The sequence below is a fragment of the Aspergillus pseudoviridinutans genome (assembly GCF_018340605.1).
Source record: "Aspergillus pseudoviridinutans IFM 55266 DNA, scaffold_6, whole genome shotgun sequence".
In the NCBI taxonomy this organism is placed as follows: domain Eukaryota; kingdom Fungi; phylum Ascomycota; class Eurotiomycetes; order Eurotiales; family Aspergillaceae; genus Aspergillus; species Aspergillus pseudoviridinutans.
In genome coordinates, this window is record NW_025091286.1 from 1,055,519 (window position 1) to 2,140,813 (window position 1,085,295).

At 48.1% G+C, this 1,085,295-nt stretch overlaps 360 protein-coding genes and 10 non-coding genes across 370 annotated transcripts in view; 179 read left to right on the forward strand and 191 right to left on the reverse strand.

Annotated features, from left to right (window-relative positions):
- Positions 1-44,625: 44,625 nt before the first annotated feature.
- On the reverse strand, positions 44,626-46,249 carry Asppvi_008810 (pepsin-like aspartic protease; the record flags this gene model as incomplete). Its single annotated transcript, XM_043304675.1, has 3 exons — positions 44,626-45,572; positions 45,669-45,987; positions 46,055-46,249. The coding sequence occupies 3 exons, from the start codon at positions 46,247-46,249 to the stop codon at positions 44,626-44,628; spliced, it is 1,461 nt and encodes a 486-aa protein (XP_043160610.1).
- A 1,507-nt stretch (positions 46,250-47,756) lies between these two features.
- Asppvi_008811 (tryptophan--tRNA ligase MSW1) lies at positions 47,757-49,158 on the reverse strand (the record flags this gene model as incomplete). Its single annotated transcript, XM_043304676.1, has 5 exons — positions 47,757-48,208; positions 48,270-48,388; positions 48,438-48,553; positions 48,622-48,702; positions 48,751-49,158. The coding sequence occupies 5 exons, from the start codon at positions 49,156-49,158 to the stop codon at positions 47,757-47,759; spliced, it is 1,176 nt and encodes a 391-aa protein (XP_043160611.1).
- A 333-nt stretch (positions 49,159-49,491) lies between these two features.
- Asppvi_008812 (mitochondrial 37S ribosomal protein uS10m) lies at positions 49,492-50,281 on the reverse strand (the record flags this gene model as incomplete). The annotated part of the gene is made up of 3 exons (XM_043304677.1): positions 49,492-49,667; positions 49,746-50,170; positions 50,229-50,281. 3 exons carry the CDS (start codon positions 50,279-50,281, stop codon positions 49,492-49,494), a joined length of 654 nt encoding a protein of 217 aa, XP_043160612.1.
- A 1,324-nt stretch (positions 50,282-51,605) lies between these two features.
- On the forward strand, positions 51,606-52,941 carry Asppvi_008813 (purine-nucleoside phosphorylase; the record flags this gene model as incomplete). Its single annotated transcript, XM_043304678.1, has 7 exons — positions 51,606-51,816; positions 51,874-51,952; positions 52,026-52,105; positions 52,167-52,231; positions 52,298-52,500; positions 52,561-52,840; positions 52,897-52,941. 7 exons carry the CDS (start codon positions 51,606-51,608, stop codon positions 52,939-52,941), a joined length of 963 nt encoding a protein of 320 aa, XP_043160613.1.
- Positions 52,942-53,152: 211 nt separating this feature from the next.
- Asppvi_008814 (Fcf2 domain-containing protein) lies at positions 53,153-54,145 on the reverse strand (the record flags this gene model as incomplete). Its single annotated transcript, XM_043304679.1, has 3 exons — positions 53,153-53,527; positions 53,740-53,911; positions 53,973-54,145. 3 exons carry the CDS (start codon positions 54,143-54,145, stop codon positions 53,153-53,155), a joined length of 720 nt encoding a protein of 239 aa, XP_043160614.1.
- Positions 54,146-55,368: 1,223 nt separating this feature from the next.
- hapE (CCAAT-binding factor complex subunit HapE) lies at positions 55,369-56,383 on the forward strand (the record flags this gene model as incomplete). Its single annotated transcript, XM_043304680.1, has 4 exons — positions 55,369-55,450; positions 55,526-55,539; positions 55,608-55,664; positions 55,712-56,383. 4 exons carry the CDS (start codon positions 55,369-55,371, stop codon positions 56,381-56,383), a joined length of 825 nt encoding a protein of 274 aa, XP_043160615.1.
- Positions 56,384-56,715: 332 nt separating this feature from the next.
- Asppvi_008816 (Rab GTPase-binding exocyst subunit SEC15) lies at positions 56,716-59,467 on the reverse strand (the record flags this gene model as incomplete). The annotated part of the gene is made up of 9 exons (XM_043304681.1): positions 56,716-56,794; positions 56,851-57,101; positions 57,158-57,607; positions 57,660-57,795; positions 57,850-57,959; positions 58,009-58,110; positions 58,182-58,313; positions 58,371-59,363; positions 59,417-59,467. 9 exons carry the CDS (start codon positions 59,465-59,467, stop codon positions 56,716-56,718), a joined length of 2,304 nt encoding a protein of 767 aa, XP_043160616.1.
- Positions 59,468-60,876: 1,409 nt separating this feature from the next.
- Positions 60,877-63,659, forward strand: Asppvi_008817 (putative meiosis protein MEI2; the record flags this gene model as incomplete). Its single annotated transcript, XM_043304682.1, has 13 exons — positions 60,877-61,064; positions 61,112-61,487; positions 61,539-61,973; positions 62,083-62,445; positions 62,502-62,537; positions 62,588-62,730; positions 62,796-62,826; positions 62,889-62,906; positions 62,959-62,987; positions 63,038-63,081; positions 63,135-63,214; positions 63,270-63,375; positions 63,433-63,659. The coding sequence occupies 13 exons, from the start codon at positions 60,877-60,879 to the stop codon at positions 63,657-63,659; spliced, it is 2,076 nt and encodes a 691-aa protein (XP_043160617.1).
- A 2,405-nt stretch (positions 63,660-66,064) lies between these two features.
- Positions 66,065-68,021, reverse strand: las21 (mannose-ethanolamine phosphotransferase LAS21; the record flags this gene model as incomplete). The annotated part of the gene is made up of 5 exons (XM_043304683.1): positions 66,065-66,486; positions 66,544-67,110; positions 67,156-67,547; positions 67,599-67,726; positions 67,794-68,021. The coding sequence occupies 5 exons, from the start codon at positions 68,019-68,021 to the stop codon at positions 66,065-66,067; spliced, it is 1,737 nt and encodes a 578-aa protein (XP_043160618.1).
- A 1,553-nt stretch (positions 68,022-69,574) lies between these two features.
- Positions 69,575-70,119, reverse strand: Asppvi_008819 (DUF2423 domain-containing protein; the record flags this gene model as incomplete). Its single annotated transcript, XM_043304684.1, has 3 exons — positions 69,575-69,720; positions 69,805-69,852; positions 69,936-70,119. 3 exons carry the CDS (start codon positions 70,117-70,119, stop codon positions 69,575-69,577), a joined length of 378 nt encoding a protein of 125 aa, XP_043160619.1.
- An 883-nt stretch (positions 70,120-71,002) lies between these two features.
- On the forward strand, positions 71,003-72,555 carry Asppvi_008820 (Siz/PIAS RING finger protein; the record flags this gene model as incomplete). The annotated part of the gene is made up of 6 exons (XM_043304685.1): positions 71,003-71,027; positions 71,083-71,154; positions 71,211-71,527; positions 71,614-71,719; positions 71,772-71,997; positions 72,048-72,555. The coding sequence occupies 6 exons, from the start codon at positions 71,003-71,005 to the stop codon at positions 72,553-72,555; spliced, it is 1,254 nt and encodes a 417-aa protein (XP_043160620.1).
- Positions 72,556-73,251: 696 nt separating this feature from the next.
- Positions 73,252-74,013, forward strand: Asppvi_008821 (trafficking protein particle complex subunit; the record flags this gene model as incomplete). The annotated part of the gene is made up of 4 exons (XM_043304686.1): positions 73,252-73,379; positions 73,527-73,644; positions 73,732-73,821; positions 73,882-74,013. The coding sequence occupies 4 exons, from the start codon at positions 73,252-73,254 to the stop codon at positions 74,011-74,013; spliced, it is 468 nt and encodes a 155-aa protein (XP_043160621.1).
- A 404-nt stretch (positions 74,014-74,417) lies between these two features.
- On the reverse strand, positions 74,418-75,871 carry Asppvi_008822 (malate dehydrogenase; the record flags this gene model as incomplete). Its single annotated transcript, XM_043304687.1, has 8 exons — positions 74,418-74,558; positions 74,623-74,767; positions 74,820-74,904; positions 74,962-75,339; positions 75,420-75,507; positions 75,576-75,686; positions 75,763-75,794; positions 75,859-75,871. 8 exons carry the CDS (start codon positions 75,869-75,871, stop codon positions 74,418-74,420), a joined length of 993 nt encoding a protein of 330 aa, XP_043160622.1.
- Positions 75,872-77,478: 1,607 nt separating this feature from the next.
- On the reverse strand, positions 77,479-78,307 carry Asppvi_008823 (60S ribosomal protein L28; the record flags this gene model as incomplete). Its single annotated transcript, XM_043304688.1, has 5 exons — positions 77,479-77,656; positions 77,745-77,869; positions 77,941-77,964; positions 78,032-78,126; positions 78,256-78,307. 5 exons carry the CDS (start codon positions 78,305-78,307, stop codon positions 77,479-77,481), a joined length of 474 nt encoding a protein of 157 aa, XP_043160623.1.
- A 627-nt stretch (positions 78,308-78,934) lies between these two features.
- Asppvi_008824 (DUF2015 domain-containing protein) lies at positions 78,935-79,368 on the forward strand (the record flags this gene model as incomplete). The annotated part of the gene is made up of 2 exons (XM_043304689.1): positions 78,935-78,989; positions 79,049-79,368. The coding sequence occupies 2 exons, from the start codon at positions 78,935-78,937 to the stop codon at positions 79,366-79,368; spliced, it is 375 nt and encodes a 124-aa protein (XP_043160624.1).
- A 700-nt stretch (positions 79,369-80,068) lies between these two features.
- On the reverse strand, positions 80,069-81,266 carry Asppvi_008825 (U2 snRNP complex subunit HSH49; the record flags this gene model as incomplete). Its single annotated transcript, XM_043304690.1, has 3 exons — positions 80,069-80,731; positions 80,800-81,175; positions 81,247-81,266. The coding sequence occupies 3 exons, from the start codon at positions 81,264-81,266 to the stop codon at positions 80,069-80,071; spliced, it is 1,059 nt and encodes a 352-aa protein (XP_043160625.1).
- Positions 81,267-82,682: 1,416 nt separating this feature from the next.
- On the forward strand, positions 82,683-83,775 carry Asppvi_008826 (putative mitochondrial folate carrier protein Flx1; the record flags this gene model as incomplete). The annotated part of the gene is made up of 3 exons (XM_043304691.1): positions 82,683-82,800; positions 82,886-83,128; positions 83,210-83,775. 3 exons carry the CDS (start codon positions 82,683-82,685, stop codon positions 83,773-83,775), a joined length of 927 nt encoding a protein of 308 aa, XP_043160626.1.
- Positions 83,776-84,301: 526 nt separating this feature from the next.
- Asppvi_008827 (uncharacterized protein) lies at positions 84,302-85,832 on the reverse strand (the record flags this gene model as incomplete). Its single annotated transcript, XM_043304692.1, has 4 exons — positions 84,302-84,655; positions 84,721-84,894; positions 84,966-85,019; positions 85,080-85,832. 4 exons carry the CDS (start codon positions 85,830-85,832, stop codon positions 84,302-84,304), a joined length of 1,335 nt encoding a protein of 444 aa, XP_043160627.1.
- Positions 85,833-93,166: 7,334 nt separating this feature from the next.
- On the reverse strand, positions 93,167-95,614 carry rcoA (putative transcriptional repressor TupA/RocA; the record flags this gene model as incomplete). Its single annotated transcript, XM_043304693.1, has 8 exons — positions 93,167-93,191; positions 93,277-93,352; positions 93,435-93,567; positions 93,637-94,104; positions 94,159-94,697; positions 94,769-95,091; positions 95,184-95,265; positions 95,494-95,614. The coding sequence occupies 8 exons, from the start codon at positions 95,612-95,614 to the stop codon at positions 93,167-93,169; spliced, it is 1,767 nt and encodes a 588-aa protein (XP_043160628.1).
- Positions 95,615-97,234: 1,620 nt separating this feature from the next.
- Asppvi_008829 (sterol desaturase family protein) lies at positions 97,235-98,367 on the forward strand (the record flags this gene model as incomplete). The annotated part of the gene is made up of 2 exons (XM_043304694.1): positions 97,235-97,503; positions 97,578-98,367. 2 exons carry the CDS (start codon positions 97,235-97,237, stop codon positions 98,365-98,367), a joined length of 1,059 nt encoding a protein of 352 aa, XP_043160629.1.
- An 824-nt stretch (positions 98,368-99,191) lies between these two features.
- Positions 99,192-102,142, reverse strand: Asppvi_008830 (NCBP1 family protein; the record flags this gene model as incomplete). The annotated part of the gene is made up of 7 exons (XM_043304695.1): positions 99,192-100,087; positions 100,160-100,341; positions 100,394-101,280; positions 101,348-101,615; positions 101,693-101,799; positions 101,878-101,972; positions 102,079-102,142. The coding sequence occupies 7 exons, from the start codon at positions 102,140-102,142 to the stop codon at positions 99,192-99,194; spliced, it is 2,499 nt and encodes an 832-aa protein (XP_043160630.1).
- A 1,641-nt stretch (positions 102,143-103,783) lies between these two features.
- Asppvi_008831 (GSK family serine/threonine-protein kinase) lies at positions 103,784-105,386 on the reverse strand (the record flags this gene model as incomplete). Its single annotated transcript, XM_043304696.1, has 7 exons — positions 103,784-103,917; positions 103,985-104,189; positions 104,246-104,439; positions 104,499-104,847; positions 104,922-105,005; positions 105,077-105,249; positions 105,341-105,386. The coding sequence occupies 7 exons, from the start codon at positions 105,384-105,386 to the stop codon at positions 103,784-103,786; spliced, it is 1,185 nt and encodes a 394-aa protein (XP_043160631.1).
- Positions 105,387-111,831: 6,445 nt separating this feature from the next.
- Positions 111,832-113,049, reverse strand: tom40 (TOM complex pore protein TOM40; the record flags this gene model as incomplete). The annotated part of the gene is made up of 3 exons (XM_043304697.1): positions 111,832-111,939; positions 112,012-112,659; positions 112,738-113,049. 3 exons carry the CDS (start codon positions 113,047-113,049, stop codon positions 111,832-111,834), a joined length of 1,068 nt encoding a protein of 355 aa, XP_043160632.1.
- A 1,392-nt stretch (positions 113,050-114,441) lies between these two features.
- Asppvi_008833 (bifunctional fructose-2,6-bisphosphate 2-phosphatase/6-phosphofructo-2-kinase) lies at positions 114,442-116,389 on the forward strand (the record flags this gene model as incomplete). Its single annotated transcript, XM_043304698.1, has 9 exons — positions 114,442-114,491; positions 114,543-114,640; positions 114,767-114,936; positions 115,015-115,095; positions 115,155-115,262; positions 115,312-115,431; positions 115,482-115,856; positions 115,915-116,091; positions 116,150-116,389. 9 exons carry the CDS (start codon positions 114,442-114,444, stop codon positions 116,387-116,389), a joined length of 1,419 nt encoding a protein of 472 aa, XP_043160633.1.
- An 877-nt stretch (positions 116,390-117,266) lies between these two features.
- On the forward strand, positions 117,267-119,770 carry Asppvi_008834 (Elongator subunit ELP2; the record flags this gene model as incomplete). Its single annotated transcript, XM_043304699.1, has 2 exons — positions 117,267-117,395; positions 117,464-119,770. 2 exons carry the CDS (start codon positions 117,267-117,269, stop codon positions 119,768-119,770), a joined length of 2,436 nt encoding a protein of 811 aa, XP_043160634.1.
- Positions 119,771-120,009: 239 nt separating this feature from the next.
- Positions 120,010-120,999, reverse strand: Asppvi_008835 (putative ABC transporter; the record flags this gene model as incomplete). Its single annotated transcript, XM_043304700.1, has 3 exons — positions 120,010-120,716; positions 120,774-120,926; positions 120,978-120,999. The coding sequence occupies 3 exons, from the start codon at positions 120,997-120,999 to the stop codon at positions 120,010-120,012; spliced, it is 882 nt and encodes a 293-aa protein (XP_043160635.1).
- Positions 121,000-121,304: 305 nt separating this feature from the next.
- Positions 121,305-121,424, reverse strand: Asppvi_r0027. Its single transcript, XR_006253315.1, has one exon. It is a non-coding gene; the product is annotated as a 5S ribosomal RNA (ribosomal RNA).
- A 418-nt stretch (positions 121,425-121,842) lies between these two features.
- Positions 121,843-123,323, forward strand: Asppvi_008836 (tRNA dimethylallyltransferase; the record flags this gene model as incomplete). Its single annotated transcript, XM_043304701.1, has 2 exons — positions 121,843-121,893; positions 121,956-123,323. The coding sequence occupies 2 exons, from the start codon at positions 121,843-121,845 to the stop codon at positions 123,321-123,323; spliced, it is 1,419 nt and encodes a 472-aa protein (XP_043160636.1).
- A 646-nt stretch (positions 123,324-123,969) lies between these two features.
- Positions 123,970-125,560, reverse strand: Asppvi_008837 (DXO/RAI1 family decapping nuclease; the record flags this gene model as incomplete). The annotated part of the gene is made up of 9 exons (XM_043304702.1): positions 123,970-124,115; positions 124,178-124,477; positions 124,562-124,732; positions 124,786-124,889; positions 124,942-124,949; positions 125,008-125,035; positions 125,089-125,120; positions 125,188-125,430; positions 125,486-125,560. 9 exons carry the CDS (start codon positions 125,558-125,560, stop codon positions 123,970-123,972), a joined length of 1,107 nt encoding a protein of 368 aa, XP_043160637.1.
- A 516-nt stretch (positions 125,561-126,076) lies between these two features.
- Positions 126,077-127,422, forward strand: Asppvi_008838 (protein GET4; the record flags this gene model as incomplete). Its single annotated transcript, XM_043304703.1, has 4 exons — positions 126,077-126,120; positions 126,220-126,476; positions 126,631-126,783; positions 126,836-127,422. The coding sequence occupies 4 exons, from the start codon at positions 126,077-126,079 to the stop codon at positions 127,420-127,422; spliced, it is 1,041 nt and encodes a 346-aa protein (XP_043160638.1).
- Positions 127,423-127,550: 128 nt separating this feature from the next.
- Asppvi_008839 (uncharacterized protein) lies at positions 127,551-128,252 on the reverse strand (the record flags this gene model as incomplete). The annotated part of the gene is made up of 3 exons (XM_043304704.1): positions 127,551-127,648; positions 127,738-127,806; positions 127,883-128,252. The coding sequence occupies 3 exons, from the start codon at positions 128,250-128,252 to the stop codon at positions 127,551-127,553; spliced, it is 537 nt and encodes a 178-aa protein (XP_043160639.1).
- A 465-nt stretch (positions 128,253-128,717) lies between these two features.
- On the forward strand, positions 128,718-129,999 carry Asppvi_008840 (replication factor C subunit 4; the record flags this gene model as incomplete). Its single annotated transcript, XM_043304705.1, has 5 exons — positions 128,718-128,806; positions 128,863-129,083; positions 129,135-129,234; positions 129,288-129,710; positions 129,774-129,999. The coding sequence occupies 5 exons, from the start codon at positions 128,718-128,720 to the stop codon at positions 129,997-129,999; spliced, it is 1,059 nt and encodes a 352-aa protein (XP_043160640.1).
- Positions 130,000-130,321: 322 nt separating this feature from the next.
- On the reverse strand, positions 130,322-131,427 carry Asppvi_008841 (polysaccharide deacetylase family protein; the record flags this gene model as incomplete). The annotated part of the gene is made up of 4 exons (XM_043304706.1): positions 130,322-130,451; positions 130,509-130,612; positions 130,685-131,262; positions 131,322-131,427. The coding sequence occupies 4 exons, from the start codon at positions 131,425-131,427 to the stop codon at positions 130,322-130,324; spliced, it is 918 nt and encodes a 305-aa protein (XP_043160641.1).
- Positions 131,428-132,072: 645 nt separating this feature from the next.
- On the reverse strand, positions 132,073-133,947 carry Asppvi_008842 (amidase; the record flags this gene model as incomplete). Its single annotated transcript, XM_043304707.1, has 5 exons — positions 132,073-132,972; positions 133,028-133,222; positions 133,280-133,552; positions 133,612-133,633; positions 133,694-133,947. 5 exons carry the CDS (start codon positions 133,945-133,947, stop codon positions 132,073-132,075), a joined length of 1,644 nt encoding a protein of 547 aa, XP_043160642.1.
- A 1,118-nt stretch (positions 133,948-135,065) lies between these two features.
- On the forward strand, positions 135,066-137,520 carry Asppvi_008843 (CeGAL family transcription factor; the record flags this gene model as incomplete). The annotated part of the gene is made up of 5 exons (XM_043304708.1): positions 135,066-135,146; positions 135,267-135,358; positions 135,461-136,480; positions 136,543-137,140; positions 137,206-137,520. The coding sequence occupies 5 exons, from the start codon at positions 135,066-135,068 to the stop codon at positions 137,518-137,520; spliced, it is 2,106 nt and encodes a 701-aa protein (XP_043160643.1).
- Positions 137,521-138,782: 1,262 nt separating this feature from the next.
- On the forward strand, positions 138,783-140,721 carry Asppvi_008844 (glycoside hydrolase family 32 protein; the record flags this gene model as incomplete). The annotated part of the gene is made up of 2 exons (XM_043304709.1): positions 138,783-140,271; positions 140,330-140,721. The coding sequence occupies 2 exons, from the start codon at positions 138,783-138,785 to the stop codon at positions 140,719-140,721; spliced, it is 1,881 nt and encodes a 626-aa protein (XP_043160644.1).
- A 280-nt stretch (positions 140,722-141,001) lies between these two features.
- On the reverse strand, positions 141,002-142,901 carry Asppvi_008845 (putative amino acid transporter; the record flags this gene model as incomplete). Its single annotated transcript, XM_043304710.1, has 2 exons — positions 141,002-141,811; positions 141,867-142,901. The coding sequence occupies 2 exons, from the start codon at positions 142,899-142,901 to the stop codon at positions 141,002-141,004; spliced, it is 1,845 nt and encodes a 614-aa protein (XP_043160645.1).
- A 389-nt stretch (positions 142,902-143,290) lies between these two features.
- Positions 143,291-144,442, forward strand: Asppvi_008846 (cytochrome b5 reductase family protein; the record flags this gene model as incomplete). Its single annotated transcript, XM_043304711.1, has 1 exon — positions 143,291-144,442. The coding sequence occupies one exon, from the start codon at positions 143,291-143,293 to the stop codon at positions 144,440-144,442; it is 1,152 nt and encodes a 383-aa protein (XP_043160646.1).
- A 186-nt stretch (positions 144,443-144,628) lies between these two features.
- Positions 144,629-145,974, reverse strand: Asppvi_008847 (O-phospho-L-serine:2-oxoglutarate transaminase; the record flags this gene model as incomplete). Its single annotated transcript, XM_043304712.1, has 2 exons — positions 144,629-145,201; positions 145,261-145,974. 2 exons carry the CDS (start codon positions 145,972-145,974, stop codon positions 144,629-144,631), a joined length of 1,287 nt encoding a protein of 428 aa, XP_043160647.1.
- Positions 145,975-147,242: 1,268 nt separating this feature from the next.
- Positions 147,243-151,503, forward strand: Asppvi_008848 (ankyrin repeat protein; the record flags this gene model as incomplete). The annotated part of the gene is made up of 4 exons (XM_043304713.1): positions 147,243-147,688; positions 147,740-150,378; positions 150,718-151,103; positions 151,159-151,503. 4 exons carry the CDS (start codon positions 147,243-147,245, stop codon positions 151,501-151,503), a joined length of 3,816 nt encoding a protein of 1,271 aa, XP_043160648.1.
- A 751-nt stretch (positions 151,504-152,254) lies between these two features.
- Positions 152,255-156,413, reverse strand: Asppvi_008849 (tRNA modification GTPase; the record flags this gene model as incomplete). The annotated part of the gene is made up of 4 exons (XM_043304714.1): positions 152,255-152,764; positions 153,974-154,210; positions 154,299-156,029; positions 156,141-156,413. 4 exons carry the CDS (start codon positions 156,411-156,413, stop codon positions 152,255-152,257), a joined length of 2,751 nt encoding a protein of 916 aa, XP_043160649.1.
- Positions 156,414-157,342: 929 nt separating this feature from the next.
- On the reverse strand, positions 157,343-162,909 carry Asppvi_008850 (formin sepA; the record flags this gene model as incomplete). Its single annotated transcript, XM_043304715.1, has 3 exons — positions 157,343-158,182; positions 158,247-161,658; positions 161,714-162,909. 3 exons carry the CDS (start codon positions 162,907-162,909, stop codon positions 157,343-157,345), a joined length of 5,448 nt encoding a protein of 1,815 aa, XP_043160650.1.
- Positions 162,910-163,683: 774 nt separating this feature from the next.
- Asppvi_008851 (uncharacterized protein) lies at positions 163,684-164,188 on the forward strand (the record flags this gene model as incomplete). Its single annotated transcript, XM_043304716.1, has 2 exons — positions 163,684-163,710; positions 163,772-164,188. The coding sequence occupies 2 exons, from the start codon at positions 163,684-163,686 to the stop codon at positions 164,186-164,188; spliced, it is 444 nt and encodes a 147-aa protein (XP_043160651.1).
- A 1,147-nt stretch (positions 164,189-165,335) lies between these two features.
- On the reverse strand, positions 165,336-166,781 carry fdh (formate dehydrogenase (NAD+) FDH1; the record flags this gene model as incomplete). Its single annotated transcript, XM_043304717.1, has 4 exons — positions 165,336-165,679; positions 165,737-166,281; positions 166,342-166,517; positions 166,590-166,781. 4 exons carry the CDS (start codon positions 166,779-166,781, stop codon positions 165,336-165,338), a joined length of 1,257 nt encoding a protein of 418 aa, XP_043160652.1.
- Positions 166,782-168,857: 2,076 nt separating this feature from the next.
- Positions 168,858-171,952, reverse strand: Asppvi_008853 (leucine--tRNA ligase NAM2; the record flags this gene model as incomplete). The annotated part of the gene is made up of 3 exons (XM_043304718.1): positions 168,858-171,179; positions 171,232-171,372; positions 171,440-171,952. The coding sequence occupies 3 exons, from the start codon at positions 171,950-171,952 to the stop codon at positions 168,858-168,860; spliced, it is 2,976 nt and encodes a 991-aa protein (XP_043160653.1).
- Positions 171,953-172,331: 379 nt separating this feature from the next.
- On the reverse strand, positions 172,332-173,457 carry Asppvi_008854 (sucrase/ferredoxin-like domain-containing protein; the record flags this gene model as incomplete). Its single annotated transcript, XM_043304719.1, has 2 exons — positions 172,332-173,015; positions 173,074-173,457. The coding sequence occupies 2 exons, from the start codon at positions 173,455-173,457 to the stop codon at positions 172,332-172,334; spliced, it is 1,068 nt and encodes a 355-aa protein (XP_043160654.1).
- A 471-nt stretch (positions 173,458-173,928) lies between these two features.
- On the reverse strand, positions 173,929-175,222 carry Asppvi_008855 (CAAX prenyl protease RCE1; the record flags this gene model as incomplete). The annotated part of the gene is made up of 4 exons (XM_043304720.1): positions 173,929-174,465; positions 174,523-174,903; positions 175,074-175,114; positions 175,168-175,222. 4 exons carry the CDS (start codon positions 175,220-175,222, stop codon positions 173,929-173,931), a joined length of 1,014 nt encoding a protein of 337 aa, XP_043160655.1.
- A 2,595-nt stretch (positions 175,223-177,817) lies between these two features.
- Asppvi_008856 (putative serine-rich protein) lies at positions 177,818-180,042 on the forward strand (the record flags this gene model as incomplete). The annotated part of the gene is made up of 3 exons (XM_043304721.1): positions 177,818-179,693; positions 179,755-179,948; positions 180,004-180,042. 3 exons carry the CDS (start codon positions 177,818-177,820, stop codon positions 180,040-180,042), a joined length of 2,109 nt encoding a protein of 702 aa, XP_043160656.1.
- Positions 180,043-181,026: 984 nt separating this feature from the next.
- Asppvi_008857 (lysophospholipid acyltransferase) lies at positions 181,027-182,926 on the reverse strand (the record flags this gene model as incomplete). Its single annotated transcript, XM_043304722.1, has 4 exons — positions 181,027-181,508; positions 181,570-182,688; positions 182,763-182,807; positions 182,905-182,926. 4 exons carry the CDS (start codon positions 182,924-182,926, stop codon positions 181,027-181,029), a joined length of 1,668 nt encoding a protein of 555 aa, XP_043160657.1.
- Positions 182,927-183,364: 438 nt separating this feature from the next.
- On the forward strand, positions 183,365-185,284 carry Asppvi_008858 (Sec1 family protein; the record flags this gene model as incomplete). Its single annotated transcript, XM_043304723.1, has 3 exons — positions 183,365-183,487; positions 183,558-184,583; positions 184,646-185,284. The coding sequence occupies 3 exons, from the start codon at positions 183,365-183,367 to the stop codon at positions 185,282-185,284; spliced, it is 1,788 nt and encodes a 595-aa protein (XP_043160658.1).
- A 306-nt stretch (positions 185,285-185,590) lies between these two features.
- On the forward strand, positions 185,591-186,834 carry Asppvi_008859 (SDR family oxidoreductase; the record flags this gene model as incomplete). The annotated part of the gene is made up of 2 exons (XM_043304724.1): positions 185,591-185,788; positions 185,866-186,834. The coding sequence occupies 2 exons, from the start codon at positions 185,591-185,593 to the stop codon at positions 186,832-186,834; spliced, it is 1,167 nt and encodes a 388-aa protein (XP_043160659.1).
- Positions 186,835-187,530: 696 nt separating this feature from the next.
- Positions 187,531-192,123, reverse strand: Asppvi_008860 (TRAPPII-specific subunit TRS120; the record flags this gene model as incomplete). The annotated part of the gene is made up of 3 exons (XM_043304725.1): positions 187,531-190,815; positions 190,882-191,870; positions 191,958-192,123. The coding sequence occupies 3 exons, from the start codon at positions 192,121-192,123 to the stop codon at positions 187,531-187,533; spliced, it is 4,440 nt and encodes a 1,479-aa protein (XP_043160660.1).
- Positions 192,124-192,868: 745 nt separating this feature from the next.
- Asppvi_008861 (histidine kinase-like ATPase domain-containing protein) lies at positions 192,869-198,216 on the forward strand (the record flags this gene model as incomplete). Its single annotated transcript, XM_043304726.1, has 3 exons — positions 192,869-192,996; positions 193,060-198,078; positions 198,132-198,216. The coding sequence occupies 3 exons, from the start codon at positions 192,869-192,871 to the stop codon at positions 198,214-198,216; spliced, it is 5,232 nt and encodes a 1,743-aa protein (XP_043160661.1).
- A 790-nt stretch (positions 198,217-199,006) lies between these two features.
- Positions 199,007-201,475, forward strand: pabA (aminodeoxychorismate synthase pabA; the record flags this gene model as incomplete). The annotated part of the gene is made up of 1 exon (XM_043304727.1): positions 199,007-201,475. The coding sequence occupies one exon, from the start codon at positions 199,007-199,009 to the stop codon at positions 201,473-201,475; it is 2,469 nt and encodes an 822-aa protein (XP_043160662.1).
- Positions 201,476-201,958: 483 nt separating this feature from the next.
- Positions 201,959-203,073, forward strand: med6 (mediator complex subunit MED6; the record flags this gene model as incomplete). The annotated part of the gene is made up of 3 exons (XM_043304728.1): positions 201,959-202,052; positions 202,129-202,490; positions 202,555-203,073. 3 exons carry the CDS (start codon positions 201,959-201,961, stop codon positions 203,071-203,073), a joined length of 975 nt encoding a protein of 324 aa, XP_043160663.1.
- A 513-nt stretch (positions 203,074-203,586) lies between these two features.
- Positions 203,587-204,430, forward strand: Asppvi_008864 (LOG family protein; the record flags this gene model as incomplete). The annotated part of the gene is made up of 2 exons (XM_043304729.1): positions 203,587-203,630; positions 203,746-204,430. 2 exons carry the CDS (start codon positions 203,587-203,589, stop codon positions 204,428-204,430), a joined length of 729 nt encoding a protein of 242 aa, XP_043160664.1.
- A 302-nt stretch (positions 204,431-204,732) lies between these two features.
- On the reverse strand, positions 204,733-205,673 carry pre5 (proteasome core particle subunit alpha 6; the record flags this gene model as incomplete). Its single annotated transcript, XM_043304730.1, has 3 exons — positions 204,733-205,371; positions 205,453-205,564; positions 205,636-205,673. The coding sequence occupies 3 exons, from the start codon at positions 205,671-205,673 to the stop codon at positions 204,733-204,735; spliced, it is 789 nt and encodes a 262-aa protein (XP_043160665.1).
- Positions 205,674-206,150: 477 nt separating this feature from the next.
- Asppvi_008866 (Vps55 family protein) lies at positions 206,151-206,729 on the forward strand (the record flags this gene model as incomplete). The annotated part of the gene is made up of 3 exons (XM_043304731.1): positions 206,151-206,189; positions 206,258-206,471; positions 206,596-206,729. 3 exons carry the CDS (start codon positions 206,151-206,153, stop codon positions 206,727-206,729), a joined length of 387 nt encoding a protein of 128 aa, XP_043160666.1.
- A 558-nt stretch (positions 206,730-207,287) lies between these two features.
- Positions 207,288-208,717, forward strand: Asppvi_008867 (uncharacterized protein; the record flags this gene model as incomplete). Its single annotated transcript, XM_043304732.1, has 2 exons — positions 207,288-207,339; positions 207,399-208,717. The coding sequence occupies 2 exons, from the start codon at positions 207,288-207,290 to the stop codon at positions 208,715-208,717; spliced, it is 1,371 nt and encodes a 456-aa protein (XP_043160667.1).
- A 430-nt stretch (positions 208,718-209,147) lies between these two features.
- Asppvi_008868 (UPF0220 family protein) lies at positions 209,148-209,871 on the forward strand (the record flags this gene model as incomplete). The annotated part of the gene is made up of 4 exons (XM_043304733.1): positions 209,148-209,246; positions 209,319-209,579; positions 209,649-209,746; positions 209,808-209,871. 4 exons carry the CDS (start codon positions 209,148-209,150, stop codon positions 209,869-209,871), a joined length of 522 nt encoding a protein of 173 aa, XP_043160668.1.
- An 804-nt stretch (positions 209,872-210,675) lies between these two features.
- Positions 210,676-211,394, reverse strand: fes1 (Hsp70 nucleotide exchange factor FES1; the record flags this gene model as incomplete). The annotated part of the gene is made up of 2 exons (XM_043304734.1): positions 210,676-210,924; positions 210,993-211,394. The coding sequence occupies 2 exons, from the start codon at positions 211,392-211,394 to the stop codon at positions 210,676-210,678; spliced, it is 651 nt and encodes a 216-aa protein (XP_043160669.1).
- Positions 211,395-213,589: 2,195 nt separating this feature from the next.
- Positions 213,590-215,487, forward strand: act1 (actin ACT1; the record flags this gene model as incomplete). Its single annotated transcript, XM_043304735.1, has 6 exons — positions 213,590-213,596; positions 213,743-213,773; positions 214,034-214,089; positions 214,303-214,333; positions 214,409-215,180; positions 215,257-215,487. The coding sequence occupies 6 exons, from the start codon at positions 213,590-213,592 to the stop codon at positions 215,485-215,487; spliced, it is 1,128 nt and encodes a 375-aa protein (XP_043160670.1).
- Positions 215,488-216,372: 885 nt separating this feature from the next.
- ade1 (bifunctional aminoimidazole ribotide synthase/glycinamide ribotide synthase) lies at positions 216,373-218,973 on the reverse strand (the record flags this gene model as incomplete). The annotated part of the gene is made up of 3 exons (XM_043304736.1): positions 216,373-218,024; positions 218,090-218,617; positions 218,694-218,973. The coding sequence occupies 3 exons, from the start codon at positions 218,971-218,973 to the stop codon at positions 216,373-216,375; spliced, it is 2,460 nt and encodes an 819-aa protein (XP_043160671.1).
- A 1,016-nt stretch (positions 218,974-219,989) lies between these two features.
- On the forward strand, positions 219,990-222,679 carry Asppvi_008872 (Pet127 family protein; the record flags this gene model as incomplete). The annotated part of the gene is made up of 5 exons (XM_043304737.1): positions 219,990-220,196; positions 220,260-220,601; positions 220,656-220,827; positions 220,886-220,949; positions 221,011-222,679. 5 exons carry the CDS (start codon positions 219,990-219,992, stop codon positions 222,677-222,679), a joined length of 2,454 nt encoding a protein of 817 aa, XP_043160672.1.
- Positions 222,680-223,961: 1,282 nt separating this feature from the next.
- Positions 223,962-227,954, reverse strand: Asppvi_008873 (uncharacterized protein; the record flags this gene model as incomplete). The annotated part of the gene is made up of 1 exon (XM_043304738.1): positions 223,962-227,954. The coding sequence occupies one exon, from the start codon at positions 227,952-227,954 to the stop codon at positions 223,962-223,964; it is 3,993 nt and encodes a 1,330-aa protein (XP_043160673.1).
- Positions 227,955-230,675: 2,721 nt separating this feature from the next.
- On the reverse strand, positions 230,676-231,323 carry Asppvi_008874 (uncharacterized protein; the record flags this gene model as incomplete). The annotated part of the gene is made up of 2 exons (XM_043304739.1): positions 230,676-231,062; positions 231,234-231,323. The coding sequence occupies 2 exons, from the start codon at positions 231,321-231,323 to the stop codon at positions 230,676-230,678; spliced, it is 477 nt and encodes a 158-aa protein (XP_043160674.1).
- A 369-nt stretch (positions 231,324-231,692) lies between these two features.
- On the forward strand, positions 231,693-232,482 carry his3 (imidazoleglycerol-phosphate dehydratase HIS3; the record flags this gene model as incomplete). Its single annotated transcript, XM_043304740.1, has 2 exons — positions 231,693-232,011; positions 232,067-232,482. The coding sequence occupies 2 exons, from the start codon at positions 231,693-231,695 to the stop codon at positions 232,480-232,482; spliced, it is 735 nt and encodes a 244-aa protein (XP_043160675.1).
- A 180-nt stretch (positions 232,483-232,662) lies between these two features.
- Positions 232,663-233,400, reverse strand: Asppvi_008876 (uncharacterized protein; the record flags this gene model as incomplete). Its single annotated transcript, XM_043304741.1, has 2 exons — positions 232,663-232,970; positions 233,055-233,400. The coding sequence occupies 2 exons, from the start codon at positions 233,398-233,400 to the stop codon at positions 232,663-232,665; spliced, it is 654 nt and encodes a 217-aa protein (XP_043160676.1).
- A 1,298-nt stretch (positions 233,401-234,698) lies between these two features.
- Positions 234,699-235,898, reverse strand: Asppvi_008877 (glycosyltransferase family 32 protein; the record flags this gene model as incomplete). The annotated part of the gene is made up of 3 exons (XM_043304742.1): positions 234,699-235,337; positions 235,405-235,560; positions 235,620-235,898. The coding sequence occupies 3 exons, from the start codon at positions 235,896-235,898 to the stop codon at positions 234,699-234,701; spliced, it is 1,074 nt and encodes a 357-aa protein (XP_043160677.1).
- A 4,562-nt stretch (positions 235,899-240,460) lies between these two features.
- On the reverse strand, positions 240,461-241,282 carry derA (putative ER-associated proteolytic system protein Der1; the record flags this gene model as incomplete). Its single annotated transcript, XM_043304743.1, has 2 exons — positions 240,461-241,021; positions 241,094-241,282. The coding sequence occupies 2 exons, from the start codon at positions 241,280-241,282 to the stop codon at positions 240,461-240,463; spliced, it is 750 nt and encodes a 249-aa protein (XP_043160678.1).
- Positions 241,283-242,035: 753 nt separating this feature from the next.
- On the forward strand, positions 242,036-242,648 carry Asppvi_008879 (centromeric DNA-binding histone H3-like protein cse4; the record flags this gene model as incomplete). The annotated part of the gene is made up of 2 exons (XM_043304744.1): positions 242,036-242,228; positions 242,302-242,648. The coding sequence occupies 2 exons, from the start codon at positions 242,036-242,038 to the stop codon at positions 242,646-242,648; spliced, it is 540 nt and encodes a 179-aa protein (XP_043160679.1).
- A 784-nt stretch (positions 242,649-243,432) lies between these two features.
- On the reverse strand, positions 243,433-248,388 carry Asppvi_008880 (uncharacterized protein; the record flags this gene model as incomplete). Its single annotated transcript, XM_043304745.1, has 8 exons — positions 243,433-244,274; positions 244,328-244,980; positions 245,029-245,144; positions 245,301-245,411; positions 245,495-246,633; positions 247,213-247,327; positions 247,413-247,953; positions 248,021-248,388. 8 exons carry the CDS (start codon positions 248,386-248,388, stop codon positions 243,433-243,435), a joined length of 3,885 nt encoding a protein of 1,294 aa, XP_043160680.1.
- Positions 248,389-249,449: 1,061 nt separating this feature from the next.
- Asppvi_008881 (putative hydrolase, alpha/beta fold family) lies at positions 249,450-251,112 on the forward strand (the record flags this gene model as incomplete). Its single annotated transcript, XM_043304746.1, has 6 exons — positions 249,450-250,154; positions 250,208-250,368; positions 250,426-250,506; positions 250,572-250,695; positions 250,748-250,876; positions 250,927-251,112. The coding sequence occupies 6 exons, from the start codon at positions 249,450-249,452 to the stop codon at positions 251,110-251,112; spliced, it is 1,386 nt and encodes a 461-aa protein (XP_043160681.1).
- A 170-nt stretch (positions 251,113-251,282) lies between these two features.
- Positions 251,283-252,027, reverse strand: loc1 (the record flags this gene model as incomplete). Its single annotated transcript, XM_043304747.1, has 3 exons — positions 251,283-251,417; positions 251,518-251,667; positions 251,740-252,027. The coding sequence occupies 3 exons, from the start codon at positions 252,025-252,027 to the stop codon at positions 251,283-251,285; spliced, it is 573 nt and encodes a 190-aa protein (XP_043160682.1).
- A 410-nt stretch (positions 252,028-252,437) lies between these two features.
- Positions 252,438-253,195, forward strand: Asppvi_008883 (putative NADH-ubiquinone oxidoreductase B14 subunit; the record flags this gene model as incomplete). The annotated part of the gene is made up of 4 exons (XM_043304748.1): positions 252,438-252,480; positions 252,595-252,656; positions 252,801-252,947; positions 253,076-253,195. 4 exons carry the CDS (start codon positions 252,438-252,440, stop codon positions 253,193-253,195), a joined length of 372 nt encoding a protein of 123 aa, XP_043160683.1.
- Positions 253,196-253,588: 393 nt separating this feature from the next.
- Positions 253,589-254,216, reverse strand: Asppvi_008884 (DNA-directed RNA polymerase core subunit RPC19; the record flags this gene model as incomplete). The annotated part of the gene is made up of 4 exons (XM_043304749.1): positions 253,589-253,722; positions 253,778-253,854; positions 253,916-254,007; positions 254,091-254,216. The coding sequence occupies 4 exons, from the start codon at positions 254,214-254,216 to the stop codon at positions 253,589-253,591; spliced, it is 429 nt and encodes a 142-aa protein (XP_043160684.1).
- Positions 254,217-259,829: 5,613 nt separating this feature from the next.
- On the forward strand, positions 259,830-261,358 carry Asppvi_008885 (uncharacterized protein; the record flags this gene model as incomplete). The annotated part of the gene is made up of 2 exons (XM_043304750.1): positions 259,830-260,035; positions 260,134-261,358. The coding sequence occupies 2 exons, from the start codon at positions 259,830-259,832 to the stop codon at positions 261,356-261,358; spliced, it is 1,431 nt and encodes a 476-aa protein (XP_043160685.1).
- An 863-nt stretch (positions 261,359-262,221) lies between these two features.
- rrp36 (putative pre-rRNA processing protein) lies at positions 262,222-263,344 on the reverse strand (the record flags this gene model as incomplete). The annotated part of the gene is made up of 2 exons (XM_043304751.1): positions 262,222-263,121; positions 263,177-263,344. 2 exons carry the CDS (start codon positions 263,342-263,344, stop codon positions 262,222-262,224), a joined length of 1,068 nt encoding a protein of 355 aa, XP_043160686.1.
- A 395-nt stretch (positions 263,345-263,739) lies between these two features.
- Positions 263,740-265,818, forward strand: Asppvi_008887 (NIF domain protein; the record flags this gene model as incomplete). Its single annotated transcript, XM_043304752.1, has 2 exons — positions 263,740-263,766; positions 263,836-265,818. The coding sequence occupies 2 exons, from the start codon at positions 263,740-263,742 to the stop codon at positions 265,816-265,818; spliced, it is 2,010 nt and encodes a 669-aa protein (XP_043160687.1).
- Positions 265,819-266,427: 609 nt separating this feature from the next.
- Positions 266,428-268,091, reverse strand: Asppvi_008888 (putative translation elongation factor eEF-1 subunit gamma; the record flags this gene model as incomplete). Its single annotated transcript, XM_043304753.1, has 4 exons — positions 266,428-266,714; positions 266,773-267,495; positions 267,741-267,942; positions 268,062-268,091. 4 exons carry the CDS (start codon positions 268,089-268,091, stop codon positions 266,428-266,430), a joined length of 1,242 nt encoding a protein of 413 aa, XP_043160688.1.
- A 358-nt stretch (positions 268,092-268,449) lies between these two features.
- On the forward strand, positions 268,450-269,462 carry Asppvi_008889 (mitochondrial 37S ribosomal protein uS9m; the record flags this gene model as incomplete). The annotated part of the gene is made up of 2 exons (XM_043304754.1): positions 268,450-269,305; positions 269,371-269,462. 2 exons carry the CDS (start codon positions 268,450-268,452, stop codon positions 269,460-269,462), a joined length of 948 nt encoding a protein of 315 aa, XP_043160689.1.
- Positions 269,463-273,595: 4,133 nt separating this feature from the next.
- Asppvi_008890 (uncharacterized protein) lies at positions 273,596-275,020 on the forward strand (the record flags this gene model as incomplete). The annotated part of the gene is made up of 2 exons (XM_043304755.1): positions 273,596-274,481; positions 274,725-275,020. 2 exons carry the CDS (start codon positions 273,596-273,598, stop codon positions 275,018-275,020), a joined length of 1,182 nt encoding a protein of 393 aa, XP_043160690.1.
- Positions 275,021-277,395: 2,375 nt separating this feature from the next.
- On the reverse strand, positions 277,396-278,229 carry cnaB (calcineurin regulatory subunit B; the record flags this gene model as incomplete). The annotated part of the gene is made up of 5 exons (XM_043304756.1): positions 277,396-277,406; positions 277,466-277,800; positions 277,878-277,951; positions 278,006-278,058; positions 278,121-278,229. 5 exons carry the CDS (start codon positions 278,227-278,229, stop codon positions 277,396-277,398), a joined length of 582 nt encoding a protein of 193 aa, XP_043160691.1.
- A 555-nt stretch (positions 278,230-278,784) lies between these two features.
- On the forward strand, positions 278,785-280,769 carry Asppvi_008892 (enhancer of polycomb-like protein 1; the record flags this gene model as incomplete). Its single annotated transcript, XM_043304757.1, has 4 exons — positions 278,785-278,943; positions 279,082-279,564; positions 279,618-279,914; positions 279,969-280,769. The coding sequence occupies 4 exons, from the start codon at positions 278,785-278,787 to the stop codon at positions 280,767-280,769; spliced, it is 1,740 nt and encodes a 579-aa protein (XP_043160692.1).
- A 485-nt stretch (positions 280,770-281,254) lies between these two features.
- On the reverse strand, positions 281,255-282,981 carry Asppvi_008893 (ribosomal lysine N-methyltransferase; the record flags this gene model as incomplete). The annotated part of the gene is made up of 4 exons (XM_043304758.1): positions 281,255-281,755; positions 281,827-282,054; positions 282,122-282,720; positions 282,831-282,981. 4 exons carry the CDS (start codon positions 282,979-282,981, stop codon positions 281,255-281,257), a joined length of 1,479 nt encoding a protein of 492 aa, XP_043160693.1.
- Positions 282,982-283,474: 493 nt separating this feature from the next.
- Positions 283,475-284,632, forward strand: kae1 (O-sialoglycoprotein endopeptidase; the record flags this gene model as incomplete). Its single annotated transcript, XM_043304759.1, has 2 exons — positions 283,475-283,826; positions 283,926-284,632. The coding sequence occupies 2 exons, from the start codon at positions 283,475-283,477 to the stop codon at positions 284,630-284,632; spliced, it is 1,059 nt and encodes a 352-aa protein (XP_043160694.1).
- Positions 284,633-285,333: 701 nt separating this feature from the next.
- On the reverse strand, positions 285,334-287,006 carry Asppvi_008895 (putative Snf1 kinase complex beta-subunit Gal83; the record flags this gene model as incomplete). Its single annotated transcript, XM_043304760.1, has 3 exons — positions 285,334-285,381; positions 285,440-286,040; positions 286,252-287,006. 3 exons carry the CDS (start codon positions 287,004-287,006, stop codon positions 285,334-285,336), a joined length of 1,404 nt encoding a protein of 467 aa, XP_043160695.1.
- Positions 287,007-300,971: 13,965 nt separating this feature from the next.
- On the forward strand, positions 300,972-302,414 carry Asppvi_008896 (camp independent regulatory protein; the record flags this gene model as incomplete). The annotated part of the gene is made up of 1 exon (XM_043304761.1): positions 300,972-302,414. One exon carries the CDS (start codon positions 300,972-300,974, stop codon positions 302,412-302,414), a length of 1,443 nt encoding a protein of 480 aa, XP_043160696.1.
- Positions 302,415-303,914: 1,500 nt separating this feature from the next.
- Positions 303,915-305,480, reverse strand: Asppvi_008897 (uncharacterized protein; the record flags this gene model as incomplete). The annotated part of the gene is made up of 2 exons (XM_043304762.1): positions 303,915-304,442; positions 304,497-305,480. The coding sequence occupies 2 exons, from the start codon at positions 305,478-305,480 to the stop codon at positions 303,915-303,917; spliced, it is 1,512 nt and encodes a 503-aa protein (XP_043160697.1).
- Positions 305,481-307,330: 1,850 nt separating this feature from the next.
- Positions 307,331-308,615, forward strand: Asppvi_008898 (cardiolipin synthase; the record flags this gene model as incomplete). Its single annotated transcript, XM_043304763.1, has 4 exons — positions 307,331-307,350; positions 307,441-307,760; positions 307,863-308,127; positions 308,486-308,615. 4 exons carry the CDS (start codon positions 307,331-307,333, stop codon positions 308,613-308,615), a joined length of 735 nt encoding a protein of 244 aa, XP_043160698.1.
- On the forward strand, positions 308,248-308,367 carry Asppvi_r0028. Its single transcript, XR_006253316.1, has one exon. It is a non-coding gene; the product is annotated as a 5S ribosomal RNA (ribosomal RNA).
- A 618-nt stretch (positions 308,616-309,233) lies between the features above and the next one.
- Positions 309,234-310,715, reverse strand: Asppvi_008899 (alpha-mannosyltransferase; the record flags this gene model as incomplete). The annotated part of the gene is made up of 1 exon (XM_043304764.1): positions 309,234-310,715. The coding sequence occupies one exon, from the start codon at positions 310,713-310,715 to the stop codon at positions 309,234-309,236; it is 1,482 nt and encodes a 493-aa protein (XP_043160699.1).
- Positions 310,716-311,602: 887 nt separating this feature from the next.
- Asppvi_008900 (tRNA modification protein MTO1) lies at positions 311,603-313,745 on the reverse strand (the record flags this gene model as incomplete). Its single annotated transcript, XM_043304765.1, has 2 exons — positions 311,603-313,574; positions 313,639-313,745. The coding sequence occupies 2 exons, from the start codon at positions 313,743-313,745 to the stop codon at positions 311,603-311,605; spliced, it is 2,079 nt and encodes a 692-aa protein (XP_043160700.1).
- A 355-nt stretch (positions 313,746-314,100) lies between these two features.
- On the forward strand, positions 314,101-314,760 carry Asppvi_008901 (acireductone dioxygenase (Ni2+-requiring); the record flags this gene model as incomplete). Its single annotated transcript, XM_043304766.1, has 3 exons — positions 314,101-314,130; positions 314,195-314,566; positions 314,632-314,760. 3 exons carry the CDS (start codon positions 314,101-314,103, stop codon positions 314,758-314,760), a joined length of 531 nt encoding a protein of 176 aa, XP_043160701.1.
- A 249-nt stretch (positions 314,761-315,009) lies between these two features.
- Positions 315,010-316,617, reverse strand: mmm1 (ERMES complex subunit MMM1; the record flags this gene model as incomplete). The annotated part of the gene is made up of 3 exons (XM_043304767.1): positions 315,010-316,450; positions 316,513-316,543; positions 316,602-316,617. The coding sequence occupies 3 exons, from the start codon at positions 316,615-316,617 to the stop codon at positions 315,010-315,012; spliced, it is 1,488 nt and encodes a 495-aa protein (XP_043160702.1).
- Positions 316,618-317,023: 406 nt separating this feature from the next.
- On the forward strand, positions 317,024-318,008 carry Asppvi_008903 (DUF1183 domain protein; the record flags this gene model as incomplete). Its single annotated transcript, XM_043304768.1, has 2 exons — positions 317,024-317,602; positions 317,658-318,008. The coding sequence occupies 2 exons, from the start codon at positions 317,024-317,026 to the stop codon at positions 318,006-318,008; spliced, it is 930 nt and encodes a 309-aa protein (XP_043160703.1).
- A 286-nt stretch (positions 318,009-318,294) lies between these two features.
- Asppvi_008904 (transcription factor TFIIIB subunit BDP1) lies at positions 318,295-320,116 on the reverse strand (the record flags this gene model as incomplete). The annotated part of the gene is made up of 2 exons (XM_043304769.1): positions 318,295-320,027; positions 320,089-320,116. 2 exons carry the CDS (start codon positions 320,114-320,116, stop codon positions 318,295-318,297), a joined length of 1,761 nt encoding a protein of 586 aa, XP_043160704.1.
- Positions 320,117-320,497: 381 nt separating this feature from the next.
- On the forward strand, positions 320,498-322,927 carry Asppvi_008905 (E3 ubiquitin-protein ligase BRE1; the record flags this gene model as incomplete). The annotated part of the gene is made up of 6 exons (XM_043304770.1): positions 320,498-320,686; positions 320,810-320,953; positions 321,011-321,059; positions 321,118-321,665; positions 321,720-322,793; positions 322,880-322,927. The coding sequence occupies 6 exons, from the start codon at positions 320,498-320,500 to the stop codon at positions 322,925-322,927; spliced, it is 2,052 nt and encodes a 683-aa protein (XP_043160705.1).
- A 649-nt stretch (positions 322,928-323,576) lies between these two features.
- Positions 323,577-324,535, reverse strand: Asppvi_008906 (urease accessory protein UreF; the record flags this gene model as incomplete). Its single annotated transcript, XM_043304771.1, has 2 exons — positions 323,577-324,346; positions 324,409-324,535. 2 exons carry the CDS (start codon positions 324,533-324,535, stop codon positions 323,577-323,579), a joined length of 897 nt encoding a protein of 298 aa, XP_043160706.1.
- A 331-nt stretch (positions 324,536-324,866) lies between these two features.
- On the forward strand, positions 324,867-327,170 carry Asppvi_008907 (protein kinase COQ8; the record flags this gene model as incomplete). The annotated part of the gene is made up of 3 exons (XM_043304772.1): positions 324,867-325,661; positions 325,716-325,998; positions 326,056-327,170. 3 exons carry the CDS (start codon positions 324,867-324,869, stop codon positions 327,168-327,170), a joined length of 2,193 nt encoding a protein of 730 aa, XP_043160707.1.
- Positions 327,171-330,073: 2,903 nt separating this feature from the next.
- atrF (ABC drug exporter AtrF) lies at positions 330,074-334,939 on the forward strand (the record flags this gene model as incomplete). The annotated part of the gene is made up of 5 exons (XM_043304773.1): positions 330,074-331,389; positions 331,447-331,667; positions 331,721-333,326; positions 333,389-334,346; positions 334,406-334,939. The coding sequence occupies 5 exons, from the start codon at positions 330,074-330,076 to the stop codon at positions 334,937-334,939; spliced, it is 4,635 nt and encodes a 1,544-aa protein (XP_043160708.1).
- Positions 334,940-335,157: 218 nt separating this feature from the next.
- Positions 335,158-337,558, reverse strand: Asppvi_008909 (uncharacterized protein; the record flags this gene model as incomplete). Its single annotated transcript, XM_043304774.1, has 8 exons — positions 335,158-335,401; positions 335,465-335,565; positions 335,620-335,903; positions 335,954-336,014; positions 336,062-336,173; positions 336,220-336,398; positions 336,448-336,639; positions 336,701-337,558. 8 exons carry the CDS (start codon positions 337,556-337,558, stop codon positions 335,158-335,160), a joined length of 2,031 nt encoding a protein of 676 aa, XP_043160709.1.
- An 890-nt stretch (positions 337,559-338,448) lies between these two features.
- Positions 338,449-339,429, forward strand: Asppvi_008910 (uncharacterized protein; the record flags this gene model as incomplete). Its single annotated transcript, XM_043304775.1, has 2 exons — positions 338,449-338,549; positions 338,634-339,429. The coding sequence occupies 2 exons, from the start codon at positions 338,449-338,451 to the stop codon at positions 339,427-339,429; spliced, it is 897 nt and encodes a 298-aa protein (XP_043160710.1).
- Positions 339,430-340,391: 962 nt separating this feature from the next.
- Positions 340,392-344,092, forward strand: Asppvi_008911 (ATP-dependent RNA helicase ECM16; the record flags this gene model as incomplete). The annotated part of the gene is made up of 2 exons (XM_043304776.1): positions 340,392-340,595; positions 340,664-344,092. The coding sequence occupies 2 exons, from the start codon at positions 340,392-340,394 to the stop codon at positions 344,090-344,092; spliced, it is 3,633 nt and encodes a 1,210-aa protein (XP_043160711.1).
- A 175-nt stretch (positions 344,093-344,267) lies between these two features.
- Positions 344,268-344,915, reverse strand: cwc21 (U2-type spliceosomal complex subunit CWC21; the record flags this gene model as incomplete). The annotated part of the gene is made up of 1 exon (XM_043304777.1): positions 344,268-344,915. The coding sequence occupies one exon, from the start codon at positions 344,913-344,915 to the stop codon at positions 344,268-344,270; it is 648 nt and encodes a 215-aa protein (XP_043160712.1).
- A 1,129-nt stretch (positions 344,916-346,044) lies between these two features.
- Positions 346,045-349,147, reverse strand: Asppvi_008913 (mRNA-binding protein PUF3; the record flags this gene model as incomplete). Its single annotated transcript, XM_043304778.1, has 6 exons — positions 346,045-346,466; positions 346,522-347,077; positions 347,140-347,418; positions 347,483-348,816; positions 348,895-349,051; positions 349,106-349,147. 6 exons carry the CDS (start codon positions 349,145-349,147, stop codon positions 346,045-346,047), a joined length of 2,790 nt encoding a protein of 929 aa, XP_043160713.1.
- Positions 349,148-355,655: 6,508 nt separating this feature from the next.
- Positions 355,656-356,195, forward strand: Asppvi_008914 (uncharacterized protein; the record flags this gene model as incomplete). Its single annotated transcript, XM_043304779.1, has 1 exon — positions 355,656-356,195. The coding sequence occupies one exon, from the start codon at positions 355,656-355,658 to the stop codon at positions 356,193-356,195; it is 540 nt and encodes a 179-aa protein (XP_043160714.1).
- A 1,473-nt stretch (positions 356,196-357,668) lies between these two features.
- Asppvi_008915 (mannose-ethanolamine phosphotransferase GPI13) lies at positions 357,669-360,953 on the forward strand (the record flags this gene model as incomplete). The annotated part of the gene is made up of 2 exons (XM_043304780.1): positions 357,669-357,913; positions 357,992-360,953. 2 exons carry the CDS (start codon positions 357,669-357,671, stop codon positions 360,951-360,953), a joined length of 3,207 nt encoding a protein of 1,068 aa, XP_043160715.1.
- A 1,330-nt stretch (positions 360,954-362,283) lies between these two features.
- Positions 362,284-363,587, forward strand: Asppvi_008916 (uncharacterized protein; the record flags this gene model as incomplete). The annotated part of the gene is made up of 4 exons (XM_043304781.1): positions 362,284-362,439; positions 362,492-362,864; positions 362,918-363,035; positions 363,104-363,587. 4 exons carry the CDS (start codon positions 362,284-362,286, stop codon positions 363,585-363,587), a joined length of 1,131 nt encoding a protein of 376 aa, XP_043160716.1.
- A 481-nt stretch (positions 363,588-364,068) lies between these two features.
- Positions 364,069-365,785, reverse strand: Asppvi_008917 (putative MFS sugar transporter; the record flags this gene model as incomplete). Its single annotated transcript, XM_043304782.1, has 2 exons — positions 364,069-365,168; positions 365,230-365,785. 2 exons carry the CDS (start codon positions 365,783-365,785, stop codon positions 364,069-364,071), a joined length of 1,656 nt encoding a protein of 551 aa, XP_043160717.1.
- Positions 365,786-367,370: 1,585 nt separating this feature from the next.
- Positions 367,371-368,114, reverse strand: Asppvi_008918 (uncharacterized protein; the record flags this gene model as incomplete). The annotated part of the gene is made up of 1 exon (XM_043304783.1): positions 367,371-368,114. One exon carries the CDS (start codon positions 368,112-368,114, stop codon positions 367,371-367,373), a length of 744 nt encoding a protein of 247 aa, XP_043160718.1.
- Positions 368,115-368,748: 634 nt separating this feature from the next.
- On the reverse strand, positions 368,749-369,818 carry Asppvi_008919 (ribosome biosynthesis protein MAK16; the record flags this gene model as incomplete). Its single annotated transcript, XM_043304784.1, has 2 exons — positions 368,749-369,658; positions 369,757-369,818. 2 exons carry the CDS (start codon positions 369,816-369,818, stop codon positions 368,749-368,751), a joined length of 972 nt encoding a protein of 323 aa, XP_043160719.1.
- Positions 369,819-370,134: 316 nt separating this feature from the next.
- On the reverse strand, positions 370,135-373,519 carry Asppvi_008920 (FAR11/STRIP family protein; the record flags this gene model as incomplete). The annotated part of the gene is made up of 5 exons (XM_043304785.1): positions 370,135-370,966; positions 371,017-371,146; positions 371,197-371,366; positions 371,431-371,543; positions 371,594-373,519. The coding sequence occupies 5 exons, from the start codon at positions 373,517-373,519 to the stop codon at positions 370,135-370,137; spliced, it is 3,171 nt and encodes a 1,056-aa protein (XP_043160720.1).
- A 686-nt stretch (positions 373,520-374,205) lies between these two features.
- Positions 374,206-375,054, reverse strand: Asppvi_008921 (phosphatase PAP2 family protein; the record flags this gene model as incomplete). Its single annotated transcript, XM_043304786.1, has 3 exons — positions 374,206-374,672; positions 374,733-374,922; positions 375,007-375,054. 3 exons carry the CDS (start codon positions 375,052-375,054, stop codon positions 374,206-374,208), a joined length of 705 nt encoding a protein of 234 aa, XP_043160721.1.
- Positions 375,055-376,426: 1,372 nt separating this feature from the next.
- Asppvi_008922 (RBR-type E3 ubiquitin transferase) lies at positions 376,427-378,307 on the forward strand (the record flags this gene model as incomplete). Its single annotated transcript, XM_043304787.1, has 1 exon — positions 376,427-378,307. One exon carries the CDS (start codon positions 376,427-376,429, stop codon positions 378,305-378,307), a length of 1,881 nt encoding a protein of 626 aa, XP_043160722.1.
- Positions 378,308-379,269: 962 nt separating this feature from the next.
- On the reverse strand, positions 379,270-382,094 carry Asppvi_008923 (uncharacterized protein; the record flags this gene model as incomplete). The annotated part of the gene is made up of 4 exons (XM_043304788.1): positions 379,270-380,051; positions 380,125-380,903; positions 380,957-381,768; positions 381,990-382,094. 4 exons carry the CDS (start codon positions 382,092-382,094, stop codon positions 379,270-379,272), a joined length of 2,478 nt encoding a protein of 825 aa, XP_043160723.1.
- A 462-nt stretch (positions 382,095-382,556) lies between these two features.
- On the forward strand, positions 382,557-383,200 carry Asppvi_008924 (MMtag domain-containing protein; the record flags this gene model as incomplete). The annotated part of the gene is made up of 3 exons (XM_043304789.1): positions 382,557-382,594; positions 382,656-383,023; positions 383,049-383,200. 3 exons carry the CDS (start codon positions 382,557-382,559, stop codon positions 383,198-383,200), a joined length of 558 nt encoding a protein of 185 aa, XP_043160724.1.
- Positions 383,201-383,419: 219 nt separating this feature from the next.
- On the reverse strand, positions 383,420-386,269 carry cwh41 (mannosyl-oligosaccharide glucosidase; the record flags this gene model as incomplete). The annotated part of the gene is made up of 7 exons (XM_043304790.1): positions 383,420-383,668; positions 383,727-384,636; positions 384,717-385,095; positions 385,161-385,206; positions 385,253-385,410; positions 385,472-385,948; positions 386,020-386,269. The coding sequence occupies 7 exons, from the start codon at positions 386,267-386,269 to the stop codon at positions 383,420-383,422; spliced, it is 2,469 nt and encodes an 822-aa protein (XP_043160725.1).
- Positions 386,270-386,558: 289 nt separating this feature from the next.
- Positions 386,559-387,869, reverse strand: Asppvi_008926 (NAD(P)/FAD-dependent oxidoreductase; the record flags this gene model as incomplete). The annotated part of the gene is made up of 2 exons (XM_043304791.1): positions 386,559-387,751; positions 387,830-387,869. 2 exons carry the CDS (start codon positions 387,867-387,869, stop codon positions 386,559-386,561), a joined length of 1,233 nt encoding a protein of 410 aa, XP_043160726.1.
- A 2,240-nt stretch (positions 387,870-390,109) lies between these two features.
- Asppvi_008927 (SNUT3/LISCH7 family protein) lies at positions 390,110-390,892 on the reverse strand (the record flags this gene model as incomplete). Its single annotated transcript, XM_043304792.1, has 2 exons — positions 390,110-390,489; positions 390,544-390,892. 2 exons carry the CDS (start codon positions 390,890-390,892, stop codon positions 390,110-390,112), a joined length of 729 nt encoding a protein of 242 aa, XP_043160727.1.
- Positions 390,893-392,213: 1,321 nt separating this feature from the next.
- On the forward strand, positions 392,214-393,448 carry Asppvi_008928 (Elongator subunit IKI1; the record flags this gene model as incomplete). The annotated part of the gene is made up of 3 exons (XM_043304793.1): positions 392,214-392,372; positions 392,500-392,653; positions 392,718-393,448. 3 exons carry the CDS (start codon positions 392,214-392,216, stop codon positions 393,446-393,448), a joined length of 1,044 nt encoding a protein of 347 aa, XP_043160728.1.
- A 283-nt stretch (positions 393,449-393,731) lies between these two features.
- Positions 393,732-394,614, reverse strand: Asppvi_008929 (SNAP receptor SEC22; the record flags this gene model as incomplete). Its single annotated transcript, XM_043304794.1, has 5 exons — positions 393,732-393,794; positions 393,855-394,260; positions 394,316-394,425; positions 394,488-394,522; positions 394,581-394,614. The coding sequence occupies 5 exons, from the start codon at positions 394,612-394,614 to the stop codon at positions 393,732-393,734; spliced, it is 648 nt and encodes a 215-aa protein (XP_043160729.1).
- A 107-nt stretch (positions 394,615-394,721) lies between these two features.
- On the forward strand, positions 394,722-396,440 carry Asppvi_008930 (uncharacterized protein; the record flags this gene model as incomplete). The annotated part of the gene is made up of 4 exons (XM_043304795.1): positions 394,722-394,777; positions 394,891-395,068; positions 395,146-395,628; positions 395,703-396,440. 4 exons carry the CDS (start codon positions 394,722-394,724, stop codon positions 396,438-396,440), a joined length of 1,455 nt encoding a protein of 484 aa, XP_043160730.1.
- A 212-nt stretch (positions 396,441-396,652) lies between these two features.
- Asppvi_008931 (short chain dehydrogenase/reductase family protein) lies at positions 396,653-398,028 on the reverse strand (the record flags this gene model as incomplete). Its single annotated transcript, XM_043304796.1, has 5 exons — positions 396,653-397,201; positions 397,261-397,331; positions 397,384-397,551; positions 397,607-397,692; positions 397,748-398,028. 5 exons carry the CDS (start codon positions 398,026-398,028, stop codon positions 396,653-396,655), a joined length of 1,155 nt encoding a protein of 384 aa, XP_043160731.1.
- A 369-nt stretch (positions 398,029-398,397) lies between these two features.
- On the forward strand, positions 398,398-400,496 carry Asppvi_008932 (CLPTM1 family protein; the record flags this gene model as incomplete). Its single annotated transcript, XM_043304797.1, has 4 exons — positions 398,398-398,442; positions 398,507-399,571; positions 399,630-400,115; positions 400,167-400,496. The coding sequence occupies 4 exons, from the start codon at positions 398,398-398,400 to the stop codon at positions 400,494-400,496; spliced, it is 1,926 nt and encodes a 641-aa protein (XP_043160732.1).
- Positions 400,497-401,102: 606 nt separating this feature from the next.
- Positions 401,103-403,489, forward strand: Asppvi_008933 (Mis6 domain protein; the record flags this gene model as incomplete). The annotated part of the gene is made up of 4 exons (XM_043304798.1): positions 401,103-401,124; positions 401,178-401,240; positions 401,310-402,337; positions 402,392-403,489. 4 exons carry the CDS (start codon positions 401,103-401,105, stop codon positions 403,487-403,489), a joined length of 2,211 nt encoding a protein of 736 aa, XP_043160733.1.
- Positions 403,490-403,772: 283 nt separating this feature from the next.
- Positions 403,773-404,667, reverse strand: Asppvi_008934 (post-initiation translation factor DPC29; the record flags this gene model as incomplete). The annotated part of the gene is made up of 2 exons (XM_043304799.1): positions 403,773-404,398; positions 404,454-404,667. 2 exons carry the CDS (start codon positions 404,665-404,667, stop codon positions 403,773-403,775), a joined length of 840 nt encoding a protein of 279 aa, XP_043160734.1.
- Positions 404,668-404,937: 270 nt separating this feature from the next.
- Asppvi_008935 (AP-1 complex accessory protein LAA1) lies at positions 404,938-411,390 on the forward strand (the record flags this gene model as incomplete). Its single annotated transcript, XM_043304800.1, has 6 exons — positions 404,938-407,385; positions 407,438-407,797; positions 407,850-409,127; positions 409,180-409,411; positions 409,467-409,768; positions 409,825-411,390. 6 exons carry the CDS (start codon positions 404,938-404,940, stop codon positions 411,388-411,390), a joined length of 6,186 nt encoding a protein of 2,061 aa, XP_043160735.1.
- Positions 411,391-411,861: 471 nt separating this feature from the next.
- Positions 411,862-413,214, reverse strand: Asppvi_008936 (CCDC90 family protein; the record flags this gene model as incomplete). The annotated part of the gene is made up of 2 exons (XM_043304801.1): positions 411,862-412,037; positions 412,107-413,214. The coding sequence occupies 2 exons, from the start codon at positions 413,212-413,214 to the stop codon at positions 411,862-411,864; spliced, it is 1,284 nt and encodes a 427-aa protein (XP_043160736.1).
- A 316-nt stretch (positions 413,215-413,530) lies between these two features.
- Positions 413,531-416,005, reverse strand: Asppvi_008937 (uncharacterized protein; the record flags this gene model as incomplete). The annotated part of the gene is made up of 2 exons (XM_043304802.1): positions 413,531-415,805; positions 415,863-416,005. The coding sequence occupies 2 exons, from the start codon at positions 416,003-416,005 to the stop codon at positions 413,531-413,533; spliced, it is 2,418 nt and encodes an 805-aa protein (XP_043160737.1).
- Positions 416,006-416,333: 328 nt separating this feature from the next.
- Positions 416,334-417,653, forward strand: cdc123 (cell proliferation protein CDC123; the record flags this gene model as incomplete). Its single annotated transcript, XM_043304803.1, has 2 exons — positions 416,334-416,461; positions 416,525-417,653. 2 exons carry the CDS (start codon positions 416,334-416,336, stop codon positions 417,651-417,653), a joined length of 1,257 nt encoding a protein of 418 aa, XP_043160738.1.
- A 284-nt stretch (positions 417,654-417,937) lies between these two features.
- Positions 417,938-418,820, reverse strand: Asppvi_008939 (dodecenoyl-CoA isomerase; the record flags this gene model as incomplete). Its single annotated transcript, XM_043304804.1, has 2 exons — positions 417,938-418,574; positions 418,630-418,820. 2 exons carry the CDS (start codon positions 418,818-418,820, stop codon positions 417,938-417,940), a joined length of 828 nt encoding a protein of 275 aa, XP_043160739.1.
- A 598-nt stretch (positions 418,821-419,418) lies between these two features.
- Asppvi_008940 (uncharacterized protein) lies at positions 419,419-419,820 on the forward strand (the record flags this gene model as incomplete). Its single annotated transcript, XM_043304805.1, has 2 exons — positions 419,419-419,469; positions 419,563-419,820. 2 exons carry the CDS (start codon positions 419,419-419,421, stop codon positions 419,818-419,820), a joined length of 309 nt encoding a protein of 102 aa, XP_043160740.1.
- Positions 419,821-420,594: 774 nt separating this feature from the next.
- Positions 420,595-421,088, reverse strand: Asppvi_008941 (serine palmitoyltransferase small subunit family protein; the record flags this gene model as incomplete). The annotated part of the gene is made up of 2 exons (XM_043304806.1): positions 420,595-420,839; positions 420,971-421,088. 2 exons carry the CDS (start codon positions 421,086-421,088, stop codon positions 420,595-420,597), a joined length of 363 nt encoding a protein of 120 aa, XP_043160741.1.
- Positions 421,089-422,765: 1,677 nt separating this feature from the next.
- Asppvi_008942 (peptide chain release factor family protein) lies at positions 422,766-423,442 on the forward strand (the record flags this gene model as incomplete). The annotated part of the gene is made up of 2 exons (XM_043304807.1): positions 422,766-422,984; positions 423,041-423,442. 2 exons carry the CDS (start codon positions 422,766-422,768, stop codon positions 423,440-423,442), a joined length of 621 nt encoding a protein of 206 aa, XP_043160742.1.
- A 331-nt stretch (positions 423,443-423,773) lies between these two features.
- Positions 423,774-427,097, reverse strand: Asppvi_008943 (putative chromosome segregation protein Cse1; the record flags this gene model as incomplete). Its single annotated transcript, XM_043304808.1, has 8 exons — positions 423,774-424,218; positions 424,275-424,454; positions 424,512-424,815; positions 424,880-424,962; positions 425,016-426,340; positions 426,423-426,593; positions 426,649-426,959; positions 427,028-427,097. 8 exons carry the CDS (start codon positions 427,095-427,097, stop codon positions 423,774-423,776), a joined length of 2,889 nt encoding a protein of 962 aa, XP_043160743.1.
- Positions 427,098-427,882: 785 nt separating this feature from the next.
- On the forward strand, positions 427,883-432,649 carry Asppvi_008944 (putative GTPase activating protein (Tsc2); the record flags this gene model as incomplete). Its single annotated transcript, XM_043304809.1, has 1 exon — positions 427,883-432,649. The coding sequence occupies one exon, from the start codon at positions 427,883-427,885 to the stop codon at positions 432,647-432,649; it is 4,767 nt and encodes a 1,588-aa protein (XP_043160744.1).
- Positions 432,650-433,834: 1,185 nt separating this feature from the next.
- Positions 433,835-438,370, reverse strand: Asppvi_008945 (GAS2 domain protein; the record flags this gene model as incomplete). The annotated part of the gene is made up of 1 exon (XM_043304810.1): positions 433,835-438,370. One exon carries the CDS (start codon positions 438,368-438,370, stop codon positions 433,835-433,837), a length of 4,536 nt encoding a protein of 1,511 aa, XP_043160745.1.
- A 1,268-nt stretch (positions 438,371-439,638) lies between these two features.
- hxkB (putative hexokinase) lies at positions 439,639-441,317 on the forward strand (the record flags this gene model as incomplete). Its single annotated transcript, XM_043304811.1, has 4 exons — positions 439,639-439,789; positions 439,886-439,911; positions 439,989-440,399; positions 440,475-441,317. The coding sequence occupies 4 exons, from the start codon at positions 439,639-439,641 to the stop codon at positions 441,315-441,317; spliced, it is 1,431 nt and encodes a 476-aa protein (XP_043160746.1).
- A 328-nt stretch (positions 441,318-441,645) lies between these two features.
- Positions 441,646-443,350, forward strand: Asppvi_008947 (checkpoint protein HUS1 family protein; the record flags this gene model as incomplete). The annotated part of the gene is made up of 5 exons (XM_043304812.1): positions 441,646-441,688; positions 441,742-441,860; positions 441,917-442,694; positions 442,762-442,838; positions 443,162-443,350. 5 exons carry the CDS (start codon positions 441,646-441,648, stop codon positions 443,348-443,350), a joined length of 1,206 nt encoding a protein of 401 aa, XP_043160747.1.
- A 90-nt stretch (positions 443,351-443,440) lies between these two features.
- On the reverse strand, positions 443,441-449,006 carry sec16 (COPII coat assembly protein SEC16; the record flags this gene model as incomplete). Its single annotated transcript, XM_043304813.1, has 2 exons — positions 443,441-444,015; positions 444,068-449,006. 2 exons carry the CDS (start codon positions 449,004-449,006, stop codon positions 443,441-443,443), a joined length of 5,514 nt encoding a protein of 1,837 aa, XP_043160748.1.
- Positions 449,007-450,060: 1,054 nt separating this feature from the next.
- Positions 450,061-453,944, forward strand: Asppvi_008949 (aminophospholipid-translocating P4-type ATPase NEO1; the record flags this gene model as incomplete). The annotated part of the gene is made up of 2 exons (XM_043304814.1): positions 450,061-451,924; positions 451,975-453,944. The coding sequence occupies 2 exons, from the start codon at positions 450,061-450,063 to the stop codon at positions 453,942-453,944; spliced, it is 3,834 nt and encodes a 1,277-aa protein (XP_043160749.1).
- A 486-nt stretch (positions 453,945-454,430) lies between these two features.
- Positions 454,431-454,565, reverse strand: Asppvi_008950. Its single transcript has one exon. It is a non-coding gene; the product is annotated as a tRNA-Ser (tRNA).
- A 326-nt stretch (positions 454,566-454,891) lies between these two features.
- Positions 454,892-457,602, reverse strand: Asppvi_008951 (GTPase-activating protein GYP7; the record flags this gene model as incomplete). The annotated part of the gene is made up of 5 exons (XM_043304815.1): positions 454,892-455,232; positions 455,291-455,609; positions 455,660-455,922; positions 455,981-457,370; positions 457,450-457,602. 5 exons carry the CDS (start codon positions 457,600-457,602, stop codon positions 454,892-454,894), a joined length of 2,466 nt encoding a protein of 821 aa, XP_043160750.1.
- A 1,808-nt stretch (positions 457,603-459,410) lies between these two features.
- Asppvi_008952 (uncharacterized protein) lies at positions 459,411-459,716 on the forward strand (the record flags this gene model as incomplete). The annotated part of the gene is made up of 2 exons (XM_043304816.1): positions 459,411-459,585; positions 459,652-459,716. The coding sequence occupies 2 exons, from the start codon at positions 459,411-459,413 to the stop codon at positions 459,714-459,716; spliced, it is 240 nt and encodes a 79-aa protein (XP_043160751.1).
- Positions 459,717-460,115: 399 nt separating this feature from the next.
- On the forward strand, positions 460,116-461,707 carry Asppvi_008953 (putative iron-sulfur cluster-binding protein; the record flags this gene model as incomplete). The annotated part of the gene is made up of 5 exons (XM_043304817.1): positions 460,116-460,364; positions 460,427-460,898; positions 460,958-461,389; positions 461,454-461,579; positions 461,655-461,707. The coding sequence occupies 5 exons, from the start codon at positions 460,116-460,118 to the stop codon at positions 461,705-461,707; spliced, it is 1,332 nt and encodes a 443-aa protein (XP_043160752.1).
- A 910-nt stretch (positions 461,708-462,617) lies between these two features.
- On the forward strand, positions 462,618-463,399 carry Asppvi_008954 (Mpv17/PMP22 family protein; the record flags this gene model as incomplete). Its single annotated transcript, XM_043304818.1, has 3 exons — positions 462,618-462,716; positions 462,843-463,160; positions 463,250-463,399. 3 exons carry the CDS (start codon positions 462,618-462,620, stop codon positions 463,397-463,399), a joined length of 567 nt encoding a protein of 188 aa, XP_043160753.1.
- A 2,535-nt stretch (positions 463,400-465,934) lies between these two features.
- Asppvi_008955 (F-box protein) lies at positions 465,935-469,189 on the forward strand (the record flags this gene model as incomplete). Its single annotated transcript, XM_043304819.1, has 2 exons — positions 465,935-468,242; positions 468,303-469,189. 2 exons carry the CDS (start codon positions 465,935-465,937, stop codon positions 469,187-469,189), a joined length of 3,195 nt encoding a protein of 1,064 aa, XP_043160754.1.
- A 450-nt stretch (positions 469,190-469,639) lies between these two features.
- catA (catalase catA) lies at positions 469,640-472,004 on the reverse strand (the record flags this gene model as incomplete). The annotated part of the gene is made up of 3 exons (XM_043304820.1): positions 469,640-471,333; positions 471,401-471,713; positions 471,771-472,004. 3 exons carry the CDS (start codon positions 472,002-472,004, stop codon positions 469,640-469,642), a joined length of 2,241 nt encoding a protein of 746 aa, XP_043160755.1.
- Positions 472,005-474,194: 2,190 nt separating this feature from the next.
- Asppvi_008957 (tetratricopeptide repeat protein) lies at positions 474,195-478,079 on the forward strand (the record flags this gene model as incomplete). Its single annotated transcript, XM_043304821.1, has 11 exons — positions 474,195-474,372; positions 474,446-474,584; positions 474,641-474,718; positions 474,770-474,903; positions 474,957-475,008; positions 475,070-475,275; positions 475,324-475,392; positions 475,440-475,526; positions 475,594-475,785; positions 475,837-477,348; positions 477,409-478,079. The coding sequence occupies 11 exons, from the start codon at positions 474,195-474,197 to the stop codon at positions 478,077-478,079; spliced, it is 3,318 nt and encodes a 1,105-aa protein (XP_043160756.1).
- Positions 478,080-478,531: 452 nt separating this feature from the next.
- Positions 478,532-480,301, reverse strand: Asppvi_008958 (MFS transporter; the record flags this gene model as incomplete). The annotated part of the gene is made up of 2 exons (XM_043304822.1): positions 478,532-478,825; positions 478,883-480,301. 2 exons carry the CDS (start codon positions 480,299-480,301, stop codon positions 478,532-478,534), a joined length of 1,713 nt encoding a protein of 570 aa, XP_043160757.1.
- An 843-nt stretch (positions 480,302-481,144) lies between these two features.
- Asppvi_008959 lies at positions 481,145-481,216 on the forward strand. Its single transcript has one exon. It is a non-coding gene; the product is annotated as a tRNA-Arg (tRNA).
- A 175-nt stretch (positions 481,217-481,391) lies between these two features.
- Asppvi_008960 (signal recognition particle receptor subunit alpha) lies at positions 481,392-483,450 on the reverse strand (the record flags this gene model as incomplete). The annotated part of the gene is made up of 3 exons (XM_043304823.1): positions 481,392-482,830; positions 482,889-483,174; positions 483,226-483,450. 3 exons carry the CDS (start codon positions 483,448-483,450, stop codon positions 481,392-481,394), a joined length of 1,950 nt encoding a protein of 649 aa, XP_043160758.1.
- A 302-nt stretch (positions 483,451-483,752) lies between these two features.
- On the forward strand, positions 483,753-484,946 carry Asppvi_008961 (protein transporter YIF1; the record flags this gene model as incomplete). Its single annotated transcript, XM_043304824.1, has 3 exons — positions 483,753-484,040; positions 484,106-484,669; positions 484,725-484,946. The coding sequence occupies 3 exons, from the start codon at positions 483,753-483,755 to the stop codon at positions 484,944-484,946; spliced, it is 1,074 nt and encodes a 357-aa protein (XP_043160759.1).
- A 1,308-nt stretch (positions 484,947-486,254) lies between these two features.
- Asppvi_008962 (60S ribosomal protein eL14) lies at positions 486,255-486,936 on the forward strand (the record flags this gene model as incomplete). Its single annotated transcript, XM_043304825.1, has 3 exons — positions 486,255-486,380; positions 486,463-486,726; positions 486,877-486,936. The coding sequence occupies 3 exons, from the start codon at positions 486,255-486,257 to the stop codon at positions 486,934-486,936; spliced, it is 450 nt and encodes a 149-aa protein (XP_043160760.1).
- Positions 486,937-487,620: 684 nt separating this feature from the next.
- Positions 487,621-488,401, forward strand: Asppvi_008963 (nascent polypeptide-associated complex subunit alpha; the record flags this gene model as incomplete). Its single annotated transcript, XM_043304826.1, has 3 exons — positions 487,621-487,851; positions 487,958-488,016; positions 488,077-488,401. 3 exons carry the CDS (start codon positions 487,621-487,623, stop codon positions 488,399-488,401), a joined length of 615 nt encoding a protein of 204 aa, XP_043160761.1.
- A 455-nt stretch (positions 488,402-488,856) lies between these two features.
- On the forward strand, positions 488,857-489,588 carry Asppvi_008964 (F1F0 ATP synthase subunit d; the record flags this gene model as incomplete). The annotated part of the gene is made up of 4 exons (XM_043304827.1): positions 488,857-488,865; positions 488,943-489,338; positions 489,404-489,490; positions 489,559-489,588. 4 exons carry the CDS (start codon positions 488,857-488,859, stop codon positions 489,586-489,588), a joined length of 522 nt encoding a protein of 173 aa, XP_043160762.1.
- A 973-nt stretch (positions 489,589-490,561) lies between these two features.
- Asppvi_008965 (uncharacterized protein) lies at positions 490,562-491,638 on the forward strand (the record flags this gene model as incomplete). Its single annotated transcript, XM_043304828.1, has 1 exon — positions 490,562-491,638. The coding sequence occupies one exon, from the start codon at positions 490,562-490,564 to the stop codon at positions 491,636-491,638; it is 1,077 nt and encodes a 358-aa protein (XP_043160763.1).
- A 1,484-nt stretch (positions 491,639-493,122) lies between these two features.
- On the forward strand, positions 493,123-494,520 carry Asppvi_008966 (uncharacterized protein; the record flags this gene model as incomplete). The annotated part of the gene is made up of 1 exon (XM_043304829.1): positions 493,123-494,520. The coding sequence occupies one exon, from the start codon at positions 493,123-493,125 to the stop codon at positions 494,518-494,520; it is 1,398 nt and encodes a 465-aa protein (XP_043160764.1).
- Positions 494,521-494,675: 155 nt separating this feature from the next.
- On the reverse strand, positions 494,676-496,736 carry Asppvi_008967 (aldehyde dehydrogenase family protein; the record flags this gene model as incomplete). Its single annotated transcript, XM_043304830.1, has 3 exons — positions 494,676-496,143; positions 496,215-496,396; positions 496,476-496,736. The coding sequence occupies 3 exons, from the start codon at positions 496,734-496,736 to the stop codon at positions 494,676-494,678; spliced, it is 1,911 nt and encodes a 636-aa protein (XP_043160765.1).
- Positions 496,737-497,124: 388 nt separating this feature from the next.
- Asppvi_008968 (endonuclease III domain-containing protein) lies at positions 497,125-498,543 on the reverse strand (the record flags this gene model as incomplete). The annotated part of the gene is made up of 1 exon (XM_043304831.1): positions 497,125-498,543. The coding sequence occupies one exon, from the start codon at positions 498,541-498,543 to the stop codon at positions 497,125-497,127; it is 1,419 nt and encodes a 472-aa protein (XP_043160766.1).
- Positions 498,544-499,119: 576 nt separating this feature from the next.
- On the reverse strand, positions 499,120-501,056 carry Asppvi_008969 (amidophosphoribosyltransferase; the record flags this gene model as incomplete). The annotated part of the gene is made up of 4 exons (XM_043304832.1): positions 499,120-499,645; positions 499,704-500,391; positions 500,451-500,903; positions 500,972-501,056. The coding sequence occupies 4 exons, from the start codon at positions 501,054-501,056 to the stop codon at positions 499,120-499,122; spliced, it is 1,752 nt and encodes a 583-aa protein (XP_043160767.1).
- Positions 501,057-502,290: 1,234 nt separating this feature from the next.
- Asppvi_008970 (DNA cytosine methyltransferase) lies at positions 502,291-504,260 on the forward strand (the record flags this gene model as incomplete). Its single annotated transcript, XM_043304833.1, has 2 exons — positions 502,291-503,750; positions 503,831-504,260. The coding sequence occupies 2 exons, from the start codon at positions 502,291-502,293 to the stop codon at positions 504,258-504,260; spliced, it is 1,890 nt and encodes a 629-aa protein (XP_043160768.1).
- Positions 504,261-505,102: 842 nt separating this feature from the next.
- On the forward strand, positions 505,103-507,020 carry Asppvi_008971 (putative 2-methylcitrate dehydratase; the record flags this gene model as incomplete). Its single annotated transcript, XM_043304834.1, has 4 exons — positions 505,103-505,381; positions 505,519-506,296; positions 506,348-506,532; positions 506,586-507,020. 4 exons carry the CDS (start codon positions 505,103-505,105, stop codon positions 507,018-507,020), a joined length of 1,677 nt encoding a protein of 558 aa, XP_043160769.1.
- Positions 507,021-507,135: 115 nt separating this feature from the next.
- On the reverse strand, positions 507,136-507,574 carry Asppvi_008972 (uncharacterized protein; the record flags this gene model as incomplete). Its single annotated transcript, XM_043304835.1, has 2 exons — positions 507,136-507,324; positions 507,377-507,574. 2 exons carry the CDS (start codon positions 507,572-507,574, stop codon positions 507,136-507,138), a joined length of 387 nt encoding a protein of 128 aa, XP_043160770.1.
- A 364-nt stretch (positions 507,575-507,938) lies between these two features.
- Asppvi_008973 (putative MFS allantoate transporter) lies at positions 507,939-509,007 on the reverse strand (the record flags this gene model as incomplete). Its single annotated transcript, XM_043304836.1, has 4 exons — positions 507,939-508,208; positions 508,270-508,528; positions 508,578-508,796; positions 508,853-509,007. The coding sequence occupies 4 exons, from the start codon at positions 509,005-509,007 to the stop codon at positions 507,939-507,941; spliced, it is 903 nt and encodes a 300-aa protein (XP_043160771.1).
- A 589-nt stretch (positions 509,008-509,596) lies between these two features.
- Positions 509,597-510,991, reverse strand: Asppvi_008974 (M20 family metallopeptidase; the record flags this gene model as incomplete). The annotated part of the gene is made up of 4 exons (XM_043304837.1): positions 509,597-509,814; positions 509,867-510,006; positions 510,056-510,852; positions 510,899-510,991. 4 exons carry the CDS (start codon positions 510,989-510,991, stop codon positions 509,597-509,599), a joined length of 1,248 nt encoding a protein of 415 aa, XP_043160772.1.
- Positions 510,992-511,468: 477 nt separating this feature from the next.
- On the forward strand, positions 511,469-513,332 carry Asppvi_008975 (uncharacterized protein; the record flags this gene model as incomplete). The annotated part of the gene is made up of 3 exons (XM_043304838.1): positions 511,469-511,505; positions 511,555-512,825; positions 512,877-513,332. 3 exons carry the CDS (start codon positions 511,469-511,471, stop codon positions 513,330-513,332), a joined length of 1,764 nt encoding a protein of 587 aa, XP_043160773.1.
- Positions 513,333-515,682: 2,350 nt separating this feature from the next.
- On the forward strand, positions 515,683-519,019 carry Asppvi_008976 (cation-translocating P-type ATPase; the record flags this gene model as incomplete). The annotated part of the gene is made up of 4 exons (XM_043304839.1): positions 515,683-515,916; positions 515,968-516,233; positions 516,286-518,341; positions 518,393-519,019. The coding sequence occupies 4 exons, from the start codon at positions 515,683-515,685 to the stop codon at positions 519,017-519,019; spliced, it is 3,183 nt and encodes a 1,060-aa protein (XP_043160774.1).
- A 3,421-nt stretch (positions 519,020-522,440) lies between these two features.
- On the forward strand, positions 522,441-522,519 carry Asppvi_008977. Its single transcript has one exon. It is a non-coding gene; the product is annotated as a tRNA-Leu (tRNA).
- Positions 522,520-523,518: 999 nt separating this feature from the next.
- On the forward strand, positions 523,519-524,457 carry Asppvi_008978 (uncharacterized protein; the record flags this gene model as incomplete). Its single annotated transcript, XM_043304840.1, has 1 exon — positions 523,519-524,457. One exon carries the CDS (start codon positions 523,519-523,521, stop codon positions 524,455-524,457), a length of 939 nt encoding a protein of 312 aa, XP_043160775.1.
- A 5,060-nt stretch (positions 524,458-529,517) lies between these two features.
- Asppvi_008979 (biotin synthase) lies at positions 529,518-530,756 on the reverse strand (the record flags this gene model as incomplete). Its single annotated transcript, XM_043304841.1, has 2 exons — positions 529,518-530,486; positions 530,541-530,756. The coding sequence occupies 2 exons, from the start codon at positions 530,754-530,756 to the stop codon at positions 529,518-529,520; spliced, it is 1,185 nt and encodes a 394-aa protein (XP_043160776.1).
- A 1,022-nt stretch (positions 530,757-531,778) lies between these two features.
- Positions 531,779-534,279, reverse strand: bioDA (adenosylmethionine-8-amino-7-oxononanoate aminotransferase; the record flags this gene model as incomplete). Its single annotated transcript, XM_043304842.1, has 3 exons — positions 531,779-531,951; positions 532,033-533,947; positions 533,995-534,279. 3 exons carry the CDS (start codon positions 534,277-534,279, stop codon positions 531,779-531,781), a joined length of 2,373 nt encoding a protein of 790 aa, XP_043160777.1.
- Positions 534,280-534,937: 658 nt separating this feature from the next.
- Positions 534,938-536,230, forward strand: Asppvi_008981 (aminotransferase class I/II-fold pyridoxal phosphate-dependent enzyme; the record flags this gene model as incomplete). Its single annotated transcript, XM_043304843.1, has 2 exons — positions 534,938-535,709; positions 535,758-536,230. 2 exons carry the CDS (start codon positions 534,938-534,940, stop codon positions 536,228-536,230), a joined length of 1,245 nt encoding a protein of 414 aa, XP_043160778.1.
- A 1,203-nt stretch (positions 536,231-537,433) lies between these two features.
- Asppvi_008982 (uncharacterized protein) lies at positions 537,434-538,130 on the forward strand (the record flags this gene model as incomplete). Its single annotated transcript, XM_043304844.1, has 3 exons — positions 537,434-537,439; positions 537,484-537,576; positions 537,648-538,130. 3 exons carry the CDS (start codon positions 537,434-537,436, stop codon positions 538,128-538,130), a joined length of 582 nt encoding a protein of 193 aa, XP_043160779.1.
- A 444-nt stretch (positions 538,131-538,574) lies between these two features.
- Asppvi_008983 (putative very-long-chain acyl-CoA synthetase family protein (CefD1)) lies at positions 538,575-540,621 on the forward strand (the record flags this gene model as incomplete). Its single annotated transcript, XM_043304845.1, has 4 exons — positions 538,575-538,584; positions 538,637-538,765; positions 538,814-540,155; positions 540,207-540,621. 4 exons carry the CDS (start codon positions 538,575-538,577, stop codon positions 540,619-540,621), a joined length of 1,896 nt encoding a protein of 631 aa, XP_043160780.1.
- A 424-nt stretch (positions 540,622-541,045) lies between these two features.
- Asppvi_008984 (FAD-dependent oxidoreductase) lies at positions 541,046-542,815 on the forward strand (the record flags this gene model as incomplete). The annotated part of the gene is made up of 2 exons (XM_043304846.1): positions 541,046-541,317; positions 541,369-542,815. The coding sequence occupies 2 exons, from the start codon at positions 541,046-541,048 to the stop codon at positions 542,813-542,815; spliced, it is 1,719 nt and encodes a 572-aa protein (XP_043160781.1).
- Positions 542,816-544,157: 1,342 nt separating this feature from the next.
- On the forward strand, positions 544,158-545,681 carry Asppvi_008985 (putative integral membrane protein (Pth11); the record flags this gene model as incomplete). The annotated part of the gene is made up of 6 exons (XM_043304847.1): positions 544,158-544,371; positions 544,426-544,493; positions 544,543-544,792; positions 544,840-544,848; positions 544,907-545,130; positions 545,226-545,681. 6 exons carry the CDS (start codon positions 544,158-544,160, stop codon positions 545,679-545,681), a joined length of 1,221 nt encoding a protein of 406 aa, XP_043160782.1.
- A 178-nt stretch (positions 545,682-545,859) lies between these two features.
- Positions 545,860-547,367, reverse strand: mcsA (putative citrate synthase Cit1; the record flags this gene model as incomplete). Its single annotated transcript, XM_043304848.1, has 3 exons — positions 545,860-546,060; positions 546,114-547,262; positions 547,320-547,367. 3 exons carry the CDS (start codon positions 547,365-547,367, stop codon positions 545,860-545,862), a joined length of 1,398 nt encoding a protein of 465 aa, XP_043160783.1.
- Positions 547,368-548,558: 1,191 nt separating this feature from the next.
- Asppvi_008987 (putative mRNA-nucleus export ATPase (Elf1)) lies at positions 548,559-551,957 on the forward strand (the record flags this gene model as incomplete). Its single annotated transcript, XM_043304849.1, has 1 exon — positions 548,559-551,957. One exon carries the CDS (start codon positions 548,559-548,561, stop codon positions 551,955-551,957), a length of 3,399 nt encoding a protein of 1,132 aa, XP_043160784.1.
- An 835-nt stretch (positions 551,958-552,792) lies between these two features.
- Positions 552,793-556,075, forward strand: Asppvi_008988 (beta-glucosidase; the record flags this gene model as incomplete). The annotated part of the gene is made up of 3 exons (XM_043304850.1): positions 552,793-553,365; positions 553,415-553,586; positions 553,632-556,075. The coding sequence occupies 3 exons, from the start codon at positions 552,793-552,795 to the stop codon at positions 556,073-556,075; spliced, it is 3,189 nt and encodes a 1,062-aa protein (XP_043160785.1).
- A 770-nt stretch (positions 556,076-556,845) lies between these two features.
- Positions 556,846-557,504, forward strand: Asppvi_008989 (putative IgE-binding protein; the record flags this gene model as incomplete). Its single annotated transcript, XM_043304851.1, has 2 exons — positions 556,846-557,130; positions 557,181-557,504. The coding sequence occupies 2 exons, from the start codon at positions 556,846-556,848 to the stop codon at positions 557,502-557,504; spliced, it is 609 nt and encodes a 202-aa protein (XP_043160786.1).
- An 872-nt stretch (positions 557,505-558,376) lies between these two features.
- Positions 558,377-558,859, reverse strand: Asppvi_008990 (uncharacterized protein; the record flags this gene model as incomplete). The annotated part of the gene is made up of 2 exons (XM_043304852.1): positions 558,377-558,419; positions 558,468-558,859. 2 exons carry the CDS (start codon positions 558,857-558,859, stop codon positions 558,377-558,379), a joined length of 435 nt encoding a protein of 144 aa, XP_043160787.1.
- A 930-nt stretch (positions 558,860-559,789) lies between these two features.
- Positions 559,790-561,620, reverse strand: Asppvi_008991 (malate synthase; the record flags this gene model as incomplete). Its single annotated transcript, XM_043304853.1, has 5 exons — positions 559,790-560,068; positions 560,126-560,479; positions 560,528-560,728; positions 560,785-561,209; positions 561,260-561,620. The coding sequence occupies 5 exons, from the start codon at positions 561,618-561,620 to the stop codon at positions 559,790-559,792; spliced, it is 1,620 nt and encodes a 539-aa protein (XP_043160788.1).
- Positions 561,621-562,999: 1,379 nt separating this feature from the next.
- Asppvi_008992 (glutamine synthetase family protein) lies at positions 563,000-564,680 on the reverse strand (the record flags this gene model as incomplete). The annotated part of the gene is made up of 5 exons (XM_043304854.1): positions 563,000-563,030; positions 563,084-563,773; positions 563,826-563,878; positions 563,925-564,181; positions 564,245-564,680. The coding sequence occupies 5 exons, from the start codon at positions 564,678-564,680 to the stop codon at positions 563,000-563,002; spliced, it is 1,467 nt and encodes a 488-aa protein (XP_043160789.1).
- A 641-nt stretch (positions 564,681-565,321) lies between these two features.
- On the forward strand, positions 565,322-566,307 carry Asppvi_008993 (putative short-chain dehydrogenase/reductase family protein; the record flags this gene model as incomplete). Its single annotated transcript, XM_043304855.1, has 4 exons — positions 565,322-565,383; positions 565,430-565,969; positions 566,019-566,202; positions 566,251-566,307. The coding sequence occupies 4 exons, from the start codon at positions 565,322-565,324 to the stop codon at positions 566,305-566,307; spliced, it is 843 nt and encodes a 280-aa protein (XP_043160790.1).
- Positions 566,308-566,415: 108 nt separating this feature from the next.
- Positions 566,416-567,222, reverse strand: Asppvi_008994 (uncharacterized protein; the record flags this gene model as incomplete). Its single annotated transcript, XM_043304856.1, has 1 exon — positions 566,416-567,222. The coding sequence occupies one exon, from the start codon at positions 567,220-567,222 to the stop codon at positions 566,416-566,418; it is 807 nt and encodes a 268-aa protein (XP_043160791.1).
- A 1,412-nt stretch (positions 567,223-568,634) lies between these two features.
- Positions 568,635-569,333, reverse strand: Asppvi_008995 (uncharacterized protein; the record flags this gene model as incomplete). Its single annotated transcript, XM_043304857.1, has 1 exon — positions 568,635-569,333. The coding sequence occupies one exon, from the start codon at positions 569,331-569,333 to the stop codon at positions 568,635-568,637; it is 699 nt and encodes a 232-aa protein (XP_043160792.1).
- A 3,991-nt stretch (positions 569,334-573,324) lies between these two features.
- Positions 573,325-575,216, reverse strand: Asppvi_008996 (putative flavin containing polyamine oxidase; the record flags this gene model as incomplete). The annotated part of the gene is made up of 7 exons (XM_043304858.1): positions 573,325-574,337; positions 574,388-574,640; positions 574,684-574,703; positions 574,749-574,776; positions 574,826-574,963; positions 575,011-575,041; positions 575,086-575,216. The coding sequence occupies 7 exons, from the start codon at positions 575,214-575,216 to the stop codon at positions 573,325-573,327; spliced, it is 1,614 nt and encodes a 537-aa protein (XP_043160793.1).
- Positions 575,217-575,852: 636 nt separating this feature from the next.
- On the reverse strand, positions 575,853-577,324 carry Asppvi_008997 (uncharacterized protein; the record flags this gene model as incomplete). The annotated part of the gene is made up of 2 exons (XM_043304859.1): positions 575,853-576,813; positions 576,864-577,324. 2 exons carry the CDS (start codon positions 577,322-577,324, stop codon positions 575,853-575,855), a joined length of 1,422 nt encoding a protein of 473 aa, XP_043160794.1.
- A 708-nt stretch (positions 577,325-578,032) lies between these two features.
- Asppvi_008998 (uncharacterized protein) lies at positions 578,033-580,155 on the forward strand (the record flags this gene model as incomplete). Its single annotated transcript, XM_043304860.1, has 3 exons — positions 578,033-578,146; positions 578,193-578,584; positions 578,631-580,155. The coding sequence occupies 3 exons, from the start codon at positions 578,033-578,035 to the stop codon at positions 580,153-580,155; spliced, it is 2,031 nt and encodes a 676-aa protein (XP_043160795.1).
- Positions 580,156-581,399: 1,244 nt separating this feature from the next.
- Asppvi_008999 (uncharacterized protein) lies at positions 581,400-581,632 on the forward strand (the record flags this gene model as incomplete). Its single annotated transcript, XM_043304861.1, has 2 exons — positions 581,400-581,418; positions 581,466-581,632. 2 exons carry the CDS (start codon positions 581,400-581,402, stop codon positions 581,630-581,632), a joined length of 186 nt encoding a protein of 61 aa, XP_043160796.1.
- Positions 581,633-582,153: 521 nt separating this feature from the next.
- Asppvi_009000 (uncharacterized protein) lies at positions 582,154-582,649 on the forward strand (the record flags this gene model as incomplete). The annotated part of the gene is made up of 3 exons (XM_043304862.1): positions 582,154-582,189; positions 582,244-582,327; positions 582,374-582,649. 3 exons carry the CDS (start codon positions 582,154-582,156, stop codon positions 582,647-582,649), a joined length of 396 nt encoding a protein of 131 aa, XP_043160797.1.
- A 146-nt stretch (positions 582,650-582,795) lies between these two features.
- On the reverse strand, positions 582,796-583,116 carry Asppvi_009001 (uncharacterized protein; the record flags this gene model as incomplete). Its single annotated transcript, XM_043304863.1, has 1 exon — positions 582,796-583,116. The coding sequence occupies one exon, from the start codon at positions 583,114-583,116 to the stop codon at positions 582,796-582,798; it is 321 nt and encodes a 106-aa protein (XP_043160798.1).
- Positions 583,117-591,806: 8,690 nt separating this feature from the next.
- Positions 591,807-592,403, forward strand: Asppvi_009002 (uncharacterized protein; the record flags this gene model as incomplete). Its single annotated transcript, XM_043304864.1, has 1 exon — positions 591,807-592,403. The coding sequence occupies one exon, from the start codon at positions 591,807-591,809 to the stop codon at positions 592,401-592,403; it is 597 nt and encodes a 198-aa protein (XP_043160799.1).
- A 274-nt stretch (positions 592,404-592,677) lies between these two features.
- Positions 592,678-593,056, reverse strand: Asppvi_009003 (uncharacterized protein; the record flags this gene model as incomplete). Its single annotated transcript, XM_043304865.1, has 2 exons — positions 592,678-592,932; positions 592,994-593,056. 2 exons carry the CDS (start codon positions 593,054-593,056, stop codon positions 592,678-592,680), a joined length of 318 nt encoding a protein of 105 aa, XP_043160800.1.
- Positions 593,057-595,301: 2,245 nt separating this feature from the next.
- Asppvi_009004 (class I SAM-dependent methyltransferase) lies at positions 595,302-596,141 on the reverse strand (the record flags this gene model as incomplete). Its single annotated transcript, XM_043304866.1, has 1 exon — positions 595,302-596,141. The coding sequence occupies one exon, from the start codon at positions 596,139-596,141 to the stop codon at positions 595,302-595,304; it is 840 nt and encodes a 279-aa protein (XP_043160801.1).
- Positions 596,142-597,207: 1,066 nt separating this feature from the next.
- On the reverse strand, positions 597,208-598,933 carry Asppvi_009005 (uncharacterized protein; the record flags this gene model as incomplete). The annotated part of the gene is made up of 3 exons (XM_043304867.1): positions 597,208-598,486; positions 598,565-598,715; positions 598,768-598,933. The coding sequence occupies 3 exons, from the start codon at positions 598,931-598,933 to the stop codon at positions 597,208-597,210; spliced, it is 1,596 nt and encodes a 531-aa protein (XP_043160802.1).
- Positions 598,934-599,432: 499 nt separating this feature from the next.
- On the forward strand, positions 599,433-601,106 carry Asppvi_009006 (Zn(II)2Cys6 transcription factor; the record flags this gene model as incomplete). The annotated part of the gene is made up of 4 exons (XM_043304868.1): positions 599,433-599,718; positions 599,772-600,055; positions 600,121-600,245; positions 600,305-601,106. 4 exons carry the CDS (start codon positions 599,433-599,435, stop codon positions 601,104-601,106), a joined length of 1,497 nt encoding a protein of 498 aa, XP_043160803.1.
- A 1,366-nt stretch (positions 601,107-602,472) lies between these two features.
- On the reverse strand, positions 602,473-603,648 carry Asppvi_009007 (P1 family peptidase; the record flags this gene model as incomplete). The annotated part of the gene is made up of 1 exon (XM_043304869.1): positions 602,473-603,648. The coding sequence occupies one exon, from the start codon at positions 603,646-603,648 to the stop codon at positions 602,473-602,475; it is 1,176 nt and encodes a 391-aa protein (XP_043160804.1).
- Positions 603,649-622,976: 19,328 nt separating this feature from the next.
- On the reverse strand, positions 622,977-624,095 carry Asppvi_009008 (uncharacterized protein; the record flags this gene model as incomplete). The annotated part of the gene is made up of 1 exon (XM_043304870.1): positions 622,977-624,095. One exon carries the CDS (start codon positions 624,093-624,095, stop codon positions 622,977-622,979), a length of 1,119 nt encoding a protein of 372 aa, XP_043160805.1.
- A 396-nt stretch (positions 624,096-624,491) lies between these two features.
- Positions 624,492-625,785, forward strand: Asppvi_009009 (uncharacterized protein; the record flags this gene model as incomplete). The annotated part of the gene is made up of 2 exons (XM_043304871.1): positions 624,492-625,291; positions 625,359-625,785. The coding sequence occupies 2 exons, from the start codon at positions 624,492-624,494 to the stop codon at positions 625,783-625,785; spliced, it is 1,227 nt and encodes a 408-aa protein (XP_043160806.1).
- Positions 625,786-627,100: 1,315 nt separating this feature from the next.
- Asppvi_009010 (uncharacterized protein) lies at positions 627,101-628,156 on the reverse strand (the record flags this gene model as incomplete). The annotated part of the gene is made up of 1 exon (XM_043304872.1): positions 627,101-628,156. The coding sequence occupies one exon, from the start codon at positions 628,154-628,156 to the stop codon at positions 627,101-627,103; it is 1,056 nt and encodes a 351-aa protein (XP_043160807.1).
- A 12,676-nt stretch (positions 628,157-640,832) lies between these two features.
- Asppvi_009011 (uncharacterized protein) lies at positions 640,833-642,101 on the reverse strand (the record flags this gene model as incomplete). The annotated part of the gene is made up of 1 exon (XM_043304873.1): positions 640,833-642,101. One exon carries the CDS (start codon positions 642,099-642,101, stop codon positions 640,833-640,835), a length of 1,269 nt encoding a protein of 422 aa, XP_043160808.1.
- A 6,024-nt stretch (positions 642,102-648,125) lies between these two features.
- Asppvi_009012 (shikimate dehydrogenase family protein) lies at positions 648,126-648,965 on the forward strand (the record flags this gene model as incomplete). The annotated part of the gene is made up of 1 exon (XM_043304874.1): positions 648,126-648,965. One exon carries the CDS (start codon positions 648,126-648,128, stop codon positions 648,963-648,965), a length of 840 nt encoding a protein of 279 aa, XP_043160809.1.
- Positions 648,966-649,163: 198 nt separating this feature from the next.
- Positions 649,164-649,607, reverse strand: Asppvi_009013 (type II 3-dehydroquinate dehydratase; the record flags this gene model as incomplete). The annotated part of the gene is made up of 1 exon (XM_043304875.1): positions 649,164-649,607. The coding sequence occupies one exon, from the start codon at positions 649,605-649,607 to the stop codon at positions 649,164-649,166; it is 444 nt and encodes a 147-aa protein (XP_043160810.1).
- Positions 649,608-649,892: 285 nt separating this feature from the next.
- On the reverse strand, positions 649,893-650,636 carry Asppvi_009014 (putative pathogenesis associated protein Pep2; the record flags this gene model as incomplete). Its single annotated transcript, XM_043304876.1, has 1 exon — positions 649,893-650,636. The coding sequence occupies one exon, from the start codon at positions 650,634-650,636 to the stop codon at positions 649,893-649,895; it is 744 nt and encodes a 247-aa protein (XP_043160811.1).
- Positions 650,637-650,919: 283 nt separating this feature from the next.
- Positions 650,920-651,816, forward strand: Asppvi_009015 (shikimate dehydrogenase family protein; the record flags this gene model as incomplete). Its single annotated transcript, XM_043304877.1, has 1 exon — positions 650,920-651,816. The coding sequence occupies one exon, from the start codon at positions 650,920-650,922 to the stop codon at positions 651,814-651,816; it is 897 nt and encodes a 298-aa protein (XP_043160812.1).
- Positions 651,817-651,986: 170 nt separating this feature from the next.
- Asppvi_009016 (sugar phosphate isomerase/epimerase family protein) lies at positions 651,987-652,994 on the forward strand (the record flags this gene model as incomplete). The annotated part of the gene is made up of 1 exon (XM_043304878.1): positions 651,987-652,994. One exon carries the CDS (start codon positions 651,987-651,989, stop codon positions 652,992-652,994), a length of 1,008 nt encoding a protein of 335 aa, XP_043160813.1.
- A 127-nt stretch (positions 652,995-653,121) lies between these two features.
- Asppvi_009017 (uncharacterized protein) lies at positions 653,122-655,186 on the reverse strand (the record flags this gene model as incomplete). The annotated part of the gene is made up of 2 exons (XM_043304879.1): positions 653,122-655,080; positions 655,148-655,186. 2 exons carry the CDS (start codon positions 655,184-655,186, stop codon positions 653,122-653,124), a joined length of 1,998 nt encoding a protein of 665 aa, XP_043160814.1.
- A 150-nt stretch (positions 655,187-655,336) lies between these two features.
- Positions 655,337-657,651, forward strand: Asppvi_009018 (putative pentafunctional AROM polypeptide; the record flags this gene model as incomplete). The annotated part of the gene is made up of 2 exons (XM_043304880.1): positions 655,337-657,397; positions 657,460-657,651. 2 exons carry the CDS (start codon positions 655,337-655,339, stop codon positions 657,649-657,651), a joined length of 2,253 nt encoding a protein of 750 aa, XP_043160815.1.
- A 2,140-nt stretch (positions 657,652-659,791) lies between these two features.
- Positions 659,792-660,678, forward strand: Asppvi_009019 (SDR family NAD(P)-dependent oxidoreductase; the record flags this gene model as incomplete). The annotated part of the gene is made up of 3 exons (XM_043304881.1): positions 659,792-659,847; positions 659,923-660,353; positions 660,407-660,678. 3 exons carry the CDS (start codon positions 659,792-659,794, stop codon positions 660,676-660,678), a joined length of 759 nt encoding a protein of 252 aa, XP_043160816.1.
- Positions 660,679-661,347: 669 nt separating this feature from the next.
- Positions 661,348-661,788, forward strand: Asppvi_009020 (tetratricopeptide repeat protein; the record flags this gene model as incomplete). Its single annotated transcript, XM_043304882.1, has 1 exon — positions 661,348-661,788. One exon carries the CDS (start codon positions 661,348-661,350, stop codon positions 661,786-661,788), a length of 441 nt encoding a protein of 146 aa, XP_043160817.1.
- Positions 661,789-662,306: 518 nt separating this feature from the next.
- Asppvi_009021 (uncharacterized protein) lies at positions 662,307-662,670 on the reverse strand (the record flags this gene model as incomplete). The annotated part of the gene is made up of 2 exons (XM_043304883.1): positions 662,307-662,349; positions 662,375-662,670. The coding sequence occupies 2 exons, from the start codon at positions 662,668-662,670 to the stop codon at positions 662,307-662,309; spliced, it is 339 nt and encodes a 112-aa protein (XP_043160818.1).
- A 1,926-nt stretch (positions 662,671-664,596) lies between these two features.
- Asppvi_009022 (C2H2-type zinc finger protein) lies at positions 664,597-666,519 on the forward strand (the record flags this gene model as incomplete). The annotated part of the gene is made up of 1 exon (XM_043304884.1): positions 664,597-666,519. The coding sequence occupies one exon, from the start codon at positions 664,597-664,599 to the stop codon at positions 666,517-666,519; it is 1,923 nt and encodes a 640-aa protein (XP_043160819.1).
- Positions 666,520-666,575: 56 nt separating this feature from the next.
- Asppvi_009023 (HpcH/HpaI aldolase family protein) lies at positions 666,576-667,376 on the reverse strand (the record flags this gene model as incomplete). The annotated part of the gene is made up of 1 exon (XM_043304885.1): positions 666,576-667,376. The coding sequence occupies one exon, from the start codon at positions 667,374-667,376 to the stop codon at positions 666,576-666,578; it is 801 nt and encodes a 266-aa protein (XP_043160820.1).
- Positions 667,377-667,831: 455 nt separating this feature from the next.
- Asppvi_009024 (uncharacterized protein) lies at positions 667,832-669,343 on the forward strand (the record flags this gene model as incomplete). Its single annotated transcript, XM_043304886.1, has 1 exon — positions 667,832-669,343. The coding sequence occupies one exon, from the start codon at positions 667,832-667,834 to the stop codon at positions 669,341-669,343; it is 1,512 nt and encodes a 503-aa protein (XP_043160821.1).
- Positions 669,344-669,717: 374 nt separating this feature from the next.
- On the reverse strand, positions 669,718-670,187 carry Asppvi_009025 (RidA family protein; the record flags this gene model as incomplete). Its single annotated transcript, XM_043304887.1, has 3 exons — positions 669,718-669,942; positions 670,006-670,079; positions 670,136-670,187. 3 exons carry the CDS (start codon positions 670,185-670,187, stop codon positions 669,718-669,720), a joined length of 351 nt encoding a protein of 116 aa, XP_043160822.1.
- A 544-nt stretch (positions 670,188-670,731) lies between these two features.
- Asppvi_009026 (uncharacterized protein) lies at positions 670,732-672,105 on the forward strand (the record flags this gene model as incomplete). The annotated part of the gene is made up of 4 exons (XM_043304888.1): positions 670,732-670,971; positions 671,039-671,164; positions 671,219-671,807; positions 671,861-672,105. 4 exons carry the CDS (start codon positions 670,732-670,734, stop codon positions 672,103-672,105), a joined length of 1,200 nt encoding a protein of 399 aa, XP_043160823.1.
- Positions 672,106-672,395: 290 nt separating this feature from the next.
- Asppvi_009027 (uncharacterized protein) lies at positions 672,396-673,198 on the reverse strand (the record flags this gene model as incomplete). Its single annotated transcript, XM_043304889.1, has 3 exons — positions 672,396-672,435; positions 672,492-672,608; positions 672,798-673,198. 3 exons carry the CDS (start codon positions 673,196-673,198, stop codon positions 672,396-672,398), a joined length of 558 nt encoding a protein of 185 aa, XP_043160824.1.
- Positions 673,199-673,521: 323 nt separating this feature from the next.
- On the reverse strand, positions 673,522-674,869 carry Asppvi_009028 (bZIP transcription factor; the record flags this gene model as incomplete). The annotated part of the gene is made up of 2 exons (XM_043304890.1): positions 673,522-674,727; positions 674,771-674,869. 2 exons carry the CDS (start codon positions 674,867-674,869, stop codon positions 673,522-673,524), a joined length of 1,305 nt encoding a protein of 434 aa, XP_043160825.1.
- Positions 674,870-676,548: 1,679 nt separating this feature from the next.
- Asppvi_009029 (uncharacterized protein) lies at positions 676,549-681,005 on the forward strand (the record flags this gene model as incomplete). The annotated part of the gene is made up of 4 exons (XM_043304891.1): positions 676,549-679,373; positions 679,474-680,335; positions 680,401-680,564; positions 680,627-681,005. The coding sequence occupies 4 exons, from the start codon at positions 676,549-676,551 to the stop codon at positions 681,003-681,005; spliced, it is 4,230 nt and encodes a 1,409-aa protein (XP_043160826.1).
- A 2,884-nt stretch (positions 681,006-683,889) lies between these two features.
- Asppvi_009030 (SDR family oxidoreductase) lies at positions 683,890-684,899 on the forward strand (the record flags this gene model as incomplete). The annotated part of the gene is made up of 3 exons (XM_043304892.1): positions 683,890-684,148; positions 684,211-684,743; positions 684,798-684,899. 3 exons carry the CDS (start codon positions 683,890-683,892, stop codon positions 684,897-684,899), a joined length of 894 nt encoding a protein of 297 aa, XP_043160827.1.
- Positions 684,900-687,138: 2,239 nt separating this feature from the next.
- Asppvi_009031 (zinc-binding alcohol dehydrogenase family protein) lies at positions 687,139-688,215 on the forward strand (the record flags this gene model as incomplete). Its single annotated transcript, XM_043304893.1, has 1 exon — positions 687,139-688,215. The coding sequence occupies one exon, from the start codon at positions 687,139-687,141 to the stop codon at positions 688,213-688,215; it is 1,077 nt and encodes a 358-aa protein (XP_043160828.1).
- A 1,590-nt stretch (positions 688,216-689,805) lies between these two features.
- Positions 689,806-691,402, reverse strand: Asppvi_009032 (uncharacterized protein; the record flags this gene model as incomplete). Its single annotated transcript, XM_043304894.1, has 2 exons — positions 689,806-690,841; positions 690,900-691,402. The coding sequence occupies 2 exons, from the start codon at positions 691,400-691,402 to the stop codon at positions 689,806-689,808; spliced, it is 1,539 nt and encodes a 512-aa protein (XP_043160829.1).
- A 2,686-nt stretch (positions 691,403-694,088) lies between these two features.
- On the forward strand, positions 694,089-694,160 carry Asppvi_009033. Its single transcript has one exon. It is a non-coding gene; the product is annotated as a tRNA-Arg (tRNA).
- A 156-nt stretch (positions 694,161-694,316) lies between these two features.
- On the reverse strand, positions 694,317-694,856 carry Asppvi_009034 (GNAT family N-acetyltransferase; the record flags this gene model as incomplete). Its single annotated transcript, XM_043304895.1, has 1 exon — positions 694,317-694,856. The coding sequence occupies one exon, from the start codon at positions 694,854-694,856 to the stop codon at positions 694,317-694,319; it is 540 nt and encodes a 179-aa protein (XP_043160830.1).
- A 385-nt stretch (positions 694,857-695,241) lies between these two features.
- On the reverse strand, positions 695,242-695,580 carry Asppvi_009035 (uncharacterized protein; the record flags this gene model as incomplete). Its single annotated transcript, XM_043304896.1, has 1 exon — positions 695,242-695,580. One exon carries the CDS (start codon positions 695,578-695,580, stop codon positions 695,242-695,244), a length of 339 nt encoding a protein of 112 aa, XP_043160831.1.
- A 1,173-nt stretch (positions 695,581-696,753) lies between these two features.
- On the reverse strand, positions 696,754-698,189 carry Asppvi_009036 (serine hydrolase domain-containing protein; the record flags this gene model as incomplete). The annotated part of the gene is made up of 5 exons (XM_043304897.1): positions 696,754-696,888; positions 696,953-697,459; positions 697,518-697,598; positions 697,666-697,817; positions 697,883-698,189. 5 exons carry the CDS (start codon positions 698,187-698,189, stop codon positions 696,754-696,756), a joined length of 1,182 nt encoding a protein of 393 aa, XP_043160832.1.
- Positions 698,190-698,842: 653 nt separating this feature from the next.
- Asppvi_009037 (MFS transporter) lies at positions 698,843-700,446 on the reverse strand (the record flags this gene model as incomplete). Its single annotated transcript, XM_043304898.1, has 4 exons — positions 698,843-699,673; positions 699,728-699,805; positions 699,874-700,252; positions 700,316-700,446. 4 exons carry the CDS (start codon positions 700,444-700,446, stop codon positions 698,843-698,845), a joined length of 1,419 nt encoding a protein of 472 aa, XP_043160833.1.
- Positions 700,447-701,410: 964 nt separating this feature from the next.
- Positions 701,411-703,534, forward strand: Asppvi_009038 (fungal specific transcription factor domain-containing protein; the record flags this gene model as incomplete). The annotated part of the gene is made up of 4 exons (XM_043304899.1): positions 701,411-701,771; positions 702,011-703,213; positions 703,275-703,412; positions 703,464-703,534. The coding sequence occupies 4 exons, from the start codon at positions 701,411-701,413 to the stop codon at positions 703,532-703,534; spliced, it is 1,773 nt and encodes a 590-aa protein (XP_043160834.1).
- Positions 703,535-704,600: 1,066 nt separating this feature from the next.
- On the reverse strand, positions 704,601-705,376 carry Asppvi_009039 (SGNH/GDSL hydrolase family protein; the record flags this gene model as incomplete). Its single annotated transcript, XM_043304900.1, has 4 exons — positions 704,601-704,766; positions 704,817-705,005; positions 705,059-705,104; positions 705,154-705,376. The coding sequence occupies 4 exons, from the start codon at positions 705,374-705,376 to the stop codon at positions 704,601-704,603; spliced, it is 624 nt and encodes a 207-aa protein (XP_043160835.1).
- Positions 705,377-705,754: 378 nt separating this feature from the next.
- Positions 705,755-706,459, reverse strand: Asppvi_009040 (peroxiredoxin-like family protein; the record flags this gene model as incomplete). Its single annotated transcript, XM_043304901.1, has 2 exons — positions 705,755-706,242; positions 706,300-706,459. The coding sequence occupies 2 exons, from the start codon at positions 706,457-706,459 to the stop codon at positions 705,755-705,757; spliced, it is 648 nt and encodes a 215-aa protein (XP_043160836.1).
- Positions 706,460-707,790: 1,331 nt separating this feature from the next.
- Positions 707,791-709,125, reverse strand: Asppvi_009041 (putative lipase; the record flags this gene model as incomplete). The annotated part of the gene is made up of 1 exon (XM_043304902.1): positions 707,791-709,125. One exon carries the CDS (start codon positions 709,123-709,125, stop codon positions 707,791-707,793), a length of 1,335 nt encoding a protein of 444 aa, XP_043160837.1.
- Positions 709,126-712,786: 3,661 nt separating this feature from the next.
- Asppvi_009042 (uncharacterized protein) lies at positions 712,787-713,527 on the forward strand (the record flags this gene model as incomplete). Its single annotated transcript, XM_043304903.1, has 3 exons — positions 712,787-712,959; positions 713,018-713,324; positions 713,393-713,527. 3 exons carry the CDS (start codon positions 712,787-712,789, stop codon positions 713,525-713,527), a joined length of 615 nt encoding a protein of 204 aa, XP_043160838.1.
- Positions 713,528-718,718: 5,191 nt separating this feature from the next.
- On the reverse strand, positions 718,719-720,423 carry swo1 (putative swollenin; the record flags this gene model as incomplete). Its single annotated transcript, XM_043304904.1, has 7 exons — positions 718,719-719,248; positions 719,298-719,481; positions 719,526-719,741; positions 719,787-719,833; positions 719,880-720,150; positions 720,200-720,305; positions 720,350-720,423. The coding sequence occupies 7 exons, from the start codon at positions 720,421-720,423 to the stop codon at positions 718,719-718,721; spliced, it is 1,428 nt and encodes a 475-aa protein (XP_043160839.1).
- A 960-nt stretch (positions 720,424-721,383) lies between these two features.
- On the reverse strand, positions 721,384-721,995 carry Asppvi_009044 (uncharacterized protein; the record flags this gene model as incomplete). Its single annotated transcript, XM_043304905.1, has 1 exon — positions 721,384-721,995. The coding sequence occupies one exon, from the start codon at positions 721,993-721,995 to the stop codon at positions 721,384-721,386; it is 612 nt and encodes a 203-aa protein (XP_043160840.1).
- A 381-nt stretch (positions 721,996-722,376) lies between these two features.
- Asppvi_009045 (pepsin-like aspartic protease) lies at positions 722,377-723,778 on the reverse strand (the record flags this gene model as incomplete). Its single annotated transcript, XM_043304906.1, has 3 exons — positions 722,377-722,454; positions 722,501-723,373; positions 723,422-723,778. The coding sequence occupies 3 exons, from the start codon at positions 723,776-723,778 to the stop codon at positions 722,377-722,379; spliced, it is 1,308 nt and encodes a 435-aa protein (XP_043160841.1).
- A 307-nt stretch (positions 723,779-724,085) lies between these two features.
- On the reverse strand, positions 724,086-728,012 carry Asppvi_009046 (ankyrin repeat and protein kinase domain-containing protein; the record flags this gene model as incomplete). The annotated part of the gene is made up of 3 exons (XM_043304907.1): positions 724,086-725,811; positions 725,856-726,776; positions 726,823-728,012. The coding sequence occupies 3 exons, from the start codon at positions 728,010-728,012 to the stop codon at positions 724,086-724,088; spliced, it is 3,837 nt and encodes a 1,278-aa protein (XP_043160842.1).
- Positions 728,013-728,181: 169 nt separating this feature from the next.
- On the forward strand, positions 728,182-729,849 carry Asppvi_009047 (uncharacterized protein; the record flags this gene model as incomplete). The annotated part of the gene is made up of 1 exon (XM_043304908.1): positions 728,182-729,849. The coding sequence occupies one exon, from the start codon at positions 728,182-728,184 to the stop codon at positions 729,847-729,849; it is 1,668 nt and encodes a 555-aa protein (XP_043160843.1).
- A 64-nt stretch (positions 729,850-729,913) lies between these two features.
- On the reverse strand, positions 729,914-731,127 carry Asppvi_009048 (glycoside hydrolase family 16 protein; the record flags this gene model as incomplete). The annotated part of the gene is made up of 3 exons (XM_043304909.1): positions 729,914-730,675; positions 730,724-730,977; positions 731,046-731,127. 3 exons carry the CDS (start codon positions 731,125-731,127, stop codon positions 729,914-729,916), a joined length of 1,098 nt encoding a protein of 365 aa, XP_043160844.1.
- A 1,600-nt stretch (positions 731,128-732,727) lies between these two features.
- Asppvi_009049 (uncharacterized protein) lies at positions 732,728-734,089 on the reverse strand (the record flags this gene model as incomplete). Its single annotated transcript, XM_043304910.1, has 1 exon — positions 732,728-734,089. One exon carries the CDS (start codon positions 734,087-734,089, stop codon positions 732,728-732,730), a length of 1,362 nt encoding a protein of 453 aa, XP_043160845.1.
- Positions 734,090-735,237: 1,148 nt separating this feature from the next.
- Positions 735,238-736,301, forward strand: Asppvi_009050 (uncharacterized protein; the record flags this gene model as incomplete). Its single annotated transcript, XM_043304911.1, has 2 exons — positions 735,238-735,397; positions 735,451-736,301. The coding sequence occupies 2 exons, from the start codon at positions 735,238-735,240 to the stop codon at positions 736,299-736,301; spliced, it is 1,011 nt and encodes a 336-aa protein (XP_043160846.1).
- Positions 736,302-736,693: 392 nt separating this feature from the next.
- Positions 736,694-737,216, reverse strand: Asppvi_009051 (uncharacterized protein; the record flags this gene model as incomplete). Its single annotated transcript, XM_043304912.1, has 3 exons — positions 736,694-736,920; positions 736,965-737,126; positions 737,192-737,216. The coding sequence occupies 3 exons, from the start codon at positions 737,214-737,216 to the stop codon at positions 736,694-736,696; spliced, it is 414 nt and encodes a 137-aa protein (XP_043160847.1).
- Positions 737,217-738,301: 1,085 nt separating this feature from the next.
- Asppvi_009052 (uncharacterized protein) lies at positions 738,302-740,975 on the reverse strand (the record flags this gene model as incomplete). Its single annotated transcript, XM_043304913.1, has 2 exons — positions 738,302-740,138; positions 740,215-740,975. 2 exons carry the CDS (start codon positions 740,973-740,975, stop codon positions 738,302-738,304), a joined length of 2,598 nt encoding a protein of 865 aa, XP_043160848.1.
- Positions 740,976-742,400: 1,425 nt separating this feature from the next.
- Positions 742,401-744,581, forward strand: Asppvi_009053 (tryptophan synthetase; the record flags this gene model as incomplete). The annotated part of the gene is made up of 3 exons (XM_043304914.1): positions 742,401-742,536; positions 742,586-742,892; positions 742,949-744,581. 3 exons carry the CDS (start codon positions 742,401-742,403, stop codon positions 744,579-744,581), a joined length of 2,076 nt encoding a protein of 691 aa, XP_043160849.1.
- A 1,260-nt stretch (positions 744,582-745,841) lies between these two features.
- On the forward strand, positions 745,842-746,159 carry Asppvi_009054 (general stress protein; the record flags this gene model as incomplete). The annotated part of the gene is made up of 2 exons (XM_043304915.1): positions 745,842-745,967; positions 746,031-746,159. 2 exons carry the CDS (start codon positions 745,842-745,844, stop codon positions 746,157-746,159), a joined length of 255 nt encoding a protein of 84 aa, XP_043160850.1.
- A 7,056-nt stretch (positions 746,160-753,215) lies between these two features.
- Asppvi_009055 (HET domain-containing protein) lies at positions 753,216-754,748 on the reverse strand (the record flags this gene model as incomplete). The annotated part of the gene is made up of 1 exon (XM_043304916.1): positions 753,216-754,748. The coding sequence occupies one exon, from the start codon at positions 754,746-754,748 to the stop codon at positions 753,216-753,218; it is 1,533 nt and encodes a 510-aa protein (XP_043160851.1).
- A 245-nt stretch (positions 754,749-754,993) lies between these two features.
- Asppvi_009056 (uncharacterized protein) lies at positions 754,994-755,305 on the reverse strand (the record flags this gene model as incomplete). Its single annotated transcript, XM_043304917.1, has 1 exon — positions 754,994-755,305. One exon carries the CDS (start codon positions 755,303-755,305, stop codon positions 754,994-754,996), a length of 312 nt encoding a protein of 103 aa, XP_043160852.1.
- An 884-nt stretch (positions 755,306-756,189) lies between these two features.
- Positions 756,190-758,022, forward strand: Asppvi_009057 (putative MFS transporter; the record flags this gene model as incomplete). Its single annotated transcript, XM_043304918.1, has 7 exons — positions 756,190-756,390; positions 756,435-756,540; positions 756,671-756,872; positions 756,937-757,252; positions 757,321-757,751; positions 757,798-757,933; positions 757,978-758,022. The coding sequence occupies 7 exons, from the start codon at positions 756,190-756,192 to the stop codon at positions 758,020-758,022; spliced, it is 1,437 nt and encodes a 478-aa protein (XP_043160853.1).
- Positions 758,023-758,790: 768 nt separating this feature from the next.
- Asppvi_009058 (sodium:solute symporter family protein) lies at positions 758,791-760,881 on the forward strand (the record flags this gene model as incomplete). The annotated part of the gene is made up of 2 exons (XM_043304919.1): positions 758,791-759,697; positions 759,746-760,881. The coding sequence occupies 2 exons, from the start codon at positions 758,791-758,793 to the stop codon at positions 760,879-760,881; spliced, it is 2,043 nt and encodes a 680-aa protein (XP_043160854.1).
- Positions 760,882-760,911: 30 nt separating this feature from the next.
- Asppvi_009059 (type 1 glutamine amidotransferase) lies at positions 760,912-761,808 on the reverse strand (the record flags this gene model as incomplete). Its single annotated transcript, XM_043304920.1, has 1 exon — positions 760,912-761,808. One exon carries the CDS (start codon positions 761,806-761,808, stop codon positions 760,912-760,914), a length of 897 nt encoding a protein of 298 aa, XP_043160855.1.
- A 2,811-nt stretch (positions 761,809-764,619) lies between these two features.
- Asppvi_009060 (uncharacterized protein) lies at positions 764,620-765,606 on the forward strand (the record flags this gene model as incomplete). The annotated part of the gene is made up of 1 exon (XM_043304921.1): positions 764,620-765,606. The coding sequence occupies one exon, from the start codon at positions 764,620-764,622 to the stop codon at positions 765,604-765,606; it is 987 nt and encodes a 328-aa protein (XP_043160856.1).
- Positions 765,607-766,325: 719 nt separating this feature from the next.
- Asppvi_009061 (NACHT domain protein) lies at positions 766,326-770,255 on the reverse strand (the record flags this gene model as incomplete). The annotated part of the gene is given in 3 exon segments (XM_043304922.1): positions 766,326-767,888; positions 767,905-768,697; positions 768,766-770,255. 3 exon segments carry the CDS (start codon positions 770,253-770,255, stop codon positions 766,326-766,328), a joined length of 3,846 nt encoding a protein of 1,281 aa, XP_043160857.1.
- A 619-nt stretch (positions 770,256-770,874) lies between these two features.
- On the reverse strand, positions 770,875-772,413 carry Asppvi_009062 (glycoside hydrolase family 39 protein; the record flags this gene model as incomplete). Its single annotated transcript, XM_043304923.1, has 4 exons — positions 770,875-771,682; positions 771,733-772,040; positions 772,089-772,190; positions 772,237-772,413. The coding sequence occupies 4 exons, from the start codon at positions 772,411-772,413 to the stop codon at positions 770,875-770,877; spliced, it is 1,395 nt and encodes a 464-aa protein (XP_043160858.1).
- Positions 772,414-774,335: 1,922 nt separating this feature from the next.
- On the reverse strand, positions 774,336-775,982 carry Asppvi_009063 (uncharacterized protein; the record flags this gene model as incomplete). The annotated part of the gene is made up of 1 exon (XM_043304924.1): positions 774,336-775,982. One exon carries the CDS (start codon positions 775,980-775,982, stop codon positions 774,336-774,338), a length of 1,647 nt encoding a protein of 548 aa, XP_043160859.1.
- Positions 775,983-777,732: 1,750 nt separating this feature from the next.
- Asppvi_009064 (DUF4246 domain-containing protein) lies at positions 777,733-779,867 on the reverse strand (the record flags this gene model as incomplete). Its single annotated transcript, XM_043304925.1, has 2 exons — positions 777,733-779,459; positions 779,501-779,867. The coding sequence occupies 2 exons, from the start codon at positions 779,865-779,867 to the stop codon at positions 777,733-777,735; spliced, it is 2,094 nt and encodes a 697-aa protein (XP_043160860.1).
- A 394-nt stretch (positions 779,868-780,261) lies between these two features.
- Asppvi_009065 (OPT family oligopeptide transporter) lies at positions 780,262-782,625 on the reverse strand (the record flags this gene model as incomplete). The annotated part of the gene is made up of 1 exon (XM_043304926.1): positions 780,262-782,625. One exon carries the CDS (start codon positions 782,623-782,625, stop codon positions 780,262-780,264), a length of 2,364 nt encoding a protein of 787 aa, XP_043160861.1.
- Positions 782,626-783,290: 665 nt separating this feature from the next.
- Positions 783,291-783,701, reverse strand: Asppvi_009066 (nuclear transport factor 2 family protein; the record flags this gene model as incomplete). The annotated part of the gene is made up of 1 exon (XM_043304927.1): positions 783,291-783,701. One exon carries the CDS (start codon positions 783,699-783,701, stop codon positions 783,291-783,293), a length of 411 nt encoding a protein of 136 aa, XP_043160862.1.
- Positions 783,702-794,632: 10,931 nt separating this feature from the next.
- On the forward strand, positions 794,633-795,003 carry Asppvi_009067 (uncharacterized protein; the record flags this gene model as incomplete). The annotated part of the gene is made up of 2 exons (XM_043304928.1): positions 794,633-794,773; positions 794,833-795,003. 2 exons carry the CDS (start codon positions 794,633-794,635, stop codon positions 795,001-795,003), a joined length of 312 nt encoding a protein of 103 aa, XP_043160863.1.
- Positions 795,004-797,193: 2,190 nt separating this feature from the next.
- On the reverse strand, positions 797,194-799,053 carry Asppvi_009068 (Zn(II)2Cys6 transcription factor; the record flags this gene model as incomplete). Its single annotated transcript, XM_043304929.1, has 2 exons — positions 797,194-798,183; positions 798,229-799,053. The coding sequence occupies 2 exons, from the start codon at positions 799,051-799,053 to the stop codon at positions 797,194-797,196; spliced, it is 1,815 nt and encodes a 604-aa protein (XP_043160864.1).
- A 429-nt stretch (positions 799,054-799,482) lies between these two features.
- Positions 799,483-800,202, forward strand: Asppvi_009069 (uncharacterized protein; the record flags this gene model as incomplete). The annotated part of the gene is made up of 1 exon (XM_043304930.1): positions 799,483-800,202. The coding sequence occupies one exon, from the start codon at positions 799,483-799,485 to the stop codon at positions 800,200-800,202; it is 720 nt and encodes a 239-aa protein (XP_043160865.1).
- A 674-nt stretch (positions 800,203-800,876) lies between these two features.
- On the forward strand, positions 800,877-802,448 carry Asppvi_009070 (cytochrome P450; the record flags this gene model as incomplete). The annotated part of the gene is made up of 2 exons (XM_043304931.1): positions 800,877-801,978; positions 802,024-802,448. The coding sequence occupies 2 exons, from the start codon at positions 800,877-800,879 to the stop codon at positions 802,446-802,448; spliced, it is 1,527 nt and encodes a 508-aa protein (XP_043160866.1).
- Positions 802,449-802,573: 125 nt separating this feature from the next.
- On the reverse strand, positions 802,574-806,603 carry Asppvi_009071 (ABC transporter ATP-binding protein; the record flags this gene model as incomplete). Its single annotated transcript, XM_043304932.1, has 5 exons — positions 802,574-804,100; positions 804,162-804,337; positions 804,386-805,578; positions 805,626-806,282; positions 806,332-806,603. The coding sequence occupies 5 exons, from the start codon at positions 806,601-806,603 to the stop codon at positions 802,574-802,576; spliced, it is 3,825 nt and encodes a 1,274-aa protein (XP_043160867.1).
- A 1,075-nt stretch (positions 806,604-807,678) lies between these two features.
- Asppvi_009072 (uncharacterized protein) lies at positions 807,679-808,404 on the forward strand (the record flags this gene model as incomplete). Its single annotated transcript, XM_043304933.1, has 1 exon — positions 807,679-808,404. One exon carries the CDS (start codon positions 807,679-807,681, stop codon positions 808,402-808,404), a length of 726 nt encoding a protein of 241 aa, XP_043160868.1.
- Positions 808,405-811,282: 2,878 nt separating this feature from the next.
- Positions 811,283-812,956, forward strand: Asppvi_009073 (uncharacterized protein; the record flags this gene model as incomplete). Its single annotated transcript, XM_043304934.1, has 1 exon — positions 811,283-812,956. The coding sequence occupies one exon, from the start codon at positions 811,283-811,285 to the stop codon at positions 812,954-812,956; it is 1,674 nt and encodes a 557-aa protein (XP_043160869.1).
- Positions 812,957-813,440: 484 nt separating this feature from the next.
- Asppvi_009074 (uncharacterized protein) lies at positions 813,441-817,781 on the reverse strand (the record flags this gene model as incomplete). The annotated part of the gene is made up of 5 exons (XM_043304935.1): positions 813,441-813,896; positions 813,955-814,196; positions 814,250-815,219; positions 815,638-817,426; positions 817,474-817,781. The coding sequence occupies 5 exons, from the start codon at positions 817,779-817,781 to the stop codon at positions 813,441-813,443; spliced, it is 3,765 nt and encodes a 1,254-aa protein (XP_043160870.1).
- Positions 817,782-818,285: 504 nt separating this feature from the next.
- Positions 818,286-819,627, reverse strand: Asppvi_009075 (intradiol ring-cleavage dioxygenase; the record flags this gene model as incomplete). Its single annotated transcript, XM_043304936.1, has 5 exons — positions 818,286-818,710; positions 818,765-818,930; positions 818,979-819,121; positions 819,174-819,323; positions 819,381-819,627. 5 exons carry the CDS (start codon positions 819,625-819,627, stop codon positions 818,286-818,288), a joined length of 1,131 nt encoding a protein of 376 aa, XP_043160871.1.
- Positions 819,628-821,571: 1,944 nt separating this feature from the next.
- Asppvi_009076 (sugar porter family MFS transporter) lies at positions 821,572-823,360 on the reverse strand (the record flags this gene model as incomplete). The annotated part of the gene is made up of 4 exons (XM_043304937.1): positions 821,572-821,859; positions 821,919-822,321; positions 822,382-823,118; positions 823,193-823,360. 4 exons carry the CDS (start codon positions 823,358-823,360, stop codon positions 821,572-821,574), a joined length of 1,596 nt encoding a protein of 531 aa, XP_043160872.1.
- Positions 823,361-827,222: 3,862 nt separating this feature from the next.
- Positions 827,223-827,985, reverse strand: Asppvi_009077 (uncharacterized protein; the record flags this gene model as incomplete). The annotated part of the gene is made up of 2 exons (XM_043304938.1): positions 827,223-827,328; positions 827,471-827,985. 2 exons carry the CDS (start codon positions 827,983-827,985, stop codon positions 827,223-827,225), a joined length of 621 nt encoding a protein of 206 aa, XP_043160873.1.
- A 569-nt stretch (positions 827,986-828,554) lies between these two features.
- On the reverse strand, positions 828,555-829,016 carry Asppvi_009078 (CVNH domain-containing protein; the record flags this gene model as incomplete). The annotated part of the gene is made up of 3 exons (XM_043304939.1): positions 828,555-828,563; positions 828,626-828,807; positions 828,875-829,016. 3 exons carry the CDS (start codon positions 829,014-829,016, stop codon positions 828,555-828,557), a joined length of 333 nt encoding a protein of 110 aa, XP_043160874.1.
- A 968-nt stretch (positions 829,017-829,984) lies between these two features.
- Positions 829,985-831,273, reverse strand: Asppvi_009079 (oleate delta-12 desaturase; the record flags this gene model as incomplete). Its single annotated transcript, XM_043304940.1, has 3 exons — positions 829,985-830,352; positions 830,406-831,183; positions 831,232-831,273. The coding sequence occupies 3 exons, from the start codon at positions 831,271-831,273 to the stop codon at positions 829,985-829,987; spliced, it is 1,188 nt and encodes a 395-aa protein (XP_043160875.1).
- Positions 831,274-832,420: 1,147 nt separating this feature from the next.
- On the reverse strand, positions 832,421-835,907 carry Asppvi_009080 (uncharacterized protein; the record flags this gene model as incomplete). Its single annotated transcript, XM_043304941.1, has 5 exons — positions 832,421-833,422; positions 833,477-833,866; positions 833,928-834,156; positions 835,010-835,379; positions 835,436-835,907. 5 exons carry the CDS (start codon positions 835,905-835,907, stop codon positions 832,421-832,423), a joined length of 2,463 nt encoding a protein of 820 aa, XP_043160876.1.
- Positions 835,908-836,023: 116 nt separating this feature from the next.
- Asppvi_009081 (putative phenol monooxygenase) lies at positions 836,024-837,145 on the reverse strand (the record flags this gene model as incomplete). Its single annotated transcript, XM_043304942.1, has 1 exon — positions 836,024-837,145. The coding sequence occupies one exon, from the start codon at positions 837,143-837,145 to the stop codon at positions 836,024-836,026; it is 1,122 nt and encodes a 373-aa protein (XP_043160877.1).
- Positions 837,146-837,727: 582 nt separating this feature from the next.
- Positions 837,728-838,336, reverse strand: Asppvi_009082 (uncharacterized protein; the record flags this gene model as incomplete). Its single annotated transcript, XM_043304943.1, has 1 exon — positions 837,728-838,336. The coding sequence occupies one exon, from the start codon at positions 838,334-838,336 to the stop codon at positions 837,728-837,730; it is 609 nt and encodes a 202-aa protein (XP_043160878.1).
- Positions 838,337-840,100: 1,764 nt separating this feature from the next.
- Positions 840,101-842,175, forward strand: Asppvi_009083 (flavin-containing monooxygenase; the record flags this gene model as incomplete). The annotated part of the gene is made up of 7 exons (XM_043304944.1): positions 840,101-840,356; positions 840,426-840,619; positions 840,671-840,835; positions 840,886-841,054; positions 841,109-841,177; positions 841,231-841,923; positions 841,979-842,175. 7 exons carry the CDS (start codon positions 840,101-840,103, stop codon positions 842,173-842,175), a joined length of 1,743 nt encoding a protein of 580 aa, XP_043160879.1.
- A 1,070-nt stretch (positions 842,176-843,245) lies between these two features.
- On the forward strand, positions 843,246-845,581 carry Asppvi_009084 (fungal specific transcription factor domain-containing protein; the record flags this gene model as incomplete). The annotated part of the gene is made up of 7 exons (XM_043304945.1): positions 843,246-843,264; positions 843,396-843,495; positions 843,599-843,672; positions 843,728-844,662; positions 844,717-844,808; positions 844,863-845,149; positions 845,202-845,581. 7 exons carry the CDS (start codon positions 843,246-843,248, stop codon positions 845,579-845,581), a joined length of 1,887 nt encoding a protein of 628 aa, XP_043160880.1.
- A 202-nt stretch (positions 845,582-845,783) lies between these two features.
- Positions 845,784-846,811, reverse strand: Asppvi_009085 (putative short chain dehydrogenase/reductase; the record flags this gene model as incomplete). Its single annotated transcript, XM_043304946.1, has 4 exons — positions 845,784-846,004; positions 846,071-846,301; positions 846,362-846,703; positions 846,775-846,811. The coding sequence occupies 4 exons, from the start codon at positions 846,809-846,811 to the stop codon at positions 845,784-845,786; spliced, it is 831 nt and encodes a 276-aa protein (XP_043160881.1).
- A 380-nt stretch (positions 846,812-847,191) lies between these two features.
- On the reverse strand, positions 847,192-848,858 carry Asppvi_009086 (putative extracellular exo-polygalacturonase; the record flags this gene model as incomplete). The annotated part of the gene is made up of 7 exons (XM_043304947.1): positions 847,192-847,227; positions 847,278-847,352; positions 847,402-847,503; positions 847,557-847,745; positions 847,800-848,070; positions 848,123-848,489; positions 848,549-848,858. The coding sequence occupies 7 exons, from the start codon at positions 848,856-848,858 to the stop codon at positions 847,192-847,194; spliced, it is 1,350 nt and encodes a 449-aa protein (XP_043160882.1).
- A 1,833-nt stretch (positions 848,859-850,691) lies between these two features.
- Positions 850,692-850,789, reverse strand: Asppvi_009087. The gene has a single exon. It is a non-coding gene; the product is annotated as a tRNA-Thr (tRNA).
- Positions 850,790-851,316: 527 nt separating this feature from the next.
- Positions 851,317-852,137, reverse strand: Asppvi_009088 (mitochondrial pyruvate carrier family protein; the record flags this gene model as incomplete). Its single annotated transcript, XM_043304948.1, has 4 exons — positions 851,317-851,503; positions 851,563-851,699; positions 851,833-851,848; positions 851,938-852,137. 4 exons carry the CDS (start codon positions 852,135-852,137, stop codon positions 851,317-851,319), a joined length of 540 nt encoding a protein of 179 aa, XP_043160883.1.
- Positions 852,138-852,620: 483 nt separating this feature from the next.
- Positions 852,621-853,102, forward strand: Asppvi_009089 (L51/S25/CI-B8 domain-containing protein; the record flags this gene model as incomplete). The annotated part of the gene is made up of 4 exons (XM_043304949.1): positions 852,621-852,706; positions 852,774-852,880; positions 852,950-852,982; positions 853,044-853,102. The coding sequence occupies 4 exons, from the start codon at positions 852,621-852,623 to the stop codon at positions 853,100-853,102; spliced, it is 285 nt and encodes a 94-aa protein (XP_043160884.1).
- Positions 853,103-853,246: 144 nt separating this feature from the next.
- Positions 853,247-854,523, reverse strand: Asppvi_009090 (DODA-type extradiol aromatic ring-opening family dioxygenase; the record flags this gene model as incomplete). Its single annotated transcript, XM_043304950.1, has 4 exons — positions 853,247-853,707; positions 853,785-853,945; positions 854,001-854,173; positions 854,236-854,523. 4 exons carry the CDS (start codon positions 854,521-854,523, stop codon positions 853,247-853,249), a joined length of 1,083 nt encoding a protein of 360 aa, XP_043160885.1.
- A 933-nt stretch (positions 854,524-855,456) lies between these two features.
- On the reverse strand, positions 855,457-858,276 carry Asppvi_009091 (putative chitin synthase activator (Chs3); the record flags this gene model as incomplete). The annotated part of the gene is made up of 3 exons (XM_043304951.1): positions 855,457-855,587; positions 855,658-857,832; positions 857,895-858,276. The coding sequence occupies 3 exons, from the start codon at positions 858,274-858,276 to the stop codon at positions 855,457-855,459; spliced, it is 2,688 nt and encodes an 895-aa protein (XP_043160886.1).
- Positions 858,277-860,541: 2,265 nt separating this feature from the next.
- On the forward strand, positions 860,542-861,032 carry Asppvi_009092 (uncharacterized protein; the record flags this gene model as incomplete). The annotated part of the gene is made up of 3 exons (XM_043304952.1): positions 860,542-860,579; positions 860,657-860,841; positions 860,905-861,032. The coding sequence occupies 3 exons, from the start codon at positions 860,542-860,544 to the stop codon at positions 861,030-861,032; spliced, it is 351 nt and encodes a 116-aa protein (XP_043160887.1).
- Positions 861,033-862,783: 1,751 nt separating this feature from the next.
- Positions 862,784-863,416, forward strand: Asppvi_009093 (SNAP receptor SNC2; the record flags this gene model as incomplete). The annotated part of the gene is made up of 3 exons (XM_043304953.1): positions 862,784-862,894; positions 863,092-863,323; positions 863,394-863,416. The coding sequence occupies 3 exons, from the start codon at positions 862,784-862,786 to the stop codon at positions 863,414-863,416; spliced, it is 366 nt and encodes a 121-aa protein (XP_043160888.1).
- Positions 863,417-864,855: 1,439 nt separating this feature from the next.
- Positions 864,856-867,696, forward strand: argEF (bifunctional acetylglutamate kinase/N-acetyl-gamma-glutamyl-phosphate reductase; the record flags this gene model as incomplete). Its single annotated transcript, XM_043304954.1, has 3 exons — positions 864,856-867,264; positions 867,341-867,581; positions 867,641-867,696. 3 exons carry the CDS (start codon positions 864,856-864,858, stop codon positions 867,694-867,696), a joined length of 2,706 nt encoding a protein of 901 aa, XP_043160889.1.
- A 1,076-nt stretch (positions 867,697-868,772) lies between these two features.
- Asppvi_009095 (Rad21/Rec8 N terminal domain protein) lies at positions 868,773-871,368 on the forward strand (the record flags this gene model as incomplete). Its single annotated transcript, XM_043304955.1, has 7 exons — positions 868,773-868,791; positions 868,891-868,927; positions 868,985-869,125; positions 869,187-869,321; positions 869,404-869,899; positions 869,951-870,526; positions 870,601-871,368. The coding sequence occupies 7 exons, from the start codon at positions 868,773-868,775 to the stop codon at positions 871,366-871,368; spliced, it is 2,172 nt and encodes a 723-aa protein (XP_043160890.1).
- Positions 871,369-871,970: 602 nt separating this feature from the next.
- Asppvi_009096 lies at positions 871,971-872,042 on the forward strand. Its single transcript has one exon. It is a non-coding gene; the product is annotated as a tRNA-Arg (tRNA).
- A 1,461-nt stretch (positions 872,043-873,503) lies between these two features.
- On the forward strand, positions 873,504-874,948 carry Asppvi_009097 (DUF3237 domain-containing protein; the record flags this gene model as incomplete). The annotated part of the gene is made up of 5 exons (XM_043304956.1): positions 873,504-873,572; positions 873,662-874,144; positions 874,203-874,523; positions 874,574-874,868; positions 874,920-874,948. 5 exons carry the CDS (start codon positions 873,504-873,506, stop codon positions 874,946-874,948), a joined length of 1,197 nt encoding a protein of 398 aa, XP_043160891.1.
- A 1,119-nt stretch (positions 874,949-876,067) lies between these two features.
- Asppvi_009098 (methylisocitrate lyase ICL2) lies at positions 876,068-878,153 on the reverse strand (the record flags this gene model as incomplete). Its single annotated transcript, XM_043304957.1, has 6 exons — positions 876,068-876,075; positions 876,131-876,384; positions 876,440-876,863; positions 876,920-877,332; positions 877,393-877,681; positions 877,733-878,153. The coding sequence occupies 6 exons, from the start codon at positions 878,151-878,153 to the stop codon at positions 876,068-876,070; spliced, it is 1,809 nt and encodes a 602-aa protein (XP_043160892.1).
- A 2,863-nt stretch (positions 878,154-881,016) lies between these two features.
- Positions 881,017-883,261, forward strand: Asppvi_009099 (Zn(II)2Cys6 transcription factor; the record flags this gene model as incomplete). The annotated part of the gene is made up of 2 exons (XM_043304958.1): positions 881,017-881,263; positions 881,319-883,261. 2 exons carry the CDS (start codon positions 881,017-881,019, stop codon positions 883,259-883,261), a joined length of 2,190 nt encoding a protein of 729 aa, XP_043160893.1.
- Positions 883,262-883,375: 114 nt separating this feature from the next.
- Positions 883,376-883,792, reverse strand: Asppvi_009100 (uncharacterized protein; the record flags this gene model as incomplete). Its single annotated transcript, XM_043304959.1, has 1 exon — positions 883,376-883,792. The coding sequence occupies one exon, from the start codon at positions 883,790-883,792 to the stop codon at positions 883,376-883,378; it is 417 nt and encodes a 138-aa protein (XP_043160894.1).
- A 1,628-nt stretch (positions 883,793-885,420) lies between these two features.
- Positions 885,421-885,894, forward strand: Asppvi_009101 (cupin domain-containing protein; the record flags this gene model as incomplete). Its single annotated transcript, XM_043304960.1, has 3 exons — positions 885,421-885,518; positions 885,571-885,802; positions 885,865-885,894. 3 exons carry the CDS (start codon positions 885,421-885,423, stop codon positions 885,892-885,894), a joined length of 360 nt encoding a protein of 119 aa, XP_043160895.1.
- Positions 885,895-887,562: 1,668 nt separating this feature from the next.
- Asppvi_009102 (serine/threonine-protein kinase) lies at positions 887,563-889,685 on the forward strand (the record flags this gene model as incomplete). Its single annotated transcript, XM_043304961.1, has 3 exons — positions 887,563-888,142; positions 888,225-889,539; positions 889,598-889,685. The coding sequence occupies 3 exons, from the start codon at positions 887,563-887,565 to the stop codon at positions 889,683-889,685; spliced, it is 1,983 nt and encodes a 660-aa protein (XP_043160896.1).
- A 303-nt stretch (positions 889,686-889,988) lies between these two features.
- On the reverse strand, positions 889,989-890,564 carry Asppvi_009103 (uncharacterized protein; the record flags this gene model as incomplete). The annotated part of the gene is made up of 3 exons (XM_043304962.1): positions 889,989-890,075; positions 890,160-890,489; positions 890,550-890,564. The coding sequence occupies 3 exons, from the start codon at positions 890,562-890,564 to the stop codon at positions 889,989-889,991; spliced, it is 432 nt and encodes a 143-aa protein (XP_043160897.1).
- A 296-nt stretch (positions 890,565-890,860) lies between these two features.
- Positions 890,861-893,024, reverse strand: Asppvi_009104 (ferric reductase family protein; the record flags this gene model as incomplete). Its single annotated transcript, XM_043304963.1, has 2 exons — positions 890,861-892,808; positions 892,867-893,024. The coding sequence occupies 2 exons, from the start codon at positions 893,022-893,024 to the stop codon at positions 890,861-890,863; spliced, it is 2,106 nt and encodes a 701-aa protein (XP_043160898.1).
- Positions 893,025-893,823: 799 nt separating this feature from the next.
- Asppvi_009105 (copper transporter family protein) lies at positions 893,824-894,442 on the forward strand (the record flags this gene model as incomplete). Its single annotated transcript, XM_043304964.1, has 2 exons — positions 893,824-894,266; positions 894,328-894,442. 2 exons carry the CDS (start codon positions 893,824-893,826, stop codon positions 894,440-894,442), a joined length of 558 nt encoding a protein of 185 aa, XP_043160899.1.
- A 1,051-nt stretch (positions 894,443-895,493) lies between these two features.
- Positions 895,494-896,261, forward strand: Asppvi_009106 (putative GPI anchored protein; the record flags this gene model as incomplete). The annotated part of the gene is made up of 2 exons (XM_043304965.1): positions 895,494-895,910; positions 895,971-896,261. 2 exons carry the CDS (start codon positions 895,494-895,496, stop codon positions 896,259-896,261), a joined length of 708 nt encoding a protein of 235 aa, XP_043160900.1.
- A 362-nt stretch (positions 896,262-896,623) lies between these two features.
- Asppvi_009107 (uncharacterized protein) lies at positions 896,624-898,053 on the forward strand (the record flags this gene model as incomplete). The annotated part of the gene is made up of 2 exons (XM_043304966.1): positions 896,624-896,654; positions 896,708-898,053. 2 exons carry the CDS (start codon positions 896,624-896,626, stop codon positions 898,051-898,053), a joined length of 1,377 nt encoding a protein of 458 aa, XP_043160901.1.
- Positions 898,054-898,784: 731 nt separating this feature from the next.
- On the forward strand, positions 898,785-899,839 carry Asppvi_009108 (palmitoyl-(protein) hydrolase; the record flags this gene model as incomplete). Its single annotated transcript, XM_043304967.1, has 5 exons — positions 898,785-898,867; positions 899,008-899,098; positions 899,167-899,220; positions 899,289-899,677; positions 899,734-899,839. The coding sequence occupies 5 exons, from the start codon at positions 898,785-898,787 to the stop codon at positions 899,837-899,839; spliced, it is 723 nt and encodes a 240-aa protein (XP_043160902.1).
- A 310-nt stretch (positions 899,840-900,149) lies between these two features.
- On the reverse strand, positions 900,150-900,698 carry Asppvi_009109 (uncharacterized protein; the record flags this gene model as incomplete). Its single annotated transcript, XM_043304968.1, has 1 exon — positions 900,150-900,698. One exon carries the CDS (start codon positions 900,696-900,698, stop codon positions 900,150-900,152), a length of 549 nt encoding a protein of 182 aa, XP_043160903.1.
- An 823-nt stretch (positions 900,699-901,521) lies between these two features.
- On the forward strand, positions 901,522-902,635 carry Asppvi_009110 (putative short-chain dehydrogenase/reductase family protein; the record flags this gene model as incomplete). Its single annotated transcript, XM_043304969.1, has 2 exons — positions 901,522-901,705; positions 901,782-902,635. 2 exons carry the CDS (start codon positions 901,522-901,524, stop codon positions 902,633-902,635), a joined length of 1,038 nt encoding a protein of 345 aa, XP_043160904.1.
- Positions 902,636-903,015: 380 nt separating this feature from the next.
- On the forward strand, positions 903,016-903,927 carry Asppvi_009111 (NAD-dependent epimerase/dehydratase family protein; the record flags this gene model as incomplete). Its single annotated transcript, XM_043304970.1, has 1 exon — positions 903,016-903,927. One exon carries the CDS (start codon positions 903,016-903,018, stop codon positions 903,925-903,927), a length of 912 nt encoding a protein of 303 aa, XP_043160905.1.
- Positions 903,928-904,830: 903 nt separating this feature from the next.
- On the forward strand, positions 904,831-905,697 carry Asppvi_009112 (nascent polypeptide-associated complex subunit family protein; the record flags this gene model as incomplete). Its single annotated transcript, XM_043304971.1, has 3 exons — positions 904,831-904,876; positions 905,202-905,372; positions 905,453-905,697. The coding sequence occupies 3 exons, from the start codon at positions 904,831-904,833 to the stop codon at positions 905,695-905,697; spliced, it is 462 nt and encodes a 153-aa protein (XP_043160906.1).
- An 808-nt stretch (positions 905,698-906,505) lies between these two features.
- Positions 906,506-907,822, reverse strand: Asppvi_009113 (uncharacterized protein; the record flags this gene model as incomplete). Its single annotated transcript, XM_043304972.1, has 2 exons — positions 906,506-907,658; positions 907,740-907,822. 2 exons carry the CDS (start codon positions 907,820-907,822, stop codon positions 906,506-906,508), a joined length of 1,236 nt encoding a protein of 411 aa, XP_043160907.1.
- Positions 907,823-908,328: 506 nt separating this feature from the next.
- Positions 908,329-909,686, reverse strand: Asppvi_009114 (histidine phosphatase family protein; the record flags this gene model as incomplete). The annotated part of the gene is made up of 3 exons (XM_043304973.1): positions 908,329-908,725; positions 908,821-909,556; positions 909,641-909,686. The coding sequence occupies 3 exons, from the start codon at positions 909,684-909,686 to the stop codon at positions 908,329-908,331; spliced, it is 1,179 nt and encodes a 392-aa protein (XP_043160908.1).
- A 756-nt stretch (positions 909,687-910,442) lies between these two features.
- Positions 910,443-912,093, reverse strand: Asppvi_009115 (putative MFS transporter; the record flags this gene model as incomplete). Its single annotated transcript, XM_043304974.1, has 4 exons — positions 910,443-911,488; positions 911,547-911,694; positions 911,760-911,860; positions 911,916-912,093. The coding sequence occupies 4 exons, from the start codon at positions 912,091-912,093 to the stop codon at positions 910,443-910,445; spliced, it is 1,473 nt and encodes a 490-aa protein (XP_043160909.1).
- A 1,165-nt stretch (positions 912,094-913,258) lies between these two features.
- On the forward strand, positions 913,259-914,688 carry Asppvi_009116 (lactate 2-monooxygenase; the record flags this gene model as incomplete). Its single annotated transcript, XM_043304975.1, has 4 exons — positions 913,259-913,467; positions 913,554-913,575; positions 913,638-914,280; positions 914,351-914,688. 4 exons carry the CDS (start codon positions 913,259-913,261, stop codon positions 914,686-914,688), a joined length of 1,212 nt encoding a protein of 403 aa, XP_043160910.1.
- Positions 914,689-915,264: 576 nt separating this feature from the next.
- Asppvi_009117 (lipase family protein) lies at positions 915,265-918,932 on the forward strand (the record flags this gene model as incomplete). The annotated part of the gene is made up of 2 exons (XM_043304976.1): positions 915,265-915,627; positions 915,684-918,932. 2 exons carry the CDS (start codon positions 915,265-915,267, stop codon positions 918,930-918,932), a joined length of 3,612 nt encoding a protein of 1,203 aa, XP_043160911.1.
- Positions 918,933-919,560: 628 nt separating this feature from the next.
- Positions 919,561-919,925, reverse strand: Asppvi_009118 (uncharacterized protein; the record flags this gene model as incomplete). The annotated part of the gene is made up of 2 exons (XM_043304977.1): positions 919,561-919,746; positions 919,812-919,925. 2 exons carry the CDS (start codon positions 919,923-919,925, stop codon positions 919,561-919,563), a joined length of 300 nt encoding a protein of 99 aa, XP_043160912.1.
- A 264-nt stretch (positions 919,926-920,189) lies between these two features.
- Asppvi_009119 (DNA repair ATPase SMC5) lies at positions 920,190-924,078 on the forward strand (the record flags this gene model as incomplete). The annotated part of the gene is made up of 6 exons (XM_043304978.1): positions 920,190-920,666; positions 920,738-921,649; positions 921,699-922,589; positions 922,644-922,716; positions 922,782-922,909; positions 922,981-924,078. The coding sequence occupies 6 exons, from the start codon at positions 920,190-920,192 to the stop codon at positions 924,076-924,078; spliced, it is 3,579 nt and encodes a 1,192-aa protein (XP_043160913.1).
- An 824-nt stretch (positions 924,079-924,902) lies between these two features.
- On the reverse strand, positions 924,903-925,986 carry Asppvi_009120 (uncharacterized protein; the record flags this gene model as incomplete). The annotated part of the gene is made up of 2 exons (XM_043304979.1): positions 924,903-925,648; positions 925,713-925,986. The coding sequence occupies 2 exons, from the start codon at positions 925,984-925,986 to the stop codon at positions 924,903-924,905; spliced, it is 1,020 nt and encodes a 339-aa protein (XP_043160914.1).
- A 13,514-nt stretch (positions 925,987-939,500) lies between these two features.
- Asppvi_009121 (ankyrin repeat and BTB/POZ domain protein) lies at positions 939,501-941,568 on the reverse strand (the record flags this gene model as incomplete). The annotated part of the gene is made up of 3 exons (XM_043304980.1): positions 939,501-941,067; positions 941,138-941,223; positions 941,332-941,568. The coding sequence occupies 3 exons, from the start codon at positions 941,566-941,568 to the stop codon at positions 939,501-939,503; spliced, it is 1,890 nt and encodes a 629-aa protein (XP_043160915.1).
- A 689-nt stretch (positions 941,569-942,257) lies between these two features.
- Positions 942,258-944,481, forward strand: nimA (serine/threonine protein kinase nimA; the record flags this gene model as incomplete). The annotated part of the gene is made up of 3 exons (XM_043304981.1): positions 942,258-942,309; positions 942,374-942,426; positions 942,481-944,481. The coding sequence occupies 3 exons, from the start codon at positions 942,258-942,260 to the stop codon at positions 944,479-944,481; spliced, it is 2,106 nt and encodes a 701-aa protein (XP_043160916.1).
- A 782-nt stretch (positions 944,482-945,263) lies between these two features.
- Asppvi_009123 (WW domain binding protein 11) lies at positions 945,264-946,136 on the reverse strand (the record flags this gene model as incomplete). The annotated part of the gene is made up of 1 exon (XM_043304982.1): positions 945,264-946,136. The coding sequence occupies one exon, from the start codon at positions 946,134-946,136 to the stop codon at positions 945,264-945,266; it is 873 nt and encodes a 290-aa protein (XP_043160917.1).
- Positions 946,137-947,744: 1,608 nt separating this feature from the next.
- Positions 947,745-948,424, forward strand: Asppvi_009124 (uncharacterized protein; the record flags this gene model as incomplete). The annotated part of the gene is made up of 2 exons (XM_043304983.1): positions 947,745-948,020; positions 948,194-948,424. The coding sequence occupies 2 exons, from the start codon at positions 947,745-947,747 to the stop codon at positions 948,422-948,424; spliced, it is 507 nt and encodes a 168-aa protein (XP_043160918.1).
- Positions 948,425-949,872: 1,448 nt separating this feature from the next.
- Positions 949,873-950,442, reverse strand: Asppvi_009125 (ribonuclease P Rpr2/Rpp21/SNM1 subunit; the record flags this gene model as incomplete). Its single annotated transcript, XM_043304984.1, has 1 exon — positions 949,873-950,442. One exon carries the CDS (start codon positions 950,440-950,442, stop codon positions 949,873-949,875), a length of 570 nt encoding a protein of 189 aa, XP_043160919.1.
- Positions 950,443-950,899: 457 nt separating this feature from the next.
- Asppvi_009126 (ATP-dependent RNA helicase SUB2) lies at positions 950,900-952,947 on the forward strand (the record flags this gene model as incomplete). The annotated part of the gene is made up of 5 exons (XM_043304985.1): positions 950,900-951,149; positions 951,705-952,115; positions 952,169-952,529; positions 952,582-952,839; positions 952,902-952,947. The coding sequence occupies 5 exons, from the start codon at positions 950,900-950,902 to the stop codon at positions 952,945-952,947; spliced, it is 1,326 nt and encodes a 441-aa protein (XP_043160920.1).
- Positions 952,948-959,025: 6,078 nt separating this feature from the next.
- On the forward strand, positions 959,026-961,473 carry Asppvi_009127 (ketopantoate reductase family protein; the record flags this gene model as incomplete). Its single annotated transcript, XM_043304986.1, has 4 exons — positions 959,026-959,177; positions 959,243-959,283; positions 959,356-959,785; positions 959,859-961,473. 4 exons carry the CDS (start codon positions 959,026-959,028, stop codon positions 961,471-961,473), a joined length of 2,238 nt encoding a protein of 745 aa, XP_043160921.1.
- Positions 961,474-962,728: 1,255 nt separating this feature from the next.
- Asppvi_009128 (DASH complex subunit HSK3 family protein) lies at positions 962,729-963,130 on the forward strand (the record flags this gene model as incomplete). The annotated part of the gene is made up of 1 exon (XM_043304987.1): positions 962,729-963,130. One exon carries the CDS (start codon positions 962,729-962,731, stop codon positions 963,128-963,130), a length of 402 nt encoding a protein of 133 aa, XP_043160922.1.
- A 181-nt stretch (positions 963,131-963,311) lies between these two features.
- On the reverse strand, positions 963,312-964,305 carry Asppvi_009129 (histidine phosphatase family protein; the record flags this gene model as incomplete). Its single annotated transcript, XM_043304988.1, has 4 exons — positions 963,312-963,381; positions 963,433-963,648; positions 963,740-964,003; positions 964,130-964,305. 4 exons carry the CDS (start codon positions 964,303-964,305, stop codon positions 963,312-963,314), a joined length of 726 nt encoding a protein of 241 aa, XP_043160923.1.
- A 2,690-nt stretch (positions 964,306-966,995) lies between these two features.
- Positions 966,996-967,387, forward strand: Asppvi_009130 (uncharacterized protein; the record flags this gene model as incomplete). Its single annotated transcript, XM_043304989.1, has 2 exons — positions 966,996-967,027; positions 967,051-967,387. The coding sequence occupies 2 exons, from the start codon at positions 966,996-966,998 to the stop codon at positions 967,385-967,387; spliced, it is 369 nt and encodes a 122-aa protein (XP_043160924.1).
- Positions 967,388-969,294: 1,907 nt separating this feature from the next.
- On the reverse strand, positions 969,295-970,057 carry Asppvi_009131 (putative nucleoside-diphosphate-sugar epimerase; the record flags this gene model as incomplete). Its single annotated transcript, XM_043304990.1, has 2 exons — positions 969,295-969,537; positions 969,602-970,057. 2 exons carry the CDS (start codon positions 970,055-970,057, stop codon positions 969,295-969,297), a joined length of 699 nt encoding a protein of 232 aa, XP_043160925.1.
- Positions 970,058-970,680: 623 nt separating this feature from the next.
- Positions 970,681-970,768, forward strand: Asppvi_009132. Its single transcript has one exon. It is a non-coding gene; the product is annotated as a tRNA-Asp (tRNA).
- A 463-nt stretch (positions 970,769-971,231) lies between these two features.
- On the forward strand, positions 971,232-973,190 carry trm44 (tRNA (uracil) methyltransferase; the record flags this gene model as incomplete). Its single annotated transcript, XM_043304991.1, has 1 exon — positions 971,232-973,190. The coding sequence occupies one exon, from the start codon at positions 971,232-971,234 to the stop codon at positions 973,188-973,190; it is 1,959 nt and encodes a 652-aa protein (XP_043160926.1).
- Positions 973,191-973,822: 632 nt separating this feature from the next.
- On the forward strand, positions 973,823-975,458 carry Asppvi_009134 (glycoside hydrolase family 27 protein; the record flags this gene model as incomplete). Its single annotated transcript, XM_043304992.1, has 4 exons — positions 973,823-973,918; positions 973,990-974,313; positions 974,375-974,744; positions 974,803-975,458. 4 exons carry the CDS (start codon positions 973,823-973,825, stop codon positions 975,456-975,458), a joined length of 1,446 nt encoding a protein of 481 aa, XP_043160927.1.
- Positions 975,459-975,767: 309 nt separating this feature from the next.
- Asppvi_009135 (CorA family magnesium transporter) lies at positions 975,768-977,682 on the reverse strand (the record flags this gene model as incomplete). Its single annotated transcript, XM_043304993.1, has 3 exons — positions 975,768-976,329; positions 976,388-977,016; positions 977,077-977,682. The coding sequence occupies 3 exons, from the start codon at positions 977,680-977,682 to the stop codon at positions 975,768-975,770; spliced, it is 1,797 nt and encodes a 598-aa protein (XP_043160928.1).
- Positions 977,683-978,310: 628 nt separating this feature from the next.
- Asppvi_009136 (WASP family protein) lies at positions 978,311-980,364 on the reverse strand (the record flags this gene model as incomplete). Its single annotated transcript, XM_043304994.1, has 3 exons — positions 978,311-978,342; positions 978,400-980,080; positions 980,155-980,364. The coding sequence occupies 3 exons, from the start codon at positions 980,362-980,364 to the stop codon at positions 978,311-978,313; spliced, it is 1,923 nt and encodes a 640-aa protein (XP_043160929.1).
- Positions 980,365-981,448: 1,084 nt separating this feature from the next.
- Positions 981,449-981,711, forward strand: Asppvi_009137 (uncharacterized protein; the record flags this gene model as incomplete). Its single annotated transcript, XM_043304995.1, has 2 exons — positions 981,449-981,596; positions 981,650-981,711. 2 exons carry the CDS (start codon positions 981,449-981,451, stop codon positions 981,709-981,711), a joined length of 210 nt encoding a protein of 69 aa, XP_043160930.1.
- A 994-nt stretch (positions 981,712-982,705) lies between these two features.
- Asppvi_009138 (ssDNA endodeoxyribonuclease RAD1) lies at positions 982,706-986,623 on the forward strand (the record flags this gene model as incomplete). The annotated part of the gene is made up of 9 exons (XM_043304996.1): positions 982,706-982,753; positions 982,825-983,002; positions 983,068-983,155; positions 983,206-983,276; positions 983,330-983,381; positions 983,434-983,910; positions 983,975-985,046; positions 985,104-985,991; positions 986,372-986,623. 9 exons carry the CDS (start codon positions 982,706-982,708, stop codon positions 986,621-986,623), a joined length of 3,126 nt encoding a protein of 1,041 aa, XP_043160931.1.
- A 21-nt stretch (positions 986,624-986,644) lies between these two features.
- On the reverse strand, positions 986,645-987,304 carry Asppvi_009139 (translation initiation complex factor eIF1A; the record flags this gene model as incomplete). Its single annotated transcript, XM_043304997.1, has 2 exons — positions 986,645-987,073; positions 987,284-987,304. 2 exons carry the CDS (start codon positions 987,302-987,304, stop codon positions 986,645-986,647), a joined length of 450 nt encoding a protein of 149 aa, XP_043160932.1.
- A 538-nt stretch (positions 987,305-987,842) lies between these two features.
- On the forward strand, positions 987,843-988,379 carry Asppvi_009140 (uncharacterized protein; the record flags this gene model as incomplete). The annotated part of the gene is made up of 1 exon (XM_043304998.1): positions 987,843-988,379. The coding sequence occupies one exon, from the start codon at positions 987,843-987,845 to the stop codon at positions 988,377-988,379; it is 537 nt and encodes a 178-aa protein (XP_043160933.1).
- A 427-nt stretch (positions 988,380-988,806) lies between these two features.
- Positions 988,807-990,271, forward strand: Asppvi_009141 (putative chitin biosynthesis protein (Chs5); the record flags this gene model as incomplete). Its single annotated transcript, XM_043304999.1, has 2 exons — positions 988,807-988,878; positions 989,033-990,271. 2 exons carry the CDS (start codon positions 988,807-988,809, stop codon positions 990,269-990,271), a joined length of 1,311 nt encoding a protein of 436 aa, XP_043160934.1.
- A 507-nt stretch (positions 990,272-990,778) lies between these two features.
- On the reverse strand, positions 990,779-992,159 carry Asppvi_009142 (putative aspartate transaminase; the record flags this gene model as incomplete). Its single annotated transcript, XM_043305000.1, has 3 exons — positions 990,779-990,840; positions 990,905-991,010; positions 991,089-992,159. The coding sequence occupies 3 exons, from the start codon at positions 992,157-992,159 to the stop codon at positions 990,779-990,781; spliced, it is 1,239 nt and encodes a 412-aa protein (XP_043160935.1).
- A 777-nt stretch (positions 992,160-992,936) lies between these two features.
- On the forward strand, positions 992,937-994,174 carry Asppvi_009143 (alpha/beta hydrolase; the record flags this gene model as incomplete). The annotated part of the gene is made up of 3 exons (XM_043305001.1): positions 992,937-993,470; positions 993,546-993,863; positions 993,917-994,174. 3 exons carry the CDS (start codon positions 992,937-992,939, stop codon positions 994,172-994,174), a joined length of 1,110 nt encoding a protein of 369 aa, XP_043160936.1.
- A 421-nt stretch (positions 994,175-994,595) lies between these two features.
- Positions 994,596-996,642, forward strand: Asppvi_009144 (class II fumarate hydratase; the record flags this gene model as incomplete). Its single annotated transcript, XM_043305002.1, has 6 exons — positions 994,596-994,853; positions 994,983-995,027; positions 995,084-995,121; positions 995,207-995,322; positions 995,384-996,401; positions 996,456-996,642. 6 exons carry the CDS (start codon positions 994,596-994,598, stop codon positions 996,640-996,642), a joined length of 1,662 nt encoding a protein of 553 aa, XP_043160937.1.
- A 768-nt stretch (positions 996,643-997,410) lies between these two features.
- On the forward strand, positions 997,411-998,050 carry gup1 (glucosamine 6-phosphate N-acetyltransferase; the record flags this gene model as incomplete). The annotated part of the gene is made up of 2 exons (XM_043305003.1): positions 997,411-997,893; positions 997,961-998,050. 2 exons carry the CDS (start codon positions 997,411-997,413, stop codon positions 998,048-998,050), a joined length of 573 nt encoding a protein of 190 aa, XP_043160938.1.
- Positions 998,051-999,295: 1,245 nt separating this feature from the next.
- Asppvi_009146 (40S ribosomal protein eS30) lies at positions 999,296-999,699 on the reverse strand (the record flags this gene model as incomplete). Its single annotated transcript, XM_043305004.1, has 2 exons — positions 999,296-999,409; positions 999,640-999,699. The coding sequence occupies 2 exons, from the start codon at positions 999,697-999,699 to the stop codon at positions 999,296-999,298; spliced, it is 174 nt and encodes a 57-aa protein (XP_043160939.1).
- A 1,034-nt stretch (positions 999,700-1,000,733) lies between these two features.
- Positions 1,000,734-1,001,572, reverse strand: Asppvi_009147 (60S ribosomal protein eL24; the record flags this gene model as incomplete). Its single annotated transcript, XM_043305005.1, has 3 exons — positions 1,000,734-1,001,021; positions 1,001,233-1,001,376; positions 1,001,522-1,001,572. The coding sequence occupies 3 exons, from the start codon at positions 1,001,570-1,001,572 to the stop codon at positions 1,000,734-1,000,736; spliced, it is 483 nt and encodes a 160-aa protein (XP_043160940.1).
- Positions 1,001,573-1,002,071: 499 nt separating this feature from the next.
- Asppvi_009148 (uncharacterized protein) lies at positions 1,002,072-1,003,752 on the reverse strand (the record flags this gene model as incomplete). Its single annotated transcript, XM_043305006.1, has 7 exons — positions 1,002,072-1,002,119; positions 1,002,197-1,002,580; positions 1,002,642-1,002,688; positions 1,002,739-1,002,873; positions 1,002,939-1,003,272; positions 1,003,383-1,003,524; positions 1,003,583-1,003,752. The coding sequence occupies 7 exons, from the start codon at positions 1,003,750-1,003,752 to the stop codon at positions 1,002,072-1,002,074; spliced, it is 1,260 nt and encodes a 419-aa protein (XP_043160941.1).
- A 1,002-nt stretch (positions 1,003,753-1,004,754) lies between these two features.
- Positions 1,004,755-1,005,375, reverse strand: Asppvi_009149 (E2 ubiquitin-conjugating protein UBC13; the record flags this gene model as incomplete). Its single annotated transcript, XM_043305007.1, has 4 exons — positions 1,004,755-1,004,930; positions 1,004,983-1,005,114; positions 1,005,173-1,005,261; positions 1,005,323-1,005,375. The coding sequence occupies 4 exons, from the start codon at positions 1,005,373-1,005,375 to the stop codon at positions 1,004,755-1,004,757; spliced, it is 450 nt and encodes a 149-aa protein (XP_043160942.1).
- An 899-nt stretch (positions 1,005,376-1,006,274) lies between these two features.
- Positions 1,006,275-1,010,573, forward strand: Asppvi_009150 (Mtc5p; the record flags this gene model as incomplete). Its single annotated transcript, XM_043305008.1, has 1 exon — positions 1,006,275-1,010,573. The coding sequence occupies one exon, from the start codon at positions 1,006,275-1,006,277 to the stop codon at positions 1,010,571-1,010,573; it is 4,299 nt and encodes a 1,432-aa protein (XP_043160943.1).
- A 329-nt stretch (positions 1,010,574-1,010,902) lies between these two features.
- Asppvi_009151 (putative MFS drug efflux pump) lies at positions 1,010,903-1,013,094 on the reverse strand (the record flags this gene model as incomplete). The annotated part of the gene is made up of 8 exons (XM_043305009.1): positions 1,010,903-1,011,328; positions 1,011,377-1,011,507; positions 1,011,577-1,011,949; positions 1,012,023-1,012,402; positions 1,012,458-1,012,614; positions 1,012,674-1,012,732; positions 1,012,793-1,012,871; positions 1,012,939-1,013,094. The coding sequence occupies 8 exons, from the start codon at positions 1,013,092-1,013,094 to the stop codon at positions 1,010,903-1,010,905; spliced, it is 1,761 nt and encodes a 586-aa protein (XP_043160944.1).
- Positions 1,013,095-1,014,209: 1,115 nt separating this feature from the next.
- Asppvi_009152 (PaaI family thioesterase) lies at positions 1,014,210-1,015,375 on the reverse strand (the record flags this gene model as incomplete). The annotated part of the gene is made up of 2 exons (XM_043305010.1): positions 1,014,210-1,014,587; positions 1,014,767-1,015,375. The coding sequence occupies 2 exons, from the start codon at positions 1,015,373-1,015,375 to the stop codon at positions 1,014,210-1,014,212; spliced, it is 987 nt and encodes a 328-aa protein (XP_043160945.1).
- A 287-nt stretch (positions 1,015,376-1,015,662) lies between these two features.
- On the reverse strand, positions 1,015,663-1,017,513 carry Asppvi_009153 (ubiquitin-specific protease UBP6; the record flags this gene model as incomplete). Its single annotated transcript, XM_043305011.1, has 3 exons — positions 1,015,663-1,015,724; positions 1,015,782-1,017,425; positions 1,017,498-1,017,513. 3 exons carry the CDS (start codon positions 1,017,511-1,017,513, stop codon positions 1,015,663-1,015,665), a joined length of 1,722 nt encoding a protein of 573 aa, XP_043160946.1.
- A 408-nt stretch (positions 1,017,514-1,017,921) lies between these two features.
- On the forward strand, positions 1,017,922-1,018,660 carry Asppvi_009154 (actin-related protein 2/3 complex subunit 4 family protein; the record flags this gene model as incomplete). The annotated part of the gene is made up of 5 exons (XM_043305012.1): positions 1,017,922-1,017,924; positions 1,017,979-1,018,305; positions 1,018,364-1,018,489; positions 1,018,548-1,018,592; positions 1,018,652-1,018,660. 5 exons carry the CDS (start codon positions 1,017,922-1,017,924, stop codon positions 1,018,658-1,018,660), a joined length of 510 nt encoding a protein of 169 aa, XP_043160947.1.
- Positions 1,018,661-1,019,648: 988 nt separating this feature from the next.
- Positions 1,019,649-1,021,845, forward strand: Asppvi_009155 (uncharacterized protein; the record flags this gene model as incomplete). Its single annotated transcript, XM_043305013.1, has 5 exons — positions 1,019,649-1,020,185; positions 1,020,273-1,020,689; positions 1,020,761-1,020,823; positions 1,020,908-1,021,216; positions 1,021,303-1,021,845. 5 exons carry the CDS (start codon positions 1,019,649-1,019,651, stop codon positions 1,021,843-1,021,845), a joined length of 1,869 nt encoding a protein of 622 aa, XP_043160948.1.
- A 496-nt stretch (positions 1,021,846-1,022,341) lies between these two features.
- On the reverse strand, positions 1,022,342-1,023,543 carry Asppvi_009156 (tRNA wybutosine-synthesizing 3 family protein; the record flags this gene model as incomplete). Its single annotated transcript, XM_043305014.1, has 2 exons — positions 1,022,342-1,022,884; positions 1,023,055-1,023,543. The coding sequence occupies 2 exons, from the start codon at positions 1,023,541-1,023,543 to the stop codon at positions 1,022,342-1,022,344; spliced, it is 1,032 nt and encodes a 343-aa protein (XP_043160949.1).
- A 656-nt stretch (positions 1,023,544-1,024,199) lies between these two features.
- On the forward strand, positions 1,024,200-1,027,114 carry Asppvi_009157 (DUF2461 domain-containing protein; the record flags this gene model as incomplete). The annotated part of the gene is made up of 9 exons (XM_043305015.1): positions 1,024,200-1,024,848; positions 1,024,913-1,025,028; positions 1,025,136-1,025,189; positions 1,025,283-1,025,302; positions 1,025,360-1,025,430; positions 1,025,690-1,025,892; positions 1,026,262-1,026,531; positions 1,026,605-1,026,745; positions 1,027,040-1,027,114. 9 exons carry the CDS (start codon positions 1,024,200-1,024,202, stop codon positions 1,027,112-1,027,114), a joined length of 1,599 nt encoding a protein of 532 aa, XP_043160950.1.
- An 11,866-nt stretch (positions 1,027,115-1,038,980) lies between these two features.
- Positions 1,038,981-1,040,461, forward strand: Asppvi_009158 (Zn(II)2Cys6 transcription factor domain-containing protein; the record flags this gene model as incomplete). The annotated part of the gene is made up of 4 exons (XM_043305016.1): positions 1,038,981-1,039,112; positions 1,039,304-1,039,576; positions 1,039,665-1,039,988; positions 1,040,057-1,040,461. The coding sequence occupies 4 exons, from the start codon at positions 1,038,981-1,038,983 to the stop codon at positions 1,040,459-1,040,461; spliced, it is 1,134 nt and encodes a 377-aa protein (XP_043160951.1).
- Positions 1,040,462-1,043,012: 2,551 nt separating this feature from the next.
- Asppvi_r0029 lies at positions 1,043,013-1,043,132 on the forward strand. The gene has a single exon (XR_006253317.1). It is a non-coding gene; the product is annotated as a 5S ribosomal RNA (ribosomal RNA).
- Positions 1,043,133-1,043,255: 123 nt separating this feature from the next.
- On the forward strand, positions 1,043,256-1,043,778 carry Asppvi_009159 (uncharacterized protein; the record flags this gene model as incomplete). Its single annotated transcript, XM_043305017.1, has 2 exons — positions 1,043,256-1,043,719; positions 1,043,775-1,043,778. 2 exons carry the CDS (start codon positions 1,043,256-1,043,258, stop codon positions 1,043,776-1,043,778), a joined length of 468 nt encoding a protein of 155 aa, XP_043160952.1.
- Positions 1,043,779-1,044,360: 582 nt separating this feature from the next.
- Positions 1,044,361-1,048,362, reverse strand: Asppvi_009160 (serine/threonine-protein kinase; the record flags this gene model as incomplete). Its single annotated transcript, XM_043305018.1, has 5 exons — positions 1,044,361-1,044,593; positions 1,044,643-1,044,948; positions 1,045,005-1,046,935; positions 1,046,999-1,047,727; positions 1,047,779-1,048,362. 5 exons carry the CDS (start codon positions 1,048,360-1,048,362, stop codon positions 1,044,361-1,044,363), a joined length of 3,783 nt encoding a protein of 1,260 aa, XP_043160953.1.
- Positions 1,048,363-1,049,899: 1,537 nt separating this feature from the next.
- On the reverse strand, positions 1,049,900-1,050,727 carry Asppvi_009161 (nuclear transport factor 2 family protein; the record flags this gene model as incomplete). The annotated part of the gene is made up of 2 exons (XM_043305019.1): positions 1,049,900-1,050,293; positions 1,050,648-1,050,727. The coding sequence occupies 2 exons, from the start codon at positions 1,050,725-1,050,727 to the stop codon at positions 1,049,900-1,049,902; spliced, it is 474 nt and encodes a 157-aa protein (XP_043160954.1).
- A 1,794-nt stretch (positions 1,050,728-1,052,521) lies between these two features.
- On the forward strand, positions 1,052,522-1,053,249 carry Asppvi_009162 (peroxiredoxin family protein; the record flags this gene model as incomplete). The annotated part of the gene is made up of 4 exons (XM_043305020.1): positions 1,052,522-1,052,571; positions 1,052,665-1,052,941; positions 1,053,004-1,053,147; positions 1,053,214-1,053,249. 4 exons carry the CDS (start codon positions 1,052,522-1,052,524, stop codon positions 1,053,247-1,053,249), a joined length of 507 nt encoding a protein of 168 aa, XP_043160955.1.
- Positions 1,053,250-1,053,788: 539 nt separating this feature from the next.
- Asppvi_009163 (ribonuclease P/MRP protein subunit POP1) lies at positions 1,053,789-1,056,545 on the forward strand (the record flags this gene model as incomplete). Its single annotated transcript, XM_043305021.1, has 2 exons — positions 1,053,789-1,054,124; positions 1,054,218-1,056,545. The coding sequence occupies 2 exons, from the start codon at positions 1,053,789-1,053,791 to the stop codon at positions 1,056,543-1,056,545; spliced, it is 2,664 nt and encodes an 887-aa protein (XP_043160956.1).
- A 325-nt stretch (positions 1,056,546-1,056,870) lies between these two features.
- Positions 1,056,871-1,057,819, reverse strand: Asppvi_009164 (Mic19 family protein; the record flags this gene model as incomplete). The annotated part of the gene is made up of 3 exons (XM_043305022.1): positions 1,056,871-1,057,383; positions 1,057,491-1,057,548; positions 1,057,761-1,057,819. 3 exons carry the CDS (start codon positions 1,057,817-1,057,819, stop codon positions 1,056,871-1,056,873), a joined length of 630 nt encoding a protein of 209 aa, XP_043160957.1.
- Positions 1,057,820-1,059,636: 1,817 nt separating this feature from the next.
- glkA (glucokinase glkA) lies at positions 1,059,637-1,061,184 on the forward strand (the record flags this gene model as incomplete). Its single annotated transcript, XM_043305023.1, has 2 exons — positions 1,059,637-1,059,819; positions 1,059,886-1,061,184. 2 exons carry the CDS (start codon positions 1,059,637-1,059,639, stop codon positions 1,061,182-1,061,184), a joined length of 1,482 nt encoding a protein of 493 aa, XP_043160958.1.
- A 2,238-nt stretch (positions 1,061,185-1,063,422) lies between these two features.
- On the forward strand, positions 1,063,423-1,065,327 carry Asppvi_009166 (MDR family MFS transporter; the record flags this gene model as incomplete). The annotated part of the gene is made up of 3 exons (XM_043305024.1): positions 1,063,423-1,063,734; positions 1,063,811-1,064,617; positions 1,064,680-1,065,327. 3 exons carry the CDS (start codon positions 1,063,423-1,063,425, stop codon positions 1,065,325-1,065,327), a joined length of 1,767 nt encoding a protein of 588 aa, XP_043160959.1.
- Positions 1,065,328-1,065,563: 236 nt separating this feature from the next.
- On the reverse strand, positions 1,065,564-1,066,343 carry Asppvi_009167 (uncharacterized protein; the record flags this gene model as incomplete). Its single annotated transcript, XM_043305025.1, has 3 exons — positions 1,065,564-1,065,716; positions 1,065,767-1,066,192; positions 1,066,248-1,066,343. The coding sequence occupies 3 exons, from the start codon at positions 1,066,341-1,066,343 to the stop codon at positions 1,065,564-1,065,566; spliced, it is 675 nt and encodes a 224-aa protein (XP_043160960.1).
- A 346-nt stretch (positions 1,066,344-1,066,689) lies between these two features.
- On the reverse strand, positions 1,066,690-1,068,404 carry Asppvi_009168 (cytochrome P450; the record flags this gene model as incomplete). The annotated part of the gene is made up of 2 exons (XM_043305026.1): positions 1,066,690-1,068,240; positions 1,068,327-1,068,404. 2 exons carry the CDS (start codon positions 1,068,402-1,068,404, stop codon positions 1,066,690-1,066,692), a joined length of 1,629 nt encoding a protein of 542 aa, XP_043160961.1.
- Positions 1,068,405-1,069,374: 970 nt separating this feature from the next.
- Positions 1,069,375-1,071,000, reverse strand: Asppvi_009169 (C2HC5-type zinc finger protein; the record flags this gene model as incomplete). Its single annotated transcript, XM_043305027.1, has 1 exon — positions 1,069,375-1,071,000. The coding sequence occupies one exon, from the start codon at positions 1,070,998-1,071,000 to the stop codon at positions 1,069,375-1,069,377; it is 1,626 nt and encodes a 541-aa protein (XP_043160962.1).
- Positions 1,071,001-1,071,722: 722 nt separating this feature from the next.
- Positions 1,071,723-1,072,845, reverse strand: Asppvi_009170 (SGF11 family protein; the record flags this gene model as incomplete). Its single annotated transcript, XM_043305028.1, has 2 exons — positions 1,071,723-1,072,631; positions 1,072,708-1,072,845. 2 exons carry the CDS (start codon positions 1,072,843-1,072,845, stop codon positions 1,071,723-1,071,725), a joined length of 1,047 nt encoding a protein of 348 aa, XP_043160963.1.
- A 993-nt stretch (positions 1,072,846-1,073,838) lies between these two features.
- Positions 1,073,839-1,074,981, forward strand: Asppvi_009171 (uncharacterized protein; the record flags this gene model as incomplete). Its single annotated transcript, XM_043305029.1, has 1 exon — positions 1,073,839-1,074,981. One exon carries the CDS (start codon positions 1,073,839-1,073,841, stop codon positions 1,074,979-1,074,981), a length of 1,143 nt encoding a protein of 380 aa, XP_043160964.1.
- Positions 1,074,982-1,075,407: 426 nt separating this feature from the next.
- Positions 1,075,408-1,077,615, reverse strand: Asppvi_009172 (putative metalloreductase transmembrane component; the record flags this gene model as incomplete). The annotated part of the gene is made up of 1 exon (XM_043305030.1): positions 1,075,408-1,077,615. The coding sequence occupies one exon, from the start codon at positions 1,077,613-1,077,615 to the stop codon at positions 1,075,408-1,075,410; it is 2,208 nt and encodes a 735-aa protein (XP_043160965.1).
- A 1,120-nt stretch (positions 1,077,616-1,078,735) lies between these two features.
- Positions 1,078,736-1,079,941, reverse strand: Asppvi_009173 (E3 ubiquitin-protein ligase; the record flags this gene model as incomplete). The annotated part of the gene is made up of 1 exon (XM_043305031.1): positions 1,078,736-1,079,941. One exon carries the CDS (start codon positions 1,079,939-1,079,941, stop codon positions 1,078,736-1,078,738), a length of 1,206 nt encoding a protein of 401 aa, XP_043160966.1.
- Positions 1,079,942-1,081,292: 1,351 nt separating this feature from the next.
- Positions 1,081,293-1,082,534, forward strand: Asppvi_009174 (3' exoribonuclease family protein; the record flags this gene model as incomplete). Its single annotated transcript, XM_043305032.1, has 1 exon — positions 1,081,293-1,082,534. The coding sequence occupies one exon, from the start codon at positions 1,081,293-1,081,295 to the stop codon at positions 1,082,532-1,082,534; it is 1,242 nt and encodes a 413-aa protein (XP_043160967.1).
- A 223-nt stretch (positions 1,082,535-1,082,757) lies between these two features.
- Asppvi_009175 (aspartic endopeptidase) lies at positions 1,082,758-1,084,638 on the reverse strand (the record flags this gene model as incomplete). The annotated part of the gene is made up of 1 exon (XM_043305033.1): positions 1,082,758-1,084,638. One exon carries the CDS (start codon positions 1,084,636-1,084,638, stop codon positions 1,082,758-1,082,760), a length of 1,881 nt encoding a protein of 626 aa, XP_043160968.1.
- Positions 1,084,639-1,084,939: 301 nt separating this feature from the next.
- cyp1 (putative peptidyl prolyl cis-trans isomerase (CypC)) overlaps positions 1,084,940-1,085,295 on the forward strand; it is a gene marked incomplete at both ends in the record, with an annotated part of 601 nt that continues 245 nt past the window's right edge. Inside the window, 3 exons of the mRNA XM_043305034.1 lie at positions 1,084,940-1,084,972; positions 1,085,025-1,085,066; positions 1,085,130-1,085,295. The exon at positions 1,085,130-1,085,295 is cut by the window's right edge and continues 245 nt beyond it. Coding sequence (XP_043160969.1) covers positions 1,084,940-1,084,972; positions 1,085,025-1,085,066; positions 1,085,130-1,085,295 — 241 coding nt within the window. The remainder of the gene's footprint in view (positions 1,084,973-1,085,024; positions 1,085,067-1,085,129) is intronic.

Here is a 1,085,295-nt window from a genome sequence, read left to right on the forward strand (position 1 = left end):
TATAACCCTAGATCTAACTATTACTAAGATATATTATATTACCTAATCTAGTATTAGAATATTACTATTCTTTATTAATAATCTATAGAATTAACTAAATTATTCTTTATACCTTTACTTTGAAATTAAGGTAGTAGTCACTTAGTATATTCTTTATTTAATATATAAGAGGTATAATTAGATTAATTTTAGTAATATTAATAAGTAAATTACCTAAGTAATTAGTAAGCATTAAGTAGTATATAAAGAATTATAGTAAATATTATTATTTATAGTATATATAAATAATTAAATTAATAAAGGTAGAATTAGCTAATAAATATAGGTAAATAAGTAAGCTCTTACTATTAGTACTTATTTTATAAGTATAAATACCCCTAACTTTTCTTAATATATAAGAACTTTATAAATAAGCCTTAATAGAATATCCCCTAGCTTATTTATTATTTATTTAGATTAAGTAATTATTATAATCTCTCCTCTTTATAAATTATATTTATCTTATTTAGTTTTTAGGGTATTATACTAATTTATTTAATTCTATCATAGTAAATATCCTAGATAGATTAGATACTATTTATACTATAGAGATTAAACTTAGGTAGTCCCTTACTTATATATAGTAATCTTATATAACTCTCCTAGATCCTATTTATCCCCTTAACTAGTTAATATAGAATAGCAAAGAGGTAAAGAAATTAATTAAATTTACTAGTTATTAAGATATTATTATCCTCTAAATTTATAATAAGAAAAGTTCTCTCTATATTTAGTATAATAATAGCTAGACTATCTTTTAAATTTATATTTTATCTCCTAAGTATATTAATAAATAGCTAAAGTTATAAGTATTATATACTAATATATATATAAATTATATCTAGTATAGAAAGGGTTTATAATATAGTTATTATCTTAGAAAAGTAAATAGCTAAAATAGTAAGCTAGATATATATTTCTTCTTCTAATCTTTTTTTAGCTATTATTAATTTATATAGTCCTATTTTATAGTATAGTAGTCTAATAGTAATTAATAGTAGTAAAGCTATATATAACTAGCTAGTTTTTATTAGTTAAGGTTCTCCTAATTATCTATAGTTTCTTTAATAACTCTAGTAAAAGAGAATAACCCTAGTACTAATAAATCTACCTCTATTAGTAATAAAGTTAATCTATCTAGTCTAAGTAATACTTCTATTATTAATAAAGTTATTTTATCTAGTACTCCTATTATTAATAATATTACTCTATCTAGCCTAAATACTAATCTAAAATATTAAATAAGAGTAAGTTACTAAAGTAGCTCTAAGAATCTTATTTCTACTTCTAGTTCTTATTAGTATTCTACTATTAAAAAGGTATAGGTAAAAGAAGCTATAAATAATAAATCTCTTTTTCTAGAGAAGATTATATTCCCTAGAATAAATAATCCTTTTATAATAAGTATTATATTACTAAATAAAGTAGATACTATTAGCTCCTTTTTAAATCTATTTTATACTACTTCTATTACTTCTTCTTCTATTAGTAATTTAAAGGATAAGTATTATCTTAATTTAGTTAGTATATCTTCTACTCCTACTAAGAAGTATTATTATTACTCTATAGATAGTAAGGTACTTACCTAGCTAGTTTCTACTATTAATTTTAAAGATCTTAAAGACTTATATCTTATTTATAATAATCTTTTAAAATTTAATATAGTTATTAGATACTAATTAGTATTCTTAAGTTAATTATAGCTAAGAATAAAGATAATAAGGAGGAGATAGATAAGGCTAATAAGTATAAAAGAATATATTAGAAATAGGTTTATATAGATATAGGTAATCCTTAGATAGAGGTAAAGACTAAGATAGTTAAGTATAGCTTCTATTAAAGATATTAATAAAGTTAAGGAAGCCTAGATTAGCCTTAATATATAAATAATATTAATAAATAAATAAATATCTATAATTTCCTTTTATAACTAGCTATTCTAGAGTATTTAGTTTTTAAATAAATAGATAATAACTCTTCTATCTTAATATTCTTATAATAGTAGATAATTTATCTTTCTTTAATTACTCCTAATAAGCTAGAATTACTACTATAAAAGATCCATTAAAGTTTATATCTTTTCTATTAGTATCTCTTTAAATTTAATTATTCTTTAATAGATTATATATTATTCCTTTACTTAGCTTATTATTTAAAGAAGTTAAGTTAATTTTACTCTAGTTACTTTTTAGAGTTAGCTTCTTTTAATAGTATATAGATTAGCTAATTCTTATTAGTATATTACTAATATATTCTTAAAATCTTATTTATTAAGTATATTATTTTATTAAGATATTCTCTTCTATCTACTTTAAATATACATCTAAATATTTAGTAGATTCCTAATCCTTTTATCTTTAAAAGTTTATTATATAAGAATAAGGGGTTATTAACCTCTTTAAGTACTTTATATACTTAATAGATATATAGATTAATAATCCTACTTTCTATAATTATTAAGTTAGTGTAGCTAATATCTATAATTTCTCTAGTTTATTATTAATATTAGTTTTTACTAATTATTATCTATTAATAAGGTTCTTTACTATATATCTATTAGGCTTTAAGTAAGTATAATTATTTAATTTAATATAGATTAAACTATTTACTTTAGAACTTCTAAGGAGATTTATTTTAAATAAGAACCTATTAGTTAGATATAAGTTAAGATTCTTTTATATTACTATCTTAAATTAGATTCTATTTAATTATATATACTAATAACTTTTTATTAGCTAGGGATTATATATAATTAATATATTATAATTATATTTTAGTATATTAGACTATTAGTTAATTAAATTATAGATAACTAGGTAATAATAAGTATATACTATAGAGAAGATAGAATAGTAATAGCTTTATCTATATATATATATATATACTTATATTATAAAAATAGCTAGAGGTAGATACTTATCCTATAAATATATTAGTTTATCTATAAGATATTTTATTAATATCTTCTCTAATAAGCTATTTATATTTTTATTCTTACTATTAGTTCTAGAATAATTTAGAGTTATTATTTAATACTTTAAGGATTTTAATATAGATTACTATAACTTAGGATAGAAAGTTAGTATTATTATCTAAGAGTAGTTCTTTAAATACTCTATAATTAATAAAGATATCTTTATAGAGAAAATAGGCTAATATTTTATCTTTAGTATTAGATACTACTTTAGCTACTATCTAACTAATTATATAGTTAATAGCTATAATAATCTATTAGTTACTATTTAAAGTTATTAAAAGATATCTAATAAGATTAATTCTCTATTATTTAAATAGATAGATATCTTTCTTTACTAAGTACTATATTACTTTATATTTAAGATTTAGTCTTAAGAATTTTATAATTTAATAATTTAGATAGTTCTTAGTAATATCTTAAATATCTTTTTATATTATTAACTATTAGGTATAGATATAAATTACTCTAAGGCTAGGTAGCTAAGATAACTAAACTAATTATATAATTAAGATATAAAGTCCTTTTAAAAGAGAATTTTAAGGTATAGTATTTTAATAGAATTATTAAGATAGTATAGTCTATTAGTAGGTTAGTAATTAATATATTCTATTTTAAATTAAAAGCTTAGTACTAATATTTTAATTTTTATTTTAGTATTATTTAATATGCTTAGATCCTTGGTTTAAGAATAAAATAATTAATAAATATTATTCTAATTTAGAGAGGTTAAGTAGAGTATAAAGGTATTCTTTACTAGTTATCTCCTATAATTATATTATAGATAGACTAAATATAAGTATATATACTTTATTCACTAGACCTTCCTTAATAAAGTTAGGTTAATAATTTATTATATTGGGGATAACTGCTTTAGCTCCTTTATAATATTATATAACTATTATTAGAGTACTTCCTTAATTATAAGAAGTTCCTTCTTATATATAGGGTAGTTCTTTTTAGTATTATTAAGCTTTTACCTATTGAATACTATAAGATGTTATTATTCTTTTTTATTTTACTATAATAATATTATACTAAGAGCCTATTTAGATATATAAGTTTTAATTTAATATAATTATATAGGATTAGTAATCTTAAGAATAGGTATATAAACTATTATATTCTTAAGTATTATAAATACTTACTAATATTAAGTATTCTAGACTATAAAATAAAACTTCTTTTTATAAAGTAAAGTATATAATTTCTTTAAGAGTTTATAAAGAGGAGCTATAATTCTTATAAACTTATATATAAATTAGTAATAGTATATAGCTAGTTCTAGAAATTAAAAAACTTTATAAATATTTATTAATTTTAATTATATCTTTATAATCTTAATCTTTATAGATACTAGTTATATAAATTTATTACTAATAATATAATTATAGAATTCTAGTTCTCTCTTAGTAAATATATACTTAGAGAGTTTTATATATAATTAATATTCTTAGAGTTAGTTAAATATCTATTAAATATATTTCTAATATTCCTTATCTAAGTCTAAAAAGATTAAGATATTATTAAGATATACTATTATAAAGTTAAGATCTTATATAATACAATTTATTATTATTTAGAATATTATAGATATATTATAAAGTCTAAAAGGTATTATTAAGAATTTAAATTTACTAAATAATATATTAAAAGCTATCTTTAAAATTAATAATTTACCTATTTATAACTACTAATATCTAGAGAGGAGATTAAGCTTTAAAAGATACTTAGCTTAATCTATTTAATTTAGGAGTTCTTAAATTTATAGTAGTAGATAGATATTTTTAATAATTACCTTATTAAATAAGTAATAGTTAATATATATTTACTATTTTCTATTTAGTTTTAGAATAATTATAATAAAAAAGCCCTATATACTAGCTAAAGAATAAATAACTACTTTCTTTAATAGTTCTTTAACTTATATTTTTATCTTATAAAACTTCTTAGATAATTATAGATAAGAGTTTATATTAAGTAGCAGGGAATCTCCTATATTAATATAATACTATATTAATTATTCTAGAGATATCCCTAGATATAATTCTTCTCTAAATATATCTTTATACTAGGTAAGTAAGGGACTTAGCTATTATAGATCTATTAGTACCTTTATACTCTCCTTTAATTCTTAAATAATAAATAACTAGGCTTCTTATTAATCTTTTTAAAGAGTATACTAAAGTTATTTAGTAGATATAAGATTAATAGATACTTCTAGATTAGATTTATCTAAATCTAGCCTAATCTAGTTCCTAAGATTAGTAAGGTAGATAGTAGTATATTTTATTCTATACCTATTTATAACTATCTATCCCATAACCTAATTAATATTAGGATTAAAGTATTTTAGCTAATCTTAATCTAGGATAATATTATATTCTATAATTTTAAGAGCCTAGGGAGTAATAATATAGTATTATTTACCTAGCTTAAGTAGGATTTAAACTTAATATAATATATATATAAATTTATTATTTAGTAGATAAATCTATAATTACTTAGATATTTATTAAAATTAAAACTATAAAGGAGGTAATAAATTAGCTAGATATTTTAATATAGATATATAACTAGAACTATAATCTAATAATATATAGTAATAGACTAGTATTTAAAAGGCTTTAAGTATAGTAGAGAAATAAAGAATATTAGATCTAAGAGTATTTAAATAAATATTAATATAATTATAATCTTTTAATTCTAAGTTAACTTCTATATTATTAAGTAGTCCCTCTTATAGTAGTTAATTCTCTTTATTATTATTATTATTATTAGAATTATTATAATTCTTTAGGGGTTTAAGATTATTAAATACTTTATAGTCCTTAATAATAAAAGCCTTTAATAATTACCTAATTAGTACTTTCTTATCTAGTAGTTCTTTATATTTCCTAACTACTTCTTACTATTAGATTTTAATTAGTTTAGGGTTATATAAACTTAAATATTATAATCTTTCTATCTATAATTAAAATAAGCTTAATTACTTTAATACTAAGCTTTTTATTTATATATCTTTTTTCTTAGGTAATTAGGAGACACAGTAATAGTATTTAAGTTAATATTTATTAGATCTATTTAGTAATTACTAGTTTTACTAAAAGATTAAAGCTATATCTAAGTATATAAGATAACTCTCTACTTATACTTAATAAAATAATAAACTATATTATTAAAGATAATTAGTTTATTATAATCTTCTACCTAGTAAGTATATAGAATAGATTATAAATTAGTAATAAACTTCTATATTAATATATTAATTAGGAATTCTAGATTTAATATATTTAGTAATTTTAACTAGGGAAGTAGTATAAGATTATATAGTTTAACTATCTTATATATATATCTTTTATACTCTTCCTATTATTTATACTCCCCTCCTATCTCTCTAAAATTATCTTAGATCTACTATTTAAAAGTATCTAGGGTAGTAATAGTAACTATTAGGTTATAATTAACCTTCTATTTATAAATATTTTATTACTCTTTAGCTTAGCCTATAAAATAATATTTAACTACTATAACCTTTTTAAGTTTAGTAGCATTCTTCTAAGTAAGAGTTTACTTATTATAAAAGTAATTATTAACTTACTAGAGCTACTTCACTATAGCATCCTTACTATACTTACTATTATATATAGGGATAGGCTCTAGATTAGATATCTTTTAATATAGTTTAAGTACTATAGAAAGAATAGAAGAGAGAGGATTAGAGTTAAGAATAGTAGCTATAGCTTCTCTAACTCTAGCTAGATAAGTATAATTATAGTAATAGTACTTATCCTAGAAAAGTTTAACTAAGTAATTATATAGCTAGACTAACTTAGCCTAAGTACTATTACTAGCCATGCCCTAGATAGTAAGATTAAAATACTACTAAAGTTAAATATAGTCTGCCTTAAAGCTATTTCTATTATTAGTAGACTAAGTTTAAGGGATCTCTATACTAGAAGATATAGATTTAATATTATTTATTTTATTATATAAAGAATAATAATTAATTTAAGAATAAAATTAGAATTATAGTTATTAATAGATTTTAATACTATTAAAATAATTTTAATAACTTAATTTTATCTTATTCTTTATAATTAGATTATTAATTATATTATTAGTTACTTTTTAGAAAACTTAGTATAATCTATAATATCTATAGCTATAATATTATATTAGGGAAGAGTAAAAGAATATCTTATATAGTAAATTATTACTATTATAAGTATCTAGATCAGCCTAAGGAGGTTAAAAATAGTTAATCTAGAGTAGTTTTACTAGCTAGAAAGTAATTAATATAAAGTAATAGTTAAGTCTATATTATTATAAATACCTTTAATAGTTATAAGACTGCATCTTCTAGAATTACCTAAATTAGATTAAATCTTTACTAAGGTCTTTAAACCTTCTTAGGAATTAAATATCATGTATTTACTTAATTCAGATATAATACTAGATAGGATATTTATTATTATAGTAGGAAGGGAGTCTTTAAATTATATAAGGGTAGGGGGTAGGCTAGCAGCCACCCTATATATCCCTTATTAATATTAAGGAATTCCCATCCCTTTTATATTTCAACCTAAACTATAAGGAATGGAGAGGCCTAAACACTAGATATATAATTAATAATAACTAGTAGATATCATTATACATCTCATAGATATCATCAAAATCATATACATACAGTCAATATTGCAATATTTAAATAGTATTTAAATTTATATTATTAATAATCTATAAAATATTAATCTATAGTTATAGTCTAAGGCTTATAAGTACTTATATAGATAGAACATCTAGTAAAAAATAGAATTATTATAGATAAACTATATAAATCTAAAGTAGCTATTATATCTAGTTATCTTAATAGTAATTAATGTAGGCATAGAGATAAATACTCTAGTATGAGCTTTAGATAATTTCATATAATTATCTCTAAAATATCTAGAATATCTATATTATTATTAGTATAGCTTTTATATATATTAACTATAAGTCTACTTTTAGCTCCTAATTCTATATAAGTATACTAATATTTATAAATTTTATTTTATTAAGTAGTACACCCTCCTATATTTTAGCTTAAAGCTTCTCTAGGAGTAAATTAGTAGTATATTTATTAGGGTTAATAGTATAGTCTAAATAATAACTAAATATATCTATAAGGTTATTCTTCTTAGAGTAGGATTTAATTTAATATTAAATATATATAAGAATTCTACCTATCTTATATAATATCTATTAAGCATATTTATTATTAAAAAATCCTGTAGATTAATATAGTTAATAAGAATAGTATTACTATTCCCTTTAATATAGTACTACTATTATTTAATATATTCTATTATAGCTAATATTTTTCTATTATATATATTTATAATAGATTTCTATATTTATATTTTCTATAACTAGTATATTACTAGGTACTATTATCTATTATTTTATAGTTAAAAATACTAGCAATTATAATCTTTAAAGTATTAGACATTAAAGCTTTTTCTTCAAGAATTAAAATAGTATAATATAAAAATAAAGATAAATTATTATTTTAGTACTCTAAATATATCTTTAACTTTCTTAATACGGAATTTATTCTCTCTTTAGAGATAATTAAAAAATATTATTTTTAACTTTAAGTAGTATATCTCTTTATTAAATTAATTAGAGGTATTATAATTCTAGAGTAATACTTGATAAATTTTTAGTATATACTTATAACATCTTAATATTACTATATATTATAGATATTTTAAGGCTCTAGCTATTCTATAATAGTAATAATATAGTATAATCTAATTATACTATTTTTTATACTAATATTAAACCCTAGGAAATTAATTTCCTTATTATAGAATATATATTTATAATCTTAGGGGTTTACTACATTAATTTATATATAAGTATATAAGTACTATAGCTTCTTTTTATAAGCTTCTAAAGAATATACTTTATAAAAAGAATTTTAATTTATAATTTAGAATACTTAATATTAGTAAATATTTATAATACTAAAGAATATAATATTTTATATATCTTTTTTAATAGTACTATACTATATTAATATATATAAATAGGCTCTTAATATAATATAGTACTATTATAATAAGATAATAAAAAATAGTAGTATTTAACATAATAAAAATAATTAATTATCTTGTATAAAATATAAGTAGGAAATAGTTATAATTAAGAAAATACTTAAGTAATAGGATTATTATAATAAAAATAGTAAATCTATTAAAGTATTAAAAATTATATAAGTCTTTGATACCTAACTAATATAAAGATATATTTAAAATATCTTATATATTAGACTAAAGAATTTTAAATATATAAGCTTATTATCTAATATTATAAGAGAACTAAGATAGTTATGCCTAATATAATAAATTATTAATCTAGCTTTACTTTATTAGAGAAGGTTTAGTAAATAAGATATAAATATCTAACTCTTAGTTTCTCTATATAGTTATAATAAATAATTAGTAAAGAATTTCTTTATATCTTAGTATATACATATAAGCCTAGTCCTGCCTAGTAGTGCTAGCTAACTATCTATCTCTATATATATAGTCTATTACTTACTATAGAAGAATATATATATAACTAGTACTTAACCTCTCTAAATTAGAATAGTACTTATTAATAATTTATTCTTAATAATAATAACAATATAAATATAATTATTATACTTTAGCTAAAGATGAGATATATTAATTATTATCCTACTAATAGATTATATCATATTAATAGAGTATTAAGATATCATACTTAAATTATTTAAAAATAGTCTTTATATTATAGCTTTATAACTAGTTTAGTTATTTTATATATCTTGCCTTGAAGTAATTTATATTAATATATAATATTTAAGTATAAAAAGTGATATATAAGTTATTACTAAAAATTATCTAAATTATTATTTAAGACTAAATCTAAGATATATAATAATTATAATATCTAGTAAAGAAGAGTATCTATCTACATAAATAATGAAAATTAATTATATTAAATGCATACTAATAAATATAATTAATAATTAATATATTATTATAGTAATTAATTATATAACTATTAGAAATTATAAAAATAGTACTTAATATAAAGATAGAATATTAGTATATTTCCCTATAAGAGATCTTTATTAACTATAAAATATTTAAAGAACTATTTTTAGATAATAATATTAATCTGCTATCCTGAGTTATAATATAGTATATCTGAATCTAAGTAAGATATTATATAATAACTCTAAATTACTTTAAATCTAATAGTAAGAATAGTAGTATAAATAGCTAATTAGAAAAAATATTTAATAGATTATCTTATAAGTAAATAAATATATCTCTAGAATATATATCTATCTTAAGCTATTTTTATTAGAAATATATATTTATATCTAGCTAAAGCTATTATTATTCTACCTTCTCTATAATATATATCTGTAGTTATCTAATTTCTTATAACTTAATTATCTAACTACTTAAGATATTAAGAGTTATAATATATTAACTATATATAATCTCTAGCTTATATAAAGCTATTAATTAATATATTTAATTAAATAAAATCTATTCTAAGATTATACTATAAAAAATCTTAAACTAAATCTAATTAATAGATTACTATTTAAAATAAATCTACTTAGAAGTTAGTTCTAAAGTAAATTATAAAAGACCTATAGGACAGGGTAAATAAGCCTATTAACTTGGTAGGGATTAGTAATAATTAGGGATAAAATATTAGACTAGTATAAGGATATAATAGGATAGTTATTATGTACTAGCAGTTTGCTGAGATAGTCATGTAATCTTATGCCTACTTCTTAGCTTAGCTTAGTCTTAACTTATAAGTAGCATCATCTTCCCTAATACACAGCATTAACTACTTTAGGCATACTAAATTTATAATACTTACCTGATATTAAAATTTAGTAATGTCTAGTCCCTATCCTAGTTTATAGAATAGTAAATAGATTTATAAGTACCTGGTTTATCTTATTCTTATTATTCCTCCCAGCTAAACAGGGTATAAGGAGATATATAGTTAAATTATATATTAAAGTTTATCTTACTAAGGGTTTAAAAGCTAATCTACTTATTAGTACTAATATATTTAGAAAATATAGATTTACTATTAATTTTATATAGTATAGAGTAATAATAGTATCTTATAAGAATATTAAACTTATATTAATAATATTACTAAAGCTATATTATATAGATTTATAGCCTATTTATATATAGTTAAAGATTATAATACTACCTTATTTAATAGCTAAGATATTAGTTAAATAGACTTAATACCTTATAAATAATTATAATTATATTTTTTAAAGCCTTATAATATAAATAGATTACTCTCTTCTTATATAGCTAAAATACTAATTATAGTTATATAATTATAATATACTAAATAGATTAATTAATTATACTTTAGCACTATAAAAGATTAGGAACCTTATTAGAATTTAAAATAATAAATATTTATTATATTACTACCCTAAATATATATAACTTAGCTATTATATATAGCTATTATTCTAGATATCTATCCTATATTATTATAGACAGAAATTATAGTAGAATATACTAGCTATATATATATCTCTATTATAGATATAATAGCTATATTTTACTAATAGCTATTATACCTAGACTTATAATAATTTATAGATATAATCATATATTAAGGATAAGAATACTTTTATATATTTTTAATAGGATTTATAAATAGTATTCCTTATATATAATAGTAAGTTATTTTAATATTTAAAGTATAAAGTATTTCTTATATATCTATATTAATAATTTAATCCTATATAGTAAAACTTTTAATAACTATAAATAATATTTATTAGAATTTCTATATAAATATATAGAGATAAGGATTACCCTATCCCCTTAGAAGATATTTAGTATATTCCTATTAATATAATTATTAGGCTAAAATATATCATCCCTAGGTATAATAATTACTATAAATAAAAAAACTAAAGGCTATATTAGAATTAGAGTTCCTTATTACCTTATCTAATCTTAATACTTATATTAATTTATCTAGATAGCTATAGTTATATATTCCCTTCTACTTAGTAATTATCTAGCTATTATAAGATAGAAAAACTTAGCTACTAAATAGAGGACTATTTCAAGAGAAAGCTAGGAGATTTTATACTCAGTAAACCCTATTTAATAATATTACTAATAATAAATAAGAATTCTTTAAGAGCATCTAAGACTATCTAAAAGATAGGATAATACTTATATACTAAAACACTAATCTACTATTATATACTAATATTAATTTATCTAAATACTAAGGGTATATATAGAGCTATGGTTTTCTATATTTAATATAATATATATAATAATAATCTATTATTTAATACTCTATAGGACTATACTAAAGAACTATTATTAGAAGCTATACTACTAATTATATTCCTTAGTTATATTTTAATTATATTTTATCTATAAACTATTATAAGTTTAGGTATAATAGCTATTAGTAAAATATAACTATTATATCTATAATAAAGAACTACTAGCCTACTAAGCTAGGGATTTCTAGTCTTACATAGCTACTATATAAGATCTAATACATAGTTAAGTTTAGTAAAGCTAGCTTTTATATTTATATAGATTATATAGCTACAGTAGATATTATTAAATAGATAAGTCTAATAATATCCTTAATAGATTAATTAAACCTATAGCTAGTATAGACTCTATAATACTACTAACTATTTCTAAATATAATACTATTTTATAAGCTAGATAAGAAATATATTATTCTAGATATACTATCTTAATTACCTTCTTTTATAAGGGATAATCCTAATCTAACTATATTTAATATAGACCCTTTACTATATCTTATTTAGCTATACTTCCTATAGTAAAGAATTATAATTACTATTAAAGATAGTTATTAATTTAGTACTCTTAGAGGAGTTTAAATAAAATATTATTAGTAGATATCTAAAAGACTAGAGATAGTCTAAGGTGCTATAAATACTCTAAAAAAATATAACCTCTTAATATTAGTTATTCTGCTATATAAAATCTATAATAGTCTATTATATATAAATAATAGCTATCTATATATACTATATATCTTTATAAAATACTATAAATAGCTCATGATAGTAATAGTTATCTAGATATTAATAGGATACTAGAATTTAGGGTTGTTATTTTCATAGATTAGGCTGGGTTTAGGCCCTTTAAGAACCTAACCTATAGATTTTAGGCCCTAAAATCTAGAGCCTAAAACCCAGCCTATAACCCATGGGTTCTAGGGTAGTAAACCTATTAAGCCCCTAAATTCTTCACCACCTGCCTAATATAGTTAAGTATATAATCAATTTTTTAATACTATACTAGGCACTAATATCTATATATATATATTATATACTAGCATAGAAATCTAACCTAGGTTAGATATAATCTAATTACTAGGTATAGTAATGAAAACCTATTTTTAGAACCTAAATCTAGCCTATAGGCCCTAGACCTAGGCCTAAACCCAGCCCAAGCTGGGTTTGGGCTGGGTTAAGTTTAGGTTTTTAGATTAGGTTTAACTAGTCTACTAGAATTACTTAATAGTCTAGTATTTAACTAAATAAAGTACTAAATTAAAGAGTATATCTACTACTACCCTAAGTATTAGAAAAAGTAGATATAGTAGTACTAATCTTATAGAATTAGTTATTCCTTTCTATATAATTATAATTAATATTATTATTAGTCTACTAGATACTAGAACTTTTAATATAGTAATATTAGTTACTAATAAATTTATAAAGATAATAGCTCTACTAGGATATATAATATAGAATACTTAAAAATAGATAGTTACTTTACTATCTAAACTTAATAAAGGGGACTAGGGAATCCCTAAGATTATTTATCTTAGATAGAGATCTAAAATTTATATCTAAAGTCTAGTAGTAATTCCCTAAAATATTAAAGATTGAATAAAGATACTCTATAGCTTACTATATCTAAACTAATAGATAAAGTAAATAAATAAACTAAATAATTAAAATCTATCTCTAGTATATAATTATCTTACTTAATAAGATTATAGACTAGTTAATAATCTTAGCTAGTATATAATAAATATTTAACTCTATAAAGAATATATTAATTAAAGCTACTCTATATAAGCTTATATATAGTTTTATCTCCCTATAATACTAAATATTAGATTTTAAAATCCTACTATAATAGATAGGTTATTTATATATTATATAATAGTAATAGAGGCTTTATACTTTATAGTACTTATAATAAAAGAATAATATAATAGAAGCTATATATTATTTTTCTTTAATAAGAATAATAAGGTCCTATCCAAGCTTTATACTAGTTATATTATATAATTAACTCCAGGCTAAAAGTTAGGAAATTAGTATATAGGCCTCTTTAAAGTATTAGACTATATAGATCTACTAGTATATAAATTAGATTTCCTAAAGGACTAGAGGTTATACCCTATTATCTCTATTATATATCTTAAGAAATATAATAATAAAAATCTATTTAACTATAAACTAGAAGAACCCAGCCTTATTAATATTAAAGGAGATATTATAGCTAAAGGTAAAAGAAAAATAAAGATAATATAATATCTTATTAGATAGAAAGATTCTAGTAATAAATAGAACTAATAGTTATCTATATATTAACTACGTAATATCTAAGAGCTTATTAAAGAATTTAAGATAAAACCCTAATAATATAGCTTTTTATTCTTTATCTATATTTAGTTTTTATATTTAGTTAATTTATTTAATTATATTATATTTCTTTTATAATTATATTATCTATTAATCTTTTCTTCTAATTCTATTAATTTTATTAAACTCTATATAGATATTCTTTTATATTATCTAAACTTATTATTTTACTCTATTTACTACTTATCCCTATTTTATATATTTACTACTATAGCTACTATATAAGTAATAATTTATCTTTAATATCTATATAATATTCCTATCTTTATCTTCTATTTTATTAAACCTTAATATCTTCTTCCCTTATATAATTAATAAGATCTTATTTATTATCTCTAGATAAGATTATTAAGTTAAACTATTATTTCCTAGTAAACTTTTCTATTACCTAGGCTCTACTATTTACTATTTTCTAAGGACTACTATATTTCTTCTAAGTTTAATTCTAAGGAGTACTACCTCTTACCTAAGTTTAAGCTTATTCTAGAGTTAGAGAAATAGCTATATCTCTATAAAAAAGTAGAATAATCTCTAAGGCTAGATAGATAAGTTAGTTATCCCTCTTATTAATATCTTATAGTAGGACGTAGAAAAGGAGTATATAGCTAAGATATAAAGGCTTATAATTTAAAACTTTCTTTAAGAAAGTATAATAAGGATACTATAAAATAGATAATAAGAAAGATAATAATATAGTAAATACTCCTACTTAAATTAAGAAAGACTATATAGTAGTTAAGAAAGAAAAATATATAATAGCTACTACTACTAAGAAGGAAAATTAATTCTAAAAAGTATAATCTCTTATCTAATATATTATTTATATCTCTTTTACTTTTCTCCTGCATAGTCTTTAATATTAATTTTATAATAATTCTAGTTAATATACCTCCTATTATACTAAGGTTTAAAATATCTAATATATAAATATCTATTATTAGATTAATTACTAATTAACCTAACTCCTTTTCTAGCTAAAGAAATTACTTTATCTACCTTATATATATATCTATTTTTCTTAAGTATAAGATGAGTAAACCCTTCTATAAATTCTATAACTTAGCTAACTAGATATTATAAGCTATAGATTACTATATTACATCTAACTAGTAGGATAAAATTTTTAGGTTAAAGGCTATAAAAGAATACCTTCTTAACCTAGAAAATATATTTACTAATACTATTTTAGCTTATACTATAAAGATAGTAGAGTAATACTATAATAGAAGAAACTAAGAAGCTAATATTTTTAAATAAGTTATTAAGAAATATAAGGTAATAAAAGATAAGATAAGGAAGGCTATCTAATAATAGATTAAATAATAAAACTATACTAATAATAATAGTAAGTTTAAAATCTTTAATATAGGTATTAGGTAATTTATAAGCTCTAGATAATAATAATAGAGATATCTACCTATAGTAATAGATATAGAGGGAGACTATAATCTTAGTATAGGCTATTTAATAAGATAAGAAATATAATATAGCTAATAAGAAAATTAATAAAATAATTACTAAGGAGATTAAGCTAACTATAAGCTAAAAAAGATTACTTAACTATATAAAATTAGATAATAAAGAAGAAGTATATTAATAGAAGCTACCTAATAATCTTATATTATATAATAACTAGGTAGTATTCTACTATATAAGCTAGGCTAAGATTAAATCTAAGTATACAGAGAATATTCTCTCTCTATATAATATTCTATCTAATATCTCTTTTAATTAGGCTAAATAGCCCTGATAATTATTTAAGAATAATAAAGATTTTATTAAATATCTCTAGGGAAGACTAGCCTATACCTTATAAGTTATATTAGCTAAAGCTTCTATATATACTAAGGATTTACTATTTATCTTAGATACTAATAATACTCTTAGATATTTAGAGAGCTAGTTCTTTAATCTTAGTAAACTAATAGTAAATAAGCTTAATCTCTCTATAGTTAAATAGTAGCTATTAATAATAAAGATTTATAACCTAATTATTAATATCTTAAAGAATCTAAAGGCAGATATAATAATATATCCTATATTTTTTAAGGAATAGATTAGCTTATAATATAAACTAAGCTTACCTAGAGCCTACTATTTTACTATTTTTAATAATTTTATAGTCTTTATTATATAATATAGATTTTTTTCTTTTTCCTTCATCTTACCTACTAAAACTATTTCTTTTTCTCTTTTTTCTTTATAATCCTAGGATACTATTATATACTAATAGTTTACTAAGATATATATTCTTATGCCTACTTCTTAGCTTAGCTTAGTCTTAACTTATAAGTAGCATCATCTTCCTTAATATACAGTATTAACCACCTTAGGCATACCAATAGTAGTAAATAAGGATTAATAGATAATAAGACTAATCTTTATCTTAGGACTAATCCTTATCTTCCTAAATCTTAGATAGGGAGGGATTTATTTATCTTTACTAAGTATTCATAATGCATATAGTAGTAATATAAAAATAAAGTAAGGTATATAAATAAATAATTAAAAATAATTAGAGTTAGGGGTTGCGGTATAGTATAATCTAATCTACTATTTTAATTTAATTTTACCTACTTAGTACCTATACTATTATAGAATTTAAAAATATATAATAAAAAATCTTATTAATAGCTAATAATTAGTAGATATTAGAATAATCTAGAGAAACTATAAATATTAGCTATGTTAATATAATTATTATAGAAGATAGAATTATTATATTAATATATTTATTAAACTATATAATGTACTTAAGTTAATAAACACTTATTCCTATATACTAGACTTTTAGAAATAACTTAAAAGAATTAGGGATCTACTAAATACTAAAAATATATTAAGTAGTTAGAGGCAAGTCTTTTAATAGAATAATATAGTTAATAAATAAAGATTTAAGAATATATTAGTAATATATTAATAATTATTAATAGAGAATAGTTAATTTATATAATATTAAAAGAAGTTAACTTTGAAAAGTAATTAAAATAAAATTAACTTAATTTTTTAAAATAATAAGCTAAATAGATAGTAATATATAATTTATTAAAGAATAATTAAATATAAAGAGATTAGTAAGAGAGATATAAATTTTAATAAACTATTTAAAATAATAATTTTAGCTTACTAGGAATAATTAAAGAATAATAAATTATCTAGTATTATAAGTAAGATATTTAATAAAAGAAAATATATCTATTTAGTTAATAACTAATTACTTAAGTATAAATTAGATTAGAAAAAATAACAAACTAAAACTTAAATAACTACTATATTTTTTTAGTAAGTTAATTATAATATACTACTATAGATGTTAAAAAAGTAGCTTAAGCTAAATTCTATACTAATCTCTATATATAGTATATCTAGAAATATAAATAAAATATATAAACTTCTCTTTATTTACTACTACCTCCAGACCTCTAAGCAGGCGAGTAAAAGGAACTAAATATAGATAAAGAAATAATAAGAAGCTTAAGTATTAATAGTACTATTAAGATCCTTATTACCATCTATTTTAGCTACTTCAGACTTTATAATTTTATCCTAATATAATAGCCTCAGGATTAGTAATCTATTTTTATTATAATAAGTATAGTAAGGATACTATGGTAAGTAGCTTTAATAAATTAATAACTACTTTTATAATAAGTAAACTCTTACTTAGAAGAATAATACTAAACTTAAATAAATTATAGTAATTATTATTTATAGGCTAGGCTAAATAGTAATAAGATACTTATAAAGAGAAGGCTAAATATAATTGAATAATTATTATTATTACTCTTGTGGTGATACTCATGTGAGGCACCACCTTATCTTCTGCAGAGTCTGTATGTATCTTAGAGAATTATCAATTAATTATCATAATACCATGCCTCAAGGTGCTGCCAAGACAAAAATTTCCGAATTTCGGGTCTCGATCTGATATGATTCGTTTGGGGGAGCCCCAATCACCCTCTGCTAATCTGGCAAGCAGGATGTCAGCCCATTGTGGCGCGGACCATGTATTCCGACCTGGGATAGCCATGTTTCGCTTAGTGAATTTGTCAGTAACGGACATAATGGCGTTGTACGTGCCCGTGTCAGGTAGGCCGACGATGAAGTCTATGGTTATTGTATGGAATGGAATGGGGGGTTCAAGTATTGGTTGCAACGCGCTGTACGGCTTATGATGTGGCGTGTGCTTTTTGAGGCAGGTGGCGCAGTACTTTATGTATTCAGTGACTGCCTTGGTGATTCGTGGTATGGCCATACCCTGCAGGTTCGACGAGCGGCTGATGTGCGGACATTGAGGTTTGGCCTTGCCGGCCTGCAAGGGGACCCTTGCGTTTGGTTGTGGCAGTTAGATGAGGGTATGGTGGGTTCGAAAAAAAAAAAGTTTCAGGGGAAGAGGTCTTGATCTTGAGGTCTCAGATTGTAAGTAGACATGCTACCATTTTGTCATGGCAGCACCTTGAGGCATGGTATTGTAATAATTAATTGATAATCTCTAAGATACATACAGACTCTGCAGAAGATAAGGTGGTGCCTCACGTGAGTGTCACCACAACTCTAGATACTTTAAATAGTAAATCTAAGATAACTTAAGAGAGATAAAAGGATAGAATAAATAATAAAAAGAATTAAAAGATATATATAAGATAATGAAATTATAGAATATTATATATATTTTATTTTCGACAGCTAAAACTACTAAATATATTAAATCTAGAATTTTAAATGATATATTAATTTAGGAGTTTATTATTATGATAAAATCTATTCTATATACTTACTAGATAGAAGATCAATAAACTAACTATTTTTAATAATATAATTTATTATTTTATTAAGCATGAATAAGAAGTTATTTTATATATTTAAATATAGTTTTAATTCTTTAGTAAAGTTAATAATTATTAAATATATTTAATAGATATTAAATACTATTATTATATCTCTTAATTATTTAAGAAAGGAATATATAAATAAAAAGTTTAGTATTAAATTAAATTTATTTAATTATAAGGAGAAGTTAGAAAATAAAAAAAATATAAAATAAGAAAATACTAGTTAATTAATTATTAAAGACTTCTAATATTAAGGATTATAAAGTATTTAAAATTTTTAAATTTTTAAAGAATTATAAATTTATATTAATTCTAATTATAATAATAATAAGAAAAATTAGCTACTATAAAAGATATTTAATACTATAAAAATTAATTTATAACTAGAAGATTATAACTATATTAATATATATTTAAATACCTTCAGATTTAATATTCTCTACTTTCTTACTATATTTAAAGCTAGATAATAATCTATCTTTATATACTATATTACTATTAGATTATAGCTCTAATTATATATTAATATTAAAATACTTAGTTAATTTATTACCTTCCTTCTAGTTTTAATTTTAATAAATATCTAAATAATTATAAATTTATCTACTAAATAGTAGATTTATATATATTATGTTAAATTTAAATCCTACTTAAGCTAGGTAAATAGTGCTATATTATTATTCTATAGACTCAAAATAGTTAAATATAATATTATTCTAGATTAAGATTAGCTAGAATATTTTTAATCCTAATATTAATTAGGTTATAGGGCAGATAGTTATTAAAGAATATAGAATAAAATATACTATTATCTATTCTATTAATCTTAGAAGCTAGATTAGATCTAATTTAGAAGTATTTATTAATTTTATTTTTACTAAGTAGTCTTAGTATACTCTTTAAAAGGATTAATAAGAAGTCTAGCTATATATTATTTAAGAATTAAAAGAAAGTATAGAAGCACTAATAAATTTATAAGCATTTTCTTTACCTAGTATAAAGATATATTAGGGGGAAGAATTATACCTAGAAATATCCTTAAAATAATTAATATAGTACTATATTAATATAGAAGATTCTTTACTAATAAATATAAACTATTATCTATAGTTAGCTAAAAAGTTTTATAAGATAAAAATATAGACTTAAAGAAGTATTAAAGAAGATAATTATTTATTATTTAACTAGTACTTAGGGCTTTTTTATTATAATTATACCTAAATCTAATAGAAAATAATAAATATATATTAACTATTACTTATTTAATAAGGTAACTAACTATTAAGAATATCTGTCTACTATTATAAATTTAAGAACTTCTAGATTAATTAAATTGAAATATTTTTTAGAGTTTAATCTTCTCTCTAGATACTAGTAATTATAAATAAGTAATATATTAATCTAAAGATAGCTTAAATATATAATTTAATAAGTTTAAATTCTTAGTAATACCTTTTAGACTATATAATATATCTATAGTATTCTAAATATTAATAAATAGTATTATATAAGGTTTTAACTTTATAGTTATATATCTTAATAATATCTTAATCTTTTTAGACTTAGATAAGAAATACTAAGAGTATATTCAATAAATACATAATTTTAAAAATATTAATTATATATAAAACTCTTTAATAGGAGAAAACTATAATTTTATAATTATATTACAAGTAATAGATTTATTTAACTAATATCTATAAAGATTAAGGTTATAAAGATATAACTAAAACTAATAATTAGATATTTATAAAGTTAATAATTCTTGATAAATTATATATTACTAATTTATATATAAGTTTATAAGAATTATAGCTTCTCTTTATAAATTTTAAAGAAAATAAATATTTACTTTATAAAGTTCTAACCTATAATCTAGAATATTTCATATTAGTTAGTATATATAATATTTAAAATATAATAATTTATATACTTATTCTTAAGATTATTAATCCCTTACTACTATATTAAATTAAGATTAATATATCTAAATAGGGTCTTAATATACTATATTATTATAATAAAATAAAAAAGATAGTAGTTAGTATCCAGTACTATTTAACAGATAAAATCTTAATAAGACTAAAAAGAATATTCTATATATAGAAAGAAACTTCTTATAATTAAAAAAAAATTTATGACTATTATAATTATAATATATTATAAAAGTCTTTAATATCCTACTAATATAGATATATATTTTAAAACAGGTTATATATTTTAAATATATAATCTAGTTATTTAATATTATAAGGGAACTAAGGTAGTATTTCTCAGATATAAATATCTTTAACTTTTCTTAATGTATAAGAAATTTATAACTAAGTCTTAAGAAAATATCCCCTAGCATATTATTTATTTAAATTAATAAATTATTATAGTTACTCCCTTTTACTACTTATATTTATTTTATCTAATTATTAGGATACTATGCTAGTTTATTTAATTTTATTATAGTGAATATTATTAATAAATTAGAAATAAATTATAATATTACAAATTAAAATTAGTCTTTTATATATAAGATATATATAATAGTCAGCCTTATAATAATTCTCTTGGATTTTATCTATCCTCTTAATTAGTCTATATAGAATAGAAAAGAGAAGATTAAAATCCTCTAATAATTAAAATAGTCTTCTTTAAGTTTACAGTAATGAGAGTTTATATATAATATAAAGATTACTAATCTATATTTTAGGCTTATATCTTAGCTGTTAAATATATTAATACCTAAATAAAATATAAGCTCTGTATACTAGTATATATATAAATTATATTTAATATAGAAAAGAATTATAATATAGTTTTTATCTTAGTAAGATAAATAAATAAAATAAAACTAAATATATATATCTCTCTTTTTAATCTTCTTTTAATTATAATTAATTTATATAGTCTTATATTATAATATATAGCCTTAGACTATTAATAATAAAGAATATATTTATAATTAACTAATAAAATTTATTTAAGGTACTTCTAAATAGCTTATAATAGTTTTAATAACTTTAATAAAGATAATAATCTTATTATTTATATATCTTTCTTTATTATTAGTAAAGCTATTTTATTTATACTAAGTATTAATCTAAAATATACAACTAGGGTAAATTACTAAAATAGTTTTAAAATTTTAACTCTAGCTTTTAGTACATATTATTAATATTCTACTATTAAGAAGATATAGATAAGAGAAGCTATAAATAATAAACTATTTTTTCTAGAAAAAAATTATATTTTTTAGATAGAACCCTAATCCTTTTATACTATATTATTAATAGTGGTAGTTACCCCTAATTTCTTTTTAAATTTATTTTATATTATTTTTATTAGTCTCTTTTCTATAAATAATACAAAAGAATAAATATTATCTTACTTTAGTTAGATATCTCTAACCTTTATTAAGAAATACTACTATTACTCTTTTAATAATAAAATATATTCTCTAGTATAACGTTAGTATAGCTAATTTTAAAGATCTTAATTATCTATATTTAACTTATTCTAATCTATCTTATTTCAAGTTATTAATAATATGATTACTGTACTAAAGGTATTACTTATTAAGGCTAAGAAGAAAAAAATTAAGAATATTAATATTAAGAAAAAAGTCTATTAGGATTAAGTAATGATATCTTTATAAAGAAAATAGGCTAATATTTTTTTATCTTTTATATTAGATACTACTTTAGCTACTATCTAATTAATTATATAATTAATAGCTATAACAATCTATTAATTACTATTTAGAGTTATTAATATCTAATATAATAAATCCTCTATTATTTAAATAGATATTTATCTTTCTTTACTATTATACTACTTTATATTTTTAAAGTTTAGTCGTTAAAGACTTTATAACTTAATAATTCAAATAGTTTTTAGTAATATCCTATATATCTCTTTATATTATTAGCTATTAAATATAGGTATAAATTACTATAAGTAAAGCTAGGTAGCTTTAAGATAACTAAACTAGTTATATAATTAAGATAAAGTTTATTTAAAAGGAAATTTTAACCTATGGTATTTTAATAATATTGTTAAGATAGTATAACCTATTAGTAGATTAATAATTAATATATTTTATATTAAGTTAAAAGCTTAGTGCTAATAATTTATTTTTATTCTAGTCTTATTATAAATATATTTTAGATTTTTGCCCTTTGGGAATGAAATAATTAAGAAATATTATTCTGATTTAGAGAGATTAAATAGAGTATAAAAGTATTCTTACTATTTATCTACTATAATTATATTATAGATAAAGTAAAAATAGATATTTATACTTTATTTACTAGACCTTCTTTAATAAGGTTAGATTAATAACTTATTATATTAGAGATAGATACTAGTAATAAAGCTTATTTATAGTTATTTAATTAATTTTGCCTTTATTACTTATTTATGTATACTATAAGTAGTAAGTAATATTTACTATAATTCTTTATATAATAATAATTTAAGGGTTATTAATTACTTAGGTAACTTACTTATTAATATTACTAAATAAATTAATCTTATTATATTTCTTATATATTAGATAAAGAATATACTAAGCTACTATATTTTAATTTTAAAATAAAAGTACTTATAAAGATAATATTGAAATACTAGATTAGATAATTTAATATATCTTTGTAATAGTTGGATCTAGAGTTAAAAAGATACTAAGTTCTATAGGGGGTTACTAACTAAGAACTTTATAGATAGAGTTTACTCTAAGTAAGAGAGGATATAATATTAATAGATATAATTTTATAAAATTTGTAAAATATATACATTATGTATTATCATATATATAGTATTTAGACCCTTATATTCTTTCCCAGCTTAGGTTAAAATATAAAAGGGATAGGAACCTCTTAATATTAGTAAGATATATATAGGGCAGCTAGTGCTACTAGCCTACCCCTACCCTTATATAATTTAGAGGCTCCCTTCCCTACTGTAATGAACTAATCAGCAAATATCCCATTATATAACCTAACATGGCTAAAACCACTGTACCAACAGTATTATTAATTATGTGTTGCATAGCAGCATCATGGCCCCCATAGCCCTTAACAATATGGCTAAATTATAGTACATCTTTTAGCCTAGTCAGAACTTCAGAAGGATAGTGGGGGCCTAGCATATATCTTTTATGAAGTCTACTGTCTCAGTCTGTCTGCAAATGTTAGATATCATAAGTTTGAGGGACGGAATCACTTATGGCATGTGTGTCATATAATAGATTATAGTGATTATTACTGTTGCCCACTTCCTGTTCATTACTTAGGTCATGACATGAAAATATAGCAAAAGGAACATTCCATGAAAGAATACCACACCCTACATTCAATTTTGTAATATTTTAATACCTATTAGTTCTTGACAGGAATTAAGCGCCCCGTGCCTAKAGGAGCTTAGTGCCACTTTTAAGTACTACCCGGCTGCGAACACCCCTTAGTATACACACTAACAACAGAAAATTTCCTATAAAAGACATGATTTTCTGACACTTCATGCGCAGTGACTCACTCATGCCTCGAATTTCGACTCGATTAATACTCAATGCACATAAAGAGAACCCGCTTCTCCCATTGCTCTTACGGGAATGCCGCACGTTGCTGTCTGCACGCAATGAACTTCGCTGGCTAAGGGAAAAAGCTATTGGCATTGCTACCAAAAGGGGAAGGCTTCGAAGGCCAACCCCGTTTGGCTGGAGAAGCACCCTGAGGTCGATGTGCCGCGAGCGATCAAAGGGATTGCCACTCCAATACATTCTGGGGGACCAGCCATTTGGAGATCTCGAGATACTTTGCGAGAGAGGGGTGTTGATTCCCAGGTGAGTTTGACCAGCCGAGCAACGTACTGTATTGTTCTGATTTCTACATTTCCAATTGCTGGACGATACACGTTTTCCTCCTTGTTCCGTCCTTCGCCCACATTTATCTCTCCATGCTAATTGGCAAGTCGTGGCACAGGCCAGAAACTGAGTCGTTGACATTTCATGCTGCCACTGTGATTCTGCGAGAATTTCGTAGTTGCAGAGACCTAGATGGGTCAATGACTGCATCCTCTCTCCGGATACTAGATCTTTGCTCCGGCACCGGCTGCATATCACTTCTCCTGCATGCTCTCCTTTCCCCTTACTATGATCGGCTATCCATCCTGGGCGTAGATATCAGCACCAGAGCCGTTGATTTGGCCAGGAGAAATCTTTACTACAATGCTAGGTTGGGGCATTTGCCTGGTCGCGCTTTTAAAGAAGTGCAGTTCCTCCAGGGTGATGTACTTTGTTGCAACGAACATGAGCATTCGGACATATACGAGATCCTACGGGAGTGCACTCATTCACGGGTAATTACGCTCGGGTGTGATGAGAATCTTCGATGGGATGTGTTGGTTTCAAACCCACCTTATATATCAGCTGAGTCATTTCAAGATGGGACTACAGCGCGTAGTGTCCGAACTTTTGAGCCTACTATTGCGTTAGTCCCACCTCATGGGATGCATACTTCAATGATTGGGCTGCATAAGGAGGATTTGTTCTACCAGAGATTAATTTTGCTATCATTTGATCTTCGAGTAGGATTGACTGTGCTGGAGTGCGGCGATCGACTGCAGGCGGAACGAGTAAGAGCTGCTTGCAGTGAAATTGCAGCAAACCGCAACGCAGCAGATACATTATCCATATGGATCTGGTCTCTAAGCACAGGGGTTGCAGCAGATGCGCCCACTTCAGATCATGATCCATGTGCAGTTTTCTTATATAGAAGGCCGCAGCTTTAAGACAGTCGCATTATCCTGGGCACTTCTACGGAGTAAACGAGTTCTATTACTTTTTTTAATAGTTGACCAGGCCAGTGACTGGCATGTGTAAAATTATGCCCACATATAACCTAATATTGATACAGAGTTGCATGTACCAAAGTTGTATACCACTGGTGAACAATTTAAGACTGGGGTTTGTGCTTGAGATTGATGGTTTCTTTCATTATACCTTCAAACCATCAAAATCTAACTATGGACAAGGATTAGAAAATATAAATGACCTCTAGGAGAGAAAGCCCTTGTTAGCGAGTTATTTGTTGAGGGCTATGGCAGGCTGAAGGGCCACTATATGTAACTAAAGCTGATAGTTATAGAGGGTTCAGATACACTATATTATATAATAGTAAGTACCCTATATCTTAGTATTTAGTTTTCCCTCCTTAGAAGACTTAGATAATGTAACTATATCTTACTAGTTAACCTTTTAGACCTTAATAGCTATCTTATTTTATAGTTCTAATTACTCTAAAAATCTAAATTGGTGTATAGGAATATAGAAATCTATAAAAACAATCATTAAATCTTTATCTAGAGCTCTAACAATATAATAAATTAACCTTGGTTATAATAACGGTAGTAATAATACCTTACTAATATTAAGTTATATATTTTAACCTAAACTATAAGGAATATAGAGGTCTGAATACTCTATATATAATTAATAATAACCACTAGATGTATTATATACCTTATAGATTTTATTAAAAGTATATATATATCTATTAATATCATATCCTCCCTGCTTAAATTAACTTTATAGAGTTCTTAGTTAGCTACTCCTAGTAGAACTTAGTTAGTACCTACTAGTATAACCCTAAATTTAACTATTACTAAAATATATTAAGTTACCTAATCTAGTAATTAGATTATTATTATTTCTTTATTAACTATTTATAGAATTAACTAAATTACTCTTTATACTTCTATTTGAAAAATTAGAATAGTAATAGCTTAGTATATTCTTTATTTAATATATAAGAGGTATGTATAATTATATTAATTTACTTAATAATATTAATAAGTAAACTACCTAAGTAATTAGTAATTATTAAGTCATATATAAAGAATTATAGTAAATATTATTAAAGTAGATATAAATAAATAAATTAATAAAGGTGAAATTAACTAAGAAGTATAAATAAATAAACTTTTACCATTAGTATCTATCTCTTAGATATAAATATTTACTCTTAACTATTTTTCATATTTTATAAATAATACTTTATAGTTTTTAGCCTTGATATTATATCCCTTAGTAAAACTTCTTCTTATATAGATTAATAACCCTCTTTTATTACTTTCTAGTACTAATTATATTAGGATTTATATATACTACACTATATTTATTCTAGTAACTTTAAAATTATATTTAATATTTCTAGATATACTAGAGCTTTGCAGGCTACTAAGAGAGAAATTAATTATAGACCTCCCTATATTCTATACCTTTAGATAAAATCTATAACCCCTAATAGTACTACTAAAACTATTATATAGCTAGTAGCTATACATAGAAGTCTTACTAGTACTATCTACTAAGTATAAATATATTTATATAAGTATCTCTTTCTTCTATACTATTACTAATCTAGTTATATTTTATTAGTATTTAATATATTTATAGTCTTTTATTATAGATTTCTTTTATATTATAGTTATATCTTATAGATTTTAATCAAATTAGCTCTTTCTTTAGTAGTTTTAGATTTAATTTAGCTATTTTTTTAGATTTTAAGGTTATATTTCTTCTTCTTCTATAGATTTTACTAATAGTTTATAGGTGCTAAAGAGGAAAAGATATTATACTTATATAGTATTTACTATATAACCCCCTCTCTAGAAACTAGGGATTACTAATATTATTAACTATATTAAAGTAATATTAGCTATATAGATTATATTAGTAATCTAGATTATTATATATATAGCCCTAGCCTCTACTTTATCTTCTTTAGTCCTAGCATCTTTACTATCTCCTTTTCTAAAGTAGTTTATTACTCTACCTTTATAGGCTATATTACCTTTCTCTACTCTAGGATCCTCTATAGTTTACTATATAATTAGTTAGCTTAGTTTTTAAGTAGTATATAGGCTAGATAGATAGGAGGGTATATATATAGTCTATATACTACTTTTTCCTATATATAGGTAATATATAATTATCTTACTCCCTCTATACTAATCTTATTAGTAACCTTAGACCTTAATAGCTAACCTTATAGTTCTAATGTTATGGACCAACAGTTTGCGGACTCAGTCATGTGATCTTATGCCTACTACTTCTTAGCTCAGCTTAGTCTTGACTTATGAATGGCATCATCTTCCCCGAAATACGGCATCGACCACCATAACCATACCAGAAGACTAGTTATATACTTAAAGATACTACTATAATTTAGATTAATTAGCTTCCTTTTATAGTTATTACCTAGGAGATACTTATTATACTCCTTTTATATCTAGCTAATAGTATAATAAGATATTAGACTAAATATATTAAAATAGACTTAATTTTATTCTTATTAAATAGTTTACCTTATTATCTTTATAGGCCTAAATTACCTTATAATACTAGGTCTAGATAGTCTATTCAAATAATTATATAGTGTAGTATCAACAGGTATATATATAATTTAGATGATATCTATGAGATTGTAATGAAATCTAGTAGTTATTATTAATTATATATCTAATATTTAGACCTCTCTATTCCTTATAGTTTAGATTAAATATAAGAGGGGATAAGAACCCTTTAATATTAATAAGGTATATATAGGGCGGCCAATGGCCTACCCCCTATCCTTGCATGATTCAAAGGCTCCCTCCCTACCGTAATAATGAATATCCCAATAGTTACTAGATAATTATTTATTAAAGTTCTAAGATTATATTTAAGAATCTAGTAAGCTAATTTATTCTATAATATAATTATCTATTTAAAATAGATATAATCTTTTATATAGTATTATAGGAATACTTAAGAAATATTCTTATTAAGCTATGAATTTTTAATATAATTAAGAACTAGTATCTAAATCTTACTACTATACTTACTATAAAGTAAATACTATACTATCTTTCTCTTCTTATATATATATATAGATAACCCTACTAAATATCCTTTTTAGAGCTCTTTATCTCTCTTATATCTTAATTCTAAACTCTAGATTTTAGGCTACGTCTATAGTATTAAGATACTCTATTTAGATAATTAAGGTTATAAGGTTAATTTATATTTAGTAAGAATATTCTAAAAGATATACTATATATAAAGCATATAATCTAATATTAAGAATATAGATTTAATAGTATTAATTAATATAATATCTTTATTAGTTAGGATACTACATAGATAGACTTCTAGATATTCTATAATAGTATATAAGCTACTAAGAATAAATATATATATTTCTTACTTCTTATTACTAATAAAACTAAATCTAATATAGAATATCTTGAGGGAAGTGAACTATGAAGCTGCTTGGATTCTCTGTTGCTATCTAGAAGAGAGAGATGCTACTGAAGCAATCTAACCGAGGCAGATAGTGTAAAGGCTCGGCTATAGCCCAGCCACCCAGCTATGCAGCTACCCCTTGCTTCCTAATTGTTTTCAGCCTCCTATTTTCATACCTTGAACTGTTTTCGAATCATCGCCGCAAGCATCTAGGATGGGCAGCGAAGATAAATAGTATCTCCCTTGTCTGATGTTCGAGAAGACAAGGATTAGTTTTGTTCTCATATGATCTACTACTCTCTATCATTCTCCTCTATTGATTATCGTCACCAATTCTTACCTAGTCAACAGGCTATCTACCCTGATATGTAGATCCTTACAGATAGCCCTCGGATTATCGTAGGGCCGTCTGCTCGCCGGCAGAACCTCTGAGAGAATATTATATTAAATTTAATATATCTAATAATATTAAGAAGCAGCATCTTATACTTATTAGTTTTATATATAATATCTATAAAGAGAATAAAGGGATTTATTTATAGTAGCTCTAGAGAGGTTTTATATATTATAAAGACTACTATAATAATATCTTTCTTATCTCTTTAATAGTTTACTATCTAGTCCTCTAAATCTAAAAGACTAGATAGAAGATCTAGATAGGTATTTTACTATTTATAAATTTCTTCTATAAATCTTAATAGAAATTATAAGTATTATAAACTTTAATACCTTCTACCCACTCCTACTCTAGTAATATAATAATCTAATATAATAGAACGCTAATTCTTAATTATAATTTAATTTAGGAGGTATTCTACTAAATGAAATAATAATAATAGATTAGCTATATTAAGATTAGTACTAGCTTATAGTCATAATAAGACTTTACTATTTTAATATAGAATTAACTATTATCTCTAAGCTTTAAGCTAATCTTAAAGGAATAATCTATTTTGTATAATATTTCTACTTATATTTCTCCAGAAGAATAAATCTTTATACTTACCTTTAAAACTATATTTTATCTAGAACTTCTATATCTTCCTTCTTAGTTAGCTTTAAATATTATTTATAAACTAAATAGCTATACTAGTATATAAAGGTATTATAAAATTTAATAACTTCTTTAGTAATTATAAAAGTCTTTTCTGTAATAGATAGAGAAGGCATCTAATTATCTTCCTAAAGATTAGAAGCTTTAATATTAGTATTATTAGGTTTACTACTCTCTAAGCTCTTATAATCTTAAAGATAGATATTAAGAGTTATTATAATAGTTAGTTATAAGCCTCTTTAGCCTTATATAGGATTATTAATATTATAGTAATATAATATCCCTAATTAAATTATAATACCCTAATACTAAGCCTAAAGTATAGATTATATATAAGGGAGAATCTAGTTCTATAGTAATTATATAATAATACTAACCTAATTAGGTAAGAGTGGTGTCTCTATATCTAAGATGGTGTCCTGTTATCCCTAGGGGGTGTTGCTATATCACTACCCTATTTTTATCTTATAAAACTTCTTAGGTAACTACAGATAAGAGTTTATATTTATTAGTAAAGAGTCTCCTATATTAATATTATTAATACTATATTAATTATTTTAGAGGTATCCCTAGATAGAACTCTTCCCTAAATATATCTTTATACTAGGCAAGTAAGGGACTTAAGCTATTATAGATCTATTAATATTTCTATATCTTTCTTTAATTTGTAAATAATGAATAGCTAAGCTCCTTATTAATCTTTTTAAAGAATATATTAAAGCTATTTAGTAGATATAAGATTAATAGCTACTTCTAGATTAGATTCTTCTAAATCTAGCTTAATCTAGTTCCTAGGGTTAATAGGGTATAAAAGTAGTATACTTTAGTCTATATCGATTAATAATTATCTATCCTATAATCTAATTAATATTAGATCTAAAAGTATTTAAATAAGTATTAATATAATTATAATCTTCTAGTTCTAAATTACCTTTATAGTACTAAGTAGTCCTTTTTATAATAGTTAATTCTTCTTCTTATTATTATTATTAAGATTATCCTAATTCCTTAAAGATTTAAGATTATTAAATATTTTATAGTCCTTAACTTTAGAAGTTTTTAATAATTAATTAATTAGTACTTTCTTATCTAGTAGTCCTTTACATTTCCTAATTATTTTTTATTATTAGATTTTAACTAGTTTAGAGCTATATAAGCTTAAATATTATAATCTTTCTATCTATAATTAAAATAAGCTTAATTAGTTTAATACTAGGCCTTTTATTTATATATTTCTTTTTTTTAGATAATTAGGAGATACAGTAATAGTATTTAAGTTAATATCTATTAGATTTATTTAATAAATATTAACTTTATTAAAGAATTAAAGCTATATCTAAGTATATAAAGTAACTCCTTACATATACTTAGTAAAATAATAAACTATACTACTTTATTATAATCTTACCTAGTAAGTATATAGAATAGGTTTTAAATTAGTAATAAACTTCTAACTTAATATATTATTAGGAATTCTAGATTTCATATATTTAGTAGTTTTAACTAATCAAGTAATATAAGATTATATAGTTTAATTACCTTATACATATCTTTTATATTCTTTTTATTATTTATTCTCTCCTTCTGTCTCTCTAAAATTATCTTAGATCTATTATATAAAAGTATCTAGGGTAGTAATAGTAATTATTAGATTATATTTAACTCTCTATTTATAAGTATTTTATTATAATAATAGTACTTACCCTAGAGAAGTTTAACTAAATGATTATATTTTAAACTAACTTAGCTTAAGTATCTTTATTAGCTATACTCTAGATAATAAAAATAAATTATTATTAAAGTTAAATATAGTCTATCCTAGAGCTATTACTATTATTAGTAAACTAGATTTAAGGGATATCTATACTAGAAATATAGATTTATAATTATTTATTTTAATATATAAAGAATAATAATTAATTTAAGAGTAGAATTAGGGTTATAATTATTAGTAGAATGTAAAATTATTAAAATAATTTTAATAACTTAAATTTATCTTATTCTTTATGATTAGATAGTTAATTATATTATTAGTTACTTTTTAGAAGACTTAGTATAGTCTATAATATTTGTAACTATAATATTATAAGGAAGAGCTAAAGAATATTCTATAATAAAATTATTACTATTATAGATATCTAGATTAGTCTTAGAAGGCTAAAAATAGTTAATTTAAAATAGTTTTACTAGTTTAAAAATAATTAATATAAGGTAATTATTAAATCTATATTATTGCTAGAGCTTTTAATAGTTACTAGATGATATCTTCTAGAATTATCCTAACAAGATTAAATCTTTACTAAGATCTTTAAACCTTTTTAAGAAGTAAATATATTTAATCCAGATACTACTAGATAGGATATTTATTTATTATAGTAGGGAAGCCTCTAAATTATATAAGGTTAGAAGGTAGGATAATAGGTACCCTATATATATCTTATAAGAATTAGGAGGTTCTTGGTTCCCCTTTTATAATGAACCTAAACTATAAGGAATATAGAGGTCTAAATACTATATATATAATTAATAATAAGTGCTAGATATTATTATATATCTCAGAGATATCATTAAAATTAGATACATACCTGATGCTATCATAATAGAATATATTAAGTAATAGTAGTACTATATTATAGATAATAGTAATACTATTAAAATTCTTACTAACTATACTAATCTATTGGCTTTTCTAATAATAAAAATACTTAATAGATATTTTTTTAGATAGGTAGAATTCTTATTTATATTTAATATTAAGATTAAATACTACGTTAAGAAAAAAAATCATATAGATATATCTAGCTATTATTTACACTATACTATCAATCCTAATAAATATGCTATTAACTTATTTGTAGAGAGCTTCAAGCTAAAATATAGAATAGTTTATTACTTAATAAGTAAAAACTAAAAAAATAATATATTAATACAGAATTAGGAGCTAAATATAGATCTAATAATTAATATACCTAAGAGCTATACTAATAATAATAATATAAATATTTTAGATATTTTAATATTATATATTATAGCTAAAGCTACTATATAGTATAAGACTACTTATATTTTAGAATTAAGACTAACTATAGTAGACTAACTATACTAGATATAATTAAAATATCTAAAATATATTAAGGTTATATAAGATAATAGAAATAATCCTAGAATAGTAAGCTAGCTTATATTAATTAAGATCTAAAGATAAACTTATTAGATTCAGAAATTATCTCTTCATACTAAAGATACCTATAGTTTATTAAGAGATTCTCTATTAAAATTATAATAATCTATAAGATAGATATTTTAGGGAGAATTATATCTTAAATACTATCTAAAGCTAATACTAGTAATAAAGTATTACTATAGATATTAAGGAATATATTTACTAGTATATAGTATACTAGTAAATTATAATATATAGATATAAGCTACATAGACTTATATAACTTCTATTAGTTCTAGAAAAGCTAATAGAATAGGGTAGTATAGACTTTATTATATATTTACTATTATCTAGATAGGAAAATAAGATTTATCATTAATTCTTATTTATAGTATATATATATACTAAATTTATAGTCTATTATCTAGATAGAAAAGATATAACTATAGAAAACTTAATAGAATTAATTTATATAAAGTTTTATATTTTAGAATACTATAGAACCTTATTAATAATTAAGAATCTCTCTTTATATTAGTATTTTAGTCTAGTTTATATTTTCTACTAGTAACTGAATCTCTCTTTATATTAGTATTTTAGTCTAGTTTATATTTNTATTAGTATTTTAGTCTAGTTTATATTTTCTACTAGTAACTGAATCTCTCTTTATATTAGTATTTTAGTCTAGTTTATATTTTCTACTAGTAACTAAATACTACTTATTAATAGTATTTTATTTATAGATAGTTAAGTTAGAAAGATAAAAATTAATATTAGATTATTTATCTCTATACCTATATTAACTATTATTAAGATAACTAGATAAGATAATTACTATATACCTAGGTTATCTATAGTATAATAATGCTAATTATTTTATACTGGGTATTTTATCTATATAAATATTTATAGGCTTTAGATTAGAATTATAGATTAATATAGATACTATTAATAACCTTAACCTAAATACTATAAAATATATATAAGATCTCTAGGTTATAAGGGAATTCCTATCTAGCTAATTAGAAGTAGTAAAAGAAGCTATAAAGTAGTTTTATAATTAGAATTATCTAGATATAACTTTCTATATTAGTAATTAGATTATACTCTATATAAAGAATATTAATATAGAAAGATTAAGTAAGAAGCTTAACTACTAGTAAATAAAGTTATCTTAAATCATTAATTTTATAGATTAGTAAGCTTATAAGTTAAAACTTTACTATATTTCTATAAATTATATCTAATATTCTATACTTTACTACTAGAACTATTCTAAAAGGATATTAATATAGATTTAAAGCTTAGATTAGTAAAGTAGATAGATATTAAAAATAGAAAGTAGAAAAGATTCTAGATAATTAATTATATTATAGAAAAAGTTAATATTTAGTTAAATAGATAGGATAGCCAGATTCTAATAATATATAGAAAGCTAAAGAGTATATCACAAACATAAAAATAATATAAAAACTTTTAAATACTATCTTATATCTAAAGCTCTATAATCTAAGTACTATAAAGAAGTAATCTAAAAGATATAAGAAAAATCTTAATTTAACTACTATATATAAGAAAAATAAAAAAGTAGTATATAAAATATATAAATATACTCTCCTACCCATCTAGCCTATATATTATTTAAAAATTTAGCTAATTTATTATATAGTAAACTGTAGAGGACCCTAGAGTAAAGAGAGGTAATATAATCTATAAAGATAGAGTAATAAATTACTCTAGAGAAGGAGATAATAAGGAAGCTAATACTAAAGAAGATAAAATAAAGACTAGAGCTATAGATATAATAATCTAGATTACTAGTATAGTCTATTTTTCTAGTATTACTAAGATATAGTCTAAAGTATTAATAATTACCCTCTTTTAAAGAGAGGGATAGATATAAAATATTATATAAATATAATATTATTTATCTAAAGGTATCTATAAGCTATTAATAGAATCTATAAAAGAAGAAATTATATAATTTTAAAAACTAAAAATAAGCTAAATTTAATTTTAAGTTACTAAAGAACTCTGAATTTAATTAAAATTTATAAAATATATTTATAATATAAAGAAATCTATGATATAAGACTATAAATATATTAAATACTAATAGAATATAGCTAAATTAGTAGTAGTATAAAAAAGAGATATTTATATAGATTCTTATTTTTTTAATATAGTACTAATAGGACTTCTATATATAGCTATTACCTATATAATAGTTATAGAGTAGTGCTAGAGATTATAAAGCTTTATCTAAAGATATAAAATATAAGAAACTCTATAAGATATTATTAGTATATAATTCTTCAAAGCTAGAGTCATTAATATTAATAATATTAATTCTCTTCTCTCTCTTTATAGACTTCCTCCCTTTTATAATAAGAAAGAGAAATATATTAATAAGTAAAATTAGACATAATATAAAGAATCTATATTTAATAAATATTAGATAATTTTAATTATAAGATAATAGAATTACAAAATAAGGAGATAATAAAGCTTAAGAAATATTAGAATTATAAAGATAAAGAAAATAATAAGCTATAAAATAATAAAATTATAAAATAAAGAAAATACTAAATTATAAGGATAATAAAATTATAAATAAAAGGAGATATTAATAAGATAACTATTTAATTTAAATAAAGAATTATTAAATATATATAAGAAATTATTTAATTTAAATAAAATATTATTAAATAAGAGAAGTAAGACCTATAAAATCTATGAATTTATTTATATTATAGGAAATATAACATATCTTTATAGCTCTACAATAATTATTATTAATTATTTATCTATAATAAAGCTAGAATAAATACTATATCCTATAATAATAGAATATATTATTTTAAATATTAAAAAATTTACTCCTATATTATAAATAATTATAGAGAGGTAATATTAATTTAAAATAATAGAACCCTTTATATTTCTAAATTAGAAAGTATAATAGTTTTAAGGGTAAAGCCTATAGAGAAGAGAGATAATTATTAAAGACTATAGTAAACTATAAAGCTACTATATATAACTAATATAAATAGTATAGACTGTTTGATTATATAATATACTATAGATATCTCTATAAGGTACTATTTTATAACTTAGTAATTAGTTCTCCTTACTTAGGTAATACATAGTTATCTTGCTCCCTTTATGCTAATCTTACTAATCAATATTAACTCTTGGTAGCCAATAATATAATTAGAGAATTAGATTATATATCTAATATTATTTAATCTAATATATAAGATATTTGAAATATGTCTTTATATTAGTAAGATATTAGAGAGATTTATAATCTCTATAATTATGGTGGATTTATTATTATTAATATAGTAGTCCTATTATTAAAATATTTTCTTTATTCTAAGAAGTTACTTTTTATAAAAAGTTCTTTTTAATTATTTTTTCTATTAAATATTGTAGGATACTGCTATTCCTTATTAAAGTAGGACTACACTAAGAGCCTAATATAGTAATAAAGAATTAGTAATCTAAATAATCAATATATAAAACTATTATATTCTTTAATATTATGAATACCAATATTAAGTATTATACATTATTAATTAGAACTCTCTTTTATAAATAAAGTATTTGATTTTTTTTGAGAGTTATTAAAAAAGAGCTATAAGTCTTATAAAATTATATATAAATTAATAGTAATACATATATAGCTAGTTATAAGAACTATTAACTGTATAAATATTGATTAGATTTAGCTATATATTATAATCTTAACCTTTACAGATATTAGTTAAATAAGTTTATTATTAATGGTATAAATAGATATAGAAGTCTAACTCTCTCAAAGTGAATAAGAGAATTTTATATATAATATTATTAATATTCCGAAGAATAATTATATTGAATATATTTTTGATATTCCTCGTCTAATTTAAATAATTAAGATATTATTAAGATAAACTACTATATAAAGTCAAGATCTTATATAATATTAATTATTATTATCTAGAATATTATTAGGACTACTCGGGTTAACCCCAGTGGTTTTGTTAGTACAGTAGACTCAGAGCTATCCTGTAATAGTTAATAACATTCTTTTAAATGGATGACCACCTGCTCTGATAGTTAGAAGCCTTAACTACTAAGATAACCAGGAGCAAGATATTAGCCAGAATCCAATACACCGAGTATATGATCCCTTATGGTGTGTGAATAAAAAACATACTAATAAAATCACCAGGGTCAACCAGTGTCTTATAGAGTCTAAAAATATTAAGTACTTAAATTTAGTAAATAATATAATATATTAAAGGCTATCCTTAGAATTAAATAATTTACTTAGAACTACTAGTATCTAGTGAGGAGGTTAACCAATCCTCAGGCTCTAAATTTATCTTAATAATATTAAATATTTCTTTTTATGAATATTGTTTCTCCCTATTATTAATATTTTTAGAACTATTATAATCTCAGAGATTTGAAATTATTACATATATTATATTTCTTAATGTGAAAAGTTTTTAATAATTAATTAGTAAGTATTTTGTTATTTAGTAGTCTCTTATATTTCCTAACTACTTTTAATGCTAAGCTTTTTATTTATATATTGTTGTCTATAGAAGGTAATATTATAAAAGTATTTAAGTTAATATTTATTAGGTCTATTTAATATTTATTAGTTTTACTAAAGGATTAGAGCTATACCTAAGTATATAGAGTAACTTCTTATTTATTCTTATAAAATAATATACTATATTAAAAATAGCTAGTTCATAATCTTCTACCTACTATCTAATAAACTTCTATACTAATATATTATTGGGTTCTAGACTTAATATATTTAGTAATTTTAACTAGGGAAGTAGTATAAGATTATACTATTTAATTTCCTTAAGTATATCACTTATATTCTTCTAAATATCTATTCTCTTCTTTAATCTCTCTAAAGTTATCTTAGATCTATAGAAAGAATAGATGGGGAAACATTAGGATTAAGAGTAATAATTCTAATATAGGGCCCTATCTAAATAAGTATAACTATAATAACTACACTTATCCTAGAAATTTTAAATACTTATCTAGCTGGATTAGTTAGTCTAGATATCTATGTTAGTTATTCCTAAGTAGTAGGATAGACTAGTATTAGAGTTAAATATACTTACTCTTGAAGTATTATTATTGTTAACAAATTAAGTTTAAGGAGTCTCTCTTATTCTAGAAATATATAAAGCTAAGATTATCTATTTTATTAAAGAATAATAATTAAGAACAGAAAATAAGATTATAATTATGAATAGTATTTTAAAATTATAATTTAAATTTAGCTTATTCTTTATAGTTAGACCATTAATTGTATATATTATCAGTTACTTTTTAGAAGGCTTGGAGTGATATATAGTATCTATAACTTTAATATTACTATATGGAAGTGCTAAAGGATATCCTATAATAAAATTATTATTATTATAGATATCTAAATTAGACTGAAGTTAAATAGTTAATCTAAAATAATTTACTAGTTTAGGAATATTAACATAAGGTACTTATTAAAATTAGATTATTTATAATATTTTTACATCTTTAAATCATATCTTCTAGTTCTACCATAATCTAGATTAAATTCTTAATAGGGGTTTAAACCTTCCTAAAAATTATATATTATATAATTGCCTAGTCTAGATAAACTACTAAATATATTAATATTTATTATAGAAGAAGTAGAGCTTTTAAATTATATAGGAATAGGTGTTAGGCTAGTAATAACCCTGCATATATCTTATTAGTATTAAAGAATCCTAACTCCTTTTTTATACTATATCCAAGCTATAAAGAAATATAAGGGTCTGAATAATCTTATATATAGTAGATCTCTGTATAGTTTATAGGCTCCCTCCAAGCTATATATATACCTGTTAATATCTCACTATTTTAGGGGAATTAAATAAATATAGAGAAATAGTCCTTATTTAATTACTATAGTCATATTTACGATAATTCTGAAATATACCTTTATACCCTATTTACTCTACCATTAGTAAAGTTAAGTTACTAATTGATTATATTAGACATAACTATCTTAGATTCTTTATAATATTAGATGACTAATTATATATTTAAGTTCTTTAATCTAATATATATACATATTAGTAAGATATTAAAGACTTTTAATAGAAATCCCATAATTATAAAAGTCCTTTCTTATATATCAGACGGGTCTTTTTTTTATATCCCATTGAGAGCCTAATTAGATATATTAGTTATGTATATATATATTTAAACAGCTTTATACAAAGTTAATATTCTTAGGGTTAATTAAAATATTATTAGAGTATTATAAAATCCAAGAGTTATTACTAACAATTTAAACTTATTAAATAATATCTTAAAAGCTGTCTTAAAAATAATAATTTATAACTACTAACATCTAGAGAGATTGAGAGAAGATTAATAATAGTAAAGTACTTTAAGCTAAAAGCTCTTAAATTTTTACAATAAATATCCTTATTAGTTATCTTATATGTAGTAATTAATATATATCTATTATTTTGTATTAGCCCTAGGAATTATTATTATAGGAAAGCTCTCTAAGTACTAATTAAATGATAAATAATAATCCTATATACTAATGTTTTAACTTACCTCTTTAAATTTCTTTAGATAACTATAATAAGAGTTTATATTAATAAGAAATCTTTATTATTAATATAATACTGCATTAAGTCATCTAGAGGTATCACTAGATATACCTTTCTAAAAGATATCTTTATAATTGATAATAAGAGGGTTTATCTACTATAAATTTAGGTAATCATTAGGGACACACTCCTGCCTGCTATAATTAGTTAAAGTTAACTATATGGCCTCTACATTATATAAGTATCAGTATTAGGTGGGGCTAGTGGATAACTAAGGGCATAACTATAGGATATCTAGGGATAGTAATAAAATAGCTTTATAGATTATGATTACTTATAGTCATAGCATGATTATAGAGGTATCCTAACTAGAAACTAGTAGTTGCAAGGCCTCTATCCTGGTTTTCCTATCTCTAAATCTTATATATGAATTAAAAATTTAGGATTGCAGCGACCAGTAGGGTTATATATAGTTAATTCTAACTATTTATAGCAGGGGGTATGCCTCTAATAATTTCCTAAATTTATTAATATTTCTATATTTTACTTAAATTCTTAACTAAAAATAATTAAGATTTTTATTACCCATTTTAAAGGATATAATAAAGTTATTTCAAAATGATAAAATTAGTAAATCCTCTTAACTCTAATTTAATTTAAAGCTAAAAAATTAATTAACTCAATAGTATAATACTCTATCTGTTATTTCTTAATAATTATTTAATCTATCATCTAATTAACATTAAGATAAGTATACCTTAGCTAGTCTTAGTCTAAAATAGTATTATACTTTATTATTATCTTAAGTATTTTTATTGTGATATAATACTATCTCTTAACTTTAAGAGGAATCTAAATTAATGAATAATATATAAAACTATTAGTGAATAAATTTATTATCTTTAAATATAACTAGAAAATTAAAAAAGATATAAATCAGTTAGGTTTCCCTATATAAATATATTATTAAAATTATAATCTAATAATACTTAAGAGATAAATTTACTAGCTTAAAGGCTTTAAATCTAATAAGAAAATAAAGAATATTAAATCTAAAAGTATTTAGATAAATAATAATATAATTATTATCTAATTCTAAAACTGTCTTTGTAATATTAGATATTCTTTTAAAGATAGTTGATTTTTTTCTTATTATATATATTCTTTAAGATTTTCATAATTCAGTAGAGATTTAATATTATTAGATATCTTGTAATTCTTACATTAAAGACATCTAAGTAATGAATTAACAATTGTTTATTTAATAATTCTATTCTCTATCTTTTTAAGACTAGATTTCAACTAATTTCCTAAGTTATAAGTTTAAATATTAAACCCTGTTGCCTACACTTAAGGTAAGTTTGATTAATTTAATATTACATATATATTATTCCTTGGTTAATTAGGAGATATAATAGTAGTATTTATAATAATGTATAAGATCTATTTAATACTTAAAAGTTGTTAGTTTATTATAATTTTTTATTAAATAAGTATATGAAACTAGCTTTTAGTAAGAAATTTCTAAATTAATATGTTATTAGGGATTCTAACCTTACTATAGAGGCTTTTATAAAGGAGATAATATAAAATTATATTATTTAATATTTTTTGTTGAATTTATTTATTCTTCTTATCTAACCTAGCTGTTATTTTAAATTTATTATTTAAAAGTATTTAGAGTAATAACAGTTGCTACTACATTATATTTAATCCTTTATAGTATTTTATTAATTCTTCTTAGCTTAGTTAATAAGATAATATTTAATTATTATAGTGTAATTTTAATAATATTCTTCTAAGAGATTAATTATTATAAGAGATTTATTAATTTATTTAAGCTATGTTACTACTACATTCTTCCTATATTTATTATTAATTAAAGTAGACTTGGATTAGATTTATATATATATATATATATATAACTTAAGTATCATAAAAGAAAGAAAAATATGCAGAAATTAAGAGTTATAATTATAATTTTAATACATATATTTTTTAAAAAAAATAACTATATAAAGAAATTTAACTAATTATATAGTTAGATTAAGTTAGTCTAGATATTTTTATTAATCATATCCTAGGTAGTAAGGTTAAATTATTATTATAGTTAAATATATTTTAGTCTTGAAGCTAGTACTATTATTAATAGATTAAATCAAAAAGTTACTATATCAGAAGATATTTATTTAATATTGTTTATATTATTATAAAGAATAATTAATAATTAAGTTAATTATTAATAATATTATTTTATCATTTCTTTAAATATAACTAATCCTATTTTTATTACTTCTCATCGGATTTTAAAGGCTTATAACTTCTATAGCTATAATATTATATTAAGAATAAGTCAAATATACCCTATAATAAAATAAAGTAGTGGTATCTAAATTAATCTAAAAAATTTAAAAATACTTAAGGCTATTTTTATTAAAGATAAATTATTAATAATAACTCTTATAACTTGAGACTATATTCTTTAAATCAATGTAATTACAATTAGGTCCTTATAGATAAATTATTCTAGGAGTTAAGTACTATGTAATTAACTGGGATATACTACTAAATAGGATAATTGTTAAGGCCTAATGGCCTATAGTGAAGCATAAAGCCACCATATGCAGCCAACGCTGATAGTGTAGACTACTGGATTACGTAATATATTGTAGATATCTCTGCAAGTTGCTGAGTATTCTGTAACTCAGTGATTAGTTCTCCTTGCTTAGGCAATATACGATTATCCTACTCCCTTTACATTGATCTTGCCAGTTGACCTTGGACCTTCCAACAGCCGCGGCACCTTACAATAATATTTATTTTATAAGATATAGAGCCTTTAAATTACCTAATAGTAAAGAATAGGCCAGTAGCTATCTTATATATATCTTATTAATATTAAGAGATAGTATATATAATATAACTTTACATACTTCTACAKACATGCTTAAAGCTATATAGAATTATAGATACATATTATGATATTAATATTATATTATAGGTACTTTATTTATTTATCTTATAGGGTTCTATTTATTTACTTTTTATTTTTTTAATATACTAAATGGTAAAAACTTAAAACTTTAGTTACTTCATATTTTTATATATATTTTTCTTTTCCTTAATATAAGGATATTAATATAATTGCATTATATAATAGTATTGTTATATTATAAAATTAAAACTAGCAAGTCTTAAGAATATTAATCATCTTCCCCTGCTTCATATCTAATTATCTATTACTAGTTTACTAGAGAGGTTACAGAGGTATAAGTAGTAGTACTAATATAATACCTATCGTCCTATCTTATAGTTTTCCTGTCTCCTAATTTGTACATTAAAAAGATAGAGATTTATGTAGATTATGTAATATTAATCTAGTTAATTACAGACAGCAGGTGCGCTGGTAAGGTAAAAGGGCGAGTCTTTAGAGTATGGGGTGTGCTATAAAGGCGGGTGCGTGTTTCTATGACACTTGGCTATTTAGCTTATCATAGGACAGGAATTCCCATATACAATACTGATTAGGCTAGGATCTTTATTATAAAATTTAATATACAGAAGGGAATTTCATATAGAAAGAAAGATAAAAGGGAATCAGGGAGGAAATCTAGAGACTACTATAGTACCTAGATATTAGGCGATTCATACAACTAAAAAGAAGATAGAAGGTTAAGGAGTGGTGGGATTTCCGACTCCCATCCTATCCCTTCCCAATGACCAGCCTACCGTAGACCATATAGTTGCATGGGCGGGTGGACGGAGGCTAACTAATTGGAGACAAGCAATATCAGGATTGGGGAGAAAGGTGTGCCTACTATCAAAGAAGATAATGAGAAATTGATTTGCGGGGGTATCTACAATCAGCTGGAACAGGGGGCAAATAGAATGGCTATCTGACGTCGACGAAAGTAGAAAGAGTTACCACAAATTCAGCACACTCCAAACAGCTGTCAAGACCATGGCCAGGTGCTGCTTCTGGGCTCTTGCAACTCCTGCTGATAAAGCGCCCGCTGAGCTTACTGACGGCAGTGTCGTTGAAGATGCACCTGTCGGCGCCCCAATTCTGGCCCCAGAGCCATTAGCTACAACCGATGTAACTGGATGAGAAACCTGGGTGGCACTGGGAACAGAATCAGTTCCAACGCCAATTTCCAGTATGTTGTCCTTCGTCGAKTTGAAATTTGTGTTGGCGATAGATATCTCGTTGTTGGCTATGTCATATACGACATATGCACTGCGCAAGAATGTGTCACCGAGAACCGCAGTACTGTCCCCGGCGGGGACAATCCCAAATATACAAGCACGTGCACCATCTCGGAATCGAAGGTCGCCCGCGTCCAGAAGAAGTTCGTCAATCATAACCGTGATATTCGGGGATGAAAAAGTATATGTTATATTCATATTTCTTTCCGCCAAACTGCATGGCAGGTAACCGACCCCGCTCGAAGGTTCATATGAGACGTTGAGGTCACTATAAATGTTCTCGACGATGGAGTCAGGAAGATAGGTCAAAGAGCTGCCGGAGTCGAGCAGTACCGCCGCTGGTAAGACATCTGATGAGTAAGCTTTATGATGCGACTCCGAGTCTAACGCAAGTCCAGTCAATGCGATCACAAACTCCGAATATCGCCCGTTGACCTTTTGTATGGGCAAAGTCTGCAGCTCTCCGAGATACTTTTCTGTATTGACACCCCCGAATAATATTGATCCTGTGTTCGATTCAAGATCATTTAACCAAAGGCTGTAGGCGTTGGATTTGATCAATCCCTGGTCGACCATTGCTTGCGGAAGGTTTGGGTAAGCGTCTTTGCCGTACCGACCCACCTGAACCTCATTCGACGGGTAGCCAATTCCTAGCACGCCTTCTATATGAAGGGAAGCAGCATTAGTTCCCTACACTGAAGCACTGCAGGTACATGCAGAGCGGAAATTCGTCCAATCCCAGGCTGGGGTCGACTTACCCGAAGAACTAGATGAGTATCCTATTCCAAATTGCAGGTTCTTTAGTGCTGACCCTCCAATATGGAGTATATCAGTTGCATAATCGCCAACGGCGCCGGTTCCATCAGCGTATGATATGTTGAAATCGGATGAAACATAGGCATATGTTGATGAGGAAGCAGGGTCATAAGAACCGGATATGTTGCAGGAATCGCTCGAAGCCGAGCACAGTGTTGAATTAGCCGCGTTGCACCATACATCGCTACTCCCAGTGTCGAGAACAAGGCGCAAGGCTTGCTCAGGGGTGCCGAGAGTGACGTTGCAAAAGTACAGAGTTTCCTGGTTGAATGTAAATATGATCCGACCGATGAACCGAAAAGTCAACTTCTGGGGGGACATCACTCACCTCGTTATCAAGCGTTTGGCCGACTGTCTTGTCTCGTTTTCGCCGAACTCGGTCCCTCGCCACAGGGTCTGAAATAATGCTACGCCTGATGTCCAGTGAGACCACAGCAGGAACATCCCTCTGATGCAGTGTTAAGCAGGCACCACGTTTCATCGTCAGACACGCAATAAAAAGGAGAGATAATATATGCCGCATGATGGTCCTGCTATGATGCTATCTCGTACAACTAGCAGAGTCGCTAGTGAAGTGGCCCAGACTGTATAAAGCCGCAGAAGCTGTCGAAACTCATTCATCAGCAGGTATTGAGAGAATAGCGCATCAGCTGAAGATAGTCTGGATGTTTTCAAAGCCTAGGACACCCTTGGCACATACGCCTGTATTGCGCCCCTAGGATGAACTATTCGCTATAACAGAAGACCTACTCTTGTGTGATATGGTATTGCCGGTATTGCTCGCAAACAAATACAATGGGTCAATCACCTTCGTGTACCGACACAATAAAGGTGAACAGCAGATCATACATCGCTTTGCCCAGCTTTTCAGGCTAGAGTTACCCGGGGATAGTAGGCTCGGTCAACCCAGCACAGTCGGAGGGGCGGATAGGTGCCAATTTCAAGCATCATAAATATCATGGTGTGTCGGCTGCGTCGTCATCAGTGGTGGGCCCTTGATCGCTTTCAGACTTTCAGTAAGTTTATGGTTCCAATGGGTGTGGGGGGCGCTGCTAATATTCCGGATGATCATCGGGTGAATAAGCAATATTGTAAATCMGTAGTGCTAATCCAGTCCCACTTGAGAATTTAGTGTACTCCGAAAGGATTGAGAAAGAATCTGGAAGCCTAGCCACGAGGCCTGGGGCTTTAGCCATCGCCGCAAACAGCCACTATCGGAGAATGCGGAAACTGATTTTCAGATATTGCTCAGTCAAGTTATTCAATGTTCCAAGGAGCGCCTAAATATTCTACCGTATCCTGACTGGGATTTTAAAAGTACTCCTGATGACGCACAACCCTGCTCGTAATTTATAATGATATGTAACATGTCCAGTTGCTGCATTTTTGACTAATAATACCCATTGGTGGTGGTTACTGGGAGCCTAGGTCCTCTCAAAGTAATCCAGTATGTTTGATGAAGTTTGCTAACATAAGGCACTCGCTTCTACACTGCATGCTCCTGGTAATGCTCTCACTTCCGTCACTCATCTTTGTCTGCTTCTCTGGGCTCCATTTCCCTTGGGCTTTTTCAGTGCTTGCCACGCAATGAACCTACCTACCAGCCTGGGCTCTGTTAGGCAGCAGCCATTGTCTAATATGGATGACGTATACCTGCCCAGGTAGATGACGTACAGTACACTGCCTGCGATCTGAAGTGAATTCAATCCCGGCACAGGGTGTTCTCTAAGCCATAGTTCCCACTTCTTTCACTTATCCAAGTGAGATCCAATCAGCTATACACATACTATATATACATATATACTCAGCTATACACATACTATATATACATATATATACATACACACACACACACACACACACACATGATATGATATGTATTTTATTGCATAATCAGCAGCTGAGAAATAGTCAGGTGATAGTGTTGGGTAATTTTTGATAGTGGCCATTAATATGAATCGACCCTCAGAGTATGTCTACCAAATCTATATACGTGCCCAGCAAAGCACAATGACAACATATATTAAGGGCTAAATCAAGCCCATGGCGACTTTGACTTGCTCCATTGTCAATTCAGCGTTGAGCCGCGCGGCTTCACAACCCTGTTCTGCTATAGAATCAAGGTAGCCAGTCTGATCTCCTATAAGTGAGAGATACTTCTCCCTTATTCCCTCAAGGTGATTGGACAACGTGCTGGCCAAATGTTCCTTCAAAGCGCGAAGACTGGCTGAACGGTATTCCATGGCTATCTCATGGCAAGTTCGACCGTCGAAGTGACTCAAGATCTCTATTAAATTCGCCACCCCTGGCCGACGCACTGGGTCATATGTTATGGTCAATTCCGAGTCTGTGAGCGCAGCATTGATCTTCTTGGAGATATCTGCAGGCGAATCCGTAAGAATGATCCTTGAGCGTCTGTCGGCATGGGACTTGGACATTTTCAACGTCGGTTCTTTGAGGGACATAACCCGCTTAGCAGGCGCTATTGATAGTCGTCAATTTCCTATCACAGGGCCCTTCCGCAAGAACCAAAACCCACTTACATATAATTGCCTCTGGTGACGGGAAAATGGGCCCATATACATGATTAAAACTGTTCGCAGTGTTCCTTGAAAATTCAAGGTGCTGCCTTTGATCGTCTCCCACAGGAACATGGGTAGCTCTGATCTACATCAGTAACGTGAGAATGCGCCAATGACTGACCAGCGTACCTATGAACTAGAATATCCGCCGCTTGTAGAACAGGGTATGAGAACAATCCCAATCGCAACCTTGACCTCGCCGCCGAGTCTTCCAAATTTGCGTTATCAGGCAACTGAAGCTTGCTCTGGACGACGTCAGCTAGCGGTTCCTTCTCACCATTAAACCATGTTGGCAGTTGGTCTGGATATTAACCTTCCACTGTGTCATTCGGGAGAGATATCCCATAGAGGCTATTGTACACAAAATCCAAAACAGTTCGGCATGCGCATGGACCTAATGATATGGTCAGTAGACTTTACAACGCAGATTAATACTGCATACAGCGGACTGGTAGAAAATTGTTGAGCGATTCGGGTCTAAGCCAACGGCGATGAGTGTTGCAAAGGTCTCTTTCCTCCAATTTCGTAACTGGGAGGCATCTTGTGGCACTGTCAACGCATGCAAGTCGACGATAGAGAAAAACAATCTTGTCCCCTCCTTCGCAGCATTCTGTAGCCGTACCCATTCGCGCAGAGCCCCGAGATAATTTCCAAGGTGCGGTACACCAGTTGGTTGAATCCCGGAGAATATGGTCTGATTGGCAGCTGAAAATGATTTCGCCGTGTCTGAGCTACTCCATCTGCGGAAAGCTTCTCTCGACGTCACAGGTTTTCCTGCATGAATGCGAGGTCTCCTTGCTCCACGCAGAACTCCGAGAACTTGAGTGTTGTGGCAATTAGATCCCTGCATATCCGATCTGTTGACTGAGAAGGGAATTTTGGTGCAAACCGCATTTGTGTGGAATTCTGTTCTGAAAGGATATAATGCTTAGCACTCCAACAAAATATTTAAACCACGTGATACTTCATGATGCTAAAAACTCAACCACTAATACTTCAAGTACTACACAGAAGCCGGATCCTGAGGAGAAGTATACTGATACTGCCTTACAGATTTGAGTATCTCATTGATGACTAAATGAAATTACTGCGTGTGTTGATGGGCCCCAGAATAAAGTTGGTTGATTACCGAGATGCTAAGAGAATTATAAGCAGTAAAACCAACCCAACCACAAGCACGAGGTCAATCCTTGCGAATGTCTGTCAAGGGACTCTTGTTATGAGTGAAACGCTCATTTTCTAAAAGATCAAATACTGCGCTCTGATCTGATCCGTCACTCCGATGACCGAAATGTGAGAGGTAAGGTTCAAGCGACTTCTCGATATCGGGCAGTGCTTCATCCATGTTCCGGGCCACGTCTAGATTCAACACTCCATAAGCATATAGTCTTAAAACGATTCCAGCCTGGCAGTAATTATAGAGGGAGGAGACCATACCAAGGCTTTCGTGATCCCACACATTTGCTTTCATACCAACGCCATAAAACGCGTGTTTACGTAAAAAAGCCAGCCATGCCTGTACAGCTTGGGGATGCCCATCTTTGATCTGAATCAACCGGCGGAGTGTTATTCGCTCGAAGTTCTCCTGACTTTTCTTGTGAACGAAATTGCTCCGCGGGAAAGTCCAGCGCTCGACGATCCGTGGCAGAGGAACCGGCCCCGAAACAGGAAGTTCCAGGTAATATGCAGCGCGTACAGCAAAGTCGGCAAAAAACTCCAAGTTGCGAACGCTATAAGACCTGAGTTGAAGATCGCAGACTGGCAGACCAAATTCAGGTTTCCTCCGAAGTGGCCGAAGATACAACGCTTGTACGCTCCGCGGGAGTCGGGCCTTCTGAGCAACACTGTCCAAGCGCTCTGACCTAATTACCAATGAGCATGGCGCATCACAGAATGCTCGCAGGGATCTAGATTACCGACCATTCTTTGACGCGTGGCTCTGACGAAGGCGCTGGATCTCTTGATCTGAGCATGGTTTGTTAGTCCAGGAACTTTACCAACAGAAAACGAATCCAACAGGTGAAAAAGGCATTTCTAACAATTCTGAGCTTGTGACTGGATCGCTGCGAGACTCAGACGACCTAGAGTTTGCGATGTCCAGCTCGGCTGAAGAGGCGATGCTGCGAGAGGCGGATATGGCGAACTTTTTCAGTAAGATCAGCTTTACAGGCCACACTGCGAAATAGGAATTTACTTCTGAATACCTTCAGATGCCTAGCAGCTCGTAAAGGAAAACGTGGACCGAGGGAAATTGACATAGTGTGTCTGGGCAGGTCGACTGATAGGTGGTTTACAGACACACAATCCTGTCAACTCTTGCGAAGATGCTGAGATACCTTGGCTTTTTTCTGCCGGACACAACTAGAGCAGAAGATCCGGTCAATTAGATATTCTGCTGACCGCCTTGTCTACCTTCAGGTAACACTGCCCCCCATCCATCCATCCACATAGTAGTCCTTAAGTGACAAGTCAACGGCTTAATATTATTGTTCCGGAACATTTACATGTTGCTATACTTAAAATTCACCCATCATTATTGTTTCCAGAGTGCTCACCAGGCAATTCAAAATTTATAAGTCCATTACGTCCATCCCTTCCGCTGGTGGATGTCCTCACACTGTCTTCCACATAATCGTTCCTGCCCCATGCCAACAGATATTTTACACCATTGCACGGGTCAGCTGCAGTCGATCATTGTATCCTACGTTTTATGACATAGTCTGTGATCCTTGAAGAACTACCAGCTCTGCTTAACAAAATCTCGAATTTGGAGGAGATGTCTGGTTGCGCTCATGTACCTAGTGCATGTAGAGTAGTGAAACTGTGCAGCAATAAGACCACGCCTACGTATAGACGAGCTAGGCTGTACTCAAGTCAGTAGGGCTGAAGAAAAACACATGTTGGTGAAGCAGATTAATATTACCAATGCCTAAGAAGCACCTATTATTCTGAATTCCATTCTGTTCAAATGATGGATTATCAGCGCCTGAGGCAAGTTATTGGCGTTTGATTGGAGCTTAGACCGTAAGCTGATTTAACACAGTAGTCATGGAGAAATGAGCATGTACACGGCACACCCTCATCTCACGGGTGAAACAGACTGTCGTGTTCGTGGAGAGACTGAATACCCTAGCCCTTTGGGATCCACTTTACCTCTGGGAGTGGCGCTTACCTCTTCATAGTTAGGGTAAGCTAGAAAATGCTTTAGAGCATTCATTCAATAATACACCTAAATCGAAAAACGGAACTTCATTTCCTCGCCTCACTTTCCCACTGATTAGTCTATTGCAGAGCAGAATGTCGCCAGAAGCACCAAAAAAAAAGTCACTATTCGAAGAGGCGGTTGAAGCTTTCTCTTACTTGAAGGAACGTCTACCTGAAACTCTACAACACCCTCGTGTTGCAGTTGTTTGTGGCTCTGGTTTGGGAGAACTTGCAAATACCATCCATGATGAGCCGCGAGCAGAATTTGAATATTCTTCCATACCCCATTTCCCTCGTTTGACAGGTAAAAAATGAAGTATTGAAACTCACTATCAACCTGCTGTTTTCTGACCTCTTGAAGTGCCCGGACATGCGGGGAAACTTGTCTTTGGACTACTTGCCCACCATATCCCAGTCGTTCTCATGGTGGGCCGTGCACAGTGAGAGCCCTCAACTCATTCCCGGTTTGAATATTAGTATTGAAAATTGTTAACATTTTTATTTCGCATGCAGCTACTATGAGGGTCACTCGATACATCAAGTGACATTTCCAATCCGGGTTTTTAAGCTTCTTGGAATTGAGACTATTGTTTGTGAGAACCCCGCGCTTTCTCCGGCACGAGACACTTTTAGTAATCGTGCACAAATATATAGTAACAAACGCCGCCGGAGGCCTCAACACCGAATATGCGGTAGGAGATATCGTTATCATCAACGATGTATGTTTAATATAACACGTGCGGATGCTGCAAGCTAGGCTTACTGACACTGTCGAAAAATCGCAGCACATCTTCCCTGCAGGATTTGCAGGAACACATCCCCTGCGAGGGCCAAACCCGGAGGAATTCGGACCCAGATTCCCTGCGCTGTCTGATGCATACGATCTCGAGCTCCGTCGCCATGCACACCAGGCATGGAAAGCAGTGACAAGCGAAAACAGTAAACGAAGACTACACGAGGGTGTATATGCCTTTGTTGGGGGTCCCAGGTGAGTAACTATTTCTCCACGAGCATAAACTCGTATGCAGTATGCCCTAATCATTCACAGTTACGAAACTCGAGCTGAGTGCCGTATGCTTCGCCAAGTTGGTGCTGATCTGGTGGGCATGTCAACCGTACCAGAAATAATCGTCGCGAGGCATTGCGGCATTAGGGTACTGGCGTTCAGCTTGGTAACCAATAATGCGGTCCTCTCTCCAGTTCCCCGAGGAGATGATCATCTTCTTCAAGCCAAGGACGTGAAGGAGCTGGATTCCATATTGCAAGAAGGGAAAGCAAACCACGAAGAAGTCCTCGAGGCTGGCCGCACAGCAGCCATCGATATGCAGGTAAGCCTCCGCATTGAGCGCTTTATCTATGTGAATTGGTATTGATACGGCAGCAGAAACTCGTCGTGAGGGCCATATCAAACGTCTATGAGCGCCGATAGCGTCCAGTCCGTGAGTTGATCATGATTCGGGCTGCCTCACCAAGCAAATGCCACGATTGGAGGAGGAGCGCACAAGAGCAATTTTCTGAGACGACCATGATGACGAGACCTCTTCACAAGTGGCTAGGAAATGGCAAGTCAGCAGAATAACTCGACCGTTGTATCGAAGCCCTCATTGGAATTATGTCCTTCAACATCTGCGGAATTCGTCTCATTTTCTTTGACGGTTTCTTTTCGCACGAAGGTTTTTGTAGAAAGATCTTTTGCCGCTTTGCTTCGATGACTGGATCTCCCTGTATTTAGATGCAAAGCGTTTGGTTTCCCGCTCCAAAGCCAAAGCATCTTCAACGAAGGTCTTCTTGCGGTCTTTCTTGACAATGCGACCGCTGAAGAATTCCGTTGGACCCTCAATAATTGTTCCCAACTGAGAGTATTTTGGAGGCTGTGCCTTGCCGCCTTCTTTCTTGTAATGCCGCTTGGGATCTAATACAGAACGCATCCTGACGAGTTGAAGATCTCTTTTGAGCTCTGTTGTCAATTCTGTCTTTGGAAGATGGAACCAATCGGCACCAGCGGTCGGCTTTTCCTGTAAAAGATATTAGCAAAGAACTATCAATAGGTCACAAGACGAGCTGGATGTGGACAGATTATGCTCAGAGTAACTATGAAAATTTTGCTCTCATTGGCGCAGCGCAGGCCAATACGGACTGTTGAAGCTGCATCAAGGGCTTACGCAGTGGGAAATTTTCCTCATAGCACGGATGGGGAAAGGCGAGACAAGATAATCACGAATCTTACCTTATGTGTTGAGTGGTTGACAGAAGACTGCTGGGTTTTAAGGGCGGACAGGCTCTTATTTGATAAAGTCATTTGCAAGGGATCAATGATGCGTTTTGTATCAGCTGAGGCAACATCGTCTCGCTGCGCAATATAAGATTGTAATGAGGAGTCAGTTGTTAACTTCGGAATGCTATAATAACCACACCATCAGCAACAACTCAATTGACCTTGAGTATAAGGAAGACGCTTACTTCGAGAAGGGCTTTTCCGAACGGCCAATGGCTTGGCCCGGCGAAGTGCTCGTTGGCTGATCTTTACATGTTTGCAGTCGAGATTCAGCTTCAAGAAGCAGCTGTTCTATATCTTGATCATTCAGGCCACCCTCTTCAAGAGAATGAACTCTACCACATGCTTCTAGTTGCATATTCGTGGGAGCTTGGTGAAGAGGAGGTAAAGCAAAGCAGCGAGGAAAGATTTGAAAGAAAGAATTTATGGTGGAAAATCCAAGTCCCGTTTAGCTGTGTTGGGGATAGTTAAATCCCGTGATGCCAGTCTATTAGTCATCATCCTATGCATAGCCAATCTGAGTAATGATCCGGGCACCATCACTCAATGTCAGTATCTCAGGCAACTGCTCTTTTAGATATGGATCTAGTGCGTATGGATCATCATTCAAATATCATACAATTTGGTTTCGTTCTTAATCCATTAGTAGGAAGCAGTCCCTCTCAACTATTCCAGCAATAGAGACGCAAACTCTACTCGTATCTAAGGTACTAAATATACATTCAAGAGTGTGTAAACTCATTACGTATTACATAAGGTAGCTTTGCCGTCATTTCAATTAACAATGTACTTACCGGGACCCAATGTAATGTTATTACCTTCGATCCTGGCGGAACTCCCTTTGACAGCTGCATTAGCTGTAGGTGGTTGGGCAAACCAGGAAGAGGGGGATATAATAGGACGGAAGAACATAGGGTTTGTATCAGATCTCATCCTCAAAGTGTAATGCAAATATATTGGATCAGAACCGTAAACGCATCAATGAGAAAGATATGAGACTAGGGGTAACCACCTCGTCTCCATCACCTGTTGCCTTTGAGCGAAGATACCGCTTACCCCTCAGTTCCATCTGGCGGAAGTGTTTTAAATTTGCTCGAAATTGAAATTTTATCGCAGTATTCTTGCACGGTGATATGTGTACTTTACCATGTTCAATTTGTTAGTGTCCCATCGAGGTCCTAATGTACTTAGTGGAGTGCGGACCCTGCTAGGCTGTAGAGTAAGACAGCACACATAATAGTACAATAGGTAGGTATCGTAATGCTTGGCGCCTGTTTCACCGCGCTCCTTTGACGTCGACATCTCCGTAGTAACCCAAGTAGTTACATTTCGACAGTTCGCAACATATTGCAATCTTATTCTGCATCCTGAAGAGGGAGAAGAAACTTGGCGATTGTTATTTTTGATCTATTATATTCACAGAAATCGGAACCTCCTACCGGGTCGTACCGTCAGTCACCTAGCAACGCCTTGGGGAGCAACATATCTCGATACTACCACTGTTATCCTAACGTCTTGAAGTGCTTCATTCCCTTGTATTTGACGCCTCTTATAGTTCGTCGCTGCCAGAGCATCTCGGATATGGAACAGTCTTCGCAGAGTACCGGACAGCAGCAAGGTAGACAGCAGCCAGTGTATGACACCAGGAACGGCGGACATTATGGTGAGTAGTATCTGTTCAACTAGATCCTATGTTCCCAACATCTCATCAAATATGGAAATTAATACGTTCTTGTAGGTGCCAGTGCTGCGGTATGGTGGACTCGAATCAGCGCAACCATTATCTAGCTTGCGATAAAAACTGACTTGCAATATGACAGCTTTCAGCCCAGGGGTATGCCCCCGTTGCCGAGCTTTATACGGGGACATGGGCGAATGCAAGTAACCAAACCTAGTGATTTTCATTATGCTGATGATAGAAAAGGTCAATCAAGGGCTACAAGGCACAGCCCGCGACATACTAACGACCTACTGGCAACACATTATCAACCATCTCGAATCGGACAATCATGACTACAAAATTCACCAATTGCCACTGGCCCGTATAAAAAAGGTCATGAAGGCAGATCCCGAGGTCAAGATGATCTCCGCAGAGGCCCCTATATTATTTGCGAAAGGCTGCGATATTTTCATTACAGAACTCACTATGCGGGCTTGGATACATGCTGAAGATAACAAGCGACGCACGTTGCAAAGATCAGATATCGCAGCAGCCTTATCCAAATCTGATATGTTTGATTTCCTCATTGACATAGTACCTCGTGAAGAGGCAACATCCCATGCGAAACGGTCGAGCCAGGCAACCGCAGGTGCTGCAGGTTCCTCCACTGCAACAGGTGCCCAACTGCCACCTTCTCAACATGGTGTCCAACATCCCCCGCACCATATGGGTCCCCCAGATTACGGTTCTCTGGGACAGCATGGCATTGGACAAGACCAAGAATATCGGCAGCCAACGATGTACGGGGGAGCCGTTCAGTCGGATCCAACGGCCGCGTATGGACAGCCGCAATCCCAAATCTTTGAAGGAATGTACAATCCTTACCCACATCTTCCGCCACAGCAGGTATGCCAAAACTCTGCTCAACATATTTGAAGTCCGCAATGCGGCATTTCGGTACGCAATTCAGCTAACCATGTTCATTCTGAAAGTGATTATTTGCAGAGGTTCAAGTCTCCATGGGCAGGTTAACGAGTATATTGGAAGTTCATTGTCACGGCGCCGTGCTAATAGTTTTGTTGCTAGTATTATGATGGATTTTGTGCCTATCACTACAATGGAATTTCCAATGGAATCAGACAGTGTGGTTCGCAGTATGCTTAACATCGACTCCGGGCGCTAATTTTATTTAAGCTAGCAGTAGGGGATTGGTCGGGGGCTTGCTGAGGTCAGTGAGAGAAATCTTGAGACATCCAATTTTGAACGTTTCAAGACTTCTTGCCGAACCTTGAGGAAAGTGTTGTGAACTTATCAGTCTTTCCCGAATTGTGAACAGTGCGTGTAAGTCTGTAATACAATCAGTAATCGGCCCCTCCCGGATATTTGGCCATATGGAGACGCACTTTTCTAAGAGGATAGGGCCATTGATAGCATCCACGCGGCCATACTTCTTATTTCTTGTAGAAATATCGTAAAACTCGTCCGTATTATCCGCCTGCATGAGATGCACAGTCTGTTGCAATTCGTCGAGGTTCTCCCGAAGAATGGGCACACCCAAGCTGTCAACAAACTGAAACAGATATTCAACATCTTTCGCAAGGGCCATCACTCCGTTGGGATTGATGCTTTTTACGTCTGAGGAGAGCGGCTGTGCCTGTGGAGGGAGCAGGGATTAGCCAGTTTTTATATCAAGGAATTGTATGGTATTACCAAGATCATATTCGCCGCGTGGCTGAGAGCATCGAAGTATATGAGTTCCTTGATTTCTGTTGGGAGACCGAGCAATGTTGAGTTCATTATGTTGGACAAAAATCGGGTCAGTGTTTGCATGTAATTGCTGGGCTCTGTCGGAGGCGTGAGTGCCATCCAGTCATACTCTGCAGTTTCAATGAGATCATCAATTTTGGAATTGACGACCTCAAAGATTCGCTTCTCTGCTGACTTTTTGTTGCTTCTGAATTTCTCTGTCGCTCTTAAGGATATCGGACCGCCCGCAGCACCTTGGGATCGAGCCGCGGCGAGAAGCTCCTCAAGCTCACGGCACGCTGATTCAAAATGCTCCAGATTGATCAAGATCTGAACAATCTGGCCCAAATATTGCGAAGAAAGACGCTCAACGAGAGTATCGCAAACTTGGTTTGAAAGAAGCTCATCCAAAGCCTGTAACCGTCAGAATGTACTTTCTATGTTTTCGAACTCATGTGTGACTGACATCTTTGAGAGTATCATCAATCGTATGCGGATGCGAGAAATCTTCATTGGCGAAGAAATAAAACTGGTTTAAGAAGTTGCGGATGTCAATGCAACACAAGGGATACATTTGAGAAAAAGGCAGAACACATGGAAACCTAGTCAAGTTAGTGAAGAGGACGCAATTCTCACAATGGAGACTGTGGATGTACACTTGTTCCTCCCTTGGCTTCTCAGGATTGTACCAGCTGACATTGAGGACCTTGTCATACTCATCCAACGATTGTATCGGCATGGGCATATAATCGTCCGTGGACACGATCTTAGGGTTCAATTAGCAAGGACAAGTCGATCATGATACAGCAGCATACCTCCTGGAAGTCATCACTGAATCTTTTCTTGAGAAGTTCGGCATATCTCTTGAACAAAGTCAAGAGCAATTCATCAAATTTCCCCACGGAGAACTCCCATGTCTGTGTCCGCAGTGGTCAGTAACTGGGGAGGGGCAAGAACATCAGGGACAGCTCCGAAATCATGGACCAACATTCATTGTTTGCATAAATAATGCAACGAGATTTTTGATTTTGAGCAAACTCTCAGCATTATCAACTTCAGGAAGCGCTTTTGAAATGAGGCCCATGGCAGTCTGGCACATTGAATCCCAGAGCTCATCAACCTAGTCACAAGCATTAGGCTTCATGCTGAGCAAATGGTCAGGAGGGGGGGACTCTACGTCGACAGATGACCTCAAGTCTGGCACTCTCTTCATGGTAGCACGCTCTACGATGGCAAAGCCTGCCATTTCTTCTAGAAGGTTGTGTAGACAAGCCCCGTCCTCATCAATCAAAGTTATTGAAGAGGGAATTAGAAGCTCTTTTTGTCGGCGACGGGTATTAGCGTATTCCGTCCGAAACTTGTCCATCTGCCCCAGTGATTGATGGATGTGTAAACATTCGAACAGGGGCGTGAAGTCAACTTGCAGTTCTTCATTCTGTAATAAATCATATTCTTCGTGCTCATCCGAAACCAGCTCAATAGCAGAGTTCAGTTTGAAATGTCTGAGGTATGGTAGCTTCTGTGCCCTCTCCTTTTGTCTTGTCTTCCGGCATTCTGTGTGGTAAAGAGCTATTTCTCCGAGAAACTGAGACATCTCGCGGATTCTGTAAAGCCAAGTATTCAGGTCAGATAGCACGGCCTCCGCTATCGCTCGCTGGGTCGCCGGTACTGAGCGCTGTATCATGTCGGCAATTTTATATTGGGTCACGTCCTTGAGGTGCACATTTTGGAGTTCCTCGAGCGCCCGTAAAGCCGCATAGTGGTTTTTCTTGGCTAGCAGATCATGAACTTGATTAGCTAGACGTAGCACCTCCAAGCAGTCCTGGATGGCGCGAGATGTCTCATCAATATTCTGTCGGTGACTGCGCGATTCTACCAGAGCCTTCTTTTGTTCGGCGAGACGTTCGGTGCTAGCTTGAATAGATTGGTTCAGGTCAAGGATCTCCGCGGTCAAGCTCACTGTTCCTTCTCTGATACGCAGAAGGTGATTGATTGAAGACACAAATTCCTGATGGTTTGTGTTGCATATCGTTTCTATCTCGGCTTCTTTATCGCTGGCGAACTTTGACAAGGACTGCAATAATTGAGACGTTCGATTGCCGACGCTATACTCCCTGATTGAGGGAATCAATTGATCAATATAATCCGTGTCCGATGGAGAGATGATGATCTATGATGCATTGAATTAGCTTAGATATGGGACGCCTGCTGCTTTGAACTCACTGAATTCAGCACATTTGATGGTTCACTACGCGAAGGAACCATTGACGGCATATTCAATGCACTAATCTCCCTGTCTGCGCAACCTTGATTGTCAAGTGAGGTTGTGTAAGGATAGTCAACTTCCTAGGTTGCTAATACAGGGAAGCAGCACAGGTGCCCTGTATCATGTATACTTTCTAGAAGCTAGAAAGGATGAAAATGCAGAGTTATGCTGGAGTTCTGAAGTCGCGTGCAGGCGTGTAGAGATGACCTAGATATTTAGTGCATGTACTATGAACTTTTGTATCTTATCTTTATGTCTCTAGAAAGCCGGCTGAAGGGCCTACGTCAGGATAAAGTATAAGAGCTCCATTTTTATTATGGTCCGTGCGTTTGCCTTTTTTAAGATATTAAGCACTAACTATTACTCCCTGGATTAAGTTACTTTAACCCTAAACCAACAACAATGATCATGGTGCATATGAATATGTTGAAAGTATGGGGCGAACATCCTCAATGTAGAAACTAGCTATGAACCTCACTATCCCTGGTCCTATCTGTAGGACCTTGGTCTCCAAACTTATTTTACTGGAGTGCAAAGAAAGAGGACATCATTCGAGACAGATGGCTTTAAGAGGGTCAAAGGAGGAAAATGAAAACCAGCCTACCTTGGACAAGTGCACCAGCATAATGTATAGCCAGGTAGGTCTCTTGGAAAAGATCTAAGTCCTACATATAACTAATTAGCTTCATTAGTTGGGTTGGGTTGACATACCATGAAATACAAGTTAGAATTACTTTCTATAAGAACAGTAAGAAGGCGCCAACATGACCCTCCCCCCTTTTACTTACTCTTTGTCTAGGCTATATCATGTCCTATAGACCCTGAAAGAGACGCAGATCCTGCGACATAGTGTTTCTCGTGCATCTATTAACCTACTTAAAGGGTGTGATACTAGCTTATAACCTGTGAGGTCCCTATTGCCTTTAAGAAATGCTTTAACACTGACCTAGGATAACAGCATCTCTGTCATAAATGGTGAGGCCTAGAAGACAATAGTATGATGGTCTTTTTCTTTTGGAAATTGATATAGTTAGGGCCTATTTACCCTGGCGATTGTTATCATATCACTCATTTGCGATGACAAATTGTACACATAGTAGCCCCGTTGATGTCGCCGGGGCGTTGCTCTTCATCTTCTCAAGCTGTCTCTGTTAACTATTTTATTTTTGTTCTGTGCCATCTCTCCTTTTCCAACACTCTTGAAATCTTTCAAAGTCAGGCCATTTCCCCATGCTCCTCTAATGGTTAAGACAAGTGCCACTTCCCTCGAAATTCCTACCCCTTCTTTTCTTGAGCTGTAATCGCAAGCATCTTTAATACTCTTCGCAAATTGCTCATCGTTCTCAGAAACGGCTGTCACATATTACTGAAGGCTCAGTAACTTGACATTGTTCCCACACCAGTTCGTTCTCTTGTAATGAGGGCCAACAATTCCTCTCGTGGGTTGAGCAGTCCCTGTTCGACGAACGATGGAATCTCGCCCAATGGATCCCCCGATACCAAGCTTACAGCCTTCTCACCCGAGGATGTACGATCTAAAGGTCGTCCTGAAACCGATGTTGCTAGCTCCCTCGGCGACGCCGGATTCCGCACGCTGTACACAGTGTAAGTGCACTACGAAACGAATATACTTCTCTGTTAACACTGCTTAGGCACCCAGCCGATCCATTTTTGGTGCCTCTAAACACCTCTAATCGCGTGCAGCTGTCCCCAACCGCAGCAAGCTTCACCCCTATTGGGCTAGCCGGCAGTGCTGCGAGTGACATCCAAGTTCGCGGCCGTTCGAATATCGGCTCCTTGAACGCTCAAGCTAATGTTGAAATCCGCGGAGCCAGAAGCGGACCCGGGGAAGTATATGAGCAGGGCCTACCGAATTATGGGCCTATTGGTCGTGCTCCAATCGCTCAAAAAGGCTGTCCAGCTGGCATTTTCGCTGGAAAATTTGACAACGACAAACGCAGCCGCGCATTTGTTATCGAAAATGTTCCGGCTAGTCTTAACTTCATGTCTTTGGCCGGTTTCTTCAATGTACGTTTCCAGATTAGCTGCTCATGTACTAGAATGCTAACTCTGCAAAAGCGTCGGGAGTTTGCAACTCTCAGAGGACCGGTTCTTAATGAACTCAGCTCTTTGGGCAAAGTGTATGTTGCATTTGCAGATAGTCGTGAGGCGAAGAAGGCAATTGAGAAGATTCGCCTTCTTAGGCCTGAATGGCGCGTTTTCCCACTTACTGCGAAGGAATATGTGCAGCATTCCGAGCCATCTCTTCTCCAGCAGACATCGGATTATGAAGGGCATTTGCTTGTGTCTGTGTACTACGACAGCCGAAATCCCACTTTCAACTCACATGCTGTAGCGCGCTCCTTACAAACACTTGCGACGACGTTTGGGGACCTTAAGGCATTCGATCTACTTCCCAGGGGACAGGACAATGTCAGCGAGTTCCACCTCGAGTTCTATAACACGCGTGATGCTGACAATGCAATGGTGACACTAAATGGCACCACAGTTGATGTAAGTGAAACCTTTTTTTAAGCTGTTGCTTTTCATATTCCGCGATATCCCCGCAGTCCGCTTAGTATTGTAAAAGTGTCAGAACTTGCTGATGCATCATTTGGTAAAGGATTGTATTCTGGAGATTGCTCTGTTCAAGCCCGACGTTACCGAAGACAAACCATTCAACGTTCTGCCTACCCCATGTCCAGTGAAGGATGGAGGTTCACGCTATGGTACTTCATACCAAAGAAGCTCGCCGTCTGCCCCAACACGCCCGTTCAGAACGCCTTATATGGAGCTTAGCCCCACTGGCCGCTCTACTGTGCCTTCAGGAGAGCACGCCGGCCTTATGGATTGGATGTCCAGTGCAGGAGAGAAAACCTTGCACTCTCCTCGGCGCGAGATCAGTCGTTATCCTGATGCCCGTGTTATTAGCCAGAATGCCGTTGATATCGAAAGGATCCGTCTCGGCTTAGATGTCAGAACAACTGTATGTATGATTGGTTATGCCGTCATCATCTAGGGACTGACCTACTAAATTTTCAGATCATGCTCCGCAATATCCCGAATAAAATCGATCAAGTAAGTCCAACGCTTGTCAACGGGAGCGGCACGGCATCTGACATGCTTAGACTATGCTCAAGACGATCGTTGACGAGACCAGCCACGGGAAGTACGACTTCATGTATTTGCGTATTGGTAAGAAGGAGCACTCTTGGTTTAATTTCAAGATGAAGCTAACTCTCAGCCTTCTAGACTTTGCGAACAACTGCAAGTGAGTTGATTACTCTACCCATGCGCAGATCCTTGTTGACCTGATCATACTCACATTATTGTCAGCGTCGGATATGCTTTTATCAATTTCGAAGACGTAAGTCATATGGGACCGTTTGTCCCCTATCCATGTTCGAAAAATGGCTAACAAATTGCCAGCCCATTGATATAATCGATGTCAGACCCCCTTGTCCCCTTCTTGCCACCAATTTTACTGAATTAACAATAGTTTGTGAAAACGCGAGCTGGGCGTTCCTGGTACGAGACGCTCGTACCCTCTCTGTTAAAATACGCTGACAATCAACTAGGAACTGCTTTAACAGTGACAAAGTCGCGGAAGTATCGTATGCTAGTAGGTGCCACCTGCTGAACGACGAGATTGGACATTCTGACACCTGGATACAGCGATTCAAGGCAAAGATTGCCTTATACAGAAATTCCGAAATAGTTCGGTCATGTTGGAACATCCATCGTTTCGTCCAAAGGTCGGTGCGGCATAATCAAGATGAGACTAGATAACACGAAAACTAATGAGTGTAGATTTTCCACACCGGCACTGGGCCTCTTGCTGGCACAGAAGACCGTTTTCCCGGACCGGACAATCCTTCAAAGATGCGTCGCAGCATCGAAAATGCTGAACACATTGGTAAGTTCATATTTCTCTAGGACAACATGAGGGTTTGCTAACAAACCATGTCATCAGGATTATTCGCACCCCGTGTCGGACAGCAATATCGGGACGAACAACGTCGACGCCGTTCACAATTCGATCGTGGGACTACCGCTGCTGAACGAGAGATTGTATATGTCCAGACAATTGCTTCACATCCCTTTGGTGTTAATAATGGCCTGAGAAGTGCTCCCTGCACTTATCCTACAACCATATGGTACGATCCGATGATCTCTGCACGCGGTCCAAGAACGTCCTAGTGCCAATATCACCCCAGAAACAACCCTTCTCCGAACGTGGCTCCGGCTCCTGAAGTTCAGGAAAATAGATTAATTGAAATTGCGAGAAACTACTTGCGAAAAAAATGTCGATTGGGACTTGACCTCGCTGGCGATGCAGTACCTTTCACGAACTCGCCTTACCCCACTAACTTCTTGTTCCCGAGTACAGCAGACACTCGGAGAGAGGAGAGATATGACCGACTTTCTGATTCAGAGGAGAGAACCATTCAATGCCCTGGTTGGCACGCATATGGGTTTCAGTTTGAGTCCAATGTTGGGTTCATCTCCATTTGGAAGCCCATCTCTGTGAGATTTAGGTGTCTTTCCTCCTGGTGTCTATTCTGAAATAATGATCGAAATTATGTCTCCTCCTTTACTCTCTTTTCTTTTCTCCATTTTTAGGAGATTAAAGTGATCAATTCATGACTTACCTTTTCCCCTGATTGTCTTCATTCGTAGACTGTCTCTATCTGAAAGCGCAAAAATTTCTTTGTAGCCGACCTGACCGCCTTCAGTTGCTTGCATGAGCGGCATCAATTTCTCCGCAAACCGTATGCGTGCTATTTGCTCGACGTCGCCGATCAACTTCGTGATGAGATAACGATTTTCCGGGTGTGGTTGGAGTACTATTTCTTATCTAGCTACGTAGCAGTTTGACTGCAGAAAATAAAATACCGAGCCAGGCTACAAAGGGCATCGAACCACGGCGTAGATTTTCTCTTTCATCAGTATTCTATTTTCTAATAAATTTTTATTTTTTTTTTTTTTATTATATATTTCTTTTATTTTTCTTTCTTGCTTGCTTGCTTTCATTCTCTTTCTTTTGTTCTTTACCTGCGTCACGCCCATTGCTGGCATCATCTCATTCCTAATGAGAAGCCCTCGCGCAATGGATTTGAAAAGCTTGTTATAGTTTGTTCCACCCGAGAGCTTTTTTAGTTTAACATTTTTCTTCAAGATTCATGAGCAGCTCGTTGCCATCAGCTTACTTTAAAGAAGTAATGGATGTCAAAGAAATCATAGCTTTACATTCACTGCTTCATTTAGTTTTCCACCGAAATAAGAATCAGCACGGAAACACGAAATGGTGGAAGTGGTTGTCTATCTTAAAACGCATCACTCTGAAACTCACTAAGTCGTTGGAGATCGGCGCATTCCATACTGTTGGCCTATATAAGGAGCATCTGGCTTTGCATGTCATTCCACATTGTTACCTGTAAGTCACGCTATCATACCCTATCACCCTACCATTGCTTTCTAATAGCTCGGCCCTTTAATTTTTTTAATAACTAAACATGTATCAGAGCATTCTCGACGGTCATAGCCGATGGCCAGTTTTCTACAATAGGCACAGTACTGGTAGCTGCGCTTGCTCGTTTAACCAAAGCGACAGGAATAGACCAGGAGATGAACTCCTTGCGTCGAAAGAAAATGGTATTCCGGCCGTCAAATTGTCTTAAGAATTTGCAACAGGAAGATGTGGGAGAAGTTGTTTCTCGGTTGAACGAGTCTTTTACTCCTGTTTTAGACTCTCAGTCTGACAAGCAAAGTGGTTTAGAAAAACCGAATGGCCACCAGAGGGAAGCAAGAGATACTGCGACTATCGCTGTGAAACCTTCGGGGCAGAGGAAGAGGAAGAAGAACGCCATCGATGATCTTTTCAACGGCGTCCTGTGATCATGCTGGCAGCTTACAGTCACATTTTCTTCAACGATTTGCAGACCATCCAAATTCGGAATGTACCAGTTAAAAATGACGTATGCCCAGTTTGTATCCTCGTAGCAAGTCGGGTAACGACGAGCAACTGAATGAAACGCATTATTGCCAGTTCAAAACTTGCGACACGTTCGCTGTAGCCGGTAAATTGATAAACAGATGGTTGAGAATAGTCCACGCCAACGTGTAGAGATATTTTGGTGAAAAGACTGTCCAGATGAAAAGGTGTGTCCTTAACATTGTACATGCCGCCATGACAGACATCAAAGACGTTGCAGCATGGAACGTTAAGATGGTTCTATGGCTGTATTTCTCCGCAAAATTTGGATTTGAGTAGAGAAGCCGAGCAGCGGATGCCCACCATATGGGCCCAGCCCAGTTGCTTATGAATGTCAAGACTCCCACCAATACCACACTATAACTGCCAATCCCGTTATATGCGTTGGAAAGATCGACAGAAGATATTGCATTCGAACCCCCAAATGCAAAAAAGGTCATATGCTGTGAAAGCAAGGACGTAATGGTCACTTCAATAGCGTTCATTCTCAGAGAATCAAGAATTATAGCCTGTAGTCGAAATACCAAAAAGATCGGGATATTGACCGCTTTTGACTGTGTTATCAAAAAAAGGGTCAGGCTTTCATGAAATATAGTGCCCAGCGGGATCACTAATGTTTGTCAGTAAACCCCAACGCGGTAGTAATTAGTCTATACTTGCCTCCTGCTAAAGAAGATCGTTTCTGTGTGACATTCATCGTACAGAACGAAGTCACCAACAGTAGGAAAATTCCACAGAAGACGAGTCTTGCGGGTAGAATCAATGGCACCCCTTCAAGTCTTTTCTGTAGGGGTGATAATAGGGACTCGTCAAGAAGCTCGGGTGAGTCGGCCACCACGAAAACCAGCTTGAAAAAGAAGGCCGCTATTGTCGTCAGTATAGCTGCGGAACGCCAGATATTACTCGAGGGTGAATTGAGACAAAGACGCATGCATGTATCAAAGTAAGTCAGTATAATCAAGGCCCACAAGATGTTCTGATGGCGAGGAAAGAAATTTCGCGCAATATCTGGCTCAGCAGCAAATTTTTGGCCTGTTTGATTCCAGCGTCTGAGAATCCGATAAGAGATGGCCAGCACAACTGTCATACATCTTGCAAATCGTGAGAACGAAAATCGAGGATCTTTCGAGCCATGCCATGGGCGGAGTGATTTTATGTGCAAATAGACAGTCCATGCCGTGACGACCCAATACCAGAATTGTTGCTCTTCCTCCACGTAGCTGCTGGCAAACATCATACCACCGTAGCTTATAATGCTTAACATGAGAAACATCACAGCATTGCTGGACTTCAAGACCAATCCATATGCTGGGAAAAACGTGAGTAAAACAGCAAGAGCCGCGACGATCAAGCCCAAATAAAGTCTTGTTGTATTGTATTTACTGGCAGTGCTGCTCATCACCTCCTGGGCGGATCGTAGAACCCTTAGCAGAGCCGGTTCGACATCTGGCAGAGTTGTTCTATTACGCTCCGGTCCGTGGACTAATTGTAGTGCTTGAAACCAGGCACACTGAACTTTGGCAGGGCCTGTTGGCAATTGCCTGTCGCAGCCTTGAGGAGTAGTAGTTGCTTCAACATCTATATCGGGAAAGGTCCCCTTCATTGCGTTAAGCATCTGCTTGGCGTTTCGAAGCAGGAGATCAATTCTGTGAGCATCTAGAGCCAAGGGGCAACATGTCAGTTTTAAAATATGTCACATACGAAAGAAACTGACGACGTTACCATTGTCCCACATCATTAGAAACTCTGGTATGAAGATGCCCAGACTATTCAGCGGAATAGGTAAACCCAGAAGTCCCGCCAGAGTTGGCGTGATGTCCATCTGCTCAACAGTCCGATAGTATTGCAAGTCGCTAAATGCTTCAACCGGACTGTCTTTAGGAGTCTTTTTAGTCTGGAACTTCGGTGAAATGAAAAGCAAAGCGGGCGAAGTTTCTCCCGGTGACGAGCCACCATGATTCCCAGCATCGTTCATCCCATGATCTCCGCACAGAACAAACAGGGTCGATTGAAGATGGTCCTGTTCCTCCATGGCGGCATAAATTAGAGCAACGATCGAGTCCATCTCTCGTTGTTTTGTCATCATATGTCGACTACGATATTAGGACACAACTCGGAGAGCGAAGTGAAAGTCGAATGCTCACCTCTTCGGGCCAGCTTTGTGACCAATATGGTCCAATCCCAAAAAGTGCATTATGAAGGCCGACCAATCATGCTGTGATAGCTCCCGCGGGACATGACGGGTAACATTGTGATCTACTTCAGTGAAATCCTGTAGGTGGCTATTAATTATTTGACCCATTTGTGTGTCTTCTGTTGGCCCATTGGTTACAACTGACCGATACGAAGAAACTCGTAGTCCCATCAGACCTATCAAAGACTCCCGGAAATAGCTTGATCCAAGTGTCATCCCCGTACATGACAAGCTGACCTCCCTGCGCCTTTAACTGCGCTAGCCATGTATCTTGATATGCGAGGGTAGAAGAGGTATCAGACTCTGCGATGTTCAATATCACGTCCAAGAAGGATGGCACGGAGCCAGTTGTCATGGCCTTGAGCCGCGGCATCGTGACCGTTGGAGAGCTGGCATGGGCCGTGAAAGGTAGAGCCGCTCCAGAACGGATTAGGCTGTTGATCTCGAAACGCCTCAGTCAGCAGCAGATTCTATGGCAAAATCATTATGTGGCTTCTGGTTGACCTTTGGGTGAAAGAGAATCCGGAAGCCTTCGAGTAAACGAAATCACTAGCATAGAGGCTCAGCTAGGGATACAGAGTTGAGCATTTAGATACAATTAGTCGTACCTGCGCAAAGCATCAATCACCATGAAAATCACTCTATCAAAGACTTTTGGTGCCACAGTGTCAATATTGGTTTCATCAAATGTAGCCAGTCCTGGAAGCAAAGACTTGTAAGGGAAAAATCCGGATGAAAATATTGAAATGGCTACAACAATGAGCATATTGGCGATTAGAATTGCCCGATTCTCCCATTTGAGAGCCATCTTGCAGGCTTCGATAGTCTTTAGACCCGAGCGCCAGGAAACTCAATAGAGTATTGAAACCTGTCGCATATCAGCCGCGACTTGCTTAGGATTATCGAGGTCTCATAAGCTGCCAGGTGTGTGAAGTCTCCAAAGCCTGTGAAAGGAGGTACAGTCTAAAACTATGGACAACATGCTAACCAAGTATGGCATTCAAGCGGCAGAATAATTGATCACCTCCGCAACGTCAATGTATCCTACTCTCTGATTATCGTTGTAAACGTTGATAATAGAACTCCAGCATATCAGCTAAGTTTTCTGCGCATTTAAAGCTAGACATACAAATTTGAAAGCCAGGTTGTCTGAGGTGATGAATTGACGTTGGTGGGGTAAGAAAGCTGCGATTCGGGGAGGTTATCAAATTCAGGCTTGTCAAAAAGTCAAAATCCACACGCATTTAATGGACATTGGTCACTGCGGGCAATAACAGCATAAGATAATATTGTGCTACGATAATATAGTGTTATTTACAAAGCAACTGATCTCAACTTGTAAATATAGGACTTGTGTAAAAGGTGATTTTGTATGTAATCAACCGATTTGAGATTCTAGAGAGGTACTCTGTACGGAGTACCACTTATTATATCTGAGGGATGTCAGGGGGGGAAACTAACCCCTGGAGCACCGCCTCCCTCCCATATGGGGTTAGCATATTGTGTACAGCGAACAGTCCAGCTGTGTAATAATAATAGCAGTTGCTAAATTATATGACTTTAGAGAGGTATATGCAGGCATTAAGGACACTGCCTTGTTATAAAGATCCCCAGAGTATGCACCATTAACACAGGTAGGTGGAAACTTGATAGCCGTAATAAAAATAACGAATGGCCTTAAGCCAAAAATATTAATCCTCGATGGTTTGATAATAAGCACCTGTTCCTTCTAGTACCGCTGTAGGCAAACTCAAAAAGTTCCAATCTGGATTATCGCCCAGAAATGATTGTGCTTGGTAGTTTTGTACCATGAAAACTCCCACATGTTTGACGCAGTGGAGCTGGAAAAATGCAAGTACCTTTTGCAAGCTAAAACTCCAAACGCCGCTTTTCAGATGTMATTTGTCCGCTTTCGAGATTTATTAATCACTTCCTTTGAGATCCCTTTCTTGTTTTCGAAGAATGCGAATGGAAGACAATGGACGAACGGGCCTTCTTGCGTTTTTGAACACGTCCTAACTTCTGAGAGCGACTTTGGGTGTGCTTAACGGACATTGTGTCGACGTCCATGTCTAAAGGGAAGCGGTATCAGCAATGTGATTTTTTAACGAAGATTGGTCCTCTAGGGATGAGGTGAAGGTGAAGGTGAGGCTCACCTTCATTTATAACTGATGGTTTGCTGTCTGTAGATTTGACTTGGCTACCTGTACAGCGGGAATGAGACCGTTAGTTGTAGAACGAACATGCAGATGAACTATATTGAGCACTGATTGTGGGAGTAACGAACCAGTACCTGTAGGATCCAACTCCATACTTGAAGTTTTGTGTTCTCTGATTATCGGCTGAGAGGCCAGCTCTTTTAACTTTGCAGACAGCCTCTCTGTCCGCGCATCAGCAGCAGGGCCAAAGACGGTGGCCCGGAGTTTCGCCCTGTTGCGCTTGGAAACGCTGGCTCGAACACTCTTTGCCATGTTGTTTGTTTCGAGGAATATTTAGCAGAACCTTAGCAGTTGTGAGAAAAAATATGAGAGACGTGGGTATCAGAAAGGTGGTGAACAATAGGAGGAAAGGTCGGAGTCGCGATATGGGTACAAGATATTTTTTTCCGAACTTCACTCTAGTCTCGCTCTGGCCATCTTATGTCATCACTTTGGAAACCTTAACTGGGTATTCGCTGTGTTGCACCTCAGATGCAACAGGAGTTTCGGTCACAAATGTATACAGCTTCCTTTTGTTTTTCTTTTTTCCCTTTCTTTTTTGTTATTCTACTAATTATCTGATCTCCCTGCCGAGAATCGAAATTGCCAATAAGATAAGAGTTGAAATGTTTTTCAATAGAGCTGACAATCTAAGCGCATTTGCCTCTAACCACACTTCTTGAGTTAATTTATACCCTGCCATTCGCATATCAGCTCGGAATCATGGCCTCTGCCGTTCACTCGTCTGAGCTCCAGAGCGTTGTTGCTTTGGTAAAGACACTTACGAATGCACAGCTTAAAGATATCTTGAGGAGTGAGGGGCTTGCTGTTTCTGGTGTTAAAGCTTCGCTACAACTCCGGATAATTGACTGTTCGTTCTCCCTTTATTTGCTATCTTGCTTTCATTTCAATTGGTGTCCAAGAACACTGAGACTGGCTAGAGCTATGTTGACTCAATTATATAGATATTGAGAGACTCAACCAAGGAGGACATACTGAGCGTTATGATAATTTAAGGAGATTCATTTATGCTACCGCACATCGCGCGATGCCTGGGCCGTCAACGACACAACCTCTCCCAAGTCAGCCATATCACGCATCACCTAATACCCAGTCAATACAAACACAGCATAGGCCAACGCCATTGACTATACCGATGTCTTCGCATGGATTCACGCCCGGTAACCTGTGCACGCTTCATTTGTCTATCTATGATCGTAGCTCATGTGTTGTCAGGCCGCATTACTTTCAAAGACAGCCCGTTCTACACGATCTTGGAGCAGCTTACTCCTACTGTAGAATGCAAAAGTGAGCATTGATCCTATCAGCTGAGATGAACCACCAGCCAAGTCTAACTTCTTAAGTACGCGAGCAAACCAGGGACAATGTCGAGCTGAAAGTCGTCCTCACCCCAACTGTAGCTTCAAGATTGCAAGCTGATCCCAATCTTCGGGTAATGGTTTATTGCGCAGCGGACAGTGGCCTCAATCAGTACACTAAGTCCGATATTGCTTTCCCTCACCAAGTTGAGCTCAAAGCAAATTTGGACGAGGTCAAGGCTAACCTGAAAGGCCTCAAGAATAAGCCTGGTACAACGAGGCCCGCGGATGTGACAAATTATATTCGCAAAAAGCCAGGGTATCCCAATCATATTGTTATGACTTATGCGCTTACGCAAAAGGCAAGCCGTCCCTTTCAGCCCCACCCATGCTAATTCCATTCCATCTTGTCAATGCCCTTTATGTATTCTTTCTGACTATCTTATAGAGATTTTTCGTTCTTGTGAACCTAGTTCAGCGCCATCCCGTTGAGGATCTTGTCTTGGAATTGAAGAGGAGGAAAACGATCACAAAAGAGCAAGTATTACGAGAAAGTATAGACCCGTCTATCCTTCTCATGCATTGAATTCCTCTAATGGTTTGCAGTGAAGAATAGAGCGGAGGATTCTGACATTGTTGCCACCTCCACTGTCATGTCCTTGAAATGTCCTCTGTCCACGCTGCGGATCGAAGTCCCTTGTCGCACTGTCGTCTGCACGCATAACCAGTGCTTTGATGCATCGTCGTTCTTGCAGTTGCAGGAACAAGCGCCTACATGGTCGTGTCCGGTTTGTTCCAAGGCCACCAGCTATGAATCATTGCAAGTTGATCAGTAAGTTGCGCGAATTCGCAACTGTCACGTAAAATATGCTAACTGTGAAGATATGTTGATGATATACTCCATTCCACATCGCCGGATGTGGAACAGGTCATTATTGAACCGGACGGGAAGTGGTCGAGCCCAAAGGAAGACGAGCTCAAAGGTGCTGGGGGCGTCACTCCGGCGACAGAGGACGAGGACGAGCTGATCGAGATCAAAGAACCTGGAATTGTGCATGTGAAGCAGGAGTCACTCTCAGCATCAGGCCTCTCCCTAGAGCGGACACCGGCTCAATCCCGGGAGCCGTCAGCGACATCGTCTGCAGCTCGTCTGTCCACTAACAAACGCTCGGCAGCCCAAGTGATCGATCTGACTGGTAGTGATGATGATGGCGATCTTTCCCCAGTCAGACCAGCTAAGCGTCTGGCGTCAAATGCTCCCCACCGGGCTTATGCTCGACCAGCATTTCGTAACTCGTTTAGCAGCGGTCTTGTAAATGGGGGAAATTTCTCTTTCACGAACCAGACTAGTTCGGAGTCCCCTAGACATATGGGTGGTTTTGATGCGTAATGACATCTAGCGAGGCATATTTGCATGGGGGCATGGCGCAATTGGGTTTAGGCGTTATTGCTGGGCATAGGTTCGTTGGGCGAGTTTCGATGAGGATGAGCAACATTAGACGTGGTCCAGAGAACCATGTTAGTCGGTGCGGAAAACAATAGCTCACTACTATTAGATTTGGCTCATCCCCCACAAACGCGCTCATGGCTCTGAACACGTTCTCTGAAATGCAGATGCTACAGATGATCCAATCTGCATGCAGATATCACTTTAAAGATTTGTAGTAAGTCGAATTTGTCAGTGTAGTAGGATGAAGTTGATAGGTCTTGGATTATTTGAGAGTTGTAATCACAGAAGTTGCGCGGCAGAAGTTAGGAATAAGCGTACGGAGTATGTCAAGGAGGTCCGAACTCCAAGCATTACCCTTATCAAAAAGGTCCAAACCACGTTGCGGAGTCCTGAGTCCACCTCCGCAAATCCTCACGATCACGGATATGGAAAACGAAGTTTATCCGACTTGAAGTTTAACGTTATCCTGCAATTTTCAGATTGGGAATAACGTATTGTATATCTCGCAGACAACTTCCACACGGACTCATCGAGATGTCGTTTGATGCATCTGTCTCATCTATCAATAGCTCTGATCCTCATGCTCGCTTCCTGAGTACTTCATGCCTAGACTTTCTTCTAATAGAGCTCGTTCCCATGGCCGAACGCTTAGCGAGGGAATTGGCACTCAATGAGAAAGCTTCAGATGATGACGAAATCAGGGAGTCGACATTCTTTCGACTAGAGTCTATAGGCTACCGAGTTGGTCAAGGACTTGCGGAACGGTAAGCTAGCGACACATTCTGTCTAGTACTCGAGGGATGGAACCTGTGTTCGGATGAACATAAAAGGCAGAGGGGATCTCCCTGAACGGAGCTTGACTGAACGCAAATGCAGCTGACATATGCCTCTCGCATCTTCTCACCGGGCAGATTTTCTCGCGATCGCCCTCGTTTCACAGACAATCTCGACGTTATCAAATTTTTGTGCAAAGATCTGTGGATGATACTTTTCAGGAAACAAGTGGATAATTTGAAAACAAATCACCGGGTTAGTACACGGAAGCGACTTTACACCAGACTCGTGCGCTTGAGTCTTCACGGATAGAAGCTGATAGTGGTATATCGTCTCTTTCAGGGTGTCTACGTCCTCACAGATAACTCGTTTCGACCATTTGCAAGAATGAGCACGGCTTCTCGAAGCGAGGCGACTGCTATGGCACAAGTGGTGGGCAAGACCCCGTATTCCTACTTTCAACCTCATTCTGACATTTGGACACGACCCCAGTTTCTCTGGTTTCCATGCGGCGTCATTCGTGGTGCTTTATCGAACATGGGCATTGCCACCACTGTACAAGCTGAAACCTCTGAGCTTCCCGGGGCGACGTTCCAAATCAAAACGGTTCAGCCAAGGCCCTGAACGCTTGGGACGGAGAAATTGCCTAGAAGGCACCAGTATGAAATAACAACCAAGACCCCTTTTGTCTCTGTCCGGATGGCAGACTCAATTATCTCTTTTACACTCAACAGGGCTCACATTAAAAAACAAAAGTAAAAAAGGGTTTATTCGTTTCTGCACGCATGTCTCTAGGGCCCTGCATTTCAAGAACCTAATGATCAGCCCCACGGCGACCTCCTCTACCCTTCTTCATCAACCTTATAGTTTAAAGCCTATCTTTCCGGGATAGCTTTGATTAGCGACGTCCTTTTCAATTCTCGTGAGCTCTTCGGGGAGGGGAAAATGCCACCGACAAGTGCTCTTCAGGGAAGACAACGGTGCGGCTGGCCAATGGGGGTGAGCTTGTTTGACGGGGGTAGGCGCGTTTACTTTGGTGGGGTATTCTTGGCGAATTCGATGCCCTTTTCGATGTTGCCCTTAAGGCCCTTGGTGCAAGCCTCGAGGAGCTTCTTTTCCTGCTCGGTGACGCCCTGGAGAATGTTGATGGCTTTCTCCGCGCCATTACGCTTTTTGGCATTTAGCATATACTATCTGAGAAATGGTTTGTGCTCAAGACGTGAAAACACTTACTCCGAGTTCGACAAGGGTCGAGAAGAACTCAACACCGGTCTCGTTGGCGATTTCCTCACCACCAGTGACGCCTCGCAAGTAAATGAAAGTGGGCTCGACAATGCCTGACTGGCCCTGCGAAGCCCTGATAATCCTTTCGGCAAATCTACCTGGAATTAGCAGAGAGACAAATTCAAGCTTTGGAGAAAGTGGCAGACCTGAAGCCAGCATAAGCCATGGACAAAGTGGCGGAGCCGGCGCCATCTTTAGCCTTGACTACCTCATCTCCGCCGAACTGGACACCTACGGACGAGTCAGTCGCCAGTTTCAAATACTTGTAGATACAGTGCAGACACTCACGGTTCACGAGAGCGTCATACTTGTCTGCAGGAATATTCAAAGCTGGGGAGGCCTTGCTGAAGAGGGGAACGATGGTCTCCCCAGAGTGCCCGCCAACAACCGGGATTTGGACCTTGGATGGATCCTTCTGGCCTGAATATTCTTGAGTGAAGGTCTCTGCACGGACAACATCCAGAGTGGTGACTCCAAAGAGGCGTTTGGGGTCGAAGACACCCTGTTTCTTAAGCACCTCAGCGGCGATTGGGACGGTGGAGTTTACAGGATTCGAGATGATGAGTACAAAAGCCTTGGGGCAGTACTGTGCGATTCCCGTCACCAAGTCGCGGACGATACCAGCATTCACCTTGAAAAGATCGTCACGACTCATGCCAGGCTTGCCTGTTGGGAAGAATTCGAGTCAGAAGAGCAGCAGTTTTTTTTTTTTTTTTTTGAGATCTCTGGCGAGTAGGAGTACTAACGAGGGATTCCAGCAGGAATGACGACAACATCAGTGCCAGTCAAAGCATTCTTCAGACCATCGTCTTTGGGAAGGTAGCCGGAGACTTTCTGCAAGTGCGAGTCAGGAACGAGGATTGAGTCACTTGAGTTGATGGGTCTAGGAAGTTGTCACATACAGCGACGGAAGAGATGTGCGACAGATCCGTAGCGACGCCCGGAGTGTTGACGACATCGTAGAGAGCAAGCTCATCAACCAGAGGGCATGCCTTCAACAGAAGAGATAGAGGCTAGGAACGCGACAAGGATGAATATCAGTACGTGACTATGTGACGAGCGGTGACGCAGAAGTCAGAGATTACACACCTGGCCAATGCCACCGGAGGCTCCGAGAACAGCTGTAGGGATGAATTAGTAGGATGACTCTCGGTGGTTTCTGGAGGAAGTCGATCAGATGCTTACCTGCCTTGACCATGATGAGAGATTAGAGCTTATGCTTGGTAGCTGCTGATTAAGAACAAGAAAGCAACGTATCTGTATCGCGTGTGAGTATGACGGACAGACAGAACCGAATCAACGCAAGATTGGGAAATTGTGGATGGAAGAACAACGACCGAGGGTGAAAGAAAGCACTTGAGGTTTGAGCGGGGGTGGAGCAGGAGGGATAGAGGGAGCTACGGAGGGGCATGCAGGGAGCCTGTAGGGAGGGGTAAACGGTAAACCAAACGGGAACAAACAACGCGCCATATTCGGGGAAGGAACAAACAACAGTGGGAATAGTAGAAACCAGAGCTATATTTTGGTGGATAGATCGCACTGGACCTACATTTCTTGAGGGATTGATGATGACCTGGCAATGTCTTTAGAGATGGAGATCTGGAATAGCAAGACAAGAGCCACAACTTCTCTGCACAATCATAATAATAATGGCAATTAACTAGTTCTTATAGATACAGGAACCCGGCGACGGCCAGGTACGTAAGCCAGGTATGCTACCCATCACTACTGTCTCGGGTAGGTAAGGAAGTAATGTATGTATGTCCAACCATTATTCAGTTTTTATTAAGACTAATTATTATGATTATAGCTCTGTTGCTCTCATACAGACCTGCGTTGCGGAGGGGTAGACGGACAACGGAGATCACATGGAGAGCCTCCCACAGTTCTAGTCCGATGTTTGGGTATCTAGGTACAGAGTAATCATTGATCTTACCGGAAACTTCCTACCTTAAGACACCTAATTACCCAAGGAAGATCAACCGCGAACTTATCCATCGGTATTAACCGCTACCTATACTCTTGTCATCAGATGTTATGGTAGGCTTATAAAGAAGAATGAACTTGGGATATCCTTCTCGCATCATCTATTAGTTTCACCTTGCTGAGACTGTTTACCTAGTCTATAGAGCACCGGACGTACATATCTATATCCTACATCCAGTTCACAGTGTACCTATGTCCATGTTCCCGACGGTACTGTCATGATACAGGCCGAGAAACTTCCTCTTGTGTCTTGGTCCATAAACGTACGTCAGAGTCGACTTGATCCAATCCGAAGCGCCCCAGGTTCCGGCAATTTTCGTGTTCCACGATATGCAACACCGAGGAACCTACCGAGTTTGTGAGTTGATACAATTTATCCATCATGAATTCGGGAAAAGGCGGATGTTAAGTGTTACTCCGGCAAAAGCTGAAAGCTCCAAGTTTTGTCCCAACAGGTTCTAGAATACGTTTCGGCCCGACAAGCGGCCGCAGTCGTTCAAAATCCGGGAACATGTGCCAACTGCAAGTAATGTCCATGTAGGAAATCTAACAGAGAAAATTAGGCGAGCTACATTACGAAACTTTTATCCTATTGCACGGCAAACCTAATCTGGACCCAATCAACCTGCACGGCATTTGATTCTCGCTTTCTTTTTATGGTGCTGAGATTGCTGATGGCCTCGGAAAGACAATACCGAATAATGATATTGCTAAATTACAGGGACGCTTTCGCCCTTGACCAGCACGGCTCTATTTCAGTCGACGCGCCCGTTCCTTGACCTCTCGTCTTCGGCATTTTCGTTGCTCTGAGATTTGTATTTACTCCGACTTCTGCTCCGCAGCCTTTCTGGCCTGAGTGCCTCTGAGCTTCTTGGGGGGAGCGTCCTTCTTGGGCTTCTGGGAGCGACGGATGGCGCTCACACGAGCAACGGCGTCTTCACGGAGGTCGGCGCGGTAGCCGTTCTTGGCGGTCTTGCTTGCTACAGCCTTGTAGATCCTGCGCCATAGAACAATGTCCCTGATTAGCAAAACCGGTCTGATACAATGCCATCCGGCCATCGATGAGAAATAGTTGTTCTGCTTACTTGCGGGTGGCAGCGTTAGGGCCCCAGCTGACGCTGACCACGTTCTTTGCGGGCTGCTGAGGGTTGCCAGGCTTCTTGGTGATGACAACAACACCGCCGTTCTCAGTAGCCTGAACACCGACCGCCTGTTCATAAGAGTTCAGATACGATTCTTCTTTATTATTGAAAGTCTGCAAGTTGATGATGTATGAAATACCTTGGTGTTGGCATAGCCAGCATACTATATAAAGTGTTGAAGTCAGCGTTTCTATTGCCATTGAAATCATGATGAATCTTCAGGATCGTACCTTGAAAGAGTGCTTGTTTTGCAGGTTCAGGGGATCGCGGGAGAACTGGGAGCCACCACCGGTCCTCCGCTTGACCAGAAAAGCATTCTGGCTGCCTGTTCAGAGCATATGAATCAGTAAGAATTAAGGAGCTGAACGGATAGTATGGACAGAGCAAAAAACACAGAAAACTCCGTTACTCTGGAGCAGAAAGTTTAGGCAACGGCAAAATCAGATAAACGTACGAGTGATCTGCCAGACAAGGTCGCTGGAAACGTTTGTTCTTTCGGCGGCCATTGTGAAATGTCTCTTTCAAGCTGATTGAATTGGAACAGATCGAACTCGACGCGAGGCTGGTATACTTTAATTACCCGGGATCGTTATTGTGCGCGCCCGTGCCAAGAACAGCAGCCAACGACCTCGCTAAGGCGACCATTTTCGGCATAGTCTGACCTTCAAGGTTAGGCCATTCAGGAAGAGCCCCAAAGAAGCGCACCTTCCCCCTCGTCCCCACACAGGCCAGGCTGCTTCCAATCATATCTTGATGCTGATGAGCTAGTTACCTTATCCGTACCTTACGTGCTAGCCAAGGTACCGACTCCATCCAAACCTGCCTATCTCAGCTTGATATTGATCTGGCTTCAACACTGTTGGACACGATATTTTGAGTGCCAATTATATTTCACCATCTTTCTGCTCAGATGCTTACTTTGTAGCTGGTTGTGGCAGTATCCTGCCCAGCCAGCATCACACGTTACTGGCTTCTACCTGGATGAATCCTTGAGGAATTGCCACACATCACGAATCCCTTCTGCCTTTCCGCCAATATTCCGGTACATCCGCAGTAGGAAGTCATATTAACTAACATAGCAACATCAATATTTACTTGCTGAAGTCCGTGTAATTGCATATACGCGGTTCACTATGGCATACTATACTCTTTATTTCCTCACCTTTGCTGTCGTGATTTGCGGGACCGGTATGTCTGATCCACAAGCTGTATATCTCGGTTGTAACCAATCTGACGCCCGTTGGCAGCGCTTTACCTCACCCGGTCCCGGTGGTTGCCGTTAATCCCAGTCCCGGATCATCTTTATACTCGCCTTCCCTCCAGCTTTGCGGGTGATCTGGAGGCGGGCCTCTCCTCATCACAATTTGATATATCGTCCAACATCGCAGATGGCGACACAAGAGCCGGTTTAGACAACAAAGCAAAACGCGAGGTGCAGAAGATTATGAAGACGCAGAATGTTAACTTCGATGAAGCTCGACGCATCTACACAGAACGACGGTTTGCTACCCACAATATCGGTCCCGACGGTCGGCCAAGGGACCCCAAGTTCGTGTCATTCTCTTAACCACTACTCCTGCTCCAATTTCTAATTCTCTATACGCTGTTCCTGTCGCCTATCGTTTGTGCTCTCATTTGGAAATCTGCCTTCGAAGCACCAGTTGCTCTTCTTCGCTGACCCAGCTTTCTTTTGCCCTTTCTCTCATTTCCTTACGTTCATCGTGCTTGTCCTTATTCTCCTTCCAATTTTGCGAACACGCAGAAGGAAACAGCTATGAAGGAATTATTTGATGCTATGGAATGACACTTCTTCTATCGTAATCAGAACATGCTGGCCATTTTCGTAGTTTGGTCTGTATAGCTAGATGCCAAGACCGGTTCACTTGCCAAGTCTCACGTGAATCAAGCACAATCGCAATATATACCCATCGGTGAATGATACCACTTTGGGTAATAACGTGCTGCCTGACAGCAAGACTACCTAATGGAAGGAATATATAAGCCCTGATCAATCATGTAATTTCCACCCAAACTTTTATCTCATTACCAACGGATTAGTTAGGTCAATAGTGTTCCTGGAGAACAGATGATCTGCCATGTAGTGGTGTGCTTTAATACCATAGTTAGGGAATCACCTGAACTACATGCTCTCTTCGGCTCGTAACGCGGCGAAACTCTGGGAAAAGACCATTTTCGTCAAAAGTGATGCATGAGATATATTTCTGCATCAATGCACGTTTAAAAGGCGAATGCAACCGACCCAAAGCTCAGCGGCCGCCGCCATAACCAGGTTGCTGGAAGCCCGGTGGTAATGGTGGAGGGTTGGGGGTTCCTGATGGAGGACCGAAACCCGGTGGCGCGAACCCCGGCGGCGGTGCTGCTTGCTGTGTGAAGGGTGGCTGTTGACCAGCAGTATTGAAAGCAGGGGGGAGAAACGTCTGGGGGCCACCGTAACCAGCTTGCGAGGGCGGAGGTCTTGCTGGTAAACCGGGAGGTGGGTTTGCCAAGGGAGCAATAGGAGGGAGTTGTCGATTAGCTTGTGGCGGAGGTGCGTTCTGAAAGCCCAAGTTAGGCGGCGGTACGCCTCTTCCCGTCGCTAATTCCGGTGGAGCGGCGCTCAACGCTTGTGTGCCGTCTCCATTAGCCATCCCAGCGGCCGCCATAGGAGTGCCTGGGTTGGTGAATTGCGGAGGAAGCGGCTGCGTTGGCGGACGAACATTATGCTTGCGAGCCTGCGCAGCCAGCATTCGTTCTGCCTGATCACCATGCCGTTCGCCTTTGCCGTCTTTTTTATAGGCGTACTGCACGGAAACTTGTTTGTTCATTAGATATTGCCCGTTCATGTTGGCGATAGCAGCATCTGAGGACTCGAAGTCGGCAAATGATACGAATCCATAGCCCTTGGAAAGGTTGTTATCATCGCGTGCAACCTACAGTTTGTTAGCTTGTCGCAGAAGAGGACAAATCCTTTATTAGGTGGGATTTATCGTAGCCTTACCTTTGGAATATTGACGAGCGTTCCGAAGCGACTGAACGTGTCATAGAGGACCTGCTCCGTGACCAAAGGATCAAGGTTTCCAACGAAGAGCTCTGCTCCGATTTCCACGGCTTTTTGTTTATCGGCAGATGCCTTGTTGACTCGTATTGGTTTCCCATAAAGCCGAATCCCGTTCATTATTCGCGAAGCATATTCAGCATCCTCCTCGCTTATGAATTCAACAAAGCCGTAACCCTGGTGTGACTGCGTCACTCGATCTTTGGGAAGGTGAACATTAACGATGCGCCCAGCCTGCAGCATCAGCTCCCATACCAGGCTATCGGTAACACGCTCATCGAGATTACCAATGTAAACGGTGGCCTCCTTATCTTGCTCCCTAGAAATTTGAGAACCTTCTGGTCAATCTTTTTGGTAGCGTTGTGTCGTAAGTAAAAAGCGCTTACTCACCAATGCCTCGCGCCGGACATGTTGCCGACTCTCAATTTAAGGTATCTGACTTTTGTCTTGGAATCAAATTCTCGTTGAGGGATAGTGGAAGATAGACAACAGTCTGGACAAAATTGATGTGTGTCAGACGTGACAATGGTTGTAAGTCCAGAACGAGCGCGGGACGTGTTGGATGTGGTTTGCAAGAACGGGTATCTTGCGGACTTTGGGGGGTAGCTTTTTTTGTATTGAAAGTTCCCGGAAAACTCTTGAGCTTCACTTGCTCGTCTCTAACTCCGCCCAAGCACTCCGCATACCATAACTTCCTGCGCTGTCTCTGCTCGCCTTTCCTGACTCCAAAGTCTGAGTATTGATATATTTATTTCCCGTTCATTCGCCGAAATGGTTCAGTTTTCCGAGGAGACTAAGGTTGGATCTTCCGTCAATGGAAATGTTCTTCGCCTATATGTCCCCTGCTAACCAGACGTTTTGATATCCAGGAGCGAATCTCCAAGGTCATTGACGTCTCCAGAGTCGCTATCCACTAGTAATACCCCCTTTTGCCCAGGTTTTTTCTTTCTGGCTACGGTATTGACGGTCCTTTTTACACAGTGGCTATCTGCCTCTGATCATCTATCTGGGTATGCAACTCGCCCCCAGATCTTAATCATATCAGAAATACTGACGACGAGAAACAGGCTACACATACAGCGAACCCAGACCCTCGCTCTTCAAGTAATACCTCAGCGAAATCTTACTCGTTCGATCCCAGGCAGCTGATTCTCCCGACAGGTTGTTTTCGCCCCTCGCTTAAAGAAGACGATGACAGGAATCGGGAATTATGAAAATTGGTTTTCAGACTGGAGTCGCATTCTCATTATCATCCTCGGCACCTGACTCTCTCCCGGACACAAAGGCTAAGAGGAGGTAATGAAGATCTCGAGCCCTCTTTCATACTTCATGTCGATGTTTTGGAGATCTCGAGCCGTCTTTCATACTTCATGTCGATGTTTTGGAGATCACATTGACACTCATGTATTCTAAATTGTTTAATGTTTGCGAACTGTTCTGGACTTTTAATAGACTGATGAATTTCTTCGAGAAATGCAATGCCGTCCTAACATTCATTTGGCCAAACCAATATCTCGCGGCAAATGGGCTCATCCTCGCAGGAATGCGGTTCATTTATCGAGAAAGATTCGTATGTGTATATAGGTTTGTCGAATCGTTCTGCCCTTCGCTCACCTGTAGGATGTCATTTAGCGGCCATCACCTCAACCTGAACAATTGCGCGGAGTTAAACCGCCTCACCGGATTGCTACGCTTATTGCCGAGAAGCAAGAAAAGCAGACCCGCAAGTTTGCGCAAACTTTCATGCACGCCGTTTCAAAAATTGGCTCTCCCGAAAGTCCGTTCACGCGCTCCCAAAAGATTCCGAAGAATCACACACGAGTTTCATGACTATTAAGGATGGCCTGTCGTCATCCTTTGTGGAGACCATAGCAGGATTTACAGCGGGAATAGTCTCTACGCTCTGCCTCCATCCGCTAGATTTATTAAAGACAAGGCTACAGGGTACGTGACTCGATGCGTATACTACTTTCCGAGTAGGTGGGAAGACATCTTCATGGAGCTTACACATGCGCAAAATGAGACTTAGTCGACCGATCCTCGCCTTCTCAACTTGGTGGATCGCTCCGTGTCATCCGTGATATTGCACGCCGTGAGGGCGGAATCACCGCATTCTACCGAGGGTTAACACCAAACATCATCGGCAATTCCACAAGCTGGGGGCTGTACTTTCTTTGCTATGGGAAGACCAAAGATCTGATGCGGAGGCTGCGCGGCTCTCGAGTGCTGGAGCTCACCTCGACTGACTACTTTGTTGCGTCAGGACTGGCAGGTACGATCTCTGGCCCATCTGCGTTTCATTAGACTCCAATGCTCACGAAATCACATTTGCTAATTGCATTATATTTTTTAGGTCTTGCCACATCAGTTTTGACGAATCCTATATGGGTTATCAAAACCCGTATGTTATCCACCGGTTCCAACACCCCCGGAGCCTATGCGTCTTTCACCACCGGCGTAGCACAGATCTATCGCTCAGAGGGTATCCCTGGCTTCTATCGGGGCCTTTTACCCGCTTTATTCGGAGTCAGTCATGGAGCTTTTCAGTTCATGGCGTATGAGAAGTTGAAAGCGTATCGTACAAGGATGAATTCGGCATCGCGTACCAGTGGCGATAGCATAGGCTCAGGGGCGACACCAGCACGGCAATTGGGGAACTTCGACTTCTTTCTCACCTCAAGCCTTTCAAAGATCTTCGCAGGCTGTGTCACCTATCCATACCAAGTGCTGAGATCTCGTTTGCAGACATATGACGCCCACCTTGTGTATCGTGGTGTTGGTGATGCAATGGCGCAGATTTGGGCTCAAGAAGGTTTTGCTGGTTTCTACAAGGGCTTGGGCCCGAACCTCCTCCGCGTGCTACCAAGCACATGGGTAACCTTTCTGGTATATGAGAATACCAAGTCATGTCTAGTTTAACATCGCGTCGGTAGAGGCCGTTATTCACTTGGCAAAGCCCATATTGTTAGCACAGTTCTTCGGGTTCTGGCAGGTGGGACTCTTTGCAGAGATAATCTAAGCAATGGACATAGCCATGAGAGCGAAAACTCCGTCTGGGGACTATTGTCCACCTAAGCTTGATGCTTCAATTCGTGTCAGCCAATTGGCAACAATTAGTAGATCGAGCCACAAGTGAGCCTATATACTGAAACATGTCTGCTGATGTTGGTTTTTGTACAAGATTGACGCTCTCCTTCGTGCAACCCAGCGCTGTCCTCTGATGCTAACCCTCGAGAAACCCCGTATCACACTATCACCCGCAAACTCCAGAAAACATATGAGCCTGAAAGCAAATGAAGGTAAGAAGTACATCAATAAACTGAGCGGACGAAGCGCAAGTCCAAGACAGACAAAACTTGGTATCTCAAAGAAAAAGAAAAGAAATAAAAAGAAAGCCCAAGGGGCACAAAATGAACGCGAAGCTGAATGACTGGAATAACACTGGTCAATGACCTCTTCTATCGGTGTAATAGGTTTCGGGGTCTTCTTCTTCTCCGCTGGAGCTGCCAGTATAGGCAGACGAGGCTTCACGACTGCCGCGTGACACCTTGACGTCCTCATCACTTTCGAAAGATTGCATTCGCGTGCACGCAGCAGAACCGTCATTGGACTTGGACGTGGGGGAGATCCTCCGATCCTTGCCACGACCCTTGATGCCTTTGTTGCTGTTTTTATAGAGGGTGGCAAAGTATTCCCAAAGCTGGCGATCCTGGGGGTTCATGAGATGTGCCTCGGACATTTGAGAAAACTTGAGAGTCAAGGTCCTTAGCGTAGCGGCGTGGAACTTGTTTTGGTGCGACTGTTCAATCCGTTAGCTCGGAAAGTCTCTAGGAAGAGAGCCACGTGTTTCTTGAGACACTATACCTTGAGGTTACCCAGCTGAGTGAACTGTTTCCCACAGTCATCGAGTAGACAAGTGAAGGGCTTAGCATGTTGGTGAGTGATCTTGTGGGCACGAACATTGCCTCTTTGGGCGAATCGCTTCTGGCAGATATCACATGAGAAGGGCTTTTCGCCCGTATGGCGTCGTTGGTGTGTCTAGTTATGAGCATTATATGTCAGGATGCGATTTCTTCTTCATTGGCATGGGGGTTCTCTCGGTGCGTTACCTTGAGATTGCCCAGTTGGGAGAAACGCTGTCCGCACGAAGGCTCTTTGCATACCTTACGACCAAACGCAATGTCAGAAAGAGAGGTTCCGAGAGTATTGTTGGGAGCACTTACAAAGGGCTTATCCCCTGTGTGGGCCCTCATGTGGATATCCAAATGAGTCTTCTGGGCAAAGCTCTTCCCACAGTTGGGAATTCGGCATATGTATTTGCGTTTCTTTCCCGGCCGGGAAGCGAGCTCCTCAACCGCCATGTTGCATCGCGAAGTCGACGAGGCCATGGCAAAGGTCTGAGAGAAGCCATTCTCACCGCTGTGTGTCAACTGTTGGAGCGGCGGTAACGACTGTAGAGCCGACTGTTGGGGGACAGCTTTTGCTTGAATAGCTTTCATAAGGATGTCTACCTCAGTTGAGAACTCAATCTCAGCCGAGCCAGGGCCCTTCTCCTGGGTATCCCCAGTGGCAGGCAGTTGAGCCGCTGCAACAGGTTGCGATGATACGCTCTGTTCCAACTTTGCTAATGGCTTTCTCACAGTGCGACTGATGGCGTTCTTCGCGGGGCGGATGTCGGGAATCTGTTGAACGGTTGGCGGTTCAGACGAGAGACGTACTGGCTGCGAACTGAGCGATGGGTGACCGGTAAGATAGAAGTGTTGATAGCCCGGGAGTTGATGAGGGTGCTGGTTTATCGTATGACTGAAACCATACGGCGCGGAAGACGATTGGTGATAGGGCAAAGGAAAGGAGGAAGTCGGGTTATTGTAATAAGAGAAGTTTGACCCAAGGCCCGCGTGCAGTAACCGACGAGGAGCCATTGAACCCATTGTATGGCCGGTGAACTCGTATGAAACTGGTTCTGCTGTTTCCATTGTGTCGCGAGCAAGGTGAGATAACCTTAGATGTCGTGGGACCCCCGACCCTCTGGATTCCAAAATCTATCTCTCTCGGTTTCTCTTGGCAGAAGGACGGCGAGGATCCAAAAATCCCATAGAGGTCTCCTCGACAGCCCCTACTACGTGAGGAGGCACAGTTGGGCTCTCGAAGGCTTTTGAGGTTTAAATTGCTGTGCCAGGTCTTCGGTAAGGTAGTTTTCGATCCCCCAATGCCAGCTTCCAGAAAAGCAAAGAGATACCAGTATACTCGTGTGGATGAGATAGGTCAGAGACGCAGAAGATCTTAGGAACGAGCCTTTGAAGGTAAGCAAGGCAATGTCATAAGTTGGATGGTCAAAGTACCCACAATAGAGACTGCAGGTATTTGTGTACTGGTGCACTGGCAAGACCTGGCCTTCCTGGGTAGTGAGAGTGGGAAGACTGAGCAAAGGCAAATCAATATATGACAATGTGAACAATGAGAAATTGAAAGATATGGGGTAATTGAATAAGAAGGAGATCGAGGTTATCAGCGACTGTCCACTTTAAGTGTCTTTTTTGCTTATCCAACTCAGTGTGAGATCTCTTTTATATTGGCCGGTGAATAGTGACCAGTCAGTACATTTGTTTCCGCCCCCCTCTTGGGGGTGCGTGTGGTGGTGATCTAGAACTACATATACCTACATGATCCTCATAACTGAATTGTTCTTCCCTGTGTCCCAGAACAGTGGAAGCAGTGGGGGTGGTCAGTGACAAGGATCTAGCTTGCTAATTTAGTTAGCTGAAGGCTTATAGACCACAATCAGAAGAGACACAACACAAAGCATTAAGGAGATTAACCTAAAGGATGACACTTACCTACTTAGAGTACAGTAGTATGTACGTTTGTATGAGTGAACCTGCATATATAATTACCAAAATAGGTAGAGAGGAAGGGCAAAAAAGTTTAAAATTAAATTAAAAAAGAAGATAGAATACAAAAAATAAAATTAAATTAAATAAATAAAATAATAAAATAAAATAAAATTATAAAAATACAAATAAAATAAAAATACAAGCATTAATATAGCGGAAGCAAAGAAAATGGAAATGAACACAAGGATTGGGCGGAAAAACAATAAGCTTGAAGAGAGTACTGTGGGAATTGGAGAATTCCCAACCTTCAAAACCATGCATAATTTAGCAAAATGAACATTAATAAGGAATATAAACTCAAGGAAAATACTAGTAGTACTACTTCACAGGCCACAGAATGATTGGTGCCTTAGTAATTATTATTATTGTTGTCAATTCATATTTATTTTTTATTTGGTCATGATGGACATTGGGAGGTACGGAGTAGCCTTCTATACAATTGCGGGACCCTCCCCCCACTAAGCATCTAGTGTCTTAGGCATGATGTGCCAATTCCCAAGGTTGAGTTGATACCTTTAATAATGAAGATTGCCCTAGTTAAGTACTAGTAAGCTGCCAATTAGATGACATGATTGCCCAAGGTTATTTCACTGGTTGCGAAACAGAAATGAGTAAGGTACACCCAGTTGGCCCCAGTGAGCTGAAGTGACAACCAGGAAGTATTGGTCTTGAATAATAATGATGAAATTTATAAGATAGCCAAGTATTTCACAGTAAAGACGTCACCCTTCCACTCATGTTCTTAAAAATTGGGCACATAGGTGAAGCTACTGGTATTCCTTATTCTTGACTGGGAGCGAATGGTATTGAAATGCTTATTGTAATTAGGTGATCTAGATCTTTCGTCTTCCCTCAGCCGCTCGTCACCACTTCACCGGTATCTAGTCTTGACATGACAATTTTAGTTGCCGCCGGAAGTCAATAAATAGTTGATGATGGCCTTGAGGACCATTTTTTTTAGGCCCTATTGCCCAATCGCGGAAACCATGTTGAAATTCCGATCGGGGACTTCAGGGCAAATCACTGTAACTCTGTACCATTGTGTCACGCTGTCATAGCTCATGCATTGACCTAATGGTATGGCTAGCATTCCCAGATATCATGAACCCGAATCTTTATTCCAGCGGACTCCGATCTCTCTAATGATTATTTTACGGGGGATTCTGGGTCGATGTGTCTTAAGGCATTTTAGTAACAAATGGTAGGTATGCACTGTTTTGAAATAATTTTACGAGTCCACAGGATGAATTTGCCAAGTACCTGACTCTTGATTGATTTCAATTTCAGAACGAATGACCTTTGTTAGAAGACAAGGCAACCAGGCATTTGTCACAATTTCCGCGATACGCACTTATGCCACGAAAACTGTTTAAAAAATCGTGGATATGTATCATCTGACCCGCCAGAGTGGACCGGCTCAATTGCCTGTCATTTGAAACGCCAAACGGGACGGATTCTTCTTGTTCTTCATGAAATCGATAATTCGAGCCTCCAGTGATCCAGTCAGGCTGGCTGGATGCCATTATTATCGGTCCCCCAATAAGAACAATACTCGTATTCCAGTAGGTGTGTCATTGGGAAGAACAGGGATACCCTCGTCACCCACGCAGGTAGGCACCTGAACACTTGGAATATTCGTTAATCTATTCAAAAGACGCTGACTGGCATGGCGCTGAATTAACTACGTACTGATCTCCAGCCGTCACCTGGATGTCGATCCTGAAACGGTGGCTCATGCCTGCATCAATGAGACCGACCCAGTGTCTCCAATATCCATCTGGAGTTTACTCAGGGAGGCAAGGTAGGTAGGTAGATAAGTGCTTCTTCGCTCCACTCCATATCTTTCAGTTTCCTGTACCTCTATTTGAAACGTTGCTTAATGCTTCGTCAGCAACTCAGTTTGTTGCAGCTCGCCATCTGATTCCGAGATCTTCCCTTTGTTCGATCCAAAGGGCCTGATGGACGAGGATTCTTAGCTTCGTTCGGGCCAAGGTCACTAGCTGAAGTTTGCGATTCAGGCGGCAGCTTCGGATTGAAAAGTCAATTTCTTACTGGTTGCAGTCGCAGACCTGCTGCAGGGCGGCCGGAAGTTCCGTGGGGTGAAGCTGAAAGCTAGATAACTCAAGGTTCAGGAGTGTATGGAGTATGCACAAGATTGTCAGTTGGATATATTATTTTATCCCTTTTCCGACTCCAGCACAGACGGACTCTTGTTCTCCCCTCATGGCGCACTGCGGTAAGACTTATCTACTGACCAAATATTGTTTGTATTTCAATCCTCTCTCATAATCAGCCTTGGTGTTGTGTGGCCTGTACAGCACTTAAGTCGATTGTTCCTCAGAATAATGAGGATAAAATCGAACAACAGGGTCGCCCAGCAGAGTGGCAGAGCTACTGAACGGACCGCTCGCAGGCGATCAATAGTGCTGAAATTCCTCATTTGATTTGCTAGAAACCCTCCACTAGTTTCTCCTTGGCCAGATGACTGGAACTCTCGACTAGTCCTAGTGTCTACCCACTCCATATCTAGTCTAACAAAGTTTGGCCCACAGGTTACTGTAGGACAGACGGAGTACTAGTTTAGTCTCCTCTGTGGGCCGTGGAGCAGACCGTGTACTAATACCCAGACTAAGGTACAATTGGTTCTTGGTAGCCTCACCAGGCTCCAGAGTCCAGTTTTAGCCTCATGTCTTGCGATGCATTAGTTTTCAATAGCCGCGACTGCCGACAAATGTCCATTCAATCATTCATCTGTCTTATTTCGCGCCCCCTTTTCCGGTCTTTTGAATTTTGGCCCCCCAGAAGTTCTCAAGGTCTGAACTGACTGCTCTTGTTTTACAAAACCCAAGTGACATCATCCCAGTCATTCAGCCCATGCAGATCTTTGTGCACAGGATTTACGTAAGACTAAGCATTTATAGATGGTCAGTTATAAGGTATAATTTGACCGAAATCAAAGCTCCCAAATAAACCTGCACGCTTGCTCTTACTTTACTCGGAATGCTGAAATATGTATCTACAAAAGGGAACGATCAAGATCTCATGGTATGATTGCAATGGCCAGCAATAAATATGCTATCAAGCCGATACAGTGACGAAGCAAGGGCCAAAATGCTGGCAGCACAGAGTACACTTATATTTCGCGCAGTGAGATCTTCAGTAGACCTATCTCTCCTCATCTTTCTGTATCTATGGAGGTACTTAAATGATGCGCACGAAGCGTCATTGGTCTTCGTATTTGACGCTGAGACAGGAGAAAGTCACCTGCAGCTCAAAATAGTTACGACGCACATTTCAGCCCCTTTTCCTCCCTTCCATCGCTTAACATAAGTCATTTCCATGTCTGTCAGCAGTCAGCACAGTACAGATTGACTAGATAGTTAACTATGAGCATGAAGGATGCTAAGTCATCACAGTGTCAGTCAGTCACATCCAGGAGTCATGAGGAATCAAGTTTGTGACTGTCACACTCAAAGCCCGAGGACTTCTTGCAATAAGACCGACATAATTAATATTGTACATTCCCTTTGTGTTGAACAGAGACAAGACCTCTCTGCCTGTGAGAGAAGGGAAGGGGGAAAAAAAGCAAGCAAGTTACCATCTGAATAGACTTAACTATTCGGTGGTTCCCCGTTCTCCCGTCTTCATATACTTCTCGTTGCGGGCCGGGCCTTCTTCGACTCGGGACGGCGGAGAGTCGTCCACCCACAGTTAGCGTTCCTTAGATGACTGTCAAAACATCCATGGTCGTTCGCCGACTCTGCGGCATAGTCGGTCCCAGAGTTTGGGGTCCATAGGTTGGAGAAGTGCCTCTCGTGGGTGATCCGCATAAATTCGTCAAGGCTTCTCCATACTGGCAAGGACGGAGTACCTGTCAGGGTATCAAGACCTGCTGGAAGCGTTCGGTATCATCGGCGAAGGAAACCCGATTCCAAAGGTTTCATGAACTTATGAATATTGTTTTGGGATCCATCCGCTTATTGGAGTGGCAATAGTCTGATGCTTCGTATTTTCTAGTGTTGTGTGACCGTGAAGCCTAGAGTAGTGCTCAAGGTGTCCTGAAACAACTTCACTGGATCTATCTATCTCGAGCCAAGATCCGAATCGAGCATCCATGCCAAGGACATGGCATTTTTACTCCATACAAAAAGGAGCACTTGAGCAGTTGCTGATGAGTTTCATTCTCAGGGGTTCCGACGAACCACCTGTCGATCTTTGACCTGATCTGGTATACCATGAGGTGGACAGGCGTCATGTTCAAAAGAAAGCCCCCCATGTAATATATATCTACTACTGAATTTTTAGGTAGAGAGACGCGAGAAGCTCGCATCACCGATACGGTACTCCGCATACGCTGATGACAGTGATGAGAAATCTATTCAAGGACAGTCTGTGCATTCATACTGTAGACAAACTTTACGGAGTTCGCACTTCAGCTCTGGGGCCGTGTTCGAAATGTTGATCTTTCCCCTTCACCGTCATATACAAAGTACAAGGAGCAAGGCTGTATTGCACCAGCCACCAGCTCTGACTTGATACTTTCACCCTTCTTAGGTTAAGGCTACTAATCCTAGGTACGTTTCCCAACCATCCACAATATCACTTCACCAATGGTTTTCTTCCATAGCCGAGAATTATCAATTTCCGTCGCTCGATCAGCCATTCCACCGGAACGTCCACTCAGTTCCCAACTATTTCCCATTTCATGTTAACTTTGAACCAACTGGTCGCAGCAAGACCCTCTGAATATGATAGGTCAAGTATTATGTTGGCGATTTACTAATTATCAATATTGGATAGCCTCGATGCACTGAGACATACTACAAAGGTACCAAGCTAGCAATAAGTCATAACCCTATTTGTACCTTCTGGATCATGGGTGACAAACCCGGCCTGTGAGATAATTCCCAGCTTGCCGCCAATGGCTGCGGAAATTCAGCGACTAACAACTATATCCGATTTGATTATGTGCGGCTAGTAATAATATTGCTGAGTTATCGTTCCGCCCTCCTATCCAGTATCCAAAGGGAAAAAAAACTAGGTGATATGCTGTGCTGAATGTGACAAAGTAATTCAGTTGACTGTACTTACATGGACTCTGTGGATATCTTCACATCTCGCGGTGAGCAAGTAGTCCCTAGTGGATATAGGTTGCCCTCGTGATCAACAGGGCTTTTCCGCTGCAAGTAAATTGACAGGTCTGCGGCTGGCCTTGCACAATCAATCAACTTAGTACATCCTTTCTTTGGCAAGGGTAAATTGTAATCTCAGGCTGACTACATAACTATGGAAGATCCACTCCACTACACCACTGGCGTGGAACTCAAGATGTCAATGGCTCCGTCAGCAACAATGATATGTTAGTATATTCCCGTGGTCCTCCCATCTCGTGACCCTGTCTCATGCAACTGTGACCTCTGCCATCACTCGCATTTGCCAATGCTCCTTGTACCTAGACAATAGCATCCCAATTCTCCTCCCTAGACGTGGGAAGCCGTTCATTCTCGTTATTTTCTGTCAGCAAACCCCTTCTCTTGAGTGTCAATCGCGATGATTATCACTCAATGAACCAAGAATCAATGCATACCCAAAGGTAGTTCTGTACCTGAGACAGGACCAGAACCAGACATTGGCACCTGATCTGCATCATGTTCTTACCGGCATTGATAGATCCTGGGATACCACTGTCGTCGACCTGTTTGATATATGTTTCTAATCCTCCGTGAGTGAGATATCTTATCCCGCAGTAGGCGATATGTGAGATCCAATCGCCCAGCCTGGGATCATGGGGCTGGTCCGAGCTGATATCGAGGTCTCGGGCTGATTCTGGTGCCTCAGCATCATATCCATCTCACACGGCCCTTGGCCATGTACCAAGCAAGGATATCCGTAACAGACATTGCCTATAACTGGACAAAAAGATGTAATCTTCCCATTAACCCTAGAACCCTGTCGAGCTGCCAGGAGGCAAACGGGTTCATGGATCAGATCACCGTGAAACCACTTGCTTCCGGGTATCTGGCACGTACGTCAGCTTCAGGGCATATGTATACGCTCATGCCGAATAATGCTCGGCACTGTTGCGACCGGTCCAGGATAACCTGCTGCACCTCAATTGACACATCCGCGAAGGCGCATATTCATCGCAAGCCGAAGTAGAAGACTCTCGTTTCAGTCAATATATCAGTTTAGCTGCTATCCGTACATGGAAAGATTTGTCATTTTTAAAACGTGTAATTCAACAAGTAACGTCACCGAGGAAATGAAAATCTGAAGTTGCGATGTGACGGGGATGGACCCTTCCAAAGGTCGAACGCATAAACAAACCCAGGCCATGTTCAAAGAGGCTACGACATTGTGGATTAAACAAACAAAAGAAGTCACATTTGCGCCGAAGCTTCCTATCATCAAGCCCATCACCGTCCGGTATAAGTGGAGTATCTGCCAAGGACCAACGCGTTAGTTTCGCCTGAACAAATGCGCTGGACTCAATTTCAGCGATAAGAATTGAACGTGTAAAACGTACCTCCAGATTCTTGCCCGCATGTCGCCACTGCCAGTGGCGAACAAGTTGCCTGTAGGGCTGGGGGCAACCGAGATGACTGTAAAAGACAGTTAGATCCTGGAAAATTTTCGAGATCCACCAGCGAACAAAGCAAGACAATTTGGGGAAGAGGTGCTGACCGGAGTTCTTGTGTCCCTGAAGCATCATCTGTGCATTTCCAGTGATGGGGTCCCAGAATTGAACACCCCGGTCCTTGGAGCCGCTCATAACCCAGTGCCCATCGGGAGTGAGACACACGCTCAAAACAAAATCCTATCCAGTAAAATTAGCATCGACCGAGTATACTTCTTCCGAACGCAAGCAGCGTCATATTGGATATACCTTGTGGCCCTCAAATGTGCGCACACATTTACCGCCCTTCACGGCATTTGTATAGCCGGCCCGGGGGACGCTTAGCTCCCAGAGCTTGATCGTCTTGTCAAGACTGCCACTGACCAGATCCCGACCATTGGGAGCAAATGCGACTGAGTAAACGCTATCCTTATGCCCGTCAGGGCTCTCCAAACGCTCCACAAGATATCCAGTGGTGGTGTCCCAAACACGGACACTCTTATCCAAGGAGCCGGCCGCAACGTAGTGGCCGTCGGGAGACATGGCTACAGTGGTGACGCCGTCCTCGATGCTGAGAGTGTAAACGAGTTTACCGTCGAGGATATCCCAGAGACGTACGGTTTTGTCTCCGCTGCCTGAGGCAATGTATCGACCATTGCCGGCGAAGTCGAGCGAGTAAATGTCTTGCTCGTGGCCGGTGAAGATATGTTTAATGGTACGCGCCGCAATGTCCCACACCTAGATGCATTTGTATTAGCCCCAGTCTTCCAAAAGGAGAACAACTCGACATACCCTGATTTGCTTGTCTTCGGCCCCGGTGGCGAGGTACTTGCCGTCGGGACTGAAGCAGACGCTGCGGATATAAAGGTCCCCATCCTTGTCTACGCTCTCGTCTTGCAGGGTAGCGACGATCTGGCCGGTGGTCACGTCGAAGATCTGAGCGGAGCGGTTGCAGCCCGTGGCGAGGTATTTGCCGTCGCGACTGAAACGGACGCAGCAGACAACGCTGTCATGGACAAGGTGATGGACGAGGTCCACATCAAGCACTCGCTGAACTTCGGGGTTAAAGATCGCATACCAATCGGCCCCCTCGCGCTTCTGCGAAGCGGGCAAGTCATCGGGGTTCCAGTTAGCCAGCATGTTCCCGGGACGTTCGCCACGAGACGTCACGAGGGCCTGGCTAGGAGGGGTGGGACGGGCAATTTGAGGGGACACGCGCGGGTCGGGGTACGCTAGCTGATGAGTCTGTTGAGGAGTTGCAGGCCCAGGCGGGGCGCGAGGCCGCTTGCCGGGGCCAGGAGAAGCGGTCGGAGGCGGTGCTGGTCCGTAGCCTGAATAGAAAACGAAAAACATCGCATGGTCAGACGTCAGAGAACCAAAAGTAAATACAGTCAGAACATACCGTTCACAGCAGCACCAGGCTGATATCCTCCAAAGGAGCTCTGCGGCGGTTGGGGAGCTGATTGCTGAGCCGCGGGAGCAGGCTGTTGAAGGGTATGCTGGGGAGGCTGCTGATCCTGGGGAGGGGGAGGGGCAAGACCGGGACCACTACCTCCTTGGTTGGTCATGATTCCACCGAACAAATTGCTGGGGCCATGGCCCAGGGCCGGTGGAGGCGCCTGAGAGGGGCCAGCATGCTGCGCAGGGCCAGCAATATGAGACGAGACGGGCTGAACGCCGCGCGATTCGAGCTCGTGCCGCAGGACTCGGATTTCTGCTTCGTAGCTATTTTATAGGAAAGAGAGATTATGTGTTAGCAGCCAACTATGCGTTTCCTGCGTCCAATTCCCTCAAGGTTGGGGATTGAAGGTACGAACTCTTGCTTCATCTTGATCTGTGCCTGCTCCAGCTGATATACCTTCTGACGAATCATCTCCATCTCCTGGAGTTGACCGGTTACTGGAGGAGATAGTTAGCGCGGTTCGTCGATAACTTTGTGAGCAATGGCAAGTCTTGTGCGGCACCGCGGTCCAGTCTACATCTCAATCGGGCGAAGATTGAAAGACCACGGTGTGCTTCCCCTCCCCCGATGTCCTGAGAGAACAGATGGACAAATGGCGATACGGTCGCACATAGAAGTGAAAGCGTCGACATGACCAAAGAATTATGAAAGGACATTAAACATACACTGGTGCTCGAACTCTCCGGTGCTTCTAGACTGGTTCTCAAACTCCTGGCGCAGCTGGTCCAGCAACTCTGTAAGACGGGAGTTGGGAGCGGGAACCATCCCACGGTGTGTGTTGTACATTTTGCGCGTCAAAATTTGATATCAGTCGCTTCGAGAAAATCAAGATCGGAGTGCGATTTAGTCCAGTTGCAAGGATGAATGTAACAGAAACGTGTCGCGACAGAGCGATGCTGACGATTGAAGGAAGAGGGGGGTTTCGGGTTGAAATTGGATGACACTCTCAAGGCACTGCAGAAACGCAAGTCAAACCTGTCGCATCACAGCGCGACAGGGACAAGCCGCTGCAATGATGCAGGAGAAGGAAAAAGCGGGTCGAAAGGGTGAGGATAGTTAGAGGATGGAGTGTAAGTGTGCGTGAAGAAGAGCAACGGAACGAGTAGGAAGAGGAGGCCACCAGAGTTGAGTAGTAGGTAAGGTTGGTAAGGTAGGTAGGCGGATAGGTTGTCGAGCTGGGACTTTGGGGCTTCCAAGACTCAGCAGCCAGTGGGCCAGTAGTAGTACCTTAGTAAGCGTGCACTGACACTCCGGACGCATATATTATTATATAAGGTAGGTAGCATAAGGCGAAGGCCCGCTGTAGGGTAGAGGAGGAAAAAGTCAGCTGGGGCAGGCGGCTAACGTTTGCCGCCAAGTCTCCAGAAGCTGGTTTTGGATCGTTACCTAAATCAGTTAGTGTTCACGCTAACCTTTCAAGGTAAAGGTCGTGCCTGACTTGCTATTTGTGTATTAGTACTAGTGGGGCACGGCTAAGTTGGTAAAGAAACGTGCGATGGGAGAACCGTTTGCAGACAACCATGACCAAGGTCAAGCAGTCAATGACACAGACTCAAGACAAGTCTATTCAGGCAAGGCATAAAGAGCATAGGATTCATACCTTATGTCATGTTTATTGATCATCGATTTTAACCTATGGCAACGGTATCTGGCAGATACGTCAAGATTCCATATCAATCGTATCCTGTTGGACAAACCGTACTATATACCTTAGCTCCTTCATCAACAATTATTCTGCGGTTACTTGGGTACAGACTTGGGTCCCGTGTAAACATTTTTTTTGACATTTGATTATACGCCTATACGCCTATACGTCTATGTCTTGTCACTGCATTCAATTGAAATGAGGTTCGATCCCACTCGATGCTCCTTACCTAAACAACATCAGTGCAGACAAAGGAGTACGAGCTTAGTTCCGCCCCAGACTTCCCAGAAGGCATCCTGTACCTACAGGGGATTTTTATTAGTATTAAGTGATCGTTGTCTTCACCTACAAGTCATTACTGGACTCATCGAGGCAACCCAGACCACGGAGTAGATACTATCTCTAGACACTTCCTTACTCTACGAGCCGAATCCACCGGACGGATCGGCTGTGCCTGTTCCGCCCTGGTGTGATAACCACACTACTGCAGGGTCGATTTTCCGTGGTTCTCCTGATTCGAAGTCTTCAAAACATTATTATTATTATTATTGTTACTTTTTATTAAACCTCCTCCATCCACCTCCTCCTCTGCTCTCTTGCTATCCTCCCCTCCCTCCACTGATGTCTTATCTTTCATCTTGTCTCTGAATTCATAACTTTGTCATTGTATCGCACTTGACCCTCCACTGACTGACTGGGCTGCGCTCAACCCCTGCCAATTTTCATCTCTGGCGCAAAAATAGTTCTCGTTTCCCAGCACCATGGATATCGTTCTTGAGGTCTGGGATACCATCATCGGGGACCGTGTGTATTCGGCCCTGCTCCCCGTATCACTTTCCTCGACGGTCTCGTTACCAGGCTTGACCAATGCTGCCAATAGCTCTTTGTCCTTGTTTGGTGCCTCCAAGCCGTTTGTGTACGAACCCGCCACTCAACTGTTCCATCTGGAGCCGTCTAAGTACGCCTACCTGAGCGCATGGCCCAGAAACAATATCTACCGCCAGTTCCTGAGTTTCTTTCTGATCGTTTGGTATGCAAAACCCTCTTTGAGCCCAACCTCTCCAAAAGACGGTTAGCTAATGATTCGATTTTCTTTCGAAATAGGATTTTCGGCATTATCGTTTACTTTATATCCGCGACCCTTTCCTACATCTTCATTTGGGACAAGACGACGGTCAAGCACCCAAAATTCCTCAAAAACCAAATTACCATGGAGATTGCGCAGACCATGCGATCGATGCCCGTCATGTCTTTCCTGACCGCTCCTTTCTTGGTCGCCGAGGTTAGGGGATACGCCAAGTTGTACGACTCCTTCGACGAGGAGCCATTCCCGTACTATAGCGTTCTACAGTTCCCTCTGTTTATCGCCTTCACCGATTTCTGCATCTACTGGATTCATCGTGGCTTGCACCACCCGCTGATCTACAAGTCCCTCCACAAGCCCCATCACAAGTGGATCATGCCTAGTCCCTTCGCGTCGCATGCCTTCCATCCCTTGGATGGTTGGTCGCAGAGTGTTCCTTACCACGTTTTCCCATTCATCTTTCCCCTACAGAAGCTGGCCTATGTTTTTCTCTTCGGCTTCATCAACCTGTGGACGGTAATGATTCACGACGGAGAATATGTTGCCAACAGCCCAATCATCAACGGGGCTGCTTGCCACACAATGCACCACCTCTACTTCAACTACAATTATGGACAATTCACGACGCTGTGGGACCGCCTCGGTGGCAGCTACCGGAAGCCCAACGAGGAACTCTTCCGGCGCGAGACGAAAATGGACGAAGCTGAGTGGAAGAGACAGACCAAGGAAATGGAGACAATTCTCAAAACAGTCGAAGGCGAAGACGACCGCAAGTATCTGTCTCAAGAAGAGACTAAAAAGGATCTTTGATCGAGATCATCGCGCCATGAAGTACGCCAAAAGTCCTCCATTTATGACAGACTGCGTTCGCGGAGAATATGTCCGAATCGCGTTCCGTTGTGAATAGATCGACTACTCATGTGGGTGCAAACAGACAAAAACAAAAAAACCCGTCGAAATGGAAAAGAGGAGGCCCTGACATAACTCCCTTGAACCATTGGACACGTTCACAACCTTGACGTGAATTATGACTGTCATGTCTTCCTTGACAACTGACCATACCCTAATCATCATTGTACAACACTGATCGTTCCCTATCTTCCTTCATGGTCATTCTTATTGTATCATTTTAATCATCTGGTGACTTGGTTTATACGTGGAGGTCTGGAATCTTCTCTTCCCTCCTTGCTTTGTGGCGGGACCTCTGCAAGTTTGCTGTATATAATTTCATAAATTGTTAGAAACACATACCAACATCGCATCAATGAATCTACTGGATACTCATGTGCCTACAAGCGAAATATTACAACGTCAACTAGATCCATAATGGTCTCTCATGGTCGAGGACTTTGGGAGATTCCACAAGCGTCAGACATTATTAAGGGTGGCTCAAATGCAGGCATAGCAGACAAAATGACCGTGGTTGAATGTATATCAAACAAGGACCGGAAAGAATGCTGAAGATGAATCAATAAATAAGGAGGACAGAGGCATTTTGTTTTCGTTGCGTTTAACTTAATCCCACAATGACCTATCAATACATAGCTTCAAGGAAACTCAACAGATGAAGTGACTCAGTCAAGCAAATCGGCAGCCACCGAGACCGATGGGCCGTTTGGGTCCAGAGGGGCTCCCTACGAAATCTCCACCGCTTCATCTGCGCCAGAAACGTCCATGTCTCCATCTGCCGCTGCATTCGCGGCCGCCCCAGTCTCAGAGGCAGCAGCTTGGGGCGCAGGGGCGACCGTCCCGACCGGTGTGGCATCAGCCATGGCTTCGGTGATGAATGATTCTTCCACACCAGCCTTGCGTCTGAATACCCTGAGCCATCGGCGACCCCACTGACGGATGATTTCGTCCTCTGGCAGGTTCCCACTTCCATCACCTCTCTCMATCAGTTCATCGTTACTACCGCCAGCGACAGACACAATGGAGTCTTCGATTACTCTGAAAAGAGCTTGCATATCGGCCTTTTCGCGGCTCAAGGTCTCATCCAAGACACTCAATTGGGGTTCATACAGACCCGGCTGGGTGCGTGCAGCCACAATCTGCCGCAGACGGTTGGTGACCTTGCCAACCGTAGCAGAAATCATCTCAAAGATATGTGTTCTGCTAAGAATTGTTCCTGCTTCCAACCTCTCCACCAGGGCCCATTCGATGACGGATAGGGGTGTCAGAATCGTATAGTTCAACAGCTTGTCGATAATATTGATCGCGACACCTGGTTGATCCACCCAGTACTCCATCACCGAGGTGATGATCTGACAACGGGCACGAGCTGATTTGGGCCCAATCGCCAACAGCCTTTCCTTGTTCCGCTCAATGCATGACAAGACGTGAGAAAGAGACTTGGAGCCAACGAAGCAGATAGACGTGACAAAGGCATCGGTAGAGGGCAACATAGGATCGTCGACTCCTAGAGCCTGCGCTTGCTCCTCGATGGCGGTGATCAGTGGCTGAAGCTCCTCATCGCCCGCTTTTTTGCGAATGAGTTGCATGATCTCTCTGCCTTCTTTGGCGTACGGAGTAGCTGTAGGAATAACGATATTAGATAACCCTATCGAGTAGGCAGAACGATGATGACATATGAGGTAAGGCTCACTATCTGAGGAATATTTGAAATCAGGAGTATCCTTCTCCTTTCCTTCGGTTATCAAATCCTGGTACGGATCTGGCAGAGTTCCTCTGATGCGTTGGGCAAAGCTCAATCGAATCTCTTTGTCGATAGCGCCCGTAATGAACGCCATTCTTGGATGGACAAGCGGAAGCTCGAGGTCTTCGATCCTGAGACCCAATGTTAGCATACAGTAAATGATCCCGGATCAAGATCACCAACCATTCGCTCCATTTCCACGTGAATCCAAAGTTGCTCAGGTGATGAGCGAACCAATCCAAGAATCGGTGTATGAGCTCCAAATCAATTGTGTCAAGGCTTCGATACAGGAAGCGAATAGCCCTACCCAAACTGGGAGCAATTGCAGCGGGCGCGATCTTGCAACATTCAGTGAGTACCGAGTGATAATAAACCAGCTTGTGTTCTGGGGAAGGAAGCTGGAATAGCTGGGAGAAGACGGCGTCGACGGCAACATCCTCAGGCTTCCACGTAGGGCGATCCCCAGGGAAATCGCGCAGCCTGTCAAATGGCGTAGCACGCTTCACAAAAGTGTTTGGCGTGAAATAGCAATCCACATCTATCAAAAACTTAGCAGTAGCGATGCGGTTGAAGTCGAGGATGTTGATTGTATCGACGAGTGCTTCTCTCAACAAAGACGATGCAATGTCTGACGTCGGAGGGACTGTCTCCAAGTCTTGGTTCGCGTATACAGAGAGGTAGATTTCGGGAAAAATCGCCCTGGTCCCTTTTCGAACAGGATTTGGGACGGTGACTTGAGGGAAGGCATGCTTAGCACCGGCTTCTATAGGACCATCTTCTTCGCCTTCGGACCTCTTCCAGGGCCGAGGAAGGCAAGCAAGCTCCCATCCGCGGTTTGCTTCGGCTTGGAGTTGGTTCTGAAGCAAGCTGATAACACTCTGCACAGCAGTTGGTTCACCATCCTGTAAAGCGAATGGATTCACCAAGTCAACTAGAGCATGCGGCGTTGAGGCGATGATATCTGTTTTTTCCAAGAGTGCACTTGCTTGTGCTTCAAACCCGGTGGCTGGAGACGCCATAGTGTATGGAATCGTGAAGAGAATGATTTTGACGAGCTCGAGTCCCAGCAACTATAGGGAAGACATCAGTACCCAGCAAGGGATATATTTGAGGAAATGTTGAGGATAGTCCACTGACATCTTCAGATGACGCGGTTTGGAGATCAACCGCACGTGCAAAAAGTTCCTCCAAGATTGGAAAGACGCCGTCTTCTTCGAAAATTGATTGAAGGCAACCCAGGAATCGAAGAAGCAGCTTGACCTCGCGCCAGGCTCCGGCATCAATGTACTGTTGCAGTGATTCGCGTGCTTGTTTGAGAACATCTTCTACAAGCTCTGATTTATAGTTATTGGCGACCAGAACTGTAGCGGCGATAAAAGGAATCTTCAACGGTTGCTCTATGACTCTACCAGAAAGCCAAAAGGTCAGCCCTGGACCGCGCACGGGAGATTGGATTTGAACTGAGAGTTTATTCTCACATACAGATCAATGGCTATATCGACATAGCTCTTTCTCAGCTCTTCGTCCTCATAGTTCTCCGCGACACTTTTTGCGATGACCACAACGTCGTCCTCTGCTTTTCGAGCAGCCTAGAGCGCAATTACATGTAAGCTTCACGAATTGCGATCGGTAAAATTCAGGACTTATGGGGTTAAGGGAGCTCATACAGACTCGGCAAGTGTTAGCAGCTGTCGTCGGACCTTGACCACAAGTGGCTCTTCGTATCTGCGCCTCTGCGGACGCCGGTCATAATCCTCATCATCTATGCACCACCAGCGCAAAGTTAGTCCAATCTAGATCAGCAAGGGAAAGGACCTTCTACTCAGCAAAAGGCAGAGCAGTCAGGATCTCAGTTATCGTAGACAGACCTCTATAACGCCTCTTGCGCCCTCCCCTTGAGTGGCCCTGTGGTCGGCGTTCGTAGTCGGCCATGTTACGATTGCACAACAGAACTCAACTCGCGAACAACGATTGACTCCAACAGAGTATCTATCTGGCGGATACCCAAGCTGAAGCTGTCTGTGACACTTAAAATAGGATCACGGCCCCTTTCGTTGGCAAAGACCAGGTAGTTCACTTGGAGCCAAGTACCGCGTGCCAGAACAACAGCTTCGGCCGCCGCAAAGCTGGAACATTGGATGTTCCGTTCCATGGCTTATATAACACCCACTGATAACTACTGAGGCTTTGGCCCTGATAACGGAAGGTAAGCGGATTCATCTTCCTTTTGAAGATAGGCATATAACAAGTCAGCTTCCGAAGTCAGGTGAAAGCAGATTAGTATCTACCAGCTTCAGTGGTCACTGATTCTTGTGAAACCCTATACCAGCTTAATCTTGCTGTGTCCATCAGAGGAAGAGCGCCTGTAACGATCATTTATGGTCAGGATGATGAGAAGGCTATGGAAATGACTTTCTTTCTGGAAATAAGGCGACCTCTAGTTCCGAGTCTCAATTCTCTCCTTCTATGACGGAGATCAACCAGAGCTTGCAGAAGTGCCAACGAATTAGGAGGTTCTGGGTTACCAAGTCCACAGCACAACTTTCAGGCAGATCCCATGTACTTGATCATATGAAAATAGAGGACAGGCAAGCACGAAGAAATGATACACGTGTCTGTGTTTATACATACTAGCGAACGAGAAGTCCCCAGACATACAGCTTGAGAATCTCTGAATGTATATGGAGGTGTAGAAGCAGGTTATCCTCTTGGCATTAAAAAACAGCTGTGATCACCGTTGGCCAAGCCGAAGTTCACGTAGTCATCGAAGCCAAACAGGTGAAATCGGACGTTAGAACAAACAAGAGTTCAGAGAAAATCAGAGGGAAAGAGAGATGGAAAGAGCTAAGGACACAAAAATCGAAAATGAAGTGTGAACACATGGAAGGGGCTTCTAAAGCTGCAAGTTGAGCGGGCCATGGGATCTCCAATACCGGTACCCGGAGCACACAGACTAACGGAAAAGACACAATTGTTAGGTAGCTCCAGGCTGAGGAATCCCTCACAGTATCTGTAGCCATCCCAGGGTATGGATCACTTCGCATTTCTCAGTAGGACTTGCGGCATTGGAGTGGTCATGACCTCCTTCAAACGAGAATGAAGCTATGCAAACTTAAATCCCCGAAGGCAGACTCGCACACTAAAGGGTATCACTTTTTTTCCTTTCCCAAGAGCTGTCTCAGACACCTCGAAAACTCCAGACTATGACAATCCCTCAACCCCGTTGCATGAAACTGTCATGATGCACCACCGCCTCAGGGAAACCGCGTATGTTGTCACCAGAATGCGATGTTTCTGTATTTCCCATCTTTTTTTTTCTTCTGTTTTCTCCTTTTTCAGCTTTTCATTTGACTATGGGCTTTGCCTTATATCCTCATACGCTCAGAAGAGATGCCAACTTCCGGGTGCCTAGCCAGCGACTTTGGTCGACAAGTCCAATAAAAGCCACTCCTGGTCCAAAGACATCCCAGTGCACAAAGTGGATTGCATGGCATGACATCATATCCTCGCGCAGTTGTGCAAATAGAAGCACTATCGAACGGGCGTTTCATTCGTAACGAGAAACGTATCGACTCAGTCGAGGCGTGCGATCATCTCCTCCTTTGTGAGTGGAGTGAAGTTGTCAATATCTAGCCCCTGGGCCTCGAGAGCGGCGCGTGCATGAGGGGGAACCAGCCGGCTGTTCAATGCAGGTGCAATAGAAAGTTCTACAGAAAGAACCGTCAGAATCAACCATCTGGAAGAATGAGGTTAGGACCTCAAGTGATAACGAACCATGTCTGGAGAAATCGAAGAGATTGGGGAGGTCCCTAGCAGCGCCACCAGGGTGCCGAGAGTCGGGCAGTCGGGTATTGGGATCTCTGAGTTCGTCGAAGAATGGGTGACACATCGCCTCGATAGCGGAGAGACGTTGTGTCGGCGTGTATTCCAGCAAAGCCGAGATCAGATCAATGGCCTCGTGAGGAGCTCTCCGGAATACCTGCGTGTCATCGAGTTAGTACACATTCGCAAGAAGTTCCTTCAGAGCGTGTTCACCTTATTGAATGGGTGTGGCTTAATTTGAGGAAATTTATGCTCCATATAGTTTGGGTTCATGGTGCGGATCTGCTCCCGAGTAGGTGTACCAAGGACTTTGATGATTTCCACCAGTTGATCAATTCCCGACTCCCCAGGGAACAATGGCTGGCCAAGCATAAGTTCAGCCATCACACAACCAGTGGACCACACGTCTTGACAATCGTCAGCAATGACAGTGTCAGAGTTGAAGCAGGAATCAGTGAGGACTTACCGATCTTCGTTGTGTAATTAGTGGCGCCGAAGATCAATTCCGGCGCACGATAGTAGCGGGAACAGATATAGGAAACGTTGGGCTCATTCTCTACCAGAATCTTGGCCGAACCAAAGTCGCAAAGCTTGAGGATGCCGGTGGTTGGATCGAGTAAGAGATTCTGGGGCTTGATGTCACGGTGGCAGATGCCTTGTGAGTGGATGTATGCAAGGGAACGGAACAATTGATAGATATACAGCTTGACTTCCAACATCGGCATAGTCGTTTTCAGTTTGTTGAAGTACCGCGACGCCCGATAGACGGTTTCTGGTACGTATTCGAGAACGAGGTTTAGGTACACTTCGTCCTTCTGTTAAAGACAATGGTAGGGTAGTCAGCCAAAGGCAACTTAGGACGGAAGGGAAACACAGGAGAGCTGCATACCCTCTCGCCGTTCGAGTAGTAGAAGGCTTTCAATTCTACGATGTTAGGATGGCGAACAATCCGCATGATCTGCAATTCTCGATTCTGGTATCTCGTCAGCGACAGTACCTTGGGGTTGGGCAGCGAGGGCAATTGCCCTGATAATATACACATACTTTGAAGCGTTTGTCTTGGAGGACCCTCTTGATGGCAGCATCCTCGCCGCTTGGCATCATTTTCGTTTGAAAGACGACACCAAACGATCCATTGCCGACGATTTTACATTGTGAGTACGAAATCTCTTTGGTTTCCCCTGTCAGTCCATCCTGGACCTTCTCGCGGACGACTTCTGCATGGTCGGACAAGCGAAGCAGTCAGTTCCACAGGCTCCTGGGTAATGTTTTCTGAACAATTGAACTCAGCACTTGGAAGTTTCTTACCGCCCATGCGCAGATTCGAGAACACCCCAGGTCGATTTTGTGACATCACGGGAAACTTGTGGGGTTGGCAACAAGAGGGGGGTTGGGCAGTGCTATCGAGAGTATGGAGGGCTGCACTTCAACAGTGAATGGCGGAAAATAGCGTAGAAGGGAGTTCTGAAGTCCGTTTTGGGCAGACTGCAATCGATGGTGGAGCAGGAGGAGGGGTGTTCGCTTTGGATGGGCGGAATATCCGAATGGTGGATGTTGAGTGGAGGTGCGCGTGAGATGGAAAGGTTGAGAGAGGCGGACTTATGGGCGGGCGAATCGCAGGTGGTAGGCTCAGAGCAAGGACCAATGGACTTGGCAACAGTGCAGACACAAGACCACAGCAGGAAACCTCCAAGGGAAAGAAATAATAGTGGATTCGGTTGGAAAACAGAAACAAAGATAATAAATGAAAAAGATAAAATTGGAAAAAGATAAAAAAAGAGGCAGGCGTCAAAATACTTGAAAGGCGAGGCAATTTGCAATCTGACGTCTACAGTTCAGAAATTATATTGATTGATGTCCTCGAAAGGGGAGTGAGGTCGGAAAGGAGAGGAGAAAGGGAGCACGAGTGAAAGCGAGAGGAAGAGAGATTAAGGTAGTAGGTTAGAGAGAGAGAGGGAGAGGGTGGGAGAACACTGAGGGAGAGCAGGTGACGTTGATGGAGCGACGAAGCCCGAACACGCGAGGTCTGCAGGAACGCGGGAATAAAGAACCGGGAGATCAGGAAGAAAAAGCAAGGAACACTCGGGCTATCTTCAGTCAAGTAGGAGCGTTCTAAAGACTGATGCAAAGAAGATATGAATTGTCAAAGAATCATTCGAGCGAGGAAATGTCTTGATCTTGAGCCGGGGGGAAGAGAAATAATAATAGATCGTAGTGAGATCGAAGTTCAATATGGCGCTGGAGGAGGCAATAATTTGGGGCAGAGAGGAGGGGGCGGGACTACTAGAGACTACCACTACTGCTGTTGCTATTTAGCTGCGGTAGCCAACCCACAAGTTCACCAACTGAACGATCCTGAGGTAGGGCATGCGGCCTAATTGTAGATTCTTAATGAATTATGAATAATAATGAGCTACAGAATGGCAGTAGTAGTAGCTAGATAGTAGTACCTGCTGCATGGGCAGTTGTCGCAGTGTGTAGATGAGGCAAAGGATAATGTCTAGGAATGTCTTTTATTGGCGCATTCTAGCTTTCTGTTTATGGCCGCAGACATGATGTGCTGATGCTCAAGTTGAATACTCCATACCCTGGTTTCCTCTCTTTCTCCTTTTCTCCTTTCTCCTTTTTAATTCAATTCAGTTCAATCTTATACGCCAAAAGCTAACAGCTCATAGGCAAAAATAAGTGCTAGAGTAATTTACGACAGTACGTATGAGCCAGAAAGCGGAGAGCCAGATGGATTTGCTTGCCAGGGGCCCCAGAAGAGCCACAGAAAAGGAGGGGCATATGCTAACTTCCTTACCTTTTACCCTAAGTCCCTAACTACTAACCTACCTTAGGTATCCAATGGTCAATCTGATTTTAGGTATATGTATGTATGTATGTACGGATACAGTACCGTACAACGGTACAGGACCTGTGGGTACCTCCAGCTATCCATCATGACGCTATATTTCCCTTGCAGGAATTGAAGTAAGGTGCCTGTTTAGTGCCCTTTTGGGTGCACAGGCATAAGTGGACACCAGGGCAGTTTCATTGGACATGGCATCATCTAGTTACTATTCGAAATTGAGTCAGCAAGAAGTGAACGATGTCAAGTAGAAAAATCGTCCATCACAGCCAGTAAGTATCTTTCTAGGCATTGTCCAACCTTAGATAACTACTGAACTTATTATTATTTAAATGATCATGTCTCAAGCCTTTGGAACAAACTAGGTACGAGTCTCTACAGACTATCTACGGCAAAATCTTGTGCTCCTACCAAATGTCCAATAACGACGGCGGCTTATGTGGGACCTTCAAGCTTGGATGGTAGGTACAGAGTGCCTATGTAAATAAATAATAATGCTAGGAAAATAATGCACCTTAAAAGTAGTCCATATGGAATTCCTATTGGCAAAGCCAGGTGACCAACTGCTATGAGGCCCATGAGCACTCACGAAGGGAAGTTGATCGGAGCCTGGTTATGTAGTTGGTGCCCTAACATGTCCCCCATCACCATGTTTAAATATGATTTGATTGTCCTTCTCTTCTATACAGAAACTGGACTTTAGAAAGAACGATTGCGTTCCTATAAACCAGATTCGATTATTCATGCATCGGAAAGGGTATTCCATATAAAACTGGATCAACTGGTCATGGATCACTATCATGCTTCCGTAGAAGCTAATCAGATGGACAAAGTCTGATCACATGGCACACTATGGAATTTTAGGCGTAGATCCCCTGTCATTGATTTAGACTCTCAAGTGTCCTGTATTTCTAGGTGTCACTCCTTGTTGACTATAAATAAATGCAATGGCTAAGAGCAAAGAAGGGGAGGAAACAACTTTACAAACGCTATGGTACTTGGATGGTATATCACATCGCACCATAACAACGCAATTACGATGATAGATTTCAGATGTGAAGTGTATCACTGGAGCATCTAAAGAGAAAACGCGACATTCATGAAACCAGAGCAACTTTGGCTACTCAACTTAGTGGGTATGCTGGTCATAATTTGAGATTATCACTTTAGGACTCTGTGTACGGAGTCTGGTATCTTACGGAGTACTAGGTAATAATTTCAAAGTACCTTACCAAGCTGTACCTTAGTTACTTAGTTACTTACCGGGAGCTTAGGTAACGGAGAGGCACCAGGCGCCATGTGTCTGGTCCGCTGGTGTCAAGTGACCAGCCATGATTTTCACTGGAATGCACCTGATTGGCTACCTATCCTGCTGCCCACTCACCCGACGTGTGCAAGTAACAGAATTGGTACAATCTCGAGCCGCCGCATACTTGCGCCGTCCATGATCTAGATCTCTACTTACCATATTAGCTACCTTAATGAATTCAGACCATCTGCTGACTCGAGAGGTACTGACAGGTCCCATACGAAGGCAGCTTGCGATCATTCCCCCGTCCACGGTGAAATTATTTGCTTGTCAAGTGACCAAAACTCCTCGGAGTCGGGAATTAGCCTACAAAGCAAGCTTAACGAACTGCGCCATCCTTCTTTGGTCTTGAAGCACGACTGTGGCACGCGTTGCCTGTATATACACGGCATAGATAGACACTTGTCAGAATTAGATAGTCCGAAGCGATAAGCCAAGACCGGTGTGGTTTTATCGTTTTTCGGCCTCCCGTGACATAAATCAGGACAATCCGCCGCTGGCACCGAAATGCCACCGATCGTGATGAATCACCCGGTTCATGACAGCAGCTCTTGTAACCCCCTTATGACGTGGGATTTGTAGACTGGAGCCGGCATGATGAACTGCGTCTCTTGCAATGAAGAAGCGATGGAGCCAAGGGCCATCCACGATTGACCTAGACAACAAATGACAGCAGCATGCGCAAGGCTTCTCCATGGGCATTTGGGACTCTGTTGAGTCCTTTGGAGATATGAGAATACGAAATGTGCTCGGCTTTTCCCCATGAATGTCACTAATCCTGGATTGGATCTGCGAACGGACTGGACATGTCATTGATGCTTCTAGTACTTCTAATAGTGCTATTCCGGTCCGTGGTTTCGGATCTATGGTTTTCGGCCTGTTGTATATGTGGCATACTGGTCATTATTATTGAATTGTCATGCTTGAATTATTGAGTATATCCCTCGGGAATTCCGACGGTTTTTGGTTAGGTGACCTGCTTCGCCTCAAGCATGGTGGACATCACAACGTCCCATCTAAGACCACTTGATATCAACAGGCAGGAAATCAGTACGCCGCAGTCTCGGTTGTTACAAATAGAGATCAAACGGTAGGCAAGCTTTAAGGAGAATGTCTCTGGAGGGAGATTGGCATATACTTCAAACAACACGGATAGGCGAGCAGTGCACTGGGTATCGTGGTGTGAGTGCTCGGAGAATTACCAATACGATATCGGTTGCAAAGTACCTTACCTACCTTAGGTAGGTACTTACCTGTACCCTCCCTAAATACCTCCGAGGTTTCAGCCCACAGATGATAGACCCTTTGTCGGTGCCGGTCATGTATGTTGATAATTTCCTATTCCATGGTACCAGGCACCTCCTTCCAGCACTTGAACCGGACTGTGGGTACTGAGAAGGTCATGTAAGTACTAGCGCCTTACCTAGGTAGGTAGGTCTCTTGGTGCCGGTCAGCAGATCATGGCGCGTTGGGTCAATTTTCCGATTCCGAATTTGTTCTCAGGTGACTGAGGCTTGCATGGCACTAACTTCTTGGGTGGTAGGGGCTTCGATCTTGGGAGAAGACGATGCATATCATGAACTCAGGTTGCTAGGAATCGAATCAATGCTACAAATTCCCTCTTGAGAATAGTTTGTATTCTCTAGGAGTTCGTGATAATGCGAACAGTGTGAAAAAAGTGGATGAACCAGTCAGACACAAGTGGCATGGCCCTAAATCAGTCCATATAGAGAGATACTGGCAAATCAAATCGTCCTGGTTGAAGTATATCTGAGACCAGGAGGGACATTTCTACATTTGACGGGCAGCTGCCCTTTACCCTGAACCATCCATATTTGAAAAGCCTCGGACGGACAACGTTCGACTCTCAAATCTTTTCTGTCTTGACTACGTTCTCAAACACCTATCTTATTATTGCTGCAGGAAGAAGTCGTGGACCTCATCGACAACAAGTATTGCTTGGTCGAATCCACAGTGCTTCTTAGTATCCCGTATCCGAGTATCTGCTCTATTTCACGGTCTAGTACACTAAGGATTTCTTAGCTGTTGACATATACAATATTCATGATATACCAATGCAAAACAGTAAAGATACCTACCTCCCTGATTCTGTCCTCTGCCTACCTCTCCGCCACTCCAGAAGTTCGAGAGATAATTTGACCGGGGGAAAGTGATGTCACGGTGGGGCTGAAACAATTTACTTGGGCACTAGGACCGTGGATATACCGCAAATCAGAATAATAGGTATCTGCAGGGATTCAGACTCTTAAAAGACTCGAAATTAACCTCCAGTCTTCACCATCACCCAACCTCGCGACTGCGAGATGTGAGTGGCCCAAAAGTTGCCACAGACAATGCCTAATCACGCTCTCGAAGCTCAACCTAACTACTACTACTATCGAGCATTTTGCCTCTCTAACAATCCGTATACTAGATACTCCCAAGATGGGAGCTTGATACCAATGTGTAATTAAGGTAACAGACGTGGGGCCTGGGAAAGAGTGACTGTCAAGCCTCTGAACAAACGGCCTTTTTAGCGAGCATAAGTGGACCAGCAAGATCACCTATAAGGCCGGAGTTAGGTACGTCAGGAGCTGAGCTCTCACGATACCATCCATTGTGTACCTATTTCCCGGGCATCTGGGTAAATCAGTAGTCAGCGTTCTGCACGAGCCAGTGACGAGCCTAGTGATCGGTATGTATGTATTATGCTCGATACCATGCGTGGGTTGTCCTTGAGGGAGTACTTTTTAGAGTTTCAGAGGGAAGTGAGTTGAACAATTGAAGGACTGCATTGGACAACACGCTGCATTGCTGACCCGTGCTTCCTCATTATTCCAATGTTATAAAAAGTACACGGCGCCACAGTTAAGAGCTCAACTCCCGATCTTGGCTTGTGTAGACTCGAATAACTCAACCCATCTGAAAGATAGAGCTTCAGGGACCGATATTAAAATAGGCTGTTGCAGTTTCTTTGAACGCACCGTGCTTTTCTGAGGTTGACTTGACATCAGATCTTGAATGTCAATTGGTGCGGGCATGGCCTCTATTCTGAGCGACTGGATGCTCTCTTGTTCCTCTCGAGAACTGCCTATGTGGCTTGATATCCAATAACAACTGCGGTGTTCGTTGATTTAGTGTCCACCTACCCGTCTCCAAAAGTCCAAATGCTAGGAGATTTAAATTGTTTTACATTGACCCCTCTAAGATGTCATGAACATAACAGCTTCCTGCCATCGCTTCCATGCATTCCATGCTCTGCAGACCCGTCGACAAGCCCGCATCGCCATCACAATAAACGTGGGTTGGACAAGAAAAAGGAACAACAGTCTCATAGATGAAGCCATGACGCGGAAGTCGGAAGAGAAATAAAGGAGACTCCCCAATAAATCGAAGATGGATCTATACAAAAATTTGTTCCCCTGGCGCCAAATGACCGCCTTCCTGCACCAGCAAATCGCGTTCAAGGGCATAACCGAGGTGATACACCATCTTCCAGACGTACACGTGGAGAGAGAAGATCTAATAAGACAGATAGTGGAAGAATAATTTAAGCTGGATGGCGGAGCAGCCAAAAAGAGCCCCAGTTTCCCACAAGCAAGCGGGCATGATTAGCTCCAGCTATGCTTTAGAAAGGGTTTAGAAAGGAGGAGGGATCATGCCCTGAGCCTCAATCTTCTCCTGCTGCTCCATCAATTCCTCGCCAGCGATCTCGAGGGACACAGCAAGACCAAGCTTGGCCGATTGCTACAATGCAACACGAATCAGTAACCATTTACTCATTGTACACACAAGGTTGTATAAAGACAAACAACTAACCTTAGCCTGGTCAATTTCGCCGGCAAAAGTAAGAGAGATGGGCATGGCTATCCGCTTCTCCAGCAAGCAGCTAACCTTACCAGCGCTGTCAACCTGGGCACGGAATGTCGAAGCCCGGAAGTCGTACTTGGCTCCAATAGAGGTGGTTCCGTCTCTGCTAGGCCCCCCCATCAAAGCAGCTGCTGCATTAGGAGCAAACTGAAGGTTCATGTCAACACCAGCCTCAACACGCTCAGAGAGCTTTCTCCAATAGGAGGCAGTGAAAACGCCCTGAGCCTGCAGCTGAGCACTGGCAATCCAGTCGTTTGCCTTGTATCTCGCACAGTACGAAAGGGCAGTCTCTGGGCGGGCGTTCATAGCTTGACGCTGCCAGATCGCTTCGAATCCAAGGGCAAGGCTGGGAGTGATGGACTGAAGATAGCTTCCGACAAAGATTCCAGTAAGGCCACCGTCCAGACAGGATGGGTTGAAGGCCTTAATAGATGCGGAGAAGTCATCACCGGTATAGTCGTTATCGATTTGCAGGAGGCCCTGGCTAGCACCGGCCATGATCTGAGTGTTGGTCTTGGTGACCAACTTGGGGTTCCATCGGTAGTTGCAAACAGCGGCGAGAGCGCCATCACTTCCGAAGTTACCTTGCATGAAAACCTGACGAGACGACATTTTAGTAACTGAATTTGGTAAAATCTAAGGAGACGATTTCATCGATTAAGCGATGATGCATACCTTAGGAGTTCCATACATGGCCGAGAAGGCATATGGAGGCAGGTTGCCAGAACCGCCCATGGAGAAGGCGTGCGAGACACGGAACAGGGGAGACATGCCGAAAACCTTTGTCAAGTCTGCACGGAGACCACTGAACATAAAGTTAGACAGCAGGACCTCCTTCTGCACTTCCCTGGCAATGTTATCCACAGTTCCTGGGTTGGACAGGCCGAGGGCCGCCCTTCGCTCGGAGAACGAGTTGTATGCATCTTTGAGGGCAACGGCAGCGGAATTCTCCACGAGGAAAGAAGGAAGGGCTAAAAAGTCGGCCATTGTGATTGTCTGTGTAGAAGTGAACTGGCGTGAAGATGATGATCAGGTAATGAGGTCGACCGTCACGCGAACTCGAGGGACGTCTTTCCTTCTCGCTGTCGATGGGATGAGGAAAGACGAGATCTGAGACCAGCCCCGAGATTGCACTTAGAATGTGACGAAGGCAACTTCGTTAGTAGTTGCCGAGTAATTGAAATAATAGCAGGCTGCGTCTAACCAGCTCTAGGGGATTGAGATGGTAAGTGGAAGAGTCGCAGCGCAACAATTGTTGATCTTCCCAAGCAGCCTCTGACGGGAAAAAAAGCGACATTTGCTTTTCCGCCCCGGCTTGCGTCTTTGGCACATACAGAGTCCCGAAGTCACAGGACTTGACACTATGCCGCTTCGGGCGGAACATCGGGGCTTAATGATGGCGATGATATAATTGCAGATTGGTAGATGAAGGGCCACTGTTGGCTACAATAACCTCTATTATTGGCAGAAGACCGTCTTCTTACCTTTAGCTTGCGAGAAAGATTCGAAAAGTTGTATGCGAAATTTCTAAGAAGCGCCGTCGAAAGTTCATCAAGTGTACGGCGCAAGGTACATTAGGCACAGAGACTGCTTCACCAAAGCCAGCATTGGGCTGTTATATTGAACGCCAGCTATAGGCACATTCGCTATCGCCGACAAGACATCTTTTACCAACTCTAATCATTACTGGAGCTCGCAGGAACCTATTGCAATATATTTTCCTTTCTTTGCTTTTTATCTCGTTATTATTATTATTCTTCTCTCTTTTTTTTCTTATCAATTTTACCTTTTCCTTTGCCTTGTCGTCATCTGTCCGGAGCTCCCATCGCTGGAAGTTCCTTGGCACTTAGCCTCGGTGAATATCTCCTGTCTGAAGGATACTATTCTCGCCTGCAATTTGTTCTTGAGATCTTTCTATTGGATCGCTTTTACAGCCAAAGTTCGGTGTCTGAAATCTTTCTTTTAAGATGGATACGCTACTGTAAGGATTGTTATTATTCCCTTATATTGATGCATTGAATAGTCCGGGCCGCCAAAGGAGTCCGGTTCAAGATTGGTCCAGCAACGAATGATATCCCCTTCCTTTGGGCATACCTTTGTTTTTGCTGTATAAGCCTATTCAAATCTAACGTGTTCAGAACTGCTGAAATCGTGGCCAATTCCCCACGTTTCCGAAGGAAATCATCGACATTCGTTGATGCAATTCATGATTTGCCTGAAAAGGCCGATTTGGCACCAGCTCAGCTGTATAGCACGGAGTCTGGTCGACTTTTCCATTCTGGGAGGATTGTGATTATCACTGTAGGGTTACCAGCGAGGGGCAAGACGTTCGTTTCACCAACTTGGGGAGAATCGAGCTAGTCAAATGACTGACTCTTCATGTTGTATTTCAGACATATTTCTGTAGCATTGGCGCGCTACCTTCGTTGGTTAGTATCCTTGTCGAATCGGTCAGGCTGTCTTCGCTAAGAGAATTGCAGGCTAGGTGTAAAAACTAGGATCTTCCACCTTGGGGATTACAGACGAGCCACGATTCCTGTTGGTCAAGACATCCCAGATGACTACTTTTTTGTCAATGGTCAGTATCAAGATTCTCTACCATCTTTGTTTCCGTTCTTCTTACTACAGAGCGCGTTCCATACTACACTCGGACCAGCGGATGCTTGTATCCTTGACGTCGTTTCGTCCCGCTAATTGAATACAGCATCTGCATCATCTGTTCTATTGAGGCAAAAGATCATGAAAAGGTGTCGCGAAGACATATACCAGTACTTGAATTTCGAAAATGGCCAAATTGCGATTTATGATGCTGTCAATCCTTTAGCTTCTGGCCGACGTTCGCTTGCAAAGGAGTTTGCCAAACAAGATATTGAGGTATGAAAGTATCAAAACATCTCATCTCAGCCATGCGACTTGTATGTTTGATTGTTCTGACGGTCAAAACACGTGCAGACTCTTTTCATCGAATCGTGGTGCGATGACGAGCGCATCATCGAGGAGAATGTTCGCAGAGTCAAGATCTCATCCCCCGACGTAAGTAGTCACCCCCCCCCCCTTAGCTGTTTCCGATCAAGATGACTTAAATCTTTCAGTACGTTGGCTGGTCATCAGAGGATGCAGTGAAGCACTACTTGACCAGGATATCTGCCAGAATCCCTCAATTTCAAACAATGGAGGAGAAAGATTTGAATTATATCAAGGTATCATTGGCGGAGAGACATGCCAGCTTCAATACTAATCGAAGTACAGATGATAAACGCGGGAGAAAGACTCATCGTCAACAATAGAAGTTTCGGTTATCTGTCTAACCGAATTGTTTTCTATCTTCTGAACCTTCACATCAAGTCCAGGCATACGTACTTTGCACGGGTAAGTCGAGCTCTGGGTGAATGGGCTCTCAGGCACTAAACCTTCATTAGGCCGGTGTTTCGCTGGAGGCAGATTCCTATAAAGCTGATGCCTCTCTGTCTGAGCGGGGAGAGGACTACGCAAAGAAAATGACCGAACGTCTCCTGCAGCATAGGGAATCTGAAAAACAGGCCATGATTGACCGAGGGGAGACCGATTATGAACTCAAACCACTGACAGTTTGGACATCGACGAGACGCAGGACCGTTGAGACAGCGAAATACTTATATGAAAAGGGGTACAAAGTCCGGCAACGCTCACAAATGAGCCAACTGAACCCTGGTGTTTGCGAGAAGATGTCTGAGAGAAGAATTCGTGAAGAGTATCCGGACGAGGTGGCTAAGCATGAGCTCGATCCTTACCACCATCGGTACCCTCGAGCTGAGGTAAGCTCAATTCCAGCTTCAAATCTGACGTTGTCCCCAGAGCTTACGTCTATGACAGTCCTACCACGACCTTGCTGTGCGACTCGAACCCATTATCTTGGAACTTGAGCGGGAGCAGAACGATCTTCTCATCATAGCACACGAAAGCGTGCTAAGAGTCCTCTATGGTTACCTCATGGCGTGCAATGCTGCTGATATTCCGTTCTTGGAGTTTCCACGTGACGAAATCATCGAAGTAAGGATACATATAACACCTCAAGCCTAAAGAGCACCCGACTAATCACTTCGTACAGATTATCCCGGAAAGCTACCAAAACGAGGCGCGCAGAATACATATCCCTGATTTGCCAAAAGAAATTATACCTGGCTCTCCGCAAGATATCAAAATTCCGGTACCTCCCAGTGGGGTGCCTTCTCCCATGGTTGGAGGGATAGGCAGCCCCAAGGATGGATTCTCAACACCACAAAGCGGCCTTCGAACTCCTCGGGAGCCTGAGAGGATATCGCAACAGCACGTGGACGATGTTGTCTGATTGTATGTTCGCTCTGGACTAAATGCTGCGTGGTGTGCAATGGACCCTAGATCATGTCGAGTCCATGGAAACGATGATCCTGATAGAGCTCATGTAGGTGCTTCTAGGCGGATTTATCCTCCGTGAAGTGTTGAGACGAATACAATATTGTCCCCTGATTGGAGCTCGTATTTCTCCTCGCCTTCGAGTTCCCAGTCGGCATCGTTGATAAGGACGAGGATACCAGGTCGACTATCATTTGCTGTCAACATTTGCCACTGATTCACGGGGTTCCGTTCGCGACATACACATTGTCTTCCATTATAAATAATTCTTTCCTTTGATCTTTCATAACATTGTCAACCAGATATCGTAGTAAGTAAGCGATGGTTGGCCGGCCGCCGTCGTCCACTTGAGCAGGTAGTGTGATATGATGTTTTCGCTCATTAGAGAAGAGGATCTCCAGACCACCACTATACGAATCGGAGTCAGCAGGCATTGAGGTGAAACTGCGCATTCAAAGTTGGTCTAACGTGAACTCAACAGTAATGGTGATGTTATCGGCACCACCTTTCACAGTAGAAGAGTCAGCCATGACCACTTCAGAATGAGCCCACAGCCGGAGAAAATATGGTTCTCAGATACGAATTCAGGAATAGTCGACGAGTCGTGTCTAACCGAAGACATGAGTGAGAGGAAAATGCAAACGAAGAGGGGCTGCTCTGCGATGGCCGCGCTTATCGATAAGCTTAAATTCCGAGCACAAAAAGTGGTCATCGATCCATTCTGTGTCTCAGCAATCGAAAGATAGCGCCTCCCTGTCCGTGTCCATAGCTGGAATTTGTCGCTGGACTTCTATACCTAGATCACCAATTGACAATCATTGTTAGGCGCATTCATGGTGTCAATTACGACGGAATACATCAGTGTTGGGGGGAACAGGCATCCGGCCGCCGCAGACTGGGATGTGCAGTTAGGCGTGCTCGCCTTTGGTGCAGATAACAATGTGGCCTTATGGGATCCAAGGGTATAAACTCTTTCAGTGGCCCAATTGGTCTCGACGCAACCGGACTAATACTGCTTTTGCCTGTCTAGGATACCTCTCAGCGCGGGGTTTATGCCCTCCTCGTTGGCCATACCGACAAAGTCAGTGCGATCAGATTCTACACATGTCCCGCCACGGGTACGAAGCTGCTTCTTACCGGCTCCATTGACCAAACGATTCGGATATGGCGAGCTGATGCAGTCGACCCCGCCAAATTCACCCATGCACACACTCTTACGGGTCATACAGGCTCAGTGAATACAATTGCCGTTGCCGATGGCGTCGCTATCGTCGCATCTGGAGCCGCAGATGGTAGCGTCAAGATCTGGAGGGTCGACACACAGGAAACCGTAATAAAGGCGGATCTATTTCAGGATCTTACGATGAAACCTCGCTTCTTCCCGCTGGCATTATCATTGAAGCTGCTGTCAACAGAATCGAAAGACAAACCCGTGGTATTGGCAGTCGCGGGCACGATGAATAATGTTCAGATTTATGTTTCTGAGAACATATTCACTGGTGCAAGCTTCAGACTATCTGCGACTCTTTCAGGCCATGAGGCATGGGTACGTTCCCTCTCCTTCACCGAGGATAAACAAAGCAAGTCAGGGGACCTATTGCTCGCCTCAGCCAGTCAAGATAAATATATCCGGTTGTGGAGGCTTCAACGAGGCGAGGCCACCAAGACTGCACTAGCAGATGATGCAGATCCTATGCTTGGTGGACTTGAGACGACCTTATCCAACAAAGCTCATCAATTCGAAGCAGCCGGGTCCAAATATTCGGTCACTTTCGAAGCTCTTCTGTTTGGAAATGAGGATTGGATTTACACGACATGTTGGAACCCAAGCACTGAACGCCAGCAGCTTCTTTCGGCTTCTGCAGATAATACGTTGACAATCTGGGAGCAGGATCCAGTGTCCGGAGTATGGCTCTCAGCAGAGAGGATGGGAGAAATTAGCGTCCAAAAGGGATCTACCACAGCTACAGGAAGCACTGGCGGCTTCTGGATTGGTCTTTGGTCTCCGGACGGAAGACAAGTCGTGAGTCTGGGCCGAACAGGTAGCTGGAGGGCATGGAGGTATGATGCCGATTCGGATATGTGGCTGCAGGCACTGGGGATTACCGGCCATGTGAGGTCTGTGAACGGTGTGCAGTGGGAACCAACCGGAGGGTATTTGCTTTCCACCAGCGCAGACCAGACTACTCGCCTGCATGCAGAGTGGTCGCGTGAGGGACTGAAGTCGTGGCATGAGTTTTCAAGACCTCAGATTCATGGTTACGATCTGAATTGCATCGATACCTTGGGACCCTCGCGCTTTGTGTCAGGCGCTGACGAAAAGCTTTTACGAGTGTTCAACGAGCCGAAACCCGTCGCACAACTACTGGAGAAGCTGGCCGGATTTAAACCAGTAACGGACGAAGAGCTTCCAGATACAGCACAGATTCCAGTTCTCGGCTTGTCTAACCAGGCCGTGGGCGATGAAATCCCAGTGGAGGTAGACGAAGAGAGTGCTGCGGGGGCGCGGCAAGTCCAAGCAAACCAGGCAATGATATCGAACCTGTGCCATCCACCGCTGGAAGACCAGTTGGCTCGCTATACACTATGGCCCGAGCATGAGAAGCTCTATGGTCATGGTTACGAGATATCAGCCGTGGCCGTGAATCATGATCGCACCTTAGTTGCGACTGCTTGTAAAGCAAGCTCAATAGACCATGCGGTGATACGGCTCTACGACACTTCTGATTGGCGTGAAATCCGGCCTTCCCTGAAAGCGCATTCTTTGACTATTACAAGTCTGCGTTTTTCGAGTGATGACCAATACCTCCTAAGTGTTGGGCGAGATCGGCAGTGGGCTGTGTTTCTACGAAGTGGGCAAGACCCTTCTTCATTCTCACTTCTGACATCGAACCCCAAGGGCCATTCTAGAATGATTCTAGATGCGGCATGGGCTCCCCAAGCGGCAAACCCTGTCTTCGCGACGGCTGGTCGAGACAAATCCGTAAAACTTTGGGAGAAGGTCGATGATTCGTTCGCTTGCAAGACGACTATCTCTCTAGAAAACTCAGTCACAGCTGTTTCGATCCTTCCAAGTGTACTTGACGCCTCCTTCTTCCTTGCAACGGGCGAAGAAAGTGGCAAATTATCGATCTACCAGGTGAAGGTTGAAAGTCTCGAAGCGAGACACGTTGCTTCTGTTGATAGATTGGTATCCCCCTCTAGGGCGATCACCCAATTATCATGGCGTCCGTCCCATCAGAAGGATGTTAGAGATACTGAGGGCAGATATGAGCTTGCCGTAGCAAGTGAGGATTCCTCAGTGCGTGTATATGCTATCTCTAACATGCTTTCGTGAACTGCTATGTATATACACAACGAAAGAAGTACAAAAAAAAGCAATCATGAGCTCATGTCATGGGTGTTGAATAGCTCTAGAATGTTGAATGATGCCTGACCTTTATCGCCCATAAACCAAGCCGTAAACCGCCCGCCATGCTATTGTGGTTGAACAGAATGTTTGTTGAAGCAAAAGTAATATTCTAAGAAATTGGACAACCAAGAGAATCAGCCGCTCCGGATGAAGAGAGAAGCTGGTCAGATTGGCTTCTCCAGCCCATATCCCCCGAGACCGTCCAGTGACCCGTAGGTCTTGCTCTGGCTGGATTGCCCGTTTCTCGGTCCTCTGGCCGACAAGTCCTCCTTGAGCCACTTGAGCACAAGCTCACCGAGTTGACTGTTCTCTGATGTCTCGGTGACCTCGCTCTTGAATTTTTCCATGGGGCCCCATTGCCTGACGTTTCCGAGGTGCATATGCACCAGATGGGTGGGCCACTGCGACAAATTATCCAGGATGTGCGTGGCATAGACGATCGTGCAGGGTCTTGTCTCTGTCTCCCGCTTGAGGAAGGAGAGGAAGTTACTCCTAGAAAGCAAGTCGAGGTCCACCGTGATTTCGTCGAGAAGAAGCACCTGCCATGGGCGCAGCAGACCCATCGCCAGCTGCACACGGCGGCGCTCACCGTCCGACACGGCGTGCATACGCCATCGGAGGTCAATGTCGAGAATCTCAACCAGCTCATCCCTACGCTCGGGATAGGCGTCTCCACCCACAGATGCTAGAAGCGTGGGGACGTCGATGTCCGTACGGACAATGCTGTTCAGAACCCACTCGACACCCAGGTAAGTCACCCCTTCGAGGCCGTGCTTGAAGGGGTCCTTGCCACCAATAGAAATAGTGTCTGTCGGGGCCAAGCGCTTGCCTGCCAACAAGCGAAGGAGCGTGGTCTTGCCCGCACCATTTGCTATAATGGCGTTAACAATCGATCATGACTCATCTAGTCAGCAGGGGACCAAATCACCTCCAATGAGCAATGTCCGACTCCCTGCTGGAAGACTGAGAGTCACATTCGTCAAGCCTGAAGAACCATCTTGGAACTTATAATTCAGACCGTTCACATTGATTGAAGGACCCGTCTGATTGCCTGAGTCTGCCATGTCTAGACGATGAGTAACTACGCTGTTGGTTAATGCAGTGCTATCCTGACGTGAAGAACACTTACTACTTCTAAATGGCAAGGGATTCATAAACCTATTTCGCTTATTAATTGTGAATAAGAGAGTGACCACAACAGCTTGTAAAGGACTTGTTCTAGAAACGTGCTTGTGACTCGATTGCCACTAGTCCGTGAGGGAGCATCGGGGGGAAGACGTATGTCATGTGATCTCCTACTTACGCCATTCTGCCTGGAAATGAAGTTTGACTTAAGTCGCGCGGACTGCCGCCAAACTAGTTGGAGTCTTAGAGACTATCGACTCCTTCCTTATGTTCTTTAATTTTGATGAAAGCCGCAAGCATACAAGGAAGCAAGATTAAGAAAATAAAAAGCAAAAACATACAACAGCCGGGATTCGCTGGTGGTCACCCACCCAACTACTAACCGGCCGGCGTGTGGCTTAAGTACGKCTGAGCGKACGGGAAGCCCTGTTTTCCACACCCTATGGTCGTATGTGCTTGGTAAGGGAAGAACCAAGGCTTATATAGGGAGTAAGTGCACATACTATGTAAGCATTATTGGATATTAAGGCTAGACTGATTGACTATTGAAGAGAAATAATGAGATAGAGCCATTAGTTTTACATAAAGTCTCTCACAATTGAGTTATATTAGTGTATATCAAGTACCAAGGTATGAGTAGCTGAATCTCACGTTGAAGCGGAGGCCGATGAGGTAATGTCGGCTTGGATATACTTGGGAGCAAACTTTTTTCCGTGCTTGATTAAGAACTACGACGCCTTTCGACGGCTAAAGCTTCTGCTTTGTACTCTTTAGCCAGAGGGAAATGGATTCGTAACGACGAAATTCTTCCATGTGGCTCTCCCATGCTCAACTTTCTCCGCTCTTTCTGGCGCATCAAACGCCCATTGACCATGGAGCCCCTCATTGCCGTCGTCGGTTCAACAGGCACCGGCAAATCCAAGGTGAGGGAGGAGAGGAAAGAGAAGAATCACAAGAGAAGTCCTTTGCTAATGACTGTAGATAGCTTGCAGTGGATTTAGCCACCCGTTTCAACGGCGAAATCATAAATGGCGACGCTATGCAAATGTACCGTGGCCTACCCATCATCACGAATCAGATACCAAGCGAGGAACGTAACGGCATCCCACATCACTTGATCAGTTGTGTCGATTTGGAAGAGGAGCCCTGGCGCATAGGTCATTTCAAAAGGGAATGCCTGCGACTTATAAAGGACATACACTCCCGAGGGAAGCTCCCCATTCTGGTCGGAGGAACGCACTACTACACACAAACTGTACTCTTCCAGGATCAGCTGGTCGAGGAGAGCCTCTTTTCAGGCGACAGTGATGACGCACATTTCCATGACGAGACTGAGCCTACGTCCGCAAAGTGGCCCATCCTTGACGCGCCGCCAGAGGTGGTCTTTCAGAAATTAAAGGAAGTCGATCCCGTTATCGCCAGTCGATGGCATCCAAACGACGTGCGCAAAATCCGACGATCTCTGGAGATTTACTTTCAGACTGGCAAGCCGGCCTCCGAGATATACGCGGAGCAGAAGCGTCAGAAATATGCAATGGAGACAAATGGAGAGTCTTCCCTGGGTATAGGACAGCTCCGTTACCCGACACTGATATTCTGGGTGCATTCAGAGAAGGAGACATTGAACTGCCGACTTGCCAAACGTGTAGATTCTATGGTGGAGCAAGGGTTGATGGCAGAGGCCCAGAGAATGTGGGCTTATCTTCGGGAGAAAAAAAAGCAAGGCATTACTGTTGATCAAACTAGAGGCGTCTGGGTCTCCATCGGGTTCAAGGAATTAGCACCCTACTTTGACGCCTTGGATAATGGTGCTTTGAGCGAAGGGGAGCTTGAAGCGCTCAAACAGTCGTCGATCGAGTTGGTGAAAATCGCAACACGTCAATATGCGACGTCCCAGATCAAATGGATACGGAACAAGCTTTGGAAGGCGCTAGCTGACGCCAGTGCGACAGATAATTTGTATCTTCTTGACAGTACAATCGTTGAAGACTGGCAGAAGTGTGTCACCGAACCATCTGAGCGCCTGACTCGGGCGCTGCTCAACGACGGACCCAGACCAGATCCTAAATCTATCTCTGACCTGGCAAGAGAAACACTGGGCGCACGGGAGGCTCAGGCGCAGACACAGCGCAGCGACCTGCTTCAGACTTTTACATGTGAGGTCTGCAGTAGAACAATGGCGACAGAAGACCAGTGGAATATTCACCTGAACGGGCGTGCCCACAAGAGGGCAATCAAGAATGCAGCGAAAAGAGCAGAGCGCGAGGAATATTTGCGCAACCAGCAGACCTTAGGTGTTGTTCAAAACCGTGACGATCCAACTCCTACTGAGCAGCCTTCGACACCGCAGTAGAAAGTAGATGTGCTTTGAAAAAATATCACATTGGCTGCTTTCCCTCTGGCAGGCAGAGCCACCATCTTCAACTTTACATTTCCAGTATCCATTCTATGAGAAATTATACATGATGGACCGTGTCGTAAAGAGGTTGAATACCAACCTTGCCCAACGTTCCAAGTCTCCTGTATCATCGTAGCTGAATATGGCGACGTCCAGAATAGCGTAGACCACGTCGCTGTCACCTTGCCGATACACTGGCATAGGCAAAATAGAGCGTCTCAACTTGGTACAAGATGGCGATGATTTTCACCTTTTCGCGTTGATCCCCGAGCATGCTGTAGTCGTGTTATATTCTGTCCGGCCTGGCAATATTCGCCCATCAAATGGAACAGCACGACAGGTCTCTCAAGACCCGGATACGGGCTTCAAAAGCAGTGCTGTGGTCAGGCTGCTCACGTTGAGTGCTTACCACGATATCAGGCTGCTCAAATACATTACTTCCATCATAGCCTGACCCGAAGCCGGCGAGTCCACTCACATTGCATTGGTCGAATCGGCAGCCAGATTCGCGCACCTGCCGCAGTTTGTTGTGTTTCGAATCATTAAATGAAGTGCAAGGTTCCCCCCAGTCAAACAGTTTGTAGGCGCCGACACCACCTTATCATGAGCGTGATCGCCAATCCAGAAACGACGTGGAGATGATGTCGCCTGTCCCAGTCTCCTCAATCTTGAACACCTGAATAAGCGAAGACTTCTCCAGCTTACGGATTCGCCACGTTCCTCCCTCCTTGATTGTGGCTTTGAGCCCTTTGAACCCATTAGCTGAACGGACATGGAAGGGGCATTTCAGTGCATATGCTGAGACTTACATTCGAGGAATGCAGCAGCGAAGTTGATGCAAATGTTACCATCCCACGTACCCCGTCCTATCTTCTTTACCTTGTTTGGTATACTGGCTGTTTCAAGCTCTTCCAAACGATGAACTATACCGTGATGGTCGCGAAAACCAACAATGATCTTGGGGACGCCAAGGAGGAACGACTGTGCCCAGAACTTCAGAAGTTTTCGCTCATACTTTATCATGTCACGGTCGTTCCGGATCTCTGCCGAAGTCTTCAGCTCTACCCAGTTGATGGGATCTTCCTTGCGGTCGGGTTTGCAGTCCCACACTAGCACAACAGAATCAGCACAGGCTTTAACCCCACCCCCTCAAAAATGGCCGTAAGCATGCATCTAGAGTGAGAAGAGCATACCAGCATCGACTTCACCACCAATGATCAAACGTGAACTCCCTATCCCTGTTCGAACAACCGAGCAGTATTGTGCATTGTTGTTGACCACGAGATCTTCGCGACATTCGATCTCAGCCCGAGGGGTTGGATCCCATGGCTGCTGAAGCAAACATAGGGTTTCAAATTTGTAGCCTGGCCTTGCAATTTCAGCTTCTTGTAATCAGTTCATGGAGCGGTAACCGTACCCCAGTATGCCATCAGATCCTGGGAGGCCATTCCCGGGGGCATTCTTTGATTCTGCTGGATTCGTTTTTGCTGGTTTTTATAGACGTTGTTCTCCTCAACGAAACTACTCCCCATCAGCATCGTAGAATTAGCGGAGTTTAGAAGGATATACAAACATGGTACCCTGCATCTTCACTGTTAAAATGTAAACAGCGTATCAACGAGCTTAAAACAGCCCTTACCTGGAAACAAGTCGCATTCATTTCGAAACTAACGTTTCAGATCAGTAAGATGAAGGCATTTCATTAATCCGGTCTGCATACCCGTTGAGATTGTCGAAAGGAGCAGTCAAAATCTTCAAGAAGGAGCTAGTATCAGTAATAGCCACTTTCCAGATGAAACGAGAGACTTGAGCGGCTTACCTTCGTCATCATGCCTCTCCATGTGATGATGTCGGCTTCGCATCTCTTCCCAGTCTCCTTTTCCAGAGCTATAATGGTCTCTAGCAAAGCGTCTAGATGCTCATCGGCGGTATCATCTAGCTTCTGGAAAGTGTCGAAGCCACGATTCAAATCCGCAGGGAGGCGCGGCGTATAATAGTACCGCAGGGACGAATCCCCGAGCTGGAACTTATGCTCATCATCATATGAGAAGCAAGTGATCTCCTGTTTCCGGGTTATTTTCAAGTTTTTGTCTTGTATGGACACGGAAACGACATACCCTTGGACGTCGGATTGTGGTATTGGCGCCATAGAAGCGGCCAATTGGCTGGATGTCAAATGCACCACCATCCATAGCTTCTTCGACCGAGGTGTATCGGGCGTATATTGTGCCTATTGTGAAAGAAAATCAAATGATGCTTGCAGGCAAAGCTATTTCAAGCTGTGGCATCTATATAGGCTTCTTGCGACCAGTACGATTGTTAGGTAGAGCAAGACGCCAGTACATATATGATCTTCTAGGTGCACTGACAGATGCTCAAACGAGGAGCAATTACACCTCACTTGGATCGATGCACGTCAAACTTGCTGGGTTGGAATATTTTCCGCCGAAGTAACAAGGGGCCTGTATCTGGAGGAGCTCCGCGGTTCTGGAAGACACCAGGGAAGTTCCCCACCAAAAGTTCTCGACACTCGTCCATCCGCTCTCAGCTGTCGCTGATCTTGTTATCCACCTAGGCTGGAATCGCTCTACAAACTTATTTGTTCACGATAATTTGAAAATCTTAGCTTCTTTACACCCTCGACGCAACTCCCCCTGAATTTGTGGTCCCCTCCGTCAGTCCCCTGTCACTTGTGGGCACATTCCGAGATGACCTCACGCATCGACAAGACGATTGCTCGGCAACGCGAGAAGTAAGTTTGCCTTGAGCTTTGACATACGACAATAAATTTTTCAATTTTCGACCTCTCAAGAAGAGGATGATGGATATTAACTTTGGTTCTCATCTGCAGAATCGCCTCCGGTGCTTACTACGAAGCTCATCAACAACTCCGTGTTATCGCTGCGCGATACATCAAACAATCGAATTATGAAGCCGCTGCTGAAATATTGGCTGGCGGTGCGACTGCTCTGCTGAGAGCTGGATCTCAGCAGGGCGCTTCTGCGAGTGGGGGAGACTTGGCTATTATGTTGGTAGACGAGGTGTACACCAAGGCGGGGTGGGGGATTACTGGAGGAGATAACGATGCGGAGGGTCGAGCCCGAAAGAGTGAGTTTGCTCTCGTCTATTGAACATCACACGCTATCTCTTTATGGATGGAAGTCTTTCTGAGTGAATCTATATGGAACCAGCGGCTAGCTGGTGGGCTAAGGATATTGCACTTTCTGAGATCGAAATCGGCTAACGATGCTTCTGCATATAGAGCGCTTAATCGAGCTTCTGCGCGAATTCCCGTCGGAAGAGCCCACGAGGAAGAGATTCATTCAAGAGATGATCGGCTGGAGCGGACGGTTCGGTCCTGTGGAGAGAGGAGATGCGGAGTTGCACCATGCGGCTGGTTCAGTATACGCTGAAGGTTCGTTGGCCATATGTGACGGTGAATTTACGACGCATTGACGATCTTGCAGACAATGAGCCATATGATGCCGAGAAGCATCTCATCCTTGGAACCTCCGAATCCGCCGAGACACTCGCGAAGCTCGAGTACKAGTGGTACACGAACGACGAGCCTCATACGGCGGCTATTTACGCCTCGCGTGCAGTCTTTCCTTACCTGTTAGTCGGCAACCTCCGGAACGCCAACAAAGCCTTTCTCATCTTCACCTCACGGCTCTCTTCCTCAAATGTGTCCCTCGGCGTACAAGAAGTCAGCAGCGCCAGCTCCGATGTTCGAGTTTTCCCATCTCTGCCTTTGCTGAACTTCATAAGCATGCTGCTTCTCACTATTCAGCGAGGTAGCGCAGACCTTTTCAAGCAGTTAACTGCCCATTACGCATCGCAGATCCAGGAAGTGGGGATCTGGGATGATGCTTTGTCACAGATAGGCGAGCAATACTTCGCGATCAAAATTCCGAGACAAGGTAACCCACTTCTGGATATGATGGGCAGTATGCTGTTCGGAGGTCAGAACCAAGGCGGAAGTAGGAGAACACCCCAGGGACGGAGTCAGTCGAAGACCGTGGAGGCGCCGCCGGCCAGCATGGAGCTCGATTAGATGATCCAGGCCACGACCGCTGCGTGATATATGTATCTTGAACATATTAACCAAGTAGATACCAGATAGATAATTGAAGCGTGATTGTCCAGTGGTACTTGGCTTGTCCCGGACGCTGCAAGCTGGCTTTAGGCATGTGAATCTACTTCTGGCTCGTACATCCAGTTGTCTTCCTCGAGCGCCGCTACTCTACTTCGGAGACTTTGATGGATGAGATTGAGGATTTCTGTCGAATATTAGTGTTTTGATTGCAAACAGTATGAGAGCAGAGGATCACGTAGGGCCACGTTAGACCCACTGTACGCATGCACTTACCGGCTGGTTCGTTGCTCATTTGTCTGTTTCTGTTTCGATACATCATTTCTGCTAGGCTTGCCTCGATCTCTTCGACAGGCCAGTCACGTCAGCTTCTGCATTCAGACCACCAACCGTTTCTCCAGCCTGCGGCCTGCCAACCTACTTTCTTTTTCTCGCCCGCTGATCTCAGTTTGGCTAGCTGAATCGACAGCCGTAGCTCCTGCTCCCCCGCCAGTTCCACCCTCGTCCAAACCATCCATACCGTCGCCATTTTCGCCGGTAATGGCAGGCGGGAGAACAGGAATGTCAAGCTTGTAACCACCGTTCTTGTCCCTGACCACGATATCTCCGTTGTCCAAGGCACCAGAAGTCAGAGACGGGCCCATTGACTCGGAAGAGGACTGTAGCGTGTGAGAGGCAGGACCCGAAATCCCATTGCTCCTGCCACTTTGCATCGACCCAGGCGTAGTAGAGACCGGGCGTCTGCTGAGGTTATGGTGGAAGAGATTGCGTCTGACAGATGTTGTGCCCATCCTAGCAGGCAATTTGCAGGAATAGGTCCTGGATTATTGAGAAAGTTCCTAGCAGGAAGGACTGCCAGAAGCCGAGGAGAAACTGTGATGCTTGTTGACTACTTTTTGGGGCAAGAATAGATGCTTGTAAGGTGACGTGATTGAGCCATACGCGGTTCTGAAATGAGTGTCAAGACAATTCAAGCTAGTTGAGGCTGTAACAAAAGAATTAGCCTAGAAGAATAAAACGAATGCTGAGGCATAACAATAAACAGCCAATGCTGGGGGCAGTGGGTGGAGATGAAAGGGCGGAATTGATCCGGAGTCCCAATTAAGCCAAATTTGGTTCCGTCCCGACGCGTCTCCAACCTTCGCGTCTTCCGAAAGCCAGGTCAGTTAACTGATAATCTGCCTGTTGTTTCACATTACAAGGAACTGCAGAAATTCCTAGTACAGCTCACCAATTCCTGCATTCAGCTCTTCACAATGGTGCAAGCGGAATCCTCAGCAAGTGCTTCTCGAAATAGCCTCAAGGCTGTTACTGCTGGAGCTCCCTCCGATTATGAACTACCCTGGTTTGTACAAGATCACGATGTTCTACTTGACAATTTCTAATAGATGACCTTTTTAGGGTGGAGAAATATCGTCCCATCTTCCTCGATGATATCGTCGGCAATACAGAAACAATTGAGCGACTGAAGATTATAGCCAAAGATGGCAATATGCCCCACGTTATCATCTCGGGCATGCCTGGTATCGGAAAGACCACCTCGATTCTGTGCTTGGCGAGGCAACTGCTAGGAGAGGCTTATAAGGAGGCGGTCTTGGAACTGAATGCTAGTGACGAACGAGGTATATTGCTTTGAGTCAGTCCGTTCGGATCCATTCTGACGATCTGCTCAGGTATCGATGTTGTCAGGAGTCGAATCAAAGGCTTTGCCCAGAAGAAGGTGACGCTCCCACCGGGCCGTCACAAGATTGTTATTCTTGATGAAGCGGATAGGTGTGATACCTGAGAATTAAAATTATGTACGGATAGTCGCTGACCATTCACAGCATGACCCCTGGCGCGCAGCAGGCATTACGACGAACGATGGAAATCTACTCTTCTACAACACGGTTTGCATTTGCTTGCAACCAGTCAAATAAGATCATTGAGCCCATTCAGTCTCGATGCGCTATACTGCGCTACGCTCGATTGACAGACGCGCAGGTGGTGAAACGGTTGAAACAGATATGCGATGCTGAGAAGGTGGATCACACAGAAGATGGGATCGCTGCGCTGGTTTTCAGTGCTGAGGGAGATATGCGTCAGGCTATCAATAACCTGCAGAGCACATGGTCCGGTTTTGGTCTGGTCAGTGGAGACAATGTTTTTCGTGTGGTCGACAGCCCACATCCGATCAAGGTTCAAGCTATGATCAAGGCATGCTGGGAAGGAAAGGTCGATGCTGCGCTAGAAACGCTGAACGAGTTATGGTATGCGCACGTGATTGCGTTCGATTATTGCTTCTCAACCGATATACTGATAACTGCGCTTAGGGATCTCGGATACTCATCTCATGATATCATCAGCACCATGTTTCGAGTCACCAAGACAATTCCGACTTTGTCAGAGCATTCAAAGCTGGAATTTATCAGAGAGATTGGGTTCACACATATGCGCATTCTCGACGGTGTGCAATCGCTCCTTCAACTGAGTGGGTGCGTATCCAAGCTTTGCAAAATCAACATGAAGCCCCAACTCTTTGAGCCTCCGAAGGCCTAGATATTCCCGCCAAAAGCATTTTCATAGGGCATGTACATGGTGTTACGGCGTTCCAACGGCCGAGTGAAGTCTGAGCCTCTTTTCTTACTGCAACGAGCTGAATTGGTGTATTTCGAATTATGCATCCACAAGAAGCTTCATATGGTATCTATTTTTCTACAATTTGAATCTAATTAGATCTTCGTATGCGTTCCAATTGAGCACAGCTTGCTGAATACACTAGCAGTTTTCAACCCAGGCAGGTGGGTTATGGATACGCCAGCTTATATAACGGATCCCTTATGGGGACTACGAGCATAAAGTAGCTCGGCCGGATCGCAGGCTACTCCAGAACCGGTGTGACCGGCATTTTGGCACCCTCAGGTGGCCTGTGGTTCTTCTTAAACTCATCGCACATTTGCTCAAACGTCACCCATTCCACACCCTCGTGTTTGTTGATATACTCGATGATCCTGTACTCTAGTCGGCCTGAGAAATCTCGCAGAGACCTGCGCAAGCAACAGACTTACCTCTCATGCATGAGAAGGACATGGGGCCGGCCTGAAACATCGGGGTGGATCGTCATCGGAAAGACAAAGCTGTCGTACTCGCGATAGAAGTAGTCAAAATGGTCCTGGAACAGGTATCAGTTCAGCCCGCGTGGACAGTAACAACCTAGCCTGGGCCCGGTCACGGGTAAACGGACCTTCCAAATATCCTCGATGTCCCTCGGATTCACCCATCCATGGCTGTTAGGCGCGTTCTTGATGAACATCATCGGCGGCAAGTCGTCAATATACCAATTTCCGGGGATTTCCACGAGTCCAGTATCCTGGCCGCGGACCAGCGGCTTCATCCAGGCCTCCGCCTTCTGGCTATAGTCGATCTTGGTCCAAGTGTCCCCTGTCCGAAGCCAGTACATCTGGCAGTCATGATGGGACATGGAGTGGTCGTATTCGATTCCGTACGCAAGCAGGAGATCCGCCATCTCCTTGCTCGTCTCCCACCAGGGCGCCACGATGCCCCGAGGCGGTTTGCCGCAGAAGTCTGTCAGCATGCGGTACGTTTTGTCCAAAACGTCCTTTTGCTGCTCGGGAGTCATGTCGCTGGGATTCTCATGGCTGTAGCCGTGTAGGCCGATCTCGTGTCCTGCGTCTCTCACTTGGGCGCATTCTTCAGGGAATGTCTCCAGGGAGTGGCCGGGGATGAACCATGTGGCTTTGATGTTATATTTCTCAAAGAGCTTCAAAAGACGTGGGGTACCCACATGACCAGCCCAGAGTCCTGTGAGAAGATGCGGTAAGAACTAGTTGCCTTGTTCGAGTGCATGCGCAGTGTCTCACCTCGACTGATATCGTTCGAGCTGTCCTCACCACCGTAGGACCCCAACCAACCCGCGACAGCATCAATATCCACCCCGTAGGCGACCAAGATGCGTTTTTTGCCCATAATTCTGATTCGTCCGGTGGGTTTTACAAGAAGGCGTTTATGATGGAGACGGCTTGGACGGTCAAGTTGTGCCGGTTTATATATGCGAGCCTGCTCCACCTGGCTTGATATCAGGTCAGCCACATTGGAGAAACAGTCAGAACTATGATAAGACGAGATAAGGAATCAATTTATGTCTCTGTATCTTCGTGTTTATCAGTCTATTGACCCTGCAGTTATGACCTACCCTTTTTTGGCAGAAATTCAATTGAGGGATAGGTGAGGCCCCTGGCTTCGAGTTACATGGATCGTTACGTGCATTCTATGTAGCTTGAAATGGGAAATGCGGGACAGGTCATTTCCCCTCTTGATTCGGATATGCAGGCGCAGGTAGCCAAGGGTGGGGTGGCCTGGCTGTAAGCAGACGACACTCGCCCAGCTGTCATGAGGGGAAGAGTTGGAGACGGGAGCAGCACAACCCCAAATTTGAAGGTCGTGGGAGTCAAAAGCACAGGTCTGAGCGAGTTTTAAGGAATTCGTCCGCTCTACAGCTGAGATACGTTTGTAAAAGTACTGAGGGGATGATGCTACAAGAGGTGCATATTTATCCAGTCGCCATTTGAGTCAGAAACATCACGTCCTACGGATATAAGCTAGATAAGATCGCTACGCTTTGGCTGCCCTCCAGAGCTTCTCAATGGCTGTTGCCGCCCCCAATACCTTCTCTTCTTCAAGTTTTTTACCAACGATCTGAAGGTTTATCGGGTGGCCGTCCATCGTCAGCGGGTCGTAGAGGCCCCAGTTCCACTCGTCCAGCTCGTTTCTGGGGCGATAGAGTTCGCCTGGCAATCTGTCTTTCTCTGCTCTCACTTGATCCACAGGGAAGGTGACTGCAGGGTAGTCGAGCAGATTCCAGATCTTAGTGTAACCTACCCAACGCACACTGCGATGGGGGACGGCCGCATGTGGCATCGTTGGACTAAGGAGAATATCGACTGGCTTCCCTGACGGGGACTGAACGGCATTCCACTTATCAAGATATCTCTTTTGAAGTGTAGTCTTTTGCTTGTTGAGTTGCCAGTATTCATAGACGGAGATCGCCTTCCCACGGTTGATCAGAGCTTCAACATGAGGGATATAAGGCTCCCCGGCGACCTCTACGTCGCGCCGGATATCCTCACATCCGTCAGCGGTATAGTATTGATCCATGAGCTTGATATAGTCGAAATGATCCGATGCGTCCCAGACCACGATCTCATGGCCCTGAGCTTCCATTTTAGCGGATAGCTCTCGGAGGGCTCTCTCGACAGGGGGATGGACTTTCACAACTCCATCATCCATAATCAGACCGACGACGAGGGGCCTCAATAGCGCATCTTGAAAGCTATCCTCATCCCAAGGGAGAGGAGCGCATTTAGGGTCCAAGGTCCATGGTTTAGCGTTTGCAAATATGCGACAGACATAAGAGAGTGACGAGAGGTCTCTTGTCATAGGCCCTATAGACGAGGGAACATGTTCTTGACCCTCGGTGGAGACCGGGACGCCGTAGTATGGAAATCGGCTGCTCTATAACAGAATCAGACCTAAATTCTTCACTGGTACCAAGGCTTGTAGAACATACACTTGGTTTGAAACCATACAGACCGTTGATACTCTGCGGGATCCTGATACTTCCTCCAATATCTGTTCCAAACCCCAGGACCGAGCCATGCAGAGCCAGCAAAGCTCCTTCACCCCCTGTCGAGCCACCAGGAGTGAAATGAGGATTTCGTGGGTTGACCGTTAGACCCCAGAGCGGGTTCTCAGTTTCAGCCCACTGAAGAGAGGGTTAGTTTACTCGTACCTTTGGCTATGGTCCCAGTGAGATACGGACCATAATGCTCTGCGGTAAGTTTGTCTTTCCGATGATAACGGCACCCATACCTCTCAACATCTCAACGAGCACTGCATTGTCGGTAGCTGGAGCAAATGAACGACCTACGTAGCCTAGAGTCGTATCGACTCCTTTGATATTGAATTGATCTTTGAGAGTGACTGGAATGCCGTGAAGCGGGCCCGCGAGTTGACCTTTTTCTCTAAACAGCTGGTCCAGCCGTCTAGCCTGTTCAAGTGCATCTTCGAAAACGACTTCTGTCAGGCAGTTGGTCTAATGATGCCGACGTAAGCTCCACATCGCGAGACGCTTCGAGCACAACATAAACTCACAAGTTGATGCGCAATCGTGGCTCTGATCAATTCCAGTTATCAGTTCATCCTTCTGGGCCGCAGGGGCTGCGTTGAAGTTTACCTTTTGATATAAGCAAGGCTGACCTGTTCCGCAGTATATTGGCCCCGTTTTAAACATTCGAGAAGGACAGGAACGCTGTCAATGTCCGTAATCTGCTGGATGGTAGAATCGTCATGTAGGCAGGTGCGGTGATGCACATTATGAATTCGAGGCGGGCGCTGTTCAATATCGCTGGTCATATATGGCTCTAGAGCCCGATCTCGTAAGGAACGTTTCTCAGCCACTGTTTGCTCCCAGGTCTGGACGCTGCCCATCTTGTGTTTGATCTAGCACTGTTATCAGCACTGTTATCAAGAATCAAAATGCTGGGCTAGAAGCATTTAATAGCGGAGTGCATGTTTCAAGCCCCGTACTTAATTAGCTAAAACGGCGTATCTGTGACATGTGTGTATCTAAATTCTAAATTCTAAATTCTAAATTCTGAACGTGACTGGGAATGGCACTCGCAGCCTCGTGGATCCCGATCGCTCTAGGTCAGACGCGGGGGGACAGGCAGTTAGAGGGGGGCCTCTAACTGCCGAGCAATTGGAGAGTTCGGAGACTTTGGAGTATGTCGATGAAAACGTATGAATCTGTCCACAGGGATCTTGATCCATTAATGTTAATCATCATCATTTTGACTTGGTGATGACGATGTCGACGATGATCATACTACATAGTAATGATGATGATGATGATGATCGGGAAGAATAGTGTCTCACTTAATACCTCAGGAATCCACCGATTTGCACCTAAAGTGTTAGGTTTTCAGGCATCCCGGTATCTAAGCTCATGCCTGCTGAGGATAAGAATTTAGCCTTCCAGTAAAAATGACAATAATTACAAGAATGGAAATAAATTCCACGATTCCATGGCCTCCGTTGCCCGAACCGTTGGAAGAGAAGACCAGAGAAGAAGCAAAAAGCCAGGGGACGAGCAAATCAACCTTTGAACCTACTACTACCTTGGTCTAGTCCTGGGACGATCCACAGGACATTCAACGGTCACCCATACTCCCTTTTCCCTCCCTCCCTACTCCGTAGTCCCGCCTCGTGGATAAAAGTCTGGACTGGATCACAGCCTCGATCCGATCATCAGATGGCAGACGGGGCAGAGTGAGTATCCAAGGTGTGTACCTAACTAACCACGGTGCTCACCTCAGCGCTCACAGCCTCCCCGGACGACCCGCTCTACCCTCTCTTCATCCCCAAATTCAAATAACCCACTCTCTGCTTTGCTTGAAGATCAATCATTTATCATTCATTCCCTTGAGCTCACCATAATTCCTCATAATTACCTTGCCCTTTCTTCCGGTTGTACAGACTGCCTTTTACTCCTCCCCCATTTATTCTCTTCGCTCCACACAAAAAACTCCACTCACAAATATGCCACCATGAACCCGAGTCCTGCCAATGCCGTGAAGAAAACGCCGGTCCGAAGAGCTTGTGATAATTGCCGACTGCGTAAGATAAAAGCAAGTTGACTGACCCCTCTTATTTCCCCGGTTGGCCTCGTTCCTGATGATCATTATTCCCTATGGAGTAACTACTGCCGACGAGGGGGCTGTTATGCTAATCTGCTTAGGACCATACAGTGTAGTCTCTCGCAACCATGTCGCGCGTGTTGCCAGATGGGATTTGAATGCCTCTTCTTACAGCCCCAGAAAAAGCGGGGGCCAACTGGCAAGTGAGTTTTTTGAACCAATTGCGTGGTTATTGCTCGGATATTCTATTTGAGAATCCGTCCATCTCTAATCATCTGCACATTTTTTTAATGCTTGCCGAACAGTCGTGTGTCCCAAATTCGTCAACAACAACAGACTCAGCTGTTACGTAAGAGTTCTCAATCGTCTCTTCCAGACGCTTTCCCGTATCAGAGGCCGGTTCCCTCTCGGGAGACGGGGCAGCATGGGATCGCCCCATCAGCGCAAGATCCCACCCAGTGGCCTATCCCTCAGCGTGGGGAGGCCTCAGTATCCACGGACATAGTACCACCGCGTCCAAACACCTCGATCGGGCCGTCGTGGCCCGCTACAGATACCTCGTCGGTAGATTCTCAGACTAACTCTGCCATCAGTTGGAATGAGCGCAACGATGTTGAGTACTGGCTCCCCGACAATTTAGATGCGCAGGTGCCTGTATTCGAGTTTCCAGGAAGCAATATCTACCTAAAGACGTCGCTGCCGTCAATCATCCAACCGGAGCAGGATGCTTCTGGATTGCACCCTCATCATGTGGACGCCTCAAACTTGGCTCTTTCTACCATGGGGGTCATGCCAACCGCCCCCGTTCCGATGCGAACGACATGGCCGTCATCGATCCTCGAGGCCAACATGATTCCGTGGATTGAAGTCTACTTCGACCGCTTGCACCCGACTCTGCCTGTATTGAACAGGTCCTCCTTGTTCATTCGCATGCTGGCTCAAGAGCATCGTAGAAACCCGCAGTTCGGGGCCATGCTACTATCCTTATGCGCCTTCTCACTGACGCAGCCTATCGAGATTGACGAACGGCCCACTTCCTCGTCCCGAGCCAGCCAGGCTAGATCAATGATGAACGAGGCGACGAAAATGCGGAGCTGCTCTGATTTTGGGGAACATCCAACCATCGAGGCGGTTCTCACCAGCTTTTTCCTGTTTGGATGTCTTTTCGGCAGCAACCAGCACAATGCTGCGTGGCTTCGACTCCGAGAGGCTCTAGACCTTGCAGCGACGCTGGGCTTGAACAACCCTGACTCATATCGGGATTTACCAAACGACGAAAAAGGCCAACGATTACGGACCTATCTGGTCTTGTCTATCACAGAGAGGTATGAGCTTCAACCAGCTAGATGTGCCAAACCGATAGAATGCTAACAAAAACCTTTGAAAGAGCCTATGCATTGCAGCGGCGACATACCATTACCTTTTGGGGAAGACCGGGGTTCAGCATGCGTTCTGTCCATGATTTCATCCACAATGCAACACACAGCGTTGTTTCCGGTATCATAGTTCATAACGAAAAAGATGCCGAGGGGATGCTGGGTCTGGCCCGTTTAATGGAGCTGTTCGATGCCATTGACGAAGAGGTTATTGACTGTTGGAATCAGCGCTGCAACGTCAATTCAGGCTATTGTGAGAATCTCACCGAGGAGAAGGCCTTGTCCATCCATCAAAATCTTAGCAGAGTCTGCGAGTCCGAGCGATACAAGGGCTATGACTGGTTTGAACGCACCAAGTCGGCCCCGGTTCAAGCCCAGAGCGTCCAACCGACAATCAGTATGCGGGAGACACAGTGTGCCGATGTGTTTATCACGAAGAAATGGCTGCAGAATCGGGTGTGGGTGCTGTGCTCCACTCATGGTCTCCTGAGACCTGTTTCCGACCACCAGGAGCTGTCTTTCGAATACGCCATCACGGTTGCTGTGGACACCTTGAAGATATGCCAGTCATTGCGTCTTAGCTCGATGGAAGCGCATGGAATTGGCCTAGTGAGTACAGTCCATTTGGACAAAAATCTATTTTGGTTTTTGGCTTTACTAACACGCGCACGTAGGTTGAGAAGCTGTACGACATTGCGGTTAGTGCAATTGGAATCTCTTCCAATGTCCGCCACCCTCTTGGTGAACATTCTACGGCTTCGGTGGCTGGCTCAATGGCAGGGCCAGGCGTCCTGCCTCCTGGAAGCCTGGTGGGAGCCATGGCTCCAACCACAGCAACTGTGCATTCTACTCAGTCGTTAGCCGAGGATTTTATGTTGCTTTTGAATACTCTCCGCGGTGGCAATCACCCCTTTCTGGAAAAATTCAAGGCTTACCTGAGTTCTTTGCACATCGTCGGGGTCGGGTGCAGCAACTGGGCACAGACATGACATTTGTATATAATAGCAGAGCCGACCCCGGTCCTGGAACCGACTTCATGAGCTTGCACGTCTTTGTTACGGTATTTTTCCTGGGTTCAGGTCGGACTCTTTACGGGAGATTATTTATCATGTATTCTACGCACTCATATTCATAGCAGAATTGCCCCGGGGGGATGTACAGCATCTTGGAAACAGACAATATACTCATGCCATACCTGCGCTGGATGATCAATGTAACTTGAGCAACGTCTTCGCTTGAGATTCACCTTCAGTGGCCCTCGAAAGAGTTGACAGGACTCCAGCTCATTGCGCCGAGTTTCATATGGAACATACATGGGCCCCTTCTGACATATTCCTTTTTTCCGGGCCTGCCAAAATACCTAAAGACATTCGCAGCATTGTCGGGTACTAAATGCGGCACCACCTCTCCACGCGTTCTGTTCGGCTCAATTCACAGCCCAGTCCTTCACCCTGTTTGCACTTTGCATGACATTCCGGGCCTCGTTCATGATGTCCGGGTAAATCCGGTATTGTGCACTCTGTATGCGGTGGCCGGAGGTCGAGGGTCGAGACGGGAGACCAGACCTGTCACCGCGGGACGCTAGGTTTTACCGTCTCATTATTATTGAAGCTTGATACAAATTGAGATCGCTGAACACGGCCGAGCTCTCAGAATCGTAGGAATTGAATGGCTCCTGACCCTCCTCAGTCCTGAATGTTGATGCCTGCTGGAGCACTCGGTCATTGGATGAGCAGTTGATTTCGTCTAAACCTCTGAGCTAGGTCTAGGTAGAGCTCGTGCTTCTCGATGCATTGGACGCAAGATTTTCCTTGATATTGCCGGATACAGCAATGAGGTGAAGCGCAGAGGATAGTACAGCTGCTATAGCAGGATTTCTCCGACAACTCTCCGCATCCTTCCGAGATAACCCCGTGATCCATTGACATTCTACAGTCAATGATCCTTTATCGACATTCTAGGATCATGTTCATTGTTAATTAGGAACGTCGATCTCAATCCCAGATGCCTGCGTATTGAATAAAGAGGGTGAGATTCCCTACTGCGTTGCCTCGAAACAGGATCGACAGTTCCTGCGTACTGCAATGGCAGCTACTCTAATGACTGTGACAGCATCAGCGAATCCATGTCGGGTGACTAGTCTCTATTTACACTCTGTCTCAAAGTCAAACTCTGTTCCGAACAACGTGGTTTCTCTAAGGCCAGTTTTGTGCCGGATCTGCAGAGCCTACGTCCTATAAATCCGGCCGACATGCATATCCCTCCAGGATCCCAGCATGCGGCAGGGTTGGGCAACAGTGAAACGCCAATACGCCCTGTCCATTGCGATCCAGAACAGAAAGCCAAGACTAACCGGCAAGCGACGGGTATAGCTCATGTGGACTCTAAGTGGCGACCGTCATATCATCTTGCTGCGCCCCGGGGGTGGATGAATGACCCCTGTGGGCTTGGATATGACCCGGCGACTGGACTGTACCATCTTTCCTTCCAATGGAACCCGCACGGGAACGACTGGGGCAACATCTCCTGGGGCCATGCCATTTCCAACGATCTAGTGTCCTGGAAAATATTCCCTGAACCATGTCTCACGCCGTCTGCGGAGTATGATCGATGCGGCGTATTCACTGGCTGCTTCCGTCCTCACGGTCCGGATGGCAAGCCGGGTGTACTTACGTATGTATACACGTCCGTAAATCATCTTCCACTCCACTATACTCTGCCGTATGTCAAGGGCAGTGAATCGCTAAGTATAGCAGTCTCCCATGACCATGGCAGGACATGGCAACGATTCGACAGCAACCCGATTCTCCCCGGCGCCCCTGCAGAACTCGAGGTGACAGGCTGGAGAGACCCTTATCTGAACTGCTGGCCCTCGTTGCGGGCCCAGCGACAAGATGGACTGGCCTCCCCGAACTTGTATGGATTTATCTCCGGAGGTATCGCTAAAGAGTCCCCAACAGTATTTGTATACGTTGTCAATCCCGACAATCTGGCGGAATGGACATACCTCGGGCCTTTACTTCACGTTGGCTTGAATTTTCGACCCTCTCGGTGGTCGGGAGATCTGGGCGTCAACTGGGAAGTTGCCAACTGTTTTACGTTGACTGATGACGGCGTCTCCCGAGATTTCGTGATCTTCGGCGCAGAGGGACGCTTGTCTTCCGAGGATGGATCAAAGAGAGTACCGCGCTCCCTGCTCTGGATGTGTATTAATGCCCGACCTAGACTGCAGGCGCAGAGCATTTTCGAGCCTCTCGCAGAATATTCGTTCTCCGGGATCTTCGATCACGGGTGCTCCTACGCCGCAAACTCTTTCTGGGATCCGGTCACAGAGCAGTACGTCGTATACTGCTGGATCACGGAAGAGGATTTACCGGATCGTCTGCGCCATCGACAAGGCTGGAGTGGCGTCATGTCTCTACCGCGACGAGTAAGGCTGGTGACTCTTGACAATGTCAAGCGAGCCCACCAGTCGAAGCTGGAATCCATTACGTCTATCGAAACAGAGCGCCATTCGCAAAGTACACGGGTTCGAACATTGAGTATCCGGCCGGACCCCAGGCTCGGCATACTTCGAACATCAGCACGAGAGTTGCATTTATCCAAGGTACATCTGGGCTTTTTGGCCAATCAGCCCCCTGCATTCTTGCCCTTGGGCACTGCTAGGTGGGAATTGAACGCGACCTTTATGGTTGGGAAGCACTGCGCGGCAGTAGGGTTGGAAATCGGCCACAGCCCTGGTGAGCTCCCTCTCTTCTTCTCTCCCCAAAGTTGCAATAATTGCTGACGCACAAGGAGATTTCCACCAACGCACTATCCTATCATGGAAACCATACGACGAGACGTTCACGATCGAAAGGCCTTCGCCTCACGATGCCGGTATCAATCACGACCCCGAGACCGCTCCGCATACTCTCTTCACCTTCTGCAACAATGAGGGCGAGGAGGTGACGGAACCGCTTCACGTCCACGCTTATTTCGATGCAAGTGTGCTCGAAGTATTCGTGAATAGCAGAACGGTCATCTCCACACGCATCTATACACCTCACTCGCAGGCTTGCACCGGGTTGAAATTCTTCGCCTCGGCAATCGAAAGCCAGCTGAAACCATCAACATCTGCTGCTGCTGTGCTGCTGAGGGCAGATGTTTGGGATGGACTGAGCGCGATTCGTGATGAAATTAAGTATTAGATAGATCTCTAGACTAGCGTTGTATCTCATGACAAGCCCACATAGACGCGGGAGGAAACTCGCAACTAGGAAGACAGGGGTCGAAATAAACATGGTAGCCGCATTCTGATCACGGTAATCGCCAATCACTCACTCGATCGTCCAGATGCGAGCATAATAATGCTGCAGATTTTAAAGCCGTAGTCATACATGCAAGCTATGCGCATGGGCGTCACTCGTCTCATAAGGGAATGTTCATTATACGCCTAGAGGCTAGGTTAGGTCGGCGCATTTCATTGCATTACCGACGTCGACTGGCTTGCCAGAACTTCCAACCGGTAAACGTAATCTTCCCGTCACGTTGGTAGATGCGAAAGAAGTAGACTGGGACGCCAGCGATGATGAAGGCCACCACGATCAACGTCTGCAGTGGCTCGGCGATAACCGCGCGACTCAAAAGAAAGAGGCTAACGCAGCAGAAGATGATTGGTGTGGAAATCCAGGTCTTGTAGGGGCGCGCCAGGTACGGTTCTCGGATTCGGAGGACAATCAGGCCTAGGACCGTGAGGAAGTAGAAGGTGTACCCTGCGACGCCGTAGAACGTAACCAGAGTTTTGAACTCGCCACCAATGATATATATCAATGTCAAGGCGCTGTTTAATGCCATGGCGTTAATCGGTGTATATCCGATGCAAGTGGTTGCTCCGAAAATCCGGGACAGGGACTTGCTAGCCCACGAGCGGCGCTGCAATCGATTGGTTCCCATGGTGCTGGATCTACCAGTCCAGAGATTGCCGAACATCGAGGGCAAGTAACCTTCCTTGCCAGCAGCGTAGACCAGCCGACCACTGGTAAAGATCGTTGCGTTGAGGGCCCCAAAACAGCTCGCAGACACCACCAGGGCGAAAACAAGCGCCCCCACGGAGCCAAACACCTTGTCGCCAAATTGGACAGCAATGGTATTGCTCGCCTCTATGGTTGAATGAGGCAGCACAAGGAAATACGAAACGTTGGCAAGCAGGTAGGACAAGATTACCAGCGGCATTGCCGTGTGAATCACTCGGGGAAGATCCCGGCTAGGATTTTTAAACTCGCCGGTCACATAGTTTGTCTGCGGCTACGGTCAGTAAATGACAGGGGACAGAATGTGGGATGGAAGAGCCTACGTTGTCCCAGCCATCAAAAGCCCACAGACCGGCGTATATTGCAACGGCCCAGCCGGAGATGTCAGTACTTGTTCCCTTGAACCAACCTTCTTTCCACTCCTTATTGGCGCTCCCGGTCGAAGAGAACCCAGTCACTGCAACGACAATACCTATGACCGTGACCCCTATTAATGCAATGAACTTGAAGAACATGAAAAAATCCCCTATGCGCGCAGCCAGTCGGGTCGATATGCAGTTCAGCACGGTCACCACAAACATGCCCCCGAATGCGACACCCTTACTGATCCAGGGACTGACAGTCTCGGCATCCGCATGTATCACTGCTCGAACGACATACTCGCCGAAGATAATCGCGATGATGGCGGCGCTCCCTGGTTTCAGCACCAGAACAGCACACCATGTGAAGAGAAATCCAACCAGTTCCCCGAAAATCTTGGAGAGGTAGACCTGGGCTCCACCATTGAGAGGGATAGCGCCACCCAATTCTGCATAGCTGGCTGCGCCGGTCCATGCCAGCAATCCTGCGACAACCCACGCGATCAGAGCTGCGCCGGGAGACCCCGCATTGGCATTGACTTGACTCGGCGACGAAAAGATCCCAGATCCGATGACGATCCCGACCACCAACGACAGACCGTTCAAGTATGTCAATGTTTTATTTCGTTCTAACGAGCCGTCGGTCCCGCCTTGTCGGTCAAGTGCGGAGGGAGCCCCTAAGGGAGCATACCCCCCGGCGGTTTGCGATAGTGGAAAGAGGGCATTGCCGAAATCGAAAGCAGAGGAGATGGAGTACGATCGGGCCGACCTCGCTCGCCCAGACTCAAGATTTGTGTGCGCATGTGAGTTCGATAGGGGATCCTCGTCCTCGAGGGAGAGCTTGCGTGAGGAGGAAATGCCCGAGGGCGAGGATGAGGCTGAGGACCTGCCCGCAGATTCCGGGGAGGAAGACGCAAGTGATGCAAGTTCTAGAGAATCACGAGGGGCATGGAGGTTGTCCGATCTGGTATCCGTTTGCGAAAAGGTAATATGGGACATTTCTTCGAGCCGGTAGCTGTAAAGGCATTCATGTATCAATTGTGGTTATTCAAACAGGTCGTCAACAAGAGCGGACGAGGATCTCTCTCCATCCCAACAGAAGGCGGAGGGCTGTTGCACAGACGACAATGGCGGGGTCTATCCGACCGACGGCGATATCATATGGTAATACAACAGCAGCAAGAGATTCAGATGCTCTACCCCGTAGTGCTGAGAGTGGGAGATGAGAAAATAAAGATGATCGTCGCCAAGGGGTTCTTCATTGATGCCCGATCGAGTTTAGCGCCAGGACAAAAAGGGTCTCCAATTAAGCTTGAAGATGAAGATCACGACAAAAGACTCGACGGTACACATTTATCACACGTGCTCTTTCGTTGAGAGGCAACCTCATGAGATCCCGACTACCAAGGTCAGGGGGACTTTTGTTCAACCCGCCTTCTACCATTATCAAGAGAGTAACTTCTCGTCGTTATACCGCGCCTTCATTATCTACAACCTCCGCACCTACTCCGCCGAAAAAGCGTCTATGGCTTCGATTGACCATTGTCACTGCAACCGCGGCAGGCATCGGAGCCTACGTTAGATCGCAACAAGGCTCAGAGTCGGCCATCCTGAATCCAGTCACCTTTACCAAATATCGTCTTGTCGCAAGGGAACCGGTATCGTCGAGCGGCAGCATCTTCACTCTGAAACCACCCAAACCCGACGGCAATCGCGAAGTCTACGAAGATGCATGGAAGACGGGCGTATGGAGCGTTATGTTCAAGCAACCGCAATTGCAAATCGGAAGAGACTATACACCCCTACCACCATTATCACTAAAGGCAGAAGATGGGCACGAAGAAGGGTGCCTCCGGTTCTTCATTCGGAAAGACCCGTTTGGGGAGGTATCGCGGTATCTGCATTCTCTTGATGTAGGATCAGCTATTGAAGTACGCGGACCTCGAATCGAATGTGAAATCCCCTCAGATACTCGGCAGATTCTCTTTATCGCGGGCGGTACTGGAATTGCTCCTGCTTTGCAGGCTGGGCATACGCTTCTACGCCGGACAGACGCGGACTACAAGCCGAGGCTTCACATTCTCTGGGCGAACCGGAGACGGGATGACTGCCTGGGAGGTTGCAACGATACTTCGGCAATAGACAAAGCGCAGCAAAGATCCTGGTTTTCAGGTCTGTTCGGGTCATCAAAACCCAGCAGTCCTCCGCCAGTCGGTCCTACACAGGACCCGGCAGCCACTTCGCTCATGGTCCGCGAGCTTGAGGCTCTCAAAGCTCGATATCCGGGCCAAGTTACGGTTGACTATTTTGTGGACGAAGAGAGTTCATTCATTGAGAAGAAATTCATCACGAGATTCACCGATTCCGCCTCCTCCAATGGGTCTCCTGGCGGTAAAATGATCCTTGTGTCAGGACCGGAAGGCTTCATCAGCTATATGGCAGGACCAAAGCTGTGGGCACAGGGGATGGAACTCCAAGGTCCACTTAACGGAGTTATCAAGGAACTCGACCTGAAAGATTGGGCGGTTTGGAAGCTTTGAGAGTCCACCATCCCGTCTATGTACATTTACAATATGTAACATTCTAAATGTTCCTGTGTAAGTAATTGTATATATATAAATTCGGCACTATGTTGAATAAAGCTGGGTAGTCGAGGTTAACTCCGTACGAAACAAGAAAGACTTTTACAGGTTAAGAAATGGAATCATAGCCCTCGGATCGACCATTTAAACATTGCCGGTAGCGTAGTCATCGAGGTACTTAGCCAGCTTCTCAACGTTCTCCAAGGGAACTGCATTGTAGTTGCTGGCCCGGATACCGCCAACACTGCGGTGTCCCTTCAACCCTTGGAGTAGGCGCTTCTCAGCTCCAGCCAGGAACTCCTTCTCCTTCTCGGCATCGCCGCCGTAGACGCGGAAACAAAGGTTCATACGGCTCCGGACACTCTTGTCTGGAACAACGTGGTAGACCTGAGGGTACTTGTCCAAAACACTGTAGAGGATCTCGGCCTTGCGGTTGGAGATCTGCTCCTGGCCGCTGATCTTCTGCACACCGTGGGTCTGAACGAGTTCGGCCATGACCTGACCCGCAATCCACAGGTTGAAGATGGGGAGTGTGTTGTACAGGGAGTTATTCTTCGCGATGGTCGCGTAGTCAAGTACGACGGACCCCGGTAATCCGCCAATGTTCAACCGATGAAGAAGAGCCGGTGCTGGTGTAGGGGCCTGAGGAGGCAAGAGCGACTTTTTGATGATGACGATGGAAATACCAGCGATACCAATGTTTTTCTGGGCACCACCCTGCTGTCCGTTAGCTCGGAGACTCGAAAACGAAACCTCATCACAGGAATTATACGTACGAAGATCACAGAATACTTGCTGACATCAACCTTTCGGCTGAGGAAGTTGGAGCTCATGTCTGCGACGACAATTCGGTCGTCCGACTCCAGGATCTTTGGGAAGTTGGGGAACTCCACGCCGTCCACTGTCTCATTATCACAGAAGTAAACAAAGGCCGAGTTCCTGCTGGGCGAGAGAGACCAGGTCTCCTCTGCAGGGATCTTGCCAAACTTCCCATTGTTCGCGGTTCTGGCATCCAGCGCAATGTTCACATATTTGGCACCCACCAGACGGGTAGCCTCCTGCGCTGCCTTCAACGACCAGGAACCCGTGACGATGTAATCCAGCTTCAATTCCTCCTGTACCTCCTTTTGTAATCTCTCAATGACCAGTTCATCCTTGTTTTCGGTGGCCGAAATGTCAGCCTCGGCTCTCTGTCGTCTGCGCTCTACCCAGACTCCAACAAGGTTCTGTACGACCGAGCTGAATTGTCCGCTTCCACCTCCCTGCAGGAACAGGATCTCGTAGTCATCAGGAATATCCAGAAGCTTTGTCAGGCTCGCCTTGGTATCTTCTAGGATCTTGTTCGCGGTAGGAGAGCGATGCGAGATTTCTCCGAGTCCGAGACCGCAGTCATTGTAGTTGACGAAGGCCTTTGCGCCCGCCTCCACGACCGATGTGGGCAGAGGAGCAGGGCCAGCTCCGAAGTAGGCGACCTCTTGTCTGGAAGGCATATTGACTGTATGAGCGTCGCCTTTTGATCAATTGAAGCAGATTCAAAATAATTTGGCCTGAGAGAACGAAGAAACAAATTTGAATGTTGGCGGGGTTGACTCAAAAGGTTCCCAAGGCCCCGCCGGAGATTGTCAGTCACTCCGAGAGCGGATGTCACTGCTCTTGGTATTGACTCATCGCCTCAATCACAACATAATATTGAATATTTTGCCAAGGGATGATTGTTTGACATATTACTTTCAATATTGTCTAGTATAAGACCTTCTACAGTGTGGCTTGTCTTGGTTGCACATATCGTCACCTTTACCTCTCTCAAAGGAAAGTATATAGCGTATAAGCACATGTCTTGTATAGCTTCAACTTATCCTATTATGGTAAAAAGTGCAACTTCATCTTGAGATGTCACTTTCCATTCCAGCATACTCACCTACCTTTAATCCTGTTTAACTGGATTGCAGTCAGACAGATGTTCATGATGAAGAATGTCCTATTGTATCAGATTCATGCTAACGAAAAGTCGTATTCCATTGAGAGAAAAAGCATGCTTGAGAGAGGGGCAAAATTGATTGGAACTAACATCCCCTTGCCGGTTATCGTCCTGGGGTATTCAACTACATTGAACAATTTCGTGTTGACCACCTAACTCTCCTTCCATTGCCCTGGCCCCGACCTGAAAGAGACCACATGTCAAACAAGCCGGGCGTAGAAAGATACTTCACGCAGCTCGTCTAGCATTCACCACAGCGGACGATGATATTCAATGGTGGACAACTCTCTCACTCGTTAAGCGCATGTATCTGCCGATATCACAGGTCAGACTGAATCAGGTGTAGTACTTTATTGACAGCATAACATAAGTATATTCTTTTGCCAAAGTCCAGAGCATATCGATCAAGGGAAGATCTGAATGCAACCAACAGCTGTTGACTGTGGCAGTGTTGAACTGATTGAGGGACTGAAGATGAGGGGAAACAGACGATCACCTACAAGGGCCACCGCTCCTTGTCAGTTTCAGCCTCGTCCGTGACTGTCAGCCCGCAGCTTCGAAGGTCTAACTTAGTGCTGCAGCTTGGCTGTGCACTTCAAGACTTTTCCTGGTTTCTTCTCGTCCTTCCCGATTGCCATTCTACCTTTAATTTTGTTCTCTTCTATCACAATACTATTCGATCCCCGTCCATGGAATCTATTGCAATATAGTAGTCGTTGGCTGCCTACATCTAACCGACCAATGCTGGACTCATAGTTACGCCAGGAAACCACCTTCCCCATGGACCCATTCACCTGGATCGGTGCGATTTCAGGAGTTCTCCAAATCGCTCAAGTCATTTCCCAGACAACCGCAGGTTTGGTCAAATTAAAGGGGAGGTTCAGCAATGCCGATCTCACCATCCAGTCACTCATCGGAGAGCTATCGATTATCGAATCAGCTTTGACTCACCTAGAGGGTTGGGCCAAATTCAATGCCCGTGGTACGACCAAATCTGAGGAGTACGTTGAAGGATTGAATGTCGCATTGGATGGCTGCCGAGCGGTTATGGAGGTCCTTTCGGAAGAGGTAGCGTCCCTCGTCCAGAACATAGCCGGACAGGACCTCGTTGTTGGATTCAGAGCTCGTGTTAAAGTGGTTTGGAACGAGGATGTCATGCGAGCTCACCAGGAACGACTCCATGCGCAGGTGGTGGCCTTGCAATTGTTGCTACAGGCGTGTCAATGGTCGGAGCCTTGAGTACCTGACATGCTCATTATATGCTGACATCGCGATAGTCGCTCATCGTCCGAGCAAGTCGAGCTGCTTCGGAGAGCGGAAAACCGCCAGATCATTAAAAAAGTTGCAGATGATACGGCCACTCTTCGGAGCTCCAGCTACGCAGGCTCCCAGGCACACGGGTCAAGTTGGAGCTTTTACCAGCAATCCGTCAGCAACGTCGCTTCTGATCTGGACAGAGTGCTTGCCTCTTCTCCCTCAATCGGTTACGCAGGCCACCACTTCCGATCAAAATCGGACATTGATGAAGGCTATGCAAGTGCAGCCACTACCAGTCGCAGCTTCTCGCAGACAGATGGCTTCTCGTTGCCCCTTCGTCCCAACGATTCGATCATTATGAGAAATGGTCACAGCACAAGCGCAACGTTACAACACGCTCCGCGCCAGTACAGCCAGAGTCAAGTTCGACGATCGCAGTCAGATTCAAAGCCACCATCGAGTGTTCGTCCTCCGTTGGGGTCCAAGCGCGAGAAGATACGTTCGGTCTTTCGACAATTCAGTCGAAGCAGCCTAACGTCAAGCTCTTCGAGGTCGTCCGGACTAAGCCATACAGCATCCAGGGTAGCACGAGCTGTTGACGAAAAAGATCTGAAAACGAGCATTGACCTTACAACTCCCGAAGGAGCTACGGCTCCTTTGATCGTCAAACTGGCTCAGTCAGGAGGTCTGGCTGACATTGAGATGCTTATAGAGAGTGGACATGGAGTCGATACACGGCATCTGAGTACTCGCAGGACTGCCCTATTGGTGGCAGCGCACTGCGGTAACGAGGCGGTGGTCAATCTGCTTATTCAGAAGAACGCGAGACTTGATGCCGTCGATGCCTGGGGTTCTACAGCTCTTCATCTAGCGGCTTCACGCGGCCATTGTGATGTACTTCAGCTGCTTCTTCTGGAGCAATTGGACACCGAGGCACGAGATGCCCAGGGCAGGACGGCGCTTTGGCTAGCGGCTGGTCGAGGCCAGCTTGAAGCCACCCACTTGTTGATTGCCCACCACGCCAAGGTGAATGTGCGAGCGGAAAATCATACGACGCCACTTCATGCTGCAGCAAAGCGAGGCGACGAAGCAATTGTAGAGCTTTTAATATCATGTGGTGCAGACTTAGAAGCGAGAGACGGTGCAATGATGACAGCGTTGCACTATGCATGCGAAGAAGGCCACCTAGGCGTGATGAAACTGCTCCTGGATAGCAGAGCAAATATCAATGTGCCCGGAAGTGACCGAAGGACGCCGCTCATCTGCGCCGCAGCAATGGGGAGATTTCTGGTGACGCAGGAGCTGCTCAGGCGTAAAGCCTCGACCCATTGTGTGGATGATGCTTCCATGACTGCGGTACACTGGGCCGCGTTCAATGGACACATCGAGATTGTGGATCTCTTAAGCCAGAAGAAGGGCGTGCTGACAGCAACCAACAAATTGGGGCGAACAGCCCTACATCTTGCGGCCATGAACTCGCGTTTTGCGGTGATAGAGCTACTTGTGCGCAAGGGTGTACCAGTCGACACACGATGCCAGGACGGTCTTACCCCTCTCCATTACGCCTGCTTGGCGAACAGCCTTGAGATTGCCAGACTACTGCTCATCAGTAACGCGAACATCGAGGCGCAGACAAAGATCAATCAGCAGAGACCCATCCACATCGCTGCCGCTCGTGGATCGATGAATATGCTCAGTCTGCTTTGTGACAAGGGAGCATCCCTGGAGGCTAGAGACGCCAAGGGTGACCGGGCTCTGGGGGTCGCTTGTCGCCACGGCCATGCAGCAGCAGTTCAGAACCTCCTTGGTCGAGGTTGCCCTTTGTACTTGGCATACGAAACCAGGCCACAGGAAGATTCCCCCCTGTGTCTGGCAGCAATGGGGGGACATCTCCCAGTAGTGTCCCTTCTCCTCCAGCACGGCGCATCCGTCGTGCGGAGAGACGAGTCCGGATGGCAGCCACACCAATACGCCGCGTATTATGGACATCCTGACGTTCTGGCACTGTTGCTTCAACGTGGACCTGCATCGGCAAACGATGGGAAAAGATTCGGCCTTGACGCCGCCGGAATCGGCTTCGCCCCTCATGCGATCATCTCTGAGGAGCGGAAGGAGCAAGTCCGGCGGTTGTTGAACCAAGATAGCAGGATATCCGCCGCCCAGACCCAGATCCTTGCTTCCCAGCCCCTGCAATCTGTAGGAGAAACACCCCATGACACGGCAATAGCCCCTCAGCTATCCTTGACGACTCGATCTCCAGAGCCCTACGCTGAGCCCTCGGCCATGGCGCCTCAGGAGCTGCCTGTTACCCTCGAGCAAGGACTGCCCCCGAGCCGGTCCGCTACACCAGAGCATATGCGCGGGGGAAGACGCACCAGCATTGGTTTGAGAAGCAGACCATCACAATCCAGGGAGATTGAGACCGCTATACAGTCTTCTTCATCAGGCAGAGCTCCCCTTCAACCTGGGCCAAGTGTTTCTCACACTGGCTCTACTTCTGAGCCTTGGTTCGATTACTCTCTGCCGTACTGGAGGGGCTCTCCAGTTTCCGCAGTTCATGAAACCGAGACTGAGGTCGAAGTACTCGCACCACAGCCGGGTCGCGGGACGGTAATAGAGTTACCATTGCTATCAACGCTCAACTCGGTTGACCCTGTATGTGAGTCAATTGGTATGGTGAGCTCGGATTCGGAGTCTTCATCTTCTGTATATACTGCGCGCGAGGACTAAGTCCGTGATGAAGAGGGCTTGCATGCAATAAATGCTTTGTATTTACGACTATAATGCCATAATGATGATTGATGTTGGTGTTTTAGTAGAAAATTATATAGTTTCTATTCTTCGAGAGATCAACGCGGGGAATTTCCGAGTGAGCTCCGCCCCTTGCGGCCTATTCATTTGCCTATTTAAGGATTGTGTATACCTTCCTTGTCCATTATCTCAGGGCTAATTTCCATTCTAATCTCCTCCTCTAATCCACTCAAACTGGGCCAAATAGGTCGCTATGTGGTTGAGGACATAGACTCCCGGTATGGACCTGAATACACCTGCACCATCTGCCAGAACCAGTTTGACGACTTGTCCGATGTGGAAGAGCACTGTCGACGGACCACTTCTGGTGTGCGCGATGTGAACGCGTCTTCGTGTCAGAGGATTCCAGGCGTGATAATTTGCGGAACTCGCATCGGCATCATATCTGCAATCTTTGCGAATTCTCCGTCTCAGCGCGACCTGGAAGACCACCTGGACGAACAGCACTGCTTGTGCGAACCATGCAAAAGATACTTCCCCTCGGCATACGAACTGGGCCAGCATGATATACAGTGCCACAACTGGTGCAATATCTGTGATCGGTACTTCCGCAACGAGAACAACTACCGCATGGTACGTCCCCATGCCCTCGTTAAAATGCCACCGTACGTATCCTAACGCCAAACAGCACCAACGCACGCACGACGCGCGCGACGTGGAATGCTTCGGCTGCTACCGAGCATTCGGGTCGTTCTCTGCCATGTTGATCCATCTCGAAGCGGGGACTTGCTCAAAGGGCGTGTCGCTCAGCGATATCTACGAGATGGCGTTCGAGTGCTACCAAGCCCGCAAGTACACCTGGGACGAAAATGATTACTTTCCATATTTTTGCCCTGATCCTGGGTGTGGGCGCGAGTTCCGATTCCCCTCAGCTCTCTATCAGCACGGGGAGACTAGTCCGAACTGCGATCATCTGTTGCGACTGCCGAAGTGTTTGGCCAAATTGAGACACTTCATCTCGCAGCGGGGATAGTCCGCCAACTGGTTATGCGGCCAACTGGTGAGGACGACTGCAATCGGCGACATACATTATCGCAACCCTCATCGATAGACACAGGCGCGCAGAACTTTGAATCCCCTGAAAATCTATACTTGCGACGAGACATTCGAATGCATAGATTCAGGCCCATTTTAGGCAATCCGACGCTTATTCAAGCACCTTTTCTGTGCATATTGATATTCAGGCTGTTCTCATTGATGCAGAAGCTGTATGGATTCAATCCATTCAAAGAGACTAACTAACATGATATGATGAATCGAGAAACACGTTTTATCTCATATCTACCTGCTGATATTAATCTGTCGTTGAAAAGAAACGCTTCCGTGGTCGGACGGCGTCCAACTCGCCTGGGGTCAAGAGAATAGACAACTCGTATTCTAGTGCCCAGCATCGCCATTTCACCCTCCTTGGCCCATTTTCATACACTTGTCATGATTGACGTTTGAGTCCAGTGCTCAATCTGAAGAGAGACTATGGTTGAGATCTTTTCCCCGACCAAATGTTGTTCCTGGCTAAGCCTCCCTCCGTCAATCTCAATGAAACTGCTAGGGGGGGAAATCTATATAAGAGATGGCGACAATTTAGAATCTGCGCAGACGCTACGATCTCAAAATGCAAACGATAGTGAAATTTGCCCTCAGTATCGTCCTCTCCAGAAGCTCCCCGGCTGAGCAGCATATCTACCTACTATCTCTACCCAGAAAATGGGCACAGCACCCTGATCTCACCACACCAACTTCCCATCAAACCGAGGAAACGACGCAAGTTGCTGAAGGAAAATCCCGAAATCGCGACAGATCCAAATGACTTCTTCGTCCACAAACCCTACATCTCGTTCAACCGCACTCCGCGAACCCTGCGGCGAGGCAGTAGCAAGCAGGGGACCCCAGTCTGTCTCAACCACAACTCCGCCTTTTGGAAACGCTAGAACCTCAAATTCGGGGAGGGTATGATCGCAGCGATTGACCCAAGAGGCGCAGTGAGGTGGAACCGACGAAGCAACACCGATAACCGCGTTGACGACGGCAAAAATCTCGCATTGAAGGTCTACAAGCTGCGCAAGTGGCGACTCTAGCGCCAAACGAGCAAGCAGATCATTGAGGCGTGAACGCGAAGCGGAGGCAGAGTTAACAAGACCAACAAAGAAGATGCGCAGCAGGCAGTCGGTCATTCCGATGACGATCCCGATCCCGATCCAGATGCGGGTCATCGACCTGTGCGTGCCGATGAAGTGCTAGCGCAATGTTAGACCGCACCACTATCCACGCGCACCCAGTGTAATCAGTGGAAGTACGCTAATATTGAGCTCGTCTGGGAGGGCACGAGAGGAATCTGCCCGCGGGGAGCTCAAGTAGTCGAAGCGCTGCTTGCCGTAGCATCACCTTAAACTGACTGCTCGAGTACCACCTTCTTCTGGCCATAGCCAAGGAGACGCGGTGCTTGCTCAGTATTTCAGCAGCATCGAGAAAGAAAAGTATGGCGGCCTGGTCATCTACAAGGCAGAGGTATCCAGGGTTTTTGGACCGCACACGCCAACTTCAAATGCACATGAACGAGACAATTATGGCAGCTCTCATCAGAGCCCATGAAGCCATTGTGGCGACTGCAGTTTGTATGGCTGTCGGAGAGAAGCACAGACGGAATGTTGTATATGCGATCTTCAAAGCAATCAGAAAGGCCAGCGAGGATGGGGGAGCTTAGTTAGCTAACTTCACATCCATCCAATCATCGATCTATTCATTCATCCATCACATTTGCATCTCGAAGGTGGAATGAAATGCTCTCCATCTAAAACAAAAAAAACAAAAGAGGACAAAAGGAAAAGCACAGCCCTAACACGAAACCAACTCCGACCAAATACTTACCCTATAGGAACGCAGCGACTTCCCCGTCGACTCAAGTATGACTCAACGATAAGCAACAGTCACGAATTTCTTCACCACAGCAGCTGAAGAACGCCCTATCCGTCATCTACTCTGAAACCGCAAATCGAGTAAGGCTTTCTTGCCTCTCGGGATCGACCTACCAGCGACCCGCAACTCAATTCTGGCCGATTTGTAAGACGGCGATTGTAAGCCGTCATGATTAATCCAGTCTCCGCTCAGCTCTAAGGTATACCTTGGAAAGCAAGTCACGCACAGAATGATCGGGAATGTGCAAGAAGGAGCCCGAATCAGAGTACATACGCATAATTGTTTGTTGCAAAAATAGTTCATAGATCAACTTCCAAAAGCTTGCAAAGCTAGATGTTAGTCATTTCCGGTCTGCCCTGCCCCGTGGGTGCCTGGGCGATTTGCGTCATGAGGCAGACATATACTCGAGACAAGAGAGTATAAATAGTAGGCATCTTCACATTGTAGTTCTCTTCAGGTAGATTGCATTCATCTCAGTCTATTGCATTACATCTAAGAGTTCGCAATCATCTTGACCTGGTCAGTTCTACCAGTCTTGCGACCATTGTCTTGGATTCGACTGCCGACGAAGTGGAAGACTCAGCGGTCTTCTCCTCTTCCCTCCTCTTAAACTCACAAATTTCAATGGGAAGAGGTGGATACAACGATCCTGCCGAGCCCACGAAGCCCTCCCATCTGGTGACCTGCCGCGCCTGCACTGGCGCCTTGCCCAACTTGCCATCTATGCAAGGGCGTGGCGGATATAACGACGTGCATAGCGACGACGACTGAATAACGCTCGAGAGTCAATCTGAATCTGTCGGTATATATTGACCCGGCTGATCTTGTTCTCGGCAGTCATGAGTTGGTACGAACGGCGGTGCCTGGGATATGGGCTGTGGGACGGGGATTCGCCATTTTTGGTGGAAGCGATGCAACCATATAGATGCAGAAGATTGTCAGATCCACGAATACATAAGCAATTTCATTTTCCAACACAGAACCTAAATCACGTCCCAACGTTAGCCGCAAAGCAACATTATCATCATAATCGCACACGGAAACCCACTTCTCGAATACGACGCCCAAGACATCCTCCACGTCGCCGCTCTCGCCTTTGCCAGTGATCTTGGCGAGAGTGTCCGCGGCGAATCGCAGATGCTCGGCTGCCATCACGACATCAATTTCAGTCTCAATATTTCGATCATGAATATAGCCGGGAGTTTGGAGCGTTTGGGTTTGGGTAGTCTGCTTCAGGAAATCGTCCAAGTGTTGCATGCATCTCTGTAGATTAGAGCTTTGTCGATGGGTCACTCCCAATGAATCTTCCCAATACGAAATATCGTATTGTCCATTCTCATCTCCATCCGTTCCCGCCGGGGATGCAATTTCTTCAAAAGTTGAAATCAAGCCTCGTAGGAATCCTTGCATATTCCCCGGATCTGATTGCTCGGACAGAGTCCCTTCCGAGGCCTCGTGGCAGGATATGTCGAATATGCGTTTCTCCGGTACGGCTGGAAACAGCGTCCTTATTTTCGTCCTCAATTCATGCAGTGACTGGCCGAACCGATCTGCTGCAGGAAGTCGATCGCACTTGTTGATGGCCACAACAATGCACTTCCCAGCTTGTACACAATCATTAACCGCATCAATTACCTCCTCGTCCACTGATAGTCGGTAAGGCGAGCCATTAGTCCCTTCCTCCAGGGAGACGACCAACACAACCACGTCCGATTCTAAAGCCCTAGCTCTGGCGCGCCGGATACCCTCCTTCTCAACTGCTCCAATGACCAAAGTTGCCTGACCGGTGGAAGCGCTCGTCTCAGACCGGATCCCAGCCATGTCGCCAAGCTTGCAGTACCAGCCGCCGAGATCAACCCCAACATCCACAATGTCCCTAGTAGTTCCCTCCTCGGTACTGACAATAGCGGCTTCCTTGCCCACAATCCGATTCAAGAGTGAACTCTTCCCTGCGTTAGGGGCACCAAGCAGGGCGATCTTGATCCCATTGCGCAGGAGTTCTCCCTTCGACGCATTTTCGATATGCAGCTTCAGCTGAGTCTGCAGCGCGCGGACCTGTCCTGCGACGGAGCGGACAAACTCCTCAGGAGACTCGTCGAAATACTGGTCCTCGGAGAAATCAATCAACGCCTCCAGCTCCCCGCGCGCATATAGTAACTGCTGGCGCCACAATTCGTAGCGTTTCGAAAGAGCATCACTCGCACCCCGAACAGCAAGGCGCCGCTGCTGTTCCGTATCAGCGGTGAGCGTATCGCCCAGTGCCTCAATTTGCGGCAGATCAAGCCGGTTATTCATGAACGCTCGGCGAGTGAATTCGCCCGGTTCCGCATAGCGGACCAGACTCTCCGGCCGATTGGTGCGGGCAATAGCTGCCAGCACCGACTTTACGATAGCCGGTCCACCGTGAAGATGCAGTTCCAGGACGTCCTCGCCTGTAACAGTTTTGGGTCCAGGGAAATACAGTACAAGAGCCCCCGCGTCGAGGACTGTGCTGGCGGAAGGCTCTTGTGTAGGATCGTAGAGGGTGCGTACTGCGGCAAGGCGGGCGCGAGGAAGAGGTGCACTGGGACAGAGGGCCCGGTAAATCTATTCAAGGGCCGAGAGAAGGTGTCAGCCGGTCATCTTATGTAGTTATCTCTATGTTGGCGCTTCGGGTTAAAGAGGCGCTCTGGAAATAATCGTCAAACATTGACTTACCTGCACACATGCGGAACCCGAGACTCGTACAACCGCTATGGCTGCTCTACCGGGAGCGGTAGAGAGCGCATATATCGTTGAATCGGCCTCCAAGGAGAATTGAAAGCTCGAAGATGCAGAGAAGTGCCGGCAAGAGCTGGGTGATCTCCGCTGGACTAGTCGTGCTAGATCAAAAGCAACTCCATGACTTGGAGTTGCTATGCAAGAATATCGGCTCCATGACGGGCGAAAGGTAAAAGCCCGCCGTAGACTCCAAAAACCGAATGCTCGCATGCGCAGGCAGGTAAGTGGGAAGTTGAGGTTGGAACGAGAGGGCGGAGTACTACCGTTGATATTCCCGTTTTATCAATTATGATATCACGTGATTTATATATGTTCTTGGTTGGCGCAATTGACTACTATTTACAGCATCTGAGTGTTAGACAGGCCATCTATAATGTTCTAAGTCTTGAGCATATAGCCAGCCTACTTGTCAAGTGGTTAAAGCTTTAAGGACTGTGCTTTGAAGTGGGTGGCGCCATTGATCTATTAACCTTAAAAGTAACAGACCATGCAGGTCAACGCGAAATCTTGGGCACCAACATATGCATGGGGGATATTCAACGACACGACACTTGCGTCACTTCGTCACGCCTGCGCGCCGAAAGACACCGAGCCATACGCCAGACAACCGACGCTTCAAGATCCACCGCCAAAGAGATACAACAAGCGCAAGTAGTCGTGCCAGTACAGGAAAAGCACGAACCGCCGAAGGAACGCGCGAAGAGACAGTCAGCAGCTGAAGGAAACTATGTACAAAAATGGAATAAAGAAAGTTGTATAGATATGCAGAGAAGAGAACAAAAATTAAGAGATGCCGAAATATGGATGACGGGTAGGTGGGACGATGTACTCTCGAATGATGAATTCAAAAGCAAGTCACAATGAAGGTACGCTCGGGAACAAAGGTGGAAGATCTAGAAAAGAGATGTTCGAGCTGCTAATGTTGACCGGAAAGAAAAAGAGGGCTGTCAGTGATCAAAAGGAGGAAAAGAATAAGAAAGAAAAAGGTGAAGACAAGTAACTGTGGGGGATATTATACACTGAGACACATAGGGAAATGTTTCCGAGACGACATCAGTAAGTCTATCAATCAAACATTATATTATGAGAGTTCGGGTGATTTTGTTTCGGTCGAGCAAGCAGCAACTATGGGTTATAGATCAACCCGACTGCTCTGTAGGCTGATGCTGTGGCGAGCCACCGAGGGGATCTTCGTCACTGGGTGATCCTTGATGCTGATCTGCGTTCGGCGAAACGACAATAGAGGGAGTTTGAGGAGGCTGTGAAGCCCCATTCTCCTCATTCGAAGGACTGATCATGCCGGGTTCACTCAGTGCTGAGGCTTCAGTACTGGGTGGTGGCGTTGCGGGTTCTGGGACGATCGACAAACTCGAACCGTCAGCGCTGTCTTTGCTAGCATTTCCTCCATTCCTCCTTCTCAGTCTGCGTTTCCGGCGTTCCTCCTCGGCGCTCTCTCTTCTCCGTCGAGCACGCTCTCCGTTGTTGTCCATGTTATCTCTGAGACCTTGCAGCATGCTTGCAGCGCGGTCTGCAACGTCTTCGCTTTCTGACACCTGCAGATCGTTTGTATGGGTGTCTACATCGGTCTCTTGACCTGGCGGGCTCAGCAGACCGGTCTCTGTAGTGCTAGCGTCATTATTGACGCCCACGAGAGTGGCACTGTTACTGTCCGTCTGTGTTTCACCATTTGCGAGCTCAGATGCAGTGAGGTCCGGCATCTTCTGACCTGAAGCAATGCGAACCTGGTGACGTTCCTTCAACCTGGCGCGCCGACGACGATCACGTTGATCTCTAGCCTGAGGAGCTGCAGCTCGTAATTTCTCCAGAAGCGAGTCCATGGCACCGCTCGTAGCAGGAGACAGTGGCGCATCGCCTGCACCAGTACTGTTGGCAAGGCCGGCGTTGACACGTTTGCGGGCCAGGGAAGCCTCGGTACGCTTTCTGGCCTCTTCAAGGGCGACGTTCTTCTCTTTCGATTTCTAGGAATCCATTAGCCATGGTTGCCATTGTCATAATGAACGAACGACATAGAAAAAAGCTTACCTTCCACTCCAACAAGAACGAAGCCAGCTTCGCAAAGAAGTCCCGTCGAGCTCCTTCATCTGTATTATCTTCTCCGTAAAAGACCATGATGTCGTCGTACGTCTTGACCATCTCCTCCAGATAAATCTGCATTTGCTCCGCCTTTCTTCTGGCATCTTTCATACTTCGCTGGACGACTTGACTCACGCGGTCCTGTGGATGGAACTTCTTGGGATCGCTTAGATTGCCTGCATCAAGGCTTGCCTGCACGTTCTTGATATTATCAATGTACTTCTTGGCATCTGCCCGCAACTGGTCGACGTTGATCTTCTGCACTCCGATGACGCCGCCGATCTCATCAACAAAACCTTCCCACTCGGGGTACTGATTGCGGACAATACGCTCAACGAGGTCTGCGAATGTTGTCTCATTTTTATCATCCTTGACCATGCCAAGACGAGCGAGCGAGCTCAACTTGAAACCTTGAGCCTGCTTGTTGGCGTCGTTCATGAAGTTACCGATATCCAGGATCAGTCCAAGAACGTTCATCAGGGAGACTGAGTCTCTCAAGGTCTCGCTGACCCTCACGACCTCGCGGGTTTTCGTCGAGAGATGCTCGTAGTCCGGCTCGAAGGAGCGTGTCAATGCAAGGGCCCGCATTCTCGCTTTCCAGTAATGATTTAGCTCAAAAGCAGTGTAAAGGTAAATCTGGTCCTCCCGCGTGAGCTCGGTTGGATCTTGCTCTCGCTCAGAACTAGCAGCATCAGGCCCCGTCCAATCCTTGCTGTAAGGTGCCATTAGCTTGGAGACATTCTCAGGTATCGTGCACATCTCCTCTCTCTGCAAAAAGTCCATAACCACCATATTGTCCAGAATTTCTGGATCGCAATGGATAATCATACGGACGACATCATCGACAGGGTACTGAGAGAACTTGGCCAATGCGATCTGGAAGGTCTTCGACAAGTCGTTTGAGATTATCTGTTTCTTGTCTTTGCGCTGCTTGGCGCCGGAGCCGGCCCCAAAGATCTTGGTCTCCTTTGCCATGAATAACCTTTCGACTTCGTCCAACACGCCCTTCTTCGCCAGCTCGCTGTACTTCTCTTCCTTCGCTTGAGGAGTGGGGTCGCGAATGGCCCACACAGTCACCTGTGGAGTATCGACCTTGTCCCAATGAAGAGCCTTAAGTTTCTTCTTAGGTCTAATAGATGACAAGACGGCAGTTGGGTGAGAAGGTGCAGATTGCGAAGCCATGTAGTTGGCTCGCCAGCCTCCGCCAACACCAGGCGGCGGAGGTGGTGGAGGTGCTCCGAACCGACCCGGGGGAGGTGGAGGGGGCGGAGGCATTCCTCCAGCAAAGCCAGGAGGGGGCGGCGGAGGAGGAGGCGGAGGCATTCCTCCAGCAAAGCCAGGAGGGGGTGGAGGAGGAGGCGGAGGTGGAACCCCCAAACCCTTGGCACCTGGCGGCGGAGGTGGGGGCGGCGGTGGAGGCGGAGGTGGAATGCCAACCGCACCACCTGGAGGGGGTGGTGGTGGGGGCGGAGGAGGAGGAGGGGGAGGTGCAGGCACGGATACAGGTTTCTCTTCGGGCTTTTCGCTCTCACTCTCGAGCTTCACTTCATCTTGGCCGACCTGGGCTTCTCCAATCTCGGGTTGAGATGGTTGAGCATCATTCTCGTCGACTTCAGCATCTTCAGCGTCGATCTTTGGGACTTTAGAAGCAATCTCCCCCAGCAAATCAGATGCTTGCTCCGGATCCATTCGGGGCCGTCCAAAGTTGACGAGAAGTGACCCATCCTGGTCCGATGGCCTCTCTTGACCGTTAGCAGCCTCCATCTCCGGAACATGGCTTCTTTTGCGATGAACAGAACCCAGAGCGCTAGCTTCCAGGTTTCGACGAGCTTGTTCCTGGAAGTCCTCCGGGTCAGGTTCGCCATCCATCTGCTCCCGTAGCTCACGCAGTCGGTCAGAGGGTCCATGTTGGCCCCAGACTTTGCCCTCCAGCTTGAACTGAGTCTTGGTCCGCTCAAGCTGTTTCTCCAACCGCTCCAGCAGTCTTTCCCGGTCCAGGATACCCCTCATGTGCGATGGATCGGTCTCGGCAAGATTATTCTTCTTGGCATTCGATGCAGCGATATCCTGAGCGTCTCGGAGCATTAGATAGAGCTCCCTGGTTTCCAGTTCATTCCGCTGCAGCTCCTGAGCACGCAGCCGCTGAACATCGGCAAGCTCTGCCTTGAGTGCTTCGTTTTGTCTAGTCTGAAGCTCAATGATGCTCGTTTGTTCATCGATCTGCTTCTGCAGTTTCTTCACCAAACCATCCGCGCCCATCTCCACCTGCGCCTTCATCTCGTCCCGCTCCGCAATTGCGGCCTCCGCAATCTGCCGCGCCTCAAGGGACTCGTCGTATGCCCGCCTTGCCTCTGCATCAGTATGAAGCCGGTCCAGAAGACTCTGTACTGTAAAAGTCAATCCTTGCCGTAGATCCAGATCGGGGAGTCTCCGGTCCATGGCAACGTAGCTGAGCATGGCATCGACAAGCTGAAACATTCGAAGACCGTCCTCTCCGGAGTTCTCCCGTATGAGAAGCATGTGCTGCATAGCGGAAAGGAAGTAATCATGGGCACGCGTCCCATTGAGTCTGGTCAGAATGGCATCCGTTATTTGCAGGGGATCGCTCATGTCCTTCACCTCACCCTCGATGCTATCCTTCATACTGCTACTCTCCCGCTGAAGGAGATCTTCGTAGTCAATGGCCTCATTTTCTCTGAACCGCTCGATCTGCTTATCGATGACCTCGTATTGGAAGCCTTCCATCTTCGTCAAGAGACGCTTGATGCCGCAAGAGATGAACTGGGCCCGGATGTGGCATCGCAATTGTAGGTCATTTTCCGGCGCATCCACCAACATGTTGATGAGCATCATGGTTGAGACCGCATACTCCATGAGCAGATTCTCCATGCCAATGCCGCCGCTGCGATACTCCTCACTGGCACCGACTAAACTGCCCATTTTGCCCCGGCCGTCGATCGTCACCTCCACGATTCGCATCCAGGCATCAAAACGGCCAGTTTCGCCATGCTGATTCTTGACATGATCCATAGCCTGCAAGACCTTTTGATGGCCCTCCCCTTCCGCCCAGTGACATAGGAAGGTCAGAACCTCGCTGACCAATTTCCTTGTGTTCAGCCGCGGAGATAATAGCGAGCTGATAAGAGCGATAATGACCTGCTGATGATTGATTGCGTCGTCCGCACCATATTTATTGTTCATGAGGGCCTTGAGACACTTGACAATATCGTACTCTCTATCCAAGTCCCGGTCGCCTGTCGGTGGTGCGGGGACAGGGCCCGAAGCCTTCCTGCGGTTGATCTTCGAGAGAACATTGGTCAAGGCGATTTGACCTTGTGCTTCGACAAAAGCTCTGACCCAACTGTCATATTATTAGCGGGAGGTAGAAAGCGGTAAGCCTGGTACAAGAAACTCACCTAATGGGCTGCGTTCGCAGACTGACACTCAAGCTGGCCAATTGTTTTGATGTGATACTGTCGTCCATGACCTTCTTCACATACCACTCCGGGCTCCCTTCTTCATCGGCCCGCTCGAGAATGCCGGTTGGACCGTCATGGCCATGAGTTTGCCTTGCGTTCTGTCTCCGCTTCTGTTCACCCTGTAGTTCCGTCAAGCGGTCCTGGTGTACGAGCGTCCATTTCTTGGATGCGGGATACGCCAGCATCTGCCGCTTGGCCTGCTCTGGAAGGTTTTGCCAGCCTCGCTTTTGCATCAAGTCAAGGAACAGTTGGTCCACTATGCGATCGTCCCTGGGCCGCGTGAGATATTGCTCAGGATTGAGGGCCGGTGCAGCAGGTTGGGCAGCCAGCTGAGCAGCTTGCCATGCCGCTTGTGCAGTAGAGAATCGATTGGAGTTGCCGCTGCTTGGGAAGAGAGTGCCACGGTCACCTGAATGCGATGTTGTGAGCGTCCGTGCTGAGCCGTCCGACGAGATATAACTCGAGCCCCTTGTGTTGGAAGAGAGAGACGAGTGTATGCTGGTCTGATCAAGGGACATCCGCGACGTCGATGATGAATCAACGGTGGACGAAGAATTATGGCTGAACCCAGCATTTGTGGCCGAACTGCCTGGTCTTGCCCACTGCTGATACCTCGCGCTCTTGTCTCCTGCAGTACTCCCAACCATAGACACATTGGACGCGTGCGGCGGGGGACGGGGTCCAGTAGGATGGGAAAAGGCGTTGGTTTCTCGTGGTCCCGTCGGGTTCCATGCTGGATATTGATGAAAATCACTGCCCCCCTTGGCAAGATGATTTGGCGAAGGCTCCTTTCGCGGCGATGTCTCTGCCCTGGACAGATAATCTACCGGGATGGGAGACCTGGTATCCGCAGGAAGGCTCTCAAAGGGAATGGATGTTATGACTCCTGCGGTCATCGAGAGACCGCTTGGATCAAAGTCGTGCGAGTAATCCACAGATTGGACGGATGATCGTTTCGAATGGCGGGACGAACGGGATCCAGCAGCGCTTCCTGGGGGGGCGAGATTCTCCGACCCTCCATAACCCTCATACCGATCATCTACCGGCCTCTCCTTGTGCAGCTTCCTCCCGAAGAATCCTTTGCCAGCCGAGGTTTGTCTCGATTTGTCGGATGCGGACGTGGTGGTTGGCATCTTGACGGGCGTCGCTGGGGAAATGCAGGGCGCAGCATGAGCGTTGTCCACAACCAGAAGATCTAAAACAGGAGCGTTGTCGCTAACAAGGTTGTTCCCAGAAACCGACGAACCCCGTTACTGTCAAACCTGCGCAAGGGCGTCAACGACATCCAACTCAAATCCAGTAAGCCGTAGTTGGGACTCCTGACTAGCAGTTGAATACCCGCTGCGGAGCAGCGCTAGAACAGGAGGGGGGAGGGCGCCGAATAGTAACACTTCAAATCCTCCCTCCTCTTCCGGGCTAGATGCGAAAAAGGCGCAACACCACAAGCGAGGGGTATCGGTCTCCCAGAAAGGGGGTGATCGCTTGTCCTGCTTGTGCGGGCAAAGCTAGGATGATGCTAGAAACGTCGTTTGCTTGTCAGGGTTAAAGCGCGGGCATTACTCGTTTAGGGGGGTGAGAGGCGGCTCTAGAACGCAACAGGGGCCGCTTACTCACGTGACCATTCTCCCCGTTCAGGAGATACAGTCACGTGTGCTTGTCTGCATTAGTCTGCAGCATCTGCGACGAAGAGCAGGCTGTCAGATAATCGCCAGCAGGTATCGGCTACTGGAAACCTGAATGGTAATCTATAGAAGCCTTAGTCGCTTTGTCTTATTCTTGTGTGATGTGAGCGTGATGTCTTTATGTTGATCAGAGACCCGTCACTATCATTACTCCTGAGCCTCTACTTAGGCTGGTGCCTATAACTGTATACGCAACTCAAGCCACCACTTTGAGCCACAGTCAAGATGGGCTCCATGTCAAATGTGGCCAAGGTGAGTTTTCTGCGGTCTCGTATTCTGACGGTGTTGATTTCTAATGATCTGTTCTGCTCAGACCCTCCTTATCCCCGCCGTAATATCCCTGGCGCTTTATCTCCTCCTCTCATTCCTCATCGTCCCATTCTTCCGTCGCTATCATCAACGCTACTCACAATATCTTCCGTTGCAAGCGATTTCTGCGCACACTTTATCCTTGCGAGATCGTATAGCCGATGCTGTCATGCGCTTCTTCTTGCCATCGTCGTGGCGGCGGCAGACCGACGGACAACACGATAACATTAGCATATTTGACGAGGAGGGGGAAATCATGGTTGGGATGGACATGGATCCCTCTCGGAGGGAAGCGCTGGAAAGACGGCGCGATATAACGGCTGACGCAACCAGCCGACTCAGCCGGGACCTCGAGCAGGGGTTCATGGACGATAGCGATGATGAAGGGGATGATCATGGCCATTCAAGGGTTCGTCGGTGATTTGTGATCGATTAGTTGTTTGTCTTGCAATTACAGCTGGCGTTTGGGTATATGCATATTAGACAAGCGGCATGAAGACTGCGGTCTCTTCTTCAGATATTTTCGCATGTATCTGATGGATCCCATCGAGACATTTCCGAATTGCACTTGAGAATCAGGTGTCGGTAGAATATTGAGATGGTTAGTAGATACGCTCAAGTGAGACCTGTCTATCCGACATATACGTTCAGAATACCGTGGCAACATCGTTTCAAGGAGGCTGGCTAAGGTACATACCAAATGATGCCAGATATGTGAGAATACTAACTCAACTAGATCTGTATTTTACGTGTAGGACCTCATAACCTCGCTCGAACATTGTGGCATCAAGGACGTAATTTATCCTATTGACTAACGTCCGGATCTTAATTTCGGTTGTCCAGAGCAATCGTCGACCTCGCACTTTTTCTGCACAGAACACACGAGTTAAACGGAGTGTTTTATGCATTAGAACAGAAAGTGTCCTCCACTGAGCTTGATACTCATATTTATATTTACATATATAGTAACGGTTCAAGCAAAATTGATAGCTTGAGAGGCATGTAGTCCGCTGGAGCCTTGAGTCTGAGCTTTCAGATCAGTGTGACTGAGGAGAGTCCAGTTATTTGAAACACAATTGAATTGGTTCTCAACTCCCTGGAGGGTAACAGATTATGGCTTGTATTGAACTATTGACAGTATCATCATGGTTCCAAGGGACCAAGCCTGCGCTTACAGGTTAAGCAACTCTAAAAGGGTTAAGCTTTAGCTAATCGACGGTCCCCACCAGCTAGTCTCAAGGTAAACTATTTCAACCTGAGAAGCACTGAGGACTTTGCCTTGCCACAAATGTTGCTGAGCATCTGTGTTGCGTGTCAAAAACCGCATACATGGCTTGTTAGCTTGATCATAAAACTCCGATCAGCTATTAAGCTTGCACTCTAGACCATACAGTATTTAAGAGTAGGAGCCGAGTTGGAACTCGCGCTCTGAGTAGCCAATGGATTGAAGAAAAGAGAAATGCCATTTAGGTATCATAAGATGGGTAAGTCACTCATAAAGGTGAAACCAAAGAAACGTGCAAGAATAAGTACAATCAGTCATTCGCTTCATAAAGTGATTGTGACACTTACTTCTGCCTCTGACCGTAGGCCTTGGTGACGTAGTCACCGTCCTTGACGATGAGATCCTCGGGCCTGTAGTCGTGGCGACCGGAGAAGTAGCTGTCGAGGATGGCCTTGGTGCCCTGAGCGTAACGGATCTGGGCGTCGATCGAGGTACCGGACATGTGAGGAACCATGGCGTTACCACCGCCCCAAGGGCCCTGGACGTACCGAAGGGGATGGTCCTTGGGAGCAGGCTGAGGGTACCAGACATCACCACCGTAGCCGCGGAGGTGACCGGACTTGACGGCCTCGGCAACGTCCTCCTTGACAACAATAGCACCACGAGCGGTGTTGACGAGCCAAGAGCCTGGGATACAGTTAGCGGACGAGTTATTTGCGAGTCGAACATGATAGCAAAACTTACCCTTCTTCATCTTGGAGATGAGTTCCTTGTTGAAGAGACCGCGAGTGCTCTCGTGCAGAGGGCAGTTGATAGTGACAACGTCGCACTGGGCGAGCATCTCCTCGAGGTTCTCAACACGGCGGCAGCCAATCTCCTTCTCAACCTCGGGCTTGAGGGGCTGGTAGTCGTAGTAGAGCAGCTCCTTGCAGTCGAAGGGCTTGAGACGGCGCAGCACGCGTTCACCGATACGTCCAACAGCGACGGTTCCGACGACCTTGTTCTCGAGGTCGAACTCGTTCTTGGCAACGGCAGCAACATCCCATTCCCCGTTGCGGATCTGCTCGTGGGCAGGGACGAAGTTGCGAACCAGAGTCAGAATGGTCATCACAACGTGCTCGGCGACAGAGACAACATTGCAACCAGTGACTTCGGCGACAGTGATACCGCCGTTGGTCTTGTTGGCGGCATTGAGGTCAACATGGTCGGAACCAACACCGGCAGTGACGGCGAGCTTCAGGTTCTTGGCCTTGGCCAAGCGCTCTGCGGTGAGATAACCGGGGTGGAAGCTATAACAGAAGGTCAGTAATTGCGCGCCAGTGTGAGTTAACTCCAGATGGGACACGAACGGGGTGGTGATAATGACTTCGGCATCGACCAGCTCCTTGTCGAAAGTGGAGTTCTCGCCCTCCTTGTCGGAGGTGGTGACCAGAGTGTGGCCCTGCTCCTCGAGCCACTTTCTCAAACCAAGCTCATTCTCGGTGGTACCAAGAAGGCCAGGCTGCTGTTTGGCGTGCTCACCGCCCTGTTTTCATCGTCAATCAGTTTTCCAGGCCTTGTCATGTCACAGCAAAAAGAAGTTGTTGCGGGTACTTACGTCATAGAGGACCATAAGAACCTTGCCCTGTAGATTGGCAGAGGCTGTCAGCGTTCGTGCACTAGAAATAGAACCTCCCAGAGAAGCAGCCCGGAATGGACTACTGCTGGAAGGAGAAAAGACTCCTTTGGTAGAAAAGACAGAAGTGGCAGGCCGCCGCAGCTGACGGGACAAAGAACGGATAAATACCATTTTGAATTGAAGTTGATTGAGTTAGATATAAAGAAGGATGAGTTGAGAGATGACCCTAAGATTGAGGAGGGAGTCAGCGGTCTATTTAAATCATCATTGACTTTAGGCCTGGAGCCAGATGTTCAATGGTTATTTCGGCGCATAAATCCCGTAGTCGTGATGGAAGCATGATGCAGGGCGGGGAACAGCCGGATGGCATGGAAGGTGGGGAATCATGATCCAGGGAGAAGCCCAAGAATTATGGCTATTTCAGGTAGACAAAGACCCAAGAGGGAAGAATGAGGAGAGAGGGAGACATATCAGGAAACTTACCGGATTCGGTCAAGCGAAAGAATGAGCTGATGATGAGGAGGAGGAGAATGATGTATGAGATTGATATAGAAAAAAAAGGAGCATTCAGAACTACAGGGACATGGCCCCAAATATATAGACCTTTCTGGGTCCTTTACTAGACCAATTTTCATGGTGAACAGACTGGAGCAATCTGCCCCTCTCCAATTCTCAAGACACCAGCGCTCTAAGGGGTTATGCCTGGTAGTACCATATTACCACATAGTAACCATCAAGGTGTCGAGGATGCGGCACTATCCATTGGGGATGAGCGGAACTCCACCAACCAGTGGGCCGTGGCAGAGCAACCTGGTTTACTGCAAAGGTAAGATGGAAGACCACCTCAGCTAACAAACAATACTACCTAACTAGTCCAGGAGTCAAGAATACGAACGGATCGGCGGGAACGCATGGAAAGTGGGTGGGATGATGGATCATTGGGTCTCTCCGCATGCGGGACAAGAAGAAAGACAGTGCGAGTGGTTGGAGTTGGAGAGAGCTTTGACATTTGGCGCTACGTGAGTCGATAAGAGGATTATTATCCTAGCACCTAGCAAATGATTGCTTATTCTTGAATATGCATGTAATACTGTCACTCGAGTATCCTTAATTGGCATTCATCCTTGTGCGACCAAGGTATGCTGCTACGTCTAAGTGACCTAGACTCGAAAGACTACGGCAATGCGGGGTTCAGAGAAACGTACATGACATGATAGACAACTACGGATTGCTTTTAACAGATTACAGACATGAGCCTGTCAATACTTACCTGTGTGTCCTTGCATAGCATCGAAGAAAAAGCGTGCCTTGACCTCTTAGTGAGGGGTTGGCAGATTAGAGGACTATCGGTCGGGTCCAGCCTCACGCAGCAAACAGCTTAGGATCTAGGTACAGAGGTACCCCTCTACTCATTCCCACCAGTGGATGCCCCTCGATACCCAGCTCCCCATTAAGCTGAGGGGTTAGATATGGAACGCTATTCCCATTTAGATAGCTATGAAACCCCCTCGTCACATCACTTACCCCTCATGAGGAGAGTCCCCTCATACCCCGCACGCCCTCTTCAAATTTCAGAGGTATACCTCTGGGTACTGAGTCCACATTAAGTCCAACCACCCGAGTCTGGCTCGAGAAATTGCCGCTCGAAAGGATGAACAATATCTATCAAGCCCATCCAGATCATTCCGAAAAGTACGTTTGGAGTTGGGGTCTCAGAGACTCGATGCTGTTCTTCTGGGATCTTGGCTCTCGGTCAAGCTCGGCCCACTAATGACAAATGATGTAAGTATCTATAATGCTCTTATCCGAGCTTTTACCAAGATTCATCCGAATCTTCAGATCCCATCAATCAAGGAACTCGCATCAATTGTTGAGAGTGAGGATACCGAATTTGGACCACCAAGTCAGCTACTCAGCTCCGCGATGATGAGGGGAACGCCTCCGCCAGCTCCCCACTGCTCCTCACCGACAGGCCAATCTGCAAGAGATATACGCAAGTGCGGAACACCGGCGGATGGGCAATTGTTTCGAGTTGTCAATCCCGGTTATTGTCGCTGAACCAGAAAACTGAAGCTGCAAGAAGCCAGGAAAGCTCAGAATTTCTTGCAATAGAGATTTGGCTCCATGATACGGCATTCGAGAGATGAGTCTACTATACTTCTAATGTACAACGTCTATACTACATAGGCACCCCGGGCAACCTCCGGAGCGACTCCATAAATCATACTTTTCAGCAGTTTGCCCAGTTTAGAAGACAATGTTCACCAATTTGCCTCCTTTGACAACCACGACTCGTCTCCGCTTTTCCCAGTCGTTCTTCTCTCGCAACCAGACGCGGCCCTCGTCCGTTTCCAAAATCCGACTGATAATCCAGTCTTGTTCATCGCTGACTGCACCAGAGTTGTCACTGGATTCCGCAGATGTTGTGGGGGATAATCTTCGAGGGATAGTCACCGTGAAGCGTAGCTTTCCATTGATTTGAACAGCTACAATCTGGCCTCCGCGTGCAGACAGAACATCCGCCTGCTCGGAGGTCAAAAGGGGCGACGGCCACGCGCAGTCGAAGATATCTGGTACACGGGCTCCAGTGCTCGCAATATCGTCAATGAGTGAATCATTCAGAACCTCCCAACATTCAGAGGCCAAGGCCGGGGCCACGGGAGCGAGGAGGCGAACAAGTGAGGAGACACAAAGGTACAAAACCTGGGGAGATGTAGGGGCTGACGATGTCAACGTGTTGGTCAACTTGGTCAGGTCGGAGATGACGGTGTTCAGACCGTACGGATTGTTTTCAATGCAGTTGGTCACAGATACGACGGTCTGATGGGTGTGGAGAAGGCCATCAGCGTCAGCATCGCCAAGACCCTGCAATAGGGAAGGAAGCGTAAAGATAGGACCGGAAGATTTCTGCAGATCACTCTGCGAAACTGTGAATGATGCCGAAGCCAGGCTTTGCTTGGCATCCAGCACAAGTTTCCAGAGCCGACCGAACCAACGCTCAATGCCCACGATCTTCACGTCATCCCACTCCAGTACCTCGCTGACAGGTGCGGAAAAAAGAACATGTGCACGAGTAGCATCGGCGCCATACTGTAGCGCACAAGACGTGGGATCCACGCCGTTGTGTTTGCTCTTCGACATTTTTTCAAATGAGATGTTAGGGGCGACCTGGGTGCCCCTGATGAGCGGCTTGTTTGGATTGGAAAGATCAACTTCCGACAGGAGTAGGAATCGACCAGTAGACGGTTCAGTATACGTCTTTCCATGGACCATACCCTGGGTCAGGACTGTTTTGAACGGTTCTGAAGGCCCCGAGACGTTACCCGTCCGAGCAATCTCCGGAAACAACTCCGTCTGGGAAAGAAATTTGTAGATAAATCGAGCATACAGCAAGTGCAGGATAGCGTGCTCGACGCCGCCAATGTAGATATCAACCGGGCGCGCTGCTGAAGGTGAGAATGGCCGCTCCTTATTGTGGGCGTCCAGAAAGCGGAGATAGTACCAGGACGAGTCAACGAAGGTATCCATGGTGTCTGTGTCGCGCTTTGCAGGCCCGCTGCAACTTGGGCATTTTGTGTTGACCCAATCCTGCGACGACTCGAGCGGATTGCCCTTTTTCCCTTTGAGCCAGTCACCCTCAATCTTGGGTAGTCGGACGGGAAGCTGGTCCTCTGGCACAGGCACAGGGCCACAGCTGTTGCAATGAATGATGGGGATGGGAGCTCCCCAGTAGCGTTGCCTACTGATCAGCCAGTCCCTGAGTCTCCACTGCTCAACGAAATCACCATGGCCAACTCCTTTGAGGTCGGTAACAATCTGCTTCTTGGCTTCGCGGGAGTGGAGGCCCTGGTATTTCCAGCATCTCGAGGTAAGGATACCTTCTTGAGTAAATGCTTTCATATCGTTTGGAGGTGAAACAGTCCTTGTGCTGTCGTCTTTCTGGTTAGGCGAGTGTTCCGGTTCGATAACTACTGGAATTGCTTCGGGATTTGCGTTCTCATTAAAGAACGCCAGGTCTCTAGAGTCATGACCTGGAACTCCCATAACGGCTCCCTCACCATAGTCACTGAGGACATAAGGGGCCACGAAGATTGGCAATTTCCGCGCAACGTGAGGACTTTCCTTGTCAATGATGTGCAACGGGTTTGAAGCGGTCACGCCCGACAGCTTGTAACCAACTTTGGAGTCAGCTGGAAGTGAAGCTGCTTCATCGAGGAATTTCCGCAAGGCCGCATCCTTTTCTGCAGCCTCCAGGACAACGGGATGGTCCAAAGAGAGTGCAATGTATTCAACTCCGTACAATGTATCTGGGCGCGTGGTGAAAACATTGACATGGAGACTTGTATCACCGCTCCCATCAACAGTTACTGGGAATTTGATTTTCGCACCGTATGACTTGCCCAGCCAGTTGCGCTGCATAGTCAATACGCGCTCAGGCCAAACCCCGGTCAATGAGTCCAGATCTTTCAGTAACATTTCCTTGAAATCCGTGATTCGGAAGAACCATTGTTTCAGCTTCAACTTCTCAACCTTTGCGCCGGAGCGCCATGAGAAACCATTGGCATCGACCTGAAGAGAAGTTAGCTTTGAAGAGCATCATCTCAAAGTATAATAGTCACACCTGCTCGTTCGCAAGCACCGTCTTATCAACCGGATCGTAATTGACGAGGGCCTCTGCCTGGTAAGCAAGACCTTTCTGATACAACATCAGGAATATCCGCTGGGTATGTTCGTAGAACTCAGGCGAGCACGTCGCCAATTCCTAGAGCCCACGCCGGAGATGGTCAACGAGAGTCAACTAGTCCAATTGAGACATATCCGGCACATACCCGATCCCAGTCAAAAGACGTTGATATGCTGCGTAATTGTTCCTTCATCTTCGCAATGTTCTGCTTTGTCCATTCGGCCGGGTCAATCCCGCGTTCGATCGCTGCATTCTCCGCCGGCAATCCGAATGCATCCCAGCCCATCGGATGGAGAACCTCATGCCCTCGCATACGGTAAAACCTCGCCAATACATCTGAGATCGCGTAGACCCGTAAATGGCCCATATGCAATGTCCCCGAGGGGTAGGGAAACATGGAGAGGATGTACGATTTTGGTTTGTCGCCCCGGCTTTCTTTGTTCGCGCTGCCGCTGGGCAAGGATCGCATCTCCTCCGCTCGCCATATCTCCTGCCATTTTCTATCAATCGCTGGCAGATCTAGTTTCCTGGATATCGGAATCGCTGACGTTGTCGCAAGTCGGATGGAATTGCTTAAGACCGGGCGGTGGGCGGCGCATCTCCATCGGCCTTGTATGAAGACGGTCGGGCTCAATCGTAGTCGGGATATGGATTGCATGTTCGGTGTTTGACCATCGTATGGTACAGGATAATTGATCACTCGGCCATTGAGGCAAATCGTATCTGGCAATGGAGCTGATATCGAAGCATGACCCAGAGTCCCTGGAAAGTCTACTCCGTACGCCGACGATGATTTTCGGCTCCGGCAGCTTCAAATCCCAAACTGGATTAGTGCCGAGCTAGCTGGTTTGGGACAGAATACCTTACAAATGAGGCAATCAGCTTGTATTTGTTGACAAGTCGCATGGGAGGAAGACTATATTCTCGATCCAGAGAATTCCATTGGGGAAGTGCACCGAATGGGTAATTCGTGATCTAGCTAGCATCTATATATACATGTGTTGTGATCTGACATAAGAATCTATATCCTGACAACTCTATACTCGTAGGAGATCACCATTCCGATCAATTCCCCCCCGGAAATGATCGAGTACCACTCTTCCACTCATTATAGTCTCATCTATAATTCCCTGGACATGCTTTGGTTCAATGCGTCCATACCAAATACCCTTACCGGCCAGCGGATGAGGGGAGCCACCTGCCTTCATGCCGGGAGGAATGTACACAATCACATTTCCAGCATATTTGTGGCCACCGACATGACTGATCAGTCCAACATGGGCATGCTCAGGGCTGTCAGTGGGATTACCGTCCGCTCCGGCGGATGAGAACCCCCGCGCACGTAAGACGCGGCTGAACTCCTTTTCAAGGACCGGTGCCATGACTCCGCAGCGCATGTCACGACCACCATGACCGCATATCAATACAACAGGAGAGAACTGAATGTCGATGGCATCCGGAAAATTGGATGCAAGTTCAGGCTTGCGGGTTAATTTCGCCCGCTTAGACTCGGGGAGGGACTCTTGCATAGGATTGAGCTGTTCCGGGAGAAGAAAGGCTTGGACAAACGTTGCGAGATCTGGCTGCGCATTTTGCTCCTCGGAGACATTCACGGAAATTGAAGGAACATATATGAATCGGGGAAAGAGAAAGGCCGAGGCGGTAGCAGTGGAGGACGAAGGACTAAAGGACGAGTTTGAAACCAAGACGTTATTGAACGGCTACCGAATCGCATTTTGTCAGCGCTTGTAGAACAGCCAGCCCAAAGCGTACACTTACATCCGCATAGCGCCCACCACGGCCCATCAGCTTCTTCAAGCCTCTAACTAGGTCTCCCCAGCTTTGGCCCTTGCCATCATCCTCAATGCGACTGGCCCAATCTCTCTGGCCAGTGCAGATGACGACCTGCTGGGTGTATGCTGCCATTGTTCCGTTCAATGACTGATCGAAATCGAGCAGGAGCCCTTCGGGCATAGCTGGTGTAGCAGGACATGAGCAGGCGGGCTCTGGACATTTCTGAGTCACAGGAAAAGCTGGCGGTATATTCAGAGGAGCGCGGAGGGGATTCGAGCGGGAAACACTGAAAGAGAAGAACCCAGCTGGTGTGGTGGTCTTGCCGCACCCTCCTATGAGTGAGCGGCAATTCGTCAATCGTGGCCTCATGAAGTATGTTTATTTAGGTTATGCGCGAGGGGTTAATTGCAGAGGTATTTTGAGAACTTCGCCGATACATCGGCAGGTTAAATGACCTGATTATAAGGCAAGCCAACAAGTGTTTCCAAGGCGGACTCGGAGATAACGGAGATTTCTCCTTTCTGCTTCAGTCCGGCTACTAAACAAAGGACTGAATATTCTTTTTCAATTCTCCTACCAACTTATAAATAGAAGCATATTATGTGCTCATCATTATCATTATCAAGCTATCATGCCGTCGTAACACGCTTTATACAAACGTCACATCAAGATCACTCAAAGTATATCCACTTGCTCGCGCTATCGTAATATGCTGCTGTGAGATAAGGCATTAACATCATGTATAGGAGGAAATATCAAAACAGGAGGGAAAAGAAAGGCTAATAGGTGATATCCTGACGTATGTGCTGATGGCCGAGAAGTGCTAAAGATACCATGCGATCACTTGGATCCTCCTGTAAACGCAGCAAGCGCATTTGGGGAGTCAGTTAGCGGCCATAGGGCGTAATAGAAGCCAATTGCCCCTGATACAAGGAGTACATAGTACCCAATTGTCCAGCCCAGGCCCAGTTTACCATAAGCGGCGTATGCGCTCTTCATATCGGAGTCTTCCTTGTCTTTACCCAAGGGTGGCCCGATGGGGACACCTGCCTCGACCCTTCCCCAAAGGCGGGGGAGTCCGCACCAGTTGCAAAAGCTGTGGGCGAGAATGACCGCCAGCAAAGATCCCGTTCGAAGATACAGGAAGGTGGCATACCAACCAAAGATGGTAGTGTAGCCAAACTGGAACACCGATCGGAACAATGCTGCAAAGATCGAAGTATCTGGATGCGTCAAGCGGAACTCATAGAAGTGGTGCACATGTGCGATTCCAAAATAAAGAGGCGCCACAAAAACAATGTGGCCGGGGGTGTCCTTGGCTAGGAGATGGAGAGGCACAATGGCGGACCGAAACATGATCTCCTCTGTAATAGGACCCTGCATCTCTTTGTAAGCCACAGTGGCCACGAGTTCGTTTACGCGTGTTCTACTCACAGCGACGTAATTCCGCCATCCAATCCAGCCATGGAGAGTCTCGGAGATTTTGGTTCCTTTAAGCCAGTCTTTCCATTCCCCTTCAGCAATGCCACGCTCAAAAAGAGGTCCCGTAAACAGGAGAGCTGTCAGAAGCAGGGCCCGACAGATGTCCCAGAGGTCGATAGGCCACCAACCCAGGAGCCTCACAGCCTCTGGGATTGAAGCGTTGTTCTTAGCTACGATCAGCCATAGAACCGCAAGGGTGCCCAGGGAACAAGACCAGGTCACCGCCCTGATCCTTGCTCGAATCACAGAGGGAGCATCTCGACTGAGCGTCTGAGAGGGGCGCGTAGTTGGCGATATGTAGAATGGTGCCACGTAGAGTAAAGTTAGGAGCACCTGTAGTAGGAGTTAGGAGCACGTTCTATATGGAGTATGAAATCCATGATGAGCTTCCAGTCTTTATTGTGTTCTCCGATAATCTCCTCTGATACTGGAATGAAAAACACTGCTCATTTACTTGAAATATACACTAGGAATGAAAGCGCTAGGACCAGAGAGGTACATACCGAAAAGAAAGCGGCCGTGCGGATCGAAATGACAGGCTCGTCTGATGCGGGATAGTTAGAGACCAACATGCAAATGCTGTAGAGGAGAGATTACCATGATTTTTAGTATAAAGCGTTCGAAGACGAGCCAGAAGTCCAACAGGAGCCATAACGCCTAAAGCAGTGGTAGCTGTATCGGACTTTGCCTTATCCGCAAAAGCGTTGGAGAGATTCACGTGCAAGTAAACAAGCAGCAGGGAGCCAGACTGGCGATTAATCAGAGATACACAAGCTCGACCTTTTAGCGAAAATAGAAAGACGATACTGATTATGATGATGATGATGATGATGATGATGCTGATTACCCTGGGACTGTAATTGCTGAAATGTAATGCACCAGGCCAGCCTTACAGCAAGTTTGGATGTGAAGCATGAGATCGACTTCCAACAAAGAAAAAAGCAAGCAAGAAACAAGGCCTGGAGTTTTGTGCCTGATTTCAGAGGCATCCACTATTGTCTGACACCCACAATAAATATAACCGAATCGGGAATGCTCGATCACTTCCCCACCGTCCAGCTTCTAGACCTCGACACTCTGTACTTTCTGTACACGACTCTACGACACTCGGAGAGGATGCTGCTCGTGAACCCCGCGTCCTATGCTTGGTCCTTTTCGTCCAGCTTCTGTTCTGAATTTGGATGGCCGCAGTTGACTTAGTCACTCGAGAAAGAGAGAGAGTGGTAACTCAAGGACACTAAATCTGTAGACAGGATCCACCGGTGAGTTGGCAGCCTTACTGCATGGGACTAAACTAGTCGCTTCGAGACTGTCACTTTGTCCTCTGAAACAGCGCCCTTATTGGACTTTACCATAGCGAGAATGATCGAATTGCTGATTCCCGCTGCCAATCAAAGTTTTGATTTTCTATCTAGATCCTCAAATCGTCGGGGACGAAGGAAATCGAAGTGTTTTAGCTCAACTATTATTACGGAGTACGGAGGCTGTCAACTAGATCCACCCATGGTTCATTCCGTGGCTATCTGTCTAATGTCAACTCGAGTCCTCGAGGTTCGAGAACTGGAAAGTCAAGGTCGACTCCGTGAACTCTTCCAGTGAGATCGGCCGCGGCAATTTTACGGAGTACAACGTATTGCCCTGGTGAAAGCTGAGTCGTGACGAGTGTATCTCGAGTACAGGAAGTCACAGACTTAGAGGTGAATGTTCCGCGAGTGCATACCCTACTTGATCATGCTTTCTAGAGCAAGTGGTATTCCGTACCTTGCATATATTTGCAGCCAATACAGTGTAGTCCCATGGGGGGACTGTGAAAGCTGATCACTATCTGCAACCTGCAAATACTCGAAGATTACCACAACCCGGCAATACCAGTCTACTAAAGTAATGTTCTCGACTGCTCCCCTTAACCGACCCCTATCGTCGCACTCATGGTCCGTGTCCGACTCAACCACCGAATAGTGATCATCACCGAGCGAAATGAGTCTCAAATCGTCTAATTTCCACTGAGTGAAACAATGATTTGTGTGCCTGTTCCCTGATAATTTTACCATCGGAAGATCATGACGATGAGGATTATTATTAGATTCCGATGATCCGATACCACTATCTTGGTACAAGCTGATTACCCTGAGACGAACTAGCCGTGAACTGCTTCGGACTCTTCTACCCATGGGGAAATTTGTGCGGACCTCAGGATCCAGGCCGTTATTATCACCCCTAGACGACATTACGACTAGTACTATGAAGTACTCCGTACCAACTCCGCGTACTTTCCCACAGAGGACAGACATAACAACTATCTCGATCCAAAAAGGTAAGCTGTTACAAAGATCATCCCTGCTTCGCTTTTCTTTTCATTTCCACCAACCAATTGGATGGTTTCAGAGCACTGCTTTAAAGCGTGCAGCTGCATACCCCTGGCAGGAAAAGGCAACAAACGAAAGGTCAGTTTACGTCCGTAATCTGCCCGCTTGGCTGCCACAGCCCCCTCCAGCGTCTCCACAGGTCAGAATTGGCTTACGGGCTGCGGCTAAACAGCCCGCTAACGCTGGGCTTTTCACCGCCAGCGGAGCAACGAGATTCCATATAAATGACATTGCCCACTTAGTGCTGCTCGTGCCTTGCATGCCTTACTTATTTTGATGGGTTTTCCGTGTTTCAGGTTGCGGTTCATTGTTTTCCAGTCGTTGTGCTTTCTGTCACTCTTTTAGAGACACTCCGTTGAGTGTTGCTTCTCGATCTCTCCAGTTCAAACGCTCTTTGCACCTTCAATTCTTCAACTTACTTTCGCTCCACCGGTCTGGCTTGACTCTTTTATTCCAACTGTTGACGGGAATCTTTTTGTCGTCACAAATACGCTCTTTTCGTCGCCTTGGCATTGAACTGGACTTATATTCTGCATTGGGTTTTGGTTATATCAAAGCATTCCTTATTGCATAACAGCGCTATAGACCACAACAAACAACAGCAGCAACAACAACACAACAGCAGCAGCATACCTACATACCTCTCCAGCTTCAGCAATTGTTACCCATCGGACCGACAAACCAACCCAGTCAAACCCGATCAGCAGTATCGTGTACTACCAATTTTCCATTCTTTCGATCTCGACTTTGCCTCGGTGAACCGCATGGTCGGCTTAATTACCTTCTGTTCTCCACACTCATTTCGCTATCGTTACTTTTGACTAATTAATTAATATTCTGCCGGTGTCTGCTGATAATATGAAATAATCAACACAAACAACATGCGCTCAACTGGACCCTCAACAAATACTTCTCCTCGACGGAGAGCTCTCCATGAGCGCAGTGCATCTCAAACGAACGAGACGTCTCCGGCGCCCTCCTTGCGGATCGTCGGCGACAAAGACCACGAACAGGAAGCGCACGATGTTTACTCAGCCACTCCGTTTCCGACCAAACCGGAGCACATCCTGTTACCACGACCTGGCAAAGGACAAGAATATGTTCATTACCCGGAGTTTCACGCCGGCGAGGCGCATGATCAGTCAACCGCTACGTTGTCATCTAACGCCAGCCGAGCCGCTGATAGTAGTTTGCTCGAGCAGTCTGTCGGTGATCCGTGGGATATATCATCCACGATTGATCCCGGAAACACCCCGTCACAGGTGTGGGAAGATGACCCTAAATCCAGCAATTCGTCTCTTCCTGAGCCAATTCTTCCGGGAGAGAAATCGGCCTATGATAGGTCCGTTGGGGGTTCAGATGCAGGGTATTCTGACGAGGACATGATGGTGATCCCTGCAGCAGCTCCCAGCATTAAACCCGTCGTGTCAGAAACTCCAGGACCGTCTCGCCAACCGTCAGGTGCTCAGCATGCGTCCTCGAGCGGATCGAGCCCCAACGTTGTGACCATTGGACCACCGTCGAGTCCTAGCTTTGTTGCCCTCGACAACTCCAGCTTGAACTTTGTCCGGATTGGTGCTTCCTCGAACCCGGATTCCGCCACACGTTCTAACTCACTGACATCCTTGAACTCTATGGGGACTGTGATCAGACATATTGGCGCCGCTCCGTGGACTCACGGATCTTCCGAGGAGCAGAGTTCTCGTTCACAATCTTTCCGTTCTACTCCTCCATACCATCCATCAGTGCGATCAAACTCCAACTCCACCCGAGGTCGCGGCCGCAGCCATTCCCGCTCCCTCACTTCATCGTCTCGCAGCGGGCCACCCTCGGTCATCCAGGCTATTGTGGATAGTGGCGTGTTTATCCAATATCCCACAGTCCTGGCTCCCTCATCATCAGGCTCATGGGTGGATACTTCACAATCTACCAGCTCGTCCGATCGCAATCTCCAAGAACTCACCCCCGACCAATCATCTGACCGCTTCAAGTCCCATTTGTCAACCGTCACGTCTAGGTGGTCCGCCGAGCTGGACTCCAGCTTTGCTTCTGGGGCCGATGAGCCTAGCGAAATTTCGGCTGCTGAGCCGTCCAGGCCCTCGGCTGCACTCGTCCGCCAGAGACCTGGGTCATCCTCGTTGTGGTTGGTAAGTGACTCAGATAGAGATGAGCGTCTGGACCATCTGTCAAATCTACCAGCTCGCCCCACCAATCCAGCTGTTCCAAGCAGTCTTTCTTCGGAGTCGAGGAAAAGTAGCTTGCGCAGCAACAGCAATAAGCGACCGGGGACTAGCTCAAGCTTTGTCTACAACATGCTCCCGACTTGGGCCAAGATGTACTATGGTCTGGATGGACAGACCGTGAACTCTGCGCTGTCGGTAATTGATGGGAGCCGCCCGCCGACTGCCCGCCCTGCTACGTCCAACTCGCAAGCTCTACGGTATATTCCAACAGCTTCAGGCCGATCGAGAGCTCCAACAAATGAAACAACGGGGAGCGTGCGTTGGATGGCCCCGCCTGATCCCCGCGATCCTCGGAGCCATTGGGTCAAAGGCCCAGAGACCGACGAGCTATCAGCCACCGCTAACAACCGCCTACGACACAGTTGGTCGCCGCACTTGTATCCCGACAAGCGGGCTGTTGGGCAAAAAGGCAAGCCATGGACCGCGCCTTCGATGGATTCTCGGACAGAGCCCTTATTGGGACGAAGGAACATGCAAGTATGGTCCTTTTGCCTGGGGTTCGTTTTTCCACTTGGTAAGTTCACTTGTTGCCCTGAACGTCCATCGTGCAAAATGCTCACAACGACGCGCTTTAGCCTGGTTCATCGCCGCATTCCTCCCATTGCCGGAGAAGCCAGACGCAGTGCTGGACGAGAACGGACCCGAACTGGAGATGGCCCTCAAGATGCGACTCCATGAGCTTGGGCGAAGGCGCTACGAGAATGCTCGATGGTGGAGGAATCTCAATCGGTGGATGACTCCTTTAGGGTTGGTGATTATCGCCATTGTTGTAAGTCTATGAAGCAGGATATCTCTTTGTGACCCGCGACTAACTAGCCCTCCAGATAACGCTGGCTGTCGTCGGCAGTACAGTGGGCTTCTAAGATGTAACTTCTCGATGCGCTTCAAATTCGGCCTGTCCAGTATCCCCTCACCCTGGCGGTCGACCTATCATTTCCCCAGACTACGCCTGATATCCTGCACCTTGTCGATTGGATCGATGACCATTTCATAATTCGGTATCCAGGAGTTGATTCTCTCCATTCCGCCACCCTCATTTGACCTCCTTCATCTTCCGCTCCCGGTACTGGTTGCTTGGTTCGCCTTCATCCGAAACCAAAAAACTCAACTTGATACGACTGTACGACACGTCACGATGCATATAATGCTTTTGTTTAGACTTCTTGCATTTCACTTTTCTTTCTGATTCTGCCTAATTTGCCGCTCGGTTAACGGTGTGTTTCAATGCGCCCACTGCGAATCAGTGGGCCAGGGTTTTGGCGCACCTGGCGATGGAATAATTAGGATTTACGAACCGGTTACGGATATATGCCATTTCTTTGGACCTATATATTATTGCATCTTGTATTTTCGAGATTCATGTACTGTACTCATGTACATAGCGTTGCATCCTGGAGCCTGACCTATATTTATCTTTTAGGATCATGACCAATGGAAACACTTCAGACGACCTTCGGCTCGAGCAGTATGAAGATCAAATCTGTAGCAACATGATCTGGCTTGCACGCATAATGCTAAGAGTTTGAAATCAGTGAAATATTTATTAACTCTGGCAGGCTATACAATATCCAAGCCTCTCTCACAGCTGCTCGTAAGAATAGACCTCCCATTATAGTATAACCAGGAAGTGATGAAAAGCAGACCGGACGCACGCCACCAAGCAAAAAGGGCGCTGCTAAGCTAACAAACGTAAGTCTAGTACAACAATATCCACAAGTGAGTCTAATCGTTGTGTCGTCCAAGACGACTTAAACCGAACGGTGATTCGCGGCATGACATCGAGCCAGGGATCTCGAGTCGAGAGGTCCCGCCGCCGAGCCGCATATTCTAACCACAGCGAGGAGCCATCACGAGATCTTCCGGCCAAGCTTGTCTTCCACGGCGGCCTTCAGTTCCTCGCCAGTTGGCATCCCGACCACACTGCCGTGTCTTCTCCGCGCCTCAAGCTCGGCCTTGATTTCCTGGACCGCATCGTCGAATTCCCGAGCCGGGTCGTTCGGCAGACCGAGGGTCGGTTGCTGGATACTTTCCATGCTGACAGTACGCGGGATGTGGGGCCTGTTGCGCTTCTTCAAGGATCGGACGAGATATCCCTTTGCGGGGCTCCCGAAGAAGATGATGGATAGGATGTTTCCGACAACGCCGTAGAAATACACGCTCCGCCAGACCTGGATGGACGAGCTGAACGAAAGGAAGATGAACGGCATCACGACGAAGGTCATGGTGAGCTGCGTAGCAAACCAGCTGAAAATATCATAATAGCGTTTGGTAGGCAGAGGCTTAGCGCCATCAGGACTCAAGAAGAACGGACGGACATAACGGCGAAAGTCTGCAATGAGATAAGCGAAAACCTCCAGAGAAAGAGGGGAAAGCGCCGGCTGTATACTTACTTTTGGCTCCTGTTTGAACAAAAGACCCCAGGATAAATGTCAGGTAGTAGCCAGGGTAGAATCCATGCCAAAATGCGCTGGTAGTGAAGGTGGCCAGGCTGGCTCGGAAACCGGGCTTCTTCCCCTTGGGTGTCACGCGCAGGTAAACATAGTTGCGAAGCCAGTGGTTCGTGTTCTTGTTCCAGCTCCCCAAGTATCCATATGAGTTTTGGGCCGTCTCAAGGCTCCAGGGGTCAATGTTCTCCAAGCGGTTCCAGAAGACCTTGCCTGTCTTAGGATCAAAGCCATTGTATCCGAGTCCAGATAGAATGCAGGCACCTTCGGCCAGAGACCATACACCGTAATATTTCGTTCGTGTGGTGAATCCGAGCATATGGAGAATCCAAACTCGTCGAAGGAAAGAATAGCTCATGAAGGATTCTCCAAGCACCGTCTCCTTATTGTAGAGAGAGCTCAATTGCAAGAATACAAAGACCCACCCCAGGCCCATCAAAGCCTTCTTGGTGGCAGGCGTACCGCTGCGGGGAATCTTGCGCTTCTTCCGGGTCGGAGGCACTTTGGACGGATCAGTTCCCGGGGGCACCTCGAAAAGCGTCGTATCAAGCCATCGCCGATAGTCCACATATTCGAAAGACGGACCCCCAAATAAGGATGGAAAGAACAAGACATATCCCGCGTAGTCTAGGATGCTCGGGAAATGTGCAATAGCAGCGTACTTTTGCGGGTCTGACAGCTTGTCTTGCGGTAAACGGCCATCGTGAATGTTCCAGCAGAAGGAGGAAAGTTTCATGACGAGCACCATCTGTGCGCCAGTGATATCAATCGCTTGGGGGTCGTCAATCATCTGCCGGTAAATGTGGCTGATGGACATATGGCCCATCAAAAAGATAAAGCCGATCCATGGCATCAGCGAGCCGTCTATGTAGTATGCGATGGCATAAGTGCCCGCAGCGCTGTAGAGCAGAGTGCGCAAACCATCCCACAGATCGAATAAACCGACCATGTAGAACAAGGAAACGACGATAATGAAGGCATTTTTCTTCCAGGGCTGAGCGTCGGGAATTCTCTTAAGCAGACCGGCCAAAGGGTACGAGAGCAGGAATGATGCAATAAGTTTGACTGTAGTTCCGAAGGGGGAAAAATAATTTATTAACAACAGAGCTCTGTTGAAAGAAGCTTAGGAGTTAACTTACGCTCGTCCACTGAAGCTCCTGTGAGCCTTGCAGGATAGCCGAATACTATACATGGTCGTCATCATCAGTATCTGCTTTTGTAAGGGATTTGGGGTGCAATGTGAGTTGTTGGGATCTGGCGGTGGGGAGCTTTTCCACATACTGGTATCGACGTAGGGTAACATTATTGGAGCTGCCCTTCATGAAAAGGTCTTTAGAGGAAGCAAAACGAAAGAAAAGTACGGAGAAGATCCGTAACTAGGTGGAGGAGCGATCTAGGGCGACATGGATGCGAAAAGGATACGTTGATCAGTTTATAGATAGAAAAGAAGAGAGAAGCACATGGCATGAAATCATCACGAGTGGAGAGCTTCACATGGCTTGGCTGGACTTGATTCCATCAACCCCTTGTGGTCTGTCTCTGTCTTATGACGCATCCAATCCACCCTGTCTACTCCTACGATTTACGTCTGTCACAGAGGTACTTTACTAATTATTGATTCAACTATCCGCTTTTCTACCTTAACTGTTCTACTAAGCTCCTGTATCCGTCCTTTCATCAAAACGTTTAAAACACCCCACCTAGCCAACGCGCCCTCTTGGGCTGCACCATCGCCACAATCATGGACGTCGTTGCTGCAGTAGCCGGGTACATCTCCAAGATGGTCACCACTGGAGATACAGCATCGGCTACGGGATCTTCATCGTCAACCAAGATGAAGATCTTGCTTCTCGACAGTGAGACAGTGGGATCTGCGTTCTACTGCCGAGTGCGGTGATAGCTCAATTTTGGAGGCTGACTCTTATGATGCACAGATGCCCATTGTATCGACGGCTATCACACAATCAGCCCTTTTGAGTCATGAAGTATACCTGATCGATCGCTTGGACAACGCCGCCCGCGAAAAGATGCGACATCTGCGATGTCTGTGCTTCGTGCGCCCGTCCCCGACTTCCATCCAATTCCTCATCGACGAGCTTCGTGAACCCAAGTACGGAGAGTATCATATTTATCTGAGCAATATTATTCGCAAGTCTTCCTTGGAACGACTGGCGGAAGCAGATGGGCATGAAGTGGTGCGTGTGGTCCAGGAGCACTTTGCCGACTTCCTTGTCATCAACCCCGACCTGTGCTCCCTGAACCTCGGGTTTCCTAACCAGCGATTGTGGAGCCACTCGCCGGACCTGTGGAATGCAGACGCTTTGCAAAGAGCGACGGAAGGAGTGATTGCCCTGTTGCTGGCTCTCAAGAAAAACCCTCTGATCCGCTACGAGAAGAACAGCTTGTTGGCTAAGAAATTAGCTACAGAGGTCCGCTACCAAGTGACTCAGGAGGAGCAGTTGTTCAATTTCAGGAAGACTGACACGCCTCCTATTCTGCTTATTCTCGACCGGAGAGACGACCCCATCACGCCTTTGTTGACGCAGTGGACATACCAGGCGATGGTTCACGAGTTACTGGGAATCACCAACGGAAGAGTAGCCCTGCGGGATGTGCCTGACATTCGGCCCGAGCTTCGGGAAATCGTCCTTTCGCAGGATCAAGATCCGTTCTTTAAGAAGAACATGTATCAGAATTTTGGCGACCTGGGTCAGAACATCAAGGAGTATGTTGAGCAGTATCAGACAAAGACTCAAAACACCATGAACATCGAGTCCATCGCAGACATGAAGCGCTTCGTGGAAGATTACCCTGAGTTTCGCAAACTCTCCGGTAATGTGAGCAAGCACGTCACGCTGGTCGGCGAGCTCAGCCGACGCGTTGGGGAGGATAACCTGCTCGACGTCAGTGAGTTGGAGCAGAGTTTGGCCTGCAATGACAATCACGCGAATGACCTCAAGGTATGTCGAGGTGTGAAACTTTCAAACCTAGCACAGTCAATACTCATTGGATCACTTTGTAGACACTACAAAGAATCATTCAGCTACCCACGGTACCGGCGGAGAACAAGATCCGCTTGGTAGCCCTATATGCCCTCCGATACGAAAAGCAGCCTTCCAATGCCCTTCCAGTTTTGCTTGACCTCTTGGTCACAGCAGGGGATGTTCCCTCCTACAAGGTCAATATCATACCGAAGCTTCTTGCCTATCATCATTCTCTCCAGGCGCCCCCTGTTGCGGGCGGCTTCTCGGATCTTTTCGAGTCAGCTTCGTTATTCTCCGGGGCTCGGGACCGCTTCAAGGGGCTCAAAGGTGTCGAGAATGTATACACACAGCACTCACCGCGACTTGAAGTGACACTACAAAATCTGATCAAAGGCAGATTGAAAGAGTTACAGTACCCCTTCCTCGAAGGCAGTGGCCACATTCGGGAGAAGCCACAGGACATCATTGTCTTTATGGTCGGCGGTGCAACCTACGAAGAGGCCAAGATGGTGGCCCAAGTCAACGCCAGCTCACCTGGAGTGCGTGTGGTATTGGGAGGCACGGCCATCCACAACAGTACTTCCTTCTTGGAAGAAGTTGACGATGCTGTGAGCGGGTGGCCTGAGCCTGGCCCTTCCACGGCCGCTGGGCGGCTTCGAAGAGAGATCGGACGATAGATGCATATTGCATTGTCTGTGTCTTGCAGTACGTCATTGGGCGCTGGCGTATGGTCAATGGCGGCATTACTTTGTCAAAGTAAATAGTTATTATATCCCTGACGATGCCATTAATTTAACAGTTCATGAATAGAACAAGAGAGCATGAATAAGTAACAGTCAAATTCTTCTACTCGCGGAAATAAGCTGGCCGTTATGCCTGTGTAGAGGGCGTAGAGATGTCAACCCCAGATTTTCCCTGTGGAGACTCCATCGACCTCCGTCATCGCTACTAGCACCCCACCCTACAATCAGCACCTAGCAGCCATGTCGTGGACATATTCCCCTGGCTCCCACATCCCGGAGCAACAGTATTACTCCTCGATGGATATTCATCCTTCACCACCCAAGCCCGTCAATGCTTTGTCGCCTTCTGTATCCGCCGCCCGAGAACCGAAACTCCAGCTCCCTTCTACAACCGATCCCCCGGGGCCGCAGAACCCGCCTAAGCAGCTCGTATGGCTGGTACGAGAAATGGATCCTCCACGACTATTTTGTTATATTGGCATTGTACTGGACTAACAGATATGCTGGGCTGGTAGATCTTCGGCGCCACAGGCCACATGGGCCGTTCACTCGTCAAGACCGCCTTAAGCCGCAATGACCTCGTCGCAGCCGTCGGACGCACATTCGAGAATAGCCCCGAATCAATGAAGAAGCTGGAAGAGGAACATGAAAATTGCCTGGGTCTCCTATGCGACGTTCGCGCGCGCGAAACGGTCAAGAGAGTCATCGATCGGACCATCGAGCGCTTCGGGCGCATCGACATTGTCGCCAATTGCGCCGGGTACGGCGTGATCGGCGCCTGCGAGGACCAGGACGAGTACGAGATCCGCGACCAGTTCGAGACGAATTTCACCGGCACCCTGAACATGATCCAGCTGTCGCTGCCGCATTTCCGCGAGCGTCGGTCCGGCCGGTATCTGATCTTCAGCTCGACGTCGGGCGCGCTGGGCGTGCCGGGGCTGGGCCCGTACTGTGCGTCAAAGTACGCGGTGGAGGGCCTGATGGAGAGCATGCTCTACGAGGTGGACAGTTTCAATATCAAGGGGACGCTCGTGGAGCCGGGCCATATGCGCCGCGACGACGTGGGGGACCTTGTTTCTCACACCGCTGCCATGGCCAGTAACGAGCACAACCTCGCGTCGCCGCTGCCGCTATACGGCCACTTCTTTGTCAAGCAGCCCAGCGAGCCGTATAATACGCCCACAGCACCTGCGGCGCACGCAAAGCGCATGCTGATGTGGCTGGGTGATAAGCAGCCAGCCAGTGCGGTCAAGGCGGCCCATCTAGTTTGGCAACTGGGTCATTGCTCCTATCCTCCACTGAGATTGATCCTGGGAACCTATGCGGTCGAGAGCATCCGCGACAGACTCAAGTGCATCATCGAGGAGATCGAGGATTGGAAGTATCTCAGCTTCCCGGTGGGCGATCAACTGGGCTCCTCTACTGGGAAAGACAAGCCATCAACGGAGAGCAGGGAAAAACAGGATCGAGAAACGGCTACCTGAGACGAGCTTGGCTTTTGCCCTTTGCGGCTATCGCATATTTCATGGGGGATGTGGGTTCTTCCGCTGCGCCTTAGGCAAGGACAAGGCAGGACGCGGATCCAACCCCATCGTAGGGAGTCTGATTCAGCGACTGTGAGTCCCTTCCAGCCATTGTAAGGCTTTTCAGTTCCCCTCCTCCCCTGACGGGCTCACTGGAGGGTTTATTATGATCCCCTCGGTCTCTGCCAAGCATTTGGTCGCTTGAGGACATCTGGGGTCCTCATATATACATATGCATGTTGCATTCCGTCCATTGTGACGCGTGCGGGAGACTTCTCGTGATGATTTTGGTCTCAGGAGGGTTTACGGTTCGCGCGGGAGACATGGAATACATGATATCTATATATATATGTTCATTGCTAGAGTGCCGCATGTACAATGTGGACTCGATGTTTATGGAACAAAATAACATATGACCGTTCATAGCATAGGTTTTCGATGCCGCCTTATGCAATAAAAAGCGACCACAAGATCATACATTCAGGTCAGAGGCCAACCCGTGTAAACATCAGCGAGAACGCTCAAGCGGCTGGCGCGACTTTTCAATCATACAATTCAAAATTGTGAAGTTGAGGAGTAAATCATACACGTGTTCGTGGCTGTCGTCAAACCGGGTCGTCCCAGGGCCGCAATCTGTACATTGAGAGGATCACGCAGTTAATCACAAGCATGCATGATACATGTCTCTCTGGCATGCCAGATCCGTCTTCTTCGAGTAACGTCTAATCCAAATGAGTCTCTGATGGCCTCATCATCGTGCAGTGCCGGCGCATCGCCCGCTGACTTCTGATCCTTTTCGAATCCAGGCGTCGATCTCAGGGTTCGCACTTCTTCAATAGTGGCACCAACTTCATACTCTCCGTGGCAGAAGATGGTAACTCCAATGGTGACACTAGTGCTTTCTCCACTGGGCAAAATAGGCAGCACTTGCTGCAGCATGCCGGTCCAGGCCAGCCTCCGCGAAAGATCAAGGGCGACGTTACTAGGTTGGTGGCGAAGACTGGGTTGGAGCCGGAGAATTGGATGGATTGGCTTCGAGGAGCGGTTCCGGACAGTAACGGTGAGATCGAGCATCTCGTCGGTCTGTACCTTATACTTTGAGCGTCCAATCCGCACCACTTCATCAATTCTTTCCGCGGTAGATGTCTTCTGTTTCGGAAAGGAGGGGCTCAGGGAAAAGCTGATATCCATGGCTTCGAGTCGAAAGGCGTCCACCATCCGCGCGTTCATTCGTATGGCTCTTAGCTCAATGTCTCCCTTGTGGCCAGAAGTCGTCGTGCTTTCTTTCCAGACGCCAGAGACCCTCTTGAGAAGTTCCTCCCGGAACCAGAAAGCCTCCCGTGACGCTGCTTCTGCCTCGAAGGTGAGCTTGTTTGCACTTACGACGAACTGCCTCTTGATTCCAGTATTCAGAACCGGTATTGAAGCATGTGGGTTGTCCACGTAGACACGAGGGAGGACAAGAACGAAGCGCGAGATCTGACCGGGCTGAAGGTCTCCCGAGATGGTGTACTGTCCAACCTTGGGAGTGAGTTCCTCCTCAGAACCCTCTTCCATTGGCTGCTCGTTCACTTGTAAAGAGACGGACAAAGGATTGGGCCAGGCGTTTCGCAAATCAAGTAGCAAGATGCAGTGGTCGTGCCCGTATGCTCCTCGCCCCAGTTGATATAGTACCGGGGCAAATGGGTCGCTGTCCGTGGTGCTGTTCCGGACAGAGTCCAGCTCCAGCCCCTGGCTGTTCCACCACGCAAAGTCACTGGTAAAAGGTAGGATGTCGCAACGGGCCACTTCAATGCTAGCATTCACCGTCACGGTAAGCGGTATGAACAACTGCCGCGTATAGAACACCTCCGGTAATTGGCCGTTGGAAAGCCCAATATAGGAATAATCAATTTGCACAGTCGTATCTTGCAAGCCTGGTTTGCCAACGATGTCGAGAGAAAACGTCGCACTTTGTCCCGCATCAATGACAAGGTCGTCCGGGGCAGAGCCCTGTCGGCGCCATCGCAAGCCTGGTTTCATAGATAATTGCAGTTCCAACTCGTACACTTCTACCGGCAGCAGGTCCTTATTTGTCAGCGCGGATTGAATCTGTCTCGTAGTGGAATCATGAAACGTGAAAGTTATGAAGTCAAGGGGGCAATTTGACGTGTTACGCAGCGTGATGTTGAAGGATTGGGTTTCTCCTTCCAGCACCATCATCGCTGATTGCAATAATGACATCGATTCAATCACAAGGGACGGTTGTTGGCCAATGACTTTGACTTCACAGGTCTTTGTCTCGGGGCCTTTCTTCGGCTGCTGTTTTCCATCTTTCGAAGTCGTCGAGCTCCAGGAGAGGGGCCGATCTGTCAAAGGTCTTTTAGCTGCGAGACCTGTTCGCTTGAACTTCCTTTCAATCTCTGGTTTCCAGAATTCCTTGAATATCGGGAATTTGCGTTCCCTGCAATATCGGACTTTGACAATACAGCTGGTGACGTTAACTGTCCCTTCTGTAGGGGCACTTCCGATAACCGTCACTTCTTGTAGACAAAGTGGTGGAAGTATTATCCATTCTGCAACAGCATCTAATGGCACACCTTCACCGTGGAGACGAATCCGTTCAATCTCGATTTCAAACTCATAGGGGTTTTGAAGAGTAACTGTGAATGCTGCATGCTCACCAGCGATCATGAGCGACTCGGAGATTTTACTGCTTGTTTTAGAAAATGGGTTATATAAGAATGGATCTTTTGAGGGCTTGTCGCCATTGATCGTGACGACATCAAGATGTGACTTGGAACGTCGAACAGGTCTCTTAGAGTCTGGTAGAGCAAGGAGCCGTACGTCACGCACGAGGAAGTCATCCCAGTACTCAGCCTCTAGATCTGAAGCGCCAAGCTTATGAGCAGCGCCGACTGTTCGCTTAATATTGTTCAATAGGCGAACCTGCTCGTCTTGCGGCAGAAACGGAGGCTGATAATAAGTTTCAGCAAGCATCAGGTCTCCCCGAATGGTTTGAAGCAGCTCAACTGTGAACCGGAGAACACCAGTGAAATCAGGAAGGGCCTCACAGCAGTTGATACAGGCTTTGAGAGCGTCTATTTTCAAATTCATGTCTCCATATCTGTCCAGAGCCACATGGCGAAATGATCGCTCAATAATGGCGGCGATGGAGTCATACTCAGGTATTGGTTCCGTACCCCTCACAGTCGAGGAACGTTTCTTCTCCCACTCATAGAATGGAGATGGTTGAACCCCATATATTTCCCCTATGAGTCCCAAAAGGGCACGCATACTACTTTCCATATTACCTGGTCCGACATCAAGAGCGTTGATCTCAAATGCTGTATCACTGAGCGATGCCAACCCAGCGGCGGGGTGAATCCCAACTTCTGCAGCACCAATTTTGCGGGCCTGAACGAGAGTTGGAACTATTACTGAAAGGAATTCCCGCAAAATGAATGCTTTCTTTCGCGGTAGATCAAGCGCATTCAGTACAGACACGACTCCAACGATAATCGGTATAGTATCTGTTGCAGGCAGATCTGAGCTAGGGGAGAGTGGTAAAGAACGGAACAGGAAATTCGCAATCTCTGACTGGCGGAGGATGATCAAGCCACGAGGACGTTCTGGCCGATGCAGTGGCAGCAAAGGCTCGTTCATTACGATGTGCTTCAAAGCATTGTCGTCCAGAGCGCCATCGCGTATTCGCGCGGCTACCAGCAACCTTGAGAGCCGGATTACTGTCTCCGAAAAGACAAGCTGGGGCACCGGCTCATCTGTGATGTTGGAAGCACGATCGTAGAGATGAAGGATATTGTTCGCAAGGTCGGGTAAGAGGTTAGCAAGATTTTGAAGGGAGATGATGCGGTTCCCAGGTGTAGACTGTCCTACTTCAAGAGCGCTGCTTTGGATTGCTTTAGAGGATTTGTCGGCGACCGGGTAGCAGATCGGAGGTATCTAACGCACAGGGGATCAGTGGAATTGGTGCAGTGAAAAAGATGCAGAATAGGGTATAGAACGCACCTGGAAATCCATGCCTGCCCATGCGAACATGAGAAGACAAAGAAGGATGGACTCGAGAGCTTTGGCATGCCAGACATAATCACTGCTTGCCCTAGCATTTGTTGCTGCTTCTACCAACTCTTTGAGAGCGTCTGGCCATCTCCCCGTCTGAAGAAAGAGCGTCCCAATTACGACTCCCGTTCGACCTTTGATCCGGTTTTTCGTGCGATCAGTAGCACTCATTCCGCTCACTGACATTCGATCACGGCTATGCTCTTTCGAGGTTGGCAGAGAGTGGGGTTTACCAATGGTACTTGCGCGATTAGCCAACTGGATAGACCGTGTAATTTCGTCAAAGGTAGTAGGTGTCTCATGCTCGCTTGGACCAGGAGAGCTCTTATTGGAAGCCAAAGAAGTCTCTGGTGAATCATTGGGGTGGGATGGGAGATGCGCAGGCAGGGTCATCCGATGAATCAGCCTGTCGGAAGGCCTTGCACGCAGATCTGGGCCACGATGCGGGCCCCAGGATGAGGCCTTGGGAGATTCAATAAAGGGAATGCTTTGAATTGTCTTCGCGAACTCGTCAAGCTCAGAAAGCAGTATCGACGTGATATCACACAAGGCAGTCTTTATCGTGGTTGCCTTAGACGCTTCAGGTCGCGGAACCCACATGATACCGTCGGGACCACTCGAAAGCTTGCTCACTCCCTCACGATCGAAGATCAAGAGCTGGTGAACCAGAGCCCGTGTGTTTTTCTCCTTGACAAAGCGCAGTCCGTCCAACAGTTCGTCTAGCTCGGGTTGCATTCGATCGCCGGACCTTGTGACTGAATCCCTCTCACTCTCCTCATATTCTTCGGAAAGTTCGGCTCCATCCGCTATAGCAATGACGACCAAGGGTTCTCGGAAGATCTCGAATGGGAACAACTCTAAATGTGATATGGGAGGGACGGAAAAAGTAAGGTCATATATTATCATTCCAGTCGGAAATGCAAGTGGAGAAAACATATCTAACAGGAGAATCAGTCAATCATTGCATCCAATGTCATAAACATGTTGTATTCTTTCTTCCTTACGGAAGAAGCGACAGTGCCTACTTCGATTGGGCCGCGCATTGGGGCTGATATCCCCCAGGCGAACAACATTTTCCGCCTGTAGTCTTGCAGCGAAGCTAAGGAACCTCGAGCGCTTAATCCTCCCGACAGGAAGTAGCAGTGCCCTCAAACGCGCGGGCGCAATGGGGGAAAGGGGATCCACGGCCATGTTGTCATCGGAAAGGAGGCGGGAGGGGAGGCAGTCGGCGATATGCTCTGGACTGCTTCCACACGGAGAGACCCAAGCTCATAAAAATCATACGACAAAATGATCTTGGAAATTTGTGGACGGCGCAAGAAATAGAGGACAGAATTAATGCCAGTCTGACAGTCCTGATCACAAATATGTGACCTTCTGGTCACTCGTCGGCTCAATCAACAACAACCAACAACTGATAGTAGAAAGGTAATAATAATAATGATCCACAGCGATTCGATAATCACAGCGCTTTTGGCATTCCTGGTCCGCCGTAGCGTTCCTGTCATGGGATAAGGTGGATTATGTAACCCATGCACGTGGCGATAAGCGATAACCTTGGTCGATTAACTCCGCCGTCTCCGATAAGAAGGACGTTCGCCTCAGACCAAAAGGTACCGCTTCATATACATATATATACATTTCCTGCTTGTTGCCATTCGTTGTCTCTGTTTTGTATGCTTATTCTGTTTGCCTTTTTATTCTGATCTTCTTTGATTCTAGACTCGATCAAATACCAAGAAGCACCTTGTTACAGACTTATTCTCGTCGGTTGTCTGGGTACCCATGTTTATCGACCACGTAATATCTGGAGTTCCAAATATTTGAGGCATACACAGACTAATACTCTTGCTTCCTGATTACGTGCACTTTCAGTTGAAGCATTTTATTGAAGTGGCTTGATAATCTATGCGCCGATCCTCTTGATTCTTACGACATGGCGAAGAACATCGATTTCAACGCGCTGAAGGCGCGGACGATGGGCTCAGGTAACGACGAAGAGGCTGTCACTGTTGACACACGGGGCTTGATATCCAAGGTCCTCGCACGATATTCAGGAAAATGGTAAGTGATTGTTGCCGTCTTGTTCTTGGCTTCGAGAGAACAGTACTAATACAAAGTGGACAGGACCGTTCTACGAGAGATGATTCAGAATGCAGCCGACGCAAATGCTACCAAGGTCACTATCAAGTTTGAGACTCTGCCTTCTACAACCGTACCCTTACCTGCCAGCGCCGATCAGACCACCTTGTTGAAGCACACCATATCCCATCATACCCTCAAGCGTTTGTTGATTTCGAATAATGGCCTTCCTTTCAGCGAGAAGGATTGGGCAAGACTGAAACGTATTGCGGACGGAAATCCTGACGAAACTAAGATCGGCGCATTTGGAGTCGGGTTTTACAGCGTCTTTGATGACTGCGAGGAACCATTTGTGTCTTCAGGCAAAGATGCAATGGCTTTCTACTGGAAGGGAAACGCGCTATTTACACGTCGCTTGCAACTAAGCGAAGAGTCGAATCCAGAAACAACATTTGTGCTTGACTATCGCAACGATACTTCTCCGATTCCGTCTCTGATGCAGCTGTGTCAATTCTTATCAAGCAGTCTTACTTTCGTCAGTCTCGAGAGCATAGAATTATGGCTCGACGACTGGAATCTCCTTCGGCTCGTGAAGAAGACTGCTCCCAGCGTCAATCTTACGATCCCCAAAGACATTGAAACGAAGACGCCTCAAGGCTTGATGAAAGTAACGGGTATCACTCGAGAGGTAATTCAGGTCGACGCGGCCTGGATGCGTGTCGTTGAGTGGAATCCGAACACAAGCGTATTTCGCTTGGACGGACTGAGAGATACCACAGGCTCCTTGCGTACATTTTTTTCCAGACTCGCCGGTCAGAGCACACAAGAGAACCTTGCAAAGGTCGAGAAACCGGACAACATCAGTGTATCCGGAGACTTGACCACCGTCTTGAAAGCATCCGTTTTCTTACATATCAGCACTGCAAGTATCCAGTGTTCCGTCGGTCACTCCCTGAGCAGCGAGCTTGAACGAGCTACGCGCAAGCCTCCACCCAAACGAACTACTCTCGCGATACTTACGCCTTCCTATGACACGGACGTTGCATCCGAAGCGTCCACGTCACGATCAGAGATCCTATCCTCGATTCTACCCACTAAGGCTGGAAGGGTTTTCATAGGATTCCCCACCCACCAGACAACAGGATTGAACGCTCACATATCTGCGCCTTCAGTGATTCCGACCGTTGAGAGAGAGAGTATTGACCTCAATACAAGATACATCAGCAAATGGAACCTTGAAATGTTACGTGCGGCGGGAATAGTCTGTCGAGTTGCTTGGTCCGCAGAAATGGCGTCGATTAAGTCCAGAATCATGTCCAAGGTCGACTCTTCCAAGCCATCAAAGATTCGAAAAGATGATATTGTTGGAGCCTTGCCTGAAGCGATTTACACCGCGAATCAATTTGTTTTCCGCGAGTCGACGCCGTCATCGTTATTAGGTCAAACTATCGAAGACGCCTTCTGGACATGTAATAAAAACGCCTCCATAGAGGTATTGTCAACATGTGGTATTATGCCAAGTCATCAGGCACGCATTGCTCCAAAAGACTTGAGCTTCATGGACTCTATCCCGGTCCTGCCGGATGAGCTTGTGTCGGGTGCAAAAGATTTCGTCAGAAAATTAACTGATTTTGGGCTGGTCACTGAAGTCACAGTCTCGGATATCAAGCGAGAACTCGAGGCCAGTACCTTACGGCCGGACCAGGTCATCGAATTTCTTGGTTGGTTGAGTCGGAAAGCTACTTCAGGCCAACTTGATTCTTTCTCAATCCAGAGCCTCTTGAGTGTTGCAGTAGCAAACCATGAAGATAGCTCCGGCAATCTTGCCCGGCTACTTGTTTTCGGGGACATTAACAACTTTCTGAATCCTCAGCGTATACCGGTTGATTTGCCCGTGCCGTCCTCAGTTATACCTTTCAAATACACCAAGTCTCTTTCGAAGCAGGAGCTAGAAGCACTTGGGTGGACGGAGCTCGAGACAGTCCCTTGGATCCGCTGGCTTGTCATCAATGCGGGTAATAGGGATGTTCTCCCACCAGAGCAAGATATAACGCAGACGTCGTCCTTCTCTGCGCAGATTCTTCCTGTGCTGTCAAAACAATGGGATAACGGCCTCAGCCAGTCATCGAAGCAGACGATTGTCACATTGTTGCATTCGCAAACAGTCATTCCAACCAAACTTGGGATGAAACGACCCCCAGAGACATATTTCTCTTCAGTACGGCTGTTCGACGACCTCCCCGTTGTTCATGGTCTCAATAGCGTTAAGGAAAAGTTCCTCATGGCGCTTGGCGTTCGTAAGACTGTCGAACTTGGTGTCATTTTCGAACGGCTCCTCGATAACCCCCAAACTTCCGATGGCAAGAGCGACAATCAACGGAAATGGAGTCACGTTGATCTCATTCGTTATCTTGCTTCCGTTCGCGATGACATCCCGGCGAATGACATCAAAAGACTCAAGAATACGAGCATTTGCACCGCCGAAGCAACGGGAGTCTCGAAGCCGGTAGGTGGAAAGCGATATAAGCTGTTTGAGTTGTTTGAGCCKAAAGATTCCCTTAGAGACCTTGGACTCCCCATCCTCGAATGGCCGGGGAAATATCAGCCAAGCAGCATTGAAGGAAAATTCCTTACCATGCTTGGCTTGAGGAGTATCCCCGCGGAGCCTGAGCTGATAGATATTATGGCAAAGGCTGCGGCTGCGGATGACTGGGTTTTGCACGGAAAAGCTATGTCTTACTACATTTCGGAGTATCATACAAACGGTTATGCCAATTTCGATTGCAGTGCTGTCAATGTTCCGTTTCTGCCCATTGAAGGAGCTCGCGATTTGAGCACACCAGGCAGATGTTTCACTGATGAAGGCGCAACACTGTTTGGTTTTAAGATTCTCCGACGTGACCTTCACCCTCATGCTCCGAAATTTGGAGTCAAGCAACATGCCAGCATGACAAGTTGTCTTGATTACCTGATCCGTCATCCACCATCCACGAAGCGAGACGCGAGAGTGCTGTTCAAGTATCTTGCTGGGAGAGTATCGGAGTTAAGCGCACGGGATATAGAGCGAACAGGTAATGCACAAATAGTCCCGATCACAGCAAGGGATACAGTCGAGCAAGGTTCGGTTATTCGTCGTGTCGCCCCGAAGCTATGCTACCTTGGAGAGGGCGAAGAATACCGAGACATCTTTGACTTTGTGGATTTTGGTCAAGAGGCCAACTTCTTCCTCATGGCAGTCGGGTCTAAGAGGGAGCCAACAAAGACCGAACTTGCGTACATGCTAGTCAAAGAACCGGCCAGAATTTCTGCTTCTTTTCAAAGTGCCGACAAGTATCTCAAGCTCCTGAGAAGTCTTGCAGAGCACCTTGCTGTTCTGAGACGGGACAAGGAACTCTTCACTGAGATGAAAAGGTCCGCTTTTCTTCTGGCGAGTCGAGATATCACCTCTCTGGCTCAGGGAAAGGTCAAGAGCGAGGATCTTCTGGGCTCAGATGACGATGAGGTAGAGGATCAGAGCATCAAGGAATGGACGTTGACAACTGCAAAAGATGCAGTTGTAGTGGATGATTTTCAGAGTTTCAACCTTTTCAAAGAGCACATACTAGCTGCACCGCAAGAGGAATTGTTAGAGAACTTCTACTCCGCACTCGGAGCTGTCCCATTAAGCGGGCTGGTGGAGGAACGTGCCAACTGGGGAGCCGTGGGCCCCGATCAGCGTCCAGCGGCTAAACTGCATAAGCTGATCAACGAACGTTCAAGGCTGTTCCTTCATGATCAATCCCCGGATTCAATTCGCCACGACGTCAGATGGCTGGAGAAGAACCTCCAAGTGCAAGTCGTGAACTCAATCTCGCTCACGCGGTCTCTCAAGGGCCGTCGGGTGTCGCACACCCAGAAACGGAGTGCAATAATCACCCAAAACGCACGAACTTGGATTCTTTGGATCTGTCCCGGCAAATACGACTTATACGAAATCAGTCAAGCTCTTGTACATCTCATCCTCGTTCGGCCAAAGCTCCATTCCACGCTGACCTTAGAGATGTTACTGAAGACTGACCTCCTAGAACTCAAGGCACGAGGATATAACGTGGAGAGGATTCTGAAGCAAAAGGCACAAGAGGCCAAGATAGCTGAGGATCGGCGCCAGAAACAGTTGGAAGAGGAGCGACAGCGCCTGCAAGAAAGGGAAGCTGCTTGGGCCAAGGAACAGGCTCAACATCAGGCACAGGAACGGGAGACGGAAGCGAAGAGTCAATCTCTCATGCCGGGTGATTTTCCAGACTCGCCAACTAATAAGGAGCCGAATCGCAATGTGCAAGTCGAAGCAGCAGAGACACTCCAGGAGCGGCGTCCGCGCGGTTTGTTTGCCAACCTGACCAAACGATTTGGTTTGGAAGGTGGCCGGTCGAACTGGAATCCTCTTGGGGGACAGTCGTCGCCCCCTCAGCCTGCTGGGACACCGGAGCCTACAGGCACCCCTCCTCCGCCATATTCTGCAGACGACCCTCAGAGACCGCGCCCGGAAGAACCCGCGCCTGTGCATCCTCCGCATCGTTTGCAGACAGAGTTGCTCTCTGCTATTCAAGCCTGCCGGCCTCACGGATCGTCTAGCTTGTACAGCCGGCCGGAAACGAATGAGGTCACTGAGACAAAATCCTACTGTGATGAGAAGCCAAGCCATGACTTGGAGTTCGTGGCGACTCTTCCCTGTGGAATCAATGTGCTCTTCGTGAAGACTCTAGCTGATCGATCGGCATTCCTGTCCAAGAACAGTGCTGGAATCAATTTATTCGCCGCCCTGTTGATTGAATGTGCTAGTGTCTTTTCACTGCGCAAGGACAGTCTTAGTGTTTTTTACGACTCGGGTGGAAAGACAATAGCGTTCAACCGGGCTGGCAGTATTTTCTGCAACTACTTCTACTTCCAGCAGCTGCATGAAAAGGAATTGCTTCAAAATCAGTCGGCTGACAGATCTGAATCGATGGTATACTGGTGGGTCATCCTCTGTCACGAATTGGCCCATAACCTGGTGGGAGACCATAGTTCCGCCCACAGTTACTACAGGTAAGAGGACCCTCTGTCTTTGATGATATGGAAAGTCGACTAACTTGCTACAGTGAGAGCTTCGTGGCACAATATTTCCCCAAGATCGCGGTCAAGCTGGCCAACGCGAGCAAGCCAAAGTCGGGTTCAAGTGAATGAAATCATTATACGATTTGATGAACGTAATGAGTGCTTCCATGAGTCGTCAAGGGTATAGACATAATACGTGTTACAGTACATAAACCATGGCATTTCGGCGCTTATATAACTGAACATAATGCAATAACCATTTCCTTTCTTTTTTTTCCCTCCTTGTCGAGAGGCTTCAACTGGAGCTTGAGGTCCTAGAGTGGCAAGCAGGCAGTTCTTTATGGACAAATAACCAAACAGAGCAACCAGTTGCMACTGTCATCCAGAAATTATGGCCCTCCCCTTCCTCTCCCAATCATCTTCATCAGCCGATGCTGGACCGTTCGGGGGAAGAAGGTTATCGGAGGATGACCCAAGGGTCGTAGAGCAAAATGTTCCGTTGATTGCCGCTCCACTTCCAGGAACCCTTTTCTTTCCGCCGTGTTTTTTTAGGCGTAGAGTAGTCTCTGTCTGTCCTTTTCTTTTATGATTTTCCTTCTACAATCTTTCTTGCGTATTTGAACCTTTTGGGATTTCTGAAACATTTTCAATATGTGCATTCCGTCCATGGGGACACATTAACTGATCAAAAACTGGCCCCTCAGGTAGGAGGACAGTGTATCTAAAGATTTGCCTATCGCCACTCCTGGTCGTTGGCCGATGAATTCTGGGTGTCGACTACATACGCTCTTGACGTCCTTGATTCATTTCACTTGATCACTGTGTTGGATAATTGCATCGCACTTCATCTCTCACTTTAACACACTCCCATTTTGGTGTTTCTGTGTGAGTACCGTTCGAGCCTGCGGGTCACGACAATATGGCGCCATTTATAGGCGACGATGAGAGGGCTTCAGGTGCTGGTCAGTCATCTGGCTCGAGTGTTGATGCTCCTGCTCGAAAAAATGTCCTCTACATTGATGCATACGATTCCTTCTCGTATAATGTTGTGGCGATGCTCGAAGAGGTTCTGGATGTTAAAGTCTCGGTGATGACCATTGACTCCGATTGGCCAGACGGCAACATGGTCAAGTACCTGCAGCATTTCGAAGCTGTTGTGCTTGGCCCTGGGCCTGGGGATCCGAATATTGCTAAAGATGTCGGCATCATGCGCGATATTTGGAACCTGAGCGGTGCGGATATGTTACCTGTCTTCGGGATCTGTCTTGGTTTTCAGAGTCTTTGTCTTCATCAGGGCATCCCTATAGGACGATTGCCGTATCCACTACATGGCCAGGTTCATCGAATCAAGACTGCGAACAGGGACATTTTCGAAAACGTGCAAGATGTCGAGGTGACCCTTTATCACTCGCTATATGCCAAATTGGATGTTTCGGAACAGTTGACTCGAGGGGGCAATAGCGGCAGCCCTCAAGCCGATCGATTCGCTTCCAAGGACCTTGACCTTCTAGCTTGGTTTCTCCTAGAAGACGGAAAGACACAGATTCCCATGGCTGTGCGCCACCAGAAGAGACCACTTTGGGGTGTGCAGTTTCACCCTGAGTCTTGCAAATCTGACAGGGAAGTTTGCGCTGAATTGCTCAGAAGATGGTGGGATATGGCCCTAAATTACAACAAAAAGACCGGGCGAGAAGGATATGGTATTCTTCCAGACCCTAATCACCACGCCAGTGGTAGTGTTACTCTTCCCGACGCTGCGTCCACAATGTTGAACTGGAGCGCAAGCACTTCATCCTGTTCCGCATATCGTACTTTCACTGCGAGAAGCCTGGATGCAGAAGTCGTCTGCGAGAACTTGAATGCCCCCAACTCGCCAACCGTGCTATTCCAATCTAATGGGAGGTACAGTATCATCTCGGTGCCAAGCCCCGCCAGCTGGAGGCTCGAATACTATTCTGAGACTCAGAAACTGCTGCTAGAGAAGCTGCAGGATTGCCATGGGACAGAAAGTGCCCCAAGTGGGCAGTCAGTCACAGAGAACATTATCGAGAGATCCATCTCGGTCTCTCAGTTCTGGGATATGCTGAGGTTCGTGATGGATATGAAGAAGGTTGTTTCGGGAAGTCTCACTGTGCCATTCTGGGGAGGTTTCCTGGGTTACTTTTCCTATGAAATGGGACTTGCCTGCCTTGCACGTCCCAAAACAGCTGCAGAAATCCACCCGAGCAGCAAAAATGCCGGAGAAGATCCTGCCGACGCCAGCATGCTGTGGACTGAAAGGAGTATTGTTGTCGACCACAAGACAGGTCAACTCACGGTCCAGTCAACGCGGGCTGACGATGATCTACCGACTGGATGGCTCCATCAGACCGAGCAGTTTTTACAAGACCTTGCACTTAGCAGGAGTCAATGCAAGGTCTGCACCAGCGACACGGAGGCAGAATTTTTAGATTCTATCCTCAAGCAGAGCGTTATCGAGTTCCCAACCCAGGAGAATTATCAGAGGCAGATCAAGGCTTGTCAGGCTGAGTTGGAGGCTGGTGAATCGTACGAACTATGTCTCACTGGGGAAACGTTGATTACGTTACCCTCTCCAGTTAGTCGGAGTGACCGTGCCAGTTTCCCCTGGAAGCTGTACAAGCGTTTGAGAAAGTACAACCCCGCCGCCTTTAGTGGTTTTGCGCGACTTGGTCACGTCAAGATTGTCAGCAGCAGCCCCGAATGCTTCCTCAACTGGGATCGGGACTCTACGCTGGAAATGAAGCCAATGAAGGGCACTGTGAGGAAAACCGAAGATATGACCATGGAGAAGGCCAGAGAAATTCTTGGATCGACGAAAGAGATGGCAGAGAATCTCATGATCGCGGATCTGATCCGTCACGACCTCTACGGCATCTGTGGCTCTGGCGGCGTCCACGTAGAAAAACTCCTGGAAGTAGAGGATCATGGACGTGTTTACCAGATGATCACTCATGTCAAAGCCAGGGTTGATCGAAATCGGCCCGGATTTGCCGCACGGGATATGCCGCAGTTACCCTCCTCGAACATGTCCGGATACGGACTGACCTCGTTGCAAAGATGTCTGCMGCCTGGCTCGATGACTGGTGCCCCTAAGGAACGCTCATGCATGCACCTCAGCTCAATCGAGGACCGAAAACGTGGGATCTATTCGGGCGTCATGGGCTTCCTGGACCTCGGCGGCGGGGGAAGTTTCTCAGTGCTCATCCGCACAGCTTTCACCTGCTCAGATGAGCAAGATGACGAGCAACTCTGGCGAATTGGCGCCGGGGGAGCTGTGACCACTCTGAGTACTCCCGAAGGGGAATGGGACGAGATGTTGACCAAGCTGCGTACGGTTTGTGGAATTTTCACTCCGATTAACCGATAGCGAGCGCTTTTTCTTTCTTGCGATGATATTATGGGCACCCAAGGCGAATACTTCAACATTTGCAGCGATTTTTATACGATTTGCATTAGACGATAGAGGTCGATTCAACATTCAGCGTGGGGGACTTGGGGTATGGCGTTAGGTTACTCGGATATACTCCATGTTATCCTCATGAAGGAATCATAGGTCATTAAACAAATATATATACGTACTCGTCCATTGTCTCTGTACCTTGCAGTTCTTACGACCATCAGTATTCTGTACTACAGTAATTTGGGCTCTACTTGATAATATGCGGCAGCTATGTAAAGTTGCAAACATTCCAAACATCACTTTCTGTCTCCGCGGAGAGCTATCAACTGGTCAATATCTGAGGTCACACCAGCGATCCTTGGGAAGACAACTGAGCTTCGCTGTGACCTAGCTCTCGAATTATACACGTGTGTCAACTTTGGTCTATTCTGAAGTTTAAGGAACACCTCAATGGCCGGTCCTCAGGATGCTTCGTTAGAGGAGATTCTCTGGCGGTCTCCCCCGCACGTCCAGATGATGGGAGGATATCTGCATTCGAACAACAGTAAGGGCAGCTTCTCTGGGCTTAGCAAGCTTGCAGATTTCAGAACCAACTTTTTGACACGATGGGCAACGATCAGTTTTGTTCTATTTCGCAGAATCACCCTTCTTCGATGCCACCTCGAATAACGCCTCCCTCGCTATCCAGGCCAACTACAATGAAGCCTTTCGCCATTTCGTCGAGACCCGCGAAGCTTTTGAAGGGCGTTTGAGGACTATGCAAGGCCTGGAGTTTGTCGTCGCTTACGATCCGTTGCAAGCCGCTGCGCAAACAGATACTCAGTTCGCTCACGAACCCTCGAACGTATGGGTGATTCGCAAGCAGATGCGGCGAAAGCGCGCTGGCCAGGAAGATGAGGTGGTGGTCCTGGCGACATTCTTTGTGGTGGGAGATTGTATCTACATGGCACCCTCGGTTGCAAGTGTCGTTGGTAACCGCATCGTATGTTTGCAATGGTTCTTTTTCTCTCGCTTGTGGAAGGGCATGGCTGACCGAATTGCATCAGCTCTCTGCTGTCACATCCCTAACCAGTCTACTGAAAACCGCATCGACGCTGCCAATCTTCACCCCGGCCCATGGACATACCTATCTACCACCGGCTCCGAAACCGGCTGATGCCGGTCAACCTGGTGTCCCGTCTCAGCAGAGCAAGGAGAACACACCCTTGCCTGATGCAGAGAATCCGACCAGAGTCCCGCTGGTGGGGTCGCAGACGGGGAACACTGCTTCTACATTCCAGGATACGAGGACACTCGCTGAATCGCTAAATCTCTTTCTCAGATATGAGGACGAGTACATGGATGAGAGTCCGTTGGTCGGCGAGCCTGGATCGTTTATCATGTCCAAGGCCAATGACGTAGATCGGACGGCGACAGCAAAACAGCCGCCAAATACAATCTCTACCAAGATGGGGACTCCATTGGTGAGAGTGGATACACCAGGAAAGGTGCCGGAGAAGGTCGGCACTCCATCTAGCTCTGATGAGAGTAGATTAAAGAAGAAGAAGGGCCGAGTTGGCGGTTGAGCCATGTCTTCCCGCTATTGCATTAGACTTCTACAAGATACCCCAATGCTGATCTAATATTTATATGTCTATTTGTAAAAGGCAAGCATAGTTCTACATTATCAGAGTTAGATGAAGCCAGGGCAGGTGGCAGTACAGCAATGCTGGCCATTGGATCCAGAAATAGGTTTGTCAAGCAATGTATAGCTAGGCGGCAGCAACTTATCACGAAACCCACCCAACACGGGAGATGTGACTCATAAGGCAGCTAGAGAAGACGGTCAACCAATGGTCCATAGTCTAAACATGGTTAGATTCTTGAAATGATTGAAAAAGAAGATATTATTGTTATTCGGTCTTTCTGACTTGGCTGATCCTAAGGCTGAGGATTGTGACCTGCTTATCCCGGGGTATATTTATAGTCACCCCCTTGACAACGATTGTCTCTGAATGTGACACTGGAGATATCCCCTTTCATTCATTCATAGCATTATAGCAGAGATCCTCCAATCAGTAACAACCATAGCGACGACCATGGCTACCACACAACAAAACAAGCCTGCAGTTGTCTGTGTCTTGTAAGCTACCCCTCCCCTCCCCCGCCATCCACCAGGAACGCCACTGCTCCCAAACCACAAGCTTTCCACCTCATCCACGGCAAAAAGCTGATTGACACAATGCAATCCTCTCCAGCTGCGGCTCAGTGGCAGGCAATGACTCCGTGCACATGGAAACCGCACGCGCACTAGCCCACGAATTCCACAAGAAGAACGTCCAGCTCGTCTACGGCGGCGGCACAAAGGGCCTGATGGGTGAGCTGGCGCGCACGCTCGTCTCGCTGTCCGGCCCACAAGCCGTCCACGGCGTGATCCCCCGGGCGCTCGTCCGCGTGGAACCAGGCTACGATAGCAAGCGGGAGGAAGAGAAGCCCACGGAGAAGAGCGGGAAGAGCGCCGAGCGGACCATCAAGGAACCGCTTGACAAGACCGCTCTGTTGGGCGAGTCCGAGTACGGGATCACGACGATTGTGCCGGACATGCATACGCGGAAGCGCCTTATGGCTGAGAAGGTCATGGCGGGGGGTCCTGGTTCGGGCTTCGTGTCGCTAGCGGGTGGGTTTGGCACTATTGAAGAAGTCATGGAGATGACGACGTGGAATCAACTGGGTATTCACCATCTGGGGATTGTGTTGCTGAATGTCAATGGATATTGGGACGGGCTGTTGTCGTGGGTGCAGAATGCCGTCAAGGAGGGGTACATTGGGGCAGAAAACGGCAACATCCTAGTCGAGGCGAAGGATCCTCGCGAGGTTCTGCCGAAGCTGCTGGAGTACCGGGTTAGCAATGGCAGGATGGACCTGGATTGGGGCCAGGAATGAGTTCAGTCCAACGGGATTATTCAATCTTCGGCTAGAGGACTGTTTTGACTAGCAGCATGGATACATGAAGGGATGAAATAGACCTAGACGATTGATGCAAAGCGAGAGATACTACTATTACGAACTGGAGGCATTAAGTTTTGCACGATCCGTGATGGATCCGAAATCCCACAACCATATCCCGAAGTCAGACCGTACTAACTCAAGATGTCAGAGTATAGAATAAGCATAGGGAAGCGGATCTTCAAGAAGAGCAAAGAGATCAAGCTTGCATATCTATCGGCGTTAAGGTCCAAAGGAAACTATGAATCGACCTCCATCGACTCCTCTTCTTTCGTCTCTCCGGAATCTGTCTGCTCAAGGGCTTCCAGCAATGGTGAGATGCTCTGGCCATCATATAACTTGAAGGTCTCGATCTTGCCCGTAGCCCCTTCTCCAGCAAGGCCCACCACGCCGACAGATGTGTTTTCCACCGTCAGCTCCTTGTCATGAGACAACGTTTCTTTCAAAGCCCGAAGTCCGTGGCTAATCAGATCTTCCCGGCTGCACTCGGCGAACTTGTCCAGATTCCGCTCCAGGTAAGTCCGCGCCATTTGCGAACGAGCCCCGATGGCGCAAGCAAGCATCTCTTGAATCATGCCGGACGGCTGAAATTCGAACAGATGGGGTCCAGCCTCGTCGACGCCTGCAACGAGCAGACCGACACCGTATGGTCGCTTGCCATATTGCTGGGTGTTGGTCTGAGCGCGATCGCCGATTTGAGTAACGATACGATCCACTGGTAGTGGGCGGCCGTAAGTCATCCTGGAACCAAGGCACTGTTGCTTCATGTAGTTGGAGAGCACACGAGCGTCCGATGCCAGACCGGCGATAGCAACGCCCATATGGGAGTCAACTTCGATGATCTTCTTCTGATAGGAGGATAGTTCTTCGGCGTTTCGCTAGAAGATAACAAATCAAACCGTATTAGCATACAGATGTCCTCTGCGATGGTAGCAAGTAAATCTGAAGACTGTTCGAACCTTTAGACCGACCAGCACGGCATGTGTCTTGTTGACAAGTCCTACGACAACTGATCCTTGCTTGACGGCTTCCTGTGCATATTCAACCTGAAATATCCGACCTTGCGGCGAGCTGTCCCAATCAATGGTTTGTTAGTTACGAGAAAGCTTTATATCATGGATAGGATAGCTCGGTGGGCCTACAAGGTGACCGCATCGTTGTCGTAATTGTTTCTGAACATGATTGCGGGCTATGGTTGTGGAGGGAGTGTAGTAGTAAGGAGGGTTCGGTCTTGATAGAATATTGCTCCTGTGAAGCTCAATAGCAGCAGGACGAGATGGGAAAAGATTGATGATGCAGAGAGGGGGGAAGAGAAACAAGCAGTATCGAAACAGGCAGTGAGCGACTGACGCGGTGACCTCCAGCAACTGTCAGTGGTAAGGGAAGCTCTCCGCCTGCTGGGTAAGCTCGGGCTGGTGTGCCTGAGGCTTCCAATAATGCCCCATTGCCAACGTCACCTCCACAGCTGCAGCTCTGCCGCTAGCCCACGCTTATCACTCAAACCGACCCAGACCGTCTCGATGCAGACAAAGCAGTCCCTGTGATTTAGATCATATCCGGTATCTGAAGACAAGTCGCTGCTGGCTCTGTTTACAGAGAACGAATCCCTTATATCTCACCTGCCTTGGGCCCTTCAAGGTCCTGTGTCTCCGCAGTCATGATGCCAGGTCTTAAGACCATTATCGCTCTCTCTTTTGTAAGTTCCTCATTATTTATTATTGCTTTGGTGCCACGTTGTACTGATCCAATACTCTTACTGCTTAGGTTCTTGCCATTGGCTTTCTTCTGGTCATCCTCTCCTCCGCTCTTTGGCACAACTTCCTCCCGTTGACTGTGGTTGCGACATATGTCATCGCTCCTCTACCGAACTGGATTTGCGCTCGATGCGCTAATCCGGATGATTTCATGGACAGTTCTGGCAATGCAGTAGCTGATTTTGGGCGTTTCTTGACTGGTTTTCTAGTGTTGATGGGTATTGGTAAGTTTGCCCAGCCTACTGCCATCCTCTTTCCTCTGTCGCATTTGCGTCTCATGGGACACCCTCATTATCTGCCTTGCAAATCTTTTGTCATATGACTGGTGTCTAATGTGGATGACTCTAGCCCTGCCGGCCGTGCTTGCACATAGCGGCGCTATCCAGATCCCTGCCATGATCATGTCCATCCTCGGAGGTCTTCTGATTTACGGCACCATCATCAGTTTCTCGATGTTCTTCAGGGAACAAGAGGAGTTTTGAGCTCCGTAAAGCGTCAGCTGCAACGGGGAGTGCTTGGGGGCGGATATTTTTTCTATCATTCCAGCAGATCGTTCATAAACCTCTGTGCAGTCCGAGGGCACTGGCTCATCACAAGTGACGAGTGTTTTTTTTTCTCCCGTTTGATTTGACCTACGGTTACTCTTATGTGAAGTTTCATGAACTGCAGCCTGTTTCATTTGACCCTGCTTTTGTCAGCGATACGAACGGTGTACTATAGCCGATGCGAAGTTTATATAGAGCATTGCCACGGTATTTCTTGGATAATAACCCTAGCTGTGACTTGAGCTTCGATTATCTTTTGAATTTTATGCAACATATTCGCACCGTATTAGTTTCTAGGTATGATTCCAGATAGTGACTAATTAGTTTACATAGACGGAGTAGCCAGCACGTGACCTCGCGCCGGTATCCAGAGCGCGTCGTGTTGCAGGTGGAAACCTCCCACTACAGCAACCTAGCAAAGTGCGCCTGTATCTGTACCCGCGAATCTTCACATTGGCAAGATATGTGATTCTCGGGGCTTATAAATATTCTACAATGGACATCTGGTCTGGATCCATTGCGCTGGATAGGGAATCTCTGCTTCGAGGTACAGCTTCACCCGTCTGGACCATCTGCTTTGCGCGCTGCTCACTACCGAATTCACAGGTTTACGTCTAATCGACCAGACGTCGACTTGGCAGTCGGATACGTTCAAAGACTCAAGCTTGGCCTTTCGATGCTTCGTTAATCCCGCACTGATACCCTTTTACGCGAGAGCTGGACCGAGCCTTGAAGTACACACAGCTGACGTCGAAACATCACAATGGCTTAAGAGCAAATTGCTGGGCAACGTATGGTTGGAGGAGGAGGAACTAGAAAAGTTCCAGACGTTTCAATGTCCTGTTGGAATCCTTCTCAGTATCAACAGACCACCTCGAACCAAGGCCTCTGGTCTCGTTACAACAGATCTATTGGTCCATGGTGTCCTGTCAAGCGCAGCCTCAGTTGAACGGCCACCTACTCCACCTATCTCGTCTTCTCCCGGGCCGTATGAGTATGCATCTCATGTTCAGAAGCAGGAACTGAGAATCTACGCGACCCCGCTCTCTTCGTCCCTCATCACAAAGTCTCAGGCTCTTTGTTCCCCACCGCGAGATCAGGACGGGCTTGCCAGCGATGGACGATTTGCTGAATTTCTTCCCGACATTCGGTCACCCAGTCCCAAGCGTAAACGAGTTGCTACGCTGTTTGAGACAGCTGCTCAGCATCACAGGAAAGTGCGACAGAAAGGAGGGGAGGCAGTCTCCCAATTGATGGCCAGCTCGCTTTCTCATCCCTCCCAGCATCTACAGACTTACAGAATCAAACGTGAGTCCGAGGAACCGTCGCTGCCATTATTAGAAAAGATAGCCTTTCAGCGGTCGCGGTCATTGTCCATTGGAGCCAATCTGCATCCCCTCAAACCCTCTGATCTTCGAAATGAACATTCCCGACCCAGCAGCCGCAGAAGCCACTTTGCTTCGCGGAAGAGCACCCCGAATCCAGTGGAATCTAACTCCCGAAGGGAACACTCGACGGCGTTGCCGTCTTCGGACGACAAACTGGAGCCTTCTGCGACACCTAAGGATGCCGAAACCATTATTTCCGAGAATAAAAATACCATCACTCGTACGATCTTGACATGCATGCGATTGTACGGCTTCAATCGCTCATCGCGACCTACAAGCACAGCCAAAAATGGCACTGGGACCGATTCCGATATGAATCTGTCCACGGAAGTAGGGGCAAACTCTAGTACCGACGAAGATGAGTTCAAGGCGATGTATCATGCAACTTATCGCGCATCAACATTTGCCCTCCGCAAGTATCTGAAGCAATGCTCCAGTGCCGACGGGGCCGCAAAGGACCTTCCGCCTTTGCTAGACAAAGAAAAGGCAATGACATATATAGACGAGTTCTTGAGGCTATTTTGTGAAGAGGATTGATATCTGTCTGGTACAGATTAACGAGATACGATGTCATGAATAATTGATCTTGAGGCAATTGATATGGTCTACTTTAGATTCGGGGTCTCAATGTTATGATTCTGAGCTTTTTTGTAGACTGTAACCGTCTACCTGACTCACTGTACAGCAGTATTCGCAAAAAATAAATCCAACGAATTCAGATTGGTTGTCTTAAATGCCTGGCGACATAATCCTCTCTAAAGGTATAGAATAGGCAAGGATGCATCATGCGCTACGCCATATGTCGGATATTGTGAATCTCCGAGCTCCGGGCACTGACTGCATCATAACCCCAGATAGCTGCGCATCCGGATGCCGATTGAGCAAATATACGTACTTTTTACGCMTACGGTTGGAGCTATAGCACAGCTACTCGATACCGCATTTTTGACTCCGACAAAACCTCGCAATGGAAGTTTCCAACAACCGTCTCTTCCGATGGTCCAAGCCTGAATGGCTGAATAACTCGACCGTCCGCAGTGCGGGCGTCTACACGTCGGGAGCTTTGGTGAGCTAGACCCCGTCTTCTTAGACGCAACGCAATGCAGCACAAGAGTGACTGACCATATACTGCGACCAGTTCTCCCTTGGATTCTTCTTCCTCGTGGATGCGGCCGCATTCTCACACAGCTCGCGCAACGGGTCAGAGGTGCACGTCAAGTTCGTTGACTGGATTCCTGGCATCTGCTCGGCGCTCGGGATGTTGGTGATCAACTCGATTGAGAAATCGCGGCTGCAGGCCGATAGCTTCAGCTACAGCGGGAGCGGAGTGGCCTGGAAGGCGCGGTTTGTGCTGTTCCTGGGGTTTGCACTTCTGGCGGGCGGTTTGGCGGGGAGTGTGGTTCGTCTCTTCCTTTCTTTGCTCCTGCTGCGGACATCGAGGACTAGTGCTGACTGGAAATGGAAATAGACGGTCATGGTCTTGAAATATCTGATCAAGGAATATCCGTTACCGACGCTGTATTTTGGAATCGCCAATGTCGTCGCCAATGGCTTGGTCATGCTAAGGTTTGTTGATGCGTTTCCAAGCATTTCAACATCTGTCTGATTGCTGACTGATTTGCTACAGTACTATTGTTCTATGGATCTCGCAGAACATAGAGGATGATTACACCTACAACCTCGCGTTGTAGCCATGGACTGGTTTTGGATTTCGTGCGTTGTTCGACGTGTTCTGGGTACGAGTAGGAGCTTATCCAGCGCGTCGCAGCAGTTCATTATATTGTTTCCATGGGACTGGCGCACTCGTAATTGAAGTGTTTTGTACTTTCAGCCTGGCATGCCTATGCTCATGTTTATGTTTATACTTGATGAATTGTTCTAGAATTGGAATTTCGAAGATCACGAGATCGTCGCGTAGAGAAGATAAGTAGCATAGCACATTGAAAGTGATCATTGGGCACGTAATACAGTGCTCTAGGCATTAGCATAAGGGTACCTAGCCGAAGGCCAGGCAGCGAGCTTTCTGAAAGCATTGAAGATTACGCAAGCTGACGCAAAAAGAAAATTAATCTTGTTTTGTAGTTATTGATCTATATTCTCCATATACACGTACAATGCACGCAGCACGTGGTCATAATCTGCACTAAAGCAGCATTCAAGCTTCGTCCCTCGAAGCCATGGTCCGAAGTGCAAACGTAGCAGCCTAGCGGAGTCATGCTCAACGCTTTGACTTCGCGCTGATATACAGGTAGGAGGATGACACTCCGCCAAGCATAGCTCGCTCAAATTGGAGCTACTCATGTTTTTATACAACCGAGCCCGGTGGTCGCCCACCGACAACCCAGACACGCGGGACCACGCGCAGTAATGGCGGGTGGCAGAGACGACGGTATTTCTGCCTCTATCGGAGACATTCATCCGGGTCGTGAAGCTCACATGCGTGATAGCATCACAGCGAATGAGGGAGTATGTCTAATTGCAATGCTGATGTAGGTTCAGGCGGAGACTTCGGACGGGTGAGCCCTGAGTTTGTCCAGCAAGGCATCAATAGCATCCATATCTGCCGCATCGATCTTTTCTCCGCGAGTATATCCTTCGGGAAGGTGCTTGACGAACTCATCCATGGCAGGTTGGTAGTTGCGGACTCCGGAAGAGATGGCGTACACTGCCTTCTTGCGAGCGGCGGGTTCCGGGTCTGAGGTGGACATGGCGACGAGGGTGGGGAGGACGTTGAAAACGATGAGCTGGAGAATTGACCTGTTAGTAATTTCTCCACAATAAAACTGAAAGCAAGCCTGAACAAAGCACGTACCTTATCCTGCGCTTTTTCGTTATTCTGCACGGCGGTTCCGATGCACCAGGCGGCCATGCGTCTCATTTCGGCTTCCTCGTGCTTGAGCAATTCCACGAGTGGCGTCCATAGACCTAGTGGCTCCAGATTGTTCGCATTATCAATGGACTCGATGAGCTGTTCGAAGTTGTCGAATGCGATCATCTTGTTCTCAAGATCGACTTCGTCCGAGTGAAGCGCTTCCATGGCGGCTTTCATGAGGTCTGCATCTGAGGGGCCTCCGAACAGAGCGGAGAGCATCTCCGGGTTCAGATTGCTGCGAGAGGTAGGGGCGGGAGCAGCGCCATTGGAATCGCCGGCCTGCTGTGCTGAGGTTGAGTTCTCGATACTCCATTTGAGGAGATTGTTCATGTTGGGGTCCATGGTGATGATCTGAAAGTGATTTGCTCTAGGGTTGAAAACTGCGGTCCCTGGAGGGTGTGCTCGCTCAGAATATAGCAATTGATGTATGACAGTGATATATTCAGATATTAGATTGGAATTCAATTGAATGGATTTAAATTGAAAGTAAGGTAATCTTTATGACGAAGAAAATGTGTCTCAGATAATTTTTCTTATCGCCTCATTTTGGAGTACCTCTCTAGATGGGCGGCGGTATTGCTCTGACGAATCGAGATGATTCATGGACGTTCCACCCGCTTCCACACCTACACAGCACGACACCAGTAAGGAAAATTAATTGCATAGAGCCATTTTTTAAGGACGGATTGGACATTTTGGATTGAGATTTGAGGGCATAGTTTCAAGATCACCAGTATACTTTAGCCGTGGATCATTAATATAGGACAGTATGATGGCTGTTTAGAACTTGCTCTACCTACTGGAAGCTGCCCCGCCATCCGCCGCTTAACCCCGCGATGGGATATGGCTGGAAGCTGATATGGCCACGGGCTGTTCCTGCGGCGAATTTATGGATTTCGAAATTCAACAAAGATCTCTTGAGTGTGCCTTTTCAGCGGTCTCAAGCACTTGTGTGTATTAGATGCATATGAGAAGGGATTGAATCTCCAATGTTGCCCCTGTTCAATGGAGGATTTGAAGTCCTCCCAAAAGGCGGTGAAGTGAGAAGGTGAGCCCAGAACTAGATCTCCGTCTCTTCATGATGATAGGAGAATGCAGAAGATCATTGACATTTAAGACCGGTCAGTCAGGCACTCATGCACATGGAGTCAGTAATAACAATAGAGTCCGGAGACTATTCGGTACTAACATTGTCGTCCGCAGTGATGGACTGCTATGACCTAATCTTACAGGGTACTTGGTAGAAGATCAAGAGAAAACGCGATACTAGTACGTGCAGTAGGGTTCTGTAGCATATTGCGATGGCCAATCATCAGAATATTCAAATGTACTAGAAGAGTACTGCGTACCAACATATTGCAATTAATGGTATGTGGAAGCCTACCTGTAGGATCATCATCCAGGAGGAGTCAGGGTTAGGCCTAGGACTCGATGATCGGTAAGGTAATCTAGCTTATGGGATGAGGATGAACCCTTTTTCTGGTTCGCCCATTGACAGGAGGAACCGTTCCCAAGCTTCCGATTATGATTATTGAGGCATTGAACATCTATTTCTGGTCCTTGGATAGGGATCAGCCCCACGAAGCATGCGCAATTGTTTTTGCCATCCTTCTGGTCTCGTGAAAGGCCACCTAAGCTTTACCACTCACTGCTCAAAATGCTTCCTTTCTGGTTGCAATAAATGATTCTGCCTTCGGAATTTCTAGACTTCCATGGAGTACGGCATTGGATGACTTACTCTACCGAGCATCATTCATAAGCAGCCGCATCATCATCAGAGGCAGCAGTATTCTGGAACATTTAGCATTAGTCTATCTGATCATGATAATTTTTCAACTTCAAATAGGCATCACCTTTGTAGTCTGAATATTCTTCATGGTCTCTCTGTAGCTAAGGTATAAATACCTATCAGGGTATTAGTGGCGGTGGACATCCTCCTATACGACGCGGCACCAAACCCGACGACCCTTTTTGCCTCTTATCCAAACACACCAACATCATCACTGTCAAGACCACACTCATACTGATACCACCTGTTTTGGTTAAAGAATCAACATCATCATCGTCATAACACCACTCTTAGTAAAAGGAAAGGGTACTAAGATTGGGGTGGTGCAGCTGGGACTACCTTACCTTAGCCTCTTGACTCTTCGCTTTCTTTCCTTGGTCCAGTCCAAGCCCACCACAGCACACTAGTCCACTCCCTTTTAGCCCCCTCTCTCCCTTCTCCTTCTCGTCCACCCCCGACCAATACCACTTACTTACAAAGTTACGGTTACCGCTAACCCAGCCAGCCAGCCAGCCAGCCAGCTAGCTATCTTCCTTTCTCTCGCTCTCTCTCCTCTCTCTCTCCCCTACTTCGAACTTCTCTCCCTCCTACACAACAGCCTTTCCCAACTTACGTACTCACAAACTCAACTTTCCATCCACCTCCCCTCTATCTCGTTTCCCCCTCCATCGTCTATCTCTCTTCCTCTTCTCTTTAATTTTCTTTTTTTCTTCTCTGTAGTTTTCGTCTTAATCCTATTTCTGTCACCATGGAAGGTACGTTGTTTCTGACACCTCAACAGCTTTGCTTGGGTTCCCTGCCACCAAACCACCCCCCGTTCCACCACCGTCCCCCTCCTGCTCGCTTGCTTTACACTCTCATAGCGAACAACAACTGACAATTGTATCGTTCCAATTTACAGAAGAAGTTGCTGCTCTCGTCATCGACAATGGGTATGTTTTTTCGTCTTCAGCATTATTGATGGTTCTCTCTCGACTTGGGCGTTGTTTATCCAAGGAATCCCGCTCCTGAGCCTCCTGACCGTCCGAGCTCTCGGTCGCTCAACTGGCGCCTTTTGCACCTTCCGGCGCTGGCATCGGTTGCCTCTCTCGGAGTGCTTCACTTGGGTTTCCTTCTATTCAAAGCGGAGAGAGAATGCTCTTGAGATGATGAACGCAATAATTCGTATCTTGTACTGACGCTTGGTTCGTAGTTCGGGTATGTGCAAGGCCGGTTTCGCCGGTGACGATGCTCCCCGTGCTGTCTTCCGTAAGTCAACCCCTCACCCCCATAATGCTAGACATCCGAGTCAACCCCTCCTACCATGTGTCATCCCTTGAATGTCACTGCAGGTTGTCGCCAGGGGATGTGTCAATTGTTGCCCTTGCGTCGGGTGGCTGTTCCCTCCTGGCGCCTTCCTCTCCCTGAATCATCGTGCGCGACAGCTTAATTTGATAAATTAAATGCTAACTTGCGAGATAGCCTCCATTGTCGGTCGTCCCCGTCACCATGGGTAAATAACCCCCCTTTTTCTAATTTTGAGCTGTTGCGCTAGCTCGAATCAAGGTCGCTGACGTTTCCAATGCAGTATCATGATTGGTATGGGCCAGAAGGACTCGTATGTCGGTGATGAGGCACAGTCGAAGCGTGGTATCCTCACCCTCAGATACCCCATCGAGCACGGTGTTGTCACAAACTGGGATGACATGGAGAAGATCTGGCATCACACATTCTACAACGAGCTCCGTGTCGCTCCTGAGGAGCACCCTGTCCTCTTGACCGAAGCCCCCATCAACCCCAAGTCCAACCGTGAGAAGATGACCCAGATTGTCTTCGAGACCTTCAACGCTCCCGCCTTCTACGTCTCCATCCAGGCCGTCCTCTCCCTCTACGCTTCCGGTCGTACCACCGGTATCGTCCTGGACTCTGGTGACGGTGTCACTCACGTTGTCCCCATCTACGAGGGTTTCGCTCTTCCCCACGCCATCTCTCGTGTCGACATGGCTGGTCGTGATCTGACGGACTACCTGATGAAGATCCTGGCTGAGCGTGGTTACACATTCTCCACTACCGCCGAGCGTGAAATCGTCCGTGACATTAAGGAGAAGCTTTGCTACGTCGCTCTCGACTTTGAGCAGGAGATTCAGACTGCCTCCCAGAGCTCCAGCTTGGAGAAGTCCTATGAACTTCCCGATGGGCAGGTCATCACCATTGGTAACGAGCGTTTCCGTGCTCCGGAGGCTCTCTTCCAGCCTAGCGTTCTGGGTCTGGAAAGCGGCGGTATCCACGTCACCACTTTCAACTCCATCATGAAGTGTGATGTCGACGTCCGTAAGGATCTCTATGGTAACATTGTCATGGTAAGTCTTCCTGCCTTTTCTGTTCCGCTCATGCCGTCTTTTCTCAACTGCGTGCTCATTTTTCTTCTCCCTCTAGTCTGGTGGTACCACCATGTACCCCGGTATCTCCGACCGTATGCAGAAGGAAATCACCGCTCTTGCTCCCTCGTCTATGAAGGTCAAGATCATCGCTCCTCCTGAGCGTAAATACTCTGTGTGGATTGGTGGTTCCATCCTGGCCTCTCTGTCCACCTTCCAGCAGATGTGGATCTCCAAGCAGGAGTACGACGAGAGCGGTCCTTCGATCGTTCACCGCAAGTGCTTCTAAGGTATGACGATCTTTCTTCAATATTCTTTCACTAAGCTGACCGGGCTACAGCTCTTGCATTTGGTTTTTTTCTTCGCTCGTACTGTCCTGTTGTATCAAAAGACCGGAACGGAGGGAATGGTGACATGCAGGCCTTCTCTGCTCGCACTATGAGGAAAAGATTGCCTGGAAAAGGAATTTTTTATATTAGTCGTGAAATAGAGATGGTTTACCATTGATATGCTTGTTGCTCGGTGTACCGGCAATTTCTGACGGCTCACAGAATGTGGCCAGAAGGAGTAGTGGTATCCGATTAAAGGGAGCAGTGTAAAAGGAGTGTACATGGGGTCTTGTGGACAGTGCGGTGACAGTCCTCGTATAGTTCAGCGCATGTTTGAATCCTATTGCTTCCCATATTTTACCCGATTGACGTTCTCATCTCCGGGCCTGCTCTTTGTCTTCCACAATCCGAAATTCGAAGTATCGCTGGAAGACTTGACTCTTCGGTGCTGGCATGAGCTGCTGTTAGAGTACAGAGGTGCAGAGATACCTCTCGTAGTCTGTTCTATAATATGATGTCACAGCCTAGATCTCGTGCCTGCCAGTAAAAGCAGTTGCTGGCGGTGGTTGGCAGTGGTACCTCATGATATCAGGCCTAGAATCCAAGTAGGTGTACTTGCAGGAATATATAGACGTGTGAGTATTGCTCGTATTCATTCTATAAGTGCATTTTCACCCAACCTAAGGTGTTATTGACATTCATCCCTCATCATCACTTATGTAGTAGGCAAGTCAAGTTGTCGTCAACGAAAATATAGATAATCAAAACTTTCCGAGAGCATGTCGTAAGATATAGTACGTAACAAAGAAGGGAAACGGATTCTTTTGTATTTTTCGGAAGCAGTTTCAAGCATCCCAGGTCTGCAAGCCCTCAAGTACACAGCCTTCCTCGCCGTCCTGCCGGGGCTTAAGTTCACCGACTTGGTAGACAACTTCACCCTCCTTCTCGAAGAGTTCCTTGACCGCGGCCTCGGATCCCTTCTCGACCACGATGACCATGCCGACACCGCAGTTGAAGGCGCGCGCCATCTCGGTGGCACTCACGTTGCCGTTCTTCTTGAGCCAGGCGAAGACGGGGGGCAGTTGCCAGGCGGAGACGTTGATGTGTGCCGAGAGGGTCGAAGGAAGCATGCGGGGCACGTTCTCGACCAGACCGCCACCGGTGATGTGGGCGAGACCCTTGATGGCGGAGGAACCACTGGCGCCGTTGGAGGGCGGTATTGACAGAGCCTTCAGGATGGGCTTGACGTAGATGCGGGTAGGGGTGAGGAGGGCTCGGCCCAGGGTCAGAGAGGCGGAGGAAGAGGAAGCGAAAGTCATGGCGAAGGGGGCAGGGTCGTTGTAGCTCAGTCCGGATCTCTCGACGATCTTGCGGACCAACGAGTATCCGTTGGAGTGAGGGCCAGAGGAGGCCAACGCGAGCAGGACATCACCGGCTTGCATGGCAGAGGTGACCGGCAGGATAGGCCGGGCGTTCTTACCGGTGGTGTTGATGGCACCGACGGCGGCACCAACGGCGTCGTAGGTCTCGTCGACAAAGAGGCCTGGCATCTCGGCGGTTTCACCGCCGATCAAGGCACAGCCCGCCTGCACGCAACCGTCCGCGACGCCGGTGACGAAGGCGGCAGCGGTCTCGACGTCCAGCTTGCCACAAGAGTAGCAGTCAAGGAAGAAAAGGGGCTCAGCACCCTGGACAACCAAGTCGTTGACGTTCATGGCAACCAGATCGATTCCCACGGTGTCGTGCACACCGACAGCGTGGGCAATCTTCAACTTGGTTCCGACGCCATCAATGGCTCCGATCAGAGTCGGGGATTCAGGGTGGTAGGCAGAGTTGGCAGCGGCAAGGGAGAAGAGTCCTCCGAAGCCACCGATCACTGCGTCCGTGCCAGGGCGCTTCGTACGAGCAACACAGCTCTTAATCTTGTTGACGAGATCATTGCCAGCGTCGATGGACACACCAGCAGAGGCATAGGTGAGAGACTGCTGCTGTTGGGAAGCAGCTGCGTCTCTCTGTCTGAAGGCACGGTGCGCAATATCCTTGCGGTAGAACATGTCTTCAAAGTGGATTGTCGAAATGCCAGCGTAACTCTTGCGGAGTGCTTCCTCGAGGGTGGATGCAGTAGCGGTGGAAGCAATAACACGGCCACCGTTGGTCTGCAGTTCGTTGCCGGAAAGTTTCGTGCCGGCATGGAAGATCAATGTGTCTTCAGGGGCCGGATCCAGAGTGATTGCCTTACCCTTGGCGTAGGAGCCGGGGTAACCACCCGCTACGGCAATCACAGTAGTGGAGAAGTTGGGCTTGATCTTGATATCCACACCGTCAAGCCAGTGTTCAGTGCAGGCAATCATGATCTGGGCCAGATCGGTATCATCGCTGAGCAACGGAAGTAAGGTCTGTGTTTCCGGGTCACCGCCACGGACATTGTATTCGAGGACCTTAGGGCCGTCCTTGGTCATCATGAGACCGGTGAAGAGGATACCCACAAAGGGGAAGCCTGATTTCATCCAACTTATTAGCATACATCCGGCAAAGCTCGAAGTGGGTGGGAACCGGACGAACCATCCTTTCTCATGCCGTCAACTGTTGGCTGCACAATGGTGCGGTCGATTTCCTCCAGGACCTCCTTTGATGAGATGGGAGTTGGAGCATAGCAGCCCATTCCGCCGGTGTTAGGACCCTGGTCACCATCGAAAATTCGCTTGTGATCCTGTGCAGGAGGAAGGGAGCGAATTGTATAGCCGTCGCTGAAGGTGAGGATACTGAGTTCGTCACCCTCAAGATACTCCTCGATAACAACCTCATTACCAGCATCTCCAAACTGATGATCCAGCATCATTTCGCGAAGCGCTTTGTGGGCCTCCTCCTTGGTCTGAGGGATAATGACACCTTTACCAGCTGCCAACCCGTCTGCCTTGATGACAACGTTGTGGTTCACAGAGTCAAGGTACTGACGTGCGGGCTCATATTCGTAGAAGTTCTGGTATGCGGCGGTGGGGATGTTGTGACGCTTCATGAAGTCCTTGGAGAAGGTCTTGGATCCCTCCATGCGGGCTGCAGCCTTGGAAGGCCCAAAGCATCTAATTCCGACTGTCATGGACGTCAGTAGGCATGTCCCATACTATCAAGGATCACCCAGAGGGTCTGGCAGGGAACAAACACCTACCTGCCTGGAAATAGCCTTGAATGCCGTCCACAAGGGGCGCCTCAGGTCCAGGAACGACCAGGTTGACACCATTTTTCTGCGCAAACTCCACAAGGCCAGGGTAATCGTCTCCCTTAACGTTGGCGTTGGTAATCTTGCTGGAGGCGCCCTGAGCAGTCCCACCATTGCCTGGAGCGACGTAGACGATATCGACGAGGGGAGATTGGCTCAGCTTCCAGGCATACGCGTGTTCGCGTCCACCGTTGCCGACCACAAGGACGCGCAGTTGTTCTTGGGCCATCTTGGATGCAGTTTTCTCGAGCAAACCTGAAAGGTATGAGTCATGTTAGCGGTGCATCGAGAAGGTCGTGAGGAAGGCTGTAATTTCTCCAATTGTTCTGACGCCAGACCAAACGCGCAGTCATATTCAGAGATAAAGTACGATCATGTTCCCAGCGCAGAAAAATTGGGTCGTATCAGCACCCATCGACGACAGACAATCATGAACCGCTCGGAGGGGCACCTAGCTAGTGCCCCTCACTCATCGCATGTTCACAATTGGCAGAGGATGGACAAGATAATCACGACCGACACCAGGATAACGAAAAGCAAGAAATTGCTCACCTCTTGAGAGAATTGACTTGAGACCAAACTGCGTTGACAGCAGATAATGTGGCTGTTGGGAAAAGAAGCTTTCCACAGATTCTCCCAAAAGGCACCGCACCTTTTTTTTTCTCGTCGCGGGCCGGCGGGCCCTCTTTTTCCCTTCCGACCCCGGATTTGGCGATGCGCTGATTGCCCTCAGTTTCCGATGGCTATACCAGGAGATGTCTCCGATCAATTGCTCCCTATAGTCAGTGGAATTGTCGTTATTTGAAGCGTTGTCACTGAGATATTCAATAGTACTCTAGATTCTGAAGGTGCAAAGAGGTTCCAGAGACCTCTACACTATTACTACTCATGCACGTAGCAGTTTTATCACTGAGTAATATCCTGAATTCGTACAGCAGCTTTGAGATGCCAATCTGCACTTTATTAATTCTTTCAAACAGTCACTCCCTCAAGGACAAAAGCACCGGGCGAAGATCATCGCCCACCCATAGAGAGCTACTCCGTACACCATCTTCATCGGCGCCTATCTGAATCTGTTATCAGTAGACCAATGGCGGTGAGCGCCAACCGGCAGAAAAAGCCAAAAAGACCCTATGGACGCTTCAAGATCTCGCGTTTACAGCATTGACTGACCTCCACACATCAAATCAATTGAGCGGACAGTCTTAACTGCTCGGCAAGCATTCTGCGATACATCTGGACTGGATGTTTCGGACCTCCCTGCGGTCTTTTAAAGACCCTCTCCACGAACATGTCTGCTTTTCCTGTTTAGCTCAGGGACTCGGAGGTCGTCCCTGGTTGCGCCAGTTCTACAGCTCGCCTCTATCACGCGATAAATCTGGCGATGGCCAGGCTTCCGATGGAAGCACTCTTGCGAAGAGCGCCTCAAGCGCTCGTGCAACTTCCGATAAGGTATCTTTCTTCTTCGTACTGGCTCTGAAGCCAGCTACGCCCGAAGACTCGCTTTACTCCTAGATCCAGCTGCTGATTTTCCATTCTCCCAAGGACGGTTCCCCCCCAACGAAGAAGAAGAAAAAGAGAAAGGGCCTAGAGGATGGCGCAGACTCCGTTGTTCGCAGAATAGCTTCAAGCCATGACCGCGCATCTCAGTCCCTTCAGGAACAGATCATCCAAATGCTTCGCGACGAAGACGACAAGGTACCTACGGAAACTACAACAAGGAGACGCGGAAGTACTGCACCAGACACTGGTTCACCAATTGGGAAAGTACAGACAATGGCGAAGATCAAGCGAGATGAGCTCTCCGCGTTGGAAAAAGCGAAACCAAAGAATCCAGGCGCTCCATTCCAAGACGATGTGAGTTACAGCATTTCTTTTTGCAGTTCGCTCTGTAGCTGACCCACAGTCTAGGAGGACAGCACTGCCCGTCTTCAGTCCTCTCTTCAGTCGGTTGTGTCTCTACTGGATTGCAGAGGTACTACTCCCAGGTCCAGAGAGCCCGTCCGAACCTTGTCGGCGGTTGCGCGCTCTGCACCAGGTCGACATTCTGGTGTATTGCGTTCCGAAGAGTTGTCTATCACCCGTACGTGTTTTATTCCTCCTTCAACGTACTTCAGAGTATTTAGCTCATTGATGCAAAGCTCTGAAAATTCAGACCCCTCCGGTTCCTCGATTGTCATTCGGTCTTGACAGAGTCTTGTTCAAGTAAGTTGCTTCCGACCTTGTCTTCAAGTCACGAGGGTGAGCTAATGTTTTGTTCCTTAAGCCCTGGTGTCTATCATCTCCGTGACCCTCGATCCCGCGTCTTCAACTTCGATCCGTATCTGGGCTCCATTATGCCTGTCACTGAATTCGATTTTGATGCACTCAAGGAATACATTACATCATCCAGGGACGAGACTCTTCGGCGAATTGCAGCAAAAGAGAAGAAAAAGTACGTGGGTTCATCGTCGAGCATGACCTCGGTACTTTCTCATTTCCATTACCTGCTCTCTGCATGGAGACCAATCGACGCCCGAAATATGTCACAGGGCTTTCCAGATAAGTTGCGTACATTTACACGCCTTTTGCGAGCGCCGGCAGCCATGTTTCTCCGGTATCAAGACGGTATATACGCCATTGATGCCGATAAAGAGTTTGACTCTGCCAACATTCTGATGAACCTTGGCAAGTCATTAGAGAAACTCCTGACTCTGCCCAAGGAGGATTTTGAGCGATACAGGAGGACTAGTACGAACAAAATTTCTTCGGAAGAAGAACAGGCTATCCCCGAGGCCTACCATTATTCGACAATGGGCGATTTCGTCATGAGATCCCAATTGGACGCTTATGATCCCAGGCTTCCGGGAACTGGAATGTTCGATCTGAAGACCCGAGCGGTCGTGTCCATCCGTATGGACGTACGCAACTTTGAACATGGCCTTGGTTACGAGATTCGGCATCGCTTCGGCGGCTACGAGTCGTACGAGCGCGAATTCTTTGACATGATTCGAGCTGCATTCTTGAAGTACTCTCTCCAAGTACGAATTGGTCGTATGGATGGCATCTTCGTCGCCTTCCATAATATTGAGCGTATCTTTGGATTTCAGTACGTCAGTTTGCCGGAAATGGACCAGACTTTGCACGGTCAGTCCGACACTTCGCTGGGCGATACCGAATTTCAACTCAGTCTAGCATTATGGAACAAGATCCTTAACAAAGCCACCAAAAAGTTTCCAAAGAAGTCTTTGCGATTCCATTTTGAGACCCGAGATGCGCAGACGCCGTTCATGTATATCTTCGCCGAGCCAGTCACTGATGACGAAATCCACGCCATTCAAACAAAGAACCAGGAGGAAATCGAGGCGTACCAGCGACGCATTCTCAACCTACCCTCAGAAGAGCGCATAAAACCTACTACACGCGCGCAATCAGATCTCAAAGCAGGAAGCCAGTCAACCACTTCGGCAAAGGACCAGACTGATGAATCGAGCGATAAGGAAGAGGGGTCACTGGAGGAAATTTCCACTACATCCAATGTCGATCAAGAGACATCAGCAACTTCAGACGGATCGCCTGCCTCGGAGTCTCAAGAGGCATCCGAGGAGCAGGCTCAGGGAGCGCCGCGGGACTTGCTTGCCATGACCCTCATGATCACGAGCGAAATGAACGGCCACTACGTCGAGCGGCCGAGCAATTTCACAGCGTCCGACAAGTGGACGGTCCGGTGGGAGCTGACCGAGGTGAAACAGCCGCAAGCGCAATCCTTATACACTGCATGCCAGAACCGTCGGGCAAAGGCCCTTGCAACCCGCGGAGAGAGCGAGAGCGGCGTCGCGGCCAATGTATATATCCGTAAACTGCGGGAGCTCTCCCAGCGGGGCCGCGAATTCCGCCAGAAGGAGGACGCACTCGACAGGCAGCGAGGAATCGTCGTTCTGAGCKATGCGGTCTAGTCGATCGTCTTCGCATCCCGCGTGCGGTAGCGACATTCAGCATTTTTAATATACCTTCTGGGTTTGAGCTTGTCATTCGGTTTCTCCCTTGATGTATACTTCGGCCACCGTTCCAAGAGAAGGAGAAACCGCCCTGCATTTCTAGGTGCCCGGCCTGCGTCTTTGGTATTATATGACGGCGTTTATGGCTATTCTCAAGCAACGTAATATTGTACAACTCACTGTATAAACATGTACTTTTGGTCACAATTTTTGAACAATTCGGGCTAATTTTAAGATACCTTCTGATTCTTACTTTAGTGCCAGAAAGGCAATCTCTTGTGTTTCTAGCTATGTCCTGTAATACTGCGCTGGTGATGGCACCTGTCGCAGAACAAACTCTAATTAAAGAGAAAACAGTTCAGTGACTGAAACTACAACACCTTCAAGATCTGAAACGGGAAGAATTGATAATATAGAACATATATTCATACATGAATGCTATCTAAATACTGAATTCGTAGGAAAAAGATATCATAGTGTTCAACAGAGCCTTATCTCGAGACAGCACGCAGCTTTCAAGACAGACAACAACTCTATGACATTATCAATTAGGATCATCAGACTTCCATGCCGTAAAAGGAAAAAGACACAAAGATCGGCAAACGGGGAAAGAAGAGAGTGAAAAGCAAAACGCCGAGGAGATGTGCATTTGCGCTAGAAGTAGATTGTTACAAACAAATGAGATAAATCGCGCACCAAGTCTATGCGCCAAACTCGCAGATCCGCGTGATGCTCACCTTCAGCCTTTGGTAGACGCCTTGAAAGGAAACAAAAATAAAAAGGGAAAAAAAGCAGGAATGACTCGGAAGGGATATCCGTTGAAAATCAAGCAGGCGCCAAAAGAAAGCAGGAAAAATGCGAAAAAAAAAGGGGGCAAGGAGCAGAAGTTAGGAGGGAATTGGTCTAGGCAATAGTGTTCAAAAATATGCAGCCATGGTGATCCACGAATTCGCTTCCATGAGCGCGGTGAATGGCTCAGATCACAGATGGGTTGGATTGTAAGTACAGGCAGGCTCAGCCAAGGGAGAGAAACGAAGAAAGAAGCGAAATGAAAGAAGAAAAGAAACTGATCTCGGATATCCAGGAACAACTTGTGCTGCATAATTCATAATGTGTCCTTTCGAATGGAGGTTTCAATGGAGGTTTCCCAGAACCGGCTTGGAAGATGATGCATGAGTTCAAGCGAGCCCAGACAAGCTCATCAAACTTCGCAGCTTTGGGGGGCTGTGGATACCATCATCTACCGAAACCCGCGTAGTTCTAGTTGAGGCGGTGTCCAATCCAGCTGGGGAGGTGCATCACTAGAGACACAAAGAGGCCCGGGTTTCAATTTATCAAGACCGCGCCGATCTTTTGATATGCCTTTGCTTAGGAAGTCCCTTAGGGTGGAGGAAGCTGCGCCGTATGTACTACGTGAACTCCCTGTAGTACCCGCGCTTGTGGACACGGAGCTCGAGCTGCGGGTGCTTCGGACGCTGTTAGGTTTGACTGCAACTGATGGGATTGCAGGAACCGGAACGGCCAAGCGCGCCGAGGGTGCATTAGAGGTAGAGTACTCTGGTGGCAAGCCTGCGGACCCGTGGTGCGATAGCACGACACCAGCTGTCTGTGGTCGATCGCCCAGTTCGGCTCGAAAGCCACTATCCGCGTCGAGGCTCTTGAAGATGTCCAGATGGCTGCCCTTGCTTTCTGCACTGGCAGTTGAAGGCGTCGGAGGGTCGAACTTCGCTTCAGATGGTGGTGTTGCCTGCAAGCTGGTCTGAGATATCGTAGGTTTCTCGTCGCTAAGTTCCGAATCACTCAGATTCAAATTATCCAGCATCGTCCCAAGGCTAGCCGCCGTAGCCGGCCGACCATCACTAGCGGCATCGTCGTAGCCATTGTCGATTCCATTGGCCACGTTGTAGTTCCGAAAGAGATAGCGACGCAGACGCGCAACCTCCGAGTCCCATTTTTGATTCAGAGACTGCAGAATAATCTCGACATCGTGATCCGTTACATGGGAGGCGTGCACGGCGGTGGTCGACGCTGAGCCCGAAGATGGCGAGGCCATAGAACGAGTAGGGTTTGCCGCTGAGGAATGCTTGGACAGCTTATTCCCAACCGTCGCATTCTTGACATGGATGGCAGCGTGGATCGAGCGGCGAATAGAGCTCGTAGTGGAGCTCTGCGCGTGGTTCAGATCACGCTTCACGTTCTCAATCTCCCGCCGGAACTTATCGAGGGACAGAACCCGGTCGCGGTCCATGGAAGAGAGATTCAAGATTGTCCTGTTTCGCTGGAGCCCATTGACCAGGACAGTGAACGATTGCAAATTGATGTCGTTGTTCTCACAGTGGACCTCCCGCAGGCAGGCGTTCTCCTCCAGCACGGAGGCCAAAGTGCTCGCGCCTTGAAATCCAAGTTTCTGGTGCTCTATCTTCAAGACCTTGAGGGACTTGTTTTTTTTCAAGCCGGTCAAGGCCAGGTTGAGCCCAATTCCAAACCGTGCCACATCCAAGTGTGCACTCTCTCCGCTGATATCGAGGTCTTCCAATGTGTTGTTCTCCTCGAACATCAACTGTAGCGATCTGCACGTCTCCGGTCCGGCGTCATACGGGAGAGAAGCTTTGGAGATGTCGAGATATTTCAGGGTACGGTTTATTCTGAGAGCCTCCACGAGTTCTTGAAATTGCTCTTCCCGCTTAAAGTMGATCATCCTCATTGAAAGATGCGACGGTGTCTTGTTTTGAGATATGGCGTCGAAAAGATACGAACAACCAAGGTCTAGGCGGTTTTCACTGACATAAAGATGCAGATCCCGAGGCGCACCAACCGCAGCTATTGAGTGTAGAAAGATGGCAACATCCTGCCCTGTCAATCCACACTGGTCAAGCCGAAGTACCCGTAGGTCGCGAGATTGATCGCAGGCCAGATAAGTAGCTATCGCATCGACAGTCTCTCTATTCACTGCAGTTCCACTCAGAGAAAGCTCCTGCAGCCGCCATCTGAAGAGAGTCTCCGAGCTGATCAGCGGTTCCGGGCCCGAAGTTCGGGAGATGCGTGAGAGATCAAATTTTTTCAGATTGCTAAAGTGCCCGAGGTACTGTTGGAGTAAGTTGGGACCCAAACGGCCCTGTATACCAGAAAGGTCAATGGCCTCTAGCGTAGAGGCTTGAGTAACGAGTGTCGAAAGAAGAAGATCAATGTCGTGAACGGTCAGGCCGCAGTGCCCTACTTCCAATGCACGTAAATGACTCCCTTTCTGCGAGGCAGCGTCGACTAAGTAGTCGAGATCTGAATCTCCGAGTCTAATTCCGTTGAGCGCAACACAATCGACGCTCGTGAGCTCCCGGCGGCAGATGGGGAAAAGGGCTTCAGGGATTCCACATCCTGGATCGTGACTCTCACTATCAGACCTGGGCGTGCGGCTCAACGTGTAGGAAAAATCAAGCCGTTTGAGGTACGTGCTTTTCAGGGCCAACGCGCGAATCTCTTGCGACAACACTGACAAGTCCTCTTGGCCGGGAATGTGAATGGGAGAGCCGGAGCGAGTGAGGAAAGCGTCTTTGTCCACTCCATGGAAATCACGAACACTCTGGAGCGCATCCAAGCTGACCCTACTAAATGAGATAGAGCAGAAAGACTCGTTGTACCGAAGAGCTCGTAAGACCGCAATGAGCTCTAACGCCGTGTATTTCTGGCGCTGGGGGGAAGCGGGCGGCAAAAGTCTAAAGCAGGGCGCATTGTCACATTGCATATCAATCGTATAGCGAATGTTAGAGGTGTCGATATCATAACTGGCGGAATAGGCGACCAGCGTCCGATCAAAGCAACCGTAGTCTTCGTCCAAGCTGACAGGAGGGTAATTGCTCTCCTGGTTTAAATCGCGAGGCACAATAAAATCGTATGGCTGCCGGAGCCACAATGGACGCAAAAACTCCGTCTGTTGCCTTATCCAGAAAGCAACCTCGAGCGAATGTACCGAAGCTAGGAAAACCGAGAATGGTTTGCCAAGCGGAAGCCGAAACGTCAGGTGGAGGCTATCGTCACCCCATTCCATTGATAAACTGGTCAGATTCATCAAGCCGAAAGATGTTGCGGTTTCCAGATCGGACATCGAAACAACGGAAGAGCGACTGGAGATTTTGTGCAAAGGTATCAAGTGAAGCTTATGCGAACCCAAGGCGAGATAGCACCCGGTGGGGGAAAGCTTGGTGAGGTCATCCGATGAGGCCCGTGTAGTAGACTTGCTACTGGAGGCCATCTGGATGACCCGAAACATACGAAATGTTTCAGGGTCATAATCTCTCTCGTATTCGAGCATCCGGGCCACGCACTCGATCGACTTCTGGTCGAAGGGTAGAGGATCCGCATTACGGGTCATTTCCGCTGCGGAACGAATTCCTATCATCCACAGGTTAAGTTCCTGAAGATCTGGCGTTTGCATCTGGATGAAAGCAGCCTTGTGCAGCCGCTCATCCAGATAGGCAACTTCGACCATTGACGAAGGCCTCCCGTCGTCCAACATGTAGACTGCGATGATGCTATTCAGAGGGATCCCCGCAGAGGCATCGTTGGGAGCAGCAAGCTGGGGTTCTTGCAACGAGTTAATTGAGGCGATTGATTGGCGATTCATTGCTGGGGACCGCGTATAGGACGCAGGGATCGAGGAGAACATCTCCGCAGCTTTGCTCTGACTCTTGAACCGAACGAGATGTGTATCCGTGAGGACCAGGTACTGACTTTTCTTCCTCCACATGCCCCCTGTTGTCTGAATTGCCCCATGATGCAGAATGACCGAACCGATTCCGTTTCGAGACGCAAAGGCGTCTTCATCGTCAACGGGGGAACCTTTTACGCGCCCGAGAGACTTTTCGTCGTCATCCAGTGAATGAAGCGATCGTAGGGAACCAAAGACAGACGTGCGCCGTTTCTGCAGGGATTTACGCCGGGAACGAGTGGTCTCCGGGACTATTATTGTATGTGTCGACGTTATGCAGGCTGCCGTTGATTCCGATTCGACCGCGCTGGGCCAATGCTGAGCATAGTTGCCCGGAGCTCTTGCTGGGCTGGTGTTCCGGACACCAAAAAACCCGGAATTTCGTCGGTTCTTCTTCTTGAGAGTGTTGACATCATCTGAGGGCGATCGATCGTGGGTGATTGCGGAACCGGATAGAATTGAGGTCGTCGATGACGGGCTAAACACGCTCAGGCTTTTTCTGCGCTCTTTCTTCCCCAAGCTGTCGGCCATGGCGGGGAGGAGCGGATAAATTGGAATAGGTTCAGATCCAAGGCAAACGTAGAAAAAGAGAAATAACGAGTGTAAGTGAATTATTAAAGGAGTGAAAAATCCTCACACCGACGACATCGATGTCGTTCTCACTAGGAGAGAAGCGCAAAAGAACCAAGTTAGCTGAGTGTCACCACATGGTAATGACGGGCATGCATATTGGATAAAGACCGGCTACTAGTAGATAGTGAGAGCATGATTTTTTGGACCATGAAACTAGCTTAGCCAGTGGTCCTGTGGAGCAGGGAAGATGGGAGAATGAAAACGAGGGAATAGCAGACTAATTAGGGAGAGGGAAGAAGAGGGAAAGGAGAAGAAGAGGTGGAACATACAGCAGTCCGTCAAGGCGCCATGAGAAGCAATTCGTAGACTGAGGGGAAGCACCGGAGCTACGGCGAGGACAGTGGTACTTTAGGCCAAGTGCTGTAGCTTGGACGTAGTCACCAGAGATTTTAATAAACAAAATCGGAAATGGTTAAGAGAAAAGGAAAACAGTAAAGTAAAGGGAAAAAAAATATCGAAGTCCGCAATTTTCCTAGGAGCTCAAGGCAACCACTAACTTAATTGATCACCAGAAGGAGAACAGAAAAACAGAAGAATGAATGGTACGTGGAAGGTTACAATGAGACAGAGGAGCAGAGAGACGATAACCGCCCAGAGAGAATCAGATGAACAGAAGCAGCGGATGAAGCGCCGGAAAGGGAAGCAGATGAGCACGAAAGCAGCCAACAACGACCAAGAAGAATGAATTGACTAGTACTGCCTTGCAATACTGGAGGAGAGGGGTTACAGGTAGCTAAGGTATGATGATAGTAATGAGATGTGAAGGGATTGGAGTATGATAAGAACAGGAGAAAGTTAATCAGGAACAGGAACGAAATAAGAGGACCAGGAACAAGATTCCACAGCAGAACCAGAGGGGAGGGAACAACGGATGGAGATGGATGGTGGTTGGCTCTCTCAGTAGTATTAGCAAGTGAATCAATAAAAGATGACAATAATAATAGAGAGGTACGATAACTCGATATAAATGGCGACTGTTAGTGGAAGACTTAACGAGTATCTACATAATAATAATACAGAGTCCAAAAGATCGCTGTCATTCGATTTGCTGATTGACAACAAGGATGATGTCAGCGTGGAATCATGTAAGCAATTTTTATGTTTGTTTACCCTCCTCTTTCTTTTTATCGCTTACGTACAAGTTACAAGTTACTGCTGCAAACAGCCCTGGCGGCAAGACGAGAACAGTCAAGGACGATCAATGCCTCATGGTGATGCTGATGGCAAATTTTAATGCTACTTGCTGACTTGATCAATAATGTTCATGGGGCTCCGCAATGGGAAATGATCAAATGGGGTCGATCGCAATGTACGGGGAAATTGGCAGCAATAGCATCATACTCATAGTATGATGTACATCCGTATCAGTCCATTAGCTTCTCAATCCTGACCCGTCCAGCACTAGCACTACTAATAGCGAGTATCTAGATGACCCAGATACCTCAGTCTCTAGCCAGGTACTCCGTAGCTAAAAAGGGGGTTGAATTCTGAAACTGTGTGGATTTAAGCTACCTGATACCAACTAACACTTAGCCTATCTTGGTAAACAATTTGAGGCGACCCTTCATTTACAAAAGCGTGACGGACCATAGCCACACCAGTTGTAGACAAAATAAACGAACAGAGGACTCTTCCATCCGTACAAGAACAGTTCAAGATACTTTCTTTAACTCATAGTCGGGTTTCAGGAGACGAGGAACGCCTCCGAAGGACGGAATATCTAGATTGTACAACAGCTAAATACAGCTTTCAACTAGCGCAACACAAGCTCCACCAGATCTCTGGATCGTGTGGGTTACTCAATTCAGAGGGAGAGAGAGGTATTCCACTCTGAGAAAATGATGCACTGTCCAGCTTCAAGTCTTCTGCAGTCTCAATTTTACCTCCCAAGGTCAGTTGAGCGCCAAGTACCATCAACTATATGCAACTGAGGATGATTCCTGCCTCCTTCACGATCCTAACTTCGATCCTACCTGAAAAAGCGTGAAAGGTACTCACTACCTTACTCATTCACCTGAACGGAGCCATTGAAGCCTATTTCATTGAGACACAAGCCGGGGCGCCTTTGAAAAACCAAGAATAGCCGCGTACACCAGCAAAGTAAGGCTGCAAGTGACTTTGAATTAGGGCTAACCATCATAGTACTCGTAATACAAAGGCCAAGAAACCCCATTCGGATCGAGTGATTTACCCTTGATGTCATGTTACAGATCTTTTCCAATCGTGGCCCTTTTTGTCCTGCGATCAACATGGAGTCCATGATGCAGCACAGCTTGTATCCTTGATGAATGACGGAGTCCCATTGCTGATCTACGCAATCGGATAGCTGGGGATCTACAGGACTTAGTCCAGCCGTCGTCACGGAGATCACAGCGTTTCAGATTCATCCCCGCAGACAAAGCAAGTACCGTGTGGGTGAGGAGAGAACGGCGACATAATGAGCCCATCGGCCAGTTGAGCCATGTAGTTAAGAGGCAGACCATCAGTGTCGTTCTGTTCATTGTCTCGACTCGACACGATGCAATGCCACACATCGACACTGCCTCTGTGTTTTGGGCATGTGGATGTCTTCAATGAGTGGAGACCTTTGATGAAATTTCAAACTCGTACAAAACCCGTCTACTCCGATTCCGAGAATCGTGCTACCCTCTGTGCCTGCAGTCGTTCAGCTCGTTTTACCTTCCGCATGAAATCAATATATTCGTTCACTCTCCGCTCGGCCCAGATGCATCCTCCCAGAGTCATTGCCGCAATCTGTAGGAAGACTTTAAATTGCGGAGTCAATCCTCGGTAGACCCGGGCCGTCGGAGATAGCCACTCAGAAAACCCCTCGAGGGGGCCGTAGATGAATTTGGACCGTAGATGGTCCTTGGAAAAAGGCAATGTCCTCGGACGAGTTGATGACGGCGACGCTGGTGGATGTGACGGAGTTGCTGCTGTGGGAGAGAACTTGAAAGGATGAGGAAGCATAAGGATCATATGTGCAAGGATGGACACGGAGCCAAACTACCAATCAAGAGCTGTGCGTCAGCATGTTGCACTCATTTCGCCAGCACATAGTCCTAAACTGGCCCAAGCAATTGGTACAGAACGCTTGGGCATGGTCTGAACATCCACTTCATGAACCCGATATGGAACTCATCTGGAAATAACAAGGATTATGGTGATCAAACCCACCCGAAACGCTCCAGTGAGGAACCCTCGAACAGCCTCCGATGTGACCTCGTCTGGAGGATCAATGTCCCCTTTCTGACTCACTGTAGGCATAACGGAGGAGTTGATGATGTGCCAAGGGTTCTATAGATGTCATGGACTGAGAAAGAGAAATTCCAGAAGAACCGTTAACATGAAGTCAAGATGACATTTTCAGCTGTTATCATTCGATAACACTGCGAATGACGCAGCTATACAGTCGGATTAAGTGATTATCCATTTCCGGTAATACTGATAACGCGGGACATGTTCCGCTAAAAAAAAGCAACACTGAACCAGCCCTTGATTATCACCAGTGTTTGAGTCGAGATACTGGTAACAACAGCTTGAATCAGGATTCAATTGCACGGATAACGACTTGACTACTAAATCCCAGAACCACAACCCTTCAATTACTGAAACTGCCGTCCTAACATCTACACAATGCCTCTCCCCGCACGAACAGCGACCGTCTCGCGGGTGACCAACGAGACCAAGATTCAGGTCTCCCTCTCTCTGGACGGCGGGGTGCTCCCTCCATACGAACCGTCGGAGCATTTCCCTGCACCTGAAGACCCGAAGGAGGCAGAGGCCGCCAAACACGGCATCGTTCCTCCCAAGAATGCCGCCCATGCGACTCAATTCACACCTACTCAGCAGATCACTGTGAGCACCGGGATCGGATTTCTGGATCACATGCTGCATGCTTTGGCCAAACATTCTGGGTGGAGTTTAGCCATCAGAGCCAAGGGAGATCTGTACAGTATGTCTTTCAGTCTGGCCCACCAGCAAAATCTTGTGATTAACGTGTTGTACAGTTGACGATCACCACACCACCGAAGATACCTTCCTCGCGCTCGGTACAGCCTTCACCAAAGCCCTAGGCGCCCGTCAATCCCTTGCACGATTTGGACGCGGCGATGCTCCGCTCGACGAGGCTCTCTCCTGGGCTGTGATCGACCTCTCCAGCCGTCCCTGGTCCGTGATCGACTTGGGCTTCAAGCGGGAGAAGATCGGGGACCTGAGCACCGAGATGATCACTCATGGACTGCACAGCTTTTCGCAGGCTGCTGATGTAACGCTGCATGTTGGCTGCACGTACGGAGATAACGACCACCACCGTGCGGAGAGTGCGTTCAAGGCGCTGGCCGTAGCTATCCGCACTGCCTGTGCCAGAAGGGTGGCTGGTGAAGTCGGGGCGGGAGATGTGGTTAGTACGAAGGGAGTGCTGTAAGGGTGCTGAAGATGTATATGGGGGGAAGTGAAACGTCAAACAACGGGACGTTTGTTCTGCTACGGATATATCAGCGGTCCGAGAGACGAAGTTACGATGATACAGATGAATCCCAAAGAATACATGCATTGATACTCAATTGGAACCATTAGCAAGATCCAAAACCGGTCCAAAAAACTCTTAAGCACCCAGCGCCTGCACGGCCCGCGTCCAGTACGCCTTGCGCTCTTCATTCGCATCTGTCCCCACACAACTGGTGATATACTTCTGCCACCCGGCCTCCGAACCAGACTGGAGCTCCGACCGTACATCCTGCGAGCACTGCGTGGTGAGGAACCAGGCCCCGGAACCAAAATCATATTCCTCGTTCGACAGCAACAGGTCAAGTACACCCGCCGGGTCGCCCGAGACACCCTTCAACTTGTCCGCAAGAGCCGGCAGAGAAGCCGCGTACTTGGCATTGAATGCAGGCGATTGCATATTCCGAGCTATTCGAAATTCCCAAAACAGTCAGCCCTGCTGCCACGCAAAGCGGTAAATGCAAAATACGGATTGTAAAAATGCAAACATACTGCCCTGCCCCGCAACACCGGGGAAATGGTTCCTATTGTACTCAAAGTCCAGACTCTCAAACGCCATCAACCCGATCACGGCGGCCTGCTCAGCAACCGACGTCACCTTGTACGTCTCGAACGACTTGGCAATGTTGCCCGCGGCCTGCTCGGACGTAGCACATTCACCCGGGGCGGGCGCGTCCGTGCACGACTTTGACTTGGGCGCGATGGTCTCGATCTGCGCTGCTGTGATCTTCACATCTCGGGCCTGGTGTCGGGTGGTGGTGGTGGAAGTTGGAGCCCCGTAGCCCAGCATAGGGAGGACGAGGAAAAGGAGAGCGTTGTAGAGATGGTTTGGCTTCATTTTGAGCTGCGCTGTTGCGTCTGGCCTGTCCCGCTACCGGCAATAGAAACGTATAACAGATTAGTATGAGTCCTTAGGGGAAGAGATCTAAAGATGGATGGGCTGTATTGGCTTCAAACGCAGGCTTTATATGATTTCAAAAAGCAAAGGCAGGTAATGCTGATGAGATCATTGGTCACTAGTCACACCCTTCATCACCAGAGCAGCCACAAGAGTTTGCATTCTTCATTACCCATTCCCACATATTTCAGGGTGGTGTGGAAATGGCTGGTGAGACTGCGCCTGAATAGAACGAACCGAGGTCTATGGAGTCACTTTGTCTCAGGTTCGATTGCAACTGTATTTACAGGGGTAGTTTTGTTTAGGAATTACCTATCCTACCCCTGGTGTGGTTTTGGATTCGTCGAGCGTTGCAATGACGATTATGTCTCAAGGTGTTCCTGGGCGAATCTGAAGCATATGTCTCTCGCAGGTCCACGCCGGGTATGCATTAGCGGCGATCTGCCAGTATCGAACTCAAAGTTGATTGGAACACGGAGAATCGGGGCTGAAACACTTTGCACGGTATTCTTCCAAGCTGCATGGTGCTGACAACCAAACAGGATGGAGAACAGCTTACTGACAATCTCTTGCGCTTACTGGATCATCTGGAGCCCAAGCCTCCAATTCCATAGCGCTTCTTCTCCGTCGATCCTCTAATGATAACTTGAAAGTACAGAGGCATCCATGGACTTGATATGAAGAAGACAATTGTCATTTGATTGGCCTGTTCAATCGCGAATATATCATCGCTTATCAAAATTCTATTTCCGGTCTGCTTTCGAGCCGATACGTTATACCTGTAGTGGAGATGAGCATACCCATCACGAGCGCAAGTCTATAGTGACATGAAAGGTATAGTGGGACAAAAAGGTGAGGTGAAAGATCAATACAAGGAATATACGGAAAAGAGGCAAAGGAGAATGGAAGGTGAAACGGAAAGAGCAAAGTAGATCAGGAATTTCAGAGAGCCTAATACAATGCGGGTAGGCTGCCTAGCAGACCCACCTCGCATGCAGATAGATCCAAGTCATCTTGCCAAAACATGTACAAGCAATCATTTGATCCAAACAAGCGCTTTGGCCAATCCGTGACCCAAGAAAAACTCCATACATGCATGAATAAGCAGAGAAACAGGGCCCAGAACTATTGGACCATCGGGAATAGTGGGTACAAGAAATGCTGGATGCAAGAGTCATATCAAAATGCGTTGCGAGGTGACCACGGTCACATTTCAGTCACAAAAGAGGTGTAGAACCCTAATCGCGACGGCTGTAAAGTTCGAACGAGGATTCCGTAACGTGGGCAGATTCTTCGTCTTCTTTGAAACTAACACGACGAAGTAGCGTAGGCATCATGCCTCGAGATCGACGTGTGGGGGAGGAAGATAAGCGCCCCAGGCTCGGTAGTTTCGAGTATCGGTAGCGGTATTTCGAGCTCAGGAGAATCATGCGCCCATAGATCCACCAGAGGCAGAATCCCACGAGCGAAGCGAGGATGAAACCCAGAACAGTGAGGAACATCCAATGCTGACCCATCCAGAAGATAAACCTGGCATCTTTACCGTGCCAGCTGTTGCCGACATGGTGAGTGAAGAAGCTCCACGAGTACTTGTTGTATTCATCCTGCATGAGAATCCGAACTCGTGCAGCCTCACTCGGTTTATCTTGCATGTATTCCTTCCAAATCACTGACAGGAAGAGAGGACCAGTCGAGTACATGACGGTAATATAAGGAAGCAGCCAGCTGCGGTCGTAAGATTTCAGCAATTCAATGACTCGAAGGAAAAACGGGTGTTGGGGAACGGATCCCATGGCATCGTTAGAGATACCCGTTGGAACGGTACGGCGCACCCAAGCAGGGTAGGCGAGGAGGGGATCCAATCGCCGGTTGCAACCCTGAATAGGTTCGCGTTAGCAAACAGAATTCGCGGTTTAATTTAGTAACTGTGCTTAGAACACATACATCATCAAGGTCGATATATGTACCACCAAAGTGAGCAAGCACAAAGTATCGGATAGTATCTGCACGTTGGATCGGGTACTTGTAGCCGTCAAATGTGTCGAGGAACCACGGATATTCATCCTTGATAAATTCGCGGGACTTTTCGTTTGTCCACAGCTGATGGGGAGGCCGCGTTAGTATAATGAGGCAACGGCTGACTAGAATGAAACACATACAATGTATTCATAGTCCGGGTGCAGGTCTATGCAGCTTCGCTGAGCCTCCCGCCATACTTCAGGAATTGTCTCGTTCTTGTATGTCTGGTGGATGATCTTGGGTATAATCTGCGGCCGTTGTTCAATTAAGCTCGAATTTGGCGATGGTAGCTCCGCGTGACGAATTGCATCGGCCGAGGCATCTTCTACCAGCAAGGATAGTAGGGTGAAAACACTGCGCACAAGAAATGATATGATGAGCAGGTTGACGATGAGAAAGATCAAGACACCGCGCCGCATGTTGGATGTGTAGTAGCACGACCCGTGCAACTGTGCAACAGTACGGCGGAACAAAGGATGGACAGGAAGTCCCCAATTGAGGCGGAAATTATTTTCTGAATAATTTCGAGTCGTAAGGGCGTGTCGGGCAAGGCTCTGGTGAGCGCGAAGAGGCCGCAACAATTGTTTCCGGTGGTCTGTTGTTTATCTTCGACCTTGTTTTGCCGACAACTTACGGGGTAAAAAAGTTGACAATGTAAGCTCCAATTGCCGGGTCTGGTGATAGTAGACTGATTTTATCCGAACAATAGTGATTGTATATGTCTGGAGGAGGACTAATGGTCGCAAGCACAGGCGTTCTGTAGAAGGAGACAGGTAATCGGAGAGGTTCTGATTGCCCTAAGTTTTGACGCCCCTTTTGATGAAGATCCTCAGAATTCGGCGGAAGGGCTTGCGAGGTTGGGGAAAGAGTGAGAGGACCGACCCAAAATGAAGCCAAGTGACGGACGATAAGCCACTACTACCACCACTACTTATTAGTAGTGATGATAGTTGACGGTTTCAAGAAGTGATCTGAGAGGTTCGAATGGGGAAAGGGAGGCGGGGAGTCGGCCAATTTGGGGCCGTTGGGAAGAAGCGACGAATAATACGAAGCAGAGCTAACTTCGTCAAGGATAGATTCGAGGGCAAATTAGGCAAAATAATCTTTAGAGGAAGTTTGGACCTACTAGTAGATCAATAATGGTAATGAATGTAGGAAGGTTAGAGTGCTTGGACTTGGAGATAAATAAAAAAAAAGTTGTAAGGGAAAAAATAGTGATGCGGAGTAAAGTTAAAAAAAAAAAAAGTAAAAAAAAAAAAAAAAAGAAAATTTAAATAAAATAGAAAAATGATTTAAGGAGTGAAGATAAGGAACGAACGATGCCTAGCTACAAAAGCATCAGCTAGAAAAAGACAAGTAGAGTGCAGTTGGAGAGCAAAAGAAAGAAAGGAAGGAGGCGTGGCCGCGTGTATGTTGGAGTCGTTCGATTCGCCCTTGCCAACATCCTTAACAGCGGTCCATGGTTACGAGGGAGGACCCATGGCAGTTCAGGGGAGAGCCCTGGAGAGGTGGGGGCGACGGGGCATGATACTAACTAGACTGAAGTGGAGCAAGTCTGCGAATATTCGGGGAAGACTTTAGGCCACCTGCGCCAGAGCTGAGCCTCCGCCACACTTCTTGATTTAGCCCGCGAAATCCTTACCTGATCAGGTCTAGTGCCGACTTTCACCGGGCTAGTTTAATACCGGAATTGATGAGCATGGCAGCGCCCATCGAAATTAATTACGTACCTTACGCCCGAGTCTCTGTTACGATATAATACTAGTAAGATAGGTTGGTAGGCAGTATATGAATGTAGTCATATGCTGAGATCGTTATTTCTTTATCATCATTGAGCTGATAGACGCCAACAGAAGGTGGTCTGATGGAAGAGTCTAATTCAAGAGCAATAGGATCAACGGCCAGTACAGCAGTCTATATTAAGAGCTTGCACCAATGAAACTAACGGAGCCACAACGTTTGTCACTGAAACTAGGCCATCTTGGCTGATAAGTCCTTCTGCTTTCGTCGTTAGTCTTTTTGTTGAGACAGGAAGGATAACTAAGCGGGCTCGGCGCAGTTTGTCCAAAGCCTTTCTCATATGTAAAGAGCATCGAACGTGCTTTTCTTCTATACTGATTAAGCGGCGATTGCTGTTTTCAGTACGATATTATTCGGATGTTGATGTATTTAATTTTTCTTTGATTCTATGGAGCAGGTGATCATATCTACCCTATACTCTAATGTTTTATTGACAAGTATGATTTATTTTGTTGGGGATTATCCCAGTGCGGATTACGGATCTCGTTATGCCTTGGCTGCGTGTATAGACTAGACCAATAAATGAGGTGTCGGTGTCTGATGTTAATGCAAAGTCGCTCGGCATAGGAATGACCGATCTTGGCTTGTAAGGCTGGAGCAAAGTCGTTCCTCGTACTCGTATCGCCGCTTGTGCATTGTGTAATTGCACAGATATACTCTGGTATATTATTATGAGTTAATCCAGGTCTACCATGAATTCTACCTGATCGACCTCAACCAAAAGAAGGCGCACTGTATGTATGAATATTTGAAGGCTACTGATTTCGAGGATTGCTTCCTCATTCCAGCCAGTCACTCAGATATCAACTACCTTGCGTAAGAAAAGGATTTTGTATCGCACCACAAAAGCCAGCTGTCAGCCTGTCGGTGAGGTAGTACGAACTGCGAGCCACGCGTATGCAAGCTCCCAAGGTACCTGCCAAGTAATGCCGTGAAGCTGTTTGAATAAGTCTATGTCAAATTTCAATATAGGTAACAGGTTGTGTATGGCTGGCGTAAGGTGTAATATTACGACCTATTGTGGCTTGGGCATTACCACTTTACCTAAATAGGTACCGAGAACCTGGAACGGGTCGAGGAGTACGTATGCTCTGATGCACACCACAGGAAAACTGCGAATTAATTGGAAAGTTCCAAAGCCACACAGTATGGGTTGTCTGGGTTGTACTATGGCATGGAGCTAAGAGGGGGTACGGTCTACAGGGTATTGAGACTCCGTATCCGTACTCCGTACCTCCTCGGCATATCTGCTATATCGGCTGCGGCGTAGCAAGAAGACAAGGCTTCGGCAGTACGTCACATCCGCGTTCACAGTCCTAGTTCAATCTAAATTATGACCTGATTTGCTTCCTTCCGTCAAACTTACCTTAGTATCCCATATGTGGCAGTGTCTTCTGATCATACTCTTGTCAGGTGGCGCTGACAGCGGAACACTTCCAAGCAAATCCTCATCAATAGGCGACAACATTCCCACAGATTTGGCAGCCTACATCATCTCAACGCAGGGCTGTCCCATTGCCGAATTCCAGACATCGCCACAGAAGACTTCATCCACCTTGCGATCCTAGGCTTGAAGGGATCCGAGCCTTGGTAGAAGAGGAAGGTCGAAACCCGGCTCGAGCCTCGGCCAACGCTTCCGAATTAGCACCAGCAAATGAAGCCAAGAGACAGCTCTCTTACTCCGTAGACTGTTACCATCTTCGCGCTGTCAAAGACTCAAGCGGGTTGATCTAAGGTGAGGGTAGTGCTATAATATAGCCGCATGATGACTGCAGTGGCTTGTTCTCATCTGCTCTTTGCTCAAGTCTACCAGATTTCGATTTTCCAAGACTTCAACCTCCAGGCATGCTGTTTACAATTCACAAGGGTCACAAGTCGTCTTACTGCCTTAGTGCGCTTGAACTGTAAAGGATCGAAGGGCCCTTTTCTACCGTAGACACGGAAAATTGAGAAAATCAAAGTTCAATGTCCATGAATAACCGACTCCACAAAACCGAAAAGCCCAATCAGCATTCTCGTAGTCTGAGGAAAACCACCTAACTACCTTGAAAACTCGTGGCATTTAAAGGCTTGGCCATGTAGGGCTTTTTTCATTGGACGAAAATGCATGCAATCGGTGTAATTCATTCAAACTCGAAGTGGGTCACTTATCGAATGTTCCCTTCCTTGACTCTCAGATAGGTAAGATACACTGTCCGCGGGCAAGTCATCTCTGAGTTCCAACAAAGGCTGTTAAAGGTCATCTGGAGGCCCTTGCCTCTAATGATCGCTCCATTATTATTATTGTAAGACGTTCGCCGGACCATTCAATGTCCAGCGTCTTCCGATAGCTGAAGTCCGTGCAGCTGGACATCAGAAGGATGTAGTCACGCGTTTCTTCAAGTGGATCACACATACGAAATCGTTTGGGCGATTCAAAGGCTCATTGCAGACCATGAAGGTGGATGCTTAACTTAAACTGTACCACCGCAGCCAAGATAAGCGTGCGGTTCTGCAGTGTACTGACTACTGGCCGATATCGAGTGTTGATGACGAAATGATCAACCGAAAAGCCATGATCGAGTATTTGGTATGAGCCGAGGGCCTGAGGCAGAAGCAGGAACTGATCTTCGTTTGATTTTTGCCTACAGCTTCGGTGAGCTACTTTACTGGTATTTGTCCTAAGCTCTGTCTCTATTCACGTCTAGGAGCGTCTATTCGACTAAGCAATGGATGAAATCCCCATATGTCCCTCATCATCCAATATAGCCAGAATGTCGTCGCAAATGATCGTAGTTCACATGATACACAAGACCATTTGAAGCCAGCTTATACTGAGCACCACATGTGTTTTTGATACAGCAGGACGATCATAGTTTGACATCCCCCATGTCTTGAGACAGCTCGACTGAGTGCAGATGTGCGCTGCACCTTATTCTCGAATTTCTTCCGAGGCGTGCTGCTTGCTTGCAGTCAGGCGCCTGGTATGTCGTGATCTCTAATTATCGACACCGGACAGTATCCCAAACAGATGACTCGTTGCATGTAAATCCGTCAGAGCCTGGAGCACTAAATCCACCGGAGCTAAGCCGATTCCTTCTCAGGTAATCCTTATATAGGCGCTGGATGCGTTGCTAGTGCGTGTGATCATCTTGCCCTGAATCGTGGGCCGCTGAAAAAGGTTGCTTAATATGCCACCAACTCATCGGACCTCAGGCGCGGCCGCAGCGGCAAAATCACGGTTTACATTATCCGTGTCTGTTCTTTGTGCCTCTCCAGCTCTTGCTCTCGGATCAAAGATTCGCCTCCACCATCGTGGTGGATCCAAGGGGCGATGGCCGCCGTGAAGCGACGGGTAGACGTCATTGAAGAAGTACCAGATGTGGCCGACAACAATGCCACAAATCTCATCCTTGGGTACAATACCGTGCACAACCAAGCTGAAGGCCATCAAAACCCAGGGAAGATATGGCGCGGTGAAGACCAATATGCCGAGGAAACTGAGTCGAGTGTCTGGGTTGCGGCGACTCCAGATGTACACCAAGCTGGAGGAGAGGGCGGTGCCTAGGAATGGAAGAGAGAGAAATGGTGAAATGAGGAGGAGAGAGCTCATCGCGTAGAATAACAGCCATGAGAAATGAGCGGGGGATCGACCGGAAGATTCTTCGAGGAGTCGCGAGTACCGCTGAAGGAAAAAGACATGGAAGAGTAGATCGAGACTTAATGGACCGAAGTAGAGAAATGTTGTGAGAAGTCGCCAGTACTGCCATTACAGTCAGACTTGCTCCTACTCAAATAACAGCTTCCTCGAAAGCTGCGGTTTCTTACGACGTACCTGAGACTTGAAATAAACCGCGCGGAAGCTGTAGAACAGCTGAAATGGTGTCAGGATATGACATTGCACCAATACTGAAGTAGCCACGGTCGCGACTGTCCACCATCGAGTAACTGGAGGCATTTCATAGAACCATTGCTCCAAGGGGAACTGCCCGCCCTGTCCACCATTTCCCCAGATGGCGGCCATTACGTCGGAGGTAGAATAACAGAGCGGAGATCGGGTTGAGCTTGGTTAAGGAAGTGATTGACAGTGAGAGATACGAAGAACTGAACGGAAATCAATGATTTAATGAAGAGCATAGACAGTATGATTGAACAATGTACAAAAGGCACATGTGATCTTGGACAACATGTCAACCTGGATAAATAATAACACCGCAGGCACAAGAGCTCCAGGTGGCCTTTTCTCCACCTCCGAACAAACAAACGTCAGTCGGGGATTTGCTTACGGTTTGCTTACTTGTCCGATAAGCAATTCGACGGGAGTACATATCATCACGTGATACACAAGCGCGCGCTACGCGTCAAATAATTCGAATGGCTGGGGACAACATTCTGCCGGCGCATTGAAGAGGCAGTGGAGACATGGAGTAATTGAGGGATCACCAGCCCCCCAATTCCATCCAAACTGTCTTATTCTCTTTGAAGAAGGTTTTTCTCAAATATAGAGGGGCTCCATGCCAAGTGTTCCCCGGGTGGAATTGGTTCGACGTCAGGCCAGATGCACATTCAACGATCTAGATTAGGATCAAAACAAAACAAACTACCTTTTGTCCTGGCGCGAACTCCTGTCACAGACAGGACAAAGCAAATTGGTGGAAGGCGCATAATTGCGCAGTCGGACGGATATCTCTAGCGGTTCCATTTTCACGAAAACGCGCCCTCAATCGCCCTCTCGAGTACCGTTTGTCGCGCAACACCGAACCCCCATTTGTTCACCATGCCGCCGAAGACAGGACGAGGACGTAAAACGATTGGGGTCCCCCGAACACAACCTCGAGATGACGGAGGTGCAGGTCCGTCTAATGCTGCTGCTACTGCATCACCTGCCACTCGGGGGCGGCCCAAGTCCCGCGGAGGAACAAGGGGGGGCAAGCGACCAGCCGGCGCCCCGAGGCCGTCAGACGTACAACGTATGTACATACATAACTCCTTACGCAGACATATCAAATCCAAGCAACAGCATTATCGCTAATACTGTACTAGCTGGGGACCCTACCCCTCAAGGTCGCCGGCACCGGTACAAGCCGGGAACCGTCGCATTGAAAGAGATCCGCAAATACCAGCGCTCATATGACCTCCTTATTCAGAAGCTACCGTTTGCGCGACTCGTACGCGAGGTCGCATTGGAACTTCTCCCCGCTGAAGTAGGCGCGGAGTTACGATGGCAGTCACACGCAATTCAGGCGCTACAGGAGGCCGCAGAAGCGTTCCTCGTCCATCTTTTCGAGGATACCAACCTCTGCGCTTTGCATGCTAAGCGTGTAACGATTATGCAGAAAGATATTCAGCTCGCCCGAAGAATACGCGGTGTTTGGGGCGGTCTAGGTTGATTTGAGCTTCCAGATTGCAACATAATGGCGTTTTGTGAGAAAAGAAATATCAGCAAAAAAGGAAAAAATTATCTCTCATATGAGGAATCGGACGCAAGGGAGCGGCGGTACCAAATCGATTATTGCACGCAGAAAGTCGACTTGTTCCGTGATGTTCAATTCTCATTCGAGGCTTTTACTGCTATGTCATGGTGCGATTCAACCTGGCTCGGAGTGGTGTACACGTTGCAGGCGTATGGAGAGTTGTGGAGTCATATTCAGGGAATGGGTTTCTATCTGGTTCGTGTCGGCCGTTACATTGAGATTGTTTTGTGCCATGGCCAAAGAGCCTTGGCGAGTTCAATGCATGTATATTAAGTAGTTGCCTTGCCAGCAAGGTTGAATAGCGGTGCGATGTAGTCGGCGCATCCGACTTGTTTGCACTTCAATTCCGCCAAGGAAATCGCAATTTATCAATATCCGGAGACTTACTAGGATTATGCGGTTGAGCGTTTCTGAACAAATTCTGTTCAATTTCATCATGTGTCGGAAGGGAATGCCTGCGATTCAGCAGGCCTCCATGTTCATATAGCAGATGCTGTAGCAACAATTTGTTGTATCGATAGACGAGCTCCCATTTATGTATCCCGGATGCGCCAGCCATGTCCCATGTACGCAAAGATCATCACAATTGGCCATGAAGTGGTATCACAGAACAGAAGGCTAGCAAAATTGCCTTGGACAGAACCATCGAAGCGAAAATGAAGAGAAATAAGAACGAAGATATAGAGAAAAGAAGGTGGAATCACACAGGCCGTTTCAGCGCTGGCGGCAATCCGGTCATCACGCGGTGGCCCTCGTCGCGGACTCCCTCTGCCTCTTCACTTTTCCCTTGCCTTTCCAAGGTCTCTGCCAGCATTTCATCAGTGACGCTGACCCAAAGTCGATCATTGGCCTTCTTTGCCATTGCCCGGCCTGCGCGAGCGCTCTTTTCAGCTTGCTCCCCAACCACGCCGCGAAAATACTTCCAGCTCATGAACGTCAAGGTCATGCAGGTGATTTGACTGTTGCTTATTGCCGTGGCGGATTGAAGAGCCTGCTGAAGATACTGCTTGGTCTGAATGGTTGACTCTGTTTGCACCGTCGCACATACAAGGTAATAAGCCGCCTGGATATACTTGTTCGGGCTACCCTTACAGAATGACTCAACAAGGGCCAAGGCGCTGGGAAGATTGGAGTGAGACGGATGATTGGGGTCACGGAGTATGAGAATCGAATTTAAGGCGGCAAGGATAGCGATGTCGCGACGAGGATCATTTCGTGCTGTCTTGCTGGTGATTGACGATAGTGAGAGAAGAGGGGACTGGAAGATGGAAAGAGCAGCCTGCAGATCACCAGTCGCCTGCGCAAGTGCCCCCGTTGCATACTCCATCAAGCACTGAATGGTGTCAGGGAGCTGATCCCCGAGTTCCTCTGCAATGGGKCGCAGCTCCTTTAGTGTCTGATTCGCCAGATCCCAATCTGTACGACCACAGGCAAGAAAAACTTGATGCAGAAGAAGATTGCAATACAAGATCCGTCGCCAATCAACGCGTCTATTCGCACTGACCATTGACTCTGAAATTTCTTGTGGCGCTTTGAAGCTCCCTGCGGACTCCCGTTAGAAATTGTTAAAACCCTAGGACGGAGATAGGACATACCTTTAACCATTCGTATCCCTTCCTGGAGAAATTTCTCAGCCTTACGACCATCATAAGAGTTCTTTGCGCTGAGTGTGATCGAGCTAAGGAAATAGCAAAGCGCATAGAGATCGTGCTGGGGAAGCCAATTGAAACTCAATAGGAGCGTCCCATTTTGGACCTGAAGGATATCGCCCGTATCAATGGAGGAAGGTCCAGCTGATTTTCCGCTCAAGGGAATTGAGAAAGAGCCATCAGCGCGCCAATTCGGATCATTCAACCTTTCATCCATCAAATCTTGCATGACCTTCAATTTCTGAGATGACTGGTTGACGTCGTATTCAAGGAGACTGCAACAAATATCAACCATTTGCACCAGAGTCGAGAGCTGCGGTATATGACGGAGCTCATCGTTGAGTTGATGGCTTCTTGCTACTGCAACCGCACGCTGAGCCTGTTCGATTGCATCGGAGCTCGTTCCATGTTGCAAATGAGCAAGTGCTTCAATCACGGCCGAAATGGCCGCAACAGCTTTATCACCTTGTCGGTTAGCCATATTCGAAATCTTATGTAAATGTTGCAGCGCAGAGACGGAATCCTGATGTGCCGATGTTGATAACGAAAGTGACACCCGAAGAAAGCGAAAAGCATACTCCCAAGCTGAATGGCGATATCTGCGACTGTTAGAAGCAAGCTGTATGGAATGCAATGTTACAACTTACGCTTCAACATCCAGTATCATACCATCGACAGCCTTCAATGAGGCTTTCGGGTTGGTCTTGTGTAGCATCCGCGCCAGAAGATGCTGCATACTGTATTTGAGATCTAACATGCGATTCTGCAATACCGTAAGTAACTGATGGTTTGTTCTACGGGGAATGGCAGTGCGTAGTCGAGGGACGCCAACTCACTCGCTCGCATAAATCAATCTGTCGAAGCAAGAATGTCAGTAGACTGCTGGTTTAATGAACGACTGTGCGCTGGAACCCCTTACCCCTTTGCTCAGGGCTGTTTCCGCCTCAAGATCATTCTCCGTCTCCTCAAACAGTATGCGCGCATACCGCAACCTTACAAGAGCTTCCATTCGCGGCTGTAGCCTCCAATTCTAAAGCGTAACACTGAGATTAGCATGAATGCTCGAAGTTACTGACAAAGCAATTGTTGTAATCGGGTCAGCGGCATGCAAACCTTTAATACTGCCTCCAGGCAACCAAGACCAGTTGCAACGAGCTTGTAATATTCCTCAATTTCCATCTCGCGCCTTGATAAAGCGACCATGGTTCCGTGACCATAAGCTGCCTTTAAATACTCATCTGCCAAGCTCAACAAGAGAACTTGATAATCTATAGGGGGCTTGGTCGGCTTCTGCACGGGTTGCTGAGCGTTCTGTCGTTGAACTTGCTTTTTAGGGCCCTGGCGCTGCATTTTCTGTTGGACTTCCGGTGAAGGAGCCGGGACCAGGACTTGAGGAAGAGGTTTCTTAGACTGTACAGGAGGCGTGGGTTTCGATGCTGATGGGACGGGAGGAGCTGCTCTCGAGGGTGGAACAGGAGTCGCAGGTTTCGATGACGACGGAAGAGGAGGGGGTTTCGGAGATGGCACAGGAGGAGCGGCAGCTACTGAATTCGAACTTGGAACCGAATGCGCTGGAAGAGCAACCTGGGGGTACTGGTTGAAGACATTATTCCCCAGATTTGGACTTGGGGCTGTTTGATATGCCGATTGTGTTGATTGCGCGGATGTTGAGGCGGTTGCGACGGCTGGGGGACGGTTGCTGTTGCCTGCAACAGAAACCATGGGTTGGGCACCATATTGGGTTGAGCCATGGGCAAGATGAGATGACGAGGCAGGAGGAATAAGCGGTTGCTGGAACACGTCAGAGGGGTTCACATATTGCTGTTGCGGCTGCTGCTGCTGCTGCTGCTGCTGCTGCTGCTGTTGCTGTTGGTGGTGCGATTGCGGTTGGTGTTGATGCTGCTCTATATTATATGCTTGTCCGTAGGACGAATACGGCGAAATTATAGTCTGAGGGTAAGCGACAGGCTTGCCATACTCATATGGCGAAGCGTTTGAGTCGGCATTGCTATACAGTAGCTGCTGTGGTTGTTGCAAATACTGCGGAGGATATTGACCGTTATGAGATGGTGGGTAGTTCATCGCCCCCGAACACAGATAACTGTCATGGAATCGCAACGCTCTGCTATCCAGGATGATAGATTTCGAATTGAGGACGAAGATGTTATCGAACCAGATACCCTTCATCGTGATACGCGCCTTTTCCGTTTCGGTTCGGAGAAACTCCAGGGCGGTCAGACCACCTGATTCACCTACGTATGACTCCGTATGAGCGACAGCCTAAAAGAAAGACGCTCGTGCTGAACCATCGACGTTTGTTCGCAAGCTGCTTCTATTTTATAACGATTATTAAACGGAGTCTGCGGTAGACAGACATCACGCAGATGGCACAGAGATGCATTGCAAGGAAATGACTTGATCTGCTATATGAGGGTATACTCTATGAAAAGCAAAGGGTAGCTGTCCAAACAGACGAAAAAGAGAAGGGAACCAAATCCACAAGAAGTCATTGAGAAATGAGAAGCATAATACACAATGACAAACGGAAAACCAAAAACGAATGCATGTCCATCATAACGCCCTGTCTCCCACCTTATAGTCGAGCTGGAAGTACCGAAGGCGCCGAGAGTCTCCCCGGTCTTTAAATCAGGTTTATTGAAGTGTAAAGCTGACTCATCGACTGATCTTGGACTGCAGGACCAAGGATATCCATTCCCAAAGCAGGTGGGCCGGTAGAAGGAGGATGCTCCCGGACAGTCCAAGGGCATACCTCGCTGCAATTGTCGACTTCAACCGAATTCTCAGCGGGATGTATACGTTGAGAAGCCCACGTCTGATCTGGCATTGATGTCGTCCCGCCAAGGCATCTCTCGGTCCAGAAGTGGTAAGTTGCCCTGCCTGAGTCCTGGTCAACATGGCAAGGTTGCCTCCGAGGACACTTGAGCACTGAATTGCAAGAGTTGCAAATTGATATGCGCTTGCATGACGCGCAGATACTGTCGAAGCTTTGGCAAATAGTCGTCTGGCATACACTGGAAAGCCACAGATCGACTGATCGATGAGCACATCCGAACCGGGGTGTTATGTATTCTTCCTTTCCTAGCTTCCCGGATTCCGTTGTCAATCTGTATTCGGTCTTGATTTTCAACTGATCTTGATCGTCCAGCTCCGGGAAGATCTCAATGTGTAACTGCGTAGGGCCGTAGTCCTTGGAGCAAGAATGCCAGCAGAACMGCTGTTGAATGCTGGCGCCGAACTGAGACTGTAAGGCGGCAACTGACCGCTGTCGCACTTTCAAAAGTTCAACGAGATCCATCTTATCCCGAAATGTCAATTTCTTGCAGGGACACAAGTCGACTATGCCCGCAAAGTTACCCAACATACATGCACGCTCCTCCGGTTTGCGCCTGAGTTCGCGAGAGGAGAAGGCATCTCGCGGATGGAGCTTCAAGCATTTCGAGCAGGCCCACCACCTGCTGTTCTCTAGTATGTTGATGAGTTGCCATCGTGTGGTGACAAAGTTGTGTCCGTTTCGGTAATGGTGGAATAGAGGTGCAAAATCCTGACTGAACCTGAAGGGTCCAAATTAGCGAAGTGGACTTCAATGCCTAGGCAAAGCTGATGAGACGGTTTCTGTACCTTACGGATCTGAAAATGGCCCCGGATATCGCAAACAATCGTTTACAGGTCAGAGCCAGGCATGTTTCAGGTATTACAGATAGATGCGAGATGATCTCTAGCAGCAGCTCTGTGGGCAGTTCAAGGAGATAGCACCGGGTCGAACGTTTCGTCGCTGTGCTCCGCTCTTCGGATTGACCTCGCACCCACGTATCCATCTTTGCAACAGTCTTCAGCTTTTCTCCAGCCCTGCGAAAAGGATACACCATGTTGGCTGGAAGCCTGCTTTCGATGCGGGCTAGACTAGAAACCAGCAACTTGGCGCTTTGTCTCCAGCGTTTCTTGTCCTTTACTCCGAAAACCTTCGTTGAAGATTGACAGTAAGTCATGGATATGGTAAGAACCAGCTAGTTGGCTGCTGGCTCTCCGGTATCATAGTGTATAGTTATATGAAAGACACAAAAAGCGCATCGCGTGACAAAGAGCCATCAAAAAGGAAGGCTAAGATACGGAGGATCTGTTGACCTTGAAGTAGTCCCCCACGACGGCTGGAAGTTGCACGCAAACGGAGCACGCGCTATGATCACAGTGTAGCAGATGCTATCAGGATTACATACAAGGCTAGGGCTTCCGATGCAGGGTCACTATCCGACCAACCCAAAGGATGGCTGCTTCAACTCATCAACAGAAAATTGCTGCAAGCATACATAAGTTCTAAATAATCTGTAAAGTAAATTTAGAAACCGGATTTCCATTCTGAAGGGGATTTGCAAGATGACATCTCGCCGAGTTTGAGCTGACTTTCCGCTTTCGGGTCCCTGGCAGCCGCATTGAGCACTCTTAAGTCTTGTAGATGTCTGCATCGTTCTTCTCAAAATATTCAATGCTTCCAACGCGTGCTATCTGGCTTGAGAAAAGCCACAGTACGTCCTGATAAGAAGAGGAGGGAACGAGTTCGATGTAACTGGCTATATTGTGTTATCAACTGACTGCTAGCTTCTGATCATAGGGTTTCCCTGTGTCTCATGATGCAAGGGCAAACAAACAGAACAAACATCAGGAGCAAGCATGTGATTGCTGAGTCATTGATCAGATAACGATGCTTATGTCATGCTTTCCCGATATAGTAGTGATGCCGAGGCAGATGGAGAGGAAAAATCCTATATGTGCAGAAGGGGTGGTGCAGAGTGGTAATGTATGTCTGGTTTCTGTCTCATTGATTCTGTCTCCTGTTTCTTAACTTTTGTGGTTACCATTGTCATAGCGAAACTCTGCTTATAGATCAGATTGTTGATGTATTCAGACGGGTCAGTCAATCATTGCTCCCTTTCAGACTCAGTGCTTTGCTCCCTAGGCTGCCGCTGTTTATGACTGACTTGTCATTCAAAGTATCCTAAACGTCTATCTACTTCCGTTGATTATCTCTGGGCCGCTGCTGCTCGTAATAAGCATGTTGTCATGGATTCGACCAAGTGCACGCCTTTCTTTTTTCCATTCCAAGGATAACAAACTCGTCCTGACCAAGAAGCCTGGCGAATCTGGTGTCAAGCAGCAGGTTGCGCTCGCGGATATCTGTCGCGCTGCAACCCCGGCGAAATGCCATCTGAATCCGTTCCTTTTTAATGGGCATTTACAGACTGCCTGGACTACCATCAAATTTGACGATGTTCCTGTGTATTACAAGCGCAGGATGTTTGAGGCCGACAGTTCAATGTATAAAGGGCATTTTGCAGTGGATTTTGTCGTTGAGCCGTACGAAACGCCCAAGGACAACGCCGAAGCTACCGATGAAGCGAGGAGATACACTCTACCTTCGGGTCTTCCGGAACGGACGTCTTTCTTCTCAGAAGAGGAGTTCCAAGCTCTGCCTTCAGATGATACGAAGCCCATGCTTGTGCTTCTCCATGGTTTAAGCGGTGGCTCGCACGAGATCTATCTGCGCCATGTACTCGCGCCACTCATTGCAGATGGAAATTGGGAAGCATGTGTGGTCAATTCCAGAGGCTGCTCTCAGACCAAAATTACCACCGGTGTGCTCTACAACGCCCGGGCCACGTGGGATGTTCGTCAAACCGTAAAATGGCTCCGCAAGGCGTTTCCAAATCGACCTCTGTTCGGAATTGGGTTCTCCCTCGGTGCGAATATTCTTGCCAATGTAAGTTGCTCTCAGTTCCCAAATTGAGAGTGAATTAACACTTTCGTGCTCAGTATCTCGGTGAAGAAGGTGATGCATGTCAGCTGAAAGCGGCGGTGCTCTGTGCAAGCCCCTGGAATTTAGATGTCGGCTCGACAAACCTCCAAAAGACGTGGCTCGGACTTGAGGTGTACAGTAGGACGATGGGATCAAGCATGAAGCGACTCTTTGAACAGTGAGTTCAGCGCTGTCAATAGCTATCTTGTTATCCAGGCTGACTGGTCTATATCAGGCATGTTGAAGAAGTGTCAAAGAATCCACGAGTGGACGTGGAGGCAGTCAGGAAGTCCAGATACTTGCATGAATTTGATCGGTAAGACTTCGTGCATTCTCTCAAAACACTTCTTGTCGTCATTCAGTTATTGATCATTCCGTTAGGGCACTGCAATGCGCAACCTGGGGATACCCTACAGAAGGTGCATACTATCGAGACGCAGCATCCATCGATTCCATGCTTGCCATTCGAATCCCATTCTTCACGGTGCAGGCTGAAGATGATCCGGTCGGTTCTGCAATTAATTTTAGGGTTTAACATCGAACTAATCACTTTGTAGGTCGCTTCGGTCGATGCGCTTCCTTTTCAAGAAATGACGCAAACACCTTATGGTGTCATGTTGACTACGTCCTGGGGCGGTCACCTCGGTTGGTTTGAACTTGGTGGAGATAGGTGGTTTGTGAAACCGGTGGGTATCTTGCTACAGACACCAGACGCTTCTATTGACTTTTGAGACAGGTGACAAACTTCCTGAACACCATGGCCAAGGAGATTGACCTCGGGATGCCATTCATAGTTGAGCATCCTGAGAAACTTCCTGGTCGTATCGCAAACCACTTTGATCCGAGCAAAGATCCAGACACGGCGCCCAAGCCAGACTTTGATCCTATGCGGCGCAAATTGGCCTTGAAGATGGTGCAATAAGGGGAACATAAATACAGACTTCTGGCCTGGTTGGGAAGGCCGGTACATGGAGTCATGACTGCCCATTCATGTCACTTTCGGGTAATATATAGACCTGCGGGAACGCCAAATAACCCCATCTAGATACATAAAATTGGTATAGATAGAATAAACTTTTGTACATAGAACGCTCAAGCAAAAGAAACACTCTTTCTCTTTCCTTTTGACTTTGAATCTGATTTAGGTGCAGAAGCATCAGCTTTGGAGTCTTCATTGCCGCCGCTCTTGCGCTTCCGCTTCTGGCGAATTGATTGCTTCGCTTCTTCCTATATCCAGATGTTCTTGTTAGTCAATGCCTCCATGCAGAGCAAGTCCAATCGAGATATCCTGTATGGAAACAATAATGCATAATATATCGACACATACCAATTTGTTCTTCTTTTCGGCATGTCTCGCTTCTGCTTCCTTTCTCTTGGCTTCGCGAATCTCCTCTAGTTGACGCGCCTTCTGCAGCTTGGACTCAATGTGGCCCTCTTGTTCCGCATTGACCATGGCAAGGATAGTCATCATTCCCTCCTATACGTAGGGCAGGTGTCAGTGATTCTCAGCCAAAGCGAGAGACAAAGATTGGAGAACGAGCACACTCACCTGATCATCAACAAAGACCTTTCCCTTCTTCTTGCCCTTTGGCTTCACTACTCCGACAGGTGTGATCATATTCAGCTTCGGGAGGTCAAGTTCTTCTTCTGTATATTCCCTCTTCTTCGTCTTCTTCAATAGTGATGACTCGGTGCGTGCCTTCGACTTCACTTCCTTGGGTGGCGGGCGCTTCGCATTTTTCTTGCTCACTTTCGATGCGGATGAGAGAGGCTTGCTCTTTCCTGAGTCACCCTTGGAGGATGACTTGCCTTTGACTGAAGGCTTATTCGGCGCCATATCTGTTATCTATCGAGATATCGTCTCGCACGTGGGTATGGTGCAGAGGTAATCGAATTTGCGGGTGTCTTTTCGCTTAGGAAGGTTGATAGCGAGAGGAAGACAAGTAGACCAGGATCGTACCAGACAGCTTTCACAGTTACTCGCACCGATAAAATGGGCAAAAATGCGTATATGGAGATTAATTTCTGGAGTTGACCATAGCAAATCTCGATGGTCTCCAAATAACTGCGGACGAAATTTTTCGCAAAAGGAAGGCGGTAGGTCCAACCAGCGAGGATCCCAAACCTCCACTTCCAACCTATCCATCGTCACGCTAACTTGAGTCCGAAAAGGAACGTCGACTTTCAGCGCACCTGTCCCTCCCCCAGCTTGCTGTGTTTAGTCCACGATCACCGGCCACTCCCAAGATGACCATCAATCCCACTTACCTCGCGCAGCGCACGCGCTCCTGTATGTGCAGTCCTTCCCGCACGCGAGACCCCGAGACGATCCGGCGATTCTCTTACAAATTGCCGCGATGTCAGTGGATGAACTGGCCAGTGCTAACGTACATGTTCATGATAGCCGTCAATTGGGCCGATGCAAAGTCTCGCGTCATCCGGTCCTACAGAGAATGGCTCAGAGCGGTCAGTTTGCCCAACCCGCAGCTATACATACTCTGATTTGGCCCATGGATTTCCGTCCATTGAGCTGCTGAAAGCTCTGAGCATTGGCGAATGTTTCTCTACAAGCAAGAAAGGACTAACATAAAACAACGTCGAGGAGAATAGTCCCCCGAGATTCAGACCATGTACTCCTTGAACATCCCCGTATCCGCAATCCGGACGAAGATTCGCCAAGAGTTTGAGAAGCATCGCTACGTCCAGCAGCTGGGTGTTGTTGATGTTTTGTTGTTCCAGAGCMATGCCGAATACCAGGTCAGTCCAGAGGCTACCAATTCACTTAATTCCAAGCCGACGATATGATGCGAACGATATATTCTCCATGGCTTGATCTCATGCCTTGAAATAGCCTTCTTTGGACTTTACTGATGGTATTTCTCTAGGAAACCCTCAACTACTGGAAGCAGCTTTCGCATGTGATGAAATACTTCCGGCCAGAAGAGGAGCCCGGTGCTAGATTACCTCCTAACTTCATCTCTGGCTTCTTGGAAGGCCGCAATTGAATTTCCTTTTCGAGCTTTTTCACTTGCCATGAGTTTCTTCCGTCTTCGGGGCTTGGGGCATTGCGTTGCGTCCCAGATAGAAAGCGGTCATGTAAATATTGTCAGACTAGCAAATTGCAGCTTTTGTTCCTCACATGTTGCATTCATTCTGCCTTGCCAGTACTTGAACAAATCGCAGAGGGCACCGAACTTCTCATGAGCAGACGTTATCACTTGCAGGTCAGCTGCACATCATACACTGCAGAGGGATATCTAATCATTCTATTAAAGACATGTTTACTCCGGTACAATGCCATAGACAACAAAATCGTCCCAATAATGAATACCACGGAAAACTTTTTGCTTCAATATACAACGCCATAAATGTCAAATCCGCCCAAGAAGAGCCATGCATCACGAGGTCATCGTATCAGCCTGGGCAGCATTGAAAGCATCCCGCGCCGATGTGAATTTGTCCGTGACAACATCACAGAGGTCCATCAAAGCCTCCAAGCCCTTCTCCAGGGCTTCAACTGCAGTCGTCGAATCTGCGATATTCCAGTCAGCTCTATCAAATCAGCCTATGTGTGGCAGAATACATACCGTATGTCTGGATACGCAGGTTCATCTTGGCTTCCGAGGGATGCGGGATCGTGTATCCGCAGAATTCAACTTCGGGGCTGAAAGGGGTAGGGGTCAGCCATTGCGACATCTCCGAGAACCAGAATAAGGCCGACTCACTTCTTCATGATGGCGTAACGTAACGCATTCCCTAGAGTATGCCCCTCACCTTCAAACTGAAAAGACGCTGCGGTCTCCGTGGCACCCGGTAACTAAAGAAAATTCAGTAAGCGACCAGTCTCGCGCTGCGCCTCTGACAGGAGCAGAACCGCCAACGACGGGACGCATAACGCACCACGACAATCCGTTTTTCCTCAAGCTCGAACTCCTCCTGTTCATAGTCCTGCTGCTGTTCTAGCTCCTGAGGAGCAGTGTCCACCATGGACTGGTCTTGGTCTTGAGAGTGCACAGAGGCTGGCATGGTGGATATTCGAAGAAAGGGTATGTAGCACGGTTTAGTCGTACAGAGAGTGATAGTTGAATGCGGGCTTCGTCAGCCTGGTCCAGGTGCAGAAGAGTGCGTTGAATGCGCCTCGTCAAAAATTGCTAGCTCAGACCCCTCTGTCTTTGATCGATATGTCTGTTTTCTCCGGTTGTGAACCTTCTTATGCAGTTGTTCTTGTTTCAGAGACCTGGTGGCTTGTAAGCAGTGGAGTACGTTAGCGGCGTCGCGTTCTTAGGTGTTCTTCCGAGAGAGCAGATCGAATCGACGGAGCAAGTGCAAGTGGCTTCGACTGTGAAATATTGTTCCTGAACGCAATTGAGTAGTGACGCCGAGGAGGAAATCCGAGTTGTGCAGTTCTCCAGGTCCCTCATGAGGAAGAAAAAGAGTAAAAATGGTTATCGATAGCAAGCTGACCGCCTTCGGTATTCGGCGAATCTTGGCGGATCATCACGCGTAGAGGTACGGAGTTACCTTCACATACATTCTTTAGAGCTCGAAGAGGAGCTTTACTGCGTCTATACGATGACTGGGTTTGCTCTAACTGATTGATCATTCCAAATATCTACAGTTACAGCAACAGCAGAATTAGCGACGAGGAGTTGCTGTTCGGCCGAACGAACCTACTACCACAGCTTGAACTATCACGTATCGAGAGATACCAAGTTCGACACCCAATCCCATGCTTACCTTCAGCAACTGTGCTGAATGGAGAGATCATTCGGGTTCCGAAAGCGTCAGAACGTGCCATCTACGCTTAGTACAGGATACACACATTCCTACTATACGGAGGACGGAGTACGGAGTACTAGATATCCATGTGATAATGTGAGTGAGACAAGCTCTCCTGCTCATGTTGCAGAGGCCGTCAGGGATGTATGCTGGTTACCTATTGGCTATGCTATTTCCCATATAGTCCAGCTTTCAGTTATCAAACACCTCAAGATCGACCACTACCCCGATTTTGTTGATGTTGTGCAACTGTGGCTTGTCGAGCAAGAACTGTCAATATCTTCAGCAGTCAATGTTTCAGTTCAACTGCAAGTCTGAAGTAGCAGCACGAGCGGTTCTAGCAAGCGATATGACATCGGTCATTCGGGCTCTCAAACAGCCGCGACCTCTTAAGACACCGGGTATTTCCCGTAGATAACATTTATCATAGGGTCGTCATCTGTCTATGGCAAAATTTCCGAAGTGTAAGGATTACGGAGTCCTGACGGGCTGACAGCTGACGATTGCCAGACAATAAAGGAAACTATTGAATTGAAATGGAACAATAGAGGCCCAGTTGAGACCGAGCGGCTGAAATCTGAATATAGTAATAGACGTGTAAACTTTCTGCTATTTAGAGTAGATCTAAGATTAAGATCGGCTCAAATATGGATTTCTCAACGCAAAGACCACTGGCCAACTGCTGTGACATGCCCGTGGGCCATGACACGAGTCCTCGGGCTCTGGGCGTGAGGAATAGGTCTGTGCAGACTCATGAACACTTGGCACGGTGTTCTACCAGTACCTGAGGATGATTCTCACTACTGAATGGGTAATGATAATGAAGAACCCAGAGAAGCATGGTATTTATGATTTAATCAGCCCATTTGGATTTGAAGGATTAGTTTGCGCTTTGCGCGGACTGGGGGCCAAATCAATTCTGCATCCATCAAGGCGATGGTCGTGTTCCTAAGTTCATATTTCCCCAAGACCGTGATATATCCGTAATTTCACTAGGAACACTTATGGGTCGAATAAATCACTAGTGCATCCATCTTGCACGTAGTGCGACTGTGCTAACTTGCTAAGGTTGGCCTAGAATAATTTCCCAGAGGTTTGGATCATGGATTATTCATCTACTATCTGCGTCGTACTTTTTTTGACCTGTCACAATCCCAATGAATTTATAAGCTGATTGGCGGATAGTACCATGTCCCGTAAAAGGATTCACTAACGCTTGAGACAGACTTTGTACGTTATGTGACTTGATAAGGGTCCAACACAAGTTTGGATGGCTCGAGTATACTTTCGACTCTGTACATTGATCTCTACAGGTAGATATCACATGATAGTGATCTTTGTGCGTCGCTCCATAGCAAGGTTTATAGCTAAAATAATTTAGGCATTGACAGGGTTTGCAAGTTTGCTTATATCTATTTGCATATTAGCCATGAACCACTTTCCACTACGATTACGCTACTGTCAGAGCCCTAGCTCAATAATCAACGACCGCTGCAACGAGAACAGGGATTGGCTCCCTTCCTGCATATACTAGATCGATCCGTGCGTCGATATCTTAGCTCAGCAATAAAAGTAGGCCGCATGGTCAAAAGTACTTGTCAGAAGTAATCATTTTCCGCTAAAATAGCTTTGAGTTTCTACCACTATCCCAGGTACAATGAATGTTAATGCCCGAACCTATAATTTTCAATGTTGCACCCGCACTGACTCCTGAAATGGACTAGCATTCCTGGAGGAAAGTTGGCGGACCGCACGAGGCATGGGTCTGTGTACAGCGAATAGATAAAGGGCCATATTGTTGGGCAAGACGCGCACATTCGATTGACTCAGAATCCCTGGCGAAGCTCGATGCACGGATGTTAGATATATATGACCTCGCGGGGAATATCAAGAGAGAAGCAGCCGAGGTAACAGCATCTGCAAGATCTCGATGAAACTAGGGATGCCTAGTATCCGGGTTCATTGGGGCGAGCAACCTGACGAGCAAGAACAGTTGACTGTTTTTGAAGCCCATGCTACATCAAGTTGACACGGATACTATATCTAGGTAAAGATGATAAAGGTGATTGTGTCCATTCAGATTGGCGTTCTGATGGTGGTCAAGATCAGGAAGAGCAGATCTATGCATAAATTAGTCCCTCGTGGGCATGGTCCTTGACAGACAGCCCGGTTTATTGGAGCAATTTCTTTTGTCTCACAGTCATCTCAGTATTTAATGCAGTATTTAATGTCAGGAAGACTCACACAAAGACTCTGATGATATTAATTTCTCTTGCAAGAAGGAACCTCAAAAATGACCATGCGAAAGCACATGGCGCGAGAAACTTAAACAACAAATGCTTGGGTCTGGGGATTTGATTGGAGGACTTGAAGGGTCCTGGTGATGGACACTGGTGTCGCAGATTTCGTCGCCCTGGCTCGCCACAGGGGAAAGAGGGGCAGTATTTGTGTGTACTGTAACTGATTAGGAATGGACTGGATCAGTATATGTTTGAGAAATGTTTGCTACTACGGAGTACTCTGTGGATAGGTGACTCTCGCTGCCCCCTGGTTTTTGAAGGGTAAGCTCGCGTAATTATTTTGTTGTCATTCAGTGAACTATGAGCATACCCAGTAATTCATTGCTCGGAAGTCGACTCGGCAGAAACCTGGACACCATACCGTTTGTTATCTTGAAGATATGCCTCATAAGTAAATCCGTTGAGAATGTACTTCCTATCTTAGTTACTTGATACCAAGCTGTCGAATGTCGATGCTGGGTCGACGCTAGGTCCCCCATTACTGCCAGAGGCGGGAAGCCAGGATGGGGTCAGGCCGTCAGACCTTAAGGTGTTCCAGATCTCAATTTGTATAATACCTTAGGTGTCCCTATATTTTGTCCTGCTGTTCAGGTTGCAAACCGAACCACGATTCTGTAAACACGCCGTTTACTTGGCTTTGACTTGAGGCCGACATACCTAGTTTTGCTCCCTAACAGCTACATTTGCTGATTAAGTTTAATATATATAGTTATATATGGTATGATATCTCCGACTGAGATACGAATCGCATCCCAGGATGGATTGGGGAAAGTTGGGTGTCTTAGTTGTCACATCATTGACGGACAAAGCCCTGGGCAGAAACAAACCATGTCTCAGAATGCTCCAATAGAGTCTCATCCCAAACTCTCATTGTCTCCACTCACCCTTTGCCCTGACAATCAGGAGGAAATAATAGTAACACATTGAAACAAATTAAGCACATATCTCTTGATCTCAGCTTCTGGTATGTTCAACTCAAAGTATTATACAATATCAATAGATGCCATTAAAATATTCAGTACAGAGTACTTAGGGAGTATGTGATGGGTGTATGAGTAGTCTAGCAACATGGATAAGGATACCCAATAATCCAGGAATTTCATCCATTTAATCCCTTACGGGGCACAGTACTTTGAATCTCAGAGATGTTTTAAAATTATCCGTCAGAATCAAGTGGTCACAGCTTGGCTGGTTTCATCCCCACATGCTCCTCTTCCCCTTCTCCATAGTTATTAGTTAGTCCACACTCCCGTAGCCTCATGTTGTAAACTTGTATCCATCAGAGGCTGCTCCATATTCCCATATCCTCCTGTCAGCCTCTTTGAGAGTCGCCCAGCCCCTCTTTAATTATATTATTCCTCTTTAGTAGCTGAGCACATTTTCTCCTTCTCCTGACCTTTGCTTTCCATCCATATCCAAGTGGTCAAACACTGCCATACAAGTTTAGAACGCCAACAGTGTCCGTGATTGATCCACTTTTGTATTAGATAGTATGCTTCATTTTGTTTCTTCTTATTATTTTTCATCTTGATTTTCGTCATTATCATTATTATTATTTTGTTGCCTCCTCTCAGTCCGTCGTCTTATATCTGTCATCCAGTCATACCTGTCTTTGTCCTTAGTTCTGTCTTTCCTCTCCTCTTCCCCCTTTGACCTTTCTCAAAATCACCTGTCAATTTATTTCTTCTTTCTTCTTTTCCCTTTTTCGCATATTTTAGCCTTGTATTTGTTCTCCCTCTCCCTTTTAGGCAACTTGCCTGTTTGCCTGCATACTAGTTGGCCAGACCTATCGAGATCCCTGTGCAATTTCTCTCGCTTGTTGCTCTGGATCGATCTCCAACCTGACCGACCCTGTCGGCGCCGTCACACTGCCGCCAGCCAGCTTTACTTAACCGCCCTCCCCGAAAGTATCTGACCACTTCGTGGCACACTTCCAACAGCTTTTTTCTTTTCGATTCATGCTCCTTTTGGGCCTGGATCATATCTCTCGGTACCGCGACTCGTCGCTCGTCTTCTTGTCTCTCCTTTTGACTTGGTAGTGGCGGTGCTCTGCTTGTCGCTGTCTGTTTTCGGGTTGCTTTTTCTGGGTATTTGTTGGCTAGGCAGCTTTCACTTTTCGAAAAGAGCAAAAGCCCAGCATAGCCGCTGACCACCGCCGCGCTCTCCCATCGGCGCGCCATTCCACTTTACGCCAACAAGTTACCAACAGCCGGAGTCGATTCTCTTAACGGAAGACTGTTCGACGATTTTCGGGACCTTTTGATATCACCTCTCCTCGACCATCGAATCAACATCATTATAGATACGACGCCTATACTCACTGACTGCGGCACGGCCCCATACCTTCTCTAGACTCTCCGAACTTCAACCAGCGATATATACAGAGTACAACCCACATACTCTTGATTGTTCCGCACCGTCTTGCTCCGTCCGCGAACCCGTCTGACTTACCGAGAACAACAAGTCCGCTATTCAATCAATCGGGATCACTGTCCGTTCCTTAACATTCCATATAAACATTTAGTCTTCCGGGATATTCTTAATCAGACTTTATACTATCATGTCTACGGCGGTTGCACCTGCTACAGCCGCTCCATTGCCGTCGCCGCATATGAATCGCGATCCGAGTCCAAAAAATTGCCCGACCCTGGCACCGACAACGACAAGTTCCCACTCCAGTTTGACCCCTCCACGAGCATCTGGCGTCTCACAAGATGGATCTGCCGCGAAAGGTTCATCACCGGGACGAAAGCACACATCACCATCGTAAGTGCCTCGACTTCGCTCGTGCAAATGCCTTATAATAAGCAAAACGGGTGATCATGGGGGTTTGCTAACACTAATTTTTTTTCTCCTCCGTCTAGATCACAAAACGGAAGTATCCCTCCCAAGGTGATAGTGAAAAAGGAGCCGCCATCCTCGCCTGCTATGCAAACTCAGGCCCACACTCGGCCCCGACCCCGAAAGCTGGACCTCTCCACGAGCCTCCCGACTGCGGGAGGTCTTTCAGCTCGCGCTGCTGGCGGTCCCATGACTGCCCGTGACGGAGTTACCATGCATGACGTTGGGATCGCGTGTTTGTCACCTGGGTTTCAGACTCACGATCCAATTATGAGGGAGCAGCTTCAAAGGAGTCTTTCCGTGCGAGACCAGCAGAGGTCCATCATAGAATCTCGGTTGCACAAGTCGGCCAAGGATGACGGCCCGGATGGTGTTAAACCGTCGGAGTCAAACTCATTTGGTGCCCCGAGAACGGGCGCCTCCAAGCGTAGACCTCCGCCCGGTCTGTCAATCGTACCTCCGTCTGCTGCGCAATTTGCCAACGAGCGTGTCATTCAATCGGCACCGCTGCATCAAACCTTTACCGGTCGATACCAAGCGCAGCCGCTGACTCGGCACGTTGTGAACCAGAGTCCTACCCTCGGGTCAACTTCTCACATTCACCATGTCCCTGCTACTCAAACAAATAATCGCCTTCCCCCGCTATCTGATGTCTTTGGCTCTGAAGCCCTAGGCTCCCGTGATCGGGACACTAGTCGCGGCACATACTATCAGGCTGTTTCAGGCGCAAATCCGTCACAACCCAATAACCTTCCGCCGTTACCATCTCCCAGAATGCCTGGATCTGCGGCGCAAGCGCAAGGTCGACCTCGGGAATACCGATCCGCAGAGGAGGCCGTCCATGAATTAGCTGGTGGACGTGAGGAGCTTCTACCACGCATTGTTCACTATGGCGGCCACCAGCCTCCAACTCCACCGTCTCCTCACGTGCCTAACGGACAAACCAAGTCGCGAACTAGTACAGACGCTGCGCCTTCAGCGCCCCATCCGCCTGTCCAGCCTGTATTACAGTCAACCGAGGGAACTGCTCGCCGACGCCCGAGAAGTGAATATGAACAGGATAACGGAAGTCCTCCCTTGGGTCACGGCCCCGAACCTCACTATCGACCTAATCCCGCTCTAGCTTCTAGCGCAAACACCACTTACGGGGCTTTTGGTGCAGGCAGAGACTCTCCCGAGACACAACGGAGAAAGAAGGAGGAGTTTCTCAGTCTGTGTGCCAGGGCTTGGGATCTCTTTCATTCATGAAGCATGATCATCTGGGACCTATCGTATCCCGTCATTCCGTCGGATGCTATTCGCTTGTTTCAGCTTTGGGCATAATCCTAGGAGTCAGATGTTGCGGGCTCAGATCCTCTGCATCTCGAACAAGAACGGAACGAGTCTAACTTGGGAGCAGACTTGGCATACTGAGATTCATAACAGCTGAAAATCGGACAGGCACGAAGCTTTTTGACTGAATGAGATTAGTCAGTTGAGATTGATGATTGCGAGACTTACGACTTATCCTTACGAACTCTTTCAAACCTCCCCGATACCAAAGCCGGAAATGTTATCATTTCTGACTTGCTTCCTGGGCCTCTTCTTTCCACCTTTTTCAGGCTGCTGTTCACTGGCGTTGGATCTTTTGGATTGGGTGCTGGGAAATGTCAACGTTGCACAATACTATGTCCATATCTGTTCTTCCCTTCCACCGATATCATTGCTGGCATTTGTCGCCGCTGATTTGGTCTTCTTTTTGTGATACCATTGTTCTTGTCACCATTTTCTTATTTTCCATTTCGACATAGCATTTTCATCAGACAAAGCTCATTTTCCCTTTTTCCTTAAACTTATTTTTCTTGTCCTGAATCTTACAGTAATGCCCGGCGCAGATCAATCCTCTCGAACCAGAACTGGTGATAATTCGAGAGAGACGTCATCTTGCATTTTTATAGCACAATTAGTGCGGACTGGTAGATCCAGTCAAACTTTAATAATGAGTTCTCATGATCATTTCCGTGATCTATTCAGAGTTCAGATGCAAGCTTTCACAGAAGAAATCATGTAGAAGGAAACAAACGGTTTCGCCATAAAGCATTGATGGATTGAAGATATGGGCACAATGTCTCTTAAGCAAGCCGTCTGCGTTTACCGCCCCCGCCATCATTGTAAGACGTGGAATCATGCTCCAGTCCACGTCGCTCCATAGGCATTTCCTTCCTCTCCTTAGCAGTCAACTTCTTCTGCCTTCTCTCGAGTGCCTTCACACGTTGCCTAGAGCCCATGCTCTCATACTTCTTAAGTAACACCTGCTTCTTGAGGTCCGACTTCTTGAGGAAGTACGGGTTACTCTTCTTTCCTTCGCGAATGAGGTCCTTCTCTCGTTTCTTGTGTTCCGCTAATACCTCCTTCTCCCTTCTTCTGTTTTCAATTGTGCGCAGACGGTCCGCAGCCGACCGGATATCACGCTTCAAGGCTTCCTTCTGTCTCGGATCCTTGGTCTTTGCGAGCTTCTCCTTCATTTCCTTGAGCTCCGCAGCGCGGTAATCGTCCAAGAAGGCGTACGCGCTTTGGGAAGCTTCACTACGACCGCTTTGGCTGCGTACCGTGGGATCGAAACGCGGGTCCCGCGATTTGAGGGCCGCCGGCGGCTCGATGATGGTGCGCTTGCGGGTAACGGGATGTTTGGATGACTGCACCATCGGTGCGTGTTTGGAGGAGCGGGAATGCTTCTCCGTGTCTTTCGACTTTGAGGATCCCTGTCGTTTCTGTTCGCGGGCTTCGCGGATCCGCGCGCGAATGTCGTCTAACGGGGAGGCAGCTGCGGGTTCTCCATCATTTGCTGTTGACTGCGAGGGTTTGGATTTGCGCTTGGCTTTGGGGCCTAATGAGGCTTGCGCTTTGGCGAGTGCGCCGAAAGAGATATTGCTTAATGAAGCCTGCACATCGTCTTGGCCGTCGTCGCTGTCTTCGTCGTCCTCGTCATCTTCCTCGTTTTCATCGCTCATGGCATCTGACTCGTCTTGGGACTGATGATGACTTTAGAAACGTGGGATGCCTGGCGCAAAGTTTTGGAAGGCTTACCTCAGAGCCATCGTCCCCTTCTGAGCTATCATCGCTAAGATCCGATCCTGATTCCTCAACCCCTTCATCATTACTTTCCGACTCGGATGCAGACGCTTCCGAGTAAACCTCTTCGTCCTCGTCTGGTAGAGCTCGTACTCGTCGGTTGAGAAGATCAGAAACAGCCATCCTCTTCAGTGGCTTCAGTTCGATACGTGTATCGGAGAATGGACTGCAGCAAAGTATAAGAGCGCAGTAACCAGCTGTGCTTCGAATACTCTGCGGCGGTGAAGACCACCGCAGAAAAAGTCGATTATACTGCCACCAGATAAGGCGGTGAGCTCGGCGGCGGGACTCTCGTTGGCCGCTTTTCTTTCCGCGCGGCGATTGTCTGTTGTCGCCTTTTGATTTGCCGTTCTTCCAACCATGCAAGCGCAGTCAATCTTTATCATTCTTTCTTTCCTTACGTATAGCGTCAATTCTTAGTCCGCTTCATGGTTTTTAGGCGCCGGGTCCATCCATTCATTAGGCTTGCTTCATTTATCTCATCTCTGCCGCTGTCAGTGACTGCTGCCTATCGCCGCATGCTCCAAGGCGGGGCGTCCGAGAAGGTGTGTATACAAATCCAAATACAGATGATCACCATGGTCGGCGACTGAACATTGGGTTCTCCTGCATAGGTCCTGCGCCATCTAAAAGTGCCAGCCAATTCTGCCTTAGCGTCGCCACAGCATATCAGCCCGTTGAAGAAACCTGAATTACAAGGTACCGTCGGCAGTGCTCTCGAAGATCTAGGAATGAGACGGTCAAAAGCTGTGAGAGATGGTACACCTCGAGCAGGATATCATCCACAGAACAATAATGATCTACCCGATACAAGCCAGAATTTGAAGAAATCATGGAGGCCGTATCAAGGTCGCTGTGATTCGAACAACGGCCTTTGGCGCTCCGACACAATGATTTCTCCCGGAACTGAAAATGCTGTGTCGAGCGGTTCGCGGAAAAATGATACACGGCGCAATGCCAGATCTTTTGACAGAATGTCAAGAGACGAACCGTCAACGTATAGTCCGCATCTATCAGGCTCTCGACCTGCTCAAGTTCCGCACATGCGACTACAGCATCCCTTCAATGCGCCGTCTACTAGTCCGCAATTTGACCCTAATATCAACTCGTTTGCTGTTTTGCCTATACCATCCAGTACACCAGACTTTATTAACAACATGGCTATGCAGCAGCCATTTGTCTCATCTCCCCTATCCAACTTGCAATCATCACAATCACAAACTTTGCCCGATAACCTCCCGTTTACCCCTTACGGTTTCCCGCCAATGCCAGACTTGAATAATCCTGGAAAGATACTACCTTTCATGCCTCCAATGCCCCCATTTCCTCCCATGAGCTTGAGTGTTTCCAGTCCAGCATTGGCACCACCAGTTTTTGGCGGGTTTCCGTTCTGTCCCTTCGACCCAATGTATCCTACAACGGCTGGCCCTACTGGAGGCAATTCTCAGGGTCCAACACCGCAACCATTGCTCGAAATACCACCGCGTGATCGGCGATCTAAGACCCCGGAGCCTCCTGCGCCGACTAAGGAGTATCTGACGCGATCATCCTCGGCCCCGAAACTACATCCCAACCGCCAACCTCTACTGGTCATTCTTGACCTGAACGGCACTCTGATATTTCGAAAACACAGACGCCTGCCCCCTTCTTTCGCCAAAAGGACTGGCCTGGACCAGTTCTTGGACGTTTTGTTGAAAAACTACAAAGTCATGATCTGGTCCAGTTCGCAACCTGAGACGGTAGGCGCAGTTTGCGAGAAACTGTTTCCTGGCGAGAAAAGGAAGTCACTGGTAGCTGAATGGGGCCGCGATAAGTTGAACCTCTCAAAATCTCAGTACAGGTCAAAGGTGCAGGTCTATAAGACCCTAGAGACAGTGTGGAGCAATCAAGAGATTCAAGCCTCGTACCCCAGCTCCCATCAGAAAGGTCGGTCTAAAATGAAGAAAAAGGCGGCGCAAGGGAATCCAAGGTGGGATCAGACGAACACCGTTCTCATCGATGACAGCAAGCTCAAAGCGCTCAGTGAGCCCTACAACATCCTCGAGATCCCGGAGTTCACGAACGCACCGGGTATTGATGAGTCTCGCATATTTCCCAAAGTCCTGGAATGCCTTGATGCCCTAGCGCAGCACGACGACGTCAGCAAGTTGCTCCAGGTCTGGAACTCKAAGCTGGCGGCTAACGCCACAATCCTTGATCTCGACATCGGGGTGAATCAGTCTTCACAACAGCAAACCGGGAGTTCTTCGATGACGCCGTCAACACCCCAGGAAATAGCCCAGGCACGCAAGGAAAGACGAAGAGCTCGCAAACAGGAGAAGAAAGCGGCGCGACGGGCTGCCGCTGCTATCGGCGCTGCATCTGCCAACCCACCCACTGCCGCTGCTGTGTCTGCCATAACAGCTGAAGGGGGCAACGAAGGGGTTACCCCGACCGACAACACCCCAGCTACTCCGGCTGAGGACAGTGCTATCCCAAGAGCTACAGATGTGCCGCAATCGCATACCAGACGTTCTCCCTCTCCCGCCTCCTCAGTGCAATCGGAAAACTACCTTCTCGATCGCCTAGAGGAGTCGTTGAATGTTCGCCGCGACTGATTTGACTTTTTGTACTTGTGTTTTTTGATTCACGAAGAGGATACCCCTGTTATGTGTTACTGTAAATTTAGGTGTGAAGTTATCTGTGTTTGGAATAGATACATTGCAATTTGAGCCTCGTGACACTTGTCAAGAAAATACATGGCGACTTCAAATGCGCCATTTACGGGGACGGCGTGCATCGAACATATTACTGGAAACATAATCTGAACAGAAATATGCTAGGGTCAAGAAGTGCTTTTTGGCTTCTTCATGGCTAGACTAGCTACTATCATTCCACATCTCAAGATATCATTAGCATGGATATACAATATCCATGCATTTTAGGAAGAGGATCTTTTTGAAAGTCAAGTCGACGAATGAAAATACGTAAACCATTCAGTCGTGGGCAACGTAGACATTAGGCGGGTCAATTGGGCGCAGAGGAGGGCGAGAGGGATATCAATGGAAAGCCAGGCCCATTACCCTTCTGGTAACAGGTACGTATGGGGTGTATCCTGAAATGAAAGGGCGTATGGCCAAGGCTTGAGTTCATATAGAAGCTAACCCAATATCATGAGGGGAAGAGAGGACATGACGAGGTCGCTGATAGCATTTTCAGGACACCGTCTATTTGAAGACGTGACCATCAACGTGGGGGTACTCCTTGCCGTCAACAGTGACGGAGGTGTCCCAGGCCCACATGTCCTCGACGAGCTTCTTGTCCTCGGGGTTGGAGGGGTCGAGCTTGCGGAAGTCGTAGCTCTCCCAGTCAGGGGCAACCTCAAAGGCGGGCTTCCAGTCCTGGCCACGGACCAGGAAGACACCGCGGACGACGCAGTTGTAGTTCTCGCCGTAAACGGACTGAGCACCGAAGAGGTACTTGCGGGAAGCCTCGAGACGGGCGTGGAAACCACCTGCGATGGAAAGTCAGAAAGTGGGGGCGATATGGAGCCAAAGAAGTCAAATCCTTACCGATCAGGTTGTTGGCCATGAAGGTGAGCTTCAGCTCGTTGTTGTACTTGTAGTCAACAGCATAGAGAGAGTACTCCTCGGGCTTGTAGTTCTGCCAGAACCAGGGCAGAGCAACGGGGCGGGTATCCTCGTTAGAGTACTGGCGCTTCCACTCATCCAGGACGAACTCGGGCTTGCCAAGAGCCTCAAGAGGGTGCTTGGGCTTCTTCTCAGGTTGAGCCTCGGGCTCAGCAGCAGGAGCAGCAGGCTTGGCAGGGGCAGGAGCAGCCTTGGGCTTCTCCTCCTTCTTGGGAGGAGTGTACTTGATAGCCTCCTCAGCGATGACAGGGCTGGGGACGACAGCCTTGAAAGGAGCCTGGTTGATGATAGTGTTGTACCATCTGGCGACGGCAACGTTCTCAGAGCGCCAAGCCTTGTCCAGAACGGTAGCGAAAGCGCGGGTGAGGAGAGAGGCACCGAAGTAATCGGCGAGGGTGATGCGCTCACCAACCAGGTAGGTGTTGGCGGTGAGGTGCTTCTCGAGGACGGCGAGAGCCTTGTTGGCAGCCTTGGCGGCGTCTTCAACGTTCTTCTTGTTGTAGGGGTCAAGGCCCATCAGAGGGCGGTACCAGGCACCGAGCTTGGGGAGGACCTCAGAGTTGACGAAGGAGAGCCAGCGAAGGATGGCAGCGTAGTCCTGCTTGGTCTTGCCCAGGAGAGTGGTCTTCTCGTTCTGGGAGGTCACTTAAATCCAGTTAGTCTCAAAATATTCAGGACCAGTGGTGTTTGCAACGATGAAACAAGGTCAATTCCATTTTGGGAAATTTTCTGCCAAAAGGCGGGGTAACCAAAAAAATTCAGAGTTGTAACGTTATCAACACAGTAGTTCTGCCAGGGATAACTAGTAATAAAAAATTGCTCATCATGTAAAGGAATTCGACATAGCTGATAGTGGAAAAGAGGGACATTTATAGCAAATTGAAACATACCGTAGACAGCGATGGCGATGGACTCGGAGAGAGTGAAGCCATTGGCACCCTCGAAGGCAGGGACCTTGCCGAGAGGGTGGAGCTTGAGGTACTCAGCAGACTGGTTGAAGGCAGCGGCAGAGTTGGCCTCAGTGTTGACCAGCTCGAGCTCCAAGTCGTTGCACTTGGCAGCGACGAGGGCGGCGATGGTACGACCGTTCTCCTGTTTGAGTGATTCCGATTAGCCACCTGTCCTAAGCAGGGGAAGCAAGGCAGCTGAATGGATGTAATCCATCAAACCGAGGGAAATCAATCAGGCTGATTAATGAGAATAACACATACAGGAAGACCGTAAAGCTTTCCGAAAGCCATTGTGAATGTGAGATGTGGATGGGGAGATGTGGGAGAGAAAGGAGAGGAAGAGGGAGGAGGAGGGGTGGGAAAAGGAGAAGCTGCTCAAATAAAAAAAGGCGACACCTGAGGGGTTCTGGCGGAAAAGAACGACGAAATTTTGTGCGAATCAAGACTCGGCGTCGGCGATCGGAGGAACGTTTGGTCGCTCACGTGATATGTCATCGAAAAACCTCAGGCTTGCCCAACAAAGGCAGAACAAGGATAGGCTAGGATTTCGACGGGGTGGCCACACTGCTACAATTTCTCCCTCCGCCCACATTCATTGACAGTCGTCCCACGATATAAGCAAGGCTCCTGCCTGCCGGTTTCCTCGATTATGGCGTGGCAGAGGCCTAATTGCATCGTTCAGGCGGTGCAGTCAGTCCGAACAGCTCAGTTGCAGTCCATCCTCCGAACCTCCATAGTTGCTTCAAAGAGCTCATTACAACAGCGAAAAGGCACACGAAGTTATGCAACTGAGGCCCAAACCGCTGGTGGAAATGCTCTCCAGGTACGAGCAGCTCCCGAGATCGATTTCTCCCAACTCGCTACCCGTCCTGCTCGGGTCATTCCCGCATCACCGGCCTACTTCTCCGGCAGTCCCAAGTTCATCGATCATTTATTGAATTTGGAACGTATCTGCGCCAAGTACGCATCGCTACCTACGGTGTCCCCGAGCGAAGCGCCCCGAATGGCATGGTTCAAACTTGCGCAGTTCCGCGACTTTGTCGGCGAGCCCGTACCGACGAAGAAATACAAGAGCTTGGTCAAGATTCTGCAGCGACTCAATCGCATTGACCCTGCCCTTCTCCCCGGGGAAGTCCGCGACACCTTGAAGACTTTTCTTCGGCCGGGTAACCCGTACGGAAATAAGCCGGCACCGGCGACAGTGGACGAGATGGGCCGAGCTCGCGGTAGGGGAAAGCGCAAGACCTCTTCGGCGGTGGTCCACCTAGTCGAAGGCGAGGGTGAGGTCATGGTAAACGGCAAGACGCTGACGGAAGCTTTTCCCCGTCTGCACGACCGTGAGAGCGCAACTTGGCCGCTGAGATGCACGTCGAGACTAGACAAATATAATGTGTGGGCTACTGTTCGAGGAGGTGGAGTCACTGGTCAGGCAGAGGCCATCACATTAGCCCTTGCACGGGCACTGCTCGTCCACGAGCCTGCGCTGAAGCCGATTTTGCGAAAAGGTACGTTACAGATGATACCGGTTCGGTGGACAGTAAGAATGTTGCTAACGGACAATTTTTCCTAGCTGGTGTCATTACCGTCGATGCTCGTCGCGTCGAGAGAAAGAAACCCGGTCACGTCAAGGCTCGCAAGATGCCAACCTGGGTCAAGAGATGAAGGCATGTTTATTCTCTCTTGGTCCTGGCGTGCTGTCTGTTCTTTACACCATTTACTGTTCTTATTTTCCCAACCTGTATCATTATCTCACTTGCCATCTTGATTCTTGAATGAATATACCTTCGACTCCTCCGCATCACCGTGAGTGCCATGGCGGTTTGTTTCAAGACAAGACACTTGCATGGGTGGTCTCGGCGACAAGCAATGTACCTTAGTTTGACTCTTATCGGGCGTTACCCTCAGATGACAATGAAATCGATTGATTGGAATTGTGGACAAACAATGGACGAACATTGAGAAGGCCGGCAGCAGGAACTACGACTCCTGACTACTGTCAAATCAGTGCACACTAACCAGAACGATTCTAACTTCCCGAGTCTCGGTCCAAATTCCAAACTGTAGCCCGAATGCAGAAGAACCAAGCAACCCAATTGAAAGATCCAAACATGTAAAAAGGAACAGAAAGAGGTGCGCGGATTTCCGTACGAGAGGGGGGAGGATTGCGCGGACCTTGTACGATGACCGACCAGCCCAGTGCTGACAGAAATGAGAACCAACGTTACACAATACACACTCTGCCGTTGAGCTCTCCTCGAGTCCGAGTCCCGAGTCTCGAGTTTCAGATCGATGAAGGGATCATGTGTCGCGGACTCAAAGTCAGACTATCGCAGCTATTTGTTGCTATTGGCAACGTGGCGCTGAGATCATCGGTCTGCGAACTGAGAAGAAAGAGGGAGCCTGGATACTGAGACGGCCGAGTGACAGTTCGCAGGAGGAGGGTTGCACATTGCTGAGTCTGACTTTGATCATTGTTGTCATCTCCTGGGTCTGTTTGCAATGTTCCTGCCTGTCTATGGCTTTATTTATGAATATATTAGGTAATCACAATGGCAGGCAGAGGCCATTTTTTTGATGCCCTTCGATGATGCTCAATATTTGTTGTTACCTCAGTATGCCATGTGTATTGTTTTCACCAGTCATATGATGCTCTGCTTTGATATTTTGAAGGTTGAACTTGACACTCGACTCTCCGTTTGGCACTGACGATGATCTTTCATGAATAGAGATCAAGTAGAATGATTCTGCACTACTAGTGACAGCCCCTCACATATCCCAACTGTTCGCATTGATGGTTGACTAACGTGCAGCTTGGCAGCCTGGCAACGCCTCACTTGGAATATCCGTAGTATCATTGGCAAAGCTGCAAAGCTGGAAGATCATGAGCAGAAGGACAACAACAGGAAGGAAATACAAAGTAATCACTCAGTCACGTCCCAGGCGAAGTATTTCAAATCAACAAATACCGATCATGATTTCTATTGGATCACGCCGCAGCCGTCAGTCCCGATCTGACGCCAGGGCCCGGTCCCCTCGCACACTAGCTGCTATAGCTTGAACCGTGACTTGAATCATTCATCCCATTACCTCCATGGGAATATAGCACGATCTATCAAGATTCAAGTAGGAGTGAGTGACATCTCTTGCAGATCTCCAAGCTCTACTGGGCCCCTTGCTGGTTTCTGAACTCGGAAAGCTACCAATCGGTTGGTCCGTCCTGCATGCATGGCCTTTCCCAGGACTCCGGTCGCCAGCAGGTCAATACTGTCGATTGTCTTTAGCCAGGTACTCAGTAGTCAGTAATCAGCCGTCACAGTATCCTTGTTGGCTTTTTCGCTATTTTTGCACGAGTTGGCTCGTTTTCAATGACAAGTTAAAACTCGGCTCCGTGTCTCTGGAAGACAAGGGCATGTTAATAACGATACCAACAGTGCGCTCTGCCCTTGTGTCTATGGAAACACAGCATAATTCTCTTCTAGAAGAGACTAATAGGGTTTGTCTCGTCAGTTTGGCGGTGACCATCTAGACTATGACTTGGAGATCACTTGGGGACAGGCGGGTACGTACTTTGTGCTTTTCTGCTCTGGGGGTTTTCTCCTTTACTGAGGATCGGAGTACAATACATACTCATAGTCATGCCCAACTCATGCCAAGCCTGAAGAGGATGTTCTTCTTCGGTCCATTCTTCACCGAGTCCTCTCTTTCTCTCTTGCCTTGTTTTCGTACTTTGTTTTTCAAGATTCCACCAGATGGAGCTAATCGAGAAAGTTTAACCTCTGAGCAGCCACAAGGGGTGTACCAGTGTCTCGGGCTCCTGGGGTCAAGTGGGATTTGTCAAAATTGAGCCATAAACATGATCAACAGGAATGACGAAGATCACCGAAGTGGATTCGATGGAAGATCAGCCAAGCACTAAGCAGGACAGCGTCATATAGTGGCCCTGACATGCTCATAGTCCAGTTCTAATACTCAAATACTGTAGACTAGACTAGACCAAAGAATACAACAAGGCAGGGCAACAACAATAATATGTTTTGAGTACTCGGGTGACTCGAGTCTAAGACAAAGCTAGTGGTACCTTACTTTAGAAAATTACCTACTTACCTAGCGGCCCTGTTCTTTAACCTTATCGGTCATTCCCCTCTGTCGACCTGGATCTGTCCATTTTCTGACCTGTTTCTTTCGGTCTCTCTGCATCATCGTGCGCCCCAGCACAATGGAAAGACCGATTAGCTCCGCATCTTCGCATAGAGTTAATAAAATCATCTCAAATGACTAATTGTCATCTTTCTTCATTTACTCTTTTAGTATGCGTTCCCATCCTGGTGATCCAACCATGTAAGCAGAAATATCAATATTCTCCTGTATATACTCGCTAGGGCAGATCAGTTAGAGCAACCTCAGAAATCGCTCTCGGGTCTATGCTGCCCAATGATGACCCATAAGAATCCCAACAGCAGGACTACAGCACGAATCATAGGGGAAAGGGCAGCAATTAGTACAGTATGTTATAGGTAGTATAGATAGAAACAGCGCCAGAAGAGAATTTCTGCCCCCAATGGCTCGGAACAAACGAAAAAAGAAACAAGTAACATCCGCCATCACGTTCGGGTTGACCGAGTCAAGTGGACACAAAAAGCAAAAACGGACAGAAGAAACGTATGGACCATTTCTTGTATGATTGATAGAACAATAGTAATAATGATGATTATTCCAAGCAGAAGATCTTGCTGCTGTCTTCTAACTTGGAAGTAGATCACTTGCTTTTCTTTTTCCTTTTTTTTTTTGTTTGTCTCTTTAACCCCCCATTCCTTTATTTTGCTTTTTTACTTTTCCCCCTCGTTCTCGTCATATGTGTGTGTATTTCTTTTTGCTTTTTTACTTTTTCGTTTATTTTTATTTTTAATTTAATTTAATTTAATTTTACGCATTTTTCTGTTGCTTGCTTGCTTGCTTGGATGTAAGCGCATCAATAGAGACCACCAAGAGATCATCAATACTTCAGCCTCTCCCTTCTATTGCACTGCTTCTAAACGATACAGCCCCTAGATGCTGATCCTTCTTTCTCCAGAGAGTTTAAATATATAACCTAGAGACCGCTTATCTCTTGATCTATTCTAGTCACTGTCAGTCGAAGTATATCTTGCAACCCATCTTGCGCTCTTGTTCCCCCACTCTCCACGCAGTCTCTGGTGTCCCTCACCTGTCAGAGCAGGTTGCTTGGGCTGCAATTACAGGACTACGGTCATTGGGTCTTATCTTTTTCTGAATCATAGAAAAATTATTATTAGCCCTGGTTCTCTTCCGCACTTTGTCATTCCGCCCGCACTGTTGTGCGTTTCATTCTCTATCAGAGGAGGCTACCATTCTCAAAGAACCACGATTTGAGAGGGGGTCACTGTATCAGAGAGGTATGTTGTTGCCAATCATGCGTACATATTTTGCATTTCAATTTGGTTATGTCAAGCATCTTCATTCATAATTGCTGATATAAAACCAGCCTGCGCATGCTTGCGCAACACGGTACATTGAACCGAACAGAGACTCGCCACGAGACTCAGCACATCCGATAGCAAGAGTGTCGTTCCGAACTGCTTGTACCAGTCTATGAATGAGTGGAAGAGCGAGTAGGAGCTCGCGTTGTAAAGGCTTTCACACAGACGACGTCGTTAACGACCAAACTACACCATCCCGGCAAACTGGAACAATACGCGAGTCCTCCGCTCTCCCCCGAAGCGCATTGGCCTCTTGACCTCGATCGAGGGTGCAGGGTCTTGTGGGACCGACTGCGTGGTATGGATGGCGATAGCCGACGCTTGAAGCAGCATGATCCCTCCAGTTTCACAACCAGCTCGAGGTCGACACGTCGAGGGGTCCCCAGTTCATCCCGCGGTGCTGCGGATCGTTTTCGGCAGCATGGCCAACCTTCAGCACGTGGAAACCATCCGGGATTGTCACAAGCAGCGACAAGATCTCGACTGTCAGGCTACATGGACTATGGATACACTGCGTTTCAGGGTGATTCCTTGCACGGGGATGAATTACAACCATACCCTACGACGTTGCGCGAACAACAGCGCCAGCAGTCGATACAGCAACCCTTCGCCGCGTATGAATCGGAGATGGTATATAATCTCAGTCAGCAAGGTCCGACACAAAATCCGTACGAGGTCGTGCCACAGTACCCAGCACGGCAGTCTGCAGCGATTGACGCCCTCTCCAGCCAATTTGCCGTTCCACAGTACTTTCCAACTAATGAGCCGATGGCTACAGGGGTCCCTGCAGAGGTTTCGCCCTACCTGAACTCGCACCTCTCTTCATCTGCTTATAACCAGCCCGGTCCCATTGGGCGCTCGAGCGCAATGCAGCCCTTTCCCGCAACCATGGCCGAGTTTACCCCTGTGGGGACAACGGCGAGGCGTTTTGAGCAACCAGCAATCTCTCAGCAGCAGCATCATCATTCACAGCAACAACAGCAACAACAGCAACAACAGCAGCAACAACAGCTGCAGCTGCAGCAGCATGTAACTGCGGATTCGACAAACTGGAATGAGGAATATGGTCGGTTTCAACGAGCCTTGCGGTCGACGTTCGATCACATTCGCGCCGGCCGATTGGTAGAGGCTGGGCGATCACTCTTGGAAATTTCCGAGTGGCTTGTCACTAATGCGCGGGAACTCGGTATGTATCTTCCCTAGCGTTTCTTCGGATTCCCACTCATCACTTTATCCACCATCCTTCAAGGATCGTACCTTTTTTTGGTAACATTAAATACAATAATACGTGCACATTGGATACATCATTTGTTTTTCGATGATCGCACTCTTGGCACTCGCCGATGATACCCTCGAGCCTGCATAGCGGGCATATGAAGATCAATTTCATGATGAGGCGTTTTAGTTGCTGACCTTTAACCAATCCTAGGCATTTTGAGCGACGATCCGACGTTCAATTCTGATCGATTTACATTATGGAATGACTTCAACATCTGCTGGTTGGCTGCCTGCCAAAGACAGAAAGATATGACGCAGGAGGTGTTGCGGACCGGCCATCAACCATCTAACACCTCAATGCTCAGTAGCGATCGTTTGGACGATATGGGCAGAGAACTCATTCAGCTGTGCGATCAGATGGAGCAGCATGGGCTGGTGGACTATCAGATGGGCATTTGGGAGGAGGAGATACTCTGTGGTAAGAGCCCTACATTAGTCGAGAAATAATCCTTTTCAAGAAATTTGGCACAGCTATCTGATTCGGCGACTCATCGCATAGTCCTCGGAGAATGTATCGATCTGTTAGAAAGCCGACCAGATAATGTGCGCGCACATGGAGCGAGCGCCGCCGCAGCCACCACTTCGCGGTCCTGAGTGATGGTTCCCGTCGTGTCCGAGCTCGCTTTCTCCAATGGTGCGGTCGTACTCCGTACTTCTGTGGCTGCGCTCGCGTCTGGCCTAACGCACGCAGGAACTAATTTAGTTCTCAAGAACAAGTCCCACGAAATCCAAGCGGCCAATATCTATGGTCCATACCGCCGTGACGGACTACAGAGTACCACTGGATGGTCCTGTCGTCGCTTCTCAGGCCGCACTACGGAGCAATTTCGTTGAATCATGTGTCCATGACTGCACGTCTGTCTTTCTTTACGAGTAGGGCGGAGAAAGTAGGCCATTTCATTTCCAGGCTCCATTGTCCGCGGAGCATGAAGACCTGAACGGCCTCCCTCGCAGGGCTATCATAAGCCCTCCTGGGTGGGCATCTGCCATGAGAGGTCTTCCATCACCAATCACATCTCTGGCGCTCTTCCTGAGACATGAGAGTGATCCCGCATATTACCCAGTATCGTCTCATGTATCATTGGTGCCTCCTCAGGCAACATCCGATTTTGTATATATACCCCTCAAGCGTGAGACTCTCTTCGCATTTCCGGTGCAACCAGTGGGCGGGTCTTTGTGAGCGTATTCAGGATATATCACCACTGCCTTCTAGCGATAGAAATTCTTGGGTTTTTTTTCTCTGTCTGGTATACTATGTCACAATTTCAACAGAACGAACCAGTAGGGGCATGAACCGGCTGACGCAAACTGGGCCACAAATCTAAATTGATACAGCCGCCTATAGCGCCGTGTGACGCCAGTGCAAGACTAGCACGTCCCGGTTTTCAGGTTCGGATCCCGCAAGGCTATCACCACGATTGTGATTTGTGAGAGAGCACAACGAGGCGCGATCCGACTCCTTGGTCGCGGTCATCAGGCCGGACTCCGATCGTCCAAGATCCCCGACCTACATCTGGTAGACCAATCGCGGCGCTTCTTCTTTTTCTTCCAGGATTGCCAAGTAGCCTCGCTTTGTCTAATAATGTCAGAGTGACCACTGGCCTTGCTCAGCTCCGCTGGAGCAAAGATGTGGGGGCGTATGATCAGGACTAAAACATAACCAAGACGTGACCGAGACATCACCATGAAGTGGTGGTCTCGATCACTATCGACATGAATCCGCAGAAGGAGAGCATTACGGAGTACATTGAAGGCGCGCAATCTCTTAGACTTTTAGGAGACGTGCGATTGCCCTCACAATCCATGACTCCAATCATGATACGCAGAGTTTACGTCTAAATCAACACTTGGAAAATTCCATCAAACTCAAACCCAAGCCTTCTGAGAAAACCTGGAAATGGGATCGGAGGGAAGGAAAGGTCCGAAGAAAAGGTTTCTCTAAATGAAAACATGGTGATATCACTGCACTCGACTTATCACATTTCGACATCGGAGAATTCCATAGATCAGGTCCCATCACCAAGGATCGGGAGTTGCTCCCGGTTCCGCGGGACGCTAGTCTAGGCCATAACACTAACCGTATCCACGTTACGAAGCGGCTATCTAGATAGGTACTCGATGGACACTCTGCAGACTAGATCGGACTTGAAATTCCATGGGTGGATGGATGGTGATGAGCTGCAGCTGTATATAATTTATTATTCCTCTCATAGCTAGAGACCCGCAGCATGCTATTTTTTGGACCTTCTTGAATCGGAATATTGGTCGAATCACTGGCAGAGATAGACTCATTTGCATGCATATGTATTCCCAGCTGAGATGCGTAGCTAACCTCTATGGTGTGTATATATCAGAAATTCCGCTTGTTGTGTGGTGGTGTTACATTCTACATATTTTGTAGGTTAGCGAGGTCTATATTCTTGAAAGGCGTTGACATTCTTGGGTCCCTTGTTAGATCATTTACGTGGATAAGTAAAATGCCGAGCAAAATAAGGTACGGTAGCTTGCGTAATGAAGATATTGGTGATTTGATGGTATGCACCGCCCACCGCCTATACATACTCGCAATCTATATCATAGCCACACGCGTGAGGAATATATATATTGGATGGTCATGGACTGTATATGTGCATGTCGTCGTGTCTGTGGTTCCTTCAAGGATGCCAGGATGTAAACTACAGAGGTCATTGATCATCGATGATCGTGAAATTCATGTCAGAACCAAAGGGGCAGAAAAGACCGGCAAGCATTCGACCGCGGCAAGCAACAGATAAAAAGAACAACGCCAGATAGCAAGATTCGAATATACTCATGTGCAACGCTTAGATTTGGCCTGTCGAAACACAGTCGGTCAGTCTTGTCCTTTCCTTGGAACAACCGGCTAGAACATACTCAGTGTCATGCTCAAGCTGACATCGGTATTCTCCACCATCTCCGTAAACTCCTCGAAGCTGATCTTGCCGTCGCGGTCCTTATCCGCCTCCATGATCGTCTTGTCCACTATCTGCTGCAGCTGCACGTCCTTCAGGTTATTGCCCACCATCATCTTCAGCACGATGAACAGCTCGCCGTTGGAGATGTAGCCGTCCCGATCAATGTCGTAGACTTTGAACGCGAATCGGAGCTTCTCCTCTTTGTTGCCCTTGGAGCTGAAAGCCGACAGCCCGGATACGAACTCTTGGAAGTCGACATCGCCGCCTCCGTCTTCGTCGAAGATCGCAATCATTCTGTGTATCGGTAAGCATATCGCCGACGTCCTGGTTGTTCCTCCACGGCGCCACCATCTAGTGTCTGTTCCACGTACCTCGTTGCGAGCGGGTTGGAGGATACTTGGGGGAGGGAAAGGAACTCGTCACGATCGATGGTGCCGGAGCTATCCTGCGGCAGTTTTGAGCCATATTATTCAAATAATTCTTCACGTATTGATCGAACCTTGTCAAGTTTCATGAATCGCTTGCGGAGTCTGTCCACCTCATCTCTGTCGACTGTTGCTGATGATTAGATCGCGGTCCCAAGGATAAAGAGAAAGCCGCTGGTCAAGACTGACAGTTTGAAGCCGAGACAATGTTGTCTAATAACTGTGATGTCCCAACAGATGCTCTACGTCTGCGTGCATCAAACATAGCGGCGTTATTTGGTTCACTGCGTTGCTCCATGTTGGCTGTTGGTCGTGTGTGGTTGAGTGGGTATGCAAAAGTTGAGATGAAAGCGTGGGGAAATTATGAATAAAATAAACTATGGATGTGCAGTGGAGGCTAGTGGAAAGTGCTTATTAACCTGGTTGTGATAATCAACAGGAACAGCACAGCCAGTGGCGGATAACTTTGAGGAGTTGACGGCGAGTAGGAAAGGCTATTCAGCTACCCACTGGTTGCGGCTCCAGGATTCACGTAGCTCATAACATGCCAAGGACTTCACCCGTTCATCAATTTGATATCGGCCAGCCCCGCACTAGCCGGAAACGGAGAGGCAAGCGAACCCCTGAGGCCGTGCGCCAGCCTAAGACAGGCCACGTCTGGGTGACATTACAACGTCAACTCAACCGCCAGTGCTGATACTACGAGATTTCGGTCGTCAATATCTTCCACCATCCATCGATTTTCATCAAACAAATACGTCTACGCGCTTTCGCATGATCAGGCCTATCGATACATACTAATTTTGGGACCACTGTCCCATGGTCGTTGCCGCATTTGCGCCCCAAAGTTCGTATGACTAGATACGGGGGTATGGGGAGGACGCGCCCGAAAAAGCTCACCTCGAAGGCCTCAATCCCCATTGTCCGGGAACATGAGATCGATGTCATCGATGATGAGGTCCATAATGCCCTACAACAGGTGGAAACTGGTGTTGAGAAGGCTGAGGAGTCGGTCAGTGGTTTCCCCGACTAATTTTTAGCCATCCCTGCATGCATCACGTGATCATATCACAACCTCACCTTATAGTGAAAATTTTGTCAGCCGATATACTGGGCTCCAAACAGCGTTCGCTAACCCTGTTTTCAATAGGAATTCCATCTTCAAGCCGCTATCAGCGCGACTGCCCAAGGAAAAGTGAACGAAGCTCACATTCCCACCCCAGAGACCGTCCTCAGTAATCTTCGATATGATGAGCTCTATCCTCCCATCTTCTCGCAGCCGGCGACATACATCCGCTTCTCCTCGACTGTCGAGGACTGTTGCGGATGCCCGTATAACATGACCGAGGAGGATGACGTCTTCCTCAAGATCTTGAATGAGAAGCGGGAGCCGTCGAACCGGATCACAGAGGATCAATTCGAAGAGGTGATGTACTTCTTCGAGGAGACGGCACAGACAAAGCAACCATTTGCAGCTGTAGATAGCCCTCCTGTCCTGAGCTTCGCAGACATGCAAGACTCAACGGATGCAACTGTAGAGGAGAGCGTCAAGCGTTTTGCAAAGGACATATATGAGCACTGGAAGTTGCGACGGATCGCCACTGGGAACCGCCCACTCCTACCGAGTCTCAAGGTAAGCAGACCTCGTCGCATCGTTATCCATTTCCCACGACTGACCCTGAGCAGTTCGAAACTGGTCAAGAAACCGATGATACAGACCCGTATGTCTGCTTTCGTAGGCGTGAAGTCCGTCAGATTCGGAAGACCCGCGGCAGAGATGCCCAAAGTGCGGATAAACTGCGCAGGCTTAGAAAGGAGCTGGAAGATGCTCGACAGTTGGTTGCACTGGTGCGCCAGCGGGAGTTGGCAAGAAAAGAGATGCTCTCAATGGAACGGCAGATATTCCTGCAGCGTTCCGAGGTGAAGGAAATGAAGAGGAAACTCAACATCAAAGACGATGACGAGGACCTTATCAACCAGAAGGTAACTTCAATCCAAGCACGAGTTCCTCATGCGTCTGCTAATTTGTCGGAACAGCCAAAGAAGAAGCCTGCGGAGGCACCAGCTGCACAACGGCCTACCGCTCCTCAGGTCCGGATGCCACAGAAGCCCGGTACTCAGGCTGCGGACGACCTGCAGCTGCTCGAAGACGTCCAGGCGGAGAAAGAAAACGAGATTCTGCGGGATATCAAGCAGAACATTGCGAAGCATATCAAGTGGAACGAGGGCTATGTGGATTTCACAAGAGCGCCTCTCTCGCCACCTCCGGAGAAAACCTTCCAGGCAGCATTCCGTCCGGCAATCACCACCCAATTGCCAACTCCTCCTTCTTCAGATTCGTCCGACAATATGATGTTGGACTCTGCCTTAGATACCGCCAATTCCCTCTCCTTCCGAGATAAGCTAGTTCCTCGTACATGGGAGATGAATGAGGACACCAGCAGAATACCGTCGTTCAGGAGGCGCATTGGGCGCGGCGGTCGTTTGATGATCGATCGTCGGAACCTGGTGTCGCGGTGTAGAATCGAACTGGATCCGCTGAAGGCTGATCGATTCAAGTATGATCGGGAGGATTCGGACGATGAGTCAGAATTCGAATGTGATCCGTACGATGTCCAGATCATGCAACATCGTGCCATAATGGCTGCTAAAGCACGAGATCAAGCTGCTGCTGCCGCCCAAGCACATGCGCAGGCTCAAGCAGCTCAAGCGCAAGCACAGGCTCAAGCGCAGAAACGGTTGCAGGCCGAACAAACCACAACCAACAATGGGCCGCCGAACATGGGGCAGACAATGGGATCGAACCCCGGGCCTGGTGCCGTCGCCTCCACTTCGTGAGATATGAGCTGGGCTTTATTTCTTCTCTCTTCGTCTTCGTGTCTTGTTTTAATTCCCCCCACTCATATCTTGCATTTGGCGGGCGTTCCTCGATTCTTTTGTTCCCCTCTGCTTCGTCTTTCACCTCGAAATTCCTCTGTACTTGTACTTTTACCGTCCCTCCGATATCTTGACCTCACGAGCCGCCACCTTTTTAACCTTGACTCCGATGACTCCGATGACTCCGAACCAACTATTTCGTCCAAGGGACGATAGTTGTGGATAACCCCTGTTATCATGAAATGACCCTGAAATTATGCGGATGTTAGTGTACATAGCCTGTTCCCTTTCCTCTTGATTTTTTTTTTTTTTTTCGAAACCTATCAGCCGATAGACTCGTGTACGGATAGCGGAGCTTGATGTCAGCAACGAAGAAAATAACAAAAGGTTCCGATGAATGGTCCCTTCCATCAATGTAAGGCGTAGCGGTACGTATTTCGCAGATGTCAGTTCCTGGGAGCTTTTGTTCTCCTGGAATCTCCACTGTCGCCGTTGGCGCCTCGCTTGAGACCGGACCCCCCGTTGGACTGAGCGGACTTCGTGATGAATTCCTCAAGCATGTTGGCCAGAGTTTGCAAGATATATTTTTCACCCAGGCGAACCTGAATAGCCATCTTCTTTCGTCGACCGGATTGGTTCAGGGGCTGAGATGTTTCAGCCTGAACGAGCCGCGAAAGGACCTCCTCATCCTGGGCAATGGTTGTGGGGTATTGGCTGCCCACGAGCTGGATGGTCTTTAGCAGAATAGCAGCTTCAGCGTGGCCAAAGGACGGCTTTGGGGGTTTGCTCTTCGATTTCTGATGCTCTAATTGCTCCGGTGAGAGTGTGAGCGTCTTGAGCAACAAGAGAAGCTCATCCGGAAGGATGTCTGTCAGCGAGTTCTCGGGCGAGGGTCTGGGGACGACATATCCGTCATCGAGAAGTTCCAGATCTTCCAAAAACGCGAGCTAGGGTACAAGTCAATTATCGAGCCGCAGAAAACGTTGGAATCCCGGAAAACGGAGCAGGTGATAGGTACCGGAGGATGACTTTCAATGTCCGCACTTTGAAGACCGGCAGACCGGCAGATTTGGTCAAGCGACAGCTCGACCACATCGTACGGAGCATAGTTGTCGGTTACATAGCCGTAGCGCCTTAGAAGGTCGGCACGGGGTAATTCTCCATAGTCGTTGAAAATCTCGTCTCCAGCCTGAATGGGCTTGACGGCTTTCATAACCAAAGAATCCTCCTCTTGAAAGAGGCGTGCCTGCAGGATTGAGACATGAGTACTGATATGAAACACAAGGAGGCAGTCTGCGGGAAAGGGCACGCACATTATTTCGATCCGCATCCGCGTTGAGGATGTCTGCCAGTGGTACCATGCCTTTAGAAGACTGGTCCTGTTCATCATCGGTCACGTAACCGTCCTCTTCGTCATTGTCCTCATCGTCTTCATCCTCGACCTTCTCAATATCAAATGCATAGGCCATAATAAGGGACCCCATGATATGAGCTAAACCGAGAAGGGCCTGGGCACCCGCTTCACCGTCCCAGGAGGCTAGGCCCTCAACTGGCGGAAAGAGAGAAGGATTGGCCCTCACAACCGGTGCGATCATCTGCATGATTGAGTCTTCAGCACCCTCTTTCCCGATCTTGCTAACGATCGCACTGCCTTGCAGCTCCTGAAGTTCAGAATTGGACCAGAACATCAGTGTGTCAAAGCGCTTGGGAAGAACTTTAAAGTACGGCGCCCAAGCAGATTGCTCTCCTAAGAGATATTCGTACATCATCACCAGAATAAGGGACAGCCATGGGCCTAGTTCCTCCAGGTCGTGTGAGATCAGATCCTTCATCTTCGAATTCTGAGCCGACAGAACGAGTCCGCGAGGGATGGTGAAAAGCTCTTCGCCGTCGAAGATATCGGACCGAGCCACTGAATGTGTAAAGGTAATTGATCAGATAGAGGTACTTTGACAGCGGTGCTTCTTTCTGGAGGGAAAGAAAAATGATGAATCTAAACCCTTCGGATGGGTGGCCACATACCTACACCTCTCCCAGCAGATCTTGATCGTAGATCAGCGATACTGATTTTCGAATTGATTCTCACACCCGGCTTTCCAGCTAGCCATGTGATAAACTCATCTGACTGACGCTGGAAGCTGTCGGAATCAGGAAAGTGGGCTGAGGACGACATTCTTTTACTGATGAAGAATGTTTGTGACCTGTGTGGGTGGAGTAGTATGAACGGACCCCCACAAGATGAGATGCACACAGACGATTTCGACAAGGTAGAGGGGAGGTATCGAGAAGATAGAGAGAGAAAGCAATTTCAAGAAGACTCCAAGACAACGGAGGGATATCACAGGAGCAATCCACCGTTGTGGGAGGGGAAATGTATGGAGTGGGTTCTCAGTGCTAGTGAGCTGGTAGTTGAGTAGCATTTAGCTTACCTTTATTGTATACCCCCGTCGTCGGATAAACGCTACCACCGTGTCAAGCCGCCCGTCCGCCAATAGATAACGCCGCTGATCAAAAAGGGAAAAAAAAGTAACAGCGAATGAAAGCCGAGATTACCCCTCTGCAGACGAGTTCCCCGTAACGAATTAGCCAAGTTCTAATGGATGTGATTATTATTATCTATTGAAATTTGAATCTTAGAATTGGTCGATAATACGTTCATTCCAGTCATGATTGCCATCGGACTCGAAGGCTCTGCCAACAAACTTGGCGTGGGCATCATGCTCCATCCCGAAGATGGCAGCACCCCGCGGGTCCTTGCTAATATTCGTCACACCTATGTCTCCCCTCCAGGTGAGGGGTTTCTTCCCAAAGATACTGCACGGCACCATCGCTCTTGGGTAGTGAAGCTTGTAAAGAGAGCGCTCAGAGAAGCACGCATCTCAGTCCGTGATGTGGACTGCATCTGCTTTACCAAGGGCCCTGGCATGGGTGCTCCGCTTCAGAGCGTCGCTGTGGCTGCCCGGACGCTGAGTCTATTATGGGGCAAAGAACTAGTTGGTGTGAACCATTGCGTTGGACGTATGTGTGACCATAGACGCTGTCCGCGGTCTCATGCCTGAGACCTAAACATTCGACAGCCTCCCGACAATCCTACAAGAGAGCTAACAACTCGCTTAGATATTGAAATGGGCAGACTTATCACTGGCTCCACCAATCCTGTCGTTCTCTACGTCTCAGGGGGTAACACACAGGTGATTGCCTACAGTTCGCAAAGGTATCGGATCTTCGGCGAGACCCTCGATATCGCCGTGGGCAACTGCCTGGACAGATTCGCCCGGACATTGCACATCTCCAATGATCCCGCACCAGGGTACAACATCGAGCAACTAGCGAAGAAGGGCAAGCAGCTTGTTGATTTGCCGTACACAGTGAAGGGCATGGACTGCTCCTTTTCAGGAATTCTCGCAGCCATTGACGGATTGGCTGCATCCTACGGCTTGAACGGCGAAGAGAAAGAAGAGGAGGATGCGGGAGATAATTCTAAACCCACGCGCGCAGACCTATGCTTCTCGCTCCAGGAGACCGTGTTTTCCATGCTTGTTGAGATTACTGAGCGCGCTATGGCGCATGTGGGCTCCAAGGAAGTCCTCATAGTTGGCGGCGTCGGGTGCAATGAACGATTACAGGAGATGATGGGAATCATGGCTCGCGACCGCGGTGGTAGTGTCCATGCCACGGATGAGAGATTTTGTATTGACAATGGAATTATGATCGCGCAGGCAGGTTTGCTCGCGTACAAGACGGGTTTCCGGACTCCGTTGAAGGAGTCGACTTGTACGCAGCGTTTCCGAACAGACGACGTGTTTGTAAAATGGAGAGATTAATATGAGCACCAGTCATGATGAGGACATCACATACGATCACGCCTATAGACATTAAAATCTTTTGATCATTGACTTTGTAATATTGGGAGCCGCGATTAGGGACCTTTGTGTTTCGAGAGCTTGATATCTCTATCTCGTATGCAAAAGTCCTGCAGTTTCGCGATGCTAAGAAATGGAATGCTACATCGCTTAGAAATCTAGTCAATAATACGGGAATAGGAAGACCACCTGATGACCTGACGATGACCGCAACGCAAGCGTGCGGCCGGCCCATGAGGAAGAGATAAGGTACAGAAATGTGGGAAGGGGCAGCGGCAATTGATGATGTTGCATATCGACATTCATGCTATAATAACCAAGAAATGCGATGTAAACAGCGCGGTCATAAATGAAATTGTCCATCATATGTGATTGAATTGACAGTAGCCATGCGCCGTGAGGCATGTGAATTGATACGGCTCTTGCATATATGCATCTATCGGAGGAATTTATGACCATGAACAAGTCGACGAAGTGTGTTTCTCGTCGAAGCAGATCCTCTGAAGGAATCTGGGGGAGGCGAGTGGCGTAGCGAAGGGTCACTGACACCGAAAGTCTGCGGCCCCTGATCCAACCATTTCGTGCGCAAACACCCGCGGTGTCCCTGAGATTAGCTCACGCATGGTATGAGAGTGTACGCAAGCGCCTTTTACTAGGGGTTACTAGCCCGTGATGTGGCTGGTTGGCTTGTACAATATCGTTGTGACATACTGCGCGAGGCTGAGTACATACGCTGAAAAAGGGGGTGGAATTTGGCGGAGATCTTACCTTTCGTTTGTATCTGGTTGTCACACTGGTCGCCAGAACGCCATTTTTGATGCTGCTCGTGGCGAGATGATTGAGTACCGTATGATTGGGATAGTTGAGAACACTGCTGTCATCTTTCATCGGCGTCGTGCCGTTCAGGATCGATTTACCCAGGAAAAGCGGAAGACTTGGTGGCGTAGGAGTATCACCAATCACGTTGGCCGCTTGCTGGTATTCTGGACTGTCTTCGTCCTTGTCCAGATCCACAAGAAATTGGGGAATAATAGTCTGGAAGTCTCCCAAGGGGATCTCCTCTGGTTCTTCCTTGTCTGACTGATCTTCAACATCTGCTCCATTGCGGTCGTTCCCAATAATATTGGGAATAACCTGGGGAGGGTGAACGCCTGAAGGAACTGCGCTTTTGTTCGTTTTATCACTCCCCCTGCGCGATCGGTTGACGTCGTCCGCGCTGACCTCAATGTAGTTGACGAGATGATTCGTAAAGTCGACTGCAGTCGGCAGATTATCCGAAGCCCGCATCTCCCCATCTACAATAAACTTCAGATGGTGTGTACCAGGGCGGAGATTTAACGTTGTGGACATGACCCCTGGATTACTTTCGCTGTTCACGAATCATCGATTAGCACTCGTGCGATTCTCTTGTTGGACCAGACGGCGAGAAGTTGCATGCTGCATTGGGGGGCGGGAAAGAAGACGAGAATGGGCGAAGACCGAAAAATATGAAAGGACTTATTTGGCCCTTACGATGGTTTTGCAAGCCCATGCACAAAGAGGACAGATTGAGACGCAGCAGTAAGTGGAGGGTTACATACCTTCTGTGTAAACGATATTTCTTTTCCCAATTCACAAAGGTCCCGGTAACGTATACTTTTTCTCCGGGGCCATTCCATTCGATAAATGTTGGTACAGCCCTGCCTACACCGCTCGGTGTATATGGTTCGAGCTCGTCAAGCGTCTCCTCATCGTCAACGGCAGTGTTGCTGATGCCTGCATTGTCTTGACTTGCTTGTTCGCCCAATGGACGGTCGCCTGAGACAAAACCGATATGTGAGTCCTCTGGTCCGATGATCGGTGAACCTGAAGTAGCCGTCGCGTCGCCGATGGGTAGGGGCATCCGAGGCGGACGTTGAAGGTGGGTGGATGCACTATAATATGCGTTGAGAGGTGGGCCAGACGGTGCTACAGTCGGATCATGTCTGGCGGCAGAGCGAGAAACTGGTACCTGCACAGGATTTGACGGATCTGGTGAGGGGATGTCCCTGTAGTGAGGCTCTGCTTTCTTCGCATCATGTCGGTCCTGTCGCTCGGAATCACCTTTAGAAGAGTCTGTGATGTTGCGCGATTGAAGGCGCTGCTGAACTGGAGTTTGACGTGCTGTGGCCGAATGTCCTGTTGCTGTCTCAATAGACGCCGAGGGGTCGGCCGCAGCTGCCTTCGCTGCTCCGGATATCGCGTTGGTTGACGGCCGGCGATTCACCTTCTTATCGCCTGTAGGAACGGATAAATTTGATGAGGCTGAACTTGGCGGAGCATCTCCGGAAGGGCCTTTTGAAGGATTGTTGCCCATCTGGGGCGAAGGAGTCTGTGACGACCGGTGTGCACGGAGAATAAATGAGGGGGAGGGACAAGAAGTGACTACTGTATGTTAGGATGCCAGCATCAGCGCGCCAGCCTCCAGGGGCTGTACCGAGGGCCAAGCGCAAAGTGAATGAGCAATGATGCAAAATAAATGAGTTGAATGCGAATGAGATTCACRATAGGTGCTTCAGTTAGACATGTAGGCAATCGAATCGTACTACGATTCACTCTGTCAATGGATCATTGGTATCTCACAGCATTTGATGATGTCGACGTTGTTCCGGGGCTTGCCAAAAGCGTCCATTTAGGGTATAGGGTTCTATTCTCCAGCTTTGGGGGCGTCTTGTTATGGTAAGGTGTCAGTGCCGCTGTATGATAGGTAAGCAGACAAAATTGCTGAACTAAAATAGATTCGGGTTAGCGCCAAAGCACCATCCTGGGGCGGGGCCTTCGGCTCCACTCGATCTTCATCTACCGACATCATGCTCCATTCCTGCCAGTAGAACTCCCAAGTGCCTGTAACTTCATCTTTCGTGGTCAGGTCGGGATTGGGAAATCACAGTTGATAAACATCCATCCCCTCATTGAGTTCAAGAATTGGTCAGCCTACTCTTGCACCTCCGTTGTTCATCATATATACTAGAGGGATGCGACAGTAGTTCAAGTGTTGTATTTCAATGGCATGGACTTCGGCAGTCGCAACTTTGGTTTACTCTATCATATACCCCTTGACATTTTTGGCATATTGTGTGTATGGACTACTAAGCCTTTTGGTCACCCCGTTGTTGAAACTGGGGCTTGGTGTCTTGAAGCTTGTCCTCCTCCCTCTCAGGATTATTGCTAAATTTGAGGTATGACGTGTTGAAAACCCCCTTTACAATCCTCTTGAATCCATTTGTGTATTATAGTGATGACAGGCTGACATGTGTCGCAGGCCTTGCTGCTATTCTTCGCGACAGCTCTAATCATCGGGCTGATTCTCGGCACTGTAGTGCATTTGACCAGTGCATTTGTCATCGAGACACTTAACGAGTCATTGGGATTCTCTGAAAATCCACCAAGTCGTGGAAATTCAAAGAATCGGTTACGTCGTTCCGCCGACGTAGGCAGGAAGCTTCCACTTGCGGGAGGACCAAGATCATCTAGGGACATTCTTGCGGAATTGTCTGACACGAGAAAGGTCAAACGTCTCGGTGATACTGGAAGTTTACTCTCTTCCTCAATTCTAGAAGAGGAGGAATTCAGCCATGATTCTGCTTAGCAGGCTGAATGTTCCGCCAGGGCATGTGGAACTCGTTGTGTTAGCCCATAGAACCTTATGAAAAGATTACGATTGAAGACGAGGAAATGTCAAAACAAAACTCAACGCGGTACTGAAGTATTCTACGTGGCATCGATCTCAATGCCCATTCTGGACCCTGTCAACCGAGGCGATTCAGGGAGTCATCCTGGTTAACTGCAAGCAGGGGCCACAAGAGGGTCATATTGCACTGGTTTATGAATCATATGTACATTAGCCAGCATATAAAAAGAACTAACTGCCAGTACAAACGGATCCCAAAATCTAGCGCACAAAAGCAACAAGCGCAACGACTCGATTGTTGAAGGTTAGTACGCCGAAGGCCCATTTTCACCCAAGATGACCATAGCTGCGACGAGCCCGAGATACTTTCTTAGAATCAGACTTGACAATCCGAGTAGGACAATTTGTAGTCAGGCACTTAACATGAATCCCAACCTGTTCAACGCTAGTCACTTTCATGTTTCAGTTAGACAGTTAATGCTCAAGGGAAATAACAGTATACACCTGGCCGTTACAGGGGCAACAGCTGCGTCATGGTTTCGTTGGATGCTCTGACAATAATAGCCGCAGATACCTCGGATCTGGGGTCTGTCCCAAGGCAATCTGAAGCTGAATATGCTGGGACAGGTCTACCATCCACAGTTGAGACCATGTCAACTCCTCAAATGTCCCAGAATTGGGTGTCTCTTGCTGGCAATACGGTTATGTGAGCCTCGTAAAGCAGGACTTCTGCATGCGTTGATCGATTCGGAGGAGACTTCCCCGTTGTAGCCTCCCAGATATGGCAAGTCAGCGACGGAGAGAACTCTGCTTACCTGTTGCTTTTAAGTTATCGCGCAAAGAGTCCCGAGCTTGATCGGAAAGCGCAACACACAACGCCGTCGATATTCAGAGATCCCGACTCGCTTGTCGCGCTTATCCTCCTTGTGTGGCCACGGTACCGGGAGTATGGATCACAGCAACTAATACGCCTGCGTATATCGGATTCGCCTTGAGAAGTGATGTCATTACTTTTCGGGCTGTGGACGAAGAGCCTCGATGATGACAGCGGTCCCTTGGCCTGCTTTTCGAGATGACTGGTAGACTGTTGTGACTCTTGATGCACCTAGGCTAAGGGGTTATACCATGGAGAAGGTTGTCAATTGAATGAAATCGTGCTGACAAGATTATCGACTCAATCGCTGCAAGGAACTCTAATCTGTTGCGCTGGCATAACAGTAATCTGTCCGAAAGAGAGACGTTAGCGTGACTGCAAATATCTTGACAGAGGCAACAAGACAGACACTGAGTAGCAGTTTGTTGTAAACAAGCAATTCTAACAATACTGAACCCGGTATGAGAAGCAATATGTGGTTTGTCAAAAGAGTTGCATTGCGAATTTCTATCAACGACAGGACAATACTAATGCCCGACATATCAGGTAAAGCTATCGGACAAACTTGCAGCATGTAGAACGCAGTCCAACAAACACCATAATGATATCCATCTTGCGATCGTCAGACAAGATATGACAGCAGGCTAGACAAGGAGTTAACATGTCAGAAACAATAGTAAGGAACTCAAAAACCGCTGGAGTACTCGGACAGCCGCACAGACTCAGCGGAGAAATTCAATCTACCCCGGACTTTGGTAATGAACAGAAGTTAACGGTGGAAGGAAGTTAAAAGAGAGGAAGTAGATCCATAAAATCACAGAATGATAGCACGCCTTGACTAGTCTATCAATTGCACCTTGCGTTGTTTAAGCAGGGAGGCAAGCAAGTATGCACACAATCTAAGAACATGCCTTGGATGATGTAATTCCTTTACCCCTTATGAGAAATTTGATGGTAGATATTGAGCCATCGGAGGCAAGAATGTTCTTGACAGATTGTACGATATTGTTGACAGCTGGAAAGTTTCAAACCCTTGCATTACTTCATGCCCAAAATCTGGATAACAAACTTTGGTCATTGCAATTAGTGCAGAGGCTTATTTAGGCCGGCTGAGGATCATGAGGGCCCAGCAGTAGTGAGTTTTACATCTGGGAGATAATAGCAAAGTCTATTTCTGATGAAAATCAGGGTCGTCTGTAATTTTCAAAGCTTGCAACTACTTCTCCCTGCCTTCCCTGGATAGAAGTCCCTTGAAGTCACTCGGATAGCAATGATAATAGAGCATGGACTACAGAGTATGCCGTCTGTTCTCCTAGGAGATAATAGAAGGCAACAAGTAGATTACCTGTAATAACACTAACAAGTAATAGCAACAATCACTGGTGCAGTCCTGCATACTCAGATATGATTGATGGAGTCGACCCCCACTCTAGCCGCGCTGCAATTTCATCATCCCACAGGAGCAATGTAGATCTGCGCGCAAGGGAGTTGAGTATGTGCAAGAGTCTTCAGTACAATGCTCCCATTCCTGTCGGAAAGAATTGCCTATTCAACACATAGTACTGGACCTATGATAAGGAATACGGCACTTACTCCTTATTGTACACTTTTCATAGTACGCAGTACTATGAGAATTGCTGTGTAGATTGTATAACCCTGGACCCTACAGGCCTAAGCCGTTCACGTCCAGCTCTTAAGCCTCCTGACTAACTAGAGGACTAGTACTAGTTAGTGATAGGCATGGTCAATTCACATAAGGCACTAAATGGGCACTAAAGAGTCCCCGTAAACTAACCAAGAACGGGTATAGCTTTCCCCCAGGGCCCTCTAGACTTCCAAGGTCCCACCCCTCCTTGATGGACCATCAACAAGAATTACACCGAGAATACTCCAGCTAGCAGAGATCGAGGATTTGAAGGATCAAGAGGCAAAAACCGGACCGACAGGACTCTGTAGCCATAGGAGGCTGAGCGTGTTAGTCTTGGAATGACGCGAATTGATGGTAATGCTGCAGCACTGACCTCGTCGGACAGAGAGATTATTGCTTGAATGCGAGTAGGCTAAACTAGTCCTCCGTATCTTGATGCCCCATGTCGAAGAAGTTTCCTCAAGCAGTAAAGTGGAGGATGAGACACGCGCAGACGCCAAAGCCACGTTTTTCAATTTATTTTTTTTAGTATAATTTTCTCCAGGTCTCCTTGGCCAATTTCTATTCCGCCATTTGAAACTTGATCCCTGTTTGTGGTAGATGATTGTAAATAGCGTCATTCTCCGATCTGTCTTACCCAGTACTAATAATACCACCATAATATGCGATATTATCAAGATCAGAGACATGGGCAACAGTGATCAACATGGTTTCGAAATTCGAGGCCAAAGTGCCAACAAGTAGGACGGGTGGGGGATAGCAATTAGCGAATAAAAAGGAAAGAATAAAAAGAAAAGGAGGCTACCACCGCAGACCATGCCCATGCAAGGGGTTAGTTAGTACGGAGTAGTGGACTCGAACATGACTTTTGGGGGGAACAGTCTAGAAGATTTATTCTAAAAATTTCAACTGCCATGCGATCGGGCTGATTATCTCAGGTCTCGGGATTCGCTTAGGAACACGCTGATTGGTATCGAGCATTCTCGCAAGGCGTTGGTTCGCGATGGAATACATCAGCAGTCTGCCAGTCTAGCATACATGGAGTAGCTACAGACGACAGCGGGACTTTGTCCGTGCCTTCAGAGAGGCAAGCAACAATGGATACTGATCGCTGAGGCTGAGGATGAGCTAGTCCTGGTCATGTGGCAGTGGCACAGCTTGGACAATCGCAGAAGGCTAAGAAAGGCACATATGAGGTGAATGTCTAGAGAGGTATATCATAGAATAATAATACTAAGAAGCTGATGAAACACAAGTATGCTAGAGTATCCAATTAAGGATACATGTTTGGTCGATCTTCTGCGTATAACAGATCTTCATGGAGCATTTATGGTTTGAAAATCAGGAGACATCTAGATACTCCGACGCGTAGTCCAGTCTAGTTAGCTGAAGTTATCACGATCGTCTCCAGTGACAAGATGCGACAGCTCCAATTATGTCGGAGGCTCCAATGGCAATTTAGTTGCCTTCACCAACTCTACCCTTGGATTTCATTTCACTGTTGGATGCAATTCGCACACGGGTCAAACAGCAGTAGTACCCAGCAAAAATGGAGTACATAGTACGCTCTCGGTGATCGACTTGGTCATGGCTCTCGAGTGGATTGGAACATGTACGGATACCGTTAGTAATGGTCATCAGGTGTACTCTCCTTAGACAGCTGCGATACACGGCATCCCTCATCGTCAGCTGGCTATGGCTGGTAGGACAAGTAGCATGTCACTGCTGACTTTACCTTCTCTGCGTTAACTACTCTGTAGTACCTCAGATGAGTTTGAGTCTGCTTCGGCTGTATAATATTATTTGACAACTCCAGGTAGATAGCTGACAAAAGATTGTAAATAGATGCAACAAGCGCTACACTAGGATACGGACAGCACGAATTTTACAGACTACGGAGTACTTGGGATTTGGAGCTATTGCCGTCAGTGGGGAAAATGCTAAGATAGGCCAACGCTTGGATTGGAGGCCCGTAATTCGGGACCGCCATGGGATGATGGAACGCCTGGGCAGGGAGTCTGAGCAACCATCGCCATTGGAGAGAATAAGCTGACTGGTACGCCAGCAACGACGCTAAAACGTTCGCTGGGCTCCAATCAAATGAAAGTCTGCGAATATGTGATGGCTGGCCATTTTCTAGGGCACGGAACGAGGTACTTGCACTAATGCACCTAGCTGATCTCGAACCAAGACCAGCATCAGCAGACAGCAACGGGTCGAATAGATATGCCATCTATCTCATTGGCCAGAGAATCATGAGCTGGTCATTCTGCATTGTCGCTCCTTTTGGTTTCCTAGCTTGTTGCCTGTTCTCCGTTACGTGCCATGTCCAAACTACAGAGAAGTGAGACCTCATCCCGACAAGGTGGCCACTGGCCGCGCACCGCCCAGAAATTCGTAGGTATGTGTACGTAACTCGCATGAGCCTCCCTATTATGGCTCTTTGCATGTCTCCGGAGTACTGGACGTGGCTTTGCATGCTTTTACCTTTCTGCTGAACATGGCCAATTATCAAGCCTTAGTCTTTCTCAGCTGGTGCGGTTTCGGCCATGACCCGCAAGCCACAAGGGGCGAATCAGTCTTGAAGCCCAAGGGAGGCTTTAGTGAGTTTAGCTGGATTCTGGGGAATCAAGATTCGGTTTCTCTGAGTCTAGTATGTCGCACATGAACGAGACTCTGCACATGAGCCTGCAGATTTGCGTTGATTTGCAAATCACTATGGAGAAGCACTGTTATCTCTGGTAAATTCGCGTCCTTCTTTCACTCGTGCTTGAAGTTAGGCCGAACTATGGGTACATGACTGCAGCGATACATTGCCTTTCAAGACATCAAGCTGGCTGCCTGGTTGGAACACCCTATGATGCAGGGCGCAAGCTTGGCACTGAACACATGGGCACGAGAGAACAGATCAGAGGGAAGTATAATAATAGACAAATGATAATAGCATTCTAGATCCACCTAGATAGTGTATCTAGATAGTGGTTACTGGATAGTAGTCAAGTCTACGGTACCTAGCAGGCTAATTTGTAGGTAGGTAATTGACTCTAATGCTTCAGCGGCGGGACGAATGTCCTGATCCAACCAGGAGAACAGCCCCAGCGAATGACGGGACAATCACATATCTACGGAGTACTCTGTAAATCACCCTACAGAGCATCTGCCATATGCAGATGAAATTTCTGCATATCTTTTGGCCGCATCGTGGACACGCTAGAAGTTACGGAGTAGATTGGATTAAGGAATCAGTCTACTCACGAGGCCCTGCCCTCTTCGCCTTCTGTCTGCTCATTCACTTGCGCATTTTGGCGGCGATTTCCTGTGACTATGGTGCGTGCCTGGAGTCTGAAATTACGATAATCGGCTATACAGTAGGTACCGGCTAGTACAGGTACTACTTAGTCTGGTGGTGATGAACTCGTGTCCGCTCTAATACGGAGTGCCGCCTGTTCTGGCTGCCTTGGTTTGGGATGATCGCCTTCTTCGATCAGGCTGACTTCGTCAACCCGGCCGTGTGGGTGCAGCATTTCTGCTTGTAGTGCAGGACAGCGCCACACTACCCTGCTCCCCAGTGCCTAGGGCCATCATCCCTAGGCAAACTACAGCCTATCATATCGACGTTCCCCGAGTCCCAACCGACCGTTTCCCGACCATTTCGGCAGTAATCTGCGTCCGAGAAGAGGAAGTGAGTCGTCATGGACTCCCGTCGTAATAATCCAGGCTATTCAGCCGTTGTCCTCTTCCTGCACTAGCGCACGTCTACGGTTCCCCGGCCATGGCGTCACGGCTGTGCAGACTAGCAATAAAGTCGGACTCAGACTAATAAGTTGGGACACTGCTTCAACTCCAAGCAAAGGATCTTGCCAGGGAGAGATGCGACAAAAACATCTTCATGGGAAGATCAAAATCGGCAGAAATACTTTACTGAGCGCAAAGGGTCGAGAATTGCGAAGAAAGAAAACGAATAACAGACAGAGATCCTCTCTTCGTTCATGCAGATACGTAGGTCGAAATCAGACCACTCCCTCTTGCTTGTATGAAGCTTGGCTAGCCGATTTAGATCATTGGCTAGTACGCGTCACAAGATAGTGGGTTTTTGCCTTCATCTTTCTGGGCTTCAGATGCACACTAAATTACCAAGAGCTAGTTTAGCCTTTTTCCTTTCAGCCCTTCAGTCTTCAGCAGTGTTCCCCAGCTTTTTCTACTTGCATGCGAAAGTGATACGAATATGATGTATCTGTCTGCTTGCTGGTGTCACCKTGTCTTCCTACGTGTGGTGCAGCCCAAGTCGCCAAGTTGTTGGTCCTCCACTCCACTACGTTTCCAACAAGACGTAATCAAAGCCGTTGAAAATGTGGGGTAGACCTTAATTCTGGTACTGTGTAGTATTTATTGATATGTAGTCATATTTTCGGAGATTGTCTCTCAAGCAAGATATTGCTGAAAATGTGAAAAGCGGATAATTCTGTAGTAGTTTGTGATGAAAGGTGGGTGGGGATGAGCTGCCCGCTGCATCAGAAGCTGACACTCAACACTTTGCGCCTCCAAGTGTCAACTGTCGAGGGCCCCGGAGAGTCCAGGCCGACGATCGGTTCACTTGAATATTGGGGCCTGGCTCGATGTCGACTGGCGAATCCATGATCTGTCTATCTGCATAGTTCCTGAAGCCCAACCTGAAGGCTGAAAACTCGATGGCTTTTCCGTAATCCTTACCCATTGATGGCCCAATTATCACTCAGGATAGAATTTCGATCTTTGGGGAGGGCGAAAGTCCTAAACGAATTGAGTTTCGACAAGCACGCGCCAATACTGATCGTCTACTGTTCATCCAAGTCGTCGGAAATTGGGGCCGGGTCTACGGGTATTGGATACCTAATGGATATCTAGGGGCCAATGATTTCTGGCACTCCATTCACAACAACTAAAAATAATAATCATCAATATGGTTTGCCTTTCTTGTCAAGTCCTGCGCCTCTTACCTCTGGTCAGTCTCGCCTAACGGAAGAACCCTGCTAGTGCTGAAGGGCTGCCCCATAGAATGTCACAGACGAGTACGGTATTTCTGATCAACAAGGCACCATTTGTGAGACCACGACCTTGATCTGCTGAGGATCTCCCGTGAAGGTTTTTTTCTTTTTGGAGAGTTCAATAAGCTCAAGGGCCGAACCCCTGAAAGGGGGGAAGGGACAAAAATACGAAGAAAAGTCCCCACGAAGTTACCGAAGACTTTTAGTCCAATTCAACTTTAAACCTAGATCAGCCATGGGATGAAACTTGTCGTTTACTTTAGGTGACCGCACTGTGGGACTGTAGCACAAAGTATCTACGATGCATACTTTGCATCTTATCTCTCTTTCTTGATAGGTACACTTACTCTTTTTCTTCGCCGCAGGATTCCGTTCTTTTGCACCCTGATCGGCAAAGTCATCCTCTCCTTTTAAATTTACGGAATCCTACTGCAATATCCGACCGGTATGGAGTAGCCACGGCGGCCGTGATTGGTACTGTCTGTCGGGCAAGTAGAAAAGTCACAGGCTGCAAGATGGCGAAAGAGGAATTCCCCTCATCCTGTATGCCTTGTATGGCAACCCTACTTTTCTAATCAACCGAGCACCCTGCCATCATAAAGAACAATAAGAATGGAGACGGCAATCTTTTTCGAGTCCAAATAACGCAGGGCTGGTCGAGTGGCGCACAGTCCTCTGTTTTTCATGGGCCGGTGACCGGCCCGTCAGGTCGCGGACGCATTTAGTTAGGCCAATACTATGAGTCTTTATCTACCACTTGCGAGTGAAGCCGATAGGACTGCCAATATTAAATTGTATCTAAAGGGGATGGAGTACGATGCAGGGCGATAACGGCGACGAAACAGCCTCAAATCGCCACGACCAAGGTAGGTAGTTGACCGGGTTCCAGTTCTGGACAACACGAATATGTTCCGGGTCCGAGAGACGGCAGAATTCTGCACGAAGGAGTCGAGTGATTATGATTATCATTGGGGGAGCAAGAGACAATAGGTAGCTACTAAACTAGTGTGTCCAGATTCGAGTTGATCTACTCCGTACTTTACGCGTGGTCCACCAGAATAGATCAAGTCTAATTAGCATTGGCACCTTAGTCTGGTCATCATTTCTCCAGACCCTCTTCGACACTCAACCAGAAATTGCCTCAAGTCTCAACAGCAATAAAATCACATAATATTCCTTGTACGGTCTGCGGAGTAGACTATGGCCTGTCAGGAAAAGTAAATCTGGGCTAGATAGTTTCATTAAAATGATCCGAGATTATTATGATTTGCTCAGTCCCCAGTTTCATTCTCTCTCCGCCTACTACTCCTCTTTTTATTGGACCGACTGACCACGGATCCTGTCACTTAAAAGCAGTTTCCAGGAGATGTGGGGATCCTCAGCAGGTACGGAGCACAGTAGCAGATATAGATCTTAGTGCCTCCTGGTATTTTACTGTGACTTACTTCAGGCTTTCCCCGATCGATTCAGTTGTCTCTCTGAAGTGGTAATAATATTAATATTGTACCATTCTAAATGAACTCATTTTCTCAAGTCATGATGATGTCGTCAGAAGAGTGGATGAATGAGTTCTTCCAAGAGCGGAGCCATGGTTGGACAACCGCCTCAAAATACTCCACTTGCAGGCGACCCCTCAATTCCATACTGCTCAGTGCTCACTCCTCTGCGTACTTCGACTCACAGACCAGACGCTGCTTCCCGGGGCGCACAGGTGCACCGACGATATTATTCACTTCGCTGAGACCGCGGGAAATACTTAGATAAGTATTGGACCCTGTACGCCGTCTCCCATAGATGTCGAGTGCTTGATGCAGCTCGATCTCGAACCTGGCAGACCTGGGCACCTAGCTTGAGATTGGTGTGCAGTGCAGCAGTGTTGATAGGCAGTAAGTACGGATATTCAAACCCCCTTTGTGCTAGTGTCCTGTCTTCCCCAACCAAATGATTCGCTTCATTTTTCCAGTGGTGTGACTGGTGACCACTGCAAATTGCTGGTTACTCCACTCTGTTCATGTCCCCTTATCCATGGTACGGGGATGATGCCCAGTGATTACCATTGCTTCTTTGTGGACATGATGCTGCTCTATGTTGACACATTGTTGTTTAGGCAAATGGAATATCCTCTTAAGTACGGATAGAATAAAGACACGCCTCAGACTGTTATTTCCGTAGTTTTCTATGATTATCTTGTTTTGCTCACTGTTGGCATAAAAGGCATCAGGCCGACCTATTGCCCTGTAATAATATCACTCCATCATCCATTATCCACTCTTCCCCGCGCCGACCTGTTTAATCCCGTCACTGCCTCTTAGTTACTGGATGGACTTAACCACATCTTCAAGGTGTTTCGGACTCCATCTTGGTGCCAAGGCAGAGCCAGTGTCAATGGCAGTGAAACTAAAATCTCCATCCCAACGGCTATTCCTGCATGAAAATGCCTTCCCCGCATCTTCCAGCACAGTTGGTTTGAGATATTTAGAACCTGGATAGATCTATGAAGCTTTATTGTTGTGCATACAAGGGCTTGCCGTAATAGGAAGTACCATGGTCATTCTTCAACGAACATGATCTTAAGAAAAAGAAAATATCAAACGTCATTACTACTAAGGTTGGGTAGTTACTAGACAACCCCAGCAAGTGAAACGCGGTACCTGCTTCTGCCATCCCCACTTGCTTCCCTCCTTTCTATTGACTGCTGAGTGTAGGAGTAAGCTAGGTTGGTCCCTTTTCCCATCCCTCCTCTGCCCTTCCGCTGCTGTTGGCGGACGACTTCACAGCATCATCATTATGTGTCGCTTTTTCCTTTTTATTTTCCCCCCCTCTTATTTTCCCCTCTTATTCTGTTTTAGCGTTCTCCCCCTTATTTCCCTCTTTCATTTTCACTTTTATTCGAGTTATATCCCGTCTATTACTTTTCCACTTAGTGCGGAGTGCTAAAATGCCGGTTATCTTATTTCATTGTGTACGAATATCATTGAATACCTGAGCCAAAAGGTCATCATCGATAGCTGGTGCTGTGGCTCTTGGCCTTTTTCCTCACGTAGCTATTGGAATGTTTGATCCTGCGATGGCCTCATGGATGGAGATCCACCGTCATCTTCTCTCATGGCTCTGGCTCTTAGTCTTCTGCGGCGTTTTCTGCTAAGTGCTAGCCCCTTGGAAACTTGGGAACTTGGGATTCACTAGTTGCACCTAGCCTATCGTCCTAGCCTCCACCCCGATTATTCCCTCCTCCCTTCCAATCATAATGTGATAATGATCATGGTCTTGCCTCCTCATCCATCCCCCTCTCTGGGCCTCTATGCCTCTGGCTGCTGCTCAGGCCTACCTGACTGCCGGATTACCATGGGTCGCCCCGCCCACACGACGGCCTTAGCTGCCCATCAACTAGGTACTCCGTAGTCTAGTCTGGATAGTCACAGTCTATCGGGAATACTAACTGTGACTATCCAGTTCTTCTTCTGCTGCTAAGCCTGCTAATTACCTAGTCATCTACTCTGTAACTACGGAGTACTGCTGCTGCTTCTCCCACACCATACCCGGCTTTGTCCTAGCCTGCTCTTCCTGTAGCTAGCATAGTAATCCACCTACTTTTCCTTTTCTTTTTTCCCTTTTTAATTTTTTATTTTAATTTGTTATTCTATTTTTCTGACGAGTTGCAAAAAATAATAAAATAAAAATAAAAATCAAATAGGATATGAAATAGCAAAACAAGTACTCACTCTGTAGAAGAGACAGACATTACCTATCTATCTTACCCTTGCTCTTTTGCATGTTAATGTGAATTGCTCAAACTTTTCTCGATCATCATCGATTATTCTTTAAAATCGGTCCCCCTCTCCAGGTCGACACTTCTTTTCCAGGTATCTATATCATATTACTTTCCTTCTGTTCCCTCGCCTCGTGTTCTAGGCTTGCTTTCTTTTTATTTTCCCTCTTTGCTTATTCTGGGGAGGTTCTTCTCGTTGTTCCTCGTTTCGCATGGCACTGGTGGCTGTCCTGAGTCCCAAAGTGGATAAAATCGGCTGACATTCCTCCTGCTGCGATACAGTTACAGAACAACCACTCCAGCACCAGTTGAACTGTTCGTTTCTACTATTTCTTCTCCCCTATTCCTTCGAGAACTTGGCACTGCTATTCTCTCTCTCTTATAAATCACAAATTGTAAAAGGAAATGCGAAAAAGGTGATTTAGGTGCTGATGCTATCTCCTGTGGCCAGTCCAGAACGTCAGAAAGCTTGGGAATTACCGCAACTTTCTGTGGTTGGAAGATTCAAGTCAACCTATACGATCCGATCGCTATCCGTGGAACCAGAAGCTCCAGTCGACCCAGCTTTTATACTACTTCGGCCAGGCGTATTCCATCCGTGTCTGTCTATCCAGTGTTCCAGTTTTCCATTGGATCAATTCTCCAGTCTCCAGAAATTCAGAATCAGGATCCAATCTTTTCCTTTCTTTTTCTTTCCTTTTTTTGCTCGTTGGGGCCTGCTCCGTCTAGACGGAGATTTGAGGGAACAAAACGAGACTGGGGCCCGTGCTGGTCGTCGATCCGGGTTGCAGAAAGTCGAAACTCTGGTAGACTTTAAACTCTCTGGAGAGACAGAGAGGGGGGAGGTCTGGTTTTAAACTTGCACCATCGGCCCTTCTTCTACGGTTCGACCTTGCCGTGAGCTTCCACTTACTTTGCCCCGGAGTGTCACTACTACCTACTCACTACCTTACCTTACCCTACCTTGACCTACATACATCTCGAACATTGTCATCTTCCTTTTACCCCTCTCTCTTCCACTTCTTTTCGATTTCTCTCCTTATATTGTGCGCCCAAACCTCGATCATCAGTCTGAACACAAGCAAGAAAGAATTACACGCCTCCTTCCAGCCAGCAGTTGCGCGAAACCACAGCTGTTGGATCTGGTCACTCGCTCCTTCCTGTCTTTAAACTTCGTGGAAACATCGCAGTCCTAGCCGCGTTGCTTGAAACTCTGATCCAGCAGTGGTTCAACTCTGATTGATATTTCTTCTCTGGGCCCCCTCCCCTGTCAACTAAGTTTAACCTAACTCTACTACAACCTCCCCCATCAATTTGGGGATAAAAGAAACAAAAGATGGTGAACGGCACCGCTGCGGTGTTGGAACCCACGTTCACGGGGTATGTCGCAACGACGCAAGATGCACTGATCTTGTTCGAGGCCTGTTTGACGGGCATCCTACATCACGTTCCTCGCCGACCTCATGATCGCGAAAGGAGCCATCTCGTCCGCAGCGGCAGTGTGTTCATCTACGAAGAGAACTCATCGGGCATCAAACGATGGACAGACGGAGTTACGTGGAGTCCCAGTCGCATCTTGGGCAACTTTCTAGTCTATCGAGAGCTTGAAAAGCCGTTTCCACCAGGAGAGAAGAAACGAGCGATGAAGAAGGGCAACCGACGTCCAGTGCCTTCTGCGAGGCCTGGCGAACCTTACCCACGTCATGATAGCAACGGTGGATCTTATTCTCCCTCGTCGACATCTGGCTCGTTTGGCGATCGGTCGCATCAATCGGACGTGGAACGGGCACTGGTCGGTTCCCTGGTGGATTCATACGGCTTCAAGGATTCGGGACTGGTCAAGAAGACAATGAGCGTAACTGTCTCTGGGGTGACTCACCACCTGGTGTCGTATTACAGCGTTGAGGATGTGATGCGGGGCGTTCTGAATCCGCCGTCGATGGTGGAGTCGCTGCGATATATTCGCCCACGCGCGGAACTGACACAGAAGCAGAGCTTTCGCGCTCCAATCGATGATCTGGAGACAAGTGGGCTCGAGAATCCGAATGATCCGTCTCATGCCATTTATGGATATCGGCCGCAGCTGATGGCGCCCCCTGGATACGCCATGCCGAATCCCCACCCGGAGTTTTATATGCATACGACGCCTTACACTACCTCTCACGCACCACAGTCTGCACCGATTCCTGGATATTCCATGGGAGGCTCGATGCCCGCACAGCCCGCACAGAATCCGTACCTTCCTGCCCCTTCTGCGCCCGCGCATGTTCCGCAGAAGACGGAGGACTATCCGCAGTACAGGAATCCCAACCCAGCTCCAACTCCGTATGGCACCAGTTTTGACTCGATCAGTCATGGGCCTTTGTCTTCATCCATGCCGTCCACCCTGACCAGCAGCATACCCAGTTCTCTGAGCGAGCGCAATCGTTCTACATCGGATCAAAGTGTGTCGGCTTATCGAAACTCCTCGATTTCGTCGCGCAGTGTTGCCACGGACGTGACGTCGCCGATCGATCCTTCCACTCCAGCGACCTTCTCTCGAGGGAACAGTTTCAGTCTCTCAGGCCACATGGATGGACCGTCGCAACAACCACCCGAGCAGCGTGGCATTGCGCCAGCGTTCGATCCTAGTATCCCTCGTCGCGAGTCTATACCTGCTCATTACTATACGGGAAGCGACAGGCCTCAATATTACATGGGAGCGACGGCGCCGGCCGCGCATGCGAGTTACCCTGTTTCGACGTGGACCACAACTGCTCCAGCTCAGCCGCAAATGTAACTTCGCCGCGCTACCCTCCTATTTTCCCTTATTTCTCCCTTTCTATTTGTTTCGTACACCCTTCCTATGATTACCCCGTTTCCTTTTCTCTTCACATTATATCTCTGAGGGCGGCGATTTGGGGATAGATTCTGCATGCACGGTATGGATGTTTACCCGGATGGAATTCTGCTCTTAGAGAAGATACCGGAGGCTGTTTCTTTCATGTTTTGCTGTGTTGTCTTCTACGACGATATGATACACATCAAAATCTTTTCGTGCTTAGCCAATTGTGATCTTTATTCTTTTCTCCTGCACTTGTTCGGAGGGTCCTTCATTCGGGTTCAGTTGCGCTGTCTTCTACATGATTATGAGCAATGTCGCGGTTTGGGTGGTTCGGTCTGGGTGGTTATCTGTTTTTTTTTTTTTTTTTTTTCTTTTTCTTTGGTCTCCGTTTTCAGTCCCGTTCCTGCTTTGCTAAGCTATTATATCCTTATTGCTCTTTTACGGAGAGAGGCTCTAGGTGTATACGGGAGCTGAGAGAATCCTCACAGGCCGATTATAAGCCAGGTCACATTGATATCTTTTGCCTTTGCTCTGATAGGTTGTATTCTGGTCTACCAGGGGAGGTTATATCATACTGTCAATAGTCCAATTAATCGCCCAGCCCCATATTCCTGGTGCTGAAACAAAGGTGCTACGTGCCATGTCTCCATTCCTTGCATGTAACATCTCGAGAGAACGAATGGATTACATCATCACTACTGTTCGAACTTTCCTTACCAGACTCTGACTGCTGCTTCATGATCGTCTGTATTTCTTCGTTCGACGTTGAAATACGATGCTTAGTGTGTACTAGACCGCAGTCTAGAAAACCTTCATTTTTAATCCTCAAGGATAGACGCGGGAGGTAAATTGAATAGGCCATTGCCAGATCCACCACTAACTAGGGCCCCGGTCCGCTGTCCGCACACAGTATCTAATTTATGGTCCAGAGATGCTGTCGTCTAGGTAGTCAGAATGAAACAATCTTTCGCCCATGGACTCGTCGGCCTAGCACTAGCACTACCGGAAATCAATTTGCGAAACTACATTCTGAACTTCGTGTCTTTTTTTTTTTCTGTCTATGACGGGTACAGTACGTGACATAGCCTGCTTGCAGTTGCAGATCAGTCGCTGGTGGGCCGATATGTCCCGTAGCCCGTCGGGTCTGCGTCAGCGAATCAGGGATGCTTGGGCCGGGGAGACGCGGATCAGAAGAACCCCACTTTTGGGACCTTGATTGGTGGGACCGGTTATCTGCTTGGCTACCTTGTTGCCTTACGTAGGCAGGCGTCTTATGGTAGGTAGGTACTTCGCACTATTTCGCAGGGTGTGGTGATCATTCCATTCCATTCGAATCGAGGTACGTGTGTGCTGCGCCTCATGTGACTAGATGGCTATGCGGCTCCCGCGTCGTCACGTCGGTCATGTGAGCGATGTGGAGCTGATATTGACAGAAAGGGGAAAAAAAAGGGTGCATCAGTTAAAACGCCGGTCGGATACTTGGGGGCGCGGTTCCGGGTGATGATCCAGATTCAAATTTAGTCCTTCTCTCGATCTTGTCCTGCGGAGGGTTGTCCGGCGCTGAGGCGGTGCTGGGACAGTCGCTGCTGGCAGTGCAGTCGGGGACTCTCGACGATCGTTGTTATTCCGCTTGGCAGTGCTATTGCCATTATGAATGTCGCTATGGGTGGTGGGTTTGGGTGGGGGACGGCTCCCGCGCAGACTTGACAGGTGCGAGGCCATCTGGTTGTCCATCAGCAGGTGGATGGTCAAGGCGCTAGGGTCCGAGATTAGGGTTCTGCGACGTATTATGGGGGCCGGCTCGCGAAGGGCTGGCGCTGGTGCTGGAGTTGATGTTGTTGCTGCTGCTGCGGCGGCGCCAGCGAGGGTATTGGGGTATGCGAATCTTGCGACACCCCGGATCGGCTCGACTATGGTGCGGTCATGGTTGATGTCTTGAAGGGCGTCGTTGTCGTCTTGCGGAACTCCTCCGTCGGGTGGGATCTGCGTCGTTGTCTGCGTCAGCTTTGTTTCCAATCATCGGGGTTTGGAACTTACAACGGAAGCGAATCTCTTTCCCGGCATGCTCACATAGTCATCAAAGGAACTTTCGAGAGTCGCGAAATTGAATCCTTTCTCTGAGTCGACAGGTTCAAAGCGCTGTCCAACCTCCGATCGGAAGTCCACAGGCCGTCTACTTAAAGGCTGATACTTGGATAACGATAACCACCAGTCCGGGTAGCTGCCGTACCACGATTGCAAGGTCGGCTCGATGTCCAGGGAGAAAACAATGCGGCTGTCTGCGCGCGGTTTCTGGATCAGCATGGCAAACGTGAACTCCCGCGGCAGGCCCGATCTCTGCAGACTGTTCTCTTCCAGCGACCAGACAATTTCCCCGGCTTCGATGTCGAACTTGCGCCCTCGTGGGCTCTTCAGGGTCCGTACTGATCCTTGAATTCTCATCATCTCATAGCGTCTGTATCGGCCATTAATGCCACCGGCGGGTGACAGGCTGGCCATCAGGGGCCAGTCAGCGACTCCCAGTGATCCGGACAGGCTGTAGTTCCACTGCAGTGTCTCTGGCGATATAGCGGCATAGATCAGATGTGGTGCATGCATGAGGAAGCGCGGGTTTCCCGGCGGATAACCATTTGGGTAGTGGTCTGACGAAGCGACATGCCGGGTGCCCTGCACGGAAGCTCGAATCGTGGCCGCCTTGAACCGATGCGCCAAAGTGTTGGGTGAGTGGAAGACGAAATTGATCCCCAGGAAGTCTACGTGGTCATAGTCCTTGTCGGAAACGGCAGGGCTGGAGTAGAATCCATGCTGCAGTCGCTGGACGTGCGCTGTGATGTATGCGTCGCCGGGTAATTGACGCTCGTAGATACATGCTCCGTTGAGCAATAGTCGCGGGTTTGCCAGATTGGGATCTGCAGGCATCTGGGACCCTGTGTTGCTGGTTTCAGGTTTCTTTTGCTTGTTGCCAGGGACGGCCAAGTCGCGAGGCAGCGGTGCACGTGCAGGACCGTTCATGATTGGCATTCCCAGGCTTATTCTTATCGTATCAGGTAGCCAAAAATGGCTGCTGCATGTCAAAGTCCTGTGTTTGAGGTCGCCTTTGTGTCTTGTTGATCCATGAGCGATGGAAGTAGGGATCCACGAACAGCCTGTAAATCAACATCATTAGTTATGAGGTAAGTTATAGACTGTCATATGCAGAGTGCTCTGCTTTTGACTTACTTTGGCAAACTTGAAGGCGAAAACCGAGTTTGTGGACAGATGCTCATGGCTGGAGTCAGGTGAGAAGGGATCTACAGTCAGATGAGAGTCGGACGGATGTGCTACTATGGATATGGTGAATGCGCCAGTGAATGTGTTGCTTCGTTGACCTGAGGGTCAGGCGGAATGCTAATGACTCTTAAACACATTCTATTCTTTGTAAAAATTTAGGAAATAGTATGGATGACTGTTGTATGTCGGAGGTGACCAAGGAATATTCGGAGAATATATCTGTATATATCTCTATTTGTAGAGCAAACAACCCACGGAAGCTCTGAGCCATGGACAGCCGTCATTGAGTCATTTCTTATTTTCATCTACTGACTCTATTTTGACTGTATCAAGTTTGACTCTATCCCAATCTCAATCCCCCATTAGTTTTGTGCAGTTTGCTTATGATTTTCACTTCAGGATTGAGACGAGGCGGGTACACCACGCCCGCACTGATTGCACCTATTCAAATAACTGCCCAGATTTCAAGAGCAAAGAAATAGCTCCATCGTATCCTAGCATACTGAGGACAGTTCAACATCATGATGTTTCGCCCAAAGGTTTACCCCGGATCTCTGTACACAACCTTGAAATATCACATGACTTATGGCCGGAACAACCTTCCTCCGTGCGCATTTTCCTTTCCCCAGACAGAAAAAGGTGGTCACGAGCCTCGGTTTATATACATTGAAACTATTTTCTTTCCTCATTGCGACACAAGCATTCGTGCGGTTTTTCGGGCTCAACAGGGATCCAGCCGGTCTGTAGTTGGCCGCTGTCTGGTCCCACAGTCACCTGTATACCTTCTGACCCGAGACCGCCGTTGAGTTGCTTGGAATCGGGTGATTGACCCGCCATCATATATTCTGGTGATCACTATAAATTCAAAATCGAAGAGATATATCGTTGACCATCCAACTCGACGCCTGAATGGGCCGTCTCTCACTTTTTGTTACATTGAAATTCGCCACAAGATCGCCGACTTTCGTTCCGTCATCGTGCATATTTTTGAATCTGACCTTCATTTGATCGTTGACCCCATAGCATATGGGTTTCCAGTTGACAGCATATTTTGACGGACACATAAACAGAACGCTTAATTGACTATGACATTGTCTCAGCCACTGTATTGAGTGAGGGATATTCGCCAACCGAGACATATGCATTGAACGAGACCTCCGAACAGATCTCAATAATTTTTGCGAAGCGCTTTTCATCTGCTATTTCACTTATCCCATTTCTTGTGCCATTGATTGACAAAGGTCATCATGGCAACTAATACTCTCCTGCCGATGCCCATTCGAGCAATCAGGCAATCTCCAAGTCTATGGAGAGTAACCATGTTTCATCCACTCGGATCGAATTCCGCCACCTGCAGAGGATGGCAAAGCCCCCGGTGGAAGAACCTACACACTTTGACGGTATCCACTCCATCAGCTCGTCCTAGACACATACAAGATAGGTATGCGCATGGACTCTTCAGCTAGATCTTTCATGGAGCCTAACAGTTTGCTAGGTTGGCGAGACACACGAGCTGTATGTTCCGTGCTATCGAGCCTCTATGTGGCCGACCACTTAATCTACAGAGGAGATGGTCAAGCTCAAAAAAGCCGGAGGATCAGATGGAGAATGCCTCTCAAAAGTGAGTATTGATCCTCTGCGTCACGTGTCGGTGCCATTGCAGGCCTCGCATGTGAGTGAGTATCGTCCGGGTGATTTTAACCATGTGTAGGCCTCAAACCGGCTCGAAAAAGTCTCCAATTCTTTCCAAAATTCCTCTTCCTACTCATGAGAACATTTACACCGTTCCCAATATCCTCACATTCTCTCGTCTAGTTGCGGCTCCCTTGGTGGGCTACTTCCTCGTTCATGATCATCATGCAGCTGCACTAGCATTATTTGTCTATGCTGGTCTCACAGATCTTGTGGACGGCTATATTGCCCGACGATATAACCTTCAGACTGTCGTCGGCACCATTATTGATCCAATGGCCGATAAACTGTTAATGACGATTGGTGTTGCTTGCTTGGCCGTCAATGGTTCTATTCCTGGTAAGGCTCCTTCTTCCTCTATGACGCTGTTGTTATCGTCTTTCGAATATCGAAGAGGGGATCGTCCCTATTTCTCCTTGGCAGCTCACTGATCGGGAACAGTATGGCTTGCGGTAATCATTCTCGGCCGCGATGTTGGGCTTGCGTTGTCCGCAATCTACTACCGCTGGATATCTCTTCCCCCGCCAAAGACCATGGCACGATACTGGGATTTCTCCCTTCCCTCCGCAGAGGTCAAGCCAACGGGTATCTCCAAAGTCAACACAGCTTTGCAGCTTGTGCTTGTGGGCTCCGCGATCGCACTGCCTGTGATTCCAGAGGCAGTCCTCGATGCATGGAGTCTCCGAGAAGGAATGACGGCGTTGCAGTAAGTACCGCAGATTCCCTTTGTTTCCCGTCGTTATCATTTTTCACCCTTATTCTTTTGAAATGTGGAAGAGAATGTGAAGGCCCTGCGCATATGGTTGCTGTCGGGTGAAATTCTAGCACGTACGACCATAGGGTGTGGAAAACAGGGCTTCCCGTCCGCTCAGCCGTACTTAAGCCACACGCCGGCCGGTTAGTAGTTGGGTGGGTGACCACCAGCGAATCCCGGCTGTTGTACGTTTTTGCTTTTTTGCGAAATCAGTTTTATCTACATTTCTTCTTCCTTTTTTGTTTTCTCTTGTTTCTTCTTTTGTTAATCTTTCTTTATTATTTGCATCCCATTCTAACTTTTCACCTAGGTACCTCGTTGCAGCCACTACAATCTGGTCTGGGCTCAGCTACGTCTTTTCCAAAGACGCAGTAAAGATCCTCACTAAGGAGGAAATACAGAAGCGCATTGCAAGAGCCAGCGGGAAGAAGTCCTCATGAACTTCGTGCATAGTCTATAGATGGTTCAGGCAAAAAGTGTATGGCTTCGGCGCAGAGCGATTAAACTCAATACGGTCGCCTCCTATGTTTCGTTTGATGTGTTACAGCAAGTTGCGGTAAATATTTGCATAGTTGGAGTGTATATGACTGGCTGATGTACATAGAAAGGGGTAGTATAGACCTTAATATTTGCAAATGAAGCGAAGTGCTATAAGCATGAGGCTTCCCGTTTCTCAATGCTTTTTTTCCGTGGGAGAAGATCGCGTAGCAGCTGATAGAATGACCAATAGATGCGATGTGAGTTCATAGGAGGGGACGATCATATGGCGACCGAATATATGGACAGACTTGATGGCCTTTCGAGTGTTTACATTTGTAAAGCCGGCGAGATTGTTTGCTCACCCTCGTAGGGCTTATGGAAGCATATCCTTCGAGTACGGTTACTCATTAGCGTCGCTCGACATCGTGGAGCTGCCATGCCCTAAATGTGTCCTGGTCACCGACGAAGTGGTCTCCTGGCCACCGTAGGATGCTGCTGGATGGACGGTTCCCGGTTCCGCGGTTATGCCCTCCTACATCAAAGGTCCGGTTCGAGATGCCGACCTTCAGGACAACCGTTCATGTCTTGGCTTGCTGGGTGGGGAACATCGCGTTCCAGTAGTCCTTGACTCGCTGGCATATACCTTCGCGGCCCTCCCAGGTCCGGAACTTGGTTTCGAGCTCGCACGCCGTCCACAAGATCTCCCTCCAGAACTGCTTCTCCACATCCGTGCGGAACTTCCCAATCACCTCTTCGGGGATCGTCCAGGCGCGCGTGTAGCTGCCGTCATCTTCAAAGGCCGGGGTGACGGATTGTTCGTCGAATACCGTAGCGGGGTTGAACTTGGGGTAATTGGCGTGGATGAAGAAAGCGCGGGGCGCGGGCGCTTTGGAGCCGTGCACGCGCCATTCCCCCTTCTGCGTCAGGGCGTAGTCCTCGACGGGGTCGAATTGGACCATTGCGGAGCCGGCCAGGCCGGACTTGGTGCGGTGGCCGATGGCGACGATGGGCTCGCTGACTTGGTAGTACGGTTCGTCCATTGTCAGAGCGGCTGCGACGAAAGTCTCTTTGTCGCCCTCTCCCGCTGCGCCTTGTGACAGCAAGGCCCAGTAGTAATCTGGGCCCCAGAAATTGTAGTACGTGCTCAGGAGTAGCGTTTTCAAATGGGTCTTCTTGGAGATGAGCAGCTCGCCGGATTCGCTCGACTGGCGGATGGTGTTTGGGGGCATCTCCTTCGAAGCGATTTCGTAGTAGTATGACGAGATGGTGTCGGCCCAGAAATCCGGCCATGTGACCATGTTCTTCGACCGGAAGGGCTCGTTCGTGAACAGGATGTCTGGCTTCTCTAGCGGGAAGGCATCGGCGTCCAAGAAGAGGATCTCTTCGAAAGACGAGAACATCATCGCGAAGAGTTTGAACTGGTACTTCTCTATCTGCATGATCTTGGGGACGGCATCGAGAATGTGTGATAGCACCACACATCGGGAATTCAGAGACGGCAGAATCACATCGCATATATACTCCTCATACTCCTCTTCGTTTGCCAAAAAGACTTCCACCGGAAGCTCTGAACCTGTTTTCCGGAGCATTCGAAGAGAAATGACCAGGACAGGCAGGTATGAACCTCCTGCCGTCGAGACCAGGCCTCTTGTGTTGGGGACATAGTGTAGTTGCGGCGGGTTGCTCTTGATATCGCTGACAAACCCGGTATGCGCTTTCTTCATGATCTCCACATCATCCGGTAGCATGTCCAGATACTCCCTTCGGTCTTCCGGTTTCGCTTCCTCGAACCGTATAGACGGCGCATTGCCGAGTCGCATGGGTGGGTCGCATTTCGGCTGATATTTGGCCAAAAGCGGCTGGAACTGCTGCCAGAAATGAATATGACCATCGGTAGAATGTAGGACTACACCACTGTCGCTATCAAGGTAGGAAGGGTTTTTTTCGCCTGACTTGACTGGGACAGATCGCCATCGCGCGAACGACCAGGTTAAGACCGATGCGAGAAATACTGCAAGCAGTAGCGTTCGCACTCGCGAATACATCCGAGGTACTGACATTGTCGTCGAGGTGCGACCGGAAAGACGAGGGTGAGCAGTCGCTTTCGCTGACGAAGCTGACTGATAATCCTTTCCCAGCGAGTGCACCTCGTCGCACAAGATACGGAAGCTCAGGGGCTGTGAAAGTCGTGCGAACCCGACGAGCTAGCACCTGCGATGCCCTGGAAGGATTCTATGTGTGCAGAGAAACAAGAGACATTCGAGACCTATCGCTGTTGTGGAAAAGTGGTAATGCGCTGATGATCAATGCTGGATTGCGGCGTGAAAGAATATACATAGGCGCTGGGCAGCGGGAATGGCATGCAGAAGGAAACGAGTGAGTCCAAGGTAAAGAAAAGTTAGACAGATAGATAACTAGGTTGACATTGCAATGAAGGTGAAGATTAGAGTGCTATATACGTGGCGTAGACTGGGGGTAAGAATAACTGAACGGTTAATTGGACGGGATAAAATAATCACCTCTCAGCTGATGGTCATCATAGAAGAGTCATGGTCCCTCGGCCTGCGGAAAGTCTGTTCGACCCACCACGTTGCTTACGATCATCGACTCAACCATATTACTCTTCTTAAGACTCGGAGAGTTTTCCTTGTTCTAATATTCCGCTTTAAGCTGAATAGTAGATAGAGAAGGGATATATTACGGATTTGGGGATCAGGAATACATGATATGTGTTGTTGTTGAGGCGAGACCTCTGAGAGTATACGGAGTAGAATAACCTTGGTATAGTATGCCACAATGCAATATGCAATGCAAAGATCAACAAGCCCTAGAAATATTTCAGTCGCTGTACCATCCCATGCGCCATGCAGTTTCCCAATAAATGTTAACCCTATGTTAATCGTACAAGCCTCCTAGATGATTGAGCATCACGCTGCTTTCTGCACTCTCAAACAGATCCACGTAACATGCTTTCCGCAGATCCTTCAGTCGCGTCTGCGTCGAGTGCTTCTTTGCTCGTGTCCAAGGTCCTGCGGACGTGCATCAGCAACCTCAGAGCACCCGCTGGCGTGACTCCTTCGATACGCCTCGCCATTCCCACACTAACGGGTCGGACGCGCTCGAGAGCCTGTCTTTCCTCGGTGCTGATGCCCTGAACCTTCGAGTAGTCCAAGTCCGGAGGCAAGATGAGGCTCTCATCCTGCAGGAATTTCCTCGCCATTGCCTCTTGCCGCTTGACATAAGGCGCGTAGCGACCTTCGATGCTGACCCGGGTTCGGATTATGGGGTCGAATGACGCGGATGTGTATGCCATACCTGATGGCGATTCGATGTGGGGGATCAAAGCGTCGATGTCCACACCGTCGAGGCAGAGGAGGTCGAGCGCCGAGCGGACAGAGCTATCCGTCCGAGTTTTGAATCCCTTGCGCGACCAGACGGTAGAAGAAAGTTTCGTGTTGGCGAGGAGGTTCTGCAACTCCTTGATTTGCGCTTCTGTGTCGGTGAAGTAACGCCACCGCTTGTCCGAGACCACTCCAGCGTTACGGGCCATACGGGTGAGTCGCAGATCGGCATTGTCAGACCGAGTCGAGATGCGATATTCGCTTCGTGCGGTGAACATACGATAGGGTTCGGATACTCCCTTTGTGATGAGGTCGTCGATCATGATTCCGATAAATCCGTCCGACCGGGTGAGAGTGAACGGCTGACGGCCTTGAGCAGACAGACCGGCGTTCGTACCGGCAATGATCCCCTGTCCTGCAGCTTCTTCATATCCGGTTGTTCCATTGATCTGGCCTGCAAGATACAGGCCACTGATCAGTTTTGTCTCCAAAGTCGGTCGGAGATTGCGGGGATCGATGTAGTCGTACTCCACACCATAGCCGGGCTGTAGCATGCGCACGTTCTCAAGACCGCGGACCGTGCGTAGCAGGGCATATTGTGCATCTGCCGGAATGGTCATCGAGATACCGTTTGGGTAGATGACCTCATTCGGTGCGAATCCTTCCGGTTCGAGCCAGATCTGGTGCTGTTTCTTATCCGTAAAACGTATAATCTTCGATTCCAATGAGGGGCAGTAGCGTGGCCCTCGCACAGTCTCGCGAATGTGAATTGACTTGTCAAGGTTTGCGCGCACAATCTCGTGTGAAGCCTCGTTGGTGTGGGTCATCCAGCAGGTAAGCTGACCTTCATCGCCCACATCGACCGTTGTGTTGAGATACGAGAAAGGCTGCGGAGGGGAGTCGCCTCTCTGGACTTCCAATGGCGAAAAGTCGATCGTTTTCATATCCAATCGAGGAGGAGTCCCGGTCTTCAGGCGACCAAGCTGAAAACCTGCTTCGCGAAGGGATTTGCTAAGCCCAAACGTAGCCGCTTCACCCATACGCCCCGAAGGGTAGGCTTCAAGTCCGATGTGTATTTCTCCACCGAGAAACGTTCCGGTTGTGATGACAACGCGCCCAGTAGGTATTACCTCTCCGGATTCGAGCCGTACTCCGACAATCTTGCCCTGCGATCCGGGGATGTTCTCAACCCCCTCTTTTGACACCACAATATCTGCAACCTTGCCTTCCACTATGCTCAGCCCTTCGGTAGCGACCAGCTCCTCCTGCATGTATCTCTTGTAGAGATCCCGATCGATCTGAGAGCGCGGACCCCACACAGCAGGTCCCTTGGATCGATTGAGAATGCGAAACATAATACCGGCCTTGTCAATGATTCGCCCTGCCACACCGTCCATGGCATCAATTTCGCGGATCATTGTTCCTTTCCCGATTCCCCCAAAACTCGGATTGCATGAACAAACCCCAATGTTCGACAGCGAGGGCGTAATCAATGCGGTGCGTGCGCCAGATCGAGCGGCAGCTGCAGAGGCCTCGGAACCAGCGTGGCCTCCTCCGATAACGACGACATCGTATGCACTACATGCCTAGAGTCAGTACCAGTGCAGAGACGACTAGGATAAAAGTGATGGGAAAAACATACCGAGTTCCATCAGAAACCGTGGCCATGCCTCGTGTGAGACTCATGACCCGGGACCGAGGAGCAGAACCCCATCGCCAAAGAGCCACTGACCGCGCCCTGAAAGCCATGATAACAGCTTTTTAGCCAGGACGACTCTACACCAGAACAGTAAACTGCATTGAGGCCATGGAAAAATACTGGCGGCGATCCGGGTCACGTGGAGGATATTTTCTTATTACCATTTATTTCCGAAGGCGGTGAAAGGCGGAAGTAATGCAAATAAGCAATATTGCCCGTGATTTGCGCAATCAACTAGTTGCGGGGCTGCTTTCTCATGCCCCGCAGGACTTTAGATGGGTTTTCTATCTTCTATATCTTCGCGCTGATAGGATAAGAGATACTTGTTGAGCCCGTTGACCTGTTGACTCTTATCTGAACGCAAAAGATACTCTGTTCGGCGGTCGTGCAGGAAAACATTGCACCATGAAGGCTTACTGGTATGACAACAAACCGGTAGGTTTCATTATCCGAGACTATGACTCCCTCTCTTATCAGGCAGAGACTGAGATTGGAATAGGGCGACCAGAGGGAACCCCATGACTCCGGGCGTCCGGTGACAGTGGACTACCTCGCCTCCATTGGAGTCCAATACTACCATTTCCCCTCCCTCGAGTCTGTCAACGAATTGGCCAAGGAACGTGGATATAAGAATCGCGATGAGATTGTCGTTTCGCCACAGACGATGGGCGATGTGTACGAGGAGAAGGTGAAGATGTTCTTCAATGAGCATCTGCACGAAGACGAGGAGATCCGCTACATCCGTGATGGCGAGGGTTATTTTGACGTGCGTGGCCAGGAGGACGAATGGGTTCGGATCAAGTTGGCGAAGGATGACTTGATCATTCTCCCCGCTGGTATCTACCATCGTTTTACCACCGATGACAAGAATGTTGGTCTCCTTGAGCTTATGCTGTCTACACTTTGATACCAACTTGCTGACTGCTTCGTTCACAGTATGTCAAGGCTATGCGCCTTTTCCAGGAAGAGCCTAAGTGGACACCCTTGAACCGTGGCCCTGATGTCGATGAAAACTCTCATCGGCAGTCTTACCTCCGCACAGTCCAGAACAAGGCCGTTGCTTAGGACTTTTGCTTTCCATTGGTGACTAATGCTAATTGCCAACATGGGCAAGAGGCATGGTTGATTGAAGGGGGGAAGACTACCGCTCGCCACGCGATCTGGTGCTTTTAGCTCCAAACTGATGATTTTGTATATATCATAGCAATTCGATAAATCACGACACTTTTCACGTACAACGACTATGAAATTCCCAGGCGCTTATGAAAAACATGTCATTTTTATGTCTTTTGATATACTAGTCAAAATATTGACTCAAGTTGTAGTTACACCGCCTCCTGGCAGAGAGCCAGGCATGTGGAATTGATCGCTCAAGTTACCACTGCTCTCTTCCCGCGTCATGCTGCGACTACGGAGGTCGCCAGTTTCAATATTGAAGCTGCTCGTTCGAGAAGCAAGGTCAAACGGCGGCCGTGTGCCCAATAGTGCCCCAAACCTGAGCACCTCTGGCTCGCGAGACGACTCCTCGTGACGGGCAGACACGCTCGCATCCGCCGCTGTGCTACTCCGCGGCGCATTAGAGCCAGTTTCCGAATCATCGCCGGTCCTTACGCCTGTTCTGCCCATGCGAGGCCAGAGGTCCGGCAGTCCCACGACCTGGACCCGAGGTTCAACAACGCGCTCCTCAAACCATGCATGAACACGGGCTTCGACCAGCTGAGCGACTTTAGGCACGTCCTGGAGTCTGCTACGAGAGCCGATCAACGACCGTACGGAGAGATCAAGTCGATAGTCTGGAAGAAAGGAGAACGCAACGTTGCTTTTTGGACTGGTTTTCGGCGGATTTTCACCACTGGGTTCCTCAGAGGAGCCACCTGCGCGAGAGTGACTTCCACCAGTCTGTCCTTCGCGCTTTGAGCGTCCATTCGTTGTTGTCTCGGCGGTAGGGGGAGATGGCGAATGGGATGGAGTGTCAAGTGGAGATGTGGAAGCGGGGACGAGTGATATGCAAAGGGTCCCGGAGAAGCGGACAACAGAGATGGAGAGTGCCACGGGAAGGATGGCAGAGCATGGCTTCGGATAATTGAGAAGTAGCTGCGTCTCGATGGCGATGGAGAGGTTGTCATCGCTCAGGTCGACGTCCATCAGTGCCTGAAGGCGCCCGCCATCAGAATTTGGGTCATCAACAGCAATGATCCGACAATTGCTGAAGATAGGAAACTCCTCCCCCAGAGATATGTCCGTCACAGTAATTTTATCTATAAATGATGGCTTCTTTTCGGGGTTATTCAGGGCCGCCGTTAGCGAGCTGAGGATTGATGATGTCGGCGAGTCCTTCAACAGATATGCCGTTTGTCTGTACTGAGCAATTGTCTGAGCTATGAGAACATTGAACCAGTCCAGTGATTCTGGCTGGTGTGAAGAATGGTGTATCCTGTGTCGTCCATGTTTCGAGGGATTGGTGGGGATTGCACTGTAGTAGGTCTTTCGCAGGATGGAGCGGGTGTTGGTCGCGGAGGACGGTACCGGACGGAGGACGTTCGAGTTAGAAGGCTTTTCTCTCAATGTTCTTGTGCTTCCATCGTGCTGTGCGCTGCTGTAAATCGAACTGGAACGTCGATGAGTAGTCGAACGATGAGAGAGGCCGCGAGACGGCGGAGGCGCTGCTTCGCCGAAGATGAAGAACTTGAGGAAGGCAGCAATGAGAAGAACGACGGAGAGCTGTCCCAGCAAGAACCCTTGTGTAAATGATAATCTACACCCACTTTATCAGCTATTCAAAGCCTTAACCAATAAGGGACAGTGATCTTGACGTACGAGGACTGAGGAGGGATAGGCGTAGGGTCGTCTAGTTCAGTGTTGTCAGCCTTGGTTCCAGCTTCAACAAGGACCGGAATCAATCGCACTTAGCTGAGAAGACATTTTCAGCTGCTGTGTATGTTATCTGGTGTTTTCCATAGCCCCATTGCTACAACAAGCGACACTGCAATTGAAGATTTCCAACGGGTTGGAAGATCAAGATCAAGGTCAAAAAAGAATGACGAATGACGAATGATGGACCCTGTCGGCCTCGGCCAAGGCTAGTCTAAGACGGAGAGCTGCTTATCACATCCATATCGCTATTGGACTCCAACATGACCCATGAGCTCACGCCGCTGTGTGAGGACACGTTGAGCTTTCGCATTCACACATGTTCGATCGTTAACAATCTGTATATATTACCAGCTGGCTGGTTCTGCCTCTCTTTGTGCTCATAATTGATATGCCCGCAGACTGAGTCCTGCGCTTACAAATACTCCAAACTGAACGGGAATATTTGTCTCGCACAATGTACTATCCGAGCATTAACTCATTGCTACTATGGCTTCTATGCTTTGCTCCCCTGGGGCTAGCATATGGCAGATCTTCGGAATCACCCCCTGGGCCAAATGCCATACTCCTCTCGCGAGTACAGTCGCTGACGCTCCGCGCCAATCGTCTCACATCCTCTCGCCGTGTTTCCCCGATTCCACAGTTGACATGCGTGGGACCCTCAAAGAGCATCTGTGACAAGTACAAGATAGAGACTATGCGATGCACGAACGCTGGATACGACTACGACGAAGAAGATGTCCAATGGACTTGCACTGCGCCACTTCCGGAGGAGTTCATGTTGGGCGCAACAGATGTGATCTGCGAGGGATACCGAAATGCCGATGACAAGTGGGTGTTGAAGGGTAGCTGTGGTGTCGAGTACCGGCTACTGTTGACGGAGCGCGGAGAGAGGCGGTTTGGCAAAATACAAGAGGATGATCTGCGGTCCATTCCGCGTGCGACAAAAGGGTGGCGCCGTGGCATTGACGCTCTCGTCGACATGATTTTCTTAGGATTCTGGGCTGCGGTTCTCGTTATGATTCTATGGCCTATGGTACGCTCCTGTTTTGGGCTGCGAAGTCGTCGAAGAAGGCCCAATGTTGGGCGAGGTTGGGGCGGATTTTGGGGAGGAGGTGGGGGAGGTGGTGGCGGAAGAGGAGATGACTATGGGCCTTACCCTGGGCCACCTCCTCCATACAGCAGCTTTCCAGATAGTAGTTCATGTTCATCGCAGCCAGGGTGGAGACCGGGCTTTTGGACCGGTGCTGCGGCTGGCGGCGTGGCTGGCTACGAGATGGGTAGGAGAAGCAATCGGCATAGCGACAGACCGTCATCTTCTAGAAGATGGGATGACCAAGAGCCTCGGAGGGAAAGCAGCACACGGCCGCGTTCCCCTCCTCGGTTTTCGGCTACCACGGAGAGTACGGGGTTCGGCTCAACAAGACGAAGATAATGCTTAGAATAGCGGACATTAGAATTGATTTGTTCGCCCCCTAATTCCGCAAACTGTAGTAACCTACCTAGACGCTGCATGACGAAGCTAGCATGTGTAAGACAACCTAGTTATGACATTACGCTCCCATAAAGCGAGAAGCAACACCGATAAGAGCCACTCAGGTAGACCGCAGAAAAGGCACCAGGCCGTGATCGTGGTCCCATCTCAAAGCCGCGCGACACAGTAACAGTCCTAAACGCCCACCCCCGCGAATTTCTATCTAACTCCGAGCCACCAAAGCGCTTAAATAATCAAGGAAAGTCATCAATCGTGCCAATAACTTCTTCAGTTCCGCCTCCCATAGCTTTCATTGCCTGTCTTTTGTTGTTTCGTTTGCCCTTTACGGGCACGTTATTGGCGTTATCCAGCCCTGGTGCAGTACCACCATCAGTCGTGCCGTCTGGATTGCGAAGCAAATCCTCCTGAGCCTGCTTTTCCTTTGCGTGTTGTTCCTCAATCCGTTTCTTCTCTTCATCCAATTCTTGCTGAACCACTCTGGGGTCATCGTACACAGTGTTGGTCATTTCCGAATACGTCGTGATATCAATCGTTTCCCGGGGGCCCAACAGCGTTTCCTTAATTCGTTCTGGAGCGCGCCGCTCCTCGTTGTTGAATTTCAGCTTGATCTGACGTCTCGACCTCCCAGGGAACAGCTTGCTGATCATCATGAAATCGGTGCCAAACATTCGCAAGCCTCTGTAAAATAGATCCGTCATCTCTTCATCCCATGATTCTGTCTTGGACCGTTTTCCCCATGTGGCTTGGTTGATCTTCCGAGTAAGAGAGCTTTCCACCACATCCTCTAGCTCCCCCGCATTTCTCGCCGCATCTGCATAACGATCGACCTGAAGGGAAGCGGCATCAAGCACAATCTCTCCATTCACGATTCGCATCACAGGACCGGCCTGTGGTTTCTTGTCGACAGCGATATCGGGTTCCGCTGCGGGGGATGCAACATCCGCGTTCGGTTTGAGAGGGACTGGCGTTTGGCTCTCATCCTCTTGTTGAGCTCGCTTGCGTTCCTGCTCAGCGAGTTCCATGTTGCGCAATTCAGTTTCCCGCCTAGACATTTTCCCGGTTCGTAAATCCTTGCACAATTCCGACATTTTGACTACTGCTGGAGCGATTTCAATGAGATCCGCTCCTTCCGGTGTCGGCTCGCGCTTTTTGCGAGAGCGCTGTTGCTTCCTCGTCACCTTGCCCGCGGCATCCTCAACATTGGAGATGCGGCTCGCCCTTCTGACTCGCGACTTCGACGCTCTTCGACTCTGGTCGGCGTTTGCTTGCGATTCAACTCCGTCGGTAACTTCTGTAGTTTCTTCAACCGTCGGGGGTTGGGTAGATGGCGGAGTAATTACATGGGATGGTGAAAGAGTAGGACGGGTGGATGTTGTGGACGATTCTTGAGTCAGCTTCAAGCGCTTCGATGGGCGGATCTCTGTAGCGGTCTCAACGGGTGGAAGGTTCTGAGAACTAGCCACAGGTGTCGAGGCGTCATCGCGGCTCACAAGGTTTTGGGGAACTTCGATACTTTGAACAATTTCTCTTTGCTTCTCAGGTCCATTCGCCTCGAGATTTGTGGGAGAGCGTTCGGTATTGGTATCATGATGCGCGAGAGATTGAGATGGCGCAGGAGCTTCTTCAACAGTCACGCGCCGTGTGGGAGCCGAGAACGATGCCTTACGCTTCGAAACGGGAATGGGAATGGCTGTCACAGATTTGGATGGTATTGAATCGGGTCTCGGGGCCCTCGACGACTCGGCGACAGGTAATTGAACATCAGCGGCAGATGGGACGGAAGGCTCCGGGACCGTAGCAGGAGGCGCGGGCTCGGCAGGAGCTTTATCTAACGCCGGTTGAGCGTTTTGAGTAGTAGATGTTTGTGAAGCGGTACTATGTCTTCGCGGAGGTGCTGGGGTGGTAGAGGGAGCCGGAGGGGCGCGTCGGACGGGCGCCTTTGGAGCAAATTTCTTGCCCGACTTATCTGAAGACGGAAGCGGTCAGACGATGCAGCACGTTGTAGAATGGCAGGATTCAACACTTACTGATGACAGAACTCGAAAAAGATTTCATCCTCACAGCTCAGCATAGCTGGATAGGAAAAGAGCCATCAAATTCCAGGCCGATAACAGAACCGATGCGGTGGATGGATGGTCCAGCGAATATACGTAGAGGGTGACATGCAGAAGTCTAGATGCCGGGTGTTCGTCTGAACTCTGGGGGAAAGTGGGCTCGGTCACGTGGGAGGCGCTAGGCGACGCTAAACCTCCCAGGCCGAAAATCCTCCTGGCTTCCCAAGTCCTGCTTATCACAACCATCTGCACGGCTGCGCCCTTCAACGTCACTCAGAATTTGTTGTGACCTACACGGGCGGGTACTGCTGCAGTTATTGCTCCAGGCCAGTTGCTGTTCAGTGGTGACGGCCTTCATCAACTTATGTCTTTCTAGCCACTGATGCCGGCCACCGAAGCATCTCCCGTCGCATGTTCCGAGTCCGGTATCGTCAAGATGGAAGACCGGAAGAGACCTGCTACTCATGATCCCAATGATTCTACCCCACCATTGAAGAAGCAAGCTACTTCTGTCAATGGTGGTAGTAGACCGCACCCAGATGCCGATATGCCTTGGAAAGACGACCTAGACGTGAGTTGCCAACGTTTGTTACTGAACCTTCAGTTTGTAGCAGGGGGGGTCTTTTCTTTCGATCCACTTAGACTTCAGCTGAAGATTAAAATGAGATTGATGCTGACTTACTCTCCGTGGCAGCGATTCCAAAAAGATGCGATATGGCGGCAGATGCAAGAGTATAAACGTGAGAAGATGTCTCTGGAGACGAAACTCAAGGAGATGTCGAAAGCTACGGCCTATCATAATGACCATTTACGTGTAATTGATGCCTGGTTCAATCAGGTAAGTATCCTCGTGCATCTTCCTTGCAGCGGCAGAGTCTCACAGCTCTTGTGATAGTTAATTGATGAGGTCAAAACTCTCATGGGCGCGTCGGATGAAGATAAAGGTAGGCATTAACTTGGCTAGATCATCATTTTGAGGTCGGCTCGCTAATATTCTTCTAGATCGGCCTTCGTTTCGAAGCTCGCTGTTATTCGAAAATATGCAAGACTTTGAGAAGCATCTCAAATCCCGGTCAGATGATATACGTGCCATTATTACTCGGTTGCAATCGTTCTCCACAAACGCCCCTCCAGAGGTTACAGATTTGCAGTCCCAACTTGCGAAAAAACTGGCCGAAGAAAAAGGCACTATTGCCGAACTTGAGAAAGCTTTGGCCGAGAAACAGCAACTGGAAGAAAGCCTGGAGGCAGCGTCATTACGGTACATGGTGGCTGAGAAGAAGCTCGACCGGGCACGAAGCGTGACTGTCGCAAAATTAGAGAAGCAATATCTCCTGGGTGGTCAGCGACCTGGCGGCGATAGTGCGTCTGGAAATCGGGAAGAACAGTCACCTGTCAACGGTGTGCCCTCGAGCGTCGAACGCAACTCCGAGTTGGAAGAAGCGCATAAACAGCTTGTGGCTGTTTCGGAGAAGCAAAAAGAACAGTTGCAAAAACTGGAAGCTGAGAATGCAAATTTACTGAGCCAGATCACGGAATTGAATATCAAGGTAAGGCGCTGATGGTCAGCTGTGCGAACTGCTGCTAACTGGATGTTGATGTAGCGCACGAAGCCCACCGACGATGATTATGCGCATACGGACTTGTTCAAGCAACTACGATCCCAATACGACGACGTTGTAAAACGAATCAACCACCTGGAAGCAACAAACATACAACTACGTGAAGAGGCTGCAAAGTTACGATCGGAACGGACTGCATATCGCAACCAGGTGGACGAGGAAACCCAGAACGTTATTGCCGAGAAGGAAGCGCAGTTGATGCGAGCTGAGACTGACTTAGCCCGAATTCGGAACGCCCGTGACGAGCTCTTGGCTGATCAGCAGATGCGCAAGGCCGCGCAAGAACAGGAGAAAATTGCTACAACTAAGGTTCAAGAACTTGCGGATGCTGCGCAGGCCCGGATTAATGCCCTGGAATCTGAGGTAGAAAGGCTCCGCTTGCAGCTTGACAACACGAAAGCCGCGCATACAGAGATCGACGATATTCCGTTGGAAGAACTTCGTGCGAAGTATCAGAATTTGGAGCGCCAGTATTCCATGCTCAACACTGAGTTGACGTCGATGCAGACCGCCTGCAAAAAGTACTCTTCATTAGCTTCGCAAAAGGTTGCAGATTTCAGCGCTTTAGAAGAGAAGGTCGCCCGATTGACTGCTGAAAAGTCGAAAGCGGACCAAAAGTATTTCGCTGCAATGAAAAGCAAGGAAGCACGAGAGTTGGAAGTTCGAACTTTAAGAATGCAGAACTCGAAGAGCTCAGATATTGTCTCGCAACTAAAGGAATCGGAGGCAACCACTCGCTCTCTATTGGCCAATATGGAGAAGCAGGCTAGTGAGACGAAGGAAGCATTGAATTCGATCATCAGCAAGCATCATTTGGCTCAACAGCAAATCGCGGAGAATAACATTGTTATCGACGGTCTCAAAGCCCAGCTCAATGAGCTCAAAGCCCTCTCGGTGTCGAAGGATTCGTCATTGGCGAGCGCTTCAAGCGCCTGTCGTAAGGCCGAGACTGAGATTGAAAGCCTGAAAGTCACCCTTGCCGATACCAAGAAGAGCCTTGAGAATTGGAAGAACAAGAGTTTGGGCAATTCATCGTCGGAGTATGAGATGTTGAGGGTAAGTCTTTCCGGCCCATGTATAAGGGGGACTGATACTAATTAATTGCCATTCCAGAGTCTTGCACTTTGTACTGTCTGCCGCAGGAATTTCAAGAATACTGCAATCAAGACGTGCGGTCACGTATTCTGTAAAGAATGCGTGGAAGAAAGACTTACTTCTCGCTCTCGAAAGTGTCCAAATTGCAATAGATCATTCGGAAATAATGATCATATGCATATCACGCTATGAGTCCGCTCGGCAATCGTTGAGTTTCCGAGTTGGTCCGCGGTCCAGTTCAAAATTTACATTCGTGTACCATACTTTTTATTGCCCTTCTCGTCCTCCCGATTTTTCCCCTAGCTCTTTTATTACCCTTTTTCTTCCTTTTTTCTCTCGTGTTTTCACACAATCATGGAAGGTTCATGGTGCGGTGTTTTTGCTCTACAAGGTTTAGCAGGATAGGGTCTCACTGGGGCCGGCGTTTTGATTTGCTCTTACGCTTTTCGAGCAAGATTTCCTGTTGCATAACGATCTGACCAGACATGGTGGTGGTCAAGTCTTCGGCTTCAGCTCTTTTTTCTTTACGCCATTTTCCTTATGTCTTGCTCTCTTTCAGAAGGAAGAGAGACTGTTTGGATACCCACTCTGTGTTCCGAGTAGCACCGGTGGTGGGGAGCCGGGATGCGAGATGTAGGATTACCTAGGACGAGATGATGAATGCACCATGCTCATGGGGTCATGGCCTTAATGATGTCGTCTGGTATTTTGTGGTAGACAGTTCTCTGTGTAGGTACTCGAATGTTACGAATTGAATATTCTGCTATAGAGAAGCTCATGCCGCCCTACCCAGAGGTCTAAGGGAGGGACGATCTGGCCCGCATCCTCTACTGCAGTGTCCCATTCCCGGTCGATTCGTTCTAAAATCATAGCTTGCAGGGCCTTGCTGGCTAGGACGCTTTGCGCCTGATATGGCCCCATCACAGATGCGCGAACTGCAGCACTGAGAACTGCTTTGGCATGATTCAGCATGAAAACATACGCCGTCTGCCGGAGATCGACACCCATAGCGAGGCACACAATGCCCCAAAGAGGTGCAAGATGGCCTTTCGGCCCTAATTCATCCGCAGTGCCAACCCAAGATTTGAGAGCGTCGGAGAAGCTTTCAATCATTTGCACGGCCTTTGCAGCGCCTGTCCCACTGACAGACGGTCCCGAGGCGTATGCGCTTCGAAATGCTCGCTCCCAGACGCCAAGTAACGCCCTTCCCTGGGCGACACTCGCCCTCTGAGCAACTATACAAGGCGTCGAAGCATCCAGATCGTTGTCTAGTGTCTCTAGTTCTCCCGGGTTCCTATAGGCTGTAAGGACATACGGGAGAGAGGTGCCTGCGATTGATGCAATTGACAGTTTGAGGAAGTGATGGAACGATGCGATTGTTGTCACAGAGCGAGGCAAAGGTTTATTGTGGGCTAGGTAGGACTCCAGACCGCTGGAATAAGCAAAGGAGCCCAGTGGAAGGGCAGAATCTGACAGTAGAAGTAATGCATGGTTTGGTGAAAGAGATAGTTCGTCTATTTCGATGTCAGTCTTCAGGTATGACAATCATTGCGGTTGCAGAGATGCCGTCACGGACCATTGGAGGGTAATTCCCTGTGACCATCTGGGCGGGCTAATGTGAGGCGTGTGCGGGCATTGCGCAAGCGATACTCGAGATCTGCAATCTCTTTCTCCAGAGCTTGTATACTGTTCTTACCATTCATTCGGGCATTCCTCAAGGTGTCAACAGAGAAAAGGAGGAGGACGATGTTTGCGCGACGAGCTCCTCCATACCATTTGCTCCAAAGGATAAATAATGCCCGCTTCTTATCTGAAAGACCCAAATCCACTGATAAGCTCGTCCGAACATCGGAGGTCCCCGACTCCGGCGGTGGATGTGGGCAGAAAAAGGCGGGTCCGACAGGAACAGTGTAAGCAATAATGGTCCGATGCGAGCTTCTGATCGCTTTTCCGCACGTTGATACTACCCTCTGGCATTACATCATGCGATTACTCTAGACCAAGAGCTTCTACTGACGAGATCAACTTTATATTATGTCAGGAAAGCGTCTTCTGGATGCTATCCAATTATTCAATGTCGCCAAATCAGTTGCGACGAAACACCTTACGCTGCGGCAACGGCAGCTAGACATCTTTACACGAACGTCTTCCCTCACCAAGGGAATTCAGAGGCAGACTGAGGGTTTAATACTGACAGCCCAAGCTGCAGCTGCTCTAGCAAAGCGATTCAATGAACCTTCTCCTTCCGAAGCTGCGCCGAAAACCCAGCCCACAAGCACGCCCACGTCCTCGCAGCCAACAAATGCGGAAGCCCGTTCAGGTCTCTCTCCGGACGAAGCGAAGAAAGCTCAACGACAGGCCGAATTTCAGATCCCGTCATCGGCTGCCGAGCACACTGTGAACAATGGCTCGAGTGCATTGAATGTCAGCGAACAACAGGATGTCTTTTATCAGCGTTCTCAAGAGTCGACGCCGGGATTATCGGGGCTTCCTCGAGTGAAGCTGCCAAAGACCATCAACGACACACAAGTGAACGTGGATAGCTCTCTTAATGCGGACGTCTTCCACTCGCCTGTGAACACTGAAAAGTCTGTATCTGAGGATGTGTCAGAGGAGATGATGAAGGAAATTTTCCACAGCCCCAAGGTCGCCAGACTACTTTCCAAGAAAGCACCCTCGGATATAAAGAGTCCGGATTGGAGAGCTAAAGGCTTTTCCGAGAGTTCGGTCAGTCGAAGGTCACCCTCGGCTCCTGTCGAGAATGTCAAGCAAACTGACAAGGAAGACATGGAAATGATTGGGGCCAGCATTGCTGAAGATGTTGCGCTGGTGCGTCACCTAGTCGTGTAAAACGGCACAAGACACATATTGACATTGTTATAGAAAGATCACCAGATCACAGCGGAGCTCAAGCATAGCGATACCTATAAGATGACTGAATCTCGAGTCCCGTCGTCGCGGATAGGTAGATTATGGGAATACAGTGGACTGGCTACCTCGATGGCCTTTGGAGCCGTGGGTGAGGGACTGCGAAGGATGACTGGGAGCAAAGAAGACTATGCTGGGTCTATCATGTTCAGTCCTGGAAACATGGAACGACTGGTGGCCAAACTCTCAAAAATGCGAGGAGCCGCCCTCAAACTGGGGCAGATGTTGAGTTTTCAGGGTTAGTACTCGAAATGATTCATTTATTTCATTTGTGGTGAAGACTAACTTCCTTCAGATAACAAAATGCTTCCAGAGGCTATTCATCAGGTTTTACAGCGAGTGCAGGATCGAGCAGACTATATGCCAGCTTCGCAACGAGACAAAGTCTTGGCTGATAATCTTGGACCCAACTGGCGGGATCTTTTCTCCACGTTCGATGAGGTTCCAATGGCAGCAGCTTCGATTGGACAAGTTCACGGAGCGGTGCTCAAGAGGACGGGCCAGCCAGTTGCCGTCAAAGTCCAGTATCCGGGTGTTGCTGACTCCATTGACTCCGACTTGAATAACCTTTCTATTCTTCTGACGGCATCCCGTCTTCTTCCGAGAGGTCTTTATCTAGACAAGACGATCGCAAACGCACGGACGGAACTCGCGTGGGAATGCGACTACATCCGAGAAGCCGAGTGCGGCAATCGTTTCAGAGAGCTCGTAAAGGACGACCCCGTTTTCTTGGTTCCAGAGATCATCCCGGAGGCTTCAGGAAAGCAGGTCCTGACTATGGAACGTTTGGAAGGCATTGCAGTCACCAAGATCCACGACTTCACCCAGGCGCAACGTGACTGGATCGGCACGCAGATTCTACGCCTATCCCTCCGCGAAATCACCGAGTTCCGCTTTATGCAGACAGATCCCAATTGGACTAATTTTCTCTACAACGCGGAGACCAATAAGCTGGAACTTCTTGACTTTGGTGCCTCTCGCGAATACCCCGTCGAATTCATCTCGAAATATATCGAAACACTTATCGCAGCTTCTCGCAATGACCGGGAACGCTGCCACAGCCTCTCCATCGACCTGGGCTATCTGACTGGTCATGAGTCAAAGGCCATGGTAGACGCTCATGTTTCTTCGATTCTCACCCTTGCCGAACCGTTCATGGATTCCTCGCCAGACGTCTACGATTTCCGCAATCAAACCATCACTGACCGAGTCCGGAGTTTGATCCCTGTTATGATTCGGGAGCGACTTGCACCTCCGCCCGAGGAAACCTACAGCTTACATCGCAAGCTCAGCGGAGCATTCCTGCTCTGTGCGAGATTGGGAAGCCAAGTACGATGCAAGGAGCTATTTGCAGACGCGATCCAAAAGGCGGGGAAGTCCGGGCTCGACATTGGGTTGACTCGGAATTAGATCAGGAGGGAGCATCGTGGTACGTGAAATATTTTGCCATGCTATGCATTACTATAGAAGGCCAAAGTCTACTGTTGTACAATAGACCATGTAAATTATAGCATCATATGACATATCAAGACGCATGACGTAGAAAACAAGCTTGAATTTGCAGTTGCTATGAGCCTCAGGTCTATGTCTGTCCTTCAAGAAGTGGTTCAAGGGAGAGCATTGACTTGTATGTCTCGTGGGAGGTGGGGTATATCTAGAATAGCAGCAATAGGCGTTGACGCGGAGGGTTTGACGCTGAATAGCTCCACCAGACTATCCTGTCCTTTCTGAACATGAGGTACCAGTGCAGCCAATGATGACAGAATCACTTCTGATGAGTAGGGATATCCGTGAACGAGCCTATTGAAAAGACTTGTGCAGCTCTCAAGCACTCAGTTAGGTGTATCATGTGCTCATATCGTTTTGCACGATGCATATCCTCAACGAAGTCGTTCTCAATGTTCCTGCATTGAAAACATGATTTCAAGTCTCTGATGGGAAGTAAGCCCTTTCAACAATAGAGAGTACACCCGACATCTGAATGCCTCGGCATCCATGCTTGAGCGGTATCCTGTGATATGAGTATCGTGATATAAGCGCTAAGTTGACGACGGCGGGACTTCAAGATTTCGAGAGTACTGCATGCAGGCTGATTTCAAAGCAGCCTATCGCAGAAATACTACCTACGATATTTGATGAAAGTGTGTGCAAGGCAGCCTGGATTAGGCAAACTTCCACGGGCAGGAGAGAAACCGAGGAAAATGAATTCCGCAGTGCAGATGAAATGATGGCGCCATGATTATTAATGAGCTTTTTGGATGATGGTGACAAGGCCATAATAACTATGACTCTATGAGGATGGATGATTGGATCGGGGAGATTTAGATGCGCTATGCGAGGAATAGTTGCGCCTTTTCTGACCTTGTTTCGTTCTACTTGAAGCGGTGTATCTGTATCTGTAAGCATCCAGGAGCCAAGAGGATGATTCGTAATAATGACGGTGACAGATGCATTTAGATATGATGGATCTCAAAAAAGGGGTATACCACGTCAGTGCACCATATCGGAACCTAAAGAAGATGCATGAATTGTAACCTATCAACTGTCAGGGAGCGATCAATTATAATGCACGATTCAAGAGAGCCATGCGTGATGCAGCTTTACTCGGCAGTTCATGTAAAAACAAAACAACGACCCGATACCCGATGGATCTCGGCGACTTTTCAGGGTTTCGCTTCAAAAGTTCCACCCATCCAATCATCACAACGATTCATCTGGAATTCTGAATCATATTACCTTGTGATTCGTATTTTCTTTGTTGATTGCTGTCTTATTTTCCTCTTTGGGCCAGCTCCACCGTCTCCAAGCTGGTCTTATATAAGTGGCTGAAACGAAGTGATTGATTGATAATCAGTCAACAACGGTTCCTATCTTAATTCAGACGTCCCAAATTATGGCTTCCTTATCGAAAGTTCGAGACGCACAGAACATGCCCGACTAGATGCCCCTAATTAGGCACGCATTGTGATCAGTGCGTCTTGGAAACCCACCTCACAGTCGCCAGTGACCAGGTATCACCGTCATAGCTATCAAAGCAGATACTGAAAGGTAACTAGTAATGCGTCAATGGCTGTCCCGAGGGCTCTCTTCCCTGTGAGCCAAGGCCTCGATAATCTGACACGAGGATCTGTCTTCACTTAATACTAAATACAGTGGCCTGGAAACGCCGAGACCACAAAACGGAAAAGGAAAGAGGCGTGGCGTCAGCACTAAGCTTGATGTTAATTTAACACCGTTTGCTTATCTCCGACTCATGTGGGTCGCAATGGTTAATGACATAACAAATATGAAATAACTACTCCAACTCTGAGAAAAGGTTAGACCACAGTGAGTAGAGAGTCAATATTGCATACTATAGTCTGCAATTAAAGCTCTGCCTAATTGTTTCTTCTAATGTGATAATGTGATAATACTGATACCAACTCGTAGGTGCAGTATGTAAATGCTGCTGCTGCAAAAAAAGAAAAGTGGAGTCCTTAGGGATCGGGCTTTCCCGAATTTTTGCCAGAATCGGCTGCATGTCGCTTAGGTAATTTATTTCCATCCAATCATAACCTCGGAATTTTGCCGCGACTCATGTTGGATCGTACATAACTCATTATGAGTCAGGAAGATTCAGGCTCCCAGCCACTAACTTGGGCATTTTGCATGAACGAAATCGATGGAAACCCGGGGCCCACTTCTGCTTCAACTTCTCAGGTCTTCCTTGTCTTCTGAGAACTCCACGGTCCACCACTCGGCTGTAATTCTTATCCGATTGATTATTCACTTATCTCCGTCTGGTTCTTCCATGACTCCCCATGAGTCTATACTAGGTGGACCCTCTTTTGCGCAAGCCTTACAAATCAACCTTTTTTTTCCCCTTTCGAATCTTGATGTCGCTAATGAACTTTAGTAATACTCTGAACCGGGGAGGATCATCGATATATAAGTCTCGATGCAATGATGCCCCCGATTCTGGATCTCTCACTGTCGCTTTGTTGTTCGGTGCCGTTGCTGTGTTTCCTAAACCCTCTCCACTCCTGGTGTTGGACTGTTATCTCCTCGCCAAATAGTGAACGGTGAACGGTATTAATCAGTTTATTCTGTTTATTCTATTGTTAATCTCACATCTATATCTTCTCCTCAACCCTTCCTTCGGTTTCCTGTACATACCTGCCTTCGACCTTCTGTTTGTCAGTCCTGGTCGAACAGAGGAATCTACCATCTATTGAGCCGGTTCCTCTCTGAATATAGGTCGAATACTTCAGCCTGCACAATATAATTCACATATCCATAGTTTACAACAAGAAGGTATACACATCAACAACGAGATGGCGGACGGCTCTCGTCTGCCAGAATCGTCAACCAACACAGCAATGGAGAACAGCAGCCACGAGCACACGCAGGTCTCCAGTCCAGATGCGGAGACTGTGCACTCGTCATCCGCGACAGCAACCTCCTCTGAATTGAGTCTCGATGGCCGGTGGGGAGAGCGGGATCAAGGGGAGCCTGTTTCCCGCCGTGGCGCCATGGAGGATTATGAGGATATGAGGAGGGAACTGACCCAAGTCAGTCTGAGGCGAACGCGGTCGGTGGGAAAAGATGCCCATCGATTGCGATCCCGGGCCTCCGGGCGAGCCAATCAAGTTCACGACGAAGAGAAGGCTCTCGACGAGGAGGATTCGACAATCGATGGGGACGACTACCGGGGTGGATTCGATCTCAGCGAGTTCCTGATGGGTGGTCATCTGGAACGGCGAACGACTGCAGGAGAGCCGGCGAAGAAGGTCGGTGTCATCTTCAAAAATCTCACGGTGAAAGGTGTCGAGACCGGAGCGTCCTTTGTGCGGACGTTGCCGGATGCTGTTGTTGGCACCTTCGGGCCGGATCTGTACCGAATCCTCTGTGGCTTCATCCCACAATTGCGCTTTGGGAAACAGCCTCCTGTGCGGGATCTTCTCCATGATTTCACCGGTCTAGTCCGAGAAGGCGAGATGATGCTGGTTCTGGGCAGGCCTGGTGCTGGTTGCTCCACCTTCCTGAAAACCATCGCCAACGACCGGGGTGCCTTTGCCGGTGTGGAGGGTGAGGTCCGGTATGGCGGTCTCTCTGCCGAAGAGCAACTGAAGCACTTCCGTGGCGAGGTCAACTACAACCCGGAAGACGACCAGCACTTTCCGACCTTGACCGTGTGGCAGACCTTGAAGTTTTCCTTGATCAACAAGACCAAAAAGCACGACAAGACCAGCATTCCCATCATCATTGACGCTCTCCTGAAAATGTTCGGCATTATGCACACTAAGAATACGCTTGTTGGTAATGAATATGTCCGTGGTGTGTCTGGAGGCGAGAGAAAGCGTGTCAGTATCGCCGAAACCCTGGCGACCAAGTCGTCGGTTGTTTGCTGGGACAACTCCACCAGAGGTTTGGACGCCAGTACGGCTTTGGATTATGCCAAGTCTCTCCGGATCATGACCGATGTCAGCAAACGTACTACGTTTGTTACCCTCTACCAAGCCGGAGAGAGTATCTACGAACTCATGGACAAGGTTTTGGTCATTGATTCTGGACGCATGCTCTACCAGGGCCCTGCGAACAAGGCGCGCGAGTACTTTGTAAACCTCGGTTTCTACTGCCCAGAGCAATCGTATGTCTCCCTGTCTCGCAAACTTTTGAAACTTGTCGTTTGCTAACCCGCTGCTAGGACAACTGCTGATTTCCTTACTTCAATTTGCGACCCTAACGCTCGTCAATTCCAGCCCGGTCGAGAGGCTTCTACCCCCAAGACACCTGAGGAGCTTGAGGCTGTCTTCAGAAATAGTGAGACTTACAGGAGTATCTGCGACGAGGTGGCTAGCTATGAGAAGAAGCTTCAGGATACGGATCAGGAGGATACCCGCCGCTTCCAGAAGACCGTTGCCCAATGTAAGTTTGCGGCACCCGCTAGTACATCCCTAGCAAAGACTAATCCTCTTCAGCCAAAAGTAAGACAGTGTCAAAGAAGTCCAGCTACACTGTTTCCTTTGTTCGTCAGGTCCTGGCTTGCGTGCAGCGTGAGTTCTGGCTCCTGTGGGGTGACAAAACATCCCTCTATACCAAGTACTTTATCATCATTTCCAATGCCCTGATCGTCTCTTCCCTGTTCTACGGTGAATCCCTCGACACCAGTGGTGCATTCTCCCGTGGAGGTGCGCTCTTCTTCTCGATTCTGTTCCTCGGTTGGTTGCAATTGACAGAGTTGATGCCCGCTGTTACCGGACGTGGCATTGTCGCCCGTCATAAGGAGTACGCCTTCTACCGACCATCTGCCGTGTCGATTGCTCGTGTGGTGATGGATTTCCCTGCTATCTTCTGCATGGTCGTCCCGTTCACGATCATCGTCTATTTCATGTCAGGGCTCGATGTGACCGCTTCCAAATTCTTTATCTACTTCTTGTTCGTGTACACCACGACATTCTGCATCACCTCGTTGTACCGTATGTTCGCTGCGCTCTCCCCCACTATCGATGACGCCGTTCGCTTCAGTGGTATTGCTCTGAACGTACTTATCCTGTTCGTTGGTTACGTCATTCCGAAGCAGGCCTTGATCGACGGGTCGATCTGGTTTGGGTGGCTCTTTTACGTGAACCCTCTCTCGTACAGTTATGAGGCCGTCTTGACGAATGAGTTTTCTGATCGCATCATGGAATGTGCGCCGTCTCAGCTGGTGCCCCAGGGTCCTGGTGTCGATCCCAGATATCAGGGCTGTGCTCTCCCGGGGTCTGAGCTGGGTCGCAGAGGCGTCTTGGGTAGCCGGTACCTGGAGGAGTCCTTCCAGTTCACTCGGAGCCATATGTGGCGCAACTTTGGTGTCGTCATCGCTTTCACTGTGCTGTATCTCATAGTCACAGTGCTCGCTGCTGAGTTCCTTTCCTTCGTCGGCGGTGGGGGCGGTGCTCTTGTCTTTAAACGGTCGAAACGTGCCAAGAAGGTGGCCGCCCAGACCATCCAGGGCAACGATGAGGAAAAGGTTCAAAACGTTGGTGACAAGGCTGCGCTGTCGCGCGGAGAGGCGACGTCTGCGAGCAATGGCGAAACCTTCAAACGCATCTCTTCCAGCGACCGAATCTTCACCTGGTCAAACGTCGACTACACGGTACCTTATGGCAACGGAACCAGAAAACTTCTGAATGGTGTCAACGGATACGCAAAGCCTGGAGTCATGATCGCTCTGATGGGTGCTTCGGGTGCCGGTAAGACGACACTCCTCAACACCCTGGCCCAGCGTCAGAAGATGGGTGTGGTGACCGGCGACATGCTTGTCGACGGTCATCCTTTGGGCCCCGATTTCCAACGGGGCACTGGTTTCTGTGAGCAAATGGATCTTCACGACAACACGTCTACCATCCGCGAGGCTCTGGAGTTTTCGGCTCTCCTCCGTCAGGACAGGAACGTTCCCAAACAGGAGAAGCTCGACTACGTCGACCAGATTATCGATCTGTTGGAGTTGAACGATATCCAAGATGCGATCATCGGTTCTCTCAACGTGGAGCAGAAGAAGCGGGTGACGATCGGTGTTGAGCTTGCAGCCAAGCCCAACCTTCTGTAAGTTGTGATCTCAGGCGAATTACTGTGACCTCAGGCAAATTACTGACATGCGTGGACAGCCTATTCCTGGACGAGCCTACCAGTGGACTGGACAGTCAAGCTGCATTTTCGATTGTCAGATTCCTGAAGAAACTCTCTCAGGCTGGACAGGCCATCTTGTGTACCATCCATCAGCCCTCGTCCATGTTGATTCAGCAGTTCGATATGATTCTTGCCCTGAACCCCGGTGGTAACACCTTCTATTTCGGTCCAGTTGGCCCCGGTGGTCGCGATGTGATCAAGTATTTCGCAGATCGTGGCATCGTCTGCCCTCCGTCGAAGAACGTGGCTGAATTTATCCTCGAGACAGCCGCCAAGGCAACAACGACAAAGGACGGCAAGAAGATCGACTGGAACGAAGAGTGGAGGAACTCGGAACAGAACCGCCGTGTCCTGGACGAGATTCAGCAGATCCGCGAAGAGCGTAGCAGGATCCCTGTAACTGAAACAGGATCCCCATACGAATTCGCCGCTCCCACGATGACGCAGACTCTTCTTCTCACGGAACGTCTCTTCAAACAGTACTGGCGCGACCCGTCGTACTACTATGGAAAGTTGTTCGTCAGCGTCATCATCGGTATCTTCAACGGGTTCACCTTCTGGATGCTCGGAAACTCGATCGCCAGCATGCAGGACCGCATGTTCTCCATCTTCCTGATCATTTTGATTCCCCCCATCGTCCTCAACAGCGTCGTGCCCAAGTTCTACATCAACCGCGCCCTCTGGGAGGCCCGCGAGTACCCCAGCCGTATCTACGGCTGGTTCGCCTTCTGCACCGCCAACATCGTCTGCGAGATCCCCGCGGCCATCGTCTCGAGCGTCATCTACTGGCTGCTATGGTACTACCCCGTCGGCTTCCCCACGGACTCCAGCACCGCGGGCTACGTCTTCCTCATGTCGATGCTCTTCTTCCTGTTCATGTCTAGCTGGGGCCAATGGATCTGCGCCTTTGCGCCGTCCTTCACCGTCATCTCCAACGTAAGTACTACGATCCCTACCACTTCCCATCCTCACCCGCTCTAACTCCCATACGACAGGTCCTCCCCTTCTTCTTCGTCATGTGCAACCTCTTCAACGGCATCGTCCGTCCCTACCGCGACTATCCCGTCTTCTGGAAATACTGGATGTACTACGTCAACCCCGTCACCTGGTGGCTGCGCGGCGTCATCTCCTCCGTCTTCCCCACCGTGCAGATCGAATGCGCCCCCTCGGAAACAACCCACTTTAATCCGCCCCCCGGCCAGACCTGCGCCCGCTACGCAGGCAACTTCATCACAAACGTCGCGAAGAACGGGTATCTGATCAACCCGGACGCCGACACCGACTGCCAGTACTGCCCCTACAGCAACGGCGCACAGTACATGGCCACGCTGAACGTACATCACGACGACAAGTGGCGCTGCTTCGGTATCTTCTTGGCCTTTGTCATTATTAACTGGCTGCTGGTTTATTTCTTTATCTATACGGTGCGCGTGAGGGGCTGGTCGTTTGGTATGGGGTATTTGTTTGGGGGAATGGGTTTGGTGATTGATAAGGTCAAGGGGGTTTTCAAGAAGTCTGAGAAGGCATGAGCATGAGGATTATGGTATTGGTTGATAGGACCAGGAGCAAGGAATGAGATCAACTGATCTGAGTGGTCATAAAAGCATTTCCGTTGGATCATGATATTATTTAGCGATATCCCTTCTGTATACATAGAGCAATAATAATGCATTAGACAGCGTTCTTCATAAAGTCATCTTCAGTTCTCTTGAATCCCAAAACTACCACTACCAATCACAGAGACTACTCAAAAAAACCAAGGCTTAAGACCGGGCCCGTATCGTTGCCCAGGGACCGTCATCGGCACGGGGACAGTACCTCTGAAAACATCCAGCATATCCGTCGATTCGTTTGCTCCTTTGCCACCGCTGTTATCCGGGACCTTGTCCGATGGACCCAGTTTATCAAAGACAGGGACGAGGACACCACACTCCCAGTTCCGGCAGTTGAGCTTGGGCTGCTTGGTTGTTCGGTCTTGGACGAGACGGCCCCTTTGCGCCCTAGCATTAGAATGCTTCTGCTTGATTTCCAGGCGGGATCAGGTATGCACTCACCACGCGCTTTCTGAGAGATTTGCACTCCCTACGTATGCCCATCCTCGACACTGTGAGTTATCCGGTAATCGGATCGGCTCATCCGGTCTCATGAATAGTATCTGGAGAGCAAGACGTTATGAGATAGGATATTAACTCTAAGAGGGTGAGCGTACCTTGTTATGCATCAAAAGTCCCGGCCGCCGACTCTTACAGTCGCGCAGCACATGGCGCGGGAATTTTGGATTCTCGTACCATTTCGACTGGAAACAGATTGTGCCGGCGCAGTCTGGGCCACCTCGCGATTGCTCGATGGTCGTCTGCGAGGGGAAGTAGACTCGGAAGCGATCTTTGCATTCTTTAGCGGTGTTTTTGTGAATGAGCTGGTCTGTGTCGTTGGGGTTGCGCGCGGGAAAGGTCTTGGAGGTTCGGAGGGTGAAGTCGGTTATACCGTCGTCTCCTGGGATCATTTTAAGTCTTCTGTCAGGATGGAGCGGAGAGAGTGCTTACCTTGGGAAGCGAGGTATATTGATCTTAGGAATTCGTCGGTGAGGGATCCTACGGAGGATGTCTGGGCGAGGTTAGTCGAGGAAGTCTGGATCTTGGGACTGCACATACGACGAAATCAATATTGATCGGCTTGGAAGTTTGCAATCCTAATGCATTGACTGCACGGCCCAAGCCGCAATATCCCGTTCTTCTCCATGCATTTCCGGTGTGTGACCCTCCGCTGTGCAGCATCAGTAACATTCTAGAATAGCACGAAGGACTCTTACATAGTGTGAACGAGCATAATATGTAACGTCTGGCTGAAGTCGTACTCGTCGAGCTTGGAAATGATATTCTCTTGCAAAGTACTCGCTCTCAGGAAGTAAATCAGGTCTTCCTGAAAGGCGGTCTTGGAGCCCACTGCTGGTGTGGTTGCCTTTCGGGGAAGATCGATGAGAAAAGCACTCTAAGCTAGAGTCAGCAATCGTACTGTAGATGGTGCTGCTCATCCCTACGTTTTCCATCACACCACCCATCTCGCCCCAATCATATGGTGTCAGATTCGCAGTCGGAGCTACAATTCGTAGGTATCCCGGGTGAAAGAGTAGCATCAGTTTCGAGTGCATGCAGTTGACCTGCCCTTCCATGGGCGGAAAGCACAATCTCAGGTTGCTCATCGATGCGGTTTCTGCCTCATATTGACGTTTCTGATATCCGACTTTATCAGTTATTGACATTCCACGTAGAAATAGATAATGTGTCAATCACCGTCAACTCATCTTTAGCCTGCATTACCAGGTGAAAACGAGTGCGTTTCGTATCCATCTTTGAAAAGAGCCATTCCATGTCCCACAGAAACGAACTCAAAACGGCTAGCTCTAAATCACTGCTCTGAAAGACCTCCTCGATTGTGATATCGTCGCCTGTCCGTGGGCAGTACTGCGCGTAAGTCTTTTTGACAACTCCCTTTGGGAACTGTACAGCTGGTGTCCGAGAAGGATTGGGTAAGTCTGGCTTCGACTTCGCAGAGTCATATCCTGCTTGAGGGACGCCAATCTTTGATGCGTACTCTGTCGATACCGAACCACTGCTGCTTTGACGTGCCGGCTGATTCGATTCATCCTTTGAATATTTGGCCTGACGATGATCAATGGCCTCAACATCATCCGCTTTTCTCTTCGCAATGCGGGCGAGGCGTTCTTCCTCCATCTGCTTTCGATTCAGGCCCAGAAGCCCAGAGGGTTGCGAAGGCGCGTGGTCTGCTGCAGAACTTTCTGTCTTCGGGGGTGGGCCATGTTCTTTGTGACCGTGTGATGGATTAGGTGAGTTCTTTTCAGTATCCTCAGAGTCTTGCAGGGACAGCGCAATGGCTCTCTTCAGATCTTCATCTTCATCGTCTTCGTCTTCAACATCATCTCCATCCTCATCAGCATCTGTATCAGACCCAATAACTGATTTGGACTTTGGAAAAACAGGAATGACTTCATCATCATCTGATTCTGCAGTAAGATCGACGACATTTTGCTGAGGTTCATCAGCTGGATCAGCACCATTATCGTGAAGGTCCCTCAACGAGGCTGCGATGGCTGCTTTAAGGTCTGGGTCTGTCAAATCTTCGGGCTCCATCTCGAGTTGACCCAAAATCACAGACTGCAATGAGCGAGATAATTTAAAGATGCAGAAATGAGACAAAATCGAGAGCAGCCATTTAGTAGATACTAGACACTCCCAAGCGCAAATATGCTTGGCAAAAACTTGAGGGGTTTCAAATGAGATGGCAATGTAGCTCTTGTTTTCGACTTCTGTAAGACCGTGCTGTGAAGCCTGTGATTGTTTATGGTAAGACGTCACATAAACGGGATTTGGACACTACGCGTCCCACCAGTCCGTGTCCAGCTGACACTGTCGCTATGACACCGGGTGAATATGTATTATATTGCCAAAATAGACAACAATCTGCGACGACCAAAAAATGTAGAAATCATGGACAGTTAACTGGTGGCCAGAGTTATCTGCTCCTTGAACATCAGAGAGACACGTGACTGTCTCCGCTGCTGAAGGTCAAGAGAACGTCCAGAGTGTGTCTTTAACTATGGCATTCGTAAATCAAGTCTGCCGAAAAGGAGGTCTCTAATGTACGGTTTATAAAGACTCAAGCTGGCTGAAACCCAGGTAGATTATCTAGTATACGTTCTCAAGGTTTTACAGTGCGAGACCATATTTTAAAATCTTCCTGCAGCACAAAGGTCCAGGTGGCATAAAACTCAGCATGGAATATGCTCATATGAAATGAGTGAGTTCAGATTCATTTGTATTGATCATTAGTCTGAAAGTAGCGGAGCTCGCACTGTCCTAGGACACTAGAGCTCTCGGCGCAACAATAAACTCACATACCCTCACTCCTTTCTCTCAAAGGGTTCACAACTGTCTGTCCTCGACAGTTCATCTTCAAAACACGAATACAACTCTCTGGTGCCATTCACTCAGGAAGAGCTGAAGCAAAAGGAGCTGCCAAGATGGATCCAGACGCACAAATCCAGCAAGAGCAAGAACTCCCCGAGAGCGAAAAGAAAAGCAAAATACAGGCTCTTCTCTCACGGGCTCAGAGACCAGAGGTGTAAGTCTCCTTGATATGATATATCTCTGATTGCTGACACGTATGTCTCATTTCATCACTCAGACTGTTGGTGCAATTCTTCAGACAAGTATATGATGAGTACCTGGGGACGTCCAATCTTGTCAAGCCAGCTGAACCGGAAACCTTCGAGGATGTAGCTGTCAATGAGGGTTGCAAGATGGTGAGAGGGAGTCTGATCGTGGGCAACCGGCACCTGCGATGTCACCTTCTCCGTCTGCCGATCCAGGTCCGGTACAGAATTTATGAATTCTTGTTCTGTCATCACAACAGTTATGTCGAGATAGGCGGACCATATAACCACCAAATCGGGGATTTGGCAATTCTCAGGACCTCGCATGTGTTTTACCATGAAGCATCTATCGCACTGTATCATTCCCTGGGTGATCGACTGCTCTTTTTCAGAAATTACGGATCGAAGTCAGCTGATTTCCTCAGACGTCAGCCAACGCCGTTGCCTTGCTGCCGTAACCGAGTCTTCCAGCAATGGTTGGAATACCCCTGTCGTAACAAAGAAATTGTGTGGAGAAGATCTTTCAGGAAAATCGTGTTTTTGATCGGAGCATCCGAGCCCCTGCTGGCAGTTCAACGTCGATGGGCTTTTGCAGAGTTCATCACCACTCTAAGGATGAGCGAGCCCCTCAGAGTCCACGAGCTTTCTGTCGTTGTGTACAATCAATGGAAAATCCCCGGATTTGATGAGGGAGACCTGGTCCGCGCTCTGTTCAGTGGCGGGATTGAATTTCTCGGAAGGTTGATCTTCAGAGGCCTGGCCGAAGACGAGACCGAACGCCTCACTCAACTCATCTTTGCGCTCAGAATTCCCAATTTGACGATCGAGCGGATCAGAACACGCGCATAGGAGGAGGAAGTCTCCATAAATCTGTGTAAGTGACCCGCTTTTTGTTGCATGCCTTCTTCTGCCACCTGTTCTCATTTGATGTTCATTGAGAATATTGGTTCGAAGCTCAGATGCATTGAAGTACAAGATCGATGATGGCGAAAAAGACCTCACGGTCAGCCTCTGCACTTTCGAGTCCAAGACCGACGACAAGTAATCGCTTCTCGTCAGGTGTCTTTGTTGCAATAGCACTTGCAATCTGGCGTGCATAGAGCTGACCAACTGTTTCATGTCCAGGAGCTCGACCCCCAAGCAGCGAGGTGGCCATCAAGCGACTCATTGGAAGAAGATCATCATCAGCTGGTTCAGACAATGTATGAAACCCCTGTGCCCCTGGGTTTTTATTCTCTAGCGGTACATGCAGCTGAACCATGGGTTAGCCTGAGAGACTTGTAGGAGGACACGCTGAGCTACGGACCCAATGCCCAAGTCGGCCATTTTGAGATATGGTGACCAGGATTTTGTCGCTAAATTGGACGCACGTCACGTCTGTTTTTATGCCATTTACCACTCCAGCGACCTGTTTCGTGGCAGCAGGAAAAGGAAGGTCCAGTGGCACCTGGAGGTTGTCAAGATCAAGGAGATTGGACATGACGAATAGTACTGAGTATTTAGTTTCGGGATGCTAAAAATAAGAAATGCCTCTTCAGCTGATTAAGAGAACTTTTGATTTCAACTCTACCGCAAAAATACCGAAATAAACAAATGAAGCCGGTGATCAGTTGGCAGATGGTCTGTGATGCCGCCTTGTGGGCGGTGAGATTTATATCCCCACTGTCCGGCAGAATCAATTTTCTTTTCACGTTTCCTTCAACAGCAAGAGGAGTAGCAGTCACAAAGTCAGCCATTCTCTACCGTTGTTCTTCTAAATTTTCTTCCCTTTGTCTCCGGGCTGAGGCAAGGGAATCTCGTCGATATTCACAATGCCCAAATTTGTCCCTCGTCAACGAAAGCAGAAACATCGACAAAACAATTCAAACGATGCTGCGGTCGACACAAATGCTTCCGAGATACTGCCCATCTCCAAGAGCGAAAGGGAAGCGAAAAAGCAGAAACTCCGAGAGGAGCTGAGGGCGCAACACACGAAGATCTCTGCGAAGAAGCAAAAGCGCTTGGATAAATATATTGTATGTGAATTATGATTCCCTTGTGGATCCACGGATGTCTGCGCGGATTTAATTGACCGTCTGGGCAGGAAAACAAACTCAAAAAGGAAGAGAACGTCGAGCTACTTAAACAACTTGAGAAGATCAAAGTCGATACCTCCGCGCTCCAGAGCTCGAAGGAACTGGGAAAACGGAAGAGAGAGGACGAAAATATTGTGCCCACGACCGCTCCAAAGGCTGTTAGTGCGTCGCAGAATCGGGTTTCGGATTCGGAATTGTCGGGCGATGAGACAGACGACTCCTTTGTCGACTCGAAAGGAAGTTCTAAGCGGAAGCTCGCCGAGACTGCCCCTGCACCACCGATTCCCACCCCAGCCGTTGGTGGCGGTCTCAAACGCCCTCTGGAACTCGGTCCGGACGGTTTCCCAGTTCTGAAGAAGCGGAAAAGAGCGCCCAAGGTCAAACCGGTAATCGTATCCTTGCCGGAGGTGCCATGGGAAGGATTCGATTCAGATGATGGAAATGATAGTGCTGGTAGCAACGATGAAGAGCTGGAACACTCCGAGAGCGATGCCGAAAAAGAGTCTGTGCAGGATGGAGAGGACGAAGCATCTTCCGACAATGATGAGAGCGATGATGGGGATAACGGCAGTGATAATGAGGATAATGACGAAGAGGACGAAGAAGATGACGACGACGAGGAGGATGAGGAAGACGAGTCGTCAGCAGAAACCCGGATCAAGCCTCGTCAGTCCGCGTTCAAAGACTGGGCAAGACAACAAATCAATGAGGTTGTCGGCTTCAAACCTTCTGGGCCTGTTACAGCTGAGGAGCAGCCGTTCGTTCCTGAATCCAAGCGACCCGTCAGGAACACCGTCGCTGAAGAGGAACCGCTTCCCCCTGAGCTGCAAGTCACCACAGGCGATCCAAACCGCAAGGCATTCAGTGTGCAAGTTGACCGTTCGGAAGAAGTTCAAAATTCACGGTTGGGACTGCCCGTGGTCGGCGAAGAACAGAAGATAATGGAAGCCATCTACAATAATTCATCCATCGTCATCTGGGGTGCTACTGGTAGCGGAAAGACCACGCAACTTCCTCAGTTCTTGTTCGAGGCCGGTTATGGACACCCCGACAGTCCCAACCCAGGTATGATTGCAGTGACACAGCCCCGCCGAGTTGCTGCTGTCAGTATGGCCAAACGTGTGGCCGATGAGCTGGGACAGTACTCCGACCGTGTTGCTTACCAGATTCGTTTTGAAAGCAACGTCTCCAGCAAAACGGCCATCAAATTCATGACGGACGGTATCCTTATTCGCGAGATTGCCGAAGACTTCGCTTTGAAGAAATATTCCGTTATCGTAATCGACGAGGCCCACGAACGGAGCGTCAACACGGATATCCTGATTGGAATGGTTAGCCGTATCATTGACCTGCGGAAAGCCATGAGCGAAGAGGATCCCTCCATCAAACCCCTCAAACTCGTAGTCATGTCTGCGACTCTGCGAATCTCTGATTTCACGCAGAATGCAAGTCTATTCCGTCAAGGCCCACCGCCACTAGTACAAGCAGAGGGTCGTCAGTACCCCGTGAACATACATTTCGCGCGACGGACACATCGCGACTATGTTGAAGAAGCCTACAGAAAAGTCTGCAGGGGCCACCGCAAGTTACCTCCCGGAGGCATGCTCGTGTTCCTCACCGGACAGAACGAGATCAGACATCTGGCTAAGCGGTTGAAGCAGACCTTCAAGCCCACACAAAGGGGAGAAGCTACACAGGCAAAAGTACAACTCTCCGCAAACGATGCACCACTCGAAGCGGAGGATCTGGACCTAGGGGGTGCAGACTTGTCTCATCCTGGCAACGAGGATGATGACAGTGACCTCGAAATTACCGGCTTGGATGAGAATCCTGAGGAAGATGAAGAGTTCAATCTCGGGGAAGAGGCGATGGATTCCTCAACTCGAGTGCATGTCTTGCCGCTCTACTCCCAGCTGCCCACAAAGGAGCAACTGAAGGTTTTCGAACCGCCACCGGAGGGTTCTCGTCTTATCGTCCTGGCGACCAACGTCGCCGAGACCAGTCTTACGATTCCGGGCATCAAGTATGTCTTTGATTGTGGGCGAGCCAAAGAAAAGCAATACGATCTAGAGACCGGTGTGCAGAAGTTCCAAATCGGTTGGATCAGCAAGGCTAGTGCAAACCAGAGAGCTGGTCGAGCTGGTCGAACCGGTCCAGGTCACTGCTACCGACTCTATTCTTCAGCGATCTACGAAGGTGAATTCGCGGAGTACACCGACCCTGAAATCTTAAGAACACCTATTGAAGGCGTCGTGCTCCAGATGAAAAGCATGGGTCTTCATAACGTGATCAATTTCCCTTTCCCTACAGCTCCTAGTCGGCAGGGGCTGGCCAAGGCTGAGAAGTTGCTGAAGAACCTTGGAGCACTCTCCGCGGACGGTAAAATCACTCAGATTGGGCATCGCTTGTCCACATATCCGCTATCACCGCGGTTCGGCAAAATGCTTCATATCGGCCACCAGCACGGCTGCATGCCATATGTGATTGCGCTTGTCTCTGCCCTGGCCGTGGGAGACTTGTTCATCCCTGAAAACCAAATCGATCCAGCTCCGTCAAAGGAAGAGGACAAGGGTGACGGAGTTTATAAGAACTCCGATCGTTTGGAGGACACGGCTCGGGAACAGCGCCACAAGGACTACGCCAGAGCACAACGTCTCTTCAGCAAGCACGATGATACTTCGGACGCTTTGAAGTATTTGTCAGCGATCTGCGCCTACGCTTATGCCTCAAATGGGGACTCATTCTGCGATCAGATGTTCCTGCGGGCAAAGGCATTCAAGGAGGCCACTCAACTTCGGCAACAGTTGACCGATATTGTACGCGCAAACAACCCTGGTCTGATCGGAGCGTACGAGACGCGCCTGCCTGAGCCAACAGATAAACAAATCAAAGCGCTGAAGCAAATTGTGACCGCTGGGTTCATCGACAACGTTGCAATCCGCGCCGATCTGGCGCCTGTTCCGCCCGAGATGGACCGCACACCGAAGAGAGCCATCGATGTCCCATACCTGACGCTCTTCAGGTCTCGAGAAGGACGGGCGACAGAACTTCAGGAGAAAGCCGTCTACGTGCATCCGTCGTCTGTTCTGGCCCGCCTTTCACCAAAGGAAATGCCGCAGTACCTGGTCTACTCTCATCTCCAGCAATCAGCGCCTTCTGTACTGTCCGATCAGGTCCCGAGGATCAGAATGTATCCTCTTGCGGCGCCCAGCGGACTGCAGCTCTCTGCTATCGCGCACGGCACGCCGCTCATCGAATACGGCAAGCCAATTGGCAAGATAGAACCGATGGACGGCGTTCCGCAGCGCCGAGCATGCTGGGTCATTCCATCGCTTATTGGCGAAGCTGGCGGCACCTCTTGGCCCTTACCGGCCAAGAAGGTCATCCAACGGAAAGATATAAAGGACGGTTGGGTGATTGAAAAGTTCACCACCTAAGATGTATATAGTTTTTGGCAGGCTGGGAGCAAAGATAGATAAGAGTCATGCTTGACGAAATACAATGCATACCGGTAATAATGGCCTTTCTCTCATCCCGACCAAAAAAAAATATGCAGCATCACCTCAACACCCTGAACGCCCTGGTAACCCATATGAACGAAAACAACTCAACCTAATACCGCTCCCTATCCCTCTTCTTGGCTTCGTAATCCTTCCTCCCACTCGAGATCTCCCCCGTCTCCGTATCCTCCCGAATCCCCAACGCCTTCCTCAACCTCTCGCTCTCCTCAATCTTCGCCTCAGCAAGCTCATGCACCTGATACGACTTGAACTGCCTCCTCTCTCTCGGCGGCAGATCCCGCTCCCTATCCCTAGGCCCACGTCTCCACGCCCTGCGCTCCCTCCCCTCATCCCTCTCACCATTCGCCCCCGCATCACCCTTCCGATTCTCCTCCTCCTCCATCTCCTTCAACAACCTCGCCCGCAACGCCTCACACCGCTCCTCAATCTCCTCCTCCGACAACACCTTGCCCTCGCCCTCGCCCTTCCCCTCCTCAAGCCGCTCATTCTCGTCCTCAAGCCGCTCCCTCTCCTCCATAACCTTCACCTCGACCGCGCGCCGCCGATCATGCTCCAGAATCTGCTTATCAGGCTGCCGCTGCTTAAACCCGCGGTTGGGATCGTTGGCATTGGCGCCCGAAACGGGCGGGTAGGGCGCGCCGTAGCCTGCGTTGCGCGGCTTCATGAACGCGTAGTTGCGTTGAACGTAGCCCGAGGTACCGCTTCCGCGGGGAGTGGAGAGGCCGACGTTTGAGGACATAGTTGACGACTATAAAACTGGGATGTGACGAGTGGTTTATGGCAGGTGCAAGAGAAGACGTGGTTCTGCAGAGGTGTTTTGTGGAAGACGGACCGCGGTGAGTGGATGGATGTCTTCCGGTCGAGGAGGACTGGAACGAAACAGTGAAGCGCAGTGTCCGCACAAAAATGTTAAGCAGGACAGAGTAATGCGCTAGATATTGAGTATAAGGTGACTGGGAGAGTTAAAGACACTCTGCGCAGCGCAATGCTTCCGATAGATTGAACTTACGACTAGTGGCAAGCTCCAGTTCCTGCGTACATGATAGTACCCACGGTCACGTGATTGTTGCCCTTGATAAGCACCCAAGCTGGAATATGAGGAGGATAAGAAATTAGCTGAAAGATGCAGCTTCTTGACTGAGTATTTATAGTTGTTATATTAATTAGGCCAGTTACACTGACATATATGTCGCACAGGACGCGTTCTGATACCCATGTCTTTGTTATGGAATGAACCAATTCTCCACTATTGCTCTTCTGCATTAAGAATACGTGAATCAATCATAATAGCTTTGCAAGCAAACGCTTTTCATTTGAACAGACTGTATAGCGAGACAGAAAAGTCACCTCATGCGCCAGGCAAGTCTCATGTAATCTACCTATTTCCAGATTCCTGCATATGCCCATGATCCCGTATCGAACTTCACCAGGTCAGTCAAGCGCGATATTCCAGTATCCCTAGCTCACCGTTGAAGACGCCGAACCATCCTATTTGGACAAAGAAAGAAGAAACCATTCACAAAACTTCTCGAGACGTATCCTCATTTTCATCACATCACAATTTCAAACACAAGACGAAGACAAACGATTAAGAATGTAGGAAGGTCGAACATGAACCAGTGAAGCTCCCACCATGACCCTTGAATTTTGACGCCGTCATGCCATGAATAATAATGGCTCGGGAGAAATATCGAAGAAAGAAAGCCGGAAACTCATATATCCCTCAGAGAGTTCCCTGTATGTATACGCCCATATTAAAAATAGAGTTGGGGTTTCGAACTCATGTAAAGACATAAAAGGAGCAAATATTCGCACGAAGAAAAGTGAGAAAATTAAGCAAAGAGCAGAGTTTGAGGTCTGAAGCAACTTTAGGTGGATCCGGACACCGGCACAGAGCCATCGGGGTCGGCAGAGGCAGATTCGGACACCGACAAAGGAGTCACCGTGCTTTTTGCAAGGTTCTTCGACTCAGCAGGACCGTGTGTATGACCCTGGTTGTCAGTAGGAGGAGGTGTAGGCGGAGCCGCGCCGACAACGGGAGCTCGGCTGTCCTCTAGATCGTTGACAAGGCGCTTACTTGGCTGAGGGGAGGATTTGTGGGAGTGAGGAGGAGTCGTGGACGAAGCCTGAGGCAGGGAACTAGCACCAAGCGTCGCAGAATCAAAAATCAGCTTTTCGATCGCAACGATTTGCTTTCCATAGCTGAATTTCTTAAGCTGGCTGAGCAAAGGCCGGATTTGGTCGATGAGAGCCTCTCGTTCCTCGCCCTTCAGCTGACCAAGCACTTTTTCTAAAGCGAGGGTTAGCAATTCCACGCATCGAAACGAGAATCCGGAAATACTCACGAATCACGTAATTTCCGTACTGATCACGCATCAAACCCAAGAGAGGGCTCTCGCCTCTCTCGTTCGCGGAGGTCAATGTGCCGATGATCTGCCGACGCTGCGACTCTTCACCAAATTCGATGCTCTTTTCGACGACATTGCTTGCAAATTTGTGCTTCGAATACATGAGCAGTTGTGACAGTACAACGTTGATCATACGGGATCTATCCTTCTCTTCGCCATTTTCGATCACGTGTTGAATGACATAGTTTCCGAACTGATCTGGGATGAGGTGAGCAGTGCAAGCATGAAGCTCAGCCAAGATGGATTCGCGGTCTTCTTCTTCACAGTGCTCAAGCATGCGCTGGATGACCCGGCATCCATATGGGTGCGCGGCCAGTCTGCTCACTTGGCCTTTGAAGGCGTTGATGATGAATTGCACGTATTGAGATGGAACTCTTTCAATGGCCTTCTGAATGACATGGTTACCATTCTGGTCACGGACACACTTGAGCACGTGGTTCTCGAGCTCTTTGACCATGGATGCCTGCTGGTCGGTAAGGATATGTTCCAACGCCTAACCAACCATTAGCCTTAGATGCACGATAAAATCCACCCTTTGAACTGAAGTGGCCTTACCTTTTGGACAACGCGACACCCATACATCTGGGTGGACAGGGCAAGCACATGGCCCTTCATTTGATTGGCAAGGATCTTTTTCTGGGATTGGTTGCCATGTTCGAAGAGCTTTTGGACAACATAGTTGCCAAACACGTCTGTCATCAACTGCAGGCAGTTGGGCTGGATTTCGCGGAACACCTGCTCTTTCTCGTCGCTATTCGCAGTCTCCAGCTTCTGTTGAATGAACCTTGAACCATGCTGATCACCACTGAACTCAACGATGTGGTTGTAAATGTCCTGCAGGGAATATTAATATTGGTTTTAGAGTCCGGGGATAGTACGAGAAAACGGAAATACATACCTTGAGCTCGTATCGCTTATTTCCCTTGCTATTGGCTCGAAATTCCTCCAAGAGTGGGCTCCGCACCACTTGGGCAGGGTCTTGATCACGATGGCCCCTGGGGATAATACCAGCGGAGCCCAGTCCACCAAGCTGCGCAACAGGATAGAATCCTGACAGGGCGTTGAGCCGTGCCGCTTGATATCCCGCAAGATCATACGCAGGAGCATTATATGGAATACGTTGCAGAGAATTTGCAGTACCGTGGGCAAGATCCTGATCGTGCTGCATAGCACGCAACTTCCGCTCCAAGGCTAGAGCCTGGTTTTCGCTCAGTCGGGAGGCAGACCCATTCCGATAATGCGTTCCAGGGACCGCGCCGGCCTCAAGAGCAGAGTAAAAGTTGCTCTCCATCCGCGCGATATCTGTGGGAGAAAGTGAACCTTCACCAATACGGGATCGGCCGGCGTGGTGTCCTAATGGCAAGTCGGGCAAACCATCTCCCGCGTAGCCCCCGGCTGCTTCATAGCTGGATTCGTCGGCAGCGCTTTGATATTTGAAGCGTTGCAATGACCCATCATAGGACGAGTGGGACAGGTAGGGCGGACGGCTTGCTGGGTGGCCCGAAAAGCCAGCTTCATTCAGCTGAAGCTTGTTGATTCCAGCACTCAGATCCATGGAGGAGCCTCCAAAGCGACCCTCAAATCCCTGGCTTTCAGAATGAAATGACGGGTGGGAGGCGTGGGTGGGTCTCTGAGATGTAATTGATGCGGAGTTGTGGGACGCATGAGCAAAACCGTTACGAGCCAACGGCTGCGCCATAGTGTCTGGCAACGTCTGTGGTAAATTAGACATTGTGAGAGACCCAGTTACCTCATCGGGCCGAGTGGTGTCCAGAGGGGCAAACGCTTGCTTCATAGGAAATCCCGTTCCGACTGGGCTTCCTCCGAAGGCAGAGTTGGGATGCCGTCTACCGTCGCCGCCTCGGAGCCCACCAAAGTTGCCGAATGACAGTCCGTCTCCAGATGGAGAGATCCCGTCGGTTCCAGCGTTCAGGTAAGTTTTGTGGTTCCCTCCTCCAGCGGACGAGCCGATTCCAGAAGATCTAGGTATGGAGAAATATGATGAGGAATCAGCGGTCTCCGACAGAGCGGGTGCACTTCTGTCATTGGGCCTTGTCGAAATGGGTGAAGCAGTCATGCCGTTGTTTTGGCCTCTGGACAACGAAGCCGATGTTGTGTTCACTGTGTTCCAGGGCAGATTCGGCCGACTGTTCCATCCGTCAGATTCAGAGGAAGGCAGCAGTGAGCCTGACCCTGACTTTCCTTCGAAAGCAGTTTCCGCAAGATTCTGATCTTCAGGTTATATCGTCAGTTCAAAGGTTCTGTGCAAGGATAAAATAGAAATACCGCGAGCTCGATCCATCAACTCACCATCGAATCCACTTCCCAGGTTATTGTCGCCCCAGATGTTGGAGTTCCAGCTTGACTTTCCAGACCCGAAACCCTTGCCCATACCTGCATGAGGCCCTCGTGATCGGTCACTGTTCATACCCGATGCGGACATGTTTGTAGCTCTGTTTGATCGTCCCTGTGTCGCAGCAATCAATGGTCTGTCCGACTGAATCCTGCCATTGAGACCTACATTATGTACCGTGGCTGAGTTTGCTGCCATGGCAGAGGCCATTCCACTGTCACCACCAAGGATAACAGATCAACAAGTATCCCGACGGGCCGCAAAATATTTGCAAGTAATCAAGGCCAATATCAATATCGCCCTTCTATAGTTGCGCACGAATCACACAGACCCGTCACAAGCGAAAGATATCACGACGCAAAGAAGAATAAGCCGATTATATGCCAACCCGTATTTGCAGATGGGCACGAGCTGCCTGCAATTGCGGACACGAAGGTATAAAGCTGCACGAGGACCAGTCATACGATTAGTCAAGCGATCTTCGGGAAATTCAAGCAGTATGTCCTCCCTGCTGTCCGAAATGAAAGGTTTCCTTTGGGGGAAACTTACCGAGAGAAGAGAAGAAAGGGGAAGTAAAGAGAAGAGGTGAGGAAAGGGATGGGTAAGAGGGAAAGAAAGAGAATATGATGATCGTTTACTCGAAAACAGCAACACGGTCAAGCAATGTACAAGACTATACAAGGGACCGAAGGGAGAGGGAAGGGAGAGAGATAGACGGCAGATGAGAAAGCGAGAAATGCGGAGCGGAGAAGCAGGCCAACGAGATTCAACGCAAGGTGACAAGAACTAAGGAAGAAGAATCTCCCTTTTCGTTTGCTAGCGCAACGCTCAGCAACTAGCCGTCCTTCAAAATTGCCGATTGTGGGAGTATGTGTCTCGTGTGTGTCGTGAACGTTACCACGCTCCGTGCATGCTCCAGGAACCTTGAACAGCGCAGATTGCCCTCATGTGCCCAGTGAAGGAGATAGGGACACCGATGTGTTGCAATAGCGACGACGGCCGTAGGGGGGTGTGGTTGTAATCAGACAAGCGTGAGGGAGTGAGCTTGGATGGTCCGTAGCGGCAAGGGGTGTGTGGGAGTGGAGGGGAAACCCGAATGTTATTGCAGCCGGTACGGTAGGTAGGAATGTGCTCTTTGCGCAAGTGGGCGAGGAGATCAGACGTTATTAGTGGACCGTCGAATGGTGAGAATGTGGACGAAAGACCAAGCACGGCAATCAATGTAATCCAGCTGTCACACAGACGAGGCAAGCATGACACGCCGCGGCCAATCTGCTCCAAGCGGGTCAATCTGTATTGTAAGGATTCCGATTGCGATATATCTTTCTCAAGGACCGTAAATTAAACGAGGATATGATATTGACCGTTGAAGGGGATGGAGGAATAAGGATAAAGCCAAGATTGGAGAGCCAGATAGCTTAGCTCTGGTGGGAAAAAAAGATGGCGAAGAAAAAGACCGATCAAGCGTGCAGAAATAATGGTAAGACAGCAAATTATTAAGACGAACTGCCAATACGGACGTAATAAGAACAAGTGAAGGGGGAATCTGGAGGAGAAACAGAAAGAGAGAAGAAAAGGGAAAAAGCAAAGACGATGAAGCCTTTTGCTGGGATGATAGGTAGACTACCTAGATAAGCTGCTGGTGGTGCTGCTGCTATGGAAAGGTTCCAATAGCAGGAAAAAAGATGCTGCGTGTCTTGGACAGAAAGACTAAAGGGCCTAAAAGTAAGGTAGGTAAATTTCATCTGTAACTGTAATACTGTTACACTTACAGGATGTCTCCAGCATACCTAAAGTTAGGCGCCTGGGATTTCAGGACTTCCATACACTACACATAGAGTTGTCTGTGGGGATTGTGGACACCTCAGGCTCAAGTCTGGCAGGGTTGTTTCATTGGCCATCAGTAATGATACGGTATCGATTGCAGCAATACAGATATGGCACACGCCCGCCCAGGCGATTCTGTCGATCACAGATTTGAGTACTCCATAATCGTTTCTCGTATCACAAAGAGGTACCTTTATCCATTGATCTTTCAGTTATGGTACAGATACATACCTTGATGGGTTATCCTTACCTAACATTTAAAGTCCAAGTATCATAAGTCGTTCATTGATGTCCCGTAAGTTGATCAGGATATCTGGTTCTAATTGTCTTAGCACCTTTCCAGACAATGGCCAGATCTGGGGCCGCCCGAAATTATGCTCCCGCCGCCTCTTGTTTAGGCTTCAATCAAGGCGGGTCCCCTCATCTTTTGCTGGTATGACGGAGACAAAGATGATGAGAGTGATCATCATTGGCTATACGGAGTTGATTGAGTGGAATCTGCATCGGTGGAGGAGACCTTGTACAACAATTGGTTCTATTTCGCTCATAAAATCTTCCGCTCTCACCACACATGGATCAGTTTCTTCACCCAGGAGAAATGGTCTGAAGCTTAAGGAAATAGCTTGACCGCCAGATCGAAGCCATGGTTTGAGAGGCAGAGGCATTCTACATGGCTTGTGCGTAATCTACGTACGCAAAGGGTGGAACATAGTCCAGACTGCCCACCTTAATAGCTTACTAGGTTTAGTCCGTAGGTTGCGGTTTGTTTGTGTATGGGACAATGGCAACTCTCACTAGTCATTTGGTCGGACATACTTTCCTGACTTTCCGTCAGTGAATTCTCTCTCAGATCAGCCATGGATCATCAAGGCTCGGATGATACAAAGCATCTTCTGAGTCAATTCGAATCTTATCATCACCATAGAGTCATCGTCTTGCGATACTGGAGGACATCGGTAGTACCTATGGATAGACTCCAGCACTAACACAGCTGTGTTGACAAGGCGGGTGAGAAGGTTAAGCAGCGCCTCTCAACCCAACCGATCGGATCCACTAAACTAGCCTTGATTTCCTCCATCGCCTTCTGATCATTCGTCAGTTTGTCACTCTAGAGTCCTTTCAAGGAATCATCCGATTTGCCCTGAGGCCATCATTTTCTATTTCTGGGGTTCTCGTAGGAGGAATCTTGGATGTATCATTGCAGATTTTTTGAATGAAGAATCTGAATAGGCGGAAATTGGAGAAAATTTTTATGAAAATTGAATGTCTAGTACCTGGTGTTACGCAACTGTTTCATAGGTAGAGGTCTGCAGCTTCACCATTGGCAAAATCCTACGTCCAAATCCCGTGACCTTGATTGAGTCAACGTCAGGTACATGCAGAATGGTACCTTACCTAGTGGTCCAAGTTGCACCCACTACCCATGGTTGAATATCATCTCGTGAATTTCTTCCTAGAAGCTCAATTCATTTGCTCTGCCTTTCCCGTCTATATTATCATAGTACATACCTGCACTATTGACCTGAGCAGCATCAACATCGAGACCCGCCCTAAGTTCGTGCCAACTCATGCTCGAAGCGAATTAAGTAAACTTCTGAGCTTTGATCCCTCGAGCTTGAAGCCCCTTACATATACCATAATAACAACCATGGTTTGTTTATTGCTCGACTATTTGGCCCATAGCAAGTACAGCTGCGATCCAGGGAACCTGTCCTTATCCTCATATACTGCATCATGATTTCCTCTTATCGGATCTGGCCTTCTTGATACTTCATGATCACTCTATGTACTAATAATGATGTTCTTTGCAGCGCATCACCCTGCTCTTCCATACTCTCCTCTGCTCTACGCTTCCACTGAGAGCTCACATACCATTGGATCCGCATAGTCATCCCTTCCATTACGATAAGACAAAGTCATAGACTCAGACCTTGCGTTATTTTCCTCAAGTATTCCGTGGCGCTGATATTCTAGATAAACGATACAATGATGAACCACAGTGAGACCTTGATGCTGATCACCTATCGCTATGACTATCGCTAGGAGCTGATAAGCGCGAACACGCAAGTCCCTTGCCTAGTCACGAAAGCTGTCATCAACCCCGGATTCTGAGCGAGACACGAGTATAGTTCAAAAGTGCTCGTGTCAACAACCGAAAATAATTTCAAGGTGTTTTCATGATATGTGGGTACTCTCCTCGAAAGTTAGGCATCCTTTGCATTCCATAAGGTAGTTTCGATTGTGAGTATGTGTTGTCCATAGACAAAGTGTTCTTTCTCTGCCTCATAAATTCTTAGGTGTAGGTATTTCGAACATTGTTGCTCTCGAACTGATGGTCGGTCATCCAAAAAGCAAGGGAGCTCAAATTTCGACCGATACTGGAGAAAGAACACAGAACTCTATCAGAACCCTAGCAAGTCATTCTAGCTATTTGGACAAGCAGATATGGCTAAAGTCTGGTGAAGGAGGTCCTGGGAAGGTCACTAGGATACGGGAATTTGTCTAATTTTGCCTTCAGTACTATCTTGAATACGCAGGAAACGCAAAACCTTCAATGGTGACAGCTAGGAAAAACTAAGAACTTCAGTTATGAGGTGTGGAAGCAATTTGTTCGGACTTCCTTTGAGTAACGATATATTACAAACCATGCCTGATGCTGGGTAGATACAGCCTTCTTATTGTATTGATCGTACTGACAGTAGTGGGCTCAAGCTTAGAACCTTCCATAGTCCGCACATGATGGGTTTCCCCCGGTTGTCCAGCGAGCTACATATCCAGTCTGAGCATGGCCCAACTGGTAGAGGCTATCCAACAGGTAATCCAAATTCGAATTTTTAGAATGATCGGTCTGAAGTGAAAGGGTTCAGAGTTCTTCGTAAGTGCTCAAAACTGCCGAGGTTCGTAAAACCTCCGCATCAATCCTATTATTTTGAATGACATTCAGCCAGTCCTTAAAAACATCTGCTAGCTCCTCCTATTATTATATATGTTGCTGAGGCCCATCTTCTTATGTGCAAATATTGAGAGTCGGTCATTTAAGAGTCTCCCACTCTTTACGTGCTAAACGTCCATCCTGTGCTCCAACATATATGCTGTGGGGCCTCGGTATATCTGCTCTGCCTCGCGACATTTGTGTAAACCCTTGACACCTACCATGCAGAATGAGCAGGACAGTGTCTAATTAAGATATCTATTCTTAAATACTTACGAAATCCATAAACTTGTTCAACGCCGCTAATAACATTTCATTGCTGCGCTTCCAGGCAAGGCTTACATGTGGTTGCTTGTACTGTTATTTATGCTTAAAATGTCTGTTCTAAACCACTGTACAAAACGACCTTACCTTAGTCTACAGTATGGAGTGGACTAGAAGAGGATAAACAAGTTCAACGAAGCACGTGATGCCATTGTGGTTGTTGTAAACCCCACCTCCTGTGAATCCCGTAAGGATTTGTCCGTCCATAAGGAGTACAGTGAGAAGACTGCAGGGCCTTGGATGTGAGTGACCACACTTGTTCCTCGCAAAGCCGAATGCGCAGGGTCTGTCCTTTTTGGAGGTTACGCCGAATCTTGGGAAAAGACGTAGACTCGTTCCTGGCCAAATCCTCGGTGAATCCTGGGGGAATTCTAAGAGAACAAGTGTTCAACTGTCTGAATTGAATGCTCAAGTATGCATTATTTTCGTGAACACCCATAAGTGGACACATCCGACAATGGATAGATGACCAAGGAAATGGCCCTTTTTTTCAGGGGCAGAAACACGAAAGCCACAAGCCCACAACAAAAGAAAATGCCTACATAGGATTCAATAGTCAGCCTAGAAAGATAATATTAGCACACACCTATTTTAGCGCCCTTCGTTACGGAGAAAACCCATGTCAATCTATGGGACATGTGACGAATAAGCTTGATGAACAGTTGGCGTCAGGGACACCAGCGTTCTTATTGGCTGTATGGTTACGATGGGGAAATTACACCCGCTCTTAGCGGCAACGCCGAGCGAACCACCAAGAAATGAGCAAAACACTGTGCCAGTCTACAAACAAACGAGGAGACACTGGAACTAATGCGGCGTGGACTCCTTCTTCTTTAGTGACGGAGTAACAACTGGACACTAGAACTCTTAGAGAATGCCTGTAAAGGTTTAGTCTCTTCGCTAGACCACAGAATGACCCCACTGACAGGTTGTCTGCCTAAGGAAAAAGAAATCTAACTTACCTTTCCCTTGCGGTCTGGAGTCTGGACCTCTAGGACTGAACACTAAGGCTCTAGGCGCCCTTGCGCCCCGTTTCCCTCGAGCCGGACTGGTCGGCTGTGCTGCTGACTGCTGACTGCTGGCCTTCCTTCTCCTGCCTCCCCAACTCAAGTCCTTCCCTTCCCTTCAGTCTCTCATTTTTCTTCCCTTGTCATTGTTTTCATCCCCCCATACCAACCCCTCTCTCATTCTTCCTCCTTTCGCACTCCATCACGTTCTCTCTCTGACCCAAGCAGGTGCCAGCTTCACTCTTTCAGCTGTTCACCTTGCTGTCCGTTCTTTTATCACCGCCGCCGATCAAGTCAGTCTATACGCTTCGGCCGATCAACTCACGACCCGACCACCACTACCCACCCGATTCATTCTCTCCTTGGACTTCTGAATACACTCAAATAAGTTTCCTCAATATCGAGTCGCAGAAACTTTTTTGGATATAGTGTAAGTGATGATGATGATGGAAAACGCCGCCTGATGTCCTTGGAATGGTCATTGACAAGAAGCGAAATGTGACAGCACGAATTCTTTTTTTGGATTAAATACCCTCACACATCGGATAGTCGAACTCGTTAACGAGTCTGCAAGATTCGGAGTCGAGACGCATCGCTAGGGAACACCTGTCCATTAAAATCAGCAAAGATGTTCATCAAGCTTGTGACTCGCGGCAACAGCAGCGACGATAGTTCACTATCCCCGGCAATGATTGATCTATTGATCTCTCTCTTGATTCTCATTCTACTCGGCATTGCATTAGTCGCTACTCTTCTTGTTCTGCGACGAAAGCGCCAAAATCAGATGAACTCCGAACTCCCAGTTCATAACGGGCAGTGCTCGCCCAACCATCGTCGTCTCACGATCTCCGCATCTTCAAACACGAGGACACAGTCTATTTTGGTGTACGACGAGAAGCGCAGCTTGATGGAGAACTCGTCAAGCCCCCCACCCAGTCCGGTCCCTGAAATCCGCATTACGTTCCCCGAGGAGGAAGACGAGTCTGGAAAGCGCAAGTCCGGCCGTGTTGTAGTGGTGAGAATTAGTGATGCCGGCGCCGTCGGGTTGGAACCATGCAATGAAGAGCTTCCACCTTATCAGTCCAGCGACGCGGAACGTTTCCAATCCTTGGACATTGAACGCATGGGCGGCCTCAAGGAGAAAGAGGATATGAAAAGATGGTCTTAAATTGCCGACCGCCGACCGTTTTTGAGGTGACCTGCGTATCTCTCCGCTGAACCGATACGGAAAAGAATCGATTATTTTAACCCCTTCCATCCTTCGACGACACCGACTCCTTCCAATACATGACGATATTCTGGCGAAAATCAGTCCTGCTTTTCTGTCTGCGCCTCTTGACCATTACCGTTTTGCCGTTTCGTCCTCGACTTGCACATACGCAAATACTCCATCGATCCTACACTCTACACCTATTAACTCTTCAGGTCAACCGACTATAAGATGCTCGTGAGGACAATGTCATCGACCGGATTGACCTGAAGAGTTACCAGATCGAAGGCTTACCGAAGCTGAATTGTGTATAGCAAAGGGTTGCTACTTTTATTTCTCTCTGCATTGCCATTTTGGGATCTCTTGCTGCCTGGTCTTTTCGCTTCTATTGGCGTTCATCTCTTGTGCCTGGTCACTTGTGGTCCTCTCAGCCCTGCCACGTCACTAGGGTTGAAGGACGTAATGCACGCGGGGTTCACTTTTCTTTCTTGGAGCCTCTTCTTCCTTCTCAACCCGGATTCTGCTTCTACCATTCTTCTTTTCCCCCTTTTACTTTCTCTATTCTACTTTTTATGCTTCTTTCATCCCTTGCAATTCTCGGTTTGCCTTTAGGGTGTCATACAACTGGATAATGTATGTAACTAGTCCGCTATACATTACTTGGCCGCTTTCCATAGCGTGAGCCTCAATGGATGTCATTACCTGTACAGATAGCTTATATGAACGGTCCATGAGTAGTATGTGGATCAAGTTCACTCAATGATAGTCACTTTGACCCTAAACAAGACTCCAAATAGGGCAACATGGCCCACCCGTGGCAGGGCTTTTCAAATGTTCCGCGCCGGGCCGACCAATGACGCCCGGCGCAAAGCTTGCCTGAACACCTCGCTACCTAATTGGGAGTCGCCAAAACCGCCGAACTCCCGACGTCACGGGCGGCAGGAGATTTTTGGGAGGGTCCGGACAATCTGAACTGATCGTTCTGCTGGCCTTTCATTCTTTTTGTCTTTTACCGAGCTCATAATCAGCAAGATCAATTGACAACAATTCCCTCATTATTACGGTTTCATTTGTTTTATTTGTTGTATTTGAGCTGTCATTGTAGCCATGAACGTGCTGTGAGTCGGCTTCGATGGGAGAGCACACTTGACAGCTCAGATAGGCACTTAATAGGGTATACCTTCTTTTTCTTGGCCTTTAATCTATTTCCTCTGTTCCTCAGCTCCTGAACTCAGTCCTTACAATATCAATGAAGTCCATTTGAGAGGTCCAATTTCCTCGGAGCTTCTCGCATCGAAGGCCACTTCAGCACTTGCAGGTGACTGCCAGTATATTGCGCGACAACACCCCCTCCCACAAAGACGAAAGCTACGGGCACCTTTGATCATTGGATGAACCAGCTTTCATTCTACGCCGACTTGTGTGCCCATAATGGCCTTACCGACAACCTCTGGGCCCAGCCATGATCGTCCGAGCTCCAAAGGCTTTCGACCTACGGCAGCTTCTTCCCCTGGACCCTCGTCGCCGCGGGTTTCCGAACCCAGCGACCTTCGAGCAACACGACCACAACTGCGGCCGGGAAAGACGACTAAAGCGCCGGCGGACAAGACAAAGGAATTTGAGCGCGCCTTCACAATAAAACATTTAGGAATACTGGGTGTGTTCGGTTGGATACTGTAAGCTTTCCCCCTTTTGGTCAGAGGTTTTTGGTCTTTTTTGGATGCCCTGAAGCTGACTGGGCAAAATGATCCTAGGCTTTTGCATGTTGCTGGCATATTCTTTTTTACGAAAGGCTTCCTTCTCACTCGGATGGTCCTGGAAAATAAATCGGCTTGTGATGTTCTTCCTTTCGATGATGCTCCTTCGTCTTCATCAGGGAGTAAAGGAAATCAAGGATGCTGGCATGAAAAGTCATTTGACAAGGCTATTGTGATCATTATAGATGCTTTGCGGTACGACTTTACGGTACCTTTTGTATCAGGGACGGAAAGTGAAACAGCCCATCTGTTTCATAACAACATACCAGTTTTGTACGAAACGGCTGTCAAGTCCCCCGAAAACGCTTTTTTGCTTCCATTCATTGCGGACCCGCCGACCACGACATTGCAACGACTCAAAGGACTGACAACGGGCACTCTACCTACATTTGTGGATGCTGGCTCCAACTTCGCCGGGACGGCAATCGATGAAGATAATCTCGTTGCGCAGCTACACGCGGCAGGCAAGACCTTGGTCCACCTGGGAGATGATACCTGGCAGGCTCTTTTCCCTGGCTACTTCGACGCTGATCTGACACGCCCTTTCGATTCATTCAATGTGTGGGACTTGTACACTGTTGACAATGGAGTCAACGATCATCTTTTCCCGCTGTTGCATCCTGAAAACTCGACGAAATGGGATGTCATTTTCGGCCATTATCTCGGCGTCGATCATGCCGGGCACCGATATGGACCAAATCACCCGGCTATGGCCGCAAAACTTCGCGAGATGGATCAAGTAATTCGAGACATCGTCGCCAAGCTAGATGACAAGACGCTGTTGGTGGTCATGGGGGATCACGGAATGGACTCCAAGGGCGACCACGGGGGCGAATCAAACGACGAAGTCGAGGCGGCTCTCTGGATGTATTCGAAGAAGGCAATCTTCGGCCGTACGGGTTCGGAGACCGCTAGTCCTCCGAAAACCGCACGTGAACGTTTCATTCCTCAGATAGACCTCGTTCCGACACTGTCACTTCTTCTGGGGATGCCAATCCCCTTCAACAACCTTGGTTCGCCGATCGAGGAGGCTTTCGTCGGAGTTGGGGGAAACGGTTGGAAAAATCTTGCCACAGTAAACCGCTTAACCTCTGCACAAATCAGACGGTATCAGCACGAGTATACATCCTCGCACGGTGCGGATGAAGCCCAATCACTTGGGTCAGAGGAGCTTTGGGAGGCCGCAGAGAGCGCCTGGCAGCAGCTCTCGAGAGCTGGTAAATCGAATGTGGCAGCTCCGCGTTCGGCTTCTGAGTTGCATCGACAGTACCAACGGCGTATCTTGCATGTCTGCCGTGGGCTATGGGCGAAGTTTGATGTACCCAGCATGTTGCAGGGCGTCGGAATTCTTTCTGCGGCGATCGTCCTTCTCGTCTTCTACGCGCGAGGTATGAAAGCCGCCCGAACAGAACTCACTCAGTCTCTGCTCTCTTCCGTGGGGGTGGGATCTGTGTTAGGTGCTGTGACTGGAGCTTGCTTATCTTACTCTCGCATGTTGTCTGCTCGGGCAGTCGAGTCTTCTGCTCTGCTGGCTGCCGTAGGAAGCATCATTGGCGCTTCGTGGGCCATTTTCGGTAAACGTGGGCGCATAGTGTTGCCTCTCCCCAATAATCTTTGGGGATGGCTCGCAATTATCTTCACAGTGTCCCAGTCAATAGGCTTTGCATCGAACTCATACACAATATGGGAGGATGAAATCCTCCTGTTCTTCCTTTCAACTTTTGGAGTCGTCGCGGGTGCATCATCGATGCGGCAGAAGTCAACCGCTGACCGGGTGCTTGGAGTCTATCATTCCATCTTATTTGTGATTCTGGGAAGAATTGCGTCCTTCTCCCGCCTGTGCCGCGAAGAGCAGATGCCATTCTGCCGCTCCACCTATTATGCTTCCACGACATCCTCTACGTCTGCTCCCTGGCAACTTGTTATTCCCTTTCTTGTGACCATCATCCTTCCAGCAGTTGTCCGGTCTTTCTATGCAGGGTCCAAATCCTATGAAGGAGCAGCGACATTGTGGATTGGATTTGCGTTCCGGTTCGGTCTCTTTATCGCTTCCATTTTCTGGACGCTCGAGGCTGCTGACGACGGTGAATGGGGGCTTGTGAGCAAAGAGACATTGAAGACCATACGAGTATTCCTGGCTCAGGTCGTTCTTGCGCTTGCATTCGCCGCTGGAACCACCGCGTTCGTCTACACCAAACCGTGCGTCAGCATAAGCGTCAGCCAAGGCGGTGCTGAATCCGAGGGTAGAGAACCGGCAAGAAAAACGGTTACTATTTTGGGATTCGGGAATGTTTACGGCACGCGAGCTTTCCTCCTCGTCATCAATTTCTGCCTGGCCATCATTCTCATGCAGAAACCAATGGGCCAAGGGGCAATCGGCCTGCTGCTGTGGCAGATCCTCTCTCTTCTTGAGATCCTTGACACAAATGGTCTTGTCACCGGCAATTCAGCCATCGGACCTATAGTCTTGGGTCTTCTTGGGTCGTTCCACTTCTTCAAGACTGGACACCAGGCCACCCTCACCAGTATCCAATGGGAATCTGCGTTCATCCCTTTGTCTTCTGTTCGATATCCTTGGTCGCCCATTCTGGTAATCCTCAACACGTTCGGCGCGCAGATCCTCACTGCAATTGCTGTTCCTCTCACGGTGTTGTGGAAACGACCCCTCCAGCTGCACGATAGCAGCTCATCCGCCACATCCAGCACGCCGACTACTAGAATTCTGTCCGATGTCGCGCAAGCGGCCGCGACATATATTCTTTACTTTGCGACGATCAACCTCGCAACCACAATGTGGGCTGGCCACCTGCGCCGCCACCTCATGCTCTACCGGATCTTCTGCCCTCGATTCATGATGGGGGCTGCTGTTCTCGGCGTGGTGGATATTGTATTGATCTTATTCTCTGTCGCTGGCGTACGGTTCAGCGTATTGAGTGTGGCCGAAATATTTGGCTGGTAGCACATATTGCCAAGGCCCAGATGTATTGCCGACGTTGTGTATCGTTAGCATTTATAAGGATACACTTCCTTTATCAATTATTTACATAAACATCATGCTCAGATGTAAACTAGCATATCCTATCGAACAAATGAAATTCGAAGCTAATCGTATTACCGACACATGGCGTCGGCACTCGCTACTTAGCACTGAATCCAGAAACTCAGGGTCCAGACACTACCCAAAAGCAGCCTAGCGTGAAGCCTGCCAAGCAAAAACAAGGTTTATTACATAATGCCACCATGCAGCGGAGCGGAAAATTTTATCTCTCCGGAAGTTTATTCCGTCGTAGCTGCAACTTTAATTGCGCTGCGCAACGTGATTCGTCAACTGACAGTTTACTCTGCAGTCTCGATTCTCAACGGCCCCCTTCTCAGTTACGAGTGTGGTCGTCGATTTCGTTTAGCTACCAAGTACTAACAGTAGATAGCTATAGCTAATGGAAGTTAGACTATGAATAACGCACAGCATGTAAATAAACAAAACCTGATTTCAATTCAGCTCCGTATGGGGCCAGAGGACTAGGGCTAGGTCTGGAAGGTACGCCCTACGGAGCCTGGCAGAGGTCTGACCGTTGTGGCGCGGTGGGTTTCGGTCGAGGTACGGCTACTGGTCGGTACCGTGAGTTGATTTCTGAGCTCGCTCTAGTATCACCTGTCGGCATTAATACCAGGATGCCTACTAGTGCTCGTATAATATGGATCTTGCATGGCAAGGACGGGCTGATGGTGGCTGGCTATGCCGGGTCACTCAGCTGAGATTGAATTCACTCGCCGCTACAATAGATCTCCTCTGGATAAGAGCAATTCAGATTTGCTGGCTATCAGGGAACAAACAAGGAGTAGATGTGAAAGTTCTATGCGTCCAACACGAGTAGGAATTTAGGTTATTGGAGGCGATATGCGGACGGCACTCTAGGGCTGCTACTGCAAGACCCGGCGACTAGGTTGCTGGTTTCAGTAAGGGCCATGAGTGGGCCCTGGCGAGTAACCACTAGACTAAACGCTCGTGAAGTAAGATTAACTGAGAAGTTCGAATCTTATGAGCTGGCTGTCCATCTCGATAGGTTGTTTGTCGATTTCGTCGTTGCCAGTGGGGCGAAGCTTGCCAGGGGTTTGCGATGGCTCTGTCAGGAAGTTATTTTTACTTGATGAGATTGGCTTTTGCTTGTTTTTTTCTTTCTCTTCCCTCTCTTCTGGACGGTTGTTTCTCTGTTTCTAGTGCGATATGCAGATAGTTCTTGACTGCGCTGGATAGGTGACATTGCGTAGCCAGTCTATTCTCGCAGAAGATGGAAATGCCTGCTTCAAACCCGCGCGGAACGGGCCTGGTGGTCCTGATATGGGTTCTGACGAGCATCTCGGCGGTCGTGGTCGCTTTGCGTGTCCTGGCCAAAACGAAGATTCGCCAATTCCGGATGGACGATGTCGTGATGATCTTTGCGCTGGTATGTGCTGCCTGTGCTCTATACAGAGTCCTCTATAACACCGCCGCTTTAGATCCTAGGTATCATTGCCGGCTCCCTGAACACCGTTGCAGTCAACTACGGATACGGCCTGCCGGATGAAACCGTCCCCGAGCCTGGCGCGACGACGGGCCGAAAATTCTACATCATAGGACAGGCGTTCCTGATCTTCTGTACGGCCGTCGGCCGCGCCGCCTTTGTGTTGTACCTCCTGGCCATCCTGGGCGGGCAGAAATGGCAGCGCATCATCCTGACGGCCCTCGCCGTGATGGAGTTGATCTTCAATTCTGTGGCCGTCATCTTGATGTTTGCGTCTTGCAAGCCCGTCGCGATGCTTTGGGATTACAATATTGCTGGGACCTGTTTTGCGGACTCCATCCAGATCAACTTTGGCTATTTCCAGAGTGGTATGTCCCATAATCGATTCATAACCTCAGCAGCGAACTGACGATGCCTTCAGCGTTCAACATCTTCGTCGATCTCTACCTGGCCGTCGTCCCGACCTATATCTTCTGGCACCTCAAGCTCAAACTCGGGATCAAAATCAGTTTGGTGGCCCTCATGAGCTGTGGCCTGGTGTAAGCTTTAGCCTCCTCTGCTCTGCTCGTGCCCGTATCTTCTTCCCCTGCTAATGCTGATAAAATAGTGCCATGGCCGGCGCCTTCGCCAAAACCATCCAGCTCCCCGAGATCGAAAACGACGCTCTGGGCGGCACGATCAACCTCATCCGCTGGGGATACATCGAAGCAAACCTGGTGATCATCACCGCGTCGCTGCCGTGTCTCCGCTCGCTCATCCTCTCGGGGTTCCACTATATGACGAGTAGCGGACAGCGGTCTCGCTCGTACGAGCTGGGTGCAGCGTTCACGGGGACCCGAGGGGCCACGACGTCAGTCACAGCACAGAAGAGCGCGCATCGGAAGACGGATTCGCGGTTGCGCGGGATGCTGTCCACTAGGAATCGTGCCGATGATGGGGCGAGCGTTGACCATATACTCGGTAGCCGGAATAGTCTTGACGGGGTTGAGACGGGTGGGAGTAGTCAGGACATTGGGGCGAGGTCGGCTGGTATTCGGAAGCAGGTTGAAGTGACTGTTGTTGCGCAGCATGATGGTAGGGAAGGTGTATAGGGATTGTATACTGTATAATAGAATAGACTAAGCCGTATATTTGAAGCACCGTGCCCTCCTCAAATGTTTGTCAATCGCCGTCCTTAGAATGCAACTACTGGTTMCTGGTTATCGGAGCTACTATATGTTAGAGTTGTCGTATCTAGCATCGAGATATGTTGGTAGTATTGTCTGTATCTAGATTGGTAGTCAGAAGAGCATAATCTGACTCCAATAATTCCATATCCGTCTCTATCACGATCGTAGCTCACATTCATTTGTAACCTCAAAACAATGGGATATCTACCAAGGGAGAAGGAACTGTGGTAGTAAATTGAAGAAATCATTTTAATGATTCATAGTAGCTTGATGTAAGCTTATGTATATATATACAATTTGAATACATATCCCATTTCATCATCATCTAAAACTCATGACATGCCATATAAAGTAGGCATAGACAATATAACACTGTCATACACACAATAATCACGGACCCTCTCTAAAGTCTAGGACTAGGGCTAAAGACCTTTCTGAAGCGCAAGTGAGCCAGGTCGCGCATGATCTCAACGGTGCTCTTGATGTTCTGCTTGACAATAACCGAGGTAGGCTTGGAGAAAAGCTCGTCAATCTCCTCGAGGGTCTTGTTCTTGGTCTCGGGCATGAAGAGGATCTGGTAGAACCAACCCAGGACGGCGATACCTCCGTAGAAACCGAGAGTGAGACCGATACGAGTCATCGAGTTCATCATCGCGGTAAAGTTGTAGGTGACGATGAAGGAGCACAGGAAGAGGTTGGCGTCCGCAGTGGTCATGCCGTAACTACGGAGATAGGTGGGGAACACCTCGGCGGGAATGACCCATGTCAAGCAGGCATAGGAGCCGAAGAAGCCCATGTAAAGGATGATACCGGTCAGATAGAGACCCTCAGCCGTGGCAGGATAGGTATTGTAGTCGACGGCGTAGCCAGCTCCCACGAGCACAAGACCGATGAAGAAACCGGGAAGCATGACGTTGGCCCAGTAGCGTCGGCCGAACCGCTCCATATACAGCACGGCAGGAATAGTACCGATCAACAGGGCACCACCTCCAACGAGCGACATATAGACACTGGTACGGTCGTCGAAGCCGATCTTGGTCATCAGGACGCCCATGTAGTACATAACTGCGTTCACACCCGTGAATTGACCGAGGAACACCATGATGTTGGCATAGATCATGGCGCGGCGAGCCCGGCCGTTGGTGAAGAAGTCCAGCCAGGCCCACTTCTTGGTGCTGGCCTGTTCGTCATTCTCCGCGGCGACAGCTTGGCGCATGCCCAGGAACTCCTCCTTGGACTCGTAAGTATCGAAGCCACGAATGCGCTTCCACACGCCATACGCCTCGACCTGTCTTCCCTTGTGCATCAGGTAACGGGGGCTCTCAGGCATGAACAGCATGCCGACCAGAAGGATGGTCGAGAAGACCAGGGAAGAGCCGAGGATGAAGCGCCAGTCACCGGCGACACCAAAGAACATCGCGGCCACCGCATAGCCGAGGACTTCACCCAAAGCAATGTTCAACTGATACAAAGAGACCAAGTTACCACGGATCTTACCGGGGACTAGACATCAGTCAGTAACGGTCCTCGCTAAAAGATTGAAGCGGAAAGGAGGGAAGCTTACCAGACTCGGCGACGTAGACAGGGACAGTACCGCCCTCAAGACCGACTCCCATGCCGAGAACGAAACGGCCGGCGAACATCATGCCAAAGTCAACGGCACCGGCTTCGAGTCCAGCACCGATAGTGTAAAGGATGCAGGAGACAATGATGGCCATGCGCCGACCAAGGTACTCGTTGCAAGGACTAAGGATCAGGGCACCGCCAACGGCACCGAGGGGCATACCGGAGTTGACCAAACTAGCTTGCGACGAGGACAGATGCAAAGCCGTGGGCATGGTGAGGTTCGCACCGCTGATCAGCGACTGATCCAGACCAGAGAGTAGACCACCCATAGATGCAAAGGCCACCAGAACATAAGTGAAGTAAGCGGGGTTGGCGAAAGTGAGCTCAAACCGAGACTTCTTGATATCACCGAGCTGTACTTCCAGCTGCTGGAGCTCAGCATCCATGGCAGCTTCGTTGAAAGCCTCGGACTTGGCATCATTTCGGATATCATCCATCTCTTCGGCGACCTCCTTGTGGTCGTCGAGAGGAACCTCGACATCTTTCACTGCCATGACGGGCAACGCAGGAGAATGATTATAAAAAAAGTAGTGTATTGAGAGGTAGCCAGAGGCAGTAGGTATGTGTACAGAAGACCTTCACCTATGGAAGGCTTTACTTGAAGTAAAAAGAGAAGAGGGGCAGGACCTGCCGTTCCCTACAAAGACTCAGTCTTTTAGATAGGAAGAGGACAACCGCCTGTAGAAAGGACGTTGAGAGAGAAATGATTAACAACGAAGGGAAAAGGGAGGAAGAAGAAACCCGGGGGATATTTATACGGGCACGGCATCCCGGGGTACAGTCCTGGGCCGTGGAGTGACGGTCATCACGGGTTCAGGGAAGAAACAAGCGGGACAAGACTCTAACGGGGAAGTGGGGACAGAAAGAAAGCTAGAGAAGAAAAGAGGGCAGCGTAACCGATGGAAGAGATTACTCCGGTGTCTATCAACCATAGTATAGGCTTACAACAGCAAGCAGCATTCTGGAACGGTGGGGAGGAATGGCCGAAGCTTAAGGAATGATGATCATGCCAATGACCAATGGACCATGGTGGTGTGGTGCTCATCCAGGAGGCATTTTGAGTCAGTCAGTCTTTCCCCTCCTATCGATGATTCCGACTAGCAGGGATAAACTCAACTCGACGAACTCAATGAGCGCCATCTACGGAGTACATACCTGGTAAGGTGCAAGTATGCGGAGGTCTGAAGCAGCAAAGGTTGGGGGAACGAGACGAATCCCCGTGGAGGCAAAAAGTCGGTTGGTGTGGAGGTCTGGAGAAGAGAAGCGGACGCGACTAGAAAACTTCGATTCATGTAGTACAACCCCAGGCACACCCACAGCCAGTCAGAGCAAATTTTGACCTCCCACTCGTGCACGGCACCGCGCAGCCATCCCGAAAGTCTCGGAGACACTTCGGTGGAATTCCATCCAATTGCATCATCAGTCCGTGGTCGAAACTCCGAGTTGTCGCCAGTTAGCTAATGGGAATAATGGGCATGAGGCATTTAACGCTGGTCGATCCCGAAGTGTCCAATTGCTGAACCAAATCGTCCGGTCATGTACCGGGATGCTGATTGCTCGCTGCACGCCACCAAGACGGACACATCCCGAGGGCATCAGCCAAGAAAGGCAGTACTTGCCCTCGAAATGCACCCGAGACTTTCATTCGCCGTGGTGGGTTCAAGATTCCGTGCCAAAAGGCTTAGTGTGGCGTCCCAGACGGTCAGACCATGAGAGGAACAACCAAGGAACGATTCAGCCCGTGGGGGACTCGGGACGGTCACGTGTCTATCGGGCACCGACAGTCTGTAGAGACGTACGCAGTTCTGAGGAGTCTATGACACTCCAAAGAGTTCACAAAGAGACTTGGGAATACTAAATCGATCAGAGGAGAAGTATTATTTCTAAGGTGGTGAAGAGACAATTACAAAAAAAAAGCAAAATGGCTCAACGCTGTGTACGGACTTCTGCGCAACAGATCTCAGACAGGCACCATCCAGCGATGTCCATCTCGAGCATTGGACTCAAAATTAGTAGTAATATTAAGACATAACAGCTTCATTTACTGGCCGTTGATTAGTAACAACCCAAATCTCCCTGTTACCGTCGTCCCGGAGGCATTCCAACTGGCTTTCTCACACTCGGATCTGCCACTCCCCCGTAATATGGAGACCCCGGCTGACTGCCACCTGGGGGAGTCTGGGCCGGGCTAGGCGACCGCCCTCCATGCAATCGCGCTCGTAGTCTCTCCTGTGCAGATGCAGCCCGCTCTAGAGAGGCCTGGCCAGATGCAATTGTCTGATACGATCCCGCTCGCTGACTGGGGAGAGGTCGTGCCCCGGACGAATGCGCGGTCGGCGGTGTGGGTGATCCCGAGGGAGGTGTCACCACTGAGCCAGACGGAGCGCTGTGCACCGTCGACAGCGGGGCGCCTGCGCTCCCGGGTGCCAGACGTCCTCGTCGCAGACTGGCCGTTTGTGATACTGGTGGCTGTTGAGAAGCTCCTGAGTCTCCCCATAGATCGCTCAGCCCGCCACCGCGTCCCGGGGCTGAGGTTGTGACCGCTGAACCGTGTCCGTAGGCGCCTGGCTGGATCTGAGTGGTTGCGATGGTTCGGGAAGGTGCGGGTAATGGAGCTTTAGGGTCCGGAGGGAGCCATGATGGAAAGGGCCGGCCTTTCTCTGTGTAGTAGGCACGTAGGACGTTGGAGATGTGAGAGCAATCTTCGTTTTCTGGGTCGTCGGCCTCGTCTCCGGATGTGATGGCACGGCGGAGGGAGGTGAGCCGCGTGCTGATGTTGGAGATCGCTGACGACGAGGTAATCGAAGAGAAATAGGAGGTCATTCTGTGATTTGATTCGCCGCGAAGAATATGCGCAAAAGCTAAATCAGGCAGCGAAGGAAGGTCCAAACAGCACGGTGGCGGGGTTGGAAGCGATTCGGAGTGAGGGGGATGGAAGGATTAATTAAGCTCGACGGTACGGGCGATTGAAGTTAATGTGCAGGTCCAGGATACTGGGATTGTGTGAACTTAAAATCGTCGACGGCGCATTGAAGCTTTGAAGTCTATGGAAACCAGTGGTAGAGCAACTGTGGTTTCTTGCGCATCAGATAGATGGATCACCGTGTCTCTTACGGACTGGCGTGTTTCAAAGGCGGATCCAGTTACCGCCGCACGTGAGTCTCCGGCCGTGGGGAAATCACTTAACACTAAGGTAACATACGCAACACTCGCAGATATTCCGACAAGACATGATGCATATTTTGATAGTCCTCTTAGGTTCTGTACATGTTCTCGAACAAAATAATTCTCTTGAAGCTTCAAAATCAGTCGTTAAACAAGTAGATGCAATGACTGGGTATGACAAGCCCCGATCGCAGGAGTAAGTTGAAAGAAAAGTCCAAAACGCCGTAAATGTAGCTCAAACCAATTACTTTTTCTTCTATATTCTTCACTGCCCCGACGAGAATGATTCCATCTAAGCCAGGATGCTCTCCTTGCCCGCTCCTTCGGTTTCGTATTCGATCTCGACCAGAGGACCCTTCTTCCGCGGCTTTGCTTGTGGTGCAGCACGCTTTCTCTTGGACCCAGGCTTGGGCTTTTTGGCCTCCTCATCGCTGGACTCGTCCTCTGCGTCGCTCTCCTCGTCACTGTCCTCATCCTCCTCATCATCGTAATCACTCGAGTCGTCGGCCGAGTCTCCACCCAACCAGTCCTCGATATCCTCGAGGTCCTCGTCCTCCTCAAGATCACTGACGTACTCCACCTCACCGACGCCCTCTTCCTCTTCATCCTCAATCTCTTCGCCGTCGTCGAGATCCTCGTCCCGCTCACCCTCACCAGTGCGCTCCAAACCGCGTAGGACCTTCTTCCAGATGCCCTCCTCAACATTGAGCGGCCGGTCACCGTAAGCGCCGCTCCGCAACCGCTCAATCAGCTCACGCTCAATCGCCCGCTCAACCTTGGCAGCCGACTCAGCCTTGCGCTCCCTCGTCTCCTCTCTCCGCCGGATCTTCGGCGCCAGCTTCGGCACAATCTTCTCTCCCAGCCGTTCTTCCTCCTTGGCAATCTTCCGCATCCGAATAGCCACCTGCGTCAGCCGCGTGAGACGCTGCTTGCACTTATGGATAAGAAACTTGGGCCAGTAGATCAGTCGCTCGTCGAGCTGCTCGAGCGCCTTGGCGTAGTTGGACGATAATCTGATCCGCTCCCAGAGCTTGCTGGGCATGTGGGCTCGTTCGATCGTCTTCATGTACAGGTACATGACGCCTGTCTCCGGATCCGACCGCACGGTAGCGTACCGCGAGTTGGCCAGTGGGCAAGACTGGCGATTGCAGAGACCGCTGACATTGTATTCATTGCGGCAGAAGTTCTGGCCTTTGGTTGTCCTAGATCATGTGGTATTAGTACGTGCATGTATTTCATCGCCGAGATCTTGTTTTTCGAGGGCGGCGAACTCGACGAGCGCTCGCTGGATTTCACTCACTTGAGCTTGTAGGAGCAGAACTGCTGGTTGATAACCTGCCAGACAATCTCGTCAGAAGACATGATACTTGATTCCGGCTGCTACGTGCACCGGATTTGACACAGCGTAGCCTGTTCAGAGGTAGAATGGTTTTCTGTTGACCTGACCGATCGAAAAGTTGATTTTCTCCGCAGAGAAAAAAAAAGTTGCCGTAGCAGTCGGTCACGTGGTCGGCGCTTATCGATTGCCGGCTTATCGTTATCAACTCTGATCTACCTAACTATTTGTTGCTCTGTTTATCAGAGCCAGCTGAGCTACTCTATATGCGACGCATCCTGATGGCCATTTCAACAAAATGCAGCGGCAATATGTTTCCTCAACGCTAAAAAGATATTTACATCACCATCCTTCCATCTGTAAGGGACCACCATCCCATTCCGTTCCATTCATCATGGCCCCATTAGCAGCCATTTCCGCCTCCTCATTCATCATTTCCTCACCGGCAAACCCCCAACCCATAGCTTCCAACTCGCGTACAAAGAAGTCCCGCTCTTCTTCCATCATGGACGCACCTTCTTCGCCGCCCATCACGTCCTTGTATCGACGTAGGTGCCACCAGTGTGTCAGCCCTCTGAGGGCTTGTTCCAGTGGCAATGCCTCCTCCACTTCTGCATCAATATCCGACCCAGCTAGCCAGTCATCCCGTAGCTCCGGGCGGCAGTATAGATAAATCGCAGTAATGACACGCATGTTGCTCTGGCGCCACTTGCGGCCACAGTAGGGCACCTGAGATTTGAACAATTTCAGGGTATAGAATCGCAGGTGGGGATCAGGAATCTTGAGCCCCTTTCGTAATATCGTGCTGGACTTGTACTGAACAAGTAGCAGGCACCTGTGTGCCTTGTCCCGCGTGATCTTCTGCATGATGTGGAGGTAATTTATGGCAGAGAAGAAGTTCCGGAACGAGAACACCGTGATTGGCTCTTTCGGCGGAGGAGCAGTCGGAAATCCCAGTTCGTCAACTTCTGGACGATGAGGGCCTTCTACCAGTTCAGGGAGAGCCTCCTGGGGAGACGAGGGTCGTACTGAGGAGGTGCCCGGATCCGTGTCACGGCGGTGCCGAAGAATAGGCGGGGGCACGGCTTCATCTTCACTCGGCGATGAGTCCTCGTCTGAGTTATCAGCTGAATTCGGCGGCTGATCGGAATGAACATGACAAAAGTGGAAGAAACTGCTCAGAGTTAGTGTCTCCATCGTGATCAGTGCTTGACGAGCACCTACCCTAGTTCTTCACGGTCGTTCTTCTGTGCTATCGCCTGGTCGATGTCTTGGTGCGCGAACATCTTCAGAATCAGGGGTAAATAGTTCGAATCGAGCAAAAGCTGAGTCATATACTCAAACTTTAATATATCTGCAGCCTGTTAGAAACCATCTCACATAGGCCTCGACGTTGTAACTTACGAGATCTCTTGAACCACTTCAACATGAGCAACAAAGATCCCGATATAGCCTTCCCTGTAATTTCTCGCAAGCGGATGTTGTCAAGCTCCTCAATGGCTGCATCGGCATTAAAACTATCCGAGAAGCCATTGGGTGCAGCTGGAAACCCATTGGCGGCCCCGTAGCCATCACTAACCGTCAAGTCAGCCATTTCCTATTCTTCCTGTTTTTGTCGATAGGCTGTCTGCTACATACCTCATGGCATGTCCATTCTGACCACTCGCTTGATTGACCATAGCACTGACATTGGTCAAAATGATCTTCAAGAAGACAATTGTGATCGACTGTAGGTGCACCAATACCTGGGACTATCAAGGCGTCAGTATGTCAACGATGTTAAAGACGGGGGAACACGTACGTAGAACGATTCGACGGCATCTAAGCGGCGCTGTATATCATCATTATCGGTTTCCCTCTGTGGAACCCAACTGTGACTCGACTTTCTTCTCTCCTCTAAACCCAGGTCTTGCAAGCCCTCAACAAGCTCACCAGAGGGGTCCTCGTCTGAGCCAGTTGAGTTTTCGTCAAGATACCAGCCGCGGTCATATTTCATGAAACGCTCTCTTTCTTCCCACAGCTGGCGCATCGCTCGAGTCATCTTAACGTGAGTAGAGAAGAGCCTTCCAGCTTCAATGATTGACGCCGGCACATCGCTTCCTTCCCATCTCTTTCCCACGAGTGCATCTTGCCGTTCAGTGCTGCCTCTTCCGCCGATATCATTGCTCGAATCATCCAATGGAGGATACATAAAAGGAAAGTTCTGGTTCGTCTGGTAATTCTGCTTCTTGCCTGCTTTGCCGCCGGGCCCTATAGGTGACGGTGGAGGAGATGGAGCCGGTGTAGCAATGTGGACAGACTGATGGAGGATAGAGCCGTTTCCACCAGCCACAGAGGGCCCTACTCCGGAAAAGAGGCCGGTAGATGAACTGGTGCGGCTAGGATGCTGAGGAAGAGGAGGTAGGATCGAGTTATTTTCAAGCTCCAGCGGAACGACTGGTAGCGGGGGGTTGTAAGCAGGGTATTTTGATGTGATCTCTTGCCTAAACAGGTGGTAATCCAGGGGGGAAGCAGTCAGAAATGGTGTCCTCCGGCTGGGAGAGTTTTCTCGTGCCTCCATTCGCGGCTCCAACTCTTCCTTGGCTTTCTTCAAGCTCTCGCTTCCCCCAAAGAAGAGGAGAAGCGACTTCCAGAAAAGGAGGATGATCCGCGTGAGCGGAATGTTTGCTGTATCGTCCCACCGCAGTCGTGCGATGACCTCGACAAGAAAGACCGGCAGGTTAGGCTTCAAGCCCATGAGCGCATCGCGCAGGGGAACGTTTTGAGGATCATGTTTCTCTTGTCTTCGGCCAATCTCTACGATGATGTATAAAGCCGTAAGCACCAGGTTCACTTCATGTTCTGAGGCAGCGACATTTGCGGAATCCGAGCTCGAGTCCAGGCCATCCAAGTCGGKAGTGAGTGAGCTCCGATTCTTCTCAAGAGCTTTGCACAGACAACCGAGCAATGGACCAAGTCCTGAACATTCATTAACGAGCTCGGAGTTTCTCTGCATCCATATGATTTGCAGTGATTTTGATTTTGGAGTATCTGTGACTGCCTGCGGGGGCAGATCTTCTGGGTAGTCAGGGACTGCTTTTCCAGCAGTACTACCCCAGATACCAGTCAATGCATAGCAAATAACCTCTAACGCTTCGGTACGAGCAGAAATGTCTCGATCCGGTAGTTCATTGATGATCTGTTCCACGAAAGATTTGCGTAAGTCATGAGAGGCATCAAGCCAAGGCAGCTGATTGGAAATCGCAGACTGCTTTTCGCAGAAAGAAGCCCATTTTCGCTCAAATGTAGACTTCATGCCAAGGAGCATGATTCGATCAAACTCGCTGTACTGGAACCATTCTTCGATTTCTTCCGCAAGAGGCTGCGAGTCAGCGTACTCAAATGCATACGCAGGTTGATCGGCCTTGGGCATGTCCTGGACTATCTGCTTTAGTTGAGCCAGACTCAACGAGTCCGGCGGTCTGTCCGGGTGTTGCTGCACCGGAGCAGGAGGCGGAGGCTGTAAAGGAGGCGGGGGAGCTGACCCGTCCCGACGAAGTTCCGGACGCCTCGATGGTTTGGGTCTTTGCTCTTGCGACTCATTTGGTTCAGAAGGCGTCGCTTTTGAAGCTTGCTCCTGTCGCAGGCCTTGCGCGACCTGTTCCATCAACTGATCATCCGACACAGTTGTGATGTCGGTTCCTGTTTGATCGACCTCGTCGGCCTTGACAATATGATGTTCCTGCATTGTGGGTTCAGAAGACGCAATAGAATCATCCGTCGTTGAGCTCTAAAAATGGTTTCAATGCCTCGAGGAAATAGCTTAGGACAAAGACGGAAAATGTTACTGTAAAGCCATACTATCATAGTATCTCCAAGCGAGCTGGAATCAAAAAATGAGGGGCAGGCAAAGGAATACGGATAAAACCCTAAGTATTCCACTGAGGAAAATGTCTGGCAAAAATCAAAAGGTTAAGCATCGCCATCAGTCTTCAAGATCCATCCTGCGGAATTCCACCTCTGGACATAGCGGCGAAGCAGATGAGAGATCGTTATGGCGGTGGACTGTCCACGCGCACCCGCCGTTGGGGGTGTCACGTGATACTATACACTTTCAAAGACTTGTCGAGGTTTTGAACCAGGACAGGGCTCGAGTAAGATTGATAGATGCTAAATTGACTGCGACGGCTTTACGGTTGTGAGGGACTACGAGCACTCAACTGCATGGTAATGCGAACAGGGCCAAAGCAGGCTTGTTATTGACGTGGGAAGTATATCATCAATTCTAAGTTTTTTGGAGTGTACTCAGTGCTTAAGATAGAATTCATCTCTATACTATTTCGGCAAGGATGCTAGAAGCCAGGATATCATGAAAGAAGCCCATACACGGATGATCGATCCGCTATAACAGTAGGTCCATGAAGTCTCCGATTTTCAATCAGATTTGGCCGACGGATGATCACTGTGACCTCGCTGCTTCAATTTTCGCTGCTTTTCCCATTGCTGCCATCCGGCTTCTGCGAGATCCTGACTTACCAGTAAGTCTCGAAGTCTCATTAATTGAGATATTCCCAGATCCAATACCCAATCGACATAACCGTTCGTCCGCAAAAAGCTCGTAGCCACATACCAGGATACTGCACATAGAACGCCAGCAGCGCATCCGGCTAGCACCTGCTTTGGAGTATGATAGTTCAAATAAATGCGGCTGGTGGCCACCGCGCCAGACCCGAGACACACACCGGCAGCCAGCACCGCCCTCATGAGAAAATAGGATGTCGTGTCAGGCTTTGGAACAGTTGGAACATGCCGGACGAGAAGGAACAGAGTCAGGTAGACAGCGAAATATGTAACGAATTGGGCATGAGACGACGGCATCCCGTAGCCTTTCCCGTGCATTTCTGATTAAGGTCAGTTTCTAGCCCAGGTCACCATGTGTATCTCCAGCTTCTATCACATACGCTTTGGTCTTTCTTCTTTGATAATTCTCTTGAGGGCAAAATTGAATGCCTCACAACCCATTTGCCCAGCAAACATCAGAATCACCTCCACTTCTCTCGAAGCCCAAATAAGGGTCACGTAGGCCACACATAGTGCTTGGGGTACAAGGGCGAGCCAGGCAGAAAGGAAGGATAGCGGGTCCTCAGGGTTCTATGAACGTGAGTGTGGGAGTTAGCGTCGAAGGTCTGCTCGACGTCGCCGGTTGTGATTGAGGTCTTCGGAACAGAGACTCACATAATGCACGTGGGTTAACGACAGCGATGCCAGCGGTGTTTCTTCCATATTATCTCGTCAGGTGTATAGGATAGATAAGCAGCTTGACTATCTACTCGAACGAATGGAAAGCACCTGCACTGCACACCTTGAATGCTGTTGATAACTGATAGGAATCTCGGTCGATTGTCGTCAACTGGTATACATCATGAGGAGAGTGTGCAATGCGGTACGTATCAAAAATCCCGCCGTCACCTGGGATGTATAGCGCAATTTATGCTTCGAGCATTGGCTGAAACAGGAACCGTAGCTCACTGCTGGTCGACATTCATGGAAACACGGAGTACAGTGGTTGTCCTCGATGGGTCTGATAAAGAGCGATAACCGTGGACGTGCATGGACGCTGCTTTAGCCACGTTATCACATGAACGAGATCCCGCTGAGGAAAGCCAAAAGCAGCACCGGGAATGAGGGGGAGGGGAAATAACATCAGATAATAGGTACCTCTCTAGTAAGTCGAAGATAACAGAAACGAATTACAAGAAATCTAACGGGAAAAAAAAAGAAGACGGTAAAAGTAAACATGTACCTCTTATTTGTGGAAATCATTCAACATGTCAATATTTCTTTTTTAGCAAAATAGATAAATTATAAGAACTATACACCTGCACGGACGTGAGAGCAGCGCCTGGGCAGCAACAAAACAACAACCGTTTTGCTGCCCATTGCAATCGCTTATTTTATCAAGTCCTTTTCATGACTCACGCGTGCAATCTCTGTCCTTTGCTCCTTGGCTCCTTTCCTCCTCTTGCTTCTTCGGAGCTCCTCTGCTGTCCCAGGTACAAGACCAGTCTCCATCTCTCATCACTCGGTTTCTTATCTCCATAATCGAATCATGACGCACTTTTCCCCACGTTATCATCGCGAAATTTTGTTCTCTCACTCACCTTCTCCGACAACTCCCTCTAGGAAACAGCAAACAGTTCTAAATCTCGCTTTGGCATCATATCGATCTCTTTGCTTGATGGGTCTGTTGCCTTCATAGGCAATTGTGATCGTCCAACGAGCTTATTGTACCTGAGGAGTAGGTATAATCCTTCCATGGTCGTCTTCTCGACCGCCACCACTCATTTTCGAGCTACCTCGGGCTTCTTTTACTAATGCATAGACACGGATAGGTTTCCTCGAGTCCCCGACACTACTTTACTCTCCCCGACCCCTGTATATCTCTACGTTGGTCGCCAATATACATTACTTTTATTTTCTAGTCGATCATTGCCTCGCAGAATGTTATAGACGGCACGAGGGTCCCGATTTTATACTATGGTTGGGTTTGGAATAACTCCGTCCAAACTCCGCCTCGCCACCTGGTATAACCTCTTATCTCGATAATCTCCATCAGCAAATCTACATTCTTTTTCGTCTCCAAGTCTCGTGCGCGATGACCGGGTCTGACTTTTTGTCGGAGGATGAACGCTCGGTCGAGCTGTCCTCCATCGCTGCCATCTACCCTGAAATTCAAATAGATCCTGCTTCTCCCTTCAGGGCCTCTTTGGATATACCCGTCAAACCTTCGACACCCTTACCTGTCTGCTTCGAGCAACAATTAGACGCTGGATTCCCAGAGGTCTTAACTCCTCCTACTTCCCTCGATGCCAGCGATGTTGGACTCGGCTTTGCTACCAAGGACGACGAAAGGGACGTTCATACCCTCTCGCACCTGCCGCCTCTCAGTCTTGAGATTGATCTCCCAGAAGGTTACCCTTCTGAAAAGGCGCCCATTTTCAGGCTCGAGACAAATCCACCATGGCTCCCGCACTCGATCATCGTGCGCCTCATGGAGGATGGCAAACGTCTGTGGGAAGAATGTGGGAGGGATCTCGTTGTGTATACGTATATTGATCACCTCCAGCAATTGGCAGAGACAGCTTTTGGCGTCGGTGACACGGCTGACCAGGAAGTGCGACTTCCCCGTGACATAAAAATCGCTTTGCTGGATTTCAACAACAAGGCAGAGCGGGAGAAGTTCGAACAAGAGACCTTCGAATGCGGGGTTTGCCTCGAGCCCAAGAAGGGATCAGTTTGCCACCGTCTTCTGCTTTGTTCCCATGTTTTCTGCGTTTCATGCCTGCAAGACTTCTACAACAGCTGTATCACAGAGGGAGATGTTGACAGTGTCAAATGTCTGGCTCCCGATTGCGGCAGGGAGAAAAACGGTGTACCAGAGGCAAGGGACCAGTTGAAAAAGCGCAAGAAACATGATCGAACTCTTAGTCCGAGCGAGCTGCTTCAAATACCATTAGACCAGGAGACAGTACAGCGCTATGTATTTCTGAAGAGAAAGAAGAAGCTCGAGTCTGACAAGTCAACAGTTTACTGCCCTCGACAATGGTGCCAGGGTGCAGCTCGGTCAAAGAAGCATCCGAAGCCCACCGATCCCATGACAGATGACGTTGACTCGTCTGATGAGGAGGAAGGGTTTGCGTTTGATCCGAACGGAGATGAGGCCCAGCTGCCGCCAATGGCCGATCGTGTTGCCATCTGTGAAGATTGCAACTATGCCTTCTGCAGCGTCTGTAAGAAAGGTTGGCATGGGGAATTGGTGCGGTGCTTCCCTCGGCGGGAGGCGGAGCAGTCAGCCGAAGAGAAAGCGACAGAGGAGTACCTAAGGCTTTACACCTCACCTTGCCCAACATGCGATGCTCCCTGTCAGAAACGCATGGGCTGCAACCATATGATATGTTTCAAGTGCAGTACCCACTTCTGCTATCTCTGTTCAAGCTGGCTCTCTGAAGACAACCCTTACCGGCACTTCAACGATACCAACAGCCAGTGTTATAATCGATTGTGGGATTTGGAGGGAGGAGATGGCATTGATCCCGAAGGGCCTGAGGCTCTACACCGAATACCTAATGATCTGGTAGATTTTGACGAACCGAGTGATGATGAAGGTCCTCCTGTCCTGGAGTTCCGTGAAGATGAGATCGCACGCCGAAGGCGACCTCCACCTCCTGCTCCGGTGCCACCGCAAGTCAACCAAGCTGCGGGTGGTCATGGTCACCGAAATCGTGGCAATGATGCGAATGTTCTGGACGCAGCGGGCAGAGCAGCTGCTGCAGAGAGGCAAGCCCAGGCGCGAGCGATGGCTGAGGTGCGAGCGCGCCCTGTTGCGGACCGTCCTCGGCAACATGACGGGCAAGCTGCAGTTCAGCCGCCTCGACCAGGACGAATTAATCGACCAGGCCTCCAGAGGTTTTTGGATCTGGTTCAGAATGATCGTGAGGATGAATGGGACAGTGACGAATTGGATGATGACTTCTGACTGCCTGATATGCTCGATACAACAATCAAGCATTCTTGACGACTACGATCTAATCCTAATCATGAACTACCACGATGATGCCCAACTGCCTTTAAAAGACAACATCTTTTCGCATGCATTTGCCAAATAATGATATGATGCATATATATATGATTAGCGACATTCTGTTCATAGCATTGCGTTTTTTTTTTGTCCGTTGAAAGAAAGCTGTACCTGTTCGAACATATTCTGTCAATTACCCGATGTACAATGCCAGATCCCTCCATCTTCCGGAAAAAGAGAAGCCAGGGAAGAAAGTAGAGATGCCTGAACATCCCTTGAACATCCCTCTCAATCCAACAAAACAACTATCCCGATACAATGCCGCACTATACCCGCTAAATCCCCGAGAGTAACAAATAGCACAAACCCAGAACCATCACATAACTGTACGCAGCCATTTACCGGCTGGTTCCTAGGTAGGCTAATTGTAGTGGTGGTTGTCTATAGATCAGAGGAACTATCTCGACATGCGCCCCGGATATCGCGCCGTGGATGTGGCCATGAAGGTGTGGCATGACCAGCCACTTATCAGGCGCACCATGACATATCCTCACGGCTTTTCCTCATCTCTCCGCGAGAACGATGAGGATGCGGGGAGGGAAGAGGAGGCGGTTACAGGCGCGGAACTATGACTGACAGTACCGCTGGGATAGAGAGGTATCTGGGCAGGATTTTGGACCTTGGTGGTTTGTAGGAGGGTATACTTGTTGAATGCTTGCGCCGTAGAGATGATGAGAGGCATATATGGAAGTTTATCAGAAGGTATGTGCTGATTTGCCTTTGTACATTCATAATAAGTGGAGGGGTTTTATGTGTGTGTCAGATTGGTTTCTTGTGCAGAATGGATTGGCTTAGAAAAGGACACGATGCAGAACGCCGTCCACTATGCAAATGCTCATGTTGAATGCACATCGGTGTCCTCAGACTATGAGCACTTCATCTTCATCCGACCCATCCTCTTCGCCGGATACTTTTGTCTTCCAGTCGTACCAGAACTCGTAGCTCAATACGGTATGGTCATCATACATCAACAGCAGACGATATCGACGCGAGGGATTCCAGCCTCGCCAATGCTCCTCTGGCTGATAGGCCCGGGTCGCTCTAGCGTGACACTCGGGCAGTGTGGATGGGTATTGTTGTTCACGCTCGGTTGGAGATTGTCTCAGCCCAGGCCCTGAAGGAAATGTTGGAGCGTATATCTTTCTCGAATCACCCTTAATATGCGAGGATGGAGTGAAGGTATTGCTCCTATCGTGATTCACATCTTTAAATTGGAACTTCAATTCTTTGCCGTCGCCCACATCGTGAGGGATGTGAGGCACATCTGGAGGAATCTCAAATCCCTGAATGGGGCTGACACTCATGCCTAACAGGGGCACTAACGGACGCTCGCCGAACTTTTCCTGACTCTCGAAGGGAACTATCCAATCGACTCTAAATGACAGACCAGTTTCTTCTGATTGGGTGAGAGCTATTACGGCCGCACGGCCTTTCTGGGATGCCGCGACAACTATGCCGTGCTCAGGAATGGATTTGACCATATTAAATCGATCGCACGCCCGTATGGAGACTATCGGTCTGGTAAAAGGCTGTCGAAGCGGCGCTCCACATACAACACTGGGTTGCGGCGCTAGAGGGTGAGGAAGCAGACGGATATCTGTCTGCGAAAAATGAAGGATTGGAAAATAAAACCGAAAGAGAGCTGGAGACAGTAGCAATGTTTGTCAGCATGCCTACTCTTAAGTGAATTGCAAAGAACAACCTGAGCTACATACCATCGGAACCCGAGTATGCGGGTAGTCCAGTGTCCGAAATTGCATCACTGTCGGAGGAACGATCCTCGGCGTCGTCCATCTCCTCATCAGTATCATCACTCTCTTCTCCCTGGTCATCGTCATCGATATCTGAGTAATCTAGATTGTCGTCGAAATATTCTTCAGCACCCGGGATGTCGCCACCTAAGGCTTCTAACAGTGCAAACTGAAGAAACTCCGCGGTTGTCAGCGGCCCTGTTTCACGGTGACGCCGAAGATTGATGTCTGCGTTGTGGAACCTGTTTGTATTCTCATTGTCGCCAGATCTGACAGCATCCCGGTTCGAAGCTGTCTGGCTTGGGTCCGGATTCATATCCGACTCACTACCTTCGTCTTCAGCAGCCGAACCATCCGCAGCATGATAATCCAGGCTGTCGGCTGCGTCTGAGGGATGATTGGCTTCACCAGCAGGCTCCGAGTCCGAAGAGCTGCTGTGGTTCGCGGGATGGCCTTTGGGCCTTGTCGAATAGGCCTGTTTATGAGCGTCACTACTGATGCGACAGTCCGCTCCAAAGATGTCAGGCAAAACTGATTGACCAGGCTCAGGTCTGACCGCGGGAGGAAAGTAGTTGTAAAGATGTGAAGCATCTGGTATACGGTTGCTCAATCTTGTAATGTCGAGAACGATCTGGCCGCGCCTCTTGCGACGTAAAGGCTGGCCGCCGAAGGCCTCTTCTGTAGTCTTGACTGGCTGAAAGGTGCGTGGATCAAGGGCGAGGACAGCCCAGCCTCTTTCGGTGCTGTTTAAATTAGCATAAGCTGTCATTCAACAGTAAGAATATCTGTGTCTTACTCATTACGGAAAGTCTCGGGAAACGACCTAATGGTAGATTCGTTGAAGTGATAGACATTGAACGGGCCCAGACTTTCCCAGATTTTCCACACAAGAAGCTTGTTGTCAATGTCAGTACTGACCATCCATGTTCCATTGGGATCAAGATCGCAGTTATAGAATCCGACAGACGGAATGTTTGAAAAGTGCCCTGTGTAAGTGAGCTTGATGTTTCTCGTCCGATGCTTGCCGGGCATGAGTCGTTGCAATTGCGCAAATTGCTCAATACTCCTGATGTCCAACCAGGTTTGATCGTAGTCCGTGAGATGGGGTTCATTCTCCAGCTCATCGCTACCATCTTTAGATGTAGGATTTACCAGCGCAAATGCGAAGACAGTGATGAGACCTGTGTTTGCGCTTACAGCAATAAGCCGCGCAAATTTATGTATAGCCAAGCCCCAGGCGCTCGCCTGCACGTACTCAACGAAGAATGGGTCCACCTGGGAACCGTCAAGCGGGCGTTTGTCGTCCTTGTTTTCTGTGGCGCGCTTCAGCGCTGAGAAAATTGCCTCGACTCGGTAACCGCAGACATTACCCGAGTCAGTGACAAGCAGCAACACTTCCTCGCGACCGAGATCATCCACGAGAAGGTTATTAATGGCATGAGGAAAGCTTGGCGATATATAACCACTGCTATGGGGCTCCTTCATAACTGGAGTAATGATCATTTCAGGCTGGGAGCCAAGCATCTGAAACGAGCCAGCAGGCTCCCATACATAGATTTGATGGCTGTAGGCCACGAACAGCAAGTTACGACGCTGAGAAAGTGCGGTCTATAGATATATCAGCATGGAATTCCTACAGAACGTACAGGAAATGAATTTAACTAACCAAATTGTTCCGCCAAGTTGCGGTCTGGGGAGGTATAGAGTCCGTCCTGCGACAGCGTCAGTGTCATCCAGAGACTCTCGAAATAGAGCAGATGCTGCACATACACAGGAAACTAAGGAAAGTAGTCAGCCAGTATCAATCCAGGAGCAACTGCGCTACACACCCTGTGTGATCCCTTTTCAACATTCAACGGTCGGAGATGCAGGCCGTCTCTTGGGCGAAACCTCGGTCCCGAAGGTTCTCCGTCAGGACCGCTGCGAGACGCCATACTTGTCATATTACAGTGGCTTTCACTGACAGCAGTGTCAGGAAAAGAGCTTCGCAATTCTACCGAGCTCCTTAGACACGGAAGCAAAGTGGATGACTCAAGACGGTAAGGAGCGGAGGAGAGATGATAGTATTGTCAAGCCATTAATATGAGGGGCATATGTACCAGACTGAAACAACGTCACCGAACCGCCCGGTTATATCGCATTAATACATCAAATAGATGGATTTGAGGCATATCTTGATTGTAGAGAGCGATATCGTCTAAACCCACCTTATGGAATGGACTTGGTTGCTAAACGATATACCTCGTCCACTGTGTTAATCAATGAGGTCAGACAATATCTATAGATGCCTCAGGCGTATATGCGCACGTGCCATGTGTCCCCTTCAATGAGCTGATCACAAAGTCTCCATCTGTTGGCAATAATCACAACCGAGCTTCTGCGAACATAAAGCCAGGATGGATCTCGTCGCAGGTGTTCGCAAAGAAGGCAGCCGGTAAGCGCTTCCTGAAATCTCATTACCCCTGCATTTACTCTATGGATATTGACTATAACAGCGGCGGCCGCGGCGAGTTTAAATGGTCTGATGTGAAGGACTCGACACATCGCGAGAATTACCTAGGCCATTCTCTTATGGCCCCCGTCGGTCGCTGGCAACAAGGTCGTGATCTACAATGGTATGCTAAGGGCGAGACAACTGCGGAAGAGCAGGCTCGGAGGGATCGTGAGGAGCTACAACGGGTCAAACAAGCGGAGGAAGAAGCCATGGCTCGAGCCTTGGGCCTACCCCTACCAGCGTCGAGTGGGAATGCCAATGCAAATCTTACACCTCTAGGCGAAAGGGAGACGGAGACTGCGGTCCAGGACCCAGCGGATGGGAAGAGAGAACGGAGAAGTGAGCGGAGTCGGAGTCCAGGAAGGCATCGTATGCGGGATCGCGAGAGCAACAGAGAAAGAGACAGAGACAGAGACCACAGACACCACAGGCATCACGACGAGCGCGAACGTCATCATCGAAGCCACCGTCACCGATCGAGATCCCGGTCTCGTGATCGCGAACGCCGGAGGAGGCGAACGAGTTCGCGGTCCACGAGCAGAGTAAGGGCTGGGGAAGATGGTCACCGCAGACACAGAGAAGACCATCGTCGAAGACATCCAAGGGATCATGACTCCGATCATTATCGACGCCGGTGAGTTTTTTGACTGCATCATATCTACGATTTTTTGCACATGGAGTTGGGCGCTGGGAGGCAAATGTTAGTGTACAGGTGTTTCGATTCCCTCTAGTATATCAATAATTCAAGGGTCTTCTTTGATAATTCTACAACTCGTCATGGCCTCTCTGCTTGTTGGCAGGCAGGTCAGGCATTGACATGATCTTCACTACCATGCTGGTCCACCCTGTGAAGTGTTGCGTCCGCTGCCCCTTTCCGGTTTCAGGGTTGTACTGTTCCCAGGCAAATCCCGTCTCCTTCCATTGTCTGAAGACGTTTTCGACCAAGTTTTTCCGCAAGCTCGAGTACATCTCGCGGGCCTGTTCTTGATGAGGACCAGACGTTGTTGCAATGTCCTAGTTGGCACAGTCAGTCTATCTGTACGAACCGATATTTCAATGATGCTCTACTCACATAAAGATTCTTGACCACTAAATAGTTGATGGGCATCCAGATCGGGCTCCTCCAGTAGTTCTCGGCAGTACCGTAGAACTCGTCTTTCTTGCTCAGGCTGCGGATACCGTAGTCACTCCAAAGCTCTTCTGGATCACTGATTAAATCCAGAACAGCCTTGAGTCGAGGACTATCAGTGCCCAGCATGCCTGTCAAGAACGGGAAGAGGGAGACATAGCCCTTGTGACAAACGTGGACACTTTCCTCGAATTCGTCGATGGTGGCATCGCAGTACGCCTGTGCCTCATCATCCCAATGAAGATCGTCGATGTTACGCTCGATCGCCGTTTCGTACCCTCTAAATTCTTCCACATCCTCGGTCTCGCCGACAAACTCAGCGATACGTCGCATGGCACGAGTCATCATTCCCATCCAGCTAATCAAATCGACATGCAGCTCGCCTGGATGGGGAGGCTGTGGGCGAGGATAATCATCAAGTCCCGACGTGAGAATATGCTGGACGGACCTTCCTCGCCAGCGGTATGCTTCTTTCGTGGAAAATGCTTCCCGATCGTACGACTTGATGTCTCCTTTTTGGGTAGTCCTGTACCAAAAGTAATGCCGCTTGAGCAGCGGATAGATCGATCGGATGAATGCCTCGCCTATTTCCGGTTTCTGTAGATAGGTCATACGCAGACCGTCCAGCGCGCCCTGGTCGCCCAATTCTTGAGAAGAGGCGCTCTTGCTAGCCTCCAACTTATCCAGAAAAGCCTCCAATACCATGAACAGAGTCGGCGGGTTGGCATAATGAGGATACTGTACCGTAAATTCTGGTGGCACCTTGCTACGGGCCTCGGCACCAAGGATTTGCTCTCGAGCGATCCAGCCATCCTCATCCATCAGATTCAGCCAGCTCTTCACAATTTCGAGCCTTTCTCTGAGTTAGTAGGCCAATTCATCAAACGGATATTGGAGAATAGGGGAATAGGCCAGGTAAATCGAGGAACATACGCAAGGTCAGTGTCCCAGTCAATCACAGGTATCAGGTGGAATCCCTCATCCCATAGAAATCCTCTGGGGAAGAAGGGTCGAGACGGGACACAAGTGAAGAGGTCCTTGGGCCCTTCAAGAACAGGTTGAGCTCGCGCCCTCGCCTCGGCCGTCTCCTCCCAGAAACCTTCGTTTTCTTCATCGTACTCTGGTGCTGCAGAGCGGTCAACAACATCATCTCCATGGAAAAAGCCAATGCCGCCAATAAGATTCGACAGCATTGCCTTGGAGAACTCAGAGTACTCCGCAGTCTTGAAGGGAGACTGCGGTGGAAGGATTTTGTCGAAGCGTTCAGAGAATGATTGGGATGCGCTGGAGATCTCTTCGGTGAGCTTGTCGGCTACATCACTTTGATTAACATTTCCGTTCGATCGGCCGGCGAGGCCAAGAGAAGGCGGAGCTTACACGTCACGGGGTCTGGAGAAGACCCAGAATTGAACAGGATATCGAACTGGATAGTGTAAGCCACGTACCGACGAGTAAATGGTAAACAATACCTCAAAAGCACCCTTGAACACCTTCTGAACGAGATGAATGTTCCCGTCGCCAGGCGCGTTCTTGATCGTAAAAACTTGTGCTGGTGGCGGAGGATTCTCCTGGCCAAATCTCTCTATAACCTCATTGACTTCGGACTTCATCTGCGCGAAAAGAATGGCTGTACATACGTCAGCGCCGATCTGGTATGAGAGAGCGATTCCTCGGGATGCTGAGCCTACCCTTCACCTGCCAGAGGTTCTCAGGTGCAATGGTAGAGCTGGAAACCAGAGTGCGATCCAGCGGCTTGTCCTCATAGGACGGGTGCCCATGTTCAGGATGCTTATTGGTTCCAGGGCCAGCAGTCACATCAATGGAGAAGTCCCCAAGATCGGTTGTGTATCCTGTCAATTTCACGTCCCCCTCATACCCGAGAGGACCAGATTCCGTCGCAACACCCAGGTTACCCAGCCCCTCCAAAGTAGCATAGAAGACGATTGATGTAGGCTGGTCGGGGAAACCATCTTCGCGCGGGACACCTCTCACTCTGGCAGCCCAGCTGCCGCCATGTTGTCCACCAGGGACCTTAATGAAGTCGATTGTCAAGTCCAAAGAGTTTCCGGTGTCATGGATTGTCTGCCGGCCGCCTTTCCTGATATCGTACTCGTCCCAGCCATAGCCAGCCATACCTTCATTCTGCTCGCAAGTATGTCTAAAGTCTTCGAATAGCGGTCAGTATTCAATGCGATGCAATCGCCCTCTAAATACACTAATCAAGCTGCAAACATACTGGCTTGCGAGGTGGCATAATTGTCCACCTTCGCCCACATCAACCCGGCCGACAGACTATTTGCGATGCGCGGCCGGACACCAAAATAGAGATTGGACTTGTAGGGACCCCATAATAACGAGTCATTGTTGGCCTTCGATGTCTCTGTGGTCAGGACAGATAAATCGTCTGCGGCGGAGGCTTGACCAGCGGAGACCACGACATTATAGAGAAAGGGCGCGAAAATGAAATGTAAATTCGGGAAATGCATATCTAAGAATGCATCGGAGAAAAAGTAGAAACCTCAGGATTCGGCATGAAATTATGACATGGAGACCTTGCAATTGGAATGGTCCTCAACCCTACCTATGATCTGTCCTAAAGCGGAGAGCTTCTGGCTTCCGCTCCACGTGGCCCAAGCTCCTATACCAAGTCCCAACTGTCCGTCTTCTCCTCCGCATCTCCTTGAGCAACCTAAGATTGAGCCAGATGATGAGGCACAAATTATTTCCAGACATGGCTACAATAAAAGTGGCATGATTCTAGTCTATATAGAGCTTTCAAAGAAAGTTCCTCGGATCTAGAGACCCGATCTTGGCGCTCTTTGCATCGCCATCAAAAACAAATTCGCTGATAAGCTTTCCGGTCCCGGGTGCGTTTTGGATACCCCAGCAGGTGTGTCCAGCGGCAAGGTAGAGCCCTTTGGTGCCAGTGTGGCCGATCAAGGGACCACCTCGTACGGCAGTGACGTTGGGCAAGTAGCAAGCTTGCCGTGCGCAAACCTGTCCGTCCCGAAGCTGATCGGATATGCTTCCCACCTGGTCGATAATGTCCTGGCACCGTGTCTGGTCCACTTCAACATCTGCTGTAGTCTTTGGAAGCGGGACAACCTGGTCACCCTCGCCACAAGCATATACCGTCTCGTCGGGGCGAGCGTAGATCTCAGGGGACACGACTGTGGGGCGTGAGGGTTTCGATGGATTGAAGTTGGCGGGTATTTCAATGTTCGTAAATAGAGTATGAGCGCTCACCGGCTTGGTTGGTCGGATGACAACACTGTGAGCGCGCATTGCCGATATGGGAGCATCCGGCATGACAGTTCGTGTCCAGGGACCAGCGGCAATAATGACGTCCGTCGCCGAAATTGTGCGCGACTCTCCGGACTCCTTATCATCGTATGTAACTGACTCCACAGCATCACCTGCGTAGCCAATGCTTGTCACTGATCCCAACTTGATCTCTGCGCCTTTCTCCTCGGCAAGTTTTGCGATTGATGTGGTGAACAGGTAAGGGTGGACTTGGGCGGTTTCGCCAGGGTCACTCATGCTCTCATAGCCTCTGATCAGTTGGGGGTCAATCCAATCGAGGTCATGCGGAAATTTGGCTTTCCTTAGTCTCGCAATAGCAGCTTCACTCCGCTTTTGAAGGGATAACGAGCTTCCCGTGTCCTTCTCGCCGGCATCCTTCTTTCCATTAAGTGGACGGCCTCTCACAACAATCTGTCCACAGCCAACTTCTCTATAACCCCATCTCTCTTTACCGTTGTGTTCCTCTGCCAGATCCGCATGCAGCTTGTAGCTCAGAGGAACAATACTGCTTGGGTATGCCCATAGCGCCAGAAGTCCCCCAGCTTTGCCTGATGCTCCTCCCGCAATTTCTGTCGCCTCGATCAGAGTCACTTTATGGCGCGATGGATCATATGATGGGTGTCTTGTCAGATAATATGCCGAACAGCATCCAATGATACCACCGCCTTTGGGACCATCTTATCAGCTCTGCGCACCTCAAAATGTGTGCGGGGTAGTTCCGATTGGAAGTAGACCATACATACCGACGATAACAATTTCACGACGCTCACTCGAAGCTGACATCTTATGTTGCAGGAACAATCTGGGTTGCAGAAACCTTATGGACACCACACTTATGGAAGTTGTTGGAATGCGCTATTAGATGCTCTAGATGGGAGGTGTGGGAAAGATAAAAAGCGGCCATCGAACTATTTTTCTGCGGAAACAGGGCGACTTTGCTTTTCCAGATTCAGCCCAAAAGTGCTGCTGCTTTTCGCTCACTGAGTAAGATGGATCATGGTCAAGGCCGAAAGTGTCCCTGTTCATTCCATAGGTACGTCATAGTTGGATTGATTACTCACACTGAGCACCAACTTGACAGCCAAATATAAGTAGTTAAGCCAAGCCTAGCTATATCCATGCACACTTTTTTTTTTTAGAGGACGCTTTTTTCCCACTGTTTTAAAGAGGAAAAAGGGGTGTATGACTTTCTTTTTAACCTTGGTAGAGATACCCCAGACTCGCAAATTATCCACAGGCGGGTAAGATATAGACACCGCTAGTACAGGCCAGACACAATGTGACAAGAGAGTTAACTGGTCACGCACATAATGGTGTACTGTACTCCGTACAGTTCCAACTTCCAAATATTTCATATTATTAGCAATTGAAATCGCAAATGTGGACAAAGAGCATTGCTTCGATGTTTGTAAACTTGCTGAGGCTGAAGCGACTGCACGTCCTGAGGTCTCTCGAAGGGATGGCCGTTTATGCTGCAGTACTGCATTTCTCTTTGCTGCATTGAATGCCAGGATGTCGATTGCAGTACAATCGATCCATGCGTTGATGATCAGTGACGACATGCGCTTGCCCTGTTCCACTTTACGTTGAGATATATGCCGTGCCCTTCTTCACTTTCCGAGCGGCTAGCACTTTGAGCAGGATTATGTCTGGCGACAATAGCACTGTAGTCGAACTGAGGTCGTCAACTGATGGTTGCAGGACTATGCTAAACGTGCCAATTGATACTTGAGAGTCACTAATTGAGCAAGCGCACAAACCAGCCTTTACTAGTTATCCGTTGGACGCTCACAACCTTTCAGCTGAACGACTCGGCTCGGTAAAAACCTAGCAGTGCGAAAGTTCCGCGGAATAAGAGATACCTGAAAGACGTCGCAGATTCTGATGAAAACATGCAGCGAAGACAGATGCCTGCAGTCCGCCTTCGACAGTGCGTCCGAATGTTGCTATTGGTACGCAAGAATCTCCATCACTGCCAGATGTTCACTATTAGTGTTGGTCGGCCTTGGTGCTTTGTGCATGCCCGAGGTGGGCGTCGTCACCAGCTCCTGAGCGTCTGGTCAGGTAGACCGTCCTCTGAGAACGGTATATGCGAGGGTTCTAAAGAGACGTGTTATGGGATCAGGCCCGCCAGTATTACACCAACTCGGGCATTCTAGACCTAGGACTAAATTCAATAAGCCGATGCGTGCCCCAATGGAAGCAATGGAGCTACTTGTTAAAGCCTGAGCATTCTAAATACAACCTTTTTCTGCATATAACGTAGGGCGATTCACCGCGCAATGATTCTTGACCACTGCCGGTGCTATATCAGCGAGTGTTGAGCAAATGCGTTAACTACCGTTCTCGAGCACTGGTCGAACGAGGTCACTGGTAGTACATTGCGGGTTGCAAGCCCCATTGAAGGGTACCAGGGCAGCCCAAGGAAAAAGTGACTTTGTCTAATTGGACAAGCTGGAAATGGAGTAGCGAAAGGTGCCTGGGATCCCTCCAAGCAGTGATCCTAGTCTGTTGAGCAGCATGGTGAACCCCGGTATTAGCTTTTCCTTCTGCAGCCCCCTATTGTCAGGTCCAGAGCATCTCATCATGGGATAGGGAGTGGTGTCGTGCAAAATCTATGAATCTAGTCTATGGCTATAAGGTACATATGTCACTCGAGTCAGGTACCTTGTCGCAGCAGCTGGCATACAAAGTACTCTGACTTGAAAGCAGATAAGAGGAAGAATTCTTAGTTTGCTCTCATGGCCAGAAAGCTATTGGTATTGTACTGAGGGTTTGGTAAGCATGACTTAGCTGCTAGCACTTATCTGGTTTGAATGAATATGAACACTCCAAATATCCCGCCCAGACATAAGACACACAAAAGAGCATGCCATAACAAAGCCTACTCCGGAAAATGCGCATAATGGATGACAAATAGAAATGAAGAAACTGCCCGGATGAAGAAGATGAGGAGAAGGAGTCGATGGAAATAGAAAGTTCTCAGCGATCGTTGCATCACAAAGTTGCAGTGTCGTTTCGCATTAAGGACTGAGGGGCCTGTTGAATCCGCCTACACGGTTCATGTACTGTCTGTACACAGTCTTCTTCTCTTTCCGCACACCGTAGACGTTGTTTCCAGGCACTTTGGTATTCTTCGTGCTCCTGAACCTTGTAAAACCCAGGCTCTTGCGCATCAGCGCCTCCATTTCATCTTCTTCGACCGGTACTGCGGGGTCCAACTCCATCTCGTCCTTGTCTCGTCGTGACGGTGAATGTGGGACGCCATTGCCATACGGACGGTTATCTTTGCGATCGTCTCTGCGATCTCCCTTGGGCCCTCGAGGGGGTGGCGTTCTAGTCCTGTCCCTATTCCCATTCCGAGTAGGTGAGCGGGAGCGGTCGCGGTATCTGTCTCGATATCCTTGAAAACCGTTAGGTATGGGTAGCTCGAATTCATTAGTAGGACACAGCATACCTCGTCTATCGTAATGTCTTTCTCTGGTCGCGCTTATATCTCCGTCCCTTGCTCCCCGACCATCTCTATCCCGATCTGTCCTATCGCGATCGCGGTCACGGTCACGATCACGCCGATCTCGAGACCTGCTCCTTTCTCTGCGCCTTTCAACCCGATCTCTTGAGCGTGAACGATATCTTCTGTCATCGCGGAGCCCCTCACGCCGCCGATCATCTTTCTGATGTGCGTCACGCCGAGGGCTTCTGCCAATATCTGAGTCCGGCTCAGGAGAACGCGTTTTCCGTTCGTCTAGATCCCACATTGTCGAGCTATCGACTCGTCTTGCTCTTTTCGTGGGGGGCTCTGCCATTTTTTGATTCTGCGCTGTTGCGGAGATCGTGATCGTAATGGTCGATAAGGGAGGAGTGCTTCTTTCGGCGCTCGAGAGTAAGGAGATATTCGGCGACTGGTGAGGGTATTAATATAGAAACAACTGGAGATTCATGGCTTGTCTAAAAAAGGGGTATCAATTCATCGAAAAATGGGGTTTGCCGTGTTCTTTTGCTCAAACAACCTTTGGTGCAGTTGAAACGGAGAACGTGAAGTTAATACGGTTGCCGATTTCTACCTAATGCGCCACTAAGCCATTTCAAGCCGTCGACTTTCAACAATCTTTTACAACCTTCAGTCACATACATTTTCTCGTCATCTTCAATACCAACCTACAAAAAAGATGAGGACAGGGATACTGAAGGGGTCAGTGTCTTCCAACACGGAATCAGCCAGCTTTCACCTACGCTACTGATTTCTTCCGGTTTTACGAGCAGTAACTCCTTTTTGCGGTTCTATTTTCGACATATTGACTCCTTGCTCAAAAATAGCATATTCATGGGATTGCCAACTGATTACCATTATTAAGGTATTTTATATGTCATCCGACCAGACACAGCAGAAAAACAACGACATAACTAGGTGGATACGGTGGGCTTCAATCCTTTGGTGGATATCTCAGACCAGTGCTGAATCCGAAATTCCAGCGCTAAGGCACACTTTCATGGGATAAGAATAGCTCCATAGCCTGGTTTGTTTAGAAGCGAGACTATGTCCTCCATTAATTTGATAATACTGGTCGCGGAAGCTCAGAGAGACATCGATGGCCCACGTACATCTCCTAATACCTAAGGTCTCACATACCGGTGCAATATAGCAAATATTGCTTGAGTGATAAGGAGCGAAAGTCTTGGAGCCCCGCGGGCTGAATAAGAGATGTATGAGAATGCCATACCTGTAGTGAGGTAGCCTTCCGGAAATCTCAACAAAGTATTCAAAAAGTAGCTTTCAGGAATTCTTGCTTCTTAATCAGCAAATTCCCGAGGTTCAGCATGGCTTATTGTTTCGTTGAGACTAAAAAACCTTCATTCTTCTGCACTTTTACCTGACCACAAGATGAAGGGCTGACTCGCTTTAGTGCCTCAGGCAGTCAGATGCCCAGTAATCTGCCAATTGATGCAGCCTGACGGCCCGTCCCGCTGAGCCTCAGTCTAACTGCGAAAGGTAGTAGTCGCAAAGAACTGCCCAAGAATATTCTGGTGTGGATGATTCAATAATTTCTCCGATCCCTCGAAACAAATCCCGCAACGCGAAACTTTTCATCGTCGACAAAGGCACGCACGACGTTTGTAGCCTACAAAATGGCTCCTTCAAATTTATCTCATCGACAGACACATAATCTACTTCTAATCTCGAAACTTCTGAGCCTCAGAGACACAGCTTCCCCACTCACATTGTTGTTGGACTCTCTAGAACAACCAGCAACGCCATTGATTCACGAGTATATTCGACGTGCAAGGGTGAGTAATTTATCCAATGAGCAAAAAGCTGCATTTTGATCATTTATTCTGGCTATGATCATTGCTATTAATAGCATAACCTAGCCATTTTCAAGCTAATTCATTGTGCTAACGGCCCCTGGGGAAGCTTTCAAAAGTTCACGTGACGCTCATAGCTTTCGAGACATTGAGGTCTTTCGAAGGTGTCGATGCATTCATCTCAGCTCGGAAGAAGCATCCCTCGGAAATTGTCAGGGAAGTAAGCGCTGCTTACCAGCCTGCTTCTAACGTTTCTTCGCGCCGTAAGTGAAGCATCCGAACCGATTCCTTCGCGATTATGCTCACGTCTTTGCCCCCTGGTTATAGGTCGATTAATTCTCATTGATTCTATCAATCCACTCTTGCGCTCTAAAAAGACCGATTCGCAGTTTCATTTGCCGACGTTTCTCGGCTCATTCATCGCACCTCCCGGGTCATCTCCTGCCAAAGTTGAGACCTCACTTATCGTGACCTTCCACCAGGACGTCCCGAGCCACTTATGTGCAACACCCTACTCTCCATCTTCTTTTTCTGTTCTTAGTTACCTCGCAACGACCGTCATCAAGCTGCACTCTTTCTCACACATACTTGCGCAGAAAGCTGCCCGTGATCGCAGTCTGGCAGCGCCTGTCTTTGGACTCGAAGAAGAGCTGGATGGAGTCCTGCTCGGCCGACTGGATAAACCAACAGGAAACGATTCTGTAGAAGGTGTCGTGTTAGAAATGGAGCATCGGCGTAAGAGTGGACGTGGCGTTCTTGAGTGGTATGTCCTACCACCAGCAGCGCGCTATCCGTCCAATTACGCAAAGGAAATTGTGATTCTACTGGACGATCACCCGCTGTATCATCCACCGGTGGAGCCAGACGTTGGAATTGGGAGCGACGAACCAGAGTCGACTTTCGAGTTACGTCTCACCGAACGGCAGAGAAGGGAGAGAGAAGGAGTCGTGTTGCCTTACTTTGATGCGCAGCAAGGCGACGGCCCTGGGGAAGGCGGACGCATTCTCTACGACATGGGCGAAGAGGATGATTTTGATGAAGAAGAGGACGAATTATAACCTTTGATCCGGCTGCTCACAGCGCCTTCGCAAACCATCTACATGACTTCGTCTCATTCTTCATATGCAGACTCTCTTCTGGTTGCCGTCAGCAGTGAGTTACTTGCTTCTCTGTGTCTTGCAATAGCAAGTGTGAGGCTTTAGCTTGGAGATTATGAGTTTATCAAGCTGAGGAGGCCAAGTATAAGTGGCAGGATGTCCTGCATCCATGAGGAACCATTAACATACATTGAAGAGAGGGTGGGGGGTTTAGACACCCTAAGTGCTCGGAAGAGGAAAGGGATCAGAAGAACCGAAGCCAGATTAGGAAGAGCAGGAGGAAGCCAACACCCGCAAATGGCCCATACTATGATAAAGTCAGCAGGGCATTTCTGGGAATCTTCCTGGGGATGTGGAGACAACATACCTGCTTGATCAACAGCTCCCAGTTAATGCGAACTGCGGCTTTCTTATACCTCTTACTGTCCTCCCGCAAACGTCCCGATAGCTCGCCCATGCGTTCCAAACTATCACCTCTATACAGAAGGTCCTCGATATTCTTAGTCATTACCTTGGTCACATCACGAAGCTCGTCATTTAACCGGTCGAGATTTTGCGATGCCCGGCTATCCTGGTAAATCTTCTTGGTGCGTTGGATGAAAGTGTCGAACTCCACAAAAGCATATGGTCGCAGAGTCGGAGAATGATACTGTGACGGGGAGTATGTGGTGGTGAATTCCGTTGCTAGATCCTCGAGATAGGTGAAGGCAAGCTTCCGGGGGTACGAACGATCGCAAATACACAAAAAGCAGATGTCGTCTTTGATGAGATAGCTAAATTCGGAATAAGTAGGTTCCTATGGGTTCTGCATATGAAGACCGTGCGTACTGTAAATTATACTGGTTGGATTCAATACTGGCTTGTGGTGCAGAATTGCGGCTCAACCGGCGAAATATCATTTTGGCCTGAGATTTAATCTCGGAAAGCTCCGCTTCGGCCTGGATAAAGGTTCAGTTAGCTTCTGTCTTGTGAAGATTCAGTGAATGAGTCGCCAGCCTACCTGTTCATCATCCACCGACGCTGCTAGCATCAGGCCTTCCTCTTAACGTCAGTGACTGCTCACATTTCAACACTACATTGTGCTGTATCTTACCATCCAGCCTCGCAATCTGAGTCGATTTAACCATTATGAGAGCAACTGCGACCTTATCTACCGTCTAATTGTGCGCAAACCTTCAGAAGACAGCTGTCAGGACACAGAGACTCCGTGATCCCTTGGTGTTGTCCTCAACAAATGGCCCGCAAGCGCAAGGCGGTCGAGAGCGGCAGTACGGGGAAACAACCGAAGACGTAAGGGATGCCATCTAGAACACAGCAGACTGCGAAAGCTGTGATTATGGTTCCCTTGCGGCCCATGTCTGTTGCGTGTTTCCTAAGTGCAGATCTCTAACATGATGATTCAGATCCCGCTCGACTCGCTCTGCTGATGTAGCAGGCTTCGATGACGCTGGCGCGTCCGGCTCGGCAATGTCTACAAACACCAAACCAAAGCGAAATCCCCGAAGAACGGCAAAGGATCGGTGGGAGGAGGAAAAGTTGATGACCAGTACCACTTCGCGACTGATTGATATAGACCTTGTGGTATGTCGTGCTTGAGTGGATTATGTGCGCAGCTAAACAACGTGTATGGATAGCTGATTGAGCTTGTTCTGATTTAGAAACTGCTCGCGCGGCCCGAAGCATGGGACTGCCTTGAAGAAAGCGAGAAAGAGGAGATACTGAATCTTCTTCCTGAGAGTTTACACCCGAATCGCGAGTCCACGTCGGATGATCCGGAAGCGAAGATACCCCCTTTACCCGAATCTTTCCTGCGCTATTCAAACTTCTGGCGAGATAGTATTCGTCTGTTTCAGCTAGACCTCCAACATGGCCGTTATGACTCTGAATGGCAGCGCCAAGCTCATGAGGCTGTGCGCGAAAGGGAAAAGGGGAAATTTGACCGATTTAAAGAGGAGGAATTTGAAGAATTTTGGGGCCAAAAGCAGAAAATGGACAAAACTCTTGCCGCTGGACAGAGTTCCCAAGTGAAGTTGACTACGCTCATTGAGCATGGAGTCGTACGCGAAGGTGATGTCTGGAAGTATTCGCGAACCTTTGCTGGCAAAGGGCGAAATAAGGTCTTAGTCGAAAAGGAGGCAAAAGTAAGTGCTATGCCCCTTGCCCTCTTTTCTCGTTCGCCGAATACCCTTTTGAGCTAAACAATCCTCATGGCTAGATTCTGGAGATTAAAGGAAAGCGATTGACTTTTGCGATCCCTTCAGGCCAACGAGTCTTCCTGTCTGCCGTACAGACTCCAGTCCGGCAGCATTCTACCGCAAGTTCTCAACCCAAGGATGATGAGACTTCCAAACCTGAGATCCCAACGAACGGGACTGCAAAGGAAAATGAACAAGCTCAAGGGGATACCAATAGCATAAGAAAGTCCAGTCGCTCCAGAAAGCGGAAATCTGAGGTCGAGCACGGTAGTCGCAAAAAGCGTCAACAGGAATCTATATCTCCTGAGGACGACTCACAGAATTGTGAGCTAGATGACGACGTTGTCCTTGTAGCTGATCCCAAAAGCTTGGCAGTGGAGGTCACCTATCCTCGAGCAGAGGCAGATTCATTCTTACCTACAGGGACACCTGACGCTGTCTCAACTAACAACACAGAAGCAGAAAGCGTTGCCGCTTCAGCAACGGAAGTCCTTCAAGATAAAGTCGCTTCTTGCCTAGCGAAGGAGGAGGAGTCATCCTCAACCAATTTGGCCGGTGATTCGGATCAGACCTCGGAAATCATTGTAGAAAATATCGGGGGTCCAAACGCTCTCGCTCTGAAAATCTTGGAAGTGGATGGGCGTATCAAGGACGTTCCCAACGGGAATGCTTGGAAGGAATTTCGATCTTACCGGAACAACCAGGACATGGGAAGTTTATGGGAAGTCAGACAGGCTTGGTACCTTAGAGGGAAGTAAAATCTTCTCTTCAATGTATCTGGGAGAGATCTGTGCTGGCTACGAGTGGAAACGCGAGCATTGACGGCCATTTCCTCATAATCGTTTTCGGCCAGGTGGTCTCCTCAATCTTACGTGGAGCCCTTAAGAGCCTTTTTTTACCGAACGGAATAGCAGTTGGAGTCTCGATAAAAGCGTTTTAGCAAGATCTGAGAGAGCCCGCGATTTAAACGTCAAACTTTTTCATTGTGGTTTGGCCCCAGGACCATATTATCTTCCTTGGAAGGACCGGGGCCACCGTCGGCAGCGTAATCGACGGCGAAGCTTGCTTGGATGAAATCCTCCATTTCTTCGCTGACGGTTTTGAGCTTTTCTTTGACGCTTGCAACACCTTCTTGTCCCACTATGTGACGTGAAGGTGGGTTCTCATGACCACCGATGGCTGTGATAGCGTACACAGTCTCTTCAACCAGGACTTCCATATGTGCGGAACTTAGCGGTGGATACATGGAGAAAACTTTGGGGGTGGAAAAGGGCCCTTCTTCAGCAGAGCTGACTTGATTTGAATTTTGGGAACCGTTCTCCCGAGTCTGTTGGTGGGGCAGACGAGGAACCAGTCTGTTCAATATACCACGGAACAATGGGGCATGATTGACGGCAGGAGAGTACGCTGGAACTATTGGAGGCACACTGGTGATCAAATTTGTCAAGATACCAATTTCGATGCTGCATTGGAAGATTGTGAGCTTCAAGTTGAATGGAGCGATTTCGTACGCCAGGCTCTAAATAATGCGACTTCTTAGCTAGAATGTAAGGAATGCGCATTCTGCCAAAAACTTACGTCGCAAAATCCCTCCAGGGCCCAGCCAGCGGCGGAGTACATCCCAAGGCCGGGTGTACCGATGTGGGCAGCTACTCCAGATTAGAGTCGTATCGGAGCAATAGGGGCCAAGGAATATCATACTAATGCTAGAAAGAATCATGATATGACCGGATTTCTGCTTCCTCATGTGAGGCAGCGCTGCTTTGATGATGTTCAGAGGACCGAAGTAATTGGTTTCAAACTGGTCCTTGACCAAGTTCAAGGTTTGCTGAGAAGCTGCAAGCTCCTCTACTGTGCCGACAAGGGCTTCTGGCGTGTCAGCACACAAAACAGAACTCGGAAAACGGTAGAATAGATTTCTTACTCTGGCTACTACAGCAGAGTAGGATGTCTACCTTGCCGAATGCTGCGACTGCCTCGGCGACCAAGGCTTGACATTGCCCTATCATTCTACATGTTGAATGTGAGCTCTGATCAGCAAATTCAGAGTCAAAAACGTCCGCACCTGATATCTAAAGGGACTGTCTTGAAGCGTTGCACCCATCCTTCGTCGCGGTGACTCTCAACTTCAGCCAGAAAGTCCCCAAACTCCTCGCGACGGCACTCATCCCGGTCCAGGTACGTATGTGCCAGTCCAACTAACGCATAGTCTCCGTGCTTAAGAATCTGGCGGGTAACCGATATCCCAACGGGCGAGTCTCCTGCAGTGAGAATCCATACTCGCGGTTCGCAATGGGCAGGAAACTGTGGTCGAGAGTAATCGGGGGAGGGTTGATTGTCCGTCATTAGGTCGCAGCCGATAGTTCACGCGCCAGACACTCCCATCGCGGACGGACGGTCCTAGAAGCCGCGATTGGATAAGAGTGCTTCGAGCGTAGATCGCGTAATAATCTACCCCAATACAGCCAAGAAATATATGAGGTTAAGCAAAACAATATTGATTGCATAAAATGAAGTTCGGAGACGACATCATTGATCATCAACTCCGCCGAGCGAGAACGCTACTATAATGGCCTAAGGCCCGCCAAGGTGGACCGAGCTCGGTTCTCGACCGTCGGCTGTCCGTGTATTGGCTCTACCTTTCCTTTCCCCCCTCCCTCCTTTTTGGACAATCACTCTTTTTTGTCATCGTCAATCTCTAGTCAGCAGAGCACGATGCCAGAACAGAGACAGCGCAGGGAAGAGCAGGAGTCTGGCGGCGTACGTATTCATTTGTACCCGCCTGCAGGACTTGATAAGCTAACATGCACTCGTGTCCTTCTAGTCCGGCCTGAAGGGTGCTCTTCAGGGTCTCGCTATTTTTATGCTGACGCAGTTTCTCATCTCTCAATTTTTCGGAAACAAGTCACAGAATGCTGGATCCGGAGCGAAGCCTGGCGAATTGACCTCCTTCCAAGCTCGTCCGCCTCGCAGCGAAATCGCCGACTACAGTCCTATCCCCGATACCGTTGCTCCAATTTGGCCCCCAAACAGCGCCGTTGATATCAGCATCTACGTCTCGCCTTCCATTGTCCTCCCTTCTCTCAGCTCGCTTCCACCGGATTCTCTTGTATTAAGTGAGAAGAACTTCACGATCGGGAATTACAGTGACACCAGGGAAATCGCGACGACCATCGAGATTCCCAAGGAAGTCCAACGAAATGGAACGCTTTGGGCGCATTTCTATGTTGCGCTCACTGGACACCAACTCGACCCAACGGCTAAGGATTATAGCACAGATAGTGCTGTGCACTTCTTCCGCCCATTGAACCATTATCTTCCCAAGAAAAAGGTCAAGAAGCTCAAGAACTTGCTTGCCAGCTCGGACGATGCCGAGGAGGAGGAGGAAGACAACAGCATCCCGGATGTCTCTATTGCCTCATACTATCACCCCAACTTCACGGTATCGCTGATTCCTGATTCCGGAGTTCAAAAATACCGCCAAGTACACCCAGCAATTCGACATCACATGCAACTCGAGGCCACGGGCGCAAGAGATGCCTCTGGTCAGAATGGGTGGTACTATCCTATTGTATTCTTGAATACTTTCTGGCAACTCCGAAGCCATATGACCGAGCTCAACTCTACCGTGAAGACGATGCCTTTGCGGATCACTCTGAACAACCTGTCCAACTGGAAGTTTAACATGATGGCAAGTGTGGACGAGAATGCAAAGGCTAACGCCCGGCAAGCCGCATTTGGAGGCTCCGTGCCTGGGGGCGGCGATGGTTCTGAGTTTGAGATGGTCAAGGAAGTCCTCCTTAACACGAACATTTGGTTGCTTGGTACAACTGGTGTGGTTACCATTCTGCACATGATTTTTGAAACTTTGGCGTTCAAGAACGACATTGTAGGTTCCTCCTTTCGCTTGACCACATTATGCAGTCGATCTAATGGCTCTACTCTAGTCTCACTGGCGCAAGAAGAAGGACGTTGTTGGGACCTCAGTCCGCACTATTTTGGCTAACGTGTTCATGCAAACGATCATCTTCCTCTACTTGATGGATAACAGTGAAAACACCTCCTGGATGATCCTCGCCAGTCAAGGTTTCGGTATCTTACTGGAGGCGTGGAAGATCACCAAGACAGTGAATGTGCGTCTGCGTTCACCGCCAGCGGGGTCTTTCTATTCTTTCCTTCCTTATGTTGTGGTATTCGAGGATAAGCACAAGCTTTCGGAAACTGAGAAGAAGACCAAGGAGTATGATGAAATTGCATTCCGCTGGCTCTATATCATTGCCGTGCCTCTCCTCGGTGCATATGCAGCCTACAGCTTGATCTACAACACACACAAGTCGTGGTACTCCTACATTATTGAAACACTTGTCGGCAGCGTTTACGCATATGGCTTTTTGATGATGGTCCCCAGTCTCTATATCAACTACCGTCTGAAGGTTGGTGCCCCCTGGTTCATACCCTTGTAATGAAGCTAATATTGTCAACAGTCTGTTGCTCATATGCCTGGCAAGGCCTTGACGTACAAATTCCTCAACACCTTCATCGATGATCTGTTCGCATTTACCGTCAAGATGCCATGGCTCCATCGGCTTGCCACTCTCCGAGATGATGTGATTTTCTTCATCTGGCTCTACCAGAGCTATAAGTATAAGGTTGATTACAAGCGGGTCAATGAATTTGGACAAGGAGGCGACAGCGATGAGGAGGCAGAGGAGGCAGAGGAACCAGCAGCAGCCGAATCCGAGAAGAAGTTGGAAGGGGTGTCTGAAGCATCTGGAAAGGACAGTGGTGAGAAGTCAACACGGAAGAGGAAGTAAGAATGACTTTGGTTCAGAATGTCTTTCTTTTGCKTGATGCTGGAGGAAGCTATATACCGTAACTCCTGGATGAAACAGATATAATTTGCCATAAGCAAAATCTACGTTTTTCTTCATGAGTTCTAACCTTCGTCAAAAGTATCTTTTGATCCTTTAGACCCAATAACCATAGAATCCGCGTTAGTGAAGCGCCGTCCACCTATGTGGCCAAACAAATGAGACATAATTCTTGTTTCTCGACTCTCAGGACAACGATCTTAAAATCGGGAGCAGTAGGCCATCATATGGTTGATCGCCAGATTCGGTTTAAGCTCGCAGTTCCCGCGGCCGATGGGAATGCATGATTGAAGATACCAGTCCCCGACCGTTGCAATGACCTGCAAGTGAATCACACTGATTCCCAAATCCAACTGTTCTTTTTCTCGCAAGAAAACGATTTGTGTCGGCGCAAGGACATTCGCATAATATCGCATTGGCGCGCAGAGACGTCGACAGAACGCGAAGAAACCCCAACAAAACGTGAATCAGCGCGATACTGCCAACAAGAGAAAGAGAACGCGGCAGTATTTGAATTGAATCAAATCTTCATGTGAAATTCTACAATTGATGTCGTCCGATCTACAAAGCAGTATGTTATAGCCAGGTCCCTCAAATTGATGACCATCGCTAACAATTCGTCAGGCCCGTCTGGCATAGAGCCCAGGCCGAGTAGCCTGCCTGATGCACTGGAGCATCTAGAAGCAGGTCTGTTTGCCTGTTTTTATCGTACTTCAGTCGATTTTCGCGGGTCTCCTTGCTAATGCCTGATTGCAGTTGCTTATGTACCCTCGAAGAAGCGATACACTGATGCCGGTCAACTGGCCAAAACAATCGCTTCGAACGCTTATGAAAGCGGCATCGGCCCATCTGCACTTGAGCGATTGATCCACATTTTGACACGACACAATTACCTTGATCAAGGAACAATTACTACCTTGATAAAGAATCTGTATCCGATAGACAGGATCTCTTCCAAGGTTGTCACGCAGGTCGTGTGTTGCCTCGGTCCCAGCAAGAACAAGCCGAGTCCTGCTACACAGGCTTCCCTGCTGCGATGGCTCATCCTCGTCTACGAATTCTGCGAGGACAGGTCGCACCTCACTAAACTTTATGCAGTGCTGTTCAATCAGCTTGATATGATCAGTCTCCGCAAGCCGTTATGCCATTTACTTTCAATGATCACAAGGCGGAAGCACGTCAAGCCCTTTAGGATCCATGCTCTTATGGAACTGGTCAATACAGCCGGTGCGGAAGAAAAAGAACTCATCAGTTTGCTTAACGTCTTCAAAAATTATTATCCAGACATCATCGTGGGTGACCTCGGGGCTTTGAGACGGAGAGGCTTGGTCTTCAAGCATCCCGACCCCGAGTGGACTAGTCACGCAAGGCTTCTTCAAGACAGAAATCTGAAGCAAGTACAAGCGGCCCAGTCATCAACATTTCAAGTAGTTCATCGTGGAGCGGCGAAGAGAGGGAAAATGGAGGTGATAGTTCCTGTTCTCCAGACATCAAGAGTGTCATCCAACCGTACCTCTTTAGAAGAGCTGCGGAGCGTCGACCACTTAGTTGAAAGACTCGACCGGATTGAGCTCCCAAATCAGATTATATCCGCAATGGCAGACAACATAGCTCAGAAATATCTATCTCTGACTCAGCCGGAGTCTGCGAGGCTCCGGTTAGATGATTGGCTGAGCAGCTTTTTTGACGAACGGTTGGAGCATGCTCAAGATGAAGAACTAGGCACGTCAGAATCTCTAGGTTACATCTTGAGTCTCATCGTGAATTATGTGCGCTATACAAAGGTATGCCATCTTGGCCCCATGGATGTACACTGGCTGACTCGCTGTTTGTTGCAGGATATTCCTGCGTCAGTCCTTTCTTTTCTAAGACAATATCTTTCGTCTTGGAACGGCCGTGACAACAAAGAAGAGGTTCTCAGTCTTCTTGAGTACCTTCCCATTCAGGACTTCGATACTTTACGAGCCAACTTTCTGACTCCTTTAGAGGCTGCCATACTGGCCAGCGGACCATTCTCCATGACAGTCATTCTTGACTTTTACTCCTCACTTATTCGGCAATGGGGTGTGAAGCTGAGGACGTCACCTTCAGTCTCTGCAGAATCAAAACCATTGGGTCGCCTAATCACTCATGCGGAGCTACTGGCATTGTCAATACTAGAGAGTCTTTCGGTGCGACCGTCCAATACCGACGATATGGAACCTCACAAACCAGTCGCCCTATCTGTGCTCGAGTTCTACTGCGTTCTAGCCGACCTGTTTTCTTATGCGTCCGTGAATGGCCAGATCCGTCTTACTATTCCTCTAGCTCCGACAGTCTACACTCTCGTTTTCACGCCGATTCTCTCCAGCATCTCTATCATTAGCTCCGTTCTTGCCAGCTACAAAATGTCCTTCGAAACATCTTTGACTTCCGAAATTCTTCAAATACCAAATTCTACAGATTCGCTGTATCCGACTGAATTGGTGGGCCAATTCAACGGATACGTCATGGATGTCTGCAATCTGATTTGGCGAAATCGGGGGCTCAATGGCGACGATCCAAACGCCCTCGGCTGTCTCCTGCCAGCTGCTACGACGAGTGCACTCACGCAATACACTCGGGAATTGAACGAGGCATCCCGAGACAGGAAGCGCGAGGCTTCGTTTTTCTTCAACCTATCTTCCATTTTCTCTCTCAGTTATCATGTAGCCCTCTGCAACATGTCAGCTGGTTGCTTCGCTGGCATAGAGGAAGAAAACAACATAGCCGAGGGCAAGCCCAGATTGAGGAAACCCGTGACCCAGAAGGCACTGGGTGCACTTGAGAAAGACGGTGGCGTCAAGTTGACTTGGCAGGAGTACAGGGTGCGTATGCTTGACTGGCTAGACGCCACAGGAAGCCGTGGGATTGGGAACTTGATGCGCAGTACGATGAAAGCTTTACGCAAGGAATGATTTCTTATTGGCCGATGTTGAGAACACTTGGAAGCCTTAGTTGGGTTTCAGATATTTTGCAGAGGGATCGAATTTTGCTTTAATAATACCCTAGAGCGGTCGATCACCACCAAGGCGGCGCAGATTGACGATCCAGGATTTGATATTTATATGATATAGTAACTTTCCACTATTAGGAGGATCTGTTCTCGAACGTCATGGTAGTTTCTATGTCCATGGCTGCCAGGGTATTCGTGAGGCTCATTCGCTATATAAATATGAGAGGTCCCTGTGTTGATGGTCATCAGAATTGCGTAGAAGTGTTCAGATAAATATCTTGAACACTAGAATCCTCTCGAAGAGTACTCAGGATGTCCTCAATTTCCTTGACTTGCTCGTCCTCCTTCAACTCCACCATAGTGTCCTTGTTCGGATCCCAGATTATGTCAAGTTCCTTGATAACGAGTCCGGTCACTTTTGTGAGCGTTTCGCCCACACTCTTCGTTTCTGTTGGTTCTGTAAAGACCACAAGTCGGCCATCATCATCCGTCGCTACATCAATCGCTCCTGCCTCGATGACCTGCTCTAAATAATCATCCGTATTCACGCTGTCCTTCTTCTCAAATATGATCCTGCCCTTCTTCTCGAAAAGATATGTGGTCGGAGTAACAGTACCGCCGGCATCCTTAATAGCATACCGGAGGTCTTGTAATACGCGAGCTTTTTGATCGGTCTGGCACTCGATGACCGCCGCAACAGAATGGGGTAAGATGGCTTCAATCGTTACCGACTCAAGGGCCTCGCCGGTTACACTTATTCCCTGGCCTCTGGCAATAGCTGCTTCAATCACAGTCTTCGGTATACCGGCACGTTTTGCATTAGACAGGGCAAGAGTCAGTCTGGGGTTGAACTTGGGATCAGCACCCCACACTGCAAAACCATTAGCATGCATTGGCCATCGGCGAACTCGGTGTCAAACACGCACTCTGCGTAGCACTGCTAATTTCCTTTGCGATTGTCTGACGCTCTCTGCTTTTTGCCTTGTCATTCTTCGCCTTGTCATGCTTGATCTGTGACCATCGATTGTGACCGGCGAACAACAGGGCGCTGCTGGAGAAACTCCGACAGATCTCGCATACCGATTGCCTCGCCCGGCGACGTTGCTGCAATAACAATCTTTGACTCACTATCGACGCCATTGAGAACCAGACCGCGTCACTTTCTCTGCAAATGCAGGTTCATATAAACTTGCTGATCAGGAACGGCGCAAGTATACATGTGGAGTCGGACCGACATTCTTCCGGTGGTCGGCGATAGGGCCAACTGCCCGATTAAGGGGACACCGACGCAATCAATTGGGAACATAGCTGGGGCTGATTCAGTCATATACTAATTTTCAAATCTTGTCTTCCTTTGTTGTTAATGATATACGGTTGATGGGTAATGCCTGACAGAGCCAGTCGGATTCAATGTCTTCTTCTGAAAACGCAACAACAGCTACTCCTTCCGACAATGCGGCCCCTCGTGCGGAGCTGGATATCACAAAGCTCCATGCGCTTCCCTCCGAACAGCAGGACCTCTACCTTCTCACCTTCACTTCGGACTTGGTACAATATATCTCGGACCTAGATTCGGCGAGCGTATCATCGCAACAGAAGTTCTTGAAGAAGGAACTATTCAAGATCTTGGCTCTCTCGTCGCCAACGATTACTCGTGTTATCCGCAACAACCTAGGCCGATCTTTTGGCGCTATACTTGGCAAAGGGGATCGGGGGATACTCTTTGAAACAGTGACCGACCTTCTTGGCATACTGAATGCAGGCAAAAATGAGGCGGAGCTCAAGACGAAGTTCGCCGCGGCTCACTGTTTGGGGGAGGTCTTCGCGGTCGCCGGAGAGAGTGTATTTGCGCAATCAGGAATTGTGGTATCGGGCTTGCTCAAACTGCTGAAGTCTTCCAGCAACCATACCGGACTTCGGGGCTCAACTTTTGCGATTTTGCGCAAGGTTGTGGTGGGCGCTGGAGTTCCCGTTGACGAAGCAACAGCGCGGGATATCTGGAAGCAGGCTCGTAATGCCGCAACCAGTGACAAGTCCACTTTTGTCCAGGTCCACGCATGTCGCTGTCTCGAGCAGTTGGTGAAAACGACACCTTTCTTCGATAATGCGAATGACTTTGATCATTTGAAGACTCTGATCTGGAAAGTCATTGACAGCAATGTTGCGCCTGTCAGACACGCTGCTGCGGCTTGTCTGGCGCAAGCCTTGGTGAAATTGCACGCCTCAGATGCACGAGTCACAACCATTCCCAAGCCTAAGAAGATGAAGAGACAGTCTAAAAAGCCCGCGCCTAGACCAGGAGAGGACGAAGATGAGGCTGAAGTTTCCGAGTCCTCGGTTTCCAAAAAAGCAGAGCCTGGTTTATACTTCCTCCTGCCGGATCTTCTTCGCCAACTTTCCACTCACTATATGAAAAGCACAACTTCCAATCGCGCACGAGCCGGTATTGCTGCGTGTTACAAATATGTTCTGCGCAGCCTAGGCGACAAGCTTGTCGAAGAGCGCTACGGGCAGATTGCGAATCATCTCCTCTTTGAACTTCTGAACCATCCAACCGTTACATACAACCGATTCCGACTCCTAATGACACGGAGATTTGTTAAAGGAATTCTGGAGGAGACAGTTGGGCGGGAAACTCTACGCGAGAATAGCCAGCTCAATGCTGCTAAGTGGTTAATCAACGAAATTCTTAAGGACTATCCTCAGGTCCTCCAGGAGCGCCCCGAACCCAGCAAATACACACTTGCCAGTGCTCTGAGTGCATTGTCTTCTTTGATATTGTCCCTAGGTTCTGCATTCGGCTCTCTGGCAGAAGCTTGTCGGGAGGCATTGCTTCAAGTCCTCCCTCATCCCAGCTACACCGTTCAAATCCATACCGCGCACTGCTTGAGGAACTTTGTTCTTGCTTGCCCGCATCAGCTCATATCATGTGTGACCATCTGCTTGAACAGCCTGAGTAGAGAGATTGGACAGCTTTCTACCCCCCGGCAGGCACCGCGCCGCTGTGTTGGATACGCCAACGGACTGTCGGCTATGTTGAGTACTTCTCGGCTGCAACCGCTCTACGGCTCTGTTGATGTCTTCTCCCGTGTGTTCACTCAGGCGACCGATCTACTGAAGACGAGCGGCAAATCAGAGCTTCGGGCAGCGAGTACACAGGTGCAGGTGGCATGGATTTTGATCGGAGGTCTGATGCCCCTCGGACCAAGTTTCGTGAAAATCCATCTGTCCCAATTGATGTTACTTTGGAAAAATGCGCTACCAAAGCATCTTGGCAAGGAAAATATCGCTCAGCGTGGGTATCTAGAGATGAGTTTCCTTGCACATGTACGGGAATGTGCCTTGGGTTCCTTGTTGGTATTCATGGAGTTCAACAGCAAATTGATCACAGCGGATGGTGCGAGAAGAATCGCTGCTATGCTACAAAACACGGTGGAATTTCTCGATGATCTTCCGCGGCAGAAGTCTGTTGCAGATCTTTCGCAACGCCTTCAGCCTTCATTGCAATTGCATGATCTGGACACAATGGTCCGGCGACGGGTTCTGCAATGCTTCTCTAAGCTGATTGATGTCCATCCTCTCAGCCACGCTGATGTCATTTCCCAGACTACTCTGTTGAGTCTTTCCATCTCCTCCTTTGCCGACCCAGAATACACCCAGCCTGCTCCGCTAGAAAGTTCAATAGCGGCTGCAACCGCCCAGTTTGAGACTCTCTGGGACCTCTGCGATAATTTTGGCTTTGGTGTCACAGGACTAGCACGACAATATATCCGTGTAACCCTCTCAGGCAAACAGGACAAAGACAATGGTCCTGCTTGGTCAGCTGTCGATTCAGCAGACCAAGATATCGACGACGCCGTGAGTATTTCATCCACCAGTAGGCACTTGCATTCGGAACTAACGATGGCAGTTGACTTTCCCTATCTGCCAAGCTAGCGAACATGATTCTCTTCTTCTATACTCTTCGAGAAGTGAAAGAGACAGTGTTTTGGCTGACCCGCATGCTACCGGGGTCATCAATGCTGCGATTGAACTGTTCGCTGTTGCTATTCGCTTGTACACCCCTAAGGTACAAGAAAGTACTATGGAACAGATTGCAACGTTCCTGTCATCTCAGAGCCTTCAGCGCAACCCTGGCCGCAAGGCTGCAATGATTGTTAACATTGCGGTTGCATTACTCCATGCGCTGAAGGCCACTGCCAAGGACAGTGGCTCGGCGCCAAGCAGGCTCAATCCTGTTACTGAGAAAGTACTGCAGGAGTTGTTGCAGGTGAGACATGCTGAGGGCCTCCGTTCACCTATTCTCTAGCTGACAACCATAGAAATTCGTCATTGACGCAGATCCAATTGTCCGAACAATTGGTGCTGAAGCCCTTGGACGACTCTGTGACAGTGCTGGAAACACACTTATGACTACTCAGGTCAATTGGTTGGTCGATACTATTGTTGATAACAGGGAGCCTAATGCACGTGCGGGCTGTGCTGCAGCCTTGGGATGCATTCACGCACAAGTAGGCGGTATGGCAGCTGGCCTGCACCTCAAGACGATTGTTGGCGTCTTAATGTCTCTCTGCAATGATCCCCACCCTGTCGTCCATTTCTGGGCGCTTGGGGGTCTAGAGAGAGTAGCGAATTCCGCAGGCTTGACCTTTTCGCCATTTGTTTCCAGCGCGCTCGGGATGCTTGCTCAGCTATACAACGCCGATACTCACAATGAAGAAGCCGCAAGCTTGGCAACATCCAACATCGAAATGACCTTCCTCACTCCGGTCGTAATAAGTCGTTGCGTCGATTCACTGATCAATGTCCTCGGTCCTGATCTTCAAGACATCACAAAAACACGAAACCTGATTCTGACGCTCCTGCGGCAATTTCAACTGGAGGACAATCCGGCTCTGGTCACTGAAAGCTCCAAGTGCTTAGATCACATGTCACTGTACGCACCGGGGTTTGTGGACTTTTCAGGGTTTGTGAGACGTCTCCAAAATGAATTGTGTGCAGGCAACCCTTTGATGAGGGATGTGGCCATTCGTGCACTGAGCAATCTCATGAAGCGAGATGCTACTTCAGTCCTTCGAGCAGCTACGCCAAGTCTCGAAGAGCAGATCTGGCTTGCATATGATGATACGCCTGATAACCTGGTCCTGAAAAATATGATTCTGGACTGGCTGCAGCAAACCGCCCTTTCAGAGACCGAGCAATGGATTCAGCGTTGCCAGAATACGGTGACCAAAGCCCGGCTGAAAGTGGAGGACATCCCGCCGACGTCTGCTGTTAAGACGGCTGTCAATGACGTGCCAGACGACGAGGTTGCAGGTTTCGCATCTGCAATTGCAGGGGCAGGACAGTCGGAGACTGCAAACGAAACTGTTGCCGGTCAGGAGCTGCTGAAATGGCAGACAAGGAATTTCGTGATGAGTTGTCTGAGTCAGCTGTTGGCGACAGTCCAGGAGGCAATTTTGCCTGATCAAACAATTCCTGCTGAACTTGCCCTGCAGCACAAGGCTGGCGATATTGTCCGGATGGCATTCTCAGCGTCCACTGCAAATGTCATAGAGCTGAGAGTGTGGGGGCTGAAGATTATCGATCAAGTTCTCAAGGTAACTGGCTCTCGTTCTTCAACAGGGTGATGATATGACTGACCCATAACAGATGTTCGGCAAAACTCCTGATCCAGACTTTGCAGAGGCGTCTCTCCTCGAGCAATACCAAGCCCAGATCGGATCGGCGCTTACGCCGGCTTTTGCTGCTGATTCATCTCCAGAATTGGCATCGGAGGCAATCAACGTTTCTGCGACTTTTATCGCAACTGGTATCGTGACAAATGTAGAACGGATGGGCAGGATCTTGAAAGTCCTGGTTCTCGGGCTGGAAAACTTCTCGAGTAAGTGCGCAGTTGAAGAGTTCATGAAAAAAGAAAAAATGCTGAACTTCTCTAGAAAATCCTGACACGACGGAGTTTGGAGATCTCAAAGGTCTCAATTCCAACGCTAAAGTCATGGTTAAGATGGCTCTGTTCGCCGCTTGGGCACGGCTACAGATCGCAAGCATCGACCAGGATTATCTGAACGAGGTCGTTCAACCTTATCTCGCAACGCTCACCCCGCTGTGGCTCTCTTCTCTCCAAGAATATGCTCGGCTGAGATTCGAACCGGACATCTCAGGTAGCTTGGGTACTGGCCCACAAAGTACAAACCTAGACGAGGTGTACGCGGCGTTGAACCGGGAAACACTCTTGAAGGTGAGCCCAGTCAAAACAAGCCTGCTCTTGACAAATCTGACCCTATAAAACCGTAGTTCTACCAAGATTCCTGGCTGAGCCTAGTCGACGCGGTCGCCGGCCTCGTCGAGAAGGATATCGATTTCGTCTTCGACGCCCTCGACGGAAAGACAACGGAGCCCAAGGACCGAGAGGACGAAAAAGCAAACATGCCTAACGGGAAAGCGGCGGACAAGAAACATGATATCAACTACCGCGACGAACCTGTAGCATTCTTCTTCGTACTCTTTGGCTTGGCATTCGAAGCTCTGGTTGACCAGTCGACGACGCCATCTCAGCGCTTGGATATCCTGCAAGCCCTCAAGAGGATTCTGCGACCTGTCATATCTGGAAATGCTATCTATCAGGATGCCATCTTTTCCGAGACGATGGACGCTTTTGACCGGCTCGCCCTTACTGAGGGAACCCCCATCCAGACCGTGATTGTCGAAATAGCGCGAAACCTCTCACTGGACCACCCATCAGCCAAGGCTGGAGATGCGCGCAGCAACCATCTTTCGGATGACATCGAGCAGCTTTTCGAGCTCACGCGAAGTATCATCCTTGTTCTGGCTGGGCTGCTACCGAATCTGCGTGAGAACACTTCTGTGGCCCGATTTAACGTGACGTCGGATGACTCTCTGTCGCTGATTCGCTTAGCCCTTTCATCTCTGGTCCAAGTTGCCTCCATTTTTCCCTCCATCATCCGTAATGACCTTAACGCATGCATTTTGCACATCTTTACCACCATTTTGGCGACCGGACTCTGTCAAGCAGATGTAGTGCCTCAGGCTCTTCCGACGTTCAAAAACTTTATCCATGGCATCAGCCATCCCAAGACCTCCGCGTCAGATGAACCCCAGGATCTCGCCATCGTCTCTCACCAGTTGCGCGGTTGTCTCACACGCTTCCTTACGACTTTGACAATCGCTCAGCGACGGGAGTCCGAGTCATCCCTACCGTGTGCCAAAAACACACTCCTTGCTATTACCATCCTGCTGACAACCGGGGGCCACATCCTGCCTCCTCAAGATCCCGCCATCCCTCGTGTCCTGAACGAGCTCCTAGACTGTCTTCAGGACGTTGGTCTTGCCAATGTCGCTGCAGGCTGTATCCGCTCAATCCTCCTTACCTCCACACCAAGGTCACTAACCGATGACCTCATTGCGAGGTATCTCCTTCCCCGTCTCATAGCCTTCTTAGTGGGTTGTCCCCTTGACAAAGGGGAGATTTCAAGCGACCCCGAGAACGCAAGGACAGCCATTGCACGTACGCTAGTCTCCTACGCCACCAGCACTACCTTTGCCGCAAGTGAACTGCCCACCGCACTCTCCCTGGTTATGTCCGCACTTCTCGCGCGCGCAAAACGCGAGAGTTATCCGGTATACAGAGAAACTGCCGTTCATCTACTGGAGCTTGCTCGAGCGGATCAGGCCACGTTCCGAGCTCTTGTAGCCTCGATGAAGCCGGACCAGAAGAGTCTTCTTGAAGAAATTCTTCGAAGTTCCGATCCTGGAACGGGCGTTGGGAGAGCTGAAACAAGCGGTGCACAGTCGGAGGCATCGCAAAGTATGCCGAGTATTGCGCTCAGATTCGATTTCTAAATAATCCGGCGGCTCTTTGTCGGTTTCTCCGTAATTCCCACGTTGACTCTCTTGTATCTCTGCTGTCCACCAACTTACGCCCTTCCCTGGTGCACATGACTTTGTGTTGACTTGGAATGTGACAATTACTCCGATATGACGGTGAAGGCTCGGCTCGCTCGTCCGTGAGTCTTGTCTATAGTATATAGAATGACAAATAAGTACAGGTACAATGATCAATACAAGAAACGAATAATGACTCGGTATCCATCCGTCTATCCGCTCAAGCCTCTATAATATCTCCAGGGTATCGAAGTGGTGCTGTAACGAGCCCGTGCAAGGACCAACGACCACGTGTCAAGCACAAAGGAAAAGAAAATACAGCGAAAGGAAAGTCTAGTATGAAGGGGTGAAGGAAAGAGCCATAAAACACTATTAGAACAATAAGCTAACGATCCACCCGAGCGCGCTAGAACGACGCTTGTATTGCCATCAACCTAGAGACTCGCTGACAATGATCTCCGGGACAGCAGGTAGCGTAGGCGGTGGGGCGGCTTCTTGAGCGACTCTCTTCTCCGTCGTCTCTTTTGCGGGGGCCTCTTTCTTCTTCTCAGCGGCTTCCTGCGCTTTGCGCACCGAGTAGTACTTGAGGAAAATAATGATCATGACTAGATGTAGGTTAGCTTCAGGTCTGACGACGATGAGTCCTTTCCACTATGCAAAAGGGGATGACCTACAGGCACTTGTAGCAACAGCCATGGCAGCTCTCCTGGTCAGAATCCACCGGAGACCTTCAATTTCACTTTTGCCGTCGCTGTTCAACGAGACAGTGATTTTATAATTGAGTTCCTGAACTGACGTATCAATGCTTCGTTGCTGTTCTCGGGTCGTCATCTTGTGGTCGTTGAACATTCCCTTGATGTCGTCTTTCAATCCCGCCAGCTCCTGGTTCAGGCGCTGGGAGAGAATATCCGCCTCGTGTTCTAACTGTGCTCTGGACGCACGCTGCCTCTGCATTTCGGAATTTCGAGCTGTCTGGAGGGAAGACTGGAGTTCCGAACAAGCCGCTTTGAACAGATAGGTCTCATTCTCGACATCAGATTTAGAAGTCAGGCTCTGCCTGGCAATGTCCAGGTTGTTGTGCAAAATAGTCCGTACAGCCTTCATGATGGTGATGGATTGCGCTTCCGTAAAGCCACCGTTCGATAGGTCGCAGACGAGGGAATAGGTATCGAAGTGATGGACATACGGGGCAGGAGCCAGTTGCGGTTTATTAGCGGAAGGAGATGTTTCTGTGGGAGTCAATGTGGATGAGGGAGATGGCATATGGAGAACGCCGTCGAGTGGGTTATCGTTGAGGGAATTAGGTTTGTGTCGATCTTGGCTTGGACGTTCGGTGGGAACTGGGGAGACAGCTTGGATATCGGGGGGGTCATCAAGGTCGGGCTCGGACTCCTCCTGTGCTTGCAAGTCATTCGGAGACTGAGTCTCACGAGGTTGCGCTGTCTTTGGGTCATCATCTTTCTCCTGTGAAACGTCCAGGACGTTTCTCTTGGTATCGTCTTGTGACCGCGATTGCTCAAGTTTGTGATTGCCGTCCGGCGTAGCTGGCGATTTCGACTCTTGCTCTTTGGAGAACTCTTCCTTGGGCTTCGACGGAGGAGGCAAGTTGGCCTCAGCAGCGGGCCCATAGCGCCGGTGATATGCTTCCTGAGCGCGAGATCGACTGGCGTGAAACGCACGGTTATGTGAGGGACTCCGAATCGTGCGGTAGGTGGACGGTTCGCATGTTCTAATCGCGCGCATCAAATGCGGATACAGAAAGGGTAACCGTGGGGAAGCCATGATGAAAAAGTTGGTGCTACCGCCAGATCATTCGTATAAACATGTATTGAGGCCGTAGTGGGTTGCGTACACAAGTAGGAAGTTGGCAAGAGGCATTCTAGCTTTCCCGCGGCGAAGTTGTTTGCGGGTCGGAACGTGACGTGGGCGGTGAAGAAGCCGCGCAATAATGATGGCTTAGGGCGTTGCCAGTTGGTGAAGGTAAAGCAATTCATACTTGGACAAATGCATCGAACTCGGCTCTTGCGAAAGAAGGTTATGGTTATGTTTATGTATGTGCATAACAAGATGATATATACAAAATGTTGGTCTGATTCAGTTATGATTGCTCTAGCCCCACTGCCAGAAGCCCGAACAACAGATGCGTTCGTTTCCAATAATCATGAGCTCGTTGCTCTATAATTTTGACCGTCTTCGGATTCGAGTCTAGACTGCTGCAGAGGCTTTCGACAGCGTCTGACAATGAGTCTTTAGACGGCTCCGAGGTTGTCGCCAGAGCATTGCTCAAGTAGACTAGATCGAAATACAGCTGAATCTTGTAATCGTCGGTGTTCTGGGCTCCGATTGTAACGTCCACTTCCGGCTGTCGGATTTTATCAGTATCTCCATTCTCGACTGTTTCAGCTTCTTCCGATGCTGTGCTTTCCTCTTGATCATGTACCGATTCCAAAGCCTTAAGAAAAGCTGCGGCGGTGGCCCCAAGCTCTTTTCGCAATCCTGCTTTCAGCGCTTGAGCAGTAGACACGTCCCAAAGCCCTAAGCCGTAGCCATCCATCGTGTCTACGAGACGTCGCAGAAACTTGAAAATTGCCGGTGAAGGCTGAACTGGAAGTTCAGGGTCACCCTCCCAAAGGCTCCGACCCGGTAATATTTTATTTGTTTGCGACGCGCGTTTGGGCCATATATTTAATGGCTCTGTAAGTGTGGCCACCTGTGCGGTAAGGATTTGTTGCAGCTGAGGGACGACCTCTTTTGAAAAGGCGAAATCGCTGGAAATGAAGTCAACAGGGAGATCCTTCCTAACCAGTCTAATGAGTTTTAGCAGGAAGGCGGCTTTCTTGTGTCGATGAGAAGATCCAAAGGAACTGAGAACCTCGGCGAAGGATGACTGCAGGTAGTTGAACGACTCCCGAACAGATTGCTGGAGCGCGTCTTTTAGCAATGCAGTATCGTCGTCGTTTAATATGGCCGCTATATCCACGTCTGCATCCTCCTCTTCTCCTTCCTCGAGGATGTCGGTCCATCGCACTCGTTTCATCTCATTGATATGCTCCTTGGACTTGCCAATGGCCGCAAGCCAGGTCTCGTACTTTGCTAACACTGCGGATACGTCTGCGTCGCGGCCAAGCAATCTATCTGCGATTGTTTGTTTGAATGCGGCCGCACCATCTGAGAAGTCAAGATTGATTAGTTCGTCATCCCAAAGGGAGAGAGTCTCAACGTGTTCGTTGGTGTCCCAATTCGTGACCACAGAAGATACAGCTTGGCCGAATTGCTCCAGCTCTTTGGCCTGATCCGATAATATTTGGCTGAGCCGCTCATTGAAAGCAGATCGAATGCCTTCTAGGACGTTCAAGGGCGAATGAGTAGGTGTTGAGCCCCAGGAGCTAAGCCATAACTCCAAAGTTTTGCGACGAAGAGTGAGTAATTCAGAAAAACTGTACCAGTCTGTCAAGGTGTGGCTGCAACCTTTGACGAAAGCGTCGAACGCTTGCCTTGACCACTGTTTGATTGTCTTCTCGGCTTCTGGTTTCGACAGCTCACTTAGTTTGATCCAGGGAGTGAAATTCTTGACATCTGCAGCTACCCAACGTCCCAGGACGTCAACATTCAGTTCATCAAGGTTGACGATGTCAGGATCGGCCAAGATAGGTCTTGCTTTCAACTTATTGAGCACATCTGACAATCGACGAGAAAGCAGAGTCTTCGACATTTGCAGAGTTTGGATGTAGAGCTGTAGAGCGTTCGGAACATTCTCGCCTGACGACTCAGTAAGTCCCAGCAGGTTCCCAATGACGTCCAGGCGAACGTGGTGAAAATGGCGAATAGCATCGTCTGATGAGGAGCTCGTCGCTAGACAATAAGCGGCCAATGACTCGATTGTATCGTCAACGGTGGACTTTGCGGAGGCCAGTCGCTTGTCGATTCTCTTCAGGAGTGTCCGTCGAAGGGACGCTAACTGGTTGCGCAAATTGTCCAGAAATGGTGGGATGGCCTTCTGCTGTGAAAGGGTTTTGTGAAGGAGTCGAGAAACAACCAGTAGTTTAGCCATCAGCAGTGGAGAACCGCGCTTTCTCAGAAGATATGCAATCGCCTGTGTGCAGCGGTGGAGAAGTGAAAGCTGAGCCCCCAATGCTCGTCTTTCTGCTTCTGTACTCGAATCAATTCCTTGAACTGCAAAGCCCGAGAGCGTGAGCTTCTTACCCTTATACTGAGCATCATCCTTTATCTGACTCATGTGCGCATGCATCCTCTCGATCAATCGTGGGTTGCATCTTCGTCCAATATCGGTCAAAGTCGAATCCACCTCCTGAATCTCACGGTTCATCAGGACAATTGTTTCGGCAGTCCCAACGAGCTCTCGATACCTCGTTCTAAGTGCGATTTTAATATTAGCGATCATTCAATCCAATTGTCTCGCTGACACTTACCCCACGAGAGCCCGGAGCCTCTCCTTGTTGCTCGCGATGTCCCGACGTAGCTCCTGTTCCAGATGGCGAACGGTGGGGATTGGGTACTGGAAGGCATCCTGCCATGACTTGAGGCTTTGCGGATCCGGACCAGCCGACGCCATATTGACGCGCGCACAGGATGCTGGACGAGAAAAGGCCAACAACACGGAAAGACAATGGCTGATGGCAGCTTAGCTGTGCCGCAAGCAATGATCATTAACAGTGCCTCAGGCACCACACGTGGCCTCCAGCGGTAATCGATCTTACAATCTTACAATACATGACAGAGTGTATTTGACTAATCCACAAATGGTAAGTACCTACCTTCCAATGAAGGACTGTAGAGCCCCGCTGAGTCACTAAAATACTCATAGATACGGATAAATCGAGGATCTTTGCCCCTCATATATTTCTTTATCTATCCTTTCGCTTTGTGAATCAACAACGATCATGCCGCTTCTAGATCCTGATACACAGGCTCCGGCTGAATCTTCAGCGGTGCAGCCGCAGAGGCTACCCTTTCCCCCTGTCACTTATTCTCACATCCTTCATTGCTCTTATCATCACTGGCAACCTCGGTACGCTATGCTCCTCAAGCGTTTGAAAGGTTCATGAAGTTAACTGGCAGCATCATGGAGTAGATACCGCACCCTCACCCCAAAATCTCGTGCTATACCTTTGACGCCTTCATTCGTGTCCTACCTCCGCGCTGATGGAATCATTCTACCACCAGAGACCACCCTGCCACAGGGCGAAGATGACCTAGACACATTTTCCGACGACGGCGCAGACGAGGAGCCAGATCCATCTGTTGAATGGCAAGAAATACACTCCCAGATCAAGTCAACCATCTCAGAGTTTGGCGGCAAAGTAACACCAAAGCTGAACTGGAGTGCGCCAAAGGATGCTGTGTGGATGTCGGCGACGAACGATCTTCAATGCCGAACACCGAATGATATATACCTCCTCCTGAAGAGCAGCGACTTCATCACACACGACTTGGAGCATCCATTTGATGGTTGCGTGCCCGATACAGACGGTTCGTCCGACACGTCTGCCGCCCAGCCCGATATCCCTTACCACCTCGTCCTCCGCAAATACGTCAACTTCAATCCCTCTCTTGAATTCCGTTGCTTTGTACGTAACCGCGTGCTTTTGTGCATGTGCCAGCGCGACCAGAATCATTTCGACTTCCTCTTCTCGCTGCGGGATACCCTTCGATCACGCATCCAGGCTTTCTTCGACGACAAGCTCAAGGACACATTTCCAGATCCCAACTTCGTCTTTGACGTGTATGTCCCTGAGCCGCACCAGCGCGTGTGGCTTATCGACATCAACCCCTGGGCTGATAGGACCGACCCGCTTTTGTTCAGTTGGCTGGAAATCCTGCAGATGAAGGATCCCATCGGAATAAAGGAAGAGGACGCAGACGCCCCCGAGGAAAGCTTTGTTCGACTCTCTCTCAACGGAGCCAACCCCATAGCGGAGGATGTAAATGGAGATGACGGTTCCGAGTCAGAAGAAGAAGAGATTGAACACGCGGATGATGGAGACGACTCGCCGTTCCTCCCGGAATTCCGTCTTGTGAAGCGCGATGACCCAGAGGCATATTCTTTCAGTACCCCTCAGTACTCCGCGCATAAATTGCCCAGAGAAGTTGTTGATGCGTCCCTTTCTGGGCCAGGTGGTATGAGTGAGTTCTTGGGTAAATGGCAGGACATTCTAGCCAAGCAGACGCAGGAGGATACGGACAGCGACGATGGACGATAGCTACATTCCAATTACTGTTTGCTACTATGGCTTTCGATAGAGGAGCTCCTTGGTTCACGGGGACGGCGTTTTGGAACTGGTGAAACAGGGAAAAACTACATGTATAAATAGCGTTTCGGTTTAAGAGAATGATTGCTGGTTATGGCAAGATCTCTATGTTTCGTAATTTCGCTATTGCGTAGGATTCATCGCAGGTAAATGTCCAAATCCAAATTCCTTGACAATGAATCACATTGTCCAAGAATCAATGCTGTCGCCATATCTACAATGCAAAACCCAAGCATCTACAGCTTATGTCTCTTCTCACCCGAGGCCAACTTGCGAAATTCTTCTTGCGGATACCCCTTGACGAACCGCTCCATGCCGGCAAAAACCTCATACGTATTCTGACGGTCCAGCAGCTCCCGCTCCGGTCGACGAATGAGCTCTTTGATCTTGAGCAAACTCGACTGGTTCAGATGCGTACCCAGACGATCGTCGACCTCCTCGAGGACCTTCTTAAGGAAGCCCTCCGAGTCATCGGATTTACCGGACGGAGCGGAGATGACCTTGTTCACGAAGCCGGTGGCCACCAGCTCCTCGCAGGTGATCCGCTTGCTCATGATGAGCGCCTCGTTGGCCTTGGCAATGCCCAAGCGCTCTACAAAGGCGCGGGAGGCGCCGCCCTCGGTGACGAGACCGAGGGAGGAGAATGGGGTCAGGAGGAAGGTGTGCGGAGCGGCGTATACGAAGTCGGCCAAGGCGACGAGGGCTGCAGAGAGACCGACTGCTGGGCCATTGAGTGCGGCGACGAGGATCTTGGGGTGGTTGTAGACAGTGCGGGTGAGGTCGAGGTTGTTGACGACGAAGGTACGGGTAATCTCTCGCCGGGAGTCGCTGTTCAGGCCGCCGCCTGGCCGGGTGGAGGTCACGTCTGCTCCGCTAATGGGATGTCAGTGGTGGAGGAGCAGCTGAAGAAAAATGTGATAAGGCTTACGCGGAGAAGTAACGGCCGGTTCCTGTCAGGATGGTGATGAAAATATCATCTCGCTTCTCAATTTCCCGTAACCGCTCACCAAGCAGATAGTAGAGGTCTGCATTGAGGGCGTTCAGCTTCTCGGGGCGATTGAATGTGATGATCGCAATACGATCTAAGTATTTGAGAGTGATAAGGTCTTCGGCTGCCATCTTGAAATACGAATAAAGGGCGTTGCCGATGTAATATTTAACGAGGCGGTCCGGTTGTATTAAATCAAATGCCCCAGAAATGTGGACAACCGAAATGCTTAGTGTCAAGAGGCAGAGACAGGAGATCCGCCAGCGACGCTCAAGATAAATACCACATTCTTAGCTCCCTGAGGATCCGGCTATCCTCACGTCCTCATTCCTCAACGGCAATGGAGCAGGAGCACCAAACCGCCTCTCATTATTGCGGGGAGGCCGACGGTCCGAGCTGCCAGCCGAGGCTCGCTGGGAGATACATTGCAGGTCAGGTGACCGACACGTGGCTCTGTTTGTCCTGTTTGCAGGAACCGCTAAGCTTCCTCTCACCAAAAGTTCCGTGACACTGGTGGGCCGATGGAAGTCCGCGGACTCTGATATCAAGTCCAATGCACGAGAAGAACGCCACATGTGTCACTGCTCGTCGAATTAGCAATTAGCACAGAAAAGAGACTGCTTTGCAATACCGAAAACGGAGCATACAATTCATTTCCTCTATCAGACACCGCGTCTCCGGACCGCACACCTCTTCGAACAGAACCCCATTCCATCACATCAACTCACAATGTCGGCCATCCTGCGCAGATTACAAGGGGGCAACCTCGAAGTCTTCAAGGTACATACCCACCTCCCTCGCGTTCGCTTCCACAAAAGGACGCGGCCCCCTGTATTTCCCACTGAGCCAGACCCCATTAACCCGCTTCCATAGTTCGGCATGTATGTCATCTTTCCCATCGGCTGGATGTACTACTTCGGCACAAATCTCGACGATCGATTCAGCGTACCGGGGTTCTGGCCCACCGCGGAGCAATCGCACAAGATCCCGCTCGAGAAGGAAGAGATTGATCGGGAGCTGGCACGGATGAGGACGGTAGATGCGGTCCGGCGTAAGCGACGATTGCAGCAGGAGGCGATGGAGGCGCAGGCGCAGGCGCAAGTAGCTGCTCGGGCTGAGAATGCGGAGTGAAATTCGTCTGAAGGGATGATATATATTCCAGGGCGTGTTAGGATGCGATTATCCGGACGAGGACATTGGGTCTTATGGGCCGGAGGCTACTAAGCTGGAAAATGGAAGAGAAGAAAAGGAATAAGGGCGTTCTGCGGCGTTCAGAATGGCCGGACATGTGGCATGGCAAAATGGCCAGAGTGGCAGTGACACATGTACGATGTATGATTGCCATTTTGTATAACACTCTTCTCTGGGCATATTGGGAGTTTTGTCTTTTTTTCTATGCAATAAAGCTTTATCTCATTAATTGGCTGACTCTACATGGTTTGCCATACAAGACTGTCTTTTCGTTTACTGCACTGGATCGGACAAATCGTAGCGTCTTCGCCTTCTCTGCTGACAGACCAAGCTTTCTCCAAACCGGGCAAAAGATATATAGGCAATCGAAAAATCGTGCCAATTGGGTATCATGTCATTTCTGCCTGGCAAGAAAAGGCTGGTTTTCAATAAACATAACAGCTGAAAGGATACACAGAAGGGCAAAAAGAACTCCTAGGGTATGCGCCCACCTTTGTCTGGTGATTTGTTCGAACGAATGATAGGAAAAGAAGAGTCCCTTCACAACGCCTTTGTATGCAGAAGACCGATAACAAGAATGCTAAGAATAGAAAGCAGCGACACGCTCGTCGTCTAGGAGGGCAAGAGGAGACGGTACTGAGAAGCGTATGCGAATCGACTTGAGGCCAGGATAAAGGTAGTATGTAATCAGGGTCGCACAAGAACGAGATATGGTCACAATTCAGCGATTGCACCAGTGGCTGTTGCGGCAGCGTCTTTGACCGTTTCATAAACCATCTCCAGAGTCTTGGTGCTATTATCGCGGAATACCGCGCTGATGGAAGGCAGGCCCGTCGAGATGAACGGGCGTTCACCCGCCCAGTAGTAATAGAGATGTCCGTAGATGGACCTGATATGGTCGGGAAGGTAGACGTAGACGCCAGTGATGATCATAGTGACGAGGGTAAGGAGCAGTGAGTCTGTAGAGAAACAGATTTTTAGCAATTGCAAACAACGCAAGCGCTTCAGACGCGTCCTCAACATTTTAGTCAATTGGAGAGACAGATAGCCAGCAAAGGTCGATCATCCAAGACAAAGGGAGACAACATACTAAAGATGAATTTTTCGGTAGGGGTGAGCATATATATGGCGAAAGTCACCTCATATTGATAGACCTTCAAGCGAAACCACCGAAGCAGGGCAGTTGTTATCCAGAGAAGAGGAGCCATGGTTGACCTCGATTTGACTTGATTGACTCTGAACAATTGAATTGCGGATAGACAACGGGGTCAACGACTGAAGACTGATATTTTTTACTTATAATGAATGAACGGTGTCTTTTTCTTGGTCCCCTGTCTGTACCCCTTAGTGGTCACACTTCTGCGAGAGATTTTGTATCGGAGGACTTGGCGCTGTATAGGGGGGGCAATTGCTTGAGGTTGTTCGAGGGTACGAAGCAAGATATTTCAAAAGAACAGAATTGCTTGTCGAAGAAGCTCACAATAGAAATATTGCTCTAGGCTTCCATTATCTCCTGGTCTGATCTGATTGGGAAAGTAGTCAAGCGGTCGGCCTATCTGACTGTGGAGAAAATAGTGGAAATTACCAGAGTAGCGGTAGCTTGAGATTTCTTAAGGCTAGGGTTTACAACTTCCACTCACTCAGGGGTTCAAGGGAGATTTAACTTTGAAGTGGCGAGATTCAATTAAAAGTCAATCAATTGGTCAGAATGCTCGATTTGGAAGATAAAGATAACTGACAGGTGTCAAGATTTGAGAATAGTGATCAACCCTCCCGGTGTAGTAAACAAGTGCTGATCGAGTAGATCAACAGGTTGAGGAATTTAGAGAACAAGCTGTGCGGGGACAATTGTTGACTGGGAGAAGATCAACATGTGGAGAGGTAGGTTTGATGCATAACAAAGAACCACCACCAACCTTACTTAATGAGGCATACGAGTACGACTACGAAGTACGATTGTACGCGTTAATCTAGATATTTCAAAGGAGCATCTGGGATAATATTACTGTAATTCGGTTGTCCACTTGAGAAAAGGACGTTTTCTTAGACCGAGCCAGAACGTCTCGATAACTACGCAAAAGAAACTTAACCCACTTCGTTCCACTTCAGGGTCCAGGACTCTAGCTAGCTATCATTTTGACGGGAAGACAAGAATAGAAATCAAATCGCCGGGCTTTTTGGTACTACTACTCCGTGCTCCGTCCTCCGTACGGATTTGAATTAATTGGACATGGACATGTGTCTAGAACATAACCTAGGTTCGCGCAGGCCATGACAGATATGTCAGATTTGTCAACATAGTTATGCAGGGGCATGCATTATCGATGAGGATCCGAGATTGCATGATAATAAACTTTATGGATTTTGGACTACTCCGTATACGGAGTACTTCTCTACGGAGGACCGAGTACCCGAATAAGAGCGTACGTCAGCTTCTGCTTGGCATCTGTAGCATCCAAACGAAGCTATTCCCTCTCACGATGACCGCTGTTGTCAACGCAGGGTCATCATCATTAGTATTTTGCTAAGCTCTCGTCGTCGTGATTCTATGGTATAGAACCAGATCCAATATTATACCGTAACCATGATAGACTCCCGGCGAAGTAATCTTTTATTTCGATCAGATAGTCCTCTGCTAAACTTACCAGATTTACTTACAAAGCTGATGAAAGGAGTTTATTACTCTAAAGTGTACAGAGAGTATAAAAGAAGGAGTTTACGTCATGTTTTCACAACAAGATATCGCCATTGACACACGGTAGCCCAATACGTAGCAATAATAGACCGAGAGATACGCGTAGCTTCTCAGAATCATCCAGCACTGACCGCCCGCTCGACCTAACCTACCTATCAAATCAACCTCAACAGACAGACAAAATGAAACAATGCCACATCCCGCATCAGCGACAACACTCCAACAAAGCCTGTCCATCCTAAGGACCTTCCTCTTACCCAAAGCCATCCACTCACCACCCTCGATCCGCCGCTCCTTCACCCTCGCCTCGTCCCTCTCCGAAAAACAGCTCCCTCCCCGACTCAAAATCGACGATGCCGACTTGACGGTATCCTACCTCAAGGGCACCGGCCCCGGAGGCCAGAAGATCGTACGCTACGTTCACCCTCCCTTGATGTCATGCCCGCTCGCTAACAACCCCAACAGAACAAGACGAACTCCGCCGTCCAGCTCATCCACAAACCCACCGGTATAGTGGTGAAATCCCAAGCCACCCGCTCCCGGTCCCAGAATGAGAAAATCGCTCGGCAGATCTTGGCTGATAAAGTCGAGGAGTTGCTAAAGGGCGATGCGAGTCGGAATGCCATTCGGGCTGAGCGCGCACGCAAGAAGAAGGCGAGCAAGATGAAGAAGACTCGGCGGAAGTATCGGGAGTTAGAGAAGGGGGCGCAGCAGGACGAGCATGAGGATGGGGATGAGGTCGACCTAGAAGATGACGCAGTGGACGAGGGTCAAGGAGTGGCGCATGACGATCGCCTGGGTGCTAAAGATTCTACCACCGAGGAAACGTCTGATCACCACACTGCTGAACAGAAGCAGCTCAGATGATCGGTCGTCTGCTGTATTTCTCTCGAAGGGTAACTACGGGGCTCTCCGTCTAACTGCGAAATAGCCAGTCTACACTTCGTCTCACTGTGCTACTGCCGGTCAGATCTTGCACTCATCTTCTGGGCAAAACAGACACTCTTAAGGATCAATTGAACGTCTCCCGTGTAAGTCAAAGATGATTTTGTGGACTCTATGCACAAGTACATGAGACAAGCTGGGAACTCTAAGAATTATCTGGGAAAATTGTCATAAAAGGCATGAATGTGTTGGTTGTCACTTTTCTTGTCGACTTGGGCGTCGAATGCAGACCATGCACATCTTCTGCTACCGCTCATGCGATGTAGCTGCTCAACACTGTCCGCGCCTCGGCTCCCAGGCGCTCTTGTACGCACGCAGAGACCCGTCCATTATGTTTCTTGTCGGCCTCCTTCAAATATCTGCCAACCCAAGCCTTGAGGTCAGCGCCTGTGTCCGGCCATGGGTCCCTGGGTTGTGGTCGCACAGTGTTCAGCGCTGTGAAACCCACTCCGAAAGCCATATCCTCAATATCATGTTCAGCAATGATGTCATCCTTGCTGGCGGGAAGAGGGGGAAGCTCCAACAACTTCAATAAAGCCTCACATGTGAAGCCCCATCCCTTCTTGTATCGATTTGCAAATGCTTCTGAGTTTGCAAGGGTCTTTGTGAAAGACAGCACGGCAGTCTTGCGGTCCAATGGACGTGCGAGTTTCTGCGTTTCAGGGAGAATGATGTTGAGATAGATGGGGGTGAAAAGGCTGTTGTTTGTCAGTCTATGTTAGAAATCGCCATGCACACAATCATCTTGACATACTCTGCTTGGACTTTATCTGTGGCCTGGATAAAGTAATCTGCACTATAGCCCTTGTCGTCATGAGCGGAGATGAAGTGATAGAAGCGGACAAATCTGAGAGTGAGATGCTCGGTCTTGGAGTTTTGAAGGCGAGTAAGAATGACCTGCATGATAGAGACGAAATACTGCTCCAATGCCGAGCTAGAAGAAGGCGTCAGTATATAATAGACAACATCGATCGTCCCGTTATCCACTTACGGTGGGAAGTTTGCGACGACACTCTCCAAAAGGTCAAATCCAAAGCCTTCATTGGCTTTGGTGGAAAGCAATTTCTGAAAGATACCAAGGATTGGGACCAGTTGCTGGTTTTCCAAGATGAACTGAGAGCCACGAGGGATAATAGAAGACAGTAGACGGACAAGGGCAGGAATGTTGCCTTTTGACTCCCACATAACAGGCATGAGGATGGGAGCGATCAGGTTTTGGTAGTAGTTGGGCAGGGACCCCGAAGGGTTGGCTTCCAAAAGAGCCGCGAAGAGCTGGAAGACGTATGGCATGAATTCTGCGCACATGTTAGCACTCAAGCATGTCCCCTAGCCTCCTGTCCCTTTCTGATTTTTCCATACCTTGAACGTCGCCCTGAAGGATATTTGCGAAAGGTGGGTAGAGCGCTTGTTCGAGCTTCTCTGAATTGGCCGGTGCAGCGAATCTGGATGTGTTAGTTCTCTAAGTCGAGAAATGAGCGAAGAATGATCCTCGTACCTAATGAATGCGCCCATCGCTTCGAAGTGGAAATAATAGAAGCGGGGGTTGCTCGGATTTTTACTGATAACATCAGTGATGTTAATGAGATGTTGAAGAACAATGTCTGTATATGGAACCACGTCTTCTTTGATAACAATCAGGACTCTCATGGCACATCTCATCAGGAACTCATTCTCCTGCACCTTCTCAGGGGCAGCGTCCTTCTGGATCAATGAGAAAATGTGCTGCAAAAGATCTTTCGCTAGAGGAGTGACACTGGCGGGAGCAATAATCGGTTGACCTTGGCTGTCTGCAAGGTAAAGCACTCTTTCGACGGCGATAGCTGCATAAGTATAGACAACAAAGTTCGGAGAACCGAGATGCTTGACCAGCAAAGGAAGAATTTCTTGCCACTGGTCTTTCGTGATGATACTGCGGAAGAGGTAAAGGTACTTGATTGCATCGACCTTGAGGATAGGGTGGGCACTTTCATCGACAACCAGGTCCGCAGCGAGGTTCTTTTGGAAGAAGTCGGTGATGCTGACAAGGGGGTTGGTCGCAGTGACACCGTGGCTTGCTGTGGGGACTCCCTTGGCCGCAATTGCAGAGAACAGATAAACTGCAGTGTCCTTAGCCTTCCAATTCGTGGCAGGGCTCTTCGCATATTCAGCAAGATAGTGGTCGCTGTATCTGAGAACGACCTTAGTAACTGGCCCCTCGAATTGCTCTGCCAGCCGTCTCAAGAAGTCTGTGGCTGCCCGTCGTCTTGTTTCGCTATCCGATCCTTCAAGATCCCGCCGGATAAATTCAATAGGCTCATCTTCAAAAAGCTCCTCATCTGACTCACGCAGACTCACGTTAGGTAGGACCACTTTCTCGACGATTTGGGCAAGGGTCTCTTCTGCCTGGAAGACCGATGCATGTTCCGGCATACCCGCAACTGAAGTCAAAAATTGAAGCGCTTTGCTGACGAGAATGTCATATTTTGTTTCTTGCCCAATTGTGGTCAAGAAACTCCACGAGCTCTGCACAAATTGACCAACATGGGAACTGAATACGTCCATGTACTTCTGCACATAGAGCGTCAGAGCCTCAAAAATCCCAGCCCGCACGAACTCTAATTGGCCGGCCTCAGTGTCGTCGTCTGTGTGAAGCAAGGCATTGTCATATGTCAAATATTTAAGCAAAAGCGAAGCTATCCCTGAGATGTTTTCCTCAAACATGGGAGGAAGATCGTGGCAAGAGAGGTCGAACAGCAATTTCACCATCAGATTGAATTGTGTAAACCCCTGGATGAGATTTTCCTTGTTCGACTTGTTCTCCTCGAGGAACGAATCCAAGCCCTAATCAGAATCAGCAAATGGTCACGTAATCATGGTGCCACGATGGTAATTGCCGTGTGAGCGATGAGAGGAGGAGCTTTACCTCAAAGAGAGCTAAAAATGGGTTCCCAAATTTGTTTAGGACGTGGTTGATCTCTGTATACAGCTCATTTGACTGGAACAAGGGCCTCCATCTTTTGAAGATTGAATGTGCGACTTGTAGTACCCCGATATTGGCGGCGGGGTTCTTTGGCTGGAGTCTTGAAACAAGATCCTAGGAAGAGTCAGTACAACTACAGGGCGACCAAGAAACTGATTGTACTACTCACATCTACAAGTGTGTCCCATCGCTCCCAGAAGTCACTGTCGGCAATCACGCTGACGGCTTCACCAAGCTGGGACTGGATACCTGCCGGAACAGAAATCATCAAGCTGATCAGCTCCCGCTTGATCGTTGCGACCTCGTCCAGCTGGAGTTTGTAGTTTCCATCCTCATCAGTCCAGTTTCGCTTAATGAAGTTCTTAAAGCATAGAGCACTGGCGAGGCGGGTGTTGTAGGGGTACGAAGTAGATGCCGTGATCTGGAGGAGCTGCAAAGAAAAGCCGGGTTTCTGTTCCTCCTGACGAAGAGTAGCCTCAGCTGCAAAAATATCAGACAATCCATCGCAGAATATACATACAAGTCAGAAAAGCCTAATTTTCCCATACCTTGTTTGTTTTGCCTTGGGTCCAAGCTTGCTTCAAGGAGCTGGGCAACAGCTCCGAGATCCGCAGCCATTTTTCGATAAGCGGGGTGTAATTATGGTAGAGTACACGTAGAAAAAAGGGTGACAATCTTTCAAACGATAAGAATTTAAGAAAAGGGGACAGAAGAAAAAGTCTGAATATTTTGGTGCGGGCAGGGGATTCCTCTAGCCTGTCTGTACAAAAAAAAATGCCCTTCTCAAAGCTGTCAGAGCTTAGTTCATATGAGGCAGTTTGTTTAGCGGTTGCTTTGGTTGCTTTGGGAATTTACAAGGCGGTCAGCACTGATGGCGGGGTGTTTCTGCCCATCAGGTGATAGAACGGATTAACCTTTTCCATCTCCGCCAGAGCATGTTCATCATCGATCCTTTTGAGGGGAAAGGTGTCTTGGCACACTTTTGCTTGAATGGGAACGTGATATCATTGCTTCTGGCTGTGCTCAAAAAAGTCTGTTCAGGGGTGTCTCCTTGTTCCTGTGGCTGGTGTTTTAGTTGAAGTCTGAGAATAAACAGTGTTCTTGTCTATTTTAAAGAGTCAGCTTTATCTTTTGGAGACATCCGTCATTGCCGCTACAGCTGTCATATCTGGATGAAGCTTTGTATTACCTTTCAGCCTCCTGATGTTGTGAACACCTGACTTAGAACTCCTTAGGAAGGGTATGTGGATCTCCTATGACACGGCTTTGAGCTATTGCAAACAAGGCGAACCCATGTATTGCATGAAACCTTGTCATATTCTTGTCCATGCTGATCAATCGGTGTCCTAGATATATAACCTCTCGGCCTAGACCTTGTATATACCTCCCGTCCTTGAGGACGCATGTCTCCCGATGAAGTTCCGTTACCATCTCCTTATAAAAGTACCGCTGCAAGTTTTGTGGACGTCTTCAAAACGCTAGGTGTCGCCCGTTCCAGATCGCAATCCCCACTTTCGCTGCAGGACAGCAGTCATTCCTTGTCGCATACGACGGATGGGCGGAGAAACAATTCCCTCGTACTCGGATTCGAATCAATGCATCGTGGTAGCGTTGTTTCCAGTTCCTCGGACACTCCCGGTGCCCCGGATTTCGAAACATCTCTCAGGAATCTGTCGCAGACACAAAATCTAGCTCATGCCATCGACGAGGCGGAGCATGTCTCCAGATCCCTGCAGTGGTTTACTTCAGACCAATCTGTTGCGCTATGGGAGGCTGGTTCCTACCTCATCCACAATCCGGACTCGCCGAACGCTCGACGAAGTGGGTCAATGTTGATAGAGGCTGTTGCAGCACGTCAGGATCTATCGCCTTCAGGTCGGCGTATCGTCTTCGAAGCGATTTCATGCTCGTCAGAGCCGGATGTAATACCAGCCCGTGTCCAATCGTTGATATCGCTTTCGGATCACGGCAGGAAGTTGGACTTCACATCGTCGTCTATCCTTCCCATCCTTTCGTCATGCGCTGTCCCACTGTATGAGCTCATCTCATCGGCCCGACTGAAAGCTCGGAAAGCCAAGGTGGGCAAAGTGAATGGACTTGGTTATGATGAAACAGCATTAGATGATTTGTTGCAGTTCGCTGTTGATTTGATCACGCTGCAACGGAAGCGTCCAAGCGCTGAAGAGGTCGAGTCGTTGCTCGATCAGATTTTCGTGATTTGCAAAAAGACGAGCGTTGCCGCCGACATCAAAAACTCCCTAGCAGTATTCGATGCCGTCATACTCTATGCAGACGTTCCAGACGGGAGTTTTGTCCCTATGCTAGAGGTTCTGTGCAGTATTCACGCTTCCGTGAAGTCCCTATCTGGGCCTACCTCGAGAGCTGTCAGAAACCTTGCAAAGTCGAGATGGCAGACAGAAATGATCAACACTCTTGATTCGTTTCTGATGGAGTCGTCTGGGGAAGAGAGTCGCAATATCAACGTTTTGCGCGGTACAGTATACATTTTCACAGACTTGATTCGGGCTCATGGTCAGGATGGCATACCGCAGCTTCACTTTGAGCATCTAATGGATTGTCTTGAGGTGGTGATCCGTAAAGATGATAGTCGCTTAGAAGCGGATGTGTTGGAGTTGTGTTTGAACATTTTGGATGGCGATTTCGCTCTCGTGGCTCTGGAAAGTAGCTGGTCGGGGTTTGTGAGGGTTCTCAACTCTTGCTCGCTCAGAGCTGTTGGTGAACCTGAAGAGCGCACCGCCTCGATTTCTAGTTCACAGTCGCCCCTCTCAAAAACCAGCACGTCTGAAGACGCAAAATCGAATATCCTGGCCAACGCGGTTCAAATCGCGGCCACAGTCGAAACCCTCTGGGACCGTTTGAGCAGAGAGCAAAAATTGGAAGCTACACGGTTCCTGATGAACCTGTGTGAGCACACTGAGCCGTCGCAGGCTGAGCTCGTCATTAACACGACGAGATCCGAAAATCTCTGTCTCCCTTCTAACTCAGACTGGGTCAACCATTGTCAGAGGTTGATTCGCTGCTTAATCCGGTCTCGCAACAAGCCATCTGATATCCGAATTTCGGCCTTGGATCTCCTGAAGGAAGCGTTCTCGACCTACGATGCGTTAGTTCTTTTCGAGGGAGAGGGGTTGCTCCACCTCATGCTTGAAAAGTTCAGTGAGGAAGACGACATCTTATTCCTAGAATCACTAGTATCTTTCATCGTTGATACCTCCATCCTTGCTAACGACAACGCTACCTTCAACTTCCTGGTGGATACCTTAAGTTCACCCATGAACAAGGATCTCGACAACTCCGAGCTTTTTAGCATACCAGCTTCCGATGCATCTTCGCCTCAACGTCGCTCATCTACGGAACTGGCGCCTACCCTACATCCTGCTAGCTCTCATCACCACGCGCTGGAATTGTCTCTCTCAAGTGTTTGTACCGCTGGACTTGTCAAAATGTTCCTTAGATCGCTCAACACGTCAGCCAGCAAAGCGATTACAGTGTTCGAGAAGCTTCTCAACATCGCACAGTCCCTTGAACGACCTGCAGATTGCCGTCTAAATGTTCTTAGATTATTGTTCAGACTCCGATGTGATTCATCTGGCGCTGTTATAGTAATACCGATGTCTGAGAACGACTTTTTGGTGGACACTTCGGGTCGAGGTGGTCTTGATAGCAGCGCTAGATCACAGGCTTCTGAAAGTGCAGTTGGGGATCATGGTACAAGTGAGGAGAACTTGCGATTGACCGTTCAAGGAAGGCAGTCTATAAGCAGGGAATCACTTGCAAACATCTTATCCAGATCCGCTGGTCGGAACACTGCAGCTCATTCCCGTCCGTCGATCTTAACACCGCCAGTCTGGACGTTCGCCTCATCACAAGTTCTACCCGAGAATCCACCGGCCGATTCGAGTCCTTACGTGTACGCTTATACGACCCCCGACCTGTCGCCTCAGTCTGAATACGAACCTACCCAGAAAGTCGCGTTGAAGGCCAACATGTGGTTGGAGACGGTCATAACGCTACTCCTTCGAGAAAAGAATTGGGAAATCTATAGCTACGTGCTGACGCATCTGGCTCCGCAGCTTAGCAACCGAGGCCTTTTCCGCAACGCTGTTCCTCAAATCAAACTACTACGCAGCGTAATGTGTGATCAAGTCAAGAACGAATCATTTCGAGAGCCCCCAGCGTCCACGGGTGCCAAGAAAACGGACGTGGCTGGCTATATTTTCGATTGCCTCTCCGTGTTGGTCAGTTATCACGAGGTCTTCGCCAAGAGCGAGGAAGATGAGCTCGTACGCGCCTTCATGATGGGCATCATAGGATCTTGGGGGGATACATCTCGCAGATGTGTACATGCGCTTTCTGTGTGTTGTCATGAAATTCCACTTTCTGTGACGAAATCGTTGAATGGCATATTCGACAAGATGGCAAAAGTGATTACTATGTCCAATCTAGCAGTACACATTCTCGAGTTTCTGTCCCTCCTTGCACGGCTGCCAGATGTCTACGTCAATTTGCGCGAGGAAGAGATCCGAACCGTTTTCGGTATCTGCATTCGCTTCCTCCAGACCTCTAGAGAGCATCGTTTGAGGGCCAGTGACTCGTCAAATCGGCCCAGCCAGGCCTCGGCACGGCTTGCTAGTGGTGTCAAAGAGATTGCAGTGACGCCAGGCGAGCCCGCTGATCCATTACAGCAAGATGGAATGTCGAGATACATCTACACTCTGACTCATCATGTCATGGTCTTTTGGTTTTTGTCCTTGAAACTTCAGGATCGGGCAAAGCATGTCAACTGGATTACCAGCAGACTCATTTTCAAGGATGAACATGGGCAGGAAAGGGTTGAAGAACAGAGCCAGGTCTTCATTGATCTGATGCAGAGAGTTGCATTCTCCGATTTGGGCGAGACTATTCCATATGAGACGTTCCCCCCATCGCCCGCGGATGGACCGGTGTCCAAAAAGTCGTGGGTCGTGGGCATGAGCATAGTCACCGTGGAGACAGCTGGAGTATCTGGCTTGACTCAAATTACGAAGCGACAAGCTTCTGGAACCACTTATGCGATGTACCAGCAGCGGACAGCTCCTGTGCTTCCTCATCAAGTGCCGACCTCACCTGATGCGCATGCCCACTCAGACGATATGCGCACTGCTGTACTTCCATCTCATGTGCTACTGCAGCTGACGACCACAGCATTTCCTACACCCACCGTGATGCAACCGATTCCACTTCCAGATGACGACATGACTCGCAGAGCGCTAAGCATTTTTGACCGCAACGACATTGTCGATGGCCATAAAATAGGCGTCATTTACATAGACAACGGCCAAACGACCGAGTCGGAGATTCTCTCTAATACCGTTGGAAGCCCTGACTACGAGTACTTCCTTTCCAGTCTGGGTACCAAGGTACCGATTAGAGGAGCGCAGTTCAACACCCAGGGATTGCATCCCGACGTGGATGGCGAGTTCACTTTTGCTTGGAGAGATCGAGTCACGGAGATTGTGTACCACGTCGCAACGATGATGCCCACCGATTTCGATAGAGATCCTGCTTGTATCAATAAAAAGCGGCATATCGGGAACGACTTCGTCAATATCATCTTTAATCGGTCTAATATTCCATTCAATTTCAACACGATTGCGTCTCAGTTCAACTTCATCAATATCATCATTAGTCCCGTGTGCCGCGTCGCATCTGGGTCTGGTGCCGCAACTCCGACGCCCAGTGATTTTGAACAGACATCCTACACTGTGAAGGTCATGAGCAAGCCTGGACTGCCCGAGATCTCGCCCGCATCGACACTCAAGGTCATTTCTGGAAAGAACCTCGCGGCCTTTGTGCGCATTCTTGCGTTGAATGCATCCGTGTTTTCTCTCGTATGGAACAGTCACGGAGGTGAGCATGTTTCCTCTTGGCGCAATCGCCTCCGCGAGATCAAGCGGCTCAGAGAACGGGCACTGGGATCGCAGTTGCAGATGTCAGAGGCCGCGGAGGGTGCCTACCCGGGTCAGCGACGCAACACCAAGCCCAACATTTTCTCCGAAGAGGTGCCTTCGCGAGTGGTTCCTGTCAAAACTGACTTTGCCACCGATTGGAATGCCGCTGCAGATGCCAACATTTTGCAGAACTTGGACTTTTCTCGCTGGGGCCGTTAAAAGGCGATATATCGTTCATATTGGTCTCCAGTAATATCAGTCACAGCTAATACACTACTGCTTTGGGTGACCCAAAAGAAACCCGTTGAAGAAGAGGATTGAGGGTTGACGGAAAGAGGGGAGTGAAAAAATGAATGTGTGATGCCTTTCTACCTGCTTATGATTGCCAGGCTCCAAGCCTTCTCCATGCAGTACGTTCTTTGTTATTTAATGATCCACGCACCTGTGTCAATACCCCCTGAATGTCATGAAAAAAGTTTTTTCTTTTTTGTCCTGGAGTATCTTTTTCTCGTCCCATGTATATGACCTGACCTGGCTATTGCTGGTATTCCTGTATTATTTGCTTCTTTGCAGCAGACTACACACGATGATGAATTCCTGATGCAACACATGCCACGCCTAGAAGATGACTCATGTGATAAAATTGCTGAAGATTTGGATCCTTATGATAGCATCTTTCGAAGATAATTAGGGATTACTCTTCTTTCTGAGACTGAAAGAATAAAACTAGAGTCTTGGTATAGACAGCAAAGTTTGTAGACTTGGGTGGTCAAGATCTGGAGCAACACCGCACAGATGAGGAGAATAGGGGGGGTTATCTTAATACATACGGCATTCGTGGAGATGAGTGTGAGGACGGTAGTAAACTGCAGTACTTAATAGTTCCCATCAGAGCTTTCAGAAAGATCTTTCGGATAGTTTATCTATTTCACGATTTCTACTTTCACCGTCTATCTCAGGCCTTCAACAAGTTGATTATGGTCAATTGAATAGCGCCAAAAGTCAATAAAGCATGCTATCGAACCTCAGCCGAGGGTATCTTAATTTGCGTAACAATAGAAAAAGCATAGACGCAAACAAAGAATAAGATACCTAAACTCCACGCAAATTATGCTGAAAAATGCAATATGCCCGCTGATGATATTCCCGAACAGATCAAGATAAAAGCACCTCTAAGAAACAAATGTGTGGATTCCTTAGGCAGATGACAAGGAAAATAATGCCGAGTAAATGGGGAAAGGTACGGACGCATGAACGCTTTTGACCATTGTCTTTTGTTCTAAACCCAGAACCAAGCTTAAGAAGAAACGCCAGCGCTAGATGATCGATGAAGAATGATGTCAATGAGATGGATAAAAAGTATGATCGAGATGTGGATATGGTTAGGAGAAACGCAGTCTGCATTCAATCCCTCGGGTTTCCCAACCCGCGAAGTGCAACTCGCCTGCTGGAACCAGCTCGGCCAATATCGCTGATGCTTCTGGATTTTGGCAAGGTCCGGGCTCTAGCGCCAACAGGCTCTTGCTCATGCGGTGGTAAGATATATTTGATCGGTCTCGAGGAAGAGCTCCTTCGAGCTTGTCCAAGTACGTCTTCCACCCATGCCTCACTTTCCGGGCTGATTGAGACACGACGTGATCTTGGTGTTGGGCCTGCTAGACCCAGGGGTATCGACGGTGAATTCGCGAACGCTCCACGGTGGTTTTCACTCGCGAATGATGTGCCACCGAAGGAGGTAGTAGAAGAAACCGAAAGCCGTCGGTGCGAGGAGACGGTGGACAACGGGGAATACGAGGTCATCAACGCCTGACCGGCGCTAACGGAACGGAAGTCCGGCCGATCTGACACGTTCGACACTCGCCGTGTTTTGCGAACAGCAAGCGAAGATGGCGGCCGATTACTTATAACGGATGCGGGTCGGGACGGCGTTCTGCGTCCAGTGTTGGCGGTCGGCGTGAGTGTGCTGCCTGGTGATGAATGGGCGGGAGTCCCACGGGAAGAAAGGCCTTGAACCTCGGCGCGCGGTGTTTCGGATACAGTCCGACAACCGTGGTGGATAGCGTACTCCCTGAGATATTCGGCTAAGTCGGCCCATCCGCCTCCAACACGAACCATCACACGTTCACCCTTTTCTCCCACGGTGCGAATGAATAGCTTGGTAGGAGCAGCCTTACCACCTCGATGCAAATGATACAACTTCACGGAGCCGTCTTCCGGCGCATGAGAATGCCTCCTGCGAGAGGGAGCCGCGGTTATCGTCAGTGAAGGGGTAGGCGTGCCGCTGCGCATTAAGACTCCCTGTGGGGTCATCGAGCGGAAGCGCTCGCCATGTTTCACTGGCAGGGAAGGCGCCACAGAAGCCTCGTCAAATTCGTGGTCTTCAGAAGATACTAGGTGAATGCGGGCAGGAATAGTGTTCAGTATCGAGCTGATTTTCTCATCCAGTTGATTCTTCGGTTTCCTCATCTGTTTACTGGGAGTTGGGGATCTAGATGTTCCCTTCCTTGGAAAGCTAGCGTCTCCCAATGACCGCGAGTTGGAATTGTAAGCACCAATGTTCTCAAGGCTAGGATGTGTAGTCATTTGCTTTCGTATCCGGACGGCGTMGTTACGAACAGTAGGTTTCGATGGAGGGCTTGGAATGACAGAGTTTCTTGCAAAAGCGTTCGTGTTAAGTGCCCAGGCTTTAGACGGCTTAGGGGTAGCGTCATCGACTTCCGAAGTGGATTGTCTTCTTTGAGAAAGTCCCAGGTGCTGACTTGCGAGGAGTTTCAAGTTATTAGTCGGCGCGGTTGCGCCATCCTTTGGTGACTGTAAGTCCGTAGCATGCTGCTCGCTTTGAGGACGCAGGTCGACGGAAGCATCTGAGGCTCGCCGATTGCTGAAGGTACCGGTCAAATCATCTCCAGTCTCGCTCTCGTACTGCATGTCAAATCTTTCATTGATGAATCTTTGCAGAGGAAGGCTCAGGGCCCGGTTATGCGACATGGTTGGATTAGGGACTTTCTGGTTGTCCAACCGGCGCAAGCGCTCCTCGCGCAGAGTATGGTCGGTACCAACAGATACATAATCAGATGTTTGTGAAAGGTCTTGGAACGGTGGTGGTGTTTCGAGAAGCAGCGGTGTCCCATTCGATGACGCGGTGCGAGGTTCACGGATGCCAGGACTAGAGGTAAGGGAGGGATAATCCGACAGGGAGCCCGCAGATGCGGTAGAAGTTCGTCGAGCCCGCGATTTTGGGTTTTCTTTGCCAATATATAAGCTCTGAGGCCTGGTCTTCGAAAGTTTGATCGGGCTTTCCAAGCGAATCTTGGGTGGAGGAGCCGTCTCTGAGGCCTGTTGTGGTTCGCCGGTGTACACGGCAGATTCCTTGTCATCGCGAGAATTAGACACTGGCTTCGCAGGTTCTGGCGACGAAGTTGTGGACGCGGAAGGTGACTCTTCTCTCTTGAGTGACATAGAGGTAGAAGGCGCTCCAGTTGTAGCTGCTTCGGCTATGACGCTTGCCGGAGCTGCTGTTTCATTTTCAATCGGTGACGATTTCTCGGAACCAAACGGGTCAACTGCTCGTCCTGTAGCTGCACTCAGGCCCTGATGGTCGAGCCTGTTGTCTGTGATTTGTTCAGCCGCAGCTATCTCATCACTGAATGCAATTTCCGTCAAGTTGCTCGAGACCGTGGGAGCAACCTTGTCCTTTAATGATCCGACAGAAAGTTGGCGATCAGAGTCAGAAGGCACCGCGACAACGGGTAATCCCTCTGAAAATTGTTTCCTTCCTTCCTGAATGTTGTCTTCAGTTGTAGTGCTGCTTGTTTGGTGCTCATTGATGCCACAAACAGCATCAGTCCGCTCCATCGATATGTCTGTCGCAGGTAGCGGGGGTGTTTCCGACTCTGGAATCCGGAAGGAATCATTCTTTAAACTGGCAAAGCTGGGTTCTTCTGGGGGTGCATTCTTGTGCTCGTTGTAAATGGACTTCGCCGCCCCTGTAACGATAGATGGTACTTCCTGAGCAGATACAGATAGGTGCGAACCGCACAACTTCTCCTCAACATGTGAGACAAGCGATGTATTCCCTGGTAAGAGTTCAGACGGAACAGATAAGGACTCAACTGCAGGCCGGTTTGCCATAAAATGGTCATTTGTCAGGGACCATTGAAGGTCACGAGGCACCTGATGTTTCTTGGTTATCGAGCTTGTGTCGTCCGTCTCTTCTCCCGAAGATTGCTCTATGGAAGCCGGACGTTCCTGTTCGGGAATTTGTGGCGCCGTAGCATTTTCATGGGTTTGAGCTGCAGCCTTTGTATTCTCTTCAAACGATACCTTCTCTGAAACGGCGTCAGATGTGTCAGGTAGAACTCGACGAACGCAAGGAGCCGAATGAGAAGAGGGGTCGTTCGATGCCTCGTCTGAAGATCCTCCAATAGAATTATCGGAGGAGTCTCCTGAGAAGCTTTCCATGATTTCCGAAGACTCCGGTTGACACAAGTACAGATCAACGGGTGATACAGTATCTATCACGATTTTGATTGTACTTTGTTCTGGAGACTCATTTTCTAGCTCTGCACCCTCTTTTGTTTCTGATGCAGCGTCCGTGGTAGGTGCAGACAAACTCATTAACTCACTCGGGTCAAGATGGCATTGCGAGGGATCTGAAGTATTGAGCACCTGTTCAGAGTTTTGATTGTGCGTAACAGGATCAGAAATAGCATCCACCAAAGAGTGATCATCGTCACCTTCGTTGATGGTTTCCATAGGAAGCGAGCAATTGGATTGCGGGAACGGGTCTGATGATTCTGCAACTGAAGGTTCAGAATCTTCTTCTTCAGGAATGTTTGACAGCCGATTCTGTTTATTCTGCACACGTTGAGCTTCTTTTGATTTACTCGTCGCCGTCCTCAGGCGTAGCCATTCATTCTCAACCGTACGCTTTTCAGCTTCCATAACCCAGGTGCTAAAATCAGACTCAACAGCCTCCAGCTCGTCAATCCAGCTTTCCGGGAGTGAATCCTCTCGACCCTCGAGCGCGTCAAGGACGCTATCCATTCGTCTGCCGGCCGAGAGTACCATCGCCTCAAGTCCAGCTCGCTTGGCATGATAGTTTTCTCTCGAATAAAGGGGATCATTTTCAGAAGGAGGAGCAGGAGCTCTCAACAGATCCATCGCAGAATCCACCTCGGACCGAGCAAGATGCAAAGCTCGTAGTAGGCCTGGAATCTGGCGAAGCACTAATAGTCGAATGTCCCATGTCGTAAGGAGGCTATTCAGCCGAGACAATAGAGGAAGGGCTCGAAGAATGGTGGCGGTGATGACGGCAGTAAAATCGCTCAATTGAACGTAGGTCAGAGGAGGAGGCACGGACACGGTGCTATTGGATGACGAGGGTCGAGACCGCGCTGGAATGTGGGCATTGAGTACATGTTCCTTGAGTTCGTCAACGTCCAAAGTTTCCATTCCATCTCGAATCTCTTCAATGCGATCCTCGTGCTGCTTAACAACAACTGCGGGCAGGCTGCCATAGTAGACTTCTTTCTCAGAATCGGTACTTCTCGAAGAAGGTGGCATGAAACCTTTTCCTAGTTCAGCATCGGCACGCTTCGGCCAGACCCATGCCTGCAGCTCCCGATACCACTCGCCGAGCTTCTGAGCTGCTATAGCCGCGCGGATTCCTAGGGCGCGTTCCGCCGGGGAGACTTGTGAAATACTCTTCCAGAGAATATCATGAGCAGCTTTCTCATTCTTTGGTACCGCATCGGTGGAGGTTAGCGCGAGCAAGGTGGACTCCGGAGAGAGGTTGCTGAGCAACGGGTCAATTGTTTCATATTTCGGAGCAGCAGAACGGTCGGGAGATCGAGATAATGAGCGTTCACGATAATGATGAGATTCGGTGGGAGAGAATCGGACCGACGGGCGAACGGGGCTGACACGACTGGTTGCCATTTCGGGAAAGGGGTCGTCACCAGCTTAGAATCGACGGCTCACAAAAGGCCAGGAGGAAAGATTACCGAGGAGTGAATGTATATTTCAAGAGACGGAGGTCGAGATGCGGTATCAGTGATGGTAGGAGAGAGAGAATACCGCTGAGTGAGCATGCTGAGGCGCGATCCCGCTGAAGCTGAAAGAAGGCGTATGGCGAGGTTGGTGTATAGGGACTGAAAGCGAGAGCGTACGGAGTAGATTGAGCAGGACCGAAGTATAGAGGAAGTGGAGCGGAGATGATTCGCAGGAACGAGAGATAATTTATGACGATAGTGAGAGACAGGATGAGAAGGAAGAAGAGTTGGCAGGTCGGATAGGTCACAAAGGCACTGGGACTGGGGATATTATGAGGTTGGTCGGGGGAAACGAGGGAAAGGCTGAGATCGACCAAGTCGGGGTGGCTGCAGCAGAGGGGAAACGAGTGTAATGTCGGAGACCAGCTCATTAATATTGGGGTCTCAATGACGGAATTGATAACAACCAACCATTTGCATCAGGAGTAGCAGCATTATCTGTGCATGCATGGAGAAAAGAGGAAGAGAGAGTTTTGATGGTGTTGTTGTTGGTGACCTGGAGACGGAGATCCCTAAGCTAGCTAGCTACCTTAGCTACGTTAGTAAGGGTTGACGGCGACGCGCGGATACTCAAGTGGACCTTACTATTCACTAGTAGACTAAATACTTACTAGCTATCTAGGCAATTATATCAGGGGGTTTCGCTAGGAGAAAGTATTTTTGGATGGCTCCCCATTAAAAGGCACTAAGAATTTCCCATTAGGGTATTCTGTATTTGTAGTTGCTGCATGGAGTAAGAATTTCCATTAGGGTATTCTGTATTTGTAGTTGCTGCATGGAGTCCTGAAATGCATCCTGCACTCGGTTTCTGCCCGACGCGTATGCTGTTTACTTATTTATCACTATAGAGACTCATGAAACATACATATTGACAGCTGCCTCTCACTCGATCCATGCATCTGCAGATGACAGCATCAACTTGGCTCATTATGCGGTCAATATGATGGCCTCTGGCATTCAAGTCCGCCCATCCTACTCCATAATCCTCATTCCACGCGATTACCAGAATGCCTCAGTAGCCCTATATCCCTTCTTTCTCGTCCCAAATCCAAATACCCCGATCGATAGAACAAAGATTGCTTTCTAGATCTTGAATGGCCCTACCCCTTGCATGACCATCCCCAAGCCCATCTTTCGTCTCTTTCAGGTACAGCAATGGAAAAAGGTCTCCGCACTCAACCCGACCTTCTCAGCGGCGCACCAGAGAAACTGGTCGTTGCGCTTCAGGAACTGGAGGAACTGTTAGCTGTGGACAAGTTTCTGCTGAGGAAGATCACGGGTCACTTAGTCAAGGAATTGGAAAAAGGTTTGGAACCTTGCAAATCAGCCTGGAAAAGATTTTAGGAATCATGGTGAAACGACGTCGTTATTCTTCGATGTCCATACTGACGAAGTCCTCAAGGCCTAAGCGCAGAAGGAGGTGATATCGTTAGTGAGCTTGCTAGATTTGAATATCTTGGTTTTTTGCTCTGAAGGGACCCCAACTGATCGACATCGTGCCATAGCCAATGAACGTAACCTGGGTCATGGGCTATCCAACTGGCAAGGAGCAAGGAAAGTTTTTGATCCTCGATATGGGAGGCACCAACCTGCGCGTAAGTCAGGCGGAGCTTTTCGGTAGCGATCGCGATATGGAGTCCATCCAGGAGAAGTACAGTATACCCCAGTCGATCAAGCAAGGTACAGCCGACGACCTGTGGGATTTCGTGGCGGACTGTGTGCAGAAGTTTCTCCAGTCACGGCTCAGGGAAGACGAAAGATCGAAGATCTTGCCGCTTGCCTTTACGTTCTCCTATCCCGTCATCCAGTCCTCTATAAAAGTCGGAGTCCTTCAGCGTTGGACGAAAGATTTCTGCGTATCTGGAGTCGAAGGTCACGATGTCGTCTTTCAGTTAGAGGCTGCTTTCGAACGGAAGGTGTGTCCCCTCGTTATTCCTAGCCAATTGCAAAGGCTAGAAAATGACGTATTCTCTTATCGCTCATTTGGCTAGCGAATTCCCGTCCGAGTCGTGGCTTTGATCAACGATACGGTCGGGACGCTCTTCGCCGCGGCGTATGGAGACCGAGAGGCCAAGATCGGCAGTATAGCAAGCACCGGTTGCAACGCTGCATACATGGAAGAGGTTGGTGCAATCCCAAAGATCCAAGGCTGCGGGCTACCAAGCGATGCTCTCATCGCGATCAACACCGAATACGGTGCCTTTGATAATTCACGCCGCATACTGCCGCGGACACGATTCGACGATGAAATCGATCGGACATCCGCGCATCCTGGCCAGCAGCTCTACGAGAAGATGGTCTCCGGGCCTTACTTGGGGGAGCTGCTCCGACTGGTGATGCTGGAACTGCACGAAGCCAAACTTCTCTTTGTAGGTCAGGATGTTTCGTGCTTGCGCCAGCCAAATGCCCTGGACGCCTCCCTCTTCCCAACCCTGGAGGAGGACATTACCGAGTGCATGGAAAACGCCCGTAAGTGTCTGTGGGAGAAGATGGGCCTTGATCCAGCTCCGCACGAACTCAAGACCTGTCGGTACCTGGCCGAACTGGTTGGATCGCGTGCTGCCCGTCTCTATTCATGCGGGATTGCAGCGATCTGCCAGAAACGGGACATCGAACGCTGCCATGTCGGCGTTGATGGCTCAATTTTTGGTCATTATCAGAATTACCGCAAGCGAGCGGCGCAGGCCCTCCGTGATATTTTTGCATGGCCGGATGACCTTGAGGATCCGATTGTGTTTGGATTCTACAAAGACGGGTCTGGAGTTGGCGCCGCGTTGATCGCTGCGTTGGCTGTCGAGAGATCGGATGGACCTCTCCTTAGCAGGACAGAATAGACTTTAACCCTTAACACGGGATCATTTCCCCATCTTCTATTGCAGTTTGCGATATTTTCAGCCTCTGTCAGTCTGTAGCAGGTGAGAGCTATCTACGTAAAGCAAAGCAAGCCGTAAGGCCTTAGGCCACTAGCGTAGTCTGCTACACTAAAACTTTCCCCACAGCGATGACTAGTTAGCGCTGTCCCTTGCCGATCACCTCCTGCTGAAGCCTGGACTCGTCAATAATGCACAAAGCTCAGGTATCATCACAGTAGTCTAGATATCCTCAAGTAGTCCAATTGATACCATTCCAAGGACAGTACTCGCAGCGACGCGATGACCCACGATGCGTTTTCGAAGTCAACTGACTAATATTGTCACCTTCACCAGTAAGTCTCCCCCATCGCCCATCATCAGTATTCCCACTAATCACCACCAACAGAGTTGACGGCTTCCCTTTCATCCTTGGGGAAAGTGTGCTGGATGCGCCTGGAAGATGGCATCGTCCGCTTCACCATCATCCCCGACCAAGGCACGCAAGTGTGGGCCCAGTTACCAGTCGTACGCACCGCCATCCCCGCCTCAAATAAGAACTCCAAGCTAACAAACACCACCAGGAGGCCATCTTCGACGAACAAACCTACACCCTCCAATCCAACTCAGGAGTCATCAACCTCGAAGTCCCAATCGGCGCGCTCCATCGCGCCCTCCGCTCCGCAACGGGCGCCACCTCCGCCCAGCTCCGCCTCACCAAGAAAGGCAACATCCCTCTCCTCGCACTAACCGTCCTCTCCTCCTCCTGGACAACAGGCTCAAACGCGCTCGGAATCACCAACCCCAGCACTAGAATCACTCCCGCCGCCGCTCCTGGAACAGCAGCAACAGCTCCTGGCGTGACTGGGCCCCGCGAACGCGAAACGGTAATCACGCAAGAAATCCCCGTCAAGGTTCTGCACGAGACCGCCGTCGAGGGCCTGCACGAGCCGCGCTGCCGGGATCCAGACGTGCACATCATTCTCCCGAGCCTAGCGCACTTGAAAAGCATCTCCGAGCGCTTCTCGAAGCTGGCGGGGGACGCGAGACCCGCGGCCAGCAGCGGGATTGTCTCCTCGACACTGACCTCGCCCAAGCTCGAGTTATCGGCGAATATGCATGGCTCGCTGAAGCTGGCGATTGCGACCGATGCACTGTGTATCTCGAGTGTGTGGAGTGATCTCGTGAACCCGCCGCTGGACCCGGCGCAGATGTCGCAGAGTGAGATCGAGCAGTTGCCCAGTGAGAGGATGCGGGCCTTGGGGAGTGATGATGAGGCAGGGTGGGCTAAGGTGCGGATCGATTCCAGGGATTGGAGTCGGGTGTTGAGCATTGGGCGGCTGAGCCCGAAGGTGGTTGCCTGTGAGTTGTCCTGTGTTGGTTTATATGCTTGCGACTGTACGCTTCTGCTAATACGTCTACTGTCCAGGTTTTATCCACGAGACGGCCCTGATTCTGTATGTTTACCTACCAGGAAGTTTCAATGGGGAGGATTCGTGCTTGACAGTAAGTTCCCAGTTGCTATATTTTAGCCATGTCATTATTAAAATTTCCCTTGCTAGTATTACATCAATTCCTATGCAGCCTGATCTATCAGGAAAACCATGCCTGAGTCTTGAAGACTTTGGGCAATGTGCGAGCGCCAAAGCTGCTATAATGAGACATGATACATAGAATGCAGGTTATTAGAGTAATAGTGGACAAATTAAAATCGTATATCATACAAAACGTAAGCCAATCTGTCGCAAGGCCTCAAAGAAAGCCTTGGTGATTGTAAGAATTCGGCTTGGATCTAACGACCCGAAATGATCATCTCCAAACTCCCATAGGAAGTCGTGCAGCGCAACTGTGCGCAGACGTATATGCAAACATGCAAGAAGGAGAAATCTTGCAAAGCGCCGCCAAAAGAGGCCGCTATTCTTCAAGCCGAATCCGGCATGCAAGCTTCAAAGCAAACTCATCATCAATGGTTCTATGACCGGGCCGAGTATATGCATTTCACATTGTGCAAGAAGTAAAACAAAAAATCAGTTGAAAAGTAAGAAGAGGTCGAGTATCATGACAAGACCTCTGAATGTGATACCAGTAGTCTCAGCCCATCAAGGCTCTCACTTCGCCATAACGTCGACATAGCGGCCTTTCTTCTTCCCCCTGGCTGCAGGGCCTTTGCGCGCCTGCGGTGCTCCGAGTAAGTCGTCTATAGAGCTGGCATTGCTCAATGACGTCGCTGGCCTAGGTGGGGCCCCGGCTGAACTGCCTGGAGGAGTCGGCAAGACTGCGCCCGTTGACACAGACCGTGGGATAGCAGGAGGTGGAGCTCCAAGCGAGGGCGGAGCTGGGCTAGCAGACACGGACGGAGGTGCGCCTGCAGAAGAGGATGGCCGGCTTCCCGAGCCCCCTGTCTGCGGAGGCGTCACCATAGCAGGTGGTGGTCCACCACTGCCGCTCATTGATCTACTGGGAGGTGCCAAACCCTTCGGTGGGGGTGGCGTCCCACGTGTTGGAGCAGCACTCCCGGGATCCTTTTTGTTAACCCACTTCTTCAATTCGGTGTCATAGTAGAATGAATTCTCCTCCCCAAGTTTGGCACGGATTGGCCCACCGCCGCTATTGTCGTCTTTCTTGCCTCCAAACCATCCACTGAACCATCCCTTCTTCCCTGTTGCGGGCGGGGGTTTCTGGGCTACACGAGTCAATTAGTCACAGCAGAGATTGACAGTTATATTGGAACTTACCATCTGCTTCGGCGGCTTTGCGGAAGGCCTCGTCAGCCTCGCGGTCCCTGCGTGCCCTCTCTGCTTTCTGAATTGCAGCTGCACGCGCTGCAAGATCCTCGTCGTCGTCCTCCTCCATAAATGATTTCTTCTTCGGCTTGTCCTCTTCAGTAGACTCATCCTTAACATCGTCTGCTGCAGACTCTGTATTCGACACAACAGACGGAGGTTCATAGCCCCCCGTGCTGGCTGGAGGCATATATCCGCCATGGTCCGGTTGAAACGTCGTAGACGCACCTTGAGTATCGAGAGGTTGACCAAACGGTTCCGGTGCATACATAGGAGGCCGGTGAGACGGTGCACTGTCGGAGACCTGAGACTGTGCGGATAAAGGCCCTTGTTGAGCTCCAGATGCCGAGTCCTCTGCAACAGGTGCCAAAGGCATGTAGGATGATTGTGGAGGCGTGGACTGGTAGCCGGCAACCGGTGGAGAGCCATAAATCGGCATTCCGTGATACATGTTCGTGTCAACCGGTGTTGAAGGCTCCTGAGATCCTCGTCGCTGTCCTAGGGGGTACCCGAATGATGCAGACCTCTGAGAGTCCATAGATGATCTACCGCGAAGTTGCTCGGGTGAAGCGCTTGGCGCGTAATGGCTCACTGGTTGGTAGCGAGAGGGGCCAGCGCCGGGCAACGGCTGAGCCGCCGCCACAGGATAGGACCCATAGATGTCGGATACTGACGGTGAGCGACTAATGGTGGGAGTTCCGGAGACTCTGGCAAACGGTCCAATCTCTTCGGCCTTTCCAGAGCCAGTGGAAGCTGCATCGCTATCATCCCCAGCAACAAAGCTGTTGAACTTTGCCCACATCGAGCCCGACACCTTCTCCATACTAGGCCTCGAAATCCAGGATGATGCGCCATCGCTGCTCGTCTCTCTGAGGCGCGCTGATAGTTCATCCACACCAAAAAACAGGTGCTGATTGTGATATCCGGACGGCTTTGTGGTCGCCTTTAGAGCGGCTGCGATGGCGTCGCAGTACTGTTGAGCTTCGGACTTGCGACCACGATCCGCAAGCGACCATGCGTGAATTAGCTTGAACGCCAGCAGATGCGGGAGCGTGGCCACCGACGAGCCCGCAAGCACAGATGTCGCAAATTCATACGCCTCGGTGAGCAGGATAGAATCGTCGTCGTATAAACCTGCGGAAGAAGCTAAGCGTTGATGATCTACTCCGAGAAGGACGATATTTGCTAGCGGGTCATCGACACCGCCGAACACAGCGGCGCGAGAGAGAATGAAACAAATATGAGCGGCCTCCGTGCGGTTATAAGAGAGAAGCAGTCGACCGAGACCCACCAGCGCTCGTTGATCGTCAGGGCTGCGGTTGCTTAGTACCAGTCCCAAAGTTTCCCGCCAGCTGTCAAGGCCATCAAGAGAATTCTTGGCGGGGCCATGTCCGTCAACCTTGCTGATCATTTGCAAGCCGGCCCTGGCCGAAGGGGGAACTAGCTCATCAATGCTTTCCTCGATATTTCCGGCAAGAATCTCGTAGAACGCAGCGAGAGACTGGGTGCGGCTTGCCGCCGATCTCACTTCTCGCCTCACGAACTCCTGGACAACCTGTTGCCAGACAGATCTATCCATCGTCGAGGCTATTATCATAGCATGGCCCCAGAGGCGTTTGTCTACTGCAGCCCAGACTGCTTTCTCTCTTTCTCCGAGTACAAGAGTGTCACGGAGTGAATCTACCGACCGAGGATCGACAGCATCCGGTTGAGATGGCGCGTTCAAGGGTTGAAAGGTTGCAGATTGTGTAAAGCCATCTCCAAGCGATTGATTCAAGGCAGAATCCTGCAGGTTGGGAAATAGTAGGTTACGCAAAGACTTCTGGGCTTCAACGGAGCCTTCCAGAGCACCATCATTCTCGACAAAGACACGGATGACCTTCCATAAGAGGGTCTTCTCCTCACGGCGTTTAGAAGCATCAGGTGAGAGACGATCGCAATCCGGGATATCGGCGTTTTCGAAAGCTGCGATTTTGCTAGAAAGCCAAGCAACCAAGTCTTTTTTCTTCGACTTGCCCTTCAGAGGACCCGGATGTTGCACAATACTCTCAGCAGCAGGAAGCCAGTCATTCAGCTGGCTGACTCGGACCTCACCAGGACAAGATTTGATCATCGGGGCGGCCTGGCCAGCCAAGTAACGCGGGATATGCTTGGGGAAGCAAGAGATCACAGCGCCACCGAATCCGAACTTGAAAATTGGTGCACCCTTCCACCGTTCCAGGGAGTCAAGTTGTTGTCCATCAGTTGGAGGTATAAACTCAAGCACTTGAGAACGTGCACGATTGTGGGTGGAAACTGGTGCGGGGGCATAAGGATTAACAGTTCGCGTTGGAGACGTCGAACCATGCACTGAAGCAGGCCGTTGGAAAGGCTCGAGAGATGGAACGGACAATCTGGGACTGAGGGTTTGACTGGGAGACTGTGTCTGGGATCGACGAGGAGGGACAAACGCGGATTCCTCAGTGGATGAAGGATTCAGGACTTCAGTCATTCCGGCGATAGGTGGACCGGTAGATACGGGAGCCGCGCGCTTGGTAAACTCATTGGTATATGCGGAAGGAGCATATGGATTTTTGGGTGGCGATTGCGGTCGTGTAGATACCGGAGGCATATTCTCGAGGACGTCCGCGCTGCTATTATCTTCTGAGGCGACCGGCTGTTCTGACGGATGCGAATGGTCCAAAGGAGGGGGGCTAGCTGTTGGTTGCAGTTGAGGCCTCTCTTCACTTTGGCCTTGAGCTTGATAATGTTTCTTCTCATGGTAAGCCAGAGGGCTCGATGTGCGTGGCTGGAATTGTAAAGCAGCTCCCTGCCCTGAGATACTTGTCGGGTGTGAGGCGTAGCGATTGCGAGGAGGAGCCGCTGCTGCTGCATTCGTAGACTGAGGTGGAGCTGGAGAGTATCTGGGCGAAGGAGGGGGCTTAACACCAGCCTGCAAACCGGGAGGCCTTGGCGAGTATCTCGACGCAGTGTTTGGAACGGCCGGCGCACTTGGTACATTGGGCGCTAATAGGTTCGAGTACGGGTCCAACCTTTCTGGCTGCTGCAATTGGGGTGGGTTTGGGGGTCCGATATTGGACTGGGGAGCTGCTGGAACATTCGAATACGGATTCGCTGGAAGGGGCGCCGACTGCGGTACTGACGGCGCAGATACAGGGGCATTAGGTGTATACCTTCCAGAGCTCGCAGGCCTCGACTTGGGCCTAGGAGGCGGCAGTGGAAGTTCTTCGAAGAAGTTCTTCTGAGGTGCTGCTGGGGCTGCCGATGAGGCTCCAAGCGGTGCAGGAGGGACTGTTGACGCCTTCACAGGAGGTGAAGGTATGCTACTGCTCCGCGGAGGCGGCTGCGGTACGGTGCCGGGCTGTGCAGCAACTGCTCTGCTGTGGGCAACAGCCCGGCGAGGCCGTGCAAGATCCTCTGGAAGGTCATAAGGCGACTTGTAGCCTTCCTTCGAACGTTCTGCGAAACTCTCTGCTCTAGTCGTAACTGGGTTCGGCGGAGCCTGTGCTGAGAAGTAATTTGACATGGAAGCATTGGTGGGCTGAGGCGCAGTATTTTGCGCAGGAATACCTGAGAGCAGATCTGATGTAGAGGGCTGGTGCGGGGTGTAGGAGACCGGTTGCACTTTGGGCCGAGCAGGGTTCTCAGGGGTACCGAATGGACTCTGAAGGATTGCCGTAAACCCAGTGTCGTTCATATGATCCATATTAACAGCCTCTGATTGTCCCTGCGCATTCGTCGTATCGTCATCCAAGAGCAAGTCATCATCATCGTCGAGTTCCGCCTGCCACCGGGCAGCCAGATCATCTTCGGTGGGCACAGTTTCGCCATCATCATCTGAAAGTTCCGCCTGCCATCGTGCGGCAAGATCTTCTTCTGAGGGAGCCTTTTTAATATCACTCTCTGCTGTGGGTACTGCCAAACTGTTGTTGAACTCTATGGCAGTTGGCGATGGTTCACTGAACGGAGAGTCTGGACCGGCATTAAGAGAATTCATGACTTGACTGGTGCTCTTGCGCGTGATGTGGGAAGGTCCTTGGGCTGAAGTTGACTTCTGAATCTCACTAAAAAATCCGCTCTCGTCATCTTCATCGCCTTCGAAAACATCGTCGAGTTGGCCCTCCTCCTTTTGAGTATGATCACTTTGTGTTTCCGCACTGTGATCTAGTAGCGGAATTCCCTCTTCGAACCGAGACTCTGTTTCTGGGGGACTATATATCGGCTTTGTTTGCGTTTTGAGCTGGGTAAAGAAGTCATCCTCATTATTGCGTTCATTATCGCCGAGATTATCCCAGAAACCCGAACGGGTATCACTAGCCTCTCCGTTGACTGTTGCGCCAACTTCCTCACCCTCAGCTTCATCCATCCAGGCAGTGTCACAGCCCTCGGAGAAAACCTGTGCATCGTTCTGACTTGTCAAGCCAGAAGATTTTTCCGGCACCTCATAGTGTGGTTCTTCTGCAACATGCTGTTCCAGTCGAAGTCCACTTGTCATGTCAACGTTGCCGTTCTCCGTAGGCACGTTCTGTGTGAAATCTTCGACTGCCCGGGGCTCATCAGTCTGCATAGAAATCGACTCGTCACGGCTGGGTTCTTCGGGCTCCTCAATGTCCGGTTCTGAGCTATCATCGGCAGCCGGCGTTTTCGAATCGACCATATCGGGCGCGCCTTGGTCACGGGTACCAGCAGAGATAACGGCTTCGGACTCAACAGGATCGTTCTCTTCGGTAATTTCTTCGGCAGTGGGAGACACATGGCTCTCAATGTMTGTGGTTTCTGACACTTCTTTTTCGGAATCCAGCGTCAACCTGGCCAGATTGGTCGCAACGGAATCGTTATCCTCAGGTCGAAACGCTGGATTCCACGCGAGTACTCCTTCTGTCTGCGCCATGTTTGCAAGAAAAAAATCTTCGCCGAAAGGCGATACGGTTGCTGTAAATTAGGAAGCTGACACGTTTCTAGACAACTCCGGGACCCTGAGAGTCAACAAGGCGATGCACAATGGTAAAGGGAATCCAAGAAACACGGGAAATTAAACATGTAAAGAGGAAGACGCAATCCCGTAGAAAGAAGAAAAAATTAGAATACAAAACCTTGTTGTGGATTCATGACTGGATATCCATGATACGTAAAGATGTATGAAGTTTTGAGATTCGGCACCCGAACAGACACCCGATAGATAGCACGGAGCAGTGATGCTTTCTCCGTTTTTGGTTGCCCCGTCTCGGCCTGTCCGTCACCCGGAGCGGATTGACTTTAATCCGGCACAAAAAGACCACCTAACATGTCATGTCACGTGATTGGCCGGATTGTCTATACTTGGCATCGCATAGTTGCGGAGTTATTATCAACAGACACCAGTTGCACATGCATCAATTGCGATCACGATATAGAGTAGTCTACTCTCATTTGCTTTCTCTTTACAGGGGATTAATCTCCAGATATCATTATCTGAAGACACTCAGCCGCTACGATTTGATCCTGAAAGAAGCAGATCAATACACAGGTTCTCCGCGTATGACATCGCTGTTTCATAAACAATTGATTGCGCCACAGCTGCGTGGCAGAGCCTGAGGCCCGAACCAATCATGTGATCGGCCCTTGCTCCACCTCTCATGAATTAGTTACCACTACTTAGGCTCCAAAGATAGTATTATTATCGCGATGGTAGAATGGCTCCCTTTCTTTTACTCCTTGATTATTCTTAGGTGCATATAGGATGGTGTTATTTGTCCCCTTTTCCTGGATTTCGGCTTCTTACTTCCTAGCGCGCTGTTGAACACCGTCTACTTTCTTCACAGCGACAAGTACAATAACAATGCGGGCCTGAAATGCCACTTACCGTGAGATAGGTATCCTGGTCCAAATAGAACCTTGCGAGGAAGATCCGGGATCGCCGCTTCATATGGAAAGCACTGTCAATATCCCTCCGCATCATACCTACAATGCCTTCATCATCCGAGTACCTTCATCCTCACGACCGCGCCAGCATTGCTGGTGACTCCGGATCCGATGACGACCTCGACTTGGAGGAGTTGGACCCGACCACGGCAACCATTCATCAATCTCCTCGGCTATCTAAAGATGAAATAACGCGACAAAGAGGCTATGGTTCAGGGATTGCTTTGAGGAATCTGCGGGTTGGCGGTGGAAATCGAGGGTGGAAGCGTAGTGCTTCCGGCATACGGAACAGGGATTCGGAAGAGGATACACACGGATTACTGGACGATCGAGAAGGAGAGGCTCTGCGGAGCTCGCACGCTAGCTCACGACATTACACTGATGATGATGCTCCGCTGCTCGACAATCCGCGGCAAAGCTCAGCGCGCTCGTTTGCGGGTGACGGATCAATTCGACGAACGGGTTCTCGGTCACGGTTTTTCGGCTTCAAAGCAGCCAATATCTTCTCCGGTCCGTCGAGCTGGTCTCGCAGGAACGATGAAAGTAATGCTACCAAGCCTCCTCGGGAAGTGTTCGTTGGGCAAGCGCAGAGATCGAAGTACCCGGCAAACATCGTTTCCAATGCGAAATATACCCCTTGGAGCTTTCTACCACGTACCCTATACAATGAGTTTTCTTTCTTCTTCAACATCTATTTTTTGCTTGTGGCTCTTTCGCAAATCATTCCCGTGCTTCGCATCGGGTACATGTCGTCCTACATCGCGCCTCTAGCGTTCGTCGTCTCGATATCCTTGGGAAAAGAAGCTTTGGATGATATTGGCCGGCGAAGACGAGATGCCGAAGCCAACTCCGAAGAGTTCTCAGTATTGTCCTTTGACAAGCCCGTGGGAAGAAGGGCGTTCGCGACTCCTGCAACTAATGATTCGGATGCCGACGAAGTATTCGAGATCACTAAAAAGTCTAGGGACCTGAAAGTCGGTGACGTTCTCAAGGTTCGCAAAAACCAGCGCCTTCCCGCGGATGTGGTGATTTTGAAGACTATCTCCAATGACTCTGTCACTGCGCGGCGAAGCTCTTCAGCTGAGATTGCCACGGATCTTATGCGACCCGATCAAGCATCAGTTCAACCGTCCGAGGTTGACCCTAGTTCAAGTGCCGCCGGGCATGAAGTTGATACTTCTTCTACTAGTGACACATTCATTCGTACTGACCAGCTGGACGGTGAAACTGACTGGAAATTACGTTTGCCTTCGGTCCTATCTCAGTCCCTGCGACTCCGGGATCTCACTAAACTCAAGGTCACCGCCAGCGCACCGGATAAGCGCGTCAATGAGTTTCTTGGCACTATTGAACTTGGCTCGCAGTCAGGTTTCTACGATCCCCACGTCGACAAAGCGCAGACTGGCGGCGGAGCGAGCAGCGAGGATCGGCAAGCCAACTCTGCCCCCCTCACAATCGATAACACGGCGTGGGCGAACACGGTCCTGGCATCCAATACAATAACGTATGCCGTCATTATCTACACTGGCTCGCAAACACGAGCAGCTCTGTCTACATCGCCATCTCGTTCAAAAGTAGGTCTTCTGGAATATGAGATCAATAACCTGACCAAGATCTTATGCGCTTTGACCCTCACTCTGTCAATCATCCTGGTAGCTCTCGAGGGTTTTGAACCAACCAACGACAAAGAATGGTACATCGCAATCATGATTTACCTTATCCTATTCTCAACAATCATTCCCATGAGCTTGCGAGTCAACTTGGACATGGCGAAATCTGTGTATAGCAGATTCATTCAGCGAGACAAAGATATTCCTGGGACCGTTGTTAGAACAAGTACGATACCCGAGGATCTTGGTAGAATCGAGTATCTCCTTTCTGATAAGACTGGTACMCTAACTCAAAACGGTAAGTTCTCATACATCCGAACCGTTGAATTGCGTTACTAACAGTCTTAGAAATGGAGCTGAAGAAGATCCATGTCGGAACGGTTTCTTATGCAAACGACGCTATGGAGGAAGTAGCGTCGTTTGTTCGACAAGCCTTCGCTAGCAATACCTTGACCACACCTTCAGCTGCATTCGGAGCCCAAGCAGGACTTGGGGCAGCTCCTCGTACAAGGCGAGAGATCGGGTCGCGCGTTCGTGATATAGTCCTGGCGCTGGCTCTATGTCATAATGTCACTCCCACGATCGACGAAGAGGACGGTATGAGAGTCACGAATTATCAGGCATCATCGCCCGATGAGATTGCCATTGTCAAGTACACCGAGGAGGTCGGTCTGAAGTTGTCATACCGTGACCGGCAATCCATTGTCCTTGAAACGACCGAAACAGGCAGTGTTGTCGTTCGTGTTCGCATCCTTGAGATTTTCCCTTTCACCTCGGACAGCAAGCGGATGGGTATCATTGTACAATTCGAAACAGCCAACTCGATCCTAGAGTCTTCGAGCGAGGATACCGAAATCTGGTTCTATCAGAAAGGCGCAGATACTGTTATGTCCGGCATCGTTGCAGCGAACGACTGGCTCGACGAGGAAACTGCGAATATGGCTCGGGAGGGTCTGCGTACCCTTGTGATTGGCAGGAAACGGCTATCCTTGCAGCAGTTCCAGGAGTTCTCTGCAAAGTACAAGCAAGCCTCGCTTGCATTGCAGGGACGCGACGTCGGGATGGCCAAGGTCGTGAGCGAGCATCTTGAGCGTGACCTGGAGCTTCTTGGCGTGACTGGTGTGGAAGATCGTCTGCAAAGAGATGTAAAGCCATCCCTAGAGCTTCTTCGCAACGCTGGAGTCAAAATCTGGATGTTGACCGGGGATAAAGTCGAGACAGCACGTTGTGTTGCCATCTCCGCCAAGTTGGTTGCTCGAGGCCAATACATCCACACCGTCGCTAAATTGAAGGACCCGTCTGCCGCCCAAGAGGCATTGGACTTTTTGCGAAATAAAACCGATTGCTGTCTGCTCATCGATGGCGAGTCTCTGTCGCTGATGCTTGGTCAGTTCCGGTCAGCATTCATATCCGTGGCCGTTCTATTACCGGCTGTGGTTGCATGTCGATGCTCTCCGACTCAGAAAGCTGAAGTCGCGGAGTTGATTCGTCAATACACTAAGAAACGAGTTTGCTGTATCGGTGACGGCGGCAACGATGTCTCCATGATCCAAGCAGCTGATGTTGGAATTGGCATTGTGGGCAAGGAGGGGCGGCAGGCCTCGTTGGCTGCCGACTTTAGCATCACGCACTTCCACCACCTTACGAAACTTCTCGTTTGGCACGGCCGCAATTCATACAAAAGATCCGCCAAATTGGCGCAATTCATCATGCATCGTGGCCTTATCATTAGCGCTTGCCAGACCATGTACAGTATTGCAAGCCATTTTGACCCCAAGGGTCTGTTCATCAATTGGCTGATGGTTGGCTACGCGACGGTCTACACCAATGCCCCGGTCTTCTCGCTCGTTTTCGACCGCGACGTTGACGAGCAGCTGGCAAATCTGTACCCAGAACTGTACAAAGAACTCAAGTCCGGTCGCAGTCTCAGCTATCGCTCGTTCTTCGGCTGGGTGCTTGTGTCAGTTTATCAGGGTTCCGTAATTCAGGGGCTCTCGCAGATCTTGCTGAACACCATCTCAGGGCCGCGGTTGATCAGCGTCTCGTTCACGGCCCTCGTCATTAACGAGCTGCTGATGGTCGCTATCGCCATCACGACCTGGCACCCCGTAATGATCTTCTGCCTTATCGGTACAGCTCTGGTCTATGCCGCCAGCGTCCCCTTTCTGGGTGACTACTTCGACCTCGCATACGTCATCACCGTCGACTGGGTTTGGCGTGTGGTCGCCGTCTGCGCCGTCTCCGTCATTCCCGTCTGGGCAGCTAAACTGATCCAACGGTCTTGGAAACCACCTAGTTATCGTAAAGTTCGAGGTTAACCGCTATCACTGATATCCCCTGTCGCGACATCTTGCCTTGGTCGTTTATTGACTTGTCCGGGTAGAGGAGTTGCGGTTTTCTGAATGTCACATTATGTTTGTACTATCGTCATTAGCATTCATCGAGCATTGGTCCTATACCATTTCCCTTCAGTTTGCCTTTGCTGGTATATAACCCTTGCATAGAATTTCACTTATGATCTGATAAACGTCCTGTGTATGTGCGATATAAAACAGAACAGGCCCAACAGGGCCATCCTAAGAACACTGGATTTGGTGATACACATGTATATATTCCGGATATGCGGGAAAGGATGGGAGCAGCACACTCCTAATATCCCAGCAATCCACACTAGAAACTCCATCCAAAATATACCAGATAATACATTGTCAGTTTGGATAAGTAATAAGCCAAAGTGCAGGCCCATGTGGATTGAAAAAGAAAGGTGGCAGATGAAAAAAAAAGGTAAAAAAGAATATTGCGGACGACACCTCTGGGATTCGAACCCTGTAAGGACTGTTAGATGATGTTGTGATATTTAGGTAAGTGAGTTTAACATACCAGGCGGGCGAACCCACAGGCTTAGCAGGCCTGCGCCTTAACCACTCGGCCAAAGTGTCCAATGGTGCTTGACATACTACGTAAATTTATCTAGATGCAACGGTGCTATTGGCAACGTAGTAGATAAGCAACCTCGGCGACGCGAGCAACTACCGCCCGAACATACTCAGTATTTGAGGATCATGGATATTTATGATCGTTTTGAGATACTTAATTGTGAAGATAGCATCATAGCAAAGAAACGCTGCCGAGAGGAAAAGAAATAACGCCAATCCGTCCCAAGCCCAACCCAGCCGGAGATTCTCCTCAACCAGTACGAAAATGGGCCCAACACAAGCCGACAAAGGATGCAAAGATGAGGACTAAATCAAGTCGCTACGGCACCTCACTGTGAGCTGGACGGATGTGGCTGTTTCCACAGAATCTCCTTGCTCAGAAGCTGCCTCAATTCGGGAGAAATAACCTTGGACTCGGCATTATTTCCGGCAGCACTACTACTCGCCGAACCGGCACTGACACCGCTACTGTAACCGACACTCTGTGGTCGTTGCGGCGACTTGCCCTTGTTCGAAGCAGATTCCTGCGTGGGTTTTCGTTGATGGGCTGATGGAACGGGGAAGTTATTCTTCTTGTCTATTGCTTCAACTGTGCGTTCGAAGCGACGAAAAAGGGATTCTGCGCGGGTGAGGATGGGGACGAGCTCCATGGTGTTTGACAGCTCGTTGACTTTCAGGTTGATTAATTGGGTGGTCGCAGTAAGTTGGGGTAGAGGTAATGTGCTTACCGTATTTAAGAACTTCATCAAAATGTTTGAGATGGTCCATAATTACGTCGCGGTGTTTCTCTAGGATTGCTAACGCGATGAAGAGGTGGAAGCTGCTGGAGAAATAGTCGGTCCACAATGTCTCCCAGAGACGTAGGACGTTTACCCATTCGAACTCGCGTTTGTACCAGACAAGAAGCATCCGGAAAAAGAAGAAGAAGTTCGTGCTGTCGGCGGATTGGAGATGGAGGTATAGCTGGGGGTCCATAAGTTGTACCAGGTGATCTAGGGTGAGGAGCTGGGCACGCATGCCGGACTGATCGCGAAGGAAATTCCGTTCCTGGTCTGTGTAAGCAGTGTTGATTTCGGACGGATATGTGTGGGATTTACCATTCTGTCCATGAATCCAACAAAGGCCCAGAATGCGACTGCATCGTCTTGCATGACCGCGTAAATTGGTGCTAAGAGGTCACTCATTCCTTGGACGTAGCCCAGGTCAGGATTGTGTTCGTTGTATGTGAGAAGCATGTCCTTCATCTGCTCTAGATGTACGTTCGTCCCTACGTCCGCGAAGGGAGAGTCTGGATCGGGATGAGGGATATCTTCTCCTGCAAAGAGAGGTATCGTGCGATCTGTACGATGCACGTCTTTTTCTGATACCGATATGTTAGCAGGTGAATTCAGGAATGCCTCCAAGTGAAGCAAGCATACCTATTCGGTTTTTCTGCTCTTTCCACCACTCGTACTGCTCGGTAGTCGTAGACCCCTCAACCATTCTCTCCCACCAGGCACCCTTCAGCCGGATGTATTCATCCCGTTTGGAATTCATCAGAGCTTGACGCTCGTCGCGGCTGCTGTCCCAAGGGTACACTCCGAGAAGGAAAAGCCATGCTTCCTTTCTGACCCCATCATTTGGGTCAAGGCCTCCGTGGAAAATCCTCTCCTTCACTTCGTCTACAGTAACGTTGAGCCTTCCCGTAGTGGTATCAAAGAAGCCCTCCCATTCCTGCATAGTGACAGTTTTGCGTCGTTCTTGAATGGCCATTGTTCCCGTCTCAAGCTCCAAAATCTCAAAATCACCCACCGAGCTATTTTCCATTTCCAGAACATCCCGCGCAGTCCATATGCGCTGGGACCTCTCTCGTTCGCTCTGCTCAGCAATGCTCATGGCCCATCGAGCCAAGTAGAGTCTGGCGCTATCGAACTCATCCTGCAAGGTCTGAATCTCGGGAGTCTTCATCAGACGACGGACCTGCGGAGGTATCATGGTGTTGTCGGCGAGTTCGTTCGCCGTCCGCCTTGTGAATGTGGTAATCTTGCTGAGCTGCTCAAGGACCTTCCATCTAGTCTCCTTGAGTGCTTTCACAAAGGGATCCATTCCGGCGTCCCGTTCTACACTGCCAGCGGGTTGATGTGGGCCAGCAGCTGGTTCGTGCCCTTGCTTCGTCACTGATCCGTCATAACTGCTGAGTGGCCGTGCGAAGGATATGCGGTCCTCTTCGGAGGGATTGATAAGGTAGACACTGCTGTCGACAGAAGAGCGCTGCACCTCAACATATTTCCGGAGCCACCGCAGAACCTCGTCACCGCCCMAGAATAGGCCACCACTTTCATCGAACGGGTCGAAACTTTCCCTTGTTCTTCGTTTCTTCTGCAGTATCGTTGATTCGCACTCACTATCGTGAAAGAACAACGCCGGGAAACTATCACCAGAGCGGGTATTGATCACCAGGCTACCGAACCACCAACCCAAGCTAGGAGGTCGCACTAGCAGCGAAAAAATTTCGGATAGCGGTACGGCGAACGCATATAGACCTATCGGATCTTTATATGTGGTTGTAGTCGGGAGCGGTGGCACTAGATATCGTTGCTTCGGTGGTGAAGAGTTATCAGACAGGTCGACTTTGACATAGGTACTGTAGGCGTCGCCGAGGGAGGATTCGGGGACCCAGGCAAGGAGGTAGGAAGAGAGGTCGCCGGTGGTCTTAGCGGTGTTTGTTGATGCGGCATTGCTGCTCACAGTAGGAGCGGGTTTTTGTTGGAGCAGAGCGATAAAGCCAGGTATATTGTCCTTGGAGGAGGGCGTCGGATGGACGTATACCTACAATACTCAGGAAGACATCGGAACGTCAGTTCTGGCCATTCATGCAATAATGTTTTGTAGATTTTCAAGAACCAACCTTGCTCTTGGAATATAAAAGCTTCACACCTCTCCCTGACGTGGAGGAGATACTATTGTATTCATCCTCCTCGGCGTCGCTAACATCGTAGAAGGACGCCGTTGGTGACGGCGGCGAAGGAGGAGGAGTGAATTTGGTGCCGGAGCCTGCCATTCTTAATGGCGAATTTGAAGCTTGATGAGATATATTTCAGCGAAAGGTGCTCATCATGCGAAAGACTGCGATTTAATTTGTCCTTATCCTATTGAGTGAAGCTGATAAAATCAAAAGCAAATGACTGATCGCGGAGAATGAGATCACGACGTAATCGTGGGGCACCTGATTGATCGATTGTCCCACTTTAGATGGCCTTTGTTGGACTTCAAAGATGATGGAATCCACAAAACACAAGCGAAATGGTTTAATGCTGAATACTCGTCACCTTTTCTATCCTTTAGAGTAGCTTTCTTGAGTCTCTGATGATTTGCAAGTATGTTGTGAAGGGGTAGCTTTTCCACCCTTCATCGCCACAAAGTGCACAGCAGGCAGCAGCAAAACATTCGACCTTGAAGGGATCATCATCATTGTTGATACAGTCAACATCAGTCCGACTACAGAGAAAGGAAGAACTGGATTTGTCTCGAGGATACTCTATTGGAAGGCGTCTCTCCTTTTTATTCTTGAAAGAGGTGTCAGTCCATACCGTACATCTTTGTCTACAGCCCTTCCTGAATCCTCTACCGTTATACCCTTCACTGAATAGTAACGTTTTCCATTCTTCTTTATGCATCCTCTGCTGCCTATGCTTTGACCCATCCTTACAAGGGGAGATGCCTTGTATCAAATGATGTTACGTACCTTACTGTGATTCGTCTGCATGAAACCCTCTGGTCCTATCAGCAGGACAGGGCACCCTCCCTATGCATATGGTCCATTGATCATTTGCTCACAGCGAAGTAAATTACCTAAGATTCTGTGTGATATAGCCAGCGGCTTTAAGGGATCTTATAACCTCTTCAGGAAACATATACCTATCCAATTGGACACCTTCTTCTGCTATAACAGTACAGTAGTTTGGCTGCGATGTCTGGAGATAAGGTACTTAAAAGGATGGGGGAAACACCAGATGGCCGGATCTATTTGCTAAATGCTCAAAATGCCTGAGTTAGCACGTACTCTTCCGGCTTCGTGGTATTGCAGCCAGCCGCTCTATCAACTCGAGCGCAGGGCAATCTTTAACAAGGTATATAACGTTTCCTGTGTGTGAATGGTGCAAAAGTGTCTTATAACCGGATAGTCGTGGTATCTACTCGGACCTGTGACAAGGTTCTTGACCATAGGAGAAAAAGTCGAGTATGAAATCGCCCAGCAGTCGGTGCTCGCTTTTCGAAGCTCTGGAGACGCGACTTTCCCTGGTCCAGATGAGATCCAGGTGATCAGTGTGAGGACAGTACGCTCTGCTCAGGATCCCGGGAGCATATGGTGGATACTCATCATTTGTTTAGAGCAGGAAGCTTCGCTCCCATGTCACACCTACTGGCCTTGTCTTTAGTACATTGTCGGACGAAGCCCCGAATTTTGACGAGTACTTTCCGGGTCTCGAGGCATTGCTAGAAAGGGTGGATTTCACCAAGCTGCCATACAGGCGCAGCATCAAATATGAAGGGCGCTTCAACTGGAAGACTATGTGAGGAAGATTTTCCCTTTGACTATCAAAATCTCTCTGACGGAGATCAAATAGGGTCGACGGTTATCAGGAATGTCTACATTGTCAATACACACATCCTTCGTTCTCCATATATTATCCCCCGACATTCTATACTGTCAAGAATCACCAGAATTTCTCGCAACATATCGCTGATCCAAAGAAACCAGACGACGGATTGTTCTTATACTTCTTCCCCAACTGCACTCTCAACGTCTATGGCGGAGGCATGTCTTCATTCCGTGTCTGTCCGACTGAAGATCCGAGCCTGACAAGGATGGAATTTGACTATTACCACAAAGAGTCCGGGCACAAATTTGAGGAGTATTACAGATTCGTTCGACAGGTTGCGATGGAGGACTATGAGCTTTGCGAGAAAGCGCAAGGTAATCTGGAAAAGGGCGTCTATAGTGAAGGTATCCTGAATCCAGAGCAGGAGAACGGTGTTTCGTGTGAGTATAAGATTGACACCCGCTAAGGCTAAGCTTGATGTGGGAAACTGATTTAATGTGTCACAGTTTATCAAGACAGAGTCTTTGAGCTTGTGTGCCAACAGCACGCCGCGGAAAGCGGCAAGGTATGATCTCGCCGCGTAGTAGACACGGCTGTTACATTTGCATATTTGGTCATAATTATACGTTAGCACTAGTGTAGATTCATACATGCCTTGTTCGTCGTATTCAAATTCACCTTCACCTTTAACACAGACTAATAGTCATTTGGGGACCTCCTCAATTGCAACGCTCGCATGAGACAACTGTACGCCGGAAAAGCTCACCAAATTTGGAAAGATATGCAACAATCCTGATTTATGGGATTGACTCACAGGTGTACGACGAGTCTAGTCTCTTCGTGCGAGCCCCCCATCGGGCACCCAACAGGGTTAACCTCTCTGGGGAGTCAGTATTAAGTTGCGGCCCTTTAAATGCCTGACCGGCTCCCCGATGCTGCGGGGTTGACCACAAGAGAAACAATTGAGAGGATGGCTATGGAGGCTCTGATCTCACCTACACCAATACTTGTAGCACTGTTAACTGCCATCGTCTTCATATGTCGAGCCTGGCCCCGTGGGATATACCCTAAGACGCTCTTCATAGGCCAACCTGATCCATCCCCTCAAGTCTCAAGAGCCGACGAGATACAAGGGGTCTGTAAGGAATCGGAATTTCCTGAAAACTGGCTGAATAGCAATGAAACCTTCCAACTCGAACGGCGCGCAGTGTTCAGCAAGGTAAGCCCGAACAACCATGCTCCGGGCTCGAATTTTAGACTCCTAACACGTGAGGATCACAGTCATGGCTGTATCTTTCTCACCGCAGCCAGTTCACAAAACCTGGCGATTATCGATCCTTCGAGGTGGCCGGCTTCCCCATCTTCCTCATCCTGGGAAAAGATGGTGAGATCAGAGCTTTCCACAATGTCTGTCGCCATAGAGCGTACACGGTCGCGAATAAAGAGCGTGGAAGTTCTACCGTTCTTGGATGTCGCTACCATGGCTGGAGCTACAATACCAAAGGCGAGCTTATCAAAGCCCCCCATTTTGACAAAGTACTTGGTTTCGATAGATCACAGAACAGTCTGTTTGCTATTCATGTTCAGCAGAGCACCGACGGCTTCATATTTGTGAATCTTGAGGCCGATGCGCCAGGTGAGCTGCTAGAGACCGATTGTCTGACCGACTTCGTGGAACGTAATGGGGCTATAGCTCAGTCACGCTGGATTAGGGGTAAGGCTATCGAAGGAGTATTCAATTGGAAAATGGCTGGTAAGTTCTGCTGTCTTGCCTTCTTTGGCCTCGATGAGCTCTGATGATTTGCCGCACAGTCGTATCTAAGAAGCAGTTCGGTACAACTGCAATATTGCCTGAACTTGCGCGACTTGTGCGTCTGACTCTTTTAGCAAGAATGAAGCATTATTTGGACGGGAAGACTGCCGGAGACACTGATATTCTGCTATTTCCCAATGTCTCGTTTCATACCATCAAGGATACTAGATATTGGTACTCTTTAAGCTTCCATCCGGCTTCTGAGCAAAAGACGCTGATCCGATACGATCTTTACTGCTTCCAGCACACGGATGGCGATGTCAGTTGTCAGTTGATTTCAGATAAGCTCATTGAGATGATAACGGAAGAAGTGACCGAATTGGAGAGCCAATATCAGTTACAAACCAGGGGAGCTGAGGATAGCTCCCAGGGAGGCGTGATCGCAACGACAACAGAAGATATGGATATTCGTTCTCTCTTGGCAACGTCAAGTTCGTCTCTACCTGGCTTTCAGTATCCATCTTTGGAGAACCTTATTGTGCTAATGTTGAATAGATCTGCAAAAGATGATTCTCGAGCAGCTGAAAAAGCATGCTAAGCTCGAAAAGCTACAAGGGATGGAAGTGCATCCTGCGACGAGGCAGCCGCGAATGACCCCCAAGTCCCAGCAGGCCGACCAACGTAAGTTGATAAGCTCTTGTTGCTCGCAAATTCAGAGCCGGATGGTTCAAAAGTAGCTTCACTGACTTATCTCAGTTTGCAGAGAGCTCGAATGCCGAGGCGAAACATTCACAAGTTTGGCCTGGTAGCTGTCATTCGCATTGTAGCGATCAGTCACGTAGTAGGCCAAATTTTTTAATGGCTTAGCACTGAGGGAGCTCTCTGGACAAGCGCTGATTAGCGAGGCTGCGACCTTTTCTTATTATTATGCGATACTTGTCTTGCAGATATCTTACACCAATGCGGAATCGAGGCACTTCCCTACTAGATCCATAGTTTGGGAGCATCTCTTTCTGTTCTTTATTGATTGTGATGGAGAGAGATGTAGTGGCAGCGAAAGGCCAGCCACCAATCAACACCCTAAATTGACACATTCTTTCACTGGCTTCTGAGTCTACTACCTATGTACGACGTGTCAACTTTCCCTTTTCCGCATATCCTTTCTCCACTATTTCGGGTCCCTGGGACCTATCTGGAGCCCTGATCTACCCTGCCCACCTCCTGATTATTCAAGAGATCGAAATCAAGTACCTCTGTAGATACAACAATAATATAAATGCTTTAAAGACATCCTCGTAACCTCGTGTCCCTTTTCCGATCGTGTCTATTGAATTGTCCAGAAGTTCAGACACTTGGTCCACTCATCCGTTCCATCGGCTAAATAGGTAAACACGAGTTCTTCATCTGAACTTAAAGTATTTTTAGCTCACCAGCTCCAGAACAATTCGTGTTTTTGCCAGTTGACATCACTACCGCAGACAGAGTCAACCCACGCAACACGAGCTTCCGAAGGAGCTGCAGTAAGTACGCCAAAGATTTCCCCTGGTTCGTATCTCGCACAAGAAGACTAGACTAGACTAGACTAAGTACTGATCTATGCAAAAATAGAGCCAAGCCTCCTTTTTGACTTTCCTTCCGAGTCCACTACTCTATTTACGAGGGGAACTCGTATCAAGCCGGTCGCTTGAGCTTTTTGCCTATCTCGTGCATTTGCCAGATATGGCTCTACCCCCGATTGCAACGGCAACCTTGCAGGCTGCGCTCGTAAATGCGGGTTCGAATGTTCTCGCCCAGGGAATCAAAGCCTGGAGAGATCAGGTACGTGGATTTGATCTCGTGTTGTCTTATTCATCCTAGCGAGCAACCAGCCATGGGCAATTCTATTAACATGAAACGGGATGATGACGATTCTGACGAGCGATGGCGATGATTCGCACAAGGTAGACACCGTTCGAACTTGACCTCCAGGCCTTGTTCCAGTTCACGACGTGTGCGTTTGTACTCTCGCCGCTGACCTACGTCTGGCTTGAGAGCCTGGAGTCGAGCTTTCCAGGCTCCAGTGAGGATACATCCGTCACCAAGTCTGCTGCTGAGAAGAATGGCTCGAAGCAGGGGAAGCAGAAGTTGAACGTGAAGAATACCGTAGTAAAAGTCGTGATTGATCAGACTGTCGGCGCGGCAATCAACACCGTGGCCTTCGTTATGACAATGGGACTTTTACGGGGACAGGATTTTGAGGTCATCAAGGCACAGATTCAGAATGTAAGTCCCCTGTTATTACTCGCTTCAGGTGGAATTCCTTTTCTTTGCAACCGTAGCGCGGGTATTAGCCAGGTCTGATGCGCCGATAGGACTTTTGGCCCATCATGCTTGCTGGATTCAAGCTCTGGCCTTTTGTGTCGATACTCAACTTCACGGTTGTACCCGCAGATAAGCGATTGCTTGTTGGTAGTTTGTTTGGCGTCATCTGGGCGGTTTATCTGAGTCTGATGTCTGGGTGATAGTGGCCCCAGATAAGGCAGACTCGTGACTGCAGCAATTGTTGGCCTCCATGTTCTGGCTGTAGACAAGAATAGACTGAGATGATTGTTGGATTGGTGTTGGTTGGTTAGACATTCAAGATGGAAGACGATTTGATTAAGGCCTAATCTTACGCAGATCATTGATGAAATATAGCCACGGATGATCAGAAAGAATAGTTGGTACTATTTGGTGTCGCAATTCTATCCAACTTCAGCCCCCAACGGCCCCATTTTATGTTTATCTCCAATATATTAGAGCTGATGCACACCATCAAACAAGGGCCAGAGGCGAATCTCCATGGTCGGCTTCAGCAAAACTGCTGAGCTCAGACGTGAACTCTCGTCCTGCACTCTGCCACCATCACCCCAGCAGTTGAGCTTGACTCGAACGTATGTGAGACACATAATTGTTATTTTATCCGGGCAATCCCCAGCAATAAGTTGGCCCCTTGGAGTTCCATCGACGATTGCGGAGTGTTGGGGGCAGTTATGGTTTTAGTTGTTAGTCGATGTAGGCTGTACGCAGTGACCTCTTCAACTGCAGAGCATATCTAAAATAGTGTGGGCTTACAACGGAGAACCAGATATGGTAACTTGTCTACATCCTGACAGCCTTCGAGACTGGTGGTTTCCTATTCGGAAGGATGAGCTCCAGTTCATGGTAAATCATACTCGAATCCAATGCCTCAAGCCTAGTTTCTGTCGTGCGAGGAAGATGCAGGTAAGCGGAAGGAATGCGGCCAAACCTAAGATGGAAGTAGCCTGTCGGACGCCTTGATAGAGGAGCGATCAGCGGGTTGACATGGCACAGTCATTGAAATAGAGAAGAAGGGGACAGTGTCAATGTTCATAAAAGCCTCAAGTTCTCAACTGATGACTGGATCGACAGCCAAACCGACATAAGGATAGCAACGGCCCAGGCATATTCTGTGTGGCCCCCAGAACACTACATGGTGACTCTACTTGAGCGAGACCCTGTATCTATGGTGGCCTGAACTGAAAATCTTCCTGAAATCCGGCAAGGTTGATTGGGATTCTAACAAGAACTGCAACCAGTCAACCAATGAGCTTATACGATGAGCAAGGATAGAGTGGACCAGTGGCTGACATTTGGAAGATGCAAAAGTGCAGATCAGTGGCGTTGGCTCGATGGCGGAGCATCCAAGACTGGGGAATGCGAGGACAAAGGGCCGAGAAGACTCCAAAAAAAGACTCGATACGACAAAGCGGGATGTTACTTCGTGTTCTTGATTCCTTTAATTTTACCTGGGGAATTGCTACCTCCTTTTGTATTTGCATATACGATTGTGGATGTCGACAGAATCAGCATCGTTCCTTTTACGGAATTGTTAGGGACACAATTTATTCTCGCTTCTTGAAATACCTCCTTTGCATTGATGGACAATGATATTATTAGAAATGACAGTAATTGTAATTCAGCTAAGCGAGTGCTTATCGAAGTCGTACAACACCCAAAGTTCTTCAGAATGAGAAATACCACTAGTAACCAACTGGTCACGCCTGACTCTTTTGGCCCCCCATCCGTCATTCCTCGTGTCACCAACTCCATCATCCATCATTGGATTATTGTCGAGGGATCGTCCCATGCAAAGTTAACCTTGTGCCCTCAGCCTTTGACCACTAGTAGCTTGGTTGGATAGGCAGTTTGCGGAAAGAATGATTAGTTTCAACAATTGGATAGACCATAATAGTCTATATGTCCCCCAAACACCATCAATGCTCAACCTGTTCTTGCCAGAAACCAACACATACCATGCACGTGGTGACAAGGGCTCGAAATTGATTTATGCATTGATTGTCGGACTAGTGCTGCATCTCAGTACTATATACTCTGTATCCTGACCGGTCGTTTTCCCTGTCAACCACTCATCCCTTGGCAGGTGATGATGCTACCTCTTTGTCCTACTCTGTACATACCTGCCTCTTGACTGGTTCGTTTCCCACCGAGCACTCTGGCCGTCATGTGGAACAGATTCATGCTTACTGCTTTCATCAGATAGTTCTTCTTCGTTCTCTTTGTTCCCTGTATAGTGCAATCTTCGGAATCACCAGGGAAGTAAAGGAATACCGACTGCTGGGACGTCCATTCTAAACTTCCAAGTGCATTCGACTCAAAGACCTGAAACTACTATTGGGATCTTTCATCACCGCTACGGGAGGACTTGTCCAGGATCGATTTTTGCCTGAAGAAGAGCAGTGCAGTGGCCCAGGAATAGAGCGGAGTGGCATTGTTCAACGAGAACAAAGAACGTCCCAAAGCCACGGATCTGACTCGCATGATCATGTATACGCCAGAGAAAGGCACATCTGCTCAGTGATTTAACCGTACAGCTCTAAGTACGAACCTCCAGCCCTTTCCAGATCCGTGGATCATATCGTACACCGCATTTTCCGAACTTGGGTAAACCGTACGCAGCACAGCCCTCCTGGCTTGACTCAATTAGAGATCTGAACTGCGGGAAGGAGCCGTTGAAAAGGCTACCATCTTTAAAAATGAGCACGACAGACCCGTTAGGCGCGCCGCCGTCCGATTCAGAACACTCCGTTACATCGATCTCAAAGTGTGATACCTCTACGAGTCGACCATCCGATGACGAATGGACAGACGACGACGATTTCGCAATCTCACCACTGTCGGACAGATCTCCTCCAAGAGGGACTCATTGGACTCGATTCTTCCCTGAACTGTCATCGCATTTCTCGCTGGTGTCTCCGATAAGCACCACTATTCCTAAGGTGACACCATTTTCTCTTCTGGCAGACATGCAGGCGATTGATCATCAAAACCGACAGAATTCCTCGGATTCTGGCTCTAGAACTGATTCTCCATCCTTGTCTGAAGACACTTTCGACACAACTTCCTCGTGCTATAGCCGAAGATCGTCCGTGACAAGTCTTGGCTCCGAACTAGCCGGGTGCCCCTACAAATCAGCCGATGCCTTTTCTGTCATTTCCCCCGCTGCTGCAGGAGTTTTTGATGACGACACAGCGCCCGAGCTAGTAGGCTCGGCCTCCAAGCTAGTCGTAAAAGGTCCCTCACTGGATGAGGTGAGAAACAAGCCCCTCCCTCGGGAGCCCCCGATTGCATTAGCTCCCTTGTCAGTTCGTCACAAAGGCCCCCGTCCGCTCCAGGCTTGCGAGCGTCCCTCCAGCGACCGGCCTCGTACGACAACCCCGGCCAGTCCTGCCACACGACTTTGGCGTTCTCAGCGTACTCTATCCCAGGCAGCGGAGGAATTGGAGAATGTCCTTGCAGGGATTACCGAGGAGCGCCACAATGAGCCCCAATTGTTGTCTTCACAGATTTTCAACGGGCCCTTGCAGATTAGCAGGGGAAATATGGACATGATTGCTACTCGACCAGCTCCAAGGCCTCCTACAAATATTGCTTCTACCAAGTCAAACGATAACTCGAGTCAAAAAAACAGTCACGAAAAATCAGAGCGGGATTTGCGAAAAACAATGAAGAAACCCACTAAGAATAAAGGGCCCTTCTCGTTTGCGGTCCCTGGCTTCAGTCGCAAGTACACCAATCCTCATCTCCGATCGTTCAGCAGCTCCAGCTTGAAGTCAGAAGTGGAATCCCCGTCCTTTCGCCCTCAGCGCCCACCGCGCCCGGAGACTATTCAAGATGAGGCAGAAGATACGGCTGAAGTGACCGAGTCTTCCTGCTTGCCAATACCCTCCCAAAGACAGAGACCATCGTCTTTTTGCAGCGAAAGGGAATTACGATTGAAACTCCCTCGGCTTCAGACAAAGCAAGTGCGCAGCCACGAAGACCTCGTCTCCACTTCCAGCTCTGTGGGAGACAAACTGGTCGCTGACAAATCGATACCTGCAATCCGAGTGAACAATGTAGAGGAGAAGATTTTTGTCGCGTCGAGCAAAGCAGGACGATTAAACACCTCACACTCGCCTTTTGAATTGGAAGGTGGCCTGCCTCAAAGGATGGTCTATGAGCTTGATGCAGGTTTGCCATCGCCATATCCCAAAAGTACCATCTCAGTCCACAAACCCCGCGAGACAACTGCTGTCCAATTACCAGACAACATCACCCTCAAAATATTGGAGCAAGTTTCTTCCCTTGATGATCTCTTCCACTTAGCCGTCGTCTCCAGGCAGTACTACCGCGTTTTCAAACAGCATGAACTACATTTCATGAAGACTGCTGTCTACCGCATGTCCCCCCCAGCCTGGGAATTGCGTGAAATGAGCCCTCCCTGGGATAGCGAATGGCAGATTCTCGTCGATCCGGACGCCCCTGTTCCCGAATACACTCCAACACTTTATCTCCAACGTTACGCTCAAGACATCTATACGCTCGCTCAACTCAAATCACTCATCCTGGCCCGGTGCAATACCTTCCTTCGCCAGGAAACGATCGATGGCCTGACAAGCAAAGATGATACCCGAGCGGCAGAAATCGACGACGCCTTTTGGCGAATCTGGACTTTTTGCCGGATCTTTGGCTGTGGCAAGAATCGGGAGAATGATATAGTAGGACAGATGGACTGGCTGAATGGCGGCGTTATGGCCCACGACCGTAACAGTATCGTGACCACGTCGCTCACTGAGCCATTTGGCATGAACAATGTCCTATTCGAACCGCCGGAAGGGTTCGGGCGCGGAAACCGGGAGGGTCTCTCCCAAAGTCAGCTCTACGACATGACAGAAATATGGACCTGTCTTGCCGTGCTGCTCCAACCCATTCACGGCAGCCGCACTGAGGCAAGAAAGGCTGGCGTTTTTGACAGGCTCGGCATTGCAGAAAATGACACGGTCAAGGAAGATGCTACGATAGGTAAGTGCCCCTTTTCGTCGTCTTTTTCTTTTCTAGGATCGTGGACTGACAAATGAATAGAGGAATGGACATACTATGTCCTCACGCTGGGCCCCTCGGCAGTTTTAAGCATTGGCTCAATTTGTCCTTTCGATAACGCTGAAGCGACATTTCAAACGGCGCAATCCATTGGACTGACAAAGTGGGAGCCTCCCGACTCCGGCATCAGCCGGTCCACTTTTCTCAAAGAAGCCGTATCCAGAGCATACAAGGTACGGGAAGGAAGCCCGTCGCTCAATGGATCACGTCTATCGAATGCCAGTTCTACCTCTTCCAGATCTTCTGCCGGTCGCGAGAAAACGTCTCAAACAAGCAGCAACGCGACTGACAGCAACCAAAGCAACCGGCGCCGACAAGCCGTCTTCGCAGCTCAGCTGCGAAACCGACGCACTCAACAGCAGAATAACCCTGGTAACCCAATCACGTTCGCCGAGGAGCGCCCGATCTCAAGCTATGCCATGATAATGAGCCGCCTCGAGGGGCTTCCAAGCGAGCAACCTCCACATCCACCTCCACCCAGGCAGCCAGTGGCATCGTCAGCGTCACCGACTCCTCGCTACTGCCCCCCCGCACCCGTCCAGTACTCACAGCTACTCCCTCCACCACCACCACCCACCGCGAACCCAGTTTTCTACAGACCCCAGGTCCTCGACCCCGTCGACCAAGCTATCCACGTGATGGTCCACGAGCTTGGCTTCAAAGAAGAAGATGCCAAATGGGCCTTGAAGATCACGGATACTGGCGAGGGCATCGATGCAAATGCCGCGGTTGCACTGCTCACTAGGGAGCAAGAACGATACGAGCAACGGCGCAGCGGCCGCTTCGCCTTTCGCTCGAAGAGCCCATCCCTGCTTGAATCGGTCATCAACAGTCAAGAGTCGGTCAACTCTGGCTGGAGATGGGCCTGATCACCTTCTTGTAAACTGAGGCTGTCTGTCTCTCAAATCTATGTTTATGTATGTGTCAACGTCTGCATGCGCAACGCCGCCAGTTTTGTGTCAGGACTCGTCCTGATACTGCCGCATTTTGAGAGCATTTGCATCAATCTCTTTTTCTGTTGCATTTTTTAGCGACTGAAGTATATGCCATTCTTTCTTTTCATATTTGTACCTGTTTCGCATGTCGGCTCGATACCCATTCTGCACATTCGTTACAAGACATTACTGTACAACCAACTTTTCCGGATAGAGACATTACCAAATTTTGAAGCGATTCGCTAGAGGTTGTTTGTCTCATAGCTTGCAATGTTGTTTGTCTCTTTCATTTGAATGACATTCATAAAATCGAATTATTGCTACCATTATATCCATATCATAAACTAGTTCGTAAAAAACCAATCCCTATCAACTCGCGGCCAACTAAAAAGCAATGGTCGATGCCAGACCGTCCAATTCACGCTGATAATTCCTGTGCTGCGAGATTTGGTAGAAGAACTTGCCCACAAAGTCACCCGCGCCCTTGAGAATCTGGACGCTTTCCTTGAAGCTCTCTGGTTTCTGCTTCCCGCCAGCAGTAACAACACCATACCACTCGACGGGCTCCGCGCTCTGCGACGACGCCACCTGGACATCGAGCGTGCCGCCCAGCGTCTCCTTGACGAGTTCCACGGCCTCGCCGGTGGCGCCCAGCGCCTTGAGATGGCCGAAGGTCTCGGAGATCCAGTACTTGATCTGCCCGTTCTGGCGCAGGGTTGCGATGTGCGGGCCGCCGGGGATGAAGGTTGCGTCGAACATGGTCGAGCGCATGCCGTCGTAGTGGTGGTCCGGGACGATGCCCTTGGAGGAATTCTTGTCCTCGCCGTCGGCGTAGATGGCGGAGCGCTTGGTGCCGATGATGAAGGGGAGGGCGCTGGCGGCCTTGATGGCGGTCTTCATGCCGGTGAAGGCGACGGGGTCGTAGCCGTCGCCGATGAGGATAGCGATGCGGCGGCTGGCGATGGTGGGGGTCTTTGGGAAGAACTCGGTCTGGGAGAGGTGCGGGGCGCGGCGACCGTGGTTCTGCTTGAGGGCCTTGGCAGGGATCGGGGCGCCGACCATCTCGGCGACTTTCTGGGCGAGCTCGAGGTCGATTTCGGCGAGGCGATGGCCGGCGAGGCGTTCGTAAACGGTGGGGTCGTCGCAGTGGTCGAGCTCGAAGCTGAAGGCCTTCTTCATGTGGAGCTTCTCGTGCTCGGACATGGAGTTGTAGAAGAGCTGGGCTTGGTTGTGGTGCTCGCGGAATTTGTCGCTGAGAGCGCGGTTCTTGATGCCCTCCACGCGCTGGGGGTAGGTTGTGAACCCGCCGCCCTGGGTGCCGGCCGGGGGAACGGCTTCGAAGCGGTTAGGCCAGTAGTTGACCGTGCCTTGCGTGATTCGGTGGCGCATCTGTCCGTCGCGGTTATGGTTGAGCACAGGGCAAACTGGACGGTTGATTGGCAGTTCTTCCCAATTGATGCCCAGGCGGCTGATCTGGGTGTCGAAGTAGGAGAAGTTTCGACCCTGGAGAAGTGGATCGTCGGTGAAGTCGATGCCAGGGACGATGTGGCTGGTGCAGAATGCGACCTGCTCGGTCTGAGGGAAGAATTCGTCGACATTGCGGTTCAGCTCGAGCTCTCCAATCACACGAAGGGGCACAAGGTCTTCAGGCCAGATCTTAGTAGCATCCAAGATGTCGAACTCAAAGTCATCTTGCTTCTCCTCTGGAATGACTTGGATTGCGAAGTCCCACTTCGGGTACGCCTTGTTGTCGATGGCTTCCATCAGGTCTTTGCGATGGAAATCAGGGTCTTGGCCTCCCAGCTTCAAGGCTTCGTCCCAGACGAGAGAGTGCACACCCAGATGAGGAATCCAGTGGAACTTGACAAAATGTCGCTTTCCCTCTTTATTGACGAGGGCAAAAGTGTTCACACCGAATCCCTGCATCATCCGGAAGGATCGGGGAATGGCGCGGTCGGACATGGCCCACATGAACATGTGGGTGGCTTCCGGGTGCAAGTATACAAAGTCCCAGAAGTTGTTGTGGGCTGTCTGGGCCTGAGGAACCTCGTTGTGTGGCTCTGGCTTGACAGCGTGAACTGGTGGCGAAGTCAGATCTGCACCTACAAAAGAGACAGAAGCAATCGCACGAGAAGCGATACGTACCGAAATCAGGGAACTTGACGGCATCTTGAATGAAGAACACAGGGATGTTATTGCCAACAATGTCCCAGTTGCCTTCATCGGTGTAGAACTTGACAGCGAATCCGCGGACATCGCGGACTGTATCAGCGCTGCCTCTGCTTCCTTGGACAGTTGAAAACCGAACAAAGACGGGCGTGTTCCTTGACGTGTCCGTTAGGACACCGGCATAAGTTAGATCTTCAATACTCTCCTTAAGCTTGAAGTTTCCGAATGCACCAGTGCCACGCGCATGGACTACTCTTTCAGGAATACGTTCATGATCAAAGCGATGGATCTGTGAATATCATTAATACCGTTTTTTATTGAGGATATTTACATGCAATATTTTTACCTTTTCTCTGGCAATCTGATCCTCCAGCAAGGATGGGCCAGTCCGGCGGTCATTCGTAGCTCTAAGCCATTGATCGGTGTTGCTGACCCGCACACCGTGATCAGTGGTCAGTGGCTGCTGGGTTTGAGCATCGGCAGTATCTCTTTCCAAATCGACCAATTTCTTGCTTGTAGAGGATGTGTTTTGAAGCACGTCCTGCGCTTTGTGCAAGCCTCCAGCAATCTTTGTGGCCATGCTGATTCTCGGGATTGATGCTCAAGATAGTTTCAGAGTTAAGTTTAAGCTCTGTGAAGAACCGACAGCGCCGTCCTGACAAGAACATTTTAACCTCCTTCGATGGTGAGTAATAAATGCTCCTTGATTGTGTACAGAGCTGTGACGCACGTAAGTCTGACGTTGGCGGAACGTCACCCTGGCGCTGTCGGCCTCGGCTGGATCCAGCGATCATGAGAGTCATGGAAAAACCGGAATTCGCATGCGGAGGTATCTTCATGACTTTTTGCAATTGAACTATTTCCGCCGAACCTGTTTTTTCTTTAAGCATGGTATTCGTTCATGGAGAGCCAAGCTCTATTGTTGCGGGGCATATGAGTTCATGACTCCGTCCTATAACCAAGGAACTCTACTCCACCCCATGCGGGTAGGCTGATGATCTGCAGCGAGCATTCTCACAGCCAGGAGAGTGTCCAAAGTGTCCAATAAATTCATTTTCATTAATATTATTTCCAAATCGACTGTGTTGCTCTGATATCGGCATTGGCGCCGCCGAAGCATTGTTGTTGGCGGCTGTATATCGTTCCGCAAGTTACGCAGCACCTCTTCAGAAGCAGGGAAGCAAACGAAATTTTTGGCGAATCGACGCTCTTGGCCATCCATTGATCAATCAGAAGCCGTTTGCTTTTGAGATTGCCGATTGACGACTTCAAGGCAGAGGCGCATTTGTGTCAGGACGGCAGTTGAAGGATCCATGAGAAATAGACACTCCGGCATCTGGCGCATAAAGTCTAGACGAAGCGGATAAAGTTTTTGACTTTCTGTAGCTGTCCATTAGTCCTGCTTTTCCCTTTTCGGCCGGGTACTCTTCTTACTCCTGCTCCTTCTTCTCCTTCAAACTCTTTCCCATTGAGATTCATACGAATGCTTTCCTTTCTTCAAACAACGGTCGCATCGATAATCACCCCTCTCGGAAAGTTTCGATAACTGGCCATCGAATGGATTTATCTGTTGCTGGGAAGACGAAGAAGCGGTAGACGCAGTTTAGGATAATCACGGATAGGTCATATCCCGAAGACCCAAGTCCATGAACTATCGGATCGACTATCAGATGGATTCCAACGATTATTGATCCGAGTTGTCTCTGGAGTCAGCACTGTAGATTCGTACGCGGCGGACTATCTATCCAGTATCGGTCGGTTATGTTAATTTTGTGGGTCATTTGCTGGGGCTTCGTTTGGGTTCCGTAGATCGTCTCCGTCCAAATCGAAATATGACAGGTGGGAAACGACATTCATCTTGCGAATGCGGGGACAATAGTCATAGGCCAGCTTTCCATCGAAGGGAGCCACACAGGCAGGAGCATGTTCATGCGGTGAGGAAAAATGGCGTGGCCGAGGAGAAGTATCCTGGCATTGAGGTGCTTGTAGAAAGTTCGACGCAAGGGAGCCATCGGTTTATCGTTGTATAGAGCCAGGGATGAACTTCATTGACAGAAAAGGAATCAGGATCAAAAAGAATGTGTTTGTGATTGGCTGTTGGAGATATCCTCCCCCCTGATTGTTGATGTCCGGCCAATTCAAAGAGAAGAAAGACGCGAAGACCGCGACTCTCTAACACACGACTTTCTGTAGAGTATACACATCCAACGGGATTGCCCGAGACAACAAACCCTGCAGATGCCAACCACCCTCTGCGCTATCAACTGATTGGCCTTTTCATCAGATTACAGATCCTATTGGGCTTGAATCCTTCACAAACGACTTTCAAAATCCGAAGGAAGCGTCCCGCTAGGATCATGCGAGGGATAACAAGCACTGACGCTGCAAACTCCTCCCTTTTGAAACCAGAAAGTATGCGGCCCGTTTACCTCTCTCATCCCCATGGAGGATCGATTTCATCAAGATGACCCGCAGGGCACACGCACCTGGACCATGACCTGCCGATTATTGAAAAATGATGCCTCACCCGGCTCATTGATGGATTCTGATGCGGGTTCTTTCTCTGTTTGATCTTCGTCCAGACTGCATGTGGGTTTCTGTCATTGACATCCGGGTTGCCTCTACCTCTGCCTTTGTCCTCTCTTCATCCTATCTGAAGTTTGATTATGGATTACGGTCATTATACAAGTCCGATTGTGGAACGGTAAGAACATTCTCAGGGTCTGCATTTGCTCCCCGATTAGGATATCCCGCTGAAAACCCATATTTGATGGCTAGAGATGGCACCGCCAGCCGCAGTCCGCTGCAGGCAGAGGCGAAGCGGAACTTTGAGAACCAAATCGTTCTAAGCCCTTCTTCACACAATGCCTCTGCTGCACTTGCAGCGCGGACACGGGTTCTTCGAGCGTCGGACGTCTTACTGTCGTTGGCTGGCAAGACAGAGAATGGTTCGTCAAATTCTGCTCCTGTGTATGATCTGTCGCTTGACAAATCTAACGTATTGCGAATGCGGATATATAGAAACCGTTGAAGATTCTCCAGGCGTTGAAAGTTTTGCAGAAACTGTACGTCTGTTCCCGCCTCTTAGAAATGACGATGGGGCCCCCCATGGTGTTGCGGACCCCAAATGCCCGGATTGCGATGCTGTCTTCTCATCACCGTACGGCACACTGATTTGTCCTGCTTCTTCGATGCATAATCTGACGATACATACAGATGTGAATTGAAACAACACTACTTGACGCGATTCTGTCCTGGGGCAGCGGTGGCAGTCTATTTGATGACGCGAGATCGGTATGCTTGACTTCAGGGTACAGTTGATTCAGGCTGAGTGGTCTTCTATAGTCTTATCACCAAGGGCTACCGTATGGAAAAGCGGTTTTTGCCGCTGAATTCCCGTCCGCTCCGGTTTTTCTGCGAGCATTGCGAGAAGCAATTTACCATGGGTGACAAGGATGAAATAGTCGATCGACAACGTGGTGAGACTGTCACCCGTACTTGCCTATAAACATCCTCTCATATAATCTCGCAGACATGCCGTCATTCATCTGTTGCAAAAACTGCGGGGAGGAGTGTAACATCTCGTCAGTGCCAGTCTGATACTGATCTATTTGTCGTCCAACAAGTCTTACACGACTAATGTAGATATGAGCCTGTTCTGAATGATCCCAGAGACGACATCAGTCTTCGAGATATTCAAAAGGACAGGGCGAATGGAGCGCACAGCAGAAGCCCCAGTATTGCGCAGATGAGCTTTACCGGCTCTAAATTCCATATTGCGACCAATACCGCCGTGGAGCAATCGTTTGCTCAGAGGGCCAGAAAGTTGCGGGATTCCTGGTCGTTCAGAAGTAAGCTCCACAATTCCCTTGATGAGAGGCATGTCTAATTCCCGACAGAAATCTCGCAAAGTGATGAAGATGAGCTCATCGCGATTAGTTTTGCTGGTCTATATGACCTGGAAAGAGGTAGGCCAACAATTTTTCTGACGCGCCGGGTTTAATGTGAGACACAGTGCATGCCCCCAGTGGTATATACCAACAGTTCGGAGGTACTGCCGAATGGCAGCCGACGCAGTCAGACAGGGACTGTCTTTATGAAAGTATGCTCGGCCCTGTCTCTATAAGAACAAAAGTGCATGAGAGTGAATGGCTGATAATCACTGCCAGCGCCGAATGATGTCCATATCATTGGCTCAAAGACCTCGGGCATGGCCCTTTGTGAAGAGGAAAGCGATCACTACAGAAGCGATTATGTTGATTCGCAGGGAAATCTGGTTGAAGATCAAACCCACGCGACACCATCGTCATCTCGAAGGCAATCCTTTCTGCAAAGGATATTTGGTCGTACCATTCCGAAAGGTTTGCTTGATGAATATTATACTGGCCAAAACCCCAGCTGACGGAGAACAGGTCTGTCACGCGCAAAATCTGCCTCTAATCGAGGGAGAAAGTTGCTGAAGAGAGTCAATACCGTGAGGCTCTCTTTCACGCAAAGGGGCTCCAAGAACGGAAGTGATACAAGCTTAGAAACCGAAGGAAGCTCAAGTGCCATGCGAACCACAGCCAAGAGCCAACGCAGAGCAGATGGAATTCGAGCAGCTGTTTCCGAAGCCGAGTATATGACTTTGTTGCGAAATTGCCAGAACATTTTCATTCATATTCAACACCTCTCTGGAGGCGCAATGGTTCATGACGCCTCTGGACGTCAAAGACTGCTCCAAATGGATGAGGTAGCTCAGCTCTTTCTCCAGCTGAAGAATGAGCTCTCCGCCTCGACAGTCTATTCCAAAGCCCTGATAACGCGTATGCGGGCTGATGCAGCCCTCAAGCAGGGCCATTCGAAAGCAGCGGTTGTGGAGTTTCACGATGCGCTGCGGACTCTGGACAGTGCGCCAGCATTGGACACTGAGAGATTGTCTCGCGCGTCCATTTTACATTCGATGGGACATGCATACCGCAGTCTGGACCTGCCCGCAGAATCGGAAGCCTGCTACTTGGAGGCACTGGGGCTCTACAAACGATCCTTCGGCCGCGACCACCCGACGAACTTTGCAATTCTGCACGATCTAGGCGCGCTTTGCGAGAAGGACGGATACGCCACCGAAGCAGCTGCACTATATGAGCGCTCGTTCGCAGGCAGGTTGAAGACCCTGGGACAGCACGCACCGGAAACATTGAGTAGCATGCAGGATCTCGCTTCTCTCAAGGTCTCCTTGGGTGATCTAGAATCTGCACTGCTCTTATTGGAGAGGGCGGTTCCTGCTCTCGACACGGTGTTTGGACTCCAGAACGAAACGACCCTGAACGCAATGAACAAGTTATCTCTTCTGTATCAAAAGCTCGGCCTAGTCAAGGAGTCTCGTATGATATGCAGCAAAACCATCCCGCATTGCAAGACGATATTCGGCGTAGCGAGTGCTATCACGAGGGATGCCGTTGTCCGGTACATTCAAGGCTCTGACAATTTTGACTTTCCCCCAGAAATCATGGACGTACTCGACCGATACCGCAACTCTCGCGACCCCGAGGCCCTTCGGGTTATCCATCGATTGGGTAGATCGTACATGGATGCAGGACTGAACCGAGACGCTGCTGATCTCTTCGAGACCTTGTTCGAGGACCTCCTGGTCGCAAGAGGACCAGAGGCTCCTGAAACGTTCGATGCGCTCAGCGCGCTCTGCGTGTCACGCGAGCACCTCGACTCCGTGGATAAAGCCATCCTCGCCTATCACCAGCTCGTTCAAATGGCAAAGGCCACCCCTGACGACCACCACTCGCGGAAACGGATCGGCTATGCACAGAAGAGAATCGTCGAGCTCAACCGCCGGCGGGAGGTCCTGGCTACTGAGAGAAAAGAGTGGGGATTGCACGAGCCGGGGCAATGTGAGAACTGCGGAACATCCACTAAAATCCTCTGCAATTGTGAGCCTCCTCCCTGACATCTTCCCTGCGACGCATCGCACAAGCTGACGAGCCTTCCAGCATGCAAAATCTTCCGTTTCTGCAGCGAACCATGTCACAAAGCCAGCCTGCAAGGACATCTCCCCTACTGCATCCCCTCCGTGTCCCTCCGGGAGTCCAAATCCCTCGCCGTCAAACCACGCTGCCCTCCCTGGGTCCGAGACCAGGCTCTCTCAAAAATCCGTCCCCTCGACAGGAACAGGACCGTAGACGTACTCTCCAGCTACACTTTCTACTTCGATCCGCGCAACTTCACAACGTTCCGGATGAAGCTCAGTTCTCTCACAAACACAATTATCATCTTTTCCCTAGACTCAGACATCCAGTTCGCAACCATCGACAGCAGCTCGTCATCCGGACGCGGAAACACAAGCTCTTCACCCCCAACAACCTCCAGCACCACTGCCCGAGAAATCCAATGGCTAACCCCCCAACGCCAAGAAGCCCTCTGCTACATCCCCCCAGGGGCCTCCGATACGCCCGCAAAGTACGTCCTCGTCAGCCCCGGAAAGGAAATGTTCAAATCAGCCATCCAGAAGCGAATTAGCGTGCGGGGCTCGAATGGCGAAAAGGAGCATTTTCGGTCTCTGTCATTGCCGGATAGTGAGCTGATCGAGTATGCTCAGGGCCTGCTTCTGACGGGATACCTGGAGGAAGCGTTCATGTACGTCATTGAGTGGGAATGGAAGTGAGGAATATGAATGCACGAACGAGCCTTTTCGTTTCCTTTGTTTCTAGATCTTGCCGAGAATACGGACTTGATAAATACATCGAGATACTTCCGATAGTTAGGCGTGTGGTGTACCTGAGAAGAGCGCGCCAGCGAGCCATCTAGATTGACGTGATTCGTATGGTCCAATGGATTCTCTCAATTAATCTTATCCAGATATCTAGGCCCACCTACACAGACAAGACGTGCCAATGATATGAAAGTTTATATGTCCCTAGATCCAGAAGGAACTATAAATCTATCGATGCCCAATATATACATATGAACAAGCGCTCGCACAACAGATGAGCGAGGAAATCTAACGCGAATAGAATAACAACAGAAAACACCGGACTCGAGGCTTAGAGACACTATACAAGATCATCAATTCGTAATAACCGGATGATACCCGACCTAACATTGTCCGGGACTCAATCAAGGGGTTGAGGGACGCTCATCATCCGATTTATAATTATCGTCGTCGTCGCTTTCCCAATCTTGCGCCTCTAAAGAGCGACCCTTGATGCCGAAACTCAAGACAAACCCGACAAAAGAAACGGCAGCAAAGACACCGAAAGCCAGCAGTTCTCCCTTTGGTTGGATGCGGGAAGCCAGGGAGAAAAGGCCACCAGATAGAAACGGACCGGCCGCTCGACCAGCGGCGGCAAGAGTTTGCGCAAGGCCATTAAGTGCTCCAAGGACTGCGTGATCCGGAGCAGAGTTCGTAATCTGGACCGCAAAGTTAGCGCATTGTCAAAATCTCAGTCAGGAGGAGGATGATCTTACCAGTAAGAGTGCACTAGTCAAACCGCCAACCGAAGCGACCGTCTTAACCAAGAGTACGAAGCACAATTCAATAGCCATGAAAGCAGTCTTTTTGGTCAGCTGACCGTCAGAATCGTCTCCTTTGTATCCGACGAAAGGCATGAGCATGAACGACAGCACGAAGCCGAAGAGGCTTGCCCGATATGACCACCTGTTGCCCATCTTATCTCGCAGTCTGCCGAAGATACAGACTTGGAAGAGTATAGTGGCCAGCCCGGCAAAGCCTTGTGAGAGACCAATCTCGCTCGGAGTAAGACCTCGTCCCGTAGGAGGTGCAGCATTCGAAAAAATAGGGAAAAGCGAGTTGAAAGACACGTTGCCCAGGGCGAAGATGAGATACGTCAGCAAAAGCAAAACAGTGTCCCGATTCCAGATCTCCCTTTTGAGCAGGGACTCATGTGTGACTCCTTGATTACTGGACACTTCCGAGGCGGAGTCGAGTTCGCTATCATGATCTTGCTCAGATGCATGCTGTTGCACAGAATGATATTCGTGCGGAGGGTACGCCTGTCCTGCTCGCTTGGCAAGACTAGTCCACTCCCACAACCAGACAAACACTGCACGAATTCTGCGTTTGAATGTAGGTATGATTTCCGCATCCTCGAGGCTCTCTTCGAGAAATAGGCTCGTCAAAATGAAATCCACCCCAAGAATTCCCGCACACACGAGGTTCGGCCCGGCGTAAGGATACGGATTGGGTTTGCTCTTGTCCAAAGGATTTCGCGGGAACACTAGTAAGCCGCCAATAAGAGGTCCGGTGATCCCTCCGATACCGTAGAGGACAGGGAGATAAGTGAAAGCTTTCGACTGGTTGCTTCTGTCGGTAATCTCTCCCAGGCATGTTGACACCAATCCCTGGTTGCCATTGACAGCGCCCATCAACGCCTGCACCAGGATGGCCTGCCATAACGTCTTACAGAATCCAAACGCTACCATGCAAACTGCAGTGAGGATGGTCCCAAGCAATATGACCGGCTTCCGTCCCACGCGATCAGAAAGCCAACCCCAGAAGTAGTTGGTTATGAACTGCGCCATCGCAAACGCCGAGGCGATCGTTCCGACATAGAAACCCACCGACTGCGGTTCAACTCCGGGAAACGACGCCKCCATATCAGGCAAATAAGGGCTGATCGAATTGAGTGCCGTCTGCTCACAAAGCGCGATCATCGCCAACACCGCCATCTGCTTCTTCGGCAAGGGAGACCGTGATTCATCCTCGCTTCCGGATCTATGTTGTTGCTGATTCAAATCGCCGCCTGAGGATTCGGATTGGCCTGAGTTCGGTCTTCCACGCGATTTTGGAGGAGGAGTGTCGAAGGTTTGATAGTGCTGCGTGTTTGAATGACGCCTATTGAGCGAGGTCTGTTCAGGCTCTCTCATCCTCACGGGGCACGATCTTCGCGTAATTCGAGAATTGATGTATTTTCTGTAACGATTCAAACGAAGCCCGAATGAAGTAGGTAGGTCGACTGCTGATCCAGCTTCTGTGCTGCTCGATGGTCTGCAGGAAGTTCAAAGTGCGGAGAAAAATCTTGTGTCACGCGGCCGGATTCGGAAGGAATAAGGCCTTCCAAGCAACCGCTCATGTACTTCCAAACGGGTGAATTATCAATCTAGAACGAGTCTTTCACTGTACAATAGCAAGGCAACGCACAGAGCAGAAGTAAGCAGATCATGCAATGGCTAATGATTTGAGTGAGCAGTCACGCTCCACAACTTGATATTGAGATGATGATGTAAGCGATCCGAGGATGCACGCTGAGTCATCCATCCCCACGCGAGGTACCAACAATCCCAGGCCCAGAATCATTAATGATTCGAGCTATATCTGTGGTGGTGTCAATGAAGTCATTCCAGGCAAGACAAGATTCAGGAACCAAGGGATGCCATAATCCTCCAATGAAGGTCGAGATAGTAGTAAGCTTTCGAGAGGTGCACTACAGAGTAGTAATCAAGACCATCTCTGAAAAACAAAATGATGTCATACCTCAAGGCAAAGCAATTAGGTAGATTCATCGACCAAAACCTTGTATAGTTCATCCTGCATAAGAGCCACACTACTTATGCTGCAGTAACGATGACTGGCTTAAGCTTATGGTGCAGGAGGCTCTAAATATCTCGTCTTCTGCATGAGGGAGATTGAGCTATGTGGATGTGCACACGACTCACGGCCCAATAATTATTCTTTGATATTTCACTTTAGTGCCCAGAACTCTCCATGAAGGCCTGCTGGCCCAATGGTAAGGCGCTTGACTACGGATCAAGAGATTGCAGGTTCGAATCCTGCGCAGGTCATTCTTTTTTACCTCTTTTTTTCTAGGTTTGTCTCTCTTATTTCTTTCTTCTGATTTTTCCTGTTGGGAGATCGGTGCGCATACAATGGCAGTAAGCTAATTTACAATAATAATTCAGCTGGCGTGACTAGAAGCGAGATGATATGAACCTCTATAATATGGCAAAAGCTGCGCGCTCACTTCATCAACAGATTGACAGCCCAAGGCACACTTAGGCCCCTCAAATCACCATAGTGCTGGCCCACGCCCAGAAAAACAATAGGAATTCCTGTTGCATGCACCATGCTGACGAGAGTACCTACCATGTCGCCAACGGTATCACATTTACTGATGATGAATCCATCGAGGTTTCTCCCAGTGCCGAAGGCTTGGTTGAAGTTGCGAGCCTGCATCACACTGTCCGTGCCGACCAGGGCTTCACCGACCATAAAGATCTTATCCGGTTTGGCGAACTTCGCAAACTTCTCAAGCGAAGACATAAGGCGTTGGTCGTTATGACGGCGGCCGGCAGTATCAATCAAGACAACGTCGAATTGATTCGCCGCACCGTACTCCACCGCATCCTTTGCTACATTCGCTGCATCCTTCCCGTATCCCTTCTCGTAGAGTTCAACTTCTCCAGCATTCTCTCGAGCACTAAGTTCCTTCAGATTGCGAGCATGGACTCGTAACTGTTCCACTGCTCCAGAGCGGAAGGTGTCGCACGCTGCAATCAGAACACGATAGTTATTCTGGAGAAGGAAGTAGCAGATTTTGCCTAGATTTGTCGACTTTCCAACACCATTGACGCCCACAATGGAGATGACATATGGGCGAGGAGCCTGTCCTTTGCTCGTAGGAGATCTAACAGCATCGATCTCGCGCAATAGATCTAGAGATGACGTAGGTGTCAATATTTTGCGCAACGAGGACTCCATTGCGGAGCGCAGCGCTGCATCAACGCTTTGAAAGTTGCCTGTCTTCTTGCCCACTAATTCTCGTTGGACGCCTTCACATAAACGGACTGCCGCTTCGCGCGCAACGTTCTTCTTCAGCAAATGGTCTTCCATAGCTTTCAAGGGTTTCTCCAAGTCAGCCTCAGTAAGGACCTTGCCGCCGACAATATTACGGAAGAATCCTCCAAGTGCGTGGACACCTGACCCAACAAGGCCCGTGGACGAGGAAGCCTTTGCCTTTTCATGGTCGGCATTCTCAAGAATGGAATGGACTTCATCCCCTAGATCTTTCAGGACAAATTGGCCCTTGCCTGTTCGTCGCCCCCAGGATTCCTGCGCGACAGCCTCCACTACTGGAGCCGGTGCGTCCTCGCCATCTGCGGGCGCGGAGTAATCGAGAACCTTGCCATCGTCCTCATCTGCGAAGCCATCAGCATCCCACTTGCGCATCTTTTTTCCACTTTTTGGCGTTTTCCCCTTCCGAATGCTTTCATCTCCGGACGAAGCAGTAGCGCTGGTGTTCGCCGCTTTGCGTGCGCGGCGAGAGGCGCGGCCAGCCGGCCCTCCCTTGGCGGTCAACAGATGACCTGAAATGGGCGTTGATGATCGAGAAAGATCGGGGGTCTGGGGTGGCGAACTCTCGTCCGAGGTCGCCGCGCCCTGCGCAACTGGACGTTGCGCTTTGGAGGTAGTTAGCAACACAATCACGAGCAGAGAAAAGTTATCGACGTAAAATACCTTTCAGCAGACCAGGCACGGGCGGCGGAGGAGGACCGCCATTGTCTGATGATACAAGAGGATCCTTTCTCTCTTTGATCTCTGCAACGAGAGTTTCTGATGTAGGAGCCCCAGCATTGTCCTCAAGCTCTCGCACCTGCTGGTCGAAGTACTTATCGAACGGGTACTCAATAATCCTAGCGCGTGCGCTCCTCAGCTCATCCTTATATAAGTCGATGAATATGGTCGAAATATTATCCAAGAGTTTGTCGATCCAACCAAGATGTAGCAGAGATTGATATACAGCCTATAGAATCGGTCAGCGGCGCCATGAAACCAAAGTGCAACATGAGCATACCACAAAGATCAGATTGAAATCTTTGACTTGCTTCCATTTCAGAGTATACTTTTCCTTCTTGTATATAGGAGCTGCACTGCTCGTTGGCTGATTTTGTGCTCGAACCTTCTCCTCAATGAAGACATCGTTGATTAGACTGTTGACCACATGCGCTCCGACCGGCGCATACGACTTTGACCAAAGCACCACCCCGGAGGTAGTCAAAACTTCGAAAGCTTCTAACATGTCGTAAGCACTTTTTGTGTATATTATTCAGGGTGAGCGGCGTGGGTGCTGGGGACCAGACAGGTGAGTGTAGTGGCCACCATCTAGTCGTAGTGGGGAACCGCGGGCGGAAAAGGTGAGAGCTCTCCGGCGATCAGACGGAGTCCAGCCACGTATAAACACACTTCAACATCACTCACACTCGAACTGTCGGATTGCCCGCAAACCCCCCCTCTTCAGCTGCTAGAAGACAAGGAGACGAGACCGAGTATTTCCGAGTCTTTTGTGCATCACTAGCTTCTCACTTATACCGAAAATCCAACATGTATCGCCAGTCTTTCGCACCACCGCCGGCGCAGTCACCTCCACTCCACCATCCTGTGCCTCAGCATGTGTCTACCGTTCCCATGATGCGCTCGCCTCCTCCCCCAACATCCCAGCAACCCCAGTCGTCTGGGTATGGTAATCCTTATCAGCCCTCTCCTGCGCAGGGCGGCAGCGGAACATATGCGCCTGGTTTTAGTGGGTTCATTAATGATCCCACAGCACAGATGGGATTCCAGGTTGGGAAGACGGCGATGGCTGCTGGCCAGGAGTATATGGAACAGAACGTGAGTTCACTGATGAAGAAGCCTACCATCCCCCAAACCTACGAGCCTCTGCTGAATTTCTATAGTTCAATCGCTATGTCTCCATTCCGGCTCTCAAACATTACTTCAACGTTTCGAATTCCTACGTCCTGAATAAGCTCGCACTCGTGCTCTTCCCCTGGCGACACAAGCCTTGGTCTCGCCAGCAAGCACGTTTAGCAACGTCGTCGGCGGGTCCTACTGGCCAGATTGCCCAGCAACAATACTCATCCATGTTCCTCCCCCCTCGTGACGATCTGAACTCTCCAGATATGTACATCCCTGTGATGGCGCTCGTCACCTATATTCTGCTTTCAGCGGTGCTGGCAGGATTCCGAGGTCAATTCCATCCGGAGCTACTTGGCTCGATAACTACGACGGCTATTGCGGTCATAGTCTTTGAAATACTGTGTCTCAAGTTGGCCATGTACATTCTCAGCATCAACAATGAATCTCAGCTGTTGGACCTCGTGGCATACTCTGGCTACAAGTTCGTTGGCATCATCGCAACTCTGGTTATGTCCGAGATCCTGACGCCAGGAAGAGGAACTGGCGGTTGGGTTGGCTGGGTTGTGTTCGTTTACACATTCCTCGCCAATGCGTTCTTCTTGGTAAGTGAAAAGAACATTGTGACTCCAACCTGCCAGTCAGTTGACAAGTTTCCAGCTCCGCTCGTTGAAGTACGTTCTACTCCCAGACTCAACCAGTGATGCGTCCATGCGCGCCGGTTCGATGCATACAGTTGCCCGTTCGCAGCGCAATCGTCGAACTCAGTTTCTGTTCATCTACTCTTATGTCATCCAATTCATCTTCATGTGGGTGCTGAGTCGCGAGGGCCCAGCTACTGCTGCCTCAGCAGCTGCAAAGGGTGCCGGGTCGCTGTCATGATTCCATTTAATGACAGCGAGGTTGCACATAATAATGACATAGACGGGCTTCATGAAAAGCAAGCAGTCCTCGACCCTAGGTCTTCGCTTGCCGGTGTTCATTGCGACCTGTATGTACTAGTGAGGTTCAATACCATAATGAATTTCTTCGAGTTTCCACAAGCTTCTTACTACCGGGGCATTTGCAGCCTCTAGGAAAATTCTCAGAAACCATTAGATAGAGGTATAGAAATATTACAGCGAGTACAAAGTAACGTGTCGAGAACTGGCTATCGAGGACGAATTGAAAGACCAATATTATTGTTATTCCAATGACTATACAAGGATCCATAGCTGTCCACCATAACCTGTGAATGTCTTATGTTAGACAGATGCGAAGAAGCGAAAATGTACAAGCAACGGTTGGAAGGTCACAAGTCCTCAGAGATCTTGGTGATAATGCAACATATCATGGCCAGAGGCATCATATACTATCTAGGCAGTGCAAAGGTGTAATCATCGGACGGTGACTGGGAAAGGGAAAGATAGTCGAACGTACCAGAAATGTGTGCTGATTGATGAGAATGACAAGTAGACGAGAACCTAAAATGTCTTAGAAACGTCAGCTCGCTGAAAGCAGGAATCGTGACGATAATTAAAGAGGAGCAATCAACAAATATCAGAATATGTAAGAAATGAATATCATGCGGCAGCGCTGCTTAGAGAACCCCGGCGAGGGTTCACAGACACTGCGTCAATCGCAAATTACCGCATCATGTGAAGGGTGATATTGAGAAAATGGAGATAGAAAACATACCAGTAAGATATGAGCTACTGCATGTATGAACCTGGGTAGATCACGTCAGTTGCGGATAGCATGGCCAGAACCTCATTTTGTCCTGAATGAATGAGCCAAATGCCAACTCAAACTCTTCGCAGATGCAAGGAGGAGGTTAAGCAAAATGTTTTGGGAGAAGCTTAAATGTAGTTTTCCCGGAACGGAGAATTGAGTGAAGCCGGTCCAGAGGCGCCAAGGCCCCAGCGAAAAGCAGCCCTAGGCCGCACGCAACCCCGTTCGGCGAGTTGCTACTGGCTGTTAAGCGAGACTCTTGTGGGCGAAGACCGCAACACCCGAAATTCGCGATCCAGTAGCCCAGAGCGACTTGTGTGCGTTTCGGACGACTTTGACAACCCCGACTCTTCGACAACAAATTCCCATCACCGCCCTCCCGGAGTCTGTCGACCGTGAGTTTGAAATCTACGCCCTCTATCGCATTTCTGGACTGTCACTGAACAACCCGTTTTTGTCGTTTTCTAGGAAGCCTTCGCCATGGCCGATATCGATGTCAAGATTGCTCAATGGAAGCTTGTTGAGGTTGGCCGTGTTCTGCTGATCCGCAGCGGTCCTTACACCGGCAAGCTTGCTGCCATTGTCGAGATCATCGACCACAAGCGTGTACGTTTTCAACGGAGGAATTCTGAGCTCAGAACGGAAAGATTATGGTCGGATGCGATATTGACAAAAGTCGCGATGATAGGTCCTGGTTGACGGTCCTTCCACCGAGGAGAACAAGATCGTTCCCCGTCACGCCCTTCCTCTCGCTCACGCCACTCTCACTCCCTTCGTCATTCCCAAACTCCCCCGCGCTGCCGGCACTGGCCCCGTGAAGAAGCTCTGGGAGAAGAACGAGATCGACGGAAAGTGGGCTAAGAGCACCATTGCTCAGAAGACTGAGCGCGCTGAGCGGAGGAAGAACCTGACCGACTTCGAGCGCTTCAAGGTCCTCAGACTCAGAAAGCAGGTACGTGCAGTTTGCGAACCTACGTGTGAATTGTGATGGGACATTGGAGGAAATTTTCGGTCACTCTGCGCTCGCTTATCGCGAGAGGAAAGAGAGCAATTACTTGCAAGATAGTCTGCGATCGGTTGCTGACATCTGGTGATTTAACAGGCTCGCTACGAGGTCCAGAAGGCTCACGCCAAGGTCAGGGCTGCTGCTCCTAAGTCATAGATGTTTTCATGAGGCTCGGTGCATAGTATGAAGGGGTACCTTGGGACGGTTTTACATGGCTGAGGGTTTTATTCTATTTCAGCAAAAAATAAGCTGTATCCACTACAATGACAGCCAAAAAATGATTCAAAACCTTGATATCCTGACACGGGTTATCGTACTATGTCATCAGATTGGCGCACCCGATTAGTACATGGCTCTGGTTTTTAGCCGTCTCCTTAGACATTAATTGGGAATTAAACAATTTAGACTCAATTGCCTAATGGAAAATGTAAGACTGTATCTTCATATATACTATTTGAGTTGAATTGGTTCATTGTGACTTGTATAGCTTGTAAAGGTGGTGCTTGTGTGAGTCCGGGGTGAGGGTCACAATCACCTCGCTAACGATTTTCGGCAGGATGGCATTCACACAGCTTTGCGACCTTCCACTTACAACAAGACACAAAAACCCCCAATCATCCCCAACAGCCCTCTATCTGTGAACTAGGTATGTTTATATTGATTTTACAGGTTCCAAGTTCTTCACTGGCCCCAGTTTCCAATTTCCTGCACTTTTGGTGGAGATTTCAGTGTTTCGTGGGGCATTTTCCGACGTTTACATTTGAACGACCAGACGGCGCTCCAGTTCGAATCGCTAACTGTCAATTCAATAGCCCTTCTAGGCTCGTTTAGACCGCAAAAATGGCTGATCCCCGTGTTGAAGAGCTCCCTGACGAGGAGGTTCCCAAGGCCAACGTTGAGGACGCTGGCAGCGACTCTGAGTCCGAGGCTGGTGAGGAGTCCAGCATCCCCGCTGGCGCCGCCGTCACCATCCACTCCCGTAACGAGAAGAAGGCCAGAAAGGCCATTGGCAAGCTCGGCCTGAAGCACGTTCCCGGCATCACTCGTGTCACCCTCCGCAGACCCAAAAACGTAAGAACACGGCCCATTTGCGCTACAATCAGCCGTCGATATATCTCGGGTTCCTGCAAAGCAGAGCCCAGATGTGAAAGAGCAGGAGCTAATCCGTCCTCTGCAGATTCTCTTCGTCATCAACCAGCCCGATGTCTACCGCTCTCCCTCCAGCAACACCTGGATGTATGTGTCTTACGGATTCTGTCGATGAATGTCTATCATTTAGCTTACACATTTCAACAGCATCTTCGGTGAGGCCAAGATCGAGGACCTGAACTCCCAGGCTCAGGCCTCCGCTGCTCAGCAGCTGGCTGCCGCTGAGGCTGCCGCTGGCGAGCACGCCGGCCACGACCACGACCACGACCACGGCAAGGGCAAGGCCCCCGAGACCGAGGCCAAGAAGGAGGAAGAAGAGGATGATGGTGAGGAGGTCGATGAGACTGGCCTCGAGGCCAAGGACATTGAGCTCGTCATGGCTCAGGCTAATGTGTCGCGCAAGAAGGCCGTCAAGGCCCTGCGCGAGAACGACAACGATATCGTCAACTCGATCATGGCGCTCAGCATATAACCCCCGCCAAGTTGAATCCACGCCGTCAGTGGCTGACGTCTTAGCCCTGCTGGCAGGATGAACTCTGGGTGCGACGTCAGGTTGATATCCCTTTGACGCATGTTCTGTCTCGCCCTTAGTGTAAATCAGTTAGTTCAAAAAAGCAGAATTGACCAGATTTAAATCACACTTTTCTACGGGCCATTCTTGCTCTGAAATATTGTATCTCAACCTTTACAACTGGAAGATATCACATCTAAACTCCCAATAAATAACGATGCGTATCAGTCTAACCGCTCACCCTGCTTGATGGTTTGCGGCTGTTGGTGGATGGGTGCTCGGAACACGGGAACGAAATAATCACGTGACTTTATCCCCATCCAAACCTTGCCGAAACAACCCTCATCTCGGAATGTCCAGGTTTGCACGTTGAAGTCCCCCTCTTTTCCCAATCTTCCACCATTCCACAAATAAAAATGGCTGCTGTATGTTACTTGCGCTTTTTCAATGCGGATATATGTTGAATTGGCAGGATTGTGATCGCTAACCCTCATTTTTACAGCGTAGCGCCGCTCTCAAGATCGACTGGGTCAAGGTGACCAGCTCTCTCGGCCTCCGCGGTCAGACCGCTGCCTCTCTCCAGGCCTTCAAGAAGCGTAACGACGATGCGCGCCGCAAGGTCCAGGTCCTGTCCGAGCAGCCCCAGACCGTCAACTTCGACCACTACCGCAGCATCCTGAAGAACCAGGCTATCGTCAACGAGATTGAGGGTTACGTCAAAAACTTCAAGCCCGCTACATACGATGTCAGCCGTCAGTTGAAGGCTATCGACGCCTTCGAGGCTCAGGCCGTCAAGAGCGCTGAGGAGACCAAGGGCAAGGTCGAGTCCGAGCTCCGCAACCTGGAGAAGACTCTGGAGAACATCGAGACCGCTCGTCCCTTCGATGAGCTCACTGTGGTATGTTTTAGATTACAAGATGGAAGGCTATTGGTTTGAAAGGATATCAATTAACTTTTTCCTAGGATGAGGTCGCTGCTGCTCAGCCTGAGATTGATGAGAAGACTTCTGCCCTCGTCTCCAGGGGCAGATGGATGCCGGCCGGATACAAGGTGGGTTACAATTCCTAGACATTTGCTTTTATTGGAATCGATTTACTGATGATAATTCGTTTGAATAGGAGCGCTTCGGTGACTTGTCCGCTGTTTAAGTTACCAGCATTTGCATCTCATTTCCCGCATCTTTTATCCTACAACCAATGGAATTACACGGCGGAAACCTCTTGTCGTCGAGCCTGTTAACGAATGGCTACCATTCCCGATACCTGGCAGTGTATTTCTTTTGGTCGATGGATCTGTATAGAATCAATGTTGAAATTAGAAGACGGTTTCCCTGCATTTATGCATCCAGCCAATTTCGCCTTTGGCTCGTAGCCATGACTCGTACTTTTCGATGCTTAATACTCCCGTCTTCATGATTTCTCGCATATGTGTGAAACTGATGTAGATCGCGTCCCCTCTCCAAGCCCAGGGCGACCATTATCCTGGAAACTCGCTTGCTCCTGCACCTGTTACACGTAAAACGATTATCCACAATCAAAGATTGCAAGCATTGAGAGAGAAAAACCAAAAACCAGAAACCAACAAAAGGAGGCCCGTCAAATACGAGAGTTCTGGTGATTGGTTATCTGGCACAAGTTTTGGATATATCGAGTGTGTCAAATGCTGGAACCCCAGCGGACTTGGTTCGTTCCGCCTTCAGCCCCTGTTCGTGTATTTGAATTATGCTACTAGCAGGCTCTTAGCGACTCGCGTTGCATGCCTTTTCTGATATTGCAGCTTTGCTTTGACCGAGTCATAGTCAGTAGCATTGATGCTGTCCATTCATTTATTCCAGACAGAGAGCATTGGTCCGACTGGTATTGTTGGTTGTTTCTCTCCATCGATATCTGAGGGAACTGGCGGCTGAGCGCGCCGCTCTCGTCTTGAAGTAATAGTCTTTGAGACATACTTGACAATAAAGATGAATTGAGAGAGACGGTTACTCCTGTGGCTGCGCAGTATTAACCGGCCTCTCCTTGCAGAGCCTGGCTTAATTGAGAGAATACATATGGATTCAACCATATGATGACATGAGTATCAGATTACTTGTCTCCGCTTGATTTCACCACGACCATTCACGCCATGTCAAATCACATCACAAAATCGCATGAGGTCCGTCAGGGACACGACTCCAAGCAGATGAATCAGGAATCGCCTCCAGCGCAGGCTCAGTCTGGGCTGGAATGCCTCCCAGTGGAGCTCCTCCAGAAGATCTTTCTACACAGTCTGGAGTTCAATCTTCCGAGAGCCTCAATTTCCCTCGCTAGGGCTCTATCAAATCCAACCCTCTATACCTGGCTCTTTCGGCTGGCCTTCAGTAGTTCCAATGAGAGCTCAAAGAATGGCTTTTTTACCCCAGACTTCCTCCCTCCGCCACTGGACTTTTTCGCGCTATCTACAGAGGAACGAAGCGATCTCCAAAGCGCAATCCTCGCATGTCGCTGGTGTACGCTAGAGCTCATGCGCAAATGCCAGAGAGAATACATCGAACACGCTGTGAGTCTCAAGTGTCGGGATCTAGTCTTCGCCCCTGAAGACCGCGACATCATAGCCAAGATCGGCGAACACTTCCACGACTTCAGACGCTACGACCAGGGCCACCAAGGCCGTCTCGGAAAAGGCGATCTAGTTTGCAGAGCTCAAGATCCAGAAACCAACGCGGAGTATAGAGTCGCAGTTTGGTTCAACTTTGGCGCCTTCCAGATACGCAAGCCGAATCCGATTCATACCGAGCTCGATCTCTTCCGACTACCCTGTTGTGCGGGCGAAACTCCATCGCGTATGCCGGACAAGTTGCTGTCTCGTCCATGGACAGATACGAAGATTGAGTCCCTTAAATTACTATGTACGGAGGTATACATCGATGACGATGAGGAATTTGAGCGTTCTGGGCGCCTGCTTCGCCAGGTAATCCGGGGCCGCGATTACAGTACTTTCAAGGTACTTGTGGAACTCTTCATTCGGATCCGAATATATAGGTATCCCATCCGCTGGCCTATACATCGGTCTCATTTCAAGGCAGCTTTGAAATATGCGGACTCTATCAACGATCCGTTCCTCAACTTTCTGGTTCGGGAACGTTGGGATGATTTACCTTCGTCTGATATAAAGCTCAAGAACGAACTGATAGCGAAAGTAGGAATAAGGTCTCCGGCATGAGGGATACACTCTACAATTCGATGGTCTTTAGAGACGTCAACAAGGAGAGGAAGTCATGGATTAACCGTTATCATTTAGAAATACATAAGATTCTAAAAACGAGCAACACTGGTGGGGTATGAAGAAAGCAGACGAGAAAACCGCGAACGTGGACACATAACGAGACGAAACTGGAAAGACAAGTCCATGAACACAATGCGTATCATATCCATCATAACTCATCAAGTCCGGTGGGCGCAGTGACTAGATTGTTGATCGTCGATGTCTCCTCATCCTTCCCCGGTTTCCGCAGTAGCCACAAGTGAGGCATGAAATAACGACGTCGCAGAGGGAGACGACACCATTGATGATGGCTTTAAGAACTGCGCCGATGGTATTGACGATGCCCATCAGGCAGGCGCCGATGGAACGGAAGATGTCCTGGATCTATGGAGTGGTCAGTGAAAGATGTGCAAAGACCTGAGAGGGTAGAACATACGCAAGACACGACGGCACCCATATTGATCAGATGCTCTTGTTTACTGTAGGATCTTTGTTTTGATATGGATCACGATTTGTGGTTTAGAGGAGGAAGCGTTGTCTGTGTTTGCCAAAGTACTGGAAGATGCAGTAGTGTGGACAGAGGTATCAGAGAATGGACGCATTGTGTAAGGTTGAAGGGGAGGGATACAGAGACTATATATGGCAGGTACGATGTCACAACAGCGCCAAAGTCTCAGAATGATGTATGAGGTTGGGATATTCCTGGAATTTGACAAGTGAATAGCATGAAAGGGGCAGGTAAGAATAGAATCCTCTAGAGAAAATGTGCTACAGACGTAATTCTATGGCATGGTAACCTCCACAGAGCCAGGACCAAACACTCCTCGATGCCGTCATATCGACGACTGTTCACCTTGGTGCCTTGGTACGATTCGTCTGCATTGGGCAAATTGAGTGTGGATCGAGGAATTCCCTGTCAGGTGGTCCTGGAACGAAATGTGTTTGGATCCAGGAAGAGCTTAACCGTGCTTCGACCATTCATGAGCCTTGACTTAACGATCATGTTTGTTCTTGATAGAGATTCAGGATGCGCAAGTGGCGTTGAGAAACTTGACATGCTGCAAGAGAGAGAGGTACATCCACCATGGTATGACATCATCATTGCTTCTGCTACACTATCTCTCAAGTAGCCTAGCGCTAGGGCTGAATTGGGCGATGTCAGCTGACCTTCAGAGCCCTTCCCTCCTCTTTATGGTAAGCCTCTTCACAGACCTTTCCCTCATTGGCTACGGCTCTTTGGTGATGTTCTGCCATTAACTGTCACTATTCCCAAGTGTCAAAGATATCGTCATTGCGCCCCTGCCGCCCCCAGCCCTACTGGGCTAACCTGTGCTTCAAACCGGGTCGTGTACATTCCTCGGGAATCTACAGGCTCAGGTGTCATGGCGCAAAGACAACCTTAACTCTCGTCGGACGAACTCCACTCATTCCCTTAGCCGGGCATGCTGACCCCAATCAGGGTCCGCGGCCGTAGAAAGAAAGTCCTTGCACAGAACCCTAGCCATGAGCAAGGGGCGAAGGCAATACCGAGTGGCCCCAGGGGCGGCCGGCCCTTAATGTCCCGTGAGGCTCGGCTCGACTCGTCTCAGTCCAAGAGCAACAAGAGAGCTCGCCTGTGGGCCGCCAGGCCGTCGAAGCGTCGCAAGACATTGTCCATACTGGAGACTCTTCCGGTAGAGTTGATCGAGAAGATCTTTTTGTACTCGTTGAATGTCAATCTATCCCGTGCATCGCCTTCGCTAGCGGCGGCGGTGTCGAGTGAGCGCATCTATCGCGTGTTGATACTGCTCGCTTTCTGGAATGATTCCGCCTCAGACGCTGAGGATCCTGATTCTGTTATTTCGAGGATACTGAGACCTTTGGACTATGTACCTCTGCAGGATGACGACCGCGGAAGTCTTCAAACATCCATCCTGCGCTGCCGGTGGTGCACGATGCCCCGGTTGCTCAAGCAATTGTCAGACATGACAAACCTGACTATCCAGAGACATTGGGTCAATGCTGGTATTGAAATGACTGAAGACCAACAAGAATCCTTAGACCGGTTCCTCGCGCGAGAAGACGACACTTCTACATACGGAGGTACCGACAAAGATGGCAATCGCTACACTCTGTCCATCACTCCCTTCGTGTCAGTAAGTATCGCGTGCCAGGAAACCGACGAGCAACAAACCCACAAAATCCTCAGCATGAAACGCTTCCCCGAGAAGCTCCTTCTCGGCGCCAGCGGAGAAGGCTTTAACGACGAACAGGCAACGTACCTCGAAATCATCCGACTCGCCTGCGGGCTCAACCGCTCCGACCACCTCGAGACAGACGTCTCCGTCTCTCGCGAGTCCCTGCATCAAGGCGTCCACATCGCCCTCGTKGAGCACAACACAAGAGCACTCGCAACCCTCCTCAAAATAGACGAGTACGTCTTCCGCAGCAACGCAACTGTCGCCGGCGGGCTGCCATACAGCATTCCACCCGAACACTTCCGCACGGCCGTTCGAGTCGCACGGCATGACCCAGCTCTTTTCCAAACGTTGCTTCGGGCGAGCGCGGAATCTGTCCCAGCGGATGATCCCGAGATTACGGAATGGGCGATGAGTCTCGGTGATTCATTTGGCCATTGGTTGCTGGATTTGATGTTGAGGCTCCCGCAGCAGATAGAGACTGCGAACGCGAATCCGGTAGAGGGTGCGGTGTTTTATCTGGGGAGAGCTAATGGGCAGATTGAGCTGGCGAGACGGTATTTGCGGGATGTCTTGAACGTGGACGAACAGCCGAGTTGGATGGAAGAGGCATCTGTTGACCTGTTCAGTCAATGGAGGGCCATCGAGACTATGACGGCTTAAAAAAAGAGCCAGCATTGACCACAAGCTGCAACTGCTATGTTCTCTGTCAATCACGAGGAGGCTGAATCATAATTTCATTATATTAATTACGAGATCTATACCCTCATTGGTGGGCTTTTGGTAGGTATTTCACCTTAATACAGTAGATAACCCCTTCACATATTCTTCAAGAGCCGCAGGATCCCACTTATCCTGCCGCCCAGCGTCAACTGATACCCGGTCTCAACCACACCTTTGCACAGCTCCCAAGCTCCAGTACCATTCTGCTTATCGTCATCACCGTTGTGAATGGGATAGTCCACTCTCGGGGGTATCCTCGTAGCCATCAACTTAGGGAAGCGATCCACACAAATCGCCTTGATATTACTCACKGCACGGAGACCCTCTTCTCCGGCGAATCGACCGTATCCGGAACCTTTGACGCCGCCAAAAGGCAGCTGCACAGCGTAGTAACTGGCAAAGTCATTGACGGACACCATGCCCGCTTTGATCTGAGATACACACGCAGCGACATCTTTCTGGTTATACCCGAAAACGCTTGCTCCGAGGGCGTACATGGTCGAGTTTGCGATGCTGATAGCGTGGGGCACTGATTCCGCGCGCATGAGGACAAAGACCGGGGCAAAGAGTTCTGTCTGGGCAATTCGCATAGAGGGAGTCACGTCGACAAGGAGAGTGGGCGTGAAGTAATGGCCGTGGGGGTACCTAGGGTGATCGTAGCGTTTGCCGCCGCAGATGAGCCGTGCGCCTTGTCTGACGGCGTCATCGATGAGAGATTCCAATCGATCAAAGGATGCCGGGGAGATCATTGCGCCCATGTCCGGGGTGTGCGGCTTCTGCTGGGCATCATTTGGTTTAGAGTCGAGCAGAACGGAGCCAAGGCGGAGGGCTTGAATGCGAGGGGTGATGGAGTCAAGGAGCTTGTCGTATACGCCTGGGAGGGCGATGACGCGCTCGACACCAATGCAGTTTTGACCGGCGGATTGGAAAACACCGCGCATGAGCACCGAGGCAATAGAGGATACTTCGCTCACGGTCCGGGCGTCGTCCAGGATGACGGCGGGATCCTTCCCGCCCAGCTCCACGGTGACTGGTGTCAATGCCTTGGCTGCGGACTCGCACACTTTGTGGGCGACGGGCCGGGAACCGATGAAGGTCAACTGAGAGATATCCGGGTGAGATGTCAGGGAGCCTGCGACATCGGGAAGGCACACAACACTTTGCACTAGGTCTCGCGAATGGCCGCAGCTTGAAAGAGCGCCTCGGATGATTTCAAGGAAGAACATGGTGCACCATGCAGTCTGCTCGGACGGCTTCACCACAATACCATTTCCGGCGAAGATCGCGCTGATAACAGGGGAGATGAAGTTGTGGAACGGATAGTTCCAGGAGACGCAGGCGGAGACAACGCCCAGAGGCTCGTACGTGACCATGTTCTTCTTGTACATCATCAGGAAATTCGTCGGTCGGGACTCAGCCGTCAGGGCCTTTTCGCCGTGGTCAATGGTCCATTTCAGCTTCTCCGCGGTGACGAGGATCTCCCCGAACGAGGCGTCCACTTTTGTTTTCCCCGAATCCAGGCAACATGCAGCGACGATCTCATCTTGGTGGTCGAGAACATATCTGCGGATTTCGAATCAATCGTTAGCTTCCAGTTCCTCGCTCGAACCTGTATTCAGGGCTGGCAAACGCACTTGAGCAATGTCCGAAGAACCTTCCTCCTATCGGCAAAGCTAGTCTTGGCCCATTCGGCTTGCGCGGTTTTGGCAGCTTGTATCGCTCGATTGACATCGTCCGCGGTGTTCGGCTTGATTCCGGTGCCCAGTACTCGTCCGTCTGCAGGACAGTAACTCATAATCAACCTGTCACTCCATTGCTGTGCAAGTCACAAGGCATTAGCATCGCGCCTTGTGTCTCGTCGATCAATCGTCAATGCGCAGGGGAAGTAAACCTACACCTCGAACCTGACCTTCAAGCACCCTCTTCTCCTCACCCTGCACGTCCTCCCATTTCTTGCCGGTCCAGTTGGCGCGGACCTCAGCCGGTAGTGGGACATTGAAAGACACAGCGGCCTCCTTGCTGCTCAGAATGAAAGCGTAGCCCAGGTAGATAGCAACCACAGAGATCACTGCGACGCCAAGCAGCTGTGCATTGCTCGCCAGGGTGTCAATGAGGGGAGCTAAAGCAGGCGGAACGAGCGAAGCCAGAGAGTCCATCTTGGTAATCAATTGCACCTCAATTGATTCCTAGAACCTCTCCTGGAGGATGTGTCGCTCGTGCCTGGAGGGAACTTTGTTGGAGCAAGGCCAGGAGTGGTCCCATCTTTTTATCAACAATTCCGATACGTTTACCCGATCGAAGCACGGACCACCTGAGGATAAGGAGCAAACAAGCAGAAGGTATCACAATTACTGTAGTCAACGGGCTTCAATTGAATAGGAAATAGAAGTCACAGTTCACTTGTAGATCTAGCTAGTTGAATACATGGTATGAAGCAATATTCATCTCATGTCTCCTGACTGTTTATCACTTACCCCGGAATCAGTAATCGGTAAATATATACCTCTGTAGAGCAACAAATGTATGCTAAGAGAAACGACAATCTCATTCATCACTTTCGTCAGTGTCAGCGCGCGTCTTTCGTCCAGCCCCTTTCTTGCTAACCACAGGCACCTTCTCGTTTCCCTCTTTTCTCTTTCCAGTTCGAGTTACAAGGTGGTCGATCACACACCCATCCTCCCAGCCAGCGGAGGACTGCCCGGTGATTGCTCGGCATCTGGGACAAGTCTTCCCATGGCGAATCAAAAGTGAATGGAGAGAGTATTTCAGATGATCCGGAATGCGAACCTCAAGATGACTGAAGGCAGTGACCTCGGTAGCTTTGCCTGGAGGCACCCAGCCGAGCCACTTGCAGATGCGGAAAATATGAGTATCGACCGCAAAGCATGGGCGTTGCAAGCAGAAAAGAATGACACAGGCAGCTGTTTTGGGACCGATTCCTGGATACTTCACCAGCTCTGTCATGGCTTCTTCCGTGCTGAGAGTATGGAGGTGGTTCAGTGAGAGGAAATTCTGATCAGCGCAGGCTATCTCGTACGCCTTCTCTCCCTCAGACTTTGCAGTGAGGTCCGAGGGCCCGTCTGACTCTCCTTTCACCAGAATGTTCTTGCGCTCTTGGTTCTCCTGGTAAACCATGTCCAGTATTGCCTTGATCTTTTTGCTCTTGACATCTGCTAGACCACCCCTCTTGATCGCCTCGAATACATCCTTCAGCGGTGCTTGACGGACAGCGTCCCAGTTGACACTTCCCTTGCCGATACCTTCCTCAAGGATACCGAACCTCTCTACCAGACCACCGAAAGCCAAAGCGGAATTTCTCCCTGTCGTGGCACCGCTGAGCAGCGTGCGAATGAGCGCGTCTAGTACTGAAGGAACCTCACCACACCCCGTAACCGTGAGAGAAGGCTCCGGGATCTTAGTAGGAGGGATGACTTCTCCATGAACACTAGAGAGGAGCCTATTTACTTCCTCGCACTCTTCAGGCGTAGGCCGAGCCCATTCAGGAAAAGGGGTAGCTCCGGGAGTAAGACCATAGGGATTTTTCTTCTTGCTAATTCTGACTTGTTGTGGTAGTCCATCTGTAGTTTTGTCGACGGTTTTTTGAAGTTCGTCTGCAAGCTTGTCTAAATCCTCTTCTTTGATGCCAGGTTCCTGCTTGTTGAGTTTAGGATCTGCATTTATATTCTCAAGTGGTTGAGAGACGGAGCCAAGATTGTGTGGAAGGTCGTCATTCACATTGAGGCTTGGCAAAGGGCCTTTTGTCTTTCTCTTCTTTGAGGCCTCTGATAGTTTTTCTGGTTGCTCTGTGGATAGTTTTCTCTTCGGACCAACTGTAGACTTTCTAGTCTTCGGTGAGACGACTGCAGCGTTCGTGTCGGCTAGCTGCGGCTTGACATGCGGTGTCTTTGCCGCAAGCAAAGCTGCCTCTCGGGCTGCTGTGGAACGTGTGACACGGCCGGCCATGCTGAGAGTACACAGCTGAATCAAAAAGGACAAGATTGGAAGATGGAATCCATAAAACAAGGATGGAGACAGCGATCTTTATCAGGGGGTGATAGAAGGACAATGGTACATTATACAGAGAACAGTTCGGTGAGCAGGATCTCAGGCAACTTTTTAGCCGAAAGACCACACTTGCAAGTATAATGGCTCTAAGATTCTGTCATCGTGATTCTGGCTTCCCAGAGCCACAATGTGCAACAAAGATGTGGGATGTGTGCCAAGGTTGATGAGTCTCATCAGATTGTTGATTCAATATTCGTCATATCACATGATCCGATCTATGATCGCCGATCTAGTTCTAATCTATATACATACACCATAAGCCTCGTGACATGTGTCAAAAGATTTTCATCATAGATCCATAACTGCAAGAGCTGAAAGGGAATGCCACCCCCTTGTCCAGTCCGAGCTATGCAATGGAAAGCATCAAACAGAGAGCCGCCCTTGATCTTGCTTTTCTCTATCACATACAAACTCCAAGACGCCAAAACACAAATGCACCGTTGGTATAGTAATCCATCAGAAGAGGATCTATGATTATGCGTGATCGGCAATGTTATGGATGCTGATATCCATACGATCCTTGACCTTGGGAGGTTCCTCTTCATGCGTCATGGGTTTACTACACTGATTGAAGCCGACCTCAGGCACTTCGGACTCTCCGGGGTAATTGGCAGGAATGATCTTGCCATGTTGATCGAGCTTAACTCCGTTGGCCGCAATCTGGTAGTCCTCTTCATTGGCGAAACCATGAGTGACGGCCTCTTTGGCACGGTCGACGGCCTTGATCTTGCGTCCTTCGCCGCGAATCTTCTCGAGATGGTCAAAGTAACCGTCATCGATGGGGGTAATGTAGTTGCCGCAGAAGACCCCAACTTCAAAGTTGACAGGTTCGCTCAATCCATTTTCCTTAGTGATCTCGGCACAGGCACCAATCAAGTCGTCCAGTGTCTGGAAGATGACGCTGTCAGCGCCAATGTGTCTTGCGATACTGTCAGCGTCGCGGCCGTGCGCAACGAGCTCGCTAGGCGATGCCAAGTCGATACCGTACACGTGAGCGTGTCTGCAGATGTATCAGTAATTTGTCATCGCCATAGATAAGAATCTGAATCGTGACTTACGTGATCTCAGGCGCGCAACTAGCAAAGTAGACCTTCTTCGCCCCAGCTTCTCTCGCCATGGTGACGATTTCTCTGCTGGTGGTTCCGCGCACGATACTGTCGTCTACCAAAAGGACATTTCGGTCCTTGAACTCAGCTTGCATGGCGTTCAGCTTACGACGCACACCCTTTTGCCGAGTCTTCTGTTCCGGCATGATGAAGGTACGGAAGACATATCTGTTCTTGACGAAGCCCTGGCAGTAAGGCTTGTCCAGATAACGAGCAACAGCTGCAGCCGACGTGGTTGATGTTTCAGGGATGGGGATAACGACGTCGATGTCCTTGACAATCTCAGGTCCGAGAACATCGAGGATCCTCGACGCAAGGCGGTCACCCATGCGCTGACGGCTCCGGTAAACGCTGATACCGTCCATGACGGAGTCGGGACGTGCGAAGTAGACATACTCGAAAATATCGGGAGCATATGCCTTCTTCGGCGCCACCTGACGGAAGACCGGCTCTCCACCCTTCTCGATGATAACGGCTTCACCAGGCTGGATATCACGGAAGTTGCCGAATCCAAGCTGATGCAGGGCAACTGACTCAGAAGCCATCATGTAATCCGTGCCGGGGCCGTCCAGGGATGGTCTGGAACCAAGTACCAGAGGACGGATCCCGTATGAGTCACGGAAACCGAGGATACCGAACCCTGCCATGGTTGTCAATTGATGTCCAGGAAATCACCGTGAGAGTTATGAATATGCTCACCTGCCAGCATCGCCGTGCAAGCCCAGCCGCCCTGGCATCTCTCGTACATCCTGCTAAGGCTTGCAAAGAGATCTTCCTTGTTCACACGCGCCTTCTTGGTCTCGCTGAGCTCATCGGCAAAGATGTTCAGCATCAGCTCACTATCACTATCGGTGTTGATGTGACGGTGGGCCTCGAGATCCAAGTATCTTTTCAACTCGGGAGCATTGATGAGGTTTCCGTTATGAGCCAGGCAAATACCATAGGGGCTGTTCACATAAAAGGGTTGAGCCTCCGCATTCGCGCTGCTTCCAGCGGTCGGATATCTCAGATGTCCAATGCCCATGAAGCCTGGAAGGTCCGCCACTCTCGCACCATCATTGAAAACCTTGGCTGCCATACCGTTGGCCTTCAACTGGTAGATGCGACCACCTGCCGCGCACGTTGCAATACCCGCAGCATCTTGTCCTCGATCTAGTAATTTGCAGATTGAACATTAGTCTCGATCTTCGAAAGGCATTGACTATCGTCCAAATACTCACGTTGTAGAAGGTAGAGCGCTTCGTGAAGATCGACGGCAGCGGACGACTTGGGGTTCGCCAATATTAAACCGATGATACMACACATCTTGCTGACGAGAGGATATTCTAGAAGTATTCATGATATCAGCATTGAGCCTGGAAATTGGACTGAACGGCAAGAAAATCAAGATTAGACAATCAAAGTCAGATCGGATACTCTCCGCAAGGATGCTTAGGAAGTCTAACATCTATAAAAAAAAACCGAAATTCATCATAAAAGGGAAGGAATGTAATGCATCGAAATTAGGAAAACGTCACGAGTGATACTTACATCTAGAGGCAAAATTCTGGCACGCGCGCAGAGAGACCGGGGGTTTCGAGAAAAGGACCGGAAATGTCGGCGAAGACAGGGGGGTGGTTTTTGGAGAACGACTCTCTTATTGAGACATAACAATAGCCACTGGAAAGGTGACTAGAGTCAAAGATGGTAGTCAAAGCAAAGCCCACGAAGGGAATATTGAATGCACAGATATCATGGTGAAGGAAGAGTTAGGAAAGGGGAAAAACTGGGACGAGACGAAGCCCTCATATTTCTTTTAATTCCTCTCTGCTGTGGTTCTGGTTCTTTCCCCACCACTCAGTCAGTGGGAGAGAGAGAATTTTTGCGGGTGCCGCTAAACCAAGGACAAATGACAAATTTCCTGGCCCAAAAGGATACTCTCGGCACCGGTTCGGAGCCTCAGGCATTGCCGAGACCGGCGATGATATAAGCTGTCAATTTGCCCTTCACAAACAGGACAAACATACTTCATTTGTCTATCAGTATCAACACACAGGCACTGATGATGAGTGATATCTCCTTGTATGATGGATACAATCTACTTGATAAGATGTAGCCAAATCGAGTTACTGGTGATCTGTATATGAAGTATGGCTAGCTAACTCTCAGCTCACTCTCTGAGTAGGTTTCGGTGTAAACAGACTGAAGAGCCTCATGGCTGCGGGAATAAGCCTTTCATGGGACTTTAGTACTTACAATGGTGCTCATTGATTCACAGTTCAATGCTTTGCTACCTCTTTGTTAAACATCTCCATGGCTGGATTGGTCCACTTCTTTGCAAAATTTCCTACTTGTGTTACTCTCCTTCATAGTATTCTGATCGTCATGGTCTCATCGTATCTTCCAGTTCTCAGTTCTTTCGCTCCTTATATTCCCTTCCTCTCCCAAGTTTCTCTTTTCCAGCATTTCCTAGTTGATTACATTTCTACGAGACTTTTGACAATTCAGAATAGCTCAAAGGCCTTCCCATCATCCTCCAGTTCTACCTGCTTTAGAGGAGATGAACCGTCATATAAATGATTCGCTCCCTACCCAGGAGCTTCCACAGCCTTCAGAGCCCATATACGTCGAGGACAGTGATGATTCGGGCATCCGTGACACTGACAGCGACACTGACAGCAGTGTGACAGTTGATAATGACCCAGATCGGTCGTTTTTCCTTGATGACGAACAATCTCACCCTGGAGGCAGGCGACGAACCCCAACGCCTTTCCCCATAGGGAGCCAAAATCACCAAGAAATCATAGACCTCACCTCGGGCCCTGAGCTACTGGTCACAGAAGGCGATTATCTTACCGATGAATGCTTTGAGCGTCTTCTGCGAGACTGGGGCCGACCTGGACCCGCGGCGGCAACTCTGCCGATTCAAGAGGCCGCGGAATCGGAAAAGCGCACAATTGACCATGCTTGCGTAGATGGCATAGTTTACAAAGCGGGGCATTCCCTTGAACTTCACAATGGCCTTTATTTCAGAATCACAACTGTGCTTCAAGATAGTGCTGGAGAGGTCTTCTTTCAAGGCCGTCATCTGATCCGAACGAGGAACCACAAGGGAACTTATATACCCAAATGGTCCAATGAACTGGTCTGGATCGTTAACGAGTCAACACAAGTCCCACTGAGCTTCGTCAAGCGGTTCGTCAATATTCGTTTCACAAGCTGCTGCCATGTTGAGCAAGATCTTCAGAAACAAAATCGGCCAAATGATCTGTTCTGTCGATTAAAGGAGAATCTTGATTCGTCTCAGGCAGCAGTAGAGTACCTGTCATTTCAAGAATCTGATGAAGGCTTTGCGATTGATTCGAAGTCATTACGGCAGTCATGGCGAGGTGAAACTCGTCCGTTTGGTAGTGCGGATGCTAATTCCCCAGCACAATCTCCAGTCATAGTGCTGGATGCAGACCCTATCATTGATCTTACCGAAATTGAGAAAGATGACGCCAGAGTGCAGAAAAGACATCGCAAGTATACGTTTGGCGATGGGTTCTGCGGTGCAGGGGGTGTCTCTTGTGGTGCTTCGAAGGCTGGTCTACATATCAAGTGGGCGTTTGATAAGTCCGAGCATGCGATTACCACGTATCGTCTGAACTTTGCAACTGCGGTGTGTGAGCTAGGTGACGTCTTCTGCTTCTTGACAAATGATCCAGAAGTTTTGAAAGTGGATGTCAGCCATGGTTCTCCTCCGTGTCAGACGTTTTCTCCAGCCCATACGATCAGTAGTGTGAATGACGATGCTAATTCAGCGTGCATCTTTTCCTGTGCGGACATGATAAGGAAATCGAGGCCGAGGGTGCACACAATGGAGGAGACCAGCGGACTTTTTGATCGCCACAAGGAAACCTTTCACAGAGTCATTCAAGATTTTATAGAGATCGGCTACTCTGTTCGTTGGAGAGTCCTGAATTGCATGGACTACGGGGTGCCGCAATCACGAAGAAGGCTCATCATTATTGCGTCCGGGTAAGCACCCTGCTTTCCTCTTGCTCAGCTGTCTGTCCTCTCCTGGCTTTCCGATGTGTAGAAGCTGATGCCTTTTCTAGACCAGGTGAATTGTTGCCACCGTTTCCGAAGCCCACACACGGGCTGCCCGGATCGGGCCTTTTCGATTACACCACGATCAACCAGATGATAGCGAACATCCCTCCAGATGCCCCGGATCACGATATCGAAGGTGCCAGGAGCCGAGGACTGCGGAATGGAACGAGGGTCCCCTTCGACGCGAACCAGCAAGCCAAAACCGTGACCTGCGGCGGCGGGGAGAACAACTACCATCCGTCCGGCACACGGGGCTTTACAAACCGCGAATTCGCCTGTCTGCAGACGTTTCCGTTAGACTATCGCTTTGCACGAGAAGTTCGGAAGCAAATCGGAAATGCCGTCCCTCCTGCGCTGTCCAAAGCGATTTACCGAGAGATCATCAAGTCGTTGCAGCGTACAGACGAGCAAGAATTCAGAGCTGGGGATTCGTGACGAGGGCAAAGGCGTTGGTTTCTTCGATTAGCGTTCGTCTCTGTGGTAGACTTGATAAATTTTGATCCTTATTCAGTTCATACCAAGCGACTGTCTGGAGAGCGGCCAAAATGGGGCAGGATCCATATCTATACTGGTGACTGCTGTAGGTTGATCACCAATCGGCTGATCCACATGCTCTGTCCATTATATGGAGTTAAGCTATAGCCGCGGATATGGCAAAGATGCCGTCCGACCGCGGGGAGCTCCAAGAGATGATTATGACCATCACCACCGGCAGAGAAGGATCCTGCCTCGACGCTCGACTCTCGGTCAAACATCGCTTAAGAACATCTGATGTTTAATAGCCCTTGAGTGATAGGGGAAAAATCAAGCTTGTGCCAAAATATGGGATCCGTAGTGTTTTCCAATAAAGCTGAGCAGCACCATAATCATGACGGTTAGATGCTGTTCAGTATGCAACGTAGAATCACCACAGATCTGGAGTTTTCGAATGAATCAGGAATCAATGCGATTTTCCGACACCGGAGGAAAGTCTGGAGAGTTTGATCATTAGTACTCCGTAGATGAAGGACCATCTTCTGGGCATTTTACAGTGTGTACTCGGATAGCCGGGAGTAACCGCAGGACAACAAACAGAAGCGGCCTCGGTCCATCGAGACGTTGGAACTCGCTCAACAATTCTCCCTCGCGGACCCTTTTCTCCTTCTTTTCTCCTCTTCTTTCCTTTCCTCCTTCTCCATTGCTAAGCGACCATCCTTAATTACAACTCTTCTCCTCTCCTCTCCTCTCCTCTGTCTCCTGAGTATTGCATCCTCTTTCTTCCCCTTCTCCTTCCCATCATGTCTGCCTCGTGTTCGGCGCTGAGACGGCTGACCCACAGGTCTCCCCGCACTTTGCCATCCCGCATCGTCGCCGTCTCCAAGCCCTCCTCCCGCATTGTCGCTCTCAACTCCTTCACCAAAGCCGTCAACCCTTGCGCTCCACGAGTTTCACAGTTCTCGACAATGACTAGTCTTCAGCATGGTGCTCCCTCTGCTCCGACAGAGAGGAGCTATGACCCCGAGATCAAGGATATGGCTGATTATGTTCACAACTACAGTGTGAACTCTGATTTGGCGGTATGGGTCCATTGGCTTCTCCCTTGCACACAATTGGTTTTTTTTGCCTCAATTTGAAATTTATCAATTGAGGCGGGAGATTGGTTACTTAATTCGCATCTCTGGAAGGAAGTAACTCATGCATTGATTTGATTTAGTATGACACTGCCCGTCTGGTCTTCCTTGACACCTTGGGTTGCGGATTGGAGGCCTTGAGATTCAAGGAATGCACCAAGCTGCTGKGCCCCGTTGTTGAGGGTACTGTTGTCCCTAACGGTACTCGCGTCCCTGGTACCCCCTACCAACTGGACCCTGTCAATGGTGCCTTCAACATTGGTGCCATGATCCGGTGGCTTGACTACAATGACTGCTGGCTCGCCGCCGAGTGGGGTCACCCCTCCGACAACCTGGGCGGTATTCTCGCTGTCGCTGACTGGATCTCCCGCACCAACCGTGCCGGAGGTAATCTCGGAAATGGCAAGATTGTGAAGGTCAAGGAAGTGCTGGAGGCTATGATCAAGGCCCACGAAATCCAGGGTGTTCTGGCCCTGGAGAATTCGTACAACAGGGTCGGCCTGGACCACGTTGTGCTGGTCAAGGTTGCCACCACTGCTGTGGTTGCCAAGATGCTCGGTCTCAATGAGAAGCAGACCGCTGATGCCATCACCCAGGCTTGGGTGGACGGCCAGAGTCTCCGTACCTACAGACACTCGCCCAACACCATGTCCAGAAAGTCGTGGGCTGCTGGTGATGCTTGCCAGCGTGCTGTCAACCTTGTCCTAAAGGTCCAGAAGGGTGAGGGTGGTGTTCCCACCGTTCTGTCCGCCCCCGTCTGGGGTTTCTACGATGTTCTCTTCAAGGGCAACAAGTTCAAGTTCCAGCGCCCCTACGGCAGCTACGTCATGGAGAACGTTCTCTTCAAGGTTTCCTACCCTGGTAAGTTCGCGGAAATGAGAATTGGATGAATCCGCTATTAACCGTTGGCAGCCGAGTTCCACTCTCAGACCGCCATTGAGTGTGCGCAGATTATCAACAGGAAGCTGGCAGCTATGGGCAAGAGCGCCAAGGACATCAAGGAAATCACCAACCGGACCCATGAGGCTTGCATCCGGATTATCGACAAGCAGTTCAAGGCTATGGACAACTTTGCGGACCGTGACCACTGTGTTCAGGTAGGTTTCCCGCTGGAACACGACCTCGGAAGCTTTGCTAATCTTGATTCAAGTACATGGTTGCCACCATGCTGGCCTTCAACCGCCTGACCGCCGAGGACTACGCTGACGGCTCCGAGGCCGCCACCTCGCCTCTGGTTGAGGACCTGCGCAAGCGCATCCGCTGTGTGGAGGACCCCCAGTTCACCCTTGACTACCACGACCCTGCCAAGCGCACCATCCCCAACGCTCTGACTGTTACCCTGAACGACGGCACCGTTCTCGAGGAGGTCGTTGTCGAGGCTCCCCTGGGACACCGCTTCAGACGTGAGGAGGCCAAGCCCGAGATTCTGTCCAAGTACAAGCGCCACCTGCAGGCCCACTTCGACCAGGCCCGCATTGACGAGCTTCTGCAAGTCGGCTTGGACCGTTCTACTCTGGAGAACTACGACGTTGACAAGTACGTTGATCTTTATGTCAAGGACAAGATGGTCGTTGCTCCTCAATGATTGTGTCAAAATTAGAATTGATTTTAGCATGTTATGTTATTGTACGAAAAGGTTTCCGGTCCTATACGATAGCACGAGAATAGATTTTTTTCCACAGGTAGCATATCGGTCATATCTAGTATACATATCTGAACTGCATATTCCTCAGATCAGTAATATCCACCAACTCCGTGGGCTTCTCAGCATCCTCAACAGGACCAGCAACCCTATCTCTCCTCCGATTCTCCCACCGCAAATACACCCCCAACAGAAGAGCCACCACCACCACAACCACAAAACAAACAATGACCGCCTGAAATCCACTCTGCATCCATCAGCCCAGTTTCCCTCGGTTTTGATGAACAGAGTACACATACCTGATACCTCGGCGCCTCATGCTCAAAAAACAACTGCGGCCCAACGATATTCCCCGCGCAATACATAACGAAATAGATCGCGCTGACAGTTGCCCGCTTACTGAAGCCGCCGATATTCGAGGCAACCATTGCCAGCGACAGGGGCATGCTAACCGAGTAGACGCCCATGAGCAGGAGACCGGCGTACCGGGAGGCCATGGACTCGGTGGCGTAGACGAGGGCGCTGCCTAGGATGCTGTGCGAGTGCCATTGTCAGTGTCACTGTCAGTTTTGGCGTGGGATGGGCTGGGGCTCTACCTGATACAGCCTACTGCGGCGATGACGATGCAGCGGCTGTTTTGGATTTTGGAGGATATGGTGGAGCTATCATCGGTCGATCAGAGGGTAAGATTTGGGGCGAAGGGAAGGGGACTTACCAGACTAAGACGAAGACGAGAATGACAGCGCCGATGGGCATACCCAGCAGCAAGGTCTTGAACGTTGAGAAGCCGAAACCGTAGAGGATGAGGCTTGAGAACTGGGGTGTGTTAGCATCGACGGTGTTCAGGGCTGTGAGGACGGGTCATGCCGTTGTGAATCCGCCGTTGGGAATATTGAATCCCAGGATCATGACGGCCAGCATCCAGGTCTTGGGATCGGTGAAGGCCTCGATAATTTGGGCCGAGTCGATCTTGTTGCGCTTGTATCCGGCTTTGTTGGCCTTGAGACGTTCGATGGCGATGAGCTTCTCTTCTTCTGTGAGGAAGCTGGCTGTATTGGGCGTGTCGGGGAGACGGAAGAACATGAGAATGCCAAAGAGGAAGGTGATGATCCCGAAGATAATGAAGAGCCACTGTATTGTTTGACATTATTCATAAGAATGGAACTGAGACTTGGGGCGAGTGTAGACATACCTTCCACGACTGCAGACTGGTCTTGATTTGCCAGATTCCCACTGCAACCAGGTTCCCTATGATCATTGAGATGGAATTCCCGCAGAACCAGATCCCATGCCGGAGCGGTTGCTCAGACGTTCGATACCACAGCGAAGTAATCAGACTGAATCCGCTGGAGAAACTCGCCTCGGCGCATCCCAGGAAGAAACGGGCCACCATGAGCCCAGCAAAATTGGTCGTGGCGGCATGGCAAGCCAGAACGATAGCCCATAACATGCTGTAACATCGTCAGTGTAACCCCTGGAGGAGTAGGAAGATTGACCAACAAGTTGCAGGCCAGATACTTTCCCAGTGGAAACTTGACCATGAGAATCGAGGCAGGATATGAGAAGAACAGATAGCCAAAGTAGAATATGCTGCCTGACCAACTATACTCGGACCCTCTGAGCTTGAGATCTGTTCGCAGGCCCATGATGGCCGTGTAGCTGAGGGCTTGTTTATCCAGGAAGGCCATCATGTAGGCAAAGGTCATAATAGGTAGGATCCTTGATAGCTGTTAGTAACATGGCAGACTGATTGCCTGATTCCATATCAAACGTACATAATGTCAATCTTTCGGACGAGCTTTCTCTCCGCGGTGGACGGAAAGGCAAAGGAGGACTCCTGAATCTGTTGCAGAGCGCCCTCGTCGCAACTTGCTTGGTCGTCTGCATGTTTGCTGTCTGGTAGTGTCTTCTCACTCGGCATGTTTGCCATCTTGAACTAGTATACTTGCAAGTGCTCCAGGTCCGACTGCACAGTATTCAGAGACAGGCTACCCGCTTGCTTCAGTCTTGCAGTGTCATTCCATTCTGTATGCCAACATCCCTATTTATATCTATCGACATTCCTATCTCTATCTTGTACCCCGCATTTCGAAGATAAAGTTGAGTCCGTGGATATAGAGATAACGACGGTGATAATTGACACTGCCGGAATAGTGTAATTGGCTGCGTCGGCAAAGCTAGCAGGACTTGGCGGCTTTGGCGATCCGTATACGAATACAACTAGTTATAGGAGTTGATTTGAGAGTAATGAGTCAATAGGATTTTGAGAGAGAATAATGACTTGATTGCTTAAGCTATCGAGCTATCTAAGATATGAAGATAACATGAGGCAGCAAGCGAGATGTGTACGACACTAGACCTATTCCGGAGACGTACGCGAGAGTAGGCGCGAGAGAGACATTCACAAGGATAGAAGAGCCGAGGCTAGAAGGCACGGTCGAATCATGTTCCATTTCGCTCGTACGTCAATGTCTAGTCTGTCCTAGAGGTATACTGCCAACATGAGGTCATAACACGATCTACGCATCTCTTTGGAAGTCCTCCTTCACCTGTGCTGCGAACTCATCGTCAACCAACATCTGACAGGCGACTACCGCCATTCCTGCGGCGCAGTCGAGACATCTCTCGTATGATGCTTGTGACCCGGCTCCGGCTGTAAACTGTGGCGTATGATTGACCCCTTCAGCCGGAATGGTGAACATTCCATGGAACCCAGGTACCGCATACGACACGTTTCCTGTATATGAAAGTTAGTCGTCTGGAATGAACAATCTCAGCAAGATCCATACCCATATCTGTAGAGCCTCCCCCGAGAGCGTTTGGCTGCCCGGCATTGTCGTAGAGGGCATGGTGACCCATTGCGCGCATCACAGATACAAAACTCTGGCAGATGGGACGATTCGTCTTCAAATCGGCATATGAAGTTCCCCTGTCATGATCAGCATGAGAATACATTCCACAAGGACTTAAGCACTCACCATTCAAAGTCGACTTTGCAACCTGTAGCAATTGCAGCTGCCTCAAAGCACTTGATCACCTTGCCCGTAAGGACTTTCAGACTCTTAGCTGTGTCTGACCGGATGTAGTAGTCCACCGTTGCAGACATGGGAATCACATTCGGCCGGTCTCCTCCACTGACAATGACCCCGTGAATTTTCTGAGCAGGCCGAATCTGCTGCCGCAAGAGAGAGATGTTCACATATGCAGAAACCACAGCATCAAGAGCATTGATTCCCTCCCACGGAGCGGCTGCCGCATGCGCCGGTTTGCCCGTGAAAGTCACGCGTACCTTATCATTGGCAAGGAAGCCTCCTGGCACCGTTGTAGCTATACATAGCAAATCCGGAGCATTGGGAACCAAAGGCATGGGATGAACCATGAGACACGCGTCGACATCTTTATAGGCCCCATTCTCCAGCAGGCGCACCTTTCCGCCGCCGGACTCTTCGGCGGGGGTACCCAGAAGACGCACGGTATACCCGAGCTCATCGGGGCAGTGAATTTTTATTGCTTCGCAAGTGGCAATGAACGCAGCGATGGAGCTTGTCGCAATGAGGTTGTGCCCACAGGCGTGCCCGATATTGGGTAGTGCGTCGTATTCCGCATTGAATACCACGACGCGACCGCCGGCACCATGTTTGTACTCAATTTCTAGAGCCGTGTTCAGGCCATAAGCCTTTCTACGCACTTCGTAGCCTTCAAAGGCGTCGAATAGCGCGCAGATATGGTCGTGTGCTTTGTATTCCTCATAAGCTAGTTCCGGATCCGACCAGATCTGGAACGCTTAGCGCACGTTATGGTAGTGATGGTGTCAAACTCACTTTGTTGTTGATATCTTTGAGCTGCGCGTCATACTTGCGAATGGCATCGCGAACGCTTCCGATGAATCGTTGTTGAGATACTGAGAGCTGCATTATGCTTGTCTGGTTCTTGGTCATCCTTCTTGATCATTTCGAGACCCTTCGAGCCAATGCTGCTCGGAGGCATTTTATATGCTTGTTCTGCTAAGACATCACTGCAACCTTCGACTTTCATCTCGGCAACGTGTTGACTTGCCGAATGGGGATTGTCATGACTCCAAATGTCATGATTGGCTGAGACAGGGTCGAGTCACGTGAATTAGCCGACGCAGCCAATCAGGAATAGGGACTCGGCATTTCTCCGCTCCTCGCTTCGTTGCCGATTCGGGGTGGTTATGTCAGCCTCAACTTATCTCTCACTCTCCTCATCTGGTCCATTCATACCAGTCGTGATGATACGAGGACCCATCGAATAGTCATACCCCGCCGGCGAACCCCGCTGATGCCCGCGTGTTCGGATCTGAGGGTCGAAATTAATGCCAGTCATCGACTTGTCTAGTGCGAGCTGTTTTGGCTGTTAAATGATTCAATATGTACAAGACTGGCCGAAAAACACGTTCCAAGAATGGTATGATTACTCACTCTTTGGCATGTCAGCAATGATTCATAGAATTCAGGTTGCCGTACGTGTCGAATCCGAAAAGTGAAATGCGATGAGGAGCGGATTGTCGTCGACAATAAGAAGGAACCCCAATGCAGGCGGTGTTCGGTCGCGCGAATCGCCTGCGAATGGAAGGGTGGACCGATTCCTCGTCGGTCAACGACAGTACATAGGAAGAGTCTGGAGGCAAGGATCCATGCTAGCTCGCATGGCTCGATGAGGAGACTGGCTGACTTGCAAACTGCCTTGCTTCCTGCTTGCACCCATGACAGTAGCCTGCAAGCTGCCAATTCGCTTGTCCTCTCGGGTTCCGACCGGTCTCGCTTGAACTATCTTCAAGATTCTCTCCTGGTCACTATACTCGGCAAACATTGGCCGTGGTCCACCATCTCCTACGCCTACCATAGAGTAGCCGTCAAGGAACCTATGGTGATGAGTATGATACTCGCCACGACTGCCAGTGAAATCCATCGATCACGTCTCCATGATTGCTCCAGTACACGTGTGTATCCCCCGGCCAATGATTCGTCCGACATCGATGGCAGGGTACACTATGGTACGGCGTTGTCCAGACTCCGCGAAGCGCTCGCTGAAGGCGTGGAGACCCCGTCGAAGCTCGAGGCGATTTTCATAACATTGTGGCTGATGGTTGATTATGAGAATCGGTTTGGGAGTGGCGCCTCTACAATCAATATCCATTTGCGAGGCATCGAAAGCATACTGTATAATCATATATTACCTCTGCTGAAACTCGAGGAGCGTACAATTACTGCCGGGAGTCCTGAAACGGCGGATTTGTTGCTTCACAATTCCGCGGAGGGTGCGAGCTTGATCGAGAGAGCTGCCAGCAGTCCATTCGATTCGGTAGCTGGTCCATCTGACGGGAAGCTAGTTTATACGGCAGTGCCTCTATTCCTGCTGTGGACCCTCTACTTCTTTACGCCAGGCGTGCTTTTCTTTGGACCTGGCGCTGTATATGAACCAAGGTTTGAGAAAGTCAACGATGATCTCTGCCGTCTCTTCCTTCGCGCAGAAGATGGAAACTCGCCATTGAACCTAGGGAACCTCTATCGCATCAGTAGAGAGTCGCCTTCGAAGTTCTGGAAAGGAGCCTACCCAGCCAAAGCACAACTAGATGATATGGAAAACTATCCCGGCTTAGCCCTTTACCACAGAAGCCATGTGGTTCAATTCAGGATCGCCGAGTTATATCGGCAAGCAAGAAGCACCTCTTGGAACGAAGCATCTTATCAGAAGATTGTTGATGAGATAGTCAAGGTAGCGAATGTAAGACCGTTCAGCCCCGTGATGCTGCTCAGACTGACATGACCATGCTAGGAGTTCGAAATGCTTCTCTCTTCTGCAAAAGCCGCCCCGTCGTGTGATATCGCGGGAGACGGCCGCCGCGTGATGGAGACTATCTATTGGGCAGCCATCACGTATTACAGCACGATTGTATACTTCCACCTATGCTTGGACAGGCAACTCCCAGACAAATCCACACAGACCGGGTTGATGTCGCAAGAAAAGGCCGTCTCCCTTGTCCTGGAGCTATCCCTGAAGCTCCATCGAAGCAGACCGCACCTCATGGTGCGCATCACGTGGCCGCTCTTCATGGCCGGCGTGGCTACCACCGACAGGATTTATCAGGATTGGGTGTCTATCCGGCTACGAGAGTTGGGACGGTATGGGCAGAACTACAGCCGTGTCAGTCGACGCTTTGACGAGATTATTCGTGGATCTGAACTTTTTGGGTATTCTCAGAAGCAACTTCCATATTACAACGCTGGTTGACCCAATGCAAAGATGGCCAATCTGATTGACTCTTTGGATCAACAGAGACTTCGAGAATGTCCGAAAAACAGCAGTAATCTTGGCAAAAAGTGCCAAGGATACGGCTAGTCGTCGACTTGACTGCAATAGTCCTCGCTGCAGGATTCTGCTTACCAGAATAGTCCGGGGCACATGACTTGAAATGCGGAGACACTGATATCTGATCTATTTTTCAGGCCTCTAGTCCATTTAGAGTTGAAACCACATCTCTTCGAATGTCTCAGTGGATTTTGGGGAATTAAGTTGCTTCAGTGCTTCACGAGGAGCCTTCTCGGCGGATGAAGACTCGAGAAACATCCATTTGAGCGACTGCAGAATTTATGACCTTATCCAGTGCCGCCATAGCGTTTTACAACTTACTCAACACCGACCTTCTTCAGTCTGCTTTTCGCCATTAGGCCAAGTCAAAATTGCTGAACTGGATAGTGGATAGTGATTTTACATGACAAGCTAGTGCAAAAGCAAGGTAAGCGCTAATCGCGGTTCCAAGAAAGTCCAGCCAACTTGGAAGAAAGCAACAAACGCAAGCAAAGAGTCGAATGTCATTCCGGGGCGTACGATGCCTGACATACTGGGCACCTGTACGGACGGTATTCCCACCATGACGCAAGACAGGAGTAATGGAACCCATGGCCACAGCGATTGAGAACGAGCAGAGATGCCTTCGCAGGAGGGCCCAGATCAGATGTGCTCTGTGGGTGACGCTCTGGATCCGAGCACCCAAGCGATGATTGCGACGGCGACGAGGGTAGTAGGGTCGAGAGGCAGACGGCACTATGAGAACAAACCCACCATTTCTCATTAGTGACGGCGTGATCACGGATTGACGATGTCTCACTGATGAGAGCAGCCAAGGCCACTAGTGCAGCCCTGTCCCCGCAATGTCTCCAAGGCCAAGAAAAAAAGGAAGAGGCAGGTAGTCTGAGAAGGGGACTTACCATGGTTCTTGCGCGTACCGTCCAAAATCATGGACATTATTGTTGTTGTTATTGCTTCGGCTGCACGCAACGGTATCTCTCCGCTGCTCTTCCAGCCATCTCTCCACGCCCACCTGTCGCATGCAGCCATACTCTCGCAGTGCGGCCAGCTCGCGGGCTCTTCTTGCAGCCTCCTTTTTACGGTGCTGCCACATGATAATGCTATTTTCCAAGTTTGTCAGTTGTGGATCTCTTTATCGTCCGATTCCAGAGTTCTGGGCTCTCGTAACGAAGCGTATAGAAAATTATAGGACATTCCTAGCGAGGGGGAGAAGGGGACAGGTCGAAACTCACATAGGGATCACACTGATGGCGCCGAATAAGACGACTGCTCCCGCGACTACACCTGCGATCTCGCCATCGCTAGCCATAGACACTTACTTCTGAGACGAAGAGTATAGTCAAAATGAGAAACAATGAACCAGACTCCAACAGCACACAGACACGGAATCGGGTAAATCGGCTAGCCTCAACAAGCCAGAATATATTCGCAAGCAGTTCAAAGCGAGCGCCTGTGCACCTTTGACGAAGCCCGTCGCAAAGAAACACACTCACTGGTGTGGGGACTGGCGAGGGGAGGATATCAGACAGCCATTCAGAAAACCGACATCCACATAGAGCGAAAACACTAGGGAAAATAGCACAGGCCGTGTCGGGCGTCGGGCGCCGTCTGGCGAGGGGGAACCAGCTGCATTTAGGGCTGCCACTGGCTCTCAGGCCACCAAGACCATCCAGGCGGGAAATAACCCCAAGGCCGCCAAGGCTCCCGCTCTTGGCACGGTGGTTCCGGATTGCCCCGCGACCGCCTTGCTCAGCCAATCAGATCGGTTACCCCGACAGGATTGGCCACTTATTCGCCGCGAAAATTGGCGGTTTCTTGGTATCACCCGGCCGAAGGCGCTCACATGGGTGGGATGTCGGCCGTGTCTGATGTCGTGTGCGTCATCGGGCCGGGAGGCGGCAAACGCTCGCGCACCGACCCAAGGAATTCGGCCAAGATTCTGGGTCGAGTGCCTCTTATGTATGCGATGGGTTGGAGATCTGATTGGTGTGTAGTCTAAACGAGTACGGATTGATAAGGGTGCCAAGATCKGAACCACAGTTCGCGTCATAAGGGGGTTCGGGGATGCCGGTGGTGAGTGAGATGGAGCGACTTTATAAACATCGCGATACCCCCGCAAGGGAGGAGAAAGAAAATCCGGTTCTGCAATCTGGGCTTTAGTTCCAAAGTTGATTTCACGTCGTTGTGTATGGACTCTCACTCGCTTGAAGATACGATATACATGAAGCCTCCTTAAGATAACTTCACTGGAATAGAACTTTCGTTATATAACATGGGTACTCGGAAGAAGCAAACCTCTGACAACTCTCAGGCTTTGTCTCAGCCTGCTCATGCTTTACGCTATGAGGATGTCCTTCGTGAGCTGGCCGTCAATTCAGACGAGGGTCTGACATTGGAGGAGGCGAAGCGAAGACTCCAACAGTATGGTCCGAACGAGCTGGAAGGGGGAGAGGGTGTGTCAATCGTCAAGATTGTCATTAGGCAGATTGCCAATGCCATGATTCTGGTTAGTCTCTCCATTGTTCGACAGATCACAACAGACAACTGATGACAACAGGTTCTTATCATCGCCATGGCGGTCAGTTTCGGCATTCAATCCTGGATCGAAGGTGGTGTCATTGGAGCTGTCATTGCTCTAAACATCGTGGTAGGCGTCTATCAAGACTATGCCGCAGAGAAGACAATGGACTCCCTTCGATCGTTGAGTTCTCCCACCGGAACCGTCACGCGTGATGGCAAAACCAATACCATTCCTGCCAACGAGATCGTCCCTGGGGACATGGTTGAACTCAAGGTAGGAGACACGGTCCCTGCAGATCTTCGGTGCGTATGAGACTACCAGACAGAAACCGTTCTGTTCGCTAACTGTTGATAGGCTCGTTGATGCTATGAATTTCGAAACCGACGAGGCCCTCCTTACTGGCGAATCGCTGCCAGTGCAGAAAGAGGTCGATACAACCTTTGACCCGGACACGGGGCCTGGCGATCGCTTGAACATCGCGTATAGTTCCTCCACGGTGACGAGAGGCCGCGCTCGGGGCGTTGTCATCGGCACCGGAATGCAAACAGAGATTGGAGCCATCGCCGCTGCTCTTCGCGCCAGCGACTCCAGGAAGCGGCCCGTCAAGCGCGGTCCCGAGGGAGAAACCAAGAAACGATGGTATGTGCAGGCATGGACCCTGACCTGCACAGATGCCGTGGGACGATTTCTTGGAATCAATGTTGGCACGCCGCTGCAACGCAAACTCTCCAAACTGGCTTTGGCCCTTTTCGTCATTGCCGTCATCTTCGCCATTATTGTCATGGGCGCCAATGGGTTCCGCAATGACAAGGAGGTCATCATCTACGCAGTCGCGACGGGTCTTGCGATGATTCCTGCCTGCCTGGTGGTGGTCCTGACCATCACCATGGCGGTTGGCACCAAGCAAATGGTTCAAAGACATGTCATTGTCCGGAAGCTTGATTCCCTCGAAGCCCTGGGCGCTGTGACTAACATTTGCTCAGACAAAACGGGAACCCTCACCCAGGGGCGCATGGTCGCCAAACGGGCTTGGATTCCCTCTGTTGGCACCTACTCAGTCGKGTCTTCCAACAGCCCCTTGAATCCAGAAGAGGGTGACCTGAGCCTGCTGCCTGACCCGCCGGCCAAAGTTGGTCCTGACGCTCAAGGAGAGCCATCCAGGCCGGACGATCTGCTCAAGGACAATCCTCTTCTGGAGCAGTATTTGAACGTGGCAGCGATGGCAAACCTGGCCCATGTGCACAAGTCAGAACACGACGAATGGCAGGCTCGTGGTGAACCGACCGATATTGCAATTCAGGTATTTGCCTCTCGCTTCAATTGGGGACGCGATCGCTGGACCAAAGGCGAGAAGCCTGTTTGGCGCCAAAAAGCCGAATATCCGTTCGATTCCACCGTGAAGAAGATGTCCGTCATCTTCAAGAACAGCAACGATGACCAGGAGATGATCTTCACCAAGGGCGCGGTGGAACGGGTCCTCGAGACTTGCACCACCGTCACCTGGACATCTGGTTCCGACCCGATCGCCTTGGATGAGAACATCAAGGAGGAAATCTTACAGAACATGGAAGCTCTCGCAAAGGAGGGCTTGCGCGTTCTTTGCCTCGCCTGCCGGGAGAATCACCACCCCGTCAAAGGTGAAGATGTCCCTGCTCGTGAGGAAGTGGAGAAAGACCTCACTTTCTGTGGACTCATCGGCCTGTATGACCCTCCCCGGCCTGAGACTGCCGGCGCTATTGAAGAGTGCTATCGCGCTGGGATCTCGGTCCACATGGTCACGGGTGATCACCCTGGTACTGCGCGAGCCATTGCTGCGCAGGTTGGCATCATTCCAGCGAACATGGACAGCCTTGCAAAAGATGTTGCGGATGCCATGGTGATGACTGCCAGTCAGTTCGACAAATTGACAGATGAGGAAATCGATGAGTTGCCTACTCTTCCCGCGGTGATTGCTCGCTGCGCTCCCAATACAAAGGTTCGGATGATTGATGCCCTCCATCGTCGGGGTCGGTTTGCGGCAATGACCGGTGATGGAGTCAATGACTCTCCATCCTTGAAGCGGGCAGATGTTGGAATTGCCATGGGACAATCAGGGTCTGATGTGGCCAAGGACGCCTCGGAACTGGTGTTGACTGATGATAACTTTGCTTCAATTATCAACGGAATCGAGGAAGGTCGTCGTATTTTTGATAATATTCAGAAATTCGTCTTGCATCTTTTGGCGGAAAACGTCGGTCTTGCCCTCACTCTCCTGATCGGTCTCTGTTTCAAAGATGACAACGGGCAATCTGTGTTCCCTATTGCTCCTGTCGAAATTTTGTGGATCATCATGATCACCTCCGGTCTCCCTGATATGGGACTGGGCATGGAAATCGCCGCTCCAGATATCATGGACCGTCCTCCTCAAAGCGTAAGTACATCCGCGACTCTTGGGTTTGATCAAATATACTGACGGCAACAGAAACAAGGTATTTTCACGTGGGAAGTCATAGTCGACACCATCGTCTACGGCGTCTGGATGGCGGCTCTCAGTCTCGCCTCTTTCTCGCTTGTCCTCTTCGCCTGGGGAGATGGTAACCTGGCCTCAGGCTGCAATAGCGACTACAGCCCACAATGCGACGGAGTGTTCCGCGCCCGAGCCACCACCTTCGTGTGCATGACCTGGTTCGCTCTCTTCCTCGCCTGGGAGATGATCGATATGCGCCGCAGCTTCTTCCGCATGCAGCCCGGTTCCAAGCGCTATTTCACCCAGTGGATGTTTGACGTCTGGCGCAACAAGTTTCTGTTCAGCGGCATCATGATTGGATTCATCACGACCTTCCCTATCCTGTACATCCCTGTGATCAATGACGTTGTTTTCAAGCATGTCGGTATCTCCTGGGAGTGGGGTGTGGTGTTTGTCGAAGCGATTCTTTTCTTCCTTGGCTGTGAGGCTTGGAAGTGGTGCAAGCGCATTTATTTCAGAAGGACCAGTCCAAAGCTCAATGGCAGAGAGACGATGCTCCGGGACTTTAGTCGATATACCACCATGAGCAGGTCCGAGACCCAAGCGACAGGTGACCTGAATGTGGAGAAGTCGATGGTTTAAATCTTGCAACTGAGGCCTGGGTGCGATAATGGATGGCCGAAAGGCAACTGTATGGGCTTGCGTGGGTTTAATTGGCGGCAATAATTTCAATTGAGCAACATGTGTATAGTCATGAATAGAAGTAGTGATTTAATTCGTTTTCTTCTTTTTCGCCCTTACGTGGATTCATGAGTGATTGATTATATGACCATGGAACTCTAGGCTGCAGGCCCGCCTATGTTGGCGCATGGCAAGTGTTGATGTGGCACTTCTCTTTTGTCAAAACCTCGAGAATAGGGATTTGGGGGTTTCAGTCATTGCCTGATCCGCAGGTTATAAATACCCCTCGGCTGTGTCAAATTTGAACAGCAACGCAGGCCGCTTAACCAATTTCCTCTATATACACTTTTGTCCCCTACTCTGCTCGATTTTCAGGATGGATCGCCAGGTTTCTTTCAATAGCCCTTTGTCTTACTCTCCTTTGCCCTGCAACGTCCCAGGCCCACGTCCTTCGACCCTCGTCAACACCCATTGCTCCCAAAACCTCCCATTTTCATGTACTTCCATGCCTACACTTCCCCTGTCCGCAAGCCTGTGACCGCACTCTACGACATGGCAGCACTTTTAATAGAACATAGTAGGCATAGACAGGTATGCGGGGACAAGAATTAGGGTTGTCTTGAGAATGACGAAGAAAGACTGATTCTCAATCCGGAGTCAAGATGAAAGTAGACCGAGAACCTGAACTCAAGAAGAAAGAGGACATGCATTTTCAATTGAGAATGTATAGCTTAACACCAAAAGGAAAGAATAAAGATTGCTTTTCAGCGGGTTCATTTTCGAAACGATGTTTCAAAAAGAATCCCTAAAAAGTAGGGTGCAAACTCCAAGGCAAACAGGACATGCTGTTTTGTCACTATTCACAGAAACTATTCTGATAGAAGAGGGTATTTAAAAATAGCAGTATTCAGGAACTGTGAATTAAACTGGTCCATGAGGCATATAGCATCCTTGTGTTCTTTCTACTTGTTTTCCTTCTTCTCCTTCTCACTCATCCATTGCTATCTTCCCTTCTCTACTACCCTCTCCTGACTCTGCTGCCCGTCGTCTCTCGAGGTTCACTGATTCCTTTCCTCCTTGTCTCCTCACCTATTCATTGCTGTCTCCCCTCCTCTACTATACTCTGTTGACTCTCCCTACGGTCTCTCGAGATTCCCTAATTTGTTTCTCTCGTTACCTCATTGATCAATATTGAGATGATCAATTTGCGCTGGTTTCCTAAACTCGTTTCTCCTGTTACTTGATTGATTGATATTGAACTAATCAATTTGCGCCGATTTCATCTCATTCATAGGTGAGTTTCATGATATATAAAAACTCTGACGTCACTCTTTGCTTACACGTTGCCAGGTCTGCAGAATGGCCTCTCTCTACGGAGGAGAGAGTGATTACCTCTCTTCCTCAATCACAGCGAACACGAGTCAGGATGCAACCATGGTGTCTTCGTCGGAATTGGCCCTCACGAGTGTTTATCCTCCCGCAGACTTAACGAGTTTTCAAGCATTAAAAGATGCAGTCACAGCAAAAGCTACAAGTTTAAGACGTGGACGGCATCACCAGCACCAATACATCTCTCTAAAAAATGTGGCGAGGAGAGATTTCGAACACATCGAAGCAAACCGCCAGGAGCTCGGCAGTGTTGTCCGGCTGACCTACTTTCCGGAAATTGAAACTCTTATCGTTAATAGTCCCCCCTCGTGAGCATGAATATTCCATTTGTTGAATTCGTAGCTCTCGGGGCTACAAAGTACACCGGACCTACAAGTTCCAGCAAGGAATGCGATTCCTCATGGACCAATACTGTCTCCGAAGTAACGCATGACTACCTTCTGCGGAGGCTGGAATTTACCCTGAGGTCTTATGAACAGACATATGGGATTCTTTCTCAGGAGGGAACTCTTCTTACGTTCATCCAGTCTTCTGAGGCTTTCCGGCCTCAAGGACACTTGGTTACTCGACTATTAGAAGAACTCAGTAAGGCCAGGGAAACCAGCTGTTCTGTCATTATGGCTGTGAATGGATGGGATGGTATATTTACAAATCCTTCTGTATTTGCCGACTTCTTCACACCATACTTTGTGATATTGAATCACACTGAGGTTCTACATCGAGGTACCACGAGTCTTTAGAGAAGCGGATGCTCAAGCAGCTGTACAGCTGCTAAGACATGAGATAGATCCTGATGAAACGCCTTACGACATAGCAGAGTTTGTTAAAAACATCCAGGTTATCAGCTTGATAAAGCAGGACCTAGCAGGGCAACAAACAAACTGTTGGAGGTGACTAATCCCGCAACACCCCCCCTGATTTCCACTCGAAAGAAAATGAGCCAGCTAAGTACTTGTGTGATGAGTGTGATGAGGGATTTGATAAGTCTATTCATCTAGTCACACATAAAAAGCACAATCATAGCAACGAGTCTGAAGAGGATAAGACTTGTCACTACTGTGGCAAGATCTTTGCACGGAAAGACGTTCGCATCAGGCATGAAGAGAGACAATGCAGGCTTCGGTCTGGATACGTCTCCCCCGAACGGGACCCTCCTGCACCTCGCGGCTGAAAGCGCTCTTTTCCAAGTTAAATAGATCAACAAATGGGTATACCTCCTATGCAGAGATTCAGAAGTACTCAGATGAGTGCCCTCCTATCGATGCGGAGAATCCAGTGGTCTATAGGAGTGAGGTGTTCTGTCGCTGGTCTGGGTGCCAGCATAAGGTCAGTATGGAGTTTCTACTTGCTGGTGATCAATGCTAACCCCAATTGTCTTTAGACTCCTTTCGAAGAACCAAGCAAGCTGGTCTGACATCTTAAACAAATGCATAACCTGACCTTGCCTAACAAGAACCTAGTAATCTGAATACACGTGTAGATTATATAGCCCTTATTACAGTCGGCGCAATGGACAAATTTTTGATAATGGAGTGAACCATCATCCTTGAGTGTGTGTATGTCATGAACGGTGTCCTTATATTTTAAGAGATGATGCCTGGTTGCTATGTCCAGCTGCAGATCTTATCAATCGAGTATTGAGGCGAGCAATGTAAACTTCGCTTCTGAACATTGAAGGGTCAACTACCTCATCCCATTACTTTCTTCTGGACACATTGATATTCATGAAATAACCAAAGAGTAACACGCCCAAGGTAAAGTATATATATTCAGGCTTGGATATATTAGGCAGCAATCAATATGCCATGAGCCACGTATTGATATACCATCATATTATTGACGAAAGATGGCATCATTCCAGGCAGACTCAGACTGAACTATTATAAACGATCTTGATTCTGAGTCCCTTAATCATCGACAGGTTATCATTACCCTGGGCGGAAGGGCCAAAAACTCGACATAGAGCGCAAATATACCTTGTTAATCCTAACAAGGCAAGATGGCCGAGTGGTTAAGGCGTTACGTTTAGGCCGTAATGGGAAACCGCGTGGGTTCGAATCCCACTCTTGTCATTATCCTTTTTCTTTCCTTTTTTTTTTCCCCGCTCACTATCTAGGATCTAGACGGACTACCTAGGTAGAAAGATACAGTGGGGCAAAAACCAAACCGATGACATACATTGATTGGCAGTAAGGCTATCCTGAGTATATCATATCATAGTAAAACCCAGTTGCACCAACCTCTACGTCAAACTCCAATATACCTCACATCCCCAGATAGGCGTGGGATTCGAACCCACGCGGTTTCCCATTACGGCCTTGATACCCTGGACAATGCACTGCCTCATAGGGAAGGTACTGTAGCTATTTCGAGCATCCAGGCCCGATCCCAAGCCCAAAGCCCAAAGCCCAAGCGGCACAGCCAAATGATCAATCCGCAACCGGGCTAGACTGGGGTACGGGCCATCAGATCCCTGCTAAGCGCCGGGTTATGGGGCATATCAGTAACCACACTACCTTCGCACAGTCACGCGAGTCATAACTTGCAGATAGCGCACTTCTCGCCCTTGCAGGCGTGTCGCACTTGCTCCATTGTGGAATGGGCGTCTGCCAGATGTAACCCTACAAGCCACTATCTTCCTTGAAATGTTGGTGCGAGGCTACCTGCGCAACCGCTCAAGAATGTCGATGCCTGAATTATCAGTGAACTGTCATGGTCTGAGATGAGCGATGTGGCTGCACCAGACCAGGGCAATTGGCTGTTGATATCAGCAAGCAGGGTCTGAAACTTGGATGCCTTGGTGCCTTTCCCCATGAGGTTAACGATCCTTGGCTTTGGTCATTTTCAGACGCATAGCGTGATGTGGCACAGTCAGTGCATTTGTAGCAGTGGCTGTGTCGTCATGATCGTGAAGCTGGATAGTGTCTGTTGGTTGCTGAAGGTATACGGGAGAGAATGGCATATAAGGCCCGAGATATCTGTGTCGTTCTTGTTTCCAAATCAACAGCGGACACTCTAAATCAACTGACATCTCACCTCAAATCGTCGTAATCATCTATTCTAGCAGCACAATGTCCTGCCCCGATCTATCTACCATCCTCGAAGTCTACCCCCAATGTGAAAGCCACTGCTACGGGTACGCCCCATCCCAACGGCGCCGCTGCAAGATGCCAATAGCGAAAGACAATCGAGACAGGGCCTCATACCTTCTCAGAGAGGGCACCAGACTCCTCCAGTGCGGCCTATCCGTCGACAGTCTGCTCTTCGAGCTAGCCCCCCTAGTCCTCTGCAAACGCTTCCACAGATACCAGGCAGACAGCCTGATCATCAACTGGCGGGCTAAGCTGCGGGCGTTCGAGGAGCAGAACCTTCTAGCTGCTGTGTTGAAATCGCTCCAGGAGTATGCGGAGAGTCGGGCACGTTCGCTTGCTGCTGGGTCGGCGGGCGAGCAGCGTGCCTCGGCGCGGTCGGCTGTTGTTGAAATAGAAGAAGAGGAGGAAGACGGGTCAGACAGGGAGGACGAGCCTGAACCCGAATCTGAACCTGGACCTTCTCCCCACCGGACATCTGCAGAGTCTTCGTCGCCAGCCGTTGAGACTCATGTGGCGGAGCCAACTGTGCCTCAGACTGAGCCCAGAAGGATCACTCGGAAGCCAATTGAAGGAGACTGTGGCATCTGCATGTGTCCTCTACAAGAACAAGACGCTGATGAAGACGGCGAGGAATCAGAAGACAGCGATGATGAGAACTATTATGATGTGTCGGAGACAGCGTTCGACAACGAGCACGACGGCGAAGATGACGAAGATGACGAAGATGACGATGACGATGACGAAGATGATGACCTTGACGCCCCTGATGACCTTGTATATTGCAAAAATCAGTGCGGTACGAATTACCACAAAGCCTGCATCGACGAGTGGCTTGCTACTCAGAGTACATTTCAACCCCGACGTGGGAATCCTATCTGTCCGTCCTGCCCGAACTGTCGAGCAGCGTGGTCATCCTGATTTCATCATTCTGCGAGGAGTCTTGGTGTCTGTCTATTTACTTATAGGGGCCTTATCAGCTACTTAATTTTACTAGAATCACTTAATAAACAGCATGCCTAAGCCCAAACTCTATCCAGGATATATAAGGCTCATGCCTTATAGCCACATTAGATTTATAGTAATTAGACCTTGCAGTGTAAGATGCAATAGAGAAAAGGCAAGTTAGTCTTACCCATAGGTGGCAGCATGCTACGTAATCATGATTGATTTGTTGGACAATCAAAACATCCCTGAAAGAGTCCACTGTATTGTTGGACCTATAAAACACGGCTGCAGCATCCTTAAGCTTGGTTATAACCACCTGAGGAGTCTGCTTGTGCAAGCAGATCCAGTTTGTCCTTGCAGGTACATCCGCTGACTGACGGCATCCCAGTCTGGCTTGTAGTGTGGGGACTTGTTATTGTCATACTTGACGTGGAAGAGCATGAGACTGTGTCCCGTTTTCTTGGATGAATCCGAGTCCATGAAGGTTCGCGCTTATTACCGATGCTTTGTCCCATGAGGCATACGCAAACGGGATGATGTGCGCGGCCTCGACAGGTCCTTTGATTTTCTCTGGACAGCCACGCTTAATCCGGTGCTCGACGTCCATTTGCCCAGTCACTACGCAGCAGTAGTTATCGCGTTTCAGACATAACTCTCGAAAGTCCTCAGTAGGGGTGCTCGGCTGGTCAAGTTTAGAGGCCACAGCCGATCGTGGGGAGCCCCGAACTGGTGTCCGGGCTGGACATGGCTCTACTATAAGTTCTTCTCGCAACTGGTTCGTCCAGAATCAAGGGCTTGAGGTTGCTCCTGGACCAGAGCAAGCGGTTCATCGAATCAGCCTAGAGCGGCTAGCCCTTCCGGTTCCTGCAGCCTAGGCTCGTCGTCCTATCCTCTGGAACGATGATTTCAAACGCGGCTTTGCAGAAGTCCTGCGGGGTCGTATGGACTCCTTCACGGGAGACCTTCTTGACATTCAGAATTCTCTCGTACGCATACCGCTTACCTGCAGATGGCCGTGTCCCAAGATGCCTGGATGAAATCATGAGTACGCAACGGCCCTGCTTCAGAAACCTATCAATAAGCAGCTTGCTCCATCTGCCAATCTAGTCCTGTCTATCTTCCTGAACAGCTTGTGGCTGAGCTGAACGGATGCACAGGCGGCCAGTCTCCAATCGGCGATCCATTCCCACGCCTGTTCTTATCTTCGCCTAAGAGAATTTTGATCTCTTCATGTACCTTGTCCTCCGGATAACAGCATCGACCTAGAGTATCATCTGACAATGGACTGATTCCCTGAAGGATGGGTGAATTCTCGATGAATGTGACCACTTGCTGCGATAGGTCTCGAAGATCTAAAGGCACAGGCTCCCTGTCTGAGAGGAGCTTCTGAACCGTCTCAAGTACCGCAAACTTAGAGCTCGAAGCCCCTTTTGACAGCTCCATTATGACTGGCACTGGGAGGGGAGTTGGTTACAGCAAAACAGCAGTGCTCAGCTCCACATCTCCCACTGGAAGCAAAGTTGCGCCAGAACCATGTTGGTAGACGGTAACCACGATGCTATCAGGATTGTGTGAGAATTTTTCCAATTCCTGCGGGAAGGCAAGAAGTTTTCGGATCAGAAAAGGGCMTGTAGAAGCCATAGGACTAGATCACTTTCCATTAACTGCTGGAAGAGACAGACTAATAACTATTCAGCTGGTTTTCATAGTGATGCTCGAAGCGTTTAGCTCAGTCACTGCGCAGTCGGTCATTGTCTTGTTGTCAACCAGATATTCATATTCCCGCCGACCATATATGTGAACCCCTGAAGGCTTCTCTCCGCCAACATACGTTGAGGATCGATGTCTGAGGCTTCGAGATCCTCAATGGAATTGAAGATTAAAGTGGCCGAGAGCAGGAGGTGAAAATTGGCTCCTAACCAAGTGACTGCTCTTGATTGGTTTGATGCCGCGTTGCGCAGTGTATGCGCTTCATCAAGAATAACTGTGGCAAAACAACCCCTGAGGTCATGGGGGAACTCAGCGGGAACTGACAGTCTTGGTTCTTGAACCTCCATCTTATTGTTCATCAACCAAGTCTTCACTGCGGCCGGCCCATGTCGAGAGTTCAGTGTCTGGTAACTTGTTATAACAACTGTCCGCCCGTTGGCTGATTTGCCGTCAAATATCTTGTGACTGGTTGACAGTCTCCCACCAATAAGTTTCTCATGATTGCTGATTTGCGGGCGGCCTCGTCATCCTGAATCCGGGTTCAGGATGAGTCTCGGCAGCCGTCTCTCCTTGCTTGGGAGGTGTTCCCGCTAGGGGAGATAAGGGACCACGGGGTATTCTCAGAGTCTGCCACATCGCCAATTTGTTGGCCGTGTCTGCCAGGCTCTGCTTACCATGCTGATTACCTGGAAGTCTGCAACGAAATCTGCTGTATCAAAAGGTGTTCCATCAGAAGCTCTCTCACTCTGCCTGGTATTCGCTTCTTTGAAATCTCGCGGCCACCGAGGCAGGACCTCAGTGTGATTTCAATATCAGAATATGGCGTGTAGACTTGGCAAATATGAAAGACTTCGTAACATCCATCCCATCCATTCACAATCATGATGACAGAATGGCCAGTTCGAGTAATATGCTGGAGAATAATCATCGCCTCGCGTTGCTCCTTCGCGATGATTGATCTGTAGGCAGTCCCGCATTGCTTGTGATGCAACATGACCAGCCAGGATCCCATCCCTCTATCAACCGCAAGACCCCTTCGGTCCAGCTGCACTGAAACACTCTTGGCCAATTGGGTCTGTGGGCTGTCCTGCACGATGAGATTCGCACAGCACTGTCCATAGCAGCGGTTAATAGTCGGGAGTATGTCAGACTTCTGAAGTTCCGTTTACCCTGTAGACTCGATACAGGAACATCATAGCGCCTTGACTATGCTTTTGGTCTCACTTTCAATCATAGGACGCTCTCCGGCAAAGTCTGAGGACGGTTGAACGGTAGAAAGATAATTCCGTCTGGGGTGTGAGAGGCTGGGTGGAACATGAGAGGATTGAAAAACGTACGCCATCGTACAATTCTTGGATGTACAATGGGAACTTCTTCTTCAGAATAATAGTTAACAGGAAGCCCAGGATCAACACCTCGGGAGCTGGGACAATTTCATCTTCCAAAAGACATGCTGGATTGTCGATGACTTGGACCGATTCTTTGTGGCCGAACAGCCAGAGATGCTTCTGATTGAGCGAACAAAAGGGCATTCCGTACATTTGAATCCATGGCGAACCAGTGGATTCTACATGGAGCATTGTATCAAACTGAAGTAGGAGCAATAAAGATCACAATTGGTTCCATTTCTTCTTTCATAAAGATAAAATGTCTTMAAGAAGCATATCAAATCAAGTTTATCAGTAGTAGCTGGTAAAGTAATCGACGTGCCGATATATCGAGTCCAGTCAGCCACAAAGAGAGTTAAGATGAAGAAGCAAGCAGGGAGAGCTGAAAGGCATGTTCTCAAGCAGACTCTGTTGTTGTCATAGTATGAGTGAATATATCTAAGTATCTATTCACTGTTTCATCCATATGAGGCTGCGAATGCGATATATCTGGGATAATGTCTTACTTTTAGGTCGTAGTGAATACATCTAAGCATGTATTCACCATGGCCATCTTATGAATCTGTGGATGTAGTATGTTACTTTTAAAGTCTCATCTTCATATTCTCTACTCCACCTGTGTCCCACTGACTGCCCAACACTATTGTTATCATCATCATCATCATCAAAATCGAGTCTCTGAGAATATATCCTGGGATATGCTGATACAAGGAATCTGGTGCTTCAGCTATACTCTGAAGCCATATCAGAAAGAGGTATCAATCGTACTCCCAAAGGGCATTACATGCATCTTCGAAGTTGGCCTTCCACCTGTCCTTGGTGGTCTTCTCCATATTTTGAGCCTGGTACGTTCAATGACAAGACCGTCTTGAGTAAGACTAGAAAAGCTAATACATGCAGATTACGACATCTGGGGATATATCTCGAATATCTCCTGCCCATCACCATTACCATCATAATCACCATCACAAATACCACTGCTTTTACTTCTTTACAGATGAACAATATGGCTGTAAGAAATAGTGCGGAATCTTCAAGCTTAATGCTAACGAAGGCAATGTAGCACAACCGTGGCACATACCATATCACGACTTGCTCTGGTGGAAAGGAGTTTGCTATCCCAAAAAAGCAGCAGAAACAGCCAGACAGCCAGACAGCCAGACTGACAGAGAACCCTGAGTCTCTTTTCTTCCTTTCCTTGGGCCTTCAGAGAGACAGAGAGGCCGGTCAGACAATACATCCAACCGAAAATCAACAAGAGAAAGGCTGTCAAGGCAGCAAGCAGCAAAGCCGGGTGTGCCATGGCGACCTGCCTGATTTTCACAAACAATCGATCACAGAGCAGCCTCAAGTACTGGATGATGACGATCTACTAGCGGTCCTCGAGGGCCCGTTGGTGACGAAAGTAACGAGGTCTGGCTGCAACATCGGATACCGGTTCTCGACCATCTGAGATCGGTAGATATCAATACCTATCTAGCTGAAGTTACCTAGGAGAGAATGGACAAAGAGTAGCGAGCCGGCGGGATCTCTCGATGAGTCCTACAGACCCATCTTTATTCCAAGGTGGTGACCGCTAGACAAGAAAGGTGTCATGTATGTATGGCAGCCATCCATTGCAATGACAGTTAAACTTAGGTGGCACAGCAGAGTCAGGAGGAAATCTGGGGACGTGATGGGTTATTTGGAACAGGACGAGGAAGAGCTGATTTGTGCTTTGGAATGTGTGCAAGTAGCAGATGGCAGATGGCTTTTATTTCTTTTTGATATGTCTGGACTGGAAAGGTGCCTAAGTATGAACAAATGATTTACCGATTGTGTTTTGGACTTGTCAACCACAGACCAGAATCATCATGGTATGGCGAATGAACTATTTTTGATAGTACGAAAAAAGACATACAGGCTTGATATCATTGATCATTCATGATAGGAGGTCTACGAGCTAGCTGCGGCCGGCGCAGCAGATACACTATCGTGGGCAGCAGGGGCAGGGGGCGCCTCGACGGCAGGTTGCGTGGACCCCTCCTTCTCAAAGCTACGCATGGGATAGAAACCCCAGCGCTCAAACATCTCGCGGTCCTCGTCCCAGCCGTTGCAATCCGTCGTCAACATCTTCTCGCCGGTGAAGACGGCGTTGGCACCGGCCATGAAGCAGGCGACCTGCTGTTCCTCCGACAGCGAGATGCGGCCCGCAGCCAGACGGACGATGGTGGCAGGCAGGACGATACGAGCGGTGGCAATGGTGCGCAGCAGCTTGTCAAAGGGGACCATCTTGCGGTCGCCGAGCGGGGTGCCCTTGATGGGAACGAGGGCGTTGACGGGGAACGATTCGGGGTGAGAGGGAAGGTTCGCGACGGTGTGGATGAGGCCGATGCGGTCAGAGTCGGCCTCGCCGAGGCCCAGGATGCCGCCGGAGCAGACGTTGATGCCGGCGTCGCGGACGTGCGACAGGGTCTGCAGGCGCTCGTCGTAGGAGCGGGTGGTGATGATGGAGGGGTAGAACTCGCGCGAGGTGTCCAGGTTGTGGTTGTAGGCGGTCAGGCCGGCGTCCTTGAGCTCCTTGGCCTGGTTCTCGTCAATCATGCCCAGGGTCACGCAGACCTCCATGCCCATGGCGCGCACGCCCGAGACCATCTCCTTGACGTTTTTGAGGCTTGTCTTGCGGCCGCGCATGTCACGCCAGGCGGCGCCCATGCAGAACCGGGTGCTGCCGTTGTCCTTGGCGATGCGGGCGGCCTTGAGCACTTCGTCGACGGGGCTCATCTTGGTGGCTTTGAGGCCGGTGCTGTACCGGGAGGACTGTGCGCAGTACGAGCAGTCTTCGCTGCAGCCGCCGGTCTTGATGTTCATCAGGGTACACATCTGGATGGCGGCGGGGTCATGGAAGCGGCGGTGGACGGCGGCCTGTCGGTCAGTATGTCAGTATGCATTGACAGAAAGGAGGTGAGGTCGACCTACCGCAGCATAAGTCAATTGACTTAGCGGAGTCTCATAGATCTGTTGGACCTCTTCCCGAGACCAGTTGGTGCGCGGGGCCGTGGCGGCGGTTGCTTCTTGAAGGGCGGGAGGAATGCGGTTGGCTGTAAGTGACGCAGCACTGGAAGGAGCTTGAACTGTGCCATAGGATCTCCTCAGAAGGGCCCTGTGCAGGGACCGCGATAGAGATAGCGACATGGTGTGTTTGGTGTGCGGTGTGTGGTGGTGGTGAAGAAGGGATAGGAAATGACACAAGGGAGAGCGATGATTACGGTCAATACAGAAGCTAATTGATTAGACTAGCATCTGGATTCAACCTCGGGAGTGTGGACAAGGGCAAGAGGGGCAACACAATAGCACACGTAGTTGGGATGGAAGATCCGCCTATCTTAGTGATTCACCGGTATGACACGATCAGAAGGAGAAGAGAAGAAGAAGAGTGTGGGGAGGGGTTGGAGAAAAAAAGGTCCAATAAGGTTGCCGCTAATTGGAATCAGCACTTGCAGAGGTGCCAAAAAGTCAATAATGGATGCAAAGTATTAATTGTATGGAATTGGATTATGAAATAGATGAGCCACTATTCTCCGGAATTGTACAGTTCTTGTTGACCCCAACCGCATCCATCAATGGTTGAATTCAGTACTGAAATACTGCGAAGCGGGGATACAGTGCTGATGATGTACGCTGATCCACAGCTTGCAAACAATGCTAACCCATCCATGCTCTTCATTTCTCTGCGCACTATCATCGTAATTGAAATGCAAAAGGTCCGGCAATGTAGATCCTCCAGCGTTGAGTGTCTTACCCCTCTATTCGTAGCTGGTTCCTGATTCTGGCGGGAAACGGCTCCGCTGTCCCTGGCAGGATTTCTGGATGGACCAATTGGATCGACTGATCGGGCAAACGGAACCGGCAGTTATCGTTTGACTGATGCAAATCGATTTCATAATATCTTAGCACTGAAGATTGATTGGTAATTGACCTTTCCTCTCTGTCGGGTCGTCGGTGAGGGATCGCCAGAGCACGGTACAAGAGAATCTGCGGATTTCCATGTCATATTCCCGGTTCGAAATTAGCCTGGTTTCGATTCTAGAATCCATGGTCTGCGAATTCGGACCTTTGTTTTCCGCGGATCGCCCGGAGTACCTTGGTTCCTTATCTACATCTACGGAGTTGGATTGAATGTCATCATTCGTCACTTAAATTATTTTGCGGATGCTTTAAAGCAATGCCGACCGCAGCAGCCCTTCCAACTCTCGCACAGTCTCAGGTTTCGACGTGACGCTCGACATGATGTAGAGCACATTTCCCAGTACTCTCGAATGCACGTTAAACTTTGGCCCGCCCGCAGATAATCTCTGTTGCAGGCCCTTGGCTGCGGTGGAGGTATAGCCTAGAGTAGTGGAGCCCAAGTCACATGTTAGCCGGCTAGAATCGGTCGAGATAATCTTAATGCAGAGAGGACTAGACTTACCTCCTCCTTGGGCGTCTCTCAGCGAGATACTGAGCACGGTGCCAATTGCGAAAACGCTCTCGACCGACTCCGCGTACGACAGGTCACGCAGCAGATCGCGGGACCACACTGACCAAACCTCCGGGGAATTATCTTCCCCGGACACATCGACTGCTTTCCAGTTATCGCGGTACGCATTCCATGACCCACTGCTTTCCATCTTCGTCATGGTTCGCAGGGAATCCACTGCGACCGTGCAGCCGACGGCGTGCGCGGTATAACTGTGTCCATGCAACAGGGCGTCGCTCTTTTCGGGACTAGAAAATGCTTGGAAAATCTCTTCGCTCGCAAGCGTGGTGCAAAGAGGTAGGAGTCCACCTGTCAGGAGTTTCGCGTTCACGGCGATGTCAGGGTGCACATTCAGGAAGGATGCCGCAGACTTGCGTCCCAGACGGTAGAGTCCGGTAAAGACCTCGTCGAAGATGATCGGCAGTCCCGACCAGGATGTGGCCGATCCTGGACTGTTTGTATCTGTAGTGTTGGCCGCGAAGAGCTCTGGATGACTGCGGACAACGTCTGCGAGGCATCGTTGGAATAGGGGATCGCAGAAGAGCATTCCACCTGCTCCGAGAATGATAGGCTCCATGATGAGAGAACCAAACTTCATTCCTTGCCTGTGGATCAGGTCTTCGATCGTAGTGCGTATGAAATCTCTGTAGCGTTGTCCCGCTTCTGATTTGACACGCGTCTCCAGATCAAATACAGAGTTCAACGAGGAGAACTCGAGGTCCTCGCCCAGGGAGTCTCGAAGCACATTTGGAATCTCAACCTTCCAAGTCCCTTGAGACAGTTTCACCAGGGGAAAGTCGAACCAGTACCCGCGACCGCGGTACCACTCGACCTTCTGGTTATAAGTCGATGGCTCGGAGCAATCCATGACCCCGATCGTGTCACCATGGTAGCTCCCCTTGAGACCTAGGATACTGATCTGTTCCTTGCTGGCATCCCAACCGTAGCGATGGCATGCCGCACGAAGACCCATTTTCACAGCCACTTCCATCCCCGTGCTTCCATTGTCGGTGTAGAAGACCTTTTGAAGCCGAGGGTTTCCGAGAGTGTCTTTCAGGAGCTCTGCCAGCGATAGCGCGGGCTCGTGAACGTTCCCCGCAAACATGACATGTCCATATCGTCCAGCTGCATACGCAGCCGACAGGGCAAGCTCCGGGTTGCCATGACCGAGACCTTGAGTCCACCACGACGCTGAGCCGTCAAAGGTTGGTTGCAAAGTACCCTGATCTGAATTGCCGCTCAACTCAAAGGTTTGKAAGTAATCGTCATGTGCAGAGTCGATCACAGTGATATCCTTGGCCGTCATGCCATGGTGCTGTGTAAAGGGGTACCATATCGTACCATGGGCCCGACTAGCCATGGACTCTAGACGATCGATTCTCTCGGCATTTCTCGCCGCTAGTTCATCTAGCAGACCTTGGACGTCTGATTCCTGCGCGACCTGCTGATAGTAGCCTGCCATGGCCTCCTCGTCCTGCGCCAGGGACGCTGCATCCTGCGACTGCGGGCGTTTGGGAGGCTGCGGCAATGGTACAAGGGGAATGCTCTTATTGCGGAAGTAGTCGCCCAGGTACTCATGGTTCTTGTAGTAATCGTCGCGGAACAGCAGCACAGAATTGACATCGTAGCCGCGAAGCAGTAGTGATTCGTAGGCGGAAATGGAAGACGAGATCCCCCCAAGTCGCGAATCTGCGACGAGAACCACTGGCAAACGAAGAGGCCGGTAAAGATCTGCCTGCGAGTTACCATTCGGCCCAGGCGAATGGACTCCGCCGGCGGTCTCTACGAGAGCGAAACTGATTCCGGTGCGAGCCCATTCAGAAAGAGTCTTGTGCACGGAACCGAGGATATCATCGTCCCGAGGGATCTATCTCATTAGCTTGTTTCGAAGCAGCAATTGCCTAACAAACATACCACGAAGTTCTTCTGTTGAGCAGCGATATGCGGGCTCACCGGCTCATCGAATTGATACAGACATTTGGTCAATGTGCCGGCCGCATGACGTTGGATGTGTCTGTCATCCGCCTCGTCCAATGGTCCTGTAGAGACCGGTTTCAGGAATGCCGCCTTTTCGGCCTTGCGACGTTGGACCGCATTGCATAGAATAGTCGACACAATGGTTTTGCCTACGTCCGTGTTGGCGCCGTAGACTTGGTGGGCACGCAGAGTGCGCCACAAGGCCGCTCGAACGGGAGGCATCAGATAATCAGCCTGTGTTGTGACCTGTACAGCAACAGCAATATCTCACTATTCAAGGTAGAGATGTGAGTGATATCGATGATAGCCGCATAGCCGACTATAAGCAGGGCAATCTAATCTCGGTGAATCATCTTTCCATCCAAGGATCCATCATAATACTTGGTTGGTGGTTATTATAATTTATTACCGGGTTGGCCGAGGCATCCGTCAGGCGCTAAGGCTAATCCGGTTCCCTGCCAGTCTAGGCACTAAGGCTCCCAGGCACCAAGGAATGTCCCACCAATACCAAACCGTATCCTGCTGTTGGGGAACCAACAGTTGGTCCCGGTCCCTGTCAGTACCGTTGTCCACACTAGTGTTAGCTTTGGAGCAATGACCACAATTCTATTATTATTTTCATTACTATGACTATTATTATTATATTATGAGAATGTGTCAGTGTCACACTTTCACAAGGTAGGAATCCTAAAAGTACTGGTGGCCTGGTCCACAGTCCACCACGACGATGCCAATCCCCGGCTCCACCCTGGTATGTTGGATTTGGACGGTCATATCCTTATTTCCCTTAGTCTATCCATCTACCCCAGATCAGCTCGTCCCTCGTGTGAATGCGTTTTCAGATAATCTGTTGGTGACAAGTCTACTATAGTCTGTTCTAATGGATAGTTCCCCTCCCAAGTCCCTCCGGGATTCATTGCGTCAGGCCCTCCTTCGCAGAGAAGCAAAGTCTTCTCGTCGACGGTTGACGGTGTTACCTCAATCCTCAGTAGATTTCTCCTCGAATGATTTTCTATCGCTCTCAACATCTCCAGTCTTTCGAGAACGCTTTCTAGACCTCATCCACCAAGCTCCCCCGCTGTACCCATTCGCCAGCGGAGGGTCGCGTCTATTGGACGGCAACTCAACCTACGCAGAGGAACTCGAAAATTTCATCGCAGACTTCCACAGCGCTCCGAGCGGACTTTTATTCAACTCCGGCTTCGACGCCAACGTCGGAGTCTTCTCCTGCATTCCCCAGCCAGGGGACTTGATTGTGTACGATGAACTCATCCATGCAAGCGCGCGCGAGGGCATGCGGTTGTCGAGGGCCGGCAAGCGGGTGCCCTTCTCGCACAGCTCTCCCAGCAGCCTGGATGAAGTCCTCCAGTCACATATTGCCGATGACCCTCTGATCCAGAGGGGCTCGCGAAACGTCTTTATCGCCATCGAGTCCATCTACAGTATGGACGGCGACATTGCGCCTATCCAGGATTTTATTCAGGTGGTTGATCGGCTGCTCCCCCGAGGTAACGGCTACTTTATTGTCGATGAGGCCCACGCAACAGGCGCGTTTGGGCCCCGCGGTGCCGGCGTGGTCCAGGGACTGGGCGTCGAGAAGCGCATGTTCATTCGGGTGCATACGTTCGGCAAAGCGCTTGCAAGTCACGGTGGTGAGTTATTCTTTTACTGAGCTACATGATAGCGAACTAACTGGATAGCAATTGTGCTGTGTTGCCCCGACACAAGAGACTACCTGATCAACTACGCGCGAAGTCTGATCTACACGACCGCCATGGGATTCCCCTTCCTTGCGTCCATACGCGCTGCGTATGAGCTCCTTGCAGAAGGAGAGACGGAGCAGCACCAGACCAAACTGCAGCAGCTGGTCGCGTACTTCCGGGATCGCCTCGCGGAATTGGACGCCTGGGACCCTGCGGCCTTCCAAGTGGATCATTTCCCGACGTCGCCCATCTTCTCCGTGCGTAGCCGCTTCCCGCGCCAGTTGGCCGCGGCGTGTCAGCAAAAGGGTTTTGTGGTGCGCGCCATTATGGCGCCTACTGTTCCTGCAGGTAGAGAGCGGGTGAGGGTTTGCCTTCATGCTGGTAATACGGTGGAGGAAATTGATGGGTTGGTTGATACGTTTAAGGTTTGGTTGAGCCAGACGACGGAGAAGAAGATTGCTAGGTTATGACATGATGAATATAACTAGCCAGTAATAAAAAAGTGCAGTATTAGAGGATCATGAAGTCGTGCTCGTTGGGGTACCTGAAGAGGACCCAGTCCCCATGGATACGCCTGCAGCCGCTGAGGCTCTGGTTTCTTGGGTGTAGGGCTGAGCGAGGTTGTTGATCCTTCCGCCGATGCGGCGCCCGGAGCTGTGCCATGAGGGACGTAGAAGGTGTGGTTGCCAGCTTGATGGTAGTTATGAGAGGGGCTAGGTGTCTAAGTTTTCCAACATCTTAATGTTCACTGTCTGATGATAAATCTGAAAGCTCCTCTATGATAAGTTCACCCTTGATGCTCCTGCATTCAATCTAGCTGGCTAGCAAGGCTGCATTTATTTAACTCAGCTAGCTGACATGCTCCTGGATCTAGGTACTTGAGTGGGTTCTACAAGGTGTTTCTTTCTAGGAAACAATGGAGGTCGCTCCTTCTCAAGCAGCCGGACCACGACAATATGCTCCTCGGAATAACACATGCCAACCCTAGGCGCACTCGCATCCCATCGAACATGAGTATCATGAGGTTGACAAACAAATCAATTGGACCTTATGGATTGATGCCCGTCCCTCCCATCACGCGTCAGGCTGAAGTACACCTTATTGAGCAGCCATACCATCAAGTCTACGCTGAGCTTTGGCTTGATACTTTGCCAGCATTCGTGAATGATTACCAAGATATCAAGATGACGGTGAGTCTGTATTTTCCTGTGAATTTATAGACCGTTTATCTTGGAGATACTACTCCAATGACGTTGTTGCAGGTGTATTTCTACTAGAATTGCTTTTATAATAGCCTAGTTTGGTTGATGCGTATACTCGTTCAGATAACAAGACGAAATGACAATCTGCGAAGCAACAATCAGATAGGTTTAGAGGCAGTGTTATGTCTGTGGTGGCTAAAAACACAATGGACGTGATATGCAAGGTGCTGTTTGGATAGACATCAGGCATACTTATTGATATAGCATATTATGATTTTCAGTATGGACCAGCTGCCTTACAAGAGTCTGAAATTCCCACAATATTCGAGTTGGCTACAAACGCGAGGTTGTAGGCAGCAGGCGTGTATACCGCGTCACCTGCTGCTGCTTCTTCCTCGATCTGGACCCAAGTCATCACAACACCATCACAACAACACTGGATTCGCTCTGGTTGTTGTCTCGACCAAAACCATGGCTGTAAGTACAATTCACAGCTCACAGAATACTACTGAAGAAGATAGTCCTGTAGCTCCTGCTACAACCCCACCTGTCCCGGCGCGGAGAGCTGCATGACCCTGTACGCGATCTCGGATTTGGTCGTGGCTTACGCGCAGGTGAGTCGTCTCGGTCTATCTGCATAGTCTACATCAAAATACTGATGGATTTCTGATGGATTATGATATAGCAGCCCGAGCCGACCCCCACCACTCCACCCAACGCCGCGACCTCCGCTCCTAGCACCCAGATCCCAACCGAGCAAGCTCCCATCGACGAAAGCGACGACGAAGAAGAAAACTGGGAAACTAAGCTAACCATCGAAGCGACTGAATGCGTTTTCCGTGGCATCCATCTCTCTGCGCCGCCCTTCCCGTTTAGACAACGCTGGGATGCGGATGCTCGTCAGGAGATAGGCGAGCGAAAGAACCGGGGCAAGAAGCGCAAGAGAAGGGAGTATGAAGAATACGACGACGAGGAGGATTACGAGTACTATAATAATGAGGCCTTTCAGAGGATGTACGATGCCCTCGCTGCTGCTGTTGCTACTGTCACTGCTGCGAATACCAGTGCTCATCCGACGAAGCGGCGGAAGAAGGCGATGAAAAAGAGGAAGCAGGGTCGTGCTGCTGCTGGTGATGGTGTTGCTGGTCCTGCAGGCAGCTCAGCTTAAGGAATTGATGCAGAAAAGTGGTGTTTACGAGTGGATGGATTGATGGATTGATGGATTGATGATTTATGATTTGTGATCATTACTGGATGAACGAGTGCCGTGGATGGAGCTTACTTCCCCGCATTCTTGTTCTTCGGACAGGACTGGCTAAATTCCTTTGCCAACGAATCACCAATGAGATGGATGGTTATCATTCTTTACCGGCCTAGTAGGATGTGTCCGTCAGTGCCGAACCAGTAAGACTGACTTGCGTGTTGACCGAGAGTTAAAACGCCAGATGCGGAGAAGTTGATAATGAACCGAGGATAGACCGACAGCTCGGCAACGGCAATGGCTGTCTCAATTACTAGACAATAATCACTGCTTGCTTTCTTTTTACTATTTCTTGCTTTGATACCATTTACATGAGCGATTACTGGGTTTACATCTTTCACTACTTGCATGATGAGTCTAGGTAAGTCTACATCCATTGACATACAGAGCGTCACTACTCACTGATCGAATAGGCGTCGCAGCAGCCGCAGTAGCAGGAGGTGCTACGCTGGCGGCGTATCTGAACGCCAAATTCCATGTCAGAAAAGACATCTTGACTCTGTACGTCGCATGGAAAAGTACCCGTTCCTTTGAACGAGCTGGTATGGTGCCCTCTCCTCGTACACTGCAATCACGTCTAACGAGAACAGCCGCCCAGGGTCTTGGAAATGTCTGGTTTGTATTCCTGGAAACGGCAAAGAAGTACCCGGATATGGTGTGCATGTGGACACGGGAGGGAATCTATACCTATCGGGACGTCCAGAACCTCGCCTGCCAATATGCACACTACTTTCTTTCCAAAGGGGTCAAGCAAGGCGATCTGGTGGCCTTTTACCTGCAGAACCGGGCCGAATTCATGATCGCGTGGCTTGCTCTCTGGAGTATTGGATGTGCACCTGCTGCGATCAACTACAATCTTACCGGCGATGCGCTGGTGCATTGCCTCAAGATCAGCGGAGCCAAGTTTGTTCTGGTGGATGACGATGAAGAATGTCGCGCACGAATCGAGGACAGCAGGGTAGCGATTGAAGGCCAACTGGGCATGGAACTTACCTACCTAGGCCCCTCGTTCACCTCGCAAGTATCCACCTTTCCCACCACCAAGCCACCCAAGGATCTCGCGCTGAACATGTCGGGCGAGTATCCGGCCATCCTACTGTACACGTCCGGCACCACCGGCATGCCCAAGGGCTGCGCATTCACCATGGCCCGACTGTACAGCACCCTCGATCTCCGCCGCGGATCGATGGAGGACACCGACGGGCCCGACGGGGACATCTGGTACAGCTGCATGCCCCTGTACCACGGCACCTCCGCCGTCGCCATGATGGTCTGCCTCTCCACAGGCGTCAGCATTGCCCTGGGCAAAAAGTTCAGCGTGCGCAACTTCTGGCGCGATATCCGAGACTCCCGCGCCACGATCTTTGTGTATGTCGGCGAAGTTGCGCGGTACCTGCTGGCCGCGCCGCCCTCGCCGGACGACCGCAACCACCACGTGCGCTGCATTTACGGCAACGGACTGCGACCGGACATCTGGGAGAAATTCCGGGAACGGTTCGGGATCACTGCCGTGGGCGAGTTCTTCAACAGCACCGAGGGGATTTTTGGGCTGTTCAATTTCAACAAGGGCCCTTTTACGGCGGGGAGTGTCGGCCACCACGGACTGATCATGCGAGCTATCATGCACAACAAGTTTGTGCCTGTGGAGATCGATCCTACCACCGGCGATGTCCTGCGCGACCCCAAGACGGGGTTTGCGTTCCGGGCTCCGTACGACAAAGGCGGCGAGATCATCGTCAATGTTCCTAGCGAACAAGCATTCCAAGGCTACTGGCGCAACGAAAGCGCCACATCCAAGAAATTCCTGCGCGACGTCTTCAAGAAGGGCGATCTGTGGTACCGCTCCGGCGATGCGCTACGCCGCCAGAGCGACGGCCGGTGGTACTTTCTCGATCGGCTAGGCGATACCTTTCGATGGAAATCCGAGAACGTGTAAGTCTGCCCTCTTCTGAACCAAAACGTGCTAAATACTAATGGACGCAGTGCAACCGCCGAAGTGGCCGAAATCCTAGGCCAGTACCCCGGCATCCAAGAAGCCAACGTCTACGGCGTCCTTGTCCCCAACCACGAGGGCCGCGCCGGCTGCGCAGCGCTCCAGCTCAGCTCGGAGGCGCGAGGCGCATTCGACTTTCGCGGTCTGGCTGCGTTTGCGCGCGCAAGACTGCCCCGGTACGCTGTTCCGGTGTTTCTGCGGATCGTGGAGACGTCGGCGCATATCCACAACCACAAGCAGAACAAGGTGCCCTTGCGCGAGGAGGGGGTTGACCCGGCCAAGAGTGGGAGTAAGGTGGCCGAGGGGCGGGACGATAAGTTCTACTGGCTTCCGCCGGGGGCGGAGGGATATGTTGAGTTTGGGAAGAGGGAGTGGGAGACGCTGGTGGGAGGTGCTCGTTTGTAAGGATGGATCTGGATGCTGGATAGAAATATCAAGTATGCAAGACAATATACATTGTGTTATGAAGATAATAGTGGATTGGGTAGCTGTGCATCAAGGGATGAATATGCATATTATTATGGATTGGAGATACCGAGAATACTGAATAACTAATGACACGGAGTAGTGGAGAGCTATCGGCGAGACAAAATCCCTCAATTATATTGACGGACAATTTCGACTGATTAGGCTAATACTCAAGAATCTCCACCGACTAAGGAATTAGCATCGGATTAACTCCTGTTCTGCCCACGCGGTGGCTTCTAGCGTCGGATGCAACAGGTTAGTGACTGGGTGCCGCATGCTGAGGCATGAACTAATAAACCAAGAGATTCCCTCGTCCGTCCTCGTTGAGGCGTCACTGCTTCACGCGTGATCGGTGACGAAGATGTTTCCCACTACGATCAACGGCTGGTCGGTTCTGACCGGCCTCCTGGCTCTGTCTTCTACGGCGTCTGCCTCCAACTCTTCCCAGGCAAACTGTCGATGCTTCCCTGGAGAAGCATGCTGGCCCTCCCCCCAGGACTGGTCTGCTTTCAACCAGACAATTGATGGTCAACTGGTTGCTACGATCCCGCTGGGCACTCCCTGCCATGCGCCCAACTATGATGCTGCCACATGCGACGCTCTGAAGGCACAATGGCAGCTGCCTGAGCTGCAGTACGTAATGTCCTCATCTTTCCCTTTTGATTCGGAACTGATAGAAAGCAGCTATGAATCCTCCTCGTCGATCATGGCCCCCTTCTTCACCAATGGCACCTGCGACCCGTTCCACCCCGTCTCCAAGCCCTGCACGCTGGGCAACTACATTGTCTACGCGGTCAACGTGAGCAAGCCCGAGCACATCTCCAAGACGATACAGTTTGCCACCAAAAACAACATCCGCGTGGTCGTGCGCAACACTGGTCACGACTACAACGGCAAGTCCACCGGGGCCGGCGCCCTGGGGATCTGGACGCACCACCTCAAGGACATTGAGATCAAGGACTGGTCCGACACGCACTACAAGGGCAAGGCGATCAAGCTGGGCGCCGGCGTGCAAGGCATCGAGGCGTACCGGGCCGCCGACGCGCAGGGGCTCGAGGTGGTCGGCGGCGAGTGTCCGACCGTCGGTCTGGCCGGCGGCTACACCCAAGGCGGCGGGCACTCGGCACTGGCCTCGCGGCACGGGCTGGCAGCCGATCAGGTGCTCGAGTGGGAGGTGATTGACGGACAGGGCAACTTCATCGTGGCCAACCGCGACAACGAGTACGCGGACCTGTACTGGGCGCTGAGCGGCGGCGGCGGCGGCACCTACGGGGTGGTCTGGTCGATGACGTCCAAGGCGCACGCGGGGACGCCTGTGTCGGGGCTGAACCTGACCTTTACCAATGCCGGTATCTCGCAGGATACATTCTACGAGGCGGTTGCGCTGTATCATTCGACGCTGCCGGCGATCGTCGACGCCGGCGCCATGAGCGTCTGGTATTTTACCAACACCAGCTTCTCCATCTCGCCGCTGACGGGACCCAACATCCCCGTGGCCAAGCTTCAGGCGCTAGTCAAGCCCTTCACGGACGGGTTGACCCGGCTGGGGATCAAGTATACCACCTACTCGGCGCAGTTCGACAGCTACCTGGCGGAATTCGAGGCAATGCAGGGCGCCATTGAGGTCGGCATCGCGCAGTACGGTGGCTGGCTGATCCCGCGGTCAGTCGTGCAGAACAACAACGCCAACCTCACTGCCGCGTACCGGGCCATCACGTCCGACGGCGCCACCTTCATCGGCGTGGGGGTCAACGTCTCGACCGCGGTCGCCGGCAACGTCTACAACGCGGTGCTGCCCGCGTGGCGCGACACACTGATCGACACCGTCATCACGACACCCTGGAACTGGACCGCTCCGACGGCCGACATGATCGCGCTGCAGCACAAGATGACCGACGAGTACATTCCTCGCCTGGAGGCGTTGGCGCCTACCTCGGGGGCGTACCTCAACGAGGCCGATTTCCGGCAGCCTAACTTCCAGACGGCGTTTTATGGTAAAAACTACCAGAAGCTGCGGGCCATCAAGGCCAAGTATGATCCGCATAGCATGTTTTATGGGACTACGGCTGTGGGGTCGGATGAGTGGACCGTCACCTCGGATGGACATATGTGTAAGAGCAAGCTTACATAGCCAGAGTCGGCTAAGGACACTGTATATATGATTTCAAGTAGATATCTATACCTTGATTCTTGACTTGACTATGCAGCATCTGCAAGTAACGTGACTCGGGATTTAGTGGTAGCACTAGCCTCATATTAGGCTAATAGCTATTAGCCAGCTGGAGTTCTTCCTCAGGGGCTTGAGCTAATCTAAGACTAAGTAGATAGTCCCATTTCCCGTCAATAATAGGATCCATAGCATCTGTACTCGCAGCTCATCAAGCTGAAACTTGTATTTCATCAACCAATATTAAGGCATCCTTCGGACGAATCGGGATGTTTGAGATGATCGCAATTATCCTATCCATATATTAGAAGCAAGGAGATCCTGCACAGAGTAGACCATCTTGTAGATACCAGGTCTGCTTCCTTACTGGCCAGCTACAGTCTGATCCTTCCACTCCACCGCGGGATCGACGGTCCAATGAACAGGTAGAGATAGGACGAGTTGGGCCTAGGTTGGGGGCCACGGCAGGGATGTTCCCGGTGGCTGAAGCTTAATAAATGAATCTCCTGCCGCTTTTTGCTTTTCCGCAGTTCCCGGTTAATTCTGGGTTGGGTTGGTTCTCATGCGAACTGCCTGTTTAGTCTCTAGTCCCTTGCTACCTGCACACTGCTTACTGCAATAACTTAGGTACTAAGGTAAGGAAGTATGAATGTCTACAGCTTATCCAGATACAACAGACTAACACTGACAAAGATTCCGAACTCGGATAAACTGAGCTATGGTTCAAGTAGAGAAAAGAAATGATCGGCAGTTCTCGCTTGTGCTACTATAACTACGTTTGTGCAGGATGCGTGTTCATAGACGAAGACTGAGCACATGGATAGTTGGCTGAAGTGAAAAGCACAGCAAGGAACTTCTACTGGCGGAATGTCATAGTCTTCATTCTCCGTAGTCCGTCCAAACTCCGGACTGAGACAGTCTCGGTCCGTCGGTCTGCTGCCAAGATGATTAATCGGAGATGTGTCTGAGAAAGGTTCGTCTTCCATTGTTCCACCATGTTCCACTGCATGTCTTACTTCCATGTTCCCTGACCATGCGCCGATCATCCTCACTATTACTAAGTAGGTATCTGTTCCTAGTCCAGCAGGAGGCAACCAGTGGCCATAGTCATAGACTCAGCTGCAGATCTGTCCAGATGCAGTGGATATCCTCAAGCTGAACATCGATCTAAATCCCACAAACTTACTTGTGCACCTCAATAAGTATTCGAGTAAAGTAGAACATACCCACATCTTCTACTAGGTCAACAGCTTCACATCTCCATATTCAGGGAAGCCAGGTGAAATGCTTCCTCTCTAGCATAGCCATGGGTTGGGTGTACAATCTCAAAACCCCCGATCCTCACAGCCACGTCCCCCGTGTCATTGCCATCTGCCTGGTTTTCCCCATCGTCGCCTTTCTCGCCGTTCTTTTGCGGCTGTATGTGCGCATCCACACCAAGCGCGCCGGATGGGTCGATGACTATGCCTCGCTGTTCAGTTCCATTCTGGCCATTGCGTATGGCGCGATAGCCATTGCGCGTGAGTCTCCTGCATGACTGGAGCTTCAAGGCTGCAGATGCTAACTAGGCATAGAATCGCGATGGGGACTTGGACTGGACGCCAAATACTTTCCCCAGGCAAACGTGGTACCGTTCAGCAGGGTCCGTCTTGACTGACCTCATCCGATAAAGATTGTACTGACTAAAGCAGATTCAATATGCCGGCGGCCCCGTCTACACGCTGGCCCTGCTAGGCTTCAAAGTCTCGCTGTTGGCCTCGTATCTCCGCATCGGCGGGTTCGTCAAGGCCTACCGCATCGTCATCATCGCCGTCATCGTCGCCTGTGTCTGTAACCAGCTGGCTTTTACTTTCATCTTGTGCTTTGCCTGTCACCCGATAGCCAGGCAGTGGGATATGTCCATCCCGGGCAGCTGCATCGACACCGTTGCATCTTACTACGGTATGTTCTGTTTTCCCGTCAGGTTGTCCCAGACTAACAGCGTACAGCACTCGCAGGTACGAGCATACAATCTCACTTAGCAGACAACGCAAGCAACTAAGAAAACAAAACCAGGAACAAGCCTCGCCTTCGACTGCATCATCATCGCCCTCCCCCTCCCCGTTCTCATAACCCTCCGCCTCCAGAGCCGCCAAAAAGCCGCGCTCGTCGCCGTCTTCGCCCTCGGCTTCTTCGTCACCATCATCCAAATCATCCGCATCTTCACCATCAAGAACCTCAAAACCTATACAGACAGCCAGCCTATCGTCCTCTGGTCCGTTATTGAAATTAGCCTCGGCGTATGTCCCCCACTCTCCCCCTACCCCGACTCCAGTTGTCGCCAGCTACGCTTCACTGTCGCTGCTACGCTCGACACTCGCTAACTGATGGCTAGGTAATAATCTCCTGCATCCCAACCTACGGCCCCCTCTTCCACTCCCTCAAACTAACCTCCACCCGCCGCCGCCACCCCGGCGGATCCCAATCCTACCGCCTGACCTCGTCCTCGAAGCGCCCCACCGGCTATATTCATGGCTCCGGCTCTCGTCCTTTCGATAATAGTATCCCGGGCACAACAATCATCACGTCTACTGCGGTGGAGCGAGAGAGGGAGCGGGTCAAGGTCTCCTCGGACGGGGACTCGGAGGAGCGGATCCTGGCGCCGTGTGCGCATATAAATGGGACTTCGAATTCGAATTCGCATTCGCCTGGGCGGGAAAGTGAGAGTGAGACGACGCTGGCGGAGTTGAAGGGGATGACGGAGAACGGGACGGGGTGCGGGGGGATCCATACGATGACGGAGGTGAGGGTGGAGAGTCATAGTTTGAAGGGCAGCGGGTGGATTGAGTGATTGAGTGGTTGGTGTTTGTTGATACCCATGTATATGAGCCTATATGTATACTCTACACTTTTCTCCGCTAATGACAGTAATCTATTCATTGAATCTACATCTAATTGCATATGGGGTAAACGAAACAGAACAGTTGATATCACAGGCAATACAATCGTATCAGTCATTTTCGTGAGAATCACTTCTTCAACCCCAGCAGGTTGATACTCTTGGGTCGCTCGATGGGCAAGCCCAAGGCTCGGTCCCAGATGAGCTGCACCAATGGTCCCAAGGCACGGCTGACGCCAAAGGTGACGGTGTAGTATAGAGGCTGCTGGAAGCCGTAGTGGTAGAAGAGGACACCGGAGGCGGCGTCGACGTTGGGGTGGGGGTTCTTCGTCTGTGACTTGTCAGTATCGCAGTGGAAAGTATCGCCATGAATAGATGCCATACCTTTCCGTGTTCAGTCAACACAGCAGGCGCAATCTCCGAGTTCTTCTTGACGAGCTGGAACACAGGATTGGCCAGGACGTCGGGCCGGGTTGCAGCAAAGTCCATGAGCGCCTGGAAGCGCGGGTCGGGCTTGCGCAGGACGCCGTGGCCGTAGCCGGGGACGACACGGCCGGACTTGAGCGTGTCCCACAGGTAGTTACGCACGTCGTCGTCGGTGAACTTGGTGCCGATCTTGTCCTGCATGGCCAGGATCCAGCGCAGGACCTCCTGCGCGGCGAGACCGTGCAGCGGACCGGCGAGACCCAGCAGACCCGCGCTGTAGCTGAGGAAGGGGTCGCTGAGTGCGCTGCCAACCAGGTGGGTGGCGTGCGCGGAGACGTTGCCTCCCTCGTGATCGCCGTGCAGCGCCAGGTAGAGACGCAGCAGGTCGTGGAAGTCCTGGTTCTCCTGGCCGCCCTTGCCCAGGAGCTCGGCGAAGTTGTACGACCAGTCCTGGCTGGCGTCCAGGGCCTGCGTGCCGACCTGGTCCACCTCGTCCGGGCGGAAGACCAGCGCCGCGACTCGCGGGATCTTGGCGAGCAGCGAGATGCTGTCGTCAAAGGTGAGCTCCCAGTAGTCGGCCTTGTTGAGGCCCTTTTCGTAGCCCTTGGCGAACTTGGACTCGGTGTTGAGCGCCGCCACGGCAATGGACAGCTGGGTCATGGGGTGCATGGACCGGGGGAAAGACTTGATCAGGTCCAGAATGTGCTGCGGCAGATGGGACTGCTCGGCCAGCTCTCGCGAGAACGCGCGGATTTGGTTGGTCGAGGGGACCTGGCCCGTCAGGAGCAGCCAGAACATGGCCTCGGGGAGCATCTCGGTGCCCGAGGTGCCCTTGGGCAGTTCCTTTTGGCAGTCCTTGATAGTCTTGCCGTGGAAACGAATGCCCTCTTCGGGATCCAGCACCGACCCCTCCCAGAGCATCGACTTGAGACCGCGCATGCCACCGATGACGTTGGCGATCTTGACCTCACCAATCACCTCATCGCTACGTTCCTTGATCTGCTTGAACAGCTCGCGTTTGGCAGGGATCACCTCCTTCAGGGCGGTCTTGAGATCTGGTTCGGCCGTCGAATATCTGCGGGTATTGTTGAGAGCCAAGCGGGCAGTCTAGGGCGAAGACACATGAGTCTTTGGATACGACTGTTGACCAGGTTGGATACTCACCTGAGCCAGCTTGGATGCATGGCGTGTTGATCTCATTGTCATGGCCATTGTGATGAGAGGATATCAAGGGATATTCTGAGTAAATGGCGCGGGGGACGATATGAGAAGAGAGCGAAAGATAAAAGCACAGCGAAACAAGGAGAAAAAGAGCATAGCTCGGCACCTCCGGTTGACCGCGGAGGTACGCAACGGGCAGAAAGCAGATGGCAGGGGGGACTCAGTCAAACCGAGGCAACAAGCGGCTGCATGCGGAGTTGCGGTCGGCGGATCAGCAATGCTCAACACAATTGACATTACCGGTGTTGCACGGCCGATGTTCGGTCCAGTGGTTGATTCATGGGATGCGGATGAAGTAACTGATCCTAGGATAATTCCATTGAAGATCTATTTACAAGATTCTAGATAGTTTTATCCATTTCGATGTTGACAGACAGAGGCAGTTCATACAACGGTCGGTTATCACATGAGGGGTTCGGGTATTCGTGGGTCTGGGGTAGGAGTACACAATCCCTCCATATTGTACTGACTCTACCACGTTCGATCTTTTCTGAAATGGACTGCTAAAAAGAAGAGCTATCAACACGAAATGAGAGATACAAATTGTAGGCCTCCTCTTCCACCGTATGCTGTCAGCAACATGATTGAGCACTTTGTCCTGTTACCGCGACGCGGGGAGTCCCGATTAGGAAAGGCCAAGACCCGGGGTAGCTTATGCCTGAGGCAGCAGGCATTCAGGCCAGGCACCAACTTGCTGCTCAGCCTTACTGTGGCGTAGAGTTTCCTCAGCCACACGCCACATGATCAGATGAACAAATCACCGCCCGCATGTGCTGGCGGTGAGCTCTGATTGGCCATGCCCCCCTGAAATCGCCTCAGGCAGAAATTTTCATCCGCTGGGACGAATTTTTTCTTGTTGATAAAGCGAGATAGTGGAGACCCCTCCATCATCCATCATCAGCCTTGAATTTTCAAGTCTACTGTTTCTCTTCTTTGTTGTTGATTTTCTTTCTTCTTCTCATATACCCTTGACTTTGTCTTTTTTCTTAGACGGTCTGTCCTTGGGGKAAGGACGTTAATTTCATCCACCAGCTTACCAACTTATATACCCTCCCCTTAATCGCTCGTTTTCCCCGCCGTCGCCTCGAAGATAATCCTGCCGGCCTGACTTGAAGAGACTAAGAAGCACACTTTTTTTTCCCCTTTTGACACTCTCCACTCTTCTCCTCAAGTCTCATGATAATGCCTCACTCCGAGATGTCCGCACCTATTGCCCTCTCGAAAACTCCCTCGGGAGTACCTCCCACCGTCGAGGAGGTTTCCTCGCTTACGAATACAATCTTTACGGCTGAGACCTCGCAACAGTCTCTCGATGCTGCCTACGGCCTGACCAACCTTCTCATCCAGAGCGTCGGAGCGTTTGGTCTTCAAAGATACAACATCCTTCCTGAAATCAAAAAGGCTGCCACCGATAAGAAGAGCGGTGCCCGTCGTGAGAGCGCCATGTTGATCATCGGTGCCCTGTTCGAGCGCTTCCCTCGCGAGCACCCCCTCAGCGAAGTCGTCTTCCTTCTTCAGGATGGCGGTGTCCTGAACCTCGCCCTCGACGCTTTGGCTGACAAGGGTGCCGTTGTGCGCGATGCTGCTCAGTACGCCATCGACGCCCTCTTCGATTGCTTGAAACCAGAATCGTTGGTCAACGCTCTCATCCCCTCCCTCTCGGCCTATCTCAACAAGAGCTCTGGTAAATGGCAGGGGTTCGTCGGTGCCTATGCTCTTTTAGAAAAGATGGCCGTCAAGGCGCAGATTGGTACGGGAACCATGGAGGAGGAGCGCCAGAAGGATCTTCTGCGCAGCGCCATGGGCAAGACTCTCAAGGAGTTGATTCCCCTGGTTGAGTCCGGAATGCACGACCTCAAGAACGAAGTGGCCAAGCAGGCCAGCAAGACCATGACCGCCCTCACCACTCTGCTTGATAACGACGATGTCGCTCCTCGCATTCCCCTCCTGATCAAGACCATGGAGCAGCCTTCCGAACAGACTTTGCAGAATGCTATCCACGCCCTGTCTCAGACCACTTTCGTCGCCATCGTCACCTCGCCCGTCCTCGCCCTCTTGACCCCTCTGCTCGAACGTTCCCTGAATGCACCCACGACGCCCCAGGAGACCCTGCGCCGCACTGTGGTGGTGGTGGAGAACTTGACCAAATTGGTCCATGACCCGGCGGAAGCACGCACCTTCTTACCCAAACTCAAGCCCGGTGTCCAGGCGGTCAAGGACCGCGCTTCGCTGCCTGAAGTCAGAGAACTCGCGACCCGTGCCATGAATGTCATCGACAAAGCTATGGGTGACAGCAGCCTGGCGGCCGGCTCCGTGGCGAAGACGACCGCTGAAGAGGTTCTCGCTGTGCTCGAGGCCAAGATAAAGGAGAACGGTGGCCTTGCAGTGCCCAGCGAGCACACCCTCTTCGAGCTCGGCAAGAGCTACATCGCCGAGATGGTGCGCGAGGATGTCAATGCCAGAATGCACGATCGCATTCCTGCCTGTGTTGGCCCTTATCTTCGTGGATTCCTCCAGGATGACAAGCACGAGGCTGTCGCTTCTGCCGTCCAGGAGCACTTCGTCGAAGAAGACCACCGCAAGTTCGGCAAGCCCGTTCCCGACGACCCCAACGAGGTTGAGATTGTCAACGCCAACTTCTCCCTCGCTTACGGAGGAATGCTGCTGCTCTCTCACACGAACCTTCGCCTTCTCAAGGGTCACCGCTACGGTCTCTGTGGTCGGAACGGTGCCGGCAAGTCCACCCTCATGCGCAGTATTGCCAATGAGAAGCTAGAGGGATTCCCTCCTCAGGACGTTGTCCGCACCTGTTTCGTCGAGCACAATCAGGGCGAAGACGCAGATCTGAGCATCATCGAATATGTCTCCAAGGATCCCAAGATTGCCGAAGCCGGACAAGAGCACATTAGCCGCGTCCTCCTCGAATTCGGCTTCACCGATGGCCCCGAGGGAAGACAGAACCAGCGTGTCGGCTCCCTCTCTGGTGGTTGGAAGATGAAGCTGGCTCTGGCCCGTGCTATGCTCATGAAGGCCGACGTGTTGCTCCTGGACGAACCGACTAACCATCTGGACGTTGCCAATGTCAAGTGGCTGCAGGAGTATCTGAAGCAGCACACCGATATCACCAGTCTTATTGTCAGTCACGATTCTGGATTCTTGGACGAGGTCTGCACCGACATCTACCACTATGAGGGAAAGAAGCTGGTCCACTATAAGGGCAACCTGGCCGCTTTTGTCAAGCAGAAGCCTGAAGCCAAGAGCTACTACACCTTGTCCTCTAGCATGGTGCAGTTCAAGTTCCCTGCCCCCGGTATCCTTTCCGGCATCAAGTCCAACACTCGCTCGATCCTTCGTATGACCAACTGCTCTTATACCTACCCCGGCGCTAGCAAGCCGTCTCTGGTTGACGCTTCCCTCTCGCTGACACTGTCGTCCCGCGTCGCCATCATTGGTGGCAACGGTGCTGGTAAATCGACTTTCATCAAGATGTTGACGGGTGAGACGATCCCCCAGACCGGAAAAGTTGAGAAGCACCCGAACCTTCGTATCGGATACATCAAGCAGCACGCTCTGGAGCACGTTGAAATGCACCTCGAGAAGACTCCCAGCCAATATCTGCAATGGCGTTATGCCAACGGAGACGACCGCGAAGTCTTCCTCAAGCAGACCCGAATTCTGACGGACCAGGACAAGGCGCAGATGGAGAAGCCGGTCGACCTGGGCGATGGCCGGGGACCTCGCCGCATCGAAGCCATCATGGGTCGTCAGAAGTGGAAGAAGACCTTCCAGTACGAAATTAAATGGGTCGGCCTGCTTCCCAAGCACAACACCATGATCTCGCGTGAGACCCTGACCGAGCTTGGCTTCTTCAAGCTGGTCCAGGAGTTTGACGATCATGAAGCCTCCCGTGAGGGTCTCGGTTTCCGAGTCCTTGACCCCAAGGCGATCTCAAAACACTTTGAGGATATCGGTCTGGATCCCGAGATTGCCAACCACAACCAGATCTCCGGTCTCTCTGGTGGTCAAAAGGTCAAGGTTGTGTTGGCAGGTGCCATGTGGAACAACCCGCACTTGCTGGTGTTGGACGAGCCGACCAACTTCTTGGACCGTGACTCTCTCGGTGGTCTGGCTGTGGCCATCCGTGACTTCAAGGGAGGTGTCGTCATGATTTCCCACAACGAGGAGTTCGTGGGTGCCCTGTGCCCCGAGCAGTTGCACATCGCCGATGGTCGCATTGTTGCCCGGACCAGTAACTCCGTGGCTCTCGACCGCTTCGAGGACAGTGCCGCCAGTTCTCCTCAGCCCGGCAGCACCGTCGCCAACTCGGCTGCGACGAGCGCCGCTCCCTCGGCCGTCAACTCTGGCGCCGAAGATCAAGGCGAACTGAAGTTCAAGGCCAGAAAGAAGAAGAAGTTGACTCGTGCGCAGCTGAAGGAGCGCGAGGCGCGCCGTAGATTGCGTCACCTTGAATGGTATGTTCCTCCTTATCTTTTCACGTTCTGCAGACTGCTAACTCCACATAGGTTGCAATCTCCCAAGGGTACCCCCAAGCCCCTGGACACTGACGACGAAGCTGAATAGACCTTTTGCTTTTTCTTTTTTTCTAAAAGTGCATCTTTCTAATGCATATGAGCGTTATGATTACTTGGCATGCCTTGCTATAGACGGTCTGGTGTTATTATGTTTTGAATAATACATTGTTAGTACATAGAGAACATAACATGACTTCGACGCCTATATTTCATCATCTGTTTTCATGTCGGTATTGCATTAGTCGTACTTACTCGTCTGGCGCTCATAGCTTCCACAGCAAGAAGCTTACAATTCGGCCCCATCAGAATAGTCCTGTCATGTAAGCGGATGAGCTTATAAATATAGTCTAAACTCTATATAGACTTGTACAAGTATCTAGAAATCAACCAATATATTCTTCTTAGAACTGTCTAGGGTGGCTCATCTAAAGTAAGTCAGTCCTCTCGTAATATTTAGTCATTTCTCCTGGTTATTAAATACATGAAAGCTCAGCAGTTCTTGTGCTGCAATAGGGGTTGAATACTTTGTCATTGGTATGCCATATTAGGCAATTCGTCAACTTCCCAGCATCTCAGCTATCTATTTCATAACAATCATAATCTCTCGCACTGTTTCTTTTACATATGAAAAGCATGCCATTTCAAATCGAGTAAAAAAGATTGCCAGCAGTGCGTAATGCATCTCCAATACAGAAGATACAGCTCTCCTCTGATTGGCTGGTAGCTTCTCCCCGTTCCACCGCGTCGGCTTCGTCATTTTATCCATCGACAGCGATTGCTCCTGTCCTTTACCTGTCTATCGGCATCTTCGGTGTCTCTCTCTCTCTCTCTCTTTTCAGATAGAGACATCTCTCTAATCAATGCCATCCCTACCCTAACCCGGCATGGCTCCCCCGGATTCCACCCACGGCGGAAGCTTCAGGGACCACCTCAAAACCACAGGCCGAAGCTCAACGTCCAAGGGCAAACAACGCTACGCACCACTCCACGAAGCCATCCCCGAGGAAATCTCCTCATTCCGCTCTCCCTCCGAATTTGCCGATGCCGACACGGACTCGGACTCCGACCTCCAGAAATCAGGCACCTACAAGCTCCGCCCGATCGACCGCTACGGCTCCCACCATTCTTCCGCATTCATCCCCACCCTCCGCGATGACGGCGGCGTCGAGACGTACCTCGATAGCATCACAGAAGCAGAGCAGGAGCTCCTCTCCGCGTCGAAACAGTATGATTTCAGTGACGACTCGGATGACTTCGACTCGGACGAGGAGGCCACACTCAGGTACAAGTTGAAGGAGAGGCTGAGGCGGCGGCGCGCGAGGCTCGAGGCGTGGACGCCGGTCAAGTACGCTCGGATCTGGTGGCGGACGCTGGTCGCTGTTATCTTTACGTTGGCGGTGGTGGTGTGGGGGTTTTTGAGTTTTGCACTGTCGCATAGGCAGGAGCCGAAGGTTTGGGTGAGTACTGTAGCATCCTTTTTCCTGAGGCCGGGGGCTGATTGTCTAGCCGATGTTACCGCCTGATTCGTGGTTTCCGTCTCCGGAGGGAGGGACGCTCAAGCATTGGGAGGAGAGTTATCAAAAGGCGCAGAGCTTGGTCCAGAAGATGACGCTTATCGAAAAGGTCAACATCACAACTGGGATTGGCTGGCAGATGGGAATGTGTGTTGGAAACACTGGTACGTTGGTTGACTGTGACTATGGATTTCATGCTGATTGCTCAGGCCCGGCGGATATTGTTAAATTCCCCTCGTTGTGCTTACAGGACGGCCCTCAAGGATTACGCTTTTCTGACCATGTGTCTGCCTTTCCGGCGGGTATTACAACGGGATCTACGTGGAATCGAGAGCTCATGCGCGAGCGCGGCGTCGCCATGGGGCGAGAGGCTCGGTTGAAAGGAGTGAATGTCCTCTTGGGCCCGTCGATGGGCCCCCTGGGGATGATGCCTGCGGGAGGGCGCAATTGGGAAGGTTTCGGCTCTGACCCTGTGCTTCAAGGTGTGGCTGCGGCGGAAACCATCCGAGGTATTCAGAGCAACGGGGTCATGGCGACGGCGAAGCATTTCTTGATGAATGAGCAGGAACATTTCCGGCAGCCCTTTGAGTGGGGGATTCCGACCGCTTTATCGTCCAATGTGGGCGATCGTGTCCTGCACGAAGTCTTTGCGTGGCCGTTTGCCGAGAGTATTCGAGCCGACGTTGCTAGCGTAATGTGCTCTTATCAAATGGTGAACAACAGCCACGCCTGCGAAAACAGCAAACTGTTGAACGGGATCCTTAAGGATGAACTGGGGTTTCAAGGGTTCGTGCAGTCCGACTGGCTGGCCCAGCGGTCTGGCATCAACAGCGCCCTTGGGGGCCTCGACATGAGCATGCCTGGAGACGGTCTGCACTGGATGGACGGCAAGTCCCTCTGGGGTAGTGAACTGACAAGAGCAGTGCTCAACACGTCTGTTCCTGTGGAGCGACTCAATGACATGGCCACTCGGATTGTGGCTGCGTGGTATCATCTGGGGCAGGATGCCTGGGAACGTCCGCCACCCGAGGGCAACGGCGGCCCCAATTTTTCTTCATGGACCAACGACGAGGTTGGGTGGTTGCATACGGGAAGCAACGACGAGTCCTATGCTGTGGTGAACCAGTACGTTGACGTCCAGGGCACCGGGCCGGAGGCGCATAGCATTATTGCGAGAAAGGTTGCGGCGGAAGGGACAGTGCTGCTGAAGAACGTAGATCACACACTTCCGCTGTCGCGCAACGCCTCGAGTCCATCCGGAGGCGTTCTCCGCATTGGTATCTATGGTGATGACGCCGGACCGGCCTCGGGGCCAAATGCTTGCCCTGACCGGGGATGCAACCAGGGCACCCTGGCTACCGGCTGGGGCAGTGGAACCGTGGAGTTCCCGTACCTTGTCAGCCCTATTGAGGCGTTGGAATCTGCATGGTCGACGGAAGTAGAGAGCACCACGTACCTGCGCAACGCCATCATGCCAGCGGACACGGTTGACAAAGATCTGTGCCTGGTTTTTGTGAATGCAGACTCAGGGGAAGGGTATATTTCTGCAGGCGGAATTCACGGCGACCGAAACGATCTCTTTTTGCAGAAAGGAGGCGATACACTGGTCCACAGCGTGGCGAGCAACTGTGGTGGCGGACAGGGGAAGACAGTGGTTGTCATCCACGCGGTCGGTCCGGTCGTGATGGAGTCATGGATCGATCTCCCTGGCGTGCATGCTGCCCTGCTCGCCAACCTGCCTGGACAGGAGAGCGGAAATGCATTGATGGACGTGCTGTTTGGCGACGTGGATGCCAGTGGACGATTGCCGTATACAATCGGGAAGAGTCTGGAGGACTACGGGCCTGGCGCGCAGGTGTTATACGAGCCCAATGCACCGGTGCCGCAGGTGGACTTTTTGGACGCTCTGTACGTCGATTACCGGCATTTTGACCGGCATAACATCACGCCGCGCTTCGAATTCGGATTCGGGCTGTCCTATACTACATTTGAACTGTCGGATCTCAGCGTCAGCCCGCTGCAGAGAAAATCGCGGACTCCACCCCCGCGGCCTGCAGACGCCGTGGCTCCACCCGTGTACGATGCCAGCCTCCCGGATCCTGCATCGGCGTTATTCCCAGCTGGGTTCCAGCCAATCTTCCAGTACATCTACCCCTATCTTTCAAATCTTGATGGAACGGCGCCTCGCAACTATTCATTCTACCCCAAGGGCTACAACGAGACACAAAGTCCATCGCCGGCGGGAGGTGGCGCAGGTGGCCATCCCGCGTTATACGAGGAGATGGTACGTGTAAAGGTGCAGCTGAGCAATACTGGGGATCGCAAGGGACAAGAGGTAGTCCAGGTCTATGTATCCTTTCCGCCCGACGTGACCGAAGAGGGCGACTGGGTGGAGGTAGACTCTGACGTAGAGAAGAAGCCCGTGGAGAAACAGACGGAGCGGGTGAAAATCGAGTTTCCTCAGCGGGTTCTGCGGAACTTTACCAAGGTCGAGCTGGAGCCTAGTGAGCGACGCGAGGTGCAGATGACGCTCAGCCGGAAGGATCTGAGTTACTGGAGCACGCGCGAGCAGAACTGGGTGATGCCCGAAGGCAAATTCCAGATCTGGGTGGGACGCAGTTCGCGCGATCTGCCATTGATGGGGGAGTATTGAGTTTGCCTTACTGTATCTATAGACTAATTCTTGTACATAGATGTGGGACATAATAGATCAAGCAATGCCACAGCAGGCAGCATCCGACAAATATAGAATTTGTTCCAAGGAATCAGGCCGCCTCTTGTCACCATGAGCTCGCAGAGTGGATCTGTGGCTGCGCCGAATCTTCCAGCTCGACGGTGAGCTTTCGGCAGCGCAAGGCTATTGACTGGACCCTGAGGGTCTATTATTGACTGTCGGCCAATGACAGGAGCTGCAGAACGTGAAGCTCTTCTATTTGACCAGAAGGGTACTCAACCCGAGACACGGAGTGGAGTAACCGTCGATCATCGGCATCATCGGCCATGTCATTGCTGGATGAATTTTTCTTTGCCGTACGGCATCCCCTGCCAAAGTAACCTGCCCATCAGTGCCTGTAAGAGAATGAGCAAGGGTACGTCAACGACGTAGCATGATCAGCCGTCCCTCTGTTTCAAGGGTATTAACCGTCGGAGCCACCGGTAGAAATCCAGAAGGAGACAGACCCGGGATCGTCAGGGCCAAGTGGAGATGGGCGCTCGAGATGCCTTATGGGGCAAGGCTTTTGTCTTGCCTGAAAGAAATAGATAAGGGATGATGAAAATGGAGGGTTGCTGGTCAGAGCTGGTTTTTCGTCAGCTAGTGCTGGCAGATCAGGTATATAAACCTCTCCCTCTCCATATCTGATCCATCAACCCGTTCTCATTATCATTGTATAGCTACAGTACAAGTACATACAATTACCAAAAATGAAGATCCCAGCTCTTTTCTCCCTCCTCACCCTGGCCTCTGCCGTCAGCATCCCCGTCCGCAACAATGCCCACAGCCACAACTACCGCAGCAGCAACGGCACCAGCAAATTCTCCGTCATGTCCGCTCGCTCCGGCTCGCCCGTCCACCTCCTGCCATTGAACGCTGCCCACGGCAGCTTCTGGCTCGGCGAGTCCCCCTCCACCTACTGCCCTGAGTCCGTCGAGGAAGTCGGCGGCTGCCCCCCTGGCACAACCACCCGGTTCGCCGGCGAGACTGCCTTGGTACGTCCCATTCCTATGTCCACTTGTCCTAGACATACTAACGAACCCAGGACGTCGCCGTCCCCGGCGGCCAGCGCATCTACGTCGACCCCCGCGGCGCCCTGCGCTTCACCACCCCTCACTCGGCCTACATCCCCGCCGGCTCCTCCACCGGTCCCTTCGTGTACACCCCCGGCACGCCCTTCGGACACTTCGCGTACCAGGGCCAGGGCGCCGACGGGTTCGTCGCTTGCCCCAAGAGCAATGGCACCGCCACGCACTGGCAGGTGTATGCGGCTGTTGCGAACGTCACGGGCGGTGCGGAATGCCTTGGTTTTGATGCCCTTGCCGTGCCTTCGAATGATACTCAGGCTGCCGCTTGGGAGTATATCTAAATTCGGGTACTTGACATGACTGGACTGAATGTATGCTAGACTAGGATAGATGGACTGGACGGAATGGTCGTGGTCGTTGGAATAGAGTCAACTTTGACATGGACTATAGTTGACCAAAACTTTTCCTTGCGGCTGTGCTGCATATGAATGAAAGAGTTGCATGATCTCGTCTGTCTTCGTAGGTATAGCCTTAGGTCTCTGGATCAAGCTTGCTCCTGTAACCATTGCCTGCCCGATGTAGTGGATAAACTGCACCATGCATCTTGTATCCTTAGTATATCCTACAACCCTCTAGCCCACAGACTATTATTATTGATATGTTAATTAAGCTAATATCTAGGGTTGCACATCTTTGTATATAGGTATACGGGACCCTCATCTTCCTTTCTAAGGCGCTCGCTCATTATCGACTGAAAATAACCACAGGAGCGTCCAACGACTCAACCGGTATCTATCAGCTCACTTCTTTGCTTTCTGGGAATATAGACATCTAGACAGAGAATAAGAAGAAGAGGAGGAGGAGGAGGAGGAGGAGGAGGAGGAGGAGGAGGAGGAGGAGGTCTCTACGGTATCTTGGCAGCTACAACTACGAGGTTGCAACATCATCTTCATCAATTAGGGTTCTGCATTGCAACACCTGTGGATATTTCCTCATGGGGTTCCATATCATTCGCTACATCTACGAGCCTAAGGCACATATTGATCAGTAATGGGAATATCCTGTCGAAAAACTCAATTCATTGCCGTAATCCAAACGCATCGATAGCAGTCAAGCAAGTCACAATACCAAACCAGCAATGTCGCAGTAACTCAACAAAACCAAACCAACTGCAACAAATAGACCAGCATACCAAAGCAAGAAAACATACCTATCAATCAACCCCCAATCGCCCTACTCTCATCTCTTCAACCGACCTGCAATCTAGTCAGCATCCCCACTCACTCAAGTAACCACCTACCTACCGAAACCCAAGCGCAGGCTTATACCCAGCCTGCCCATCACTCGTATACATATACCTCTCGATCCGTCTCTGCATATCACTAATCGCTGCACCCATCAGCACCTGCACATCCAACAGATCAGCACTGCAATCAAAATCATACCAGATGCCTCCCGCAAAGGTGCGGTCCCAGGCCGGGGTGAGCGTGGCCTGGCCGCGGGCGACGCACTCGATCATGGCGCCGAGGAGGGAGTAACTGTTCTGGAACAGGCCGGTGACGGGGCAGAAGACCCACCAGGTGCGTTGGCCCGGGAGGTTGGGTCTGTACCCCGCTTCGTAGGTAAGACAGTCGTCGATGGGGATGTGGCGGGGGGCGGAGGGGTCGTAGTAATCTGTGGCTTGCTGGTTGGACATCTTGATGTTATCTGTTCTTGGTGTTGTCCTTACCCTGGTGCTTGAGTGAAGAAATAGAACTGTTGAGCAGAAAGGGCGAGAAGCTGTGGAGGTTTGCAATTGGAGTTGTGACTGCGTACTTCGAACAGGCAGAGCAAGAGAAGAGAGAAGAGCAGGGTATCCAGAGGATGATGGTGGTGAAGAAAGTCCATCTTGAGGAGATTTCTCACGAAATTTATATCCATCGCGAGCAGAGAAATGAGACACAATCTGTCGATATCAGACATCTCAGCACTCATACATCACGACAACACGGCAATGTCTTGTAGAGAGACATCTTGCCTTGAAAGGACGAAGATGGATGTCCTAGACATCAACCAAGAGAATCGGAGACACGGAAATGGCATAGGTAGAGAAGCTGCCTGAAGAGATGTCTTACCGAAGAACTGACCGAGACATCATGTCAAGGCATTGTCTTTGAGTCGATTCTGCGGCGAGGGAACAGCCGAGATGCAGGACAAAGAAAGGGAATCGATGAAGGACAGAATCGAGACTTGCACAATGGCATTGTGATACAAAGAATCTCGACTGGTGACTACGTTGAGAATGACAATGGTCAATTGCTTGTCCATTGTCTTGGAATCAATACAAGTAGATATCATGTCCGATAGCAGTAAAGTGATTTCTTGCGTGCATCTGCTGCTACGATGTCTGGCACAATGTCAGAACAGCCTTCGCAGTCTCTAGTATACCGTCCAACTATACCTTTTTGGTCTAGGGATATATCTGACATGGAACTCAACTATTTGGGAGGTGACACAGAATGCGTGCTCGCCTACGTCTAATAATCCTGTCTAGATCTAGAAGGTAACTCTGAAATTACTGACAATGTATTGATGCTAAAATGTACAGTACAGGGGAATCATCAATCATCAATCTGACATCCAACGCTCACAATTTCGACGCAGTACCTGGGGTCGAAATCTCATTGTACAACAGGCTGGTAAGGAAGTCCGCATAGTCCTCACCCGTCACCTGACCGGCAAAGTAACGGGCCGCCAGCTGGTACTTGTTGCCCTTGGGGGCCTTGGCGGCCAGGCTGTCGGCCTGCTCCTGGAGCAGACGCAGAGCGTAGGCCTTGTCGATCTTCTTGCCCTCGGAGCTAGTGACCTGGTGGTGCACCCACTGCCAGAGCTGAGACCGGGACACTTCGGCGGTAGCGGCGTCCTCCTACTCCCGGTTAGTTGTCGCACAAATGAAAGGAAAGTAAAAGTGAGAGAAACATACCATCAGATAGTTGATCGGGATGCAGCCAACACCGCGGAGCCAGCCCTCCATGTAGGAAAGACCGATGTTCAAATTCTTGCGGATACCATCTTCGGTGATCTTGCCAGGGACGTTGGTGTTGAGCAGATCGTTGGCGGTGATGTTGACGTCCTCCCGGCGGACGAACAGCTGGTTAGGGGTAGGCATGTACTTGTTGAAGACCTCGGAGGCAATGGCGGCGAGAGCGGGGTGAGCAACCCAGGTACCGTCGTGGCCGGCGCGCACCTCACGCAGCTTGTCGGCGCGCACGTTCTCCATGGCCTTGTCGTTGGCGGCGGCGTTGTCCTTGATGGGGATCTGAGCAGCCATACCACCCTGCAATTGTCAGCTTTTTCTCGGTTGATCAGGCGCAGCGAGGCTTACCATAGCGTGAACACCACGACGGTGGCAAGTCTTGATGAGCAGCTTCACATAGGATTCCATGAAAGGCACAGTCATGGTGACGTCGGAGCGGTCGGGAAGGACAAAGTTGGGGTGCTTGCGGAACTTCTTGATGAAGGAGAAGATGTAATCCCAGCGGCCGCAGTTGAGACCGGAGCTGTGGTCACGCAGTTCATAGATAATCTGCGCATGTTAGTACAAGTGGCACATGAGCTAGCTGTAGAGTATCGTGGACTCACCTCATCCATCTCAAAAGCAGCAGTGATGGTCTCAATCAGGACAGTAGCACGGATGGTTCCGCGGGGCATGCCAATGTAGTCCTGAGCGAGATTGAAGACGTCATTCCAGAGTCTGGCCTCGAGGTGGGACTCCATCTTGGGGAGGTAGAAGTAAGGACCGTAGCCGCGAGCAACCAGCTCCTTGGCGTTGTGGAAGAAGTAGAGACCGAAATCGAACAAGCTGCCGGAGATAGGCTCGCCATCAACGGTAAAGTGCTTCTCGTCAAGGTGCCAGCCTCGAGCACGAGCGATCAGGGTGGGAAGGGTGCGGTCTGTGCGGAGCTTGTACTCCTTGTTTCCTTGCTTGAAGTCGACCTGACGGCGGATAGCATCGTACAAGTTGACTTGGCCGTTGATCATGTTCGACCAGGTGGGGGCACTCGAGTCTATGCCTGTCAGTTTGTCTTCCAAATGCAGCCAAATGCAAGTGACGTACCCTCGAAATCCGCCATGTAAGTCCAGACATCTGCATTCAGAGCATTGACGACCATCTTGCGGTCCGTGGGACCAGTAATCTCCACGCGACGGTCAACCAGACCGGGAGCGGGAGGAGCACCCTTCCAGGCGTCATTTTCACGAATGTGCTTGGTCTCGGGGAGGAAGTCAGGCAGATGGCCCTTGTCAATCTCGGCCTGGCGATCGATACGGCGCTGCAGGAGGGCTTTGCGGGTAGGGTTGAAGGTGCGGTGGAGGATGGCGAGGAAAGCGCAAGCTTCCTTGGTGAGGATCTTGCGATGCTCGTTGTGCACGGCGCCCAGGATGGCGACATCCTTGAGCTGTACTTCGATTTGGCTCATGTTGATACTGTCTTTTCGAAGATCAATGGCTAAGGATTATGTGATGGATGAAGAGAAGTCACCCAAATAAAGTTCAAGAAGAAGAAGAAAAGGGATCAAAGCACGGCGCTGCGCCTAGACGACAATATATAGAAGGACGCATGCATAGTTCCTTCGGAAGTAAGTACGGAGACTACGTCAGAACGATGAACAGCCGCGGCCCATTGGAAGTTTGGACCAACTATGGGCGAAGAACGGAAACCTTGCAGGTCACCCATGTCCATTCCAGTCATCCAGCCGTAATCGGTAAGTTATCCTCATGATATGGGGAAGCGTTCTTCAGGGAAACTGTGGAAAACAATCCTATCACTGATGGACGACAGCCAGTCATCGTGCATATCCAGCGCTGGATGAGCGGAAGTTGACCTTTTTGGACAATATCACATGACTTTTCCGCGGACATTGCTTGCACTAAGCCCAAACAGGACATATAAATTACCAGTTATCTTACTAGCGCGTATCGATCTTTCGGCCGACTCCCCGCGTCCAGCCTGAGGTGTCCTTTGCTTCCCCTCACCCGGCGGCCGCCGCAGACCGATCGATATCGGCAGGGGTTGATTATCATCCACTGCTAATACTATTACTATATAATCATTGAACGCATCGAGACCAACTGCTCGTGGACTATGAACGGATGAATTTCTCGGCCGTTTCGGTGCACCGTCAATACCGTGAATACGGACTAACAGATGGTTACTAAAGGTATCAACTCCAGATCAAAATAGATCAACCGAGGGATTGTCCGCATGCCCGAGATCTCCCTGGCCGTTGAAGCCGCGGTCCAACGTCAGGATGATCTAGGCCTGAACCCTGCCTCTGCGTTTCGGCCTCGTTGCTGCCTCAGGCTGCCTGCCCGACTTGTCCCGATCAAGTTATTCTTCCAACAGGACTGTTACTATCAATACGACCATCAACACCAACATTCTACAGACATATTAGGAATATCAATACCAAGAATACAATCTATTTTCCGACCGAATACTGACTATTATATCAAACTGTTATATCTAGAGATTGTTGACATTGCGACCTTGAGTGTTGGCGTGCGGCATGTGAAGATGGTCGACCGCATGTGATACTCTGTAGCTCCAGAACAGAAGTTCTAGCTTCCGGGCCACATTCCGATTTGATATACGCTCGGGATCAAACGGGGTATCTGTTTCAGACTGATTGATAAGAGTCAAATGGAGTGTCTATCACGCTTTACTTCATACTCTCTGCATGGTATCAATCAACGCACAACACTCGCTGAGACATCAACTCCAAGATACAGCATAATCAGGCGAAAAGGCTATAAGTGATATATACAACCGCCGTTGGACCGTAGTGGCATCAACTCGTTAGACCGTCTCAATGTATCGTCGCACCTCCCTGTCAACTGCGTTAGCATAATCCCAGTCGTCATGCATGCGGAGAACACAAACCAGTCAGTCACCGCTTCCTCCCACAGGTGCACCTCGTGCTCTCGCGTCCCCCCAAAGTGATCCACGAATTTATCGCCAAATACCTCTCGTGCAACGCTGTCCTTGCGCATGAATGCAACCGTCGCTTCCTTCAATGTTTTGGCCAGTCGAACGCCCTGATCGCTGGCACCACCCATGTCCTCACCTTTAGACAGAGGCGGGACAGGAATTTCCAGCTTCTTCTCGACGCCGCGCCAACCCAACGCGACGATAGCGGCTAGGACAAAGTGCGGGTTCGCGTCAGCTCCCGGCACGCGCACCTCGAATCGAGTTGCTTTCGCGCTGGCTGTAGGCGGGGTGATTAGCCGGATGGAAGCGGCCCGGTGCTCCAGACCCCAGGATACGGTGACCGGGGCCCAGAAGTTCTCCACCAGTCGCTTGTATGAGTTGATCGTCGGTGCTAAAAGAGGCATGATGTCCGGAAGGCCTGTTAGAATACCTGCCAAGAAGTGTCTTCCCAGGTCGGAGAGGTGCGCTACGTCTGGATAGGGCGGGGATGGATCAGGGGTCGGGCGGAGGAAAGCATTCCTTCCGTCTTCCGTAACTAGCGAGATATGCATGTGTCCGCTATTGCCAGGCAAACCTTCGCGTGGCTTTGCCATGAATGCTGGCGTAATGCCATGTTTGGCGCCGATGGACTTGACCACGTATCTGAAAGGTCAGCAGTCGCTAAAGCTTCGTATGCACCGACCCAACGACTCACTTGAATAACCCAGCTTTGTCTGCCATTTCCTTCACTTCCCCGAATTGTAATGCCTGAACGCGTCAGCCATGCACTGCTCAACGGCGAAGGACAACTCACTGCCTCAAATACACCGGGCCCGCTTTCCGTGTGCCATCCCTCAATCTCGCAGTTGAACTGCTCGCATGCGTCAAATATACCGTAGTAGTAATCCTGGTTGTGTATGGGCCGAGTAAGACTGTATCCGAACATACCCTCCGTCAGCGCAGGCAACGCTTCGACAGGGTTCTTTTGGAGGAAGGCAGCGGTCGCGGAGGCATTCCGTTCGGGTGTGGGGTAATCGCCTGGTGCGCGGAATTGATAGAATTCATACTCCGCTGAATATCAATCAGTAAGCATGTCAAATATAATAGGGACTCAAGCAGAGCAATCCAACGCACCCCCGGCCATAGCACGGTATCCCGCTCCCTCCACCTTACTGAGCGCCGTCTTCAGTAGCCCCCGCGGACAGGCACAAACAGGCTCCCTGGTCTCCGGATCGAAAAAGCTGACAAGAAAGAACGGAATATCGTTCTCCCAGGGGATTCGACGAAAACTGCTCAGATCAGGCACCGCGACGAGATCCTGGTATCCATTCTCCTTATTACTGATCGCGAGCTCTTTAAAGTATGTCCGGTCGTGCATGTCCCAGCCAAAGATCACCGAGCAGAATCCGAACCCGTCAGCGGCGATGGAGAGGAATTTCTTCTTGGAGATGAGCTTGCCGCGCAGCTGGCCGTCCACGTCGACACCCGCCAGCTTGACCTTGGTGTCATTTTTGAGGATCTCCGCGACGTTCTCTAGAGTCACTTCGCAGGAGGATGTGGACGCGGACATGGTGATTTGAGGGGAGTTCCTGGGACGGTGAGTTGAGTCTGTGAACGCTACTACGGGCGGGGAATGAACTCACGAGCGTGGTAGCAGGGGGGTTGGAGATGCGGAAGATATGGGGCCGTGTCAAGTGTGGAGAGCCTTGGAGCCTAGGGTGCCTTATCGGAGCTTATCAACTGGTCTGTTGACCATCGACAAGGGCTCTTACCTTGGCCCTGTTTGCGATTGGACGGACGTGGTCGATTCATGGTAGTTATTTTGGAAGTACTAGTCACTTGTCCAAAATGATTGAAGAGACAAAGATAAGATGTCTTTCTGCCCAGTGGCTAACTATATTTCTTGCACACGAGCATCGCATTATCGCCAGCTGTTATCGTCACCGGCCATCCGGCGATTAGATAATTCGATCCACAGCTGCCCCGCGGCGGAACTGTGTCACAGTATCTCTCGTGCTGGGTCGTCGACTCCTGACCGTCTTTTCCTCCACAGTGTCTTGAGTGCTCAATTGCTGCTGTAGGTTGTCTGTCGTTTCCTGGCAACTTCCCAAGTTCATAGTAAGACCTTTTCCATTCACACTCCCCCTTCCTATCCATCGATTACCCCACATTATCCAACCTGCAGTCACTGATCGCAGCTTCACAGACAAGATGGCCTCTGCTCCTCGAGGAAGACTCCAAGGCAAGAATGCCATCATCACTGGTGCCGCAGGGTAAGTCATCTTCCAATTACTCAATTGACATACTGATCCCCGGCAGAGGTATCGGTCTTGAAACTAGTATCCTCTTCGCTCGCGAAGGCGCCAATGTCCTGATGGCCGATATCTCCGCCCCCGCTCTCGAGAAAGCCCTTGCCAAAGTGAAAGAAGTCGTCCCCAACGCGCCCCGAGTCGAGACAATCAAGTGCGATGTCTCCAAAGAATTTGAAGTCCAGGCCATGGTCGAGTCGCAGGATAGCTGGGGTGGAACGGACGTGATGTTCAACAACGCGGGCATCATGCACGCTGATGACGCTGATGCGGTCGATACACCAGAGAAGATCTGGGATCTGACACAGAACATCAACGTGAAGGGTGTCTGGTTTGGCTGCAAGCATGCGGTGCTGAGTCTGCGTCGTCACAAGAAGAACAGGGGTAGCATTATCAACACGGCGAGTGTGGTTGCTCTGGTGGGAAGCGCCACACCCCAGCTGGCCTACACAGCCAGCAAAGGTGCTGTTCTTGCCTTGACTCGGGAGCTGGCGATTGTGCACGCTCGTGAGGGTTTCCGGTTCAATGCTCTCTGCCCTGCTCCTCTCAAGTAAGCTCCTTTTATCGCTAGACAGCGAGTATCTGCTAATCGCGTATAGTACTCCTCTTCTGCAAGACTGGCTGGGTGATGATCAGCCCAAGCGCCACCGCCGCGAGGTCCACTTCCCGACAGGCCGTTTTGGCGAGGCCATTGAACAGGCGCATGCGGTCGTGTTCCTTGCCAGCGACGAGAGCAGTTTCGTCAATGGAAGCGATTTTGTCGTAGATGGAGGCATGACTAAGGTATGAGTTTTACTTCATGGCTCAGACAATCAGGCTGACATATAACAGGCTTACGTTACCCCTGAAGGCCCCGCCACTGCTGCTCCTAAGAACCTTGGCCATTGATCTCATCTCGAGTAGCTATCACTTCACATACCGTCGGAATACAACATCTGAGCCTAATCAGCACATTTCTTTTACAATCTCAGGTCCGCCGTGTAGTATACACCGCATTCAAAAAGGCAAATATCTCCAAACTGTTGCAGCCAGTTTTTCCAACCCCTCGCGCGGAAATACCAAATCTCCTTCTGTATCATCACTCGCAGGCCGCAAAAAAGGATTCTCAAATTTGATTCTCAGCGTATCCCCAGCAACAACAACCACCCCCTCCTCATCTCTAGAAATACTGACCTCCTGCTCCTTGATCGGAGAACCACCCCTCTGCGTCCAGTTCTCAATGACGACCCTCCGTGCCGTTCTACTCACCCCAACAATCAACACCCCTCGCACCTGTCCATCCGACTGACCAAACCACCACTCCTTATGCAGCCGCAACCGACCCAGCATATCCTCAAACCCCGTCTCAATAACGTAGTTCGGCCATTTGTGTCGCAGTCGCAGCGTGTGCTCCACCATGTACGAAGCATTCGGCTCTTTGGCATACGGTCCATCTTCCACCGTCGCTGAGCCTGTCGGGATGAGTTCATCGCAAAGATCCGTTTGTAACATAATAAAGCGTGTAAAGTAGCCCGTTGCAATCTCCAGTGGGAACCTGGGTGGGTTGATGATCAGTTTGCGTACGTCTGCATTGTAGAACATGCGTAGGGGCTTGGGGTCGCCGCCTGCACGTGGGTCGATGATAAGTCGGCTGATGGCGTCTGGGGGCACGGAGGAGAGGATGATGAAGTCGATGACGGGGGTTTGGCCGAGTTGGCGGCGCAGTGCGGCTTTGATGGTTTTGATGTCCGGAGCGATTAGCTCGGGGGTGTTGGGTGGGAGTTCGGAGAGGAACTTGGAGCTGAAGTCGAAGGTTGCGGCCATTTTGTAGTTGTCGATGATGAGCTGGAGGGGATGTAGGAATGCAGTGAGTGCAGTCGAGGCAGGGTTTTTCGACGAGAACCATGGTAAGTATGATCTAAACTGTGGTGATGTCGTTAGGGTTGCGTGGGATCCTCTGATATGCCTTAGGCAGATTCGGAAGACGGGAGATATGTACAGCTGCCTATAGTATGTATGTATGTTGAGGTCACTTTAGTCGGGTTAATGAGTCAGTACTTTATGGTGCTTGTACTAAATAATAAACATGATTCGAATCTTTAGTGAACGGGAACTGGTCGATTTCAATTTACTGATAGCAACGTTATGGCCATACACTCAACGATTGCATGGGTTCTCTCTGGCTCCATCCTGTCGCTCTGTTCTCCTTCCCTGAAATACCATTCCTCGATCTTATCTGGTCGAACATCCTGCGCGGAGGCCGTGTATATGGACCATTATCGACATCGAAATGACCCGTCATTTAATGGCATCTAGAGTTTAGAGGCCGGCTTCCCCCAAGAAAACTTGTCGAGGTTCTCGTCTGGTGCTCTCATTTCGGATACAATCATATTAAATGCAAGAATCCGAAGAGCTCCATTGGTCCAAGCATCAAGCTCACTAGATCAAACCACACCCTAAACTAGTAACTGCTACCTATATTCTGTGTGTACCCCCTAGCATCTTTAGAAGACTGCCTGAAGCCAGTCGACAGTGTCAAATTGCCCATTTCCCCGTCTGTTGTGGGTATAATGCTGCACCCATGGACACACTGGGTCAAAAGTTTGACCTTCTGCTCGTGAGTCTCTTGGCTTCCAAGACGTGCACTGGTGGCCACAAGGATCTCAAAGATACCAAGCGGCAATGAATCCTCATGCATGATAGCTGGATTTCCGATGCACAACCTGTCTGACTTGAGGCCCTCATGTAGCTCGGTGTCAATATAAGCCTCAATGTCGGGATTATTCTCGGGGATAAGCAATGTCCACTTCCCATTAAGAATGCCAGCTGCGACTTTGGCATGACCCCATCAGGCACTCTTGGATATAGTCATGGATCCACGTTTGGCATGACTCTGCTTAGCAAGGCGCGGTTCTTAGTATTGTAGCTTCCTGGCAAGAGGGTAAGACTTTCATAATCGCAGCTCGGCACGTTGCAAATACACTATATTACCTTCATTGAGCAGTGATTATGAAGATCCCATAACGTTACTTACAGCCATGATAAAAACAGGCCTCGACGTAGGTGAAAGCTTTGGTGGGAAAAAAAAAAGACTGATGGGGAGGAGGAGGTGGTGGTGGTGGTGAAGAAAAAAAATTCAGAGACGGGGAGGGGGGGGAGGGGGGTTTTATTCAACGTAGACACTTAAGGTATTCACACCGGAGACGTGTTACACGAACACAGACACAGAAGACTCGTCAGATACGAGCCAGGTACGTGCCACCAGTAGGGTCCCGGGCACCACTCTTACAAGATTGTAAGAACAGCGCTCGAACTTGCCATTCCATAGGCAGTTCGCACAGCAACCTAGCGCGACCTTGGTATTCAGGCGGCACAATACACGGATGGGCGGTTCCATGATGGAATCGAAGGACACCAGGTGAGTTCTGGAGCGTCCAGACTTTTGCGGTCCACTGGTATGGACGCACATTCCATCCTGGAAGATTGCCTGCTCGGGACAGATGTCTCGCTGGGTGATACACGGTTCCCCTTGGACAGCATTTCAGGTCGGTTTCGCCCGTGGTTGGATTACGCCAGGAGGACGGGACAATGTCGTCGAGGGTGATTGCGCGGGAGGGATAATCAAGGACTTTGTGCAGTCCAGGCACCTGCTGAGAGGCGACCTGAAGTGTTCCACTAGCCAACAGGAGTGCCAGAGGGAGCTTCATTGTTAATCTTCCGATCTGCTCTGGGGAGATGAGGCCGCCAAGCAGGTAGTTTTTCAAGAAAATTGGCCGATAAAGGCCACTAGCCGCTTCATTCGGGATGATTCCTTGCTCGACCAGATGGTCTCGATACATAACATTCGTTGGGACTTCCCTCACTGCTGACACTCTCTTCTTGCGGTCCTTAACTTCAAAATCAACGAAGTATTGTAGATCAGTCGGTATGAACATGAATCCTGGATCCTGACTTCGGTCGAACTCAAGGTTACAGTTGTAACATAACGGGACACCGTTTGCCGCTGAAGTTAACTGAAAGTTCAGGAGCGTCCAGACTTTTCAAGGAATATGTTCCAGGTCTGCTTGTGAAGTTGAGGGGCCGATTGCTGTACTTCTTCTCCACGGTGAGGGATTTATCCGTGATTACCTTGAAAAACTGCACATCGGTGAGCTTGACGTGTTTGGGAGTGTCGATTGGTCTAATACGTAAGGCTCAACCCAAGGCGGTATTGCGCTGTCGCGGTTCAACCAATGCTGAGGATAGACAGGTCTTTTGTGCGGAGCAATGTTTTCCATTTGTCTGGGTTATCTGGCTGTCGAAATTGTATGTGTCGGATCAGACTGGAACAACGGCCCCCTCTCACTTCTCATTAGTGACCCTGGGGCTTGCAGGGTCACCAGAAACAAGGTTGACAATCCTGACCTTCCTTCCGGATCTAACTAGCGCCCACGTCACCAACCTAAAGGCAAATCAGTAACTGCAACCAACCCTAGCGATCAAGGAGACAGACTCAGAATGCGAGGAACGCAGCAGACAACGCAATTAGCACGAAGACAGAAAAATCTTCAATCACCATTCAGTTGCTCCCCAAATGATAAGCCTGACTTCGACTTCATTAGGTTCAAGGGAAAGTTGTTTCTGGTCTCCTCCGCTTCCTCGAGTTTGCCTTCATCGATCAGCCTTGCGATTACCTCAAAAATTCTTTCTTCTTTGTCCTTCAGATACAGGCATTGCAGATGGTAGCCGCCGACAGCGTTCAACACTATCAGAATCTTCTTATAGCCCTTATATACTTGAGTCTAAACACTGTCAGCAATCATAATGGCCTCACGTCTGTGAGTATGGGATGCTGCATGATTAGGGAAGGATAGATGTACTTATGTCCTTTGGTAAAACGGAGAGTTATTTGCCCATGAAGGGCATCGAACGTATCGCCAGCAGTTATGGCAATGCCGTTCCGTATTAGGAAAAGTCTCTTATCGAACAGGTTTCGGGTCAGATCTCCTATTTGGAGTTAGACGTCAGTACATATATTCAAAATGATGGGAAGATTAGACGAACCGGGACGACAGCCGACAGCGCTCTGCAGTACAACCATACACAGCTTCAGTAAATGAACGTCCCACGAGACAGTGCCATGGTTAATAGCGTCGTCCAACCAAGCAGTTGCCATTTTCTGTACAATATATTAGCCTGCCCATGCTTGGGGGATGACCGCCCTTCCACCAGCAGACCCTCCTGTATGAGTCTGTTGATACATAAATCAACTTTCATAGCCATTTGCGTATCAATCTGGAAGGATTGATATCTGAATTTAAGTGCTGTGAAGGGATGCACGATGCCATGTCTTAGGGGTTGTGCATTGACTGTATTGTTACATTGAGGTCTGGGTTTGAGTTTTAAGATGATTGTTTCAAGGAAATGAACAATGTCTTCTGTGGTTGGCGGTGTTTGCAGTTGTCTGGATTTCTAAGTTTGATAATTTTTATTAGCATTGACGAGAAACCAGGATCTTTGCCATCTATAGTCAGTAACTCACTTTGGATGTATTATCTCTTGATATAAGTAGAGGGAGGAAACGAAAGTTACCAATCAGCTTGACCGTCGAAAGTGTTATCCCATATATGTGAGTGAACTGTCGTAGCTCGTCCGTCGGCATCCTTCAATAACTGGGGCTGGCAGGCTCTCTCAGCATAGTGTCCATGCTGCGTCGGATTGTCTCGCAATCTGCACAACCACCTAGTCGCAGCCGATATCCTGCCCCGCTCCGATCGAAGATTTGTTGCCCAAAGTGGTCCACCTTGGCAAACTAACCAGATCAGCACCGGGAGCAGGAACAGAAACAGGCACAGGAAACGATTGGCTAGGCTTCTAATTTAGCTTCGATGCATGGTTCCGAGATAGCACGCACCCCATACTGTCAGACCACCTGCGGGATCTCTGCTCGACGTTTTCACAGTGCTGCTATGGGAATAGGGCCAAGGGACAATGCAGTCATGTTGTGTGGCAGGACTGTTCGTGCATCTGAGTGTAGAAGGTGAAGTGGTAGTACACGGTTTGGGTTGAGAAAGCTATCGAGTGTCTCTCCTTGTAGGACGGATGGTTCCTGGGTGGTGCGTTCGACCTCCGGGACGTAGCTCCATGCCAAGGGACAATGCGTTCACATGGCTGCCTCTCAAAATCCCCGGGTACAGAAGGTAGAGGGGCACTCAAAGAAAGAAAAGGGATGCAAGGGAGCTTTCTATACCCCGTACTTTCCATTTCAATCCGGGCTATGGCTCGCTACGTCCAGAGGCGGAATATCCCCTGGACTAGCGCCAGGTCTGACCGACTGGCCCAAAAACATCCGCCGTGTTAGGCTTATTGCCCGAGTGCCCGGTGCTACCCCTCGTGGAACTCGCGAGTTTGGCATCATAGAAGAGCCGCAAGATTTGATAGTGCGTTTGACAGGAGCTTAACATAATCTCCCAGTCCAGGGGGCCGTCTGGCGGCGGTGTGTATGCGATATCGATATATCAGCGTCGATGATATATGCACTTTCCTGTTGTGCAAATTTTGGAGCTCAGTTTCACCATAATTGAAGAAAAGAAGGAAGACTCAAAACGAAAAGGTGAGGTCATGGCGTCCATTTCACCCTTTTCTGCCTGGTCAGCCTTTCTCTCGTTCACTCCTAAAAATTTCTTTCAACCGCGGCTCACTACTATATGTACGTAGTGGCAATGAAAGTCTTACCAGCATTTCGATGGACGAATCCGTCTTCCGCTTTTTCAACGTATGGGCTTTCTTTTTTTGGATTTTCTTTTTCTCCTTCTGACGAAGGGCACTGGGGCGTTCATCGGATTTGGGGGCTTCCATTCGGAAGCACCCCCGGACCTTTTAGCTTGGAGACCATCGAGTAGCTTTCTCCTTTGCTGCCGAATCAGCCTTGCGTTCGTTCATCTTTTTCGGAAAACCATTTCCTCGATATTGCTTTTGAGACAGGGACCGGTTTTTTCATGACAGGCTTCTGGCCATCGTTCTTCACATTAACCGAAGGAGAGCTCTTCTTTGACTTGGAACTGTATAAACCACATCGTTAGTATCATACTTCCATAGACGATCAAGGTGTAGCTTTGTCTTTGATAGACTTACCTTAAGTGTAGCCAGAAGAGACAGGATAAACTCTTTAGAGCTGAACAGTGGCTTTCATCTTGATGGGGTTTCAACATTGCACACGCACTGTATTACCTTCATTAAACATTGATCTCAGAGATTCCACAAGTTGCTTGCAGCAGGCATACCTCGCCGTCGGTGTTTAAACGAAGCCCCGACAAGATAAGCCGAGGGCTTTGCTCGCCATTCCCGGAACTCCTGGTCGACACCGATGTTAGCATGTTAATAAGCCAGGAAAGCTATGGAAACGTACGGGTCTTCACAACGAGTGCCGGAGACGGCACTCACGAGGGACCTCACGGAATGGTAAACTACCATCGTCGCTAAGTTCGATTAGCACCTGGAGAACCACATGAAATCGCAGAATTGTCATCGTAGATAACACTGGCCCACAAAACGGGATGGTCGTGGTCCAAGCGCTTATCATGGTTGTGATAGAATAGATACTGGTCATTATATCGCCTTCAGGGGGAAGTGAAAATACAAGTATAGCTGAATTGGCGAGAAAGGAGAAGGTCACCTATGGTTCCATGATAGTTGCATGGAGAGATGGAAAATCGCTCAGGCAGTGGATGTGTAGACCAGCCATGGACTATCAAAGATGTTGCTGAGAATATATCCAGAAGTCCATGTATAGGCTTAAGAAGAGATGACGGAATCTAAGCAGTAAGAGGGAAGCCGAAGGACTAAATATTCAACATAATATCAGTCTATTCACTATCAGAAACCCAATGAATCAACTATAGATCATTCTCATTCACCATATTCCCTGAAACAAATAAAACAGTGAATCTACAGCTCAACGCTACTGATTGGCCAGCCATTAATCGCGTTATATGCCTCCAAAGGCGTCGTCCCATGCAGCATCTCGTAATGCCTCCTCTCTCCACAAGCCTTCTGCCCCTGCAACTTAACACATTTGCCCTGCAGCAGCGCAGCCACATGCTCTCCTACTTCTTTCCCCTCGTACCAAGCCCCATGCGCAAACCCAAAATACGCCGAAGACGTCGCCTCCCCAGCAAACCACAGCCGCTGTACATTTGCTCTCAGATTCTGATGGATCTCCAGCGTCGTGCCAACCGGCCAGTTGGAGTAGCTGCCATAAGCCCAGGGCTCCTCCGACCAGCGCGGGTAGAAGAACGCTTTCGGCTCGGGGACGTGCTTGTCCGGGAACATCTGCCGAAGGACATCGAGGATCTCAGCTTGCGTTTCAGCATCGGATTGCCTCTCAACCCGATAGGCTTCTGTATCCACAACCGTCACGAACAGGACATTCGAACCGGGAAGGAAACCCTCCATCGACAGAGACTGGAACACGGGAAAGTACCCTCTTGTCGTCGGCGACGCATACAAAAAGAACTGAGTATCGTTCGGCCAGAACATCTCATCGAACTGCATGAAGATCTTGGTATACGTGCCCATGGTGTACTTGTGGATAGCAGTTTGTTTCCACTCCGGCAGTGCAGGACGGAATCTGACTGCATCGTTTTGCAGAACACCAAGAGAGAATGTACAGACGGCGTACGCAGCTTCCACGCAGCTACCGTCCCTGTTGCGGATGGTGACGCCTTTGTCGGAGTACTCGATCTCCGTGACCTGTGTCTGCAGCCGGACCCGAGGATCCATCCTCGGATCGCCATTCTCTCTGTAAAGGAATGTCGCGGCCTCGCCGTTGATGATGGCGCTGTAGCCGCGCGGATCGATGACCATCTCGTTCCGCAATCCGAACTGTTGGAAAGTGATATTCTCACTGGCGAGTCCGAAGACAAGGGAGCTGGTATCAGGTGTTTGGGCGGATTCCCAGTCTACAACCGAGATCAGTGATGTCGGCCTCGAGGTGACGGGAGGGTTATACCCCAATTCCACCATTCCACTGCCTGCGCTGCCGAATCATCTTTCCGTGGTCGCCAGCCGGCCAGCGCGAGGCCGGTCCGCGCCGTCTGATCCTGCAGGTTCTCGATCATGATGCGCCCTGCTTCTCTTGAGGCGGTGCGGTAGGCCTTGGCATACTCGCGCTGGAGATGTCGGTAGTCGGTGAAGCCGGTTTCGTCGTAGGTGCGTATCGAGCTGTAGTTGGAATGTGTGACACTCAAGTTATGCTTTCTGGCCTGGGGCTGTTAATATTTGCCGTAATCCGGAGGAGAGACGCACCAGTTGCCAAATAGGGTTCTCTGAGCACGTTAGCATGAAGGGATATTGAGCTGGACAATACACACCTCTCACGCCCATTCCAACTCCATGTACCTATGCCAGTCAACTTTCATCTATGCACGAGATCCTAAGAGCCGCATACCCAGTTCGCCCCCAGCTCTATCACATACGGCTTCCCATTCTCATCCTCCCCAAACTCCTCGTGTCTCAATCTACCCCCAAGCCGATCTCTATACTCGAGGATAAGAAAATCATCAATAGATGCATTTGCCAGCGCTTGCTGTTACGATCAGTCACTTTCATCGCATATGGAAGTATACTACTTACAGCGGCAGTAATCCCTGTCAGTCCTCCTCCTCTTCTACCGTCAGCACTTGCTGATATATTAGAATATTCACTTACAAGATAGCCACGGTAGTCTTTGCGCACCTCCCATCATCCCTGAAAGGCACCTGCTGCGCCACATATCCCTCACAATTCCGCAGTATCCAACCCGTTACAAAAGGAAGTACATATCTCAACCGCATCTTCATCAACAACACTCAACAGTTCGGTGAACAAGACAGAAAAACCATATCCGAATGCCCCGTCATATTTATCTTATCGCTCCAAACCACAAAGAGCAAGAACAATGAAGAATGAGGCGTAAAACGGACCACTGAGACCTCTTTGTACTACTTTTGGGCACATGATCGGCGAGCGGGATATCTTGTGATCGAATCAAACGATGCCTTGGCATGTAAGGCTTATCGGGACGACTGGGAACCGTCCACAGGGGATGAGAGGAGTGACGAAGTGGGTAAGTCCAGGCGGAATGGTCATGATCATAAGAACTTATTCGTCGATTTGTTAAGGATTCGAAACTGAGGTGCATGTTTGCTTGGTGGTTGTTGGCCACTGATGAGGTCGGAATAGAAGTAAGGGAGGTACATACAACTCTAGGCGGGGATGAATTTGATAAGTTCTCGAAGTTATCAGATGATCAGCTGGATGGTTCTTTAGTATCCTCGTGATTATTCCTACTATGCCTGAAACCCAGGAGCAACTATATACCACGCGAAGTCTTTCAGCACATGCGTACTCCGAATAGGCCCTTCTATGCCAATAACCCTAGGAATCTGGCACTTGGACTTGCATCAAAAGACACGTACCTAAATCAAGCCAAGAGGTCATTCTGCTATAGTGGTCCATTTCAGAAGTAAATCGTCCACCTCCGCATCAGCAGCTTTCTTGGCTTCTAGCTCTATGTTCACAGCAGGAACTGGCATATCAAAATAGACCTCGTATCCAGCCAATGCCGTTACCTTGCCCCTGGAAGGAGCCTGTCGTTGCCGAGCAATGTGGTTGACCTGCCGCCTGGTTGTTCTGGTAATAGACTGGCCTTCCGACGGAGCATGAACAGAGGCCATGTTGGGACCGATACGCCGAGGAACGCCCTCAATAGTTCCTTCGTAGTCGCCGAAAGCTCTGCCACGCGGCGGATAGGGATTGGTCATTTCCATCATCGGAGTAGAATGCTCGATCTGACCAGCGTACGGGTTAAAGCCCGATGACTGTGAAGGTAGACGATCTCTATCGTATGGCTCGGAAGGGAAACTCCCATGGTGTGCAAATTCCTCGTCTCGTCTTCTTTTCGCTCTTTCTTCTTTGCGGCGTCGCCTTTCAGCCTCAATCTCGTCATCCTCTTGATTCTGTGTATCGACGACATCCGTCTCAGGAACAAGACTAAACAGCGGATCCTCGAATAATCGAGTAACAATCTCGCCGTGAGCCCGTCGAAACGCCTCAACCTCGGCTGCATGCACCTTGACCACTCCGTTCCTGAATCTCGAATACCGGCTCCGCTCAATGCCCGATCTGCACGCATCCACTTCTTGGAGTAGCCGCTTAACGAGCCGGTGATACGTCCGCAGTTCACGTAATGCGTCCTCCTGTGCCAGGGACTCGTACGGAGGTAGCGCTTCTTGCCCAGCTGATCCCTGAGAGCTGTTGATATCGGCAGACTCAATATCCTTGACCAATTGATCGAATCGCCTCAATTCCGCGAGTCGCGCCTCGCTTGCCTTCTTCTCCTCCACCAGCACCTTGATCAAGTCCTTCTGCTCCTGGCGGACAGACAACTCGGCCCGACTGCAGAACCGTCAGCTCATTCACCACCTTCCCAAAGCGCAAATACTCACCCCCGCAACTGCCCCGCATACATAATCACATTCAACAGAAGCAACATCGTCGACTTCAACCTCTCCAGATTCCCCTTCAACATGTCCAGCTCCCTCTCCATCAACACAAACCCAAACCGCCTCGCCGCCCGCTGAATCGCATTCTTCGTCGCATCCGCCCGCGACTCATCAACCGCCGCGCTAATCCGCTTAAAAACCTTCTCGCACTCCCGCAGCACCTCCTGCGCCGTCTCGAACGCCTGCGCAGAATACAGCCGCGTCTGCTCGTCCTGCTTCAGATTCTCGCCTAGCTGACGGAGGATGCTACAGGTGAGCGCGACCTCGCTTGAGAGACTCTGCGCCGCGTGGTCGGCGGATTTGAGCTGGCGGTAGAAGGTGCACAGCTTGACGGAGACGGTGGCGCCGAGGTCGGCGATCTGGAGGATGCTGGCTGCTACGCCGAGGATTTCGAGGCCGGACATGCTTCGTCTACGGTGTTAGGGGACCATTTGGAGTGGTGCTGTACTAAGTCAAGGGGGTAGCGTGGTATTGTGTGAGAGGTGGGTGGAAAAGCTGAAGCTGATACCCCGCTTTGCCTAGTCGTTCACACACTCCGGATGACGCCATAATCAGTTAGAAACGACTCTGTAAATCCCACTGTTTTGGATCCATCATAAACTGCCGATCATCCCTATATCAGAAATGTCTCAAAGACTTCTTCTTTACGTTGTTTAATGGGAACTTCTTGTCTTCTACAGCTGTATTTTCTATTTCTGATTAGCGAGATACATGAATAAATAACTATATGATGGTTGTGATGTCATAAGAACACAATGTTTTAATATATAGAGAGTTATTCTTATATCAGTAGAATACATACTAGATAAGTCTTCAAGATTACTTAACTGAATAGTGATAAAGCTGGCTATTCAAGGCCGAACAATATGCTGAATCAATAACCATGGGCCGCAGCTGCTGTCAATAAATCAAGCTTTCTTCCCCACGGGAAAGATGACCTAACCATGGCTGTAGCCACAGGGCATAGGATCTGATTAGACGATGATGTAAACATGATACACGCCCTGACACACTGAACCTTATGTTGGGGGACAATAAAATGGCGTAGCTTTGGCTGCTTCTCACTCTACTCAAGATACCATAGATCTAATACATCATTAGATAATTACAGCATGTATGCATACGCAAGTAGTATACACTCATTCCAACGACGGATCTCAGAGCACCAGAAAAAGAGATGGCAGGAAGAACAGAAACTCGCCGCCTGGTCGGGTCCTACTTCAGAGGTATCCCGTCGTCCCATCACTCTGCCGCAACGAGCTGACAACTTAGATCCGATACACCGGCATCACCGCTAAAAGAGTCGACGAGCAGAGTATTCACATTGTAATCGCCGTCCGAGACGCAGTCTACCCGCTGGACTTTCTCGAACATCGATTCCATATCTCCGCGAAGAACCTCGATGTCAACATCACTGATTTTATCCTCGAGCAGCTCCGGAAATATAGCCTAGATCATGCGGAAAAGTTCATCGGTACCTGTCTTCCAACCGAGTTGACAGAGATATGTCCCCGACTGGCCTCCCGGCTTTGGCTAGAGCTCGATGTGATGCCGCTGGTTGTCCCGCAGCATGATGCGCTGGGCGGTCGCTACGAGCAGGAAATTCCATGGGAGACACGGGATGCAGATGAGCAGGCGGAGTATCTGGCCATGAGATGCGTGAGGTATATTCGACAACACGGCCAGGCTGGATCTCGTTAACGCAAGCAGATTTTTCGGTCCGAATAACATACCACTCCTGCAAGTTGGATTCCGCGGTGTAGTCGAAGTGGACTCTGGATTCATGATGCATCTGGCAACGCTCGACGATTACAAAGGCACAGTTAGCGAGCGAACATGGATGGCGCTTGAACGGCTTGCAGCACAGGTTCGAGAGAAGAAAGTCCGGATTGCCCTCTTCAGCGCAACACCCCAGGGAGGCGGAGTCGCCCTCATCCGCCATGCCTTTCTTCGACTGAGCAAGCTCCTGAACCTGGACGTGCAATGGTACGTGCCGCAGCCGCGATCCGGCGTTTTCCGCATCACCAAGATGAACCATAATATCTTCCAAGGCGTCGCAAAGCCCAACGACTATCTAACCGAAGAGAATGAGGAACAACTTCGACGATGGGTAAGCGTCAACAGCGAACGCGCCTGGTCCTGTCCCGGCGGACCTCTTGACCATCCGTCCAACGGTGGCGCACATATCGTCGTGGTGGACGACCCGCAACTGCCGGATCTGATTCCCATTGCCAAGGAGAAGGCACCAGACCGGCCGGTGATCTTCCGCAACCACATCCAGATCCGAGTAGATCTGGTGTGCAAGCCTGGGACACCTCAGGCCAGATCATGGGACTGGCTATGGCATCGTGCGCAGCATGCCGATGTGTTTATCAGCCATCCCATTCCCGACTCTGTGCCGCCTACCGTACCGAACGCGATAATCGGCCACTCTCCCGCATCGACGGATGTATTGGACGGACTCAATAAGGAAATGATCGATTCGGATGTCGCATACTATGGCCGGCTGTTCAACCAGTGGTGCCACGAGTCAGGAATGCCAACGATCGATTACCCAACTGACGAGTACTTTGTGCAAATCGCCCGGTTTGACCCGTCAAAGGGAATAATCGACGTCTTGGACTCGTATCACAAGTTCCACACGCGTCTGACACAGGCCAAGCCTGACAGTAAGATCCCGAAAATAGTCATCTGCGGACATGGGTCTGTCGACGATCCAGATGCAAGTGAAATGTTCGACATGGCCATGGATCATATTCATATAGCAATGGCTCATCTCGCCGATAAGATTGCCGTTGTCCGTGCGAAGCCATCTGACCAGGTCCTGAACGCCGTTCTTTCCAAGTCAAAAGTTGTCCTTCAGCTCTCCACCCGGGAAGGCTTTGAAATCAAGGTGTCGGAAGCACTCCGCAAAGGCAAACCCGTGATTGTTACGGACGTTGGTGGCTTGCCGTATCAGGTTATTGATAAAGAGACGGGATTTATTGTCAAAGTACGGGATACAGACCGAGTCGCGGAATGCCTCTATCGTTTGTGGACCGACGCAGACTTGTATCGGCGAATGCAGGTAAAAGCTCCTGGCTCGGTCAGTGACAATGTGACGACGGTTGGTCTGGTCAGCTCGTGGCTGTATATGATTCGGAAGCTCCTTGAGGACCATTCATGGAAACCTGGGAATCGACTACTCTTCGATCTGATGTTTGAAGATTTAGGCCTAGCATCGACCCACAATTGAGCCACTCCAGCATCAAACTACATGGGCGTAGTACGGCAAAACTCAGTAAGCAAGCGCTCCGGATCTCTCCTTACCTCGACATTTCGTGGATCACCTCGCAAGAGAGCTCCCCCTGACGCAGACCTTTCTTCATCCTGACTATCCTTCGCACCAACTTGAATTAAGGCTCTTATGGCATTCTTGCGAATGTGACAGATCAAGTCTCAAGTAGAGGAGATAAGCGGAGAATAGTCTTGACCAGATCTACGATGAGACGGGAGATCTCTATACGTCAGAGATGAAGAGAATAGTGTTGACGTGTAGGACGCGCTACTGTTTGTGTCCTCAGGCACCCAAATCCTTTCAGAATTGAGCAAGGTGTCCACCATCATTGGATATATTACCCTATGGCAAGGGAAGTAAAAATCATCCGGGATGTTCTGTTTAGTGTCATTATAACAACATCTGCTATAGGCTTAGCAATGCCATTGAGACTTAAATCATCTCTCATATGCCTGTCATCAATACCCAGTGAGTGTTGAAGGAATAAAGTCTGCTCAATGTCATTAAGGTGGCCCATCGACCTAGATTGACATAACGTATATATTGCAAACTGAACATGCACGGCGAAGCAGATATTAACTGATAGATAAATAACATATTGAGAAAGTCTATGTGGAATCATGCTGTTCCTGACAGCAAGCCGCCCACTCGGAGAAAACTCATCCCCTCATTTATGTACCAATCCTCACCCGCAATGACCACGCAATTTCCCCCTCAAACACGCTAAATATCATGATTGATTAAAGCCAATCTGATTGGCTGTCCGTGAATCGATAGTGGCTATGGGATGGAACCCCCGCAAGAGCCCCATTATTTATTCTTCCTTTCCTCCGCAGTTTCTCCTCTTCGGGAATAGGGTCATATGATAATCAGGCCACTGCTAACGCCACACCCGCAGCATCATGTTGTCCACCACTGGCACTGCCTCGATCCCCCTGAATGACATATTATCCTCTCTATCCCCATATCTGTCCTCTCAATTCTTCAACCGCAGCAACAACAAGATCGAGTGATCTTTAAGAACCACTACAAAAGAACCACCACAAACAAGACACACCAAAATGTCCTCATTCGCCTCACCTTCCCCGCACTCCCCACGGCCCACCTACCCCAGCTTCAAAGTAGGGAGGGTAGGAAAACTGTACGTTTCTGCGTAGTTATCAATGGATAATCACTAACATAATAGCAGATATCTCCCAGCCATGGCTGTCGTTGCAGCTGGTAGGTCCTAAGCTGTAAATCTTCCTAACGCAACTGACACGATGCAGGATTCGGCATAGCCAATTACCTCAATGAAGTTCAAGCCCAACAAGCTCGTTACCAACTCCAAGAGGAAGAGCGGATCCGACACAATCAAAAGCTGATGGATGCGTACGGAGACAAAGGCAGTCTGCACGATGTCCAGCATGCGTCGGAGGTTTACGAGATCAAATAAACTCCTGGCGTCAATGCATAATGATTAATGATAAAATGGTGTCGGTTTTGCATATATATTGCGTGTGCAATCATCGTTCATAATCTCTGCTGGCAGGATTATGAGTCGCTTACTTGTGGATTTTTCTGTTCCTCTCTATTGAGATAGCGCCGTGATACTTTATCCGACTTTGAAACAGGTGTCTTGCATTCCGACCTCGTGCCGCGGTGGTCTTAAAATGCGTTGTATTGTCTACTTTACACGGTCGATTACAATGCATTGTCCTGTTCAGCAATACTTCCGCTTCACAACTTCAATGTAGATCTAATAATGAGTAGATCGAGGCAATTCAGTCTTAAATTGACCATATATGGATAGAATAACTATTCTCGTACATTGAGCCAAGTGCTACGACCAACGGTGATTGACACGTGACTGTCCGCGGGCTGCCGTCCTGTGATGTACGTCATTCCCAACTGAAGTGGGTCTGATCAGACATGCTCGGTGTTAACATCTCAAAACATTAGAGAGGTATACAAGAAATGGAGCCAGAGCAAAAGAAACAATCAAATCCCGGGGTAAGGTCATATACACTATAACTATAGTTTACTCGCTAAGCTATTATATTCTAGTCAACCCACAGGGACGAAGAAGGTCTCCTTCGCGCCTATGGAAGGCTGCCTCAAAGAGGAAGATTACTTGACCAGCAGGCCAAGGTACGTTTGTCGAGATACAAAGCAACAGTTGGCTGATGCGTGAAAGGAACGAAAATACTTCGACTCTGGAGATTTCGCTCTTTCCACAGCTGACCGAGTAACTGATGTCGGGGCAATCAATACTGGCCGAGCCCATCCGCAGCGGGGAAGCGTTTCGCATCCCTACGCCCCAGTTCCTAGCACTAGTAATGCTGAGGAAGATGCTAACAAGGATGTTCGCGATAAACCATTTACAAATCTGAAAATGACTGAGAGCCCTCTTCATCAGCATAGTGATGTTGATGATAAGGCGCAGAAACTGGAGAAACCGAAAATTGATTGATATTCACGTGTATTGAGATTCTCAAAAGCAGTTAAGACTGGATGGTACCTGGATTCTTGTTAACTATATGATACTTAATGAACCTGCATGTGCTAGTCACATTTATTCAAGCCTCCTAGCGCATAACTCAGGAGCTTACTCTCATATCATTTGCATTTGAGTTGGAACTGACACAGCGAGCCTTCAGCCGTGAGCACATTCTCGCCAAAGAGCAGTTGCGTGTAATACATGACCGGCTTCGGAAAGTCTTTCCATCGGTGCGTGATCTCGCTGATCAGATCGGCATCGGCGACCCATAGTTGAGGACCGCCGGGACCCAGCAGCCAGTACACGTCCGATCCGAGTTCCTTACGCGGCAGTGTCCCCTTGTGCTGCCATGTCCCGTCACGAACGGCATATCGCATCCATTTCCCCCCAGCCGAAGAACAGGTATTTGAACAGCGGCGCGATGTAAGGCGAGGCCACATACACCACGGGCGAATACCGATAACGAGGGGTGTAGATCCGGAGACTTGGCAGAGGAGTCAAACCTTCGATGCGCAGTGCTTTCGGAATGTCGACACGTACCAGATGGCGTATCTCGATGTGATGGCGAGGAGCACCGACCAACAAATTATTGTCGCCACGTCCATGTGTCTTTCAATGTTCTTTTTAACAGGAGCGTCGTCATGAGAAGTGTTCGGAAAGAACACTTGCAGAAGTAAGCCAGTATATCAATTTTATCATTGATTGATTCAACTACCTAAATATACCCCCGAGGAAATCACACCTGAGGCCGATTAAGGAAGAAGCATTGATTACCTGGTTATTATCTTTTCTTCAGACGCACTAACACTAGTTAGCCGTTAAGTTAGAAGGATTTCTGTGGATGGTGAAGCCTGGAATTCCTACCGTAGTATAAAATGGGAGCCACCTGCCAAGGGTGGATCCAGTTCAGTATACTCTATACTGTCAATGCTTCTACTAACTGGGGTAGTTGATATGCAGTCCACTGAGTCCAGCCCAGCCCAAGGCCTAAAAGAGGACATTCATCGCCAGGTCGCGAGGTCACTTGGTGGCCTTTAATGGTATTACCTGGTAATTTACTATTGAGATCAGTAGAAATCTTGCCACTAGATTACTAGGTCTAATTCCATAGCTAGTTAGGTTCTGCCTTTGTCCCAGAGCTAGCAGTGACTAGTATAATAGTAGATTTTTATATTAGTTAAAATATAGGCTACTTTATGTATTACTACTAGGCCTCTTATATTTATACTCTACTTAACGAAGTGACAGTTAGCAGACGGCTGAAAATGGCTACTTCGATGGCCGTTTTATGAGTATTTCTAACTATCGTCTGCCTTGGGATCATCCTGGCTAATTTCTATGGCCACAGCTTCCCCTAATCTCTATGTATATTAAAGGTGCTGTTTTCCTAACAGTTAGCCTAAACTATTAGCCCTATGTCTGACATCACCTACCGAGCAACAATCTACGAGCACCAAGACGCCTGCCCTTCTGGCTCTAGCAGGTGAGCAGTGCCGCCTTGAGGTCGCGCGACAGGGTGATGGGGCGGGTGATAGGGGTGAGGGTCAGCCTTCGCCGTCCCACTAGTTTCACCGTGCCACAACTTGTGACCTAAATAATGTAATCTCATTAGTTGATTAGCTGAACCTAACGTGATTTTGCTGAGAGTACGCTGCTTGCTGTTTTAAGAGGCCTCAAGGCCATCAGATATAGGCAGAATCAGCACCACATAATCTTGCCTGTAAAGCGACGTTCAGTTCCCGGTGCTTGGCTAACTATCTAGATGGGATGTCGGCTATGTTCGATATTCTGTAGGGATATAGTTAGTTAGTTACTCTATCAGCTTGCTCTCACATGATTTATTGCTTTTGCCGCGGAGGTGTTGAGGCTGTACAGGCTCATCTACGGAACCCCACCAATAACCGGATATCTTGACACTGCCTTCCACTTATTTCCTCATTTTTCTGGGTTGCCACTCTGTCCCCTCCGGCGTCTTTCAAGTCCACATTGTTCGCATTCTCTTCTTCTCTTGCTCCTATTCTTGCTTCTATTCTTGCTTCTCCCCTTTATACTATCTCCGAGGGAGACCACTGCTTTGGGAAGATTCAAGATGGAAGGACTATCGGCGGCAGCAAGTGTCATCGCAGTTATCCAACTCACCGGGAGTGTTTTGAAAATATGCGGTGGCTACCTCAGAGAGGTGAAGAACGCACGCGACGACATCACCGCCTTGCAACAGACGGTCGAGGACCTTAGAACGATTGCGCTGAGGATAAGGGAACTTCTTGAAGATACTCGCAGCACAGAAATAGCCTCGTCATCATCGCTCATCAATAGCGTCTCTGGTTGTATGTCAGAGCTCTCGACACTCGAAAAGATGATTGATCCGGGGAAAGGGAAGGACCTTATGAGAAGATTTGGAATCCGGGCATTTAAGTGGCCCCTCCATCAACCAGAGGTGGACAAAATCATCCAGAATCTAGAGAGATACAAATCATCCTTCACCCTATTACTCCAAGTTGATCAAACGTATGTTCTGGATCGGATTTCTCTAGCTTCCTGGGCTGATCTTGGCAAAGTGCTCTTTTAACCGGAGTGGCTTCGAGTACGGCACGTATCCATCGGAATTTAAGTCTTGATAGATTGCCCGTTGCCCGAGGGGCCGAGTTTGATTCGTACATGGATCAACACGAGGTTGAGTGTCTTCCTGGCACCAGAACCCAGCTCCTTCGTCAAATCAGAGAGTGGGCCAGATCACCACAAGGGGAATACATATTCTGGTTGAATGGGATGGCCGGAACGGGGAAGTCGACCATCTCCCGGACGGTGGCACAAACCTTCAAAGAGGCACATATATTAGGAGCCAGTTTCTTCTTCAAGAGGGGCGAAGGGGACAGAGGAAGTGCTCTTAAACTTTTTCCGACAATCACAAGACAGTTAGTGGCACGCCTGCCTCAGCTGATTCCAAGTGTTCAGAAAGTCCTTGACGAGGAACCTGATATCACTGGGAAATCACTACCGGAGCAATTCGACAAGCTACTTCTTCAACCAATAATGAGCTTAAGACTATTCGATGATCAGCCTCCGACCGTGGTGTTAGTGATTGACGCACTAGATGAGTGTGAATGTGACGAGGATATAAGAATGATTCTCCAATTGTTTCCACGATTACGAAACTCCAAAACCTTGCGCTTCCGAATCTTTGTGACAAGTAGGCCGGAAATAGGGATTCGTCTAGGATTTTCAAGGATCGCAATCGGGGAATATGAAGATCTCGTTCTCCATGACATCCCCGAGCCAGAGGTAGCGCATGACATATCCTTGTTCTTGGAACACAGACTTTCAGCAATCCGGGCGGTCCATTCCCTTCCTGTCGATTGGCCTGGGGAAATTGATACTCATAGACTGGTGAAATTATCAGTTCCTCTGTTCATCTTCGCCGCTACAGCGTGCCGCATATTGGAGGACCCCCGGTGGGACCCGGTAGACGGCCTGGCTGAAATCCTTGCTCGCCGTAATGATGGATCTCAATTCGATAGGTTGTATCTCCCTGTGCTGAATCAGCTTCTTAAAGATCAGACTAAGCTGCAAGAAAGGCAGCTAGTTCGAGAATTCCAGGAAGTCATTGGTACAGTTGCGACGCTTGAAAGCCCACTATCAGTTGTCGCGCTTTCCAGGCTGCTGGGCGCCTCTGAAAGCCGTATTAGCCGGAGGCTAAACTCACTACCGTCGGTTCTTAATGTACCTAATAACCGGGCCCAGCCGGTGCGGCTCTTTCATTTATCCTTTCGGGACTTCCTTCTCGATTTAGAGACACAGGGAAAGACTCCGTTCTGGATCGATGCGAAGGAAGTGCACCAAAATTTGACAACGCAATGTCTCCGTGTGTGTGAAGGGTTACGAAAAAATATATGCGAGCTAAATGAAGGCACAGAACGTTCAGCAATTGATAGTCAGACTATCGTCAAATATATCCCTCCGGAATTACAATACTGCTGCCGTTATTGGACACATCATCTGACGCAAAGCAAAGATCCTGCTGCCGGAAAGGATAGAGCCTTTCTGTTCCTTCGGAAGCACTTCCTGCATTGGATGGAGGCAATGAGCATTCTGGGTTATGCAAATGAAGTTGTGCAGAGACTTACTTCATTGCAAACACTTATTGATGTATGTTTCTCTAGAGGTCTTCATTAGATTTGCCTGACTCTTATAGGATGATAACGATGCTGAAATGTCCGAATTTCTGCATGACGCCAAGCGGTTTGTGCTTGCAAATCGACAAATAGCCGACAAAGTACCTCTTCAAATCTATTGCTCAGGGCTTCTATTTGCCCCTGCAACGACGATATTTAGCAGAGAGTTCAAGACGGAGCTACCAGAATGGGCTTGCCAATTATCACAAGCTGAAGAAACCTGGTGTGCAACATTAGAGGTTCTTGGGGGCCATTCGGATTATGTGAAGTCAGTGGCATTCTCACCTGTCGGCCAGCTGCTGGCATCCGGCTCTTATGATAGTACAGTCCGACTCTGGGACTCCGACACGGGCAAGCTGCTACAGACTCTCGAGTGCCATCGGKACYCGGTCAATTCAGTGTCCTTCTCACCTGACGGCCGAGTACTGGCGTCTGGCTCTGMTGACAAGACCGTCCGACTCTGGGACTCCGTCACAGGCAAGCTGCTACAGACTCTTGAGTGCCATCGGKACCCGGTCAATTCAGTGTCCTTCTCACCTGACGGCCGAGTACTGGCATCTGGCTCTACTGACAAGACAATCCGGCTTTGGGACTCTGGTACGGGCACTCTCCAGCAAACTCTCGAGGGCCATACAAACTGGGTTAATTCAATTGCTTTCTCTCCTGACGGTCGGCTATTAGCATCAGGTTCCCTGGATCAGACAGTCCGACTCTGGAAGACGGCTCCATGCGCTCCGAAACTTACTCTTGAGGGCCACTCTCACTCGGTTAAGTCGATAGCATTCTCACCTAATGGCCGACTAGTCGCTTCCGGATCTCTAGATATGACAGTTCGACTATGGGACGTCGCCACCGGCACCTTACAGCTCTCTCTCGAGAGCTATTCCAACTCAGTATCTTCGGTGGCGTTTTCGCCTGACGGCCGACTTCTAGCATCTGGCCACCATGGCTTCATGCATAACCAAGTCCGATTTTGGGAGGTCACCACAGGCGCCCTGCTGCGAACTCTCATAGGGCATTCAGGAATGGTCGAATCAGTGGCGTTTTCGCCAGACGGCCGACTATTGGCCTCCGGATCTATTGACAATACAGTCCGACTCTGGGATGCCGTCGTAAGCACCTCGCAGCAGACCGACGAAAATAATTCACATTTGGTCGAGTTGGCGGTATTCTCGCCTGTTGGCCGACTGCTAGCATCGGGGTCCTCTGATAACAAAGTCCGAATCTGGGAGACGGCTACAGGCCATCTGCAGCTAACGCTCGAGGGCCATTCACAAAAAGTCATTGCAATAGCATTCTCATCTGATGGACGTCTAGTGGCGTCCGGATCTTTTGATATGTCGGTCCGACTCTGGGACACTACGACTGGCACCCTACTTCACAATCTCAGGGGCCATGCAAATTCAGTTGAGTCAGTGACCTTCTCGGCGGACGACCAGCTGGTGGCATCACGATCAGATGATAATACAGTCAGACTGTGGAACACCACTAGCGGCACCCTGCAGCAGGTTCTCGTGGGCCATTCAGGCTGGATCAAGTCAGCAGCACTCACGCCAGGCGGCCAGCTGTTGGCCACTGGCAGCACTGACAAGAAAGTCCCACGTCGCGCCATGCCAGTTGCATTTTCATCTGACGGCAAACTACTGGCTGTCGGCACCATTGATAATTCTGTCCGCCTCCAGGTCACCGCCACAGGCAGAACTCAGCAGGTCCTTAAGGGACATACAGGCCAGGTTTTGTCAGTGGTACTTTCGCCGGACGGCCGGCTGCTTGCCTCTAGCTCTATTGATAGGACAGTCCGAGTCTGGAATACCGCTACCGGTGCCTTGCAGGGAACAATAGAGGCATTGATACCTCAGTTACTCGCGTTCTCACCCGACGGACGACTGCTTGCATCTAAACCCCCTGGTCATCCAGTCGGGGTCTGGGACGTCACGACGGGTGTACCACAGAAGAATTCACACGGCAATTCAAGTGGTTTTGGCTCAATAACATTCTCACCCAATCGCCAGCTGCTTGCGCCTGATTCCTTTACTCGGAATTCCAAACTTTTGGACACAACGACAGGTGACCTGCAGAGCCTCAAGGGCCGTCTATACCCAGTTACGTCAGTATCTTTCTCGCCGGACGGCCGACTTCTCGCGTCTGGCTCCGCGGACCTGACTGTCAGAGTTTGGGACATTATCACTGGTACCCTGCAGTGGAGCTTCGAAGGCCATTCGGAGATAGTTGAATCAGTGGCATATTCCCCAGATGGCAGGCTACTGGCGTCCGGATCTAGCGACGGGACAATCTTAGTTTGGGACACAGCCAAGAGCACTCTGCGGCATACCTTGACGGCCGCAGGGTCAGTCACTCACCTTGATTTTGGTCAAGACAGTTCGACCCTACGAACTCACTTGGAATCGTTTGTCCTCCGGGCTCGCCACATCAATTGTACACCAAATAGCCTTCCAATATCCTTAGAAATATCTCGACAAAGTCGGTGGATAATGCTAAACGGTGCAAATATGCTGTGGCTGCCTCATGGGTATCGGTGTATCGCCATCCATGAACCTATGCTTGCCCTACTCCACGCGTCAGGGCGATTATCCTTTATTCAGGTTCGCGTATAGGGGATATCAATGAAACCTTGTCGGTCTCTCTTTCTTGTGCCCTTTTTCCATTCCCACATCTGTAGCATGTGCGTCAAAATCGATCACTGGTGATGAAGGGTAGATTGCACATGGAATCGGACCAACCGGGACCCTTCGGACTCCTGGAAAACAGATAAGCCGCACCTGTCCTCGGTTGCTGCTGCAATTGGCCATTGTATGGAACGAAGCTTAAGTTTATCTTACAGTCTGAGGACATCAGTGGGTCTCTTGGTTTTGCTGTATACTGTCAATATGTCACTCAGTCAACGTGTTATGTTGGGTCTGCTGGCTGTAGCTAACTGCTATTCTGCTGTAAGGAGAGGAGTATATATGTTTGCAGAGAACATGTGGCCCCGTCAGGCCACGCATGGCATAATAGCCATCCCAGCAGCAAGCATTACAACGGATCCTGACCGTAGAATGAATGGGATGCGTTTTTCTCTCCCGTTGATTGGCCGTTTGTGCGTGCTCAGTGGGATTCGGCTGCCATGACTACCCCAGCAACGTTATTCTCCGAGCTTCATGCGGCTCCCGTGTAAATTAGTCCGCTGCCGGCGGATGTACCGGTTGCTCCTACGGCTCTGTCTTCTCAGAGCAATGCTCCCTGTCGTCTAGTTGACGGATCGTTAATGCCCAAGTAAAGCAGCTAGAAAGCCGGCGTGGACACGAAGCGAGGACAATGGTTAAGGTTAAGTGTTGGAGATGAAAACATGAGAATCGCCCTGGATGGGTAAATATACTCTAAAAGGATGAGTGAAACTACCTGACTCACCCAACTCACCCTCTTAGAGACACGATAGAAAAACGAAGAAAGTGCCCTCGTAGAATTTTGAACGATATTATTACTTACCTAGTTACCTATGGTCTAGAGAGGAGACCAAATAGCTTCCCTTCTAATAAATATAGTTCTTTCCTAGGGCCAAATATACTAACCTGTCCTTTTATATTCCCATCCTTCCTGGTTTGGAATCTTTTGAAATACGACTTATTCTTGCTAATCTACCTTTACCTATAATAGTCTCCTCACAATGGCTTTCTTGTAAATAGAAGAAGTGTAAAAGTCGACTAGAGGTAAGGAGAAGCTGAAGGGAATATCTGATGAGTACTTACTCATCGAGCTCCCCCTGTAATTTCGTCACTTGGCAAATGATAATCCTGATCCCTGTTCTACCTAGTCTCTGTCGGAAAATCTCCTTCCGATTGAGACATAGTCACATAGGTCATCCTTATAAATTGGTAATGATTACCTCTGCACAGGAGTACAATCTTTTGTTCATTATAATTTTACCCCGAGATCATCAGCGCAACCGCCTAAACACTATGCCCACCCATTCCAAAAATCAAAAATCAGTAAATGAAAGGGAAGAGAATATTTTCCTTTTTGTTCCAAACTTGATTGGTATGAGAACCTTTTGAGCCATGAAGACTAAAGAGTTCTAATACTGATTACTCATTCCCAGGTTATGCGCGAGTTGTTTTCGCTATTGCTTCACTTTATTATATGCCTTATCATCCACGAACCTGTTCATTCCTATATAGCGTTTCATGTCTCCTAGATGCCTTGGATGGGGCGGCTGCTCGGCGCTTCGGACAGTCAACACGGTTTGGCGCTGTCCTGGACATGATCACCGATCGATGCACAACAACATGTCTGCTAGTATTTCTTGCAACCGCGTTTCCCAGATGGAGCATAGTCTTTCAAGCCTTGATTAGCTTGGACTATTCAAGCCACTACATCCATATGTATGCTACCCTGGCAATGGGTGGACAGCGTCAGAGTCATAAAGATATTGATGAGAGTCGGCCCTGGGTCATGAGAGTATATTACTCTAATAATGTTCGTGCATCACCCTTCTTGAATGCAATTAGCATTACCTGATATATCCACAGAAAGTTCTGTTTACTGTATGCACAATGAATGAGGCATTTTTCATTGCGCTATATTTGCTTTCATTTTCTTCACCATCACTCATGCCTGCACTGGAGAACAGCGAAGCAAGCTTTGCAACAGCATCCCAGATCTGGGGATCGCCTTGGAGTGCTGGGGCTATGGAAATGGCTCGGTAAGTATATCTCTGACTCCGTTAGGACATTTGGCGCTGACATCGCGTTTAGTGCCAATAAAATCAGCAGTTCCATGCCATGGTTGTTGCTTACCATCTCATCATTATTCATGCTCTTCAAGCAATATGTGAATGTCGTACAGCTAGTAGAAGCGAGTAGATGGCTAGCACAGGGCGATGTTGAGATGAGGAGGAACGCACGCTTGCTTCGAGGGAAAACTCAATAACTTAGCTGATTTATGCGAAACGGGACGACGCCATGGCCATGGATCAACTGGGTGATATCCGGAACTTAGTGCAGCATCGGCTGCTTTGCTTGCTCAAACCATCTAATTCGCTGTTGTTGTTGCAGGACGGGATATTTGAGAAGAAGAACAACAATGGTCATCAACAAGTTGAAGAAGATGAACAACAAGAAGGAAAGTCCCACACAGCAATGACAATGGCTATGGCAATAGAAGTCTACCGCACATACTGGCTAGCAGCGTTCCTGTTCAGTACACACGTCACATTCCGCATCCCAGCCACGCGGCCAACAAGGGAGAATCTGGTGCCCCAGTTGCAAATGGCGATCCGCCGGAGCAGTGATTCTTTGGCCGATGAGAATGGGGATGAGGTTAAAGGTAAGAATGAGATCTTGTTCTGGTGTACGATGATCGGGGGAATTGCGGCGCAGGATGGAGAGCTGGAGCGACGGTGCTGGTACGCAGGAGAATTACGGAAGTTGTGTCACGCACTGAATATTCAATCTTGGGCAAAGATCCAGGAGCTGATGCGGTCTTTTGCGTGGGTGGATGTCGCGTGCGACGAGGGGGGTTATCGGTTGTGGATGGAGGCATATCCTTCTCGTCGATAATCGGTCTCTTCATGCGAACTAGATGTGATATACTAGGTGCGCCGGATACGCCGGATACGCTGGACAGGTAGTATTACTACGCACTATTTACTTCTTTCAGTCCAGCGCAAATCATTGATCTAAAACGCTATGAAGTGAGGCTATAGCGGGCTTTGACCACCGCCGCCCCAAACAGGCAGGCAGACAATGGATAACCTCTTTGTAAGAGCGACATAATCTTTGTTCAGAATTGCAACAAAGCCTAACTCCACCCACTCCCTTCATTACCCTAGCTCTAACCATAGTTGACCCGCTGGCAAAGGATGGACTGCGCATCAGGCGGGCCGGAGATGGTGGACTGGGTGCTCGTGAGGTTCTGGTTTTGACTTTGGCACCCCTTGTCAAAGTAGGTGGTGCACGCGACACCTGACGCGAGTTGGATGGACCCCACCTCAGGGGGCATGGTATTGGGATCGATGAGGACACACTGGTCTGTAGAAAGGATTTGCTGCGCCGGTCCCGCGAATCTGGGATCAAGGTAAACGATCGCCTGCGTAAAGTAGGTCAGACACCCACCCGTCTCTGTCATTGCGAGATGCTGAGTAACGTACAACGGTAGACTGAGCAGCCACGGCAGTGGCAAACACAACAGAGAGGAGCTGAGAGAACTGCATGGTTGCTGAGCGTGTTGTTCTTTCTGCCTTGTGTGCTGTTGGTGCAGAGTCTTGATGTTTAGTACTGCTCTCCGTGTGTGGGGGAGTGGGTGATTTCCTCTCTTACTGTAGAGCTAGGATAGTTAGAATCTGCTTGAAAATGGGCAGTTTAGATTTGTGAAGTTTCCTGGAACAACATCTGAAGGACAAAGTGGGATTCAATTTTTAATTCCGAGTAGTGGTGATATTAATGTTTAATAAATAGTTGAGGGGAGAATGTCGTGACTTGTGATTGTATATCTTTTGTGATAGCTCTTATGGGCAACCTACGAAATGCATTCTACGAGTCCAATAAACCTAATTTACAACTCCTGCTCCCTCCCTACCAATCACATGTTCATTCAAGACCCTCCTTTGGAGCTATAGGCAGTATATTGATGATTAGCAGACTAATACCCACGATCTACTCTGTACTGGGTTAATGATTTCTCATTATTTATGCAGATCATGGCTTTTCCCATGATATATCACTTATGATCTACCGCCTAGGGCGCCTTATGGGCAGTGCAGGACCTTACTACAGCGGACTATTTGCACACGCTGGCTAAAATAAATCTTTTACCATTAATACCTACAGCCACACCACTACCTAAATAGCTGTACACCCCTAGTCAGTAATTATTATTATAGTATAGATAATATACTATTCATTTACTAGAATAGGCCATGGTTGTGGTGTTGACCTAATCCCATGGCTCCGTATATATAGTGGCGCCACGGCACATCCAGTGGATAGATGAGGAGATGGTGCATGCAAACCAGAAGAGGCCAATAGGAGTGGTCACAGCAGAAGTCAGGCAGGGAGGAAGACGAGCTTCTGGTGGAGCAAATCCATTATGTGGCTTCTGCATTCCGATGAATCGCTTATTATCTTGTATGGTGTTAACAACACTACAAAAGACGCCAACCATGACTCCAAGAAATGGAAGCCCCGGTCACAATGCCATCGAATTTCTACAACAAGGCAACCTCATATCGTGTTTTCTCCTTCCTCGGTGTTAATTCGCATCAATGCTGCAAGTACGTCTCGGTATGCGTTTCACCCACACGATAATAGATTTCATTATTGTGAAAGCTACTCTCTCGCCTACGCCGCCAGATTAGGCTTAGGGTGAGTGTTGCCCTTCAGCTGAAGTTTTAGAGGTTGTCAGCTGATATAGGTTGCCCCATTCCGTTCGGCCATAACGAATCTATCAGACAACCGGGAGATACAGGTTCGCCTAAGCTCAAATCAAGAAGGTCTATGCTGTTTCTATATAGGCCCAGACAATTATAAGAAGGTGGCACGAAACTTGCTGCAGCTTTGCTCACTTAGATAATGAGAGAAACTTGCAGTAAAGTGCTTAACGGTTGCAAGCTCCTGGAAAATAATCTCATAGCCCTTTCATATCTTTAAAACTAGCTATAGTAACTTATTAAGTGTCATTCATCTCTGTTGTTGAATGCCTGCTAGTCTGCTTTTGAGGACAAGGAGTCATGCGACGAAGGGGACCTATAGCAGAGAATAACAGCTTCTGAGATTCCATTTTGGAAAACCAGCTGTGGTATCTTGAAGAGGACACAGCCGTTCGATGGGATATCAGTACCACATTTCTCATCCTCACTCAACCACGGTCCAAGTTCTACAGCAACATCTGATAAAATTAGAGCTAACTTTAGAGGTACGGCTGTCCGCAGATGTGATGAAAATACCATAGGGAGTGTGTTCATTGTACAGAAGATGATCCATTGGTTATCATGTGGCTTGCTACAACATAAGATATAATGGTTGCAGAAGGTAATGGCCAGAATCACTGAGAGGTGGTGGTGGAAGAGTCTGTGGTAAATGATGCTCGCAATACTGCTTCCAGCCCTGGATGCCAATTTCATGCGATTTCTTGTTCTCTAACTCACGATATCTATAAGATCCCTCCGCGGCTTTGTTGACTCCAGAATGGGAGAGAACCCATGGGGTGAACAGGTATTTCTGGCAGGAGTATAATTGACAAATGCTCTTTTCTATATCAACAGTGTAAAATACTATAGGGGATGCATCAGCTCATGCAAGGCAATAATCCACCGCATGTAGAGTCTGTTTGCCAAAGGCAGGGGAAGCCCGCAAACGAGAGACAGACCGTCTTACCGAGCCTCAGTCAATGTTTTGTACAAGGCCCATAGAACCCATAACAATAATCATATCTAGGGACCTTAACTAACCTCGGATTTATCATTTTTTTTGTAGAGAAGCATGAATTACCGGGGATGGAGAACTAAACAGCCAACCCCTGTTATCAAAACTAGAAACATGAACCTTCCTAGCAGCAAGAACCAAGTACAAAGGACGATGACCCTCCTTTCCATAATCCGGGTGCCTCTCTCCCAATACTCCAGGAGCAGGTATGCACTCCTTGAAGTCCACCAACATAAACCCATTCTCTAGTAGTAAAGAGATATAGGTCTCCATTGTACGATGATACACATGGATCGGGTAGCCCAGAAAATCCACCGTTCGAGGCCCTTCAGAGCCGTAATTCTCAAGCTCCCAAAAAGGCGTTCCATCATTTTTCACCCCCCAGTTTGAAGTCCGCGGTGCTGTGGAGATAGGATGGTGCACTGAGAAGATAAATCGGCCTCCTGGCTTCAGAGCTTTGTAGATAGCCGCGAAGGTGGCTGCAAGATTCTCCAGATGGTGGAATACCTGGGAGCTATGGACAATATCATATGCATTTTCTCGGAGTTTCAGCGCGGTCGAGTTGGGCTGCGTCAAGGACAAGTCGAGATCCCCCTGCTCATAGGTGATATTATCTGCACTGTTGGACTCCCGCGCCTTTTCCAGCATTTTCGCAGAAGCATCAATACCATGCACAGAGGCAGCACCATTTTCTGAGGCCCAGCTGCAGAACTGGCCAGAGCCGCAGCCCAGATCAAGCACAGTTTGGTTGGTTATTTGGCCTATGCTGCGGCTTATGGTAGGCCATTCCAAAGTAGTTGTCAGGCGGCCTGTGTTCCGGGCCAATTTGGAGAATTTGGCGAAGAAGGCCGGGTCATCATATTCGGTGATTGCCATTAGGGGCAAATATCAAAATATCAGCTTTAATCTTCCGGGCTTGTTTTGTCTTTCATGACGAGCATATGGCCCCTGTTTATATTAACATATAATAGCCAGAACCCCAAGGGGCAAGTAGGGGCAAGTAGCAGTGTGGTCAGTGTCTCATGAGCATGCAGGCATAGCGTAAGGAGGCAATTTATTACGTGTCTTTGCATCCTGGTAAGTTAATTCTCGTAGCACCCCTCTGGCAGTTGCATGGTTGGCTAACTGTGGAATGCTGGCTCCTTACATGGTTCAAGACTGTAGATCACCGCTTGACATCCATGCAATTCCATATCATGCTATTTCATGTGAATTAACCTCTTACTAACCTCTGTCCTATTAGCATTGGTTAATATCAACCTGCCTAACTGTTACATGAGATCAGTAATATGTCAGTTATTATTTGTCTAAGTCATGGACGCAGTTCACCTGTAGATGAGTCCCTTGTGTTAACTACTCTACACCCCATATTTAGGTGTCTATGGACTCCTAATTCCTGTGCAATCTGTGCGAAAATGGCCATTGGAATGCATACGATGGAGACTTGCATTCAGAGGGTTCAGGTCTGGTTTAGAGGGCTTCAGGGGTACAGGATGAAGAGGTTGACGATAAGGCAGTAAGCGCAACCCAAAGTAAAAAACAGATAAACAAAAAACATATAATAGCATATATATGTTAGCGCTCACCCACTCAGTCTCTGATGGCTTTCCGGCTCCAGATCAAGGTAAGTAAATAAACTTACATAAAGCTTTGTTGCACCATCGCATGGAGCTCGCCCTCGATCCGTTCGTTGTCGGACCCCTGTCCATCACTCACGGAAGGAGTATGATCTACTTTTGTCGGCTGGGGACTATGCGTATGAGAAATGAGAGCTGGACCGCAGTCGTAGAATCTTAATTAAGCTCTGTGTTATGGTTGCACAGATGCCTGCACTTGACTAGGCAGACTGAATTGCAATTAATAACATGATCTTCTAAGGCCGTTTCTTGAAAACAAGCTGACACCCATCCTGCTGAGAATTAACACACGACAACAGATATACCTAGGCAAAGCAGAAGATAGGATTACTTACCATGGGAAACAACGTGGCAAAGACCTTGATTTCCTCTGACTTGGGCGTGGGATGATGCTCCCAATCAAGCTCCAGCGCTGCCTTGCCAATCATTCCGGCCATAGATAGCGGCACATATCTCCTTGCGAGGCAGTCATGTGGCCCAGCGCCAAACACAAGCCAGTTCTTCGTCTTGGACTCGGCATCTCCGGATATCCAGCGATCTGGGTCGAAGACCTCAGGGTTGGGGTACGCATCCGGGTCGTGCAGCGCTGGGTAGCAGGAAGGGACGATCATAGAACCCTTTGGGACGGTGTAGTCTGACGTAATGGGAAAATCCTTTGTCGCAAGGTACGGCACGAAGATGACGGGAGGTCGGTGACGGAGAAGCTCTTTGATGACTGCGTTGGTGTAGGTAAGTGACTCCAGCATGGGCAGATCGAAGGACTTGTTCCTGTCGTTTCCTCTTGCGGCCAGATTCTCCTCGCGCACTCGCTGGAGAACGTCGGGCCGTTGGGCAAGGATCTGGAACATCCATGTTGTAGCGCTGCTCGAGGCGTCCTGGGAAGCGAAGAGGAAGGTGAACAGCGTCTCGCTGATTTCCTCGTTGGTGAATTCGCGGATCAGATTCGTCGGTTTCTCCACGTCGGTCAGGCCTGCAGCAATCTGCTTGCGGTACCGATTCGACTCCATCATGTGCAGGACCCAGTAGTCGACAATGCAAGTCGGTGTAGCGCCCTTTGCCATGTTTGCCTTGCATGCGGCTGCACATTTGGCAAATTCGGCATGGACCGCATCGGCCGTCCGCTTCCCGAGCCAGGTTTTAGTGAAGGGGATGTACATCGAGAGCGGAATGTTAACCAGTTCCATCGCGGCAGTCATGAGATAGAAGTCGTCGGCAATCTTCTTGACTGCATCCTGAGAGATGTAATCACCGAAGAACGTGCGGCAGGAAAGTGCACAGTTGATCTCGCGGAACAAGGGCATGAACGCCATCGGTTGTCCTTTATTTCTCTCACTTGCGGCAACGAATTTGTCAAAGTAGTCCGCGAGGACCCTCTCCTGCACTGGCAGATAGGTGGCCATGGCCTTGTTGGTGAACAGAGGAGTCAATCCGCGCCGGTACTCCGCGTGGGCTTTCCCTTGCAGAAAAACCCACGCTTTATGGCCCAAGAGGTCCTTTGCAATGGGCACGATGCATGGCTCAGAGTATGCGGGTGACTTGAAGACTTTATGAGCTAGATCTCGGTCGGAGGCCAGGACAACGAATCTACAGTGCAACTTTTTAGCAGGGAATTATCGTTGGACAAAACTTGTCTATTCGCAACGAGGAGCATAGGTGACATACTTGTGGAAGACCGATACACAGCTGAGAGGTCCACTCGCCCATTGCTCAATGTATGCCTCAAATTTCGGATGAAGTGCTTGAAGGAAGGGACCCATGAGCGGAATCTTGAACGTTGGTCCGGCGATTGGGCCCTTTCGCTTAATGTACATCACTCGAGACGGTGTCAGGTTCATACAGTTCCTTTGAATCTGAGACGAGCTTACCTTGGTCATAAACCACCACTCCTAGCAGAAAAATCAGGACATACTGCCAGGCGGACCAGCCTGCAAGGAACCCCGGCGAAGCACTTTGCAGGTGGAACGTCCTTTGAGGCCATGTCTGCGCCAACTCAGCTTGAGCATTGGAGGCGTTGGTAACTCTAACAGACATTTTTGTACACGATGGAACTGGACGATAAAGACAAGCTTCCGGGCCTCGGAAAAGGATGGTATCAGCCTTTATATGAATTGGAACCGATGATATAACGCGTTCAAGTCGTTGTTGATCCGTTTCTAATGCACCCTTCTTGTTCGGTGTTGTCGTGGCCTTCAGAAAGGCGGAGGACGGGAAGATTGACCCCTTGGCCGGTTCATCAGCTTGCGAGTCATATTGATTTCAGTGCTTAGCAAGTGGATTCTCTCGCAGTGACATGTAGGTATTCCCATCGCAATTGCCGAATTAGGACTAGACTCCGATACTGTCCACGATCTATGTTCGGAGTCTAGTCTGCTTCTGGTTAGGGCTGGCGCAGAAGTCGAGGCCTTAAAACCCAGGTACATGCCGGCGGACCCGGCGTGCCTTACAGCCTTAGCCCTCAGGCTGTAACTTCAGCACCACACTCTCCCTCCCTCGGTCAGTCGTTGCAACATAAAGGACTATCTCTTCCAAAATGCGCCAAACACTTCGCCGGTCCTGTGCTGCATGTGCCAAATCTAAACTGAGCTGCGACCTGCGTACCCCACGCTGCTCTCGCTGCACCAAGCGCGACGCCCAGTGCGTCTATGCGAACGAGCCGTGGACCCCCGCTGCTCCCGCTGCTCCAGAAAGCAGACCAGCAAAGGCAGCACACGGACTCGTAACTCTAACAGACTACCGACTCAATACCCTTGATCCTTTCGAATCGTACCCGCCGACGAAACTGCCCCGGAATCACGTTCAACGTCTCATCCATATCTGTACGTATGTCTCCAATTGGCCGGCCAAACCCGTAACTTACCTATCGACTTAGTTATCCACAAGATTGCGTTCGAATATTATCCTCTCGACCTGAACCCAACGTCCAATCCCTTCCTCGTCTCATGGTGGCCACTTGCTTTGGGCGACCCGGCACTGTTTCACGTCTCCCTCCAGACAGCATGTCTTGATGAAGAGCTGTCAGCCCAGAGGGGCTTTCAGACTTCAGAGCTTCTTATGGCAGACTCCCTGGCGTTGCTGAGACGAAGGTTTGACGACTTGTCACTGGCCATGCAGGACGTGACGATGAACTCGATCATCACCTTGGCAGCTATTGAAGTGAGACTTGACCTTATGCTTTGTTTCCTTTCCATTGGGCCCGTTATTGACGCACCAAAATTCAGTTTGGCAAGGGCAATATCCGCGTCAGCGAGATGCATGTCGATGGTGCCAAAAGACTGGTAAATCTGAGGGGTGGGATCAATTCAGTGAGGCACACTAGCCCTTTGACGGCGAGGATGGTCGGTTGGTAAGTCATCGTTCCCAAGCCGCTTCGAGATAAAGGATAGACGGTTTACACGTCTCCAGGGTATCGCTACTCATCAAGGGTCATCCTCAATTTGAGACCCAGGATGATGTCGGAATTGGAGACGGCATACCTCCCATTCCAGAATGGCAGTTGGACATGACAGCCCTGCCCGCCAGAATATCAGAGCTTAGCAGCCTGCATGTCGACGATTCAGTCTGGAATGTGTTCATCCGCCTCCTCAGCACATTCCAACGGGTGCAATACACACCTTTCCCGCCCGCACGACTCCATGATCTCACATGCTTTGTTATCCATCGACTTTTGTCCTCGGCTCCGGACATGTCAAGCCCTCAGTCTTCACCTGTTACTGAATGCATTCGTTACGCAATCATACTCTACATGTTCACCATCCAGGGGCCGACGTATTACTCGCATGCAGTCATATTGAGCATGATGGTCGGCCGATTTATGGAGCATCTCATAAGACTCTACTCGACACCGCACGTGCCTGGTTCGCTTGATTTATGGCTGTTTTCGAATGGCTTAGTCGCCTCGAGTGGCACGCCTCTCTACCGGTGGTTCATGGAAAGAGCACGGGCTCTGGCCGCTGAATTGCAAATGTCAAGCTGGGATGATGTTCTTATCCGTATCAAATGCATCCTGTGGTTGGAGACAGCACGCGCTGAAGGTATTTTTCGGCTTCACTGGGACGCTATCCTGGATGACGCAATAGATCAAGGCAAGCGGTATATACCCTGTGTCCTAGCGGGCAGCACCGACGCAGGACTAGAATGGAAAGCTATTCTATCTCCCAAACAGTTACCTGACATCCAAGATGCACTAAGTACCGATGAACGGTGAATGAGGTGAATATGGCTCCCGGCTGATCTCCACAGCCAGAAGATTGAACCTAGCAGCCAGTAATATCATAACTAAAGTCATATGTCGAGCTGTGCGTTAAGAGATGCTGCAGCTTTGAAAGGGCATATTTTAATCATATTCATCTTCCCAGGTCAGGATCTGTCAGATTAGATATCGAGCCAATAGCAATCTCAATTCCCATATAAGCTTGGTGTGTCAGAGTGCCCACCGAGCGTATTGAGATCACAATCACAAGAAGGAGAGGACAGTCCCCGCCAGCCATTTTCATTTGTAAGTCCAGTTCTTCGGGTTTCCAGGGCGATCAGGGCCGTCACACGGCTGTTCTTGAGATACTCAGATAGCCACTCCGAATCCGATCCGGTCTCACTCTCATAAAGCTGGGTTTCAAAGGTGGATGACGTTGTCAGTGAGCTGGCGGATATTGCACCGCAGTGATATGAGTCAATTTGCCCACAAAATGACCCCAGCTTCTTCAGAACATGTGGGCTAAAGGAAAGGTGTCACCAGTATCTAATCGTGGGTGTACTAAACGCAATATGGCAGGATGTGGCTCTTGTTCCTGATGAATACATAGTAACTGCTTAGTCCTCTTTCAAATAGGCCATTTGTTGGTCACAGACTCGCGCGGCGGCGCAGCTACCTTGGATTAATTCATTTCCACACACCTGCCATCAGTACGGCGGACTACAAAAGGAGCTCATCGAAATTTTACCATGGTTACATATATCCACGCCATAGGTAGGGTACTAGGGTAGGCAGCTACAATATGAGTATCGACATCCTTAGGGTAAAAGAAATTCGATCCTTGGAGAGGTACTTTGCGAGTATTGAATCTCCTAGAATATAAGCTGTTGATATTTATGGAGGTAGTGACAGTAGGTAATACATGTGGTGAACAGTAAAGAAGGGCGATGAGTTTCTTTTGTGTAAGCAGGCAGTGGGCTTGACAGCTAAAGATTCATATATCCCTGCTTTGCCTTTGACGTGATTCTTTTATGCTTTTTCTCAGCGAATCATAATTCCAGCGGGGATGTCTTGTTATTCGCATCAGGATATAACTAACCATTCTTCTGGTTACACTGTCGCACGGGTAATGTGACTGAACTGCTGCTGCGCTTACTGGCGAAGCCATGGGGTGGGTTCAGATGCAAGGACAAGGGGCGTTCAGTTACACCATGGCAGCTACGGATCTCGTCGTACAATTTTGTGTTCCCAAGGCTCTCTTAGATATAAAGACACTGGATCTTACTCAGAAAATCTATGGCAACATTATACCCGCCTGTATTAATAGAGGTGTTAAAAGTGTTCGCGAGATCACCAGAATTGTAAAATGCATAATATGCATCTACAAATATTTTTCCATGATAGTTTTCAATCTCTCATGATCCACCGCTTTGACTATCTTTCCCCGAGGGCCTTCCATGTCTTCGGCGCCTACTAATGCATTGTAGATCGCTTCCTCCGTGGCGTCAGCTGCGCCTTCGAATAAGGCGTTAATCGTCACATCCTGCACCACAGATACCTTCTGCTCAACTGTTGGCTTCCAGCTGAAATCTGGAGCTCGTGGAATCTGTTCGGCCGTGCTGAAGGCGATGAAAATATCCCCGGAGCTATTTGAGCCCCATCCTCCCACGCGTGACAGCCCAACCGTCGCTCGTTTGGCCAAGCGCTGGAGCTGGGTCGGATGAAGCGGCGCATCCGTTGCGATCACCACGATGATACTTCCATCCTTGGCCTTCGTTGCATCCTCCTCTTTGGCTGCTGCTGCGGCAGCCGCCCCGTCTTCTTGCTCGAACAGTCGCCCAACAGGAACCCCACCGAAGCGAAGATCTCTCTTCGCGCCGTAGTTCGCCTGGACCAAAGCAGCAACAGTATAGTTTGTCTCAGCGCCGAAAGCCACACCCTCAATAACACGACTGGCACTCCCAGTGCCGCCTTTGAAGCCTTGGCACATCATGCCGGTTCCCCCACCCGTGTTACCTTCTTCCACGGGGTCGGCGCTGGCCTGGTCAATTCCTCGAACAACCATATCCGACGTAACTGCCATAGCACCAATGTCGCTGAGGAACAGATCGCACGTTTCGGCCACCACCGGGAGCAGAAACCAGTCTACCAATCCGGTTTCCTTGTCCTTATACTCCCGAACAGCATACTCGTAGACCCCGGTGTAGCATGCACCGACCGAGAACGAGTTAGTGAGAATGATCGGGGAGTTCAGTAGACCAGTCTCATCCAACCAGTGTGAGCCAGTCATTTCGCCAGCTCCATTAAAACGAAAGTACCCTGCGTAACAGCCGGAGTTGAACCAATCCCGGCGGGGTAGAATCGTGGTTACACCTGTGTTGACCGCATGGCTGGTTGTCGTAGAGGGGCGCTTGATTGACTCGGTATGAACCAGAACACCCGGAACATCAGTGAGGGAATTTTTGGTTCCAGGTCGGTGACGACCGAGGTAGAGTTTTGGCAAAAGCTCCCGGACACGAGGTCGTGCTGAAGGTGAAACTGTATTGATAGCTGCCATAGTGTCTCTCCGATCTAGGTAGATAACGATGGGCTGGAAGTTAGCTGCACGAAAGGAGGTAAATTTTCAAACTTCAAATTTGCCTTTACCAGCGCTTTATATAGATTAATAGCCTTTTACTACTGCAGTAGCCTGGCATCGGGATCTGTTTTAGGCCTAGCCCATCCCGACTCGATGCTCAATCTGGGCTAGACGGGAAGCATGATACCTGGAAATTTCCAGCTTCGCACCTAAATGGTTTTAAATCTTTGAACCCGCGGCTGATACACACTTGGGTCTGGCTGGTTGGAGGAAGATGTGGTCTTTTCAATCTGGCAGAGTCACGCTAGTGCGCTTAGTTAGCTTATAATCGGCTTGTAGAAGACGCGGAGGGAGAGCTATTGATCGAGGGCACCTGTCGGCCGAGGTTACTTGAAATGACGCACGGAGGTCTGCAAAGGAGGAGGATGCCATCTGGGCTGTGGGCGGAAGGACCAAGTCAAAGTCCTGGGCAGCGCATTGAGTTTGATAAGGTCCAAAGTCATGTTCAGAGAGGATAATGTCTACTGGCGCATGCCTATCGACTCAGTAGGGGTGGCGCATACTTATTAGTTAACTTCAATCTTATATTCATGTTGGCACAGATTTACAGTCAGGCAGTCAACCTGCTGTCAACCTCTGGCATCTTGACTTTTAGCCAAAACTGATCCTGCAACGAATACTAACATAGTCTGGGCCAGATTGATTGATGTGTTGACCATCATGAAGGGGTCATGAATGCGCGATCCGTCGCACATGAAAATAGAGTGCTAGAACACAGGGGTTGAGCGGGGTCACTGAGTGAGCAGTATTGAGGTTCAGGTGGTTCAGGTGAGCTTCAGAACAGGGGCGAAGGATGTGAAGAACGGCGAGGGCTAAACCCAATGAATTGAAACCTCTAGGTGAACAAAAAACATACAACAGCTATTATATGTTAGTGCTTACCCACCCCAGCGTCTGTTCCCTCACTGCTTTGCTGCCCATGTTCTGGCAGCCTTCAGATAAACATTCAGGTACCTGAATATTTTATACTTGACTACTAAGAAGCTGCATTTTGACAAAAGTGCATAATTGTGCCCATGTATAAGAGAGAACTTATCTTATACTATAATGCGTCTGTCTTATACCTACACCTTTATCTATAACTTAAAACTAATTAGATACTATGCTAAACAAGCCCCTTGCAAATTTTATATATATAATCAACCATTCAACCTTAATAAATATAATAATATAGAGATTAAATAAGCTGTTCTTCTATAGACAGCTGAATAATATAAGCAGAGTCTAAAGATTTTTAATAAGTAAGTCTCTTAAATCTACAGAGGCTTACCTCTAACCCTCTTAGATTCCTTAAGCTACACCCTGCTGCCTACTCTCCCCTAGATATTAAAACCTATAAAGGGTTTTTAGAATTTTATATAAGAAATATAAAGGGTTAGATTAAGGAAAGGCCTATAATAGAGACTATAGAGAATTTCTACTAGGACTTTAAAATAGCTCTTACTTAGCTAAGGGGCTTCTATATCCTAAAGAATATATCTAATACCTTAAAAGAGGTATAGATTTTTAAACCTAATATAGTCTATATACTAATAAATCTCTAAGTATATTATATTAGATTTAAAGACTAAATTTAGTCTTCTAGATATTAGGATATCTAGAGATAGACTCTCTCTAAATAATTTAACTATCCTTCTAATATAACTCTAGTATTAGGACTTTAAGGAATACTAAGGCTAGTTTCCTAACTAGAGTAGAATATAGCTTACTATATTAATACTACTCTATTACTTTTTATCTACCTAAACTAGAGAGGTATATAAGTTAATAGCTTACTAATCTCTTACCTAGTAGAAGGATAGTAGTAATAATAGTAATATAAATCTCTAAGCTAGTGCTATAGCTGCATGCTATAAGATCTATATCTAGCTATTTATATTTAGTAGAAGGCTTTAGAGGCTAACTATATATAGTATTTTATCCTTACTATAGAAGTAGTTAATAGTATTCTAATATTAGTATTAATCTATGCTTAGGAGTTTATAAAGGGGTACTAGAGAAAGATAAAATAGAAAACTCTAGTATATATATTCTATAAGGTATATAAAGAGAAAGTCCTATTCTTTTTTAACTTAATTTTTTTTATACTTCTGTTATTTTCTACTAACTATACTTTCTACTATTATAAATTATATACTAAGATCCTTAATAAAGTAGACTCTATTAAGGTTAGTAATTTAGAGTTATAATCTAACTATATTATCTCCAGGATCTATTTTTAAAAAGATCTCTTAGATACTCTAGTATTTAGGCTATTTAGTAAGCTAGATTATAAAACCTCTATAGATAGGGTAAGAGGTACTAATATATTTAGAAAAGAGTTTACTATACTTAGGTATTAGAGTAGATATAAACTAAATATTACTATCTATATATATTATTAATAGGCACTAATAGAAACTAGTAAGAAAATATACTAATCTAGTATTACTATATAAGCTACTTATATATTATAGATAAGAAATACTTCTAGATAGCTTAAATAAAGTATACTTCTTATACTAAAGTATATACTTTTAGCTAATCCTATACTTATCCTGTATATAAAGTAGATAGATCTATAATCTACTTAAATATTACTTTCTACTATAAGTAAATTTAAAATTAATATAGCATAGGTATACACTATAACCTAAATCTATAGTAATCTCTACCTATAAAGGTAGAATTTAAATTCTAGAAATAAGAAGATATTATAGTACTTAATATAGAATTTATACTCCTTAGCTCCTAACTTACAAAGGCTAATAGCTAGGAAATAGTATATAAGATCTATCTATAATAATATTAAGTCTAGAGTTAAAAGGATAAGCTATATCTTAAGGAACTTAAGTAATAATAAAAGGTCTAATAGGGTATCTAAATAGAAAGTATCTATAAATAAACTCTCTTCTACTACTGCTAGTAAGCTATGCTAGAGCAGGACCTCCTTACTTAGATTTTACTAACTAGGTTAACTATATAAAGCTTAGCTGGGCTGGAAGCTATAAAGATACTAGAAATAATCTATAGCTAGTACCATCTAGTTACCTATTAGTTAGGCTTATAATCTAGCAATAACAGCAAGTATATGTATAGTAAATTAGTTAATAGGTAAGTATTTCCCTGCTAATATACACTGTTATACTAATCTAGTAGATTTTATGCTTATTATTAATAGTAATATCTATATTAGTACTATCACAAGAGACTTAGTTAAATAAGTATAGATAATTTTATGGAGTTTTGCTTTAAGTGTAATATATAGTTTAATAATTATAATATATAGTGTCAGTACTGTAAAGATTACCTTAGTAAGCCTACTAAATTACTTACTGTAATCTAATAATATTCTAGAATTACCTAGTAAAGCCTAGTTACTGCCCTTTCTATCTAGGTAATACTAGCCTAGGCCTAACCCAATAGATGGAGCAATATCTAGACATGAGTAAATGGTATAGTTATGTTCAATCTCACCTCAGCCACTAGGACCTATCTGATAAGTTTCACTGCCTGCACCCCGCCTGTACAGGGATTTAGATCATTAATAGAACTGGTATATTACCTGGAAGATGTCCATTGCTATAAGCCTCCTTGTGGAAAGAAGCAACCTTTGGAATCATGACTAAGGATGAGGACCCATGTGTGCTTGCGGATTTGTACAATGTATTCCTCATCCATGTGTTACCATAACTTTTAGATGATTTTAGAAATATCTTGCCCTTTGTCTTCCTGTCCATTTCAAATTGGTTACAGTAGTCCCCAACGGCGACTGAAGAAAAGCTAATACTCCCCACTCATTGCGGTTGTCCTGCCTGTCGGGAACGCGTTGAAAGATCGGCAGACTCAATACTTCATTTCCGGTAGGTCTCTCAGCTAGACCTAGGCAAAACCCAACTTGGAACACCCCCCTTAAGCCCAAAACCCAGCCTAGGTAAAACCTGGAATACCCCCTCTGAGCCTAAGCCTAGCCCAGAACCTAACTAGGCTACCTAGTTAGGTTACCTAGATTATTTTATTTTAGTATAATTTTCCTAACTAGGCTATGCTAAGACGCATAATTCTACTAACTAACTTAAATAAAATACTATTATTTATACCTATTCTAGTCACCTCTGTGGTTTTAATTAATATATAGTCCTTAAATATATAAAATCTTAAGTAATTCAGCTATCTCTTACTAAACTAATACTAGTAATTATCTATTATCTAAGTCTTAAGATAATTTTATTATGTTATAGTAGTTAATAAGCTATATATATAAAGGTACTCTTAATAACTATAGAAATATATTTAAACTATAGAGTATAGTAAGTGTACCTTACTACTATAGTTATATAGTAAGAGTATATTATTATATTAATTAGTATATTAACTACCTATACCTAGTTTCTTCCTTTATTAGTAATCCTACTTTCTTTCTTTATAGCCTATCTAAAGCACAGCCCTCTATAGCAGGTAGGGTCTGCTAGATGCTCAGGCTGTCTAGCTAAACTATATAGCCCTTAGGAAGTTATATCTAGACTAGACACCAGCTATAGGTTATATAACAGAGTTAATTAGTACATTAATTAGTACTGGGTTACATAATTAAGCTAGTGTCTATCTTAGACAGGACCTTGAGCTGGTGTCTACCTTAGATAGGACATTAAGCTAGTGTCTATATTAGACAGGTGACAGGATATCAAGCTAGTATCTATATTAGATAGGACTTTAAGCTGGTGTCCACCTTAGACAGGACTTTATTAGTGCCTAAGGTAGATTATAAGTACTTAGTAAACTTAAGTATTTAGCAGGCCTTATCTACTATACAGTGATTTCTTACTATCTAAATCTAGGTTATAGGTTAAACCAGCTCCTAGCTTATAACACCCTAGACTGGGATATTTAAGCCTATAATAAGAAAATCTTAAGCTTAGAATAATATTAGAGGAAACTAGGTTTTCTAGATATCTAGGCCTATTCTAGAATATATTCTAGGTGATCTATTAGGTAGCCTAGAAAACCTAATATATTTTAATAGTACTATCTAATTATACCACCTTTTCTATCTATAAGAGTGTTAGAATATAATAGATTAATAATTTTAATTTAGCTACTAGCTGACTAATGCGCCCCCTATCTTTTAGATCTAAATATTTTATTTTCTAGACTTAAAGATTTCTATAAGTTAATTATTACTTACTTTACTCTTACCCCTAATATATATTTACTATATCTTAATTCTTAGACTCTTTCACCCCATCCTTATATAGATCTAATAGTATTAATACCTTTATAAATATCCTATAAGATAGTCTTATACCTAATCTTTCTTATAGCTAATAGAGCTTTAATTTAGATAATAATTATTCTATATTTTAAACTCTAGCACTACTACTACCCCCCTCCCTCTAGTATATCAGGCCTGATTAAAAGAAATCCTACATGCTTTATATTATAATATTAAAGATAGAATTTGTTAAATAGTAGCTTAGAACAGAGTATAGTAGGGTTGTTATTTTCGCGGGTTGGGCTGGGTTCCCCTATCTTTAGGACCCAACCCGCCAGGTTCAGGTTCTAATTTTCTAGGGCCCAAACCCAACCCATAACCTGGCAGGTTCTAGATATTCAACCTGTTGGGTTCTATTCTGCTAAAAAATCAACTCTCTATCTACCTAATCTAGTTAGTATATATATATTTTTTAATACTATACTAGCACTATATATATATATATATTTACCTTAAGGTATACCTCTCTATATTGCATAGAAATGATGAGATCTAACCTAAGTTAGATTTAACTTAGTATATTCTAATTACTAGGTATTGTAATTAAAACCTGTTTTTAGAACCTAATCCTAGATAGGTTCTAAGAATTAGAACCCAACCAACCTGTGGGTTGGGGACCCCCAGGCCCAAACCCAGCCCAAGGTGGGTTTAGGCTGGGTTGGGTTCGGGTTTCTGGGTTGGGTTTAACCAGTCTAGAGTATAGAATAAAGAAGAGAATATATTAGAATAGTAATAGGTACTTCTTAAGTATATAGGATAGCTTTAATTAAGTTATTTAGGCTAGTGATAGTAAAGTAAAGCTTATATATAAGAAATATAGTAGTATACTAGATCATCCTTATAATAATAAGTATAGTATATTAACTATAGTAAGGTATCTAAAGGGATTATAATACTATAATATCTCTACTAATTATATAAAGCAGAAAGGTATTATAGTATTTATATAGGATATAGTAAACTATCTTATCTATTACTACTCTATATATTAACTAATATTAATAGCTAAAATATCTTAAAACTATACTAGTTTTCTCTTAGTAAGTATAGGAGGAGAAGCTCCTTACCTTTATTATAAGAATAAAGCTTTCTTTTTAACTTATTAAATACTCTAAATTTTAAGAATTAATTAAATTTACCTAACTTACTTTTTTATAGTTTAATATTCCTTTCTCCTAAACTATATAATAGTGGTTATAGGATATAATAAAGATATAATAATAAAAGATACTTAATAAGCTTCTATCTAGTATAAAGCTATTAATTACCCTTAATTATTAGATATCTCTATTCTAATAGGCTTTTATAGTAATTATAGGATATTTTATTAATAATAAATAGAATTATTAAGAAATTCTACTTAGTTTTAAATTACTTTATAGATCTTACTTAAGTACTAACCTAAGTACTATTCTTTTTAACCTACTTTAGTAATATAAGATTATAGATTATATACTTTCTATTATAATAGATAATATATCTAATAATATTATATTAATAGAAAGTATATAAGATTTAATCTAGTTAAATTAAATTAGTACTAATACTATAATTATCTATATTCTCTATATTATATATATAATCTAGCTAAGTTTACAGAAGCTTCTTAGTTAGATAAAAGCTAATCTAAAGAATAAAATAATAGAGATTAATTAGTTAGAGGCCTAGTTATAGTTACTATAAATAAGGTAATAAAAGTAAGAGATTATTAATACCTTTAATAAAGTAAGTCTCTTTATAATAAAGTATTTAGACTATTATATTAATTATTATAAATTTTATTAGGTAAGAGTACTTATAATTTTTATTAATATAAGCCCTTAATATTATAAAGTCTTTTATAATCTCTAGGCTAAAGCACTAAAGCTTATACTAATCTAAGATATTAGGACCTACTAGAATTCTACCTTCTTAATACTCTAAAGAGTAAAGAAACTATAGCTAATCTTTAATTAATTCTATTTATAGAATAGCTATAATTACTTAATACTTAACTAAGAAAAATAGTATTAGATTAAGTATCTTCTTTAGATTACTTAATTATTCTTTAAATTTACTACTGCACTCTCTTAAATAAAAGATATAACTATTTATATTATCTTTAGTATCTATAATAAACTTTTTAATTATCTTAAAGCATCTATCTATTAGCTTTAATAGAAAAAAATAGCCTAGAAGAAGCTTATACTTAGTACTCTCTATATAGTAAAGAAGAAGCTATCTGTTACGACACCAACACAGCCGCACTAGTGCAGGGCGGGTGTGACAGGCAGAATACAGGAGGCATCACTCACCAATCGACCATGGGGCAATCACTGAATGATCCAGGAAAATGCTTAATCCAGACAGGGATCCTGTAGAAATACTGTCCAGTTATGCCCTACTATATAGTTATTAGGTATTCTATGTAATGGCAACTGATAGGCTGATTCCAGCCTTTCATGTGATTACTACCCTGGGAAATGGGCAATACTAAGATAAGGAGTATTAGACCTACTCTATAACCTACTCTAGAGATACCCCAGGAGTAGCAACAGGAGTTATAAATAGAGTTATGACTAAGGAACTATATAAGGACACTTATTATTATTATACCTAGCACCCTTAGTTTAGTTCCTTATGTTTAATACAAATTATTCACTTAAGTATAAGATTACTAGTCTAATTTATTAGTTACTCTCTACTATTAAGTATATATACTTAATAGGCCTTGCTTCTATCTCTACTATTATTATTCTTATATTACCTTTGGATTGTCCTTAACCCTAGAAGGTTATTATATTACTATACTATTAGGCTACCTAGTTAGTAGGCTATAGGCAAGTATAGGCTATAAGTCTAGGGACTATAGTAATCCTATTCCTAAAGTAGTTGACTAGCAGAGAATAGCAGAGACAGATCCCAGGGTGTGATAAATTAAATGCTATATAGTATGAATTACTTTGGGAAGTTTAATTAACTCTTAATATTAAATATCATAGTAAATAATATGCCATAAACCCCTACTAGCTTGAATATTAGCTAGGTACCTGCTATATAATAGCAACAGCTATAGTCTTTAGTAGAAGAACTAAGAGGTATGGTTAAGTAGCTCCAGGAGCATATCTAATAACTAGAAGGTTGACTTATAGCTAAGTCTGTTAAAGTTAGACTACCTAAACTATTTAATAAAAATAGGTCCAAGTTATAAGCATTCCTTATATAGCTGGATATGTATATCTATATAAATAGGAAGAGACTCACTACTAAAGTAGAAAGGGTCTTGCTTATAGCAACCTACCTAACTAGACTAGTATTTAATTAGTTTGAACTATTCATCAGGGATTACTAAGAATATAAAGAGGATAATTAAGCCCCTGAGACTGATGAAATATTCGCCAGCTATAATACCTTTAAGAAATGGTTAGAAGATACTTTTAGAGATATTAATAAAGAAAGAAATACTGAATAATAGCTATGGTGACTCAAGCAGATAGGATCTGTTGGGGAATATATATTAAAATTCTAACAGATTATATCCTATTTAAGCTAGGATGAAGATATGAACATTATATAATTTAAAGAAGGCTTAAAGCTAGAGATCCAGGAAAAGTTAATCTAGATAGAGTGACTAGATAAACTTAATAAGATAATTATATAAGTAGTTAAGATTGATAATAAACTGCAAGACTTCTATATATATAGGAAGGACTAAAGCAACTAGAACAGCTTTAGTAATAGATATACTATAAATTATTAACTAAATAATAGAAGGCCAGCTCAGCCATAGAGCTAAGGATATATAGATTCTTATAGGCCATAACTAATGGAGTTAGATGCAACTTAGTAGATAGCACTCTTAAATAAAGAAAGAGAATAGTAAAGAAAAGAGAAACTATATTTTTAGTGCAGGAAGCTAGGATATATATTAAATACCTATAAATAATAACCCTAGAAGGGTAAGCAGAGTAGAAAGAAATAGCTATATATAATAAAGGAGCTTAGTGCTACAAAGGACAGAGGAGCCTATAATACCACTAGGGTGTGTATTACAGTGGTGCCAGACATATATAGAAGAATTAAAGAATTAAGTATGATATAAAGCAATGAACAACTTAAAAAACTATATTAGGAGTATACTAGTTTAAGTAATAAAGAAATTAAGGAAGAGCTTAAAAAGGAAGATTCCACTGATTATAAAAGTGTAAATAATAATTAGCCTGCCAAAGACTTGAATATACTTGCAGCCACTAATTAGAAGTCACCATCCAGTAATGAAGACAGTCTTAATAATTAGGAGAATGTTATACCTAGAGGACTTATTCACTAATGGACAATGCTTACCAGTAAGATATATTAGACTATTAGTTTTAATGAAGAAAAGACTAATTAAGAAGAGCCAGATCAAGAGGATTTTCCCGCAATAGATTAGGCTACTATTAACTAACCTATTAATCTACTTAATAAAGAGTATAGAACTCAGTGGGTGGGCCTTAATCTTAATAAGGAGCAGCCCTATAAGATTCCTAAGACACCCTATAAGCAATCCCTATAAAATGATGATGAGGTAGACTAGTATGCTATATAGCTATAGAAGCTAGATAGGAAATAGTTAGCTGAACTAGAAGTATACTAACTAAATAAATAAATCCTTAAAAAAGTTAAATAAGGAGTAACAGGATGCACATATCAGAATCTAGAATATTAGACCTAGGTTAAATCTTAGGAATAATATATAACCCACTGCAATAAACATATGCTATATTATAGGAAGTGCTAAAAATAGAACTAAGAATACTATTAGGAACTTTAAGAAGTCTTATAAAAAAAGATACAAGGATTAATTCATGGCTTATATAACTATGATTAGTATCTATATAGATACTTCTAAGGATATCCAGAATATAGTAAGGTAATATAGATCACTTACTATAGTAATAACTATAGTATCCATTATAATAATAAGTATATGGCAAGGTTTTGGCCAGAGATACCAGAAGTTATGAAATAGAGTAATACTTATCCATGCTAGAAGCTTAAATGCTCCTGCAGAGGATATAGGAAATACCTAGAATATAACTTAATGCACTGGATGGCATGCTTTAAGGAGTAATATATTATATATTATAAAGGAAAAATCTAAGGGGGATATTTCCCAGAATAACTATAAGGCACTAGGGCACTAAGATAGGGGACCCTATATCTTATAGTAATGACAGTGCAACACAGCAAGCATCTAAAGCTAGATGCATATATCCTTAATTAATTAGCTAGAGTAATAATTAATTTAGGAGTAATAGGAAATTATATACACCTAGAATTTATAAAGAAGCTAGGACTACTAGGGAAAATAAAAGTAGTACCTAAACTAATTACAGGTCTGAATAGAGAGAATTTGGGAACTCTTATAATTATAACTAAGTTAGGACCAGTTCTAATAGTTATATTAGGATACTTTAAATAACTAAACTTTAATGTTATACTAACAGGATAGTATAATATAGTATTAGGGATTCTATAGCTTAGGAATCATAACCTAGTGATTAACTGGAACATAAATTAAATCTAGTTTAAATATAAATACCTATAACAGGACTAGAGTTAAGGGGAAACTAGGGCCTTACAGCATGCTAGATCAGTAAAAAAGAGCAGTAATACTAAGTAGTTAAAGGGTGAACTAAAGAAAGTAATAACTAGCTAGAAGATAATAGTAGTATTAGCAGCAATAAAGCCATTGCAGAGAATTATAATAATAGAGCTATCAGGATAGGCACTAGAGTAAGATAGTAATTATGCTAATATCATGATGCTAGAGAGTGATAATAAAGGTACTTAGGAATCAGAAACTAGAATAACTAATCTAAGGAAAGACGTTCCTAGGAAAGATGTTTCTAGGAATACCTTTTTCCTAGAACCCTACTTATTCTTAGTAACCACCAACCAGGATTAAGGTGATCCTAGGAAAACTATTCCCAGGAATAGTAAACTAAGTATTAACTAATCAGGGAATGAATTAAACTTAGGAATAGTTCTACCCTAGGAATATTCAAAATTTAAGGTATTATTTAAGCAACCTAAATAGTATACCCTACCAGAGTATAGCTAATATAATCATAAGATTCCTCTTAAGGAAGGAAAGTTACTAGTATATAAGAAAATATATTAGATATTAGAAAAAGAGCTATAAACATTTAAGGAATATATTAATGAACAACTATAACTTAGGAAGATATAACTATTAAGCTTACTAGCAGGATATGGTGTACTCTTCATACCTAAGAAGGATAGAAGTCTATAACTTTATATAGACTATAGACCACTAAATAATATTATAATTAAGGATTACTATCTACTTCTGTTAATCCATGAAATCTAAGATTAAATTTAAGGAGCTAAGTAGTTTATAAAGTTGGATATTACTGATGCATATAACTATATTTAAATTATAGAAGGTGAAGAATGGAAAACAGTATTCAGAATAAAATTTAGTTACTATAAATATTTAGTAATGCTATTTAGACTTACTAATGCACTAGTATTATTCTAATAATTTATTAATAAAGTGCTATAAGAATACTTATACCTCTTTATAATTACTTATCTTAATAACATTCTGATCTTCTCTAAAGATAAGGAAGAATATATAGAATATATTAGCAAAGTACTATGGAAGCTTTAGGAAGTAAATATTAAGCTAAAATTAAAGAAGTATAAATTCTATATCTAAGAGACTAAGTTCTTAGGATACTGGATATCCACTGAAGGGATCTATATAGACTAAAATAAAGTTAAGATAATTATAGAATAGCTATAACTAAAGAATGTCAAGGAAGTCCAACAGTTTATTAGACTTATTAATTATTATTAATAATTTATTAAAGGATATATAAACATTATGCATTTACTCTTTGGACTACTTAAAAAGGAAAAAGCATTTAACTAGAATGAAGACTATGATAAGGCTTTCTATTATATTAAATAATAGATTATTACTGCACTAATACTAGTCTAATATAATCCAGAAAAAGAGATAATAATTAAAACTAATGCATCCGACTATGCAATTAGGATAAGAATAACTTAACTAGGAGATAATAGGAAACTATAACTAGTCATATTCTACTTATAAAAGTTGATTTAAGCAGAACTTAACTATGACATCTATAATAAAGAACTGCTAGCTATAGTGGTAGTATTTAAAGTCTAAAGGGTCTACCTAGAAGGAGCATAATAAATAGTTATTATTAAAATAGACTATAAGAACCTCACATTCTTCATGATAATAAAAGAACTAATAAGAAGATAAGCTAGATAGGCTAAGATACTCTTATAGTTTAACTTCAAGATTGTCTATTATAAGGGAATAGAAAATAGACAGGCTGATGTACTTAGTTAGCAACCTAATTATAAACTTCAGGGAAAAACTATTAAACTAGTGATATTAAAGTAATAAAAGGATAGATTACTAATATATAACTATTACACTCTTATAGTAATAATTAAGCTGTAAGAGGATCTATTTATTTAAAAAATCATTAAAGTAATTAAAAAGGATAAAATTATTTAGGAAATGCTTGATAACTTAGCAGAGAATAAATATATAACTAGTAATAAGTAAGGGTTAGTATACCTATAAGGACTCATCTACATACCTAAGTATATAAGAAGTAAGATTATTGCCAGGTACTATAATAACCTAATGCATGGTTATATAGGAACTGAGAAGACAGCTAAGGCTATCTTAAGGAATTATTACTTTCCTAATATAAGGAGGAAGGTATAGGGATATATTTACTAATATGAGACTTGCATCTGAGACAAGCCAGCTAGGTACTAGCTATATAGTAAGATATAGTTACCAGAGATACTGAAGAAACCTTAGGAATGGATTACTATTAACTTCATTAGATTATTACTAAAGTTAAAAGGGTATAATTACCTAATGATAGTAACTGATAGATTAATAAAATTTATCTATTTAATTCTAACTATAACTATAATAACAGCATTACAGTTAGCAAGCCTACTTATGGGATATATAATTATTAATTATAGAATGCTATAATATATTATATCAGACAGAGACAAACTATTTATATTAAAATTTTAGTAATCCTTAATGGACTTAATAGGAATTAAGTAAAGACTTATAATTATATATTATCTGCAAGCTAATGGATAAATAGAATGAGCAAACTAGATAGTAGAATAATACTTATAACACTATATGAATTACCAGCAAGATAATTAGGTAGTTTACCTACTAATAGTATAGTTTATATATAATAATGCTATTCACTTAATAACAGGGGAAATACCTTTCTTTGTAAACTATAGATATAACCCTATACTAATTAGAGAACTATAGAATAAAGTACCCACAGTAGAAGAAGCCGCAGAATTAGTAGATACTATTAATTATTTGAGGACTTAACTTTTAAGGGATATTGAATTTATAAACCTTAAAATAGTAATTTACTATAATAAGAAGCATGGGAGTGCTCTAGACCTAGAAAAGGGGGGGAAAGTTTACCTGCTCTGTAGAAATATTAAAATAAAATAACTAAGTTAGAAACTGGACCATTAGAAAATTGGACCCTTTGTGATTGAAGAAAAATTAGGGCTAGTTAATTATAAACTATAACTACTGAAGAGTATGTCAAAAATTTATCTAGTATTTTATATCTTATTATTAGAACTAGTGCTAGGAAACATAAAAATCACTAAAAATATAGAAATTAATAATGATATAGAACAGGAGTATAAAATTAAAGAAATCCTAAGTTATAAATAAGTTAGTGGAAAACCATACTACCTTATAAAATAGAAAGGTTATAATACCTCAGAAAATATATAGGAACCTATTAAGAACTTGACAGGCTGTTACTAACTTATCTAATAATACCACCAGCAGGAAGCTTAAAATATGACTAGAAGGAAGGATCATCCATTATCTAGGTTAGAGAGGGACCTTTGTCTATAGTGGTAAGGACTAGATCTTTATCAGGAATAGGCAGGTCCTCCTTATCTAATTAATCTATAACTAGAGTATTATAATCTAACATGCAACTGCTCTTTGACCTTAATATTTTATCCTATTTTTATAAATAATAAATATAAGCTATTAACTCTAATATCTTCAAGGAAATTTCAGCTAAATAAGCTAAAAGCTTAGACTATTCTGTATTTAAAACTAGTAAAGTTAACTCTGTTTTTAAAATATCTTCTTTTATCTTTTCCTAAGTATTTAATATTTAATTCCACTCCTGCTTACTGTGAAATCACTTTTTATATATCTTACTACTTTAAGTATACTTAGTATAATTTTAACTTTTTAAATCTATAATATATATAATACCTTAATAGATATAATAGGCATAAGGGGACTTAATAGGAAAACTATTAAGATAAATTATATAGTACTGAATAAGTTAATTTCTCTTACAGGTCTTATTATTAACTAGCATGATAATAAAAATTAGAAAGATACTAATATATTAAAATAAGGAAAATAAAAAGATTACTTACCTTAGGGGGCTGCAAGCCTTAAGAATAAAGTTTTGAGGGCAAAATACTAGAAGAGGGGGAGGTGATGTTATAACACTAATACAGCTACACTAGTATAGGGTAGGTATGATGGGCAGAATACAGGAGGCATTACTTACTAATTAACCATGGGGCAATCACTGAATGATCTAGGAAAATACTTAATCTGGACAGGGATCCTATAGAAATACTATCTAGTTATGCCCTACTATATAGTTATCAGATATTCTACACAATGGTGACTAATAGGCTGGTTCCAGCCTCTCATGTGATTGCTACCCTGGGAAATAGGTAATACTAAGATAAGGAGTATTAGACCTACTCTATAACCTACTCTAGAGATACCCCAGGAGTAGTAATAGGAGTTATAAATAGAGTTATAACTAAGGAACTATATAAGGATACTTATTATTATTATACCTAGCACCCTTAGTTTAGTTCCTTATATTTAATATAAATTATTTACTTAAGTATAAGATCACTAGTCTGATTCATTAGTTACTCTCTACTATTAAGTATATATACTTAATAGGCCTTGCTTCTATCTCTACTGTTATTGTTCTTGTGTTACCTTTGGATTGTCCTTAATCCCAGAAGGTCATTGTATTACTGTACCATTAGGCTACCTGGTCAGTAGGCCATAGGCAAGTATAGGCTATAAGTCTAGGGACTATAGCGACCCCGTTCCCAAAGCAGTTGACTAGCAGAGAACAGCAGAGACGGATCCCAGGGTGTGACACTATCTATCTACTATAGAGAAATAGATAAGATCTATAATAATCTATTTATAATTAGGATAATCCTTACTCTATAAAATAAGCTTTAGTTTTTTAATAATAAGGATTAGGGTCCTAATTTATATAATTAATATTATAGAAATTTTAAAAGCTATATAGATCTTTATAAGGAATACTTATTAGCTATATAAGGCTTACTATAGATATTATTTTTAGATATTTAAATATTAAAGATTAATGCTCTTTTTATTCCTGATTTTAATTAATTAATAAGTACTAATAAGATAATATAGTACCTTAAGAGTAATAAATAATATTATTATTCCTACTAATACACTATTAATTAATATTATCTAATAGAGATAGCCCTAATTACTTTATAGATATTCTAGAAAGAGTATAAATATAAATTTCTAGCTCTTATAAAAATAGCTTATAATATACTCTTAATATTAGCTACTAGTACTAGTATTAAATAGCTTTTTAATTCTACTTAAGATATTTATTATTATTATTAAGGCTTACTTAATTCTATAATAATCTAAGATCTAATACTATTTATATATATATTAAGATTTAAAGTAGAAGAGAAGGAGCTTTTCCTTATAAAATAATATCTTTTAAATAAGGAATAGTAAGCCCTTAATAAAGAGAAAGATACTTAATAGCTTTAAAATACTTTTAAGCTAATTAGTAATAATAAAGAAGATAATAGCCTAGAGATTAATATAGACTAGCTAGCTATCTAGTAGCTATCTAAATATATATAAGATAAGAGATAAAGAAGTATAGTATCTAATAGGGAGTAAGAGGGCTAGAAAGTATTTCTATTAGATAATAAAGTAGTTCTTCCTTTATCTAATATATAATAGTATATCTCTGGATGAAATTAGAAGTATATAAGATATAAGGATAATTAGTTCCTTTATTATTAATTATTATTATTATAGGCTAACCTATAATATATATTATATTATATATATAGCTATAGTTATATAGTAAGAGTTAATTAGTATATTAATTAGTATAAGGTTATATAATCAAGCTAGTGTCTACCTTAGATAGGATCTTAAGCTAGTGCCTACCTTAGACAGGACCTTAAGCTAGTATTTACCTTGGATAGGACCTTAAGCTAGTATCTATCTTAAATAGGATCTTAAGCTGCTATCTACCTTAGATAGGACCTTAAGCTAGTATCTGCTATAAATAGGACCTTATTAGTACCTAAGATAGATTATAAGTGCTTAGTAAGCTTAATTATTTAGTAGGCCTTACCTATTATATATAATACTAGCTACCTATACCTAACTTCTTCTTTCTTTAGTAATTATACTTTATTCCTTTATAGCCTATTAGGATAGTTAGAGTATAGCCCTGTACTAGAATTCTAGCCTATAATAATTAGAGAAGAAATAGAAGGGTAATTAGAATAGTTACTCTCCTACTTAGATATATAGTTTAAATATCTATAAATATAAGATAGAACTATATAATTAATGTATATTATATAATCTTTAATATTTATCTAGTTTATTAACCTAACTAGGTTACCTAAAACCTAGTTAGGTTCTATATAAAAGCCTAGAACCTAACCTGGAATACCCCCTTTAAGCCTAAAACCCAGCCTAAGTTGGGTTTAATACATGTTTCAGTTAGGTTACCTGGAACACCTGCCTAGGTCTACTCTCAGTGCAGGGAAAAGACTTTAGACACATATCATCTGCCCTGACGACTGTATACCCCATTGTGGATTGAACATAGCTTGGCCCTATCACATTCTGCGTTGCTAGGGATAATGATGAAGAAGCCTAGAAAGCCCTCTCAATTGACTTATTGGATGTTGCTTGATGATCTTACCAAAATCTTCTTCCTCAGGTCCGTTTCTCCGTCCTTTTAGCAATTGAAGCAGGAAAAGTAGCGTATAAGAAGCCTCTCTATATTTCGCTACAACCTGAAGTAGGCCGCTTATACAGGTGGCCGTTACAAACAGTGATAGGTGAAATGTTCGGTGACAAGGTAGTTTCAAGCATGGAAGCAGTGAACTTAGCCGCCTGTCTTTGTACACAAGAGGTTCTTTGTTGGCGGACTGAGCAGTATGTTGCATGGCTGAGAGTCCGACGAGGTTGCGTTGTGGACCTTTTCCACTATTGCTGAATAGCCGGCGGTCTGAGATTCGAAAATCATGGGAATAGAGCAGCAATGTATTAATGTGGTAGAATACTATACACTGGGCTTAATCCGATAAAAAAGGAATCCAGCAATACTTGTGGGCTTTAGCTGGTTTTTGAAAGATTTAAGTGATTGAGTTCATACCTGTATCGGAGGTAGGAAACTCTGCGCTCGCCAATGTAATAGCCTTCATTCACCTTACTCTCCACGAGGTCTTCCACTAATCGGATCCACCCTGTCCATGTCACTTCCTCAGGTGCAAGTCAGAGGATTGGGCAATCGCAAAGTCGCTTTGGTACTGTATCAAAGCCATGTAAGAGTGAAGAAAGCCTACCGCATTTTCATAAGCTATTCTTCGATCACAGAACCCACCCCTTGAACAGCGGCAATTGTCTTTCCGGGTGCAGATAAGATGCTTAAGCCAAAATCCATAGCTCAGCAGGTATGCTGGAAGAGGTTTGAGTGATATCCGGTGAGACCTAGCTGTAACGAGATGTAGAGGTGCTCTTTCATCAATGATAATTTGTCTTGACCTTAACTTATAATAGTGAAGCGGCATTGCATTGGGCGTAGTCGGCTAGAGGACAAAAAGTCGACGTCATTAGGAGCGTCGTCGAAGTTGAGCTCTCGCCGAAGGTAACGGGCATCGGGGGTGGGTATTTGGATGTTCCCATTCTTTCCATAATACGTAACGGGCAGGAGAAATCTAAAGGATGAAGAAATAGGATCGTTCTCGACTCCTCCGCGGATATCGTAAATGCCATTGGAAAAAGGTGGACGCGGTATCGGGTACTAAACATCAATACATCAATGGTCGCGATCCGAGTGTATACTTCGCAAGTTCATATAGACTTACATCTTCTTCCTCTTCAACTGGGCGCTCTCTCGTAGAGGGTTCTGGATCCCCAGGAGGGCCCTAAATTAGAATCAGTTTCCGCTTCCGATATGATTGTAGCAGCGGTGAAAGGTACGCACCTGAACTCTCACATTGTCATCTACTGGGAATCGTTACTGCAGCGCGTAGGAGACGTCCTGGTTCGAGTTGTGGAGAGAATTTCAATTTAAAAACGGTGCTCAAGTATTCCAGACCCGCAATAGCATCCTTGGGGTCTCCAAATTCTCCTTGTTTTGCGTCTCGCCATAGGTCCGGACGTATGAGATTTCCTCGCAGATCATTCCCTATCCTTTGAATCAACATTACAAGAAACAACTGATACTTGGTTTCTCGGGCGGGGTATTCCGAGACTATACTGGCCATCTCATCAGCCGTGGAATTATCAAGCACATCCTTGTTGAGAGCCTGCACCGCAAATTGCCGACTTTCTGTAATGTTTTTATTTAGAAAATGTGCTTGGGACAACTTTGCTAGACACTTAAAGGCGGTTGGAAGTCTGACGTCTGCTGAGCTGAACTGCCCCTTCATTTCCTCGAAAGCATCCTTTAGGGGAACAAGGTAGGCAAAAGAACTGCTTTTGGCAATAATATAGCCATATACGATCCCGCTTCGGCTTTCTACTACCCATGAACCGGAATCGCCGCGTCTCAAGCCTAAACGATTAGCTGGATCAGAGAATCCTGGTTATCTTGTAGGGCATACCATAGGGCGGTTCAAAGGTCAAAGTCCACACAGAACGGAAATTTCCAGTCGGCATCAGCAGACTTGTGGTGACTGGCCGAAGTAGGGCATGTTGGATCCCCCTGACGCCGGTGAGTACTTGCACAGACGTTGATGTCGCCCCGCTGGCAACTGTGTTCAGGTAGTGAAATTTATCCAACGTTTCAATTGATTGTGTCTCCCCTTCCCGAATTGATGTCCGTACACAATTAGGCAGTAACTTGGAGTATGGGGTAACAGATACTAAAGACCAATCTTTATGCGAGGGTTGCAAGGTCCCTAGTGATGGAAGCTGATCATCTGTAAGTGTCCATGCAATAATGCGCGGCTCTTCCGGTGCCCCCTCAGCAAGAACATGCTCAAATTTGCCTCTGTCAATGACCAATGGTGGCTGGATATTATCGCCATAATCTTCGGCTTCGATTTCATAATCATCGAATTCAGTTGATATGGATTTGCTCGACGTTTCACTTTCAGTAACAGTAGAATGGCCCGCGGTAAGAGCATATAAATAGCCGTTTACTTCCACCAAACCTCCAACTGTCGAGTGGTAGAAGCCTTCCTCATGCTTGGTTCTGATAGTGGCTCCACAGAGTGTATGGTCGAGACTCCTTTCGAGCCATACGTGTTTGAGTTCTGAAGTTGCAKGTCCAACCTGTTCTATAGCACCGATTCGGTAGCAGAGGGGCACCGTGCAGTACTCCCAAAATCTTCTTTTACTCAAAGCTGCATGCAGAAGCTTGACATGTTCCTCATTTCGAGCTCCGGATACACATATGTACGGGGACGGTGGTGGCTCAATAGAGATAAGTTGAAAATTCAAATGGAGTCCCCGGAGCACGTTAAGCCTGCCATCGTTGTTGGAGATTGTATCCTCAATGAGTTGCAGAAATTGTTCAAACCGTACTTTGATTGTGGAATCAAATTGGAGGTCTTCACGTATTGTCTCGTTAGGTCTCAGATATCGCAGTTGTCCGAGCAGCCTCCGCAGTGTGATATTCCTGTCCTCAAGCCTGATGTGAGACCCAGCGTATCTGTTGAATAATCCGATGTGTAGTAGATACATCATGGCTGGTGGACGCACATTTCGTTGACATCTGTCAAACTCCCATTGTCTCTAGGCTTCGAACCATATTAGAAGGGACTTTCCCGAGCATAACGTATTTGTGAGGTAATAATGAAGTTCACATGGATTACATCACGACTCATGCTTTTGACGCTCTCTTACAGCGCAGATTCACTTATAAACCTATTGAACATCAGGATAGTTACGTCAGGTCTTCCAGCCACCCGACCGTTTGGTTTTGCATTCCTCCACGAATTCTTTAGACAAAAAATCAAGCAGTGGAGCCAATACGCATGACATCAAGTCTCATAAGCAAATAGGTTATAAGTAGTGCGAGCCTACGTCTGTATAGGGCAGGTTTATTTGCAAAAAAGCTATTGGACAAAATTCATCTACGCAATGGCCAACGCCAGACTCTCGTTTGAACTCCGCAAGGAAACCCGAGAATCTATAGTATCGCAGTTCTGGGGTCAGTATATGCAATCCATATCCTCCGACATTCTGAAAGAGAGATGGATCGCCGAGCAGGAAGGGATTCTAAAAGACTATTTCAAGTATTATCACGATCAAGTGGCCATACAGGATCCACTCAGGAGTCCAGGAACACTTAAGACACATAAAGAGCTGTTCTTCTTCACCGACCTATTGAAACAAAATGCTGATATACCGCGAACCGAATTGACGGCAGCATGCGAAATGGTGTATGGAAGTCGCCCATATAGTGGCTGCGTAATGCTTACTGAGGGTCTACGGAACCTCCTGGCGAGGTGCAGCAGGGCCGGTCGTCGTATTAATTTCGACTCTGCTTTGGCACTTGCTGTGAGAGTTCTATTTGCTGTTAACATTCCTTCTACCTCCCAGCCTCGGCGTAACAGAATGGTTGTTGGCCAGTCAAACTTGGTCTGGGCTGGCCGTTACTCATTGCGGGAGTTTCTGGATGATACATTTCCAATGAGTGAACAGACTCTGGGGAGTGGTCTCGTCAAAATAAAGCGCACTAAATTAAGAGCTCGCTTCCTGGAGAACCACGCCGACATAGAGATCGAGTGGACAAAACATCTTCCGGATCATTTGAAATTGGAAACTACCGGGAATAGGAAGATTTTGCAAATATTCGAACTTGTATCATTCCTACAGGTATCGTACAATGCAACATGCGCGGAGGACTTTAATCTACCGACCTCAGAAAGCATACGACTGTAAGTTAAACTCCATATAAGTAGAGGACTATAGATCACTGACCGTTGCTCTTCTATTAATTAACAGTGGTTGCTATCGTCCGAGATTCCTTTGGGAGACTTTGAAGACAATGCAGCTACTGTTTCCGCCTGGAGATTGGAATTGGTTAAAGAGCAAGAAAGAAAATTATAAACAGCTCCGTTGCCATTTCGAGGATTGGCACGGCAAAGACGTCAACCTAAGGGCACTTACGGGCGCACAGCTACTGAGGACTTATCCTTATTGGGCAGTTCGTCTGGAGATTCTTTATCAGGAGGCCGAGGACCCGACACCAGTCTCCTGCCTTGGACGATGGGCCGAACGAAGGAAGGCAGCCTGGCATTCCTACCTGGTTGCCTTCTGGGCCATAGTCATCGCCGTATTTTTTGGACTCGCAGCTACCGCTTTAAGTGCAGTTCAAACGTGGATCACGTATCAAGCATGGAAGCATCCTATCAACAGTTCCCAGACATAGATCGTGTACGCATCATTCTCACTTCTCTATGTCTCCTATAAAGCCTCTTGGTTGATTAACAGTCAGATACCCTACCATGGCTGATTCATAACATCTTTCGTTCGGTTTACAGTGAGATTCGAATTAGGAAACTAGTCACCACGCATCCAGTGCCCCCTCAACGGCGTTTATGTAAGCATTTTGTTCTGTTTCCTTGAGGGCACGCTCCTTATTGCATAGGAGTAAGACGGACGGAATTCTGTAAATCTACATTAATGCACACATTACAGAGGGTGAGTTGGAGAACAAGGTCAACGCGCTATTTAGTCTCTACCACAAAAACATGCCGCAGAGATATCCGTATATACGACAATCTCCCTCCCGGGAGCTAGTGAAATCAGGACCTAAGTCTAACAAAGAGATGTATTGCAACGATCTGTAACCATGGGAGAAATGAGCTAGACACATTAAAATCCGTAAACATCCCTCCCGCTCCTATCGCTCCTTCAGTTACCATCCTCAAATTATCATGCTTCCTTATATAACACTCTACTATGATATGCCGCTAGTGCAGCATATTTGAAGCGTAACTCTATCAGCCTTCATAATCTCTCCGCATTTGGGGAAGATACAGCAATATTCCCTCCAGCGACGTGTCCACGGCATTTTTGACTTTGACCGACGAGCTGGCTGGCAAGCTCAGTTATTAAAGTCATTTGCTCCGTTGCTGTCGCAATCCCCTTCTCGTCGCAGCATCGAGCACAGACACGCTGAATATGGATTTTGCTTTTAGGGTAGATGAACTGTGAAAAAAAATTAACACAAGCTTAGGGCCCACCTGACAGATGGAGCAATATCTGGATATGAGCAAATGGTATAGTCACGTTCAATCTCACTTCAGCCACCGGAACCTATCTAGCGAGTTTTACTGTCAGCACCCCGCATGTCTACAGGCCTATGGGCCGTTGACGGAACCGGCATGTCACCTTGAAGATGTGCACTATTATAAGCCTCCTCGCGGAAAGAAGCGATTGTTGGAACCATGAGTGAAGTACAAGACCAGTGCGTTCTTGACCATTCTTCATCTATGTCTCGTTTTCTTGGAGCACTTGGTTATTTCAAGGAGTCAGTACCAGGAATCCTTATTGCCAGTATGACAGCCTCTATTATTCTTAATATCGTCGGCAATGAACGAAGAAAGTCCCAGATATGTATATGGAAAAAGGTTCAATTGCGGCAACAAGTTGATCTAACATAACAAAATTATACTCAAGTGCTTCTTCATACTTGAGTTATCTGTAATACCCCTTGTTTGAGAGCCTGCGCCCATGTGGAGCTACGCAACCCCTCCATTTGCTCTGTATTTTCCCACCTGTCGTAGCCCTATGCGCCCAAATATTTCCCCCAAGAAAGCCGACAAGGTACTCTGTCGCTGTGGTGGACGACAACTCTTGCACCAACAACCAAGTAATTCGAACTCTGCTACTGACTTCTCTCTCTCTCTCAGAGAACCTGGCCGCAGCCTTTTTGGGTCAAGCATCTGAACCAAATCGACGAGGAGGTGCTGTAGCACTCGAAGGGTATTTTCAGCAGCCACCTCATCATCGCCACGCTGGCGGGCACGGACAAGGGCATGAATACCGCTAATTATGGGAAGAAACCAAATGATTATTTCTGCTTTGTCCCGGTCGTCCCAGTGATCCGGACGGATACCGCTTTGAATCCAGTCAACCTGTGCTGCCCTTATTCCAGTACTCCGCTCGGCCATCTTCCATTTTTTCGTAAAGTCCGAGTAGCCCATGCAGAATAACTCTCCATCTGCACTACTGTTGTCCCTAACAGTCATGATCTCGCCTATGGCTCTCTGGTGGCCCTTAAATAGTATGAAATAAGGGACATCATTACGGTCTGAGCTTGCCAAGCGTCTCCAGGCTTCCTGCTCAGGACTAGCTCCCAGTTGCCAACCCTTGTTCAGGACGGCTGTAATGTTGTCCAGTACTTCAATAAACTCCCTTGTGCGTCTGGGCTGTTTCTCCTCGGTGGTGAATGCGGTGAATTGGACCTGCCGCCGCAATATATTCGTCCACGCAAGATACTGGCCCACCAAGTACGCGGTATACACAAAAATCGTGTCTTGATACACCTCCGATCGTTCAGCGAAATAGAGAACGCTCCTTCCTGGTTCGCTTCTGTCCAGGATGTTGAAAAGCCGGGCTTGGAGCTCCTGTGCTGCAAGAAGGAGAGGTTCACGGTATTTGCGAAGGAGCCTTTCAGCTTCGCGGACGGCCTTGTGCTCATCAATTCTAAAGGTGAATATCCCGCTCATAAGAGCTACCCCTAATGCCGTGACCAAGGAGATTACAGAGACGACTATGGCTGCGGCGTCAAGCATTGTGCTGAGGAATTGATATCTAGAACGGCTAACCTAGCGGATTCAAGTCAATCGTGGGCTGCGCCGCTTATAGAAACAATGCCTTGAGTTCTAGAACGGGAGAACGATTCAAGTTTGCGGGCCTAGAAAGCATTCACTAAAATAACATTGGCCAGTTGTGGAGATGGGATTGATATGACGCAAGTAGTATCGGCGTCCAATATAGAGCCTTTCAGTTGAGACTCTCTGGTTCCTACTTACGTCGCTGGATGGCTTGAGGAGCCGTTTGCAGAGAGAGTTGGAATATGATCAGTTTATGAGTCCAGCCCAATCTAAATTGTGGGCTTGCATTACCTGACGTTTGCATACTTTTACCGGGTAAATGGAAGATCTCTTCCCACAATGACATCAAGCCCTCTCTTATCGCAAGCTGGTGGAGAAATTGGAACAATCACAGATTTGTAACGTAAGTGTCTTGAGTTCGACCTCATGTAGTGGAACGAATCTATCTAGCCACACATAAGGATTAGCTATAATGGGATACTTGTAAATCGTTTCGGGGAGGGGTCAGGTCATGAAATCACCACCATCATCGACTGCACCCAAAATTACGGTAAAGCAAGTGATTCTATTGATTCCACATCGGACGAAATAGAGCTCGCAACCATCTTCGCGTATATTTACCCGCCGCCAATAAGTTTAGATCTTTCCTCACCGTAAAACTGCAACCACCCGAATTGTCGATCGGGAAAGGTCAAATTGGAAATCGGAGAATTTCCTGGATGTCGTCCAAGAGATATGGTGCTCTACCCCGCCTCATCAGATGCTATGTGACGGAATTGTAGAGATTGTTTCGACCAATGTCGAGTATCCCTTAAACCAGGAGAGTCTGAACGATGTTATTATTGAAAACCCTAAATACTGTGGCGGTCCTGAAGCGGATGATCAGACTGATGAAGCATGAAAAATCCGCAACAAGTCAACATGTTATTATTACCTATGGGAGCGGGCGCCACCTTTATAGAGAGGAGCGCATAAAAATTGAAAGGCCAAGACCATAAAATTAAAAGACATAATATCAGAAGTCGCAAATTCAAATGCGTAAAATGTCAAAATGTTAAAATGCTTACTTAGCTTTCTCGCCTTCTAAGAATATAATTTTATCATGGGCGCTAACCCGCCGGTTACTCAAAGATCCCCACTCCCATAAGAACTGAGGGGGTAGCTCCTACTTAGTGTGTACTTTGAGACAGCAGCAGCATGCCAGCAAACCATCTAAGTTATGATGAACTAACAATAATTGGAATGGAAATTTTCACTAGATTATGTATATTTAGAATAAAGCTAGATAGTAGGGAAAGTTAAAAACAAAATAATGCAAAGCATACTGATTAATTAATAAACTTCTTCTGTGTTGTTGCCTGCAGCATATCTCATGCTTTAGAGGTAGTGGTCCATCTTGCAACATATCAGAAGGTGTCTTCCTATGTGATATTCTGTGAAGCAGTGCATCCAAGTTGATCCTGCACCACCCTAAGAAGCTTAGCTTATTAATGGTGGCTAGTGTACCTTAAGCTTACAGAGGTGTGATAAGGGGACTTAGATAGGGTAGCTTTATCACCCTCCCTATTTCTCTATTATAGTGCTAGCAACTTGCTGTTATGCTTTAATTACATCTTGCTGGTGGTTGATTGAAGATCCATATCTAGAGAGAGGAGTGGCTCTTCAAGATAGAGTTGCATTTGGTGCGAGTTCGGGCGAGTCCAACCTTAGTTGGAACCGAACCGCTGCGATTTTGAGTTGAAATTTTAGAAATCAAATCCAAATTAAATTCAATGCAGGTTGGTTGCAGTTTCACTATAAAAAACCATAGCTAGGCCTAGCTAGGCATAGCTAGGCCTATACTAACTAACTATGGTTAGATTCAGTGTGGTTTTGAGTTAGATAAACTACTATTCTTAACTATATATATTGAGCTTAGAAGATGTGATAATATCTCTTTATATACTAATTATTTTGATTTAAAATATTATTTATATAAGAGTAGAGATGCAGAGGTTTCATCTTAACCTAGTAAGTAATAGATTTAAGATATATTAGGTGAGTTCATAGTTTACAGCTAGATATATAATAAAATATATAAATATATATATATATATTATAAGTATTTATATATAATAGTAACTATAATATATTATATTAGCCCTCTCATACCTATTAATAATCTAAATATACTAAATCTAACTATAGTTAGATTAAGAAAGGATATATAGCTTTAATAGATTTAATATAACTAAGAATGTGCATAAGAACTATATAACTAACTAAGTACTATATAACTAACCAAGTACTATATAACTAACTGAGTTAGAGTTGCATTTGGTCCGAGTTCGGGCGAGTCTAACTAGGGTTGGAACTAAACCACTGTGATTTCGAGTCCAAATCTTAGAAATCAGAACCAAACCTGATCTATTCTGATTTGGTTCAAGTTTAACCGCAAAAACCCGCTACTAGGCCTAGATAGGCCTAGCTAGGTCCCTACTAACTAACCATAGTTAGATTTAGTTTAATTTTGGGTGAGTTAAACCACTATTATTTAGTGAATTTTTGCTGTTTTGAAATTTTAAATAATTATTAACTGCTATACTATCTACCATACTATTACTATACTTATAGAAAATTAATATTTTTATATAAAATATATAGTATTTATCATTATAATAATCTATGTCTAAAATATTGATTTAATATCTATAGGGTTAAATAGATAGTGGTTAAAATTATTATTAGATCATAGTGATTATCAAAGGTTGATATATATATATATATAAATCATCACCACTTTCATACCAACCTGTAACAGAAATGATTATTCTCTTATATCTAAGCAACAACTAGGTATTTTGAATTAATATTTATATATTTAGATAGCCTAGATATAGGGCTATCTAGTGATATTAAAATTATTAGATATATCCTAGAAATTAGTGATTTCTATCCAAAATAGTGAGGGTTGGTTAGTCAAATCTGATAAATCCTCAAAAATTAAAACTAACAGTTTTAACCAAACTTGAATTAGTTCCAACCTAGGGAAACCGAAACCAGTGCAATTCCATAGGCTTAGAACCGAACCCTCACTGCTGTGAGTTCAGTGAGGGTCGGATTTGATTTTAGCAGTTCGGTTATGCAACTCTAAACTGAGTACTATATAACTAACTAAGTACTTGTGAAGTTCTACATAACAGGGTAGATAGCCTGTTGACTAGGTAAGAATTAGTAATGATAATCAATAAGAGAGAATAGTAGAGAGTAGTAGATTATATATATACAAAACTAATCCTTATCTTCTTGAGTATCAGATAAGGGGGATACTATTTATCTTTACTAACTATCCTAAATATATTTAGTAATGATTTGAAAACAGCTCAAGGTATAGAAATAGGAGACTAAAAATAATTATAAAGCAAGGGATGACTATATAACTAGGTGGCTAGGCTATAGCTAAACCTTTATAATTATACCCCTTCCTATTATAATAACTATCCTTAGTCAGAGTTAAATAACCTTAAAATTTCCTAAAGAAGTAAATAATATTATAATAGTTAATATAATATAATATTATTAATAGAGATAACTAATTATAGGGTAGATATAATACTTCTATTATATTAGCTTTATATATTTTAAAATTTATTATATTCTTTATTATTATGTACTATGGTGTGGTAGTAAATAATATTATTATAGGTAATAACTATAGTATATTTATCTTAATTATATCTTTATTTATATTTTCTCTTCTTTTAACTTTATATATTAATGCTTCTCTTTTATATTATAGTATTTTCTTTAGTATTATAGTTCCTTTTTATTTATTAATACCTAAGATTTAGGTCCTTTTAAACCTTATAATCTCTCTTTTATTTCTACTATATTTTGCTTCTTCTTTATGTTTCTTGCTATTAAGTTTTATTATAGTAAATACTATTACTTATAGAAAGTATTAGTATATATATTACCTCTATACTATATTAAAGAACTTTGACCCCTAGGGGGGCTTTCTTTTTAAAGTTAACTATAAGCTTATAGATAGTACTTCTATAAAGTATACCTAGTATAACACCTACTACTTGCTCTGTGAACCTATATATTTTATTAATCTTATATATTATTTTTAATATTAATAGTTATTTCTTTAGGCCGCGCCTAGAATAGCTAGAAATACCCTTAACCTATCTACTATTATTAAATAGTATACTGCGTTCTTTAATACCTAGTATACCTAGGATCTAAGCCTCTTTATAGACTTTTTAGTTATCCTTTTTAGGCTTATTAATGCCTTTAAAAATATAGAGTAGAGCCACTGTTAGTTATATAGCATTATAGGAAAGAAAAAGGAATAGTGTATAAGTTTCTAGATTAATTTATTACTATTAAGCTATCTTAATACTAATATTATTATAGAGTAATGAGTATAATAAATTCCTTAAAGGTTATTATACTAAATTAGCTTATATTTAGTACMTAGACAGTGGGGCTACTATTAATAATTAGGCTGTCTATTATTTAGCTAAAGCTCTTTAACTTATACCTGGTAATACTAGGTATATAGCCTGGGCTACCGCCCTCCTTTTCTTTATAGAAGAGATTAGGGTAATTAGTATCTATTTCTATAGTAATAAAATAGTAGCTACTAGCCAGGCTTATCTAGCTAATATTAATTAGTCTTTTCCTTTAGTACTTAAAGATATTTAAGTTAGTATTATATTCTGCCTTTATCTATTATACTTAGCTTTAGCTAAGCCTTCCCAGCACCTTTATATTAGTTAATAGTAGTAATTCTTTTCTTATATTTCTGTATTACTTCTTGTGTATTAGCTATATTATTAGTATAAATCCACTAGTTGTATTCTAAGGGCTAGTCTTTCTATTTAACTAAATAGTACTACTTATCTTTAATAATATAACTATCCTTAACCTCTTTAACCTCCTATTTATCATTATCTTTKAGCTCTGGTATTAGTAGTAACTAGTTATACTTTACCTAATTTTATAGTTCTAAGTATAATATATAAAAGATATTATATATTTAATTATATTTTATAGGTAAAGTAAGATAATATACTTATAAACTAATAGTATCTAATACTTAAAAAGATCTAATAAAGGTAGGTGCTAGCTTCTTACTTAGAACCTTTAACTTAAGATTCTTTATTAATAGCCCTACTAGTTATCCCTTTTCTAGTATTAACTCTTTATAATATTTATTATAGTACTTTACTTATATTTTACTAGCCTTATATTATTATTCCTTTAATCTTTCTTAAAGATATAAAAGTTTTTATACTTATACTATTATAGCTAGGATCTCTCCCCCTATAGTACTGTCCTTAATATATATATAAAAGTCTAGATTATAACCTAGTAAGATTTTAAATAGGGATTTATTTAGTAATATATTAATTACTTAATTTATAATAAATTTAGCTTCTCTTAGCAGAGTTACCTAGTTACTTTATTCTTTATTAATAAAGTAATAGAGATATCTTTTAAGAACTTAGTTTATTTATTCTATTTAGCTATTAGTTTAGGCATAAAATACAGTTAATAGTCTTTATTTAATTATTATAATATAGTATAGATTCCCCTAGAATTTACTAGTAAAGACTAGTCCTTAGTCTAAAATAATACTATTAGATAGTCTAAATTTTAATTTAACTTCTTAGTAGAATAGCTCTGCTAGTTCTGCTATAGTTATTATTATTAAAATAGGGAAAAGAAGGGACTATTTAGAGAATCTATTAACTATAATCAGAATACTATTAACTAGATTAATCCTATTTAATACTGTTAGAAGTCCAGTTATAAAATCTATTAATAGTTTAGTAAATAGATAGGATAGTTACAGTAATGAATTAAGTTTACTATAAGGCCTATGCCTTAGTGCTATAGTGCCTTAGCATATTAGATATTCTTTAATATATATTTTAATATTATTTTATAGGTTTATCCAGTGAAACTTTTGCCTTAGCAAGGCTTCTATATAGTTTCTGCTAAAATAACCAGCTAGTGGTTTATTATAGTAGAACTAGATACTAATTAATTAGTTCTTTAGTTGTTTAGTATTAGGCACAAATAACTTGCTTTTAAATCTTAGAAGGTCTTTAGAATTAATATTCTAATATTTTTACCTTATAGTACATTATAGTAATAATTTAATATTATACCTTAGGGTCTTTACTTTATATTTACTTAATTAAACCCTTTAGATTTTTAGTAGTTTTATATCTATAAATACTTTCCTTTTAAGCAGTATACTTAACTAAAGTATATAGCATTAAATAATTATTAGCTAATTACTATAGATTATCTTAGTAAGTTAGCTCCTGCTATAGATAGTCTTTATAATTATAGAGCTCTAATAGCCTATTACCTAGCTCTAGTTTATAGTTATCTTAACCCTTAGTCCTTAGTGACTATACAGCAACTATTTATCTATAAATTAGTATAATAATATTATTATTATTAGACTATAGTATAGTCTAATTACTATATTATCTTATTAGTATATTAGTAGGGTTAGCCTTCCCCTTTTAATACTTAATAATAAAATTAAATAGCATTAATAAAATTAACTAATAGGCCTGTCTACTATTTAGCTTTAGTTATTTTATAAACTTTTATAGATTAATATAATTAAAAAGGACCTCTATCTAATATATAGCTCCTTTAATATACTATTACTAATATTTAAAGAAGTAAATAATAGTAAATAGTTCTTTATCTAGTATTACCTAATTAAGTTTAGCTCCTATAAACTTTCTTAACTAGAAGGTAATGGAATGCTATCTTCTTTATTTATCTAGTTAGAAGAGGATACTAGCTATACTATCCTTTAAAGTATCTATCTCTATCTAGATTAGTAGAGCTAAATTAAAGTAGTATAGTAGTAGTACTACCTAAAAGGCTATAATAAGTCTTTAAAATACTAGCTTCTTAATAAGGTTAAACTTTATTAGTCCTAGTTTCTTTCCTTCTTTTATTCCTCTTAGGAGATTAATTAAAGATAAAGTAATTAAGAAATAATTCCTAATAAATTATTAATAAAAGTTATAGAAACCTAAGAAGACTTAGATATTATAATAACTATAGGGTTCCTCCTATATAATAATAGTTTCTACCTAGCTTATATCTATAGATATACTATTAGCTGAAATAATATATCCTAGAAATTTAATATAATTTTGGTAGAAGGTATATTTAGAGGGTTTAATATAAAGCTTTACCTTCTATAGTCTTTCTAAGACTTAATAGATATATTTAGTATATTCTTCTCTTATTTAGGAGAAAATTAGGATATTATTAAGATAAGTTATATAAAAGATATTAAGGATATTATATAGGGTAGTATTAATATAATTTTAGAAGATGGCTAGTGTATTAGTATAGCTAAAAGGCATAATTATATACTTATAGTAACTATATTAGGTATAAAAGGCTATCTTCTACTTATCTCCTTCTTTAATATAGATTTAATAGTAAGTATCTTAGATATTAATCTTACTAAAGTATTTAGCCCCTAAGATTTAGTTAAGAATCTCTAATATAAGGGGTAGTAGATATTAATTCTTTACTATTATTTTATTAAGTCCTTAATAGTCTATACAGAGTCTTAACCCTCTATCTTTCTTTAGAATAAAGAGAATAGGGGCTCTAGCAGGGCTCTTTAAAGGCTATATTCTTCTATATATAATATTCTTATCTAGATATTCCTTTAATTCCTGAAGTTCTGCCTGGGATAAGGGGTATAGTAGACTAAATAGTAGTAATTTATTAGGGTTTATATTAATAGTATAATCCTAAGAAGAATAAGAGGGTATAATTTTTAATTTCTCTAATAAGAATATATTATAGAACCTAGCTAGTTCTAGAGGTATATTCTTAAGAGAGTAATATTTATTATTCTTCTCTTCCTTAGAAAGCTATACCTCTTTAGGTAGTTTAACTAATATAAATACTATTATATAGTTATAATATAGTTTCCTAAACTTTTAAGGAGTTATTAGGGAAAAGGTTAATATTTTAAACTACTATTAGTAATTCTATAGTAATAGGTAGATGCAGAGGTCTTATAATATAGTTATTAAGAAAAGGATAGGACTTCCTTTAGATTATAGATCTTAATTAATAGTTATATAAGCTTACTTAAAGCTCTGCCTATTATCCCTAGAGTTATAGGTAATAATAGGGACCTTCTAAAGTCTAAACTCTATAAGTAGGAGTAATAAAGTTATTAACTACCTTAATAATAGGGGCAGTAAGTCTAGCTTACTATAGCTTTTATAATTTTATAAAGGTAATACTAATAATATTAACCTTAGTATAACTATTAAGATTAGTATATATCTTAAGGCTGTTAGCTAGTTATATTAGAATATAGAAATAACTAGTAGTCCCTACTTCTAGGTAGGAGGTTAGAGATATAGGTCTTACTCTAATCCTTTATTATTTTCTATAATAGATTAGACTTTAGTATTTCTTATAGTATATTAATTAGTAAGATATTCCTTACTTCTATATTTATAATACTTTAAGGGGTTCCTATCCTTACTAAGTTAGTTTTATTTTAGTTTTATAAACCTCTTAGGATTACTTTAAAAGTATTTAAATAGGTTGCTATCTTAGGGTTTCCCTTCTTATAGTCTTCTAGTATTCTTTCTCTTTTATTTTTATTATTTCTATAGAAAGGTATAGTATTTTAAGGCTATAGATACTATTTTATCTTAAGTATCTAGTAGTTTATCTAGGTACTCTTAGATATAGGTATATAACTCTAGTATAAGGCTACTAAAGAAGGCCAGAGCTTATTACTTCTTATCTTATTAAGGAAAATATTATTCTAGAGAATCTAGATAATAATAAAACTCTCTAGGGTCCTTATCTAGCTATTAATAAGCCTAATATAATTTAATAATAATATTAGCCTTAATAGTTTTAGTATCTTAAATTAGACTTAGGGTCTAGTTCTTAAAGAACTACTATAAATCTTTAGCTTCTTATTATCTCTCTATTAATATTTTATAGATCTTAATATACTATTACTACCTGTAGGTAGAATCTATTTATAAAATAGTAGTAATAATTTTAAATTTATTAGGGCTATATTTTTTTAGGGCACCTTAGAATATATATTCTATATCCTAGAGCTATTCTTCCCTCTTTTAAAGTAAATACTTAATAGTAAAGATAGAAAGATTCTTAAATTTAATTTCCTACTTATCTTCTGTAGAAGAGGAGGTGCTATTCTAGTAGTAAAGCTATTTAGGGCTATTAACTCTTTAAATTTACTAAAGATATTTAAGTTTAGTAATTTATTATAGGATTTATTATAAATTTATACTTATTAATTCCTGAGGTTAATTAGCAGGAGTAGAGGAGTTACTTAGATTTAGGGATATTTCTCTAGTAGAATTATATTATTCTACTAATAAAATAGTAGAAGTAATAGCTTTATGGTTAAAATTAGCAGGCATTATACTAATACTTAGGTAGTCAAAGAAAGAAGGATTAGAAATTATAAAGATCTATATAACAGGATAGATAGCCTGTTGACTAGGTAAGAATTAGTGATGATAATTAATAAGAGAGAATAGTAGAGAGTAGTAGATTATATATATATAAAACTAATCCTTGTCTTCTCAAGTATTAGATAAGGGGGATACTATTTATCTTTACTAACCATCCTGGATGCATTCAGCAATGATTCGAAAACAGCTCAAGGTATGGAAATAGGAGACTGAAAACAAATAAACAATTATGAAGCAAGGGGTGACTGCATAACTAGGTGGCTGGGCTGTAGCCAAACCTTTACAGTACTATATAACTAACTAAGTACTATATAACTAACTAAATACTAAAGGCATAATACAAGGCACTAAATCTAACTATAGTTAGATTAATTAAGAAAGAAATAGATATTATATAAATATCTTTAATATATTTAACTAGGTAATATAACTAAGTATGTAAAAATATAACTATATAGTATATAACTATGTAGTAAAGGTAAATAACTGAGCAGGATTATATAATAAGAACTAGCTAATTATCTATATTATACCTAAGTAATAAAGAAATCTATATCTAAACTATATTCTGTAATATTTACTACCTCTTAAGTTATAACTAAGAGATAAAGGAGTATAGTATCTAATAGGGAGTAAGAGGGCTAGGAACTATTTCTATTAAATAATAAAGTAATTCTTCCTTTACCTAATATATAATAGCATATCTCTAGATAAAATTAGAAGTATATAAGGTATAAGGATAATTAGTTCCTTTATTATTAGTTATTATTATTATAAGCTAACCTATGACATACACTATATATATATAGCTATAGTTATATAGTAAGAGTTAATTAGTATATTAATTAGTACTAGGCTATATAATTAAGCTAGTGTCCACCTTAGATAGGATCTTAAGCTAATATCTACCTTAGACAGGACCTTAAGCTAGTGTCTACCTTAGATAGGACCTTAAGCTAGTATCTACCTTAGACAGGACCTTGAGCTAGTATCTACCTTAGATAGGACTTTATTAGTACCTAAGATAGATTATAAGTACTTAGTAAGCTTAAGCATTCAGTAGCCTTTCTACTATATATAATATAAGCTACCTATATCTAGCTTCTTTCTTCTTTAGTAATTCTACTTTATTCCTTTATAGCCTATTAGAATTAGTTAGAGTATAGCCCTATACTAGAATTCTAGCTTATAATAGTTAGAGAAGAAATAGAAGGGTAACTAGAATAATTACTCTCCTACTTAGATATATAGTTTAAATACCTATAAATATAAGATAGGACTATATAATTAATATATATTATATAATCTTTAATGTTTATCTAGTTTATCTACCTAACTAGGTTACCTAAACCTAGTTAGGTTCTATATAAAAGCCTAGAACCTAACCTAGAATACCCCCCTTAAGTCTAAAACCCAGCCCAAGTTAGGTTTAACACATATTTCAGTTGGGTTACCTGGAACACCTGCCTAGGTCTACAACCTATGACAGCACAGTCTGTAATACCTAGCAAACTCTGTTCCCACAGCCACCTGTATGAGTACAAATATAGAACCCTTGATGTTCCAGCCGAATCATTAAGTAATACCCGCTTTGCCCAGTCTTGGTCTTGGGGGATCAATGATCATCACAGGATGTCCTCAAGGTGGGCCACTGCTGCTGCAAGCAGGGCCAGTAACAGAACAACAAGTGCATCATGACCATGATGAGTTCTTGGTTGGCCCTTAATGCTTCTAGAGGTCCATCAGATGGCCCATATCCAAGGCAGATACCCCAGCTGAATTATACTTCAGCTTTATATCATAGTCTACTCAAACGGTTGGTTCTCAGTGGCCACAGTGGTAGGATACCGCTGCTGTTTGCCTTGTTAGAGACCAGCTTTACTGTATCAACCACGCTAGGATAAGGACAGAACGCCCTCACCACCAATAATGCTGCAGAAGAGGGCCCTGCAGAAGATGGCGCCGCAAAAGAGGCAGTCAATCTTGAGATTCGTGCAGAGCCTTCAAGCACAGCACTCAGCTTTGCATGGGATAAGAACTGGGCTCTAGGTAGCAAACTTCAGCATATTAAAATACATTTTGGCCATATGTGACTTCTCTCTATTTTTAGTGGACAGGGGAAGCGATAGAATCTAATAAATGGCTTTTGTATCCTTAAAAGTCATAATATAAGGGCAGAACGCAGGTTTTATTAATGTAATAGGAGTATTCCAGGAGTAGCATTCAGGGTTTTTAAGCACAATAATATCGTCTTCTTGACTACAAATTGACAGAAAGTGCATTCTTATGCCCAGCTTCTTCTAATCATTATGCGAATGCCCTCTGGGACAGCAGAGAAATGGTTTTTGGTGATGGAGATAGTATTCACTTTAATGGCTTTACAGATAATCTAGATGTCATTGCCCATGAGCTTACTCATGGGGTGGTTCAGTACTCAAGCCTACTTAAGTACAGCTTTCAGAGTGGCCTTGAATGAGTCACTTGCTGATGTCTTGGGAATTATGGCTAAGCAATGGGGGAATGACCCAGAGCATCTACAGACTGCAGATTAATTCAACTGGCTGAATGGGGGAGGTATTTAGGCCGATGGTATTAATGGTAGAGCTCTATGTGATATGAAGGCACCTGGGATAGCTTATAATGATAGTAGAGTTGGATCTGACCCCTAACCAGTGCATTGGAAGGACATCCAAAAGCTTCCAATCACAAATAATCATATAGCATCTATATTAACTCTGGTATCCTAAACCATGCCCTCTACCAGGCTTGCAAGATGATTGGAGGGTATGTCTGGGAAACTGCTGGTCGTATTTGGTATAAGGCTCTGACAAGCGGTAAACTCAGCGAAGACGGTACATTCAAAGAAATCGCAGACCTTACTATCCAAAATGCTGAATATGAAAAGGAGATCAAGGAAGCTTGGAGCCTGGTTGGGTATCCGTTCGTTGGGAACGGGGATGAGTTGTAACCGCCTTTCGGAATGGGCTAGGATATTCCATCTCTGTCAGTCAACTACTGAATATTCATAAAAGTGTATTACTTTCCGCGCTCCTCCATACATCCACGAATATTCTATTGAATGACTCTTAGCGTTGCACTTCTTGCTCACATCAGGATCGACTTGTAGGGTTTTCTCGCGTTTGGGACACCCAAGGCCTCAGAGCCTCTGGGTCTGCTATCATTCTCTCCATTCCCAAGACACCAAAATGGATCAACGGTGAAAGCAGACATAGAATAATGTCTTGTATGTCTCCCAAATGAGTTAACTCCACGCGGGACGCCAATTGTTCCAAATCTTCAAGACTATCTTCTTCGAACGCATTCTTAGGGACCCTAAGGTCGGACTGGAATTTGTCGACAAATGCCCAGGCAAAGGCCAGGAATATGTGTTGAGCATAGAGCTGTACAAGATTCATCGTAGATAGTGCCCCAGGGATGTAATTGTTTAACGTCGTTGGATATCGACCCGCCGACCTAAAGGTATGCAATCTGGGCCGGATCAATTTGACCACTAGCTCGCGGTCTTGCCCAGTTGCCGTATTTTCTTGGTAGAAAGTCGGACTCTGTAATCCTCCTCCATTATATATGCCGACAATTCTGTTTCGTTTGCAACTTTTTTTCTCGGGTTTTGAGAAAACAGATTCTTCCTCCTCATAATCCTCATTGTAGTCGTCGTCCTCGCCTTCATTGGCGTCCGTTTGGAGAAAGGGTTTCACGAAGCAAAGCTTTGCCATTGCACCTTTTCCCATCCTTTGTTGAAGCACTTTGAAGAGCACGTCACTATTTTGACTGAGACCTAAGAGAAGCAGGGATCTTTCAAAGTTCTTCGTGAACCTTTTGCTCCTGACTGATTTGTCGTAATAAAGCCAAAGTGACAAAGCTGATTCCAGCCGTTGTCTCTCTTCTTTTCGAAATTCCCAGCGTTTCCGTTTGCTTGAGTAAGCTAGACAGAAAGTCGGTTTCTCTTTGCGCTCTCCAAGATCGACAACCACACACCATTGGAATTCCTGAACGGTTGATTCTGGGAGCCAAACGTTCGCCACACTTTCAATTGAAATGGCAAGGTTCTGCGCCATCTCAGTTGAGGGACATTCCCATTGACATATGTCAGCTATTCGAGCTCTTTTTTCGAGTAATTTGGTCGACTTCACCGCATTTTGCTCACTTGGCAAGGGAGCTTTGCAAGCGTCCGCAGAATGTCCACCGTACAAAGCCCAGACTGGGAGTGGCTTTTGCTCCGAAAACTTTTTAAAATCGGGGTCAAGTGTCACTTCTATCGCCAGCCAATCCATCTCATGCTGATAAAACGTTTGGTGAGCTATAGATGGACGCACGGTCTGGTGGAGGAACATCCGTATTCCCGCCATAAGTAAGGTCATACTGAATAGCGTGATCTGAGTCGGCCAATGCATCCCTGCCACGCCAATAACCTGAACAACATATCCAGCCCCAATGCACAATAGAATGAGTAAACAAAAAAGATCTCTTGCCCTACTCTTTCTGTCCCAGAAAGCGCTATTTCTGTACGACTCGATAATCTCATCGCCAGTCTCTTTGGCGATAATATAGGATGTATGATGTGGAGCGGCGTCACCGGTCCCTCGCTGGAGCCAACAAGTGAAAGATTTCCTAGTTTGTATATATTTGGATTTCTTTCCCTTGATGACCACTGAGGCTCGGCTAATAGTAATAGCGCATACGATGAGACCTATTGCCAGCAAAACAGTTCCTGCGACTGTGCAGATGTAGGCATAATGCGGAATCCCTCCGAACCTCGATCGTAGGGAGGAATTGAATTTCATCATCGAAGCAAGTACCAGAAACCCAGCCTCAAAAATGCAGGCAATTATGCAGCCAACTTGAGTTGTAAGCCATTTGGCTTTGGGCCTGAGGTTCAACAAGATGTTCGGTGGCCGCTTTGGGTCTATTCGCAATTCACGCGGAGGGTCTGCACTATCTCAGTAATTTCCTTGCTTTCCCTAATGGCAGAACTTACCAGCAAGACAATAGACTTCTCTCTGGCGTTGTGGTTCGATAAAATTATCGTAATCAATATAGAACTCTTCTATTTTTGCGCTCCCAGCGATCCTTGCCACATGGTGACCGTTCCATATTTCACATACCATGGACGACGTTGAAGAGGTTAAATCTTTTTCAAGCAGATTTATGTCTTCAGATGCCTTTCCAAACCCACTCTTCAGAAACCTCGGCCCCATAATTCTCACGATAGCGCTCAGGATCCAGCCGACTCCCAACGGTGCAACTGCAAATATGATCCAGTCTCGGTGGTCGMYKKAYYRYKAAAAAAACTGATTAACGAAATCTTGACCGAAGATGCTCAGCAACCTAATAGAAAGTGTGAGTAGTTACCCACGATGGTCATGCATGCTTGTAACATACGGTAGCACTTGCGCAACCACGCCGAAGGATACGTTATCCGTGAATGTATTATCCATGTGGTATTATTATTTGTTAAGGGGGAAAACTGTAAATTTGGCCAACAAATTTGCACAAGGATAGATGTACGAAGTTTATACTTGCTCCCCTTTTCCGGATTTATGCTTCACCCCAAATTAATATTCCAAATACACGGAAATAGGCAAAAAGAGAGCCCGTATCCGGCGACTCAATTAGTGCCAAGTTGTCAGATGGAAAAGTCCGTTGTTGATACTCCGGAAGAGGTATGATTGCATTCCAGAGTAAGAGTTTTGGTACGTAACACCGTTTTATTGCTGGCTTTTTGCAAATGCGGAATTGGTTTGATGTCATCAGCTCTTTTCAAGCGAAAATCTATGTGAAAGAGAATGCACATAACATGAGGTATCAGGTCAATTTAAATGTACCTATTTTTCAAGCTCTCGTCTTAGCTAACGGGCCTAGAATTACGAGAAGAGCGCAAATAGTGAAGCTGGTTTTGCACTAGGCTGTAGTATAGAGTCTACTTGATGGTACCTAAGGAACTATTTGAAATATCACTGCGCATATTTCCTACATTTTCTCCGCATGCAGCAGCTTGGAATGGAGTATTACATCTAGGGCAGAAACACCCTTCGGAGACATCGGTATGATGCGTGCTAATGAGCTAATGACGTAAGCAAACTAGGCTGAGCACTGAATATGGAAAAAGGATACTAAGCTTCATGTTATACCTAGGCCTAGAGAACATAAGTAGATGCCATTGTCCGCTGCTCGAGTTGAGAGTTTTAACAATAAGAAAGTAAAAAGGAATTTGAAACACTATTCACTATGGGTCCTAAAAGACAGACCCTTTTCTTTTTCTATTGCCTGCTGGTCGGCTTTGGTCTCTTAAATGACACTGGATTAGTTTGTGATGACCTTTAGATCTTCAATCAGGCAGTGGAGTTCCTAGGTAGTGACGTATCTGTTATTTTCCTTGGTGGCAGTGGTTTCCGGAGTTTCAGTCACTCCAGTTCCTCCATCTCACAGGCTGTTCTGATCTCTGAGTCGCTTTTTCCTTCGCGTTGACTCGCTTGGTGGGAGCTGTTCGGTCCCTTCGAACGTGAATATCTCGTTGACCCTTGACGCGTTTTGTTGGGGTGCGGCACCCCTTGCGGATGGGCCACCATCGGGCCGCTTTTAGTTCCCGTTCAGGGGTTCAACCAGCGGTTCCACCACGAGTTTGCCAGTCCAGTCTGAATATCTTCCTCTGAGTACAGTTGTTCTGTTCTTCAGGCTGTGAATAATCATGCAGCCGTTCTCGAAATCGGCTTGACCAACAAACATTTGAAGATTATTTTCATGGCCCACTGCCAAGGCCTTAGCGTAAATTTGTTACTGGGGCGCTCCTGTCTTAAAACAAGGGGCCGGTGTATTTCTCGTGAATGTGCCACAGAATTGTGCTTTCTCATCCGCATCATTTTCTTACGTAACGGCCAAAAGGCCATGCATAGTTAACTAACCAAGTCTAGCTACTGATGGAGTGCAATTAGAGTCACATCGAGTTTAGCAGACGCCACATGCGTGGCAAACAAGCGCCATCGCCCATACCTATAAATTCACCGATAGTCCAGGCCCTCCTTTAGCACAGGTATTAGAAAATAACACAGAGATAATGTTTCCAAAACTGCGTCGCCTTGATTGATTTTAGTTATATTATGAAAAGATCCAGGGCTTGTTCTTGGCGTGTGAGAGTCGTTGAGGATCAACTTTGAATATAAGCACCCGTCCTAATGTGCAGCCGATACAGATAGCCGATGTTGTAACGTCGGAGACACGGGGCCGGTACTCGGGGGGTAACCATAACAAATTCAAGCATTCGCCGCGCTGCAGAGATATGCAATTTGCCTAGATCTACCCTGCAAGCCGACTGAATGGATGCCAATATCGAATTGAAAAACGCAGCCATAATCACCGACTATCTCCTACGCAGGAAGAATCATTAGTGGAATGGATACTATCTAGGGATCTGCGCGGAGTGCCCCCTAGGCCATCTCATGTGCAGGAAATGGCTAATATTCTTCTCCAAGCAGACAATCCCTCTGGATTCAAACCTATCGGTAAGAACTGGTTGTCTACCTTTATCAAACGGCGTGATGAGATCAAAACTCAATATGGTCGACGATACAATCATAGTCGAGCTCAATGCGAAAATCCAAAGGCTATTATAGGGTGGTTTAACTGCCTACAACAGATCCAATACAATATGGCATCTCCCACGAAGATATCTACAACTTTGATGAAACGGGCTTCGCAATGGGCTTAATTGCGACTTACTCAAGGTAGTAACAAGAGCCAGTATGCCTGGAAAGCCTCATCTCATTCAGCTAGGCAATCGGGAATGGGTTACAACGATTGAATGTGTTGATACCACTGGCTGGGTGCTTCCATCTTGTATAATCTTTCAAGGGGAAGGTTCATTTTGAGGAATGGTATCAAGATGATACTTTACCACCTGATTGGAGAATTGAAGTCAGTCAGAATGGATGGATGGACAACGGATGAGATAGGCCTTCGATGGCATCAAAAGGTCTTTATCCCTGCAACAACCAGCCGTACAGTTGGAAGATATCGTCTACTCATTCTAGATGGCCACGGGAGCCATCAAACTATTCCTCAATCTGTAGAGAGACTAATCTCAGGTTTATGACTTCTTCCAACGCAACGTTTGTGACAACAACCCTAGGCTGTGATGCAACTGTTACAAGCTTGCAATCGCTGCCAGTATAATACTGAATCCAGTGTACACCATACCCATAATACCAGCTGTTTGCAAGTTAACACAGGCGTCACTAGCATATACCCCTAGCCCGTTCAAAACTGTACCACAGATTGCGAATAGAACAGAAAACAGAACAAACGGGGGTTTCCAACCTTTGCGAAGCCATTCATAGATACCACCCCCTCCTACTTGGACGCAAGTGAACAATAACCATAAGAAAAAAAAGAAGCCTAAGAAGATCTACGCCAAAGTAAGTGGGCTGTTTACTAAGGAGCTTCGCGAATTTGATGCTTATAGTCGGAATTAGAATCATTGCCAAGTTTCCCTTATGACAGGTGGCATATTTCGCCTGCTGCTGCGCAGCAAACGACACCCAGTCATCTTTAATAGCAGCTGTTATTGGTGGAGCGCCCGACCGGGGATTTAATCTATGTGTAGGAGTCAGTGAAAGAGACTTTCGAGGATCCTTGAAGGATTAGACATACAGACGTCAACGCTCCCGTACACTCATCTCTGGCCAGCGCCATCGGTGTAGTAACAACTCCTATATTTGAGATGCAGAACATAATTTGTGCATAAGATATACTAGCACTTTAGAAATGAGATAAGAAAGGAACGTGCTAGTCCGTGGATAAGTCCGGAGACATTATATGGTCGACACCTTGGCTCGGGAAAGAGGATGAATGATGCACGTCTAGTCTGACGCTTTGGAGAAGGGTAAATACATAGTAAGTACCCGGGTCCGTCCTCGAATGACAAATTATGTTTATAAACGAAGAATCGTCCCAATACCTGCGGTGCATTCCAACTTCAAAGGTTTCGACGTAAATGGAGGACGCTGCCACCACTTGTTGCCGCAAACGGGAGGTGTGCTAGTCCTCACATAAAACAAACCCGTGAGTTTTTCAGATAACATTAACCAATCAATCTCTGCTGAATCACAACGCATTGACTTTCCTGTTTGCATACGAATGACTGCAGATTACAGGAACCAGAGCTTCACGAGCCATGTTAATAAATCGATGCCATATAATGCTATGACGTTGACGAAGCTAAATACTTGACAGAGTCAGGAATGAATGTCAATAGGGGCCAGCATAAGAGGGTTCTAAATTCCAAGCACGCGTTTGCATGATTGATGCTAATCTCATATGCTTAGACGCATTAAAATAAATGCGCCAGTTAAGCTCCGCACGGATCGCGTTTTTAGATTAACTTTTCTCCCCAATCTTCCTCCCTAGTAATTGCCTTAGCCCTTATCTTCCCCAAGCAAGGGCATCCAGAACTAAAATCTACTGCAGAAGAAAGTTAACATGACGGCAACTTTGCTGAGTGCAAACAAGTCAAACTTCCTCTCCGCAGGCACTCAGCAGGACACGTCAGCAGGACATGGGTTGAGCGGGGTCACTGGGTGTGCAGTATTGAGGTTCAGGCGGTTCAGCTGAGCTTCAGGTGAACAGGCTGAAGAGAAAGCGGCGAGGGCGCTAAACCCAACGAATCAAAAAAACAAGGTGAACTCCGACATACAACAGCCGGGATTCGCTGGTGGTCACCAACCCAACTACTAGCCGGCCGGCGTGTGGTTTGAACGCGGTCAATACCCAAGTGAGTGCCCTCGCGGGTGATGGGGGGCTGATGCCCCTTAAACGAGTTGGTGATTAGCGTGGGTGTAGTTTAGAGAGATGCTGATGTCTGGAGAATACATCACCCCTTGTGGACCTCGCATCGTGATGGGACGTAGTTGACGGGATGATCCACCAGGCGCTACACCACCTGTCTTGGTTGGATAAATGAGAGAAAACGCCGAGTGTTCCGCCATCAGTGCATAGCCACGGTCTTTGCTCCTTTTGGAAGATGCTCGAATAAGCCTGAGTAGCCCGCGGACAGAAAAATCTTATGCAAAAAGAAGCAGTTGATCATTGATCGCGGAGTCTGCCTGACTGGTCGTCGCTCCCTTTCCTGGCCTGCTCAACCACCTGGGCTCCTGAATCTACTCTCATTCACTAGTCCTTGGGCCGCGGCGCGCTGCGGGTGCGGTGCCGCTTTTGTCTCCTATGATTGCTCTCCCGCACTGGTTCCCGATCTGCCCATGTGCTAGGATATGAATATAACCGATGATAATAATATAGGACGCTATGGCAGGCTATGTCATTTGAACCTTCCAGAGAATAAGGAAGTCTGTCCACTTTATCTTAGAACACTTTTTCTCGACCCCTCCTCGTCGATGTCTGCACCAAAGAAGTACTATATTATCGGCCAGGGCATATCACAGAGCCTGTCCCCAGTCATTCACAACACGGGATTCAAGTACCATGGCCTTCCTCATCATTATGAGATCCAAGAATGCTCAGATCTGGATGCTGTGCGCCCGTTGATGGAGGATCCTGCCTTTGGGGGGTCTAGTATTACCATGCCCTACAAGCTGAGCGTATCGGAGTTTTGTGACTCGACTTCTGACTCCGCTGCCACGATTGGTGCTATCAATACTCTAGTTGTTAGGCACGGGCCGGGCCAGCGAAGTGTCCATGGTGACAATACCGACTGGTACGGGCTTTACTGCCTGGTCACCGAGTATCTGATGCAAAATCCACTCGACACGCCGGTCGGTCTTGTCATTGGGGCAGGAGGCGCTGCCCGAGCTGGTGTCTATGCGTTGATCCGGGCTGGAGTTAAACGCGTCTATCTTGCCAATCGCACTCTGGCGACGGCACACAAGGTCGTGCAGGATTTTCGGTCTTTGGGCGATGTCATCCCCGTGAGATTTCCTCCTCGACTTTCGGAGACTCCCGACCTCATTATTGGGACAGTTCCAGGACAGGCTTACCCGACTGAATTCTTTCTTGATTTGTTTCAGAAAAGACGCGGCCTATGCATTGAGATGTCGTACAAGCCTCGCGTTACAAATCTGCTAAGCCTTTCTCTGAAGCAGAGTGGCTGGATGTCAGCCGATGGATTAGAGGTCCTCCTCAGGCAGGCATTTGAACAGTTTCGCATCTGGACAGGCCTGGAGCCGCCGGAGGCCGTCATGCGGGAAGCAGTGGCCCATGAGATTAAGAGAAGATAGAGTAGCTTATAATTCTTCGATTGTGGCTGAGACCTTACAGACCGCGGTTTTTATAGATATATGTCTTTCTACCTGAAGAAGATCATAGATGACGGACCACATTCGTTGACAGCTATGGGAAATTCCACGTATACGGATTTCTTCAACATTATGATACACAGATGCAGGCAGATACCCAAAGCCACGGCCGTGGCCATTTCAGTTCCCTTGAATCAGATTTCTCGCCGCATGTTGAATGGCAGCTTCGTATCCGTAGGTTCCCAGGCCAACTAAAATTGCTGACGCTTTATCCGACAGATAACTATGATGCCTAAACGGCTCCCTCGCGTGTACATTGGTGATATGGACTTCGATAAACGGAATGCAAACGCCAACTAAAGCGTCGCGCACACCAACACTTGTGTGTGTTAATGCTCCAGGATTGATGATGATGACATCGATGCGATCCCGGCCGGAGTGGATTCGATCGATAATATGGCCTTCATGGTTCGATTGGAATGTTTCGAGGTCTATTCCGTAGCTTGCAGCAACAGCTTTGGAATTCTCCTCAACATGTCGGAGGGTAGTGGCGCCGTATAGATGGGGTTCGCGGGTACCCAGGAGGTTCAGGTTGGGCCCATTGATGAGGAGAATAGATGGCATGGTGGATTCAAGGCAATCTCATGGATTTTTATGGTTGTAGTGGCTGGCACTGGGAAGCAATATGATAGACTTAAGTACAAGTCCAGCATGTACGAGTGGATGCAAGGCTATGGATTTAACCGTGGGTGGGAGAACCTACGTTTCGATGACCGAATACGCTATCTATTGGACCCCGTAATGTCGTACTAGATTAGGTACGTTTCACCCACACAAAGTCATTCTCTAGGCGTTGCATTTGAACCATTGTATATCCGAAATAGACGCCATGGTCGCGCACAAGCCCAATCACCAGGCAACATCCCTCCCCTCCACCCAGTCGCGGGCTTGTACATACAACAGGTCATGCTTCTGCCCATTCACACTGGATCCCTCTCGCCGATGTCCAGGGAGGTCGAGTAGAACTCTGACCCCCATTGTGGATTCCTGTAGATACGCCAGATGCCGGTACCCTGGCGGATATTGCTGCAATCTCTCCAAGTCGATCGCGGGATCACGACCAGCAGTAACCGCGATTAATTTGTCTTTCTCGTACCAGTGTCTCACAAACCGAGCACGCCATTGCTGATCCATTTCCGGATATGCGCGGTCTGCCAGTTTCTCCCAAAAGAAAATGAATCGACAATCGCTCTCGGCATCAGCTTCACAGGTGCCACCGGAGGCACAGGGGAGGCCAGAGAACCTCTGTGTGATGGTGGCTTTCATTTTGGTCACGGCGCGCACTCCACTGGGATCGATGTCTGTTGTGCTCCCATGGACGCGATGCATAATGAATACACCCTTATCCATTCCCGCCTTTGAAGCCTCGATGAATTGGAGGTGATGTGTGAGACCTGTCCAGGTGGTGTAGATGTGGGCATCCGGGTGGAAAATCGAGCGCAGGTTCTCCCACTCGCATGCATCACGATAGCACGGCCATCCCTCCGCCAGCTCCCGAAGTTTATACCGCTCGAGGGCAAGATGTGACGGTCCGTTATTGCGGATTGCGTGTTCCGGGCGTGAGCCCGCAGGAAGGGTGTGCAGATCAGGCATAATAACGGTGCAGCGTTAGCTAACAAAAAATCTGCAGGATAAAATTGAGAGCTTTCAGAAGGAGAAGATGCTCAGTGGAAAAATAGTTGCTGGGAAACCCAACATGGATAAGCCGAAGTACAACTGATCACGGCCGGCTAATACTGGCTCCGGACGGCTGTGACATTTAGCGATGAGCAAACCTGCGCTTAGAGACAAGCTCCTTTATTTGTTTTCTCGTTCAAAAAGGACAATACTTCCTCCAGCAGCAAAGGGGATTCAAGTCTCTGTCTCCGTCAAAATTATGGGATCTCGCGCATACACTTATCTCGTTGGTATCGGCGTCACACATTCGATAGCCCCGCCTATGCACAATTATATCGCCAAGTCATTGGGCTATGATTGGGAATTCCGTGCTCAAGAATGCCCGTCAGTTGAGCATGCCATCAACCTTTTCCGCCAGCCAACCTTTGCCGGAGGAGTGGTGACGATGCCCTATAAGCGAACGATCATGGAACATCTGGACGGACTGGACGAATACGCAACAAAGCTGGCCGCTTGCAACAACGTGTACCGGTCCTCAGATGGACAGCTGAGAGGCACCAATACTGACTGGAGAGGCATCGAGGGGTGCCTTCTGAGCGCTAGCACCGAAGGCAAGGGGAAGCCCGCCGTCGTGATCGGTGCGGGTGGCGCATGCCGTGCAGCGATCTTCACCTTGCATGAGAGGCTGGGCTGCAGTCCTATCTACGTCGTGAACCGTGATGCAGATGAAACCGCTTCACTCTTCAAAGAAACCAAGCAGAATTACGAGCAAAGCCTTCAATTGGTGCACGTACAGTCTGCGGAGCAAGTGCAGGGTTTAGCAGCGGCCTACTATATTGTGGGAACGGTGCCCGACGCAGAGCCGACCGCCCCAGAAGAGCTGCAAATCCATCAGGTCCTTAACGCATTCCTGGAGGCTGCAGGGGGAAAAGGGGTTCTATTGGATATGTGCTTCAAGCCTAGAAATACGCGGATTCTGCGAGCCGGGAAGGCCAGAGGATGGAAGACAGTGGAGGGAACCGAGGTCATTGGGCATCAGATCCACGAGCAATACCGCTTGTGGTGCGGAGAGGAGCAGAGTAAGAGGATCCGTACAGAGGAGGCTTGGGCGGTTCTTCGCAAAGCAGCGGAGGAAAGCCCAGCCATCAACTTCTAACACTGCCCACTAACGGCACCTACGGCTGAGGATATAACCGATAGGCGGGTAAGCACATAGAGCCGGTAGAGAGGCGATAGTTTAAAGAAGTATCGGCGGCGAAGCCATGGTTCAGATGATTCCCGACTCCTCTCTCCCTAATCATGACTCCCATTCTTGCAAAAAGCACCATGTCTTTCTGCAGGCCGGCAATAGCTTCGATGTCTCTTGGAAGAGCATGGGTCCATCCGCTCTCCGAAAAGCTCTCACAAGCAGCCCATGCCGGTTTCGAAGGCGTGGAGATCTTCTACGAGGATTTAGAATATCTAGCCAAGGAAAAAGGCTCTCTCAGGAATGAGACCTTATTTGCAGCGGCTCACGAAATTCGGACAATGTGCGACCGGCACGGGCTCGAAGTAATCGGGTTGCAGCCTTTCCTGTTCTACGAAGGATTGATTGATCGAGCTCAACATGAGCAGAGACTGCAAAAATTGAAAGTCTGGTTTCGGATTGCGAAGATCCTGGGCACCGATATCATCCAGATTCCATCGAACTTTCAATCCGACGGGATTTCCGGGGACCGAAACTTGATTGTTGCCGATATGATTGAGGTCGCCGACCTGGGGCTGAAGGAGACCCCAGTCATCCGCTTTGCCTATGAGAACCTGGCTTGGGGCACTTATATCTCAACCTGGGAGGATATGTGGGATATTGTCCGTCGCGTTGACCGACCCAATTTCGGATGCTGCCTTGATACCTTCAACATTGCCGGCCGGGTCTGGGCAGATCCCGCAAGCCCCTCTGGAAAGACGTCAAATGCCGACATGGACTTGAGGAAGTCCATTGAGAGCCTCACACAAATGATCGATGTGAGGAAGGTTTTCTATATACAGGTGGTGGATGCCGAAAGAATGGAGTCGCCATTAGTCCACGGCCATCCATTCCATGTTGAAGGCCAACCCGCGCGTATGAGCTGGAGTCGCAATGCAAGGTTGTTTCTGTACGAGGAGGAGAAGGGAGGGTATCTCCCTGTGGTACAAGTAGCTGAAGCCTTCCTGAAGGGCCTTGGTTACAGGGGATGGGTTTCAATGGAACTTTTCTCCAGGACCATGGCAGATCCAGACCCCACCACCCCCCAAACACACGCACAAAGAGGCATCCGGGCATGGAACGGGCTGAAGCGGGAGCTGAGGCTGTAATTAACATCAGTTGTACCTCTAGAGAAGGGATGGATGTCTTAGAGTGCTTTCGCCATGTCACTCGTGATCCAAATAGCGAAGGGAATCCAGAAATTCCGAGTCTATGTCCCCAGCACAAAATCCTAGATTATGAGCAAACGAAGGTGCGTTCCTGTTCAGGATTAGTCAGAAACAGAACAACAACAGCAACAACAGTGACGATATAGTTTAAAGCATACTCTGTAGGCATGACAGATGTTGCTAATTCTTCGAGCACTGCATCAAAGGATCTACACTCATCAGATTCATGCGTTTGGCGCGGGGTATGAACAGGCGCTGAGTCCATCTCGTCTAGCCTGCTTTGGGGACGGGAAGTAGAGGACTCAGAAATATCTCTGCCGTCATTCTTGGGCGTTCGGACCTGTTGGGAACCGGCTCCTGCCGCATCCTGGACGCGCGGGTCATGTAAATGAATTGGTCCGCTGTCCTTGCTGCTGCATCCTGAGGAACTGGTCCAGTCAAGCGTCAACCTCATCTCGGCCAGTTGGTTTAACAGTTCGTCTTGTGGAGAATTGTCATCGGTTATGACTTCCAAACGGGAAGCCCACTCTGCTTGCTGAAGAAACCAGCGTAGTAGAGGGGATGTCCTTGTTGTGCCCGCAATTTCAATATAAAGTTTCAGCAGGTGAAGTGTAGATCGCACACTCGCTTTCACGAAGGCTACCATGGATGAGTCGAGTGGACGGATCTTGCAGGCGATCCGTAAAGTCACAAACTCCGAGGCCAGATGCAGGGTCAACAACGCAGGGTTATGACTTGAGGCGACGGGATACCGGCTAGCGAGGGTGAGCTTCCAGTGCTGCAAATCGGCCATAAGCCTGTCGGCATTATCTCGGGCCGGTTGAAGGTGAAGCACGCGAGCCAGCTGCTGAGCGAGTTGACTGCTCAAATTGAACGCACTCAGGGCACGCAGGGGCCCTTTCTTTGCCAGGCCGTGCATTCGATTCTGTTCCCAAAGAAACGGAACCCACACATCCCATTCTTCCAGTCCATTCTCGTCAATCGGATCGTATTCGCTCTGAATCTCGCCAGACAGGCCCGGAGTCTGCCCCGTAAGAGCAGATACTATAGTATCAAGGAAGCAGCAGCCATGATGCGTGCGGCCATACCGGGCTTCTCTCGCTGAGATAGGCAATATGGCCAGTAATCTCTCCGCCTGTCCGAGTTCAACCCATGCTTTTGACAGATTTCCAATACCAATGTCTAACAGCACAAGAACAAGCAATGCCTCGACATGGCTATGCTGGAGTGTACCTGAATCCTCAAGAATCCGTGACTGGAGGAAGGATTGAATTTGCGCCCGACAGGCATAACGTTCTGGATTCGGCCCATCTTGGGCAATTGAAACATACAGAATGATTGTCCAGAGGGTTATCCGGTACCCTGCGATTGGGTCATCTGGGGTGCTAGGGTCGCTGTGCATTGACCGGAGAATGTCTCGACGCTCAAGGATAGGGAACCATGAGTGAACGTGAGAGAAATAGTAGTCCACTATTTGGACTATATTCTCGGGTAGTGGCCAAGCTGCAATATCGCTGGCTTTGTTCACTGAGAGGCTCTTAGATTGTGGTGGGTGCTCCTGACGGTTGAATAAGTTAGATGGCGTCCACATGAGGTCCGCAGACACAGGCGTATTCATTGGCTCCAGCACCAACTCAGGTTCCAGCTCAGGCACCAGCTCCTCATCATCAGATATTTTTGTCATAGAGGGATCAAGGATTTGCATTGTTTCCCTTGATAGTTTGGACCCTCTCCAAACGGCAATATACCGTTCACTCAAATCGCTACCCAGGAAATCGCCTCGAGGACTCATATCCCGAAGGATAGCCTTTACAGTGGTCTCGCTGTTGGGCACATGCTCAAGGACAATACCAAGAATCGCCTGAAGCGCCCCCACGTAGCCAGACTGTAGTCCACGCCGTCGGCCACTCGGATGGTACGTACAACTGCGTCCCGCTGCGTGGCAGATGAAGCAAACGGGCTGTGCGCCATCACACTTGGATTTCCGGCGCCGACACTGGTCGCAGGCACGACTAATGCGCTGCCGCTTTGATGGGCGAGAGTCAGGCATCGCCTCGTCCAGTCTGGAATACAATGTGGCTATTCTGACCAACCTGCTCGTTCAGCCACCGGCCCTCGGATGGAACCGACATGGCTGAGTCATGTGAGCGGGTAGAGTCTTAGCCGCCATATCAACGCATGACATCTCCGGAAAGTCTGCCGTCTGCTTGGGATTCGTGTGCTAATGCCACAGCTGATTGACACCGAACTCAGCCAACTACACTGCCTGAGACTGAGCCGGTATGTCCGACAACGTCGGCACCGGCCTCGCTGCACATCCAGCCAAAAGCACCATCTCATTTGATCAGCACCATAACCCGGACGCTTCCCTGGTTCTGATTGGATTCCCCGGTGCTGGGAAGAAAACCCTGGGTATAATGGCTTCTATGGGTCTTCGTCGTCGATTCGTTGACTTTACTGCCCACTTTAAAGACGAGTTTCATATCTGTCCTCAAGCCTATATTACACAGTACGGATCAGCACGTTATCTGGAAGCAGAACTGTGCCTCTATCGTGATTTGCTGGCAAATTATAGTCGTGGATGTGTAATAGTTGGGCCCGGATGGATTATTAGCAGCGAGTTACAGACCCTATTTAAAGAATTCGCACTACGACATCCAATAATCTACATCCAAAGAGATGAAAAGGCCTTGAGGCAATGCATGGTCACCAGTCCCGAGACTTTTGACCGTGTTTTACAGACTGGACACCGAGTTTTCAAATCATGCTCGAACTTTGACTACTATAATCTTTCCGAGGATCCCATCCCGGGGGCTGAAAATTCCCAACCATCATATCTCAAGCTTAAGGAGACGGAGAAATCCTTTGTAGGGTTCCTGAACCATATCTTTGGGTGCCAGGATCGCTTGCGCTATTCGGCAGAACTGTTCTCTGCGTCTCCCTCATATGCTCTCCAGGTGCCACTAGCTTGGCTGGAAGAACCATCCCAGAACTACCACGCACTAGAAAATGGAGCAGATGCCGTCAGCTTGGTTGTTGATGCAACAGAGATAGCGGATCACCACCTTGCTGATAAGCTAGCAAAGAGTGTGGCCCTTATACGAAGGCATTCGCGGGCCCCCCTCATTGTGGATGTACAGACGCCGGAAAAGACACAGATCTCCGGCTATCTCATCGTCCTGGCGCTCGTTGTTCGCCTGACACCAGACGTCTTGACCTGCTCATTAATCTACCATGATGAAGATTTTAGGCGACTACTTGGAAACATCAACCGAACAAAAGTTATCGCCACGTTCCATCAACAAACACCATTGGAATGGAGTGAAGAAGACCATCGCAGGTTTATCTCGATGTGCAATCGGGCGCATAGGCTCGGATGCGCGGCTATTCGAATAACAGGAGAGTCCCGGTCCTTGGAGGACAATCTGGGTTGCGTTAGCTTTCTGCAAAACATCAGCAGAATATCTCCTCTATGTGTCATGGCTCATCACGTTGGTTGTGCGGGCCGTCCTTCAGTCTGCCTTAACCCTGTATTGGCACCTGTGGTTCTTGAGTCAATGAGACACAAAGGAGTCACACTGCAGGAAGCGCAGTTATCCCTTTCAAGCTGTTTTCTCTACAAGCGGAAGAGATTCCACATCATCGGCCGGGAGTTGTCATATAGCTTGTCCCCAGAAATGCACAATATGGCGTATTCTGCATGCGGATTCCCTCATGTCTATTGTTTAACAGAGACCCGAAGTCTGTCTGACATTAATCCCCTCCTGAACGCCGATGATTGTGGGGGCGTTGCAGTATCTCTTCCCTACAAGTCAGAGGTACTAAAGTACCTAGACGAGGTTAGTGAGGATGCCAGTAACATCAATGCAGTCAATACTGTGGTGATAGAGATGCACAATCGTCCGGGAGAGCATCCGCGACGCCTACGAAAGGGCTATAACACGGACTATGTTGGCATTCGTAATTGCGTGTATCAACATCTTTCACCCGCAAACGGTATCCGTGATGGTACAGCAGCTCTGATTATTGGTGCTGGTGGTATGGCACGAGCAGCTGTGTATGCCTGCTATCAGCTCGGTGTTCGGAATATTTGTATATTCAACCGGACCCCTCGCAACGCGGAAACGCTGATCGACTATTTTACCCAATGGTCGGCGTGTAGACCTGAACCCCCCTTAACTTTTACGCTGCTCCAATCAACGGATACTTGTTGGCCGCCTCAGCTTCGTCTACCGACTATTGTCATATCATGCATTCCGTACGTAGAAAGTGACAATAAGTCAACGCCTTTTCAAGTACCAGAGAAATGGCTCAGCAGCAAGACCGGGGGCGTTTATATGGAGGTATGATACTTACCCTCGTCGTCCTAACGCATTGTCACACTGTCACTAACGTTGTGATACAGGTAGCATACGGTCCACTGAAAACTGCATCCTTGAGAGAGATGGAACAATACAAGTCTAGAGGCTGGATTGTCGTTGATGGGTTTACTGTTCTGCTGGAGCAAGGCATCGCGCAGTATGAACTCTTTACCAGGAGACCGGCACCCGTCCATGTAATGAGAGAGACTATCCAGCAATTCAAAGCTCGCTCATAGCCCATATTGATAGCTAAACGCAGATTTTCTCCAGTGGGTTTGTGATCCCTAGCACGCCAGTCTTCCCTTTTCCCTCAGTCTTTGAGACAATTGCATGGCGGTCCGTATTCGTATACTAATATTTATTGTCTATTCTTTATGGCTATTGTCAGTAAGAATTATTAGATTAATCGAAATATAATTTTGTTTATTGGCTATTTAGAGTAGTTTTGATTTGTCTAACTGGAACGTAGGCGCGCTCCTCTCCCTGCAAATAAAGAATACTCGGCCGTTATGATTTCTTTACGATAGTCGACATAGGGCAGCAGACGTGCAAAGGCTGCAGCCCGGAGAAAAGCTATATAACTCTGCAAGTCTCAGCTGCTCCTCTAGTAATTTTTGCAACTTAGCATCTTAGGATGCCATAGTCACATAATGTCACGTGAGATCTCAGAGGGGGAAGCTGAGAGGATTAAATCTTACACAGATTCAGTAATAATCAAGTTCATCTTTTTAACCTTCAGGGCGCAGAACCTATTAAAAGCAGCTAAATCACTATTTTCCTTTGTAGTCAGCTGCTAAGTCGGCCTTTATCACCCCCCCCTGGGAGCCCTCATCACCACTGGTAAGCCATTATCACCAGGGGTGATGGGGGCCCCTAGAGTCCTTACCCGCATCACCAGCACTCATACTAAAGCATCACATCGCTGCTTTAGAGGCAAAAGGGCTTTCTAGGAATTGACCACATTCTATAATGGGCTTAAGTACGGCTGAGCGGACGGGAAGCCCTGTTCTCCACACCCTATGGTCGTATGTGCTAGGTTTGAGGCATCCTTATAGAATGCATTTAAATATAATCACACAGAGCTATACAGTTCCAAGTAGCTAGATTCAGCTTAATGGCCCTCAGATATAATGCGCAATGATATGATCCAGCTATCCTTAATTATCTCCCAACAAGTGTAAGTGTGTAACTGTACTCTTTTAGTCACGAGGGCACAATAGCAAGAGATTTCAAGGCAAGAAAGACACATTGTTAGCTGTTATACAACGCTAATTAATGCTAAAATGCTTGTTGCTTCACCAATAACATATCAAAACCAAGAGGGGCTACCTCAGATATGAAACTAACCTAATCTAGATGGCAGTTCCTTAGGTAGAGCCGGATGAAAATAACTATAATAGGAACTATTTTGAATATAGCTTTGCTGGTACGGTATTTGTCCCCAGAAGTTGCAGTGATATTCTGGAACATCTTGACGAGAATCGATCAAGGTGCTACTAACAGCTTCGTGACAGCCCAGATGGCCCACACCACCCGCCATCCTGCGGCATACTAAAACAGCGGCATGGTATATTCATTCTCCTGCAGTGTGCTCTATATGTATAGTGCAAGACCAGCATTGTAAAGTGCAAAGCAGGAGCCCGTAACCTAACTAACTTTGGAGTGATGGATATGGTAGTCTTGGCCCAACAGCTTAGTATATATAGAAAGAAGGAAACGCCCATCCACCTGCATCCAAAACTGAGTCAAGGAACGAGCTAGCTTATTACAGTTGGGTATGATAACTAGCAAGATAATAGAAAGGTGAAAGCGTTAAATCCTTGCACTGCTAAGGCAGAACTATATATTAGGTAAATAGACAGAGGCTGGAAGTGATTCTGAGGTGCAGTAGCAGCGGGCAGATAAATATAGAAGGTAACCTACCATGATTGATTATCTCAGATTTTTCACCCAGATATTCTGTTTGTCGTGTCCCTTATGTTGAGCGGTTGAAGAAGTTGCTTTAAGATTTAGTGAGCTGTGAAGGAGTGTGGGATGGGCAGCACATGCCACCACCTCGTATATCTAGCGTGTGACCTAATATCGTGCCGTTCAACTTCCGCTATGAAGAAAAGTGCGAACGTGGCCAGTGGTTTCTACTGATGATAGATTCGTTAGTAGACCAAAAGCTTGAACTTAACACGAGAGGAGCACGATAGAGTGTTGTTCTTAGGGTTTGGGAGGAGCTCCGCCCGTTAGGTTCTTATCGACCGCTCAGTTCCCGAAGAGGTCCTTTTGGCAGCAAGGGTATACTTCATGACTATTTGGATGTTCATCCTTGCATATCAGACGCTGAATTTGACTGGAATCCTCTTCCTGCATATTCACTGTACAGCAATGTCTCTCAGCGAAATCCGCGGCCGACTCGCTCTTGTTACTGGTGCATCAGGAGGGTATGTGGAATCGAATCACCATTTCTTTACACTATCTTAGCAGCGAAAACAGACTAAAGGACGTAATAATACTAGAATCGGCGCCGCGTGTACTGAGCAGCTGGCACAACATGGAGTCCGCCTTGCTCTGACCTACTCCACCAACCAGACCGCGATGAATGAGCTCGTAGCGTCTCTACAATCCCGATACGAGGACCAACAGCTTCGCATCTCTATGCACCAAGTCGATGTTGGATGTCCAGACCAGATCGAAGCGATGTTCGAGCAGATCGATGCCTACCACGGCCACCGACCGGACATTCTGATCTCGAATGCCGGATACGGGAAACGCATTACTCAAGTTTGGGATATTAGTCTGGAGGAATTCGACAAGATGATGAATATCAACCTTCGTGCTTCGTTCATTCTCGTAAAAGGCGTTGTCGAGCGCATGAAGAGCGAGCGATGGGGTCGCATCGTGTTCATCTCATCAATTGCTGCATACGGGGGAGGGATCAATGGATGTCGTGGGTATGCTCGTTTTCTTATTCTGGCCGTGGATTAACGCTCCTTTTGTCAGACTACGCGGCTTCCAAGGCCGGATTGACTGGAATGATGAAGAACCTAGCTACCCGACTGGCCGAGTATAATATCAGCGTGAATGATGTTGCTCCTGCAATGATTGGGGATACGGGGATGATTGCCAATGCTGCAGCTGTTCCGGAGGTAGTAGCAGGTATTCCTTTAGGTCGGCTGGGGACGCCAGAAGAGACAGCAAATGTCGTGAGTATGTTGGTGAGGACAGGATACATGACGGGCCAGAGCTTACTGCTTGCTGGAGGGTTAAAATGAGCAGTTGACGCCGAGAATTTCGAAAAGGAAAAATGAAAGAAAAGCTCATTTGCTAGAGATGCATACATAGACTCGGGAAATTTTATCAAGCTTGGATGACAACGTAAATTTGTTCGTTGCTATAAGCGATAGAGTCATGGCCAAAGTGATCGAACAGTAGCAGGAGACCCGACAGAATACAGGACCACGAGCAATTTCCCTGGAATGAGTCTCTTATCAAGAGTCTCACGGCAAAGAGTAGACACCCTTGCTCATGCTAGTCGTCTATATGTACTTCCATTGGCAATCGTCATCGCCGGCGCCTTTAAGCGCGAAACTGGAACCAGCATCGCGGACTACTTGCAGTACTACCAAGAACCTTGGCCCGAGCTACAGCTACAATCCTATCCTGAATGCTAGTACCAACATGGTAACATGCTTCAGACATGGATGATCTCATATCATAAGACTCAGAAGCGGGACGCTAACGCAGCGTCGCTGTTACTGCTACTTGCTCACTTTGATAATCGAGATATCTGGTTTGAATTGGTACAGAGTGGTTGTAATAGATTAGATGTCCCGGTGTGGCTCGAAAGGGCTGCAGCGAGCCGGCTTGCGTTTCGAGTTGGTGTGACGACTCTCATAGAGTTATCCCTTCATGAGATTAAGCGACAGGACGGAAGCTATACAATGCATCCAGTGGTACAGGACACTGGCCTTCAAGTTGCTAACGCTGACAAGAATGTGAATTCGCACCAGCTCGATGAACTTACAATGGTATGTGTTGGGTACACCGTCCCTAGTTCAAGTGGCAGAAATTATTACGAGCTTTCGCAACGACTTATTCCACACGAGAATTATATATGTCATGGAGATGGTCAGGCGATAGTATTGCGGTATGGGGAGAATTCCATGGTTTATGCAGGCCTCTATGACGAGCAGGGGAAGCTGAAGGAGGCAGAGGAGATGTGCCAGCGAGCAATGTCAGGCAAGCAGAATGCTGTAGGCCCTGGTCATACCTCCACTCTTGATACAGTCAACAACCTTGGAAGTCTCTACGCTGACCCGGGGAAGCTAAAGGAGGCAGAGGAGATGTACCAGCGAGCACTGGCAGGCGGGGAAAATCTCTAGGTCCTGATCATACGTCCACCTGGTTCCCCTAAGCGTCGTTAAAGCGATGTTCTGGACAAGCTTTCGCAGATTATAGATGTCTCCACCATATTTTCTCTCCCCTTTCCGCCATCAGAGGCTCGATCTCAATGCCAAGCCAGCCCACTGAGCCGTCAGGGTTGATCAAAAACTCCACCCGCGCGGCATGAGGTTCCCCCCACCGTAATGCTATTTGGAGCCAGTGTGTCCCAGAAACATGAAAAAAGTCCATTTCCAAATCTCTGGAATAGTCATTATAATTTGTAAGGAAGGCGCACAAGTCAGGCGTTGTTTGGTTCAGTCCCTGGTAAGCTCGGCCATCCCCGGTACAATTACCGGATATTCTTAGTTTCGGATAGGCTGGGTGTGTGTAGAATCCTTCAAATGAAGAGAAGTTGAGAGGGCTTGCCAAAGGGGGTTGAGGGATTTTAGGGAACAACTCTGATAGTACGTTTTCGGGAAGGTACGTGTCATTAATGATTGCATCGCCTCTATTTCCATTAGATCAGAAACCGAAACGTCAAGAAAGGCAACGACCGGGAACTGAAGGAGAGACTTTTCCGCATACCTTGCAACCCAGTCAAACCGATTCTCAGGGGGAACACCCAATTCTTCATCGATCAAATGATAAGCAAGTACATTCGCGGCCGCATTGATTCCATTCATATTGTTACCTAGCAACACAAGTCCGAATTTTCGTCGTGGGAGGAACATGACGCTTGCACCATATCCGAACTGGGATCCTTCATGGAACAATATCAATTCGCCGTTGTAGACATGCGACATCCATCCCAACCCATAGAGTGTGGGGGATTGGAACGGCTGAACCGGATTCGGTAATACGATAGAGTGGCCACCAAACATCTTGTCGTAAGCTGCTTGAGAAAAAGGATCCCCGCGGTTTAACAAGGTCGAAATCCATTTCGCGTAATCTGATACAGATGACAATATATTTCCTGCGCCTCGAAGGGTGTCTATGAATACTCGATTAGTGGAAATTATATCACCGTCCAAGCCCACAAAGAAGCCTTGGGAAATGTCCCGGTTCGCCTTTCGTGCCTCAGAGAGGGAAAGATAAGTCTCGGTCATATTCAGAGGTAACCAAATATTTTCTGTCAAAAAAGCTTCCAAGGACTTGTTCGTTACGGTCTCGATAAGGTAAGAAGCTACACTGTACATAAGGTTGCAATATTGCCATTCTGTCCTTGGTGAAGCTGTGAATGGAAGATCCCTCATTGATTGTACAGCATCTTGAAGCGTTATGTTAGCCAGCCAAACCCAGTCGTGGCGTGGCAGGCCAGAACGATGAGAGAGTATGTCAACAATCGTCATCTGTGATGTAGCCCAAGGATCTTTGAGTTCAAAGTCGGCTGGCAGAACAGTATGGACCAACGTATCCCAATTAATGGCTGGGAAATTAATGTCATCGTCGACGAGAAGAGAGATAGCTGCCGAAGTGAAGGCCTTAGTCGTGCTTCCTGTGAAAAACAGAGTGTGCTCTGTCACCGGTTGGAACGTGAGAGTATCTGAGATACCATAACCCTTTGTGATCCTGTTGTCAATTTAAACTCAAAGTGCAGAACTAACATTTGAGAAGCGGGGTCGCTCACTTTCGAGAATATTTCACCGTGAGAGACTGCAACGGCAAGACCAGGAATGTCGAAGTGTTCAAGCACCCATTCGACTTTCTGATCGAAGCCTGCATTGAAGGGTGAAATGTCCTGGTTTACCTGTTCTTTTAGGGGCTTTTGAAAGGTTGCAGAGGCAACTAGGGCAAAGAAAGGAAAGACGAGGGTGGATGCTGGACGCATTTCGGTCGAAGTAATTGAGTGAAGGGACAAGATCTGAAACTTGCTTTATGTAATTAGCTGCCCACAGCTCTTTCTAATGGGAAATATAGGAATGATTCTAAGAGTGGAAAAAGACAATACATCTTAATAGGCAATAGCAATAACTTATATAGCTTTAGGCAGTGAGGTGCTGCACCCCCTGCCATTCTGCCCTTACTAATAATTCTGCTGTAACGTAAATCCCTCTGCAATTGCTCACACTCATGATACTTTGGAGCACAACACCAAGAAAATGAATAAAACTGATAGTCATTGTAATAAAAGCAAAATAATATTAATTCAACAATACTCTTTTCTATATACTCCGATTCCACCCAAAATTATGTGGGTCATTGTGCATATTCCGTTGCGAGAATTGCCCCCGTTTGCTCTGAGGATATCCGTAGTAATTCGGTCAAACCCATTATCCAGTGACAAAAATTTGTTTCTTGGTGGGTAAACACATCCCAACAAAAGTCCTATGAGAAGCTATATCCTCTACTAGCATCACCCTTGGAGGGGATATGGGCCTTGTCATTTCTGTCGCCTTGGAGATGTGGGGACTTCTCTGGTGTCTTTTGTGACGATCACCAATGGCCAGAGATAAGATAGGGGAGACATCGGTGAATTGCCGAGAGTGCATGAAACTATGATAAGAGACAGAATAGACATAAAAGATAGCGCTGTTAGATAAGGTACAGGACTTTCATTATCTCTCCTCAAAGAGAAACGCATATCTCACCAGAGCAACTGATTGTTCTCCTTTTTGGGAACTACCTGGCATAGTACCTACCCAAGGTCCCACTGAGTGACCGATCGCCACCTCACCTCTACTCTTGTGCAATATATTGCGGGGGTGGAGCACGTCCAGTAGAGGTTAGGAAACTCTAGCTGGCTCGTGGCCAGATAAATAGATGCTCTTCCCCGCATTTTCCAAACTCTATTGTCAAGCACTTCCATCATGTCCGTCTCCCATTCCCCAAGACCACTACTGCCGTATCAGCCCTTCCAATGTGCCGTCTGTCATAGTCGGTTTACCCGGCACGAGAATCTAAAGCGACATGCAGCCCTGCATTCTCGGTCTCCGGGTCAGGCCTTGCTTCCCTGTGACTATTGCAAGACGACGTTCTCTCGGCCTGATCTACGCCATCGCCATATTAAGAGGAAACACCCGGAGCATGAACTGAGACGATCCACAAAACATGCGAGACATTTACGTGATCATCGTGCCAATGACAACAGCAATAACAGAGAGAAAACAGGTCCTTCTGCAAATAGGCCTGCAATCAACGACGCGATTGGTCCTGGAGAGATTGTGCCAGATGTACCCGAGCTTGATTGGGACATCCTGCTCGGTGCATCATTGCTGGCGCCTGCGCTTCAAAATCAAAAGACCGATTCCCCGTCGCCTTTATCCAACGTGGGTCCGACAAGCTTCCTCTTTGATGCGGATCTGGCCGATGAATCACTACCGCATGATCTGACACGAGTAGAGGACAATTGGTCCCCCTCAGCTGTACAAATAACACAGGGATGCGACCTCTTCTTCACTCACGTTTCATATTTCATCCCTTTCGTTCACAAACCCACTTTCGAGGCAACACAACAGCCCCCCCACCTGATACTCAGTATTCTGTGTCTGGCCTATCAGCACGGAGAGGATCCTGAATGCAGCAATCAGGTGGGGTCCGGCGCGATATTGTCCACCCGCTGCTTCAACCAAGCTCGTTCTATTATCGCTTTCGACGACAATATGCTGGATGATCCAACACAAAGCCTTGCAATAGTTCAGTCATATCTTCTACTTCAAATCTGCGCGATGATGTATATGTGCGGCGATCACTCCGCCGATGGTTTGAAAATGCATTCCAATATGATCTCTCTCGCTCGATCAGCAGGACTTATGCAACCCTTCGCTGCCTCATCACTTACCACCGAAGACCTCAATTCCTTATGGCACGAATTTATCCAGGGCGAGACCCGCAAACGAACCCTTTTCACCGTCCACCAGATCGACGCCCTCTGGTATCAATTGCTCTCCATCCCGCGGTCAATCTCCCACCTAGAAATCAAACACGACCTTCCCTGCCCCGAGGACCACTGGACTGCGTCATCGAGCGCGGAATGGGCGCACCGTCAGCTTATATCGCGATACCATCCAGGAAGCTCAGTCCAGTACGCCGACGCTGTCAGGCGGTTCCTCTCCCCGGACGGAGACCTCGCTTCCATCCCGCGCTTCGATCCCTTCGGCGCTATCAACATCGCCCACTTCCTTATCTCGAGTGCACGCGAAATCTCCGGCTGGTCAACCATGACGGGAATGCTGAGCATGGAGCGATTTGGAGCGTTGCGGAACTCCCTCATGGCACTATCTCCGTTTCTTTGCCAGCGGGGGCATGAGGATGAACCCACCGCGACAACGACAGCTACAACCCCAGCCGCTGCCTCCTACGCAGCAGTCTGGGAAAGCGCCATGCTCGAGCTACAAATGTGGTCTCCCCTGCATACAGGCGGCGTGGTCGGAGCCAGCATCGATGCTTGGTTGAGTCAGTCGACGCAGATGGCGCTTTCATCTTGCGAGGTTCTCTGTGAAGTTGATACTGCGCAGGCAATTCAGCCGCATGTTGACTGGTTCCTGAGGTACCTTGATACGATGCCGGCGCCGGAATCAGAGGCACCGTGGATCACACTGCATGCGTACAGGGCGTTTCTGATTGCCTGGCAGTTGGTGAGAAACGGGGTACCTGGGGCAATGCAGGTTGTTGGAGTCGAGGATGGGCATGAGCAGGGTGCGTTGGAATGGGCGAGAAAGGTCTTTCGAGGGAAAGAGAGATGGCAGATTGGAAGGCTTATTGCCGCCTGCTTGGATGGATTAAGGATATAATCTATCGTATATACTTTTATGTGACTATTCGGGTACATGAACTCTATTCCAAGTTCTCATGACCTCGCAATATCAAACTCCGCCATATACCAGTTCTGAATGGCCTTTGTATCGCCCGTAATGGCAACAGTATCATACCGCTTCCTTGCGTCCTTCGCCAGCGCCCCGTTGTTCACCATCCTCCCAACCCACTTCCCATACTTCCTCCCCGCCGCGATAATCTTCTCGACAGCAGCCACAAACTCTGGCTCGTCGCCGCGCGCAGGGACATATCCCAAAAGCGATTGCGCAAGGTCATTGGGTCCAATAAAGACCATATCCACGCCAGGCACAGCACAAATCTCATCAACGTTCTCAACTCCCGCTCTCGTCTCGATCTGAATCATTGTAAGGATCGTCTCGTTCGCAGAAACCATATATTCTGGCGTGGTCAACCCGTGCCCGATAGCCGGGAACGCCGAGCCCTGGCCACGCACGCCCTGCGGAGGAAACTTCGACGAGGCAACGACCTGTCTCGCTTCGTCCGCGGTGTTGATCTGAGGCACCATGATCCCGTGGGCACCAGTGTCGAGAGCGCGCTTGACGATGTCATGCGCTGGGCCGCGGATACGGATGATCGGGGAGACGCCGAGGGAGGAGATGGCTGCGACGGCGTTGTGCATTGCGTCGTCGCTGATGTGGCCATGTTCGCAGTCAATGATGATGCCGTCCACGCCGGTTAGGGCGATTATTTGCGCCATGCGTACGGAGGGGATGGCCATGAATGTCATGAGCGGGTATTCCCCGGCTTTGAGTTTGTTGAGCAGCCGGAGGCGGGGGTTGGCGATGGTGGTCGTGTGGGCAGTTAGATAGGTCATTGTGTCAGTGTTTGCGATTCCGGATGGGTTGAAAAAATTTCCATTATGTTAATACTAGTGAGGCATGCCTTTAAGTATAGATTTTCAGGACTTTCGCTCTCTAAGTGGTGTCGATGTACTGCATACTCCATCATACGTTAGCCATCACCGTATGGAGCACAGCGAAAGCTTATCGGGAGGAGCTCCGCACTACTTTAAGGCCGGCTCCCCCGCCGCACTGAAGAACGCCGGGGCTCCTCCCTTATCTTTTGACTATCACTGCGGTCTTAGTGGAAAGCAAGACTTTTTGAATGGATAAACTTCAGTCTACTTTGGCACCAGTTCGGGACGTTTTGAGCTCTGAGAGCAGTAGATGACCGTCAAGGTGCTCTCCGGCTACTTATAAGTCATTGCTGTCCTGGACGGGAGTCCGAGGATGCATTTCTCATGCAGACAATTTGCTCTTAAAGTCTACAATGGACACTAAAAAACGCCCCCCGTCTGTCCAAATTGCGGACAAAGCATCATGTGCAGAAGGACAAATCTCGCCCCTGCATCGGATGCCTGAGACCCTTCGCAGCCTCAGCGAGGATGATATGCGTGATCTCAACCGGAAGATCGTGCGCAAGGTAGATTTACTTGTCCTCCCGACTATCGGTATCCTGTACATCCTGAACTACATCGACCGACAGAACCTTGCCGCGGCCAAGCTCCAAGGGATCACCGAAGATCTGCATATGACCACTGAACAGTTTGCCACGGCCGTCTCCATTCTCTTCGTCGGCTACTTGCCATTTCAGATCCCGAGCAACCTCCTCATCACAAAGATCTCCCGTCCAGGCATGTACATATGCTGCGCTGTGACGGTCTGGGGCTGTATCTCGGCGGCGACGGCTGCAGTCAAGAGCTACGGTCAGTTGCTGGCGGTGCGAGCCATTCTGGGCATGGCCGAGGCAGTCTTCTTTCCCGGAGCCATCTACTACCTCTCAGCGTGGTATACAAAAAGAGAGCTTGGAAAGCGTATTGCGGGGCTATATATCGCACAACAAGTCGGCAACGCGTTTGGAGGGCTCTTAGCGGCGGCCATTCTCCAGCTCAACGGTATCCACCACATCGCCGGCTGGCAATGGCTCTTCATCATCGAGGGTAGTGTGACGGTAGGTGCAGGCGTCATCTGCAGTCTTATCATGCCCGAGTTCCCTCACAACAGCCGCATCCTCTCCCCGCTGGAGCGTGATCTCGCCGTCTGGCGTATCGAGTCCGAGGCCGGAGCCGCAGAAGGCAGCATCGAGAACGAGCATGAAAGCGTCCTCCGTGGGTTTGCCAATGCCCTCTCCGACCCGAAGCTCGTCCTCCTCATCCTGGCCAACATGCTGTCGCAAACCCAGGGCTCCATTGCAAACTACTTCCCCACCCTCGTCGCCTCCCTGAACTTCTCGCACACGGTGAGCCTGCTCCTCACCGCGCCACCGTACATCCTCGCCGGCGGCGTCTATTACGGGATAATGTTCTACTCCGACCGCAAAAACACCGTGTACCCTGTCATCCTCGTCTGCGTCGCCATTTCTATCACCATGTACATCATCTCCATGACCACCCTCAACGTCGGCGCGCGGTACTTCTCCATGATGATTTTACCATTTGCGTCCGTCGGCCCGCAACTCCTCCTCTACAAGACTATCAACCTGCACCTAGCCCGACCAATCTCTAAGCGTGCGGCTGCCTCGGCACTGGTCAATGCCATTGGCGGCACGTCGAATATCTGGGCCTCATATTTGTACTACTCGTCCCCTCACTTTTATGCGGCGTTTGGTGCGCTAATGGGTGCGGCTGTTTTGCTGGCGTGCACAGTAACGGTTTATCGGTGGTTGGTTCGGAGGGAGAATGCGAGGCTGGATTCTGGAAAGCCAGAGGAAATTGCCAAGGTTGTGAAAGGGGGTGTGACGGAGGAGATGGTGCAAATGGGGTGGCGGTACGAGATGTATTGATTGAGTGCTGAAGGGGATGTTCTGATGTTCCTCTGATTAGCTACTTGCCTGTGTGGTCCCTGGCTCTGTATTTTTGTTCTGATGCCAATCTGTTGATATAGCAAATGGAATAATCTTTATACTGGAGTCTGGTATAGTAGTACTATGTAGACACATCCAGTTTTCTACTCATGTCGGTCTTCCCTGGCAGCAAGCTAGGTTTAACCTCATGCAGCAAATTCGGTTTGTTTGTCTTCACTTATGCTGTTGTCTAGTTATTAATCATATAGTGAACGGATGACATTATCCTATCAACAACTCATATGCGAATTTTCCACCAATCTTTGGCACATCGGAAACATATAAATTCTTCTCGTGAATGAGCTTCCAAACGGCTAAACCTGCGCAATACATTCTATCTCAATCACCGTCCCGTCGCCAGGAGGCAGCGCCTGAAGACACGAGCGCGAAGGCATCGGCTTTGGAAGAAAATCAATGTACACTTCATTCATCGCCGCGAAATCCTTCATATCGGCCAGATAGACATTATACTTTACCACCTGTTCCAGGGATGATCCGGCCAGCTCGAGGACTTCCTTTAGGTTTTGCAATACCGTGCGCTGTACATGGTTTAGCATCAGGATGATTGTTGAGGTGGTATACTGCTGCATGTGAAGACTCACTGTCGCTTGCTTAATCTCGCCGGTAGCGGTCTGTCCGGCACAGAAGACGAGGCCTGGGACCTTGACGGCGGGACCTATAGTAATTAGGCATCCTGGCTGATTTGATCAACCGGTGAGATTGAGTACTCACAGTTGTGTGGCTTGGGAGGGTACTTTTCGCTGGAGATCAATTGACGGGACATCGTGGCAGACTGAGTAGAAACTGGATTGCAGTGATTGAAGATAGGATGTGAGATGAGATACGACCGTAAATGACTCCTAAATCCCCTTATGAATAAGGTTAACTAAAGACTGGTCCTCACGTTTTCTACATAACGTGTCGATTCTACTCCGCCCAAGGGGCGCTCCGCCCTAAGTTGGGAGGAGCTCCTCCGCCCCACAGTACTCATCGAACCAGGGCTGTTATCCCTGTCAAGGTTAACCCTATACCAAAAAGCCGATAAGATTACGTCTGAATAGTTGCAAGAGAGGAGCTCCAGAGGAAGAAAGGAGCTGATGGAGTAGATTGACTGTCCACGAAGATGGAGGTGCAGAGGTAGGTATGGGACTTGTCCTGCCACTCATATGATCAAGTTGTCCATCTGGAGATCAAAGTTGGAGAAAGTGTGCCAATATAAATGTGCGACGAAATAATAGTATAAAGTGGCCTGGAAAGTCATCGGACCTGTCTTTACAATCAACTACACGTATACCGTCAAGATCAATCAGAGTAAATCAACCGAAGTCATGGCACCTACTGCTCCGTTCAGTCCCCCTCCCACTACTGGTAAACCTTTTGTCCCCGAATGGATCCCTCCTCCAGTGACCAAGGAAAAACACAACTTCGCTCAACTCAAGTCGATTGACCTCTCGCTGCTGGACTCTGATGACCCGGCTGTCGTTGAGAATCTCGTTCAAAAGGTTAAGGTAGCCATCCGCGATGACGGATTTCTGTTCCTGGAGAACTACGGAATTTCCCTAGAGCAGGTAAGAGCTCTCCCAGTTATAGGCGATGGAGAAAGGAGATGGCTGACAAATACCTCATGGTACTTAGCTCCATCGTCAATTTGCTCTAGCCCAATATCTCTACAACAACATCAGCGAGGAAGACAAAGAACGCCTTCTTTTCGACCCCGACACCGGCGTTTGGTCCGGTTATAAGCACCCTTATGGATTCAAGGTTGGCCAATACACTGTATAGTAGCATTTTATGATTATACTAATTCTTGGTCAGCGCCATCGCGGCACCCCCGACGGCATCGAACAATTCAACTGGTACAAGCCCGAGTGGGAAGACATTAATCGCGTACCCCGATGCCTCCACCCCTTCATGGACGAGATCGAGGCATTCTGCAACTACCTCACCCAATCTGTCAACCGCCGGCTCCTCACCCTCTTCTCGCGCGTCCTTGAGTTACCTGACAATTACCTTTGGGACAACGTGCAATCCCACGGCGGCCCAACGGGTGAAGGTTACTTTCGGCACGCGCTCTTCCGCCCCATCCAGAAACAAACCGAAGAGGCGTCCAAGGGTCTGCGCATGCACGGCCACACCGACTTTGGACTGACGACTTTGCTGTTCTCGGTCCCGATCTCATGTCTTCAGATCTGGGGCCGCGATGAACAGTGGTACTATGTGCCGTATAAGCCTGGTGCCCTGGTGATCAACATCGGAGATACACTGGAGATTGTCTCGGGGGGTCATTTCAAGGCAACTCGACACCGAGTTTTCAAGCCGCCAGTGGATCAGTTGAATGAAGAGCGTTTGTCGCTGGTGTTGTTCAACAGTTCGGTTGGTGATTTGCGGATGGCGCCGGCGTATGGTGAGTGTGCCTGTAGTCTTTCTGGGTATACGGTCGTGCTGATATTAAAGCAGAGTCACCACTCATTCAACGGGAGGGCTGCATCGAGGAGCAAGGCGTCTACAAAGAGTTCAAGAACCTCACCGCTCAAGGAAAGCTGGTCCCTACCAATCGTCAATGGCGCGAGATTCAGATTGCCACCTGCACGGATCCCACCGATACAGTTCGCAACAGGGTCGGTGCAGACCAGGTCCTCATTGATGGCAAGATCATGCATCAGAGGGAATACATGGGCGTCAAAGTTGTTCTGCCTGTTTGAGAGTGACCGGCCTGGGAGGAATACCAGATGTTAGGGAAGATATTGTCATACAGTAGCTAAATCATGCAGATGTTAATTACAAATTGTATTCTAGCCTTATCTCAGACATATTCCTCCCTTGGATTTCCCACTATTGGCTACGATAGAAACCTGCTCAGTTTCGAGCGGAGTACAGGCAAGGGTACATACTATTTGGTTACTGCTAAGATTATCATATTCCTCTGGCTCTGGGAGAGTTTGGCTAACATCCTAAGGTGAAAGGATGGTGAGAGATGGTACAGTCACTAGATCTACTCTTCCGGATGTATAGTTGATTCCCGGAGCTTATTCCTGGTAGATAGATCAGCAAAAAGCTGCTCCCCTCAGAGGTATAGTTTAGACCATACCGCGTGGCCATATCGCCTAGTGTCTCCTGCGACATTGTGTCCTTTGCCACGGCAAGAGACAGATTACCCTGCCAGTAGGGTGAATCCGGCATCGCCATGTCTAACCCGGCGTTCGCACTATTGATACCCGTGAGCTAGGCATTCCAATCACTGACGACGAAGCCTTGAAATCCGAGCTCAGTTTTGAGAAGGCCATTGAGAATCTTGCTATTCTGGCACGCGTATGAATTATTCACTCGGTTATACCTGAGACCATCAATAAGGAGATTTATTGCTTGTTATGAAACGACTCGGAATCCGACTCACAAGCACATGACTGAGCCAACTCCCGCATAGACCGCGTTCGCGAATGGCCAGAGGTACAGCTCATGCATGGTTTTGTCATCAATATTGGACGAGTAAGAGGCATTATTCCCCTCGGCCCCTCTGGCAGTTTCCTGGTCGTAGGCTATGAAGTGCTTCACCGACATTTGTAAGCCTTGAATTATCTCGGCTACAAGCACTCCAGCCAGGTATGGGTCAGCACTAAATCCTTCCCAGTTACGTCCACCGCGAGCAGTTCTGCCTAATGGACTAATAACTGGGCCTGAGGTTGACGCCTTGACCTGCCGATGTGGCGACCAAACGAGAACAAAGACCTGGATAACCAACGAAATGTTCCTGCTATTGACCATTTCCCTCAAAATTGAAGAATACTCGGGAGGCATGACTAATTCGTGTGTGACTACGTCGATGATTATGAAAGTGATATTGTCGGTAGAAGTAGGACATTTGGTATGGCAAGTCAGTATATAAACTCCTGTTTCAAAGGGCACAGCTATTCCTAACCAACTTTGAATGGATAGGGTAATAAATAAGTACGTCGGTAGACTAAGCTGACGTCGTATTCGTACGGGATACTACTTCGGTATAAGGTACGGAATGTGGCCGTAGCCCGTGCAGGTTATACGGATACTCAAGTTAACTTGAGGAATACGTTGCATACTTCATTGCGAAGGATTCGACAGAAGCGCGAGGAAACCCTGGCGCTCTACCGAGACACACGCAAGAGATTCTTAGCACTAACCACGGAGTTTAGCTTGCGAAACACCCATAGATTCGAATAACCAATTAGGTCGACCAAGGGGGACTTACATTCGATCAATATAGTTTCATCGATGATCTTTTGGTTCCCAAACTGTTGGGAAGTGCTCGGACCGGAGACACGTTGATTGCGAAGGCCGCGTTCCAAGCCCGGAAGAGCCGCAGGAAACGTCATTTTTGGCAGGGCAAGCCCCCGAACGGGGACGATCCTACATTTTTCCAGATATCCCTCCACATCATAACAATCAAACCAGTCACCTCGCATGTCAAGGTCGACTCGTTCTGTCGCAACCTGTATTACGCTCGGCTGGAACGAAACATTGTCGGCGTCATAGCTCCTCTGGTTGTGTTTAAAATGCGTTCCTGCGCCACCAATACTGAAAAAAGGGATGTTCAGCTCCATACGGGTTCCGTGATGTCCACCACATAGAAATTCCTCCAAATGCGCTCTGATATTGTGTAGGGTAAAGACTCTCAGAGGAAGCCTGAATTTGTATGTGAGTTCCTCAAGCTGATAAGGCGGATTCGTTAGACACCGATGACCTTGTTCGACACAAGCACGATAGAGTCGGTGGGCGAAACTTGCTCCTTCCAGGCTATATGTGCTGGAAGACGGGGTATTCAAGAACGACGGCGTTGAATAAAGGGGTGTTGCTTGTGTTGGTATTTCCGGTACTGCAAGGTTAGATTGTTGGGTTATCTGGGCGGGGTATTGGCTGCTATCCTCTCGCTGAGCCGGTACGGCAGACTCTAGGATGTCAGGAAGAGTGACATTGGCGACATCATGGGTGTCGTTAGCATTAGCTACATCCTGCTCCGTCGCATCAAGAACACCTGCGTTCGCTTTTGTCTCTGGCACATTTGTCTCAGCATTGGCGGGGTCAGCGTCATCTTCTGCCACTGAAACTGCCCGATTCGTAAGTGATAGAGATTGCGCTATCGTTTGGTGGAGTCTTCGCGCAACATCCGGGTATGTTAACAAGACGCCGGATTTCATCAGATCGTCGGTGAAGGATAGAAATGTCTCATTCATTCGCTCCACAAGCATATCCAGTTCATGAACACGAGCCTTCAGTGCTTGTAGCTCGGCCTCCTTTCGTGAGCGATATGCACGCTGTGCTAACCTGATCTGGGTCCTCCGCCTCTTTGCTTCCTGATCAGCGTGTTTGGATTTTCGACAGCTGGGAAGACCCTACATTTGGGGACTCATCTTGCCTGATCTGGTTTCTTCGACGACCCCTTTTCCTCCGCTCAGTATGATCCTCAGTAACAGAAGAAATTGGGCAATCTGCCATCTTCGGCGAGAGAGGATATGTAGTTGAAGGCACTGTCCGTCTCTCTTTCCCTTGCCTGTCCGGACTGACCAAGCGATCGCACCTGGGAAAGAGAAGGCCGCTTAGTAAAGGCCCTTTGTAAGAGATAAACACCGTCCTGCCTCAAGCGTTTAGAGAGTTCGACGTGTCGCCAAGTATGCGTAGGGAAGACACCGCCGTCAGGGGAAAGATGAATGAGACCGTTTATTTCACTGACCTGGTGCTGCTGTATACTATCTTGATGTCTCCTTGAAAAGACTTAAAATATCGCAGGTCGACCGCTGACGGCCTTGCAATGGCGGGACCCGGTGTGACTCAGGTTGAAGTGTTTTGAGTTAACCATGGACCGGTGGATAATGGGCACGAATACGATTCTTGGTAATGACGCCATCTCTTACTGGTCGGATTTGATTACTATTCTGCCCGACTCCAAACGGGGCCTTGTCGGATCACGTTTCAACGAAGGTTACGACACAACATCAGTACTGGTTACTATTCATCCCTTGTCTCGAACACTCGAACACCACGGGGAATAGTAACTGGCATTCTCGAGTTATAACTAGCACTTTGATCTCCGAACTGAAAACCCAATGACAAAGTTATCTGCTAGATCAGTAGTCGTTGTTCAGCTGAATGAATGCAGAGATTTAATACTTTGTCTTCCTAACGAAGATGCTTCATTCTAACATCTGAATGCGTTGTCTTTCTGCTGCTGACAATAAATCAGCATAATCCTGTAGTCAATCTTATCCAATATCAATGACCAGGACATAAAGCGCCATGGTTTCGGGGAAACCCGTTGAGAATTCCAAATACAGTTTTCCAAGTATGGCCGCGACCGATCTTTTGGATATACCGCCTTCCTAGCAATGGAACACCTGTTCTTGCCCTACAACTGGAAACCACCCAATCCGCTTCTACATCGCATTTCCGTACTAGCAGAGAAGGGACTGCAATAATACTGTGGTTTGTCTGCTTCCCTACGCTAGCTACATTATCACCTCTAAATCACTGTGATATACGTAGTTACGTTGTGTCTCAAGTGATTGCTCTTTCGGGGCAATTCGAATGATAGCAAGCCTGTTAAAATATAATACCGCTATGACTATGGATATGAGACCCTAGATTGATGAGGACCATGTCCGGACGCCTTTTTGGCCTAGTGGTATTATATTCCAATAAAGCCTTATAGTAAAGCGGTCAGCCGTGATCAGAATGGTTTGGAACTTCTTGTCCTTAATCTGCCACCCGCGACTACCAAAGGCGGTGGGTCCCAGCAATAAAGCCTCTCTACTAATAGGACTCAAAGACCGGAATTTATAGTAATCATTCCGGTCGGACGTGCTCAGTAATTCAGTTAAGCCGGTTTAACTAACTCATCATTCCGTAAGGAGGTTTAATGTTGAGTAATTGAGCGAACTATGATTATGCTGTCAGGGAAGGATTCTAGTGCCCTCTTCTGCCGAAGATATGGTACAGCGTGGAATGGTCATCGGGATCAAGAAAGCAATATAATAATTAGGGGTTGTGCCACCGATACAACCTCCTTTTGGATTATTATTTTTATAAATTGGTGGGTAATTACTGATTTCCCGCGAGTCTATACCTCTTTACGCAGTTCATAACGACTGCACCTTTACCACATCCGGCTGGCCTCAAACATGGCCTCTGGTTCATCAAGCTTGCATGCAGAGTCCACAATTGCTGATGAAGGACTACAACCCGCAGATGTCAAGGGTGATACGGAAAATGCATCCATCTATCATACCCCAGCGACATGGCACATGGCATCCGAATTGCGCCAAATTAGGGAACGGGATGAAGACGGTGGGGAGAAGCCCAAAATGCTCGGCGTCGCCTGGAAGGATCTCACTGTCAAAGGCGTTGGCGGCAACGCTATTTTCAATGAGAACGTCCTCTCTCAGCTTTTCCCTTTCCATAGGGGTGGCAAAGGCATCAAAACCAAGACCATCATTGAGAGTTCGTTCGGATGCGTTAAGCCTGGGGAGATGTTGCTCGTTCTGGGGCGGCCTGGAGCGGGTTGCACTACCCTCCTGAACGTACTCGCAAACAATCGTCTGGGCTACGAAGAGGTCAACGGAGACGTCAGCTATGGGAACATGTCTGCCGTGGAAGCCAGGCAGTACCGTGGGCAGATTGTTATGAACACGGAGGAGGAGATCTTTTTTCCGACCCTGACCGTTGAAGACACGATCGACTTTGCCGCTCGCATGAAGACGCCATATCATCTGCCGCATGGGATTTTGACTCATGAACAATATGTCCAGTTCTATAAGGATTTTCTCCTGCGCTCGGTTGGAATCTCTCATACCGCACGGACGAAGGTCGGTGATGCCTTTATTAGGGGTGTTTCGGGAGGAGAGAGAAAACGTGTCTCAATTCTAGAGTGTCTCACTACTCGTGCTAGCGTCTTTTGTTGGGATAACTCGACAAGAGGCCTTGACGCCAGCACGGCTCTTGAGTGGATCAAGGCCATCAGGGTGATGACCGATCTCCTCGGGCTCAGTACAATTGTCACTCTCTATCAAGCGGGTAACGGCATCTACGAGCATTTCGATAAGGTTCTGCTCCTTGATGAGGGCAAACAAATCTACTACGGGCCTCAAAAAGACGCTGTCCCATTCATGGAGGGCCTGGGCTTCATGCGTGATCCGGGTTCCAACCGGGGAGATTTCCTGACAGGCGTGACAGTTCCTACTGAGCGCGTCATTGCCCCTGGACATGAAGACAAGTTCCCACGCACCGCCGACGAGATCCGCACTGCTTACGAACAGTCCCATATCAAGCCCATGATGCTGGAAGAGGCCCAGAACTACCCGACAAGCAAAGAAGCGGCTGACAACACAACCATATTCAAAGAAATGGTTGCTCGTGAAAAGCATAGGGGTGTGTCCAAGACGTCCCCCGTCGCTACTGGTTTCATCACTCAAGTAACGGCTGCCATTATCAGGCAGTACCAGCTTATGTGGGGTGACAAGGCGACTCTACTTATGAAGCAAGGCGCTACAGTTATCCAGGCACTCCTCGGTGGTTCTCTCTTCTATTCGGCCCCTGACAATTCTATCGGCCTTTTTCTCAAGGGCGGTGCCCTGTTTTTCTCTATTTTATACAATGCTCTTATAGCCCTATCCGAGGTTACCGACTCATTCACAGGCCGACCTATTCTCGCCAAACACCGCTCTTTCGCATTGTACCATCCGGCGGCTATCTGCATCGCCCAGATTGCTGCTGATTTACCTGTCCTATTATTCCAGGTTACGAATTTCGGCCTTATCCTATATTTTATGGTTGGCCTGAAGACCACGGCGGAGGCATTCTTTACTTATTTAGTCACCAACTTCATGACTGCCATGTCTATGACAGCTTTCTTTCGACTCGTCGGTGCCGCATTCCCTACGTTCGACGCTGCATCCAAAGTCTCGGGTCTTTCGATTGTAGCGCTGTTTGTCTACATGGGATATATGATTATCAAGCCTGAGATGCATCCATGGTTTGTATGGATCTTTTGGATCAACCCCATGGCCTACGCATTCGAAGCTCTTCTTGGAAACGAATTCCATGACCAGGTTATCCCATGTTACGGACCTAACCTAATTCCTAGCGGCCCTGACTACATTGGTGAAGGGGGAAAATCATGTGCCGGTGTTGTCGGCGCAGCACCTGGTGCGACGAGCCTGACCGGTGATGAATATCTCGCAGCCCTGTCTTTTAGCCATAGCCATATATGGCGTAACTTTGGAATAATCTGCGCCTGGTGGGTGCTCTTCGTTGTGCTCACAATATTTTTCACCTCCAGGTGGAAGCTACTTGGAGAAGGAGACCGTAAACTCCTGATCCCTCGAGAGCTACAGCATAAATCAAAACATCTTTTGCAAACCAGAGATGAGGAAGCGCAACCCATGGAGAAACCTGTCAGCCCCGGATCTGATGGATCAGGGGGCAGCTCCGGAAATGACCTGCTCCGCAACAAGAGCATATTCACTTGGAAAAACCTGACTTATTCCATCCCAACGGCTGACGGTGACCGTATCCTTCTTGACAACGTTCAAGGATATGTCAAACCTGGTATGCTTGGGGCTTTAATGGGCTCCTCTGGTGCTGGCAAGACGACCCTGCTGGACGTTCTCGCACAACGCAAAACCTCGGGCACTATCCATGGATCCGTCTTAGTAGATGGGCGTCCTCTTCCTGTTTCTTTCCAACGCTCCGCTGGTTATGTCGAACAGCTGGATATTCACGAGCCCTATGCAACTGTCCGTGAGGCTCTCGAGTTTTCGGCGCTATTGCGCCAATCTCGCGATACACCCACCGAAGAAAAGTTGCGATACGTGGACACCATTGTTGATCTTCTCGAGCTGAATGACCTTGAACATACCCTCATTGGTCGGCCAGGCGCTGGTCTCTCAGTGGAGCAACGTAAGCGTCTTACTATTGGTGTTGAACTAGTCGCAAAGCCGAGTATTCTGTAAGTTGTGACCTCAGGCAAATTACTGTGGCTCAGGCAAATTACTGACTAAGTGTATTGCGCCTGCCCCCATTGTGGGCTAGGCGCGTTGCGTGGATAGCTGTTTCCTTGATGAGCCCACCTCAGGACTTGATGGCCAAGCTGCCTATAACACTGTTCGCTTCCTTCGCAAGCTTGCAGAAGCAGGCCAAGCTATCCTCGTCACTATCCATCAACCGTCGGCACAGTTGTTTGCGCAATTCGATAAATTATTATTGCTGGCTGCCGGCGGGAAAACGGTGTACTTTGGAGATATTGGCCAGAATGCGAACACAGTCAAGGAGTACTTTGGTCGCCACGGCGCACCTTGTCCACCTGAAGCCAATCCTGCTGAGCATATTATTGATGTTGTGTCGGCAGGCGAGAGCCTTGATTGGAACCGGGTCTGGCTGGAGTCCCCGGAACATGACAAACTCTCCAAGGAATTGGATATCATGGTTGCTGAAGCGGCGGCCCGACCAACAGCAGCAAATGATGATCCGCACGAATTTGCTGCTTCGCTCTGGACGCAAATCAAGCTTGTGACGCATCGTATGAACGTCTCTCTCTTCCGCAATACCGAATACCTCAATAACAAATTCGCCATGCATATCAGCCTAGCGCTGCTAAACGGCTTTACCTTCTGGAAGATTGGAGATGCACTTACAGATCTACAACAGAACCTCTTTACTGTGTTCAACTTCATTTTTGTTGCGCCGGGTGTTATCTCCCAGCTGCAGCCGCTCTTCATCGACCGCCGGGATATTTTCGAGGCGCGGGAGAAGAAAAGCAAAATGTACCACTGGGCTCCCTTCGTGACGGGTCTCATAGTCTCGGAGTTTCCTTACTTGCTTATCTGTGCGCTGCTGTATTACGTTTGCTGGTACTTTACCAGCGGCCTTCCTACCTCCGCTGACCACGCTGGAAGCGTCTTTTTCGTTGCAGTAAGCCCACCCTCCTATCTGCTAATTCCCTTGCCTTCGGCATGCGAGAACTAACCCCTTCCCAGGTAATGTATGAGTGCCTTTACACGGGCATAGGGCAGATGATTGCCGCTTATACACCGAACGCCGTGTTTGCATCACTGGTCAACCCTCTGGTGATTACCACTCTCGTCTCCTTCTGTGGCGTGATGGTTCCATATAGCCAAATCGTAGCATTCTGGCGATACTGGTAAGGCATCCCTGGTGAACCATGATGTAGCTTGAGCAGATTATGACCGCCAATTTCTTTAGGATGTACTACATCGATCCCTTCAACTACCTCATGAGTTCTCTGCTGGTGTTCACTACCTGGGACAAGCCCGTGCACTGCAAGCCCGAGGAGCTAGCTGTGTTTGATCCGGCTCCCAATCTAACGTGTGGTGAATATCTCAATGTCTACCAACGTGGCGTGGGCATAGCAACGAACCTTCTGAACCCGGATGATACCCTCGGCTGCCGCGTTTGCCAGTATACTGAAGGCGGAGATTACCTCCGTACGCTAAACTTGCAAGAACGATACTACGGATGGAGGAATGCGGGCATTGTCGTTGTATTCGTGATCGGTATCTACGGGCTCGTATTCCTCATGATGAAACTCCGGACCAAGGCCACCAAAAAGGCCGAGTCCTAAGGAGGGAAGAAAATCAGTGATGAAACGACTGAGCTGTTAATATTTACGCTCCTTTGGAGTTTTTCGAGGGTTTGGCTGATCGTTGGTTGCTGTTTGCAATGTTTACATGGTTATAGAACGGGGAGATAATAGTCTATAGATATATTGATAGCTAATTGTTGGCCTTGCTCTTTCAATAGCACAACTTGACCGGAACGGTCTCTTTGTTACCTATCCTATTCTGTAGAGGTGACGGATTATATGGAGGATTACTTATATAGTATTGTACAGCAAGCAGATGATTCTAATTCTTGACTAGCGATAGTGGCTATTGCTACAGTTACGGATTAAAGTATATCAACCATCAGAGTACAATATGTCCTGCAGGCGACGAGGTATAATATTCGATAAATTCACATAACCTTTCTTATTCTTTACCCTATATTATTACGCTTGCTGTGGTTAAATCTGATCTAATATCCATTATAGGAACACCCAAGAGCATAATATTGACAGTATTTATCACATGGTAAAGGCCCTTCTCAAAGAACAAATATTTAATTTAATCCTAAAGGTTAAAATAAGATTTCCAGAATAATTAACATTTCAAGAGCCCAGAGTATTAATTAAGAAGTATCTAAGAGGCTGAAGCCGCAAGAGATAAAGTAAATACTGTTAGGGAAATCACAGAAAAGGTTAGCAACAGACCAGAGCTGTGGAGCATATTGGGCCTTATCACCCTTTGCGATTCCTTATCCAGAGGGGTGATAAGGAGTAATAAAGTCCTCACCTATATTACTAGCACCTAAACTAAAAACTTAAGGTCACTGTTGCAGGGGAGAAAGGCTTTATAAGAATTCGCTGCGTTTAATAATGGGCTTAAGTACGGCTGAGCGGATGGGAAGCCCTGTTTTCCACACCCTATGGTCGTATGTGCTAGTCTTTAATACGATCTTTGATTATGTAGTACATTCGGGGCATGTAAAATAGCCCAAATGCTTCTCGCGAGGGCTTATAACAGCTTAGCGTAGGCCGAATAGCATACATTACTGTTTGAGCCATTGCTGGGACCCACTGGTCTGTGGCATAACGTCACAGACTGTGATTTACATCTCTGGGACCAAGAATAATCAAGGACAAAGATCAGAAATATACAACAGCCAGAAGTTGCTGGGAGTCACCATCCAACTCGTAACCAGCCAGCGAATGACTTGAACGCGGTCAATATGCCAAGTATGTGCCATCACTAGTGATACGCGTCGGAGCTCGTGTTCGGGATACTCAACCTATTGCTTCACACCTTCTAAGCCGGCACAGGCCGCTGTATACGTCATTTCAGACCCCGCCTACTTTTAATACGAGCTGCCTACAACCTCCGAGACTTAAGACCAAGGCATCTCCCGCTGTCCAGCCCGTTAGTCCCTCTTTCATACCGAGTTGAAATCAGCTGTACCAAGATGACAAGTGACGCGGGACATCCTTCTGAGATAACCGGTGGCTGCCTATGTGCAAGTATCCGGTACACTGTCCACTTCGACGAAGTACATAAGTGGCCGCCAAAGGTACTGCGTCGTCCTGAAATCTGGGTCCTATCTGCTAACTGAAAACCTGCTTTCAAACAGTCAGGTTCCTGTCAATGCACAATGTGCCGCAAGTGGACTGCTAGTCTACTTCCTCAATTTCTTTCCCTCTCACCAGAACAGATAAGACCAGCAATCTCCGCATCTCCGACCTACACAGAATACCGCTCGTCAGAGAACTGCCTGAGGGGATTCTGCTCAAAGTGTGGGAGTTCGCTGTTGTGGAGGTCGGAGAAAAATCCGGAGATCGATTTGTTCCTTGGAACAATAGACGAAAAATGGCTGGTCGGCGAGAGAGTGGACAGTCGAAGGAGCACAAGCGATACTTTCGGACCTACGAGAAAAGGCGGCGTGGGAAAGACGCTGGGTATCCCAATGCACGGACAGTATTATTATGAGAATGTGATTACCGGAGTGACTGATGGTCTTCATGGAGGGAAAAAGTATCTCACGCACCCATCCCAGGGGGAGGGTTTTGACTGATTCTGCTGATATGGCCATGTGGAGTGTTTGAGATCGACCACTCGAGTATACAGTAATGAGATCTTTGTCAGCCTCTTTCCCAGCATCCTTGATCTGCTGTTGCATCAAATACGTTATTTCATCTATAACAGGATCAAATCTTGGATGCACCTCAGTACTAAGACGTGTCCGAAGTCCATTGATCCTGGTGAGAGTGCTTTTCCGATAATAGGCAGCAGTCGTTCTTTCCTCATAGACTAGTGTGGCTTGAACAGTCGGCATACAAACAGAATACTGCCATCTTTGCCAGTAATTAGTAACCAGCGGCAGAGCAGTGTGAGAGAAATTGAGCAGCCACACTTACTAATGTTGGACTTTGCTGAAAGGTTAGAGTTCGGCGGAGAGACACTGGGGAAAGCAAAGAAATATTTGCTACCCGTTGAAGTCATCACCGTGCTCGGCGCTACTGTTCGTAGATCTGCGTGCGGGTATATTCTTATTATGGGTTATTATGGCGCTAAGCGGAATTTGGTCTTTCGGAATTCGGATGAAGTTAAACACGGAGTGTTTTGTAATCATCCCGAAGCCACACATCATCAGATCTATTGTTTGGGTCTGCCACTGATGTCCCGATTTTAAGTTGGTATCAAGCTGGGTAGGCTTTTAGGATTTCCAGAGGGTTATCAAAATATGAATGTAATGACCAATGATCTATCAACATCCCGAAGACGGTGGCGAACAGCCTTGTGTGGATTTCCATATATAAATTGCTCACTCGGAAATACTATTATATGATTGTTGGGCTAAAAAGCGATAATACTTTTTCTGGCTTCCACGGGGCTATTTACAACATCAATCGCACTATGGCTCAGAAGACGGTCTTCATCACAGGTTGCAGCGAAGGCGGAATAGGCGATGCTCTAGCTAAAACCTTCCATAAAAAGGGCATGCGAGTTTTTGCAAGTGCTCGCAATCTCGCTAAAGTCCAACATCTCAAGGACATCGGTCTTGACATCATACGACTAGACGTGGCTGATGAAGAGTCCATCAGACAAGCGGTGGAGGCTGTCAAGACGGCAACTGGGGGAACACTGGATTTCCTGGTCAATAACTCGGGTTTAGGTAGGTGTCAAGATCTCGAGCATTCAATTGTTTTCCTCGTGTCAAAGCTGACTATTCGACAGGATACAGTATGCCCCTGTTGGACTCGGACGTGTCAGTAGCGAAGAAGATGTTTGATGTGAACGTCTTTAGTGTCGTTACGGTGACTCAAGCGTTTGCACCTCTTCTCATTGCATCAAAAGGGACAATTATCAACATCGGGTCTATTCTTGGCAAAATGCCACTCCCATGGCAAGGATACTACAATGCAAGTAAAGCTGCGCTTGCTCTCATCACCGACCAAATGCGCATTGAGCTCTCTCCTTGGGGGATTAAAGCCATCCTCGTCAATACCGGTGCAATCAGGACGAAGTTTTTCGATAACCTTCCGAACACCCCAGTCCTACCCGAGAGTTCCCTGTACTATCCTGCTAAGGATGTGATTGAGCCAACATTGGCCGGAACCGAGGTGGAGAAAAATGCCATGGATGTCAATTCCTATGCTGAGGCCGTTGTCAAGAGCGTAACAAGATCTAGCCCTAAAAAGCACCTCTGGATTGGAGGAGGAGCTCTTCTGACCTGGTTGGCTTCGACTTTCGGTTGGTCAACCATTTGGGTATGATCATTCCCTCATCCACAAGAAAAGTGCTACTTTGTTGACTTGACGCAGGATTTGTTACTCCCTCGTGTCATTCACTTGCCAGCTATAACGGACAAGATCCGCACCGCAGAGAAGGAACAGGATCGCCGAAAGGTAGACACTTTGAACTAACGTAGACACTTTGAACTAACCACCCCATGAATACTTAATTGTCGCGAAGCAACGAGTCTCGTTTTTCCCCTTTTTTAGTGTATTTTTTATAGAGTCTAGTTGTTTCTAAGAAGGACTTGTCTCCTGAAGAGTCTTCAACAACATTGATGCTCTTGATTTTGATTTTGATTGTGAACAGCTGGGATGGAACCCAAGCTCAATATTTTCTATTCATACAAATGCTTACTGTTCTTAACTCTCCCGGGCGGTTCATTCATCTATTATCTTTTTTCCCCTACAGCAACAAGGCAGTTTGCCACTAAGCGCAGCATGTAGTTAGTGAGCCTTTAATGTGAGTGTATGACTCTGCCGCTCAGTACTAACATACCCTCCACTCCCAAGAGACCAGGGTCCAACGTCAGCGCGGCACTATACCGGCGCCACATTGGACGCCTGAAATACAACAAAAATAGTGACTCTGTTAGCTTAGAAATGAACCTAAGCATGCACGTTCGTAGCTTTTGTTGGACTTGGCTTTGTGATATATTGACTAACGTTGGGCCCTAAACCAGACCAAAAAGGAAATATTGTGCGAATTTGCCAAGGAAGGATCTAAGGCAGGGTTCAAGCAGGGTCCGAGGAGGGTCCGGCCTTGTACTAATAGAGTATCTTGGGGGCTACTCTATCTTTAGAAGACACGCTTAGCCACAAAAGGTATGAGACCGATCAGCTTAATTACATTCTCATCGTAAGCGCTGCCACAGCAGGGTAATCGGAACTGAAGAAGGGATTGCGCCTCGCTGTAGATGTTTATGAACTTGAATGGCTACTCTGAGATACAGTATGCAGTTGGGAAGCATAAATAGTCGGTATCTGCCCCGAATTCAAGTGATAAGCATCAGGACTCCAAGCCGTCAACATGCAAATCTTTAAGGTCATCTCTATTGCCCTTTTTTGTACCCTTGCGGCCGGCGCGGCCATTCCTTCAGATTTAGCAGAGCGTCAAATTGTTTATTGCCAAAGAATCCAGGCTGCTCTTGACCAAACCCGTGCATTGTTTCAAAGTAAACTGAATAGATTCAGTGGGGGAGGACATGTATGTCCATTAAGAAAGAGTTGTGGAAGCAGTTACTAACTTCATTTGAAGATCCCATTAGAAGAAAATCTACGTGCTTTCGAGGATGGAGGCAGTTAAGGTAATAAATTCCTGTAATTGGACGGCAAATCTTTAGGCGGCAAGTATACATCTCCCTACGTCATTAACATTTCTAACCTAAGCAGGGGTTCACCACTGTTGGATATGTATTTCTCCTTGGTATTGTCTACCTTCCCTGTACGTATCCAATGCCTGTCTGATACAAAAGGCTGTTTAGGGCTTACTTAGGCCGGCAATTACCCTGGACTTGCACTCCGCATCTTATATATGTTCAACATTTGCCCTTACATGGAACTTAACAGCGCTAAGCACCATAACTAAGACTCAGATCAAAATAACCAAAGTCGTACAGTACACCCCAACCAATAACTCATTGCCCGCGCGTGAGAATTCTTCGCTGAGGCTAAGGATCTGTATCCCTCCACAAAATCCCACCCAATGTAAACAACCAGCGTCTAGTAACTGGCCCCACGTAATTTTTGCCAAATAAGAGGCTTATGTGGCTTAATGGCTTAATGGCTTGGCTGGCGGCTGTTGAACTCTAACTCTAAACTCTAGATTTGTTGGTTATTGGTTACATGATGAGCAGTGGGTAACTGCCTGATGATACCTGCATGTGTTTTATGATACCGATGCGGGTTAACTATAATATTCTGAAAGTGCATTTTGAAGTGGCTTAGCATATTTTAGCTCTAGGGTTACGGAAACGAAGGAAGAGTATAAGTGGGGTCGCCAGTTTCTGGAAACACTGTATCCATGGATTTGATAGCTTGATTACTGATCATCCCGCATTCTCCACCACTTTTCGAGGGTGCTGTCCTCCTTTTGCCGTCGCCCCTACGAACGCAATCTGGCCAGCATACCGAGTCGGTTTTCTCTTACCCCGTCGGCCTTGTATCCATCCGGTGTTGGAATGGGTTAACCCTGACCCGTCAGTAATATCACCATCATACTTAGATCTTGGCGTGCTTATACAAATTTACACAGTCCCTGGATTCTAGTATTCTGGACAAATTCCAATCTCCTCAATATATTCTCTTCTTTGCAAGCCTAATTCAAGTCTCTATCCACGCATGTTCATTCAGCTATACTTCTCCAATAACGATGAAAGCAATAGTCACAAAACGCTCTCTGCCCAAGCGGTTACTCAGCTTTGCTCTTGGTAGTCCACTTGGGGAAGGCGCACATGTCAAAGAAATCCCAATCCCAGAAATCACAGACGACGAGGTCCTGGTTAAAGTATGCGCTGTCGCGCTAAATCCAATAGACTTCAAGGACATCGATTTCATTTCACCGCGGAATAGTGTTGCTGGCTGTGACTATGCCGGCCAGGTGACCAAGGTTGGGAAGAATTCTGGACATAGTTGGAAGGTTGGGGACAGAATAGCTGGCTTTGTCCATGGCGGGTTGTACCCTGACGTTGGCTCCTTTGCCGAGTACCTCAAAGTCGACGGAGATCTCGCCTGGAAAGTACCCGAGACGATGAGCTACGCTGAAGCAGCCACCTACGGAGTTCCAGCAGCTACGGCGATGCTTGCACTCGCATATCTTGACATCCCCTGGGCAGACATCGAGAAGGGGCGCGACCTCCACACCGATCAATCACCAATTCTCATCTATTCAGGCGGTTCCAATGTCGGTCTCTTCGCTATCCAGCTAGCCAAGAGGGCAGGTTTAAAGGTTGTTGCAACCGCCTCTCCACGTTCTTTTGATCTTGTGAAGCGATATGGTGCAGATGCTGTTTATGATTACCGGTCTCCAACAGCTGCTGGTGAAATCGCTAAAGCCTATCCAAATATTACAAGAGCCTTGGACTGTTTCTCAGAGGGCAGTTCCACCACCTTTTGTGCCAATGTGCTTAAGACCGGCAAAGTGGTAACGTTACTTGACCAAGGAAAGCCGAATAAACCAGAAATCGAGTATAAGTTTTTGATGGTCTACACTGTCTTTGGCCGGCAGTTCAGCATGATGGCGCCACTAGGCCCTTCGTTTCCGGTTGCCCCGTCTGACCGCCAGGCTCTTCGTCAGTTTTATGCTGGTCTGCCAAAATTGTGCCAGGATGTTGTGAGGCCGCCACCCATCACGACAACGCAAGGTGGATTCAAGGAGGTCTTCGAGGGCTTGAGTACGCTTCGAAAGGGAGAGGGTAGGGGCACCAAGCTCGTCGTGGAACTTGAATGAGATTACCGCTCTTTCTGTCTTCTGTCTTCATGATTGACGACATGTATATACCGGGCTATGTTTGGCATTTTTCCCTGCTTTTTCTTGAAGACTAATGGGTTGATTCGCTACGAAGATGTAGTGACAACTTGTAGACGATGATACGATAATGTGACTGAATTGTCTGATAGTATGTCAATTCTGATGGCAACAATTATATATTGCAGAAGGGTACTACCTATATCTTGTGGCTGCTATTTGAGTTTTCATACCTACTCACTGAATGGCAATCACAACAAACCTAGTATCAAATAGAGACCCTTGACTAGCCGTAAGTTACTACGTAGCTACGATAAGGCACTTACGAAACTACCATGATGATAAATAATCCTGTGACTGATGGCCCTGGTAATGAAGGGCTGACTACACTAAAAGCGCACCTACTTGATGGCTTGCCACAGCAAGAGTAAACACCCAGCTATTCCAAGTGTATGAATAGGAGCCATTTGCTGAGGCGCGGCTTTGGGCCGTTGGGCCAGGGCCGCCGGATCCTTGTTTATGCTCCACACGACAGTTGCGTCCAGCGTCGACCTCGTTCGTAAATATAAGGGTTGCCGATGTGGCACACAGAAAACCGTACATGAGAAATTAGGCAGCTTAGACGGTGGAGCGACGAGCAGTGGTATCAGTGCTCTTGAAATTTCTCGCAGATGCAATCGGGAGGATTATTGCTCCGTTACTTTATTGTTGTTCCGGGTTTAGAACTATGAATCGGCTCAGTTATCTAGATTAGTGAACATGATCATATCCTCGGCCCGCACTGCCTCTCCAAGACAGGTTATTCATTCTAGACCTAGTGCGACATAGAAGTACCGCTAGTATTTGGCCGTTCAGTAACTAGATACGTTACTTTATTCATTGTGGCTTAAGCCTAGCTGTATGTCGGCTTTCCGTTGATCAACCTAATCTACAGTGTCGGTCCACATGAGCCACACACAGTTACACTCTGTCTTCGAGGAACGTCGAAACTTCGTATACTTTGGTAGTTTACGCTGGATCCACTCTTATAGTTGTCGTTATGAGCAGTGGTAAATGGCGGTTGATTGTTGTATTCCCCTCCTTCTCTCCCAGAAGAGTGTCCACGTGAAGCACTGGGAGAGATCATAGCTCATATGATAATCTCAGCATCGCACATGACTTTCATAGATTACGTGAGCTCATTTTTCATGTTACTTATTGAGTATTATTGGGCGCTTCAATTCCTACCAAAAGATCACTGCGTGTCGTGCCTCTCTAACCTCGACATGGACGGCGTTTGGTGAACCTTCGATACAGAGGAGAGCGTCTTAAACTATCGAGCTCTGGGGCTGAATTGAGTGCTCGTATTGACAGTTGTAGGAGACATTATCTATATGTTCCAATGGCCACTGTACATGGGAAAGACGGTCGTTCTGTATTCTGCGCAGCCCCATTCAATCAACTGGACCTTAAGACCTTCTCTATTCTAATTTTATTCTGCGTCTATCTCTCTCTCAGTTAAACTTGTTCCTCAATAGATTTCGTTGCACATTAGTTTGGAGACCATTTGCTTGTTAGAAGCTGGGATTCACTTCAAGCTTCATCACAAGCAGCCAGCTTGTCCTCTCGCTCTCGCCTCCACTTCTCCCCCATTTTCCACTCAACCAAAATGAGCGGTTGAAAAAGAAGCACAATGCCAGTGACAATGAAGAAAGCTTTCATCACCCTTACGGCATCAATTAGTGGCTGGATGACACTGACTCCGGCCGCGCCCAGCAGACAACGGCACAGGTTGTTGAGGGCTGTCGCGCTGGCAGGGCGTTCAGGGAAGCAATCGATCAGCAACGTTGAGTTGATGTTGAAGAGAGCCATCGCCGCGAATGCGATCAAGAACTGGAGGATAAGCGGCGCCGCTAGATTCGGACCAAATTGCCGCCGCAAGTCGTTGAATTCAAAGCTTGGTCCGTACAGCGCTAGCGAGATGACAAGTGCAATGCTGAAAAGAGGCATGTAACGGAGACGGGCCCGTACAAGAGGAAAGTCGCGCCTGCTGACGATTTTTTCTTCGGAGGGAATGTTGTGCTCTCGTCTGTACCGCTCCTGGACACGTCTGAAGCTTTGGTCCAGGAGCCAGCCTGAGCTGAGCGAGCCGCAGATGCAGCCAAAACCATTGGGCAGGAAACATAGGCCAAGCTGCCACTCAGTAAGATAGGGGAAGCCGTACAACAACATCGTCGTAGTCGAGGATGTCACCATACTCCATGCGGTGTAGGCCACTGCGCCCCAGACCAGAAGGGCTGCGATATCCTTTTCAAAGATGTAGGCTAAAGGACTGGAGGCTCTCTTCTTCTTCAAGGGCATCGGTGGACGAGGACTCGATGACCGACTTGATTCAGGGCTCTCCTTCGATGCCATTGGTGGTTTGAGCATATAGATAAGGGGTTTGCCAAACCCCGAAAGAGGGATGGTGCCGTTGCCCGTTATGCCGCGATGAGTCTCCGGCAGAAAGATAAGGATGGCGCTGAGGATGACCACGCTCAAGACAAAGAGCATCCAGAAAATGCTTCTGAAACCCCACGCACTGTTCAGAGCACCCCCAATGACAGGTCCAAATGCCTGGCCCGTCATACTACTGACGTCAGTGATATGAACTATTTCTAGGGCCATGTGGTATCCGCTGCACCTACCGCATTCCGGCGTTCGCTCCCATGAAGCCACCACGTTCCTTTAAGGATGTAATGTCGGCGATGACACCAGTGCTGATGCTAATTGTAGCTGCAGAGCCCGCGGCCTGTAGGCCTCGCAGGACCATCAGCATTGGATAACTGGACGTAAAAGCGAGAGCCAGGTTGGCAGCCATGTAAATAGTGAGGCATATGGTGAATGTGAGGCGGCGTCCGCAGGTGTCTGAGAGGGTGCTGAAGATTGAGGGAGCAATCCCCTGTACAACCATGTAGATGGTAATTGTCAGCGCAACAAGGGACGCATTCACACCCAGATCAGTGGATATGGTGTTAATAGCGGGGAAATAGATGTTCGATGAGAGAGGCGATAAGCAGCCCGCCAAGGAAACAAAAATGACAATGTTCCATTTCTGCTTCTTGGAGAGAATACGATACGGCAGTCCCTGTCCCTGCTGTGGAGAGGCAGTTGGCTCAGTCGATGTCTTAGGAGATTTATCTTCAGACATGGCTGTCAACTTGTGCTCGTTCGCTAATGACAGTGATGTTGATAAAAAGAATTGATAATTTTTAATCTTCTCTGGTAACCAAGGGAGAGTGTGAGATAGACTGGATGAGGACGAAGTGGCTGACCAAGTCTTGGTAGAGAACTGCAAACTGCCGGAATGCTGGTTTGTTGATATATTCTATTTTCTGCCTGCCTATTTGGGATGATTCGGCACGGGCTCCATCCCTTGCTCCGATATGATCGACAGGGATCTACCCTATGAAACATCGATCTGCAAACTAATCTAGGATACGATGGAGTTAGATGATGAAATTCTACGAGTTTTCCTGAACCCGTTGCCAAACATGTTTTCATGTGCTCAAGGCTCCAAGCTGATTGGTCACTCTGAGCGTTGTATAGTAACCCAAACGGAGCAATCGGATAACGAGCCACACGGGCCACACCGAAGGTGCCGTGTTGTGGAGTCCGTCCCTAGCCTAGGAAACTGCCTTGGTTTCGGCTTCCCTACCCAAACTCCGCTTTGGATTTGGTGGAAAGCGGGCCCGTTTCGGGGAGGGATGAAGCCTAGCCAAGTCCAGGCCCGGGAAATGTTTAAACTCGATGTCACCTTGATTCCCGGTTGGAGATCAGGTTGAAGTCCTTCGTCGCTCCAAAGGTGGCAGATCCAGACCAAACTGAGAATGGGAGGTAGACTATCCAATACATTTCGAAGTGATAAGAGACCAGACCAGGGACAATTTGCAGTAGTCTCCACTGATAGAACATCATCGCTTTTATCCGTTATCTTGACTCTTCACCTAGTAAACACGTCATTGTGTGAGTGGATCTTCCTTTGCAGATCACGAATACAGAAGTGGAGGGATACTCTCCGATTCGGGTTTTGATTAATGTTATGCCTGCAGAGTAAGCGCTAGAAAGTGCATTCTGGTTTCGACAGCATTCTTGAAACCTGACGTCGCAGAAATTACTGTTACATTCTACACGTTCGAACAGGGGTCTAGTCGGGCCGATATTTTAATTGAATAAGAGAATCTTGAGATTCTGCTCTTCAATCCCTTCTTACATTAACCTATCAGATAGCTTAACGCGGCCATGCATAATATACAACTAATCACAGGTTAACCTCTATAGATATTGCTCTTCACAGACTACCCGGCACAAGACGTGTTCTCCTGCAGCGGAGCCTTGATGCCCATAAGTGGGATTCCGTAGGATCTATCCTGCTCAAGACCTCTATATTATTGGATCGCGTCGCTGCATCTGAAGTCAATTGCTTCTCCTTTTTCCCTTTGCGTAGATCGCTGCCTATCTGGACTTTATGCCTTGCCTTCCACGTGCTCGATGATTGGTTTGATTCTAGTATGGTACCTATAAAAGCGTAACACAACTTGAGATGCGTTGAGTATTGCTGCATCAACTGCAAGGGGGCGCCGACGATCATAGATTACATGTGATTATGCACAGCAGGTCCTCTGTCACATTCATGCAGATCTAATGTTCAGGCAGTTAACACAGTCAACAGTAAAGCTGCTAAAGATCAGGGCTTCTATTATCAAAGGATGCTGATACGTAAGGGTGATGTGGGTACTTGTAGCAGTGCACATTGGCATAGGTCACCTACACATCACTGTTATATTATTGTTTGCTAATGTTTTTGTATTCTATGTTAACCATAATGATCATACATGCACAAAAGTCAAGAAGATGTATATCCTGAACAGGACAGGATAACTGTCACTTCTGGGGCAAGCGCAAACTCAGCCTATCTCGGCTAGACATTTCTGATACTATAGCCATGCTATATACTTTGATCTTTTCTTCCGCTCTGGCCTATACACTGGGATTGAGTTGAGAGAAGATTTGGTTCACCATGTTTGATTGGAGGAGACCTGCCCAGTTATCCGAAGACTGCTTCCCGTTCGGCTCGAAACAACGGGAGCTTTCAACGGGCAGGAGTGTGTGCACGAGGTATATGACAGGTGGGAGTCATGGGTACTTCGCCAGAAGCCGAGCGTCGTTGCCGATGTCGACACGGGAGGAGGCAAGGAAGGATGATAGAATGCACAACGCCAGACGAGGCACAGCTATTGGATATCTTGCCTGAATGCTGTCTGTATTTAGCCCCACAATACTGTGACTCCTACCCGTTTGTTGGTCATATCTCCGAGGTCTGTTATGCAAATGTTGGTGCGTCCGACGGTGTTCCGCGCAGTGGTGCAGCTGTAGTTCTACACCTGACTTCTTTACTTATCTGCAACCACACATGTCTTTTGAACCATCCTCGACCACCATCTATAATGGTAGAACAATTCTTATCTATATGACACGTGTGAAAGAACATTCCAAGACACTGATGTTCGACAGTCATGATGTGTATCGTTCTTTCAAGTATGGTCGATGGCTTGTCTTCATCGATAAGCGTGCTGTTTATTCTGGGCGTCGATGGGCTTAGCTGCGAAGAATATATATTCCTGACGTGAAAGTAATCCCTACTCCTTCTAAGACTTCTTGGCTCAGAAGGAGCCTTCAATGGAGTTTATTGAGAAACGCATTATTTTTCAAAAGTCATATTCTGTTCTTCGAAACATTTCATGCGGAAACGCATGTCTTCGGGTAACCGGAGAGAATACCAAGGAGGAAGGCTAGAATAGTCTATGTATGTAATAAGTTCAGATATCCGTCAACAAGGCCTGCTGGCCCAATGGTAAGGCGCTTGACTACGGATCAAGAGATTGCAGGTTCGAATCCTGCGTAGGTCATTTTTTTTTTTTTTTTTTTGGCTCATTCAATGGCCCCACAGTGATTTTAACCGTCCATTAAGAACTGAATTAGATCTATAATTACCGCTTTCCCTTCATAATCAACGACTTCGAATTACCAACCCTCCTCAAAAGTTCTGGCCGGAAAAAGTCGAATCAAGCTCCATTTTCATACTTCGGATATCCGTTCCCCTTCTTCATCATCATGGCCATTCCCTCTCCACTCTTACTCTCCTGCACGCTCATTCCCAGGATTTTCTTGTAAAACGGGACCGACCGCTCCCAGTCCATCGTAAACAACATACTCCGTCTCAGGTACGGCATCGCATCAATGACCTCACCAGTACACTCTACAAGCCAACTGCCCAGCCCCTTGCCCTGGTGGCTGGAGTGCACGTAGACGTCGGTGATGTAGACAAAGGTCGTATAATCTGTGACGAAGCGGGCGATGCCGATGAACTCGGGACCTGCGCTGGCCTTGTCTGGCTGGTCGGGTGTGTAGTAGAGGCCGAAGCAGAGAGAGTTCTCAAGTAACTGTTTTAGGATATCTAGGGGCAGTGCCTTTGTCCAGTATATGTCGTCTGAAGCGAACCAGTCGTTGAGGGTTTCGAGGGGGATAAGCGACGAGTCCGTCGAGATGAAGTATGCGCCTTTGGTCCATGTTTGCGTAGGGATAGGAGGTGTTAATTGGGTCATTTTTGTGTTTGATCCAGCTGATAACAGTTATTCTGATGGAGGATCAATGGGAAATCCAACTGCTTATAATATGTGGGAATAACGTGTTTATTGGCGATGGTGACTCATAGTCCTTGATTGGAGGGAATCGCCGGCTTGGCGGATATGATGATAGCTCATGCCGTACTCGTATTTGAAGTCAAGCGGCAGATCGTTCATTGAGTTTAAGTTATTATCTGGCTGTAAGTGAGGATGACTCATAGTAGTGACCAATTTGTTTGATATCGAAGTTGTTATCATTGACGAATCAGTACTCTATTGAGCGGAGATGTATAATATGGTAGGACTTCTCTATCGTACAAAACGCGACGTGCTGCAGCCATTTACCAGCATGACTTGATTGGTTTTACTTCGTTTCTTCAGCGTCGCTCTTCCACCAGCGCCAAATTGTCTGGACCCAGAACCAGCTTTCAATAGTACCAAAGACACCGAGAATGACGAGGACAACGGTCTTGGTAGTCTTGCTCAGACCCAGAGAGTCGAAACTGAACGACGGGATTTCTGGATCCTGCGGAGGAGCACCTTGCGACTGGCCTTTTGAAGAGTTGGCATGCTTGTTTGCGACAGCAAATTGGGTCGAGAAGGATGCGATGGGTTGAGGGCATCTGCGGAGTCCGTGTTGGCGGGCTATTATTCCATGATGGATGTTCGCATAGAGAGGAAAGATGCCGCGCCTGAACGCCATGGATAATACTAGTTTTCGGATGCAAACAGTCTGTGAATAAATCCGTAGAAGCAATTGAGGTGGATGGAGAAGACGATGGAGGTTGAAATTGTCGGCGACCACTAAGGTCTCATGCTAGGATGTCTCACATGCAGCGGGGTAATGCCCGTATTGATGGAGATTAGCACCAATCATGCGAATACTGCTAGTTGGATATCCTGGTCTGAGAATATGCTTAATATTTCTTCAAGTATCAACAAGCTAGTCAGACTTGGCTTTACATTACCATGTGAGCAATACAACCACCGAGAGGGAAAGTGGACACACTGCTGCAAATCGCAGAGGCATCATCACTAGAACCCTGAAGGGAATCCGGAGACAATTCCAGCTTCTAGAGAGTGCTATTTCTGGGATAAGTAACGATTTGTCTATCACCCCGACATGGCTGGACTGCAGTGGGGATCTCGCATTGAATTTCTTTATCCACAAGGTGAACGCCGAAATGATCGATATTGGCTATCTATGAATCCCGTCGAGTTCAACACCATCTTCACCGCAGGCTCGGGAGTCGAGTCTTTAAAAGAATGTGTGCTTGTTGATCTATTTATTGGACTAGTTGCCCGGTTACCTGTAAGTGATATGCCTACTAAGGACCGGTTGCCACTCGTCGTAACGTCCTTCGGACCGAATATAAATATTTTCGATAAAAGACCACGATCAGTCTCCGATCCTGGTTATATGTTTAGTCGCAGCAATGCTATCCGCGAGCAGATCTAACAGCGACCACATAGCCATGGCATGATCATGGACTTAAAAGGCTCATTATGCTGCCGTGCAGATACGCTCCGTCAATTCCATCTCATATCAACTGAGTCAACCAGTCTTGTGCCGGGCCTTCAGAGGGCAGTCACTAGTACCAGGAAGTATATTGCACCTTAGAGGCATGAAGCTATATATGCACTAGGAGCTATATGCGTAAGGGTGTTTGGGCTACCCAGGCATAAATCAACTGGCTCAAAGAGATGACGTATTGTAGATGGGCCTTCAAGCTCACAGACTCATATAAAAGGTTTCTATTTTATAAGCAGCGTCATCTCTAAACATGCTTCCACATAAGTAACCCACTGTAGCCATGCTTAAGACCCAATGCGGCCCTATCGAGATGAGCCGTCGTAGTAACCTGGCGTCCCTAGCTCACGGGTTTGTATAGCGTATCTGCTTATACAGCTGCGTCTCAAACTCGTCGCGGAGCGCAATCACCTGGGAATCCGACGGAGGAAGGTGCTGGAAGAAGCTCGTCGCACATATTCCCGTCGTCCGATCGACCCACTGGTATTATCCGTCCCATCAGTGTTCATCGTTCTTTCGACCAGCAGACCAGAAAGTCACTTACAAAATGAACATTGGTATGCCCTCCCCACGAGACCGTCCCATGCGCACGACCATCTGGAACATCACCGACCGTTACTGCGACGGCCAGCCCGAAGTCGACTTGATCACCTGTCGTGAACGACCATTTCATTGCTCGCGCTTCTGGCATATTAATCTGCTGGTTCAACCTTATCCTCACAGCTTCCGGCAGCTGAGGCCGAAAGATCTCATCCACGCTTTCCGGTTTGATGACTCCTCGACCTCCTGCCAGAAGAGCTGACAGAAACTTGGTGAACTCGCGCGGTGTGGAATACAGTGACCCACCGCCGAGGTCATCCGGCGTAGGAAGGGGGAATATCTCTTTGGTTGGAGTTAGGGATCCGTCTCCGTTGCGGAGGGCTATCTCCACTTTTCTCTTCTCGAAGTCGGGCAGTATCTCCGGGTGGAAGGTGGTAGATTGGAGATTCAGTGGTCCGCAGATGTTCTCACTAACGAATTCCCCGAGTCTCTTCCCGGAGAGGACTTCGACCTGCATGTGCACCTGGTTAGATGCGGTACTGAATTCAGTGTTGCGGCTAGAGACCTACCACTCGCCCTGCCCAGTCGACTCCGGGCCCGTATCTCCAATCTTCGCCGGGTTCGAAGACAAGAGGGTAGGTCATTGACTCCTACAGCAAAAAGGTGGTTTTGGTCAGATCGCTTATCAGCGGAATTTGCAGAAAAGGAGCTGAGTACATAAGTTCCCTGCGTATGGTCGATATTCCTCCCATGATACGCTGCCCATTTCTGCAGATTCGGGCTCATCACATTAAAGGTGAAGCCGCTTGTATGCGTCAGGAGATGACGCAACGTGAGCTTCTTCTCCGTCCGATACACGATGGGTTTTCCTAGGAGGAAGATTGTCAGCAATGGCGATTCCATCAGACAACGGGAATTCCCGTCAGGACAATACCATCTTCATCGATCCCAGACAGGACCTCTGGCGTCGCCAACTCCGGCACAAACTGGCCCACATCATCGTCGAGTGAAATCAAGCCTCGCTCAACGACAATCATCACAGCGACGGCCGTGACGACTTTGGTCAAGGACGAAACCCAGAAGGTTGAATCTTCGGTGACTGCAGGGCCCGCAGGGTCCGCAGTCTGGGTGCCCTGAATGCTGGAACAAATTACATCTCCTTGAGCATTGTACGCGGTCAGTGCACCGGCGTGAAATGGTCTAGGGTCCTTGTTGTAGTACTTTGAAAGGATAGTATCCATAGCGGTTGTTTCTTTTTCGATAGGCAATCTTGCTTTACGAAGAGCTCGACCGTCAGTAATGTCCACTGTTTATATATGCATGGAAATTATCATCATAAATCTAGATGGATAGTAATTAATCAACAATTGAAACTCTAACCCAAAATTCCCACCAGTCGGCGTCCAAAAGTGGTAAAACAAAACGAACACGGGACCCCACTGGCACTAATCCATGACCTACATTGCCAACTGGCTATCCCTATCTCCAAGAGATAGTTTGAGGCACAACGCAAATGCAGATAAAGCTTGGCCAATGGGATGGGGTCTACTTTATTTCATGCGTCTTCCTGGCAAGACACTTTGTACCTGGTATACCCAGTCTGTGTTGTTCGGACCCTATCGACAACCGGGAATACCCTCTTGGCTAGGAGGATAATGGGCGGCGAATGTGGAACGTTGTCTGCCAGTGTAATAAAGTAAAGATAGCCTTCGACGGGGACTGCGTAATTCTAGAATATTTGTGCAATCCGCGCAAGTCAGTGCATAGGAGGACGAAGGCAACCAGTCCTGCGACGTTGACAATGTTATTTCACAACTCTGAGACACCCAAGGACAAGAAGCCCCGTGAGATTCTCTATCTGAATCAGTTCGCCAAAGGAGAGTCAACTTTCTCACTACACGTACTTGTCAACCGCAAAACGAGTCCTCAAAGCTTCACCATAGCGGTAAAGCAACCACGGCACTGGCATGAATGACAGCGTAATAAACCCCAGCACACTATTTCCCCAGCCCAGTCCCAGATTATCATACAGAGGCGCGGCAGCAAGATCCAGGAAAGCACCAAAAGGGGATCGGATGAGGAGATTAGCCGCGAGGGCGGACGCCGCCGCTGCCGCCCCAAAGGCATCGACAAGATAGATCTGGCCTGGGATAACGACAAATAACGATCCAAAGCCAATAATGAAAGTCCCGATTATTGGCACTATCCAGTGTGTATGATTCTGTGCGCTCCAGCCATACATGAAGCACCCCAATGGGGCGATCGGACCAAGCCACTTCATCAAGATAAGGCGTTGTTCAGGCTTGGCCGCGACTCTGCTTTGCGTCTGTCCCAGAAGCTTGTCGCTAAGGATGGAGAAGAGAACCAGACCGAAGAACATGCCGAGCCCTAGGCCGAGATAGGCCGATCCGGCAGTTCCAGCGTCGAATCCGTACACCCCTTGAAATACTGAAGGGAAGGTGGTGAAAAGTAAGAAGATGAGGCCGAACATAATGCCAGTATATAGCGAGATAAGTAAGACGATCGGCGAGAAGATCAACAACTTCACGGGACGTGTAAGGGCATGCAACAGCATCTGGCGGGGTGACTCCTGTTGTTTTGTTTTGGGATCGGCTATCCTGGCGTTTCCAGCTCCTCTGAGCGTCCGGTCTGCTTTTCGATTCAGCAAGACAACGGCGCTCGTCTCCCGCATACAGACACCGGTGGCGATACCAAGGGCTCCGGACTGGCGGTAAACTTGGTTAGGACGTATATCATACATAGAGACAATTCACCTTACCAATATCAGAATGATCCGGAGTGTCCAGCGCCAGCCTGCGTATTGAGAGACAAACCCTCCAATGATTGGTCCCAGCACCTAGGCTCCAGAAGTTCCTGTCAGCATGCGGATTACCAGTTGGAGCTATTCAAGGTGCGATCACGTACGGGTCCTAAGATTGGGCCCATGGCAAATAACCCCATAGCCTTTCCTCGTTTCCGGGGAGGGGTGACGTCCGCAACCGTGCCACCTCCGATACTCATAGGCCCTGATGCGGCACAACCGCATATAAACCGGAAAACCAGGAACATGGCGACATTAGTGCTGAAGGCGCAGCCTGCTGTAGATGCAAAATACACAGTGTTGCAAAGGTGGTACAGAATGAGGCGCCCGTATAGCTCGGACAGAGGCGCGAAGAGGAGAGGGCCAAAGGCAAACCCGAGCACGTAGAGGCTAACCGTCATAGCCTTAATAGTTGAATCAGTGACTCCGAACTCTTTGGCCAGTTGTTCTGCCCCGGGAGCAAACATGGTGGCAGCCAGGTTTCTTGAACAAGGAATTAGCGACAACTTACGGTCATAAGCTTCGGGCGATGGCTGTGATACTTACGCATTAAGCGTCAAGAGGCTCACGATTATGATGTGCAGGTTTCTTTTGTAAGACGACCAGTTGAGCGGATTCTCGGGGTCATTGGGACTGTCCCAGCCAGTTGTCTCGGGTTCCGCAGATTCATTGTCCATTTCGTTTGTGACAGGTTGGATGCTCTTTTTCACTTCTCTGCTCTGATGCCGGATAGCCTTGATGAGACTTGCAGTGAATTCAGAAGATCCGATCTGGATATAGTTCCAATTTATATAAAGACAATGGGTAGACTCGTTCCGCATCCGGAAAGGACACTTAGCAGAAGAACTACTAGCATTAGCGTGTTTGAGTCCTTCTGCCAGGATAAAGCCCTGCGTCTGCTCCGTCATGACGGACGCATTGCTGGACTGTTGGCGCGGATCATCGGAGCGGAGTATCGGGGCGGGCCATCGGAACGGGCGACAGTAAAATCATAGTACACCAGGCCACGCTAATAGCCAAGAAAACTTGGGTAAGACACAGGGGTTGTCACCTAGACGCGGGGTTAGCCTGAACTGTCTGAACATTTTCACTCACTTCCTGACCAAGCAACTTCAAGCCAGCTTGACCATATCTGGCCCGTCAAATCAAGCTACTGACCCGTGGCTTCTGGCAATAGTCACCCGGATTTATCTTAATGTTTGATTGGCTCCATCAAAAACATGGCAGATCACGAAGAACCTCAACTTCCGGAATGGGGTCCAGGCAAAACAGCAAGGGGCAGAGCACGTCTACCATCTAGCAGGCGTCGAGAACGACCACCGCTTTCCTGCAATCTCTGCAGACAAAGGAAGTGAGTTTCCATTTTCAAAAGCAATCTTTTGGCTTGAAAGCAACATCTTATTCTTGTCCGTTCGCAGGATCCGATGTGACCGACAGCAGCCGTGCGGGAATTGCGCAGACCGAGGTTTAAGTCTTTCTTGTACTTACATCTCAAAGCCAATTGAGGCTCACCAGCGACGACCGAATGTCCAAGAGAGGATTCAGCAATTAGAAAGTCTGGTGGTCAGCCTGATGCAAAGCGGGTCAACGAGTAACTCCAGTCAACCCCCTCCGGCTACTTCGGCACATCATGATTCTCCCATGACTTCGAGGGATCGATCATTTTCTGCTTCCCCGTACGCAGACCTCTCCAAAGGGAACTCGCCAGCATCTGATTGCGGCAGCTTGCAGCTGACTCAATCGAGTACCAACTATGTCAACAGCGCTCATTGGGCCGCTATCCTTGATGGGATCGCTGATCTGAAAATTCTACTCGACGAGGAAGAAGTGCAAGAGAATACCCAGCTGGATGAGCCCTCTTTTGCACAGCGGGGCGGTCCTCAGCTTCTTTACGGGTGTACAAGTCTTCTGACGAAGGAAGAGATCCTGGCGGCAATTCCAGAGCGGCCGGTTGTTGATCGATTGATTTCAGGCTATTTCAACTCTTTCGATATGTCCCCAGGTTAGCACACTCCCGACATAACTGATATACTTTGGCCTGATGAAATATCAAGCGGTACTGCACAGTGTCGAGTTTTTGAAGGAGGTATTGGAACCTCTTCCCAACTAACGTGCTTACGACTAACGGCTTAATCCAGTATGAAAGATTCTGGCAAAGCCCATCAGAAACGCCAGTTATATGGCTGGGCCTCCTGTTCACTATAATGTGCCTTGCAACGCAGTTCCAGAAATTTAGGTTAGATCCGGGCATCAAGACGCCCGCATCCTCGTTACGAGAGCATGACCTTCAATGCAAGATTGAGGCTTTCCGTCAGAAGATCGTGCAATGCCTTATACTGGGAGAGTATGCCAAAGGGCCCCCATATGTGCTCGAGACGCTTATGTTGTATATTGCCGTGGAGGTAGTCCTCCGGAGTGACGCTGAAATTGGCATATGGATTCTCCTGGGAACGATAGTACAGCTGGCAATGCATATGGGCTACCACCGGGACCCGCATCGCTTCCCCAGCATGTCTCCCTTTACCGCGGAGATGCGCAAGCGCGTCTGGGCTACGGTCGTCGAGCTCGACATTGGAATCTCTACTCAAATGGGCCTCCCTCGACTGATTAAGCATTGGCAAACTGATACAGGAGAGCCGTCGAACCTTCACGACAAGGATTTTGATCGAGACACGGTTGCTATGCCGTCTTCGCGTCCCGAGACCGAACTCACACCCATGCTCTTCCGTCTTGTCAAGGCAAGAATGACGACAACAATCGGCTTTGTGTGGGATCTTGTGACAGACACAAGGCCATGTCCCTACGCGGAGATAATGAAGATGGATAGCATGCTTGAAGATGTGCATAGTGCAATCCCACAATGTCTCCAGTGGGTTTCTATGGCCAATTGCATCATGGATTCACCGCAGGTAATCATGCAAAAGGTGTTCCTGGAGATTATGTTCCACCGTGCGCGAATTGTGTTGCACCAGAGAAACCTGCATAGCTGGCAAGCAGACACGCAGAATGATTACTCCCAGCAGGCGTGTCTAGATGCTGCGCTCAAGCTTCTCGACTACCAGCACGCCCTCCAAGAAGAGACGCAGCCGTTCTGCCGATTGTACCAGGAGCGATGGCGCGTCCATTCTCTGGTTAACGATAATTTTCTGCTCGCGACTAGCATCCTGTGCTCCTACCTACAGCGAGCTGGTGCGCAAAGTAAAGGAGGCGCAGGCGCTGTGACCGGGGAGACCATCTGGACGTCACTCCAAAAAACATACAACATTTGGGTCCATTCCAGCAGTTCTTCGAAAGAGGCACAGAAGGCAGCGAGAGCTCTGAGGGTCATTCTCGGAAACCGCAATTGCTTCAGTAGCAACAGTGCAAGTGACGAGACAAACCCTTTACTTTTGCAGATTCCACCGGCATCATTTCATGATGATCCCATTTGTCCGGACTCGGAAGGTAAGTGCAGCATAGCTTCCATACTTGACTTTAGTCTAAGGCCTCACAATTGTATGTTCAGGGAGTCGCGCCCGTTTCAACATTCAATTCCCCGTTTTTGATGCGACTGCGTTGGCTAATTGGTCTATGGTAAATGATGACATTGAAGGCTTTCCGTTCACGACACCTGCTTCCAGTGTCGACTGGCAGATGATAGACAGTAAGCCCTTTTGTATCCTATTTTTGTTATTATTTGATTGACGAATACCAGCCGCGATAAACGGTATACAGAGTCACGGTGGAGAGAGTCCTCAGATTCCAGACATCGCTGCAGGACGTTAATCCCATGGAATTCATATTTGACCTGGGCGGAGTCTAGGATGACAGCGTGGCATATATTATGGAGAAACTACTTATTTAGACGCAACTATTGGAATTCTCTTGTCTAGATGATTTGTGTAATGAAGTTAAGTGGGATTTCGATCTTCGGAGAAGAACGCCGTGGCCGCGTCTATGAAAAGCGGCACGACAGAGATGAGGAATGCGAACCCTATCTCTGATTAAGCTTAGTAAGGATCTGGGGGATGCGTTTCCTTCTCATGTCTGCTGGGGCTATAAACATGTCGATATGTGGTTCCTGGAATATTTAGTGGACCCTGGAACGTGTGGTCCGCTAAACCTTGAATCTGTGCTAGGAAGGCATTTTGAGACGGCGTAGAAGAGGTCTGGCTGATGCATCTCAACATCTCTTGTATTGACCAGGAGGTACATGTTGAAGAGCACCAAGTGTATGGCTGGCCCGTAAGAGATGCATGGACTTGCCATCGCAGGTGGACGGGTGGCAATGCTCAAATGACTGGGAGCTCAGCTCATGGTAGCAGTTGGTAGAGAAGCATTTGGGGGTGGTTGTCATGTACTCAGTCAGTCGGCTCCAAACCGCAGCTTTCTTCCAGAGTTACAGTAACTAGTGCTTTGTACCGGCCATCGTCTTGCTTTTCATCTTATGATGTTATAACGAGCCCGATCTCAATACTCAACGGTCCACTATCTCACGCTCCGGGCATTGATATTCCCACTCTTAGCTGTTTCCTGGCCTCTAAGGCTTTGTTCCCATGGAGTAGTTCCTCAAGAACGGGAACCTGTAGCCATATACTTGGTCCCACAATATCGTGGTAGATGGTCTGGTTTATGCCCGCTGCGATGCCATCTTTGCTGTCAGGCAAGGGATCCTACTGTAGTTGGTCTTGCGGCAGGGAGGCCTGCTGTGGAGATAAGGAGAAAGCCGTTGTTGGATCAGTGAGTTCTGTAAACAGGCTCTACGGCAACTATACTAAAATCTATGATACCAGTACCGCTTCTCTCTCCAACATAGGTCTAGCAAAGGTACAGAGCCCTCTGGCAACTCTCCTTATAAACCTTTGTCCTTTAGCAGCGCAATTAAATGCTTAGCGACTACCTCACCCACGAGCTTATACCCCTCGGCAGTTAAATGCAGCCCATCATCCCAGATCTTCTCCCTGGACTCCTCTGTGGCGTTGTGATACGGAAGTTTGCCGTGCAGGTCAAATGCGTGGCTATTAGAAGATTAGCCGGTCTGCACTTTTCCCATCTTGATTAAACTCACAATCCCTCGGCTTTATAAGCGAGTATGGACGAATTCACTTCATTCCTCCTCGTGTCAAGCGTTGTACTGACAACAGCACATTCAGGAATAGTCAGGGCGAGAACATTTGCGCCGTTGTGGAGAGCTACCTCCCACACCTCTTGCAGAGCAGGGTATATCTTCGAAGCTTGATAGCCTGTCCCGAGATCACTGCTGATATTAGCATCGGGATCCTCCAGGGGTAAAGAAGGAAGCAAGCATACTTGGTTCCCCCGAGAATGATAACCCAGTCATAATTGGATCTGTCAACTGTAATTGTCAGACTCAGCACTGAAAAAAAAAAATGGAATCAACACACATTTTGCTTGAATTCGAGGCAGAAATTCTCCGGCAGGGCCAATGACCAAATCACCTGGAAGGCCGTCCTCGTCGATGATGAATGTGGTGGTGGGAAAGGCTGCTTGCAGTTTTTCTTTCAGTGTCAAGGCGTATGGATAATAGTCGCATCCAAAATGGTAGTATCCGGCTGTAAGGGAGTCCCCAAAACAAAGTATCGAGAGTTTCTTGCCCATCTTGCCCATCTTGCACTCCTAACCGGGCCTTTTCGCTGGGTTCCAAAAACATGAGATCGAGTGTAGGGCATAGATTAGGCATCTCATCACTTTACATACCCCGCGCCCATGTGACACGAGAACAAAATACGCCAGACCTGAAATAGCAAGCACTTCTTTTATGCCCCGTAGTTCCTCTATGTTGGCCATTCCATCATTCATAGGAGACTAGGATGTAAGCTTCCGCGAACAGAAATACAAATTCAAATGGGGAACATAATAAGAAATATTGAAAACCTCTCAATCAGGGTATCGCACTAGAAATGGCAGGTCAACTGGTAAATGCCCTCCTCAGGACTATATGCACTCGGCCAAACTATAGTCCAACATCCATATCTCGGCCATTTCCTACTTCGTTTCAGCTGGCTCATCATGGCTGAGTACCTCAAGCAATTGATCCGCCGTCAAGTGATCCGAGACATGCTCCATCCGATGGACATAAACACACTTGCCCCCGCGAAATACCCATTCGCCGCCGTTCTGTGCCCAGCTGCCCCCTCGAAACGCCTGCCACCCACTCCGAAACATTTGCTTGAATGTCTTTCCAAGCGCACTGAAGAAAGGGATCTGCGCATAAGAGGGCGATTGAGTCATGTGTGACCTCGTCCTCTTCATGTGCAGCTTCTCGTAGATCGTCCCTGTGGGGTCCGTGTAAATGGGGAACGCGGCTTCTGTCTCCGACACATAAGGGACGATGCGCTGAGAGTCACCGCAGCCGATTATGATGAGCTGTGATGGGCCGGTGGGGTTGGGGAGGGTCGATAGGACGGAGTCGGTGAGACGGCGCGAGGCTACGCGAACGTATTCCTGATCGTAGGCGCAGAAGAAGTGGCGGACTTGAAGATGGTCAGCATATGGGAAGGCTAGGTAGGCAGCGTGAGTAAGAGACATACTGAAAATCACAATGGTTGTGATCTGGCCTCCTTTCCCGGCGACTAGCTCGCCGAACCGGATCGGCTGGCCATTTTGGGATTGTAGTTCGAGCTCGTAGGCTTCGGCGAGCTCTTTTGGCTCTGGAAGGTCGTCACATCTGGTTATAGTAGTGTCACTCATAATTCAGGTGGTCAGGATGCGGGTTACGTTGATCGTATCGTCATCTCCATGGATTTGCGGGACGGTATATGAAGAGAAACCATTTGAATCATCCGATTCATAAGCAAAACTATGGTCATCTGACCATTATCAATTCAGAAATGCAGTAGGTATCGGGTATAGTCAGAATCACAGGGCGTAAAAGAAGGTCGTGATGTCATAACATTGTTTTGACTTTCCACGCGAACCAAGGGGGCGGGTATTAGATCATGTCAACTACAACAGAACGGGAAACAGCCTGGCTAAAAATATGAAAGCTTATTTCTGGGTCTAGGCTCTTGGCAGGTTCAATCATGAGAAGCATATACAAGTGAGTCTATCCATGTTATACCTTCAACATGCACCTCGATGTAGGTATAGGACTTCACGCTCCCTATAATTTTGATGGATATTAGTCAACCAATGACGAACCACGCTGTAGTACCACTCTTTAGTCTCTTGATGCCAAATGGTCCTCAGTTTTCTATTCATCATCGTTGCTAATCAACTGCTACTAGAGTGGACAATGGGCATCGTTTCCGCAAAGAGTAGAAGATAGACCCATCCGATGCTTCTTCGTGGCTCGAATGAGTCGATGGATCGAGGGCGTTTGTGTGAGCTGCAATGACATGGAAGTGTCTCTCAAAGTTACACATTTTGTTCTTTAGAAAAAGTCCAAAATTTATAGCTCTTGTCTTACGTGTCTGCCTTGGGTCTATTCTACGCAAGATATGTACAACCTCATTACGCTGCACGTCTTCTCATAATCAATCCGAGCCAACATCATGACAACAGCGCAAAGCAGAGCGTGCGTTACTACCGAACCAACGCAGACTAGCGTTGAGCGTTGTCCATGCTGTATCGTTGTCTAGATGCCGAGGGGCGACATATCTCGGGCTCCTGCCATACTGAATTTCTTCATCAATGGCCCAGAGACTTGGCCATTCGCGCAGTTGGGAAGCTCGATGTAGACCGTCGTGGTGCGGAGTGTCAGCTTCCATGCCTTAGAATAACCCGTAACTTAATTTTAGATCATTCTAACTATGTTTGGTGGGATAAATGAACGCTTGGATATCCAGTTCAGTATAGGAAAATGGCTTTATCATTGAGATGTTAGGTTTCATTGAGATGGTGGGGTCATTTTGCCTCGGAATCTACAGTCTTTTTTTATGAATATATTTAAGTGGACTCCACAAGGAGATCGAACCGGTGCTGATGAAGTGTATAAGGATATAGATATATTGTTTAGGGAATACCCGAATTCTTTCAATTCAAATATCCACAACTAGACTACTCTTATGGCATGTGGTGTCTTACTTCAATTCGTCCAAGTGAGAGGATTGGAAAATTTCCTGATCAGGGAAAGGATACTCCAATATCTCTCCTTCACCTCCATCCGCATCAAGATTAAGGTCATTCTGGTGGCAGCCTGGTAGCTCAATCCCGTTGAAGATATTTGTCATCCATGCCCAGCCTGGAAGCATACCGAAAATCAAGGCAGTGGTATGGTCTAGCCCCGCGTACGGAAGATACCTCACATTAGTGCCTGCCTCACAGAACTTCCGCACCAGAGCAGTTGTATCTTCAATTGTGGGTGCAATATCATCATTCGTGCCTTTGTAGATGTACAACGGAAACTTGGGGAATCCATGTCTTCCCATCACGCCGATTTCATCGAGAAGATCTTTGAACTCATATAGGAACTGGTCACCATTGTCGAAGAAGGATGAAATATTCATGTTACTGAGCGGCGGAGGGTCGCTTTCGTCCCCAGTCCGGGGAGTGCAGCGTTTCAGAGGACCGAGAAAGGCATCACGGTACTCAGGTAGAAGGTGGTCGAGCATGTAGGCCTTGAGGGCAGGAAATGCGTTCATTACCCCCAGCATGGCCCAGGCGTTTAACCCTGCGGCTGGTCCCCCGTTGACGGATAGATAGGTCTTTGTAATATTAGTAGGAGGACCGCCGATCACAGCCCCGGCGATTTTAAGTTCCGGTGAGTAGCTGGGATGGAATTCAGAAGCCCACTCTGTTGCGTAGCCGCCTCCAGAGTAGCCGAACATGATCGTTTTGGCCTCAGGGCTGAGGCCGGTGAGGTGTGCCGAGTTCAGTGCCGCACGGATGGAATCCAGAGTCTGGTAGGCGCTTTGCGGGCCCACGGTAAACGCGGCATTGGAGCCCTCGTAGTCCGGTATATTCACAATCGGACCCTGTTGTAAGTAGGGAAGCAAATAGCTTAGCTGATTCCGGTTCCAGGTAGCAGCGGTACCGTCCACACCAAACTGGATCCCGTATGAGGGAGAGCAATTGATATCAGGCGAGTCGTAGGCGATCTGGAAGGAGAGGAGCCGGTCGAACTTTGGGCGTTGAGGGACAACTATCGTCGTGACTGTGTGCGCTGGCTGCTCATGCACGTCCCGGGTGACATACAGCACTTGAAATGCCTTGGCTTTACTTGGGAAGCCAGGGAGCAGTGAGGCGATTGTCACGTTGCGGGAATTCAGAATGGTTCCGGGGGGCAATTGTGACCAAGAGTCATCGTCCGGGATGTAGAAAGGGTCCTCACTTGGCAGAAGAGGAACAGCCTCTGCAACAAGCACATAGAGGAGCCCGAGTACAAGAACAAGAGGAAAGTACGGCGTACAGCCCATAATGATACCTAGGTACAATTATGGAGTTTGGGCAAGAAGAAAGAGAAATTTTGATTGAATGATTAAGATACTAGGCCTCGAATAGGTGCTCATATCAGACAGCAAGTTAACGGCCAAATTTATAGTATTTGTAGAGGGGAGTCTTTCTTTGCTTCTTCAGGAATTCTACTGTATGTAGGGGGTAACTTCTGTTCGGCATGCTAACAACCAGACTCCGAGTGGATCTCGCAAATGGCAGGTTACATTCTCAGGCTCAGTGAAGAATGATTTCAAATATGACAGTCGCGCACAGTCGCGCTCGAAATCTCGTTCCATATTGGTTATATTTGAATTATTTCCAAACCCTATTTGCGGGAACCAAATCCTGAACCATTCTGACTATGGCTAGGCTCCTATCCAAGCGCATTAATTCTAGCCAACAGTAGTCGTAACTTTTTTAGCTTCCAGACTTAAGGTTCGAGCGTCAGAGTGAATGTATGAAGCTTTCAGCCGGATTAGGTTAAAGTAACTGAACTTTCCTTTCGTCGAGGTAAGACTCTCGAACTAGTATGTGATGGACGATGCAGGAGACGAGAATGATAAAGAATCAAATGAATTGATCTACAAATTGAGGGCACAGAAGTTTGAAGTCCTTAGGCAATACCTTTTTTGTTCTGGGTATGGTTCCCACCAGTACATATTTTTGCAAATTGTTTTGGTATGAAAAGTAGACTGTATTAAAGACAAACCGTATATAGCCAATTCCTATAAGGCGGTTGTGGTGGTGGTGAATTCATACCCTAGCCCTGAGAGTTTGGCGATATATGAGGCTTGTGTTAATTCCAAATGATGTCAATGATTGCTTTTTAATAGTGCAGCACTGCGCCTATCTCCTCTGCTTCAGGCATGGAAATTCAGCGTTTACTTGCTTGCATGCTTAGTGTCCAAACTCCTATCCTTTACAGTGAGCTGTGAGTAACTATAGTGGCTTGCAATGACAACTTCAATGCCACCCTGCAGTACTACAGACCATCGCATATGCTTGCATTGGCCAGTCAATATTATACCAGCGGATCCTATGCATCCTGCATATCTGAGTTTACATGTTCCTGTGGTCGGTTAAGCACCCTTGTTGGCAAGGCCATCCAATGCAGCAATTGCAAGAAGCAGGCCTGTCTTGGCACCGCTGAGCGGAAACTACTATTTGTCAGTGTGACAGGGATAGGTAAGGACGTATCGTACCTCCAGCCAGCCACATATATGGGCATTGGGATGGCCCAATTAGAATTCTCTCAGCACCTAAAAGGGAATCTAAAAATGCACACCAGCAAAGTATTGATGAACGGACATGTTGAGCGACAAGCCAAAAGCCTTGATTTTGGACGTCTTCTGGCTTCTGTTTACAGCAGGAGTGATATAGATGTACCCGGTAGTATAGAGAAGGGACAAGATGAGCTTGTCAAGTTAAAAATATGCAAACAGCTCTTCCTCTGCCATCTTTTCAGTAATGGCACTAAGGCAGTCACTAAGTTTTAAGATAGTCAGCTGCTCCTTGTATTTCCATCTTAGCTAGTAGATTTGTAATTTAGGCTTAGTTTATAATCCTGAGGGATAAAATTTGATTAGCTATAACTAAACCAGAATACCCTGATAGATGATGTCTCTAGCTTTTTACTAGGCAACCCACCCTTTATAGAACTGCGAAAAAAAAAAGAACTTTATACTTTCTATTTAACTTTGAGAGTAGAAAAGGCAGTATATTAAAAATTAAACCACCATATATAGCCCAGATATATATTAAACTCAGCAAGTCCGCCATGAATAATGATACTAGGATGCAATCATGTAATATAGACTTAGCCCTAAGATTCCATCTGCTGGTATGTGATTATGCTCTACTTATTATTTTTAAGGTTGAACATAGAATCATCGTGTATTAGCCTGTAATGGCCCTTGTGTAGACCAAGGTCGATGTCACGCTAACAGCAGCACTGAGAGTAGCTACAGCAGCAGACTTCCCTGTAGACATATTGGCTTGTTGTTCGGATAAGGCATGGAAAACCAGATACTTCATCCTCTTTGTTTGCCTATTTCGTATTCTTCAAGTCAGATCCATCAATATCCGGGATCGTTCCCTCCCAGTAAATCTCTTCGACACCCTTAAATGTTACGTAAAGTTATGCATTACCATTTTGCAAGTTGGCTGCGCGTCTTCCAGCCTGCCCAGCGACATACTCTGCCTTGAGACTAGAAGGGTTCAAGGCCTTTCTGACCATTATTTTTTGTAGATCTAGGCAATGCAGCTGGCATATGAGGCGTCCTCGATGTCTGGAGGAGTGTGTAGTTGTGCTTCCCAGACCGCAAAAGGCAGCCGGGTCATGCCGATATGGCAATTATGTTTTCACATTTGTTTAGCCGGACCACAGCCTGTACTACTCCGTACTTCGTTCTGTCGATCTACTAGCGCCATTGTAGCCTCCAAAAGTTTACAGGAGACTTACCCGAAAGGTAGCGTGCTTGGACTTAGCCTCTCGGACGGGTCCCCTCCCCATACACTCCCCTAATTTAATCGGATGCATATTGGTCAACCATTTACATATAGAATGTGAGGACTGGTGAGATTAATGCTGAAAATGACTGCTACTGAGGCTATATACAGTTGCACTTCCACACACCCTATCTTAATGGCAAGCGGCCATATTTCCACTACTGGTACCGGTCGGTGATTCTGAGAGAGTTGTTGGATTTGAAGAAGCCTCTTCGGAGCAAGGCAAAGTGAAAATTTTGGCGTAGGGCGAGCGATCCGGAAAATCGCTTGAATTTCGGTTTGTGTGCGCTGAGACGGTCTAGGATATTCGTTAGACAATGTCAACATTCAGCTCTTCGTTTCGAATGTCACTGTCATAGACAACTGACTGCGAGCTCCTGCTGGGGACTCAGGCCGTATGAAGAGTTCAAGTTCAACCAATCTAAGTGAGATAATGGAATAAACAGGGATTGTTTTCCCGTCATTCACCGACTCATTGAATGCCTCGGGCATCCTTATACATAATTAGTTCTTGGCCCTATGGGCCGTTGTGCACCATGTTGGCGGACGGGTTTAGGGGGACTCATACGCCGGTTCTGAGGCAGTGACATATTTCTCCTGCCTATCGCTGTCATGCTAAGAGCTCCAGATGTGTGGAACAAGTAGACTAGGGCATGTTGTGATTGGCTCTTTCGTGAGATCGTTAGGAGCCGTCCACGCTCGAATATTTCCCAAAACCGCCAAGTGCCCTCTTGATACATGCCCACAAAAAGCTTGGCGTCGGGAAAGTCGTAGCATTCTATGCATAGAGGGATTTCGTCTCCATTGGACGGGCCGGCAATGCACTAAATCAGGCAATAACTGAACGCGCCGTCAGGATATGGTTAGTAGCTCATGACTCTGGTGACATCGCCGTACTTACCCCAAGATCGTTGCCTAAGCCTCGGTGTCCTAAAACAGTATCTATTGGGCGCGCCTCAGAGGAGACGCAAGGTTGGTTCCTGGAGGTGAAAGGCCCTCACATGCATACCCATGTGTGCTTTGCAGAAGTATAAAGTGACCGGCAGTGTCAGGGACATTATTTCACAGCTACCAGCTTTTTTCTTTCCAAGAATTTCCTACTTTTCATCAATCGTCAGTTTCCACTCTCGAATCATGCGCTTCCTTCAACTACTCTCCGTCTCGCTTGCCGCTGGCGTGCTGCCAGTGAGAGCTTCGAGCTGCCCTCCGTTCCCTTCTTCGATGGTCGAATTCTCTTCTGAATTCAAACAGCCAGATCCTCCTATGGTAAAGGCTGAATATGAGACCAACTTTATCCAACACAAGTGGTAGGCGACAAATACTGATGCCCGCCCTACTTCTGTCGTCAAATTAACAGAGCAACAGGAACCAAAACCTGTCGCACATCACGACTGGTTTCATCAATAACTCGCCATCCCAGAATTTCGTTCGGGTCGATGAAGCCTTCGAGGGTGGTCTGGCCTCGTCCTTCTTCAATTACACCAACACTACCAAGGAAGGTTTGGTGGACAACACTTTGACCACCTTTGGTCACGAATCCAATGAGCCAACTATATGGAGGGGATACGTCAACTCGAACTTCCCTTTGTTCCCTGAAGACATACTAGTCCAAAGTGGTGCTGTTTTCAGCGGACTGGTCCGGCGACAGTTCAACAAGGACCTTGTGGCAGCTGTAAGTAACACTTTCCGAGTTCAACTTAATGTTAGGCACAGTACTGAAGCTAAAATATATCTCCTCAGTGGAATATTATGTACCAGGGAGCTATTCCTGTCACAGTCTACATGAGCAACTGCAATGTCATGGTCGGGTACGACTATTTTTCTTCTGGATTACGTACCAGAGTCATCACTGAATACTTCAACATCCAAGCCTAAGCTGCTTCTACATCATGGGATCATGGTTGAGCCATACACGGCCAAACCGCTGGGGTGGAGTCTCTCTATCATTGATGTAGTCAAACGGAGTGCATTACACCAACTGCCCGGGGGGTCACAACGTTTGATCGACGACCAAAAACCAAACTACTATGTATGCTCATATCGTGACAATCAATTGATTGCAAATCTCGCCTTCTCAATGATATAACAATAAAAATTAGTTAGTTAGTCTCAATCGTGACAAAGAACAACTCTCAATCGTCAAGTCTGATAGAACAAATTTCATTTTATTCAAGAACTATCTTGTCTTGGACAGAAAGGTGTCGTCAACCTACCCGCCGTCCTCTCGTTGAGTATTGCAAATTGATTTCTATCAGTCACGATGAGTTTTCTTGCTACCTCTTAGGACTAATTCTCATTCAAGCCTCCCATCTTCTCGGCCGTCTACCCGCCGTGGGTTCCGCCCACTTTCGTTGGCAGACCTCCAGGACTTTGATCGTGTGTAGATTTGAGCGGCAGCCTGTATCCCGATGACTACAACTCTCGGGGACCCAAGATGCCATGCGATCCGCCATATGCCCCTACGCTAGGATACTATCGAAGCCTTTGTGCTGCACGATGGAATTGTAGACCTGCAATTCTAAAGGATTAAAGGATTAAGCCCACCCTGCCCTCTCAGGCTCGTGGTAACTTATACTGATATTTGATTCGGTTTAATCAATTTCCCCATTTTCTATTGCCTACCAAAACTCCTGCAAATCGACTTCGATTCTATCTGAAACGATGAAGCCTTTTTGCCGTATCTTGCGAATAGTGATCAATACTTTCTCCTGTGCGTGAGCCTCACGAGCGTGGGCTCCGGCCATTCGCAGAGGGAATAACAAGAGAACTCCCGGGGTATATGTATCCGAGAGAAGACTTTCAGACAGATCCAAAATTGCGGCGACATGTTTGTCGACTTCACTTTGGTTAAGATGAGGAATTGTCCGTGTTATCCAGCATGAATAAAAAGTAAAATTCCTGCAATGATATAAAAGAAGAGCGTGGTAAACGGTGACGGCCGATTGGGTAAAAGGCTCTACCGGCAACCTTTCCAAACGACTTCCTTCTTGCCAACTGAGAAGACTTTGCTTAATCTCGAGACCTTCTAGGGCAAGAGCGTCCAACCTGGGATCAAAGGGTCTCAATTCTGGAGGAATACTCTCAATTGTGTCAAAGAGCCTAAAAAGTTTAGCTGCATCCGCCAATCAAGTTAGTAAAATTGACTTGCCTTTTAGCAAATGTCGAAGTTTGCATCATGAGCATGAGGATTTCCTTCATAGAATCTGGCCAGCTTTCTCGCGTCGAACTCCACTGCCATCTGTCTGGAGGAAGCGTAATATTGTCACCATAAAGAATGGCTCTGTTGGCCTCAAGGATCCAAAATGCATCAATCAAGCTCTTCGTGGGTAATGAATGCGGATTTGCAGGTTCCAAAAGGAGAAGCATTTTGGAAGTACCGAAAACCAAGTGGTTTGCGAATGAATTGCCGGATTTTTCAGCCATCAGCTGTCTGGGTGGTTAGTGGAATTTTGCGATTTTATAAATATAATCATACCTCAAAAAGACCATGGAGAAATGTGCTCCAAAGCACGTCATCTCTAAACACTGGATTTGCTGTCGAGATTGCCGAATGCAAAACTTGCAGTGATCTACCGCAAGCCCGGAACGCAATATGCTGAGGAGACTCAAGCGCGCCAAATGATCTGATAGAGCCCTTCCTACTGGCGTCCAAAGCCCCGATTGCGATAGCAATGTGCGAAAGCAGAGGGTATCTGCCAATGATACTGACTATGTCTGCATTTGTGGCAGCAAAGCCTTTGCTAAAGTGGCATCGCTGAAGGAAGGATGCGAAATGATCTAGATATATAGCATCATCATGCTTCTGCACGTGCATGGGAATTGTACAAGAGAACACATGTCCCAAAGCATTGACGAATTTCACTCCTGTCTGCTCTAGCCGCTGCGGCGCACAGATTTTCTTTGTTTGGACGCATCTTTCGCAGGGGTGCCCCCCATCACACTGTTCACTGTGTAAGTTCGAGTGCTCTCATTGAAACAAAGTGCTGGTTGCTCCAACCTTTACCCGTCGGTTCGCACATGGCTGACAGCGCGTTGTGTTTTTGCGTTTGTCCAGAGGCCCGATCGTACGTCTACTGATTCTGCTTGGTCGTACACACAGCTCCGCTGTCATGATTCAATTTGTCATCAAACATAAAACTGTGTAACACGGTCTGAATATCTCTGCTTCGGGCTTGCTGGCACTGTACAATGATCCTCGAAATTGGTCTGACGGTCTGACCTTCGGACACGATTGTTTTCAAGCCCCACTGCCAAGAACTTAGTTTGAATTTATATTGAACCCACCACTTTGAATCAGGGCGGCTGTAACTTTCTTAACACGAAACATGAAATGTAACCATCTCTGGCTCCTCTAGTCACTAACTTTGAGAGCTGGCGCTGTTGTGGCCGAACAGGTCTATAGACTTATACTTGCCTAGTATACCGACCAGGTATACAATCACATTGCTATGATGGTCCAAACAGGATCAGGGACAGTTTGAAGATAACACAAGAACAATAGTAGTAGAGATAGAAGCAAGGCCTACTGAGTACATATACAATAGTGAGAGAGTAACTGATGAATCAGACTAGTGAACTTATGGTTAAGTAAGATATTAATATTAAACGCAAGGAACTAAACTAAGAGTGTAGAATACAATAATAGTAAAGTGTCCTTATATATCCATCGTTCCTCCGGCTGATAGATATGTTAATATATCTTTAATATAGAAGTGGTATATTGTATACTTCAATCAGGTTGTCTTAGCATAACATTCATATACCATCATGTCACGTGTTATTGTGGTTTTAGTGATTGTCCACTTATCAGCTATAAACAGAATTTCTGCGAAAACCCATTCAGAATAGGTATTATTCTGAAACGCTCAGGGGATCGCTCCGGGGTTTGATTGGTGAGTAACGATTCCATTTGTTTCTGCCGGTCACATCCGCCCTGGCTAGTGCAGCTGTGTTGTGGCGAGCGTACTTATATTGTGGTCAGGACACCAGCCATCATGGCCTAGAGGTCTACATTTAGCCCGATCTGAGATTGGCTGCCAATAGCTGAGAATTGTGCAACTTCAACGGCTAAAATGCTGCTTGGTAATATAGGTGTAGATTCACTCGAAATGGATGAATGCAATCTTCTTTTAGTGTATGATGTCATTACCCAGCTTCAGATCGCCCTTGTCAGAGGTTTTACAGGTAGTGACCGATAGGATTTGTTCAATCGATGACGTTTCAATGTCTGGGGAGACATATCTCTACCCATAAATTCAGGAGTAATGGCATTTAGGTGTTGGTGAACGCCAATATATTCGGGTCCTGACAAAGTCAAGCTAGGTCATCAGCCTACTCATCGTGTCCAAAGAAATTCCTGAATATTTTGTATTCTGCAGAAGGACTTCAACACTTCAGCTGCTCTCCAGTACTTGCCGGAGAGACCCAATATGAAATCGCTTTCAGAAAAAACGGTTGCGCTCTTGTTTGTTTCCGCAAGGATTCTGCAGTGGTCAAGTGCAGCGATCGTGATGGGCATCTCGTCCTACTTCATTGCAAAAGGACCACGCGATCAGCATGCCCTTTATTGGGAAATACTTGTTGGGTCAACCCACGGAATGACTTTTGATTAGGATGTATACTGATTTTGCAGTCGGTCATATCTGTGGTGGTGTTTTTCCTTGCGAGTATCTTGTCCTATCTCTTGTTTCGAAATATGAAACAATATTCGTGGGCATACTATGTGATTTTCGCAGTTGATTTTGCGTTTTCTTACTTGTATGTCATCTCCAAATTGCACATTGCTATGAATATTCAATCTGCATACTAACCATCTTAATAGGTGGTTAACAACATTCATTTTCGCAGCGCAGGACTATAACTTACACAACTGCAGAATAAGTTCACCCATAGGAGTTCCCTGCGCTATAAAAAGGGCGAATGAGTCGTTCATGTTTATAACATTGTAAGCATTATCCGTCCAAAGCATCGTTCACCCTGACTTACGCATTTATAGCATCTCTACACTAGCTCTCTCTCTCTTTGAAGGAAGCCCCTTATCTCCATTTTCTTCATATTCCTTTGACGACACAGAGGAAGAAGAAAGGCACAATGTTCCTTCTATTCCTGCGTCTGAGGCCCGTGGAGTAAACAGTGGAATTGATAACGTATAGATCAACACACTGCAGTTTGATTTGCTGTTTGATGCCTAGTCTTTATTTTACTTGTGAGTCGATCTGGATTATTCTGTCTCATCAACGAGGCCTGGGGAGGTCCTAAGGATGGGGTTACAGCCAATGTTTTTCGCCGGTTGTGTGGCCCTTCTTTTGGGGGGGGACACGAGCTCGCCTGGTGCGGTTACTCAAAATCTCTTGTCCTGAAAGGGCGAACTACTTTTTTAAGCAGGTGAACAGCTAGTCTCACCGTCTTAATGGTAAACTGAGTTTTCTAGATATTATTAATCTTATACCTTAAAAGGGTGGTAGGATGGAGATCACCCATACTCTGCAGGCTCGTATATGTAGATCGTTAACTCGGAAAAAAAAGTTTCTAAGACTAAATTTGTATAAGCGCAGTTTCATGGCACGTAGAGATAAATGAGATTATTCACTGTGTAATTTTGATGAGTATATCCTATGTTCTGTACAAAAGAAAAATTACAGTGGCCCTCATTTATGAGATGATGGCTCTATAAACTATTCAGATTAAGGTCTTGGCAGCGGGTCAGAAAAATAATCATCAATGTTTGTTGGTCAAGGCGATTTCGAGAATCAGTGTACACCCCTCGAGACTTGTGAGTGTTCAATGGATTTGATGTGGTTTAGGCGGGATGTTTTTAGACTAGTCTATTTAGGCACCAGCGATCTGACCTTGATTCGGATCTCAAGACGCACTATCATTCTAAGCTTCCGATGTGGGACGCTTGCCCTAAATGTTCACGTTTACGGAGTGTATCCCAGTTAAGGTGGTGACTGCAGAGCAGTGGGAACTGATTCCAACCTCCAGTATATTTGAATCACTGCATCACTATTCAACTATTTCTTTGAGCATAGCCAATCACCACTGGCACTGGTTGCGTCCTATCTACCTAGGTAAACTGCACCCCAAGATCAATATACCAGAACCCAGTGACCGCAGTCGCCGGCGGGGTAAAGCTTGTAATCGCCCCTTCCTTTACCACCTGCTGCCCATCCGGCGCCGTCAGCCTCATCGCAACAGGCACAGTAATGGGTCCCTGGCCCTGCGGGAGGACCCAAGAGCCATACCGCTCTTGCGGCCGACTACTCGTGTAATTCGGATCGTGCTCGAGTGCAACCCAGGGCCCAGAGCCACCAGACTGTACCTCGATACTAATTACAGACCCCGGGCCGTTGGTATTCACCGCGCTCAGCGCGAAATAGTACGGCCCAGCTCCGTCATGAAGCCAGATGTAGATATTCCCTGGCTTGGGACAGGGCACTCGCCGGTAACGGATGGGAATCACGCCGTCGGTGAGACTGCCGTTTCCTTGGAGACGGCCCATAGCGATATCGGAGAGATCCATGTGATGGGACCCTTCCGGCAAAGGACAGCCGTACTTGAAGTCAATTTCGCCGCAGTGGTCGGCGCCGCTTCCGCCTGGTTTTGTGAGATTTCTGTGTCATATTGAGGGAAGAGGTCCACTTACAGCACCATTTTGAATTTGCGTCGCAGGGGCAGCTGTCTACTACCTCGAGGACGATGGGATCGGTATATCCGCTCTCACCAACGGCGTAGTCCGTCCCGTCGGCCTTGGTACGGATGAGCTCGAAACACTCGCCGCAGGAGAGGTAGTTGTCGGGATTTCCGGATGCAGCCAGGGATGGCCAGAACTATTTACTTAGCAGTTATCACTTCAGAGTTTGTGCGTACTCACCTGAGTGTAGTAGTCTCCGTTCGGAGCGGCAAAGTTCCCGCGGAGCGTGACGTTACCGGGGTCTTTGCAGAGCAGCGGATACGCGGTGCAGAACGCGTCGCAGGTAGTGCCCAGCATGGGGTCTGTCCAGCTTGCTGTGACGCTGTTCTTGGTGCAGAGGCCGTACAAGCCGAAACCGCAGGCTCCGCCGCTGGTCAGACCAAAGTGTGTTGAGCGCTGTTGTTGTCAATATGGATTTGAGGGATGATGCAGTATGCTCACGCTGTAATGCCAGGCCTCGTTGGAGGTAACGGTAAGTTGCTCTCCCCCTGTGGTTGTATCAGCCATGCTCACAGGTCGAAGAAGGACACATACACATTGTCCCGGACTTGCACATGGAGGAATCAGGACTGCCGCAGCCGCCGGTACAGCTGCTCGTGCAGGACTCGGATTCATTATTCGAGAGACAGTAGTATGGGCAGCAAACGTTATCAACGAGAGCCCACGATCCACAAGAGCTGGCATTGGCCGCTGGATAAGGGTTCTGTGTAGCTGTAGGACTGGGAAGAACAGTGGTCGTTGTATAGCCTGAAGTGTTGACAGACGATGAACCAGAGCCAGAAGAAGTCCCAGTGGCAGTTGAAGTCTACTCTGCGTTATGGCTAGTACGGAGAGATCGATGGTGATACACTCACCACTGTGGCTGGCGTGCACTGGTAGTAGTACGAATTGATCTCGGCGCAGGTATTCCCACTTTGACAGCAGGTAGACCCGGTGTAAGAAATGCCACCGCATTGACCCCTGATTCTTAGTCGAATGCAAACTCTGACCAGAGGAAGACTCACCAAGCCGTGACGCAGCTGCTCTGCGCGGCAGCCACCGCAAGCCGGGCTAGAAATATACCAACGAGAAGCATCATTCCGTCAAAGCTTGATCCACCGGGTGGAAGCCTTGCCTTTGGAAGAAATTTGTCTTATATTTATATCCTAGTTACCTTCCTTATGAAGCACGGAGAGGCATATCTACCCCGCAAATCCCATGTCTGCAGCATTCAGCCAAGTAAGACCAGCATAAGCCGAAACGGCAAAACTGCACACTCTAATCTATTTAAACCTTGCATAAAGGTTAGGATGCGGGAGATCCCTCCCGATTGGATACGGCCAAATTACCTTATTTAGCCGGATTTGCGCCCTGAGGAATTTGCGTAAATCACGCTCGAGGGATTAAGGGATCGGACCGTGATTCCGTGTCAGGCTGCACATGACACATTACGGGGAAAAGACGGACATGTTGGGCTATCTCAACAACTTAGGCTATGATATTTTGAGTCAAATGACTTACCTACTTCCGGGTCAATGGAGCTTCTCCTCCTAGGTTTGATGATTGTGGTTTCCGCTCTTCAGGAGTGGAGGCTATGGGAGCAGGAAAGCTCCGTGAAGAGTCTACAGCGACTGAGCCCGCAAGTGTAAGGGACTGTCAGTCCCAGACTTCATACAGTCCTTCAAGAATCGGCTGTGGACTAAGTTATGCCAAACCTACCCAAGGTGGCAGCAGTTACATCGATCAGGCAACAGTTGTAGCTACGAATTAGAGCAGAAGAGTAAAGACGGAAGGTATGATTGTTCGAACGATAGTAAATCGTGTAAGCACTTCCAGACATTAATATATATATCGATGATTCATGTCAGACAACGAGCCAAATGCCAAAAATGCAGGACAGTTACATAACTCACCCGGGCAAAGTCAACCAAGCATGCAACACCAGTCAATCAAAGCTCGAAGCTGAAGAAATCAGAAAACATAGAAGCAGAACGCATTCAAAACAACTGAAGTATCCTCATCGCGCTATAACAAGTAAATCAGACCAAGCCACACCAAATCAATCGCAGATCCTCACCTCATAGCTTATCTGCATGAGGTGGGCGGTAATAATCCGCATATCCTGGAGGATATGTAGACTCTGCTTTCCCTGGACCAGCCACGTCATGCATTCGAACAAGCCGTCGCGCTTCAGCTTGTAAAACTGGACCTCACGACCAACGACAATCGCGCCGTGTATTGTCATCCCGCGGCCCCGTGCAATGTGACAGTGAGACGACTTCATCATCTCCTCCTTCAACTTAGTCTGCAGTTCTGCGACGTGCCATTCTTCCTTCGGCGCAGCCTGGCAGAAGAGATGCAGGAAGTTCAGGCGATCAAAGGGGCTGTATTCGCGGCCGACGGTGAGGGAGATGTGAGGGGCCTCGGATTCCTGATGGTTGCCTAGAGCGTACTTTACCTCGGTCTCGTCAGGAAGATCGGGAAGGTTGGGCAGAGAACCAGGGAGGGGGAAGGGGAAATACCTCTGTAAGAGGTGGGTCCAGACCACATATAGCTCTTCGCGGGAGGGAGACTCGGGGAGGAGCGCAAGTTTCTCGCGCACTTCAAGCGGGAGGTGCTGGATATGAGTTAGCATTTCTTCTTGCAAAGGGTTGGGATTTTGACAAACCATTGTGGATCTCTTATGAATTGGATAAAGGAATCTGCGGGGACAGTTGTCACAGTGGGAGTCGAAATGAGGAGATGTTGGAGGAGAGGTGATTGATGATGATGAGAAGACGGACTTCATGGTGTCATTGGGATATTTATATTGAGTCTGTGTGAGTGTCTTGATATAAAAAAAGGATGTTTCGAACACTACGGAGGGTAGGCAATGGTGTCTTGAATATGTCTTGGTTGCTATAAAGGAGGACAAAGCAACAGACTGTGATACAATCCTTTGTTATTAACAATATGTCTACAAAACAGACGAGACGACCAAGCAAAGGCATTGTTCTCTGCAATGATTAACAATGCGATTCATTCTGCCCATGTCTCAAACAGAGACAACAAGTTACTGAGGAACAGACAGATTCTGATGCAGCTCCTTGCGCTGGACAGCTCCGAAACGAAGATTGCCGACATCGAATATCTACCACCGTTAGCAAGATGTCTTTTACAAACGGGCAAGAACGTACTGCGTAAATTCCCTTGAGGAATGTGTCACCAAGGATATCCATTGTCATACTGCCTCTGCTCTGGATACCTCCGTAGACATAGCCCGATTTAGCCTCGGCGAAGCCCAGATCCTCCTTTTGCACGACAAATTGCTTGTCCCCCACGGCAAACGAGACAACAGGAAGTTTGTCTTCTGTCGTGTTGGACGGATAAATATACCCTTGGCTATCCTGATCGTAATACGCCCCCGGGATAGCATCATAAATTGCCTGACACGTCGCATCATCGACCAGCGCCAATGTCGTCCCAGTATCAGCTATTGCCTTGTTTCCCGACCGCGCAATTGTCTTGCCATTCACAGTCGCCGACGTAGAGTCAAAAAGCCAGAATCCTTGGCTGTTGTCGATGGATGTGTAGTACACATCCTCACCCGACGCTGTCACGGTAGCCTGATCAATGAACCCAAATGTGTAGAATGACTCCCCCTTATCCGGCTCATCCGCGTCTTTCCAGGAACCCAACTTCGCCGTGAACAGTTCCGCCGATTTCGGGATGTCCTCTTGAGAGATCATATTCTCTACAGGAGTGCGGACAGCCTGCGGCTTGACCGTGTTGATATTGCTAAAGGCCAGACCGAGCAAACCATCGCCAGATTCCTGCTGGAACTGTGCGGAGAGTGTATCGGCCAGTTCGATTGCCTGACTCTGGACCTTCAATCCGCCGAGCGTGATTGTATCGGTGCCTACAGTACCGGAGGCAGAGGAGCCATCACCGTAGGAGATCTTCCATGTCGAGCCGGACTGTTCTTTGAATGTGCTCGACTTGCTCGGGTCGAAGAGTGTACCGGACTTGTGCTGGGAGATGGTCGCCGAGGGGAGGTTGGTTGACCAGACCTATTACTTAGTATTTTGCTTTTATTAACAAGATATGTGGTGTCTCACCCATAAGTCCGCGGATCCCGTGTCAAAATCCAGATTAAACGTCTGCGCCGGAGTACCGATACTCACTGGCGCCAGGTACATGGCATCATTCTGGACGTCGTCGGCGCCGACTTCGCCTGTCTGGTCTGTATTCGCTATTCTCTTGCTCAAGACGTGCTGAATGCGAGCCTTCCCACCGACAGGCAGGTTTGTATACTGCCGGCCCGTCTGGTGGAGTGTGCTGCTGAAAAAGTATGGCCCGCCTTTTGTTGGGGTGAAGCGGTACTTGCGCATGAGGTGGACATAGGACTTGGTCCCCGACTTGCGGTAGTGGGGGTTGGGGATGAGCTTGATCTTTGTGGCCATTGGAATCGTCATTTTGGTGTGTGAGGGTAATTGTAGATTGATGGTCGAGTTGCAAGATGCTCGTTTTAAATGCCTTGCTGGTCTAGTCTACCCCTCACCAGCGGGACGTGATGCTGTGGCGGCCTTAGCGTGTTGGAGAATCTGCACCATGACATGTGTAGCCCACTATTGTTCCATACGGGAAGGTGTTATCCAGTGATCTGCATGAATGAGATACAATGCACGCGTGGCCAAGGACAGCCTAGCCAAGTCTTATCTTTGCTTGTTTATGGTGACGCAGAGACATTGTTGGTGCCATTCATATTCAATAGAGTCATAGTCACCTCTTGATCTGTCTATTCACAATCTTCCCCCCCTCCATCTCGACCTGCCATTGCCTTTTCTGGCCATCTACAGCCTCCAGCGTGACCCTCCCCTCTCCTGCCAGACAACGGACTAGCTGCTTCACAAATGATTGCTCCTCCTCCTCCAGCATTCTAACATCCGGCCTCCACCTTCCTTCTTCGTACTCCTCCTTCCAAGCATTCAGCCTGTCCTTTTGCCACCGCTCAGAATATCTCGCCATCCCATACAGCCCATTCCACTGTTCCAAATTCGGCTGCGTTCTCGGCGTAAATCCATAGTGGTATATCTCGGTAAAATCCCACTCCCAAGGCTGCTCGATATACTCCCCTGTGCTCGAATCACCTTCCAACTCGCACGCTCGCTTCCCTCCCGCATCTCTCAGAACGCGGATCACCGCGGGAAAGCTCCGGTAGGCCTCCGCAGCTCGAGCGGGCGGACCCTGCGATTCATCATACACGAGGTTCTGCTCGAGAGCTTTGTTCCTACTAGCTCCGGACTTGTGGTCCGCCAGTCGGCGCATGTGTGCGCGGCGGCTGATCTCTGCCCAGTGAAGGGCTTGATCTAAGACTGTCCATGGTGGGGTTTTACTCTGCTCGAGTTCGTTGATACGAGTGGCTAGGCCCAGGGAGAGGAGAAGGGTTAGTGTGAGTGGTTTTCCGCGTTCTGCGGCCGCGAAAAGGGTTTCGTAGCTGTTGGCATTGGGTAGATAGTGTTTTGTATATGCTTGCTGGATATCAGGGTTCAGATGACGGAGGAATGTTCGGATCAGGTCATGCGAGGCCTGGTCCGTAAGGGCGGTGTTTCTGACGATCGAGAAGAAGATGTCCCTTCCCCGGTCGTTGAGGACAAGCGTGTCGGCTCCCTTGCTCAGGAGGAAGAGGCCTCGTCGTGACGGGTCAAGATCCGTCTCGAGGGCGATGGTCAACGGAGTCGCGCCGCGACGGGTCTTTGCGTTGATGTCTGCTGGAGGAGAGTGGACGAGGAAAATCTCGCATGCGGCTTCAAATTCCTCCTCGGGGTGGTAGATGGTGGCTAACGAATGCAGTGGAGTATCCTTTTCAAACATGTTTGGGATGTCAATATCCGGCATGGCGTTGACGATTTTCTTCATCGTCGACAGGTAGGATTCGGGATAAGCTAGACGTGGTCCAACTATGGATGCCCACGAGTGTAGAACTGTATCTCCTGCCGACAAGACAGATTCACTCAAGTCTGCCCCTGCATCTATCAGTGCACAGATTACCCCTCCGTCCCAGACTCCTAGATCGGCAGCCGCCGCGAGGGGAGTCAGTGGTGGATATCCCTTGTCTTTGGCATTGATATCTGCACCTGCGTCCACGAGTATCCTGACCAATTCCGTCATTCGGGCCAGATGTTGCTCCAAGCTGCCGTGGCGGATCCAGTAATGCCAATGGTGAGGAAGATAGCCATGTCGCTCGGGAAAGTACTTGGTTATCCCATGCAGCGTGTTGCGCCCCATGGAGTCCACCCGGCTGGCATCGGCACCCTGAGATATCAGGTACCTGGCTAGAGATGGTTCACCAAAGTACGCGGTCAAGAAAAGGGGAGTGGTGGATGTATCTGAGGCATGATAGCTTGCGTTGACATTGGCACCAAGAGAAAGCAGGGCTTCGACGGCTGTCATGTTGCGGAAGAGGCAAGCCCAGTGCAGAGGTGTGCCGTGGGGGAGCTCGAAGGGACTGTCACTGTTAGATGACCCTCGAGAAGAAGATGGAGAACGTACTAGTGAATAATCTGGATCTTTTCTGGGAATCCACCACTGTTCTCCTTGACAACAGGCTCGATGGTTGCGTTGATATTCGCGCCTCCCTCGATCATTCTCCTCGCGATTCCAACAATAGAAGAGCCCGGAATCATAAACAGCCAGTGCATCGGACTAACCTTCTCCTGCAGAGTCACAGTGGAGGCGTCGGCGCCCTTGTCAAGCAATAATTCAATTATTTTCGCATGACCAGCTTGGAATGCTTTGTATAGCGGCGTCTCTCCCTTCTCATTCTCCACGTTGACGGAGACTTGGCCCTCATCTAGTAATCCCTGAACGGCATGAATAGCTCCCAATGCAGCCGCAGCGTGTAGGATCGTATTTCCTTGCCGATCAACAATACTTCCATTCTTCCTCTCCCATTTCAGCGCTCTGTCCCTGTCCCTCGCAGCCTCGACAACATCTTTCTTCCCGAGAAATGGATCTGAACAGAACCCTCCATTGGCCCTGAACCGTTCATGTGCTTCGTCGATCTTCTCCTTCGAGCAACTAGGACTTGCAAAGAAATACCCCTCAGAAATCGCCTGCAACATCCACTCCTCCAACACATCGTCCGCAAACTCCGGATTTTGACTATGCGCCGCCATGATCTGCGCATATACCGCCCTTGCAGGTGAGTATCCCGCCCTGGCTGCCTCGGTTAGATACKTTAGCAACCGATCGAGGTACGAGGGCTTCGCGCCGGTAACCGTCTGTGCCAGCCCAAACAACACATCGCCGGGGAAGGGCGGCGCGTTGCCCTCTTTCATCAGGGCATATTGCTCTTCCAGCTCTGTCCGGACGGTTTCATCAAGCCGGTACCAGAACAAGGGACCCTTATTATAGATCGGGTCAATGATCCCGACGTGCTTGTTTGTAGGTGTCAATTGGATAGAGGAGAGCCTAATCGTCAGCTTATTTCGTTAATACAGTGGATCACGTCACTTACCAAGCAGCGTATGTAGGGCTGTCAGTTTTGATCAAACCCGGACCAGGAAGTGGGCGCTTCCGCGGATCTTCGGACAGGAGCTTTGATATCGCTTTGCGCAGCTCCCCGCGTATATTAGACGGAATATCCTCCTGGCTATAGAGCAGCTCAAAAAGTTGACCAGGAACATTCTCCGGATTCTCATCCAGAATAGGCGCCTCGCCGTTCCCCGTAAAGATAGACAGCAGCACCAACCCAAAGCTGTACGCGTCAAATCTAAACATCAACTCCGACGAAAACCCCCCAAACCTCCCCAGATCCCCATCCTCCACCTCCGGCGCCAGCCACGCCTGCGTGCCCCGGTAATCACTCAACGTGAACTTCGCATCGGGCGCCTCCAAATCCACACAGACCCCAAAATCACTCAACTTCGCCCGGAAGGGCACGCGCTCACTCGGACCCGCAAACACAAGCACATTTTCCGGCTTCACGTCCCCATGCACGATCCTCAGATGATGCAGCGACTCCAGCCCATTCGCGACATCCAGCGAGAGCTGATACCGCACCTCCACGGCGCGCTTCTCCGTGCCCAGAAAATCGGATAAAGGCATCATTGCAGCCTCCATGAATAGCACCGGCACCGCCATATCCGCAAAGGGGAAATCGAACCCCCACGCTAGAAGACTGGTGATGTTGGGGTGTGCGCGAAGCACGGGATTACATAGCGAGAGAACCTCGAGTCCCAGTGTGCGCAGCTGGAGGCGGTACTCTTTGCTAGCTGCGAAGCGCTGCTCAGCTTTACTGGGCAGCGGGACAATGACGCGCTTGATGACTTGGCCTTCGTAGATGGGGTCGGTGAAGACGGTGAACTGGTTGCCTGCGCCGATTTTGGTTCCTCGGGTGGACAGGTTGAAGGCTTTTAAGATGCGGGGGCCGTGGATTCCTGTTTGGGCGAGGAGGGCGGTGAATTGGGAGAGGGTGCTGAGGACTGGCGAGGAGCCGTTGCGGGTGGCTGTTATGGCGGATTCTAGGGGGTCGACCCATGATGATGAGGCGGACGAGAGGTTGAGGCCGCTAAGGTCGGGCTCATTGCTGTCTGTGGAGTGGGACCAGGCTTGGATCGAAGGAGAGAGATCGCTGCTGTTGATGGCGTAGTAGCTGTCTTCCTCTAGGGAATTAAGGATTTCGTCATAGGAAGAGAGGTCGGTCATTTTAAAATTATACAGTATGTAAAGTGATAGAAGACGGTTATGATCACTTCTGCGGGGTCGTCTATAAATACCACTCAGCGCCGTTAGTGCTGACAGTCAGCCTCACGACCCAACCCCTCTCGACTCCGTCGGATATTCTCCTCTCGTCGTCAAGCAAAGAACAAGCAAAATGGACATCTACGGTACAGCAGTGACGGCCATCACGCAAGTCTACCAAGTAACCATCTTCATCAAAGGCGTCATCTCCGACATCAAGGCCTTTGACGACGACCGGGCGGAGATCCAGCTGAAGCTCAATGTCCAACTCTCGACGTTGCTCTTCTTCAAACGCATCTTCTTCCACCCCGAGCATGGCCTCCTGCTTCCGGGAAAAGTGGACCCTTTCATCGCCGACACGGTCCAAGGGCTCCTGGTGCAGATGCGAAAGACACTCGCCGAGTACGAGCTCGTAGCGGCAAAATACGGACTCGTGGACGAGGATCTGACCATTGAGCCTGAGAAGCCAGCCAAGACACAGGAGTCACTGCTGGAGCGCGCAAAGAACAAGGCCCGATCGCTCAAACTCAAGGGCTACGACTGGTCGCTCTTTGACAAGAAGAAGCTGAACCGCATCCTGGAGGAGTATACAAAGTGGTCCGCGGACCTGCGCAATCTCATGCAGCACATGTCGCAGGATACGCTGGCTAGGATGGCGGAGAGCGATCACCAGGGATTGAAGAGTAGTGGTCTGGAGCCGGTGATGAAGCGCCGGACGCTGGCCGCAGCCAAGGCGCCGGCCGAGTTCCAGAGTTTAGCTGGCACAGTCGTTGAAGAAGGCAAGACGACGGGGGGCTTCCGACTGGGGAAGTGGTCAGCCTCGGGATCTGAAGCGATGACGGTGATTGTCGAGTACCACGAGTACGAGAGCACGCTCAGACGCGACGACCTGGAGCCGGACGAGATCGAAGAACTGAAAGAACCGATCCGCAATCTCGCCTGGCTGCTGCAGAACACCACCTTCACCGGCACCTCGTTCGACTCCCTCGACCAGCCCAAGATCTACGCCCTGGAATGCCTCGGCTTCATCGACCAACCCACCGAAGAGCGCAGCGTCTTTCTCTACAAATTGCCGCCCTCCGAACCCACCGCAGACGCAACCCTCACAACTCTCCACGCGTTCATCAACGCAGTCGACAGCCAAACCAAACGTCCACTGAAGAAACCCTCCCTCAACGACCGCTTCAGCATGGCGCACAGCCTCGCCCTGACCATCTCCAACCTCCACGCCTCAGCCTGGCTCCACAAGAACATCTGGAGCAGAGGCATCCTCCTCTTTCTTGAGACACCCACCGGAACCAGCGCATCCGGCCTCTATGCGCACCGCCTTGCGCCTTCTCCGAATGCAAATACCAAAATCGTCTCCTACCTAAGCGACTGGGGCTACGCACGCTCAGTACAACAAGGTACAGACATGCGCTCCGACTTCGAGGTCGAGCCGAACCTCTACCGGCATCCGAGCCGGCAGGGCCGCCCCACGCAGCAATTCAGCCGCGAGCATGATATCCATGCGCTTGGGGTGGTACTACTTGAGATCGGGCTGTGGGTGACGCTGTCGCGGTTGATGGAGGGGAAGATCCGGGAGGCGGAGATGAACGGGCGGCTGCCGAGGGCGAAGAAGGTGCAGGAGGATTTGGTTGCGTTGGCGCAGCAGGGTTTGCCGAAGGAGATGGGAGTGGGGTATACGAGGGCTGTGCTGGCTTGTTTGAGGGGGGAGTTTAGGGGGAGTGAGGGGCCGGCGTTGGCGGTGGACTTTCAGGAGAAGGTTGTTGATGTTCTTGCGGGGGGGATTGAGGTGTAGATAGATATTGGTTACTGGTTATGCTATTCTCTATTGAAATTCAGAGTCTAGTACAGATGCGACCTTAGAAAGCAAGTGCGATAGCCAGTGCGAAGAAAGCAGTAAAAAAGAAGCAAGGCAGATTGGTCACAGCAGCACCGGTGAACACGGCCGAAGAACTAGCTGAGCTGGATGCAGCAGCAGTTGAGGAAGAAGAGGAAGCAGACGACGAGGACGAGCTGACAACACCACTGCTCGAGGTCTGCACAGAGGCTGGGTAAGTACTCGCCTCAGCAATCAATGCTTTAGAAGACGTAGAGGTGGAGATGGAGGACGTAGAGGTGGAAGTAGAGGACGAAGAAGCGGACACACTGACCGAGTTCGAGCTATGGATACCGCTGCCGGTAGTCGAGTTCGAGGCCACAATACTGGTATACGAACCCGTCTGGTCGGTGTAGTTGTACGAAGCAGCGGGGTTGTAGTTGATGATGTTGACCGACTTGACGTACATGGTGAAGGGAACATCGTCGTAATCCGTCTCGCCGCCGGCCCACTCGATCGTTCCCTCGCCGTTGGACGGATCTCCTCCGGCCCAGATGCCCAGCTTCACGACCATGGGTGTTTGCGGGTAGTTCTTCCCGTCGAGGGCATCAGCATACTCGAGTGTGCGCACGGAGGTCCCGTCAATGTACCAGGTTATGGCGGCGGCGGTCCAGACGACTTTGTACGTGTGGAATTCGTCCTGGGGAGTGCTGACGGTCTCCCAGATGGCGCGGTCATAACTGGTCGTGTTGCCTTTGCCAAAGTAGTTGGTTTCGATCTGAGTGGTGTCGGTTCCAGTGCATTCCTGTCATAGTCAGTATCTCTCTGATATTATAGAGGAGCGGGTACTCACCCAGTCAACCTCGTCCAGATCATCCGACTCCATGACGATGGAGCTAACGATACCGGTGCCATTGGCTGCTCTCATGACAACCTCGACCTCGCCGAAGAAAATGTAAAAGTTGGTCTCGAGAGTAGGCGCATCGTACCGCTTGTTGATGGTGAATTCGGCTCCATTGCTGCCGTAGGTGACATTGCCCGATATGGCAGTCCATTCATCGGAGCTGCCTTGGGTGAAATCGGTGGACAGGCTCCATTGTTTCAGGCCTGTGTCGGGGTCACAAGTTGCTACTCTTGTTAGCCAGGGAGGTTTTGACTACCTAGAGCTCGCTTACTATTGGTAGGATTGCAGCTGGTATAGGTCTGCGCGGTACCGAGGGAGACAAAGGCCGAAATGGCCAGCAATTGCAGTATCATGTTGACTGATGGCTATTGACACCAAAATTAAAGATCAAACGAGTGTATCATTTAAGAAAGGGTAAAACGTCAAGGAACGACTGGTTTATACTAGAAGACCGAGGGAGCAGTCATTGATGTAGGGCAGCGACCAGCCACATGACGAATCCAGCGTTAACCCCGAGGTGGAACGGGCCATCGTTCGTCTGGCATGACACGCACTCTTCATCGGACATAAATTCTCAATTCTAAAGTATTCTTTTCAGTAGTGCTCGGTAGAATCGCGAAGGACGGCACTTTGAAAGGTTACTGGTTGAGACGCGTGGCATGGTGGAGATGGTTCCATTAACGGGGCTATGGCGTCGAATAAGCGTTGTCGTATTGAATCGGATTCGGGCCGCTTTCAGGCGGAAGTGTTGAACAATAGATTGATAATTATACTCAATTAAACTTGAATATCACCAAGTCACCGTCTGGTACTCTATAAAGAGTTGGGTGGTTAGCACTTGCCCGGCTGCCCTGTCAAGATCCTACAAATAAATGTACCGTCCACCTTCGCTTCAAGGTCTATGAACTGCTTGAATATAAACATCATTCAGACCGGCACCCACTGTCACAATGAAGGTAATTGTCCGATAGAAAATAAGTGCCATACATGATGAACATCAACTTCCCAGTTCCCAGATGGTTGTCCAACTGTTAACCAATGTACTAATAGGATATAAAATGGAAGCAAAGTAGCAAACATATCAAACCGGAGGTTAATCTAAGCTGCCATACCTGGCAATCTGAATTCCAGAGACTTCTGTAAATTCTTTATCAAAAGCAGAATCTGGCTAACACCAGCTCTGTCACGTAGAAATTTATATATATCTCCCTGCACAAGTCACAAAGCCAAGCTTTCGGCAAATTCTTATCAGGTCTAGGCACCAAAGTGGCTAAAGTAATTGGCCATCGCTCATTCACCCGGACCCACTTCCTCTTTCAAAGCCACTGTGGAGCAAGATAAATCCAGACTTCTGCGAATGATTGCGCGGCATCCTCCGTCGTTCGTCGCAGGTGGATGCGTAGTCGGCCGCGTCACTGCTTTGATTTCCTCCCCAACCCCTTGAATAACATGGCTGGAGTCGACTCTCAATCTTGTGACACAGGGACGGAAGAAAGAACCGAGATAACTAGGACTCTTCCATGACAGTGGTGTTTTCGGTCCATGGAATGATCTCTCCTATCTCCCGTCCGATCTTAGAATGAAGATTATAAATAGGATCCGAATAGGGTATTTTTACTCGCATAATTTCAACAATGTACCATCGCTTGGCGAAGTTGAACCAGACCCACCACCCATACTGGACGCAGATGATCCGGCAGAGACAGGCTCGGGAGCTAGTGTTCAGTTCATCTGTGACTGCTCTAGACTACTTTTCATGGAAAGGCCTCGGCAGATCAGATCCCAGCAAGGCTGCAACAAGGACTGGAAACAAACTGCCCCAGGGATCTTTGTCTTCGGAGGTTGAGGGCGTCGCAAACTTCGCTGATCAACTTACGGTAAATGTTAGACAGTTTGCTCTCCCGCGTTAGAGAAATTTGATTAATTGAACTACCAAAGGCTACATAGGCAATATTATGGGAGTGGTAATTTTTCAATGAAATGTTTACCGTCCCTGTTATACCCGCAGACCACCAAATCTATAGGGTGATAAATGTCCAACAGCTGTAACTTGGACGCATTTTCCGCGACTGCTGGTAAGGCAAAGTTTACTACTCGACCTTGGGCCCAGTATTCCCGAATTTGTCTAATGATCCGCTTGACAAGGTGTGTGGGGTAGTGGGAGTGCTCATATCCTCTAGCCGTGGTCTCAAGCCGTGGCCATATAACATCCAAGATAGAGTGAAAGATTGCGTCTGATCGCCATAGGAAAACAAGTTGGAGCAGAGATTCTGCCAGGCTGAAGGTGTACACATCGGATGTATTTGATGTAGTGAAGTCCAGCGTACCAACGATTTGGCACATACTGAGAGCCAGATCGTCCATCAGGGTTGTCAAATACTGACGTCCGCCTGGAATTACCCTATCGGATAAGGGAACTCCACAAGCCTCTTCGAAAATCATTTCACAGATCATGCAATATAGGGCGTTCATAGCGTCTCGGTGGGTGGGAAACGGTTGACACATGGACGGGGTTGAGGCAGCTCGGCCTATTGGGCTTTGCATACTCGACAAGTATTGGACAGGCAGCTGATCCTCTTTGAGTCTGGACTTCCACACCTTCAGTCTTTCCCTTTGGACGTCTAACAACTCCAGGAGATGCGGGCCTCGCACAAACCCTTCCCGGGCTTCCGCGCACTCGTCCAGTGTGTAGTCCCTTCCTAGCATTTTGCTCAAGGATTCATGGGCTATGCTGCCAATTTCAGTTGAAAGCTCGGATATGTGGCAGCGACTTGCAACACAGCGAAACACTATCAACCTTGTCCGTATTTCCAAGCTCTTGATAAGGATGTCGTAGATCAGATCGTCCACGCTCATTCCTCGGATACAGCTGAGATAGATGTGATCCATGATATCCGGAAAGCGATTGGGCCCGAAAGAACTAGCCCCTTCCCCTTCGAGGAGCAACGCAGGTGGCTTTGCTAGTCGATGCGAAATACAGAGACGGTACCACATTTGCAGCGAATTGGCTCCGTCTGTAGATCCCATTATCGCCTCTCTGTTTCGCAAAACGAACCGGACGGAATCCCAAACTGCCAGCCGAAATTTTAGATGATCGGTCGATGCGTGGTGGTAGTAGGCGAGAAGAATATGCGCAGCAAGGACTGCAGGCGCTTGGCACTCCACCTCGCCGGCCTCCGCCATGCGACAATACCGAAGCGCCTGGTCGTGATACATCTGGGCTTGACTGTGATGCAAGTTATTCACAAGCGGGCTGAAGACCGATCTTTGATGATCACCAGCCATGCTGCGGCTCTGAACTCGCGCATTCAGCATGGAGAGGTTAGATGCTGAGATGCAAAGCACAGCGAACCGCAAACAAGGCGATCGTAGGGATTCATCCGTAAATAGTAAAGAAGCTGTAGGAAGCAGATGGCGCACATGTCTCTGGAAATGACCCAAGTAGCCAATCTCCAGATTGTCTCCGGAACCTAGGGAAGCCGGCAGGTGTGTCTTGTAGAGTTGGCCGACAGAGGTGAACTCATCAGGGCTGTAACTTGCACCCCTCGCAGTATCCAGTGTACGGGGGTTTGAACGTGTACCTGATGGAGGCAACGCCCTCTGAGCTGTGGCATGCTGCTGGAACCACGCTCCGTCCAGATTTCGAAAACTAAAATCAACACCATAACTGCATTCTAGGGACAGCCTTGCGCAGGCTCGACAATAAGGTTTTGTCTCATCACACTGATGGAATTAACGCACTCCCCACTGATGGCACCAGGAAATAACTGACCTTTTTGCCTCTCCTGCGGCAAGGCCGGCAACCTGAGTGCCTCCGCTGAATATTGGATTTGGTATGGTTCGTGGAAGGCGATCGCATAGGCATATTGCGTTGAAAGTTCGAGTAGCATTGCAGGTAACTTCAAGCGAGCGGTTTGATGCTGCGTAGTAGAAATAAGAATCTGAACTGGAGATGACGCTAAATTGGCCAGTCTTGAGATTAACCTTCATTCACTCTTGTATTGGTATGTAATACAACAGCACGCGGACTATATCTTGGCATATCACATTAGTGAATTGAACTGGTGGAGTCATGACTAGACCAGGCCAAATCCTGCCTGCGCTGGGCCGTAATTGCCGTCATCGAGCTAAATGGAGGAAAGAAGATAAGAGAAAACTGTGGGCTCATTCCTCAATTCGGGGAGTGTGATATGAAGACCGTTGAGGGAAAACATCCCCACGGCACCATTGGACATTATCTCACGCTAACCCTCTTTGGAGAAATCTTACGCCAGGACTGGTAAATTACGGTTTTGGTGCTCAACCTAAGGCTTGGCTCCGATCATTGCCTGGATGAAGTACCTAGTATGCCCCCTCCCTCGTCACAGGAGATATATGGTACGTCTAAATTATTTAATCATCCTCCCTCCCGACCGTTTTCAAGCAAAAAACACTATTCTTCTCTGTGAATAACCAAACACAAGATGGCACGCGCTGTGTGGACGAAGCTACTTTCAGATGCCTCCATCAAAAGGTCGTCGCAGACCTTGTCCGTTATTGCCAACAATGCATATATATACGGCGGGGAGCTACGGCCCCGAGAGCCGGTGGACTCAGCTGTGTACCGCGTACCCGTAGTTGGCGGTAAGTCCGCGTTGTCCGGTTGCGAGATAGAAATCAATACTAATTTGGATCAGACGGGATGTCTTCGAATGCAATATCCGTGATTGCCAGCACGTCCGTCACTCCTCAACCAAGAGTTGGGGCTGCATCTACCGTAATCGATGGGAAGGTGTACATGTTTTCAGGCCGTGGTGGGCTTGCCATGGCTCCGATAGAGGAAGCAGGTGCATTCTGGGTTTTCGACCCCGTTAGTAGTGCCTGGATCGAAGTCAAACCCGCAGACTCTCAGCTCCCTTACCCAGTTGGACGCAGCTATCATACTCTCACCAACGACGGCAAAGACACGATTTTTCTGCACGCCGGGTGCCCTGAAAAAGGCCGACTGGGCGACCTATGGGCGTTCAACATTTTCACTCGCCAGTGGAGAGAATTGTCCCCAGCTCCCCGACCAGAAAGAGGCGGTGCGTCCATTGCATACGCAAAGGGGAAGATTTTCCGCATGAACGGCTTCGACGGCCAAAAGGAACAAGGAGGGGCGTTGGACGTGTTCGACCTCGAGAGTAATGAGTGGAGCACCATTACCTACCAAGCAGATGGAATCACTGGGCCGAGTCCACGAAGCGTGAGCTGCCTCCTATCGCTCAAGGTTTCTGACAAGCCCTGTCTAGTCACCATGTTCGGCGAGCACGATCCCAGTAGCCTGGGTCACCAGGGAGCCGGCAAAATGCTTGCAGACGTATGGCTCTTCGATCTGGAGTCTCAGAAATGGACGGAAATCCAGGTGGATGCCGAACACGCTCCTCCAGCGCGTGGATGGTTCGATGCGGACGTGATCTCAGACAATTTGCGTCCCAGTATTGTTGTCCATGGCGGACTTGCCGAGTCAAACGAACGCCTAGGCGATATATGGCGGCTCGATTTTTAAATAGCGATTTTCTATTCTCAAGGTCAGACGGATATCATGAAACTTCTGTCTTTGTTTCTCTATGAAGGGCGGGGCTGGAGATGCCATCTGATAGGGTCTCTGCTTTGATCGTGTTAACGCATCCTGAAAAACCACCTTACATAAAGTGCACTAAATACTAAACATGTATTATGGGCCGGCCCGTCCACTAATATAACAACCTGGGGTTGACAAAGGAAATAGACCAATGACATTCTGACAGATGCCATTAGAAAAGAAGGCTACAGCCTGTTACAAGTCATATCAGATAATAAAGCAGCGTGGTCAATACAGCTCAAGAAATAAATTATGACCAGAGCCAAAACATATTTGTCCAAGAGTTCACATGTCAGGATACTCGTCCATGTAGGCTATCAGAATGTGATAATCTTTCTATCACCCTCGAAGTACCCGTCAAAGATGACCTTAACGTCGTGATGGATCCACAATTCGTTTCCATTTTTGAGGTACCACCGGAGCGCACCCTTAAAGTTGTATAGGTTGATCCTGAGACCGACGCCGTCTTTTAAGTTTCCATTAACGATCCCGACATATATGCCCCCGATTGCGGGAGTACAGGTCATGTCATAGCTGCTGGTATCTACAAATCCGTTGAACTAGAGACAAAAGCTGTTAGCAGCGGACTCTTTGGAAGTGCTGTTGGACGTTGACTTGCGGAAATCGGGCCAAAGGACCAGTTGAATTCCACGGCATCATCAGGGACAGAGAGCTCGGCCGCTGCCTCAGTCTGTTCGGCACTCCACTCATTATCGCCGTCGTCCGGGGAAGTCAGGTCGACGTAAGCAGCTGTAGTCCGCAATGGTTAGATTCCATGCATGTAGAAAAATGAAACAAAAGAAATCCTTGCATACCATCAATGTTGAATGTCTCACCCATTTTTGCTGGTTGGAGCAGTCCCGCGATGACAACTGAAGCAATGTTTGAAAGAGCTTATGGGTGTGAATGATCAGGGAATTTGGGCTCTGAGCAGAGAAGCATGTACAATTTATAGCTCGAGATCATCTACCCTTCACCCCACCATGTCCATTTCCACTGTCAAGGGTTACTTCCGAAGAGCAGGAACTAATCGATAGTGGATAACAGTGCAATGCTTACTCGCAACATCTTGCAGATCGTTCCGCCAGCCACATCAATGGCCCCACTATGGGATGATGAGATGTGACTGATGATAACTATTTCGCCAATCAGTAGCAGCCAAGCCAGGCTTGCAGCTCAGCTGTACACGATCTTCATAACCCACGGTTATTGGCTCGATCGAAAGACATATCTCGGATCAGGCCTCCACCGAGCCACCCTGGTAGAAGGAGCAGGCGTTCGTAAGAACGGTCGAGGCCGCGACTTTGGCGTTGTTTAACAGGGTGAAATTGCAAGCTACCTTAGGCTGAAACGAAGGATAATCAGTGGATCACAGATTGAACTGCCAAAGGGACGTGGATAGGATTGCGTATGAAGCTTATATAGACTACCTTAAAACTGAAATAGAATGGCTGGTACCAAATTTGGCAGTGTCCCTAGCATCTAGGATAGTGCGCAGCTTGCAATGGGAAGGAAAAATAGTGTTTTGCGCTCTCTATGAACGTCATCAAGAAGTGCTTGTCTCGGACGTTGTTGTCCGCAGACCAGAGCTTCTGCCCAATAAGCCTACTTGTTCGACCTTTCTCCTGCAGCAAGTCACTGTACCCTTCAAGAGTCATGACAGACGAGGTTGTTCTTTTTTATGAGATGGGTAAAAGACGGGCTTCAAACCAATTTCCTCGAACATGGCATTCAAGATTACCGGGGCTTAGACGTAGAGCCGCTCATATAACTGACGAACATCTCCAATGTTTTGAGCTACTTAAAGCTCAACTGGCTTGATAGTAGTGCTGGAATTGGTAATGAGCTATACCGTGCAGTGGAGGAAGCACGAGAGCGGAGTTGAATTATTACATTGTGGGCACATTTGAACAGGATAATTCCAATCATTGTTGGATCTTCAGTTTTCCTTGCTGTCGCAATTCTTCAAGATGGTGTACATATTTCGAACCACTACTGATGACAACATTGACAGCATTCGGGGAGTTGTTTTCGCGAAGAAAAGGGAGGTATCGCGTGTATCGGATCAAGTCAAGAGGTAGAACGCTTTTTTTGATCGTGATATAGTAGCACGGATCTGTGTCAGCACGCACTATGACGCCGTTGATCTTTGCGAGAATATTCAATGTGGACGAGTTGATCGGGTACGATTTCTGTATCCGCAGCGCATATCTTCTGGGAGACTCTGGCTGAAGGTACTGTCCGAACATGTCTATTTTTGTCGACAGTCGAAACTCACTTGGTAGTCGCCATTCGTCGTTTTGACATGAGCAATCCATGGTTTGGAAACAATGGGGAGAGATGCAAGCAAAAGTCGCTGTCAATGACGAGTCACTGAGGACCTTGATCCATGGATGCTGGCGGGCAGACAATGTCAATGTATTTAGGGCGTTGCCGGAAGACAGCCAGGCAACAGCTAAGTCTCCGTTTTCCAAAATTCCAGTTTCTTTGATCATGTCCAAGACGCCGTTGAAGAGGGATATGATGCGATGTTGCAGTCCTTCTCTAAAGCTGAAGTCGTCGCTTTTGTCATCCGGGATAAGTGACTCGAACCAGTCGTTCAGGCTTGCCTCACCACACATTGCTTTTGCAAATTCATGCATTGACTCTTCACGCGCTGCAATTGGTGATGGAGGTATTTGCTTGGGTGAGCATCGCAGGCAAAAGAATGCCACCAACTCACGAAGTCTCGCACGACACATAATACCAGTGCAGGGGCTGAGAAACAGGCCCCATATTCGATCAAAATCAGCCAGTCGAACTTCGAACAAACCAGTTGCATTGAGGATCTGCTCTTTGGCGGTTCTTCCCGGCTTCCGGATGAGTGTGCTATTTGCAATTATATTCACAAACTGACCGGCCTGCAACCCCGCCTGTATGGACTGGGTTGCTATCCTCGAATCTTTCGTCCCAATGACTTTCAAACTCGACGAGAATGTCGTCTCGAATTGTGTTGTACAGTCACCAGTGCGAGGACATCCCTTGTTCAAACGAGCCGGCCCAATTGGGTTCACTTCGACGAGGCTTGTCGCCCCGATACGGATTGGTGTATTCAGACCAGTCTCTGTATATGTGCTCAAGTTTAGCCTATCGATATCTATGTGACGCTGCGGCAGCCAGTGCCACATCTGTATCCCTTGGATACTTTTTCCTGTTGACAAAATAACGCCTCCCCATATTTTGATGCCCACTATGGACGAATCACCGGACTCGTTAGATGGGTTAGCTTTCTTGACTATCAGTTCTCCCGGACCCCACATGTCAACTAATTGGCTTGGTGTTGCAACGATATCAATCCGTTCTTGAAATGGTTCACGTAGTCCAAAAACCAGCACCTCTTGTCGAAGCATATCTCCCAAACACGAAAGCTTCTGTGAACTTGCGTAAATGCTTGGTAGGTCAGGCAAAGCATGGTCGCCTTGCAGAACAAAGTCCGAGACCCTGCAGACTAGAAAATCAAAATGAAATGGTGTCATAGACCCTCTTACGTATGACTGAAGCACCAGACAGAGGAACTGGGTTGCCAAAGCAATCATGCTCCGGATTTTGTCGATAGACAACTCCTCCTGCTCATTTTCGATCGGAATTTTCACTCCAATATCGTCGAATACCCGTCTGAGAGCTTCCATTACCTGTGACAGGCTGTCTCGACTGTTCAGCTCAGACCAAATTCTTGCACCTAGAAGCAACCCGCCGAGAGCTCCAAGCACAAATGGGATAGAGCTAGTAACGAATATTCATTAACAATCCTGACTCCCTGGGGCGAAGTTGATTAAAATTTCAGCTCTGAAGAGCTTACCGTAATAATGTGCTCTCAGTCAATCTGTAACAGGTGGTGATGAGATCCCTGATAGTGTCCAACTTGATTGCAGCCATCACAATATACTTGTCGTCCTCTAAGCTTCCATTCCATGCCGGATTTAGGCGCAGGTATGGAATCTTGATATGACCATCCTTTTCGATATGCGACAGGAGATTCTTTAGTACTCGCTCACTGTATTCCTCTGATCTTAAAAGAAAATTGATTGTGGCGCATTTCCTTGTGTCGTTGTCTGAGATGGTGACATGGTCACGAAATTGAGATATAAATTCTCCTTTCCTTTCTGCATTGTTGGACGGCGTGGGTGTCGATTGATCATTCTCATTGCTTGCAGACTCTCGGATATGAGGGAACATGCCTGCCAACCCTAAAGTATAGTCCGAATGTTTGATTTTCTCAATCGTACTACTGACTGGTTCCGAGCCATTCCCAAGCTGGATCACAGTACTGTGGTCATAAATCCAAGGGTAATCGACGACATAGTTCGTGAGAAGGGAAGCGAGGGTATTGATCTCATTATCGTCCGCATGCTCGTCTGTCAAGTCCAACTCTGCCAACTGCAAAAGCCATTCTTCTTTCTCATCATCCGGGCGGTCTAGGCGCTTTTCAAGTTCCCGCCGTATGCCTTGGAAGACATCGTCCTGCTGCAGTTTATAGTCATGGTTGTCGGACCTAAGTTTTTGGACCTCGGGAACCGACTGAATGAAACTATTGATGTCTGGTGTTTCTGTGTTATCCATCCTGTGTGGAGGGCCTTAGGAGATTTCTCAAGTGCTCCCGTCAAAGCTCGAGGGACCGGAAAGCTTGTGGGAGTGTGAAAGGCCAACGGAATCTGCTTTTTGTGAAATCCCTTGACTTCTTTCAAGCAAGTCGAGATCCCCTGATTCACTAAGGAGGAGCTGGTCTGTCTTTTAAGGCCTTGGACTCAGCCTCGTTCGTCGTCGCAGCCTTCTCTGGTTTGTGATGTGCTGGCGAATCGCTTAATATCACAAGGCGCAGTACCCCTCATTCGGATTGCTTTTTGGCCTGTCATGGCGCCAGGGCCAGGTCTATTGATCAGTTGACGATTGGCTCATAAGTATAAGCGATACGTCGACAGTTCAACGAAGACTTCCCTCTCAGCCTGGGTCTGCATGCTTATCGCATTTGGCCGCATTGCTGTCCGCTCTATACTGGTAGGCTCTAATCGTAACGAAGTCATGTAGCCTCGCTATAAATACATTGCGTAGCTCTTCACCCTCACAACGTTTGATTCACCTCCTGATATCCCCAGTCTATTCACTCTTCATTGAGTTCCATCTGCTGCATCGGTGTTGTAGCAATCTGCTGACGCTTATTATGACCGCCGCCTATGCACGTATTGTATTTCACTATATTTGTTAACCGGTTTCTAGGCGTCTCGCTGGGGTTGATGTTCAAGACCCTCGCCTGATCTACATACCATCAGGTCTACAGAACAGCTTCCGAAGCCATTCCAACCGAAGCAGCCCTCGCCGCCGACTAATGGGAGCATCCGACACAAAGATATCAATCCATGCCACAACGCGGCCACACATGCAACTCAGTCGACAACAAATCCCGCCACAAATGGTCGGAAAATTGGACAAGACATTTCAAGATAGTGATTAAATAATTGTCAAGTTGCAGAATATATTGTTTTGCTTGCGTTGTATGATAATGCAATGTTATTAAAAGATAAAATCTCCGTCGTGGTGCAATTTATATAGACTACTAACGTAACTTCGTCCATGTCCCACATTCTCTCAGCTCACTACAAATTTCTCGAAGCCTGGTCGGTTCACGTCGTGAGAAATATATCTGGAATGGTCGCCGCAATGAGAGGTTGAAAGATCACTATGGATTTATTTCGCGATGCGAAAGTCTCCATCGCTGGGGTGATTTCCTGTCCAAACTAATAACAATCTGTCATACTCATGCTGATTAGGGAAATTCTATTCCTCTAGGGCAATCATAAAACCCGCTAGTCACGCATCTAGTCCTAGTTCTCGCTAGGTATGCAGGAAAGTAGATAGATAGGTGGCCCGTTCCGTCCGCTTGTGCTATCCACTCGCCGTGACTCATCCCGTCAATGGACAATCAATTTTAGAATAAACCACGCCCTCTCGTGGTTTCTATGTTTCCATCCCCCACAATCTTGACCCATCATGGAGCATCTTAAACAAATATTTGCCCAATGCCATGAGGAAGGCCGTCCAGCGATGGTCACATACGTGACGGCCGGATTCCCTACGGCGGAGGAAACCCCGGACATCATGCTGGGCATGCAGGCCGGAGGAACAGGTGAGTCCTTTGGTCTACAGTGTGAATTGATCCTGATAGAATTGTGTAGATATTATTGAATTGGGCCTCCCCTTTACGGATCCCATTGCAGACGGTCCGACCATCCAAAAGTCGAATTTGAAGGCCCTCGAAAATGGGGTCACAATGACCTCGATGTTGGAGATGGTTCGGACGGACGCGCGGAGAAAAGGGTTAAAGGCTCCGGTGCTGTTTATGGGTTACTATAATCCTATACTGCAGTATGGAGAGTCAAAGCTTTTGGCTGATTGCGTTGAGGCCGGGGTCAACGGCTTCATTATTGTTGATCTGCCTCCGGAGGAAGCGGTTCGATTCCGCAATGGTTGCACGAAGACCGGGTAGGGCCACACACAACCCTAACAATGGACGAGTGAACTAATTGATTCATGGACAGTCTCTCGTACGTCCCTTTGATAGCCCCCTCCACTACCGAAGACCGCATGAAGGTCCTCTGCAAGATGGCCGATTCCTTCATTTATCTCGTCTCCCGTATGGGCGTCACCGGCGCCACCGGGACCCTCAATTCAGACCTTCCCGCTCTCATCCAGCGCGTCAAAGAGCTCTCTGGCAATATCCTAGTGGCCGTCGGGTTTGGAATCAGCACGCGCGAGCATTTCCTGAGCGTGACCTCCATCGCTGACGGCGCTGTAATCGGCAGTCAGGTGATTACGATCCTTGATAGCGCCCCCGCCGGACAGGCCGCCCGGGCAGTTGAGGACTATTGCTCGCAGATCACACAAAGAAAGGTTACCGGTGGGCCCTCTGCCGCGATGGAAACCAATGCGGTCGTCGAGCCTGTTGTCGAGGGAGAGGCAGCTCCGGCGACTGACCTATCAGGGCGGTTCGGTGTCTTCGGTGGTCAATACGCCCCAGAGGCCCTGACCACCTGTCTGGCCGAACTCGAAGCCGGGTTCGAGGCCGCTCGGAATGATCCCACCTTCTGGGAGGAATACCGATCGTACTATCCATACATGGGACGTCCCTCCAGCCTTCACCTGGCTCCGCGCCTGTCCGAGCACGCAGGCGGCGCGAATATCTGGCTGAAGCGGGAGGACCTCAACCACACAGGATCCCACAAGATCAACAACGCCCTGGGCCAGATTCTAGTTGCCCGTCGGCTGGGAAAGACGGAGATCATCGCCGAGACGGGTGCAGGCCAGCACGGGGTTGCGACCGCGACAGTCTGTGCCAAATTCGGTATGAAATGCACTATTTACATGGGTGCAGAGGACGTCCGTCGCCAGGCCTTAAATGTGTTCCGGATTCGCTTGTTGGGGGCTACGGTTGTCCCAGTCGAATCGGGATCGCGTACGCTACGGGATGCGGTGAATGAAGCCTTCCGTGCGTGGATTGCGCGCCTGGATACGACGCATTATATTATCGGGTCTGCGATCGGGCCCCATCCCTTTCCGACCATGGTTCGCACGTTCCAAAGTGTGATTGGTGAGGAGACCAAGGCCCAGCTGCGAACCCTGGGCAAGAGCCCGGATGCAGTGGTTGCCTGTGTCGGGGGCGGCTCCAACGCTGTCGGCATGTTCTATCCATTCTCTGAGGACGCCTCCGTCCAACTGGTTGGGGTGGAAGCCGCAGGCGATGGCTTGGACACGGAACGGCATTCAGCTACCTTGAGTCGAGGCTCTGTCGGAGTTTTGCATGGCGTTCGGACCTATGTGCTGCAGAACCAGGATGGACAGATCTCCAATACTCACTCGGTCTCAGCGGGACTGGATTATCCCGGTGTGGGACCGGAATTGGCCCACTGGAAGGAGTGCAACCGGGCGACATTCCTTTCAGCTACTGATGCCGAAGCCCTGCAGGGCTTCCGACTTCTGAGCCAGCTGGAAGGTATCATTCCCGCGTTGGAGACCTCTCACGCGGTCTGGGGCGCAGTCGAGACAGCGAAGCAGCTGGGACCCGGCAAAGATCTCGTGTTATGCTTGAGTGGCCGTGGAGATAAAGACGTGCAGAGCGTGATCGATGAGTTGCCCAAAATAGGGCCTCAGATTGGATGGGATTTGCGGTTTTAGTGGTTAGAAGTCTGCTATATATGCTTTCGAAATAGTGGGAATCCTTGATAGATCGGAAAAGTATGCAGCAGCAATGAGAGTCAGCCTCCATAAAAGCAGACTAGTAACAACCATGCCTATCAGAGTGCCTGGCACTCTGGCTAAACTCACAGTTAAAGGAGAGGGCGACAGAATGAATCTTCATAGAACAAGTGTGCAATAGTGGCCTCAGGCAATCGAAAACGAAAGCCGAGGAGCTTACCCAGCCACTAGTCCATATTGGGAAATCACGTGATCGACACAGCGTTGTCATATGCCGAGCATTAGTGGACAGCAACCAGAAGCAGTATGCCGTCGATAATTGCTAAGAACAGGAAGAATTCACACAATGCTGGTTCTGGAAACATCCTCCAGCAAGATACCGAATAATGTCATGTCATCATACACAGTACAACAAAAGCGAGCTTCGGTGGGGCTGACATTGCACTGTATGCAATGTTACCATTTCGGGACTAGCGGCATCCCCAAGCTCGACCCATCAGACAGCCCGAGTGAGGTAATAATGATTGAAAGACTTATGATGATATGCAACCACCTAGGAATGACTGGTCAATGCCTCGTATCCTAGTTGATCAATGTGATGTGTCGACTGGTCTCCTCGGAGACCCATTTCTGTGGCGTCAGAAAGCAACCTCAAGCAAGCACAATGGATAATACATGGTGATATGATCGGATGTTGTCATAGTGAGGTTTATATGTCTGAAACATGCAATCTCTGGTCAAGCAACAAGAAATCGGCCCTAATACGTACCCCAGAGTCCACTAGCTTTCTTGTTTCATGAGTTCTGGGCCCAGGCCCGCGGATCTTCCATCAGTCAGCAGCCTCTAAGGTAAACGCACAACTACTTCCGTTCTGAGAGTCAAGCATCCCAGCAATTCACTGCCATTGCCTCAAGAGTACCTCCTCAATGGCTGCTACTGACATCCCAACACAAGGGGCTCCACTGATGATGTCGACTGCAGTCACTCAAATGGCATCAGAGTGGAGACAACAGGTCAATCAACGTTTCCCAACTGGAAATACCAACTGAATCAGCGAGAGACTGGCAGATACATCATCATGTAGTCAGCAGCTCCTCCCTCAAGCATAAATACCTGCGTTTCCCTCGCCCTGATCCGTTCGAAATCATCAGATCAGACAGAAAAATCAAAACACTAGAACAATCAAGCACCTATTGAGCAGTCTCTCAAATCAATCCACCACTTCAATCTACCATCAAAATGTCCTCCAACCAGAACCCCGGAAACTTCGCCAACCGCCCCCACGAGGAGGTCGAGAACATTGCTCGCAAGGGAGGCCAGGCCAGCCACCAGGGTGGTTTCGCCAGCATGGATCCCCAGAAGCAGGTACGTCTTCAGAACACTCTTTATACTTTTATGCTTCTACAATATCAACTAACTTTCTTCCAGAGAGACATCGCTTCCAAGGGCGGCCAAGCCTCCAGCGGTAGCTTCCAGCCCGGTGAGGAGCGTGCCCGTGAGGCTGGTCGCAAAGGTGGCCGCGCCACCGGTGGTGCTGCCGATTACCCTGAGGAATAAATCAGTCGATACGAGTGACGACCTTGAGTGATGATAAATGATGGATTCTGGCAATGCCACATGTACTATAATTTAAATGAAACAATGAACTTTCACTGGATTCTGTTCAACAATTGTATATTCGCGAGCATTATTGCCTTCCACGCGCTCTTTCAAACCATAGTCACGCGATATGCTACTCCACATGGTTATTCCGATATAAAAAGAGATGTTCCAAGGCGCTGAATGGTAATAATTTATAACCAGGAACAAGAGTCACCCGCTCAGTCAATACACGGCAGTTCCTGGAAGCAAATCATGATTCACTACGAGGTACGTAGTATCTTCTCAGGCATACGCAGGGGTTCTCAGGAAAATAGGAAGGTATAAGTATGCAACAGCTAAGACGCCCGTAAAAAAATGATCAACAAACAGCTATGGAGTATCAAACGGTTGCTCCATGATATTGGAGTAACTCCGCCACCTCATCTTTATGCTGTCTCAGAGATTCTTCGTCGAGCGTTTCATATATGTCCAACCACATCAGATCTTCCTTTGAGACAGTCGCCTGTGCGGCCTGCAAAGCGTTGTTAAAGGGCACGCCTTCTAACCTAAGATTCACCTCCGCTCCAGCCTCTATCAAAAGCTCAGCACAATCTTTTCGACCGAGGGCAGAGGCGGCAGCGAGCGCACTTCCATATTTTCCATTTGGAAGGCATTGATTAACATCTGCTTTGGCCCCGATGAGATATCTCACGGCTTTGAGATTCCCTGCCACTGCTGCTGCTGCGAGGGCGCTGCCGAAATATCCAATCTGCAGTGGCATGTTCACGTCCATCCCGGCTTCCTCTACCAGGTACTTGACAACATCAACCGCTTCCGTTGATGCTGCTGCGAGGACACTGCCATATATTCCACTTTTAAGTGGCATGTTGACATCAGCCCCTGCTTCTTGCACTAGGAACTTGACAATCTCAATGTCTCCGTTCTGGGCTGCAGCTGCGAGGGCACTGCCATAGTATCCACTTGTAAGTTGCTGGTTGGCATCAGCCCCTGCTTCCTGCACGAGGAACTTGAGAGTCTCAATGTCTCGCATTGATGCTGCTGCGAGAGCACTACCATACTCTCCACTTGGAAGTAKCACATTGACATCAGCCCCTCCTTCCTGCACTAGGAACTTGACTTGCTCAACGTCTCCCCACCGGGCTGCAGCTGCGAGGGCACTGCCACATTCTCCACATTGAAGTAGCATGTTTACATCAGCCCCTGCTTCCTGAACTAGGAATTTGACAATCTCAATGTTTCCCGCTGCTGCTGCGAGAGCACTACCATACTCTCCGCTTTGAAGCAGCGCGTCGACATCAGCCCCTGCTTCCTGCACTAGGAATTTGACAATTTCAATGTCTGCCGTCGCTGCTACTGCGAGGGCACTGCCATACTTTCCACTTGGAAGTTGCACATTGAGATCAGCCCCTGCTTCCCGTACTAGGAACTTGACCACATCCATTCGACCCGCATATACTGCTGCTTCGAGGGCACTGCTGAACGCGTGAAATCCTGGAGACCTAGGCGTAAAAGGCATATTAACATCAGCCCCTGCTTCTTGGACCAGATATTTAATAACCTCAATCTGTCCCCAAAATGCTGCTGTTGCGAGGGCGCTACCGAATTGCCCCCCTAGCACTGGCCGTGCCCGTAGTGGCATGTTGACATTAGCCCCTGCTTCCGTAACAAGGAACTTGACAATTTCAAGTTGTCCCATTCTAGCTGCTGCTGCGAGGGCGCTGCCATATTCGGAACCTGGAAGTTGCAAATCCACTTCTAAACCCCTTTCCACTAGGTTCTTGCATATTGGTTTGGAACCAGCCGCAGCGGCAATTGCAAGGAGGTTGTGGCATCGCTCGTTCACAAGTGAGAGTGTGATCTCTGTGCCTTCCCACCAGTCCCACAGAATGGTATCGAACGAGAAGTAACACATTGCGAAGATGGCGAAGTCTCCTGGGGCAATCTCGTCCACTGACCAGTTCCCTTGAAACGCAGATGTTGATGGCCCCTGTATACCGTCTAAACTAATCTGACAATACCATCTCCGATATTGTAAACTACTATCTTCAGGGGACCCGAGGAAAGTCTTCAAAAGTGGCGCTAGCAAGATCTGCTCAGGATCGCGTACCCGTTGGACATGAAGAGCCCAATGATGCCTTGTGTAGATCTGAAATGGGTGACGGAGATTGAAGAAGTCGTCGGGTTCCGTGGTGGACCGATCTGATGGGTCCAATACAAGGTCATCCCATACAAGGCCAGGGTTAATTTTCTCGAAGGTGTGGTTGAGGAACAGCAGCGAAACCCTGGCAGCGTGAAAATGTGCCCGTTCAATGGTCCATTTCACTTTGGTCTCGAGGTATTCACGGACCGATAGATGTGCAAACCGCCACACATTCAACTGAGAGTCAATAACAAGGAGATTCTTACAAAGTGACAGCAAGCCTTGCTCGTCAATTTCTTCGTCCAACGACAAGAGCAGGTCTTCCGTCGGCTTCACACGAATAGCGCATAGGAGCTCATCGCTGGTCATTGGCTTGCATGCAGACATTGCCCATAAAAGGGCGCGTTTCGTGAGGGACTGGTCCGGCTCCTCCAATTTTTCGATCTCGCTCCAGACCTCGTCGTATGCTTCCTGGAGGCCATCTGGAAGAGTGTCAAGGCGTTTCCAGATACTATTTTCAGTTTTACATGTGCGAATCTGGTGGATCTGCAGMGCTGCCCACTGGAACATCCCCTGACAACGCTCAAGCAGTTTATCCACAATATTGGTTTTCAAGCGTCTAATACACGCGGTCGTTTTTGCAAGCTTTTCCAGTTCTTTTTCAAGGAAATTTTGGATATCGGTTTGATTGTCGCTTGCTTCGATACWTACGCTGGTACACCCTTCCAATTKGCTTTGGATGTCTGGATCAGGCCGGCTTGAGATAAATACCTTGACGGTATTCTTAGACTCAAGTAGGAGAGATTTCAGCGCATCAATCAATTCTTCGCGCGATTCCGGGTCGCATTCATCTAAGGCATCAAGAACTAGCGTAGTCTTCGAGTAGAGATTCAAGGACTCTAAGATCTGCTTCTTGCATGCGTCAAATCTGAGAGTTGACCCGGCATCTCGAGCTTTCTGGCACATCTCCTTAAGTYGAGTCTGAATAGATTCGGGATTGCTTGCGGGGGTAGAAAGCTGGCGCACATAGCTTTGGAAAATAGCCTTTGCCTGCCCACGAYTTGSTTCGGTCTTGTCACAGTAGAAGAATGCAAAGCCCTCATCCTTTGGGAGGTCGTTGAGCATGTCCTGAACAAGATCGATGACCCTCGATGTGAGGTATGTCTTGCCRGTACCAGCTAGCCTAGGTTAGAACAACAGCAAGGGAGAAGCAGACATAGTTGGCAACTTACGAGAACCTTGAAGCCAGAAAATACCGGATGAACAGGTTTTCTCCCAATCACGGAACCTCTCATTTTGCAACAGCCACTCACCCGTGCCGGGCGTTCTTTTCTCTTTCACGTTATAGTGATGCTCGCCAAACTTTATCGGCGAAATCCATTCTAACAACATGGTACGACGAGATTGGCTTATCTGTCCAAGAAGGCTTTGAACGTTCTCGTCCACACGGGTCAATGGCGCGTTTAACCGATCTAGCATTCCAATCATCCGATCGTCGGCCTGCGCACTGCGTCTACTCTCGCATGCCTGGACATCGCGGAGAAGCTCATCTTCTTGTTCGGCAAGGGCTGACAGTCCACCAGAAACGTGGCCCGGATTCAAAATTGCTTTAAGTGTGCGCCTAGCTGTGTTTGTAGAGAAAAGGTCTGCCGAATCCGCCAAAAGCTCCAATGAGGTACTGTAGATCTTCACCAKAGCGTCCTGGAGACTCTTTGACAGCTTATCCTCGGGTGTACCGGAGGTGTCTATCAGGTAGACCTGCTCATACACCTGGCCGCGACTGACAATGCGAACAACCTTCTCGGTGACTGCAAGCAACGCCGCCATTTGTTCACCATCGATCACGGGAATCTAAAATTCACTGTGAGCATTACACTTGGGATGGATTTAGAGCAAATTCAGTACACTCACCTGCATGACGGATTTAAGGACTGTCCAAGGGACACTAGCCTGGGGTGGCGCGAATTGTACGGCAATATCACCAGCCTTCTCCAGCCAACCGACGATCTTTGTTGTATAGTTTCGAAGCACAAAGTCATGATCCCCGACGGATACACGCCAGAACTTCTGTTCGCACTGTTCCTGCTTCTTGTTGACCTCGCCCACTAGATCATAGATACTAGCTTCAACAGATCCGGAATTTAGCTGACCAAAACCCATACACTTCAGCTTCTCCTGCCTGGCCTCAGACAGCTGTTTGAGAGCATCCTGCCATAGGTCCCTTGCAGGAGGACCCGACTGCGTATGGGGTGACTTCTCGACAGACTCTACCGAGACAACTGGTTTTCCGGAGCCTGGGGAGGATGACGCTCCCCCATTATCCGGTTTGGGCTCGGTCTTCAAACAGAACGACGTTAGGGTCGTCGAAGAAAAAAGAGGCAATTCCATTTCTGTCACTCACGGGAACTACTGGAGCAGCCTGTCGGCGTCTGTGGCCGGAAAGCTTGCTCTTGATCCTCCCGAGCATCTCTCAATAGGCATATAATGTAAGGACGTCGATTTTTGTGGCAGAATGAGCGTCGCAGTACTGGATCTGTCAGTGATTATTCAAAGTAGAGAAATCAGAATGGGGGAAACTTCGGGAAAATATCTACGCGAAAGGTACCAAAGACGCTAGTAATGCACAGCTAACGTACTGTTCTCCATATGGATTGATCCCGCTTACCCCTCCTCTCAGCTGAGATCCCGCTTATGCACTGCCACTTAACATCAGATTGTTATAAGCTTTTGCAATAAAACGACAAATCGCATAAAATAAAGCAATACTTATCGGCTTATGCCACGGGAGAAGCTGGTTAACCTGGAATCAGGTAAATTAACCCTAATGATCCTGACTCAATGACTGTTCACCCCTTCAAGCGCCATGTAGGATCGACTTACGCTTCGCATGGCTCATTCAGAATAGAGCGGGTGGATAGCACGCTGTCTTGACCTGTCAGCCAAGCGGCCGCAATCGTTTCGAGGACAGAACTAAGTTCGCTATATTCGCGCCCAAGGTTCATCGACTTCAGTGGAACCCAGATAAGCTATGTGGGGTCTGCTCATCTCCCATGGGTCGACCGTGTGGGGTTGATGGGTGCATATCTTTGGGCAAGGGGAAGCCTAAACACAAGAACTGAGGGGTTAGCACTGGTGTCCAATGATCCGGAAGCTTAGCATGGGGATACACACTGGTGGAGGTTACACAAGCCTTCCTGCCTAGCATTGCCTATCAACTGGGCAATAGATGGAACCCCGGGAAAGCGCCAGGCTCTACGCAGGAGGCAACTGCGAGATACAGAGGTGTTGATACATTGCCAAATTCGGCGGTCGCTTTGGTTACTGCGTTTGCATCGACCTTCTACGTCCGATCTGGAAGGTTCCGGTCATCCAGGCTTCTAGTCCTTGGCTGTTGTATCTTTTACACAGGTATCATATGGAAACAGATATTAAGGTATACCCTGAAACGAGTGTGGTGAGAGCAAGGGATAGCAGTAAACACGCCTGCGCGCGTCTCCAAAAGAAAGTACTTGCGTTTGATTGTGTAGGATAGTTTTTCTCCACTTTTCTCTGTAGGTCAAGCTTTCCCTTGCATTAGGTTTCTACGGCTTTATATGCATGATTTCTCTTTTGTGATTGTTCTGTTTCCTGTCCTACTGCACTTATCTTACTATTATGCTCTGTCAAATATCACTAACTGTAACACTACTCACTTATGCTCCTCCTGCGTTATGCCATAATTAGTTTGGCTTTGAATCCAGGTCAAATCTTATATTTAGTCCTCTTACCACTCTATCTTCTGTATATAGCTATAAGAGTATAGAGCAGGCCTATATGACCATCGCATTAAGGCCAGAAATGACTAACACAAGGCTGGCAGATGTCAAAGGACAAGTCAAGGACTATCCCAGCCAAGAAGGCGCGGCGAAATGGCTTCTTCATTTTGATAACGCGGATGATATAGAGATGTGGAATAGTAAAACCTGTGCAGGAAATTCCTGCCTTCAATACGGCTTCTTTCAACCCTTCCATCAACATGTTGCAAACACTTACTATTCAGCCACCAGCGACCACTGCCTCTCATTTGCCCCTTTCTCTGGACCTAGGGCCCTGCTATGACTGCGACGACCCTTTTGCAGCGCAGCCAGGTGCGATTCGTTCCTCTGGTTGCAGGGCTGAAAGAGCAAAACATGTGCAGGCTACTCCTGCCTTTGATATAGCTTCTTTTAACCCATTACAAAATTCGTTTCAACTATCAAATTCTCGTTACGCAACGCCCCATCTACGCTTTGTTCCTCCACGTCAGGCAGACACAAGTATGCTGACAGCGAGAGGATCACTTCTCTTATCCGCCAGGGCTTGGTCCTCTTGGTGACGTACGCCAGGCTTCCAATGATAATCCCCTCCTTTGCAGGAATATCTCAATACCTGTAAATGAAGCGATGGCTTGTGGAGTATAGGTTCCTCTTGGGATTCTGTCGATCGATTCGTGAATTCTCCTCTCCAAACAAAATCAACCATGACCCTCTGTCAGTGCTACCCTGCCATCCTCGGTGATCTAACGCTGCCTTAGGAGTATCTTATTGCCAAATCCCACCGTGTCAGAGTAGCGCTGAAACTCCGCACAGTAATCCCATATTATGTGAGATATTTAAAAGCCATTCATTGTGCAAGTCACTTGTCTTTTCTTTCACAGGCCATGATGCACAGTGTCTGAACGGTGTCCCTAAGCTGCTGCAGTCCGAATTGAGAACGCAAGATACCCAGAGAATATAAGAGCCCTCAATCAACGAATCGAGCCGAGGGGGTCTCAGAGGTGAAAATAGTACTGTAACCTCCGGAGACCTAACTACATGCGGTGCAGAACTTGAGCATTCGATAACTAGCGCATCTCAGATTACTGTCACGGTTTCCCACTCCCAGTCATACCAGTAGGGCCTGCGATAGGTCTCTGCCTGGGCGATCCCGATGCGCTCGTAACAGCCATCCTTATCGGGGCTCTCAATCAGCACCATCATCTGCCACTCTTTCCCCCTTTTGCACTCTGCACAAAAATCCATCCGTGCACATACTGGATAATCTTGATGCAAGGTGGGGCCAGAGCCATACGCAAGTACAAGGCACCATACCATTAAATAATCCCGGATTCGGTCTCTGTGCCCCCGGTCGCTAGTGTAGCGTGTACGTGGCATTACAATCCCGTCATCATTGGTGAGCGTCCCGCTGTCTGTGTGAAGCCACGTAGGTCCCAGGGGCCCGCGGATTACGAGCTCGCCGCCGGTAACCTCACCGAATGGATTATTCTCGGACACAGGAGTAGTCATGCACGAAATAACTTCTGCTTGCACAATCCCGTACTCATAAGAATGCTCGCCCTTCAGCTTGGCCCACGACCAAGAGGGCGGTCCTGGTCTCCGTGTGCTAGACTCAGATCGTCCTAGCCAATTCGTCCACATGAGATCGTAGACGAGGAATTTCCCCCACAGTCCCGCATAGTACTCGGTCTTGAAACGCGCGGCAAACTTTTGCGCGACTGCTGAAATAGCAGGGAGGCGGTCCCGCTCTTCCGTGAGCCCCTTACTCGCGTACTTTTGCGCAATTTTCTTCCATTCTCGATATATGGCAGGGGAGTCGAAAGGCCTTCCTCTTTGGGGACCCTCCGGCGTTGACGCTCCGTCCAGCTCCCGCAGCGATAGCACGGTATAGTCGCACTGCGGGAACCAGAAGTCCCAGGGACACTTCCCATACCTATCCCGTGCGCTCGCGGGGACGTCCGGGAGGAACCCACTCTGGCACTTCCAGACCATGTGGATGCCAGCGAAAATCAGAAGTCGGGATGTCAGGATGGTCTCCTGGAGGGTCCAGCCCCGCGTGTTGATGGGTTGCGGACGGGCTCCGAGGCTTTCGAAGGATGTCGAACTGTCGCTGACGAGTACGGCTCCCATAGTATGCTCATCCACGCGCAGGGGGTGGTACCATACCTCGTTACGAGAGTCATGGAGGTCCGGTCTCAGAAATCCTTCACTGGCTGCCGCTGCACTTGCGGCGGATATAGTGAACAGTGTGTTCTGGTAGATGTCCATCATCTTTCCCATTTCCCTCTGCTTGTCCTCTTCATCGTCCTGGATGATGCACATTGAATCGATCCAGATATACTGCAGACCCATGCTGCGGGTGACGTGAAGCGCATCCTGAATGGTTTGGGGGAGACTGTGATAGGGCAATTCCTTCTTGTATTGCTCGTAGCAATCACGGACGGTTTTATATATCTGGTCGCCACCCCAGCAGTAACTCAGCGCGCAGTACTGTCCCTGCTGTCCGCCCGTTTCGCAGATTCGAGCAAATACTCTGGACTCGCCCAGCGGAGATACATAAATGAGTCTCCGTGGAAGATCCACCCCTCTCGTCAGAAGGACAGCTCGCATGAGTATGGAGACACTCCTGCATCCACTCGCGTGCCTCGTTGAAGCTTTGCTCCGACCCTAGATCTCTGAGCACAGTATGTTTATGGACGGCAGAAGCGGCAGGATCCTCTGCGCAGTGTCAGTGACGTCCATCTACCAGGTGCAACTCACCCACCTGGAGTTGTGAATAGACCCCATGACAAATCCCCGCCACGCCAGCGGACTCCTGCAGTTGACCAGATCCACAGCATGTTCTGGACCCAGTTTTAACGGATTCGCAACTTTAGCACCTCGTCCAATGGCGGATACCAACTCGGACGCGGATCAAAGGATGGATTCTCTGCATTTCCATCATCATTCTGGTCTTGTTGATACTTACGATCATGTGCCGCCACGCTCTTGCAGAAGACGCATCCCAATACCGCTGCGCGTTCGAGATCGCGTCGAAGCCTGGTATACCCGTATCCGTCTTGCTCGTACCACATGGCAAAGCGGGCGCGCTCGTTCTTGTAGTCCGTCAAGAGGCAAGAGCATGCTTCGCACAGAGGGAGTCGTGGAAAGTCTGAGATAGCGGGCATTTTGTACAGAATATTGACGTGATGATTCCATCGTTTTTGAGTATTGGCAAGATTGAAGTTGATGGGCGAAGGGTCCAAATCTCACGTCATCCCCGCGTGCGAACGTATCCTACAAGCGAGCGTACTTCCTTGCAGATAGACTCGCCCAATCAATGTAACTACTTCAGCCTTGGCTGCTTTGTCATTACTGCAAGAATTTTGATTTTAGGGTTCCGGAGTGTTCAAGCCAGCGACAGCTTGGCCCCTCATTGCAGTGGGAAGTGACTCAAAGATCATATCAATTTGCGGGATCTCGTACTATTTTCTTGTGTATGGATGTCTGTGTTTACTGGCCAGGAGGCTGCGTTTGTGAATGTGAGCATGGGAACGTTACACTTCAGTGTGCGGCATTTTCGGGCGTTCTGATTACGTTGCTGAAGGATTCTTTTCTCATGTGTGCTTAGAGGATTCAAGAATCGATTGAGGACGTCGGTTATACACTTATTCATATATCTAGTCTGACGGCTGTGTATCACTGTTTAATTGCCTTGATTTGTTGTCAATGGCGGAAACTAATCCCACTAAGACGCCATCGCCGCCCCGATGTCGTGATTATAGTCGCGGATGACATCCGTACTGACCGTCTAGTTCGTCTATTAAGGCAGGTATCAACCCCCCTGCTGGACTCGCGCACGTTTCTTGAAGAAATTGCCCTTGTTTAATGTTGCTGTATTGGCTGGCTATAATATCAGAGCGGCGGGTCCTGCACGTTTATCCTAACTTAAGGAAAGGCTTTTAAGGGGAGTGGGTCCTCATGATTCATGTACTCAGAAGACTTCCTAAGAAATTATAAATATATGGCACAGTGTCTGCAGTATTGCGCTATGCGGCCCAACTCATAGAAAATGCCCTCATTCGACCAAGACAAAGTCGAGGCACATGTACACTCATCTCTATCCTCTCACCCCTCGGCCGATAAAGACGACAGTTACGATGTCTACACGCAGACTCGAGGACTGGAATACACGCCAGGAGAGGCGAAAAAGGTCCTCCGCAAGATCGACACTCGCTTGATTCCGCTCCTCTTTGTGATATACATGCTCCAGGTGCGTATTCCCCGTTGCATTGATTATCGCTGCTAATTGCGTAGTATCTGGACAAAAACAGCCTAAACTTCGCCTCGGTGTACGGCCTCAAACAAGGCACGAAACTCCATGGACAGGACTACTCTTGGCTCGGCTCAATCTTCTACTTTGGTTATTTGATCGCCCAGTATCCGGCCKGATATGCCCTGCAGCGACTTCCAATGGGAAAAGTCCTGTCCATCACTACCATCAGTATACCATCCCTTAGAAATTATCTAGATCAATATTAACAAACTCATAGTATGGGGCGCACTGCTCATGACCACGCCCGCCTGCCACAACTTCGCCGGCATCGCCGCCAACCGCTTCCTCCTAGGGCTTGTCGAGGCCGTCGTGAATCCTGGTTTTGTCCTCCTCATGAGCATGTGGTACACAGCACAAGAGCAGCCGCTGCGCCTGGAGGCGTACTACTGCACTAACGGCATCGCTACGATGTTCGGAGGGTAAGCCCGTCGCCTCATGCCTCGTCCTCCTGTGAAATCTGCTAAACGGAATGGAATAAAACAGATTGATCGGCTACGCCGTGGGACATATTACCTCCGGTCTACCGCGGTGGATGTACGTCTTCCTCATCTTCGGTGCGGTGTCCGTCGCGACAGGGATCCTCTCCCTGCTTCTGCTTCCTGATCTCCCGTCCACCGCGCGATTCCTCACCCCCAAGGAGCGAGCCATTGCCGTCGACCGCGTCGCCAGGAACCAGCAGGGCGTCAAGAATCACCACTTCAAGTGGGAGCAGGTCTGGCAGGCTGCGCGGGATCCCAAGACGTGGCTTCTCTTCGTGATGGCGATTGGGGCGCAGGTGCCCAACTCTGCGTTGACGAGTGTATGCTTTGCTTCCAAGTTACATTGCTAGCCATAACTCTGAGCCATGTTTTATTCTGACCGCAACAGTTCACCTCCATCATCGTCGGCTCCTTCGGCTTCGATACCCTCGGCACGCAATACCTCCAGATCCCCGGCGGCGCAGTGCAATTCCTCGCGCTGCTGGTGGGTGGCTGGATCGCGACGAAATACGGGGATAAATTCCACTCGCGCAGCGCGTGTATGATCGTCGCTAACACCATCTGTATAATTGGCTCTGCATTACTCGTTGGCCTGCCTGATACAAACAAATGGGGACGGCTTGTGGCGCTGTGGCTGTGCTACTTCCAGGGTCTCGGATTCAGTATGAGCTTGACGATGGTGAGCTCGAATGTCGCCGGGTATACCAAGAAGCAGGTGACCGCGGCGCTGCTGTTTACAGGATACTGTGTGGGGAATATCATTGGGCCGCAGACGTTCAAGGACAGCGAGGCGCCGGGGTATCGCAGTGCTTATATTGCGTGAGTAGCCTCTTTCCATGCTGTTTTGGTGATGCTGACTGGGCAGGATGCTGGTGGGGTATATGGTCAAGCTTGTGTCGATTACGGCATTGTATGTGTATATGTACTTGGAGAATAAGCGAAGGGATCGGATGAGTATAGAGGAGTCGGATGGGGATAGGGGCATTGAGAATGGGATGCTGGTAAGTTTGTCGCTTGGAGTATATGACGCAGGCTGACTTTCTAGGATCAAACCGAGATTGACAATAAGCAATTTCGCTATGTCTTGTAGTACTATACAAATAGTCTGCAGGATAAATACGACCAGTATAATATGAACGGCTCTGTCAAAATTAAAGATAGTATTTAGGGCTGTCTGGGCAATAGTCCTGTATTCTCAGGACGATAGACGTATAGAAGGTGGCTTCAAGCCTCCATATTTACTGGCAACATACAACGTCAAGGCGCTATCGGCCAGACCACGGCATCGGGGTCGTTTTGGGGGCAAGATGGAAGAGGAAAGCGGGAACAGGGGAAAGATTGTTCACAGAAACGAAGAAAAGTACTGTTTCATCACCTAGTAGACACCAGTGTTCCTTGACTTTGCCATGGATCCTCTAAACTAGCTTATCGACCCTCTGATTTAGAGTTGACCCTGTGGAAATATCATATATTCCCTTCTGAATTGGAGAAGAACCCGGATATGGATCGATAGTTAGTTCCTAGATTCATGAGTTGGAGTAAGTAGGTGAAGTGATCACCATATGATGGACGATACTGATAACAAACCTGTCCATTAAACCCAAATGCCGACCCCAATTCCCGGCTTGGTGCAATAACTGGCTTGATAACAGCTACTCCAACTACTATCAGAACTCTGAACGCTTGGAGATAAGTTAACTACCGTTCTGTGGCTATCAATCCCTTATCAACCCATTGGTATACTCCAAAGATAAGCATCCGTGGGGTCGTCTATATCGCTTCTCGATACCACTCTATAGTCTATAGACTATATAACAACGGTCAACAGCAGAGATGCACTTTTTTCCAGACAGACAAGATGGCCCAATCCAACGACCTACAGGTCCTCCCCCCAAGTGCCGGCTATGGCATCGTCATCGGCATCGGGGGCATCTTCGCCCTCTTCATGCTGGGTCTCACCTGGCTCCAGAACCGCTACACAACCTTCTCCACCCAGCAAGCCGAAGAGTTCAACACGGCTTCCCGATCAGTCAAGCCTGGGTTGATCTCCGCCGGCATTGTCTCCTCCTGGACCTGGTCGGCCACGCTCCTCACAAGCTCCACCTTCGCCTACAGCTACGGCGTCTGCGGCCCAATGTGGTACGCTGCAATGGGCACCCTTCAGATCCTCCTCTTCGGGCTCATCGCCATCAAGATCAAGGCCCACGCGCCCGGCGCACACACCATGCCGGAGATCGTGCGCGCCCGGCACGGGACCATCGCTCACCTGACGTACCTGTACAACGGGCTCGCGACGAATATGCTCGTCGGGGCGTGTCTGGTCCTTGGCGGGGCGCAGGTCGTGTCCGCGCTGACGGGAATGAACGTGTACGCGGCGACGTTTCTGATTCCGGCAGTTGTCGCGGCCTATGTGATTGCCGGGGGCCTGCGGTCGACCTTCATTGCGGATTATACGCACACGGTTATCCTGTTTGTGGCGATTCTGGTGTTTGGGTTCCTGGTTGCGGCGAGCAGTGATTTGATTGGCAGTCCCGGGAGGTTGTATGAGTTGCTGCAGGAGGCGTCGAGGGAGATGCCGATCGAGCGGAATACCGATGGTTCATACCTGGCGTTCCGGTCGGTTGGTGGATTGATCTTTGCGATTGATATTTTTGTGTCTGGGTTCACGACGGTGTGGTTGGATCAGGCGTATTGGCAGCGGGCGATTGCCTCGCGGCCGGAGACTTCTGTCAAGGCGTATCTCCTGGGTGGGATCGCGTGGTATGGTAGGTTTTTCATCCTCGTGGCGAGACGTTTGTGGCTAATATATGCAGGCATCCCCTTTGGCTTTGCAACAGCCATGGGTCTTGGGTGCGCAGCCCTGACCAACAATCCAGCCTTCCCTACTTATCCCCATCCACTGTCATCTGAACAGGTGGCAGCCGGACTCTCCGCCCCGGCTACGGCTATAACCCTCCTCGGCAAGGGAGGTGCAGTCCTCATGCTCGTCCTCCTCTTCATGGCCGTCACGAGCTCCACCTCCGCTGAACTCATCGCCGTATCGTCCCTTCTAACCTTCGACGTCTACAAAACGTATTTCCGCCCGCACACTGACTCGGCCACCCTGGTCCGGGTTAGTCACTGGGCCATCGCGCTGTATGCGCTTGTTCTCTCCGCCTTCTGCAGCATCCTCAACGCAGTAGGACTGAGTCTCACCTGGGTGCTTACCGTGCTGGGTGTCATTGTCGGTGGAGCCGCAGTGCCTGTTGGGCTTATTCTGCTCTGGGGACGGATGTCAACAGTTGCTGCGATCGTCGCACCGTGGCTCGGTTTTGTTTGTGGTATAATGGTGTGGTTCGTTACCGCAATGAAACGGTCTGGGGCGATTAACATCGAGACGACGGGGGATGGAACCAATGCCGTTGCGGGGAATCTTGCTTCCTTTGGGGTTGGTATCGTGTCTGCTGTGGCTCTGAGCTATCTTTTTCCGAAGAAGTATCCGTGCGTGGATGCTCAGGTTGCACCGGGAATTGAGGGTGTGGCTCCGATGTCTCAGGAGGACACGGTGCAGCCATCCAAAGCTGTCGACAGTAGTGAGAAAGAGACGCCGGTGCCAGCAAAGAATGAGATCGTCGAGTTCCTTCAAGACAAGCAGATCGAGCCTCTGGATCCAATTCTGGTTCAAAAGGCAGAACGGCTGGCGCAGGGAGCGAGTATCGTCTTTATCCTCATCGCCGTGATCCTCGTGCCGTTCACTCTCTTTGGAACTAGCTACGTGTACAGCAAGCAGTTCTTCACCGGCTGGGTGGTCGTGTCCCTCATCTGGATATGGGCTAGTGTCATCATCTGCGTCGTATACCCGGTCGTTGAGAGTGCCGGCGCGCTGAAAGACATTTCTAGAGGACTATGGATGGACATGAAGGCGGTGATGGGAGTAAGGAAGAAGAGTTTGCAGACCAACGCCGTCTAATTATATCTAGTTAGTTTAAATCAGCAACTTTTATTCTCCAGCCAAAAAGCAAACCACAGCCAACGCAAACGCCGCTGAATCATCCTGCCTCCCATCGTAATCGAATCCCACCTGCTCCAAGAACAACCCTAGCTTCGAATCCGTCCAGCCCAGCAACGGCGCGAACTCAAGACACATACTTTGCATCCCACACGCATCTAGCTCGTAGTGTCCCTGAACAGAAAGTACCCGACCAGGGTAATACATTCCCTGGATCGGACAGATAGGCGTGCTCCCGATATTTATCCACGGCGCGGGCAGCGATACCGCCGCTGTCTCTGGCAACACGCCCTCGTTTCCCCCTTTCACCATTACCCGGTCGCCATGGAACATCTGAATCTTCAATTGGCCGTTTGGTAAACCGCCAAGAGCAAGCGGAAACGCATCGACGAAGTCCCGGTTCATCTGGACAGTGTGGAGGCCCACTTCCCTCCCCAGCGGACATTTCTCAACATATACATCCCCCGACCCGGAGTCGACCAACGCGTGTCCGATCAACTGGTGACCGAAGCATGTACCCATGATCCTCACGGCGGGATACTCATGAAACACAGTCTGAAGGAACTTGGCCAGTTTCTGCATCCAAGGTCTTTTGTCGATCTCGTAGACGCCCGGCGCGCCTCCCGTGATCAGGATAGCATCGATGCTGTGCTCGGATAATGGTGTCTGCGTCTTGCGCAAGTGTCTGAAGTCTGGGTAGTGTCCGCCGCGGATATCGTATGGTGTCACTGCGATGCTGACGTCGCTTCCTGGCGAGAGGGCGTTGAGGCGGATGGCTGCATCCTGAAGAGCGCTGCGGAAATGCGCGCTGCAGAGACCGTGTGTTTCGTAGAGGGTTCGAGGGGGGATGTCGACGTCGAGAACGGCGATGTGGATTGTTCGGGTCATTTTGGTTTGTCACTGGCTTGCTGTCGTGATAGTAAAGAGACGATGCCATCCTTGTTCATATACTGCCTGCCGGGCTAAATTCATACAGCTACTTGAAACTCTTACATAACATCTATTGGGTAATGAGACTACATCTTGGAGTCGTATATCCACTCGTCTCCAACAAGGTCCTAAACAGATCAGATGAGCAGGGCTATGGATGTTTAATCCGATGTCTAAAGGTGAGCTTATTCTTTCTTTTCCAGAGCAGATGGGCGATCTACGTTCTACCCCGTGGGGCAGGCGGCCTTATTTTTACGTACAAAAAGTGTTAGGGTTAATTCTATTAGCAATAATATTATCAAACGGATTGGATTTTCTTTCTCGATTCCGAGATATTCCGATGTCTGCTAAGACAATCTGCTTCTTTTTCCTCTTCTTTATAAGCACAACCCAACCCTCATGGTTTTGTTGAGTTCTTGTTGGAGAAACTACGGGCGGATTTTGAGCGAGCGTTGGAGTATCGCTCATCCTTCAATCGGGTCGAATTTTGCTACCACAAGGTCGTCCTATCCGGAAGATCCGAACAGGACTGTCTGGTCTGCCGTCTGTAGGAATGACGCTTTTTGTTCTTGGACGCGTCATTGTCGATACGTAGGACGCAAATATTGAGAGTAGTCCTCACATGGCATAAAACCCAAAGTATATCCAGTTTTACTCCTCAATGGCATCTCAAAAAAAGGGATATCCCTCTTGATCGAAATATTGTAAGTATGAAGTTCTAGTTGGACAGACCGACGGTTCGTCCGCAACTCATCCTGGGTTAGGCATAACCTCTTCGAAGGGCAGCTGTACCTTAATATTCCTGTGTTATCGGATAGTTTAAATATCCGATAGTTTGAATATCCAGTCCCAATCCCTTATATGCACTAGACAATCCTGGACTCCGTCGCGTCTGAAACCTCGGCCGACAGCCACGGTGCATTGCCGCCAAGGGCTTCAAGGGCAGACGTCCAACCATGTTGTACTCCTTTAAGGAGCAAGGAATTCAACACCAGGGATCATTTGGAGCATGTCCCAGTCTCCTTGAACCAGGATGTGGAGTGGTCCTGGACCAGCTCCATCGCATTATCCGGGGAAGTCTCCACTTCTCAGAAGCAACTGGGTCAAGCACCACTTGATCGTGGCGGATATCTCGATCGGACCTGTCGTTCCATAAGTCACCATTGGCTGTACAGCGGAGCAAGAATACTGTGGGATTTGTTGATATACTGGGGTTCTTCCTGTTTACCTAGCTTGTCAAGTGATATAGAAACAAGGAGAATCGAGACTGATAGAGAGTCGTTTCGTTCTCCGAATCAGTCAGGCGTACACATCTGCTTTCATGATTCAGACGGGGCACCGAAGACACGGCTCTCGAACTCCAGACAGGCTGTGCTGGAGCACAGACGATTTTTCGACCTGAGGGCAGAGAACCAACATCCTACCGCCGCGTCGAGCAAGCCAGGTATTCCTTTCCTTTCGGTAGCAGTGGCTTGATCAGTTGTAGTCGTTGCTTTACTCCGCAGACTAGTTTGGGATAACCTGGAGGCAGAAACGTCTAGACCATGGTCAAGTGGATATACAGTATCGGCTCTATATACCGAAAAGTATCGATGTCAAAGCTAACCCCTGAGTGCATGCTAGAATCTAATTCGTATTTATTATTCTATCACATGCTGTCCATCTGTGCCTCATTCTGTGCCCTGCCAGCTTGAGAGATTTTCTGTCCGTATATAGTGGAGCAGGCTGATGTGTCGCTTCCCACGATTGGCTATGAACACGATTAGAGTGGATTCGCGAACGTTCTCCCGTTGGACGGCGCACCATGTGGCTGCAGGTCATATGGAGACTCTGTCAGCTGATTGGCTAGAAGGGCATAGAGTTTAACTTTGTAACAAGCTCACCGGCGGCGACCCGGTCACCCCGGAAGATGCAGCCAATCAGGCCGCTGCCCTCACCTGCTAGTTGGAGTTGGGTGGAGTGGCTATAATTAACCAAGGGCTCTCAGGCTGAAGCCATGGTTACATCTGGCGTTTGAGGCTGAACTGGTTCGATGGTGGCGAGCGTGTTCGGCTTCATGTTGACTCCCGTCTGGGGCTGGCAGTAAGACTTGTGGATCTTTTACAGGTGATAGACAGTGAACATGGGTTGTCGTGGAAGCTGCTCCTATCGGACTGTACCGGTATCTTATATGATCACCAATTAACAAATCTAAATTTGAGAAAGATAAGCCCGTAGTGGATCCAGCGTCAGTCCGGCCCCGAGATCGGATCTTGGGCTTAAAAGCCGTGTCCTATCATCCTATCATCCAATGTAGGCGTGCCAGATCACCTGTCTGCTTACTGTACACACTCAGGGCAGTCACGCACGCGATCAGACTGCATCGATCCATGGACGGCAAAAGTCAATCAAACAGGTCAGGATCCCGCCGATCACAGCTTTGTGGTCGAATAAATAGTCCATGGTTGGTAGCGAGAGCTTCTGGAATTGTTCGCCCGGTCAAACGTGCCTCGAATGATATCGGCGATATTAGCGAAGCCATAAGCGAAGGGCTTATCTGCCACCTCGGTAGCTCCAACTCTGTCGCATGAACCCTGGCTAGTGCAAAGTGTCTTTTTGTTATTGTCTGCCCTGTTCATAAAACGATGAAAACGCCTCCCTCTCCCTAATACGACCAGGGTAGGAGGCCCATCGTTTGCCTTATATCCCAACCGATCCTTAATAGCTGCCTTTCTTGTCATTGATGCACCACCAACTCCCTCCTCCACCAGCCGGAGGAACCATGACCCAATGTCCTCCATCCGGAGCACCAATACTAGTCTAGCTGAAGACTTCGCCATCGCCTGCCTCATTGCTATCTCTTGGTACAATGCCATCGAGCTGATCGTCCTTTGCTTCACCACCTTCAAAAAATATGGCGGCTTCTACTTCTGGGCCCTGCTCGTCTCCTCGATCGGCATCATCCCCTTCGGTCTCGGCTACATCCTCCTCATCTTCAACATCTACCCCGGCTATTTCGCCGTCTCGCTCGCAGACGTAGGATGGTGCGCCATGGTAACCGGACAATCCCTCGTCCTCTGGTCACGGTTACATCTCGTCGTCTACTCCCGCAAGGTCCTGCGCGCCTCCCTGGCCATGATCATCATCGACGGGATCATCCTCCACACCATCGGCTGGGTCTTCGAGATGGGCGCCCAGTCCCCCCGGACCGGATGGTTCACGCCCGCGTTCGAGATCTTCGAGCGCGTCCAGCTCATCGGCTTCTCCATCCAGGAAATCATCCTCTCAATCATCTACACCAAGGCCGCGCTTCGACTCCTCAGGCTGCGCCCGAGACGGCAGTACCGCTCCACCCTGGTCCAGCTGGTCATCATCAACGTCCTCTTCATCCTCATGGACGCCGCCATCGTCAGCTTCCAGTACGCGGGGCTCTTCCACATCCACGTGTCCTTCAAGGCGATGGTCTACAGCGTCAAGCTGAAGCTCGAGTACGCCATCTTGGGCAAACTGGTCCACATGTCGCTCATGTCGCATTCGAATTCTGCGCCCACGGATCCATCCGATGCGATGGAGATGTCGCGGAGGACGAATAATCGGTCGCATCTGGAGACGACGAGGGAACACCGGGAGAGCCAGGCGAGTATCATTCGTGATGGGGCGGGGTTCGTCGATGGTGAGGATTTGGATTTTTCGCGCACCGGCTCGACGAAGGGGTCGTTTCCGTCTACGGTCAAAGAGCCGGAGCCTGCGTGTGTTGAGGTCGCCCATAGGGTGTGAGCGGCCGTCGAGGATTGAGGAATAAAATGTATATATGGGGACGAAGACTCGGCCTTACTGGTCATATTTCTTTTGTATATAAACTATATAATATCTGGGAGACCATAGAGGCATTATGCTAAACATGAAGTCACCGTATTAATCACACACCATATCGTCTACACTTCACATATCATCATCTAATTTATTGTACCTGCCACTATGTGTTTAACAATATTACAGTTGTATCATAGAATAAGCTCCTCTGAAAATAGTCTGGAAGCTCATTGAACTCAAACTCTCCACAGTTTAATTGACTAACATAGAAATGATTACTCAGCAAGCTTACAGATTAGTTAATAGCAGCACGTGATTTCTGGAAGAAAGGAGATGTACCCATGCCCTATGGTATAAGAAGGAGGGAAATGCTAATGTTACGCCTACTCGCTCCGCAATGGACGCATGTTCAGCATTGTGCTGCTTGTGCCGGACGATCTGCCCCCTGATAGGTTATAACTACGCGTCCTGACCTAATATGAGGAGAACAGGAAGAAGTGAGGAGTCTGTACTTCATGTTGTATATCTGCTACTACACTATTATCTCTTAGAGGAAGCGTAATCAATGCGCTCGTTATTTCCTTCTGGTGCCTTCCAGCGTACATATTTTGTAAAGAAGGTCTTGTAGGAGAAACTAGAGCTGCATGCAATGAGTCAAGATATACTGCCACATCGTTCATCCCCTAAATTTTACCAGCCTCAGTCCCAAGTTGCTCATTGCTTGCAGCTTCTTGCAGCTTCTGAAGGTCTTCCAAATCAGACGCGAGCTGACGAGCCGATACCCTGGCTGATGGGTCCACTACAAGCACATGCTGTAGCAAGTATTCGCTGAAACGAGGAACCTCCGGCGGTAGTTCGGGCTCATTGAGCAGCATGCCCGCCCAGCGGCTAACTTCTGGGGACAATTTGAATTCTTGGCAACGGCCAGAGAATGTTGTTGAATAGAATGGTGCATTCGCTCCTCCCCTAGCCTCACGGAACTTTTGGAGATTTGTCGATCCCATCACAGCCCAAATAAGGAATTCAAAATATATGCATCCCAGGCTCCAGACACAGTCATATTTCGGGGCATCATCCCCCTCCGCCTCATATGGGGCACGATACGCCTCTTCAGATTGCCGACTAGGGACTCTACTTTGATCAGCTATCAGGGTCCGTAGATCTAACCGCAAGGTTCCCCACTGGAATGTGGAGCGTGAGTGCCTGCACCACTGAATGCTGCGTGGCGTAATCTGGCATAGTGAGATATACCGCTCTTCCGGATCTTTTTGAATGACATAGGCGAGAGCAGCAGGAATGACATAGGCGAGAGCCGCGGCGATGCCAGTCATTTGGGACAGGCAGAATCTCAGAAATCGTCGAGTCGAGTCCGTAACCAAGCTTTGCCGCCAAACGTCATCAAGGTTCGGGCCAAGTATGGGGAAAATCAAACGGATCGGCTCGGGTCGAGGACAATATGATGCAACCGCTTGGAGCAGATGCCATGGGACGCGCCAAGAGTGTCCATGATATACCAAAAAAGGCGGAGGCTCATCCATGTGCCAGGGCCTGAGCGCGACCTGGTAATTACAATCATCGTTTTCCGCACCGCGGTAAGTTGGAGGAAAATCATAATGTGCAGGATGGACAATAACAAATAGGGATTCGTCATCGTAACTGTAGAATGTGTTTTCAATAGGCAAGAAGGGCATGATCCCGTTCTCTGAGTCATAGTGTTGACCCCCTTTAAGTACGGGGACGAGGTACAGGTGCTGTCGGAGACAGAACAACTCAGCCGATTTCTCCCATCTATCTGCCTCCATCGAGCCGACAGATCGTGAGGTGCTCGGCTTGTTAGACCCAGGTTGAACCGCAGACGACACAGTGATCTGTGATATTGTCGATTTGTATTTCTCGAGAAATTGTACCCTCGAAATGGGGAGATCGCGGTCACTTATTGGAGACTGAATCATCGAAGACTGAGAGAGGGCCCCAATATAATCATTGATCCCTATATCGACAAGAATCGCAAACCATCGCTGGCCGTAACTGAAGATATCATCTGCGAATGTCGATGCGCCATATCCGTAAAACCCGGTTTCCTCAAGGACTTTGAGGATAACATCATATGTGACCAGCTGGCTCAGAACGTCGCAGGGAACAAACTCTCCATCAAGGCCAGTCACTCGCCGTCGCTGCAACTCATATTGCAGCCAACTGGTAATGCGCAGCTGGCTCTTGTCAGCGTGTTCGCTCAGAAAGTTGAACTGGAGTTGTACTTACGTCAAGAGACTTTCCCTCCAATAGGCACTGCCAAAGCCGTCCCATTTCCTCCTCACAGTTCCAAACCCCGAGAATATGATACCTATAATAGTCCTTGGCATAAGCCAAAAAGGGATGGGTCTCCGTTGGAGATTTTCGCTGCGCCATGGCCGTCTCAGCCAAGGTTCGGCCTATGTCGTGTTTGCCATTTTTTCGTGTCTTGAGCAGTTCCAGAGCGATTCTTTTTGTGTTGACGGAATCTGCGAAGACGGTGCTCACAATACGAGCTAGGGCATCCGCAGCGGGGATTTTTGGCAAGACTGTGCGAGATACTTGACGGTCGAAAATCCCGTAGTTGAGGTACGTTAGAATGACCCGACCCATTTCTTTATTTGCTTCGTCTGGGTTGACGGGATTCGGATTTTCAGGCTCATCGCCCTGAGCAATAAAGAACTGCTTGACACTATGGTGGGCAAACCGAACAGTCTGCTCCTCTTCGTCTGTAATGATCAGGCACTTGCAACTTGCGAGAGCCGCACGAATATTATTGATTTGTCGCCCAGGCTCCCATGCCGTGTCACCGGGAATGACACCGAGAGCTTCACATAGTTCCTCCACTGATAGGGGTCGTCGGGCAGCCATAACCAACTGCACCAACCTGTGGCGATGGCGGATATTTGAGGCACCGGCTTGCTGTAGAACCCGTGTAAATGTTTCAGAAAGGCTTTGGGGAAGGCTTTCAAGGGCCTGGAGAATTGCCTCATCTGTCTGCTCCATGCAAATGCAGTCGAGTAGCAGTGTGGCCCAGAGAAACCTAAACTTGTCAGACTACGTAGTCATTGATTTCAGTGAGTTGAGGAAGTGCTGCAGGGAGAAACATACATTCCTTGGGCCCCGGTGACAAGGGCATGCTGGATCGGGAGGATGATAGCTGGATCTCCGATGCACAACCTGTCTGACTCGAGGCGCTCATGGAGCTCGGCGTCAATATAAGCCTCGATGTCGGGGTTGTTCTCGGGGATAAGTAGTGTCCACTTCCCATTAAGAATGCCAGCTGTGACTTTGGCATCATCCCCCGCGTCCTGCCTAAATGACAGGCACATACGAACCTTGAAGTGCTTTTGCAACTGCTGGAGTATCTCTAACGTCGTTTGTCGCTCCGTTTCGGGGCACTCATCAAGCCCATCCACAATCAAACTGTAAATTGGATCCACAGGAAGCAGCTCTCGTACAATATTGAGAATCATTTGCTCATCAGGGCTGGCAAGTGAATTGTCGCAGAAATTATCCATTTTCGTGAGGTCAATAGGCTGTTGCCCTAACAGTTGTCGCGCAAGGCATCCGATGATGGCCCTCGCAGTCAGAGACTCAGAGACATCGAATCGACAGAAAAAATACGCAGTTGTTCCCCTCAGAGTAGAGCAAAATAGATCATCAACCATATTCGCCAGCAATGTTGTCTTGCCAGAGCCCAATTTTCCGGTGCACAGCAGAGAACACGAGGAAGGCGTTTCTTTCCACTGTTGGTACTCACTTGTGCTCGCGAACCAGGTTGTTGCTCCCTGTTTCCGAGCCTGCTTCCAAGATGTCTGATAGTCATATGTGGTACAAGTATCAAGGAGTCGAATTTTGAGAGCCAATTGCTGGCGCTGATTGCTGGCATCGGAAAATTTGACCATTATCTGCCGAAATCGAGAACTCTCCTTCGCCTCCTCTTGGAGGCTTTGACTTGAAAGTAAAGCAACTTCTTCCACAATGACAATTGACCACTGCTGAAGCTCCTTCTCGAAAGATACTAAAGGAGAGTCCGATAGAGCGGATGAGAACTGCGATAGTGCGGACTTTTGCAGAAACTTCACAGCATGCTTGCAAATATTCAAAATGACAATAAAATACTCGCATAGTGCATTCCGTAGTCGCTTCGAGCGAGGGTAAAGCAAGGCCATATCCTGATATCGGGGAGCACTTCTTCCCGCGTTCATGAACAACGTTGACAATTTCTCCAGGTATGAAGCGCTTTGAGTCACCATCGTTAATGTCAGCCTGACTGCAGCCCAGACTCCAGAAGCAACCAGATTCTGCGACCCTCCTATCAAGACATCGCCTATAGATGCGTACTGTTGTACGGCTTGTAGGACGTGCACAAAACGCGGTCCATAACATCGCCTCGTTGTCTGTTGGATATCACGGTTGATTTCAGCGGTCAGGCGATTTACATCGTTCGCATCTGGGGGATGGTTTTTGAAGGCTGCGATGGATTCGTCGAATCTTGCTCTCCGATCGGCCGACAGCACTGCTTTGAAGTTGGCTAGTGCCTGCACAAGGCGTATCTCAGGTCTGAGCTTCGACGCGTTTGCTATTAGGCGTTCCATGGCGAACTCATGCCGGTGTTTTCTAAATTCATAACTCTGAGTACTTTAAACAACCTAGGACATTCGCGTTTGCGTGATGGCCAGCTGATGGTATTGAAGATTTGCTGAAATTGCGATTGGAGACGACATGATGGTTTATGCGTTCCCACCAATCCGCAAGGCTGAGCCTTTGACCCTTCCAGGAGTATCCCTGCTTCGCTGACCAATAAACCATGACCCGATTATAGGCCACTCCGTCATGCCATGATATCCCTGATATAGACGCTGACCGCCAAACGACGAGGCTGAAGGGTGTCCAGGGGTCATTTTTGTATTCAGGTTTCTTCTTTGGTCAAAAGGCATACAGATCTCTTATCGCTTGAAGACTGTACGGATGCAATTCTAGTTACTGACAACTGAATGGGTTAGAGTCATGATTATAATGGAGAGTCGAAGATGGACGAAGAATTCCAGCAGGAACAGTCTCTCTCTCCTCTCCGTTGAGAAGTCACGTGCTGCCATCATCTCTCTTGTAGACCTCCAGGCTTCAGTGATTATTTTATGGACAGATAACACTAGGCCGTGCTTAAAAGTAGATTAGATGCTCTCCTTAGGTTATATGAGAATACACGCTGATACCTCAGATCTTAAACTCAAAGGCATACGCCGTCGTGGTATCCGTCTGGTAAACCGGGAACGTCACCGAATCCCCCGAGTACGCATGTCCATACCAACCAAGATCCTTGGGCCCATCAACTTCACCATAATGCACATCCGACGCGACAGGGAAACCCCAGGTATGCACGTTCAGCGTCCCACTAGTCGGCAACCCCAACGCGGACAACTTATTCAACTGCAACTCCCACGTGCCCGTGGTGATGCGCACACCAACCAGCACCCGCGCAACCCCATCATTCCCGACTGTCGCATACGCATCGAGCTTGAGGTCCGACGACGGAAGCGTACCCACCCGGTGGCCGGTCATGTTCAGATTATAGTACTTGTACACCTGGTAGTCACCGTTGGGAAAGTAGCCCGTGGCCTTGGGATCGTAGCTACTGCTTTCCGCGTTGGGCTTGCTCAGCAGACTGGCCATGAAATCATGCAGCTTCCACCCGCTCAGCCAGTTGCCGCGCAGGCCGATCGCATTGATCCGCTCCAGCTGGCTGATCCACCACGCCGAGCCGGCGGGGACCTGCTCGTTAAACACGGCGTACTCGTTGATGTTGATCTGGCGCCCGGGCAGCCCGTACGTCTTCTGCCAGTAAACTAGCCCCGCCTGCGCGGAGAGCATGTCCCCGCCGCCGCCTTCCATGTGCCAGGCGTATTGGTCGGGGATGCTCTGGTTGCTGGCGACGAAGGAGGCCCAGTTCTTCCACCAGCTGTTGCTGGACAGGGGCATGTTTGCGGACGCGGGGCCGGAGAGCAGTACGCCAGCGAGCTCGGAACTACTAGCAGTCAGTTTTGTGTTTATTGACCTTAAAAACGCAAGACATACCGGAGTCTGTGCCACGTGCGCCCCCACATCTGCAGGTACTGCGTTTGATCCCGGTTCCAGAAATAGGTGAGGTCGGGCTCGTTCCAGATATCGATGATCAGGCCGCTGGTCATGCCGTTGGCCTTGATATCGCTGATGAGATGGGTCAGGTAGTTGTCCCAGTTGGTCCAGTCGCCGTTGTCACCGGGGTAGGGGGCAGAGGAATTCTGTGTTCCGTCGGCGCCCCACAGATCGTGGATCAGGAAGATGAATTTCGCGCCGTGCTGGCGGGCGGTTTTGTAGTTGGAGAGCGCGGAGGCAAAGCGGTTCTGTCGTTGTCAGAAAAAAGTCCTTCTTATTTTAAGACAGTTTAGTACATTGTACTCGGTCAGTCCCCAGATCCAGCCCCTTCCAGGCGCCGGAACCTGGGCTCCACCAGCCCGCTCGTAGTTGTATCCCATGTCGCTGTAGAAGTTGGTCTATGTATTGTCAGTCACGTTCGTAGTGAGGAGAAATAAGTCATACGGGAATCTGATTCGCGGTATCAGGGAGACCGTACAGCAGACCCGAAGCGAGATGCTGCGGGTTGCCCGTGTTATTGGCAAAGTTCACCTGGGCCGTGACGGTATCTCTTTTCTGTTGGGCAGGGCTGCCAAGGGCCGTCCCGGCTAACAGCAGGGAGGCGAGAGTGGTCGTCTTCATGGTAGCTGCTCTTGACTTGAATGATTGCGAAGCTGTGTAGTTCAATCGAGCTGAAGAAGCGTCTTGAAAGGCCTTTTATACCTCAGCGGTGCCACAGAGAGACCCGCTGGAGTGGGGTAGGTGTCATTCCTCCGGCGTCATAGTGTGAAGAAATACCCCAGGAACCTAATCTGAGCGAATCTCCGAGCGGAGCGAGCATATGTTTCCTGCAATTGTGGCGTCGTACAAAGCCATTGAAATAAGATGATCGTCCCGGCGGTGGGGTTCCTGCCAAAAAAGAGAGTATTGTTCCTGAGGGCCGGTGGGGGAAATGTGGGGATGCGGGGAATCCGGGGGTTATTCAGGCATCCTTCCGGGGTTCATCAATTTGGATGCTTTAGTCTGTGCTCAATATTTACTCCGTATCGTATATGGTGTCTCTCGATGCAGTCCATCTTCTTGGGCCACTACTTAGTACCTAGGAAGATGAGCCAAGCTCCTTTTGTCCGAATCAACGCAGGCTTATCTGAGTCCTGCTGAAATTGCTATTTATGTTGTCTCTGTTTCTATCTTGAGAGGTCATCAAGCACAGCAGTATTCGAAATCAGTCATAGCCGTGCCAGGTGCTCCCACCCTGCTTCCCGGTGTGGGTGCACCACACGGTCCACACGTAACTGCTAACCACACTATAACTACTAATTTCATAATATTTAAACTATTCATAATGCATTAGCTGGCTATCTAAAAAATAATTATTACTATTTGCTTTAGCTGCTCTTGCTGCTTTAATTAATATATTACTCTTCTTCCTAGGTTCTAGTAGTGGTATTTTACTATGCATCTTCTCCTACTGCTTTTATAGTTATTTCTTCTCTATAATAGTATCTTTACCCCTCCTCTTAGCAATAGACTAAGTTATATCTCATAATTTGAGTATACCAGTCTAGCTAAGAGGCTTAACCTGCTGCTTAGTTTACTAGTGCTGTAGAGGGGCTTACACAGCCCTAATCTATATAATAGTATTATTTACTATAGCTAGGTTCTCAGTGGTAATTTAATTATAGTGAAATATCTATTCAAGATTCTGCTGCAGCTTTAGTGTAAGGAGATCTATATATTTAGATAGCTTTACCTAATTCTTCTTAAGTGCCTGGATCGTCTTTAGAGGTGAGATATTAATATTAGAAGAAGATAGTGGCTGAGAGGGAGGTGTAGACTGTAGAGGGAGTAGTCTGGTTAAGATACTTATTAAGATCAGGTGTATAGATATCTGGAATTCATTCCCATGCTTCTGCTTTGGTAGTAAGATTATCTACTATCTTACCACTATTAACTAGCTAGATACTATAATCTCTAAAGGCCTTACAGATAACTAATCCAGAACGACTGATGAGTCATTGTTATAATACAGTAATTGACCGTAGATTCGCGCACTGTAGAATTTTTCATACAACAGTCAAAATGCCGTGGTCGTTCTTGGGATCGGTCAAGATCGCCCGCCAGCCTTCCCCATCCTCAAGTATATTTGACGGGGAAGGGCTACAGGTTGATCGCGTGGCATACGGGCCGCGAAAGTATCAGGGGGCTGGGGCGCACTGCGAGTTCTGTTCTTATGGTTCGAGCTCTCCACGCTGAGAGATATAGTGGAGGTGATACGGACTTTTTGAGTTGTCTCTAAATCTAATCGCAGCTCTTGGAAGGCTTACGTTAGCGCCAGCGGTATCCCATTTTTCGACAGAAATTGGTAACGAATGAAAGTCGCAATAGGTAACACAAGTTAGGGAAATAAAAGTAACTTTGCCTATCAGGGTTAGCTCTATAGCATAAGAATAGCCTTCCGTGACAGGGGGAAGAAGGGGGTCGAGCCCGCAAGCAACTCTAGTGAAGGATATGTATGGATCGGAGAAGTACAGGAATAACATTCTTGAATTTCCATTAAGACATCACAAATTTTGCCTATGCAATGCACCCTTGAGTTTAGTAAAAATTGATGGCTGTACTCTGCCCTCTTGCCTTGCGCAACTCTCCGCGTACAGAGGCTGCCCGATGATGGCCAAGTTTTGAACGTCTCTGAGAACGACCGTAAATTCATTCACAAGTTCAACTGGAACCTCCATCTGACCACGTAATTCATGTTCGAAGTTTAAGATTGCTGCCTTGTATTTTGCTTCCCAGTACTCATTCTCAAAAGACTTTTCAAAAAGCGCAGATAATGCCGGCTTGGCAAAGACGTTAAATATTGGTGCAAGAAGCGCTACCGGAGCAGCAACACCTGTTACAACAGGGATAGTTAGAGCCACCGCTAAGAAATCACGAAGAACGTTGGTTGCCATTTTGACTTTTTTGTCTCTTCTTGCCTGTGTTTTCGTAGCGAAGTAAGTAGCCGCGGCAAAGAAAATGCCCATAAGCGTTGCCGAATTAACACTTCGCCATCGAACTTGAAAGTCTGATGAAGGCAGCTGAAAATTAGCATTTGCAGTTATTAAGCGATCCGCCGCTTTTTGAATATCGATATCTTGGCCAATCTCGAATAATGTAAGACAGAGATCCATTCCGGCGCAGATGCTGAAAGTGCGATCTTCCTCTGAGGCTTTCTTCGACCTCAGCCTAGGTAATAAATAGATCAAGCTTTTCACCACCAGGTTGAAGTTGAATATTTTCTTATACTTTCTTAATTGATGAACAGTAGGGTATGGTCGAGTCCCAATAAGTTTTGCCGCCACACTTTCTTGGCGTCGTGCAATTGCGATGAGGACAAGTGTAGTGCCCCGACTAATATGATGTGCTTCTTCACCACCATCTTCGGAGATCCAAGTAGTTTTGTTGTCTTTCCAGAGGTGTCGTAAGAGTGTCAAATGGTCCATCAGTGTGTCGCAATCTTGCTGGTTCATGTCCCCCAAAATAGGCTGAACATTGATTTTAAACAGGTCGATATCGAAGTAGATGCTCCCAACTTCGTTACCAATGAAGAAGTGTTTCCATGACCTATGGGTTAGCACATTATGGTCTTCTCGTTTTATCGTTACATTAGCCTCAGTAACGAGTGTGTCTTGTATGTCCGCATTGTTTTCTAGACACGGAACAGGGAGTGATTTAGGAGGCCCCATTAATTCCCAGTAGTCAGGAGGCATAGATTGGTCCAGAAGAGCATAAGAACGGGGTTTAAAATTTTCGTATGGCAGAGGAAAGAGTGTATGTGGCGCAATATTCAGAAACGAGGTCTTTGACGGAAGATAACCGAGGTCGCTTGGAGGAGATGGTGAATCCCTTATAGTTGTAACGATGAACGTCGCGGGACGCACCGTTAGCCCGTCCACCTGGACATAGTCGCCCACGTATAGCCAACCTCCCAGGTTGTGATTGGTCCCGATGGGTAACTGAGGGGGAGCATTTTCACTCTGAACGGCAGCTGGTTGAGGCCCTGAACTTATTGCCGCTGAAGACAATGCCGCCAGTAAACCTTCCGTGTGCTCAAGTTGAGAGACACCACCTAGTCCTGTCTCTAGTTCATCCTCAGAGGGATGGCGTGGGGAAGAACCTTCAGGCGAGTTTGAAGGACTTCTTCGTCCAGGAGACCTGCCATTCGACATTTTATATTCCATTGACAGGAACAATGAAGATACGGGAGTTAAATTTAGAGTGATATCATCGAGGATATGCATATAACAACTCACTAACTTATATTCTAAGTTGTCAATTAAATCCTTATATAGAAAGGACACTTCAGATCGGCCCTTCTAGATTTCCTCCTAGGTCTCGTCTTGGTTAAGTTATTCATGTGCGGACAAGAAAGTCTATATTCCAGTTCACAGCCGGGGTCACTCTGATAGCCCATTTCCAAATCAAAAGCGCACTTCTCAACAAGCAAAGAGGCTGTAAGTAGAGTTCTACTCTATTTTCTTCAAAATCATCTAGTGCACAAACCGCCCACCAAAGTTTGTTGCATATAATATGACGACAAGGATTATATCATAGAGCCAACCTAGACTCCCGATTGCATCCAGGTCTCCTTCCCTAGAAGTATTGTTTCTGAAACCAGTCACCCTCATTAAGCTTTTACTGGAAGTAGGTCTCCTCTTAATCGCCGATCCAGAATCGCAAGGTCACCTCGATCGTCATAATTGAGAAACAATATCTTTTCCTTTTCTGCTGCGCTTGTTTAAGATCGAGTAAAAAGGGCTTTTGTAATGGGAAAGGGGGTTGTCAAAGAGCAGTTTGATATTCGTCAAAAAGTGGAAAGAGACAATATATCGAGTAATACAGAATGAAAAGTAATATTATCTTTTAAGCTATCTGTTTTCTTAACTTTTACTGACGTCATGATTTATATTTTATGAAGTCATTGACGAAAAACGTTGGCCAGAGCGAGTTCGAATCTAGGTAGAACCATGTGCAGAGCATGTGTTCCATTATGATACTGCCTTCCGGGCGCAGTGTACGATACACTTCTATCGTCATGCCTGCGTGCCGAAAATGGCCTCTAGCACTTTCCTGTCCGCCTGAGCCCAAACCTTTTATCATATCCAGGTTCATCTCAATGTAGACCAGATGATACAGTTGAAACTCAGATAAACTATGCATATACCACTCTCGCAAATCGACATTTTGCTCACTAGCTCGTTGGCGCGCAGTCCTTTTCGACAAACCCCTAGCGACAATGGCTCTTCTGAGAACTAGGTCTGGAACTCATCGCAAAGGAAGACAGGTATCTCATCCAGATAGAGACCGGGTTTTTCAGACAGGTGGTCGCAGAGGGCTTCCATCATATCGGTGTTACGGTTTGTTCTGGCCTAGGGGTGCGTGGGCGCTTCCAAATTGCCGTAAGTCTCTGCGAATATTGATATCGTAAGTTTGCTGTATTCAGATTCTTCGGTCATCTGAGACGTGATAAGGGAATGGCTCTCTATCATATCACGGATGGGATGGGCCTTTGCGATAGGGAGTCTCAGAGCCATGTTGCGTGAAGTGACGCTCAAGAGTTATGGATGAGGCGGCGTGGTTGTTCCTAGGCAGGAACAAGAGGGAAGGAGGGGCACGGATGTAGGGTGCGTATAGCAGTATCCTGTAAACTAGGTACAATCTCTGAGGTCTCACACACGTTATGTAAAATACAATGCCTATTCTAGAAAGTGGTCAAGGAAGCGGAAGATTGCCAACCATATCATATTTAGTGGATTCAGATTAGGGTTCGGGAATTCGTTTAAGTGAGCATTGAAGTATAACTGATTTCGAATATTGCTGTATGTTTTCATTTATATTAATTTCAAACAATCCCTGCTTTGTAGTAATTCGATTCACTAGTGATGTGCCTTGCGTGTATGACAAGTTGAATCTGTACATTCATTGAAATCCCGAGAATACAATGTTTCTAGCAAGCTCAAAGGTAGCCTCGTCCTTGCGGACATGTATCTTCTTCAATTCTTCTTTCAGCTTCAGAGATTCTTCCAAATCCATCTGCGGTTCAGAGCCATCAGTCCAATTCGGTTGTTGTGGGGGAACATTTCGCGTCGAGCAGATGCGGTAGGTAGGATCGACAAGACAAAGGGTAAGGAAACGACAGTGTCCCGGCTTAGACATATCCTGAAGCTCTAGCGGACCCCTTCGGTGCTGAAAGGCATTGGGGAAAGCAATCAAGCGACCTGGAGGCATTCTCACTTTCCCTAGCTCCTGCCAGGCGGGCGCATTCTGAATTGTTTTAAATCCAAAAAGCCTTGCGATATACTTGACATCCCAGCACGCATACTTCTCTTCCGGATCCCGCTCAAATATCAAGGCGTCCTCATCGTCATTATCCTCCTCGTCCTCAGTGTCACTTTCGTCGTCATCTGGATCGTTGCCGGCACCTAATTTGTCGTAGACATATCTTTGGCCAGCGTGTGAGAGCCGCTGACGAAAGGAAATCTGCGGCTCGGAGATATTGCCAGAGTCAAACGCGTAGATGGCGTTGGCAACTATATGCTCGTTTGCATTCCCTTCAGTATGCCAGTCCTCGCCAGAAAAGGATGGGATATCAGGCTCTAGCTCGATACTGTGGAGCTTGACCACAACCTGAAGACCCTTTCCTCGAAACTCGCCCTGCAGGGCAACCGTGTAGAATTGATGGTCATCGTCCTTTTGACCTTTTGGCTCATAGGCCCATCGGTAGGGTTCCAGCCACGGGTTAGACAGAAGGAATTGCTCCGTCTCAAATACTGGACCCCCATTCCCCTGGTCTACGGGGCCAACAATTGCTTCGCTGGTCCTTCCTGCTTTCCAGTCCTCGTATGAATACGCAGTGCCGGGATCAGAGTGCTCAAAGAAGAACATGTGTGCATATTTTGTTAAGGCTGTACGACGCAACCCCCATCGTATTTTCCAATCCTCTGGGATCTTTTGCGTATGAACCCGAAACCAGTGTACTTTATCTTTGGATTCGGGTTCCTGAAGGTACGCCTTCACTTGAGCGCACATCCTTTCGTATTCCTCAGCAGATACCTGGTTTTCCTTGGAGTCTTCGGGCAGATTTTTAGCCCACTCAGGAAATCGCGCTTTCCAGTCGACACCGTAAGTCCGTATTCGAATCGGCTCGCGAGGACAGGGTTTGCAATGGCTGATCCTGTATTCAGACGGTTCAATCCACTTCTCTCGAATGAGTATCTCATTCCACTGCTTGATACAGCTTGCAAGAACTCCCTCGATTGCGGAATACAAGTTCCGGTTTGTCGGATGGAGATTGTTGATGTAAGAGGTAATTCGAACGTCGGTGGACCCAGGAGGACCGGTGAATTCCACTTCACATGGCAGCCACTGAAATTTGGTGGACCAAATGCATTCATGACTGAGCCAATGCAAACGTGAGTTCTCTCGTGGAAACTGTGGTTGTTCGGGGGCAATTTGGCCCTCTTGGATGCACGACGACCAAGCAGTTTGGTCCATCCCACAGGACTGCCCTCCAGTCAACACCCTTGTTCTCCCGTAGACAAGAGAAAACAGAGACGGATCAACAAGATTTAAGACTGGTGACTTCTGAATATATTGGTGTTGTATTCGCTCTTCCACGTCCTTGGTTAGGAAGCGGCGCCTTGTAGCTCTGATTGTAAATTGGAAGAGATCGCCGTATCAGATTTACAGACACCACTGCCGGTGTCAAATACTAGCATGTGGCCTCGCTTTTCAAAGTCTCTTGCCTTGTCTTGCAACTCTTTCAAGCACCAGCTCCACGTCTGTTCATTGATTACCGACGAGGATGAGAGCGCTGCGTCTCGCCAGCGAGCGATTTCTTCCTGATGAAAAATCCCCACATGCCAGTCGTGTCTTTCGGTAACGGTATTGATCAAATCCAGCATGGCTAGCTCTTTTGCAGTAAGTATCGTAGCTCGCCAGGCTTGGATCCCCGCTGCGAATTGATCCTGTGGAAGCTCGACATCTATGGGGATATCGTGGAAGCCGGGAACCTTCAGTGGACAGGTTTTATTATCGAGGATGAGTTCAGACATTTAGGCCCAATCACTCTGAAGATTGGGAACGAATAACGGCAAAGAAAGTGTAAACACAGTGGGAAGATTTCAATTCTTCCTGATACTTAAACTAAGGAGATTCTTCCACTCCCCTAATGCAGCCAAGGGTACATTACTGACTCATCAGGAACAGTCTAGAATAGCTGGCTATGGTTGTCAGTGATATCAGGAATGGTGCCAAGGACGTTCGCTCCGCAGGGGTCTATATGACCCCGATATCATTACTGGCTTTGAACGGAAGTGGTAGTGGAGGATTGATAATGCCAAGTCTCCGATTGCCTTCTACGTTAATTGCTACACAGATATACACCAAGTCTCTCTTCCGGCCAGCAGTCTGACCATATGCTTAATGAGTTGATTGCTAATACACGACCTACAATGCAAAACACCTCTCCACCGAATCCGCATTATTCCCCCACCAATGCGGCATAGAGATCTGCTTCCCCGAGCCAAAGAACAAGAAAATCAGCAGCATATTCAGGTTAAACCCGGCATCGAACGCCGCCGCAATCATATAGCCGTACCGCTTCCACACCTCGAACCGCTTGCGATACGCCCAGTACATAACCACATACCCCCCGATAATAGCAGACGTGTACCCCGTGCTCAAATTTCCGTAAAACACCGCCAGCCCAGAGAAGAAGATACTCACGTTCCAGAGATCGATGCGCCAGCGCGGCAGGAGTCGATGCAACACATACAGCACCGGCGGGAGCACCGCCCCCAACAGAAACGACCAGGGGAGAGGCCTCATCTCGCTTTCCTTGAAGACCTCGCTGGGCCCGATGACGGCGTACTGCACGCCGAGGGTATTCGAGGAGATCAGCGACTGGCCGGTCCACTGGTGGAGCGGATCGGACTTGGCGCCGGTGAGGACGTCGCGCTTTGTGGACAGGACCCAGCGCATGACGGCGTAGTTTATCGGGATGCCGAGGAGGGTACCGAAGACCTGCGAGAAGAAGACGGTKCGCGGGGGAATGTGCATGTAGTGTCCGATTTTCTGGTCCTGGAGCATGTACTGCGCGCGGTACCAGGCGTCGCCGGCAATGGCGCCATAGGTGGACGGCCCGCAGGGGTGTCGGTGGTTTTCGCCAGCCTTGGTGTGCACCATGTAGCCGTAGATGAGCTCGTTGAAGTTGCCGACGGCGAGCTGGTAGTTGGAGATGGCATAGAGGAAGGCGAAGGGGAGGACGAGAGCGGCGGCGCTGCCGAGGCCGGCGAAGACGGTCCAGATGGGGATCCAGAGGTGGCCAGAGCCGATGGAGACGAGGAGGATGATGAAGCCGGCCATGAAGAGCGCCACGTACCACCAGAGCGGAACTTCCTTGTAGGATCGCTGGAGGACGTTGAGGCGGTCGTGGTACTGGTGGTTGATGCCTTCGCCTTTGGTTTGGGACGATTTATTCCGGGACCTGAGCATCTTGAGTAGGTTTCTTTTGACTTGAATGTAGCCAAATGTGGCGATCCATGCCACCGACGCCGTGACCTGGGCATAGCTGAAGAAGGTCGCCCAGACGTTCTGGAGACCCATGTGCATGGGGCCTATTTCTTCGTAGGCCGTTTGGTTCAGCCGGAAGTCGGACGTCAGGAGCTTCAGGGTGGGATACTTGGTGCCATTGGCCGTGAGTAAAGAATTCGACATAAGCCCGTGCTTGTATGAGCCCAGGTTTCCCCATTTTGCCGCAGGGATAAGCACCCAGCAGTTGAACGCGAATGCCAGGAACAACACCACCTGCGTCCACCATGGAGTAAGCAGAATCGATGAGCCATTCCAGTTAATGTTAGACCAATCCAGGGAGAGGTTCAAGAACCCCATTCCGCCCAGGCCCGATCCAATGAAGTTGGCGACGGGGTTACGGGGCGCAACCCAGCAGAGAAAGGCAAGCGACGATGTGAAGGGAAAGACATACTCGGGGAGAAACTGCCAAAGCGTCATTCCCAGGAGTGAAAAGAAAAAGACCTTCATCTGACGTCTGGCTAAAGGAGAAGAGCTGTCCTGCTTGCGGAATGTCTCGAACAGTGTGCTTTGCATCAGTGCTTGGGGCCAGATGAAAGAAGGATCGTACAGTAATATCTGACGTGCAATAGCAGCAAAGGCATATCCAATCCAGACAATCGCAAACATGAAGAAGATCGCCACGGCAGGGTTCACTCTTTCTCCATAAAACAACTCGGCCAGAGAGATCGGAGTGTAACCCAGATTGTAGGACGCTCCCGATGCCGCTGTCAAGGTGACGAGCACATGCTCCTTGATACTCCACGGCGCAGGATTGAGACTGAATGCCCATTTCGTAAGTGGGATCCGGATCGTCCAGGCAGGAAGCCACCGGGCAAGAAAGTGGCCGACATAGTGACAGGCGATCTGCACGAAGAAAACGGAATACGGTGCTTGTGTTGTGCGGTAATGGCTCATCTGCGACAGAAAAGCTCCCGGGACGACAAAGATGACGCAGAGGAGGAAATAGCGAAAGGTGATGGTGGGCAGAGTAGGATCATCTGTGAGGCTGACCAGTTGGCGGACCTCGAGCGGAAGTGCTGCAATCTCTGGATCCTGTTCTGTTTCTTGCTCAATGGCAGCTGTTTCGCTGACTGGCTGGATTTTTTCCGCATCATCCACGGGCGTTGCAGTTGCAGGGACTGTTTTGGGTTCATTACTGCTGGCCGGGGAGATACTCGAAGTGTCGTCAGCGCCATGGCTGACTCTTCGTTTTCGATTGAAAACCGTCAACCGGCCCATTTTGACAGTTATCTACCAGAGTAGAAGTGATTCGACAGGAAAAAGTGACACGAGACATGCTGAAAGTTGAAGTATTTAAGCGCCCCTTGCGTCTCGTTTTAGCCCGTAAGGCGTGATCGAGTGGCTGTCTACCACAACCAGCGCTACCAGTCTCAGCACTGGAGAATTTCACATACTAAGCCTGTTCTTGTGTGAATTCGGATATGGCCAGATTTCTAGCTACTATCAAGATTTGTGCTTGTATCTCCGAATATGGATGCTGATTGGGCAATTCGGATTTTAGCATTTGGCCCATGTGGAGTAACAATGTGCATTTTTCACTCTAGCGGATGGTGTTATCGGCGGATGCTTACTCGTGATCTGAAGACCGGAATCCTGGACGAATGAAATCCTCCTCATCTCGGAAGGTGTCCGAGTGGCTATCATTCCAGTCGCTTTAGCAGCGGAGTCAACCCACACACTCCGGGCAGCACGCCTGTTTATGCCCATCCTTTCTGTCATATTTATCTTTGACTCAAAGTCTTGACATGAGTCGAAATTATATCATGTATTCAATAGCCCGGAGCATTTGGTTATTGGCATTCTAGCAATCAGCACCACGACTTGTACATATTCAGACTGAAAAAGTGTGTACATAAATAGTCAATTCATGCAAGAACCCCGCATTAGGCTGCATTTTGCCCTGAAGGATTCTTCAGGGGATTCGCGCCCGCCATCCAAACCATCACCCTAGTAAACTTGCCATCACCATCGACATCAAAAAAGTTGCAATTCCGCATGTCATTCTGGGTACCATCCAGCAGCTCTCCAACGTAGGTCTGCTCGGTGGAAACCCTGCGATTGACTTCATCGACGACGATGTTGGTGATCTCGTGGTGCATCGTTCGGGATGACTGAATGAAGGCAGAAAACATGTTGCGGATCTCGTCGACACCAGTGACGGTGACGTGGTCGGTTTGCACGGTGAAAGTGGCATGCGGCGCGAAGTGGGAGACTATAGCCTCGATATCTTGGTCATCAACGGCTTTGAAGAAGCTGGCGGGTAGGGACGCCAGATGGTCGCGGGTCAGGGCCATTTTAGTAGCCGGCAGGAGAGCTTGATAACTATCCAGAATTCTAGATGGGAACGGAGAGTTGTTGATTATGTGGCAGATTGTCAAGATAAGTCGCTGATCAACTGCCATTCTTAGGGCTTGTCCCAGTCTTGGCAGTTGAACCCCGCTCGCTATATAAGTGAGAAATTCCCAGTACATGACATGGGAGTCAAGATAGACACTATTATTGTCAGATATGCACAGAAGAGCTAGGAAAGCCATCTGGACTTTTTTGACGCCCACTCATGCTGCCATCAACTGACGGGCTATGGTATTCTTCATTTACGAGCATAAAGAGCAGAGATTTGCTGTTAAAGAGTAACTTGGATAGGTAGCTCCTAATATTATAAGGATGTGAATCCACCAGCTCATTCACATTGATCCTATTATAAGGCAATTTTATGCTGTCTTAGGCTCACTCACACTGCTTAAGGATGGTTGCCAACTAAATGCATTTCGCCCCTCATGCCATATATTGTGATAGTTCATGGAATCATGCACAACACATAAATATATTAGGACTTTTTAAGGTTACAATAAAAGTACGGTGGGTCTGTTTACCCTTGCAGCTGCCTTCCACCATGGAGCTCTGTATTGGCCGTCTGCATGCATATGAAGTCATCAGAGGTTTATGTAAAGAAGTATGATCAAAAAGGACTGTAAAGCATTACTTTGCATTCCTCTTGTAAATTATACTAGGGCCTTCATTTCATCACTACCTAGTGTGAATAAACTGCAGACTTAACCAATTACCTTAGTTGATCTTGGAGGACCAGAATATCCCTAGTGCCCCGCAGAAATCACATTATACACTCTTCTTGCCAGTGAGAATGAAATCGAGTAGTCGTCACTTTCAAGACCATCCATACAGGTCGTCCTCATGATCATGATGATGATGATGGCCCTTGCAGCAAGTCCAGCAATGCTGGTAAGCAATGTCAGCAGTTTTCCAGGGATATAATAAATGGTGGTAAAGTCAAGTCTTACCTCATAATGCTTGTGATGCTGCACGTGTGAAGTGTTAGCAATTTTTCTGTTCTTTCACAGTAGAATCAAGGTATTTTCTCTTCTTACCCAGCCAGGAGGACATCTGTGCGGTTCATGGAAGCACACTCTCCAGCAGTATTCATCAGGATTGTAGTCGGTCCAAATGGCACTAGCGGTTGCTCCGGATAGAATAGCTGACGAGGCCAGAAGAACAGTGGAGAACTTCATTATGTCGACTTTGATAAGAGCTGAAGTGGGAAAGATATGGTTTGATCTTAGTAACTAAGAGTCACTGGAAGGAGGCTGACCCGATTCATAGGAGCAGAAGGGCATATTTATACCCGCAGGCCCTATTGCTTTGCCAAGGGTCAAGAAGTTGAGAGACTGACTATTTTGCTAGAGAGTGACACACTGATGACCCAATAACACCTACTCTAGATAATTGAGGCAATGTGTATAGACGGATTTAAGAACACCCAGGCCTTTGAAAGGATGATGGCGAAATGACCAAATGACCACTCTTCTACGTAGGCCACCATAGACTATGGTGTTTATGCTAAATTCAAATCCATAACTTTCCTATGAGGTTCAGCCAATCTACAATAAAACTTTGCAGGTCACGGCTACAGAAAAAGTGCAGATACAAGCCAACAGTTAGTAGACMGTTATAACTGCCTAGTCCAGGCTATTCGAATGAACACTGTTTTCCTTTTGAGAGCTTGGTGCTGATTATGCAGTAAGAGGTTATGTAGGAGTATCAGAGAATAAATTAGGGCAGAGAATGTATGACGTCAGTGCAAATAACAGCTAACTACCAAACAAACGACGAGGTCCACATAGGACAGGTATGGCAATATAACCTCGAGAAACAATTGCTTGTGGCTTTAAGAGATGCTTTTATCTGATGGGTTGAGTTTATTCAGCCGGATGCCGGATCAAGATGACGCGCTGAAGTCATGAATTCGCCTTATTAGCTAGAATTTTTACCGAATGCGGCTGAGACAACAATATTTGGAAATATCGATGTTTTCAGTTGGTACTGATGACCTTTAGAATTATAAACTATAATATGTTATGACTGCATAGTTTAATACGTGCAGTTCGGATGTGTTGGGTCCAGATCTAGATCTATGATTCAGTTTCTGTAACCAATGCAATGGTAATTTAAGCTTTATAACCAAGCTTAGTTGACAGGATTCAGCGATCCGACGCCTGTAGCTATAGTCCTCTTCATATTAGCTGAGTGCTATTGTCTCGCCGGGATACATAACCCACAATGCTGAATAGCAATAACAGTAATTCCACGATTAGCAGATTTACCACTCTTACATTCAAAGTTATTCATGGCCAACATACAAGACTTCTGTTGGTCTGTTCCATAGAACATATTGGTAGACTCAGAATCTAAGCATCATAGAGTGCAAATACTTCAGAATGCAGAAAAGGGCTGTTTGCAGATTGTCACTATGGCTTTATGATCATGTTATGAAAGTCATTGTAAGGTACTTTGGGCATGTATAATTAGTGATAGCCTACTTAGTAATCTCTTAGTTGAATTGCTATCCTGAGATATGGCAAGCATCACCTTACAGAGTACTAAGAATGGATCCTATTAGGTCTTGCATCCTTCAGTCTAGACTAGGCACCATGCAACTGTGTCCTAGAGAAAAGCATCCTGATATATAAAGGCACAAAATCTAATCCATCCATGATTGTAATGAGTTCAAGTTTAGCTTCTCTATAGTTCTTATCATGTAACCTGCTGGCTCACTGTCATTATGAACCTCCATGTATAGTAATACTAAAGACTTAACAACCTATTCTATGATATGTGCTCTACTACTACAGGTCTGAGATAGTAAACAGACAACACCCACTCTACTATTGATATGTTTTCATCTCACCGCATGCCCTTCTCCAACATGACCAACATGAACACATCAAAACCATCGCTCATATGAACCCATTTGTAGGACCGACCTGCCACTCTTTTCAAGACCCTCTGGAGCTGTCATTAGCACTTAATGATTTCTGATGGCGTCGGCGAATATGCTCCTGAAGATTATCCTTTCGATTATATGTTTGGCGGCATCCATCATAGGGACAGACAAAGGAGCCAGGTGATTCGTGAATACATTTTTTGTGGCGCTGAAGGTCTTGCAAGCGATTGAAGGGCTGTGTCCATTTGCAACCTTCCCAATCGCATTTAAGGCTATCCGCATCAACGTGTGATCTACATGGCTAAGCATCAGTTCAAGCTTCAATCGATTGCCATTGGAGAGTTGAGAGTGAATGAATACATGCCTTTTCCTCGTCTTCTGAGCAGGACGGGCAGGTCCATTTGATGTCACCGTGGCCTTTGTGTGATCGATGGCCAGGGATCGGTCAACAGTGGGTTTCGTAGGATGATAAATATCTACGGGACTAATGGTCTCAGGCGCCGACTCTGACTGCACGTTTTCCCCGAGAAAGCCACACCCCTGGTATAGTACGTTCTGGAGGCCAAGGCTGCTGGTCGCAGGGAATGACGGTATTTGATTGGTTGGTTGCCCCTGGGGTTGGGCCGGGGGATGCATGTCAATTTCGAATGGGAGAGAAGGATCTTCAAAGAGCAGAGGATCAGAAAAGAGGGCGTTAGGATCATTGCATGGGTTGCCATTGCTGCCATTATCATATAATGGAGCATTGCCGACAAGCTGATGATCAGGAAGATGAGAGCGAGGATCTAACGTGTCCGTCATGTCTTCGTGTGTAGACAGGAACGAGGCTGTCGAGACATCCAACCAATCAGAAATGGGCAGATCCGACATGGCAAGTCGAAAGAGAGGATGAGAAGACAGTGGCAGGAGAAGTTGTTAAGAAGTATCATGGCGACTCAACTGCGGCTTTCAGGGCCTTTTAAAACGCATCCTGGTATGGAGGACTGAAGGCCCGATGACTGTCTAGGGCACGTTCAATCGCACGGATGCATTTACCAGCACCGCTCGAGCAATTACACAGCACCGCTCGAGCAATTATCAGCAACGCTGAATGTCCTCAAGTACATCTCAGTAATATTATTCTTAGAAAAACTTGGGTTTCACTCGGCACAGAATTCGCCACATTTTGCCTTGTCATCATGATACTCCTTACTGCCCTGGATGGAGCCTTGGTCTCTGGTATGATGTGCCCTTGCGTGGTAGTCTGACAAGGACTTAAAAAAAAAGAAAAGAAAACAAAAAGACAGAACAGAACAGAACAGAACAAAACAAAACAAAACAAATAAAATAAATAAAACATAAAATAAGGCTATCTGGATGCAGCAGTCTTGGATTCATTCAAGCAGCTGCGTCTTAGTGACCGAGGAAGTGACATCTGGGGATGTGTGGTCAGTGGTGCTTTTAGCCATAATCAGGCACATGAAGGGGAATGTATGGGAATTTTGTTAGGTTAAAAGCACAATCCAAGTAGCAAGTATGATCGTGCATCATAGAATGCTAGGTAGGCACACTAATCATAACCTCTAAGTCAACTTCCGGAACGCTAGGAGATTAATTAGAGTTGCTTGTTTTGATTCAATTAATAGGTATACAGCATCCCCCTACGCTTCTGTAGAGAAGAACAAATATCAACCACTTTTATAAGAGCACGTCTACAGAGAACTCTCAATTACACATTATTTATTGAATAGGAACTCCCTGAGTCAACCTTTAGGCTCTTTAAAAATGCAAATATTAGAGAATGATAATTAAAKATCGCCGAAGCATATTTCCAATGAGAAAGACAGCATGGTACTTAGCTGCAGAAGAGCCTAGGTGTCTTGTGAGCATTCACTCCATGTGAACTAAGCACACGTCTGTATCTTAAAGTGGGTCAATGTTCTGTAATACCTGAGTTCTAATTACTATAATCCATACCTTCAGTATGAGCATGGCCTTTTACAGTGGTTATTGAATCCTGGTTTGTCTTCGCCTCTTCGTTACGCCCCGACCAATTATTCCCTCGTCAGGTCATTCGGAATTGTCCTCGATGCTTGCTGCCTTTCCATGACACCGATTGATATGCTCCTTGAGATTATCCTCCCTGTTACACCTCTTGTAGCAACCCTTTACAGGGCAGATGTGTAAGCCTGGGAAGATATGAACGGTTCTCACATGGCGCAAGAGATCCTCCTTGCGGTTGAAGGAGCGTTTGTACCTGCAACCTTTCCACTCACACCTTGGGCTGTCTTCGTTGACAGGGGACCTATCAAAGTGCATAAGTCCTGTCCATTGGTGTTTTTAGGATTGAGCAGTACCTTATTCTCTTTGCGGTCTCATTAGATGTCACGGCTGCCTTCCCCTTGGCAGGTCCAACCAGGAGATGAGATGGAGCACCTCCTGCCAGGACTTTCAGATGAGAACAGTGAGCAGCGGTAATCACAGAGTGATGATGATCAGTCCGACCGCTGAATCCTCCCATTGGGTTCGCCATTGTGCTGGAGGAAGGATATGAGGCTGATACAAAACTCGGCATCTGATTGGCCGGTGACCGTATACTTCCACTGAGTTGAGAGTCGGACGGCACAGCAACTGAAAAAAAAGAAGGTGGATTATCATAAAATGACAGATTGTAAGGAATAACGTTGCTTTGATTGTATAATATTGCATCAAAGTCCAATTGTGTATCAGAAAGAAGACCTTCAGGGCTAATATTCTGGGTAGATGTATCCGTAGATGAGGCCAAGAAATCAGGTAATTCAGACATGGCCGGTCACGATCACACGATAAACTCCCGCAAACAGTATGAAGACAGACTGGAAATGATATCTCTAAATCTAGAGAGATAATATAAGATAGACCTCTCTTATACTCATGCATTCTGGTAGATTCGGCCGGTCTTATATTCAGGTCTCTGTCTCTACCCCAGAGGTAGGTGTACAAGATGCAAGAGGGGGAGTAGTAGGGATTGCGAAGATCTGCATAGTTTGGTTTCCGCAAGATTACTAGAATCCCACTGGAAGTCCAATTCAAAATCTAGCCGCATTTTTAATGGCGAAGTTTGGTCATATTTCCCTCCAATGTCTGTTGAATCCACTGCCACGGTAATCCTGCGTGACTCCCGTGTAATTCCACAGACCATTGTGGCTTGAGGCTAAATCGTGAAAGGTAATACGAGGCGCGGTCATCTCAGATTGTTTGTAGTAGTGTATCCATCGAGTCCTTGGGCCTGAATCCTTGTCCTCCCCGTACACGGACGGTCCGCCTGCTGTGTTGGCAGTCCCCACTAGCCCGAGCGCTACAACTGATTTGTGCCTACGGAGTTAGTCTGGGTGGAATGACGGTGTGCGGGTTCCGCCATGCAGGATCCGGACGGAGTCGAGAATCTGTTTTTCTCTCTGGGACTGGTTTAACTACTCCATAGTCTGGTTAGCTCCGTTCGAGCCTGCTGAAGCTTGTGGATCCTGGGAGGCGAAATTCTAGCAGGCGGTACGGAGCAGTCTATCTATCACTACTGGTCCACTACCAGATAGATACTAGTGCAGTAGTGTTAAATCAAATAAAATAATAAAATGAAAAATTATGTTAAAAATATTCCGACGTAGCAGAAAATTCTAACTAAAATTAGGAAAATTCAGTGGGCTTTAACAGCTGTAGGTTACCTTAGTATGCATCTCTGCCTATATTTTAGGTGTACGTATCCCTTAGGAAGGATGACTACCTATCTTAAGGTATCTTTCTAACACATCTTTTCCGAATTGGTCCTGTGGTCTGAGTGTTTCCTTTAATTTTGATTTACTTCAAAACTATTCTCTCTCAATCCACTTCGCGGGATCAGGGATGGTGTCTGACTCGTTTACACCAGACGCCTCCGCGTTTTGTCCTCATCCAACAAAGGACTCAATTATGAGTTAGCCACAATAGCCCTTTTCCATTGTCCCTAATTCTGGCAGGATAAGCCTGAAACTGCAGCTCAGCAGAGTCAACACTGGCATTCGAGTTCATTGCGACTTATCCATACAAGTTTATGATGGATTTACAACTGCTGCACACTGTCGCTCTGTATTTCTCCTTGGATATCCTTGAAAGGCAAAAACTGAATTGAATCAGATTGACATTTTGATAAACCTGGCAGCAGTGGATTGAAACTATAGTCTCTAAGATAATATTGCACTGCCGTGTTGCACAATTAGAAAATCCCCAGGACGTGCGATCTCTAGATTACACAATGGCTGGATGGTTGGACTCTCTTGAATCGCAGATCATGATGTTTCAGTCCGTACGGGCGGCAACGTGGGACGGGAATACACCGAGTACCGAGTCCAAGGCACTGGGAGGTGTCTGGGGGAAAATGATTGTTGTACTCCGTGCAACCAGCTACTGATTATTGTTGTGAATTTATGACTTGTCGAATCAATTCAAATTCCCAATCAGGCGACTTGCCTGGACTTGCCCCACCTTGCCCGTTCCTTCGGTTTTGACTGGTCTCAAACATGCGATCCATCGGATAGTCGAGCATCTTTTTAGTCCAAAGAAAAGGGCAGGCTGGCTAGAAAGCAGCCAGGAGCCTCAAATCAGGTGCAGGCACTGCTGATCTTTTTTTGACATTTATACTCCGCATGACGATCCTTGACATGCCGGTCACCTGTTTTTATTGAGCATGGAAGTAAGGAGGCTACGCTTTGTATTAAATGTATATCTGGGTACTCACTTCAGTACTAAAGGTAAGTCTAACACCCTTGGTGACAAGGTATATGAGTATTCTGGACACACGTTGTTAGCTCGATCGATATCCACCAATGTAAGGATATTAGAGCATGTTTCGTAGAAAGTATACACTATGATCCGGACAGCTCACATCAAAATCCTCGTACAGTGGAAGGTGAGTTTATTACTATATAGCGCAGTCATTTCTGGCATGGTCCACCTCCCAACCCCAAGGATGAGCGCCGAACCCGATAATTCGGCTGTTCAGCAACCACCGCGCCGAGCGATGGTCTATACCAAGCAGAAGCCTTCCAGTACCTGCTATATCCTTGCCAGTTGACAATTCCAAAAACAAAAGATCTACATTGATTAAGATGGCGTCTTCAGAACGAACGGATCGAAGCTCTACCAAATCCACAAGACAGAAATTTCCATAAATCCAACGAAATCGCCTAATGATGTTACAGCTAATCCGGATATCGAAGAACTACCAGCTTGGAATAACTATGATCCTTCCCCAGATGGAGGCATCGCCGCATGGCTGGTAGTGCTCGGCGAATGGTGCATCCTTTTCTGTAGATTCAGCTAGATTAGCAGTATGCTAATCTCACCCCGGCCCTACAGCAGATCATAACGGTAACGACACAGATGTAGGGACATTCCAAAGCTACTATGAAACTACTCTTCTACCAGAATACTCCCCCAGCACGATACTCTGAATCTCCTCGCTACAAGCCTTCTTCACGTTCGCCACGGTATGCCCCCGCCCACTACCAATTACGACAGTGCACTAACATGAGAAGGGCCGCATTGTCAGGAAATTATATGATATCTCCGGCCCCAACACATCATCATAGGCTCATTCCACCACGTCTTCGGCCGGATGATGGCCTCGCTGCCCACAAAATACTACCAGCTTCTCCTCTCCCAAGGTGTCTGCAGGGCCATTGGCGTCGCGGCTATCTTCCAGCGCGATGGGTTGTATCCCCGGCTGTTTCAGCCGCCGGCGCGGCGTACGGGATCGTCTCGACGGGGTCAAGTCTCGCGGGTGTGGTCTTCCCGATTATGTGAGTCGGTTGGTGGGAGCGTGGGGTACGCGTGGACGATGCGGGTCGTTGCGCCGGTGATACTCGCGTTATTGTGTTGCGAACTTGACGGTCCGCGCGCGTTGGATGAGGACCGGTAAGCGGATGAGTCGGGAGAGTTTGGTGAGACCGTTTGGAGAGGCGAAGATGGCGCTTCTTGTGCAGGGGCTTATGTGTTTGACGTTTGCGGTGTTTATCCCCATCAATTATATTGTTGTGCAGGTGTTGGATACGAGATGAGTGCTGCGCTGGTGCAGTATCTCGTTCCGATACTTAATGCGGGAATTCTATTTGGGCGCCTGTCGGCAGGGGTGTGCTCCGATCGGGTCGGGGCGTATAATATCTTTGTCTGTGGGGTTTCTTCGTTGGGGTAGTGGTGCTGGGGTTGTGGATTCTGGCGGCGGGGAATGCAGCGACCATTGTGTTTGTGGTTGTGTTTGGGTTTATGTCGGGCGCGTATGTCAGACTTGCGCTGGCGCTGGTGGTGGGTATTTCCCCACTGGACAAGATCAGGTATCGGACGGGTTGTTGTTTCTGTTTGCATCCGTTGGTGGGCTGATGGATTCATGGATGGCGATGCCCTGGCATCTCTGTAGGCTAACCGTGGCCCTGTGGCCTTCCCGCTTCTTCAGGTTAGCTCGCGCGGCTGGCAACAGACGGTGGTATTTCGTTGACATTGTGGCTTTTTGCAGAAGGCTTTTGTCAGATTCAGTGATCCAAGTAGAACGCTTAGGCACATGAAAAACATCAAGATAGGGTATGGTGAGGGTCTTTGGGAAAAAGGTAGGAATGCAAACAAGTCTCGTGGCACAGGAGGATCCGCTGGCTAGGCGTGAGAGGCTTTGCCTCGGGCGCTATTCAACCGGTACTTTTATATAAAGAAGGAGCCCGAATAATTTTCCTGATTGATTGTGCATTTACCAGCGGCATTCAACAACTGATCGCTGCCCACAGCCCCGCCAGAGCGCCCAGGTTAGCGCTATTGATTTGAAATCAATTTTCGCCTCGTGTAACTAAAACAGAGAAAAAAAGAAAAAGAAAACCCTCGATGAGTCAAACATCCCTGTTTAGTAGATCCGGCAGTTGAGTAGTCCAACTTCGCTGGCTTCCGCAACACCACGACCTTGGCGCTCCGCCATTGACTAAGGGGGAGCGAGACGCGGTTGGAGTAAGGTCGTGTGATATAGACGTCGTATAAAGTGCGGACGAGCGATCTGCATGGCAGTTTATAGGTACACCTGGCGTAGGCCCTGAGATGGGTGGGTGCCTTCAGCTATAGGTGATCTTATTTCTACTGCTTCTTGTTCTTATCAAGGAGCCCTTTTCTGCTAGAGCATTCAGATACTACAAGTTAGGACAGTCATCTAAATAAAGAGCTCGGCTGGTTGCCAAAAAGAACTCCAGCGGATTCCCATACAGATAGAACATACCGCTTTAGGCGAGCCGCATAGACTGCAAATCGCTCGAGACCCCACCAGCTGCACTAAACGATCAATAGGGACGAAACTCACCTTGTGCTATGTCCTGGGGTCCAGATGACAGCCCCAGCCTCCCAAAGGGTTCAAGTGGGCTGTGTAGCTACATCTGCTTTCGCAAGGCTTGTTTTGTTGACGTTGATCTCGGCTAGTACTAGTAGTCCAGAGATGCAGTAGTAGACCATGAGAGTATTCAACTAGGCAACTCGTCGAGTATTTCTTTCTTTTGTTTCAAAAAATCTATGAGTTATATGCAGGCGGTTATGAGTTCCTCCCGACTGCACTGCATCACTGAATTAAGCGCCGTCGTGGTCCAAGCCCCAACTCCTCATATCTCCGATTCGGTCCCAAGGATCGTACTACAGTATTATGATCTCTCTTCAGAAGGGGCGGAGCATTTGTTTGGCGAGCAACGCAGTCGTCGCCAAGGCAAAGATGGCTAAGTAGTGAAGCCTTGGTGCCATGAGATGTAAGCATGGAAGTGATCGGATGTTTGGCTGCGTTTTCCGCATTCACAAGAGTCTTCGCCACAATGTCCACAACTTTACTGCCCTCCTCAAGGTTCCATAATAGGCTGAAAAGGCACTCTTCGGAGTCCATGGACTTGTAACAAAATATATGAAAAGCTAGGAATTGGTCTTCCAAAGTGTTTGCTATCCGAGTTATCCTTTCTCAATATTCCCTTGCAACACTCTTACACCATGGCTGACCCGGTTGGGCTAGCTGCAAGCGTTTGCACGCTGGGAGCTCTCTTATTGAAGCTCTTCGAGATCGCCGGCAATATCAAGGAGTCGCACAAAGACCTCCTGCGATATTGTATGGTGTTGAAGGGTATCAAGATGGTAAGCATACAGGCTTATAATATGGACCGGAAAACCAACGTTGACCTTGGCATGTGTAGGCAACTTCCCTGATGGCTGACTTTGCAGAACAATTTCCATCAGTCAAGGAAACAAAAGTGATTGTTGATGACAAAGAAGAAAACATCATTCACTTCTGCTCCGTCAGTGTCCAATCGTTGATAACGGATGTTGAGCAGCTTACAAAGCGGATGCTGTTCATCCTCGACTGAGCGGCATGGGTGGGCAGGCGCTATTGCTGGTAAAACAAATCTTTTGGATATGCATGTGAGCGTTGTGGAGAGAGGACTTGGATATCTGCGACAGAGTACGGTTTGACTGGCATTGGTGCAACATGGGCATGGTGGTGAGGTGGTATATTTGCCAGTTATTGTAATAGAAATTTGAATAGTTGCTCTCTTAAGTTCTCCAATTGAATTCGCTATATCGGTCGAGTTCTGAGGTCTTGAAAGAGATATACAAGCGATATGAACCGTACAGACCCGGTCATGTCTGCATATTATGGACATACCGGAGGTCTACATCAGCTTTGTGCACGGCTGCCAGCTCCAGCCGAACGGAAATAAAACAAAAAATCAGCGCCAAGCTCATCAAACGGTGGCGGTTAAAAGCGGTGTGTCAAGAAGTGTCCCGAAATCTTCTGGAAGGAAGGAAACTTCGATGGTACCCAACTTACAGAGGACTAGTTACATCAAGGCTAGATGTCGCTGTGGAGGAATGGGATTGCCTGCAGGGGCTGATCAATCTCCGAATACAAGTGGGATGGAAGACCAATCACTGATAAAATTGGCTACGTCGAAAATGGCGTGGCCAATTTTATCAGTGATTATCCCAACCCTCCCAAACCTTACGTGGTTGCCCTCAATAGGAGTGGGATCGGATATTGCAGTTCAGGGGCCCTCTCCGTACAGACGTTTCATTCTAAGTGGAAGCAAGTCCCGCAACAGCTATAACCCGCCGTCACTTTTTGCCCTCGGCTATGCTGCATATAGAAAGGTAGGTCCCAGTTAAAATAGTACATAGTATGTTTGGAGCCCAATTTTTTGTTGGGCCACAATACCCCGCTTCGCACTATCATTCCAGCTCTCCCGATTTAATAGCACCGTAGCCTTTGACACAATAGAGTCCACAGAAGGCATCAAACTTGCCTCAAAAAAGATGTCTCTTATCACTTCCCTGCACCGTGTTCCAGACGTTAGCGGCGTTGTCAGCAACATATGTACTTTTAGCGATGCAAGTGGAAACGTCGGCGAAGGAATGACTTGGGACGTGGAAAAGGATGAGTCTTTTGATTTGGATCATTTGGTGTCGTTGCTTCGCGGTCTACTACACGTTCGATTTCGTCACCGCGGGCAAGTATAATGAAGTCATTTGTTAACGAGTGGCAGGAGCCGTCGCTGTCTCTAGGCCTTGTACAGGTGGAACAGGAATTGTACGAAATCGAGCAGCCACAGTGGGTTTTCTGTCTAAGACGGAGTAGGAAAGGCGGTGCAATGTGGTCTGATGGCGTACGGACTATAGAGCTAGAAGAGTTCAACATTATTCGCTGTATCAACGGTAAACTCGAAGCCAAAGATGGACGGGGGGGGCTATACCTGATCCTTATTTGAAGCCGTTCTAAGCCCCAGTCAAATACGGTTTTTTATTAGTTCGTATGCCATATTCGACTGGGTATGGGATACTCTGACCCATGAAAGAAGCTTTCCTGAACTCACGGATTGTTTAGCTATCAGCGTGAAAGAGCCTATTTGATTGAGTACAGACTTCAAGAGATTTTGAGTAACAATATATATGTCGCTAACGAACCTCAGCGCAAAACCAATCTTCACACCTTCCTTAACATTGAGAGATCAAAGTGACAAGAGCTGCTTGAGGCGGCGGGATTGTACTGCTGTGCATATTAAAATCACCTGTAATCTCATGCGATAGGTGTGCTTATGATTCTACAGGTGCCTGACTCCACTCTGATCCACATTTCGTGACTCCTTTCGTGGCTGGGGTGGTGGTGCTGGGGCTGTGGATTCCGGCAGCGGGGCATGTGGCAATCATTGGCTTTGCAGTTGTGTTTAGGTTCGCGCGTTAGGGGCATATGTCAGTCTAGCGCTGGCGCTGGTGGTGGGTGTTTCCCCGCTGGAGGAGATCGGGTATCGGACGGGATTGATGTTTCTGTTCGCGTCTGTTGGTGGGCTGCTCACGATTCCCATTGCGGGTGGCATTCTGCAGCGTGATGGCGGCTCGTATACGGGGATGAAGGTCTTCTCAGGGGTGATGTTGCTGGTTGGGACGTGGTTTGTGATGGCGGCGAGGGTGGTCCAGACGGGGCGGGTGGTGAAGCCGAATTTTAGCTCATCTAGATTCTTTGTATCTGTCATATATCTTTGGACGCGTAGATGTCTCAATGATCAAACAGTCCACTCCCCGAACCCGAACAACTCCAGATTCCAATTCGCCCAGTCCAAGTCATTCTCTGGTCCGTTTTCCTGGACATCGACCTGCCTATTCATCAATCCATCCCTCGCTCTCATCGCCTTAGCCCTTAGATGCGACATAACCGCCCATTTGGGCCCCGGGTCTGGCCACGCCGGGTCCCTTTCCACCGCCTCAAAGGTCGCTTCGATGTTGCGCCAGGCCCGCTCAACATGCATGCTCGCCGGATACACGCACAGATGCCACAGGACATAACACAGAAGGTGATACTGTGTGTATGAGGTGGTAAGCCAGCGAAAGCCACGGAGCAGCTCGTTCGTCTGCAATTCCAGTGTGCACTCCAAGCCATGGCAAGCCATCGCCAGCGTCTCTTGCGCAGTCAAACTTTCATGCTGTGGGCACGGGCACTGGCCCTGGTTCTGGACATGTAGCGCTTTCTGCCTCGTGTAGACTGCGACTTTCATGAGGAGGACGTCTGCGAGTAGCAGGCCATGCTGGTGGATGGGAATGTTGGCGTCCCCGTGTTGCAGGTAATGACGCTGAATGTAGTCCTTGAGTTCCCTTACTAGAGGATCTGGCGAAACACCCTGCGACGTCTTTCGTGAGATCTCATGCAAATGGCGGTTGATTTGGATCGTGATCAGCGGAAAGGTCATCTCCGTCCAGCGCGGTTGAGGCGCCGGTGGCACGGTTGCCGTTGCGGAGAGATCCTGGTCATCGAGGTTGGAGGGCAGATTCGTGTCGCTGGTTTCGTTGTATGCGATAATGGAGAGACCGTGATCCTCCGCGGCGCGTTGGTCGCACGTCACGATGTGCCACCAAAGCCGGCGGCGGAGTTCGCATTCCAGCGGCGAGAGGTTGAAGTGCCGTCCGTCGCGATGGAGACCGATGGATTGGGCGGCACGGGTGGTGAGGCCATGGAGCGTCCAGTTGGACCGGCCGCTATTGTGGAATCGGAGACTCGTCTACTCATAAGTTATAGGCTTTTAGAACAAGATTAATGTGCATACCTGGTAGATGGCCATTGCTTGCAGCGATGTCAGAGTCGGTGAGTCCAGGAACGAGGAACGATATAGGGCAAGCTCGAACCCCTGCTGAAACCGGCGTATATCCGAGCGGACTTCCTCCCGGATGGGGTCATCGGAGAGTAAAGCGGTCGTTGCTGCAAAGCAAATGGCGAACAGAAGCGCCTGGGTATCCGCAGACACATTCTGAGGCTGGTTGATGGCCGCAAAGACCCGTGGCTGCGTCGACGGGATATGAAGAACCTTTACCACTGGATCGACGCGACCAAGAAAAATCTGCCAGAGCTGACAGGCCTGCCATCGACTGGGCCGCAGGGCTTGGAAATCTATGTGCTCTCGCAGTGAGTTGGTAATGAGCCCCTCGACCCTCAGAGGTGACTGTCGTCCAGGGCCCTTTCCAGCAGACCGGGGCGTGCCAATAGCAGTTTGTAGATCTTTGTCTTTTTCAAGGAACCCAGATAGGAGATGCTCGTCGATATACCGACCGTCTCGCGCCAGAAGGCCCTGTCGAAGCTGACGCTCAGGGGCAGTGCTTCGTGTCACATTCGTATCATCGCCGGGTATTGAACTGACACTGGAAGAACGCCGGGTCATTTCAGTTACAGCTCTCTCCAACTGATCTATACGGCTGACTACATCTGCAGAAGTAGCTTTTGGCGGACGCCGTTGCACTCGATTAGGGCCTGGATACTGGCAGGGAACTTTCATCCGGACACAGGCGGCACAGGGGGAACCCTTGTCGCAGCGAACTTTGCGCTGGTGGCACCGGAGACAAGATCGCTCGACATTGTACCGACGGATATGATCCATTGTATCGTCTGTTCACCAGAGATGCATAATATTAGTTACATGTAGCGAGAAGGTCGGTCAAAGTTGTGCCACTTCTTGGCTCTCGGCGTCGGTCATTCACAACTCCGAGACTTAAGCTTATTGCACCTCCTGGCCAATCAGAGGAGAGGCCACAATCACTCCATCTCATTAACAGATGATTACTATTCTCTCCTTTGGGAATCTGTTCAGAAGATCTTAGGCCAAGCATCCACTTGGCAGGAAGGAAGATTAGACTCAAATTGATATATCGGAAGGTTAGATACACAGCCCCACAGTCACACTATTAGAAGTTGAAAGCTGACAGGCAGCAGTCTAAGCCACATTCCTTGTGGAATATATCTGCTCAATATCCCACATCAAGTTATCAAATCAACATCCAAACAAGACATCGAACAAGAACAACACAAAATGGTCCTCACAAACATCCCCCATATCAATATCCTCTGCATGGAAGATCGCTTCATTGGCGCCTTCCAACATGCTCTAGCACAACGCTGGCCCGAAACCAGCACCACCCCAAAACCCACCGTCGACATCCTCAACACCTCCCTCCGTCAAGTCCCTCCCAGCACAAAGTTCGACCTCATTGTCTCACCAGCAAACTCCTATGGCCGACTCGACGGCGCCTTCGACGACGCCATATCCCGCGCCTTCTGCCGCCCCCCAAAGCACCCATACGACGCTCTCACCCAGGCAGCGCAGACAGTCCTCTACGAGCAGTGGAGGGGTTTCGCGCCTCCAGGGACGTGTACACTTGTCCCCTTTCCGGATGAACTGATCGGGGAAAATGAGTGGGGCTGTCGCTGGGTGGCGATTTGTCCGTCGATGCGGTTCCCGGATCGGGTCAACTGGGACCGGGAGGTTGTGTATGAGTGTGTGTGGAGTTTGTTGTGTCAGGTTGAGGGGTGGAACCGAGGCTGCAAGATAGAAGAGCGGATTGAGTCGGTTTTGATTACCCCACTGGCGACGGGGACCGGAGGAGTGAGTGCGGAAAAGTGGGCGGCGCAGTTTGTGCTGGCGATGAGGCATTTTGTGGAAGCATTAAAAATGCCGGAGAGATGGGCGGCTTTTGGTTGGGGAGGTGTGATAAGGGACATTGAGGAGGTGAAGACGACGTGGGAATTGTAGGGTTAACGCATTGGCTGGGTGGTGTATATATCAAAGCCGACTCTGCTAGAAGTGGACTGGGCTGGATGGATCAATGTATTAAGATTCCAATGACCGTGGACATTTGCCGCAAGTACCCACGGCCGGGCAATTTAGTATCAGGCGCCTATTCATTAGGGTTAATGGACACTCCTTGGCTGCCAGAGGTTTTGGCCAGAAAGTCCTCGGAGACATAAGCGCCGTCTCGTCTCCATTGATATACGTATCGTTGGGTCTGTTTTCACCGTGATATAAAGTGGTCATCCGTATCCTAAGCGATACAGTGGACAACGGATAGATCGTAACTCAGATACCACTCTAGAGGAAGCAATCAAGGAATGTTGATTCCGGAGTCCTTACCAGTATACCGACGAAGTGTGTTATCCCTAACCCCGACCTGTTGCAACAGGAACCGCACGGTCACATGCAGGTACTCTCAAGGTGGACTGTTTCAACATGACCATGTTCTAATGGGACTGGGCACATCGGTTGCAACATACAGGGTTGCTGCGCGGGGTCCAACCACGCTTAGTCATTATATTATCATCTCATATAACTAACCAGGCATCCATCGCTGACACTCTCTGTCTGATGAAGCTTCGTCTCATTGCATCTCACTCTTTCCTTTGGTTGCTGTCTATACAATAACGTTGGAAATGTATTTAAATCTTCATCCAAAGCTTGTCTTGGTATTAGTCGCTGTGCTGGTCACTGTCGCATGCGTGTCCATCAGGCGTTTCCTCGTCCAGCGCCAGTACGCACGCAAGCACGGTTGCCAGGCAGTAGCAAGATCGTTCAATAAAGATCCTTTCTTAGGCCTCGACACGCTCCCTGGGACCATCCGCGCGCTGAGACAGCACAAAATCCTCGAAAGGGGTGCCGAGCTCTTCCGCATCTACGGCAACACCTTTACACTGACTGAGTTGCAGAGACACGCCATCCTAACCATAGAGCCTGAAAATATCAAGACGATCCTATCGCTGAAATTCAACGATTACGGCATCAGCCACCGGCTTGGAGCCTTCAAACCACTACTAGGCGAGGGCATCTTCGACACCGACGGCGAGCACTGGGCTGCATCGCGCGCCCTGATCCGGCCCAGCTTTACCCGCGACCAAGTAGCCGACTTGACGTCGTTGGAGAGTCTGATTCAGGATCTGTTCGCGTTGCTCCCTCGGGATGGGAAGACAGTCGTCGACCTGCAGGAGCTGTTTTTCCGGTACACGATCGATTCCGCGACGGAGTTCCTGTTCGGACAGTCAGTCGGCGCTTTGAAGAAGTCTCAGTCTGAGCTTGGGTTCGCGCAGGCATTTCATTATGCCCAGAAGGCTATCATCACGCGAGGCACGCTTGGGCCACTGGCCGTATTCTACCGCGATCGAAATGCCGACGAATGTAATCGCGTCTGCAGGGAGTTCGTCCAGCGGTTCGTTGACGAGGCCTTCCAGGCAGTCGAGGTCAGGAGGGACTATAAAGCAGGAGAAGAACAAGCAGAGACAAAGCGCCAGAAGCGTATTTTCTCGCATGAATTGGCGTGGCGGACATCTGATAGGCGTCGCGTTCTGGACGAGCTGATGAATGTGTTGTTGGCTGGTCGTGATACAACTGCTAGTCTACTTGGTAATCTGTTCTTCATGCTGGCTAAGGACCCGGCGATTTGGGATAAGTTGCGTAGAGAAGTGGCTGGTTTGCAGGGTCGGGCACCAACCTATGAGGAGCTCCGCGGCCTGAGATATGTCCAGTGCTGTATAAATGAATGTAAGTGAATCTTTCTTGTACCTTATTCCCTTGCTAACTTTCCAGCGCTACGTTTACACCCCGTTGTCCCGCGCAATGAACGCCAAGCGGTACGGGACACCGTCCTACCACTCGGAGGAGGCAGTGATGGTCTCTCCCCGGTCTTCGTGCCCAAAGGGACCATCGTGTCCTACAACGTTTACGCAATGCATCGGCGGCCTGACTTCTACGGGCCAGACGCAGAGGAATTCCGTCCTGAGCGTTGGGAGGACGGAAAGCTGCAACCGCGATGGGGGTATCTGCCTTTTAATGGCGGTCCGCGCATCTGCATCGGGCAGCGATATGCGTTGACTGAAGTTAGCTACGTTCTTGTCCGGATGGTGCAGGAGTTCCGTGTCCTGGAGAGTCGGGATCCGGGTCCGTGGGAGGAATCGCTGGCTTTGTCGTTGTGTTCCCGGAATGGGACAAGGGTGTGCCTTATTCCTGGTTAAGGTCAAGGACATAGATACTCGTGTATGCTCATACGGTAGTACAAACCCCTCTTAGTGAAATATCGAGTGCGGAGTGCAATTCGTTTATCTATAAGAGTAGAGAAGCATAATGTACATAATTTGCATCAACCTAGAGCCTTATCCAAGGCCTGGCCCTTGCACATCTCGTAATAACTGCCTCTTTTCTCCAGCAACTCAGCATGACTGCCCGCCTCCACAATCCTCCCCGCCTGAAAGACAAAGATACAGTCCGCGTCCTTGATCGTACTAAGCCGATGCGCAACCGCAATGGTACTCCTCTTCCCATCTTTAGCAGCCTCGCTCAGCGCCGCCTGCACAACCCTCTCGCTCTCCGTGTCCAGCGCACTGGTCGCTTCATCCAGGAGCAGGATCTTCGGATCGCGGATCAGCGCGCGAGCAATAGCGACACGCTGGCGCTGCCCACCTGACAGCTTCGCACCGCGGACGCCAACCTCGCTGCTTAAGCCTTCCGGCAACGAGACTACGAAATCAAAGATGTTGGCGTCTTTGCAGGCTTGTTCGATTTGTGCTTCGGTCGCTTCCTTCGATTCGATCAGACCCATGGCGACGTTCTCGCGGATGGTGCCTTGGTACAGGACTGGCTCTTGCTGAACGAGAGCCAGGCGGCGGCGGTGATCCTGTGGGCTGATGTCGTGGATTGGCTGATCGTTCACGGCGATGTAGCCGGATGTTGGGTCGTAAAAGCGGGAGAGCAGATTGATCATCGTGGACTTGCCGCAGCCGGATGGACCGACAAAGGCGACGAATTTGCCCGGTGGGATGGTAACGTCGATTCCGGAGATGACGTTGGAGCGTGGGCGAGAAGGGTAGGCAAAGTCGAGAGCGTGGCAATCGACAGTAACGGGTCCAGGGTCTTGTGAGAATCCTCCCGAAGGAGGCTCATCAGAAAAGTCATTGTCGATAACAGGAACGCGCTGGCGCAGCCAGAAGATGTAGTTCGCTGATCCTGTCGCTTTGGTGATGCTAGTCGTGTACTGGAAGATAGCAGCTGCGTTCTCGCCTCCGACCACGACCGCAGTGAAGACCACGAAGAACTGCTCGTTGGTGTATTCGCCCGTCGAGATGAGCTTCCCTCCGTACCAGAAGCCTAGGGCCATGGCCAAGAAGTTGATGGATTGCGTCAGGGCGTACCAGAACATTGTAAAGGTCAGTGCTTTAACAGATTGTTCTGCGACAATGGTTAACCTTTCCCCGTAGATCTGAAGCATCTTGTTCTCGAGCGTAAGAGATGCCACCGTGCGAATGGCCGAGATTGATTCTGCCGCAATCGCGGCACTGCTGGCGAAGCGCGCCGAGGTATCGTCTTCCAGCTTGTACTCCAGGCGGATGCGGAAATAGCCACTAAGCAGCAACGGAGGGAGAGCGCCAAAGACGCAGACGAGGCCGAGCTTCCAGCCATACGCGATGCCCAAGACAGAGACGGAGATGACCGTGACAATGTTGATGAGAATCAGACCGAAGTTGATCCCCAAAAGCTCGTTCAGGTTCGACGCGTGGGTCAACAGCCGAGACGAGATCGCCCCGGTAGCGTTGTGTTCCAAGTCGAAGAACGAGATCTCTTGCTTCATGGTGTTTCTGAAGAGTTCGCGTCGGTACCTTCGGCTGACTTTCTGTGCCATATCATGATCAGGATTGAACGACACGCGGAAAAGATCGGCAAGAGATACTCACCTGAATGATGATGTTGACTGTCCATCCCATGGTGAAGTAGAGGAAGAAGTTGGCAAGGGCGACAACGAAGAACATCAGCGCCCAGAAATCTCCCCGACGAACAGCCTCACTACCGCGCAGCTGAAAGACTTGGAATGTCCGCGCGAGAAGGACGGCTTGTGCTGGGAAAGTACCACCTGTAACKAGTTAGAGAGGATACAGGAGAGCTTTTGGGCAAGACTGACCTGCAAGAATACACATAACCGCTACAATCGCGTACAGTCCCCACAGCTGCCGCTGCTCCCTTATCAAAAGCCACAGAGACCGAATGAGACTGTATCCCATAGTCTCCTTGGCTACTGCTTTCGCCTTCTCCTCCGGAGAGAGAGATTCAGCACCCACACTCCTTGTGTGATGCAGCGACAGCTTCGCGGCAGACTTTGCATCATCGTTCTCCTCAGTAATTTCCTCCTCTTCCGAGTCAGCATGCTCTTGAGCCTTGCCCCCTGCCTTCTCCAGATCCTGTGCCCGGACTAGCCTCGCATAAGCACCGTCTCTGGCAATAAGCTCCTGGTGCGTCCCCTGCTCGATGATTTGACCCGCAGACATGACAGCGATGTTATCCGCCTTTTGCACCGTAGACAATTTGTGCGCAATGGTGATGGTCGTCCGGCCGACAGAGATATTATCCAGTGCGCTCTGGACAATCTTCTCGGCCTTGGGGTCTAGAGCGCTCGTCGCTTCATCCAGAAGCAGCACCGACGGCCGAGAAATGATACTGCGAGCGATGGCAATCCGTTGCTTCTGCCCTCCCGACAACATTCGCGCACGCTCTCCAATCTGGGTATCATACTGCCTGGGCAAGTTCTCAATGAACTCATGCGCGTAGGCGTCTCGACAAGCTTCTTTGACAAGCGCAAGCTTCTCCTCGTACGGGGCCTCTGCGTACGGCGTCCCTACCAAGCCGAAAGCGACATTGTCGAAGATCGTCCCGCTAAAAAGAACCGGCTCCTGCTGCACGAGGCGAATCTGCGTGCGTAGCCAGGCAACGTTGAGTGTCTGGATGTCGTTGCCGTCGAGTAGGATCGTCCCGGCTGCTGGGTCGTACCAGCGCTCGAGAAGCCCGACGATGGTGCTCTTCCCTGAACCACTGGCGCCAACCAGGGCGGTCGTCTTACCGGCAGGAACGCTTAGGTTCAGGCCGTTGAGGACTTGTGTATCCGGACGAGAGGGGTATGCGAACTCGAGAGCTTTTACCTCGATCTCGCCAGCACATTTCTCAGGCGTCAACCCTGCGGTTGAGAGGGAGTCGATAGCAGATTTCTTGTCGACGACGCGGAAGAGCTCGTCCGCAGCAGCAGCGGCTTTGGTGATGGTTATGATTTGAGGCGCGATTTGGGTCAGAGCTGTGGCGGCAACGACTACCGCGAAAATGACGCTGCCAAAAGAATCAGTAAAGGCCATTTAGCCAGGGGGCAAACGCACGTTACGATATCCCCCGGCGCGTGGACCTCGCCACGAGCAAACATCCGGATGCCCTGCCAGAACGCAAGACCGTATCCCGCGTAGACGCAGAAGAACTCGACCGAGAACAGCACACCATAATTCGGCGATTTCTTCATACCTACGCGCTCCATTTCGGCCAGGAAGTCCTCGTAGCGCTTCGCCATCACCGGTTGCAGCCAGAACGCATGAACCGTTGAGATACTGGAGAAGACCTCTTCGGCGACCAGGCTGGCGCGCGAATAGATGCCCATCAGCTTGTCCTCATTCTTTACTTCGATGCCCATGCAGACTCCAGTGACGATGACGATGGTCGGTACGATGCAGATGGTGATGAGCGTGAGCTTCCACTGTACCGCAAAGGCGACCACAAAAGCCGCTACAAACGTCGCGCAGCTTTGCACAAAGACGGACAGCTTCTCCGAAATGCCACTGGTGACTAGATTGCCGTTCGTGGTGACTTTGACTGACGGCGACCCGGCGCCTTTCGAATCAAAGTACGCCATGTCCTGGCGGAAGAGACTTTTAAGAAAGTCCAGTCGCAGTGCTTTCGTTGTCCGAATGGCCGCGATCGATGCGGCCACTGTGTGGATGTAGACAAGTACGGATTTGGCGATGAATAGATATACCAAGTAAAGGCTGGTCATGTTAACCACATTGTCCACGCTTGGATGTGCATTTGACTGACGCATATTTCGACACCTCCCTCATATAATCATCCGGCCCAACCACGCCCAGAGCAAAGTTGTTAAACGTCGTCACGAACTTGCCAAAGATCAGGTCCATCAACGGAAGGGCCGCACCAGCTGCGATGGCGGCGGCAATGGCGAGCGAGTACAGAATCCAGCTAGTTCTGTCGGCATATTTGAATATGCGCATGTAGCTCTTGAAGCCAGAGGGTTTTGGCTCGTCTTCGCCCCCATCTGGCTTCAGCTCTTGATTCTTCTCTATGTCCGACATGATGGGTGCAGAAATCTAGATAGAGTGGCTGCCTAAGTCGTGTTTTTAATATTCTCCACTCACGTTAGGATCGGACGCCGCGGGCCCCGAGTGCTTACAGGCTATTACATGCTAAGACGTCTGCCTGCTTGCTCTAATCAATCATCCAATAGAAGTGCATAGCTTTCGAGTTTAGGTTTGCCCAGTGTCATGGCCATTGGTCATTCCAGAGTGATATAGTCAGCGCTAATAAACGTGGAGTCCTAGGGGCCCGGTATGTGTGCCACATCCTGACATGCAGATGCTGAAGGAACTTTACCAAGTACTGGACCTATCTGATTAGGGCTTATGCAATCCCAGCCGGGATTCCGGGAACCCTTCCAGAGACCAGAGTCAGTCAGGCCGTGCGCAGAAAGGCCATACTAGATTCGGTAATGATAATATAACAGTAGAATAGCCCCGTAGTCCTCTGACTTCCCCAGGCAGCCTAGATACAAACGAACCAGGAGCTGCATCAGCTTCGTATTCTCGACCATGGACCGGGCAATACTTGTGTATACAAGGCCAGACAGAGCAGGCGCTGTTTACGATGACTTGCTCACTGCAGATCAATCCGATTAGCACGTTAAATGTGGAGGCAGATGAAACTGAAATGTCTATGAAGCAAAAGGAGTTATTAACGATGATTGCATATTCTTTGCAGTTCATATTTATCCACGCATGTCATACACGCCAGGAATATATCATATTGGTGTTTAGCATTATTCAACCGAGAAATCATCCGCAAACAGCAGTCTAGATCGCGTTAAACTAAAGGCGGAAGGTGTCGAGCCCTATCGAAAAAGACATGATGTCGTCGACTCAACAGTTATTAATAACTGTCCGTACAACAACATGAACAAGTACCATGGCTGGAAATATGGCCATTGTCGTTTTCAGCAGCCTGCATGACCTCTAGATTATAGTTAGCATTATTTAGTCTCTCCGTTCTCTCCGGCCATTGTCCAAATTCTTACCCTGGGGTTTCCATTCCGCTCACCTGCAATCAATTGAATTGAATACAGACTGTTAGTTGGCATATCTGTTGATTATCAAAATGCACGCATATATCTACCTCTTGTTAAATACTCTCGTGGCTTCGAACTTGGCTGGCCAAGCCTATGCCAGTCCGTATCGCCCTCCGGTTGACCAAATCAACCTCCGCGAGCCTGTCAACCCTGTTACACACTGGCCAAATCTCAATGACCTGATCTCTGACGTGACCCAGCCTACCGAGGAAGATAGGTCCCTGTCAGGCTCACTGGGCCTGCAATATGGCAGGTGTTACTACATCGAGAACCGACATGGTGACCGTCTGGGCTCGGACGGCGGTGCATACAGCTACTACAGATTCGGAAACTCCAAGCGAATCTTCCAGGTGTGGTATTCCAGAGGCTTTCCCTACAAAGCTGGAGGAAAATTGTCGGTGCCGGACGACGGGGAATTCTACCTGTGGGATCCGAAAGGAAGCTCCGTGACCAACGGCGGAAGCTGGATTGCAACCAACCTCGGCGGCAACACGTATCCTGGATTTTACAGTTACTACTATTACCTCCGCTTCAAGGGTCGCCGCGATGACGACCACGCATCTGAGGAGTCACACATGATGGGATCTGGGTACCCCGTTACATTGGGAATTGCTAAGGTGGAGCCTCCTAACGGGCTTCCAAATTATAGAGGCTTGACGATTGAGAACGACTACCTCGTGAATCGGAATAACGAGGATACTGTTGATGTCCGCTTCCATGAGGTCTCTTGTCCATGGGATGGATCTGATAACTAGAGAATCCGAAGAGTTTGGTTCGCAACATGATGTCGGGTTGCCAAACTTAGGGGCGTCAGAATGGTCGAAGAGCCGTGCTCTAAAAGAGAGTATTGTGTCTTAAATCCTTGTGGAGATGTTGTGGGATGAGGCGCGGTGCTGCTTGGCGCCTGCCCTATACAGTTCTCAGGTCTCGCTGGTGATATTGATAAGTGTGCGTGTGCACAAGTGTATACAGTATCTCCACATACAGTCCCTTCAGTCAATTGAGCTTCAAGAGAACGCTACGCCTCTACCTACGTCTTAGATACTATCACTCTACCTCCTTTCAGGACTGTGTAGGAAGAAGAGAATTCCAGCTTGAACATTAGCTTTCCAAGTACCACCCTTTTTCTTTCACTTATAACGAAGTACAGCAGACAGATCAAATTGATATTTGGTGGTCCCTGGCTGATATAGTCAGCACTAATAAACGTGAAGTCCAGGGACCTGGTAGGTGTGCCAACATTCTAAATGACCAATCATACATTAGTTTATATCACTCACATATTGACATGCAGAGGCTGAACAAATTTTACCAAGTACTGGTCCCTATCCGATTAGGGCTTATGGAATCACAGCCGGCCAGCTTTCCACAGACCACTATTAGTCAGGCTGTGCGCAGAAAGGCCATCCTACAGAGTAAGTCTGGGTGACGACGGAAAGGACATGCAGTAGTAGAATATCATACCTTGGAACCACAGCCTGGCCCATCATCATTTAAACCAGTCCCGAAGTTGCTTAGTGCCTGTCTCTGAAGATTCTGTCCCAACTCTCTGGATCACACAAATTAGGTGGCAGTGATATTCATGCTAAAGAAATACAAAATTATAAGTAACTGGAAACTGTAGAATAAGATAGTAATCCTAGTCTGGGGGAAATAGCTACTTATAGAGCAGGTCCTTTGGATACTCTGCTGCAACCCTACTTCTCTCTCATTCTAGGTTAGTTCAGAGAATTCTTTGTCCAGCCCCTCTCTGTCATCATCTAGTGTTAGGGGTGCACAGCAGGGACTGGATACTGTTCTATATTATTAAAGGCCTACATTCCTCCTGGCATTGCCTAGAGTTCAAGCAGGTGAGGGGTATGGGTGCTACCTGCCAGACTCAGTTCTAGCACTGCACTACGGAGTAGGCTGATCCTGTCTATAAGTCTAATGGTTTCAAACCACACAGCCATCTTCTAACTGCTAGGTTCTCTGTTTGTGTTATAGGCTCTTCCTAACTAAATATCTCTAGTACCCCACTATCCATTTCTTTGCGCCTGTGCATGCTGCAAAACTTTCCTCCCCTATTTTTATTCTTATCCTCTACCACTCATGCTAGACATGCTACACTCTGCCACTCATGCTAGACATCCTTCGCTCTACCCCTGTAGGAAACTGCTTGTTCCTTAGTTGCCTCCCTCTTTGACAGCCATCATCATCATATACGGCCGCATCCAAGCTGTCGCCATTTAGGCATCTGTTGTATTTCAGGTAGATATGGGTGCTTCTGTGACAGGCAATAACACTATTGCAATGGTGGCCACTGATTAATATAATAATCTGACTAGCTAAATAGAAAGTTGATCTGCTGTGTCTCTATAAGCTCCTTAATAGAGGCTAGAAAACTGCTAATAGTGCAGAAGCCCATCATGCTACTAAGGCCTAATTAGATTATCTTATAGATACTAGCTATGCTGAATGCAATGTGCTTTTAGTAATAGCTATATATAAAGTATCTATTATACTTATCTATAGCACCTAGGTCACAGCCCTACTATAGCTAAAAGCAAGGGCAGGAATAATTTAGCTCTATCTAATAGATAATACTAGGGGTATTAAATTTATAGTAGAGAATAGACTTATAGCGGCAGTATAACCTATCAATTTTCTAGGGCTCTCTATTAAACTTAAAGAAGAATATCTTAGCTAGCTAGGCTTAGATAAGTGTTACGACACCAAGGCCCTTATCAAGGACAGACTCAGTTAATACGATGCTCACTCAAGGTTCTCCATGGTTATCCACCGTAGTCCACTTTGATTATCTCCCGTTAGATCTAAAGGCTTTAGGGCAAATGCAAGTCTCAATGGTTGGCTGGTGCCTGACGTCCACGTGATCCCATGCTGTGTGCTGCCTGAGGTGTCAGCCCTGCCTCAGGGAAGAACGAGATATTCGCAGAAGACTCGCAGTTGCCTCGACTCGTCGCCAAATCCTCATTACAGTGTATCTCATCCACTGAAAGCCGTCACTTTGCCAGCCTAGCAGCCGCGTCCAAGCAGCCGTCATTCATGGTACATACATCCACTCTACCATATGCAACAGTCTTCCATGCCGGGAAGATTGAGACGCTCTTTCAGACCCTAATCCCATGATACGCTAAATCCTAATAATACCAGTCTGTTAACGAGACTTGACTCCTTTGTCCAGACATAATAATAGACATCCTGCGATGGCGGATAGAATCATGCACCAACCAGCGTGGTGTGGAAAGCTTATTCACGAGCTCTTCGAAAAGAGGGGCTACAGGGGCCAAATCTCCTCCATCCCACACTTTCCGACCGAGTGGACAATTCCGGTGGGCCAAGATGCTCCTAAGCCATTGCTTTGGACAAACAATCTAGACGATCTTTTGGAACCAGATTCCTGGATCCGATTCTTTCCCGATCAAGCGTCTTCAAGGCCCCAAGTCGAATTGTTTCTTCTTCGTTTTGCCTGCTGAATTCCTCCGCTTTGTTGCAAATATTCCGGAGGTCGAAGGAGACATCAACTCATTGGCTAGCTAAAAAGACCAACTGGCAGTTCTATCCTATGTACAAGTACTTAACGTCGCCGTAATTTTGTCGACCTCGTAAATCCTCGAACCCACAACTTCCAATATGACAAACCCCACTCCAACCACAATCCCCCGCTCCCTCATCACCTCCCCCGACGGCGCCCTCCTCCCCCCAACCTCCCTTACAACTGCAGAGCAACAGACCCTCCTAGACGAGCATAGCAAACTCTACACACTGGGTCAAATTTACCGCAGGAAATTCCAGAAATCAGGCGAAAAGATCTACCTCGACCACGCTATTTACTGCGCAACCCGGCTGCTAGAGATATACCCCACCGACGATGCCCTGCGCCGAAAATACCTGTTTCAATTTGGAGACAAATATGCTTCGCGATATTCTCGATATGGGGAGGCGGCAGATCTCAACGTCGCGATCGATGCATTGGCAGAGAGCGTCCGCGAAGATCAGGACCGAGAGCAAAATCTCTCGGGCAGCACACGCGGAAAGGCGCTCCGGGCGTACTCGCAATGTCTGAAACTGCGATACATGGTGAATCACCTAGACGCCGATTTCGACGCGTCCCTTGTGGCGCTGAAGAGTGCACTGAAGACGTATCGGTCTCTGGGCGACGAGAAGAATATTGCTGAATGCCAGGTTCTTGGCGCAGTGCTGTACGATGAGAAATACACACTCACAAAGAACGAAGCTGCTATCGACTCCGCAATAGCCTGGGCACAGGACGCCGTGGAGGCTAGCGATAGCGACCGGTCAAGCCCAGCATTCAGAATATGGACGGACGCTATGGAGTTACTCACCTCGCTCTACCGAAACAGATACCTCTTAAACGAGGAGGAGGAGGATCTTGAGCATGCAATCGAAATAGCAGAGCGGCTATACGCGGTCCTGGTCACGGCACCCGATAGAGCGCGCCTCCATTTCAACCTGGCGCAGCTGTTCTTTTCTCTAGTGAAGAAGACGAATTCGCAGGACCACGGGGCTGAAGTCTCTGGTCATCTCCGAGGATGTCTACATCTGACTCCCAAGGACCACCCGGCCCGTGCACAACGGGAGGAATTCTCGCAAACCTGTTTCCACTGGCTCTCCAGGAATGATAGGACAGGGTACGATATTCGCGGCCGGCCGACGAATGCCGAGATTGTAGCGCAACGGCACCAAATTGCGCAGTTCGGCGACGGGAGGGATCCATCGGAATTAGCGCGCCTTTATAATCAACTCGCCATGATGTACTGGACCCGGTACGAGTCAAACGAGCGAACTAGCGAGGCGAAGAGCGCGATCGAAGCGATGAAGGATGCTGCGAGATTGACGCCCGACAACGAGGAGGAAGAGGCTGTCGATCGCCTGCGCATGGTTGGCTTCTTTGCATGTGAGCTCTGGCATGAGGTCGAGACCACGAACTGTCTCAAGCTCGGGCTTCGGTCGGTCCGTGAGGCAGCGCAGAGATGTGTGGCTGCGACGGATATACCGAGTTTGGTCAAGGCGAGAGCTTTGCATGGGGCGGCAAGACTGCTACTTCCTTTGTGTGATGAGTCGCGGTATGATGACGAGTCTGATGAGGTGGCTGAGCTTGGGTCTGGGGATGAAGCCGGTTCGAGTGAGACACTCGTACAAGAAGCTATGCGGTATGCAGCACAGGCAGTGGAGTTGGCTGCTGAGGAGGGTTGTCAGGTGGATGATGGATGTGAGAATTGTGCGGAGAGAAGTATGTATGTGGAGGATTTGGAGCATATACAGAGTATTGCTGGGAGGCCTTAAGCTGGGTTTTGGATGAGCCGAGGAGTTTTCGCAGAGACTTTAGGGGTGCAATGGCGATGAGAAAGACACGAAGTGCTTGATAGTCGTCTGACAGGTTCCTATGTACAAATCAGGCTATCCTACCACTGGAACTCGGATTTTCGATCCCACCTCTGGCTCATTATGACAGCCGTCCAGGCCCACCAGAATCATAATCGTGGCATGGAAAAGAATCTCAGAAGAAACATATTTACGAGCTCTTCAAAAAGAGCAGCGCCAGTCTTTCTTCCCACTCTTGATCTACACTGGAATCTCCACTTCAGTCCTACCCAGTGTCTTAGTCAACGACTCCAACGGGTCAAAAGGCTCCTCAAGGCATTTCTTTGGACGCCCCGGTTGGAAGAGCATAAGCAGTCGTATCCTTTCCCTATCCCACAAACTACTCTGCGACAGTCTATGGCGCCCTGACCCCACAGCGGATAGCTTACTCCTAGCAAGGGACGCTTTACACGTTTGCTGGTTTGGATACCCCCTTAGTATGAGTCCGTAACCGAGGACTCCTCACCCATTGCCACAGCCGTGATACCATAAAGACCACGATTTTCCACTCCGATGGAGTCACATTCTCACGCTCCGGTCGGAACTGGCTGAAGGCCTCCCCTACGGCAACCCAGTTCGGATCATTCGCCATGGATTGCACGATCCGAGCGCGAAACCTTCGATACACTCCTTTGCTCAGGCGGGCGACATTGTTAACATTCATCACGATGAGGTAGGTCGCAGTTGAGAGAAGCACTGTGACGAGGGTGAAGACGACCAGGTGGTAGCTAAAGTCTATACTCCATAGCGCCGCACAGAAGCTAAGCGGCAGATAGACTATGCTAACGTAAGTGAGAAGTTTGACATTTTCGCCCAACTCAGTAGCAGCTCTGGATTCGATGACCGCGCTGGCGTTGAATAACTGTAGCAATCCCTATGTTAGCGACTGGACTGTGACTGGATCGCCAGGCGGGACTCACGCCATCTCTGAGCGTCCTGAGTTGATCTCGCAGGCTCTCGAGTCGAGCCTGGATGCTCCTCAGCCGGCTGATCTGCTCCTGGACCTGCGCTAGAGGATGTCCCACACTAGGAGTAAGGACATGTTGGTGAATTTTATCCCCATACTGTACTACGTCTTCTCGAAACTCGCTGATAAAACGAGCTCCTGCTGTGAGTAGCGGCTCCTGGGCTTTCCAAAAATCGTCCCATTCTCGTATGTTAGCTGCCACGGATGGTATGAACAGCGTGAAAATGTGCTATCGTCGAACAAAAGACCATCGTGCTGGTTCGGATCAAATAATGCGTCTCCCTTGGTAATTAGAGTGGCCAGGTGGTCTGCAACCCCATCCCATGAGCTAGCAGCCTCCATTAAAGCCTCAAAAATAAGCCCAATGGGAATTATATGACCATCGTTCTCAAACACATAGCGCGGTGATGTCTCAGAAACCTGGGAGAAGTGCGAGGGGGCTAAGTGTAAAATCGTCCAGTGCCAGTGTGCTGGTTCAATAGATTCCAAAGGTTTCCTCCTGTTCTTCAAACCCGCGATTTCATTAACGTTGTTCGGCCAGTACCCCATCGTAAAGGCCATTTCTTGCAAATGGTATCGTCCGGGGCCTATTCTGGAGCTCCAGCCGTACAGTGGACCGGATCTCCAAGCACTACCGAAGGACCCCTGCTGACCATCGGGAACGAGACTAAACCAGGTAATGTGGAAAGGCGCCCATCCTGATGCGAACGGGTTGCCACCCTTGGTGCGACTTTTACAGCGAATATGGAGGTCCACGGCATGCCTGAGTTCTGAAGTTCTCGCGCCGTTGGAGTCTCCATAACCCGTAGCCACCTCGCGAAACATGAGATCGCAGAATTTATCTACGCTGATTTGGTGGTGATGGATAAGGCTGCTATTAGCACAGACGGATGCTGCTAACCCTCGGAAACTGATGATGCGATACCATGTGACCTGTGATAGTCGTAAGATTCGTTTGGGTAAACGCTTCCCTGCGTCATACAATGTGCAGGTGGCCGGAGGGATCTTAAGCGTGAGATGTTCTGCTTCAAGTGCATACCTAGCAAGTACACGGGGGTCGTCCAGTCGAATCCAAGTCTCATCGCCCTTAGCGGGGCGCCATTCATAGCACTGTATCTTCCTGAAATCATCTATATCAGTTATTTGCATGTTGCCGTCAACATTAACCCTCTCAAGTTCATCTCTCTGATCGCCGACTTCCTCAATTACTGAAGATTCCTTTTTAAGACAACCTTCATTTAGCAGTCGCTCAGCAATGTTTTGCTAGTCAGAAAATCCTGAGGTCTTGAGCAAGCTTCCTGATGCTTTAGGCAGAGGTTTGTCAAGCTCTTCATCATTAGACAATTCAGCATTACCATTCACTTCTTATAGATTAGCTTGTTATTACACACAATCCAAGAACCACTCACTTAGTCTTAGTTGTGGAAGAGGAAGGGGGCAGGTATTATGAATGTAAAGTAGGGCTCTGTTGGGCCATATTAAGTGGCCTCGAGTACATTAGGAGATGTCTCTTGCCACCATCCCTGAGGTGATCGACGATCTCACTCAAGAGCAGATCCACGACGGAGAATCCCAAACGTGCACTGGGTCGTCCCTGACAATCTAAGCCCGAATCACCGTTTGCAATCTTACTTACCTCAAGAAGCAGCCGAGAACAGAAGCAGAATACTGCAAACAGGTTGGTGCGCATAATGGGAAGTTCACCGGTGAATTCCTTCATAACGGCGGTCTTAATCCGTCCCAGGGGCTCACTGAATGGCACTGAATGAATCTCCCGCGTAACACGGGCAGCCTGGGTGCGACTTGGCTTTCTCAATGCTGGGTCGATATAGACTCTGGTCCAGAATTCAATTGTGGGTTGATAGTTGACGCAGTTGAGGGCGTGAAACAGAGACAACCTATTTCCATCGACCTTGCGCTTCGACATTGTATACGGCATCGATAGGCCCGAACGTCTGTCTGAACTTGCGGTCTTCTCTCGATCGCGACCCTGCCCCCTTGCTCTGCGGAAATGGGAACAGAAATTCTCCTTGGGAAGTGTCCCCAGGAACAGCGGTTGGAGGAACAACTGGCACAGTTGCTCTAGCAGAGTGATCTTGTGGATCGGCGGATCCAAGAGCCGCAAGGCATTGTATAGGTGCAGCACTGCACAGACATATCCAAGATCACAGCAAAGCGAAACTCCGTCGAAAAAGGCGGAGTCCAGTATTTCAACCATGTGGCATCCTGCCACCCAAGGAGATTGATAATAGAGATCGAAGCCCTGTTCACGAACAAATGTATCTAGATCATCAGCTTGAACTTGAAGGAGAAGCCTGTGCCGAATTGTGGCAGCATCGTCTTCGGTACTTTGGACTCCCGTAAGCGCGGATACTGCGTCCAAGATACTCCCTTGCACTTCTTTGGCGAATTGCAAAGCTAAAATGCGGCGATTTTGCGTAGTCTTCTTTCCCTGGGGCCAAAGGAATGACTTGTAAGTCGATAACAACATCTCCATGCCATACACGAGTTGAAACGGAATAGGCAAGCTCTCATCTCTGAGAAACAGACGCAGAGATGATAACAAAGGCTCTGAGATATGTACGTCTTTTTCAGAGGCTTCAATAGCTGCTATGGCACGGTCAGAGACCAGCAACTGACGCATGCTTTCCTGCATACTATCAAGGGCTAGATTGTCATGGACCCAGGTTATATCATTAGGTCCGCGAGGAATGTGTGGTTTTATTATATCAGCAGGGTTTGCCCTGGCTCCGGCATTGGGAAGTATCTTCTTATATTCCTCCAGAGTTCGACAGTGGTGAAGCAGCAGGCGTATTTTCCGGAGTGTAAACACATCAGCACAACGGCCACCGAACGAGGAAGCTAGCTGGGGTATATCTTTGAAGCGAATTTTGACTCCCTTCTTCGCGTGTTTGGACCATTTGTCAACAAGAACATCAAAAGTTGGGGCAATGTGGCTTATGCGAGCAAAAATTCTGCCCGCTGCATGCAAAGCTGTTGTCGACAGCCAGGCAGCTAGTGGAACCGGCAGCTGTTTCCCGGCTGCCTGTCTCCAACATTCATTGACCTGTTCGGATATGGCGTCCATTTCCTGTCTTGAAATAAGCTTCTCTAAAACACGAGGGGTTAGGGATCTTACACATAGGAAATAGCTCAGCTCGATCCACTCTCCTATATCATCATCCTCCAGAATAAGGTCTTCTGGTAACTGCGATGACTGAATTGCAGCTGGTGAATCATGCACAGCATCATGTGGCACATTTTGAACATTTTCTTCTTCAAAATTTGGCTCAACAGCGTTGGAGTCGTCAGAAACCTGCAGTGCCGTGAAGCGATTCGAAATAGGGCTCGAGTCGGATTTTTCCGTCGATTGCAGAGATGATGACGCCTTTAACGGCAGCAGTATCCGTAAAACTTCTTCCAATCTAATCAGATTTAGAAGACTATCCATCCTTCCAATTCTGCATGGTACCTATTGATGAAAGTTTCATGTTTGATATTATCCTCGTCTATGTTTCCATCAGATGATTCGCTCAGACTTCGGTATATCTGCAGGACCATTCGTCGCCCTGTGACAGCACTCTTCAGATGTGATATGACTGACACTGGAACCTCGATTTTCCGGAGGGCTATTCTGTTTGCTGCCTCCAGGAGATCGGACCGGGGGAGTGGGTTGGCAGGAGCAAGCTGGGAGACCGCGTAAAGCCAACCGAGGGCATACTTCGTAGACTCCTTGTACTGACGATATAGATAAACCAGCGGCTCGTTTCTGAGTGCCATGGTATCCCGGGAAATGCGCTATGAATCGTTTTGAAGCAGAGCCATCGACCTAGTTGAGAGCCTTGTCAGATGCGGGGTGCTGTCTGCACGTGATGAAATGCATGTCTACCAGAGAGTGGCTGGGACGAAGCGAAGAGATGGAAGAGAGTAGCAGGTAGGGTGGAAGGGGTTAGGCAGCAGTATGATCAAGCTACTACTAGCGAATATCATGTTGAAATGCTCAGCACATCAGCTGTGAGACTGAGAGAGTGAATGCAAAGAGGGACCTACAGTACATCATCCATAAGACTAGTCCTCCAGGTGAGTTAATAATGCTCAAGAGTAAATGCAGAATGTAACAAATACAATTCGATATACCTGCTTGGTTACGCCTAACGAGTGATGGCATAACTATCTGTCCTTGACTTTCCTCCCCCATGCACATAAAATGATAATACATTTTGCTAAAAGCACAATAACAAGTCGCTCGACAAGAGGAGCCTAAACCAAAGTCTAGCTCACCGTCTAGCTAGGAGGAGCGCCGCCAGGGCCACCGGAGCCGGAGCCACCGGGACCACCAGCGCCGCCACCGGAGCTCTCGTTCTCAACACCACCATCCTCAGTATAGTAAGCTGCAGGAGTCACAGAGCTGCTCTCGGACGAGTCCATGGCAAGGGAGATCCAAGCGAAGATACCATCGGAGACAGAGTCACCCAGGAAAACATATTCGACGAAGGGATCGATGGTGTCAGCCTCCTCGGCGAGGATGCTGTCCTCGTCATTGGTGGTGAGATCCTGGGTGTTGGTAGAGTAAGGCGAGGTCTCTTCGACGGTGGAGATGAGGTCCTGGTCGAAGAAGATCTGGCCGACGTGAGCGGAGTGCGCGGTATAGAGGGCTTTGAGGGTGTTGTTGGCGTTGACGGTGGTTTCGTTGAGAGAGTGGGTCAGGACTAGACATGAACAGGTTAGCCTAGCATCATAATATTAGGAGAGAATGAGCTTACCGTGAATGTGGGTGGTGCGTCCGGTGTAGTGGCCTGGGAAGATGGTCTGGAACTGAGCGACACCCTCAGCGTCAGTCTTTTGGAGACCACGGAGGAAGGTAGCATCGAGGTTGCTGTCGTCGTTAGAGTTGCCGTTTCCATTGGCAACGACGCCGGAGTAGACACCCTAGCTTATTAGTTGTATCCATTTGAGTCTATTTCGAGGGAGACTTACAGTAGCATTGCAGTGCCAGAAGTCCAGATAGACACCGGTGACAGGCTCACAGGTGGAGCTGTCAACCATCTGGACGTCCACGTAGAGAGGGACTCCCGCCTGGCTCTCGGTGATGTCTTTACGGATCAATTCGCCGCTTACATCTGCAGGTTGTCAGTTGATCGCCAATGATCTGCCATAGCAAAGATAAAATACAGTAAGGTCCCTGAGTAACATCAGATGCCAGGACACAAGTTGCGTTGGAGGAGAATAGCACCGACGGGTCGGTGGACAGGTTGACATCCAAAGACGATTCGTGGGAAGTGTTGAGAGCAGTAAGGTCGCGAGCCTTGAGGAAAGGAGCACCTAGAAAATATTGAGTCAATGGCGACCTCACGTCAGAAGGTTAAGAAGATTGCATACGAGTCTCCAAGCCCTTGCTGCGGCGAAGCATCTCGACTGCATGCTTACGGCGAGCAATGCTTCGACCCTCAAGGCCGCGGGCCTTGAGATTCGCGGCGCATCCTCCCCAACCACGAGCGATATTGGAACGCTTCAGGAAAGCTGCACGCTCTGCAGCCTCGGCTTTGACATTATGGCCGGGATGTGCCAAGGAGACGCTGGCGAGGCCGGCCACGGCAGCGACAAGGGTAGAAGCGAGTTGGACCATTGTAGAGGCAGTGAAAGCGATGCGAAAAGAGAGCTATGGTGACGATAGAAGCACATCGTCAACCGGCGCAGGTGCCAGCTTTATACCTTTCCATCCTTGAAGTTTCTACGCACAACTCAACCGTCGCCATCTTTCTAGCCGTCAACATGAGGCGTGTACCTTGTACGCAAGTCGATATTGCATTGGTGTTGATGCTGACGCAACCTTGTAGACGGAGTTGATCAACTCCGTCGAATCAGATAAGACACATTGCTCAGCGACAGGGCAGAAGAGGGACTATGGACCCTCTACGGGGGTGGCTTCCCGCACCAGTCCCGATTATGTATACTGCCTCTTGCAGGACTCCCTGGGCATCACAAAGTTCCTTACCCTATCCAGAACGGATGATCCGAAATCAAGGCCAGAACAAGAGATCATCGCTGGCTGACGACGTGGCCCCGCTTCTTCAGTAGTACGGAGAAGCAAGCCAATTCTAACGTCTGCACGCTGAAGCAATTAGAAGTCTTGGCCAGCAAGCCAAGCGCCGGTTGAGTTGCGGAAGTCCGGAGATCCCAGCTCCTCAACTCCAATTGCGTGTCGCAAACCTTGACTGTATCCAGGCTTGCAGATTTTTTGGGAATCTGTAAACCACTGATCCGGACATCAAGATGCTGCGTAATTCGTGAGCCTTCCATCTCGGCAGCCGTTGAGTTTCAAGCAATCAAACAACCCCCGTTTGATTCACGGAAGTCCGTCGCTTGGCTTTCTGGGCGAGTATGCGTCTAAGCGCAGATCATTACCATATTTTGCACCAAAGCACAAGCTTGTTGGAGACAGACACGCATCCTTTTCTTGGCAAGCTCGCAGGCGGATCACCTCCGAGTTTGAGATTTCTGAGGGACGCGGGATCACAGCTGTTGATATGACTGAAATCGCGGTTCAGTGGGATGACGAGTCAATCGAGCTTCGCCACAGGATCTGGTTAGGGGTTTCTAATCCCTGAAACGGCAAGACGATAATAATCATCAATCAATCTCCTTGCCAACATCGACATTTCATTGTCTGTATTCCAATATGGTTTCAGATCCTGGTGATGGCCTAACTCATGAAAATGCTAAATAGATGGTGGAGGGAAGAGGCATCGAAGGGGAGGCCGCGGGGTGTCTCGATTGCTACCCGATTGAGCATAGCCCCATTCTTATATATATATAGATTCACCATCTTACAGCCTTCGCTCTCCGAATTGCTTTCATGCATTTTTGTTTGCTCTGCTTTCTCTTGCAAAGTCGTGTTGACATGCCAATCTCAAGGGGATACGCATGTATTAGCTCTGGTGAAGTTAGAGCCTCAAGCCGACCAATATGGTTCACTGATTAGCATCCGTCAGTCAAACCCACAAGTACATGGGTAGCATGATCCCATCCTATCACAGTGTCGTCTGCATTCCTGTGGTGAGTTTTCTCAATTCCCGGTGAGTTGCAGAGAAGTTCTCATGATAAATAGGCCTTCAGATGTACACACGGAAGTTCTGAGTGGACACTCCAGCAATGTCAGAGGTGCAATAACCATAGCAGGTACTGGGTCGTTGTAGTACAGAGCTTGTAGCAAAGGGACCCGCCAGCAGCACTTCCTATTGATTATCAGCAAAGGATAGGAATTTTCGGACGTCATGATGGACTTTTCCAACGATCTCTTCAATGTAAATGGAAGCAAAAGACATAAATGTAAGAGTCGAATTGATTCAATGGTTTCCCATTTGTTTTCTTTTTTCTTTTTTTTTTTCTAATATTTGCCTAAGATACCACCATTAAAAGAGATATTAGAGTCTCATTCCTCTGTAGACATTGAGCATTATTGTAACATGAAGCGTAACCGTGGGTATACGTGACGTGGGTAAGTAAGAAGAAAATCACAAGAAAGTCTCAGACGCCCGCAGAGACGAAGCAGTGGCATCGCCAAGGTCCTTTAGACCTCCTGGTGGACAACCTCACCAGTCTTCTCAGCCATATCCTTCTCAGTGAGACCCATCTCAGCGGCAAAGGTGCCGTGGGGCTTCCACTTGGCAGAGGTACGGGGAGTGGACTCCTCCATCATCTTGTCAACCTGCTCGAGGGTGAGACCCTTGGTCTCGGGGACGAGGAAGTAGGTGTAGACAAAGGCACAGGCGCAGAGAGATCCCCAGATGAAGAAGACCTTGGCCTTGAGGTTACCCCTGTCGGTGTCGACCATGTAAGGGGTGATGACAGCGATGATCTATTGGAGGGTGAGTCAGCACGGTATTCTTTGCATCTGTGTCGAACAGTAAAACTTACGCAGTTCCAGAGCCAGTTGGAGGCGGTGGACAGAGCAACACCACGGGAACGGATGGGCAGAGGGAAGATCTCGCCGATGACGACCCAGGCACCGGGACCCCAGGTGCTGGCGAAGAAGAAGATGTAAATGCAGATGAAGGAGATTTCAGCGCTGACGGCACTCTTGTTGCCGCCGTCAGCAGTTCCGACAATAGCGACGATGAACTGGCAGATAACCATGCCCAGCGCACCCCAGAGGAGCAGAGTACGACGGCCGAGCTTTTCCATGGTGTAGAAGGAGATGGGAGTGGAGCAGACATTGACGATGGTGGTGATCATGCTGATCAGGAAGGGGTCGTTGATGGTTCCCAAGCTCTTGAAGAAGGTGGTACCGAAGTAGAAGACGAAGTTGACACCAGTCCACCTGTAGCGGTCGTTAGCATCGCAAGGTCAGTGAGCGACGAGAGCAAGAAGGGAAACGTACTGTTGCATCATCTGCAGAGAAGTACCCAGGATAGTACGACGGAGGTTGCTGTTGGGGTTCCAGAGGCTTCCACGGAAGCAGTTGAACCAGCTGCCAAAGTAGCCGCTCTGGGGAATGGCCTGCATCTCGTACTCGTGGTTGGCGACAATCTCAGCCAATTCGGAGCGGATGAGCTCGGAATCACGGGCCTGGCCACGGACACGGGCAAGAGACTCGGCGGCCTTGGTAAGATCGCCCTTCTTGACGAAGTAACGAGGAGACTCGGGCAGCAAAAGCAGACCAGTACMAAGGATAAGAGCCCAGGCGACCTGGATACCGATGGGGATGCGGTAGGAGCCAGAGTCGGTGCGGTTCTGGGTGGCATAGTCGACGCAGGAAGCCAGCATCAGACCAATGGTGATGCAGAACTGGTAACCCGAGACGATGGCACCGCGAACCTTGCGGGGCGCAATCTCGGACATGTACAGGATAATGATGGCGGAAACGAAACCGACACCAAAACCGGCAATCAGACGACCAACCACGAGCAGAGCAGTGGTGGCGGAAGCAGTCTGAAGAACGACACCGACAATGAAGATACCGCAACCGGCGACAATGGTAGTACGACGACCAAACCAATCGGACAAATCACCAGCAATCAGAGCACCGAAGAAAGTACCAGCAGAGAGAATGGAAGTAATCAGAGACTTCTTCCAGGAAGGAATGACGAAAAGGTCGGTAGGAGTGGTGGCCTTGTCCTGTAGAGAAGAAATTTCACTAGTCAGCGACAATGTCCTTGGCTATAGCTTTGCGAAGCGGGGGGGTTACTAACGAGACCCTCGAACTCAGTGATGAAATAATCCATGGCCATAACACCGGAAATGTAACCAGAGTCATAACCGAAGAAGATACCACCGAAGGCCGCGAAGGCACACATCAGGTAGGTCTTCCATGTCACAGGCGCCTCGACGCGCGAGGTATCGACGACAACGTCGGCCATGGCGATAGATGGCAGTGATCAACCCCGAGGTTAAAGAAGTGAAAGGTTAGATATGAGAGTGGATAGGGATGTTGATCACCACGAGGCTCAAAAGGAGAAGGATGGAGGGAAGACGAGGAAAAAGGGAGAAGATCTACGTGACAAGAAGAAGGTCGGACAACCTTGGGGGGACGAACGGCTGATTTTATAGACCTGGACCTGGAAGAGGAGAAATCTGGAGATGCCGCGCTCGCTCCTTCTCTGACTTTTCTCTTTCCCTCAGTCAGTCGGCCCCATGCCGGTCCGGGGAATTGACCACGGGGGACGCAGGTCGCCATCGGCTCTAGCGTGTTTTTTTGGCTTTCGCGCATTTTTTTTTTTTTTTTCATGCGGTTCTAGTTGCCATCACCCTATGGATCGCTTAGTCTTGTCTCATCTGGGGATTTGGGGACAAAGCTGGAGACATGGAGAAAACAAAAAAGACCGCCATACTGGATTGGGATGCACTAAGAGCGAGCAAAACCTGAGTCAGAAAAGGATGATGGGCCAATCATTGCAGCTGCCAGTCTTTCTGAGATCGCGGGATCTGGTAACCTGAGGGAAATGGTGGACCTCGCATTGCGACGCTGTACAACTCTGGAATTGGAAACCACCGAGTGGCGCATGGACCTGGTACCGTACAGACATTCACAGGGGCAAAACCCCGGATCGAATCCTCGAGCTGACCAGCAAAATCCGGCCTGTGCTCGTAGAAACTAACCATCCTGGGTCAAGTATCTTGCTTAGACCTCTATTGTGGGATTTCTCATTGGTAATGGATTTGTGGCGCGGTCAACCCCGGACGTTCTGGCCAAACAAATGCTCGGGTCTCGGCCGGCCGTGTTGTCGGGCTGACTAGTTCTGGCACAGTCTCGAACATGTAGCCAGTAAGGTAGCTGGGTACGCGCTTTCACAGACACTAACCCCGGCGACGGTTCCTTCTCAGGCCTAATTTCCGCGTGATGTACTCTCATTGGCTGTTCTGGCAGGGGCCGGAAAAACCAGCCTACCACGTGCATGAAAGTGGGGTAGCAGCTCCACATGGTCCGAGAGAGACCAGAACTGTCAAAGTTTGCTAGTCAATACCATACAGTATCATACGGACCAATGCCCTTCGGCTTCTACCAGGGACCTTACTCTGTACGAAGGATTCCATGACTGTTTCGATTGCCTCTATGTCCTCTATGGAAATATAAGGAGTCGGATATTGTTGCGATGATTGATCATTTATATCATGTTAGATTTAAAGGTCTACTTGGCTCCCAATCAGTAAGGTAGTCGGTTTGAAAGACAGACGACCATGTCACCCGCGCCAACTGTCAAGGTCATTCCTGGGTCGGCAAAGCCTAACTCCTCACAATGTAACCTTGGAAGCAGGCTCTCCTTAATCTCATTAGCCACATAGACTGCTTTACAAGTTACAACACGCAGGACACAGACACGTCGAGCGCCACCAACTGTAAATTACCGTTGCACGCGGGCGTATTGCCGGACATCAATCTGTTCATGGAAGAGCGGGCCGCACTCCAATTGCCTATTTGTTTCCTCAGGCATGATTAATTTATTATTATTATGCAAGTGTCTCACTGGGTGAAGCGAGCCGAGGATAAATTATCTTTCGGATCTGGCCGAGTCTGCGAGTCTATGATCACTTGATGCCGACCCGTGATTCGCGGCCGAGAACCAATCCCGCTATATTTACTTTTGGTTTTGGAGCATTGCCACCGGCATTACGGACTTGACAGTCGAAGCGAGGAGGCTGACTGTGAGCAGAGTGTGAGCAGCAACAATGAAAGTGGCTGCTGATTGGTGTAGTGCAGGTTGACAGGCTGGCATGCCAAGACTGTTGGTGGGCCATGGCCCTGTAACGTTGTAACAATGTTTCATCAAGTCTGAAACCTAATAACTCCCCTAGCTAGATAGGGAAATTGGTGATTTTACATTGAAGTCGAACATTTGACTCAGCACTCAGCATCAGATGAGAGAATCCAGGGTATACATTAGGCAATAAGCAGGAAGACAGAATAGACGATAGCACCCCCTCATCAGAAGTAAATCTTAGGTAGAAATGACTGGAGGGGGTAGTGTAATGAGGGTGATACACACGGGTAAAACAGAGTTTGTTACCACGTGCAAACCATGGTATGACCGACAGGAACAAACGAAGCTCTTCCACTCGTTCTGTTGCTGTCTCGAAAAATGCGCCAATTTCCTCGCTCCAAGAAGCTTGGTTGGGACTCTTGGTCTTTCGGTTCTCACTTCCACTCGATTCATCATCATTTCCTGTCCAGTTCCACTTCCCACTTTTTTCTCGCGTCCGAGTCCATTGTCTCTCCGTGCGGGGATCCCCAGACAGCCTCCCCAGGTTCACCTGCTCCCGGTGAGAATTTCGAGTTAGCAACTGCACGCATCCCGGCACTCGGATTTCTCATCGGACGAGTTCGCTAACGATTCAAGTACGGGGAATAATAGCGTGGAACTCCCACAATATTGTATGTGGGGAAGAGAACTATGGACGCAATCTCGCAGAAGGCTGCCGAAGATTAAGCGACGCCCCTTGAACTACGGCTCTGGATGCCTTTTTGTCGCTAGAGTTGGATATATTATTTTATTACGAAAGCATTACCAACAAAATGGCAATTGCGCCGGCAACTCTTCTCCAGTCCTCCAATCATACGATCAATGCCCTAGTTGCTTGGCTAATAATCAATGGTTAAACTCTGCCTGTTGGCTTGTTCCCGCCAACTCCGCTATCCGCATAATCCTTAGCCCGCTCCAAGGCTGCAAGGTGAAAAGTCCAATCTCTCGGGTCGGCCAGTGTGCGGTCGACTCGCCCGTTAAATCACCGTTAGCTTGCCGACCCTGGTCTTGTCATCAATAGTGAGAAAAGAACGACCCCGACAAGTGCCATGGCCTGTCCTCTGATAGATAATCTTTTGAACCCAAGCGAGGGATTTAATATAGTCCCAGACACCCATGTCGTAATGACTCCAGTCCGCAAAGTCTACTTGTGCGTCAACCCAAGATGACTATGACACCTGCCATCGGCTTCCATGCGGGCTGCTGGTTTCGAATTTGACCCCTGTGTGCCGAGCACGGCAGCCTTCACAGCCGATACCAAGAAGCCAAGTAGGCTCCTGGAGCTGGTTCGTAACGCCCACGGAAAGGATGATTGGCCAGACAAACTTCTCTGGACGCCATGTCCCACATTTTGAAATCTTTGAATCAGTCAAGGTTTTCAGGACTGTTGTGTTCGGCATTGAGGCACGTGATTCTGACATGGATGCTCGATGGAAGAGTTGAATCGTCGAACCATGCGGAAATATCGTTGATGAGGGGGCTGGAAGTAGCTCGAAGCCTCTGGTTGCACAGCAGGTGATGGGCCAATGCCGACTGGGCAAGCCAGGCTGCAGGTCTCATGCTGCTACATCATCATGATCTGACAGATCAGATTGACACTGGCCTCACAGGGCCGGATATTTCAGGTATCTATCAGCATTCAAGCTACTGGTTCGTCAACATGGCAGTCTCTGGTTTATGGTGGTGACATCCATTCCATTACATACTACTCCGTTCGCATTCCCCATGTCCTATTCAGCGGATGCTATTCTCCGACATGAGTATCTACTTGATGCCACCACCGTCAATGCAACAAACTCAGACGACCTTCAATTGCCCAAAGTTGACAATCCTTTCGGAAAGATTGAGCTCCTGATGATTTCTCGACCACCCGTCTTTTTTCATGTCGGGACACATTATGGCCCCATGCTCAGTCGGCCTATGGAGACATCTCCCACAGAGTGGGTGAAGTTCTGTCCTCCCCACACGAGCCGTCCTGATACAGTTAGAAGATTTCCAGATTGAGCATGGACATGGGGAAGGCGGAAATACCATCTTTCTCACCACTATGGTCATCAAGGCGGAACTTGTTGGGGACCCGCCGTCCGGAGCTATCACAGGCGTCAGCCAGATCAGTGGCGCCAATTCTCTGAATAATTTGAAGGTCTTCGCAAGTTTTGTGGAGTGCCATTTCTGCTGTTGTGGCTATATTGGAAACTTGCGTGAAGAGCCCCGGAACCGAACGACAGGTACGCGGCATTGATAAGGTCTTTCGCTGCTCCGAATGAGTAGTCCTTTCCTTTGAACAGATCGTACATGATTTGTTGTTTTTGGGCGCGGTCAGCTAAGCCCTGGACCACGTTCAGTCCGAACGATTCCAAGGTGCCTGCTTGTGATTCCAAGTCTTCGCATCTGTTCACGTAGTCCAGTATATGCTCATTGGGTCCCTGCGAGAGGGTCGCTACCTTCTGAGTGATCTGGAAACGCCGGGTGGCTGCGTCGACTTCATCGATTCGGTAGCGTTTGGTGAACTCTCGCTTCAATCTTTCCCAGTCATTCTTGAGGTCTCTACCCAATTGGCTGTACCATAGTTCAGCCCTGCCTCTCAAGTTTTGGCGGAATAGAATTCGACGATCGTGGTTCCAATCCGTGCTATCGCTGTCGACATGTGATTTCTCAATTTTAATAGCATACTCGATATCCTCGAGATAGTGCTCGGGATCTTCGATGCCGTCACGGCGACCGAGAAAGGGTTTAATGGTTGGCATGGCCTTATTAACTCGCTGTATCGATCCGGTTGGTTCCCGACGGGTGTGATCGATACGGATGTGTTGTGTGGCGCACTTGGCTGGTTAGTGACAAGCGGAGCTCAAGTTATATACCGCGCCAGCTATGCGTTGAGGGGTTGCTGCCTCTATCATGATTTCGTACTGGCTTGCAAGATGACATAGTGTCGAACAAATTGTTACGCAATATTTCTGTCGGGGGTTCCATGGTTGACAACGCATAGATCGCGGCCGCGCTTGGGAGGTGACAGGTGAGTCTATGGACGGACAGGGCCCTGGTGGTGAGGTTATCCTGTGCTGTAGTCATGGGGATGCATCACTACATTCATCATCAATCTATTCGAGTCCATACTCATATTCTCGCTGAGGAATGTAACTGTGAAATGTTGCACCGAGACTGCACTACAGTGCAGTTGAGATCTCAGGATTGCTGCAGACGAGTTGTTCATCTACGCAAGCAAACGCATACTGCGAATGGAAACACAGGAGAATACTTGTATGGCAGATTTCCATTCATTAATACTATGTCCATTTGCATCCATGCCAATCCATCAAGCACCCTGTATCCGACATTAGCATCCACCTAACCCCAACCAGTCCAGCAAGAGGAACTCAAACTCACCAGGAACTTCAAATGCCCATCATTATTGCCAATCTTCTCCGAAAGCATGATCCCCTGAAGCCCTCTGGTCCCACCACCATTCATCTCCAGCTCCGCGCACAGTTTAGGTCCAAACTCGGTATGTTGTAGGGAGATATTTCTCGCCGTCCGGGTGAAGTTGCAGCCTCCCCAGATGAACCATCCTGATATTATTAGCAACCTTGACTGAACGCAAACATCACACCAGGTGACTAGACACGAGGGAAATACCATCTGTATTGCCGATATGATCATCGAGACGGATCTTGCGAGGGATCAGCTGGCCGTGACTATCGCGGACCCTGGCCAGGAGCATGGTGGCGCCGTCCTCCTGGCGGATGTGGATGTCTTCACAGGATCGGTGGAATGACATTTCTGTTGATAATGTTCGATAACTTATTGACAGTGAGTAGAGGAATAAAAATCTGGCGGAGCTCAAGACTCTATATATATACATCCGCAGGACCTCCACCCTCCACCTGTCCGGTGAGGCATTGCTGCCCTACAGGGTCCACGGCCTATGCTTGAAGTCGGACTAGCATGCAAGATGACACAAAAGGTGGATCGTGGCTGCAGTTATTGGGAGGTGAGTCTGTACAGGGTGGGGCGCATAGCTAGCGGTGAGGTTTCATTCTGCGGGCAGCAGTCATTGGCTGCCGATGCTGTCTCCTACCTGACATACGTTGCGGGGCTGGATGAGATAGGCTCGTCAGTGACCCATGCTGTCGAGTCCGTACTCGTGCTGTGGATGGAATGTAGACTGTAGCTGTAGTGTTGCGCAGGTCTGCAGTACCACTCCAGTGTGGCGGTGCTGGAGACTAGCGTTCAGTTGCGGATGTCGAGCTATCAGTGGGTCTGTAGCTATTCCTGGAAGTATGTTTGAGGCGTTGCAGTGATCACCGCCACTTCTACACACTTCGACCGATCGCTTCAGGAGCTGTAGAGTGCCCCGGTGCATGTGCCACTGTGGCTACTTTCTTTGTTACACTGCTGGCTCATGATGATCTATTGACTATGGTCTTAATGATCCTGAATAAGAGCTTAGTTAAGCTCCTATTATTTGGTCCATAGTACACTGTTGAGTCCATGTTTATTTTCGTCGATCCCGCAGATGCCATACAATTGTACCTAAGCCTTCTTTCCGTCGGGATAACACGCGAAGCAGAAAGATAAGGAGACAGTAGAATCAACACTCTTCAGCTCTAGTTCTAGTACCTCTAAGGTTTTGTCTATATACAACGACAATCCAACAAAAACACTAGGGTATCTCTATGATACTTAGTCTATCAGTTTTCACTCAAAAACTCTATGTCTATCCAATCCGCCACTTATCACCATTAATTAATTCCCTTCATCAGCCTTCACAAAGTGCAGCACACCCGGCTGCGACGCATGACCCTTGGTCGAAACATAGATGCACTTCCGGAACGTCGTAACCAAGGAACCAAGGAAACTCTGGTCCTTCTCCTCGTGGTACTGGGCCCCGAGGAGGGGCTGGATGGCCCAGGTTGCCTGCTCCGCCTTGTAGAAGGGGATCCGGCTGAAGAGGTGGTGCACGACGTGGTAGTCGATGATCTCGTGGAAGAAATGGCGGCCGATGAAGCCCATCGTGCGGTCGACGGTGGCGAGGGCGCCCTTGGTGTAAGTCCACGCTTCAGGGGTGTAGTGCGGGACAGAGGGGTGGGTGTGTTGGAGGTATGTGATGGCAACTGGTTACGTCAGAAAGATACTCGGATTGGATTTAAGGAAAGGGAGGGCATACTCAGCCAGTGGTGAACCCACAGATAAGGGACGAAATACAGCAGAACGACGTTCCACCCTCCGATCTGAGTGCTGGCATAGTACAGCACCGAAGCCATGATCAGCAGACCCAGGTCGGAGATGGCGATGGAGAGACGCTGCGAGGGACTCCACAGCGCGCCGACGGGGTTGAAGTGGCTCGCCGGGCCGGTCTTGGGCTTGCCCTCGGGCCAGCTCTGCTTGCCGGCTGTAGCGTTGGTGAGCAGGTACAGCTGCCACCCGCCGAGCTGGTGGCCGATGAGCTGCAGGAATGAGACGATAGGGGTCTCCTCAGCGAGATGCTTGAGCTGCTCGATGCGCACATTCTTCTTCTGCGCGAGCTGCTCGTCCGTCCACGGCACGAAGACGGTGTCTTTCTCCATGTGGCCGGTGTACCGGTGGTGACGGGCGTGGGTGATCTTCCAGGAGAAGTAAGGGACGAGCAGGAAGGAGTGGGTGGCCCAGCCAATGAAGTCGTTGATGCGCTGGTAGCGAGAGAAGGCCCCGTGGCCGCATTCGTGGGCCAGAATCCACATCCCTGTTCCGACGCAGCCCTGGAAGAAGCCGTACGTGGCCCAGGCGAGGGCGCGGAGCGGTAACGAGGGGAGGAGATGGATGTGGAAGGCGCCGTAGGTCAGGATGGCGCAGTAAAGGATATCACGGGCGAGGTAGAGGAGGGAGGTGACCAGCGATGACTCGAAGCATTCTTTGGGAATGGCATCTTTGAGCGATTGGAGACTGGGAGTGTTGTCTTGGACAACCTAGGGACATGTGAGCATGCTTTTCATTCATATTGCACAGAAACATACCTCTGTCTCAGTCTGTACAGCTCTTTTGCGAACGTCTGCCATTTTCCCAGCTGTCCCTTAATCGAAACTGAGCGATTGACAAAAATGAAGGTGGAAAAAAAGGAAGAAAAAAATCACCGAAAAGGCCAGCAAGCCATTCCCTATCGCACGATAGCTAAAAAAGCTCCTGGCACCCGAAATCGCAGGCAGATCCATTGGCCAATCTCCTTTCCACCAAATGTTTCCAGAAAAGCGGTCCCTGAATCTGTCAAACGGGCTCAAGTGGATCATTTTGAAGCATGTGGCCAGTCGGACGGCAGCATTTTCCATGTGCCTGAGGTCCGTTTATTAGCGGAGTGTTAGATCCATGAGCCATTGATGCCCAGCCGTTGAGAAAACTCAACATAAGGAGACGGCTATTCTTTGTTCGGAAAATGGGGCTAGGCGTTGAGATAGGAGTAAAACACCTTTCGCATTTGAAGAGCTTGATGATATACGTATGGAATTGAGATCCGATAACATGGTTTTGATTTACTTCTGTTGCAATTACACTATACAATTGATCTGCTGCGCTGCATGGGAACTCGTGGCTTTCTTTCTGCAATGCATGATTTGACTGGACGCCTCTCCGACTGTTGATTTTCACATGGAAAATTCGAAATTTTATTACCATATCAGGAATAGCGGATTCGCGTTCTGCACGCTAAATTTCAGCCGAAACTCAATTGGCCTCGGACATTTGGTTATTCCGTGGCATGTGATCTGTACCTGACCTCCTTTTTAAGCGTCCAATCAAATCAGCCTCTGATCTGAACCCCCCTTCGTGCCATAAATGCCATGTCAGGCATCGACTCTCAGTGTTCATGACTGCGAAGTACCAAGGTCGGGGTATTAGGCCAATTCCGACTAGACGCCGGGATTGATGTAGTCTCAGAAGCCAGTAGTGACTGAATGTAATTGATTTCTGTCATCTTCTGTTAGTCCAGACACTAGAGCCTGGCTCTGTGAACAGCTTTCCGAGTTGTCTGCCCGGCACCACTCGAGACGGCGTCTGAGTGCCAGCAGAGATCAGACTCTGGGATACGATGTCCTCAGATGCTGGCAGAACGCGACGTTCGAAGGTCCAAGAGAATCATTACGCGCAATCTTGACATTGAGCTAGGCTATTTACAAACCGGCTATGTACTTTCCAACCAACCAATGCACATATCTAACCTGCCGCGTATGGGCTGCGTTTGCGCAGGATCTCCCCATACTTCCAGAGGAATATAGGTGCCGGTATACCCAGACCAATAGACACAAAGGCCAATAAACTGTTGCCCCATCCGTAGTGTAGAGCGTTGTACATGTATGGCGCAAATAGCGGAAAGGCAAATCCACATATGCAACGTAAGAAAGCCACCGCGGCTAGGGCGCTGGCAGCAAATCTCGTGTATGTATCCACCATGTAGGTCTGGATGCACTGGAAGGCAATGATGTTCCCAGCACCGAAGAGACAGGCACCAATGTTAGGAGCGATCCAGTGGCAGCGAAACTGAGCGGTCCAGCCATAAATAAAGAGACCAACCGGGGTGAGGAAAGCGCCCACAATCAGGAGAGGTACTCGAAATTCGGGCCTGCCGACGTTGTTGTTACGGGCTTTGAGCCGGCGGTAAATGCGGTCATTCAGTGGAGCGCATATCTGAGAGCCCAACCAGAATCCCAAGCCTAGGGAGATGTAGTTCAGACCACCAATGCCCGTAGATTCGTGGTAAACACCAGTCCACAGAGAGCTGAAGGTCGAAAGGACGAGGTACATCGTGCCATAAATGAAGGCCATGTACAGGGCCAGAACTTGAACGATAGGCTGGGTGGACAAGAGGCGGAACGGCCGCACAAGCGCAGTCTGCATTGTTTGAGAAAGGGTTTTGTTCTGTCGCTCAGTTTCGGTCTGGTACGTCGAATCACCCGTCTCCTTCCGGATCCGCTCTGCTCTCCGTTTCAGAATCTTGGGGGCGTATGTTTCACGGAGGAAGAATAACCCTGCAAATTGGATGACTCCGTCGGCGATGGAGGTGGCATAAAAGACCCAGCGCCAGGTGGTGTCTTGAGAGATGAAGCCACCGACTATAGGGCCGACAGCTGGACCAAGAAGCGGAGCAAGGCTGTAGATTGCAACACTTTTCCCGCGCTCTTCTGGTTTAAAACAGTCCGAAAGAACACCTCCACCAACCTAAAGGTTGTCAGTTTCTTTACTGGAAGATTTCTGTTGGCAAAGAGGACTCACAGCTAACGGGGCACTGCCTCCCAGGCCAGACAGAAATCGAAAAGCGATCATCTGCCCCTTAGTTTGCGAGACACCGCATGCGATGTTGAACACGAGATAGAACAAGTTGGCCAACTGCAGAACGATAACTCTTCCGTAAATCTCAGAAAGCGGCCCCAGAAACAGAGGTCCGACGGCATAGGCCAACACGAAAATGGAGAGAGTGAGCTGGGAAGAGACCTGGTCCTCGATATGGAAATCGCTTGCAATCGACGGCAACGCAGGGGCAACCATGGACGAAGACACTGGAGAGATAAAAGTGAAGAGGGAGACCGTGATAATAGCAGCCCATTTCTTATTGTTTGACCAATTCTTAGGGTTCTCAGGGTCATCGGGGCCATCCCATGTTACCTGTCGCGGCGTTATTAATGCCCTCGGACAGAATATCCTCGAGATGACGGCTTGAGCTTACCAGTTTAGGATCCCGTGATTTATCAGACTTGGCCGTTCGTGACTTTTCCAGCGCACTCTGATCACGAGCAGCCGCTTCCAAGTCAGTGTCACGTTCGTTCAAGATTCCTCCTCTAACTTCAAGCACGGGGGTCCCCTGCTTCTCGTCATGATCCTCTGCAGGTGAATCTACTGCATGGGCTTCAGGAGCGTTGTCATCGCTGTGGTAGACTGACTGATCATCCAGGTGCCTGCCAGAGTACACTCTGTCGAGATTTGCTCTCCTGGTTCTAGATTCCGACCTCGTCCTCGTTATAGATACAAGTCTCAAACTCCGCGAGCGTTGTGATTCTGTTGAACTTGTCCGTGACAGATGCTGACTGTCACTTGTGCTATTTAGCGATGTTGATCGCGACCTAGTATGTCCAGTCTCCTTTCCTCCATCTTGAGTCATGGCCAATCACTCCGTAAAAATGTCACGCGACTCTTGTAAATAGAGAGTACTTATGTATACCAAAGTTCCGGTAGGAGTAGACAAGAATAGCGATAGACCAGGCACAGTTGTATCAACATGACCACCGCAGAAGGCCCCAGAGGGACGCAAGCAGGAACAGAGCAGGTTTTGTATGGCGATCCCACCTGCAAGAAAGCGACAGCGGCGATAAAAGTTGCTTAAGACCGACAAGTGGAGAGAGGCCATGGCGGGTTTTTTACAGATAGCCCATCTTCATTGGAGAAGAAAAGCTTGACAGACACAGTGTCGCTGGTTTTGGCTCTCCACCGTCGGCTGAGGCCCAACAGGGGCTTTCCGTGAGCGGCCTGAGCCGTCATCGCCTCCATCGTGACCAGTCAAGTGTCATTGAATATGACGAAAACGTTTAGAAAAGAGGAGAAAATCGGCTTTTCGGCACCTCAGCCACGTGCTGGTGACTAATCTCCCGTTTTGACCGGTCACGTGCTGTCTTCTAAGAATATCTCAGGAACATTCCTCATGGCTGGAATTACATAATAATCAGTTGCATCGGGGAAATGAATCGTTACTTGGCGGTATGCGATGCCTTTATACTATCATACATCACTTGGCTTTAGAGAGTCCTCACACACCTCTCTAAGTACTCCTGTACACGCTTTACGTCCTCCAACGCCGCCACCATGCCAACATATCCATCAGGTCGAACGACAGCCAAAGCACCCCTCGTCTCGTCCACGCCGTAGATCTTGTACACATCGTCTAACTCGTAACCGTTGTAGAACCGCATCTCCGAGTGTTTCTTGAGTTCACTCGGCACGTCCTGCCACATGAATGTCTTACCCAAGCGAGGATGGATAACCACCTGCTCAATAATGTTTGGCGGGAATCGTGGAAGGACAGATGATCCTAGAGAGGTCAATACCTGGGCGGAAACCCCCTTGGGTTCCAGTAGATCCGAAGATGTGAGACAAAGAATGCGGAAGCGACCTGTCGACAGAAAGTCTGGGTATTGTCAGTGTTGGGCTGCAGAGGAACAGTGTGATGCTAGAACAACATACCGTCATGCAAGTGACGTCTGTTGCCGTCTGCATGGCGCGTGCAACGGACGTCAAGTAATCTTCTGCCTGGACGAAGGACACCGGACAGGTAATCTGTCCCGGTAATTGGGTTTTCTGCAACGTCATCCGAAGCCTTCTCCACCATTAGGCTGCCATGATACTCAATACCACAACCACTAGTGAATCCATTGCCCGTGCTAAAAACTTGGAGGAACTGTTCGTGGGTGAGCCCCTCGACTCCATCCTCTGACGCCCCAATCTTGCCGGAGAACATGGATGAGAATGCACGATCGAACTCGATGAGTTCTTGGGCGATTGTATGGCGCTCAGAGTGATATGTATCCACTATAGCATCGGCTTGTCCGGGGACCGCCGAACTAGGAGTGAGGCCATGGAGGGAATACACCAGTTTCCAGGCTAAATTGTACGAATCCATCATTGACACATTCATTCCTTGGCCAGCCTTGACCATCCTCGTCAGCAAATTATGTTGAAGGGCTTAGGATCGTCACGTACCTTTGGACTATGTGTATGACAAGCTTGAGGCAGATCGGACAATCAGCAAGCTTCTTCAAAACTGCTCAATGATCACGTACCATCTCCCACAATAAACACCCTATTGATTCCCTTCGAGTCTTTGACGGTGAAATTGTCCGTGACTCGCTGACCGATCTGGTACGCAGCCCACCAGTCGACTGCGCCCTCTTCCTTAGGTCGAATATAGTACGGCTTGAAGGCTTGTGCCGCATGCCGAAAAATCGATTCCTGGGTCACCTGGCTTCTGCGCGCGCGTGCATCTCCCTTGGACTGAGAAGTAGTCCCATTAACAGGCTTCTGATCCTCTTCAGGAGGTGTCTCTTCAGGTACTTGGACATAGAGCCGAGTCAGGTAATCGCCCGTCGCGATGCGCTCCCGCGGAATGACCATGACAGACCCGGCCGGTGAATGGATGGCGCACCGTCTTCGAATATCGGGGAAATCAGTGTCGATTACCAGATCGACTACGCCCCAGATATGGTCCATCGACTCGCCGACCAGCTTGAGTCCCATGCAGCGCCGGACTACCGAGTGGGCACCATCCGCGCCTACCAAGTGTTTGGAGCGTATTGTGCGACGGATGCCGTCCGTCTCGATCTGGGCCACGACTGGGAATTCCGCATCGCCTGCCTCGTCGATCCTGACGTCCACAAGCTTGGTATTCCGCTGCACGCCTCGTTTCGAATACCGAAGCAGATCTGTTTCGAGGATCCGCTCAATGCGACCCTGGTGGATAGTGACTTCATGTTGGAAGCGGGCCGGCACAGCCACGTCGGGAACGATCGAGGTCCTCTCAATCACCTTCTCCTTGTCAGGCGACGGATTCCAGAACGCAACCTCTTCCATGTGACAGCCATCGGTGAGGATCTCGTCCGCGAGCCCGAGAGATTTGAGGACTTCGAGCGTGCGGGGTTGCAGGCCGTCCGCCTGCCCCGATTTGAGCGTGCCTGGTTTTGCGTCTATACAGAGCAAAGAGTCATCGTTGAGGCCGTATCGTGCCAGAAGCAGGTGTAGCATCAGCCCTGCTGGACCAGCGCCGACAATGACGACTTCATATTTCTCGGCTCCTTCGGCACGCGTAAATCGCGGGGAAAGGCGGGGAAGTGGCGGGGCAAAGGAAGGCAGAACGCGCAGTTCACGCGACGAGGCAGCGTATTCAGTGAATACAGGCATATTCAATTGAAAAGTGCATTCAAGGTAAAAGATCTCAAAAATCGGGAAGATACTTGTAGGCAGGAATTGTATGGTGATTGCGACCGGACTATAAGCGCAAACAATCGGATAAGTAATAAATTTTCTTGCAAGTATGTACTGGAAAAACCCCTCGCGCACTCGCAGAGAAATCAATCTTGCAGTGATCCTTCACGATATTGCTGCACCAGATGCCATCATTGTTTTTGATATACATGTTCGGAAATACGGCGGATGCTTAAAGGCGGAGTGGACAGGGATAGCTTGAACGAATAGCCATGCAACACTGGGGAAGCTGCTGCTGACAAGATGATTACACGAAGCTCACCAATCCCTGATCGACCTCCGATCGGCTCAGGACTTTCTGATCCAGACTGTTGTGATCCACTCTTTAGACACTGGATCCTAGTGCGGGGCATTCGTTCGATGCTAAACTTACTAGCAGTATGCCTCCCAGTAAGTTAGACACACCAAACATTACAAAGAATGATAATTTCCAAGAAGCGTTTTCACAAGTATCAACCCCACAGGAAACTTTCAACCCTCTAACACATATCGAATCATCTAAAGCATACTAGGAATGACACTCGCCTCCTCCCGCGCCATCGCACGCTCAACCTGCTCCCTCGAAGCCATAAGCCAAGTCTCGCCCAGACCAGATCGTTGCCCCCTGCTCTCCTCCTCCCCCCAGAAAGCCTTGTATTCATCTTCCCAGAAATACAACGCATTCCCCTCATGAAAACCGCACAGGATCACGGCAGCGGGCTCGCCGTTGCAACATGCACACCCCTGATCTAGTCGAGGAGGGAGATGCACAGATCCATCTGCCATCCCCTTCTCGAGCTGCTCTTGACTAGAAACGTAGAGTGCTTCGATCACGGAATCGAGGGATATATGCAGGAGACGGGTTTTGAAGGATGCGTGTTCGCGGGTACATCGATCCGCGGCAAGGAGGTAGAGTCTGCCCAGGTCGTCAAGCTTTCCCGTTCCTTCGTAGGTAGGGTGCGCCACGAGGCGTTCGCCTGTTGCGGTGATGGAGGGGGTTAGTTCGGGGAGGAGGTGTGCCAAGCTTTGGATGGTGTCGTGGAGGGGTAAGGAGGAGAGTTCGTCGATGTGGATTTGCAGGGGGGATTGGCCTGAGCTGGTTCCCTCTGAAATCGAGGTTGAATGCATGGTTGCTGTTGAGATGAGTAAAGTGAACAGGCTCTTGTGAGGTCTACGTTAATTCTGATCACGGTTGTCGGTTACTGAAGATGAACGGAGATTTAGGTGTCTAGTCCTTCTCTTCAGTTTGCTGTAGCCTGATGGGCTTCAGGAGACACGTCACGCATCACGTGTGGACATTATAAACAGACAGACGTACTCCCATTCTACTGACTTCATGCTTTTTGACGAGAAGATGAATATAACATTCCAATACTATCATCACGTTTTGGCATATGCGTCTACCACTTTGAATCATCTTGGAAGCTGGAAGTTCTGTCCTATAAAGGGAACCTAATTGAAGGACTGCTTAAAACGCTAAACCCCAAGCTATTGATTACTATAGCCGAGGCGTCGATATCGCTGATCCGCGGTCCAAGATATCGGTTACTCGAGGCCATCCAGAGCATGCTGTATCAAGTCCCATCCCACACTCAGCAACACTCAATATCAGTAGCCTCGGATCGTCAACCCCTTCAACGGCAGTTGACCACTATTCTTGAGCCGGGACCCCGCATTCTATACAGTCCCAGTTTGTGGGGGAGAGAGTTTGTGCCAGGGGGAATCCCGATGTATTGAAAACCATGAATGATGCGTGTGGACGGAATAACGGATATCCCTTTATCTGGAAGCAGACATCATGGTGGGCTAGGGCAGGGTGAAGAGACCATTCTACTTGTGGAAAATGATTCCTTCGTCGAATGCATGCATCATCCCTCATACTTAGTTTCGGGGTATCTCCGGTTTCTCCGCCGTGGAACAGCGTCCGTGCGTTGGCAGGTGGCTTGTCCAGTCTTTGGGCGCTTACATTCCGCGGTCTGATATGTCAGTTGTACACAGGGGTGTATCTACGCGGGGTTTTCCGGTTGCGGTGCGGCATATCCAGGGTTCAGGGCAACGCGCGGGAGACAGCATTGCCAACATGCCGATTTGGCCGAAGTTGCGACTCATACGCTGCGATTGGAAATCACAGACGAGGTCCAGGATATAGTCCTTGCGGCTATGGAAGGCTTCCGCTTGTCCAGCTCACTAGCATTAGCAGGACATAGAGTGAGTCTCGGCCACTGAACAGCCGGTTCCTGTCAGTTCAGCTCACTGAAACAAACGCAGAGTCCTTCGGTTATGTCTGAATCCTTGCTTTCTACATATGGTCCCAAACGTCAGCATCACGAATGCTTCTGACCCCGCAAATGGAGTCCGGGTTTAACCACCAGGGGCTTGAGAGACGGGTGAAGGGGGAATCCCGAGACTGGAGCCCATATCCGCATCTGCAACCGAAAGTAGATGGCAGCGATGAAATCATGCTACCTTTGTCCGTTGAGCCCAGTTGAAGGACGGAAACGGTAGGAGACGTAGGAGCCTCATGGGCCAAAGCGAATAACTAATCCTCCCCGATACTAGATTCGCTTGAGCGGCTGCTGGCGTCCCAACGGGGAGGAACAGGGGTTGCGTAGCTTTGTTGTCCATGGAGGAGTCCAGAACAGCAGTTGGGAAAAGCGAGCAGGGGATGAGCGGTTCGGAAAGGCAGGGCTCCCCGCTCTTTGGTCTGGTTCGAGTGTTCTCAAATTGGTCGTGTATCCTGGTTTGTTGGTTATATAGTGTGCATGCTCGCAGCTTTATATCGGGCGCCTAACCAGGCTATTCGTGTAACCTGCTCTCAGAATACAGCATCTTGCCTTGATTGTTCCTCTTACATACCTTTCTAATAAATCCCCTCCTGTTCTTATAAACAATATGAGACGTCTATTCTTTGGCAGCAGTTCCAAGAGCCAAGAGGCACGACCTGTTGAGGATAAGTGGATCGTAGAAGAGCGTTCCATCGACGAAGCCCGTCCCCTGAGGGTCGTTATCATTGGATCAGGCATTTCTGGAATCATCGCTTCCATTCGCTTCAGACAACGGATCCCCAACGTGGATCTTTGTGTGTATGAAAAGAATGAAGATATTGGAGGCACATGGCTCGAGAACAGATATCCCGGTTGTGCATGTGGTGAGACTTTCCTTCTTCCTGCGAGGATTGTCTCGCGTCAATGACGACCGACGCTTACGATGTTCGCAGACATCCCAGCCCATACGTATCAAGCTACCTTTGAGCCAAACAAAGAATGGTCGACATTCTATGCTGCCGCTCCGGAGATCCACGCGTACTGGAAACGGGTGGCTGAAAGGTACGGTTGCATGGAGTACGTCAAGTTGAAGCAGCGAGTCGTTGAAGCTGTCTGGGACGACTTGAGGAGCAAGTGGCAATTGAAGGTCGATCTCCGTATCTCATCCATCGACAGTCAGTGCTGACATTGAACGCAGGTTCAAGACATTCAGACAGACACGGTGTACTCGGACGAATGCAATATAATGATCTCCGCAACTGGTGCATTGAACTCGTGGAAGTGGCCAGATATCCCAGGCTTGCACGACTTCAAAGGCAAACTGCAGCATAGTGCTCGTTGGGATGAGAGCTATGATTATACCGTGAGTGGGCCTTGGAGTATTTAGAAAATGCGAGCTGACCCTCTAGCTAGGGCAAAAGAGCCGCGGTGATAGGAAATGGATCAAGTGGCATCCAGATCGTTCCTGGCATGCTGCCAAAGGTAGCCCATATCGACCACTACATTAGGGGGCGTACTTGGCTTTCCCCAACCTTTGCCCGCCAACATGTGGATAAAAGAGGTGGAGCTGAACTGGAGAACTGTTTGTCAACTCATCCAGTCATACAGGCAAAATACACTGACCTCGTTGGAATAGTCTCGTTTACTCCAGAAGAGATTGAAACATTCAAGAAGGACCACAGCGCCTACCAAAAGTTCCGCAAAGGTGAGAGCTTCTCGTTAAAGATACCGTGATCATCGGTACTAATTGTATAGCAGAAATCGAACTCCAGCTGCAATCAGTCCATGGTGTGACGCTACTTGGCACAGCTGAACAGATCGGCGCGAGAGAGGTCTTCTTACAGAATATGAAGCGCCGACTCTCAAGAAAACCTGAGCTATGCGAGGACTTGATCCCCTCATTTCCTCCTGTTTGCCGACGGCTCACTCCAGGCCCGGGCTATCTTGAAGCGTTGACAGATGACAAAGTGGACATCATCACAAGTAATATCGTCAAAGTCGATGCAGAGGGGATCATCACAGCAGACGGACAACATCATCCCACGGATGTGCTTGTCTGCGCAACTGGATTCGACACCACATTCACTCCGAGATTCCCAATCATCGGACGCAACGGTGTCACTCTAGCCGACCGCTGGCAGAAGACACCAGAGACTTATCTCTCCTTGGCAGTTGATGGATTCCCAAACTATTTTGTCTGCTTGGGGCCGAACGCGGCACTCGGCGAGGGTAACCTGTTGCTTCTGATTGAGAAGGAGATTGATTACTTCACACTCTGCGCACAGAAGATGCAGCGTGATAACATCCGAGCGATGAGTGTGAGAAAGGAAGCGGTAGAAATGTTTACTCGCCACTGTGACCAGTACTTCTCAAGAACAGTGTTTAGCGAGAAATGCCGTAGCTGGTACAAGGGAGGGACCGAGGATGGCAGAGTTACTGCATTATGGCCCGGTAAGCACTCTTGGTGTGAGCAAGTGCCGTATTTCGCATCACTAACAAGTCTCAGGTTCCTCGCTTCATTCAATGAAAGCTCTGGCGTATCCTCGTTGGGAGGATTACACCTACGACTATGTCAATGACAATCCGAACGGCTGGCTCGGAGACGGCTGGACGGAGAACGAAAAGTTGAAGACGATCAACGTGGATTATCTGAACGATGACGAAGTTGATTTTCCAACAAATGTCATTGCGCTACCTAATTAATGAACATGGTCATCCTAGCAGTGACACTACTAATATTGGAAATGCTGACTTGAGACATTATCTGCGAGAATCCATATTTCCCTACCAAGTGTCAGTAGTAGTCTGCGTGTGGTGATGTACTCGCAAATCTAGGATTTCATACATACCTAGGTACCTCAGCGTAGTGGTGTATTGTCCTAACAGACAAGCAATAACGCCAACTTAGTAGTGTTTGAACTAAGCTCAGAAAGGCAATCGGTGTACCAGAAAGTGAGGAGAACCCGCCGGGAAAGACAATTGGCGGTTTCCGAACGAGCGACTCGGGTTACTCTCTGAGATTACCTCACGTACTGTTTCAGCAGCGATTGGGTCAGGTTTGCGGGGGATCACCTACCTGTATCTCGGGTGTTCTGTATTCTGTACTGTCATGAGTTTACGTACGGTTAGAACCGGGTTAAGATTGTCATGGTACATACGGAGGAGTAAGAGGTAAGTTCACTGGTTACTTGCTTAGGAGGGGAAAATGAAGTATCTACGTAGGTATTCGGCTAGCGACAAAGTTTCTTCAAGGGGAATTGGAGACTGGGAAGTGAGCACTTTTGTCAGTACTTCTAATGTTCCTACTGCTGCAGATAATCCTCATCTTTTTTTAACAGTTCCGGCCACTATTTGCCTATCTTAGTCCCGCGCAGGAATGAGCGCATCATAGTTCTGTCTTCTGCGGTTGATCTCCTGTAACTCCGCCTCCTCCTTCCCCTCCAATTTCCCTCCACTCTCCCTTTACCCCAGACTTCCTCCCCATCCCTTGAGCTTCTCCCCGATGCGCGCCAACGCTTCTTCTCCATTATGAAGCCTGATACCGACAAACATTTTCGCTGCACCATCTGTCAGCGAGGCTTTACGCGCATTGATCATCTGAAAAGACATCATCTTCGCCGTATGTGGTTTTGCCTCCCGTCCAGCTCTCCCTTGCCGCTCCGATCGTAGGAATCTCGCTACGAAACTCATGGCCTGAACTCAGATTGATTGACTGACTCGCTGGAATAACTTCTTAGATTCCGGGATCAAACCTTACTCTTGTATCTTCTGCAATGACTCCTTCGCTCGTTGGTACGCTGTTGCTTTTTGTGATTCTCTAACAAAAAGAGATGTGCCAGTTGCGCCTCGTTGCTTGGCACGTTTCTTTTGCTGTTCTGCTCACCGCGCCTTGACGCTAACATTTGCCCTTAATCATGTTGCAGCGACAACCTTCGTGACCACTACTCAGATTGTCCTAAAAGGGGGGATCGGCAGATCCCTGATACGGGACAGCGAGGGAGAAGACGACATGCTTGCCAATCGGTAATTCGACATTGCTGCTAATTGCGTGGAATGGCCGCTAATCGTCCCTTCGCCTTTAGTGCACGTCGATGAAACTGCGGTGCGACGGATTAAATCCCTGCAGCTCTTGTCAGAAACGAGGAATCGAATGCAACAACGAGCGAAAAAAGCAAGTCTTGAACCGAGGGACTGATTCAGGTATGGCCTGTCTCTTCATTCACACGTCGCGTCGTTGACTTTCCCAACTGGGCAGACGCTTTGACAGAGAAGCGCGAAGACTACGAACAATCGTCAGATCGTGGATCGATCAAATTTCTTCTCAATGGCGGTACCGATAGTTTCACGCAGCAATTCCTCCTTCCTCCGCGCAGCGATCGAACACGCAGCCTCGAATATCACAACAAGAAAAGTCTCGAAGAAGCGGGGAGTTCCATTCTCGGTTATGAGTTGAAAGATGACCAGACAGATTATGCACCGACATTCATCGAGTCCGACGCTGCTACCCTGTCCTTTTTCCAAGACACTTTCATTGACTTCTTCAACGGCCCCTTTGGCGATCCTCACAAGCTACTGGACGACTCGTACGCGGGGCAGGTTGCTTACCATGCTGTCGTCCCGCCCGGACAGGATCCCAACCTGACACTAGCAGGGCAAGTGAGCTACGAACCTGAACGGCCCTTCGCCACCGGAATGATACAATCTATCCTCGCGAGGGCCTGGTCCGTGCCCCTTGACGCAAAGGCTCAACAGGAGTTGTCGACAAATCTTAATTTCCTTCTGACGACAAGCCGTATTCGCAAATTTGTGGCAATGTACTTTAAGTACTGGCAACCGAGCTGTGCGATGCTTCATCGCACGTCGTTCGATCCTGAAGTTGTGTCATTACCGCTACTGACGGCTGTCACTTTCATGGGCGCCATGTACTCCAATGACGAGAGGGAAGCATATATTGCGAAGCGAGTGCTGGATTTCGCCGAGCTCTTCATTTTCTCCAGCGAGGTTTATGCGTCCGAGATCGAGATCAGCTCGATGTTTTGTGGGAATCGATGTCTGGACGACGAGCCCAACGACTGGGTTCAATTCCAGAACTTCCAAGCCGGGTTCATTATTGTCGTTGTGCAATACTGGGCTGGAAGTCGTGTATCACGCAATCGAGTAATGGAGAACAGATTCAGCGAAGTCGTCAAGGTGGGTTTGATAGTGCAAGCTCCGCAAGTTCTGGCTGCTAACTTGTCTGAGCAGGTCGCTCGTCGAATCGGACTCATGAAATGCCGTCATATGCCCCATGATCGGACGGACGAGTACTCGTGGATCCAGAAGGAATGCCGTATTCGGTATGTCTATGGTCATTCCATGTTTGTGTTCAAAGACTTACAGAACGCCTGCAGCACCATGAACATCATATCACTCCTCGACTGTGCTTTCTCGTTTTATTCAAACTACCCCTGCCGTATATCCCACACAGAAGTAGAATGGGACTTTCCGTGCCAAGAGGCAGTCTTCGACTCGCAGCATCCCTTTGTGGAGCCGAATTTCCGATTCTCGCGGGATATTCCCATATGCAAAGCCTTTGAGAATTTGTTCGACAACACGGCCAACGAGGATGGTTCACAAGTCCATGTTCCAGATCATATTGCGGATATGACCGTCCTCGATATGTTTATTCTCATTCATTGTATGTCCACCGTATCCCTTGCTCAAATGACGACGAACTCACACGTCTCTAGTGCTGTATGCCTTCATAAATACACACATGACCCTCCTGGCTCCCTTGGTACGCAAAGCACAACTGCCCAATTCAAAAATACCACACGGGCCTTCGACGCCCACAAAAACCCCTGGAGATGCCATTCCGGAAGACTTCACATTAGCCGCTATCCGAACAGCACTGTCACGATGGCGCGATCATTGGTTGGCGCTGCGAAATACAGTCTCCAGCCACGAGTGGGCGTCCATGGGCTTCTACAAGAACGGCTACAACTTCTGGCTTGTGTCACAGCTCCTCATCACGAAGAAAAAGAGTGTCGATGTGGTGATGCAGATGGAGGTGAAGTGCGAGGATAAGCTGGAGAAGCTCAAGGTGCTGCTCCAGGATGAGAGCGACTGACTAGGATAAACGGGAATAACGACATATATACCGGTGTTATTTGGTATTCGGCGTTGGTAACGGGCCGGCTTTACGATAATGAATCGATGTATAATTAGGGGCAGCGGGCGTTAGGTCCACCCATTAGAAATCAACCTTCAGGTCTAGCAAAATAGCTACGACCTCTTCTTCACGACCCCATCATCCTTCTCCGCGTAATCTACTACGCATATCCCAGCTTCCAGAACATCTCAATATTCGTCCCCGTATCTTCATCGACATACGCCGGCGGCTCCGCAAACGTCACCTCCTCCCCATGCAATTCCAGCACTTTCCCCGTCAACGAAGAGTCATTAACAAGCTGCGCAACCGCCCTCGTAGCAGTTGACATGGGCGTAAGAATCATGGATCTGAACAACGCAGAATCCGGCGCAATATTCGTCTCTACTTCAATCAGCTAACACCCTACATACCCCTCCTGAACCTCTCAAGGAAATCGAGTAGACTAACCAATAACAGCCGGCGCCAGCGCATTAATCTGGATCTGCTCTCGCTCCAGGGACCGCGCAAGCGAGCGCACCAGGCCGATCACGCCGCTCTTCGTCGCCGCGTACAGCGGCGCAATCGGGAACGGGTAGATCCCCGCGTTTGACGCCGTGCAGATGATGCTTCCCTTCGAGAGGCCTATCTCTGATCCTCTTGGCGGGTTTTTCACCATATAATGCGCGGCTAGCTTGACCGCTGGCACTCAGTGTTAGCACTTCCTGGAAAGTGAAGGGGGAGGGGAAAGGGGAGAGGTACAGTATATCACGCCGACAAGGTTAACATCCAACGTCCTCAGCTCCGGTTTCGAAGGCTTCGCGTCGTGGATGTTGGCCAGTAGGTCTCCCTTCTGTGTTATGCCGGCGTTCGCGAAGACGATATCGATGTGTCCTTGCTGGGCGACTACCTCCTCAAAGGCCGCTGCTTGGCTTTCCCAGGAGGAGACGTCGCATTGCGAGAAGGACAGGCTTGCGGAGGGGAACTCGGTGCGTAGCTGGTTGAGGATCGCGGTGCCGTCGGTTACGTCGAGGACGGTGATGTGGGTGTTTGGTTTGGGGGCAAAGTAGCGGGTGATGCCCAGGCCGATGCCTGAGGCGCCTCCTGTTCAGTCTTTCGGTGTTAGATCTACTATCATTGGAAAGAAGTTGTGGGTATGGGAGGGACGGACGGACCGGTTACGATGATGCTTGTGCTTCTTTTCGAGGCCATGGTAGACGTGCTGTTTCCGATGTCCAGACTTGTTCTTTGTAACGGCCTTGTTGATATACTAATGCCAATACATGTACGAGCTCTGTAATCTTTCCTCACGTTCCATTGTACAGGCTACAGCGGAATTGTGCCGAACCCCGCATATACTAGTCTACTGTGTTGCTCCACCCTGCGTGGGGATGGGGTTTTCCCGATTGCTTATTGCTAATAGCTGACTGAGCTTCTGGCTTTCGGTCCGTATATGATGGAGTCATATTTCGGACTGAATGAGCAGGCAACCTCTTTACGTCATTGTAGATTGGCAATAACCAATAGTCCTATTATGAGACACTATCTCGGTCTAAATCAGATATTTACATTATCCCGTCACAGCGGAGCATCTATGCGCAGTTGACATTCAGAAGGCTCTTGTCAACCTAGTAAATGCGGTTAGCTTGTCCCCTACGCTGTCTAAATGCAGACTTACATTGGTGCAAACAAATTCATCTGTTCCCTTGGGACTCTTCACGTTGATGTTCTCAACGTAGATGTTGGAGCAAACCTGGAAGCATTAGAACCGCTGCTTTCGTAACATATAGTGTCGCACTTACATTCGGACTGGAGCAGACAATTGTGCCGACGTCGGGGTTGCGCTTGCCGGATGTTGTTCCCTGGAAATTCTTGAAGTGGATGTCTGAGATGGTGAGGTTGCTCTGTAGATTTGGTCAGTTAAACACGAATCGCGTACGAACTAGAAGGGACGTACAGGGTACTGGTTGCACAGAGTCAAGTTACTCTGTCCGTAGCACTGGGTCACCTCAATAGCCCAGTCGACGTTCTCAATGTACATCTGGTTGTACGTGATGTTCTTCACCGACCCCAGGCCACCGCCGCCCTGTAGGTCCTCAGACAGGGCGGACGACACACCGGGCCACACCTTGATACGAGCACCATCCTAGCAAGAATCGTCAGCTATTGAGCAACTCCGGTGGGCGCGTGATATTCCTACCGATGCATTGAACATGGAGATGTTGTAGACGAGGACATTCTGCACAATGTCAACCTCGCCCTTGTATTGACCAAGAGAGCCGACGGAGATGCCGTGAGAGCCGTTGCAGTGGAGGTTCTGGACGAGGATGTTGGTACTGTTGGGCTTGAAGGACACGCAATCTGCATGTTCTGTCAGTTTATTTCCTTGAGGTTGGGTGTAAGCAGATATACCATCGCCATTGTTGATGACAGAGTTTTGGATGACAATGTTATTCGAGCGGTAGGTATCCCTGTCGCGAGGGTCAGAATAGAGATGATTTTCCCGGAGCAGACGGGTCTCACCATCCGTCAGTGTTCTTAGCCACGTTCTTGCTGCTGCTGTATCCGGAGATATCGATGCCGTCGAAGACCACATCTGAAGAATTGGCCACAAAGTGGTACCACTGGGGCGAGTAGCGGAGCTTCAGAGGCCCAATTGTTCCTCCCTTCAGTCCAATAACACCGAACAGTATAGGACGCAGGATGAGCGCATCCTTTGCGTAGAGATCGTACCAGACCTGTCCGTTGCCGTCAAAGGTACCGCCACCATAGACGTTGACGTCCTCACCACCAAGCTGGAAGAAGGTCGTAGCATTCTGGAAGCCGTGCTTGAAGGCATAGGCTTGCCAGTAGTCGGTGTCATTGGTAAACTGAATCTTCCCAAGCACCTCTGTTCATTCACGTAAGCATGCAATGGTCGATTTTGAACTCGACAGTATGGATTCTTACCCAGGTCAATGTTCTTAAGGAATGTCAAGTCCAAGGCGGTACCCACAGTGTACACCTTGTTGGCATCAAAGACAACCTTGCCACCATTGTTGCATTTATGCAATGCTTGCACGATGTTCTTGGAGTCGTCGCTACCATTGCCGTTGCTGACAACATGGCATGTTTTTGTCCGAGGCACACTGGACGGTAGAGGCTGGAATGGGTGATTGGGCTTGCATGCATCGTTTCTCGAGCGAGTGAAACCTTCAACGGAAGGACTCAAGGAGAGCAACAGGCTCACGCCCTGGACAAGACTGAACGAGAACTTCATGGCGCTTGACAAGTATGTAACCTCAAGAAAGGTGGGCACTTCCTGAGAAGATCGCTGAACGAGAGAAGACTGTGGGTCACAGGGGTGATGTTTATATATGAGTTGGATTCATCCTCGATCTAAATTAACTCAAGCTGCATATCCCCAGCATTAACTAGTATAGACATTTTGTGGAGTGAGGGGGTGGAAATTGCCTTTACCCGGGGAGCACCCCGGCGGAGCAATTGTGGAGATTGGGGAAGCTCAAAGATGATGCTTCTGCAGGTGTTTCATGTCGATGACCCCAGAAAAATAGTTGAAATCCAGAGCACTAATCGACTTAGCCCGCTTGGCCTTCGATGTCTATACTCAAGATTGGTTAGAGCACCGGTCTAGAAGTTCTGATAGGAGGGATAAATTGGGGGTGAAGAGAAATTCCTCCGATTGGAAGGAAAAACTATGTACTCCTTCGTAGCTTGAAGCTCTTAAATATCCGCTACCCTCCGGCTATATTATTCGTCGGTAGTTGATAGTTGACATGGATTGCAATTGACTGCGAACTCGTCTCTGCTTAAATAAGATATTAGTTCCAGCTCTCCCAAAGCATCATCTCAAAAGTAGAACAAGTGCGTTTCCGAGCTCACTGCAAGCAAACTGACAAAATTCAATGTGATGGCGCTCGAAGGATCGAGCCTAACGAAATCCTCTTGCACAGTACGGGTAGGCACCAGGGGCAACAGAACCAAATAACAGTCCAGAGCCCACCCGTGCGATTTACAAGTGTCGCTCGAAGCCACTGATAACATCAGGAAGATTTCCTTCTAAATACATAAGGCCCTCATGCCATTATTATCGTCAGGCTGTCAAACCTAGCGTACTGGATCTAGGCCTCTTGGTAGAGCTGAGACTGTCGCTATACGTCTGCACTTGGATTGAACAGTAACCAGTTGGCTGACAGGAAGCTCTCTCACTTAGTCTTCAATAAGCGTCTACATCTTGTTTGAGCATGGCTTGGGATCTCTCGATTGCTACATAAATACCAATGATGACTGTAGCTTATCAATTGGATAGCGATCATCGAAGCCAGAACCTGTATGCGGTCCTCAAGAGAAGTAAAAGACTCCACAATACCGATGGGCGGTAAATGTCCAATATATTTCATAGAACATGGAGCTGTATCTTGCTGCTAAACATACCCAAAATACCCCAGTCTCCATAGAGCGCTCCACCCGTGGACAGAGGGGTTGTGACTAGAGAGGAGGTATTGTTTGATCGACTTGTTTTCATAGTCACGTAGGACTTCCAAAAGGCCCGAAATCTGGGAAACGAACCAGAAACTCGAACACATCTCCCTCCCAATCCTCCGGGCTTTGCAGCAAGATGGTCAAAATCCATATGAGGTGTGACACTTTATTTGAATCAATTGCTGCTACCTCTCGAGCGAGGCTCTCCAGGTACTATTGGTTTTGCCAGGATTGGAAGATGCACGGCCTGTGGCTAGATCTCCAATGGGCGTTGCTAGGGTTAAATGTGCGCCAAATAAGAGATGGCAACGTCGAAGCGAGACATTTGAGTTAACTGTGTCTGCTTGGTCCAATGCAGTGACTAAGGTTAGAGAAGTGCTCGGAAGTTCAAACAAATATATGCATGGCATCACCCGTCTCAACTACAAACATCACCACCAAAAAAAGGAAACAAAAACAAGGTGATTCGACACAATCCTAAACTAAAATATAGCTCGTCATGCTGTTGATATCTCGAATCAGAAGACGATATTCACATAAAAAGTAGGAAAAAGTAGGATTGATGGAAGAGGCTCCTGCGAATAAAAAGATGTCGGGTTGAAAAAAGAAATGCACAAGAGGGGAATTGAACCCCCGATCTTCGCATAGCGATCTCAACCCTTGCGGGTAGATACAAGTGCGACGCCTTAGCCACTTGGCCACTCGTGCTATTTCTTGGTAGAACTGCGCTCAGCAGACTTTAAATAGATATAAAGAGGAAATTGCAACAACGCCACCCGTCAGTATCTTATAGTCTGCTTTATAAAATCAAGCTAATCCTAGAAAGAAGTCAAAGTCAAACAGGCAAGGCCGATATAGACTGACTGTGAATAACGAAAGAACGATGCCAACTGACAGCAAGCCTATCAGTCCAATTGTTCCGCTGATAAGGGCCTGAGCCTAACTCCAAGTAATAAAAGACTCCTGAATACAGTGTTGACTGTCATTCTTGGGAAACGTACGAGCATAACACCCAATGACCCAAGACTCCTAAAGTGCCATCAGACCTACACAACTGATCGTTCAATGCGCAAGATAAGGCGCATCTTTTATCAGCCAATTTATCACATATTCAAGGGTGAGTATATACAGTAGTGTACGCCGCTTTTGCTTATAGTAAAGAGGGATATCTCTCGTCGTGCGTCCTTGCAATCTGCGATTGCAGGCGAGCATTTCCCAAATTTAACCTGAAGTCATTATTTAGACTTCTTGACAGCCGCCTCAGCCTTACCGACGGCGGACTTCGCCGAGTCAACTACCTCGTGCTCCAGATCCTTCAAGGCCTCCTTTGTCGATCCTCCTTCCAAGCTGCGGCGGTACATGAAGATCCGGGTAACCTGGACGACACCAACACATCCGAGGAAGAAGTTAACAGCGGCAAGCCTGATTGACAGTTAGTACGCTCGAGTCCAGGAATATTTGTGACAATGAACAAAACATACAGAATGTTGCGGGGCTTGATGATAAAGCACCAGCGAGTCCAAATAGCACCAGTGGCCATCAGGGCAGCATTCTGAGTAAGGGAAAGCTTCTCAGCGGGACGACCAAAATCGGAGATACCCGCAATGACCAAAGCCCACTGTTTCCGACGAAAACGGTGTTAGCGATATGTTTTCAACCCAATGTTCGGAAATCCCTCAGCCACTAGATATCTCAGTGCGTAGTGAGGGTGATGGGGGCGGTGGGAAGAGATAGTGTTCACGGATCTATACCTTCATGACAGGCGCCCTACCCGATTAAATCATCTCATGTCAGCATGTTGACCAACAAAAAGCGAACATAACCAATTGATTGCTCCATCGGATGTCCAAACATACCAGAAGTGAACGGTCTTGATGCCGACAGGGCTGTTCCATAGACGCTGGAAAGTGCTCTGTTGTTCGGCGGATGCCGCACCGGCATCTGAGGTCTGGAAACGGCGTCCCTGGGCACCAGGCCGACGGAAGGGACCGTAGGCATTGCGGAAAGCAGCCCGGGTGTTCTGGAAGAAGCGCAGACCGATACGCGAGGAAGACATTTTAATGCGTTATCACGGCGGAAATGATGACTAGGTTTGAAGGGTCGTGATCGAGGGAAGGACCGGTAGCTGAAATTGAGTGGAGAGTGATGGGGTCTTTGCACAAGTTGATGCGCAAAGAACTATCAAGAACCCCACCGAAGTATGAGTGGAAATAGTCTAAGGAAGAATAAGAAACGAAGCACGCGAGGTGTTCCGGTCGACGATATGTATCAGATATCTCAGTATGGCCATTGCCCGACCTCGGCGGCCTCGTTGGGAATGCGGCTCGTTTTCCGGCTGAGGTAAGCGGGCATTGCGCTTGACCGTATTGGTCTACAATCGAACTCCGACGGAATCATCATCAAGTGCTCTGCAACACCCCTCGTCGGTTCTCTCGCGCTCAATATCCTCAATTGATACCCATTGCTATCGTTTACGGGGGGATAGTCTGTTCCGACAGGTTACGCTTTTGTCCATTTACATCATTTGTTCTTTTGCATAATGTCGTCCAAATACGCCTTCTCTAAAGGTCTGAAGGAGCTCCGCTTCCTTTTCTGCCAGTCTTCGGAGCAGAGCGCTGCTACACGGTAAGATTCTGGCAATCGCGGTGTTGATGCTGAAGGCGATTACTAACTCTATGACCTCCGATCGCAGGTCCTTCCTGCAGCGCGCGTACCCGACTATGAAGAAGCACAACCCCCAGACTCCCATTCTGATCCGGGAGGCAGCAGGCACTTTGCCCAGAGTATATGCTCGATACGGTACGGCGGATATTCACGAGAAGAAGCCAATGGAAGAGCAGTTTGGGCTAATACAGCTATTATGCACAGGATTTGGAAAGGAGAAGCAGGAATCGCTGTCCGGTACGTCTCGGTAATATCCTGGTGTACAAGTGCTTTGACTGATATCTGCGGATGCATGCAGGCCTTTCGGATCAGCAAATTGAAGAGAAAGTCTCTCAGCTGGTCAAGGAGTCTTCGTAGTGCAATTGCCACGCCGTCTTATATGTTCATGCACCGTTTTCTTCCAGCTGTCCAATACTGTATCTATAGATGAATCCAAAATACGTCGACCACGTTCAGGACGCAAGTGCAGCAGGAATTTCTATATAAATCTCATTATGCTTACTACAGCGCGCTATTATTGCTTACATCACCAAATCTATACTGCGCCCAGCTTATACTTCCCTCCTTGAACGTCCAGAGTCTCTTTCCAAGATCATCTTCCGCAGCGCCAGCTCCGATATGAATGGGCAGCACATGATCAAAGGATGGATGGGCTTGACGGGCATCGGGTCGCTTCAGGAGGTCAATCATGGCCTGCTCTCTTTCTGCAGGCGGCTTCGTGACAGCGTCCTTCAGGGCCTCGTCAAAGCTAGTAGTGTACGGCATTGGCTTGGGGTTGCCGAAACTGGACCGCAGGTCGCGCAGGTTGTGGACTGCCATACCCGATGCAATGATCAGGATATTCTCATCGCGAAGCTTGGATACCGCTTGTCCGAGTCGGTAGTGCTGAGCAGGATCCTCGGTGTCGAACAAAGACACCTGCACTATCGGGACGTTCAAGGGGTTGGAGTCTGGCTCAAACGCTACATTCCACGCATTACTATCGGCCCACGAATTCACGCAACGGGTATCTCGAGCCCGGGTATCTCGAGCCACTTACCGCATTTGAAGCCGGCCCAAACACCATGATCTAAACCTCTCTTAACTCCCTCCGCTTTGATGCCCGCCTCCTTCAACGCATCAAGCACCTTGTTCGCAACCTCTTTGCTCCCGACATTAGGAAACTTTTCCTCGTAATAGTGGCTCGGGAAGCCGTAGAAACTAACAGAGCCCACTCAGCATACATAACCGAGCACGATGTCATGATTCCACCTACTCGTATATAAGATCCGTCGTCTCGGCTGTATTCACCTGGACCGTGTCGTGACCAGCCTGCCAATGCGCAGAGAACACCACAACAGCCCGCGGTTTGACTTTGGTGGTGATCTCGCGCCCGATCTCAGCTAATTTGCTGTACGCCGGGTGGTCTCGCTTATACATGATATTCGGCTGTAGCACCCAGTCAATCGTACCATTCCCCGATCTACGCTGAACAAAGATTAATGACTCACACCCCCATGACTCAAGAAGTAAACTGGAGTTCGCATCGTGCTGCCGGATTTCGGAATACCAGAGCTTGTCGAGTTATCTCTCTTCACCGCAGCAGCCGGCTGCGTTCCGAAGAGTCGTCTAAGCTTGAACAGCTTGGCGGTGGTATTGGTATTTTCGGCGCTGAACCCGTAGCCGAACGCAGCGAGGAGTATCGCCACTAACAGAGAGGTGAGCGAGAGAATCGCGAGTTTCCTACTGGTATTTTGGTCGCTTGTGCTGGGTGGGGTAGTGTTGGCAGATGAAGACATATATATCCGTATCCCTATCGGATAAAGCGGACAAGGAAGATGTCAACCGTGTTTGCGGTGGCTAGACAAGAATTATATACAAGGGCACACAAAGCTCAGGGCGAGATGTTAGCAAGTCAGAGGGCTAAAAATCTGAGAATTTCTAAGCATGGATTTATTCATCAAAGGATTGCGTCTTCAACTTCTACCTTGGAGCAATTGTAATCAATACTAAGCAGTTAGAATCAATACTAAGCAATTGTAATCAAAAGCAAATGTAATCAATACTAAGCAAATGGCCCATCCGTTCCGCTAACAGCAAAAGGCGGAACTACCCCGCTTTGTGCTTTCCCTGTCAGACCATGACAATGTCGTCCGTACCATGGTGTGACCATGTCCACAAAACCTATACACTGTCGGATGGATTTCTGGATGCTGTGTTATGTCAGATGCGGGTGGACGACATCATTAAAATCTGTCAGCTTTCCATGCAGTAAGCCAGTCACGGCTGGAGAAACGGATCTGGCCTGGTGTATCGGACGGGTCCAGGACATCAGATAGTGGTCGCGGCGTTATAACCCACTCTATGCAACATTATCAAAAGGCCGCGGTTCTTGACTCTCTGTTGTTTACGCAGCACCAAGAGGACAGAGCAGAGCGTGAGGATGGAACATGGCCTTCATGCCTTCGGTACATCACAATTAAGCAAAACGGAGACAGCAGAGCAAATGTACAAGAGCTAGCATCCGTCTCTAAAGTGGCACCTTTTCCAACATTATACATTGCGTCAACATGCGAAGTTGGTAATATCATTAGGGGTATATGCGTCAAATGCAGGCAAACATGCAATCTAGCCCGACGAAGGAGAGCAACGCCATAGAAATAACAACAAGAAAAGCCTTAGGAGCACGAAGGAAACCAACTTCGTGAAATACGTGTCGCATGAATCTGAGTTCACATGAGGACGCAATCGCCCTCGTTCTGTTGCCGATTGACAGCGGAGCGCGAGAGACGGGTCTTTTGCATGCGAGCCCCACCTTTCTTGATTTCCTCGAGACGCTCCCGAGCCTTGGGAAAACCTTGAGCTGGTGGGTTGGAGCAAACACATTAGCTTGATACACGGAGACCGCGGAAAGTATACGGGAAAGAACTTACCAGCTGCTCGCCAATACCATCTTTTGGCATCATCCAGATTGGCGGCAACTCCAATGCCAACTTCGCTGAAATAACCCATCGCATATTCTGCCTTGGCAAGACCCGCGGTGGCTGCCTTGCGCGCCCAAAGGTAGGCCTCAGTGTCGCTTTGCTGAAGTATGCCTTCAGAACCTGTCAGATACCACCCGCTCAGGGCAAGCTCACTCTGGTGCTCCCCTTGCGCTGCAGCGTGCGTGTACCAGAAGATACTCTGTCGAGGATCCACCGGACAACCCATCAGGCCGTATTCATAGGCAGCACCAAGTCGGAATTGGGAGAACTTATAACCCAGCTCTGCAGCCTGATGAAACAGTTGACTGGCATACGCTTCGTCACGAATGACGACGTCATTATCAGCTGCGTTTGCGTACATGAGCGCAAGCTCATGAAGAGCGTGTGGGTTTTCTGGATCAGCACGCTCGGCGGCGCGTTTGAGCCATGAAACACCCTCACGAGGATTTCTGGCTTGGCCTAGGAGGCCCTTAACGAGAATCATGCCCATCTTGTACATAGCAGGAGTATCTCCCAAGGAAGCAGCGCGTTTGTACCATTGCACTGCCTTGAACGGATCTCGCTTCGTTCCACCGCCTTCTTCTTGGCCAATCTCGCAGCACACGGCAACCCGATAAGCGGATTGTGCGTGCCCTTGCTTTGCTGCGGAATGGTATAGGCTGAAAGCTTCCTTCGGGTCTACCGGAAGGCCCAGTAAACCCTGGCCGTAACAATCCGCAAGGTAGAACTGAGCGTCTGCATAACCATTGGATACCAACTTTTTGACGATCTTGTGCGCATCCATGATGTATTTTTCTCTAGCCCTAGCTTTGGTTTTTGGATCCATCCTGCTATTTTCGACAAGGACCGTCGAGGCCTCAACCAGTTTCTGTGCCAATAGAAGTTGAGTTTTCTGGTCAGCAGCTTTGCTCCGTACCACTTGCTGCAAGCGCTCAAGCTCTTCGTGAGTGACAGGCGCAGGCGGAGAGTCCGGCTGAGCGATAGGCTGGGTCTGCGGGACCGTGGAGGTTGGAGATGTCGGAGTGTTACTATTGTCGTACTGCCGCACAGGAGGCGGCTTGCTGCCCTGGTCATGACCTGGACGGAAAGGCGCAGGGTGATGAGGCAGGGCGTCCGGATTTTGTTGCGAATCAAATTCATTCATCTCATTGATCATCTGTGGTTGCTCGTTCGCAAATTCAGGCTGATTCACCCTGTACGGTCGAGGAGGTCCATTTCCATAGGCTGGAGCAGCAGGCCCTCGACTTCCCTGTCGTTGCATATATTGATTATTCATCGGATCCTCGTAAGAATCCGGCTGCCCACTGTAGCCCCGGTCCATACTGCCTTGAGTTCGGACAGGGGAAGCTGATGGTTGGTTACCCGGTAGATCGAATTGGAACCCTGCACTATCAAACTGGTTCGGTGTACTGACCCCAGCAATATTGTGTTGCGACTGAGGGTACTGATTGGCACTACCAGAGTTCGGGTTGAACGCTGCATACTGGCCTTGGGAGGAAGCGTCAGCAGGTGCTCTCGCTTTCGGCTTCGGCTGTTCTAGCCCCGGCAGACTCTCATCGATGACCTTGCCACCGTCAGGGATGGCATCAAAGTTAGGCATGTCGGACTCATCGGCATGAGCTGTCCTGTAATAGCTCAGCAGTTCATCGGTATCACTGTAATCATTCGATGAGTTAGGGTCCTGGTAGGTGGGCTGCCCAGGATATGTGGGTTGGGCACTAGAGGACGTGGGCGACGCCGAATGGACGGGCATCGTAGCACTTCTGTTCATGTAAGGCATGGGTGGCGGCTCACTGGCGGAAGTGTAGGACCGCTCATAGGCATCCGAAGGTCGCCGTCCGGAGCGTCCTGCACTGGCCGACCTCATAGGACCACCAGGATAGGCGCCCCTCCCCCGACCAGGCGATGTAGAACCGGCTTGCCGAGGGATCTCGCGTCTTCCGTGCGAAGTGTGCGGGCGATCGGGGGCGTTCCCAGGTGGCGCCTGGCCATTGAGCTTCATTGCCGCCATACCGTTTTCAATACCTCTGGTGCCGGGGGCGCCGCGCGCCTCTTGCGCTGGAAACGTGGGGAACGGGTTATCCCATGCCATTCTCTCCTGCTCCGGTGCGGGCGGACGTCCAGCTAGGCCTTTGGATCAACACTTGCTCAGGAAAATCGGTTGTGTATGTATGGCCTTCACTTACACGGTCTCGTCCGGTCCTGCCTTGGAGGTGCCCTCCTGTCCCCATAGCCGCGACGACTGTCGGGCCCGGGTGGTGGTCGTCCATTATACGCATAGCTTCGATCATGGGGCTGCTCTGCAGGAGGACCATAACCCCCACGAGGGGGTCGCGGAGGGCCTCGCGGGGCCCCATGAGATCTCGGAACAGCTCGATCGTCAGGGTAACCGTACCCGGCGTCGTCGTAACCTCGGTCGCCACGAGATCCATAGTTGTAGTCGCTGTATCCAAGGTCATAAGACCCATCTTGCATCTGACTTGGCGGCAGGGGGCCTCGTGGTGTAGGACGAGGGCCGTAGTTTCTGACTGGAGGAGGCCTCTGCGATTGAGGCGGGGGGTATGCCATGCTGAGTAACAGCTCTTATCGGTTAAGGGATGATCGGTAGTCGTCGCGAATTAGTGGGTCGGCGCCAGCCTTGATGGTGTCTTGTTCTCCAGGAAGTAAACGACGACAGATTTACGGCGACCCCGCAATAATGCTTCCTGGTGAAGGCTTTATACCGTCCATAAAACCCGTCAGCCTGGCGCAAACAAAGATCCAAACGGAGATAGAGGAGGGGTGGGGTCCAGACCTGAGAATGATCGAAAGCGGCCTTGAACGGCGGAAAGAAAAGATGCGGAGATACCGGGCGACAAGCACACAAGGTTTCAGCAAGGGGGATGAAAGGAATGTAAATCCACCCGATCATGCGAGTAGTGGAGGGTGCGCAAAATCCTGCATTAGGAAAAGATACATTATTGTCAGCGGATAGACACTTTTTGGCGATCTGTCGCAACAGGACTACTACCGAGATCCTGAGTCGCGATCGGACTGACGATGCGAGGACTGACCGGATGACTATCCACGCGCAGCAATGCTGTTTCTCCGGATTGGCATCAAAATTCAAAGTCAAATTGAATCGTAGACGAAAACGAATGTCTAAAGGTGAAAACCACCACCTTCTGTGAAAAGAGCGTGTGACCAAGGACAAACACCCTCGGTCTTCAGAAAATGACAAGAGGGAGGGGATCAATTTATTTTGACAATCAATGCTCAGTAGTTCGCAGTCGTGGAGTTCGGAGCAATTAAGGATGAAAAGCTAATGAATAATAATGACCAGGCAGAAGGTTTGCGCACTTTAAAAAGCAGATACTTGGTCTTGGATCTCTTTGGTTCATCACATAATTTGAAGATAATTAGACCAAGCACAGAGAATCCAAGGAACCATTGTTACCTAAGAGCTAGGTATTAAAACTCTACCAGTAGCTTCTGCGACGCGAGTGGGCTCTCCAGTATTATTATTATTGTCGTTAGGCTCCCTTAAAAAGAGTAACTGCAGATTATATGCAAGATTTGATTAAGGAGAAACCTTGGATTACTTCCTAAACACCTGGGCTGCACTTGCATGGCATAGCGAAATGCATACGGGAGAGATACCCCAAGTGCATACCTGTCCTTGAGTCATTAGTCTTTCGTTGGCTGTATTAAACTGTGTGTGTGTGAAACAAAAGATGGACAATTCTAATCCGTCTTATCCCTTGACCCACTTGCTTTATTCTACTTTCTGTGGACCAAAGGCCACTTTTTGATGCCCATGGACTACTCGAATCTAACAGATATTGACATCATTTAGTTACTAACTTAGTATCCTCTCATTGCCAAGGTCAAAATCCATATCTACTACCAAGGCATGCGACGGTGTTGTCATAGGATGAAGGTCGAAGACTAGTGAGACAAGTCTCATGTACACGGTATGATGACACTGATGAAATATCGATATCACTGGTAGTTGGTCATCCTTGTGTTGATCTTCAGGGGTTGATTCCTGAGCTGTCCCGTTGCATCAGGCAAGATACTTCTGCGCAGGACATTTTGAGATCGTGCCTAGTGGTTGCAACAATATCGAGATCCGCTTATTGATACTTCCCTTGCATAGTCTAGAGTACTGTAATTTAGCAGAAGTGATCATCTGCACCAATGCAAAGGGATGTCTGTAACCAGTCAAACGTGATCATTTAAAGCTGATTCGTAAATGATTATGGAGCATGAGGGCGGTTAAGTGTTCTTGTTGCATTTCTGGTAATATTAACTAACGATGGATGAATACTCCGAATGTACTCTGTAAGAGTGGAAAGTGTGTACCCACTACGGAGGACACCCTAAGTCCATACAGTTCAACACTGTTAGTTGGTAGCGAATCGGCGGTGCGGGAGGTGTGGACTGCGGAGAAAGGGATTCAAAATTTGAACACCCTGCACTTGGAAGATGGAAAACGAATACGACCGGTGATGATTCGCAGAGAAGACCGTCAGCTGCGCCACATGTGTCAGCAAACACAGCCCCAGCAGCTAAGCCACAGATTGGTCTTGATTGCCGATAATGTTCCCACCTGCACCGAGCTACTGATGCTATCCGATAGAAGCGAGGCCATAACCGCTGAACACATCGCTCCCGTCTAAGCCAGCTGCAAACGCTCGAAGTGGGCTCCGTCATATCCGAGAGAGTAGCAGGAATATCGCTGACCAAAGCACCTCTCTCGACATCGGCGTCTTTCGTCCCGACCTGCCTTTTTCGCGTGCATTCATATTCCTAACAGAGTGTCGTCATAGCTGTTGCTGAAAATAGCCCACTATGTCTCGGACTGGGACTTGGCTGAAGATGCTGGTGGCGTAAGGACTCCCTTTCAGGATGGTTAAGCGGTTTTCCATTATGCGCGTCTGACAATTGTGTCTCTTTCTGTCGACAGTGGAACCGTGATCTGTGTCGGCGGCCCAGCATTCGTCCAATCCATCCGACCTACCGACGAGGAATTATTCAAGCGATACAACCCCGATCTTCAGAAGCGGAGCTTGGAGGAAGGCGATCGCCGTGCTCGAGAGTTTGATGATTATGTTACACGGTTGAAGCAATGGTCAAAGTCGGATAAGTCTAGTGCGTCCTTAACTACACCGGTTGGCATGTAGGAGGTCATTGCCTAATTTTTCTGCATTATAGTTTGGTTCGCTGCGCAGGAACAGCAAGAACAAAAGCGCGCGGAGCTCGAGAGTCAACGGAGTCAGACGAAGGAGGAAGCCAGGTTACAACGCGAAGAGATGCGGAAGGAGTTGCTGGGGGAGAAATGAGCTTCAAATGTGACGCGTTTGCATTGAAATCAAATTACCATGGACGGCCTTTGGAGTAAGATCTGCTTAGCAGAGCATTGCCCCTATTGTCTTCACTTTCTTGTATTTATATGCATTACTGATGTCCCTGGTGCTACCAAAAGCTTATGTATAATATGATGTGAACATTTTCAGGAGCCATCCGGCTAGATTGGTACCAGCCCTTTCTTTCTGCATCACAAGGGCATGCATTGCGCGCCTTGTAGATTTGAGTGATTGTTGGAGCCTCTCATATTGCAAAGCCCACTTTTGCAAATACGAACGATTCGTCTGTACCATTGCAAGTTAGCGATGATAGTACTAGTGCGTGATTGAGCTTKGGCGTATCCGATTCAGCGGGTATAACGGCAGACTGAAAGTACTTTGGCAATCGCCACGGAAGTATGCAGGGAAAAGGTCGATAACCGCCTAGTGATAACCGAGTATCAAGTGGCTCCTATAGCCGAGGAGGTAGCTAACGGCGTAGGCGACTCCAGAATCTGACGTACGCAGTACGCCTCAATCCGTCCATTATGATAATGGAGGTAAATCAGAGTCCTAAATATCAGTCGAGATCCTCCAAGCGTCTTTTGCGAGTCATTGTTTTCTGAGTTAAAATCGCTGCAGAAAGTCAGCAGTGGATGAGGGTTGTTTTTGTTCCCCTTGATACCAGATCCAGCGGACAACACTGTTCATGGACTCTGAGTGATGGTCACTGGCCATTTCTTATCATGATGATAATTTCAGACGGAAGATTCTTTTGGTAATATATATACACTCCTTTATGCAAGTCGAGCACAGTACGGAGTTGATAGGTATGAAGTAAATCGACAGGTCTTGGCGATTCGCGGACATGAGGGTTGTCTCATTGGCTCCGGCTCCTCCGCCACAGCTTCTAGGAATCGACAATTCAACATCCTCTCGAGACACGGAGGGAAGGAGCCTGGTTAATTTTGAACTGATGATGCCTGATGTGAGTGCATTGCAAATCCTAGGAAATCATTTCTCAGCCCGAGATCAGACGAACTTAGTTTCTTGGCTGTGGCGGGTTGTCAAAGGAAAAGACGTCTGTTCGGTTGTAATGTTGCACAGCCTCTTGCTGATATGGTGGAGGTACTCCKGGCTCTGTACTCCATTGCCTATTATGATATCTCAAGGCACGTGTATGCAGAGTCCACCATTATCGATTTGATGAGCTTCTTTGTTTCAACCAAGTGACCATGTTACGAGATATTACATGCTTGAAAAGTGTCGGAAAATTTGCAGTACTTATGCATTCTGTAGTCATCGTACTACTTTCAGCAGCGTCGACTTGTTCTGGAACTGTTGGATGAATTCTCTTCCCTTCTTTGTAGGTTCCACGGTAAAAATAGCTGCCTAAGCGTGTCTGGCAACGATGAGTGGCTAGCATGTCACGTGCCAGGACCGGATCGAACCAAACCCGCTTCCAGTCTCCAGAAGGCGGGCGGCGATTTATCACACCCTGTCAGCTTCACTCAACCATCGCTCTAACTATTTACCTCTCACTACGCTACAAGGCCCTCCTGTCCGCTATCGTTTACACGTTCGCCTCTAGATTTACGGGTTATTTCTGTCCTACGACGTTTACGGCATCTCATCCGCGAAAAGAAGGCTTCAAAACAGGCCTTCGCAAGCCTCCAAGCAAGTCGGTGATCCACCAGCTCTCACCACTCGAACTCAGGATATAACGAATTTCATCCTCGAAAGTCATCATGTCTGAGCAGCCTTACGATCCTTATATTCCTTCTGGCTCTAACGGGCCCTCCGCCAGCGCCGGCAACGCAGCGCAGAATGGCGACCCTCGGACAAGGGAAATCGACAAAGTAAGTGAATTGGCTTGTCTCTGGGCATTGAAAGAATAGCCTTTACGGCCCGGGTTTGCAATTATTGAGGCTATATGGCAAGTTTCAAAGCTTGTCATGCAGCACGAGCGCTATCCTTTTTTGGCGGTCGAGGCTTTACGTTCTTCAATGCCTATTCTGAACTATTTGGGCTGACTCTTTCCCCCCTTACCCAATAGAAAATCCAAGAGACCGTCGACACGATGCGCTCGAATATTTTCAAGGTATCGGAGCGTGGCGAACGCCTGGACTCTTTGCAGGACAAGACAGACAACCTGGCCGTATCTGCCCAGGGCTTCCGTCGTGGCGCTAACCGCGTGAGGAAGCAAATGTGGTGGAAGGATATGAAGATGCGCGTGTGCCTGGTCATCTGTATTATCTGCTTACTCATTGTCATCATTGTTCCTGCTGGTATGTCTTCCCCGCTCACTCTCCGCACACTCAGGGTGACCGAATGCGCTGGCTAACTTTTGGATTCTAGTTGTCACGACCACCAGACATTAAGTTACGAACGCAGCGAAAGTCATGTCTGATTTTGGGAATGGATGTTATTTTCAAGCAGGTCTATTTGCGTTGAGGTTGTGCAGTTTCGTTTTCAGCCACTAATACCTTTCTGCTTCTTTTCTGGGCGTCAACAACTTCTGTGCTTATGAATCAAGCTTCGTGTCTCGGCAAGCCTCTCCCGAGATACTCGTCTGATGCACGGGATGGGCTATACCATATGATCCGTCGCTGGTGAAGATGTAAATGATACTCCGGGCTCCGGCACTTCCCCGTGTTTCAATACGTTATTGCCTTTGGTCTTTGTGTCGACTTTGTCCGCCATCTCTTATAATGAAATGAATCCGTATATGCCAATTCTGATGATACTGCTTATCTTTGCTCTCAATTATAAGGTATGGAGACTTGACGAGTGAGAACGCGCCTAAGAAGATATAGCTATCTCCACCATCAAGTATCTAGACACAAGTACAGAACGCAATGTAAGGAACTGCTCCATTCTCCAGGTACGAGAAGTGGAGCTTCATATATGGAGTACGCTAGCCAGGCTAGCCTATGAAGGGGTCAGGAGGAAGCGCCAAAAGATCAGATAACGAAGGCGCAGAAATGGCACGACTTCGAATTTCCGCTGTTCGTTACATTTCTGCAAAGTGCTGGCTCTGATTGAAGGCTCAGAAGGTTGGCTACGGTCGGCCAAACCTCCAGCGCAGAATATTATGCCAAAGTGGATAGTAAGGAATTTACTACAATGGGTTAATTTGACAATCAGATGAGTGATTATTGCTGCATGGCCGGCCCTACCGTGTATGGCTAGGATTTCTTAAAATGAGCAATCATAGCAACCAATTCCGCGTATACTGGGACCATTACAAAATTAGGAAAGGAAATGGAGATCACCTCTCGCGACCAACAGCCCCATAGACTGATAGAGGTACCTGAGTTTGACTATTGAGTCACGATAGCCGGCTCCGATGGTCGCAGCCAAGCCCGGGCTCACATTGGTCGGAAAGGGTTTATGACTCTCTGATGTCTCTCCGGTCTTCTTCGCACTCCTTCTCCTCCCTTACTATTTCTGGGATTCTTTTTCAAAATTTTAGTGGTGCTAAACACCTCATATTAAGTGTTGAGTTATTTTCTCCGCGCGAGTCTGGGTTTTCTGAAAAAGCAGGCGAGAAAAGCCGCGCAGGGTAGCGACTGTGAGTACCACCCGCCTTATTTATTGGGAAAAACCCACTCCGACGTGCGGCCGATTTCCTGGGCGTCTTTGGAGATCAAACTCTTTGGAGTGTGGTAAAATCCATTGCGCACCCACGCAAACCCTTCTGTAGACCTCTGACCTGGTTCTACTTTTCTCCTTTGCTATCTCTTACTCACACTGAGTTTCATCTAGACATTGTGTTCGTTCCAAGACGATTGAAAGCTGCCGCATGCTGGTTGACAAGATGTTCTCCCTTCGCACCGCTGTGCGGAGAGCTTCCACCAGCAAGCCCCTCCGCGCTCTCTCCGCACCGCACGCCGTTTCCTCTGCGAGACTCTGCTCTCCTCGTCATGCTCTGAAAGCTTCCGCTGTCCCGTTGCTGCAGAGCCGTCCCTATTCCCGTGCCGCAGACCCTCACCTCTCGTCAACTCGGTCTACCGTTGTCCAGCTGCTGAGCAACATTGGTTCGAAGCGTGAGGTGCAGCAGTATCTCTCTCACTTCACATCGGTCTCCTCTCAGCAATTCGCCGTGATTAAGGTTGGCGGTGCTATCATTACCGAACACCTTCAGACACTATCCTCGGCTMTTGCCTTCCTCAACCACGTCGGCCTCTACCCCATTGTCGTCCATGGAGCCGGACCTCAGCTCAATCGCATGCTGGAGGCTGCTGGCGTGGAGCCACAATTTGAAGATGGTATCAGAGTAACGGATGGCAAGACCTTGGCCCTTGCCAGGAAGCTGTTCTTGGAGGAGAATCTGAAGCTGATCGAGGAGCTGGAACGTATGGGTGTGAGGGCCCGTCCAATCAACGCAGGCGTGTTTTACGCCGACTACCTCGACAAGGAGAAGTACAACCTAGTTGGTAAGATCAACGGCGTCAACAAGAAGCCTATCGAATCTGCCATCGAAGCTGGCTGTCTGCCCATCCTGACCTCTATGGCGGAGACCCCTGACGGCCAGGTCTTGAACGTGAACGCGGACGTCGCTGCCGGTGAACTGGCTCGTGCCCTGCAGCCACTGAAGATCGTGTACCTTGCTGAGAAAGGCGGATTGTTCAACGGTGACACTGGCGAGAAGATCTCTGTGATCAATCTCGATGAAGAGTACGACCACTTGATGACGCAATGGTGGGTGCGCCACGGCACTCGCCTGAAGATCAAGGAGATGAAGGAGCTGCTCAACGACCTTCCCCGTACCTCGAGCGTTGCCATCATCCACCCCGCTGATCTCCAGAAGGAACTATTCACCGACTCTGGAGCTGGAACTTTGATCCGCCGGGGTAACAAAGTGCACACAAAGACTTCTCTTTCCGAGTTCGAGGACTTGGAGAAGCTGAAGGATGTGCTTGTCCGCGACCGCGAGGGCCTTGATGCGAGGGCTACCGTCGACCGCTACGTCGAAGGCTTGAAGGAGCGTGACTTCAAGGTTTACTATGATGAGCCTATGGAAGCTCTTGCTGTCGTCTTGCCCCCAGGCAAAGATAACACTTCTTCCTTCCCCCACCTTGCTACATTCACGATCACCAAGTCCGGATGGTTGTCCAACGTCGCCGACAACGTTTTCGCGGCCATCAAGAAGGACTTCCCTCAGTTGGTTTGGACAGTCAAGGAGAACGACGAGAACCTTACTTGGTTCTTTGACAAGGCCGATGGTAGTCTGAGCCGCGACGGTGAGGTTCTCTTCTGGTATGGCATCGAGAGCGGCGAAGAGGTCAAGCAGCTGGTGCAGGAATTTAACCAGCATGGCCGCCAGATGTTTGGTGACATCAACCTTGAGGCCAGACTCCAGCGCGCTGCTCAGGCGGCCACTCACATTGGCAAGGGCTTCGGTGCTAGCGGTGCCTCTGTTGAGCAGAAGCGTGCATTCTCCTCCACCGCTAATGCTTTGCGGGCCGCTCGCTTCGGACGTCCCGCAGTCGCTCCCAGCGCTGTGAGATCCTATTCCACCACGAATCCCAACCCTCCTCTGGGAGAAAAGAACATGTCCAACAACCGGCCCTCCAAGGTTGCTCTCATTGGAGCCCGTGGCTACACTGGCCAAGCCCTGATCAACCTGATCAATGCTCACCCCTACATGGATCTCCGCCATGTTTCTTCTCGCGAGCTGGCTGGCAAGAAGTTGCAGGGCTATGACAAGCGTGAGATCATTTACGAGAATCTGAGCCCCGAAGACGTGAAGCGCATGTCTGCGAATGGTGATGTGGACTGCTGGGTCATGGCTCTACCTAACGGTGTTTGCAAGCCGTTCGTAGATGCTGTCGACCAGGGCTCTGAAACGGGCAACGTCATTGTTGACCTGAGCGCTGATTATCGCTTCGACGACAAGTGGACTTACGGTCTTCCTGAGCTGGTCAACCGTGGTAAGATCGCTCAGGCCACTCGCATCTCCAACCCCGGTTGCTATGCTACCGCTGCCCAAATCGGCATTGCTCCTCTCGTTCCCTACCTCGGTGGACAGCCCACCGTTTTTGGTGTCTCCGGATACTCGGGCGCTGGCACCAAGCCTAGCCCCAAGAACGATGTGCAGAACCTCACAAACAACATTATTCCTTACAGCTTGACTGACCACATCCACGAGAGAGAGATCAGCACACAGCTCGGAACTAGCATTGCCTTTATCCCCCACGTCGCTGTGTGGTTCCAAGGCATTCACGTATGTACTTCGCTCCCATTTGTCTTTTGTCCCTTCTTCTATATGCTTGTTCCACGCACTAACCTTGTTTATACAGCACACCATCAGCATTCCTCTCAACCAGGAGATGACTTCTCGCGACATCCGCAACATTTACCAGGAGCGTTACGCCGGCGAGAAGCTTGTGAAGATCATTGGTGAGGCGCCTCTTGTCAAGAACATTGCTGGCCGTCATGGTATCGAGGTCGGAGGATTTGCCGTTCACTCCAGCGGCAAGCGTGTCGTTGTTTGCGCTACGATCGACAACCTTCTGAAGGGTGCGGCTACTCAGTGCCTCCGTAAGTACTCCCGCCCAGTGCTATTTCGAATGGACAGATTGCTCATACGCCTGTCACAGAGAACATGAACCTCGCTCTCGGCTATGGCGAGTACGAAGGCATTCCTCTCGAGTAAAACTTTCTGTGAATGGTAGACATCAGTTATATATGTTTGGTATAGTTCGAGGAAGGTATGTGATGTATATCAAACATGGATGTGTTTGATAATATAAGGAGGTCTCATTTGGCGTCGAATTTATACATTGGGTTTCCTCCTGGTCATCTTTCCTTTCGCATGTCTCATACCCGCATGCATCTCTATCGGAGCTATGGTTCGAGAGTTCCGTAACGGTTCTTCATCTATCTTTTCCCATACTGCCGTTATCGTTTCTGTCTTAATTCGCGGAAAAGAAGAGTATTTTGTCTGGCGGTGCATTGATGCTGACGGGCTCAAGATGAGATATCGGGCATCCACAACTTACCGACTTTCTATGTGAGCCCTGCTCGCCTTTGGTTTTCACGGTTGGAAAGAGACTTTCGGTCTGGAAGTCCTGGGCCTTGAAAGATTGATTGCTGGTGTAGACTTACAGTTTAAAAGCAGAGGTAGACAATAGAAGAGTCGATTCGACCGAGTCAGAATATCAATAACTGGTGGTCCAGCTTTCAGCAGAGTAGGGGCATCCACGCGAAGTGAGCTCAGTTCCGAACTTGCAGAGGACTCTGGCATCAGGTGCTGAAGCACTCACTTCTGCTCTCTTCTCGATTATCGATCGAAGAACTTTCCGGTTTCCAGGCCCTCAGCACTTGTCTCTTATCCCTCCATCGCCTCGCATCATTCATAATTGTGTCAACAGTCACCTTCTTTCGCAGGGCATGAGCATCATTCGAGCTAGACTGTTAGGTACACTTTGAGGAAGCAAACCCCCATCTGCTCTGCAGATGTGATAGTAAGCCTCCGGAGTTCTACAACTGCTTCTCGTCCAATGTCCTAGAACGTACCTGTGACTGCCTCGGGCTAGAAAGCTGACAATCTCAGAGGCCTACGGTCTAGGGCAATACTTTGAATCATCATCGCAATATAGAGTCTATCCCAGAAACCCTCACACACCAACAGACACTCTCGACGCGCGAAGGCCCAGCTCGGGGTCGCGACAAGAGTGGTCCAACTTAACATTCATATTTAAAAAGACAAGGCCACAAAGGATCATCATCATGTTCTACAGTCACGAAAGTAAGTACTGTCTTTCTGTAGACTCATTTCTAGAGGCTCTCTGTACTCTTCCGGGTCCTTTTCCCGCTTTTACGCAGCTGACTCTTGCGTTTACTCTAGTACTCACATCCCCCGAGCACGGGGTTGCTACGATCTGGTATGAATTCTTTTTCAACTTGGAACCTACGTAGCAGCTGACATGTTCTTCTCGCAGGCTGGTCGCAACGCTAGGTTCGAGGTCCATCACGAGAAGATTGAACAAGAAGGCGATACTGGACGTGGATGTTCCGAAAGCGTGCGAGGTCATCATGGATCCTGCAGCACCTATGGCGTTAAGACTCCAGGGGAACCTACTGTGAGAGCTCCATCATCTGGATCAAACCAGGCGATCGGATTATTGACAGCAGACTACGCAGATACGGAGTCGCCAGAGTCTACAATCAACAGTGCCGCTATACACTCACAGATGTTCAGGCAATGCATGACAGATTGAGATCAATGCTGGGAGCTCTCCCCGGCACTGCGTTGGATCCGTCGGCTGGCAAAGTTAGGTTCGTTTTTCCCTGCTTTCCACTCGTTATATCGTTGGGCACTTGTGTCATTGAAAGCATACTAATGCAGTGCTTTTCTCAGGCCTGATCAGCTCATCTTGCCGTATGACACGTCGTTCCTTCCTGAGAACAATCTACCAGGGTTGGGTTTGGATTTTTTAGGGTTGAATCCGTCGAAGGATGAGCGAGCAAGCCAGCAATTCAACTTCCAATTACCAATTACCCCTGACCTAAGTCTGACCGCTGCCTCACGTAACTCCAGTCTGCAGCTTGACTTTGCGTCTCAAGATCTAATCCTGGCGGATATACATGGGTTCGGCTCTGAGAGCGAAATGACGAATTCCATTCAAAGAACCGTTCAACTTGGGCGGATTGCAGCATCGGCTCTCAATGATGAAGAGGGCATTCTTCTGCAGCCTGACTTTGACTTTGATGAAGATGGAAATCTCATTGAGCTTGGGGGGCTAAACGCTGCTGCTGAGGTTGAAAAGCGCAGCTCCGGCTGGCTTGATGCTGAGCCACCGGTCACTGGTGAGGTGAAAGAGGGTGAATTGAATGACATCTCCTGGGACTATCAGGTACGGTTTGAACAGTACGGGTTCTTCTTCTTACTGACAATATCTCCCCAGCCAATGCTAGACGAGGGCATCCAAGGAATTACTGAACACGGACAGCCTACCCCCGTTTTCAACGGAGATACATCTATGCCTCAAGCCCCTGAAGTACAACACACAGAAGAGGTAGATATTGTTTCAGAAACTCGGGAGGCATCAATGCGTCGAACTCGAAGAATCCCGAAAGCCGTTGCAACAGATACTCAAACCGCGCTGCGAAACACTGAACTAGCTCAGTACAACAATGAATACGTGCGAAACATGGCCGCTGCTCTAAAGCAGAAGTTGAAGAATAGAGTGCCTACCCAAGCTAAGAAGAATGCAGACTTCTGGGTCTTCGGCCAGGGAATTGGCTCAGTTGGCGTTGGGTTGGGAACTTCTCATGTCCAGCATCCTTTGCACTTGTTCTCGGGGGAGACTTTGTACGCATCACTGACAAGCGTTGAAAGATCGAAGAAACGCAAGGGCTCTCCTTCAACAACTGAAGACAGCGATGCTGATTCCGAGACTCGACGCGTTCGACGCAGGGAAGAGTCTGAGGAACAACTCGGCCGAGGTGGACTCTTTCAAGACGATAACAACTTACATGATGTTCGTGGGATACATCTCTTTCCGCGCTGTTTGATTTTGGGCCTATGAGCCATGAAATACTGACAGTCATCTAGGATATAGAGATTGGCCGTCATGTCTCATCTGTCCTTCGAGATGACTCCTCCCAAATGCCCTGGAATATCACAGCGTCCGTTCGAAGCTCCCGCCTTGGACTGTCTGCAACAAGCATCTTCCGTGGATTTGGCAGCATTAGTGACTTTTCTGCTCGGGGCATACGCGAATCTGCAGCCTCCGTACCTCCACTTGCAGCACCAGGCAGAGCTCAAAGTCGCCTAACAAGTGCAAGTCCTCTGGCTGGACGGGGCTTTCAGTACGACTTGGAGGGCCTTGCAATCCCCGGAACCCAAGAAGATGATGTGAATTTCCTAGAAGATGTTGATCTAGCTGGCTACATCCAGAACGATCTTGACGTTGAAACCAACGCTGAACCCAAGGATGAGACTGATAGGAAGCGAGCAGCCTTCCGTGACCGGCTGTTGAAATCTAGTATGGACCAGGAGAGCCTGAACTTTCTCGAATTTCTCAACCTGCAACTTAAGAAGCCCGCTCAAGGTTTTGCAGAGCAGGATACTGTTCATGATAATGGTGCTGGCTTTCTTCGTCTTGATGCCTCCGATGGTAAAGAAGCAGCATTTTCGACGCTCCTGCCTCCTGAAACCACTTCTCGTACTGTCGCTACGCATGGCCTGATGCACATACTTACCCTGGCGACAAAGGGCTTTCTTTCCGTTCATCAGGGGCCGTACGAGGATGAGAGTACCGAGGAGTACGGTGTTCGCTACAAATTTGGAGAGATATACTTGCGCTTATCCGACATGTAGGCATTCCTACGATGGATATCGATCGCAACGACAACGTGTAAAAGTGACATTCAAAATCTTCTCGTATTTCATTTTCAACCTCCGTCTAACAATAAGGCTCATATTCAATTATCTGCTACGCAATGATTCTATCTATTTGCTTCAATTTCCCGTGGAAATGCATTTTTTTACTTCTCTGTCTACTATTACTTGTTTTCTTTTGTTTCCCTTCGTTCCTCCTTTAGTTTTTTTCATTCGTCCTTGATTTTACCATAATCAATACTACAAAGTCTTTTGTATCTACTCGAATATCTCTTCAAAAAGCATATTTTCACTTGGACACGGTCTCAGCTCTTCCTGAAGTGCGTTTCAAATTAGCTGTGAACTTGGACATAGTAGTAAAGCTGGCAGTGTAAGTATTTGGACCATCCACCCTACTTCTCGATATTGATCGCTGATCGATGCGATTAAGTCGCTGGACATAATCAACACTATCAGCTGGTGTTAATCTTTATTGTTCATGCTTAAAAGTGATGCATGGAGTACATTTCCGTTAAGGGTAAGATCTTGACAATTTGTCTGTCTATATAGGATCTGCCGCCTGATTTTATGTCGCACTTATTGGCCGGCTGGCCTAATGGTAAGGCGTTGCTCTCCTAAAGCAAAGATTGCAGGTTCGATCCCTGCGTCGGTCGAAGTTTTTGTTCTTTTTTCTTTTTCCCTTCCCTTCCCTTGTCCCCCAAAAATTCCAAACCTATCATCTTCACTGAAGACGATCTTGTCGATTCCTTCTGAATTACTCTATATGGAAGGAAGATCCCTACGGAGTACCATCTACTACGTATCAAGGTTCGATTAGAGCGCGTATATACCACAAAATATATTCCTTGATGATGACCGGTACGGAGACAAATGTCAAACGGTGTAGCGTCACAGGTATTTTCAGGCTGTAAAAACAACTGGCATGTTTCAAGCCTGCATACCAACGACGTATTGGATATGTTCAGTAATGGCAAATACAGCATCAACAGATCGCCAGGGCGCGCATCAGTCCTTCGCTCAATGCTCGTGCATTAATGTTCACTGAAGAGCTTTTGGACTTGAGACTCTACAAGGTGTAGCATTGTCTTCTTAAGTCTCGATGCCTCCTACTCCGAGACAATACGCGAGGGAGATGATGGTTGTGCACGGCTTTCAGTGGAGGAATGATCGAAATATACCTCTTTGAAATTTAAAATGTATATCAGCTATCTACTCTCCATTGAGATGACCGCATGATTAAATAGAACCGTGATGCATGGGGAATTTACGCAGTATATGCGTAGCAACGGCCATGGTTATCGCATGGAAAGATCCGCGTTACGGGTACACAAGATTCTACACAGCTAGTTTAGTCTGCTACCTACAGTCCTGATACACAGTATTATGGCAGTATGGAGTACAGAGATCCATACTGGTTGGTACCTTTTGTTACTTGACTTGTCCAGAATACTACTAGAAGAGAAACATAGAATATGAAATCGTATTTGATAGCCTTTTGGATTTTACAATAAAAAGAAGTCACACCCCCATCTAAATGGCCGAAAAGCGACATAGAGGAAAATAGCCTGTCCTTCCGCTATCTCAGCTCTACGGCTTGATCATTCGACCGCGTGACAGATTTAGACTTTCAGCTCTGAAAGGCCCCCAATGTGCCAGGGCGTCCATCAGGCAACGATAGGAGCAACACAAAGAATCGAAGAAAATAGAGTACAATAAAGGCCAAATAATACCCAGAGGAAAGCGCCAAACGAATTATTTTTTTAAGGGTATTGACCAGTGTAAGATGACCGACCATTGTTGAGTAATGATTTGTAAGGTAGTCACTTCTGAGCCAGTATAAAAATTACGCTTAAGGTAAGGTTCTGTCCTGACGAGCTCGCGTAAGTTAACCGCCACTGTCTTGTCTTGTCCCCGTCTCGTCTCGTCTCGTGTTCTGCCCGTCAAACCGAAACTCTTTCCTTTTCTCCCTCGCTCACCCCGAGTCTGCTCCCTCCCATCTCCCACGACTTCCTCCCCTTACCATCAGCTGAGACCTGTTTTTCATCTCAAGTCATCTCTTTCTGTCTCTGTAATTCTGGTTTTCATCAAGTTTTCCCCTTTCTTTCACCTTGAATATGGGTCGTACCGTCGATCAGGAAGTTCACGCGGCGTTCGTCGAGTTCCGCGCCAAGGAAGACGATAAGGTGCGTGACTTGTATTTCCCGTAATATTTCAACCGCCCGCTTCACTCTCGTCACTAACAAAACACCTTGTTTGCTTGGTTGTTCTGTAGTGTCTTTCGGTCCAGTGTATCTATTGCCAGCAAATTCGCGCAAAGAATACATCGCGCCAGAAGCAGCACCTGCTCGAGTGTCCCGGCCTTCGCGGTCAGAATCAAACAGCACAATCTGCACCCAACGGCATCAGTGCTGCAAATGGATACCCTGCAACTCCGAATGGTCCAGCTGCCACGGCACCTGGTGCAGGCCCAGGGCCTGGTACAGGTGCACTTCCGACTCCCAACGGACCGATGATGACGAACGGCGTCAACCCACATGCTACCTCGATGCAGACTCCACTGCAGAACATGCAAGGACGCGCTGCATTGCCGACTCCCGGCCCTCCCACCGGACCTGCCTCTGCTACTAGTTCCCAGCAGCCGACTCGTGCTACCCCCAAGTCGAAGCCCAAGACCTCCACCTCGAATCTCCCGGCTCCTCCCCTGGATGACGTTCATGCCGCATTTGTCGAGTTTCGTGCGAAGGAGGAAGACAAGGTAAGAGAATGGACTGATCTGGTTTAAACAAAGTCGACGGATGCTAATTGGGAGAAAGTGTCTGTCCGTGCAATGCATTTACTGCCAGCAGGTTCGCGCGAAGAACACCAGCAGACAGCGCCAGCATCTCCTGGAATGCCCCACCTACCTTAGTGTTATGAAAGACTCGATCCCTGCCAATAACCTCTTGCACACATTTCCTGAAGGTGATATCGCTCGGTCTCTTCAGATCCCTGCGCCTACTTTGGAACTGGACTTCCGTATGAGCATCAAGATGAACCCGAAAGTTGCTGTCGGCCCGAGTATTTGGGGCCAGAGAGATTGGGTAACATTCATTGGTGGTCAATGGGCGGGCCGATGGGGCAAGGGCATTGTTTTGGTGAGCAATCCTTTTCCTTTGTTGCAAAGCAGTGCTAATGCTCTTTATAGCCCGGAGGACAGGACTCGCAGGTTGTGACCAAGGAATCTATTACTAACATGCGGTCGAACTATGTGCTCCAAACCGCAGATGATCCACCAGCGTTCATCATTGTCAAGACTGAAGGATGGCTGACAGGCGCCAAAGACGTTCTGGACAAGGTCAACGACCCTAACATTGCGGACACAATCAATCCCAACACCTACAAGTATCGCGTCAATCTTTCCATGGAAACTGGAGATGAGCGTTACGCTTTCTTGAACACTCTCATGTGGATTGCCAGTGGTTGCCGCAGGGGCCATGAAGGTTAGTTGAGACACTTTCGTCATTTACGGGGTCATGCTAACGACCCTATAGTCATCTTCGATGCATTCCGCGTCAACTAGATCCGAACTCAAGCAAATCTGTTCTGTCTGTTATTGAGCGTAGTTTTTCTTTGGTGATGGGAAAATTTTGGTCTTGTTCATCTTCTTTTCCTTTGTAATGCTATAGGCCAGTCCACTATACTCATCCGACGTGATAATCTTTCGCCTCTCGTTGATGGGTTCTCTGCTGAGTTCTGTTGGCATGGGGACTGCATTGCCGCGTCTCAACCGCAGCCGACTTGATGCGTTCACTACTGTCTGGTGATATTTTCTTGCGTTCGCTGATTTCCTTCCACATGTACGCTAGTCTCTATTCTTTTCATCTGTCGCAGATTGCCAGACCGTTACAAGTCGATTTCGTCCGTTGTCCCCTTCGCCTCTACTTTGAGCAACGAGGATTTTCTGTATCTTTACATCTAAAAGCTGGATATTCTGCGATACTTTCTTTTAGGACGTAGGGAGACTTGATTCCGGAGTCTAACAAAATCCAGAGCCCACACAATCCGAAATTCCGACTGCATACGAGGGCAAGGAACGACACCGACCGAAATTAAGACATGAGCATCTGTACGCATGGTTCAAAACAAATACTGTTGCTCTATGTATAAGACACTATACGCATACATCAATKGTGCTGAACGAATGTACCTAGGTATTATCCTGTCAGTAAGGTACCCAGTAAATTACTAGGTTGTTTACCTGGGATGTTAGCAGGTATCATTTCTTTCTCTTACCTTAGTTCTAGATCGACGTATGAAAGAGTACACTAAGGGAAATAAATGAAACCATTTTGGTCTCCCATGCATTCGGCACCTGACCCATCAACTCCGTAACTACAAAGTAAAACTAAAACATGCTAGCCTGATTTTGGTTTTGAGCTTAAATCAGCCTTGGGCCTTGTTTCTATTTGTCAATGGGAGTAATGCCTGAGGCAAGATTGGTTCTGTATTAGTACCTTACTTTACGATGATAGATTAAAACCAAACATTGAAAGGATTCGTGGTATCCTGTAAAATTTCGAATAATGGTAATTATCGTCGAAACTGAGGTTACTGTCTAGTGAACAATGGGAATTTTTATACTACAGCTGTCAAGCATGTCGCCTAGCTTTGTTATAATCCGCCCATGACGGGGATATGTTTAGAAGCCTGTAATTTGGATCGTTAGCATTGATTGCCAGAGCAAATGAAGAGGACAGCTTACCCTTCTCGGTGTTTCCCTCCCCCATGCTCTTACTGCTGCTGCTGCCGCTCTGGATGGCGCCCAGGATGCCGTCCATGTATGGCGCACCGCTCCATTTCTGGTGGGTGAGGACCTCGACCCCAAGTTCCTTCTCGCGGGATTGGACCAGTCGCACGTAAGCGAGCATACCCTCGTCCTTGAAGGCGCGCGACAGTTCGGTCGTGATTGTGGCATTGCTGTGCAGGCCGGCAAGGGAGATGAGTTGCAGGACAAAGCTATTCCAATTATCAGTTTCTGTCTGCATTGACAACTTATGGTTCTTCCACTCACCCGTGCTTGGCAAGATCCCAGACAAAAGACTTGAGAGATGCCTCGTCAAATCCCTGGCCCATCCAGTTGAATGACGGGCTAAGGTTGTAGACCAATTTCTTCCCGGGGTATGCGGCTCGAACCTCACTTGCTAGTTTTCCAGCCTTCTCGACATTGGGGTCGCCGGTTTCAACCCACAAGAGGTCCGCATACGGGGCGAATTCCTTGGCTCGCTTTGTCGCTGCCGGAAAGCCGGCACGGTAGTGGTAGAATCCCTCCCTGGTCCGGGGGCTGTCACAAGACCAGACGACGGGTTTCTTTGTATAGTCGCTCGCCAGAGCTCGGCGACGCGAGATAGACAGGTCGGGATTCTCTTGGACCTTCTTCTTGTATGCATCACGGGCAGACTGGGGCGCTCCTTCGGCTTCGAGATGTGCGTCGACAGCTGGCCGGTTATTAGCCTCTACTCTTGCAGAACCAAGATAATGACAATCGATATACCTTCATCAAAAGTGACAAGCTTGTGCTTCCGGACCCACTCCAGCTCGAAAGCATCGACCTCTGCAGGCGCAGCACCTTCGCGCTCCATTGCTTGTAGGGTCTCCGCCAAAGGCTCGACCTCCTCCGCAACACCGAGGATGAACTCGTGATCACGCACATCGATGGCACTGCTAATCAACTTCCCACTCTCGGAATCCGTTCGAGCAATCACCAGATTCTCGACCCCCATCATGTCCCATTGGAAACGAGCCGCGACCAGTCTGTTAATGTGTTCTCCCATAGGCACAAGGACTTTCCCTGCCAGATGACCGCACTTCTTGCCGCCATGTAGTTGATCTTCGAAGTGAACAGCCGCAGCACCATTCTCCGCGAAAAGCTTGGCCAATTTGAGGACCGCGGAAAGACCGCCATGCCTGTATCATAGAGGTTGTCAGTTCGTGGATCATCAAATGCGGCACGGTGATGAAGCGCACCCAGTATCGCCATCTGCAACGATCGGTCTCATGTAGTCGACATATGGGGTCGACTTTCGCTGTTCCGGGGTCATCTTTCGCCTGGCATCCCATTGTTTGCGATCATGCAATTGTTGCGCCTTAAACAATCTCTGTACCTGGTTGGGGACAGTATTGTAGGGGTAGTCGCCAAAGTCCGGAGAAACCTCATTTGTTGTAGTCAAGAGGGAGGAGCATGCCCATCCTGAGATATACAGCACCTCCTGGTTTGGAGCTTGCTGTGTCATTTGTACGGGATCGATTGCACCCACTTTGCACGCATTAGTCTTAGACCAAGGATCTCCATAAAGGCCCTACATACTGGTGTGAACCGGCTTTCCTTCTGCCGCTCTCTCATTTAGCAGATTGAAGAGCTTGCGAGCCATTAGAGAACTCGGATATGTCTGCTGTAAAGTGCCACGTTTGCTGACAACGTCCGCGGCCGAGTAGGGTCTCTTGATACCCTCGAACCGCGGAGATTTCCACCAAGCCTCTACATCTTTAATCTGTTGCTCATAAAGCGCATCCTCCGCAGCCCCAGCCTTCTCAGCGGTTGACAGCAATTGAAACGAGTCTGATGGCAAGGCCGTCGAAACGGGAGGCTCGACGGTCGGCAGCGGAGATGATGACATCCGCGGATAACCGCATGTGAATGAACGCAGGGCGAGACGAGAGGGACTGCCGGCAGTCGAAGGGAGAGTGGCAAAGCGTCGAGGGATCCGACGAGGAACTGACCGAAACATCTTTCACAGTCCGAATCAAATTTCCGGTATGAACATGAGGGTGAACAAGGGAAAAGAAGAAAAGATGGATAGACGATGGTGTTGTTATGGGGAAGATCCTGGGGAGCTTAAGCCTTTTGGGACGGATTGCCAGCGTCCCCGCCATTGGGCCGATCACCCAACCTCGGTCTGGGGGCCGCGACAACCCGTTTGGCCCTACAGCGGATTCCCCGCGGGCCGATGTCGCCTATTTGTCTTCTATTTCCGCATTTCGCAGGTTATTCTTAATAGTGACAAGATGCGCAAACCAACACGTCCTTGAATTTGGGTTGATAAGTCTCCTTAAGCATGGTAAAGGATTTATCTTGAAACACAAAAGCTTCTCAACTGGATAGCGATCAAGAAACCAACCCTTCACGAGGAAGCCTCAATCTAGGTTATCTTGCACCTTGGCCACCAGCACTGAGTTCTGTATACGAAATCCCCCAGGCATACGCTTCTCTCCATTAGGAATCGATGTGACCTGATGCTGCTTTCTTTGGCTTGTACTATAGCGTCATCGAGATGTCAGGCTCATTGGCCGCGCAGGGAAAAGTCAGGAAGTTCCTGAACCGCTGCCAATCCAACATCCACATTTCTTGAAAGTGCCTGTCCCGGATGACCTTGCAGTACTTGCCATGTTCCCTCTTCTCATTGTCCATCTGGCAAGTCTATAATATGATCAATGTTAGGCAAGTCCTCACAAGGCGGTTGTATCGGTCCTCACCTCGCTACAGTACGATAAAATGCCGCACCGTTGACATTCCAGGTATGCTTTTTTGCCACAATTGTGACAGCTTTTGTGCTTTGCGAAGCTCCTTGGCCAAACTTGGACCTGATCATTGAGTCGGAGCAAGTCATGCAGGGATAAGGGTATGAGCTGGGTTTCTTTCAGCACATTGTCGCGGAGAGGAAAACGCCTGGAAGGGAATTCCAGCATAGGCAGTTCTTACCTTGATCGAGTAATGGTCTGTCACAATAACATTGACTGAGTTCCAGCGTGAGATATGCTTTCGAGCATACATGATGGCAACCGTGCGTTTCTTCTTCAGATCAAGTGTCACAAAAGAGCGTCCTAGATCATGAGTATGAAAGACGATGTGAAATGGCTCCTTGTTATAGAGACTGCAAGCCATGAGTTTGAGCGGAAAGCCTTCGTTTATCTTAATAATCTCCGCGAGTAGACACCAATGCCTTCGTGGTTCCATCACCTGGTCACTGACATGTTTATAGTGCTCTGGGTCATAGATCTGGTAATCCGGCAGGTCAAGGACTTTAGGGAATGAGACTCTATCGCGCAGATTTGCGTATTTGGCCATATTGCTGACCATTTACCACTGACATGGAAGACGCCATATCTCTGAAGGAATGACAGGATTTATACAGTCCGCCGAGTGCTTGATACTTCATTCACTGTTATTTGCTCTGAACTTGAGTGAATGATAGATAATGAATCATGTTGTTGAAGCCGGCCATTATACTTGTCAGTCTCCACCCCCAAATCATTCATTTCAGCAGACTGTGAATGAAGGAAATCTACAGATAGGAGAGTGCCATGTCTAAAGGTACTCAAGTACTGGGCTTGATTCATACTCGTCGAATCTTAAGCGACAGGGATTCTTCCATACCATGATCTGCTACTCAGTAGTTTCTGTATCCAGCCTTTTCAAATATGGCGGATAAAAAAGAGCTAGAATTTGAATACAAGGAAATAAACTCTTCTTAATGTTCAACTCGATAAGATAATCTTTCTATACGAGCAGCTTTTCTATGACACAAACCCTGAGACAAGTGCGGAGTCGCGCTTAAAACCAAAGGATATCATGAGGGGTAAAACTGTAATAACACCCATCAACAACTGGCGAAGGGAGGGAACATCGAATAAGAGGCCAGGGATTATCTCACACGAGCGACTCTCGAACAGGTAAGGCCAAGAAAGTTGATCATCTCCAACTCTTCGTTAGACTTGCTGTCATACCTCAACCTTCGTCTCCCTCCGAGTGGCGCTCTCCTTTGTACTATCTCTTCCACGATGATTGGGCCTTGTCATAATCGCGGCAAGTATTCCACACTTCCGTATAGGTGGTGACTGGCCCTGTTGAGCTGGCCCAGTGATGGGGGGAGTAGTTGATTTGTTTCTTTCTAAGCTTCACAATGAGCAGCAGACTGAATGTAGTTACTTCGACTGCTCCAACTCTACCGTGGAGCTTCTCTGTATCTAACAGAAGGTTACCGGTTGTTGTCTGTGTCCAGTTAAACGGTGGCTTATCGAGTCTGATCGCCGAATCTGCGTCCTCGACCTCACTCCAGCAGTCGCCCCCGCAATCTGCATGTTTAGTGCAATCCTTATCATCTGGATGCGTTTCTCCTCACGGCTCGGGTCTCTTTCGAGGCCGTAGTTTATCTATCGTTTCTCAAGTAACAGCAAGCTATTCTCCGGTCCTCCTTTCGATTTGACAGATACGGATGCTATGGCTTATCTATTGCTTTTGCCGCCTACTCTGGAATTGTAATCCATCGTTATTCCTCCCTCTCTCAGTCTTGCCCTGCTCTCTTATTTGGGTTTCTGTCTCCTCCAGCGAATGGGTGTCACCATATCTGCTAAGTCCTTATTGTCATTACCCCGAGCGGTATGGACAACATCAAGATCCCATCGCCCTCGACAATTCTAGACACTACTCCCACCATTCCTTCGCCCACCAGGACATTTGATTCGGCCTCTTCCATAAAAAGAAGCGCACCACGGAATCAAGCTACAAGAGAAGCCGTCAATAACAAGCCCAAGCAATCTAAAAGTCGAAACGGTAAAGTTCATTCCTATCACCTGTCAAGAAATCAAGCCTGGATGTCGGATCGGTGTAAACCGCACAAATACAGAATTGCGCTGAGCGCTGACTCCATTTCCTTTCACCGTACATTAGGGTGCATTACCTGCAAGGCAAAGAGACTAAAATGTGACGAGTCGAAGCCGACCTGTCTCCAATGCAAGAAGCGCAACGTGGAGTGTGGAGGTTACAAAAAGGACTTTAAATGGCGTCCATTCGAAGAAACCAACGTGGTCAGCAGGATTTCTTCTATTCAAGCCAGTAAGAGTAAGTCTGCAGGTTTGCAAGGTATTCATTTGTAGCCAGCACTAAGATCTCTCAGGTGATCCGGCCACATCAGGCAAAGAAAGGAGGGCCAGTCGTTCAGTGCAGGCGGGCAAGGATCGTCAACCTTCGCCGGTTAGCGCTCGATCGTCCGCACCGACAGCATCCTCTCTAGAATCGAATGATGTTGCACCCATTCATACACTGCAGTCAGACGATTCTCCTCCCACCGACTCACCACTTGCATTGACCCAGGAAAACCTCACATCCTGGAACGGTGGCATAGCCCGTTTTCTGGACTTCAGTAATGCAGAAGATGAGCTCTTCGCGCCGTTTTTCACAAATAGTTCACCACTGGAACAGTCTCCACGGCTCTCCGATATTGTCCCCTCCGCTCTGGAGATCCATACAACCCCAGTACGAAGGCCGCTGGGGCTGGCTTCGCAGAACACAACTCTTCGACCGGGCAACTTGAGTTTTGCAGCACTTCTCGAAGAGGATAATGATGAAATAGAAGAAATAGCCCGCCATTCCGATGAGTATATTGATCCGTGGCTAGTAAGATTTTCCGATGGCAGGGCGCCGTCCGAGACCCCGAATACCCCTGCTATGCTGACCAAGGAGCCAAATTTTGATATTGCAAGTCCCGAAATGTTGGCACTGCAATTTGACAGGTTCACTTGCGGGATTTTGTCTGTCAAGGATGGGGTAAACGAAAACCCTTGGAGGACTCTGATATGGCCTCTGGCTGCAGAAAATCCAGCCTTGTACCATGCGTTATTCTCTATGACGGCTTTACATTCAAGCAAGGCCAACCCAGGACTAAGAATGCACGGCGTGGATCATATGAGAAGAAGCATCACGTACATGGTCCAAGATATTCAGAATATGAGGACAGATGCTGCTTTAGCTACGAGCTTGGCTCTGGCTTTCGCGGACACATGGGACCAACACACCCGTAACTGTATCCAGCATGTACGTGGGGCCAAGGCACTCGTATCGCAAGTCCTAAGCTCCAAGGTTCGGGATGCAAATGACATCCAAAGGATCCGGTTCTTATATAACACCTGGCTGTATATGGACGCAATCGCACGCTTAACCACTCGGGACGACGAGGGAGATCAGGATATGGATTTCTCCATTTTCCAGCTGCCCCGGAACGCAGTTCATGAGATTGACCCCTTGATGGGCTGCGCCACTACACTGTTTCCACTCATCAACCAGGTCGCCAGACTGATCCAACGAGTTCGGAAGACGGAATCAAATTCAATTTCTCTTGTCTCTCAGGCTATCGAGCTAAAAAGACTTATCGAGCAATGGGAACCACCGGAGTGGTTCGTGCCGCCGGAGGATCCAACATCCGAAGTACAGCACAGTATCCAGACGGCACACGCCTATCGCTGGGCAACTTTACTGTATCTTCATCAAGCAGTGCCAGAAATGCCTTCGGAACCAGCTAGTGACCTGGCCAAGCGTGTATTGATACTGCTGGCTACTGTTCCTTCGGGTTCCCGCACGACAATCGTTCAGATGTTTCCTCTTATAGCAGCTGGATGCGAGGCCGAACCAGGAGAGGATCGCCAGTGGGTTTTGAGTCGATGGAGAGCCATCCAGTCTCGTCTCATGATAGGGTCCATTGATCGATGTATTGAAGTAGTCCAGGAAGTTTGGTCTCGTCGTGACACCATCGAGTCAGAAAAGCAGCGACGCCACGAGCGCGTGCTCAGCAGTTCTAATCCTCAGAGCAAAGCCGGGGCGGCGGGACGTAGGGGGCCGGGCTTAACATCCCAGGGAACGAAGGAACGATCCATCAGCAGTTTCGGTATTCCTTCCGACCTAGCAGTATCGTCTAAGCCCCAATTCGTAGGCACTCGAAGAAGCTCTGCTGTATCGCCATTGGAAAACATCGAATTCGAGAAGACAGTTAGAGGTAAATTACATTGGGTCAGTGTCATGCAAGAATGGGGATGGGAAGGTGAGTCTTTATCCTGTTCTGCTTGACGGTTTGCATAGTATTTCATTCTTCGGTACCTGAGCTGAATCGGACTCTGTATTTTGCAGTGTTTCTGGGATAAAGGAAAATAACAGAATCGAGAAGTCGATATGTTCGATTTTCTACCGGCGATGGGACATATTATTGTTTGCAGCCGAGCCCTTGACTCGGACTTGTTCATATGGCCTGCATTCTCTCGGCTTTTGGGACTGTTGCAATGGAGCTGGCGGCTGGCCTGATTTTGAGTGGTCTTCGTTTTCTTTGTCCTCAAGTTGGGATGCCGCGAAGTCATTGCTGGCTAGATACGATCGGAGTGAAGCCAGATATGACTCGAGGTCGCTTGTGATCTTGACGGTTGACATTCCGACGGAAGAGCCAGGCATATACTGGTTGAAACCGTCAATACTGGGGATTTCGGTCGCGGTATAATCCAGGATGGACTTGGAATTGATGTCAAGTTGCGATTGGGTTACGGACTTTCCTTCTACTTGATTAGCATGGCGTTCAGAGTTGGTTGCAACGGCTTGCTTGCGGTTCATGTACTGAATGCTATACAGACTTGGCCTTGTTTTGGTGATCTGATTGCATTGGGGCAACCACAAGAGGGTCCAAGTTGGAATCGTCGTTTCGAAGATGTCGCTTAGGGAACAAGGTCTTCTTTTGAACAGCTGCTCCGGATTTGCTTGTGCAATGGGTTGGCGCATGGGCTAACGAGCATGAGACGATTTCTTCACAGATTCTCTTTCCTACCAGGACGCGAAATGTGAAGGAGCAAGACCCGGCTCTGATTTATAACCAGGATTGAATTTGATTTCTCTACAACGAAAATGACTTTAGCTCTGACAGTTATTCAAGAGGCGTCCATACCACAAACCTGTTGATATATATAACATCTGACCTCCAGCTGGCCACTGAAGCCGACTATAGAAGCACCGAAAAGCGCTGCGAGAAATTTCTCGTCGACGACACTTGCCGGAGACACTCAAGACCGGAGATCGCTTTAATTTCCCGCCGAGTGACTCTGGGGCTCTGGCATAAGGCGGTCTCTTTTTCTACCGCTAGTGAGTATTACTCGGTCGGATGGACAGAAGTAGGAAAATATGAGAGAGCCCCCAAGAGGAAATGGGGGAAGTTCCTTCTTTTTAATGACCGTCCAGCCCACTAAGCAAATCACCCACTAGTCTCAGGTAGGTAGTGATGTATGGTGTCATCCTTCGGGCCTGCCATTAGTTGATGGCAGGGCAGAGAGGCTGGTCTGACTAAGACAGTCCCGGCCTAGGGGAGAAGTGATTGGTATGGTTGCATGCAGGATGGTTGGTTCAGTTTGGGTTCTTGAATCCCATCTCCGTCGGCGGGGTAGATAGACAAAGCAAGCAGAGCATCCCCAGGTTCTGTTCTAAGGCAGATGGACGCAGCTCTCGGACTTTCTGGTAGATTTGAGAGGCTAATGTAATATCAACATTCTTTGAGATGATTGCATATTGCCATATTCATCTGCTGATTGCTGGATGTGGGATTCACAGATGATGCTATCGTGGGAGTGCTCCGCAGATACCTACTAGGCATTTGGGAGGAAAGACTAACCAATCCAGGCAAAATTGTCCAGGACTACAGAGTATGGTCCGTCGGTACCCAGTTTCTGGTACGGTAATTTGTAGGCTGAGACTTTGGTTTTACCTCCCTTGAAAGGTACCTTGGATACTCTGTAGATACCTAAGGCTGTCCCATTACCATACGTTGACAGTTGACAGTACAGTTACTGATAAGCACAGAGGACGATTAAGGTACTGATAGATAAGGAAATACCCCTCATCACTCGACCCCTCACTCTCACGCCTTAGAATTTCTGCTGAGGTGCTCAGTACCTCGAGATGAATAACCAACTGGAGGAATCATATCCGATTGACCATGGCTAGATCATTTGTTTCGTGAAAAGTTGTCGCTGGGCTCCCAGTGTGGTAACTGGATCCGTTTGTTCGCATTGCTGTGCTATTCTATCCTTGTGGATGGAGAATTGTACTTTGAAAGACAATGGCTTGGAAATCTACATAGATCCTATATATATTGCAATATCAGAACTGAAAATCAACGGTTTTAATATCTCAGCATACGCAGTATAGAGTAGACGCATCTTTTATCTATACGGATACTCCCATCCATCACCAAAATGACCGTCCCGTTCAGATACCACGCCAAAGCCCAATCCACGTTTAAGCCACCACTAATCGCAAATGAGAATGCCTTCCTAGGCGATGTGTACTCGAGGTATTTGAATCTAACAATTCCCTTCACTCAAACTGATATGATCCCCGTAAAGCGAGAAAGAGAACCCCGACAAGCCCATATCGGCTGGCTTCTACCGCCTGGAGAAAGGCACCCCGCTGGTGTATGAATACACCTACGACGAGATGAAAATCATCCTCGAGGGGCAGTTCGAGATTGCGGATGAGACGGGGCAGAAGGTGACGGCTTTGCCGGGGGATGTTTTTTATTTTCCGAAGGGAGCGAAGATTACGTTTACGACGGAGACGTATGGGTTGGCGTTTTATGTGAGTTTCTTTCTGGCCGGGTTGAGGTGCTATTGGATAGCTACTAACTACTGTCTTTGTAGACTGGACAGAGGAAGCAGGGAGGTGCCTAGATGGTGCCGTACGATGGATGGAAGGATGAGGGTCATTTGGTCGGGTGAAATAACCTGGATAGCGTGGACTATGAGTATATCACGTCATCGACCACCTTCAATAATCGATGGAATCAAAAGATCTCAGTTAGGTACTTGGTCTCAAGGCTCTCGAGCCTCTGGGGCGACAGGCGACAGGATTCTTCCATGTTTTCCTGGGTCTGTGGTAAATGTAACATCCCGCTATACCACTAGTCCAGTTCTAGTGAGCGTGGAACCATGGAACTGCCATGCTCAAAAGAGTAATTTGCTTATCCTAGGTACCTCATGTAAACAAGGACAAGTGTCGCACGGGCTAATTTCTCGTGCAAAACCTGTTGGAATGCTATTCATTGTCTAATGGCAACTGCAATCCGCTGCCTTAGGAATGTGATTGTCTCGGCAATAATAATAATAATAATAATAATAATAATAATGAATAGGCGAGCAAGGATAGACAAAGCCATTCAGACATCACAAGCTTCCGGATGAAACTTCAATTGGGATCAGATCTCACCCAGACCTCATCCGCCGTCGATCCAGCCCAATTTGATTAAAATCGGAGGATGACTTGCAGGATGACCCGTATTGTTACTGTCGGACAGATCCTGGCGCTCCGTAGTACGCAGACTAAGCCGCCAGATTTTAAACTCCGAGACTGGAGACGCCATATCCATTCTGATCCCCAAACCTCCGGCACTCCAATCACAAGCTCGAGAGGACTCCGATAAACTCGTGCCCCCTGGATTCAAGGCAGGGGTCGTTCGCTAAATCTCGCTCATCGTATCTCATGGGGATCTCGACGGATCGTAGCCTTATGCCTTGGACAAGGGAGTTACCGGGGCAACTGCTATGCTAGAATAGGAAGAGGGGTACGGATCGAGATGATCCTGTCAACTCGGACGCTTCTCGTTGGCTAGAAAAATCCAGGTGGACGAGTGGCTGGCTGTTAATCATTCATGTTCCTGGGGATGACGAAGGAGAAGGATGGGACGAGGTCTCTTTCGGTTCAGCTGAAGCATTATCATCAGTAGTCGACAGCTGAATCAGGCGCAGCAGACATTCACCATCCTTCAAAACGGGGGCGAAGGGCGAATCACGTTTCCTTGTCTAGAGTGTCTGTGTCTGTGTCTGACTCTCTTGTTGTCGCTCCCCTTTCTTCTCTCCTTCCTTTTCTCTTCCTTCTTGACTCCCCACTAAATAATAAAAAAAGAAACAAAGCCATTATTCCCTCCACTTGGCTCCCGACCAAAGCTCCCCCCAGAAGTGGCTTATTTCTCTCTTGCCTTTGACGTCTCTTCCTTCCTACTCCTGTCTATCATCACTTTACTTCTTCCTTTACGCCATACTTCAAGAAACATTTGCAGCTTCTCTCTCCTCTGTTCCTTTGACTCCTCCTGACTAGATTCCTCCCAGACTACTGTCCGACTACCTTAGCTTCCTTCGTCCCCACCAACCAAGGCTGATAGCTGCCATACTGGGCTTTAGTCTACCCCGTTGGCGGAGTAGTCTCGCCTCGCCCTTATCGCCTCAGCCACGTCCAGAGATCAATTGGGCACATTTCTCTCTGACGCTGGTTCACTTTTTCTCCTTCTGTCTCTCTTTCCTTTTTACTCTGGCCTCCATACTCGCTTGGCGACACTTGCGGCCATGATGACCCTCGATACCCCTCGTGAATCGCCGGAGCGTCACGGTCTGCGTCTTCCAAATCCCCCTCCTCTGTTGCATACCCGATCGGGCAATGAACCTTTCGATCGCCCCTCGACACCTGCAGATAATGGCTTCACCAGTCCTGCCCAAACCCCGCAGGGCAGTCCCAGCAAGAACAGAATGCCTCCCGGCGCCATTGACCTACCTAATGTCTTCGAAAAAGCGTTGAAGCTCACTCCCTCCTCTCCCACCAAGAACACCTTCAACCACTACAACCATCCCATGTTTGCTCCCCCGAAGGGATCGCTGGACGACTTTAGCGAGAGTGTCATCCGCCAGTCACCAGGGAGCCCCACGCGCAAATCGAATAAAGAAAACACCCCCCCGAGTCCTCTCAAAATAGCCAAGGATCTAGGCCCGAATCCTACCGCCGCCGCAATTTCTCGTCATGAGCCATATCAGCAGAGAGATCTGGACACTCTCCAGAGGCGCCAGGTTCAGATGCGAGGCTTGACGCCAGAAGAGATGGAGAAACTGCAGAGCCCCAGAGTTAAGCGATTAGTCAACGTGACTCAACTATGTAAGTGTATTTCCAGTGTGACGATTTGCACATAGATGCCCCGATTGGCCTCCAACACTAACGCATTTGATTCTTCGCCCAGACTTCCTCGACCATTACTTTGACCTACTCAGTTACGTTCACAACCGCCAGACCCGCTATTCCCAATTTCGTGCCGCCTACCCCGATCCTCCTGCGACCCCAATTGATGATTACGAGCCAGCCCTCCTCAAGTATCTGGGTCGTGAGCGTGCCCATCTTCGCAAGCGTCGCACCCGTCTGCGTCAGCACGACTTCCAGATTCTGACTCAAGTCGGCCAGGGTGGCTATGGACAGGTCTATCTGGCACAAAAGAAGGATACTCGAGAGGTGTGCGCGTTGAAAGTCATGAGCAAGAAGCTTCTGTTTAAGCTGGATGAAATCCGTCACATTCTCACTGAGCGAGACATCTTAACAGCGGCCAAGAGTGAGTGGCTAGTCAAATTGCTCTACGCTTTCCAGGATGATGATCAGATCTACCTCGCAATGGAGTATGTGCCAGGCGGTGACTTCCGCACCCTGCTCAACAATACTGGCGTCTTGCACAATCGCCATGCCCGATTCTACATTGCGGAGATGTTTAGCTGCATCGACGCACTCCATGCGCTAGGGTACATTCACCGCGACCTTAAGCCGGAGAACTTCTTGATCGATTCAACGGGCCATGTGAAGCTAACGGACTTTGGCTTGGCGGCGGGGATGCTGAATCCAGGAAAGATTGAGTCCATGCGTGTGAAGCTGGAGGAAGTTGGCAATACCCCGGTTCCCTTTGGTCGCCCGATGGAGCAGCGGACTGCAGCCGAGCGACGTCAGGGATACCGGTCGCTTCGAGAGCGTCAAGTCAACTATGCCAAATCGATTGTTGGTTCGCCTGATTACATGGCGCCGGAGGTATTGAAGGGTGAGGAATACGACTTTACGGTTGACTACTGGAGCTTGGGGTGTATGCTCTTCGAAGCCTTGGCTGGATACCCGCCCTTTGCGGGGGCTACGGTCGATGAAACGTGGCAGAATTTGAAGAATTGGCAAAAGGTACTCCGGAAGCCTGTATACGAGGATCCCAACTATTTCCTTTCGCGACGCACCTGGGGTCTCATCACCAAGCTCGTGGCGGCCAAGGAGAACAGAGCCAAGAGCATCCAGGAAATCCACGCGCATGACTATTTCAGCGAGGTTGACTTTAGTCGCCTGCGCGAGCAGAAGGCGCCATTCGTACCAGAGCTGGATTCAGAGACAGACGCCGGCTACTTTGACGATTTCAGCAACGAAGCAGACATGGCCAAATACAAGGAGGTCCACGAGAAACAGCGTGCACTCGAGGAGATGGCCGAAAGGGAAGAGAAGATGAGCAAGGGCTTGTTTGTTGGGTTTACATTCCGGTATGTTCCACCCTATTCTGCTGGGAGAAGACGTTCATATTCCTAACAACCATGACAGTCATCGCAAACCCGCCGTGGATTCGACTGGCCGAAGCTCGCCGCGGAAGCCGATCGCTACCGACGGGTCGTTCGGAACCATGTTCTAGACGAGATGAAGCCCCTGCAAATGTCCTTTCTCTTCGCGTACGAACGTATTCTGGCATCGAGCTGGATCTCGAATTGACCATGATCAAACTGGTTTTGCGGCGTCTCTTAAATGGTTTTCTGTATGCATACTCATCGGTCACCAAATGGGCCTGGGATACATGGGGCTGGAGTTGTGCGTGTATTGATTATTGCGTGTATGATACATAGAAAGTCGGTATGCGTAGGCTTAGGAGTCAGGTTGAAAACAATAGTCTATTTTTTCATCTTTTTCTTGTCGGACTTTCAGATAATGCCGCCCGAGCTTAATCCACGTCCAGCTGATGTACCATCCTGAGGATCTCCGATTCATTATCCCCAACAACCGCATTTCCATGGTTCCAGTCAACAGTCTACGTACCGCAATCCATTGTTAGCCATCCCATCACGCCCTCGAAGAATAAAAATGAAAAAGGGAAAGGGAAAAAAGAACATACCACCGGCCTCACAAACTTTCCCTCATCCTTCTTGAACAACTCCAATGCATCCTTGGCATCCTTCGCCCCCTGCACCAGATCCGACGGCTTCACACCCCCACCCACATAGTCGAGGATATTCCGCAGCTGGTCCGGCGTCGGCGGCGCGGTCGTCACCTCCAGCTGGAACTCGCCCCGCTGCCGCTTCGCGTGCTCGATGTAGTCGCTTGCTTGGTCCTCTGTTGCGGTTTCGGAGGCGGTGGCCGAGGCTTGTCTGAGGATATTGTGTACGCGTTTGGAGGAGGCGAGGGCGGGGTTGTGGAAGAGAGTTATGGGGTCGAGGGACTTGGGCTTTGGGGTTATTAGTTGTCGTTATGGCTCCTGGGTGGGTGTGAGGGAAGGGATACGTACGAAGCGGAAGACCATTTTGGGATTGGTTCTGGGTTGGACTGGATTGATGAGGTGTTGGATTGTGTGTTGTGTATTGTGCTGTGTTTGATGGATGGTAGAGGTAAGGTGAGGTGAGTTGTGGTGGGTTTGGAGGGTGGTGATGTGATTACGTCATGGGAGTGGTCATAGCTTCTTCTACGGGGACCTCTCAAGGTACCGGTACAGGTGAGGTACAGGGACGGCGTATTACCAGGATGGGATTAATTGAAGACAATATCTACAGTATATATATTTATGGACTTCGTCAATCGTGAATATGAACATGAACACGGTTACCAGCCGAATGCTTCGACGTGGAGGTAGATCCCCTGGGCGCCGGTCCCCTTGTGGACCGCCCGTTCGTCGCTGAGATACACCACGCTGCGGCGGACGTCGTCTGAGAGTCCTTCTGGTCCACATACAACAACTGCGCTCTCGCCTTCTGCTTTTTCGAGGACCTTGCGGATGATGGTGCGTGGCTGCGGTCGGCCAGATAGGAGGTTGAGGTGGTGGGATTGCGCGGGTTCTGATGCTTCGGTTTGGACCTTTTCGTCGCCGTCGGCTGCAGCCGTTGGGGTTGGCTCCGAGGGTTGTGATGCCGGAGCGTTTCCAGAACAGGTACATCTGTGTTCTGTGATTTCGTCCTCGTCTTCTACCGCAGCTGTGCAGCAGCAGCCTCCGCCGGGTAGGCAGCCGCTTGTGGTCGCGGGGTCTTGTCCGCTTGAGCTTGACGCGGAGACGGAGTTGATGGAGATGGGGTTGTTCTTTTCGGAGAATTCCTCTTTGCCGGGTTCGATGGCCTTCGGGGCTTCGGTCGGAGGGGATGGTGGCTGTAGACAGGCGGTTTTCGGTGGCTGCTGCTCCAGCTTCTCATCGCAAGTGATATAGATACTCGCTTCCAATTCTCTGATCACATCAGGCTGGGCGCGTCGGCATTCGTCGACGTCGGATAATACGGACTGGATCTGAGACTCAAACCAGCTGAGTTGGGCGCGGGACTTGATGACCCACACGAAGCGAATTCGCTTGGTGGCGGCAAGGCGACGCGTAGAACTTCCTAGACATTCTGTTTTCCACCCTGCAACAATGTCCCGCAATAGGGGAATGGTAAAGGTGGCCCCCATGCCGCCTGCGAGGAGAACGACGCTGTCAAATTGCCTCAGGGGTCGGATTGTGCCGTAGGGACCGTCGATAAACACCGTACGAGGTCGCTGGGCAGGTGATGCATCTCCGGACCCAATGGCGGGATGGTGCTTCGAGGCGTAATGGAAGAACCGCCTTGTACCACCCTTTTCGGCTCGCACTAAGAATTCCATCTTGCCGTCGTCCGGAATCGAAGCGATGGTGAACGGGTGACTTTGTAGAGGCACGATGGAGTGGCAAGTGAGAAACACATGCTGTCCGGGCTTCCACCGAACACCTGGGTTCTCGACTGTAATTCGGGTGACGTTGCCAGGTAATGGAGTGAAAGTTGCGACGTTTGCCCAGAGAGAATGCCGACTTGATTTCGACGCATGGAAGATCGACAGGTTGGCATAAGTTGCCCACGCATACCGAGCTACCCGATCAAATACCAGAAATCCTATGGAAATCCATACCCAAGCCTTGACCTCTGCCGGCGCATGGAACCAGACTGCAGCAAGGAACCCAGCGAACGTTAGCAGATGCTGCAAGACGAACAGCTCATAGCTCAGTCTTCGAATTGGCGCCGCTGATGAGACGACGATGAAAGTCAAAATGCACCATGCAGCAAATCCGCGCTGTGTCAGCACGTCGTTCCGCAGCTGATACGTGATATAGTCATATCGGGCCCAGTTTCGGAACCAAAAGCCCATGTGAATGGTCGCAGTCAACCATAGAGTCCTAGAAATCCAACGGTGGAACCAGTTCAGGCGCTCATAGCTCAACCCCACAAACAATCCAATGATGTTTTGTCTTCCCGCCAGCAGAAAGATCAATGGCAGCTGGGCAATGGCGACAAAGCCGGTTCGGTAGCCGACGTCTTCCCATTTCCATACATTCGTCGTATCCAATTTGTAAAAGCAAAAAAGGAGGACCACTACGAGGTTGGCCAGGATGATGGCTATCGGTCCCAGAGGAGCAAAGTGTAACGATCGACCGCGAATCGTTATGGGAGGCAAGGTCGCGTAGCTCGCTTCACGAACCACAGCTGTTAATGTGGCATAAGAGCTGAAAAAGAGCGATTTCGGCTTGGACGGTGTGAGAGTCGAATCGCGTAATCTGTGTCGAATTGAGCAACCGGGTTTCTCAAAGCTCTTCAATGGACTCTGCAACCCACCTTTGGTATGCTAAGAAGCGATTAAGTACGTTGGCAACAGTTCCAGCAGCAATAGCACTACCGACAACGGCCCAGTACATCCGCTGAAGGTAGAACACGTCCGGCACCCCATCGCCCATGGACATATGGCCCATGCCATTCATCGACATGCCATCCATGGCTGCGGTGTCGAACAGCTCAGATATTTTACGGAAGCAAGGGGGTCGATGTGCGCTGTGCGACGAGAGATTTCCTATCCTCCGGCTGGCTGGCCGCTTCTCATTGCAACTCTAAAACGCGGCGGTGGTTGTATTCAGTATGACAGCGAACATGGACGAGATTGTACTGCTTGAGCTGTCMGTAGTCGTCGTACAGATTAATCTGATCTGATCCCGAGAGTATTATCAGTTTTTGATCATCAGTTTTCCGAGACCGCCATCGCATGAGCATCAGCGACAGAAAGCGTTGGTGAGAGTGTAAAGAATGCGTGGCGGCGTAGCATTCTTACTACAAAATGGAGCCAAGAGATAAACTCGGGAAAATGTCTTAACATTAATCATAGATAAATCAATTACAAGCAGTTGCCCACTAATAATCTGCTCATCTCGGGCAATCTAGATCTGAAGACGTTGCGGAATAGCCAAAATACTCAGTGCTGATTGGGTGTAGGCCTCGAAAATGTGCTCAACCCGCCCACACACCCATTTCTGAACGCAGAGAAACATGCTCAAACATCCCCGCCGCCCGGAAGGGGGCCGGATCCATTTCAGAATTGACAGCTTTAAACTTACTGTGCTCGCATCGTTTTCGTCAATCGTGCATGTCATTACTCGTTGTTGTCCAGTTTCCTTCTTCCCAAGTCCATAACCACGTCTGCAGTACGACCCTCGGGTACGGGGATTGACCAGCTAACTTATCGCCCTGGTCACTTCGCAAGCATTCTATTAAAACAATAAAACATAGACAGCAGACATGAACATGGACCACTCGAGCCATTCGAGCATGTCTTCCTCTTCATCAATGACTATGACTATGGTCTTCACCAACAGTCATGACACTCCGTTGTACTCCTCGGCATGGACACCGTCTTCTAGCGGTGCTTATGCAGGCACCTGTATCTTCCTCATCATCCTGGCCATCATCAATCGCTGCTTAGTCGCTTTCAAAGCCTCCATGGAGCACTACTGGTTTGCGACTCATCTCAATCGCCGTTACGTCGCCATAGCGGGGAAAACATCTGAAGCCGGTCGTGTCGACACAGACCCTGACGCGAAGGTCGCTTCTCTGGTAACTGCTCAAGGAGTGGAAGAGTCAGTAAAGGTCGTGCGACGAGTTTCGCGAGAGCCTATTCCCTGGAGGTTCAGCGTCGACCTTCCACGGGCAGCTATCTTCTTGTGTATCACAGGCGTGTCCTACCTGCTGTATGTTTGATGCACGCCCTCTTTCTGTCCTTGCGTGACCCCTGGCTAACTTCACTTCCAGCATGTTAGCCGTGATGACAATGAATGTGGGCTATTTCTGCTCCGTTCTTGCTGGTGCTTTCCTCGGAGAGCTGGCGGTGGGACGGTACATCCAATGGAATGAACACGATCACTAGAATGATATGAATATGTTTAAAATTGTCAGTTCTGGATTTAGCAACGGCGTCATGGAGTTCAGCGACAACATTATGCGGCATTATCAGCATTGGGTTAAACCTCGATATAATCTCTTGCTTTCATCTCAACACCTACTACCTATTTACCACTCAGACAATGGAATACATTCGCTTCTTGAGGCGATGTGTCGCACTTGTCTCACATCTATGCAAGGTAGAGACCTTGAACCCAAATTCAATGATACTTTCGCAATCCAGCTACCCTCAACGCCCTAGCTTTTGTATAGCCGTTTATTAGGCTCGCTACGGGAGTGCTATCATCTTTACTGACGTCCAGCTGTATTCTGCTCACTGTATATTTCTTTTCGGCGATTCTGTCGCAGAAAATAAAATCTGGGCGATGGCAACTTCGCACTCCACGCCAAGATTCCCAAACAATCTGCAACTCCAAATCCTAGCTTAACGAGTTTCGGCAGCTGTAACCTAAGCATCGACAGTCATTGGCCAATTTAATTTAGCCGGCGTGCAGGGTCCGGGCGGCTAACCCTGATAAGGTTAAATAATTTGCTCATTTCTGCTCAGACTGTAACACGCCAAAAAAATTACGTGGGGCTGCTACGTCCAAGACAGAATAKGGCCAACCCAGCTATCATTGATACTTCTGTGGTAGAGCCAAAGAAATGGAAATTGTCACTGAATCACAGATAAATAGGTCGAGTATGTTAGATGGACTGACCAACTGTCTCTCAAAAATCGGGGCTAGACTGGGTACTAATAAGGAGAGATACTTCATGTGGAAATCAAGGCTTGACCTTGCAGCTCCGCAGTTTCCGTACAATAACTGAATCATTCAATGCTACCTTGTATATAAAGAGCAACCAGGTATCCTAGTGACACTGACAGCTCCTACAATTACACAATTGTTTAACCATATTCACTTCTAGGAAGACATCAAAATCCTACTTCCTCCCCTTTACAATCCCCTCTTTCCTAAGACTTCAACTACCACCTCATCATCCTCATACCCTGAACAATCAACATCAGAGCCACAATGAAGTTCTCTCCTGCTTACCTGCTTTCCTTCGCGCCAATTGTCGCCGCTCACTTTCAACTCCAATATCCAACGAGTCGCGGCTTCGATGAGGACAAAATGCCCACCTTTCCCTGCGGTGGCATGACCCAATCCTCCAACAGGACTCAAGTGTCTATTTCCTCGGGTTCCTTCCCTGTTGCCTTGAGGATGGGCCACGATCAGACCGCTATTGAGATCCTCCTGTCTCTTGGAAACGATCCGGGCACCAATTTCAACATTACTCTTCATCCCACTTTCCGTCTTGAAGGACTGGGCGAATTCTGTCTGCCTCATGTCGTGTTTGACAAGTCTGTGCTGGGCACGAACATAACCGACGGCATGAACGCGACTCTGCAGGTGCAGAGCAATGGTGATCCCAGCGGAGGTCTCTACGCCGTATGTTGATTGTCCTTGACCTAGGTGAACGCCAAGAAGCAGCAGACTGACAACTTCCAGTGCGCCGACATCCAGTTCTCTTCGACTGCACAGTATGAAGAACCCTCGTCCTGCACGAACAACACTGGCATTTCCGCTGTTGCATTCACCGGTGCCGCCGCCCAGCGCAATGCCAACGAATCCACTGCCGATGGTCAAGCCCAGAGCGGCAGCTCCAGCTCCGGCTCCGGCTCCTCGGCTACCCAAACCTCGAAAACCACTGCATCCTCGACTGCTGGGGCTGTCGCTCTGGAGACTGCTGCCTGGGGAATCCTGGGTGCAGCCGTTGTTGGTGGCCTTGCCGTTCTGTAGATGATTGATCCATACAATATGAAATGATTTATGCGACTCAATGGACTCTGTGATAGTGATAGTGACGGATGAAGATGAATTGACGATACTGCATGCCCAATTGTACCATATGCGCGCTTATTGCTGGAATCAACAAGTGATATAACGAAGGACCTATTATAGTATAGCTTTTAAGATAATCTTCTGAGATTTGGCATTATCGTGAGCTTACGGGAGTAAAAGTCACGTGTGTTACTGTCTAGGCTGCAATGAGATCGTATCCAGCTCTTGCATTCAGAAACCTGTGCATCTAAACAATTCCCGAATAACCAAGAAACTGTGGAGAGATATAAATTTATAAAATGTTGCTTGATAATTCGAATATGGACCAATTTGAGCGGCTGCGTGCAGTTGGTCAGTAAGCACCTTGCTTCTATTTGTTGCACCCTAAGGCTGACCATCCTCAGGTCTGTTAGAGAGGTACTCCACAGCAAGACATCATCTCAAATTCTATTTGAACGTGTCTATTGCGGCTACTTACACTCTTCCGGAAACCTACAATTCCCCCGTGAAGGACTATGTATACACAGCCTGTGGAAGACTCATTGGCCAACATCCAATTCTATCTGCTATCCCGGTGGGCGAAGACACCAACGAACCTTACTTTGCGCGTCTTCCAGAGATTGATTTGGAGAAATCGGTCTCGTTTGAGAAGCGCTCCCATGATTTTCCAGAAGCAGATGAGCCAGACACTGAGTTGGAGACGCTTCTGACTGCGCAGCATAACACGCCTTTTACATCGCCATTGCCCTACTGGAGACTCTGTGTGTTGACCGATGCTACAAACGAACGGCGGTTTACGGCTGCTTTCGTATACCACCATGCAATTGGTGATGGAACATCTGGCAAAGCCTTCCACAAAACATTCCTCCAGGCATTGCATGAAACCGCCCCATCAGTAGCCCCCGAAGAAGTCAAAACAGTCATAGCTCCACCTCAGGTACCGCTGCTGCCAAATTCCGAGGCAGTCCATCCACACCCGCTGTCCATTTTCTACCTTGGTACCACTTTGTTCAAGGAGAAAGTTTGGTCATGGGCAGACCCTGGGCTCTGGACCGGCTCAGAGATCATCGTACCCCTGGAGACCCAAGTGCGTCATATCGTCTTCCCGGAACATGTCACTTCATCCCTGAAGGACTGCTGTCGTCAGAACAACACCACCATCACCGCAGTGTTGGAAACCGCCATTGCTCGCTCGCTTTTGGCTCGTCTTCCCGAAAAGTTCACGAGCGTCAAGTGCACTGGTGCTATGTCAACGCGGAGGTGGCTGCCTGACATTATCACGGATGATTCAATGGGCGTCTGGGTCCAGGATTTTGAGGACACATTCTCCCGCAGTAAAGTTACAAGTGACGGCTTCCCATGGGAGGAGGCAAGACGCGCGCGGCAAACCATTGAGAATGTCCTGAGTTTGAAGGGGAAAGACGCCAATCCCAACCTTCTCAAATACGTGGATAACATCCACGAAGACCTCTTCCTGTCTAAGGTCGGCAAGGCAAGGAAAAGCAGCTTTGAGGTTTCTAACGTTGGCGTTCTGGCTGCGGATCAAGATCCCACCAAACCGCGGATTGGAAGAATGGTCTTCTCTCAGAGTGCAAGTGTCACTGGGAATGCGTTGGAGGTTTCTGTTATCACGGGTGGTGATCGGTGTATGGTGTTGGCTTTTACATGGCAGACCCGTGTTGTAGAGTTGGATTTGATGTCTGCTGTCATTGACTCGATCAGGACAGAGCTGTTCAACCTTTGTTCTTAATTATTCATTTGCCTCGTGCGCCGGTATACTCTAACGTCTCGCTCAATGTAGTACATTCCTATACCTTTCCTTCCTACCTCGTACTCCACGGACAAATGAAGCTCCGAAATAGTTTGTGGATTTCAACGAAGCGTTCATTTTGATTAGCAAGGGTGTACATAAAATTGCGAAGGACGCAACAGGATGATAAAATCTCCATTGCCCAAGAACTAGTGTTGATTGATAGGCCAGTCCCACTTATCCTGTCGAGCCCTACGTGACACAGCGGCCGGTCAATGGATACCTATCTTTGACTTGGTATTTCCTTTCAGTAAACTTACCATAAAAGTAACTGCCTGTTAAGTATCGAAGAAGAACCGCCATTGCTTAGACCATACAAAGTCCGCCGGGCAGTCAGCGCTACCCAGTACCCGACTGACATCCACAACTACTAGATTAGCCTGCAGGGGGCACCCTTCTGCGCGAGTATCGCAGAAACATTTGTAAGCTTTTCGACTAATCTGTAACAACTCCAGAATCTCCCAATGAGGGCATGCAGGAATAGGGCCATCTCTTAGTCGTATCGGGCGGTGAAGCCCCGTGCAACCTCGGCGGCAGAATCGCGGGGTTTATTGTGCCTGAGGGATTGAGTTGCAACTCCATTCTTACATCTTTCTCACTCTCTACTTCGGTGCTTATCAGGATCGTTTGGACTTCTACTGCGGTCTTGCCATAATTTTCTTACTCCCAGAATGGCACCGCGCGCACCGTACATTGTGCCGGCGCTCAAGAAGCACACGGCGACGGTCATCATGGCCCATGGACTGGGCGACAGGTTAGCTGCTTGCTGTGGTACTAAGCCATTGACTCTTGACTGACTTCTACTGCCTGTTCTCTTAGTGGCGCAGGATGGTAAGATTCTCTTTTTGAGGAGGTTTTGTCGGAGTGGTCTAGTTGACTCGTATTATCACAAAGGATGTCTCTTGCTCAGAACTGGCGTCGCCGCGGCATGTTCGATGAGGTGGCTTTCATCTTCCCAAACGCGCCTATGATCCCAATCACAGTGGTATGCTGAGATGATTCCTATGTCATACAACTATTTGCGGAGTCGCGGTTAATTGTTTGTTAAATCAGAACTTTGGAATGACGATGCCTGGATGGCACGACTTGACGAAGATTGGGCGCGATGTGAGATACCCCTTGCTTACTTTGCCATTGGAGATGAGATCTATTTTCTAACATATTTATCGCAATAGCTCGATTATGAATCAGCCATTCGGCACCAGGACGAGCCGGGTATCCTTCGATCTCGCGAATACTTCAACACTTTGATCAAGGAACAGATTGATAAGGGCATTAAGCCCTCACGGATCGTTCTGGGTGGCTTCTCCCAAGGAGCTGCCATATCCGTCTTTACTGGTATTACTTGCAAAGAAAAGCTTGGTGGTGTCTTCGGTCTGTCCAGTTATCTTGTTCTCAGTGACAAGATCAAGAATTACATTCCGGAAGATTGGCCGAACAAGAAGACTCCTTTCTTCCTCGCTCACGGCTTGGAAGATGAAGTCGTGCTGTACGACTTCGGTGATTTGTCGGCGAAAAGGATGAAAGAGATCGGCTTGGAGGATGTCACTTTCAAGTCTTATCCGTGAGTTCTCCGCATATCCGCGTCGTAATTGGTCTTTGCTTATTTTTCTTTTTCAGTGACTTGGGCCACTCCGCCGACCCGGTAGAGATTGAGGACCTGACGCGATTCCTTCAGAAGGTTATCCCTCCGGAGGACGACGGGCAGGCTTCTGCGGGATTATGACTTGATGACCATATCCAGACTCAGACTTTAGCAAGATCATATTTGAAAGATCATGTCTTCGGTGTCTTAATTTTACTGTTTGCAATCCTATTGATGATATTTAGCGCAAGAGATAGAAATATACGAGCTGTTTCTAATAAGCAGCGTTGAACATCGGCATCCTGTGATCGAGTGACACCTTCGAATGCAATGGCATAGTACTAGAACTTGCTACACTGGACTAGGTCACAGAAATTGTCTCCTTTCGCGACTCTATCATAATCATGGTCTATCATTGTGCGTCCAACCACCACAAGCCGCGCCAAATTAACTACTCGTTATTCAAAGCCCGCTTGATGGATTTCTCAATGGCGGACACCATGGCAGTAGTGTTCGCCTGGTCAAACGGGATATGATGCTTTGAACCATGGTCGTAGAAAACGGCCTTAGATGGGTCGCACATACCGTACAGATGCATACTTGCCTTGTAATACGGATCTTGCTTACCCACGATGTGCGTTGTTGGGATCGTGATGGGGTATTTCCCGTCCTCGGCAACAAGCTCTTTAAGCCCAGAGCTTTCGTAGGGTGTCGCACCGCAGATGAACACGGCGACCTTGAAGAGAGGTTTCGAATCGGTTTTGGCAAGGCTGGCCATAAGAGCACATGCGAGCGCAGCGCCCTGAGAGAAGCCCATCACGCCATCAAAGGGGCCTTGCTTCTCGATGATGTCGAGTGTGTACTCGAATGCCCGGGCAAGATCTTCGCCGGGGTAAACATCGCGGGGGTAGTGGCTGTAGAACGGGCCGTCTAGAACGCCTTCGATTTCTGTGACTTGGGTTAGAGGACTAGAGTTGTAGCAGATTGAAACTCTCGACATGTCTACGGACCGGCTTCAGGTTTGGAGGTCACTCGTCCATTGACGAATACAAACTTGTGGCCCTTACTTTCCAGCTCTTGGGTGATTCCGCCTGTGCTTGATTGTTACTGCATGGATCGATGATACCGGCAATTCCGAAAATAGTCTTTGGGCGGGGTTCAAATACCTGACTGAATCTCGAAGATCTATCCTTGACAGTCAGCCTCCTATTTTTACCATTTGCACATCCAGGTCTGATATAACATACTTCAGCGCTTGTCCCCGCGCCGTGTAGACAAAGAAAGCGCATCTTCTGCCTTTTTCCAAGCAAATTGACGTTGACCCAAGGCTAGGAGGACTAGAAGTTAAGGGCGATCTGTCTTGTTATGCGTATGCGGTAGAGTACAAGGAGTGTGAGCTGGCTGCAGCAAGGAGATGACCAGTTTCTATATGCATGACTCTCATGGCCCCCATTTTGGCTTACACGGAAACTACCTAACCACAACTTATGGGTCCTGCAGCCTGGTCGCAATCTGTAGTCTGATGCTTCTGCGTCTAACAACCCATCAAAGGACTTTCGCATAGCTGTAACTGTATAACTGGTCAGCTGTTTACATAGTAGGCTGGTAGCATCACTAGTTCTGCCCCCTGTTCGTAGTCAACATTTGTGCCATGGGAGACGAGCCTCGGTCGCCGATCCAGAAACTCTGTCCGCATATCTGAACCATGGTGGCTTCAAAGCACCTTTACCTTATCATGGACAACTGCAAACAATTCTAGCGAAAGGAGAACGTCGAGCGTCTTTGTGATAAATTTGGCTAGGCTGATATCTTTATCCTGCAATATGCCCCTTAGCGACTTTGCTTTGGCTGCCTCCTTCGCATCCCATGCTATCCTTCACCCGCTGGATTTCTACTCCAGCGTCGGCCCTACGTTGAATGAATCGACTTTCGGTCTTTTGGGCGCGTCTTTTGACCCGAAACGTGATATCACCGATCTCTCCGGCAAGGTGATCTTTGTTACTGGAGGTAACCATCAAGACCGTGTCCTTTAAGGGTCCCCTATGGTTGCCATGATTTGCTGATTCCGTGTCCTCTTTGATAGGGAACATTGGCCTTGGAAAAGAAACAATCCTTCAGCTCGCGCACCATCGTCCATCCCGCATATACCTGGGTGCGCGCAATGCGACAAAAGCTCGCGATGCCATCGCCGACATTCAGGAGCAGCTTTCGGCCCCTGCGGATATCAGACATATTCCTCTCGACCTAGCATCTTTCGCGTCGATTCGCAGCGCTGCTGAGAAATTTACCTCGGACTGCGATCGCCTAGACGTCCTGATATTAAACGCTGGTACCATGGGCAACCCGCCAACAACGACAGAAGAAGGATTTGAAGTGCAATTTGGAACAAACCATATCGGTCACTTTCTGCTCACGAAATTGCTGCTTCCGGTATTGCGAAAGACTGCTGCCAGCCCTTCCTCAACCGACGTGAGGGTAGTAACTCTGTCCTCTTTGGCCAACTGCGTCGCTCCGTCGTACGATGTCATGACATCCACGGATGCGCTGTTGGCTGCTAGTACTTGGATACGCTATGCCGCTTCAAAGGCTGCCAATATTCTATTCGCGTCTGAGCTTGCTCGCCGGTACCCGGAGATCCTCTCTGTCTCCATTCATCCTGGTGCTGTGACCAGCAACTTGTACGAGCATGCGAAGGCGTCGGATCCCGTCACGAAAGGCGGCGTTGCTGCTCTCTCACTTTTCTTTCGGTCAGTACGTTCAGGCGCTCTAAACCAGCTATGGGCTGCTGGGGTCAAGAGGGAGCTTTTGACCAATGGAGCATACTACATTCCGATCGGTGTTCATGCTAAGAACAACAAATATTCCACGGATGCGGACATGGCAAAGAGACTGTGGGAATGGACAGAGGCTCAGATCTCTGAAAAATCTGCGTCTTGAACCTCTTTCAGGCATTTCCCTAATTGACCATCCATATATACGCGTGCTCTATAATTTACACTATATATGCTCGATCTTTTCCCTCGAATGCTTGTCCAGGTGTTTCGCTCTTCCTCACTTGAACACTGATCCAAATCATGATATCTAGTTCGGTTATCATCTCAGTCTTTTGAGTATGATTAAGCTCACTCTACAGATGGAAATATGCTTTGCCGGTCTTCAGCTCTGGATCTCCACGATCTCGCGCGGGGAAGCGGGGAAGATGTCCCTGAGGACCTGGTCATCTCCACAAACCTGGTCGCTAAAAGGACTTGTCTCTGGTCAAGAATCGTTACTGCTATGTCAAACCATCCTTTCTCTTGATACCTTAATTATTGATCATGGGTCTTCGAGTAATTATCACTGGAGGTTCTGGTAAAGCCGGCCAACACGTGATCGCAGAGCTCCTTAAAGCCGGACATACAATCTTGAATTTGGACCTACTTCCTTGCCCAAATGATGAAGTCTGCACACTCAAAACTGACCTGACTGTGTCAGGTCAGGTCTTCAGTGCCATGTCTGGTCAATTTGCCTTGAGTGAACCGTTTCCACCGGGTCTTCCTCCAACCCCAGATGCGGTCATTCACCTCGCAGGCTACTCACGCAACATGCTTGCACCTGATGACGAGACCTTCCGGACAAACACGGTCTCCACGTACAATGTGATCGAGGCCGCCTGTAAACTAGGGATCAGGAAGATCATTATTGCTAGCAGTGTCACGGTGTACGGCGTGTCTTTCGCACTGGGTGACAGAGATTATCCGTCTTTCCCGGTAGACGAAGAAGTCGATGCGAATCCAACCGATACGTACGCGATTGCCAAAGTTTGCGGGGAGCGAGTTGCAAGGGGTTTCGCGGGTCGGTTCGGTACCGATATCTATGTCTTTCGGATTGGGCGGGTGATTGCACCTGAAGAATACGAACAACAACTCTTTCACAGTTACGTCTATGAACCTGCGAAATGGAAGGTCCACGGTTGGTCTTATACGGACGCCCGTGACCTAGGTCGGATGTGCGACTTGGGACTTCGGAAGTCGGGACTTGGGTTTCAGGTCTTCAACGCGACGAATGATACTATCACTAGCACGACCCCGACAGAGGAGTTTCTCAAGCAGCAATGTCCCAATGTCCCATTTACAAGACAGATGGAGGAGTTCGAGGCTCCATTGACCAATGCCAAGATCAAATCAGTCCTGGGATTCCAGGAAGAACACCCGTGGCGCAACTATTTTCCTTTCAAAGCAGAGCAATAAATCCATCAGTGAAGTAATGGACTTCAATCTAATGGAATACTCTCTCCACTTGATGTGCAATATACGTGATCAACATTTCAGGACCAGGGCATGGCGTCAGGCAGGTAGTTGGTGAGATTACCGGATTCGGTAATTGATGCGGCTTGTGAGAAGTTGAGCCACCTTCACTACTAGGCAAGACAACATCAAGGGCAGGCGCAAATTCATTCCTCTTTCAGCGTATAAATAATATGAACGATATGAATGATTTCACCATTTAGTCAGCTACATTCTTTAGCTAGGATTATAAAAATCTCCTGAGACGCCGAGTCTTGTGATAGTTGGGCCTTGAGATCATTTAGGGTTTAGCCGAGAAGCCTCTCAATTCTCCCAAGAGCCAAACCCACAACGCAACAAAAGCAACCTAAGAAGAGATGCTGATGATGATATTGTAGAATGATGGTTCAGAATATTGAAAGTCGTAGCAGTATAATGGAATTCATCTGTAAGCTTGTAGAGTAAATCCTCAGAAGCCGTCCGACGCAACGAATTAGCGAGCTCGACTCCCCACACAAACCACAACTGGAACTTTCGCGCTCGGGGAGCCGAGATGCGCATCATCAGCAACTTCAACCTCCTCCCACCAAACACCACCTCAGTCACGGTAAGTCAATCAAAACCTCATCTCAGCCCTCGTCCTTCGATCACCATTTCGACGGTGTTTTCATCAGTCTCTCCCTGCCCCGGTACCGCAACCTTGAACCCCTCCCGCTTGATCCTACCTCGCACCTCCCCTCCACCAACAGAATTGCAGCCGCACATTTTGTCCCTACCGAGTTCCACAGATCTGGATTATTGACGTCTTCTTTCTAACCATCGCGCTAGATTTAGGTTCTCTACGAACACACATAAATTACCGTCAAAATGGATCAAGCAAAGCTGGCTAGGATGCAGGCGAGCGTGCGGATTGGTACGTTTTGTTCTTTCCTTTGCATTTTCGAGGTGCTGGTGTCCGAATCGGTGGTTTTGCGGGCGGCTCGAGAAGAAGCGTTTAGAGCTTCGAGGCGCACCATTTGGGCAATGTGATGTCGCGACTCTCTCTAAGTCGACGGGAAAGCAATTTGGGTCCGCAACTGACAGCTAACATTTAATTTCTTCGTCTAGGGTACGTATAATACTTTCATCTCATCTCTCCCGTTCTCGAATCACGATCACGGCAACATTGAGAAGCCCTTTAAAAAGCGACTTCATCCACGATTGACAATACAGAACTGCGACTAATTTCATCGACAGAGGAAAGGGTACTCCCCGCCGCAAGGTCAAGAAGGTCCACAAGTCCTCCGGTGCCGACGACAAGAAGCTCCAGACCACCCTGAAGAAGATGAACGTCCAGCCCATCCAGGCCATCGAGGAGGTCAACATGTTCAAGGAGGACGGAAACGTCATCCACTTCGCCGCCCCTAAGGGTGAGTACCTGAATCCGACTTCCAGCTTCCATGTCCACCACACAGCCGGAAAGGAGAAAGCTAACGGAGTAACCGAATAGTCCACGCCTCCGTCCCCTCCAACACCTTCGCCCTCTACGGTAACGGCGAGGAGAAGGAGCTCACCGAGCTCGTCCCCGGTATCCTCAACCAGCTTGGCCCCGACAGCCTCGCCTCCCTGCGCAAGCTCGCCGAGAGCTACCAGAACATGCAGAAGCAGGCCGGTGCCGAGGGCAAGAAGGATGAGGATGAGGACGATATCCCTGACCTGGTTGAGGGCGAGAACTTCGAGAGCAATGTTGAGTAAATCTCATTTTGATCTAAAAATTGAAGAGACAGCGAGAACCTAAAGACATGATTGCATGCCATGCCTAATTTGATACACAACTCGACCTTGATCTCCAAAAAATAGGACCGGACTTTTACCCTCATATGTGTGCAGTTGCCATTAGTGCGATTCTGGTTTTACCTCCTTTGCGATGACCAATGTTATCCTCCTCGGGGTAGGGAACGGCGTTGGGCTGCGGTAGAAGACACGAATGAGATTATGGATTGAGAAACGGTTGTCCACCGCCTGAACACAAATGGTGCTCGTATCCTTCGGAGAGATAGGTCGGAGCGTCAACCGCCGAGATTCATTACTATGTAGGCGACCGATTCAAGTTGGGGTACAGCTGCTGCATGTCGGCCAATTTGCTGCATGATCTAGGTGGACCGTAAGTTGATTTGCATCTGTAGTGTAGATTTGGTGATGTCGATTATGAGGATGTTCTATTCATCTCTAACAGCTACCCTTAGTCCTCTCCATACATTACCAATGTATCATTAGGATAAAACGCGGATACGATAATGAAATGACACGTAGTGGGCTGGTATGACGCAAATGAAGCCTGGAAAGTGATGCAAAAGTGTTATCATACATAGGCAGGGTATCCGAGGACTGGTAGACATGACACCCCGTTCCTGAATCTCGTTCAAGTCGTCAGAGAAGAGGAGCTGCATCAGAGTATAGCTGGGCTGCTGTGCAGTCGAGCCACTCTGTCAGGGAGTTTCAGTTTCAGACTCGGGAGTGAGATGAATGATGTGGATGGCGGCGGCAGCAAATGGGAAGGATATCACGATTCCTCCTTAAGCCCGCAAATGTCGGTCCCTAGAATCATATCCACCATGTACCAGAAGCGCCAATAAGCGTTAGATTTATCATAATCGAAAGTTCCATCTTCACGTAGCTGGGGTCCATCTCCAACAATATCACCAGTAAACCAACTGAGGATAGGGATCGATCGTAGTACACGCTCTGTCACGGTTGGCTGCGGCGGAAGCGCTTCTGCAATAGGCCGTAATTTGGTTCGACGAACTGTGGGGATATGTGTCATGAACTCAGACTCTGGTTTTGGCTCCGAGGAAACATTGCGTTGTTGAAGGGCAGACGGTTGCTCGACTCCCGTGGCGGTGGCAGAGCTTGCAGTGCTTGTCGATATTTGTGATTGCTCTTCTTCTTGTAATTCGGCTACACCTGAGAGGTTGTTTATGGTAAACGATCGCGGTAATGTGGCCGCGCGATCTTTATCCTGCGTCTGGAGAAATGTAGTAGAATGCGAGGTGGTCAAGGTGCGCGGTGCTTTTGACTTGAACTGGGCGGCGTTTGACGAGTCTACAGGGATCGGTGCATCCTCTGCAGGTCCTGAGCCATGATACAGTTCACAGAATACCAGATGCCCATCGATCTCCTGGGGAGAGTAGAAGCATGCGCGATCCGCAGCGATCGTCGAGTCAAATGTCACCTTAATCCAGTGGAAGCCTCCAGCATAACGTTTCGATTTGCGGTTCGCATCCGCAGACAGATTGGGCCGAATGACCACGTCGCCACCACTAAGCAGTTGTGCGAAGCCACTCGCCGAGTTGGGATCACTACGAGGATAGTCCTCACAGATCAAGCCTCGAGAGATCTTCTCGTACTTATCGATGACCTTCCACTCGCCATCCTTGCTCCTGTAACCGTAAAGTATGCACTCGGTGGCGATCTTCTCGGTCTGTTTTCGCGGGTTGTCAAGGCTGGAGGACGAGGAGGACTTGGGCAGGGTATTGCGACTCTTCTCCTCCTCTTGTTGCTGAGCGAACAGCCGCCCGAACTCTGCTACATTGGGGTTTTCGCGCTTGGCTGGTGTTCCAGTACGTGTACGTGAACGAGCTTGCTCGTAGCGAGCATTTCTTCTCTTGCCAAAGGGACCGCTTTCTTCAGGTGGTCGTCGTGGGTTGCGAGCTTCACTGTTAGAATCAGAGGTCATGTTAGTTACCTAATCCCCAAATTGTGGGAGAATAATAAGTCTAGTAAATGATAAACCTCACTCTTTGTACACATAGCCCCAAGGCAAAAGATTCCCCTTGTCATCTTTAGCGCGCTCCTCCGGAGGCACAAAATGGTACTCCATGGCGACGGGCGGCGGAGGCGGCGCAAAGCTCTATTGCTGAACAAAGAAAGATGTTGGTTTTAGGGTGGCGAGCCCGGACGTGTAGAGGGATAAGGGCCTAAGAGAAGCAGAGTCCTGTCCCTGGCTGGGTATTTGTACGTTGTCTGTAGCAACACAAGCAGATTTTCATTGAGATGGATGGAGCTCTATCAAAATATTTGGTTCTTGCAATAAACAGTGCGTTAGCCCGGATACGGTCACGTGATGGTCTCCAAGTACATCTACGAAGTATGAAAGATTCAACTCTCATTATTCACCACTCAATTTGGGCTCCTCAATATACTCAATATACAGTCTCATAGGAGACTATTCGACGGATACTGACTCAAGCTGAATAGCTGAATATGGGTGACCATCTCTCAAAAGTGTTCATGTATATGCCGCACTCTCACGAGGCTCCAACAGATCTACATACCTAAATTGATTTTTAAGTATTCGATATTGCAACCTGACTTTCTATAAATGCTCTAGTCTTGCCTCAAGAACGTAATGTGTCCAACATCGCCTTCCAATCCACATACATCCCCAAACTCACCTACTTCCCGTCTGCGTCGCTCTACGTAATCGACGAGTTCCTCTAATGGGCAAGAAAATCCTGGTCCTGACTTGCAGTATGGTAAAGGCATAGGTCTGTCATTGACGATGACTCGTAGGAATATTTCGTCGGGAGAATCCCGATTACTCGTGATTGATGACGGGCATGCCATTCGTTCGATGACAATTCTGCCTCCCATAGGCAACACCGATGAAGTACGCCAGGTACGGTCCTCGGCAACATGTGTGACTGGCAAGTAAGGGTCGTATTTTGAGTCTTGTAAGATTTCCAGAGCAGTGAGGAAAGGCGCTATATCGCCGTCATGAACACTACAGGCGAAAGTTAGTATAGTGACTTTGTCTAAAATGAGAATTTTGGCGTCCGGAGAATMATGGGTAGATTCATCACCGTCAGGGCTACTGACAAGCTGAAAAACGTGGTGCCAGACTCAGGACCAGCGCGCAGTAAGGCAGTCGTGGCATTGAGCCAGAGCCAACCCATCGCACCGGCATATGGATTGCCAGGACCCGCACGATAGTAATGAATCACGTCGCGGGCGTACGCGAAATATTCCCACTCCTTTTGAGTAAATACACTGCACCAGGGACTGGATCCTCGGACAAGAGTCTCAAACCCGCACATCTCCTGCATGCTCCAGACCTCCAGGTTAGTCAACGGCCCGATTTCCTCGTTCTGTTCCTTGAGGGTGAGCCGCGCTGCTATCTCGGGAATATAGGTATTCTGGAAACGCGCCAGCATAGTGTAGCCGTTGTCATGACCGTTGTCGGCGTCTTCAATATATCTTAGGCATGTATCTCCCGGCGTGAGGGTATCCGCGTGTCGGTCGAATGTCTCAGGGATAACTTCCAGAACAACTTTATCGGTCTTCTCCCAGTCCAGACCGAAAAGACCAGACGCAAAGTACGCTGCTGTGTCAATGACGCGCTGTGAGTCGCTTGCCCAGATCCGCGTCCTCCGGCCAGGCTGTACCAGATGCTCATACCGGGTTAGGAAGCGAACACCCGTCATGAAAGCTTGCAGGGTGCCTGCGTACGGGCCGGTTTTGGTCAAGGTAAAGTAGGTCCAGTTGTTCAGGAACGATAATGAGCCGTTCAGAACGACATTCGCGTCTCTAATTCTGTTGAGAAGTGAGAGATGGCCTGCGGTCATCGACGGTTAGATTCATCCTTGCTCGCATTGACGCTCTCTTAACGACATTAGCATCATTGACATGATTGACTTACGAGCTCCGGCATTTTTTGTCGGATATCGCTCTGCGTGGCGCGACATCTGAGGATCGATTAGAAGTCTGGAGCCAGGACCACGCAGAAGAAACCAAAACTCGGAAGAGACTATACCATATGGACCTGGTTCACGGCACATCCCTCTGGCGGATTAATGCTTTGCGACTCGGCATGTCCATCGAGTTTCTCAACCCATGGTCCATATCCCCCGAGATGATAGAGAAGATTCCAGTCTCTGTGTGAGTCCTTAGAGCCACCGGAAGTAGATGGATGGATCCAAGTATTCCAACTTGGGTAGTATGGTGACTGGGAGATAAACAACGTGTTCCTGGGACAGATGAGCAGCGAACCATGGCTGTGGTAGAGGATGCTCGCGATGGCGGCTACAACCGAAAAAATTATCGTCCACAATGGACGAACATCAAACATATTATTTGGCAGGTAACCTCTAGGAAATTTGAGGCATCACAAGCTGGATAGAAACACTTGAAAGGATGAAAGACGATAGCAAAGGTCTCAAATTGCGCATGAAATATCGGCTTGCCAAGACAGGTCGCACCAAACACGGTGGAGCACAAGACTCAAGTATAGATTGCAGAGGTGACAGACATTGTTCGAACAAAGGACTGGAAAATTCCTGAACATACCGTTTAGCTAACTAGTCGATAGGGATCTCGAAAGCTACATTGGAAAGCAGATTTACGGCCAAAGCGTGACATAACATCATCAATTCAAAATGCTGCTGGAACGAGATGCCTGTTGTCTAATGTTGTCTAATTGTATCAGATACTCATTCAAAACCTCATGTAGTATATCGGAACCGAGGGCTATTATCACCCAGCTCCTGAATTTCCTCCTCTGTCATGCCTGCAACCTTCTCGTCCTCAAGCCCATTGGCTCTGCGACTATTCGCACGGTGGTAATAAACCCACATTAGAGCATAAAGAATGCCCGCAAATCCGACCAGTGATAGAGTCACGGCATTGCCGCGGACATAGCGAGGTGCCTCTGTTGATTTGTACAAGAAAGGCGACATCACCCCGCTGACATTGCCAAAAGTAAGCTGCATACCTGTCGCCAGCGTCCTCTTTCCGTAACGCGGGAGGGTAGTTGGTAGCCATGCAAGCGGTAGACCAACTGTCACATATAATCCCAGGGCAATGAGCAGTGCTCCAAAGTAGTGCGCGCCGGAAGAGACATCGGAGATAAGGATACCATAGCCGACCATAGAGATGACGCTGAAAATGCAGATGAACAATGCGCGACGCTGGAGTCGATCGCTGAGCCACGCAGTGGCGAGGTATGCCAGTGCACCTACCGCATAGCAGGGAATGGTAAGTGCCTGAACTTCCGGAGTGGACCATGATCCCATCCCTTTGATGATCGTCGGAAGGAACGTGCTGTAGCCGTAAAGCATAGTATCGACACCAAATTGGCCGATGCTGAAGGCGTAGATCTTCCAATCCAGGAAGCCTTCTTTGACATCTGCCCAGTGAAACTTCTGTGCCGACATAGTCTGTCCGACATAGCGACTGCGGCGGCGCACAATAAGCGCTCTTTCCTCTTCGTTGAGATAATATGCTGTGTCGGGTTCGTCTGCGAGAACGAACCAAGTTGTCACGCCCAGGATGACAGTCGGGATACCTTCAAGGATCATAATCCATCTCCAGCCCCTCAGCCCGCTAATGCCATTCATATAGCCGATGCCGTAGGCTAGAAGACCGCCAAAGGCTCCCGCGATGGCTGCGCTGCTGAAGAGGTAACCCGTCCGCAGGGCGAGCTCATTTTTTGAGTAGAATAGGGTCAAATATGTCATAAGACCAGGAAAGAGCCCAGCTTCCACCACACCTACAAAGTTCAGCGTTAGCATGAAGGCAGCTTTGTACGGTCAGAGTTCTACACTAACCTAGAAGAAGCCGACAAGCAATCAAACCGCCGTAGCTTTGAACGATGCCGGTCAGCGTCGCAATCACACCCCAAATAATGGCAATGACCGCGAGATAACGTGATGGCCTCAGCTTCTTGATGACCAGATTAGACGGTACCTCAAACAACTATCAAGACCACACAATTAGTCACTGGTGGATCAACGACTGCTGTGGTAAGGATCAAAACATACGCAATATGTCACGAAGAAAATAGACACCGCAACCTGGTATTGATTTCCTACCAGGCCCAGGTCCTCTTCCAATCCATACAGGCGAGCATTCCCGATGTTGACTGGGCCGAGAATCAGTGCACAGACAAGATAGACAAGGCAAGATCCAGAGCCTACCTCTATCAAGAAAGCTGAACAGATAGAGAAGAACAACTAAAGGCAGAATGTAAAAGTCGATTTTGCGAATCAGAAGCCCTTCCCTCTTCTCATCGAGCGTCGAGTCCTCCGACACGCGCTCGTTGATCCCAGCCGGCGGTGACTCCACGTCCTCCTTTGATTTCTGCTCATGCTCCATTGCGCGGGTCACTTATTGGGCGCCGATTTCCAAGTATAGGGTGACTATGTCCTGTATCATAATATGGAAGGATCACCCTCCCTACAGGAAACGTTGTCTCTGTTATTGGCTCATCAGGCGATCAACAAGATTGTGGCCTGTCAATGGAAGAACGATGGAAATCGCCAGGCTTTTGTTCACATAATCGATATATAAAGGTTTCCAAAAGCAAATTCAGAGCATGAGCAAGAAATCTAAGGGCAGAAGAAAACGCGGAAAAAGTCGATGAGACTGTGTCACAGTGGCCAAATGCCAAGATTCCTGACTGATTGGATTCACGATTCTTATCTATCAGTGACTTTAGAGTTTGCTGAATATTAAAGGTATCTATTAGTCTAAGGTACCCTTAAGTCCCTTACAATGGCTAGATCATTTACGGTACGGTGTCGATTGACAGTGCAGGTTTCCATTCTCAATACCAAATGTAATAAAAAGTACATATCTTACTGCTATCAATTGGACGAAAGTCGTTTTGGGTGACTGCAACATGAGATCATCCCTATGATCTTCGGAGATCCTCGTTGGGAAATCCCAGAGGAAACAAGAGTGCCTCACCGAGTCACCCTCCGTACCATCAATGCCGCTGTGAGAGTCAATGCCATTAATAGTCTACTGGTGAGTTTGGTAACAGCCTTAAATGGCTTCAGTCACAGTATCAGAGCATCTACTATTGTATGATCTTCGCACAATGGGCCTTTAATCACACTGAGTGTTGGGAGTATTAGAAAGCACGGTTCTGCAGAAGTGGGGTAAAATAGCGTTCGTAGAATAAGCTGAGCATCGATATATTGATCAGCTAAGATATCATCCTTGGACATAGATATATCATTTTTTACAGTCAATAGAGGTAGTTGCATGCAAGATGCTTAATTATTCAAGCCTAGCGTCCAACCAAAGAACCAGAGCCTAGGGATGGGAATGAGATAGTGATGCCTCAGGCAGACACTCTCCGCATATCCAAGCCGAGGCATAATTACGCTTATGCGGGGGTAACTAAGCGACGACTTGACATCATGTCATATAGAAGCTTGATAGCAAGCAAGCTAGGTGTCTTTCACTGACCATTGCTTCATTCCTGTTTCCTACAGTCGTATCAGAGTATTCTTGTACATCAATTGCGCCCAAAATGCCTGAAAACTACGGGGAGTTTCAGACGGAGATCTATGGCCGTGGAGCCATGATGGGCATCAGGCCCAATGTCACCACCGACGCTCGCCTGCTCGAAGAACAGGCTCGGAAGGCGTTAGGAGCGCGATCATTCAACTATGTCGCGGGGGGAGCGGGCGAGAAAGCCACCATGGATGCCAATCGGTTGGCATTTCGTCAATGGAAGCTGTAAGCTTACGCACTCTGTTACTTCTGATCATTTGCAGCGTAAACGGATCTGCGGACTAATGCGCAGAGACAATGGCCACTCGTAGAGTACCTAGGATGATGAAGCCGGTTCGTTTAATGCAGTAGCTACTGTGGATTCACCTGCCGGCAACTGATGATACACTTTCTAGATGGCTAACCAGGATTTGACCGTGAATCTCTTTGGTCAGGAGTATCCGGCCCCCATCCTCATGGCCCCAGTCGGGGTTCAAAGCCTCTTCCATGAGGACAAGGAGACGGGTCTTGCTGAAGTATGTGCTGAGGTCGGAGTACCATACATCCTCAGTACAGCCAGTAGCAGCACTATTGAAGAAGTTGCCGAGGCGAACGGAGATGGGAAAAGATGGTACCAGCTCTACTGGCCCCAGGACGACGACGTGACTATGTCATTGCTGAAGCGTGCGAAAGAGAACGGATTCTCTGTCCTTGTGGTTACACTAGACACTTGGTCTCTTGCATGGCGACCTGCAGATCTAGACAACGCCTATGTACCGTTCATTAAAGGCGTCGGCAATCAGATTGGCTTCAGTGATCCAGTCTTTCGCGCCAAGTTCGAGAAGGAATCGGGCTCCAAGGTCGAAGAGGACATCGTCGGGGCATCCCGGGCATGGATCGGGGACGTTTTTTCGGGCAGACCTCACACCTGGGAAAAAATTGCTTTCCTGCGGAAGAACTGGGACGGTCCAATCGTCCTCAAAGGCATTCAACATGTGGAAGACGCACAGCTTGCCCTGAAAGCTGGTTGCGATGGCATCATTGTTTCCAACCATGGAGGTGAGTTGATCCATTCCAAAAGACGCGAAGGCCTTGACAAACTCACTTTATTCGGTCTGACAATGCACAGGACGGCAAGTCGATGGCGCTATCGGCTCACTGGACGTTCTCCCTGAGATTGTGGACGCAGTAGGTGACAAGATGACCGTTCTATTTGATTCCGGTATTCGGACCGGCGCAGACATCATCAAAGCACTCTGTCTAGGGGCCAAGGCAGTTCTAGTAAGCCGTCCGGTAATCTACGGGCTGGCCGTAGACGGAAAACAAGGAGCAAAGCAGGTGATGAGAGGAATCCTCTCTGACCTCTGGAGCACTCTGGGGTTGGCCGGTATCTGCGGGATTTCCGAGTGCAACCGGGATAAAGTCAGGAAAATTCAGTATCCCGGGGACCTGAAGGCAATGATGTGATACCAGGAAGATATGCCTTTGGCCTCGAGTTTGTAGATATTGAATCTGCACATGTCGTGGACATCGTTCGAGACATTGCACACACAGAACACTTTCATCCTAATTCTAGTGTTAGAGCGAAATGAATTTCCGCTGGCGATTTCAGAAACTTCATCACATACACCATCAGATAGGGGTAAATTATAATGATGAACTGTCCATACCTGAATTTTGAGTAGATGGCCAGGCCAAGCAACGCCTCCGACCCGCTCACTTGTTGGGAAAAAGACGGAATCACATGTCACCCGCCGGCGCATCTCAACGAATCAACCTCCAAACGCGAGGTAGTCTGGCTGGTGACTCGTGGGCTTGCCACCGATCTACCTCTGGTCCGTGTTGGGAGATTTGTCTCCCAGGAACAGGCTCTTCTGAATTCTGACGCAACTTCTGGGTATCTACCGACTTGGCAACATGCGTCCATGGGTCGTGTCTGCCCTGATTGATTGTCGCATTACGTCGCGACGCTGCCATGATCTCGACCCGCCTTTTCAATAAATGAATGCACATTAGTCCCCTGTTTCTACCATATGGCTCGGAATGTCGCGTCTGCTCGGTTTTGGATCATTTTTTGGCAAGCAGGTTGGAGCTGAAGGCGATATCGAGGAGGCGCTGAATTGTGATGGCGCAAGTCATGTGCCAGCTACTTCAGGGGCAACTTTACTCCCACGACCAGTTGCCTCTGCTCTGTCAATCTTGACTCAATCGACCTCATTGTCTCTGAAATTAGGGAGTTTTTTCGGTGGCATTGCTATTGAAGGAGCACGAGTCACGACGCTTACCGGATTGGAACTCAGTAGAGCAGTCATTGAAGGAATTCTTACGAGAGCTGGGCGGGATGTTGCTGTTCGAAGCAGTGGAGAGCGTGGGAAAGTGGAGGCGGAGTCGTTACTCGAACGAAGCGTATGCTGAATTATGCTTATTCCTTTCTACTCGTTCATCAAGCTGATGGGATCCAGTTGGCCGCCCTGCACACCACGGTCACCTCCGCCTCGTTCTTTGCAGCCGCAACATTTCATTTCTCATCAACAACGCTTTCCTCTGCTGCAAATGTATCTCAGGCCCTTTTGTCTACTCTTGACGCAATACTCGGCTCGACCGAATCGTCAAGAGCTATTGCGGCTATCATAACGCTTATTCGACGGGAGTTCAGAAGTCCCAATACTGAAATAGGTACCGACAATATCGGTGTCGGCGACCTTCTCGTCGGAACTGTCGGCTTTGCGATGCTACAAAGATGGGGCCGAAAAAGCACCGAGAGGCATATGCGCCTTAATGGCGGTCATGAGACTGTTTGGGATGTTGTGATCTTAGACAATGGTGTAAGGGCCGATGTCATTGGCACTCATCCAATCGAGTCTGCTGGATATTCTCGGAGTGCGCTAGGATCTGCGACTAGACGATCATCTTTCATATCGCCCGGCAATGAGGAGGAACGTTTCGATGCTGTGCCGCGGCCATCGAGTGTGGTCGAACATGTTGAGGTGCCCCAAATGTCGCTTCCAGCTAGCGATCAACAAGTCTCTGACGAAGATATTCGTCTACACATAATGAGGCAACTTCCACGGGGTTGTCGTGCGTCAATCAGATCCGATGTGGTCACTACAAGGACCATAACAGTTGATATTTATGATGATGACAATGCTGAGATTTCTGCTCCTCCGGGAATGATGATGATTGAGGAAAGATTTCACAATGACCGATCGGGCGAAAACAGTGGTCTTCTTTCTACTACGCACCAACTACCCAAGCACACGGTTGTCTTCAGAACTGCTTTCAATAAAATACAAAATGCGGACGTCAGGCCGTCTCACAGGCCTGAGACCTCCAATGTGCGAGGACTCGAGATTCCGACAGCTGCTAAAAGTCTTCCTGCATTACCATCTGCCTTGCTTGATATAAAAAAGCAAAAGGATAACAAAAATGATGATTCCCAGGCGCGGATCAGCAACAGCAAAGCGGTATCCAATGAGCAGCCTTCAACGATGGGACACATAGAGAATCTTGAATATGACAAGCCTCATAGTCACATCGCACCAGAATCGAGTTCAGAACGTTGCTCTTCGACAGGAACAGCACGGGATTCCAAGCAGGGCGGTGCCAAAAAATCTCGTGAAGTTTCCAGCAGTGGTTCTGTGAACGAACAAAGCACGGGGTCTAAAGGTGCCTTCGGGAAAGGGTCGCTGACAAGATTAGCGCAGAAGGTAAAACCAGCTAGTGTCGAGAGAGACGAGGCTGGCAAACGACCAGCACAACGATATTCTCTAGATAAGGCTCCGAGGGTTTCGAAGAATGCGACGCAGCGTAACAAGATGCAGAAAGTGCTCCTTGCTGACAAGAGATCCACCCACCATGACATGTCCACAACGCCAACTGTCGCGGAAAGAGCAATTAAGACGACAGGATCTCACATGGACAGAATATTGTCGCCGGTCGCGAACAGAGGAGTGCCCAGATCACCCCTACATGACCCACGGTTGCGAACTTCTCCCGGTCAGACACGTCGAGTGCAAACGCCGAACAAGCCCCAAAGTGATGCGCAGCTTGATTATTTCACCGTCCATGAATTGAACCAGGAGTCTTTCATCACCCAATCAGACTCATACTCCTTCCGATCCGCAGGCACGCGACCAGGCTCACCAACCGCTACACGAACCCATGTGCGAAGTAGCAGCTCCTTATCATTGACGCGATCCGAGACAGACATAGCTTTATCTTTAGGTGCAGATGGCCGCCCAACGTCGTCGGGTTGGCAGCAGAGGACTACTTCGTTCGCACCAAGTATATACTCCTTAGCAACAGCGGGCTCGGAGACGTCACTCATACTTGCTCATCGTGCACGAAAGAGCGCATACGACGATATAGACACTATCAGATCGCTAACCCGTGACGGCATAATCCCTGGTATATTCCCAGAGCAACATTTTGTACAGAACATCAGACGCTTTTGCCGATTCTCCTCGGCCTCATATGGATCGAACGCCTTGAAAGTGATGGGTGTGACGAGACCAGCCCAGGCTATTCCTGACCGGGAAACTGACAGCCAGGAACACTCTGATTTCTCGGTCCACACGGGACTACCGGCGTCAACAATCCTCTTGTCATCTTTCGTTGACCCGGCAGGAGGAACCAATGCTGCGGGGGAGACTGACAGCGGTTTCCCTTTGGTTCATTATGTGTGCCTGGACCATGCTTCAAAAGCTGTTGTTCTGACTCTCAGAGGAACATGGGGATTTGAAGACGTTCTCACAGATATGACTTGCGACTATGATGACCTCGTATGGCAAGGCAGAAGCTGGAAAGTTCACAAGGGTATGCATGCTTCGGCAAGGCGCCTTCTAATGGGAGGCGGCGGAAGAGTTATGATCACCATCAGGGTCGCTCTTGAAGAGTTCCCAGACTACGGCGTAGTATTGTGCGGCCATTCCTTAGGGGGTGGCGTTGCCGCACTTCTAGCCACTATGATTTCGGAACCCAACAGCGACCAATTTGGAACCTCGTTCGTAACCGCTACGCCTCGGTCTGCCGCACAGCGGATGCTCCAGGGAAACAATGACGACGAAGCTGAAGAGAACCACCTTCCCTTCTATCTACCAACTGGACGTCCAATCCATGTGTATGCGTACGGTCCCCCGTCTACTATGTCCCCATTCCTACGCCGTGCAACTCGTGGCTTAATAACGACGATCGTCAACGGCCAAGATGTGGTACCAAGTCTTTCTTTAGGCATCTTGCACGATATGCACACTGTCTCTGTCGCGTTCAAAAGCGACACTTCTGGGACTAAGTCACATGTGCGATATAGAGTTTGGGAAGGTCTAAGGCAAAGCATTGTTAACAAATTTTATGTCAATGAAGCGCCCATGCTTCTGCACGCTGGCGAAGGCGTAGGGGAAGACGCCTGGGCGTGGAAAACTTTAAAGGCGCTTCGAGAAGAGATGTGTGCCCCCAAGCTCCTGCCTCCTGGAGAGGTCTTTGTGGTGGAGACGATGCGTGTTCTTCAACGTAATGCCTTTACGTCTGACGTTGGCGGGGACGGCTACCCAATGCTTGGTCGGCCTGCAACGAGGGTACAGTTGAAGTTTATCCGAGATGTCGAGTCACTTTTTGGAGAGTTGAGATTTGGGTCAGGAATGTTCAGCGATCACAACCCAGCAAGATATGAGGCCAGTCTGGCGGCGCTTGCGCAAGGTATCCTTGACGATTGATACGCTTACCAACTGATGAAGTGGGAGCATATTTCTGATGATTATTTTGCTGTTTTCATGGTTTCTGGGATGTCACTCGTTGATAAAAGACCACGATATTCGGTGTTATGTATAGATTGGCTTTGACTCCATACCCCTGATATACCCCATTTCATAGTTCCAGATTTCAATTGATATGCTCTTGACCTTGCCAAAACTCATATAGAATTTCCATGCACACTGGCTCCCCGAGCGTGGATCATAGGCTTTACCACTAAATCGTCTCCTTGGCGGGGGTGGAGGACATCCAAACGTATACCTCGCGAGACTATAGCCTGTACCTGCCGAAGTACTCAGTCCAGGCTTCAAACGACTCCGTTCTGGAGCAGCCTCCCTTCATTCTCTTAATAAAAGCCATTGCATCACAGGCTGAACGGCGCCGAAGTTCAGCTAAAGCCGATCTTAGCATAGCCGAAATACTGCTGTGAACCTTTCCGGTAGCTTGATTGCATAGCACTGATCGATCAGCCATCGGCGGCTGGGATTGGACCCGAGCAGCAGCTGAGCCAGCAATATGCTGCTGAACAGATAGCGACCAAGAAAGGAAGACCATGGTCAACTTAGTCCTAATATGTCACAATGTATCGTTTCACCGCCCATTATGGGGTGTCTCCTTTTTCTCGCCGTGGCCCTTCTGCGCCCTCTCTTGAATTCTTTTCTCAAGGTCGTCGATTTGTCTCTCGACAAGTTCCTTCTTAGACGTCAAGTTCTGTCGCATAGCCCGTAGCGACGCAATTCGTTCGTCAACTGTAGCTTCTCGAGATTTCTGGACAGTCTATTCCACGCAGAACGAGTCTGTCAGACCAACATACTCTTTTGCCATGGGTTGAGAGATCATACCTGAGTAACCTCTTGTTCGGTCTTGACGCTGGCGCCGTAAAGAGTTCCTGCTATGGTAATTGACGTGACGGCAGCAGCTAATACAAGCTTTGGTACATTTTTAGGAGCAGGCATATTGACAGTTATTCTTGTTCTATTTCGTGATGATCTCTAACACAGCAACATGTTGACGCAGTGGCCTGCAATGAGGGAAACATGTGTAGAATTGCCTCTCTCTACCGCCTGACCAATGGGGGAATAGATTGATTAGCCCAGCGGGAGTCGCGTCGCGTCATCCGCGCATGAACCCCAAAACGATCTGTATCGGAAAGTTGAAAGAGACAACGACCTTCTGTTAAATGCGCCTATGGATGCAGAGCGTCGCGCATCTCTGTCAATATGCCGTCCCTGAGCACGGTTCCCCGCCGTCGGCAGCGGTCGGAAGAGAATGAAGACGATGATGAAACGTCGACCAACTCATCAAGAGACCCCACGCCTGTGTCAAGAAATTCGATCAACGGCAAGCGACGTCGGCTAGATCAGGTTCAGGATGGCGATGAGGAAGAAGATGACCGTGAAATTGGTAGCGAAGGCAGTGATGAAGGCACAGAGCAAGACACTCCTGAGCTTACGCAGGCTCATCCCAGACCTGCACAACCCTCCAATTCGCAAACGAGGTCTTTAGCCCATGGTGAGGTGGATGAGGATGGCTACAAGCCTGGCGCTATTGTACGCATTAAAGTTACCGATTTCGTCACCTACACTTCTGCCGAGTTCTTCCCTGGGCCGAAACTCAACATGGTGATTGGGCCGAATGGAACAGGGAAAAGCACCCTTGTCTGCGCAATTTGTCTAGGCTTGGGATGGGGGCCGCAGGTATGAGCATGTTCATCTTCATCTTGAGACATTACAACACCGTTGCTAACAGGTTCCCCGCCGATCCATAGCATTTAGGGCGAGCGAAAGATCCGGGCGAGTTCGTCAAACACGGTTGCAGAGAGGCAAGCATTGAGATTGAACTGGCTAAGGGACCAGGACTCCGTAAGAATCCGGTTATCGGTCGAACAATCAAACGCGAAGGCAATAAGAGCTCGTTTACAATAAACGGAAAGCAGGCTTCTCTCGCCCAGGTTAAAAAATTCGCTCAGTCCTTCGCCATTCAGATCGACAACTTGTGCCAATTCTTACCGCAAGACAAAGTCAGCGAGTTTGCTGCGCTGACCCCTGTGGAACTGCTTAATTCAACGCAGAGGGCCGCTGCTGGACCAGAGATGATCGAGTGGCATGAGAGTCTGAAGAAGCTTCGAGCTGAACAAAAGAAGTTGCAGTTAGATAACCAGAGTGACAAAGATTTGCTAGCAAATCTCGAGAACAGACAGGAGATGCAGCGAGTAGACGTTGAGCGAATGCGGCAACGGGCCCAGATCAAGAGGAAAATCGAGATGTTAGAGCAACTCCGTCCAGTTATTCAATACAGAGAGGCCCGCAACGAGTTGAAGCAGAAGAAGATCAATGAAAGAAGACTCCGAAAAGAGCTCGAGGATTTGGAGGCTGAACTAGAACCTGCACTGAGAGCGGTCAACGCAAAGCAGCAATATTGCTCGCAGCTGGATGAAGTGGTCAAGTACAAGAAGCGATGCTTTGAGCAGGCAGACCGCGACGCCATAGAGATCGTGAAGAAAATTGAGCAATTTGACGATGCGCTGAAGGATCTCAACAATCAGATTGAGGCTGAGAAAAAGAGTGGCCAGAGCTACAGGCAGGAAGCGACCAAGATCCAGCAGACAATCAACAGGCTCAATCGCGAGCTCAATGACGAACCGGCCGAGGTTGATATCGGCTGGTATAATGAGAGGATTGTGGGTGCGCTTAGAGCGTGATCAGAACGCATGCTGACTGTCTCCGCAGAAAGAAAAGCGTCTGGCAACCAGAGAGCTTGAGGGAAAAGCGACTGAAATCCAGCAAGCTCGACTGCCGCTTGTTGAAGAGCTCAAGTCGAAGAACGAGCAGATCAGACGAGCAGAGCAACAGTTGCACAGTCTCGCCTCCCAATCCGGGCAGCAAGAAGCCAAGCTCCGTGGAGCGTCACAGCATTCGTATCAAGCTTACAAGTGGTTGCAAGACAATCAGGATAAGTTTGAGAAGGAAGTTTTCGGACCGCCAGTCGTCACCTGCTCGGTCAAAGACCCCAAGTATGCTAACGCGATTGAGTCATTATTACAGCGCACGGATTTTACTGCCTTCACCACGCAGACTCGAAATGATTTCCGGACCCTGCAAAGAGCCCTGATCACCGAAATGAGGCTTCATGACATTAGTATCAGGACATCAACGACCCCTCTAGAAAGTTTTCGCCCACCCGTCTCGGACGAAGAGCTAAGGTCGCTGGGTTTTGACGGTTGGGCGAAAGACTTTCTGAGCGGTCCCGAGCCTGTGCTTGCCGTTCTATGCAGCGAAAATCGGTTGCATCAGACCCCTATAAACTTACAGGGAATCTCGGATGAAACATTCGCCAGATTGGAAAATGGTTCGATAAGCTCCTGGGTAGCTGGAAAGCAAAACTACCAGATTGTCCGGCGACGGGAGTATGGCCCTAGTGCGGTTTCGACCCGTGTGAGACAGGTTAGACCGGCGCAGATCTGGACTTCGCAAGCAGTGGATGTTGTAGCGAAGCAAGAGGTTGAGCGGAAAATCCTCGCCCTGAAAGATGAAGTAAGTCAAGTAAAAGAAAAGATGGAATCAGAGCGGAGCAGACTCCACAGGATGGGTGAGGAGAAGAAGGAACTAGATCGCGAGAGGGTAAGTCAACGGCAGTCCTAGAACTCTTACATTTGGCTCACTCTTTCCACCCAGGCTACACTTGAAAAGGAGAAAGCCGAGAAACAGACAGCACTCATCAACTATAAGGCTATTCCTGAAAGGATTCGTAAGTCGTCCGATCTGTCTATTCTCTGGTCTGCCGACCGTTCTCGTCTGACATCGCGAAAATAGGTCAGCAAGAAGCGAAGAAGAAGGATATCGAGAGACTCTTTGCGGAGATGAGAGTCAGAGTCCTTGAAATTCGCGGTCGCCAAGATCAAATTTCAATACAGAAGGCCAAGGCAAATCTTGAATATGCGGTACGATGAAACTTTGACAATTTATCAATTCGTCATTCCCATGCATTCTTAGAGACTGACAGTACGCGCAGGATGCTGTTGAGAGCCTTCGCAGACTACAGGACGAAGTTGCTCAACTTAGCATACGTCTTATTGAGGGCCTTTCGGATTGCACAACGTTAAGAGAACGCAGTCAGCATCACAAGACGAGGCTAGATGAGAAGAATTCCGAGGTGAAAGCGGCACATGAAGATGTTAAAGCTCAAGCTGAAGCTGTGGGGAAAATGGTCGATCAAGCAAACAGAGCTGTACGGGTCGTCAACGAGCAAGAGGACTTGCGTGAATTCATGCCGACACTGGTTGAGCATACTTTGGAACAGCTTGAAGCGGACATCGATTCAGAAAGAGCACATCTAGAACTTGTGCAAGGAGGCAACGCGAACGTGATTAAGGAGTTTGAGGAACGCGAAAAGCAGATCGAGAAATTGCGAGATAAAGTCTCCGAGTTCCAGAATCAACTTTCGGAGTACGACCATGCCATCAACGAAATTCGTGGTAAATGGGAGCCCAAATTAGAGGAGCTTGTGAAGAGTATCAGCGACGCTTTCTCAGACTCCTTCGCTCGCATTGGATGTGCTGGTCAAGTCACCTTGGATAAGGCAGAGGACGAGGAAGGTCCTAATGGCGAGCCGGGAGGCAGCAATTTCGACCAGTGGTCAATCCAGATCCAAGTTAAATTTCGAGAGAACGAGAACTTATCCATACTTGATTCCCATCGACAATCGGGTGGAGAGAGAGCCGTCAGCACCATTTTCTACCTGATGGCCCTCCAGTCGCTGTCGGCCTCTCCGTTCCGTGTCGTCGATGAGATCAACCAAGGTATGGACCCACGAAATGAACGCATGGTTCATGGACGTCTGGTCGATATCGCTTGCGCCCCAGCGCGCAATGGAGGTGGCGGCCAATACTTCCTCATCACTCCCAAACTTCTCAGCGGGTTGGTCTACAAACCAGGAATGAGAGTGCTCTGCATTTACAGTGGTGAGCATATGCCTGAGGATTACAATCTGCTTGATTTTGGCGGTGCCATCAAGCGCATGAGGGCATTGAATGCCAAGAGGAAAGGCAAAGGAAGAGCTGTTGAGGGTGATGCTCATAGGAGCCCCGGTGATGTCGATGTCTACGGCTGATGGAGAATGTTGTGTCGTCTGATTTGTCTGTGATACCTATTTCTTTTCTATTGCAATAATTTTTTATTTTATCTATGGCAACGTCGAGGGTATTTAGGCTACGGTCTGAGCAAGGGCAGGTGTCGAGTTTGCAGGTTACTTGGGCTGTACAGATATTTTAAACATACACAAAGATTATGGAAGCTGCGGTCTATCTCTCAAGATGAGCGCTCGTCTTATTTGGTCAAATTACGGACGACGTATGCATGAGATAGATGAGCCAGATTCAGTATACCTTGGTCTATTTCTATACTGAGGAGTCTACCTTAGAATACCGAGGTGATTTCAAGGTCCCAATCAGTCAGATGTACATGAAAGTTGTCATCTGTCTTCGAGGTCATGTCACGTCACATATCTCACAAAGGAAATGACTCAAGGAAAATAAAATTGAACAAAGAGACGTGTTCGCCGAGCCCTTCATTCAATGCCCAATGCTTCCCAGCCCGAATACCCAGCGACGCCTGGCCTTTATCATCACAAAAATCGGTCGGAAAAAGACAATACAATAAAAGGTAAAAATATACACAGAAGAAGAGAATTGCATGATTGTGCCCATCCCCGGACACCTAGCCACAAAGTAATTGTAACAAAACATGCGCACGCATAAGAGGGTATCATGAAAGAGCAGAGGCAGAGCAATCGTCGCTGGTTGGGGTTGGTGGTGAGAAGAGCGTTGAGTAGTTTTGTTCCTATCTTTTTTTTCTTCTTCCTTTTTTTCTTTCTGCTTTTTGGGGGTCCAGCTAAGTTGAGGTGGCTTTATTGATCGTTGAAAGCGCAGTCGCAGTCTATTGAACCATGGCGGTAGCAACTGGGCGACCCGTATGGCAGCCACGCTCGTGACGCTTCATATTGCTCCGGACGCTGAATGCTTTGCCGCAACCAGCATGTGTGCAGCGGAAAGGCTTTTCGCCAGTGTGGCTGTGAGAGTGGATGCGCAGACTAGAGGGCCGCGAGAAGGCCTTGTGGCACGTCCGGCAGATGTAGCGATCATGGTTCTGCTGGTAAGGCGTGGAACTGGACGGGGGGAAGTAGTGGTGATGTTGCCAGGCGGGGGTGACGGGAGAAATCATCTGTTGATGACCCGGCGAGGGAAGAGATGCCACAGATGGTGGAGGGAAGGTGCCTGCGTTTTGAAAGGCGTTTGGCGCAGGGTTTCTCTGGTAGTAAGCGGCAGTTGATGGTGTAGAGGGCTCGATGGGAGAAGAGTAGGATGACACGCTGGGAGCAGGGGAGGCATATGGAGCTCCGGCGACATGCTGAACGGACCCTTGACTCGAGATAGAGGATCGATCCGACGGACTAGGAAGCCCAATTGGCGCCTGGGAATACGTTTCGGTGGTTTTCATCACAGCACTGGTGCTGGTGGCAGAGACAGATGATGCTGAGGGAGAATGGCCATTACTGTGAAACCCCGAACCAGGACGCAGTGGCGGCGTTGGTGGCATGGCGTGTGGTGTGATAGAGTCATATGTCTGCGATAGAGGCCGGGGGTCCGAATCCCTGTGCGCTGACAGACTGGTTCTTTGGCGTTCTGCGATCTGTGAGTCAGTCATACTGGGCTTTGTGATGAGGTATTAGACTGCGAAAGATCATACTTGCTGCGTGTGCGGCGGCACCGTCTGCATTCTCAAGAAGAATCGATATGGAAGGAAGCGAGAATTTGGGCTGGTCCTCGGCTGGAGGGGATAGCGGTGGCTGAGGCGTACGAGAGTAAGATGTCGTATGTGATGGTACAGCAGAGAAGTAAGAGCCCGTATATTGTTCGGAAAAGCGCTTGTATTGGCTGGCAGACGGATTCTGAATGGATCTTGACCTGAAGGTCGGCACTGTATCCGATTCAGAAGGCGAGATGAGGCTTGCGACATCCATGTTGTTTGCGCAAAGGTATGAAGCGGCCGATATAATGGGAAGGGACTCAATGGTATGCGGTGGAAGCTGAGAGTGAAGAAGAGGAGGAAAGATGGCTACGGTGGAACCATATATGAAGGTAGAGCGAGTAGTGAACTACTTGAAGCTCAGGGCCAATCCAGATTGTCTCCTCTTTAAGTGGGGATGTTGTCTGGGAACAGGGGGATGGAATGGGGTGTATACTTTCCAGACGAGGAGATTTGCTGGATAAGGTGGGGGAAAGTCAAAGGCAAAATATAATTATAGCTTGGTACTTGGTACCGAGATGATGATGCACCGTAACTCCCGCCTGCCAGGAGCGAGCGGAGGTCAAAATACAAGCACGATATGGACGTAGCCGAATGACAGGAGGCCACCAACATGAACCTGTTCCTTAATTATAATGATGGTAATTATGAAGAAGATAATAAGAGCCAGTGATATTATTTTACTTTTATTTTCTTTTTCTTTTAATCTTGATCTTTTTTTTTAATATCTTTTCCTTCGGGAACGGGTATTAGAAGGCGAAATAAGAAATAAAAAATTAAAGATGAAAACGAAAAATGAAAAATAAAAATTAAAAAAAAAAGACTGATCCGCTACAGTGGGTTGTGTATTACATGGTAATAGATGGTATCACCTAAGGACCCGTACATTTAAAACATGTTTTCCGTGAGCCAGCAGGGCGGTAATGTAAATATCCTGTATTTTCGTTTCGGTTTGCCTCACCAGGGGGGTTGATACCTCCATCCCAAAGCTTAATTAATGAGCACCAGGAGCCTGGATAAAAGGTGTGGTGGTAAGATTAATATTCATTTTTTGCTTTTTCTCACCCAATAATGCATACATTGCGACGTGGTCTCGTACCCGGCGGTTAACACTCTGTATGGCTAGTGCGCGGGTGGATGGACAGATGATGTGCGATTAGTTTGTATTGTTTTGGGTAGGCTCGACGAGAGCTAAAAAAACGTGCGCCTCCCGGCCCACTCTTACAGAGGCCACCGTACCCCGGCTAATTTGGAGACGTTCATTGGATTGTTCCAGCTTGCGATTTCACCTTCAACGGGGTCTTAGCTTTGCGTCAAAGTGCGACTTGACTGTATGCTCTGATCAACCTCCTGCATGCTGGAAATCTCCACGTCGTGCTCTCCATGTCATAAGAGACATCATCGAGGGAAGTTGCTGTAAACATTCTTGCTTCTTCTGAAGCAGTCACTGGTAGGCCTGACATTGACAACCTTGATCACCCTGGCGTACGTAGTCCGTACTGCGTTGTGTATTTGGGGCTCGGCTACAGAAGGTCTGGCCCTAGTGCAGATCCAAGGATACTCTAGCCTCACGACTTATTGAGATTCAAATCATCGATCATCATTTTACTCTGGGTGCAAATCATGGCAAATCCTAAGTATTCCTATGCGGGAGACCAGCACAGTAAACGGTACACGGCCCATCCAAGTTACGTATTGCCGCCATCAGACTGAGAATGGACTCGCTAGCCGATCCCTCCAAGTGGATCCTGGAGACAGAATATTTTACCTGTCACAACGATCCCATGCCCCATAAACGGCTGATCGTTGCCGCACGATCACGCGTTGGCAGTTTCCTGAGAGCATTGATCTCACGGTCCAATTTCCAATCATAAAAACCGATAAACCAAAATCGTAATCCACTGTAGATCCTTTTGCCTGGGCGGTCGATAGACATGCTCCAGTGGTGAAGATGCCAGCCGTGTTAGGATTAGCCTTCGGGCTCGCCGTAGAGGTTACTGTTTCAGCATTCGAACTTTGGATTATGCTTGGATCACCGGTTTGATGATCCTCCCCATCCGCCGAGATTAGCTGGATTTCAATCTAATCCTTCTTGATTTAATTTGATTTAATATATACATCATAGTCTGTCCGAGAGAAGGAAACCGGAATGAGCAGACAAAGCAAATCATAAGATGAACAGGAAAAAAACAGAAGAAAAAAATAAAAATAGAATAAAATAAAAAGTACGGATATATATATACGAGTAAACTGAAGCGACAGGAGACATCTGTCCCAGTTGGGAAATATCTCCGTTCTGGATGCCACTATCAACCTGGATAGCCCCATCTCCAACCAAGTCCATGGGGGTGGATGACGGAGTTGCGGGCTCGCAAGCACGATGGGGGAACAAGGTCTAATCCAGAGATAGTCTAGCCCCAGCCACCCAGAAGGGAATTTCTGAACGATTTTCCTTCTCCTTTTCGCTTGGGGGCTAAAGACATAAGGACTTAGTGTCTTGACGGAACCGGAGATTATTGTGGCGCTGGCAACCAACGAAAAACCCAGACGATCTCAAGCGAAATTTGGACGAGCGTCAATCTTGTTGTGCTACTAACCTGGAAGAGGTGGGTCAATGAGGTACCTTAGCTACGTAACTACGTATCTACTCCGTATCCGAGAGCAACTCGTATCACTTATTCTTTTTGCTTCTTTTTTCCAAGGGGGCTGTAGGGTGATGGCTCTATTCCTTCAGCGCTGTCCAACAAAAAGAAAAAAACAAAAACGGAAGAAATGAGACATGACAGGACCAGAGACAGGCCACCTCCTTGACTGTTGCATCATTGATCGAACCTGAGGGGATGTTGGCAGCCCTGATCGCCCATGCAGGGGAAGCAGCTTCGATAGGTCATACGCACAAATAGTACGCCGTAACAGTAGTCACTCTCCTACGCCGAGTCGTTACTGAAGATTGCATATCGGTACTATCTGTGCTGATAGAAGAGCCGTATATCCTGGATTCAAAAGTACCCCCCGATCTGCTTGCCGTACACAGATGCCGACCGATCAAAATGAAAGTCTAATCCAATTCCAAACACTGGTTAGCCACTGCCAGAGCATTAGATGCTTGTTCTTTGAAGGGAAAGTAAAGTTTCTTGATTTGAGTTCGTTATTATGAAAAGATCACAGTCGTCCATGGATCCAAAACAAAGACAATATACGGAGTAGTAAGAGAGTTCTCTGGGCCCATGTCTTGGCTCTACCGGTTCCATGTGCACGAGATGCCTCGGCCGACGACCCAGGGAACCAACTACCCAAAAGGGTTATGGACACGACCGGCCTTGTTACTACCTAATAATTTAGCTGAAGATCATCACACTGTCAATATGTTCTGGAACCAGATGATCTTCTGGGAGGATGGAGTACGGGTACGGAGAACATGAGGATCATGGACTCTAGATGTACCAGTCTGCAGAAGCCCAAATGTTGCATAATTTGGTGTTCAAGTCAGAACTAATCTTCAGTTGTTTTTATACAGTACACTAATCTTCCGATTGAGTCCATGACTCCATTTACTGCTTGCTGGATCTGCCTTGTCACGTGTGAGGCTGTAGGATACCCCCTGCACCTTTGTACGCAGCTCAGACAAATCCAGTTATGTTCCCGTTTGTCCGTAGCTGTGTTGTCAATCAGTCTGAGTCAGTTGCTATTACATACTCACTTGTAAGTGTAGAATTAGATATGGTATTCGTATGTCATTTTGAGGCATAATAATAATCCACGCAACTATTGGTTGTCTCGTACGGCCTAGCGTCCATTATTGATTTCCCTGCTGAAGCCGAGGATTATCCGTCGGAAAGCGAAGGTCTCCTGTCGTTTTGTGCTCCTCACAAAACACCTCCCAGAGTCCCAGTCCCATATCCACATCCTCCGACCCAACACTTAATAGACAATCCGCTAGATCGTCTCATGGAATATCTAGAAGCCCATACCTCGGACATCGAAACTAGTGCCTTCGGGGAATCATTTCCTTCTGGGGAACGATATTCTACTCTCTTCGAGAATGTCTTGGATCCTAATCTATACTCTACAATAGACCATAACTAGCGATCCCGACCGGAGATTGTCTCAGCGCAGTTGACCACATGGCTAGTACCTAAGGTCTATGCTCGACCAAATTGAAAGTTTGATCGTTTCGTTCCATGAACTTCTCTCCTTGGTATTGCCATAGACACTAGTCTAGCCCGTCTAGGTCCTTTATTACGCTACCCCAAGATCGCCACGCGATTCATGGACTCAGATATTGCATAACCTGGCGAGACCTCAATCAAGTGACTGGTGTTCATAGCTACCAATACAAAAATAAAAGCTCTGGTCCATGGTCGCGTGAATGCTGGGAGTTTGGCGAATCCACCCCTGCACAAAGTATCTACGACAACATCCATACGCTGTACTCTGTGTCAGGACCGACTTTACTCCGACCTTGGTTGCAAATCTCCCAGAACGTATTGGGCAAGCCGAAAGAGCTATCGCAATAATCCCGTATTCGATCGCTTCATGGAGACTGAGCTTTGATGAATGAGCTTGAACTACTCCGTAGGGCTTCGCTTTGTGATCCGACGGGATACCTAAGAGCTCGATGATTGGTCTGGTTCCAGAATATGGGCATCCGTATAAGTTTCCGTAGTCTGTACCCACGGATACGGAGTACCATTATTACAGAGATTCTCTTCTTGTACGGATACATAAGTGATTAACTCAACTTGCAATTTGTGTATGGAGCTATGAGCCTCGCTTACATCATTATGGTGGGTCGTTACTCCTAGCAAAAGACTCATCCCATCGACGAAAGAGGAAGGGGAAACAGATGTAATACTCCGCAAACTCCGCTGCCGTTCCTCACACTAAGCCAAAAAATAACAGCAAAATCGATTACACGGTTCCTCTGAATCTGTCTTTCTGGTTCCGACGATGCTAATGGCGAGCGAACAGAGCCGAAGGAGGAAAGAGTGAAAAGACATCACCATTAGGTATGAAGTCTGCGACTCATCCATGAGCTACTGTGCTATACCGCCCTTGAAACTGGTATGTCAAAGGTACGGGGCCAGAAATAGAACAGATTGACCGTTGGGTTCCTGAAGATCCTGACCACGATGGTGCTGCGCATTGTGAGATTTCCTGTCTGGCTGAAAATAATGATGCTAGAAGTAAGGGGGTTCACATAGGTGGAGTCGCTCAGTAAGCGGCATTATTCAGAAAGTCGAGCGGAAAAGGAGTAAGCTGCCTGGGAAGAGCATGGTCTCATGGAGCCTATCCAAGGGGGATTAACATGAGATGATGCGCGATGATCATCGAGAGCCTTCAACGTCCACCCAAATAGACTCGGGAGAACTACTGCAACGCGCCTAGTGGCGGGTTTGGAGCGACCGATTTTTCCACCTCTCTAAAGCAATATCAGTCACATCACCTCGACCTACAAAGAATGTTGGTGCACATGCGTCGACATCTTGTTTTTGTGATAAGGGTTTGCCAGTAGAATCGGGATATGCTTGAAACTATCGACTCATTATTCCTGCCATTATTGCTATGGATCGCCCCTCAAGCGACTAGATAACGAGTCCGAGAACTCCGTGAACATAGCCGGAAGTTGGCCGGATTTGCCGGCCATGTTCTACCCCCGCGCAATTTACTGAAAACAAGCTGTGCCAGGCAACAGACGCAGGATGATGAAAGTTCAGATAATCTTGCTGATCTTGTAACTTCGGTCTTCCAAGCTTTGCATAGGTAGTTTCATACTTGGTCACGCTGCATGCATGGACCATAGTGCACAGGTCCATCGATCATATTCAAAACACGACGGCAGCTTGGTTTCATCTTTAGGTCTGGACAGGGTGGTATGCATACTGTAGATACTCTCTGTACTCCGTATGAAGTGGACGGTGTTCACATGTTGACCTCCGCAATTCAGCCACGCGAGACGGGGATACGGATGGGGTCGATCCTCATCGCGTAAGTGAGCTCATCGCTTCGAGGCTTGAACGTCTCAGATCAAACTGCAATGTCTGTGCTTCATCTGGCCCCTTGGAAGAATGTGCAGGATCTCGCCTGCGTTTGCTCGGAAGTGATTAGTTACGTTGCACAAAGGTGATACAATACACGGAATCAGGTGTGCGGCATGGTTTTGGGCTGAATCTGCCTGAATGCATTGAGATAACTACCTACCTGACTTACCGAGTGATACTGCCAAGGTTTGGTGATGTATCTTACAAACTTAAACTCAAGGTCGAGTTACGGAGGATGACTTCTCGATGCTGAGCCAATCCTCTCAGCGATTATGTACATATTGTCTAGTACGTACAGTTTTATCCAAAGTTATTATGTCTTGAGTACCTAGCATGCCTGCTGTTGATGTTCGATCGTCCGTGGGGTAAAACGAAAAGCCACTAATTGCTAGATACCAGCTGAAACACGGCGTGGCGTAGCTACTCAAACGATCTCAGGTACAAGTCAGTTTGCAGACCGCCACGTTGAATACTCAAGGAAACGGCCGCAGATCCTTATTGTGTGCTGTGACCAGGCAACCGGCCTCGTATATGATAAGTCACACGCAAACAAGATATCATACAGATTCACGCACATTTTTAGCGTGGCTCTGATTCCCGACTTGAAGGTGTATCAGGAAGCGCCTGCCTCCTGAGACGCTGACCAGACAACGAGATTGTCTGAAATGTCACCAGATGCGACTGATTGGCTAGATCGTCAAACGCATACCTCGGTTCATCCACCTAAGAAAACTTAAAATCCTACCCCGAAAAGTACTCTGGATTTGAAACTCTAAGAAAAAGACTACCAACGTAAGATGGCACCACTAACCGCTGGTCGCACCCCTTTTAGCCTCCAACTTTAGGCGAGAACTGCTGGAGCGGGCGCCGGACGGGCTAAGCTCCTCTGAGACAAAAGGGGGGGCGCTAGCATAGTAGCCCACTCACTCCACTCTGGGTCTGGACCCTAGTCACTTCACGTGGCAGACGTCGGCTCCGCTTGCAGGTGTCGCTCGGGCCTTCCCGAGTTTGGCACCAAAGCCGATGCAAGGCTTGTCATGGCGCCTTCCTCCTGACAATCCTCGTCAGTAGTCCGTTGTATCCATGTAAATCATGTAATATTAGGTACGGAGTATCTTACAGCCTTACACAGCGGGTGGGTTGATGGTAAAGGAGCTGAAAAACAAAAGTCACACTTTACAGTTATCCATGCTGATCAAGAGGCGTGTGGGACATCAGTTGCCAGCTATTTTGATTCCTCTCAGACCCAATTCAATGAAACTGACCCTATCACTGCATCCTGATGACGTTCATCCGTCCCAGTTGAAGCCAATGTACGCCGTACCCTGTATTGTAAACAGGGGGCTGGTTGGAGTAAATTGTATTACCATACTTACAGAGACAACACCGTGTAATGCCAGTATGAGTTTCTTTTTAGCTTTCCCGGCCGATCATTTATACATAGAAATTCACTCTGTACAGTTAAACACCTGATGTGTTCACCTTCAGATGATCACTTGATAACTATTTGCTTCTTCTCAGGATCTGAGGAGAACCAACGGTTGGAGATTGACAGATCAGGGGGCTGAAATGAATAGCCATCATCACTACGTGTTCTGATCAGTTAAGTCTTGCCAATATGGAAGCGCCCACGCTCACAACTAACTACATATCCATCCAGTTTTTTAATTAAACAGCCTAGAAAATCCAATTAATTAAGGTTAACTCGAGTCATGTTACCCACATATCCGCCAGCACGACCAACCAGCACCATCTCTCCCATCGGTCTAAGACAGATCCTTGACAGTCGAGGGTGATTAATAACGGAGCAAAGTGCTATTTGTGGCGGCGCTTGCATACACCGCAACCTACGATGTAAGAATCAGGCCCTGATCCTTGAAGCGATCACCCAATCAAGCCATGAGGCAAACGCTAGTCGACACATGGAGATTGAGATAGGTCCACATTACACTATACTGTGTATTCCTGGGAAGGGAATTTACGGGCGGCCGAGCGCAAATGTGACTGCGATTCCGATTTTCTGCCGGCTGCCAGGTCCTGCCTTCTCCGTGTGGAGGTTGTTGTGCGGATTCTTGTGCGACACCGTAGTAAGCCGAAGGATTCGGATTCATAATCATCATGTAATCACCCACTTTTCCGAGTCATTGTCTAGCTAGGGCCAATCGCCAATCACCTAGAAGTCGGACCTGGCACTTCTTAGTCTCACGAGATGACCAGGCATTTTCCTTGAGCCAACATGCCACAAACAACGATGACTGCTCTGGATGATACTGTTGCAAATATGATCAACAGTGGAGGGAATGTTAGGTAGAATTCAAAAATATCCATGAACAAATCACCAAGCATCATATCATGGTTAGACTCCTCTTAAACCATAAAAAAACTTTTGGCTAACTTTACTTTTTCTTCATTTTCTTTTTGTTTCTTGCAAGCTTAACTTTCTGCATTGCCTTTCCACGAAGAATCCTGAATCCTTCATCATTCCTTGATCAGACGCCGTACATCGTAATATCTTACGCGTTCGCAGCCGAAGGCTGAACAGAGTACATGGGAAGGAAGCTCCTACTGATCGGTATCAAGGGACAGCGTCTGGCCATAGCTTCTGGCCTTAGAATAATTCTAGCACATCGGAAGCGAAATGAAGGTTGTCCGATCACTGTCAGCCACCTATACGGCACTAGCGGTAAGATACTATGCGGGTATTGCCATCCTCGGTACGGACATGGTTGCCTAAGGTGGGTAAGGTATCATATACTAATGTATCGCCTCCGTATTGAAAAGGGAGATCTGAGTCCTGCGCTAGAATGTCCAGAAATTAGTATCATTTCGCTTCTGGGGTGCTGGTATCTCATTGTAATTTGGATCCTTTGGATTGTAAAGTATATCAGGCATTGCGTTTCTTACTGCCAAGTTGGTCGCTCATCCCCCAACTTTAAACTTACAGCGTAACGTCATGCCCACCCCATCACAAAACTGATCGTATCGACTACTAAAACGGGTATAGTCTGCTTCCTGCAAGACCACCAGATCTCCGGCGTGGCATTTATGCACCTTTCCTCAAGAGGCTTAGTGATGTGCGGTGGATCAGCCAGAAACTTCTCCAGAAGAAGGTTTGTGGCCGAGGACGACCCTAGGAACGGCTATCAGGCTACCACTGATTTACCTACTGCAATTAGAAGGCCAAACGAGAGCTCCGTAGGCCTGGTCCATATGGCGAGGATCGACGGCCGGTACTTGACTGCGACCTGCTCTCCGTACCTTGTTTCTTACCAATCACCAATTTGGGAACGTACAAGGGTACATCATACGTAATCCTGGATATTTCCTGGGATACTGGTCTAGTTTACCCACTCTTGATTATTAATTCATTTTTTCCTTGCCTTTGTCCGGGTTTGAGTTTATCCTAATTTCATCTCGGTTGGGCCTGTAAGACTTGGATATTATGAAGCTACAGTATCCCATAGCCTTAATATGAGGGTTAATCTTGAAGCAAATTAGAGAAATGATGTGCAGGCTGGCTTTCTTCGTCGTCCTTCCTCTGAAACCCGCCACCTTTCGAGGCCTGGTCTTATCCGGTCTTTGTTTAATTAAACTGGGTGACATCACGAGTTGCTGCCATCATCGAGCAACGAACCTGTACGGACTAGTTTGACTTCCATCGAGGGTTGTGGACAGCAAAATATAGCCTACCTGAGGTAGAGACTCCATAACCAACCACTATCTCATAATGTGAGATGACTTGTTCCATTTGTAGAGGATATGCATGCATAGCTCATCAACTGCATGCATAGCTCATCAACTGCATGCATAGCTCATCAACCATGAGCTCTATACCAATGGCGTTGCTTCCTTTGTGCATGAAGCACAAAAAGGCCCCGGAAACAGTCCAATGGTATCTTGGCCACGGCGTCTGCTACTATCAGCAGAACCTCATGCATCCACAGATCACAAGATAGGGACAACTCCTGTATCGTGGGACATGAGACATCAACTCCAGGCCAAGTTTGCCTTCTGGATGGCAGGAGAAGTCAGCGGCCTCGGATGTTCAAGTGAGCGCTAAACAGAATATGCTTGGAGGCCTAGTTGGCGCCGAGCTGGTCTGCTTGGCTACTGAGTCGACTGTTCCTGATGAGGCATATGGTCTGCTTGTCTAGTGAGTCCACTGCTCTTGTTGAGGTATATGGTCTTCACTTGGCAGTACCTTGGGGAGATAGTACAGGCAACTAGGAAGTATCGCTTTTGGTATCGTGCATATGGAAAATTGCGGGATGTGATGAGGACTCTGAGGAGCGCATGACGGCGGTTTCAAGTGTTCGCGTATGTTGGAATCGATGAATTATACCCCCTATCTCGTACTCGAGGATGGTTAGTCTACCAGAGTTTCCGCTATAATGTAGGAAGTAGTCCTTTTGTGCTGAGGTGAGAACGAGACGACTAGGACCTGACATGCTCCACTGCTCTGTTCTACCAGGAATCAACCCTGGTCAATATTAGCGAACTACGGACTTACTCGGTGTTGGGTCCTACGGAGCAGCCATCCAATCTCTTCCCTGAGCTGATTGCGACTCTACTGGTATTATTCAATGCTCTTCATGCGAAACAACGGACTCGGATGGTGGCAAGTCGCATTCAGTTTATACAGGCAGGCTGGCAACGAAATTACAGTGACAGACATTGTGTGTTCCTGTCTACGCGTCAATTCTTAAAGTCTTGTTTGAGCTTCGCCTCCAGCGTTTGCTGCTCCAGGGTCCGTGTTGCACGCGGAAGGCGTTCTTGGAAGCTACAATGTCAGTGCATGGAGTCCGTGCCCAGGAATTGATCCAAGTGGGATTATGACACCTCTATGCAGCTGTTGTTCTTTGGTAACGTTGGTGATGCCAACAATAGCTGTGATTGTGAGTCATAGGGCGAGGAGTAACCTACGAGGCTGCTGTACATCCATGCAGTAGTGATTGCGCTGAGGCCATGCACTTCTACTGCATCGCATTCGGATGCAGGATATTGTCGCTCATTATTGGACCAGTGCACAACAACCTTGGTATTATTAGATTGGTCACACCGTTGTGATTTGGGCTTGTTGCTCCTCGTGGTAACTGCTTGACCTCTCGCTTATCGATAGGTAGACAATGCCATGGCTTCCTAGGATAAGCGTCGGCCGTTTAAGGCTATGGAGGATGGATATCGCCTACCAAGGGGAAGGATGGCGATACGACAGCACAGACCGCAGTAACAGGGTAACAGGCTGGCTTGCACCTGTAGAGCCGTTGAACATTCAGTCCGTCTACTCCATACCGTTCTGAGGATATACGTAGGTCGCTTCTTCACACTCATGACTCTGATCAGATTTCCAGGCAGGCAAGTATCGTGCAATTGCAGTTTCGAAGATATGATACAATTTCCAACAGCTTTGACCACAAATCCACCCACTTGGACCGGTCCTCCCACAGCCCGCATGCGATACATATCACCTGGTCAGCTCAGGTCGAACACTGTCGCAGAGACATACCCTGGCTCTCTTCCAAAGTAACTATGCCACACATTCAAGAGCCACGCCATGACAGATCATCCGCCTCCGTCTGCGACTTTGTGATAAGCGACTAGGATGGCCGCATGCGTGGCTGGCGGTCTGTGGCCACGCTAGGCGCTGGCAACCTGCAAACCACATTGCTGACCGATATTCGTGAATTGGAAACTCCTCTCCGTCGCAGTTTTGATTCGCCTGATGGGCCCGTGGTAGATCGGAGAATGATCAGCCTTGGCTGGAGCTATGAATGATTATCCCAAAAAAAAGAAGGCTACATGGGACGTTACATGATGTTACAACGAGTGGATATTGATAGTACTATCTACCACGACCGACACTCTTCGAATCTTCTTTGTTAACATTCCTAGCGCCGAGTCAGTTGTCCCACAAAGACTTTGATAAGTTGGACCTGACGTTGGATGAAATCATATCAAGGTCACCGCGTATCCACTTCTTCAAATGAAGTCGTGCTCAGCTTTAGCCAAGGTTGACAGTCCAAACGACCATTAATGCTCGTAGAATATTGCGCCAATCAACCCTTCCATCCCCGCACCGCGATCGAGGCCACCAGCGTGTCGATCGATAAGGCAAAACGGTCTGAGACGGGAATAATCCTGATCAGAGTTTTCGACGCACCTTTTTAACTCCCAGCAAGCGAGTTGCGGTGGCCGCTGGCCAGTAGCCATACACCGACTTGGAGCCCAACCTTTGTCGCCAGAAAAAAAGTCATCTTCTCTGATTGGTATGCAAAAACCCCGAAAAAGAACTGGCACGAAATTTAGTGCCATGCAGCCTCCATTTCATGGTCGATCCCGCCACGGAAATGTCCGAAGGGCTTACGACCAGGAAAACCCACGGAGTAAGACAAAGTAGCTATGGTCCAATCATGTCTGGTTGATCATCGTGGCTTGCGCGACGTGAATTCTCAGTGATTCTCACACGCACTTGTCTTGCATCCAATGTAGTCGATCGGTAATATAGATGTACTGCATCTGTCGCTCCTAGTTCAGGCCMGTTTGACTTCCATCGAATCGGCTGTTGTGCCTCTCTCCAAGTGCCTGACGTGCAGGTGTGAGGTGTGAGGGGACGAAGTATGCGCCTCGATGTCCGACCGCTTGCATCGAAATCAGGTCACGTATCCCAAGTGCTTCTGGCTTCTGATGCCAAGATCGAAGCACTTACTCGCCAGATTCCTACCCGGTAGTTGCGCTTTTCTCGCCGGGAGCCTGTAGGAGAGGAAGGAACCCAGTGGGGTGATCATTAAGGAGGTCTGTTTCCTCCCCCTGGCCCTTAGCAGTTGGGACATAAGGATCATACTCCGGTACTGAGCAGAGGTATGATGAGTGACCGTCAGCTTCATATGCATGGACTGGTTTCTTGTCACACCCTCCATCAGCACTCATATGCTGAAGTTCAAACACATGCTTTGAGCCGGAGAGCATGCAGCATTGTCCTCCAGTTCGTGTCTCGATTCTGATCTTCTCGTATGAGGACAGCCTTCCGCACAGACAACATAATTGCCTGTTCCCGTCTTATCAACTGCGGCTCGGGTCGGCGGGTGAGACGGATACTTTGAGTTTGTCTGAGCTCATATTGTAACGGTGGTACGAGAGTCAGCTTTTGAGGGCCGCTACTGGTGATCTCTTCGTGGCTGTCTGCCTCGAGTCGCACAAACGGCGTCGGCTGGGCGGATCAATCTGTAACACCCATATCTTCCTATCCATGGAAGCATAGATCACTTGAGACTAGTACTTCATCTTGTGATTCTGGTATCGCATGTGTGTTTGTCCAGCCCCATGGATTTCCTAAGATTTAGGGGTTGCTGAATGTCTATTTTGCTTTGGTTCAAAAGTATGCTGTAGAATGAGCCTTGATTAGCCGCTTCCATACTATGGGGGTGGTGAGATGAACCGAGATAATTTGATCCCTAGACAGAGTTGGAGGATGTCAATGTTTGATAGCGACGTTGCCATCAAAGACCTGCAAATATCCACTGAGCAGCATAATTGACATGATTTCTGACGAGACTGGATCGTACAGAAGATGCAAACATTCAAATTCTATCATTCTCTATACATTTGTATATGTGGCTTTGTATATATACCGTGCGTAGTTTGTCGTCTAGTCATAATGTCCTGAATCAGCTCGTAATCATGTCACCGGTCAAGCTTCCAAGTTCAGCTCTTCCAAGAGGCGATCCAATTTTTCCATGAGAATCTGGTAGTTGATCGCGTCCTTGCTGAATTCATCGCCAGCGATTTCTCCATCCAGAGTCCGAATGATGGGGCCTTGTTCTCTGGTCCTTTGACCAGGCGCGACCTCTGCTTCTGCACCGATGGGCAGAGTCTGACTCTGAATGCCCATTGTGCCCACTTTGTCGGTAATCTCTACCAAGTCTTTGTCGATGCCACTTGTATCAGCCAGCTGTTGTCGCGTTTCCTCCTCCATCATCTCTTCCAGGCCAGCATCATCGAATCTGAGTCGGAAGCGCTCGCCCAAGTAGAACCGGATGTCGTCCAACAGCTCAATGGAGTCAGTTTCTTGTCTTGACTTGATACGAGCTGCTGACTCTTGAATCAGTTCGGCGAATTCCGGTGAGTCAATATGAGCTTCCAATCTGTACGCAAGATAACGTGCAGCGAACTCCTCCAGTCGTTGGACTCGAGTCAACCAAGCAGCGCGGATGATGGCGTAGATATCAATCTCATCTTCTTCCTTGGCACCCCGAGTCCTTGCAGCTTCTGCCTGTGACATGTCACCGCTGCCAAGTGTGCTGATAACGACCGCAGCCTTAGTTTTTAGTTTCTCGATGAACAGCATATCAGCGGCGAAAAGAACGTCGACAGCGATATCAAGCGGGAAATCCGCCCTTTCCGTATACAGAAACGTGAGCACAATCTCCAACACTTCGGGAGAGCAGTCCACAGGTATGATGTTCAGATGCTCCTTCAAATGCGCCTCTCGGAAGGTAGACGAGAACATCGCTTGAAAGAACTCGGATCGAAGCAGCATTGCCCGGTGGCAGGGGAACAAGACTGATTTCCGGTCTTGCTGTTTGCCATTCAGGTGGTAGCCATCGCCTACGTCGTCCTCGTCTTCAGGGAGCTCGTCGGCTCGAAGCACAACATCAGCGAAGATCCCATTGTGACGGTCCCATCTGACTTCATCCACTTTAGAGGAATTGACCTCTATTTTACTTCCAAGGACATTCTTCCGGAACCATTCTTCGAGCTGATCTCGACCTCTTGAAAGCTCCATTGACCTCCGCTGCCTGGCTAACCTCCTGTCCCCACTGTCAATAATACTATCCAGCAGACTCGGAATCTCCAAATGCTTGGCGATCCTGTCGATCCCTGCGAAGACTTCTGACTCTGTAAAACCCGTCCCGGGTCCGCTTCTCAAATCGCGAGGAGCCTCTCCAAAGTACAGGTACCTGATTGCCGTTCCGAATGCTTGCGGCGGAATCGTGCTCGGAAGCTTCCATGTCGTAGATGTGGGATCAGCTACCAATTTCCCCCGAAAATACGGAGAACGTGCAGCAAGTATAAACTTATGCAAATACAGAGACTCGTCACCGGCTGTCACCACAATATCAGACGTCCCGGGTTGATCTCGAGTGAGCAGCGACGACACATGGGCGGCAAGGGGCTGAAGGGGATCGGTAGACTTCGAATAATCATATTCAAGTAGTAAATTTCGTATACGATCGTTCAAAGCATTATATAGGCATCTGCAATAAAATCGAGGATTAGTTCGAGAATGATCAGAGGGCTATCCACACGATGACAATTGACGCATACCTTTCTCCTTGAAAAGTGTCACGTTCACACAGTGCACCAGACTCAAGAAGGAGCTGAGCAACCTCGTAATGGCCGCAAAGGCTTGCCTAATGTCATAATCCTGTTAATGTGATGTCCGATGGCTAATCCACGATGGCAGAGGCAAATCCCCTGTTGTCATGATTCCGGCGATACTCAAGGGATAGTTTACTTACTAGGATCAAGGGAGTATAGTCGTACGGATCTCGAGCGTTAACATTAACTCCTTCCGTGATCTTTTCCTGGCAGACTTTCAGGTCCCCCTTGCGACACGCTTCGCAAAGTTCCCGAAACGGCTCGCTTAGATCAAGAGGGTTGTCATCCTTGATTGTCCCCTCCTGGATCAGCTTCTTCTCATTGTGGAGACTGATTTCAAGTTGATCTTTGCGTAGTACAGTCCTCTCGGTCATCATGAAACTCAATCAGAAGGCCTTGCCGGAGCACCAAATGAAGACAGGAACCGGCCAAATATCCGAGGCTGCGTGTAGAGTGCGGGACTTGAGATCATTTAACAATGGCATCATCTTATCGATAAGAATAGTCACGTGTTATGTATATTGCCACTGACAGCAAAGGGAGATATGAGTTCGTTCATTGATTGAAGCTAATCCTGAATGTCCACAGTCAAGGCCAATAAAGGAGTTAAATAATGAATCAATTATTTCAAGCTATTTGATGATGAGTCCTAGGCTCTCAAGCACTAGGAATGCACTCCCATACACTCAAATAACTGTTTGCAAGGGAGGAAGTTACATATGTTTTCCTGAGTGCAGCTCGTAAACCACTCTGCGACTCACCGCCCTGGAGCGCACCGCCTGCTACATACAGAATAGTGCCATGTCTTGCTGCGTTGCTCAGCAACAACACTTGCATCTAAACATCCAAAACTCCCGTCGCATACTTAGTTACCTTCTTCTTCGCAACCTGACCTTGGTTCCATGTCAACTTTCGTCGTCGTTTACTAACCTAACAGGGACACATCGTGAGACACAGGCTAATAAATGCATTGCATGCCTGTATAATATCCTTTCGAACTTGTCCAGCCCAATTTAATCTTGACCCCCATCACCTCCTCAGCGGTCCGAACCACTTGAATGCCACAATGGCAATTGCTTTAGCTGAGGCAGACAAGTATGAAGTCTTGGAGAAGATTGGTACGAGCCCCCCTGAACTCTACAATCCTCCCATAGAACATAATATTAAACAAAGCTCAAACAGGGTGTGGTTCATTCGGCATTATCCGCAAGGTCAAACGGAAATCTGACGGCTTCGTAAGGACTCGATCCAAGTTGTGACGCAGGTATCGGAACTAATTAGCAAGCCAGATACTATGTCGCAAAGAAATCAATTACATCAAGATGTCGCAGAAGGAGCGCGAACAGCTCACTGCCGAATTCAACATCCTGAGCTCCCTCCGACACCCGAACATCGTCGCCTATTACCATCGTGAACATCTCAAAGCAAGCCAGGATTTATACCTGTATATGGAATACTGCGGCGGCGGTGATCTTAGCATGGTCATCAAGAACTTGAAGAAGACAAACAAATATGCAGAAGAGGAGTTCGTTTGGCGCATTTTGTCACAGCTGGTAACAGCGCTATACCGGTGTCATTATGGAGCGGACCCGGTTGACGTGGGATCGAATATACTGGGCCCGGCTCCCAAGCCCTCCGGTCTCAAAGGGAAGCAGGCGCAGATGACTATCCTGCACCGTGACTTGAAGCCCGAAAACATCTTTCTTGGCAGTGACAATACGGTCAAACTCGGTGACTTTGGCTTGTCCAAGCTAATGCACTCGCATGACTTCGCATCGACTTATGTCGGCACTCCCTTTTACATGTCACCCGAAATCTGCGCTGCAGAGAAGTACACCCTCCGGTCTGATATCTGGGCTGTCGGCTGCATCATGTATGAGCTGTGCCAGAGAGAACCCCCCTTTAACGCAAAGACGCATATTCAGCTGGTCCAAAGAATCCGAGAAGGGAAATATGCTCCTCTCCCAGATTTCTACTCCCCAGAACTCAAGAATGTGATTGCTAGTTGCTTGCGTGTCAACCCAGACCACCGACCAGACACCGCCGCTCTAATTAATCTTCCTATCATTCGCCTGATGCGGAAAGAGAAGGAAGTGGTTGACCTTGGGAAGACGCTCCGAAAGCGCGAGGAAGCTGCATCGCAGAAGGTCAAAGAAATGGAGCAAGCCTTTGCGAAGCTTGAAAAGGAGAAACAGCAAATGAAAACAGAAATTGAGAACACCGTGCGCCGAGAGTGGGAGGTGAAGGCAAGACTCGAGATCGACCGCCAGGTACAGAATGAACTTGACAGGTTACGCAAGAGGTTTGAGTTCGAGGTACAAGAAAGAGTGAACATCGAAGTTGAGAAGCAAAAGCGGAACAACAGTTTGAAGGACGATACGGTCCTCCCAACGAGCAGTTCCCAGTCGTCTGTTAATAACGGAGATGACACTAGCTTCCCCTCAAGCACCGATATCAGCCAGTTGTCCATCGAATCCCCTACAGCCAGCTCAAACAAGCAACCAAAGAAGGAAACTAGGACTCCTTTCAGTCGTTCGAAGACGGTGGTTGAATCGCCTGTCGACGTGCAAATGGCTGAGCCGTCACCAATTTCCATCGCATCACTCTCTTTGTCCCCCCGCCGTACCTCAGCGGCAAGCAAAAATATCTTTGCGGAGGCGGACAGGCAGCGAGCGAAGTGGGAGCCAACTCTAGCTTACTCTGATGACGAAGACGATATACCCGACCTTCCCTCCCCTACCCGACACAAGGTCAAACATGATCCTCTCAAGGCCCCGGCACGTCCTCTGCTCCGCCAGAACACTACTACGTTTATGCAGAAGCTGAGCTCCCAGCCGCCTCTCTTCCCTTCCAATTCCTCCAGGCTGCCCCAGCTGCCGGGTGGCCCGTCGGAAACTCGTCATGGAGAGGCAAAGTCTAGGTCACCCCATCGGCGGCTGTGTAAAATCCCGTCATCGGCGAACCTTGCTGCTGATGCCGGGTCCCCAACTCGCAAGAGTGCTACAAAGCAGCTTCCTTCGAAAGCGAACGGTGGCGGTGAAGAGATGTTCAAAGCTGTCATGCAACGCAACATGGGTGGCCGGACATTGGTTGAACTTGCCCAGGCAAGGGCTGGTGGACGGCCCATGGATGAAGTCAAGCGGTGCGCAAGTGATTCGCGAGCTGCGGGCTGCTCCTCGAATCTGAGATCTTCCGACCGTGAGCCTCCTGCCGTTTGGGATCCAGAGAAGGACGAGATGCCCAGTCCATTCCTGGCTCGCGGAAGAAAGGTCATTCGGAACTTCAGGTAAACATCGGCCGCCCTTATCGGAAGACTTTTGGATATTCTTGACCATCGTTTTCTTCTGAATGAATGAGAACACTTTTAATCGCTCAAGAGGCGCGATTTGCGAACACGGAAGGGTATTTCTACAAGGCAGCCGCCTCTAATATTTTCCTCGGATCTTAATAATTGAGACACTTCTTGGAGTTTCGGCCCGGTGCTGCGCTTTGGAGAAGTGATATGGACCATGCAAGGCATGGGACTGATGCATGATATGGCGCATCCTTTTGATTAGCATCGTCAACGCGAAGCGAACAACACCCTTTTCCTTTGTACCTTAACGCCGTGATGCCCTTTCCTATTTGCTGTGTTGTTTTCGTCTGTTGCACTCCTGTTTCCGCATCCTCCAGATTTTGACCGATAGAGATCTATGCCCTCAATGGGCCCCTGTTCTACCACAGGGTTACCAAACCCGTCTACTCTCGTTCCCTTGTACATTTCCTCTTCTTCTCCGTGACCCTGGCAGTGTCTCTTCCCCTCGAATGGCGTTAGTTTGGAGGCTCATTGGATATCCGGCGTATTCAGGAAAGGCATATGTGTGTACATACAAATTTTGTTTCTCTTTCGCTTAGGTCTTCAGTGCCTAGAATCCAAGACAATTTATCTTCAATATCATCTCCAGCAATGAGACAATCTTGGTCTTGAACAGTTCCAGTTAAGCGGGAAACTCGAGGCTCCCTTAATGAATTCGGTCAACCATGTGTCACATAATTTAAAGCGTGTGTCGAAACTCATATTGATTCGTGACTATCAAGCTTCTTCATCCTCAACTTCCTCCATCTGTACAGTGCGAAGTTCGCGATTGAATCGTTCTTCCTCCTCTATAAGCTTTTGCTCGATGTCATCCTTTGCCGGCTGAGCGGAGTTTACACCTCCTTTTGGTTCCGCAGAATTGGCGCTGTAACCGGCTTTCTCAAGCCTATCCATTTCTTCGGGCTCCAGCAGTTTCCCACGACCTTTAATAGACTCCTGCTTGACTCTGACTGCCGCGGGAACGAACTTGCTGACAGCTTCTTGCCGTAGATTTCTGATCTCCGGCTTCGCTTCGTAGACGGTCTTTGTTTCCACAACGGGCGGTCTGGACGGTAGAGGATGTGGCCCACGAGCGCTATCCAAATCCACGTCTGCATCTGGTCCTCTCCTTCTCTGGTATTGTCTTGGTATGGGCGGGGGTGTGTCCCGCGGCATAGGTATCCGGCGAACATCCTCATCTGTCTCGCTACTATCACTATCTGGCGCCGATCGCCTGTGATCCTCTCTCCTCCTTTTGCCAAGTACTCCGTCTCCGTGGTCTCTTTGGCCGCCAGGAGGCCCTCGTCTGTGTTCCGAAGTCGCAAATGTGGGGGCTTTATCGCCAAGTGCTTCCCTGGCCTTTTGCACTGCTCGTAAATCGCGCTCAAGGGCCTCCAGTATCTGCTTCTCGCGCGGCCGCAACTTCTGCCCGGACTCCTCCATTTCTTTGAGTTCATTTATTTGTCTCTGGATGCGCTCGGGATTGCGACGCGCCAGCTTCTCGTTCCGACGAGCCAGAGCTTCGGCTTTCGCCTTTTTCAGGTTTTTCTGTTTCTCGAGCTTCCGCTGCGCCATCGCAGGGTTGACTGAGCGTTCTTTGTCCTTAGGCATTGTTGCTCTTCTTTTCGTCGTTCCTTCGAGTCTGACGTTCTAGAACACTTCGACGATTCGAAATCTGTATGGTTGCGCTTTGGGAAAGTAACAGTGTCCCCAGTTTTCGACAATACTAGGGTGCGATTGCTACTATCGATGTCAAAAATCCAATCAGTCAAAAGAGTCACTCATAATCGGACTACCTTGGCAATGTAATCTGGTTGGGTAGGACAACGTTCGCTGCAGCTCTTGCAATAGGCTAGACCTGCGTCACGTACATCGGGGAAAGCTCACAGGCTGACAATAAAGTAAGCTGCATCAAGAGCAGCAACAAGAATCTTTTCTCAAGGTCGGATCTTCCGAGCACTGACCCTCCCAATCGACAAGGGATCCAGTAATAAATCTGTACGGCTTTAGCCTCACGGATTGGGCAGCGGCTTGAGTAGATCCAGGCGTGGGGAAAGGCGATGGCGACAAGACAATTGACAGGAATGGCGACTAGAGCTGTAATGACGACGCGCCAAATGCGCTATTTTGAGAGTTTGTCGACTTTCACAGCTTTTGATGAAAAAAAAGAGATAAGTTCCGCCCTCGTTGACAATGATGATATTGGCGAGATGTGAGGTATTGAAGGGAGCGAGAGATGGGGAGAGAAGCGCGGCGCGGAGAAGAACCACAATTTTGGAGACGAGCAGTGACGTTTATCTAGGGAAAGGAAATAAAAGCAGTCGGGTTATTGCTACATTGCCTTCACTTAATGATGATGATCTACTATGGCTAAAATAATATCAATGCAACGAGCATCAAGATCATGAGCGACGAATGGACCAGTTATTGTTGCAGTGGTATCAATATATATTTCTTATACAATATCTACTCTGGTTGCTCAGTATAAAGCTGCAGAACTGTCCTTTCGTCCCCTTGTACGGTGTATTTTGCAGAGATTGGAGGCATCAATTTTCTCCTCAAAAGTCTTTTTGCGCTTTCTTTATCTATGTCGTAGAATTCCTATTCCATCCGTGTCACTTCGACTTCTTGTTCCTCTCCTGTACGAGGCACCCTTGAACATCCTCTTCTGGAAGATTCAAGCTTGTACTGCGTACCTGTGCATGTCTCATCAGCTCCGTCATCATCGATCAACTCAGATCAGATCGAACTCGCGCCTCGTCAGTGTAACCTGACAGGCTGACGAGGAGTGCAGCCGCGGTTGCACCGTCTCCTGTTTGATTTTTCTGCCGCCGACTAGACTAATAATCTGCTTCCTCAAACGGGCCATATTCCCGCTGCCGTTAATCGCTCTCCCCTGTCTCCTCTCTCGATTCTCAAAGACACCCCGACTTTATTGTTTCTCGCGTCAGGAGGATACACCAAATCAGCGACCTGAGTCATTTTGCCGCCTCCAGTGAATTCTGCGCTTTGACAGCGCACCTTGCGCTCTCTCGCTATTCCCTTTCTCCCCTTCCGCACTTGTCTCCGTCCCGTCTCCCCTTCACCCCCTGTGTTGTTCTCCTACGCTTTCCTGCAGTCACCATCATGAAATCGGGTCCATTGTATCTATACGGTTACAGATCGATCGGCACTTCCTAGACTCCTGTCACGGTTGGAGCATGTCTCTGCCGGGACCAAATGTCCGTGTCAGCCTCGATTCCCGATACCTCGCTTGGCCTCACCTCCTCCGAGATCCAAATCCTACGGCAACAACAACAAATTGCACTCCAGAATGGGCATGCTGGGAATGGCGTTTCCAGGGGCAGAGGGACTGGACGGACCAGCAACTCAAGCTCGCGCGCCGCCAGTGCGGCCAGCAGCCATGGTCGGTTGCTGTTGGATCCGATGAGCCTTCGAGCACTCTCGCATCAGTTGGACGGACTGCAGGAACAAATTCGGAGTCGTATTGGTTATGTACGTATGCTGCATTCGTGCACTTCTTCTTTTCTTTTCAAAAAGTTCCACCCGCTGCTATCTCCCCTACCTCCTTCTCTCCTTACTGGACTCGAAGGGTGTTTGATAGCAATTGTTATCCCTCTTTGCACACGAATGCGCTCGTCTCATAGTTCTTTGCTAACATCCACCAGCTAGAGGAGCAGATGCAAATTTCCATTCAGAACAGCTATGACCGTGCAGGAAACGTCATTCGTAACGCTGACGCTGAGATTGCTCGTACTCGTTCCATACTCGCCTCGATTGATGACTTGGAGAATGAGCTCGCCAAAATAGGACATATCAGAGAAATTGTGAAAGCTTATCGCGGCAGGATAGAGAGTCTCGACCAACGTATTGATCAAGCTGCCCGCCGGAGACACTGACACCGCATCTGCGACCATCTCATTCTCACACCGCATATCCGCATCTATATTGGACGTTCACACATACTCTAACTCTTACGAATTCTACGAAACTAACGAAATGAAATCTTTCGCCCCGGAGGCTGTCGCATATCAGTTGCCAGATTACCGATCGACTGCCGGATGATCCCTCAACGAGCCCATGTCTTCTCTTGCAATGAACGCTTATATGATGATGGTGCTGTAACCCGCTAACAAGATGAAACGAATCTGAACCATGAACTGAGGATTCAGCAAACACCAAGAGTTCAAAATTCCCTATATACAATCCCCGTCCTCACGGACATTGTTTCATGACAACCCTATGCAGCTTTTGTAGTGGTCGACATGTCCCATTCACTTGCAATCTTTCTTTGCTCTCCACCTGACAATTCGGCACAACCGTCTTCTTTTCTCTTTTTTATTTTTATTTTTATTTTTTATTTACTTCTGTACCTGGGAAGGATATGCGCTTTAAAGACCTTCGTTATGCCTCACGGCCATTGCTAGAATTTCGCATCATTGCGGTCGAAGTTTACTGGAAATCAACCGATTAGCATGCTTTTGGATAGCGCTGTTTTCAGTCGATACCCTAAGGGCTCTTTCCTGCTGTTATTGTTTATTGTTGGATCAAAGTTTTGATGGTCTAGTACGATACGAAAGAAACGGTCAATTTACTCCATGATGTTGTCCATGTCAACTGTCTGTCAACTATGTTAAATTTCGGACACGCTGGTCCTGATTCCCATCGAGTTATTCTTGTTTGAGCGATGCTGATGTCACCCCCGTAGAAGTTAACCACTTTGCCCGCTGATCGATCGACACCACAAATTAGTCAGAATTGATGGACGGTTTTATTTGAAAGCACTCGTTCCGTTCCTATTCTGCCTCGCAAGTGCACCATTGCAACTCGGGAATACAGGCTATGCCGAATCCATATGACAAATTGATACTTCAGTTCAGAACAATTGCCGTTCGACACGACCCTGATGGAGTCACGGCAACAAGCTCGGGCAGACGTCAACCCGTCCACGAGCAGTTTGCATACATCAACTGGCAGTCCGGGTTTGTCATCGTAAGCTCCCGCGGTTCGCAATTGTGCTGAGGGCGCACGGGTCCGGTTCCAGGACAGCAACTGCGTTGAGTAATGTGTGTCAAGCATTTGCAGAGCTATATGGAAATGACAGTGGTGTCAACATCGTTTGCCGTTGAAGCAGGCAAATACAAGCTGGACATCTTGTTTCCCTGTCATTAGCCAGCTGGTAGCATGAGGAGAAGCCGAAGACGGCATCGCCAAGCACCAACAAATTATGGCTTTCAATAGAGGGAGGAAGTTGACAGTGGATTCCTCACCACCGTCTGCTGCGGATCTCAACACTAAGTGATCGCGGCGATTATTTCGAAATACCTAGAAAATAAAACCCTGGCGTTCACTTAACATCTGGCTTCTCCGCTTCTGCTTTTTCCTTCCGACGTTCCGCAAGTTTCTTGCTCCGCTTCTCTGTTTGTGGAAAGCGCTTTTCCGTCTCACATGTAGTGCAACGAATGACCAGTACATCTGCCCAAGGTTTTCGGCGACCACGGCTCTCATTTCTAATCTCATGTGTGCAGTTGACATTGGGAATTAGAAGTGTATCGCAGCGCTTGCAGAATGAACGCTTGACTTCCACTGGCAGCCGCAGCTGAGATTTCAGGGACACTCCCCGCAAATGTGATATATAAACTCGGGCGAGTTGCGAAAGACGATCTGTGTCGTTTGATGGGCCTGTAGCAAACAACTGTCTCTGAGCTGCAATGCCAGGCTTTGCAACATGTGGTACAATCCTTGTCAAACCCGTTATCTCTCGGTTTCCATTATCGGCTCGCTGATCATCTGGTTCCTTTGAGGAAACTGTCACGGATTGAAGAAGGCTTGCGGCGTTATGAAGGTACGCCAATCGGGCTCGTAAATGACTGTTGGCTCCGCCTAAGGCGCCCTTTTTATCTTTCGCTTTGGCCATTATTTAGGGTACAGGTCAATATGACCGAGAACGAGAAGTGAAGATGATGGACGGATCTTAGTTGTTGATGGACCCGCTCAGAAGCTTTTGAGGCTAGATATGGTAATCCGGGGGCTAACCGAAAGCGGCAAGTAGCCTTTCGAGAATGACTAATAGATCTTATCACGTGACTACACGCTTCCTGATCTCTTCCTGCCATCCCTCGCGAACTGCGATCTTCTCTTGTTCTCCATCGCCTTCTTTCTGCCTTCAACGTTCATCATCTTCCAATTCTTTCGATCCATCCACAACAAAAGGGGATCGGACTCTTGATAAGCATTGTGACTTCTTTTCCCCGATTCTCTCCATCTACGCTTCTATCGCACAGTCCCTGGCTCGGCTGCCTTGGGGAAAACGCGCCGCGACAAACACCTTACTTTGATCAACGCCATTCTTATTTCGCCACCCTACATCAACAATGTCTCACGAGGAGGATCTCATCGACTACTCCGACGAGGAGCTTCAGACCACTGACGCAGCAGCCACCACCGCTGCCCCCGCCGCAAATGGGGCCCAGGACAAGAAGGGCGACTTGACAGTTTCCGGCGGCCGCCCGGATAAGAAGGGAAGTTATGTCGGTATTCACTCGACCGGTTTCCGCGACTTCTTGCTCAAAGGGGAGCTTCTACGTGCCATCACCGATTGCGGTTTCGAACATCCATCGGAGGGTTAGTTAAATTACATTCTTCCCACAGTATCCCTCCATTGCTCCGTGTTTCAACGTCCGTCCATCTCCGCGAGGAATGAAATTTGTCGCTTTTGGCCACCTATTCCGTTCGAGGCTGCAGGCCACGCCAGGTTGTCCACGCGGAGTACAATGAATCAACTGCGCTGTGTCAATCAAGAGCCTTAATGCGGCTAGTGTCCGCTTGCTTTGCTTCAGCTTTCTACGGCGAATTAGTTCTCGTGGAATTCTCTCAGGTGACATTCGTCCATTTGACTTGGATGATGGTGCGCTGTCTGAAGGCGACGAGCCTTGCCACCTATGACTCGACTATTCTCGTCCTTGTGCCGAGCGAAAAGTGTTTCTGTTTGGGATACGATCGCACGCTCAACCTGTGCTTTGTTCTAATCCTGTTGTGGATGCGGGCAATAATGCACTGTATGCCTAGTTTTCGAACGACTCGGGAATGGACGGACAATGCGACACGGATTGCTTTTTTCGTTTTTTCAAGTCTTATGGATCGAATACATGTCTAACATACCGTTCCACCTTTTTACAGTCCAGCAAGTCTGCATTCCCACTGCAATCCTGAACGTCGATGTTCTCTGCCAGGCCAAGTCTGGTCTTGGAAAGACCGCAGTTTTCGTTCTCACTACACTCCACCAACTCGAACCTGTGCCTGGAGAATGCTCGGTTCTTGTCATGTGCCACACTCGTGAATTGGCGTACCAGATCAAGAATGAATACGCCAGATTCAGCAAATACCTGCCTGATGTGAAGACCGCTGTCTTCTACGGTGGTACGCCGATCCAGAAAGACATCGAGGTGTTGTCAAACAAAGAGTCATATCCGAACATCGTTGTGGGCACACCTGGTCGTCTCAATGCTCTGGTTCGCGAGAAGAAGCTTTCTCTGCGCAACGTCAAGGCGTTCGTGTTGGATGAATGTGATAAGATGCTTGATCAGATCGGTAAGCAAGCATACCTCGCTCATAGGGATGTCCCTTACTTACATCTAGCGTAGACATGCGCCGGGATGTCCAGGAGATTTTCCGTGCCACCCCCGCCGATAAGCAAGTCATGATGTTCAGTGCAACCCTCTCCCAAGAGATCCGACCCATCTGCAAGAAGTTCATGAGAAACCCTCTTGAAGTTTACGTCGATGATGACACCAAGCTCACACTCCACGGTCTCCAACAATACTACATCAAGCTCAGTGAATCGGAGAAGAACCGTAAACTCAATGAGCTTCTGGACAGCCTTGAGTTCAACCAAGTCATTATCTTCGTTAAGAGCACACTGCGGGCGAACGAGTTGGACAAGCTGTTGCGCGAGTGTAACTTCCCCAGTATTGCGGTGCACTCTGGTGTCAGTCAGGAGGAGCGGTGAGTGTTTCTATTGCTGAATTACTGGGTGCGGCGGCTAATTCAGGTTTAGTATCAAACGTTACAAGGAGTTCAAGGAGTTCAACAAGCGTATCTGTGTTGCCACCGATGTCTTCGGTCGTGGTATTGATATTGAGCGTATCAACCTGGCTATCAACTACGACTTGCCTGCTGATGCCGATTCGTATCTGCACCGTGTTGGTCGTGCTGGTCGGTTTGGAACCAAGGGTCTATCTATCTCGTTTGTCAGCAGCGAGGAGGATGAGAAGGTGCTCAAGGAAATTGAGAAGCGGTTCGAAGTTGCCCTTCCGTACGTTCTTCGATTTTCCCCCGACCTGATGCTTTGGATGCGGCGACTAACAAATTGCATAGTGAATATCCCGAGGGCGGTGTCGACTCCAGCACTTACATGGCGTGATCGAATAGTAGATATGTTGTGGACAGTCAACATAAACTCTCTTGATCATGTTTGTATCTGGGCAAATTTGATATTCTGTTGCCGCTTAGTGGTTTCCGGTTTCTCTTTGGCGTGACGGTTCGGTTGTGATTATATGTCCCTCAGTGTCTCAGCTTTGCTTGGCTTTAGAAGGCACTGGTGAAAAATGGGAAAGGATCTGAGACATCTGGCAAGAAAAATGTATTCGCTTATAGGCTTAATTTGCAGGTTCCTTGAATGACGCTCCCATTGGTTCCTTGGCTTGTATCCCTGGAGTCTAAAATAAGCTTGTCATTTGGAACTGTCGATCCCCGTTTGCCTTCTGCTTTCAACAATTTTGACTACAGAATTCAGTCGGATTTGAGCACACCTTGTTTGATTGCTAATCGCACTTGAACATGATCGAAAAGCATTGAACACGTAGAGAGTTGTCTCAAGCAGGTAATAGATCTGCACCACGTACCATTCTTCTTAAGTAACTCCGCAGGCTAGAAGCATAAGGTACCCTGCAGTCTTTCTTCCACAAAGAAGGAAGGAGATTCAAGTTCATAGAGACGTCTGTATGGAGCATGACCCAAGCTAAGGTACCTTACACAATTGAACTGAAGTTGCCAAGAATCCAATGACAGCTGCCACTTATACTTTCGTCCCGATGCTTACCTTGATTCTTCAGGCACCTTCCAAGAAACACCAGATACTCGCAGCTCTAAATTCCAGTTCCTATTGACGGGTTACAGCCCACCACCCTGTTAAGGTCAGAAACGAGGCCCGTGGGCTTGTGGCACGCCATAGGCGAACGGATCTCAAAAATCATTTAAACTAAACTAGCCCAACCTGATGCTTCCTTGTTTCGCAGGCGAACGGATCCTCTTAATTTCCCGATAAGTGACCACAATGTTTTTACCTCCTTATTTGTACCTTGATCATAGTCCATATCCTGATTGGGGGAACGAGGTTCCTATGCCCGACTACAAATGCCGATTGAGCCTATTTACACCTTCCAGTGCTTTGGATGCGCGATGCGCCCACTTATTACCCTGCCAAGAGATGGTTCTCAATTTGTTAGTTGGTGTTTTGGGTTTGGTTAGAGCGTATGGCATGTTGATCTTAATTAGTACCTCTCTTACTGAAGGAATACTTGGTTTTGCTTTTGACTGCTGGCTCACGCCGATGCACCTACCATAAAGTTGCTACGTACGTAGTGATGAAGGTTTGGCAACGGCAGAACCCATCATTGCTCGACAGTCTCGACCACAGACGCTGCTGAAGATTCGGATCTTCGAGAAACGGGATAGACTCTGAGTAACCAGTGGGGAAGACCCAACAGTGACACATGTCGAGCTGTCAAATGTTACAAGTTATATCCACCTCTGCGGACAAAGGATACTCTTCATGAACTACTCTGTACGTATGCAAGCTCGTGGTGACTAACTCTCATTCTCAAGAAGAGTATATGTCTCCATCAGAGATCTACGCAACACGATTCGTGTCTTGCGGGGTTATGTGGATAAATGCTCAAGCCATGATGACGTTGAAGACGCCGACTATCACGACTACTAGTGCGCCACCACCGGGGCGGCTGCTGCGTATCCAAGTATCCATTTGATGACCCTTTTTGCTTTTTCTTTGTGGCTGTCATTGTTGTCGGTTGTTTGTGCCTGGTATGCACAGTACTAGCGAGTAAATAGATGGCGTTGTCGATCGCTTTCTCAATAACATGACATGGCACAATGATCTTCTGGTGGTGGTTACTCAAACGTGGATGGATTGTCACTGGCAGATATTGGATTCATTCAGCTCTGATGGTGAAATAAGCAGGAGACGCGGCCAAAGAAATGCAAACCATTATAGGGAACTTGTTTGCATCAATATCTATCTCTTAGGTATCTAAGGTAGTCTATAGTCGTACACGTCTCGATTTGCGAATGGTTTGTAAGCGGAGACGGCTAAGGTACGGTCGCGACGGGGTATTCCACGGGACCACGGGACAAAGGACATTGTTGAATGAGAAAGACAAAGGTATTGATTGATCGAATCATGAAGTGTTGGATTGAGAGGCTGATCGATGCTTTCGGAATAATTTTGAGCGAAATTGCCCCTACCTCCCGTGGACACTGTCTTTTCCCATTCTCATCGAGACTTGGAATGAGGATGTGGCTGAGGTGTCCGCATGCGGAAAGAAAGTGCTCTGACACTCTGGCACCTGCAGGCAGGGCACATTTTGTCCCATGATCTACAGCATATCTTAATTTCAATACGTCTCATGATTCATGATGAAGTAATTAAGGTATGGATTACCAGCTCTGAGATTAACCTGACTCTATTTGTTCTCTGGAAGTTTAGATGTTTATGCTTAATATTGTGTACTCTGTATAAGTATTGAGTCTCTATGTTCATAACTAAGGTAGTGTTTGGAATGAAGCTATTTGCTGCATAAATCTCCTACCATTAGTCTCTTATTTAACCATACAGGCTAACAGCTATAATGATTGCTTCCCATTGATAAGTAGAATGTCTCATCTGATTATTGCGCTTCGACTGCAATGAACCTAAACGTACTCCATTGCGTACTCCGTACTCTGTAGATATAGAATCCTCTGCATCCTGCAGGCATAAAATCGATAAAAGTACCTGAGCTTCAGACCCACAAAAAGTACCATAGATAGAAACAGCAGCTGTCTACAGATAGGTATGGAGTACAGCATGCGCACGGTGATTGGCCCTGGTGATCAGCCAATTTCTGCTACTGTAAGAGCTAGTCAGCCTAGTCTACTATGTTTCCAGACTATCTATCTTGGAGATCAGGCCCACTTCCGCTTAGTAAATTTGTTTTGGATTTGAATCATCTCTAAAACTTCGGAGGTCTGGACTCTGGACACTGTGTTTTGGTTGGTTTGAGCTGGTTTTGATTAACTTTTTTTTCTCTTTTCTTTCTTTTTACTTTTTTCCCTTTTTCATCCGCACACATGCAAATAATTTTTTTTCGGTCATAGTTGTGGGAGTAAGACAAATGTATCAAGGTCGAAGGAAGCCCTCCATAAAGGGCTTTCTATCCCTTGGTGCCTGGACTTGGCTGAGTGAAGAGGGAAGACAGTATGGACAGGACATTAGAACCGCCAAGGCTAGAGATCGTTGTTGATGGCGATCTGAAATTTGCCGTCCTCATGGCTGATACGAGTTTGATAATGTTAATCTTCAGATCGATAAACAATTTACTTGAGGCACAGACACCTACCGGAGGTCGCAAGCCTCATGCTGAATCACAGGCAAATTTACCTGACAACAAAGTCACGTCGCGTCGAAGAAGTAAGGTACCCGACATATCAGACAGGTGCCAGCTGTACATACTTGCTGTAGTCTGTACGGAGTATTGCTACATCCGTCCTGTTCCTAGGTCCTGCAACCGTAGACAGCACATGTACGCTGTACTAGCGTTCATGACCACTGGTGGTACTGAACTCCTGGCAGGGTGAGCGTGTGATAACTGCAAACAGCGAGATGTACCCTGGCTTCATGTCGATCCCTACTCCGGCCAGAGCGGTGGCATGTTGGCTGACGGGTGACCATCGAACAACCAACGATTCATCGATCATTGCCTCCCCCTTGCAAGGAAGGAGGGCTTTACTTCGGTTGCTAACCCCCTTTGTTTCAATAGCTGTAGATTCTGACGAGAAAGTAAGCGTGCAATCCTGGGAAGGAGAAGGTGGTGTCAATTCCTGGAACTTGAGAAAGGTGACAACAGCGATTCAAATTGATTGGGTTTGTTCGATGGGTCAAGCACTCGAATTGACTTTGCAATGGCATGTCAACTTTGTGAATCGGAAGCAAAGAAATTATGAATTTAGCAAAAAAGGGCATCGGAGTTCATAGTTAGTTCCTTACTACTCCGGAGTAGGGATATCGTGACTCAGTCCTCAGACTCGTACAGCTGTTTTGGTGCGGAAATGTTTACAGGGTATGTGTGAGGTGTGACCAGGCATCACCCTAGAATCAGGAAAGCTCATGGGGAGATGCTGTTGAGGTCTTCAGTTGGTTTGACAACGAGGGAAGGGCTGGGAAAATTGGTGATCTTATAAGAATACATGGACAGCTGGATGATACCTCATGGGTTTGATGCTATTATTAAGATATCTGCTGGTTCTCCTGGATTATTGATTCTTATCGTTCCAGAATCATCAGTCAGGTACCGATACTGTAGCAATTATGCCACTTAGGTACCGTAGTCAATTAGATTCCGGCCTAAATTCGACCATCGACCAACAGACCAAGTGGGTTTTGGGTGGGTTCCGGTGACGGGAAGATTTACATCAGTGGCCGATTTGGCTGGCTTAGTGGATTTTGCGGTCGCTGTGGCTCAGCAATTTGATGTGACAATTCCGTAAATCATGATGAATATTAATGTGCTGTCTCAACGCATGATTGCCTGTTTTAATAACAGATTTGCAACTCAGAACACTTCAAGACTACAGAGTATACAGAGTACATTTATTGATTGGAGTATGGGCGTAAATAAAGTACTGTAATCAAGGAACAGCATGACATTAGAGGTAGAAAGCTGATTAGCGTAGGCTCTTAGAGTTAGACCCGGCAGTGCACCGATGAAACCAAAACTGGGAAGCCAGACACTAAAGAACATAGATTCCAAGTTTTAAGAAATTAGTTTAATGACGATTCCGATGTCATTAATATTACCAGCTACTAGGCTACACGGCCAATGCCATCTTGTTCTTGAGCCTACTCGCTAGCCATTATCCTGTAGACTATGCTAGCATCCTATCACAACAGATAGTCAAGACAGATCTGAAGAGAAAGCGAAAGGAAATACCAGAGAGAGGGGAAATTACTCTCTCCCACTATTATGCTTGTTCTATTTGTAGTATATCGGGTAGTACTGTAAAAATCTCGTAGTACTGTAAAAGAAAGGAAAATGGAAGGAACTCCGTAAAAAATACAAAAAAGGAAAAACAGCATCAATCAGAGCTATCAATATCCAACCTAATTGCTGAATGTGTACGGAGTAATGACGGAGAATAGGTAGACAGCGCTTTTGTTCTGCCGAAACAATCAGTTCTCTTTCGCTTTCGGTATCTGTCTCTCCAATTTTCTCCTTCTTTTAGTCGCTGACAGCGAGAATTCTTCTTATCGGCCGTCTCCCCCTGCCTCTTTCTTCCCGTTTCCGGATTCGAGCCCTGGCGGGGGATCCACGGCCGTTGAAGCAACCCATCGTCTAATCGTTTACAGCCAGTTGGGGCGTAAAGAAGGTAAAAAAAGAAACCAAAAAAAGAAAAAAGACGTGACTACTCAAACTTCTTTTCACTTGTTTTCTCTTCCGCCTACAGTCGAAGAGGAAGAGTGCAGTGGACAAACAAGCACCTTTTGGCAGTGGCAGTAGTAGGTAGCAACAGCACTGCTCTGCTCCATTTCCAATCCATCCCAGTCTCTCTCGCATCCCCTCTTTCTTTTCTTCTCCATCTAATCCGCGTCAACCTACCTAAACTTAMCTACTTACCTACTTACCTGCCTACCTAGCTCCCGCTCTTATCCTTCCTTTCCTCTCGTTTGTTTTCTGGTTCTTTTCTCCTGTTCTCCTTCCTCCAGATACCAAAAGAACTCCATTTGTTGGAATCCCTTACATTCATTTTCTCCTTCGATTTCGGAGCTCCTCTCGCTATCCTATCTGCGAAACCGACTGATTCCGCACCCTGGCTTTGGTTGCGAATTTGCTTTCATTTGTCCCGTGGTAGGCAGCGTCAATCGCGCCTTTGGGACGCTCGATCCAGAAATCTTACATTTCCAGCCCAACGGTCCATCATATCTTGATTCTTATTCCCTTTAATTTTCGACTTCTGGCCCGCCGAGACGCTTCCTTCCTCTTTGGTTCGAAAAAGCTATGGCTCCTCCGCCGCGCTTGCGCATTTTATCAGGTTTGTGTTCCAGCTCTTATCTGCTGCTCAAAATGAGCTTAATCTCTTTTCTACAACAATTCACTATCGCAAGATCCAAATGAGACTCATGTCCGGGATCGTGAAAGGACTTCCGCAACATCCGCCGCAACCCGAAATGAGCCCCAAGCTAACTCAAGCTTGTTTAGTCGGTAGTAATGCTATTTCGGCGTTCCTCTCCTGGCGACTTCAGGCTACAACGTCCTGTGATGTGACCCTTGTCTGGAAATCTGGATTCGAATCAGTATCTCAGTATGGAGTATCTTTTAAGTACGCTTCCTCTTGACTCGCCATCTTTCCGCTCAAAGCCATTTTCTAATCGGTGAAACACACAGGTCGAAAACATTCGGCAATGAACGCTTCAAGCCCCGTCATGGTAAGTTCTCTCGTTATGGCTTGTGTATCATTTGTAGTAAGCTTGCTAACATATAGGTGTTTCGCTCTGTAGTTGTTCGAGTTCCTGAAGAAGCAGCATCTCGAGAGAATGCGTACGACTATGTCATTCTGTGCGTCAAGGCGCTGCCCGACGTCTACGACCTTGCATCTATTATCGAGTCCGTCGTCACTCCTCAGCATACATGCATCCTCGTGAACACAACGAATACCCTTGGCGTAGAATCTCAATTGGAACAGCGGTTCCCCACAAACGTGGTCCTCTCCCTTGTTTCTGGCGTGGAGATTTCGCAGACTGGGGCTAGTGAATTCGAGCATTTGAATTCGTCGGACATCTGGGTCGGTGCAACGAGCAAGAATTCCAGTATCCCGGCATCGATTCAGAATGACATGGCTGCTGCTCTGGCAATGACTCTGAGCTCAGGACAAGTCAACTGCAAGGTGTCGGAAAACATTAGACAGGAACAGTTTGAGCGTATGATAGGGTGAGCATATCGGCGGCTTCGGTTCCCTCTAGTCTACTTCCATTGTCCCTGCTAACTCTTTATTCTCCCGCAGACCTATCGCCTTTCAGCCAACAAGTGTTATGTTTGAGACCTCGAATCATGCCCAACTCCTCGAGAAAGTCGGGGTTCGCCAACTCGTGACTGGTATCATCGAGGAGCTCATCGAACTCGCGAGATCACAGGGCTGCTCGTTTCCAAGTGACTTCACCCAGAAGACGATCGACAAGATGGTTGCCATCGACTCACCTAGCACAATGTATCAAGATTTCCAATCACGACGTCCAATGGAGATAGAGACATATCTTGGGTCCCCCATCAAATTGGCGACAGAGTCAGGTATCCGGATTCCGCGAGTCGAGACACTTTACGCTGCACTACATCACATCAACACAAACAATCTTAACAAGCCCTCCACCAATGATACGCCTCCCCCCATACTAGCTCAGCCACCACCCAGAATGTCTTCGGCACCTCCCCCAAGAAACGGTCCTATGCGTCCTCCTCCTAATGGCAGGTCCGGCTCGGGCATGATGATGCCTCCTGGGCGCCGTGGCTATCCTATGCCTATGCCGGGAATGTCAAGGCCACCAAGCGGACAACCCCTCCCACCTTCGGCCAGGATACCTCGCGAACCATCTCTTGAGGGACTTGAGGAGTTCAGCCATCTGGTCGTATATGACGAGGTTGCGGAAGGAGGCGTGCCCCGCCAGAATGGCAGTAACGGCATGCCCGACATGCCGCCCGGACCTCCACCTGCAGCTGCAGATCTGGCCCTGAGAGAACGAGAATTGGCACTCCGGCAGCGAGAGTTGCAGCTTCGCGAGCAAGAGATGCAGATGCGACGCGGTCCTCGTAGTAGGGCAGCGCCGTCCAGAGCAGCAGCGTTCGATGAAGACGACGAGGACGATTATTTCGATCCCATGGACAACATCCCTATTCCGCATATTGACCCAGACAGCGTCGATATGATGAGCATCACATCGCGCAGGACAAGGAAAGCCCCCAGCGCGAGTCAATTCCGCAAGAATCCAGAAATCAATGTGAATGGCAGGCCCCAATCGTCGTTCAGTCGGTACCTCCCGGGTCGGAAACGCACCAGCGAGCGTATTATGCAGGAAATCCCCGGGCTTCATGATTCCCTCATGGACAACCCCATGATGGCCTATTCATCTAACCGGTACGGATCCGTTGATCGAAATCAAATGCAAGCTGGGTCCCGTGCGAACTCCATGACGGCTAGCAGGATGGGTGACTTCCCGCCACACCCTTACCCACAGAGTCGGAGAAACAGCCAGTCCCCTGCTACCCCCTATGGTGGACCCGGCCCGAGAATGGGACGACCTCCGACCGCTCAAGATCAACCTCTTGGTCCCCCTGGTCCCCACGGCGGCCATCCGTCGCCGCCTGGCCACATGCGGGCACCTGTTCCGAAATATCCTCCTGGACATAATAATGCGGTAGGTCCGCAGCAAGTTGAGCAACATTATGGGGTGAGCAACCCGTATCCCGCTAAGGGCACTCCCAAGCATAGAAGTCTGACTGGAAGTGCGAGCGCCAGCGCGGAGAGTGGTGATAGCGGAGCCAGTGCGAATCTGGACTCTGAAGCTTCCGCCCATAGCAGCCAAATCAGCCTAGGCGCTCAGCAGGCTGCAATGCCGGTTCGTTAATTGGCGAGCCTCGGCCTCTCTTCTGATTCTCCTCAGAGCCGTTGAGATTTTGCCTTGTTGATTTCTTCATGTCTTTGCCTTCCTGCTTCGTTTCTGCCAATGGGATTAGCGTCCACGCTATTCCGAGATACCTCACATCGAATGCTTGAAATCAACCTAGACTTGAATTAGTACAGACGCTCGCCGACGTCAGGAACGGGGTCAATCACTTATAATACTCTGTTGTTCGCTGCTCTACATATACACAAGGGACATAGGGGTCATCGTTCTTGTTTCATCATGCTTTTCGTCTCGGGGTTTCGGAGTGGCGGGCGTGCTTCTGCGTTTGTACTTTGCTCACTATCTCCCTTCCCGCAGCACTCTTTTTAATGACAGCGAGTCCCAAGCTCGGCCTTGAAAAATCTGCTTTTCTTTTTCTCTTTTTACTTTCGCAGCTAAACCACTGCCAATAACAAGTCGCAATCATTCAGCTTTGCATTCCATTTTCCCTCTCTGCATGACCGTCATTGTTGTACACTACCTGTACCGGCGCATCGTTCTTGCAAGCAACCTTTCATGTCCTCCATATCATCTTACCATCCTATTTTCCCTTTTCCTCCTACCTGCATGCCCTCCTTTCTGAATTTCCTTGCATCTGTTCTGAATTTTATAGGGACTTTGCAAAAGGTCCAGCAGCCTTTGTCACTCGCAAGTTCATGGTCTGGTTCTGGCGCATCAAAAAGAGCAGGGGTTCTGACTTATCCGGTCGACCGACTTAATCTGGCTGAGTTCGCGCCTCGCGAGGTAGTCACGAGGGAGGGCGGTCCTCTAACTGTAACGGCTTCATTTAATGCCAGAGAACCGCTCTATTGAGCAACGAATAGTGCAGAAGAACACATGATTGATAGAAGATTATCCTGCCATGTCGCGATGAGTGTTTCGAATAATCCATACGTTTGCATAAACCGAAAAGAGACTGAATTACTAGACTAATCTCATGATAACCGCCTTATAGAAAATGTATTTCAAGCCTTGACCCGTCTGCACTGTCCTTGAATCTCCTAGTACCAATTGAACGTGATATCGGGTGTTTTGTCACTTGATCTCGATGGTGCCACGTGACCAGTCATCTCCGTAAACAAACATCAAAAAAGGTCGCGCCAAATGTAGCTCACTCCCCACGGTCGACTCTCTTATCGCTTCGACTGGATAGGATAGATCTTCGTTTATTTACAATTTCTACGTCTACATCAAAAAGCCAAACGCCTGCGCAAACATGCCACCACCATCCCACCAACACCACCCTTCTCAGTCCTACCCCCGCCATTCCATTCTCCCAACGTCAACCAGCGCATCGGCCTCGTCGTCAATGGGGTCGGGGATGGGAAACTCAGGCATGTCAGCCGCCAAGACGCGGCAGTACGCTCATCTGCATTCTCAATTGGAGCAGTTGAATGCCAATCTCGCCGACACGCAGAATCTGCTCCGCATGACGGCTGTGCAGGCGGAGGATATGCGCTTCCTGGGCGGGTATGTCGGGGCTTTGTTTATGGGGTCTGCTAAGATTTTGGGGGAGGAAGGAGTCAAAGGGAATTCGGGGTCGAGTTCGGGTTCCGGTTTAGCTTCGAGTGGTGGAGGTGATAAAGGGGAGGAGGCAAAAGTGAAGATGGAGTCTTGAGGGAATTTCCGTTACGGGTCGTACAGATGTTGTCGGGGTAAGTATCCTTCCTGGACCTTTGGATGGCATTGCAGGATGCTATGGTGTGGTTATATCTGGGATTCTCTATCTATATCGTTTGTTGGGATATGCTGACCGACGCAGATCTCTTGCACCCTGTGGGAAGACCTGTGTCACAGCCCTACTCTTCTACGACGAAACCGGCGGTACCGAGGATGATCGCCGGTTCGTGGATGTTGTGGTGTTCGTAACTGGGATAGTTAGAAGAGACATATCGAAGGCCGGCACCGGGAAAATCTCACCTCAATGTACCGACTCCGCCAGCTTCCAGGATCAACGTCGTGTCCGAGAGTGGCTTTCCGGTCCACCGCATGGCAAACGCGCGGAGGATATGGCCGTGTGCAACGATCAGAACGTCCCCTTTGCCGCCTGACGAGCCCTCGAAGCATTTACTGTGGTATTTTTCCCTAATCTCGGCGATCAAGGTATCAAGTCGACGAATGACGTCTTCCGGGGATCTGCTCAGTTTCATTTTATCAGCTACTGCGCAATTCATACCACGATGAAGGGGATTTTAAGCTGCAAGCTTGAAACAGAGGGGGATCATACTCTCCACCTGGACATCCGTCCTTCCAGATATCCCACGGCCCCTGGCCATTCTTCTCCCGCAGCTCTCTAATCTGCTTACTCGTCAATCCTTCATAATCGCCATAGTCCCATTCCCGGATTGCGTCGGTGATTTCCACCTTGGCTTCCGTGCGGATGGGTTCCTCCTCTTCTGATTTTCTGGCCTCGGCCCATGGGAGTCTCTCTTTGCAGCCGATTTCGAGGAGCTCGAGGGTACGTTGCGCGCGGGTGCGGGGAGATACGTAGCTGGTCGGTCAGCGTTAGCGTCAGCATCAATGTGGCATAGCTCGTCGCTATTTCTTGTTGTCATCTACACCGGGTGTCTCCAATCGAGGCTCATCTTAGAGGAAATTGCAAAATACATAGACATACACATGCACCAGCTTCTTTGGAGCGATCAGTCGGTCGTTGCCAACCAGTGCTTTGCCCGTTGCCTTGATCCGTTTCTCGCCGTTTGCTGTAAGCGGCAAGTCGGTGATGCCGGTGTGCCGCCCGTTAAGGGACCATTCTGTCTCGCCGTGACGGACAATGAAGCAACGGGGTGTCATTTTTCCGCCTTGTAGTTTCCGATATCAGCGTAAGGTGCTTGATCGTATTAATCCTGTAGCGACCGAATGTGGGAAATTCAAGATTACGCTGCGGGTGAGGGGGGGCATTATTTAGTCTGGTGGGTAACTGCGTCATTCGAGCTGATAATCAAACACAACAGGGCTTATCGGGCTTGGCTGTTCCGCTACCACTATCAACTGCGTAGAGAGGGTAACGCGATTAGGCAAAAGACAGAGGAACAGCATTCTAGACTTTTATATAATGATTAGTGATGATTAATATTATGATTAGTGATGATTAATATAATATCTACATAAGCTTGAGTCTATACGTAGCACCAACCCTCGTACCTAACTAGCAGGAACCCGTCGCCAAAGCACGAGTACTCGTATCTAGCCGTTGTAGGCTCTGTCTCCGATCGTCCATGAAAGTGGAGAGCTCTCAAGTCACCCAATTGTTGGAAGACTGCGACTTACGGCTTCGTCAATGAGCCACCTGTTAAGTGGCTCATTGGCAATGAATGGCTTGTATGACTGGATTCGTTTCAGCCAGACACGGTGCAGCGCCAGTGGTGGTAGTGCCTATCGTTTGTTTAGCCCCATTTGCTTCAGTGCACTTGGCTAGATGCTGTTGCATACCTTGGTGGCTTTGGGGGTGATTTGGAATCAATTCAGCTCAGCAGTTGCACTGCTTGCTGCACTGAACAGGACAGAAGGAGCTTGGCAGCATGACAGCTTCCATACGTCTGGATCAGCAGTGACTTGGCAAGGTGGAATACCTCGGACTTTGAGAGGTATAAAGTGCAATATCACACATTGTGTTTCCCAATTTTCATCTTAACCCGCTGTTTGATTCAACTTCCACTGGAAATATCGGGAATCTGCAATTCGATCTCTGGAAATACTTATGGGTGTGAAATGACTCTAAAGAAGAAAGAAGAGAGACTAAATCTTTATGAAGCTTATTAGGGCAACTATGAAGCTCCAACAAATTCTAATTTTCTTGGCACTGTTTGTGGCCGTATCTCAAGCGGCACCACTGGGACGTAAGTCTAAGTAAGGCGCTGAATCTCTTATACAGCTGAATTAAAATATGATCCAAGTTATAAAGACTGCCTATGTAAGTGCCCAAGTGGAGACTATACGGTTCTAGCGGATTCTGTGGCTCTGTTCTTGTACCGCAACTTTTTACTGTAAGTGAGCCTGACATCAACTCTGTTGTATCTAGTTAACAGTTGCAGCAGTAGTGATATGTCTGATTAGCCTTGATATGTTTTTTCGGTCTTAGCTCATGAAGTAGATACACACATGTTAAGATGCTTAGAGTATTACGGCTAAGACCTTGGGCCTAGTAGAATAACTGTAACAAGGTAGTGTTCTGGGCAACTACTATCCGAAAGTTCACAATGATGAATTCAGGGGTAGCTATTCCAGTGAAGAGCCACTGAAGACCTGGTGCAACATGCTCAGCCCTGTGCTGCATTCTGACACAAGAAATATAAAAGAACAAGCCTTTATTGTAGGATAGTCCTCCAATAATTCCCTAGTTCAACACAGGTATGAGGTGATCTGGGCAGGGATGTTCGATATGTACTATCACGGATGGATCCAGGGGATTGCAGTGAGTGTTAGTTGGATATGCTGGGCCTTATATTGCTTGAATGTGTGGGCGCTGTTGATGCATCCACAGGAGTAGATATAGACCACGAAGTGCACCTTAATCCTTCGGTATCAGTATGTAGCTATTCCAGTGAAGAGCTACTGAAGACCTGGTGCAACACACTCAGCCCTGTGCTGCACTCTGGTACAAGAAACATGAAAGAATAAGCCTCTGTTATAGGATAGTCCTCTAATAATTCCCTAGTTCGACACAGGTACGAGGTGATCCGGGCAGGGATGTTTGATATGCACTGTCACAGCTGGATCCATGGGATTGCAGCGAGTGTTGGTCGGACGCCGGGCCTCGCATTGCTTGAACGTGCGGGCGCTGTCGATGCATCCGCAGGAGTAGACATAGACCACGAAGTGGCACCTTAGTCCTTCGGTATCAGTATGTAGCTGCTATGGCGTAATGTGTGGTGGTATGAAGTCGTTGCTCACATACTTGATGTCTCTACTCCGGAGGATCGACTGAGGAGGATCCTGAAAATATGCCTGGTAGACTGGAATAAAGTGATTTATGTTAGTAAATCCATTTCCCGCAGTTAAATTTATGGCGTACCTGTAGATTTAGATCGCCTTTCCACACAGGGAAAATAGTTGGAAATGAGCACTTTGGGGATCTGCTCTGAGCAGACATGTAGATGCGATGACCCACCTGACCTGAACGTCCCTTCCTCTTTCGGTAGCCAGTCGACAGCGTCACGAATTGGAAAGACACTCTATAGCATGGAGACCGTAGTCTGTGTAGGTTGTAGAATGACCCTCTGTAATTGAGCCATCACACTCTCTGCCGTCATTTGGCCTCGTTTCCAGCCTTTAAAGAAGATATGTAAGGATTATACCTGGAGGATGGATGATCAACGAACCTTAGCCTAACTAATTGAAGCAGCTCCTCAGACTCGCAGCGTTTGCAAAGATGTAAGTAATATTAATCGCGGTATAGCTGCACATCCTCTGATCAGTGGAAGGTGTTTTTACTGGCGTGAGGTCTACGACTGTGGGTGCCACCAGCGGGGTACATTCCAACAATGCGTGAGGAGACGACACATCAACACCAAGTGTAATAGAATTGGTGACCCGCAGCCGCGTCCTGTGGGCTGTTATTGCCCAAAGCACCTCGTTTCGGCGGGTGCTACAATCACATATGTCCAGCGGGATGGGCCCTGGCGGCGAATCGGCCCCAACGGCGGCGGCGGCGATGACGGCAACGAGGAGGAAGAGGAAGAGGAAGGAGGAGAAGCAGGAGAAGAAGGAGGAGGAGAAGAAGGAGGAGAAGAAGGAGGAGAAGAAGGAGGAGAAGAAGGAGGAGAAGAAGGAGGAGAAGAAGGAGGAGAAGAAGGAGGAGAAGAAGTCGAGGAAGAGGAAGAGGAGATATATGACGATGGATCAGACGAAGTCTGGAACCAGTGATCAAGTATGATCAAGTATAATTAACGTACCTTACAGCTTTTAATATACTGTATCAATCCATTGACTTCATCTGTGCCCATCTTCTCCCTTCGAGCATGAAGATTAGTACGAGTACTGCCTGTGTTAATGCCGTAAGCCATCCCGATTGTATCATGTACGTCTGGCTTGATTGAAGTTGAATTCGTTGTTGCTTTCCCATCCTATTATAAGTCTAGAGGACCTGTCTAAGAGCGTAGTCATGTCGTCATTACTGGAATATACCATGAGGGCATACCTAGTTCTTAGGTACCTGACGTATCTAACATGCGTTTATTACTAAGCGTGCTCATTGAGACCTTAACCCTCCTCCTAGGTGGCCTAAGTTTGTCTGTCCGAGAATCATCTGCCCTCTTTTCTACCAGAGATGGCCTCAGGTACAGCATACCGCTGCAAGAACTTGCATCTCGATGTGCTTCATTTCTTCCCAGACCCAATCGAGTCCGCGAAACTATACAAAGCTCCCCCAAACAAGACTTCGAAGACCCGTCGAAGATCCAAATCGCTGATTACTCGGCTTCCACTAGAAATTCTTCACTTGATATTGCTCAACCTGGACCTGACCAGCATGGGGATTCTGCGTCGCGTCGACACCAGATCAAGGCACTTAGTAGAATCACTGCCTGCGTACTGCCTGTTGAGGAAGCATGCCCCAGGCACGCTGCGTCTCATGGATGCTACCAGATGCTCGTCGCATTTCCCAATCCAGTGGATATTTACAGAGCTCTGCCATCCCTGGTGCCGGACATGCGGCGAATTTGGCCCCTACCTTTACCTGCCAACAGTCAGTCGGGCATGCTATAAATGCAATTTTCTCCGACCCGAGTATCAATTAGCACCAGTGACTGATGTTTGCTTGCACTTTGGGCTGACCCAGAAGGACGTCAAATCACTTCCAATCATTCATAATATCTTACCACCTAGACCCCGTTTAGTCAACCTTACCCAAGCAAAAGCGTTGGGTAAACAGCTACATGGGAGTTACAAGGCCATGAGGCAGCAATACCAGACCCGTCGGAAGGAACTCGAAGAAAACTACCAACAGCGGGTTCAGAAGTGGGAAAGACAAAAGCAACAAGGAAAATCCGCTCGACGCCCTCGGCGCCCATCTATTCCTACTGTACCCGGCAAGGACGAAGAGACAGGCTCGTGGATAATGCAGGCGACAGTTACATTTCCGTACTGGGATCGCCGCACCCAGACATTGGAGCCGGGCACCTTCTGCCGAGCCTGCACCTATCACTGGGAGGATGGTAAGGCGAATGACTGGAGATGCATGGAGACCATATTCGATCCACATCCTCCTAGCCGGGCCGCCTATTTTCGGGCATTTTTGGAGGCCGATCTACCCCAGCATTTTCTACATTGTGCAGCAGTGAAGGCAAACTATAATTTCCGAAAAATTCGACTAACAAGAAAGGAACATAGGAGAGAAGGAACTGATTTTGTAGTAGCATCAAAGAAGATCACTGCTGGATGAGATTTATGGTAGTTATGGGACTTGTCGAGAAGTGAGGATGGCAGCTGCCTATGTAGATCACATCCTTCATCACATGGACTAAGCATGGGAGGTATGTTAGTGGAAAATTTGCTCCTTAAGATTTAATCTGAAGACTGTTTCAAACTCGAGGATAATATGGTCTCCTAGTAGTATCACGCCACTTTCTGGCACCAGGGGGTATCATCCTCAATCCAGTGATTTGTCTTTGTCAATGGAAAGGTGATTAGATTCAAAATCGAGTTATCATCTTATAGTAATGATCAATGAATTTTGTTCTTGAGGTTCCTTTGCGAAAGCATTCAGTATAGTGACTAGCTCAAAAGCATATGAAATACGTATCTCTCTCGTCTCAGGCTGCGATCGATGCGACCGCAATAGAATTAACCATGTTGACCACCAACACCCTTCCACTCAGTAATTTGGGCGTTCTCCCAGATTTTCTCCGAATGTCCCTGAACGGCGACATCGACTGCTGCTCGTGCCAACACGTCCACCCGCACTGAGGGTGCCAGACCCCGAACGCGATCCGCAAATGTCCCCTGTCGACTCAGCACCAAGCCCGGGCGCATGATGTATGACTCAAACGTGGCGGGGTGAGCAGCTGCCTGCTCCAGCAGGATATTCTCAGTGACCCTGAGTGGTCAATCTCTACCTGCATAATATAAGGAAGTGGGAGGGGTTTCATACCCTCATACGACGATAGCCCGCATAGAACCACAGAGGTTTCGACTGGTCACGCTCAGCCAGTCCGCCGCTGAAATACACGAAACGAAATTTTGAGCCGGCGGAGGCTTCTTGCCCTGCCTCATTTGAAGCAGTAAAGGCATTGTTGAAGGCCTTGGCGGCCTGGCTGGTATACTCCAGTGTCACCCGCCGCAAGGCCTGTTCATCAGAAGCGCGCGAGGGAGTAATGCCTAGCGTCCAAATACAAGCATCTGCGCCTCGGAGAGAGGCGGAGAGCTGGGGGTCTGAGTAGGAGAGGAAATCCTGGTCTTTCATGAGGTGGACATGGAGTTTGGGATCTGTGATGGGCAGTTCACGACGGCACAGGGCAACAATAGAAGTGATAGAGGGATGGGCCAGGCACTGTGAAAGGATCTCTTGTCCCACGAACCCAGTCGCGCCAGCGATGATGACCTTCATGATGCTGTCTGCATAAATTCCATGGACATCAAGAGACAGGACAGCTTACAGCTTCGAGCAATATGTGGTCATTGCAAGTGGTAGGCAGTGCTCGAACTGTGCGGGTGATGGCCAGTAAAGAATGTCTTGAAATGATCGTTAGGCCCCCCCTTTTGCTTACCCGTTAGACATCATTGGACCTTTGGCTGCAAGTGGGGGAAGATGCATGCTTTAGCGCTGACGTCCAAATAGATGCATACGCCTTGACCTGCTCATCCATGCCAATGGTTACTCCGTTTCCGTAGAAGCGGCGGCTAAGCCTATTGGAACACAATCTCTCTTCAATGGAGCCTATGAACTTACTCATTATCAACCGTGGATGGACTCCAAACAGTCAAATTTAAGCTTGCTTTCTAAGCTTTATCCTATAATTCTATCATGTGTTATTAGTTAAGGTCTCGCGCGATGACCGTGAAAGCCAAGACGGGAACTATAGCCAGCAGAAAGTAAGGTAGAGCAGGAGAAGTGCTCCACCGGAATAGCCGACAAACGAAAGAAATGAACAGGAGATGCCGACTCCCCGATTGGTCAGGTTTTGGGCATTGCAACATATGGCAAAATTTGCTGATCTCATACATAAGAAATCCTCGATGGTCTAACGGTCATGATTTCCGCTTGTCACTCTTACGAGAACGAGCGCGGGAGACCAGGGTTCGACTCCCTGTCGGGGAGATTTCTTTTTTCACCTATGTTTCATTTTTGCCCTCCAACTGATCTGTTGCTCACGAGGATATATGATGCAGTCAAAAGAAAATGGAGACGATAATTTAGTTTTCAGCCTCTATAGCTCATGATACAAGCGCACTAAACGCGCAGTAGGGCTGGTGCTGCAAAGCGCAGGAATAGTCACATGACTGACCAGATCAATATTAGCGAGATGAAATCTGATCAGGACGTGTTACGCAGTACTTGAGAGCAATTGCAACCTCTGTTTACATTGGCAATCTATTAGCAGTCACAAGGGTTTTTCGTTGAACATATCAGAATCCTGACGGCGTTGGGGTAAGCTTGTTCTCGACCGGCCGAGATCGAGAAATATTTAGCCATATCACGCCGCTCTTTGAACCGCCACTATATCAGCAAACAGACCAGGACAGTGGGAGACAAGGCCTGTGGGCCGCTCAACAATTACAATATGCCGAGGAACGTGAGGAAGAACCCAAGAGATGTCACTAAGCTCTCGGGAAAACCTCTGGCTGAAACGATAGAGCCATCACCTGTCCTGAAAACCCTGCAGGAGGGATGGGTAACCTCGCCAGATCTAATAGAGGGCGATCTCCCTTTCACCCCGGAGGTCATCCAAAATATGACGACTTTCCTGTTGGCGAATCCCAATCTGAATTCAAGCCACTTGTTCCGCGCGGATATTCTTTATGATAGCCTGGGCGTTCTCAGCACCCCGCATGCAAAGGAGGAAAGTCAAGATCATGGGAGCGGCGGCACAGTCAAAGATACCCCAAAAGAAGACCATGTTGAGCCGCTTGCCGCGAGGAGTGTACCTGGATTTGAACTAAAGAGGGCCATTGTGAGAAGGCTGATTCCTCGAAACAAGAATTTGGACCGGCCCCTGGAACAGACCTGTCATTTTTATGAGGCGGATGAACTCCTCCCAACGTCTACTAGTACAGATATTTCTCAAAGTGAGCAATGTGAATCGAGGACTGAGTCGCCTCGCCAACGCTTCCTGGTCATCTACCTGCCACATGTCTCGTCCAAGGAGGAGATGCCGTGGTACCACCCCCTGCTACGATCATTGGCCTTCCTGTACGATTTCACACCCGATGCTTCTCTACATTCATCTGAAGAGAAGAAAGGCACAGGAGTAATGTCGGTGCACTTCTTACCATACGAGGAAGAACCAATCCAGAACCGTCTAGAGCGCACCTTGCTCGCACTTCTGAGTACTCAGATCCGGCTTGCTCGTCAGACGCGCCTGGACGAGAAGCCAGAAGGAGGGAACTACAACCCGCACAAAGATAACGTGATACCAAGGCACCTAGTGCAAGACACTTACGCGCGACTCAAGTTGAAGTACGCGGCGGACCTATGTGAGAATTGGGTCGAGGAGACTGAACCGAACAAGCATGTTTTCGAAGATCTCTCGATCACGGCCTTCCTTATTGAGCTGTGGAGGAGCATGTACGGAGTTGTACCTGTCGATGAGAGAAGCTCAGACCAGAAGGAGCAAGAAAAGTACGATTCAAGATTCCCCGGATTTGTGGATGTCGCTTGTGGAAACGGGGTGCTTGTCTACGTGCTTCTCTCGGAAGGTTACCAGGGCTGGGGATTTGATGCTCGTCGTCGGAAGACCTGGGGTATATTCCCCCCATCAATTCAGGAGAGACTCAAGGAGGAAATATACATACCCAAGCCTTTTGCAGATCTGTGCACAGGCTCGGAGTTGGACATAGGTGTGAAGACGCACACAGGCATGTTTGCAGAGAGCACATTCATCATCTCGAATCATGCCGACGAACTCACAGTCTGGACGCCGCTAATGGCTGCCCTCTCGAACCCGGCATCCCCCTTACCGTTCATCTCAATACCTTGCTGCTCGCACTCGCTCTCCGGAGCCAGATATCGCTACCCGCCACCCAAGCCCAACAAAAAGGGTTCAGTTGACCGATCAGAAGATCAAGAGGTGGAACAGAATCCCCAACCGGCAGCTGGGGACTTGAAAGCGCTCCGGGCTGTTAAACAGCAGGAGCGCACCGATACTGGCACGGTCAACTCCATGTACGGCTCTCTTACCGCCAAGACAATGGGTATTGCCGAAGAGATCGGATACGACGTGGAAAAGACGCTGTTACGCATCCCTAGCACAAGGAATATGGGCGTGATAGGCGGCCGGAGACGGACAACGCAGGAGTGGACCTCGAGGGTCCGTTCCGCAAAGGCCTCACAGGCAGTCAAATGTAGTAATCACGATACTGACGGTGCTGCTGGCGCCGAGCAGGTCCTAGAAAGGGTCGCGGCGGTTGTCCAGCGTGAGTGTGTTCGAGAAGGAGGAGTCGATGTGGCAGCGAAGATATGGATTGAACGAGCCAAGGGACTCCACAAAGGACAAGGAAAGGGAAATCAGCCTGCTCATTGATGATGAGATTGCGATGAAATCCAAGATACCTTGCAAAAGAGAGCCATTCCTTGACTCTCATGTTTAAGCTCGAAGTCGTACTGTAACTTTGTGGAAGCTTTAAGCCATGGCGTGGGAGGACCCAGGAAAGACGCATCGACCATTCCCAACTCCACCCGATAATATCACTCACCGCAGTTAGTTTTCGTTCATGGTCAGTATATAAGCGTGGGAGTGATCGACATCTCCTTACAATCCAAGACCCGCGGGAATGAGATTCCGATGGGAAATGCGGGGAATATCCAAGAACAATTCACAATATCTCCGAGGTTTCTCCTTCTTTTGATGTCATATCCATGGTCTGCCAGGGATACCAGCCGCTCCATGCACAGTCCTAAGCACGTTTATCTCTGGGTATTGTCCCGCTTCTCCAGTTCGAGAAAAGTCTATGGCGCAAGTAGGCTGCAGACACGGAGAAATGCCTTTCTGGCCAATGCTTTCCCCTTCCATGCGGGGGAACCGGAGATGCATATGCCGGGTTATAAAACCCCTGATATTGAAGGGCAATGATGGAAGCATATCTGCATTTGCCCATTACTTCAAGGTGTGACGGAGAATAATTGTCTTCCTGAAAGTACTTTCGTCACTGCGCAATGGCGCTCTCTTCGCTGCTGCTCTCCGCGGCGCTCTTCGGCCTCAAGGCCTCTTCATTGAACAATGGCTTGGCTCAGACACCGCAGATGGGATGGGTAAGTCAATGGGTTCTCTGCGCTTGCATAAGGCATGCAGATATAGATGGCTTACCTTTGTTCCTATACAGAACACCTGGAATTCGTTCGCCTGCGAACTCAATGAAACAGTCATTCTCAACGCCGCTGAGAGAATTGTCTCTCTTGGCTTCAGAGACCTAGGATACGAATATGTGGTCATGGACGACTGCTGGTCGGCCGGCCGGAACTCGTCTGGCTACCTCATCGCCGACTCCGCGAAGTTCCCGAATGGAATCGCCCATCTCGCTGACAAAATCCATGAGTTGGGCCTGAAAATCGGTATCTACTCCAGCGCCGGGAAATGGACCTGCGCTCGGTATGAGGGCTCACTCGGTCACGAGGAAAAGGATGCTGCCCTCTGGGCGAGCTGGGGTGTATGTCTCGATTCTTCCCCTGACATGGTCCAAGACTGACAATAGCAACCCTACCCTCCAGATCGACTACCTCAAATACGACAACTGCTACAACGAAGGCGAAGAAGGAACCCCCAAACTATCCTTTGACCGCTACAACGCCATGTTCAAGGCCCTCAATGCAACCGGCCGCCCGATTCTTTATTCCCTGTGCAACTGGGGCGTCGACGGACCCTGGAACTTCGCCCCAACCATCGCCAACTCCTGGCGCACGACAGGCGATCTGAACAACGTCTGGGATCGCGACGACGTCAACTGCCCCTGTTCCGAACAGGAGGGTCTGGACTGCAAGACCCCCGGGTACAAATGCTCCATCATGAATGTGCTCAATAAGGCCGTCTACTACCCGTCCAAGGCGATCCCAGGCGCTTGGAACGACCTCGACATGCTCCGTAAGTTACACATCCCAGTACACCATACCAAGAACAGAATCAAGCTGATGCGCCGCAGAGGTCGGAAACGGCGGCCTCACCGACGACGAATCAATCGCCCACATGAGCCTCTGGGCAGCCCTCAAATCCCCCCTCCTCATGACAAACGTCATGACCAAAATCGACCCCCAGACCCTCTCCATCCTCCAGAACCCCGCCGTCCTCGCCGTCTCGCAGGACCCCACGGCCTCCACCCCCGTCCGCCAGTGGCGCTACTTCGTCGACGACGTCGACGAGAACGGCAAGGGCGAGATCCAGATGTACTCTGGTGCGCTGAGCGGCGGCGACCAGCTGGTGCTGCTGCTGAACGCGGGGTCCAAGGCTCGCGACATGAACGCCACGCTCGTCGATATCTTCTGGGAGAACGGGCCCAAGGGAACGGCGAAACAGGTCAATCAGCACTGGGATGTTTATGATCTGTGGGCGAACCGCATGAGCAATCAGGATGCGGCGGCCATCATTAATGGGACGTATTCTGGGCCATCCCCGTATAACTTGACTGCTATGGGTGGGGCGCAAAAGGTTTATTCGCAGCCTCTGCCTTCGAATTCGAAGATATTGATGGGGTCGAAGGTTGGGTCGGTGCAGCCTAGTGGCACGGTCACGGCTCATGTCCGGCCGCATGGTGTGGCTATGTTGCGGTTGCGTGCTACCAACAAGAATGATGAATTGTAACTTATGCATACCGTGTGATTGAAGTGGAAGAGCCTGAGGAAAATATAAATACATGAGTGCTTCGGTGGCGCTCCATCTATCTATCTAGTCTATTAACACAATGATGAATCATGAACATGAGCGGACTCTCTAAAACATCGCAGATACAAGCTTCAAATGAGCCGGGAGGTGAACTATACACAAGCGCTTGGAGTAAGATGGCGGGTCATAATTGAGAAAGGAGACGAATATACTCCTCGAATAGCAGAAAACGGACGGATGACGTCCAAAACAAAGGAGCATATCAACGGCAGTGGCACAACTGGCGATCTAAGCGGAACTGCCACTGGCCTCAGCCTCGCGCGTGGGATAATGCTCGGAGCGCTTTGGCGCTCCGCTATTCACATTTGCCGAGTTTCGCAGGGCAGATGCTTTCTGGGCTGTTGCGTCGGCACTTGCAGACCTGGCAGCGGCTGCAGCCGCGATGTCCCGAAGACGTTTGATTCTTTCTGTCCGAGCTTCGCCGGGAAGACTGCCCCAGACCGGTTCAATAGAGTCCGCCCGCCAATTTGACCGATGGCCGGAGAGGACACCATTTCTGGCCGTGAGAGGTGTGAGGGGTGCGCCGCCTACACCGGCTTCTCCCCACATACGAACGCGCTGGAGCTTGCGTAGCTTCGCTAGTCCGTAGACACAAACGATCGCGGTGATCACAAAGCATGTCACAGAGACAGCACCAAATCCGAGATCAGACTCTTCGATGAAGTTCTTCAAGTTCATGCCGTAGAGCGCGGAGAAGAGAGTGCCCGTCGCGAGGCCCAGGGTTCCAATACTGAATTTGAGGTCGAGTAACATGAGAGAGTTACGGTTTGCGTCAAGGATGGCTTTCACACTGCAGGAATCAGCAACTGCGGGACTAGACCAGTAAGAGGGCGGAAAAGAAGACTTACACTTCCTCGGTATTGCGAATGCTTGTCACCAGGTTGCCGCTGGCCTGGACGATCTCATCGCAGACTTTGTGATAGGATTCCAAAAGCATCTCCACCTCTTGGTGATCATCTTCCTCCCGCTGAACGTCATTTGCACGCTCGGTCAAATACATTGCAGCCAGGTCATCGTCCGCTTCAAGGAGGTCGTCAATGGCATCTCGCACCAAACGAGCTTTCTGCTCAAAGGTACCGAGTTTCTTGGAGTAAATCAGGAGATGACGCAATTTATCCCGGTCGATATCTTCTTCCAAAGCGCGAAGCACACGAACGACCGGCTCCCTCACACCATTGAATTCTTCCTCCAGACCGGCGGTAACGCTGATCAACACCGCTTCCAAGGCGCGGAATTCGTATGGTAGGGCACCGAAGCCCTGTGTCTGTTTCTGCCGTAGCTTCCCCTCCAAGTCATATACAAATAAAGACTGCATATACGAATCAGTCGATCCATACGCATCAAACACAAGGACCCGATCATGCTTGATCAGAACGCGAAGATGGAGCAGGTTGATGAGGATCGCGCTCGGTCGGACAAGGATGTGCGGCAAAGTCGAGGAGTCGATCTTGCGAAGATCTCTAGGAAGAAGCCCATACTTCAATCGATAATTAACTTTTATATTCGACACAGAGAGTTATGCAGATAAGAAACGCACCTTTGCGATCAACTCGCTTTTCTTAAACTCGCCATTCACAAGAGTGACGTCCCCGTTCTTGTCAAACTCCGTACACCGTAGCCGTGGCTCGTTCGTTGCTTTCGCTGCTAGGCCCCGGCCGATATTGAAGCCACCCTCTGTTCCATCGTCAATCAGCGCGGGCCCGCCGCCGCGGTTGTGCTTATCCGCTGAGGTCTTGCCACGCCTCAGATCAAGAAGTCTGCGTAGGAGTGGACGGCTCTTGGTGGAAACGGATCGCGAGTACGGTGCGTTTGAGAAGGGAAAAATTGAGGACGAGCGTTCAGCTTGGCCAGTACAGAGCCAGATTCGGGGCCGTGAATTGCTGTGACTTCTTGCTGTGAGGGTAGGGGTTCTGACTAGGCTGGTCTGCCAAGCCGTTTGACGTGGTGAAGAAGCAGCGCGACTCCAGGTCGACGAATCTCTTGAGGATGCATTGCAGGTAAGGGCCCGATATATGTATGGCTTACTTCGGGGAGAACGTGCGCATGTTGATGAGTTGACGCTGAGAAAATCGGATTGAGAGCGTAAAAATCGGAGGAGCGTCGCTGAAGGGGCTGAGGGTTTCAGGTGCGACGATGACAGCATATCTGACTGCCTTAACGAGCAGTCAACCAGACTGATTGAAGTCGCCTTTCTTTATCGCTTACTTCAGAAAATTGATGAGTTCATCAGACACTATCCGTCTATTTTTCTTGCTCGAAGTGTTTCCACAAGAAGATAGCGGATCAACAATGTTCCGCATACTTTCCGCCGTCAATCGCCGATTATCTCCATTGGTTAGATAATTGCCTCCTGGAACGTGGTCTATCTACTGGTGATCTGAACGTAGCCTATTTGTTGTGCCGAACACCCAGAGCCAGAGCAATGTCCCGGAACGGACGAAATGTTAGCAGCCCGATTGTAAAAGCCTTCTAAAGGGGTTGAAGGGAATTTAGATGCGATTTGCATGGATATTCTTTCCGCTAGTCTCTAGAATCAACCCTCGTTCTCGTCCCTTTTGATAAAACCTTCAAGGGACCGTTGAACGCCACTCTGCCTCGCGAACAAGACTCCGTCACTAGTTGGAAGCGACAGTAAAAGAATGAAAAATGCCGCAGACATGCATGGTATCAACAACAAGAAGATGAACCCATCCTGTGACCGCCAATTCATGCATTGAATAGAACTCGAAGACTCAGCAACAAACAGAGAAGCTACAAGCATGTTAATGGGATCACCAATCGTCGTCATCATCCTTCTCATCATCTGTACGAATTATTAGCTTGTTTCGCTTGACGAACAATTGATGTGGGAGATACTTACCGCTACCGCTAACTTTTTGCTTCCTCTTTGCAAGGGCGTCTTGCAAAGCGCCGGCCAAACCTCCTTGAGCGGCACCTCCGCTACTTGGAGTTGGCGCGGTGGACTCGGCAGCAGATCCGGGAACAAGGGCGGCGCTTCGATCTCTCTTCTCTGAATCTTGGACTTTCCGTAATCCGCCGCCTCCTTTTCCTCCAGAAGCTCGGATAGCAGCCAGGAGGTCATCCCTGCCGCCCGCTGGCTTAGGCAGAGGTGGAGCCGCGCCACCCGCAGGGGGAGGTGGGGGAGGTACACCGGCACCAGGAGGAGGCGGAGGTGGAGGAGGCGCAGAGCCGCCAGGAGCCGGCGGAGGCGGTGGGGGTGGTGGAGGGCCTGCGCTTGACGGCGGAGGAGGAGGCGGAGGCGCGGGTGGTCCTGTGCTTGCTGGAGGAGGAGGGGGAGGTGGTGGTGGGACACTCGCTGAAGGCGGTGGAGGCGGAGGGGGCACGGCACTAGTGGCTGGAGGAGGAGTTGGCCGCGAAGCAGCAGGAACTGGCGGAGGCGGGGGAGGTGGGACATGATTGCGGGCCGGTGGAGGAGGCGGAGGACCTGCCGCAGAGGTCGGCGCATGAGGAACTTTGGGAGGAAGCTGCGGTGGTGTGGCAGGGCTTCGCGGAGGAGGGGGAGGCGGCCCTGGAGGTGCCGAACTACGGCTGGGCGGTGCTGGCGGGGCGGATACCTTCCGCTCCCCGTGGAATGGGGGAGGAACGCCGAAACGGGGGCCACCACCATCCTCCATAGGGGTCTTCGGAGGTCGCGGAGGAGGAGGCGGGCCAGGGTTGGTACCGGACATGGCTCTCTGTCGGCCAGGAACCGGAGGGCCAACGGTGTGAGCGAGCTTGCCTGCATCTGCGATTGGAGGCGGCGCACGGAACCTGGGCCGCGGAGGTGATGGTTCACGAGCTGGCGCAGGCGCCGGTTCCTCTTCCGCTTCAGGACGAGCTTTGCGCGATGGGGGAGGAGGTGGCGGCGCGCCCCGTCGACTGCCCGCGCTGTTGCCAGTGTTTTGTGGACTGATAGGGGCGGCCTTCAAGGCGGGAAGCGCGGGTGGGGGAGGAGGAGGCGGAGCCTTACCTCGCCTCTGATCTTCCGAAGGAGAGGATGTGGGTTCGGCTTCATTGCCTTGCCTTTGTTCTATATAGGCCTTAATAAAGTCCGAATTTTCCGCGATCTGGTCTTCCGTAATTCCCATCTGCAGAAGTTCATCTAGGAGCCCCTTCCATGATGGATCACTAGTATCGAAGGGCAACTCCTTGCGTGAGGGACCGCTCGGGGGAGCTAATTGAGTTGGAGGCGCGGAAGGTGCTGCAGGTGCGGGTGCAGGAGGTGGTGCACTCGACCCAGAGTGTGACCGATGGCCTAATAGACTGCCGAACAGCGAGCGTCCCACGCCGTGTTTGCCATTGACCATAGGGGCCGGACCCTCCCCTCGAGTTGATGCGAACGGCGTTTGACGGGTTTCCTTGCTTGCATGTTTCTCCCGCTCATGCATCTTCTTGATGAAGGTCTTTGCCTCTTTCTCATCAGCAAAAGAGAAACCGGCCGCGCAGTCTTCGAGCTCGAATGTGTGGAAGAACGTGCGGTCCTGATTGTATGCGAAATTATCGTAGATTTCCTGGTCCCAGATGACGCCTCTTCCAGCAGGCTTCCGAAGTGGCGGGGAGTCGTCAGCAATCTTTTTTCTGAATTCCAGCCTTGTTGAGAGAAGTAACTACTCACAGATACATCCACCAGCTTCAGCCAGAAAGTCCGCCCGACCAGGTCGTTGGCAAGTACCGCAGCGCCCTGCAGACCTGTGTATGTCCATCGTTGGGGATCGGGGTATGCGACGTAGAGCCGCGCAACGGCTACAGCAAGGATCTTGTTCGATGGTTTCGAGACATTCCTCTTCACGGTTTCTTTGTCGGCGTCGCTAAGAATGGACGGCATGACGGATCACTCAGAGCGCCGAGGCACAACGACAGAGGGATAAATTGCACGAAGAATGGGTGGCACCAATAGCTTTTCCTTATATCATGTGTTGCGGATTCATCGCATGAGGATAGATGATTGGCTGCTTCAATGAGATTCGAAAAGCGCTCGTGTGTTAGGCACGGATGTTGATACACTGCGGCAACCACGGGGTTATAAGAGAGGCTGGGAAATGATAGAGTCTGAATTGAATAAGGAGAGTAAAGAGGGAAGAAAAAGTAGCTTCTTCTCTAAAAGAAGTGAAGGAGTCTATGAAGCAAAAAGGCAACGTAGTAATTGTGTAGGAGACAGGAGAGAGAAGATGAGCCTGTTGGGTTTGGTCACTTCGGTCACTTTGGAATTTGGTGGTTACCTACTGGGGGGGCCACTAAACCAAGCAGAGGTGGGGAACTTCCATCGCTATCTCCGTCCTAAGGTAGCAGGCTGTATCTACGTAGTACAACAGTACCAGCACCTAGTAACTATTGATGCCTTATAGATATATACTCTGGCGTCAACAGCACATATTTATTAACATATAGACGGGAATTGATGTTAATTACTTAGTTTAATAACTATCTTTTTTCTCTGAATAATTTCATCCTGGTTAGCCACACATTTGTTGAAGGGAAGGAATGCCCGCCTAATATACATTTGTTCCACCTGCTACCTATACCTCTCTGGTTGACTAACAGTACAAAGGCGTGGTTGTATACATAGGATGCTCCACTGAATGTCAGACTTCTAGTAACTAGAGAACCTACTGAATTCGATGAAGTAATAGGATAGTTATCAGAAATGACTGTCCGTCAACAAATTCATGCAAGGAATTAATCCTGGTCTTTGTGGACTGCTGCACAACATAAATGCATGAAATATAGCTACGACGACGTCATCCCGCCTACCACAAATTACATCAAGTATAAATTAGGGCTGTTTGCTTACTGCCTTTTTGATTTCCTGAATTCTATCAACTACCTCACTGAGTTTGCAAAGACATCTTAAAGCTACTATCTATCAGCTAATCTAAGAAGATAAGCAAAATCCGTTTACCGGATCCATCATGCCTGTCATTCCGTCAGATACTTCCAACTTCCCCACGGCGCAGGGAAGCCATAACCCCGAAGACAACTCCTCGAAGGGCCCAGAGCGTGAGCAAAAGAAAGCTACTGCCTTTGATCATATCTCTAAGGGACCCCAGATCCCTGATAGTGAGAATACCTTCACAAAGACAACATTATGCCGCCTACTGATAGCGATATAGGTATGCCACCCAAAGCCTCGAGGGAGGAGATTGAACAGCGCAAGAAGGAACTGAACCAGTAGAATGATCTAATCCGCCGTGGTTGATCATTTCAAACTCATGCCGTCTTCTCAGACAAAGTTGCTGCGATTTTCAGCTCCTTCCATTCCCTTACTTGTTTTCCATCTTGTGTTGACGAGTGCAACGACTGCAATGCCACACTACCCAACTGTACCAGAGCGATGATTGTTCAGTATAGTACCAAGCAATATGCGAATCGTGTTCCCAAATTTAGTGAACTTTGAAATCTATTTCGGATCCCGAGCAATAGCTGCCTGAGCCAAAGACTTCGAGGAATCAGGGGCACCGCGCTTGGGCATGTACAACTCACGAACTGCTGATTACACAAGGACTTCTTGTAGAATGGGAGGACTGGATACCCCCGCCCCGCACAAATGACAGAATCTTTGACGGCCAGTGCAGCACCTTGATAGGCCCCCAGAGACTGAGATAAAAGTGGCCTTAATTCAATCTTCACAGCTTTGAGGTCTCAGGGTCCGCTCGTTGAACGAAACAGTAGATTGCCACGGCATGAAAGTTGTATTCCGAACTGAATGGACAACAATCAATTGAATCCATTCTATATGACCATCCTTAAGCGCAGCCATGGAGCTTGCTAAGTAGGTTCTCAGAATCAGCATTAGGCCAATTCTAGCAAGAGTACCTAACGCCGGTGCTCCACGTGCAATCCTCGCTATAAGGCCGCAAGCATGGAGTATTACTGTGTGACGCTATGCAGACAACGCAACGTGCACATTTGGCAAAAATCTTTATGCTTTTGAATCACCGGCTGAAGGTGCCCATCTGATCAGACATATGGGGGCTACAGCCAGCGTTGCTAATAATGCGGAGGTAAGCTTCCTGATCTATGAGACCATTTCATGCGCTAGGCCGAGAAAGGTAGTTCAATTTATTTGAGTCAATTCGGCCGATTACATCATAGTCAGGTGACATCGCGTCTTCATTAATGCTCAATTTGTCGCAAGGAGGACGTTTTTCCGCGTCAAGAGGCTCGTCATGCCACCTGAACGCGCCAATGTCCCGGTGAAGCTGTCCTTGCCCTTGGTAAGTGCTTTAGTAGAGCTCAAAGATCATCTCCTGGACCGTAATCCATATGCTGACGGCATCGCATATAGCAATATCAGCAGGACATCTTCAACGAACTACGCGGCGAAGATGAGCTTGTCATCCTTGCCCGAGGTTTAGGCCTCCTGCGCTTGGTGACGAACTTACTCCACTTCTACGATGCCGCCGGGAATAACTTAGTACTGGTTGTGGGTGCTGATGATCAGGAAAACGAATGGATCGGCGAAGGTACGGAGTATGCTGATAACGGTACCTTATGGGACTTTGAAAAGTTGTGAGACTAAATCTTGTAGCTCTCGCGGAACACTATGCCATTAGCAAGACCCCGCTGGCCAGGGGCCTCAAAGTCATCAACACCGAAAGGGCGACGGTTCCCATGAGGTACGTGCTGTATGAGTGGAATAGGTCATCTAGTACTGATAATCTTTCAGAGAGAAGATCTACGCCCAAGGCGGTATCCTGAGTGTAACATCCAGGATACTTGTGGTTGATCTCCTGTCAAGTAAGGCTGTCATTTCTGAATACCAGGATGTTATTTCTGAGACATGCCAATAGAACTTCTCGACCCGGAAAAGGTCACAGGCATGGTTGTACTCCACGCAGACAGGTATACCTAGTGCCAAGAGATCATCAAAGAGCGTCCGCTGAAAGGATCCTAGGATAGTAGCAACTTCTACTGAAGCCTTCATAATTCGGATCTATCGGCAAATCAACAAGTCTGGCTTTCTCAAGGCTTTCTCCGACTCGCCAGAGCCGTTTACAACGGGGTTCGCTCCTCTGGCGAATTCTATGCGCAACCTGTTTTTGCGCAAAACATCATTATGGCCACGATTTCACGTCACTGTTGCCGAGTCCTTAGAGGGACACAGGAAGGCCGAGGTGATTGAGCTTGAGGTGCCGATGACCGATAAAATGCGCGAAATTCAGAATGCGGTCCTAGAGTGTGTGGAAATCAGTATTGCAGAGTTGAAGAAAGCAAATACTGGACTTGACATGGTGGACTGGACCCTGGACAGCGCGTTGCATAGGAACTTCGATGTCGCGATAAGGCGTCAGCTCGATCCCATGTGGCATCGAGTGAGTTTTAGGACCAGACAGATCGTCAGCGACTTGTCCGATCTTCGCGCGATCCTTCAGTACGTCTGATTGCCCCAAACATGCACAATCTCGTGTCCGCATAGGAACTCACTCTTAGTACAGCGCGTTACTTACCTATGATGCGGTCTCCTTCGTGAAATATCTGGATACTATTGTAACCGCGCATTCTCCACCGCCTGGTTCGACAAGACATAATTATTCACCTTGGCTCTTTCTTGATGCTGCTCACGTACTCTTCCAGACCGCTAAGTCAAGAGTGTACGAAGGAAAGATCACCCGTGATGAATCTACCCTTCGACCGGTTCTGGAGGAACAGCCCAAATGGGCCGTTCTCGCAGAGGTGCTAGAGGAGATTGAACATGATGCTTATTTAAATCCTGTCAGCACGGAGGAATCGAATAGTACTGTCCTCATCATGTGTACCGACCAACGAACTTACCGGCAGATCAGGGAGTATCTCGGAACAATGCATGCCACAATCGGTAAAGATAAGCCAGATGATCAGGAAGACCTTGATACTACGAGTGGAAAGAAATTTTCTGCGGAAGTAATGTTGCGGAGGAGACTACGCGAATATCTTGATTGGAAGACTTCGTTGGCGAACGTTAACAAGAATCTGTCTGCCAAATCAAGCGACGACACCCAGACTGCAAAGGGTCAGGAGTCACCGAAGCCAACAAGTCAGCAGGGCAGAGCTCCTCCGAACAAGCGACGTCGTGTCCGCGGTGGAGGAGCAGTAACATCGGCTGCAGCGCGTGTACCGAATGCTAGCGTGCAGACTGACACCGAATTGCCGGGTCAAGTTTCCAGCTTACTGGAAGAATTACAACCAACTGATATTGAAGAGACACAGAAAGGCGAGATCATCAGTGATGACCTGGAAGACATGGAAGACTTCTTCGAGCTGTATGACATGGACGATCTGGTCATAGTTCATCCATACGATGGCGATATGGACGAGCATATACTGGAAGAAGTGCGGCCGCGATACATTATTATGTACGAACCCGACCCAGCGTTCATTCGGCGGGTGGAAGTTTATCGCAGCTCGCATGTTGCAAGGAATGTAAGGGTATACTTTATCTACTATGGGGGCTCCGTGGAAGAACAGCGTTACCTGAGTGCAGTTCGACGAGAGAAGGACTCGTTTACTAAACTTATAAAAGAGAAAGGGGTAAGCGGCTTCCACCGTGTCTCATTCATCCCGTGTACTAATTGATACATTACTCAGAGCATGGCTGTCACCCTCACCCATGATAAGAGTCAAGAAGATCCCCAGGAACAATTCCTTCGCACAGTGAACACTCGTATCGCCGGAGGAGGTCGATTAGCCGCAACAGCGTCACCTCCTCGAGTAGTGGTGGACGTTCGAGAATTCAGAAGCGCTCTGCCGTCTCTGTTGCACGGAAACAACATGGTCATCGTCCCGTGCCAGTTAACAGTCGGCGACTATATCCTGACCCCCGATATCTGTGTGGAGCGTAAATCAGTCCGTGACCTCATCGCTTCCCTGAGAAATGGGCGCCTTTACAACCAGGCTGAGACGATGCTCCAGCATTACAAGAATCCTCTACTGCTCATCGAATTCGACCAAAATAAATCCTTCACATTCGATGCGTTCGCATCCGCGTCGACACCTGGCACATCCTTCCTTACTGACTATGGCTTCTCGTCATCCGGAATAGGAGCCACTTCCCTATCCGTCAGCACCTCTCTCATGAACCCATCCAGCCCCAAATCCGCCCAGCATCTCCTCGTTCTCCTCACTCTGGCTTTCCCACGTCTGAAGATCATATGGTCTTCCTCACCGTATCAGACCGCCGAAATCTTCGCTGAGCTGAAGAAGAATAACCCAGAACCGGACCCTCTTCGGGCCGTGCAGATTGGCCTCGATATGGATATTGTCGCATCATCACATCCAGGCGATGTTATGGCAGCGGCGGGTATTGAGCATCGTACCTTTAATGCTCTTCCTCAGGACATGCTGCGTGCTGTTCCAGGCGTGACGCCAAAGGTGCTCGAACGACTTGTCCTCGAGACGGGAAATATCAGCGAGGTTGCGAATATGGATGTTGAGCAGCTTGATCCTCTTATTGGAAGGGAGGCCGCGCGGAAGATCGTTGGCTTCTTCCGTAAAAATTTGTTCGATAATAGTTGAGATACTCAGAAGCATATGGGTACAGTTTTATAAATATTGAGGGTGGTTATCAGCTACGTGTACAGACTGGAAGAAGTCTTGGAAATATTTTTAATTCTCGTAAACCTTCCATGAGTCTATCATCAATTTTCAACAGGAAAAAATGAACGGAATAACAGACAAACAAATTGCTAACACGAAACATGCAGCTTGCAGCCAGTTTCATTACACGCATTGGCAACTATTTCTCTGCAGAATTATCCGAAATCGCGATTCACGATGGAGACTGAGTTGCGGCACAGCCGAACCAGCTCAGCAGCATGCGCGATCTCAGAAATTCCCCTATCAACCCTGACAGATAGGAACGGCACCGGGTGGCGCTTGAAGCGGTCTCGAACGCGAAGCGGGGAGGCACCGCAACTCTGATCCTCCTCGGTGTCACCTTTTCGGGAAACAGGCGACACAAGAATAGAAAGAGCCCAGGCGTCGAACTTCCTTCCGAGCGCGGCAAAAACCACTGGTCGCAAGCGAAAGAAGATTCGACAGAACCACCCGGGCTTCGGGAGAACAGAGTTGGCGGCAACGGGGGCCCCGGTGGGCTCTCGCAGGGTTGACTGCACAGGGATGAAGGGTATTTAGAGCTCGTCGACATCGATCTCCTTCTCATCTTCAGACTCGCGGTCCTCGTCGAACTCGACGTTGTCCTCAAAGCCTTCATGGCCGTAGGTATCGGTCTCGTTGATCTTGGCGTGCTCGGGCAACTCGCCGTAGGCCTTAAGACTTCTGGCCTCGTCGGCGGTGTACTTCATGATAACGTCGCCCTTTTCGTCCTGGTAGTCACGCAGCGAGAGAAGGATGATGTCACCCTGGTTGATCCAGACCTTCTTCCTCAGCTTGCCTCGGATGTGCGCCAGTCGCTTTTCGCCGTCGAAGCACATGGCCTCCAGCCGGCCGTTGCCGAGCATCTTCACGACCTGCGCATACTCCTGGCCTTCTTCCTTGAAGACGAGCTCACGCTTCTCGTTGTCGTTCTCGTTCTTTCCACGACGCCTGTTCTTACCACCCTGTAGTAGACGAAAGTTAGCATCTGATTGGAAATATATCAAGAAATTCGTGGCAAATCAAATCCAAAGGCTTCTCTGTCATTTCGTATACAGTAGTGACCGCGTTTCGCGCAGCCCAGCCAAACGGGCTGATACGGCGAAATGACAGTGAAAAACTTTCGCAAGCGGGGTTCTTTTTGAAGGAAATCAGGAGTAATAGCGACAACTTACCTTTCCCTTGTTCTTGGGCATGGTGACGACTCGCTATCCGCGTTGACTTTTCCTCTTGATACGGTGACAAGTAAGTTGGTAGAAAAAGGAGTTCCTAGGGACCAAGCGAGGTGAAAGTGGGGTGTGTCGAGTTGGCGGAGAGAAGCGCTGGGATCAAATTCGACGCCGTTCAAATATATAGTGGGCGGTCACCGGGTGGCGTGGCGGCCTGAATTCTGCCTAAGGCTCGCCCTAAGCTACTTGCCAATCGAGATCATTGCTGTACACCGCCTTTTACATAGGCTCCCGAGCCTTTTGTTGGCAGAAAAAGAGCTACGGAACCAATGGAAGGACATTAATATCTCCCAGGAATCTGACGCTATTGATGCTGGTTCGAATTGTTCCGACGAGAAATTGGATTTGTTAACGGCTAAGATAGTGCGTTTTTTCTCATACGAGTGACCTCTCTTCATTGGATTTGTTTTCTTATATGACTGGACCTCAGGCTATATTGCTGTGCCAACAGTCTTTGTCCTGATGATCGAGGCAAAGCCCAGAGCCGGACTTATACCTTCTCATCATGATTGGACAGCCTGTACAAAGGAAGCTTGTCAAAGGCACAAGTCAGTTCTACATGCGCTATAACCCTAAGACAGTCTTACCACCAGTTGCCAGTCGATATATCCTCTCTGAGACACATCCCATCCGGCCCAAGATCCAGCACCTGTACGCCAACCGGGATCCTAGTACACTGTGGTGGAGGGTGAATCCACAACCGCTGCAGTCATTCAAGCGCGTGGTTCGCTCATGGGCTACGAGGCGTGTCCGCTTGGCGTTCCGACAGGCCCTGGCAGCACAAGGGTTCGACGTCGAAGGCAGAAGGTTGGTGTCAGAGACGCCGGGATCTGCGGCCATGAGATCAAACGACGGTCTCCAGGGTAGCCTCGAGATCGCTGTCCTACCGCAGAGTGTGAAGGTGGGATACGACAGTGTTCGGAAGGAGATGGATTATCTCCTAAGAACGTTGCTGAGGCATTTGAGAGACGGCAAGAAGCAGACAAATACTACTCGCAGGCGGGAGCAAGATCATAAAGAAATGCCCACAAATACTAGTTAATCATAATGGAAGAATGGCAAGTCGCTCTGGGACATGGAGCGACTGTACGCTCTCGCTCATGTGCTATGAGATCGTACATATGCACTGGCATTACTAGGGCTTTGGCAGCAGCCGATATCTAAAAAACGACGTAAAATTGGGGAGATGCGAAGCATGCGACCCAATAATCTTCAAAATTGAAGTCGTAATAATCGATCTTGTTCAGTTCCTGAAAATGGCATTCCCGACCCCAGTCTGGGCCGCGCAGGCCGTGCCTTCTTGGCGTGTTGACAACTAAATTAATGGGGCTCGATCATCTCCATAACCAAGTCAACAACGGCCAGGCATCCACTTCTTTTCCCCTTCTTCCGCTTGAATCTATCGGCTGCTGCACGAAATCAATTGCGCCATCCCTGATAGCTCCTGGTTTGCCGTTCTAGTTCTCAAAATGTTGGTCTCCTTGACAGTAGGCAAGGTAGACGCAGGAGTCGCTGTACTCTTAACGCAGGACAACCGACTCGTAAGCTCCCCCTCTCCCAGCATAATGATTGTCACCGGACTAGAACATGCGCCTCTTCCACAATCTCGAAATCCTCCCTTGAGTCGCAGGATTAGTGCCTCACTTGTAAGAGGCCATTGGAAGATTCACAGCTGCTAATCTGGGCAATCTACAGATCGAATTCCCCTCCGTCCTCCTCCCGAACAACATCACATCCGGCAGCATTGTCGATATCACAGTATCGCGCAACCACGCCGCCGAAGCTGCGAGCACTTCAGCCTTCCAGGCGCTACAGAAGCGAATTCTCAACACCTACGGCGTCAAGACCCCCGCCCCGCCTGTCCTCCGGCTCCGTAACGCAACACAAACCTCCCTAGTCCTAGAATGGGATCCAATCGACCTGGCCACGGCATCGCTCAAGTCGCTTTCTCTCTACCGTAATGGCTCGAAAGCTGGCTCGATACCCAGGCCACTCGAGACACGAAGCACCAAGATCAGCGGTCTGGCGATCGACACGGAATATTCCTTCCACCTCGTCCTACGCACAACGGCCGGGACATACCAATCGGAGAAGCTGACATGTCGGACGCACAAGATGACCGATCTATCCGGTATCACGGTTACCCCTGGCATCCTCCCAGAACAGCAGAAGGAAGCGCTCGCCGGGGCATTGGAACGTATCGGCGGCAAGCTGATTGACACAGTGCGCATTGATACCACTCACTTTGTATGTACAGAAGGCAGAGGCCCGCTATGGGAGAAAGCGGTAGAGATGAACATTCCCGTCGTGGTTCCGGAGTGGGTGGATGCCTGCGAGGCGGAGGGCACCATCGTTGGAGTCCGGGGCTACTACCTGAACGCAGACCCCAAGGCAAGACAGCTCGGCCCCATTCACGCCTCAACACATCAACATACCAGATCCTCCGTGTCAATGGCCACCAATGCGCCATCTCAGACTCAGTCTCAGACTCAGTCTCAATCTCAGCCCCAATCCCAGGCTCAGAGTAGACTGAGCCTCCACCCTCAACCTGCACACCAGAGGGAATTGAGCGTGGGGGAGCCACCCGTGACTCCCTTCCCCGGCGCGGATATGAGTGGCCAGCCTCGAGCGGATGAAAGAGAGGTCTCGTCGGATGAAGAGGACTTGCCGCCGCCGCCTCCTCCGAAGGATGATGCTGCAGGTGCTGAACCCACACTGAACGGCAAACGTGAGTCTACCAGCCCGGCGGAAGTTGCATCTCCTGCAGAAAATGAGGAACAGAGGGAGGAAAAACACGACGAAAAGGATGAAGATGAAACCGCACACGAACAGGCAGAAGAAGAGCAGGAACAGGAAGAACCAACGACAAACGACAGTGACGTGAAGGGCAAGGGGAAGGAAGGCGAGGGGGACTTTAGCGAGATTTCTCTGTGATGGCCGCGTTTTGCATCCCTAATGCTTCGTGCTGAACGATGTCTGCGTGTGCGTACTTGTCCCGTGCATTACTATACCATTGTGGCAACAGCGCAAAGTTGACGGCACTCGATTCTGCATTCCTCTTCATCTTCACTTGACCACTTTTATTTCCGAATGTATGTTCTGCCATTATTTGATGCATTTTACTTCGTTGTACAGTATATAGCCAATATTAATGCCGTATGACTCACTCCAACCTCTGCTCTGAATGATTGAAGAAAGGAAGCGCGGATCCGCTAAGCAATACTCGTAAATCTCGTTAGCTCCATTCATATCGTATCATACATGCTCCATGAATCTAAGTGTATGTAAAAGGGCAAAGGCGACGAAATGCAAGATGTAGTGTAGCTCTAGTCACCGGGACCTTGAAACATCGCTCCGTCTGTATTTTAATCTACGCATCTAGGCGCAATCAACGCAATTGAATGCATGGTAAGACTTCTCTTTCCGATGCGGTATGCAGGTCTAGACGTTCCGCACGACGTCGTCGATGGCCTGGGCGACGTAGGCGACATTCTTTTGACTCACTGGATAGCAAAAAGGTTAGTTCGAATTCAACTGGTGATGTAAAGAAGAAATTGGCTTGCTTACAGCCGCTGATGGAAGCTCTGCCGGACTTGAGCAGGTAGATGTGGTACTTGTCCTTGAGGGAATAAACCTGCGCGGGGGTGAGGCCGGTGTAGGAGAACATTCCATTCTAGATGAGCGGTTAGCACTCGTGCATAAGCGACTGGCCGTGGGTTTGTTGAAGGTAAGAGACGGGAGGAAGCAATACCTGTTCGATGATGTGTTTCCAGGACCCCGGGGTCTGCAGCCGCAGGAGCTCGTCATAGAGAGCCTTTCTCATAGAGCGGATGCGCGAGCTCATTACTTTGAGGTCCTCGTGCCACTGTGCGGTGAGCTCCTCGTTCGTCAGGACCTTCTTCACGATGTTGCAGCCCGCCGTGGGACCCATGGAGTACTCGCCCCGGATCAAATGGCACAGATTAACGACGACGGTGTCGCGGAGACTGTCGCTGCCTTGGGGCAAGACGTAGTGGAATGCGCCTACGCGCTGTCCGTAGAGCCCGAAGTTCTTGGAAAAGCTCTGCGCAACGCACATCTCCATGCCGGGCTTCTCGTTGAGGAAGTACCGCACCGCCCAGGCGTCCTCCTCGAGGGACCCCGACGCGAAACCCTGGTAGGCCGAGTCAAAGAAGGGGAAGATCTTCTTGCGCTCGCAGAGGTCGGCAATGGCCTTCCATTGCTCCTTATTGGGGTCAAGACCGGTGGGGTTGTGCGCGCAGGCGTGGAGGAGGATAACGTCGCCTTGCTGCGCCTCGGCCTCCAGGGTCGCCATCATGCCGTCGAAGTCGAAGGAGCGGGTCGCGGGGTTGTAGTAAGGGTAGGTCTTGCGGGGGACGCCTGCGATTTCCCAGATGGTCATGTGGTTGGCCCAGGACGGGTTGGAGAGCCAGACGTTCTTGGGCTTCATGTGGGTTGCCAGAAACAGGGCTCCGAGGTGGTTTGCGCCGGTGCCTGCGACGGTCTGGACGGAGCCAATGCGACTCTTGTGCTTCTCCGCTGCGTTCTTGCCATCGAATCCAAACATTACGTCCCGAGCCAGCTCGAGGAAGGGAATGTCGCCTTCAATGGCGGTGTACTCGTGTCTGGAAAGGCTGTCTTCGGCGTGCAATTGCTTCTCGGCTTCACGCACGCATGGAAGGGGCCATGGCTTCCCGTCGTCAGTACGGTAGACGCCGACTCCCAGGCTGACTTTTTGCGGGAAAGGATCCGTGGCATATGCGCGATTCAACGCGAAGATCTCATCCGGTGGAACGGGTGCCAGAGTAGTGAGGACAGACATGGTCGTGGAAAATTAGCTAAATCGCGATTGCGCTAGAAGGAATGTGAGGTAATTTATAGTATCTTTGCGACAATTGGAATATGCAGACGATAAGAAGCGGTCTGATGCGCGAGAATGATGCAGACTGAAGTACAAAAGTGATAATAATGCGCAATTGAGCATAGATCGTCCGTCAGTGGATCTGTTCGCATAAATGTTCGAGGACCCCGATATCGGGCAGTCTTTTGGTTTCCGCGGCTTTTCACCGCGCTTCTTTTTTTCCCTCCTCACGTTCCGCCGCTTGATGAACTTACAAAGCCGAACGGCAAATAGCTTTAGTATGAAAGAGTGGGTCACGACGTATCGTATAGTAGAACCTGCAGAAACAGATAAGGCTATCTCGGGATTCTTTGCGAAGATGCCATTGAAGATCAGACGTGGTAGACAAATGGTCCCAGGTCGTGTGGTTGGCTTGAGTGCATCGCCAGTAAGAACTCGCTGTATCCGAGACAATGGACACGACTATATATTCCCCGTGAGGTAGATAGGGGACATCTCAGCATTTGCCATGCTGACGGTTGATATATGGAAGATTGCCATCAAGACATAGATAAATAGATACAAAGTCCGAGAGAATGAAATGAAATGATAAGCCGACTGTATAAAAGAGGGGTCGTGAGGGGTTTGGAGAAGCCTTCCCTGTCCTTTTATACTCCTCTACTGGTTTGTTCAATAGCACATCTGTATTTATCACCACAATTAAAGCAAAAGTATAAACATCAACACTGCTCTTCTACAATGACAGACTCTCCATCAGCCGGAGACAAGGAGCTGCATGCTCTTCGACCGCGGACCATTCATCAGCCACTTCACAATGCTATTCCTCCCGAACTACTCCCTCGTTTCGACCCGGTCTACGTGGAATACTATAACAAATATAATGCCGGACGGCTACACACTCACGAGGTACCCATCGAAGATTTTCGAAAAAATCCCGCAAAGTACGCCATTGCCTATGGTCGCGCAGCCGGCCCAGATGTGTTCCGCATCATCGAGCAGAAATGCCCCGTTAAGGGAGGAGAAATCACTATCCGGATCTTTGAACCTGCTTCAGTGTCCGATGACCAGGGCAATGTAAAGAAAAGAGCAGCATATGTCAACTTCCATGGAGGCGGCTGGGTGTTTGGTGACCTCTCCGTCGATCATGATTTCTGCAAACGCCTCGTACATGGCCTCGATGGACATTTGGTGGCTTTTGACGTGGATTACCGACTGGCACCTGAGCACAAGTACCCAATTCCTGTCGAGGATTGCTGGGCAGCATTCAACTGGGTTAGTGATTTGGTTACCAATCCCCTCACTGCACAATATTGAAATTTGAAATCATGGTCCTGACAGCCGTCTCAGATTAGATTGCAGAAAGCACACGAATTCAATATCGATCCGGATCGAATGGCAGTTGGTGGTGTCTCTGCAGGAGGGCACCTGTCGGCCGTTCTTGCGCATCTCTGCCGTGATGCCAACATCCAATTGCGCTTGCAACTATTGACTGCGCCAGCCTGTGACTTGCACAGTGTCTTCACGCCGGACGGACACTTTGACCGTGAGAATTGCCCATACGAGTCATACCGAGAAATGGAGTTTACGGCGGCGCTCCCAGCAGCACGAATGGCATACTTCCATAGGCACTTTCTTGGGAACCCTCGACCTCCCAGATCCGAGGAGGTAGGTATCCGCTCGGATACGCTGTTTGTTTGGGATGCTGACCTAGGAGTTAGGACTGGAAAATCTCTCCTATGCTGGCTCCTAATTTTAGAGATTTAGCACCTGCTTTGGTGTATACAGCAGAGATGGACCCTCTTCGGGATGAAGGCGAGGCTTATGCTGCCAAATTGAAGGATGCCGGAGTTCGTGTGGACCTGATCCGTGCTATCGGAGCACCTCATATCTTTCCACTATTGGATGGAATTTTGGAGTCGGGGAGGGCGTATAACGAGAAAGTGATAGCCACGCTGCGGAGGGAGCTTTTGGTGTAGTTGAAGGATATTCAACTTCAAGATAATAAGAGTGTTTATTTATGACGCCAGTGTTGTTCGTTTCCCCAGACTGTTGACGAAGAAGGATCATGGTTTATCCGATGATGATCGTTACAATACAGTACCAATATGACCGGCGAATCTGTTGAAATTTGGGAAGATTGTCAAGTTGTATTGTGTTTCTGGAATACCGGACCGGGTGTTTTCGGCAGAGAAGCTCGGAAATTGTTGAGATGCCTCTAGAGAAGAAACAAAAGCGCAGAAAACGGCGGCCGGACGGAAACTGGCAGAAGCTCTGTTTTAATAGTCTCGTTTTACTCGTTTTCTTCTTCCTTTCGCTTTCTTCGCTTCCCTTTTTCCTCTCCTCTTAGCCTCACAGCCACCCAATTGAAGAAAATCAACATCTTCGGCATCGGCCAATATGCTGACTTCATCATCGAACTCGTCCCGAGCCGCGGTGCGCTCGATGGCCTCATTGACACATGCAGCGTCTCGTACCACCTCAATGAACGCCCCCGCAGCTGCCCGCAACGCTCTGGCTTTCGCTGCCCGCTCCCCCGCTTCGTTCAGTAGCCGTCGGGCACTGAGCTCCAATACCCGTTCTCTTCTTCAATTCCCCCGCCTTCAGTCCATTCAATCCATCTCCAACAAGAGAGCTTTTGGCACAACCGTCAGGATGGTGAGTGCGCGGTGTTTTCCTGATGGATGAAAAGCTGGCCTTACGAATTCTCGTTATCCCTGCGTCCGCAGGAGTTTGCGATCGCAGTCAGTGGAATATTTGTGAATCATGGTGCTAATCGTCCTCTAGGCTTCTGCTACGCGAACCGAATCTGATGCCTTTGGCGAAATTCAGGTGGGTGGCAGACAGATCCTTTCCTCAGTCCCAGTTCTAATGCGGCTGTCTTCTAGGTCCCTGCGGACAAGTACTGGGGAGCCCAGACCCAGCGGTAAGCGTTCGAGAACAATGGCATTCCAAACACCAGCAGTGTCTGGCGAAGGGTTATCACAAATTGCTGATTCGGATGAGGATAGCTCCCTGACCAACTTCGACATCAACCAGCCCCAGGACCGCATGCCGGCGCCCGTGGTCAAKGCCTTCGGTATCCTGAAGGGTGCTGCTGCTGAGGTCAACATGCGCTATGGTCTTGGTAAGCTTTCTTCTCTTCGGCGAAAAACATTTGACGGAGAAAATGCTCATGCATATCCTAGACCCCAAGATCGGTGAGGCCATCAAGCAGGCTGCTGCTGAGGTCGCCGAGGGCAAGCTGATGGACCATTTCCCTCTGGTTGTCTGGCAAACCGGTTCAGGCACCCAGTCCAACATGAACGCCAACGAGGTCATCTCCAACCGTGCCATTGAGATCCTTGGCGGTACTATGGGCACCAAGAAGCCTGTCCACCCCAACGACCACGTCAACATGTCTGCCTCTTCGAACGACTCTTTCCCCACTGCCATGCATATCGCTGCCGTCCTCGAGCTCGAGAACACCCTGCTGCCTTCCCTGCGCAGCCTTCGCAACGCTCTCCAGAAGAAGGTCGAGAAGTTCGACAAGATCATCAAGATCGGACGTACACATCTGCAGGATGCAACCCCCCTGACTCTCGGCCAGGAGTTCTCTGGCTATGTCGCTCAGCTGGACCGCAACATCGAGCGCGTTGAGGCTTCCCTCCCCCACCTCCGCTACCTTGCCCAGGGTGGTACCGCCGTCGGAACTGGTCTGAACACCTTCAAGGGTTTCGCTGAGGGTATTGCCGAAGAGGTTACCAAGCTGACCGGCACCGAGTTCAAGACCGCCCCCAACAAGTTCGAGGTTCTTGCCGCCCACGACTCCATCGTTGAGGCCTCCGGCTCCCTGAACACCTTGGCTTGCTCCCTCTTCAAGATCGCGCAGGATATCCGTTACCTCGGATCTGGACCTCGCTGCGGTCTTGGCGAGCTCATTCTCCCCGAGAACGAGCCCGGCTCCTCGATCATGCCTGGCAAGGTCAACCCCACGCAGTGCGAGTCTCTTACCATGATCTGCTCCCAGGTCATGGGCAACCACGTTGCCGCTACCGTTGGTGGCATGAACGGCCAGTTCGAACTCAACGTCTTCAAGCCTCTGATGATCCGCAACTTGCTCCACAGCGTGCGCATTCTCTCCGATGGCATGAAGAGCTTCGAGAAGCACCTTGTTGAGGGTCTCGAGGCTAACGAGCCCAGAATCAACACTCTCCTCCACGAGAGGTATGTTTACAATCTTTCACAAATCATTATACCTGAAGCGCTAACCTGTTCTAGTTTGATGCTTGTTACCTGCCTGAACCCCGTCATCGGTTACGACATGGCCTCCAAGGTCGCCAAGAACGCTCACAAGAAGGGCATCACCCTTAAGGAGAGTGCCATGGAGCTCAAGGCTCTGAGCGAGGAGGACTTCGATAAGCATGTTCGCCCCGAGCTGATGCTGAGCCCCAAGGAGAAGAAATAGAGGTATGAAAAGTATTTGCTGAGGATGGCCGGAGCTATCGTTTAAGGTCTTGGTTAGAGCGCTGTAAAGGTAGCGGTTCATTATATTTGTATTACTGGAAATCCATTGTACTATTTATTCCAATTGATTCACCACCCTCGTAAAATTACTAACAATACAGTCTCTTTACTGCTAGAATGAGTATTTCTGGCGAGGTCTTGGGGCGCGCTTTGGGTGCCTATGCATAGAACGATCAGAACCCTGGCTAGTCTTGAAAAGCTGAATATCAACAAAAAGGTTCAGACAATTTCAGTGCTCTTGTTTTAGTCTAAAATGGGGAAAAAGGACTTGAACCTTCAGATAATGCAGTGGATAGGCACTTGTAGTCTAGAGCTGAACAAGATTCGCCATCCGTCAGGAGTATTTATAGTAGCAGAATTGTTTCAGATGCATCCAAGCCTCAACCACGGACCGCCCTTTATTTATGCTCTTCCGCGCTCAGGAACTGACGACTTGTCTACAACATTACTCCCATTCGTTTCAATTCCTGAGTTATCGTCGCAATTGCCGTCTCTGAAAAAGTCCCATACACATCCCTTGTCTCCCTCACCCATTAACTCCTTGGTACCTTACTCCCGAGTGCGAATCAACACCCCATAGTTCTGTGATCAACACCCCCGCCGAACTTTGACAAAGCACAACAAACCCACCGTCACTAAAGCAACCTTCCTGACCTTCTTCTCCTCATCTATACTCAATTGCACAATCTCCGGCCGAATCAATACCAAAATGAGCAGCACCACCATTACTCCAACAACGACCACAGTCCCGGTCACCAAGTCCGTCGACACCCCCACCTCAGACGAGGACACCCCCCTCTTCTCCCCCTCGCTCATCTCACCCGAAGTCCTCGCCGTCCTTCCCGCAGACTACACCATCCGCCCGGTGTGTCGCTCCGATTACAAGAGAGGCTACCTCGACGTCCTCCGCGTGCTGACGACAGTCGGCGACATCACCGAGGAGCAGTGGAACAGTCGGTACGAGTGGATCCGCGCGCGGAACGACGAGTACTTCCTCCTCGTTGTGTGCGATGGGGAGGGCCGCATCGTCGGCACAGGAAGTCTGATCGTCGAGCGGAAGTTCATCCATTCGCTGGGTATGGTGGGGCATATTGAGGATATTGCTGTTGAGAAGGGGCAGCAGGGGAAGAAGCTGGGGCTGAGGATTATTCAGGCGTTGGATTATGTTGCTGAGAAGGTCGGTTGCTACAAGGTATGTTCTGTCTCCTGTCTTCTTGGGGCTCTTTGGGATGGGGACAATTGGGGCTGACGCTGGACAGTCGATTCTGGATTGCTCGGAGGTGAACGAGGGATTCTATATCAAGTGTGGGTTTAAGCGTGCTGGGTTGGAGATGGCGCACTACTACTGAGTTCAGTCGAGTTCCGGGATTCAGCTGGGCAGTGTTATTAGATTCGCTGGGTTCGGGGTATTTCGGCGCTGATCTGTTTTCTATAGAGGCAGAGGGTGGACTGACATCAAGGATCTCACGGCGGCATACTTCGTCGTTGTTTCAGCGTCAACGATCTACGATGAACATCTCTCTCGAACGGACTGCTTGTGCCATGCACCGTGAGACTGAAGACTCCTGCTCTGAAACCGTTCGAGCTAGAAGCGAATGCTTGAGATGCTGAGCACAGAGTCATGCTATCACCTTCGTGACGAACCGTTTGAGCGACACTTGGGTTCTGAGCCCTACGTTTTCTGTCATTCAGGTACATCATTAGTTAGAGTTGAACCCCCTGATAGAGCTTCATTCACGTATGCTAGACAAACTACTAGTATAATACACCGCTGTTGTGAGAAGCACCCCTATTAACACTACTTTGTTAGATGCAACAAGCCTGGCACTACGACTATGTCATGACCGTTGAGCATGGCTCAGGACGACTTCGAAAGAAAACAAAGCGCATCAATTTACGATCATAGAAGTAGTACAACAAGCATAATCATGAAAGCGGAAAGGAGCGAATCCGACGCAGTGAAAAGAGGTAGATTGATCGAGAAAGACCGCGACGAATCAATTGACGGAATGCAGATATTCATATCCGCCACGAAACACAAGGCGCAGAAAGCCACTGCAGCCAGAAGCAGTGCACCATCATCCGTTGTTTGAGCATTTGATGGGGTTGATGCTTGACAAGAAAAACATGTTTGCAAGAATGAAGAAGTTTTTTTATTTCCCAAACAATGCTTTAACCCCATATGACGATTGTTGCAAGCCCATATTCTATTCATGAACCCAGTTTCCTTCCACTAGAGTCAGGTCGTCGTCCGTTGGTTGTTCCCGTATAAGTACCATAACTGAAGGTAGGCCAGAATGTCACTTGTCCAGTATAACCGCCGACTAGATGATGATGGCGATTTTATGTTCGATGATCGTCGTCGGATCCCCCTTTCTCATCACCTAATTTCCTCCGCCGGAAAAGACGCGGGCAATTTAGGAAGTGGGGTTGGGGTTCATCTGTAATGAATGCCCTTGTCAGTGTCTGATGCCTTTTGATGCTAAGGACCTCCTGCAAAATCTGCTGCCAGACGGAGAATGGGGATCTCCTGAGAACAACCCCCGAACTTCCCCGTGCAAGAGCATATATGCATCCTTCTATCGAGCTGGATATCAACGTACCTTCCGCTTGCCACCGGTCATGGTAACGTTGACGAAACGGCGGGTGTACTTGAGGCGCTTCAGAGCACGGCCCTTGGGCTCCTTCTTCTTCTCTTGCTTCTCGACCTGTACAGTAGAACATAACCCATCAGCACTCTGATTCAGCAAATATCTCCCTGGAAAACCATCGGTTCATCAAATCATCTTCGCATATATCCTCTCCGCCCATTTCTGCATGTCGAACCGCTGCAAAAATCTTCCTCAAAATCCCTCCTCTTCCGGTGGCGACGATAAACCTTTCCCAACAGGACCGCGGAGATCAAAACTTCATTTAAAGAAGAACAAGACAAACTCACCTTAGGAGTCGCAGACTTGACCTTACCCGCACGGGCGAGAGAGCCGTGAACCTTACCCATGGCTGCTGGTGATGTGTAGCTTGTCGGATCGAGATGGTAAGTTGACTGAGGTTGAACTCTTTCGGGGCTTCTCTGGAGCGGGTGGGATTCGATCGACTCTTGTGGGCAAAGCGCGCTAGGCTGCTCCGTAAGCGAGATGGCGACCCGGGATTAGTCAACCCCATTTGTTTGGTGCCTCAGGCAGAAAGACTTTCGAACCTGTCGCTAAATTGGATTTCAAGTTGTCCCGCGGCTAGCTCTGCCTTTGAAGGTTAATCGATACATTACTGGGTATTCATGGACTGCTAGGTCTATGTCAGCTTCGTCTTTTCTATGCTTGTTGATGCTGTACGCAGATATGGGGTGAGTATTCAGCCAGTATCGTTGCCTAAAATGGAATGGTTTAGGTTTGAGCCCTACTACTCAATAATCAGCTAGTAAGTCCTTTAGATACTGTATTGTAATTACATTATCCGCTGCAGCAAGATAAGCAATCCGCACTATAGTATAGAACTCAGAACTATGATGCAACTGAAGTGCTCTTCCTGAGCCTATCATGGTCTTGATTCCAGAGATCTGGACAGTACAGGTTCAAGTACGATTTGAGAGCTCTGATATCGTCACTCTCCTCAGTGGATGTGGATTACCTAGTACATCTACCTCTCTACCACGTATCGCCGATAGAGCCAATTAAGATAGTCTGGTGCAGAGCAAAGTGTTCTAGGCTTATATTAACTCGCAACATGGGTTGTATATGCAGGAGAAGGATCCAGAATCTACAAGCAGGAGAGGAAGGTCTGTCAAAAAAAGAACAAGGGCTTCATTATAACATCCATTTTTCCATTCCTGGTAGTTACCATGGCGCGAAAATGACAAAGCCTATCTGAACACCATGCGGTTGTCTCATCCGCAAGAGCCCATCGCTCGCACGCCTGTTTGTTGTTGTTAGGATTTTGCGAGGGAAACAAAATTCCAGCTCCGGAAACCTCCCAAAGTCCAACCACAAGGATCTTCCTATCTACTCCCCAGCCCAAGCCGAACCGCCTTCAATCCGTTTAACGAGACTTGGCGGCGACCTTGGGAGCAGAACCCTTAGCACCCTGCTTGCTCTGGATGCGCTGAGCAGTGCCCTTGGCGGCGGTGGCGGCGGTCTTGGCCTTCTCAGCCTTCTTGCGGCTCTCGGAAGCGGCCTTCTTCTCCTTGGCCTCCTTGATAGCCTGCTGGCGGGCGGCGGCACGAGCCTCAGGGCGCATGCTGCGGCGCTCCTTGATCACATCAAGGGAGGCACCGACGATGGCACGCTGGTGCTTGACGACACGGCGGGTGCGCTTCTTGGCAACTTCCTGTTCATGGTGAAAAACACCCCGTCAGCAATTGCTCTTCCATATCTCATATCGCGTCACTCGTGATTGTTCCAAGCCCCATTTGTCCACCCATTCAACGGTTCTTCCATGCCTCCCCAACGTATAAAAGCTCCATTGCCCACTCTCCTGCTTCGAACCAATCACGAGATCTTCCGCGACAAATCATTCAAAGGAAATCGGTAGTACTGACTTCAGAGATACCCTTCTTGTGCTGACGGCGGTAGAGGACAGTCCAGGCTATCCGGCGAGGGTTCTTGCGCTGGAGGAACAGGGACTCGGACTTTCCATTCTGGAAGCGGAAGATCTTGCTGTCGCCACGGACGTACAGCTTACCCTATAATTTGAAAATCCAACACTATGTTAACCCATATCCAGAGAAGAAGTTTTGTGGGACATTTTCATGAATCGGCGCTGCGCTCGTAGAGAATCGGGGCGGAAATTGCTGGATGATTGATGACTCCGGAAGGGACAAAACGCACCTTTCCAGGGTAGATCTTCTGGCCGCTGAAAGAATCGTCGTAGGTACGCATCTTGAATGTTGGAGATGCGCAGCCGGTCGAGACGAGGTTTTGTCGGTTGGCGTTGGGTGGTAAAGTCGAATCGGTCGCTGCGGCGAGCTGTTCGTGAGACTGACACAATTGTGGTGCGGTGCGGAGCCTCGCTAAAGTGCGACACGTGACCTCGTCTGCCCTTGGGCGGCCGCCTTACAACTTCGTCTCCCATACTTCTACTGCGACTACGATAACATCAAAGAAGGAAATCATTGCAAGGGAATTGTTATCTGTTGGCTCTTTCTCTGTGTTCGTAATGTAGTTCATAATCCTTTTTTTTTCGTATTTTCCCTTTTTTCCACTTTTTTTTGGGCTTTTTCCCATCATACCCATATTTCATGCTCTCATGCCAAAGATGTCTCAAAGGAGATCATCTCAATCGATGCTCGAGTGATATGATAGCTAGAGACCAACTTTCCCTTGCAATTGAATCTGCATTGTCAGAAGGACTTTGCGTCGAGTAGTCTCAGGGACAGCATCAGTAATCATGCCAGTCGCACGCAGCCCAGGGATCTTCCTTGCAGTCCTAGGCAGAGAAGTGGCCGTTAACATTCATTCATTGTGCAGTTGACAAGGAGAGCAAAGGCATATGCCATTTCTTACCTTGCACTGGACGTCGCGGCATAGCTCGACCGGACAGATACCCCAGCAGTCGGAGCAGACGTACCGTCCGCAGCCTCCGGGCGTGGTGCACAGGGAGTAGGTGCTCGCCTCCAAGATGCTGTTGCCCAGACTCTGGATGAGCTTAAGGATCTGGTTTGCGGCTTCAGCATGTTCGGGGGTTGGATCTGCCTCGGCAGCGGTGCGGCGAGCAATGTCGAAGATGCAGCATGCTTTGCCGCAGACTGGGCAGTCTCCGAAGCACTTGACGCACTTCATGTTCTTTGTGTCCCATTTTTTGGCATTTTGCGGAGCCTTTCCAGACTTGGTATTCTCGTCCGACTGTCCCTGGAATATGTTATTCACGATGTGACGGATTGCATCGAGCTGTCACTGCGTTAGCTATATCGAAGTATCGTGAACCAATTGACAGGATAACAGTACTTACTCTTTTTTCGAGAATGCTTCTTGGATCCTGGTCGTTCGCAGCTTTGCCTGAGCTGGTCAGCAAAATCGACACTAGTCCTCGGACATCTTGTGCTCACCAGATTCGTCCTCAACAGACTGGTCCTCCGCAGATTCACCTTCGGCCCCTTTGGCCTTGGGGGAAAGACCTGGGCTGGAGTCGCTGTTCGCGTTTCTCTTCTCTCCGGGAGTCTCCAGATCAAAGAACACATAATCTGTTTAAGTATGAATCAGCATCATGCTCATCGAAAGTCTAAACTGGAATTTCAATAACTCTTACCACCAGGGGATCTGAGGCACTTGACGACCATTGGCTGCGCGGTAGTGATAGCAGCAGGCTTTCCCTCTCTCTTCAGGCCCTCAGAAATCTTGAGCTTCTCGAGGTCTCCTTCAATAGGTGCTGCGGTATCTCCTTCAACCAGATCTTTATCAGTCGCCGTGACCGAGGCGGAGCGGACAGAGCGAGTCTTTCCTCCACTACCTGCAGAGGAGGACTGGGTTTGCCAGCTCTTTCTGTCCATGCTGCTGGCTTTCTTGACAGAGTCACCAGTCATCGTTCTGCTGAACTTTCTTCTGAAAGAACTTTCCTTTGGGGATGCTCTATCAAGATCCTTCTGTTTGACTCTCAGTTTAGCTGACTTGCAGTTTCTGGGCAACCGAGCAGAGGCAGTGAGATACTTGCCTTGTTTATCAACTGCGATGAACTTTCCACTCGCTTTCTCACCTTCTCAGGCAGATCCTTCAGGTTGGGCACTGCGGGTAGATCAGATGCGGGATGGGTAACGTCGCGAGACGAGATGCCGCTCTCAGGCTCGAAGGAGCGAGACCTTCTGAGTTTGAGCTGCTTCCCTGAGTTCTTGAGATTGCTAACAACGGAATTATGAGCGGGAGGAAATACGACAGGGGTTGTTGTCTGCAAAATACCTGATACAAGTATCCAAAGCACGAGCGACACGACTCTTGGGGACGATGAGACTGTCAGTGAGAGGGAAATATTCGCTTTGTGTTCGTTGGTATCTTAGTCTCTCGGCGTTCATCTTTTTTGAACGCTGCTTGAGAGCCTTGCGATCACCAACGTGAGTGTCCGGACCCATGGTCAAATGCGCAGTGTCAGTATCGATGAAAGACAGTCCTTTAGGAGAGATGGGTCTGAGTATCAAGCTGCCTATTCTCACCACAATCCCTATGACTGCTATTCAGAAACTCACATTACCAATGTCTTAATGGAGTACTCCCTAAACACAGTAGACTACAAAGGCTTGTGAAGCAATCTGAGGCTATACTGTTTACCAACAGCCTATCGGATATAAGTTGTTTTCTATCCGGCCAACAGAGGGAAGTGAATGTTCTACACGACCTACAGGGTAGTCAACAGTGGCAGAAATTCACAGACTTTTATTCACGAGGTCTTCATCCGGAGCAGCTTTCGACTCTTGAACATCAAATTACTTTTCATTATCTGGTGTTGGTCTCTCAGCCTTTGTGCACGTATGCCATATCCATAAATTTTGATGATTATGCTACCTTGTAGTGTAATCTCACTCCTTACAGCACTAAGAGGGAGGATTAAAGTCACCCCATCTTATTGCGAACAATTACGACGTCGCTGCCTTTCTCAACTAACTGGCGACTCGGTGGGTAATTCGCTCAAGTACGTGGTGGTATCCAACTCCCAGGGCAGAAGCGAAAAGCGGTAAATAGTCGTKAGAGAAGACACAAAGCACTAATTTGAACTCGATATTCGCTAAGTTCACATTTTGGGGGCAGACAGTTCTATATAGGAAGGTCTAGGCAGCATGGTGTAGTTGTGAGATGACAGACATGCCAATGTGTAAGTCAGCAGCTTGAAGCCGAAGATTGTCATAGCCACAAAAACGCGCTGCGTTTCAGCAAGGAGAGGGAGGAGAAACAACAAAGGGAGAGGACACCAAGGAGACTCGTCCCACATGAAAGGCATAGCGGTATGTTATACGGGATGGTTGGAACCACATGAGAGCCACCAGGGCTTGGGCTTGCGTGATATTTTCTTCATGGTCACGTAACAGCAGTCTCGCTCTCATATTCGTCATAGCAAATTGACTGGGATGTCCCAGAATCTAAGTCATTGCATGAGTCCTCGTCCATTCCTTTGCAGTTTGTATCGCAGCTTGCTCATCCTCCTTCCAACGCTGGGCAACGTCATTGGCGAGCGGGTCATCAGGGTTAGGAGCTCCAAGCAAGGCCTGGATTGAGAGGAGAATTGTGCGGATTTGTAAAGCAGGGGACCAGTTGTCTGATATACTATTAGCCAGTGCGCTATCTCCAAAGAAAACAGAACGACGTACTCTTCAAAACATCCAAGCAAATGCGTCCAAGGCGGTCAATGTTGGGATGGTAGATCTTGGTCAAGAAACGGATCTTTGGCGGGGTCATAGGATAATCCTCCGGCAGAAAGAGCTCAAGACGAAAAATGCCTCCTGTTTATACTATTAGAAAACCGCTATTTTCCCACGATGATTTTTAACGGCGTCTAACCTTCGTACGGCGACTGAGCAGGTCCGTGGATCGACACGTCGAAGTATCGAAGGTTGTCTTCATGAGGCACAGCGTTGATGCCGGGGACCCTTAAAGAGAAAAGGCGTCAGTCGATAATGACTTATCCTCCGGAGATAATTTATAACTCACGGCTCTGCCATAAGGCGCTCGGTCTCCTTTACAATTCGCTTTGGCAGGGCCATGATGGACCACAAAAAAGGAAATGCTTATCGCGATCCGAGTTTCCGCTCTTTCTGATATCCAAGGTAAGGTTGACAGGTCTATTGGACTTCAGTTTTAGTTCTAGCGGCTGATAAAGAGAGAAATTTGGGATAAGACCCAAGAAATGTGCAATGAGCCAGTGAGCAAGTGACCAAAACACCAAGGAATCAGATACTTGGGTCGGAGTATCCCCAGTAGAAGAAATTAGAAACCGACGTAACCGTCCGAGGGGCATTTACCTGCCGAGGTGTGACCGCCTTCTCGATTAGATGCTTCCCTGTTGATGTGGCACGGTAGCCCATAAAGACAACCTGCGCAGTCCTTTGCTTAGTCATTACCAATATGGCGCTGCTTTCTCCACAACTACTGAATAATAATTGCGGAGATAAGGAAGGAGTTGGGCCCTGCACTCTGCATCCTGCACAGAGCTACTTCGTACAGACTAATAATACTGCCATGCTGCAGGCCCCAGCCTTCCACTCTCACAAACTCTTAATTTTCTAAGGTACGTCAGACACCCTTATTATAAAGTGCAGACGCATGCTCACGGCGAATTGACCACAGCCCAGCAGCTGAGGCAGTCGCGAACACCAACCAGTTTCCAAACACCTTGGGGTCGTTCAAGCTTTCGAAAAAGTGGGCCTCAGATAATACGCGCAATAAATAGTCTCACACGGTCGTCTCTCCCATAATCAGTTGGTGGCCAATTGCCAAGTTCTTCCGAGATGAGAGCACCTCAGATGTCCCTACCGCTCATCCTGTCCTCGTGCGATCTTTTGATTTCCACTTCTAGCTCACGTCCGAGGTGGACGCGAGACTGCACGGTTTAGGAAGCGCTTTGGAACGACCGATCCCTCTGGTTGCAGCAATAGTCGACATAATGGAGCCCAGGCCCTTGGCTTCGGCCTTCGAAAGTCCCACTTTTGGGGAAGACAGTTCGTTTCATGTGGAGCAGCCCGTCGGTTCCATGTCCATATCTCCATGTGGAAGAGATGTTGTGTTGGCTTCGAAGGAAGGCCTGCATGTCATTGACTTGGATTCCCCGTATTCTCCTCCTCGGTATCTTCCTCATCACACGCCATGGGAAGTCGCAGACGTCCAGTGGTCTCCTTTCGCTGCGCGGGACTATTGGGTGGTGAGCACTTCCAACCAGAAGGCCTTGGTATGGAATCTGGCAATGCAGACGGGAGAGAATTCTATCGAACACGTCCTGCATGCTCATACGCGAGCTATCACGGATATCAATTTCTCCGCTCACCACCCCGACCTTTTGGCAACGTGTGCGGTGGACAGTTTTGTTAATTGCTGGGATCTGCGAACCCCTTCCAGGCCTGCCATCTCATTCTCCGACTGGTTCGCTGGTGCAACGCAAGTCAAATGGAACAGACAGGACCCAAATGTCATCGCCAGTTCTCATGACAAATTTCTTCGAATATGGGATACGAGAATGGGAGCCTACCCGATCAAATCCATTGAGGCTCATGATACCAAGATTTACGGGGTAGACTGGAACAGAGTCAGGCCAGGAGCTTTGGTAACATGTTCTTTGGATAAAACAATCAAATTTTGGGACTACACGGTAGACGACGAAGTACCCGAGAAGGTCATAACCACTCCATTCCCAGTATGGCGGGCACGCAATACCCCATTCGGATGGGGAGTTTTGGCTATGCCGCAGAGGGGCAACAGCGACCTTCATCTATATAGTCGCAGGGCTGGAGACGGTACCAACCTCACAGAGAACCTCCCACTGGTGCACAGTTTTCCGGGACATAAAGGCCAAGTGAAGGAATTCCTTTGGAGAGCACGTGGAGGTGTGGCGGATGGAATCGATTACAGGGAGTTTCAGCTTGTGTCGTGGGGCACCGATAGGGAGCTTCGGCTACATCGAGTGGATCCAGATATTCTCCAACGTGTCGGCTACGAGAGAGGGAAGTCTTTCGTTTCCACGTTGAACGTCACACGGCAAGGCGCTGTCTACAAGACTTTCCGCGACGCAACGGGCGATGATGGGTATGGCGAACCCGATTCTGTTCTATCACCGAACCCTAAGCTTGCTGGTGGTATCGGTATTAATACAATATCTGTTCCTTACTCCCGCCCATGGACTCAAGGAGGCAACGCAGACTCTAGAGTCGGTATGCAAAGAAGGTCGAACTTCCGGGCTGATACAAACCCCATATCCTGGATGCGTGGTGTGAAGATCTCGGGATGGGATATTGAAACCCTGGGAGACGAGATAACACATGTTGGAGAGAAGTTCACCAAGGTTGCTTTTGAATCCGTGGATGTTAGGCAGCGAAAAGCAACAATATCCCTGCATGGGCCATGGGGTGCGGAGGGTGATTCTCTGTTTCTCAAAGTGGACATCAAATTCCCAGTTGACTATCCCAAGACTTCAATGCCGACTTTCAGCGTGCAGCGGACTGCCGCTGTCACCGACCAGCTTGCTGATAAGCTGATAAGCGAGGTGAGAACGATCGCGGAAACATATTTGTCTCATAAGAGAGGCTGTCTCGAAGGCGTTGTCCGTTACCTTTTAGGGGAAAGCAGCCTAGAGGAGAGCATAGCTCACGTACTGGGCGAGACAGGCGAGATAATCAAGTCTCCTATAAATGGCGACATAGGAGACGACGAATCCAGCGATGAAGATGAAGTGGGAATGTCCCAGAGTCAAGAACTGGGCATGAGTTCTGAACTACTTCGTCCGGTTAATAATGCTAATGTGATGGTTCCCGTGGCCAAGGCATGCGGTGCGCTCTGGGCCAATGATGGCCGACTAGTGTGTTTCTTTCCTAATAAGAAGGACAAGTCATCAAACTTGATCGAGAATTTGGGACTCAAAGAGATGTCGAGACTATCAAGAGCAGATAAAGTCTTTGAAGGATTCGGTCGTATCCAGACAGGCTCCCCCGGACCGAAAATCAGTGGCACACTGGCGAGCACGGATGATGGTACCTCGGAATATTCCGATGATTCGGATGCTGAGACTTCAAGTTCGTCAGGTTCGTCAGACATGTTGTCGGGCTTGCAAACACGATTCCCAACATCTCAAGCATGGCGCAGCGCTGGAAGTTTGGGTATTTACCGTCCCAGGTCTACCGACCACTCGCAGCGATCAACTGCTGGGGCGATGACTGCGAAGTCGTCCGAGTCTGCGCAAAATATAATATCTATACATGATTTCAGCGATCTGCTACCAGCAAAGCGTGAATTGGCCCAAAGATATCGCATCTGTGGCAAGGTTACCGATGTATGTGCTCACAATGCTTCGGCAGCCCTAGATCTGGGCTATCATGAACTAGCTCGGATCTGGGGCCTGGTCAAGCTGATTTTGCATAATCAGAGCATGACCGAACGACCCTCGGATATACAGCGGAAGGACAGTGCAGTGGACTTGAGCTTCGATCTGAGTAATCAGGAGCAGAGCCGTAAGGAGTTAGCAAACAGCGCCACCCAATGGGGAGATCACCCCTATGGTGGCCGTTGGCTAATACCGTCTCTGTTTGATCATTTCGAAAGGATTGGTGATGTGCAGATGATTGCAATGCTCTCCTGCGTGCTTCAACAACCAAAAAGCGAAGAGATCTCAAACGAAGCAACCCAGGATAATGAACCGGTATCAAATCGGATGGGGCGGCAATCATTTTCTCTGGATATCTTTCCTACTCAGGCAGCCAGTCAGAACAAGTCACAGGCCGTGACGCCTCTTGCGTCCACACCGAAGGAAGGCCATCCAACACCGATCACCCAAAGCTCTGGGCGATCATCTTCCGAGATCTGGCGTGTGGACTCTACGCCGCCATATTCAACTGGCACCACTCCGCCGTTGGCATCTCGCGTAGGTGCGCTAAATGCAGAAAGGAAGACTGTGAGCCACAATGTTTCGATAGCCGCTTCTCCCGATCAGCAGTCCCAGCCACGAAGCGGGTCAGGATTTGGTTCCGCCCTGGCCTCTTCCTTCTCGCGGTCTTTCACCTTTGGCCCTTCGTCAGCCTCCCCCACTGCAATTCCCTCGGGCCAGAAAAAACAAAGTCCTAGTGGCAGTCTGATTACCAGTGCTTTTTCTGGCAAGCCTGCGACGGCAGTTCCCGACTATCTCACGACCTCGGCTGCGCCTACATCTCAACCCCACTCTGACACCGAGAGCGAGAGGCCTCAAGAGAATCCGAAACCGCAGGCGAAATTCAAGGTCGTCTTGAAAAATCAGGATGAGTTTGACGGCGGAAGAAGCAATCAGACCCCAATGCTTGACCCGCATAAAGAAGGGCTGTACAAAGCCTACCGCATGGCGTACGCTCATTTGCTTTCGATCTGGGGTTTTCCAGTGCAGCACAGCGAAGTACTCAAAATCGGAACAGGCGGGGGTCGCTCTGATGAACTACGCTCACGGAAAAGGAGCCACAACAACATGGATGCGTCATTGATCGTTCCGAGTCGTAGCCACAAGGACGCCCGACTTATAGACGTTGATAGGGAAGATCGGGGACTTGGCCTTCAGCGGCACTGCATCAAATGCGGCCAAGCCCTTCAGATGTCTATCTTTGCGCCCACCGCTATTGAGGAAAACTCCAAGAACCACCTGAACATGGGTCCTGCAACTGTTACCTGCCAGAATTGCAAACCGCTTCGACCATTGTTTCTCAAGCTTCCTTGCGTGATATGCGGCGAAGTGGTTGAAGGAATGCTTGTCCCATGCCTAAGGTGCGGCCACGTTACCTGCTTTGACTGCCACAAGAGTTGGTTCTCGGTGTCTTTATCTGTGGCACAGCGGGATGGAAGTGACATCCCAGTGAACGGGATTAATGAGGAGCAGGAACCCCAGCTTTGTCCTAGCGGCTGCGGGTGTCATTGCTCTGAGCATACTGGCACAGATGTCCCGACACCGTTGGAACCGTCAACTCCAGCGCATGAGAGGGATATTTCACCAACAAGCACCCGTCTCAAACGGTCTGAGCTGCCAGCACGACCGAGCGAGTTGTCCACTAGTGTGGACCAGCATGAAGACGACCTCCTTGGACCTTGGCATGAATCACCATTCGCGTCCCTCGCGCGTGGGCTCGGAGGAGGCCTCAGTCGAGGTCTTCGTGTGAAAGAAGATCGGCGAAGACCAAGACCCTCTAGTACCGCGTTCATTCCGAAAAAGTCATCAATGAACCAAGTGGAAAAGGTGACATGACTTCGGTTGGTCACTGCATGAGCTCTGTCAATTATTTCTGTTGCTTCATACATATATACCCCTGAATTGTATCGTATAGGGTCATATCCCTTTTACTCTCATATGCATTTAATAGGCGTGGGGGTTCCGAACTTTGGCACTTGATGTTACCAATTCGTCTGCTTGCTACTTTCTTCTCTGCTTTACTATGAACGATATACGAAATGAGCACGATATGCATGGGTCCATTCATGGCCTTCATTTGATCATCACTGAGTTTCAAAACAGATTTTCATTACCATATCATGTAAAATATCGACCATATAACAATGACACGCAGAATACCTGTCTCAATGCATGACCACTGCAACATGGTCATCCATGTATTGACTGATGCTGCCCAAGAAGCAAGCCGCGAGAATTGAAACACCACCAAAAGCAATACTGACGTAGTACACCCACTTGTAACTCTCAGCATACGCCAGCTGGCCCGCAGTCACAACGGCATTATACGCGGTCTCGCTACCCGCGATTCCAGGAATGGTTTTCAATTCTTCCAGCAGCGAAGCGCCGGTGAGTTCGATGGCTTCGCCGATGTAGGCCGGATTGGTGATGTTGAGCTTCGTGACCATCACGCCGCCAATGAAGTGTTTCGCGTTGGGGACGAACTTGGAAATGAAAATGTTGTAGTAGATTGTGTAGCCGATGCTGCCGCCGACGACGCGGATGGAGAGAGTGAGTGCCGAGATTGTTGCGATGAGATCCTGGTGCGCGAGCTGTTAGGTTTCTGCATAAGGAGAGAGAAAGGGCTACTTGGAACATACGTCTGGGCAGATAATTGTGGTGATGATGGAAGCGGGGACGACGATCCCGCCGATACCCAGGCCTGCGAGGACGAGGATGCCCCAGAGCTGGCCGAGGTTGTCTTGTCTCGCTACTGCCATTGCGCCGCAGCCTGGGTTAGGAAACGTTAGCCACGTACTACTTCAGGCGGGGCGGTTGGGGGATGGGGGAGATGACTGACCTGCCGTCATGAGGACACTGCTGACGATTAATAATTCCTTGTTGTGGCCGCGGAGCACACTTAGAAGCCACAGCACAATACAGGCACCGCTCATGATGCCAAAGCCGACAGGTAGACTACGGATGCCGACTTGGACAGGGTCGTGGCCATACACATTGAATGACTGCGTAGGCCAGAACATGATAATCGAGAAGAAATTTGCTCCCGAGATGAATGTGATAACCAGAGTCAGGCCGAGGGTACGGGGCTCCTGCTTCAAGCGTGTCGGGAAGATGGGATACTTTGCGCCGTAGATTTCCCAGAGCGCGAAGGCGACGAGGATCACGAATCCGAGGATAAGGGGGACGAGGACGTGCGCGGATGTCCAGGGGTACTATGTGATAAAACTTGTTTAGCTGCTGGTCGGGGTGATGCGAAAGTCTGTGGCTGTAGAAGGTGATTCCTACCTGGTAACCTCCCCATTGCATGCCAGCCAAGAACAGGATTAAACCGGTGATACTCAGAAGTCCGCCGACGAAGTCAATCCTCCTGATCACCTCTTTCCTGCTGAGTCCCTGCGAGTTGATTCTTGGTGGTGGGAAATAGAAGAAGACGGTGGCTAGCAAGCCGAATCCAGCCCAGGCACCGCAGAAGGCTCCAACATAACGCCAGCCGCTATGCGCGGCGATGAGCTGGGCCCAGAGAACGGACGGGCAGAATGGCACAATAGTAAAGATCAGGATTGCAACGTATTTGCCCCGTTGCCTGGTTGGCGCCATTTCCGAGGTCGCAGCCAGCGCCGTCAGTTCGTTGACGCCAGCACCAGCGCCGGCAATTGCCATCCCAGCTAATTTCTCTGTTAGCGTGTACCTTGACTGGCTAGGTAGTATCCTCCAACATACCGATGAATACGTTCATTGTGTGAGCTGTGCTGGTAACGATCATGCCAAGGCAGATAAGAGAGGCGCCAATGATAGCAACATAACGACGGCCCATCAGATCTGACAAAGAACCAACGAAAGGGCATACACCAGCTAGAGCTAGCAGATTTGCCAGGACCTATATGATAAAAACGAATTAGTGGTGAGTAAAAGTGGACACCAAAGTGTAGCACCCACAAACCAAATCCACCTGTCCGCACCACCGATGTCTGCATAAATATAGGGTGGAATGCCTCCTAACCGGCGTTGTCAGCTTATAGCGAGCGTAAGATCAATTCAAGGTATGAGGAACTCACCGTAAAGATAGACAGGGATCTGGCTGCCAGTCCACAAGAAGGCCATGGCCGTGAAGCCCATGAAACGGCGGAAGGTCAACTGAATCGAGTCAGCAGTCAATTCGATGAGTTGTCCAAACCAGTAAAGCATAAAGCACGGTACTCACAGGAATGTCTTGACCCTCTGCCACATCTGAACCTCCTGATTCTAGTCCAACAATCTCCTCATGACTGTACTTCTGCTCCTGGTTGCCCCCCATGCTTGTCTGTTCTGCAGGCTTCTCATCCACCTGAGACTGACTCGAGTGGTCGGCGACCTCCATAATTGCACAGAATGTCGCAAAGTGACTCAATTGGATGGGAGAGACGACAAAAATTAAACCACAGATCGGTCCAATGCCGCAGAAAGCAATGACCTCGTTGTATTGGGAAAGAAACGGGAAAACAATCGTGTCGATCAGCCAGCAAGTCCAGGCTTCTTATATGTGTCAATGTTCCATCAAAATATCAGAGTTCAATGATAGACCAAGCTCTTGGTAGCCTCCTCGACGAGAATGCTTAGGTTCATGGCGGAGTCACGTTGAGTGAATCATGATCTCAGGCGGAGAACGGACCCCGATATGACCTAGCGAGCCAGGTTCGTTGAGTACCTGTACCAGAGTATCTCTATGTTTCAAACGGAGATGCTTCCATATCGAGACAGAACCGAGGCACTTTCCAGAATTCTGGTGCGACCAGAGCTTCAGTGATTGCCGACGAGGGGTTTCTTGGACAGCTGGGCTCATCTGGGCCGTGGACAGTGCGGGGGATTGGACCTGCAAACGTGGCGCGGGCGATAGGGGCGAAACAAGCTCCATATTGACTTTGACTGGGCCATGTGTGGATTGAGTTTATGCTACTTGATTGGAGGTAGGAGAGGAACGGATATATGACCAGATTAGAGCTAGCCAGTAGCCAGCGAAAATAAATCGGTCATATCATTGTCTTACCCTTTTGATCAGACGAAGTGGGCCGCTCCAAAAAGTCAATACGTCAATACCCCGGACTTTCCCCAGTTTTCCACTATCTGCCCCATTAATGTCCCCGTCGTGTCAAGATGCCAGTCCAAGAGCTCATGCAACTTTAATTAAGAGCTATTCGAAATATTCCGGAACCGCCCCCCTGTCATAAGATCGCGAATTTATGGAGCTAGATATGTGTATCTGAAATAGATATCGTGTTAGTGGACCATTTGAGCGCCATTTTATGCATAGCGAGAAGAGATAGGCGACAAGTTGAGCAATCCTTCTTCGATAACCCAGAAATAGACTTAGTTATTCAATTATATCGAGGAGGGAAATCTCGATCCCGACTGAGTATACATCCCATTGTACCCGGGCTTGAAGATCTCGTCGACATCATGACATGCCCCAGTCTCGTCTCCGACGAACCAAGCGGATCAGAATCGTTCTCCAATCTTCCGCAACTCGAATCCCTTTGGAACCACAAAAAGCGCAGAGGCTTGCGCACACACTCGCCCGACCGGGTCGCGGATCTCTCCAGTCACGTACGCCTTGCGTTCAGTGCTTCTTTCTGGGTCTACCTGCGAGTGAAATGTGTAAAAGTTGCCAGAGTATACCGGAGCGCGATAGTTGATCTCAAGATTGGCTGTCACGCCGGTGCGTGCCGGGAGATGGCGTATAGCAGCACGTCCCAGATTCTCATCAAGCACAGTAGCGAGAGCGCCACCATGGACAACCGTGGGCCAACCCTCCAGACCCGATCCGAGGTATACCACACTAATGGTTTTCTTCTCCTTGTCATTCCAAAAAACTCTCTGTGCGAGAATAAATTAATTAGCGAGTGTCCAATGTTCCGAGGTTGATCGAGCTTTCACGCCAGCATTAGAGTGCTCAGTAGGCAGGGGAGCTCGGTAATGATATGCAGGCCAAGAAAGTCTCAATCCCTGGTTGATTGCATCTCCTCTATGATGATGTATGAGGTAAAGACACGAACCTGAAGTGCCAACCCTCGACTCCCACGCAGCGGGCCCGACGTCAATCTGCGCGCCTTATCCTCCTCGGAGAATCCTTCGTACACATTCGATTCCACGTAGTCCGGATTGTTTCTTAGTTCTTGCACGATAGGCAGCCCGTTCTCGAATACGTGATTGATCTCCTCCAGCTTGGCTGTGTCTTCCACTGATCCTGGCACTGCCGGTGCCGAGACCTTCTCATCCATCCATTTCCCAGCGGCAACCCCTAATCCACCAAATATTCCTGCATAGACCAGTCGCCGCGGCCACCTCGACTTGGCTGCTGTTGGCTCCGTTTGGGCAATAGTGCTGGCATGGCGCGACAGACGGGGCTTTGATAGGTGCACTGACTTCAATTGCGTTGCATTACAGCGCGGTCTAGATTGAAGGATTCTGCGAGGACCAAACATGATGATCCGAATCACATCGCAACCTGGCAGTAGGTATGGCTGCGATTCAGACGATTCGCGTTTCCATTGCGATTTATCAGAAGCAACCTTGACGGGGGAGAACAAGCGCCGATTGCCGAGGTCGAGGTCACGTGATCTAGCTTTTGACTTGGGACTTTTGACTTTTCTACGCCATGACATTGTTGCTTAAAGAGAATCGAAGGTTACTGAAGTACTATCCAACACTTCGGAACGTTCCCGACTTCATATATCTAAAGATTCTTCGTAAGAGTAGCGCGCATGCAATGTTCACGGAGTCAACCAAACGGTTAGACGCTGAAGAACAAGAAACGCTGCATGAGTCTAGCTAATCCGAGAACCTTGGTTCAATGATGCTCCATGTGGTCGTTATGTGCTAAACTTTATTTCTCTAAGATGTAGACCGTAGGCACGGCACGGTTGTTATCAGTAGGCGTCATCGAAGCTTCTTATTCCGCAGTGGGCAAATCAACTGCGCGGTAAAGAAGGATCAGTGCAGAATGGGATTCACCTGAAATTGCGAAATATCAGTCAAAGTTTCATCAATAGCAAGAAGCGATTTACTCACCACCACCAGCAAGGGTTTCAATCTTCTCTCCGTCCACCTCGGTGACCTTCTCGTCGTTGAACCACCACCATTTCCCGTCCTCCTCGCCCTTGCCATTTGGCTGCTTCTTCACATATGACGTGTAGTGACCACTATCAGCACTGGCGCCTTGATGCGTAATGACTGCGCGCAACTCGTAGAGGCCAGACTTGTTTGTACCGGCATCTGAGGCGAGTTTGGGGTCAATCAGTGCAGACAATTCTTTCTTTGCAGCGAGAATTGAGGCATTCTTCTCAGCCTCGTAATCAGCATCCGACTTGAAGACATCTGTCATGCCTGTATCCCCATCTTGCTCGCCGTTCTTCGTAGCCTCTTTTTGCTCCTCCGTGGCTTTCTTTTTTTGCATGGGTTCCAGACCCGCATCAGACTCAGCGGCTCTCTTCAGCTCCTCCTCCCGCTGATGGGCCAACTTCTGGCGCTTGCGGGCACGCTCAACATCGACCTCTTCTTTCCGGATATCTCGTACCTTATCCCTGATAGGGACCAACTGCTTCTTGAGCTCCTCCGTACAAAATTCAACCACATCCAATTCGGCAGGGAAAGTTACTTTGCGCATGATCTTGGCCTTCTTTTGGGTCTCTCGCTTCCAGAAAAAGCGGACAAAGTGCACCGTCAGATACTTGGGCAGCCGGGCAATGCGGGATCGTTTAGTGTAGACGGCGTCGCGGTCCAAAGTAGGAGATCGCTTTTCAATCTTCTCCTCGAGACCGGCCAGTATTCCATCATGCAAGTGGTTTGTCTCTTTGCCGATGTGGCAATCCAGCTTGTAGAAGACGTCGGAGCTTTTTGTCGCTTCCTCGCCGGCTTCTTTTGCCGCCGGATCGTCACATTCGGTGACCGACTCGAATCGACCAGCAAGATATTTGTCCACGAACGACACCTCGGTAGCGGAGTCTCCTTCGCCCTCTTTGATCACCAGTTTGGTTCGCAGTTGAGTGACAATTTGGGACCAAGCCTCTTCAGCGTCTTGTTGAGCATAGCCATGTCCATTTCTGTCTTTCTGAGCAAATTGAGGGAAGATGCTTCTCAAAGCATTGAGAAACATAAGTGGTGGGAAACCTTCTTGCGTCTCGGACATCTGCTTGAACAAATCTCGCAAGGAGGATACAAGATCCATGGAGGCACCAAGACCACCAAGGCCCAGGCTGCTGAGATCTGAAAGTCTTGAACCCGCTGAAGAGCCCGCGCTGGGTCTGTAGTTTAGAAGCTCCTGTTGAAGCTCCGGGACGCTCCTGAGGGTTTGTAGGGTAGAGTTGAGGTAGCAAGTATTTCCAAGATTTTGTAGACCAGCAGGGGTGGCTCCCTCCGCTCTGGCAGCCTCGGCCTCGGTCATATCCTCCAGAAACTTGACTGGTTCCTTTGGCCGTCCCAAGTCTACGGCACCTTGACCGCCAGACGGCGTACCCATCATCATGAATGTCTGACCCGGTTTAGCGTTGAGAGCGGACAAAGGCGTTTCATTTTTGAGTTGGCCACCCTTGACCAAGATTTTCTGTCTCTCGGGTTCGACTCCAGTCAGGGAGTACATCTGATATTTGAGTGTTTCGCCATTCGCAGATGGATCGAGCTCAACCTCATGACGTTTGCCTTGATGCTTCACGATAACTGAGGAACATGATGTTAGTACGAGCTTCGAAAAGATTCCAAAATGCATCTCAGTAGAGCGGGTAGTCATACTTGGTATTGTAGCCATCTTGTTCAAGCTTGACAAATGCTTTCAAGTCTTCCAGATGAGCTTTACCTGATAGATTGCTGGGCGAGTGGCGCATAATCAACGGGATGCCAGAGAGATGACTCCAGAACAGCGTGGGGCGGAAGTTACAAACAATGCAAACAAAGCAAACAACTACATACGACATCACCGCCCAAGCAGCCGTGCGGGATGTCGTCGTCGGCTCCTGAAGTCGACTGCCTAGTACATGTGCTTGAGTACAATCATTTATCCAGTTTCAGTCCAGCTTTCCTGATAGTGCTACATTTGCGCGTATTCAATTGGTGCGATTTTGACCATCGTCAGTCCTGACTCGAAGCGAACGTTGACAAGAGTTGGAGTGGGGAATAGCAACAGTGACGTGGAATTGCCATACCTCGCATCTCCGTTATGGTAGGCTGTACCCTGTCGAACACCTCGCGATATCTGGTATTGATCATCTGACAGTCTCAATCATTGCGCCCGTACCTTCAATGCGTTCGGTCCTCGCTTACCGCCGCTCTTGCGATCTCGAACTTCGCCTCGCAAACCTCCGAAAGGCATAATGTTCCTGAAATCGAGGCCCAGAGCTCCCCGGAACTCCTCCTCAACCCTCTCACAATTTCTCGGAATGAGAATGAAAAGGTCCTGATTGAGCCCAGCGTAAACAGTGTTCGCGTGAGCATCAGAATCAAGCAAGCAGATGAAATTGAACATATCCTGGTCCACAAGTTCACCAGATTCTTGACGCAACGGGCAGAATCCTTCTTTATCTTGCGGAGGAAACCAGTCAAGGTAAGTGACCATATGACCTTCGAGGCCGGAGAAAGGACAACTTGCTCACCTGTCCAAGGGATATGACATCTCGTTCTTGATCACGAACTTCCATACAGAAGCTATGTTGAAGCACAAGCTGGTCGACTTTATCATTCAATTCATGGAGGAAGTGGACAAGGAGATATCTGAGATGAAGCTCTTCGTATGTGCTCAGATTCCTCATTCTCAATTGATGGTTCTACAAGGCTAATGTTATTCAGTTGAATGCCCGTGCTCGATTTGTCGCCGAGTCTTTCTTGACACCAGTAAGAGACCACTTCCTCCTTCCCGCACTCACTGCGTTTCTAATAAATCTATGCTACAGTTTGACTAGAAAATTATTGATATCACCTACATCTCTCCTTGAATTATACATGACCTCTGTTTCGTCCAATGAAAACCTCTGTACAGGCGATCTAGGCTGTTAAAGGGAAACATTCGAGCAGTCCGCTGGATGCTTTATTCCCTCCTTAGATCCTCAATCCCACCCTTGAATCAAACCCAGTGAGCTTACTCGCTTCTAAAATTCATCCTTGTATCTATGGCAATCCATTAAGACCATGGCTCTTGACTCACTGCGTCATCACCTCTACTTCAATGAGACAATACATAAAGCTCAGTTGATGCGTCCAATTCTCGACAGTCTATATCTGTCTCTAAACCACTGCCAAATTTTCCACTACAGCTCGCCAATTTCTCTACAAGTCTACTCTAGTATTTACTTCTCCACGATGTCAAACTTTGTCTCTACCTTATCGTTACGGGAGACTCCAGCATCTAGATCCCAACTAACTGGGTGACGTACTCGTGTGCTCGCAGAGATTGTGGCTCTGCTCCTAGTGAATTATGAGGAATGCAATGTTTCAGATATCAAGTGCTGATACTCCATTCACTGCTCAGCTGCCTTGTTGAGGATTAGCCCCTACTGATGATATCTAATTCAGATGTCAGTTCCTGGACTTGGCACTACCTTCGGGGCATCTCTTTCTCCGCTCAGGTCGGTGATGTCTTATAGAGAACTCATTATCTAGCATATCTAAGCCCGCCTCTGATGGCCTCACAGAGACATCACATTGTCTCCTCTCTGAGCTCATTGTCTAATCATGTAGATGTAGACAACACTTTATTGTGGAGACAGCATAGAATAGTGAATATGAGTGAATACTGAATCAAAAGCGGGTTTTTCATCCCAACATTCTGTTACTATGGCGCTCATCTGCCCCGACGCTTTTAACAATATGACTTTGTCTCTGCTGATGAGAAGTACTTCTATTCTTCTCTTCTCTTTCAACCTTCTTGCATGTTAACCGTCCCATCTCACTATGGAGGACAAGGAAACTAACAGCCAAATGTCTGGGCATGAGACCGGATATCCGTTCACACCTCCTTACCCTCAGAGCTACAACATGCTTCCCTTCGGAGCTCCTGGCATGCCGGGCTTCGCTCCCCTGCCGGGGCAGTATATGGCTCCAGGCAATCCGAATCCGTCCCAACCATTGCAGCAAGAAGGCCCCTTCATGTACTCTCCTTTCTATGGCATGCAGGCTATGGCTCACGCTCTTCCTGGCGTCATAGGACAAGCTCCCGGGATGCAAGCTCCGCTGCCTGCCTCGAACACCCACCTCCAGCTTTCAGTCCGTCCCAAGCGGACGGGGTTTGCCTCAGCTGGCTCTCACTGGGCTCCGCGCTCTTCGTTGCACCAGCTCCTGGAGCATGACTCTGAGAATCGTGAGATAGCTACCCAGGCTGCTGACTGTGAGAAGAGTTTCGACACGGTGGCCCTTCCCACTGAGATGCCGATTGGGAGCCAAGTCCACAACAGAATGCCCCCTCAATGGGGAGTGGTAAAGATCGCAAACGTAAGTCAAAACCTTCAGATGTCTCTAAGCATGACAGTCCTTTAGTCGTTGTAACGTCCACGGGCCTTCGGCTAACAAGCAAGGAAGATTCCCTACTCAGTCACCCGGCAGGAAATCGTTCAGTTTCTAGGTCGCCAGGCACGCCTTATTAATCCACAACAGGGCTGCGCGATCCATATTATAATGGAACGTTCCACTGCTAAGACAATGGACTGCTATGCGGAGTTCCAGTCCACGACTGATGCCCAGGAGACAGCTACTCGCATCAACCGAATCTATGAGACTGGCCGCGCTCCTCGTCTAGGTAACCGCTCTGTTGATGTTGAGTTCAGTAACCAAGATGCTCTGCTCAAGGATCTGTTCCCTCGTGCCAAGTGCATCATCTGGAAAGATGCTATGCCTACCGCCGTCCCCAACGATGACCCCTTTTCTACTGGATTCTCGGGCTTTTTCACCAGCGAGGAAATTATCAATGCCATTCGCCATGCTGAAATACCGCACCGTGTAAGTAACCTTCACTCGATTCAGTCCGGTCTTTGTCTGCTGTCTGCTCAAGGCACTAACAAGATTGTCAGTCTCCGTTTTGTGCGAAGTGTCCACAGCGCACTTACGAGTCCACCATCAGCACACTCTACAAGGTAAGCCCCTTTCGTCTGACGTCATTGTACGTAGAACGTACATGAGAGAGACAATATGCTAACAATACACACCCCTCTGCTTAGTTCCCGTGGTACGCTACCAAGCTGTACACCGTTCATGACCGCAATCAGTTGTTTGAGCTGGTTAATCGTCACATTCTCTCTCTTGTTGCGCGAGTTAAGAGGTCGAACACAGTTGGTCTTGACCAAAGACTGCTGAGAGAACTTCTTTATGCTGGATTGAATTGTCCTGCGTTCAATGAGCGCCAGAAGTTCACGCTGTCTGTCAATTCCGAGGACACCACAGAGATCTTGAAATTCCCAGATATGGGCAAATGGTTCCCTTTCGACACTCTCGTCAAGTTGCCAAAGACTGAAGAGAGCACACTGCTGGTATGTCCTCCTTTCTTGACCTTGTCCCGAAGCATTGCAGCTTTTCAGGGCCTGGTTTGGCACACACTAATAGATTGAGCATTCAGTATTACGTCAAGTTGATATCGAAAGGTACCCTCCATGATCGCACTGACATGAAGCTGCCGAACAACTTCCCGTTGACGAACATTCACCTTGAATCTCCTTACGGTCCTATCTGGCTCGAATGGCCGTCCAACATCGCTAAGACCATGACCTGGGAAGATGCTTCCGCGCACGAGATGAGCATCCTTAGCCATCTTGTCCTGACAGGCTGGATGAAGAACGACCAGGAGAACACCAACAAATCCGGCCTACTACCAGAGTCCACTACCGCAAGCAGCCGCGAGTCCCATGCCAATACCATCGTGTCATCTGGAAGCGATAATAGTCCAATCAACGTTCGGACATCTTCGACTGATATTTTCGCGACACCTTCCCGCCGTGCAAGCGTTCAACTTGGCAGCCGCAGCTCCTTCGCTGAGAGCAGCGATGACGGCTGGCGCCGTGCAATGTATATGCATTCTTCGGCCGGCATGCGAGGTAGGTTTCCTGGTCATCGGAATACCCTGTCATCTCCCACTTGTCTTCCGTCCGCAGGCAACCATTAAGGTTTCAGCGGGTCAGAGTCGTGGGATGGCTGGTACTGGAAAATTCCGAATTGTTGTCATTCTTGGACGGCAAACAATGTCTTGCTATCTTTTGGCTCCATTGTAAATTGCCGCCAGGAGTTTGAGATCTGCTTTGTATCGACTCGGTACTTTGAAGGGCGACTTGTGGGTGCCTCACCCTAGCATTGTCCATCTTTCCTGTCCACTGAGATTTCGGCCGCGAAGATACTGGATCCACGAGAAGTGACTGACGCAATGAATTGGAGTCAATTTGACGCAGTCAAGATCGATTGAGATATCATGCAGTGTCAAATCTGCTTGTTTCGAGGAACCCTTGGGAGGTTGCGTGGTACCGAATATCATTTATCTCTTGATTCCTTTTTGATCCTGCTCATGCGGATGATTGGCGGTGCAGGCGGCACCATGGCCAGTTCTTCAATGGCAAATCACTGACTTAGATTAGATGGCTTGTTTCTCGATCATGTATCTAGAATTCTCATAATTGCGTTGGATCCATCCCCCATCCCATCTCGTATGTCGCTGTCTCGTTGTCAGTAGATTTTGCCTGAGCGTCGAGAACCTTCTTCCTCATAAGGCCTTCCGCCCTCTTCCTCTCTCTGCGTGCTGCAGGATCTTCCCAGCCCTCAGGTTTAGCCTTTGGTCTTGTCCTTGAGCCACAGGGTTGTTCCCTCGAGCAAAGGTTGAGCAGGCTTGTCCGAAATCTTTCCTTGCGCTCTGCATTAATTGAAAACCTCTCGTTTGAGATGGCGACCAGCATTTGAAGATATTCTTCTGTGACCAGACTGCGGATGACAGGCTCCTTGCTGCTCGTATCGTCTTCTTCATCGGAAGATTCGCAATAGCCAATGACAGATTCAAGGGACAACCCTGCAGAGCGCACGGCGACAATAGGACTTGGGCCATTCTCGCCTTCAAGGCAACGGAGACTTTGTAATCCGCTTTCCCGAAATCCAGAAGTCGCAGCAGCAGACAACACAGGATGAGCGTGGTGAAGCGTGGCTGCCATGATGTGAAGGATCTATAGAGACGGGTGGTATCAGTACGAGTTACCTGATTTGCTGAATCGAACATGATGAAAGACGCTTGAAAGTTTCTGAAAACACTGTCCTGAAAGTAAAGCCAAAAAAGGGCGAGATATGTGCTCCAGCATTGTATTGAGGGTCGGGTGATAAAGGACTGTCAACCTACCATAGGATCGTAGTGGAAGCGCACCAGACGCGGGGCGTGATGTCCTTTTTCCAGCCTCGCAGGCTTTCCATCTCCAGGAACCATCCCAAACAATTCATGCAAACTTCTCGGATAATCTTTGCCTTGCCGCAAATCGGAATCATCGCCGCCACACCCCGTCCAGTAGTCTTTCAAAGGATCGTGAGAGACATATAGCCACTTCCCTGCCCCTTTGCCTCCGGAGGGCGCGAACTGCCGTTGCTCCTGCTGCTGGTCATTTTGCTTTTTTCTCCCCTCCAGGAAGACGCTGATTCGTCCAGCACAACTACTGGTGGTCACCAGACCGGGCAGAGCATTGATATCGTGGATTAAGTCGCGGATGCCCTCATCTACCGATCCTTTTGGTGAAAGATCCGTATACTCTGTGTCAGGGACAGACAGTTCCGCCAGAATCTTGCGCTTTCGAGATTCAAAGACCTCTGGAATCGTGCCTCCCTCCGGACTGCTCATGACTCGCCTCTGCGCTATGACACCCTCTAACCGTAGCTGAATCACCCTGAAATATCGCAGTCCGTTTCAGCAAAAGTCGGCCGAGATGCCCGGCAGTGGACCGGAAATTTGAATTGGTTTGTGGCAGAATGACTAGTGATTTTTTCCCGTCTCTCTAACAATATGATAGGCCTCTCGCCGTTACGAAGAGAAGCTTGGAAATTTATAGATGCGGGAATGCCTTGTTCACAAATCCAGACTCGCGGCATCACCAAAGCTTTTCGCTAGCGACTGTCGTCTATCAAGCGAGCGCGCGCTAAGTTTAGTGGCACGGGAGCAAAGGACCCTTCCGCCTTTTCCACGCGAAAAGCGCCCCATAAGTTACCAGCCTCCTGGTTTGTCCCGTCATCCGCTTGAACCGTCTCAAAGTCAATCAATCGCTAACTAAATCTTGCGTAGCCCGCTTATCCCGTCAGCCCGTTACGAAGCAAACCGCGGACAATCTCTTAAATGTCATAGACTATCGCTTACCCACACATTCCTGCTACCGCTCGGCTCCTCTTTATCCTGCGTAGCTACGTATAAATCATCAGAGATTCGTCTCCGATAATAGCTTGCTGTGAAAGAAAAACGGTATATCCAAGCCATTTCTTATCTTGCCATCTTTCGGATCCAAAATGCCTCGTCGATCGTCTCGGGCCGTTCCCGCGCCTGCAGCAGCTCCAGCGCCGACTCCAAAAAGGCGCGCGTCTGACAGAATCTCTGCAGGCTCAAAAACAGATCCGAAAAGACAAAGGTACAACAGCACAACCGCCAAGAAGGCCGTCAGGTCTACCGCCAGAAAGAGCAAATATTTTGAAGACGAGGGACATGAAGAATCAGACCCTGAATCTAGTCATGCATTCGAGGTGGGAGAAGACTCAGGTTCAGCCTACGAAGATACAAACTTGTCCTCCCCGTCAACTGAACCGGAGTTTGAAGAACCGGAGGCGCTATCTACAGATGAGGAGAGAACGAAAAGATCAACAACAAAGAAGGCTAAACCTAGTGGAGGTCGAAAGACACCAGTGAAAAGCGGTGCGAGAAGAAACAGAGAAAACAAGGAAGAAGACCACCCTAATGAGCAGATAGCGGCTTCGCTAAAGGACAAAGAACTATGGAGAGAGGGTGTCAGCACTGGTTTAGGACCTGGAAAAGAAGTCTTCATCAAAAAACCTAAAGCCAGAGATCCCGGAGATATTCCCTATCGGGACGATACACTGCATCCGAACACCATGCTTTTCCTGCAAGATTTGGCGAAACATAACGACAGACAGTGGCTCAAAGGTATTGATGACAGAATGTATATACCGAATTTTAAAACAGGTCTAACCAACTATCATCTGGGCAGCGCATGACGCGGATTATCGTGCCTCGAAGAAAGACTGGGAAACCTTCGTCGAAAGTCTCACAGAAAAAATATCAGAGCTGGACAGCACCATCCCTGAGTTGCCTGCAAAGGATATCGTAAGTGTCACTTTTCGAAACAACTTTGTCACTGTTAAACCCCGGAAGGAGGAAAATAAACCGATGAGGTGAAATGAGGCAAATGCATTGACTTTGGTGCCTGCCAGGTTTTCCGCATCCATAGAGACATTCGATTCAGCAAAGACCCCACTCCATACAAGGTATGTATTATATTCACGCATGACCTGTCAGCATGCTGCGTTTCGCGTGCCCAATGTTCAGGTCGTTGGTTGGTTGACGATTGCTATGACTAGACACACTTTTCAGCTGCATGGTAGATTCATTCTCTGCTCTTGTGTAGAAGATTCATTGACTGAACGCCTTTCATAAGGTCCCGCACCGGCAAAAAAGGCCCTTATGCCGCTTATTATGTGCATCTGCAGCCCGGTTCTTGCTTTGTCGGTGAGTGATTCCCTGAACACATCGGCCTCTGCCACTCAGAGTGAATGCCGCTTTCAAGGTGTTCTGCACCTGCACCAGTTTACCCTCATTCCGACTTGACTCTGGGCAACCTTTCTGTCTGGACCATTTCACGGGGCTCCGTCGGCAACTACGGCTCCTTCTAGAACTGGTGACACCCATGCTTCCAGAATCTTGTCCATTTTCCCCATTATCTCTAGGCCATGATGCCTTAAGCTCACAAAGTTTGTGCTGTTCACAGGCTCAGGACTCTGGCACCCAGAAGCTGATAAGCTTGCTCTTCTTCGAGAGGATATCGACCATAGTTCGCATCGTTTGAAGGCTGTGCTGCGAAGACCGGACATGCGCCGCGAGTTTTTCAATGGGATTCCCGACGACGAAAAGAAGGCTGTACAGGCTTTTGTTAGTCAAAACAAAGAAAGCGCGCTCAAAACAAAGCCCAAGGTAGGTACAGCTCGTTCTCGATGTTTCATCCCATTACTGGCACACATCAACCACCACTGTCACGGGCGCAAAGCGTTCCCATCGAATTCTTTCGGGCAGTACTCTATCAGATGGGCAAATTAGAACCAGGTTAAGGTGCCACGTTCAGAGGCGTCCCAGGGGGCCTCTTGGGCGCGGTGCTACTGCTGGTTAGTGATGGCCCCATCAAGGATGACAAGGTCTGCTCATTCAAAAGACGCTTTCTGGCCAATCAAACAATGCTTTGGGCTGTCGTCTCAGAAAGAGAAGCAGCTAAATACGACAGCATTGATGGGCAGTTGTTCTTCACTGCTTTGTGTGTGTCGAGGTTGTTGATGGCAAGAAGCGCAGCCGCGCTCGGGTAGCCGGGAGCTACCCGTATTGGGAGCTCGCGTTCTCACACCCAAAACGTCGCGAGTCGGGAGTCTGCAAGCCTACGAGCCTGAGTCAATATTCGCTCGCCCCAGAAAGCGTTCTACTCATAATTCTGGACTCCTGAAACTTGGTTCCTGGGACCAGCGCGGAAATGCCATCGTTGTCCCACCGGAGTTGCTTTTGGTGTCGAAGAGTTTTCTGCACCGTCTCATCTGTTTCCATGGTTCACCATCTGCCTACTGGCGGGTCTTTTGCCGCGTTTTAATTTCATTTCCACGGTCTGTAGTACTGACTGCTGACAAACTTGGTTCCTCTGTAGGGTTACGAGGCCGACAACGAAAACATCGAATTACTCCGTCTACGCAGTTTCACCATAGGAAAGCCCCTCTCCGACTCGGAATTTATGGCCTCGAATGTTCAAGAGAGAATTGCCGCCATCATTGGTGTCATGGAACCCTTTGTAAGCCATGCTAGCCACCCTTGTTGCGCAGCCTCAATTGGCTTTTCTCCCGCCCGTCCGCGTCTCTATCTATTGGATCTTACCATTCCGTAGCGGATACATGGCCCTTGTCTGGTTCTTGTTCCCCTCTTCGCCATGCCCTTCCCAGCCACTTCAGCGGTGTAGCCTCTGAGACACAATGGTCCCCACCGTTTAGTACAATCATGCTTGATGCCATCATATGAGAAGACGCAAAGATGGACCCCGGAGTCCTTTCATGAACGCTGTTTTACTGACAACGGTATCATTTCACAGGTTACGTACTTGAACAGCGTCGTTATGCCTGATCCAGTGGACCAGGATACAGGCTCCGAGTCCGACTCCGCATGACCAGATTTCGTTGCAGGTCAACTCCCTCCCTGGTGGCCCCAGGGTCGTTTCCCAATAACCTCGTCGATCTTGCGGTGTAGTTTTTGCTTTGGCGTACAAATACGAAGTCCACTTTTGAAGACTCTCTTGTTGTGGCAAGAGCCACAGCATCGTTTTTTCGTAATATTATCACCCCTCGCCCTGTATATTCCCTGGGACCCTCTGGCGCTCAGCTGGCTGCTGTCCTGGCGCCGACATACAACCATATACTATCCATCCTTTGTTGGGTGGGTTTGTCGTAAGAGTCTAGACTGAATTACTGTGCATTCGAATTCCTTGACTGCAAGCTGGCATGCATGCCCCTCTCTATCTCTGTCCACTGACCGCCAGTCTCGATCTTCCAGTAAGAACTGTTCTTGGGTCAAATCCATGGACAGTTGACACCCCACTGTCCACATATGGCCGACTTGCATGTTATGGCCTGCTGTCCGCGCGCCGCTGCCCGGCCCGTGGGACGTGCCGTTAGCTCCACGGTGCAGCCCATTTCTCGTCAATGGGAGTTATCCACTTCTGCACGCGTGCGAATCCGTCGATGCCGCTTGCCATCTGTGGTACTTATTCCATGGACACAGGAGCAACGATTTCTGCATCGGTGCCTGAATTCGCGACGCACAATGTCTTGTACGAGCCATGGTATCGTCTTCAAAGCCAAGCATTCGCCTTGCTGGCGCCTGGCATCAGTTAACCCAAGTCAGCAACCTTCGCGAAAGGCAAATCACCTAGAGACTGTGACCGCTAAACAGGAGGGTGGCATTGCTCCTTCTGACTCCTGCAAACCACACATTACCTTTCTCCACCTAGATTCTTTGTACCCTATATCTAGACCATGCTATTGGATGGATCGATTGTGGTTTGACTCGCAGAGATCCTGGCGGAACTTTCCGTTCAATAATGCGTCTATCGATCCTTGTCCAGTTTCTCAGACCAGACAAACGACGATCACCTTTCCCCTCGAATCGAGGGTTCATTTCTCATCTTGCGCGCTCAAGTATTCGTAAGGTCTGCTTGTGGTTATCAATATCCCTACCTTCTATGAAACTCACATACCGTTGAGGAGATCAATTGAGCCCCCTACAATGGTAGATATCAGAGTTTGATGCCGCAACACCTAACTTCGGCGGGCCTTCATATAAGAACAAAATAAAAGAACAATTATAACCAGGTAGTATCAACAACGACAAGGGGATAAGATATCAGCTAATCCATCTATTCTTGCTGTATACTCGATGCTTTAATGGATCTCGTTCTACGGATAATAAGTGACGTTTCAATGGAGAGAAGCGGAACAGGTGATATATTTTTCTGTTGAGGAACCTTGCAAAGTAGCATCACGAATTGCCTTTAATCAATCATTTACTCAATGGTAATTCAAAAAAAAAAAAAAAAAAATGTAGGTTAAACGGTCTACAATTGAAATGAACGTATCCATTCCAAGTGTGAGGTATAAACTGCGCTTGCGAAAGTATAGTGCCCTACGGAATTTGACTCTGTACGAGTTCGCGTATCACCTCGGAAGGGGGAGTGTAATGACACGCATAGACTTTAATAACGTGAACTAGTTGAGATTAATCAGTCCTTTAGACTTGCCCGGATTATTTGAATTGCCTTGAGAACTACCTATCAGCGAGACAATTGTAGCGGGTTGACTTATTTGCCCAGACAGAAGTACCCCGCGTCGTCTAGGATTAACTCAACCCAGGGAATATAGAGAGCATGTGAAAAGTGAGTGTGCATTCTTTTCGTCTACCTGTCGCCTCCCTGCTGCGTAAGGCATCCTCGCTTCCAGAGAGGTCTCGTCGTAGAAGAACCTTGTTTGGATCCTAGGCTCATCTCCTTGCATGAGACAGGCTAGACAGCGCACCTGACAGTGATCCCCGGCTAACTCTATCCGAGAGATGTGGGCAGTAATGTGATAGATCAGCATCTGGCGTGCACTCTGTAGGCTTGTCACCTAGTGTCTCTTCCTAGTACAGTGAACGCATGCCAGCTACCCGTAGCCCTAACCTCAGTAAGAGAATCGAGATCTTGGAGTATGCTTGACGGATGACACTGATCTCCGTGGCTGTTGCTGCCCAACGCCCCAAATAGCTAAAGCTGAGGAATGATCTTCGGTGAAAAACTTTAGGCGTAGATAGATGATCCAATGACCTAATCTCGACGCTCGGTCTCTTCTCCCCGACTGAAATACCGATCACAGTCAAGCGTACTTTCTCTTTTGGAAAGATGACTCCAGGGTCAAATTAAGACACATTCGTACAAGAGGGGAGCACCCCGACGAGTGGTTGTGATGCTGACTTGACCAAGGTTTTTCCTAGTCCGAGCGTTCTGTCGTCGGAACACTGCTCTTTTCCAGTTCGTCGAGTTCTCCGAAAGGGATCAAAGGCTTGCCTGACGAGTCAAGTGAGTCAACCCTGTTCAGTCAGGTAGTCCGTGAGATTCACTTTTCTGAGTTTAATCTCTGCGGCTGTCACGCGATACAGAGGATAATATTAAGCCACCACGTCAGGCTGAAGAACTCTGATGCCTAAGACATGCTTGACGACTCGCACTCAAAGATCATCCGTAAAGGAGATTCGAGAAATAAGGACACATGTTGCGGTGCGTACTGGATCATGACTTGAGACTGGTGGAATGAGCACGTCAAGCAAGACACATAAAATAATGCTGCCTCGCTGACTTCCTGTTCTGCCACGTCACCAGGGAGGATCACGCTTGTATGTGTAAATGAGCACAAAATGCGGTGCTGCAGTCGGGTAAGCAGTAAGCACGGACATAAGCAATCAGAAAGACTTGCATATTTGCCTTTTCGAGATTCGGACAAAAAGTGGGTGAGATGCCTTGTCACTACTGCTAGACTTCTGTCTAACCATCCAAAGCACGTTTTTAAGCGCGCAGACAAGCCACAATAGGAAACATCATCGAGCCCAACCTACGATGGCTAGGAACCCGGCCGAGTCCCTGACCCTGATTGGGTTGTGTGTAATCACGTGATTGAATTCGTATGCGGGCTTCCCGTCGATCGCAAAGCAGGCTGGTCGGGTGGATACGCTTGCAGACCAATGGACATGGCTATAAGCCCGTTGGCGTCAGAGTGAGCAATCGAAACCGGCTCAATTTTCTGTTTGCAGGGTGCTGTTGTCCTACTCTTACTAATTTAGTGATGCTCCGATGGCTGGCAAGTTCGCAATGCGGGCACGGAAATTGATTGACTTGGTTGGGCTGCACGACGGGATGCTGTACCCCGAACCTTGCGCCTAAGACAACAAGTCAGTTAGGAACCATGGAACGGCAAGATCTTGCTAGAGTCACTAGCCAAAGCGACTCGGTCACTGGACAAGCGGCCGTTAGTGAGGGTGGGGACTGCATCCTGGAGAGCCCGGAGACCAAGGACACAGTGACGGAGTGACTAGTGACCCCCTGACCACTGACCTCACAGAGCGGGAGCCTGGAGGCCTGGAAAGGGGCCAAGGGCAGCCCACTGAGCCCAATAATGTGTAGTCCACAAGCTGACGGTGGGTTTTGGCGGCAACGGAAAGACGCGGACGGCAATGCACCGCGCCGATCGGGTTCAAAAAAACGTGGCAACAAGTTGGGACAAAGAAGAATAGCCCAGCCTATCAGCCCACGGAAAAGATGGTCGGTAAAAAAGGAAAGAAAGGGAAAACGCATGATAACTTACTGTTATTGTATTACCAGTGTTCTATTACCGTATCTGATGTACGGTATCAGACACATCGACGACCCCAACACTAAAGAAAGCATCAGATTATTCATGGCTGTCAAGGACCTCTATGTGGTGATACTAATCATTAGGGCAAAGTGACGCTTGCTGTGACCTTCGGCCGCATGATACATCAGTCGTAATGATCTCAATTCATTTATTCTAGAGGTTTGAGTGTCCAGTACGTTGCGTGTGTCATTGACGGCTGGACGGAGAGCGTCGGAGGATAGACCTCTAACTCAGATTCCCACATGTCACGAAGGACATCTGCGGTATCGTTGTGAGTTGCAGATTGACACTGGCGATGATTTCATGCGTCGTAGGAAGGTCGAAATTAGGGAAAGAGATGGACGGACGGTAAAGTAGAGCTCCCGGGAAGTAAAATGACATAACCCGAAACGGAGCAATAGCAGGAAACCTTTAAGTGATGATAACCGACCTACGCGAAGGAAAAAGGACAGAGGCCTGCTTATCAGGGTAACTCATCGCCGGCGAGGCGCACTGCCACTGCCGGGGTAAATTATGATGATGGTGATGACGGGTTCTGAGTATGCCACACTACCTTACACTTCATGCATAAGATCGGCGGGAAGTCGGGGCGGCCCGTCATGGACATGTCCAGGAGATGATTAGCGGTGTCGAGTGATAGGATGGTGCCCAACGCCTTGAGGCGAGCAAAATGGCACATGCATCCCAGTCACATTCTTCGACACACTACACACTAACTGCCATGAAGCATCTGTTTGCGATCGCAAATTCCTGCTGAATTGGCGGTGTTTGTCAATATCACATAAGGATTGAGCGCTGCTTTTTCCCCTTCTTGCTCTACCGTCGTCCTCGTTTGCATTTTTCCCGATTGCATTTTCCCTGATGACGCGGTATCCTCCCGAGGCCTCGCAAGGAGGCGTTGTGTGTTTCAGTGTCGCATGAAGGGGCGGGAAAGCGGCAAATGGCATCAGCAAGGTGAGACGGAATAGGTACTCGATAGGTCGGAGTCGAACCCACAGGATTGATACCATGCTAGGGCCTTAATATATCCGAGTCACACGATCCGTCCATAATCTACTATGTGGGTGTGTACCTCTGCTTGACAAGACTGCAGACGTCTTGATTGGCTTTGTAAGCATCATAAGTGCCTCTTTCGGTTAGAGAAACAGTTCATTATGAATCATCCAAACAGGGAGGCGGGGACACAGAACCGTTTGCCGATTTAGGATAGTAATTGTGATAAACTTGCAGATGCCTGCAGTGACTTTCGAACAGTCATGGGTCCGGAGTCAAGACACAAGCGCTCTCTCCGTTGGCTGACCGGGCTCTTCCAAACCCGAGAGAATGATAGCTAGTCGCTTTCTCTTCACTTGTTCTGTCCGTCGTGTATTTGGCCCCTTGTGCCTATAAGTTTCGCCTGTCTTCTAGTACCCTCCTCGAAAATCATGGTAATAGCCATCGACACCATCAGAATTGCAAGCAAGGTCATCTCGTCCGAATGAATATCACCAAGCAAGGGTTTCGCGTAATCTGACTTGTGGCATACTTTTTCGAACCCCGCAAACCAACGCATTTCAGCGTTCAAGCATGTGCGATGGGAGCGAGCAGGTGGCAATTTCTTCCCACACACAATAATAGAAACCTTGTCCGAGCCACGCTAATGCAAGTTACCTTGGAAGTGCTACCGATCGGTCAATTAAAAAGCCCAAAATGTTGCACTGGCGTGGTCCCAAGGCTGTAGCACTGGGAAACTTAGAGCCCTCCACCGGGACCCCCCGTTAAGCTCGGATGGTTGATACGCTATATCGTTGGCTGTCATCTCTCGTGTCTGTTGTTCAGATCAGGTCCGCGATTTCCCTAAGTGGCCAATCAGATTGTCAAAGAGCCTCTTGATATGTTTTCAGACGGCGCAGTTGAGAATAAAAGCTTGACCATTGGTGGACGGTTGCAAATTCCTGGCTGTGCAATGGGCGAATCACCAACTCCCCAACCCATATGTCTCGAAAACCTGCAAGAGATAGCCTGTTGTGGCAACTCATCAGTAATGCACTGCGATACAGAAGTGGATCCCTCTCACCTTCAGCTGAACTTGAAGTCCTAGGTCGTCCAAGATCTCCATTCTGATATATGTTCCGTGGGTAAACCCCACCATCAACAAGATGCTCACCGCCTCATAATCACTGTAAACGTGAGTCTCATCTTTCATAATTTCACATATGAGTGCATCAGAATGGTCCTAACTACCTAGGTATAGATGTATATATAATTGATAATACTTAAATTACAGTAATGGCCTGTTTCACATACTTCAGCACTGTGTGTCACTGATCTTGCCGTGTATGACTAGAAATGATACTGTTGTGCAAGATAACAAAGCAGCTCTTTGTGTACTGATTTAGCAAGAAGTCCAGATCCACAGAAGAGTCTAAAATTGCATCTGCTGACCTAACAGACGAGAATTTTTGTAATTCATGCGTGCATCCAGCAGTAATTATGATGCGTACCACTCTCCTACCCACTATTCAGCTGGCGTTTGCATCGTCGGAACCGAGCATCGCCGGAAGTAGGGCGAGGAATTCTGCGAAGCCAATCATTGGTTGATGCAATAGGGGCTGCGGTTCGGAGCGCTCCTTTTCCTTCTGGACCTAAACCCAAACCGCGCAAGACCACAAGTACCAGCCTCACCTTACGTTGTTCTCTTTCGCTAAGAGCTCCGTACGACTGTCGCTTCTCGCTACCACAATGCTATGGTTGAGCGGCTTCCAGTTTCATGCTCTCTAAGTACATTTCTTTCTGGGGGCGGAGTCTTCTCTCGATATTCTAGAAAAGCCAGAAGTGCTTTTGAGCATTTGAGCAGAAGTACGACGCCAACCTCCATGTGGGAATATTGAAGAGGTACACCGTGGCAGGAATCCTCGTATTATATGCTCTTCTGGCGAAAATAGCCGTAATATGCTTGAGCAAGTCGACAAGCGACAGTTAATCAAGTTCGTAGGATGTTCCAGGATGTGTGATAGCTGAAGTGCTACATACGCGATCTTCATTCCCTTCCAATTGCCTGTGCTTCTTTGCAATGTACCTCTACAAGAAAGCATTTGGAACATGCCTACATAAAGCTTGCTCAGCCGAGCCGTTGGCGAAAAATGCCGGATGCAGACAAGGGATCGACCCTTCCCTTTACCGGATCATGGAATGTGGAGGTACCGTGTTGAGTCCATTTTCTAGATACGGACTAGACGGTGCATACGTACCTCCTTAACTCCCAAGTCGCATTGGAATAAACTGCATGCAAACACGAAGTCATGGTATGCTTCTGGTCTTTGCGCCTGATCGATCGAGGATTCTTCACGGCCACATGAAATCCGATCTATGAGGTGATACGAGGCCCGAATCCCGTGCATGAGAGGGAGGTGGGGAAGATTTCTGGAAGCTGGGCTGAAGAAATCGATCTGTGTTACACAATACCTTTCCTATATTGGCACTATGTCGTCGTCCTCGACAGGTACCTCGAGATAGGTAGCAGCAACTGAAGAACGAAACTGATTGCTGGCTCGGGTTCTATAAGGGGCCTCTGTACTTTGTTACCTCTATCCAATCCGATATGCGACGGAGGGACATCCAGACTTTCAATATCGACTTCCTAATGTGGCAATCGTAACGAGAATGTCGACTGCAGGACGAGGAAGTCTTCAATATCATGTATTGTAAGGCTAAACTCCCCGTGTAAGACAATCTTAAATTTTCGCCTGCCCAACAGACTAGCTGCAAGCAAGGGTGAGCTATCGTCGTGATCTGAAAACACCAAGAAACCGCAAGGGCAGAACTCAGAAGCTCCTAAGATAAAAATTTTTCTATTTTCCTTTTTATTTTATTTGTTTCTTATTTATATTTTTCATTTTATTCATTTTTTTTTTTTTTTTATTATTTATTTTTATTTTTCGAAACGCCATGAATTCCTCGGCGAAGTCAGAGTAATGCTAGAAAACATATTAAACCCCGACAAGAAGAGGAAGGTTCATCTGAAGTCTGGTAGACTAAGCTCCAGTCAACCATGGTACAAAGCTCCATGCTTCCGGAAAGACTGCATACCAGGCTGACCACCGCAGGTTGAAGGCGAAAGAGGCTTGCGAGAACCATCCGTCTTCTGTCTTCGGTTCACTTCACCTTACTGCGTTCCGCAGGAGGATGAATTCAGAAACCATGGGTTTGGTATTCCATGCAGGAAGGTGGCTCAGATTGCTAGCCTGCAGACTGTAAAGGACACGGAAGGAATCTGCGACGTTGAGGACATCAGAAAACCGCTGGGTCGCGATGAGACATGCATGGCACATCGCTCCCGGGCCTTTGGTAGGTACATGTCACTACCTTGGGCCTAAGTTACAATGTTGTGCCGCATCTGACCAATCATTATCATCAGTAGAAAATTACCAGTGTTAAGGAGATCAACTTACAAATGAATCAAAGAGTGCGGGTTTACTGGGAGTTATCAGGATTGACGTCGACCTTCAATGGTGATCCGCGAGGTATTGGATGGTTGTCGCTACTGTTAGATGAAGGTAATATAGGATTTCTGCTCCAACTGCTCGACTGCGACCGCCTCGATTAGCCTGGGGCTTCTGTGACCTACTTAATCCCTTTAACGGGCCGTTCTGCCCAATTTCCCAGGACTTGGTAGGCTAAATATGTTACAAGTAACGACTGGATTCATGATATCTCCAGAGAGCCGAAACTATCCTCCCCGAGCTCAATTTTGGACCATTGACCAATGTCATCATTGTCATGAGCTTTGTGATAACACCCCAAGTACTTTCAAAGAATGATTGAGTACTCAGTATGTTAAGAATTTGATTCCGCAGGCACTATCTCAGAGAAATGAAGTCTCTTAACAATGACTCATTATACTTTGGACCAGTATGGAATGCACATACTCACTGAAGTATCTAGGTACATATGACTACTGCAGGTATTTCCTATCTAGTACAAGTACATACTTGTACTTGTGTACTCCGTAAAAAGCACAGAGCATCGGCTCAGGTACTTAAAAGGGGCTAGTTCTCACGCGTGGATTTAGTGCTATTCCTGCACCTATGAGCCAATGGTCACCTGAATCATTTTCGAGTATTAGTCTGAACATATGTGTAGTAATCACTATGGCGTAGTAGAAATACCAGCTCAAGAGATCTTTATTTGAATGATTCCTTGAGGCTCTATCAACTTCTAATCGAATCAAAGGGCTGCTAAATTACCAAACATACAGTATTTACTGTATGTGGCAATAATCCACCTACTAGAGACGGAAAGACTCGAAGCAACGGGTTGGTGGAGTCCCGTCACGGCGCCTTTACCCGTCCCGGCGTATCCTCTAGCCAGGTAGCCAGGTAGCCAGGCCAGCCCAGTACTTACGGTGGTACCACTGGAGTTATGCACTACGCCATTTTAGTCTGTTTCCCAAGTTCCCAACTCCCCAGGTCAAACTTTATGTTTGCCGGGCTCCCCCCTCTTCAGGCTCAAGCCTGTGCGAAACTCGCTACCTAAGTGGCTGGCGGGACTGCCAAACGCCCAACCCGAAGGCTTACAGCAGTTCAGCTGATCCTCATGGAACCATGAATGCTTTAGCTGCGTCTTGGGAGAGTCCCCGTCCATGTCTATGGGTCACTGGCGCGCTGATTCGGACGGCCGGCCCACCTTGTCTTGCGCACCGCACCGTCTATCTTTCATTGGGTTCCCTAGTATCTAGGTACAATCAGAAGTCTTGTAGGCCCACTACTTTGTGTTATTCGCTGCTTGGTTTGGTTTTTGGTCTTACTTTGATCCAATATTATTATTATTGCAAATGATTCCAGCAATTCAACTATCCACAATATCTATCAATTTCCAATCATTGTGTAACCCCTTTCATCTTTGCTTCCTCATGATTGACATCTCACTTGGATGAAGAAATTAGTACTCGCATTCTTGGTTGGAGGCCAATGTCGGCTGCACGCTAGCAGTCTAGTTCAAAGTCCTTGGCGTGCCTGGAGCTTCCACATAGCTTCATTAATAATATTGCAGCACGGCTCACTAATCTAGAGCAAAATCTTTTAGTAGTCATTTTTAATCAGGATTTCATGCAGTTTTCCTCTTAGTCTCACCCTCTCAGATCTCCATCTTCGAGTGTTCCCGCCCGCCCGCTATCCGCCCAGCCGTGGCCACCCTGCGGTCGTCACGTGTTTTGCTTGACGTCCTCAAACGGTGATCCAGCCAAATTTTGTTTTCACTTTTTGCCTTCCGGACGGACCGATGAGTGGGCGATCCAGATATTCATATTTCTTGAGAGGTAAATAGTTCGTCTGGAAAACGAGGATATCGTTCGGATTGCAGCGCCAAGTCGCTTAGCTTGGATGACGCGCCACAGCTGTATGCTCAGGCTACGATAGCATCATCATCATTAATGTGAAAGAATGGAGCTGGTTAAGGTAGACATCTCGAGACAAGATATTGAAGAGGTAGCCACAATTTATCAGAAGGCGCACTTGAATGCTATGCACCTTCCAGGCCCTTATACGCCACCTCTTGCCAGTTTACAAAGTACTTCTGATGTCCTTGAAGATCGAGTGATCATCAGTCTCGTTCAGACTTCCTTTCTTATCGTTTTGTTGAATAGTGGAAGGTTTATCAGTGTGTTCTCTAGCCTCAGTTGCTCTTCTACCTTTCTCCTCCCTTGTTTTAAGGCATTGTTCGTCCCCATTGATGAGCTGACCTGACCAGTTGTCCTTCACATAAGCAGGTAGCTTTGGTGCTTTTTCTACCTCTTTGCATTTTTGATTATTTATACTGACACTTGCATCGCGCTACTGCCAGCCTCGGGGCTGCTAACTTCTTCCTGTTTGGTTTTTCCAGCAACTATCTGCGGAGTGCCAAGTAAGCAACGACTCTGCCTGTCCTTATTCCTTTCAATCTAATCCGTCGCTTCTCTTGCTCACTTTCTTATTGTTGTAAACATACTCTGTATTATTATCGCCAAATTTCCTTGCACTTTCCCTGGCTTCATCCCCCCTTTATTTCGGCTGCTTATGCATCTGGTCTCCACACTGGTTTATAGGTAATAAATTACAGTACATACTCGCTACAGTACTAAAAATTATTATTCAGGATTTTTATTTTATCCTTATTTTTATTATTTTGGCTTTTTTGCTCCATTTTTTCCCAATTTTTTCCATTTTTCTCTCCACCATCACTATGAATAATTATTATTATTTCTTTCATCCAACAAACAACACCTTAGACGTCCCCATCCGTACCATATTTGTGTACCTAGACTCCCTAGGAAGAACCACGGTTTCCTTCCCTTCCTGAGTATCATTGGAACCAGTCAAAGGCTCACGTCATAGCTAAATTCCCCCGAGGCTCTTCGCTTCGACTTATTTTCAATCCTCTTCTCATCTTTTCTATCTTTTTTTCCCCATTTGCTTTCTTCTTACTTCCCCGTTTCGCACCTCTTCTTTTACCATTCGATCATCTCTCCTATCTATACTTGCTTTCAGGTTCTTGGCTTGCAAAGAGGACATTCTCCTCTTCGTCCCGGCCTAGTATTTCCGCCGCTTTCTTCTCTTCAACTGTTTCCTTGACGGATTGGTTTTCCTTCGCTCATTCGCCTCTCCGGCTTCAGCGTGACCACGAGGCTATGCTAGCTTTGCAAATCACCCGACGGAAACTGGAACTCTTCTGATTTGGTCGTAACTGTGTTTACTGTGACCAGAACTTGGTCTCCGCATTTATTTTTTATTTTTTATTTTTTTTCCTTCCCACTTTCTTTTTTCTTTTTTCTTTTCCGTCATTATCCTGGTCATCTTACACAGTTACGAATCCACACGCAAAGAGAGACATACGTACATACAGATACACATACATACGGGCTGCATACATACATTTTACCGATACATACTCGCTCATACGTACGACCGGGCACACGCACTGTCACCAAGACCCCTGCTGTGTCTTTCCTTGACAAGTTGACCAAACAACAGCTTTGGGCGTGACTTGCGACTCACATCATCCTGCATTCGCCTCTTATTCTCAGCCCTTTCCCCCGTCCTTTTCCCGCTCTCTTAAGCAGCCTCGTCTCGTCCTCGCCTACAAATGTCCACCAACCCCCACGAATTTGGCGACCCTAATCGACAGGGACAGTATCCACCGCCTCCCCAGTGGAACTCTAGTCAGCCTGAGGATAATCCAGCTCCAGCTCACTATCCGCCAGCATCTCAATACCCTGTGAGTTTTATATATTCCGGCCTATCCTTCCCCGTCGCTTTCGTTGCACTATTTAGCTACATTCATGGCCAGACGACTTGCCGACTTGCCGCTAAGAGCTTTACCGTTTCTCGTTCCTGTTCACATCTACTCCATTGAGCAACTGAGCTTGACAAAAGCGCTTTCTTCATATTCAAAACTGACCGCTTCAGTATCCTCCGGCCTCCTATCCTCCCGCAGACCACCCGTATCCGCATCCACCACCACCCCCGTCACAGTTCCCGCCTACCTCCCACATGGCCACCATCCACCCTCATGTGCAAGGTGCTCAGGACCCTTACAGACTCCCTCCTCCTCCTGGCGCCTATCGCCCTCCGGATGTCTACGCTCAGCCAGCTCCTCCACCGCAGCCTCAAGTCGTATACCAAGCCGCAGCTCCTAGACAGCGGACCGCTATTGCCTGTCGTTACTGCCGCAGACGCAAGGTGCGTTCATTGCCAGAGGAGTGGTTGCTGGCACATTAGGATACCACTTGACAGAGCATTGCTGACAGTCGTTTTCTGATTCCGACAGATTCGATGCTCGGGATTCGAAAGTTCTCAGGATGGACGCTGCAGCAACTGTATCCGTTTCAACCAAGAGTGCATGTTCACTCCCGTTTCGTCCCAGGCACAGGCATTTGTACCGGCACACGCGGCCTATCCTCATCTCAGAAACCCTCAAAACGGCCGCGCTGGTCCTCCAGTGATGCTCTATGGAGCCCACGGCCAGCCTTTGCCGCCTCAGCAGCAGCCTCAGCCCCCTGCTGATACTACCCTTCCGCCGCCTCAAGGAATGTACCAACATCCGTACGGAACCGCACCGCCACCCCTTGCATCCGCTGTGCCCGCAGATCACGTAAGTTGCAAGTAGTTCCCATATTCATTGGAAGCTTGAAGACTCGGGGTGCCAATGATATTTTACAGAGACCTACCGGCCGCCGCGGCTCTGGCTCCGGCTTCGAGTATCCTGACCCGACCAACCTTGCGCCGGTAACCCCAGCAACATCAGCGCCTGCCTATCAGGCGCACCCCGCTCCCAGTCCTTACTACCCCCCTCCGCCGGGGCATGATCGGCGTCCCTCGCCGCAATCTGCCTACCCGTACGATAGCCGTCACTCCTCTTCCCCACACAGCTCACCATATCCTCCTCTACACACCGCTCCAACTGCGATGACTCCTCCACCGACCTCAACTCCTGGAGGTTCGGTCAGTTCGTCTCGAGGTGGTCTGAATGTTCGTGATATGTTGAACCCCGGTGACAGCCAGGGTCGTTCCAGCACCGATAGCGATATGCTAAATGCGCTGAATCGTCGGGGCCTCAACCAGTAAAGCACTCAAGCCGGAAATATAAAACCTACTGGCTGTAGGCCTTCAAATCTTGAGGGGTTGGTTGACAAGGTCCGAAGGTTCGCATAGACGGGATAAAATTGATACCACGTGGATGTCTGTTCACGCGGAGGTTTTCGTGCTGGTCACATCGTTTTCACATGATGCGCATAGATGGGTCTTTCTTTTGTCGCTTGAGGCAGCGTCGAACTTCAGTTGATCGAAAAAAGGGGGTTACTGATGGGCCGAACCCGTTACGTTCCGAAATTTTTGGAAATGGTCATGGCACGTTGTTTTTTGGTGATGCTCCCGAGACGACGGATTCCCAAGGAATAACGGATATTGGCGAACGTATCGGTTGGGCTATTTACTGAGGCGAAGAAGGCAAGTTGAAGTGGGGGGGCGGACAAGCAAAGTTTACGCGCGGCGAGAGCGTGAAAGGGTGAGTTAATGAGGAAGAGGGGGCTTCTTATTTCGAAGAGAGTGGATGAGGAGTCTTGGCCACAGCAATGCCATGATCAGAATCGCGACTTGAAACGAGTCCATGGAAACGAGAATCAAGAGTGTTATGAATTCCACGAATTAGACATTGGGATTGAGGGTCATGACTGTCTTCTGCCAGGGCTTTTCCCTTGACAGTACCGAGGAAGTCGGTGGTCTCACATTTTGCGACTTCTCTAACTTATCAAACCCCGTCTTTCCACGCCGCTTTATAAACCATAGGGGCGACCCACTAATGGATATTTCCTTCGGCTTTGTTTTCCTCTTGTTTTCTGCCTTGATGCATCGTCATGTTAATGATCCCTCTTCTCGCTGCTTTTCGTTTTCAGGCGCAGGTTCGGTAACTGTGACAGATTGCACGACCTAGCGATTTGTCTCATATTGCTCTGCGCTGGCATGTCTTCTCATGACTCTGTCCCCTTTGACTCTCTGGTCCCCTGGGGGATGTCTTTGGAAGCGTTTCTTTGACGCGTGCTCTATTGACATTGAGTGGTTAGCATTGCGCTGCATCGACCTGTTGATTTCGCATTATAATATTTCCTTCTCCGTTTCTCCCTATGCAGCGACGAGTGTTGGCGGCTTTTCTGATTATCCAGTGTTCATTACATTTCGGGTGGCTGTCTGTCTTCTGCGTTCCTGCCAAACGTTCTGTTCGTTGAGTTCTTTGCGTTTTGTTTCTCGGAGGTACTCACGTGTTTTCTGCAAAAATGGTGGTGGGCTTTTTGAACTATTTGTATTTCCTTTCCGTTTCTATCTGCTTCATATCTGGGTGGCTGTCTGATCAATTTTATATTGCGAATCTGTAACATGTTTAGTGTCTGATATCTTTGGGATTTGGCATTGTTCACGGTAGTAACGTGCCTGCCAGTCCTTTTGAATGGTCATATCGGTTTTTGGAGCTGTTCTCGGCATTGACTGACTGCTCTAGCTTAAGAGCCTTTGGGGACTGGGCCGCGCAATCGTGCCGTAGGGTACCTGTTCCATAGTCAACTTGATATTTCGGAAAGGGGAGATCCACACGCCACAGAACCAATTACGCTTAGCCAGCAAATATCGCGAAGCCTGGCATAGGCTTATAGTATAAACGATAGAACCAGTTCCCGGCCGCATGACAGTCCCCTGCAAAGGCGATGGCTGTGTACCGGAGTTCAACCGATGCTGTTCGCTCGAGTCAACATGGATATTCAATCGACGGACACTTCATGCAATGTGATGTCAACTCAGTGCCGCTTTGTAGATCTCAAGCAGAGGGATCCCAGCACATATGTAATCACAGCTGCTTCAAAAGTTTTAAAGCCGCAAGGCCCCACTCCACTAACGTAGTGGCCGAGGCGGCCCGTTGCTAAGGCTGCCTTGGGTGTTTGCACGTACTTAGCTGACTGGTAGTATTAGACACAGATGTTTCATATCACCCAGCAACACTTTCGATCCTTCCGCCTCTTCCCTTTCATCTACACAACGATTCTGCTCCTGATATGTCTTACATAACCATGGATTACATTCATCTTTTCTATCTAATTTACCGAACAACCCAATAACAAAGATTTATTGACACCGACACTGTCCATGCATGGAGCATCAACCCGCGACAGACGAGGAAATTGCTAATTTTGCCACTGATGAATGGCTCCGTGCAATCTGTCTGAAGATATCTGGGGTACATGAACAGTGGATAGCCAGCCGTTACCGACTAAGGGCGCAGTTTGGGTTTAATAAGCTCGAGGCTCGCACAGATGAAGCTCTGCGGGTTTCGATGAACCAGAGAGTGTTCATGCACTCATTGACTGCAAGGCTATAACTCGCAAGGAGGCTCTGCCAGCGGTGCAGTTCAAGGCCCGCAACGACAGAGTCCTTGAAGAAATGGAGCGAGCCGACCAGCAGTACGAAAAGGACAAGAACAAAGACATGGATCTCCTCGACTGCAGGGATACTTGGACATCAAAAACAAAGAAGTTTACGGGGTGCCTTCTAGCCTTGTTAGCTCACATCCGTTCATGAAATGCCTCAATGTGTTTAACAAGTGCCTATATGGACCAAGTAGAGTGATCCTAGCACATACGACCATAGGGTGTGGAAAACAGGGCTTCCCGTCCGCTCAGCCGTACTTAAGCCACACGCCGGCCGGTTAGTAGTTGGGTGGGTGACCACCAGCGAATCCCGGCTGTTGTATGTTTTTTGTTCACCTAGTGGTTCTTGCTTCAGGTTAGATAGTTATGGCATTGCTGCCTGGTTCCTGTACGACACGTCCCTCTCTACTGCCACCTACGATTCCATTACATCCAACCCCCATACCGCAATGGCTCAACCGGCTCAACCGGCCCAACCAGCCCAACCAGCAGACCCTGTAGATGGAAATCCTGACGTTATTAAGTTCTTCCATGACCCCTCTTGGACGACGCCTTGGTCACACCCTGAATTCACTGGTAGTGATCAGTATGCAGAGGCTGAGGACCATGGTTTTCCTGAGAGGCTTATACATGAGGGATACAAAAATGCGATCCTTGAGAACAAAGAACGCTGGGATGGTGCATCAATTGAGCAGATTCGCGAGGATTTCAAGAGCCTTGTTGCGTCTCAGGGTGCTAAGATAGGGGACGTTGTGCCGCGGTATGCAGTCTGCCTGGTCATTGACCAACATTGCCTGGATTCGATCATGCGTGCTTTTAACGATCCAGAGGAGAGCATGCACGGGGGTGGTCCAGGGAAGGGATTTGTTCTTATGATTGATCCTGAGTTTGTACCCGGACACAGAAAAGAAGGGTATTTTGGGTTTATGCGAGTTGAGATCAATGAGCTTTTTGGGCTGACGGTGGAGTTAAGCTCGTCATTTTTAATAAGTGATAGGTGTCTAAGGGTGCAACCAGGCAAGATACCAGTTTATGATGGCGGTCTTGGTTATGCAATTGATAATCCATCATGGACTGGACCTAAGCCAAGAACGCCCATCACTCACCGGTCAGTATGTAAAGGGGACTGTCATGAGCATTCGGGGATGCAGCCATGAACAGTAGCTACCAAGAGGCTCACTTTCTAGAACAAGGGATTTCATGCTGTAATGCATTATATGGTGCAGCACTGTACTGACATATTCTAACAGACGAATGAAAATGGATGTCAGATAATTAAGTAGCAAAGCATAATACAGGTAGATGATTATCGGTATTTCCTGGAGGTAACATGACAAGATGAAGCTAAATGATACATTGACAGCCAAACATAAGAAAGTGGATGTGATTGCAGGATGCCTATGGATGATCTTACAAGATGGTGAAAAGACCAAACAGTGGCAGAAACCAAAGAAAAGCCGCTCAAGATACAGAGATGGACCCAGGGGACGCGCAATGCGATGGATCAAACCACTATGCGCCGTAGGAACGGAAATGACAGCGTGATATGCTAAATTAACCATTCGGGAAAGCGTCAAGAATTCGTGCCATCTTTTTGGCACGATCATGATCCTCGACGAGTAGGCCTCGCTGTTTCAACACCATCTCCAGAGTGTCGACCACTTTGTGGAAGGACGATGCTGCGCCTCTTTCTTGCCTAAAGCGCACAAGACTGAGATTCGCCTGGCGGCCGTGCTCTAGGACAGTGTAGAACTCGGCGGAAAAGTCAACAGCTCGAAGACGGAGGCCTTTGAAGGGGTTAGAACCATCAAAAGTATCATCCAGGTTCTCACTTACAGTTCACTTCGCCCACTCTGGCACGAATGACACCGTTGCCTTTGTCCAAGTGCGCCTCCTCCATACCAAACTGTTTCCATTCCCGCAGTAGCTTCAAAACGTCCTTTCTACCTTTTAGTTTCGATGTGTTGAGAGCTACTACTCTTGATGCTGGCTTGATCTGGAAGACCCGCGCGAACCAGTTCTGACTCTTTCCGTTTGTTTTTGGCCCAGCGGGTACAGGCTTCTGGTTCTTCTCGGTGTCAAAAGAGCGTTCGGTTTCCGCTGGTCGCTTGAGAAGGGGGTTAGTGTCTGCAAAGTCGACTTCTGAACATAATAGTCAGCTGGAGGGATCGTTGAGGTCCAAGGATAGAGAAGCCTACCTGTTGCACCATTATCGAAGTTGTCGCTGTGTCGCTTCTTCATAAACTTCTTAAAAAAGCCACCCTTCTTGTTGTCGGAAGTGCCTTTCGTATCCTTGGGCTTTTCAGTCTGGTCACCCGGTCCAGGGTCAACTGAAGGATCGATCTCATGGACAACTACTGTGGCAGAACTCGGCTGTACGGCTTTGACAAGAGGCGTCTTCATTTTAGTCTCGGTAGACCCCTGCGATCTGTTCCGAAACCAAGACCATTTCTTGTTCTCGGAGGTTTTTGTATCGGACATCCCGGACGACTTGGGCACTTCTTGAATCGGGTCCAATTCTGAGAGGAAACGAGTCTGACGAGAGTCGGCGGACGCATAGCGCTGCGAAGAGCGAATCGGTCTGCCGCTTTCATCCTTGCATTTACTTTCCTCGCTGGGTTGAGGAGGCTCTTTTGAGACTTGTCTCTTCTTCCGGATATTCAATGGCTTAACCTCCTCCAAGCACTGTTGAGAACTATGAGGAACCATTCGGATTGTGGCTTTCCCATCACCGCTTTGACGTTTCGTCCGAATAGAACTGGCGGAGTCGGAATTGTGCCTTGTTACGTGTTGGCTGTTACTCATCTCGTTCTCGCTCGCCAAGGAGTTGCTGAGTTCTTCCGAAATGATCGGAAGGTTACCAGTCTCGAGTGAAGACCTCTGACGAGGGTCGTATGTAGAGTCGCCGTTGTCCTTAATCTTGTCTCGCTTCCCGCGCTCCCTTATTCTGTCCTGCGCAATGAGACGATCAAGATGATTGATAACAGCGGACAGATAGCCTGGAACATTCCCAGTGCCGTCCTGGGTTGAGTGCTGTATTAGCTTACGACGAGTCTCGGTCAGCTCTGTCGCAGTATAGGACTTGGGTGATTCTCCTGGCATGATGGATGGCTGGTTCGATTTGATGTTGCTTCCCGTAATTTGATTTTGCGAGTCTCCAGCACTCACCATGGAAAGAGAAGTCGCTGGTGTCTCTGATCCAATGCTGGCCGTACACCCTGTCGATAAGGATCCGCCATTGAAAGCTTCTTCACATATCTGGCTGAGTTCATGAGAGACCTTGCGCGCTTCGTCTCTCCAGATAATGTCAGCGTCGCAAACTCTCTTGACTTGAGGGCAGTTTTTAATAGTAACCCCAGCTCCTCTAACTACTATAGGTGGTACCGGCAGTAAAGGGCTGCCACAGCGGTCTGAGAAGGGGACGCCGTCCACGTCAGACTTTATGCTGCATTCGCTTTCTTGTCTGCTAATGCTCGAGGCATTTGGCGTCTTCTTCGGTCTTGCAGACATAGATCCTTGTGAGCGATTCCGGTGGTGAAGAAATAGAACGTTCCTCTTATAGCTGGCAGAGCGGGGTGTAGGTGTCGTATTTGTAACCCGACGAGCAGATGAGTGGGAAGCCCTTGACTGAAAAGACCTGGTGAAGCTGGCCTTTGACTTCTTGTTGGGCACTATGGAGAAAGGTGAGCTTGGCAGACACTCTATATCCTCAACTGCTTCTTCTTTTATGTCATCTTCTAATTCCGGAACAGCTTCCGAGACATCTTTGGTATTTGCTTCAGGGCCCTTCCGATGAATGGTAACCTGAGCGTACTGCACTTCGGGAGTGGCGACTATATGGTGTGGAGACCTGAACGGGTCATAACTCTTCTCGGTTGCTGAGGATTTGAGGGCCCTGGGTGTACTTTGAGGCTGTTTGCCGCTGCTTGCTGTCGTTGAATTTTGACCTTGCCTCCGAGAACCACCTTGCACCCGGGCATGCTTGCGCCTGTTTGCAACGGAAGCTGGTAATCGAGAGATGTGGTGGTAATCACTGGCTGAATACTCGAGAGGCTGTCCCTGGTAATTCTCTAGCTGTTCGTTTCTGAACTTGATTAGAGCATTGTAAAACATTCGTTCCTGGGTGGGCCTGTCGCAAGGTGCCTGGTCAGCTCTTCGTGTCGTAGCTCTTCGAGTAGGAATGGACACTCACTGAGGATTTAAAACTCGCTCTATCAGGGCCTCTGTTTTGACGCCATGCCACAATGTCTGCAGATTTCTCAAAATATCAATATCAATATCCTGTCTGCTGAGTACTGGCGGCCCGCAATCCTGTGCCGTCAACGGTGGTGCAGGGCCGAGGTAGTGATGTGACATTGCCTGATGGAACTGTTCGTACTTCTTTAGAAGTGGATGCATCCATATTCCATGCATCGTTATGCGGTCTTCTGGTCTCTTCTGCAGGATGCGCTGAATAAGATCGGCCGCTTCGACACTCAACTCGGCGGGGATGGTGTATTCGCCTCGCTTCACCTGTCGCAAAGTACTTGGAAGATCCCCGCCGTCGAATGGCAAGTAGCCCGTTAGCAGTGCATACAGAATGATGCCACAACTCCAGATGTCTGCCTTGTCTCCCCGGTACTTTCGACCATAGATGATCTCCGGCGCAGCATAATGCGGGCTTCCGCAGGAAGTATTCAACCAATGTCCGGCTGGCTGAAGCGCAGCCATACCGAAGTCAGCAAGTTTGACATTGCGCCAGGAGTCCAGCAGTATATTCTCCGGCTTCAGGTCCCGATGACAGATGTTGAACCTGTGGCAGTATCCAAGTCCTGCAATTATCTGTCGAAACAAGCGAACTGCCTCTTCCTCCGGCAACGGTCCGTGGTTTTGTACATAATGGAATAGCTCGCCGCCTTGGACATACTCTAGAACCAGGTATCTAGAGACGAAAGGTCAGTTGCTGATAGTATACACTTGAGCTTGGACTTACAGTTCTCCCCGGTTCTCCCACACGTCGTACAGGCTGATCACGTTTGGATGCTCGATGAGTTTCATGATGACCACCTCCCGCTCAATGCCAGACGGCATTTGTCTGGTGCCCGTACCACTAAAGAGGCTTGCATTGCGGTCCATTGCTGCAATGCTTTCGCTCTGGGCAATTGCGGCAGACCTCTTCGATACAATCTTGATGGCTGCGGTCTGGCCGGTGACTGCATGTTTGGCCAATCTTACACGGCCCGTGGCCCCTTCCCCCAGTGTCTTTCCCAATTGCCATGGCCCAACATGTGTTTTCCTTTTCCCCTTCCCAGAAACATTAGAAGTCGTAGAGACCGCTGAGTTTCTTTTCGAGCCGGCTTGAGAGTTTGGATTTGGAGAGGCGCGGTTTATCTCCACATTGTCTCTGGTTGCCAACGGGCTTGTGACGATAGACATTCGGTCTGGTGTTTTCAGCAGATCTTCTACTTCGATATGTGATCCTTTTTCAGTTTTTGGCGTAGCGCAGTTGTTCAGTCTATGCGTGGCATCCGTCAGAGGAGGACGGAATGACTGAGGACTGGCGGTAATCCCATCCATCGCCAGGCAAGCCCGGGCTAATGAAGCGAGACAGGCTTGTTGCAATACCACATGTGGAGATGCTCTCTGCTATTTGCGATGATATAGTTTGCTTGGGGCTGATTTCGGTGACTAGTCAGCGAATGTGGCTTGCGATATCTCTAGTCATGAGTATGACGGACTAACATTCAATCGGATGTGTTGGCCGGGTATTGTTGCTCGTTGGGACAGCTACCTTCTGAGACGTAAAGACGAGGCTGTAGCGGCAGGCACTAGATATGGGGCGCTCTGGAGTGGACGACTGTCAATAGTAAAGCTGGAGTATCAGTTCCTTCTTCTTCCCGTATTGGTTGCGTTGAATATCCCGCGTCTCGGGCTCAAAAGAGATGATGAGGCGCAAGTGAAGAAATAAAGCGAGGGTCGCAGCAGGACTCGAGCTGCTCAAAGTGACGAATGAGTACGATAGAGAAGCTGTGTACAACAACGACAAAAGAAATCCAAGCTTTCAGTCACTTTCTTTCAGAACATACTCAAAACACAGTCCAACGACACCCCACAACAAGCAGAGGCCGCACGTTAGTAGAAAACTGACATACCATATCACGGTTGAATTCCTCTGGCCGATCGTTTACTGTTTGTTTTTTTTTTTTGAATTCCTTGAGTCTCCCTGGCCACTAATCTACATTGGCCGAGGATTAGGAATGCTCGAGCCCTCTATTACACCATCACGATATGGTCAAGACGCTCAAGAACTGGCAATTGAATTCAAGCATATAAGGAGCCGCTACACACAATGCTTTGCAATATTCAACCGGTTGAGTTTATTCTGCAAGTCTTCTATCATCCCTTGACGTTTTCACAATGGTATCGCTGACTGACAATGAAGGAATGATAGAATAGGACCCTTAAACTACCACCTACGTATCCTTGCTCGGTATTTCTTCTAAATACTCAGCAAGCATACAATTCTTGCAAACGCCGTAATCACTAGCTCGATTATTCAGAGCGCCCGAAATGGCTTACTATAAGACACTGGCATCGCGCGCATTCTCCCATGGCTTCTCAACGACCCAGGCACGCAGGTCCAGAACCCCCGACCTGCTTTCTCCAGCAGAACAAATGGCCACATTCCCGTCTTCGCCTTTTTAAATCTACAATGGTTGTTGTCCCAGCATACTGAGACTGGGTCGAGGGGAGGGTATCCTCCTGTGCCTTGTTGCAAACAAGGGAGGGGCATTCCAAAGCTAGCGGTCAAGGGACAGAAGTGCTCGCATTCAACATTCCAGTATCAATAACAAATAGCCAGCTCTTCGTCTATGAATTGAGATCAACGTTCTGGAATTCGGCTAGATATGGAAGCAAGATGCGCTTTGAACACAGCTCGAAGGACACTCTAATTATGGGCTGGATGTGTCCTCGAAACTACATCAACATTCCGTTTTAAGCCAAACAGTTCCCCGGATTCTCCTCGGCTACAGCGTATAAGCTCATGAACTATGAACAGACGCCAGAAGAACTTGCTAGAACTTTCTTTTGCCCTATGTCGAGTCTCAACAGCCTACCAATGCTCTTCGCTGATATCTACAGCATCAACGTCAACTCCATCAACAAACCATCGGCCGTCACCGTTCCCATCTGGTCCAAGTACCAAATCATTTCCGCTCATCATCCTCTTACGCATCTTGCCAGTTTCCCGATCAAACGTCCAATCCTCAAGGCCGTAGCAGCGCTTCCAGCGCATCCCATCTTCTGCGTCCTGATACTCGTACCAGAATTGCACAGCAATACGATCATCCGTGAAAGCAAAGAGCTCCTTACGGAGTCTGTAGCTGTGTTCACGCTTCCATTTTCGGGTCAGGAACGTGATAATCGCTTCTGTGCCGGAGAAGAATGAGTCGCGGTTGCGCCAGATGCATGTAGGGGTGTATGCTTGAGCGACTCGGACTGGGTCCCTGTACATCCGCGTCAGTTATTAGTTACAGGGACGGTAGTAGTCTCGATAGGGCATGTAGCGCTTAGGCTCGCAGCGAACAGCTTAACGACAAGAATTGAATCAAGGGAGGAACAAAGCTGATGTCAATTCCTCCGGCCCGGGATTTGAATCCACGAGGGAATGGTGTGCTCACGCAAGGGATATGACAAATAAGATGCTTTGCGCTGCTATCATGGCTATCTACCAATCAACAGTAGATGAATGACTCTCTTTGAGAGTACCAAAGGCTCAGAGCGAGGTATATGAATGACAATGTCATTTCATGATATACACCCGCTGACGGCTGGGATGTGTTCATGCTGTGTATTCTTACTTTGAGTTCCAGAGATCCTGAGCTGCCTTGACCTTCTTCCTGGCAGTCTCTTCGGTAAACGGAGGTTTTAGGTCTGCCATTTTTGCTGATATGGTGAACTGGCTATTTCAAAATTCGGTTATGTGGTTGCTCKATAGTTTATATAACTAGTTATTGACGTTCAACTTGAGTCATCATGCATGATGCTATCACGTGCTAAACTAGTATACGCCCTTTGGCAGACATTTTGGGGCCAAAAATTTTACATGTTAGGTGGTTAGAATCATTAGCAGACCGTTAATAAGGGCATTCATTCTGAATGAATAGGCGACGGTATCGGATACGTAATATCTGCCGAGAACTGCTGTCTTTCTCCGTACGTTCATATAGATCTCCATATTTACCACGCAATGTTGAGACTACTCTATAGGTAAAAACCGATCTTGCTGGAAGCCAGCCCTCGTACTCGGCAACTTTGCTACTGACCTCTAAGGAGTAAAGCTTGCCAAATATGGAGGATAGCATGGCAGGTCATATCCCATGTCGTCTACCATGGCATTGGTCCCAGATATTGCAGCAATGTCCATAAACTCGGCTTTTGAGTGTTTCCCCAGATCCCTCCGCAGGTTGCCGATAGACTGTGATACGTCGCATAAAATCTTGACTCTTGATCGCGTTGACACTGGTCATCTCATAAATTGGCGCAGGATATGTCAACGTTTACGGAGTAGTTCGATAGATATATATATACCTGAAAGATAGCCAAATTAATTATCTTGACTTAGGTTTGATTCTCAACATTAAAAGCCCATAGAAAACTGGAGGTCTATAGGCAGCAGTTATTTATTGATGCTAATCGAGTATTGAAAAGGTAAAAGAAAACAGTTCGCAGCACTTTTGTATGTAGTTCACCATAACGCCACCATGGCGATCATCAGTATTGTCACTGCAGAATGGGGTTGTCACGTGCAACTATATGACGTTGAGCGGCCGCAGAAATTGAGGGGCACCAGAAAGTGGGCGGTGAAGCCTAGAGATAGTGAGCTACATAGCCTCATTTTTGCGTGTCTGCGAGGGACCAATTGCATAGCCTGTCGCTGGATGAGACAGATCGTGATGATTGGTGCGAGATCAGCATATCGAAGGCACCATTTTCGCCTTGAATGATGAAGGCAGGGACAGGAATAATACCTATCACCGAACCGACCCCTCATTAATGTGCAGATAGCATAATCCAATCAAGTCCAGATCGTCAAGCCTTAGTCTGCAAGGTACCTACATATTACACCACTTCTACTTTATAGAAATTCAGGCAATTCGTAAAGACTGACTAATTAATTCATATGTAAGAGTATCCTAGTCTGATCTGATAATCTGATATCTGGAATTAATTGCCAGTTTGCCATCGAATAGAATTTTCCATATGACTTCACTGACCCAGAAGTGCAAACCGATTTGTCAACTTGTCTGGTCTAGATAGGAGCCATAAATGGTGCATCCGCCGATGAAGGGTTCCGCGGTGGGGGTCCCCTCCCAGTCTCGGGCGGTCTTCTTGATAATACGCACCAGGCCAGCAACTCAGCAATTATTCCGTTCCTCCCTCAATCGATGGGATTCGGTATCCTTCTGCTTCGGATCACCTTATGGATGTCTCCAGCGGCCCGTTGGCACACCATTTGCTGGCTTTGTCAGGGGCTGCTCCAACCGTCCATGGTCCAGATTATGTATATATTGACCGCCATGGATCCCTCACCCGCCTGGTCTTCTTTTCTTTTCTAGTTCCATAAATCACCCCACTACTCTAGCCTACCGCTTCTTCTTCATCTCTACTTCACACAGCGCTCTCTTCAGAACACTACTCCCTTTACACACATCCTCAAATCTAACCCATCAACATGTCTGGACTCAAGGCCGGTGACAGCTTCCCCGCGGACGTTGTCTTCTCGTAAGTAATCTCTGCTCATCTGCCCTTTCTCTGGAGTTCCCTCGACTGCCAAAATAGGTCCAAACCGCAGGTCTAACATTGAACTCCGTTCAGTTACATTCCCTGGTCTGAGGACAAGGGTGAGATCACTGCTTGTGGTATCCCCATCAACTACTACGCTTCCAAGGAGTGGGCCGACAAGAAGGTCATCCTCTTCGCTCTTCCCGGTGCCTTCACCCCCGTCTGCTCTGCTCGTCACGTTCCCGAGTACATCGAGAAGCTCCCCGAGATCCGTGCCAAGGGTGTTGACGTTGTTGCCGTCCTCGCCTACAATGATGCCTATGTCATGAGCGCCTGGGGCAAGGCCAACCAGGTCACTGGTGACGACATCGTATGTTCGCCGTTGCAAAAAATTTCACTACATTGAATTTGTTGCTAATTCTGGTCTTTTAGCTCTTCCTTTCCGACCCTGAGGCTCGCTTCTCCAAGAGCATTGGCTGGGCCGATGAGGAGGGCCGCACCAAGCGTTACGCCATCATCATTGACCACGGCAAGGTCACCTACGCCGCTCTCGAGCCCTCTAAGAACCACCTGGAGGTGAGTAGTCTTCCATCCATTCCATTGCTGTTAGAGTCTTGAGCACGAGCTGACATGTTGCTATAGTTCTCGAGCGCCGAGGCCGTCCTCAAGCACCTGTAAACGCGTGAACTAGACATGATAGACGCCGGCATGGGATTAATAGAAAGGCGTTGAAGTTTTTCTATGGTGGGCTAAGAGTAGCCTGCTATGGGCAAGATTCGTGATAGATCTTTAGACATCCCCGCTTAGACTTCTAGAAATACAACGCTGTAATGAAGCTACGAAGAAAATTTTTTCCCGCTCTCGCTTTACCAAACCGTATGATGTCAGTGATGTCAGGTACGAACTACGTTTCAAGGTACAAGCAAACTACAGCTGTAGTGCAATTAAACATCAGTATCCCGGTACCCCCAAGATCTACATGAATCAAAGCGTCGCAGGGCTTCATTTTCCTCAGGCTGCTATTGGTGCTTGGGGGTGTGACTTTGTGCCACTGCGTGATTCTCGGCCGGGAGGGATGACGCGCTAAAGCCCCGAAAATTAAGCTCCAACACCAACTTTTTTGTACACCAAGCTGCAGCTGAGCTACCAACAAAAATATACACCTCTCTAGCGTCTACGCTACCCGGTCTGTTTCTCACCTCCGCCCATCGGCCATCATGGCCTCGAACCAGCTCTCGAAGCGCAAGTCCGCGTTTCCGGGACCACAGCCTGGCGCAGCAGCGTCCCGCAAACGCGCCAAAACATTCGATGCTCGGTCCCTCGCCGTTCAGTCGGCCGACGCCGCGCTCTCTGCGTCCGGAGAGCTGAATGTCGCCGCGTATGTCGAGGCTCGAGAGTTTGAGATCCGTGCTCTCGAGTCGGGGATGCAACGGTCGAAGAGTGCTCTGACGAGCCGTGCGTTTCAGAAAGTGCCCCGCGCGTTGAGAAGGCGGACGGCCAGCCACAATGTGAAGAGGGTTCCGCGGAGGCTGAGGGCGAGGGCCAAGAGAGAGGTATGTTGAGAGCACCTATCTATCGTCCTCGTAGGGCGATTTTCGAGGTCAACTTGAATTCAGAAAAGCTTTGCTCACTGCCCGGCCGTGTAGATGATCGAGGATAATACCCCCACCGTGACCGCTCGACGACGAAGACCGACCGAAATCCTGCGCATTCGCCTTGAAACCGCTAGGCGGCTCCAGAATCTCAATTCAAAGACCAAAGCCAAGCGTGCGGCCGCGAAAGCGAAGCGGGATAAAGAGACGCAAAAGACTCTGGAAGAGTCAGGCAGCCATGCCTATAACATCGCCCCGCGAGTGCCGAAGATCAAGAAAAACAAGCTCTCACGACCGCCGCCGCCCGAATCAAAGTACAAGAAACGGCAGCGCTGCAAGACATGGCTTCCGACGCATATGTTCCATGCGAAACGCGCCCATATGACCACTTCAAAGGACCCGTTGTGGCGGTTCGCGGTGCCTCTGTCGCCGACCGAGAAGAGCTACAGGCCTTCTCACAGGGCTAAGGGGGCCAGGGGTGCGGTAGCTTGGGATATGAGCTACATATCTACGATTCAGCTAGAGGGCACTGAGCAGGCCATGGAGGCGGTGCTGAGGGGAATTGGGATTGATGGACAGGATGCTTGGGGTCCGAAGGGTAGAAAGTGGAGGGCTGGGACAAGAGGCTTACATGCTTGGGCATTTGAGCGTGAAGGTACGCGTAGACCGATCGCACCGATAACGTTGATCCGATGTGCGCATGGAAAAGCGGAAGATGTGGAAATGGTTGATGCTGGTCGGCCGAAGAGAAAGAGCCAGAAGGACAGAAAGAAGCTCTTCATCAGAGTCCACCCATCTGCTTTCCTACAATTGTGGAACGAGCTTCTTGAGATATCGAAGAGGCAAAATCCGCCAGTGATGGTGGAAGATTTGCGCTTCGAGATCGGAAGTGTCGAGATTACCGGTCCGGGTTCTACAGAAGCTCTACTCTCAGCGCTCAAGCCCTTGATGCCGGATGGTGCTGAACCGTCAGCAAGCAGTCCAGAGGCCACCTGGACTTCGTTGCTTGGGGTCTCGAACCCTTCGTCATTGCCACAAAATGCTCTTCTCGGCTTTTCCGTCTCGGACCCCCGTCTTCACTTTCCACCGAGGACCCTCAAACCGCCAGCGTCGGATCCCGAAATGCAGAATCTGGCCACCTTACTATCGACATGGTCACCCGACACCACCCAAACGTCACCTGCCCTGTTCGACCGCCGTGCACGACTAGCCGCTACTCGTCAACTTCCTAGCCAGAAAGCTATTAATCGTCGACGGACCTTAGCCGGACCAGGAGTTTACCCTCCTGCTGAAGCTTCTGATCCCAAGATTCCGGTGATGATCATCGCGTCAAGATCAACCAGCCAAACAAAGAACAACAATGCGCCAGGGACATGGACCGTTCTATTGCCATGGAAATGCGTCGTTCCGCTCTGGTATTCGCTCATGTATTACCCACTCTCAAGCGGCGGAAACGTCAGATTTGGCGGTCTCAAAGAACAACGGCAACTCGCGTTTGAAGCCGGAGAACCCTGGTTCCCCGGCGACCTTCCTGGAACACGTGCTGGCTGGGAATGGAACGTCCGCGAACGGGAGAAGGCCAAGCAGGAGTGGGAAAGACGACCAAAGGGCCGGAGAACCGAATTTGATAGCCTAGATCTGGGGAATGGGCAGAAAGGCGAGATCGGTCATGGCTGGGCGTGCGACTGGGAAAGACTGGTTCAGGGTCCGCCGAAGAATTCAACGCCTGATTCTAATGAAGCGAAGGAGAAAGAACAGAGTCAAGACTCTGAGCAACAAGATACGCAAATGAGTGATGCCGAACAGCAAGCCGTTGATGGTGATGCTCCCCCATTCAACATACACCACCTGCCCCTTGCCAGCGCAGAAGCTGCACTCAACAGCCCGTCAGATACCACCGATCAAGCGGCTCTTGCAACTGTCAAAATATCCCTGTTGCACCGCGGTACGCCCACCCCCGCGGCCCGCATATACCGCCTCCCCACCACCAACCCAGAGCTACGCCAAAAATGGCTCCGCCTAGCATCCGACGAGCGAAAGAACCGCAAAGCCGCTCATTTTCAGGACCATCTGCAGCAGTCTGCTGAGCCTCCAGCTGGCCAAGAAGATGACCGCCAGAAGCTCGCGGTTTCGCTCATCACCCCAACAGCAGATACAGACTCCCGGCAGGAGCACTGCCCCGTCCCCACGGAAGAAGACCTGATCGGCTTCGTCACAACAGGGAACTATAACCTGTCCGAAGGAAAAGGAACGGGGATTGGCTCGATCCTGGTATCGAAGGTTGCTGCGTCTGGCAAGGGCAAAGCGCGTGAGCGGAAAATGTGCATTGTCCGTAGTGCCGGCGAGCGAGTGGGCAGACTTGGTTTCTGGGAGCTTATTTAGCACCGAAGTATATCTGCATGTGTGTAGTTGCTATGGATGAGTTGTGGTTATGTTTTGATGATACCCAAACTAGAATAGATGATTGACGAGTCTACTTTTCAATCAATAGCTGCCGTTTCTTCGCATGATGGTGCAGTCTACATATCGAGACTCGTAGATGGACTAAAACCCGTAGAACAAAGCTGAACTCGTTTCAATCAGCCCAACAAAAGATAGGTAGCTATACATATGCATGACGCGAGAAGGACCGGGTGGATCTATTTGTTAAAACAACAGAGGAAATAGCATCAGCATGGCGGCACATATCGCTATGACTCTGACCCTCTCAACCGACAACACGGTCCACAAATGCCTCCTCAAGCCGGGCGACCTCCCTCTTGAACCCCTCAACCTCCTTCCAACAATCCAACGGCCGTCTGTCGTGCAACCGCAAACAAGTCACAACCTCGCTCCTCGCCCGCTCAACACGCTCATCCACCTCGACGAGCTTCCGCCGTCCCTCCAGCTTAGCCCGCAGCTCCTCAATCTCCGCATTCACCGACTCCCGGCTGAGATCGCGGTTGATAGGCTGGTCGGCGGCAGCAGTAGGTGCAGGGGTAGACTCGTACTCGCGGCCCGCGAAGGGGATACGCGGCGCGTCGAGGTCCAGGGAGCCGGCGGGGTAGGTGATATTTGGTGTTGATGTGGAGGAAGGAGCGGGGGCGCTGTCTTTGACTTCCGCGAGGCGCTTTTCGATTTCGGCGAGGGTCTGCTGCTCGCGTTCGCGGAGGCGCTCGAGTTCCTGGGCTACGCGCGCTTGGATCTGCAGTTCCAGGCTCTTGGCGCGGGAGGAGTCGGTCTGTTTTGGTCAGTTTGTTAGAGTTGTGGTCTGGTCTTATTCAGATACGGAATTGGAGTCTGGGTTGCAAGGGTGTTGGGCTGTGTTTGTATGGCTCGGAGACGCACCTCGGTGTTGGTCTGGAGAGCCTCGACGAGGTTAGAGGAGAATTGGATGGGGGCGTTGCTGTTGGATGAGAAAGTCAGCGGATTGGTCTTGATATTGGGATGGCTGGATCGGCCGTAGTGCTTTCTGCTGCTTGTCTTTTGCTGCTGGGAACTTTGTCCGCTCCGCAACGGGCCTTTCGTGTATTGGATCAATCGTAGCATCTGGTGATGCCAGCGGCTATGGAGTCCCACAGTGAAGCAATTGAGATAAGAAGCGCATGTAGAGCATACCTGGTGAAAACATGTTTCGAGCCAGTCGAACCTTCGGGCTTAGAGCTGCCGGCGCCCATGATGTCTGAATTTTGTGATTGCTCTCTCTTCGTCAACTCGTTGCAATGGCAATGGTGTATCAGGAACGGTAGCCACGTAGACTCCGCAAGAAATGTAGATGGCAATTGCAACGAGATCTGATCTGGATCTCACTTTTGGAACAGCCGACTTCCGCCGGCTTGAATTCAATTCGGGCAGTTGATGTTTCCGCATGCAGTGTCACGTGACGTCCTTAGTCACGCTGGTATAGCTTCATATCGCAATAGATCACGCATCATTGCTGTATGTTCCTTCTTTTGAGAAATTACGAAATGTCTTTGGTTTCTGGATACGCCAATGACAATCGTTGACAACAACGATGTTACGCGGTATACTGAAGCAATCTGAGAACGTGTTGCGATTTGTCCCGACTTAGCAGGCGACGACTTTTAGCCATTGCACATCATATCTGGATCACATGTCCTTGATAGGTAGTCATCAGATACAATCTAATCAACTCTCCAAATATATCAAACTGTGCTATGACCTATAGTCATAACAATATAGAACTCAATGTCGCTTGCAGACTAACTGAAGCGGGAAAACAAGGTTCGGACATTGGTCGGACATGACTGGAAATGATATTTTTCCAGCCTATCTGGTGGCTAGGAACCTGATCCTGTACGAGTGCCTAACGCCTTGAAACAGTTTACCAGGAATGAGATTCTCCATCAGTACATCTACAGCCTACAGTCAATATAAAAGAGTTCGTGATGGAATGTTACCCCGCAGGCACGAGGTCAACTGGCCACTCTCGAGATCAATGAGGGGTCTCCAGCTCTCCGCGTCCACTCCATATTCGACAGGAAGGATTCGTCGATATGCAAGATACCTACTCCGTAGTATGACGGACTGCAGCGAATGAACAAGGATCAGGAACCATTCTCCCATTGTATGCATATTCAGGTACCATGCATTTCTGGTTTATTCCTCCAGGTTCTCCAGTTGCGGTCCTAACCATTGTTTCTCACCGGTAAGAGTAGCAATACCCCCACAAGTGTTTCGTGGCGTCAGAGAAATTGAAGCGCGCTACTGAAACATTCAGAGATCATTACGAAGAATTCTGGAGATATTGTTTCCGTTCTGGTAGGATTGACTCTGTCCAAGTGTTGAGGCTTGAATGTCATCATGAACTAGAAATGTTAACAGAGACTCAAAAGAAAGATCATTATTGGATGAGCAACCTGATCCTTCAGTCATGCGTGTCTACCTATCTGAGTTAGCACTGATTATTTAGTTCCTGTCAGCCTTAGCTTTAACGCCATTGAACCAGTCTAACCAGGTCCCTAACAAAACACGATGACGACGTGGCCGGCAAGCCGTTGACAGAGGCACAGAGCACGATCCTACTACCAGACAGTATTACTCGCGTACCCTCTGCTTCCGTTGGTCGTCTTCCGTAGTAGTGGATAACAATAGGTAGTAATTTGAGCACCTTATGCCGGAGAACCCGGTACTAATCCCGTTGTGATTATCGGCCGGTGCCAACAATGACAAGACCGAAATTGCTGGGACTGAGGTCCCCAGGATCACTGACCTCATCGACCCCTCCTCCCCTCCACCTTGGCACCTTTGGTCAAAATTATTATTATTACCTCCTGTTACCCTCGTCGTCTTCTTGATTTCATATTGTTATTATCTTCACCTTATTGCTCTTACCCTCCCTCTCCGTGCTCCATAGTTTCTCATCAGCTCGACCCATCCTCAATTCTTACTTCCTATCCACATACTTTCTTCCCGTTCTTTTTCCTCCCCCAATTTTGATTCCCCGGTAGAGCCCTTTCCGATCTGATACGCCATGTCGTCGCCTCTAGTGACCGAAGCTACGCGCATTGCGCGCCAGTTTGACTATTCCGCCGAGCAGGTCCAGAGCGGTGTCAAGGAGTATATCAGAGAGATGCGCGAGGGGCTCACCAAGGAGCACACGACACTCAGCCAAATTCCTACCTATGTCACTTCTGTACCGAACGGTACTGAGAAGGTACTTTTTCTCTCGTCAAAACCACCGAAAAATCCGGCAGGTGACTGACTAGAAGATGTTTGGCAGGGCTTGTACCTTGCTGTTGATCTTGGAGGCACCAACTTCCGGGTGTGCTCAATCGATCTTCACGGAGATACCACATTCAACCTCACACAGTCGAAGATCATGATCCCTCGCGAACTGATGGCTTCGGGTACTTCCAAGGATCTTTTCCTGTTCCTAGCTCGCCAGATTGAGTCGTTTCTGCGAATCCATCATAACGAACACTTTGAGACTCATCTGAGACGTCGTCGTGAGCCAAATCATGAACAGGATCTCTTCGACCTGGGCTTCACCTTCAGTTTCCCTGTGCGCCAGTTGGGGATCAACAAGGGCACCCTCATTCGCTGGACGAAGGGCTTCAACATCCCCGACGCCGTTGGTCACGATGTCTGCGCACTCCTGCAAAACGCCATTGACGAGCTGGATCTTCCCGTTCGCGTGGCCGCTCTTGTCAACGATACCGTGGGAACCCTGATGGCTCGCTCCTACACCTCTCCCGGTGATACTTCAACTTTCATTGGCGCCATCTTTGGCACTGGCACCAATGGTGCCTATGTCGAGAAGCTCGACCGGATCACCAAGCTGGGGACGATTGAACATTCGGATTACGAGAAATCAACCGGAGCGATGATCKTCAACGCCGAGTGGGGCAGCTTTGATAACCACCTCAGTGTCTTGCCCAACACGAAATGGGACAAGGAGTTGGACGAAGACAGCAACAACCCGGGCATCCAGATGTTTGAAAAACGTGTCTCGGGTATGTTCCTGGGTGAGATCCTGCGCCGGGCTCTTCTTGATCTGCACAAGGATGAGGCCTTTGGTCTGTTCAAGCCAAATCAATCCTCAAAAGTTGTCACTCCGGAAAATTCGCCCCTGTACAGGCAGTGGGGCATCGACACCAGCTTCCTCAGCTTGGTGGAAGCCGACAAGACCGATAGGATGGAGGAAGTCAAGGTAGCTCTGAAGGATCACCTGAAGATCGAAAACCCTAGCGACGCCGACTGCCAGGCCGTCAAAATCCTGGTGCATGCGATTGGCAAGCGTGCCGCCCGTCTCAGTGCTGTGCCACTTGCTGCTATCCTCATCTCCACCGGTAAACTAGAGACGGATGACATGGTCGACATCGGTGTGGATGGAAGTCTGGTCGAGTTCTACCCCAACTTTGAGGAACACATGCGCGCCGCTCTGCGGGAGGTTCCTGAAGTGGGTGCCGCTGGCGAGAAGAAGGTGCGCATTGGCATTTCCAAAGACGGAAGTGGAGTCGGTGCTGCCCTGATTGCTCTTGTCGCCAGCAGGCATGAATCTGGGTCTGCGTCGAAATAAAAGTGTGGAGAAAAGGAAAAAAAGAAAATGGAAAAATGGAACACAATTCTAATGCCGATACGAAGTATTGTCTATTCTGCGTTCTGCCGATGGTCTTTGCAACTTTCCGCACTTGACTGAAACGAAGCACCTGCTTGCAATCTTGGTCAAGCACACTTCTTCACGCTGCCAGTCTTAGGCGGCATCATTCGTGGCAGGTTGGGCCTGCTCGGTCTAGGATGTACAGGAGGCCCAGCTTTCCAAGACCAAACCCCAGTTCGCGTTCGGTGGGGGAATCGAGCGGTTGAGCTCTCATATGCATGGACTTCTTCATCCTTGCATTGATCTGGTGTTGGGAGGCTAGGCTTGGAGACTGGAGGTGTATCAATATCATCATTTAGCGGCGTTGTACTACCCATAGTATGGGATATATCAAGTGTTAGGAATCATTCATCTGCCTTGCTCATCTAATGCCTTCATCAGGGAAGAGTACCGTAGAAGGGAACAGAAGATCTCGCTGTTTCTGCAATTCTTCAGCTATAGAGGAATATTGTTACACGACTGCTATGTGCATAAAAATGGAGCTGAGCATTGGATACAACTATCGTCATATGATGGCAAATACATATTCCTCTGCAATGTATCTTACTGCTCACACATACTGCCATGCATACTGCAGTGTATGGAGTACGTACCTGCTCCATCCAGATCTTCATTCTCGTCGAGTCGCACATTAGCTTTGGCTTAATATTCCCTAAAGTCTATCGCCATGTACAATAAGCCCTCCCAAGATCTAGACAAAGCAAAGCACGCACAAAATCAGCCTGCAATAGTCACAGCATAGTGGACGGAAGTTTGAGCCTTTATCTAGTCTAGCCTCTAATACACTCGTCTAATCTCCTTGTCTGGTGGCGTGGAACCATAGATACACGGCTACGTAGACCATGTCTGTGACTGTAAGCCACAAGCAAGGGGCGGCGAACTAGGGCTTGGTGGTGTCGATCATAAGGGATGATCATGGAACAGGGCACTCTGCTTGATTACTATGTCTGAAGTGAAATAATAGTAGAGTATTATCGACCGAAGGATAATATTATCGGTATGTTCCATTCTTGCTGGTGCACTTTATCATGTCTGATGGGGTCTGATGCGTACAAAAGGAGCAACTTGGGGCCATCGAGGTTGAGTCAGAGGGATTAGTAGCCTTGGAGGATCAGCAATGGAAAAAGCAAAGAGTATATGTGTGCCTATTAGGAGTTTAGTCGGTGCTTTCGACTATTACCTCTATGGTAGACTTAAAGTGTGTGTGATTGGGGAAAGGGTTGATCTGCATGCACACGGAACCTGTTCGAACCTAATCCGATGCAGACAACTAGGTACCTACTTGAGATGATCTGTTTCGGCAACAGACTTCCGACTCCGAAGAGCCAGTTCACACTCTGGAATAGAGAGGCAGCAATGAAAGTAAGGTAGGGAGAGATTACACGTCGATGCGAGGTCCATGGCAACCATCGTTGAGACGCGGAGCCACATTCGGAATGCTTCATTGTTTAGATGTGCGCAAGGATCACCGGGTAGATCCAGGATTGACATTCGTACAATTCCTGAGAAAGGAAGACTGGTCATCCGGGCTTTTCGCCAGTCTTAAGACATGGGTTCAATGCATAAGATGATATTCTTCGCCCTTTTGGGAAAATGCATACCTTTGTTTGATGGATACATCCTCTGGTCGGATACTTGACAGCCCGTCAGCACATCTCTCCTTGATTGCAAAACCTTCTTTGTTTACTTGCTTACGTACCATACCGGATGGACAAAGAACATAACTCCGGTATGTATGTTAGGCTATGGCCACTACATTAAGGTAGGTACCTGGATGTACTCTAAAGACTGGCCCGCCAGTGAATGGCGGGTTGCACAAACAATCCCCGTTTAGTCATTGCTCCCTCTCCTGCTTTTTGCCATTGCCGTTATCCTGCAATGGGCTGAGAACGACTTGGTCTCATTTTTTGGCTCACACAGTCAGATATCTGTCCATTACTTCTCCAAGCAGTCAAAACGCCACCACCTGCTCCCTTGTCTGAAGCTGGTCAACGTGGATTCGAACCTTGCTTGGAACGAATCTTGCCTCCTTCACTTGGCTTGATGCTTTGATCTAGACTCTGTGAAGTTACTGTTCTTCAAGTTCAACTCAGTTCCAGTCGTTCCGCGTTGCTGTCGGCATTGATATCGAAGGACTCTGATACCCACCCTCTCGTCATGGAGAACACAGCGAACAGCCACTCGCAGCATGATCATGGCCCAAATAGCTCACAGACAAAGCTCACTTCCGAGCCAAATGCACCAGGAAGACGACAGTCATCTGACAAGGAGAGTACGCTAGTGGAGTCCTCCCTAGGGCTTGAATATCCCGAGTCGCCTGTTCCTGAGAGGCGCAGCGACGGCCAAGCAATGGATATGGAATACAGCGAGGGCCATGGGGATGAAAAACAAGAGCCAGAATATCTGAAATCATGGAAGCTGGCCTTGGTCATGACCAGTATCAGCCTTGTGATTTTCTGCATGTCTTTGGTACGTACTCTAGAGCCATCTTACTTTCCAAAGGGACAAGAGTAAGAAGCTAACAGACTTGAATCGGGTTCACTAGGACAATACTATTCTGGCGACGGCGATTCCCAAGATTACAGATCAGTTCAACTCTTTGGAAGATGTCGGTTGGTATGCAAGTTCCTACATGCTGACCACTTGCTGCCTGGTACTTCCATACGGCAAGTTCTACACGTTCTACTCTACCAAATGGGTCTATCTCAGTGCGATAGCCATCTTCGAGATTGGATCTTTGATATGCGGCGTCGCTCCTAATTCTGTCGCGCTGATCATTGGTCGTGCGGTAGCCGGTTTGGGTGCTGCTGGATTATTTACTGGGTCAATCCTGATTATCTCCCAGTCCGTGCCTCTGCAGAAACGACCAATCTACACTGGTGTGTTGGGTGGTATGTTTGGCATTTCCAGTGTGGCTGGGCCTCTGATTGGTGGTGTCTTTACCGACCATGTCACCTGGAGATGGTGTTTCTATATCAATTTGCCTATCGGGGGTTTGACTTGGCTCTTCATCCTTTTGTTTTTCAAGGCGCCAAAATCATACAAGGATAAGTCGAGTCTCAAGGATCAGCTGTCGCGGCTTGATCTGCCTGGTCTTTTCATCTTCTTCCCCGCCATCATCTCCATGCTACTGGCTCTGCAATGGGGGGGCACCAAGTACAATTGGGGCAATGCCCGCATCATCGCTCTGTTCATCGTGTTTGGAGTTTTAATCGTGATCTTCATGGCTCGGCAGCAATGGGCGCAGGAGAACGCTACGGTGCCTCCTCGAATATTGAAGAACCGTAACGTCTGGGGTGCTGCATTTTACAGCTTCAGTGTATCGGCTGCATTCATGCTGTTTGTTTACTACGTACGTGCATACTGGACACTCTGTGCTCGAGGATCTGGGTTGACTGACTTTTGGTTGTACAGCTTCCGATTTGGTTCCAAGCCATCAAAAACGTCTCGGCGACCAAATCTGGTATCATGAATCTACCCATGCTGCTAGGATCAGTTCTGATGTCACTCCTCTCTGGGGCCATGGTTTCTGCAATTGGCTACTACGCGCCCTTCATGCTGGCCTCCCCTGTGATGATCACGGTTGGGGCCGGTCTGCTATCGACATTGAAGGTCGACTCCGGCCATGCTGCTTGGATAGGGTACCAGGCCCTTGCTGGGCTTGGGATTGGCCTCGGACTCCAGCAACCAATGATTGTGGTGCAGACTGCAGTTCAAGACACGGATGTCCCCAGTGCGACGTCCATCGTGATGTTCATGCAAACTCTCGGAGGCGCACTGTTCGTTTCGGTTGGGCAGAACGTATTCCAGAACCAACTGTACAAGAATCTGGCCGTCCAGGTGCCTAGTGTCAATGCTGCACAAGTCGCGGGTACTGGTGCAACCATGCTGCGGCACGTTGTTTCCGAGGACATTTTACCAGCAGTCCTCGTTGCCTACAGTAACGCCATCACCGAGTCGTTCTATGTTGCTGTTGCCATGTCGGCGGTTTCGATACTCGGAGCGATTCCAGTGCAGTGGCTCTCCGTGAAGGGGAAGAAGATCGAGACACTCCCGGCTTAGACTTGGGATTGCCGTGCAAATATAGATTGCTATTGCATATGACTTATGCTGAAATGGACCAGGCGTTGGAGGCGGGGACTTGCTTACAGGGCGGACTGTCATTGCCGTCTTTAGATGACCTGACGCTTAGTTTATCGCCATGGCGCAGGATGACAAACATCTAATGAGTGAATATGACCTAGCTAGAGACGAATTAAAACATCCTTCCTTTATTATTATGTTTTGTATCATCAAGCCTACACAGCAGCATACAGGCTTAAATAGATCCCCCAGACCACCCCACAGGCACTCCCAAACACCACGCGCCTCTCCACAGGAACAACCGTATACAACAGCGCCGACACAACAGGCCGATACTTAAGCCGGGCAATCATTATCGGCCCAAAGTCCTACCCTCGTCAATAACCCCCCCTCACATAAAAGGCAGGAACAGACGTACCTCAAAAATCAACTCCCGAATCCTCCTCCACCCCACTCCCTTGAGCACATTAATCAAAACAATAAACATGAGAATATTCATCACCGACCCAACAGTCTGATCGAGGAAGAATTTCATGAGGAAATTACCCAGCCCGGAGCGCGAGCGCGAGCGCCAGCGCCAGCGCCATCGTGCTTCTGATACCAGGTGCGGGTCGTGCTTCTCCTTCTCCTTGACCGGCAGCAGATCCCCCGGATCAACCGTTACAACGACGGCGCCAGCGCCGCCCTTGGTCTCGGCACCAGTGGCAGCAACGGGCCTACTCCTCCCCGGGAACCCCGGCCATCTCGCCTCCAGGTACTTCTGCCAGGAGAAGTTGATGGGGACGATGATGATGGCGTAGGTGAGGAATTGGAGGAGGGCAAGGGTGTTGAGGGTGAATGGGCCCTGCATCTTTATTCAGAATTGTCATTGACACTAAGAAAGCATGAGGAAGGCTTACGTCTTTTTTGTGCTGGGCGATTATTTGGGCGAGGATGTTGGAGAGGGCGTTCAGGAGAGTGGATTGGATTAGGGTCGTTGTTAGGGGGGAGGGCATTCTGTGTTGGGTATACGCATGAGCTCATATGAGCATTGCTGTGATCCCTGTTTAAGACATAAAGTTTGGAGGTTGGTTAGGATTGAGTATGTAGATAGACGTTGTAACTTGCATGCGGTTTAGCATATGCTAGAGTTACATTGCATAAACACAAGCGTAGCGCCAGCGCCGGCCAAGCCACGTGCGGCAACCGTGTCTTTTGTTTGTACGGAGTACGGACTACAATGTGTGGACTACCTCTAGTTGTGATCGTCAAGCCAATAATATTATAATGATCAAATGCTTGATTGTCATAGCTCATGCAATTTTACAATAACCATCCGCGTATCACGTTCACAGTTCAGAGTCAGACCCTTTTCCGGACAATGACATTCGGCCCGTACTTGGCGCTAGTGAAGTGATCCACCAGCGCGAGCTGCCCCTTCTCGTCCTCACCTTTGTGATCGGCCAGTTCAAAATCAAACAGGAACATCAACCGCGCAATGGTCATCCGCATCTCCATGAACGCCATGCTCTTCCCGATACACCCACGCGGCCCAATGCTAAAGGGGCAGAAGGCCCTGCGCGCCAGCTCAACGGCCTCCTTGCTGGTCGTCCATGACTCGTTACCAGCCTGGCATGTCGCGCCCTCGATCCATCTCTCGGGGACATAGGTCTCGGGCTCGCGGTAGTACTCCGGTTGCCGGTGGATCGAGTACGTCGGGGTCCCGCAGTCCGTACCCTCAGGAAGAAAGACTCCATCGACCATGGCGCCGCCCTCCATGACTTCGCGCGGGGGCGCGCCAGGAACAGCTGGCGCCAGACGCATCGCCTCGTCGAGGCATGCCTTCAGGTAGACAAGCTCGTTGAGCTTGGGCCCAGTGACGATCTCCTCAACGGAGGAGAAGTTCTCGCGGATCTCCTTGCGGAGCCGCTCCATGGCGCGCGGGGTGCGGACCAGGTAGAAGATCGTCGCGGACATGGTGGTGGATGTCGTGTCGCTGCCGGCGATCATCAGGACGTTCGCCTCGCCCCAGAGCTCGGGCGTCGTCAGTCCCTTGCCGGTTTCGGGATCCTTGGCGTTGAGCAGGTAGTAGAAGAAGTCCTTTTTGGCTTCGTGGCCGGCCTGCGTCCGTTCCTTGGCCCGCTCGTTGGCTTCGAGTCGGGATTTCATGATGAAGTTCCATCGGTCGTTGGTCAACTTGTGGATGAGAATCTGGTCTAGGTGCCAGGTGTCGAGGGGCATCCACAATCCGCACTTGACTTCGTCAGTGTCTGTCAATACTAGGAGAGAAAACAAGGGCCATACCACATAGTGCCGATTGGCAGCGCGATCCACAAGGTCGATCATTTTCCGCCGTCCGCTCGAAACCAGCATGTCAAAGCTCTTTCCAAAGCACAGCTCCCCCATCACATCGTACGTCAGATAGCTAAACCAATCTCCGATATTGAAAACGGCCGTCGCGCTCTTCTCACTCTTTCCTTCGAGCCCACCACCCAGAATTTCACAAAGCTGCCGCACATGCAGCAGCATCACATCCTCCATGCTCTTCAGCGCCTGGTCCGAGAAAGCCTGGCTGAGCACGCGCCTCTTGCGCCCGTGCATCGCCTTGTCGATTGCGTTGTGCGTGTTGTACACGCCCTTGATGGCGGGGAAGGCATTGTAGAAATTGGCCTTGCGGAGCCGCTTGCCATGGCCGTAAATGTCGTGCAGGCCGCGGTCCGTGTTGATCGAGACGAAGTTGGGCGCCGCCCGGACATGGGATCCGTATTTCTCATGTAGATGGTGAAGCCATAGGTGTCGGTCGCCTTTCAGGCCGTGGTATAGTTGTACCCAGGGGGTTATGGAAGCGAGGAAAGGTCCGGGAATAGAGCGTAGAGGGTGGAAAAATCGATTGTACGTGATATATGCTACTGTCTACGCCCCCGAATATCAGCACTTGGTACCCATGATCATAGCATAGCGTGAATATAAATCCGGCGACTTCAGGGTAAATGACTTACCAAACCCCCTAGGAGAAACAAAAGCCCTTGCACCGTCCCCCAGACTGACAAATTCTCCAATAATGGTTGAACTAGCATGATTTCCAAGCAGCAGATGAAACAATGATGAATGATGATGCCGACGACTGCAACCACCGATGCTAGCCGAGCTCAACCGAGGCAGGTCTCACTCCAATGGTCTTCCCACTTTCCCCGCAAAGACGAAGGAGCTAGAAGCAATGATGAAATGGGGAATCGACCAAGGTAGAGGTAGTATTCCACTGAGTGCGCAAGGGCCCTCAAATGTCCAGCCAAAGGGTTCTTTATATCTTATGCTGGCTCGGTTAGATGCGGGCGTACTTCCGCTGTCCATGCGGTCATCGTTTGCGGACTGCTGACAATGATAAGAACGAGTAAGTAGCATCAAATTATTACCGACGACTAAGATGTTTATAGCGTCAGGATGTGCAAATATTACGTGTTCTTCTTGAGGGCTGTTTGTACAGTACATCATAGAGACAGCGACACCTGCTGATTTAAGCTTAAGTATACAACGTAGATACTCTGGTTTACGGAAATTCAGGGATATGGGTGCATTCGTATTGAGAATATGCTTCTATTCATCTTGTCAACCTGATGCCGACAATAATCTCAGTCACCATTGATAGTGCACTATATCTCCTGCCCGAAGTAACTCGGCTTGAGGAGACTGTATCCACTATTCATTCTGAAGACAACCGTTGATATCCGACCTCAGTTGGGTTATAGAAGACCTTCAGCACCCACTGAAGTGGATCGCGGAGCAAATGCGGGTATTTGGCAATAATAGGCGCGGGGAATTCGCGCAACACTACTCCATCAGTATACCGCTACATAGACGTCGCGCGGCGATGTCGCACTTTATACTGGGAGACGCCAGATCGCCGCTATCGGCTAAGGATTGGCGATGTACTTAATGGAGGATGTGTGCGCAGTATCTGCCAATGTGCAGCAGTTCGAGGCGTGCCCATTTTCTGCCGTGCAGACGAGGATTTGGTTCCATATGGGTTCATAGGGTGATATTCAGAAGCTAAGTGGTATAGCCGTGCAAGCCACCATCGAGAATCCATTGTTCATTGTCATCATTGTCGTCCTGGACGCGCCGCCATGCCTGCTTGCGTTCTTTTGTGCTCCCCCCTTCTGCCTGCTTGTCTCCCGCAGCCTTCCAAACGGGTCGTAGCAGCCCGCCAGCTGCAAGTAGTGGGTTCCGACTGAAAGCTTCACCGCCACTTGGTTTCGACTCTTCGTGCGAAACATCCTCGACGTCCTCATCTTTCTCCTCTGCGGCCGAGCTCGACTCTGCAGGCGCGGCAGATTGATACACTCGAGTCACCCGACCGCCCTTGATATCCAAACTCATGACGGTCTTCTTCTTCTCCCACTCCGGCCGCGCCTGTTCCTCCATCTCCCGGAGTATCCGCTGCTGTTTCTTCAGCGCCAGCGCCCGCTGAGCGGGGCTCATCCAGAGCGTAGACGCAACATTCGGCGTTTCGAAATCCGCAGCCTCATCCACGACCCGCGTGCGTTTGGCGTTCTGCGCCTGGAACTGAAGTAACTTATCACGGTGCGCCTTGGCGGCGTCAAGCTTGCTGTTTCCCACCGGAGTTGGGCCTGGCCCACCCTCCCGGTGGACACTTTCATTGTGAGCCCGCATCTTCTCCTGTCCGCGCTCCGCGCGCAGCTCCCGGATCATACTCTGCACTTCTTCGTTTGATAGGAGTGGCGTCCCGCAGAATGAGCATGGCTGGAGACCTTCGAGGGAGCAGATGATCTTGCCGCAGTTCAGGCAGTTCGGCGCCGGTTCAAAGAGCGGGTGGATTGTAGCGTAGCAACTGCATTTTTGCCTGCCACCGCCTAAGGTCGGATTCGTAGAGACTTCGAGAGCAGCAATCGCGGCCGTCAGGTCGGAGATGTTGTTTGTTGTAAGCGATGCTTTAGATGAGCCTCCGGTGGCTGAGCTTCCGCTTCCGTGCTGTCGGGAAGATGGCTTGGCAGCTTTCGACTTGACATTGGGCAGGAGATCTGATAGCACCGGTCCCGACGCGGACGGTGGGTTCTTAGGAGTACCAGACGACCGCGGTGCGGGAGATTGGGTACGTGACGATGCAGCGGACGAGTCAAGCGACGACAACGCGTTCTGCTGCTGCGGAACCTGTAGCGAAGAAGCTGAACCCTTTGGCCGTAAAACAGCTGTATCCTGTCTCGCCTGCCGAGCCGACGCAGCTGACATATAATCCTCGTCCTGATCCTCCTTCCTATAACCTCCAGCCACATTCCCGAAATTCTCAGGCCTGCGAACGGGCCCCGCGCTGTGAAGAGGCGCTTTGGGCTTTTTGCCCCTCTTGGCTCCGGCTCTTGTCCCAGAATTCACATTTTCAGTGGTGTATGCGTCGGCCGCTGCGGATTGCTCTTCCCCGCCTCGAGCTGGCGATGGTACGGTGGATCGGGTTTGGTTTTGGTCTCGTCGGGCGCTGAAGGAGGCGATGAATTCGAAGGCTGCGGGGGAGTCCCCGAGGAGGTTTTTGAGATGCTCGGCACCTTCTTCCTTTGGAAGACTGGCAGAGTAAGTGATAATCTGTGTCAAGGACTCCTCATCCAGCGGTAAAAGCTGGGCCAGGCGAGGAACTGCCCACGCGACGAGGCTTGAGTTACTCATGTTCTGCGCGCGGACTCAGTGGATAAGCTCAGAAAAAGTTTATTGAAAGAAAGTGAGTGACTCGTCTACCTTCATGACAATAAGACTGAAAGGTTCAAAAATGAGGCGAGGTATGACGAGACTCGATAAGCGCATCGTCGGTGGGTTTCTGCGGGTCCGCACGTCTTGCGGCAATATCCGCTTCAGCTTGGAGCTGATTCTAGACTCCACAGTTGATGGTTGCACAAATGTTATGATTAAGAGGTAAAAGGCTGGCGTCTCTATTCATGACTTGGACCAGTCAACTACTTGAAGAGGGCACTTGATAAAATCACAAGCAATGTTCCATGCGGGGCGCTATCGAGGAGCTGGCTGGTGTTGCCAGGCTATTGTACATATCAGTGCTCCATCGTCTATGCCGACGACTAACTGGTCGGACAAGCAGAGAAAAACAAATATCCCAGAGTAAGAAGCCACAAATGAGACAGAAGAAAGCAACGGAGAAAAGAAAAAAAAAGGTCGCCAAATATGTCCCAAATCGTTCAGCCAGGCATGTTTAAAGTATCCGAGCAGGTTCCTGTTGACGCCTTGTGATGCCCAATATTTACGTCAATATCGTTAAGGACAAAGGGAAATAAAACTTTGGATGGAAATTATGTTCAGAGGGTTCATCCTCAAAGTAAGTGACCTTGCAGAAACCAGAAAAAAGCAAGGTCAAGGTGGCCAGGGGAAGGATGATAAGCTCATGCGTTGTCTTTGGCTTCACGTTTGATGTCAACGTCTCCAGACGCCGCCGCATCCGCGGCTGCAGCCATATCAGGGGTCAGACCGTTTCTCAGTTTGCTGCTTGGAGGCAGGGGTGGTTTCTTTCCAGATAGCTTTTTGTGGGTGTTGAGCTTCTTCTTCTTCGTCAGAGTTGGTGGTGCGTCATCGTCCGCCAGTGGACGCTTTGGAGGTCCCGTGATTGGAGAGCTGTTGCCATTCTCCATGGGCGTTCTGTTACGATTGGTCTGTCGACCTGATAGACCCATGCAACGGTCCAGATGCTGAGCAACTCGCGTCACCACAAAGTATCTCGGACAGTTGGGACATTTCACGGTGGGATATGACACCTTCTCCTGGGTGGCCTGCTTGAAAGAGCTATCAGGAGTGGTCGGAGGACTAGAAGCGGGAGTGTTGGAAGCGTTAGTCTGCTTTTTCTTCTTTGGGTTCAATTTGTCCGTAGCGAAGGGATTCCCGTGCACGTCGTGCCCCGGTTTCGTGATCAGTGGCTGATTCTGGCAGTATTCGCGATACGGATCTGGAGGTGGACGAGCGCCGACTCCGGTTACTGGATAGAGCAGACGTGGCAAGCGACAATCAGGACAGATAATTTCCTTTGTTGTCTGAAGAGGATTGCCTTTGAGAAAGACCTTGCCATCTTCGAACACCGCACCGTCCGTTTCCACCCGGATGTCCTTGAGGTCTTCTGAATCCACGGATCCCGTTGCTTTGGCCCCTGCATCTTCACGACGCCTGGCTACTTCTTCTTCGGCTTTCTGCCTGGCAACAACTACTGCGGAGCGCATGCGAGTGACCTTTTCATCGCGATGAACTTGAGCAACGATGTCATGGATGATGTTGTAGAACGTCTCATTGAGGATGTCGCAGGTCTGAGCTGGTCAGCTAATACGCTCCTAGGCACCATGCTCGGGAGGCAGCAAGTGGAGAAAAGAGGAGCCAGCTTACCAACTTCGCGATGGTTCCTGAAGGCGGGGAACTCCCCTGAGCTTCTGTTCCCTTCGAATCACCCATTTTGGCCAAGTGATCTTCTGTTTCAGAGTGGTTAGATGCAAGGACGAAATCTGGGATAAGTTCTGCAGCCATGTTTGCGTAGAGATCAAGAGATGGTATAAAAGTAGGATCACAGCGACGACGGAGAACGGAAACGCGAGAACGGAAACGCAAGAACGCAATGAAGCGGGAGAGGTTGAAAACTTGAAAGTAAAGCTGGTCCAATATATAGAAAGACCAGAAGCACGCAGAGGTTCGAACACAACTAACCTCAATAGCGTATTGTTACGGCACCTCTTCCCAGCAATGTGTTGTGACCGACCCACACGTTGATGGAAGAATTCCTCTGAATAGAAAGCAATTCCATGTACCGCCTAATGTAATCTCTGAGCCATCAATGCGATCGAATAGACAATGCGCCGAATAGATGTGGAGTGTTGAAGCGATACATACCCCAAAGCGGATAGAGGTTGGGTCGAGTTGGACGATTGCGAGTGGGGACTCAAGAGAGAGCAACACAATAGAAACAACCGCTATTGTCCATTTGTATTATTGACAAGATGAGGACATTCGGAGGGAGTAGTGAGGAATGGCCAAGCCAACTGAACAATACTCGTGCTGTAGAGGGCGGAACGCCAAAGGCAGGGAGACCGTCAGTTGACTGAACAGGTCGCGCCACAAGACTCCGGACGGGGAATGACCACTTACCTCACGCTCGTGAGTAGGATGACTGCATCAATAGTGGATGAATCGACAAGTGAAAAACAAGAGATATCTCCACCACCAGGGAGCGCAACTCCTTCTGTAAAAGCTGGAGGCTGGCTCGTCGCTCTTTAAAGGACAAATCTCAGTCTCAGTGTCTCCTCTCGCTCTCGCAAGTCTCCGCCGACCGGCTAAAGTCGATCTTATCTTATCGCATCTCCGCGCGGTTCCAGTGTTACAACACTAACAGTCGCAAAGTCCCAGCACCGCTGTTTGCGTCCCTCCTTTCGTTCCAACTGTGCTGCCTACTCTCTGATATCCTAGTCTCTGCTCCTCATGACTGCTTGTTCTACTACTTTGAGTATTCTTTGACTTTTCTCAGCTATGGCATATCAGTTCTTTGCAAAGGCGCACCAGTCCAACAAAACGCCCACTTCTCCACCCCTCTCCCCTCCCGCGTCTTCTCCCTCCCCCAGGCACAGCAGACCTCCAATGCAGCCTCCCTCACTAGTTCTTCCACCATCCTCGAGTTCTTCTGCTACACCAAATATAGCGTCGCGTCTCAAACCGCCAGCTGCAAGGGATCCCACGTTCCAACCTCACGCGTATCCTCATGCCATCTCCCCAGGCTACCAGACTCCCCATCCCCACATTACCATCGACCCAGTCAGCACCGCGCATATCCCCTCGTTGACTCGTATTACGGGTCTCCTCCTACCCATCCGCTATCCCAACTCATTCTACACGGCAACAATCACCGACCCCGTCATCGCGTCGGTTTCGCGCGTCGCAATATACCATGACCACCCCGTAGCTGCGGCACCGTCTACCACCCCGTCACCCGCCGCGTCGAGCTTAGGCGCAAGCACAGGAACAGACAAAGTTATTGGAGGCATCAGATGCCGACTTGAACGCCTGTCCGTAGGGACCGAAACCAGTCCTCATTCGCAAAAGCCGGAGCCAACGAATCTCTACATCCAAACTCTCCATCTTCTCTCCCCGTATCGAGGCTGTGGGGTTGCGGCCTCCCTGCTCAATTCTATACTCTTCGCTTCTCCGCCGTCGCCTGCGAATTCATTTTCTTCCTCATCCTTTTCTTCTTATAATGTATCAGAGCTGGTGAAACATTACAACATCCGCACTGTCACGGCGCATGTCCACGAAGCCAACGAGGAGGGCCTGAGATGGTACATTGCCCGAGGATTCCAGGTAGAAGAGGGCCTGGTGGAGAACTACTACCGCCGACTGAAGCCTTCTGGAGCGAAGATCGTCAAACTGGTTCTGCGGTGGAGTGATGATGGTGATGACGCAGATGGAACCCCCCAGAGCGGCACAGAGCAGCCTCAGCCGATCCAAAATGATTCCAAGAGCCAGGACGAAGATGAGGACTGGGAGAAAGTTGAGGCCGAGGATAGCGATGACCCGGATGCCCATGGAGTCCAGCAATTCACGGGGTCCAGTATCCTGGAAGGGGATGATGCCCCCCAAAGAAAACGGAAGGCGGACGATGAACCACAGAGACATTGAGCCGACGCGTTCCTTTTCCTCATTTTTCTTCAATGCTTTCATTGCGTGATTTTTTGTCGATATGTTCAGCTTTTGTTTTGCCGTCCTGGATACCCTCCCTTTATGAGAAACTGTTTTGACCGAGCTATAGACGCAGGCACAGACATTGGTTGCACGCGCTCTAGATTGACATTTGTGCTTAGAAGTACACATTTGCATCGATTTCATGCCCGAGGCACTGTACAGAGTCATATATTCCAAGTTCATGAAGTGCTGTATTTACAAATGAACGCAACCATATCAGAATGAATGTACAAGCAGACTCGAATAGTGCGATGTCTGAGAGATGCATCGCCAAACACAAGAACAAAACGCGGATATCAACTTCGCTGCGTAAAGCGGCGTACTTCGCTAATTACAGTCATTAACTCATCTCGTCCCATCTCGTCATATATTGTAGTTCTCTGCATGGAGGAAGATTTCATCTCTACGAGAATCCATCATCACCTGCTGCTGGAGCCGCGCCACGGTTTTTGTGACCTCGATTCGCATGCTCGGAGGCCCACAGACAAAGACGCACGTCCGGCGGCCAAATGTCTGCGAATATTCCGTGAGCATGCGTGGGATATCTGGTCGGACATGGTCAATTCGCCAGCCATCCCGCCTCTGCAAGGGAAGTGATGCGAATCGAGGCGTCGATTTCTGCGGTGGAGAAGGGGCGTTCGCAAATCCAAAGTCAAAAGGAACATTGGCAGGGCCGGTTTGCAAGCCGGGCAATGACGTGAATTGCCGACTGTTGATGACCGGGGAAGTGTATATTCGGGGCAAGGAAGTGATGGCGTCTTCATTTTCGCGACGGAGCTCCTTCTCGCGCTCGAGGTCCCCGGCGGCTTCTTCGCGGATGTATGCCGAGTTCCGCTTATCCATGCCGGAAAGCATGTTGTAGATCTTTTCCTGGACGACGTCATGGCCAGGCTGCTCTCCGGAGTCGTCCTGCGTCGGCCCCGTCAGGAAGAAATGGCAGTGCACCGTGTTTGGGGGAGCGTGATCTCTGCAGATTCGCAATTCTTCTCGGAACCACTCGATGGCCTCTGGACTTCTCAGGGCCCAGATGACGCGGACCCGCTTCGTGACAGCTTTCCCGTCACGCATCTTCTTGATCAAATCCAACAGTTGGCTCGCAATTGCCGTGATGCCACTTCCGCCAGCGAAGAAGATCACGTCGTCAAAGGCGGCCATCTCCCGCCGCATTCCTCCGTAGGGACCTTCTAGGAGCGCTGTCCACGTCTTGTAGGGCCCGTACTCAAAGGCTTTCACCAAGACCTTTCGCGTGAAGCCGCCAAAAGGACGGAAGACGAGGGTCAGGTCGCGGTAGTTTTCCCCGTACTCTGACGGAAAGTCATCACTGCATAAGGACGCAATCGTGAAAGGATGTCGACCGAGAAGGGAAATTCCAGGCATGCGAAGGTACACATATTGGCCTGGTTTCCATCGCATCCTGGTAGCAACGGTCACCTTGATGGCATTATGAGGGAGGATGGTCACTGCTGACTCTTCTCCTATCATGAAAGACATGCGAAAAGGGTTCGTCCAGTTGAGATAAAAGAGTCGCACAGCATACGACATGATCCAGATGGCGATGGTCGCCCACAGATAGTTCCACGATGCCAAAAAGTTCTTGCAGTGCCAGAAAAGCATGGCAACAAAGACGACCGAGACGGGCAGGTGGATAAACAGGAAGAGCTCGTACATCCCTCTTCGAAGCGCGGGAAGGGAATGGATACATAGGAATACCAGCGGCACCAGAGCAGCCAGGCCTGTCCCGTAGACCCAAACGTTGCGCGGGAGGTATTGTTGGTACCATATGAGAGCCCCATCCTCCCAAATAGGCGTGACAAAGAATGGGATTGTGTGTACCAAACTCAAGAACAGACACAGGTAGCCTGCCCAGCGATGGAGCACGTTAAGACGTTCATGACCAAAACCTGTAAGCATGCTGATGAAATTTGCCCTGGTACTGAGTGCGACAATCCAAGGCACCATAGCTACGGCGATCATGCCGGCGCGAACGGCCAACGGCGGAGATCCGATTGTAATAGATGAGTAGTACAGCGGCTGCGGTACGAAAGAATAGAGTGTCACGAAGACCAACGCTGCGAGCACGACAGCAGAAGCTCCCAGCGACGGGAAAACGATGCGCAGCTTCCCAAGCCGCAGCACCGGGAGAGGCCGGTAGAATATCCATCGCAAGAAGGCAACTGTATTATTCAACGGAGCAATGGTTGAGATCGACGACTGCTGTTTCTTGACCCCGGGTAAAGGGCCACGCGCTGGAAAGAACTGTGCAGTGGAGCTGTCGGTGGCGGCACTTGGAAGCTCGTACTCGTCCTGGGGATAATTGCCCTGCGGTGCGTTCACCAGATCTTCCTTGTACAATGCGATTCTCATTTTATCGCTCCAAACATGGTAGAACCGAATGATGGTTGCAAGAGCGAGTAGKACAACGGAGAAGTAGACCCAACCCTGGCCATATTTGCCCGATTGAGACCATGGGTCTCGTTGACGCTCTGCGACCTCAGCTGGGGTGGTAGAGGCTGTTGTAGGAATAATGATGCGCTTCGCCAGTGAAGCCACTATATCCCATTTTACCGGCATGGTGTGTTTCTCGTGCGCAACGGATGACTTGAACCTGCCCTCTCAGAAGAGACAATCTAGTATAAGAACGGCAGCTTCGCTAACTGCCTAGATAAGTTTTCCCTTGCACTTGGTCCTCTGACTCGATGAAAGGGTCACCGATGAGCAATTAGGGCATCCTGAATATCTTGATTGGATCAATGTAATTAGAAGACTACTTCCAGTTATGATCTGGAAGTATAACCGTACAGAAAGGAATCGGGAAGATCAGCGACCAACTGGGGAAACTAAAAGTGCAGATGTACATTGTGTGAGAGAACTCTCACTGCAAGCGTGGGGGAAGAGGAGAGAGATGAGAGATTACCGCTGCACAGATTATGGCCTTCTAGGCTCCGTATGTGATCCAACGCGCTTTGCCATGTTGGCATGCACGATGTGATGAGGAAAGTTTCTTATCATTATGGTTGGTCTGGTTTGTGATGAGGGGAAGACAAGCTCTTCTGTCAGAATCAGTTAGCGAGGAGAACATGGGAGTACGCCGTACTCGAGTCAACAACCAAGGCCAGATAAAGTGCATCCGCAGAGGGCCATCGGGTGTGGCCGAGAGTCCAGAACATGTGTATCTTGATTGTCCTATCACATTTTAGAAAAAGTATTGTAACACTGCCGGTGATTTTCTTCCGCCGTTATTCAAGCTAACCAGCGAAGAAACGACGAATGAGATTGTTGGATTTAGCGCCAGCCATGATGCTTTTCGCCCAATCACACGTCCAAAGGCTAAGAAGAAGGTGACGACGCCATCAAGGCCTGCATTAGCGGAGATTTATGCATATGAATGATTCAGTCAACAAGCAATCAAGCATAATCACTCATGAGGGGGCTGAATGCAACACAGTCAGCTTTGGATTACAGAGTGAGAATTGCGAGATGAGGCCGATAATGTTCGTAGGCATAGATGCAGTGAGACAGATGCTGAAGAACTACTCTGTCCAGCAGTAACAAGAAAGACACTTTGGAGCCTTAATATTCTATTCTATATTTTCTGGTGAAGACAGTCAATCTCAAGATGGCCTGGCTGCCACTGAATCCCACAGTCCCAACACCAGTTCTGTCGACATGAGCAACCTGTCCAGAGCGACCATTAGCCAACGTATATACCAGATTGGGAAACGCTGTGCTTACATCGCATAAATTTGCATCCCCCAGCTCGCTCCATCTGCACCTGGCAGTTCGGGCATGGCTTGGAACGCTCATGAATCATTCGACTGCCTGAAAGCTCCTCATTCGTCGGATCTAGCCGACCATGCGGCCTTCCAGAACTATATCCGAGCCTTGCATCACTCTCAGCTTCTCTTCGGGGTGTCCTTAGTCTGTTTAATCCTGGAAATAAATGCCGAGCTTCTCTGCCGGCATTCATCCGTATCTCCGACGAGGCGCGTCTCGGATTGAGTAGCCGATCGTACTCCTCGCAGGTCAGCCCTTCGTGCCAAACCGTATCACGATGAATGAAGCAGGTTCGAGTGCCACAAGAACCGCAAACAACGATTGGGTCCTCGGCTCCACCAGCATGTAGCTGTCCGTATCCGCAATCTTTCCTGACACATGGGACGAACTCATCATCTTCTTCCAGGATTTGCCAAGTTCGCTTTGTATCATACGCCTGGAAGGTTCGTCTGCTGGACCACCGTTGTACCTCCTCGTCAGATAGCTGTTCAAGGCAAATCGGACATGACAGAATAGTAGCGCCTGACGAAAGCTGTTTGTCTAGACTTCGACGAAGGCAGGTGAAGCAAATATGCATCCCGGGCACGAATCCATGATCGCAGCCAGCTGCAATGGGAGGCTCTGGGTAACATCCAATTTCGAGGTCGTCGAAGCAGACAACACATGTCAATCTTTGCTCATCTGAGGCATCCCTATCAAATCGAGGCTGCGGGCAAGGTGGTGGACTGGGTGGCTCCTTGTGAAGCAGAGAAAGCACTGCGCCGGCTGTGGCCGCATCGCTCCAGCAGTTGATTTCATCATCGGTGTCCCATCTAATAATAGATTGAAAAGTCGACGGGGTACCTCCACTGGGGAGAGAAAGGCCGTCATCTGTTCTGCTTCGCGCCAGAAAGTGGTCTCGAGAATGGTCGTTCGGTGACAAGGGCGATATGACAGGCGAATCATTACTGCTGGTGAGATCGGAGGCGTTCTCTATGTACGTTGGCGAACAAGGACTGACTAGAGCATCTGTCGTTCGTCGGTCCTCAGTTGAACTGCGAGACAGGCCTCCATGCTTCGTGCTTGCAATAAAGCCGAGTTTATCTTGACTTCGCTGCATTTCCCGGCGATACCACAATCTCATGATTGATAGGATATACGGCAGTCATCCTTTGTCATACTTTTCTATAACTATCCCGAAAGAGGTACCATTTGAATGTTAATAAGTCCAGCTCCTAGCAGATCTCAAACGAAGGTCGGTCGACCGTGCGCCCAACACAGACGATGCGATGGACCATAAAATTGGCTCCTCCCGATGAATACGAGACTGCGATACATCCCCAGGGCGCCACACGTACAAGATCTGCTCCTGGTCTTGAGATCGAACCAGTTCACCATTCGCATTTCGGGCGAAGAAGTAAAAATGGAAACGATGACCAGATCTTCGTGGGGTTTCGCCTAAGAGAAAAGGGTTGAACACGAGTCATATATCGATCAACACGAGAAGGTGGAAGAAGCCATCAGCTCGCAACCTTAATAATGTGATCCACTCCAATCAAACGACCCGAAAGCGTCGAAAGAGGAGCTTCTTGCGTGATAACCAGCGACTGTGGACTTTCCACGCTCCTATCGACCATCTGCGTTGCCTCTTCTCTTCGTAGTGAAAGCAGTGAGCTCAGCCGACACATAGAGATATGCAGTTGGATACTCATGGTCAGTCTTCATGGTCAGTCTCGAGGGTCAACCGCAAACTGCACTGGGGATCCATCTCAACCGAGTCGCTCGGGAACCAATGGGATCGACGGCTTCTCGTATTTATAATTAGAAGATAAAGCGACGATCTTTTTGACTTCATACTCAGAGAGTGGTATTGGCTGAGCCGGACTATCACAGTGTGCTAAAGCCAATATCGATTGCATCATGAACTCTTGCCCCTGAGCTAGTGTTCATTTGCATGGCTTCGCGTGTTTAATTTCCTGTTCCATCTCTTCAGCCTTTGATTGTAGGTTTAACCTTGGCGTCACGCCTGATGCAATTGCGAATTCGATGACTACACTGCGCAACTACTAGAAACCATGATAATCCGCTCCTCGTGCAAGACAGATGCACAAGGGGAGACTCGTCAGGGTGTCCGATCATTCGAGCAATGTCGAAGGGTTATGAACACCGGTTCCAATTGCTCTTCATAAGTCTCTACATCCGAGCATCATGTGGGCAAATAAACTAGATACGTCTCGTATTCAAACCATTGGAGTGTGAAACTCGTAGCTTAATAAACAGTTAGACTCTAACTAGTTGAACTCATACTCCTATATCACGTGTCGTGGATAAAATGCTCTCACCGCTTTCGGACCTGCAGACGATTCTGCCGCATAAAACTAGGTAATTTCAATGCTGCATTATTTTCTTTCCGCAGAACAAGCGACAAGTCAAAGAAGGCAACCGTCGACTGCTCATTGATTTACCTGCAAATTCGATTGTTGTCATTTACTAGAATGGCTCCCGCTGCAGCACCGGCAGCTGCGCCGTCAGTCCCGCCATCCCTCTCACTACCACCATCCCAATTTGCCCGGCTCCAACCTCACGCCTACCTTCTGGCTCATCTATCACCTCCTCCATCAAGCAATCAGCCCTCTATTCGAGCCAATGGCCGTTGTACCTCCCAGTTCCGCGTTACTTCTGCGAACACCGGCTCTTTGACGCATACGAACGGCAGTGCCGTCGTCAGAATTGGTGACACTGCGGCGGTCTGCGGGGTTCGCGCTGAGATTCTTCATACCGATGACATTGCCTCGTGGAGTGTATCGCGAGCATCGCCACCTGATTCTACGAACAAGCGACGAAAATTAACGGACACCACTGAGAAGCCAACTGTGGCAGCCAGCAATGGAAACGAAGACGAAGACGAAGACGACGAATCACACATCCAAGACCTTAATTTGCTCGTGCCGAACCTTTCACTCAGCACTGGCTGCGCACCTGGATTCATCCCGGGCGCTCCACCGTCGGCGCTGGCGCAGTCGCTGTCACATCAGATCCTATCACTCCTACACAGCACCCGCTTAGTACGCGCAGAGGATCTGCGAATCTGGTATCAGCCGCCGAACCTGGGAGCAGAGGAGTTAGAACGGCATAATGAGGACGAGCAGATGGATGTGGATGCTCAAGAGGGCGATGCAGGTGCCAAGAGCAGAGAAATCAAGGCCTTCTGGGTGCTTTACATTGATGTGATGATCATCTCGTTAGCCGGCAATCCATTTGATGCTGCCTGGGCCGCTGTTTTGGCTGCACTTCGGGATACGAAATTGCCCAAGACATGGTGGGACGTCGATAATGAGATGGTGGTATGCTCGGAGGCGGTCTCTGAGGCGCACAAACTGTCGCTGCGAGGTATGCCTGTCGCCAGCTCGTTCTGCGTCTTCGAGGCAGATGCAGCTTCTGGGTGGAGAAAGGTCATTATTCCCGATGCTGAAGAAGAGAGGAAGATTGAGGAAAGTAACAGGAAAGGCATCCAGCGAAGGTGGATACTTGCTGACCCTGATGGATATGAGGAGAATTTGAGCCAGGAGAGGATTTGCATCGTGGTCGACAAAGAGAATGCAGGGCAAGGGAAGACAGTGATCGTGAAAATGGAGAAGAACGGTGGATGGGCAGCGGACACTAGAGAGCTGAAGCAGCTGGTTGACATCTCCGCGCAGCGATGGGATGATATGAAACGAATTCTTGATAGCTGCTGATTCGCGGGGTTGACTTGTATATCTTAACTTTTGAGGACGATGACGATACCACTTGAAACTTTTGAAGAAACTTTTGAAACAGATCATTCTACCTTACTTGCTACCTTCCCGTAGGGTATGCATGCCGAGTTAGTCCATCCCAACTCCGTCTATCCGAACCAAATTGCAAAACGCAAACATCCCATGCAACCCCGTTCGTAGAAATCATTCCCAGAAAGCAAAACTAAGAGGCACTGACTTCGGCGATTCTAGGACTCCTTCGCTGTCTCTTGGCGGGTGGCTCGTCATCACGATTTGCTGCACTCAGGACAGACAAGCTCTTCTCGCTTGTGGGTGACTCAACCCTGGTGGTCTGAGTTTTGCGTGATCCGGTCTTGCCTTTCCCGGGTAGCGAGATTGATATTGAAAGTAAATCCAAGTCCTCCCCCTCATCTGCACCTTGCGATTTGTCATCTGGTCCTCCGTCCGCTTGTGCCGAATCCTTGGTCTCCCCACTCTCGGATTTCTTCTCCCCTTTTTTCTCCGTGGCATGTTCAGGCGCTTCGGAGTATAATGCTTTGATATCGCCTGACAGGATTCGCAGAAAGAGACTCTTTGTGGTCTTAGCTGGAGCTTCATCTCCCTTCTCTTCCTCCTTCTCGTTTGTAGCCTCCTGTTCGCTTTCTTCGGCATCGGAAAACTCCCACATCTCGTGGAGTTCTCCTCTGAGGAGCGCTGTTCCCCACAGGAAAGAAAGCACTCCGGGAACTAAATAAAGGAGAGCAGGTTGAGCATGGTTGGAGTATTGCATGGCCGCAAGGGTTGATATCATTCCGACAATGTACCCAACCAGGCTGGCCTTGAAATAAGGCTTGGGAAAGGACTTTGCATCCTGATACGGGGGCTCTAGCCCACGTCCACGCGGTGCAACGGGCCAAGACCAGAAACGTTCCCCCCAGCCGCCAGTTGCAGACTGGTATTGAGGCTTGATGATCTCCTGCCCCTTGGATTCGAGCCGTGCTTTTTCAATGCCCTTCTTCTTGTAGTAGAGAAACAGGTCAAATCGGAGCGCCAGTCCCACCATCATACCGGGAATGACAATGTCCCCAAGTCCCAGCATTGCCAAGGAAACAACGTCCGGAGCTTCACCGGGAGCAGGCGGGCGGGGAAACAAGAGCTTAATTGGTACATCTAGCTTTGTAGCGACTGTCACCATCAACGGGGTGTAGAAAACAAAGTAGATATCGTAGAGGAACAACGAGCTCAGAATAAGTGACCCAGTTTTGAATGTTGACGGCGACATGAACTGCAGCGCACCGTAACAGAAGCTGAAACCCAGAAAGTTCGTCAGCCACCATGGCTTCGTCACAAATGCGAAATACCCAACAGCAGAGATGGCCAGCAGCGCACTGATTACGTCCAGCAGGCCCACCAGACATTCGCCGGTGAAGAGGCCGCGCACGTGAGCCCGCAGCTTCAGCCTCTGATACGCGACCTTGCGACACACCCAAAGGCCTGTTACCAAGGCAGTAGGTAATGGAATTGAGCCAAATATTCCGGGAAGGGGAGTATGGCGGGATTGTACTGATCCCTGGGCAATATCCTGCTGAACGGCTATGAAAACTCGTTCCGACTGTTTTGACTTCCAAATCTTGCCAGCGTATCGATATCTCCGCGGGAAAATAAAGGATCGAAAGACCAAAAGACAGTCCTTCAGGAATGCGACTGCGAAGAATAGGCCCATCTGAGAAAAGTAAAAGCTAAGGACCTTGTTCAATATGGCTGGGTCATCCAGCCATTTGATGATCAAGTACAGACCACCCAGAGTGAGGCCGGCAGTCAAAGGGAACATCAGCGCATCACTGGGCTCAAGGCCCTCCATCTTTTGAACGGGAACCAGTCCTTCCTCGTCTTCTTCCTCATTATCTGTTTCGTTGTTATTCGTGTCTTTCTTGGGAGGTTTGGCAGCGGATGAGGGTCTCGAAAGGGATGCATGGGCGCCAATGTAAATAGGAAAGAGAGCCGAAACGAGCAGATGGCCGTATGTAGGTAGGAAAGGTTTGATCTTCGTATACTGGTAGATAGCCTGCCCCAAGAGCTCCGCAAGTGGACTGACCTCGTCCATGGCAACTGCGAGACTCCGGGCCACAAGTAGAAAAGTAGAGAAATAGGGATAACCGTCAGCTTAAGTCGAGAATATTCATCTGGTTGCGCTGTGGTTGGGAATCAGTTCATAGCTGTAGGACGTTGTGTTTACCAAAGAGTGACAAGCGTGGAAGCTTTGTGTTTCCCGATGATCGATGCCAAGACAAGTATCTCCATCCCCGCCGCGGGATCATTAGAAAGTTCGAATACCACCTTCTGCCCTGGTAGAAGCACGATCTTGAAGATATCCGATTTCTTCGTTTGGCTACTTTCAGAAAACAATGGCGACTGACGTGGTGTTTGACACGAGTATGGTAGGGACTATCCTGTGGCCACACAGCAATTGGCTCCTCTAACGTATTCCAGGGCTCGTTCACGGTAGAGCTTTACAACGAGCATGCGCCAAAAGTAAGCAAGGAACTTTATCCTTCGACCCAGGCGCTCTTCACATGCTGATATATACTTGACTAGACTTGCAGGAATTTCGCGACTCTGGCGCAACGAGGTTATTATAACAACGTAATTTTCCACCGCATTATCCCCAACTTCATGGTACAGACCGGCGACCCTACTGGTACCGGCAGGGGAGGCAGTTCAATCTACGGCGAGAAGTTTGAGGATGAGATTCACCCGGGAC